At 32.6% G+C, this 1,047,033-nt stretch overlaps 2 protein-coding genes across 3 annotated transcripts; both read right to left on the reverse strand.

Annotated features, from left to right (window-relative positions):
* Window positions 1-6,172: 6,172 nt before the first annotated feature.
* Window positions 6,173-915,609, reverse strand: LOC126885296 (lachesin). Of its 2 annotated transcripts, XM_050651812.1 has the most exons (10): window positions 915,472-915,609; window positions 728,043-728,140; window positions 283,712-283,919; window positions 80,792-80,950; window positions 78,308-78,436; window positions 50,750-50,887; window positions 29,456-29,605; window positions 18,591-18,638; window positions 13,426-13,527; window positions 6,173-6,487 (listed from the first exon to the last, which is right to left on the reverse strand). In XM_050651812.1, exons 1-10 carry the CDS (start codon window positions 915,542-915,544, stop codon window positions 6,330-6,332), a joined length of 1,263 nt encoding a protein of 420 aa, XP_050507769.1. In that variant the 5' UTR covers window positions 915,545-915,609; the 3' UTR covers window positions 6,173-6,329. The 2 variants fall into 2 exon arrangements, with proteins under 2 accessions (XP_050507769.1, XP_050507770.1); XM_050651813.1 differs by lacking the exons at window positions 728,043-728,140; window positions 915,472-915,609 and adding an exon at window positions 558,486-558,624.
* LOC126885298 (tigger transposable element-derived protein 1-like) lies at window positions 205,398-207,659 on the reverse strand. Its single transcript, XM_050651814.1, has 2 exons — window positions 207,408-207,659; window positions 205,398-206,998 (listed from the first exon to the last, which is right to left on the reverse strand). The coding sequence occupies exon 2, from the start codon at window positions 206,989-206,991 to the stop codon at window positions 205,948-205,950; it is 1,044 nt and encodes a 347-aa protein (XP_050507771.1). The 5' UTR covers window positions 206,992-206,998; window positions 207,408-207,659; the 3' UTR covers window positions 205,398-205,947.
* Window positions 915,610-1,047,033: the final 131,424 nt, after the last annotated feature.

Here is a 1,047,033-nt window from a genome sequence, read left to right on the forward strand (position 1 = left end):
CGAAAAAAAAGGTATATGTAGCAGAAATACCAATAGTTTTTAAAAAAAGTAAAAAAGTGGTGTACGTATGAAGTCTGTAGATCCAGCAGAAACAGAGTAGTAGGTAATGAAAAGTGGGTCCTTATTCGTCAAATTCCAAATCGAATATTTCAACGCGAAATAACCAAAAAATGAAGAACTTTTCGGGAAAAACTACAACTTTTTTTAGTGTTTAAAAAAAGTTTATCTTTATTTTTGTTTAAGTTTCTAGCATCGAAGTAAGTAAGATATGGTCAAAATAAATTTGGCCCCTATTTTTATTTTTGGTACAAAAGTCGTGAAAATCACCCCCTAATTAGCATCCAAAATTAAATGAATCGAAACGGCCTTACAATTTACTTAACTTGTTTATTTTTTATATTGTCTGTAAGTAGTCAAAGCGCCTATTTTTGAAAAAATTGGTTTTAAAGTAAAAAAACAATTTTTTGAAATTCTGAAAAAAGCATTTTTTAGACTATAAAGGGGGTTTTGCTTATCTGAATATTTTATATTTTTTGTTTTTTTTTAAGATAAAAATAGGTTAAAATATGGCTGTTAAAAATTTTCCAAAACTTACAGATGATATAAACACTACATACGTAAAGTAATTTATCAAGCAGTGACGATTAATTTAATTTTAGACGCTAATTAGGGGGTGATTTTTACGATATTTTTTTTACAAAACAAAAGGAACCATTTTATTCTGAGCGTAACTTACTTACTTTTGATGCTAATAACTTAAAAAAGAAACAAAAATAAAGCTTTTTTAAACATTTTAAAAAAGATACTGAGTTTTCTCCAAAAGTGCTTAATTTTTTAATTATTCCACGTTTAAATATTCGATTTGGAATTTGACGAATTAGAACCCATCTTTATTTATGTGCACCATATTCTCTAAGAAGTAAAATTAATTCGTATTTCTGTAATAGAATTTTAGTGTCTTGCAAATCTTCATGGCATTTAATCCAATTCAAATTCTTTATAATCTTATAGTACATATAACCAGTAACATGCACATGTAACAGCACACGTTTCTAAATTTGTGGTTGTTGTCTTAAATTCCGCTTTAACTAACACAGCACAATACGCAGCTAATAGAAGATAATACACCTATAGGGTAAGTTCGGCTCTGACGCTGCTGTTAACTACTCGCAAGTCAGACAGCCACTGAGAAATCTCGATACGGTTTTCGAGTAGCGCCATCTAGTTGCCGATACGTCTTTTGGTTACCAGGAGGTGAGCTATCTATGGGTAAGTTTATAATCACTGCTTAGGTCCTTCACATTTTACCCAGAAAACAATACAGTAAATTTCATTATGATCGGCTCAATAGATTTTGCAAAATAAATTTTGCAATCCAGCTTTCGCAAAAAAATTCATTTTTTCAAAATGTTGCAGGACTGAAAATAAAGCAGATAGCAAGTTGAATTTTTTTTACATATAGAATACTGTACCTTTCAGTTGCAATTTGCAAAATTAAAATCGATTAACTACCACGGCGTCAGGAATTTTTTTAAATAAACATTAATTTTTGGTGCTACGTGCAGGACAGCAGTGTTCGATTCACACAAGTTGATTTCCACTAAAATTTCTTCCAATCTTTATTTAAAATATTATTTTCTTACTCTATATTTTGTTGTATTTTAATATTTTAATTCCACAAAAATCAAACTAATTTTATTATTGTTTGAGAAATATTGTTTAAACAATTGTATATGTTTAAAAAGAATAAACTTTTATTCTCTACGTTAAAATATATGAACAAAGAAAGTTTTTGCTAAAAAAAGTGTTATTTCGAAGGACAGAGTATGTGTTTTTATTTTGCTATAAACAAATTTATGTATTTATATCGAAATGCACTAAAAATTAAAATGAATGAATCATTATTAAAGGTCATTGGAATGCCCAATCAGAGCAAATGTATCCGCTGTCCTGCGCGTAGCACCAAAAATTAATGTTTATTTAAAAAAAATCCTGACGCCGTTGTAGTTAACCGATTTTAATTATGCGAATTGCAAATGAAAGATACAGTATTCTTCTATATGTAAAAAAATCAACTTGCTGTCTGCCTTATTCAGTCCTACATTTTGAAAAAAATAAATTTTATTGCGAAAACTGGATTGCAAAATTTATTTTGTAAAATCTATTGAACCGATCTTAATGAAATTCACAGTATTGTTTCATTATATCATCAAGTTTTTCTGGGTAAAATATGAAGTTCCTAAGTGTAGCATAAATGGTTGAAAAACGTAAAATGCGAATACTTGTTTTTTATGTTTTTTTTTCGCAATTATCGCTATTTTGCAACAAGGGTGACAATTTTTAACCAATCCTATATTGTAGGAAATTTAATTACGCAATTTTTATGCCAGTGCAACTTTTCCCGGAATACTTTTAAAGTTATAATCAAAAAACGAAAAAAAATCGAATTTTTCCTTAATTTTTTGACATTTTGATTATTTAAACAATGTTCCGGACCTTTTTGAGTGGGAGGATAACTCATGTATGAGTTATTTTCAAGCAATTTCTGCAAAAAAAAATGAGTTACCTCTCAACGTCCAAATGTACTAATATTTTTACAGATGCGCCCTGGTCTATTGTGCAGAGGCATTTGAAGGCACTGACTGTGGTATAAAGATCAACGGGTACCCGATAAATAACATTCGTTACGCCGACGACACCGCGATAATCACAGATAACGAACATAATATTCAGTTGATGCTTAATAAAATAAGTAAGTAACACAGGAAAAACATATGGCTTGACGATAAATGCTGGAAAAACTAAATGCATGGCAATAAGGAAGGGCGCACTTTTAAGAGTACAACTGCAAGTAGATAATGCTCCAATCAAGCAAGTGAAAACATTCAAATACAGTCGAACCCGCTTATTAAAATACCGGTTCTAGGAATATCCCGGATTAAGGAATATAAATTTGAGATAAATCGGTTATTAGAATATCCCAGTTATAGAAATACGTTTGCTTGGCATGAAGGTCATTCTAATAACCGGGTTTTCCAGTGTACTTGGGAATGAGGTGGATAGCCAATGGGATCCTCAACAAGAAATAAAGTGCCATACCGGACAAGCAAGACAAGCTTTTATTAAATTTAAACCGCTAGAAACCGGTTATAAGTAATTCATTTCACCTTTTGTAAAAAGTTTTATAGGGGAATACCAAGCCCGATTAAGAAAAAATAGATAGATCATAGATCACATTTTGACTCACAAGGCAGCTAAAAAGGATGGGCATTCAATTCAACCCATAATCTCTTCGTAGATATCCTACAAGCATACGACAGCATGAGAGGGATCAAAAATTTGGAATGCAATGGCAGAACTTAAAAACTTATCCAGCTTGTTAAAATACCTGTAAATGGGGGCCATTTACAGATGGCCACTCGCACGGGGGCGATTCCAAAAAACATTAAAAGAGGTATGGCAGCAACATTAAAAGAGGTGTGGTAAGTTAATAAGAAGGGTTTGCCGTAATCTGCTGGTGAATCTGTACGCTTCTGTTTTTTAAATCTTCGCAAATTTGGATGTGAGTTGTTGACATGGTATCTGATGAAGCCGTGTTAGCATGCTGATCTGGGAGTTCGTTGCTAGGTATACCAATGTGAATGTGAGACGGAATCCATATAAGTGTAAGCTTAGTGTTTAATGTAGAAAGGTGGTGATACCAGTGATGGGTATTTTGGACAAGAGGATGATCTGTAAATAATTCCTGAATACATACGATGGAAGCTAGAGAGTCAACATTGAAGCGGCAACATTTTTGTTCGGGAGGTTAATATGCTTAACAGACTCTAACACAATATAATTCTCCAGTATGTACGCTACACAAAAGAGGAATAATCCAAATGAGATTGTTTTTTTTTGAGGTTACTGAACAGCCAATATCCAAATCACTTTTGGAAGCATTAGTGTATATGTTATAGTCAAAGCCCTAATTTCAGGCACTCCTAGGTTTGACTAGGCAATCCTCAGGTCTGACTGACGGTCTTAGTCAAAGCCCGAAATAAATTACAGTTTCGGCCTTTGACTAGTCAAACCTAGGAGAGACTAAGTTGGTCAGGCAAAGGTCGAAATTTAATTTTATGAAATCGGGGTTTGACTAGTCAAACCCCGATCAGCTATTAAAATGTCGTAATTTGTTAGATTAGGTTTAATAAAACGTCATTTTTTAATTTTAATGTTTAATTTTATTCTTATATTGTCGAAATAATTTTTTTTTATATTAGTGTTTATTCTCACATGTTGATGTTGACGCATTATGGCATTTAGAGTTACACAATACATTAGACCTTTTACACATAATTTTGAAGAGCATTTCTTATTGCAGTAGCATTTTATAAAGTCTTGTCCTCCAAATTTAGAATCTTTTGTACTAATTTTTCTTAGAGACAATTAAGAAAATTCTCTTTGCATTCTCTTATTCGATTTCTTGAAAAAAGTGTGTTTATTGTTCTGTATTTCGTACCAACTTTATATGAACCGTCAATTGTTTTATCTTTTATGATACCCAAAATATTTCGAGCACCTTCTTTGGCTCTATCAAAGCTAAGGATAGGTATTGTTACAGTTTTTCCATTCGAAATTGCAGGAAATTTTTTTTCACTTAATTGTTTCATAGCATTAAGGCGGCTTACGCTTACGTATTTTGCCCGTGCTATTATCAGATATTTTATTATCTATTTTCAAACTCAAGCAGTAGGTACATTTGTAACTATGCATTGCATAAATGTAATACACTCGGTAATGTCAACCCACCTGTAGGCTGAGCACTATCAAAAGTAAGGATCACCATAGTACTAACGAAGGCCCTGGACCGTCGTCACTAGTGGAGGAAGAAAATTGTCAAACAATTCAGATTACTTCTTCAGGTGTGGTTTGTTGTATTTGCCAAAAAGAGAGCTCTGACGCGTATTCGAGCATAATTTGTAATCAGATGGTATAGACATGCGTTGTGCAAAGACAGAAAAGATTAAAATAAATAAAGGGAAAGGCGATTGAAGGTCTTTATGCCCAGTCCAATGCTACGAAACAATTAAGTGAAAAAAAATTCCTCCAATTTCGATCAGAGAAACTTTAACCATATAACCATACCTATTCCCAGGTGGTTTATGTAGAGTTGGTACGAAATACGGAACAATAAACACACTTTTTTCAACAAATAAAAGAATGCAAAGAAAATTTTCTTAATTTCGAAGACGTTCTGTCTCTAAGAGAAATTAGTACAAAAGATCTAAATTTGGGGATCAAGGCTTTATAAAATGCTACTGCAATAAGAATTGCTCTTCAAAATTATGTAAGTGTAAAAGGTGTAACGCAGGGCTTCTCAATCTGTGGTACATGTACCAATGGTGGTACATATCATTATGTTCAGTGGTACTGAAAACGCAAAAACAGCAAAAATTTATCATATTTATAGGTAATTAGATTAACTACCGCCATAGGTATTTTAGTTAGGTGGTACCAAAAATAATTATAAGAATTTTGTGGTAGGTACACCACTCAAAAAAATTGAAAGCCACGGGTCTAACCTATTGTATAACTCTAAATCCCATAATGCCTCAACATCAATATGTGAGAATAAACTCGATTTTTAATTTTAATTACGACAGTATAAAAATAATAAATATTAAAATTAAAAAATGACGTTTTATTAAACCTAATCTAACAAATTACGACATTTTAATAGCTGAATTAAATTTCGACCTTTTCCTGACCAACTTAGTCTCTCCTAGGTTTGACTAGTCAAAGGCCGAAACTGTAATTTATTTCGGGCTTTGACTAAGATCGTCAGTCAGACTTGAGGATTGCCTAGTCAAACCTAGGAGTGCCTGAAATTCGGGCTTTGACTATAACATATATAATACTGGATCAAAGTGATTATTATGTATTGTTTCAAAATATGCTTTTATGATGAGTTTTTTAGATGTTTTGTATTTATATTTTGTTAATTAGTTTGAGGAGGAGAGTCTATAATCCAAAGATGAATTGGATCGAAGTAGGTGGGATTAGTGAGTGTAAAATTGATGTCGCTGTAATTGTGGATAGTACAGAAAATATAGGTTTTGAATTTGGGGATGAGCTGATATAGGTTGTTGTAAATAAATGGTAAGCTAGATTTGAAATAAAACAAAGGCAATACATACATAATTCACAGTTTTATTACTTAAATTTCATTAAAATATGTACAATTCCTTATGCTATATAAGAGCTATTACTTCAGTTCATACTAGACTAGACACAAGCGTACAAAAATAGCCACAGTACTATTTTATGATATGATGCCTAGACATTCCTTATGATATGGAAAAATGGATATGTGGATTAGTACTAACTATTCTGGGGTAGCGCAATATAGATACAATTATAACTAAAAATAGGGTTTCTAAGGAATGTTTTGGAGAGACTCGATGAGCGGAATTCGTACTGTGGTAGCTTTGAAGATCAATGGCACCTGAAACATAAAAAGAAATGTAAATATTTAAAAGGTATCATAATAAATCATTAGCTTTGGTCCATGCAGTCACGATTAAACCAATAGTACAGTGTACTATTTATTATAGGAATATTGTAACGATTCAAACATCCTACAAGTTTTAATTGACGTATTTAAATTCCCATTCTTTATATAAAATTAATATGCGCACAAATATACGAATTTATAAATATCTTAAAACCTTCGAAGCGAAAAACTCTTTAGCTATTTATTTATTTAACACTCGCGGAGAGCGAAATTAAATCAAATTGCGTCTAATAACTTTCTTTCCGTTGGCCTAATTAAATCGTTCCGTATTGTATTCCCAGACGTGGGATCGCTGAGAAATATTATTCATTCCCGGTTCGGCGGTCCAGGGAATCACATACAAGATCCGCTACTCATGCAGTACTGCCTTTATCGCAGGTAGGGCGACGTTTGATATTTTTTAATTTTTAATATCAGTCAATAAAGTTATGTAAGATACCTAATCAAGTATTTGCCGCTAAGTTATTTTTTAAAGATCTAGTTCCAGTATTCCAGTTAAAAAGTGTTGTATGCAGTCTATGGAGTTTGTGATAAAATAATAATAAGCCAAAAGCTAATAGTTAAGTTTAAAGTTAATAAAAGAATGATCATTTTTTCTTCCGTTTTTATTTTTGATGAAACAAATCAATAGATTCTGAATATTTCTGTAAGCTGGTCAATATAAAAAGGAAAATATAACTATCCTTATTTTTATTTTGTTTTCTACATGTACCCAGTGCCGTGCTGCGCTATGTTTTTTGGATATATGCCTGTAATTATGTATCACAATTGTGTATCATGTATCATTTGTGCATCACAATTGTTATTTTTTATATACAACACTCCATTAAAGGTGTCGAATTATAATGGACATTTCTGTTTGTAAGATCTGAATTAATATGTGCAACTAAATCTGTTTCGGCTAATAGTAATAAATATAACCCGTATGTAACATATTTTGTATTGTTTAATTTTTCTGGTAATCCCCTTTCTTCTTGGACATCAAAAACATAATTCTAATGAATTTTGGTTAAGATTATAAGGTAGGTGTGATTATTCCTAATTCTGGCCAGTTGGTTGCTTAAACCAGTGCCAATAAAACACAAACACACACACACACACACACATTATTCCTAATTTTTTTTGTGAACAATTTAGGACAGTTTTTTCCTTTTCTGATTGGCTTTGGATTGCTTGATCCATTCAGCCACGATAGATAATAAATTACTGTTTGCTACAATATCTTTAATAACGTTATGTACACACACCGGCAAAATTAAAGGAACACCTTAAAAATGGGACATGTTTGATGTCTTGAATCTCCTAAACCAGTTTTCCGATTTGAGTGTTTTTTTTGGTATGTTGTAACCTTATTATTTAAAAATATCAGTGTAATAATATTGTTGCTAGAAAGGTAAATATAATTTTATACCGGTTGTAACAGTCATACTGTATTTTTTCGTTAAGATTCGGAACACCCTGTGGAATATTCTAGCCTATATAAAATATTGAAATTAAAACTCTATTGTAGCCTTAAGCTTTTTTAACATTTTCTTCTTTGATTCGTTTGCTTATGTTGGATAATAAAAAAATTAGGTACTTTAACAACTAGCCTTCATCAATGCAGGGTGTTTCTAAATATGTGCTACAAACTTTAAGGGGTGATTCTGCATGAAAAAATATTGACAGTTTACTTTATAAACATATGTCCGCAAATGCGTCGTTTCCGAGATACCGGAATTTGAATTTTTTGTTGCAAACTGCCGATTTATTTATTGCTGTAGAACCGGTTGATATATGCAAATGAAAATTGGTAGGTTTTAAGAGGTAGTTATTGAGCATTTTTTGACATACAATTAAGAATTTTATATTCACCATTGGCGTGCATATGGGATATATCTACATTGTTTATACCCATGTGCACGCCAATGGTAAATTTAAAATTCTTAATTGTATGCCAAAAAATGCGCAATAACTACCTCTTAAAACTTACCAAATGTCATTTGCATACCTCAACCGGTTTTGGAGCAATAAATTAATCGTCACTTTGCAAGAAAAAATTTAACATCCCGTATATCGGAAACGAAGCATTTGCGAACATTGTTTATAATGTAAACTGTCATTATGTTTTCATGCAGAATTACCCCTTAAAGTTTGTCTCACTTCTTTAGAAACACCCTGTATCAGTGAAGAACATATGGCTAGTTGTATAAGTACTTAACTTTTTAATTATCCTACCTAAGCAAATGAATCAAAAAACAAAATGTTAAGAACGTCTAAGGCTACAATTGAGTTTTAATTTCAGTATTTTATATAGGCTAGAATATTCCACAGGGTGTTGCGAACTTTAAGGAAAAACACAGTATGATTGTTACACTCGGTATAAAATGACATTTACCTGTCTAGCAACAATATTATTACACCGATATTCTTAAATAATAAGGCTACAACATACTAAAAAAATCACTCAAATCGGACAACTTATTTAGGAGATTCGAGACATCAAAATGCCCCATTTTTAAGGTGATCCTTTAATTTTGCCAGTGTGTGTACATGTTCGCACATATAATAAGTATGCACGCACATATATTTATAGGTAGATACTATTTAAGAAAGTTATTGACCTATTTGTTCCTTTGATACTTGTTTGTTAGGTATTTGCTTATATGTATACATATGGCATATATGTATTTTGGTTTTAAGAATTTTTTTGTCTCTCGAATAAAAGACAAAGTGGTGTCCTTTTTAAAAAATTGTTTATAACCTGTTTTCTTCGATTCCTTTATTCCATATTTCAGTCCAGTCGTCCTCTTTCTGACATACCTTTTTTATCTTTATAGAGGGTGAGATCTGGAATCTTGAAAATATATTTCGTGCAAGATTCATTCTTTGTAGTCGCATTAGTCTCTGAAGACATTTCGTGCTAGATTCATTCTTTGTAGGAGATAGTTCCCGAGGTACTTTAAAACGTCCTTTCATTGGCGAGGCTACGCCGAACTCTAAACCGGAACCTCCTCTGTCATCCAGCATCCAGCGCTCCGAAAGTGGAATGGCCGCTGCAAGACCGACAACATTTCTGAAGCACTACTTTCATTTATCCACAGACTGTCAGCAATGAGGTCTTCCCTTTTTCCTGTTTTCCCATTTTTTTGTCCCAAAATTTGGGTTTTTTATTAATGTTTTATCGTATAACTAACATTGTTATACACACAAAAACTTATATGGAATCATCTGATATTTCTTATTATTTCGTGCGAATTTACGAAGTCAAACATAATTTGTTTTAAAGCAATTTAATAACAAATACGTAACAATTAAACAAATCAATAAAGTATGTAACAAACAAATTAAAACTAGTTGTTTTAAAGTCAACAGAATAAAAAGTTTCAATGTAAAACTAATAATGTTTAAATGGTTTTTATTTATTTTTTTTATTTTTTTTTTTGGTAGTCAGTGTTATCACCTCTTGCCGTGCTAAGCCCAAAGGCGGTAACTGATTTTTTATCGAAAATGAGATTTTTGTATTCCTAGGTAGGTTTCATTATATTATAATGCTTCTACAACTCCAAAGACTTTGTAAATATATTCTAGATACCCATTATAATACTTCTGCAACTCCAAGAACTTTGTAAATATATTCTAAATACCCTGTTCTACCCTAGAAATACAACAATCTCATTTTCGATAAAAACTCAGTTACCGCCTTTGGGCTTAGCACAGCAGTCTAGTCTTATGCAAGCTTCAGTTTGCGTGGGCACGCTCCTAATCAAATTTCAACATTTTGTTATGGCAGGTTGCTCCATTCTTCAAAAGCAGCTTATACTAGCCGTGCGGTGTTTTGTGGATTATCCCGGCGAGCTCTAATTTTTCTTGTAAGCATATCCCACAAATACTCTATAGGGTTAAGCTTGAGTGAGCAAGCAGTCCACTCCAAACAAGGAATGCCTTCTGCTTCAATGATGTCTCTAGTCACTCTAATGGCATGTGGAGGTCCATTATCATGCATGAAAATTAAATTTTCTCCTGTTGCATCTCTCCAGAGCCTAACTACTGGTTATAAACATACCTGTGAGCAGTTAAAGTTGACTAGATGAAAATTAAAGGAGTTTTTTTACGAATCGCAATTCCTTTCCAGAACATTATACTTTCCCTTGTATATTTGTGAACAGATCTGACAGTTTTCGTTCTTGCTTGTCTTTTTCGACCTCATAAGTACACGATCTCGTGGGTCATCTGATTTTACACCAATCCTGACTTTTTCTGAAAATAGCACATTTTATCAATTCCCAATGTTCCAGTTTTGGTGGTGAAGACACCAATTTAGGCGACCAATCTGGTGCTGTCTGGATAACTTGGGAACTCGTAACTGTCTCCTGCTGTATACTTCTTGGCACGAACTTTTCTTCTTATCGTTTCAACGAAAAAGTTACACCTGTAGTTTCCAAAAACTGCCTTTTGATCTGCAGGTGAGAAATGGTTGGGTGTTTTCCAGCTGATTGGACAATTAAACGATCGTGGCGAGCCGTTATTACTTTTTGGCGAATTTCCCTTGCTTTATTTTTAAGCTTTCCTAGTTCGTGTTATCAAGCATAGGTTTTGGACAGAACTGTGTTAATTAACATTAACCTATGTTACGCATAGCTCTACAGCCATGTCCCTCTGAGAACATTACTTTCTCCACAAGACCAATATCTTTTCCCGTTGCAAGTTCTATAACCCCACATGAGGCATATTTTCGTTTTTGGACGCAAAAGTTAGTTTATTTATTTTCGTTCAATTTGCAACTCAAGCAAATAACCTATACCGTACCGAGCTGCACTATCTGATTGTCTATAAAAACCTTTATTCTTCGCAACAATAACAAGTTTTTTCAAAAGAAATAAATCGTCGTCGTCGCGGCAAAAGTCACTAAGTCCAAAATAACAGATCTGAGTAAACGAACATTTAGTGACTTCTACCGGACAAAAAAATGGAAATTTTGGACTTATGCATATTCAGTGATTTAGGCAAACATCTACGTACTTTCTAGGACTTAATTATTTCTGCCAGACTTTGAACATTGATATTGTGGATCTATCAGGACACTTAACTCAATGTTGTTTTGAAGCTATTTCCTTGTGGCATTTGTATACATAATAAACTATTTTTAATGGGAAATAAGCCACAATTTTACCAAAAAAATGATTTTATTAACGTTTCGAAGCCCAAATCGGGTTTCGTTGTCAAAATACAAAATACTACTTATAGTCCTGTCGCCAGGGGGGGTACAACGGCCTCGTTAATTCAGATGGACTTACCCAAATTTTTTTTATGTATTTTGACCCGTAGAACACGAATTTTTTGGGTAACAGTTGATCCGGATGTCGATAAGATTGTTATAGACCAAGAACTTGAGGAATCAAATAACAGCGATTTTTGGCAAAACAAAACAATATTTTGTATTTTTTGGGTCATTTTAAGCAAAAAATATTTCTACAAGTTTTTTAGTAGGATGCACAGTTTTCGAGATAAACGCGGTTGAACTTTCAAAAAATCGAAAAACTGCAATTTTTAAACCCGAATAACTTTTGATTAAAAAATAAAATAGCAATTCTGCTTAGCGCCTTTGAAAGTTCAAGTCAAATTATGTCGGTTTTGATTATTTGCATTGCTAAAAATTTATTGTGTTATTGCTAAACAAAGCTACAAACAACTAGTGCGTGAGTGATGTTTCTATGATTTCTCATTTAAAATCGAACGAGTAGGTAGAATAGGTACTAGTGCAATCAAGACTATTTCTACGTTACATGCGTTAAAACGCATGTAAAAGCACGGGAAACCCTACGTGTTTATAGCTTTGTTAAACAATAAAAAAATAAATTTTTACCAATGCAAATAATCAAAATCGATATAATTTGACTTAAACTTTCAAATGCGGTAAGCAGACTTGCTATTTTATTTTTTAATCAAAAGTTATTCGGGTTCAAAAATTGCAATTTTTCGATTTTTTTAAAGTTCAACCGCGTTTATCTCGAAAACTGTGCATCCTACGAAAAAACTTGTAGAAATATTTTTTACTTAAAATGGCCCAAAAAATACAAAATATTGTTTTGTTTTGCCAAAAATCGCTGTTATTTGATTCCTCAAGTTCTTGGTCTATAACAATCTTATCGACATCCGGATCAACTGTTACCCAAAAAATTCGTGTTCTACGGGTCAAAATACATAAAAAAAACTTGAGTAAGTCCATCTGAATTAACGAGGCCGTTGTACCCCCCCTGGCGACAGGACTATTAAATAATAAAATAAATTTTTAATAAAATCATTTTTTTTTGGTAAAATTGTGGCTTATTTCCCATTAAAAATAGTTTACTTAACTCAATTTTAACAAAAGTGGACTTACTGAGTTTTGCCGTGACGACGACGAAATATTGCTTTGAAATACATGGTGATTCCATATAAGTTTGGGTGTGTGTACACCTAACATTGTCCTTTCTGTTGTGGCTAGTTTAGTCATATTTGTCTTGATTAGGGTCCTAATTTGACATCATAATATGATGCCATGATAGGAAAGATGCACTATTGAACACTTTGCTGTTATGTATTGAGGTATTTTGCGGTACTTAAGTATCCAACCGAGTTTTCCAAATCCCGCTCATGCCAATCTGTATATAGTGTCTATAGTGATTTCCGCAGTTTAATTTTCTTTGTCGGTTCAGAATTTGGCATGGTAGATATATTCTTGGACCTGTTCTATCTCATTAAAACTTTAAAATGTTATAGAAAATAAGTACATAGTCTCTTTTCTTAAATTTTCTTTTAATAACATATATTGACTATACATCTTGGGGATATGTTTTTTAATTTATTTGTTAACTGTTTTAAATGTATATTACTCAATGTATACTAACCTTCTAAGCTAATCCTCCTTGAAGTTTCATTACGCGATTTCTTTACATCTGCGTCATGGTATTTGTATTTCGAATCACCAAACGAAATATTTTCTTCATAAGCTGAAATATACACAGAATATTATAAATTACTTAAACACACCTAAATAATTATGTGATAAGTTATAGTGCAATAAATATGTATTTTAGTTTCCCCTCACATTATCTTCTATTCGTTGTGTGCAAGTACTTGGAGGCGATACGAGAAACGATCGTGCGCGAATAGCGGAGAAATCTTGCAACTTTCTTAAATAAATAATTGTCAATTTAAATTGTCAAATTGACGTATACTTCATATCCATAGGCGCCCATACCCAAGGGCAGAGGGGGCCGTGGCTCCCTCTAGCTTTTCGGGTGCTTTAAACTATATATTGTTATCCATAGTGTACAAAATGTAATGTGCAAAATCTTCACGTGTGCCGTGTGCCCCCCTCCTCTGAAAATTTTTATATGGGCGCCCATGTTCATATCTACTGTAAATGAAGAAGAAAACTTATATGTTGCTCCACAATATTGATATGATATGCAACTATTATATAAAAGTAAATTTAATTAATTGTATTTTGCTTGTAGTAGTGCATTTTACAAATTAGTTTTATTTACTACATACAATTGTTTACCTTTTAATAACATAACCTTAATATTACTTTTTCTTCTTATAATTTTTTTGGGCCATGGCCTTGACAATTGTCCAGTAACCAGGACCAATATGATTGGCCAATATAATTAAAAGAGCGAAAAATGTTGCCGAGCTATGAAACCAGGTGTCGAATGGACGAAACGGAAGAACTAATAAAAGAAGGCGAAGCCTCTTTATTAAATGCCATATATGAACTAATGGTCAACATATGGAATAACAAACAACTGCCACATGAATGGAATAAAGGGGTGATCATAACAATACACAAAATGTGAGATCAATTTCAACGTAGAAACTACACTCACCGGCAGAGAAAACGGGCACCCCAAAAAATGGGTCATTTTTAATGTTTTGTATTTCCTAAACCTGATGTCCGATTTAAGTAATTTTTTTAATATGTTATAGCCTTATTCTTTATCAATATCGCTGTAATAATATTGTTGCTAGACAGGTACATTGTCATTGTATACAGGGTGTACGAATCAAACTGTGTTTTTTCTCAAACTTTGGAACACCCTGTGGAATGTTCTAGCTTTTATAAAATACTAAAATTAAAACCCAACTATAGCCACAGATTTTCTTAACATTCTGTTTTTTTATTCATTCACTTATGTTGGATAATAAAAAAGTTGGGCACTTTAACAACTACCCCTGTTTTTCGTCAATACAGGGTGTTTTTCAATAAGTACGGCAAGCTTTAAGGGGTAATTCTGCATGATAAAATAATGACAGTTTGCTTTGTAAACTTATGCCCGCAAATACTTCGTTTCTGAGATAGGGGGTGTTGAAATTGTTCTTACAAACTGACGATTTATTTATTGCTCTAAAACGGTTTGTGATATGCAAATGAAATTTGGTAGATTTTAAGAGCTAGTTATTGCGCATTTTTTGGCATACAATTTAGAATTTTATATTCACCATTGGCGTGCATACGGGATATATCTAAAATATTTATACCCGTATGCACGCCAATGGTGAATATAAAATTCTTAATTGTATGCTAAAAAATGCGCAATAACTACCTCTTAAAATCTACCAAATTTCATTTGCATATCACAAACCGTTTTAGAGAAATAAATAAATCGTCAGTTTGTAAGAACAATTTCAACACCCCCTATCTCGGAAACGAAGCATTTACGGGCATACGTTTATAAAGCAAACTGTCATTATTTTATCATGCAGAATTACCCCTTAAAGTTTGCCGTACTTATTTAAAAACACCCTGTATTAACGAAAAACAGGGGTAGTTGTTAAAGTGCTTAACTTTTTTATTATCCAACATAAGCGAATGAATCAAAAAAACAGAATGTTAAAAAAACCTGAGGCTATAGTTTGGTTATAATTTCAGTATTTTATAAAATCTAGAACATTCCACAGGGTGTTCTAAAATTTGAGAAAAAAACACAGTTTGATTCGTACATCCTGTATACAATGACAATGTACCTGTCTATCAACAATATTATTACAGCGATATTGATAAAGAATAAGGCTATAACATATTAAAAAAATTACTTAAATCGGACATCAGGTTTAGGAAATACAAGACATTAAAAATGACCCATTTTTTGGGGTGCCCGTTTTCTCTGCCGGTGAGTGTATTAGGAAGTTGCTGAATATAGTATCTAAGTCTAAGACATTATCAAATTTATTTTTGTAATTGAAACGCATCTTTGATCCGCCAAAAAATTATCGGCAAACATCTGAAAATAACTACCACTATATTTAAGACCTAGTTCACCTAGACACTAGACACCTGTTCTAGTTTTTTATCGATTTTCATAAAGCCTTTGATACAGTTGAACTTAGCAAAATATTACAGGCGCTTAAAGAATGCAGGCTAGATTATAGGTATACAAAATTATTACATAAAATATACTTACAGGCAACAACCACTGTCAAATTACATACTAACAGTAATCGCATAAAAATAGAACGGGGGGTTAGACAAGGAGACCCAATGTCACCTAAACTTTTTAATACGGTCTTAGAACATGCTTTCAAGAGTTTGGATTGGATGACAAAGGGAATAAAAATAGATAGAGAATACCTAAACAACTTACGTTTCGCCGATGATATAGTCATAGTAGCTGAGGATCTAGGTATGGCAAGAGAGATGGTACAAGAACTCGTTGTAGCTACAGAAAATGTTGGTTTAAATATAAACATCTCAAAAACAAAAATAATGACAAATTTGGTACCCAACCAGAACATCAGTATTGGTGGGAAGGAAATAGAACTCGTAGATAGATATAAATACCTGGGACATGAAATTACGATTGGCAGGGATAACCAGACTCATGAGCTGAAGAGAAGAATCGGTCTTGGGTGGGCAGCATTTGGAAAACTGAGAGAAACTTTTAAAAGTGAGTTACCCACATGTCTAAAGAGAAAGGTATTCGATCAGTGCGTCCTCCCAGTCTTGACGTACGGATCAGAAACACTTACCTTAACTAAAGCCTCGGCTACCAAACTAAGAGTCACGCAGAGAAGAATGGAGCGGTCAATGTTAGGAATAACTCTGCGAGACAAAATCAGAAACGAAGAAATCAGGAGAAGAACAAAGGTGACTGACGTCATCGAGAGGATAGCCAGGTTGAAGTGGAGATGGGCAGGACACGTAGCCAGAATGACAGATGGGCGATGGACGAAGAGGTTATTGGAATGGAGGCCAAGAGAAGACAAGAGAAGCGTCGGTCGACCTCCTACAAGAGGACTGACGACTTAAGAAAGGTAAATAAAAACTGGATGAGGGCGGCGCAGGATAGATGGGGTTGGAAACGAGGGGAGGAGGCCTATGTTCAGCAGTGGACTTTTGAGGCTGGATGATGATGATATTTAAGACCATTATTCCATTGTTTCACCAACCTATACATACCTTGTTTAAAGAATTCTTGTGGCTCTAGGTCGAAGAATTCTTTTATTACATTTTGTATGTTATCCTCCATCTTAAAAAGATTACCTTTTAACGCCATTTTCAGTGGTCCAAAGATGTGAAAATCGTAGAGCGATAAATCGGAACTATATGATGGATGCCCTAATATCATCCTTTTTTTTAGTTGTAGCTTTTCCTTCAATTTTTTGATGACATAAGGCCGAGATTTGTCGTGCAATAGAATAACACCACGCGAAAGTTTTTCTGGGCGTTTCCCAGGCGAAGAAAGGATCCTTCTTGGTTGAAAAAGAAATGTTAACGTGACCTTGCTCGCAGAAGGTTGAAGTTTGTATGACCACACGATGATTATATTTGGACGGATTGCTTACAACAAACGCCATAGGAAGGTATTGAAATCACATCGCAGGTAAATACAAACAATAGGGACTGATCAGTGTGACTTTTTACAAACATTAGGTTTGTTCCAACTCGATACACAACCGTTCTTGAACGGTTACGAGTATGCGCAGTAACGAAAAATGTATTACTGCGCATAATTATTTGTTATTACGCATGCGCGTAACGATTTAAGAACGGTTTTGTATGGAGTTGGAACCAGAGACATGTTAACAATAGAGCAGGCTAGGCATATGCCACTCAATGCATCGGGGTGTAACGCCAATATCAAGTACAGTGGTCTAGCTATCTTTGTCTGTCGTACGAGTGTGAGCGTATGTACCAAGAGGTGGGAGTAATGGAACGACACAGACACAGAGGCTGCAGCCATCATATGCTAGAGAGAGAGAAAGATAAGCGCCGGTAGATAGAGATAGATAGACCACCGACCCGAACTGCTCCGCGTTACGCTATTTTTCGGACCTGGAATAATCTACGTGTTATTATGTCTATAGTTGGAACAAACCTATAACTAACATTCCAGAACGTCAGTTAAATGATTACAATTGTGTCCAAGGCTAACCTGACCAAAGATAAAGATGTGTTTCAATTGAACAAGCTTAGAATTTCTGCAAAAAGAAGACCATAATAGACTAGATCTTTGTGTTGAGGCAGATACTAATGAATTTAATATAGATATGACATCAATCAAGAATATTTTTGATACAGACATTGAGACATTCCATCATAGTTTGTTGTCATAGTAAAAGAAACAGTCAAAGTATAAATTAAAATCCTAATCCAGACAAACTAAGATGAGGGGATGTATTGTGCTGTATTTTGTTTAACGTCACGTTGGAGAAAACTATCAGAGAGTCAGGGTCAATAAGACCATGAATCCTAAATGACATAAAAGACATGAATCCTAAATGTCCTTGTATTATTAGCTGAATTATTAGCTGTAAAACGTGGATGGCCTCTGTCTGTTTATAATTAGATCAGTGCTTTAGCACATAGCTCTCATGCCATCCTGGTTAACGAGTTTTGTTTACTAAAATCGTCTTTATACTTAGACAGCTATATACTTGTTGATTTCACGTGGATTGGTTTTTTTAAAGTAATTTTGTTTTGTTTTGTATGTTAGATGTTTGATGTTGGATCTCCAAATATATAAAAATAATCTGTGCAAGTACATACATATTAAAAAATCAAACTTACCTTGTTGCTTCTTGTTAGTATGAATGTATTGATTAGGATTAGGAATTCCTAAAAATAAGAAAACAAATTAATAGTGGTAAATAAGGGTAGAACAAGCTATAGATAGCTTTTTTTATTAAAAATAATATAATGTGTTGATCGAATTTAAGCTTATTATTGATATGTAAAACTATCCCCAATGCTGTTCAACATCCACTCTAAGGAAATCTTTTAAGAAGGAGTGGATGATGCTGAAGACGAAATTCGAAGTAACGGAGAATATCTCAATAACATAAGATACGCAGACGACACGCTGGTATTCGCTGACAGTTCTGAAGCCCTCCAGGAGTTATAGTCCAAGTAATGAAGCTTAAAATAGGACAAAACCTCGCAATTTTTGACAGAATGGATCGATTTGCTTAAAAATTTGAGAATAAGTAGTGGACTGCTCAAGGATCAAAATATATATGATGCGGAAAGGCGCTTTGGCCATGGGGTGGTTGCCACCCCACCACGGGGTTGGAAATTTTTTATTATATTTTGACCGCAAAAGTTGATAAAAACGTTAATTCTAAGCAAAAAATGTTCTATACATTTTTTTGATAAAATTAATAATTTTCGATTTATTCGCTATCAAAAGTGTTAGTTTTATATCGAAAAAATTAATGTTTTTAATCAGTTTTCTGCTAATAACTCAAAAAGTTTTCGTTTTATCAAAACAACTTTGCTTAACTAAAATGTACCTTTTGAAAAAATAAACAAAACAGTTTTTTTGAATTTTCTTTAAGACCAATAGTAGTCGAGCTATACTATATTATATGTTAGCTCTTCTTCATCAAATGCTAGATATTGTAGTTTCAAAGTCAAAAGACGAGAAAACTATGCATTTTTTGAGGATAACTTGTTAAAACTAATTTAAAGTATTTAAACATATCTATCTATAGAAATAAAAAAAAGTCTCTAGCTCAAAAATTAAGTGACTTATAATGAAAAGAATGTCAGTCCCTATTTTTTTTTCAGCGAAAAAGTGATCAGGATCAACCCCATAATCACCACTCTAATTAAAATTAGTCATTGACCTTATGTTGTCTTCTTTATTTAAGTATGTATTATTAACAGGTTCTAGAAGTGTGACCGGCTTAGAATAATTAGTTTTAAAAAGAATGGAGTTAAAATCGAATAACGAATTTTAGTAGTTTGGCAAAAAATGCCCTTCCTAAAATTCTTCCGAATAGAAAGATTAGCATCACAGACACGAAAAAATGTTTAAACATCAAATTGTAGCTTATTTAATTCCCATGAACTTGGTTTGCAAAAGTTTTTTCTTCGGCAAAAATTGAGTGGACTATTGATAATTATAACTTGTAATAACACGCAAAAACCACCTTTACCAACCCTTTCAAAGTCACCTCTTTTTGCGACTGAGGATATTAAAAGGATTTAATACTAATAACCTAATAGATCTTGTAAAAATCTACAAAATTCTTTTTTACCAAACTTTCTAAGATAAAAAAATAAAAAAGTTACGGTTAAAAAATCAATATATTTTTTAAACAAAAAAAAAGGAGAAATCTAATTGGAAGCATAATAATGTAAGTTAGCGGTGTTTTTGACATTGGCCTTATTCATTCTTCTTTATTTATGTATTATTAATAGAGCCTAAAAGTTTGGGTGGCTTGGAATGATTAGTTTTTAAAAAACTGGAGTTAACCGAAGCAAACAACGATTTTTTGTAGTTTGGTAAAAATGCCATTTTCTTCAGAATAGAAAGATTAGCATCAGAGATACGAAAAAATGTTTATATATTAAATTGTGGGTTACTTAATTCCCCAGAAGTAGGTTTGAAAAAATTTTTTCTACGGTAAAAATTGAGTGAATCGTAACTGAGTAAGTAATCGAAAAACATTGAATTTTTCGATATAAAACTAACATTTTCGATAGCGAATAAATCGAAAACAATTAATTTTAGTAAAAAAATGTATAGAACATTTTTTGCTTAGAGTGAATGTTTTATCAACTTTTGCTGTCAACATATAATAAAAAATTTCCACCCCCGAGACGGGGTGGCAGCCACCCCCATGGCAAAAGCGCCTTTCGGAATCATATAGATTTTGATTCTTTGACTATCCACTACTTATTCTCAAATTTTCAAGCAAATCGATCCATTCTGTAAAAATTGCAAGGTGAATAGCTTCGGTTCCTTGACTAAAAATGAATATAATCACAGAACTAAGCCAGAGATGTGGACTTTCACTAAATACTTCTTCTTCTTTAGGTGCCGTGCCTGTATTCAGACGTTAGCCATCATCATGTTTACAATTTCCTGAAACCTTTCTCTATCGGCTGTTGCGCGAAATAATTCTTCTGCTGTGGAGCCACACCATTGTCTAATATTAGGCAGTCATGAAAGTTCATTTCGACCAATCCCTCTCTTTCCTTCCGCTTTTCCTTGTATTATAAGGCGAAGCAGATGGTATTTAAGTCCTCGAATTATATGGCGTTTTGAATTCATCATTTGAAGAACACTTTCATGGGAAGTGTGCGAAACCCACGATATCTTTAGGATTCGTCGATAGCACCACAATTCGAATGCTTCTAATTTGTTTAGAATTGTGGTTTTTAATGTCCATGTCTCACAACCATACAAAAAGGACAGACCACACATAACTAAATATTAAGAAAACAGCATGTTTGATGATATCTAAGAAGGAACAGCAATTTGGACGAAAGAGCGTGAACGGTCAACAAATAGAAAGAGTAAAAACATACACCTACCTTGGTACGAACATCAATGAAAATTGGGACCATTCTCAAGAAATAAAATATAGGATAGAGAAAGCAAGATCTGGATTTCAGAAAATTGCTAAGCTATTTAATGTCATAATTTGTCAATCCCCATAAAAATCAGGTTACTACGATATTGGTTGGTCTTTCCTATATTGTTGTACTGAGTTGAGTCCTGGACTCTCACAGACACCACCTGTAAGAAAATTGAGGCTTTCGAAATGTGGCCTTATCATCGAATCCTGAAGATATCTTATACCCATCACGTTACTAACCAGGGTGGTTTGTTGAGAATGCAAAAGAAAAAGTTAAACACAATAAAAACAGCCAAAATTAAATACCGGCGACAGATATGGAATGCTGCAACTAATCTTACAAGGATAAGTCGACGAAAAACGAGGACCAGTAAGACAAGGATTTCCTTTGAAAAATCTACATACGTGGTTCTACAACACAACAATCACAAATCTTTTCAGAGCAGCAGTGTGCAAAGTACAGATTGCCATGATGGTCGCCAACATCCGAAACTGATAGACAATACAAGAAGAAACAAACCAGAAATTTATTTTCAATCTCAGCTTTGATAGTGTCCTCCAAATTCCTTCCAATTATCCTTCAAAACACGAATATTTGTGTCCTATAGTGTTCCATATAAGATAAAAAACTCTTGGTAAAGAAGCTCGAGGATCATGTGATTTTTGATTTGATGAAATTCGGAATATTTTACTGTATATCTTAGTCCAGGAACCGAATTTTTTCACCTCACAATTTTTATAGAATGGATAGATTTGCTTGAAAATTTGAGAAAAGTAGTGGATAGTCCAAAGATCAAAATCTATATGATGCCGAAAGGCGCTTTTACAATGGGGGTGGTTACCACCCCATTTCGGGTATGGAAATTTTTTATTATATTTTGACCGCAAAAGTTGATAAAAATTCTAATTCTAAGCAAAAAATGTTCTATACATTTTTTTGATAAAATTAATAGTTTTTGATTTATTCGCTATCGAAAGTTAGTTTTATATTGAAAAAATTAATGTGTTTCGATAATACTCATTTACGATTCGCTCAATTTTTGCCGTAAAAAATTTGTTTCAAACCAATTTCTTGTGAACTAAATAACCTACAATTTCATATTTAAACCTTTTTTCGTATCCCTGATGCTAATTTTTCTATTCTGAAGAAAACGGCATTTTTTACCAAACTACAAAAGTTAGTTATTCGCTTTTAACTTCAGTTTTTTTAAAAACTAATCATTCTAAACCAGTCAAACTTCTAGAATCTATTATAGTCCAAGTAATGAAACTTAAAATAGGACAAAATCTCGCAATTTTTACAGAACGGATCGATTTGCTTGAAAATTTGAGAATAAGTAGTGAATAGTCCAAGGATACAAATCTATATGATGCTGAAAGGCGCTTTTACCATGGGGGTGGTTGTCACCCCATCTCGGGGGTGGAAATTTTTTATTATATTTTGACCGCAAAAGTTAGTAAAAATATTCATTCTAAGCAAAAAACGTTCTATACATTTTTTTGATAAAATTAACAGTTTTCGATTTATTCGCTATCGAAAGTGTTAGCTTTATATCGAAAAAATCAATGTTGTTAATAAGTTTTCGGCTAATAACTCCAAAAGTTTTCGTTTTATCAAAACAACTTTACTTAACAAAATTGTACCTTTTGAAACAATAAACAAAACCGTTTCTTTTAGTTTTTTTTAAGACCAATAGTAATCGAGCTATACATTATTAAATGTTAGCTCTTCTTCGTCAAATGCTAAATACTGTATTTCGAAGTCAAAAGACGGGAAAACTATGCATTTTTCGAGAATAACTTGTTTAAACTAATTTAAAGCATTTTAAAATATCTATCTCCAGAAATAAAAACAAAGTCTTTAGCTTAAAAATTAAGTGACGTATATTGAAAAGAATATTAGTCTCTACTTTTTTCAGCGAAAAAGTGAACCAAAGCAACCTCCAAATCACCACCCTAATTAAAATTAGTCATTAACCTTATTTGGACTTCTTTATTTTTATATTATTAACAAGTTCTAGAAGTTCGACCGGCTTAGAAAGATTAGTTTTAAAAAAATGGAGTTAGAAGCGAATAACGAATTTTTGTAGTTTGGAAAAAAATGCCAAATGTTTCTTCAGAATACAAAGATTAGCATCAGAGATACGAAAAAATGTTTAAATAGGAACTTGTAGCTTATTTAATTCTAAAGAAACTGGTTTGCAACAATTTTTACTACAGGAAAAATTAAGTGAGCTATTGATAATTAAATCTTGTAATAACATGCAAAAACCACCTTTACCAACCCTTTCAAAGTCACCTCTTTTTGCGACTGAGGATTTTAAAATCAATTAATTTTAATAGTCTTCTAGACCTTATAAAAGCCTACAAAATTCTTTTTTACTAAACTTTCTAAGATAAAAAATAGAAAAGTTACGGTTAAAAAATCAATATATTTTTTGAAAAAAAAAGGAGAAATTCAATTGGAAGCATAATAATGTAAGTTAGCAATGTTTTTAGTCATTGGCCTTATTCATTCCTCTTTATTTATGTATTATTAATAGATTCTAGAAGTTTGACTGGCTTACAAATATTAGTTTTTAAAAAACTGGAGTTAAAAGCGAATAACGAATTTTTGTAGTTTGGTAAAAAATGGCATTTTCTTCAGAATAGAAAGATTAGCATCAGAGATACGAAAAAATGTTTAAATATGAAATTGTAGGTTATTTAATTCCCAAGAAATTGGTTTGAGAAAATTTTTTCTTCGGCAAAAATTGAGTGAATCGTAAATTAGTATATTATTGAAAAACACTTATTTTTTCGATATAGAACTAACACTTTCGATAGCGAATAAATCGAAAACTATTCATTTTATCAAAAAAATGTATAGACCATTTTTTGCTTAGAATGAATGGTTTTATCAACTTTTGCGGTCAAAATATAATAAAAAATTTCCACCACCGGGATCACGCAAACCAGCTTCTCATGGTAAAAGCGCCTTTCGGCATCATATAGATTTTAATCCTTGGACTATCCACTACCTGTTCTTAAATTTTCAAGCAAATCGATCCATTCTGTAAAAATTGCGAGGTGAAACACTTCAGTTCCTGGACTATTAATAAAACATAAATAAAAAAGAATGAATAAGGCCAATGACTAAAAACACCGCTAACTTACATTTATGACATTTAACTGACATTTATGCTTCCAATTGGATTTCTCCTTCTTTTTTTCAATAAAATATATTGATTTTTTTAACCGTAACTTTTTTATTTTTTATCTTATAAAGTTTGGTAAAAAAGAATTTTGTAGGTTTTTACAAGATCTATAAGGTTATTAATACTAAATCTTTTTAAAATCCTCAGTGGCAAAAAGAGGTGACTTTGAAAAGATTGGTAAAGGTGGTTTTTGCAAGTTATTACAAGTTTTAATTGTCAATAGATCGGGCGCTCAGCCGTCGAGGAGAACAAAATTTATTTTGCCAATTCGCCGGCTGAGTGACCGAGCACACACGGTCTGGACAGCAAGACACCGATTTAGATTGGTGCCTTGATGTCCGGAACACATTTTTTTAGGACTCAAGTCCAAAGTAAAGTAAAAAATTAACTTAGTCATTAATAGGGAGAAAAGCTCTTCTAGCTACCCCTAAAACCAGGTGGCTTAACCACATGAAGTAATACAAAGGGTGTCCCATTACCCAGGGCATCCAAAGTAACATTAAGATCAACGCCTCCCCATTCGGTATGTCCTTCGATGGGGAGGGGTGGAGGTATAGCTTGGGGGTCAGATAGGTACCACTCCATTACGGGGTGTGACCGGTTTGATCTTCGGACATGTGGGTTCCACTTTTCCATTGGAACACACATGTTCCCCGGGGCTGGGGTTGATACGAGCATGTGTGTGTGTGTGTCAATAGATCACTCAATTTTTGCCGTAGAAAAAATTTTTGCAAACCAGCTTCTTGGGAATTAAATAAACTACAATTTCATATTGAAATATTTTTTCGTATCTCCGATGCCAATCTTTCTATTCTGAAGAAAAGGCCAATTTTTCCAAAATACAAAAATTCGTCATTCGCTTTTAACTCCATTTTTTTAAAAACTAATTATTCTAAGCCAATCAAACTTCTAGAACCTATTAATAATACATAAATAAAGAAGATCAAATAAGGTCAATGACTGATTTTAATTAGGGTGGTGATTAGGAGGTTGCTTCCGATCACTTTTCTGCTGAAAAAAATAGGGACTGACATTCTTTTCATGATAAGTCACTTAATTAGGGTGGTGATTAGGAGGTTGCTTCCGATCACTTTTCCGCTGAAAAAAATAGGGACTGACACTCTTTTCAATATAATCATTTATCTTTTCATTATAGTCACTTAATTTTTCAGCTAGAGACTTTTTTTGTATTTCTGGAGATAGATATTTTTAAATACTTTAAATTACTTTGAACAAGTTATCCTCGAAAAATGCATAGTTTTCCCGTCTTTTGACTTTGAAACTACAATACATATTTAGCATTTGACGAAGAAGAGCTAACATAATATAATAAAGTGTAGCTCGATTACTATTGGTCTTAAAAAAAATTAAAAAATACAGTTTTGCTTAATTTTTTAAAAGGTATATTTTTGTTAAGCAAAGTTGTTTTGATAAAACGAAAACTTTTGGTGTTATTAGCAGAAAACTTATTAAAAACATTGATTTTTTCGATATAAAACTAACACTTTCGATAGCGAATAAATCGAAAACTATTGATTTTATCAAAAAACTTATAGCACGTTTTTTTGTTTAGAATGAACGTTTTTACCAACTTTTGTGGTCAAAATATAATCAAAAATTTCCACCACCGAGATGGGCTGACATACACCCCCATGGTAAAAGCGCCATTCGGCATCATATAGTTTTTGATCCTTGGACTATCCACTACTTATTCTTAAATTTTAAAGCAAATCGATCAATTCTGTAAAAATTGCGAGGTTTTGTCCTATTTTAAGCTTCATTATCTATATCAAACACTACTAATCTATTTATTGTTAAGATCTTGACATATAATCATTCTTCTTCTTTCTCTTTTTATTGAGTTGCATACATATAATTTTTTTTGTTGTTGCTTAAGTGTCAAAATCAGATTGTCATTACATATTAATCTGTTGGCCTGTAACTTCTAGAGAGCGCGCCCCAGGTGGTGGATAGGGGAAAGCCCTCACCGGTTTATTTCAAGTAAACCGGGAGTTGGTGAGAAATAAAATACCACCCGCAGACCAACAAGCAGGGCAAGTGACACTCCTTAGATAAAGAGAAAGCAACTTATTTAAGAGAAAATACTTTGAGAAAAAACTCTTCCCTTCCAGGATCGGACCAACTCTTGCATTCTTAAAAAACCTAAATTTAACAAAAATCCAACAAAGAGTTTCGAATAGACGAATTGACGAAAAGGGTACAAAGACTGCGCAAGAAAAATACGATTTTACGAACACGAAATGTACAAAAAAAAAAATAAAGTCATCTTTTCACCCAATGTTCTTAATTCCTTCTGCCGCAAGAAGTGATTACTAAAATAAAAAAAATCAAGAAATTTCTTCTTTTTTAATTGCTGTCTCACAATCGGAAGTTGGATATCATCATCACTATCTTTTCTTTATCTACCGCTGCGCTGAAGAGTTCTATTGAGCTGTATTTAAACCAGTGTTTTAAATGTTTCAACCATGATATTCTCCTTCTTCCCATACTACTTCCTCCCCTTATTTTCCGTGTGTTATCAATCTTAGTATTTCATTTCGCTCTCCCGCCAATATGTGTTCCAGATATTGTAACGTTCTAATTTTAATTGTGTTTATTTTTTCGTATTCTTTACCCATTCCTGTGTTCGTTTTCTTCTGTATCCATGCTATTCTAAGCATCCTTCGGTAATACCACATTTCAAATGACTGGACTATTTATGTGTTCTTGATTGAGTGTCCAGCTTTTAAGTCCATATCGTAGTATCGAAAGCATAATATATGTAACATGTCACAGCTCTTACTCTCCCTTCTAATGTAAGATCTCTATTGTGTAAAATTGTTCTCATTTTTACAAACGCATTTCTTGTTATTTCTATTCTGGCTGTTATTTCTGTTGTTTTCCATTTTATAGTCCAACCATTACTTGAAGAGGGTCAATTGTCAAAAACACAATTTTTCACCAACTGAGATCTTGATGTAACTCTACGATATCAAATGATAAAATACTACATACACAGTACATAATTACATGGAGTGGAAGCTTGGACGCTGCCAATAAGATGGTTACGACGCTTGAAAAATTTTGAGATGTGGATATTCCACGGAATTCTAAAAATTCCAAGAGCTGATCATGTCGTATAAGATCGTCATGTAGATCGTAAACTTATAGAACTTATTAACTCTAACGGATGTTCACTTTCGAGACCGCTATCTGCAACGACTTCTCGCACACACAGACTTACACGCATACACATACAATTTTTACACTCTCGCATACACTTTTTTCTAGTTTTAACGTCATACACATTCCTGATAAGTAAAAACTAGGATGAAGTGGTTAAAGCAAATACTATTGACTGTAATACATATAACTCCCACATAAATCTTGAAGCACGTTGCCACTAGCGCCACTGTCGGCTTGCGGTGAAATTACGTTGTGACAACGTAAAATTTGACGTAAACATTCAAATTTAATTTTATAAATTTTTGAATAACAAGCTAATTTTGCTAAATTAAATTAAAATAAAAATAGTTCAAACACTTATACAAAAACAATAATAAAGCAATTTTATAAATGTAAGGTTAGATTGTTCTGGTTATCACCGTAGACCGCCTAGATGGCGCTATTTTTTTGCTTCCTCAAATGTAATGGGAAATGTCAAGAGTTGTATGTATTACAGTCCATAGTATTTGGTTAAAGTGAATATTTAATTTCATAGCCGTCTTAATTCGCACTGTTTTTTTCGACGAATATTGCACACACATACTCACACATATATAAGTTTATTCTATTGATGCTATACAATGTGCAACTTCTCTCAATACTTACATACATTCAAAATGAACAATTTCTCAGGTAGTGAGAAAAGTCGGCCATTGCAGTGAGAAATATTTTTTCTCACGGGTTCACCGCCGGTTTACATACATATGATCGCCATTTCCATGGTATTTAACATGTACAATACAAACACAATTATTTTTGTAAAACAAAATGGGTTCAAATTTGTCAAAACTTATCAAAAATTACCTTTTAAGACTGTTCAACTGTGAATTATAATTTTAAATAAATAAACTATATAAATATTAAGAATATTAAATACCTATGTGTATATATGTATTTTATTTCAATTTAGGCATATAACATACCTAAAAGCACCTAAATTATTTAATTTTGAAGTTTGAACTATTGACAAAAACGCATCCATAGAAAAAGTACAGTGTCCAACACGAGAGAAAATGACAAATTTCTCTCTCGCTTGATTTGCGGCACTCGCCTCGTGCCTCGGCTCGTGCCAACAAACTTCTACGCTCGTGAGAAATACGTCTTTTCTCTCTCTTGTTGTACAATATACTATTTCTAGGTTTTTTCACGTCTCATACATTTTTGATAAATAAAAACTAGGATACCGTGGTTAAAAGATGCTATGGTTTATTTTTTAACCAAGAGGAGTAAACTAAAAAGACAGATTAATACCCAAGAAAGTGACTAGAAAAGTCACCAACTACATCTTCTTTTTTGGTTGAACATGTCGGCATTCAACGGTAATCCATAAATATTATATTATATTAATATATCCGCTAAAAAGTTCTAAAAACAACTGATTTTTATATGAAAGCAGACTATAAATCTACATATTAAAGGAATAATAAAGAAAACACAAAAAAATCGCCGATATAACTTAATTAACCTATGAAATGCCAAGATTGTCAAAATTTGATAAATGTAATAATTAGTGTCAACATTTTATAACAGTGGAGTAAACTTGCCTGCGGTTGGACCAATTACAAAGAAGCATTAGAGCGCGGTAAATTTGAATCACTCCTCTTGGTTTAAAAACAAACCATAGCTGTCTAAAAAATATACTTACTGTACACATTTATTGTTCCCTCCATGTCTCCTAATGAATTTTTTGATATGCATTTATACACTCCGTAGTCTTTTGGTTCTAACAAATTTATTCTAAGTTTCATATGAACTTTATATCCATCTTCTATGATTTCAGGAACGAATTTGTTACCTGTAAAATAAAAGGCAGAGTAGGTATAGTTAGGACTTAAATATATTTGAAATAATCAGTGAATATAGTATACCTGATAAAAAATAATATAAATATTTAATTATTATTTTATTTATTTTAAATTGAATTAATAATTATTTAATATCAGTAATTTCATTAGATACTGATGTGATCTGACTAGTTTTCTTGAACCCTTTCGTTCACGAATTAAATTTCTTTAAGCTAAAAATCTGAAATTTGCAACAGTAAGAATGGTTTTTTACGAATTTTTGATATTAGTTTTACATTTTTAAATTTCACAGTTTGGTCACTACAAGATTTCCTCATTTGAGGACATCGTTAGCGAATGGAGTAAAAATATTAGATATGTACACAATACTGACAAAAAACAAAAACTAAAGAATAAATAATGTATGGTATCTTACAAAACAATTTTTTTCTTTACCTACTTGTACAGAGATGAACATTGCATTTGTTGCATGTCATTTGTGAGTAGCTCTTACAATCAGGCAATTTACATCTAGATGCATTAGGTTTATCATCGTGTATGAGCCAATGATGAAATCCATCTAGTTATGCTTCTTGGACGGATCGCGTTTTTATATTTATTTAAAAAAATAATTTTTCCGTTGACTCACAATGTCCACAAACAAGACCACGTTTTTCAGAAAATCCGCGGTAACTAATTTTAAGAAAAAGTTGTTAAATATTTTGTTCAAAAGCTGTTAGATGGCAGCACTAGTACTCATTAGACGGAATAGAATGTCCATAATCGGGGACAATGTGTTACAAGGGTTAAAACACATAGAGCTACATACAAAAAATTATAAAATAGGTTGTCCTCAATTGAGGACACTGTGAACGAAAGGGTTAAAAATACACGAGGAAAAAGTTTTCCTGTAGTTGGATGTATACCATATATTACAAAAAACGACTAAAATCCTTTATAAAAGATATATTTGTTAAAATCTCTAAAAAGGATTACATTACAGAACTAGTTTTCGATCGGATGACCGATCATCATCAGTGCTTGCGTGATTCTTACATGCTAACCACCAGAATACAAAAATATATAGGTAAAAACCCTTTAAAATTGATCGGTCATGGAAACATACATAAAATATGTGAACTTAAACATGGATGTACAAATTGTCCCATGTATTATGCTCCAGGTACCATTTGAGCCCAAAATAACCCGAAAGGGTTAAGTCTCAATTAAAAAAAAAATGGCACTGAAATATTTCAAATTAAAAATATTTATTTTGAATTCCTCGTTCAATTTGTGACAAAATATTCTCTTGATCTATTTTTAACATGTGGTGTCCTTTTTGAAGCAAAACAATAAAAAATCTTAACGTTTTAGTGGGATGAAAAGTTTGTAGGCTGACACATATATGGCACTACTGCCAAAAGCAACTTGTAGTAATGGATAAAGATGAATAAAACGTGTCTTAAAAGAGCATTGCTTTTTGACGAAAAAAAAAAACTGTTGAAGCTCAAGCTTGGTTTGATAAACATTATTCGGACTCTGCACCAGGATAATTAATAGTTGAGACTGGTTTGCTAAGTTTAAACGAGCCGAAATGAGTACCGAGGATGATGCACGCAGTGGACGTCCCTTAAGAAGCTGTTACCGACGAAAACATCAAAAAAGTCCATAAAATAATTTTGGGTGACCGTAAAGTGAAGTTGTTCGAGATAGCTGAGATTCTACGGTATTAAAGGAAAGTGTTCGATATAAATTGTTGATAAATATTTGGGTATGCGAAAGCTCTGTGCAAAGTGGGTGCCGAGAGAGCTTACAATCGATCAAAAACAACACCGAATTGATGATTTCGAGAAGCGTTTGAAGCTGTTCAATCGTAATAAAACCGAATTTTTGCATCGATATGTTACAATGGACGAAACATGGCTCCATCATTTCACACCGGAAATGATCGGTGTCTACAGTCTACAGTCAGCCGAGTGGACACCAAAGCGTAGAAAGACGCAACAGTCGGCTGGCAAGATTATGGCATCAGTATTTTGGGATGATGATAGTATAATATTCATCGACTATCTTGAAAAGGGAAAAACCATTAACAGCGACTATTACTTATATTCCGTTATTGCAGGGGCGGCCCGTCGGGGTAGGCAAGGTAGGCGCCGCCTACCCTCTTCAAATGTAGTACAATAATATAAATTATTAATATAAATTAAATATTGAATGGGAAATTACTTATTTCAAAATTGTAATTTATAAATTTTGACACAATATCTACAATAAAATAGCAAAAATTATCCAAATTATCCACAGATAAGACAAAAGACAATCAACCATTTTCGAGATCGTTTAAAACAATATGGTATGAAAATCATAAATGGCTAAGCGGAAGTTATTTTAAAAATTCACTTTTCTGTTGGCCTTGTCTGTTGCTCTCAAATTTGAAGCAAAATGTTTGGGTGAGTCAGGGATATTCAGATTTGAAAAATTTATCAGCTAGTGTAAAAAAACATGAATCTTCGAAAGAACATTTAAACAATTGCTTACATTTAAAACGGTTAGAAAAAAATAAACAAACTACTGACAGTGCTTTCGCTGGACATATTTCTCTATCTAATAAGATATATAATGAAGAAGTTGAAAAAGATTGAAGAAGTTGAAGAAATTGATGTTACAATTCTTTTAGCAAAACAAGAACTTACATTTCGTGGTCGTGATGAGAGCCATAATTCTTCAAACATGGGTAATTTTAAAGAAATTTTTAATTTAGTAGTTAAACGCGATCAGGAAATCCAGGATCATGTTAAAAAATAGAAGGGGTGTTCACGGGTTTGTCAAAAACAATACAAAATGATTTAATAGATTGTCTTGCCGATTACGTAAAAAATGAAATTTCAACAGAAATTAATGAAAGTCAATTTTTTTCTATACTAGCTGACGATACTACTGATATAACCGAAAAATCAGAGTGTACTTTAACAATCCGTTTTGTTAACAAAGTTGGTCAGGTAACAGAAAGATTTTTAGGGTTTTTTGATGTTAGCGATAATAGATCTGCAGACGCTCTATATAGTTTAATTTCAAACGTGCTTGAGCCATATGATTACAAAAATAAATTAATTGCTCAATTTTACGATGGTGCAAGTGTAATGGCTGGCTTTTTAAACGGATTACAATCAAAAATTAAAGTAGATGCTCCAAAAGCAATTTTTACACATTGTTGCGCTCGTAGATTACATTTAGTATTGCAAGACGGCTCAAAATGTATTACAAACTGTAGGATATTTTTTGTCGCCTACCCGAAGTATATGTGTAGCCTACCCGCATACTGAGGTCACGAGCCGCCACTGCGTTATTGGAGCGTTTGTATTAAAAAGGTTTGTAATAAAAAATTGGAAGTTGTATTAAAAAAAAATGGTATTGAAAAGTTGTATGACCCCTATAATCGTTGAATCGCCCTTGAAGGTAACTATATTGAATAATAAAATTAAATTTTATCAAAAAATAAATTTTTCTTCTAAAGAAAGCTAAAAATTGATCCATGACTCATCAATGGTGCAATGATTATGTTTCGTAAGCTGAGCTTAATGCACGTCTTAAGCTTAAGATCTGTAGGTGCAACCAGGCATTAATATTTTATTTTTTTCATAAAAACGCCTCATATAAAAAAAGGTGGGAAAGATTTTTTTGTCACAAATTGAACAAGGAAATAAAAATGGTTTTTAATTCGAAATGACTCAGTGGCGTACCATTTTTTTCTTTAAACAATTCAGACCATTATCTACTACTTATTAACACCCATCAAATTTTTTTTTCATATCTAAACCAGTTTCAGAGCAATAAATAACTTGTCAACATCACATATCTCGAAAATCGAAGCATTTGAAGACATACATTCATATAGCGAACTTTCATTATTAAATGCAGAATCCTCAGCTGAAGTTTGTTGCACTTATTTACTACCACCGTGTATATCATTCAAATATATGCTCCGAAACCATTGATTTCTGAGTCTTGGGACAATGAGAACTTTTGATCCGTTATCTCCGCAAAGTTTGAGCCAATTTAACTGAAATTACTTTTACTTAAGCAAGATGCCGGAGTTCTTTATACAAAAATAAAATAAATAATGTTTACGATTATTTCTCTATTTATGTTAATCAAACTTCAATATCCTAAAATCACATATCATAACAAAAGATCAATTCTTTCAAAATAAAATCTTAATCCTGAAACAATATGAATTCCGATAAAATATATTAGATTTTCTCCCCACGCTTTATCGATCTCCGTTTTTATAGTTCTCGTGTTTAATGTATGATTAAATAAGATCCGAACTTTTCTCTCCTATACTTCTAATCTCGGGTCGCCTGATTATACTTTGGGGTATACTTAATATTGGCATCATAGAAAATCGATTTTCGTTGCCGCATTGCAACTTGCAAATTTCTACCTTCACGCTCAACTGGCTGAATGCTTATTTCCCCTTTACCCATCATCTCCCACGAGGCTGCTCCTTAGAACTATCTTACTAATTAGTCCTGTTCTTTTAGTCGATAAATCTTTCACAATGGAAACGACAGAAAAAATAAAATGAAAGGGGTTCTAAGGAAAGAAAACGTAATTGAAGAAGAAGAAAAAGCGATTAGCTACGACAGCGGGAACAGCTCAGATGATGAATGGTAATAGCAGAAATCAAGAAAAGGAATATCAAACAGAAACGAGCAGTTTGAAGGAAGAGGAGCAGACGCCCAACTGCAATGCCAGATCAAAGTTAAAACGCCTCCAGGATAGTGTAGCGGCACTTGAAAAACTCATAGTCGAGGTGTCAAATACAAAGCTAGTCATAAAGATGGGGGTCGACATCCTGAGAAATCGGTTGTTCGATTATACCGAGGAAGTGGAGAAAAACAAGAAAAAATAAGTGGTTCCAAAGAAGTATGCTTGTATCACATACAGAGGTGTGCAGACCAACATGGAACCCTTGAAAGTTAAGAAGATGGCGACAATGGGGGGTTCAAGTGGACCTAGAGAACCCAGAAGCCATTAAAAGGAGAGTGGACGGTATCGCGGATAAGATGGCAATATGCGAGTACGAGTAGATTATAGAGTTCCTAAAGGAGGACTGGCCAGAGGATGTCTTCACAAGAACTGTCGTAAAAGAGGAGGATGTCTTTGACATAATAGCAGACGTTTCAGTCTTTGTCACAAAGAACGATGATGACAACAAAGCCATGGAAACGATGAAAAGTATATTATCTGAGCTAACAAGCTCTCCAGTTTAGGTGAACGGGGATCGCGGCCTGGGAACTATGAGAATCACGATGTCTGTCTATATAAATGGAATGTGGATTGACAAGGAGAAATATGGATTCAAACTTCTCCCAAACAAATAGGAAGAACCCGAGCCGGTGAAGTTCCTCAAAACATGCAGTAAACTGGTAAAGAAGATAAAATAAATGTATGAATTTTCCTTTACTTGTGTTAGTCAAATGTTAGTATTCCTAAAATCACATATCATAAGAAAAGTCATTTCTTTTAAAATAAAATCTTATAAATATAAAAAATTCCTTAAAAACTTCCGATAAGATTTTTCTCCCCACACATTATCGATCTCCGTTTTTATAGTTCTCGTGTTAAATGTATGATTAAATAAGATCCGAACTTTTCTCTCCTATACTTCTAATCTCGGGTCGCCTGATTATACTTTGGGGTATACTAAGTAATGGGATCATAGAAAATCGATTTTCGTTGCCGCATTGCAACTTGTAAATTTCTACCTTCACGTTCAACTGGCTGAATGCTTATTTCCCCTTTACCCATCATCTCCCACGAGGCTGCTCCTTAGAACTATCTTACTAATTAGTCCTGTTCTTTTAGTCGATAAATCGTTCACACTGGAAATAAATCCGTTTTCCAATTAATATGAATTATGGCATAAAGCTGTTACAAATGCATATTTATTCATAGATAAATCTTCAACATTCGATATCACTACCTTCTGCTTCATGGCATAGTGGTCAGTGTTAATAGATTTCAAACCCGATAGTTGCGAATTATAATGTTTATTGAACTAATTTGGTGAAATTGAAATATTTTGACATGCACAAAGGTGGATCAGCTTGATAAAGAACACTTTACAAGTAGCTATACTTTGGAAACAGTTGTTCTAACGTATTTAATATCAATGTTGTCTACGTGAAGCATGTCAACTAAAATATCTAAAATGTATTTTTTATACAAGGCGTGTACAAAAATGAATAAGATCTTCATCTGCACGATGTAACTTCCTAGAAATACCGTTATCTCATTATGTTCATCATCATCAATCAGTCAATCGAGTCCACTGCTGGACATAGGCCTCCCTCAGTTATTTTCAGTGTTCTCTACACTGGGCCTCTTGTAGCCAGTTTCCCGCTAGTCTTGAGGTGACAGGCCTCTTATAGGGGAAGGCGGGGCGCAATGGGGTAGCGGGGCGGAATGAAGATTGGTATTTTTAAGTATCAATGATGTGCTGCAGACTAGCAGCGATAAGTAAAAGTACATCAGTGTAGTGTGACTGAAGACCGGTAGGCATGTTTGTCTAGTTCTCTTGACGTTAACAACGTGAATATATCGTTGCGTGGTTTTTCGCTTATAATTTTTAACTGTTTGTGATTTTATGACCAAGGTAAGTTGCACACGCTTGTTTTTTTTACAACGTTAGTTGGTAATACTTGTAGAGTATTTATTTAGCTTTCGTTTAGTCTAGACAAACGTTTTCTTACCAATCGTTTTCGAGTGACCATAGCTTGATGAAATAAATCATGTGCTTGGGGCGGAATGGGGAAGTCCACTTGAGGCGGAATGGGGAAGTACCCCGTGCCGCCCCACACTATTTTTATTAAACAGGAACTCTATATTTAACTATTTGTCTTCTATTTCAGATGGTTCTAGTATACAAAAGGAAGACGAATACGGAATAGACAGCCATGGTCTACTAAAGATAGATATGAATAATGCTGCCGAAGCGGTTATTTCTGGTCAAGTAGGTTATTTGAAGGCTCCAAAGCAATTGAATGTTCTCCAAATTACCTGGAGATATCCTGCAGAGAAAAGGATAGATCTGCAGTACCATATTGACAAAACAGCAGGGAAATTTTAAGCTGTTTTTACCGAAAAGCAAGAATATGAGCTCATGAGCTATTTAAAAATTATGGAGTATCGATTATTTGGTCTAACGATGATAGATTTGCGTACTTTAGCTTATCAGTTAGCTGTAAGAAATGGCCTAGCCCACATATTTACTAGTGAAGTCGCCGGCCAAGATTGGGTCAATGGATTTTTAAAGAGAAATCCTATTTTATCACTTCGGGAACCTGAGTCAACATCTGGCGCCAGAGTTATGGGCTTTAATAAAGTGCCAGTGATGAACTTAGCTTAACATAATTTAACATAAAATGACTTTTCAACGGTACTTAATAATTGGACTTAAAATTACAATTATTAAGTTATTTTTTTATTAATTTCACTAATCTTGTAATGACTACCCCGTTGTGCCCCGGTGCAGGGGCAGAACGGGGCAATTGACATTGTTTAATATTTTAGTAACAAACTTACTGTTCTTGTTGTTATAAAAAAATAATATTTTAATATAATGTCAACAACATTACAATCAGTTTATATAATGATATGCAGCTTAAATAATTAATCCTAACTTATTTTTAAAAATCAGTTTCAACTTAGTACCCCATTCCGCCCCGCCTTCCCCTACCATAATGACCTAATTAATTAACCCACTTACCACCTGTGGGAGTCATATGTTGCCCTAAAGCCACATCCATAGGAATTTTATCCATCATTTGGATTTTAGGATGTTTATATTTATATAAGACTTTTAGCCTATTTGTAAAAGGTTTCAACCTTTGTATTTTTGGGTGGCTCACCATGTGCTTGTAACACTGATGATGCTCTTGTTACAGAGCGAAAACGTTTTGTTTCTATGTTTGTAGCCCTATATGGGGCTTTTTAAACTAATATACCTTTTACAAAGGAAAAAAAATATTAAATTTACTTGTAATTAATGATATACAGCCAGCTACAGGAAATTCTTCCTTGTGGAAACTAGTTATATTTCCACTTTAGTTTTCTCAAAGTTTATTTTCAATCGTGCTCTCTCAGAGAGACTTTTAAGCGAATGTATTATATAAACTATATCCTGTAAGTTATCTGCGATTAATAGTCCAAGTAATGAAGCTTAAAATAGGACAAAATTATACAATAGGACAATTTTTACAGAATAGATCGATTTGCTTGAAAATTTGAGAATAAGTAGTGGATAGTCCAAGGATCAAAATCTATATAATGCCGAAAGGCGATCATCTTACCATGGGGGTGGATGTCACCCCATCGGGGGGGGGGGGGGTGGAATTTTTTGAAGTTATGCTTCTTTAGGCGCGATAGAGAGTGAATTTTTATTATCCTGCGCGCATGCGCAGAGAGACAGTATGTTATTCGTTGCTAAATCTTTTAAGTTATGTATGTATCAGTCCAGAAAAGGTGTGGAAAAGTATATTAGTGTTTTTAGTAAATATATTTATTAGAATTTTTGTGTCTTTGGATTTGTCTTCCTCGGGAGTAAGATAATACGTAGGTACCTGTTATTAGAACATTTTTATATTTAATACTTCACTTTGCCTATTTGTTACCGTGATTTATCACAATGTCCGAGAAACAGCATTCGACTAGAGATCGAGAGGTCTCGGGTTCAAATGCGGACAATTGCTGTCTTTTTTTTAATCTTGGGATTTTTAGAAAGTGGTAAGTATTAAAATTAGTTTAATAAAATAAAAATAAACTGTTTAAAGTATTTTATTTCGTTGAAATCATATAATAGAAGTATAACTTCTTACTACGTGCGTACAAAGTACACACACATTCTTTTTTTATTATATTTTGACCACAAAAGTTGGTAAAAACATTCATTTTAAGCAAAAAAATGTTATACACATTTTATACGACATGTTATACAACACCGCAGTGGCGGCTCGTGGCCTTAGAGACAGGGTCGGCAAGATTTTTTTGTGTCCTCATATAGGCATACCATCCAATTAAAAGGCTTAAATCATCATAGGAGATTTTTTTGTTTTTATTTTGTTTGGTTTACTTGGCATTCTCTCTTGTTTCATGGTGTTTCGACAAGACGTTTTGATTGTTTTGAGACAAGAGAAATCCCGTTCATTTGAGGCAGAAGTTGGTGGTAATAAGAGAATTTATGAACAGTTTGTTTTAGTGAATTGCAGTACTTACTATATATGTGAAGAAGACCAGGATGAAACACAATTTGGCTTCAGAAATGGACTGGGAACCCGGGACGCACTCTTTGCACTAAATGTGTTATTGCAGAAATGCCGAGATCAAAGGAAAGACGTCTTTGCTGTATTTATTGACTATGAGAAGGCCTTTGATCGAGTACAACATCACAAATTAATTAAAATACTAAAGGATAAAGGAGTTGATAGTCAAGATGTACGAACATAGTCAACAGAAATATGCAAAATACAAAGAGGCGTCAGACAGGGTTGTATACTGTCCCCACTGTTGTTCAATTTGTATTCAGATAGAATATTTAAGGAAGCGCTGCATAATTTGGAATGGGGTGTGAAGGTTAATGGAATTCTGATAAATACAATCAGATATGCAGACGATACAGTTATTTTAAGTGATGATATGAATGGATTACAACACCTTTTAAATGCCATTGACAGAGTGGGAAGAGAGTTTGGCCTAAATATAAACTGTTCAAAAACAAAGTACATGGTATTTAGCCGTTTGGCCTATCAAGATTCACGGTTATATGTTGATGGTCATATGATTCAAAGAGTACCCAGTTTTAAATATCTTGGTTGCCATATTACTGAACAACTAGATCCAGATAAAGAGATAAAATGTAGAATCGAGATAGCCCGCACGACATTTTTAAAAATGAGGTCATTCTTCTGTAATGATACCTTGCAACTTCAACTTCGAAAGCGCATGATTAAATGCTACATTTGGTCAGTCCTCTTGTATGGTGTCGAAGCATGGACATTAAAAATATCCACCATTAACCGTTTGGAGGCCTTTGAAATGTGGCTGCACAGACGTATTCTAAAAATACCATGGACGGCTATGCTGACAAATGTGGCAGTCCTTAAGAGAGCAAATGCTACCCGTGAGCTGCTTGATAACATCAAATATAGAAAGATGGCCTATTTTGGACACGTAGTAAGGGGAGACCGGTATAATATTCTTCAACTTATTATGATGGGTAAAATCGAAGGACGCAGAGGAATTGGTAGAAAGCAGGCCTCTTGGTTGAAGAATATCCGGGAGTGGACAGGAATAAAGAAAGCAGAACACGTATTTAGAATAGCTCGAGACAGAGACAGTTTCGCCATGTTAATCGCCAACGTCAAGGGGACTTGATAGGGCACGTTAAGAAGAAGACTATATAAAATTATACATATTTGTAACTTATCCCACTTTCCGAAAATATTTGGATCAGCATAATAATTTTAAGTAACTTGTAATAATAAATAAATATCTTAGAAATTTTTGGAAATGTACATTTGGTTACTCATCGACTCGTATTTCGTTGAATTAAATCATTCATTTTTTGAAAATTCACTTATGCGCTGGGATCACTTAACGCTCGGATTGGTTCAATCCTTTTAAAAACCATGAATAAATTCAGTCTGTATTATCTGACATATTTTTTTTATTTCACAGATACAAATGACATAAACTCTGATTAAATTAAATATAAAATAAAATCTATATCTATAAATGTGTGGGTCGGCACTGCCGACCCTGCCGCCCTTACCGGCCGCCACTACAAAACCGTTTTTTATTATTTTCTTTAAGACCAATAGTAATCGAACTATACTTATTATATATGTTAGCTGTTCTTCATCAAATGTTAAGTATTGTAGTTTTAAAGTCAAAAGCATTTTTCGAGGATAAGTTGTTCAAACTAATTTAAAGTATTTGAATTTTTGTAGTTTGGTAAAAAATGCCATTTTCTTCAGAATAGAAAGATTAGCGTCAGAGATACGAAAAATGTTTAAATATGAAATTGTAGGTTATTTAATTACCAAGAACTTGGTTTGAAAAAATTTTTTCTACGGCAACAATTGAGTGAATCGTAAATGAGTAGGGGAGAGTTGGATAAAACGAGATAGTCGGATAAAAGGGGATACCTAGCCTAGAGACCCAACTAGTGGTGCTATCAATCGGACAACGACGGAAACTTGTTATCAGTCGTCATATTAACATTCTCAGTTCGTTTTACCTCGATGCCACTATTTGATGAAAAGTTGTTGTGTTTCGAATTGTTTGACTCTATTTTTTTGATACTTTGTACTTTTAAGTGCGTTGTTTTGTACATTATACTGCCTACATATATAAAAATATAATTCCGGTGACTATTCCATTTAACTAAGCAGTCATTAACGAATATTCTCATGTGTAGTCTACCTAATTTTACTTTCACATTTAGGCAGCAGCCACTTTTGTTTTGAAAAATGTCTGAGTTGGACAAAACGGGACACTTGTAAGTTGGATAAAATGGGATACAGTTTCTTATGTCCCGTTTTATCTACTTATTTATTTGTTGGCATATTATTTTTTTAAATAGAGATATGAAGCGTTTTATCATACCGCAGAGAAGAACAACATATTTTTATGTGACTTTTGTTCTGATATACATACCTAGTCCTAAATAAAAGGCCTTATTTCCCATTTTGCCATAAAACATAAAAAACGCCTATTTTTAAGTTTCTATTCTTTCAAGAGTAAATTTTACTATACAGTTTAATGTCTACTTAATTTAGACATTAATTAAGTTTTAGATAATTTTTTACAAAAAATTAAATATTATAAACCTATCCCGTTTTATCCAACCGTGGTTGGATAAAACGGGATGTGTAGGACTTTAATAAATATTTTTTTTACTGTTTTCCAGTTATTAAATATAGCTAAAGATATGTGTTTTGTGTGCTGCAATGAATGTTATACCTATAAAAAATAATAATATGATAATTTCTGTAACATATTTTCCGTGGTAATAGTAAACAAGAATGGTATCCCGTTTTGTCCAACTCTCCCCTATATCGAAAAACATTGATTTTTTCGATATAAAACGAACACTTTCGATAGCGAATAAATTGAAAACTATTAATTTTATCAAAAAAATGTATGGAACATTTTTTGCTTAGAATGAATGTTTTTATCAACTTTTACGGTCAAAATATAATAAAAAATTTCCACCCCCATGGTAAAAGCGCCTTTCGGCGTCATATAGATTTTGATCCTTGGAGTATCCACTACTTATTCTCAAATTTTATAGCAAATCGATCCATTCTGTAAAAATTGCAAGGTGAAAAGCTTCGGTTTCTGGACTATAATACATCATCCGCAAACCTCAGATGATTTAATATTTCTCCATCTATATTGATGCCCATATCTTGCCCTTGTGTGTTCTTGAATATTGATTCTATTCATTCTAGATTCTAGAGCTGCCGTGAATAATTTAGGTGAAATATTGTCCACTTGTCTTATTATTCGACCTAAGCTGAATTTTTCTGTGTCTTCATATAGTCGTATACTTGATGTGGCGTCCCCTTATTATTGATTTAATAGGGTTAATTACAATTTCGACACCAGAAGTCAGTTCAGCTAACAAACAAAATTTATGAGGTATGATTCGTTTATATTGATATGCGACATCAAGTTGAGTTTAACAAAAATCACATTAAAGTTGCGAGCGCTTACTTACTCGCACCATGAAAATACTAGTGGTACCTACTAAACACTTTCTATTTCTTTTATTTTTTTTTATGTCAATTTCTCTTCTTGTTTTTCTAACTATACTGGTACATATGTTTTACGTTTACAAATAAACATTTTTAACAAATTGCAAAGAGTTTTATTCAGAAATGGGCACACTAAAAGATTTGTCGACGTTATTGAAAATTTTGCTTCTTAACGCTTAGCTCTTTATCAAATCCACTTTTCAAATACGATATCCTCCTCCTCTATCTTTTATCCTTCGTAAGGATGTGGTGACGTTATGGTATTTGACGAATGGTTGTTATTCATTCTTCTCTCTCCTGGGCGCGGTGTGCTGCCTCAGACAGAGAGTAACCGGTGGCGCATTTTATTTGGTCTGACCATCGGAGTGGCGATCTTCCTCGAGTTCTTTTACTCTCTACCTTTCCTTCAACCACCAACCTCTCCATGCCTTCTCTTCCTCTGGTAATGTGTCCAAAGTACCTCAATATATTTTGGTTGATGATGGTGGTAAGCCTAGTGTTGATGTCGAGTTCTGATAATATTGAGATATTTGTGCGATGTGCTGTCCAGGGTATGCGCATCATTCTACGGTATACCCACATTTCAAAGGCCATTATACGTCGTGAGTCGGACTTTTTAATGGTCTAAGTTTCTGAAGCATAGGTAGCGATAGGAAAGATAAGTGTCCGTACCAGGCGCAGTTTCGTGTTCCTGGTTATGGCCGTATCTTTCCATATTTTAGTGAGCTTGACCGTTGCTGATCTGGCCATTGTAAAGCGTCGGCGTATTTCTTCTTCGCATCCACCATTGTTTGTGATAACATAACCTAAGTAATTGAAACGGCTTACCACTTCAAACCCCGCTACGTTTCGTATTTCCGGCAGGTTCTTTCTAATTCGATCGATTATCATTACCTTGGTCTTCTGTACATTAATTTTAAGTCCATATTCACGACTAATAATATCTAGTCTGTACATGATGTATTCAAGTTCATTTGTTGATGATGCTAGTACTAAAGTGTCGTCAGCATAGCGGAGATTGCTGATTTTTCGGCCTCCGACTGATATTCCTCCTAGCCATCCGTCGAATACAATGCGCATGATGTGTTCGCTATACATATTGAATAACGTGGGAGAGATAATACATCCTTGACGAACAGCGGCTTTTAGTTTAAAATTATCGGAGTATGTGTTGTTGACTCTTACGTTTGTTGTGTTGTTGATATACAGTTGTTTGAGCAGGTATATTAGATGTTCGGGGGTACCCATGTCTCTCAGTATTCCCCACATTTTATGCCACTTTACATTATCGAACGCTTTCGAGTAGTCGACGAAGCACAAATATGTTTCTAGATTAAATTCTCTAGATTTTTCTATAATTTGTCTGAGATTTAGAATTTGTTCTCGTGTGCCTCTTCCAGGGACAAATCTACATTGTTCTTGTGGGATCTGTGGTAAAAGTATTGATTTTAATCTCTCGTTAATTATAGTTAGAAGGACTTTACTTGCGTGGGAGATCAGGGCTATAGTGCGGTAGTTATTACAATCAGTTGGTGAGCCTTTCTTATAAATGGGTATGAAAGTAAGCTTACACCAATCATCTGGCCATTTTCCTGTGTTCCAGATTTCATTACACAATTTGAACATCACAAATACGATATACTTGTGCATTTACTTATCTACTTAATAAAACAACTAGACGTAAACGATTATGACATACAATACCCGAAAGTATATGATATTTAGTTATACCGAAAGAATGTTAAGAATACTATAATGAATTCTGACGGAGAGACAAATGATCGAACAGATTAAAATAAGGAAATTGCAACATATACTTCTGGGAAAACAAAAAATGTAATATCTTTCGTAAATCAATACGTCAATAAGTCAATATATCGTACATAAATACACGTAGTTTGAGTAAATTGTGAGACTGGTTTGATGTGCTTTAGTCAAGGAATATTAATGGTATATCTTTTCGTACTGATGTAAGATTTGTGCTAAATATGTAGAAGGTACAAAAGTGAGACATTATTTAGGGCAAATATGAGACAAGATTAGTTAAAAAATGAGACTAGCACACACCACGGACCTTTTGCAATCTTTGGACAAATGCTGCTTTGGACCAGTAATGCTCCGTTGGAATGAAAAAGTAATTAAATGGCAAAGTGAAAATCAAAAGAGTTATCAAAATCTGAGTTTTCAGATTTATTATGTGGATTATAGACCGAAGGAATAAACCAACAAAAAAAAATTTTTGTCTTGCTGCTGAAAAAAAATCAACTGATTATAGTTAATTCATATGTCCTGATTCCAAAAATACAAACCTTTTCTTTGTATCAGCTCTAGTTTTCGAGATATAAATATTCTTACATTTCTGTATATTCCACCACTATAATTGCAATATGTTTGTAAAAAAACTTAACAAATTCCAAGACAAATGGGCAAATGGACAAAAGGGCGTATTAAAACTATTTTGGTGTTCATTTAGGAGATCAAGATAAATCCTGGGCTCCATATGTAGTGTGCAAAACTTGTCTTGAAAACTTGCGACAGTGGACGAAAGGACAACGAAAGTGTTTAAAGTTTGGTGTTCCAATGGTATGCAGGGAACCAAAAATCATTTTGACGATTCAGCAAAGACCATCCTAACCTTGGTTCAGCAATAAGACCAATTCCACATCAGCTTGAGCAGATACCCATTCCAATATTTAGCAGTCTACCTACGCTACCAGAGGATAATGTCAAAATGTTATCTGACGAACTACAGACTAATAGATTTGAGGAAGACGACAGTGATTTTGAAGGGAATTCAACACGTCCTGAGCGCTTTACTCAGGAAGAGCTAGCCGATCTTATCAGAGATTTAAACCTTCCAAAGGACTCTTCCGAGTTGCTTGCCTCCGGACTAAAAGAAAATAATGTTCTTCACTCAGACACCAAAATTCTATACTACCGTAATAGAGAAAAAGACCTTTTGCCTTTTTTTCTCAGCAAGATTATATAGAAGAAATGGGTGTATCGGAATATACACCAGATCACTTGGCGACAAGTGTGTCCTTCTACATAATGGCAAAAAATATGGAAGTATATCAATTGGTCATTAGAGTGGAAGAAATGCTCAACAACTTTAACAAACACGGTTGTCATATGAGAATTGAAATACCTCTACAGCCATTTAGACCGTTTCCCAGAAAATCTTGGTGACCTTAGTGAGGAACAAGGGGAACGCATCCACCAAGGTATCAAAACGATGGAAGAGAGGTATCAGAGGAGATAGGGCAATCACATGATGGCAGATTACTGCTGGAGTCTTCGAAGAGACCGTCCTTTAAAAGCCTTGCAAGAAAATTATATAAAAGGAAGTTTTTAGGTGACTCCGAATAACACATTTTTGCTGCGACGCTGGTAAGGTTAGATGGAAAGTTAAGTTTTTTTTGGCAGATATGTGTCATGATTTATGTAAGTATATTGTTGTACAATAAATATTTTACTCTTTATTCGTGTTTTGTTATATATGTTAGAAACTATATGTTAGAAATGTTATCTGTTGTCGTATTTTCTGAAAACGATCTGATGGAGCAAATCTGGTGGCATTTTTGGATTCAGCAGACCCAAATTACCTAGAAACAGTTAAAAAATTTCCGGCAGCAAACTGTGTGTTTACCAGTGTAATTATTGTACCTTATGAGGGGTGAAAAAGAGACATAAAAATGTCACATTTTTAAAAAGTTGATAATTTATTGGCAAATTCACCATATGCGATGGTTCTGTGTATAATTCTCCACATAAACATGATTTTCGCTTTTAATTTTCAATTAAAATTAGTATCAAAAAATCAAAAGATTTAAATAATGTCTCATAATTGCCCCACTTGACCCTAGTTCATTTTTAGACCTATCTCGTTTGCTTCCTTGTCCAATTGTGTCATCACTTCGTTAAGATCTTTCATATTGTCTCATATATCACCGATATGTCATCCGCATATCACAGGTTATTCAGCAGTTGTCGATTGATGTTGACTCCTTTGTTGTGCCATTCAAGTTTGTTGAATATATTATTATCTTTTAGTGCTTGTGTAAATAATATGGGAGTATACAGAGTTGAAACTCCAAGAAATCAACATATAATAGCTCTCTTAGTTATTTACAATATTGACTATTAATATGCAGAAATTGGGAAAACATTTTTATTTTGTAATTAATATTGCTGTATAGAAGAGAAAGCACCTAAAAAAATTAAGGGTGGTGTTCAATATGACCACCTTGTCTTTGGAAACAGAAGTTCATTCTGAATGAAAATTCATCTAAGACTTTTTTAATTTTATCTTTCAGTTCTTGGAGAGTCTGTGTCCCATATACCTAAACTTTGCTTTTTAAATAACCCCTTAAAGAATAATCTAGAAGTGTCAAATCCGGTAATCTTACTGGCCATTCGATAGCTCCTTTTATTCTAATGCAACTAATTGGAAATGTATTGTCGAGAAACTCACTAACGCCTCGAAAATAATGAGGAACTGCTTCATCTTGCTGAAACCAAATATATCTATTGACGAGATGAGGATTTATATTATAAATGGCTAATTTAGTATGGTATAGTTAGACCCAAACCCAGACATCCAAAGTGAAAGTTATCCTCCAACACCAAATTGTTCTATATGCTCCATATAATGTTCAGAAAAAAGTCACACCATTTTGAGCGTCGGGTTTGGGGGGGAGAGGGGGGAGAAATCTGTAAATTCGTAGTTTTTTAAGTTTTTCGTCAATAATTCTAAAACTATGCGGTTTAGCATGAACAACCCTTTATACAAAATTGTTCTACATTAAATTTGAAATAAAAAAGGCCCTATGCATAACCCTTCTAAAATGAACGGTTCCAAAGTTACGGAGGTAGTATTGTATAATTGGTCCAAAAAAGGCCTAACCCAGACATCCAAAGTAAAAGTTTTCCTTCAACACCAAATTGTTCTATATGGTCCACATATTGTTTAGTAAAAAGTTACACCATTTTGAGCGTCCGGTTTGGGGGGGAGATGGGGGAGAAATCTGTAAATTAGTAGTTTTTTTACGTTTTTCGTCAATATTTCTAAAATTATAATTTAGCGTAAAGAATGTTCTGTAAAAAATTATTCTACATAAAATTTAAAACAAAAAAGGTTCTATACATAATTGTTATAAAATCAACGGTTCCAGAGTTACGAAGGGTGAAAAGTGGAGGTTTTCGATACTTTTTATATTTGCCGACTTCTATCCCTCTCCCCCGCCAAACCCGACGCTCAAAATGGTGTGACTTTTTTCTGAACATTATGTGGACCATATATAACAATTTGGTGTTGGAGGATAACTTTCACTTTGGATGTCTGGGTTTTTGGTATAGTTAAATGCACAAAAAATATAAAAAGTATCGAAAATCTCGACTTTTTACCCTCCGTAACTGTGGAACCGTTGATGTTGTAACAATTATGTATACAAGATTTTTTGTTTTAAATTTCATGTAGAACATTTTTGTATATAACATTGTTTACGCTAAAGCATAGTTTTAGAAATATTGACGAAAAACGTAAAAAAACTACTAATTTATTGACTTCTCCCCCATCTGCCCCCCAAACCGGACGCTCAACATGGTGTAACTTTTTACTGAACAATATGTGGACCATACAGAACAATTTGGTGTTGGAGGAAAACTTTTACTTTGGATGTTTGGGTTAGGCCTTTTTTTGGACCAGTTATACTATACTACCTCCGTAACTTTGGAACCATGCATTTTAGAAAGATTATGCATAGGGCCTTTTTTATTTCCAATTTACTGTAGAATAATTTTGTATTGAAGGTTGTTCATGCTAAACCGCACAGTTTTAGAAATATTGACGAAAAACCTAAAAAATTACTAATTTACCGATTTCTCCCCCCTCTCCCCCCCAAACCCGACGCTCAAAATGGTGTGACTTTTTTCTGGACATTGTGTGGACCATATAGAACAATTTGGTGTTGAAGGATAACTTTCACTTTGGATGTCTGGGTTATGCCATCTTTTGGATCAACTATACTATACTAATTCTAGAATTAATTCCAATTTTAATTTTGTTATACAGGGTATTTACAAAGTTATATCCAATTTTATATGAAAATCGTAACAAGTTCAGCTACCTGTATAAATAAAAATAAGCACAACAGTAATGGTTTATTGATGCCATATTTTTTTGTTGATTGTCAAAATATTTAAGAATTGTTGATATTGCTAATTTTTTTTATATCGAATACAGGGTGAGTCAAAACGCAAGTACATTATTTTCTCAGTAATTTTAAATGGAACACCCCGTATTTTATATCACTATTGAAAAGTACAATTACCGTAGGTACTTTAATTTTTATATATGCCTATGTCTAAATTTATTAGTTTTCGAGATATTTTGATTTTTCAGAGCAAATTATTAATCAGGGGTCTAAATCTTTCCAAATTTTAAGTAAGCCATGACTGAATTATTTAAAACTGACAATTTACGATTACTTATTATCAATCCGGCAATCAATGTAACAATGTAGCAAATATAGAAAGAAAAATAATTTATTAGTAATAAATACAAAAAATAACACAACCACAACATACAATATTTTTGAAACAATTAAAACTACTTTTGTATGCAAATGTAACAAATAAAGAAAGAAAAATAATTTATTAGTTATAAATTTTACAAAAAAAAGCACAAACACAAAACACAACATTTTATGAAAACATTTAAAAACTACTTTTGTATGTAGTTAAATGTAACAACGTAACAAATAAAGAACAAACAATAATTTATCAGTAAAAAATTAAAAAAAAAACATGTACATAAAATACAACATAAATAACAGTTTTAAAGAAGATTTCGAATATAAAATAAAATACAGGGTGTTCTATTTAAAAAACATAAATTTGGTCTGCCACTAGGTTATCGAACACCCTGTAACATTCTACCTAATTTTGTAATATGAATCTCAAAGTTGTCTACAATTTTTGTTATTAACTTTTATTGCTATCTACTACTATAGCGGATCTATTGAGCTTTACCCCACTAATCAATCACCCTGTATAGTAAACTATTGTTTTTATTTTAAAACATATAAATAAACAGGTAAATTTAACTATATAATTAAACAAACCTAAATAAAGATATTACAGGCAAAAGACCACTCGGACATGCCAGAATGCGATGGAGAGATAACATCCAATCAGATTTCCGAAAAATGAACATCCCATTTGACCCTAGGTTGATGAAAGACTGAACAAATTGGAAGAAAGTTGTACAGTCAGCCAGGACCCACCCAGGATTGTAGCGCTATGTGATGATGATGATGAAATAAAGATTATAGATGATTAATAAAATCCTTCTTGCAAATTTTTAAATATTTTTTCAATCTGTCTAGATCGTCTATAAAATTTTTACTGTATACTTACACATTATAGCAGTATGTATATTTTTTAGAGCTTGTTTTCCAAACTCTACTGACAGCAGACCTCTGCCCCCTTCATTTTCAACTTTTTAGTTAATTCTGTCTTTTTATAGTTATTTTCCTAATAAGTGCAGAAAGTCATTCTTTTCCGCACGCGACTGCAGTTTGCCGAACGACGCGAAGCGGGAGTTCGGCAAGCAGTCGAGTGCGGAAAAGAGACTTTCTGCAAGAGTTAGGAACAATATTTTTTCTAAGAGTCTTTAAAAAATTACCAAATCTTAATCAATTAATTTAATTAATATGAAAATACATACACAAATTAATTCTTTGACAAGGTTGTCAAAATAAAACTTTCAATATAATTAGTTAGCATGACGACGATCTTGGTTTCCATGACGATGATTCAAAACGACTGTTATTGTCTACCGATTTGACTTTCGAATATTATGTCAAAATAATTTTATCTCATCGAATTGTCGCGTTAATTTCATTAAAACAGGAACACAATAAGATATATTTGAAATAAATTAGTAAATAATATCTAAATATTAGTTTCTTGCATGTATTATAATTACTTTAAGGCCATATTAACATATCTAAATTAGCACGCATGCGGAAAAGTAAAAACCGCGTGCGGAAAAGTAACACGCGTGCGGAAAAGTAACACGCGTGCGGAAAAGTGAAACTTTCTAAACTAAAATGCGTGCGCGAAAGTAGACATTTTTGCACGCTCGTAGAAAAAGTACTTTTTGTTAAATATTTTATTTGACAATTGTATATTACATTGCACTGAATTAAATTATTCTATTACATTGTAAAATCCGAGTAAAAGTCACAGTACTAATTCCTATTAGACGTGCCATCCCAATGGGATTTTCCCAAAGGAAAAGTCCTTTAGAACTATTCTACTTACTGTGTGGAATAATTTCTCCGGTGTCTTTAGTCCAATAGTTTATCGACTTTGGAAAAGCTTGAGAAAAACATTCCAGAGTTATTTGCTGATCATCGTAAGCACCTATTAGCTGATACTGAATCCACACAGACGGTGCGACTGCAAAAAAAGAAATAATTAAACTCTGTTGTTAGTGTGGTTTAAACATGTAGAATTTTTATGTTAAAATATCTAAAATTAATTCAGGAAAAAGCCACAATCATGTATACGGGACATAGTCTAGGCGCCAAATAGAGGTCACCGGGTCCTTTTCAATTCTGATGGACAACTCAACGGTTTCTTATGGATTTTTGGCTGCTGATTACGAATCTCGATGGTGGATTTCAATCTGAGTGGTCACAAAATTGTTATAAACAATTTAATTGTTTATAAATTGTTTACAAGGCACTGGCTCATAAACTAAAAGAGATACAAAAAAATATTTCAAATAAAATTTGTTCCTTAATAAAAAACGAAGAAAAAAACGTTTACTAAACTTAAATCCAACAGTTAGAATTCAAGATATTGTAAAATTAGTGCACAATGCAAACTGAAAATTGCAAAATAAGTATTTTTCGAAGCTTTATCGATCGTAGCTCGGCTTTTGCATATGCAAATGAGCCTTAGAAGGTCTAATTTTAAAGGTCGATTAATAGACTTCCAAACAAAGTTTATTAAATTACTTTATCTTCATTTGTTTTAACGTTATACCCGTTTGAAGTTATAATTTTCTTTAAAAAATTGAACAATAATTCGTTTATAAGGGTTTCAAGCAAATTTGAGCTATAAACATTTATACTTTAATTAACAATAATGATAGAACTCAAAATGAACATTTTGAGTTTACGAAAATGTTCGTAACTTTATTTTTGGCCAAGATATCAATACTTTAATAGCGCAAGCTCTGAGTAAGTTTATAATCAATGCTCTGAGGCACAAGATCGGCTCACAGCGTAAAGTTGTTCTGAAGCTATTTCATTGTGGCATTAATTATTCTAAATGGAAAATAAGCCACAATTCAACTAAAAAATTATTTTATTAACGTTTTGACGTCCAAACCGGACGTCGTTGTCAAAATAAAAATATTAATAAATTAAACACAAATTTTGTTGCTTATTAAAAAAATCTTGTAATAATTTAATTTAATCTGACTGAATTCAGACATATACATTTTAAAGTAGTTTAAAATGATATTGCCAACATTTATAAGTGGCTTTGCTGGGACTACTTTACTGAAAGATAGTTCATTCGATTACATGAAACCAACCCTAACTCAAATTTTTCATTAAAGATTTAATGAACTATCTTTCAGTAAAGTCGTCCCAGGAACGCAACTCATAAATATTGGCAATATCATTTTAAAGTCTTTTGAGTCAGATTAAATTAAATTATTAGAAGAATTTTTTTCTAAGCAACAACATTTTTGTTTAATTTATTGTTTTGTATTTTGACAACGACGTCTGATTGGGAAGTGGAAAAGGCAATAAAATCATTTTTTAGTTAAATTGTGGCTTATTTCCCATTTAGAATAATTAATGCCACAAGGAAATGTCTTCAGAACAACTTTACGCTGTGAGCCGATCTTGTGCCTCAGAGCTTGCGCTATTAAAATATCGATATCTTGGCCAAAAATAAAGTTACGAACATTTTCCTAAGCTCAAAATGTTCCTTTTGAGTTCTTCTATCATTATTGTTAATTAAAGTATAAATGTTTATAGTTCAAATTTGCCTGAAACCCTTATAAACAAATTAATGTACAATTTTTTTAAGAAAATTATAACTTCAAGCGGGTATAACTTTAAAACAAATGAAGATAAAGTAATTTAACAAACTTTGTTTGAAAGCCTATTAATTAAGCTTTAAAATGATATATTCTAATGATCATTTTCATGCGTAGAATCCGAGTTACGATCGATAGAGCTACTAAAAATACTTATTTTGCAATTTTCAATTTGCATTGTGCACCAATTTTACAATATCTTGAGTTATAATTGTTAGATTTAAGATTAATAAACGTTTTTTCTTTCTTTTTTATTAAGGAACAAATTTTATTTGAAACATTTTTTTTATCTCTTTTAGTTTATGAGCCAGAGCCTTATAAACAATTTATAAACAATTAAATTGTTTATAACAAGTTTTTGACCACTCAGATCAATATCCACCCTTGAAATTCGTAATCAGCAGCCAAAAATCTATGAGAAACCGTTGAGTTTGTCCATCAGAATTGAAAAGGACACGGTGACCCCTCTGGCGCCTAGACTAACAAGAATTAAACTTATTTAAACTGTGACCTATAATTAGTTGGCAACCGGACAAAGGACATCGCACACATCTTATGGAAAATATCTTCTCTTCTTTACGTGCCATCTCTGCGACGATGGTTGGAAATCATCATGGCTATTCTGATCTTAGATGCTGCTGCTCTGAATAGTTCGGTTGATGTGAATCCGTACCATTCCCTCAAGTTACGCAACGATGAGATTCTTCTTCTTGTATTATCCTGTACAATTAATTGAAGTATGTTGTATCTCTCATTACGTATAACATGCCCCAGGTATTTCAACTTTCGTGTCTTGATGGTTTCCATTATTTCCAGTCTTTTGTTGGCTCTTCTCATGATTTCGTTGTTTGTTACATGCTCGGTCCATGATATCTTAAGGATTCTTCTATACACCCACAGTTCAAATGCTTCCAACTTTTTAGTAGTCGACGCGTTAAGTGTCCATGCTTCTATTCCGTAAAGCAGAGTCGAGAAAATATAACACCTTGCCAGCCTAACTCTCAAGTCTAATTTCAGTTCTCTTGCACAAAGTACCTTTTCATTTTATTGAAGTTTTTTCTTGCGTTCTTTATTCGAACTTTGATTTCTTTGGAGTAATCGTTTGTGTGATTAATTATTGTGCCAAGATAGTTGTAGTTTTTAACTTGTTCTAAAGTTTTACCTTTAATTGTCAGGCTTTCATCATTATTTTGGGTCTTTGACATCCTCATGAATTTAGTTTTCTTGATGTTTATTGATTATCCATACTCAATTATCGTGTTCATTAGCTTTTGGAGGTCTTGAAGGTTATCTGCTATTATGATAGTATCGTCCGCATATCTAATGTTGTTAATTGGCGTTCCATTTACCTTTATTCCTGCTGTTTCTCCCTCAAGAGCTCTATTCACAATTTCTTCAGAGTATGCATTGAATAGTAGTGGTGAAAATACACACTCCTGTCTCACTCCCCTTTTATGGAAAATATAATGTCACTCAAATGCAACAAAATTTACATGAATACGTCGAATTTACGTCTCGAAAATACAATAATTTCATATCATTGCGCCAACTCTGAATTTTGTTTAATAACTGGGTATGTACGTGAGTTAGAGAGAGAGAGAAAAGAGATTTTGTGAATCGGTAGTTAATAAATCTTTTTGCATGCATTAAGGCAGAGGCTTATTCTTATCTTATAGACAATAAAGCAGGTATATTTTGGTCAGTCGTACCAAAGTATATAGTTCTTTTAATCAGCTTAGCTCACGCTGGGTTAATCTGTTTTCAATTGCGATTAGATTAATAGTATTTATAAATGACAGTTTTATGAACTTCAAAAATATGATTTCCTTACAATTTCCATACAATATTCAGAGTTGGCGCAATGATATGAAATTATTGTATTTTTATTAGGACATTATATTTTCCATAAGATATGTGCGGTATCCTTTGGTACCAAAATAATAATAAACAAGACAAAACATATTTGGATTTTATAATTTTGATGAAATTTTACACTTGATACAGTCTCCGAAAGAAAGCAAATCTCATTATTTTTTGCATGATACTGTAATGTGTATTTTAATTTATTTACAATTTTTAACACTAACACTAAAAACACAATTAATTTATAGTATTTATTTACTTAACCGTACAAATCTATATTAAATAACTGAATCTCTACAATTTAATTTATCTTTATACAGTGCGCTGGAATTAGGGCTTACAATACCGAGCCAAAATCTCAATACCGGTATTTGGTATTTAAAATTTCAAATACCGGGATCCCGGTATTAAAACCGGTATTATGAATAAAAAATATACACGTTATATTTTACTATCCTCAGTTGTTATATCGACTTGTTATTAAATAATATATGAAACCTTTTAAATTTTGTTTTGAAGTGAGTAGATGTTGTTTATAACATTACAGAGTAGGAATAGATAGATACAAAAAATGTGCAAATAGAAAAACTATATATTTGATTCTAGGATAAATTTTGCATATAATAGGATAGTACTTTAACTTATGATTTGCTATTTGTAAATTAATTTAACTTTAAAATATATTAATACAAAAATTAACTTACTGTGACAAATATTTTATATGGATTACTCTGTATTTAGACCTATATATTTTCAATTATTATTAATAATTTAGAAAATGAGTGAGCCTAATTTATACACCACAATACACAAAAAAATGAAAAATAGATCTGAAAATGTAATAGTCCTGTCGCCAGGGGGGGTACAACGGCCTCTTTAATTCAGATGGACTTACCCAAGTTTTTTTTATATATTTTGACCCGTAGAATACGAATTTTTTGGGTAACAGTTGATCCGGATGTCGATAAGATTGTTATAGACAAAGAACTTGAGGAATTACATAACAGCGATTTCTCGCAAAACAAAACATCTTTTTGTATTTTTTGGGTCATTTTAAACAAAAAATATTCCTACAAGTTTTTTCGTAGAATGCATAGTTTTCGAGATAACCGCGGTTGAACTTTAAAAAAATCTAAAAATTGCAATTTTTGAACCCGAATAACTTTTGATTAAAAAATAAAGTAGCAATTCTGCTTACCGCATTTGAAAGTTTAAGTCAAATTATATCGGTTTTGATTATTTGAATTGCTAAGAATTAATTTTTTTATTGTTAAACAAATCTATAAATACATAGTGTTTCCCGTACCTAATACATGCGTTTTAACGCATGCTACGTAGAAATTGCCTCGCTTGCACTTATAGCTACTCTACCTACTCGTTCGATTTTAAATGAGAAATCATTGAAAACATCACTCACATACTAGGTGTTTATAACTTTGTTTAACAATAAAATAATAAATTTGTAGCAATGCAAATAACCAAAACCGATATAATTTGACTTAAACTTTCAAATGCGGTAAGCAGAATTGCTACTTTATTTTTTAATCAAAAGTTATTCGGGTTCAAAAATTACAATTTTTCGATTTTTTGAAAGTTCAACCGCGGTTATCTCGAAAACTATGCATTCTACGAAAAAAATTGTAGGAATATTTTTTGCTTAAAATGACCCAAAAAATACAAAAAGATATTTCGTTTTGCGAGAAATCGCTGTTATGTAATTCCTCAAGTTCTTTGTCTATAACAATCTTATCGACATCCGGATCAACTGTTACCCAAAAAATTCGTATTCTGCGGGTCAAAATATATAAAAAAAACTTGGGTAAGTCCATCTGAATTAAGGAGGCCGTTGTACCCCCCCTGGCGACAGGACTATAAAAAGAATTCTGATTAATAAATCTTACGGCTTATTTATAAAATAAAGTAGTCTAATTTTAAATATTTAAGAATTTTTATATAACTTATTTTATGTATTTGTATAGACAAAATTTAATAATTTGGTTGTAGAAGCTGATATAACCCTTCGCCTTAAATTAACGACATTCACGCTTTTAGAAAGCGCTATACTTGACTTGTATGTGTAATAAAAGTGTTTAATAAATATTTTTTACAATGTAATTGGTTGTTTATCTTCAAAAATAATTTCTTGTAATAGCAAAAAATATTTTAGAAGAAAGTTTATTGTGCATCAATTCACTTTTTATAAATTAAGCTAATACCGAAATACCGGTATTTTTATTATAAATACCGGTATCGAATACCGGACAAAAATCGTCTGGGATCTCGGTATTCGGGATCCCGGAATCCCGGTATTGTAAGCCCTAGCTGGAATAAGTGTTACCCCCTTATTAACTTATTTATTTTTAGCACATGAGCAAAACGCTCGGAGAGGTCGATTTTTAAAATATTCATAGTATATTATAGCATCAATGTTTCGAACTTTACGAGATCCCTTTTCAGGTGACAGGCATAACTTTGATTTTTTATAAATGGGAAATTGTACCCTCGGAGATCGCTGGGAAAATTTACACCCAAAATAACAAAATTCAGTTTGGCAACACTGTGTGAATGTTGATAGTAACATATCCCTTTTAAGATAAACAGAACTGTAATTTAGTCCAGACAAATTAATATATTTTTTTGGCAACAAAAATGAGATTTTTCAACCAAATAATGTTTCAAATATGATGTGCAAAATGATTTTTAATTGGGTTCTGTAAATGAGCTTGCTTTTTTTGTCACTAAGTAGAAAAATTTTTAAATTTCACTCATTAAATCATTATCGTCCAGTTATCGTCTTAATTATTTTAACTGTACTAATATCCGTCGATTAATTCTGAATGATTAATGGGTTGTTAAAACATTTTATCTGTAGCGGCTTCTGGAATGTCTTAAACATATCGAATTTCATTGATAAAATGCGCATATCCCACCGAACTTCGCTTCGATCACACATCATGTGACACCTCATTTAAAAGGTTTTGAAATACTGATTACAAAAATGTATAATATTTTAATCCTATTTGAGAGCGTAGGCGCAAAATTTCTACTAATAAGTGTTTTTGAAAAATTTAAACGCAGAATGAAATATTACAGTATTATCGAGGGCCGAGAGTCGCTAAGAACTTCTATAATGTTTATTTTAATAAGTCACAGAGGTGAAAAAAGAGAAGAGAAAATTTAGTCTGATTTTTAATTTCAAATATATCATTCAAAAGAAAGTTTTTGTTTAGTCTAAGGGACTTTTAGCCCTCCGTTATAATGTAATCTTTCATTATGCGTTTAAATTTTTCAAAAATACTTATTAGTTTTCTCAGAATTCGAAAAACATTAATGCGTTTAAAAAGAATTCCACCGAAATTTTGCGCCTACGCTCTGAAATAGGAGTAAAGTAATATACTGTTATATTCCTATTTGACATAAGAAATAAAAGTCTATAGTTATATTTAAAATTCAAATAAAAATAAAGGTTTTCGTTTTTCTCGACCGCGGGCATGTACATTTGGAACACCCTGTATAAAACAAATTATGTATAGGTAGTTTTTAAGAAAGTGTTTCGGAGAAGTGTTTACGAACCCCAGGAACAATACGACTCAAGTAAACAATTAGAGTGATGTTTAAAAAGAAAGTGTTCGTGGAAAGGTGTGAATAACCACCGATAATTCATATTCTAGGAAATAAGATAATAGGTTATTAAATTTGTAAAGAGGGTTAATGTGGAAAGTAAAATTGAAATGTGAAATATTATTTTTTCTTGAAATACATTAAGATATTTAGAAAAAGGAAAGTTTGTGTTGGTAAATACGGATAATTGAAAGTTGCTTTGGATTGGTTGATTTTTGAATGCTGGAAGGGGTATTTGGAAGGAGGAGAATGAATGAGCAATGAGAGTCAGTGTGTTTTGAGGGATCGAGAAGCGAAGTCCAGTTTTCGACAAGAGTGTACAAAAAAGTGAAACGCCGGGTAGGTTATTTTTGTCTTTAAAAAATAAAAGTAAGATATCGTGGAATGAGTGATAGACCGAGTCGAGATAGTATATAACTCCTTGAGTCTAGAGTATCCAGGTTTTGTTGAAGTGTTTGAAAAAGGTAGAACACGGCATCAGGAGAAGGCAGGAACGAGGGCTGTACGAGGCTTAGTTTTCAAAGGAGCAGAGGCATTACTGGAAGACTGGGACGAGTCTTTGGATCGCAACCCAAGCAAATAGGAAACGTGTTTTGTGTGAAGACATTGTCAAATCATCAGTAAAGGTCAGTCTATTTTGTTATGACATGAATGTATGGTTTGTGTATTAAATAACACATTGAAAATTGAGCTACACAATCACTATAAAAATTTCATCAAACCTCAATCAATTTGTTACTGATAAATCATAATAGTTCATTATAAATAAAATAAATTTGGAGACAAAAAGAAATAAGATTCCCATTTTTGTAACTGTTGTATTAAATAAAGATAGAAAGATAAGATATAAGAAATATTAAGCAGATATTGCCATTTAGATAAAATAAACGATTTTTATAATTTCTAATTGGAATCCGTATGTGTGTATTATTTTACTCTCTTTTATCTATCCCGATTAGGAATCCACTGAGAAATACTTTGAAGCCACGAAAGTAAGTAATTGATATTATAATTTAGCCCTGAGATTGACACTATATTGGTATTTGATCTGTTTGATTAATGAGATAATTATTGATTAATTAATTAAGATAAATTACATCTGAGAACATCATTAGATTTCAAAAGTAAGATCACAACAATACATTTTTGTAATCAGCATTTCAAAAGCTTTTAAAGTCACATGGTGTACTTTCCCATTTAAAAAATCAAAGTTATGCCTGTCACCTGAAGAGGGATCGAGTAAAGTTCGAAACATTGATGCTATAATATACTATAATTATTTTAAAAATCGACCTGTCCGAGCATTTTGCTTATGTACTAAAAATAAATAAGTTAATAAGGAGGGTAACACTTATTCCAGCGCACTGTATGTGTCCGCTTCACTTCCAAAATTCACTAGAACTCGAATCGACGAGTATGTTCTACTCTACTAATCAAGGGCGTAGCAAAACTACCGTAGCAATAGGGATCAATTGTATTTATCTGAAGAACTTAATACAGCCCAACTTCATCGTATCTATAACAATTCACACAATAGTAATAACATAGGGTACACTTACATTTCGTGACATATTTGAGAGTAATTTTAATGTATCACCTGGCTATCCTGATGATACATTATACACTATCTTCACGATATTTCAAAGAAGCTATTAGTATGAGATGATATTTGGAAAAGTTCTGGGTCGAAGCTGCTCTCTTAAGGCCTACTCTTTCTAGTATTTCCTGCTGGAGAGTTTCTCGATTTGTCTCATTTCATCATAATTACAGCAGCTTATAGCCTTTGTTTTCTTGGATGCAATGCCTTTGATCAGATTAACAAAGTGGTCAAGTATATCTTTATCTTCTTCCTATTTTACTGTCCTTTCAACTTTACTGTACCCGCCAGAAGCCTGCGTAGCTGATTCAAATTCAAGGTTCCCTGCATTTAATGACCACAAAAACCATCTTCTCCTTCTTCAGATGCAATTCCACTAACATTTTCTTGCGTCCCATTCCTCTCTTGCCTTCAATTTTACGCTCGATTATAAGTTGCATGAATTGGTATTTTTCCTTTTCTTGATGGTTTCGAAAAGTTGGCTTTCTTCGTTGATTCTTTTAAGGACATGTAAATTTGTGACTTTGGCCGCCCATGGTATCTTTAGCATACGGCACATTTCGAAAGCTTCTAGTTTTGAGTGTTCAGATCTCTACGCCATATAGCAGCACCAACCATTTGCAGCACTAAGTAAACCTTAGTCTCAGTTGAAGATCGAACTCTGAACAGGTCACTACCTTCTTGAATTTTACGAAAGCTTGTCGAGCTTGCTCATTTTACTTCCCTGTCCGATGCCCAGTCTTCAAAAAGCCACGTTCCCAGATATTTAAATTTGCTCTCTTTCAATGGACTTGGTATTCAGAGTTATGGTGGAGTTTTCAAGTGGATCCAAGTTTCTGGAGATGATCATGAATTTGGTCTTTCTGGTATTAATCTCTAATCCCATTCGCTTACTGTATTTTCCGTTTATAATGACCAGTTGTTAAAGATCGACAAATGAAGACATCATAATCAGCATATCGTATGTTGTTGATAGTACCTACTCCATTCACTTTGATTCCCATTTTTGCATCTTTCAAAGGCTCTTGAAATATGGCTTCCGAATAAATGTTACATAAAAGAAGGGAAAGCACACATACCTGTCGAACACCCCTTCTTATATGTATGGGTTTGGATACATAATTATCTATTTTTAATTATGCCGTTTGACACCAGTACAAGTTTTCAATGCATCTTATGTCTTAGACACGATCGTCTTAGACACAATCGTGTTAGACACGATCAAGAACTATTTCGTAATCTAAAAAGCATAGAAACACGTCCTTCCTCTGATCGTAACAATTTTGGACCAGGACCTGTGCTACTATTGCTACTATTGTTACTATTGCTTCTCTTGTTCCTAAACCTTGCCTAAACCAGAACTGAGAATCACTGATTCCCATTCACATTCTTCAATGATGAAGACCATCATTAAATGTTTAAACAGCCAACTTTTTTATCATATTTTACGGAGCTATTGGATAATTATATTGTACTAACCTGGCAATATCTACCTCCTATTCTTGAAGAACACCAAAATAAGATTAGTACGTGCCTTAATTTTTCCCATATTTAATTACGGATCCGAAACATGGACAATGAAATCGGACGACAGAAAAAGGATTGACGCCTTTGAAATGTGGTGCTGGAGAAGAATGCTTCGGATCTCATGGACGGAACACAGAACAAATCACTCAATCCTCCAAGAGCTTAATATTCAGACTCGACTTTCCTCTATTTGCCTCTCTACCGTCTTAAAATTTTTCGGCCATATTGCAAGAAGAAGTGATGATAATCTTGAGAGACATAATTTCGGGAAACGTTGAAGGGCGCAGAAGTAGAGGTCGCTCACCTACTCGATGGACGGATCAAGTACAGAAAGCCAGTGGAAAAACATTCTCTGAATCCATGAGGGAAGCTCAGGACAGAAGCCGATGGAAAGAGATAGTTGCTCGCATTATAGGGAATCACGACACTCAGCAATGAGGAAACGACTGAGGAGGAGGATTCTTGACGAGCCTCATCTTGCTGTTCTCTTTGATTTTTAAACGGTATCTGGCAGACATGCTCCAAGTGCTCGTGCCCATATCGCATGTTTATTCATCATTGCATGTAGAGTCATCTGTCTCCTCTACGGCTATGGTCAAAAACACATGCAATGCATAACCTTGAAGAGTAATAGTTCAGGTTTATAAACTTTTCTTTTTGGTCCATTCATTCGCTCTTGCAACTGATTCGAATGGTTTCATGTAGTTATTCCATGACGATCTTCCGTCAGTTGGGACTTTAACACGAACAAACCCTCATAATTCAAAAGAACAATAGTTCAAAACATTCAGGTTTACACACAACACACAGGTTTAAAAGAACAACAACCGGAGAACACGAAAAAATTGGACTAAGACGGGATGAAGTCAAAAACAGAGCAAGAAATAGAAGAGAATAGAAGGAACTAGTACACAGTTTATCCAAAGAATAAAAAAAAAAAGAAAGAAGATGCAATGACGCGGCCAGTCAGCAATCTTACTTTTGACCAATAAACGCATAAGCGCCCAATGCTCCACAAGGAGAGATATAACTAGAGAGACAGAGAGAGTTTCATATTTAACATTTAGTTAATGATTTGGATATGAATGTCTTGAATTTTTTTAAATGAGAATAGGGGCCGTGTGCTAGCTGATTTGAAAGGTAATTCAATTCTCTATTCAGTAATATAAACATTTACATAATTATTTATACAAGGTGTCCAAAAAATTTTTTAAATTAAATTATTTGACAAAAAAAAAGAAGAATGTATGTAATTTATTTAATTCAAAATACATTTTACTGCTGTCACAAATCAGAAAAACATGTTTATTTCACAAATATACATTGCTTTTCAATTAAATTCAATGTTCAAGCCAGCTCCCGCCAGCCACCTTCCACTTGGAAGTTTGAACATTTAATTTAAGCGAAAAGCAATGTTTATTTGTTAAATAAATTTTTTTTCTGATTTGTGACAGCAGTAAAATGTATTTTGAATTAAATAATGTACATACATTCTCCTTTTTTGTCAAATAATTTAATTTAAATTTTTTTTTAAATTAAACACGACACCTATTGTCATTTAAAAAAATCATCGATTACGTCAACACGACCAGATGGATGACGTCACCATATATTCCAAAATATCATAATTTAAAAATAAAAATCGACCTGTTTCGGGATTTTCCTTAAAAGTCGCCGGTTTACTAAATAGTGAATTTATTCCTTTCATTTGCACCATACTGTATAATATTCGATGTTTCCTTTACACGTAATTTAACGATTTTAATGTTAGGTTGGTATAATGCCTAGAAGCAGCCGTCAGCTTGTTTATAATAAATGATCTATATAAACTTTTTTTTTTAAATCCACAACAATTTGTATAATTTAGTCGCTAATGCATGAATAATTTTGTATTCAGCATGTAATTTAATTGCAAATAACTGGCGCGTACCTGTAATTATTTTCATATTATTTTCAAGAAAATGATTCACCTTCAACCTGTATTTACGTTATCAAAATCTCCCTAAGGATCTGCACCAGCTCCCCCTTAATCGAAATCCAGAACTTTTGTGTTTGATTCACATTCCAATTCATACATAATTCCGAATATACGATATCACGATACACTCCGTTCAATAAAACATTAAGGAAAGAAAAGCCTTTAACTTTTATCTCTCTCCCCAGATCTACATCGGTTTATTGTAATATTTGTTTTTTGTTTGCACGTGCGTCTATAATTTTACTTTAAGCGATATTTATAAATAGATTTGACTTGATATTTGCCACGCCTCCGACACAACAGTTCAAATATTTTCTGCCAAAATTTCCAGCTTTCTTTGACACGCAATCTCTTATATATTTATCAACTTGATGTTTTTATTCCAATCATAACTTCCATTCAAATACTCGATAATATCTTCTTTTAGGAATCGGTATGAATGGAATCAGAGATTTAAAGCGTTGATTTCTTCCTCGTAAAAATTTCAATTTATTTGTAATACTGGAATGGTATTGACTGTTTTATATTTTTATTTTTCTAAAGTTGTTTTCCAATATTTATATTAGGTTGTTTATTGGAAAATGTTTTTTTTATTTACATACTATTACAATCTGATCAACAAATGAGATTAATGAGTAACTTTGTTCTAACCTAATTAAATTAAAATTGTTCCTAAATCTAATGTTTGGCTGACTACTTTCTTCTTACCTTTCTTCAATAAGTCTAACTACCATTCACTTGGTAATCAACGTTGGCCTAAGATGGTTGATTAAGTTTCGTGATAGGGTTTCACCATGTTCCCGGAGGTTATATCTTTCAACATCGGCGTTTAGCCTTTTCAATTTTACTTCAAAATAATGTAGATTGAATTTTAATTACAACCATTGTTTGGTTCTGGGGCTATTTAGCAAGTATTTGAATTCGCTGATAATGGACTGATAAGTCCGAAAACGTTCTGAATTGGACATATTTTATTCAATCCATTGGGATTTTTAAAATTTAGTAATAATACCTATTACATAGAAGTGGTTTTACTTCATGTTAGTGTTTTTTAACTATATGGTATACAGCCAACCTAGGGAACTACCCCTTTTTAGTTTATAAATATATGTCTGCAAATGCTTCGTTTCCGAGATACAGGATGTTGAATTTGTTCTTATTAACTGATGATTTATTTATTGCTCTAAAACCGGTTGAGATATGCAAATGAAATTTGGTAGGTTTTAAGAGGTAGTTATTGCAAATTTTTTGACATGCAATTAGGAATTTTATATTTACCATTGGCGTGCATATGGGTAATATGATCGGGTATATGAAATTTTTTAAATGAAAGGGGATATATTATCCACTACATCGGCCTAGCTACCGTATCCCAAGAAAACTAAAAGATTAACGGAAAAATACTGAAAGATATCGCAATAAAAACGTAAACAGATAATATAAGGTAAAGGTGTAACATAGTCAACATAAACAACTGGATTCTAGATATCACCAACTGCGAAAAAAAGGCTATAAGAACAATAATTTTGGCGACAGTTTTCTCTCCGCTCTTCTCTCCGAGTCCTCCCGACAATAAATTTTTGAAAAGGTATTATATACATATTTGCTATCCTCAAAAATTGTTGGTACTTTTTAGATTACTAGAAAGCGTTTGATCGTGTCCAAGATCACAAGTTACTGCAGATCCTCAAGAAGCCTGATATAGACCAAAAAGACATAAAATGCATTGAAAACTTGTACTGGTATCAGACAGCACAATTAAAAATAGACAATTTTATATCCAAACCCATACATATAAAAGGGGGTGTTCGGCAGGGATGTGTGCTTCCCCTCTTTTATTTAACATTTATTCGGAAGCCATATTTCAAAAGTCTTTGGAAGATGCAGAGATGGGAATCAAAGTGAATGGGGTATTGATCAACAACATGCGATATGCTGATGATGCTGTCTTAATTTGTGACAACATAGCAGATCTTCAATAACTTGTCACTATAATCGGAGAATACAGTAAACGAATGGGATTCGAGATTAATACCAAAAAGACCAAATTCATGATCATCTCCAGAATCTTGGATGCATTTGAAAACTCCACCATAAAATTGAATACTAAGTCCATTGAAAGAGTGAGCAAATTTAAATACCTGGGCTTTTTGAAGACTGGGCATCGAACAGGGAAGTAAAATGTCGCATTGAGCAAGCTTTCGTAAAATTCCGGAAGGTACTTACCTGTTCAAAGTTCGATCTTACACTGAGACTAAGGTTTACTAAATGCTACGTGTGGTCGGTATATAAACTATGTGGAGGGATATAAACAGATTAGAAGCCTTCGAAATGTGGCTTTATCGCCGTATGCCGTATCCTAAAGATACCTTGCCTTGAAAGAATCAACCAAGAGCGCCAACTTTTCGAAAACATCAAGAACAGGAAAACGACGTATTTGGGTCACATCATGCGAAACGAAAAATACCAGTTCCTTCAACTTATAATCCAGGGAAAAATTGAAGGCAAGAGAGGAATAGGACGCAAGAAAATTTCCTGGCTGCGAAACATAAGGCAATGGTCAGGGATCAACGACATACAGTCTCTGATACACATTGCAAGAAACAGAGAGTTAATGGAAAATGTGATCGCTAACATCCATTAGTGGATTTGCATCTGAAGTAGAAGATTATATACATAGCTGTATATAATGATAACAAGTAAACACAGAGAATCCTAAAATAGAGACCAAGGAGGACGACAAGAAGCATGGTCAGACCTCAATATATATGGGTAGATGACATAAGAGCAGTGACAGGCAAATAGTGGATTATATTGGCGAAAGATAGAAAAATATAAAAGCAATTGGAAGAGACCTACATTCAGGAGTGGACGGAAAATGATTAACAAAGAAGGAGATTACATGGAACTAATATTGCTATGTCGTTTTAAACATGTTTCTCTCATTTCGTGCCATTGTAAATGCATAAATTATTTTATACACAGTAAACGTATAGTTTTTTTCACAAAATTGAATAATGCTTACGTACAAATCGCGTTGTTTTATGTTATTCGCTATATTCTCGACACGCTTATAAAGGCTTATATTTACCATGATTATTTTAAAACTACCAAACAAAAATTGTGATTGAATAGGTTCATTGGACAACGAACATGAAATATAAATGTAATAGTCGTGTCTGCGCTTTTTATTGCCATTATTGAAGCGAAACATGCAAAAATGTAGCTAGGTGAATTAAAAGCAAAACTTACATTCGGCTGTTAAAGGTAAAGGTAAATATATTTTTACTTCGATTACATTGAAATATCCCCATATAAATCTTTAGTTGAATGGTAAATGTAGTATTATAGACCAATCAAGTTAGTAAAAAATAAGCCGTTTTTCGACATAATTGAAAAGACGAGGTTTGACAGTTGAAATGTGTAGTATACGATATTACAAAAAGGCTGCCATCTTGGGATTCATCAATTTTTTAGTGGAACATTTTTTAAATAAACAATAAAAACGTCAAACTTAGTTTTTTGATCATAACTTAAAAACTTGTTTATTTAGAAATTTCACGTCCACAGGTAACTTTTTCAGAAAAAAAAGATACATCGAATGAGATACACTAAATTAAAATCGGTTAATAAACAAAAAAGTTATTGCAAAACGGACGACAAAATCACTGTTTTTGAATATTGTTAATAACAATTTTATTATTTATTATAATATGTTTAAATATACCTAAACTTGAGGGAATTATGGTGTTTGAATGGTGTGCAAAAAATGGTCCAGATCTGTTTAGCAGTTTTTGCAAAATTTAATTTGTTTATAAAATTTTTTGAAAAACGAGCTAAGTTCTGAGGCTGGTCCAGTTAATATGGCTGAATGTATCTCAATAATCAGTGACTCATTTCCTTCGTTAAGATGTATACTAATACCCTATGAAAAAAAAAAGTAAAAAAAATTACATGTACGTACACAAAATTATTTGTTAATAAATAGCAGTTTTTAAGCTTATAAACAATTACAATAATTTCGTAGAAATTAGATCAAATTAAATGACAATAAAAAATACTGAAAGCTGGTTAAAATACACAACTTATAAAACAAATTTTTAGGTCCTACACCCTTGGGGTCTGAGATAGCCCCTTTTTTTGAAAAAATCACTGTTTCGTTAATTAACAACACTAAGATCTGAAATTAACCAATCTTTTATAAGAAAAGTCAAAGTTTGTAACAAAGTTTTTTGCAAGAAAATATGTTAAAAATTGTTTAAACAGTATTGTTATAAAGAAAGAGTATTTTGCATTCCGATTAAAGTAAAAAAAATGATGGGCGCAGCCGAATGAGAATAAATTCGCGGACTAGCATTCGCTAGCGCTAGACCGTTGCAGCCCATTTTTTTAACATTGACAGTATACCGGATTTGAAGCTTAATATTATATTTATATATTTTGGTAGAAACTTGAATTTTATGAATATTATTATGTTGCACATTTATTTAGTAAAATTATATTTTAAATAAATAAATTTAAAAAATAACAATAAAAAGGCCACAAAGTCAAAATATGCAACAGAAAAAAAGTTACGCGACCTTATAGACGAGTGGTACTCCCCCCCCCCAAAAAAAAAACGCTCATTTCTCGAGATATCAACCACGGTGTGGTGAAAGGCTAATTTTGGTCTTACTTTATACTTTTGATGGTGCTGAAAACGAAAATGAGTTTTATTTTGAATTTTAGATGGGGAAACATTGTCAAAATCGCAATTTTACCCTAAAAATAAAAAAAAAAAATGAAATCACGTTTTTCTTAAAATTAAAAGTTACATCACTTTTTTCTATAAAACATTTTGTTCTCTGTACTCTAGATTTTAACTTAAAATTAATTAAACAGTTAAATTTCAAATTTTGTTACTTAACTTTTGCGATTAAACTTTGCAATTCAAGAATCTGCACCTTTTACTTCAAACAATTTATAACTTTCTTTATGGCAAGACAGAAATATTGAAGCAGGTCCCATTGTTTTCAGAAAGGTGAGAAATATATACTATAAAAATATCAGAAAAAAATATTACAATGGAACAGATTTGTAGCAAATTAAACTCAAAAAACGTGATTTTTTTTTATTTTTAGGGTAAAGTTGCGATTTTGATAATGTTTCCCCACGTAAAATTCAAAACAACCCTAATTTTAGTTTTCAGCACCATAAAAAAATATAAAGTATGACCAAAATTAGTATCAGTATCTCGAGAAATAAGCTTTTTTTGGGGTGTGCCGCTCGTTTATAAAGTCACATAACATTTTTCCTATTGCATATTTTAAATTAATTTTTTTTTGAAAAACTTCTTCATGAATTATATTTTATTTCTGTGTTAATTAAAATTATAAACTAAAAAGTTTGTCACTCAACTTTTTTAAGTAAACATGAAACTAACGAAATCTGACGACAAAATGTTTAAAAATTAACAACTTCTCTTTCAACGTGTTGAGTCATTTTGGACAAATCTCATTGTTATTTAAATGCTTCAAAGATAACACAGTAAAATTTTCAAAAGGAAATATTTACAGCGACCAAAAATACAGTGCGTTAAAATTGAAAAATCATCAAAATTTATTTTTCGCATTTTTGCATAAAATTTGATTTTTGAACATGTTCCATTAATTCTAGAAAAAAATTAACTCCATATTCGGATTCAGAGACCTCGAAAACATAAGGAATGACGAAAATTTGTCATTCACCTTAAAGTGGATTTTTGTGGTCGGGATAACGTAATTTTAATAGTTGCTGCCGCATGCCGGTCACCAACCGCGCCCACTATTCAATCAGTCGACTACGCCCGCTATTTTTTACTTTAGTCGGAACGCAAAATACTCTGTGTTTATAACACTCCTATTTAAACAATTTTTAACATTTTTTCTTACTAAAAACTTTGTTAAAAACTTTGATTTTTCTTATAAAAGATTGGTTAATTTCAGCTCTTAGTGTTGTTAATTAACGTAACAGTGATTTTTTAAAAAAAGGGGCTATTTCAGACCCCAAGGGTCGTAGGACCTAAAAATTTTTTTTGAAAGTTGTGTATTTTAATTAGCTTTCCGTATTCTTTATTGCCATTTAATTTGATCTAATTTCTACGAAATTATTGTAATTGTTTATAAGCTTAAAAACTGCTATTTATTAACAAATAATTTTGTGTACGTATTTGTAATTTTTTTTAATTTTTTTTTCATAAGCTGTTAGTATACATCTTAGCGAAGGAAATGAGCCCCGGATTATTGAGATACATTCAGCCATATTAACTGGACCAGCCTCAGAAATTAGCTCGTTTTTCAAAAAAATTTATAAACAAATTCAATTTTACGAAAACTATTTAACAGATCTGGACCATTTTTTTCGCACCATTCAAACACCATAGTGCCCTCAATTTTGGGTATATTAAAACGTATTTTAACAAACAATAAAATTGTTATTAACTATATTCAAAAACAGTGATTTTGTCATCCGTTTTGCAATAACTTTTTTGTTTATTAACCGATTTTTATTTAGCGTATCTCATTCGATGTATCTTTTTTTTCTGAGAAAGTTACCTGTGGACGTCAAATTTCTAAATAAACAAGTTTTTAAGTTATGAGTAAAAAACTAATTTTTACGTTTTGATTGTTTATTTAAAAATGTTCCACTAAAAAATTGATTATGTCTAGTAAAAACCTAACTTGATTGGCCTATTAGACCAGGGCGGATCTGTTTTGAGGTAGATGTGACAGGTGGCATTCGGATTTTTGCAGATAAAGTTAGGTGACAACTTCAATAATTATAATTGACTTATGCTCCTTCTCAAATATGCCCGGAAAATTAATAAAATAATGTAAATATTTAAAAATTTCGAAAAATATCGCTTCTTTTCTACTTTCATTGCTTATAAATTTCAAACGATTCATTTTGGAACAAAGACGTACAAAAGAAAATAAAGATAAATGAATTTTGTATAATATACGACTGGTTTAAAATGTCTTAAAATTATTGCCCTTTCTGAAAAATAGCAGTAAATAGAAAATAAGGGGGCAAAAAAGACTGTTTTTATTCAATGTTTTTCAACTTCTTTGGTTGCACTTAGAAGCTTTATAATTCGCTTAGAAAATTCTTACGATATACTTAAACCGTCTGGCAAATTTCATTAAAATCGACCTAATAGATTTTGCATAATAATTTTGCAATCTAAATTTTTTTAAAAAAGTTCAAGTTTTTTAAAACTTTATGAACAAAAAGTAGACCATTTAGAAGTTTGCATTTTCTCGTCTGTTACTCGCCTACACTTGCTCTTCTCGTAATATCAAGACTCGTTCGATAAAGAGTCTTTACTGACGTGGTGCATACACAATTTTATGGCCAACATAATTTGATTGGAAATCAACTTGGAATTTGAATTCGGATGATTCGCACCTTAAAGTTGACTACATAAGAGTTTGGGCTCTGTAATTATTTAAAAATAAAATAGATTATTACCAAGTGAATGGTAGTTAGACTTGGTAGTCTACGTTGGCCTAAGATGGTTGATTAAGTTTCGTGATAGGGTTTCACCATGTTCCCGGAGGTTATATCTTTCAACATCGGCGTTTAGCCTTTTCAATTTTACTTCAAAATAATGTAGATTCAATTTTAAATACAACCATTGTTTGGTTCTGGGGACATTTAGCAAGTATTTGAATTCACTGATGGTGGACTGTTAGGACCGAAAACGTTCTCAATTGGACATATTTTATACAATCCATTGGGATTTTTAAATTTAGTAAATATACCTATTACATAGAAGTGGTTTTTACTTCATGGTAGCTTTTTTTATATATTTATGTTATAGTCAAAGCCCGAATTTCAGACACTCCTAGGTTTGACTAGGCAATCCTCAGGTCTGACTGACGGTCTTAGTCAAAGCCCGAAATAAATAACAGTTTTGGCCTTTGACTAGTCAAACCTAGGAGAGACTAAGTTGGTCAGGCAAAGGCCGAAATTTAATTTTATGAAATCGGAGTTTGACTAGTCAAACCCCGATCAGCTATTAAAATGTCGTAATTTGTTATATCAGGTTTAATAAAACGTCATTTTTTAATTTTAGTATTTATTATTTTTATATTGTCGTAATTAAAATAAAAAAATAGTAAATGTAGTAATGAAACACAGACTTACTCACAATGATTGTGAGTAAGTCTGTGTTTCATTACTACATTTAATATGGACTCACATATGCAACCCATTCAATATTTAAAAAAATAGTATTTATTCTCACATGTTGAGGCATTATGACATTTAGATTTGCACATAACGTTAGACCTTTTACACTTACATAATTTTGAAGAGCATTTCTTATTGCAGTAGCATTTTATAAAGCCTTGTCCTCGAAATTTAGAATCTTCTGTACTAATTTCTCTTAGAGACAGCTTAACGTCTGGAACATCTTTGAAATTAAGTAAATTCTCTTTGCATTATCTTATTTGATTTCTTGAAAAAGTGTGTTTACTTTTCCTTATTTCGTACCAACTCTATATAAACCGTCAATTGTTTTATCGTCAACTGTGAAAGAAGATATTGCAATCGGAGAAGAAACTAAGGATCACCAGAATACTAACAAAGCCCCTGGACCGTCGCGCGTCGTCACTAGGAGAGGAAGAAATGGTCAAACAATTCAGATTACTTCTTCAGATGTGGTTTGTTGTATTTGCCAAAAAGAAAGCTCTGACGCACGTACGTGCATAATTTGTAGTCAGGTGGTACATGTTGTATACGCTGACAGCACACTTGGTGCGTACTATGAAGGTTTTGAAAGAAAAGTTACATGCATGCGTTGTGCACACACAGAAAAGATTAAAATAAATAAAGGAAAGGCGATTAAAGGTCTTTATGCCCAGGCTAACGCTATGGAACAATTAAGAGAAAAAAAATTTCTAAAATTTCGATCGAAAAAAATGTAACAATTCCGATCCCTAGCTTTGATACAGCCAAAGGAGATGCTCGAAGTATTTTGGGTATCATACAAGATAAAACAATAATTGACGGTTTATATAGAGTTTGTACGAAATACGGAACAATAAACACACTTTTTTCAAGAAATCAAATAAGACAATGCAAAGAGAATTTTCTTAATTTCGAAGATGTTTCTGACGTTAAGCTGTCTCTAAGAGAAATTAGAACAAAAGATTCTAAATTTGGATTACAAGGCTTTATAAAATGCTACTGAAATAAGAAATGGTCTTCAAAATTATGTAAGTGTAAAAATGTCTAACGTATTGTGCAAATCTAAATGCCATAATGTCTCAACATCTGAGAATAAACACTAGTTGTTTTATTCTAATTACTACAATATACAAATAATAAACATTAAAATTAAAAAATTACGTCTTATTAAACCTTATCTAATAAATTACGATATTTTAAGTTAGATCGGGGTTTGCCTAGTCAAACCCCGATTTCATAAAATTAAATTTCGGCCTTTGCCTGACCAACTTAGTCTCTCCTAGGTTTGACTAGTCAAAGGCCGAAACTGTTATTTATTTTGAGCTTTGACTAAGACCGTCAGTCAGACCTGAGGATTGCCTAGTCAAACCTAGGAGTGCCTGAAATTCGGGCTTTGACTATATCATTTATAAAGCAAACGGTCATTATTTTTTCATCCCGAATTACTCTTTAAAGTTTGTCGCACTTATTTAGAAACACCCCGTACTGATGATGAACATGACTAGTTGTTATGCCTAACTTTTTTATTATCCAACATAAGCGAATGAATCAAATAACAGAATGTTAAGAAACCCTGAAGCTATAGTTGGGTTTTAATTTCAGTATTTTATAAATGCTAGAATATTCCAGAGGGTGTGGTGAACTTTGAGAAAAAAACACAGTTTGATTGGTGCACCCGGTATACAATGACAATTACCTGTCTAGCAACGATATTATTACAGCGGTATAGTTAAAGAATAATGCTATAATACCGGGTGTCCACTTATATTTTCCCCCATTTTAACTGCCTATAACTTCTAAACGGCTCAATATAGAAATATGGGGTTTTCGCTTAAATGTTTTATTTTAGTAAAAGTTTTGTCTGAATGGATTGAATTTTTTATATCGCTTTCAAATACAAAAATAAAAATGGCGGATTTTTGAAAAAACCGTTGTTGACTTTTTTATTAATGGAACACCCAGTATATTCTTTTGCAAATTAAAAGAAATATCATTCACCTATCCAGCGATATAAAGTTTTTCGAAATCGGTTGTCAAATCACTGAGTAATTAATTTTTAAAATGAGAGGTGCAACGATATCACATACCTAAATACCATAACGAAGCAAATTGATATGTTATGTGATATCCACGTTGCACCTCTCATTTTAAAAATTAATTGCTTAGTGATTTGACAACCGATTTTGAAAAACTTTATATCGCTGGATAGGTAAATGACCTTTCTTTCAATTTACAAAAAAATATACTGGGTGTTTCATTAAAAAAGTCAACAACGTTTTTTTCAAAAATCCGCCATTTTTATTTTCGTATTTAAAAGCGATTTAAAAAATTCAATCCATTCAGACAAAACTTTTACTAAAATAAAACATTTCAGCGAAAACCGCCTATTTCTATCTTGAGCCGTTTAGAAGTTCTAGGCAGTTAAAATGGGGGAAAATATAAGTGGACACACGGTATTAAAAAAAATCACTTAAATCGGACAACAGGTTTAGGAAATTAGAGAAAAGAAGACCCAATTTAGGCTATTAATTATGTATTTTAGAACGGAACTACAACGTTAACGGGGTTTTATTGTTTCATATAGTCAATAGACCTCTAAATTTGAAAAAACCGCGGAGTGCTACTATTTAAAGGGGTGCGTTTTTGAGAAATGGGTGAATTAGCACGGGCCAATTCAGGTGAGTTCTATGCACGTTTGATAGAAACACGTCTACAGGAGAGTTGTTCCAGGTTAAATTTATTATCGAAGTATCACATTTTAAAGTCAAACATATTTTTTTTACAAAAATATATTCAAAACAAAAGCAAGAAAAAAACACAAAAGAATGCAATTTTGCTTTTTGCCCCTAACTTTTTTCAGATGGATATAGGTATGGGCATTGCTGCACAGAAAAAAATCTTCCGTCCATTCTCTTTAAAATGACGTTTAGTAGAACTCTCTGTGATTTACAGTTTCTAAAATATGATTTTTCAAAGTTCGCCCTTCACAGCGATTTTGGGCCATTTTCCTTGTTACTTCGCAAACATTATTCTGTAACTTTTTTCTACGCAGCTTTGGGTATATGCAATATTACATTTAGTAGGAAGAAAAGTCTATTATCTTTAAAATGGTTTATTGTAGAAGGCTATATGACTATTTTAAGGCAAGATATGGTTTTTCAAAATTTTATAGTTTTAATTGTTTTTGATATACAGGGTGTTTGGTAAAGAATGGGCCATACCTTAACCTCAGGTTCCTGAGGTTAAAATAGGCCGCTTTAAGCTAACTTACCTTAGTACAAAGTTTATAATAACCGAGATACAGGGTGTCAAAGTTAAACTTTTTTTTTATTTATCCGTCACTCCGTATAATTTTGACATTAAAATTATTATTCCCCTATTAGTTTTACTTAAAAAAGGTATACCTCTTTCATCTCCGTAAACTCAACCGTTTTCGAGATAAACGCATTTTAAATCTGCGGTGCAACATAATTTTTAGCATAATATCATTGTAGTTACACCAGAAAAATAACTTAAAACCATAAAATTATCCAAAAATGTATCGCAAATTTCTTCAAATGGAATTTGCGATGCAATTACATAAATTTGAGAACTGGCACAATTATTATAGTTTTAAGTTATTTTTCGGGTGTAACTACAATGTTATTATGCTAAAAATGATGGTGTATCGCAGATTTAAAATGCGTTTATCTCGAAAACAGTTGAGTTCAGGGAGATGAAAGAAGTATATCTTTTTTAAGTAAAACTAATAGAAGAATAAAAATTTTAATGTCAAAATTATACAGAGTGAGGGATAAAAAGAATTGAACGTAATAAATGAGAGCTGAAAGGCGTATGTGGCGCCCTCTGGGCAACACATAATTTTTGGTAGGGAATTTAGTTTTCTCGACCCAAAAAACCCCCACATACCAAATTTTATGTTGTTATCTCATACCTGTCAGGAAATATTCAATAATAAAGAAAAAAAAAAGTTTAACTTTGACACCCTGTATCTCGGTTATTATAAACTTTGAACTAAGGTAAGTTAGTTTAAATCGGCCTATTTTAACCTCAGGAACCTGAGGTTAAGCTATGGCCCATTCTTTACCAAACACCCTGTATATTACGATTATTGTTAAATTTTTCATTATAACTTTTTTTATTGTATATATAGGTATATACATTGTACACTAAAAAAAGCTTATTTTATTTACTTTAAAATGGTGTATTGTAAAAAATTCTAGGACTATTTTTAAACAAGATATGCTTTTTCAAAGTGTGACATATACATATGCAATAGAGGTCCCACTAAGTTGGAACCATATGGAAAACTTTTTTATTAATAGCTTTATGAAGAAAAATTATTCCTTATAAAATTCTCTGCATTATCTAAAACCTAAGATGCAATCATCAGATATAAAATTTTATCAATAGTGTACGAGGTATGTTAAAAAATATAAATTTCGTTCAAGAGTAAAATACTTTTATATTTCACAATATCGAAAAGTGTTATTAGAAAAAGTTATTTGGAATGGAATTAAAAGTTATGTTATAATATTCAATTACATTCTTTTAATTGAAAAAAAAAATTAAATTTTTCTCAAATAACGGATACCCATGGATATCCCACGGATATCTTGTTTAAAAATAGTCCTAGAATGTTTTGCAATGCACCATTTTAAAGTTAAGAAAATAAGATTTTTTTCTTCCACAATGTATATACCTAAATGTACATACAAGACAAAAAGTCATAATGAGAAATTTAAAAAATAATCATAAAAAATATCAAAAATCATTAAAAGTATAAAATCTTGAAAAAAGCATAACTTGCTTAAAAATCGTCGTACAACTTTTTACGATAGACCGTTTTATAGGCAATTCTCTTCTACTGCATATAAGTACCTAGAAATGCGTAGAAAAAATTTACAGAACAATGTTTGCGAACTAATGGGGAAAATGGCCCAAAAATGCTGTGAGCGGCGAATTTTGAAAAATCCTATTTCGAAAAATATAAATTCTAGAGACTTCTACCAAACTTCATTTTAAAGATAAATAATGGAAGTTATTTTTAGCTGAAGCAATGCTTATACCTATATCCCTGTGGAAAAAGTTATGGGGCAAAAAACAAAATTGCATTCTTTTGTGTTTTTTTCTTGCTTTTGTTTTGAATATATTTTTGTAACAAAAAATATTTTTGACTTTAAAATGTAATATTTCGGTAGTAAATTTAACCTGGAACAATTTTCCTGTAGACGTGTTAGTACCAAAAGTGCATAGAACTCACCCTAATTCACCCTGTTCCTAGGGATTAATTTACCTTTTTCTCAAAAACGCACCCAAGTAAATGGTAGCACTCAGCGGTTTTTCAAATTTAGAGGTCCATTGACCATATAAAGTTAATCCGTCCAGAGACAATAAAATACCATTAACGTTGTAGTTCCTTTTATAGTTCAGAGAAATAAGGAAAAAAATAGCCTGTTGGTGACACAACCTCCTCCAGGCCGAAACCAAATTTTTTGAGTAATATGGATATCTATAATAATAACCTATATATTTCCTGCAGCCGATTTTGATGATATACATAGTTATAAACAAATGAAGATCAAAAAACGGTAAATTTTCGCTTTTTTCGTCTATTACTAAGAAAATAGGCATTTTAAACAAATTTGAGAGTAAGAAACTTATAAACGGTATAAAAAACTTCAATATGGCGTTTGCTTAATATGTCTATCCTTATTGGTTGCTTAGAAAATTGCAAAATAAATCATAAATTTTGAGTTTTTATAAATATTTATAACTTATGTAGAAATTAACTTAGAACCTTCTTATTACACGGAATGCTGAGACTTATGGTGCTTAATTCATACCCTAAATTTCGAAGAAATTAGTCAAATAGTTTAAACGTTATTTAATTTGTTTTTCCCAAATTTATTTTTTTTGCAACACTGTAAGTCAGAAAATGATGAAGCTACAGTAATGCTTTGGATAGTTTATGGAAGAAGGAAATTTACAGTATTAATTTAATTATAAAAAAATTACAAAAAATAATTATAAATATTGCAAAATTATTTTGCAAAAACATGTGAATTAAATAAATGGGGGGGCTAACTTTGTCCCTAATTGTCCTAGGACAGTTGTTTTTCTTTCTAAATGTGTATAAAAATTCAGTCTTTCTAAATATGAAAAAATAATTTTTCTACAGGTAACGGTTAAAAAGTTATTCTAATTGTTTATAAGTAAGCAAACAATCGACATGTTTTTTCAAAATAATTTTACACTGTTTAAAATTATTTTTTGTCATTTATTTTTAATAATGGTAATAGTATAAATGTTCTTCTTTCATAAACTGTCCGAAGTATGATTGTAGCCTCATAATTTTCTGACTTGTAGTGTTGCAAAAAAGATGAATTTGGGAAAAACAAATTAAATAACTTTTAAACTATTTGACCAATTGCTTTAAAATTTAAAATATAATTTAAGTACAAGAAGTATGAGCATTCCGTGTAATAAGAAGGTTCTAAGTTAATTTTTACATAAGTTATGAATATTTTTAAAAACTCAAAATTTATGATTTATTTTGCAATTTTCTACGCAACCAATAAGGATGGACATATTCAGCGAACGCCATATTGAAGTTTTTTATACGATTTATAAGTTTCTTGCACTCAAATTTGTTTAAAGTTCTTAACTTTTTGGTAATATACGAAAAAAGCGAAAATTTAGCGTTTTTTGATCTTCATTTGTTTATAACTATGTATATCATCAAAATCGGCTGCAGGAAACATATAGGTTAATAATATAGATGTCCATACTAAAAAAATTTGGTTTCGGCCTGGAGGGGGATGTGTCACGAGAAAAATCTTATTTCTCTGGACTATTAGCTCTCTTCTTTTGAACATAATCAATAGCTTAAGTTGTGGGTGGCCTGTTTTCTCTGACGCGCAGTGTATTATTTGTATTATAAGTAATAGTAATTATACTTACACTGAACTACAAGTTTGATGCGCTTGCTCACCGATGGTGGTATTCCATTCGTGGCTATACAAAGATATGGTCCCATGTGTTCTCTTTTTACATTTGTTATATTTAGTACTGGTCCTAATGCGCTTAACACTAAAATAAAATAAAATATTATTATTTATAAAAAACTCATACAGATGTAAAAACTTCAAGTTGTATACTGGTATAAAATTGTTTAATAAAAAACTTCATAAAATGACGTGCACAATGTTTTCGTTCTAATTCAGAACATCTTCAGTGTCTAGAATGAAGTATTTCCACGTTAGATTAAGGAAAAAGGTTAAAATTGTGACTGTTAATAAGAAAAACATGTGGAGAATACTTACATTCTGCTAAGTAATTGTAACTAGCACACTGTTTAAAGTGGTAACTTCATAATACATGATTTACATTTTAAATTTTATAAAAATATAGTGACTACTAGTCGATGTTACAAGATTAAACTAAGTACATGCTTAAAGGGCACCATGCTTCCCTGCTCGAAAAAACTAGATACTTGCCAGTTCAATGGGCACAGACCAACTGATAATAGACTAAGAGCCGCTATAGGTGAAATTTCTTAATCATTTTAGGCACGATGGGACCCTATAACTTAAATAGTAGAACCTAAAAGAAAACGTTTGAACACTGTTCCGTCACTTTTCAGTGGCACATGCGTCGACAGTGGCGAATCAAACTTTCCACTTATGGACGGGATAAATAAATTAAAAGTTACCCTGCCTTACTAACAGAATTAATTTTTTTTTATTTTTTTAAGTTCTATGTGATTAACACATAGGATTTAGCGTAATTTTAACCCACCACCCCTTCCTCCTGTCCCCACCATCAAAAACTTCATTTTTCGTTTTTATTTTTTGGTGGGATGCAATCAACTTTAAAATTTCAAAAAATTCACATGCATAGCTGAGGCTTTTATAAAACATGCCTATTTTTTATAGACTCATAGGTAGAGTGTACATAACCTCAAAAAATTAAAAGAAACTTTTTTTTTCAAAAAGCGTATAACTTTTTTTGAGGAATACCTGCAGGTCTAATTTTTTCTTAATCTTATGTGTTTTATGAAACACTATATTTTTAATTTTTTTCAGATTTTTCCGTAAGGCTCCCTACCTTAAAAAATCCGAAAAACTGTTTTTTGGGGGGTTTTGGGGGATTTTCCCTATTTTATAGAGTTCATAATATATCAAATCAATTTTGTTTTTATAGGCTATATGTAACTTGAAGTAACTGAGTCCTTCAGAATATTTAGAAATCAGAAAAACACGTTCAAACCCCCCAAAACCCCCTTAAAAAACAGTTTGTTGGATTTTTGAAGGTGACCAGCGTTAGAGAAAAATCTGAAAAAAAAATTAGAAATATAGTGTTTGATAAAATACACAAGACTAAGAAAAAATTAGATCTGCAGCTATCCCCAAAAAAAAGTTATATACTTTTTTCCAAAAAAAATGCTATGCGTGTGAATTTTTTGAAATTTCAAAATTGATTGCATACCACAAAAAAAAAAAAATAAAATCGAAAAATAAAATTTTTGATGGTGGGGGCAGGGAGAAGGGGGTGGTGGGTTAAAATTACGATGAAACTTATGTCTTAATCACATAGAACTTAAAAAAATGAAAAAATTAAATTCTGGTAGGTAATGAGGGAGGGTATTTTTTAATTTATGTATCCCGTCCATAAGTGGAAAGTTTGATGCGCCACTGTAGACGCATGTGCCACTGAAAAGTGACGGCACAGTGCTCAAACGTTTTCTTTTAGGTTCTACTATTTAAGTTATAGGGTCCCGTCGTGCCTAAAATGATTAAGAAATTTCACCTATAGCGGCTCTTAGTCTATAAAATAGGAAATGGACTTTCAATATGACAAAGAGTGACATGACAAGACAAGATAAAGTCAATTTTTGGTTAAGAACTTCAAAAAGTGTAATCTTAATTTTGGATTTAATTAAATTGTAATGGTTGTTAATAACTGTTTGAAAATGTAATTAAAATTGTTTAAAAATTAAAAAAAAATTAGAATCTATTGTAAAGTCTAAATTAGAAACTCTCTATTCCAGATAAAACTTTTGGATTGTTGGATATAAGGTGGGTATGTTTCATGGTTGAAAATGTGACGTCATCGATTGTAAAATTATAAGGTGAAAGTTTAATTTAGTTTAATAAAAAGAGATATATACTACACAGTAAACAATTAATGACCTGACGTGGAAGGATTGGAGGCTAAATAAAGCAAAAATTCAAATTTTAAATATTTTCAGAGAAATGTTTAAATGAAATTATTAATATTTACAGTTATTTAACGTCCATTAAATATATATCGTTTAACAATTTAAAATGCAACACCCATAAATAATAAGAATATGAATATCTGAATGAAATAAAGTTAAGTTCTTGTAACCTTCTGGTTAATGTTGAAAAAGTGTTAGTAGTTGTAGTTAAATGCGAATATTACCTTCAGACCCGTTCTGAAATCGTATGACTTCTCCATCCTCTCTTTTCCACATTATAGCAGGTTCTGGAGAACCTTTCGCTACACACTGAAGACTAACATTAGATCCTTCATCCACAACCATATCAGTGCTTGTAGGATAGTCTAGTATATCTGGAGGCACTGAAAAAGAAAAGTTTAATTTTAATATGCAAAGAAGTGAAATAAATAAAAATTAATGTATATCATTTTATTCGGAGAATAATTATTTAATTTAATTACTTCTTGTATTTTTGTCAATTGTCAAAATTCTAACCGGCCTGTAACGTTCAAAATAGAGATTAACGATTATTGCATTCATCATTGAATACGGCGAAAATCAAGCGCTTTGTCGATGTTCATTCACTAGTTGTGCACATAAAAGACGCATATAGGTACATGTTAATGACCAAAATAACTGTTGAATTTTTGTGGTGCAATTCAACTTTCAGTTTAACTGTTGAATATTTTCCAAAAAGAAGACAACTGTTTTAAATAACGGGCTTTAGGGCATAACAGTTATTAAAATGGATAAAAAAGGCCGATCAATTCACCGCAGCAATACAGGCACGGGAGTGTAGAAACAAAATCAATTCCACATGAAAACCACCCGCAACATTTTTCCAGAATATCAAAAGTCGGTGTTTCAGTAATCATCTCTGATCAAAATCAAAATTGTATCTTGGTAACTTTTCGAGAAAACTGTGATTTTATACAGTGCGCTGGAATAAGTGTTATCCCTCTCTATTAACTTAAATATTTTTAGCACATAAGCAAAAGGCTCGGATAGGGCGATTTTTAAAATAACCATAGTATATTATAGCATTTATGTTTCGAACTTTACGCCATCCCTCTTCAGGTGGCAGGCATAACTTTGATTTTTTTAAATGGGAAAGTGCATCATGTGACAACCCATTTAAAAGAATTTGAAATACGCATTACAAAAATGTATAATACTTTAATCCTGTTTGACAGCGTAGGCGCAAAATTTTGGTCGAAATTTTTTTAAATGCATTCATTTTTATCGAATCCTGAGAAAAATAATAGGTATTTTTAAAAAATTTAAACGCAGAATGAAAGATTACATTATTACCGAGGGCCAAAAGTCCCTAAGAATAACCAAAAAGTTTCTTTAAAATGAGATACTTGAAATTAAAAATCACACTAAATTTTCTCTTTTTTTTGACCCCTGTAACTTATTAAAATAAAATTATAGAAGTTCTCAGGGACTTTCAACTGTCGATAATACTGTAATCTTTCATTCTGCGTTTAAATTTTTCAAAATTACTTATTAGTTTTCTCAGCATTTGAAAAAAAAAATGATTGTATTTAAAAAGGATTATAACGGAAATTTTGCGCTTACGCTCTAAAAAGTATTAAATTATTATACATTTTTGTAATCAGCATTTCAAAAGCTTTTAAATGAGGTATCACATGATGTACTTTCCTATTTAAAAAAGTCAAAGTTATGACTGTCACCTGAAGAAGGATTGCGTAAATTCCATAAGGATTGCGTAATACTTATTCTAGTGCACTGTATAATTCGTACATATTTATGTATAATTTCACCTTGGACCTTTTAATACATACAATAAAACACACTACAATATTTATAAGAATATAATCAATAATAATGATTAGTTTTATTTCAATAAATTTCATTTTTAATAGAAACAATTTTAAAACTTTTAATTATTTTAATTGTAATAAATATTAAAAATAAATATTTCAAATGTTAAATATGTAAAGAACTATACTCATTTACAGCACGCAAAAAACTTGGAATAAAATTGTTTGTGTCCTTATTTCAGGAAATTATAAAAGACGCTAGGATAGATATCTCAATTTTTAAATTCAAATATGCATTTTGTAAACATAAATTTAAATATACAGGGTGATTCACACAAGTCTAGTATAGTCAAACATCTTTAATTTTAATGAAACACCCTGTATATTTTATGTTTTTAGAATCTGATAAAAAACCTCACATCAAAAAAGTGTATTCTGTAGGGCCTATTATGAATAATACAAGGTGAAATTTTAAAATTATGTTAATTTTTGTCAAGATATTAAATACAGTCGGAAAAATGACAGATTACCCATGAACGGTCATATCAATCACTTATTTTGAATTTGCTCTCTTTTTTTATAACAAACGTCTGTTATTTATAGAAAAAGACAGCAAATACAAAATAAGTGATTGATATGATCGTTCATGGGTAATCTTTCATTTTTCTGACTGTACCTACATAAAATTTTGAAATTAATAATTTATCATACTTTAAATAATGGTATTATTCTAAATTAAGTATAAATCTGTTGGGTTTTGTATTTAATGTCTTGACGAAATTTATAAATAATATCAAAATTTCACCTTGTATTATTTATAATGGACCCTACATAATACACGTTTTTGAGATAAGGTTGTGAAGTAGCTTCTAAGAACATAAAAATAAACAGGGTGATCTATTATAACTAGAGATCATGGACTATGCTGTACTTGCGTGAATCACCCTGTATATTTAAATTTATGTTTGTAAAGCGCCCATTTAAATTTAAAATTTAACGTGTCCCAGTATTTTTTATAATTTCCAAAAATAAGGACATAAACAATTTTATTCCATAAGTGGTTTCCATTATTCATAATACATGCAACATGATATAGTTCGTTGAAATCAGGTTATTAAGCAGCTTTTAATAACGTAAAAATATACAGGGTGTTCCATTAAAATTAAAGCTTATGGACTTTGCTAGACTTGCATGAATCACCCTGTACATTTACGTTTATGTTTAAAAAGTGCACATTTCTATTTAAAAATCGACTGGTCTCAGAGTTTTTTATAATTTTTTGAATCAAGGACATAAATAATTTTATTCCATAAGTGCCTTCCACACTGTATATAAATACACAGTTTTCTCGAAAAGTTACGAAGATACGATTTTGCTTTTAATCAGAGATGATTACTGAAACACCGACTTTTGATGTTCTGGAAAAATGTTGCGGGTGGTTTTCATGTGGAATTAAAATTTTTTCTACATTACCGTGCAGGTAATTGTGCATTATAATCGAATTGTTTATGAAATATGGTTAAGGGAATGGGTACGTATTTTCGGCTGCAATGCTATTCAAATGGGGATTCATTTTTTTCGAATCCTGAGAAAACTAATAAGTATTTTTGAAAAATTTAAACGCAGAATGAAAGATTACGTTCTTACCGAGGGCCGAAAGTCCCTGAAAATTTATATAATGTTTATTTTAATAAATTACAGTGCTGAAAATCTAAGAGAAAATGTAGAGTGATTTTTAATTTGAAATATCTCATTCAAAAGAAACTTTTTATTTATTCTAAGGGACTTTCGGCCCTCGATAATATGTAATTTAGTCTTTCATTCTGCGTTTAAATTTTTTAGAAATTTTATTAGTTTTTTGAGGATTCGAAAAAAATTTACACCATGTCCGTGATGATATTTTCCAAATCGAACATTCGCTATCTTTGTCATACAACGCACTGAGTCAAATAGAATATGATGACAAGATTGTGACAGTTTTAAATATTTGACATGGCATTGGGAATATTTTGAGTTGTTTGATTAAATAATAATATAATATTGATATATTATATTATTGCATAACATAATATAATAATATAATATTGAATAACATAATATTGATAGTGTATTTGATAAATAATTGATTTAAGACGTGAACTTAATAAAAAGTTATTTATTGTTTATTATTTATGGAAGATCCAAGCAGAGAATACATCAGGATATATTCTGTAATCCAAGTATTTTTTTGTTAAAGATGTTCAAAATTGTAAGTTTTTCATAGTAACAATATATTATTAAAAAATCACTTTAACACTTTTCCTCTTTTCTCGATTGAGTATTAGTTTTTGTTGTACTGATGTGATCTTGATTATTGATATGAGATAATATTCTTATATGTTACTTAATTTAATCAATGTATTAATACTAATCCAATTAATTAACCAGATCACATATCAATATGTTTTCAATCTCAGGGCGAATTATAAATTAATTACTTCCTTCCGTGGCTTCTAAATATTTCTTAATGGTTCCTAATCGGGATAGAAAAGAAAAAAGTAAAAAAAATACACATATGGGTTACAATTATAATCAAAATATTTTTTATTTTATTTAAAAGGCAATCAATGCTTAATATTTGCTATTTCTTATTATTCTTAAACATAACATTTACAAATGGGAATCTTATTTCCTTTTGGTTTTCAATTGAAAGTTTTTATTAACATTTAACTATTAGGAGTTATTAGGAACAACTCTATTTAAGTTTGATGAAGCTTTTCTGATATTATTGATTATGTTATTCAATTTTTTATGTGGAATTTAATACGAAAAACCCATACATTCATGTCCAAACAAATGAGACTGACCTTTTCCTGGTGAACTGAAAATGTCCTCACACAAAACCCTTTCCTGCTATCCTTGGCTGCGATCAAACCTCGTCCTGGCTTCCAGTGATGTTCTCCTTTGAAAAACTAGCTCGAATAGCTCTCGTTCCTGCTTTTGTCGTGATGCTGTGTTCTACCTTTTTCGAAACTGCTATCAGCTACCGGGACACTCTGGGCTCAAGGAGGTTCTTTTACTCTCGACCTGGCCTACTTCTCGTTCCACGATAGATACTCCACACTCACGGAACTACACCGGCTATCTCACTCCTCGAACACTACCGTCTACTACTCGACTTCACTTCTCGACAGCTCAAAACATTCTGATCTCACTTTGTCATCCATTCCCCTACTTTCTAAATATCCCTTCCAGATTCACAAATCAATCTTCCACCACCAACTCTCATTCGTAATATTCCTCAAAACCAATTTTTAATCTTTCTAAATATGCTTAATGGATTTCAAAAGAAAATATTTAATTCCCATTCTAAAATACTTTCTAACTATTTACAAATTTTAATGACCTATTCTCTCTTTCAAATGAGTCTTATTTAGCATAGGCTAATGATCGAAACCTTCCGCGAAAAACGATAATGAACTATCATCTATTTCACTGAGTTTTATTTAGCATAGGCTAATGATCGACCTTCCGAGAAGAACGATAATGGTACGCGTCATTCACTTTGTTTATCTAAGCACATTGTTCCGAGTTTCGTACGCTTATTCTAATCACTTCTTAAAATTACATATAACAATTTGTTGTATACAGGTTGTTTTAAATTTATATGCCCGTGGTTGAGAAAATTGAAAATATTTTATATTAAATTGAATTTTGTTTATCATTATTAAATTTTAATTTTTATATCAAATAGAAATATAACAGTACATATAAATTATTACAATCACTGAATACATAGTTAGTGAAAATATTATCACATTTATTAACTGAATTCATAATTTGCAAATAATAGTTATCCAAAGACGATAAATTTTTTTTTGGGACGAGAAATCAAAATCGCCACCAAAAATTATGTATTACCCAGAGGGCGCCACATACGTCTTTCAGCGCTCATTTAATACGTTCAATTTTTTTTATCCCCACTCTATATACTTTTTGGATCAAAAATTTTTACTCTCATAATATTTTTACTTAAAAAAGGTATACTACATTCATCTCGCTAAACTCAACTATTTTCGAGATAAACGCATTTTAGTTCTGCGGTGCAAAATAATTTTTTGCATAATATCATTGTAGTTACACCCAAAAAATAAACTTTAAACCATAATAATTATTGTACAAGTTCTTATATATATTTTTTATTTATTTATTTACGCTGTAACCACAGGGGTTATTAGCGATCTAAAAAATATAACAAAAGTAAAGTTAATAAAAATTACAATAGGTGATACACTCCAGAGTCTTTAAGATAATTTATTGTGTTTTTAACATTCATGTTTACTCCTAAGGCTTCCTTTATATTCATTGGGATGGTATACTTCTTTCTTATTGTTTCATATGTTTTGCACTCAGTTAATATATGTTTCACGGAGAGTGTTGTTTCACAGTTTTCACACATAGGCGGCACAGTTCGCGTAAAGAGATGTTTGTGTGTTAGGTTGCTGTGTCCCAGCCGTAAACGTGTTATTTTCACTTGGTCGGGTCTGTTCGCTATTATTTGCGGCCACGGTTTCACTGATTGTTTGATTTCCTTGAGTTTATTTTGCGACGCACTCCATTTATTTTGCCACGCACTAAACACTTTATATTTTATTTCTGACTTCAGATCATCGGAAGAAACCTCGTTAATAAGGATGGAGTCCTGGCTGAGGGATGCTGAACGGGCTAGTAGATCTACTTCCTCATTTCCTTGTATACCTGAGTGTGATGGGACAAACATAAAGTCGACAGTGATCTTATTTTTATTTAGGATCGCTATTTCTGATTGGATATGTAAGGCAATTGGATTATTGGTGTAAAGACGTTTGATAATGTTAAGTGAGCTGAGTGAATCGGTTATTATGAGAGACGGGGATTGTTTCGACTCTTTTATGTGGATCAGTGCTTGTAATATTGCATACAACTCTGCAGTGAATGACGACGTAATAGGCTTGAATTTAAATTTTAATGATGTATTGGGTGTGAGGATGGCTGCACCAACACCGTCTGATGATTTGGATGCGTCAGTGTATATCTTGTAGTGATTTTTAAAGGTTTCCATTTCTTTTAAGAATGATTGTTTGATTAGGTCTGTTATGGTCTCACTTTTTTTGTATATACTAAGGTTAGTATTAATTTTGGGAATTGGTATTAACCAGGGTGGAGAAGTTGGGAAATTTGTTGGGATAATTTCAGGAAATTGAAGATGTAGGTCATGAAGGTTTCTCCTAATTCTTTCGTAAAATGGTGGATCTAATCTTGTTGCAGAGAAAGTGCCTTGAAATCGATCTGTGAATGTATTGGTATAAGTAGGGTGTTCTTTATTACTGGCTATTTTAGAAGCATATGAGAGAGAAAGATATTTGCATCGTAAACTTAGGGGTGGTTCTCCTGTTAAGCATTGTAAACTTTCAACTGGTGTCGTTCGAAACGCACCTGTAGCTATTCGTAGAGCCGCGTTTTGAACAGTTTCTAAGGTTTTCAATACTGACATTTTGCTTGATGAATAAACTATCGTACTATAGTCGAGTTTGGATCTGACTAAAGATTTATATACGTGTAATAGTGTATTTTGATCTGCTCCCCAGTTTTTGCTGGAAATAGTTTTCATAACATTTAATCCTGCTTGGCATGATTTTTTAAGTTCTTCTGTATGTTTTTTCCATGATAACTTTTGATCGAAAACCATACCTAAAAATCGGACATTATTTGTGAAACTAAGGGTTTGGTTATATAGCTTCAGATGCGGAGTTCAAGTGTTATGTTTTCTTGTGAATAGAATACATTTAGTTTTTGTCGGTGAGAATTGTAATCCGATAGACCTAGACCATGTTTCTAACTGATTGATTGTTTGTTGTAAATGTTTTTGTATAGATGTAGAGTTTTTTCCTTTGGCAAATAAAACTAAGTCATCAGCGTATAGTCTTCCTTTGACAATTGGTGAGCATTGTTGAAGTATATCGTTTATGGCTATTAGGAAAAGGGTTGAGCTTATAACTGATCCTTGTGGTACTCCGTTCTTTTGAACTTTTTTATCTGAGTTAACGTTGTCTGATCGAACTATGAATCTGTGAGATTGAAGAAAATTTGATATAAATTTTAACATATTTCCTCTGATATTCCAATTATGCAATTTCGTTATGATATTGAATCGCCACACAGTATCGTAAGCTTTATTAATATCAAAGAAGACTGCGATACAATCTTGCTTATTTGCAAATGCTTCATGTATGCCTGACTCTAAGTCTATTAAGTTGTCTACAGTGGATCGATTTTGCCTAAATCCGCTTTGCTGTGGGATAAGAAGTTTTTGTTGTTCTAAATACCATCTCAGTCTTTTATTTATCATTTTCTCTAGCACTTTACATATAATATTGGTTAAAGATATTGGTCGATATGATTCTGGTGATGTCCGGGATTTATCAGGTTTGAGAAGAGGTAGTATTATTGCTTCGGACCAGGTTGAAGGGAAAACCTGGTTACTCCAGATTGAATTATAAAGGTCTAATAATAAATTGTTCCCATTGTCTGGAAGATGTAGTAGAAATGCTAGGGGAATACCGTCTGGTCCCGGGCTTGCATCTTTCGAAGAGTTTAAGGCTTCGGCAAGTTCTATTAAGGAAAAAGGAACGTTAAGGTTGTGAATCTCATGTTCGTCAAATCCCAGTATGTTTTTTTCTACGTTGTTTTTATGCATTTTGAAATCGTCAGTATAATTTTCATCACTGGAATTTAACTCCTATTGGTCTGCTAACATATCTACGATTTCTTTTCTATCTCTAATTATTTTGTTATTTTTTGCTAGAAAAGGAATTTTATATGGTTGGCTTTTACCAGAGATTTTTCTTAGTTTCTCCAAACTGTACTTATTGTTGAAGAGGTATTTAGAGATGAGATGAATTTTTTCCAGGATTCTTTTCTATTCTTTTTTAGAATGTATCTTGCCTCAGCTCGTCGTTTTTTGTATTCCGTTGTGTTTTCGTCTGTTTTGTGACGCTTTAGTTTATTGAAAGCTTTCTTATACTCTCTCGTAGCTTGGCTGCATTCAGGTGTCCACCATGGAAGAGGCTTATGTTTCTTTAATATTTTTGTTTTTCCTACATATGTCATGGCGGCATTAGTGATCATTTGTAAAAATGTACTTAAAAATTTGTCTATGTCGTTTGATGATGTGAAGTTGGTTTGGTTAATGTCCTGTTCAATTTGTTTGGTAAAGTTAGTCCAATCAGCGTTTTTAATATTCCACTTTATGATAGATGACTCAATATTTATTGTGCTCTGATGTGTTAAAGAAATTATAATGGGGTAGTGGTCACTACCGTATAAATAGGGTAGTACGTCCCATGTTAATGTGGTGGACAAAATTGGGTCACACAGAGAAATATCAATTGCCGATGTTGTGCCATTTTGGATGTTGAATCTGGTTGGTCTTCCGTCGTTAAGTAGATTCAGATTTTGGGATGTTATTATGTCTTCTATAATACGACCTTTCGAGTTGAGTTTTATGGAGCCCCACATCGGATTGTGGCCGTTAAGATCTCCGACGATAATTCTAGGTGAAGGAATTTGTTCCATAATAGCTATTAAATCTTCTTGGGATATGGATTGATTTGGTGGGATATACATATTACATATATAAATCTTTTGAGGTATATTTATTGAGATAGCTATTAATTCAATATTATTTGAAGTCACTGTTAACTGTGTGCTCATGAATTTTTCATCTACGTAAATTGCTACTCCTCCACTGGCAATATTTTGGTTTAATCTGTTTTTGTAGAAACATGAATAATTACGAAAGTTATATACGTGGCTTGAATTTTTGAAATTTGTTTCCTCTAGGCAGATAATAGATGGGTGGGTTTCAGAGATAATATGTTTAAGTTTTTCGAAATGGGTATAGAACCCATTTAAGTTCCATTGAAGTAGAGAAGTGAATTTAATTATTCTTTAGAAGAGCTTATAGACGAGTCGGAGTCTTCTCCCGAGAATGAAGTTTTTAAACCAATGTATTTGCCAAGTTTTTTCCTTAATCTGGTGCTTTTGTTTTTCATTCTTTTGTCGGTATAATATGGATGTAATTCTGTTAGAAACTTTATAAGTGCCTGAGAGTCATCTGAGTATAATTTTGTTATGCTGATTATGTCTTTTGCTCCTTGTATATTTTCGAATAAATCCACTACTTGATCAAAGTTTAACAATTGTGTTTCGCTTTTTTCTAGATATTCTCGAACTGGTTCTAAAAACGTTTTAAGATTTGTTATCTCATCTGTTAAGTTTTTGTCGTCAGTTTTGGTTTTTTTCATTAATTGAAGTTTAGGTTTTTCGAATTCGTCTTCGGCGGGTGGCGATGTTGCATCTTCTAAGGTTCTTTTTCCTGTTGTTTTATCCGAAGTTATCTGGGGTTCGTGAGTATTCATCTGTGTATTTTTGTTTAGAGGTAAGTTTTGACTTGCTTCGGGTGAGGTTGATTTTTGTTTTTGGATATTATAGGATGACTCAGACGATGTAGGTGTTGCGATTGTAGTGTTGACTGAAGACGTGGTTAAATGTATGGATGTATTTTGTAGTGGTGGTTGTTGGGTTGTGTTTATTGATAAATGCGGGATGGCTTCTGTTTGCGATGTGGTTTGAGAAGACATGGTAGGTGTGGAGAGAATGGTATTTGAAATTGTGGGAGTATTTTGCGGATTATCTTGTTGAGTATGATTTATTGGTAAAGTTTGTTTCATCTCTGTTTGCACTGCATTATCATTGTAAGGATGGCTATGAGATGAAATATTTGGACAATTAGCTGCCTGGTGTCCAGTTAATTTGCATTTGAAACATGTATCGTTTTGGGCTATAAATATGCGGTATGATGTTTGTTCTAACTCGACAAAAAAAGATTCAGGTAATACAAAGTTGTCTGGCAGAGGTGAAATGAAAATTTGTCGTCGGAAGCTTAGAATGTGACTGAAAGCAGGATTGGTTGCTCCTATTCTTAGGTATGATATGTCTGATAGAGGATTTAGACCTAGTTTTATTAATTCGTCTTTAATTAAGTTCGAAGGTATACTTGGACATACACCGGACAGAATTAAGCGGACTGATGGAGTTATTAATCTTCTTGCTTCTAGTATATTTCCATTTACTTTTATCTTCTTTGTTTCTGTTAGGAATTTGTCTACTAAGTTTTTAGATGATAGATATATGCATATTCTACCGTTTGATATACGGGATGCGAAAATTATATTTCTTGGTTCTATATGCTGACTCAATCCTTCAAGATAGTCATTGATTGTACAATTCTCTAAAGTGTTAAATAAAATGGCTTGATCTCTGTCTGGAGTTAATATATTGCGTGGTTGGCTAACTGCTTTTGAATATGATGCAATTTGTTGTGGTTGACTGGAAGATGACATCTTTTAAATTTATTTAAAATCCAACTCCGGTGCTGTCTCACAGCTTTCGCTGTGACACCCGTTCATGGAATTGGATAATGTAGAGATAATTGTCGTGATTTATTGAAATATTCAATCCAAATAGACACAAATAATAAATTTCATCTACTTACAATTAAAATATTCCGTATACAAATCACTTTCACTAGTACTTTTATATTCAGTTCTTATATTTATGTCATTGCATTGCTAATCCCAATTAAAAAAAATTTGCGATAAATTTTTGGAAATTATTATGGTTTAAAGTTTATTTTACCGGTGTAACTACAATGATATTATGCAAAAAAGTGTGTTGCATCGCAGTTTAAACTGAGTTTATCTCGAAAACGGTTGAGTTTAGCGAGATGAATGTAGTATACCTTTTTTTAAGTAAAAGAATTAAGAGAATAAAAGTTTTGATTTAAAAAGTATGTAGGGTGAGGGATAAAAAAACTGAACGTATTAAATGAGCGCTGAAAGACGTGTGTGGCGCCCTCTGGGTAATACATCATTTTTGGTGGCGAATTTCGATTTATCGTCCCAAAAAACCCCCGACTACCAAATTTCGTGTTGTTATCCCATGCCTATCAGGAAATATTCAAGAATAAATAACATGAAAGTTTAATTTTGACACCCTGTATTTCGGTTATTATCAACTTTCGTACTAAGGTAAGTTAGCTTCAATCGACCTATTTTAAGCTCAGTAATCTAAGGTTAAGCTATGGCCCATTCTTTACTAAACACCCTGTATATTAATTATTTATATGGGAAATAAACCACAATTAAAATGAAAAAAATAATTTTATTAACGTTTCGACTTGAATTGGAAAAGTCTAATCAAATTAAACAGAACATCAGCAAAGAGGAAATGAAAGCTTTAAAAACTTTAAGAAATGATGACTCCATAACAATCCTACCAGCGGATAAAGGCAATGCAACTGTAATAATGAATAAAATACAATATGAGGACAAAATTACAGATCTAATTACAAATGGACCTTATAGCAAATTAACGAAGGATCCAACGAAGACACTGGAAAACAAAATATATAGAACTTTATTCAAATTTAAAAATGATCTAACATATTATCAAAGAAAATTAATGACACCTCACTACAGTAAGACACCACATTTTTATGGAGTGCCGAAAATTCATAAAGCGAACATACCACTTAGACCCATTTGTAGTACCATCAATTCTCCTTGTAGTGAACTATCAAAATTCTTATTAAACATTCTAAAACCATTTGCTAATAATGATGACACTTTTATAAAAAATACAAAACATTTTTTAAACAAATTATCAACTATTGAATTTAATCCAAATAATATTTTAGTAAGTTTTGACATAAACAGTTTATTTACAAATGTACCATTAGATAAAACTTTAAACATAATCAAAACGAAATTAGAGAATGATAATACATTGGCAACTAGGACAAGACTCATGCCCGGTTGCACCAACAGATCTTAGGCTTAAGTCGAGAATATCATAAGAATTAATATAATATAATTATAATATATTACAATAAGAATACCATAATATAATAATAGATATAATTGATAATAAGGTAAGACTCTAAAATTATGGTGCAACATAAGTGACACTCATGGAGGCCCTATCTATAAGTAGAGCTTAGCTAAGCTGGAGCTTAAGATCTGTTCGTGCAACCAGGCATAAATGTATCAGCTATAATGGAGTTATTGACATTATGTACCAATAATACCTATTTTCAACTAAACAATGAATTCTATAAACAAAATTTTGGTCTAGCAATGGGCTCTTCTTTATCTCCATTATTGGCTAATATATTTATGGAGGATTTCGAAACTAATATTATTTCTAAACAAAATTTAAAACCCACAGTATGGTGGAGATATGTAGATGATGTGTTTTCAATATGGCCTCATAGATCAGAATTGTTGGATACGTTCCTGAATATTATAAACGATCAAGAAGAGACAATAAAATTTACAATGAAAAAGGAATACAATAACAGCCTACCTTTCCTCGATGTGTTGATCTCAAAGAAGGATATTGGATATGAGACTCAAGTGTATAGAAAATCAACACACACCAACAGATACCTCAATTACAAGTCAAATCACAACATCAACGTTAAAAAGGGAATCATTAAATCCTTATATGATAGAGCCAAAATTACTTGTTCTAACGAAAATTCCTTTTTAGCAGAAAAACAATTGTTAACATCTGTTTTATTAAAAAATGATTATCCTTTATCGTTTATAAATAAGGAATTGTCAAGATTGGATCGAATGGAACAGAACAACTTAGAACGGGATCCTACAACATTCACAAGAAATAATACGAGGAAAATATCAATACCATATATAAAAGGACTATCCGAGAAACTTAAAACAATAGGAAATAAATTCAACATTTCAACAACATTCAAAACAACAAACACATTGAGATCTATTCTATCTAAAACTAAACCTAACAATGATCAAGAAAGAGCAAAGAATTGCATTTATAAAATACCTTGTGAATGCGAACAATTTTATTTAGGTGAGACATCAAGACCATTAGACGTTAGAATAAGTGAACATCAATCTTATATTAAAAATAGAGAATTTGATAGATCTCAAATATGTCAACACGCATGGGATAATGAACATAGAGTTCAGTGGAGAGATTCAAGTATAGTCCTGAAAGAATCAGATAGTAAAAAGAGAAAAATCAAAGAAGCGGCTCTAATTCTACTAAATGAAACCAATTGTGTCGCAAATTCCTCGGTAGAATGCAGTAGGATGTGGTTGCCCATACTGAAAGAGGAAGTCAACAGAAAGAAAATAACAAGATTAGTAAGTCAATAACATCGAGCTGGTACATATTTTATATTTTAGTATTACTCATATATCTAGTATTATTAATATTATTTATAATTTAAACATGTTACAAGTCGGAATTTGGTATTATTTTTTGAGAGTAAATTAAATGTAAGACCAAATACTTACGATGTCGGGATAGTATCACAGGTTTTTCCTGGTTTTTCCTTGTGATTTACTATGAAGTCTCTAACGCGAGAATTTTACTGTCGTTGCATTTGGTTGTCTTTTTAAAGACAGATCACATGCTATAATTTTTTTGTGACTAATATTCTTGAGTTGGGGTTGATTTCATGTAATCGAATGAACTATCTTTCAGTAAGTCGTCCCAGGAACGCAACTCATAAATATTGGCAATATCATTTTAAAGTCTTCTACTTTAAAATGTATAATATATGTCTAAATTGCCAATATAAATGAGTCAGATTAAATAAATTATTAGAAGAATTTTTTTGCTCAGCAACAACATTTTTGTTTATTTAGTAATATTTTGTATTTTGACAACGGCACCCGATTTGGGCGTCGAAACGTTAATAAAATTATTTTTTTCATTTTAATTGTGGTTTATTTCCCATATAAATAATTAATCAAAAAAATGCCACAAGGAAATAGCTTCAGAACAACCCTGTATATGTATATACGAACTGAATTTATTTCGGCGAAGCGATGACGGTCGCGAATTCAATGCTTTTTCCCAATCCAAAAAGTGCACAACGTCGCTAAAGAAATTTTCATTTCAAAAAACTTGGATTTGCCCATCAGAAATGAAAAGGCCACGGTGACTTGCTGGCGCCTAGACAATTTAGGGCATAACATTTATTAAACTGGATAAAAAAGGAGATCAATTCACCACAGCAATACAGGTATTGCTATTTATAATCGAATTGTTTATGAAATACGGTTTAATGTATTGATTCCAGTTTTAAAACAGCTGGGAATTCATATAGTCCTATTTTCGTTGTTTATAATTGCCTTAGATTAATTAAATCTCACCGACGAGTTCAACTCAATATAGCAGATTTAAATTCAGAGATCGTATAAAACATATCCGATACATTTACAAATTTGAAAGCTTGACATGTAAAGCTGTAGTTTTCCCCGGTAATTGAATTTCTAAACGCTATCGGACAGGGTATTTGGTTATATTTGCTGGTCAACTAAATAAAACAATTTACGTTTTTTCAGTTGCTTGCAATACGTACAATTGCAATTAAAGGCTAAATATAAATTTTTGCTCGTTTACGTTTTGGGCGAAAAAAATCATACAGATTAAGACACAAAACTTTAGCCAATAAATATGTAAATGTTTTGAACGAGGAATTAGGAAGGAAAAATTGGGAAAACTTACAAGTGGACCAGATGTGGCAAACATTCAAAAACACAATAATAAAAACAGCACAGAAAGTTTGTTGAAGAGTTTATGGACGAAGGAAATCAGGAGACACACACGCAAGAAAAAGTAGATGTGGAGAAAATATCTAGGTAACTGAACAGAAGAAAATTATAAACAATATAGAGAGCAGCGGAAAAGAGTTAAAAATATAATAGTAGCAGCAAAACAAAAGTCCTGGAAAGATTTTCTAGACAAATTAGAACATGACAGCAGAAGCAATCAGAAATTATTTTATAAGGTCACAAAAGGAATAAGAGGTAGTAAAAATAAAGAAGTAACATCAATAAAATATCAGAACGGAGATCTACTGACTAATAAAGTAAGAATTATGAGAAGATGGAAAGAGTATTTTCAGAAACTACTACAACACGAACCACACAGCACAAGTGAAGAAGATGAAGAAAGAACGGGCGAGCAAGAAGTTGAATTTATACGAAACATTACAATGAATGAATTAATTGACGCTATTAGGAAGATAAAAAATGTAAAAGTACCAGGTCATGATAAAATTACGGCAGAAATGATAAAAACATGGGTGATATGGAATTACAAAAGTTATTAGAACTATTACAAATGATTTGAAGAGACGAACAAATACCCACAGACTGGGAAATTGGTCTGATTGTACCAATACATAAGAAGGGTGACAACAAGAATTGCAACAACTATAGAGGAATAAAGTGCAACTAAATCAATATACACTAAAAACCGTGTGATAAGTAAAAATATAATATCTGACCAGTTCAGAAAGTCAGATCACTACACATAGGGTATAGAAATCTGAAAAGCACTGAGATAGCAGATTGCGCATTTGCCGACGATGTAGTAATCTTAGCAGCGACTGATGGCGAGTTACAAAGAAGCGTAAAATCATGAAACACAGTTTTAAAAAAGTATGGTATGACTATGAACAAAGAAAAATCAAAGGTTATGGTAATAGCGAAAAAAAGAGAGGATGTACATGTTCAGATAGATGATAGAGATTAGACAGGTACAATCATTTAAGTACTTGGGAGTTACCATTGAAGAAACAGGTAGACAGGAAGCAGAGATCAATAAAAGAATTGATAAAGTGAATAACATACTGTACCACGCAATAGGGAAAACAATTATTATCAAAAGGGAAGTATCGAAACATGAAAATAAAGGTATTTAAGGCTATATACAGACCAGCACTTACATACGAATGTGAATCCTAGGTACTAAATAGACAAAAAAAAAAGTAAGATACAGGCTTCAGAATTGAGGTATCGTCGCAGAGTTCAAGGAGTCACTAGAAGGGATAGGGCAAGGAATAACTACATAAGAGAAGAACTGAAAATCGAGACAATGATGGAGTATGTTGAAAAAAGACAATTAAGTTAATTGGGGCATTTACAACGACTACAGAGCGAAGTACCAGTTAAGAAGATATGGGAAACGAATGTGCAGGGGAGAAGAAGTAGAGGAAGAAAAAGAGAGACATGGAACGAAGTAATGGCAGGGAATCTTGACAAAAAACGAATATCATGGAACGAAGCTAAGGCTATGGCACAGGACAGGAAGCAATGGAAGAGATTTGTGCACTACTAACAGAGCACAAGTCATACTTACACCCGAGAGGGTAAAAGGTCTAAAGATTATAAATATACGGTTTGAGCAAACGATATACAGTGCGGATTTAAAATTCATCAGTAAACCATGTATTTTTCAAACCATGATTTTTTTAAGTTATACTTCTTTAGGTGCGACTGAGGGTGAAATTTTATTAATCTGCGCGCATGCGCACACCTACAGTATGGAGTTCGTTACTAAATGTTTCAATTTATGTATGCATCAGTCCAGAAAAGGTGTGGAAAGGATATATTAGTGTTTTTAAATATCTTTTTCTATAAACGTGTTAAAAATGCAATTTATAGCACTCCATAGGAGCGTTAAAAATGCTATTTAAGGCATTGAAGTTAAAAGTGAATTGTCAAATTGTGAAACGTCAAAATATTTATACATATTTCATTTATTAACATTAATATTAATAATACAACTTGCACAATTTGAAAAAGATGGTTTAAAAGGTTTTTTACATTTAATTTAAACTGTATTATTGCATTTTTAACACGTTTGTAGAAAAAAACTATTAAAATTTGTTAGAATATACAAAAATAAATGTAGATGTTATTCTATAGTTGTTATGATTTACGTATTGACAGTATAGGCAGTTTTGATGTGTAATGTCAAGAAAAATATAAAAATGGTATGTCAGTCAAGTTTAAGTAAAAGTTTTTGTAGGTATTGTCCTGTAATTGAGAATGAATAAATTATAATTGTTGATATATAAGACGTTTGTAGAAAAAATATTGTATGATATAGGTGTTAAAAAGTACATTTTTAAGGCACTCATGTCAATTGCAGAATGAGCGAAGCGAATCTTTCACATACGTGCCTTAAAATTGTGCTTTTAATATTTATATCATAAATAACTATTATTATAATTTTTGTGTATTTGGACTTGTCTACCTCGGGAATAAGATAATAAGTAATATCTAAAGTATTTTATAATTCACTTCGTATGTTTGTCACTATGTCTGAGAAATCTTGTAGCCCGCATAAACAAAAGGGTATAGCTCAGTGGTAGAGCGTTGGGCTGGAGATCAAGAGGTTCCCGGTTCAAATCTTGGTTGTTTTCTAATCTTTTTTTAATTTTTGGTATTGTTTTAATAAAAATTTTTGGAAAGTAGTAAGTAAAAATTAATTTAATCTTTAAATAAAATACAAATAAACTGTCCGAAAGTATATTTATTTCATTGAAATCATATTTAGAAGTATAACTTCTTACGTGCGTACAAAGTACACACACATTCTTTTTTAAGCTTTCATGAGTAGAAACCGTGACTCCATTATTTAGTGGCATGCATGTAAAACACCCGTGTTGAGCTGCCCCCCCACTTGCAAAAATTAAAAAACAAATAGCCCTGATTTATGAGCTATTTATGAGCTCTCATATTCCGCAAACTAAAAATTTTGAGCTCGTTCCACTGAGCAGGAATTTAATACCCTAGTGGGGGGGGGGCTGAGTCAGCCCCTCCCACTACTTAAAAATAGGAATATTGAATCGGTTTTTGCGGCAGAATTACGAGCTATTTATGAGCTCTTGAAATTATATAGTTTCGATTTTTGAGCTGATCCCCTTCACCCCCAAACAACCCTTTAATTGATTTAACTTAAGAGAAAGATGCTGAGAAAACTTAAAATATATCGTATTGCGGATATAATTCCTATAGCTTATATACTCTAAGAATAAACTATTAAATCAAGGGCATTTTGATTATTGAGCTACAACCCCTTCGCAAGAAAACCACCCTATCTTCCCGGCTTAAGAGAAAGTTGTACTTAAAATGCGTTAAACTAATTATTTGGCGACTACATATCATATAATAATTTATAAGCTTCCAAATTACGCGCATTTAGATCAGTAAATTGCAATTTATTTTGTATAGTGCAGTCACTGAAGGTAAAAATCAACGATTACCTTCAAGTTCGGTGAACCTTCATCGATTTTCACGAAAATTGGTCAGTGGTTAGAGGATACGTCAAGAAACAAAGGTGACATGGTACCACCTTGCGCCTTTACCCTGAGGGTGGATACCGCCCCTTCTCGGGGGTGAAAATTATTTTATAAAAAATAACTGCACAAATCAATAAAAGAACAAATTAAAAGCAAAATTTATTATATAAAGTTAATAAAATAAGTCAATACTTTTTAAGTTATTAAAGATCAAAGATTTTAATTATTTGTGAAAAAAATGCATGTTTTGAAGAGGTTTTTTGTAAATCACTGAAAAACTGTAAGTTTTTACAAAAAAGTTAATAGTAGTTTAATTCGTATAGCTTATATTCTAAGAATAAACTCTTAAATCACGCACCTTTCGATTATATAGCTACAACCCCTTCGCAAGAAAACGACCCCATTTTCCCGGCTTAAGAGAGAGTTGTTCTTAAAATAATTTAAATTGATTATTTGGCGACTACATATCGTTTAATAATTTATTAGCTTGCAAAATATACGCATCTCAATTATTGAATTGCCATTTTCTTTCTATAGTGCAGTCACTGAAGGTAAAAATCAACTATTACCTTCGATTTCGGTAAATCTCCATTTATTTTCACGAATTGACAATAACAACTTGGGGTTTTAGCCTGGGGTATATGTCACCCCTTCTCGGGAGTGAAAATTACTTTATTAAAAATAACCCCACAAATCGAGAGAGGGACAAATTTTAAGCAAAATTTGTTATATAATGTGATTAAAATAAATCAATACTTTTTGAGTTATTAAAGATCAAATATTTTAATTTTTGGAAAGAAAATGCATGCTTTAGAGCGATTTTTCATAAATGACTCAAAAACTGTAAGTTTTTACAAACAAGTTTTCATCACTAAAATTGAAGCTAATAAAAAATATAATAAATTGCTTACTTGAAAAACCTTTAATGTTAATTTAAAGTAAGTTATTGGTAATTAAATGTATATTTTTTTCCGCGACTGTTCAAATCTAAGGGTTCAAGCTTAAATAACGGGAAAAAGATGCATTTTATAACACTTAGGTACTAAATACTTGTCAAAGTACTTAGAAATACCCATCAAAAATAAGATCCAGAAAAAGTTGATAGTATCAAAATCCGCTCACGAATTTTCGTGAAAACGAATGGAGATTTACCGAAATCGAAGGTCATAGTTGATTTTTATCTTCAGTGACTGCACTATAGAAAGAAAATGGCAATTCAATAATTGAGATGCGTATATTTTGCGAGCTCATAAATTATTAAACAATATATAGTCGACAAATAATTAATTTAAATTATTTTAAGTACAACCCTCTCTTAAGCCGGGAATATGGGATGGTTTTCTTGCGAAGGGGTTGTAGTTCAATAATCGAAAGGCGCGTGATTTTAGAGTTTATTCTTAGAATATAAGCTATACGAATTAAACTACTATTAACCTTTTTGTAAAAACTTACAGTTTTTCTGTGATTTACAAAAAACCTTTTCAAAACATGCATTTTTTTCACAAATAATTAAAATCTTCGATCTTTAATAACTTAAAAAGTATTGACTTATTTTATTAACTTTATATAATAAATTTTGCTTTTAATTTGTTCTTTTATTGATTTGTACAATTATTTTTTATAAAATAATTTTCACCCCCGAGAAGGGGCGGTATCCACCCTCAGGGTAAAGGCGCAAGGTGGTACCATGTCACCTTTGTTTCTTGACGTATCCTCTAAACTCTAACCACTGACCAATTTTCGTGAAAATCGATGAAGGTTCACCGAAATTGAAGGTAATCGTTGATTTTTACCTTCAGTGACTGTACTATACAAAATAAATTGCAATTTACTGATCTAAGTGCGCGTAATTTGGAAGCTTATAAATTATTAAATGATATGTAGTCGCCAAATAATTAGTTTAACGCATTTTAAGTACAACTTTCTCTTAAGCCGGGAAGATAGGGTGGTTTTCTTGCGAAGGGGTTGTAGCTCAATAATCGAAATGCCCTTGATTTAATAGTTTATTCTTAGAGTATATAAGCTATAGGAATTATATCCGTAATACGATATACTTTAAGTTTTCTCAGCATCTTTCTCTTAAGTTAAATCAATTAAAGGGTTGTTTGGGGGTGAAGGGGATGAGCTCAAAAATCGAAACTATATAATTTCAAGAGCTCATAAATAGCTCGTAATTCTGCCGCAAAAACCGATTCAATATTCCTATTTTTAAGTAGTGGGGGGGGCTGACTCAGCCCCCCCCACTAGGGTATTAAATTCCTGCTCAGTGGAACGAGCTCAAAATTTTTAGCTTGCGGAATATGAGAGCTCATAAATAGCTCATAAATCAGGGCTATTTGTTTTTTAATTTTTGCAAGTGGGGGGGGGGCAGCTCAACACGGGTGTGTAAAACACCTATGGACTACTTTAAAGTTTGGTTGTGTAATGCCTGGTTGCACCAACAAATCTTAAGCTGAAGACGTGCCTTATGCTCAGCTTACGAAACATACGCGTTGCACCATTGAGTCTTAGAACAATTTCCAGCTTGCCACGATGGATTGCCACGTGGATTGTATCTTAAACTTCGTCTCAGATAAGACGCGCTTAGATAAAATCGAAAATTATGGATCTACAAGCTGAGCTAGGCTAAGCTGGAGCTTAAGATTTGTTGGTGCAGCCAGGCATAAAAGCTCTTATTAAACACCAGTAAGGTAAGTGAGGGTAACTTCGGCGGCTTAAGGCCTTATTTGTTAAGGTATAATTTTTTAGGGCAAGCACTTCTCAGTTATACACATTATAAAAATTGCAGTATGTGATTTCGGCTCAGAAATAATGTCTTTATCAAAAGGGGAAGGCTAGTTATATTATTTATTTTTCTGATTTAGTTAAATAAAAAAAGAGTGCAGAAACTACCTACGTCAGTAATTTAGGCATAGGGAGGTGCTATTTTCGTGATGGTTATGCTGGTAATTTCGGTGGTGACTGAAGACAAACTATTGTTAGAAAAATATTTGCCTTTTTTTATTTAAAATTTAAATAAGAAAATTTTAAACAAACATTTAATAAACCAACATTTATTAACATTTTAAACAAACATTTATAGGAACTAAAACTGAAATAAACACCTAAAAAATGTATAGATGTGAAAATATAACAACACATTAAGAGGATCGGTACGTATTTTCGGCTGCAATGCTATTCAAATGGGGATTCATTTTTTTCGAATCCTGAGAAAACTAATAAGTATTTTTGAAAAATTTAAACGCAGAATGAAAGATTACATTATTAGCGAGGGCCGAAAGTCCCTGAGAACTTCTATAATGTTTATTTTAATAAGTTACAGGGGTCAAAAACTAAGAGAATGTGATTTTTAATTTCAAATATATCATTCAAAATAAACTTTTTATTTATTCTAAGGGACTTTCAGCCCTCGGTAATAATTTAGTCTTTCATTACGCGTTTAAATTTTTCAAAAATATTTATTGGTTTTTTCAGGATTCGAAAAAAATGAACACAATGCCGTGGTAATATTTTCCAAATCTATCTTTGTCTTACAACGCACTCAGCCGAATATAATATTGTCAGCATATATATTGTCAGTCAGACACTGACAATCAGTGACAATTTTTAATATTTGACATTGCATCGGGAATATGTTAAGTTATTGATTAAATATTATTGATATATACGCTGTGAGCTCGTACGTAGAGAGAATATTTACAAATTCGCGAACGCCAGTAGTGACAAGTTTGTAAACGTTTACTGGAAATTTGACATAAATGTCAAAGTGATTAATTTAAAATTAAAATTAAAAACATTAATTATAAACAATATTCGTTGGTCAAAGCTGTGGTATATATTTTTACCTTAAATATACTTACGTTTTAAATACTGAATTTAAGTTTTTTTAATGTTCCGTAATATCTAATTATAAATAATCTATTATAATCTTAGCGCCATCTACACGATTATTGTCAAAGTATCCGAAGTAAGAAATTGATATTTTATCAATAGAACGTCAAAATGATTAGAAAAATCTTAAAAAAATCGATTACAATTTAATTACTTTTTTGCGTTGTAGATATTAAGCGATAACAATTAAATAATCAATTTAAAAATTACCTGTAAAAGTTGAATTAGTAACCGCTAGGAGCGACACCAGCGAAGCTCAGAGCGTATAGTGTATTTGATAAATAATTGATTTAAGTCGTGAACTTAATAAAAAGTTATTTATTGTGTATTATTTGTGGAAGATCCAAGCAGAGAATATATCAGGATAATATATTCTGTGATTCAAGTATTTTGTTGTTAAAGATGTTCAAAATTGTAAGCGTTCCATAACAATATATTATTAAAAAATCACTTTAACACTTTTCCTCTTTTCTCGATTGAGTATTAGTCTTTGTTGTACAAATAAATTATTACAATCACTGAATACATAGTTAGTGAAAAAATTATCACATTTATTAACTGAATTAATAATTTGCAATTATAAAAATAACAGTTATCCAAGAACATTCAAAACCCATCTCTTTAAATTATTGATGACATTTTCAAGTAGAATGACATTCTACATAGTAATGTTTACATATCCATACCAGTGTGAATTTTACTACACCTAATTTGCCGTGTAAAGACAGAAAAAGTAGGGATACACGTAAAATATTTGCGAATTATGTACCCATAGCCTTAAACATTACTTACTTCATGTTGTCAAAAAACGTTCATAACAAAACAGAACGGACAAATAAGTACTTACATCTAAATGTTTAAAAATATTCCTTATTAATAATATACCAACTAATAATCACAAAACATTTATTATTGCAAAACAGTGTTGAACTTAATAGGTATTTAACGGTATTTAAAACTATTTTTTGGTATTATAGGAACCCTTATTTATTAAATAATTTGATAAACTCTTTTGGCATATCCGGTACTTCATATATTTTTTTGGTTTCATTTATCAATTTTGGTTCTTTAATCGAACAGACAACATGTTCTTTTGGATAGGTTAATATGTCCTCCTTTTGTGGCCACTTCCAAAAAGACCCCGACTTTTCCATACACCTGACATTAAAACTTTTATTTTCCTTATGCACAGAGATAATTATTCCTGTAAATAGGTTGTCCTCATAATTTACCACCAAATACTCTCCAACATCTGATTTTAAAGCAGTTTTTGCTGATTCATCTTTGGAAGATTTATTTTTTTTGTATTTGGTTTCTTTTTTAACTGCTGGTTTTCCTTTTCTTTTTGTTTATCAATCCTGCTTTGTTTTCTTTCCTCTTTTTCTTTGATTTCTTTTAGTTTTTTTTTCGACATCTAAACTTTGTTGCAGATCCTGAGTTACACCGTTTTTAAAAAAGTTTTGGAATTTTATGTTATCTGCGTTAAAGGGCACGAGCCCACAAGTTCGAAATCCATTTTGTATTGTTTTTGAAAAGTGACAATTTTTTAATAACGCTTCATTTAGAATTGGAGCAAAATTATCTTTGGCAAAAGTTTTATTTGGATTATCTACGCGCCAGTTTTGAATAAGTTTTTTGTAGGTTGATTTAAGAGAATGGAATAAAGCCACATCCAATGGTTGCAATATGTGGGTAGAGTTTGGATATAGGCTGATCAGAACTATTCCATTTTTGGAGCAGAATCGGCTGAGCTGAAGGGTTAGATGAGAAGTGTGACCGTCAACAAATAAAATAATTGGCCTTTGAATTTTGTTATCATGTAACCACTTAATAAATACATTCGCAATATATTCAAAAAAAGTTTCCTGGGTCATCCATCCATTTTCGGAGCGTCCCATTGCCCAACCTTTGGGAAAGCTGGAACTGATCACTTTTGAAACTCGTTGCATTGCGTAAACTACCATAGGAGGAGGCAACTGGCCTAGAGCATTAACCATTATTAATGAAGTAAGGCACTCTTTTTCGCTTGTAGTAATAAACGCATAGACGGTTTTATCTCCTTTTTTGGCCAAAACTTTGTCTCCTTTTGGAGATAGAGAAAAGCCGTCTCGTCACAATTATACACCCTACTTGGATCTAGGAGGATATCTAAGAAGCCGTCGTTTTCAAGGTAGCTGCTTATTTCTGCAAACCAGTTACGTATCTGTTCTTCCGATACTTTAGAACGTTGTTTAGTCAAATTTTGGGACATCCTTAGACTTATACTTAGGTGCCTTCTCATAAATCTGTCATACCAATCCCTACCAGGCCGGTTGTTGTGAAAAGGATTTGGGCGCTGCAGATCATCCAGTATTCCTTTTACGCTATTTAAAAGCTGCTCTTTTGTAACGGGGAATCCTTGCCTTGCTGAGTTAAGTATCCATTCTTCTAAAAATTGCTCTTCATCTTTAGACAAAATTGTCTGAGTCCCAACTGATCCAGTATGTTTGTTATTTCGTTTATCAGAAAGAGTTTGTCTGGGTATGTTAAATTGTTTAGCAGCAGCTGTTATGGACATTCCTGCTTCAATGGCATCAGCAGCTTGTTTAATATCTTCTTGAATATAAGGCTTTGTCTTTTTGGGCTTTATTATGCTAAAAAAATAGCTAAGTACTTACTTAACGACAGAAGACCCAATTTATTGGTTAGTTAATATTAGTTAACTAAAACTAAACTGAAAGAAGATATAACGAAATTACCGCACAAAAAAGTTGGACAATTTTTAATCAAATACTTACTATATACGTTTTTATCAATTTTGTTAACAACTACTTAAATTTAAAAACTTTATGACTTAATGAAATTGGTCTGTAAGGCAATTCCGGCAATAGCGCCGAAGCTACAAAACTTAGTTCTGGGCTATTGGTAATTTCGGCGTTTACTTTTTTTTGTAAGTATAAAACAAAAAATTAAAATACGACTTAAAACATAAGTTTTAAACCTTTGAAACTAACCCGGGGTTAAAATAATATTTGAAACACAGTTTTAGAATATAAAAAAATCTATGACATAATGCATGCAACTTTCATTTTTTTAATGTAATTTATAACAAGTTAAAAAATAGAAACAGTAATACTTAGAATAAAACTAACAAAAAGAATGACGAATTTACCTCAAGAAAAAAATTAGATACTTCTTTATTAAACTTGATAGTTTTTCATATTTTTTGTTGGCAATTGAATTTAAAGAATAAATAATAATACAAATTGTTCTAGCGGGAAATTTCGGCAGTACCGCTGAAATTATCAATATTTTGTTATAGGCTGTTGGTAATTTCGGCATTCACTTTTTTTTGTAAGTATAAAACAGAAAGTCAAAATATCACCTAAAACAAAAAGCTTAAACCCTTGAGGTTAACTCGAAGGTAAAACAATATTCAAAACACAATTTTAGTATAACAAAAATGTATAGAAAAAATGCATGCAACTTTAATTTTTTTTAGTGAAATGCATAACACGTTAAAGAATAGAAATAGTATTACTTAAAATAAAACTTATAAAAAGTATGACGAAATTACCTCAAGAAAAAAATGTGATATTTTTTTATTAAATTTAATAGTTGTTCATATTTTTTGTTAGCAATAGAATTAAACAAACTTTATGTTAATACAAATTGGTCTAGCAGGAAATTTTGGCAGTACTGCTGAAATTACCAACACTTTCTTTTAGGCTGTTGGTAATTTCGGCATTCACTTTTTTTTGTAAGTATAAAACCAAAAACTAAAATACGACTTAAGACACCAAGTCTAAACCTTTCAGGCTAACCTGGAGGAAAAACAATATTTAAAACACAATTTTAATATAAACAAAAATGTATAGAAAAGAATGCTTGCAACTTAAATTTTTTTTAATGCAATTCAAAATACGTCAAAAATTAGGAATAGTATTACTTAGAATAAACCTTACAAAAAGTATGACGAAATTACCTCAAAAAAAAAGAGATATTTTTTTATTAAGCTTAATTATTGTTTTTTATATTTTTTGCTGACAATTAAACTAAATAAATAAATCCTAATATAAACTGGTGTAGGGGTAAATTTCGGCAATACCGCTGAAATTACCAACACTTTATTTTAGGTTGTTGGTAATTTCGTGGTGCTCTATTTATTGTAAAAACAAAGCCAAAACGTAAAAATACGACTCAAAGCATAAAATTCAAACCTTACAGACTACTCTGAACACAAAATTATATTTTCAAATACAAGTAAAATGCAAGAAAAACGAATTTTAAAAATCCGTACAGATCACTTACCTTATAAGATCGCAGATTCGTCTTCCACAATGTCTAACACACGAGTAAACTATGATTTTTTAGGCCGGCACGTAGGTATTTATTCCAACCGAAATTATTTAATATTGTTGCCAGATGTATAGGGAATGAGTAGAAATGCCTATATTTTAATTTCTTTTATTGTGAACGTTAATAAATTTAATAATTTGAGAAAACCGCCGAAATAACCCTTACCGCCGAAATTACACTCGTTTACCTTACTTTTTTGGTGTCCTTCCAGTCGTTTCAGTTTGCTCAATATCTCTTCAATCAACAGCAATATTACGATTTAGCACCAATCTAGTCATTATTTGAGTCTTGTTCATGTTAAGCTTTAGTCCAACCTCAAAGAAAGGGTGATATGGATAATATGTAGATATAGATCATACAAACGATGTCATCTGCGAATATCAAATGACGGAGCTTCTCTCTAGTTATACTGATGCCATACTCGGTCACATCTGTATTTTGAAAGATATGCTCTACGCGTCGTGAATATTTTTGAATACTCACCGCTACATAAACGTGGGTGAATCAAATATGAACCGACCTTTACGTCTCCGCTTAGCATTAAACTGGTGATATGTCTAATGGGTTACTGAGCGCTACCGCCTGTTGTCTAAGTTGTGCATTTTTCTAAGTTGTGCAGTCAGTTACTGTTACGATGAGCGAGAAAGTATTACCATGTTCGGTTGCACAACGCAATATTATCAAATTCCTTACAAAAGAAAATGTTGGTCCCGCTGAGAAATTTGGCGAAGATTAAAAAATCAATATGGGGAATTAACACTGTCCAATACACAAGTGAAATTTTAGCATAGAAAAATTCGCGAAGGAGGAGATGCTGTGAAAAACAAAAGTGATCAACCACGTCCAAAAATTGTCCGATAGGCGAAAACTCCTTTATCTGCAGGCAAAGTTTTAGCGACAGTAATTTTCGATTATCGTGGCGTTTGGTTGCTGGATTTTCTTCATGAGAGACAAACCACTAATGCTGTTTATTATTGTAGTCTTTTGGACCGTGTTTGGGCTGCCTATCGGTCCAAAAGACGGGGATGTCCAATACGAGACGTGTTTTGCTCTTGCATGACAACGCCCGACTGCATACAGCTGCCCTAACATAAGAAAAAATAGCATTGGACTCTCGTTGAACATCCTGCATACAGTCCTGATCTTTCACCATGTGATTACCACATGTTCGATCCATTAAAAGATGCTCTAGGCGGAGCGCGTTTTGATGATGATAATCAAGTGGAGCAATTGGTTAGATACCCGCCCTCATTCTTTTTATGAAAATGGAATACAGAAACTTCCTAGCCGCTAGGAAAAATGCACACAGAACGAAGGAATGCATATAGAAAAATGAAGTATTAACTGTTGTAATTTTAATTCAATAAAAAGTTATTAGTAAAGTTCGGTTCATATTTCATTCACCTCTGGTATAGTTAATTTGTTTGTTGTTTAGATATTCTTTTTACGCATTTTTCGTCATCTCCAGGGGATTTTTTGTTATTTTCAATTTCTTAAAGTTTCTTTTTGACTTCTCAGTTGTTATTTCCGGCATTAACTTTGATCCCTGGTTTCTGATCAGCAGTGTATACCTACTTACCTCGAAATTAGAAAATTGGGCAACAGAGATAAATATTTAGGTATATTGTACATAATAATAATACATTTTTTACTAAGCAACAACATTTTTGTTTAATTCATTAATATTTTTTGTATTTTGACAACGACACCCGATTTAGGCGTCGAAACGTTAATAAAATCATTTTTTTAGTAAAATTGTGGTTTATTTCCCATCAAAACTAGTTAATTACATTGTACATATTTAGAAAATAGACAATTTCACTAAGAATCTATTTAGATTTCTCAAAGGCATGTTAGTTAAGACTATTCAATTTTACTAGATAAATTGGAACTATATGGCATTAGGAGATCGGATTAGCATTGGATAACATTTTACTAAACAGGAGGTAAGCAAAGACTAGTAGTTAGATGACATCACACGTCTTTCAAATATTTGGTGGAAGCACACAAAAGTTTTTTCTGAATATTTGGCGGAGGTGTCCTCGCTAAATTGTAGCAATTGATGGGTTCGCCCGTTACTTGTGGAAATTCATTTTCAACATCATCAGTAGCTCGACAACCCTTTTTGGGTCCTGGCTTGTTCTAAGATTTTCCGCCATTCTGTTCTGTTCCTTGCTTTGTTCTTGCAGTGGGTAATCTCGAGTGTTTACAGATCTTGTTCCACTTGTTCCATGTATCTAAGTTTGGGTCTTCCCTTTGACATTCTCCCTACTGGTGTTTTCCTCATTATATGCTTTGGTGTTTCGGTCTCCAACATCCGTTAAACATAGCCCATCCAGCCCAGATGTCCGATCTTTATGGATGTTATGACGTCGATTTCGTTGTATGCTGCGTATAGTTCAAAATTATATCTTCTGCGCTATACGTCATTTTCTTTCACCCCCTTATATGTGTCTAAGAATGTTTCGTTCAAACGTACCTAATTAGTTCTCATCGCTTTTCGACAGTGTCCATGTCTCTGATTCGTATATAAGGATCATTGGATAACATTTTACTAAACAGGAGGTAAGCAAAGACTAGTACTTATAATATTATAACATCAAGGAGTCTTTCAAATATTTGGTGGAAGTATTACAAAAGTTTTTTCTGAATATTTTGCGGAGGCGTCCAAGCTAAATTGTGGTAATTGATGGTTTCGCCCGTTACTTGGTGGAAGTTCATTTTATCTAACAATAAAACACTGAAAATTTTTGTTTTCAAAACTTTTTCACAACGTCCACAACGTTTATGTAGGATTCTTAAAGACAATCGTAATAAAAGTCCGTATGAATCTTAACAGTTTTAATTAATAAAATAGACAATTAAATTATAGATACTATTAAGTTGACGAAATGTAAAAGTGTTTGTGTAATTGCGACCAAAATTTTACGTGTTCTTACAAAAAAAATGTATTTGGAAATAATTGTGTCTAATGAATATTATAACCGGCTTGTCATAATACCCCTCTTAAAGCGTCTCTAAGTTGCGTCTTTTTTGGTTATCCCAAATAACACGTCTGTCGAGGTCCTGATATTAAAATCGACTAACTGTATTGATTCCCACACTAACCAAAACCGTCTCCTTTCTTCCCCTCTTCATGTTAAATCCGAAACTATTAAAATTCTACTGCAATAAATTTCACTCCCTATTAGTAATATTGGTTTACATAGTAGGGGAGTGCAATTAGAACGAAAAGATACAATGTTTCGGAAAAAATCAAACAAGGTTATATTTTTCTAAAACTTTTTTTGTTAGTTTATAAATATGTTAAAGTAAAAAGTTCTACTCACAAATTTCGCCGCTAATTGTTTATTAATTGTTTAAACAATAACAATTTTTTTGTATAAATAATGTTAAGAATATGGGTGAATTCAACATTTTATTTTGATAGAAAATGTTTTTAATTTAGTTTTGATTATGCTGAACCCGAATCTGACCTTAAAATTTGCAAATTCAAAATGGCGGATTCAAAATGGCGGATTTTTTCTAAAAATCCTTAAAAAGTAGTTGTAAAATCTGAATTTTTTTTATAAAACGTGTTTGTTTACATATAAGTGGATATTTTTGAGAGGTTGCTGAACCTAAATCAAATTTTGATTATAAATTATAAAATGGCAGATCCAAAATGGCGGATAACTTAAAAAATAGTTGTAAAATCATAATTTCTTTACAAAATTTATTTATTTCTACATATATTTATTTTTGAGAGCTTTGATAAACCTAACTTAAATGTTAACATTATAAACTATAAAATGGCGGATCCAAAATGCGGATTTTCTAAAAAGAACATAAAAAGAACATTTTTCTAAAACATTTATTGTCTTTATTTTTAACAGGTTGTTGAATCTGAATTAAAGATTAAAAATTTAAATTGAAAATGGCGGATCCAAAATGGCGGGTATTTAAATGAAAAACAAGTAGAATTCAGTCAAACAAATATGGAATTTCATTCTTAAAAAAAGATAAACAAATAATTTTCACAATAATATTAAAAATTAAAATGTATTAGGAAGAATATTTAAAAAAAAACAAATTTTCGATTAGAAGGATATAATTACATATTGGAACATAGTTTTTAAATGCAAACAACTTTTCTTTATAAAATTTTTCGATATTGTGAAATATAAAGGTACTTTACTCTTGAGCGAAATTCATATTTTTTGACATACCTCGTACAAAATTAACAAAATTTGATATTTGATGGTTGCATCTTATGTTGTATATGATAGAGAGTATTTTATAAAGAATAACTTTTTTTCGTAAAACTAATATTAAAAAAGTTATCAATAGGTTCCAAGTTACGCAGACATACTGTATAAGAACTAAAAAAAAATTTTTTTTGTTGAACATTTATTATTGTTGAAGCTTATTATTAAATGTATTTTAGGTAAGTTTTACAGAAAAAAGTTTTGATCACTCTGTATATACATTTTTTCAGCTGGTAATTTTCGGTTTTTGTATTACATTTTTGTTATCTTTCTTAGTTTTCTCAAAAAGATATTGTTTATTTCATTTTTAAACTAAAATAATTCAGTTTTTTTTAAGATTTCATCCCAAGCTTTATAAAAATAGCAAAAAAATTGTATTATATTTATTCAAACTTGAGTAATACCGTCTTAAAGTGGTGGGAATTCTGTAAAACTACGAAGCTTTCAAAAATTAAATTTTTTGAGACATCGTATTATTTGAATTAAATTTTTTAGATTTTTTCTGAACGAAACATCGTTTAGTAAGATGATTAAGAGGTAAGTTGTGCAAATTTGAGAGTTTTATAAGTAAAATTGTATTAGTTACACATTTTTAAACAAAATTCATGTAAAGCTCAATTTCCGCCCACACGGTACTTATGTCCATACATTTTATTTCTTTTTATTACAACCATAAGATAGCTTATTTCATCTTCTTTCATGTCCAATTTGTAAAATTTCTTTTGATCAATTAGTTAAAGAATTACATTAAAAACTCTCAACCGTGCACTTCCTTCAACGCTAGTTTACAGTGCGCCAATGTGTGTGAGAAGGGTGACTTTAGCGTTATAAATAAAAAATTACAGAAGCTAGAGATTTAATTTTAGAAAAATCTTTATATAAGGTTTTTTTGTAAAATTTTCTGAATTTTTCAATGGTCATGTCAGTTTTTTTCTAAAAATTATATTTTCGGAGTTATTTAAAAAAACATCTAACTTCGCTGTTCATTTGTTTAATAAAAAATGAAGCACCTACTTCTCGAGTAGAACTTTTTGATATGTTGTTTATTAAACATTTCTTAATGAAATTACAAAAAGTTTTATCTTGTTTGATTTTTTCCGAAGTGAAAATCTAAATGCACTCCCCTAATAGTGGCGAAAGTTATTCTTATGTCTTAAAGATTCAAAGTTAAAAGTAGTTCGCACCAGTTGCGGCTGGGCTTTCGTAGTAATCCCAATCCGTTCCACCCATCTGGGCCGACGTAGGTCCATATGTGTGAGACTCTTATTTCGTGCTCGTAATAATAATTAAGACAAATTATATACAGGAGACTTACAATTTAAGATAAAATATTTACAATTCTACATTTATTACAAATTAATGTTACTACAGATGTTTCGGCAGAGTGCCTTTCTCAACTGATTTTGAAACAGATATATGATATTGTAATCTACTTCTGTTAGTTTCTACAAAAATTGCTGTGAGTTTTAAATAAAAGTTGCTGTGTTGTGTGCTAAAGGCTGTATTATATGTAGTAGAAACTTTGACTGTCTGCTCTAAGGAGAAACCGTGCTGCTGCCTACAAGATCGGCGCCAAGTACTTCAATCGTCAATTTTAAAAGAACGTAACCTGCTAACCTCTTTGTTGGTTGTACATTTTTGTAAAATTTTTATAATCTTTTTCTAATCTTTTTTTTTGAAGACTGTGTCCAGATTGCAGATCAAAAGTAAAACATTACCTAATTTAAAATGTAATTTTTACTACAATAAATTGTGGCTCAATCCCTTATAAACACAATATTTACATGCCACTAACAAAGAGTTTCAGCACCTTTTTTTTTGTTTTGTTGTGTTTTATTTGCAAGCATAGCGAGTAAAAGTAGTGATAATTTAGAAGCATAACATAAGCTGGCTCATAAAACTTAACAAACGGTGTTTACCTACCACGTAAACCAGTTATCCAAATGTTATCTGATAGTACAACATACACTCTGTATTTAAAATAATAATTCCGAACAGTATTCGTGTAAGGTTCCACTTAACGTACCATAATTTCATAACCCCTATGAAAATAATTTAAATTCAAATATCAGTTCAGTCGTTTCGTATTAATTTAAACAAAAACTTGGAAATATTCAAACAATATTTCCATCGCTTTCGTGTCACGAACTCTCCTGGTTTTTCCAAGACAATACACAGATTTATTGAAATCTTATGTATCAAATAGAGTTTTTAGGGTTAAGAAAGAAGAAGCCTAGTCGAAACTTAAAGAAATTAATGCAAGTGTGTGATAGGACCAATCCTGTACCCATTATACAATAGTGATATCCCTGAATTTGATTATAACACAATAGCTACTTTTGCTGATAATACTAGTGTCTTGGCCATAGCTGAAGACCACGAAGAAGCAGAAAAAAATTACAAGCCTCTGTTAACAAGCTTAACAACTGGAGTAAATGCTGGCGAATTAAATTAAACGAAATGAAGTAACCGTACATACATTTTACAAACAAGAAAAAATAACATAATCCTGGTGGCTCAGGCATGCAAATTTTGTAAGTATGGCCTCTTGTTCTTGAAAACCTCTGTCAATTTTAACTTTTATCTCATTTAATTAGGTTATACTTAATTTTAGGGCTTTTAAACACTGATGATGGATTCCTTAATCCGAAAACGTTTTGTATTGTGACCCTTATTTAGGGTATTTTAATATATACCATTTACAAAAAACTTGGTATTTTTGTGATTTATGGTATACAGCCAGCTACAGGAAGTTTATTTTCCTCGTGGATTTTAACATAATCCTGATAATGTAAATAATATTTAGATATCCTATGCCGCTACCGCAAAACATTTGGGTATAACATTAGACACTAGGCTACGCTGGAGGGCCCAGGTTTAAAAGAAAAGAGAACAGCTTAACATCAAGTATAAAATAATGTATTGGCAATGTATTGACAAAACACTTTTGTATAAACAGATTCGAAACCTATATGAACATATGGCATCCAGCTCTGTACTTGTGCTAGTAAGAGTAATTTAGACACCATCCAGCGATTCCAAAACAAAGTGCCAAAAAGCATTGTCAACCCTCCTTTGTACTATAGGAATAGTAACGTCCATAGGGGCCTAGAAATGGATACTGTCAACAAGACCATTAAAAACTTTGCCGAGAGTCAGGAACAACGACTTCTTAAAGACGTCAATGTTGAGATCATCCAGCTCTTCGACAACACGGATCTCGTTAGAAGCCTCAAGAGGAAGAAACCCTTCTCTTGAGGGAGGAGATAATTCTTAAATAATCTTGAAAACAATTTCTGGAGTTGAGATCTAAATGTTAAACGTTAGTTTAAATGTAATTTTCATAACAATTAATCGTGGCTTAATCCCATATAAACATATCTCTAAACTTGACATGCCACGAGACAACCATTTCAAAACCTTTTTTTCTTTTTGCGTTTTATTTGCAAGCATAGCGAGTAAAATTAATATTAATTTAGAAGTATAACATAAGCTGGCTCATAAAATTTTACAAACGATGTTTACCACGTAAACTAGTTATCCAAAACATTACAATGTTATCTGATAGTACAACATACACTCTGTATTTAAAATAATAATTCCGAATAGTATTCGTGTAAGGTCCCACTTAAGATACCATCATTCCATAACCCCCATGAAAATAATTTAAATTCAAATATCAGTTCAGTCGTTTCGTATTAATTTAAAGAAAAACTTGGAAATATTCAAACAATATTTCCATCGCTTTCGTGTCACGAACTCCTCTGGCTTTAATTAGTTATCATAATTGAGATCTGAACAGGTACAAAATTCTAATTTACATGTAATGCTCACTTAACTTGAAAATGTTTTGATATAATCGGTTTAGTCAAATCAAAACAGGAAAATTATTTTAACTTTGCCTCTTTAAGGTATGTTTAATTTAGGTGTTTGTTTCAATTTTGTGTTATAAACAGGGCTTTATAATATTTACATACATATTTTATTATACTGAATTCGAACTTTGTTTAGGAGTTTACTTTAATTCAAATAGTTGTTGGTAAACAATCTATTAAAATTTTAAAGCTTTGCGAAAATACTCCCTTGCGAGATTAACATTTTCAAAACTAGAGTGCACTAGGAGTAGAGGACGACCACGAAGAAGATGGATTGACGATGAGGAAGAAGACCTAAAGATTCTAGGGGTCAGAAGATGGAGGGAAGTTGCCAGGAATCGACAGGAGTGGCAGGCCACATTGCGAGCAGGACACTTTGCGAGCAGGACAAGATCCACAACGGAGCCACTTATGATGATGATGAAAATACTCCCTCTCTCTTTAGTTCCATCCATCCTTGTGGAGGATTGGGCGCTTATGTGTTCCTTGGTCAAAAGCGCATCTTCGTTTGTGTTTATTCTTTGGATAAACTGTGTACTATACTAAATTTACAATCAAGATGCAGTAGAAATAAACAAAATAAGACACGTTAAATGGTTTTATAGAAGCACTTCAGAATCATAATTTACAATGTATAAACTTTGGAAATCATGATTTGGGATTTACAATGTATATACATTGTACATTATGATTTGGGAGTGCTCCTAGTAGCATTTAACGTGTCTTGGTTTATTTATTTCTACTGCATCTCGATTGTAGTATAGTTTCTTCCATTATCTTCTATTTTTTGCTCTATTTTTGTCTTCACCCCATTATTATTCCAATTTTTTCGTGTTCTTTCGTTGTCGTTCTTTTCCAGCTGTTGTCTGATCTTCCTCTCTTCCTTTTTCCCTCTGATTGTTATTCAAGAGCTTGTCATGCTATGTTGCTTTGATCTTTCCTCAAAGTCCATTTCCATTTTTTCCTTGACTGTCGAAAATATGGTAGTTTGATTTGTTCTCTCCCATAGTTTAGGGCTTTTCATTCACAGCCATTTGTTTCGAGCTTCTGTCGTATGTCGTGTAATCCGTGTATATTAATATTATAGACAGACTATACAACACATGAAAGAAGCTTGAAACAAATGACAATCGATGAAAAGCCCTATTGTGCAAGCACCCAACTATCTGCAGTTAACCAGATGTGGTTTCCTAAATGTTCTTTCATAATGACACCTGACAATTGTCAGGATATGTCAGGTGTCAGGAAATTAAGATTATTTAACTTTGTGAAAATTTACAAAAATTGAAATTAAAAAATATTTTTTCCACCTACCTCTACCGAAAGTATATTTTTCCTGACCTGATTGTTGGGAGCAAAGTCGTACTTTTCCTCCCTAGGGAGGAAAAGTAAAAGTGACGTCATGGTATGTCATTGATGAAATAACTTATTGACGCTATATATGCTTTTTCTCATGAGGATCTTTCAGTGCGTCACAGCTTTTCGATTTCTTTCTAACGCATTAAATTGTATGCGACAGAAAAAAACGCACGTCGTTGATTACATTTCGTCGGTGACATTTATAACATTTATTCTAGTTGTCAATAGATGGCGCTATAATCGAAAAAAAATTATTTACTAATTATATAATATATCTACGAATATAATCTGTACAATTTATAAGACTATACAAATCGAAGAAAATACCATTTTATAAATGCAATAAACTCAATTGATTTGTTTTTATGCCAAATTGCAAATAGAATGTGACAAATGTCAGATTTAGCTAAAGTGTCATGTTAGAATAAATGTCATAAATGTGTATTATGACGGACTTACCTTTTTTTCTATCATTTGTGACGCACTGAAAAATGCTCATGAAAAGAAGCATACAATATTTTATTATCTATTACGTAAGTGTCTATACATTTTAACGTTTATTTATAGAACACCCTGTATTTTGCAGAATGGTAAAAACAGTAAATTGTTATTTTGATTTAACAATGTTTACATTAATAATTTGTTATAATGTACCTACTTGTTAGTTTTAGTGCTCTAATAAATTTTGTCAGTTAGTTATATATGTAAATAAGTTATTTAAAAATGAAAAAATTACTTGATATTTGGGGAAGGTGGAAAAATCATATGTATAACATGGGAGTAAAGTGCCTTTTCCTCATTCGAATGATTACGGCCCTCCGCTACGCGTCGGGCAGTAAACTTCATTCTCGGAAGGAAAAGTAGCACTTTCCTCCTTTGTTATACAAATAGCTATTACACACTTTAAATAGCTATTTGTATAACAAGGGAAGAAAGTGCTACTTTTCCTTCCGAGAATGAAGTTTACTGCCCGACGCGTAGCGGAGGGCCGTAATCATTCGAGGGAGGAAAAGGCATTTACTCCCATGTTATACATATGATTTTTCCACCTTCCTCAAATATCAAGTAATTTTTTCTTTTTAAATAATTTATTTATTTAACTAACACAAAATTTGTTAGAGCACTAAAACTAACAAGTAGGTACAGTATAACTGTGAACTGTCAAATATAAGTCAAATTATTAATGTAAACATTGTTAAATCAAAATAACAATTTACTGTTTTTACCATTCTGCAAAATACAAGGTGATCTATAAATAAACGTTAAAATGTATAGATACTTACGTAATAGATAATAGAATATTGTATAGGGCGTCAATAAGTTACTTCAGCAATGACATACCATGACGTCACTTTTACTTTTCCTCCCTAGGGAGGAAAAGTACGACTTTGCTCCCAACAATCAGGTCAGGAAAAGTATATTTTCGGTAGAGGTAGGTGGAAAAATACTTTTCTTTCCCAATTCATGCATTTAATATTTTAATGACAGAGCCTGTTACACAACCATGCGTCTTAAGAATTTCTTATTTATATTTCTTCTTCTGTGAGATTATTTGAATTATTATTGGTAGGTAATGCAAAGGAAATATTTTTTAATCATATTTGTGACAATATGAAAATCGATATAAAAGTCATCATGTCGTTTTTATATTAAAAGTGCAATATAATAAAATACCAAATATGTTGTGTCGGATAAATTTGATTATATTACATAAAAATATTGTAGGGAACTAATGGAAGTGCACTTTTCATTAGTTTACATTAATACTTTTGTATGTGTATTTATACGTATGTCGGACAACTTGTATATTAGTGCACCCTAATATTTATGTGCGTATTTTGGCATTGAATCCGAGCTTGACATGTAACACCGTTGCCATATCCTCTATTTTTTCATATTATCACATTACATAAAGGTGCATTTAAAAAATAGTTTTGAAACACCAATTAAGTAAAGTTTTTTATGTTGTTGTTTTTACCAACTTTGAAAAATGTTAAAAACGTTGAATTATCCACGTCCGTCTGTCTGTCCGTCTGTCCGTCTGTCTGTCTGTAAACTCAACTCCTCCGTCATTATACCAGGCAGAATGACAAATGAGGTGTCAAATAAAAGCTTATAATCCAAGGATGGTACTAATGGTGAGAAATTTGACCTATGTTGTCTGTCTGTCTGGGCAGATAGCCTAGGTCAAATTTATCACCTATAGTACCATGCTTGGATTATAAGCTTTCAAGTACACCCAAAAGCAGTTAAACTATTTTTTTCAATTGAAAATAATTTGCATGGGTAACAATATACAGCTTTAACACTTGCGTCGTATATTAGGCAATCTCTCTCTTTGCCTCCATTGACTTTTTATTCTATAAAAGTTGCTTTCATTCTGAAAGTTGCAAGGTCTTCTATAATAAGCTTTGTCTCCAGCGTTATACATTTTTTTTACAATTTTCTAAGGAATTACTCTTTAATTTAAAAGTTATCAGTTCTTATAAAGTTATTACTCTTAAAATCAGATCATTTCGAAATCGCAGGTATTTCGTCTTTTTCTCTATTTCGGAAAATATGTACCTAAGATTATTTAGCAGACTTTATTTTTTTATTAACAAAAAGAACGGGCCCGGGCTCTGGGCGCCCGCCCCAAGCTCCAACAGTGGATAAACCGGCACTAGGCACAGACAAGTTCTATTTAGTTCATATTAGTGATGTAACGAATGTCATTTTTTGAACATTCGCGAATACGAATGCCAATGCGAATATCTGCTACCGACATTCGCGAATGCGGATGCGAATGCGAATATTCAGTTTTTTTTAATTTGTTTCTATTTTTGTAATGTTTTCTAAATTTATAATGAGAAGTTAATTGACATCTAGTGTAAATAAATCGAATTCTTAAGGAATATTAAGGCTTGATAAAAAGACCAAATAATAAAATAAAGTAAAGAGTGATAATTTGTGTCGCAAAACATTCGCACAAATTTTTGCGAATACGAATGCGAATGCGAATATTCAAAAATGTGCGAATATTCGCGAATGCGAATGCGAATATGAGTATTCGTTACATCACTAGTTCATATCTGGTGACCGGGCTGGTCACTCCATTCTGTCAATACCATGATGCTGTAATCCTTCGTTCACAATTCTTGCATGGTGGGGACGGGCATTCTCGTTAATAAAGACAAAATTATCTCCGATTACACCCGCAAATGGTATAGTTATTGGTTCTACAACAATATCTCTATATATCTGAGTCATCATTGTAGCATTTGTCAGAACCACTAACTAGGTGCGGCCATCAAAACAAATACCACCCCAAAACCAAATAAAGCCTTCCCCTAAAGCAGTTGTAGGTATCTTATAATGTTCATTATACCTCTTTCCTCGTTCCCTTCAAACCAAAATAGGACCATCGGAATTGTTTATACAAAATCTAGACTCATCTGTAAAAAAACAGTTTCTTCATTCGTTGATTGTCCAGTTCCGGTGTTCTTCAGCCCATAGTTTTTTCAATCTGCGATGTTCCCTGGTTAGTACTGGATGAGATGAACATCTTCTTGCTATTAAGCCAGTTATATGCAACTTTCTTCTAATGGTTTGGCAACCCTTTGTTGATCACCTCACAATCTGTTGCCTTTGGGCAATATCTAAACGTCTTCGAGGCATAGTTTTTAACTAATTAATAAAAAATACTCCACTATTTAAAAGAACTGAACACAAACTATGTTAATATCAATAATTGTTAATATCAAATGAAAATATACGACTTTAATATTCAGTTTTTGCTGACGATAGTAAAAAAAAAGAAAAAAAAGGATAGCCACAATAACAAAATTTATTTTGTTTCGTTTAAAATTTATAATAAACGCATGGTATTAATGTTGTTTTAATTACATTAAATTTTTACAAACTTCGACTATTTTTGCGTAAAATATTACTTTGGTCTTTATCAATTGTTGAGAACTGTATATCAATTAATCCCGTAGTCTACTAAGTCCACTAATATGTCGAAAACTTTGTATGATAAAATGTTGTACATGATCGTATAACATTAACAACGTCTAGTCTGTATCAGTTCATGTTTTCTCAGTGTGAATAATTGTTAAATCAGTAGATCGAGAGGCGAACTTAAATGTTTATCTATCTCCAAAATCACCAAAGACATGTGAACTAAGAGAAGCAAATTTACATAAAGCTTTTGATATCTCGAAAATTACGACCCATATCGACGCAGAAATCGTTTGTTCAGTATGGAATTATATCGAATGACACCCGGCAGATATATACATATACACCTATCTAACTATCTGAGACACTATTCAAAGCATTGGGATTATCTCCGAATTCGTAACTTCAATAATAGAATTCCAGAATCAGCAGACGATTAATCCAGGGAATAGCATTGTTCGCATAATAGAGGTTTCGTTGCATCCATTTGTTTACCTTTTATGTTGTTGCGGTACTTTATGAGCACTTGGGGTCGGATGGGGATGGGAGATACTTTAACTAGCTTCCGTGAATTCCAACAAAAGTGTTTACTGGAATCTATAACAATTGAGGTGTATCTTAATCGAGGTTTATATAAACCATTGGCGTCTCTGAGGTATGCAAAATTAGCTTGTGAAGCTAATAAATTGCGTAGAAATTTACAGAAAAAATTGCTGATATAATTTTGTTTTGTTAAAATGTTTTTTTATAAATTTATAATTTAGAATAATTAAAAATACATTCACAGATATAAGTCCTGAGATAAACAAAGTTATAAGTAAGTTCATCAATTTAGAAATTAGAGCTTAAAGATTTCTCCTTACCATAATAACTGGCGCCCAACGTGGAGCAATTTAAAGTATAAAATTTGTAGTTGCGAGTAGTGACAATTTGGAAATAAACACATCTACTTGCAGTTTATTTTGATCTGAAATTAATTCCGGTACATTTATTACATACAAAATTTTAATAAAATAATTTATATTACATTTGCGCCAGTGAAAATTTTTCGTATTTACAACAAATCTACTATTTTAAAAATAAAAAAAAACTTATTATTTGGCGGGGATACAAGTCCTGCAGGAAACATTTTATTGATTTGTGGGCAGAAAAGTTGGAAGATAAAAAAGAAATCTCTGTGACAAGAAATAAAAGCAAAGAAAATCAAGAAGAAATTTTAGAACCAACAATTATGGTAACAAAGTCAGGAGCAATCGAGAACAGACAAAAAATGTACAGCTTATGCAGTTACAATCACAACAAGTGAAAGAAAATCAACATGAAACAATAATACAAGCAATGGAAGAAAATCAACATGAAATCAAACAAGCAAAAATCAACTTGAAACGCAAGTGATAGAAGAGAACAAGAATACAAACGTATAGAGAAGTTGAGAAGTATGAAAATGAAATAGAAGGGTATTTAGAAATGATTAAGAAATAAGTGGTAGAGATTTTAGAAATCAGATTCGACAACGCGATACGAGAAGACATGCAAGAAATAGAAAAAAATTGAGGATATTCAGATTCAATAAAAATTTGAAGAAAGAAGGGAATTAGTCATCCATGGTACATGTAAGTTAAAAATCCAATTTGACGTGGACGTGCAAAAAACACACCCAGTTTCTTTTATCAAAAACTAAAAAAAATACTACAATATGTCCAAAATTTTGAAGCATGTAAAGATACAATAAGAAATCATTTAAAAGAGGACTCTACTCTGTGGTTTAACAGTATTCAAGAAAGACAGTGCAGAATTCGTAACTTCAGTATCAGAATTCCAGAATCAGCAGACGATTAATCCAGTGAGTAGCATTGTTCGTATAATAGAGGTTTCGTTGCATCCATTTGTTTACCTTTTAGGTTGTTGCGGTACTTTATGAGCACTAGGTGTCGGATGGGGATGGGAGATACTTTAACTAGCTTCTGTGAATTCCAACAAAAGTGTTTACTGGAATCTATAACAATTGAAGTGTGTTTTAATCGAGGTTTATATAAACCATTTGCGTCTATGGGTTACGAAAAATGAAAGAGGCTTGTGAAGCTAATAAATTACGTAGAAATTTGAAGAAAAAATTAATTGTATAATTTTGTTTATAAAAAATTGTTTTATAAATTAACAATTTAAAATAATTTAAAATAAATGTAATAATGTTTTTAACCATCAAACTTTTGGTGAATAAAAAACTCAATTGTGTTTCTCTCTGTAAGAAAAAGGAACTTTATTATTTTATGTACAATATTAACGATTTACAAAAACGTTACCTGTAAGAAAAAGAAACAACATTTAAAGCTTATATTCTAGATTTTAGTTTATAATGCTCAGCAGGTAACAAATATTTCAATCATCGAAATTAATTAATTGTCACTGTCAAAACACCTCACACGTCATAAGTCAACATAAAAATAAAAAGAAGAACTTAATGTTTTGACAGTGGCGTAACAAAATGAGAATATAAATAGATATTAAAATAAAAGCTATTAAAGAAAAATAAACAATAGTTTTTCTTTACATCTCCCCCCCTTGGAGAAGTTTCAAAACAAAAATTGAACTTTCACTAAATATTTTCTTTCAATACTGGAGTAAGTTTAGTTATATGGAAGAGGTTTGATTCTGTTTTCCTATGCCCAGTATCAACTTCGTAAATTGAATTGGAAATCTTCTTTAGTATTTCGTATGGTCCAATCCTTAATTCGTCTAACTTTTTTCTATTTAGACGGTTACCGTTCTCCACATATACTAAATCCCCAATGTTCAAATCAATTTCCTTCCTATGTCGATCGAACTGCTTTTTATTATAATCATGTGATTTTTTTGTATTTTTCAAGGCAACTGTTCTATCTACTTCGAGATCTTCATCTGTGACTTTAGGTTTTAGTTCGTTTGGTAGGATGCTTACACTTTCTCCTTCTACTAAATATTTTGGTGAAAATTTTGTGATGGTATGTTCAGTTTCATTATATTTTTCTATACATTTTTGAGCAATTGTTGTCCATGCTGTTTTCCTGTCACCTTCATTTATTTTGCATCTGATTTTATTAACCAATGTTTGGTTTAACCTTTCATTGATACCATTTGAAAATGGTGCATCAACGGCAGTAAATATCATTTTTATGTTATTGACCTTTAGGAAATCTTTGAATTCTTTTGAGTTGATGCCAGGATATTGATCAGTCATCACAGTTTTAATTTTGTGATCTTCTCTTACCTTTTTAATTAACTTTATGAAGTCATCAGAGTTTTGTGTTTTTGATGTCAAACAATAGGCATATCTTGAGAAATGGTCTACTAGGAGATGAAGATATTTTTTTGTTGAACGAGATCCTCCAAAACCACCAATGGTGTCAATCGAGACAATTTCAAATGGATATGTCGCTGGTACTAATTGTGACATTAAACCATAGTCAGGTTTCCTTCTTGATTTATTTTTAATGCAGATATCACAGTTCTCACATATTTTCTTAATGTTAGTAATCATATTGTTGGCTGTATAAAATGGTGATATTTTATTTAACATCTGGTTTGTTCCTAAATGACAGTAAGTATTGTGTACACTTTTTATCAATGTTTTACTTAAATCTTCAGATAAAATAATTTTGTCTTTTCTGTTTGACTTTTTATAATAAATATCATTCTTGAAACTGTATTTAGTCTTATTATTTTGTAGATCAATATTTGAGAGTTGGTCAATTTTTATATCTTCCAGATTAATCAAGTTTACTACTTTTAATACTTCATCTGTATTTTCTTGAGATTCTAAAACTGGATTTCTGCTTAAACTGTCTGCTTCCTGGTTATATTTTCCTGGATTATACTTTACTTTAAAATTATATTGAGATAAGTAAAATGTCAAGTCTCCCAATTCTTCATCTGTTCTAGCTTTTATGTTTAAATTTTCTAACGGTTTGTGATCTGAATATACTATAAACTCTTTTCCAATGAGCAGATGTTGCCAATATTTTATAGCTTCCTTTATCGCTAGACATTCTAAATATATTGCCTTCTTTTTCTTTTGACTTTCCATTAATTTTTTGGAAAAATATGCCACAGGCTTGCTACATCCGTTTTTATCAATTTGTTTTAATACAGCTCCTACTCCTTTTATGCTGGCATCTGTATATATATTAATTGGCAAATCAGGGTTGAAAATACTTAATATTGGTTCGGAACAAAGTAATGACTTTATTTTATCGAAAGATTCTTGACATTCCTTAGACCAAATAAAGTCAACATCTTTTCTCAATAAGTTGTGCAGCGGGTCTAAAATGATTGCAATATCTTGGACAAACTTATGATAATAATTGATTTTTCCCAAAAATTGACGTACGTTCTTTCTAGTTTGTGGAACAGGGAAATTTTTCACAGCAATCAAGTAGTCTTTTACAGGTCTTATGGAATTATTTTCTATTATGTGTCCTAAGTATTTTACTGATTTTTCTGCAAAGGTACATTTTGAAAATTTTAGTCTAAAACCTTCATTTAATATTGCATCAAATAACTTGGACAAGTGTAATATATGTTCGTCAAAGGTTTTTGAAAAAATTAGGATATCATCTATATAATTGACTGTGAAATCTGAAAGTTTATATTTTCTTATAATGCTGCTTAAAATACGTTGAAAAATTGCTGGAGCCGTTTGCAAACCAAATGGGAGGCAAGTCCACTGGAAATGGCCTTCTTGTGTCACAAATGCTGTTTTTTCTTTATCTTGTACCCTCATTGGAATTGACCAGAATGCTGAATTTATGTCTAAAGTAGAAAAGTACTTACAATTGCTAGTTTTTACCATTAAGTCCTCGATCAATGGAAAAGGTTGCGATTGGGGAACAACGATTTTATTTAGTTCCCTAAAATCTATGCAGAGTCTGGTCTTTCTGTCCTCTCCTTTTTTGAATGCAAGTGTCACTGGAGCCGCAAATGGACTATATGACTCTTCAATTAAATTATTCTTCAAAAGTTCTGCTATCTGACTTTCTATCTCTTTTCTATCTTCAATGGTACATCTATATGGACGTTTGGAGCAGTATTTATCTACAACTAAGTCAATATGAGCTTCATACTCTCTTATAGTACCTACATCATATTTGTCTTTAGCAAATGCTGATTTATATTTATTAATCAATAGTTCAATTTCTGATTGCTGATTTAAATCTAAATGATTAATTTCTATTTCAAAATTGTCAGTATTTATACTCTCATTAAAATTTATTTCATATTTGAATATATCATTAATCTTTTCTTTAGATGCATTTAAATACATGTTACCTGGAAACTCAGGAATGCTTACTTTATCAATAGTTGACACATTTTCAATTTCTTTAGAGCTGTTGCATTGTGTGATCCTTAGATCCTCATTTTGAATTAATCTAAAACTTTTAATACAATCTAACCCAACTAAAAAATCATAATTGAAATTTTCATCATCTACAATAAATACATCCATTTTTTTTTCAATGTCATAGATTTTTATCTTAAGTGTTACTATACCATTTGTTTTTTTCACACCATTAATTGTCCTCAAGTTTACTATTTGAAGGTCACCTCTATTATGTGCCTTTATCTGTAATAAGTTTGCATTAATCAATGATATATTTGATCCTGAGTCATATACTCCATAGATCTCTAAAGTGTCATTTAATAGTAACTTGATTCTAATTAGTGGTGGAATTAACAGTTTTTTTGATTTGTTTCGTTTAATTCTAATTCTAGTTTATGGTTGTTGACAGTTCTTACCTCTTGATTTTTCGGGACTTCACTTTTGCTTCTGTACCAGCAACTTGATTCCAGATGATAACGTAAACCTTTTCCTTCTTTTTCACAAATTTTGCAGGCTTGTTTTTTCTTAAAATATGGTATTTCTTTTTTTTTCTGAAGTCTTCATTTTTATTAAGTGTTCTAGACCTCTAATTTCATTGAAGAGATCTTCCGTTTCTTTCAAAGTGTCTCTATCAATTCTATCAGCAATATAATTTGGGAGTCCAATAGCTATCAAATCAATCATAATTTTTTTATTCAATGACTTGTTTATTTGTAGTAAGAGTCTTTCCTTTTTAAGAGCATATTCTAATAAAGAACCATTCATGTATTTGAACTCAAACGCATACCTCACTGGAGTCCACCCTTTGTCTGCATAGGTATCACAAAATTTGTTTTTCCATTTATCCCAATCAGAATTTATTGAATATTTTATAAGCATTGACCTGTACCAATCCACACATGATCCTTCTAAAAATAGTCTTAGAATTTCAATTTTTTCAGTATTTTGATCTATTTGCAATCTTGTGCACTCATTTTCAAATGTTTCCATCCATTGTAAAACATTCACATTTTTTCCTGTAAATTTTTCTATCACAAATTGTTCTGATACTTTTTTTTTATTAAAGGATTCAATACATTGTGTTTCATTTGACTTTGATACTCTCTCTAAGATCTGTTCTAACGTATTTAGTGAGATACCAGGTGTGAATGTTAAAGATTCTCTCCCTTGAATGTTTTGTTGTTCTAAGAGAAAATCATTGAATTGTATATTCCCATATTCGTCCATATAAACTTTCAAAATACCTTCATCTGCGATCCAAACTTTTCTTGTAGTGCCCCGTTTTGTTAGAACCCGTTTTACTTTCGGAAAAGCTGCTGTCGTCTGGATTTTTTCATGATAGGAAATATTTTGCATATCATTAGGTATTGAAAAAATTTCATTTTCCTCAGTCTCAATTGAGGTGATCGTGATGATATTTGTTTTTGTATCAGTCTGCAATGATTTAACGGTAAATTCAAATCTCAGTTTTGCCATTTTATAATGGAAAATTATTATATTTCTATCAGCAAAAATGTTGTTTTGTAATAATGTTTTTAACCATCAAACTTTTGGTGAATAAAAAACTCAATTGTGTTTCTCTCTGTAAGAAAAAGGAACTTTATTATTTTATGTACAATATTAACGATTTACAAAAACGTTACCTGTAAGAAAAAGAAACAACATTTAAAGCTTATATTCTAGATTTTAGTTTATAATGCTCAGCAGGTAACAAATATTTCAATCATCGAAATTAATTAATTGTCACTGTCAAAACACCTCACACGTCATAAGTCAACATAAAAATAAAAAGAAGAACTTAATGTTTTGACAGTGGCGTAACAAAATGAGAATATAAATAGATATTAAAATAAAAGCTATTAAAGAAAAATAAACAATAGTTTTTCTTTACATAAATTTACGGAACTAAGCCATGAGATAAACAAAGTTATAAGTAAGTTCATCAATTTAGAAATTAGAGATTAAAAAATTCTCCTTAACATAATAAATGGCGCCCAACGTGGCACAAATTAACGTATCAAATTTGACAGTAGAGACAATTTGGAAGTAAACACAGATGATTGCAATTTATTTTGATTTGAAGTTAATTCTGGTACATTTCTCACATATAAAATTTGGATAATAATTTATATTACATTTGCGCGAGTGAACATTTTTGGTAAAACAAATCTACTATTTTCAAAATTAAAAAAACTTAATATTTGGCGGGCATACAAATCTTATAGGAAACATTTTATTGTTTTGTGGGAAGAAATAAAAGCAAATAAAACAAAAAAAAAGAAGATACAACTATGGAAACACATAGAAACAACAACTATGGAAAAAGAAAATAAGGAGCAATCGGAAATAGAAAAAACTTTACAACTTATATGCCGTTACAATCATAAACTTGTAAAGTGTGTACACTGTCAATCTACTGTGTAACAATATTGTTTATAATAAATATACAAGTGAAGACAGGTTGATAACCTTATGACATAAAATAATAAAACGTAAATTATTCAGCAATTCTGCCGAGGCTTATAATTAGTTTTTACAACAAATATGCCATCAATGTCTTTTATATTATAAAAATTTGTAATATCTACTGAGTTTCCTCATATTAACTTAATGGCAGTTTTAAATTAAATGAATTTACCTTTATTTTCTCTAAACATCTGGAATTTATTAAAGCTCTGTTGGCCATTTGGAAAATTACCGTGACGTCTTTTCTTTTCTAATAGTGATCAGCGTTATAATGACTTCGAACTGAGCTCGCGAGCGGCATGGCAGGAGGATAGATTAAGCTCAGGTAGTTTTCCTAACGTTAACGAGAAAGTTGGAATGCCTTGAACTTTCGTTAATGAGAAGTCTCATTAACGCTAACTATTGATATAGACCTATATAGCGTCATGAATGAAAAATGAAAAACGCGGTTTATTTGGTTTCGATAGGCAGGGCCGTTTTCCAATGCATTTAAATTTTTTGGGTTTGTTGTAAGTCCAAGGCTATTGGTGAAAAAATTCGCATTAATTAGTGAACTTTTGAAACCTACTCTGTGTTATAAAGGGCGAAGTCAGGAACAACAACATTTTTTTGTTATTATTTATTTATCAAACTTTAAAGGGGTAGTGGAGTCACTGAAGGTGATTATGAGCTATTACCTCCGATTTCGTTGAACCTCCATCGATTTGCATGAAAATTGGTAAGTGGTTAGAGGATATCTCAAGCAACAAAGGTGACATGGTGCCAACTTGCGCTTTTACCTTGGGGGTGGATGCCACCCCTTCTCGGGGGTGAAAATTATTTTATTAAAAATAACCCCATAATTCGATAGAGGGACAAATTTCAAGCAAAATTTGTTATATAAAGTTATTAAAAAAGAAGTTATTAAAAAAGTTATTCAAATAAATCAAAACTTTTTGAGTTATTAAATATCAAAGATTTTAATTTTTTTTTTAGTTTTAATGTTTAATTATAGAAGAATTTTTTTACTTAGCAACAACATTTTTGTTTATTTTAGTAGTATTTTGTATTTTGACAACGAAACCCGATTTGTGCTTCGAAACGTTAATAAAATAATTTTTTTGGTAAAATTGTGGCTTATTTCCATTAAAAATAGTTGATTATTTTAAGTTTTCTTGAGAAAAATGCATGTTTTTAACCAATTTTTCATCAATAACTCAAAAAGTGTGAGTTTTTACAAAAAAGTTATTATTATCAAAATTTAAGCTAATAAAAAATGAGATAAATCCCTTACTACAAAAACCTTTTAATGTTAACTAAAAGTGAGTTATAGGTAGGTAGGTAATTGAATGTATATTTTTTTCGGCGAGTAAAAAACTCATTATTCAAGCTGAAATAACGGGAAATTGATGCATTTTATAACATTTGGCGTAGTACATTGCAGTTACAACTAAAACATGTTGGCATTGTTAGTATTTTTCGTTGTAAATTTGGCAGTATCTGGTATAATTAATGTAAAATAATAAATTTTACTACTAAAACAATACATTCAGCTAAAGAAAAAAAATAAGAAACTTAATAAAAAAGGTTTGAAGGTTTTACTTACTAAAAAACCAAAATAAATGAGGTAATTTTAAACGTCGTTTTCTCAGTTTGAGGTCTAATGTAGATACCCCCTTTGCGCTTAGTAGGGCAGTATACCCCCTCTGTGGCTCAGTGGTAAGAGCGCCTACCTTTGGATCGAAAAGTCCGAATGGTCTTAAGTTCGAATCTCACCAGGGTCAGAAATTTTTCGTTTATTATAAATTAATAAATGAAGATAGTTTCTGTCCTTGTGGGATCGGTACTCACCGGAGGGACCGCAGACGTTCAGATACAATTAGCGTCTCTTTGCAAAGACAATGACGTCGACTTTGCAAAGTAACAATACACTTACTCAACTCACACACTACACATGACACTAGGTACCTAACTGCTAAAAATTCACCGTACCTACCACGCCAATGGCCATTAGTTGTCGAGGCATTAGCTTAATAAAAAAAATTGTATAAACTGCCCATATATACCATCCAATAAATTATATTGCATTTGTAGTAAAGAAAAAAGAGACGTTCTCACAAACAATTTATTTTACAACTGACGACCGGTTTCGCTGTCTACAATATTCACACCATCTTCAGGTCACGGTAAAAGTAAAATTAAATGCTACAAATATCAAAAAACCAGAGTTAGTTAAGTGGTCTGGTTGAAATCGAAGGGTAAAGATCAAGCCAATATTAAAGTATATATATTCATGCATACATATAAATGCTAAAATGTACGTAAATATGGTTTAACAACCCTCACACTCACATACATGCCAGCATTCAAATGTAGTGGCAACTAAAGTATGTCTATGTCCAACCAGGTAACTTTTTCAAAGATTTTCTGAGATTAATTTTTCAATCTACTCAACTATTTATTACATTCAACAGATATTAACATAAATGAATCATTTTTTCATCTAATTTTTTTTTCATATTTGCCTTTTTCTAACTTTTTAGTAATATCTCATAAAATCTCATTCATTGCTGCACAAATCATCATAACTTTATATTGCTATAAATTTAGTTTCATGTACAGTTAGTTACCTTCACATTTGAATTTAATTCTGAATTATTTATTAATGATTTTATAGTTTGACACTTTTAAATTTTAGCAAATTTTTACCTATTTACTATTGTTCAGTTTAATTTCAATGTCTCCAACAAATAAAAATTAAAACATTTTCACAATCACACCACAAATAATACACAATTGACCAATTCTGGTTTTAAGAAAATTGCACAACCAATCTTACATCCATCAGTTCTTGAACATCCAGAACAACATCTAATAATCCCAATAAATTTAAAAATATACACTTTAAAAAATTTAAAAATAACATCACTTTATATATAACTAACAATTTTTGGTTTCACGGTTTAATGTCGTGTTCCCTTACTAATCCCCTCAAGATCCTGCCAATTTATTTATTTTTGTTTTGTTTGTACATTACAATCAAATCTGTCCCTCTAACATCTCTCCCGTCAGCATATTTTGGAGAAAAAGTATGATATTGAATACTACTATATTCTTCCCTTATACCGGAAAGTAAGTGTACATTTTATACTTATACTTGACATACTTTAGTTGCCACTACATTTGAATGCTGGCATGTATGTGAGTGTGAGGGTTGTTAAACCATATTTACGTACATTTTAGCATTTATATGTATGCATGAATATATATACTTTAATATTGGCTTGATCTTTACCCTTCGATTTCAACCAGACCACTTAACTAACTCTGGTTTTTTGTTATTTGTAGCATTTAATTTTACTTTTACCGTGACCTGAAGATGCTGTGAATATTGTAGACAGCGAAACCGGTCGTCAGTTGTAAAATAAATTGTTTGTGAGAACGTCTCTTTTTTCTTTACTACAATAGTATGGACTCACACATGCAACCCATTAATTATTTTTATATTGCATTTCTTTTATGTAACAAGTAATTGGACTTCGGAAGTCCTAGGTTTTCACCCAAAGTAATCGAAAGTAGAACTGAAAGTCGATATTTGAACGCTTCGTGTAACTTTGCGCCGATTGATAAACGATTTTACTAATTTTGAGTCATTTTTACTATTGGGTCATCATTGTTTAAACAAAAATTACTTCAAAACCGAAACTAAAGATTCAAACTCAACTTTTCAATACGCTTCGATTGATGTGTCACATGTAATATTTCTGCACTTCTGGTTAGAACTTTTTAACCGGAAATGATACTTACTTACTTACTTAAGCCGTTCTCTTGGACCTTACGGTGTCGAGGTAAGTGGAGAAATGAGACGTCTCCATGCCTTTCGGTCGGTAGCTAGTCTTTCTGCTTCTCTCCACCCAATATTTCTTTTTCCGCAAGCCTTTCCAATATTTGCATTCCACGTTCTTGCTGGCCTGCCTCTTCGTCGTTTGTTGTCAGATGCCGCTTTCCATACCCTCTTTACAGTTCTACCTTCACTCATTCTCGCCATACGTCCAAACCACGATAACTGTTTCGTTTCAAGTCTGTCTAAGGTCCTTCCAACACCGCACTTTTCACGTATGTCTTCATTTCTTATACGATCACGTCTGGTCACCCCGGATACCTCATGTAAATATCGCATTTCGCATGCTTGAATTTTACTACGGATGTTGTCGTTGACTGTCCACGTTTCACTACCGTAGAGTAGCACCGGCTCGTATACGGTTTGAAATACTTTCATTTTTGTTTTCAGGCTTACTTCTTTCTTCCTAATAAAACTTTTATTTAGTGCATAGTATAATTTTGTTGCACTCATTACCCTGCTGTTTATTTCTGGTTCTATATTTCCTTGCCCATTCATTGTTGATCCTAGATACTTGAAGTCCTCAACTTGTGTAATGGTCTCATTATTCAACTTAACATTTATATTTTCTTGTGTTTTCGATATTACTAAAGCTTCTGTTTTTTCAATATTTATTCTCATCCCAAATTTCTTAAAGGCTTCGTTCCAAACATTCACATTTACTTGCAAGTCTTTTTCTGATTCTGCCACAATAACCAGGTCATCGGCATATATCAACTCTGACACGCAAACTTGTTGAAGTTTATACACCCCAACCCTAGTTCTTTTTACCTTACCCCTGCATTCTTTTGCAATTTCGTCCATTAATGTGATAAATAACAAAGGACTCAGAACACCACCTTGTCTTACACCTGTCCTTGTGTAGAATTCAAGAGATGAGCAATTGTTCGTTCTTACATTATTACGTGTACATTTATATATACTTTTTATTGCTTGGATTAACTTCGGTTTCACATTTCTACGGTTTAATATTTCCCAGATCTTGTTACGTGGCGCCCGATCAAATGCTTTTTCCAAGTCCACAAAACAGAGATACAACTTACTGTTATGCTCTAGTGCTTTTTCTGATAACTGTCTCACCGTGAATACGAGATCGGTTGTACCTCTCCCTGGCCTAAAGCCGGAAATGATATAAAAACCAAAATTTTACATTTGTTCTCATCTTGCTAAGGCACGTCGAATGATATATCGCTTATACTATTTCCGTGACTTTAAAACAGTTCATAACCATCCTTGGGTTATAAGCTTTTATTCGACACCTCATCTGTCATTCTATCTGTATTAATAACGGAGGAGATAGACATACGGGCAGACAGTCATGAAACCGAAAGTATATATTTGTTCTCTTCTTGCGAAGTCGCGTCGAATAATATATCACTTGTATTATTCCGGTGACTCTAAATCAGTAGGTACTTCTGGTCGCATTTCTAAAACCGGAAGTCCTATGTCAAGTTTCTCAACTTTCTTGTCATTCTGCCTGTTATAGTGGAGGACTTATATTCGCAGTCGGACAGACAGCCTAGGTCAAATTTCTCACCTTTAGTACCATCCTTGGATTATAAGCTTTCATTTGACATCTCATTTGTCATTCTACCTGATAAAATGACTAAGGAATTATATTCGCGGTCGGACGGACAGACGGACAGACAACCTAGGTAAAATTTCTTACCTTTATTACCATCCTTGGATTATAAGCTTTCATTTGACACCTCATTTGTCATTCTACCTGGTAAAATGACGGAGGAGTTATATTCTCAGTCGGACGGACAGACGCACAGACAGCCTAGGTCAAATTTCTCATCTTTATTACCATCCTTGGATTATAAGCTTTCATTTGACACCTCATTTATCATTCTACCTGATACAATGACGTAGGAGTTATATTAGCCGTCGGACAGACCGACAGACAGACAGACGGATAGACAGCCTAGATCAAATTTCTCATCTATAGTAGCATCCTTGGATTATAAGGTTTCATTTGACACCTCATTTGTCATTCTACCTGGTATAAGAACTGGTTATATTCGCGGTCAGACAGACCGACGACGGCCAGAGAGCCTAGTTAAAATTTCTCACCTTTATTACTATCCTTGGATTATAAGCTTTCATTTGACATCTCATTTGTTATTCTACCTGGTACAATGACGTAGGAGTTATATTCGCGGTCGGACAGACAGACGGACAGACAGCCTAGATTAAATTTCTCACCTTTAGTACCATCCTTGGATTATAAGCTTTCATTTGACACGTCATTTGTCATTTTACCTGGTATAAAGACGGAGGAGTTATATTCGCGGTCGGAGAGACCGACGAACAGACAGCTTAAGTAAAATTTCTCACCTTTAATACCATCCTTGGATATAAGCTTTCATTTGACATCTTATTTGTCATTCTAGCTGGTATAAGGACGGATGAGTTATATTCGCGGTCGGACAGACCGACGGACAGACAGCCTAGCTCAAATATCTCACCTTTAGTACCATCCTTGGATTATAAGCTTTCATTTGACACCTCATTTGTCATTATAGCTGGTATATTGACGGAGGAGTTGTGATCACAGACAGACAGACAGACAGACAGACAGACGGACAGACGGACGTGGATAATTCAAAGTTTTCACATTTTTTCAAAATTGAGTGAAAACAATATTATAGGTACTTATAGTTATATTGATTACTGAACAAAAACTATATTATAACATTAAATTTTTATAATCTCAATAAATTTGCTTTTTTAGAATTGTAAAACTTTAGAATTTTAGAATTTATATTATTTTCAAATGCAGTGGCGATGTAATATTAAAAAATTCAGAAGAATATTATAAATTTTGAAAGCGCAAAATATTGTATTACTCCCTTAAAAAACTATAGTGTATTACTCATAAAAAACTATAGTGGGCAGTAACGAGAAAGTTTAAATAAAGAAGAGTATCTGGTAATATATAAAAATATAAATTGACGAGAAATCAGATAGATAAAGACACTCGGTATTATTATCGAATTTGTTTCATTTGCAGCCTTAAAAAGAAGTTCTTTTGAAAGAAAAAATTGAATTTAAATAGAAATGTTAATTTAGCCCGGTTCTGTATACAAATCTAATGCACTCATTAGAGTGCACTTCGAAGGGCTTTATAAAAATTTTCTTTAAATTTAATCACAGTAAGGGTTACGCTGCTAATAAATATTGATTTTGTAGAGTTTCAGAAATACTGAGACATCAAAAGACGCAAATGGATTGAAACGCAGTGGCGGTGGTGGTGGATGAAACAAGTTTACCAAAAAGTAATCTTGTTTTAACTACACTCACGGACAAAAATATTGCATATTTTGAAATTATCATGTGAAGTGAAATTTTTGTGCTTCAATCCTTAGCCCACCCAGTGTCATAGGTTTAGGATTCCTTTTCCGAATGCGATGTTTTAAAGTGTCATATAAATGCTCGGTCGGATTTAAATCCGATATGGGCTATATACCCCAGGAACCGAAGCTATTCACCTCGCAATTTTTACAGAATGAATCGATTTGCTTGAGAATTTGAGACTAAGTAGTGGATAGTCCAAGGATCAAAATCTATTTGATGCCGAAAGGCGCTTTTACCATGGGGGTGGTTGCCACCCCATCTCGCGGTGGAAATTTTTTATTATATTTTGGTTACAAAACTTGATAAAACGTTCATTCTAAGCAAAAAATGTTCTATACATTTTTTTAATTAAATTAATAGTTTTCCATTTATTCGCCATCGAATGTTTTTCCAATTGAACTCATTTACGATTCACTCAATTTTTGCCGTAGAAAAAATTTTTTCAAACCAAGTTCTTGGGAATTACATAACCTACAATTTCATATTTAAACATTTTTCGTATCTCTGATGCTAATCTTTCTATTTTGAAGAAAATGGCATTTTTTACCAAACTACAAAAATTCGTTATTTGCTTTTAACTCTAGTTTTTCAAAAAACTAATCATTTTAAGCCACTCAAACTTCTAAAATCTATTAATAATATATTTAACTATATAATATATAGTTAAAGAAGAATGAATAAGACCAATGACTAAAACCACTGCTAACTTACATTATTATGCTTCCAATTGGATTTCTCCTTTTTTTTTCAAAAAATATATTGATTTTTTAACCGTAACTTTTTTAGTTTTTATCTTAGAGAAATTGGTATAAAGGAATTTTGTAGGTTCTTAGAAGATCTATAAGCGTATTATTATTAAATATTTTAAAATTCCTCAGTCGCAAAAAGAGGTGACCTTGAAAGGGTTGGTAAAGATGATTTTTGCATGTTTTAATTGTCAATAGTTCACTGAATGTTTGCCGTAGAAAAAAATTTTTGCAAACCATGATCTTGGGAATTAAATAAGCAACAATTTTATTATTAAACATTTTTTCATATCTCTGATGCTAATCTTTCTATTCTGAAGGAAAAGCTATTTTTTTACAAACTACAAAAATCGTTATTCGCTTTTAACTCAATTTTTTTAAAAACCAATCATTCTAGGCCGGTCAAATTTCTAGAACCTATTAATAATACATAAATAAAGAAGACCAAATAAGGTCAATGACTAATTTGAATTAGGGTGGTGATTAGGACGGTTGCTTCCGATCACTTTTTCGCTGAAAAAATAGGGACTGACATTCTTTTCATTATGAGTCACTTAATTTTTGAGCTAGAGACTTTGTTTCTATTTCTGGAGATAGATATTTTTAAATACTTTAAATTAATTTTAACAAGTTATCCTCGAAGAATTCATAGTTTTCCCGTATTTTGACTTTGAAACTACAATATTTGGCATTTGACGAAGAAGAGCTAACATATAATAAAGTATAGCTCGATTACTATTGGTCTTAATGAAAATTTAAAAAACGATTTTGTTTATTTTCTCAGAAGGTACATTTTTGTTAGGTAAAGTAGTTTTGATAAAACGAAAACTTTTGGAGTTATTAGCAGAAAACTTATTAAAAACATTGATTTCTTTCGATATAAAACTAACACTTTCAATAGCGAATAAATCAAAAACTATTAATTTCATCACAAAAATATATAGAACGTTTTTTGCTTAAAATGAATGTTTTTACCAACTTTTGTGGTCAATATATAATAAAAAATTTCCACCCCTCAGATGGGGTAGCAACCACCCCCATGGTAAAAGCGCCTTTTGGAATCATATAGATTTTGATCCTTGGACTTCTTCTTCTTCTTTGAGTGCCTCTCCTATCGGAGATTGAATATCATTAAGGCGATTCTAATTTTATTTACTGCTGTTTTGAACAATTCGTTAGTGGTACAGCCAAACCACTCTCTCAAATTTCTCATCCAGGACATTCTTCTACTGCCTGGATTTCTTCGTCCTTGGATTTTTCCTTGCATTATATTTTGTAGGAATGTGCACTTTTGTCCCCTCATCATGTGGCCTAAGTATTCAAATTTTCTCTTTTTTTTATATTCAGTAGAACTTCTGGCTCGTTATTTATTCTGCGTATTACTTCTTCATTTGTAATTTTATCCACCCAACTTATTCTTAGCATACGGCGGTAGCACCACATCTCAAAGCTTTCAAGATTTTCAATATTCCTCTGTTTAAGAGTCCATGACTCAACACCGTAGAGCAAAGTACTGAATACATAGCATTTTAACATTCTAGTTCGTAGATGAATACTAATATCACGATTACAAAATAATTTTTTCATTTTTATAAAAGTAGACCTGGAAATTTCAATACGTCTTTATATCTCGTGATTTTGGTCACCTGTTTCATTGATAAGAGTTCCAAGTATTTGTATTCGTTTACTTTTTCAAGCTGGGTACCGTTTATTGTGATACTAGTGTCATTTATTTGATTCTTACTGAAGGTCATACATTTGGTTTTTTTTGACGTTCATCCTTATGCCGTAGTTATTACATATCTCATTCATACTTTCAACTAGATGTTGTAGATCTTCCGCTGTTCTTACCATTATCACAGTATCGTCAGCATATCGAATGTTATTGATAACTTCTCCATTGACTATTATCCCTTCGTTTGCATATGAGAGAGCTTCTTGGCATATTTGTTGGCTGTAGATATTAAACAAGAGCGGTGACAATATACAACCCTGTCGTACCCCTCTACGTATTTCTATTTCGTCCGATGTTTGGTCTTCTATTTTTATATTAGCTCGCTGATTCCAGTACAGATTTAATATTATTTGTATATCTCTGGTGTCAATGTTCTTACTCTCCAGGATTTCTTTGAGTTTATTGTGGCGCACTTTGTCAAAGGCCTTTTCAAAGTCTATAAAGCAGGTGTGTACCTCTTGGTTAACATCTAGGCATCTGTGTTAGAACGTTCAAGGCAAAGAAAGCATCCCTTGTACCTAATCCTTTTCTGAATCCCATCTGTGTATCGTTAATATCGATGTCTAGTTTTTGATAGATTCGGTTGTGGATGACTCTAAGAAATATTTTAAGCAGGTGACTCATCAATTAGATTGTTTGATAATCTGAACATTGCATTGCCTTAGTTTTCTTCGGTATGGTCTACAGGAACCATTCTTGCGGTATTATACCAGTACTGTATATTGTATTGAATATATGCAATATTATGGTTACGGATTTATCATTCAAAAGCTTCAGCAGTTCTGTAGGGATTTCATCAGGTCCGTTTGCTTTTCCATTTTTAGCGTTTCTTATTGCGTATTCTACTTCTTCTTTCAATATGTCTGGCCCAGTTGCATTGATTATCTGAGTGAAGTTATTTCTATCGTCTTCAAATAATTCATTCAGGTATTCTGTCCATCTTTTTATTTTATTCTTTAGATCTACAATAAGATTTCCATCTTTGTCTTTAAGTTTACCTATTTGGCATTTCTTTATGCTTCCTGTTATCTCTTTTACTTTTTTGTGCATATTGAACGCATCGTACTTTTTCTCATAGGTTTCCATTTCTTCACACTGTTCTTTAATCCACGCCTCTTTGGCTTCTTTCCTTGGACTAGCCACTACTTTTTCTCAAATTTTCAAGCAAAATCGATGCATTCTGTAAAAATTGCGAGGTTTTGTCCTATTTTAAGCTTCACTTCTTGAACTAATATGGTGACCAATATAATTTTTAAATTGAATCTTATCAAGGTAATTATTCAGTATCCTAGCGACACGAAGACGTGTGTTAACGTGCAGTAGCACGAATCTGTCATATCCAATATGGCTGGAAATTGGCAAAACATGATCTTATAAAATGTTTTTAATGTAAATGTCAGCTGTCATTCACCCGACCGGGTGAAAAGTTTGGTATATCCTGTCCAAGAAATACCACTTCATAGCACTTTGCCGCCACCGCCAGAATGAACGCTCTGTATGAGGTTACATTTGGCATAGCCAACTCTTCTGTAGACGAAGTTTTGTCAATCATGTTTCCATATGGTGAACAGTATGCTAATTGTAACCTCACACAGAGCGTTAATTTTGCTGGCGGCGGCATGGTGCTATAAAGTGGCATTTCTTGAACAGGATATACCGAACTTCTCACCCGATTGGGTGAATGACAGCTGACATGTATATTAAAAACATTTTAGAAGATCACGTTTTGCCAATTTCCAGCCATATTGGATATGACAGACTCGTGCTAATGTATGATAGCGCTCTATTGGAATAGTGAATACTTACCTTGAGATTCAATTTAAAAATTATCGTGGCCATTATACAGGGTATTTGGTAAAGAATGGGCCATAGCTTAATCTTAGGTTCCTGAGGTTAAAATAGGCCGATTTAAGCTAATTTACTTTAGTACAAAGTTTATAATAACCGAGATACAGGGTGTCAAAGTTAAACTTTTTTTTTTATTTATTATTGAATATTTCCTGACAGGTATGAGATAACAACATGAAATTTGGTATGTGGGGGTTTTTTGGGTCGAGAAAACTAAATTCCCTACCAAAAATTATGTATTGCTCAGAGGGCGCCACATACGCCTTTCAGCACTCATTTATTACGTTAAATTTTTTTTATCCCTCACTCTGTATAATTTCGACATTAAAATTTTTATTTTACTACTAGTTTTACTTAAAAAAGGTATACTTCTTTCATCTCCCTAAACTCAACCGTTTTCGAGATAAACGCATTTTAAATCTGCGATACACTATCATTTTTAGCATAATATTATTTTAGTTCCACCCGAAAAATAACTTAAAACCATAATAATTGTGCCAGTTCTCAAATGTATGTCATTACATCGCAAATTCCATTTGAAGAAATTTGCGATACATTTTTGGATAATTTTATGGTTTTAAGTTATTTTTCGGGTGTAACTATAATGATATTATGGCTAAAAATGATGGTGTATCGCAGATTTAAAATGCGTTTATCTCGAAAACGGTTGAGTTTAGGGAGATGAAAGGAGTATACCTTTTTTAGGTAAAACTAATAGGAGAATAAAAATTTTAATGTCAAAATTATACAGAGTGAGGGATAAAAAATTGAACGTAATAAATGAGTGCTGAAAGGCGTATGTGGCGCCCTCTGGGCAATACATAATTTTTGGTAGGGAATTTAGTTTTCTAGATAAAAAAACCCCCACATACCAAATTTCATGTTGTTATCTCATACCTGTCAGGAAATATTCAATAATAAATAAAAAAAAGTTTAACTTTGACACCCTGTATCTCGGTTATTATAAACTTTGTACTAAGGTAAGTTAGCTTAAATCGGCCTATTTTAACCTCAGAAACCTGAGGTTAAGCTATGGCCCATTCTTTACCAAACACCCTGTATAGCTCATATCAGATTTAAATCCGATTGAACACTTATATGAAACTCAAAAACATCGCATTCGGATATAGGACATACGACATAGAGGATAGTTGTATTTATATTTATTTATTTCCTATACTCCATTTTCTGCATTATTTATTTGTAAAATATTTTTTTTGGAATTAATAAGCTGCACATTTTAATATGATTGAAGACACAAGCATTTCAAGAACCAATGTCTAACATTGCAGAGTTTTTGGAAAAAATTTTTAATCAAAAGTCAAAGTTTCTAGCTAAAGTTATTAATCTAGAAAATTTTTATGTAAATCTTTAGGATATCCCAATTTTTAGGATTGGTAAGCTAAGGACTTATATTTTTGTAATTAATATCCTAACAAGAGTAGGTATATTGCTGGCATGTATGCAAACGATACAGTAGTGCTGGCGGATAGTGCGCAGGGGCTCCACAGGATAATGTAGAAAATATCAAATACGGCCTAAAACTACAAATTGCAAGAAGACAAAAATAATTATCATTAGTAACAACAATCATGCCTAAATTACAATAAACGATATACTGTTCGAACGATTAGAGAAAATATGCTATTTGAGCTGCAATATTAAGGATGTATTTGGGTTGTAGTTCAACATGTCCATTTTAAATAAACATTGTATTTGTATATTCAACGAAAACTGTTTTCGATTATAAATTCGCCGGCCGTTCCTTTATGCGTTGCCGCCCCTGCAATACTTGGAGCCGATCTAACGTTGGATTCCTGTGTAGTTTTGCCTCCTGAATCCAAATCTGAAAACGGCACAAAAAAGTTATGCGATAAAATAACCATTGCCCTACCCAAAACGGACGCCTATGACCGATACTATAAATCCGCAATTGATGGAATCGTCTTATCTCTGGAAGATAAATAGGCGTACTAGTTTTTTTACTGCATTACATCCAATATATTCTGGCGTTCCTCAAGGTAGCGTCTTGGGACCTATATTGTTACTCGTTTATACAGCTGATCTGCCAAGAACCAGAACCACCACTGTAGCAACATTCGCTGATGACACGGCGGTCTTGGCATCCCACACCGATCCAGCCTCAGCCTCAAAGAACCTTCAGACAAACCTTGACAAAATCCAAAAGTGGCTAAAAAGATGGCGTATCAGAGTCAATGAAACGAAATCTACACAAGTGACATTCACTTTACACAGAGAAACATGTCCACCTGTAAAAATCAATGGCTGCTACCTCCCACAAGCTGACAATGCTAAATATCCTGGCATGTATTTAGACCGACGGATGACTTGGAAGAAACATATATTCACCAAAAGAAAACAGCTAGGCCTTAAATTTAGTAAAATGTATTGGCTGATTGGACGCAAATCTAAATTATCATTGGACAACAAAATACTGTTGTATAAGGTCATTCTCAAACCTGTGTGGACATATGGTATACAACTTTGGGGAACCGCCAGTAAATCCAACATTGACATGCTTCAAAGATCCCAGAACAAAGTGTTGCGAACCATCGTTGATGCACCTTTGTACATCCCCAATAGGGTCATTCTACACGACGTCAAGTTGGAATCCATCAAGGAAGTGATCCACCAGTTCAGTGTTCGTTACAGTGAAAGAGTTTCAACGTGTTGGCCAACCGCCTCAACGGGCCCGATGTCAACGAAGTGAGGAGACTTGGACGCCTGCTGCCTGCCGACCTGTCTGCAGGACTCAGATAAGTTTTAGCTTCTAAGGATATATAGACATCAATAAGTAGTTTCATTGTCAAAAAACACTAAATTTAAATTTACCTAGTTCTTTAAATTACTGGAGGGATACTCTACATGTCAATCTCACATTTGTCAAAGGATTGCAGAATCCATTGGCGGTTATAAAAAAAAACAGTTTCGTTCTTCTAATAGAAGCGTTCTGGAGGTAACTAAAAAACAAATCTAATTACAAGACGCCAACTTCAAAGAAAAGTTCCCTTCCTTAGGAAGCTTTTTCGGAAGGTTAAATTGTCTTAAAAAAATTATCTGAGCAATCTTCTGTCTTCGTTTTCTGCCAGGAGAGTTTCTGGACACCCTGTAGAAAAAAGGATATTTGCTAACCGTAAACAAACTTTTCATTACGATAATGCTCGCATCTTGTTTTTATGACGTTTGTATATTGACGTTATTCACTTAATCGGAGTCATTTCAATCATTTATTTCCTTTATCCAGGAATCTTTCCCTTTTTATTTTAAATCATTTATTTATTAATCAATCTAATCTTCCATTGAAGATATTTTTATTCTAGTTCCAATTTTGATAAAGATAAAGATTAATAAAAATTTCGCACCACTTGTAAAAGTAATCATATTTTTAATAATAAATTAAGAACCACCAATTCTCTTAAATTATATATCTAATAATTTATAAGAGTATGTGATCGTAATTTCTTGGAATATTGTCCTTATTTTTAAAATACCTACACTCATGTGCATGTGTTTTATAGCCCCGAAAACTAGTTATCTGCACTCGCAAAAAATCGACTAGAAACAAAAAACACTCACTCAAGTCGGCTGTGCTTGCTCCGTTACGATATTTTATAGAACGGCTAATTTTTGTCTTTGTGTACTGCAACGCCAAGAGGAGACATTTTTATTTACAAGTGCATTAATATTGATAAGTATTGGGTCTATTGAATAAAAAGAAGTATTTGCTTTTACTTCCTCGTATTTAAGTATTTACTTAATAGTAATTAAATAAAGAATTAAAGAAATGACTTTATTCAATTACTATTAAGTAAATACTTAAATACGTGTAAGTAAAAGCAAATACTTCTTTTTATTCAATAGACCCATTATTTAGTGCGTGATTTCGGGTGGTTTATTATAAGTAGTTTAGATTAGTAATAGTGTAGATCGTACTGTCTTTTGGTTTCGATTTCGATATGTGGGAGTAAGATGATGGTATAGTGTGAACACAGAAATCTGAAAATTGCGGTAGGTCATTATTATTATAATATATCATATTAGATTTTTCATATACTTTATAATAAATTGTCTTCTTAATAAATATAGTAGGTAGGAATACTAAAACAAGGATTAACAAACTAAAATAATTATTGTTTATTGGAAATCATATTGAAGTGAACAAGTTCATAAAAAATGAACAATAAAATTACATTTCATTATAAATTTTAATTTTGCTATTCTCATACATATATCAATTATGATTTCACTACCTGTATCATAACGAGCTTTAGTATTTTTATTATGATACAGATTTTTAACCAATAGAATCGCGAGATGACATTCACGATGAAGGTGGCACATACGCAGTGCAATGGCGAGTCAAATACATACGCTTGGACCACGGTTATTAGACTTTATTACGGTTGTCTTGTCCGACGGTGGTGGGGAGACTAATATTTTTGACTTTACGTCACAAGAGTTTACATTCCCATATTTTTAAATTATTTTCGATCATTGAATGTGTGTTATTGTGTATATGTGTATTATTTGTGTTATTATGAAATAATAAGACAAATAGTACACATTTTATCTTATACCGGGTGGCGAATCGTAAAAAGGGCCATAGGAAACTCAATGTAAAGTTCTGAATTGTTGAATTCCTGCTTCCCTAATTATTCTGCATCAAAAGTCATGAGAGAATACTTGTAGAGAATTAAAATCTGTATTAAAATCAAAAGTTAAAATAGTTCTACGATTTAAATGCATTCCAAAATTTTGAAAAATATGATACATTTGCCACAATAGGTATGCGTGTAAAAGTAAGGCCACACGTTACTATTTAACTGACAGTGCTCACACCATTGACTGAATAAAAAAATCTTTATTATTAATCCTTTCTCCGCAACTGAGGGTATCTTATCAACTGTATTGTTTTTAAGCAATAGATGATAAAATAAAAATATTGACAGTTCAAAAATGTGAACATTATTGCATTGTGTGTGGCCTAAGTTTGGGCTGAAAACTAAAATGTATTACATTTTTATAAAATTTCGGAATATGTTTAATTTCGTAGACCAATTTTAACAGTTATTTCCAATACAGATTTCAATCCTCTTCAAATAGTTTCTAATGTCTTTTGATGTAAAATAATTATTAGGGAAGTTAAAATTCAACAGTTCAGATTTTACATTGAGTTAATGCAAAACTTTGACGCATGTCAAAATTCTCAATGTGTTTTAATTGTATTCATTTTTTTCGAAACTTGAGAAAACTAATAAATATTTTTGAAAAATTTAAACTCAGAATGAAAGACTACATTATTACCGAGGGCTGAAAGTCCCTGAAAACTTCTATAATGTTTATTTTAATAAGTTACAGGGCTGAAAATAAAAGAGAAGTGTGATATTTAATTTCAAATATTTCATTCAATAGAATCTGCTTGTTTATTCTAAGGGACTTTCCGCCCTCGGTAATAATGTAATCTTGCATCCTGCGTTTAAATTTTTCTAAAATACTTGGTTTTCTCAGGATTCGAAAAAAATCATATACGATTCAAATGACAGTAAACTCTCGTGACGTAATCTCACCCTTAATGTTCATTGGTTAGTCGATTTAGGCAACCGTAGTAATGTCTAAGAACCGTGCGCTTGGACCAAGGTTATTAGACTTTATTACGGTTGTCTTGTCCGACGGTGGTGGGGAGACTTTTATTTTTGACTTTACGTCACAAGAGTTTACATTCCCATATTTTTAAATGATTTTCGATCATTGAATGTGTGTTATTGTGTATATATGTGTATTATTTGTGTTATTATGAAATAATTAGACAAATAGTACACATTTTATCTTATACTGGGTGGTGAACAGAGATATGTAAAGAAAATAGATCAGGCTAGTCATATGCCACTCAATGCATCGGGGTGTAACGCCGATATCAAGTACGGTGGTCTAGCTATCTTTGTCTGTCGTGCGAGTGTGAGCGTATCTACCAAGAGGTGGGAATAACGGAACGACAGTGACACACAGGCGGCGGCCATCATATGCTAGAGAGAGAAAGCTAAGCGCCGGTAGAGAGAGATAGATAGACCACCGACCCGAACTGTTCCGCGTTACGCTATTTTTCGAACTGGCCTAATCTATTCTGTTATATCTATGGTGGTGAATCGTAAAAAGGGCCATAGGAAACTCAATGTAAAATTCTGAATTGTTGAATTCCTGCTTCCCTAATTATTTTACATCAAAAGTCATGAGAGAATACTTGTAGAGAATTAAAATCTGTATTAAAATCAAAGGTTAAAATTGTTCTACGATTTAAATGCATTCCAAAATTTTGAAAAATATGATACATTTGCCACAATAGGTATGCGTGTAAAAGTAAGGCCACACGTTAGTATTTAACTGACAGTGGTCACACCATTGACTGAATAAAAAAATCTTTATTATTAATCCTTTCTCCGCAACTGAGGGTATCTTATCAACTGTATTGTTTTTAAACAATAAATAATAAAATAACAGTATTGACAGTTCAAATATGTGAACATTATTGCATTGTGTGTGGCCTATCTTGGGCTGAAAAACTGAAATGTATTACATTTTTACAAAATTTTGGAATATGTTTAATTCGTAGACCAATTTTAACAGTTGTTTTCAATACAGATTTCAATCCTCTGCAAATAGTTTCTAATGTCTTTTGATGTAAAATAATTAGGGAAGCTGGAATTCAACAGTTTAGAATTTTACATTGAGTTAATGCAAAATTTTGACGCATGTCAAAATTCTCAATGTGTTTTAATTGTATTCATTTTTTTCGAATCCTGAGAAAACTAATAAATATTTTTGAAAAATTTAACTCAGAATGAAAGACTACATTATTACCGAGGGCTGAAAGTCCCTGAAAACTTCTATAATGTTTATTTTAATAAGCTACAGGGCTGAAAATAAAAGAGAAGTGTGATATTTAATTTCAAATATTTCATTCAATAGAATCTGCTTGTTTATTCTAAGGGGCTTTCCGCCCTCGGTAATAATGTAATCTTGCATCCTGCGTTTAAATTTTTCTAAAATACTTGGTTTTCTCAGGATTCGAAAAAAATCATATTACGATTCAAATGACAGTAAACTCTCGTGACGTAATCTCACCCTTAATGTTCATTGGTTAGTCGATTTAGGCAACCGTAGTAATGTCTAAGAACCGTGCGCTTGGACAGTTCTGAATATGTAAACAAACTGACTAATTTAAAAATTAAACGTTTTTAAGAATATGTCTGAAAACGATTAGTCTATTTTTTTTAGTAGTCCCAACATAGGGGGTCCCGTGGACACTTTTAGTTCGCCGCGATTTGATGGTAGTATTATACGTTTTTTGGGTCGGAGATTTCAATGAAAGTGGTCTGGAAGCCCAAATGTGGTGCGTTTAATTGTTATTAACAAATTACGGTAAAATTAGGTGTTTTTCAGGAATTATTAGAAGCCCTGTAAATAAATTGATAGTGTTAATCTCTTCTCTGGTGTATTTTTGGTCGCTGAATCGAATGCGACTAGTAGCGATTACTCAAAATATGTTCTTATTTTGTTAATAACAGAATAATAATTTATTCGCCGAAAAGCTTGAAATGCGCTATTTACAGCAAGTTTGTAGTCTTTTTCATAGTATTTTTATACGCTAAATCGATTGCCGCTAGTCGTGATAGCTTAAACCACGTTCCGACTTTGTTATTAATAAATTATTGCAAAAATAACGGTTTATAGTACGTTTACTTGAAGTATTTTGCTCTAAATTTAAAAAAACTATTTGGATTGACATGAAATTTGGCATACACATAGCTAACGTGTCAAACAAAACAAGTGATATTGTGCCGACGCCTGATTTTACCCTGGGGGTGAGTTTCATCCCTTTTCGAAGGTGAAAAAAGAAAACTTTTAAAATAAGTTCGGAAGTGGATAAACTGATTAATTTTAAGCAACTTTTGTTCTAGGTATACAGTTTTTTGGGCGGAGGTAAATTCCTCACCAACCAGTAGAACCATATAATCCGACAGGTATTTTCCTCACCAAGTTTAAGGGTTCGTATTAATCCGGTAGGTATTTTCCTCACCAACTCACTCAGGTAATAAAATAAAAAATATAGATGTAATTTAAGAATGATTATTATGAAAGCATCCGAAATCCGAATAAAAGACATTCATTTCCTTACGTTGTAATAATAGTTTATAATATAGATAATGTGCAAAACGTATAACTTATTATTTATTATTTACTATAATAAGAAACACACTTTACAAAATCCATTATAGTCATTTGATTAGACTGATAACTTATTATAGTTATTAAGGTACCAAGGGTATTATAAGGATAATAACGCTTGAGGTCAATAGTGTATAGACCGAGGGCCTTTGGCCCGAGGTATATACGTTGATCGAAAGCGTTAATATTTTATTATTATAATACCCTTGATGCCTTCAACGTTTAATGTCCGACTAAATTATTCTTTATATGCAAAAAATTTGAATAAATTTTGAATTAATTAGTTTTCGAATAAGTACATTTACCAGAAATAGTCGTAACGTAATTGTGGTAACCATAGTTTTATTAGAGTTTTATTTGTCAACTTGACAGTATTTAACTCGTTATTTAAATTTAATAGGCGATAGGGCGTTATTTTTCTATAACACCCCCTTGGGCGTTATATCGTACTTAATAGACTTCGAAATAATGTCATTATTTGTCAAATAATAGACCAGTCGTACGTAAATTTTCTACATTTTTCTCAGCTTACTTGCAGACTGCAGTAATAAAAAAAATCATTTTATAGTTTGCATGACATTAAATCAAACACAAAACAATCTGATACGTCTTCCGGTTTTATATAATGTAAGGCCAAAAGTATGTTTGAGCCTACTTCAGAATCATTTGTATATTCTGATGTTAAATCAAGAGACTGAATTTTCTATACCAAGTTTGGTGTACTTAGGTGAAATCTTCAATAATGTATTTCAGTGTTTGGACACATTTTAATGATTGCATTATGTATAAATATAGCCTTTTCAAAATGTACAAAGACTTTACTAGGATTAAACTCAATTTCGAGAGCTTTAAAAATTTTTGATTTTAACAAATAGAAAATAGAAAATATTGTTTTAAGTTTCTGTTTTTTTTTGTTTGACAGTAAACAGTATAATAAAGAAATATAATGCTCATTAATTGGCCCATAAATGGTGAATAATTGCAAATAATATGTGGTACGGTAATTGTGCCATACATATAATATACAAGAGGGGCAAAATTATGGAATAAATTAATTGTCTCCAAAACGGACGATTTTGGAGAAAAACCCCGAAACAGGTCGATTTTTATTTTTAAATTACAATTTTTTGGCCTATATATATTTTCATAGTAGTAACGTCATCTAACTGTGCGTGATCACGTAATCAATGATTTTTTTAAATGGGAATAGGGGTCGTGTGGTAGCTTATTTGAAAGGGTGTTATATTCTCTATTCAGTAATATAAACAATAATGTAATTATTGATTGATTGATTGATTGATTGATTGATTGATTGATTGATGACGTCACTAATATGAAATAAAGATATGCCAAAAAATTGTGACTTAAAAATAAAAATCGACGTGGTTCGGGGTTTTTTGTCCAAAATCGTCCATTTTAGAGAAAATGAATATAATCCATAATTTTGCCCCTCTCTGTATAAAATTCAATGTTGCTAAAAATCTTATATTTGTTTCACATTCACAACTAAATACAGTTATCTTACTTTTGACACAGTTTATAAAGAGAAAATTTTCCTCCTTGGTTGTTTTTTGAGCACAGCTCTTCACAAATTCTTGAACCTCATCAATATTGGAAGGAAGTCGACCAGGCATCATTTTCGTCGATAATTATATATATTTTTTCTTATGTAACAGACATCAATCGTAGTAATTGTTTCAGGCAAATTAGCTGCAAGCTCTTGGCGAATGATTTTTGGCGGTTTTTCAGTATATTCTCTTCGGCTCTACGTTTACAAGAGTTAGAAACAATTTTTCGATCTATCTTCTGCAGATCTGGTTCATGATTATGTTGTAGGCTACTTCTAGTTATTGTAAAATTTGCCCCAGTAGTATTCAATGTCGCACTAAAAGTTATTTTATTGCCTCCAGAACACTTCTTCACTTTCTAAAACTTTCACCTTATAAAAAATAAAATTTTCAAATACCGAGATTACTTTCTATTAAACATGCCATTTTTGTAAAAATTTCAATTATGACTAAAAATAAAATACTATAAAATTAATTAATTAATTATTATAGGTACCTACTGTAATTTTATAGTAGATAAATAATTTCCTTGAATGCCTTTTAGTAAAATCTACCTGAAACAACCATTTCAGTTTTGGTGAGGAAAATACCTGTCGGATTATGACATACCCTTCCAAACTCAGGTATAAGATTATTTTGGTGAGGAAATTACACCCGCCGAGTTTTTTCACTAAGTCAATACTTTTCGAGTTATTTGGTTTTTTTGTTGAAAAATGAACATATTCACTCGCAAATAACTTGAAAAGTATTGACTTAGTGAAAAAACTGTATAGAACAAACGTTGATTAATATTAATCAGTTTATCCAATTCCTGACTTATTTTAAAATTTTCTTCTTTTACCCCTGAAACGAGGTGAAAGTCACTCCAGGGTAAAATCACACATCAGCACAATATCGCTTGAATTGTTTGACATGTTAGCTACTTGCATGCCGAATCTCATGTCATTCCAAGTGGTTTTTTTCCAAGCAAAAACCGTACAATAAACCGTTATTTTTGCAATAATTTATTAATAACAAAGTTGGAACGTGGTTTAACCTTTCACGACTAGCAGCAATCGATTTAGCATATAAAAATACTATGAAAAAGACTTTAAACTTGCTGTAGATAACACATTTCGAGCTTTTCGGCGAATAAACAATTATTTTGTTATTAACAAAATAAGACCACATTTTGAGTAATTGCGACTAGTCGCATTAGATTCAGCGACCAAAAATACACCAAAGAAGACCTTAACGCTATCAATTTATTTACAGGGCTTCAAATAACTCATAAAAAAACACGTAATTTTACCATAATTTGTTAATAACAATTAAACGCACCATATTTGGGCTTCCAGACCACTTCCATTGGATTCAGAAACCCAAAAAACCTATAATACCACCATCAAATCGCGGCGAACTAAAAGTGTCCACGGGACCCCCTATGTTGCGACTAGACTAGATAGGGTTATTAAAAATTTATCCTCAAATTCATTTTAATAATTATTGAAATATTGAAAATATAAAGTATCAGCAAAATAATTTTATGTGTTCTATTATTTTATATTGTAATGTCTGTCTTTGAATCGCATGTTTCATCAATGTTTTTTCCTTATGCTCTGATTAAACGACGCTATATCAGGGCCGATTTTGGTTCTTCAATGTTTTCTAATTTTAAGGCCTTAGTTTTTACTATTCGATTTAGTTTTCATTGTGATTTCTTTACGTTCTTCTATTTTACTTTACCCATACCCAGTTCTATAGCTGCCTTATGGGTGGCCAAATGTCAAAAACTACACCGGTTCTGAATCCACCTTGATCCCCTCTCGAAACATAGAATTTTCCCTGTTTTATTTTGTTATTACTTCATAATTTTTTAATCAAAATATTGGCAGTATAAGGGCCGGTTGTTCGAACGCTAATCAACAATGATCATGATCAAATATTTAATTACTGTCACCAACTGTCAATGTCAACTTTGATTAGGTTGCTGAAATCATAATTATTGATTACAATTATGAAATTACTTAATCAATTATGTTAATAATTGTAATCATAATTATTGATTACAATTATGAAATTACTTAATCAATTATGTTAATAATTGTTATGTTAATTGATTAACTAATCTCATAATTATAATCAATTATGTTTTCAGCAACCCAATAAAAGTTGACATTGACAGTTGGTGACAGTAATTAAATATTTGATAGTGATCATTGTTGATTAGCTTTCGAACAGCCGTCCCTTAGTCTAAGAGCTAGTGAACCCTCCGACTAACGGTCTTCCTGTAAGGCTAGAAATTTGTATAGTGATAATTCATAGCACAAGGCTAAAAACCATCACCCGGCAGACATCAGCCCTGCACGTGTATCTACCAGGTGAATCGAAAAGTGCATAGTTTAGGGGAAAAATAAACTTTCTCCTGTAAGGTTAAAATTTAAGCATGTGTTTGAGTAAGTCATTTAGAAGAAATGTGTACAATGACAGGCGATTCTGAACAGCATAAGACCTTGCCAGGTGAGGGGAAAGATTAGGGGTTTTTCCTAAAATTATTTTTTTTTGCATTGAACAAAGTTTTTTTAGGTTTTTTGAATCATTCCAAACAGAAAAGGTCTTTGGTGATTTTTCTCTTAAGTTAATAGTTTTTTTATATAAGCGATTAAAAATTTTGAAAATTGCGAAATCGGCCATTTTTAACCCTAAATCGGACATTTAACTAAAAATCTCAATGTTGCCAAGGTAGATAGATATTCTTTAAACATTGACTGACCAAATCCCGAAGAGTTTTTTGCAATATAATATCGAAAACCCCTTTGTTTTTTAATTGCTAATCAAGCGGGCGCGACACTATAGTATAAGTGAGGACGTTTGAGTTTGCATAAATTCAATATCTCGAGAATGGGTAAATTTGAAGAGAAATCCTCAGACAGGTCGATTTTTATTATAAATTAAGACTTTTTGGCATATATATATATATATAATACTAGTGACGTCATCCATCTGGGCGTGATGACGTAATCGATGATTTTTTTAAACGAGAGTAGGGCTTGTGTGATAGCTCATTTAAAAGGTTATTTAATCCTCTATTCAGTAATATAAACATTAATAAAATTAAATGTAGTAATGAAACACAGACTTACTCACAATCATTTAATTATACTTTGACGACCGGTTTCGATCTCCACATTATACAGATCATCTTCAGGTCGGCGTTACAAGTAGTTAAATGCTACAATTAAAGAAAACCAGAATTAGAACATTATCTGGTTGCACAAATATTAATAGAAAGCCAAATTCGAAAAAATTTTTGAAATAAAGGTTTGCAACTGTTGACATTTCAGAATATTGATACATACAAATGCACACCTATGAGTTAAAATGCTCATAAGCATATATGAGCAAATGGGTGCATGCAGTTTGTGAATATTTGTTGAAATTTAAATTTTTTAACTATTAAAAACAAATTAAAACATTAAGCAACCTTAAATATGCATCCCAACTCAAAATAATAATAATAAATAGATAGTAATATTGTTCAAACCTACTCACATGCCGTTACAAGGGATGCGTTGCCACTTAGTTGTTATCATATTAATTCGTCCAACTTATGCCAATTGGTTTGCTGGGAGAGTTATACGGTAAACAGACATGTTACGCAGGTCAAAACAAAGTAAAATTTTTTTGAATTTAAATTTCAACAAATATTCACAAACTGCATACACCCATTTGCTCATATATGCTTATGAGCATTTTAACTCATAGATGTGCATTTGTATGTATCAATATTCTGAAATGTCAACAGTTGCAAACCTTTATTTCAAAAATTTTTTCGAATTTGGCTTTCTATTAATATTTGTGCAACCAGATAATGTTCTAATTCTGGTTTTCTTTAATTGTAGCATTTAACTACTTGTAACGCCGACCTGAAGATGATCTGTATAATGTAGAGATCGAAACCGGTCGTCAAAGTATAATTAAATGATTGTGAGTAAGTCTGTGTTTCATTACTACATTTAATATGGACTCACATATGCAACCCATTCAATATTAATAAAATTATTTATACAGGGAGTACAAAAATTTTTTTTATTAAATTAATTTAGACAAAAAGAAGAAAAGTTTTTTTTGTACACCGTGTATAAATAATTATATTCTTGTTTATATAACTGAATAGAGAATTAAATAGCCTTTCAAATGAGCTATCACACGACCCCTACACTCATTTAAAAAAATCATAGATTACGTCATCACTCCCAGATGGATGACGTCACTAGTATTATATATATGCCCAAAAAGTCCTAATTTATGAATCAAAATCGACATGTCTGAGGATTTCTCTTCAAATTTGCCCATTCTCGAGATAATGAATTTATGCAAACTCAAACGTCCTCACTTATACTACAGTGTCGCGCCCGCTTGATTAGCAATTAAAAAACAAAGGGGTTTTCGATATTGTACTGCAAAAGACTCTTCGGGATTTCAACAATCAATGTTTAGAGAATATCTACCTACCTTGGCAACATTGAAATTTTTTATTTAAATGTCCGATTTAAGGTTAAAGATGGCTGATTTCGCAATTTTCAAAATTTTTAATCGCTTATATAACAGAAACAATTAACCTAAGAGAAAAATCACTCAAGAGCTTTTCTGTTTGGAATGATTCAAAAAACGTAAAAACACTTTGTTCGGTGCAAAAAAAATAATTTTAGGAGAATCCAATCTTTACCCTCGCCTGGCAAGGTCTTATGCTGTTCAGAATCGCCTGGCATTGTACACATTTCTTCTAAATGACTTACTCAAACACATACTTAAATTTAAATCTTAAAGAAGAAAGTTTATTTTTCCCCTAAACTATGCATTTTTCGATTCACCTGATAGATACACGTGCAAGGCTGATGCCTGCCAGGTCATGGTTTTTAGCCTTGGTGTGCTATGAATTATCACTATACAAATTTCTAGCCTTACAGAAAGACCGTTAGTCGGAGGGTTCACTAGCTCTTAGACTATATACCGAAAACGGTGCGCAGTATCGAATTTTACTAAGAGTACCTTTTTGGTGTAAAATTGTATGGTCTTTAAGTTCACTTGGAATTTCGATTAATAATTCTTCCCTTAAAATAGTTCTGTTAAATATGGTACGAACCTTGGAACTAGCTCTTTGTATGAGAGTCAGATATAAAAATAAATTCATGGGATGTATTCCATATGTTCCAGAACGTAGGTACTTATTCGTATAAAATTTAACTACAATGATTCCAGTAGTTTCGGCAAAATCGTAAAAAATGTGTAATTTTTGTCTTCATCTCCCTTTATCTTGAAAGGGATGACCTACAAAAATTTTTTACTAAGCAAACCTCAATTATTTTCCAGTTTTTTACTTATCCTAGAGACGGTGTCACCTCTTTTTAACACCGTAAATTAATTTTTAACACCGTAAAAATTAATGACACAAATGTTAACATTACAAATAAGCTGAAATAATTAAAAATAACCTTTTCAATAACATTCTGCTTCGAGATTCGTAGGTAATTTAAAGCAAAGCTTACTATCCTACTTCTTTATGCAGACGATTTATTTACCGTATCGTATCCAATGGTCGTTAAAATGGAAATACGATGACTTTCGCTAAGAACCCTGCAAGTATTTGTGTAATCATAAAATACGAATCCATTTGTAAACTTAAAACTGTTCAATTAAGGGTAGATATCTTTATACAAAACAATCTGTTTTCAACAAAATAGGACTAATGAGGTGTTTACTCACAGGAAATCCATAATTTGCTTTTTTTTAAACAAATACAAAATAGCAAATAGCGTACAAGAAGCAAATAGATTGGCAGGATGCCTTAATTGGCGAAACCGACATATTAACACTGAGATGAAGTCAAGAATTTATAAAGCCAGTGTAAGACCAATAATAATATACAGGGTGAGTCACCACTAACGGGACGGAAGATTACAGCGAAATGGTAAAAAATTTGAATTTTTTTTTAAATTAATAGTTTGTAAGTTGATAAAAGCTACATTTTAAAATTATTTTGAAATATACATTGTGTCCCAATAAATGACGGCTTATCAAAGTTATATATTTTCTTATGGAATACCCTGTATTTTATTGCATTTTTTAATTGTCCCCAAAAAATAAGGTATAGTTTCATAAGGCTTCCCTATACCTATGTACAGAGTGTTCTGAGTTATATTGACTTTTCTTAAAATGTAAAGTTTTAAAAGAAGGCTTATTCTCAAGTTATTTAAGAAATTATAAAAATATTACTTTTACATATAAATTGTTTGATATTGGTTAAATGTAATCCATGATTAATTATTACACATTTATCTACAGGGTGTTCAAAATTTACAGTTTCATTATTGAAGTATTCAATGTGTCATATGATGCTTATTTTAAAAGGAACACAATGTATATTAATAAATAATTATACTTAACAAATTTACCTCTTTCGAATGGTATATGGATGTCCTATACCTAGGTCTCATAGTTCTTGTTTAATGTACAATTATTTAAATTCTTAATCTGTAAATGGATTTTAAAACAAAAGATGAAGTTAATTAATGTCATTGTATGACATAGTCATTTTATGACAATACGGTCTGGTAATTATCTTATAAATAATGCATACCATGATTGATTATTACACATTTATTTACAGGGTGTTCAAAATTTACAGTTTCATTATTGGATTATTCAATGTAGCATAATATGATGGTTATTTTATTAGAACACCATGTATATTAATCAATGATTATACTAAACACAGGTTTCTCTTTCGAATGGTATATAGATGTTCTATAACTAGGAGTCATAGTTTTTGCGTAATTTACAATTTTCTTAAACGGTACATCGATTTTAAAAATATTTATAGTCACTCTCGATTTTTAAACCCATCATCTTGGCATAGTTGTTATAGAGTGTAGTTGTAAATAAACATGTAGGTATATTTTTATTTGCTGATTTGTAAAATAAATTTTTTCGTTATTGAAAATAACTAAATATATAACGAAACATATAGAATCTTAAAAAAACAAATACATAAATAATACAAAATGAACCACAACTTACTATAAGTAAAAAATTATCAGTTATGTAATACATGTTCAAAATATTTATACAACAAGCGATTTTAAATGATTTGTCTACATTATTTAACATAGCTGGTGTTATAGACGTAAAAGCGTTCGAAATTCTTAATTTCATAAAAATACAGTGGCGTAGCGTAGTGGGGGCGACAGGGGCGGTACGCCCCGGGCGGCACTTTTTAGGGGGCGGCAAAATTTAACAATGAATAATAAAAATATTTTGTAAATATTTGAACCATTTTATATTTTTATCGCAACTACAAATTCGGACAGATTGAAAGGAGCACGGAATTTTTCATTACATACTTATTTTGTGACAAATTCGGGGAATTCCTTTTTTTTAATGATATTTTGTAGCGACTGGCAACAACGTGTATACTGACTTGTGAGAATTCCCCGTTTATGACTAAAAATCAGCACAACTTTTTTCGGCACTTTAGAACGTTGCTATTCTTTTTTTTTTCTCATCGACACATCGTTGGGAAGTTCTGATAGCAGCTACAGGCAAAAGAAGGATTCAAGACACGCGGTGGAGTGCAAGAGGCGATGCCGTAAATGTGACATGGCATCATTACAAAGACATTCTCGTCACTTTGGAAAAACTGACAGAGTGAAAGCTTATACACTAGAACAGATGCAGGTGCTTTACTAGTTTTGATGCAGTCATTTTCCTTTCTTTGTTTTTTGGGCCTGTGGCAACCGGTGCTACATGAAGTAAATGATGCACAAAAATACAAACAAGGAGATTTTGACATAAGATTGTGCGCTCAGAAAGTAAATGCTTTGCAGATGATATTGACAGAGAAAAGAAAGGAATGGGCAAATTGCGCTGTAGGGTATGCAAAAATATGTATGAAGAACTTGGAATTTCCATTAAATCTCGGAGGCGCATAACAAGAAAGCATATTTTCGATGACGGAAAAATGAGTTGAGACGAAAGCTGTTTTCTTCGTTAGATAGAGTTATTGTAGAAATTCGTGAGCATTTTCAACAGCAACAGAATTTAACGGATAAGTTTGTTTATCTTACGCCGGCTATATTATTAGATCCAGACAACACTGAATATAATCTAGATTTACATTGCTGCTACAGTCAACGAAATTGATAAATGCAGACTCACTTGAATTATTTAAATTTATTGTTAAATCCAAACTGGAAGATACTCTGCCCAATATTTTAATAATGTTCCGAATATTTTTCACAGTTGCTATAAGCAAGGTCAGCTGTGAGAGGAGTTTTTTAAAATTGAAAATGATTAAAAATTATTTAAGATCGACAATTAGTACTCAGACTAACTAATTTGGCTATTTTGTCTATTGAGCAAGAGGTGTGTGATGCGATAGACATTGATGGTGCAATAAAAGACTTTGCTCTTAAAAAAGGTAGACGTATAAATTTTTAATTGAAGACGGAAGTTTTTTTTAATTCTAACAAATACTTATATTACTTTTCACTAGAAATAAAAATATAGCATTATAGTATCGTTCTAGTTCTAATTAAAAATTGATTTTATTTAATTTTGTCGATCGTCAAGGTGTACCTAATCTTAAGTGTTAGGTACCTAAGTTATATCGGGTCTAGGACGTTTCATCGCCGCCGTTTCGATGCCGCCAGTTCGATGCCGATGCCGGCCGATTCATCGCCAGTCAATTAATTGCTATCTGATATATTTCCGAATTTTCGACAGTTACAATTATTATTAGTTATTTTTAGTATTAATTAGGAATTCTAGGAAATGCGAGATATGACGGCGATAAAATGGACTGGCGATGAACCGGCGGCATCGAAACGGCCGGCGATGAACCGGCGGCATCGAAACGTCCTATTCCGGTTATATCAATGTATCTAATTGGTTAACGTAAAAGAATTTTTGTATTAATAAACGTGATTGTAAAACTTAGATAAACTTTTCTATTTAAAATCCAACCTGTATAATGCAAAATAGTGATGACTGTTCTCGCCGAAAAGTTCTCTATAATTAATGTATGTAATGTTATACAATAAATTAAAATACCTAAATAAGAGAGCGGCAAAATTGTCTTCCGCCCCGGGAGGCCGACAGTCACGCTACGCCAATGTCAAAATATCATCTGAAGTAGTAGGAAGTGTAGCATTTACAATATTTTTAATATAACTCCATTTAAAAAAAATCATCTTGGTCAATCCTGGTGACCTAGGCCAAATATAGGTATGGACCGAATCTATCTATCCATTTATTTCTAAATTTTATGTTGACGTTGTTCTTAACATCACGTCAAAAATAAGCTGGAACTCTGTCGTCCAATTGGAGCCACATGTTTGTTCGCACGCTAAGTGGAAGGTTTTAAGATGGATCCAAAAAACTTGTTTTAAGAAATTTAAAAAGTTGCTCCATTCAGATTTTCGTCAAAAAAATATGGGTCGATAACGTATTCGCTCAGAATACTGCCCCAAACATTAACACTTCATCGATATAATAAAATAAAAGCTATGTCTATTAAATAGACGATTATTATGACAAGTAGGTAGATTCGTCTGTAAGCAATACATTCTTAAAAAAATCAGGATCTTCTCCAAATTCTAAAGTCTATAAACGAAAAGTAAAACGTTCCTGTTCTGTCTAATGCTGATGTAGTTGAGTTTTATACGGATGATAGTAGTTTTTCTTATGTATTCTACATACACTCGTTTGACTGATTTCCAATTGACTCGAAATTTTTCACGTACTAGTATTTGGGTTTTCCGTAACAGAAAGCAGGACATCAAGTTCGTTGACGTCATCAAAAATAAATGGTTTATTTTTATTTAACTTTTCGTACCTATGCAACATTACCAGTAGCACGGAATCTATCGAGAAATCTCTCAAAAACGTCCTTTTTTGGGTGTCTTCTATCAGGATACTACTTTTAAGCGCAAACATTAGAAGCTAAGAGACAATTTTAAAATTTTAAAATTTTAAAAATATTCCCCAATGCAAAGTAGCATGTCTACTCTTTCATAGATAGCGTGATTATTCATTTTTAGGAACAACTAAATTTGAATGTAATTGGCTCTGCCAAAGCCATTTTAAGTAAAAAAAATGAATATCATACACGGATGCTAATAGCTTTGATAATTACCAGACTATAAACTGACACTGTCATACAATGACATTAATTAACTATATCTTTTGTTTTAAAATCGATTTACAGATTAAGAATTTAAATAATTGTAAATTACGCAAAAACTATGACACCTAGGTATAGGACATCCATATACCATTCGAAAGAGGTAAATTTGTTTAGTATAATTATTTTTTAACATACATGGTGTTCCATTTAAAATAAGCATCATATGACACATTGAATACTCCAATAATGAAACTGTAAATTTTGAACACCCTGTAGACAAATGTGTAATAATTAATCATGGAATACATTCAACCAATATCCAACTATTTAGATGTAAAAGTAATGTTTTTATAATTTCTTAAATAATTTGAGAATAAGCCTTCTTTTAAAACTTTACATTTTAAGAAAAGTCAACATAACTCAGAACACTCTGTACATAGGTATAGGGAAGCCTTATCAAACTATACCTTGTTTTTTGCGGAAAATTAAAAAATGCAATAAAATACAGGGTGTTCCATAAGGAAAAATATAACTTAATATAACTGTATATTTCAAAATAATTTTAAAATGTAGCTTTTATCAACTTACAAACTATTCAATTTAAATTTTTTTGAAATCTTTTACCATTCCGCTGTAATCTTCCGTCCCGTTAGTGGTGACTCACCCTGTATATGCATCAGAAACAAGACCCGCTACAGCCATAACACAATAACTATTGGAAACGGCAGAGATGAGAATGCTGAGAAGAATTACAGGAAATACACTGAGAGATCGAAAGAGGAGCGAAGATATTAAAAGACAATGTAACGTACAGTGTGTAAACGAATGGACACTAAATGGAAAAAAGAATGGAACAACCACAAAACCAGAATGGGGGAGACACGTGTGGCAAAATAGCACGAGATAAATCACCAATCGGCAGAAGAAGTATCGCCCGACCGCGCAAAAGATGGAGTAACAACCTTCCTTAGAGGTATCAACCAATGAACAAGCAGAATTGCTTATAAAGAGAAAGAAGAAGAAGAAGATGAAATCCATAATTCAATAAACTAAATAGAATCATACTAGACGTTAGATACATCTCCAATTTATTTACGTACACACGATATGTAGCACTTCGTTTCCACAGTAGTCCTTGCTTCATTCTTCTTCTTCCATTTCTTAGATTCGCATGGCATCCCTTATAACTCCGTGTTCTTTAAAGTTATACTTCTTTAGGCGCGTTTGGGAGTAAATGTATATGTGCGCGAATTCATCAAAAGTCTTGGTCCTGAGCGCAGCTGAAACGTTAAACGTGTTCTGATTGGGTAATTACAATGAACTGTCAATAATTGTTCAATATGTCGGTTATGGGTAAACAAATGTTGTGTATATTAGTTTTTATTGTTGTAAGGACAGAGACAAAAGCAAGTTTATAATTGTAGTGACTTTTTAAATAGTTTTTAAAAGCAACAGGTCCGTAATTGTAAATTTTTCAGTATTGTAATAAAAAATTACATATGTAGGTACCTATTTGGGAAATGTAAAATGTACCTACCTAGTAGGTAATGCTTTGATTTACATAATTTGATTACCAACAAAATGTCTACCAATCTTCATCTAATACATGATTGTTTGTTTTCTTACTCTGTTTTGTTGTATTTAAATATTTTAATTTCAAAAAAATCAAACTAATTTGATTAAATTCAGAATTGTCAAAAAAACGTTCAGTTGGTCTAGCTTCCCACATCATGATTATGTGTAAGTGGCTAAATTGTAAAGTGCTTTGATTTAAAATCTAACCACCCCAACATACGCGGGTTCGATCCCCAATGCAAACTTTTATTTTTTTAAATTTTTTTTATACATTTTATGATTATAAGTAGGTATATCTATAATACAATTTTTTTTTCTTCAGAAAATAGGTATTTAGTTAAAATTTTTGCCAACAATTAATGTTCAGAAATAATTTCTTTGTGGCATTTTTCAATGTAGTCCAGGACGCATATGTTTTGAGAAGGACGTTGGGAGGTGACCCAAATTTTTTTGCAGAAATTGCTTGAAAATAAATCAAATAATAATATTTGAGTTATCCTCCCTCTCAAAAAAGTCCGGAACATTGTTTAAATAATCAAAATGTCAAAAATTGAAAGAAAAATTCGATTTTTTTCTTCGTTTTTTGATTATAACTTTAAAAGTATTCATTTCCGAGAAAAGTTGTCCTGACATAAAAGTTGCGTAATTAAATTTCCTACAATATAGAATTGGTTAAAAATTTAAAAAAATAGTCACCCTAGTTGCAAAATAGCAATAATTGCGAAAAAACCATACAAAAACAAGTATTCGCATTTTACGTTTTTCAACCATTTATGCTACACTTAGGACCTTCATATTTCACCCAGAAAAACTTTATGATACAGTAAAACAACACTGTAAATTTCTTTAAGATCGGTTTAATAGATTTTGCAAAATAAAATTTGAAATCTAGCTTCCGCAAAAAAAATTCATTTCTTCAAAATGTTACCGGACTGAAAATAAAGCAGATAGCAAGTTGAAATTTTTTTTGCTTATAGAAGTGTACTGTACCTTTCATTTGCAATTTTCAAAATTAAAATCGATTAATTACCACGGCGTCAGAAAATTTTTGAATAAACAATAATTTTTGGTGCTACGCGCAGGACAGCGGTGTTCGATTCACACAAGTTGATTTCCACCAAAATTTTTTCCAATCTTTATCTAATATATTATTTTCTTACTCTTTATTTTGTTGTATTTTCATATTTTAATTCCACAAAAATCAAACTAACTTTATTATTGTTTGTGAAATATTGTTTAAACAATTGCATATGTTTAAAAATAATAAACTTATATTATTTAAGTTAAAATATATGAACAAAGAAAATTTTTGCTAATAAAAGTGTTATTTCAAAAGATAGAGTATGTGTTTTTATTTTGCAATAAACAAATTTATTTATTTATATCGAAATGTAATAAAAATTAAAATGTATCAATCATTATCAAAGGTCATTGGAATGCCCAATCAGAGTAAACTATCCGCTGTCCTGCGCGTAGCACCAATAATTAATGTTTATTTAAAAAAATTCCTGACGCCGTGGTGTTAATCGATTTTAATTTTACAAAATTGCAAATGAAAGGTACAGTACACTTCTATACGCAAAAAAATTTTCAACTTGCTATCTGCTTTATTTTCAGTCCTGTAACATTTTGAAAAAAGAATTTTTTTTACGAAAGGTGGATTGCAAAATTTATTTTGCAAAATCTACTAAACCGATCCTGACAAAATTTACAGTGTTATTTTACTGTATCATAAAGTTTTTCAGGGTAAAATATGAAGTTCCTAAGTTTAGTATAAATGGTTGAAAAACATAAAATACCAATACTTGTTTTTGTATGTTTTTTTCACAATTATTGCTATTTTGCAATAAGGGTGACTATTTTTTAAATTTTCAACCAATTCTATATTATAGGAAATTTAATTACGCAACTTTCATGTTAGTACAACTTTTCTCGAAAATGAACACTTTTAGCCAAGCCGCACACCAAAGAAACATGAAACGAAAAACATGAAACATGAAACGAAAAACATGTTTCATGAAACTAAAACACTGCTAAACAAATCTCAAAGTCCGCTTACCAATGAAACGAGTGTGATTGATGCTCATGACAAATTTTTATTTCCGGAGAGTTTCATAAATGGCCGGACGTATATTTGTTTAGCATGGTTTATTTCCATGAAACGTAATTTACGTTTCATGTTTCTTTGATGTGCGGTCGGGCTTAAAGTTATAATCAAAAAACCAAGAAAAAAATCAAATTTTTCCTTAATTTTTTGACATTTTGTTTATTTAAACAATGTTCCGGACCTTTTTGAGAGGAAGGATAACTCAAATATTATTATTTGATTTATTTTTAAGCAATTTCTGCAAAAAAATTTGAGTCACCCCATAACGTCCAAATGTACTAATATTTTTACAGATGCGCCCTGGTCTAATGTGTTTGTATGTGTTTTATTCTTTTATTTGTTAATTTTTGGTATTGTTTTAATACCAAATCAATTTGGTATTAAAGGGTTACCGGAGGTACTCCCCAAAAACTCCCGGGTAATGTGTATACTGACCCTGGACACCAGGTGCTCTGGGGTCGGTTTTGATGACCTATTCCTATTCAGTGACCCTAAAAACTCCCCAATAACAAAATCTGACCCTTAATATACTGACATGTGCATGTTTATGCACTTTTGGATTTATAATGCAATTATGCATTTCCACCCATTTTTCTAATGTAGACTTGTTTCCTGAAGTCATATTGACCACGATGCATAAAGTTGAAAGTCGATAGGTGCTGTACCTATTTAAAAATCGTTTTATTTTAAAAGGTTTTTATATACTTGGCTTGGTCATTGTCACTATGTCACTATCTCCGCAAATTTTGTAATCCATTTTAAACAGAGTTCTAGTCTACCTAGGCACCTGAAATTTTCAGAATAGCTCAGAACTTGCTAACAATGCAATATTTAACTGCTATTATATGGTTAAATATTCTTCTTCTTCTTCTTCTTCTTCGTGCGACTAGGATTACTCCTGTTTGTCTTATTCTGTTTTTGTCTTATTCTGTTTCAGTTGTTGTTGACTGTACATTGTTTTTCCACCTTTTCGGCGGCCTTCCAACGGGTTTTCTGCTATACAGCCTGTTGTTTTTCCAGATGTTCGCTAATCTATCTAGTTCCATTCGGTTTACATGTTCGTTCCAGTTTTTCATTATGGATAAATCATTGTCAAAGAATTAATTTGTGTATTTTCACTCTTAAATAAAAATTCAATTTTTTGTGGCTTTTTCCAAACGTACGGCCATAGAAAAAATATTGTTCCTAACTCATGCGGCAAGTGTCTTCCCCTCACTCGACTGCTTGTCCGAACTCCGCTATCGCGTCGTTCGGGTCAACGACAGTCTCGTGCGTGAAAGTATCACTTTCCGCACTAGTTAGGAAAATAACTATTTTATAAAAGTGGAATTTTTATCCTAAATGCCCTAGTATAATAAAGAATTATTAAAATTCCCTAGAAAACTGTATTGTAAGATAATAATATTATTGGTAACTTGCAAAAAAGTGATACGATCTGTTGTAAAGGTATCTTTAAAATCAACCTAGGAATAAACGGGCAAGACTTCTGCTAAAGCGGTTTTTTATTTTTAATTAGTTACTTTCAATTAGCCGCTTGAGATTGGGGCAGATCGCTGCGAATTTGTCGCAGCCAATTGGATGCTTCAACTTCTCAAAGTATTTCTGTAGAGTTTTGCTTCACTCTGTAATTACGAATCTCGGAACACAGTATTATCGAGAAAAGTTTTTGTCTATATGTACGTTTATTTGTAAAGTTCTTAAGTATTTTCTCAAAAGCTGTTTTATCGATTTTTGTTTACAACTTCTATTAAGTTCTAATTCTCTTAGATTTTAAGTCAACAATAAATTCAGTTATAAAATTGAATTTAGAAGAGGTGCAATTAAGATCTTATTGTACTATGATCGTTGTTTGACGTAACTTCATACAAGGCGGTTAGAAGTTTTACTTGAATAATAATCATAAGCGTGTATAGGAGTTTTTCGTGAAGGTGCTTTTTCGTGGGTGTGTGTGTGTGTGTTCACAAAGAGGGGATGGCATTAGATAAACTTTTTGCCACAGATATTTGAAAGTTGAAGATTGAAGATGTCATATTAAATTTTTATTTTAGAATCTTTAAGAAATTGTATGATAATATCATTAATAGTTTTGGTATTGAAGCTAAGTAGATGTGAAATATTCAGCGGTAAACTTACATTCCGCTCCTGAAGTCTAGCAATTAGTGCTTTCGTATGGTTTTTATTAAGTTCACAATTAAAGATTATATGATTTAAATCTGCAGTAGAGTAGTTATCACATGAACAGAGAGAGTTGATACGCATTCCTTTTTTCGTGGGTGGTTTTTTATTTTCATAAGAATAATTAATGTTGTAATTTATAATGTTATCAGAAAACTACGGATCAATTATTTGTCTATTTGGATGTTTATGATATGTGCCAATTCCGTTTTGGAACCATCTTGATTCATAAGTTTTCTTTTTTGTTTCACATCTTTGTTTTCGGTTTTTCGCACTTGACATTTTTGTGAGCCTCTTTGGTAGGATACATGAATTCATCATTAGGGTAAGAACAGAACAAGTGGGTCGCGGTGGAGGTGGAGGTGAAGGTCGTGGTCGATGTCGACATCCATGTAAAACAAACACATTGTACTGAATGGAAGAGAACAGAGCAAGTAAGTCGCGGTGGAAGTTTAGCGTGATGCCATTCAGGAGGTTTATATCGATACTTTTTAAAATAAAAAGAGTTTGTTTTACATGGATGTCTACTGCGCGGCCTACAAGGATACTTTCCTGTGATTCGTCCGTTCGAAGTCAAGTTGTAATTACCTGCGCTCTCTCAGTTGATACTTCATTCAAATTTTTAATTCTTCATTGTATACTGGTTACTTTCCTGATCCATGGAAATTAAGTTTTTTAACGCCAATACATAAAGCTGGTAGTAGATCTGACATTACAAATTATAGACCGATTTCTATATTAAGTACCATTCCTAAGTTATTTGAAAGCTTAGTGTCCGACTGCCTCTCGGTATGTTTCAAATTGTTTCCAGTAGATGAGCAATATGGTTTTCAGAAACCAAATCATCGGAATTAAATCTTCTTTGCTATTTGGATGCGTTGTCAGGTGCTTTGGAGGGTGGGTATCAAGTTGATTCTATTTATACAGACTTCTCCCAGGCATTTGACAGAGTAAATCATAACATCCTATTGTCTAAATTAGAAGCTGCTGGAGTAGATGGGAAACTGCTTGAATGGCTGGAAAGCTACCTAATAGGAAGGCGCCAAGCAGTAAGGATCCAGGATTGTCTATCTCAGGATGTAGTTGTCAGTTCTGGGGTCCCTCAGGGTTCACATCTGGGTCCGCTATTATTTATTATATTTATAAATGATATTGCAGATATAAACTGTGATAAGCTTTTGTTTGCGGATGATTTAAAAATCTTTTCGAAAATATCTAGTCCTGACGATTCCGAAAATCTGCAATTTCAATTAAATAAAATACAGAATTGGTGTAAAGAAAATGAAATGGAGCTAAATGTCAAAAAGTGCCATAAAATTAGTTTTTATCAAGGTAGAACGTGTATTCCGTTTGAATATAAACTTGATAACACACCACTAGATTGTGTTAATACAATAAGAGATCTTGGAATACTGTTTGACAAATCGCTAAAATTCGCAGATCATATTGATTCTATTATTTCAAAGGCTTTACAGATGCTTGGCTTCATGAAACGAAACTGCTATGATTTTACCCAATACCTTATTGGGACCAATTGAAGTCCCAATACCCTAAAATTGTTATACTGTTCTCTTGTTAGACCTTACTTGGAATACTGTTGTAGTATTTGGTCACCTTACTATAATGTTTACGCAGAAAAAATTGAAAAGGTCCAAAACAAATTCCTTAGGTTTTTGGGATTTAAAATTAGAGCTATTATTGGGAGTAACAGGTTTTACAGTTATGACGAAATTAGAGCATTTATAAATATCAATACCCTGGAAGAACGTCGTTATCACCATGATTTGAAAATTCTATTTAGTTTGTTAAATGGTACAGCATATAGTCATTATTTATTGTCTAAGGTTGGTTTTAAAGTTCCTTCATACAGTACTCGAAATGCAGTCGAAACCACTTTTCATGTACCATTTCATCGATGTAATTATGGCCTCAATGAACCTATAACTAGAATGTTACGTCTAGCAAATCAAAATACCGAGAGGCTTAATTTTAGTTCCACACCCAACCAATTTATCCGCGACTTACAACAAATTAATATTGCCTCTTAATTGTTTTGTTATATCCACCTTTACCAGTCTGTTTCTAATTTGTTCTGTATGTAATTTATATTATTTATGTTAACTATTTTAACTATTATATTTTATGTGTTATATATATACAGGGTGTCCCAGACTAATTTACCCACGCTATATCTCTTAAACAAAGAGAGATTTTCGAATGTGACAAAAAGTGATCTATTCTACTTGTAATACACTTTAATATGGCGTACAAAAAAATCATCCCCTAAATATTTATCCCTTAGTTACAACCCCTAACTTTAATTTTTTTAATAGCACCCTATATATTTTTATAGTTTTGGATGTGGTCTTTTATCGTCTATTCAACACATTATTTGAAAAAAAAATCGGTTCGTAAATAACCAAGAAACTATCAGTTTATTTTTGTTAATTGTATGTCCCAGACTAATTTATCCAGGCTATACTTCTTAAACGAATAGAGATTTTCGAATGGGACAAAAACTGATCTATTCCATTTGTAATACACTTTCATATGAGAGACAAAATTCATCCCCTAAATATTCATCCCTAACTTACAGGGTGCTATTTGAAAAAAAGTCAGGGGTTGTAACTAAGGGATAAATATTTAGGGGATAATTTTTTTTCTACGCCCTATTAAAGTGTATTGCAAATGTAATAGATCAGTTTTTGTCCCATTCGAAAATCTCTATTCGTTTAAGAAATATAGCCTGTATAAATTAGTCTGGGACACATAATTAACAAGACTAAATTGATATTTTCTTGGTTATTTACAAACCGATTTTATTTTCAAAATGTGTTGAATAGACGATAGAAGACCACATCCAAAACTATAAAAAAATATACAGGGTGCTATTAAAAAAATTAAAGTTAGGGGTTGTAACTAAGGGATGAATATTTAGGGGATGATTTTTTGTACGCCATATTTAAAGTGTATTACAAGTAGAATAGATCACTTTTTGTCCCATTCGAAAATCTCTCTTTGTTTAAGAGATATAGCGTGGGTAAATTAGTCTGGGACACCCTGTATATGACTTATATTTAGTATACTAAATTGTTCCAAAATTTGTAAACAATTGTAACTTTATTGGGCTTGTGCCGTGGAAATAAAAAAACAAAAACAAAACTTTTTATACAGGGTGTAACAAAAATACAGGTCATAAATTTAATCACATATTCTGGGACCAAAAATAGTTTGATTGAACCAAACTTACCTTAGTACAAATGTGCACATAAAAAAGTTACAGCCCTTTGAAGTTACAAAATGAAAATCCATTTTTTCCAATATATCGAAAACTATTAGAGATATTTTATTGAAAATAGACATGTGGCATTCTTATAGTAGTAGTATCTTAAGAAAAAATTATAATGAAATTTGGACACCCCATAAAAATCTTATGGGGGTTTTGTTCCTTTAAACCCCCCCAAACTTTTGTGTCCGTTCCAATTTAATTATTATTGTAGTACCATTAGTTAAACACAATATTTTAAAAACTTTTTTGCCTCTTAGTACTTTTTCGAAAAGTCAGTTTTTATCGAGATATTTTGAATATTTGTCAAATCCACCACATATTTGTATATAACTAAGTACGATTATGGAGACTTGGTAATAATATGAAAATTTATTTATGATTTACATTTTTAGGTATATTTTGAACCATATTAAAAAAGAAGTAATATCTCGATGAAAAGTGCCTTCTCGAAAAAATACAAAGAGGCAAAAAAGTTTTAAAAACACTGTGTTTAACTAATGGTACCGCAGTAAAATTTTAATTGGAACATACACAAACATTTGGGGGTTTAAAGGAACAAAACCCCCATAAAATTTTTATGTAAACATATTAAAAAAGAAGCCACAACTCGATAAAAACTGCCTTATCAAAAAAATACTAAGAGGCAAAAAAGTTTTAGAAATATTGAATTTAACTAATGGTACCACAATAATAATTTAATTGCAACGTACACAAAACTTTGGGGGGGTTTAAGGGGACAAAACCCCCATAAAATTTTTATGGGGTGCACAAATTTCACTATAATTCTTTTTTAAGATGTTCCTGCCATAAGAATGCCACACGTCCATTTTCAATAAAAAATCTCTAATAATTTTCGATGTATTCGAAAAAATCGATTTTCATTTTGTAACTTCAAAGGACTGTAACTTTTTTTATGTGCATATTTGTACTAAGGTAAATTAGGTTCATTCGAACTATTTTTGGTCTCAAAATATGTGATTTAATTTATGACCTGTATTTTCGTTACACCCTGTATAATCCCTTTTTGTATTTATTTATTTTTGAATTTCTAAAGTAATTAAATTCAGTAAATTTTTGAAATATGAAGGAGGATCTGATTATTTACAGCTGACATTTCATCACTATCATCACTTGACTGACACAACATCGCAAAAGCACAGTTTTTTGTCATTCAAATTTCATTAAACTTCTTCACTTGATAGTGATTCTAGCTCGACTGACAGCGCAGGTGACCTCCTTGCTATGTGCTGTCGACATCGACCGCGACTTAACTAGTAGCATCCACCTCGACCCGCTTGTTCTGTTCTTACCCTTTGAATCACCGAATCCACAAATAAAAATGTTGACAATCGTAGTTTGCAATGATCAGCGTTTACAGCTCTATTTAACATTGCGTCAATATCATTGAACTTAGTGAACGTTGCTTCACATAAGTAATAATGATGCGAAGATTTTGTTCCAGTAATGTTCCAAGATTTCTTTACATCCGCTATTTTATTGTGTTATTTGAGTATGGAGATTACTCATCAATTTCCGAAATAAAACGATTACTACACGTTTGTACAAGTTTTTAACATATCATAAAAATATTGACATTTTAAAATGAAAATTTCAAAAGTTATTTATTACCGGTGTAGTAAGTCTGTCCCACCTTGACTTTACAGTATGGGGGACATAGGCAATGCTATTTATGAGAGTTTTTAGCGCGTTGATGCCGATTTTATTAAAACAAATTTGTAATCTAGCATTAGAGAGATTAAATTAAACCTGTTTTAGAAAGATAGTCTACAATTTTAGGATTCGTATGCGTTTAAGTTTATTTGATATACTATAGTTATTACGCATAGGAATCCTAAAACTGTGGATTGCCTTTGATAAAATCAGCATCCCCGCTCTAAAAACTCTCATAAGGACTGCATTGCCTATGTTCCCTATACTCTAAAGTCAGTGGTGCTCAGACTTGTACTGCGAGGGATCTACCACATAAACTGCAAGCGTCTAGCGATCGACTGCTAAGAAAAAAAGCAATTTTGAAAATAAAAACCTTTATTGCACATTTCTATTTGATAAAAAGTTGTAACTACATAGAGTTGTAATTACAGGAATGTTCTTCATCTTAATTTTATTTGGATGTTGATGCATGGCACTGCATATCATCCACAAGTTTTTCATATATATGATGGTACGTAATTGCCAAAAGCAAGCATGATGAGAGATGTTCGTCAGTTAGCCGATTACGACACTTTAATTTTACCAACTTAATTTGGGAAAATGCAGACTCTCAGACAAGTACGTTGATAAAAAAAATGCTATGAACTGAAGAGCTACTTGCCTCAAAGAGGGATTTTATGATTATATTTGTCAGGTGAGATGAAAGACCAAATTTTCGTATCGGTCGCTCTGGACTTTTATTTTCAGTACCTCATTTTGGACGGAAATGATCTCCATATTGCAAGTAACGGATATTTCAGTGGCAATTTTTTCCATGTCTTCACAAGAAAATGGATTAGACATGAATGTAACAATATATGTCAGTTTTTAAAAATTAGCGAAGCTTCTTTCAAAGTCGCTAAGAACTGCTTGCAGCTCCATCTCATAATAAACATAATTCAAATGAGCGGTTACCCTTTTTTCATCAATGGAATGTTGTTTAACTCCTTTCTCTTCCTGTGGTCAATCAATAATTTCAATTTGTTGACAAAAGAGTCAGCAAGTGTGGTGACAGTCAGCACAGTCCCCGTCTTTTCCCATTTGTATTTTTTTCAATGAATCGCGATCGACTTCAAAAACTTTGGCGATCGACCGGTCGATCACGATCGACCTTTTGAGCACCGCTGCACTAAAGTCAAGGTGGGATGGACTATAGTAGTGCAGTTTTCCAAGTTATATTGAAAGTAAATTAGCTATAAATAGAAATATTAAACATTTAGAATAATGCGGATTTATACATAACTTTTAGATTAGTTAAAGTGAAATTTTCGTTTTGGTTTTACATATTTTTGTTGAGAAATGGTTTATAAACAAACTGTTATTACTATGTCCACAAGGAAAAGAAAAATTTTTCCTGTAGTTGGTTGTATACCATCAATCACAAAAATTGGAAAAAATCCTTTGTAAAAGGTATAAAATTTGTATTAAAAATCCCTTTAAGGGCTACATCACACAACGTTTTCTATTTTATTAAAAATCATCATCAGTGTTAAAACAAGTTGGATGCCAGCTGAGCCACTGTTATTACTATATTTTTTACAAGCGTAGAGCAATGAAAAATAAAGAACATTCATTGAGAAACATTCTCCATGTTATTCATCTGAGAATCACTGGAGAATAAGTTGGTTAACGTTTAAAAACTCACTACCTTTTAAGTAATATTTACGGGTTATCTCTTTTGCATCTATGGAGACACAGCCAGTTCAGTCTGAACTACGCTGACATTTTTGCCCATACCTAGTGTGACCAACTCCAATTCAGTCGAATTCGAGACAAGGCTGAAAAAAATACCTGAAATCCGGGACTTTTCAAAGAAAATCGGGCCATTTTTATTTAATACCTGTAAAACCTTAATATATTATCATCATGTTATTCATTATTTACGATTTTTATGTTGACAATGATAATTTTGATGTCATTAAGCCACAATTGGTTGTAATGTTTATTTCATTCATAGGAGATTCTGACCAATAGAAAGCTACAGAAATCTAAATTAAATTGATAATTTTTGATAATTTCCCGTCGTCAAGTATATTACGTCAGATACCCTTCGTTGCTACGAAAAAATACATTCAGTGACGTTAATGACAATTAATGTAACAACTGTGTGTTTAATTGTACTAATTTGTACGTACATAAATAAATTACAATAAAATTTCGGTTTTGGACCGTTTTTTAATGAAATAGTCGCAACAAATTGCACTCGATCTCTAAAATTAATATAGAATTTTTGCCCTCGTGACACTTTTGACATAATTTCACTCGCCTTCGGCTCGTGAAATTAAAACTGTCAAAGTGTCACTCGGGAAAAATTCAATAATTTTAGAGCTCTTGTGCAATTACTACTGATAATTACATTTTTGTTAGTTTCTGACGTTTCGACTTCCAATGCGGAAGTCGTTCTCAAGAAAGGAAAAATTAGAAAATCATCTGATGTTGGATTTCTATGTAAAAATATAACCTTAGGTTAATATAAAAATGTAATTATTTCAAAAGACGATAATTTAAATAAAGAAACGAAACAAAGTCTACAGTTTGAGTTTTCGTAGAACTATAATACCACGATATAAATTACATACGTTTTGGATGTGGTACGTATTAGTATTTACACTCGAAATTGTCGACTTTTTTTCGTGCCACCAATTCAATTTGATGTGAATTCTTACAAGAATAACGTATTCAAAAATTCAAAATATAATTTTACCAAAACGTTTAAAATTCGGATGACCCGGAAGCCTTGTCCGGGACGCCAGGACACGACTTCGTAATTCGGGCAATGTCCCGGATTTTTCGGACTAGTTGGTCCACTACCCATACCCCATTTTTTACTAAGGTTCAGTGATCTGGAGTATATCGCGCATCTTGAGCTTCTTCAATTTTGGAGCCATCAGTGTAGATGTAATATGCATTTGCCACGTTTTACTCCCTATGTTGTCTTGTCTCGATTTTGTAGGGTTTCTCGAAGACAAACGTAGATTTAATTGAGTTGCCTCCATGGCCTGCATGTAGCAGAGATAGCGACTCCAGCTCACTCCACTAGAAACGACATCTCAATAGACCATTCCAAATCAGATGATATAATATGGCCGACGGATTACAAATGTCATAATATATAATGTTTACATTTACATTTGTAAAGAATATCTTGTTTGGTTTTGTTTTTTATTGTTAATTGTGCAGCGAAATTGTGATAGCAAATTAAATATAGCCAGCCAAACACAACGAAAGGTCTTTTTTAAACAAATTGACACACACTGATAACTACTATTACTTTGGGGTAATTGAGTTCTGTAGGCGATAAACCACTTCAAATACATTTTGCTATCGCGGTTTTGAAGATTTCGCTACACAATTAACAAAAAAACAAGACCAAACAGGATATTCTTTACAGATTAATGTCAATGTAAACATTAGGTACGACATTTGCCATCCGTCGGTCATTCTGACAGTTCATTGGGATGCCTAATTGTCCTATCCCTACATCAAGGTTTACAGAACACCAGCTGAGCGAAATCGCATCATCGTCATCAGCGCCACCTCTTTGATATATATGTCTAATGGGGTGATGCCAATGAGCAACTCCATTAAAGCAGTTGTTGTTGTTTTCATGGCACCTTTATATTTAGACAAGCCATCCATTATTATCGTATTATGTATATTTATTTTGTTTAAATGCTTGACTAAAATTTAGATATTAACAATTTTTTAAGCTACTTCGTGTAACTACTATTTTTTAAAACCTTCACATAGTTTTAGTGTAACTAAACAAACACAACTCTCTATGACCATGTTTGTGTTCGTTGTAAAACGTAGCATAATATAGATTTTCCGTACACTGGCCTATCAGCCTCTAGCTACACGTTGTATTTCTGTAGAATTTAAAGTGATTTTCAAGAGATAATTCGAGTGTAAAATAAGCAGCCCTTAGTGTTTTAACACAATGCAGAAATAAAAAGAGAGTAATTGCTGAAGTGAGGGATTTTTAAAACAATTACATAAAATAATAAACTCGAATAATCACTTATAATTACTAGAAGAAAAATATTACCAGTAAAAATGCACCTTTTATAATTGAGGCGCTCAGAACAACAGTGGCCTAACCCCAAAAACGAAGTTTTGAGATAAATAGTAGGTTGTATAGACCCTGGTTAATCCAAAGATTTAATGTTACTGCTTTTATTGATATATTAATCTAAAAATGTTTAATTTGTGACTTAGGCCACTGTTGCTCTGAGCGCCTCAATTATACACTTATAGCCCAGTAAACGAAGCTTTTCACCTCACAATTTTTACGGAATGGATCGATTTGCTTGAAAATTTGAGAATAAGTAGTGGATAGTTCAAGGATCAAAATCTATATTATGCCGAAAGGCGCTTTTACCATGGGGGTGGCTGCCACCCCACCTCGGGGGTGGAAATTTTTTATTATATTTTGACAGCAAATGTCGATAAAAACATTCATTTTAAGCAAAAATTGTTCTATAAATTTTTTTGATAAAATTAATAGTTTTCGATGTATACGCTATCGAAAGTGTTAGTCTTATATCGAAAAAATCAAATGTTTTTTTTGATATTATACTCATTTACGATTCACTCAATTTTTGCAGTAGAAAAAATTTTTTCAAACCAAGTTCTTGAGAATTAAATAACCTACAATTTCATATTTATACATTCTTTCGTATCTCTGATGCTAAAACTACAAAAATTCATTATTCGCTTTTAACTCCAGTTTTTTAAAAACTAATCATTTTAAGTCCGTCAGACTTCTGCAATCTATTAATAATATATAAATAAAGAAGAATAAATAAGGCCAATGACTAAAAACACCGCCAACTTACATTATTATGCTTCCAATTGGATTTCTCCTTTTTTTTTTCAAAAAAAGATATTGATTTTTTAACCATAACTTTTTTATTAGTTATTGTAGAAAGTTTGGTAAATAATAATTTTGTAGGTTTTTACAAGCCCTATAAGGCTATTAATATTAAATCCTCAGTCGCAAAAAAAGTGAATTTGGAAGGGTTGGTAAAGGTGGTTTTTGCATGTTATTACAAGTTTTAATTGTCAATAGCTCACTCAATTTGTGCCGTAGAAAAAAATTTTGCAAACCACGTTTTTGGGAATTAAATAACCTACAATTTCATATTGAATCATTTTTTCGTATCTCTGATGCTAATCTTTCTATTCTGAAGAAAAGCCATTTTTACCAAAATACAAAAATTTGTTATTCGCTTTTAACTCCATTTTTCTAAAAACTAATAATTCTAAGCCGGTTAAACATCTAAAACCTATTAACAATACATAAATAAAGGAGACCAAACAAAATCAATGACTAATTTTAATCAGGGTGGTGAGTAGGTGGAAGTTTCCGATCACTTTTTTGCTGAAAAAAAAATAGGGACTGACACTCTTTTTATTATAAGTCACTTAATTTTTAAGCTAAAAACTATTTTTTTTATTTCTGAAGATAGACCTTTTTAATTACTTTAAATTAGTCTGAACAAGTTATCCTCGAAAAATGCATAGTTTTCCCGTCTTTTGACTTTGAAACTACAATATTTAGCATTTGACGAAGAAGAGCTTACATATAATAAAGTATGGCTCGATTACTATTGGTCTTAAAGAAATTAAAAAAAAAACAGTTTTGTTTATTTTTTCAAAACGTACATCTTTGTTAAGTAAAGTTGTTTTGATAAAACGAAAACTTTGTGAGTTATTAGTAGAACGCTGATTAAAAACATTGATTTTTTCGATATAAAATTAATATATTCGATAGCGACTAAATCGAAAACTATTAATTTTATCAAAAAAATGTATAGAACGTTTTTTGCTTAGATTGAACGTTTTTACCAACGTTTGCGGTCAATATTAAATAAAAAATTTCAACCCTCGACATGGGGTGGCAACCACCCCCATGGTAAAAGCGCCTTTCGGCCTCATATAGATTTTGATCATGGGACTATCCTCTGCTTATTCTGAAATTTTCAAGCAAATCGATCCATTCTGTAAAAATTGCGAGGTTTGTCCTATTTTAAGCTTCATTACTTGGACTATTACCGACAAAAATATTGCATATTTTGAAATTATCATGTGAAGTGAAATTTTTTTGCTGAAATCCTTAGCCCTCCCCGTGTCACAGGTTTAGGATTAATTTTCCGAATACGATATTTTAAAGTGTCATATAAATACTATATCGGATTTAAATCTGATATATGGGCTATATGGTAGCCCGTAGAATTTTTAAATTAAATCTCATCAAGGTAAGTATTCAGTATTCTAGCGACATGAAGACGTGCGCTAACGTGCATTAGCACGAGTCTGTCATATCCAATATGGCTGACAAATGGCAAAACATGATCTAAAATGTCTTTAATGTACATGTCAGCTGTCATTTACCCAATCTTTTCCACAAGGTTGGTATGTCTTTTTCAAGAAATACCGTTATATACCACTTTGCCTCCACCACCAAAATTAACGCTGTGTATGAAGTTACAACTCGCATAACGTTCGCCAACTCTTCTGTAGACTAAGTTTTGTCAATGATGCTTCCTTATCGTTGGTTTGGAAGAACACTGTTACAAGTCGAAAAGTTCTAATTTTCAGGAGCGACGTTTTAAAATTTTAATGTGCTAGTTTTCATTATAATTTTGGTAAGGTAAAAAATAAGAGGTAAAATCTTTTATAATATTAAAGACCCCATTAATATTACAATATTAAGACCCCAGTAATTAGCATTTGTAACAGTTTTTCAAAAAATTTGTTGAAATGTTACTGTATTGCTTATAATTCTATATAAACGCACATATCCTGTAAGGAATACTTACCTAAGACGAAATGTAAATGTCTTGCATTAAATATTAAACACAAAATCCCAAAAAAATACATTCCTTTTTTAACTTGTAACAGGGTTCTCCAAAAAAACACGTGGTAACTTCCACAACAACTGAAACACATCTATATTGCGACGCTCGTCCATAAAATGTAATGCATGGGTTTGACAAAGGCAAACTGTTATAAGTCGCCATCTAGCGGTAATTACATGAGTGCAACTTCTGACAATTTTTCCCATAATATAGTTTAACATTTAGAGTTGGTTAGACGGTAAACCTCAAAAATGGCAATTTTTGAGTTGTGACGTTCTTCTTCCAAACCATCGATATGGTGAACGGTATGTCAGTTATAACCTCATCTTCTTTAGGTGCCATCTCCGCGACGGAGGTTGTCAATTATCACGGCTATTCTGATCTTAGATGTTGCTGCTCTGAATAGTTCAGTTGATGTGCATCCGTACCATTCCCTCAAGTTAGGCAATCATGAGATTCCTTCCTACACTTCTCTTGCCCTGGATTTTCCCCTGTATAATCAACTGAAGTATGTTGTATCTCTCATTACGCATAACATGCCCCAGGTATTGCAGCTTTCGTGTCTTGATGGTCTCCAATATTTCCATTCTATTGTTGACGCTTCCCATGACTTCGTTGTTTGTTACATGCTCGGTCCATGATATCTTCAGGATTCTTCTATACACCCACAGTTCAAATGCTTCCAATAGGGCTTTTCATCGATTGTCATTTGTTTCGAGCTTGTGTCATAGGTTGTATAATCGGTGTATAATATTAATATGCACGGATTATACGACATATGACAGAAGCTCGAAACAAATGACTGTGAATGAAAAGCCCTATTGGATTAAAATGATATAATCGTGTAAATGTTATATGCGTTAATAAAATTTTGATTTGATTTAATTTGATTTGATGGAAATAAATGAAGACCGCCTCTGTCCATTCATCTATTGGGAACATTGTCGGATAAATAATCTCTAATTATGCGGCTGTAATGTGGTGAAGCACCATCATGTTGAAATTATATTCCACCTCTATTGATACTTTTATCATCTAGCAGTACTGCTTCTATAAATATCGACTTATTTCATCCCTAACAATTGTGGTATAATTTATGACCAATCTTTTTGTGACACTCTTTATACGAACAATATTCTAGTTATTGTCTGAGTGCTTTTTACTGATCAATATTATTCTATACAAAGTACTACTCCCTAGGGAGGAAAAGTACGACTTTGCTCCCTACAATTAGGTCGGGAAAAGTATACTTTCGGTAGAGGTAGGTGGAATAGTATATTGTGCAACAAGTGCAGAAAGGTACTAATTTCTCACGAGTTTGAAAAGTTGCGGTACGAGCGCAAGCGAGTGCCGCAATTCAAACGAGTGAGAAATTACCTTTCTGCACGTGTTTCACACTATACTTTTTCTACAAGCACAGTTTTTCCTAAAAATAAAAATCACAATTTCCAAACGACGATTAATTATAATAGGTATACCTATGTGATAAATTTTAAACTGTATTTAATTAATACCTACTAATCAATTTAAATTCCTTATACCTAAATAAATTGCACAGAAATCAGTTAAAAAATTAATGAACTGCCTTAATTTGTTTAAATTTAAACAATTATTACACATTATTGACATTATATTTATGCAGTCACGGATTTACACAAAACCTACTTCATTCGACGTCTCTTGCACAGGTTGCTAAATCCTTATTGGTTATTTGATAATTATAAAATGTTTAATAAGAATAAAATTGTAAAATAAAACAGTTGTAACATCCATAATTTAGTTTCTATGCTATAGTTAAATATAATAATTGTCTTATAGGTTATATATTTGTCTAAAGTTTAACCACGGATGTAAACAGAATATAACGTTACTCAGAATGCGGTAGTCCACGGATGTAAACAGAATATAACGTTACTCAGAATGAGGTAGTCAACTGTGCAGAAAAGAACTTTGCGGCACAGAAACGTCACTTTGCGGCACAGAAACGTCACTTTTCTGCACACTAATGTCAAATATCTTATATTGTGAGAAAATATCAAGTTTGCTAACATAAAACCGTGCAGAAAAGTGCACTTTGAATAGTGGTTGTAGAAAAAAACAATTTTTGTGTTCGACTAACATGCTTTGAATTCGCATACTTCAGTTAACTGTAAAGTCGATTTTGAATTTATAAATTAAATAATGTTTTCGAAATCAGAACTCACGGTCGGAATAACAAACTTATTTTTAATTTATCAAACAGTGATTGTTTAACAAGTATTCATAAAAGTGAATTGTGAAATATATCAAAACTTTTACGAAAAATACAGAAAGCAAACATTTTATTAAATAATGGAGAACTAAATTATTAATATATCACATAAATGGACCAGTCAATGGAGGTTTCAAAATTTAACAACAGACTTGTGTTTTATCTTAGATTGAAATCAAATATAATATATTTAAATTGTTCAAAACAAAGTGACACAAAAAAAACTATACAGAAATCTACTTTATTGCTTTGATTATTTATATACAAAAGGAAATTATGGTTTTAAAGTAACTGTTTGTGTTCACACTGCAGATCACCTTCCTCAATACAGCTATGGCACCGTTTATTTACGATTTTGCAGATTTTATCAAAGAGTTCTGGGTTGTGTTTTGGATTGCATCAAATTTCTCTTGAATTCTTGTTTTCAAATGTTCAATACCATATTAGGATGGCGAACACTGTTTTTGAGTACTCCCCACAGAGAAAAATCGCATGGCGTTAGGTCGGGTGACAGTGTTAGCCCTCAATTCTTCCTCTTCTTCCCAATCACATGCCAAACTCGGCATGCAGGTATTCGCGAACTGCAAGTCCGAAGTGTGACGGAGCGCCGTCTTGTTGAAAATAGCCGATATATGCAAACTATGCGTTATTTTCAAAAGTACCCTTTAAATCAGTAGGTAGTTCAAGATAATTTTCTGCATTTACGCTACACTCAAAAAAATACCGACCAACTAGACCACCGGCGTGAATCCACTGTCGCCGATCCTGCCACTGTGGCGTCCATTACAAAATCATTGGGGTTACAAAACCGCCTGTTTAAGCCACTTTGTGGATCCACTCAGTAGTACTGCAGACTGGTTCGTCTGTTTCGGTTCTTACAGTGATAATTTAATTTCTTTAAAATTTGACGTTAATTTTGATGAAATATACCAAATTGAAGCGACGCACGAACTGCGGATTGCTTGGGAGTCTCAAAAATGTTCGAGCAAGGAGATCCACAACGGCGGATCCAGCAACCTTGCAAGGAGGGGACAATGACATAAAAATTGTCTCGTCAGTCGCGTACGCAGGATTATTTTTCGGTATGGGTTGTTACTTTATTTTTCTTCATGTACCACGTCCTTTCACTTTTACTATCATAGCTATCTTAATTTTATTCACTGCCACCCTAAATCAACCACGAAGTGTTTTTTCGTCATGGACTGCGTTTGCTTTCTATTTTCACTTGCATAATATTTTGTAGCCACCTATATTTGAAACTTCTCATTACATGTCCAAAATACTTTTTTCTCTTCTTGATGCCTTCTATAATCTCAGTAGTCTTGCTGAGACGTTCTAGTATTGTGGAGTTTCGAATATTCTTCAACCAAGATACTTTTAAAATTCTTCTATATAACTGCCATTGGACATGTTCTACGTGTCGGACTTATTAAAATGCCCAATATATTTGTCGGACAAACATTTTTTTGGTATATTACATAAAGTATGCTATTGAATAAAATTAAAAACAACCTGCTAATTTTCACAATCATAAACTTGTCAGGATAACACGTTCTACAATTAAAATCAAGTTACACAATTAAAACTTCCCTGTTCCAGTGTTCCCATACATCAAAGTTTGTTCGACTAGACACTGTTAAGCTATTAACAAATTTTCAGCTTACTATTAATAAACTTTTTTTTTTAATTCGCGGGATCCAGCCCTATAAAGCCTGCAAAATATTCAGAGGTCAAATCATCGATATGAGCAGCTAGAAATTTTTTTCGTATTCCATAATAATTATCACTACGGCTTAACTTAAATACAAAAATAATTATTTATATAATTGAAGCATGGATGCGACATTCTTTTTTTCTTGATCTGCCTATCCGTGACGAATGTTGGCGATCATCAAGGCAATCTTTATTTTATCTGCAGCAGAGCGGGAAAGCTGCACATATATGTTGTGTTGAACCAGGTTCTGAGGTTCTTTAACCATGATGTTCTTCTTCCTGGACCTCGCTTTCCAAATATTTTTCCTTGCAGGATGGCTTGTAGGAGGGCATATCTGGATTAATTTCCAATAATGTGTCCGACGTATTGTAACTTTCGAGATTTGATCATGGTCAGTACCTCTATGTTCTTCTTCATTATACTGAGGACCTCCACATTTATGACCTGGTCAGTCCCAGTCCATGGATGGGACATTATTTTGAACATACTATATACTTTTGAACATACTATACTTCAAATATAAAATGCCATCCATATTTTGGCAGGGTGGAATAAATTTATGTTTGTTTTAATGAAATAGTCTGAGAAGCATGAGGGTGCAAGCTGATGAATTATGAGCATGTCGTATATAAGTTAAGAGAACTGTGAGGAACAGTTACTTAACCCCTTCCAAGTAACAGCAGTTCAAGAATTACTTCTACACGTGGGTACGGTTTTGTGATTGGCTTTAATAAAATAATAGAACGGACGTACACGTACACTTTATAAAGAATATTTTACTCACCGAAAAAACAACGTTTACAAGAAATAATCAATAATTATCATAATACTCATGTTTGGGCCGATGCGTCCTAATGGTGAAAAATGTGCGTCATCATCAGAGTAAGTCGTAAGTTATCCTACTTGGAAAAATAAGTCTTCCTACTTGTACCGTTAGCGATCAGACTAGATATGTGGTTTTTGCAGGGTGGTTTCTTTGGAAGACGAAGAATATCCTGGTCTAACAACTTGAAGGAAAGGTTTGAATGCAGTAATTCAGAACTATTTAGAGCGGTGATCAACAGGGTCTGCATAGATATGACGATTTCCAACCTTCGATAGAAGATGGAATCAAAGTTGATTCAGACCAACAGTCAACTTTCAGTCAGATACGGGACAGTCAAGATCGCTTCTGTTAATAAATATAAACATATGGTTTTTCAATGAAGTAATTCACATACACAGGCACAGTACAGTCACAGTCACGGTACAGTCACTGCCCGCCCGATCGCCCTGCCAGTGAACCAAGACTGTGACTTGATCGTGACTGGACTGGACTGTTGGTGGTGTGAATATGACACAGTCAGTCAGTCACTTTATTTTCGTCAATATTTAGAAGACAATTTTCCTCAGTCACCAGATTCGACTCCCCTAGATTTGTAGGTGGGGACAACTAAAAAGTAAAATCTATAGAACACCACCCATTATATTAGAAGATTAACGTCAACGGATGCCTACAAATCACTCCGCAAATGCTTCAGAATGTAGAAGAACGTTACGAACAAATCTTTATTATTGTATGGTCGCCAAAGGTCATCAATTTTACCATCTGGCCAACTAAGAAATAAGTAACCAGTTAACAATATTGATTATCAAATGTATATTTTTTAAATATTGTACCGAATTTAAACTTTTACAGCCTAATGTATAAAAAATTGTAAAAGCTTTCAAAATATATTTTATTAAACTTCCATTGCCACTAAAAAATGTTGAGGTGATGCTTACCCTGGCTTAGGGGTGAAAGTAAAATAATCGAATATACCAGAAAAATGTGGCCCTCTTTCATCAAAAATTGACCTGTTGCTGGGTTTTTGAATAATGTTGTGGTAGTTCCTGACATTCCTTTTGTTTTTTTTTTCTTCGTCTGATCACCCTGTATACGAAAAGGTCTGATCACCTAACAATTCCATACCGTAAATGACGAGGTAAAACGCGTTTAGATATTTATATTCCATACTTTTTCTTTTATAGTGTAACAAACGGCAAACCTTTAATCAAGTTTCGTAGTTCTGCAAGTTATAGTGGTCGTGAGGGCATTGGCATAGAGCTTCGTGTGGTAACGTTTATATTCTATACATTCACCTCAAGTGTAACTTAGCAAAAATATATCCAGAGGAAGGCAGTGCTTTCACAAACAAACTACCACTAAATTTTCAACAAATTCGTTGCAAACCCAAAACCCCGAACACTCTATAAATCGCAAGAGTTCTTTGTGACGGACGAATACGAACGATTATGGCGCTGGAGGTCGGAGTCTGATGCTACTCTAGGCCAGGCATAGCGTAAGAATTCGAGAAGTTATATACTCTACAGTACAGAAATAAAACGTTTTATTTGTTGATATGGGGTTAAAATCTAAATCTCTTTAATTTTACATGTTGTTCTAAAAATAAGAATAATATTATGGAAGGGCAGTTTTTATACTGGCAGGGTTTAATTTTTCTCTGTAGTAAAACTGAAAATTGACACTGCAGGAAATGGAAGGAAGAGTAAATTTTCTCAACAAAGGTCTCCCCTCGTGACACTAAACATTAAAACATTAAACACTAGTTTACACTAAACAAAACTGTATATTTCTACTGACGGGTAATTTATATGGTATTCAGGGCCGGATTTAAGGGGGGCAGGCTGGGCAGCTGCCCGGGGCCCCCACAAAGCCCCAAACTTAAAAAAATCGGTACATTATTCACATAGAATAATTTTTGTCAATCAATTAACTGTGATATTTCGTTACATGGAAGATTTCACTTCTGTTGAAAGGTTTTTCATATTTTTGTCAAATCACGGTCATAAAGCAGAAGATATATTTAATTCTCTAATGACATTCTTGCAAGGAGATAATATCAATTTGAAAAACTATAGGGGACAGTCCTACGACAACGCGTCAGTTATGAGTGGAAAATACAATGGTGTTCAGGCTTGGCGTTGTCCTGAGTATTGCAGCTGAGTGTTGTCCTGCTGCCATACCATTCTTTGATTTCTTGCAAGGACTATCTGAACTATGTGTATTTTTCACTTCCTCTACATATAGATACATATAGAAATATTTTTGGGGCAGTAAATGAAAATGGGCTATGGCGTCGAAGATACAACTTTGAATTGTATCAGTTATACACCGATCCAGATATTGTGAATAACGTTAAAGTGCAGAGACTTAGATGGGCTGGGCATATTACTAGTATGTCAGATCACGAATACACTAAGAGATTAACATTTTCAAAACCAGAGGGCACAAGAAGTAGATGACGACCACGAAGAAGATGGATTGATGATGTGGAAGAAGACCTAAAGATTCTAGGGGTCAGAAGATGGAGGGAAGTTGCCAGGAATCGACAGAAGTGGCGACTTCTTTGGGAGCAGGCCAAGATCCACAACGGATTGTCGAGCCAGTTATGATGATGACATATAGATACAACTTGTTAATCAACTGTTTAAAAGCTGCGTCTTTAAGAGCAACGCCGATCGTGGCAGAAATATTATTGTTCCTAAAAGAGTAAATACCTACTAGGTACTAGATTGTCATCTAGAAGTGACGCCGAAAAAAGAACTAGTTAAAGGTTATAATCAGATTAAAGGAGCATTATCCAAAATTTCAGAAGACGATATATAATCGAAAAAAGATTTCTATAATCTAAAGTGTTTACTGGAAACAGGAATACTTATTTGCAATATTTTGGAATGAAATCTTACAGAGGACAAGACATAACAGCACAAGTCGTGTTCTCCAAGATCCAAATATTGACCTTAATTCAGGAGTGGCAGAACTTAGATCACTTAAAAAATTTATATTCTTTTAAGAAATATTTCAAAGACTAAAATGACAACATAAGAGAAATTTAGTAGACTATTTCATTCGTAGGAGATTCGGACCAATAGAAAGCTACAGAAATAAAAATTAAACTGATTATTTTTTGATGATTTTAACTTCCAATCGTATAGTAAGATATTTGATTACGTGTTTAATTCTGTCCAATCTGATTAAAATTATACTGAAAATTATCTACTGTAGAAAATTACCAATAGAATTTTTTTAAGTAGATTGTTTCTGTTTAATGACAACCAGTTTACTAGTTTTGACAACTGTCACATTTAAGAAAATATCCATAATATACGTATTAAAAAATAATCTTACGAATATCACACGACAGTAAGAATAAATAAGAAAATAATGCTTTATTTTTACTTAAATTTGTTGTCGTTGGGCAACAGCAAACAAATTTTCGAAAAACTGTCGCATTAATTTCAATTTATTCTCACTATCTTGTGATATTATACCCGATAATTTTTGATAATATCCCGTCGTCAAGTACATTACGTCAGATACCCTTCGTTGCTACGAAAAAATACATTCAGTGACATTAATGAGAATTATTAATGTTTTAAAAATTATAAAAGTGATGACTTTCAACCGTCAAATATTTATAACAACTGTGTGTTTAATTGTACTAATTTGTACTTACATAAATAAATTACAATAAAATTTTGGTTTTAAATAGTTTTATTCATGAAATAATCGCAACAAATTGCACTCGATCTCTAAAATTATTATCGAATTTTGGCCCTCGTGACACTTTGACATAATTTCACTCCTCTTTGGGTTGTGAAATTAAAACTGTCAAAGTGTCACTCGGGAAAAATTCGATAATTTTAGAGCTCTTGTGCAATTACTACTGATAATCAAAAATGTTATCGCTTTTATATATCACTTTATTTCCTATTTAAGTCAGTTTTCCATTATTTGAAAAATTTAACTCCCAATGAAATTGAAGCTCACTATGTGAAGCTTAACGACATTTATAGCAATGATTTAGATGAAAACCTCGGCGTCGAAATGAAAGAATTTCAAATGTACCGACTGCTAAAAGAAAATAATGTGAATGATTCGTTTCCAAACGTTGTGGTGACACTTCGTTTATATTAAGTTCTGCTGCTAACTAACTGCCGTGGAGAGAGATCATTCTTAAAATTCGACTTCGGTCTATGATGGGCCAAAAGTGTTTGAATCATCTCTCGATAATGAGCATTGAACACGATGTCTTAAAGCAGCTAGACATGCCAGACATAATCAAGGAATTTTCAAGTAAAAAATGTCGAAAATTACCCGGACTTTAACCATGCATTTTATTATGTATATTTTAATATTTTACTGTAACAAGATACAGCTCTTGTATTTTTTTTATTTAAAAATATATTTATAAAAGCAGATCAACATTTTTTTATTTCTAAAAGGGAGAACCCTGTAGTTAGCTGTAGGTATACCATAATAATTATAACATTTTTTTAAATGGTACTAGGTAGGGCCCCACACCAATTATTATTCTACCCTGGGGCCCCCACTGCCTTAGGCACTGGGGCCCTGGGGCCCTCACTGCCAAGCAAGGAAACCACGAATCTTGGAGAATTTGACAATCGATGACGCTAACATTGAAGTAGTAAAACAGCTCACATACCTGGGTGTAGAGATCACTGAGGACGGCAGCGAGGAAGAGGAAATACGAAAACGGATAATGCTTGCTAACAAAGCATCCTTCTCTCTGTCGTAGGTGTTTGGACCCAAAGACATTCATAGGAAAGTAAAGTTTAAAATATATAAAACTATTAAACGGCCAATAACAATATATGGTGTAGAAACTTCAAAAGAATTAACAAGGTTGCTAAAAGTAAAGGCGACAGACCTCCTGCTTGTGGACAGCCTCCACCCACTCTTGTTTTGATGGTTGCTTTACCCAGCAGAGTGGATATTACTATCCTATTCTCCAAGGATGCCCTCCCTTATCGATCTGCATATATTCTCTTGCAGATGCGCCTCGTCTACCCATAGCCCCTATCAAAGAGCTGGTACCTAATAACATTATTAAATGCCCATTCAATATCTAAAAAAGCGGCCATTGCTATCTCTTTGTCCTCCATTGACTTTGAGGATAGGCCTATTTAGATCATAGAGATCTAAATATAAGCAGAGTCCGTAGATTTACCAGGTTGGTATGCATATTGACGATTGCCTAGAAGATTATCTTTTAGCACTTCGTGCTAAAACAACTACAAAACTCTTTTATTACAAAAATTAAATAAAACTTTTCTTTTATATTAAATATTTTATTTATATGGGATTAAACAATAATTGATTGAAACTAAAATTATATTTTAGATTATTTGCTTTGACGTTTCGATTTCCAATCCGGAAATAACTTTTAATAGTTATTTATGATATATGTGTTAAAAGTACAATTTTAAGGCACGCATGTGAAAGTTTACAAAATGAGCGAAGCGAATTCTGCAATTCAGTGCTTAAGTGCAAATTCAGTGCAATTAAGTGCCTTAAAAATGTACTTTTAACACGTATATCATACAGTATTTTTCTACAAACGTTATAAATTTATAAAATACAATATTTTTGTTAATTGCTGAAATGAAACCTATGACCCGTAAAAGGTAGAACTGGTTGTCTACACTCGAGGGGAATGTCTAAAAATTCTTAGCGAAAATATTATACCGTTAGATAAACTTGTTTTTTTCTACAAACGTGTTTAAAATGCAATAATACAGTTTAAATTAAATTTTAAATAAAAAAATATGAAAAAAATATTTTTAAGAAACGCTTTTCTTTAGTTACGAGCGAGTAAAATTAAACATAAAAAAATCAACTGAAAAGCAAAAAATAAAAAAAAAAATTGAAAAAATCTAACACATTCGTCAAAGAAAAGCGTGGCGCGTCTTCATCGAATAAACGGATTTCGCACCACGCTTTTCTTTAACGAATGTGTTAGATTTTTTAAATTTTTTTTATTTTGCTTTTTAGTTGATTTTTTTATGTTTAAATTTAGTCACTCGTAACTAAAGGAAAGTGTTTCTTAAAAATGCTTTTTTCATATTTTTTTATTTTTTTACTTTTTAGTCTTACACTTTTCAAATATTAAAATATAACGTCATGTTTATTAAAATATGTATACAACATATGATGTACAAACAAGAAAAGTGGTCGAAATCGGCAAAAAATTTAAAAATTTATTGTTTATTTATGAAGTATAACATAAACAATTAACGTAAAAAGTGAAATTATGTATAGTTCATATAATTAGCTACAATCTGTAAAAGTTTCAAGTTTCTTCATTGTAAAGAACAAGAGAATTTAAGCATTTTCCGTTAAAATCGTTTTTTTATTTGAACAATTAATAGACAAAAAAAATTTTTATTGACTATTCCTGTATTGTTCCCGCAAATACATATGTCTGCAAATTTTCATTCATTTGCATTGAAGAAAAGTCAGTCAAACTAACGTCTAAAGATTTGATGCAAACTATTGAAGTAAAGAAAAGCATTTAAAAACCTTTTTTCTACAACCGTGTTAAAAATGCAATTTTTAGCACTCCATACGAGCGTTAAAAATGCTACTTTAAGGCACTAGTGCTTTAAAATATTTCTAAGGCACTGCAGTTCGTATTGACCGTATAGACAATTTTGATGTAATGTCAAAAAATATAAAAATGGAATGTCAGTCAAGTTCAAGTAAAAGTTTTTGTAGATATTGTCCTGTAATTACGTTTGTAGAAAAAAATTGTATGATATGCGTGTTAAAAAGTACATTTTTAAGGCACTCATGTGAATTGCAGAACTCGCTGTCGCTCATTCTGCAACTTTCACATGCATGCCTTAAACGTGTACTTTTAACACTTATATCATAAATAACTATTAAACCACCGTTTTCAAATTGCGCAAGTTGTACTATTAATATTAATGTTAATAAATGAAATATAAATATTTTGACGTTTCACAATTTAACAATTCACTTTTAACTGCAGTGCCTTAAACATTTTAAAGCACTAGTGCTTTAAAGTAGCATTTTTAACGCTCCTTTGGAGTGCTAAAAATTGCATTTTTAACACGGTTGTAGAAAAAAATATTATAAATAAGAAATCGATAACCTCTGATGTTTACCAATTGGCCCATTGTAACAGCCAATTTGACAGTTGACGTACTTATGTCGATCTTGTAAGCAATTGGTCATATTTTTGAGATATGAGAAAATACTGAGAGTGATGTACCTACTCTTAGATTAATATTGAACTCTAATTTTTGTGTGCTTATGTAGTATTCAAAAACATATTCCGGTGTGCATCACTTTACGGTTTGACAGACTAAAAAAGAAATTAGGAAGTTCTTCATTGTGGAAAAAAGAAATTGAAAATAAAAGATGACAAAACTTTAAAGGCGTTTTTCTCAAAACTGTTTTTTTTTCGAAAACAGTGTACATTGTAACCCAAAAACTACTTGACGGATCCACCTGAAATTTTGTATATATTTTCTTTAGACATTTCGTGATGTAACTCTGTCGAGATATTTTTTGTTTTATGTTTATTTTTTGTTTAAAAATAATAAATAAGTTGATTTTCTCTCCATGTTGCAAAAAAATTGTTGTTTTGACTTTTGAGTTTGCTCTGAAAAATGAAAATATCTAGAAAACTAACAAATTTAGACATAGAGAATATTATACAAAAATTAAAGTACAGTAATCGTATTTTTCGACAGTGACATAAAATACAGGGTGCTCCATTTAAAATTAATCAGAAAATAATGTACTTGCGTTTTGACTCACTCCGTATTGGATATAAAGAAAATTAACAATGTCAACCATTTTAAAAAATTAGGGAGCTGAACTTGTTACCATTTTTATAGAAAAATGGTTATAACTTTGTAAATACCCTGTATAACATAACAGTCCTTTATATTTTTATGATGGGGAAGTTAAGAAGATTTCGAATATAAAGTAAAATATAGGGTGTTCCATTAAAAAAAAACATAAGTTTGGTCTGTCAGTATGTTATCGAACACCCTGTAACATTCTAACTAATTTTGTAATGTAAAGCTCAAAGTTGGCTACAATTTCTTTTATTAACTTTTATTGCTATTTATTACTATAGCGGATCTTCTGAGCTTTATAACACTAATCAATCACCCTCTATACAATAATATTTATTACTATTAGTTTTTATAATAATTGTACATTTAAAATTTTATAGAGCTGTTTCATAGATATTTGATGAATACATTCTTTGTATTTTCTACAAAATCTCTATTTAAAATAAAGAATAGATCTTGAATTGCAGACAGCTACCTCACGACGTAGACATGATAATAAGCCAGAAATTATTCTCTTTACAACAAAGGAAATGCCTAGACAAAGTAGATACTTAAGCTTCACATTAATTGTAATGAGTATGGATGAGGTGATTAGGAAACTTACCCAGAAATTTCACCTAAGTTTCGGGTGATACACGGAAATATTTTAGAAAGGTATTAGCAAATGCACCTTACATAGAAATATCTTATTCTACAACAAAATATTTTCTACGTAAATAGCTGACTTTCTTGGAAACTAAGACACGAAAATATGCTCAAATATGTAGAACTTTGGACGCTATTAAAATATTCTATATCAATAACAATGATCAGTAAACACTGTATTATATGCAGTCTAGTGTATATACAGGGTGGGGCATTAGTGCGAGGACGTCCAATTACTAGTTTCTTGTAAGAGATGCGAAAAAAAAATGTGTGTGTACTTTGTACGCACGTAAGAAGTTATACTTCTATTATATGGTTTTAACGAAATAATAGTTGTAAAAGGTATATATTAAAATACCCTAAATAAGGGTCACAATACAAAACGTTTTTGGATTAAGGAATCCATCATCAGTGTTTAAAAGCCAAAAATTGCATGCCTGAGCCACCAAAATGTATTGGGTAAAAACCCTTTAAATGTAAATGATATGGTTGTTTTACATATTTATATAAAGATCATCTGATGTTAAAGATATGCCTGGATGTTACCCAGGGCAACACAGGACTCTTTCCACGTGGTTGGAATTTTGTTTGGAGAAAAAAAAAAGATTTTTTTTCATTTTTTTTTCTTCAAAAGAAAAAAAAACGATTTTTTTTTTATTTTTCTTCTTCAAAAAAAATTTCAACCACGTGGGAAGAGTCCTGTGTTGCCCTGGGTATCATCCAGGTATATCTTTAACATCAGATGATCTTTATATAAATATGTAAAACAACCATATCATTTACATTTAAAGGGTTTTTACCCAATATATTTTGGTGGCTCAGGCATGCAATTTTTGGCTTTTAAACACTGATGATGGATTCCTTAATCCGAAAACGTTTTGTATTGTGACCCTTATTTAGGGTATTTTAATATATACCTTTTACAAAAAACTTGGTATTTTTGTGATTTATGGTATACAGCCAGCTACAGGAAGTTTATTTTCCTCCTGGATTTTGAAATAATAGTTATTTATGTATTAAGGCGTAAAATAGGCGTTTATGGACCGCGACGTGTAAGTAAGACGTAAGGTCCATAAACGCTGTTTACGCCGGAAATACATACAAATTTTTATGCACGACTGTTTTAATGATCATTTATTAATAAAGATACAAAATTCCCTGCACGATCCCTTGTCTTAGTGATTATTTTTTAATGCTTCTTTTTCTTTCCACCTTTTGCGAGCAATTTATTATAAATACCGTTTCAAAAGTTGCATGAATTTTATAGCTCAATTTATTAAAACTCATCCTGTATAACAATTCACCGAATCATTTGTATTGGTTAGTTAATAAAAAATGTCATATTGAAAGAAATATGTGTAAGAAATAATAACAGTAATCTCTATAGCTATGTTCGCGTTACCCTAGCAACAAAGTAAATAAGTCACGAATAGTCGCCATTATTTATCGTATTGAAAGTTTCATAACACATTTTTTTAAGAAGTTCTTTTATAATGGAAACTAGTGACGATGAAACACTTTCTGGTACACCACCGGAAATGTTTAAAGCAGCAGAAGATGCAAAATTAAGTTTACTACCCGCTAAATCTAAGAAAATATACGCCATTTAACATTACCGTCCGGCGGGCGATAAAGAAGCCCACGGGCGCTAAAGTGGAACTTTACGCCCGCCAAATGTATACATAATATGGACTTTACCGCCCGGTCGTGCATAAAATAATTTAAACAGTTTATTTTTATTTTATTAAACTAATTTTAATACTTACCACTTTCTAAAAATACAAAAATTAAAAAAAGGCAGCAATTGTCCGCATTTGAACCAGGGACCTCTCGATCTCTACTCGAATGCTGTACCAATGACGCTACGAAGGCATTGTTTTTACGGTTTCTCGGACATTATGACAAATCACGAACAAAGAGACGAAGTGAAGTATTAAATATAAAAATGTTTTAATAATACCGTAAAGTGAGGCTACTTTGTGACACATATGGTTACTTTGTTACAGTGGCCTCTAAAGTTAAACTTATTAACTTGGCCGAGCCATTAGAAATGCTGGAATAAATAAAATGTTTTATTTCAATAGTAGACTATGTGCACTATCTAGGGAACAATAACCAAAGTTCCTAGTGCAACTTTGCTCGTCATGCCACAGCTGATTTGATCATCGTCAAAACAGGTGATTTTAGGTTGGCGTGAAAACTTTGACTTTTGAAGAAGAATTTTTAGAAGATCTTTCTACCAAAGTAAATTTATATTTTAATACAATACCATGTAACATTAAAATGTTGTTTGTAAAAAATGTACGGGTGTTTCTTTGTGCCACAGTTAGAATTCCATATAAATATCGCAGAAAAACTTACGTGTCACAAAGAAACCCCCACCCATGGGGCGACTTTGTGACAACTTTTTTTTACATGTTCTTGATTTCTATAACATATAGCGCATTCTAGTTGTCACTGAACATAGAGGAAAGATTGAGCTTTCACGTGATATTTTTAAAATTATAATAAACCGAAAGTGTATGTAATGGACACTGGGGTGCAAAATTAACCGGACACCTTAAAATGGGTCATTTTTGATGTCTCGAATTTCCTAAACCTGTTGTGCGATTTAAGTGATTTTTTAATATACTACAGCCTTATTCTTTAGCAATATCGACGTAATAGCATTGTTGCTAAACAGTTAAATTTTCTTTGTATACCGGGTGTATCAATGAAACTGTGTTTTTTTCTCAAAGTTCGCATCACTGTGTGGAATATTCTAGCATTTATAAAATACTAAAATTAAAATTCAACTATAGTCTCATGTTTTCTCAACATTCTGTTTTTTGATTCATTCGCTTATGTTGGATAATAAAAAAGTTAGGTACTTTAACAACTAACCATGATTTTCATCAATACAGCGTGTTTTTAAATAATAATTGGCAAACTTGAAGGGGTAATTCTGAAAATGCTTAAAGGGGGAATTCATGAAAAATAATGACAGTCTGCTTTATAAACCTATGTCCGCAAATGCTTCATTTCTGAGATAGAGGGTGTTTAAAGTTTTCTTACAAACTGACGATTTATTTATTGCTTTAAAACCGGTTGAGGTATGCAAATGAAATTTGGTGGGTTTTAAGAAGTATTTATTGCACATTTTTTAACATACAATTAAAAATTTAATATTCACCATTGGCGCGCATACGGGTAATATGAGGGCTTATATTACCCGTATGCGCGCCAGTGGTGAATATTAAATTCTTACTTGTATATCAAAAAATGTACAATAACTACATCTTAATACGCACCAAATTTCGTTTGCATATCTCAACTGGTTTTTAAGCAATAAATAAATCGTCAGTTTCTAAGAAAAATTTCAACACCCTATATTTCAGAAATGAAGCATTTGCGGACATAGGTTTATAAAGCAGACTGTCATTATTTTTCATGTAGAATTATACCTTGAAGTTTGTCGCACTTATTTAGAAACACCCTGATAAAGAACATGGCTAGTTGTTAAATTTCCTAACTTTTTATGGTCCTATTTAAGCGAATGCATCAAAAACCAGAATGTTGAGAAAACATAAGGCTATAGTTGGGTTTTAATTTGAGTACATATTTTATAAATGCTAGAATATTCCACAGGGTGATGCGAAGTTTAAGAAAAAAACACAGTTTCATTGGTACACCTGGTATGCAATGAAAATTTACCTGTTTAGCCACAATATTATTACAGCGATATTGATAAAGAATAAGACCATACTACTACTACTATCGGTTTACAGCGTTCTCCGACGCCTTCCGACTCCTAACCGCCATTCTTCTCTGTTTAACCATAGACCTGGAGGGATTTCTCTTTCCTCTAGTTCTTTTTCAATTCCCTCCCTCCAGCCTCTTCTCGGCCTTTCTTTTTTTCTTCTCCCTTGTGGTGTCCATGCCAAAATCTGTTTAGGGATCCTGTCATCTGGCATTCTCTGTACATGGCCATACCATACCAGTTGTTTTGTTTTTATGTCATCAATTATTGTATGTGTTACTCCCATCATTTCTCGTATTCTCTCGTTCGGTATCCGATCTCTTCTTGATTTGCCTGCTGCTCTTCTCCAGAAGTCCATTTCTGTTACTAGTAACATTTTCTGCGCTCTTTGTTTCAGTGGCCAAACTTCACTGCCATATGTTATAACTGCCAGAATAAGGCCATAACGTATTAGAAAATAACTTAAATCGAACAGGTTTAGGAAATTCGAGTCATCAAAAATGACCCATTTTTAAGGTGTCCGGTTAATTTTGCACCCCAATGTATCCTAACAAAACCTAAAAAAGTGTCACCAAGTAGCCTCACTTTACGGTACGTATTATTTTACTCCCGAGAAAGACAAATCCAAAGACACAAAAATTATAATAAATATATTTACTAAAAACACTAATATACCTTTTCCACATCTTTCTTGGACTGATACATACATAACTTAAAATATTTAGCAACGAATAACATCTGTCACTATGCGCATGCGCACAGAATAATAAAAATGCACTCTCTATCGCGCCTAAAGGAGTATAACTTCAAAAAGTTATTTAGGTAAAAGTTGGAACATAGATAGGACTATGATTTAAAAATATTTTCAAATATACTGAGCCACCCGTATTGACAGGGTGACACAAATTTATGTTTTTTTAAATGGATCAGCCTGTATATTTTTTACATTTTTGGAGATTATTTAGAGTTTAAACATATTATGTTATATATTCTAATATTTAGTTTGACTTTGACGGTTCTGTCAAAGTAAACAACGTATGCTTGGTTGATAGGTTAGCAGGTGGCGCCAGGAGCAGACATAATAATTTATTGATTTTTGAATTATTAATAAAATATAAATATCATTAAAATATGATAGTAAATTTAATTATTACACAGAATAAATATGATGTTTAAAAGTAAGATTTGAGTAGAAAAAATATATTGCTGGATAATAAACGATCTTGTCCACGAGGTCGAAATACGGGGTCGTATAGAGCGCTTTTCAAAGGTCCGCTTTTCAAAGAATTAAAAAAATCCTAATAAACTCTACCTTATCGTTGGATATCCGATACCAATTTGTAAAAACATTCATTTATTCCATATTGTTATAAGGAGTGGAAACATGGACACTCGGAATTACAAGTATGAGGCGTAAAGAAGCCTTTGAGATGTGAGTTCTTCGAAGGATGCTGAAGATCTCTTGGACAGAGCACGTGACTAACAACGAGATGCTGAGAAGAATAGGGACTGAGAGGGAACTCCTAAATATTGTTAAAAACAGAAAAACGAGTTATCTAGGACATACTTACCGAGAAGAAATATACAACTTTTACGACTCATATTGGAAGGGAAAGTGGAAGGAAGAAGAGGTCCAGGAAGAAAAAAATGTTCCTGGCTGAAGAACGTAAGATACTGGACAGGCATGAACACACATTTGATACTAAGAACCGCTCAAGATAAAGAGTAATGTGCTGTAGTTATGGCCAACCTTCAGTAATGGAGAAGGCACCTTAAGAAGAAAAAGAAATATATTGTTTTTATAATAACAAATGAAATGTTTACATTTGTACAACGAACTCCTCTTTAAAAACACTGGTCTTGACAAACCAATATACATCGAGATCCTCTCTTGAAAGACCATTAGTTTAATAAGGCAATTCCTCAGTGCCGTTGATCCTTTTGATAACTTCCACACAAATTTAAATTTTTATTTTTTTGAAACGTTTATTCAGCAATCTGTTAGTTATAAAAATTCTAACAATAAGCGTCTTTGAGGTTTGAAGTAAAAAAAATTGACGTTAGAGAGGTCAGTCCAATGACTGGACCTCTAGTATGGAACAAACATGACATTCCGATAATATGCTACATACAAACATACATTTCGCATTTACAAACAATACATATATCTATAGTCCAGAAAGCCACTGCGCATCCGCTAGGAAAAATATTCTAATTCGGATTCTTTGCAGAATCTTACTCAAAAAGGACTCCTTTTAACAAATTTGCATGTTGCCAGGACCAAAAGGTGGTCAAAAATTTTTTAAACGTTTTTTTTTGTTTTTTCCTAAAATTATTTTTTTTGCACGGAAAAAAGTTTTTTTAGGTTTTTTTGGATCATTCCAAAGAGAAAAGGTCTCTAATGACTTTTCTCTAAAAATGATAGTTTTTGACATAAGCGATTAAAAATTGAAAAATTGCGAAATCGGCCATTTTTAACCCTCAAAAACTATGTGAAAAGCTGAAAATTTGAATGTTGCCAAGGTAGGAAGATATTCTTTAAACATCGATTGATGAAATCCCGAAGAGTTTTTTGCAATACAATATTTAAAACTCCTTTGTTTTTTAATTGCTAATCAAGCGTGCACGACACTATTTTCCACCAACAGTATGGTGCAAATGAAAGGAATAAATTCGTTATTTCGTAAACCGGCGACTTTAAGGAAAAATCCCGAAACAGGTCGATTTTTATTTTTAAGTTATGATATTGTGGCATATATGGTATACTAGTGACGTCATCCATCTGGACGTGATGACGTAATCGATGATTTTTTTTAATTGGAATAGGGGTCGTGTGCTAGCTCATTTGAAAGGTTCTTCAATTCTCTATTCAGTAATATAAACATTTATATAATTATTTATACAGGGTGTCCAAAAAATTTTTATTAAATTAAATTATTTGACAAAAAAAGAAGTAGAAGGACACCCTGTATAAAAAATTATGTAAATGTTTACATTACTTGATGGGGAATTGAAGAACCTTTCAAACGAGCTACCACACGACCCCTATTCTCATTTAAAAAAATCATCGATTACGTCATCACGCCCAGACGGATGACGTCACTAGTATACCATATATGCCACAATATCGTAACTTAAAAATAAAAATCGACCTGTTTCAGGATTTTTCCTTAAAGTCACCAATTTTCGAAATAACGAATTTATTCCTTTCATTTGCACCATACTGTCGGTGGAAAATAGTGTCGCGCACGCTTGATTCGCAATTAAAAAACAAAGGAGTTTTGAATATTGTATTGCAAAAGCTCTTCGGGATTTCATCAATCGATGTTTAAAAAATATCTACCTACCTTGGCAACATTCAAATTTTCAGTTTTTCACATAGTCTTTGAGGGTTAAAAATGACCGATTTCGCAATTTTTCAATTTTTAATCGCTTATATGTCAAAAACTATCATTTTTAGAAAAAAGTCACTAAAGACCTTTTCTGTTTGGAATGATCCAAAAAACCTAAAAAAACTTTTTTCCATGCAATAAAAATAATTTTAGGAAAAAAACAAAAAAAAAACGTTTAAAAAATTTTTGACCACCTTTTGGTCCTGGCAACATGGAAATTTGTTAAAAGGAGTCCTTTTTGAGTAAGATTGTGCAAAAAATCCGAATTAGAATATTTTTCCTAGCGGATGCGCAGTGGCTTTCTGGACTACTAAAATATAAACACAATTACGGTGAGTTATAAAACTTATTTAAAAATAAGGTCTAGTGGATTTTTACGTTTTAGTTTGTCAGTTTGTTGACTATTATCAAGCAAGTTTATTGCCAGGGCATTTGGATGTAGTATGGTATAACTAGACCCAAACCCAGACATCCAAAGTGAAAGTTATCCTCCAACACCAAATTGTTCTATATGGTCCACATAATTTTCAGAAAAAAGTCACACCATTTTGAGCGTCAGGTTTGGGGGGGGGGGGAGAGGGGGAGAAATCGATAAATTCGTAGTTTTTTAAGTTTTTCGTAAATATTTCTAAAGCTATACGATTTAGCATAAACAACCTTCTATACAAAAATATTCTACATTAAATTTGAAATTAAAAAGGTCCTATGCATAATTCTTTTAAAATGAACGGTTTCAAAGTTACTGAGGTAGTATAGTATAATTGGTCCAAAAAAGGCCTACCCTAAACATCCAAAGTAGAAGTTTTCCTCCAACACCAAATTGTTCTATATTGTCCACATATTGTTCAGTAAAAAGTTACACCATTTTGAGCGTCCGGTTTGGGCGGTAAATTAGTAGTTTTTCGTCAATATTTCTAAAAGTATGCTTTAACGTAAACAATGTTCTATACAAAAATGTTCTACATAAAATTTAAAACAAAAAAGGTCGTGTACATAATTGTTACAAAATCAACAGTTCCAGAGTTACGGAGGGTGAAACGTGGAGGTTTTCGATACTCTTTATATTTTTTGGGCAATTTCCTACTGATTTTCTTTAACAGGATTGCGTTTTATAAATCAGATTTGCTATTTCAGTGGCCGATGGTATGTTAGTGATAAGCCCTTGCAGAAACGTCAACCTCACCACCCTAAATCATCATCAATTGCCCAAAAAATATAAAAAGTATCGAAAATCTCCACTTTCACCCTCCGTAACTCTGGAACCGTTGATTTTCTAACAATTATGTATAGGACCTTTTTTGTTTTAAATTTTATGTAGAACATTTTTGTATGTTGTATACAAAAATTAAGTAAGCGTAATTCTTTACGCTAAAGTATAGTTTTAGAAATATTGACAAAAAACGTAAAAAAACTACTAATTTACCGACTTCTCCCCCATCTCCCCCCCCCAAACCGGACGCTCAAAATGGTGTAAAACCATATAGAACAATTCGGTGTAGGAGGAAAACTTTTATTTTGGATGTCTGGGTTAGGCCTTTTTTTGGACCAATTATACTATACTACCTCCGTAACTTTGAAACCATTCATTTTAGAAGGATTATGCATAGGACATTTTTTATTTCAAATTTAATGTAGAACATTTTTGTATAGAAGGTTGTTTGTGCTAAATCGAATAGTTTTAGAAATATTTACGAAAAACCTAAAAAACTACGAATTTACCGATTTCTCCCCCTCTCCCCCCCAAACCCGAAGCTCAAAATGGTGTGACTTTTTCCTGAACATTATGTGGACCATATAGAACAATTTGGTGTTGAAGGATAACTTTCACTTTGGATGTCTGGGTTATGCCATCTTTTGGATCAATTCTATCATACTAATGGCTTTCTAGGCGTTTTATGTACCGAACACTGCACTGAACTATCACTTCACTGATCGTAGGTACTTCTAGGTCACAATAAATGCCTTTGTTTGACACGAACCATGGGGCGTCTGTTATAGAGCGTAACACTTTAGATTGAAATCTTTCCATTATGGATATGTTGGATTTTGCTGCTATACCCCATAGCTGGATTCCATAGGCCCAGACCGGTTTGAGTATTGTATACCAACAGTTTGTTACGTACAGGCAACTTCGATGTTCTGCCCAGTATCCAATAATGCTTACGAAATTTTAAGTTTAACTGTTGGCGCTTTTTCCATATATGGGTTCGCCATGTCAAAGCTTTGTCCAGGTGCATTCCAAGGTATTTAATGCTTTCGGCTTGTGGAATTGCTTTGCTATTTATTTCTATATTAGTCGATATTTTGCGACATTTTGTAAATGTGATATGTTGTGATTTTGATTCATTGATCTTTATGAGCCATTTCTTTGTCCACTTTTCAATGTCCCTAATATGCCTTTGAAGAGATTCGGTAGCTGTTGCGGGATTTTCATCTGTGACTAACATAGCTTTGTCATCTGCAAATGTTGTAAATGTTACATTTTTATTTGTTGGTATGTCGTGTGTAAATATCAAATATAATATAGTACCCAGAACACTACCTTGAGGGACTCCAGATCGTATAGGGTAGATTTTTGATGTATCTGCTTCATGCTTGACACGGTAGTATCTTTCTTCTAAATATGTTTTCAGTATAGTAAACATTGACTCAGGAACGTTCATTTTTATTTTGATGAGCAGCCCTTCATGCCAGACTTTATTAAAAGCCTGACTGACGTCTAGAAAAAGTGCAGAAGAGTATTTTTTTCTTCAAAAGTTTTATTTACTATATCAACGACTCTATGAACTTGTTCTATTGTTGAATTCTTCTCTCTGAAACCAAACTGGTGATCCGGAAAAAGACTATTATCAGTTATTATTTTCATAAGTCTTGTCGCTAATAGCTCCTCAAATAGTCTAGTACCGGTAAGAGACTAATAGGACGATAGGAGGTATGTTCGTGGGGTGGTTTACCAGGTTTATGGATCATTAGTATATCAGCAATTTTCCATTGCGTTGGTACAATTTTGAGTCTTAATGCTGAGTTAAAAAGTTGTGTTATCATCATACCTACACCTTTATATAGTAACTCTTTTAAGATAGTTCCTGTTATAAGGTCGTAGCCTGGAGCCTTTTTGGTTTTTAATCTATATTGAATAGTATTTTTTACCTCTCTTTTTGTTACTGGTTTAATTTGCTCACTTGGCTGTTTGATTGTTGCTAGACTTTCATAGATAGCTTCATCTTCTCCAGCACTGACAGAGGGTAGAGTAGAAGCACTGGAAAATCTTCTTCAAGATATTTTCCAAATGCCTCTGCTTTTTCTTGATCTGTTCTCGACCATGAGCCATCTGGATTTCTTAATGCTGGTATGTGTTTACTGGGTTGTTTTAATTTCCTAGTGGCCTTCCAAAGTGAATAATCGATATCTGCTGTTGGTGTTAAATTTTGAAGATAATTTTGGTAGGAGTTTTTGTGCGGTAGTATTGTATTTTTCAGCTTTTTTGCGGCTCTATTGTAGTTTATTTTGTCATGATGCTGCTTTGTGTTTTGCCATATCTTTATTAGTCTCCTCTTCCCTTTAATTTGGTTTCATATATTAATAAGATTGTTTCTTTTATTCTGTGTATCTTTACATTCTGGAGTGGCATTCCAGGCAGCTTCTTGGAGAAGTGTAGTAAATTCGTATACTGCCAATTTAAGTTCATCTTTTGTTTTTAGAGAAATATTAAGGTTTATTTTTTGATATATTTCTTCCCTGAACTGATTCCAATCGGTTTTATGATTGTGCAGTTTTGCTGGACGTTCCTTCTCAACAAATCTTGAATTTAGCGTCGCTATGACGGGGGTATGGTCTGAAGCAATTTCATAATTCGGTACAATATTTAAATAGCCTTTTTCAAAACCTTTACTTACAAAGAAGTCAAGACGGTCCGGAAGTTTACTAGGGTCAGTGGGCCAGTAAGTAGGTGTGTAACTAGATAAGTGTTTGAGATGTAGTTCCTACCTCTACCTGGTGGAGAAAGTCGAGAGCCCCAACTCACATGTTTTGCATTATAGTCAGCACCGGCAATAAATCTAGTACCTAGTGAATTAAAATAATTAGTAAATGATTCTTTATTCGGTGGACAGTTTGGTGGAAGATATGCTGCAGATATTGCTACTTGTCCAAGCCAATATTCTATGATAATACTTGCTGCCTGCAGGTGTGGCTCTCTTATGTTACCAAGGTGATAGTGTTAAATCCCTTTTCGAATAATAACGGCTGCACCTGCTCTAGCATGCCTTTCAGCATCAGGGGGTGTGGTGCATTATAAATTATATATCCATAAAATTTAAGGTTGTGGTTGCTTGTTAAATGTGTCTCTGATATTAGCATTACGTCAATATTGTTTTCTAGCAGACAAATTTAAATAAATTATTAATTCGTAATAGTTCTAACTAGTACTAACTAGTTCTAGTACTAACTTCGTAAAAGTTCTGTTTCAACCACCATGGCGTATTGAAAAGTGTGCCTCTTGAATGAACAGTTATTACATTTAGGGGAGTGCAAATAGATTTTCACTTCGGAAAAATTCAAACAAGATAGAACTTTTTATAATTTCATTAAGAAATGTTTAATAAACAACATATCAAAAAGTTCTACTCGAGAAATGGGTGCCTCATTTTTATTAAACAAATGAACTACGAAATTAGATGTTTTTTAAATAACTCCGAAAACTTAAATTTTAGAAAAAAACTGACTTGACCATTGAAAAATTCAGAAAATTTTACAAAAACAACCTTATATAAAGAATTTTCTAAAATTAATCTGTATCTTTTATAATTTTTTATTTATAACGCTAAAGTCACCCTTCTCACCAACATTGACGCACTGTAAACTAACGTACGGCGAAGTGCACGATTGAGTTATTTTAATGTAATTCTTTAACTAATTAATCAAATAAAATTTTAGAAATTGAACGTGAAAGAAGAATAATTAAGCTATTTTATGGTTATAATAGAAAGAAATAAAATGTATGGGCATAAGTACGGTGTGGGCGGAAAATGAGCCTTACATAAATTTTGTTTAAAAATGATTTAAAAATGTGTAACTAATATAATTTTTCTTATAAAACTCTCAATTTTGCACAACTTACCTTTAAAGCATCTTAGTAAATGATATTATATTCAAAAAAAATCTCAAAAATTTAATTCAAATGATATGACGTCTCAAATATTGTAATTTTTGAAATCTTCGTAGTTTTATAGCATTACCACCAATTTAAGACGGTATTACTCAAGTTTGAACAGATGTTACAATTTTATAAGTGCTTTTTTAAAGCTTAAGATGTATTCTTTAAAATGCACTGAATTATTTTACTTTAGAAGTGAAATAAGTTATTTCTTTTTAAGAAAATTAAGAAAGATAACAAAAATGTAATACAAAACCGAAAATTACCAGCTAAAAAAATTTTTATACAAAGTGATCACAACTTTTTTCTGTAAAACTTATATCGTAGGTATATAATCTAAGATGCAATCATCAAATATCAAATTTAATTAATGTTATACGAGGTAAGGTAAGTGTACCAATAATGGGCACCTTAAGCAAACAAACTTGTTTTTCTCGCCTCTAGGTAATATTGAGGTCTCGATTGTTTTATTTATTTATTATATTATGTTTACTTTAAAGTATTATGTGACTATGGTGGTAAAATATTGTCCGATATATTTTAGAAAAAAAAGTATATATGGTGCCCTCATTGCCCCAGTAATGGGCACACAATTTTTCACACCACCCTATGTTGGGCACCCCTATATTGGGCACCTATAAAATGTAATTTAAGGTGGAAATGATTTTATATTTTATCAATACCAAGGAAAATAAAGTATTAAAACACAAATATGAATAACCTAATAATCGAACAATGATTTATTTTTAACTTCTTCGTAAGTATTTAAGTAATTACATACTTAATATTGTTAAATAACAATAAAAACAATACATAATAAAAACAAAACTTATTTTAAGGTATTTAAGTATTTTGTTATTTTTCCAATACACTTATTTTTTTCTTAAAACTATAAATTAAATGACTATCTTTATGAATAATAGCAGGAGCAGAGATTACTCTAATAATTTGATTAATATTAATCGAGGAAATGTCTTTGTCCACAACCTTAAAAAGTTTTTTTGTTTCGTCCACAGACCTTAAGCCTTGGACAACAAACTCTCCTGGTTCAGGCCCTTTTTGTTGTACTATGCATAAGTACTGGTATACAGTTGTTCCCCTCTTACCCATTAAAAACTGGCCAATTATAAAGTCTCCTTCCTTAATTGTACTCTGGCTGACTAATTCAGTATTTTCGTCCTCACTACTTTCTGAATCAAAAGAAGACATCCCCGACTCTTCATAAATGATTGATTCAGAAGAAGAACTAGATGGAGATGAATGTACTACAACCTTTTGTTTTAATTTGCGCTTTTCTTCTGCTTCTTTCTTTTTGGTTTCACGTATTAATTTTCTTCTTTGCTTCTCGTCCTCTAACCTTTTTTTAGCTTCATCCTTTTTTGCAAAATAGGCAAGCATTTGAGGAGAAGTAACTACCGGTGGCAGCTTTTCTTTTTTTGCTCGTTTTTTTTTTATCTTCTGAAGTCTCACCAGGCCAAAACAGAGTTCTTTTAAATGGAGAAGGTACCATTGGGTCTACTTTGGATCCAGATGAATGACCAATAGGTGGAGGAGTTGACGGAGTCATACCAGCATCAATCAAAGCATCTGGTGCATAATCTGGTGCTGTAGAAGGGCCCGCTAACTGATCATCTTGAGTTGGGGAAACACTAAGACCCCTTAGTTCCTCCTGCTGTTCTGGATTTTGAACCATCATACATTCTCTAGATTTCTGAATGTTAGATTGTTTTTCATTAAGCTACAAGTGGTATAAAGAAAAATCCCTTATATCACCTCGCCAGTCTCCTACATTTTTTTCAAATTCTTGCATTTTAGCTAGTCCTATTTTTTTCTCAAGTGTTTTAAGGAAAGTATCATGAGGGACACCAACAGACTGCAACTGTTGAAATGGATGCTGGGCCTTATGTTTTGACACTTCTGGTATTTTAACTACCGTTAGATCCCAAGGTACTAAACCGCATGCCTTAAAACCATTTTGAATGATTGTGGGTGCAAGTTTTTGTAATATGTTATTTAAAATAATCGGAAAATTATGCTTTTCTACTTGCCGACCTTCATTTGCCATGCGCCAATCAGCAACTTCCTGTCTCCAAAAGTCTCCAACTTAATTGAATGGAAAACAGCAACGTCCATAGGTTGTAGTACATGGGTCGCATTTGGTAAAAGTGATATAAGTTCAATTTCGTTGGCTGCACAAAAGGTAGCCAATGGCATCGAGATGTGGGACTTGTGACCATCCATAAAAAGTAAAACGGGCCGTGCGATGTTGTTATTTGTCAGCCAAGGATAAAAAAAATTTACTATGTATTCATAGAATGTCTCATGGGTCATCCATCCATTTTCTGACCTACCAATGGGCCATTCGGGGGGCATGGCTGAAACGATTAATTGCGGTAATCTTACATACCTATACACAATCATCGGTGGAGCAAGTTCTCCAGCTGCGTTGGCTGTAAGGAGCACAGTTAAATTTAATTTTTCATCGCCACCGGATGCCGTGTATACAGATTTAGAGCCCTTTGCGGCCAGAACCTTTCCAGGCTTCGGATTGAGATAAAATGCAGTTTCGTCACAATTGAAAACTCTTTTTGGATCTTCCAATGCTTCTCTCAAATTATTGTCACTTACATATTGTTGAACCTCCTGAAACCATTTTTCTATTTCTGCCTGAGTTGCTGCTCGTCTCTGAACTGTTAAGTTTTGACTGGTACGAGTGGAAACGTCAGGGTGGCGCTTCATAAACCCTTCATACCACTTCCTTCCAGGGTCACTGCTTCCATCTCCAAAAGTGATATTTAATTCTTTTGCAGTTTTAGCAACGCTAAACATAAATGTGTCTTTTGTCACTGGGAAACCTTTGTTAGCCATCTCCTTGATCCAGCGAACAAAAACTAGCTCCTGATCGAGAGAAAAAACAGTGGGGGGACCCATGCGTGTTGCCACAAAAACATCTGTCCTTAACCTCCGTTGAAGTGTGGGACGTGATATATTATGTTTCTTGGCCGTTGATTTTATCGAATTTCCTTCCCTTACTTCTTGTATGGCTAATTTGATTACATCTTCAGAGTACTTCTTGTACGACATAGTGATCCTGAAACAAAATAAGACAAGTTGCAAGACAAATAAAAATATGATTTGGAGTTCCTATGATGAGCACTGGCAATGTCCCTATATTGGGCATGGGTGCCCATTATTGGAACCAGTTTTTATGTGATACTGACGACCGTATCTATGTATTTTATATCCAGTGGACTTTTACATACAAGCACAATCCCACCTTATACCACATTTCTCAAGTTGGGCACACTGCCCATTATTGGTACATTGATAAAATTTGTGTTCCTAATTTGGGCACCCATGTTCAAAACCAATAAGATAATGTTTTTTATATTCTTGGAGACGTGTTTAATAATTTTATACATTAAGTATACAAACAAAGCCAATACCGCAATGCAAAACTAAATAAAGTTTGATGAAAAATAAGTATTAAAAAAACTTACCTCTTAGTAAATCGAATAATTTGAGGTTATTTTGGCGCGTAAATTCACAACCGCTTACAACAAACCACACACGGCAAAATTCACAGTCAAACTGAGGGCGGTATTTAGATGAATGGCAAGCCAAGATTCAAGGTTACTTCCCGCACTACTTTTTTTTGTGACTAAAAGCACAGTAACGTTATTTTATCAATATATTCACGGGGTGCCCATTATAGGTGCAGTGCCCAAATTAGGTACACTTACCTTATGTCAAAAAATATGAATTTCACTTAAGAGTAAAGTACCTTCACATTTCACAATATCGAAAATTGTTATTAAGAAAAGTTGTTTGGAATTAAAAAATTTGTTTTTATGTTTAATTACATCCTTCTATATAAAATATTGTGAATAATAAAGGCACTTAACTCTTAAGAAAAATTCATATTTTTTACATACCTCGTATAAAATTAAAAAAGTTTGATATTTGATGATTGTATCTTAGATTTTAGACCAGGGATAACGTTTTATGAAGAATAACTTTTTTCGTAAAAGTAATAATAAAATAGTTATCATAATTGTAATAAAATGATGATGATGATGAGTATCCGTAACTTGAGAAAAAATTGAATTTGTTTTCGATTAGAATGATGTAATTGTATTTTTAGACATAGTTTCTAATTTCAAACACCTTTTCATAATAGCATTTTTTGATATTCTGGAATATAAAGGTACTTTAATCTTTAACGAAATTCATATTTTTGACATAACTCGTATAAAATTGATAAAATTTGATATCCGATGGGTGAGTTTTAGATTTTTGACTATCCAGAGCATTTTATTAAGAATAACTTTTTTTCGTAAAATTGATAATAAAAAAGTTTTCCATGTGGTTCCTAGCTATGCAGACACACTGTATAAGAGCTTCTGTATAAGAATTATCAAATTGCAATGCCGTATTCGGATTCAGCATAATCAAAAACAAAAAAGAAACATATTTGATCAAAGTAAAATAATGAATTTATCGATATTTTTAAAACTATTTATACAAAATAATTGTTATTGTTTCAACAATTAATAAACAATTAGTGGCCAAATCTGCGAGTAGAACTTTTTACTTTAACAAGTATATAAACTAACAAAAAAAAGAAAATATAAGCTTGTTTGATTTTTCCGAAACAATGCATGTTTTCGTTCTAATTGCACTCCCCTAATTGACAATATTGAAGAATTTATCACATTTACCAAGTTTAGTGGTGATTATTGATTATACATTGTATGTAATATCCGATAATTATGTATAGTCTCCGTAACATATATAATGTGTAATTATATTCCCTCCATTTTACGTCGCGTTGTTTCAGATATTAAAAGTAATGTAGGACATATTATACTGAAAATGTACTAGTTTCTAATAAGCAAACATGAAACACATCAAACTTACACTACCATGTCAGATATATTTATTAGGAATTCTGTCATCGGCTTATCTAAGATATTCAGAACTTCGAACTCACGGTTTTCTCTTCCGCATCGATTGGTACGTCACATTGTAATTTCGATTCTAAAGTGTCAACGGTATAGTAAAGACAATGTACGATGGCTGGTTTAGTAGTAAGCGATGATGTGTGTGCTCAAACAGTTGTTACTTAAAAATTTAATTTCACCTCACTTGAAAACTTTTTTTCTTCTTTCTCATAATCCTTAGTGTCGTTCAAGGAGTCGGATTATTATTCCAGTTTTCAGAACTAACAACAGCTTAGATAAATACATTAAGAACAATAAGACCCAAAAGAAAAAGCAATTACAGAGTGGTCTATACAAACTGACATGTGGTAACTGTCCAAAAGCTTATATCGGTCAGATTGGCAGAACCTTTGACAAACGCATAGCAGAACACAAAAGGGTTTTCAACAAGAGAAAAACAAATCCTATATTCTACGGACGCATTTCCTACATCATAATCATTCTTTCAATGAACAGTTTAAAATTCTTCATATTCAAAATAAAGGCCTTAAGATTCCTTTATTATAATCTATGGAAACTAATACTGGTGACTGGTGATATCCCTGAAGATTGGTTAAAGTACGAATTCATAACCCTACCAAAAAAACGTCAGAAAAACTGTAGCGATTATAGAATGATAAGCCTTATGAGCCACACTTTGAAAATCTTTCTACGTATCATACATAGTAGAATCAGAGATAAATGTGATGAATACCAGGATGAAACAAAATTTGGCTTCAGAAATGGACTGTGAACCCGGGACGCACCCTTTGCACGAAATGTATTATTGCAGAAGTACCAAGATCAAAGTAAATACGTCTTTCCTGTATTTATTGACTATGAGAAGGCCTTTGATCGAGTACAACATCAAAAATTAATTAAAATATTAAAGGATAAAGGAGTTGATAGCCAAGATGTACGAATCATAGAAAAATATAGGGGCGTCAAACAGCGACAGCTTGCATAAATGGAAAGTCAACAGAAATATGCAAAATACAAAGAGGTGCCAGACAGGGCTGTATTGTATACTGTCCCCACTGTTATTAAATTTATATTCAGATAGTATATTTAAAGAAGCGCTGCATAATTTGGAATGGGGTGTGAAAGTTAATGGAATTCTGATAAATACAATGAGATATGCAGACGATACAGTTATTTTAAGTGATGATATGAATGGATTACAACACCTTTTAAATGCCATTGCCACAGTGGGAAGAGAGTTTGGCCTAAACATAAACTGTTCAAAAACAAAATACATGGCATTTAGCCGTTTGGCCCATCAAGATTCACGGTTATATGTTGATGGTCATATAATTCAAAGAGTACCCAGTTTTAAATATCTTGGTTGCCATATTACTGAACAACTAGATCCAGATAAAGAGATAAAATGTAGAATCGAGATAGCCATGAATCGAGATAGCCATGATAAAATGAGGTCATTCTTCTGTAATGATAACTTGCAACTTCAACTTCGAAAGCGCATGATTAAATGTTACATCTAGTAAGTCCTCTTGTATGGTGTCAAAGCATGGACATTAAAAATATCCACCATTAATCGTTTGGAGGCCTTTGAAATGTGGCTGCACAGACGTACACTGAAAATACCATGGACGGCTATGCTGACAAATATGACAATCCTTAAGAGAGCAAATGCTGCCCGCGAGCTGCTTGATAACATCAAATAAAGAAACATGACCTATTTTGGGCACGTAGTAAGAGGAGACCGGTATAATATTCTTCAACTTATTATGATGGGTAAAATCGAAAGACGCAGAGGAATTGGTAGAAGGCAGGCCTCTTGGTTGAAGAATATCCGGGAGTGGACAGGAATAAAGAAAGCAGAACAACTATTTACAATAGCTCGAGACAGAGACAGTTTCGTCATGTTAATCGCCAACTTCAAGGGGACTTGATAGGGCACGTTAATAAGAAGAAGGAAACTAATAAATTAAAAAATACAGATATAATTCTGAATGACTAACTTGAGACAAGCAGCTACCCACTCCTCATCCTATTATAAGTTTTCATGTCAAAAATGTTTTATTGTTAGATAACATGCATTTCCATCAAGTAATAATCAAATCCATCAATTATTTAACCTTCTTGAAATGGACTTACATGTACAACCGATTCATCATTCATATGCATATTCTTTTTTATTCTGAATTAATCATTATAATAGTTTTTGATCTTATTTAAGATTTAAAAGATGTTATTACAACGACAACACAAAGTTTACTGAGTGTAATCCCTGCTGATCGTGAATATTAAAGAAGCACTTTCAAGGAACCCAAAACAAATATTCGATCGCATTATTGTTTAGCAAGAACGGCAGCCGATTAATCATGGCGGAGTTTTCGTAACAACTTCAAAGTTGAAAATAATTATTCACTTTTCCATATTTTCATTCTCGGGAGAATTCTAGTAGATAGCGGCCGAGAAGTCGAAAAACTCCAATTACTGAGTTTTGCTGACTGCTGGAACATTTTACTCTGTGGATTCACGGTTAAAAATACAAAGCAACTTCTTTGTGACTTTGAGACAACTTTTAGCAGGTTTGTGGTTATTCCAGTAGGTAGGTATTTTCCACAATTAGTTAAGCAAACCAACAACTTTTAATGCTTTAGTGTTTCCTCATAAGGGCAGGCTATCGATCTTTGCTTTTAAACTTTATATACACAGAGCAGTCAATGTCATCTATGAGTTTAAGTTTAATTATTTAATTAGTAGAAATTTTTAGTTTCATTAAGATTTTCAAGGTGTATTTAATAGTTGAATAGATTGTTTACATAGTGAAATTTTGTTTACTAAGCTGTCCTAGCGATCCACTGTTTTTCTTTTTAATTTTAGATCTATATTTTGTCACACGCAATTTATAGTTGGACGAATATTGTGGGTGCCAAATCTCAAAATAAGATCTTCTTTTTCAAGTTGCATCTTCTATCGACGGTTGGAAATAATCATCGCTATGCTGACCCTGTTGCACGCCTTTTTAATAGTTCTGCACTACTGCATTCAAAGCATTCTCCCAAGTTCTGAAGCCAGGATATACTTTGTCTTCCCACATTCTGTTTTTCTCGAATTTTAGGTTGCTTAATAATTTGTCTATTCAAAAAAGAATGTGTGTGTACTTTGTACGCACGTAAGAAGTTATACTTCTGCTACATATTATGTGATTTTTAAGACAATACCAAAAATTTAAAAAAATAAAAGAATAAAACGCACACAAACACATTGAAAAATGCCACAGAGAAAAAATGATTTCTGAACGATAATAATTGTTGGAAAAAATTTTAAATACGCATTTTCTGAAAAAAAATTATGTAACAAATATACGTACAGTCATAAAATGCATAAAAAAATAAAAAAAATAAAAACTTGCATCGGGAATCGAACCCGTGAATTTCGGGTCGCTTTGATTCGTAATCGAAGCCTAGATTCACTCGTCCAATTCAACATTATTTGTCATGTGGAAAAATAGGGTAACTGAACGTTTTACTATTTGACAGTTGTTTTGATTATATAATTAAATTATGTAGTTTAAATTTTGTGGAAGAAAATATTAAAATATAACAAAACAGTAAGAAAACAATATATTAGATGAAGATTGGTAGAACTTTTGTTGGTAATCAAATTAAGTATGTAAATCAAAGCATTACATACCTACTAGATAAATAAATCTACGTCAAAAAATCATAATTTAAAAATAAAAATCGGACCTAATTTGGGATTTCTCTCTAAAATCCCCATTCTTGAGAAAATAAATGTACAGTAGAGCATCGATTATCCGAACGTCGATCAACCGAACGACCGCTTATTCGAACTATCGACTCCCGCGTCCCGCACTCGAATACCGAGCAAGCGTTAGTGATTGACGCTTAAAATATCTTCAATTTTCTTCAATATTGTATCCAAAAATAATTATGTTGTTGCAAAGACTGCACTTTTTTGTTTAGTTGCTAGTTGTCATTATTAAGATATAAATAAATATGTAGGTATATAAATATGGCTTTTATTCACTTGTGGATAAATATGTATGACTATAAATATGTATCAATATATTGTAGTTAGATTATCCGAACAAATCGGTTTTCCGAACACCTATGTCCTCCAATTAGTTCGGATAATCGACGCTCTACTGTATTTCAACCTAATCCAAATGTATAATTACAATATGATTGTAATAAAAACTACTTACCAAATTAGAATGAATTTTCCTTGTCCAAAATAGTCCAAAAGTCCAAAAATATAGGTATATGAAAACTATTTAAAAAGGCAGTATAACTATTAACTAACTTTTGTTTGTTGTTTCTTTTCACACAAATTTTAAAACGCAACAACCATAAATAATCTAACTACAGCTGTGCCACAGCCGCAGTACGATTATCACAGTATGCAATCAGAACAAAGTTATAATGCGCATGCGCCGGGATCATAGGTTTTAACATATAAAAATTCACCCTCATATCGCCGGTAAAGAAGTATAACTTCAAAAAGGAGACAAATCGGACACGGATAATTACAGAGGAATTGAACACAACATTAAAATTAACAACCAAAGTGATAACAAGCAAATTGAATGAAATTATACCATTAGCAGAAGAACAACAAGGTTTTAGGTCGGGAAGGTCATGCCCTGACGCTATATTTGTAATGTGGCAAGTTCAAGAGAAATCGTTGGAATACAACAAGCCGGCATATTTATGTTTCGTGGACCTTAAGAAAGCATTTGACAGGGTCAAATTAAAGGACGTTATCCATTTGAAAAACTCGAGAGAGGTACCTCTAGGAGTAATTAAAACGATCGAAAACATCTACCAGAACAACACAATAAAAGTAAAAGTGGAAGATAAACTAACTGACCCGATTGAAGCCGGGCAATGAAATAAGACATTGAGTCTTTTATTGTTCAGCCTGATATGGACGAAATAATAAAAAAAAGTAAGAACTAAAAAAGGATACCAAATGGGAGAAAAACAACTTAAAATAATCTGCGAAGCAGACGATGCAATATTAATCTCTCAAAGTGAAGATGATTTACAACGTATGCTGCACCAATTTAACATAACCGCCAGAAAATTGAACATGTTAAATTCCTCAAAAAAGACAAAATGCATGGATATAACAGCAGATCCAATAATATGTAAATTGGAACTAGAAGGTCAGATAATAGAACTAGTACTGGAGTTTAAATACCCAGGCATCACACTATCTAGCTACGGTAGGATCGAAACCGAAGTGGAAGATCATGTGAATAGAGCAAACAGAGCCGCAGGTTGCCTGAATGACACAATATGGAGAAATAAAAATATTGGAAAACAAATGAAAGGCAGAATTTGCAAAACAGTCATCAGACCAATAATGACATACGCGGCAGAAACACGACCCGACACAAAGAGGACAACAAGATTGCTCGAAACAGCGGAGATGAAAACCCTTCGAAAAATCGATGGTAAGGATGGGACAGAGCTAGAAGTATAGATATACGACGGAGATGCAAGGTGGATAACATTAATAACTGGGTAAGAAACAGAAGAATAGAATGGAATGACCACATAAGCCGAATGACAACAAATAGAGTAGTCAGGATAGCGAGAGACGGCTCAATAATAGGAAGACAATCAGTGGGAAGACCACGAGAACGATGGAACCACAATTTACTAGAGGCACATTGAAAAAACAAACAAACTCAAATTACTGAGTTTTGCTGACTGTTGGAACATTTTACTCTGTAGATTCACGGTTAAAAATACAAAGCAACTTCTTTGTGACTTTGAGACAACTTTTAGCAGGTTTGTGTTTATTCCAGTTAGGTAGGTATTTTCCACAATTAGTTAAGCAAACCAACAACTTTTAATGCTTTAGTGTTTCCTCATAAGGGCAGGCTATCGATCTTTGCTTTTAAACTTTAAATACACAGAGCAGTCAATGCCATCTTCTATGAGTTTTAGTTTAATTATTTAATTAGTACAAATTTTTAGTTTCATTAAGATTTTCAAGGTGTTTTTATTAGTTGAATAAATTGCTTACATAGTAGGCGAGCGGCAGCAACCCCTAAAATTACGTTATACCTACCGACCACGAAATTCACCTTTAACCCGCCAGTGGTCGCTATATGAGATTTTCTCTCACGGTTTCAGAAAATTGCGCAAAACTTTCTTTCTGGGAAATTATACGCGCTGTAGTTCCTTCTAGTCTCCTAACTATCCTCCCTCGACAATCTAATAGACTCGTCCGCTCAGATAGTGACTCAGTTTACTTAGTATCACCATATTGTTGAGTCAGTGCGCTTCATGTGAGAGATTCTCTCATCAAGCGACCACCGGTGTCACCAACTGTGTATAAAAATTAATTTTATTTTTTCCCTTAAAACCTAAAATAATATCCTTTTATGATGTAATAAAAGTGTGGTCGATGATATTAAAATCCTATATTCTGTTTCACGGGTTAGTTGTAAATGGTCACTTACCATATATTTTCCAATGTTAAATATTGGCGGCATCAATAGTCACATTTTATATAAAGATAATAAAAATAAAACAGAAAAACGCCGTGCCTTTTTATAGCAAATGGCTTTATCGTTGATGAAACCTCATCTTTTTAGTAAAATTTTGTAAAGAAAGGCAAAAGTTGGATATGTGAGAGAAAATCTCACGCGCGACCACTCGCGTAACAACTTACCTAGCGATCAATGCCAGGTTAAGGTGAGTGACCAATTTTGGATTCTTTATGTTTTCGAGGTCGCTGAATCTGAATATGAAGTTTATTTTTATATAGAATTGGTGGAACATGTTCAAAAATCAAATTTTATGCAAAAATACGAAAAATCAATTTTTATGATCTTTGGTCGCTGTAAATATTTCCTTTTGAAAATGTTACTGTGTCATCTTTGAAGTATTTAAATAACAACGAAATTTGTCCAAACTGTTTAAACAAATTAAAAGAGGAGTTGTTCATTTTTAAACTTTTTTCCTATTACATATTTTGACTTAAAATTTACCAGAAAACGTCTTCATGAATTATATTTTATTGCTGTGTTGGTTAAGACTACAAACTAAAAAGTTTGTCACTCAACTTTTTTAAGTAAACATGAAACTAACGAAATCTGACAACAAAATGTTTAAAAAATAACAACTCCTCTTTTAATTTGTTTAAACAGTTCGAACAAAGCTTGTTGTTATCTAAATACTTCAAAGATGACACAGTAAAATTTTCTAAAGGAAAGTTTTGCAGCGACCAAAGACACAGCGAGATAAATATGAAAAATCATCAATAATTTTTTTTCGCATTTTTGTATAAAATTTTATTTTTGAACATGTTCCACCAATTCTAGATAAAAATAAACTTCATATTCGGATTCAGCGACCTCGAAAATATAAAGAATGACCAAAATTGCCATTCACCTATCATGGTCGCTTTTTCGATTTCTAAGCCTCAAATTAGGGTTATGCCGCTCGCCTATAGTAAAATGTTGTTTACTTAGCTGTCCTAGCAAGCCAATATTTGTTTTTTTAATTTTCATGCTTTTTAATTTTAGATCTATATTTTGTCACACGCAATTTATAGTTGGACGAATATTGTGGGTACCAAATCTCAAAATAAGATCTTTTTCAAGTTGTATTTTATATCGACGCGATGCCACAGTGGTCCAAAATCCCGAAAAGCTGTCCAAAAGTCAAAAAAAAATTCGACGTTTCGAGAATATTATTACATTTTCTAAAAGAGAATTAAATTTCTTATTCAGTGTTGGCAACCATAGAACTATATCTCGTATATCTGAATTTACAATTTAGTTCAAAGTTGACCTTCGTACGGAACAGAAGCGCAGTTAAGAATAACGAATATTTTACACGCACAGTCTTGTGCGTGCGGGAGAAAAACAACTTAAAATAATCTGCGATGCAGACGATGCAATATTAATCTCTCAAAGTGAAGATGATTTACAACGTGTGCTGCACCAATTTAACATAACCGCCAGAAAATTGAACATGTTAATTTCCTCAAAAAAGACAAAATGCAGAGTTATAACAGCAGATCCAATAATATGTAAATTGGAACTGGAAGATCAGATAATAGAACTAGTACTGAAGTTTAAATACCCAGGCAACACACTATCTAGCTACGGAAGGCTCGAAACAGAACTGGAAGATCATGTGAATAGAGCAAACAGAGCCGCAGGTTGCCTGAATGACACAATATGGAGAAATAAAAATATCGGAAAACAAATGAAAGGCAGAATTTGCAAAACAGTCATCAGACCAATAATGACATACGTGACAGAAACACGACCCGACACAGAGAGGACAAAATGACTGCTCGAAACAGCGGAGATAAAAACCCTTCGAAAAATCGATGGTAAGACTCAATGGGACAGAGCCAGAAGTACAGATATACGACGGAGATGCAAGGCGGATAACATTAATAACTGGATAAGAAACAGAAGAATATAATGGAATGACCACATAAGCCGTATGACAACAAATATAGGGGAGTGCATTTAGATTTTCACTTCGGAAAAAATTAAACAAGATAAAACTTTTTGTAATTTCATTAAGAAATGTTTAATAAACAACATATCAAAAAGTTCTACTCGAGAAGTGGGTGCTTCATTTTTTATTAAACAAATGAACAGCGAAGTTAGATGTTTTTTAAATAACTCCGAAAATATAATTTTTAGAAAAAAACTGACTGACCATTGAAAAATTCAGAAAATTTTACAAAAAAACCTTATATAAAGATTTTTCTCAAATTAAATCTCTAGCTCCTGTAATTTTTTATTTATAACGCTAAAGTCACCCTTCTCACACACATTGGCGCACTGTAAACTAGCGTTAAAAGAAGTGCGCGGTTGAGTGTTTTTAATGTAATTCTTTAACTAATGGATCAAAAGAAATTTTACAAATTGGAAATGAAATAAGATGAAATAAGCTATGTTATGGTTGTAATAAAAAGAAATAAAATTTATGGACATAAGTACGGTGTGGGCGGAAAGTGAGCCTTAAATGAATTTTGTTTAAAAATGATTTAAAAATGTGTAACTAATACAATTTTACTTATAAAACTCTCAAATTTGCACAACTTAACTCTCAATCATCTTACTAAACGATGTTTTATTCAAAAAAAATCTCAAAAATTTAATTCAAATAATACGATGTCTCAAAAAATGTAATTTTTGAAAACTTCGTAGTTTTACAGAATTCCCACCACTTTAAGACGGTATTACTCAAGTTTGAATAAATCTAATACAATTTTTTTTCTATTTTTTTAAAGCTTTGGAAGTAATCTTTAAAAAACACTTAATTTTTTTAGTTTAAAAATGAAATGAACAATTTATTTTTGAGAAAACTTAGAAAGATAACAAAAATGTAATAAAAAAAACCGAAAATTACCAGCTGAAAAAATGTATATACAGAGTGATCAAAACTTTTTTTTGTAAAACTTACCTAAAATACATTTAATAATAAGCTTCAACAATAATAAATGTTCAACAAAAAAATTTTTTTTTAGCTCTTATACAGTATGTCTTCGTAACTTGGAACCTATTGATAACTTTACGAAGTTTTACGAAGTTTTACGAAAAAAAGCTATTCTTTATAAAATACTCTGCATCGTATGTAACATAAGATGCAACCATCAAATATCAAATTTTGTTAATTTTGTACGAGGTATGTCAAAAAATATGAATTTTACTCAAGAGTAAAGTACCTTTATATTTCACAATATCGAAAATTTTTATAAAGAAAAGTTGTTTGGAATTAAAAACTATGTTCCAATATGTAATTATATCCCTCTAATCAAAAATTTGTTGTTTTTTTTAATATTCTTTCTAATACAGTGGAACCCCGATAAGTCGGCCCCCGATAACCCGGAACTCCGGCTAACCCGGACCGATTTTTATCAGACAAACATTTCAACAATAAAAATGTATTGCTGTTACAAAATCTCGTGAACCTAATTCATTCATTTGGTGACGTCAATATACGAACGAAACGATTGAATCCGACATTATTGAAAATATCAGGGTGCAGATGGGACCCTGTCGCGCAATTCGCAGCAAATAAAATAGTCGTATGTTTTTGGCTTCATTTTATTTCGGTTATACATACATACGCATTTTCAAGATTCACGAGGTTTTGTACCAACTCTATGTAATATAATATTTGAGAGATAATGGGTATTTGTGTAATTTGAACTACATATACCATAGTAAAAATGACTCATGGCACACCACATTCATTGTCGTGTTATCGAAAACAACATGCACCTGTATTATCCTTTATTTATTTGAAACTGTCTTAGCATTGTTTAGAAAAGACTATTAAAATTCTTTTTTTAACAATGGTCTTAGTCATCACTGTTATTAAATAACATGACATCAGAGACGGTATTGTGTGTAGTAAAGCCGTAGTGTTCGCTTCCGTTCTAAATCGTTCGTAAATCTATTCAGATTTTGTGTGCGTGTCGTTTGTCTATAAGGGCAACAAAACGTAAAAATGTTGTAGTGACAATGGAAAAGAAACTGGAAGCATTAAGTAGAATTGATAAAGGCGAATCTTGCAGCATTAGATGGTGTCGGTACATCTACAGTATCGGATTGGAAGAAAAATAGAACTAAAATCGAAGAATTTTTTTTTCAAAATGATAACAAAAGACAGTTTGGACAATCGGTGCAAAGCTAATAAAGCTAAGAATGAGACTCTTGACGACGCTTTGTATGTGTGGTTTTGTGTGGAATGCGAACGTGGTTTACCAGTGTCTGTGTGACAATTATAACGGAGTTTATCTGTAAGCATACCATATTTTATTAATTTTTACCATTATCTCCGGCTATCCCGGATTTTCGATAACCCGGATCGGCCGCGGTCCCGATTAATCCGAGTTAACGGGGTTCCACTGTACATTTTAATTTTTAATATTATTGTGAAAATTATTTGTTTATCTTTTTTTTAAGAATAAAATTCCATATTTGTTTGATTGGATTCTACTTGTTTTTCATTTAAATATCCGCCATTTTGAAATTTAAATTTTTAATCTTTAATTCATATTCAACAACCTGTTAAAAATTAAGACAATAAATGTTTTAGAAAAATGTTCTTTTTTATGTTCTTTTATGAAAACCGCATTTTGGATCCGCCATTTTATAGTTTATAATGTTAACATTTAAGTTAGGTTTATCAAAGCACTCAAAAATAAATATATGTAGAAATAAATGCATTTTGTAAAGAAATTATGATTTTACAACTATTTTTTAAGTTATCCGCTATTTTGGATCTGCCTCTTATAATTTAAATTATCAAAATTTGATTCAGGTTCAGCAACCTCTCAAAAATATCCACATATATGCAAACAAACACGTTTTATAAAAAAAATTCGGATTTTACAACTACTTTTTAAGGATTTTTAGGAAAAAATCCGCCATTTTGAATCCGCCATTTTGAATTTGCAAATTGTAATGTCAGATTCGGGTTCAGCATAATCAAAACTAAAATAAAAACATTTTTTATCAAAATAAAATGTTGAATTCACCCATATTTTTAACATTATTTATACAAAACAATTGTTATTGTTTAAACAATTAATAAACAATTAGCGGCGAAATTTGTGAGTAGAACTTTTTACTTTAACATATTGATAAACTAACAAAAAAAGTTTTAGAAAAATATAACCTTGTTTGATTTTTTCCGAAACATTGTATCTTTTCGTTCTAATTGCACTCCCCTAATAGAGTAGTCAGGACAGCGAGAGACGGCTCCCTAATAGGAAGACGATCAGTGGGAAGACCACGAAAACGATGGAACGACAACTTACTAAAGGCACATTGAAAAAATAGACAGAGTCATGTCTATAGAAAAAGAAGAAAAAGAAGAAGAAGAAGAAGAAGAAGAAGAAGAAGATAATAATTTGTAATACTGAGTACTTTTACCCTCTCATTACATGTCCTAAGTAAGTACTCATGTTTCGTCTTTTGATAATTAATCCCCTTTTAGCTTTATTTCATATCCTTTTAGTTACTTCCATGTTTGATCTTCCATACTTTTCGACAGTATCACGAAAATACTCGATAACTCAAACACCAAACTTCATCAACTTTTCACTGCATCAACACCAAAGTTCAATGGAGGACTTATTTAGGTATATACATGCACTTGTTTTAATATCCACACTTCCATGTCATAAATAATACTAGCGAACACCCAACAATGAAGCATTCTTAGGCGTAGTTCTAACCTTATATCCCGACGACAAATAAACTTTTTAAATTTAATGAGTGATGCACATTTTGCACATGTCGCCGGTCTGGTAGAATAGTGACGTAACTGCAAATTTTGTCAATTCCTGTTTACTGTGTAATTAACTTCTAAAATACTGTGTACAGATGATACAAAAGCGACAGAACTGTAACTATGCGCTGAGCCAATACAGGGTAGTTGCGTCGTTATTAAAATACGCACCATTTTAGACCTTGTTTCAGATGAATAATGACGTAATTGTAAATAGGGATGAAAATGGGGCGACTAAATTAAGATAATGAAATTCGGACCAAAAGGGATAAAAATAGAAGCCATCGCTCTAAGAATAAACGACATACTAAATATTTAAAAATAGTATTTTTGTACAGAAAAATTTTAAGATCAAGAATGATGCAAATGGTGTAATTAAATTAAGATAATGAAATTCGAACCAATAGGGATAAAAATAAAAGCCACCATTGTAAGAATAAAAGCCATACCGATGCTCCTGGATGATTAAACCTCATTTAATCCCTATTTTAAAAATTTAAAAATCGTTTTTTTCAATAGGGATTAATCAAATTAAAATTAAATTAGAAACTTTTAAAAATCAAAAAATCGTTTCATTACGTGTCTGATCGAATTTCTTTAGTTGGTATACATATTTTGATGTTATCCATGTTCCTAAGTATTTGTATCCTGTTAAATGTGAGAGTGCTTCTTTAAATGCCGCAGTGGGGATGGCAGGCAACTCTGATGGACTTCTCTTTGTATTTCGATATCTTGGATCTTGGATGTACTGGTTGTCAACAACTACATGTCCTGATTCGGATTCTGCTGTGTACTATTTTCAACAATGTTTTAAGTGTGTGACTCATTAAAGGCAAGATGTTGCACTTGACTTTTTGGGTTTTGCTACAAAGGTCGATTGTGACCATTGCCTAGGGATTTTGGGTGTCAGATATATTAGATTTAAGAGTCCAACCATTGCATCAATAACATCTTCATTAACGAGGTTTCATAATTGGATGGAAACATTATCTGGTTCAGTAGTTTTGCCATATTTTGTGTTTTCATAATATTGGTGGTCCAGTATCCTCTGTGGTTTCTAATGTCAGTTCTCTTTCATCATTCTTCTTCTTCAGGTGCCATCTCCGCTACGGAGGTTGGCAATCATCATAGCTATTTTAATTTTTGAGGCAGTAGCTCTAAATAGTTGTTTCGAGCTGCATCCAAACCACTCTCTCAGGTTCTTCAACCATGAAATTCGTCTTCTTCCGATGCTTCTTCTGCCATCTATCTTTCCTTGCATTATGAGTCGTAGGATGCCATACTTCTCGCCCCGCATCACATGTCCGAGATACTGTAGCTTCTTTTCTTTAATTGTAAGTTTAACTTCCTTTTCTTTACCTATTCTTCTCAGTACTTCATTGTTTGTAACTCTATCTACCCAGGAAACCCTCATAATTTTTCTATAGGTCCACATTTCAAAGGCGTTATGTCGTCTCATTGTCTCTACATTTAACGTCCATGATTCCACTCCATAGTATAGAACACTGTAGACGTAACATTTTGTTAGGCGTACTTTAAGAGCTAATGTTGAATCTTTGCTACATAGGACCTTTTTCATTTTTATAAAATTAGAACGTGCTTTTTCGATTCTGACTTTTATTTCTGCAGTGTAGTCATTATTTTCTGTTATAAGTGTTCCTAGGTAAGTGTACTTTTTTACTCTTTCGATCTGCTGGCCCTCTACTATCAAGATTTCGTTAGTATTATGGTTGTTTTTACTAATTTTCATAAACTTCGTCTTTTTGATATTGAGAGAGAGTCCGTACTCCCTACTACACCTTACTATTTTACTCATGAGTCTTTGCAGGTCTTGTAAACTATCGGCTATTATTACTGTATCATCTGCATATCTGATGTTGTTAACTAAGACTCCATTTACTCTTATGCCGACTGTTTCATCTTCCAGAGTTTCTCGCATTACCTCTTCAGAATAAGCGTTAAATAATAGAGGTGATAGTATGCAGCCTTGCCTGACTCCTCTCTTTATTTCCATTTCTTCAGATGTTTCTTTTTCAATTCTTACTATTGCTCGCTGATTGTAATAGAGGTGTGTTATTAGTCTTAAATCTCTTTCATCTAGGTTTTTATTTTTTAGGATTTCCATGAGTCGATCATGTTTTACTTTATCAAACGCCTTATTGTAGTCTATAAAACAGACGTAAAGAGGATGGTTAACATCCAAACATCTCTGTGTCAGCACGTTGAAGCAGAATAATGCCTCTCTGGTACCCATACCATTGCGGAACCCATATTGAGTGTCACTAATATCCAGCTCCAGTTTAGAGTGTATTCTGGCGTGGATAATTTTCAATAGAATTTTCAAGGTATGTGACATTAAGCTTATGGTTCGGTAGTCACTGCATTCTTTTGCATTCACCTTCTTTGGCAAACACACAAAGGCTGATGTCAACATTTCTCTAGGGATGATTCCTGTATTATAGATAGCGTTGAACAGTTCTACTATTATGTCCAGGTTTTTCTCGTTGACCAACTTTATCAGCTCGCTAGGCAATTCATCTGGACCAGCAGATTTATTGGTTTTCATAGAGTTTATTGCCTGACCAACCTCTGATTTGGTTATCTCTGGGCCTACATCTCCCGTTTGGCTATCTACGGATGTACTAGCTTCTCTCTGGTCATGAAATAGTTCCTCGATATACTCTTTCCATCGTCGTAGTTTTCATTTAGTCTCCATTATAATATTTCCATTTTTGTCGAGCAATATATTTGAGGTTCTTCTATTTCCTATTCCGGCTAGTTCTTTGACTTTTTTATGTAGGTTGAAGTTGTCATATTTCTTTACATTTTTCAGAGAAGTAGGTTTCTTTAGCCTCCCTAATTTTTCTTCTTATTTGGTTTTGAAGTTGTTTATAGCGGGTCTTGTTAATGGTTTTGTTTTTTCTTCTTTCATTCATCAACTCTAGAATTTCCTCCGTCATCCATTCTTCTTTCTTACATTTGGTTGTAGTAAGTACTTTCTTACTTGGTTCTAATATAGAGGTTTTGAAGAATTGCCACTGCTGTTCTACGTTGCAATTATTTCCTGGGTTTCTGTCTAGATTTGTGTTGATTTCGTGTTTCAGATTTTCTTTTGTTTCTTCTGACTTTAGTTTCTGTATGTTAAGTTTATTGTTGTTGCGGCTTTTTTGCGTCTTTTTTAGTTGAAGTTGAAACCTAGCAATAAGAAGGCTATGATCAGATGATACGTCTGCTCCTGGATATGCCTTTACTGCCTGAATTGAGTTTCGATATCTGTGCTTTATTAGGATGTAGTCAATTTGATTTCTGACAATTTTGTGCTCTTTGTCAGCTGGTGATTTCCATGTATACAGGCGTCGCTTAGGTAATTTAAAGAATGTATTTGCGGCTATAACATTATGCTCCTGGCAAAATTCTATTAGGCGATCTCCTCTGTCGTTTCGTTCGCCAAGCCCATATGATCCTACATTAGGGTAGCATTTTCCTTCGCCAATTTTTGCGTTGAAATCACCCATGATCACTGTTATGTCTCTAGATGCTGTGAGATGTAATGTTTTCTGGAGTTCGCTATAAAAGTTTTCTATTTCTTCTTCATTTTTGTCAGCAGTTGGCGCATAAATCTGGATAAGGTTCATTTTTCCATGGGTTGTCAATAACTGCAACATTATTATTCTTTCGGACATCGGAACGAAGCCTGTTACTGATCTCGTTACTTTTTCGCTGAGGATCATAGCAACTCCATATCTGTGTTGGGTGTCGCTGCTTCCAGAGTAATAGATTCGTCCATTGTTTGTATTGAGTTCGCCAGAGCTGACCCATCTTGTATCGCTTATTCCTAATATATCGATATCTAGTCGCATCATCTCTTGCTGTATATTCTTCAGTTTCCCAGGTTCATACATACTTCTTACATTCCATGTAGCGATTTTGTAGGTGGATTTGTATATATTTAGTGAACAGGGATTTCGCTGACTAACGGCCTGGGAAGCCCTGTCGTTACTGTCGTTTCTTCCCCTGCCGAATCTTGGCATCCGAGAACCATGATTAGTAGGTTGTTGATTGTCATTTCTGTGAGCCATGACGATTTCTAGGGATACTCCATGAGTCCTTAATGCAGTGGTTTCCCGTTGCCTTCTGCATCCTTATACCGTTGACCATTCTGTAGGGTTCATCCGCCTTCGAGACCGATTTCTCAGTCTCAGGACAAAAGAGTGCCCTGCCACTTACCAACTCATCCGCCCGAAGCCGTTGGTCAGTAAGTGGGGGGATTGCTTATACCGGCAATCATTAGGTGAACCCACTAGTGGGTCGCGACCCACCGGTTGGGAAACGCTGATCTAGACCTTCTATTTCCTTCCACTATCTATCGAAGAGTCACCTCGCCATTGCCTCGCAAATTTTTGATGTTTTCCTGAATTTCTTTGAATTTATTCACGTCTTTTGCTTTAGTTTTCTCCGTTTTTCCATGATTTCAAGAATTTCTACTAAGGTTTTCTTTTTCTATAACTGGCTTAAGGTTTCCGCATATGGGTTGTTTTGTTTGAGCTGCCTAATATCCATGATTTTCTTGGAGCAAGTCTCTTTACATTCATTCCTCTTTTTAGTCTCATCGACAAAACAACCGGGTTGTTTTATCAATGGGCAGAGACACTCTAGTCCAAGTAATAAAGCTTAAAATAGGACAAAACCTCGCAAATTTTACAGAAAGGATCGAGTTGCTTGAAAATTTGAGAATAAGTAGTGGATAGTCGAAGAAACAAAATCTATATGATGCTGAAAGGCGCTTTTGCCATGGGGGTGGTTGCCACCCCATGTCGGGGGTGGAAACTTTTTATTATATTTGGACCGCAAAAGTTGGTAAAAATATTCATTTTGAGCAAAAAACGTTCTATACATCTTTTTGATAAAATTAATAGTTTTCGATTTATTCGCTATCGAAAGTGTTAGTTTTATATCGAAAAAATTAATATTTTTAATCAGTTTTCTGCTAATAACTCAAAAAGATTTCGTTTTATCAAAACAAATTTACCTAACAAAAATGTACATTTTAAAACAATAAACAAAACAGTTTTTTCCAGTTTTCTTTAAGACCAATAGTAATCGAGCTGTATTATATATATTAGCTCTTCTTCGACAAATGCTAAATATTGTAGTTTCAAAGCCAAAAGACGGGAAAACTATGCGTTTTTAGAGGATAACTTGTTAAAACTAATTTAAAGTATTTAAAAATATCTATGTCCAAAAATAAAAAAAGTCTCTAGCTCAAGAATTAAGTGACTTATAATGAAAAGAAGGTCAGTCCCCATTTTTTTTTCAGCATGAGTGATCGAAAAAACCCCCTAATCACTACCATATTTAAAATTAGTCGTTTACCTGATTTGCTCTTCTTTATTTATGTATTATTAATAGGTTCTAAAAGTTTGATCGGCTTAGAATGATTAGTTTAAAAAAATGGAGTTAAAAGCGAATAACGTGTTTTTGTAGTTTGGTAAAAAATGCCTTTTTCTTCAAAATAGAAAGATTAGCATCAGAGATACGAAAAAATATTTAAATATGAAATTGTAGCTTATTTAATTCCCAAGAACATGGTTTGCAAAAATTTTTTCGGCGGCAAAAATTAAGTTGAATTTATAGGGATAAAAGGCAGATTTCGAGCATATAGTTTAATTAAATCTTGCCCAAGTATACTTTCGCTAACTTAGCATCATCAGGGGCATTTCGTCAAAACAGGAAGATATCCCAGCAAAATGTAGATAGCATTTGTATGGCAAAAACGTAATTCAGAGAATTTTGCAACTAATAAATAACATTAAACACACACAGGACGAAGGACAAACACATCAAAATTAATTAAAATTTGCCGGATACTACATCTTGGCAAGAGAAATGTAATTAAATGTAATGAATCTTGCCAAGATGTAGTATCCGGCAAATTTTAATTAATTTTGATCTGTTTGTCCTTCGTCCAGTGTGTGTTTAATGTTATTTATTAGTTGCAAAATTCTCTGAATTACGTTTTTGCCATACAAATGCTATCTACATTCTGCTGGGATATCTTCCTGTTTTGACGAAATGATTTGATTAAAGATTTGAGATTTGATTAAACTATATGCTCGAAATCTTCCTTTTATCGCTATAAATTCCATATATTGGAGCATTCAACCTACTTCTATTTTAAAAATTAAGTGAGCTATTGACAATTAAATCTTGTAATAACATGCAAAAACCACCTTTACCAAGCCCTTCAATGTCATCTCTTTTTGTGACTGAGGGTTTTAAAAGGATTTAACATTAATATCCTTATGGATCTTATACAAATCTACAAAATTCTTTTATACCAAACTTTCTAAGATAAAAAATAAAAAAGTTACGGTTAAAAAATCAATATATTTTTTTGAAGAAAAGGGGGAAATCCAATTAGAAGCATAATAATGTAAGTTAGCGGTGTTTTTAGTCATTGGCCTTAATAATTCTTTTTTATTTATGTATTGTTAATAGATTCTAGAAGTTTGACTGGCTTATAATGATTAGTTAAAAAAAACTGGAGTATAAAGCGAATAACGAGTTTTTGTATTTTGGTAAAAATGCCATTCTCTTCAGAATAGAAAGATTAGCATCAGAGATACGAAAAAATGTTTAAATATGAAATTGTAGGTTATTTAATTCCCAAGAACTTGGTTTAAAAAAATTTTCTAAGACAAAAATTGAGTGAATCGTAAATGAGTATACCATCGAAAAACATTGATTTCTTAGATATGAAACTAACACTTTCGATAGCCAATAAATCAAAAACTATTAATTTTATTAAAAAAAATATAGGACGTTTTTTTACTTATCATGAATGTTTTTATCCACTTTTGCTGTCAAAATATAATAAAAAATTTGCACCCCCGAGATGGGGTGGCAACCCGAGATGGTAAAAAGAAAGAGATGGTAAAAAGAAAGATATACTCCAACAGAACTAAGGAAAAAAAAAGAAAGGTTTCCTAACTAATAAAGTTGGGGCTTTGGGCAGCCCCGCATTGGGCAGCCAATGTAACAAAACTAAGAAAACTTCTGTTGGAGTGAAAGTAAAAAGAAAGATATACTCCAACAGAAGTAAGGAAAAAAAAAGAGGAGACTACTAAATAGTTAAATATTTGGGGCTCTTATGAAAATAAAAATGAAGGGGCTTCAGCGTTGAAGCCGCGGTAGGAAAAATAAAAAAATACTAAAGATTAAAAAGGGTTCAAGGCAGGTTTTGTTTATATTCGATTCAGAGTTGGACTACCATCTCCATATAGCAACTATTTCAGCATCCTTATGCATCATCAGTGAAGATTATGCAGTCACAACTCTGAAGGGAATATAAACATTCTGCCTCTTTTAAGGCAAAACATCGCGATGCAATGAACCCACCTTTTGAGACGCAAATCAGCGACATCTCTCGTATTACGAGGAAAACAACGAAAAGCCCCAGATACAAAGTTTATTACTTTTTAAACAATTAGAATAATTGAAATAAAAATATAATAAACAATATTTTAAATCTAAGACTTTTCGTTAATAAACTGCTTTCTGGCTGCATCCCATATCTCCGGATTTTACAATATATAATCACGTAGAGACGACGAAAATAGGAGAAAGCAAATAGAGGACACTTAGGCCACGCATTTACCTTCTCTTCGTCTAGGAAAAGGACCGAAAGACAGTTTCTAAATACTCAAAAACTGAGTAAAATGAAAAAGATTAAAAAGGGTTCAAGGCAGGTTTTGTTTATATTCGATTCAGAGTCGAAAAAAATACTACTTTGCAGTAGTACTGGAGAAAGGGGGATTAGAAGGGATAATAAGTGGAAGTGGGAAGAGACAGAGGCAAACTGAATAGAGTTGGCTAGCTATAGATGCAAGAGAGCAACTTGACACTCAAGGATGGATACGGCTCATTTGCATGCCTGTCGAAGAACAGTAGCTCTATGTAGATAGTAATGATGACTAAAAGGTGAACTAATAAAATAAGAATAATGTACTGAAGAGGAATGAAGATGAATAATTTCTAAAGACGAACAAGATAAATATATCTAACAAATCATGGGCGCCATGAAAATGATCTTCGATCATTTTCCCAGGTATCTTACACTGCTGTCGAATATTACATATATTAAACCTGTAATAATGAACATAAAGGAATAATAAAAATAAATGATATACAAAATAAATAAATATTTATTAAAAATAACTACTAGATTTTTGACAATCTCTGAGTTACACAAAGTGCATATCCTGTGACTCTAACATGACAAAAGTTATACCAAAAGTTATATTTGTGCTAACTACAATAACTAATCTGTTACAAAACTTAAAGGTATAAGTACCTCTTACTAACATATAGGGTACAACTCACATGAGTCCTCTTTACCAAATGGTTATAGTACGCTTTCTACGTACAACTAAATGAAACCGACAAAGATGAAAATAATACAAATAAATAGGCCCAAGCCTCACTAAGGGAAAATACAATAATGAAGTAAGTAAGTTAAGTATACAATGAATGAAATAGAAATGAAGTTGAGATAAATACCGACGATGACCTAAATTATCCGTACAAATGGAATAAAGCGAATAACAATAAAATATTTGGGAAACAAGCAAGTAATATTACAAAATAAATTTACCCGAATTACATAAACCAATATCAAAGCAATCATAAAGTATTAAAAACCTAATTTTCTCTAGGCTTATTCCTGTGCACAAGAAGTTACCGTAGATACAAAGTTTGGGAACCAAATACAGTAATATACAAATATGTCATATTAAAAAAAACCAGAGGTAAACTAAATCTGGAAAACAAATTAATTAATATAGTGCATTAAACCGAGAGTCTGAAATGTAACAAAAACCAATAGTTACTAAAACAAACTAATTGTTCCCAAACGAATCCCAATGATTCCTAAAAAGGTTGAAGTTGCATCCTAGAAAATGATGCACCAGGATGGTGCGACCCCATGACTCCTGTAGGCCCAGGTGCCAAGACGAAAACTGAGCTGGAACGCTCCCATAGCTTGCTCCCAATTAGACATACTCCCATGATGACTTGGCTGTGGCTGTCTCAGGGCTTCTCAAGATGTTATAAGGGCTATGACTTAGTATATTTCTTCCAAATGGCGAGTGATTCTGATTCCATTTGTGTTTTCCACTTATCTCCGTTCTCCAAAGCAACAATTGGTAATAATGACTTTTCACTTTAAAATTGAACAGGAGATGTTAAATATCAATAATTTAGTAGAAAATATCAACCCGCCATTTCTTTCAGACAGCCAGCAACCAAGTGACGAACGAGAGACGTTTCTCCGCAAGGTGAACGTCAAATTCTCTCAGAACGCGAAATAATTCTCGATAGGTGGAGTACGTTCCATCACCGAGGTATGACGTCACCTCAGTAGTCCTATACGAGAAATTAGAGAATTTAAATGAGAGACCGAGGGAAAATAATTATAATAATAATTAAAGAGCTAATTTGGTAACGTGACCGTTACAGCGCCATTCGGCATCATATAGATTTTGATACTTAGACTATCCACTACTTATTCTCAAATTTTCAAGCAAATCGATCCATTCTGTAAAAATTGCGAGGTGAAAAGCTTCGGTTCCTGGACTACTCTTGAAAGAAATATGTATGTCATAGAAGCATTTGTTAAAAAATAAGCCAATTTTTCTATGAATTTACAAGCATATTTATTAATTCACCTTTTCTGGTCGTAATTCACATTAGAAAGAAAATACGAGCGATTTCCCGTATTCTAAAACATCCAGTTTTCGTTGTAACGGCTTCGTTTTAATAACAATTCCTCAATAAATTCCTGCAAGCGTAACCAAACTCATAAAAATCCAGAGAAAAATTCCCGCAAACTGCTTTTGCATGCATACGATTTTTAATAAGGCCATATACATATCGTAAAATTTCATTTAGGAGTGAACGATCTCGGAGTCAACGCTAAAGCAGGATAAATATAAAGGCTTTCCTTTAATTGCACGAACGGTGGTGGTTGCCATTTGCCGTCCTAAGCGTTGCTTACATAAGACCACGCAAAACGGAAAATAATGCTCTAAATGTCTATTATCAGCACAATAATGTACATTTACATCATCAGCATGTCAGATAATATCACACGAGTAGGTAATTCTGCCAGAAAAGGCATTGCTTATTTCGTCTGATAAGTTCCGAGCATTCGAAACTCGTTTGCTGGAATGGTACGAAAAATATACGAAAAGAATTATCGCAGGCCATATAATTTTTAATGAGCAAAAAATATTTTCTGTTGTACATTTCGAATATCGAGAGACGTATGGCAATTTTAGATATAAAATATACCAGTCGTGAAAGTTAAGAAAAAAATTAAATTATTTTTCTTATTAAAGAAATTATTGTTTTCACTCCTTCATTATGGTTCTTTAAAAAAATATATCCAGAAATCTACACGAATATGTAAATATATATTTTAAGAGCAAAAGTAGCGATCAACAGGTAGCAACAAACGCGTTCCAAGATTGCGGCTGTAATTTTGAATATTTTGTCGAGATATTTGGCACACATATTCGAAATATAATAAAGAATGGCGGTACAGAGCCCAATTTAAGAAATATTTATTTATTTATTTATTTTTTTTTTATTTATTTAGTACCCAAATAACAGTACTGGACCAATTACAATCTGGGTTAGTGTATTAAGCGTATTAGTAAATTTACCGTTTACAGATCATAAACATAACAACAAAACAGTATAAAATACATAGACTACATAAACGCCGTTTATATGTAAGTGTGTGACAAAACTCAAAATGAGAAAAACACACTCACATACGAACAACGACGAACAAAAACTTATAAAGTAATTAAAGAAAAACAGAAAATACATAGTATGTAAAACAATTAAATACAAAAATACAGAATAAATATATAATATAACAGCAAGATGCTAAAAAGTGACTGGTTGCAACCTAATATCGTTAGCAGTATTCTTAATGATGCGTAAATTAGAATTGAAGATGTCAAAGAGATCAGAGTTCGCATTGTAGTGAGCTTGCATTTGTACTAGAGGTGACTGCACCAAAATATTTGATCTGGCTCTGTTAACATAAAACGTTTGTGAAGTACGAGAAGCAACACGTGGTACGTGGAGATTAAGAAGTTGCAATAACTCAGGAGTATTTACTTGATTGTTAATAATTTTAAATAAAAAGCATAAAGATTGAGTTATTCTACGACGCTGAAGACTTTGCATCTTAAATTTATCGAGAAGTAGCTCTTCAGAAAATCCCCTAGCAGGATAAATGCCAGTGGATTTAAAGTGCATACTTTTTAAAAACCGCCTCTGTACTGATTCCAAAACAGTTGTGTGATTTTGATAAATTGGAGACCAAACTATCGATGCATAATCGAGTTTGGGGAGAACAAGAGATGAATATAAAAATTTGCAAGTGTCAATATCGGTAAGTTCTTTCGCATTTCGTAAAATGAAACCTAGAGTACTAAACGCACCCGCAACGATATTAGTGATGTGTGGAACAAATGATAGTCTGCAGTCAAATATGACCCCCAGGTCCTTAACAGAGCTGGGGCGACAAATGGAAGTATTATGTATATGATAATCGTAGTGTGTTGGAGAAGGGCTTCTAGAAAAAGACATAACATTACATTTAGACGCATTTAGCTGCAAACAATTAGTGTCACACCATATACTGATTTTATTTAAATTTTCTTGAAGTCTAATGCAATCGGAGGGTGACTTAATTTCAAAAAATAATTTTAAATCGTCCGCATAAATTAGTGAATGAACATCTAGGTCATCAACAATATCATTAACGAATATCACAAACAGTAGCGGCCCTACAATTGAACCTTGAGGTACTCCGGATAACTGAGGAAAAGGGGTTGATTTAAAACCTCTAATTTGTGTATATTGCCATCGATCTGTAAAATAAGAGTTAAATAATTGTAACAGCGTAGGTGTGATTGAAATAGAACTGAGCTTATTCAGTAGAATTTTATGACTTAAGCGGTCAAAAGCTTTGGAAAAGTCGGTGTATATGACGTCGACTTGAGCATTTCTGTCTAATGCTTCACACAGGAATTGAGTGATATTAACAAGATTTGTTAAAGTAGATTTACCACTGATAAATCCGTGCTGTTGGGGAACTATGAATGGTGAAATGTGGGTGTAAAGGTGTTTATTTATACATATCTCGAAAATTTTACTAAAGTTGGATATGATAGCAATAGGCCTATAGTTTTGGATAGAAGTTCGATTTTCTTTCTTAAACACAGGGACAATTTTAGAAACTTTCCATTGTGTGGGAAAGACCGAACTGGATAATATGCAGTTAAATAAAGTACACAGAGGAGTTGAAAATACGTGGGCACAATCTTTTATGAGAAATGCAGGAATATTATCTGGTCCCATCGTCATGTTCGGCTTAATCTTCCTTATGGCCTGTTCAATTTCAGATTTTGTAAAAGCGGGAATGTGCAATTGTTCGGCAATATATGTATTTAATTTGGGAGTGATATGGTCGGGAGGAGAAATATCGGTGTATGACTTTGAGAAGAAATCGGCAAATGATGAGGCAATATCCTGTGAAGTCTCTAGCTTTATATTATTATACGACATAGTTTCAGGAATAGAACAATTTGTTTTCTTGGAGTTTATGAACGACCAAAAGCTACGAGGATCTTGTTTAAGATTGAGTTCTAGTTGAGACACATAACGCTTGTATATTATTTGATTAAAGTATTTGAATTCTGAACGAATTCTCTTTAATTCAGTGTAATTTTGAATATTACGAGATTTTTTGTACGCGTTCCAAGCTCTATTTTTAGTATTCAGAAGATTAATCAGATCACCATTGAACCAAAACGGATAACGTTTAGTTTGCTTCTTTTTAAGAGGAATATGTTTAGAGAAGATGCTGTGAATATGCTGATAAAAGGCATTTAGGTTGCTGTTGATATCAAGATCAGTGGAAAGAAAAGACCAGTCAGATAAATAGAGTTCATTATAAAGTTCTATAAAGTTGGCTCTCTTAAAGTTAAAATTCTGCTTACTGTCGATTTTGATTTCATTAAATTCTTTTTTAATACTAAAATCAGTGATGAGCGGTGGATGATGGTTATCCATGGGAACAACATAGTCAATTGCCTGATATACGTTACAAAATATATTAGAAAATACCAAATCTAGGATTCGTTCATTATGATTAACTACATGATTATATTGCGATAGATTAAAGAAATTTGCAACATTCTGCACGGCCACTGATTTACCGGTAGTAATGCCTTGAGTATATTCCGGTATATTAAAATCACCCAAGACTAATACTGTTTCGTTAAAAAGGCATTCAACTGTTTCTAAACACTCTAGGAATAATTCTAGTAAATATGTTAGTATGTGGAAATTACTCTATAACTAAATAAAATATTGAAAAAAGGAGCATGTACCGCCATTAAGAAAGACAAAAAATACACTTTCTTCAAATAAACTTTTTATCCCGTGCCTAGATTTTCTGTCACATTGGAACTACTAAAAATCGATTTTATTATAACAAGAAATCGAACGTCACTGACTTGGCAACATTTCGCGCCTATGTGTATAAAAATTATTGTTTTTGATAGTATAAACGTCACTGTCAGTGTCGAATTACCGACGCACTGTTGCCTCACTGTGGAACGCGGTCCAAGATTGCAAAAGTTCTGCGAACTTTCAAAAGTGAGGCAACAGTGCGTCGGTAATTCGACACTGACAGTGACGTTTATACTATCAAAAACAATAATTTTTATACACATAGGCGCGAAATGTTGCCAAGTCAGTGACGTTCGATTTCTTGTTATAAAAAAATCGATTTTTAGTAGTAACAATCTGACACAAAATCTAGGCACGGGATAAAAAAGTTTATTTAAAGAAAGTGTATCTTTTTGTCTTTCTTAATGGCGGTACTTTTGTCCTTTTTTCAATATTCTATTTAGTTATAGAGTAATTTCCACATACTAACATATTTCTGAAATTGGGCTCTGTACCGCTATTCTTTATTATATTACGAATATGTGTGGCAAATATCTCGACAAAATATTCAAAATTAGAGCCGCCATCTTGGAACGCGTTTGTTACTACCTGTTGATCGCTACTGTTTGCTCTTAATTTAAAGTAATTATAAATATTCTTTCTTTGAGTATAATATTCAAAGCTGTGGGACAATCATTAGTAGAGTCAATATCACTAATATTTCAATACAGTTGAACCCCGATAAGTCGGCCCCCGATAACCCGGAAGTCCGGCTAACCAGGACCGATTTTCATCAGATAAACATTTTGATTTTCAATAGTTTGTATTTTGACAACGACCCGATTTGGGCGTCGAAACGTTAATAAAATTATTTTTCAATTTAATTGTGGCTTCCCATCAAAATAGTTAATTATCAGACAAACCTTTCAACAATAAAAATGTATGTAATATAATATTTGAGAGATAATGTGTATGTGTGTAATTTGAACTATACAATAGTAAAAATGACTCCTAGCACACGCCGCAGAAACAACAGGCACCTGTCTGTAGTACCTATTCCTTTTTATTTCAAACTGTCTTAGCATTGTTTAGGAAAGACTATTTAAAAAATTCTTTTATAAACAATGGTCTTTAGTTTTCACTGTTCTTAAATAACATAACATAGTTGTGACTGTATTGTGTGCCTTGTATTGTTGGCTTCAGTTTGCTTACCTTTGTGTTTGGTGTTTTTTTTAGTAATTTTGATGTGTAGGTACTGTGCATATTTATAAATATATTTCATGTTATTTCAATTCTAAGGGAGTTTATCTGTAAGTATACCGTATTTTATTAATTTTTACCATATTCTCCGGCTATCCTGGATTTTCGATAACCCGGATCGGCCGCGGTCCCGATTAATCCGAGATATCGAGTCTCCACTGTAATAATTTCTCCACAAAATTATACTTCTTTGGGAAGTTATAAGTTTTTTGATAAAAAAATAAGGTATTTTAAATAAGCAAAAAAATTGTTGTTTTTTATTAAGAAGTATAGTCACGGTAGCATTGATTGTAAAACGCTTTAAATGTGGTGACATTTGATCCCATCTTATCTGATTTTTTTTACAATCGACCGGATGTCTTTTCGAAGCATTTTGGTTGGAAAGCCGTTCTTTATTAGAGTGTAGAGTGTTGTTTGCTGAAATTTAATTATTTTGAATAGTGAAACGGCGTCAGTGAAACAATGTGGTTGAACATATTGCGTACGATGACCACACTGATTTTGTATAAGGTGCAACTACCAGTGCCAGTGTGAATGAAATTCCTTAAAAAAAGTACCCATAAAGAAGATTTGAATGTCTGAAACACAGCATTTCAATGTGTAGGTACTTACAAAAATCTACATTCGGTTTCTATGAAAAAACTGTTGGTTCAAGCAACTTCTGATTTAACAGAAATTCCAATTTCAACTGTACACAAAAAAATTAAAAATCCGATGCTGAAATTGCTATAATAATCGTAAGAAGCGGCGTGACTACACATTTTCAAGACCTAGGTCTAAATGTTCCACTTATAAAACTATTGAAAACCATTATATATCTAGAATACCTACTACCTACAAATACCTGCAATAAAAGTTATAAGAAACAAATTGGAAACAACCGGTAGGAAAATGAACTACATTGATAAGACTCTTTAAAATTGAATAAAGAAAATGGGTTTTAACTTTAAAACAATAGTTAAATGTAAAGCAGTTATGGAAAGCCAAAGAATAGTGAATATAAGTAATATACACCTAGAACAGATTACTAAATATAGACAAGAAAGTAGGCGAATTTACTATATAGACGAACCTTGGTATGATACCCACAATACAGTTTAGAAAGGATGGAAAGATGGTCCAAATATGGGATCATGGGCAAATTATAAACATTGCGGAGGAAGTGAGGGATGATTCCTATCATTCCCGGCAGCTAACTTAAGATACCAAATACATATTCAAAAAATGCTAAACTGTAGATATTTTTCATGGAAAATGATTCATATTTCGGAGATTTTTATATAAAAAACAACTTATTGTTACGAAAAATATACGAAAATAATTATCGCAGGCCATATAATTTTTAATGAGCAAAAAATATTTTCTGTTGTACATTTCGAATATCGAGAGACGTATGGCAATTTTAGATATAAAATATTTATGTATATAAAAGAAAAGCGCCCTAAACATGGCGAACATTAGGATAAAAATTATGTAATTTTTTTTCAATTGAGCAGCTCATTATATATTGTTATGATCTGCTTCTTATTAATTTTATATTAATTATTATTTATTTGATTAATTATTTAATTGTCGCAAATCATACATAAAAATTGAATAATAAAATCTCAGGGTGCCTTTTTATAATATTAAAAAAAATCTAAATTGTCTTACGTTATACTTATCTTCTCTCGTGGTTTCAGTATCTCTCAGTTGATCCTAATCGGGATAAAAAAATAGGAAAAAAGAGATAAAGCAAAATATAAAATAAACATACAGAATTGTCTTTTATTTATCAAAATCAATACTCTAAAATTCCATCAAATCTAAAACCTGTGAACACAGATGTCCGAATGAAATTTCTACCATTTAAATTTATTCTAGTAAAAAAAAACAATTTATTGGTTTGTTCCCGATGACTTTGGTACAACAAAATATACAAAACCAAATTATGTATTCGCAAGATTAGCTATACTCCCTATTTACTTTCTGAAATATTGGAATTTTAATTCCTACGCTTTTTACTCAAAATTTTAGTTTCCGAACATAAAAATATCTTTCACATAAGTTGACTGACCTTTTGCTTCACTCACTCTGATGTCTTCTCGTGACCCAAAACAGCTCTCTCTTGTTGACTATGTTAAAGGCTACTCATCAAAGTCCTCTCCGTTCTCCAGCTTCAAAACTATCAGCATACCAGCACCAATTCTCCAACAAGCCGGGCCTCTTTTGACACGTACTCGATTCAAACAAAACTCCAAAAATTCTCTGCTCTCCTTCTCACAATAATACAGAATCAAAGAGGTATTTCGTCTCAATTTGTCTCTCGTTCCACTTTTCAACACTATTCTCCACTATCAAACAGCCACTGGTACTTGCTAACTATCTATCCACGAAAACGTCGAACTACTCCTCAGCGATGCCAATAACATAATGCCTTCTTTTTCAAATTCATTCAACATTCAAACCACTTTTCCCCTTCCAACTTGCCAAGAATCAGAAACATTTCTCTTTTCCCTTCGACAAACAAACAGTCATTTTCAAAATTATTCCGACCATCCTAATTACTTTCGGGGAACCCTACAATATTTAGTCGGGTTGAAACAAAGATATTAAAATTCCAAACTTTCTTTTAAACCATTTTTCTAGAAAATGATAATTACCTCTACCTGTGGATTCTATAGTTCCCGTAATAAACAATCTTTTTCCATTTTAAATCTAAATACATCGTCCTTTTCACTTTAATTATTCACAAAAGACTTTAATGGTTCATCGGAAAGCTCATTAAAAAAGAAATCCACTTACATCCAAACTAAATTCTAATAAATATTTACAGATCAATATACAGGGTGTATTAAATTTATGTGCCCTCGTTATTTAAAAAAATTTTAATTTAATTTTCATTTTGCCTTTGATTGATAAATTGAAAACACAATAATATATAGTGGCCAAAACACCCCCGTGGGGGTAGCGCCACCTTTACAGGCTCTCTAGATCCATGTTTTCGAGGGGGATAGTCCTCCGTTCTTCTCTTTCTTAAACTGCATTACATATCCGGTTCCAGCTCCTTCTATCTCTTGCTTTTTCTTCTGCATTTCTAATACCCATGCCCTCTAGATCTCGCTTCACCTCTTCCAGCCATTTGGACCTCGGTCTTCCTCTTTGTCTCCTTCCGGCCGGAGACCACTTTGTCACTATGTTTATTATCGCTTCTTCTCCTGCTCTCCATACATGCCCAAGCCATCTCAATCTTTGTCTCTTTATTCTCCTGACTATATCTTGCCCCTTCAATTCCTCATTTATTTCGTTATTTCTTCGACTCCTGTATTCACCCTCTGCTGTTTTTATTGGTCCTAATATTGCCAGAATTATTTTTCTCTCAGTTCTTCTCAAATTTTCTTCGTCATTCTTGGTCATTGTCATCACTTGTGCTCCATACATTAATGTCGGTCTAATTAACGTTTCATAGAGCCTTAATTTAGTAGTTTTTGTTAATATTTTGCTCTTTATCATTTTTTTGTTGGCTTGGAATGCTCTATTTATTGCCAATGTTTCCTCTTTTATTTCGTTTTCTCTTGTTCCATCACTTGACAGCATGACTCCTAGGTACTTATGACTAGTTACTTACTTCTTCTAATTTGTATCTTCCCACTTTAACCTCTCTATTAGTAGGATTTTTCCCTAATCTTAAAATTTTTGTTTTGTTTTCGTTAATACTCAGACCCACTGTTTTTTCTTCTTGAATGAGTTCCTCTACCTGAATGGCTCATCGTCATTTTTATAAGTTTTCTTAATTTAAGCGGTACCTGTAGCGTTTTTAATATTTCCAATAGTTGGTTTCGTTTGATGGAATCAAAAGCTTGTCTAAAATCTACGAAAAGTATTTCTAAGTTTATGTTAGCTTCGTTCGCCTTCTCCATTATTTGTTTTAGTATGTATATCGCATCTATTGTGGATTTTCCTTTCCTGAATCCACATTGATATTGACCTATCTTATTGTCTGCTGCTTCCTGTAATCTTCTTTGTATTATGGTTGACAATACCTTATATACTGTACTCAGTAATGTTATTCCCCTGTAATTTTGACATTCCTGTTGGTTTCCCTTTTTATGTATCATTATTATTTGGCCTGTTTGCCATTCTTTTGGCATTTTTTCTTCTTTCCAGATGTTTACTATCAGTTTGTGTATTTCCCTATGCAACGGTTTCCCTCCTAGTTTTATGAGTTCGCTGTTTATGTTATCTTTCCCTGGTGCTCTTCCGTTTTTGTTATTTTTAATTATTTCAATTACTTCTTCGAGTGTTGGCTCCTTCATTCCATTATTTTCCCACTCTTCCTCCATTTCTGTAATCTCTTCTGTTTGCTTTTCTGCCAGTAACTCCTTGAAGTGTTCCATCCAAACTTTCATATATGGTTGATCTTGTGTTACTATTTGCCCTTGTTTATTTTTAACTCCATTTACTTTTGGTTTGAAACCTCTGTTCTGTTCTCTGATTTTTTTGTAGAATTTCTTGGTGTTCTGAGTCTTACTTTCCGCCTCAATTTCCTCCAACTGACTTTCCATGAATTTTCTCTTTTGTTCTCTTATTACTTTGTTGCTTGCCTTTCTTTTTTGCTCGTACATATCTCTATGTTCATTTTTGTGAGTCCGCATCCACTGATTTCGTGCTTTTACTTTTTCTTCAACTGCTTCTTTACATTCTGTATTGAACCAGTCCTTCCTTCTTGTAATTTGCTTCGTCCCTAATGTAGTCTCAGCCGTGTTTAAAAAAAAAGAAAAGCGCACTAAACATGGCGAACATTAGGATTAAAATTATGTATTTTTTTTTTTAAATTGAGCAGCTCATTATGATTTCTTTAACTAAAAATATATCCAGAAATCTACACGAACATTTACGGTTGTTATTTAATGGTGACTAATTAGAAATATACTTAATTTAAGTTACCCGAGAACGGCAGTTCTCGTCAGTGGTGCACAATACCCTTATATGCGACACTATATATACACGAAATTTTCGATTTTCTAAATCTGACTGAACTGAAACTCTTAAAAAGTCTTAAAAAGTCTGACTGAACTAAAAGTTTTAAAACTAGAATGTCTTCCTATGAAAAGTATAATTGCAGTTAATACATATGCCGACATAATATTTGCAACACATTGTTCGAGTACCTACCTACAACTGCTACACCCCTCACCTGCACAGCGACGTCTTTTGTTATGAAGACTGGCTGTCCCAAAAATGTCGCTTGCTATATTTGCAATCGTATCCCACCACGATGAGAGTGGCAATGAATTTCTTACGTCGTAATTAGAGGATCTGGACAGTTTTTAAAAATGGCATACCTTCTTGTTTCTGCTACTAATATCTGGATAATACATATTAGGTTTGTTCTAGCAAACAGTCAAACTAGTCAGAAACCGTCAGCAAACAGTTGGTCAGTGAGAGAACATAATACAATTACCAGTGCTATTCCCTCTACTCGTGCTCGTCCGCTATTCGCTGATGGTTTCAAACCGTTTGAAACTGATGCTAGAACAAACCTATTATCATCTAACATTTTTTAGAACAGAGCAACAGGATCTTCGATATCTTTTTTATAACTTTACATAAGAAAAGGTCGTGCATATGATGAAACTAAGTCACAATTCTCGTTCCAGTTGGTTTTCCTGCTCAGATTAATTTTTTTTGGATATCGGTCCTCTCTTCCTGCTTTCAGAGATTCTCATTTTCTATAGTTTTTCCGTCTGTGTTTTTTCGCATGCATCATCCGAAGAAGTTTCGTCATCATCACCACCTGTATATTTTTTAAATCCAATTTACACTTTAGACAGAAATTGACGGCCAGTTAGATTGTCTAAAGTGCTTCCCCCATCCTCATTTCCAGAATTTTCAACTGTTAATTTACTGGTATCCAGAGGCTCAATAAAGATTTCATCTGCATCATCTATATTCACTCATTCTGTTGCTTCTTGTAGAGATAAGCATCGTTTTGAAAGAAATAAACAGTATTAATACTTATTTCAAGATCGAAAACAATACGTACTCCGAAGAGCCTAGCGTTACATAAGTAACTCTACAAATCAAATCTGTTTTTATCAAATATATACAAAGTAACGAACTATAAGCCCTATTTAACAGTATTTTTGTAAAAATATCATGGTTATAGTATAAAAATATGGTTTTTGCAGCACTTACTCGAAAATAATGTTATAGGTATGCTCCATGATACTTGCTAAATTATATTTAGTTCAGACTGCAATTACTCACTAAGTGAAACAACTATCAGTCTGGCTTCCGTACAGGAAGGCTTTCTTATGTTTGTTTTGAATGCCTTACATCATCATCTAAGTGATTGTAGCCAAATTGAAACTTCATATAAAGTCCACTAAATATCTCTGCAAGCGTTACATAAAAGTAACAATAGGTCATAATGGGTTAATACATAAACAACTCCTTTCCAATTATAGGTATTACCACGACAAACTTATTAGGGTACTATTAATTTGCAACTGGTTTGGGAGTATCGCTAAAGTAAAATACAAGTTTCTTCATCTTCAAAAAGTCAAGTATATGTTGTTCTAAAGCTATTTCCTTGTGGCATTTTTATAATCAACTAGGTATTTATAATGGGAAATAAGCCACAATTTTACCAAAAAAAGGTTTTATTAACCTTTCGAAGCCCAAATCGGGTTTCGTTATATTATAAACGATCAAGAAGAGACAATAAAATTTACAATGGAAAAGGAATACAATAACACTTTACCTTTCCTCAATGTTTTAGTCTCAAAGAAGGATACTGGATATGAGACTTAAGTGTATAGAAAACCAACACACACCAACAGATATCTCAATTACAAATCAAATCACAACATCAACGTTAAAATGGGAATCATTAAATCCTTATATAATAGAGCCAAAATTACTTGTTCTAACGAAAATTCATTTTTAGAAGACAAACAATTGTTAACATCTGTTTTATTAAAAAATGATTATCCTTTATCGGTTATAAATAAGGAATTGTCAAGATTGGATCGAATGGAACAGAACAACTTAGAACGGGATCCTATAACATTCACAAGAAATAATACGAGGAAAATATCAATACCATATATAAAAGGACTATCCGAGAAACATAAAACAATAGGAAATAAATTCAACATTTCAACAACATTCAAAACAACAAATACATTGAGATCTATTCTATCTAAAACTAAACCCAACAGTGAACAAGAAAGAACAAAGAATTGTATTTATAAAATACCTTTTGAATGCGAACAATTTTATTTAGGTGAAACATCAAGACCATTAAACGTTAGAATAAGTGAACATTAGACTTATATTAAAAATAGAGAATTTGATAGATCTCAAATATGTCAACATGCATGGGATAATGAACATAGAGATCAGTGGAGAGATTCAAGTATAGTCCTGAAAGAATCAGATAGTAAAAAGGGAGAAATAAAAGAAGCGGCTCTAATTATGCTAAATGAAACAAATTGTGTCGCAAATTCCTCGGTAGAATGCAGTAGGATGTGGCTACCCATACTGAAAGAGGAAGATAATAGAAAGAAAATATCACGATTAGTAAGTCAAATATGTTATTCAGAATTTGGTATTAGTTTTTTGAAAGTGAATTAAATGTAAGACCAAATACTTACGATGTCGGGATAGTATCACGAGGATTTTTCCTGGTTTGTCCTCGTGATTTACTATGGAATCTCTAACACGAGAATTTTACTGTCATCGTTGCATTTGGTTGTCTTTTTAAAGACAGATCACATGCTATGATATTTTTTGTGACAGATATTCTTGAGTTGGGATTGATTTCATGTAATCGAATGAACTATCTTTTAGTAAAGTCGTCCCAGGAACGCAACTCATAAATATTGACGATATCATTTTAAAGTCTTCCACTTTAAAATGTATAATGTACGTCTGAATTGCCAATATAAATGAGTCAGATTAAATAAATTATTAGAAGAATTTTTTTACTTAGCAACAACATTTTTGTTTATTTTAGTAGTATTTTGTATTTTGACAACGAAACCCGATTTGGGCTTCGAAACGTTAATAAAATCATTTTTTGGTAAAATTTTGGCTTATTTCCCATTATAAATAGTTGATTAAGTCAAGTATAGCTTATGACGGATTCGATCTCTCAAAGATCACTAATCACATTAAATTCTTAGTACTGACTAATCTGGTTGTAACAAATAATAACTGGTTGTAATGACAAAGTAAATATAAAATAAAAATATTTTCCAAAAACCTGAATCTTCTCGTAATCTTGTTAACGTCGAAATTTATTGAATGGTGTGCAAAAAAGTTGAAGCTGCTAGACAAACAAACATGTCTGCCTAAAATGTGCAGTCTACTTAAACTATATCAAAAGCAGTTACATAAATAACTGTAAATAACTTTTGATTATTACTGTAAAAAAAATTATAACCAAAAGGATTTATTTATTAAATTTAGAAATTAGTATAGACCTGGATCCCGCGTACCAAAAAAAGTTGATTAATAGCAAGCTGAAAATTTGTTAATAGCTTAACGGTGTCTAGTCGGACAAATTTTGATGTGTGGGAACACTGGAACAGGTGAAGTTTGAATTGTGGAACGGGTAAAAAATTTGGAACGTCAGACTAAGAAAACGTTCCATGTATTTTGTCGGACAGAGCTTTCAATTGATTTGTTACCATTTCATTAAACTCTCATGCAAAAACCACTGGTGTTTATCACCAACTGGGCATTTTAATGAGTGGAACACGAAGAACATGTCAAATGACAGGAATCATGTTGGTTAGTAATAGCAGTCTGATTTTTGTATGAGAATTTAATGAAAGGGTAACAAATCAATTGGATGTTGTGTCCGACAAAATACATGGGACGTTTTCGTAATCTGACGTTCCAAATTTTTAAACTGTTCCACAATTAAAACTTCCCCTGTTCCAGTGTTTTCGAACATCAAAGTTTGTCCGACTAGACACTGTTAAGCTATTAAGAGGATCGGTACGTATTTTCGGCTGCAATGCTATTCATATGGGGATTCATTTTTTTCGAATCCTGAGAAAACTAATAAGTATTTTTGAAAAATTTAAACGCAGAATGAAAGATCACGTTAATAGCGAGGGCCGAAAGTCCCTGAGAACTTCTATAATGCTTATTTTAATAAGTTACAGGGGTGAAAAACTAAGAGAAAATTTAGTGTGATTTTTAATTTCAAATATATCATTCAAAATAAACTTTTTATTTATTCTAAGGGACTTTCGGCCCTCGGTAATAATTTAGTCTTTCATTCTGCTTTTAAATTTTTCAAAAATATTTATTGGTTTTTTCAGGATTTGAAAAAAATAAACACAATGCCGTGGTAATATTTTCCAAATCTATCTTTGTCTTACAACGCACTCAGCCGAATATAATATTGTCAGCATATTGTCAGTCAGACACTGACAATCAGTGACAATTTTAAATATTTGACATTGCATCGGGAATATGTTGAGTTATTGATTAAATATTATTGAAATATAGTGTATTTGATAAATAATTGATTTAAGACGTGAACTTAATAAAAAGTTATTTATTGTGTATTATTTGTGGAAGATCCAAGCAGAGAATACATCAGGATAATATATTCTGTGATCCAAGTATTTTGTTATTAAAGATGTTCAAAATTGTAAGCATTCCAAATTAAAAAATCACTTTAACACTTTTCCTCTTTTCTCGATTGAGTATTAGTCTTTGTTGTACAAATAAATTATTACAATCACTTAATACATAGTTAGTGAAAAAATTATCACATTTATTAACTGAATTAATAATTTCCAATTATAAAAATAACAGTTATCCAAGAACATTCAAAACCCATCTCTTTAAATTAATGATGACATTTTCAAGTAGAATGACATTCTAGTAATGTTTACATATCCATACCAGTGCGAATTTTACTACACGTAATTTGCCGTGTAAAGACAGAAAAATTAGGGATATACGTAAAATATTTGCGAATTATGTACCCATAGCCTTAACAAATTTTCAGCTGGCTATTAATCAACTTTTTTTGTTACGCGGGATCCAGGTCTACTAGAATTGGCTGTCGATTGTCTATCGATAATACAAAACAGCCGCAAATTTGTAAAGTACAGTAAAGTATTCTTTAGATGGAATATGAAATTTCGAATTAATTAAATTTGCCTTTATGATCTATATTCCGTTGTGATAAACTATTAAATATGTACTATACATAAATCCCATTATTATTAACTTTGCCGAACTAACTACATTCAGGTATTAAATTATCACATTGCATCCCCATCGTACCTTATGAATAGAAAGCAGTCCCAAAACGAGAAGTTCCATATTATATTTCAAGTGACACTTGCGATCCCGAGAGTAAAACTTGGATCATACAGTTTTCCAATGCATGACTAATGACTACATCAGGAAAGCATCCCGTAAATACCTACCCAGAGAATAAATTATTTATTTTTGATATTATACTAAATATTAAACGGCACAGTAATAAATTCTTAAGGAAACTGTAGTCAAGTAAAAAACGTGAAGAAAGAGTACATATATACAGAGTGATTCTTTTGGAGTTCCAATTAGACGTTTTAGAGAAACTTGACATAATTAATACAGTCGAATCCGCTTATTGGAATAGCCTTCCTGCCAAGCAAAAATATTTCTATAACCGGGATATTCTAATAACCGGTCATTGATGTCTAGTAGAAATAAGTGTACCTACTGAGTATACCTACATAATAATAGTAAATACTATCATATGTACCTACATTTACATACACATATTTATGTGGTTTAGGTCTTTTTATGTCAATAATACAACAGTGTAACGTATTTAATTAAAAAACAAAACACATTTTCTGTGCATGCATCCACTAATAAGCATGGAATGTAAATATGTATATTATGTTACCGGCCAAACCCGATTTCAGGACAAACTAGTTTGTCGTATCGCGCGTAGGTCAAACTAGTTTATCCTAGGCCAAACTAGTTTATCCTGATATAAAGACTCACACTTCAGGCCAAGCTAGTTTATCCTGAAGTGTATGTTTTTATATCAGGATAAACTAGTTTAGCCTAGTCAAAACCAATTTAATCTAGTCGAAAGTAATTGATTACAGACTGGTTGCTGATTTAAACGTAAGTTTAGAAGACACTATTAAGAGTTGTAAGACTTTTAAGTATTTAGGGTAAATGATAAACCGAGATGGCACTAGTATGAAAGATATAGAAATGAAAATAGTACGGGGAAAATAAGCCACGAAAGCACTCCATGGAGTGATATGGAAGAACACTCTAACTAAAGAAAACAAACAAGAATGTGTGTGTACTTTGTACGCACGTAAGAAGTTATACTTCTATTATATGATTTAAACGAAATTAATATACTTTTTATTTAAATATTAAACTAATGTATACTTACTACTTCTCAAACATTTTTATTAAAACAGTGCCAAAAATTAAAATAATAAAAGAATAAAACACACAAAAACACATTAAAAATGCCACAAATGATTTCTGAACATTAATTGTCGGAAAATGTTTTAACTAAATACGTATTTTCTGAAAATAAAATTATATAATAAATATACTAACAATCATAAAATGTATAAAAAAATAAAAAAATAAAAGTTTCTATTGGGATTCGAACCAACTTACCACGCGGCTGGTATTTGCGTTGTATTGGGGTTCACTCGCATTAAAAGCTTCGCCACAGAGACAGTTTGTCATTATGTGCGAAGATCGACTAACTAAACGGATTAAACTTTTGACATTTTTAACTTATGTAAATCAAATTATTTTGATTTTGAATTGAAATGATTTAGAATTGAAAAAATACAACAAAACATAGAGTAAGAAAACAATATATTAGGTGAATATTGATAGAAATTTTGATGGTAATCAAATTATGTAAATAAAAGTATTACATACTACTTATGTATTTTGGTAGGTTCAAATAGGTAGGTATCGGAGCCCGTATAACGACTAATAAATTTCGCAATCACTTGCATCGTGCAAAGTGGCTATGTTCAAATATCATAACAAAATTTGATCAACTATTTATAAAACACTTACCAGTGTAAGATTCGTTAGCTTTGAATAAGCGAGATCTGCGGCACTCATACTAGTCACAGTTTGATGGGCTTTCACATTGACATGCAACAATCATCTCTTCTATGTAAATAAGTCCAAAAATATAATATGAAAACTATTTTAAAAGGCAGTATAACCATTAACTAACTTTTTGTTTGTTGTTTCTCTTCCTACAAATTTTAAAACGTAACAACCATACATTATAACCAAACCACAGTCCCACAGCTGTCATGTCATTTAAACATCCAATCAGAACAAAGTTATAATGCGCATGCGCCCGGTCGCTAGGTTTTACCATATAAAAATTCACCGTCATTACGCCCGTAAAAAAGTATAACTTCAAAAAGGATTTTTCAGGGCATAGTGCTAAATACTACCCTACAAATACGGAAAAATGGCCAATGACAACAATAATACGAAATAAAATACAAACAGTTGAATTGGAGTTTATGAGAAGGTGTCTAAAAGTCACCAGGTAGAATAGAATAAGAACAGAGGAAACATGAAACGGAATAGAAGTAGAATGCTCAATTACAAAAAAAAAGTTGTGGTAGTAAAAGTAGAGCCCTGAAATGGTACGGGCATGTGCAAAGAATGCCGGAGCATAGGTGACCGAAAAGATTACTGGACTGGGATCCACGGGGAGGAAGACGGAGACAAAGACCTGCTGTGAGATGGAAAACTCACATGGGAAATGCTGTGATAGATAGAGACCTCAGAGATGGCGACTGGGAGAATAGAGTGCTATGGAAGATGAAAACGGCAAACTGATAATGGGAAAAAGCCAAGAAGAAGAAAGTAATTCAGCGAACTAGTACTGCTTAATATAAATAATAAATTGAATAAAATACTTTGTTCTTAAAAAATCATTTTTATTAAAATTATAATTATTTGTAACAAACAAACAATAATATTGAGTTATATTCGCGGTCGGACGGACAGATGGACAAACAGCCTAGGTCAAATGTCTCACCTTTAGTACGATCCTTGGATTATAAGCTTTCATTATTGACACCTCATTTGTCCCTAGGCCATACTACTTTATCCTAACGCGCTTAGGGCAAACTAGTTTGGCCTAGGCCAAAAACATGTAAAAACACCAAACACCAAACACCAGTAAAAACATGGTTATAAGTTCCACAAACTAGTTTGGCCTAGGCCAAAAACATGTAAAAACACCAAACACCAGTAAAAACAATGTTATAAGTTCCACATGCTTCCCACATAAAGACATATATAAAATGACATGGATTTCCCCAGATGGAATCACAACCAATCAAATTGACCATGTGCTGATAGACAAAAGGACAGCCAGTAGTATCTCCGATGTGAGAACACGACGACGAGCATGCTGTGGATCAGACCATCCTTTACTACAAACCAAATTTAGATGCAGAGTTAACAGGGAAAGAAACGAAAGACAACAAAGAACAAACAAACTGGACCTGGAAAAAATGAAGATCCAGGAATGTAAAGAGAAGTTCGAACAAGAAGTCGTAAATGAGTTAAGGACGCTAGAACTGCACTCCATAGAGGGCAAATGGAGTAATATCAAAACAACAGTACTGACAGCAGCAGCGTCCACCCTGGGAAACAATAAAAAGGAGAGAAGAGGAGCATGGTTTGATGACGAGTGCAGACAAGCAATAGAGGAAAGAAATGAAGCACACAAAATGTACATAACAAGAAGAACACGCGAAAGACGAACATTATTTGAAGTCGCAAGACGGAAAGCAGACAAGATATGTAGAAAGAAAAAGAGAGCCTATGAAAATAGACAAATAGAAAAAATGGAAGAAGATTTCAAAAACAACGAAATTAGAGGGGCTTTATATCTAAAAAAGACAAAAAGTGGGTATAAACCTCAAACAAGTCTATGTAAAGATGAAAGTGGGCAAATAATCAGTGACCAACAGAAAGTCACAGAAACCTGGAAGCATTATTTTCAGACACTACTTGGAACTCAAGTAGACATGGAAGATGAAATGGGTATGATCTACGTAGAAGAGAATGGAGTAGATGCTCCGACCATAGAGAAAGTTCTCGAAGCCATTAAGGCCCAGAAAAACAATAAAGGTCCGGGTGTTGACGAAATACCAGCAGAACTATATAAGGTAGGTGGCGACCACCTAGCAAGTCACATCCACGCGCTCATCAAAGACGTATGGCCAGAAGAGAAAATACCCGACGACTGGAAGAAAAGTATAGTATGGACGATCTATAAAAAAGGAGACAAACTCCAATGCAAAAACTACCGTGGAATCTCTCTACTATATACAGCATATAAAGACCTCACGTATATTATAAACCAGCGTCTCCAACCACTAGCAGAAAATATTATTGGAGAGTATCAGACGGCCTTCCGACGGGGAAGATCGACACTGGATCAAATATTTACAGTCAAACAGATCTTAAGCACTTGTTTTTCTTACTTTACCCCAATGTTCATTTTCAACGTCTTTATTAAAGTGGGACCAAATTTTCCAAATAAAATAGGTTTGTTCGAGCAAACAGTCAAACTAGTCAGAAACCGTCAGCAAATAGTTGGCAAGTGAGAGAATATAATACAGTCACCAATGCTATCCCCTCTACTCACGTTGGTCCGCTATTCGCTGATGGTTTCAAACCGTTTGAAACTGATGCTAGAACAAACCTAATAGGTTTGTTCTAGCAATCAGTCAAACTAGTCAGAAACCGTCAGCAAACAGTTGGTCAGTGAGAGAACATAATACAGTCACCAGTACTATCCCCTCTACTCGCGCTGGTCGACTATTTGCTGATGGTTTCAAACCGTTTGAAACTGATGCTAGAACAAACCTATTATCTTTCCTCGCTCTAATCTCACGCAATAACTCTACCTTTCCTAACTCGCGAGACATGACGTTTGGATATAGTTTTGTCGTGAGTTTGATGTTAAATAATAGGTTTGTTCTAGTAAACAGTCAAACTAGTCAGAAACCGTCAACAAACAGTTGGTCAGTGGGAGAACATAATACCGTCACCAGTGCTATCCCCTCTACTCGCGCTGGTCCACTATTCGCTGATGGTTTAAAACCGTTTGAAACTGATGCTAGAACAAACCTATTTATTACACTTGTCGAAAACAAATGTCAAAAATATTTTTTGACTAGTGTCAACAATCATTTTTTGAAACAAAATTTTTAAATACTTGTCAGCCAACACTTGTAATTTGTAAACTTGTAACTTGTAAACTTGTCACTTTTATGAAACAGGCCCCTGATTCAACACAACACCTGTGTAATTAATAAAATATACGCAAAATATGCGAGAAGTTATTTTTTATTTACATATTAACAGTTTATGTTTGTTGTTTTAATATGCTCAGATTTATATACATACTATTAAATTAAACACAATTAATTGAAACTACACAAACAGTCTACTTCTGTTCCATTCCCTATTATGACACGTTTAATTGTTTTCAGAGAAAATTTTCATAGTAACAATCACAATGGCCGATATTTTGTTGTCTTGTTTGGCTACAAACTTCTAAACCCATGTCAGTTGGTAAATTATGTTTCACACAAATATTACCGGCATAATCTAGGACGTTTCGTAGGGTTTATACAATAGAGAAGTGTATATGGTTAGCCTACTTCACAAAGGTAGTTAATTCGTTTCGAAAAAATAAACGGGAGTTGAAAAACTAGTTATTGTTTTGCGGATATTTAATATTTAGCATACAGGGTGCTAAAACAAGTTAATGCTAAAATCTATGCTGATTAATACATGTATTGTTGTAGAATGGTTTTTTGGAAAAATTCAGAAAATAAATTTATATCATGCACCACGAGATCGTAGATTTTCTTCACCCTGTATATGACCAAAAATTGTATAGAATCTAATTTAGTTAATAAACAGTGCTTTTTCGGGGAAGAAGAAATCGTTAATGTGGTTTTCGTTAATGGGTTTTTTGAAAGAATTTACAGACAATGGTTCGAAAATATTAGAAAGTGAAATTATTTCGTTTTGTGAATATCAATAGGATTTTTGTAAATAATTCATAGAAGGTTTAAACGATAAACAAATTTTATTGAGTTTAGAATGTAAGGCTTTTTGTTTAGTTTTTTGAAAAAACGATAGTAATTTGATGTCTCTTAGAATTTTAACAAAATGGAAAGTTGGATACAAATTAAGTTGGTTTTCTTAGGAAAGGAAAGGGAGGGAAAGAAGTTGGGTAGGGAGGTTGTTTTTTTGGTATAGAAAGATCGATGGAAGGGATGAAAATGTGGAGTCGTAATTTCAGGGAGAAAAGATAAACACTGTGTGATGAATATCGGGAGAGAGCAGTCCAGTTTTTGAAAAGTGAGAAGTCAGTGTAAAGTGGTGAATCGGCCTTTGCAGTCAAAATCAAGTTGAAACGAAATTGTTGACCGGTTGAGAAGTAAAATGTTCCTGTGTCCGAGGAAGATTCCTTTGCTCTGTCTAGAACGAGTAGCTGATTGGTATTTATTTGCACAAGATACCGAGCAAGGAGAAAACTGAGTGGAGAATTCGAGCGAGTCCTGGTTTTGTTTGTTTTTGAAGCAGTTTGGACGAGAGGGACCTTTTTGCAACATCAAAAGAGTACGTGTGGGAGAATCAAGGACAACGCAATCTGGGAAAAGAAGGAGTGAAGAAACAAAAAGGTTAGTCAAATCATTTGTCGAAACAGAGAGAGCTTGTTTATATCCACACCATATATGCTCATTTTTTTTGTATTGAACAGTTCTATAACTCAGTTAGTCATTCAAACTTTAAGTAATCAATTCAAAAGCAGAAGAGTAAATTTTCTTGAATTTAGTATGAATAAACAATAATTTATTTAAATAATTTTTTTTTGTTAAAACAAGGAGACATCAGAATTAAAGCTTGATTTGTTAAGTAAGATATTGTTGCAACAAATTTAGATTTTAGTATTTTTTTTTTAAATCTTATTTATACAAAATATTGGATAAATAAATAATATATTACATTTATATGATATTGAATGTGTTTAATTTCCCTGTTTTATCCTGTAAGAAGTAAGCAACTAGAGATACTAGAAGCCACAAATCAAAGGTATTGCATCGAATACAAAATTAGCCCTGAGAATAAAGTTTGTTAAAAAATTTAATTTGAATTTAGTTGTGTTTTTACATAGGCAGAAATTAAAATAATTGAGTAATTAATTAAATTAGGAATTTGCTAATCAATCTAACAAAAGAGATAAAGTAGAGCATAACAACGTGGTGTCCCAACTGGTGGTGCATTAGAGAGTATTTCTGGTTGAAACTTTGAAAGGGAAGACAGAGGAAAAGCAGATGATTGAAAATCTATTTATTGAGTGGTCAAAATTGATATATTTGAATTACGACATATAAATTTCCTTTAGGTACAATTTCTAATAAATTATTTTTTGCACGATTGATCATTTTTGACTGTTTACCGTGACAGATTTTACGTCAGTAGGTGACATTTACTAGCAACTCGACGGTAAGTAATCCAACTCGACGGTAAGTACTCCAACTCCACGGTAAGTAATTCACTTACCGTCGAGTTAAAAAATCTCTTAATTTTAATTTAGTTTTTGAAAGAATAAAGAAAACTAACGAATTATTTATTAATATTGAAACTTCTTAGGCCTATAGCCAACATTTTTTCTCTTCAAATACGCGATCAAAGTTGAAAACTTGGAAATATCAATGCCATCATAAAGAAAAACGGTGGATTTAATCATTGAATATTCTGCCCAGAGGCTTCCAGGAGCTTTCAACTGCATATGTCTTTGAACGAAATATGCCAATAGAGTCTTTTCTTCGATTCTTAAATTCTTGCTTTCGCACCATTTTTTAAAACTTTGGTAGGTATTTTGATAACGGATTTTGGATTTTTCGGGAATAATTGCGGAACACCCTTCTTCCCAAGCCCGTTCAATTTCTTCAAATTCACTTTCGCTCATATTTTAATTTATAATAATCACAATTGTACTTAAAATTATTGACAACTAAATAAAAACTCAATTCTCCATTGTTGTCATGCACCCTAGTTACTACCTAACAACCAAAGTATCTATCTTGATAAAATGAATGAAACTAGTCAATATGACGAAAATGTTTAATTTTATAATTTATAATGGTATCAATCGTGCAAAAAACGTTATAAGCATGTCGAACGTTAAGGGTAACCGATCTCAGACAATAATTGGAGTGGTCGCTTCGCTCCTCCTCCAAACAATTGTCTTCGATCGGTATAAAACCCTTACCGTTCTCCATACTTAATATACTATTACTTATTTGATATTTGCATTTGAAAATTTTTTGAAATATTTGACAATTATTACATTGGGTAAGAGAGAATTTTCGTATCTGCAACATATAGGGTGTTTTAAAGTTTCCTATTTGGCGGGGATAGTATTCCTTGAAAAGAAATGCCAGAGACAAGAAACAAAAGTAAAGAAAACAAAAACAAGGAGAACATTTGAAAGAAACATCGGAAAAATGGATGAAAATCAACGTGAAACGAAACGAGTCATGGAAGAAACACAACAAAAAATACAAGAAAATCAGGAGGAAACAAAACAAGCAATAGAAGAAAACAACATAAATATAGAGAGTATCAAGAAGGAAATGGTTAAAAAAATCGAAGAGATTTTAGAAAAGAGCGAGAAACAGGAGATAGAGATTAAAGAAATCAAAATCAAAATGAAGGAGATAAAGAATTGCCAGAAAAAGGAACTAGAAAACTTGGAAACCAAGTTGGAAAATGCGATTCAAGTAGACATAGAAGAAGTGGAAAGAAAGATCAAAGAAAACGAAAGAAACATTGATGAAATCAAAACGCAACAGAATTTCGGAGAAAGAAGAGAAATGGTTATACATAGTACAGATGACGTGAAAATGCGGTTTGGCGGGGATGTAAGAAGATTACACCAAGAATTTGACAGTTGGCAACAGTTTGAACAAAAATTTTTAAATTATTTCTGGGGAAAAGTCCAACAATTGGAAATAAAGAAGAAATTACAAAATGGGAAATACAATGATAGCATGTACCCCAGGCTGTGGGTGAAAAAACGTGATATAATTCAGGAATTTTTGAAACCTATCAGGTGTTGTAAAGGACGATGTCAGGAATAACTTATCTTAAAATGTAACCAAAAATTTTGTGCGGTTTTTTATTTATGACGATTTTCATTTGTTAAATTTACAATTTTTAAAGATTTTTAATTTTGCAGCTTAGGATATTAATTTTAGAGAAAAACTTTTAAATAGAAAATTGTAGTACATTAAAAAACTTACAATTTGAGCTATGGCAAGTTTAATTTCGTTAATACGTTATTGCAAAACAGCCTGCTAAAAGTCCAAAATGGCCGTTTTTTGAAATTGCCTTATTTATTGTAAAAATAACTTTTATGTATTTTTTAAGGCTTTAAAATGAAGATCTTTCAATACTAAACAAAAAAAATTGTAGTGATCGATTGGTGCACTTGTTGTTTAGATATTAAAATTTGTTTATCCCAAGAGGTCAAATGTCCAAGGCTATAACTTTTTGAAAAAAAATCGTACAGAGTTAATCCAAGATCCACTCTCCTTCTAAAGACTTATATTTTCATATTCTGATGTAAATAAATGCGTATAATATTTTTCAACCTATTACTTCGGGTTTGAAAATAAGGGGGCAAATTTCGTTATAAACATTTAGAACTGAAGCCGCCCCTGTACATCCTATGAGTTTTTAACTTACAGGTTATTGTTGCTGAAGACAAAATAAAGATTCAAAACTAAATAAAATTTTCTACGACCAATTTAAGCCGAGATAATTATTTTTGTTTTCTTAAATCGTAGTGACATTATTTATAACAATTAAGAAATTATTTCACAGTCATTGACTGAAGAAAGACTTATATTATCTTAAAATAAAAATTATTTTAACCGAAAATTACATCTAATTATTAAAAATGATTTTTAAAGTGTAATGGAGATTTATTTTTCGTTACGACTATGATTTATTGTGTCGGTTGCCCTTAGCAACGGCTAGCAACTTATAATACATTGTATCACGGTTTTCGCTTTAAATTTTAAAGCACCGCTTGGATTGACATGAAATTTGGCAAACACATAGATAACATGTTAAAGAATAAAAATGATATTGGGCCTCTGTGTGCTTTTGTCCTGGGGGTGAGTTTCACCCCTTATGAGGGGTGAAAAAATATATGTTCAAAATAAGTTCGGAAATGGATAAAACGTCTAATTCTAAGCACTTTTCGTTCTATAGCATTTTTTCACCAAGTTAATACCTTTCGAGTTATTTTCGATTAAATACCTTAATTTTTTAACAACAAAAAAAAAAACACGTTTTTAGGCGGTTTTTGACAAATAACTCAAAAATAAGTGTTTTATTGAAAAAATGGTTTTTAACAAAAATATAGCAAATTAAAAATTGAAAAAAATGATGTATGCCTGAAATCTCCAGACCCAGTACAAACAAAGTTCTAGCTAATGAAAAATAGGTTCATATCCGTCAAATTTCAAAGTGAATTATTTCAACGTGAAATAATAAAAAAATCATGCACTTTTTGGAGAAAATTCTTTTTTTAAAGTATTTAAAAAATATGTTTATCTGTTTTTAAAAAATGTTAATAACATCAAAAGTAAGCAAGTTACTCTGAAAATAAAGTTGATCTCTTTTTTTTTGGTCAAAAAACTCGAAAGTCAACCCCCAATTAGCATCTTAAATCAAATTAATCATTACCGCTTCACAAGTTACTTTGCTCGTGTATTATTTATATGATATGTAAGTATCATCGGTTCAAAGGGCTTATTTAAAAAAAATTGGTTTTAAAGTAAATCTGTTTTAATTTTTAATTAAAAAAAATGTTTTTTTCTAAATAACTTAAAATTTATTAATGTGACCAAAAATCACAAAGAGTAAAAAAATTTAGTTTTTGCTGTTATGAATATTTTGGATTTTTTGCTTTTTTTTGGAAGGCAAAAATTTGTTAAGATATGGCTGTTCTAAATTTGCATACACTCGTGATTATTGACTAGTTCAAGTTCTTTTAACTACTGCCCCTTCAAAAATAAGCACTTTGAACCGACGAAACTTACAAACATAAACGACACATACACGAGTAAAACAACATTGAAGTAAAATTGATTAATTTCATTCTTGATGCTAATTAGGGGGTGACTTTACCGAGTTTTTTGACAAAAAAAAAAGAGATCAACTTTATTTTCAGCGTAACTTGCTTACTTTTGATGCTATAAACTTTTTTTTTAAAACAGATATACATATTTTTTAAAACACTTTAAAAAAGTTGTAATGATTTTTCTACAAAAAGTGTATGATTTTTCGGTTATTTCACGTTGAAATAATTCTCTTTGAAATTTGGCGGATATGAACCTCTTTTTCATTAGCTAGAACTTTGTTTCTACTGGGTCTAGAGATTTCACGCGTACAGCATTTTTTTCAATTTTTAATTTGCTATATTTTTGTTAAAACTCTTTTTTCAATAAAATACTTATTTTTTGAGTTACTTGTCAAAAACCGCCTAAAAACGTGTTTTTTTGTTGTTGAAAAATGAAGGTATTTACTCGAAAATAACTCGAAAGGTATTAACTTGGTGAAAAAATGCTATAGAACAAAAGGTGCTTAGAATTAGACGTTTTATACATTTCCGAACTTATTTTGAACATATATTTTTTCACCCCTTATAAGGGGTGAAACTTACCCCTAGGACAAAAGCACACAGAGGCCCAATATCATTTTTATTCTTTATATTATCTGTGTGTTTGCCAAATTTCATGTCAATCCAAGCGGTGCTTTAATATTTAAAGCGAAAACCGTGATTCAATGTATTATAAGATGCTAGCCGTTGCTAAGGGCAACCGACACAATAAATCACAGTCGAAACGAAAAATAAATCTCCACTACATTTTAAAAATCATTTGTAATAATAAAATGTAACTTTCGGTCAAAATAATTTTTATTTTAAGATAATATAAGTCTTTCTTTAGTCAATGACTGTGAAATAATTTCTTAATTGTTATAAATAAAGTCACTACGATTTAAGAAAACAAAAACAATTATCTCGGCTTCAGTTGGTCGTAGAATATTTTTATTTGGTTTTGAATCTTTATTTTGGCTTCAGCAACAATAATCTGCAAGTTAGAAACTCATAGGATGTACAGGGGCGGCGTCAGTTCTAAATGTTTATAACGAAATTTGCCCCCTTATTTTCAAACCTGAAATGAGAGGTTGAGAAACGTTATACGCATTTATTTACATCAGAATATGAAAATATAAGTCTTTAGAAGGAGAGTGGATCTTGGATTAACTCTGTACGATTTTTTTTCAAAAAATTATAGCCTTGGACATTTGACCTCTTGGGATAAACAAATTATAATATCTAAGCAACAAGTTCATAAATCGGCCACCACAATTTTTTTTTATGTTTAGTATTGAAAGATCTTCATTTTAAAGCGTTAAAAAAATACATAAAAGTTATTTTTACAATAAATAACTCAATTGCAAAAACGGCCATTTTGGACCTTTCGCAGGCTGTTTTGCAATAACGTATTAACTAAATTAAACTTGCAATAGCTCAATTTGTAGGTTTTTTAATTTACTACAATTTTCTATTTAAAACTTTTTCTCTAAAATGAATATCTTAAGCTGTAAAATTAAAAATCTTTAAAAATTGCGAATTTAACAAATGAAAATCGTCATAAATAAAAAACCGCACAAAATTTTTGGTTACATTTTAGTATAAGTTATTCCTGGCATCGTCCTTTACAACACCTGACAGGTTTAAAAAATTCCTGAATTATATCCTGAAATCGACCTATTTTTCACCCACAGCTTGGACTAATGGGTATCTCAGAAAGAACATACTTATTACAAATATACAATAATGCAAAACATTTACAATATAATTATTCGTCAGAACAATTAGTACAATTAAGTTTAGTATGAATAAACAATAATTTATTTAAATAATTTTTTTGTTAAAACAAGGAGACATCAGAATTAAAGCTTGATTTGTTAAGTAAGATATTGTTGCAACAAATTTAGATTTTAGTATTTTTTTTAAATCTTATTTATACAGCATATTGGATAAATAAATAATATATTACATTTATATGATATTGAATGTGTTTAATTTCCCTGTTTTATCCTGTAAGAAGTAAGCAACTAGAGATCCTAGAAGCCACAAATCAAAGGTATTGAATCGAATACAAAATTAGCCCTGAGAATAAAGTTTGTTAGAAAATTTAATTTGAATTTGGTTTTGCTTTTACATAGACAGAAATTAAAATAATTGAGTAATTAATTAAATTAAGAATTTGCTAATCAATCTAACAAAAGAGATAAAGTAGAGCATAACAATATTTATGTCAATATTTTGTAAAATGCAGTGATGAGTGCACTAAAAACCGGCTAAATAACGCAAAAGACGGAAAACATAATACTTTGTGCAATAAATAGAAAGACACTAGTTGAGGTGGAAAATTATCAATCGAGACCTATAATGTACATACATCACACAGCCAAATTTGTCCACTGTCGGACATAGGCCTCCTCAAGATGTCTCCATCCTTCTCTGTCCTGGGCAGCTGCAATCCAGTTTGTCGCTATTCTCTTAATATCGTCGGTTCATCTGGTAGGTGGTCTTCCACGACTTCGTTTATCGGCCCTTGGCCGCCACTCGAAGATCTTCCTTGTCCATCTGTTATCTCTCTGTCTTGCGACGTGTCCTGACCATTTCCACTTCAACTTCGTAATGCGCTTTATGATGTCTTCCACTCCAGCTCTTCGCCGTAACTCATCATTTCGTATTCTATCTCTCAGAGTTAGGCCAAGCATGGGTCTTTCCATTTTTCGTTGTGCTACTTGTAATTTTCTTATTGATGTTTTAGTCAATGTCAGTGTTTCAGCTCCATAAGTAAGCACCGGAAGTACGCACTGGTTAAATGCTTTTCTTTCTAGCTTTATTGTGATGTTTTCCTTGAACACGTCTCTTAGTTTGCTATACGCTGCCCATCCTAAAGCTATTCTTCTAGATAGTTCGCATGTTTGGTTGTCTCTACTTATTTGTATTTCGTGGCCCAGATAGATGTATTTGTGAACTGTTTCGATATGGCAGTTTTCTAGTGTCAGTGGTCCGCTAGGTACTAAATTGGTCATCATTTTAGTTTTCCCAAAGTTTATTTCCAACCCTACTTTTTGAGAAAATCGTAGTTCTTGTAGTATTTTGTGAGCTTCCCTTAAGTCGTCGGTTATTAAAACTATGTCATCTGCAAATCGTAGGTGGTTCAGCCTTTCGCCATCGACATTCAAACCTCTGTTTTCCCATTCTAACATCTGGAATGCATGCTGCATTACTGCATTGAATAGTTTTGGTGACATGTTGTCTCCTTGTCTAACTCCCCTTTTTAGTTTTATTTTTTGAGTTTGGGTATAGAGGTTTATTAATGTTGTGGCATTTGCATATATATGTTGAATAATGTTGGAATATCGGTAGTCGATTCTACAATCTCTCAAAGCTCTTAAGATGGCTACCATTTCGATAGTGTCAAAGGCTTTTTTGTAGTCAACAAATACTAGAACTAGCGGCCGGTTGTACTCCACAGTTTTTTCGATTAGGACCTTTAGACAGGTTAGATGGTCATTTGTACCATACCCAGGGCGGAAACCTGCCTGTTCTCTCGGTTGGCATGTTTCTAGCTTGTTCTCAATTCTGGCAGTGATTATTCGAGCAAACAATTTGTACAGGTAGTTTAGAAGACTAATTGGCCTATAGTTTTCGAGGTCTGTTTCATCTCCTTTCTTATGTATGAGGAGCGTTATAGAATTATTCCATTCAGCTGGTATGGCTTGGTTTTCTAAGCATATATTGAAAAGGTGTTTGATTGCCCTGATGAGAGCAGGGCCTCCGATTTTTAGCGCGTCTGCCACTACTCCATCCTCTCCTGGTGCTTTGTTATTTTTCATTTTCTTTAAAGCATGATAGATTTCAGCCGTTGTGATCTCGGGAATATCCTCTGAATCTTGATTCATAATTTTTTGTTCTGTATGTTCTGTCGGGTTTAAGTCAAGTTTATTTATATACATATAGTGTTTTATAGAAGTCTTCCACTATCTCTAGCATTTCCTCTCTATTGGATGTTAGTTTGCCATTTTTTCCCTTGAGTATGATAATTTCTTTTCTGCTGTTCGTCAATTTCCCTCTTAATATCCTCATGCTCTTTTTATGTTCGATTGTCTGCGAGATTTTCTCATTTTTATATGCCCTTATGTCCTTTCTAATAGCTTTAGAGACCTCTTTGTTTATTTTATTTAAGCTTGGTTGTTCTATATTCTTATCTTTTAGCATTTCCCTTCTTTCTTCCATTTTAAGTTTGGTGTTAGCAGTGATTCTCTCCTCTCTTTTGTGGACCGTACAACATTTCCCTTGAAGCTTCTGCTATGGTATTAGTAAATAATTTATTTAGCTGATTTATATCATTTGTAGGGGGTCTGTTTTGTAGATGTACCGTTGTGTAGATGTACCGATTTGTTTCTTTCTTATTAGTTTAGTTCTCACTTTGTCGATGTTAATTTCTATTCTCGCGCGAACCATTCTGTGATCACTTCCTGTATATAATGTAAATAATGTACCTGTAAATATTCCTGTAAAGAATGTACATACATGTACACATTAATATTGAGTTTGGTAACTGCCACTGTGACAAAAGAATTTTATAAAATTCTCCTGTGACAGATCACCGATACATCTACTCCTTCACTCTATTTCTTTACTTGCATACTTGTGCATCTGCCAGTATGGTATGTTAAACAGTAAATGGTTAAGTTCAATTAGTTACCACTATAAACAAGCCCGGATTAACCGATAATAGTATAAAAGGCCCGGTTTCAGGTAAAATTTATTTTAGGCTTTATTATGGGAGTAGCGTCTAGTCAGTGTTAATTGCAAAAGACCAACTCTGTCTACCTCGGTGGCTTATCGCTCCGGGTGGGTCTTAACAATGGGCCAGGTCAGATAAATTTAATAATATTTACGACCGCACTAATTGAACTCAAACCAATTACTGTTGAACAAACCGTACCTACATTATTTGATTGTATTGCAGCTCGTCTTGCTCTAAACAATGCTGCAACACTGAAAACCTAAATGTTGCCTTGATTTACCTAGTAACCGGGGGAGTATTGGAGGATGTTTAAAAGAAGTGCGGGTCGAAGTATTTTTAATTCATTTTTTTTAATATTTAAATGATTAATCACGGCCTGTAGTTGTTCATGGGTAAGATTTTGCAATATATTTTGAACATTGGAATTCTTTGGTACTCCTAATTTTGTAAGTTCGATTCTCAGAATAAACTGTTTGGATACTCTTATTGGACACTGTAGAAGAATATGATCTAGATCATCAATTTTTCCGCATTCACCGATACGTCTGAAGGTGGGAACCTCTCAATATAATGTAAATCTTCTTCTTCTTCTTTTTGTGTAGACATGACTCTGTCTGTTTTTCAATGTGTCTCCAGTAAGTTGTTATTCCATCTTTTTAGTGGTCTTCCCACTGATCGTCTTCCTATTGGGGAACCGTCTCTCGCCGTCCTTATTACTTTATTTTTTGTTATTCGGCTTATGTAGTCGTTCCATTATACTCTTCTGTTTTTCACCCAGTTATTAACGTTGTCCACCTTGCATTTCCTTCGTATATCTGCATTTCTAGCTCTATTCCATATTGTCTTAGAATCGATTTTTTTAAGTGTTTTCATCTCTGCTGTTTCTAGTATTCTTTTTGTCTTCTCTCTATTAGGTCGTGTCTCTGCCGCGTATGTCATTATTGGTCTGATGACTATTTTGTAAATTCTGCCTTTCACTTCTTTTCCGATGTTTTTATTTCTCCATATTGTTCCATTCAGGCAACCTGCAGCTCTGGTTGCTTTATTCACCTGATCTTCCACTTCTGTTTCGAGCTTTCCGTAGCTAGATAGTGTGATGCCTAGATATTTAAATTCCATGACATGTTCTATTATCTGACCCTCCAGTTCTAATTTACACCTTATTAGATTTGTTGTTATCACCATGTATTTAGTCATTTTTGGGGAAATTAACATGTAAATAATATGTATCTATTTATTTACATGTAAATAATGTAAATATATAGGTTTCTATTGATAATTTCCAACCTTACTAGTTTCATCTGTTTCGTCAAAACTGTTTCAAAGAATTGATTAAACAAATAAAGAAGGAAGTAAAGAAAAACTCCAGGATCTACAATGAAAAAAAAAAAATAATAATGTGTGTATACATTGTACGCACGTAAGAAGTTATACTTCTATCAAAATTAAAATTAAACATTTGTGCAGAAAATCTGACGTTTTTTAGATTAGATTTTCATTTTCTCCGATTCCTTAAGAAAAAAGCAATTGCGGGGAGGCTCCAGTTAAAAAAAATGACGTATTAACGTTATTTTGAATTTTTGGTATTATTTTAAGTAGGTATTGAAATTAGTTGAAAATATTTAAATAAAAATACAATTAAAATGTTTAAAATATATTTTTCTACAACCACTATTCAAAGTGCACTTTTCAGCACGGTTTTATGTTAGCAAACTTGATATTTTCTCACAGTATAAGATATTTGACATTAGTGTGCAGAAAAGTGACGTTTCTGTGTCGCAAAGTGACGTTTCTGTGCCGCAAAGTTCTTTTCTGCACAGTTGACTACCTCATTCTGAGTAACGTTATATTCTGTTTACATCCGTGGACTACCGCATTCTGAGTAACGTTATATTCTGTTTACATCCGTGGTTAAACTTTAGACAAATATATAACCTATAAGACAATTATTATATTTAACTATAGCATAGAAACTAAATTATGGATGTTACAACTGTTTTATTTTACAATTTTATTCTTATTAAACATTTTATAATTATCAAATAACCAATAAGGATTTAGCAACCTGTGCAAGAGACGTCGAATGAAGTAGGTTTTGTGTAAATCCGTGACTGCATAAATATAATGTCAATAATGTGTAATAATTGTTTAAATTTAAACAAATTAAGGCAGTGCATTAATTTTTTAACTGATTTCTGTGCAATTTATTTAGGTATAAGGAATTTAAATTGATTAGTAGGTATTAATTAAATACAGTTTAAAATTTATCACATAGGTCTTCTTCTTCTTCTTCCTTCTTGTATGTAGGCTTTAAAGCCTGTTTCTTCTTCAATATTATCCTCCTAAATTGTTTAGGTTATCGCACCACCTTTTTCTTGGTCTGCCAATACTTCTTCGTCCATTTGGTGACTTATCTCGTGCTATTCGTACTATCCTATCCTCTGCCATTCTACTAATGTGTTCGTTCCACTCCTGTTTCCGTTTTGTCACCCATCCATTTATGTCTTCTATATTGCATGATCTTCTTATGTTTTCGCTCCTCTCCCTATCCAACAGACTTTTCCCTGATATTCGTCGGAGTATTTTCATCTCTGTTGTTTCTAGTAGTCGTCTCGTTTTAGATGTGTCAGGCCTTGTCTCCGCCGTGTATGTTAATATAGGTCTAATTGCTGCTTTATAGATTCTTGCTTTTGTGTCTTGTCTTAAGTGTTTGTTCTTCCAGATTGTGTCATTAAGAGATCCCGCCGCTTTACTTGCTTTTAAGCTTTGTTGTCGTACTTCCTCTTCAACATCTCCGTAACTGGTTATATCAATTCCCAGATATCTAAACCTTGCTTCCTGCTTTATTATTTTCCCATCAATTTCGATTTTACATCGTAGTGGGTATTTAGATGTTGTCATACATTTGGTTTTTTCTGCTGATATTATCATATTGTATTTCTTGGCTGTTGTATTAAAGATGTGTGTTAATCTTTGGAGACACTTAATCACATCTTAATCTTTGGTGTGTTTGGCTGTTTAATCACATAGGTACCTATTATAATTAATCGTCGTCTGGAAATTGTGATTTTTATTTTTAGGAAAAATTGTGCTTGTAGAGAAAGTATAGTGTGAAACACGTGCAGAAAGGTAATTTCTCACTCGTTTGAATTGCGGCACTCGCTTGCGCTCGTACCGCAACTTTTCAAACTCGTGAGAAATTAGTACCTTTCTGCACTTGTTGCACAATATACTATTGTTTCATTGAAATCATAATAATAGAAGTATAACTTCTTACGTGCGTACAAAGTAAACACACCTTTTTTTTTCTATATTTTAAGTCCAAAAATATATATAAAACTATTTAAAAAGTGAGTACAACTATAAACTCACTTCTGTCTCTGTTCTCACAGTTTTTAAAACACAATTTTACAACCATAACTACATGTAAATAAAAATGACAACACATTCTTTAACCACAGCCGCGGTTATCGTATCTGCGCGTAGCACCAACAATTTTTGATAAATTCGCGCATATTTACCTTTACTTCCAAGCGCGCCTAAAGAAGTATAACTTCAACAAAGTAGAAAAAATTATAGATAAGAAACGAGGCCTGAAATGCGAGCTGTACATAACCTCTTTAATACCTTGGAGGTTGTTTAACATAATTTTCTTAGTATTGTATCCTTGAAATATATATATTGTTATATTTCTATTTGATATAAAAATTAAAATTTGATAATTATAAACAAAATTCACTTTAATATAAAATATTTTTAATTTTCTCAACCTCGGGCATATAAATTTAGAACAACCTGTATACAACAAATTGTTATATTTAATTTTAAGAAGTGATTAGAATAAGCGTACGAAACTCGGAACAATGTGCTTAGATAAACAAAGTGAATGACGCGTACCATTATCGTTCTTCTCGGAAGGTCGATCATTAGCCTATGCTAAATAAAACTCAGTGAAATAGATGATAGTTCATTATCGTTTTTCGCGGAAGGTTTCGATCATTAGCCTATGCTAAATAAGACTCATTTGAAAGAGAGAATAGGTCATTAAAATTTGTAAATAGTTAGAAAGTATTTTAGAATGGGAATTAAATATTTTCTTTTGAAATCCATTAAGCATATTTAGAAAGATTAAAAATTGGTTTTGAGGAATATTACGAATGAGAGTTGGTGGTGGAAGATTGATTTGTGAATCTGGAAGGGATATTTAGAAAGTAGGGGAATGGATGACAAAGTGAGATCAGAATGTTAGGAGCTGTCGAGAAGTGAAGTCGAGTGGTAGACGGTAGTGTTCGAGGAGTGAGAAAGCCGGTGTAGTTCCGTGAGTGTGGAGGATTTATCGTGGAACGAGAAGTAGGCCAGGTCGAGAGTAAAAGAACCTCCTTGAGCCCAGAGTGTCCCGGTAGCTGATAGCAGTTTCGAAAAAGGTAGAACACAGCATCACGACAAAAGCAGGAACGAGAGCTATTCGAGCTAGTTTTTCAAAGGAGAACATCACTGGAAGCCAGGACGAGGTTTGATCGCAGCCAAGGATAGCAGGAAAGGGTCTTGTGTGAGGACATTTTCAGTTCACCAGGAAAAGGTCAGTCTCATTTGTTTGGACATGAATGTATGGGTTTTCGTATTAAATTCCACATAAAAAATTGAATAACATAATCAATAATATCAGAAAAGCTTCAACAAACTTAAATAGAGTTGTTCCTAATAACTCCTAATAGTTAAATGTTAATAAAAACTTTCAATTGAAAACCAAAAGGAAATAAGATTCCCATTTGTAAATGTTATGTTTAAGAATAATAAGAAATAGCAAATATTAAGCATTGATTGCCTTTTTAAATAAAATAAAAAATATTTTGATTATAATTGTAACCCATATGTGTATTTTTTTTACTCTTTTCTTTTCTATCCCGATTAGGAACCATTAAGAAATATTTAGAAGCCACGGAAGTAAGTAATTAATTTATAATTCGCCCTGAGATTGAAAATATATTGATATGTGATCTGGTTAATTAATTAGATTAGTATTAATACATTGATTAAATTAAGTAACATATAAGAATATTATCTCATATCAATAATAAAGATCACATCAACTGTCGTCCAACGTGGAAAGCATTGTAAAGTATTTCTAGTGGCAAATTTGAAGGATAGAAAGAGTAAAGCCGGTATTTGAAAATTTATATGCCTGTGGTAAAAAGTGAGATACTTACATTTGATAACATAAAATTTTAGATCTCTTTAGGTACAAAGTTTACATAACTGATTTAATATTTTATTTTTACGATATTTACATTTGATATATTTATTGACAATTTATAATATTTGGGTAAAAAAAAAGTCGTCTTGGTAACATACTAGTAAAATTTCATATTTGGCGGGGATAATACTTCTTGAAAACAAATGTCTGTGACAAGAAGCCAAAGCAAGGACAACAAAAAACAAAAAGAACATTCAGACCAAGAAGATATTTTAGACACGACAATCATGGCATCAGAACAGCAAAAATTATCAGGAATAGATAAACTATTACAACTGATGCAACTCCAGTCACAAAAACTGGATGACAATCAACGAAAAGTGGATCGAAAAATGGATGAAACACAACAAAAATTGGATCAGAAAATGGATAAAGTGGAGAAAAAAATGGATGACAATCAACAGGAAACAAAACAAGCGATAGAAGAGAACAATAAGAAAATAGAGGAACGCATAGAAAAGTATGAAATGAAAATTAAAGATCACATGCAAAAACAAGAAATGAGAATGAAGGACCACATGAAAGAACAAGAAATGAAAATTCAAAATAAAATGAAGGAGTTAACGAATTGCCAGAAAAAAGAAATGGAAAGTTTGGAAAACAAGTTGCAAAACGCTATTCAAGCAGACATAGAAGAAGTGGAAAGAAAGATTGCGGAACTCAATACGCAACAAAATGTCGGAGAAAGAAGAGAAATGGTTATACATAGCACAGATGACGTGAAGATAAGGTTTGGCGGGGATGTAAGAAGATTACACCCAGTGCCGTTCATTAATAGCCTGAAAAAGAAAATACAACACATCGGAAATTTCGATACAGCAAAAGAAACTATCAGAAACCATCTCAAATATGAAGCAAGCCTATGGTTCGATAGTAAAGAAGAAGAATTCGGCAATTGGCAACAATTTGAACAAAAATTTTTGAATTATTTCTGGGGAAAGGTCCAACAATTGGAAATTAACAAGGAATTGCAAAATGGGAAATACAATGATAGGATGGGTGTATCAGAAAGGACATATGCTTTGCAAATTTACAATAATGCAAAACATTTACAATATAATTACTCATCGGAACAATTAGTCGAACTGATTGCAAGACATTTCGAGGAAACGCTGGAAGACCATATCACATTGCAAAATTACAAAGACATAGATAGTTTATGCCAATTCCTACAAATAAGAGAATCACGTCTAAGAGAAAGAAAATCAAGAAGGTCGCGAGAAGATTACAGGCCCCGAGAAACACAAGATTACAGAGATAGAAATCAAAATAGGAGGGACTATACAAGACGAGATTTTAATCCCAGAAGGGAAAACGAAAATAGAGACAACGGAAGAGGAAATTATGAACAAAGAAATAGGCAATGGAATGAGGACAGAAATCGAGAATACCAGAATAGAAACACCACACGCTCAAATCAAGAAAACAGAAATAATGGTAGACAAAATGAACAGGGATATCGAGAAAACCGAAACAGATCCGACAGACCAAGAGAAAATAGAAGAGAAGTAAATAATACCCAGACAGATGAATATGACGGAGAGAGACATTATGACGAAAAAATAAACAACGATGAGCAACCGGCGTCTTTTCACGACGGCGCTCACTAAAAACCAAAAATCAAACAGGAATCTTTTGTCACCCCAAGGAGTTTATTAAATTGGCAGGAAACAACGAAAAGAAAAATGGAGTTAATTTAAAATTTGTGGATGGATTTATCAACGAGAAACCAATTAAAATTATGATAGACACTGGATCTGAAATAACATTGGTCAACAGAAAACTAATAGAAGAAGTTAACTTAACAAATTTAATTTATAAAATACCTAGGGTAAATTTAGTGGGCGCAAACAAACGGACATTGGCAACTATAAATGAAGGCATACGAGTAAAGGTACGACTGGGTAAGAAGATGTATGCACTACAATGTGTAATAATGCCAAACATGTCACATGACATGATAGTAGGAGTTGACGAATTGGCAGAAAAACATGTAGTGATAGATTTTAAAAATAATACGATGAATCTAACAGAAGAAAAAGAAGAAGAACAGGACAAGGAACAGGAGAAACAAAATACGGACGAATCAGGTAAAGAACAAACAGTGGAAATGAATTTGGCAACGAAGCAAGGACAAAGAAGAAAAGGGAGAAAAAGTCAGAAAAAGACAAAAGAAAATGAAACCTGTGGCTCCTCAAAAGAAGAGTTGAGCCCAGAAGAAGAAAATTTGAGAGTATCAGAAACAAAGGAAACCTGGGATTCCTCAAAAGAAGAGACGAGCTCAGGAGAAGAAGAAATAAAGCAAAAAAATGAAAGCGAAAAAGATATGATCGAAACAGTGGCATTTGAAGAGGAGGCATATGAAAACGAGGATGCAGAATACACGATAAAAGTATGTGAAAAATCTGAGGAAAAAGACAGAAGATTAATATGGGAAAAAGGGAAAGACAACATAATAGCCGACACTCTAACACAGGATGAGGACACTGAAAATAAGGAAACAATTACTCTACAGGTGGGACTAATTAGAGTAATACAAGAAGAAGGGGTATAAGACGTAGATTAAAGTAAGGAAATATACAGGGAGTTGGTTTTGCCTCGAGAAAATTTATTTAAAAATGCAGATAAATTTTATCGAATACAAGGCGGGAATTTGTTATATTTCTATTTGATATAAAAATTAAAATTTGATAATTATAAACAAAATTCACTTTAATATAAAATATTTTTAATTTTCTCAACCTCGGGCATATAAATTTAGAACAACCTGTATACAACAAATTGTTATATTTAATTTTAAGAAGTGATTAGAATAAGCGTACGAAACTCGGAACAATGTGCTTAGATAAACAAAGTGAATGACGCGTACCATTATCGTTCTTCTCGGAAGGTCGATCATTAGCCTATGCTAAATAAAACTCAGTGAAATAGATGATAGTTCATTATCGTTTTTCGCGGAAGGTTTCGATCATTAGCCTATGCTAAATAAGACTCATTTGAAAGAGAGAATAGGTCATTAAAATTTGTAAATAGTTAGAAAGTATTTTAGAATGGGAATTAAATATTTTCTTTTGAAATCCATTAAGCATATTTAGAAAGATTAAAAATTGGTTTTGAGGAATATTACGAATGAGAGTTGGTGGTGGAAGATTGATTTGTGAATCTGGAAGGGATATTTAGAAAGTAGGGGAATGGATGACAAAGTGAGATCAGAATGTTAGGAGCTGTCGAGAAGTGAAGTCGAGTGGTAGACGGTAGTGTTCGAGGAGTGAGAAAGCCGGTGTAGTTCCGTGAGTGTGGAGGATTTATCGTGGAACGAGAAGTAGGCCAGGTCGAGAGTAAAAGAACCTCCTTGAGCCCAGAGTGTCCCGGTAGCTGATAGCAGTTTCGAAAAAGGTAGAACACAGCATCACGACAAAAGCAGGAACGAGAGCTATTCGAGCTAGTTTTTCAAAGGAGAACATCACTGGAAGCCAGGACGAGGTTTGATCGCAGCCAAGGATAGCAGGAAAGGGTCTTGTGTGAGGACATTTTCAGTTCACCAGGAAAAGGTCAGTCTCATTTGTTTGGACATGAATGTATGGGTTTTCGTATTAAATTCCACATAAAAAATTGAATAACATAATCAATAATATCAGAAAAGCTTCAACAAACTTAAATAGAGTTGTTCCTAATAACTCCTAATAGTTAAATGTTAATAAAAACTTTCAATTGAAAACCAAAAGGAAATAAGATTCCCATTTGTAAATGTTATGTTTAAGAATAATAAGAAATAGCAAATATTAAGCATTGATTGCCTTTTTAAATAAAATAAAAAATATTTTGATTATAATTGTAACCCATATGTGTATTTTTTTTACTCTTTTCTTTTCTATCCCGATTAGGAACCATTAAGAAATATTTAGAAGCCACGGAAGTAAGTAATTAATTTATAATTCGCCCTGAGATTGAAAACATATTGATATGTGATCTGGTTAATTAATTAGATTAGTATTAATACATTGATTAAATTAAGTAACATATAAGAATATTATCTCATATCAATAATAAAGATCACATCAATATATATATATCCTTGAAAACGATTTCTGGGGTGGAAATTGGAAAAATGTAATTGAAGAGATTGTTGTATAAAGGGTCCACAATACTTAGTTTTGAGAAAAACGAAAAAAAAAATATAGTTTAGAAACTTGATGATCTATCAAATTTTGTTCTACAGATGAAATGTAGAAGGAGACTAGTAGAGTGACATGTAATACAGCAAACTTGGCTTTGAAAACGATTAAGGTCAAAAAGCTGTTTTTAAAGGCTGGGACTTGATTCCTTTATACAATCAATGAATAAAAGACGAAATAGTGCTGCTTCTCTACAGTTAAATTATTAATTTATTTATAAAAAAATGTTTATTATTACAAACAAGACCCAAAATACATCGTAAGACTAACTAACGTAAGCTAACCGAAGTAATAAAATAAACGACAAAGTGCCACAAACGATGGTGGCGCCACAAGAATTATTGTATAAAGTATAAAGGGAATCAGTCCCGGACTAGTTCCCTTTATACGCTTAACAAAAATTTTATCGTGCGATATTTCGCGTACGGTGAGAGATACAAATTTCCTTTATTAGTCTAGTAAAATAAAATTACACTACATGTAAATCAAAATGTAAAGTCGTACAGGTTGAAACAAATTTTATATCAAAGTTTAGGTGGGTACAAAAGATATTTTCAAGAAAGTATCCAAATCATACAAGGGGATCATTGTTTAAATAATTAAAAAGGGGTCATTTTTGCAAAAAAATTACTTTTTTAACTGCTGAGGTCATTCAATTACTAACGAAGGTCTATAGGATTATTTTCTGCAAAGTTGAAGGGTAAATATTTCACATAAGACTTACTAAATTAAATTTGACTCCCTATTTATTTAAATAATTATACATAAAACTTTAAAAACAAATTTGCAAAAAATTATTTTTAGCGTTTTAAATAAGCACTATAATAGTATATTATTCAACGAGCATGTAATGATGGCTATTACTCACGATGATGAAGTTTGCGACACGAGCCGTAGGCGAGGGTCGTAATTCATCAGAGTGAATAATAGCCATTACATGCGAGTAGAATACTATACTTTTTCTACGACCTTTTTTTATTTTAATTAGTAAAAAGTTTAATTATCAACTACTCAAGATTTAAATTATAATAATTTACAAGAATACCTAAATGCTATTTACCCCTAGTACGTGGCTGAATAATTGGTTGCCTACTATTACCAAATTATTATTTATTGTAAAAATACAACTATAAATAGTCAATATCAGTTCTATTCGTTTCCGAAAAATTATAAGCTTAAATTTGTACCTACTGTCAATTATTAATCTAATAAATAGGAAATGGCTGTTATCGGTGGACGTATTTCAATAGTTATATGTATATTTACATTTAACTATATTATATAATATATAATAATATAACTATGCATAATATAATATAACATATTTATCACAATATAACTTGAAAAATAAACACAATATTAGTTATAAATTCCAATTAACATAAATAAAATGAGCTAATGTCACTGTCACTAAAATAAATGATAAACGTCAAAATTTTTAGTAAACAAGGTATAAACGTAAAAAATATACTGACATTGTTACAGTTAAAATTCCTTTAAAAATTTTTTGAAGTTAATTATTGATATAAATTACAATAATTATTGTATTAAATAAACAACTTTAAGTAATTTTATTTGCAGTTTATATACGATTAATACTAAAAGTGGCATGCCGGCATGCGTCACTTGAATCTAACTTCAGCCCGTGAGTAATGACCCGTGAGTAACTTCAGCCCGTGAGTAATGAATTATTACTCACGGTACAGTAATGGGTGCTATTATCTATGAAAAAATAGCGAATAATGAGCATGTTATTAAACGGTCGTAGAAAAAATATTTTATTTTACAGGAGAAGTTGCGCTATGTTATCAGTATTAATAAAAAAAAAATTGGTCCAAAAATATTTAATATTTTTTGAGATATTGAATTTGTTTATTAAATGTTACTCTATTTTCAATTGCAAAAACGCGGTTGTTGCCAAAAAAATATTTACCTGTATTAAATCTTTTTATTCATATTTTTATGTATATTTTCGACAAATATATTGATAAATTCAAATTTCAATTAAACTTCTCCCTAAAATGGCATTTTAAAATTATTCAAATTTGTTTATAATTTGTTTTTTAATAACGTCGTGGGGATTAAATACTTTCAAATGCCGTTTCGATAATTGGGTTCTTGGGAATTTTTCACTAATTAAAAAATTTTTTTGTCTTTTTTCCTCTTCTTTTTTTTTCTTGGAGTTATATTACTACGGGCCCTTTTAGGGTTAAGTTTCATTAAGAATGTCGAATCTCTAAGTTGTAGATTCTAGACCTAAAAATATTAAGATTGGTCTAAAATCACTTAAATAAAATGTGGCTACTTACTGAGTTACAGGGTGTTTTATTTAAAAATTTAAAAATTATTTTTACCAAGTACTCTCAAAATATTTGACGTATCCTTATCATACTTGGCAGAAAATGTGGGTACTATATAGTCTACTAAATTGTGATAAATAAAAGTTTCTAACTACTGCCAGAGGCGTACGACAGCGGATAGTTAATGATTGACCCTTCCCAAATTTTACGCCACTAAGGGAATTACTATTTTAGCGAAATTTTTCGATTCTACAATACTTTCTATGTAAATAATATACTCTTTACTGGTAACGATTAAGTCATTAGTTTTCGAGATATTAAACTGATGACTTTATTGATACCAATAAAGTTATTTACACACAAAGTATTGGAGAATCAAAAATTTTTTCTAAAATAGTAATTCACTCAGTGGCGTAGAATTTGGGAAGGGTCAATCATTCACTATCCCCTGTCGTACGCCTGTGGCACTAGCTAAAAACGTTTATTAAGCACAATTTAGTAGGGTGTATAATAGTCACACTTTCTGCCAAGTACGATAAGAATACGTCAAATAGTTTTAAAGTACTTGGTAATAATAATTTTTAAATTTTTAAATAAAACACCCTGTAACTCAGTAAGTGGCCACATTTTATTTAAGAGATTTTAGTTAAATCTTAATATTTTTAGGTCTAGAATCTACAACTCAGAGATTCGACATTCTTAATAAAATTTAACCCTAAAGGGGTCCGTAGTAATAAACCTCCAAGAAAAAAAAAGAAGAAGAAAAAACGACAAAAAAATTTTGTTAATTAGTAAAAAATTCCCAGGAACCCAATTATCGAAACGGCATTTCAAAATACTTAATCCTCGCGACGTTATTAAAAAAGCCAATTATAAACAAATTTGAATAATTATCAAATGCCATTTTAGGGGGGAGTTTAATTGAAACTTGAATTTATCAATAAATTTATCGAAAATATACATAAAAATAAAAACAATGAGATCTTAAGCAGGTGAATATTTCTTTGGCAACAACCGCGTTTTTGCAATTGAAAATATAGTAACATTTAATAAACAAAATCAATATCTCAAAAAATATTAAATATTTTTCGACCAATTTATTTTTGCTTAATACCAGTAATATAGCGCAACTTAGTCTGTAAAATAAGATATTTTATAGTGCTTATTTCAAACGCTAAAAATAATTTTTTTGCAAATTTGTTTTTAAAGTTTTATATACAATTATTTAAATAAATAGGAGGCCAAATTTTATTTAGTACGTCTTATATGAAAGAATTACCCTTCAACTTCGCAGAAAAGATCCTATAAACCTTCATTAATAAGTGAATTACCTCAGCAGTTAAAAAAGTATTTTTTTTTTGCAAAAATGACCCCTTTTTAATTAGTTAAACAATGATCCCCTTGTATGATTTGGATACTTTCTTGAAAATATCTTTTGTGCCCACCTAAACTTTGATATAAAATTTGTTTTAACCTGTACGAATTTACATTTTGACTTTTTTTTATTTTATTAGGCTATATAGACTCATCGGTCCGTCGAGGGTTGGTTTAACAAAATGTATATCTCACTTTAATTTCGTACAGAAGTGGACTTATTCCCTTTATACAATAAGAGATTCAATTGTCATTACAATTAACTGTGGCTAATCCCATATAAACACAATATTTAACTTAGATATACCACAGAAGACAGCTTCAGCTTCAAAACTTTATTAAGACCATATAACTTGTACAGTAAAACCTATGTTAACGGCGACCTGTCAAAACCGGAAACCTGAACTAGCCGGCCAGTTTCAAAGTTCCCCAAACCAAAATTTGTGGACTACAAAATCTGGTATTAGCGGCCACCTTTTTATATCGGCCAATAATTCTGTCATTTTTAGTGACCGTTATTGACAGGTTTTACTGTAATTTACTTTTGTGATTAACGTGTAATGGAAATCAACCGTAGTTGTTGCAGCAAAATTGCAACGACTTTATATGACGTTTCAACCTTTAGCTCAAAAGTAATTTTCAGACTAATAAGTCCCACATACTAACCAGTAAATTAATCTGTAAAGTAAAACGCTTCGAGAATGATTGGTCTGTCATATTTTAAATAAACGGAAACGAAAATGGAACATTGTGTAAAATATGTAGTTATAACTTTAATGCGTTCATTTTCTTGGTGCTGATTATGTTAGCGGCTACAGCAAAATATCCAGTTAGAGATATTGAAGTAAGATAAGTTATTTCCTTGCAACTTCATTTTAATTATATAAGACAATTTTGTGAACCAATTTCCATAACTCTATTACTGCGGACCTATTAGTATCCGAGTCTCTGTCGTTGGTAATGGTTTTTGGGGATTTTCTCTCGTTATCTTTATCTAATTCCGGAAACGGTACTAACAACGTGGGAAATTATGAAAATTATGGCTTTTTGCATAATACTCTGTCAGTATCAACTCAGATTTTACTGTTCCTAATTTAATTTATAGGTTTATCCATAAATTCAACCAATAAGCCAACAACTGAGAATAATGGCGATAATATAAATTGTGGTATCAATACAAATACCTTTAACTAAAGTTACTAATAGTTTCCAAAACAATAATGAAAAAATTGTATACAGATGTATGAGTCTGGGCCGTCTTACAGTTTTAATCGTCACTCTCATTCCTAGTATATCATGAATTTCGTATATCTTGTTGATGTCTTCTTTAACATCAAATATCAGCATGTGAACTGGTAGTTTCACCTGTTTATTTTTTATTTTCTTTGTCGTTTTTTTTTGTTTTTCTTTAGTATATTTTCTACACCTTGTATTCTGTATTTTCTTGTTTATATGTCTTTAAGTGCTTGCTCATTTGCTCATGTTAATAGACCAGGAAGGATCTGTTTTTAGGTGGATATGAGAGGTGGCATTCGGATTTTTGCGGATAAAGTTAGGTGATAACTTCGTTAATAATAATTGACTTATGCTTCTTCTCAAATATGCCCGGAACATTAATAAAAAAAAATAAAATATTTAAAAATTTCACAAAATTTCGTTTTTTTTCTAATTTCTTTGCTTATAATTTTAAAATTATTCATTTTGGAACAAAGTCGTATGGGAATAAAACAAAGATAATTAAATTTTATCAGATACGATTGGTTAAAAATGTCTTAATTTAACACCCTTGCTGCAAAATAGCAATAAATATAAAATAAGGGGGCAAAACAAGCCTGTCCTTTTTCAATGTTTTTCCATCCCTTAGGTTACCCTTGGAACCTTCCTAATTCGCTTAGAAAATTTTTGTAATGTGCTAAAACTGTTCACCAAATTTCATTAAAATTTACTTACTAGATTTTGCATAATAATTTTGCAATCTAAACTTTTTTTAAAAACTTATAATTTTTAAAATCTTGCACAACAAAAACTAGAACATACAAAGATTTGTCAATTTTTTTACATATAAAGAAGTACTCCACCTATCTAATGCACTTTACAGAATTGAAATCCGATTATTAAAGCAGCCTCAGCAATGTTTTAAAGTTATAAACAATTTTTTGGCTTATAAACAAATTAGTGCTGTGTCCAGGAGGGGGTGCTACGGGCTCCTTTATTTAGATGGACTTACCGAAGTTCTTTTATGTATTTTGACCCGTAGAACAGGAATTTTTTGGGTAACAGTTGATCCGGATGTCGATAAGGTTGTTATAAACAAAGAACTTAAGGAATTACATAACATCGATTTTTCGCAAAATAAACTATCGCGAAAATGTTCGCGGTGGAACATTCAAAAAATCGAAAAATTGCAATTTTAGAACGAGAATAACTTTTGATAAAAAAATAAAATAGCAATTCTGCTGACAGCATTTGAAAGTTTAAGTCAAATTATACCGGTTTTAATTATTTGCCTTGCTAAAAATTAATTTTTTTATTATTAAACAAAGCTATTTGTTTACAAGCCAAAAATTTGTTTATAATTTTAAAACATTGCTGAGGCCCTTTAAATAATCTGATTTTAATTCTGTAAAGTGTATTAGATAGGTAGAGCACCTCTTTATATGTAAAAAAATTAGCCAACTTATAAATGGTCTACTTTTTGTTCAGAAATATTTTAAAAAATTTGAACTTTTTTAAAAGCATTTACATTGCAAATTTATTATGCAAAATCTATTAGGTAGATTTTAATGAAATTTGGTAGACCATTTAAGTAAGTTATAAGAATTTTCTAAGCGAATTACCAAGGTTCTAAGTGCCACCAAAGTGGTTAAGAAACATTGAATAACAACAGGTGTATTTTGCCCCTTATTTTGTATTTATTGCTACATTGCAGAAAAGGTAACACCTTAAGACATTTTTGACTAGTCGTATATCATACAAAATTCAATTATCTTTATTTTATTTCTCTACGACTTTCTTTCAAAACGAACCGTTTAAGCAAAGAAAGCAGAAAAAAATCGATGTTTTTCGAAATTTTTAAATATTTTAATTTTTTTGTTAATGTTCCGGGCATATTTGAGAAGGAGCATTAAAGTAATTTATTATTACTGAAGGTGTCACCTAACTTTATCTGCAAAAATCCGAATGCCACCTCTCACATCCAAAAATACACGTTTTTTTACAGATTAGTCCTGCTCTATAAATAAAGTTTATTTTAAAGCCAAAACCCTCTTTATATTATTTTTTTATGGAGATCATTTTTCAATAGGAACAATGTAAAAATCTAAGAAATTGTACGTGCGGCATTTAGCTTCTAGGACATGTTGGTCCGTTTCTACAATCGTACATAGCTAAATATGCCCCAACAGCTCAGCATCTATTAGAAAATGTATTGACCCCATGGGACCAATATATCCTAGCAAGGTAAAATAGAAATGTTTTTATTGGTAAAATAGAAATGCCTAAAATATAAATGTTTAAATGGTAAAATAGAAATGCCTCGGACCCTTCTGAGGCAGGGTCAGTGTTTATCCTATAGGCAGTGAACGTGCTAAAAGTTATTCTAAAATTATTCATACATTGTTTACGTTATATGACGTCTATTGGAGTAGAATATGCTATATTTTTGTTTAAAATATATTTAAAAACTACGCACACACATATCACATTGCTGATATCCAGTATTATCCCAATAAAATAAAAAATTAAAATGAAATTCCATTTCAGTTTGAATTTTTTCAAATCAAAAATGTAAATAAATCAGTTTAGGTGAATACAACTGATATTGTTAAAAGAGTATACATTTGATATAACAGGATCATTGTTTAAACATTAAAAAAGAGGAGAAAAAAGCGTTCACATAGGTATATTTTTTAATAAAGTTATATGAAAAGCGGTTATTTAAAACTTAAATACAGTCGAAAAAATCAAAGAATACCCATCAACGAACATATAAAACACGCTGTGTTTTCCTGTCACCGTGTCACAAAGAAAATTGCCCAGCGCAAGTACATGTAATAATAATTATTACATGTACTTGCGCTGGCCAATTTTTTGTGTGACACGGTGACAGAAAAATACAGCGTGTTTTACATGTTCGTTCATGGGTATTCTTTCATTTTTCCTACTGTAAGTTATATTTCTTCCATAATTCCTTTAAATAATAATTGTAAATAGATTATTTTTTAATTTGCTATAAAACTGGGAAAGGCAGCAGTAATCTCGACTTTTGTTTCTGATCGTCTGTAAAGACATTGATGCTGACTTTACTTAGTAACAATGCAGTTACAATTACTCAACACACAAATACTTACACACAAAGACGTATATCGCAAAATAGAAAATGTACAGTTGTCCAGTTGACTCCGTTTTTGAACTACATAGGAAGGTAATAGCAAAATATCAGAGATAACTACCAAAAATCAAGCTATGGATATTAAAATATGGCAAAGCAATGATAGTTTTTGAATTATTCAGGACAAAAATAGCAGAAAAAATGTTCTGGAACACGAATGGCAATTTTAATACAATTTGAAGGAATATAGCCAATATTAGCCAAAAACTTAATCAATTCACAGAGAAAAAAATTGGGGACTACCAGCAAGGATTCAGAGAAGGCAGATCCACTACAGATGCGATCCACATAGTTACACAAACAATCGAAAAATGCCACGAACACAACATAGAACTCCACATCCTCTTCGTAGACTTCAGACAAGCCTTTGACTGAGTTGGAAGAAACAAATTATTTATTGAAATGAAAAATCAAGATATACCAGCAAAATTAATCAGATTAACAAAAATGACCATGGATGGAGCTCGAGCCAAAGTAACAACAGAAGAAGGTAGCACAAAATCAATTGCAATAGAAACAGGAGTGCGACAAGGCGACTCCCTGACAACCACATTATTCAACATAGCACTAGAAGGAACAGTCAAGGCCAGCAAAATTAAAGGAACTATAGCCCACTCCTCAACACAAATAGTTGCATATGCAGATGATTTAGTTCTTATGGGAAGAGACAAGGAAAGATTAAAAGAAGCAGTAACAATCCTGGCAAAAGAAGCACGGAAAAGAGGTCTAGAAATTAACGAAGGAAAAACAAAATATCTACTCTGCTCTAGAAGAGAAGATAACAGGATAAGAGAAATCAAAATAGAAAACTACACTTTTGAAAGAGTCCAACAATTTAAATATTTGGGAGTAATAGTGAATGGCCAAAACAAGAGAAGTGAAGAAGTAACGGAACGAATACTAACAGGCAACAAAACATACTGGAGATATCATAGGCTTATGAAGGACAAGAACTTATCCAGAAATACAAAACTGAAAATATACAGAGTTGCAATCAGACCAGTAGTTACGTACGCAGCTGAGACAATGTGCCTCACGGAAAAAGATGAAGAAAAATTGAGAATATTCGAAAGGAAAATCCTCAGACGCATTATGGGCCCGATAAGAATGGACAACGGAGAAATGAGAAGAAGAATGAACCATGAACTAAGAGACATAATGAAGGGAGAAGATATAGTTAGATTTATTAAATCACAGAGGCTGAGATGGCTGGGACACATAGAAAGAAGGAAAAACGACCGACTGATTAAGAAGATCACCAAATGGAAACCGGCAACTGAAAGATCAAGAGAGAGATGGGAGGACCAGGTCATGAGAGATATCAAAATTCTGGAAGTGAGAAACTGGAGGGAACTATGCACATATCGAAATGAGTGGAAGAAAATAGTAACGAAAGCGAAGTCATATAACAAACTTGGAATGAAACTCCACCTGGAATGAAAAGCCCTGATGATGATGATGATAGCCAATATTATTAAAGATACGACTATTTAAATAAGCGATTTGCAGATTCGACAGGAGACCTGGTGATGGTCAAATACAGTTCAAGAAAAAATAAAAATCTGTATAAAAATTTCCAAGAAAAATGCTCGAACACAGATCTTAAATTCGAGGTTTAATCTCTCACAGGACCACTCAAACTAAAACTAAACACAAAATTTCAAATAAACCTTTAAAACAACTAACATACTGAGATCTATTATGCTTAAAATCAAACCAAACAACACACAGGAAAGATCAAAAACCTGCATTTGTAAAGAAACTTTGAAAATCCTTAAGACCATTAAGTGTTGGGATAAATGTAAAGGAATCATACATCAAAAACAGAAACTTGAAGAGATCTCAGAAATGCAAACATGCAGCAAAAACAGAAAAATGACAGAAGCTGCCCTTATCTTAACTTAATGAAGGAAAACTATGTAGCATATCCATTATCAGAATTCAGAAGACACTGGTTACTAATACTGAAAGAAGAATACATACTCTGGGCTAATCAGCAAAATACAGGGAAAAGTTATTTACCAGCAATTTTATTGCTGGAATCGAATCTTATGATTGTATATATTAATAATATAAGTATGCAAAGTCCGCAGATAGTGTGCTACTTTTTTATAAACAAAATGGCGCCCGAAAATCGTGTTTTTTTTAATTTTTGCTCTATAACTCCAATGATTTTAACTTTACACCAAAAACACCCTAATAAAAATTCACCGTAATTAAATTCTGCATAGAGGCGTGATTTTCCCGATTTACTTCGATAAAAATTTTCCCCGGAAAATGCGGGTTTTCCAACAAAATCTTTAATTTTCAACTAAAATTTTAGATAAGTAATTGTTTATCAAAAATTAAATAACTTGGTAATCTAAAAGCTCTTTTCGTATAAATTATAATTCCAGAAGCCAATGGAAACTGAATGAACAGTTTAGCAACAGTTTAATTGTTGATTAAAAATTTACGGTCGCTGTAGTAACCACAATAATTATGATACATAAGAATAACTATGATTTTTGTATAAAAGGACACTTTACCTATCTAATGTACTTTACAGAATTGAAATTGGACTATTTAAGCGGCTTCAGGAATATTTTAAAATTGTAAACAATTTTTTGGTTTATAATCAAACAGAATATCTCGGGAAATATTAAATTAAATTAAAAATAAATTTCTCCATTAATAAAAATTTCGATAAATATTTTGAGCCAAAACTTTTAGGCGATACGCTATAGCCCGGGAGGTAGTGTCAAATTTGACCGGAGCATTTTAGCATGGCTGGTTTTTTTTTATTTGGGAAGGTGTTCCAAAGCTTATTAACAAATCATGTGTCAGCTGGCCCAAAACCGAGGATTTTAGACAAGAAAAGGTAAAATATGAAAGTTGATGGACAAACGCTACAACTTAAATGTCAAATATTTATACACGTTATTCAGAACATTTGATAGCCTTGCTTACTTGGCTCCTACCTTTCACTCAGGAGATCCAGGTTCAAATCCTGGCGCGGAAAATTCTTTTTGTTTTTTAAATTGACATTTTATTTTGAAAAATTATTTTTATAATACCACGTTTTTATTATTTATACGAGACAATATAAAAAAATCTGTTTGTCTTTTATAGAATCGCAAACTATGCATTTTTGGTCAAAATATTATGATTGATCTTAATAAGCAAATTTGTTGTACATGAACCTCTGAAGGTTCCTGAGTTGGTAAGACCAACAATCTAAGTGGAAAGGGAGATATTATTTGTTATTTTTTTGGACAAACTGTTTTTTCTTAATTTTATATGTTGTAGAACCGAAAGATACAACCCTAAATTTTCACTTTTCTCTCACCAACCCCCATTTTTTAATAGCAATCTAAATATTTCCCTATTCTCTATAATACATAAAAATGAATGTTTGTCTGTACCTATGTCCCTTATAGAATCGTAAACCATTTGGTAGAAAAAAGTATAGATACCCAATAATATTTTTTAGTATGTTTTGGCTTTCTGGTAATTTTTAGGTATTAAACTTTATCAAACATTATTTAGTTTTAAGGCGGTACCAAGTTTGCCGGGTCAGCTAGTTAATAATAAAAAAATATTCTTGGACTAATGTGGCAAAGATTAAAAAGTATAAATCAATAATTTATGAATTTTAGATTGTAATAAAAAAAGCGTCAGCTGCATCATGTACGTTGTAAAAAATGTTAGCTGGCCAAGTGGACATGCCGTGGTATTATAAAAATAACTATTTTTCAAAATAAAATGTCAATTTAAAAAACAAAAAGAATTTCCCGCGCCAGGATTTGGACCCGGATCTCCTGAGTGAAAGGTAGGAGCCAAGTAAGCAAGTCTATCAAATGTTCTGAGTAACGTATATAAATATTTGACATTTAAGTTGTAGCGTTTGTCCATCAACTTTCATATTTTACCTTTTATTGTCTAAAATCCCCGGTTTTGGGCCAGCTGACACATCATTTGTTAATAAGCTTTGGAATACCTACCTACCTAAATAAAAAGAAAACAGCCATGCTAAAATGCTCCGGTCAAATTTGACACTACCTCCCTGGCTATTATGTAACAAACACTGCCAATCTAAATATTCCAAGAGCTATAATAATGTTGTCATGACAATTTTTTTAATAACTGATATTTGTCGAAGCTTTTCCAAGAAATAATTACTTAAAATCTTCTGTAATAATTTTCAAAATATAATTGGGTCACGTCAATACGTATCAAAATAAGTAATATTATTTTAAACATTTTTAATGCAATAACAGTTGTTACTTACCAACCACTGTGAGATATCCCACTTGACTCTTCATGGGATCTGTGTTGATTTGACACATGTACCAACCTTGGTCTGACTCCCTCACTTCTTTGATATGTAGATGCCAGATATTTTTTTCACTGTTTGAGACGCCGATTCGGCTGTTTTTAGTAATAACGTGGTTGTGAATTGTTAGGATTGTTTGCGTATCCACTTTGAGCCAGGCTACCTAGAATGTAAAAAATAATATCGTAAGAAAGTATATGATCAGTATGTCCGGATATAAACTAATATTAATTACTCGATTAAATCGATGACGATTTAAGTAACACTAAATCTGAGAAAGTTAGCGGACGATGTTAGAAATCCTTATGTCCCCACAAATCAACAGTTTACCCATAAAAATTCGTTTTTAATTTTTGTACTATTTGCGTAGAGTAAAAACTAAAAACGTTATTAGAGAGATTTTGCACCTCTTAAAATAGCCGCTGATTTTGGCTCCGCTATGGTTAACTTTATTAAGCATAACGATTACGGCAACGTTAAAAAGCAGAGTTTTTGCAACCTGTCAAGTAGGTTTTTCGTGTCATCGTTATCGTTATTTAAATATAACCTCACTTCACAACGTTATTGTAATTTTAAGCATATACTTGAACAGTTTTTGATATTTTAATTTATAGGTGATCAAAATTAGAATCTATGTAAATGTAATTTTACTGATTTTTTTACATTCTGGCAACAAAGCAATTTAACCATTACTATAACGATAACAATAAGCACTACTTTACACCTCCGTAAATTACGGAATCCCTTATGTTTAATAACGATAACGGATCATATATTCGCTACTGCGCAGACGTAGTATAACGATAACCATAACGGAATTGCAAAATGAGAGGTGCAAAATCTCTCTAATATAAATATATGCATGATTTAAAAATATTATACAACACATTTTTGAACAACGGTTATCTTAGCAAAATACTTAAGCCACAAATCTAAAACTATGTGATAACCGACCTGAAAATCCCGTTATTTACAAAAAATACCCTATGTAAATAGTAGATACTGTGCAATGTGTACATAATTTGTACATAAATGTACATACAAATTCTGACGTGTTTCGTAAAAGGCCTTTTTAATAATTCTAAGTCTATTACCACATCTGTAAGATCCTAATGTGTTGCTGACTGCATAACTCCTAGTACCTATTTATCATTTGTCATGTTCATATATTTAATCATCACATATTTCACAATTTTTACATTTAGGTTCGAATATTTCTAACATCAATATATGGATATTTGATAATGTTTTATTTTCAACACCAATACAAATTTTAAATTCGTTGGCTGAAGTAACAAAATAGTTCATAACGTCCCATTGACAATCTGTCACTGACATACTTCTAAAGTTCTTTCACCGTTCAGTTCAGTTGATACTCAATTTGCAATATGTGAGGTTCGTTTCTTTCAGATCACATCCACGTGGATTAGAGTCCTGTGTTGCCCTGGATAATATCCAGGAATATTTGCAACATCCATCTATTTTAAAAATAATAATATTATGCAGTGGCGTAACAAACTCCGCCTGGGCCCCCCCGCAGAATTGGATATGGGGCCCCCTTTAAAAAATTACTAAATGCGACATGTGTAATAAATACCTATATGTGTTACAGCCCAGTAAATCACCGTAAAATATGGCGATACCGTGTAATTTTCAGTGTCACCACCGAATTAAGTGGTCAACTCAAGACTTTTCGAGTTATTTATGAGTAAAAATGTTTATTGTTCAACCAAAAAACCACGTTTTTAGGGGATTTTTCGCAAATAGTTCAAAGAGTAAGTATTTGATCGAAAATAATATTGTTAGCAAAAATGTATCTAGCTTATAAAAAAAAATAAAACAAAAATGAAGTCTATCGACTCAGTAAAAGAAAACTTGTAGCTCATGAAAAGTTTTTCTTATTCGTCAAATTCCAAATCTAATATTTCAACGTGAAATAACCAAAAAATAAAATACTGTTCGGGGAAATTCATTAGAACTTTTTTAAAGTGTTTAAAAAAAGCTTTGTTTTTTACAAAATTTTCTAGCATCAAAACTAGTTTACACTCAAAATACAGTTAATCTCATTTTTTGGTAAAAAAATTGTGAAAATCTCCCCCTATTTAGCACCCCAAATGAAACTAATCATTATCGCCTTACAAATTACCTAACTTTTTTATACGACCTGTAAGTTTCACCGGTTCAAAGTGCTTATTTTTAAAAGGGTTCTAGTTGAAGGGCTTGAACGAGTCACTAATCACGAGTATATGCAAATTTTAAACAGCCATGTCTTAACCAATTTTCGTCTTACAGAAAAACAAAATAAAGCCAAAATATTTATGAAAGCAAGACCTACCGACATTTCTTTAATCTTTGAGATTTTTCGTATCACTAATACTTTTGTTATTTAAAAAAAAGGCATTTTTCCAAAATAAAAAAGCTTTTAAATATTTTCAAAAATACGAACTTCCATCCGGTCAAACTTACAGATCATATAAACAAGAAATATTTAAAGTAAATGGTAAAGCGCTAATATTGGGGTGCGAAATAGGGACATGTTTTCACAATATTTTTTACCAAAAAAGGGGCCAACTTTATTTTGAGCGTAACTTGTATAGTTTTGGTGCTAGAAATTTTTATAAAAAATAAGATTTAAAAAAAAGGTTTTGAAGATTTTGAAAGATTTAAAAAAAGTTTTAAGAATTTTTCCCGAAAATTGCTTCATTTTTTGGTTATTTCAGGTTGAAATATTCGATTTGGAATTGGACAAATAACAATAATTTTTCATGAGCTTCAACTGTGCTTTTACTGTGTCGATAGACTTCATGAATAAGTACACCATTTTCTGTATCTTATAAGCTACATTTTTGCTACAAATATTTTTTTGATATCTAATATTTAATTCGATGAATACTTATTTTTGAGTTATTTGCGAAAAAAACCGTCTGAAAACGTTGTTTTTTTTTTGAAAAATAAACGTTTTCACTCGCAAATTACTTGAAAAGTATTAGCATAGATAGATAAACTCTATAGAAGAACAAAAGTTGCTAATAATTAGTCAATTTATACATTTCCGGACCTATTTTAAACGTATGTTTTTCACCCCAAGCAGGGGTGTCATCCCCGAAGTGAAAGCAACTAACGGCATACCAACTTTGAAGTGAAGTGTAACTAGAACCCAAATCCAAATTGTCAAGCAAATACGTCCGTCGTGACGCTGATAATTTCACTCCAAAACTGTCATTTACTGAGCTATTGGTGTATTCATGCATTGTTTATGACGACTTACATTTTACATCTTTATTGGTATACAATAAAATAGAACAAAAATTACTAAATGATTACATTAATATTATTCTATAAGATGAACAACTTTCTTCGTGGACTATCTACTATCAGCGAATATATCTACAATTTTATTAATTCGGATGGACAACTTCATTTTCAATAGGTACTGCACTTCTTAAAAAACGTATGTATGCAGATACTATAACAGCACATTTTTACATATATTAGACAACAAGATGGGACCCTTGACATATTGGGGCCCACCGTAAGCTTTATGCTGCGGGGGCCTCTGTTACGCCTCTGGATAATTGTATCGAAATACTAAACGTAGGTAAAGCTTAAAGAGAAAACCCATTTCTAGATTTAGAAATATTGTTCCAAAATTCGGCAAATTGCAATTCTCAAATCTTTCAATAGTCACGTACAAAGCATTACAGTTTATTGTCGTTACCATAAAATTTCGGTAGGCCGTAAGGTATTAAGTTTCTAGATATTATGAGATGATTCACTTGGCAAATACGTCTATTTAGAAATTTACGTTTTTAATTTTACACACACAACGTACAATAATATAACAATAGAGAGTTATCAAGTACTTCTAGGAGAATACGGTAACGTTATTTTAGAAATGGAGCATGCGAAGTATGAAGATTGAATCACAGAAATGATTTTAACGTTTACGGGCTCCGTTACGGTACGTCGAATAGCGGGCTTGAAATACGGTAACGTTAGAAGCGAATCGCACCAATTCGGCAAGACTCGAACATTTAAGTTCTGTTATGTGTGGTTATGTAATCTGTTCTTTGTTATGAAATTTCATTTCTGTACATTAATAAGGTGTTTTGTCTTTGTTTTCTTGGTTGATTGACCATCTGCTAACATTTGGAGTTAGTGGAAAGTTGGTGGAAAACATTTTATTTTCAAAATTTTTTTCTAAATATTCGTCATTGGCCTCAAGTACCAAATTGTACAAAACCAGGCAAAATTACAAAATATTATGTATCTTGGGTGAAAGAAACCAAAAATAGAAAAAAATTTAAACAAATTGAATTATATTTATATTGCTGTCAAATACAACATTTGACTGACAGCTACCAACTTTTAATGTGAAGCACTTGATAACTCTAAAATTACATATACGTTAAAACTTATACCGTAAAAAAAATAGCGTTTACGTGTCAAAATAACGGATGGATAGAATTTTACTTGATAACTCTCTAATAACAGATTTTCACATAATATCAGATGACAAGATATGGCCCCTAAGCGATTGGGGCCCCCCCGCAAGCTTCACGCTGCGGGGGCCTCTGTTACGCCCCTGATATTATGTAGTATCATTTAAGATCTTGCAACTTTTAAAGGGTTTTTACCCATAACTTTTTGGTGGCTCACGCATACATGCTATTGTAAGTATGGCCTCTGTCAATCCTTAACCTTAGTCAACTTTTACAACATTATCTTTTATTATTAGGTTATACTTACCATTACCTGTTAATCCGAAAACGTTTTATTTTGTGATGTAACTCTTATAGGGGTCTTTTAAATATACCTTTTACAAATGATCCTATGTATTTTTTTGTGATTTATCGTATACGGCCAGCTACAGGAATTTTATTTTCCTCGTTGATTTTTACTTATGAAAATCTTTTTGGAATTTTCTGTTTCACATGATCTAATGACAAGTTCTGAGGTCTACCGCAAAATCCGTTTTTAGGGTCTGTAAAATTTTGCCACCCTGGGTTTATTTTTCAATATTTTGACTTACATTTTTTTTAGATATTCTTTGAATTATACTGAATATAATTATTTAATTTAAAAATAAAATAATTCTATCACAATTTCAAAAAAAAAAATCACAAAAATGTGCTAAATACGTTAATCCCTTAACCAACAATAAAATTAAGAATGAATAGCCATTTTCAATTTCGTTGCAAAACGAAAATACAGCCGAACCATATTCTAGTCCAATCAGAATAAAATTAAGCTGATGAGTGGAATTCCTAAAATCAAAATACAACAGAGGATAGTAAGAATAGCTAGGAACAAGTCACCGTTAAGCAGGAGAAGTATAGGACGCCCAAGGAAAATATGGAATAACAACTTAGGGGCAGAATGAAAGGCACCGTTGAAGAAAAACAGGCAGTATTGCCTATATAAAAGAAGAAGAAAATACAACAGCATATCCAATTACAGGTTATCCTCGAAGCTTAAAGACCAGACACCTCTTTATCTCATTTACCAACTTTTTGACTCGAATGTGATGGACAATATATTGGGCAAACATAGCAGTGGTTAAAACAAAGAGTAACGCAGCACAAAACTGATTGCAAAACAGAGAAAAATTCTTGTGCCGTAGTACAACATTCGAACACAACAGGACACATGTTTGATTTCAGAGTCACGAATCATATTATGTCAAGATCTTGAACATAGAAAACAACAACTATAAAAAAATATTATTTCTCGAAATGTACTACATAAAAAAATACAATTAATTATAAGCCAGATACGTGCAAGTTAAGTGACGTGTATTGCAATATTTTAAAGTTATAATAAAATAAAAACATCTAAAACGCGGTTCGATAATCAAACTAGTTAGCCCTAATGGCCATTAAAATGACTGCAAATAATTCTAAACTAAATGATGTTATTTAACAGAACATTCTTGAATAGAAAATTGTTTCAGCTAAACATAGTTTTAGAACTATTGACGAAAAACATAAATAAACTACTAATTTACCGACTTCTCTCCCATCTCCCCCCCAAACCGGATGCTCAAAATGATGTAACTTTTTACTGAACAATATGTGGACCATATAGAACAATTTGGTGTTGGAGGAAAACTTTTACTTTTGATGTCTGGGTTAGGCGTTTTTTGGACCAATTACACTATACTACCTCCGTAACTTTGGAACCGTTCATTTTAGAAGGATTTGCATAGGACCTTTTCTATTTAAAATATAATGTAGAAAATTTTTATATAGAAGGTGGTTCATGCTAAACCGCATAGTTTTAGAAATATTGACAAAAAACGTAAAAAACTACGACTTTACCGATTTCTCCCCCCTCTCCCCCCCCAAAACCGACGCTTAAAATGGTGTGACTTTTTTCTGAACATTATGTGGACCATATATAGAATAATTTGGTGTTGGAGGATAACTTTCACTTTGGATGTCTGGGTTATGCCATTATTTGGATCAATTTTATTATACTATTTAGTGCATTATGCAAAATTTAATTATAACGATTTTATTCGAAACAATGGTGAAATTTTAACAAATTTATTAATAACAAATACAAACAGGTTTCCCTACTTACATGTATCCGTATCTACAATGACAACAGTTTAGTACAACATGCACATAATGTAATAATTCGAGGTAATAGAGACAAAAAAAAACGACAGATATTTACCAGCAAAAACGTTAAAAATAATAAAAAAAAACCTCTCTTTATATTATTCATGCAATAGACGTTTAAATAATTGCAAGTTTTTTCCAAATAATTCCAGACAAGTGGTTGTTGTTAAATCGTTGTAAATTTGGCACATTTTATTAAGTGGGCTAGAAGTATTTACAAAAAATAATATGTTTCTTGGACGGGTTCTGTGATCCGGGACATAAAATTGTATTTGCCCCAAAAGATCAGGCGAGTCTATTAAGTGATTACATAGTTTATAGAGAAAAATTAAACAACGTTGAAGTCTTCTGTGCTCTAATTTTTTTATATTAAATTCTTTTTTAAGGGTTGATACGAATCATATTCTGGCGATATTTTATGCTTTTTGTAAAATAAATATTTAATAAACTTGTTTTGAATTTATTCAATTTCCCGCATGTGACCACTATTTAATAAGGTACTCCAGACAATACTCCCAAATTCTAATTTGCTTCTAACAAATGAATTAAAGAGCCGTTTAATTGAGTCGATATTATAAAATGTATATGTTACACGTTTAATAAGTCCCATCATTTTGTACGACTGAGACATAATATTTTGCACATGTAAGTTGAAACTTAAATTATTTACAAACGTAATACCAAGATCCGTCACTTCATTGACCCTATGTAAGTAATATTTCCCGTATTGTACATAAAATAACTAGGGTTTGCCTGACAACTATATGTCATGATCGTACATTTGTTCAAATTAAAATACAGTTTATTACATATTGACCAATCATAAATCTCGTTTAAATCGTACTGTAATTGAAAATAATCATTCAAATCTTTAATTTCTCTAAATATTTTTAAATCATCCGCATATAAAAGGCACCGAGATGTAATTAAAGAAGGTAATTCATTCACAAACAGTAAAAATAATAGCGGTCCTAAATTTGAACCTTGTGGTATACCTGATTCCACCAGGAAAACCTCCGATTTATCTCCTTTATATGATACAAATTACCATCTATCTGTCAAGTATGTTACAAAAAGTTCTAGCAATGAATTGCTTAGCCCAAAGTACAATAATTTTTCTAATAGAATATCATGGTTGACCTTATCGAAGGCTTTGGCGAAATCAGTGTATACCACGTCTACCTGGTTCTTGTTGACTATGACATGATTAATATAATTAGTAAATAATAATAAATTAGCTTCAATAGATTTATTTTTACAAAATCCATATTGTTGTGGGCATATCATTTTCTGTACATGTGCATACATTTTTCATGTAAGATGTGTTTAAAAATTTTTGCTATACAATTCAAAATTGCAATAGGTCTGTAATTTTTGCAATCATTTCGTGAACCTTTTTTATGGATAGGAGTTACCTTAGTCATTTTAAACAATTTCGGAAAATAATTATTATCTTCTACTTTTTGGAAGATAATTATTAGAGGATATGTAAGGTAGTCGCGACATGCTTTAAATATATCTCTCGCATTAATTATATTTGCGATTTCCCCATGAGTTTGGAGGTTTCTGAGATTCTTTATTTTGGGCTGTTTCCATTAGCCATAGCCGTTCATGGTATTTTTAGTGTACGTCTGTGCAGCCACATTTCAAAGGCCTCCAAACGTTTAATGGTGTATATTTTTAATATCCATGCGTCGACACCGTCTAAGAGGACTGACCAAATGTAACATTTGATTATTCGCTTTCGAAGTTGAAGTTGCAATTTATCATTACAGAAGAATGACCTCATTTTTAAAAATGTGCAGGCTATCTGGATTCTACATTTTATCTCTATCTGCATCGAGTTGTTCAGTAATATGACAATCAAGATATTTAAAGCTGGGTACTCTTTTAATTATATGACCATCAACATATAACCTTGAACCTTCATGTGACAAGCGGCTAAACACCATGCATTTTGTTATTGAGCAGTTTATGTTTAGGTCAAACTCTCTTCCGACTCTATCAATGGCGTTTAAAAGGCATTGTAATTCATTCATGTGATCACTTAAAATAACTGTATCGTCTGCATATCTGATTGTATTTATTAGAATTCCATTAACTTTCACGCCCCATTCCAAATTATGCAGCGTTTCTTTATATTCAACAACTACAGGTGGAAATTACTCCTTGTTTTATAATAATCTTTTTTTAAAAATGATTTCTCGATTGGAAAATCTAAATTCAACATATAAACGACGAAGATAGACTACGCATGGGAGTAACACAGATCACCGGCATACAAAAGTGTATTAAATATTTAAATTTGAGGCAACAATCGATACACTGATGCTTTAAAAAATAAATATGCTTTGCCAATGGTTCCTTTTAATTTTATTTCCTTTATATTTTTCATTTTTAAATAAAAAATAAAGAAAGTCGTATTGCGCTTGATGCCGAGCGGGCGGAAAATCTCTATAAAATTTAAAGTAAATATTATCTTAGAAAGTCGAATTTACCTTTTCCTTTAGAATATTGTTGACTGAACTTAATGTTATTATATGAAAACAACTTCTAATGGTTATCGATTCTTTTTCTTTATGTACCTGCGTTAAAGTACTTTTCGATTTGATGCGATGGAGCAATAAGTAATAAACGTAGTATTTAGTCCAGGCTTTATCGTCGCCCCCGTTAGGTAAATTATTCCGATTCGATTTTTTGCACAAACTTTCCCAAAAAAGGCCCTTATAACAAATTCACAAGGTGTCAGGTGGTACCGTGTTCGAAAAATTGTTTAAACAATTTTTGTTATACAAAAATTCATAAAAATAATTTTTTCACTACGAAAATCCTTTGGGTCCTTCTGAGCAAAAAAGGTCTCTTCTTATTTTTCTCCAAAATTGATTGCTGTAGAGTTATGCGCGATTTAAAATTTGAAAAACGCGAAAATAGCCATTTTCAAGGCTTAATAACTCGGTTAAAAATTATTATTATAAAAGTCAGGAAGTCACCAAATCAAAGTTTAAAGTCCCCCCACAAGATCCTGAAGAAATTTGCGTCATTATTGTGTTACTAATTGATTATTTTTAATTATCAACAATGAGCACTATGCGCGTATTAGGCGGCCGTCAATGGTGAGTGCGAAAGACATGCACCATTCCGGCCGTCCAATGGTGATTCTCACTCGCACTGCTATTGATAGCCACCTCAATATGCTCTTAGCGCTCATTGTTAATAATTAAAAATAACAGCTTAGGGGGCGTTCAAGTATTACGTAACGCAATTTTTGAAGATTTTTGACCCCCCCTATGTAACGCATCGTTATGGGGCGTTCAAGTATTACGTAACGCAAATTTTGAAGATTTTTGACCCTCCCTGCCCCCAACCTGCGTTACGTAATACTTGAACGACCCCTTAGTAATAAAATAATGACAAACATTTCTTCGGAATCTTGTAGGGAGTTCTAAACTTTGATTTAGCAACTTTCTGACTTTCATATTAATAATTTTTAACCAAGTAATTAAGGCTTGAAAATGGTCATTTTTGCATTTTTCAAAATTTAAATCGCGTATAACTCGGCAACAATTAATTTTAGAGAAAAATCACAAGAGACCTTTTTCGCTCCGAATGGCCCAAATGATCTAAAAAATATAATTTGTCCGAAGTGAAAAAATTGTTTTTGTGAATTTGTTTTAAAAAAATTGTTTAAATAATTTTTCGACCACGGTACCACCTGGCACCCTGTGGATTAGTTATAAGGACTTCTTTTTCAGTAAGTCTGTGCAAAAAATCGAATCGGAATAATGTGGCTAACGGGGGCGACGATACACCTGGACTAATATTATTCTTGTCTTGAAGAAAATGCTTAATTGTCATGGAAAAAAGGAGCATGGAGTTTCTCCTTGAAAATGAATATTGTTTGACTTGAAAAGTCTGAAAAAGAATAAATAACGATGAGGATAAGATTTTTAAATGAAAATATTTTAAAAAAGTATTGATCGGAATATATTCAGAAAATTGTACACACAGCGACAAAATTAACGGAACACCTTAAAAATGGAACATGTTAGATGTCTCGAATTTTCTAAACCTGTTGTCCGATTTGAGTGATCCTTTTAGTATGTTATAGCCGCATTATTTAAGAAAATCGATGTAATGATATTGTTGCTAGACAGGTAGGTGTCATTTTATACCGGGTGTAACAATCATACTATGTTTTTTCCTTAAATTTCGGATCACCTTGTGGCATATTCTAGCATATATAAAATATTGAAATTAAAACTCAATTGTAGCATAAGGCTGTCTTAACATTTTGTTTCTTAATTAATTCGATTATGTTCGAAATAAAAGAGATATGTACTTTTATAATTACAAATGAGGTATGCTATTGGGTCTTGATCAATATCATTCCAAATCTCGAGAGCTACTGTTTATACTTCTTGTAAGGTTGTACGAGGTGACAAAGGCTGTCGTAGTCTTCTGCCAATTATGTCACACAAATGTTCGATCGTGTTAAGATCTGGACTATGCGATGGCCAATTCAATGTCCGAAGATTTACCTGTTGTAAATATTCGATTAGAGTTTGTGAACGTGAGGTCTTGCATTATCGTGCATTAGCAAAAAATTGTTATCAATATAAGGAGCCGATAGCATGGTAGTTAAGGGCTTTGCTATATAAGATCACTGATTGAAAACACTCATCACATGTCAAATTCCTTGTAGCGCGTTCCATTTCCACCAAACAATAAAAAAATACGGACTTAGATGAAACTTTAAATAATAAATCTACTAATTATCATAACAAACCAGACGCTTTTTTGCTGTTAACAATTTGACATCTCTATTAAATTGGTAATTTCCCATAGCCTACTTTAGTCTTGTCTATTAAAATAAACAGAAAATGAGGATTTATTGATGAAAACCATGGCTAGTTGTTAACGTACCTAACTTCTTTAATATCCAACATAAGAAAATGAGTCAAAAAAGAAAATGTTAATAAAGCCTAGAGCTACAATTGAGTTTTTATTTCAATATTTTATATATGCTTGAATATTTCACAGGGTGTTCCGAACTTTAAGGAAAAACACAGTATGATTGTTACACCCGGTATAAAATGACATTTACCTGTCTACCAACAATATCATTACATCGATTTTCTTAAATAATATGGTTATAACATATTAAAAAAATAACTCGAATCGGACAACAGGTTTAGGAAATTCGAGACATCTAACATGTCCCATTTTTCATCACGATGTTGTTGGTTTACTCTAAAATATCCGAAACCACTGAACCGATTTCAATGAAATTTTGTGAAAGCGTGTAATGTTTGATCGAAATTGTATGACAGGATATTTTTTATCTCTATTAATGACTTAATCATCATCAGACGGCGCTACTACCCTTTGTAAGGTTTGGCCTGCCTCAAAACGTTCTTCCATCCTTGCCTGTCGAGTGCCTGTCTTCTCCATTCCTTTATCCCAATCTCCCTCAAATCTTCCTGCACATCGTCCAGATATCTGAGTTTAACTCAACCTCTTCTTCTTTTTCGATTAACCATTAAGGTTTTATAAAGTTTGTTGAGGGTCTAGGCCAAAATAACAATAGAAACAGACTGTTTGACTTCTATATAAATCAAAACGGGAACTGGTGTATGTTTTCAAATACTGATAGTGTGTAAATAAATTTATTAAAATCAGCTAAGTACTTTCAGCATTTTTAATGCCATTATCAGAGCTATCGTCTTATAATTGTAACTACCTCAAATTAAGAGAAAACTTTGAACAAACACATTCTAATATTAAAATTAATCCAGGGATCTAACCACTGGTCAGGGTAAAAACCCTTAAATGCATAAAATAATCATATTTAATGTGTTTTTAAAAAATGGCTACCATTTTTACAATCAACAGCTGTTACTGGTAAGTAGGTCAGGGTAAAAATCCTTAAATGCATAAAATAATCACATTTAATGTGTTTTTAAAAAATGGCTACCATTTTTACAATCAACAGCTGTAGTCAGGGTAAGTAGGTCAGGGTAAAAACCCTTAAATGCATAAAATAATCGCATTTAATGTGTTTTTAACACATTAAATGTGATTATTTTATGCATTTAAGCTTTACTGGTAACAGCTGTTGATTGTAATAATGGTAGCCATTTTTTAAAAACACATTAAATGTGATTATTTGCATTTGCATTTAAGGGTTTTTACCCTGACCAGTGGTTAGATCCCTGGGTTAATTTTAATATTAGAATGTGTTTGTTCAAAGTTTCCTCTTCATTTGAGTTAGTTACAATTATAAGGCGATAGCTGTTACCAGTAACAGCTGTTGATTGTAAAAATGGTAGCCATTTTTTAAAAACACATTAAATATGATTATTTTATGCATTCAAGGGTTTTTACCTTGACCAGTAGTTAGATCCCTGGATTAATTTTAATATTAGAATGTGTTTGTTCAAAGTTTTCTCTTCATTTGAGGTAGTTACAATTATAAGACGATAGCTCTGATAATGGCATTAAAAATGCTGAAAGTACTTAGCTGATTTTAATAAATTTATTTACACACTATCAGTCTTTGAAAACATACACCAGTTCCCGTTTTGATTTAAAATAACAATGGTTAGCCACGCACATACTTTTCCTTATTTGTTTGTATGTGTTGTTTTTGGAGTCAATTAGTGACTCTAAGTAGCAGAATTTTTCCACCGTCTCTATAGTTTCGTGTTGCACCTTTAAGTTATTTTGTTGCATTTTTAATAGATGTAGCTTGCATATATCTAGTTTTCTGAGAGTTAATCAAAAGTCCGATGTTCTTTGCGGCATTTTCATAGCCGAAATAATTCGGGTCTTTCAACAGTATCAGTAGCTGCCTTAAAGTCTACGAATGTGTAATGGCAGTCTATGTTGGCAGTCTATGTCGTACTCCGTCGTTTCTCTAATATTTTTATTTAGTGAATGATATGTGATGAATGGTAGTTCTGTTTTATATTGTCAGTATACTGTAGTACATACCTAGTGCTCCGGATGAGCTTTGATATTAAACGAAACACGTCGTGTTGACTACCGGTGGTGTCCGAAATTAATTAAAATGCACTCGGCTATTTTCTCGTTTTACGGCATTTTCCGTAAGAGAGGAAGTGGTTAGCATTAAACGTCGATTTGTAGATGTATTGTTGGGCAAAATACATCGCTATCATAGCTTTGTACGAGGCTTGATTTTCACATTTCACGTTGCCACCGAAGAGAATATGAATTAGTCTTATTGTTAGTCAAAACCCGAGAAAATATGATGAAATTAAAAAAAAAATAATAAAACCACAATTTTACCTGATAGACAAGGCGAAAACGGCGGGTTCGTTGGGAAAAATATTCCCATGAGATTTTTTTGCATAATTACATTCGTGAGACATCCCAGAATAAGGTTCAAGAAGTCGCCCACGTGAAAAGTGGTCCAAATTTTTTTTAACAATTTTTTTTAATCAAATTGAAAAAGTCACTATTTTGGCCCGGACTATTTTTTTTTAGGTTTTTTGGACCATTCTGGACAAAAAAGGTCTCTTATAATTGTTCTCTAAAATTGATCGTTTTCGAGTTATAAGCAATTTAAAATTGAAAAAAAACGAAAAATGGCGATTTTTAAGGCTTAATAACTCGGTTAAAAGTTATTATTATGAAAGTCAAAAAGTGACTAAATCAAAGTTTATTGTCCCCCCTACAAGATCCCGAAGAAATTTTTGTAATTATTTTATTAATAAGCTGTTATTTTTAAGTAATAATATTGAGTGCCATGCACGTGGTAGCCGGCGGTAAATGCTGAGTGCGAGAGAGATTCCACTCCGGCAGTCCAATTGTGCATCTTACTTGCACTCACATTTACGGCAGCCTACCACGTGCATGGCGCTCAATATTATTACTTAAAAATAACAGCTTAGTAATAAAATAATGACAAAAATTTCTTCGGGATCTTATAGGGGGGTATTAAACTTTGATTTAGTCACTTTCTGACTTTCGTAATAATAACTTTTAACCAAGTTATTAAGCCTTGAAAATCGCCATTTTTCGTTTTTTTCAATTTTAAATTGCTTATAACTCGAAAACGATCAACTTTAGAGAAAAATTATAAGAGACCTTTTTTATCCAGAATGGTCCAAAAAAACCTACAAAACAATTGTCCGGGCAAAATATATTGATTTTTTGCAATTTGATTAAAAAAAATTGTTAAAAAAATTTGGCCCACTTTTCACGTGGGCGACTTCTTGAACCTTATTCTGGGATGTCTCACGAATGTAATTATGCAAAAAATCTCATGGGAATATTTTTCCCAACGAACCCGCCGTTTTTGCATTGTCTATAAACAGTGTTTTTAAAATCTGGAAATGAATACTACTAAGTAATACTATACACAGCAAATAATATCTGGTAATTTTTCTCTGTTTTCTTATATTAGATACCACTACACAAATAACCATTATTTTGAGAATGTCAAATCATAACTGTCTTGTGATTAGAAGAAATGTAATTAATAGCTAAATTGTCGACATACATTATTTAAATGTCTTAATCAAGGTCTCCTTAAATTACGTTTTTCGATGGTTCGATAGGTGATTATAGTCAGTTGTACTATTTTTCCCAGTTACAGAAACTTATCAAACATTTATATTGTTATGTCTGACTTCCTAACTATATAAAAATCAGAAATGCCTTCAATATAAATAATAAATTCAGTATTTTCAAATAAGACGCCAATCCGAAGTTAAGCCCGATTTTAATTTTACTATCGGCAGATCTATTCTCTGAAAAATACTTCAATTACTCTGTGAAGGATTGACCATTTCGCTTCATTACTTTCCCGGTTTTTTACTTAGTCAATTTAAAACTTTTAGTTTTTAAGGTAATATCGTTGATTTGAAAACTTTTCTCTCGATCAAAAAATAAAGTTATTTTAAAAAATTTCAATTTTTAATAAAGAAAATTGGAATATTAATCTCTACAGTGCCCTAGAAGTTGTAGTTTTTATTTTAATTAAAAATCTTGTGGGGGATCAGCCTATTTAGGCGTTTTTCCTTCTGGAAAAATTTCCTTTTTTCTGTGCATGCACCCCCGTCGCACTGCAGCCTTTTAGCTAATGGTGCTGTCTTCCGTTTGTTCTCATGACACCCAATACAATATAGTATTGCGCTTCACTAGCCTGTAAAGGCCCATTGGATTAGTGCCATATGCTGTCGGACTTGGTTTACAGTTTCCATACACTGCTTATCTCTTATGGTCCAGAGCCTCGCAGTCGCACAATATATGTCTGACTGTCTCGGTTTTTCTATTGCATAGTCTGCAACTGAGATCTCCATTGTATAGTCCTTTCGTGTGTAGGTGTCCTTTTATTGTAAAATGTCCACTTAAGAAAATTTTAGTTGCAAGTTTGTCAGCTTTCTCATTGCCAGCGATCCCTTGATGACCAGGCACCAAAATGAGTTTTACCTCGTTATGTTCCGCCAGGGTGTCAAGTTCTTCGCGGCATTCCCATACAAGCCTTGAGGTTATCCTTGGGTTCTTTAAAGCCCTCAAGGAATGTTGGCTCCCTGAACAGATATTGATTCCCTTATTAGTATAAGCCCTCAATCTGTTTATTCTTGCACAGTGCAGGATTGCACATACCTCTGCCTAAAATACAGAGGTGCATTCTCCTAGTGGGATGTAACCGTTATAGTCCCTGTTCTCACCATGTACTCCTGATTCCGACCCATCCTTTGTCTTGGACCCATCTGTATACCAGGTGTGGCCCTCGTACTTTGGAAGTCTGCCAGGATCTCGACATACCTCTCTGAAGTGTATTTCTACCTGGAAAGGTATTTCCATTTTCTATTTGGGGATTTAATGGTCTATCATCTTCCATATCGGATCCCTGCATATATCATTGATGTTGAAGTGTTCTTTGCCCACTGCAATTTTACTTTGATTTCCCTGCAGTCTATGTAACTCCATCCTTGCCTCGCCCTTCACTATGATGTATAAGGGAAGAACGTCTGGTAAGGCTTCCATTTCTACAGTTAATGTGCCTCTCCAGGCTATTCTTATTTTTAACCGTGTTTTTTCGCCTTCTTTAAAAGAAAATATTTTTTTCTAAAATATGAACTTAGATTTCCCTGCTCGAAAAAAGGGGGCAGTTAGCCCAGCGAGTGATACAGACAAAATGAATTTTGACTTTAGTTTTAGAATTAAGAATTTTAATTACTGATATGGTATCTTCTATCACTTAAACTTATTTTACACAACTCTACTGGCGCCCACGTTGGGCACCAGTTTGTTACAGAAAATAAAGATCGAGAGATATTACTGAATAAATAAAATGAATATCAATATATTCCACAATATATAGTACAAAATTCAGTTAATCTCTCTATCTCATCTCAGGGATTTATTATGGGTTAGTAGAAGGTGATCCGGTTATTCCTGAGCAATAAAACAACCTATAACTATAATTATTTATTGAACATAAAATAAAAAACAGAAAATGAAGCAAAATCTTAGAAAAATGTAGTGACTATTGAACTATTCAGAGTATTAAATATAAAACACTGTAAGACTTAAAAACCCTAACTTATCACATATGTATACAACTTATTACCTAGGAATATGGTCAATATAAATATACACTACACCCTGAATAGTAAAAATGTACCTCCGTTCAGCAAGACTCAGATATGTACCGTACCATACTATATTAATATTATTATACCAAAAAAATGTGAATAATTTATACCATCATGTGTCAAATACCTACTCCTGTAAGTCTACCCGTGGAATTAATTAAGTACAATTTAATATATACCCTGTGATTACTCGGTTATAGTTATATCCAGATGTAAAATGAGGGTATAGGAAGGACCTAGATCTGTACAAAAATGGTAGGTACAGACACACTATGGAATATAAAGTTTGTATCTATAAAAAAAGAAAGATATTTAAGGGTACTGACTTTCTCTGTTCTTGCTTACTCTGGTACCAGATGTCGGTTACTAGAGCTGGTTACTGGTGCTGGTTACCAGGTACTAGTTGCTAGGTGTCGTGATGACTACTTGCTAGGTTTCGTGGTGACTAGTTGCTAGGTGTAGTGGTAAATGTCCCCAAGAAATTGGCCTACCAAGAAGAGAAATTACACTGTCAGTAGGGACTGTACGAGACAGTAGAAATACTAGAGGCTATAAGCCTGATATAGCTTAAAGATATTTACCTGAGGTTTTATGTGGCCAACAGAGAATAAGGGTTGTTGAGGTTATGCTCGTAACAAACTAAAATTTCCACCGGCACTAAAAAATATACGGCCCCAAATCCGTCACTGGCAAAAACTCTTCCAGACGATAAGTTTTTATAAACTTGGACCGTATTTTCTCACCGATGGAAAAAGGATTAGCAAACACAGCTTAATTCTGCAATCCCGAGCACTGTCATCAAGACCAAAACCAAGATGGACCGACCGGATGTCATCCGTCTTACCTCCGTGTCATTCTATGTCCAAACGAACATCAAAGTACACCATGGTTGACTCAGTTACGCGACAAGAACCTACACAAAGACCGTGAGCCAGAAAAAGACACACACAGTTCTACGTTCTCAGACATTTCTAAAACAACTCAACAGACCCATTTTGCAATCGAACCAACAATTTTATAGTAACTACCCTAGGCGTAACCAGGGGGTTTTAAAGCATTTAAACATCTTTCAGTCCAACACAAAACTACTGAAAAAAATTAAATTCGTATTGTTAGATAAACTTTAACGCGTGACCGATTACGTGACAGAAAAGAGCGCGACTGTTCCCGGGGTAAACGCATTAATATTTTTGTAATCCTGAGAAAAATAATAAGTAGTTTTGAAAAATTTAAACGCAGAATAAAAGATTACATTATTGCCGAGGGCTGAAACTACCTTAAAATAACGAAAACGTTTTTTTAGTAAGATATTTGAAATTAAAAATCACACTAAATTTTCTCTTTTTTTTCACCCCTGTAACTTATTAAAATAAATATTATAGAAGTTTTCAGGGACTTCCGGCCCTCGGTAATAATGCAATCTTTCATCCTGCGTTAAAATTTTTCAAAAATATTTATTAGTTTTCTCAGGATTAAAAAAAATGAATGCATTTAAAACACATTGGCGCGAATTTTTTGCGCCGACTCCCTTAAACATAATATCCTGAAAGTACTAGGTGACAATTATAGAGATAATCGTTACATGGTTTTTACTCAGGACATCTCTAATAAAAGTTTTTTTTTGGAAAAATACGAACGCTCGATAAAATATAGAGAGCTCTCTTCAAGGTCTCAAATAAAATATCTAATTCGTTTTACGGATAATTTATCGCAAGGGTGTACTATTAGATATTAATTTAAGATCAAATGTTGTAGATAGTTTAAAAAATGAGTGGATGTAATAAAGTTTACTCGTGTATGGTCATTTATTTTGGGCGTTCGTCCTAATTAAAAAAAAAGAGTTTCCTTGGATGTCTTTTAATAGGTTTTCTAGACTAAACTTAAAAAGACATAGGTATAGTAACAATTTCAAACAGTAATGCGCCTAATAGGAATAAAATATTTCGGCCAGTTTTATTTATTCCTTTATACTTGAGTTATAACTGGTGTAACTGACCCGATATATTATGAACATTCGTTCATAATAAACAAATATGAAGCAAGACCTTCAATGAATCGGGACATAAATATCTGGATGGAAAATCACAACCTAGCGAGAGCTATGATTATAGAACGGTCTACTATAAGGCTCGGTACTGTCGCCGCTCTTATTAAATGGAGAGAAAGAAACATTAAGAACGCCTTAATCTTCGAATGTAGATGTAGTTAGAAGATATTTCAAGGAACAAAGGTGACATGATGCCAACTTGCGTTTTTACCCTGGGGGTGGATGCCACCCCTTCTCGGGGGTGAAATAAATTTTTTTAATAAAAAAATACCAGAAATCGATAGAGAGGCAACTTCTAAGCAAAATTTGTTATATAAAGTTATTAACATAAATTAATATTTTTGAGCTATTAAATATCAAAAATTTTATTTTTTCTTAAAAAAAATGCATGTTTTAAAGCTGTTTTTCACGTATTACTCAAAAACTATAAGCTTTTGTAAAAAAACTATTATTACCAAAATTAAAGATAATAAAAAATTTAATACACCACCTACTTACAGAACTAAACTAATGTTATTTCAAAGTGAGTTATGGGCAATTGAATGTATATTTTTTTCGATGATTACTGAAATCTAAATATTCAAGCTTATATAACGGGAAAACGATGCATTTTATAAATACACTTGTTAAGAACTTGTCAAAGCACTTTGGAATATCTATCAAATGAGCTCCAGTAGAAGTTAATAGCATCAAAATTAAGCAAGTTATGATGAAAATAAGAGAACCCTTTCGATTTGTGTGGGAAAAAGTGAAAAATAAAACATACGCCAATTCCACAAAAATTAAAATTTGTAGTAATCCTCACAAGAATTTCTTTAGGTTAACATAGTTAATGATTTCAATAATTTTCACCGGTTTAGAATGCATATTTTTGAAAAAAAGATACAATTTAAAAAAAAATCAGAATTTTTAAAATTATCGTACTTTTCATTTCTTTTGAGAATAACTCCAAAAATACCCAATATACGAAAAAATGATATATAACTAAATTTTAGCTTTTTCTGTTCCAAATACTCTACCCATTTTACTATTTCTGTAGAGTAAAAAATAACCAAGAGAGAAACGTTTAAACTTTCAATTTTGCTGACAGAACCATGTAACCGGCGCTATTTAACCTTTTATTGATAAAAAAGTGAGACGTTTAAAAGACTAATTTCAACATTTGTGTATAGCTCCTGGAATAAAATTTTAATTAGGTTTTAGGTAAACCTGATATTTTAAAAATTAACGGAGTTATTTACAAAGAAACAATAACATTTTTTGGAAAAATTTTTAAAAGATACATTTTAAAACATTTTTGGTGCATAAATTTTAATGATATCAACTTGTTCGCTAGCTCATTTGATAGATATTTCTATGAACTTTGACAAATGTTTAATAAGTTTATGTTATAAAATGCATCATTTTGCCGGTATTTAAGCTTGAATACTTAGATTTGGGTACTCGACGAAAGAAATATACATTCAATTACCTATAACTTACGTTTAGTTAACACAGAAAGGTTTTTCCAGTAAGGAGTTTATTTTATTTATTATTAGCCTCAATTTTGATAATAACTTTTTTGTAAAACCATATAGTTTTTGAGTTACTTATGAAAAATCGGTTAAAAACATGCATTTTTCTCACGAAAAATTAAGATCTTTGATCTTTAATAACTCAAAAAGTTTTGATTTATTTTAATAACTGTATATAACAAATTTTGCTTATAATTTGTCCCTCTATCGAATTATGTGGTTATTTTTAATAAAATAATTTTCACCCTCGAGGAGGGGTGGCATCCACCCCCAGGGTAAAAGCGCAAGTTGGCACCAAGTCACCTTTGTTCTTTGAGATATCCTCTAACAACTCACCAATTTTCATGCAAATCGATGGAGGTTCAACGAAATCGGAGGTAATGGCTCATATCCACCTTCAGTGACTGCACTACAATAGCCATTATTTTGTAGCATCAAAATAGAAAATGTACAAAACACGCAATTGGTAGAAACACAAGTCAGTTATGGTAGGGGAGCAAAGTATGCTAAATGTGCAGTCACTCGAGCGCTTTGGGGACCTACTGGGTTGTGAAGAGTAGGTCCTAAAACCAAAAAGAGTTAAGTAAAGTTTTCCATTTTAGTGGGCGCTTGCCATTTTTTAATTTAATTTTTCATTTACAAAAATCGTTTTTTCCGATTATAACGTCATCTATCCATAATTCGAAAAAATGTTTCGAATAAAAGTTACTTATTTTTCCGTGAGGAATCCAAATCTGCAATAAAAAATGGGGACTCCTGTTTAAGATTTTAAAGTAACCCCCACCCCACTCCTGTGGGGGGTTACGTTTGGTGCCATCCGATAGATTTTTCAAAAATATTGAATAAGTGTATTTTACAGTTTTTCGATCTGATGTTCATTTCACGAAATATCGCGGGATTCGTATTTAAAATATTAAATTTACCCCCCACCCCTCTTCGTGGGAAGTCGTGTTTGATATAATTCGATAGATTTTTAAAAAATATTGAGCATATATTTTTTAGTTTTTCGATCTATCATTAATTTCGCGAAATATTCGCTTTTTTCTTGTGAAACTTTGGGGCTCACCCATTTCCTTACACCCGGCTCAAATCGTCAGATTTTTGAAATATACACTCTTTTGCATGTACTTAACTTACCTTATCTTAATCTGACAATTTCGAGTTTTTTTAAGGATAGATTTTTTTTTCGGGCCCCCCTTAACGAACTGCCCTGTGTTAAGAGCCAATATATGGTAGAGGTACATCTGCAGTGTACCAGGTTTCTCCCCATATGATAATCTGACGCGCTCGAGTAACTGCAAAAATCCCCGCTTGGGCTCCCCTACCATTATTAATAAGCATCTATGAACATATTATACTTTAATTCAGTTAGCAAACAATTTGAAACTCCCAAACTGTGTTCAAGGGGAGACTTACAAGTTTCTCTATCTTTCCCTCTTTCTCTTTCCGTATTTTCTACTTAAATGCTAAGTTGCTGTATTTTTTGCATTCGAGAGATGGTCATATCAGTGAATGCCAGGTATAGTATAAAGCTAGTAAGTGAATAACGAACATATAATTGCATTGCATAAATCCATAAAAATTTAAAAAATAATCTGGCTCCTCATCGTATTGTTGCAGAATATGGTCCTGTTTATTCTATGTCCTTATTAGTTGAAGTTCAACTATCATACCACCTTCTTTAGGGTTTTCTAATAGTATTCTTAAGCGTTTGTGTGATTCTGCCCACTTCTTGATTCTTCCTGGATTCATTCTGACAAATTGATCTCAATGTTTGCAGCGTCGTATTCGTATCCACTTTATTACATCCGGGACCTCAGTTTCTCCTAATGTATCCTCATTCCTTATTCCATCTCTGACAGAAATTCCTTTCATCGTTTTTAACACTTCCATTTCTGTAATTCTCATCAATCTTTTTGTGAGGTCTGTTCTTTTTTCCCATACACATATTAGCACTGGTGTTCTTCTAACTCCTATGTTTAAAGATGAATAGATTAAAGCTTGAAGATAGGTAGAAGTTCTTCTAATATGCCTACTACGCCTGAATATATCATACCATCTTTTTGAGGGTTTTCTAATAGTATTCTTAAGCGTTTATGTGGATTCTTTCTTCCTGGATTCATTCTGACGACTTGATCTCAATGTTTGCAGCGTCGTATTCGTATCCACTTTATTACATCCGGGACCTCAGTTTCTCCTAATGTATCCTCATTCCTTATTCTATCTCTGACAGAAATTCCTTTCATCGTTTTTAACACTTCCATTTCTGTAATTCTCATCAATCTTTTTGTGAGGTCTGTTCTTTTTTCCCATACACATACTAGCACTGGTGTTCCTCTAACCCCTATGTTTAAAGATGAATAGATTAAGGCTTGAAGATAGATAGAAGTTCTTCTAATATGCCTACTACGCCTGAATAACTTCTGTGACAAGCTTTTTGTTAGAAATTTTATGGTAGACTGAAGCAGTGCAGTCATCTATAATTATTAAGTGAGTAAAAATGTATTCCAGTTTATCTTATTATTTTTTTTTGAAATATTTTTGTCAATTCTGTCACTACCTCAGGGCTAACGTATTTAACTTATAAGTCGTTATTAACACCATCCGTTCCTGTCGATTTTTTGTTTTATATTTTGTTAATTGCTCTTCCTACCTCTTTACTGGTTACATCTTCATCATGGTCAATATCTATGTTACTCTGTTGTTTTTGTTCTGTGTATACAGGGTGAAGCAGATAAAGGGCCTATTGGAAATATCTCGAGAACTAAAGGTAAGAGAATCATGAAAATTGAAATACAGGGGTTTTGAGGTATTTAATATTTAATGGAAATATTTTGGTCTCTTTGCTACTTCCGGTTATACCGGAAGTTGATTTTAACTTCGTTTTTTTTAAATAGAACACCCTGTAAATTTTTACATTTTTGGATTCTGCTCGATGTCTTCTTTCTTAAAATATGAGGCTCTGCAATATTATACGAAGTAGTTTAAAAGATAAGTACGGTTTTTTATAAATTTTGTGGCAAACTTCACACCCTTGTACTGATTTGATATCAAAAACTCCATTTATGTTAAAGTGATTTTTAATATAGTCTATTATTATCAAAAATTAATAATAATGCGAAATGTTTAATTTTAGTATACAGGGTTGGTCGAAACTCGGAATGAGTATTTTCTGAGTTTTGTTAAATGGAACACTCTGTATTTTTGTATTGTAATGAAATGATATTTTATAGTACTTTTTTATTTATTAAGCATTCCCCATACCTAACTGCTTTAATTGTTAAGTCATTCATAGTTCTTTAAGAAAAATATTAATTAAAACAAAAATTACGTGAAATTTTATTAGGTTTGCCGTGAAAAAATCATAAATAATTTTTCGAAAATAAACACATACTCCTGTCGCCAGGGGGGGTACAACGGCCTCCTTAATTCAGATGGACTTGCCCAAGTTTTTTTATGTATTTTGTCCCGTAGAACACGAATTTTTTGGGTAACAGTCGATCCGGTGTCGATAAGATTGTTATAAACAAAGAACTTGAGGAATTGCATAACAGCGATTTTTCGCAAAACAAAACATTTTTTTGTATTTTTGAGTGATTCTCAGAAAAAAATGATCTTACAAGTTTTTTCGTACGATGCATAGTTTTCGAGATAAACGCGGTTAAATTTTCAAAAAATGGAAAAAGTGCAATTTTTGAACCCGAATAACTTTTGATTTTGAAAGTTCAAGACAAAATCCATCGATTTTGATTATTTGCATTGCCAACAATTAAGTTTTTATTTGTTAAAAAAAGCCATAAACACATAGTGTTTCCCGTGCCCAATGCATGCGTTTTAATGTACGTAATCTACATAGAAATTGTCTGTATGCTCGCCTACTCGTTGGATTTGAAATGAGAAATGCATTGAAAACATCATTCAATTACTATGTGTTTACAGATTTGTTTAACAATAAAAATAGTATATTATTCAACGAGCATGTAATGACGGCTATTACTCACGATGATGAAGTTTGCGACACGAGCCGTAGGCGAGTGTCGTAATTCATCAGAGTGAGTAATAGACATTACATGCGAGTAGAATACTTTACTTTTTCTACGACCTTTTTTTTATTTTAATTAGTAAAAAATTTAATTATCTACTCGAGATTTAAATTATATTAATTTACAGAAATACCTAAATGCTATTTACCCCTAGTACGTGGTTGAATAATTGGTTGCCTACTATTCCTAAATTCTTATTTATTGTAAAAATACAACTAGAAATAGTCAATATAAGATCTATTCGTTTCCGAAAAATTATAAGCTTAAATTTGTACCTATACTGTCAGTGAATCTAAGAAATGGCTGTTGTCGGTGGACGTATTTCATAAATTATATAGTTATAATCTATATTTACATTTAACTATATACATATAATATAATAATATAACTTATAATTATACATAATATGTTATAACATATTTAACACAATATAACTTGAAAAACAAACACAATATTAGTTATAAATTCCAATTAACATAAACAAAATGCGCTAATGTCACTGTCACTAAATTAAATGATAAACGTCAAAATTTTTAGTAAACAAAATATAAACGTAAAAAATATACTGACATTGTTACAGTTAAAATTCCTTTAAACATTTTCCGAAGTTAATTATTGGTATAAATTACAATAAATATTGTATTAAATAAACAAGTTTAAGTAATTTTATTTGCAGTTTATATACGATTAATATTAAAAGTAGCATGCGCCACTTGAATCTAACTTCAGCCCGTGAGTAATGACCCGTGAGTAACTTCAGCCCGTGAGTACTGAATTATTACTCACGGGTACAGTAATGGGTGCTATTATCTATGAAAAAATAGCGAATAATAAGCATGTTATTAAACGGTCGTAGAAAAAATTAATTTTTAGCAATGAAAGTAATCAAAACCGATAGAATTTGACTTGAATTTTCAAATGCGGTAAGCATAATTCCTATTTTATTTTTCAATCAAAAGTTATTCGGGTTCAAAAATTGCAATTTTTCGATTTTTTGAAAGTTCAACCGCGTTTATGTCGAAAACTATGCATCCTACAAAAAAACTTGTAAAAACATTCTTGCATAGAATGACCCAAAAAAATACAAAAAATGTTTTGTTTTGCGAAAAATTCGCTGTTATGTGATTCCTCAAGTTCTTTGTTTATAACAATCTTATCGACATTCGGATCGACTGTTACCCAAAAAAATCGTGTTCTACGGGTCAAAATGCATAAAAAAAACTTGGGTAAGTCCATCTGAATTAAGGAGGCCGTTGTACCCCTACTGGCGACAGGACTAACATATTGATCTAGAATCTAGACTGCTCCTTAATTTATTAGTAATGGTTGATATATCAAAATACCTACGTAGTTAATATTGTTGGTGTGTTTAATATTAATAAAAACATTTATTATTCTATCTAGTTAGTTATGACTTTGACACTAAATATGCTTAAACATTTGCTTTGCTTAAACATTCTACTATTTTTGAAGTTCCAGTTGCTTTGCTACCATTACCATGAATTTTTCTAATAAGGAACTGATTAAGATGTTTTTTTTGTTCTATCTAGGAGAGTATAACAAATAAAAATGTCCTACTAGCAATAAGAATTTATCATCAGCAATTCCATGATAGATGACAACCAAAAAGAGAAACTTTTCAAAATTTACTAGAGAGGTTTCAACGAACTGGGCATTTAGATTACGAGAAATCTGATCGAACAAAAACTATTTTTTATACAACCGTGTTAAAAATGCAATTTTTAGCACTCCATACGAGCGTTAAAAATGCTACTTTAAGGCACTAGTGCTTTAAAATTTTTATGGCACAACAGTTCATGTTGACCGTATAGGCAATGGCAGCTAATCTGGAAAGCTCAACGTAGGTAGCGCTCGTGTAGTTGGAGGTCATGTCAACTTACGTCAATACTTAAAATCAATCTATTTCCAAGTAAATATTGCATATTTGTTTCGCTGTGTGAATTAAACTTGAGATGTGTGAATTAAACTTGAGAAAATAAAATCCCTCAATGTTGTGCTGTGCATTTGTGCTCATCGAGAACATCAGGACACAGGTTTCCCAAAGATATTCTGATGAGAAAAAAGTGGATTGTAGCAATAAGAAGGGATAAATATGCGCCGAGAATAAATGCACGTATCTGCAATAAACATTTTGTTGAAACAGATTAAGTATTGCCCCCAGATTCGACTGTAAAAAATAGAACACTTCAGATTAAAATTTATATAAACGCACGGATTAAGATATGCAATTTTATATACAATCACACTGTTGCCACATCTACAATCGCTTTTTATGGAGTGAACATGTAAAAAAATTTAAATTTGAAGTAATAATATAGAAAAATGTGAAATACTAATTTTAAATATTTCTCAAGTTCTCAATATTTTTTAGTGACTAAAACATAACCTGACCAAGCCTAACCTAGCGTCATCGAAAATAATATAAAAAAGTTAATAACTGAACATTTTAGTGACATATTATCTTTAAAATATGCTTTAAAATGACTTAAACATAACCTGAGCAAACCTAACCTAATCGAAAATAATATAAATAAGTTAATAACTGAAAATTAAAGTGACCTAGTACCATTCAAATATTCTTTAGTGACTAAAACATAACCTGATCAAACCTAACCCTAATTTTTTCTAATTTCACCTTAAATTTAAGGTCGCCTTTCACGTAGACAAACACCCAAATAATTATACTTAATTAAATTAACACATTCTCTATTTCCATAAGGAATTATAATTTTTTTTAAGTAAGACAACATTGCAGAATCAACTGCGCTCACCCCATGCTTAAACCAAATTTACACCAAATGCGCAACTGTCATGGCAGCCATATTTTAAAAATATAACATTTTTAAATAAGATAAACACAAAAATTAATGCTGAGCGCACTTAATTGTGAATTTTAAATTGATAAAAAAGTAAGGCAGATCGCACATATCATATTATACACAGTTGTCAGACTCGTGTGGGGAGTTAATCAATACCAAATAAATACCCTCTGAGCTATAGAAATAAAACATTGAGACGATGATTAATATAGTTTATCATTCGATAAGTGTTTCCTTTTTCCAGTAACTCTCGCATCTCTTTTCAATTCGTTTTTCAACGCACAAACAGTCTCCAAGATCCGTATATTTTAGCCATAATTTATTATGTATTAAATCGTAATCAAAAACACCATATACAAACTTCACGAATAGTCAAAACTTTGACCTCCAACTACACTAGCGCCGCCAGGCGGGAGCAACGGCGTACATAGGTGCCATTTTGATGTAATATCAAAAAAATATAAAAATGGAATGTCAGTCAAGTTCAAGTAAAAGTTTTTGTAGATATTGTCCTGTAATTACGTTTGTATAAAATATATTGTATGATATGCGTGTTAAAAAGTACATTTTTAAAGGCACTTTAAAAGCACATTTTTAAGGCGTGCCTTAAACGTGTACTTTTAACACTTATATCATAAATAACTATTAGATGATTTGAATTAAATGTTAGTGTCAATGAGAATCTGAATATTAGTATGAACGCTCTCGTAAACTAAGTGTCTAGTTCGTCGAAAACTAGTAAAATCTTGTGGTCGAAAATTTTAGTAAACTTTGAAAAGTTTCTCTTCTTGGTTGTCGTCTATCAGGGAGTTGTAGATGATAAATTCTTATTGCTAGTAGTACATTTTTGTTATACTCTCCTTCTCCTAGAACAAAAACTTTACTAATCAGTTCCCCATTACAAAAATTTACATTAGTAATGGTAACAAAGCAACTGGAACTATAAAAATAATCATACAGAAGTAAAAAACTTCATTTGTACAATGGTATAAAATGATTTTTTAATTATGGTATACAGCCAGCTACTGGGTATTTTCCCATTGATTTTTTTTATAAAAATAATATAATGTCTAATGTTTAATCAAGTTTAGTGTCAAAGCCATAGCCAACTAGTATTAATAGGTTTGTTTTTATTAATATTTTATGCACCAACAATCTTAACAACGTAGGCATTTTGGTATCTCATCCAATATTAATAAATTAAGGATCATTCTAGATTAACATGTATTTATTTTCAAAAAATTATTTATCATTGAATATTGTCACTGCAAACCTAATAAAATGTCACGTAATTTTTGTTGCAATTAATGTTTGGCTTAAAGAACTACGAATAACTTACAAATTAAAGCAGTTAGGTATAGGAAATTCTTAAGAAATTAAAAAGTACTATAAAATATCATTTCATTACAGTACTAAAATACAGGGTGTTCCATTTAAGAAAACTCAGAAAATATTCATTCCCAGTTTCGACCAACCCTGTATACTAAATCTAAACATTTCGGTATATTAATAATTTTTAATAATAATAGACTATATTAAAAATCACTTGAACATAAATAGAGTTTTTGATATCGAATCAGTATAATTCTACAGGGTGTGAAGTTTACTACAAAATTTATAAAAAACTGTAATAATTATCTTTTAAACTACCCTGTATAATATTACAAAACCTGACATTTTAAGAAAGAAGACATCACGCAGATTCCAAAAATGTAAAAATATACAGGGTGTCCCATTAAAAAAAAACGAAGTTACAATCAACTTTCGGTATAATCGGAAGTAGCAAAGAGACCAAAATATTTTCATTAAAAAAATAGTTAATACCCCAAAACCCCTATATTCCAATTTTCATGATTCTCTTACCTTTAGTTTCTGAGATAAGGTAAGTGCACCAAATATTGCCATGCTCCTAATATTGCCACTCCCCATAAATTTATTAATTTGTCCCTTGAGTCACAGATGGCAATGTAAGCTCAAATATCGAATTAAAACAACCACTCTAAACACGTTATAGGTGGAACCAGTCACTATTGTTGTTCACGGCAAAGCAGTTTGTATTTCGTACGATTTGTTTATAAAAACGTGGGAAAACTGTAGTGATTGTTATAAGCTTGCTAATATCGATTATAGAAGGGTGAGAACGTTATCAGGTAGGTACATTCAAGTACTTTATTAATCCATATCGTGTTTAATCAATATTATACAGAATAAAACATAAATCGCCATTTTTGTTCCATAGTAGTAATGATCCTAATATTGCCACATGAGATAGTTCCTAATATTGCCATGGCAATATTTGGAACCTAACATGAAAATTTACTTATTATTAATAAAAACTTTCTTTTCAGCAGAATGCCGAATAGAAAGAGAGCCATGTGGTCTGAGGCGAATCTCGTTGCAGCGTTAGAAGCAATAAGAGCTGGAAGCAGTATAAGCCAAGCTTCATTACGATATCGCAACCAAAATTCGGTTAAACGACTTGGAAGGAAAAGTGTTTTAAGTTTTGAACAAGAAAGAGATCTAGTTCGCAGAATCCATAAACTAGCTGAGGTGGGCATGCCAATAACCAGTAAAATAGTAAGAAGAAGTGTATTTTCGTATGCGATGATAATGAACATTCCTAATCCCTTTTCTGATACATCTAAATTAGCAGGAAGGAAATGGCTGAAATTATTCTTTGCAAGACATCCCGATGTGGCTAGAAGGAAGGCTCAGCAAATGAATCCAGCAAGAGCACAGAAAATGAATCCATTTATTGTGAAGGATTATTTTAAGAAATTGGAGGATTTATTCATTAAATTGGAATTGTTTGATAAACCTGGAAACGTTTACAATATAGACGAGAAAGGTTGCCGTCTAACGATCCATAAACAGCAAACCGTATTGGCCAAGAAAGGTGCTAAACGTATCCACTTGACAGCCCCTGAGCACGGTGAAAATGTTAGTATTGTGGGTTGTGGAAATGCCCTGGGGCAAGCCATCCCACCGTTCATTCTTTTCAAAGGGAAAAGATTGAAGCCTGAATGGAATGATCATCTACCACCAGGATCAACTGTAATGATGACACAGAAAGGGAGCATGACAAATGAGGCGTTTATTTCATGGTTAGCACATTTTGCAAAGTATAAGAATACAGGACCCACACTCCTGATATTCGATGGTGCAAAATCGCATCTGGACATAAGTATTGTTGAAGCTGCAGAAAATTATGGTGTTACTTTATTTTGTCTTCCAAGTAACACCACGCATGAACTGCAGCCTATGGATAAAGCAGTCTTCAAAAGTTATGAGGCTTTTTGGGATCAGGAGGTTTTAAATTTTTTGATAACTCAACCTGGGAAAAATTTAACCAAAATGCGATTTGGTGAAATATTTAGTAAAGTTTGGTTAAAAGCGATGACACCAGCTAACATCATCTCTGGGTTCAAATCAACTGGAATATTTCCTTTTAACCCAGACATCATACCTGAATCAGCATTTGCACCCAGTCTTATAACGCATATTGAAGAAAATGTGTTAGAACCACTAGACGTCGACGATAACAACGTAAATAATCCATCAACTTCTACAGCTGATGAAAACGCTCCCTCCACAAGTGGAATAAGTAATAAAAAAAAATCAACAAAACGTCTTCGTTTATATAGCGAGTCGTCTCATTCTGAATCAGATTTCAGTATTCATGATAGTACATCCGATGATATAAACAGCGGAGATGAAAATATGGTACCATTCACTCCCGAAAAAGTTCCAGAACCAGACACTTCTTTTAAAGGTATGGGCTTACTAATTTCGCCCCTAATCAAGATAACTGCTACAAAGCGAAAACCAGCAATTAATAGCAAAGCTCAAGAAATTACGAAGGATTTATTTTCCACAGCGATAGTAAAACCACCCAAAGGTAAAAGTAACAAAGAACCTTCCAAACAACAAGAAAAATCAAAAGACAAAAACAAAGAACAGGAAGAAAAGAAAATAAACAAAGATCAAAAAGAACAAGACAATCTGAACAAAGAAAATAAAGAAAAGAAAATAAACAAGAATTTAAAAAGTAGTGAATCATGGTTCTGTCATGTATGTAATGAAGACCGCCAGGCTGATATGAGATTATGTCTTGCATGTGGTCAATACGTGCATGAAGAGTGTGTGGGTCTTACTAAACATGATAAGGATAAATTCATATGCCCCAATTGTTCTCAAGAATAGTCTTTTAATATATGTCTCAAGAATAGTTTTTAAAATGTTAAGGTTCAATATTATTACTTATTTTTATTAACAAAATACCTGTTCCTTTTATTGCCAGTACTGTGGCAATATTAAGAGTATAGGTTCCAAATATTGCCAGTTGGCAATCGTTTAAAAAAAGAAGAATATATATTTTTTTGATTGTTTTATTTTTATAATTGTTTAGAAATTAGACTATAAACATGTTTGTTACTTGTTTAATAAATTTACAGGTTATTTCAAATAAATTTGTATTTAATAAAAAATAATAAGTCTTAGCATGGCAATATTTAGCTCACTTACCTTATTTCTAGGAGGCCCTTTATCTGCCTCACCCTATATATAGGAGTCATTTTACATTATTATTCTCAATGAGTTCTATCCAGGGTTTATTTTTAGTAAGGTTTATAATAATACAAACTTGTAGGATAAGAAACTATCTCGTATTGGTCAAGCCATATCACAAACCAACTATTTAGAATAGCAGCAAATACGATCCAGATTGCTATGTTTAACCTTTTACCAGGAGAAGGAACTTGAAGAAAAGTATTCGATGTGTGATTATAGTTATTATGGTGTGGGTATTTTTAATACTGCTTATCACTTTTTGAAGCACCTAGATTTATTGACGTCGTTTTTATATTGTGTTTCTATAAAGCGTTATTTTAGTTTATATTCTAAAATAAAATATGTAGCTTAAAAATCCACATTGACAAATCTAAAAACTGTTACAAACAAATACAAAAGTGGTGTAAAACCCTTGCAGCATTGCCTCTCTCTCTTAAAATAACCCATAGGTCGTTTGTTAGTTTGTTTTTAATTAAGATCTGCAAATTACAGATTTTGTTTAGCTTTGAAGTTTACTATGAAGAGCTCTGTTCGACTCTTTTCCATTCATTACTACTTTTAAAAGACTCAGGTGTACAAAATATAAATACGAGAAAGCATAAACCTTACCAGTAGCCTTGTAATTATTGTAATTGAGGGCAAATACTTTTCAACCAGAGTGTTTCGCAACGGCAGTAAATATGGAGTAGAAATAATATATGTACTCAAGTAAGTACGCGTTTATTAATTCAGTAATGTGCTGAACATAGAGGTGTCATTTAATACAAAATTCCTTTTTTTTGAATTTTTTTTTAATAAAAAGTCAAGTGGTACTGTGGGTCTAATTACTGTTTTATATATTCGGACTTTGTCTTGTCTAGAAACGAATTGTGACTTCAATAGAGCTCTTAAAAAACTATCTAATTTTTATTCCCTTAACTATTGTGGCATCGACTTCCCCAAGGCCCCCGTAAGGGCAACTGGCGCCTGTGTGCAAAAAAGGATTTTGCAAAAGGCGCCCCTTAGGACATTTTGGTTCATGTTTATTTATTTATTTCTTTGAAGGTAGTTAGGTATTTTGGAAGGTGCTTGAAATAAGGCAAAAAACAACTTTGGAATTTGACGAATAAGAACGTATCTTTCATGAGCTTCAATTTTGGTTTTACTAGGTCTATAGACTTCATAAATATACCAGTTTTTTTCGTTTTTTTATAAGCTACATTTTTTCAAACAATATTTTTTTGATAAAGTACTTAGTTTTTGAGTTATTTGCGAAAACCAACCTAAAAACTTGATTTTTATGTTGAAAAATAAACATTTTCACCCGAAAATAACTCGAAAAGTATTGATTTAGTTACAAAACAAAATTTGCTTAGAATTAGCCGAGTTTATCCATTTCTGGACTTATTTTAAACCTATATTTTTTCACCCTGGAGAAGTGGTCAATTTCACCCCAAGGATAAGCAACCAACGGCTTGAAGTCCAACTTTGAAGTGAAGGGAAGTAGAAGCTACATCCACATTTTCATGCAATTCGGTGTGGTGACCCTGAAAATTACACGGTATCGCCGTATTTCACGTTCATTTACTGGGCTATAGGTACAACAGAAAAATAAAAAATAGCTATTAATTTGTAGTAGCGATATTTTTCGAGACTTTGCTGTTGCAAATTCATTAATTACATCGCTAAAATTTATATCATCAAAAATTTCTTGTTCAATTGCTAATACACACAACTAAACTTATATGGAACCACCTGATATTTCTTATTATTTCGTGCGAATTTAAAAAAAAAGAACACACGAAGTCAGACAATATTTATTTTAAAGCAATCTAATAAAAAAATATATAGAGGAAAGTCGCCAATTATGGAATACCATTTAATTTGGGGATATAAAATAATGCCTTTATAGAAATGAAAACAATTTAATGTTCACACATCAGCCATACATTTTTATGTAGTAATTAAAAGCCTTCTATTAAATATGCTAATTAACAAAAAAAAATTCGAACAAAAAACAAAATCCCAAATGAGTATCCAAATATGGAATAGGGACCCATATACGGAATATAGGCATAAACCAATATATCAATAAAAAAAAATAAACATAAACATCTGAGATCAAACAAATTTAAATAAGAAAATTGTGAAAAATTAAAAAAGTAGCTTAATTCACTTGCAGACATCACAGATCCATGTACGAAACTCTGGACCAGCACAATCATAATGAGCCCACTTACACTTAGGGCCGGTTGTTCGAACGCTAATCAACAATGATCACTATCAAATATTTAATTACTGTCAAAACTGTCAATGTCAACTTTGGTTGGGTTGCTAAAAACATAATTGATTACAATTCTGAGACTATAATCAATTAATATAACAATAATTATTAACATAATTGATAATCAATCTCATAATTTTAATTATTTATGTTTTCAGCAACCCAAACAAAGTTGGCATTGACAGTTTGGTGACAGTAATTAAATATTTGATAATGATAATTGTTGATTAGCCTTCGAACAACCGGCCCTTAATCCACTATTCCATAATTAGGCACCAACGACTGTCCATATTTGGATTTGTACATTAGTTCAAACTAGTATCCACATTTTTTCAAGTCGTAATGTTTTAATTACAGAACGTCATAAAATATCAAAATAAAGGTACTATTGATATACGCAATAGCATAGCAAGTCTGTATTCATGCATAATAACCAATAATACTCGTTGAATATATTTATCTTTGACATTTTCTGTGAGACGATAAAACAAAACGCGCCTGTCAGACACGTATCGTTCGCGCATCTGACACAGAGGTGTGAATACGGTAATAAAGAGAGCGAATGAAATAGAGGATGGTCTTGTAGTGCGCTTCCATCTTATATTTTCGGAGAAATCAAGGAATTCCATATTAGGGCACTATTCCATATTTGGTTACTTTCCTATAACAATTAAATAAAACAATAAAGTATTTAACAAATAAACTGAAATTAGTTGTTCTAAAGTCAATAGCATAAAAAATTTCAATGAAAAACGAATGTTTAAATTGTTTTATTTATTTTTTTTGTTTTTTTTTGTAGTCAGTGGTATCGCCTCTAGTCCTTAGACAAGCTTCAGTTTGGGTGGGCACGCTCCTAATCAAATTATCAATATTTTGTTGTGGTAGGTTGCTCCATTCTTCAAGTGCAGGTTGTACTAGTCGTGAGGTGTTTTGTGCATTATCCTGGCGAGCTCTAATTTTTCTTTTGAGCATATCTCACAAATTCTATATAGGTTTATGCTCGGGTGAGCAAGCAAGCTACTCCAAACAAGGGATACCTTCTGCTTCAATGATGTCTCTAGTCACTCTAATGGTATGTGGAGGTCCATTATCATGTAAGAAAATTAAATTTTCTCCTGTTGCACCTCTCCAGAGCCTAACTACCGGTTATCAACATACCTGTGAGAAATTAAAGTTGATTGGATGAAAATTAAATGAGTTTTTTTACTGATCACAATTCCTCTCCAGAATATTACACTTCTTCTTGTATATTCGTGAACAGATCTGACAGTTTTCATTATTGCTTGTCTTCCTAGACCTCTAAGTACACGATTTCGTGGGTCATCTGATTTTACACAAGTCCTGACTTTTTCTGAAAATAGCACATTTTGTCAATTCCCAATGTTCCAGTTTTGGTGGTGACGACACCAATTTAGGCGATCAATCTTGTGCTGCCTGGATAACTCGGGAACCCATAACTGTCTCCTGCTGTATACTTCTTGGCACGAACTCTTCTTCTCATCGTTTCAACTGAAAGAGTTACACCTGTAGCTTCCAAAAGCTGCCTTTGGTGCTGCAGGTGAGAAATGGTTGGGTGTCTTCCAGCTGAATGCAAAATTAAACGATCGTGGCGAGCCGTTATTACTTTTGGTGACTTTCATTTGCTTTATTTTTGAGCTTTTCTAGTCCTGTTACCTAGCATAGGTTTTGGAAAGCCCTGTGTTACGCCTAGCTCTACAGATATGTCCCTCTGAGAACATTACTTGCTCCACAAGATTAATAATCTTTAAGGCTATGGGTACATAATTCGCAAATATTTTACGTGTATCCCTACTTTTTCTGTCTTTACACGGCAAATTACGTGTAGTAAAATTCACACTGGTGTGGATATGTAAACATTACTAGAATGTCATTCTACTTGAAAATGTCATAATTAATTTAAAGAGATGGCTTTTGAATGTTCTTGGATAACTGTTATTTTTATAATTGCAAATTATTAATTCAGTTAATAAATGTGATAATTTTTTCAGTAACTATGTTTTCAGTAATTGTAATAATTTATTTGTACAACAAAAACTATGGGCCATTCCACGAGCATATGCCTGTTTTGGATTACTTCGACAACGAATATTTTACTGTGCAACATAAGAAGTACAAAAGTAAATGGCGCTAATAATTATTCCAATAAACAACAATGTAATTTGCAATTTACTTTCGTTCTTCTTATTTTGCACAGTAAAATATTCGTTGTCGAAGTAATCCAAAACAGGCGTATGTTCGTGGAATAGGGTATAATAATCAATCGAGAAAAGAGGAAAAGTGTTAAAGTGATTTTTTAATAATATGTTGTTATTTTGGAACGCTTACAATTTTGAACATCTCTAACAACAAAATACTCGGATCACAGGATAATATATCTGATGTATTCTCTGCTTGGATCTTCCACAAATAATACACAATAAATAACTTTTTATTAAGTTCACGTCTTAAATCAATTATTTATCAAATACACTATATATCAATAATATTTAATCAATTTCTCAAAATATTCCCGAAGCAATGTCAAATATTTAAAATTGTCACTGATTGTCAGTGTCTGACTGACAATATATGCTGACAATATTATATTCGGTTGAGTGCGTTGTAAGACAAAGACAGATTTGGAAAATATTACCACGGCATTGTGTTCATTTTTTTCAAATCCTGAAAAAACCAATAAATATTTTTGAAAAATTTAAACGCAGAATGAAAGACTAAATTATTACCGAGGGCCGAAAGTCCCTTAGAATAAATAAGAAGCTTATTTTGAATGAGATATTTGAAATTAAAAATCAGACTAAATTTTCTCTTAGTTTTTCACCCCTATAACTTATTAAAATAAACATTATAGAAGTTCTCAGGGACTTTCGGCCCTCGCTAATAGCGTAATCTTTCATTCTGCGTTTAAATTTTTCAAAAATACTTATTAGTTTTCTTAGGATTCGAAAAAAATGAATCCCCATTTGAATAGCATTGCAGCCGAAAATACGTACCGATCCTCTTAAGTATTCTTCGCAACAATAACAAGCTTTTACATAAGAAATAAATATTACTTTGAAATACATGGCGATTCCAAGTTTGGGTGTGTGCATTTCTAGCCCAGGCAATCTTTCTGAAAGAATTGTCCATGATTTTTAACTTTGAAAAATATCGCTCGCCCAAAAGCTACAGATTAGGCAATGTCAAAATAATTCTTAGTGAAATGCTTACGTTTGGAAAGGTGAAGATTAATTTGTTTTCAAAAATATTGTAAAATATTTAAGGAGTCACACTCACACATGAATCAATAACTTAGAATTGTACATTTATGTACACATAAACAAATTCTGATATCCTAGACGTGTTTCGTAAAAGGCCTTTTTAATAATTCTAAGTCTATTACCACATCTGTAAGATCCTAATGTGTTGCTGACTGCATAACTCCTAGTACATATTTATTATTTGTCATGTTCACATATTTAATCATCACATATTTCACAATTTTTACATTTAGGTTCGAATATTTCTAACATCAATATATGAATATTTGATAATGTTTTATTTTCAACATCAACACAAACTTTAAATTCGTTGGCTGAAGTAACAAAATAGTTCATAACGTCCCATTGACAATCTGTCACTGACATACTTCTAAAGTTCTTTCTCCTTTCAGTTAAGTTGACATTCAATTTTCAATATGTGAGGTTCATTCCTTGCATATCACATCCACGTGGGTTAGAGTCCTGTGTTGCCCTGGGTAATATCCAGGAATATTTGCAACGTCCATTTATTTTAATAATAATATGTAGTATCATTTAAAATCTTGCAACTTTTAAAGGGTTTTTACCCATAACTTATTGGTGGCTCACGCATGCATGCTATTGTAAGTATGGCCTCTGTCAATTCTTAACCTTAGTCAACTTTTACAACATTGTCTTTCATTAATTAGGTTATACTTACCATTTTAGGGCTTAACACTGATGATGGATTACCTGTTAATCCGAAAACGTTTTGTTTTGTGATGTAACCCTTATTGGGGTCTTTTAAATATACCTTTTACAAAGGATCCTGTATTTTTTCCTCTTAATTCTTTCGCGTTTCTTGCTAGGATCGTTAGATTATCAGCAAATGCAATGTTGCGGTGCTCATTTTTCACGATTGTTTCTTCTACCTTCATTCTGCATTCTGATTACAGTTCCGAACACTAAGTTGAAACATTTTTTACTATATAGAAGCAAAATAAAACAATATTATGTAAGGGTCCTCTACTCACAATCCTTATATATGTTTTATTACATTACAGAAGATTGGGCGAAGGGGCGAATTTTTTGTGTGTGTAATTTGTGACTGGAGGACAGGGGCCTTTGACCAACAATACACATCATTAGTTAATATTAATCATCCTTCATTAACGAAAATATACAAGATCTTGTACTGATATCTTAAGTTTCTTGTGGACCTGATGATGCAGTAAATATGTAAACAGCGAAACCGGTCCCCCAATCTTACTGTATCGTAATAAAACCTATTTAAGGATTGTGAGTAGAGGACCATTATTTACCCTTACATACATGAATATGTGCTCACAAAAGGAACGTTTTATGTATCATTTGAAAACAATAATACATTGGAGCGTGATAATACTAGATCTAGGTGCCTGTGAGCCGCCAATGCGACCACTTATGTCTGTTAAATCTATGCGAGTACTTAAAGGATAAGGAAACAAAAGCAAGATAAATAAGGAAAACAAATGGCTAAATTGACAGATATTGTTACAACACACTGACTGATAAATTAGCTTTAATGAAGTTGTAATAATGTGTCACCAAGCACGATTTGATGAGAAATTTCAAAATATGTATTTAATATCAACCGATAATAATAATACTAATACAAAACAGCATTCAATAGAAAAACTTATTTGTTTACACTGTTCAGTTTTTTTTTTGTTTTCCAACCTAACACTCGCGTTCTCCGATTGCGTAATTTGTTTACTTTTAGTTTAATTATGGTTGCTATTTATTATTCAAAGCTTTTAATGTATATTTACTTAGTATTTATGAAAGTCCAAATGATTTGTAGACTGTGCTGATAGGAAATAATTTCAAATTATTTTAGTAATGTAGTGAAACAGCATTTCAGGAAAGTAGACTTTGTTTTATTCAATGGAAGCTTTGATTTAAAAGTTTAAAATAAAATGAACGTTTATAATTTACTCCGGTTAGTCGGCAACACAAACAGTTTTGAACGATTAGCATTTAAAGGAGCGTAGTTTAAACTAAATTCCACATCGAACTTGGAGAGTTAAAAATATAAATGTGTTCGAGTATTTGTGTGACATAAATCGAAGATCTAATCACGTTAATATTTTTTTTTCTTAAATTAGCTTCGGTTTGGTTTAATATTAGTCTAAGGGCTGGGAGCGGATTTTGTGCGTGATAAGTAATATGGAAAAACTATAAGGGGAAGGGGTGAATATAAAAATTATAATTGGGTTTTTTGTGACATTCCTGATCGAGATAGTGCACCAAAATTTGGGAATAAGTAGACCATGACATAACTAAGTTAAATCCCCAGAGCCGGAAACCAGAGTGGGGGACGAGGGTAGTTTTAAGGGGTCAAAGTCGCGGTTTTTACTATTTTTTTTCTGACGCTCATGAGCGAGATATTGCACCAAAATTTGGGAATAACTAGTTCATGACGTAACTAAGTAAAATCTCTAAGGGCTAACGCTGCGTGTCCGACAAAGGGGTGGGGGCTGGGGTGAATATATAAATTATAAGTGGTTTTTTGTGACGTTCGTGATTAAGATAGTGCCCCAAAATGTGGGAATAAGTAGATTGTGGCATAACTAAGTAAAATCTCCAGGGGCGTAACGGTGTGTGGGGGACAAATGGGTGGGAGCAGAGGTGAATATAAAAATTGTAAGGGTTTTTTTTGTGACGTTCGTGATCGAGATAGAACACCAAAATTTTACAATAAGTAGATCATGACATAACTAAGTAAAATCTCCAGGGGCGGAACGTTTCTTGGGTATAAAGGGGTGGTGGGTAGGGTTGAATATACAAATATAGCGGCTTTTTGTGACCTTTGTTAACGAGATAGTGTACCAAAATTTGAGAATAAGTAGAACATGAAAAAACTAAATAAAATCTCCAGGGCGGACAAGGGTGAATACGCAAAATTTTTGGGTTATGCTCGTCATCGAGAATATGTCCGTAACGTGCACAATTGATTCATTGTAGAATCAAAATCCAAAAGGGCGGAGAGCTAGGTGGGGTCAGCTAGCTTTGTTAAAAACGGTGTCACAATATTTTCATAAAAAATGTAGAGAAAAAATTAAAATTTCTTGTATTTTTCAAAAAATTTTTACAACATTGATTTATGCAAATAATTATAATTATTATTTTCGAAATTTTTATTATTAATTATAGAATAGAATAGAAATATGCTTTATTGTCACTGAAAATTTTTACAATTTTATGGACAAAGCTTACATACAGTCAAAAGAAAAACATAATATAAATTATAAATAACAAATAACAACTACAATTTACTAAAATTAGATAAATCGTCAATAATGTACAGTATAAGATTTAAGAGCCAAGACAAAAACAATTTATTGCAAAATATATATAAATTGCAAATTGAACATACAACAAATAAAATAAAATAGGTACAACATAAGGAACTGACAGGTTTATGCTACTGCGCATGGAACCCAATTTTCTTAGTTATTCATTAAGAAATTCTTCTATTGAATAATATGGTCTTTTGGATAGATAGGCTTTTGTCATTTTTCGGAACTTAGGGAAAGATAGATTTAAGTTGTAACGGAAGATGATTGTACAGTTTCTTTGCGGAATATAATATAGATTTCTTTACTAACTCAGTGGATGGAATCGGTAAATAAATATCAAAGATTGAATTTCTGGTGGAGTAAAGATGATTGGGCCTTGATGGAAAGACATGAAGGTGTTTACGAATTAAACAAACCGTTTCTAGAATATATAAAGATGGAAGTGTTAAAATTTCGTGATCTCTGAAGTAACTTCTGCAATGTGTAGATCTTCTGAGGCCAAACAAATATCTTATTGCTCTTTTTTGCAATCTAAAAATGACATCAAATTGAGCAGCTGTACTAGAACCCCAAAAAGGAAGACCATATCGAAGATGAGACTCGAACAACGAAAAATATGTTATTTTAGAAGATGCTAAATTGAGTTCCCTTGAGACAGATCGTATTGCATAGCAAGCTGAGGCGAGTTTCTTACTTAACGAATCGATATGAAGGGACCATTTGAGGTTGCTGTCTAAAAAAATACCAAGAAATTTTACAGAATCAACGGTACTGATCTGGCTGTTATGAAGTGGCAAAGACTGAAGAGCTCCTTTATAGGATAATGCTACTGTTTTATTTACGTTAAAATAGAGTAAATTAGAGTCAGACCAGGTCTTTATCGTCAGTAGATCCGAAGTTATAGTTTCATGAAGAGATGCAATAGTTGAGTTGCTCCAAGTGATACTGGTATCATCAGCAAAAAGAAAAATTTTCCCATTGATTTTTAAATTAGTGATGTCATTTATAAAGATAAGGAACAGTATAGGACCCAATACTGAACCTTGTGGTACTCCACATACGATGTTTTTGAGACTTGAGTCAGTATCATTTGCTCTAACTAGTTGTTTCCGATTAGTCAAGTAGGATTGGAACCAATTCAAAGAAATACCTCGAATTCCATAGAAATTTAGTTTTGTAATCAAGATGTCGTGATTTACACAATCAAAAGCTTTGGCATAGTCGCAGAAAACAGTGGCAGTATAAAGATTATTGTTTAGTGCTTGGTAAACCTCATGTAGTACAGAAAACGTGGCATCAGTGGTACATTTATTTGTTAAAAAGCCGAACTGATTTTGTGATGAAATGTTGTTATCAACGATAAAGGACATAAGTCGAGTTTTAATGAGTCTCTCAATAATTTTGGAGAGTACCGGTAGTAAGGCAATAGGTCTATAGTTGCAGGCATCAGATTTTTCGCCACCCTTATGAAGAGGAATAATAATGGTTGTCTTTAGGCACTCTGGAAATTTACCTTTTTCGAAGGAATCATTAATTAGTGAGAGGAGGATTTCCAACACATTTGCTGTGAGATTAGAGAAAATTTTTATAGATAGTCCATCAGTACTACAGGATGATTTGCTTTTGATACAATTGGTAGTTTGGATAAGTTCAGAGTTATCGACTGGTCGTAAAAAGAATGAATTCGAGACCTGTCTTGAATTAGGAAGATAGGAAATGGGATCTTGTTTCGGCAAAATTGTTGATGTTATATTTTTACTCACATTAACGAAGTAGTCGTTTAGACTTTCAGGATTTGGAAGGGAAAATGATTGAGCTGTGTGTGTTTTATTTCGAAGATCGTTTGTTATAGACCAAGTCTCTTTTGCAACACTTTTAGAGCTTCCCAGACGATTTTGATAATAGGCTTTTTTAGCTGACCTGACAAGTTTTAGATATGTTGTCCTGTACTTTATGATATATTCAGTGACAGCAACATTGGTAGTAAATTTCTTGATGTATAGTAGTGAACGCATATTCTTAGCTGATATGAGAATACCTTTCGTAACCCAAGGTTTCCGATGTTTTGGCTTAATAGGAATTAAAGGAAATGCCTTATTGAAGATGTGGAGAAGCTTATCTAGAAAAACACTGAAATTATAGTCCACGTCTATAGAAGGAAATTGCCACTCAGAAGTTAAGCATAAATTTTGGAATTTACGAAAATTCTGGGCGGAAAAAATCCTACCTAAACGTCGGGTTTTTGAGGAGGGTTTGCTGAAGATGTTAAACTTCGTATACACTGCTTCATGATCAGATAGTTCCGCATTAATAACTGTAGAGCAGACATCAAGGGGTGAGAAATCTGAGACAATATAATCGATTATGGTAGATGTAGTTTTTGTAATCCTTGTAGGAGAATCAACGTGCATTGAGAGACCATACGATTCAAATATGTTTGCCAGGGACACTTGGGTAGCACTAGCAGCAGCATAATTAATGTTAAAATCACCGCATAGAATTTTTCTGCTTTTATGAGGCAGGTCATCTAACAAATTTAGCAGGTTCTGAAAAAATAGTTCCACGGTAGAATCAGGTGATCTATAAACGCAAATAATGTAAAGATTAAGATTTTTATTATAAACTAAGGAAAACTCAAAGAAGGATTCACTTAACAAAAAGTCATATTTTGTTACCAGAGAAAAATCATTATTTCTAGAGAGAATCTCGAGAGAATTGATAGAAACAATGATTAAATTAGAAAAAAATTCATGGTTTTTGATTGGAAAATATAATTTTATTTACATCTACAAGTTTTAAGAGGCTACATCAGTGTGTCATTAATATTAATTCGAGCGAAAGTTTTGCCGCACCGTTTTTCGAAAGTTTTGCGAACCTCTGGCAACAGTGCGTCGGAAGTAGGTAGCACTATCAAAGACGAAAGCACAATATTGTAATAATAGGCATTGCGATAACGGTGACTATTTCTCTATGTTGCCAAATGTTGTCAGTTAAGTTCGATTTCTTGTTATAGATAAACGATTTTAGTAGTTCCAATGTGACACAAAATTAGGCATGCGATAAAAATTTTATTCGCAAAGAGTGCAATTTTTTGTTTTTTTTTATTTAATTATACTTAGTCTACTTGTTCCCAAATCTTGGTGCACTATCTCGATCAGGAACGTCACAAAAAACCCCTTATAATTCTTATTTTCACCCCCGCCCCCACCCCTTTGTCGGCCACGCAGCGTTCCGCCCCTCGAGATTTTAATTAGTTGCGTCATGACCTACTTATTCCCAAATTTTGATGCACTACCTCGATCATGAGCGCCAGAAAAAAAATAATAAAAACCGCGAATTTGACCCCTTATAACTACCCTCGTCCCCCACTCTGGTTTCCGGTTCTGGGCATTTTACTTACTTATGTCATGATCTACTTATTCCCAAATTTTAATGCACTATCTATATCAGGAAAGTCACAAAAAACCCCTTTTAATTTTTATATTCACCCCTATCCCCACCCCTTTGTCGGCCACGCAGCGTTCCGCCCCTGGAGATTTTAATTAGTTACATCATGGCCTACTTATTCCCAAATTTTGGTGCACTATCTCGATCATGAGCGTCAGAAAAAAAGTAATAAAAACGGCGATTTTGACCCCTTATAACTAATCTCGTCCCCCACTCTGCTTTCCGGCTTTGGGAATTTTGCTTAGTTAGGTCATGGTCTACTTATTCCCAAATTTTAACCCCTTTTAATTTTTATATTCACCCCTGTCCCCACCTCTTTGTCGGCCACGTAGCATTCCGCCCCTGGAGATTTTAATCCGTTACGTCATGGCCTACTTATTCCCAAATTTTGGTGCACTATCTCTATCAAGACTGTCACAAAAAAAAAATAATAAAAACTGCGACTTTGACCCCTTATATCTACCCTCTTCCCACAATCTGGTTTCCAGCTCTGGGGATTTTACTTAGTTATGTCATGGTCTACTTATTCCCAAATTAAGTGCACTATCTCGATCAGGAACGTCACAAAAAACCCAATTATAATTTTTATATTCACCCCTTCCCCACCCCTTTGTCGGCCACGCAGCGTTCCGTCCCTGGAGATTTTAATTAGTTACGTCATAACCTACTTATTCCCAAATTTTGGTGCACTATCTCTATCAAGAGCGTCACAAAAAAAAATAATAAAAACCGCGACTTTGACCCCTTATATCTACCCTCGTAGATACCACCAACGGCCGTTTCCGGCCGTTGGGGAAAGTAATGTACACAACTACACTGAGCGGCACAAAAAATGGCCACCCCACAAAATGGGTAATTTTTGATGTCGTGAATTTTCTAAATCTGTTGTCAGATTTAAGTGATTTTTTTAACATTTTATAGCCTTATTCTTTAACAATGTCGCTGTAATAAAATTATTGCTAGACAGGTAAATGATCATTGTATACCGGGTGTACCAATCAAACTGTGTTTTATTCTCAAAGTTCACCATACCCTGTGTAATATTCTAGCATTTATAAAATATTGAAATTAAAACCCAACTATAGCCGCAGGTTTTCTTAACATTCTGTTTTTTGATTCATTCGCTTATGTTGGATAATAATAAAGTTAGGTACTTTAACAACTAGCCATGTTCTTCATTAATACAAGGTGTTTCTAAATAAGTGCGACAAACTTTAAGGGGCAAATCTGAATAAAAAATAATGGCCGTTTGCTTTATGTCGGCAAATGCTTCGTTTCCGAGATACTGGATGTTGAATTATTTTCTTACAAACTGACGATTTATTTATTGCTCTAAAACCGGTTGAGATATGTAAATGGGATTTGGTAGGTTTTAAGATACAGTTATTGCACATTTTTTGACATGCAATTAAGGATTTTATATTCTCCATTGGCGCGTATACGGGTAATATGACGGGTAATATTACCTGCATGCACGCCAATGGTGAATATAAAATTCTTAGGTGTATGTCAAAAAATGTGCAATAACTGTATCTTAAAACCTACCAAATTCCATTTACATATCTCAACCGGTTTTAGAGCAATAAATAAATCGTCAGTTTGTAAGAAAATAATTCAACATCCAGTATCTCGGAAACGAAGCATTTGCCGACATGTGTTTATAAAGCAAACTACCATTATTTTTTATGCAGATTTGCCCCTTAAAGTTTGTCGCACTTATTTAGAAAGACCCTGTATTAATGAAGAACATGCCTAGTTGTTAAAGTACCTAACTTTTTTATTATCCAACATAAGCGAATGAATCAAAAAACAGAATGTTAAGAAAACCTGCGGCTATAGTTGGGTTTTAATTTCAATATTTTATAAATGCTAGAATATTACACAGGGTGTGGTGAACTTTGAGAATAAGACACAGTTTGATTGGTACACCCAGTATACAATGATCATTAAATTGTCTAGCAATAATTTTATTACAGCGATATTGTTAAAGAATAAGGCTATAAAATGTTAAAAAAATCACTTAAATCGGATAACAGATTTAGAAAATTCACGACATCAAAAATTACCCATTCTGTGGGGTGACCATTTTTTGTGCCGCTCAGTGTAGTTCAACATATTCCCATATAGTTTTTCCATATTACTTATCACGCACAAAATCCGCTTCTATCTCTCCGACTATATCAGAGGTTCCCATCCAGTGTGCCGCGGCACACTGGTGTGCCATGAACTCCCTGTAGGTGTCCCTCGAAATTTGTGCTGGCTTTAGTCCAAAAGGAAAGTCCAGATATTATTTTCACACATTGATGCCTGAACTGAATGACGTTTTGCAAACTGTTGTGAAAATGGTGAACTACATCAAAAGTAGGCCTTTAGCAGAGAGATTATTTAACAGTTTGTGTTCTGATATGGATTCTGAGGCGTACAGAGGTAAGATGTTTATCTCGCGGACGTGTCCTTCAAAAGTTCTATGAACTTAAAAAGAAGCTGTTAGTATATTTTACTTGAGAAAAGTCTGAATATGCCAATTTCCTTAGTGGTGCACCAAAGTTGCGTTTTTGGCAAATATTTTTGGGAAATTGTATGATTTAAATAAGGGCATGCAGGGAAAATAAAAGAATGTGGGTGTACTTTGTACGCACGTAAGAAGTTATACTTCTATTATATGATTATATGATTATAAACGAAATTAATATACTTTTTATTTATATTTTATTTAAATATTAAATTAATTTATACTTACTACTTCTCAAACATTTTTATTAAAACAGTGCCAAAAAACACATTAAAAATGCCACAAATGATTTCTGAACATTAATTGTCGGAACAATTTTTAACTAAATACGTATTTTCTGAAAATAAAATTATATAATAAATATACTTACAATCATAAAATGTATAAAAAAAAATAAAAGTTTCTATTGGGATTCGAACCAACTTACCACGCGGCTGGTATTTGCGTTGTATTGGGATTCACCCGCATTAAAACTTCGCCACAGAGACAGCTTGTCATTATGTGCGAAGATCGTCTAACTAAACAGATTAACCTTTTGACATTTTTAACTTATGTAAATCAAATTATTTTGATTTTGAATTGAAATGATTTAGAATTGAAAAAATACAACAAAACATAGAGTAAGAAGACAATATATTAGGTGAATATTGATAGACATTTTGATGGTAATCAAATTATGTAAATAAAAGTATTACATACTACTTATGTATTTTGGTAGGTTCAAGGTAGGTATCGGAGCCCGTATAACGACTAATAAATTTCGCAATCACTTGCGTCGTGCAAAGTGGCTATGTTCAAATATCATAACAAAATTTGATCAACTATTTATAAAACGCTTACCAGTGAAAGATTCTTTAGCTTTGAATAAGCGAGATCTGCGGCACTCATACTAGGCACAGTTTGATGAGCTTTCACATTGGCATGCAACAATCATCTCTTCTATGTAAATAAGTCCAAAAATATAATATGAAAACTATTTAAAAAGGTAGTATAACCATTAACTAACTTTTTGTTTGTTGTTTCTCTTCCTACAAATTTTAAAACGCAACAAGCATACATTATAACCAAACCATGCACAGTCCCACAGCTGTGCCACAGCTGCCATATTGGATAATTTTTGTCATGTCATTTGAACATCCAATCAGAACAAAGTTATAATGCGCATGCGCGCGGTCGCTAGGTTTTCCCATATAAAATTTCACCGTCATTACGCCCGTAAAGAAGTATAACTTCAACAAGAAAACATCCTCAGCTCTACTGATAAAATCAGTTCCTTCAAGCAAAAGCTTTTACTGTGGAGAATAAAGAAAGAAAGTTGAAAATCAAGCCATGTGGGACATGTTTGAGTTAACAAACAATTGCCATATAGAAGGGGATCTGTCCCTCCCTCGATACATCATCAATGGACTGGGTACGAAATCCATACATCGAGGCGGCTTATGATAAGGCCTTGTTCACTACTGATGAAGAGGGTGAACTGATAGATATCAAAAAGGACCGTGGACTTAAACTTAAGTAAACTAAACTAGTTGAAGAAGTAGAGGCTCAGTTGAAACTGAAGAAAATCAAAGTTATTGTAGATGTTGCATCATTTTGGATTCCCCTCTTCAATGAATATCCACTGGTCACAAAGAAAGCTATGAATGCAATAATACCGTTTTCAAATTCTTATATTTGTGAATCTGATTTCTCGTCAATGAACGCAATCAAGAACAAAAATAATTCACAGCTAAAATTTTTAGAGAACGTCTTGAGGGTTTGCTTGTCTACAATACGTCGTAGAAAAGATTTAATAATGAAGGGTACCAAGCACAAATATCGCATAAGATATGGTGTCACTATTTGTAAGTAGACGGACATTCTGCTTTATAGTTCATTATTTTTCAACGAAAACATTTCGAACACATGAAGAGAAGTATCCATACTTACTCAAATGTGGTCTCGAGGTAAACCAATTACAAAAAACTCGAAGATGTACCACAAGGTTATTTATTATTGTTAAAAAACATATAAAAGGACGCGTTTCGGCTTTACACAAGCCATCATCAGCTTAAATACAGGACAAAAAGTGTCTAGTGTCTTAAAGATTCTTTTGCTATTTGAATCCCACTTTTTTAACTTACCTTCTTTCCATATCAATTTTGTTAAATAATCAATCAATTTCAATATAAAAATTTTATTTCACATATTTTTCTCATGGTGTCACTGCCAAGTAACATGTTCAAAGACACTCATGGTCTTTTTTGTACAATATTACATTTTTTCACCTAATTATTGTAGTCCATCACTTATGCATCTTCTTGTGATAGAACTGTTTTAACACCCATACTCTTACCAAATAACCTTATACATTTAATCTATGTACTCCTTTAGTTTAACACTTTTGAGTGTACAGGGTGTTATTTCGGTTTTTTAAACCATTTTACCTTAACAGATATTGTAATATATATTATTTATTAATTTTCTTCCTGACTGTGATACCTAATTCGGAGTATTATCTTATTGTAATTTATTTGGTGCTACCGTAATATGTTTTTTGTCCTGATTGGATCTTTTTAATGACTGGCCTACTTCTATCCAACTTTACTTGGTCTCGTCCGCCTCAGTAGTTACTTACATAAAAGGTATTGCTATTCAACATTATTACAGACATTCTCTGGTCGTTTCCATCTTTGTCACACTTTAATACAGTCTCAGTTTCCTTTCCACTCGGCTCAATCCACTTAAATTAATTCTGACGTTTATCTTCTTCTTTTTCTTTCCTTAGTTCGAACAGTCTCCTAGTTACAAAGTTTACCACCATTAATGACACTTCATTGTTGAGTACTCTATGTCATCATTGACAGCAATTTGACTTTTCACCGGAAGGTCTTTACACCTGACCGGCTCACATGATGGTTCCTCTACATGCGGAAGTTCTTGAGGATTTTACAATACAATAATAACAAAATGCTATTAATAGCTAATTATTAATGAAGAAATGTGTACATCTCTATATTTTATAATGTAAACTAGCTGATTCTTCCTCCTTCCTGTTTTTCTGGTAAGTTCCTAAACTGAGGTGGGCGTTGTCACAATTTACTTTATTCTCATGTGTAACGTTGGATATTTTTACATTGTAGGTCAGTCCGTTGTTTTTTGTCCTGTATTTAAGCTGATGATGGCTTGTGTAAAGCCTAAACGCATCCTTTTATATGTTTTTTAACAATAATAAATAACCTTGTGGTACATCTTCGAGTTTTTTGTAATTGGTTTGAAAACATTTCGTTTATAAATTCGCAAAGTCTGTGTCTTTTTGCGTTGCCGCTCCTGTAATACTTAAAACAGATTTATCGATGGATTCTTATATGTAGTTTTGCCTTCTGAATCGAAATATGAAAACGGCATTTCGATATCTCTAACCGTCTTCGACATAAACGACCTCAAAGTCTAAAATGTGACGTCACAATCCTTTTATTTTCTTCCGACACACTACACACTAAACGTCATCTGAAATCGTTGCTAGTAGTAAGTAGGCTAGTTTTGATCTGAATTTGTTAAGCAAAGCATAGGATATTTCGTATTTACATTTAAGTTTGACACTTCGTAAATGTAAAACTAAATTTTAAATTAGCTATTAATAAAATATAAATGACATTTTATATTGAATTTAATTATTATATAAAATAAATAAGATGTTTAAAAATACAATTTGAGTATATTTTGAAAGCAATAATTTATTAACAACAAAGTTTTGTACGAGTATACGGCCTCCCCTTTAATGATAAATAGACTGTTCCATTATTAGGCGAGCGGTAACAACTCATAAAATTACGTTATACCGACCACGAAAATCAACTTAAAGATGAATGGCCAATTTTGGTGATTCTTTATATTTTCGATACCGCTGAATCTGAATATGAAGTTTATTTTTATCTAGACTTGGTGGTACATGTTAAAAAAATGAAATTTTATGCAAATATGCGAAAAATCAATTTTAATGATTTTTCGACTTTACCTCGCTGTATCTTTAATCGCTGTAAATATTTCCTTTTGAAAATTTTACTGTATCATCTTTGAAGTATTTAAATAACAATGTGCTTTATTCAAAGAGTTTAAACAAATTAAAAGAGGAGTTGTTAATTTTTAAACATTTTGTCGTCAGATTTCGTTAGTTTCATGTTTACTTAAAAAAGTTGAGTGACAAACTTTTTAGTTTATAATTTTCACCAACACAGGAATAAAATATAATTCATGAAGAAGTTTTTTGGAAAATTTCAAGTCAAAGTATGCAATAAGAAAAAAGTTATTTGACTTTATATGCCTTTATGTGACGAGTGGCACTCTTAAAATAACGCTTATTTCTTAAGATACTGACCACGGTGTGGCGAATGGCTAATTTTCGTCTAACCTAAGGTTTTGATGGTGCTGAAAACGAAAATAAGGTTTATTTTAAATCATCATTTTCATTTATAACTCTTGCATTTTTAATATGACGAAGAAAAGTTATTCTTCATAAAAAGCTCTTCATGGTCTAAGATTTATGATGTAACCATCACATATAAAATTTTATTAATTTTTTACGAGGTATATAAAAAATATGAATTTTGAATAAAGTATCTTTATAGTTCACAACATTTAAATTAGAATGATATAATTGCAAATTGAAACATAATTTTTAATTCTAAACAACTTTTCTTAATATCTACATTCGCTCTCGCGAGATTTTTTTGACACTGACGTTAGTAATTTCTTTTTTGAGAAATTTAATTGTCAGAAGTGACTGGAAATTACTACAAAACCAACGCACCTGCTCATATCCAATATTATTAATAGTAAACAGACATAAAAATAACATAAACCTTACGCCAATCAATATTTATTTATTTAAACCATTATAATGTATTGATAGCAAATGAGAAAATTATTTATTGTACAAAATAAAAATATTTTGTAGAAATAAACTTCACAAAATGTTATGAGATTAGTAGACAATCCCACTATTTCTAATAATTCTTCTTTTTTTAATGAAAGATTAAGTTGATTTTAGCAGTTAATAGTGTGAGGTAGGAATTTTTGTGTTGTACGTTTCCTATTCCGAATGTCTCAAAAAAAATCTCGCGAGAGCGAATGTAGTATAGTAATTTTTCATATTATGAATTTAAATACGTAACTAACAAAGTTTTCTTTATGATAATGTTCGCATTTTCAGCTTGTTTATTATCAACTCGTCTCTTTTAACACAAAATATATGTTTGTAAGTGCATTAAAATTTTGTTTTCTTAATTTTCCTAATTAGTTTCCATAATGAGCGCAGGATTAACTCAATGAAATATGTTTTAAATTATATGTTTAAAGAAAGTAACATAGTAATAAAATCACATAACAATACAATATGACTATACTTATTATCGAGATTCTTTACCCAAGTGTGCCGTGGCTGAACGAGTTTATATGTTAGTGTGCCTCAAGCTTAGGCCTCGTTCATATAGGTAAGGCCGGTTTTCCAACGTTGACGTCGCGGTTTACCTGAGAAACCCAACCGCCGCGGTTTAAGTTAACATAGAAACAAATGCAATCGCTCAACATAGTACATATGCAACCGCCAGTTTACCAGCTTTTAAACTGGTAAATCGCGGCGTCGACGTTGGCAAACCTGTCTTATATGAACAAGCCCTAAAAAAGGTTGGGAACCGCTGTTTAATATGAGAGGGCGCTTAACCACCTCCGTTCGTTTACCGACTTCCGATCGACCGTCCGATAGTTCCATAGGTCCCCTTCTATGTCTCCCTCTCTCATCTCTTAATCTATTCCTTCTCTCCAACTTGTTCTCGGAGTACCTCTTGCCTTCTGGTTGTCGTTTTAGTATTTTCTTTGGTATTCGTTGTGTAGGTTAGGTTAGGTTTAGTATGAGTGGGCACTTATTGCATTGTTGATAATGCTCAAATGTATTGAGCCTTATCATATACAATTCCGGGCAGTTGCATAGAACGTTTTCCACCGTCTCGTCATCAGCCTTACAGAATCTGCAATTCGCAGTTTCTGTGCCTCTTTTGGCGACAGTATCCTCTTAGGAGACCTACAACAACCTAGTAGATCTTTGGACCTCTTCTTCCATGTGTTCTATAGGGGTGATTGATTAGTGGGGTAAAGCTCAATAGATCCGCTATAGTAATAGATAGCAATAAAAGTTAATAACAAAAATTGTAGACAACTTTGATATTAATATTACAAAATTAGTTAGAATTTTTCAGGTTGTTCGGTAATGGCAGACCAAACTTATGTTTTTTTAAATGGAACACCCTATATTTTATTTTATATTCGAAATACTGGTAACTTCTCCATCACAAAAATATAAAGGTTTGTTATGCTATACAAGGTATTTACAAAGTTATAACCAATTTTATATGAAAATCGTAACAAGTTCAACTCCCTGTATAAATAAAAATAACCACAACAGCAATGGTTTATTAATGCCATATTTTTTATTTATTGTCAAACTTTTCAAGAATTATTGACATTGCTAATTTTCTTTATATCCAAGACAGGGTGAGTCAAAACACAATTACATTATTTTCTCAGTAATGTTAAATGGAATACCCTGTATTTTATATTATTATTGAAAAGTAACATTACTGTACTTTAATTTTTATATAACATTCCCTATTTCCAAATTTATTAGTTTTCGAGATATTTTCATTTTTCAGAGCAAATTATTTTAGGTGTCTAAATTTATCTAAATTTTAAGTAAGCCATGGCTGAATTGACAATTGATGATTACTGATTATCAATCCGGTAATCAAGGTAACAATGTAGCTAATAAAGAAATAAAAATAATTTATTAGTTACACATTTAAAAAAAACACAACCAAAACATGCCACATTTTTTAAACGCTTAAAAAGTACTTTTGTATGTAAATGTAACAAATAAAGAAAGAAAATTAGTAATACATTTTACAAAAAAACACACAAACACAAAATACAATATTTTGTGAAGACAATTAAACATTACTTTTGTATGTAAATGTAACTATGTAACAAATAAAAAACGAAAAATAATTTATCAGTAATAAATTTTGCAAAAAAAATGTTTGAAAAAATTAGAAGCTACTTTTAATAAAATACTTTTGATATTTTATTACATAAGGTGTTCAAAATTACCTCCTAACACATTTATGCACGCCTAAAAACAATCATTGAATGAGCTAGGTACTTACTCTGCGAAGCATTTGTAAATTAACACATCGAAATACACTTTGTATTCCATTTTTCATCTCATCCCTTGTTGTTGGAGGTATTTTATAAACTTCATTATTAACGTAACCCCAAAAAAATCAGTCCAGTTTATTAAATTCTGGTGATTTGGGTGGCCACGCTACTGGTCCATTGAAAAATGAAAATATCTCGAAAACTAAAAAATTTAGACATAGGGAATGTTATCAAAAAATTAAAGTACGGTAATGGTATTTTTCAATAGTGATATAAAATACATAAATCCATTTAAAATTACTGAGAAAATAATGTACTTGCGTTTTGACTCTGTCCCTGTAGTTGAAGGGTGCAACCAGAAAGCAGTTTCTTTTGACGAAAAGTCTTAGATTTAAAATATTGTTTATTATTTTATTTCAATTATTTTAATTGTTTTATTACAGTAAACTTTGTATCTAGGGATTTTCGTCTTCCTCGTTTTAAGAAAGATGTCGCTGATTTGCGTCTCAAAGGTAGAATTAATGCATCGCGGTAATTTCCCTTAAATAAGGCTAGCTTGTTGATGTTTGATACAGAGTTGTGACTGCATAGCTCCACCGATGACGCCTGAGAGGTCTGGAGATGGTGGTCCAACTCTGAATTAAATGAAAACAAAAACTGCCTTTCAACCCCCCCTCCACCCATTAAAGATAAACTTTATGACATGTTAAACAAAAATGAGGGTTTTCAGTCTCTGATAATGAATATGAATATGCCTATTACAATTGTTCATTACAATAAACAATTTCAGGATTTCTGACACATGAAACTTTTATGAAAATAAACTTAGTTTTTGATTCTAATGTCTATTACAACATTTGAAATTAATTTTATTTAAATGTTTATAACATTTTTTCTTTATATATTCTTTTAAATAAAGATAATAATAATAAACAATTACTTTCAATATTTCAAGTAAAGGCGAACCGCTCTAACAAATCTGTAAATAGCAAGCACGTAGAAAAGCACCTCTAACCAACAGTATATAAAACCTCATGACTAATGACGTGAATGTTGCACAATGGAGAAATCACGCAATTTCACAATTCAGAAGTCTACAATCTGGGCTTACGAGCACGAACTCGTTATAAAAATATATATTTATATTTATCTTTATTAGTACTTTTTCTTCTAGCGCATAAACGGCGATTAACATTTTTTCCCCATTTATTTATCTATACCAAAAACATATCACTTCAGAATAATTATCAGATTTTTACCAAATCGTTTAAAAACGAATAAATTACGTTTGCCGACATTAATAAATTGATCAAAACAAAAAAGGACCCACTATATTAATTAATATAAATTATTATTTATTGCATTAGGTAGGAACTTAAATATGTACTTTCACCTAGCAGGCCAGAAAACAACTATGGAACGCGATGAAGGAAATCGGAATAACTCAGAGGTTAATAGAAGCTATAAGAAACCTTTACAACAACAGGGTAAAAGTTAAAACTGGCAATAAGTACTCCAACGAATTTAAGACCTCTCTCTCTCTTTTGTCGTTTCCCCATTACTGAGGATCGTGATTTCTTCCAATATTCCTAACAATGTTTCTCCATTGGTCTCTCTCTTCAGCTGCTCTAAGAGCTTCGCAGAATGGGTTTCCAGCTGAATGCTTTATTTGGTCAGACCATCTAGTTGGTGATCGTCCTCTTGATTTTCTCCCCGGTACGTTTCCAGAAACAATTAATCTCTCCAATCTGTCGTCACCTCTGCGAACCACGTGACCCAAGAATTGCAGAATTCGTTGCAGACATATTGTGGACAGCCTTTTTTTTAATATTGAGTTAGTTTGGAATGGAAACGTTTGTCCTATGAGCTGTCCAAGGTATGCGCAGCATTCTTCTCCAATTTAAGACGATTTAAGAATTTAAGACCACAAAAGGTTTATTGCAGGGACGCTCTACATCTCCGACACTGTACAAGATATTCCTAGAACAAATATTAAAACCACGGAAGAGAAAATGTGAAGGGGTGGGAGTACCAATCCGGGACAACTTCTTGTACACATTAAGTTTTGCAGATGATTAAGTGGTAATGTCAAGATGACTGTCCTATATACTCCGAAAATTAGAAGAGGAATACACAAAAAACGGACTGGAAATAAGCCTAGAAAAAATTTAATACTTAACAACAGAACAAAAATCAGTAATGAACTAGGAAATAGACGATGATAGGAAAGTTAACGGCACTGAAAAACTCAAATAATCAGGATTCATACTCTCAAAGACTGGAACCACCGAGCAAGAGATAACCAGCAGATTAGCACAGCCAAGAAAATGTATTAAACAAATAAACGGGGTACTGTGAGATCGACAGATTACCAGAAATACGAAGAAGAGCATATATAACACATTGGTATGTAGTGTAATGAGCTACATATAGAGGAGAGAATTGGGTAATAAACAAACGAAACATGTCCAAAATTACAACAACGGTAATGGAGTTCATAAGAGGAAGCTGCAGAGTGACAAAAATAGATCGCATTAGACATTAGGAGATAAAACGATAACGTTTTTACGGCTTCTATTAAAGCAATATCAGATACGCAGATGACACCTTGTTAGTGACAGGATCAGTTGAATATCTTCAAGCGTTATTGAACCGAATGGTGGCATTCTGCGCGATATATGGACTCAAACTCAACGCAAGAAAAACAAAGTTTATGGTTATTAGTAAACAGGCAGCCGTAAATAATAATAACTATAACGTAACAATCGGTAATGACTCAATTGAACGAGTAAGTAATCTTGTATATCTGGGTACTCATATTAATGAAAGCTGGAACCCTAGTACAGAAATAAAAAGTAGAATTGCCAAAGAACAAGTTTTATATTATGAAATTTAAGAAAATCCTGTGCAGTCATGATCTAAATTTGGAACTTCGCATAAGAATGGTTCGATGTTATATATTCCCAGTACTTTTTTACGGGGTTGAAGCATGGACCCTGACAGAATCTCTTTTAAAAAACCTAGAAGCATTTGAGATGTGGGTCTACCGCCGTAATCTGAAGATCAGTTGGGTAGAAAGATTCACAAACGAAAGGGTTTTGCAACGTTTGAATAAAAGTTTCGAAGTAGTGAACACGGTTAAAAGGCGCAAATTGGAATACTTTGATCATATAATGCGTCACCCAGAAAAATATGACATACTTCACCTTGTCATGCAAGGTAATTTAATGGGAAGAAGACGTACAACTTCTTGGCTTAAAAACCTACGCCAATGGTTTGGGAAAACTAGCACTGAACTATTTCGTGCGGCTGTAAATAAGACAGTGATTGTTAATGCTGGGCAACATGAGAGCCAACGATCGACAAGCGGTCTCGGCACCTTAAGAAGAAGAAGATAAAACGAAAAATGGCAGTAGCGAAAAACAAGACATACTCATCTACATCGAAGAAAAACGTTTAATTTGGTATGGACATGTGAGAGGAGCAGATCGTACAAGGTGGATAAGATTTCGGACTAGAGACCAATAGGAAAGAGAAGAAGAGGTAGACCCCGAAGATATTACGGAGCGATGAAATGGACGAGGCCATGGCACAGACGAGAGCTTAGAGATGGATAATGACAGAACAGAGATCCTTAATGAAAGTGAAAACTCGTCGTTTATACCCCGTTTAGGCTTAAGCCTCTTCAGGGTGAAGGTTCCTCCTTTTCAGGAGTGTGAGAGATTGCGTGAGATTGCGTCGATGATGTGGAGAAGCAGAATTGCTAGTGGATTGGGTTAAGAAGGTGGTTTTAGCGCAGAAGCTGTAGGAGCGAAAGATAAAAATTGCCATGCTCAGCAAGCGACCATTCAGTGAGGGGGTTCCAAATCTGTCACCTTAGAGGAACGGCTCTTAGATCAGCGTGTGGGGATGCAGTTATTTATCTGCGATACATTAGGGGAGTTTGTTCAAGTATTTCGTAGTACTCATCGGGAAGTTCGTTTCTGGCCAATTGTAGAAGATTGGCCGGAGGGAATGGAACTTTGTTTTTGGGAGTCCCGGTGAGTATATGCCCTCGCCGATTGCAAGGGGTGATTAGGACATTTTTAGCCCTTTGGTTGTTACCATTAATCGTTCGTATGACATATTTGTTGCTGAGAGAACGGATTCTCTCATTTATGGGGGGTAGTTTAGCGAGTGGGTGTACCAATACCGACGGATATCTCCAATGCTTCCTGAGGCACTTTCTGAGAATTCTACGCTCGCATCTGAGGATTTTGTTAGTATAATGTTGTTTTAGCGAAGCATAAAGGAGCGCTCTGTAGTCGATAATGGGCCTTATGAAGGTTTTATAGGTGTGCAGGAGAGTCTTGCTCGATGTACCTCCGAACGTTCCAGATAACGCTCCAAGGAGTTTAGCTCTGTTTCTTACCCTGTTTAGGGTGTGTTGGATGTCGATGTTCCAGTTGCGTGTCCTGCCAAAGTGGACTCCCAAGTAGACCACCGACGGACGATATTCAAGAGCTTCTCCTTGAAGGGTTATTCTGGTTGTTTCGTACCTAGCACTGCGAGGGTGTCTGAAGGCAATCATTTGTGTTTTGGCTGGGTTGAGGGTGACTCTCCATTTATTGCACCACCTCACTACCTTGTCTAATAGAGTTTGGGCCCTATCGAAGGCAGAGGGTCGCCCTAGCGTGCCTCGCGCAGTGCCTGCAGTGAGCAGTGCAGTATCGTCGGCGTAAAGTAGGATTGACTCAGATCCTTAATGGATAGTCCTTATATAGATAGATAAACCTAGTAGGTAACTACTATACCTAACTAAAAAAACCATATAAAACATTTTTGTAGCTTATAAAATAACAAAGAGATTCTTTCCCTTATGAATCTTCTAGTTATAACACAAAAAGAGATATGGTAAGTGAAATAAACTTGTTTTCTTGGTGCATGCTCAAATCAGTGTATTTAACTTGAAATAACAGAGAAACGGTCGATTTTAGGTGTATCATGCTACCAATAACTTTTGTTGTGCTTGAAAAGACCTTTAAAATAAGTAATATTAAATGTCGATTACATTCAAACTATGCGAGATAAACTGTAAAAAATTTGATGACTAACGCATTTTAAGAAAAAAATTTTTTCTCATTTTTTTCTTAAAATACGTTAGTCATCAAATTTTTTACAGTTTATGTCGCATAGTTTGAATGTAATCGACATTTAATATTACTTATTTTAAAGGTCTTTTCAAGCACAACAAAAGTTATTGGTAGCATGATACACCTAAAATCGACCGTTTCTCTGTTATTTCAAGTTAAATACACTGATTTGAGCATGCACCAAGAAAACAAGTTTATTTCACTTACCATATCTCTTTTTGTGTTATAACTAGAAGATTCATAAGGGCTCTTTGTTATTTTATAAGCTACAAAAATGTTGTATATGGTTTTTTTAGTTAGATGCATAGCTTTTAAGGTATTCGCAAAAAACCGTTTGAAAAGGTGTTATGTTTCAATGAAAATGGCCAATTTACAACCAGGAATAACTCAAAAAGTATTGAGTTTTCAAAAAAAAATTATAGAACAGTTTTTGCTTAGTATTAGGTTTTCTAGCAACTTCCGCAGTTATTTAATCAAAAAATTTTTCACCCACGAGAAGGGGTGGGAACCGCCCCCAAGACAAAAGCACACATCGGCATAGGGTAGACTTTGTTTCTTGGGCTATTCCCTGCTTACTGTGAAAATATCACGTAAATCGATATAGTAGGATGGAATTCGGAGCCACATACCCTCATTGACTGCCCTATTATTAGTTTTGGTTTTTTTGTTTTATTAGTTATGTATTAATAGGTGTGTATTTAATGTGTATCACTTTTTTTTTCACAAGAAAATTTACAGTTCAGTAACAGAAACTTTGCTATATTTACAGAAAGCATTAGATGTATCGAACATCTTTATAAGTTGCCTCTTTTTCGTTTTGATTAGTGTATATTTATCTATCAAATGAATAGATAGTGGAGCTTTTTTTTTGGAGAAATACGCTTCTTTGATGGCTAGAATCAACTTTTACCACAATTTTCAATATATCGAATCCTAAGAACTGAAAAGGTCTCAAGATTTATTAATTTAATGACACACGGTTAGCGTGACAAATAATACAGTTTAGGTAAGGGTTTTGGGACCCAAGAAAATCTTTTTTTGTTGAAACTTTGGGTTTAAAAATGCTGCGATCAGCGATAGAATGGTTTTATATGTATTATTGTCAATTAACCTGTCTTCGGTAACGTCAAGCAGAACTTACTGATCCAAATATTGCGACATACGGGTATACAGGATGGCCGAATGAAGATGAGACATAGACATTATCTGGAACTACAACAACACTTTTGAACAAACTAGAGAGACGAGAATATTTGCTTAAAAGAGGACATATTTTTCCGGTATTTTCGATTATTAAAAGATTTTTAAACTTTAAATTGTATTTGTCTGTTTAATTAATTGATTTACTACGCTAATGGTTTAGATTTTAATTTCTTTCTTTGCATAGCTTTTGTTTTTTTTGACGCATTTGTCACACTAAGCAAATGGTATAATATAAACACATAAAAAATTATGACATTAGAGGATTCTCTTGTGAATATCAGTTATATGCATTCATTCGTAGTCTTTTAAAATGTATTGTCATGGATTATCACATTCTGGAGAAGATTTATATCGTTTCGTTCTATTTTATGAACAATAATTGTACCAATATAGCATCTTAGCTATTTGATAAATGACATCACGATAAACATGACCGTAGGAAATATGGTTTGGAGTCAATTAAAAAAATTTAGAAATCTGGGAATGTAGATAATAAAAAAACAAAAAAGTGAAGGGCCTGTAATTAATGAATTTAATAAAGTTGTAGTATTCTGGACAATTTTCACTAATATCCAACATTAAGTACAAGGCAAGTAGCAGCTGTATCCGGAATCAACCGAACTAGCGTCCCAGCCACTTTGAAGAAGAATAAATTCCATCCATATAAAATACACTTAGTGCAGGAACTTAATGAGGATGATTATGACTTTCGTTTAGTTTTGTGAAAAAATTAGTGAGTGAGCACTGACCGATCCACTTTAATATTCTTTTCTTCGATTAATGCACTTTTTTCACAAATGGTAGATACTTTAAATCGTCACAAATGCTGTTATTGGTCTGATTACAACCACAGGATTTTCGACAAAAAATAAATGTATTGGTTGGTATTTTGGTGATCGACTGCAGGGGCAATTTCTTTTTCCACCTACTTCTACCGAAAGTGTACTTTTCCGGACCTGATTGTAGGGAGCAAAGTTGTAAAAGTGAGGTTACGGTATTTCATTCATGAAATATAACTTATTGACGCCCTGTACAATATCTATTTGCTATTACGTAAGTATCTATATATTTTAACGTTTATTTATAAAACACCCTGTATTTTGCAGAATCGTAAAAAACAGTAAATTGTTATTTTGATTTAACAATGTTTACATTAATAATCTGACTTATATTTGACAGTTGACAGTTATATTGTACCTCCTTGTTAGTTTCAGTTTTAATAAATTTTGTTGGTTAGTTACATAAATAAGTTAAGTAAAAATGAAAAACTTATTTGATATTTGAGGAAGGTGGAAAAACCATATGTATAACATGGGAGTAAAGTGCCTTTTCCTCCCTTGAATGATTACTGCCCTCCGCTACGCGTCGGGCAGTAAACTTCATTCTCGGGAGGAAAAGTAACACTTTCCTCCCTTGTTATACAAATAGCTATTACCTAGCAATTTGACCTTCAAAATGTATCTATACTAAATTTACAATCAAGATGCAGTAGAAATAAACAAACCAAGACACGTTAACTGATACTAGGAGCACTCCCGAATCATAATTTACAATGTATATGTTACGTATATATTTGGCCTAGGCCAAACTAGTTTGTCCTGAACGTGTTAGGATAAACTAGTTTGGCCTATTTTATCATCATATTGATATGAAAAATGCAGGATACACTAGTAAGGCCTTTAATAATATACCTACAAAACCAAAATAAATAGATAAACTGAATAAAATACTCTGTAATTGGACAATAATTATTTCTATTAAAAGATAATGACTCGTCGGTAAAGTTTATGGACAATTCGTAATACAAACAATCATCAATCATATTATAAAAAATAACTAGTAATAATTGTACCTCAATTGTAAAAATTATTTATTTTTCCATGGAGTGTTTTGGTCACACTTAAAATGGCGAATTATCATTGCTTTCTTGTTTTTGCATCTGTTTCTTTTTTTTTTTTTTTTTTTTTTTTTTTAACTCCATTGAGTACAACAATCTGCCCATTGGGCATTAAGCATTTGTTATGGTAAAAAATATAGACATGTAGAGAGTTACTCCAGTGAGTAACCTCTTTACAATTCTAAAACTAAAATTTTATCAGTCTGAATACACTTTTGATTACGTTCAGTTGGTTAAGTCGGACGGCAGTTGCCGTTTTAGTCTACGCACTTCAAAGACGTCCCGCACATTTAATTGTCTGGCAAACGCATTAGGATGCACTAACACTCGTTCAAAGTATTTAGCACTAAAACGTTGTATGGCTTCTTTCACGGATTCTAGGGGGATGTCGTGTTGAATCACCTCGTTGGATACATAGTATGGCGCATTGACTATGGAACGCAGCACCTTGTTTTGAAATCTCTGTAAGATGTTTGTATTGGAGACGCTAGCAGTGCCCCATAGCTGAATCCCATAAGTCCATATGGGCTTGAGGATGGACTTGTAGAGTAAAATTTTGTTATCCAGAGATAGTTTGGAATTGCGTCCAATGAGCCAATACATATTTCTCAATTTAAATCCAAGCTGTTTTCGTTTTGTAAAAATATGTTTTTTCCAAGTAAGGCGGCGGTCCAAGTGCATGCCAAGATATTTGGCGTCCTCGGATTGAGGAATTAGACAATTATCAATATATACAGGGGGGCATGTTTCTCTGCGTAGCGTGAATGTTACATGTAATGATTTAGTTCCATTAGATTTGATGCGCCATACTTTCATCCATTGCTGAATTCTATTTAGGTTTGATTGAAGATCCCTTGATGCTGTTGTTGGATCTGTGTGGGATGCCAGGATAGCAGTGTCGTCTGCATACGTTGCAACTGTAGTTGTACTAGATGTTGGAATGTCCGCTGTGTATAAAAGATACAGAATTGGGCCGAGAACGCTGCCTTGTGGGATGCCTGAGTGAATGGGATATATCTTGGTGTGCTCGGTACCGTGCTTCACAAGGAAGTGTCTATTTTCTATGTAGGATTTTAAGAGCTGGAAGTGAGGATAGGGTAGGAGCTTCTTTAATTTTATTTGTAGCCCTATATGCCATACCTTGTCAAAAGCCTGAGATATGTCAAGGAAAGCAGCAGAACAGTATCTTTTGGAGTTAAAATCCTTGTTTATTTGGTTGACTAGCCTATGCACTTGTTCTATGGTTCCGTGTTTGTCTCGGAAACCGAATTGGTGTTCTGGAATTATTTTATTTTCGTCTATTATCGTTTTCAACCTTTTTGCATACATTTTTTCAAAGACTTTGCTAATCATAGGCAAAAGGCTTATAGGCCGGTATGAAGATGCATTTTCCGGTCTTTTTCCTGGTTTAAGGATCATTAGGATTTGTGCCACTTTCCATGAACTAGGGAAGTACTTTAGGCGCAGAATTGCATTAAATATAAAGGTGATTAGTTTTATGCACTTATCCGAGACTTCTTTTAGAATCTTGCCAGAGATTAGGTCAAATCCAGGGGCTTTTTTGATGTTGATTTCATCTATTATTGTTTGTTTTACTTGGTTGACTGTAAATTTCGTGTGGGGCAGATCCATTTGAAACGGTGCTGTTAGGAATCTGGTTAGTTCTGTTTCTTCCTCTGTAGATACTGTAGAAGGGTATGGCGTAAATACTTTTTGAAGGTGCTTGCCAAAAAGATCAGCTTTTTCTTTGTCGTTCCTAGCCCAGGTGTTTGCCTCATCTTTGATTGGTGGGTTATGCTGTTGGGGCCGTTTGAGCTTTTTCGTGGCTTTCCAGAGTGAATAATTTGTAGCTTCAGTTGGTGTTAAATTTTCTAAATATTCTTGTATTCCATGGTTTTCTTCTTCATGGATTAATTCCTTTAATTCCTTTGTTGCTTTGTTAAGTTTTTTCTTATTTTCTGCCGTTCTTGACTGTTGCCAATTTTTACGTAATTGTCGTTTTTCTAAAATTTTTTGTTTAATTGTGGGAGACACATTATTTCTGTTTTGAGATGGTTCGTAGCTGGGAGTCGCGTACCATGCAGCAATTTGTATGCTTTCTGTTAGTTTATCTACAGCTGATTCAAGTTCGGGTTCATTTTTCAAGGACAGATTTAGTGAGATCAGGCTGTCTAGTTTTTCTCTAAATTGGGACCAGTTAGTCTTGGTGTTATGCAAAGTTGGTTGATGTTCTTTGTTTAAGATTTTTTCGGAGATTGTTATTATAAAGGGTGAGTGGTCTGATGATAAATCAAAGCATGATTCAGCTTTACATTTTTTGGTATCGATGCCTTTTGTGATGCAGAAGTCAACGACATCAGGTATTTTGTTTAAATCAGACGGCCAATAAGTTGGTTCGCCAGTAGAAATTTGTTGCAGGTTATTTTCTACCATTGCTTTAGCTAATTCTCTGCCTCTTGGAGTTGTTAGTCTAGAACCCCACATCGGATGTTTTGAATTATAATCTCCACCTGCAATGAATTTGTTCCCTAGAGTGTTAAAATATTTTAGGAAATGTTCTTTTTTAACGACATGTTTAGGTGGGCAGTATAAGGCAGATATTGTTATTGGGCCGTGTGCTTCCTCAATTGTTAAGCTGGTTGCTTGCAGGTAGTCTTTGTTATATTTTTCCATTTCGGAGTGTTTAATAGAATCACGTATAATCATGGCGCTTCCACCGTGAGCTCTACCGTCTGGGTGATTTGTATAATACAACTTGTAGTTGGGAATCCGCATGTAGTGTTTTTCTGTAAAGTGTGTCTCAGAAATTAATAATATATCAATATTTTGATTAAGTATGAATGTTTTGAGTTCCTTAGCCCGTTGATAAAGGCCATTTGCGTTCCAGACTACTATTTTATATTTAAGTTGTGAAGCCATTAAGCAATCTTATTGATGACAGTAGTAAGCAAATTGAGCATTGTGCCCATTTGCTCCATGAGTTTTTGCATCATTTCTTCCAGCTTGGCTAAGTTGTTATTAGGTTGGTTAGGTCCTGGTATTGTTTGGTTGTTATAGCTACACTGTGGTTGATTTTTGTTGACTATTTGAGCATAGGTTAAATCAGGTTTTATTTGTTGAGTATTATTTGTTTGGATATGCGGTTGCATGATTCTTTTCTCTCTTAGTGTAGGATATAGCTTCTGCTGTAGTTGAATGTGAACTTGGCATCCTCTATAGTTAGCCGGGTGGTCACCGTTACAATTGACACATTTTACTTTGTCATCACGTGATTTCCGAGGACAATCTTTTGTTTCGTGATTGCCTGTACATTTTACGCATCTGTGTACTTTGCGGCAGTATGTTTTGGTGTGTCCGTAGTCTTGGCATCTTGTACACTGGGGGATTGTTCTTTTCGTACGAGGAGGTTTGCATTTGATGATATTGTTTCCTAATTTTTCTATTTTATAAACCTCTTTGTTGTTTTCCTTCGATACGATATCAATGAAAAACATTGGCAAGGGGGTTTTTGATACATAATGTTTTATATTGTGAATGTTCACTGCTTCGTGGCCTTGTGCTGCTAGATTTGCCTTTATGTCATCAGTATCTGTACCATGATGCAGACCTTTTATGACAAACCTGAATGTTTTCTCGCTTTTTGGCCTAAAAGTATGGTATTGAGTATTCCTTTTATCAAGTTCAGTGATCAATTTTTTAAAATGTTCGGCCTCAACGACTTGAACTTTTACTGTCTCATAACTAATGGTTTTAATAGTGTATTTATCTCCTGTGGTTTGTTTCAGTAGATCATGAATGTGTTGGACAACACCTACATTATATATGGTTACGGGAGGAAAAGTAACACTTTCCTCCCTTGTTATACAAATAGCTATTACCTAGCAATTTGACCTTCAAAATGTATCTATACTAAATTTACAATCAAGATGCAGTAGAAATAAACAAACCAAGACACGTTAACTGATACTAGGAGCACTCCCGAATCATAATTTACAATGTACATGTTACGTATATGTTTGGCCTAGGCCAAACTAGTTTGTCCTGAACGTGTTAGGATAAACTAGTTTGGCCTATTTTATCATCATATTGATATGAAAAATGCAGGATACACTAGTAAGGCCTTTAATAATATACCTACAAAACCAAAATAAATAGATAAACTGAATAAAATACTCTGTAATTGGACAATAATTATTTCTATTAAAAGATAATGACTCGTCGGTAAAGTTTATGGACAATTCGTAATACAAACAATCATCAATCATATTATAAAAAATAACTAGTAATAATTGTACCTCAATTGTAAAAATTATTTATTTTTCCATGGAGTGTTTTGGTCACACTTAAAATGGCGAATTATCATTGCTTTCTTGTTTTTGCATCTGTTTCTGGAACAGTTTATGTTACTGCTACATTTGACAAAATCTTGTCCTGATCCAACTGAACCTCTCGTAGCAGCAACCCTTAACGATATTTCAGAGCCTAGTTTATATCTACTACCTCTAGAAAGTTTGATAGCAGATGGCGAATTTTGATCTGAAAGAGACAGAGACATTAATACCCCAAAAAGTTTGATGAATTGTCTCTAAAATATGGAAGTGTTGCAGCTACGAGAGATTCAGTTGGATCGGATAAGGTTTTGTCAAATGCAGCTAGAACAAAAACTGTTGCACAACACAAACAGATGCAAGTGCAGAAAGTCATTGATAATCCGCAATCCTAAGTGTCATCAAGACACTCCATGGAAGAATAAATAGCAATTTTTAAAATTGAGGTATAATTATTGCATTGCTTTTGTTAAAAAACAATGATTATTTTTTATATCATGATTATATATCATGACCTAGCGCGTTATAACATGATTATATATCATGACTTAACATGATTATATATAATGACCTAACACACAAATTGGACTCGTATCAACCAGTAGAGCAGGTAGGATTCCGAAAGGGATATAGCACCACTGACCATCTTCTAACAATTAGGACACTAATAGAAAAAGCTAACGAATACCATATAGATCTGCACTTAGCGTTCGTTGACTACGAAAAAGCATTTGACAGCGTGGAAATGTGGGCAATAGAAAAATCTATAAACAAGTGTAGAATAGATTCCAGATACAGAATGCTAATACATAATATATATAAGAAAGCAACAATGAGAGTACATTTGGAAGAAACCACAAAACCCATACCAATTAACAGAAGAGTGCGACAGGGAGATGTTATTTCTCCTCAACTATTTACATTAGCACTGGAAGATGTTTTGAAAACAATGGAAGGGACAAACATGGGAATAAACATAAATGGAAAGAAACTAAACCACCTAAGATATGCAGACGATGTAGTAGTCATAGCATCAAGTTTTGAAGAACTACAAACCATGCTAACCGAACTAGCAAATGAATCCGAACAAATAGGTCTAAAAATGAATTTTGCCAAAACAAAAACAATGACAAACACACAAGATAATAGAAACGTAATACTAAACGACACTGCAATAGAGCGGTTAATGATTATACAAAGAGAGTCTGTAAAGTGGAATAAATTCAATATCTCAAATACTAATTGTTTTTTTGGAAAATGCTCAGACCCGTCGATTAGTATTTCAAATTGTCCTTTTTGACATTCAATAATAATGTATACAGGGTGTCCCAATTTAGAGATATGACGTCATCGTCGATTTTCTTAAATGGCAACACTGTCATTTTGATAGCTAATTTGATAGGGTTTGTAAAGTTATACATAACTGCAAAATATCAAATTTTTATTCTCTACCATTTACAAGATAATAGAAAATAACAAAGTTATATCTGTAATTTGGAATATATTCAATAATTAAAATACTAACTGTTTTTTTGAAAAATGCTCAGACCCGTCGATTAGTATATCAAATTGTCCTTTTTGACATATAATAATAATGTATACAGGGTGTCCCAATTTAGAGATATGACGTCATCGTTGATTTTCTTAAATGGCAACACTGTCATTTTGATAGCTATTTTGATAGGGTGTGTAAAGTTATACACAACTGCAAAATTTCAAATTTGTATTCTCTACCATTTAGATGATAATAAAAAATAACAAAGTTATGAAAAAGAAGTAATCAACTAATAATTGAATTTAATTATTTCAATAAATTAAGCAAAAACTCATAATGTTGCCCTCAATTATTGTCAAATTGTCAATGGGCAACGTTATGAGCATTTGCTTAATTAAATAAATAAATTCAATTATTATTTGATTACTTCTTGTTCTTCATAACTTTGTTATTTTTTATTATCTTGTAAATGGTAGGGAATAAAATTTTGAAATTTTTCAGATGTGTATAACTTTACACACGCTATCAAAATAGCTATCAAAATGATAGTGTTGCCATTTAAGAAAATCAACGATGACGTCATATCTCTAAATTGGGACACCCTGTATACATTATTATTATATGTCAAAAATGACAATTTGATATACTAATCGACGGGTCTGAGCATTTTTCAAAAAAACAGTTAGTATTTTAATTATTGAATATATTCCAAATTACAGATATAACTTTGTTATTTTCTATTATCTTGTAAATGGTAGAGAATAAAAATTTGATATTTTGCAGTTATGTATAACTTTACAAACCCTATCAAATTAGCTATCAAAATGACAATTTGAAATACTAATCGACGGGTCTGAGCATTTTCCAAAAAAACAATTAGTATTTGAGATATTGAATTTATTCCACTTTACAGACTCTCTCTGTATATATTTGGGACAGATGTTAAAGATAAATAAGGAAAACCAAACAGCGGAGGTAAAAAGAAGGGTCAGATTAGCCTGGGCAGGATTTGGAAAATTAAAATGGGTCCTAAAGAATAAAAAATACAACAATACTTAAAAACAAGAGTGTTTGACCAGTGCATACTCCCAATTCTCATATACGCATGCCAAACATGGACCTTGAACCTTGACCAAGGCAAACATGGATAAAATAATGAAGACACAAAGAGCCATGGAGAGAGCAATGTTAGGAGTAAAATTGACAGACAAAAAGCAAAACAACTGGGTAAGAAATAAAACAAAAGTCAAAGACGCAGGACAACATATAGCCAGGCTAAAATGGAGCTTCGCAGGTCATAACTCTAGACAAACGGACAATAGGTGGAATACCACGATACAACAATGGAGACCATGGACAGGAAAGAGAGCAAGAGGACGACCCCAGATGAGATGGGGAGGCGACATTAAAAAGATAGGAGGAACGCACTGGAAACAGAAAGCACTAAACAGAAGCGAATGGAGGAAACTGGGGAAGCCTATGTTCAAAATTGGACGAATTAAAGGGCAAAAGAAGAAGAAGAAGAACGCGTTCTGGACAAACTACTTTGGCCTGAAATCGGGTTTGGCCGGTAACATACATGGTAAATCCCAAATCATGATTTTTAAAATTTATACATTGTAAATTAAGATTCGGGAGCGCTTCTAGTAACATTTAACGTGTCTTGGTTCGTTTATTTCTACTGCATCTTGATTGTAAATTTAGTGTAGAAATAATTGAAAACGTGCTTAATAATTCTGTCTTTACTGATATTATTGAAAGTAATCAACAATATGATGGAGATCTTTTAATTATTCAACGGCAAGGTATTCCGACTCATTATGTTTTACTTGTTTGTTAATATTTAGAATAATACCCTGAAGATTTATTCATTTTTGATGTCTCGAATTTCCTAAACCTGTTGTCCGATTTAAGTGATTTTTTACCGTGTTATAGCGTTCTTCATTAACAATATCGCTGTAATAATATTGTTGCTAGACAGGTAAACTATCATTTTATACCGGATGTACGAATTAAACTGTGTTTTTTTTTCTCAAAGTTTGCATCACCCCTTGGACTATTCTAGCATTTACAAAATACTGAAATTAAAACCCAACTATAGCCTCAGGTTTTCTTAACATTCTGTTTTAGATTCATTCGCTTATGTTGGATAATAAAAAAGTTAGGTAATTTAACAACTGGCCATGTTCGTCATCAGTACAGGGTGTTTCGAAATAAGTGCGGCAAACTTTAAGGGTTAATTTTACACATAAAAATATTGACAGTTTGCTTTATAATCATATGTCCGCAAACGCTTTGTTTCCAAGATACGGGATGTTCAATTTTTTATTACAAACTGACGATTTATTTATTGCTTTAAAACCAGTTGAGATATGCAAATCAAATTTGGCGGGATTTAATACGTAGTTATTGTACATTTTTTGACATACAATTAAGAATTTTACATTCACCATTAGCGCGCAAACGGGTATTATGACAGATCATATTACCCGTATGCACGCCAATGGTGAATATAAAATTCTTAATTGTATGTCAAAAAATGTGCAATAACTACGTCTTAAAACCCACCAAATTTGATTTGCATATCTTAACTGGTTTTAAAACAATAAATAAGTCGTCAGTTTGTAAAAAAAATTGAACATCCCGTATCTCGGAAACGAAGCGTTTGCGGACATATGATTATAAAGCAAACTGTCATTATTTTCTCATGTAAAATTACCCCTTAAAGTTTGTCGCACTTATTTAGAAACACCCTGTACTGATGACGAACATGGTCAGTTGTTAAAGTACCTAAATTTTTTATTATCCAACATAAGCGAATGAATCTAAAAACAGAATGTTAAGAAAACCTGAGGCTATACTTGGGTTTTAATTTCAGTATTTTATAAATGCAAGATTAGTACACAGGGTGACGCGAACTTCGAGAAAAAACACAGTTTAATTCGTACACCCGGTATAAAATGACAGTTTACCTGTCTAGCAACAATATTATTACAGCGATATTGTTAATGAATAAGGCTATAACAAGGTAAAAAAATCACTTAAATCGAACAACAGGTTTAGGAGATTCGATGCATCAAAAATGACCAAATTTTCAGTGGATCGATCTTTTTGCACTTGAGTGTATTTTCCACGGTATTGTCTATAATGGGACATACAGTATTTGTCCTTCTAATATCGATATTTTTTATAAAGATAGTTTCAAAAATTATGCATCACCTAAAATTATGCTCATTTTCATAGTTGATTTATTCTTGAACAGAATAACGGATTCCGCTAATGTTTTTTATTTGTTTTGTTTTTTTACAGTTGGGCAAAGGTTTCCTCAAACTTTCTTTTTGAACTTATACCAGGTGAAAAAAACGATATGTTTTTCTTATGTCAAGTGTGAGACAGCCTGTAGCGAGAAACAAGGTACATACATGTGTGGATATATACCAAAATGGTATTGCAGCCTTACATTTTGTGAACATTTTGTTTTTTGAATGTCCCTGATATCTTTAGAAACAAAGAAAATAGATGGTTTTATTCTGGAACCTGTGTTTCAGCTGAAACAAAAGTTTGAGACACCCTGTAGGGAGGAAAAAGTAGGACGGTGGGTACATTGAAATTATGTTATAGTCACATATTTTGTGAACATTTTATTTTTTTAGTTTCTCTGATATCTGCAATAACCAAGAAACTGCAGGGTTTTAGTCGTTAATATATGTTTTAACTGACGACATACGATACGCGAGGAAGCCATGTCTTATTAGACACTAAGATGAAATTATTTTCTATATATACTGCGAAAGGAATATAGTGTTCACATAAAGTTCTCTGTGCAATGTACCTCTCGCTCTTTAAAGAGCCTCTACGTAGACACCAAATCCGTACTAACTTTCAAGGAAATTCCACCCCAAAACATCACAGAGCCTCCCTTAAATAATCTCATCTCTCTTATGTTGCGCTCTGCATACCGCTAACTTGGTCAACAGCTAAACTCTTAAGCTGTCGACCAGAATTGTAAACGTTTATGTGCCTTTCTGTTTTAAAGGTTTATTAACTGTTATTTTTTATTTTTTATTTAGTTTTGTTTCAGTTAAAACACGTCATGTTAAAGAATAAAACCATCAATACTAAATTTAAATTCAATATGCAGAGAAATAAACAAACCCAGACACGATAAATGCTACTAGGTGCACTCCCGAATCATAATTTAAGTACAATGTATAAACTTTGGAAATCATGATTTGGGATTTAAAATGTATATATGTTATATTCTAAGCCCGAATTTCAGGCACTCCTAGGTTTGACTAGGCAATCCTCAGGGCTGACTGACGGTCTTAGTCAAAGCCCGAAATAAATTACAGTTTCGGCCTGTGAGTATGTAACGTTACAAACGTCACATCTTTGATATTTTATTTTTAAATAATTATTTTACCTTATTTTCTTTAATATTTCATTAATAATTATCTTCTTCTATTTCCTACCAGATCCCTTATCCCTACCAGAAGACACAAACTGGAAGGAAAAAATTAATCCTTAAAAAGGCATGTAATTCCAAAATTAAATCATTTTGATCCATCAAATCATTCGTCTTGGGGTAAGAATAACATTATATTATAATTATATTTCTCCATCTAACAGTTTTTATATTGTTTTTTTATCTAACCTAACTTCCGATGTCAGACCATGTGTTCTGATGTTTTAGTTTCAAATATAATTATCTTTTAATTTACATGTATGCACGCTTAGTAATCAGAATTTTAACTATCCTCCTCATCTAAATTCTATGTAATTTACCCTTGCCAATTACTATTTCTGAATACTATTTGGCAAAGGTACAATTTGGTTTTCTTCTTGATTGTTGATATGTGTTTTACTGTTATAGTTTTTGGAATAAAATCTACTTTCTCCTTTCGGGAGCATGAAGCCCATCGCCGGCGATGCACCAGATGGCTGACAACCTAACATATTTAGACAGACAACAGCACCCAACATCATAGACATCACCAAGACCGTAGCTGCAGCGACCTAGGGCCATAACACCTGCCCAGGTCTACAAGTCGACAGCAGTACCATACGACATCAAGAAGATACCATCAGCTACCAAAAGCCATAAGTATAATCCAGAATTGTTAGTTTTTGGCAAGAATTTAAATACATTTGTTAATGCAATTTACTAAGTCATTTTATTTATTATATCTTTATGAACAATAAACATGATTAGTTAAAATTATTGTTTTGTTTGCTTCTATTCCAATTTTCATAGTTCATATCTGAGGTTAGGACAAGACGAATACACACCTGAGTGACTGAGCTAAGCTAAGGGTGTGACGATGGCTATCTTGGTTGGTTGAGGTAATATTTTCGAATATTGGTTCAATTAGCTGGGTAGTCCATCGCTATTTCGTTTCACTGGCGCCCAACGTGGGTCAAACCTAGGAGATACTAAGTAGGTCAGGCAAAGGTCGAAATTTAATTTTATGAAATCGGGGTTTGACTAGTCAAACCCCGATTAGCTATTAAAATGTCCTAATTTGGTAGATTAAGTTTAAAAAAACGTCATTTTTTAATTTTAGTGTTTATTATTTTTATTTTGTCCTAATTAAAATTAAAAAATTTGTGTTTATTTTCACTTGTTAAGGCATTATCGCAATTCGAGTTGCACAATACGTTAGACTTTTTACACTTATATAATTTTGAAGAGCATTTCTTATTACAATAGCATTTTATAAAGCCTTGTCCTCCAAATTCAGAATCTTTTGTACTAATTTCTCTTATAGACAGCTTAACGTCTGAAACATCTTCGAAATTAAGAGAATTATCTTTGCATTCTCTTATTTGATTTCTTGAAAAAAGTGTGTTTATTGTTCCGTATTTCATACCAACTCTATATAAACCGTTAATTTTTTTATCTTGTATGATACAAAAATTTTTTCGAGCAGCTCCTTTGGCTCTTTCAAAGCTGGAGGTAGATATTGTTGCCGTTTCTTCGATCGGAATTGGAGGACTTTTTTTTCACTTAAGTGTTTCATAGCATTAGCCTGGGCATGAAGATCTTCCACCGCCTTTACTTTATTTTTTTAAATTTTTTCTGTCTGTGTACAATGCATGCATGTAACTTTTCTTTCAAAACCTTCATAGTATGCACCTAGTGTGCTGTCAGCGCACACAACATGTACCACCTGATTACAAATTATGCACGTATGTGCGTCAGATCTCCCCTTTTGGCAAATACAACAAACCACATGTGAAGAAGTAATCTGAATTTTTTGACAATTTTCGTTCTCTCCTAGTGACGACGGTCCAGGGGCTTCGTTAGTATTATGATGATCCTAAGATTTTTCTCCGATTGCAATATCTTTTTTCACAGTTGACGATGACATTCCTATTCCATTTGTTTGTGCTAGAATAAAATTCATATACTTAGTAAAATCAAATTACGTGTAAATAATAATCAAACTCCGTTCGCTCCACTCAGACGCATTTTGACAGATTCAGACTAGAAAAAGATTAAAATAAAGGAAAGGCGATTGAAGGTCTTCATGCCCAGGCTAATTCTATCAAACAATGAAATGAAAATAAAAAATTCCTCCTAATTCGATCGGAAAAACTGTAACAATATCTATCCCCAGCTTTGATAGAGCCAAAGGAGATGCTCGAAATATTTTGGGTATAATACAAGATAAAACAATTGACGGTTTATATAGAGTTTTTACGAAACACGGAAAAATAAACACACTTTTTTCAAGAAATCAAATAGGAGAATGCAAAGGGAATTTTCTTAATTTCGAAGATAGGCTGTCTCTAAGAGAAATTAGTACAAAAGATTCTAAATTTGGAGGACAAGACTTTATAAAATGCTACTGCAATAAGAAATGCTCTTCAAAATTATGTAAGAGTAAAAGATCTAACGTATTGTGCAACTATAAATGCCATAATGCCTCAACATATGAGAATAAACACTATTTTTTTTATTTTAATTACGACAATATAAAAATAATATATATATATCGGGTGTTCTACAGCATTCGCCGTTTCCCGCATCCTATTCGCCATGCTTTTCGGTCACGAATATCTTCCTCGTTGAGTTGTCTACTGTTCATTGCTTTCTCTACATCTTGTATCCATGTTCTCTTCGGTCTGCCTCTTTTTCTTCTCTCGGGTGGTACATACTGGATCATTTTCTTGGGCCATCTTGTTGGTCCCATTCTCTGGACATGCCCGTACCATATTAATCTTTTTTGTTCTATTCTGTCTATAATATCCTTTTCTACTTCCATTCTTTCTTTTATTTCTTCGTTTGGGATATGCTGCAGTTTAGATATTCTGCAGCTTCTTCTACGCGCGTCCATTTCTAAAGCTTGAAGTCTTTTATTTTGTCGGTCTTTTACTTCCCACACTTCCGAGTTGTACAGGACAATTCCTTCCACGATAGTTTGGTAGATTTTTTTCTTTGTCTGATTCTGCAGTCCTGTACTCCACCAAATGCCATTTAGCTGTTTTATAGCTTTTCTTCCTTGGCTTATTCGATATTCTATATCTTGATCGCATGTGGAGTTTTTGTCAAAAATTGAACCTAGATATTTAAATTCATCACATCCTTTTATGTATTCCCCTTCTAATTCTAAGTCTTCAGTATCACCTCCGACTACAAGGTATTCAGTTTTCTCCATGCTCATTTCCAAACCCCATTTTTGGTACTCCTCTTTCAATTTTCTAATCATGTAACTGGCGTCATCTTTATCAGCAGCAATCACAACTTGGTCGTCAGCAAACAGCAACGTATACAAATAAGAATCTTCTACTGGTATCCCCATTGTTTGGCATTTCCTAGTCCAATATTTTAACACATGTGTAAGGTAAATTTTAAATAAAGTGGGCGACAGACAGCATCCCTGCAAAAGGCCTTTCGAAGTTTCAAAGGTATTTGAAAGTTTCGTTCCAATTTTAATTGCTGTTGTTGCATTAGCATAGAGATCTTTTATTGTTTGGATGTATTTTCTATTTAAAGTGGTTTGTTGTAATACCTCAAACATTTTTTCTCTGGGAACGGTATCGTATGCTTTTTTTAAGTCTACAAATACCATGTGAGTTTCTAGATTTCTAGCAGAACGTTTTTCTAGTAATTGCCTTATGCAGAAAATGTTATCTGTGCATGATCTACCTGCCCTAAATCCACTTTGTTCTTCGGAATCTTGCCACTCCTTTTCTATCCTTTTCTTTATTATTCGTCCGTACAGTCTTCCAACTGAGCTGGTCACACTAATGCCTCTGTAATTATTACAATTTTTTCTACCACCCTTTTTGTATATAGGGGTAGTTATGGAGTTTTTCCACTCAGAGGGCACGCCACTATTGCCTGAAAGGCATCCGTTGAATATTTCAACTAAAATTTCTTTTGCCTGTGTCGTGCTGTGCTTAATGAGTTCAATTGGAATACCTCCGGGACCAGGAGCTTTATTGTTTTTCATTTCTCTTAACGTTTGTTCTAGTTCTCGAATAGTTATATCTTCTAGTTGTTCCAGGTTGTTTGGGGCGATGATGGTTTGCCTTACATATTCCTGTCTATTCTCTTGCAATAGGTTTCTAAAGTATGTTTCCCACTCGTTTACACTTATAAGGGATATCTGGCATCTTTCTTGTACGTTTTGTCTTGTATTTGATATTGTTCTCCAAGCTTCTCTGCTTTTTGTTCCTCCCATAAGAGTGTCTATTTCTTCACATTTCTTCAGCCACATATTTTCTTTGGTTTTAATCACTTCTTTTTTTGTTTCCATTCTTATTCTTGCGTAGGTTTTTCGGTCTTCTGAGCAATTGGTACTGAGCCATTTTTGATATGCTTCTTTTTTTTCCCTCGTCTTTTCTTTTAAAGAATCTGTAAACCAAGGGTGATTAGTGTTATTTGAGGATTTTTCCCCTAACGCTTCGAATGCAGCTTCATGTAAGCACGTTTTTAGCCGATCATATTTTTCATCTGCTGTTCTTGTATTAAACTGTGTATTGGTTATCTTTTGGCTCAGTCTTAATTTAAAAAGAAAGGAGATTGAATTATCTTTCAGTGCGTCGATGTTGTATTTGTACTGAGGCGGGTGTTCTTCTGTAATCTCTTCCTGGGTCTCTTCAATTTTGTTGTTCAAGATATATGGAAAGTATAGATCTGCTCTGAGTAAAAAGTGGTCAGTTCCACATTCTGCACCTCTATAGACTCGTACATCTTTCGTCACAATTGATGATTTCTGCTTCATGATGACGTAATCTATAATCGATTTCAATTGTCGGGTTGGCTGCGTCCATGTGTATTTATGGATGGATCTGTGTTGAAAAAATCCATTCGTTATCCGTAAGGAATACGCTTCACATAGTCCCACAAGTCTTGTTCCATTGTTGTTAACAGTTTCTTCGCCAAATCTTCCCACAATGTCGTCATTGATCTTTGACCCAGTTCTGGCATTGAAGTCGCCCATCATGATAATCTCTTTTCGGTTGCTGATTTTTGAGATGGTGTCCGCTAGGCTTTCCTCAAATTTATCTTTTACATCCTGGTTTGAATCATCGGTAGGAGCATATACAACAAATATTTCTAATTCTCTGTTATAGAGTTTTAGACCTACTCTTAAAATTCGTTCATTTACGTATTCCCAATCTTTTATACTTTTCTTATATTTCTTGCGTATTGCAAATGATACTCCTGACTTTGCTCTGTTCTCCTTCTTCACTCCGCTGTAGATATGAATGTAGTTTTCCTTTTGTTCCATTCCAGTTCCTTTCTTTTTTGTTTCTGTTAGAGCGCAGATATCTATGCGATTCATTTTTAGTTCTTCAAAAATATTATGTTTTGTAGAGATTCCTTGAATATTCCATGTTCCGAAAATCATCGTCCGTTTCCGTAGCCTGTTTCGTTTTCCGTAAGTTCCATCCTGGATCCGAGGCATAGCGCGTGGATTTGTAACAACTTTAGTATTTTACGGGAATGAGTTGTTAGCCCATCGCCCAACCCCCAACCTGGAGGGCTAGAATTTTCTGTTAGGGTTTTTTCCCTTAGCCGAGATATTCCATTTTTTCAGGCGCTGGAAATTCGCCTTTCACCCTCTTCCGTCTGCTACATAACGCACACCCATTGTACGCTATGCATTGCCCAGCAATCACGACAAGGACGTGGAAGTAGGATTTGTTGATTTTTCTCCTGATACTGTGAGCATCTCCCAAGGCTTTTTGTGTGGCCAGGGCTTCGGCAACCTTAACCACCCCCTAGGACTCCTTATCAACCCTTTGATCGCCAAAAATAATAAACATTAAAATTAAAAAATTACGTTTTATTAAACCTAATCTAATAAATTACGACAGTTTAATAGCTGATCGGGGTTTGACTAGTCAAACCCCGATTTCATAAAATTAAATTTCGACCTTTGCCTGACCACATTAGTCTCTCCTAGGTTTGACTAGTCAAAGGCCGAAACTGCAATTAATTTCGGGCTTTGACTAAGACCATCAGTCAATCCTGAGGATTGCCTAATCAAACCTAGGAGTGCCTGAAATTTGGGCTTTGACTATAACATATACATTGTAAATTATGATTCGGGAGTCCTTCTAGTAGTATCGTTTAACATGTCTTGGTTTTTTTATTTCTACTGCATCTTGAATTTAAATTTAGTATAATTTCTTTATTTCTAAGGATGTTAGGTGCAATATAAAACAAAATGTTCATAAAACATAAGGCTTTAATACATTTCGATGTATACCCACACACATACCTCGTCCTCCCTAGAGGGTGTCTCAAACTTAACATCAGAAAAACATATCTTTTATTCCACCCGGTATAAATTCAAAAGAGAAGTTTCAGTAAACCTTTTCCTAACTGTGTAAATACCAAACAAAAATTTAAAATAACAAAAAAACAAATTAGCTGAATCCGTTTACGAAAAAATCAACTATGAAAATGAGCTTAATTTTAAGTGATGCATAACTTTTGAAACTATGATCTATCTTCGAGCCTTAATCAATTTATCTTTGGAAATAGGCCTCCCCTTCTCTTTTCCACTGGTTTCTATCCAGCGATGTGGTTATCCATAGTACATTATCATCGTCGGATTTAAGCATCCCTAAAGACGAGGTCCGATTAGTGCCTTGCCCTGCGATGAATTGCGACGTCGCAATGTAACAACGCATTGGGACGAGGCCCCATTAGTGCGTTGCGCTGAGTTGCGTTGCGACGTCGCAATGTAACAAGGAAGTGGGGCGAAGGCCCATTAGTGCGTTGAGCTGCGATGCGTTGCCACGCGTTGCGACGTCGCAATGTAACAACGAATTGGGGCGAGGCCCCATGAGTGCGTGGCGTATTCGTAGGTGCTTAGGCTTGTCCAATTATTTCTGTTCCTTGTTTTTGCATCCATTGATGTCATTAGTCCATCTGGTTTGAGGTCTAGCTCTACTTCTCTTACTTGCGCTTGGTCTCCGTTTAACAATTCACTTCGTCCAATGGTTGTCTTCCATACTTCCTATGTATGCTGCGCAATTCCATTTTAACATGGCAATCTTTTGGATTACAACCTGTTGCTTTTGATCATCTTCTTATTTCTTCATTGGCTTTTCGATCGTTAAGCCTAATTTTGTGCATTCTCCGTTCCATAGCTCTCGCACTTACTTTAATCTTGTAGACCATTTTGTTTTTAAAAGTAGAAAGAGATATTTGCATTTTATACGGAAATATTAATATTACATGTATAAAAAATATTTTATAATACCTAGATATAGTAATAGAGACAACGTACGTATTGAAAGCTAATTACACAATACGCAGAAATTCATTTAAAGTAAAATAGTAAAATAATTAAAATGTGATCAACTGTTTCGTTTACAAATTTCAATTTAAAATCTAATTAGGGTCGTTTTTATAAAATCTGGTTTTCTACCTTGCAAAGAATCTGATTTTATACAAATAATTTTTTTTTGTATTGTAAACATAAATATATAATATTTACACAAATGCTTAAAAGTAAAATACAACAAGCTGAAAATGCGAGCATTATCATAACGAAAACTTTGTTTATTTACGTATTTTAATTCATAATATGGAAAATTTGCTATTATGAAAAGTTGTTCAGAATTAAAAATTATGTTTTAATGTGCATTTATATGATTCCAATTTAAATGCTGTGAATTATAAAGGTACTTTACCCTTGATCGAAATTCATATTTTTTATATACCTCGTATAAAATTAATAAAATTTGATATATGATGATTGCATCATAAATCTTAGACCATGAAGAGCTTTTTATGAAGAATAACTTTCCTTCGTCAAATTAAAAATAAAAGAGTTATAAATGAAAATGTTGGTATCCATAATTTGAGAAAAATCTTCAAATATTTTTTTCCATTAGAAGGATGTAATTGCACATATTAAGACCATATATTTTTATTCCAAACAAAATTTTTTGTCATATATTCGGTTCGCTCAACTCAGACACAACTGGCTAGTGATTTTAGTCAGTAATTTTGCCAATTCGACCAAAAAATAGTTACTGAATAGTTAGTAATTACAAAATAATTAGTAATTTTGCAAATTTCGGCAAAATTGGCAAAAAACCAAAAATTTCCTACTAAAATCACTAGCCAGTTGTGTCTGAGTTTAGCGAACCGACTATAATAACAATTTTCATTTCATAACAAATGGAACAGTCCATTTATCATTAGGTAGTCCCATTAGAGGGGAGGCCGTATACTCGTATAAACCTTTGTAAAGTTATTAGTAAATTATTGCTTTTAAAATATACTCAAATTGTATTTTTGAACATCTTATTTATTTTATATAATAATTAAATTCACTATCAAATGTCATTGATATTTTATTAATACTTAATTTAAAATTTAGTTTTACATTTACGAAATGTCAAACTAAAATGCAAATAACCTATGCTTTGCTTAACAAACTCAGATTAAAAAAACTAGCCTACCGACTATAAACGATTTCAGCTGACGTTTAGTGTGTCTGCGGAAAATAAAAGGATTTTGACGTCACATTTTAGATTTTGAGGTCGATTATCTCGAAGACGGTTAGCGATATCGAAATGCTGTTTTCAGATTTGGATTCAGAAGACAAAACTACATAAGATTCCATCGATAAATCTACTCTAAGTGTTGCAGGAGCGGCGACGCAATAATACACAGACTTTACGAATTTATAAACGAAAAGTTTTCGTTGAAAAAGTGATGCGTTAAAATAACCCTTCTTCTTCTTCTTACGGTGCCTCTTTGCAATATATTCTTCTATTCCCTGGTCCTCCCTTTCCAAATACCTTGCTCTGAAGAGTGAGTTGCAACAAGCCATATCTCTGTTTATTCCGCATAACATGGCCAAGATATTCTAGTTTTCGCTCTTTAATGGTGTTAATATTCTCGCATTTCTTGCATATTCTACGCAGGACCTCAATATTAGTCACACGAACCACCCACGAACTTCTTAAAATACATCTGTAACACCACATCTCGAATGCCTGAATTCTGAAAAGAGACTTCATCATTATGAACGCTGGTCTCGCTTTTCCTATGCGTTGTTTTACTTCACTTGAGTGGTCCCATTAGCTGTTTATGTTGGTACCAAGGTATGTCTAGCTGTCCACCCTGTCAGTTGTTGGTTAACCAAAAGATGTGTATTTAATATTTCGCGCTTACTGACTACCATATACTTTGTTTTTTTCGTATTGAGGTCAAGTCGTTTTCTCTACTTAAGGCATATCGCCTTCAATCGCTTTCCTGTAGTTCTCCCAGCGCTTGCTCGAAGATATATTCAGAGTTTACCGGGGACAGAATGCATCCTTGCTTCACTCTTCTATCTATGGAGACTGCCTCTGTCAATTGGTCATCCACTTTAATATTGGAAGTTTGGTTTTAATATAAATTATATATGATTCTTAAGTCTCTATCATCTAATCCCGCGTCTTTAAAGATTTTTATGAGTTTATTATGTTCTACTCTATGAAATGCCTTTTTGTAGTCGATAAAACAAATATATACGTCACAGTTCACATACCTGCATCTTTGCATAAGCAATTGGACAGCGAATAGAGCCTCTCAGATGCCTAAGGCATTGCGGAATCCAAACGGTGTCCACGATACTCGTTCTTGGCATTTTTTGCATATTCTGCCGTGTATCACTTTTAAAAACATTTTAAGTAAGTGGCTCATTAGGCTAATTATTCTGTAGTCTTCGCATGTTTTGGCATTATTTTTTTTTTGGTATAGTTACGAAGGTCGACTTTAACCAGCCTGGGGGTATTTTTCCAGTTACGTATATTTTGTCAAATACAGTTGTTATCCTGTTGTAAGTAACCATTGATCTACCCAAATCGGACGTCTATGATCAGTACTAGAAATTCGCAATTAAAGAAATCGATCCATCTCTGGAGAATAACTAACCGTACCAGTTTTCTTTTTTCTAAATTGACAGCGTTTTGAAGGTATTAAAAAAACTAATTATATGGTGCATTTTAAAAGCTCTAGTTCACCCAGGAAGCATTTTCGGACTAGGTAAATTATCTTAAAATTATCTTGGGCATCTCCTTGATTTTTATTTAAGTCGCTGTTATTAATATCTCCAAAACGTAAGGTAAATGAAAGTTGTTCCTTATGACTAATATCAGGAATACAATCTGTTCTACTCGCGAAAATATTTCGCTTTACATTATACTAAAATATTTTTGAGGGGCCCCTCAAAATTTGCGCCCGGGCTGTCGCCCTGCTTGACCGCGCCTTTATCCGGCGCCGAATATCTACAAATATTTGATGATGTAGGTTTATAAAATAATTAAAAACAGAATGGATTCCACAACAGCTAATTGGTAATCTCCATTTCAAGGTAGGAATTTTAACAGGAAATATACCTACTTTTAGATCCCTAAAAAAATTTTATTTACGTTTTCATACTTCCTTTTACAAATTCGCCATTATTATGGAAAATAATAGTCCCTAAATTTTTAAACATTCGGTGAAGAACACAATGAATTTTTTATGAACTGTGATTACTATTATATTTTTATAAATTCTTCACGCATATTGCAACAGAATTATGAAAATATTTTTGTAAATAAACTGCATTCTTTTATTATCGCTGTATGATATGCATATTAAAAAAACTCTATTCTGCTCATCTAGCTGACTGTTTTATTGTGTGTGAGTTAGATCCACGATAGCTCTATCCATGGCGGTTTTTGTGCATAATTTGTCTTTTTTGTGTTCTTTTATCAGCCCCGTTTTAAACAGTAGATTACTTATCTTGAGAGTAGGTTCTGAATACAATGAAAAATGGTATAAATGTGCATTATAACACAAAAACCCATTTGTCTGGAAAGTCCACGATGTTTCTGAGTATTTATTTCGATATAATTTGTAGAATCCGAGACAAAAAATAATTATTCAATCTCCGTCTTGGAAGACTGTATTTAGTCCATGTTGTGAGGTGGCTACTGTATGGTCTCATTCTGTTGTTTTGCTTATTCTTGTTCAAAAATGTCCCCTTTAAACAAATCAAAAAATATAACATTAGCAGAAAAACAACGAAAAGAGGCCGGAAAGAAGTTGCCCAGGCCGAAGAAGAACATCCTGGCTCCGAAATCTCCGCCAGTGGTATCAAGAACTAATCTGTTTAGAGCTGCCGTAAACAAAGTTACAGTATAACCCCGATAAGTCGGCCTCCGATAACCCGGAAGTCCGGCTAACCCGGACCGATTTTCATCAGACAAAACGAACATTTTTTCACTTTTTTTTTGACTGAGTTTTTTACCAAGAAATAAACAATACTGTATACAACTGTACGTAATTTAGATGTACTGTGCATATGTATCTATTTCATGTTTTTGCAATAATAATGGAGTTTATCTGTAAGTATATCGAATTTCATCAATTTTTACCATATTCTCCGGCTAACCCGGATTTTCAATAACTCGGATAGGCCACGGTCCCGATTAATCCAGCTTATCGAGGTTCCACTGTCATCATCAGCCTCTCTCAATCCACTGCTGGACATAGGCCTCCCCTGTTTGTCTCCAAAGTGTTCTATCTTGTGCTTTCTGTATCCAGTTTTTTGTTGTCTTTCGTAAGTCGTCTTGCCATCGTATTGGTGGTCTTCCTCTGCTACGTTTATCGGCCCTTGGTCTCCATTAAACTAGTTTGCGAGTCCATCTTCCGTCCTTCATTCTGGCCACGTGTCCAGCCCATTTCCATTTTAAATTGCAGCTTCTTTCAATGACGTCTATGACTTTGGTCTTAGCTCGTAGATCTTCGTTTCTAATCCTGTCTCGCAGAGTGGCCCCTATCATTGATCGCTCCATTCTTCTCTGCGCTACTCTTAGTTTTTGTGCGTTTTTCTTTGTGAGCGATAATGTTTCTGCACCATAGGTCATCACCGGTAGCACGCATTGGTCGAAAACTTTTTTCTTCATGTTAGTTGGAATGTCACTCTTAAAAATGTCCCTAAGAGCTCCGTATGCTGCCCATCCTTGTATTATTCTTCTGGATACTTCTGTTGTTTAATTGTCCTTACCTCTCTTAATTTCGTGACCCAGATATATATATTTGTCTACCAGTTCTATTTGTTCATTTTGTATTTCAAGGTGTTTACTTGGTACTAAGTTCGTCATATATTTTGTTTTTGTTATATTCATTTTTAGGCCTATTTTATGACATGCCGTACCAAGTTCTTCCAACATTTCCTTTATTTGTCCCAAATCGTCTGCAATCAGGACTATATCGTCTGCGTAGCTTAGGTGGTGTAGCATCTCTCCGTCCACATGTATTCCTTTATCACCCCATTCAAGGGTTTTGGTCGCTTTTTCTAGAGCCGATATGAAAAGTTTAGGTGACAACGTATCGCCTTGACGGATACCTCTTTGGATTTGTATTTGTTTGCTGTTATCGTGTAGTTGTATCGAGCTTGTCGCATTTTTATATATATTACATATTAGCCTCGAATATCGGCTATCAATGCGGCTTTCGTTTAGTGCTTCTATAACACTGTCGAGTTCTACTGAGTCGAATGCTTTGTGGAAATCTACGAATGCTAAAACTAAGGGCTTGTTATATTCTATGGATTTTTCAATGAGTTGTTTTATTGTTTGGAGGTGATCGTTGGTTCCAAAGTTTGCTCTGAATCCAGCTTGTTCTCTACTTTGATACAGGTCTAATTTCTTGTCTAATCTTGTGGTGATTACTCTCGTGAAAAGCTTATAAAGATGGTTTAACAGACTGATTGGTCGGTAATTTTCCAGATCAGTTTTTTCTCCTTTTTTGTGCAGAAGAATTGTTTTGGCTCTATTCCATTCAGATGGTATGGATTTCTTTGTCAAACATAGATTAAAGAGATCTTTTATTTTTCTCATTAGAGGTTCACCGCCATTCTTAACAGCCTCGATCACTATTCCATCATCTCCTGGTGATTTATTGGATTTCATTTTATTCATCGCTTGTCTAATTTCACTGAGAGTTATTTCTGGCATGAGTCCAGAGCCTTGATTTAATATTGTTTTGCTTATTGCATCTTTTAGCTGTGTTTGGTTCATCCGTCTGCTTTTATAAAGTTCTCCATAGAAGTCTTCTACTATTGTTAAAAGCTCCTCTCTATTTGTTGTTATTTCGCCCTTTTTGTTTTTTAATTTAATGATCTGACTTTTCCCATTATTTAGTTTTCTTCGCAGACTTTTTAGGCCTTTATTATTTTCTATGGCTTGTTCGATTTTAAGTGTATTATACTTTCTTAAGTCTTTTCTTATCGCTTTCTTGACTTCTCTGTTTATCTCTCTCTTTTGCTCTCCATTTGGATCATTTCTTTCTGTAATAAGATTTCTTTGTTTCATTAAATTCCTGGTGTCAGTACTAAGTTTTTCTTCGTTCTTTCTTCTCGGACAGTGTTTTCTCATGCTTTCTCCAATGGCTTGCGTAATATGTTGGTTCCACTGTACTATTGCTAATATGATCGAGAACGTTCGATAATCGGACAGGGTACTGAAAGAAGAAGAAGAAGAAGAACAAGAAGAAGAAGAGCAACAAGGTTTAAGGTCGAGAAGATCATCTTCTTCTTCTTCTTATTCTTCCTAACTCAGGCGAGACTCGTTAGTCTCTGGCACTTGGTCATAAGACCTTTGGTACCAAACCCTCATTTTCTCCTTATACTTTAATAAGTCCTGTGGCCTCAACGAAGACCAACAGTTTTCTAATTGGTACTTTTAGGATCTCTTCTGGTTCAATTAGGGATGGCGGTTGTTGTCAAAACACCGGTTTTCGGTTATACCGGTTTTTTACTTACGGTTTAACCTGGCGGTTATAACCGGTCAAAAAAACCGGTTATTCCAAAAACCGATTTTTGGTTTTTTGAATCAATATTCAATACCCAATAGGTTAAAACCTTAAATTTGTGTTGCACTTTAGTTTGTGATATTCCACATTAGTGTTGCCCAAATACAAGACCAAGACGAGACTTAGATAGTCTTGGTCTTGGTCTTGCAGCAAGAGTCTTGCAAGTCTCGCAGTTGCCCATTAGCCTATTGCATATCTTAGAACAACGTAACAGAGTAGGTACATTTTAAGATTAAATATCATAGCCATAGGAAAAACCAACCAAATTAATAAATATCTGACACCGAGTGGGGTTTGAACTCACGGTGTAAGTGATCCGTGCCCATATTCTAACTAACTAAAGTTTATTAAAACATGCATTTTTTAGTGTATTTGCTATTCACTCTTTGTGATTTGAAAAGCATTCAATTCGGTGACAGATCTGCACAGTATGTTAATGCCAGTTCTAATTTTTATCCACTACGTTGGATTGGACAGACCAGTATGGGTGGTTTCAGATTTTATGGCACGTCAGCTCCTTCACAAGCAGAGTGAAACTTACCCTCCAATATCTCACTTGTTAGCCTTATATATAAGGCTATATAGCCGTATTCTTTAACGATATCGCTGGAAAAATATTGTTGCTAGACAGGTAAAGTGTCATTTTATGCCGGATACCGGGTATACCAATCAAGCTGTGTTTTTTCTCAAAGTTCGCATCATTTTGTGGAATATTCTAGCATATAAAATACTGAAATTAAAACCCAACTATAGTCTAATATTTTCTTAACATTCTGTTTTTGATTTATTCGCTTATGTTGTATAACAAAAAAGTTAGGTATCAAGTTATCAAGGTATCAAGTTAGTATCAAGTAGCCATGTTTTTCTAATAATAATAATAATAATAATAATAATAATAATAACCTGTGGGAGTTTTATGTCAGTTCTTCTATCAGGCGCGGCCCCCTGCGAATGGGGGATGCTTTCTGGGTATTCGTAGCGCCAATACCCAGAGAGTAGCAGGAATACTTGCCGTGGAACAAAAACTGACACCTGGCAGTAGGTATAAAATGCACACCCATGAGAATGGAGACTAATAGTTTATGTTTAGGGCCGCTGCCTGGGGATCGCCAGGGCACGTCTGGAGCCGACGCTGGACGTGACAGCATGCGGGACGTCGGTGGCAGGGTGTTGAGGAGGCGGGCCCCTGTCACACAAACAGCTACAGCCCAACAACAAGAACAACAACCACAAGCGAGCCAAACAACAGCAAGAGCTCCACTCGCTGAAGGTGCTGCGCCGGAACATCAGCCGGCGCTCACTCAAGCGGGACGACCGAGGCAGCGCATGAAATGGACTGTGTCCATTAACGAAAGCATTTTGCGCTTCTATTATAAGGTGACAAACCTCGGTCAAGAAACGATCGGCTACAGACAACAGCTGTATGCCGAATTTTGCAGGGAGTACCCAGATATTCAAGTATCGGAGCAAAGAGTATCAGATCAATACCGGGTAATCGTAAGAAACAACCTTATCCCAGAGACTAGACGCAATACGATCAAAAGCGAAGTCGAACGGGAGATTAATAACCAAGAGCTAGTTTTAGATCAAGTCCCTAATGAAATCCTTGATGAGCAGATTCCTGAGATTCCCATACCAGAAACTCAACCTGACAATACACAGCAGGAAAACAACGAGTTGCGCGATAGTCTAGAGAACGAAATGGCTCGTGCCGTACAAGAGTTTAATGGAACAAATCCACTTAGCAGACCACCGCTACCACGAATAAACTCTTGTAAGAAACTAGGTGCCCTGTTACAAATTGTGAATACTGAAGTCCTACCCAATTATGTCGTAGAAGCCCACACATTGGAGTATCTGCATATGCTAATCTACTGTGCAGCTACAGCAATTGCCAATGTAATGGGCGTTAAGATCAGAACACGACGGGGTACTAATAACGGAAGGACTGGTAACAGAATTGCACCCTGGGAAAAAAGACTTCTCGGAAAAATTGAATTACTGCGTAGGGATATTGGTCAAGTCACAGAATATATAAGAGGTGTTACAAGTAGAAAAGTCATTAAAAGAGCTGAAGAAATAATGCGGAGCACTGCAAGACACTCGAGATACGATCCAGAAAATAACACAGCCCAACAGTGTCTGGATACATTAAAACAAAAACTCTCCGTCTATTCAGGACGATTAAGAAGGTATAAAGTTAGTAACAACCGAAAATGTGACAATGCACTTTTTGAGAACTCTGAGAAGGCGTTCTACCGAAAACTCAATTCCACCGTAGAAAGTGTCGACAGGTCTTACCCAAGCCAAGAAGAAATTCATGAGTTTTGGGGAAATCAACTTTCCACACCAGCTGCTTTTAACAACAATGCTGGCTGGATAGAAGATACGACACGCAACTGTCACCACTACGTCACTGCTAACTACGAACCATTCACGACTGAAGAAGTCTCAAATGTCATCAAAGAGCTTCATAACTGGAAATCTCCTGGACCAGACGGAGTTCAGAACTTCTGGCTTAAAAAGTTTTGGAGTATTCATGAGTGCTTATCAACATTAATTAATCATGTTATTTCTAATCCGCAGGAATTACCATCATTTCTAACTCAGGGAACTACTTATTTAATACCCAAGGATCAAAATAACACCCAAGATCCATCCAAGTACCGCCCAATTACTTGTCTTCCAACTTTGTATAAATTGGTCACATCCTGTGTAACCCGGCGTATCTACCAACACTGTGCTCTAAACAATATCATAGAGCCTCAACAGAAAGGATGCGCTAAGGGTTCCATGGGTTGCAAAGAACAGCTTATCATCGACTCAGTCATTTCTAACCAGGCATTCACTAAAAAAAGGAACCTTTTTACTGCATTTATTGACTATAAAAAGGCCTTTGATTCAGTACCGCATGAATGGCTAATAGATATATTAAAAATATACAAAGTAGATGATAACATAGTGACCTTTTTAAGGCATATAATGAGAGATTGGAAGACTAAAATTCACCTCCAAATACCTGGTGAAAACAATATCGAAACCGAAAATATCGCAATCAACCGGGGCCTATTTCAAGGAGACTCGTTGAGTCCATTGTGGTTCTGTTTAGCTTTGAACCCCCTTTCCCAGCTATTAAACTCCACTGACTCAGGTTTTAGCATTAAAAGCAATAATACTGTGGTAGCGAAGCTCAATCATCTGTTGTATATGGATGATTTGAAATTAATGGCTTCCACTCGAGAACACCTAGAAGAGATGCTAAAAACTGTAGAAACATTTTCTAATGATATTAGTATGCAGTTCGGTCTAGACAAGTGCCGTGTTTTGAATATAGTCAGAGGAAAGGTACAGCCCGGTGGATTCGATATGCAAAATGGCCAGAACATCGAGGCCATGGGCGACAACGATATGTACAAATATCTTGGAGTAAAGCAGGCGCGGAAAATTGACCATAAGCAAATGAAAACTGAGATAACTACTGAGTTTATAAGAAGGGTAAAACAGCTGCTTCGTTCACAGCTTAACAGTAAAAATTTGTTTAAGGCACTAAACACCTACGCTTGTTCCGCGCTTAGCTATTCATTTGGTATTGTTAAGTGGACAAAAACGGATATAGAAAATCTTCAGCGAAAAGTACGAACACACCTCACAAAGGCACAAAAACACCACCCTAAAAGTGCAGTAGAACGAACGACATTACCCCGGTATTTAGGAGGAAGAGGACTTATGGATATAGGTGAGCAATTAGATAAACAAATTGCTAATTCAAGAACTTATTTTCAGATGCAGGCTGAGACATCTACTCTACATCGCGCTATCTGCGCAGTAGATGACACAACACCGATCAAACTGAGGGAAGCAGAACTGCGCATAAACCACCTTACTAAGGACGAAAAAATGCGCGCCTGGATGGGTAAACCTTTGCACGGGCGACATCCCAATGAGGTCAGCCAAGATTATGTCGACAATATAGCGTCGAACTACTGGTTGACATCAGGAAAGATGTTCCCTGAAACGGAGGGTTCATTACTGGCCATTCAGGATCAGGTTATACCAACCAGAAACTACCTGAAATATATCATCAAAGACCCTCAGGTTCAAAACGACAGATGCCGATACGGATGTCAAGCCCAAGAAACCATCCAACATCTTACAGGGGGCTGCCAGGCATTTGCTGCAACTGAATACAAGGAACGGCATGACGCAGTGGGAAAAATCCTTCATCAAGAGATAGCTATCAAGCTGGGACTTCTCCAAACGGACCATCTCCCGTATTATCAATACGTCCCTGAGAGTATGCTTGAGGATGGCAACTACAAGCTATACTGGGACCGCACTGTGCTCACAGATCAAACAGTGGCACATAATAGACCAGATCTCGTACTAGTTAATAAATTAACAAGACAAACAACACTAATTGATGTGGCGATACCTAACAACAATAATCTACGTAGTAAATTCACTGAAAAGATCGCCAAGTACAGAGATCTAGAAATTCAAATACGAAGGCAATGGAGAATGCAAAGTACCCAGACGATACCTATTGTTATATCTACTACTGGAGTCATTCCGAAGAACCTCCTCGAAAGCATAAAAAGGCTGGGTCTAAATGAACATCTTTACAAGACCATGCAGAAAGCTGTACTACTCGCAACGGCCAGATGTGTACGAAAATTTTTGGGAGATACACCTGCATACCAAGTCACCTAGGGCTCGATAACACGGAAAGAGTCCCACCAGAGCTCAATCCTTTTGATACCGTAGGTATCTGGGATGAGTCAATTTTCCCCTTAGAGGGAGTGTGAGCCGTATGGCTAAATCTGGATAATAATAATAATACTACATAATAATAATTACTACATCATAAATACATCAATAATAATAATAATAATCTAATAATAATAATAATAACCATGTTTTTAAATAAGTATGGCAAACTTTAAGGGGTAATTCTAAACAAACGAGTCATGTTACGGATACATGCCAATGGTGAATATTAAATTCTTAATTGTATGTCAAAAATGCGCAATAACTACCTCATAAAACTCATCAAATTTCATTTGCATATCTCAACCGGTTTTAGAGCAATAAATAAATCCTCAGTTTGTAAGAAAAATTTTAATACCCCTATTTCGGAAACGAAGCATTTGCGGACATACCCTCCTATTAGAGGTGAAACTCACAAAGTGCACTTTTTTGAGACTTTGGCATTTTCATCAATTTGAACTCAATACGGTACTGTCCAGCTCTGAAGAAATCAACTGAGGCTCTATTCTAATTGCTGAGATAATTTATGGTATACGTCACTAAGTGCATCATTGTGAATTTCGGTTTCAAGGTAAAACTCATTAAAACTTATTATTGCCCTTAGTGAATTTTTCCTTACAATCTGGAGTGCCGAATCGGTAATATATATTATTTAGTGATCTTTCAAACAATACATTATTAAACATAACTGTTTATTATTTTTGTGTTCATTATCTATTCGGCGATTGATTAAAGAAATGAGCTTAAATTATTTCTTTGTAGCAAATATTTTACATAATCTATTTTGCGATTAAGCAGGCGACTTGTGTGTTATATTGTATTGTTGAAACTGTATATTATTCATGTGCAATATCTGTTCGGCGATTGATTAAAAAAATATGGGTTTAAATTTCTTTGTAACATATAGCCTACGCTTACATAGTGGGTAACATTATCTATTTTATGGTTGCAGGCGACTTTTGTGGCTGTCGTCGAAAAGAATGGCATTTATTTTCAAACAACGAAACTTATTGTTCATTTTTTAAAGAATAGACTGTTATTTTTGATAGATCGTTAGTAGTTGTAAGTCAGCAAAATTTTGTATATGTACCTTTGTATGTATAAAATGGATGTTGATATTTTAACAATAACATTACTTCTGTTTCTATCACATGTGATTTTCTATAGAGACAAATGTTTTGTATAAACTTATTTATGTACTTAATAATTATTTATTAACATTGTATTCATTACCTATTTCATTTTGAATCCCAACGTCATGATACTTTATGGAGATAAATTCATTAACTTCTCAATATCCAATCATTGTGTTCATGGAAAAACTCATCAAGTACAAAGTGTAGCTATTGAATTTTACCTCTAATAGGACATACCTATGTTTATAAATCAAACTGTCATTATTTTTCGTGCTGAATTACCCTGTAAGGTTACCATACTTATTTAAAACACCCTGCATTGATGAAAAACATGGCTAGTTAAAAAAGTACCTAAGTTTTTCATTATCCAACATAAACGAATGAATTAAAAAACAGAATGTTAAGAAAATATGTATTTAAAAACACAGTTTGATTGGTACACTCGTACCAAAAACCTGGACAATTAAGTTCAGAGCAAAGAAATCGTCTGCTGTTAAAGATGTTCAAAATATTTTATTCTCCTATATACTCCCTAAAACGACCTTCAGTTCTAACCGCAAGATGCAAGAGTCTCGCAGGTTTAGTCTTGTTCTTGCTTAAGTCTTGCATGCTAAGTCTTGGTCTTGGTCTTGCTAAAATTAGGCGGTCTTGGTCTTGGTCTTGGTCTTGCGAAAACGCAAGACTGCAAGACCAAGACCGATTTTGGGCAACACTATTCCACATACCCATTTTTAATATAAAATCCCTAACAGTTTTCGATATATTGCAAAAAATATGTTTTCATTTTGGAACTTCTAAGGGCAGCAACTTTTTGAAGTTTTACTTTTTTAGGCGCGATTGAGAGTAAAATTTCATATTACTGCGCGCATTCGCACACAGACATATGGCGTTTAGTTGCTAAATCTTTCTAGTTTTGTATAAATATATCAGTGCAAGAAAAGGTGTGAAAAGAGTATATTAGTGTTTTTAGTAAATATACTTATTATAATTTTTGTGTCTTTGGATTTGTCTTCCTCAGGAGTAAGATGAGTATTATAAAACATTTTATTGTATATTTATTATAATCTTATCCGTCTTATCCAGTAAGAAATTCGATTACATTCAGAAATACACAAGCTAGAACTAACCTTATGTTGAATTCTCCTCTATTCGTCATGTGCAGCTATTATAATGCCTTAAGTATTTACTGCGATATATTTAACTGCAGTTTATACAACTCATTTCTATGGCCAAGATCTACCTAGGTAATTAATAATTTATTTGTTTACGTTCAATAGTATGTTGTTCGTTGCTAATCTTTCAAATTATGTATCAGCGAAAATAAGCCATTAAAATAATATATTAGTGTTCTTTAGTAAATGTATTATTCATTATAATTTTTGTGTCTTTGGATTTGTCTTCCTTGGGCGTAAAATAATAAAATATCTATTTTTATATTTCACTTGTCACCGTGATGTGTAATTATGTATATGCGAAACGTCAATAACAGGCGCCTTGATAGCCTGGTTGGTAGGGTATTGGACCAGAGATCTAGAGATCGCGAGATCGCGGGCTCAAATCCCGGACGATTCATATTCTTTTTTTTTGGCATTGTTAAGTTTTGGTTAATTTTTGGTAATTATTGTTAATTTTTTGTATTGTAGCTGTTAAGTATTATTTCGTGGAAATTATATAATAGAAGTATATCTTCTTACGTGCGTACAAACACACATCCTTTTTTATATGCACTTTTGTACTAAGGTAATCAATCGATCTATTTTTGGTCCCAGAATATGTGATTTAATTTCTTACCTACTTTTTTGTTACGGGTGTTACACCTTTTATAATAAACTAACGCAATGAAAATTTCTGCTCCAAATAATATCAAATAATTGCAAAATACGAATGGTGGTGAAATTAGGTATAAGACTATAAACGTAATAAATTATGAAGCAAATTATACTATAACGTCTAGAGGTATATACATAAGAATTATAAAAACAAAAATGTAACATAAAAAATGGTAAAACTTTAAAATCAATCTTAAAATTCTGAACTGGATGTATTATTGTCTTCAATTTGTATGTGTATTGTATTTCCGAAAAAAAAATCGTTTTTGCACAACATACACAAAACACTTTTATTATTTTCATTTTTTTAAAGTGATTCCAGAGGAATGGTTTTTTTCTCCTGAATTTATAAATATAAGTATATTCTCCATGCTTATTTATCAAAATAGCCAATTCAGCTTATCATATTTCTTAAACATATTTCAGTGACTGCGAGGGTCATTAACGAATATGTATAAACATTAAACAAATCAAGAATTATTGATGAATTTAAACAAACTATATTTTTTCTTCGAATTCCCTATTTTTTTCAGAAGTAACTCATCCGGTTTTTCACCGGTTATTACTGTAAAAAGAAAAAACCGGTCATAACCGGGAGAAAAAACAACCGTATAAACCGGTTATTGTGAACTAAAAAACCGGTTTTAGGTTATAACTGGTAAGCTTCTTCCCATTCCTAGTTCAAATCTCGTTTGACCAGTGCAGACATGCCTTACATCACCTAGCACACTGCAATGGCGTAGTATGTGTATGGCATTCTCTTCTCAATTTCGCACTTCCTGCACCATGGTTCATTCACCTTACCTAGTTTGTATAGGTGATTTCTTAAGCGTCAATGTCCAGACACCATTTCAGTGACCGTTTTGATCTCTCGTTTATTAAGGTTCATCAAACTGTTCGAGAGTTTTTTACCAATATTCTTGATTATTTTTTTAGTCTGGATTTGCTGCTGAGTAGTTCTCTATTTATTTTGATGATTCTTTATCAGCCATTTCTGAACCTCGTTTTTCGTAGCATCTTTAGTGTGCCACAGACAGGTTCTGGGCATTTAAAAGTTTCTCTCGAGCCTTGTTTCGCTAACATATCTGCTCGTTCGTTCCCATGCACCCCTTCATGACCCGGCACCCATATTAAAGACACTTTATTGTCTTTTGCCAGGTTATTGAAGAGATCTTTGCCGTTTCTCACCAGTTTTGATTTGGTAAGACGGTTCTTTATAGCCAGAATAGCCGATTGCTATCTGTGTAAATGTTGATTCTCTTAGCTTTAGGGTCTTCATCAATGATTTCATCAATACAGGCCACCAAAGCAAAAACTTTAGCCTGGAACACCGTTGTATGTTGACCTAGGCTGTAAGATTTATTGTAGTTACATGTTTGTCCAAAGACTCCTGATCCAGTACCCTGGGAATGGGCAGTTTTAGATCTATCAGTGAACCATATTAAGTCCCCAATAATATTTGGAACTTTTTGTTCTCTAGATGGTATAATTGTGTCAATCTTCTCAGTGAAGATTAGTTCTGGTGTCTTCATATCTGAGTTCATCATAAAGATGGATATCTTAAGTATAGCCCCAGTAGAGTTTGTGTGGCTATTCAATACATAATTCGGTCTCCAAGTATTGTTTGCTTTGAGTCTCGGGATAGTCATAAAGGCTGCCGCCGAAATAAATAATTCCAGCGGAGGGAGACCTGTGATAGCCTCTAATGAAGCCGTTTCTGTACTATTCAAGGCTCCTGTTATATTTAGAAGTGCTTGTCTTTGTAGGGTGGTGAGAGTGGTCACAAAAGATTGCAAAAGCGTCTTTTTCCACCAGAGCACTGACCCATAAGTGACTGTCGGTCGTATTACTTATGTGTATAACGAACAGATCACCTTTGGTTTCAATCCCCAGGTTTTACCTACAATTCGTCTGCAGTTCCAGAAGAGTCGCTTAGCCCTAATGGATATATTGGTAATATGAGTATAGTATTCCAATTAAGTTTCGAATCCAGGGTTACCCCCAGATACTTAACCTCATTGGTTCTTTCCAGTACCTCTCCAAATAATTTCAGCTCACTCAGTCCAATAAGCTTCCTCTTAACTGTAACGGCTACAAGTTTAATTTTAGAAGGGTTCACGGAGAGGTTCTCTTTCAGACACCAGTTCTCTATGTAGTGAAGGGCATATCGCATCTGATAGAAGACCTAGAAAAGATCATGCACCGACGCTATATTTATAATGGGGTAAGTTCAAGAGAAATAATTAGAATACAACAAACCGGCATTCCATGAACCTTACGAAGATATTTGACAGGGTCAAATTAAAGGACGTTTTCTACTTATACTTAAGAGAGGTACCTCTAGGAATAATTAAAACGATCGAATAGATCTTCCAGAACAACACAATAAAATTAAAAGTAGAAGATGAACTAACTGACCCAATTGAAGCCGGCAATGGGATACGACAGGGGGATTCCCTGAGTCCTTTATTGTTCAATCTGATCATGTGTGAAACATTCTTTAAAAATATTCCTCAAAGTTCTTCACTACAGAATCTCCACAAAATGCGAAAAGGTTATTGGTTGCTCACAATTTGGATTTCGAAAAGGCCTGGGTACCAGGGAAGCACTACTTGCAACCCAAGTGCTAGCTCAGAACTGCTACGATCAAAGGAAAGATGTAATGATGTGCTTTATAGATTATGAAAAAGCCTTCGATCGAGTAAAACGTCATAAGCTCGTACATATATTAAAACAACTCGACATAGATCAAAAAGATATTCGTTGCATAGAAGCTCATTACTGGAATCAAAGAGCTGTCGTCAAGGTGGATAATGAAACACCGCAAGTTCAAAAAATTCTCAGAGGTGTAAGACAGGGATGCATTCTCTCTTCACTACTGTTCAATTTATATTCAGAAAGTTTCTTCCAGGAAGCTCTTGAGGAATGCGCAAGCGGCATCAAAGTAAATCGTACCTGGGTCAATAATATACGAAATGCGGATAACTCGGTCTTAATAGCAGACAATATAGAAGACCTCTAAAACCTTCTTAATAAAATTGGAGAGCAGAGCGAGAACATGGGACTTAGCATCAACATAAAAAAGACGAAGTTCCTTATAATCAGCCGTCAATTATGTCAACATCAAAATGCAAGACTAGCATATAACAACCAAGATGTAGAGCGCGTAAGAAAGTTTAAGTACCTGGGAACCTGGCTATGTGAAGACTGGATGTCGGATATGGAAATTAAATGTCGGATAGAAAGAGCCAGAAGTGCATTCATGAAATTCAGAAACGTCTTTACGAACTCTGACTTTGACCTAAACCTAAGACTAAGATTCACAAAATGCTATATATGGTTGGTGCTCCTATATGGCATGGAAGGATGGACATTAAAAATAAACACAATGAATAAGCTAGAGGCATTTGAGATGTGTATCTATCGACGAATCCTTAAAGCTCCCTGGACCGCAAGAATAACAAATGAAGAAATCCTGAAAAGAATTGGTACAGAACGACTACTGCTATGCACAATTAAACAGAGAAAAACGGAATACCTGGGGCACCTAATTAGAAATGAAAGATACCAGTTTCTGCAAACATTAATTGAAGAAAAGATCGAAGGAAGAAGGGGAGGTGGCAGGAAGAAAATGTCATGGCTCCGTAATGTCAAACAATGGACAGGACTAAAAAACATAGGAGACCTAATACATACTGCAAGGGATAGAGAAAAATGATCAAACGTGATCGCGAACATCCATTAGTGGATTGCATAAGAAGCAGAAGAAGTGAAACAATAAAAAAGTAAGAACTAAAAAAGGATACCAAATGGAAGAAAACAACTTAAAATAATCTGCTGTGCAGACGATGCAATACTAATCTCTCAGAGTGAAGATAATTTACAACGTATACTGCACCAATTTAATATAACCGTCAAAAAACTTAAATGTTTATTTATCAAAAAAAAAAAATCAAAATGAATGGTTATAACAGCAAATCTACTAAGATGTAAATTTGAGCTGGAGGGTCAGATAATAGAACAAGTGATGGAGTTTAAAATATCTAGGCATCACAGTATCTAGCTACGGAAAACTCGAAACAGAAGTGGAATATCAATAGCCCAGAGAAATAAGGTTTTTCTCGTGACACATCCACCTCCAGGCCGAAATCAAATTTATTGAGTAGTATGGACATCTATGTTAATAACCTATATGTTTCCTGTAGCCGATTTTGATGATATACATAGTTATAAACAAATGAAGATCAAAACACGGTAAATTTTCCCTATTTTCGTCTATTACCAAAAAGTTAAGCATTTTAAACAAATTTAAGAGTAAGAGACTCATAAATCGTATAAAAAACTTCAATACGGCGTTCACTTATTATGTATATCTTTATTGGTTGCTTAGAAAATTGCAAAATAAATAATAAATTTTGAGTTTTTATAAAAAATATTCATAACTTATGTAAAAATTAACTTAGAACCTTTTTATTACACGGAATACTGAGACTTCTTGTGTTTAAATTATATTTTAAATTTCAAAGCAATTGGTCAAATAGTTTCAAAGTTATTTAATTTGTTTATGCCAAACTCATTATTTTGAAACAATATAAGTCAGAAAATTAGAGGTCACAGTAATACTTCGGACAGTTTATGAAATAAGAACATTTATACTATTAACTTAATTAAAAAAAAATGACAAAAAGTAATTTTAAACAGTGTAAAATTCTTTTGCAAAAACATGTCGATTTTTGCTTACTTATAAACAGTTAGAATAACTTTTTATCCCGTTATCCGTAGAAAAATTTTTTTTTCATATCTAGAAAGACTTAATTTTTATACACATTTAGAAAGAAAAACAATTGTTCTAGGAAAATTATAGACGAAGTTAGCCCCCCCTTTTTTTAATTCACATGTCCTTGCAAAATAATTTTGCAATATTTAGAATTATTGTTTGTCATTTTTTTAAATTAAATTATTAGTGTAAATCTTCTTCTTTCATAAACTATCCAAAGTATTACTGTAACTTCATTTTCTGACTTATGGTGCGGCAAGAAAAAAATTAATTTGGGATAAATAAATTAAATAACTTTTAAACTATTTGACCGATGGCTTTGAAATTTAGGGTACAATTTAAGCACCAGAAGTATCAGCATTACGTGTAATAAGAAGGTTCTAAGTTAATTTTTACATCAGTTATGAATATTTATAAAAACTCAAAATGCAATTGCAATTGAAATTTTCTAAGCGACCAATAACGATAGACATATTCAGCGAACGCCATATTGAAGTTTTTTATACGATATATGAGTTTCTTTCTTACTCTCAAATTTGTTTAAAATGCTTAACTTTTTGGTAGTAGACGAAAAAAGCGAAAATTTACCGTTTTTTGATCTTTATTTGTTTATAACTAATGTATATCATTAAAATCGGCTGCGGGAAACATAAAAGTTAATATTATAGATGTCCATACTATTTAAAAATTTGGTTTTGGCCTGGAAGGGGTTGTGTCACCAACACCATATTTTTTTCCCTTATTTCTCTGAACTACAAGTGAATAGAGCAAAAAGAGCAGCAGGTTGCCTGAATGATACAATATGGAGAAACAAAAATTACGGAAAAGAAATGAAAGGCAGAATCTACAAAACAGTCATCAGTCATCAGACCAATGATGACATAAATCGATGGTAAGACTCTATGGGATAGATCAAGAAGTACAGATATACGACGGAGATGCAAGGTGGAGAACGTTAATAACTGGGTAAGAAACAGAAGAGTAAAATGGAATGACTTCATAAGCCTAATGTTAACAATAATTATAGTAGTGGGAACAGCCAGTAGACCAGGGCATTTAGCACAAAATAAATAATTTTTTAAATACAGCACCTAGAGACTTGCAGTTTTTTGCATTATGTTCAGGATGACGTCAGAAAAAAAGTCTACTATTCAGAAATGGGTGGAAATGCATAACTGCACTGTAAAGTGCATAAAATGCATCCAAAATTGCATAAATATAAAAATAAAGTGAAAATCAGTATAATAAGGAACAAAATTTATTATTAGGGGCGTTTTTGGGGTCACTGAATACGATTACGCCATCAGAACTGACCTCCGGATCACCTGGTGCCCAAGGTCACGGCAAGAGACGTCATCTTCTGGAGTTTCGATGGTTTTCGGCATTAAATCAATGCAAACGGATTACTCGCGAGTTTTAGGGGTCCCTAAATACGAATATGCCATCAGATTTTACCTTCGCAGAACCTGGTGCCCAGGGTCGTTACTAAGGCACATCATCTTCTGGAGTTTCGAGGGAATTCGGCACTAAATTGATGCAACTGGACTATTCGGGGGGTTTTTGAGGTGGTTAAACACGAATACGAATACGCCATCAGAAGAGACTTCTGGATCACCTGGTGCCCAAGGTCACTGCAAGAGACGTCATCTTTTGGAGTTTCGAGGGATTTCGCTATCAAATTTATTCAAACTGATTACTTACGGGTTTTTGAGGTCGCTAAACACGAATATGCCATCAGAATTGGCCTCCGGGGTACCTGGTGCCACGTCATCTTCTGGAGTTTCGAGGGTTTTCGGCATTTAATTGATGCAAATGGATTACTCACGGGTTTTTGGTGTCGCTAAGAGGTGGCAACGTGGCATTAGATAGAAAACAAAGTGTTTTAATTTTCGCCTGTATTTTACCCGATTTTCGCGTGGTGCAGCGAACATTGAATGCTGAGTGAGTGAAAAAGGTAAGGTATAAACTGTGCCCTACCTAATGCAAGAATAATATAAGTAAAAACGGTAAAAAATAGTATAAAATACTAAACGGACAAATAAAAGTGAGGTTAACAGCTAACAGATAAGCTTATAAACACTGGCGAACGCTGGTCAAATTTCAAGCGGTGTTGCCGGATTAAAAAAAAATAGAAACACCTGCCGAAAAACAAAAGCAATTTTGGTGCGTGGATAATTGGGCATACCTCCTCGTGGTTGAAACGGGTGTGCCCAGTTAACGCTACGTACAAAATGGCTGAGAACGAGTATAGTGTGGACGAAAAGACAAGAAAAAGAGGAGATGAATCGGAAGATGAGGCAGACGATAGCAGAAGTAAAAAAGTACATCGGTCGCCTGGGAATGATAGGCAACTAGAAAAAATATTGGAGAGCCTAAATATTATCACAATGGAAATAAGGGAACTAAGAGAAGAGCAAAAAGAGTACAGAGCGGAAATGAAGGAACTCAGACAAGAAAATGAAAAGCTGAAACAGGAAAACAGAGAAACCCAACAAAAAGTGGAAGAATTGGAAAATAAAATAGACAGAATAGAAAAGGACAAAAGACGAAATAATATAATACTGCAGGGAGTAGATATGGATACCTACGATCAAAACATAACAAAAGATAACGTCCAAGATTTTTTATGCAATGCACTAAAAGTTGAGACAAAAATAAAAAGCGCAAGAAAAATTGGAAGTAAATCCTGCTTGATTGAGCTCGAAAATGCAACGGACAAAGAAGAAATTATGAAAAATAAAGGCAAATTGAGAGACATAAAGGGAAAAGAAATATATATTAATGACGACATGGACAAAAATGAACGGATGATACAGGGTAAAATCAGAACGAAGGCAAAAGAGGCTAAATTGGAAGGAAAAAACGTCAAGGTAGGATTTCAAAAAATAAAAATAAATGAGGAGGTATGGACATGGAATAAACATCAGCAACAACTCTTAAAAATAGAAAACCAAAACAGAAACCAAAAAAACTAAACGACGTAAATGAAACGGTAGCAACAACGGCAATGGACAAGGAGACGATTGGGATTAAAAACAAGAAAATGAAAACTAATTTGGGAACATGGAACGTAAGAGGCACTTATGAAACGGGAAAACTTAAAGAATTAATTAGAGAAACAAAAAGATATGAAATAGATATATTAGCTTTACAAGAAACAAAAAAATTAGACACAGAAATAGTAGAAATAGATGATATAGTATTTTTTAAAAGTGGGGGGAATAACAGATTGCTAGGAACAGGCTTTATCATACAGAAAAGATGGAAAACCAGAGTGACGAATTTCAAGCCGATATCAGATAGAATGTGCACAATCAGGTTAAAAGGGAATCAACGAAACATAAGCATAATAAATGTACATGCACCAATAGAAGACGCCACCGAAGAAGACAAAGATGCATACTATGAGCAACTAGAGAGAGAATATGACAGATTACCAGCATTTGATATCAAAATAGTAATGGGAGACTGCAATGCTAAAGTGGGAAAAGAGGATATATATGAAAATATAACAGGAAAATACAGTAAACACGATGTATCAAATGATAATGGTCAACGAATTATAGGTTTTGCCACAGAAAGACAAATGGTAATAAAAAGCACATACCAACGCAGAAAAGATATACATAAAGGAACGTGGATTTCCCCTGACAAAAGGACAATAAATCAAATAGACCACATATTAATAGAGAAGAAGCACGCCCATAATATAATAAATATAAAAAGTATGAGAGGAGCGGAATGTGACTCAGATCACTTTTTGGTAAGAGCAGCCTATAGAATAAATGCTAATATAAAGAAAGACAATCAAAGGGACAAAGAAATCAAAAAACAATTCAACACAGCAATACTAAAAGATAATATGACACAGAAGAAGTACGAGCAACAAATAACCAGCAGACTAAACGAAGAACCAGAAACACTAGACCCGGAAGAAAAGTGGGAAAGCATAAAAGAAGCAGTTTTAAACACCAGTAAAGAAATATTAATTAAAGGTAATAGAAAACAAAAAGCAAAAGAATGGTATGATGAGGAATGTCAAAAAATAGCAGAAGAAATTAGAAAAATAAGAATAAAAAACTTAAGAAATAATAGTGACATTAGCACACAAGAATATAGAGAATTGAAGAGAATTATGAAGAGAACATGCAGAAATAAAAAAAGAAAATACAACGAAGAAAAACTCAAAGTGATAGAGGAAAAATTCCAAAAAAAGGAAATAAGATCCTTTTACCAGGAAACAAGAAAAATGGAAAGGGGATATCAGAAACATAACCCATATATGAAAAATGAGGAAGGAATATTAATAAATGAACCCGGGGAAATAATGAGAAATTGGCAAACTTATTTTACACAACTTTTAAACAAAAACGAAGAAGAAAGGGGAACAATCCAGGAAATTGAAGATGACCATATAGTAATAGAAACACCTACGAGGGAAGAAATAGAAAATGAAATAAGAGGGCTAAAAAACAATAAAAGCCCAGGAATAACGGAAATATCGGCGGAAATGATAAAGGCAGGAGGAAAAAGACTACACAAGGAGATACATAGCCTGATAAAAAGTATATGGGAAACAGAAAGAATGCCAGGAGAATGGACCAGGGCAAGGATATGCCCCATACATAAAAAAGGTGATAAAATGAGATGTGAAAATTATAGAGGTATCGCGTTGCTAGAAGTCGTGTACAAAATATTGACAAACATCTTAAGAAAAAAGCTGAATCAATACACGGAAAAGATATTGGGCGAATATCAGGCAGGATTCAGAAGTAATAGGTCGACGACAGACCAAATATTTGCGTTAAAAGAAATCCAAACTACGTGCTACGAACATAAAATAGCAGTATACGTCCTGTTCGTCGACTTTAAACAGGCCTATGATACGGTAAAGCGGCAACAGATGTACGCACTAATGAAAGAAATGGGCATACCAAGTAAAATCGTCAGGATGGTAAAGATGACTATGGATAACTCCACAAACGAAATAGCATGGAAGGGACATAAATCAAATAATTTTGAAACAAAGGAAGGATTAAGACAAGGAGACCCACTATCAACGACTCTTTTTAATGTAATACTGGAAGGAATAATCAGGAAAAGTAAAATAAGCACACAGGAAACGATTTTTAAAAATGGCCACCAATGTATTGCATTCGCAGATGATCTAACATTATTATCGACAAGTAAGAAAGAGCTAACAAAATTAATGAGCAATATAATAAAACAAGCCAAACCTTTTGGTCTTCTCATAAATAAGGAAAAGACAAAATACATGATAATGGGAGAAACAGATAAAGAAAATGAAGACAATTTCACATTGGAGATAGAAGGAGAAAATGTATGCGCATTTAAAAGAGTTTCAGAATTTACATACCTGGGTGTAAAAGTAGATGAAAAGGGACATGGGGAAGGGGAAATAAAAGCAAGAATAGCAAAAGCAAACAAAAAGTATGGAGCATTGCGTCCATTAATGAAATCCAAAGATGTGTCAAGAAAAACAAAAATAAGAATCTACAAAACAGTTATCAGACCTACAGCTACATATGCATGTGAAACATGGGTGCTTAAAAAATCAGAAATAGACCTTTTAGAAAGATGGGAGAGGAAAATACAACGAGCAATATATGGAGGCGTGAAAATAGACGGTCAATGGAGAAGAAGAAATAATAAGGAACTTGAAGAACTATATAATGAGCCAAAAATAACGACGGCAATCAAAGCACAGAGAATCCGATACTTAGGACACATAGAAAGAATGGGAAAGGCGAGAATGCCAAAAATGGTTCTATTACGTAAGCCAATACAAAAAAGAAGAATAGGAAGACCAAGAAGGAGATGGAAGGACAGCGTATATGAAGACTTAAAACAAAGTAATATTGTAAACTGGAAAGAAAAAAGCTTTGGACAGAAAACAATGGAAGGAAGTGGTGAAGAAATGTATGGAAAGACTATAATGTTAAGTGTAGTATTAAGTGTTTTATACAAACAAATGTAATATTGTATATATTATAGTAGTATAGGATATAGCATTATACATAAATATGTAATAGTAATTGTAAGGAAAAATTAAATCTTTCAGCCCTAGGCCTTCACGGCCTGTTGAGCTTAATAAATATAATAATAAATAATTTTGGTGTCGCTAAACACGAATATGTCATCAGAATTGACCTTCGTAGTACCTGGTGCCCAGGGTCGCTAGAAAGGCACGTCATCTTCTAGAGTTTCGAGGGCTTTCGGTATCAAATTGATGCAAACGGATTACTTACGGGATTTTGAGGTCACTAAACACAAATATGCTATCGAAACCGACTCCCTGTGCACCTGGAGCCCAAGCTCACAGCAGGGGGCGTCCTGTTCTGGAGTTTGAGAAATTTCGGCATTTAATTGATAAAAGTCGATTACTCGGGGGGTTTTTAAGTCGTTAAACACGAATATGCCATCAGAATAGACCACCGTATCACCTGCTGCACAATGTCACTGCAAGGGACGTCATCTTCTGGAGTTTTTAGGGCTTTCGGTATTAAATTGATGCAAACGGATTACGGTGCAAAGGTCTGTCATGATGGCATCTTCGTGTTTAACCACCTCAAAAGCCCCCCGAGTAGTCCAGTTACACCAATTTAGTGCCGAAATTCCTCGAAACTCCAGAAGATGACGTGCCTTTGTAGCGACTCTGGGCACCAGGTACTACGAAGGTCAATTCTGATGATATATTCGTGTTTAGCGACACCAAAAACCCGTGAGTAATCCATTTGCATCAATTAAATGCCGAAAACCCTCGAAACCCCAGCAGATGACGTGACTTATTAGCGACCCTGGGCACCAGGTACCCCGGAGGCCAATTCTGATGGCATATTCGTGTTTATCGACCTCAAAAACCCGTAAGTAATCCGTTTGCATCAATTTGATACCGAAATCCCTCGAAACCCCAGAAGATGACGTCTCTTGCAGTGACCTTGGGCACCAGGTTATCCAGAGGTCTGTTCTGATGGCATATTCGTGTTTAACCACCTCAAAAACCCTCCGAATAGTCCAGTTGCATCAATTTAGTGCCGAAATCCCTCGAAACTCCAGAAGATGATGTGCCTTAGTAACGACTCTGGGCACCAGGTAATGAGGAGGTCAATTCTGATTGCATATTTGTATTTAGGGACCCCTTAAACCCGCGAGTAATCCATTTGCATCGATTTAATGCCAAAAACCATCGAAACTCCAGAAGATGACGTCTCTTGCCGTGACCTTGGGCACCAGGTGATCCGGAGGTCAGTTCTTATGGCGTAATCGTATTCAGTGACCCCAAAAACCTCCAAACAATAAATTTTGTTCCTTAGTATACTGATTTGGATTTTATTTTGTATATTTATGCAATTTTGGATGCATTTTATGCACTTTACAATGCAGTTATGCATTTCCACCCATTTTTGAATAGTAGACTTTTTTCCTGGCGTCATCCTGAACACAGTGCAAAAAACTGCAAGTCTCTAGGTGCTTTATTTAAAAACTTATTTATTCGGGTGTTTTTAGTGCTAAATACCCTGGTCTACAGAGATGGTTAGCCAAGAGGAAGATGGTCAGTATTAAGAACACAAAATCCGGTCTAGGACGTTTCATCGCCGCCAGTTCATCGCCGCCGTTTCGATGCCGCCAGTTAATCGCCGGCCGATTCATCGCCGGCCGATTCATCGCCAGTCAGTTAGTCGCTATCTGATATATTTCCGAATTTTCGATAGTTACATTTATTATTTATTTTTAGTATTAATTAGGAATTCTAGGAAATGCGAGATATGGCCATTCACGTTGCCATACTTAATCTCTTAACTTTTATAATATAAAATATTGTTGTGATCTTGATTATTGATATGAGATAATATTTTTATATGTCATTTAATTTAATCAATGCATTAATAATAATCTAATTAATTTACCAGATCACATATCAATATGTTTTCAATCTCAGGGCTTTTTATAAAATTAATTACTTACATACGTGGCTTCTAAGTATTTCTTAATGGTTCCTAATCGGGATAGGAAAGAAAAGAGTAAAATAATAACACATATGGGTTACAATTGTAATCAAAATATTGTTTATTTTATTTAAATGGCAATCACTGCTTAATATTTGCTATATCTTATTTTTCTTAAACATAACATTTACACATGGGAATCTTATTTTCTTTTGATTTCCAATTGAAAGTTTTTATTAACATTTAACTATTATGATTTATTAGCAACAATTCTATTTAAGTTTGATGAAGCTTTTCTGATATTATTGATTATGTTTCTTCAATTTTAAATGTGGTATTTACTACGAAAAAACCCATACATTCATGTCCAAACAAATGAGACTGACCTTTTTCTGGTGCACTGAGAATGTCTTCACACAAGACCCGTTTCCTGCTATCCTTGGCTGCAATCCAAACCTCGTCCTGGCTTCCAGTAATGTTCTCCTCTGAAACTAGCTCGTATAGCTCTCGTTTCCTGCTTCTGTCGTGATGCTGTGTTCTACCTTTTTCGAAACTGCAATCAGCTACCGGGAACTCTTGGCTCAAGGAGGTTCTTTTACTCTCAACCTGGCCTACCTCTCGTTCTACGATAGATACTCCACACTCACGGAACTACACAGGCTTTCTCACTCTCCGTACACTACCGTCTACTACTCGACTTCACTTCTCGACAGCTCAAAACATTCTCCTCTCTATTTCTCATTCATTCCCCTACTTTCTAAATATCCCTTCCAGATTCACAAATCAAAATTCCACCACCAACTCTCATTCGCAGTATTCCTCAAAACCAATTTTTAAACTTTCTAAATATGCTTAATGGATTTCCAAAAAAAATAGTTAATTCCCATTCTAAAATTACTTTCTATTAATTACAAAATTTAATGATCTATTATCTACTTTCACTAAGTCTTCTTTAGCATCGGCTAATGATTGAACCTTCCGCGAACAACGATAATGACCTATTATCGATTTCACTTTAGTTTTATTTTAAGCGCATTGTTCCGAGTATCGTTTAATCACTTCTTAAAATTAAATATAACAATTTGTTGTATACAGGTTGTTCTAAATTTATATGCCCGTGGTTGAGAAAATTGAAAACATTTTATATTAAATTGAATTCTGTTTATAATTATCTAATTTTAATTTTCATATCAAATAGAAATATAACAAATCCCCGCCTTGTATTCGATAAAATTTATCTGCATTTTTAAATAAATTTTCTCGAGGGCAAAACCAACTCCCTGTATATTTCCTTACTTTAATCTACGTCTTATACCCCTTCTTCTTGTATTACTCTAATTAGTCCCACCTGTAGAGTAATTGTTTCCTTATTTTCAGTGTCCTCATCCTGTGTTAGAGTGTCGGTTATTATGTTGTCTTTCCCTTTTTCCCATATCAATCTTCTGTCTTTTTCTTCAGATTTTTCACATACTTTTACCGTGTATTCTGCATCCTCGTTTTCATATGCCTCCTCTTCAAATGCCACTGTTTCGATCATATCTTTTTCGCTTTCATTTGTTAGCTTTATTTCTTCTTCTCCTGAGCTCATCTCTTCTTTTGAGGAATCCCAGTTTTCTTTTGCTTTTGATACTCTCAATTTTTCTTCTTCTGGGCTCAACTCTTCTTTTGAGGAGCCACAGGTTTCATTTTCTTTTGTCTTTTTCTGACTTTTTCTCCCTTTTCTTCTTTGTCCTTGCTTCGTTGCCAAATTCATTTCCACTGTTTGTTCTTTACCTGATTCGTCCGTATTTTGTTTCTCCTGTTCCTTGTCCTGTTCTTCTTCTTTTTCTTCTGTTAGATTCATCGTATTATTTTTAAAATCTATCACTACATGTTTTTCTGCCAATTCGTCAACTCCTACTATCATGTCATGTGACATGTTTGGCATTATTACACATTGTAGTGCATACATCTTCTTACCCAGTCGTACCATTACTCGTATGCCTTCATTTATAGTTGCCAATGTCCGTTTGTTTGCGCCCACTAAATTTACCCTAGGTATTTTGTAAATTAAATTTGTTAAGTTAACTTCTTCTATTAGTTTTCTGTTGACCAATGTTATTTCTGATCCAGTGTCTATCATAATTTTAATTGGTTTCTCGTTGATAAATCCATCCACAAATTTTAAATCAACTCCATTTTTCTTTTCGTTGTTTCTTGCCAATTTAATAAACTCCTTGGGGTTACAAAAGATTCCTGTTTGATTTTTGGTTTTTAGTGAGCGCCGTCGTGAAAAAACGCCGGTTGCTCATCGTTGTTTATATTTTCGTCATAATGTCTCTCTCCGTCATATTCATCTGTCTGGGTATTATTTACTTCTCTTCTATTTTCTCTTGGTCTGTCGGATCTGTTTCGGTTTTCTCGATATCCCTGTTCATTTTGTCTACCATTATTTCTGTTTTCTTGATTTGAGCGTGTGGTGTTTCTATTCTGGTATTCTCGATTTCTGTCCTCATTCCATTGCCTATTTCTTTGTTCATAATTTCCTCTTCCGTTGTCTCTATTTTCGTTTTCCCTTCTGGGATTTAATTCTCGTCTTGTATAGTCCCTCCTATTTTGATTTCTATCTCTGTAATCCTGTGTTTCTCGGAGCCTGTAATCTTCTCGCGACCTTCTTGATTTTCTTTCTCTTAGACGTGATTCTCTTATTTGTAGGAATTGGCATAAACTATCTATGTCTTTGTAGTTTTGCAATGTGATATGGTCTTCCAGCGTTTCTTCGAAATGTCTTGCAATCAGTTCGACTAATTGTTCCGATGAGTAATTATATTGTAGATGCTTTGCATTATTGTAAATTTGTAAAGCATATGTCCTTTCTGATACACCCATCCTATCATTGTATTTCCCATTTTGCAATTCCTTGTTAATTTCCAATTGTTGAACCTTTCCCCAGAAATAATTCAAAAATTTTTGTTCAAATTGTTGCCAATTGCCGAATTCTTCTTCTTTACTATCGAACCATAGGCTTGCTTCATATTTGAGATGGTTTCTGATAGTTTCTTTTGCTGTTTCGAAATTTCCGATGTGTTGTATTTTCTTTTTCAGGCTATTTATGAACGGCACTGGGTGTAATCTTCTTACATCCCCGCCAAACCTTATCTTCACGTCATCTGTGCTATGTATAACCATTTCTCTTCTTTCTCCGACATTTTGTTGAGTATTGATTTCCGCAATCTTTCTTTCCACTTCTTCTATGTCTGCTTGAATAGCGTTTTGCAACTTGTTTTCCAAACTTTCCATTTCTTTTTTCTGGCAATTCGTTATCTCCTTTATTTTATTTTGAATTTTCATTTCTTGTTCTTTCATCTCGTTTTTCATTGTTGTCAAACATCCTTTTACTTCCTTTTCATACTTTCCTATGCGTTCCTCCATTTTCTTGTTGTTCTCTTCTATTGCTTGTTTCATTTTTTGTTGTGTTTCATCCATTTTTTGATCCAATTTTTGTTGTGTTTCATCCATTTTTTGTTGTGTTTCATCCATTTTCTGATCCATTTTTTGTTGTGATTCATCCAGTTTCTGATCCATTTTTTGTTGTGATTCATCCAGTTTTTGTTCCATTCTTTGTGACAGGAGTTGCATCATTTGTAATATTTTATCTATTCCTGATAATTCTTGCTGTTCTGATGCCATGATTGTCGTGTCTAAAATGTCTTCTTGGTCTGAATTATTCTCTTGATTTGAATGTTCTTTTTGTTTTTTGTTGTCTTTGCTTTGGCTTCTTGTCACAGACATTTGTTTTCAAGAAGTACTGTCCCCGCCAAATATGAAATTTTACTAGTATGTTACCAAGACGACTTTTTCTCACCCAAATATTATAAATTGTCAATAAATATATCAAATGTAATATCGTAAAAATAAAATATTAAATCAGTTATGTAAAATTTGTACCTAAAGAGATCTAAAATTTTATGTTATCAAATGTAAGTATCTCACTTTTTACCACAGGCATATAAATTTTCAAATACCGGCTTTACTCTTTCTATCCTTCAAATTTGCCACTAGAAATACTTTACAATGCCCTCCACGTTGGACGACAGTTGTTGTGATCTTGATTATTGATATGAGATAATATTTTTATATGTCATTTAATTTAATCAATGCATTAATAATAATCTAATTAATTTACCAGATCACATATCAATATGTTTTCAATCTCAGGGCTTTTTATAAAATTAATTACTTACATACGTGGCTTCTAAGTATTTCTTAATGGTTCCTAATCGGGATAGGAAAGAAAAGAGTAAAATAATAACACATATGGGTTACAATTGTAATCAAAATATTGTTTATTTTATTTAAATGGCAATCACTGCTTAATATTTGCTATATCTTATTTTTCTTAAACATAACATTTACACATGGGAATCTTATTTTCTTTTGATTTCCAATTGAAAGTTTTTATTAACATTTAACTATTATGATTTATTAGCAACAATTCTATTTAAGTTTGATGAAGCTTTTCTGATATTATTGATTATGTTTCTTCAATTTTAAATGTGGTATTTACTACGAAAAAACCCATACATTCATGTCCAAACAAATGAGACTGACCTTTTTCTGGTGCACTGAGAATGTCTTCACACAAGACCCGTTTCCTGCTATCCTTGGCTGCAATCCAAACCTCGTCCTGGCTTCCAGTAATGTTCTCCTCTGAAACTAGCTCGTATAGCTCTCGTTTCCTGCTTCTGTCGTGATGCTGTGTTCTACCTTTTTCGAAACTGCAATCAGCTACCGGGAACTCTTGGCTCAAGGAGGTTCTTTTACTCTCAACCTGGCCTACCTCTCGTTCTACGATAGATACTCCACACTCACGGAACTACACAGGCTTTCTCACTCTCCGTACACTACCGTCTACTACTCGACTTCACTTCTCGACAGCTCAAAACATTCTCCTCTCTATTTCTCATTCATTCCCCTACTTTCTAAATATCCCTTCCAGATTCACAAATCAAAATTCCACCACCAACTCTCATTCGCAGTATTCCTCAAAACCAATTTTTAAACTTTCTAAATATGCTTAATGGATTTCCAAAAAAAATAGTTAATTCCCATTCTAAAATTACTTTCTATTAATTACAAAATTTAATGATCTATTATCTACTTTCACTAAGTCTTCTTTAGCATCGGCTAATGATTGAACCTTCCGCGAACAACGATAATGACCTATTATCGATTTCACTTTAGTTTTATTTTAAGCGCATTGTTCCGAGTATCGTTTAATCACTTCTTAAAATTAAATATAACAATTTGTTGTATACAGGTTGTTCTAAATTTATATGCCCGTGGTTGAGAAAATTGAAAACATTTTATATTAAATTGAATTCTGTTTATAATTATCTAATTTTAATTTTCATATCAAATAGAAATATAACAATATATTATAATGATAATCTTTTAAATTTCACGGTCAACATTTCCAACCAAGAGAAACTGTTTCTTAAATTCGAAAAGAACCCAAAATTTCTGTACAAACATTTAGGGGAAGTAGAACAGTAAATATAATAATATTTTTTATCTTTTTAATTGTCATAAGTTTTGAACTGAATTTAACGTCGTGTCGTGTCATCTCCCATAATACAAAATCAACTGACTAACTGGCGATGAAACGGACAACGATGAAACGGACGGCGATGAAATGGACTGGCGATGAACCGGCGGCATCGAAACGGCGGCGATGAACCGGCGGCATCGAAACGGCGGCGATGAACCGGTGGCGATGAAACGTCCCATTCCGACGAAATCAATTGAACGACAACTTACTGGAGGCACATTAAAATAACAGACATAATTATATCTATAAAAACAAGAAGGTAAAGAAGAAAAAAATTGAGCAAAACTGTTTAAACTTTTTTTTAAACAAATTCAAAAATCACCTTTTTTGCCCTGAACATTTTTTTTTATTTTTGGGTGATTCTAAATTAAAAGGTTTCTAGTGATTTTTCTCAAAAGTTGATATTTTTCGAGTTATAAGTGATTTAAAATATGAAAAATGCATTTATACGCATTTTCGAAGATTGAAAACTCATGTAAATTATGAAAGGTTTCCATGTGCCTAAATTGAAGTTTAAATTTTCAATTTCAAGATTATGACAAGTAATAGGGGTTTGTTTTATGGTATCCATGTCAAATCACTCAGGCAAAAAAATTTGGATCTCCGATTTGTCTGAAAATTGGTATATAGCTTCTGCGGGACGTAAAAATAAGATATTTAAGGTCAAAAATTATTCTTCTTCTTTTTTCTCAAAATGTCTATTTTATGCGATTTTACAGTGATTTGGTGTTTATTTAAACAAATTTGCATTTTCTGTCGTAAAGTATCAATGAAAAGCATAATATTTTAATAGAAAGGACTCAAAAATGTCATTATCTGGCATTATAACAAGTTATTTTAAATCAAAACAAGTTTTTGATTAAATTTTATAGTGTAAAAAACGTTAAAATACCGTTTTTTACATTTTCCTCCTTTTCCAAAATACATTATCATCGATTTGCCTGAAAATTTGCCCACGGATAGCCAAAAGATAGAACTTTAAGTGGTTAGAACGATTTGAATTATATTACAATACCAAAAAAGTTACATGCAGTAATATCAGACTAAAAAGTATATATTAGTCCAGTCGGGATAGCATTTGACCTTGAATGCCGAGCTGCCCAAAATTTTATTTTTCTGGTCTTTAGGGGAGTCAATAGTAGCCTTAATTTAAAATCACGAATAAATTCCTCCGTTACGTTAGCCGCCATCTTGATTTTAAAGGAGAACCTGTTTTGCTCAATATCTCTGCCATTTTTAACTTTTCGACAAAAATGGCAGAAACTGAAATAGTTCCAAATAAATCGTATTTACAATTATTACAATTTTTTTTTAACAATTTTTGTCGTGAAGTCGATATTTTCGAGTTAATTTTATTTACAGTAGACGCCTATATTTTTGACTATAATATTGCATGTAACTTTTTTGATATTGTAATATAATTCAAATCCTTCTTAGCACTTAAAGTCCTTTGTTTTGTCTATCTGTGGCAAATTTTCAGCCAAATCGATTATGATGTATTTTGGGAATGGGGAATAATGTAAAAAACGGTATTTTAACGTTTTCTACACTATGAAATTTGATCAAAAGCTTGTTTTGAATCAAAGTAACTTGTTATAATGCCATATAATGACATTTTTGAGTCCCTTCTATCTAAATATTATGTTTTCCATTGATACTTTACGAAAGAAAATGCAAATTTGTATAACTAAACACCAAATCACTGTAAAATCGCATAAAATAACATTTTGAGAAAAAAAGAAGAAGAAGATTTTTTGACCTTAAATATCTTATTTTTACGTCCCGCAGAAGCTATATACCAATTTTCAGACAAATCGGAGGTCCAAAATTTTTTTTGCTCCAAAATTGAGTGATTTGAAATGGAATGACCCTTAATATAGAGCAATGTTTTTCAATTATTAATTATGCGCGTCCACTTGACTGTTAAGCCGCAGCTCATCGTACTACATGATACTTCTCTGTCACACTTATAGATATTATACGTACTTTCCAACAAAAAATTTGACATTTATTAAAATTTTATATCTTATTATTAACATAGTTTTATTTAACAATTTATTTATGTATTCAATTAATTATTGACAATGCGCTAATTATGGAACATAGACGCAGCATTCACAATTATAAAACAACAGTCTATATTAAAATATGTGAGATTACCTACTTGAAATATTGGAATCTTGAAACTGAATGTCTAAACTTCAATTTAGGTACTGACAACCTCAAAAATAATAATTTACATATGAGTTTTCAAGCCTTGAATTTTCAGATTTTAAATCGCTTATAACTTCAAAAATATCAACTTTGAGAAAAAAATAACAGATCTTATCTATCTTTTTTGTTTAAAATCACACAAAAACCTTCAATGTTTTCCAATGCAAAAAAGGTGATCTTTTGAATTAAAAAATAATTTCGCCCGGTACCCTGATTTGTTCAAATTGTAGCAAAGAGACCGAATCCGAATTTTTTCAAACGGGAGCGGCTTCACATTATGGGCTATTTTTGACGAAGGATGAACGTAATTTTAGAACATTGTTCTTAGTCATACTTTCTTGCTTCACTACTTTGCAGTCGTTGTTAAAGTCTAATTTTAATGATGCAAAACGACAGCGGAAAAATTGCAAGGTATTAATTTCTAGACTCATTGTTACGTTAAATTGAATACGAAATACCTAGAATTCATCCATTAGCAGAAAACAATAAATAATAATAGAGACCATCGTTTACAATGCTTAATAAAATATTGATGCAGCTATTGGAACATTCTCTCATTAAAATTACTACTACAAATAAAATATTATAGACGGAGAGCTAGATCCGAAAAATCATCGTCGTAAGTAATATGGAGTTTTTTCTGTGAAATGTGTCCATTGTATATTGACAATTATGACCCCTTTCAGGCTGACACCTCAGTGGATACAGGAAGTAGCAATTAGGGATGAAAGGCGAAAGTTAGTGCAGTCATTAAAGGTTTTCACCTCGTATTTTGTTAAACCTCCATCGATTTGCATGAAAATTAGTGACTAGTTAGAACATACCTCAAGAAACAAAACTGATTTGGTGCCACTTGCACTTTTACCGAAGAGAATCGTCTTTTATGAAGACTTTGAAATTTACATTTTCGCGTCCGCTACGGAAAAGATTTCTTCTGTATACCAGAGAAATCTTTTCGTTTAATTAATATAGATGTCGTACCAAGTGTACTGAAGTCTGGTTATTTTATTATTACCAGAAAGGCCAAAAGCATTTTCTTACACCTCGACCATCCACCTAGATGTTCCTGACGAGAGCTTGACATGAGCTCGAAACACGTCGTGTAGAATATCGGTGGTGGTCGAAGTGAAATAAAATGCAATTGCCGTTTCCTTTCATATCACGGTTCTTCTCCGTTATTGACGAATGTGTAGCGAATAACGTGGCTTTGTAGACAAATCTGTGACACAAAGAGGTGTCTTTTGTCGTTCATCGTCTTTTATGAAGACTTTGAAATTTACATTTTCGCGTCCGCTACGGAAAAATTTCTTCTGTACCAGAGAAATTTTTCGTTTAATTAATATAGATGTCGTACCAAGTGTACTGAAGTCTGGTTATTTTATTATTACCAGAAAGGCCAAAAGCATTTTCTTACACCTCGACCATCCACCTAGATGTTCCTGACGAGAGCTTGACATGAGCTCGAAACACGTCGTGTAGAATATCGGTGGTGGTCGAAGTGAAATAAAATGCAATTGCCGTTTCCTTTCATATCACGGTTCTTCTCCGTTATTGACGAATGTGTAGCGAATAACGTGGCTTTGTAGACAAATCTGTGACACAAAGAGGTGTCTTTTGTCGTTCATCGTCTTTTATGAAGACTTTGAAATTTACATTTTCGCGTCCGCTACGGAAAAGATTTCTTCTGTATACCAGAGAAATCTTTTCGTTTAATTAATATATATATATATATATATATATATATATATATATATATATATATATATATATATATATTTATATATATAAATGTTATTAAAATAAATCAATACTTTTTGAGTTATTAAAGATCAAAGATTTTTCTATTTAAGAGCATATGCGTGAAGTTACGAATGATAAAAAGAACATGTTAATTAATTGTATGTTACTTAAATATTATTTTTATATTATTTCGATATTTAATTGAATTTTTTTTTTTCATTATAAACTGAATACGTCCAGAAACTGGGGGTGTCCAATAATGGGTATATTTGACATATTCGAATACACTTTTACTAAATTTATAATATCGAAATAATATAAAAATAATATTTTAGTAATATACAATTAATTAATATGTTCTTTTTATCATCCGTAACTTCACCCATGTGCTCTTAAATAGACAAATCTTTGAGTGAGTTAGTAATATCTCCGCTCATAATTTAATCAAGGGTACCGATGACGCACGAGTGTCGGCGGTGGTATTTCGTTATTAAATGAACCATTTAAGTACCTGGTACCAGCCGTGTATAAGATGTGCACTGAACGTGTTATAAAATATTAAAAAAATCCCGGGAAATCTGTAAGAATTCCCGGGAATCGGGATTTCCATTTCTTACTGATTTCCCGGAAAATTTGTCGCAGGAATTTCCCGGGAACGGAGCTCTACCTCTCACTTGGCGTAAAAGTAAGAAATGCGATGCTACACGTCTTCTCTGTCCTTTTTTATGGTGTTGAATCGAGTTACTTGAATGAAAATATGTGCAGAAAATTGGCAACATTTTAGATGTACCTACATCGAGGATACTTAAAATTCCGTGGATTGATCAGGTCACAAATGAGAAAGTCCTCAGAAGAATCAAGAAGAACCAAGATGTACTGATCACCAGCAAATCTCGAAAGTGGCGGACAATACTGCGGACACATTATGCGAAATGAATCCAGATAGGAACTTCTACAAGACATTTTCTCTCTCTCTCTCTCTCTTGTCCTTCCCCATTACTAAGGATCGTGATTTCTTCAAATATTCCTAACAATGTTTCTCCATCGTTCTGTATCTTCATCTGCTCTAAGAGCTTCTCAGAATGAGTTTCCAGCTGAATTCTTTATTTGGTCGGACCATCTAGTTGGTGATCGTCCTCTTGATCTTCTCCTCCCCGGAAGGTTTCCAGAAACAATTAATCCCTCCAAACTCTCGTCACCTCTGCCAACCACGTGACCAAAGTATTGCAGTATTCGTAGCAGACATATTCTTTTTTTAATTTTAAGTTGGTTTAGAATGGAAAAGTTTATCCTATGAGCTGTCCAAGGTATGCGCAACATTCTTCTCCAGCACCACATCTCAAAGGCATCAATTTTTTGTGCGTTCGCATGCGCGAAGAGTCCAAGTCTCTGCTCCGTATAGAAATATTGAGAATACAAGGGCATTCACCAGTCTCATCTTGATATTTTGAGAGATTATGCACGGAAAAATATTTGGAAATCTAGGTCAAGGAAAAAGAGGAACATCCTGGTTAAATAATCTCAGAACCTGGTTCAAGACCACATCTGTTTAGCTTTCCTGCGCTGGTACAGGTAAAATAAAGTCTGATGTAATGATCGCCAACATTCGGCACGGATAGACACGTCACATCAAGAAGAAGACGAAATTTGATGAGCTCTTTCCGGTTTTTATTGTCTAAAATTATCAAAAAGTTATTTAGAAAACACATTATTTTTATTATATCGAGGTTGCGGTGCCCGTAGTAGTAAATAATAAATAATCAATAAAACGTCGTTAGTTTCGATAGCTATTTGCGATAACATTTTCTAAAGAATTCTATTTCACGTCACAAATAAGGGTAATTTTCGATAACAGTTTGGCTCTTTTGAATTGGAATGTTTTGAGTTGATAAAATTGTTTATTATCAATGAAAAGCGAAATAAAAATATTGATTTTATAATCGAAAACTATTCTTATTGTTAACTTAAACGATATTATGGGCCCAAACTTACTGTCAATACATAAACTAATTTTTTCTTCGTATATGTATATCTAGACAATTTGAATGCCATTTAACTTATTTACATTATCTTTAGGGGAGTGCATATAGATTTTCACTTCGGAAAAAATCAAACAAGATAGGACTTTTTGTAATTTCATTAAGAAATGTTTAATAAACAACATATCAAAAAGTTCTACTCGAGAAGTGGGTGCTTCATTTTTTTTATTAAACAAATGAACTACGAAATTAGATGTTTTTTTTTTAATAACTCCGAAAATATAAATTTTAGAATAAAACTGACTTGACCATTGGAAAATTCAGAAAATTTTACAAAAAATACCTTATATAAAGAATTTTCTAAAATTAAATCTGTATCTTCTATAATTTTTTATTTATAACGCTAAAGTCACCCTTCTCACAAACATTGGCGCACTGTAAACTAGCGCACGGCGAAGTGCATGGTTGAGTTATTTTAATGTAATTATTTAACTAATGGATCAAATGAAATTTTACAAATCGATCATGAAAGCAGAATAAATAGCTATCTTACGGTTATAATAGAAAGAAATGAAATATATGGGCATAAGTACGGTGTGGGCGGAAAATGAGCCTTACATGAATTTTGTTTACAAATTATTTAAAAATGTGTAACTAATACAATTTTTCGTATAGAACCCTCAATTTTGCACAAATTACCTTTCAAGCATCTTACTAAATGATGCTTCATTCAAAAAAAATCTCAAAAATTTAATTCAAATGATATGACGTCTCAAATGTGTAATTTTTGAAATCTTCGTAGTTTTATAGAATTACCACCACTTTAAGACGGTATTACTCAAGTTTAAGTAGATCTATTACAGTTTTTAAGTGCTTTTTTAAAGCTTAGGATGTATTCTTTAAAATGCACTAAATTATTTTACTTTAAAAATGAAATAAACTATTTATTTTTAAGAAAATTAAGAAAGATAACAAAAATGTAATAAAAAAACCGAAAATTACCAACTAAAAAAATGTTTATACAAAGTGATCAAAACTTTTTTCTGTAAAACTTACCTAAAATACATTTAATAATAAGCTTCAACAATAATAAATGTTCAGCAAAAAAAATGTTTAGCTCTTATACAGTATGTATGCTTAACTTGGAACCTGTTGATAAATTTTTATTATCAGTTTTACGAAAAAAAGTTATTTTTTATAAAATACTCTGCATCGTATATAATCTAAGATGCAATCATCAACTATCAAATTTAATTAATGTTATAATAGGTATGTCAAAAAATATGAATTTCACTCAAGAGTAAAATACGTTTACATTTCACAATATCGAAAATTGTTATTAAGAAAAGTTGTTTGGAATTAAAAAATTTGTTTTAGTGTTCAATTACATCCTTCTGATTAAAATATTGTGAATAATAAAGGCACTTAACTCTTAAGAAAAATCAATATTTTTTACATACCTCGTATAAAATTAAAAAAGTTTGATATCTGATGGTTTTATCTTAGATTTTAGACCAGGGAGAGCATTTTATGAAGAATAACTTTTTTTCGTAAAAGTGATAATAAAATAGTTATCATAATTGTAATAAAATGATGATGAGTATCGGTAATTTGAGAAAAAATTGAAATTTTTTTTTTCGATTAGAATAACGTAATTGTATATTTAGACATAGTTTCTAATTTCAAACAACTTTTCATAATAGCGTTTTTTGATATTCTGGAATATAAAGGTACTTTACTCTTTAACGAAATTCATATTTTTGACATAACTCTTATATAATTGATAAAATTTGGTATCTCATGGACATTAGATTTTTGACTATCTAGAGCATTTTATTGAGAATAACTTTTTTTCGTAAAATTAATAATAAAAAAAGTTTTCCATGTGGTTCCTAGCTACGCAGACACACTGTATAAGAGCTTCTGTATAAGAATTTTCAAATTGAAATGCCATATTCGGCTTCAGCATAATCAAAAACAAAATAGAAACATATTTGATCAAAGTAAAAAGATGAATTTAACGATATTTTTAAAATTATTTATACAAAACAATTGATATTGTTTAAACAATTAATAAACAATTAGCGGCCAAATCTACGAGAAGAACTTTTTACTTTTACATGTATATAAACTAAGAAAAAAAGTTTTAGAAAAATATAAGCTTGTTTGAATTTTTCCGAAACAATGCATGTTTTCGTTATAATTGCACTCCCCTACTTGTATCGTTTTTCTTTCTGTGTATCTTTTTGGTTTTTTCAAAATGGGCGAATATATACTAATAATGATAGACACTTTGCACTGTCGGATCCACAAAGTGTACATCTTGACTCCTCAGTAAAAAGAATATTAGTCCAGTCGTTAATATCCCAATCGACATGTTTTGGTGCAAAATTTAAACGTGTGCCTTCGTTAACATTGGAGCAGTAGCAGACATTCTGACTCTGATTCCAAATTCCCTTAATCTGTTTCTAACCTAATTGGCACTTTACGAACCGAACATTGGCCCAGAGGCTGAGATCATTTCGCAGTTGTCTCTATAGCCTAATAAATGACCGTTTTGGAGTGTAATTTCCAGGGGCAACTCCGACTTGCATGAAAATTTGGATTTAGGTTCTACTTACCCTCCACTTCAAAGTTGAATTTGTCCCGTTGGTTGCTTTTACTTGGGGGTGACATTTACCCCTTCTCGGGGGTGAAAAATGCGTGTTTAAAATAAGGCCGGAAATGGATAAATTGACTTATTTTAAGAACCTTTTGTTTTATAAAGTTTTTTACGTAAGTCAATACTTTTCGAGTTATTTACGATTTAAAATGTTGATTTTTCGACAAAAAAACTACGTTTTCAGACCGTTCTTCCCAAATAACTCAAGAAGTAAATATTTTATCGAAAAAAATATATTTAGTAAAAGTGGAGCCTATAAAATAACGAAAAAAAAAAACGGTGTACCAGTAAAATCTACAAATTGAGTAGAAGCAAAGTTGTAGCTCATGAAAAATACGTTCTTATTCGTCTAATTCCAAATAGAATAATTCAACGCGAAATCACCGAAGAAAGAAGCATTTTTCGGGAAAACCTTATTAACATTTTTAAAGTATGGAAAAAATCTTATTATTTGTTTTTTACAAAAGTTTACAGCATCAAAAATAAATGAGTTACACTGAAAAAAAAGTTGGCTCCTCTTTTTGGTAAAAAAAATCGTGAAAACATCCCTCTATTTAGCACCCTAAAATGAAATTAATCGTTTGGCTTTACATTTACTTTCACTGTATGTGTATTGTTTATATAATTTGTAAGTTTGATTGGTTTGAAGTGCTTATTTTTAAAAATATTTGGCTTTATATTAAAAAAAAATTTTCTAAAAATTTTTGAAAAATTTAAGTTTTTTAAAATAACTTAAAAAGTATTGTTGTTCTGAAGCTATTATTTAATAATATAATATCGAGTTAGTACATATTTAGTATTTTAGTATTATTTAAAATTTAAAATATCAAGTCAGAATTTGGTATTAGTTTTGAGAGTAAACTAAATGTAAACCCAAATACTTACGATGTCGGGATAGTATCACGAAGTTTTTTCCTGGTTTTCCCTCGTGATTTACTATGGAATCTCTAACGCGAGAATTTCAGTGCCACGGTTGCATTTGGTTGTCTTTTTAAAGACAGATCACATGCTATGATTTTTTGTGGCGGATATTCTTGAGTTGGGATTGATTTCATGTAATCGAATGAACTATCTTTTAGTAAAGTCGTCCCAGCAACGCAACTCATCAATATTGGCAATATTATTTTAAAGTCGTCTACTTTAAAATGTATAATACGTGTCTGAATTGCCGATATAAATGAGTCAGATTAAATAAATTATTAGAAGAATTTTTTACTAAGCAACAACATTTTTGTTTATTTAGTATTATTTTGTATTTTGACAACGACACCCGACTTGGGCGTCGAAACGTTAATAAAATCATTTTTAGGTAAAATTGTGGCTTATTTCCCATTTGAATATACTTGATTAAAAAGTATTAGTGATAAGAAAAATCTTAAAGAGTAAAAAAATATAGGTTTTACTATTATAAATATGCCAGTTTCATTTTGTTTCTCCGTAAGACAAAAATTGGTTAAGATATGGCTGTTCAAAATTTGCATACACTCGTGATTAGTGACCAATTCAAGATTTCTCAATTATAACCCTTTAAAAAATAAACACTTTAAACCGGTGAGACTGACAGATCATATAAAAAATAGATAGGTAAGTAAATTGTTTGTAAAGCGGTAGCGATTAATTTCATTTGGGGAGCTAAACACGGCGAGATTTTCATGATTTTTTACAAAAAAAAAAGAGGGCCATCTTTATTTTGAGCGTAACTCGCTTATTTTTAATGCTAAAACTTTTGTTAACAATTAAAACAAAGCTTTTTATAAACACTTTAAAAAAGTTTAAATGGGTTTTTCCTGAAAAGTGCTTAATTTTTCGGTGATTTCACCTTGAAATATTCGATTTGGAATTAGACAAATAAGAACGCATTTTTCATGAGCTACAACTTTGTTTTTAATTGATTGATAGATTTTACTGATACACCATTTTTTTGGGTTTTTTATAAGCTACACTTTTGCTAGGATATTTTTTCGATAAAATATTTACTTTTTTAGTTATTTGCGAAAAACCGTCTGAAAACGTAGTTTTTTTGTCGAAAAATCAACATTTTCAATGACAAATAACTCGAAAAGTATTGACTTAATTAAAAAACTCTATAGAACAAAAGTTACTTAAAATCAGTCAATTTATCCATTTCCAGTCTTATCTTGAACGTATGTTCTTTCATCCCCGAGAAGAGGTGACTGTCACCCCCCAAGTAAAAGCAACCAACGGCACAATTTCAACTTTGAAGTGGAGGATAAGTAGAACCTAAATCCAAATTTTCATGCAATTCGGAGTTGGCCCTGAAAATTACACGGTATCGACGAATTTCCCGTTCATTTACTGGGCTACTAGCTGTAACATGATGTGTACGTAAAGTCTTTTTGTAAATAACGTTCATTTGCTGGGTTCGTGCACCTGGGAAGTCCTGGAACTGGTTCTCTTAAGTATCCTCCCCTTTCTTTATACCTTATTATAGCTCTTGAAATGCTGTATTGGTGGATTTCCATAACATCAGCAAGATATTGCTGCGATCGGCCATCTCCAATTAAACCTAAAATTTGGACTGCTTATTCTGACGTTATATTACTCATTTTTTGTAAGAACGCACCTCCTCATTGAAAATTCAAGCAGACGTAGTGCACAGATCAAACTCTCGAACACAAATGTCCAAAATAAGTATTCTGCTTTAACAACGTTTTGTTTCTTGTATTTTTTTTCGGCAAAAACACGTTTCAACTTGAAATGTTATGGGTTTGTAGACACCTAAAGAAGACGATAGATGGGTATTTTAACATTCTGCTAAAAATTAAAAATTATTTTTAAACTTTTTTTCAGTTTCAAAAAGTATGCGATACTTTTTGCGTTTAGTGTATATCGTATAGCGCAGGGGTCACCAATTACTTTCCCTGAGGGTCCGTTTCGAAAACCTATGACACTTCCGGGGTCCGGATTTATGCTGCCTGTGTCTGACTGTTCTGATTTGGTTTCTTTGTGGAAATTAAAAGGGTGCCGGGCGAAAATTTTGGGCAGAAATTGTTTAATTTTTTTTAACAAATTCAAAACATCACCTTTTTGCGCGCTAAAATATGTTTTTAGCATTTTTGGGTCATCTTAAATAAAGATATCTGCCATTTTATTAAAACTTAATAGTTTTCAAGCATAGCAAATGCATATTTCCGCATTTTTCAAATATGACAAGAGACCTTTATTGTTTATAATTACGCAAGAAACCAAAAAATACATTTTTCGAGGCGAAAAAGTAATTTTGAATTTGCTCAAAAAATTGTTTCACCCGGCACCCTTCTGATTTGTTTAAAACATTTTTGGACAGAAATCCGCAAAGAAATCGAGTCAGAAACATTTTTCATACGAAAGTGGCCTCACACATGGACTAATATGGAAAGGAAAACTAATAATATCTTATTTTTTTTTGGTTACTGTATATTTTTCTGTAAGATTTCCTGGTACAATAAATAAAATATAAATTCATTGTGTATTGTTTTGATGTTATTATCAGTAAGTATATTTTGAAATCAGCAGTATTGTAAATTTTTACTGAGAATATTTTAAAAATTAGGAATTTATATTTTGAATGCTAACGAAGTTTTTAGACATCTTTAATTTTGTAGAAAGGAAACTGAGGAATTTAAAATAAATAATCATAGTACAAAATGCTAATTAACATATCTTTTCTACATTAGTTTCAGTGCAAGGTGTTTGTTTCAAACTTATTAAATCTGAAAATTATTTTAATTAAATGTACATCTGAAAAGTACTCCTAATTAACATAGTATAGTAGAGAAGAAATGAATATAAAAATACACATGACAATTTTATATTACAGCTTAATTAATTTCAAAATTAATGATTACTAATTATAACAGTAAGGGGGGAAAACTCTTTGCAAAATTAAATTATCAGAGAGAAAAATGTCATTTTTTATGTACAACCTGTCTGAAGTTTGGAGTGAGTTTAGTGCAACTGAGTCTCATTAGGGAGTTGAGATATTCATCTGTGAAGTGAGATCCCTACCGATTTTTAATTAAGTTCATTCTTGATAAAGCGGTTTCTCACACATAAGTTGAGCCAAACATAGTACACAATTTCATGGCCAAACATTTTCAAAATTGCCACACACTAGGTATATTCTGAATTTATTGACGATCCGCACAAAACTAGCTCACGGTCCGGATGCGGACCGCGGTCCGCTAATTGGTGACCCCTGGTATAGCGTATAAATTCTAACAATAAACTCTTAAAATAAGCGCATTTAGATTATTGAGCTACAAGCTACTTAAGACTTAAAACTTACTTAAAACCTTCCCATCTTCCTAACTTAAGAAAGAATTGTACATAAAATGAACAAAATTAATTATTTTGCGACTACATATCGTTTAATAATTTATGAGCTTGCAATATACGCACATTTAGATTATTTTATTGCAATTTCTGTTCTATAGTGCAATCACTGAAGGCAAAAATCAACTATTACCTTCAATTTCGGTGAACCTCCATCGATTTTCACGAAAATTGGTGAGTGGTTAGAGGATACCTCAATAAACAAAAGTGACACTGTGCCAACTTGTGCTTTTACTCTGGGGGTGGCTGCCACCGCTTTTGGTAGGTGAAAATTACTTTATTAAAATAACCCTACAAATCGATATAGGGACAAATTTTAAGCAAAATTTCTTATATAAAGTTATTAAAATAAATCAATACCTTTTGAGTTATCGAACATCAAAGATTTTGATTTTTCTTGAAAAAAAAAGCATGTTTTAAAGCAGTGTAAAGACTATAAGTCTATTGTCATATTATACTAATACCAATAAGGCGTATTTCCGAGGGATATTTTTACCTACCTCGCTAAATTGCATTACTTGTGTCCTCAGATGTTTGTCCATATTGTGATATATTTGAAAATATGCACTTTTAATAAACGCTTATGCACAATTTATCCAAAATATGCAAATATGCACTTCATATGCATTTTGCATATTTCCCGAGCTCTGTTTATCACCCTGTAGAAAACTACACATTATCATCTCTTTGTTATCCTAAAGGCCAAGTTAGCGGCACATATCTTGTCTACAATATCCACTCTACCTTAAGTTTCATTGTAATCAATTTATGTTCACAGGAAAAGAGTTAGAGGATAAATATTAATAAACTTTCATGAAACGGCGCGTGTCGTAATTTTAGGATAGGGGAAAAAGCAGTGAATTCGCGACCGTCATCGCGACCGTCATTGTGACCGTCATTGCGACCGTCATCGCTTATGCTATATATTATTTGTATGTATATATAAATTGTATAGAAGTATTTAAATTTAAAATAAATGTAAAACCTATTTTAGGATGGGGAAAAATTATTTATTTCGCGACCGTCATCGCGACCGTCATCTCTTCTGCGAAATAAATTTTGTACGTATCTATATTATGTGTATCTATACATAAATTCTATAGAAGTATTTAAATTTAAAATAAATATAAAACCTATTTTTCAATGGGGAAAAAGGATTCATTTCGCGACCGTCATTGCGACCGTCATCTCTTCGGCGAAATAAATTTTGTACGTATATGTATTGAAGCGAAAAATTCTTTAGGGACGTTGTGCACTTTTTGGATGGGAAAAAGTATTAAATTGGCGACCGTCATCGCGACCGTCATTGCTTCGACAAAATAATTTTTTGAAGTCAAAACTTCTTGAGGGTTGTTGTGCACTTTTTGGATGGGGAAAAATTATTAAATTAGCGACCGTCATCGTTTCGACGAAATACATTTTTGAAGTGAAAAGTTCTTTAGGGACGTTGTGCACTTTTTAGATGGAGAAAAAGTATTGAATTAGCGACCGTCATCGCGACCGTCATCGCTTCGGCGAAATAATTTTTTAAAGTGAAAACTTCTTTTGGAGACGTTGTGTACTTTTTAGATGGGGAAAAAGTATTGAATGAGCGACCGTCATCGCGACCGTCATCACTTCGACGAAATAAATTTTTGAAGTGGAAACTTCTTTAGGGACGTTGTGCTCTTTTTGGATGGGGAAAAGTATTGAATTAGGGACCGTCATCGCGACCGTCATCGCTTCGACGAACTAAATTTTTGAAGTGAAAACTTCTTTTGGGGACGTTGTGCACTTTTTGGATGGGAAAAAGTATTAAATTAGCGACCGTCATCGCTTCGACGAAATAAATATTTAAAGTGAAAACTTCTTGAAGGACGTTGTGCACTTTTTGGATGGGGAAAAATATTAAATTAGCGACTGTCATCGCTTCGACGAAATAAATTTTTGAAATGAAAATTTCTTTATGGACGTTGTGCACCTCTTGGATGGGGAAAAAATATTGAATTTGCGACCGTCATCACTTCGCTGAAATAAATTTTGTACGTATATTAATTATGTGTATGTATACATAAATAGCATAGGGCATACGCTTCGCGTATGTGATATAGGTATAGCACTTCTTTTTGGATGGGGAAAAAGGATTGAGCTCGTAATTTATATACTATAAGAAGTTTTAACTTCTGTCGGTACTCCCATGAGTGCCTTCAATTTTTTTTTAGATACCAAACACCTGTGTGCACGTCCGATATGTTATTAGTTTGGGAACTTACCAAACATCACAAACATAGAAGCTCGATGTGCTCGAATATGTGGTTATGAGTGAAGTATGCTATCACGTGTTTTGTCGTAAAATTTACAACGCTCCTGCAGCGTTCCCGCTATAAGTTTAAAAAGTTTTCAATTTACTCTACTATTTTCTTTCTTGTGAATGATCCCCAAATTGTTTAGTCACCTACGATCATTCTAGGTTTTTTTATTTTTTGTTTTAATTAAATTTAAAAGTTTTTTCAAAAGATTGGGGGGAGCGCAAAACTCTGACGAACCCTCTCTGCATTTTTATATCTTTGTTGGTTTTCTTTCCATATATTTGTACTGCAGCTCTTTAAAGATTTTCAACAAAGCTGTAATTACTTTATTATAGTTGTATTTTTATCTTTTAAAACTACAAAAGTTTCTACAAAAGCTTTCTAAACATATTGCTCGTATTTTAATCTACCAAAGCCATTTCGCACCCTCCACAAGCCATAAAAAACCCCTTATTTTGCATTAAAAAAATTTGCATTATCGTCCATCTTTTATTTGTGCCGTATTCTCAGGTGTGTTTATATTTTTATCTTCACTATTACATTTTATAAGCTGTCGTTTCAAATATATGAACGAACAATATATTTAGAGAATTGTCGAAACAGGAAACAAAAGTTTTCATCCTTTATATTCCGAAACGACAACCACATTCAAATCCGTTGAGAAATAACGCGGTAGTTTTATAAATTTTCTTGAAAGCGCCTGTGAGACCCCTAAACCCATCTCGAGGCGCTTCATTACGTCATTACCTAGGGTGTTCTGTTTATTTGACTCTATATTGCATACGGAATATGTGTCCTAGACACCCCTCGGTTTAAAGCTTTTTGCCCTGGTTGTAAAAAATTAGGCCGTTTTTAACAAACAGTATAGTTGAAATATTTACTATATACGTATGTAATAATTTAAGAGGATACAGTAGCGATCAACAGGTAGCAACAAACGATGTCCAAGATTGCGGCTGTAATTTTAAATATTTTGTCGAGATATTTGGCACACATATTCTTAATGTAATAAAGAATGGCGGTACAGAGCCCAATTTGAGAAATATATTAGTATGTGGAAATTACTCTGTAATTAAATACAATATTAAAAAAACGAGCCTGTTCCGCCATTAAGAAGAACAAAAAAATACACTTTCTTCAAAGAAACTTTTTTATCCCATGCCTAGATTTTGTGTCATTTTGGACCTACTAAAATTTTTTATTTCTAACAAGAAATCGAACATATTATAACTAATAACTAATTAGGCAACATAGGGAAATTGTCAGTGTCATTTTGACAAACCTGGGCAGATTTTCTGTTATCTGTTGTTGTTTCTAATGCGAGTATATAAAGTTAGAGTGCATTTGGAGCTCTACAAACTATATAAAATAAGACGGCTCTTGTTTCGAGTCACAACGAAATGATTATTAATTATTATTATTATTTCGTGCAAATACCTATGTTAACATAAAATTTTCACCCATTTTGGTTTATTTTTATAAATATTTATTTACTACTAACAAAATTCTTTTCTATTACTTCCATTTAGTGCGCCTATGAGTATAATTGTCAAAATATTCATCTTAGATAATGTCAAAGATTACCACTGTTGCCAAAGTTTCGCAGACCTTACGAAAAAGGTATGATACTATCTCCCGAACTTATATTGATGATGCGACTGTCTGATCTTAATATTAAAAATTTATTTTACGGGTCATTTAAGATTTAGAACTTTAAATGAATGATTTTTTGTTTTTTTCTTATTATGGCACCATCTTCAATTAAAGATTGGCAAGAATTTCAGGGAAGTAATTTTTACCATGTGCAGCTTGAAACATTGAATGTGAATTCAAACTGGTCAAATCTCTTATGGTTTTCAACCACGAATATTTTTGTCTTCTCGGTCCTGCCTTGCTTTTGACTTTCGTTTTGATAATTAACTTAAGAATCTTTTCTCTACTGCTTCTTATAACACGTCAAAGTTATGCAGTTTTTTATTTTTTATGTTACAAATTGTGACATGTCCTGATCCATCCAGAGTATTTTCAAGTATTTTATATCATCAAGGATATAGAAATACTTGAAAGGAAAAACTATCGTTTTAATATACGTAAGAAAATTAAAGAGATACCAAAAGAGAAACTACAAATTGACAATAAACAAACAGGAAGACGCAATAATACAAATAATCTATAAATCCGAATGTTTGGCTGATATACATACTTACTATGTATTACTACTGATATTGGGACCGTGCAAGTTCGGCAAAGCGAGACCTGGTTTCTACGCTCAGCAACATTATTCGCACTTTTAATTATATTGGCCAATTATATTAGTCCTGGTTACTGGATAATTGTCAAGGCCATAGTCCAAAAAAATAATAAGAAGAAAAAATAAGATTGAGGTTATGTTATTAAAACGTAAACAATTGTATGTGGTAAATAAAACTAGTTATTAAAATGCAGTATTGCAAGCAAAGTGAATGAATACATATACTTGGGACAAATAATAAAATTAAATAGAGACAACTAAACAGCAGAAATAAAGAGACGAACGAAGTTAGCGTGGGCCTCATTTGGTAAGCTCAGCTTCATATTGAAGGACGAAAACGAAAATCTATGACCAATGTATTCTTCCGGTGCTTACATATGGATGTCAAACATGGACGTTCACAAAAGCGAATATGGACAGAATTGCGAAAACACAAAGAGCAATGGAAAGACAAATGATCAACGTAAGACTGTCAGATAGAAAAAGGAATTCCTGGGTAATAAATATCACAAAAGTTAAAGATGCTACTCGTCAAACAGCTAAACTAAAATTAAAATTCGCCGGTCATACGATTAGACAAAAAGACGAAAGGTGGAATAAAATTATTACAGAGTGGAGACCATGGACATATAAACGAAAGAAAGGGAGACCACAGATGAGATGGGTAGATGACCTAAACACCAAGCAGGCTCAAGATGGATGCACATGGCTCAGGATAGAGAAAGATGGAGGAGCGAAGGGGAGGCCTATGTCCAGTATTGGATGTCGCAAGGCTAATAGATAGATAGATAGACTGCAAGCAAAATACAATTAATTAAATTTACCTTTATATAATAATTGCATATCATATCAATATTGTGGAGCAATATATAATTTTTCTTCTTCAATAACAGTAGGTATTAAATATACGTGAGTTTGACAATTTTAATGGACAATATGAATTATTTAAGAAAGTTGCAATATTTCTCCGCTATTCTCGCACGATAGTTTCTCGTATCCCCTCCAAGTATGTACTTGCACACCGCGAATACATACTACCCAGTGCCGGACATACATAAAAAATAATTCATTGAAGCTTTGGATGAAACTAAAAATGGAAAAGGTGCTTCTCCAGATATTTTAAGTGTTGAAGTTCTAAAACTATTGGACAACGATATTATTAATCTTGTACTACTTTATTTAACAGGATAGTAACTGCTCTCAAAAGTTAGGGATATAGAAAATTCTGTTCATTTTCATAGTTAATTTTTTCGTGAACAGGTTAACGCATTTCGCTATTTTTTTATTATTTTAGATTTTTCTTTACAAAGCAAAGGTTTACTCAAACTTATTTTTCGTAATTATACTAAGTGGAAGAAAAGAAATGTTTTTCTTATGTTAAGTTTGTACATGGCTGGCAGGGTTGACACCCTGTAGGACGACGAGGTACAAATGTTAGTATGCATCGAAATCGTATTGTAGTGTTATGTTTGGTGAACATTTTGATTTTTGAATGTCCCCGATATCTTTAGAAACAAAGAAGATATGTGGGTTTACTGTTTAACATGTGTTTTAATTGAAACAAATCTAAATTGACAATAAAAAATATCAGTTAACAAAACTTTATAAAAACAGAAAGGCACATAGGGTACACAGTTCTTATCGACACCTATAAGTGTTATTTGTCGACCAGGTAAGCAGTATACACAGGCAACATAAGAGAGACGAAGTTGTTTAATGCAGGCTCCGCAACGTAAGAGAGACGAGATTGTTTAATGGAGGCTCTGTGATGTTTTGTGGTGGAATTTTCTTGAGAATAAGTACGGATTTGGTGTCTACGTGGGGGGCTTTTAAATAGCGAGGGGTACATTACACAGATTTTTTTTTCTTTAAATACTATTCTTTTCGCCCTATATGTAGGAAATAATTTTATCTTAGTGGTATAATAAGACATAGCCTCCTCACGTACCGGATGTCGTCAGTTAAAACACATATTATGGAGTAAAACCGTCTAGTTTCTTTGTTATTAGAGATATAGGAGAAACTAAAAAAATAAAATATTCGCAAAATATGAGACTATTATATCGATGTATAACGTATAACCCACCTTTGTGCCTTTTCCTGCCTACAATGTGTCTCAAACTTTTATTTCGGTGTCATGTTAAACTACAAAAACGTTTACAGTGGGAAAAATGAAAGAATACCCATGGACAAACATACAAAACACGCTGTATTTTTCTGTCACCGTGTCACACAAAAAATTGGCCAGCGCAAGTACATGTAATAATTATTGTTACATGTACTTGCACTGGAGAATTTTCTTTGTGACACGGTGACAGGAAAATACAGCGTGTTTTATACGTTCGTTCATAGGTATTCTTTCAGTTTTCCGATTGTATTTTCTTTTTCTTTATTTCTATAGATATCAGGGACATTCAAAACAAAAAACAGAGAAAAAATGTTCACAAAAGATAAGACTACAATACGATTCTGTTGTATATTCACATATTTGTACCTCTTCCTCCCTACAGAGCATCTCAAACTTAACAGAAGAAAAACATTTGTTTTATTCCACCCGGTATAAGTACAAAAAAGAAGTTTGAGTAAACCTTTGCATAACTGTGTAGATACTAAAGATAAATCTAAAGTAATAAAAAAAATTAGCGGAATCCGTTAATCTGTTCACGAAAAAATCAACTATGAAAATGAGCATAATTTTCTATATTCCTAACTTTTGACGAGCAGTTTATAATAATGGAAAGATAACTAGGCAATGGCTCCCATATACTCTTGTCATGCTACCTAAAAAATCTAACTCAAAATAATAACGATTACTGTATGATCAGCCTTGTATGTCATTAACTAAAATAATTTCTACAAATCCTACACTTACATAATTTTGCCCCTCACTGTATAAATTTAATAATATATTAATAAGTGAAGGAGGCATCTCGAAAGACGAAGCTTCCTAAATACACATTAAGCAATGGTACTGATTGTTTGATTGGTGGTGTATTAGCGTCATATGGCTAAAGAGGAAAATATGTCACAGATGAAGTTGCTCTTGCAAGTGTGATAACTACGTTGAGACTGCAATATACTATTACGAGTCAAATGTGATAGAAAACTCACATGAGTTCATAATTACTTTGATAAACTTAACAAAAAAGTTCAAAACAAGCTGTGAAAACAACGTAAAATGAGTTAGTTTTAATTTTTACTTTTCTTCCAATTATAAAAGCGTCGCGCGTTGGCAAAGAAAGAATATTTTTTTTAAATGTGTTGGCTGTTATAGATACCCGTGCGTCATTTTATATGCTCTCTCATTAAAATTAACGGAAGACCAATTAACAATTGGAAATACAGGGTGGGACATTAGTGTGACAAAGTCCAATTACTCGTTTGTCGTAAGAGATACGAAAAAAATTTATTTACATAAAAGTTGGAGCACGGATAGGACCATAATTTAAAAATATTTTCAGATATACAAGGTTACCCGTATTGACAGGGTGACACAAACTTATGCTTTTTTAAATGGAACACCCTGTATATTTTTACATTTTTGGATCCTTCTTGATTTCTTCTTTCTTAAAATATGGGGTTTTGTAATATCATACGAGGTAGTTTAAAAAATAATTACGTTTTATTCTTAGTTTCGTAGCAACATTCACACCCTGTAGAATTGTAGTGATTTGACATCAAAGTTTCTATTTATGGTCAAACGATTTTTATTATAGTCTGCTATTGTTAAATATTAATCATATAGCGAAAAGTCTAATTCATATACAGGGTTGGTCAAAACTCGGAATGAGTATTTTCTGAGTTTTCTTAAATGGAACACCCTGTGATTTAGTATTCTAATGAAATGATAGTTTATGGAACTTTTTTATTTCTTAAGCATTCCCTATACCTAAGTGCTTTAAGTTTTGAGTTATTCGTGATTCTTTAATCCAAACATTAATTGCAACAAAACACGTTAAATTTTATTAGATGGCTGTGCAAATATTCAATCAAAAATAATTTTTCGAAAAAAAGGAGATAATAATCTAGACCGATTATTATTTTTTTATTAATTAATGTGACATGGGGTTTGTGACTAAATTAATGGATGAAATATCCGGTATCTGGATGAGGTATCCAAATACCTACGTAGTTAAGATTGTTGGTGCGTAAAATATTAATAAAAACATACAAGATTCTACCTAGTTGGCTATGACAATAAATTTGCTAAAACATTTGAGATTATACTTTTTTGTAGTTCCAGTTGCTTTTTTACTCTTTGATGCCGCTTGGAAGTTTGTTATGTTTCCATGATAAGGAACCTGCTAAAAAGGCATAACGGCAGGACATGAAAACGAAAAATTTTACCTTGGAGAAGCTGCGGAAAATAGGGAAAATTCGGTTTTTATAAAAGCGAACCTGGGTCAACACTAAATTTTCGTTTGTTGCTTACCTCATATGATATTTTCAGTGCGCAAAATGGCATAAGGGACAGAATCCTGGCTGAACTTGTATGTGATGGATTTATTTCCCATCAATTTGAGGTTTCATGATAAGCCTTTTATGTATCGTATTGTTGTTCTCTTCGAATAGCTTCTTGTCAGTATTTTAGGATATTTTTAATGTGTTTCCTATTCATAAGTTACAGAGAACAAACATTTTTTACAATGATATATGGTAATACATATATTTTTCTTTAACGAATACGCCATTTTGGAAGAAAAATATTTGCCTATTTAAGACAGACATATTTGTTCCAGTTGCTTTGTTACCATTACTAATATGAATTTTTATAATGAGTAACTGATGAGTAAAGACTGGATTATATGCAAAATGCATATGCATATATATGCTGCATATTTCTCATGTTTTTCATAAATGCATATGCCTTGCATATTTGGAGATTTAAGAGCATATAAATGCATATTTTGATGGGAATTTACTCTACCCCATTTAAAAATAAGGTATATATTAGTAACATCAACATCCATTAAAATAAAATGTGAAAGTAAATATTTTGCTGTTAAGCTCCTTTGTTGTTGTACCCATAAACATAATGGGCGTTATTTATAGCTGCAGGTATCATTATCCGGATATTTAAGATTTATAGACTTCTCAGAATTTACAAATTACCTAAGTAAATACCGATTATATTTTGAATAACATTACAAATATTACCTGTACTTTCTGCTGGTGTCGGCCAACTATGAATTATTCTGGGAAAACCAACCAAAACGAAATTTTAAGGCAGCGTTGCCAATTTAGCTTATTTTATGCTAGATTTGGCATATTTTTGTGTTGTTTAGCTTATTTATTTCTTGTTTAGCATATAGCATATTCTCTAGCATATTAAATAATATAAAAATTATTTAGTAAAAATCGAAAATCTTCTAATTCAGAACAAATTTTTATGTTGGCCTTACAATTACTAAAACAACTTAGGAACTCTCTCACAGGAACTTGAAACTGATATCAGTGAGTCAAATCTGATTCCTAACAAAAAATGTTTAACCATTCACACATACACACCTACATCAGCAAATCCCTTCGCCTTCAATAATGTTTATATTAGTACTTATGTCTGTGGACCATGAGATTACTATTAACTACAGGATCATGTTTCAGCATTTTTTAAAACAAATAATTTATCTGTACTGGGTTATGCTTGCTATAGGGATTTTTTATTAGTTGATAATGGAATACCTACTGTTGAACTGATCATTCCATCATTCTTGTGAGGTTTGGCAAATACTATATTGGTCGAGTTGGCAACACTGTTTTAAGGGTAGGATAGATTATTTTATTTTATGAATGGTTAGTCTTAAATCAATCGCCGATTATTCAACTTTTGTGATTGCAAGTTATTGACTATACTGTGTAAAAAAATCATTTTATTATTATTGTGAAAATGCCTAAAGTAGCAAGGGAAAAATCAAGTCTTCTCAGAAGTTGGATTGGAAGTAACAATCATCTAAAAGTTATCGACAGTGAAAGTATGTTTTGCACCATTTGTGATAAAAAGGTAAGTTCTCCACTTCAATAGATTTTTAAACTTATCAAACTTCTTTGCACATCTATGTGTCTGTCTATTCTAAAATGACAAACCGTCCCATTTCTTCAAAAACTGTTTTTTAAAGTTCGCAACGGTTTGGCTTATACAGAGCGAGGTGTTGAGAGTGGCCCACCCTGTATACTACGGTACACTGACTGTACTTTATTGTTTGACGATTTCAATTTCACTTTGAGAAATAAAAAAAAATTGGGGGAGGTTTAAAAAGTTTGATCATTTTAATGTAGGTATCTATTTACGAAAACATCTAAAACATCATTATCATTATATTCCAGATTCCATGTCAAAAGAAATTCCAAGTAGTTCAACACATAAAAACTTCACTTCACCAAACTAAGCTAACAAAAAATGATAATAAACCTCGCCAGCAGATTCTACAGAACAGTTTGCAGATTCAGAATACGTCAGTTGGGCAAGAAACCTTTGCAAAGGATTTATGCCATTTTTTTTGAACTGCAATATCCCTCTGCACAAGTTAGAACATAAATCGTGTCAAAACTTTTTAAAAACTTATTGCAAGATTAAAGATAAACCAGCTCAAATACCAAGTTCTTCAACTCTTCGGAAAAAATATGTCAGTGCATGTTACAAAGATGTGATGACGAGTATTAAAAATCAGTTAAAAGCCGATTATCTTTGGATTTCCGTCGACGAAACAACGGATACAAAGGGTCGACAAATTGCGAATCTAATTGTTGGAGTTCTTAACGACTCTGGCGATTTTAAAAACTCATACTTAATTAGTGTAAAATGTTTGGAAAAAACAAACTATGCTACAATAGCTAGATTTGTTAACGAATCCCTAACAAATTTTTTTTTACCTGATCAAGTACCATTTGAAAAAATATTATTAATGCTTAGTGATGCCGCCTCATATATGATGAAAGCTGCATCCAATCTTAAAATCTTTTTCCCTAATTTAATTCACTGTACATGTTTGGCGCACGGCCTAAACAGAGTTGCAGAGAAAGTTAGAATTGAATTTCCCAATGTAAACACCTTAATAAATAATGTAAAAAAAGTATTTCTGAAAGCACCACTACGTGTACAGGTATATAGGGAGATGCTTCCCGATATTCCTTTACCACCAGAACCAGTATTAACCAGATGGGGAACTTGGCTTAAAAGTGCTATATTTTTATCTGAACACTACGACGACATCAAAAGCGTTATTTCAAGTTTTGATCCGACTTGTACCGCTATTGATAACTGTCAAAATATTTTTAAAGAAAAGTCTATTAAAAATCAATTGTTGTATATAAAATCGAATTTCGATATCATTGAAAGTTCAATTACAAAATTAGAGGCTCAAAATTTATGTCTTCACAATAGTATGTCTATTGTTGATTCGGTTAAACAGAAAATAACAAATCTGAATGGGGAAATTGGAGTAAAAATTAAAGATAAACTTGATGACGTTTTAAACAAAAATGAGGGTTTCACTTTATTGCGTTCAATAAATAATATAATCAATTTTGGAAACTTCGATGAAAATATTAATATGGATCCGTCTCTAATAGCAAAGTTTAAATATGCCCCAATTACATCTTGTGACGTTGAGAGATCTTTTTCTGCCTATAAACAAATATTAACAGATAGAAGACATAATATTAGTTTAGAAAATATGAATCAATATATGATTATTTATTGTAACAATAAAAATATGTAAATTTGTTTTATTGTACTCTTTTTATAATATTAGTTTAGAAAATATGAATCAATATTGTAACAATAAAAATATGTACATTTATTTTATTGTACTCTTATTTATCTTGTGGTCAAAATAAAATATTTTGCCGTTTTATTTGTCACAAAACCTGAAGTTAAAAAAATATATTAAGAAATAATAATACAATTTGGTTTAAATTCAAACCTATTTATTTATTTTTATTATTTTTTATTTATTTATGTATTTAACGTAAACCATAAAATTATTCATATAAAAATAAGTGCATATATAAATGCATATTTGCATGTTAATTGTGCATATTCAGCTTGTTTTAAAATGCATATTGCATGCATATTTTAGACATTTTTTAGTGCATATTTTCCAGTCTCTACTGATGAGTAACTAATCAAAATGGTTTTTTGTGCTAGGAGAATATAACAAAAATGTGCTACTAGCAATAAGAATTTTTCATCAGCAATTCCCTGATAGACGAAAACCAAGAAGAGAAACTTTTGAAAGTACACTAAAACGATTTCAACAGTTTAGGTCTAGTTAGTTAGATTATAAGCACTTTCTTCCTAATATGCAGATCCTCAGTTACACTAAGGATTACATTTAATTCATTTTATTCATTTACAATAGGTTTTATTCGATCAGGTTTCTCGTAATTTAAGTAGCCAGTCCGTTGAAACCGTTTTAGTATACTTTCAAAAGTTTCTCTTTTTGGTTTTCGTTTATCAGGGAATTGCTGATATAAAATTCTTATTGCTAGTAGCACATTTTTGTTATAGTCTCCTAGCACAAAAACCATTTTAATCAGTTACTCATCAGTTACTTATTAAAAAAATTAATATTAGTAATGGTAACAAAGCAACTCGAACTATAAAAATAGTATAATGTCAAATGTTTTAGCAAATTTATTGTCAGAGCCAACTAGGTAGAATCTTGTATATTTTTATTCATATTTTACGCACCAACAATCTTAACTACGTAGGTATTTGGATATCTCATCCAATAATAATAAATTAAGGATCAGTTTAGATTAATACCTACTTTTTTTTTAATTATTTTTGATTGAATATTTGCACAGCCACCTAATAAAAGTTCACGTAATTTTTGTTGCAATTAATGTTTGGATTAAAGAATCACGAATAACTCAAAAAGTAAAGCACTTAGGTATAGGGATCGCTTAGAAAATAAAAAAGACCATAAAATATCATTTCATTAGAATACTAAAATACAGGGACTATTAGAATACTAAAATATTTCATTAGAATACATTAAGAAAATTCAGAAAATACTCATTCCGAGTTTTGACCAACCCTGTATATTGATATTAAACTTTTCGCCATATTATTAATGTTTAACAATAGTAGACTATATTAAAAATCGTTTGACTATAAATAGAAAATTTGATGTCAAATCACTACAATTCTTCAGGGTGTGAATGTTGCTACGAAATTAACATTAAAACGTAATTATCTTTTAATCTACCTCATATAATATTACAAAACCCTATATTTTGAGAAAGAAGACATCGAGGAAAATACAAAAATGTAAAAATATACGTTTTATTTAAAAAAATATAAGTTTATGTCACCTTATCAATACGGGTGACCCTGTATATCTGAAAAAAATTTTAAATTATGGTCCTATCCGTGCCCCAACTTTTACCTAATTAACTTTTTTTTGTATCTCTTACGACAAACGAGTAATTTTACTTTGTCACACTAATGCCCCACCCTGTATGTAGACGATATATTACTGATGATCGAATCACTTTAATGTAGGTTATCGATATTGAATTTGTTTGTCTACCTTAGAACAAAAAATTGGTTCATTGCTGATCGACCAGACCTAAAACCACTTTGATATTTACCAAAAAGCTCCTCTGAATACGCACTTAGCTTAGGTGGCAATATTCCAGTGCACCACTCTTCTGGGATTTGCTCCTCTTACTATTATTTTTTGTATCTGATTAGTAAGAGTGTCGTCCTCTTTCTGTCGTGATACGTCTTTTTTTTGTATTGAGTAGATGTCCTTCTTTATTTATACATATTCTCAGTCTTCGTTTAAACTGTTTTTACATTATTTAGGTATTTATAAAATTTTCTATTTTAGTAGACCCATGAACGTAGAGAATCTGGTCTACTAAAAATGTAAAAAAATAATAAGATTTTGGTTGGATGAACTTGATTTAATGTCGAATACAACCACTCCAATACAAGTTAATTTAAAATAAGTAAATTAATGGAAAAAACAAGTTTTCACCAATTTTCAATAAAATCAATATGAGTAATAAGTACATTAAGAAAACAAACAAAATAGAATGACAAAATGTATTTTTCCACCTACCTCTACCGAAAGTATACTTTTCCTGACCTGATTGTAGGGATCAAAGTCGTACTTTTCCTCCCTAGGGAGTAAAAGTAACAGTGACGTCATGGTATTGTGACGAGTTTCTAACTGAGGCCGGCCCTGCCCCTAGCAGTCACAAACAACGGGGCCACGTCATTGACGAGTAATTTCTCCGCTAAGCCAGAGTATTCCCGATGATGGGCGGAGACATGTCTCAGGCATTCGAAATGTTCTCGAAGCAGAGCCGTATCTATATAAGCGGAGGATTTTTAAGCAGAGGGCGGTCAGTTAATATTTTACCATCGCGTGAATTATTGTAACGTGGCGATCGGGTTATTGAAATGTATATATTTTTTAAAGTAGATAAATAATATTTGTAAATGAATTAAATAAGTTAGAAAGTGTAACATAAATTAGATATTGTTGTAAACTTAAGTGTTAAATGGTAAGTGTTATAAATTAAACAATTTCAAGTAAGTCTTTTATTTATTTAATAATAATTAAAAGTCAATCCGCGTAATATTTTCTAAATAACAGAACAGTGGTGCAGAAGTGAGGATACTTGAAATAAATATCAACGTAAATTTTCGGTTTAAATACAGTGTGGAACCTTTAAAAATAAATTAATATAAATCGTAATAAATAAAGTGTGTGATCATGTCTACCTTGTGTAAGCTAAAAATTGCAGACCTGAGACTTGAATTGGAAGAAAGGGATCTGAGTTCTACTGGTAAAAAGGCTGATCTGGTCGAACGTCTAAAGAACGCTCTTCAGGAAGAGGGTCAAGATCCAGAAACCTATTTGTTTGAAGACAAGCATGCTGCTGTGATCTCGTCGATTTCGAAAGTTTCCTCCGATGTTTCTAAAGTTTCGACAGACATTACATTGTTAGAGAACAAAGTTTCTAGTGAAATCTCCCAAGTTTCCTCGGATGTTTCGAAAGTTTCCTCCGATGTTTCTAAAGTTTCGACAGACATTACATCGTTAGAAAAAAAAGTTTCTAGTGAAATCTCACAAGTTTCCTCGGATGTTTTGAAAGTTTCGACAGACATTATATCGTTAGAGAACAAAGTTTCTAGTGAAATTTCGAAAGTTTCGGGTGATATTTCATCCCTTGACAGCAAAATGACTAACGAGATCTCTAAAGTCACTTCGGATTTTGACGACAAGATATCGTCCATAAAATCTACTTTTGAAGAAAAGATCAAGGAAATAGAAAAGAAAATGGAGGAAACGGAAAAAGTAGACAAAGGTATGGAACCCATCTTAACAGACATTAAAGATGATGAAACCAAATACAAACTGGAGCCACGGTCGATAGTTGAAGGGAGTGTGGGTCATGCTCGTGTTAAGGTGCCAAATTTCGACGGAAAGTCTTCCTGAAACAGTTATGTGAAACAGTTCGAAGCAGGTGCAAGAGCGAACGGATGGTCTGAAAGAGACAAAGCTGTAAACCTGGTTATTGCTCTTCGAGGAGAGGCTTTAGATGTACTTGAGACCATAGCAGTAGAGGAAACTAATGATTATGAACAACTTATGAAGAGACTAAACATGCGCTATGGGCAGGAACATTTGGAGTATGTCTATCAGGCGCGGCTTAAAAATCGACGACAAAAGAAAGATGAAGCTCTTCAAGAATACGAGGTCGATATTGCCAGGTTAGTACGGTATGCATATCCAACAGCTACCGAAGACATGATGGAAAAGTTGGCTGTTCAAACATTCATTGATGGCCTTCGTGATCATGAAATGCAAAGAACACTGCGGTTAGCTCGTCACAAGACGCTGGTCGATGTCTTGTCTGCCGCCCTCGAATACGAATCAGCTACCCAGGCCTCTGGCGGGTACAGTAAAGTTAGGACCGTGAAAGAGGAAGAGGATGAAGACAAACTTGACCAGCTGGTAAATATGGTGGAGGACATTACATCGAAGAAAACGAAGACCATTAATTGCTGCAGTTGTGGCGAAAATGGGCACGCACGGAGTTTAAGTAAGAACGCAAATCAAGAAACTCGCCAGCAGGAAATAAGAGAACGCACAGACCCTAGGGGGGCAGCCTCGACTCAGAACTACTCTAAAGACCATCTAATACTAATAGCTTCTTTGAAATGTCGTGAAGATAGTGTATATGTAGATGGAGAAATAAATGGTAAAAAGTATACATTGTTGGTGAATACCGGAGCGACCAGGACCCATTATACGACCGTCAGTTTTAAACAGCCGTAAGAAACTCTTACCAACGAGGTTGCGACTGCGGACTGCCACAGGTGAAAACGCCAACACCCATGGAGAAATCCAGATACAATTAGGGATTGGAGCAGAAAAGTTCGTCCATACTGTCATAGTTGCAGACATCGAAGAAGATGTTGTATTAGAAATGGACGTAATGAATTTGCATGGATTTCAATTGGATTTTAAGAATAGGGTAATCAAAGTTCGCAACGAGGAGGTATTTCTTCATCCACACGATGACAGCACTGTGCTAGCAGCCATTAAAGAAGATACAGTTGTGCCTGCGAGGAGTGAAACGATCATCGTAGCGCGGCTACAGGGAATTGTGGAAGAAGGAACACCTGTTATGATAGAGCCATGGAACCACGACGAGGAGGTTGGCCGAGGAATCATAATTGGAAAGGAATTGGTTACTTCTGCTAAAGAAATTCCCGTGAGATTGATTAATGTCAATGACTACCCAGTGACCATCAAGAAGGAGACAAAAGTAGGAACTTGTGTACCCGTGACGTCCATAATCCGTCAGACAACAACATCAGATAATTCCAACGACAAGTTCGACCAAATGGTTGCAGTTGCAGGCCAATCTCTAAATCAAGTGGAGAAAAGGAAATTAAGGGAATTTCTTCGGCAATATCGTGACATATTCGTACCGAAAGGAGGAAAGACAGGAAGAACGACAGTTGTCAAACACAAAATTGACACTGGTTCCGCTAGGCCAATTCGTCAAACAGCTCGACGATTACCACAGGCGAAGAGGGAGGAAGCTGAAAGGATTGTTCAAGAAATGAAGAGGGACGGGGTGATAGAATCTTCTACGAGCCCATGGGTCTCTCCGGTGGTCCTGGTCAAGAAGAAAGATGGAACTACGAGGTTCTGTGTGGACTACCGTTTGTTGAACAATGTTACCAAGAAAGATAGTTATCCTCTGCCTCGGATCGACGACACGTTGGACACATTGGCTGGAAGTAAATTGTTTTCTACGTTGGACTTGAAGTCTGGATATTGGCAGGTAGAAATGGATCCAGTGGAGAAGGAGAAGACGGCCTTTACGACAGGATCTGGATTATGGGAATTCAACGTTATGCCGTTCGGACTCTGTAATGCTCCTGCGACATTTGAGAGGCTTATGGAAAATGTGTTAAGAGGGTTATCTTGGAAGACGTGCCTGGTGTATTTAGACGACATAATCGTTTTGGGGGAGACGTTTGAAGACCACCTGAAGAATTTAGAAGACGTTTTTAATCGACTTAAAGCTGCCCAGTTAATGTTGAACCCCAAGAAATGCCAGCTATTTCAAAGTAAAGTCAATTATCTAGGCCATATAGTCAGCAAAGAAGGAGTGGCCGTGGACAAAGGAAAAATCGATTCCATTAAGGAATGGCCGGAACCAACTGATAAACATCAAGTGAGAAGTTTTCTGGGACTATGTACTTACTACCGGAGATTCATTAAGAAGTTTGCAGATATCGCTAAGCCATTAACGCGACTTACAGAGGAAGCAAGGGATTATTGCTGGGATAGAGACTACCAAACAGCCTTTGAAACTTTGAAGAGGCATTTAATTACAGCGCCAATATTAGGGTATCCACTGCCAGAAGGAGAGTTCATCTTAGATACGGATGCAAGTAATGTGGGAATTGGAGGAGTGCTGTCGCAGATCCAAGGAGGACAGGAACGAGTCCTTGGATATTTTAGTAAAGTGCTTTCAAAACCTGAACGAAATTATTGCGTCACGAGAAGAGAACTTCTAGCAGTAGTAAAATCAGTGGAACACTTCTATCAATACCTCTACGGAAGGAAGTTTCTAATCCGAACCGACCATGCCGCCCTTAAATGGTTAATGCAGTTTAAGAATCCAGAGGGTCAGATAGCCAGATGGATTGAACGACTTCAAGAATATGATTTTAAGATCGAGCATCGAGCCGGAGTTAGCCACAGGAACGCTGATTCTCTATCTAGAAGACCGTGTCCAGCAGAATGTTCCCATTGCAACAAAACAGAGTCAAAGGAAGCAGCAGTACTAAGAACAACAGTGGTCAACGACGAGTGGACGCCTACCAAGATCAAGGAAGAACAAGAAAAAGATCCAGTTTTACAGAAGATTCGAAAATGGAAAGAAGAAAATCGTCGACCATCTTGGCCAGAAATATCAAGCCTAGGCTCAGTAGTTAAGACGTATTGGGCCCAGTGGGACTCATTTATCTTGGAAGACAGCTTGCTTAAACGAGTAATAGAAAATGATGATGGTTCAGTGAGGAGAACACAGTTGGTGATTCCAAAGAGCAGAGTAGCCGAAGTACTTCGTCAGTTACACGACAGTCCATCAGGAGGGCATTTTGGTGTAAAGAAGACCCTTCAGAGAATTCGGGAACGATTTTATTGGATGAATAGTTCCGACGATGTGAAGGACTGGTGTAAGAAATGTACTACCTGTGCTACAAGTAACGGACCCTACCGGAAAAGAAAGGCTCCTATGAGACAATACAATGTTGGAAGTCCGTTTGAAAGAATAGCTTTGGATATTGCCGGGCCATTTCCAGAAAGTGACAATGGATGCAAATACATGTTGGTGGTAATGGATTACTTCACGAAGTGGTTGGAGATCTACGCAATTCCAGACCAGAAGGCCGCCACTATTGCAGATGTGTTAATCAAAGACTGCATCAGCCGATTTGGAGTACCTCTGGAGATCCATAGTGACCAAGGAAGGAACTTTGAGAGCGATCTATTTCAAGGAATCTGTGATAAACTAGGCATGAAGAAGACGAGAACCACGGCCTATCATCCGCAATCGGATGGAATGGTGGAGCGTATGAATAGGACAGTCGGCAAGTATTTGACAAAGATGGTGTCCAATCATCAACGAGACTGGGACCAGTACCTTCCGTTCTTCGCAATGGCCTATAGATCTGCTGTTAATGAATCAACTGGCCAAACACCAGCAAAAGTCCTATTTGAACGTGAGATGCGTCTACCCTGTGATCTAGAGTTTGGATGTCGACCTGGAGAAGATGTTGCTGGTGAGGATTACGTGAATGAATTGCGAAGAAGAACGGACGATATACATGAGTTGGTCCGTTCTAATCTTCAGATCGCTAGCGACCGAATGAAGAAACGATACGATACCCAAGCCGAGAGGGGATGTTTCAAGGAGAACGACAAAGTCTGGCTTTATAATCCAAAGAAGCGAACAGGTTGTTCTCCCAAGTTGCAGCAGTTCTGGGAAGGTCCGTACCTCATTGTCAAGAAAATCAATGACGTTATCTACCGAATAAGCAAGATTCCTAGGGGAAAGCCGATGATAGTCCACCATAACCGGTTGGCGCCGTACGAGGGAGACCACGACGTAGATGAAGAAGTGGAGGTAAACCAAGTTCGAGAAATACCTGACCTCACGTTTGAGGAGTTCATGGGGGCCTATGGAGGTACCGGTAAAGCAAGACATGGTGTTACCACTGAAGAAAAGCGAGATTTACTCGCACTTCCCGATGACTATTCACTGGCCCATACCATCCCGGCCAGTATCAAAGACGCACGAGGGTTGGCATCCGCCTTCCGAATGAAGTTTGGTCGAGTTGCAGAACTTCAATGCCAACTGCCAGCTCCTGGCAAAGCATTGAAACTCCAAGATGCATCACGTTACCTATTCTATCTGGTAACAAAAGACACTGTCCATGACCGACCTACCTACCAAGATGTATGGGATGCATTAATTCAATTGAGAGAGCATGTGTTGGAGTCCGACGTGCAAAAGTTAGCCATGCCAAAGTTAGAATGCAGCCAATTAGACTGGAGAGTTATCCGAAATATGGTAGAAGAAATTTTCCAAGACACTGAGGTCCAGGTGTTAGTCTGTTGCAATCCGCATAGTTACTGGTGCGGAGAGAAGACCGTCCCCTGTCACTTTTATACAACTGGGAGTTGTAAAAGAGGGTCCAGTTGCAGATACCAGCATCCAGTTCCAGTCCCGACAAGGTTCCAGGAGGAACCATCTTTTAAGGAGGGGGCAATGTGACGAGTTTCTAACTGAGGCCGGCCCTGCCCCTAGCAGTCACAAACAACGGGGCCACGTCATTGACGAGTAATTTCTCCGCTAAGCCAGAGTATTCCCGATGATGGGCGGAGACATGTCTCAGGCATTCGAAATGTTCTCGAAGCAGAGCCGTATCTATATAAGCGGAGGATTTTTAAGCAGAGGGCGGTCAGTTAATATTTTACCATCGCGTGAATTATTGTAACGTGGCGATCGGGTTATTGAAATGTATATATTTTTTAAAGTAGATAAATAATATTTGTAAATGAATTAAATAAGTTAGAAAGTGTAACATAAATTAGATATTGTTGTAAACTTAAGTGTTAAATTGTAAGTGTTATAAATTAAACAATTTCAAGTAAGTCTTTTATTTATTTAATAATAATTAAAAGTCAATTCGCGTAATATTTTCTAAATAACAGAACAGTATGTAATTGATGAAATATCTTATTGACGCCCTATGCAATATTCTATTATCTATTACGTAAGTATCTATATATATTTTAACGTTTATTTGTAGAACACCCTGTATTTTTCAGAATGGTAAATAACAGAAAAGTGTTATATTTTGGTTTAACAATGTTTACATTAATAATTTGACATATATTTGACAGTTGACAGTTCTACTGTACCTACTTGTTAGTTTTAGTTCTCTTATAAATTTTGTTAGTTAAATAAATAAATTTTTTTAAAATGAAAAAATGACTTGTTATTTGAGGAAGGTGGAAAAATCATATGTATAAAATGGGTGTAAAGTGCATTTTCCTCCCTTGAATGATTACTGCCTTGCGCTACGCGTCGGGCAGTAACTTCATTCTCGGGAGGAAAAGTAGCACTTTCCTCCCTTGTTATACAAATAGCTATTGTAGTAACAAAATCTTGATTTACAATTCTTTCGTTAAATTATTTTGTTTTTATCTGTTCGAAAATTGACGGGTGAATTTAAAATACTCTTCCATCGACAAAAAATAAAGCGAGATCCTCGTCAATGGATTTGACGAAGATTTGGCTGGTCAGAGAAATAAATAAAAGAAAAGCGAAAAACATGAAAAGCTAAAACAATAAAACATTTTTTGCTTTGCCAGCAAATCCTTAACACGTATGTGGATTTCTATGTAAGCTCTTTCATATTTTTACAGTTATAAAGAATGGCGTTTAAAACATACTAAACTTCAGAGGTAATAATAAAAATGATAGCACTCGAGAATAACACATTTAATGGGGCAGACTGAGCGCTGAATATATAAAGGCCTCTAAAAAACTGTTTATTGAAAAGTGGTTTATTTATTCACGTGGAATTAAAAGACAAAAATACTGGCAAATATAAAACTTTGAAACATTAAACAAGCAGTGAAAATATTATAGTGAATGATCTATACTGACAAACCTTCCTAGCCCAGTTAAATAAAATTTTATTTTTCTACGGCCGTGCTAAAAGAGCCACTTTCACGCACGCATTTCGTTTCCGAAAGTTGCACTTTCCCGCACGGCATGCGTGAAAGTAAATTTTCCCGCACAGCGTGCGGGAAAGTAAAATACCTTGTAATATGGCATTATAATATATTATAATACATGCAATCAACTAATATTTAGATATTATTTACTAATTTATTTCAAATTTATCTTATTGTGTTCATGTTTTAATGAAATTAGCGCGATTATTTCATTCATAGGAGATTCTGACCAATAGAAAGCTACAGAAATGCAAATTAAGGTGATAATTTTTGATAATATCCCGTCGTTAAGTACAGTATTTCTCATGATCATCTTTCAGTGCGTCACAGTTTTTCGATTTCTTTGTAACGCATTAAATTGTATGTGACAGAAAAAAAGGCACGTCGGTGATTACATTTCGTCGGTGACATTTTTATAACATTTATTCTAGTTATTCTAGTTTTCGATAGATGGCGCCATAATAAAAAAATAATTTTTTTTAATTAGATAATAATATTACAAATATAATCTGTATAATTTATAAGACTATACAAATCAGAGAAAATACCATTTTATAAATGCAAGAAACACATTTGATTTGTTTTTATTCCAAATTGAAAATAAAATGTGACAACTGTCAGATTTAACTAAAATGTCATGTTAGAATAAATGTATTAAATGTGTATTATCACGGACTTACCCTTTTTCCTCTCATTTGTTACGCACTGAAAAATGATCATGAAAAGGACAATATATTACGTCAGATGCCCTTCGTTGCTACGAAAAAATACATTCAGTGACATTAATGACAATTAATGTTTTAAAAATTATAAAAGTGATGACTTTCAATCGTCAAATATTTATAAAAACTGTGTGTTTAATGGTACTAATTTGTACTTACATAAATAATTTACAATAAAATTTTGGTTTCGAACAGTTTTATTCATGAAATAATCGCATCAAATTGCACTCGAGCTCTGAAATTAATATAGAATTTTTGCTCTCGTGACACTTTGACATAATTTCACTCGCCTTCGGCTCGTGAAATTAAAACTGTCAAAGTGTCACTCGGGAAAAATTCAATAATTTCAGAGCTCTTGTGCAATTACTACTGATTATTTCATTCATAGGAGATTCTGACCAATAGAAAGCTACAGACATGGAAATTAAGGTGATAATTTTTGATAATCTCCCGTCGTTAAGCATATTACGTCGGATGCCCTTCGTTGCTACGAAAAAATACATTCAGTGACATTAATGACAAATGTTTTAAAAATTATAAAAGTGATGACTTTCAACCGTCAAATACATATTTATAACAACTGTGTGTTTAATTTCACTAATTGGTACTTACATATATAAATTACAATAAAATTTTGGTTTTGAACAGTTTTATTCATGAAATAATCGCAACAAATTGCACTCTAAAATTAATATAGAATTTTTGCCCTCGTCACACTTTGACATAATTTCACTCGCCTTCGGCTCGTGAAATTAAAACTGCCAAAGTGACACTCGGGAAAAATTCGATAATTTTAGAGCTCTTGTGCAATTGCTACTGATAATTCGATGAAATAAAATTATTTTGACGTAATATTTAAAAGTCAGATCAGTAGAAAATTACAATAGTTTTGAATCGTCGTCATGGAAACCAATATCGTCGTCGTGGTAACTCATTACATTGAAAGTTTGGTTTTGACAACCTTGTCAAATAATTAATTTGTGTACTTTCACTTCTAAATAAAAATTGATATAACTCTATTTTTTGTGGCTGTTTTCCAAACGTACCGCCCTAGAAAAAATATTGTACCTAACTCATGCGTAAAGTGTCTTCCCCGCACTCGACTGCTTGCCCAAACTTTTCGCTTTTCAACGCAATGAAAAGTTGACGTTTACTGGGTACCGTCACTTTATCGCCCTAGCGCGTAAAGTTTGATTTTACGCTCGTTGTCCATAGCAACCGTACAACCATACAATACAAACACATTGAACATTCAAACTGAAAGATATAAAAGTTAACGTTATGGCATTATAATGACAGATATAAAATAGATACAATAAAGTTAATGATTTAAAAATAGTTTCATTTAATTAAGTGATTGTAGAAAAAATGTTGTATGTATTATAAGCGCAAAGTGACATTATTACTTTCGAGTAATTACCGCTCTCCACTACGCGTCGAGCGGTAACTCGTATTCTCAAACAATAATGTATCACTTTTCGCTCTTAATACATAAATAACTATTACAAGTTTTTTTTTACATTTTGAATCAATTTTCACATTGTGACTGTTTCTAAATCAAAGTTTAGACCAAAAAAGTTATATATTTATTAAAACGTCAAAATGACCAAATAATGATTTTTTTTAAACCCCTTTCGAAAAACTCGCCAAAAGTCGTCGGTCAACGGTGAGGTGGATTACTTCATTATGCCATTTATAACTTGCTGTGTGTCTTTGCTCTTGTCGTGACTATTTTCCACTTATTCCTGTCCTTGCATTGAACTTTCCAGTCTTTAAATTAATTTCTTTTATATTTTCTTCTATATCATCCAGCTATCTTCTTCTAGGTCTTCCTCTACACCTGGGCCATAATGGTGTCCAGTTATTTATCCTTCTCAACATATCTGATTGTGGACGTCTCTTTATATGTCCTATCTATTTTAAGCGAAGAGATTTTATGTATCTTACTAATTTTCTCCCTTTAATCCTTCTTCAATTTTCATTATCATTTCCCCCTCCCGTCGGTCACGACGGCTCACTTGGAAGAGGCGCAGTCGATCGACAAGTTTAGTGGATTTGCGAGGGACGGTTCGAGCCCCAGACAAGTCATGAAATTAATAAAAGGCCAACGTCGGTAGTAAAAAATTCAACAGAATCTACGACTTGGTCTGGAATAACTGGCGTCTGATCGGCCTATGGAGGAGCGGTACGGTTGCAGCTTGGTGATACTCCTCCATAGATCCCTACCGAAGGGCGTTGACGCCTAATAACGGTGTACACATACATTTCTCCCTCTCTTGTTACATTGTGGCTTAGTATCGTTCTCATTATTTTTTCTTTCAAAAATTTCAGAAGGATATCATTCTTTCTTTTTAATCACTGTTGTTTCCATCCTTATGTAACAACAGGTCTTATCAAGGTCGTATATAGGTTCATTCTTCTTCTTTTACTTAGAGCTTCTCAGCAGATTTCTATTCATTGCATACGCTTTTTTGCCTTCTAGAATTCTTTCCTCTGTTCTCTTTTTTCGGGTTTCTTTATTGTTACTCTAAGTAGCCTTAAGGTGGATACAGTTTCAAATTTATGGTTCTGTGTTATTAGATATTTCTGAGATGTTGTGACGTTTTTCGCTATCGTCCTGTATTTTATTTTGTACTGGTATATCTCTAGCCTTATTCTCTTTGCTTCCTTATCTAATTTTTCAACTGATTTTATAAGCGTCACCTTCGTCTTCGCTATGATGACTAAATCATCTGCATATGATATTATTTGAAGTTGATCTGTAATAATGTTTTTGTTTTCAAAGTTTGTCCTCATTATTATTGTTCCAGGTATTGTATCAGGTTAAACAGTGTCGGGGAGATAGAGTCACCTTGTTTTATGCCTTTGTATACTTTGATCCCTTAGAAGTTGTTCCGTTGAAATTGATCTTTGCTGTGGTGTTCTTTATGCTCACTGTTAGCATCCGTCGTAATTTTTCTGGGATTTCATAATACTCTAGCTCTTCCATAATTTTTTTCCTATTAATTGTATTAAAAGAGCTTTTGAAATCTATGAATATACACGAACATTTCTCTGTTTTATTTTCTCGATTTTTGAATTATTTTTGGACATATTTTTTACACTTATAAAGAATGGCGTTTAAAAATGGTTCTGCCTTATTAGCTATTTCTGATTTATTGTGTCGTCCTTCCCGATAGTCATGTATATTACTTTGTACTAGTTTATCTCTAGCCTTACACTCTTTGCTTCCTAATCTAATTATTCAACTGATTTTAGTGTCATCTCCGTTTTCGCTATGATGACGAGATCATCTGCATATGCTCTTACTTGAAGTTGATCGCTAATAATGTTTTTGTTTGCAAAATTTGTCCTCCTTATTACTGTTTTCATCATCAGGTTAAACAGTGTCAGGGAAATAGAGTCACCTTGCTTCACGCCTTTGTTTACTTTGATCTCCTTAGAAGTTGGTAGCATATGTCGTAATTTTCCTGGAATTCCAATATTCTCTAGCTCTTCCATTATTTTCGTCCGATTAATTGTATTAAAGGCGATATATTGGAAAACATCGATTTCCATTTTGTAACTTCAAAGGGGTATTTTTATGTGCACATGTATTAAGGTATGTTAGGTCAATCTAACTATTTTTGACCCCAGAACCTATTTTTGCCTTTTTGTTACACCATGTATAACTCCCACAAATATATTGATTGTAATATAGATATCATTAATAATTAATATATTATATATTTATTTATTAATATAGATATCATTAATAATGAATATATTATATATTTATTTATTTACTCATTATTTCACCAAAAATGGGCAATCAAGAGATAACTTATAACTGGTTAGTTAAATTTGCAATATATTTTCCTTCATGTTATAAATTATTTCGAGGTTTTGACATATTCGAAACGACAAGTTAATCCAACCCGATGTTCGTAATAATTATCGAATATCCCGAAATTGTTTCGAAGCGGGTAAAATATAGACAAATTTATGAATATTTAAATTGTAATTAACAAATAGGTCCATAGAGTTTCAAATAAAAAGTACACAAATATTCTTTTACATAATATATTTTCATTATCGAAAACATTATATTTTATATACAGAGAGGTTCAAAATTGTGGATTAAATTCACTTTGTCGAGAATAGGCCGCTTGGGAGAAAAATCCCGAGACAGGTCGATTTTTATTCATAAATTATCATTTATTGACATATATATTACACTAGTGATGTCATCCATCTGGTTATGACGGCGTAATCTATGATTTTTTTTTAAATGAGAATAGGGGCCGTGTGCTAGCTCATTTGAAAGTCTATTCACTAATCAGTAAACATTAACAAAATTATTTATACAGGGTGTCATTAAATGACATGTTTAAATTAAAATAATTGACATAAGAAGAAGAATGTAAGTATTTAATTTATTTAATTCAAAAGATATTTTACTGTTGTCAGAAGACAGAAAAAAAATGTTTATTTAACAAATAAACATTGCTTTCGCTTAAATTAAATGTTTAAACTCCCAAAGGCATGTAGGTAGCAGCTTGAACATTGAATTTAAGCGAAAAACAACGTTTATTTGAAAAATAAGCACATTTTTCTGTATTATGACATTAGTAAAATGTATTTTAAATTAAATAAATTACATACATTCTTCTTTTTGTGACAATTTAATTCAAAACAATTTAATTTGGACACCCTGTATAAATAACTAGGTTATTTTTAAATTATTGAATAGGGAATTGAATAAATTTTCAAATGGGCAGTACACGATCCCTATTCTTATTTTAAAAAATCATCGATTACGTCATCACGCCCAGAAGAATGACGTCACTGGTATGCTATGTTTGCCAAAAAATCATAATATAAAAATAAAAATCGACCTGTGTTGGGATTTTCCTCCAAAGTGGCCATTTCTCGAATAAATGAATTTATTCCATAATTTTGAACCACTCTATACATAAGAGTGGCTAAATACTGCTTTTGAGGTTACACCGCTTACGCTCTCTACCGCTTTGTGATACAGTTGACATGTTGTTGTCATTTATTACTCGTGACCATGTAGATCTTGGTATTCCACGTCTTCTTTTACCAGCTGCTGTCCATTCCAATATTGAGAATATAGACGTAGATAATCCTGATCTCCACATGTATCTTCCTTAATTTCTTTCAGTAGCTCAAGGTTCGTTCTTTGGTTATATTCATTTTCATTTGTTTCTATTGGAATATTGCTCTTTATATTTTTCTATCTTGTATTCTAAGGTTTTCTTCTTGTTTTTTTGCATGTAAAGTCATTAAAATCGTCGTTCGAATTATTGTTTTGAATACTTTCTCCATTGTTTGATATTAATATGCTCAAATACTTAAATTTCTTGACTTCCTCAAAAATGCTCTTGAGTTTTTATACTCACTGCAGTTCTGCTTATTGTGATTTTTATTAATCGTCTTATTGTGTTTTGTATTCTTATTTCTTTCAGAGCTACCATTAATTTTGACCTTTTTTTGTATCAAATGCACGCTGAAAATCTATTTCAGCAGCATTATTAAAAAGAAGTATAATGTTTTATATCCATGAGTTTTCTCTGTAATTTATTTAACCGCTTGTATGGCATCTGTTGTAGACTTTCCCTTAATAAATCCGTAAGGACAGTGTCCTATGATATTTATCATAGTTTCGGTCAGTCTCCATTCATTCATTTGGCACCCGCAGAATCTTCATTATTTTCTATCTTCTGTTCTTGCAACAAAAGGTCTCTGTGATAAACAAATACAATATATTTTAAACTAATTAATAGATCGGTCTTAAATGTTGAGGGTTTGTTAAGTATCCCAATACCAAACTTTAGGTGAAATACCAAAGTTCTAGGTTAATTTTAATAATAATTATTAACAAATAACAATTTTGCCTTATTTGATGTTTGCAAAGCAACAAATTGCATTTGTAACTTTAAAAAATCGTCATTTTAAAGCTTTTCAATGTTCCAAAAAATCAAATTTTGTAATTTTGTGTCAACTATTTAGACGTTTAATGGGGTGAAAATGAAAACTTATATAAAAAATCGCGTTTTTGCAGTAAATTTTAAATAATTAAAAAACAGCTCCGAACTCTTGACATAAAACAGGAACAGGTCTTGGTAAAAAGTCATCAAAAAAATCATACTTCCCTGGACTATTTGGTATTTACAAAAGATACTAGGATTTTATTTTCTGTACGTTGTAGGTATTAGTAAATTGTACACCAAGTGAGAAAAAAGACATATTTCTCACAAGGGGAGGCACGAGGCGAGGGGTCTAGGACATTTCGCCGTCGCCGTTTCGCCGTCGCCATTTCGCCGTCGCCGTTTCGCCGTCGAGCCATGTCACCGTTGCCGTTTCGCCGTCGAGCCATTTCGCCGTCGCCATTTCGTTGTTAGCATTCGTACTTATAATTTCGGGATGATAATTACTTGTATATAAGTTTTGAATGGTTTTCGAACGATTATATACCATCACTTTTGCATAATGAAGTTTTTATTTTTGATAGAGTAAAAACAATTGAAATTGAAATCCCTTTTCTCAATATTGTTTATTTCCGGGAATCTGATAATAGTCTAGCAACTTCAGCATTTTATTAACACTGACATTTAGTATAAAAAAAAGTTAGTATGTTATCACGTTCTTGCGATATTTAGTATAAAAAAAGTTAGTATGTTATCACGTTCTTGTAAACTTAACCAATGCCGGGATGGCGACGGCGAAACGGCGACGGCGAAATGTCCTAGACCCCTCGCCTCGTGCCTGCCCTTGTGAGAAATATGTCTTTTTTCTCACTTGGTGTACAATTTACTAATACCTACAACGTACAGAAAATAAAATCCTAGTATCCTAGTAAAATCCGAACTGGCTCGACGGCGAAACTGCCGACGGCGAAGTGGCTCGACGGCGAAACGGCGATGGCGAAATGGCGACGGCGAAACGGCGACGGCGAAACGGCGACGGCGAAACGTCCCAGTCCGCGAGGCGAGTGCCGCAAATCAAGCAAGGGAGAAATATGTCATTTTCTCATGTGTTTTACACTGTTCTTTTTCTATGGATGCGGTTTTGTCAAGAGTTCAAACTTCAAAATTAAATAATTTAGGTGCTTTTAGATATATTATATGCATAAATTGAAATAAAATACATATATATGTAGGTATTAATATTCTTAAAATTATATACTTTATTTATTTAAAATTCTAATTAAGAGGATCGGTACGTATTTTCGGCTGCAATGCTATTCAAATGGGGATTCATTTTTTTCGAATCCTGAGAAAACTAATAAGTATTTTTGAAAAATGTAAACGCAGAATGAAAGATCACATTATTAGCGAGGGCCGAAAGTCCCTGAGAACTTCTATAATGTTTATTTTAATAAGTTACAGGGGTGAAAAACTAAGAGAAAATTTAGTGTGATATTTAATTTCAAATATATCATTCAAAATAAACTTTTTATTTATTCTAAGGGACTTTCGGCCCTCGGTAATAATTTAGTCTTTCATTCTGCGTTTAAATTTTTCAAAAATATTTATTGGTTTTTTCAGGATTCGAAAAAAATAAACACAATGCCGTGGTAATATTTTCCAAATCTATCTTTGTCTTACAACGCACTCAGCCGAATATAATATTGTCAGCATATATTGTCAGTCAAACACTGACAATCAGTGACAATTTTAAATATTTGACATTGCATCGGGAATATGTTGAGTTATTGATTAAATATTATTGATATATAATGTATTTGATAAATAATTGATTTACGACGTGAACTTACTAAAAAGTTATTTATTGTGTATTATTTGTGGAAGATCCAAGCAGAGAATATATCAGGATAATATCTGTGATCCAAGTATTTTGTTGTTAAAGATGTTCAAAATTTTAAGCGTTCCATAACAATATATTATTAAAAAATCACTTTAACACTTTTTCTCTTTTTTCGATTGAGTATTAGTCTTTGTTGTACAAATAAATTATTACAATCACTGAATACATAGTTAGTGAAAAAATTATCACATTTAGTAACTGAATTAATAATTTGCAATTATAAAAATAACAGTTATCTAAGAACATTCAAAACCCACCTCTTTAAATTAATGATGACATTTTCAAGTAGAATGACATTCTAGTAATGTTTACATATCCATACCAGTGTGAATTTTACTACATGTAATTTGCTGTGTAAAGACAGAAAAAGTAGGGATACACGTAAAATATTTGCGAATTATGTACCCATCGCCTTAACAGTTATTTTTGAACAGTTTTGAAAGGTAATTCCTGGTAAGTTTTGCTTCAACACATTTTTTTTAGACAATATTAATTGTGTTGGTATTGTGAGAATTTTTATTGGAAAACTCGTGAGAAAAATTTTTCTAACTGCAATGGCCGACTTTTCTCAATGCATGAGAAATTTTTCCTTTAAAAAAAATATATTTTTCGATGGATGCTATACAATAATATGCAACTTCTCTCACTACTTACATACATTCAAAACGAACAATTTCTCACGCAGTGAGAAAAGTCGGCCATTGCAGTGAGAAATATTTTTTCTCACGGTTTCTCCTACGGTCTTCCATACTATGATCGATGTTTCCATGGTAACAAACACAATTAATGTTGTCAAATAAATGTGTTAAAGCAAAACCTACCAGGAATTACCTTTCAAAATAGTTCAAAATATCTGTTAATTAGAATTTAAAAAAATAAGGTACCTATATAAATTTTAAGAATATTAAATACCTGCATGTACCGGGTGTCCCAATAAGAATGGCCCTCGGCCATATCTCAGGAACCGTTTATAGTAGAGCTTTGAAATAAAAATTTTTATAACAAAAGTTGCCTCAGGAAAAGCCTGGAAATTATTTTCATAATTGTGGGTCCACCGCTAGAGGGCGTAATTGAATATCAAACATAAAAAAATCTAAATTTTACAAAATTTTCCAAATGAAGGGGCAATAGAAATCCGATTATTGTATTCTTCATCAAATTCTACGCATATTTGATTTAACAAGTTTAACTCTATCTTTGCAAATAAGAGGTGGGGGTGAGTGGGAACCTTGTTATGAAAAAATGGCTGTAAGTCCGGTTATGCTAAATCAAATTTTGAAAACTGGGTCTTGTTGAAGACAGATCTTTTTCTTCAATGTAAGCGTGATAATTTTGAACCATTCTAATAAGTAATAAGCCAGCTGAGAGGCGTTATTTAATTTTTTTCAGAAATCTAGTTTTCTTTGGAAAATATTAAATACAAGAATGCATTTTTAATCATACTTTATAAAATAAGATTAAATTAGCAATAGAATAGCGAAAACCGCATGTCGATAACTTTTTTTTATCTCAAGATATCTCGAGAAACGTGTAAATTTTATACATAACTGTTACTATCACCGGTAAACTAAGTTAATGAAAAGTAGTGTGCTGTGGAAAAGAACAAAATAACATTTTCCAGATGTCAACGTATAAAAGTACAATTAATTAAAACAACAATATAAAGAGAAACAATACTATTAAAATTAAATATAACACAGAACAAAAAGAACTTCTTAGTGACGACCTAAATATTCAAATTGTTGCCCATCATACACTACTCTAGAATACATTATCCAGAGAATACTAAACGCCATTCAAAACATATCGAGAGCAGAAATTGAGCCTGCTGTTCAATCTAATCTTGAAAGAGTAAATGTTTGCAACGAAAATGATGGGCAAAAATTTGAACGTTTATGTCATCACAAAATAGTTGTTTTTATTTCTTTGTAATAGGGCTTTTCAACGCTTCTCATTTGTTTCGAGCCTCTGTCATATGCCGTATAATCCGTGTATAATATTAATATACGAGATGTGAACGAGGCTCGAAACAAATGAGAAGCGTTGAAAAGACCTAATATACGTTGACAGCTGGAAAATGTTTCTTTGTTGTTTCCATAGCACACTACTTTTAATGAATTTCGTTTACCGGTGACAGTAACAGTTATGTTTTTAAATTTACACGTTTTATAAGATATCTCGAGATAGAAAAAAGGTATTAACATGCGGTTTTCGCTATTCTGTTGCTAATTTTATCTAATTTTGTAATATGGTATTAAAAATGCATGTTTGTATTTAATATTTTCCAAGGAACACTAGATTTCTGAAAAAAATTTAAAAACGCCTTCTAGCTGGCATATTACTCAGTAAGTTGGTTCGAAATCATAACTTTTACATTTACGAAAAAGATCTGTCTTCAACAAGACCAAGTTTGCAAAATTTAATTAAGCAGAACCGGACTCACAGCCAGTTTTTCATAACAAGGTTCCCACTCACCCCCACCTCTTATTTCCAAAGGTAGACCTAAACTTGTCAAATCAAATATGCGTAGAATTTTATGAAGAATACGACGATCGGATTTCCAGTGTCCCTTCATTAGGAAAATTTTGTAAAATTTAGATTTTCTAATTTTTGATATTCAATTACGCCCTCTATCGGTGGTCCCACAATTATGAAAATAATTTCCAGGCTTTTCCTGAGGCAACTTTTGTTATAAAATTTTTTATTTCAAAGCTCTACTATAAACGGTTCCTGAGATATGGCCGAGAGCCATTCTTATTGGGACACCCGGTACATGTATTTTATTTCAATTTATGCATATAATATACCTAAAAGCACCTAAATTATTTAATTTTGAAGTTTGAACTCTTGACAAAACCGCATCCATGGAAAAAGTATAGTGTACAACACATCAGAAAATGACATATTTCTTCCTCGTTTGATTTGCGGCCCTCGCCTCGTGCCTCGGCTCGTGCCAACAAACTTCTGCGCTCGTGAGAAATATGTCTTTTTTCTCACTTGTTGTACAATATACTATTTTAACGACCTCTTAGTCATATTAAAATATTTCAATGTAGAGAAAATTGGAGATCGTCACAGTGCAGAGCACTACTAATTTAATTAGTTATTCATGAATCAATCCAGTAGAGCTTCTCTTAATCAAGCCTTTAATACTCCGAGTAGTATTTTCAAAAACATTTAAGTATCATCTCCACGCCTAACTGACTTTTTAATGTCATTAGTGTTCAGAAACCATAACCTAGTTTACTATACGTTCAAAAACTTTTAATATAGTTCAAGAGGTCAACACAAAAATGACCGTTCGTATTAAACCTGTTGAAAGGCCGAAGTAATATCTCACAGAATTAAAATACACCGACGCATAATGAAAGGGACCCTTGGGTAATAGTTCCTTCAAAGTAAGCCCTCTCAACAGAATCAAAAGCATAATTATTATGATATGACCGTTGAACTGACCGCTGTTTTAAGTGGGAAGGTATTATAGCCGAGCTAGTAAGAAATAAAGGCAGGGCCGAACTAAAAGCGACCTTCATAAATACGCGGCAATATTCAATTAGGATTTGTATCTGCCCTGCTCTACTAATCCTGAAATCGGAATAGGCAAACAAGTAATTTATTATTTCAATCTAATCTTATATTCGTCAAATTCTGAACCAGACTAATGAATTTGCAGACACTTTTTTGTGAACTTCGTTTTAAAAATGCTTATCAAACAAAGATGAAGTAGTTTTCAATCCTAATAGCAATATTAATAATATTTAAAAATATTAAAATATTACTAAAAGATTTATAAATTGAAAACTTATTGGTCCATTTCCTTGGTAACACCTCCAAGGCTTCTAAAATTTGCAAGCCAGATGGATGTTGAAGCGAAGAAGACGAGAGGGAATTCAAAAAACATACAATTCACCACCCAGTCTGTTCAGCTGGTTAATTCCAACAGAAAATGGACCTAGTTACTCAAAGAAGTAACGACCAATATAAAAATAAAATAAAAATTCCATTTTTATTCAGTTGCAATGCGAAGGCAAAAAAATCTTATTTTTCACTTAGAATACGGAGCGCAGTCCAGCACTCTGAATCGACGATTTTCGACTCTTGTTGGAGTCTCATCGGAGAGAACGCAGGCCTGCTACTCCATACTCTAAGTGACCAACACCGAGAGTTTATCCCCCACACCGCAACTGACGTGAATGGACTAGGTGACTAGCGTCATCTGGCAATTGAAAGATGAAGTAGTTTTCAATCCTAATAGCAATATTAATAATATTTAAAAATATTAAAATATTTCTAAAAGATTAAAAAAAAATCTTTTAGTAATATTAGAGATTATCCCCCACACCGCAACTGACGTGAATGGACTAGGTGACTAGCGTCATCTGGAAATTTGAAAGATGAAGTAGTTTTCAATCCTAATAGCAATATTAATAATATTTAGAAATATTAAAATATTATTAATATTGCTATTAGGATTGAAAACTACTTCTGGCAAACGTCATCTGGCAATTGAAAGATGAAGTAGTTTTCAATCCTAATAGCAATATTAATAATATTTAAAAATATTAAAATATTATTAATATTGATATTAGGATTGAAAACTACTTCATCTTTTGATGAAGTAGTTTTCAATCCTAATAGCAATATTAATAATATTTAAAAATATTAAAATATTATTAATATTGATATTAGGATTGAAAACTACTTCATCTTTCAATTGCCAGATGACGCTAGTCACCTAGTCCATTCACGTCAGTGGCGGTGTGGAGGATAAACTCTCGGTGTTGGTCACTTAGAGCAGTGTTTCCCAACCTTTTTCCCTCGAGGACCACAAGATCTATAAGAAAACGTCTGCGGACCACATGATTTTATAACTAGGTAAAATAAATTGAGAACTAGAGAAATATATTTTAAATCCTTTAATATACATTGTATTAAGAGTAAGTAATTAGAAAAAAAAAACATAGTTATAGTCTTAATATAGTTATAGAAACATTATAAATCTATTGTAAAACGCTTACAAAATATGACACTAAGTCTCTCAGTGACTTCCTTGGTTTTGCATTTTACTGGCAAGATCTTCGATATTTGGCTTCAAAGAGGTCAAACTCAACGTGAATGGAGCATCCAATTTTAACAAACTGTTACGATGCTTATTAATAACATTTAGTGTTGAAAATGCTGTTTCACAAAGATATGTAGAATTGAAAGGAAGTAGAATTTTCAAGGCTTTTTGGCTGAGGGTTTGGTACTCATCAAGTAACTTGATCCAAAAGCTTGCAATATTGTCACATTGTATTTTGACAACTTCAAGATGAGGATCAGAAGATATCTCAATAAGTTCTTCGTGTTCATTAAGTGTAAGATCAATATCCTTGAGTGGTAAAAAAGGATTTGCCACCCACAAGTTTTTAGAACTGACGTCAGAACTGGCAGGGAAATAGTTGTCAAAATACCCTTGAAGCGATGCTATGTAAGCCTTTACCAAAGATGACAGCTGTTCTTTATTTATATTTATACCTTCCGTTTCTATTATAAATTCAGAAAACAGAGTAAACATAGCAAAAGATCCTTTCTCTACTTCAGTTTGCCATAACTTTAACTTTTGTTTGAATGCAGCAATTTTTTTCCACAGATCGAATACTGTGTGTGAGGGCCCTTGAAGACCAAGATTCAGCACATTTATAATTTCAAATATATCAGTCAAAAAAGCAAGTTTAGCCACCCATTGTCCATCCCGAAACACAGCCGCTAGTTCTGGATTGTTTTTGTCAAGGAACATACAAACCTGCTCTCTAAGTTCATAAAATCTGGCCAATACACGCCCTCGGGATAACCATCGTACTTCAGTGTGGAGGAGAACTTTGGAATGAAGCGAGCCCATACCATCACAAAGCGTAGCAAACAATCTTGAATTAAGAGCTTTGCTCCGGATTAAATTCACAGCCTTTACAACTGTAAGGAGGACTTCATTGAGTTCAGGACTCAACTGTTTGGTTGCTAGCATTTCTCTGTGAATAATGCAGTGTGTTATTTATACTTCGGTTCCCGCTTCTTTCAGTACAAAACTTTTAAGGCCTTGTTTGGAGCCTGTCATAGCAGCCGCGCCGTCAGTACACAATCCAACAACAGACACTACGACAGACAAATGGCCATGGAACTCAGGAGAAGGTAGACAATGCTGGGCGGGGGTGCGGCTACACAGCGGCGGAGGGGAATGACCGACCTTGAGAGTGGTGGAAGCATGTGTCCGCCCGCCCCGCAGTGACTATTAATAGCCTACCCTCTCCGCGCTCGCGCTGTGCCACTGTCACTCCACGTCTAACATCAGAAATAAAAACAGCATTACTCATGTGGCATACTTTCATAACAAACGTATCTCCGAGGATGAATGTCTCATTATATAGCCAGTAAAAACATTGTTATACTCGTATTGATGAAGAAAACCGTGAATTATAAGACGTACTCTGAAACAGCCCGCGGACCACACGTAAACTCGGCGCGGACCACAAGTGGTCCGCGGACCACGGGTTGGGAACCACTGACTTAGAGTATGGAGTAGCAGGCCTACGTTCTCTCCGATGATACTACAACAAGAGTCGAAAATCGTCGATTCAGAGTGCTGGACTGCGCTCCGTATTCTAAGTGAAAAATAAGATTGTTTTGCCTTCGCATTGCAACTGAATAAAAATGGAATTTTTATTTTATTTTTACTTATTCAACACCTTATTCTGTTTTCTGTGGTTCAAAAGGATACTGCTGCCCTAACAATGTGTAAGTGCTTCCACACCTCTAGCCCCTTCTATTCAATTATTATCCTCACCTCTAAGAAATATGGCTTAAGTACACAGGTAAACCTTGGTAAAACTGAGCAACCCTTACTGAAGATTGAGTCACCAACTCCAGTAAAAGGTAGGGTCAGGAGTCAGGACCAACAAGGAACCATAAATGGTCTTCTGAAAATGGGGCTAGTGCAGTAGGGGTACAAAAACAAGAGAGGTTGTTATGGAATACCTATATTATCTAAAAATAATATGAAGACGTATATCACAGACTCTAAAAATATACGGGTATGCAACGGAGTAGTTAAAAGTAACTGTAGTAGTATACATAGATACTCATAGACCTCCAAAAGTTGAATAAAGGATTGGTTTCAAGAGTATTGACTAGTTTCTTCCAATTTTTCCTGTCCTTCACTTATTGCCCTCAGTTCCTTTTTCCCATTTCTTCTAGGTTAGTCCGGTCGTTATCAAACCACTTTCTTCGGGGTCTCCACCTTCATTTCTTCTCTTGTTCTTCTGCTTGCAGAACTCTTATGAGAATTATTTTTTGGCATTAGTACACCATGTCCCAGCCATTTAATTTGGTGTTACTCGATTTTCTATGTTATTTTGGATTTCCTATACATCTCCTTTAGATCCTGGTTTGTTCTTCTAGGCCATTCCACGTTAGCCTCCTTTATACTACAAAAAACTTTTCTCAAGATTTTCCTTTCCCAAATATCTTATTTTTTTCTTCTTTCTCATTAATTGTCCAAATTTTACATGCATACAATACCGTTGCTCTCACTATTGTTTCGTAAGTTCGAATTTTGGCTACCCTGGACACCTTTTTAGCCTTCAACAGCGCCTTTAATGATCGGACTGCTTTGCTGCTTTTCAACAACCGGTGATCTATTTTTCTCTCTCTGCCTCCTCTATTTGTAACTCCTACTCAAAGATATTCAAATTGTTTCTAGGTGTAAGTCTAGGAATAAGTCGGTTGGTAGGAGGCCTCCCTATTTTAATCGTCCATTGACGACAAACTGATTTGACCTACTTCCTTCTGTTTGATTCTGTTCTATTTACTGTATTACTGATTTCATTACTTTGTACAGTTCGTTTCGTGAGATAGTGTCGTAGGCTCGTTTAAACGCAATAAAGAGCATATTATGCAAATCTATATTTTGTTCATAACTGTTATTTTATAATTTTAGCATAAAAATTAGTCGGTTGTTGGTCTTCCCTGTCTGAAATCAGTCTGGTATTCTCCTATTATTTCTATTTCGTAACTTTTTATTCTACTTCTTATAATTTTTGTCAACAATTTGTATACTACTTTTAATAGCACGATTCCTCTGTAAACTCCACATATTAGGCCAAGGAAATAAGACAAAAATATACCCTGTTCGTGACACTTCAACAGTCAGGGTACTGAAGCGTTTTTTCGACAGGTTATACCTATAAGAACAAATTTTAACTATTTCCTGCGTAGGATCTGGCGGCCATTTTTATTTATAAACAATTTAGTATGAAAAAACAGCCTTTTTTCTTTTTTTTTTAATTAATGGAAAACATTAAGACGTAAGGTTTTCTTAGTACAGACATCTTCTAGAGAATGGAAAAAGCTTTAAAATGGCGTATTACAAAGTTTAATATAATAAATTAATTTCGCAATAACTATTGTAAAAATAAGCGTACAGCTTTTAAATTTTACATACACATACACGATACATACACGTTCTGACGTTAGTTTGACAGTCCGAAAGGAAAAATTGAACATACTTTTTGCGTAATTACTTATTACGAACAAATGCATCTTTGATTAACTTTTTCTAAACCAATTTGAAAGTTTAGCTCATGTTCTTTCATTTGACACCTGTGGAATGGTTCTAACATTATTTTTTTCTGACTTATGTTATTGCAAAAAAAAGCTCCCTGGGATAAACAATTTGAATAAAATTTAAACAATTAAATCAATCGCTTTGAAAATTTTGTCACATATTAAGCACGAAAGAACCCTAATTTGACAAAAATTTCAAAGCTGTAGACTTATTCTTACAATAGTTATTGCGAGATTATTTTTTTTTAATTTTGACCTTTCTTAGCAGTTATATTAACAATAAATGAGTGTATTAAACTTTGTAATACGCCATTTTAAAGCTTTTTCCATTCTCTCGGCAGTTTGTACTAAGAAAATCATAAGTGTTACGGTTTTCCATTAATTTGAAGAAAAAAAAAGAAAAAAGGCCGTTTTTTGACACTAAATTGTTTATAAATAAAAATGGCCTCCAAATCCTACGCAGGAAATAGTTACAATTTGTTCTTATAGGTATTACCTATCGAAAAACGCTTCAGTACCCTGGCTGTTGAAGTGCCATGGAAAAAACCTTATTACCCTGGACTATATACAGTTTTATCAACTTTTATGTGAATTGTACAGTATGTACAGATAAGTGCTGTATTCCATTGCTCTGATTATGTTTCGTTATATTTTTATAATAAGTCGAACTATATTTTGCAGCAGTTTATCTCCTCCTAATTTTAATAGTTCCGCTTCCCTATGCTTTCTCCCGCATTTTTATTATTTTTTAAGTATCTTATTACTTCTGTTACTTCCTTCTTCGTCGGTTCGGGCTGTTCTGTTTTTTCGTTCGCTGTTGTATTTCCGTTCCTGTTTGACCTTAATTGTTAATTAATTCGTCGAAATACTCCGACAATTAATTTAATTTTTTGGTGTTATCTTTTTAACATACTATCTTAACTTCTGAAAAACATTGTGCTTTTATTTTATATCATTCGTGTCTTTTTACTCCTTGATAAAACATTTTAACTTGTTTTTGGACACAGTTGTTATCTTCTATTATTTCTATTTGCTTTCCTAGTAATTTTTTTCTTTTGCCTGCATAATAGGGATGGCGGTTGTTGACAAAACACTGGTTTTCGGTTATATCGTTTTTTATTTACGGTTTATCCTGGCGGTTATAACCGGTCAAAAACCGGTTATTCCAAAAAAGTGTTGGCTTGGCAACATGTGCAATGTAAATTTTAGTGCTCTGTTTATGTTCTGTTTTATTATTATTAATTAAAGTGCTTATAGGGCAGTCAATGAGGTTATTTGGCTCCGAATTCCATCCTACATCGATTTACTTGATATTTTCACAATACGTAGAGAATAGCTCAAAAAACAAAGTCTACCCTATGTCGGTGAGCACTTTTATCTTGGGGTTGGTTCCCACCCCTTCTCGGGGGTGTAAATTTTTTTTGTTAAAATAACCACGGAAGTGGCTAGAGAAGCTAATTCTAAGCAAAATCTTTTTTTAAAAGTATATTTAAAAAAATAATTTTTTTTAAACTCAATAATTTTTGAGTTATTCATGGTTGAAAGTTGCTCGTTTTCATTGAAAAATGACACCTTTTCTGGCGGTTTTTTGCGAATAACTTAAACTCTATGCATCTAACGAAAAAAACTATACAAAACATTTATGTAGCTTATAAAAAAACAAATAGATTCGTTTCTTCACGTATCTTCTAGTTATAATACAAAAAGAGATATGGAGGGTGAGAAGAGTTTGTTTTTTTGGTGCATGCTGAAATCGGTGTATTCAATTTGAAATAAAAGAGAAACGGTCGATTTTAGTTGCATAATACTACCAATACCTTTTGTAGTGATTGAAAAGACTTTTAGAATGAGCAACATTAAATGTCGATTACATTCAAAATAAGCGAGATATTCTGCCAAAAAAATTGAATCGGTGAGATGTAAAAGGATAATATTCCATTTTTGCCAAATTTAGTTAGTAGAGTTTTAGATAGCAGTTTTGTTCACTTCACGCTCTACAGACTTAGTAAAAGAGAGATAACATTCCATGACATTAAATAGCTGTTTAATGTAATGGAATGTTCTCTAAGTCTGTATAGATTGGTCAAGTGAAGAAAACTGCTATATTAACCAAATTCGACAAAAAATGGAATATTATCCTTTTAGATCTCACCCATTCAATTGATGACTAATGGAATTAAAAAAAAATGTGAAGTACATTTAACCCCTCATCCACCAGAATTTAAATGCATCGTTTTCCTTCTACAATACTTTTGGACGGGTTTAAAATGAATCATTTTTGAAAAAAATAAGATCAAATTATAGAGCGCATTTTTAAATTTTCTTAAAAATCTTCTTTTTTCTCCATGTAACTCCAAAATGATACGAGATACGAAAAAAGGTACCACATAAAAATGTAGGAGTTTGTTGAATAAAAATTTTGTTTTGTGTTTCATTATTGTGTCTCTTATCATTTTCAAGTTAGGTACATGTAGAAAAAGAAGAGTTTTAAGGAAATCTAAAAATGCGCTCTATAAATTGATCTTATTGTTTTTTCAAAAACCATTCATCTTAAATCCGTCTAACTTTTTGAACCCGTCCATAATACTATAATAAAAGGTACTGTAGAAGTAAAATGATGCATTAAAATTCTGGTGGATGAGAGGTTAAATATACTTCTCATTTTTTCTTAAAATTCATTAATCATCAATTTTTGTGCAGCATATCTCGCTTAGTTTAAATGTAATCTAATTTTATTATTGCTCATTTTAAAGATTTTTTAAGCACTGCAAAAGGTGTTGGTAACATTATACACCTAAAATCGACCGTTTGTCTGTTATTTCAAGTTGAATACAACGACTTGAGCATGCACCAAAACAACAAACTATTTTCACCTACCATATCTCTTTTATGTGTATTATAACTAGAAGATTTATGAAGGAACTAGTCACTTTGGTGTTTTAAAAGCTGCAAAAATGTTTTTTATAGTTTTTTTAGTTAGATGCATGGTTTTTAAGATATTTGCAAAAAAACCATTCGAAAAGGTGTTATGTTTCAATGAAGATGGCCAATTTTCAACCACGAATAACTCAAAAAATATGTTCAAAAAAAATTATAGGACAGTTTTTGTTTACAATTAAATTCTCTAGCCACTTCCGTGGTTATTTTAACCAAGAAATTTTCTACTCCCGAGAAGGGGTGGCAACCACCCCAAGATAAAAGCACACATCGGCATAGGGTAGACTTTGAATTAGAAGATGAGTAGAGGCTATTCCCAAAATGTCATTAAAATATATGCAGTAGGATAGAATTCGGAGGTAATACCCTATTTTTGCTCCCATTGACTGGCGTATTATTAAAAATGGTAAGTAGCCGAAGTTTAGGCCATAATAACGTGTTTTATTTATCAGACCGGAAAACCCAGGAATTAAAAATTTCTATTTAAAAATTCACTGTCAGGAAATAACAAAACTATATATATATATATATATATATATATATATATATATATATATATATATATATATATATATATATATATTTAGGTGTGCGAAAATTGGAGATATTTAGGGTTAATGAAGAGAATTGATCTCATAATCCAGTGGTGATCCCGACGAGAACGATGGGCCGGCTCCTCGGTGCTAGCCCGATGCTGAGTGAGATCTGCTTCGACCCTTACGCATCTTGAATAGGTATTAATTTATGTAGAAGCAGAATAGAACGCAAGAGGAAGTAAAAGGGGTCTAACTTTGTTAATCTGCAATTAAATTATTAATACGAAATGGAATTGGGAATAAGGTGGTTAGTGAGATGAATTCAAAATTCGACGTTAAACGCTAAGTGAAAAACACCGCAGCCAACGTAGACGTTGACGGTAAACAACGGCAAAACGGTATCATCCTAGAATATCTTAGTCTGTGGGGTTATTGCATTAAAATTATTATATAATTATTTATTTAATATTAATAATTAAATACATGAGAAATAGACGGGACAAATTTAGAGAAATTCGAGAATTTCACACTCGGCAATTTAAAATGAATTTGTAATAATTCATAGTCCAAATAATGAAGCTTAAAATAGAATAAAACCTCGCAATTTTTACAGAATGGATCGATTTGCTTGAAAATTTGAGAATAAGTTGTGGATAGTCCAAGGATCAAGATCTAAATCATACCGAAAGGCGCTCTTACCATGGGGGCGGTTGCCACCCCATCTCGGGGGTGGAAATTTTTTATTATATTTTGGTCACAAAAGTTGGCAAAAAAATTCATTCTAAGCAAAAAACGTTCTATACATTTTTTTGATAAAATTGATAGTTTTCGATTTATTCGCTATCGAAAGTGTTAGTTTTATATAGAAAAAAGTCAATGTTTTTAATAAGTTTTATTCTAATAACTCCAAAACTTTTCGTTTTATCAAAACAACTTTACTTAACAAAAATGTACCTTTTGAAAAAATAAACAAAACATATTAAATGTTGGCTCTTCTTCGTCAACTGCTAAATATTGCAGTTTCAAAGTCAAAATACGGGAAAAGTATACATTTTTCGAGGACAACTTGTTCAAAATAATTTAAAGTACTTAAAAATATCTATCTTCAGAAATAATAGTTTTAGAAATATTGACGAAAAACCTAAAAAACTACGAATTAACCGATTTCGCCCCCTCTCGCCCCCAAACCCGATGCTCAAAATGGTGTGATTTTTCTCTGAACATTATGTGGACCATATAGAACAATTTGGTGTTGGAGGATAACTTTTACTTTGGATGTCTGGGTTATGGCATTATTTGGATCAATTTTATCATAATAATACTCGCAGTTGTTCTACTCACTTAGTATACTGACAGTCACATAAGGAAACGTGTTCTAAGATGACAAGTTCAGATGAGTTTAAATAAGAATTGGAGGAAGTAACTGCGGCTATTATGTACATGTGTAAAAAAACTGCAAAATTAAAAGAATGTGGGTACTTTGATTGTTTGGTCCCTATAATATTTGCTTTTGATGTCGTACAAACGGGGATGCTCCCTCACTTGGTCAATCAAAGTAGGGATGGCGGTTTTTGACAAAACACCGGTTTTCGGTTATACCGTTTTTTTTGCTTACGGTTTAACCTGGCGGTTATAACCGGCGAAAAAGCCGGTTTTTCTAAAAACCGGTTTTCGGTTTTTCTAAAAACCGGTTTTCGGTTTTTTTAATCCAATAGGTTACAATGTTACATTTACAATGCACTTTAGTTTGCGATACTCCACTCGACTCGATACTCGATATCAATATGATCAAAATTAGTACTATCGAAAGAACATCAATATCAATATAAATAAAACATAATTTTTAATAAAACTTAACCCAACCAATTCAACTTATATAAAAATTTCACAGACTCTTTCAAATGAGATTTAAAAAAAAATAATATCATCATAAATATTTTACTTAAAAATAAATTGCATAATGCAATATTTCTTTTATTTTTACTACCATCAAAAAAAATTTATCATGTATTTCTTTTAACACGTTTGCATATTTGTATAATAGGTACATTTTAACTCATTTAATACTTCCTGTATGGGTGTATCGTTTTGAAAACGTAGGGAAATCCTTGGAGATTCGTATTCGTAATCGGTAATTCGATATTCATAGTCAGAAAATTATTTTTGGTAATCAGAAAAAGTCATTCACCCACTTTCAATGTCAAGAGTCAAGTGTGAAAAATAGATTATGTTTGCATCTACTTCAACCAGATCACTTTTTATGTAAATATTATGATTACAAATACCTTTTCAAGGAAATACTATAATAAAATTTAATTGTTTCTGGCTGATGTCAGTTTGCAATTTCAGTTTGCTTCTGTATTTATAAAATAAAATTTGAATTATGGTTTTATTTGGAATAATTACTTGAGAATAATAATTATGATTGGGATCCAAAATAATACCTAACCTAATCCTTATCACCGTAAAAACCTAATAACCGGTTTTTGCTTTAAAAATAAAAAACCGGTTATAACCGGAACAAAAAAAAACAACCGGTAAAACTGGTTATTGCGAAGTAAAAAAACCGGTTCTAGGTTAAAACCGGTAGGTTTTCCCATCCCTAAATCAAAGCCGATTCCATTATCAAATTGGTAGCTCGGCACCTAAACCACAGTCTAAACGTAATGCCTGCTCTTCATTATCGCCGATGATAGCCGATCATGTGATTGTCTATGATGGCCACAACCATCGTGCAGTGTACATATCCGTAGCAGTTGAAAGACAACTATCAAGATGGACGTCTGGACGTGCAGTGTGTTGCAACTGCAATAATTTATTTAATAGCGGTCTACAACTACTACAAGAGTGGTCTTTGACAACTACCTTTAAGACAGGTTTGTTCGAGATAAAATCAAAAGAGTTTAGATACATCAAACTTCGCAATTCGATAAACATTAAACATATTTTTCACTCATCGCTGTGCACTTGGATATAGTATTTTCCAAAAAAATTATAGAGAATCTGCTTGCTGAATTATTGGTTAAACCTTCTGGATAATTCAAAAACTTTATACGTATTTCACCGAGCGATTTCAATTAGGTATTTGGTACGAAAAATATCCCGATTAGTAGCAAAACAAGACACTACTTTCAGAAAGTCCATACCAGTTAAAATACGACTTGCAATCGCATTGAGATTTTTCGGTACGTGGGATAGTTAAGCTTGCATCAACTTTTTAGTATAAAAAATTACACCTTTTTTAACCTAAGCACAATATTTCTCGACGGGAAATGAATGATCGGCGATCGCGTGGGCATGTCAACGCAAATATTACTTATTACTTCTTAACTTATTATTTATTACTCGACGATTCCCTTTGAAGCGTCTCCATAAAACCGCAAAATCACGGATCGTCTACAGTCATGGGCGATCATAGACGATCATGGGCAACTATAGCCGAGTATGCCCTCTACACAATCGTGCTCGCGCTTGATCATCTGTAATCGCCGATTATGTAGAGGAGCCATTAGAAACGTGCAAGTCTAGTGTGCACACTACACTGACGCGATGGGCCTCAACCCGACGCAACTCGACGAAAATCTGAATATTTGGAATAATTGCTTTGCTACGTTGGGTGGGATGGCATAGCGCTACGTGTGGTAAATATAGCCACTTATATGTAAAACTGTATGTTAGATATCCGTTGAATTGCATCAGACAATGCTGCGTTACATGTTTCTGCAGCGTCATCATTCCATTTTTTTAACCAAACTACGAAGGATGGACTTAGGTGGAATCGTCGAACATGTAGCTGAAAGTACTATTAATAGAGTTATATTTGTTTTAAGTCCATCTGGTGCTATTGAACAACCAACATTTCTCTTTGCTTTAGCAGCAATTATTTTTGATGGATTGTTGACAGTGAATGAGCCAGTTTCATCTTGATTTCATATGGCAAAAGCTGAAAATTTAAATTAGTGTTTCTGCTTATTTCTGCTAATTTTAGTGTATAAAACTCTTTAGAACATTAGATATTATATTGAACGATATAGCTCTGGAGAGACTTATTGCTGCAGGTTTTTTAATGGAGATACTTATATTTTGCTTAATAAAAGCAGATAACTAATCTTAATCGGCCATTTTTTGGTATGCCATGTTGGCAATACATGTATTTCATATTTAATGATAGACATTTGTACAATCTTAAGTAAGTGCTTTGTGGTACTTGCTTCTTTTTCTTTATTAAATAGTTGACATGATGACTCTTCATTATCTTAATACATCTTGACAATGAAGTTTTACTTAATTCAAAATCAAGAAGAACGGCCATTTAGTATTAGTAGCAAAGTAGTAGATTACCATTAACATGAACTGTTAATTGGAAATATTATCAAAACTATATAAACGATGAAAAAAAAAAAAAGAAAAACTGCCCAAAAATCACAACTCTTAACTTAGTAGTAATATTGGTACTTCTACAAAAACTGCAAAATTAAATATTGATTTAACTGCCACATATTTAAAATGGTTGGTTTATTGGCAGCGACATTTTGATATACACACATTATTTTATCCTTGTCTGCAAATCGCTAGATAAAATATAAATTTTCTTTGAGCATGTTTACGATGAAAATCTCACGGACTATATCATATCTGAATAGCAAATAGGTATCTTAACGCCGCATTCAAGTTTTTGACCTAAATAAGCACCCTTTGATCTCGTTAAGTACCTTTTAACCCAAATCGTTTACAAAATCCAAAGAAATTAGAGCAATTTTTAACATTTTTGCAGGTATAAATATTTCAACTAGAAAATCTAATCTTTTTGACTCAAACGACTGCTGTCGTGAAACTTTTCTAGAAAATTCTTAATAAGGCTCTTTGAATTTACGGCTGTTTATTAAAAGTTGTAGTAGCTCTTTAATTTTTACAGGAATATGGTAGAATTATAGTTTTTGAACATGGTACTATTTAAATTTTTGTGTAAATTTTTACACAAAACAGGAAATAATACCAGGTAATGAATGTGATTCGAATCTAATGGTGATAATAACTGAAAATTTTTGAATTTATTTGTGTTAGATGAACAAAAAATATATAGACTTAAAGTACTTTATTGCTTTTCAAAATATGTCCCACCAAGATCGATACACTTTTGCATGCGTTCAAACCAATTGGCAAAGCAGTTATTGCAGTTTTCAGTCGACACTTGCAAAATCGCTGTTTTAAAGGCACCGATGGCTTCTCTGGCGACTGAAATCGCCGCCCACGCATTGGATTCTTGATCTTTGGTAACCTGAAGAAGTCGTTGGGTCTTAGGTCGGGGCTAAACGGTGGATGGTTTCTTGTTCTTCTACGGCACTACAGCCCAAATTGAGCCTTGGCTTCCTTTATTTTTTGCCTCCACCCTTGCTTGTCTGTGGCTGCTCTTCTCCATACACGGATTCCTAAAAGGGCTTGTGCGTCGCTGTTTACTGTGTCTTCCCAGCGCTTTCTTGGTTTTCCAACCGGTCTCTTTTCCTACATTCTAGCATTCAGTGCTCTTTTTGGTAGCCTATCCTCTCCCATTCTTATCACATGTCCGGCCCATTGCAATATTTGTATTCTAATGAAGTCTGACAGGGGTGCTTCCTTATAAAGTTGATAAAGTTCGTTGTTGTATCGACTTCTGAAAATTCCGTTTTCCTTCACAGATCCTAGTATTCTCCTTAGTACTTTCCTTTCGAATGTGTCGAGTTTGTTTTTGGATGTTTCTTTCAGGACCCAGGCTTCACTGCCATAGCATGCTATTGGTCGAATTAAAGTTTTATAGATTCTCATCTTTGTATTTCGGTGGACACTTTTATACCGAAATACATGGGAGAGGGCAAAATAAGCTCTGATTACCTGCGTTATTCTCTTCGTATTTCTTCATCTTCTGATCCGTCGGCATATACATATTTCTACTCCCAGGTATGTAAACTTTCCAACCGTTTCAATGTCATCTTTATGTATAATGTTTTTTGGGACTATATTTCTTCTCGCCTGAGTCATTATTTTTGTTTTTTTCTATGTTAATTTCTAGACCTAGCAATTTTGTTTGTGTTTTTAACTCTGCGTATGTTTCCTGTGCTCCTGTTGATTTTCTATTCATAATATTAATATCATCGGCATAAGCGGCCAGTTGAACCGTTCGGTAGGTCAGTAAGTTTCCTTGTCTAGTTTGCATTTGCCTAACCGCATACTCCAGTGCCAGGTTAAACAATGTTGGGGCCAGCCCATCTCCCTGCTTTAGTCCCTGCGAAATTTTGAAAAAGTCTGTCCGGTGGATTTGTATTCGTACACATGCCTGAGTTTCATCCATTGTGGCTTTAATGAGTCTTATTAGCTTGTGTGGTATTGCCAATTCAGCCAATATATAGTATAGTTTGTTCCTTTTGACTGAGTCGTATGCCTGTTTGAAGTCTACAAACACGTTGTGAACATCAATATCGTGTTCCCATGATTTGATTAAGATCTGTTTGACTGTAAATATTTGATCCAGTGTCGATCTTTCCCGTCGGAAGCCCGTCTGATACTCTCCAATAATATTTTCTGCTAGTGGTTGGAGCCGCTGGTTTATAATATACGTGAGGACTTTATATGCTGTACATAGCAGAGAGATTACACGGTAGTTTTTGCACTGGAGTTTGTCTTCTTTTTTTAGATCGGGCATACTATACTTTTTTTCCAGTCGTCGGGTATTTTCTCTTCTTGCCATATGTTTTTGATGAGCGCATGGATGTGACTTGCTAGGTAGTCGCCACCTACCTTATACAGTTCTACTGGTATTTCGTCAACTCCCGGAGCTTTATTGTTTTTCTGGGCCTCAAGAGCTTTGACAACTTCCTCTATAGTTCGAGCTTCTACTCCATTATCTACTTCATTCTCTTCTACGTAGTTCATACCCATTTCATCTTCCATGTCTAATTGTGTTCCAAGTAGGATCTGAAAATACTGCTTCCAGGTTTCTGTGACTTTTTGTTAGTCACTGATTATTTGCCCACTTTCATCTTTACATAGACTTGTTTAAGGTTTATACAAACTTCTTGTCTTTTTTAGGTATTCGTATGCCCCTCTAATTTCGTTGTTTTTGAAATGTTCTTCCATTTCTTCTATTTGTCTATTTTCATAGGCTCTCTTTTCTTTTCTACATATCTTGTCTGCTTTCCGTCTTGCGACTTCAAATAATGTTCGTCTTTGCCTTGTTCTTCTTGCTATGTACATTTTGTGTGCTTCATTTCTTTCCTCTATTGCTTGTCTGCACTCGTCATCAAACCATGCTCCTCTTCTCTCCTTTTTCTTGTTTCCCAGGGTAGACGCTGCTGCTGTCAGTACTGCTGTTTTGATATTACTCCTTTGCCCTCTATGGAGTGCAGTTCTAGCATCCTTAACTCATTTACGACTTCTTGTTCGAACTTTACATTCCTGGATCTTCAGTTTTTTCAGGTCCAGTTTGTTTGTTCTTTGTTGTCTTTCGTTTATTTCCCTGTTAACTCTGCATCTAAATTTGGTTTGTAGTAAAAGATGGTCTGATCCACAGCATGTTCCTCGTCGTGTTCTCACATCGGAGATACTACTGGCTGCCCTGTGTCATTTTGTGATTCCATCTGGTGAAATCCGTGTCATTTTATTTATGTCTTTAGCATGTGGATGGTTTATCAATTCGATATTTTGAAGCTCCAAAAACTCTATTGTCTTTTGGTCAGTGTGAGCACTTGCATTGTCTTGATCCAGGATGACTTGCCGTTGTGTGTTGCTTTGTCTGAGTTTTGGCGATAACTTATGGTAAAAAAACGGTTATATACCAATCAGAAGTAACCATTCTTTGATCTTCTAAAGCAATTCTTGCCACATGACTAGATTTTGACACAAAAGTCGCGACCATTTTCTTTGACACACTTCGAGAACGGATCACTTTTGTTGGTTTTTTCTCATCGTGAAACACCCACACAGCGGATTGGCATTAATTTTTCGGTTGGTAGAAGTAAATTCGAGATTAATCGCCACTGACAATACTAGTATAAACGTTTTTTGAGCTTCCTTTATTGAACCGTTCCAATGTTTTTCGACACCAATTGACGCGAACCGCTTTTTGCCCTTCTGTAAGCAAATGAGGTATCCAACGGCAAACCAACCTTTTTACACCTAGTTCTTCATGTAGGATCTTTTGGATTGAGGTTTTTGAAATGATCAAAGATGCTTCTATCTCCTAGTATGTTACACGGTGGTCATCCTTAATTAGTTGATGAACCGCATCAATGTTTTGCTGTGTGACTGACGTTTTGAGTGGACCTAGCCTGGATTCATTGCTGAGACTGGAGCGAGCGCCTTGAAATGCGCAATACTAGCGGGGAATAGTTGACCAGTGTGATGCTTCATTCCCTAACACAGAAACCATTTCAGCGTGACATTGCTGTTGGGATAATCCTCTTCGAAAATTGTAAAAAATGATTGCTCGAAAATTTTCTCGGTTAAGATCCATTTTTCGACCAATTTGCGAATTTCAAAAATTAACTGTATCTATACGACTTGTTGTAGGTATCGCAATAAAACTCTCGATTTACGTCAACATGTTACGTTTGATGTTGCGTTGATTGATGTTACGTTTTACGTTGGAAGGTTTGATTGGTAGCGCCGTCTAAGGGGCTATATGCAAAAGTGAAAAGACAAGCCACTAGTAGGAGCGATGCATTATAATAATTTATAATAACAGTATTCTTATTAAACTCCACCGTAGCCAGTTCCAAGCCTGGTTGAGAAAGGAGAAATATGAAGTAATCATGTCATTAGGCATCTTGAAAATAAAAATGAAGCTAATAATCCCAATAAACAGTCTTAAGCTGGAGTCCAACAGAATGTGGCGTAAGACGCATTGCTAAATAGAAAATATGTAATAAAAAAGATAAGAACTAAAGATTGGAATCAAGGCAACGTAAAATGGAGTTATTTCTCTTAGAATTTGTGGTTTGCGATCCTTGGACAAATATAAACCCCCTATTTATGACCAGATCGAAGTGGCGGGGACTGTCCGGTCGTTTGGCGGTAAATAAGCACAGTTCAAAGAAATACGAGGCTGAAACAGGACCCTTCCAACTCGGCTACATCTGGTACGGTCAGTGCGTGGGAAATTTTACTATAGAGGGTTCTAACCACGTTGTGTTACGATTTTTATTATTGTATGAATTAACCAACTTGATATAATTTATATACTGATAGGGAAAGTAAATTCTGCAATGCTGGGTTTAGTATAGGAAACGCAAAATCCTGCGAGATATATATCGTCGGCTTACTGCCAAAACCAACCAACTCCATTTTAAAAGTTTTGGGAAATCTACCTTTTAAACTTTAATTTGAAATTGAAAATCGACTGAATTTTAAAAAATTATTTAATAACTGAAAAATATTTTTGTCATATTTTTCAATTATTAAATCATTCTTAAATTCATACGATTTTTCATTTCAAATTAAAGTGTAAAACGTAGATTTCTCAAAACTTTTAAAAATGGAGTTGGTTGGTTTTGGCAGTAAGCCGACGATATATGATATATGATCCTTGCGGGGACAGTGTGACAAATGAATGAAGGAGCAGATACAACAATGAAAAGCCAATAGACTCAGATGGGCAGGCCACGTGGTACGGAGTGATGACGACAGACTGATTAGCAATGTGCTTGTGGGAAAGACGGCTTATGAAAAGGTGGAAAGATGCAGTCAGAGAAGACCTGGAGAAGATGGAAGTGAGACCATGGGAAATAGTATCACATGGATCAAACACAATGGAAGACAATAAATAGTAAACGCGGCAAAGACTCATAGACCAGGGCGCATCTGTAAAAATATTAGTACATTTGGATGTTGAGAGGTGACTCATATTTTTTTGCAGAAATTGCTTGAAAATTACTGATATAATAATATTTGAGTTATCCTTTCATTTAAAAAGGTCTGGAACATTGTTTAAACAATCAAAATGTCAAAAAATGAAGGAAAAATTCGATTTCTTTTCTTAGTTTTTTGATTATAACTTTAAAAGTATTCATTTAAGTTGTACCAACATAAAAGTCGCGCAATTAAATTTCCTGCAATACAGGATTAACTGAAAATTTTAAAAATTGTCACCCTTGTTGCATAATAGCAATAATTTTGAAAAAAAAAAAACATAAAAAACAAGTATTTGCATTTTACGTTTTTCAGCCATTTATGCTACACTTAGGACCTTCATATTCCACTCAGAAAAAAACTTTATGATATGATAAAACAATACTGTAAATTTCATTAAGATCGGTTTAACAGATTTTGCAAAATAAATTTTGCAATCCAGTTTTGCAAAAAAAATTCATTTTTCAAAATGTTGCAGCACTGAAAATGAAGCAGATAACAAGTTGAATTTTTTTTACATATAAAAGAATACTTTACTTAAATTTAAATCGGTTCCAGGCGTCAGGATTTTTTTTTAAATAAACATTAATTTTTGGTGCTACGCGCAGGACAGCGGATACGTTCGCTCTGATTGGGCATTCCAATGACCTTTGATAATGATTGATAAATTTTAATTTATTGTACATTTCGAAATACATAAATAAATTTGTTTATTGCAAAATAAAAACACATAGGTACGCTGTCCTTTGAAATAACACTTTTTTATCAAAAACTTTCTTTGTTCATATATTTTATTCATATATTTCTACAAATTGCAAATAAAAGATGCAGTATTCACTATTTGTAGAAAAATTAACTTGCTATCTGCTTTATTTTCAGTCCTGCAACATTTTGAAAAAATGACTTTTTTTGCGAAAGCTGGATTTCAAAATTATTTTGCAAAATCTATTGAAAGGATCTTAACTAAAATTCACAGTATTGTTTTACCATATCATAAAGTTTTTTTGTATGAAATATGAAGGTTCTAAGTGTAGCAGAAATGGTTGAAAATTGTAAAATGCAAATACTTGTTTTTTATGTTTTTTATTTCGCAATTATTGCTATTTTGCAACAAGGGTAACAATTTTAAAAACTTTTGACCAATCTTATGTTGCATGAAATTTAATTATGCAACTTTTATTTTAGTTTAGCTTTTCTCAGAAGTGAATACGTTTAAAGTTATAATCAAAAAACCAAAAAAAAAATCGAATTTTTCATTCATTTTTTGACATTTTGATTTTTTAAACAATGTTCCGTAGCTTTTTGAGTAGGAGGATAACTCAATTATTATTATATGGGTTAATTCCAAGCAATTTTTGCAAAAAAATTAGATTCGCTTCTTAACGTCCATCTCAAAACATCCCTGGACTACACTAAGAGTTGTAAAAACCAAAGAAGGAGAATAGAATATAATTTCTATCACTAATGCTGGATGTGTACATACTTTAGGTCCGACCCAGTTTACCAAAAAGTAAATATTTATTAATTTTAGAGTAACGAGGGTTGCCAGCCGTGTTCTCTTTTCTTTTCACTAATATAGATTTTCTATTATTCTCTGCCGACGTTTGAAGTAAAGCGATGAAAATAATGCCATTGCCAAAATGACAGCTTTTCGTTTATGACTAACTTTTATCATATTGAAATTAAATTTAGTGCCCTAAAGTATAATTTTTTTAACATATTAAAACGATTAATTATTCACTTAGTGTTTGATTGCATGAGGTAATAGGCTATTGATTATGTACTATAGAAAGGAACTACAACGTTAACGGGGTGTTATTATTTCATATGGTCAATGAATCTCTATATATGAAAAAACCGCGGAGTGCTACCATTTAAAGGGGTGCGTTTTTGAGAAATGGGTGAATTAGTCCCTGGGCACAGGTTACATTAGGGTGAGTTCTATCCACTTTTGCTACAAACACGTCTACATAAAAATTGTTCCTGGTTAAATTTCCTATCTAAATATAACTTTTTAAAGTCAAAGATACTTTTTTTTTACAAAAATATATTCAAAAGAAAAAGCACAAAGAAACCCAAAAGAAAGAAATTTTGTTTTTTGTCCCATAACTTTTGTCCACGGGGATACAGGTATAGACATTGCTTATAGAAAAAAAACCTACATATTTTCTCTTTAAAATGATGTTTAGTAGAGGTCATTAGGATTTACAGTTTTTGAAATATGATTTTTCAAAATTCGCCACTCACAGCAATTTTGGGCAGTTTTCCTTGTTATTTCGCAAATATTGTTCTGTAACTTTTTTCTACGTAACTTTAGGTATATGCAATGGTACATGTAAGAGGAATAGAAATTAATTACCTTTAAAATGGTCTAATGTATAATGTTGTACGACTTCTTTTAAAGAGGTTATCTTTTTCAAGACTTTTAACGAGTTTTTATATTTTTACGATTATTTTTTAAATTTCCCATTATAACTTTTTTTTCTATATGGTATATATTATATAATAAAAAAGAAAGCTTATTCTGTTTACTTTAAAATAGTGTATTAAAAAAAATTCTAGGGTTATTTTTGAATAAGATATGCTTTTTCAAATTGTAATAAGTAGGTACTTGCAACGATTTTTGATTTTAGGATTATTTTTTAAATTCCTCTTTATAACTTTTTATGTAATTGTGTATTATGATTGAATCTTATTTTTTATAGGTAACACTTTGGATCCACTTCACTCTGCCGGGCAAACTTCAAAATATGGATTAATTCCAATATTTACTGTTAAAGCTCCTGAACCTCAAACTTTGCTTGAAAAATAGCATGTAAATGTACCAAAGGATGTACAAAAAACTGCAGTTGTAGGAAGATAGGAATTAGTTATTCAATATTCTGCAAAGGGTGCATGTGCATGGGTATTAATTGTGGGAACTCTAAGATAACTAAGATGTCAGAGGAAGATATTGAACCTAATGCTAACGAAGAGATGGACTTTGATTTTGAAAATTTTTTAAATGTCAACGTTTAAATAATTTTAACTGGAGTGATGTTTTTTAAGACTAATGTTTATGTAATTTTTGTAAAAGAAATAATTTTAAATAATACAGGTAAAAATGTTGTTCTGAAGCTATTTTCTTGTGGCATTTTTATAATCAAGTATATTCAAATGGGAAATAAGCCACAATTTTACCTAAAAATTATTTTGTACTTTGACAACGACACCCGACTTGGGCGTCGAAACGTTAATAAAATCATTTTTAGGTAAAATTGTGGCTTATTTCCCATTTGAATATACTTGATTACAGGTAAAAAATATCAAAGAATCACTCGGTTTCCATTATGTATTTAAATATAGATGATACACCATTTTAAAGAACAGAAAGTAAGCCTTCTTTGTGGCGCAATATGTATATAGATAGTATATTTATGTACAAGAAAAAAAAGTTATAATGAGAAATTTCAAAAATAATCGTCAAAAATGTAAAAAATAATATTTTTTTTACATTAGGTATTATATAATATATAATATATTATATAATAATTTTATTTTATTTTTATATTATATTATAAAAAAATCGTTAAAATTATAAAACCTTGAAAAACCATAATCTCTTTAAAAAAAGTCGTACAGCGTTATACAGTAGACCATTTTAAAGGTAATTGATTTTTATTCCTATTACGTGTACCATTGCATATACCTAAAGTTACGTAGAAAAAAGTTACAGAACAATATTTGCGAAATAACAAGGAAAATTGCCCAAAATTGCTGTGAGTGGCGAATTTTGAAAAATCATATTTCGAAAACTGTAAATCCTAATAACCTCTAGCACACATCATTTTAAAGAGAAAATATGTAAGTTTTTTTTCTGTGAAGCAATATCTATACCTATATCCTCGTGGACAAAAGTTATGGGACAAAAAACAAAATTTATTTCTTTTGGGTTCCTTTGTGATTTTTCTTTTGAATATATTTTTGTAAAAAAAGTATCTTTGACTTTAAAAAGTTACATTTAGATAGGAAATTTAACCAGGAGCAATTTTTTTGTAGATATGTTTGTACCAAAAGTGCATAGAACTCACCCTAATGCAACCTGTGCCCAGGGACTAATTCACCCATTTCTCAAAAACGCACGCCTTTAAATGGTAGCACTCCGCGGTTTTTTCATATATAGATGTCCATTGACCATATCAAATAATAAAACCCCGTTAACGTTGTAGTTCCTTTTAGCTATCTTATTTTGAATATAATCAATAGCCTATAAGTAAATAATTTACTGGCTAATAATGCGTGTAATATCCTAAGGACTAATTAATATTCTAACCTCTAATTAATTTGATATATCCTAATCCTCACATCGACATTAACCGTCAGTTGACTAAGGGCCGGTTGTTCGAACGCTAATCAACACTGATCATTATTAAATATTTAATTACTGTCACCAAAACTGTCAATGTCAACTTTGTTTGGGTTGCTGAAAACATAATTATGGATTACAATTATGAGATTTATTATTAATTATGTTAATAATTATTCTTATATTAATTGATTATAATCTCAGAATTGTAATTAATTATATTTTAACAATTGACATTGACAGTAATTAATTATTTGATAATGATCATTGTTGATTAGCGTTCGAACAACCGGCCCTTTTAACCTTTTAATTTAATTCGTATAAATTAAATGACGGAGCATAAGCAAAGACTAGCCGGAACGGGGTTTTTTGCCATCCATTTTAATAGGCGGGCGGCGCATCCCCAAAAACGTGCATAAAAAGACTAAATGACCCAAAAAAGCTACTAATACAAACCAAGTGTCATCGATTCTCTAATAGGGCATTCCAAGACTTTGGGAGACAACAACTGTCAAACATTATAGTTGTATCATATTGTGTTTCCTAAGTTTTTTTTACCTTTAATAGCTTTTTAGTTTAATTGTCCGAACATTTTTTTGTTGATTTTGTGTAGTTTTTAGTTGTAGAATAGACCAGGGCGCATCTGTAAAAATATTAGTACATTTGGACGTTGAGAGGTGACTCAAATTTTTTTGCATAAATTGCTTCAAAATAAATCAAATAATAATATTTGAGTTATCCTCCCTCTCAAAAAGGTCCGGAACATTGTTTAAATAATCAAAATGTCAAAAAATTAAGGAAAAATTCGATTTTTTTCTTGGTTTTTTGATTATAACTTTAAAAGTATTCATTTCCGAGAAAAGTTGTACTAATAGTAGGGGAGCAAAGTATGCTAAATGTGCAGTCACTCGAGCGCTTTGGGGACCTATTGGGTTGTGAAGAGTAGGTCCTAAAACCAAAAAAAGTTAAGTCAAGTTTTCCATTTTAGTGGGCGCTTGTCATTTTTTAATTTAATTTTCCATTTTCAATAATGGTTTTTTCCGATTATAACGCCATCTATCCATAATTCGAAAAAATATTTCGAATAAAAGTTACTTATTTTTACGTAAGGAATCCAAATTTGCAATAATAAATTAGGGCTCCTATTTAAGATTTTAAAGTAACCCCCCACCCCACATCCACGGTGGGACGTATTTAGTGCTATTCGATAGATTTTTCAAAAATATTAAGTAAGTGTATTTTACAGTTTTTCGATCTGATGTTCATTTTGCGAAATATCGCGGGATTAGTATTTAAAATAATAAATTTACCCCCCACCCCTCTCCGTGGGAAGTCGTGTTTGGTATCATTCGATAGATTTTTAAAAAATATTGGGCACATATTTTTTAGTTTTTCGATCTGTCATTCATTTCGCGAAATATTCCCTTTTTTCTTGTGAAACTTTGGGACTCACCCATTTCCTTACGCCCGGCTCAAATCTTCAGATTTTTGAAATATACACTCTTTTGCAGGTACTTAACTTACCTTATCTTAATCTGACAATTTCGAGTTTTTTTAAGGATAAAATTTTTTTTTCGGGCCCCCCTTAACGGACTCCCCTGTGTTAAGAGCCAATATATAGTAGAGGTACATCTGCAGGGTACCAGGTTTCTCCCCATATGCTAATCTGACGCGCTCGAGTAACTGCAAAAATCCCCGCTTGGGCTCCCCTACCATAACATAAAAGTTGTGTAATTAAATTTCCTATAATACAGAACTGGTTAAAAATTTAAAAAATAGTCACCCTTGTTGCAAAATAGAAATAATTGTGAAAAAAACATACAAAAACAAGTATTTGCATTTTACGTTTTTCAACCATTTATGCTACACTTAGGACCTTCATATTTCACCCTAAAAAACTTTATGATACAGTAAAATAATACTGTAAATTTCATTAAGATCGGTTCAATATATTTTGCAAAATAAATTTTGCAATCCAGCTTTCGTAAAAAAATTCATTTTTTCAAAATGTTACAGGACTGAAAATAAAGCAGATAGCAAGTTGAAAATTTTTTGCGTATAGAAGTGTACTGTACCTTTCATTTGCAATTTTTCAAAATTAAAATCGATTAACACCACGGCGTCAGGAATTTTTTTAAATAAACATTATAGTATAGTATAGTTGATTCAAAAGATGGCATAACCCAGACATCCAAAGTGAAAGTTATCCTTCAACACCAAATTGTTGTACATGGTCCACACAATGTCCAAAAAAAAGTCACACCATTTTGAGCGTCGGTTTTGGGGGGGAGAGGGGGGAGAAATCGGTAAATTCGTAGTTTTTTAAGTTTTTCGACAATATTTCTAAAACTATGTGGTTTAGCATGAACAACTTCCTATACAAAATTGTTCTACATTAAATTTGAAATAAAAAAGGTCCTATGCATAATCTTTCTAAAATGAATGGTTCCAAAGTTACGGAGGTAGTATAGTACAATTGGTCCAAAAAAAGGCCTAACCCAAACATCGAATGGAAAAGTTTTCCTCCAACACCAAAATGTTCTATATGGTCCACATATACTGTTCAGTAAAAAGTTACACCACTTTTAGCGTCCGGTTTGGGAGGGAGATGGGAGAGAAGCCGGTAAATTAGCAGTTTTTTTAAGTTTTTCAATATTTCTAAAATTATGCTTTAGCGTATAAAATGTTATATACAAAAATGTTCTACATGAAATTTAAAACAAAAAATGTTCTATACATAATTGTTATAAAATCAATGGTTCGAATTACGGAGGGTGAAAAGTCGAGGTTTTCCATACTTTTTATATTTTTTGGGCAATATTTATGATATAACTATACCAAAAACCCAGGCATCCAAAGTGAAAGTTATCCTCCAACACCAAATTGTTCTATATGGTCCACATAATGTTCAGAAAAAAGTCACACCATTTTGAGCGTCGGGGAGAGGGGGGAGAAATCGGTAAATATAAAAAGTATCGAAAACCTCCACATTTTAACCCTCCGTAACTCTGGAACCGTTGATTTTATAACAATCATGCATAGAACCTTTCTTGTTTTAAATTTTATGTAGAACATTTTTCTATAGAACATTCCTTATGCTAAAGCATAGTTTTAGGAATATTGACGAAAAACTTAAAAAAACTACTAATTTACCGATTTCTTCCCCCATCTCCCCCCCAAACCGGACGCTCAAAATGGTGTAACTTTTTACTGAACAATATGTGGACCATATAGAACAATTTGGTGTTGAAGGAAAACTTTTACTTTGGATGTCTGGGTTAGGCCGTTTTTTGGACCAATTATACTATACTACCTCCGTAACTTTGGAACCGTTCATTTTAGAAGGGTTATGCATAGGGCCTTTTTTATTTCAAATTTAATGTAGAACAATTTTGTGTAGAGAGTTATTCATGCTAAACCGCTTAGTTTTAGAAATATTGACGAAAAACCTAAAAAACTACGAATTTGCAGATTTCTCCCCCCTCTCCCCCCAAACCCGACGCTCAAAATGGTGTGACTTTTTGCTGAACATTATGTGGACCATATAGAACAATTTGGTGTTGGAGGATAACTTTCACTATGGATGTCTGGGTTTGGGTTTAACTATACCATACTATTAATTATTGGTGCTACGCGCAGGACAGCGGATAGTTTGCTCTGATTGGGCATTCCAATGACCTTTGATAATGATTGATACATTTTAATTTTTATTACATTTCGATATAAATAAATTTGTTTACTGCAAAATAAAAACACATACTCTATCCTTTTAAATAACACTTTTATAAGCAAAAACTTTCTTTGTTCATATATTTTAACTTAAATAATAAAAGTTTATTATTTTTAAACATATGCAATTGTTTAAATAATATTTCACATACAATAATAAAATTAGTTTGATTTTTGTGGAATTAAAATATTAAAATACAACAAAATATAGAGTAAGAAAATAATATATTAGTTAAAGATTGGAAGAAATTTTGGTGGAAATCAACTTGTGTGAATCGAACACCGCTGTCCTGCGCGTAGCACCAAAAATTATTGTTTATTTAAAAAATTTTCTGACGCCGTGGTAATTAATCGATTTTAGTTTTGAAAATTGCAAATGAAAGGTACAGTACACTTCTATAAGCAAGAAAATTCAACTTGCTATCTGCTTTATTTTCAGTCCTGTAACATTTTGAAGAAATGAATTTTCTTTGCGAAAGCTGGATTGCAAAATTTATTTTGCAAAATATGTTGAACCGATCTTAATGAAATTTACAGTATTATTTTACTGTATCATAAAGTTTTTCTGGGTGAAATATGAAGGTCCTAAATGTAGCATAACTAGTTGAAAGACGTAAAATGCAAATACTTAATTTTGTACGGTTTTTTCGCAATTATTGCTATTTTGCAGCTAGGGTGACTATTTTTTAAATGTTGAACCAATTCTATATTGTAGGAAATTTAATTATGCAACTTTTATGTCAGTACAACTTTTCTCGGAAATGAACAGTTTTAAAGTTATAATCAAAAAACGAAGAAAAAATCGAATTTTTCCTTCAATTTTTGACATTTTGATTATTTAAACAATGTTCCGGACCTTTTTGAGAGGGAGGATAACTCAAATATTATTATTTGATTTATTTTCAAGCAATTTCTGCAAAAAATTTTGAGTCACCTCTCAACGTCCATCTCAAAACAGATGCGCCCTAGACTAGAAGTACATGAACGACTTTATTTATTTTTAAGCAGTGAATAAATAAACATAAGTGAATATTTTCGAAAGGAAAGTTGGTTGTAGACAATACAGATGTTGCTAACGGGTACAAGTGTGGTACAAGCAAAATTGCCAAAATAAATAATATATGTAGATTGATTTCCCTCAAGAAGTCTGAATCAACCTATAGTGGAGACAGTTTTTCGAACGTAAGTAACATGGACATAGTTATTTAGAATTTTTATAGGACATTGTATAGCATTTAACCATTATTTTTGCCTCTCAGATGATAATTTATTTAATTCAGTTTATATTTATGTTTATATACATATCAATATTTATATAAATATTTGCCAAAATGTTAATAAAGTCGATTCGCTTATCTGATACACAACTGTCTAATGATGTTGGTAATTTTTTTTTTTTGGGAAATTAGGTTGCTAGACGTGACTGGAAATTACTACACAACCAAACATACCTGTTCATAGCCAATATTGTTATTAGTAAACAGACATACAATAAATAATATAAACCAGACGCCAATCAATAATTATTTATTTACACCATTATAATGTATTGATAACAAATGAGAAAATTATTTATTTTTCAAAATAAAAATACCTCAAAAAGTAAGTATTTTATCGAAAAAAATATTCTTAGCAAATATATAGCTTATAAAAAATTGAAATAAATGGTGTACACATGAAGTCTGTAGACGCAATAGAAGCAGAGTTGTAGCTAATGAAAAAAAGATTCTTTTTCGTCAAATGCCAAATCGAATATTTCAATGTGAAATAACTAAAAAACAAAGCACTTTCCGGAAAAATTCATTACAAATTTTTTAAAGTGTTTAAAAAGGTTTATTTTTGTTTTTTAAAAAAAGGTCTACTATTAAAAGTATTTGAGTTACGCTCAAAATATTGTTGGTCCCTCCCATTTTTGGTAAAAATAATCACGAAAATCACCTCCCAACTAGCACCCCAGATAAGTTTAATCATTATCGCTTTACAAATTACGTTAATTATGTATTATCTATATCAGCGTTTCTCAATCTGTGGTACATGTACCACTGGTGGTACATATCATTATTTGCGGTGGTACACAAAACACAAAAAAAAAAATAAAATAGTAGTACTATCCGTTGCAAGATAATTCGGATGGAATTTCCCAGATTAAGAGACTTGGCCGATATCAAGCACAAAATGACTGTACTCACTTAATGATGTAACGAATAGTCACCCTTAGTCTTTTGTTACATTAAGTTCAATTTTATTAAATTAAATTAAATCAAAATTAAATTCAAATTAAGATTAAATCCGAAATATCTTGCAACGAATAGTACTTAGTAAGTCTTGATAATACAATCTAAAAATATAGTTGGTACCAAAAATAATAAAAAGAACTGTCGGTGGTACATGACTCAAAAAGGTTGAGAACCGTTGATCTATATGATTTGTAAGTTTCATCAGTTTAAAGTGCTTATTTTTGAAAAGGCTGTGGTTAAAATGGCTTGAACGAGTAACTAATCACGAGTTTAGGCAAATTTTGAACAGCCATAGCATAACCAATTTTTGTCTAAAAAGAAAACAAAAAATCAAAAATATTCAGAAAAGCAAAACGTACATTTTATTACTCTTTGAGATTTTTGGTATTACTAATAATTTTTAAGTTAACTTGAAAAAAATTGGAATTTTTTTTCTAAATTAAAAAATTGTTTTATTTTAAAACCATTTTTTTCCAAAAATGAGTACTTTGGACCAATGAAACTTATAGATCATATATAAATAATACATAACTAAAGTGACTTGTAAAGCAGTAATGATTAATTTTATTTGGGAAGCTAATTAGGGGTGATTCTCGCGATTTTTTTGCCAAAAAACAAAAGGGACCAACAATATTTTGAGCGTAACTCACTTCTTTTAATGTTAGAAGTTTTTTAAAAAACAAAAATAAACCTTTTTTTAAACACTTTAAAAAAGTTGTAATGAGTTTTCCCCGAAAAGTGCTCCGTTTTTTGGTTATTTCACGTTGAAATATTCGATTTGGAATTTGACGAATAAGAACCTAAATTTCATTAGCTACAACTCTACTTCCACTGAGTCTAGAGTCTTCATGCATACACCATTTTTTTCATGTTTTTATTAACTATATTTTTGCTAAGAATATTTTTTTCACTACAGTATTTACTTTTTGAGTTATCTGTGAAAAACCGTCCAAAAACATGTTTTATTTTTGTTAAAAATGAACATATTTACTCGCAAATAACTCGAAAAGTATTGACTTAGTGAAAAAACTCTACAGAACAAAAGTTGCTTAGAATTAGTCAATTTATTCAATTCCGGACTTAATTTGAAGATATCTTTTTTAACCTCCGAGAAAATATTTTTCACCCCGTATTTCCCAATTTTTGTAAAATGGAGGGGATGAAGAATTTTAAACTTTTTCTTATATAATAATAGACATTCAACTACCTATTCCCAGATTTTCATCCTTCCTTTATTTTTTTGGAGGTTTTCGAAAAGTTTTGTGTTCATTGATAGGGCTATAGAGTGAATTGGACAAACTGTGACGCACTGAAAGAAGGGTTTGGGTTAAACTGTAATTTGTTATTAACAATTTATTACAAAATAAAAAATAGTTAAATATTGGTACTACAAATATTTCTTCAGGATAGATTCAGCAAAAATAAATACTTTTACGAAATGAGAAGTGCCCAGATCTCTAAATCTAAAACCTCTCGTGAAACCAATGTGTGGGTACATCCATAATCTGTACATTTTACAATTTATAAGGCAAAGAGAAGAAAAATAAAGGAGACGAAAGGGCTCTACAATATGCAGTCACATTCCGTCGATTCGTCTATTAAAAAATTCCAACGAAAGTTGATTCCTTTTACTCAAAATATATGAGTAAAATGAAAAATTAAAAACAGTTTATGTTTCATTTCGGTTCAGAAATGATCCACCATCCTCATACATCCGTTTCAGTCTCCCCAGATCTCAACATAGGGGCTACATGATCAGAGCTGACACTCATATATGTCGTTCACCCACATTGTACCCCTTTGCGAGAAACAGCAAAAACGGTGTTTTTTCGATGTAACAATTTACGGGTTAAATGAAACCTCGCTCAAAAAGAGTACTTTTTTTTTAAATAATCTAAAAAAGCATTTGTTTTTATCAAATTTACCTAGAAAAATTCTTTGCAATGCGTATTTTAAATTTTTGAAGATATTCTTCTTTAGCGGCGAATCGATTGAGGGTAAAATTTGACTGATCCGCGCGCATGCGCACACCGACAGTATGGTATTAGTCTTTATATGGGCTCTGATTGGGTGTTGAAATTTTGAAGTGATCTGTCAATAATTGTTCAATATGGAGGTTATCGGTAAACAAAAATATTGTATAATATTAGTTTTTATTGATGTATGGACAGAAATAAAATCAAATTTATAATTATAGTGACTTTTTAAATAGTTTTAAAAAGCCGCAGGTACGTAATTCTAAATGTTTCAGTTGGAAATACCTAATAGTTTCAATACCTATCTATGTATTTGGAAAATGTAAACAAAATAATGTAGTTACCTATTAGTAGGCAATGCTTTAATTTACATAATCTGATTTCGAACAAACTTTCTACAAATCTTCATCTCATATATCGTTTTCTTACTCTATATTTTGTTGTATTTTATTTCGACAAAAATCAAACTAATAATTTTATTAAATTCATATAAATTTATGGTGTAAACGTTTAGTTTGTGTATATTCCCACATGACGTATACGCGAATGTGGTGCAGTTTGAAATGCCGTCAACTTTCGTACGGCGCGGTAGACGTGAAGTGGGTTCAAGCCCCAAGCAAGTTATTATTTTTTTATTTTTTTATAGATTTTATGATTGTAGTATATTAGTATATTATTATATAATTTTTGAAGATATTCTTCTTTTTTGAAAGTGGTAGATAAGAAAGTTAGTTTGATTTTTAAATAAAATAAGTACAAATAACCTTTTAAGTATATTTACTTCGTTTAAATTACCTATTATATAATAGAAGAATATCTTCTTACGTGCGTACAAAGTACACACACATTCTTTTTTTTATTTTGCAATAAATTGTTAATTCCATTTGGATAAATTTCTGTAAGAAAATCCAAGTGTTGCTACGTCCCGGGCAACAAAATAATTTCTACCTTCATAAAACCTACCGAGTAATTTGTACAGTTTAGAACCTACCGTGTAGAATGCGTTCAAAAGATGGTTTTTTTTCTATCTAATAGAATTTTCGAAGAAATTTCCCCCGAACTCCTGGTACGCCTGACAGTTAAAATTTGAATTCAGCTAGTATCAATTGCGAATTATTCAGCGTAGCTAAACGCCGCTTTTATTAGTTTAGAGTTTGAACTCTCGCGTATTTGTCTTATAAGTATCAACTTAGAATTTGTCTAGTCTGAACGTTGTATTTATTAGTTTTAGTGTTAAACTCTCGGCTATTTTTGTAATAATTGAGAAATTAGAATCCACCCAGAGTGTAAGTATTCGTTTAGTTATCGAGCTGAACTATTAGTTGTGAGTTTGAACGCAATTGATAGTTTTTCTGTATCCCGCTTATAGTTTAACAGCTACACGTTACACACATGCTTATTATTAATTCAGTTATTAGTACTAAAGGACATCCTTACTTTATGACCTAGTTAATGACCTTTTAAATCTAAAAGTGCTATATTTATGTTTTTGCGGACTAGTGTAAATTGAGCAGTAAACTAGGCGTTTGAAATATGAGAACTTTATGAAAGAAGTTTCACCAGACCTTTTTTTACAAAAGTAACAAAGTTGGTAGGGTAGGTAATTAAATTACATATTTGTTATTGATTTTATTATTTTATTCCCACCTTAGTGGGTGCTTCTTCGAATTCAAATTTCTTAAATTGTTTATTACGGTCGAAATTGTAGTAAGATCGTCATCTTAATTTATTGTTCATTTTCCTCGTTTTTTTTAAGTTAAATTTTGTTGATACACTTTCTCCAGCCTTATCATTATCTTCCATAATAAATCATTCTCCATTCGGACAAAAAATTGATTTTTTGTTTCAAATGGTATAAACAATTAATTACCCTTAGTTTGGATCAGTAGTACTTTACTGGGGCGTCATTTTGTTCATTTATGCACCTTTTTGTGGGTGAGCCGCTCACCTATTAAACTTTTTTCCATCAAATAATGTGTATAGGAGCGGTCGTTTATTGTATTTTCAGGTACACAGCTTAAATAATCTCGCATCGTGGTGAAAGGAAAATAAACGTCAATATTTTTAATTTAGTAATATAGGTACGTATATTCCGTATTTACCGAGATTTTCCCTGTTCGCCCTGGGATGTCACAATATCCGTTTTATTGTTTGTCTAGGCGTCGCACGATAATAAAAGATCCAAATATGTCTTGTTCGGACTCGCATTTGAATTCAATATTTATTATGCTTTGGACATGAATTTTCAGGAAAATGTACATATGTGGTATTATTACATATTTTATTAACAAATATTTCCCAAGGTTCTAAATTAGAACATATATACAGCGTGTCTACTTAAGTTGGAAACATTTGGAAAACTTTTTTATTATTAATTTTACGAAAAATAATTATTTCATAAAAAGTTCTGCATACTCTAGAACCTATGATTCAATCATCAAAAATCCAATTTTATCAGTATTATACGAGGTATATCAAAAAATGTGAATTTCGTTCAAGAGTAAAGTACATTTATTTCTCTCAATATCGAAAATTCTTATTATGAAAAGTTGTTTGGAATTCAAAACTAAGATAAAATATGCAATAACATGCTTCTACTTAAAAAATATTTTTCAAATTTTTCTCAAATTTACGATTTCCTACTTGGTTTTTATTTATTACACATATAATAACTCTTTTATTATTACTTTTACGAAAAAAGTTATACTTTATAAAAAGCTCTGTATGTCCTAAGATCTAAGATGCAACCATCAGATATCACATTTTATTAATTTTATACGAGGTACGTAAAAATATGAATTTCAGTCAAGAGTAAAGTACCTTTATTTTTCACAATATTGAAAATTGTTATGACAAAAAGTTGTTTAGAATTAAAAACTATCTTTCAACATGCAATTACATCGTTCTAATTGAAATATTGTGAAATATAAAGGTACTGTAATACTTATGAGCAAAATTCATATTTTTTGACACACCTCGTATATAATTAATAAAAGTTGATATATCACGGTGGTATCTTAGATTTTAGAGCATCTAGAGCTTTTTATGAAGAAAAACTTTTTTTCGCAAAATGAATAATAAAAGAGTTATCATATTTGAAATGAATAAAAACGATGTTGGGTACTTATTCATAAATTTGAGAAAAATTTTTAAAATATTTTTTTTTTATTAGAAGCATGTAATTGCATATTTGATCTTAGTTTTTAATTCCAAACAACTTTTCATAATAAGAATTTTCGATATTCAGAGAAATAAAGGTGAACGAAATTCATATTTTTTGACTTACCTCGTATAATATTGATAAACTTTGATATCTGATGACTAAATCTTAGGTTTAGAGCATGCAGATCTTTTTATGAGGAGTAACTTTTTTTCGTAAAATTAATAATAAAAAAGTTTCCCATATGTTTCCAACTTAAGTAGACACGTTCTATATCTAAAATATATTTTTTAAAATAGTCTTCTTTAGCTTAAACGTATGTAGGGCATTAGAGACCTCAGGATTATATCAGTATCTATGTTACCGTAAAAATCCGATTTCAGTTAAAACCCGAATTTACTAGGAAAAACTAGTTTTAACTATGAGCTTTAGACAATTCTAGTTTTAACTAGTGAAAACTAGAACTATCAAAAAATATTCTCAGTTAATTCTAGTTGAGACTAAACATATTTCAGTCAAAACTAGTTTTTACTAAACTTTTCAGTAATTTCTAGATTCAACTAAAACTCAACTAAAACTTTGTAAATAATTTCTCTAAAACGTAAAATACTGGACAAGATCGTTAACGAAAAAAAAAACGCAAGTCCTTTGACCACTTGTTGTTATTGTCTTGAATCCAGACTGCTAACATTTTCTCGATGTCTTGGTAGGCTCGCTCTACTGAACCTTGACTCTGGTTGTGCCTTGGTTTTCCATAAACTAATTTCGCCTTAGGCCAGTCTGACATTACCGCATTTATAACTGCATTACCAAACTCTCGGCCATTATCTGAAAGTAAAATGCATGAATGTAAAAAGTCAAGAATATATCCGTTAATTATTGATAAGCAACTTCGTCCGCCCTCTTACTTTGTAATGGTCCCAACAAAACAAATTTTGTTAAATGACCTTGATAAACCACAATAAACTTGTAGCCGTAATCCTCTTGTGATTGCATATCGATTAAATCTACCTAACAGCGACTATTTAATTCTGAATGCAATATAGGTTTCGACACAAGACCCCTCTTCGCTTTACTCTTCTTCCGTTGGCAGGTCTCACAAATTGATAAAAAATTATTAAACATACCAATTGTTATATTTATGTATTTTCTGGCGGTTTCAGTCTTCAACCTATCCCAACTTTTATGACCAATAGCAACGTGGGCTGCTTCAATTATGTCAAAACTGTCTTCAGCAGGTACATTATATTTGATGGGTTCAATTCTAGAAGCCAACTTTTTTATTTCGCCCACTTCAACAATTCTAAATCATTTTAGTGTTTTCTGGGCAGACAGTTCCGCATTTTGTACTTCGAGCATTAATTTATTATACATGCTTTGGTCACAACATTGTAGTGACTTTCTGTCTTCTCGGTCTGTTCCTTTTGTAAGATCTTTTCCAAAAAACGTTCTTTTCAAGTTCTTATATCTCTGCTCTCAACCTAATCTTCGACATTATCACTCATAGTGAATAATACACAGTAGTGTAATAATGGTAATATAACCAATAAAAACGATGCAGAAAAATCAACAGTTGCACACACTAGTTTGTTACCGATTGTAACCCTACCCCGAAAACGCCAAATCGTATTTGTCTTTTCTCGCAACGACTTTAACTGGTATTCGCTAGTAATTCCAGTAAAAACTAGGTTAAACTAGTATAAACTACTCTAAATTAAATTTGTTTGGGATTTCTAGTTTTAACTGAATTTAGCAGTCAAATCTAGTTTTGACTAGTTAAAACTAGAATTGTCTAAAGCGCTTAGTTAAAACTAGTTTTTCCTAGTAAATTCGGGTTTTAACTGAAATCAGGTTTTAACGGTAACATCTATATTTAATTTCCAAAATAAGATCATAGATATCGATTTCGATGTTGTTACCTATCATCAGGTATGCGTAGGTTCGAGGGTGGTCAGATAAGTACTTAGCCTCTCCGCTCTGTGGCGCAACTATCGCAAGAGAAATATACTATTACACAACACATTCTTATAGACGGTCTACGTTAAAATCTCAGCCAAATCGGACTTGAAGTTTGGTTTTAACAGCGCGTGGAAGCAGTTTGACCAGTTTTTTCATTTTTCTAAAAGCCCAATAAAAAAAAGAGTCGGTGACAATTCACTGTCGGTGAATCGATTCTTATTTTTGGAAGGGAAATCGGTCAGTGAAACCAAAGAGCGCTTGAATGCTGTGTACGGTGACTCTTCTTCGATATCGACTGACAAAAATTGATTTACGTGTTTCAAAATAATCGCACGTCGATTTTTGATAACTCACGCTCACATGCCCCGAAAACGGCTACCACGGAGAATATGAGAAACAAATTCACGATTTCGTATTGGTAGACCGTCAGCTGAAGGTTTGCGAGATAGTTGAGACATCTCACAAGATCGAGTGAGGCATAGCGTGCATGAAATTTTGGGCATGAGAAAGCTGTCAGCGTGATGGGTGCCGCATTTTCTCACTCAGACCAACAATCGCAAACATGATACCACTTCAGAGCAATGTCTTAGGCTATTGACGCATATTTCTGAGGAGTTTCTACGTTGCTTCATAATCTTTGACGAAATATGGATCCACCGGTACTCACCAGAGACCGAGGAACAGTCGATACAGTGAAGGTCTCCCCGCGAAAGTGCTCTAAGTAGGCGGAAACTGTCCTATCGGCCGGAAAGTGTAACAAAACAGAAAAACTTCTGTTGGAGTGAAAGTAAAGAGAAAGATAAACTCCAACAGAAGTAGAAAAGATATTGAACTAATGTAACAAAAAAATAAAGATGGCTTCTACGTTGAGAGGCCAAAATTGCCTATACGATCAATACGAACTGCAGTGCCTTAGAAATATTTTAAAGCACTAGTGCCTTAAAGTAGCATTTTTAACGCTCGTATGGAGTGCTGAAATTGCATTGTTAATACGGTTGTAGAAAAAATTTTTTATTTTACTTACCTTACTGATATTCTTATTAAAATATAATGGTGAATCAACTTACCTACAATAGAAAAAAATATATTTTAAAAAAGTATTTGGCATATCAGTCACAACAAATAGTGAGCATAAAATAGGTGGGTTTTACTGAAAAAATTTTTATGGCAACTTATTTACCTAAAACAATTTTTAAACAAATTATAAAGAATTGTTTTTTTTGCTTCGACACCAGTTTTTAATTTAGGTGATTTTAAGACGAAATTTATTCCTGTATTTTTTTCGTAATATGTTTATGGTGGGTGCCCAAGCGGGGATTTTTGCAGTTACTCGAGCGCGTCAGATTATCACATTGGGAGAAACCTTGTACCCTGTAAATATATTTCTACCATATATTGGCTCTTAATACAGGGGAGTTCGTTAAGGGGGGTCTGAAAAAATCTGTCCTTAGAAAAACTCGAAATCGTCAGATTAAGATAACGTAAGTTAAGTGTGCAAAAGAGTGTATATTTCAAAAACCGGTTATTTGAGCGGGCCGTAAGGAAATGGGTGATTCACAAAGTTTCACAATAAAAAAGCGAATATTTCACGAAATAAACTGATCGAATAACTGCAAAATACATGTATTTAATATTTTTTTAAAATCTATCGAATGGCACCAAACATGACCCCCCACGGAGGTGGGGTGGTGGGTTATTTTAAAATCTTAAATAGGAGTCCCCAATTTTTAATAGAGATTTGGATTCTATACGTAAAAATAAGTAACTTTTATTCGAGACATTTTGTCGAATTATAGATAGATGTCGCTATAATCGGAAAAGCGATTTGTGGAAATGGAAAATAATTTAAAAATGGAAAGTTGCTCACTATATGGAAAACGTAACTTAATTTTTTTTGATTTTATGACCTAATAATCACAACCCAATAGGTCTCCATAACACTCGAGTAACTGCAAATTTAGCATACTTTCCTCCCCTACTATTACTTTAAGCGTAAAATGCGATTAAAAATGCTAAAAATGCCAATTTTGCCCGTTTATATCTATACTCTGGACTAATTAGCAAAATACAAGGAAAAGTTATTTACCAGCAATTTTATTGCTGGAATCAAATCTTGTGATTGTATATATTAATAATAGAGGTATGCAAAGCCCGCAGATAGTGTGCTACTTTTTTTATAAACAAAATGGCGCCCGAAAATCGTCTTTTTTTAATTTTTGCTCTATAACTCCAAGGAGTTTAACTTTACACTAAAAACACTCAAATAAAAATGCACCGTAATTAAATTCTGCATAGAGATGTGTTTTTTCCGATTTACTTCGATGAAAATTTTTCCCGGAAATTGTGAGTTTTTCCAACAAAATCTTTAATTTTCAACTAACATTTTAGATAAGTAATTGTTTATCAGTAATTAAGAATCTTGGTAATATAAAAGCCCTTTTTTATAGATAATAATTACAGAAGCCGATAGAAATTGAATAAACAGTTTAGCGACAATTGAATTGTTAATTATAAAATTTACGGTCACTATAAGAACCAAAATAATTATGATATATAAGAATAGCTATGAGTTTTGTATCAAAAGACACTGTACCTATCTAATATACTTTACAGAATTGAAATTGGACCATTTAAGCGACCTCAGGAATATTTTAAAATCATATACAATTTTTCGGCTTATATACAATTAGAATATCTCGTGAAATAGTCAATTAAGTTAAATAACAAAAACGGTATTGGAAAAAAAGCTGCAGGACGCTTCTTTTAAAAGAAAAAACGTTTAATTGTGATGAGTGGTTCCTGAGATACAACCGGTCAAATTTGACCGGCGTTTACGGCAAAAATATAAACAATAGGATCATAAATTTAGAACCGTCACCTTTTTAGTTTTGTCCTCTTTCTCCGCACCAATTTCATAACTTTAATATACTCGTAACATATATTATTATAATAAAAACTATAGATATTACTAGTGAAAATTGCCAAAAATAGCAAAATTTCAATCAAAAATTAGGTTGAAGAAAATGTAGTCTCAAAGTTCAAAATCGGTATACGTTAAAAAATGCATTTTCTCGGCTACCCATGGAGCAATTTTCTTCATCCTTTTTTTGTTCCCAAGTAACTCGAGTAGAGCCATCTAACTAATGCATTACTAAATGTCAAACTTGATTTTGTTTTGTTATAATAGATTAATTTATTTATAAGAAAAGAAACATACATATTTTTTCCAGTTGTAGACTTTTTTAGGTAAACTTATTACAAGTGTACCTTTTACCGTTAAAATCACAAATATTCTCATTTGAAAGCTGTATAATTATTTAAACAATCTCTATTTAAACAAATTAAAAATTTTTGTTATAATCAATAAATTAATTTATTATAACAAAACAAAAGCAAGTTTGACATTTAATAATGCGTTAGTTATATGGCTCTAATCGAGTTACTTGGGAAGAAAACAGAATGAAGAAAATTGCTCCATGGGACGACGAGAAAATGAACTTTGAGATTACATTTTCTTGAACCTAATTTTTGATTGGAATTTTGCTCTTTTTGGCAATTTTCACTAGTAATATCGATTGATTTTATTATAATAATATATGTTATGTGTATTTTAAAGATGTGAAAATTGGTGCGGAGAAAGAGCACAAAAATAAAAAGGTGATGGTTCGACAATTATGATCCTATTGTTTATATCTTTGCCGTAAATGCCGGTAAACTTTGACCAGTTGTATCTCAGGAACCACTAATCACCATTAAACGTTTTTTCTTTTAAAAGAAGCGTCCTACCACTTGTTTTCCGGTACCGTTTGTATGATTTATTTTAATTTAATATTTCCCGAGATACTCTATTTGTCTATAAGCCAAAAAATTGTTTATAATTTTAAAATATTCCAGAGGCCGCTTAAATAGATCAATTTCAATTTTGTAAAGTAAGTTAGATAGGTACAGTGTCTTTTTACACAAAAATTATAGTTATTCTTATATATCATAATTATTGTGGGTATTATAGCGACCGTAAATTTTTAATTAACAATTCAATTGTTGCTAAACTGTTCATTCAGTTTCCATCGGCTTCTGGAATTATAATCTATACGAAAAGAGCTTTGATGTTGCCAAGTTATTTAATAATTTTTGATAAACAATTATCTAAAATTTTAGTTGAAAATTAAAGATTTTTTTGGAATAACCCGTATTTTCCGTGGAAAATTTTCGTCGAAGTAAATCGGGATAACAGGTCTCTATGCAGAATTTAATTACGGTGAATTTTTAATTGGGGTGTTTTTGGTGCAAAGTGAAAATCTTTGGAGTTATAGAACAGAAATTGAAAAAAGACGATTTTCGGGCGCCATTTTGTTTATAAAAAAAGTAGCACACTATCTGCGGATTTTGCATACCTCTATTATTAATTTATTATACAATCATAAGATTCGATTCCAGCAATAAAATTGCTGGTAAATAACTTTTCCCCAAAATGGCCTATTCTCCGATATAATCTGCCCAGACTACTAGTGTTGCATCGTATTTACAGTATATTTGTTTGAACTCTTCTTTCCATATTTGTATTTTTTTTATGTTCTGCGTTAAATAAATTATCTTGTGTAACTTTTTTTTACTACTTCTCAAAATTCGTATGATGCTATATTGTGTTCTCAGGTCGTTTTCTTGCGCAGATTTTTCTTATATTTTCAGTCATATCAATATCAACTACGTATTTCCTTCTACTTTTTATGGCTTACTCTTTAACTGCTGTGTTTTTTGTTTGTATTTTTTCAGCGCTTTTTCTTCATCGGTTGCTTCCTTTTGTTAATTTTTCCCCTCTATTAGCTAAACTCTGTTTCGGGCCTTTTTTCATTCCAATCGTTTCATTTGCCGATTTGGCATTATGTCCTAAAAGTTCCTTTATATTTCCTATGCTGCTTACTTATTTTGGGGGGCGCTGCTGTTCGTTTTACCTTCAGTCTTTATGTAAATTCGATTCTCGTATTTTCTTGTTTAATAGCTTTGACATTGTATTCTGTTTACCTTCTAGGGGAGTGCAATTAGAACGAAAAGATACAATGTTTCGGAAAAAATCAAACAAGGTTATATTTTTCTAAAACTTTTTTTGTTAGTTTATAAATATGTTAAAGTAAAAAGTTCTACTCACAAATTTCGCCGCTAATTGTTTATTAATTGTTTAAACAATAACAATTGTTTTGTATAAATAATGTTAAGAATATGAGCGAATTCAACATTTTATTTTGATAAAAAATGTTTTTATTTTAGTTTTGATTATGCTGAACCCGAATCTGTCATTACAATTTGCAAATTCAAAATGGCGGGTTTTTTCCTAAATATCCTTAAAAAGTAGTTGTAAAATCCGAATTTTTTTTATAAAACCTGTTTGATTACATAAATACAAAAGTTGTTCTTAGTAACAAGCTCTGCATATTCTAAAACTTTAAATTCAATCATAAAATATCAATTTTTATCAATTTTGTACAAGATATGTCAATAAATAAAAATTTCAGTTAGGAGTAAAATACCTATATTTTTCATAATACTGAAAATTGGTATTATGGAAAGTTGTTCAGAATTAAAAAAGATGTGTCAATATGCAATTACACTCTTCTAATCGAAATATTGTGAACTATAAAGGTACATATTTATTGCGCGAAATATGATTTTTTTACATACCTCGTATAATATTGATAAAATATAATATTTTATATTTGCATATTAAGTGTTAGACCATGCACAACTATTTATGACGAATAACTTTCTTCATAAGATTAATAATAAAATATCTAAGTTATTATAAATAATAAGTGAAAATTTAATGATGTTGGGTATAATTAATTTGAAACAATATTAAAAAAAACAAATTTTCGATTAGAAGGACATAATTACATATTGGAACATAGTTTTTAATTCCAAACAACTTTTCTTTATCAAAATTTTCTATATTGTGAAATATAAAGGTACTTTACTCTTGAGTGAAATTCATATTTTTTTACATACCTTGTAAAAAATTAACAAAATTTGATATTCGATGGTTGTATCTTATGTTGTATACGATGCAGGGTATTTTATAAAGAATAACTTTTTTTCGTAAAACTGATATTAAAAAAGTTATCAATAGGTTACAAATTACGCAGACATACTGTATAAGAGCTAAAAAAAAAAATTTTTGTTGAACATTTATTATTGTTGAAGCTTATTATTAAATGTATTTTAGGTAAGTTTTACAGAAAAAAGTTTTGATCACTCTGTATATACATTTTTTCAGCTGGTAATTTTCGGTTTTTGTATTACATTTTTGTTATCTTTCTTAGCTTTCTCAATAAGAAAATGTTTGTTTCATTTTAAACTAAAATAATTTAGTGTTTTTTAAAGATTACATCCTAAGCTTTAAAAAAATGTCAAAAAAATTGTATTAGATTTATTCAAACTTGAGTAATACCGTCTTAAATTGGTGAGAATTCTGTAAAACTACGAAGTTTTCAAAAATTACATTTTTTGAGACATCGTATTATTTGAATTGAATTTTTGAGATTTTTTTTTGAATGGAACATGGTTTAGTAAGATGATTTAGAGGTAAGTTGTGCAAATTTGAGAGTTATATAAGTAAAATTGTATTAGTTACACATTTTTAAATCATTTTTAAACAAAATTCATGTAAGGCTCACTTTCCGCCCACACCGTACTTATGTTCATAAATTTTATTTCTTTTTATTACAACCATAAGATAGCTTATTTTATCTTCTTTCATGTTCAATTTGTAAAATTTCTTTTGATCCATTAGTTAAAGAATTACATTAAAAAAACTCAACCGTGCGCTTCTTCCAACGCTAGTTTACAGTGCGCCAATGTGTGTGAGAAAGGTGACTTTAGCGTTATAAATAAAAAATTACAGAAGCTACAGATTTAATTTTAGAAAAATCTTTATATAAGGTTTTTTTTGTAAAATTTTCTGAATTTTTCAATGGAAGTCAATTTTTTTCTAAAAATTATATTTTTGGAGTTATTTAAAAAAAACATTTAACTTCGCTGTTCATTTGTTTAATAAAAAATGAAGCACCCACTTCTCGAGTAGAACTTTTTGATATGTTGTTTATTAAACATTTCTTAATGAAATTACAAGAAGTTTTATCTTGTTTGATTTTTTCCGAAGTGAAAATCTAAATGCACTCCCCTATTCCGCCTTTTGTCTCTGGCTAATTTCATCTTTATTTTAACTTTTCATTATGTATTTTATCTTTATTTCAGCTTTGTTATGACTAGCATGTGGTCTGATATCACATCTGCTTCGCGTAGGATTCTAACATACTGTAGCCAGATTTTGCATTTTGACTGGATCAGAACATGGTAGATTTAATTTATGTATCATTCTCCTGGAAACTTCCACGTTTACTTGTGCATCTTTTTGTGCTTAGACATACTTCCTCCTACAGTCCAGGGTAATAAGGTTTTTTTCATGACAATTGAACAGCCAGGGTATTGAAGTGTTTTTTCGACAGGTAATACCTATAAAAGCAAATTGTAACTATTTCTTGCTTAGGATCTGGCGGCCATTTTTATTTATAAACAAATAAGTGTCAAAAAATGACATTTTTCACTTTTTTTTTCAAATCAATGGAAAACAGGGAAAAATGGTTTTTTTGGTACAAATATTTTCGAGGTTATGGAAAAATCTTTAAAATGACGTAATACAAAGTTTGATATACTCATTTATTGTTAATATAATTGCAAAAAAAAGTCTGAATTGCAAAGAAATTATTTTCGCAATAACTGTTGTAAAAATTAGTGTACAGCTGTGAAATGTTTGTGAAATAAGGGCTCTTTGATGCTTAATATGTGATAAAAATTTAAAAGCGATTCATTCAATTGTTTAAATTTTATTCAAATTGTTTATCCCAGAGAGCATTTTTTTTTGCAATAACATAAGTAAGAAAAAAATAACGTTAGAACCATTCCACAGGTGTCAAATGAAAGAGCATGAGCTATATTTTCAACTTGGTTTAAAAAAAGTGAATAAAAAATGCATTTATTAGTAATAAATAATTATGCAAAAGTATCGTAAATCTTTCCTTATAAACTTTTTATTTTGTTATATAAGGAAATATATATATTTATTACAATTTTTGGTGGGCACTCAATAAGAAAGGAGTCCCGGCTGAATATGTAAAGATTGTGAGGAATATGTATGAGGGAGTAACGACTAGTGTTAGGACAGGTGTGGGAGAGACTGATAGATTTCATGTGAAAGTAGGATTGCACCAAGGCTCTGTGCTTAGTCCGTATTTATTCTCATTAGTTTTGGACCAGATAACAGCGAAACTACAGGGTAACATTCCATGATGCTTAATGTATGCTGATGATGTCGTGTTAGTAGAAAATAGTGAAAGAGACTTAGAACAAAAACTGGAAGAGTGGAGACAAGCTCTGGAGGAAAAAGGTTTAAAATTTAGTAGGACAAAAACAGAGTATTTGGAATGTTCATTTAAAGATGGAGCTACTACAAATAAAATGGTATCCTTGGATGGTGAAACGATTGTGAAAAGCAATAGTTTTAAGTACCTAGGATCGGTATTACAGAGTAATGGAGAAATAGATGAAGATGCATGCAGTAGAATTAGGGCTGGATGGATGAAGTGAAAAGAAGCGAGTGGTGTGTTGTGTGACAGAAAAATTCTAATGAAGCTGAAGGGAAAATTCTATAAAACAGCCATAAGACCGGCTATGATGTACGGAACTGAATGTTGGGCAGTGAAAAAGAAAGAGGAACAACGAATGCATGTGGTGGAAATGAGAATGCTTAGATGGATGAGTGGAGTGACAAAGAAGGATAAAATTAGAAATGAGTATATTAAGGGAAGCCTAGGTGTGGCACCAATTGATGCCAAAATGAGAGAGCATAGGTTAAGATGGTTTGGTCATGTTTAACGTCGAGGCGTTAATCACCCAATACGAAGAATAGCTGAGGTGCAGATTCCTGAACAAAATGAAGGCACACTATACTATTCTGGAAGTGTAGAAGATGACGTACATCATAGGAATGGAGTTGGCATATTTATAACATCTAAATTCAAGAAATATGTAAAAAATTTTGTACCTGTAAATGACAGACTAGCGATACTCCAATTAAATAGTAAACCATTTAATGTCAATGTTATCCAGATATATGCCCCTACTTCAGAAAAGAAATATGACAATGATGTTGAATCATTCTATAGTCAATTAAAACAGACACTTAACAATCTAAAAAGGAACGAAATCACATATATTATTGGAGATTTTAATGCGAAAATTGGTCAAGGACGAAGATCTGACCTGATAGGTGGATATGGACTAGGGGAGAGCAATGAAAGAGGCGATAGATTATACCAGTTCTGTCAAGAACATGACATGATAATCGCAAATACATGGTTCAAATTACACAAAAGAAGATTATATACATGGAAGGGACCAGGAGATAACTCGCTTCATATAATTAGAAATCAGATAGATTATATTCTAGTAAACAAGAGATTTAAGAATGGTGTCAAGAGATCAACGACATATCCTGGTGCAGATATCGGTTCAGACCATAACCCTCTAATAGCTGACATCCAAGTGAAGCTCAAAAAAGTCGAAGAAAACCCCAAAACACCAAAATTACATATATCAGCATCCAACAAAACGCTAATAGAAAATGACCGGAATAAGCAGCTAAAGAATTCAACAAATGAAAACAATACAGAAATATGGAGCACGTTTAAAGATCTTACCTGGAAAGTAATGGAAAAATATACGACAACGATGCAGAGGCACAAAAACAACAGTGGATGACTGATGAAATCCTGGAATTGATGGAGCAGAGAAGAAAACTGAAAGATAACAAAACAGAATAAAAAGAAAAACAAAAACTAATTAAACAAAAAATAAAGGTAGCTAAAGAAAAATGGATGGAGGATAAATGCAAGGAATTAGAAAAGTTGAATGAAAAACATGATACGTTTAATATGTTTAAAAAAGTTAGAGAAGTAGCTGGTCTTTATTATAAGAAAACTCCACATACTATAACCGATTCGTCGGGAAAAATGATAATAGACGAACACGAAATCCGAACTACCTGGTATAATTATATAAATGAACTGTATAATGATGATAGACCCGAAGAACTGGACACTTTAGATGAAGGTGAAGGACCAGAAATACTAAAATCAGAAATACAACATGCTATAAAATTGGCAAAAAACAATAAAGCCGTTGGTCCCGACAACATACCTACAGAAATGTTAAAGCTCATAAATGAGGAAAACATTGGAATACTAGTCAAACTTTTCAATGATGTTTATTCGACTGGTGATATCCCTGAAGATTGGTTAAAGTCCGAATTCATAACCCTACCAAAAAAACAACGTCCGAAAAACTGTAGCGACTATAGAATGATAAGCCTTATGAGCCACACCTTGAAAATCTTTCTACGTATCATCCACAGTAGAATCAGAGATAAATGTGAAGAAGACCAGGATGAAACACAATTTGGCTTCAGAAATGGACTGGGAACCCGGGACGCACTCTTTGCACTAAATGTGTTATTGCAGAAATGCCGAGATCAAAGGAAAGACGTCTTTGCTGTATTTATTGACTATGAGAAGGCCTTTGATCGAGTACAACATCACAAATTAATTAAAATACTAAAGGATAAAGGAGTTGATAGTCAAGATGTACGAATCATAGAAAAATTATACTGGCGTCAAACAGCGACAGCTTGCATAAATGGAAAATCAACAGAAATATGCAAAATACAAAGAGGCGTCAGACAGGGTTGTATACTGTCCCCACTGTTGTTCAATGTGTATTCAGATAGAATATTTAAGGAAGCGCTGCATAATTTGGAATGGGGTGTGAAGGTTAATGGAATTCTGATAAATACAATCAGATATGCAGACGATACAGTTATTTTAAGTGATGATATGAATGGATTACAACACCTTTTAAATGCCATTCACAGAGTGGGAAGAGAGTTTGGCCTAAATATAAACTGTTCAAAAACAAAGTACATGGTATTTAGCCGTTTGGCCCATCAAGATTCACGGTTATATGTTGATGGTCATATGATTCAAAGAGTACCCAGTTTTAAATATCTTGGTTGCCATATTACTGAACAACTAGATCCAGATAAAGAGATAAAATGTAGAATCGAGATAGCCCGCACGACATTTTTAAAAATGAGGTCATTCTTCTGTAATGATACCTTGCAACTTCAACTTCGAAAGCGCATGATTAAATGCTACATTTGGTCAGTTCTCTTGTATGGTGTCGAAGCATGGACATTAAAAATATCCACCATTAACCGTTTGGAGGCCTTTGAAATGTGGCTGCACAGACGTATTCTAAAAATACCATGGACGGCTATGCTGACAAATGTGGCAGTCCTTAAGAGAGCAAATGCTACCCGTGAGCTGCTTGATAACATCAAATATAGAAAGATGGCCTATTTTGGACACGTAGTAAGGGGAGACCGGTATAATATTCTTCAACTTATTATGATGGGTAAAATCGAAGGACGCAGAGGAATTGGTAGAAAGCAGGCCTCTTGGTTGAAGAATATCCGGGAGTGGACAGGAATAAAGAAAGCAGAACACCTATTTAGAATAGCTCGAGACAGAAACAGTTTCGCCATGTTAATCGCCAACGTCAAGGGGACTTGATAGGGCACGTTAAGAAGAAGAAGCAGATTCCTGGAAGGAGTAGGAGAGGAAGACCAAAGAAGACCTGGGGGGACGATAAGGCAGGACATGTTGGTAAAGGAGATTAACATTGATATGACCCAAAATAGAATTGTCTGGAGAAATGCAATTAGGGAAGCCGACCCCGCATAGGGATAAGGCAAAGAGAATGATGATATATTTATTACAACTTTTTATCAAACTTGTACACTTAAAACAGGGTAAAAAATTTAATTTTTTTGGATAAAGTTATTCAAAATGTTTATAAAGAAAAATTGACGATATTTTGCATAATTATTCATTACTAATAAATGCATTTTTTGTTTATTTGTTTATTTATTTTATTTTTTATTTGTTTATTTATTTAGTACCCAAATAACAGTACTGGACCAATTACAATCTGGGTTAGTGTATTAAGCGTATTAGTAAATTTACCGTTTACAGATCATAAACATAACAACAAAACAGTATAAAATACATAGACTACATAAAGGCCGTTTATATGTAAGTGTGTGAAAAAACTCAAAATGAGAAAAACACACTCACATACGAACAACGACGAACAAAAACTTATAAAGTAATTAAAGAAAAACAGAAAATACATAGTATGTAAAACAATTAAATACAAAAATACAGAATAAATATATAATATAACAGCAAGATGCTAAAAAGTGACTGGCTGCAACCTAATATCGTTAGCAGTATTCTTAATGATGCGTAAATTATAATTGAAGATGTCAAAGAGATCAGAGTTCGCATTGTAGTGAGCTTGCATTTGTACTAGAGGTGACTGCACCAAAATATTTGATCTGGCTCTGTTAACATAAAACGTTTGTGAAGTACGAGAAGCAACACGTGGTACGTGGAGATTAAGAAGTTGCAATAACTCAAGAGTATTTACTTGATTGTTAATAATTTTAAATAAAAAGCATAAAGATTGAGTTATTCTACGACGCTGAAGACTTTGCATCTTAAATTTATCGAGAAGTAGCTCTTCAGAAAATCCCCTAGCAGGATAAATGCCAGTGGATTTAAAGTGCATACTTTTTAAAAACCGCCTCTGTACTGATTCCAAAACAGTTGTGTGATTTTGATAAATTGGAGACCAAACTATCGATGCATAACCGAGTTTGGGGAGAACAAGAGATGAATATAAAAATTTGCAAGTGTCAATATCGGTAAGTTCTTTCGCATTTCGTAAAATGAAACCTAGAGTACTAAACGCACCCGCAACGATATTAGTGATGTGTGGAACAAATGATAGTCTGCAGTCAAATATGACACACAGGTCCTTAACAGAGCTGGGGCGACAAATGGAAGTATTATGTATATGATAATCGTAGTGTGTTGGAGAAGGGCTTCTAGAAAAAGACATAACATTACATTTAGACGCATTTAGCTGCAAATAATTAGTGTCACACCATATACGGATTTTATTTAAATTTTCTTGAAGTCTAATGCAATGGGAGGGTGACTTAATTTCAAAAAATAATTTTAAATCGTCCGCATAAATTAGTGAATGAACATCTAGGTCATCAATAATATCATTAACGAATATCACAAACAGTAGCGGCCCTACAATTGAACCTTGAGGTACTCCGGATAACTGAGGAAAAGGGGTTGATTTAAAACCTCTAATTTGTGTACATTGCCATCGATCTGTAAAATAAGAGTTAAATAATTGTAACAGCGTAGGTGTGATTGAAATAGAACTGAGCTTATTCAGTAGAATTTTATGACTTAAGCGGTCAAAAGCTTTGGAAAAGTCAGTGTATATGACGTCGACTTGAGCATTTCTGTCTAATGCTTCACACAGGAATTGAGTGATATTAACAAGGTTTGTTAAAGTAGATTTACCACTGATAAATCCGTGCTGTTGGGGAACTATGAATGGTGAAATGTGGGTGTAAAGGTGTTTATTTATACATATCTCGAAAATTTTACTAAAGTTGGATATGATAGCAATAGGCCTATAGTTTTGGATAGAAGTTCGATTTTCTTTCTTAAACACAGGGACAATTTTAGAAACTTTCCATTGTGTGGGAAAGACCGAACTGGATAATATGCAGTTAAATAAAGTACACAGAGGAGTTGAAAATACGTGGGCACAATCTTTTATGAGAAATGCAGGAATATTATCTGGTCCCATCGTCATGTTCGGCTTAATCTTCCTTATGGCCTGTTCAATTTCAGATTTTGTAAAAGCGGGAATGTGCAATTGTTCGGCAATATATGTATTTAATTTGGGAGTGATATGGTCGGGAGGAGAAATATCGGTGTATGACTTTGAGAAGAAATCGGCAAATGATGAGGCAATATCCTGTGAAGTCTCTAGCTTTATATTATTATACGACATAGTTTCAGGAATAGAACAATTTGTTTTCTTGATCTTGTTTAAGATTGAGTTTTTATTAACTTTTTAAACCATGTTGAAAATGTAGCTCATGCTTTTTCATTTGACACCTGTGGAATAGTCCTAACGTCATTTTTTTCTAACTTATGTTGTTGCAAAAAAAATGTTTTCTGGGATAAACAATTTAAATAAAATTTAAACAATTAAATGAATCGCTTTGAAATTTTTTATCACATATTAAACATGAAGGAACCCTCATTTGACAAAAATTTCAAAGCTGTGCACTAATTTTTACAACAGTTATTGCGAAAATATTTTTTTTTTGCAATTCCGATTTTTTCGCAATTATATTAACAATAAATGAGTATATCAAACTTTGCAATACGCCATTTTAAAGCTCTTTCCATAACCTCGAAGATATTTGTACTAAAAAATCATAAGTTTCACTGCTTCCCGTTGATTTGAAAAAAAGGGGAAATGCCATTTTTGACATTTAATTGTTTATAAATAAAAATGGCCGCCAGATCCTACGCAGGAAAGAGTTATAATTTGTTCCTTTAGGTATTACCTGTCGAAAAAACGCTTCAGTACCCTGGCTGCTAAAGTGTCACGAACAGGGTATATTTTTGTCTTATTACCCTGGCCTACTATTATAATCTCGGTTTGTTCAGAAAACTGTATCAGTTTACTTCCGTAATCATTTCTTTCTCCTGATCCTTCCGCTACGATTTATTATTCTATTTTAACAAAATGTAAATTTTACCATAATATATTGAAATGAAAATGTTGGTAAGTTAAATCAGCTTCTTATTTACTTCAAACAGCCAAAAAACTGTATTATGCATCAAGGTCACATCCACATTTCATCATCCACATATGCCTGCTGTTACGCCGGCATTTCTCGCAATATTATATGTTTCGCGAACAGAAAAAACTTCCATATAACATATATGTATTAAAATATAGAGCGTGGACTGTGACATATTCTTATTAATATTTATTTTAGCACCCTTTTAAAATGTAATTATGCAAAAATTTATGGGTGGCAAGCACGACACAGTAACCGTAAAAATAAGCGCAGGAAATTTGCCTTTTGACGGATGCAATTTGTCTGGTGTATGACCGTATATTATTTAGTGGAAATGTGAAAATTATTTTTGGAGTGATAAATGATTTGGAAGTATAGATTAAAATGAAAGCTTTGTGTGGCAAAATTAATGAATCAAAGGTTAAATTCTAATCATTTCATACTGAAGATTTGTATATAGGTAAACTTTATAAAATGTCAACTACCATAATATGTATACCTATTAAACAACATGCATTATAAATCATCATTTATTAATAATAGCCTTCCATTTATATCGCTAATGCTGCTTTGGGATTATGGCAGGGTAGTCTGCTATCTCTAGGGCCTACGGTGTACGTGGAAGTTAACAGGACCAGTGCTACATTTCAACCGCTTATTATAGACCAAGAGGCAGCGCTGAAAAATCTATTTGAATTTACTAAAGCTAGATTTTTCACAGTTGATTACTATGAGTGTGTAGAGAAACATACTGCGGTCGGTCAAGCGAAACGTAGAACAGGGGTTACTGAGAGGGTATCAAAGTTGCTTTCCTACGAAGGTAATTATTTTCATTTACTAAGGCTGAAAATCAGTACACACATTCTAATTTAACTATAAATAAAAGTTATTATAGTCGGTCAGCTGTATGACGGGACAGAGCCGGTCGGTCGGCCCCAATAGTCGATTGAGGAAATAAAGCATTTTGGCTCGCAATTTTTTCGTCCAGCATGGATTTACTTGAAATTTTCACAAAAGGTAGGGAATAGTCAAAGAATCATTCTATATATCATGCCGCTATCATATGCTAAAAACCTTAGGGGTGGTTGCCACCCCCATCTCGGTGGTGGGAATTTGTTATTACATTTTAACCATGTAATTCGATGAAAAAAGTGATTCTAAGAAAAAAATATCTTTTACATTTTCTTCGTAAAACTAATATTTTTCGAGTTATTCGCGCTTGAAAATAACAGTTCTTCTACGAAAAAATCGACTTTTTTAGAGGATTTTTTGAGAATACCTCGAAAAATATGCCTTTAATAAAAAAAACTGTAGATATCGAAATTGTATCTTTTATGCCTGGTTGCACCAACAGATCTTAAGCTCCAGCTTAGCTAAGCTCTACTTATAGATAGGGCCTCCTTAAATATCACTTACGTTGCACCATAATTTTAGATTCTTACCTTAAAATCAATTATATCTATTATTATATATGGTATTCTTATTGTAATATATTATAATTTTATTATATTAATTCTTATGATATTCTCGACTTAAGCTTAAGATCTGTTGGTGCAACCGGGCATTAGTAACACAAACCAAATTCTGTTCCTATAATATGTTTAAGACCAATACAAACCGAGATACGGCATGTTAAAGGTTAGCTTTTTTCGTCAAATGCACAATTTGAAATATTTAATGCCAAATAATGGGAAAAACTTGCATTTTTCGAGAAAAACTTAAATAATCTTTTTTCAGGTATACAACAACTAGACCTTTCAAAAAAAGTAATAAAAAGTTTCTAGCATGAACATTAAGCGAATTACAAAAAAATGTCGGTACCTGCTTTTCTCTACGAAAAATCAGTGAAAACAACCCCCTAACTACCTTCCTAATTCAAAATTTGTCTTCACCTTTCTGTAGTTCCTTTTATATTTATATTATGAATACACTCAAGGAGTTTGACCTATTTAAAATGCCTAATTTTGGAAAATTTGGAGTTTGAAGGAAAATTGATTTTTTGCAATTTGATATTTTTCACCTTTTACTTCAAAATATCTCCAAAAATACTGAAGATATAAAAAAAATTATAAACTAATAAATTTTAGCTGTTTTATTGACTAAAATTACTCTATACTTAGATTTTCATTACAGTGAATAGTTCGCCAGATATAGCTGTTTAAAACCTCTATTTACCAACAAACACCCCCTTATTCCAGCACTTTAAACCCGCCCCAATTAAAAACCAGGGCATCTTACGGAATTTAACTTACACAGTCCTATAGCTCTTTAAAAATCCTACAAAATCATTTTTGAGGGGTCTCATTACTGAGAGGATATCAAAGTTGCTTTCCTACGAAATTAATTAAATCCATTTACTAAGGTTGAAAATCAGTACACAGTGAGATATAATATTTTTCCAAAATTCGGCATTTTAAATAGGTCAAACTCCTTAAGTGTATTGATAATATAAATATAAAAGGAACTACAGAAAGTTGAAGACCAATTTTGAATTAGGAAGGTAGTTAGGGGGTTGTTTTCACTGATTTTTTCGTAGAGAAAAGCAGGTACTGACAGTTTTTTGATTATAAGTCGCTTAATTTTCATGCTAGATACTTTTTATTATTATTTTTTAAAATATCTAGTTGTATACTTAAAAAAAGATTATTTAAGTTTTCCTCGAAAAATGCAAATTTTTCCCATTATTTGGCTTTGAATATTTCAAATTATGCATTTGACGAAAAAAGCTAACTTTTAACATGCCGTATCTCGGTTTGTATTGGTTTTAAAGATATTATTTGAAAAGAATTTGGTTTGTGTTACTAAAAGATACAATTTTGATATCTATAGTTTTTTGAATTAAATGCATATTTTTCGAGGTATTCTCAAAAAACCCTCTAAAAAAGTCGATTTGTTTGTCGAAAAACTGTTATTTTCAAGCGCGAATAACTCGAAAAATATTAGTTTTACAAAAAAAATGTAAAAAACATTTTTTTCTTAGAATCACTTTTTCCATCGAATAACATGGTTAAAATGTAATAAAAAATTCCCACCCCCGAGATGGGGTGGCAACCACCCCCAAGGTTTTAGCGTATGATAGTGTCGTGATATAGAATATCGTCGGCTTAAGATGCAAATGGCCTAACTCCAAAAATTTAAATTATTCAGGAGATGCAAAAACTTGTCAGAATTAGAAAATAATAATAAAACAAGGTAAGTTTCCAAAATATTTTATTTTGTTTAATGCTACACATAGAAAATACTTGCTCTTGTCAAAAATAGGCTTTATTCTTGAAAAATTGGGAGTTAGGTAATATGCGTTCCCTGAGCATGGGTTGGCATCAGGAGATAGGCAATAATCTAATTAATTGTGCAACTTAAGTATAAAAAAAATTTAAAGACGGCAACACAAGACAAAAGACAAAAAGAAAGAGGCATTTTACAAATGTGGTAAGTTATCATAAAAAAAATGAAAGTCCTTAGGAATTGACGATTTAAGGTCCATTAAGTGTTGAAATTTTTCCGATTTAACTGGTATTGGAGTCGGATACATTAACGGCAACTCTTCTAAATTCCAGATTTTTTTATCTTTTTTCGTGATTCTGTAAGGCAAAGGCATCCATTCTTCTGTATGCCTGATTTTAAAGAGAATTCCGTGTTCATTATACTGAAGTGCTCTAATGTTTGTTACAGTAGGATCACCTGACGATCTACCAGGACGGATGGAACTAATGTATTGAACTTCTTGAAAGTTTTTGAAATATGTATGATCCAAGTACTCCACCACGTAGGGTTTCGGATTTATACGAGCAGTTTGACAAATATTGACATAGTCTGCTGGGACATTTATGACTCGGTTTTTTAGTTTTCGCTCGATTGTGGAGTGCATTGAATCGCACTCCATTTGCGTATGCCCTTTTTCTAAAAATTTTTGCTCAATTGTAATCCCATGCTTTTGTGCAAAGTTGAAAAGTGCATTGGCAAGAATTGCATTTCTGTTTTGTCCAGTGCAACCATCACTGTACAAAATGACTTTACTAGTAGAGTTTTTTTGGGGTATAATATTAGTCTCTAAAAACTTGTAAATGATGGTAGCAAATGTGTTGGCAGTTAGTCCAGCATGACCCTCATGCCAGAGGAAACAATATCCATCCAAGGATTTAATGTCCATAATTGTAAAATTATGGACTATTAATTTTGTTTTATAATATAGAGCGCTGACATTAGATTTTGGACTCAGTAGAACTGATTGCAAATCCATTGAAAAAACTTTTACATCTTCTTTTGTTTTGTCAACCTCTTTTTCCTTTCGTGCCTCCTCCTTTTTCTTCTGATGTTCTTGATAGGTAGCTTCGTCAATATTACCAGTCTTGTAACCCACACACGTATCACATTCGTCCTTTTTAGGTGAAAAAAGTGCTAAATTAAAATCGTCGAAACTGTTATTAAATGCTGCAATAGATAGCGGTTGTGAATCGTTTTTTGTACACCAGTCATTCTTATAAAACCGGTATAATTCCATTTTTGTTTGCCAAGATCTTTCAAGGTATAATTTCTTTGTGCTCTTTTGACAATAATGTGACTCTAGTTTTGGAAGAACTGTAAAGAAATTGCACAAATTTTCTTTTTGTTTGTCGATTTTCTCTTTTCTAGGAATAACTATTTGGGAGGAATTATTATCACGCGTATCATTAAGGTCATCATCCACCAAATCATTTGCAGTGTGTTGTGATTTATTTTTTTCAATCAACCAATGTGCAACAGTTCTTGGTGCAACTGAAAGAGTATTGCAAAACATTGTTTTGCACACTCTTATCTTGGATGTTGTTTGAAGAAAATATATATAGGAAAATTCCCTTCTTGACTCGTTCTCTTTTTTTCGATCCCTAGCTCTTGAAGTACTTTTCTTTTCAACCAGCGTCCTTAGAAACAATTGTTTTTCGTTCCACAAAAAATTCCAAAATCTTGTAAAAATTTCTGTTCTTTGATCTTCTGTTATCTCATTGCACTTCATTACTGATTTCCCATTATTCATTACTGATTTACCACTGCATTTGCATCTCGGTCCTATCGCTTTTGCTTTTTTTTTAATATCATAATTCCATTTTTCTTCTTGCTTTTGTTTTCCAAAATATTCCTTTCCTTCTTGTCTCAAAATCTTATTTTTATTTTTCTTCCATTCCTTTTGATCTACATGACGTCTCTTTCTGCGTGTCCGTGAAGGGGTTTGCATTGGAGTGTTATTTTGTAGCTCTTCTACTACTTCATTTTCATTTTCACTTGAACTTGTTTCATTTTCACTGGGTTCATAAGATTTATCTGAACGACTAGAAGAAGCTTCAATAACTTCTTCTTCCAAAATGGAGGTTGGCACTTCTTCACCATGAATTGATTCTGGAACGAAATTCTGACGATCTTCTGGTTCAATGTTGATTTCATCTTCAGGAAAATTTGAGGAGATAAAATTCAGGTTAGCAACTTTTTCTTCAGCTAGGGTGAGTAAATCATCATCAGTAATTAAATTGTCGTCAGCTAATAAGTGGTGATTAGATGCTGAGGAGCTTGCTAGATTAGTACTATCAGTTAAGAGTGTAGATAAATCCTTATCTTGATCAAAAGTATCACAAAATGTTAACAAATCTCTTGTTACATCGCTTTCGGCATCGCTTTGTCTGTTGGGCTTTTCCTGGATGTTTTGCTTAGCCAATAAAAGCATTTTCATCGCACGGGATTGCGGATTCATTCTGAAATATACAGCGTTAATTAGAAAGTATACTTTTACGTACCTAGCTAAGCAAAAATTCAGAATGTTATTATAGGGAAAAAAATATTAAAGGTAGGTACCTATGTGGTTTATCATCGAAACTATAATGGCCTATCTCCTATCCAAACTAAGTAAATATAAAATGAAAATTGCCTAACTCCAACACGATATTTTAACATCAGATTTACCCAAGAACGCACAAAAATTAAATACTAAATTTATATTCTCTAGATAATTTGAACGTCAAAGGTAATTAAAGCATTAAAAAATTATTGATACTTACCTCAGATATTGTTTTATGCACATAAAATTAAGAACAACAACGTTTCACCTGTTATTACCATTACACACTGGGAGTTAGGCCAACTGCGTATTGTTGAAAATCAAGCCGGAGATAGGCGAGTTTCGACTGGTATTTTGTCGCGGCATTTTTGACATTTCGGTTGTTAGGCGTATTTAAGTCGACGCGGTTAATTTTTATGAACCCAACCAACCTAAAATGTTAATTTGAGCTAAAAGTGGGGTTAGGCCATTTGCATCTTAAGCCGACGATATGATCCTTGGACTATTCCCTACCTTCTGTGAAAATTTTAAGTAAATCCATGATGGACGAAAAAATTGCGACCGAAATTGCTTCATTTCCTCAATCGACTATTGGGGCCGACCGACCGGCTCTGTCCCGTCATACAGCTGACTCTGTTTTTAGTCATTGACCTTATTCATTCTTCTTTGTTCATGTATTATTAATAGATTCTGGAAGTTTGACTTGTTTAGAATGATTAGTTTAAAAAAAAACTGGAGTTAAAGCGAATGATGAATTTTTGTAGCTTGGTAAAAAATGCCATTTCCTTCAGAATAGAAAGATTAGCATCAGAGATACGAAAAAATGTTTAAATATGAAATTGTAGGGTACCTAGTTAATTCTCAAGAACTTGGTTTGAAAAAATTTTTTCTACGGTAAAAATTGAATGAATCGTAAATGAGTATTATCGAAAAACATTGATTTTTTCGACATAACACCAACACTTTCGATAGCGAATAAATCTAAAACTATTAATTTTTCCTTTTTGCAAAAAAAATGTATAGAACATTTTTTGCTTAGAATGCATGTTTTTGTCAACTTTTGCATTAAAAATATAATGAAAAATTTCCACCCCCGAGATGGGGTGGCAACCACCCCCATGGTAGAAGCGCCTTTCGGCATCATATAGATTTTGATCCTTAAACTATCCACTACTTATTCTCAAATTTTCAAGCAAATCGATCCATTCTGTAAAAATTGCGAAGTGAAAAGCTTTGGTACCTGGACTATTAGAGTTTCAGTCATATCAGTTTAGGTTTTCGGTTTTTATTCATTTTTTTCTTTAATTTTTTTTTTTTTTATTTAGCTAATGCCTCGACAACTAATGGCCATTGGCATGGTAGGTACGGTAATTTTGAACAGTTAGGTACCTAGTGTCATGTGTAGTGTGTGTGTTGAGTAAGTGTCTTGTTACTTTGCAAAGTCGACGTCATTGTCTTTGCAAAGAGACGCTAATTGTATCCGAACGTCTGCGGTCCCTCCGGTGAGTACGGATCCCAGAAGAACAGAAACTGTATTCATTTATTAATTTATAATAAATGAAAAATTCCTGACCCTGGTGAGATTTTTTTAAATTTATTAAACACAAAAAGTGCTTTCTTTTAGTAAAAATCAACATTTAGCGGTGTGCGGATTTTGGTCTTCAGTTCAGTAGCGAATGGTGCGGATTTTGGTCTTCAGTAGCGAATGGTCAGAAGATGACGTGGTTAAAGACGAAATTTACAGCTTTCCATCGAAAGGCTCGTTCACTGTTGGGATTCTGGTGTGGGTTACCATCTCCTAGGTGTGGTTTAGGTCACCTCTAACCTTCTCCAAATGGAACATGACAACTCAGAGATACTTCTTCTTTTTCTGCTTCTTTTCTTTTTGTTGTCTTCCTCTTCTTATTCTGGTGCAACAATCACTGTCTGTTTTACAGTGTGCCCCAAGTAAATGATCGTTCCATATTTTTCATGGTCTTCTCACTGATTGTCTTCGTATTTGAGTACCTTATGTCGCTGTCTTTACTATTCTATTTGTTTTCGCTTATTTGGCATATCTGATGGATCCGTTCTACTTATTTGTTTCTTACTCAGTCGTTGATGTTCTACATATTGTGTTTTGTACGTAATTTAATATGAATAATTTTTGAAGGTATTTCACAAGAGATTATTTATTTTAATGATTAACAACTGACATAACACTTTTCGAAATATGAAAACAATATGACACTAATAAATTATATGTATAAATAAAATAATATTGAACACTATACACATCGCAAATATGTACTTCTAACCCTGTCTCATAATGTTTTACTGTCAATTATTTTTCTCCGCTATTTTTAGCATTCGTTTTATAATTCGAAAATTATATAAAAAGTGTCAAGAAACCAGATCGGATATAGATCTTCAAAACTATATATGGTCGCCAAAAAGGAAGCGAAAGTTGCAGTAACAAAAGCTAAAGCAGAAGCGTATTCAAACCTATACGATTAACTTGATACCAGGGAAGGCGAAGCAAAGATATAAAAAATAGCCAAGCAGAAAGCAAAGAAAGCAAGAGATTTTAATCAGATTAGATGTATCCAAGATGAAAATGATAAAATAATTATTCACGAAAAGGATGTCAAAAAGAGATGGAGAAAGTATTTTTTTTCTCTGATTCTGGCCTTGGTTAACTGGAACCTTTAGCCACGTAATTGTATAACTTATCACTAACTCAGGTGTAATGTGTAGTGTGTGTGTTGAGTAAGTGTCTTGTTACTTTGCAAAGTCGACGTCATTGTCTTTGCAAAGAGACGCTAATTGTATCCGAACGTCTGCGGTCCCTCCGGTGAGTACCGATCCCACAAGGACAGAAATTATTTTCATTTATGAGAAAGTATTTTGACAGTGTATTAAATAAAGAATTTGACAGACAGCCTGTGGAGTTAACGGAGACAGTAACAGCAATGGTTACCAGAATAACAAACGAGGAAGTGGCTCAAGCGCTTCAAAAAATAAAGAAAGGAAAAGCAGTCGGACCAGATGATATTCCTGGGGAAGTATGAAGAGCATTGGGACAGATAGGAATAAGTTGGCTAGCAGGTCTATTTAATAGAATTATGGAAGTTGGACAAATGCCAGACGAATGGAGAAGCAGTATATTAGTACCTGTCTACAAAAACAAGGGAGACATACAACAATGTACAAACTACAGGGCTATAAAACTACTTAGCCACACCATGAATATATGGGAGAGAGCAATTGATAGACGGATATGTGAAGAAACCGAAATATCAAGAAAAGCAATTTGGCTTTATGCAGGGCAGACCAACAACAGATGCAATTTTCATTGTAAGGCAACTGACGGAAAATACAGCAATAAAGAGACCAACGCTCATATGGTATTCATTGATTTTGAGAAAGCATATGATAGAATTCCTCGAGAGATTCTGTGGTGGGCACTTAATAACAAAGGAGTCCCTGGCGAATATGTAAAGATTGTGAGAGATACGTTTGAGGTAGTAACGACTTAGTGTTAGGACAGGTGTGGGAGATGCTGATAAATTTCAAGTGAAAGTAGGATTGCACCAAGGATCGGTGCTTAGTCCTTATTTATTCTCATTAGTTTTGAACCAGATAACAGCGAAACTACAGGGTAGCATTCCATGGTGCCTAATGTATGCTGATGATGTAGTGTTAATAGGAAATAGTAAAAGAGACTTAGAACAAAAATTGGAAAAGTGGAGAATAGCTTTGGAGGAAAAAGGTTTAAAACTTAGTAGGACAAAAACACAGTATTTGGAATGTTCATTTAAAGATGGAGTTACTACAAATGAAATGGTATCTGTGGATGGTGCAATGATTGTGAAAAGCAATAGTTTTAAGTAACTAGAATCGGTATTACAGAGTAATGGAGAAATAGATGGAGATGCATGCAGTAGAATTAGGGCTGGATGGATGAAGTGGAAAGAAGCGAGTAGTGTGTTGGGTGACAGACAAATTCCAATGAAGCTGAAGGGAAAATTCTATAAAACAGCCATAAGACCGGCTATGATGTATGGAACTGAATGTTGGGCAGTGAAAAAGAAAGAGGAACAACGAATGCATGTGGCGGAAATGAGAATGCTTTTATGGATGAGTGGAGTGACAAAGAAGGATAAAATTAGAAATGAGTATATTAAGGGAAGCCTAGGTGTGGCACCAATTGATGCCAAAATGAGAGAGCATAGGTTAAGATGGTTTGGTCATCTTCAACATCGAGACGTTAATCACCCAATATGAAGAATAGCTGAAGTGCAGATTCCTGGAAGGAGTAGGAGAGGAAGACCAAAGAAGACCTGGGGGAGACGATAAGGCAGAACATGTTGGTAAAGGTGATTAACATTGATATGACCCAAGATTGAATTGTGTGGAGAAATGCAATTAGGGAAGCCGACCCCGCATAGGGGTAGGGCAAAGAGAACGGTGAATGATGGTGATGATTTCTAGTATTCGTTTTGTTCTCTCTGTGTCAGGTCGAGTTTCTACCGCGTATGTAATTATTGGTCTGATAACTGTTTTGTAAATTCTGCCTTTCGTTTCTTTTCTGATATATTTATTTCTCCATATTGTGTCATTCTGGCATCTTACTGCTCTATTTATTTGATCTTCTGCTTCCGTTTTAACTATTTCGAAGCTAGATATCGTAATGCCTACACCGAGAGAACAATTTCTTTTCTCCTAAAACACCGATTTCTTTGAGCAATATTTCTTAAAAGTTAACATATCCTATTAACTTAAACATACCGGTTCACATATAAAGAAACGAGTTTTTTAAACACACCTCAATAATTTCTTACAGATAATTTCTTCAATACTAAGAAATGCATTAATGGTTACATTTAATTTTCTTATCCTAAAGTTTTTATTTCTTAAATTGAAAACTACAAATATTTTGCAGTATAAGAAATATAGTGTTAAGTTAATCCATATTTATATTTGTGAACAAGAAATTTTCTTGCAATCAAATAAATATTTTAAACCACAAGAAATAATTCTTCAGAAATACCCTCTGTAGTAACTGTGGTTATAAAATAAAAACTTTGTCATTAATGTCGAAATGTTACTTGCAAAGAGATTTTCTTCCACAAAAGAATTGCGCAGATTAACTATTTATGATTTAGTCGTCAGTGTTTGTCAAGATGGCGTGATATGTTCATGTTAATATAGATGGATGTTGGATTTATTGGTGTACTTTAAAAATTAACGGATATTTTGAAGGTACGTACATATATAGGTATTAAATAAAAGTAAATTGAGTAATTTAATATGTAATAATAATATTGTTGCGTATCCGAATGGTTAAAATAGAAACATAATAGTATCTTTATATGCTTTTTAGGTATAATGATGGACGACTCTGAAATAAAGGAGCTTATTATTCTAACTGGGAAATATGCCACAATTTAAAGCTGGGACAGAATGATATAATATATATCTTCAGAACAATATTAAGAAAGGAGTTATTAACCAACTGCGGGGCCTTCCAGAAATGGTAGAACTTCATACATGTAAGTACCTTTTTAAAAATGTGTATACTTATGCATCAACCATAATAGGTTTCTTGAATGTATCGTCTTCTATAAAAATATACAATACAACGCTATATCATACATGGCGGGTGCAACGCTGAGGATTTTTTCTGTTAATTTATTTGAGATAAAGAAATCAGTTAGTCTAAAAGAAATATATGTTTATGGTTAAGAAATGTTATTGCCGAAAACCGTGAATTAGTTAATATGTATTAAATGACTTAGATGTAAACTAATAATACTTTCCCGTAATAAAATGTCTTAATGATTAGGTATGCTGTCTCTTTTAGATTATAAAAATTAAGAAAATTACATATTATTATGTCTGCTTCAATGTTTTACATTGGTTGTATTTTCCCTCTTGTTTTAGCTAAACAATGTTTATTGTGTGACTTAATATTATACAGATAAATAATTAATATTTCATTAACAAAAATAAAAAAAATAAACAAAGATGTATAGGTTAAATAATGCCATGTTTGAACTAAATATGATTGATTATTATTAGTATTAATAGTTCTTATGTGGGGCCGTGTATTTGTTTTTTTTTGTATTTCCTAAATTTGTCAAAATAAATATCTATATCTTTATAAAAAAATTTTATTAAAGTAAGTTTACTCTTTCTACATAATGATTTTGTTTTAGTGAGTTGCTGATATACAAAGTGCTATTAACAAAAGAAGGAAAATTTGAGGAAGTTGGATTTGCCACTCCATCCCTTTATTGTTGTGTAGAAGTCAGTGGGGTTAAGAGTGGAGAAAATATTTGTATGTAATAATAACGTTTTATATCTTGTTTTATTAATAAATAATGATTTTACCTTAACACAATGATTTATTTCGCCGTATGTAATATCACTTTATTTTCAAGAAATATTAACTTAACTCTAAATATACGTTCATCTCTGCGAAATATATTTCTTAACATTAAATAAATTAATTATTAATAGTAAAATAATAATATTCCTTATTAAGAAATATTATTGCTCAGAAAGAATAGTTTTCTAATGTGTAGAAAATATATTTTTATGACTAATAAAATTAATTAACATCAAGTGTAATTTCTTTCTGATAAATGGATTTGAAGTTTGCCAGAAAGTGATAGTTCAATCATGTTTAAGATATATTTCTTTGGCTGTAGTAGAATTTATTTGAAATATTTTAGAAAATTATATCTTACATACAAAGATATATTTCTTAGGCAATATGCCAAGTCGATCTTTCTTAAATATTAATAAAGTTTCTTTATGTCAAGAATTTTTTTCTCTCGGTGTAGATGTTTAAACCCCATCAATTGTTCTATATCTTACCCTAATTTACATGTCAGTAGATTGAACTCAGGAGGATGCCTTTCTCCCGGAGTGTATGCAAATAGACTGAAGAAGAAGAAGATTTGCTGTTATCACCATGAATTTTGTCTTTTTAGTTACCTATTCTACCTGTCTTTTTTAGTTATCTATAAATTAGTTATCTTTTTCACTAATAATAATAATAAAATTAAAATTTTTAAAATACATATTAATTTTAACTTGTTTAAACAAATTATCATATTATAATTACGAAATTAGCACAAAGTAACTATTTATTTGCATTTTTATATTCTATGCAACTAGGTACGATAAATTAAAAATAAAACATCAATTTTTCGTCAATTAGAACTGGAGATATTTTTTTAATATATACGCTGGGTATATAGAGAAGAGAGAAGAGGATATGGGTCTACTGATAAAGTAGACTCTTCCTACACTCTCTGATTGAACTAGAATCTATGGAATAAAAATACCGAAATGGACTAAAAATGGCGAATTAGAATAAAAATGGCGAATTAGAATAAAAATGGCGAATTGGAAATAAAAATACTGAAATGGACTAAAAATGGCGAATTGGAATAAAAATGGCGAATTGGAATAAAAATACTGAAATGGACTTAAAATGGCGAATCGGAATAAAAATGGCGCCATCTAGCGGGTAATGGCTAAACTATGACGGTAGATTCCTTCGCTGTGACCTCAGCATCTATCTCACTCTTACTCATTGGAAAGGTACTTCTCTCTCTAACACATGGATTTCCCTATCTCTGTAGTCATAATAACTTTGGTAATCTACTATGCTATGGTAAAGTATGCTATTCCATATGCTGCTGCATTTTCCGGTTGCAACGAAATTGAGAATGTAGGAAACCGTCTCGTTGGAGCTTTACCACGCCGAACAGATGGAACGTGAATTACAAATTTTAAAATTCCCTCATCTTCTGATCGTCGTCGCACCCGCATGGCTTATAATTTTTAAAAGCCTCGGAGGTTGTTACCAGAGAAATTTTCCACTCTTTTTCAGCAACTATTTCTCCAAAACACGAGCCAGGCCTCTTTTGACCAGTACTCGTTAAAAAAACTCCAAAATTCTCTCCTCTCCTTCTCACAATAATATTCTCTCCCTTGGGCTTTACAGAATCAAAGAGGTATTTCTTCTCAATTTGATCTGTCTCTCGTTCCACTTTTTAGCTACACTCTTCACTATCTACCAACCACTGGTACTTGCTTCTGGGCTAATTCATTAGTGTATACGTTAAATGTATATAGAAAGGGGGCTGCGGTTAAGCAGTTCACGAAAACTTTGACTGCTCTTCTCCGATGCCGGTCACATAATAATCTTCTTTTCCAAACGATCTAAACATTCAACCTTCTCTCATCCCCATTCCAAATTTTGATTCGAAAAACCCATGCATCCTTCCAAACAAATACTTCTACTCATGATAATTACTTTTCGGGAATTCTACAAATTTATTTGGGGCTTAAACAAAGAGACTTAAAATTCCAACTTTCTCTACCTTATTTTTCTAAATATAATAAATACCTGTGGCTTTTGGCCTCGCTCGTAACAAAGCAACCGTTTTAAAATTATAATCCCGAAATAAATTGTCTATTCACATCATTTTATTTACTAATGTCTTTAATTCTTCAGGGAAAAACTCATTAAGGATAAACCCACTGCTTAAAAGCTATCTTCTAATAAATAGTTACAAATCAATATACAGGGTGTATCAAATTTATATGCCCGCGTTATATTAAAAAAAAATAAAATTTTTATTCTATCTTTGATTGACAAAATGATACACAATAGTATATATAAAAAAAGATACTAGGTTTAATATTACATAATACAAGTTGTGATAGACCACGCATGCATTGTCTATGAAAACTAAATATTGAACTTTTCGATTTTCTGTCTGCATTCTTCTATCAAAATATTATATTGGTACAAAATAGAATTGTGATCCTATCTTTAGAAGCCTTGCCTCCAACGCCCTTTCTCCTTTCAGGCTATAAGTTTTCTTGGGTAATCCTCTAAACTCTAAAAAATAATCCCGTCTCATCTGCGTTAATAATAGGTTTGTTCCAACACAACGAAAACCCTCCATGTAACGATCACCGTCCTGCTCAGTGAACAAAATAACCCATGGAACGCACGATATACAGACACAGAATGCATGGAACGTATTATTTTATAGTAACCTGATCATTACATGATGGTTCTTCGTTGTGTTGGAACAAAACTCAACGCTTAGTTCCCTTGCAACTTCTAATGCCATTTCTTGAATAATTTTATCAGAAACAGGAAAATTTTTAGACCGCACTTCACAAAACCAATCGATAACAATTATTTATAGGTCTAATGCAGTACCATCGGTTTTCAAAAATTTTATTTTCGCTTCCAGGTGACCGTTTTCAGAAAACTGATTGATTAAATCACTTTGATGTTTCAAAATTGCACTGGCTTGAGGTTTTCCAATTCCAAATTTTTCAGCTAACTGTCTAACATTTAACTTACATATTATGCTTCTCTCCATAATGAACCACATCGACTTTTTCTTTCAAACTTAAAAAAAAATCTAATAGACACCACAAAATTTATTATGAAATTTAATCCAAACATAATTTTTTTAAGGAAACACTCATAAAAACACAACGACATATATTGCATACTATGCTTAATCAGATATTCCGGTTAAAATTTTTAAATCCTTGTTCCAGTCAAAACACAATTAACAATTTCCTGGTGTCGCATTTCGTTCACCGACCAAAAAAAAAATAAATTTTTATTACTTATGTAGTGTTGATAACGTGAACAGTATCAAATATCATTTCGTGGACATCTGTATTGATTTGAAATAATAAATGTACTGAAGTTTTATATTGTAAAATATTTGGAAAAAAATTTTAATTTTTTTCATTTAGCTACTGTCCGCATTTACACATCATTTACTGTCCGCGTCCGTTTTTAAGAGTGTCCGTCGAAGGGAGTTAAAGGGTACAGGTTCATATATGGCCGAATAATTTTTGTTTTAAAAATCGTCCGTATCGAGGAGGTGTCCGGGGAAGAGAGGTGTCCGTTAAGAGAGAGTTTACTGTATTTATATATTTGTCTATTACATACTGTTATCACCAAATTTATCAACAACAATTGCTAGATACCTGCAGTGCTGGATTTACCACTAGGCTGACTAGGCCGCGGCCTAGTGCCGCAAGCAAAAGGGGGCCGCAGCGTTTTGTAAACAAAACTTTTTTGGTAAAAAAAAATGTGTGAAAAAAGCCGTGTCCGAATATAGACACGGCTTTGCGCATTCTACTATGCATGATGACATCTAATGCATCTGGAGAAAGATCATTCAGCGTGTTGAAAAGAATCAAAAATTGACGAAGATTCTAGATTGTCTAGTTTGGTTAGTTTTGTTTCACATGCTAAGATTATACAAGCCTTAGATTTTAACGATTTGATTAAAGATTTTGCAGCCAAAAAAGGTAGAAAAGTGAGTGTTTAGAGGTTAGATATGAGATTTATTATGAGTATGGAGTGGAGTCAGTGTCAATGTTAATCACTAATTCAACTTTATCCAAATTAAGAACATTACATTGACGTTTTTCAGTACAAGAGAATAGTGTGACAATTTAATGATCTAAAAGTTTATTTGTGGTATTTTTAATATTTTTATTTTTTAGTACCGTAGCCTATTACTGTTATGTACAGTTCATATTATTTTGCTTGTTCTTTTACTTATAATGTCTTTTCAACTCTGCTTTTTTTAGTCTTTTGTTGTCACCTGTATCTACTTTTCCCACGGATGAAATAAATGCTATTTAATTTTAACAATTAAGGGCATACGCGCAAAATGTCGCCTGTCAAAATGTTCAATGTGATTTAAATGTATTCATTTTTTTCGAATCCTGAGAAAACTAATAAATATTTTTGAAAAATTTAAACGCAGAATGAAAGAATACGTTATTACCGATGGCCAAAAGTCCCTGAAAATTTTATGTTTATTTTATGTTTATTTTAATAAGTTACAAAGGTGAAGAAAAGAGAACATTATTAATGTGACTTTTACTCTCAAATATCTCATTCAAAATAAACTTTTTTAACAATCTTTCATTCTTTCAATCTTTCATTCTGCGTTTAAATATTTCAAACATACTTATTAGTTTAAAATTAATACATTTAAAACACACTGAACATTATGACAGGTGAAATTTTGCACCTATGCCCTTAACTGCAATACTAATTTATAATATAATAATTTTAGCAAGATTAATAATTTTATAAATAACTGCCGTTTGCTAACTTTTGGGATGATATATTTTCTATAAATATAGAAAATGTTTTTAGAGCTGATTTGGAGTTTAAGCCAAATTTGTAAACAAAGATTATTTAATTAGTGAATACAACATTTCAACGTTTCTATTCATTTATGTCATGCTTTGTATGTTGTACCAATTTTAAAAAGCAAAATTGAAATAAACGTTATGTATTAATATTATGTGCTTTATGCTTTAATTACATAATCGTCAAGATATCGGGGCCGCTTGGGGTAATTTGGCCTAGGGCCGCAAGTACCCTAAATCCGGCACTGGATACCTGTATCAAAGAGTGTCCTTAAAAATCGTTACTTCCCTAATCTAATTTTGAAATCTGAAGTTGTACAAAAATAGAATGTAATGAAAAATACTTTAAAACGCTGTCACATATCCGAATAAAAGTGAGTTACAATGTTTTTCATATCAGGTGTCAACATCATGACGTGTTAGTTACTTCACATGATTACATTCGATGTTATTATTTGAAACATTTATACATATTTTTAAGGGCGTTGGCGCAAAATTTCGCTCCAATGTGTTTTCAATGCAATAATTTTTTTCGAATCCTGACAAAAACTTATAACCGAGGGCCTAAAGTCCCTGAACATTTCTAATAGCCACTTTACACCATGCAACTAATTGCGCAATTAATTGCACAATTTCTTGCAGCAATAGAAATTGCATCGTGTCATACGCGAATTGCACAGAAAAGCTGCAACTCCTTGCTGCAAGAATAAGTTGCAGCTAAATAGAACATGTCCTATTTTTCATGCAATTTTTTTTGCAATTTGGTTATATTTTTAGTAACTTTTAAGGCTACAGTGTTTGTTTTTACTTTTCTGCTGTCAACAAATAAAAGATTTTGATGACATTGAACTTCTGTCATCTTAAATTTCAAACCAAACAATTTATTAACAAAACTAGAGGAACTTTTTACCAATTTCACGCTTCACAGATAATATTATTCAGGTGAATAACTTTAATTATGCAACATAGGGATTAAAAAAAACTATTTTATTTCTTACAACTTGTTTCCTTTTGTAAATGAATAATATGTATTACATACTTGGATTAGGTATTAATTGATTTTGTTATACTTAATACATAATATTATAATTTTCTCAAATTATAATCTAACATCTTTAATCTAATATCTAATAATTCTACTCAAAAAATTACATTTAATTTGTAAAAACAAACATAACCTAAAATTTATGCTATTTTGTCAAAGTTTCTGTCTATTTCATGTCAGTTTATGCAATTGTTTGCACCGTGTAATCACTTTATTGCAGAAGGTTAGTTGCAACTTATTGCACAAGTTCTTGCGCAAGAAATTGTGCAATTAATTGCGCAATTACTTGCATCGTGTAAAGTGGCTATAATTTTTATTTTAATATATGTTAGAGGAGTTAAAACATTTTTTTTTCATTTTTAATTTCAAAGAGAATAATTTTTATCAAAAATGAATAACCATTTTCAATTTCGTTGCAACACGAAATTACAACCGCATTATATTCTAGTTCAATCAGAGAATAATTTTTAATTTCAAATATTGATTCAAAAGAAACTTTTGGGTTATTCTAAAGGACTTCCTTTCCTCAGCAATAATGTAATCTTCCACTCTGCGTTTAAATTTTTCAAAAACACTTATAAGTTTCCTTAGGATTAAAAAATAAATGCATTTAAAACACATTGGCATGAAATTTGGGGCCTACGTGCTTAAATTGTCTCTTTTATATAAAACTTAAAGGTTGGTTACTTAATACATACATACAAGTTCGTAGGTTTGATGAACTTTGTAGACGGTGCAGAGTTGTAAATTTTGGATTCCGACGATTTATGTAAATTTCAGTTTCTATTGCACGAAAAAGCAATAAAGTGTTAAAATGTTATGAAAATTACGAGCAAATTCGAACGACTACTAGATTGAAAAATGTTGAAGTATACAGGGTTGTATACTATTTTTACTTTCTTATTTAAGATTTTTGATTTCTTCTGCAATTCCGTAGGCTACGAATGTTACCAAGAATAACGAATTAAAAGAAAAAAGGCCCAGATACAAAATTCATCATTAAAATAAAAATTAAAATAGTAACTAAATATTTAAATCTGAAATTTCTCTTAATGAAACTTCTTTCTGGGTACATCCTTATTGTCTGACTTTTACTCTAAAAGGACTCTACAATATGCAGTCACATGAATGAAAGCGGAATGTGACTCCATTGTGTAGAGTCCTTTTCGATTTTTTTATTCTTCGTCTCTTATCTTATAAATTTTAAAAAGAGATTAAGGATGTTATCAGAAAGGAGCTCAAATGAGAAAAGTTTCAGATTTAAATAATTATTTACTATTTTAATTTTTATTTTAATGGTGAATTTTGTATCTGAGATTTTTCTATTCTCTTTAAGAGATGTCACTGCAGCGTATTAATAGTGGATTTTAAACTATTTTTGAAATTTCACTTAAATAGAGAGTTTGGTTTCGTTTTGATTCAGAGGTGTGCACGCAGCTCCATTGAGGACACCGTAAGGCAGAAACAGCTGTCTGGAGATTGTGTATCGCCTTTGAATTGAAAGAAAACATAAACTGTCTTTTCAATAATGAATTAAGTTAGGATAAATAGTATTAAATACTAATCGTCTAAGATCCGAATAGGAGGTTCTAAATGTACCCAACTGCTTGCCGGATGAAACGTTTTTATTTATTAAATTTCATACATAGACAAACACGATCAGCATGGGTTGCCTATCAAAATCGTGTCATAGCTATCCTAAAGGGGGGCCGTAGGGGTTGAAATCAACATTTCAATCACATTTTTGTGATTTTTTTTAAATATACGTATATATACGCGAAAGTAGACATTTTTGCACGCTCGTAGAAAAAATATTTTAAAGCACTAGTGCCTTAAAGTAGCATTTTTAACGCTCGTATGAAGTGGTAAAAATTGTATTTTTAACACGGTTGTAGAAAAAATATGTTATTGAATTTTTTCATAAATTATTTATTTATTTATTAATATAAAAAGAGAATTAAGCTACTTCAAATGTAGCTGTAATTCTACACCAAAATTTAAGATCAAAACTTACGTTTTTTGAAATTCTATTTATTTGATAACGTCAAATTTTATAATATAACCCGTGATCGAGGCAGTAGCCCCTCTCTGTCACTTTCTTTTGCGTTTAGTAAATTTTCGACTTATTTCGTATGCTTTAAATGATGACGCACGGGTAAAGAACCCTGGACTCCACTGTATTGACTTAAATCGCTTAAGCTAATCTTACACTTATTAATAAGAGTAAGGGTTGGTTTCCCTTACTCTACACGACCATTCCCCAGAAATCAAATGTAAGATAGGGAAAGCAAGATCTTCATTTTAAAAAATCGCTAAGCTTTCAATTGTTATAATTTATCAATGTCACAAAAACGATTGCTGGACGACATCAAAGCCAAAGAAGGGAGAAACTGGTACCAAATAGCACAAGACAGAGAAAAGTGGAGAGCTCATGGGGAGGCTTTTGTCCAGGAGTGGATGCAAAAGACTAAAGAAGAAGAAAAAGAGAAGAAGATAAAAATCAGGTTCCTACGATGTTATACATATCTTTTCTATACTGTTGTACGGAGTTGGGTCGTGGACTCTCACATACACCACCTGCAAGAAAATTGAGTCTTTCGAAATATGGCTTTATCGTCGAATCCTGAAGATATCTTATACCGATCACGATACTAGTCAGTGTATTTTATTCAGAATACAAAAAGAGAAAGAGCTGTTAACCACGATAAAACAGCCAAAATCGAATACCCCGATCATATCATGAGGATCAGCGAGAAATGTGACTGCGGCAACTAATCTTACAGGAAAAAGTAAAAGGAAAACATGGACCAGAAACGCGAAGGATTTCTTGGCTGAAAAATCTACGAACGTGGTTTAACATAACAACCACAAATCTTTTCAGAGTAGCAATATGGTTCCCAACATCCTAAATGTATGGGCATTATAATAAGAAGTATTCCTAGTAGTATTCCTAGTAGTATTCCTTAACTTGACAGGGCCGTAACTACCATTGGGGCAACCGGGGCAGTGCGTTTCGTTTGCAGTGCATAGATTTTTACGAGGAAAATAAAAATATGTGTTTTAAAAGTCGATTCCAACAAAATATTTTCAAGTGACACAATTTTAAAAAGATCTTAAAGGGGCACCGTAAACCTCAGCATAAAGTTTTAATTTTTCACTGGTGAAATTAGTCTATTTGAACAGAACACCGGTACCTGAGGCCTGAGCTAAGCTGGGGCCCCCGGCACCTTAATATAAAAAATTAAATTATTACTTAGGATATTAGTTATTTCAGCTAGTAAAACCTAAAATGCCATTGGAAGAGGAGGCCCGGGGCCCCCGAGACTTTTCGTAAAGATATAAATTGTTACTGAGGAAATTAGTTATTTTGGCGAAAAAAACTAAAATGCAACCGGAATAGGGTCCCCTTTCCCAGCTACTTTGTCTTAAACAATTTAGTCCAGATCTCATAAAGCACCACATGTTTTTTTTTTGTTCATTGCGCGTCGCATAATTTGAATGTTGTGTTGAAAGATGCTGTAGACGATAGAGACATATGTCAGTTTTTTAAAACTGTTCAAAGTGTTTGTTTTTTTGGCCACAGTGTCATTCGTTAGGAGGCACTGAAGTTCTCATACTAATCTGAAAGATGTTCTTCGAAAGTGACTGTAAATCCTCTCAATCCAACACGCTGGGCTGGAATATTTGATGCAGTCAATGCATTGAAATACGATTTTGAGATGTTTTGAAGTGCCTTTAAAGTCTAGTTCTGACAAGTAACAAAAGAAATAAAAGAGACGAACATAAATAATAACAACATACTTGTAAAAAGGCACATTGCCTTTTACATTGTTCGGCTTCACTGTAAGTTGGTATCGCTTTATACTGCCTATAGGTTACAATGTTACATTTATAATGCACTTAAGTTTGCGATACTCCACTCGATTCGATACTCGATATCAATATGATCAAAATTAGTACTATCGAAAAAACATCAATATCAATATAAATAAAACACAATTTTTAATAAAACCATTTTATTCTATTAATTATTATATTTATTTATTATTTTATTATTATTATATAATTTATTGATTATTTTAAATATAATATAGCGTAAGATTAATATAATATACATATATTGGAATAATATACAATATATCCCAAACATTTCAACTTATAAAAAATTTCCCAGACTCTTTCAAATAAGATTTAAAAAATATAATATCAACATAAATATTTTACTTTAAAATAAATTGGATAATGCAATTTATCTTTTATTTTTACTACCATAAAAAAATATCATGTATTTCTTTTAACACGTTTGTATATTTGTATAATAGGTACATTTTAACACATTTAATACTTCCTGTATGGGTGTATCGTATTGAAAACGTAGGGACATCCTTGGAGATTCGTATTCGTGATCGGTAATTCGATATTCATAGTCACAACATTATTTTTGGTAATCAGAAAAAGTCATCACCCACTTTCAACGTCAAGAGTCAAGTGTGAAAAATAGATGATGTTTGCGTCTACTTCAACCAGATCACTTCTTATGTAAATATTGTGATTACAAATACTTTTTCAACGAAATATAATAAAACTTAATTGTTTCTGACTGATGTGAGTTTGCACTTTCAGTTTGCTTCTGTATTTATAAAACAACATTTGAAATATGGTTTTGTTTGGAATAATTACTTGACAATAATAATTATGATTGGGATCCAAAATAATACCTAACCTAATCCTAATCATTGTAAAAACCTAATAACCGGTTTTTACTTTAAAAAGAAAAACCGGTTATAATCGGGACAAGAAAACAACCGGCAAAACCGGTTATTGCGAAGTAAAAAAACCGGTTTTAGGTTAAAACCGGTAGGTTTTCCCATCCCTAGCCTAGAGGCAATATAACGCGATTATAAACCTACATTTTAGCCGAACATTGTAATTAACATTATAGCATATTTTTCATGAAAACAGAAAAGATGTTATACTGATGGTACTGGCAAAATTATTTAGCTTAAAATATGGTGATTTCAATTTTTTTTGTGTTGGTCAACTAAAATAGCAATATGTAGGTACAAGAATCTTCAGTCACGGAATGCATTAAAATGCGTTTTCAAGGGATTAATGTCAAACATTTTTCCGGACCCCCGCCCTTCCGCTGGCGGTAAACTCCCCAAACCCCCCGTAAGGGGGACCCCAGATCACGTTTGCCCCGGGGCCCCCAATATCGTAGTTACGGCCCTGTAACTTGACCCTTTTTAATAGATCTTAGAACTTCGAGACTGAACCATTCAACGTGCCATGGTTTGTTTATTTCTAGTGCATCTTTATTGTGATTTTAGTATAGGGCATCAAATATAGAAAGGTTCAGAATTATGGAATCAATTAATTTTTTCAAGAGATGGAGAAAAATTCTGTGACAGGTCGATTTTTATTTTTAAATTATGGTTTTTTGACATTTTATATATCATACTAGAGACGTTATCCATCTGGGCATGATGACGTAATCGATAATTTTTTTAAATGAGAATAGGTATCGTGTGCTAGCTCATTTGAAAGGCTGTTCAATTCTCTATTCAATAATACGAACATTAATCTAATTATTTATACATGGTGTCCAAAATAATTTGTTTCGAATTAAATTAATTGACATAAAAACAAGAATGTATGTAATTTATTTAATTCAAAATACATTTAACTGCTGTCAGAAAACAGAACAAAATGTTTATTTCACAAATAAACAATGCTTTTCTCTTAAATTCAATGGTCAATATTTTCAAGCTGCCGCCACCTGATTCTTGGTTATTGGTTCTTTTTTCTGTTTCCTGACAACAGTAAAATGTATTTTGAAATAAATAAATTAAATAAATTTTTCTTTTTGTGTCAATTATTTTAATTATTAAAAAAAATTTTGGACACCCTGTATAGCTAATTATGTTATTGTTCGGTATTACTGAAAATATAATTGAATACCCTTTCAAATGAGCTAGCACACGAGCCCTAATCTCATTAAAAAAATCATCGATTATGTCATCACGCCCAGATGATGACGCCAATAGTATGATATATATTATTCCAAAAATCATAATTTAAAAATAAAAATCGACCTGTCTCGGGATTTTTCACCAAAATTCTCGAAAAAATGAATTTATTCCATAATTTTTACTTATCAATTGTAAATGCCGATAAATTAATGCTGGTCTTTCGAAATTTGTATTTATTTTTATCTGCCAAATGTAGGAATGTGAGAATGTAGTTTTCTGAATATTTCTTTTAAAACACTGAACCAGCTATTGGCTCCGTTCTTCTATTAAGTCCAGATGTTTCCCCATAATCAAGAATTTTCCTAAAACTATTTTAAATATATTTAAAGACAATCCTCCATGAACAACATAGGAACTTATTCAAGTTTAATTTAATCCAAAATTGACATTTGATTCAGAATATCACGCTGTAACAACCAAATATCAGCTAATTCCAACATTGTTTCAGGATATTGAAACCTTAAACCGACACTTACATATACAGTAGTAGGTATAGTGTCCATTAGATATACATGAAGTACCCATCTAGAGAATTATCCTACGATATCCAGTAACCGATATTTAGTGCAATCAATAATACGTTTGATCCCGACACCAATGCATTAATTAAAAATTTGTAAAGTTACTTTAGTTTATTTATGAGTTTATTTATATTACATGGAAGATACGATGTAGCTGATTGTTTTAATATTTTATAGTAGCTCTGTTGTAGGTTATCTTACAAATTGCATCGCTTGTTATTTATGTATCATTTATACGGGATTAAACCACAAATATACTTACTTATTACTCCGTGCCATTACAAGACTTCGTGGGTTTTCTCAATTCTCCATGCCGCTAGCTTTATGGTCTCCTGCTATGTTATTTCCCCAGAGTCGAGAGTGTCCACGTCTTTTTTCAGTTGGGCTTCTTTCCATACCAGCCTTACTGTGCTTTCGTCAGAATGCCTTCTGAGGTGTCCTGCTCATTGGAGTCTTCTGGAATTTATTTCTTTTATTATTTGAGAGTCTGGGTATAGTTCTTTCGGCTTTTTGATAGTTCTTGTACTATATTGTCCTGCTGATTCATCAAGCACAAGCCCAAAGATCTTCCTTAGGTTTTTCCTTTCCCAAACATGTAGTCTCCCTTCGTTTGCTTTTGTTATCGTTCACGTTTCACTACCATAGATGACTATGAGTCGTATGATTGTTTTATAAAGCTGGTGTGTGTCTTTTAAGCGTTTCGATTTTTTAAGGTTTTGAGGAGCATAAAGATATTTGCTGCTGGCTTGTACCCTATTGTGTATTCCTTGTGGTCTGTTATTGTCTTAAGTTATTGCTGTTCCAAAATACTTAAATTCTCTAACGCGCTCAAAGTTAAAGTCGTTGACGGTGATGTTTTGACCGATCCTGTCTCTGTTTTGGTTATTACGGGTCATATACATATTATACAGGGTGGTGAATTGGAAAACGGGCCATAGGAAATTCAATGTAAAATTTTAAACTGTTGAATTTCTGCTTCCCTAATTATTCTACATCAAAAGACATGAGAAACTATTTGTAGAGGATTAAAATCTGTATTGAAAACAATTGTTAAAATTGTTCTACGAATTAAACACATTCCAAAATTTTGTAAAATATAATAAATTTTATCAAAGTATTTGCCAAATTTAGGCCACACACAGTGCAAGAATGTGTATAAGGTTGCCTTCGGTCACAATGAAATTATTATACTAACAATATTTTGAGCTATCAGTATTTGTATTTTATCGTTTTTTATTGTTTAAAAAACAATAAAGTCGAAAAGGTGTCATCAGTTGAGAAGAAAGTAGTAATAATAAAGATGTTTTATTCAGTCAATAGTTTGCGTATAGTCATGAGCTATTCAAAATATTCATTATCATTTTTGAAATTATTGCGTCGAAAAAATTTTGTCACGTAAAGGAGCAACACGGGCCCGTCGGACCCTATTTGTATTTATACCTAAAATCTAAATCTTTGTTATTGAAGTTAATCTGGCAGTCAGGTAATGTTTTTGTGGATCACCTAAACGACTTTTATGATTGCGCAAATCCAATAATAAAGTATAAACGTGTAACAAACAATGTAAACGTCTCTTTAATGTGAACATCAAAGACATGATTATAATAGGTGCTATATCTATTCTAAATGAATTTTAAAAACTAATAATCATTGTTGAAATGCAATAATATTGTTAGGTAGGTACCTATACATATTTTGAAATAAATAATGCATCTGCTATCAGTCGTTTGATATCGATGTTAGTGTCGACAACTAAGCTCCTAAAATTATATTGAATTACAGTGAAAGTAGATAGTGTAAATAAAATGTTCCGAAAACCATTATCAGCTGCAGAACTGCAAGATATTGCTAATAATTTATGGGATTCCGATGATGAAGAATAGTAGGTGGCATTGAAAGTGACTCTGAAATTGAAGATCATCTTTCGGAAGCAAGTGAAGAGGATGATCAGCAAGTAGTATTGAGTGATAATGAAGAAGAATGTGTAGCTACAAGTTCCCAGATTTCAGAGTGTGTAATTTTTGAAACTAAGGATGGAATTAACTGGAAAAGCCAACCACAACCGACTGGACGTATGCGATCATACGACATAATAAAAAGCAAAGTGCACAAAGTAATGTTATCCCCTGGTCAAAGTGTAGACGATCCTGTTGATTCCTTTTGTTTGTTTGTGGATGAAAAAATTGTGAACGAAATAGTGAAGTAAAGACTCTACAGAGCTATATGCCTTTATTGGACTACTACTAATTGTAGGGCACATGAGTGCCAAAATCCATAATTTAGATATACTTTGGAGTAATTTTTATGGACCTACTATATTTAAAGCTACCATGGGGTTAAAACGATTCAAAAAATTTGCTAAGATTTGTTCGATTTGACGATAAGGACACGAGGTGTGAAGGAAGAATGAACGACAAATTAGCAGCAATACGTGATGTGTGGAATCAAGTCAACCAAAACTTTCAGAAATACTATTTACTATTATGTGAATAAATATACAAAAGTTTTTTTGCATTTCATTATTTTGTGCAAATCCTTCAGGTAGATCGCACCCTCGAGGTAGACCGCATACTATAGTAGCACCTTTTTTTAATCTAGATAATTTAAATTTAACTTTAATAAAAAATCAAAAAAGAATATTAAAACTATATGGTTAAATAGGAATATGTAGTACATTCAAGAACAGTGGTGGGCCCAACAGACCCGAGTTGCCCGGTTACGTAAGTAAAATGTGTTGCCCGGATAAGGGTTAATACAGATTTTAATCCTCTACAAATAGTTTCTTATGACTTTTGATATAAAATAATTAGGGAAGCAGGAATTCAACAATTTAGAATTTTACATTGAGTTTCCTATGGCTCGTTTTATAATTCACCACCCGGTACATATACATATTTAGTTTTACTTTCGTATATTAGGAGTCCCATTTTCCCTGCGTCGTTCTGAAACCTGACGAAAGTCTCCTTCATGCTTAATCTGGTTTTGCTATGAGATCGATATCGTCTGCAAGTGCCAACAATACTGTAGTCGGTTTTTCGATTCATCAGCATAGAACATAGAACATTCGCACAAATTTTACGGCAGACCTAATAAGCAAAGACAGGAAAACATAGGACAAAGCCAGAGTTGGTCTGCTAACAGACTCTATCTAAATATTCTGTCAGCTAGAGGAGGAAACAGCAGATCAAATTTTATGTCAGTGTGACAGCCTAGCAAATTGTTTGGATTTCAGTATTAAACGGAACAATGTAGAAAAGACAATTTTTACAACTTAAATTTTAATTTTCCTTACATTCAAAAGAACCTTCAGGCCTGAAAGAAACCTGAAAAACACCTTCAAAAGAACATAACAATGTGGACAGAAGAATTAATACCATACAACTTAAGAGCAAACACCTAGAAAACTAAAGTGATGGTAGTAACAAAAAACAACACAAAAATAAACATTAACATCGAAGGAAATGTAATCGAACAGATAGAAGTATTCAAGTACTTAGGGATAAGTTTGAATAATAAAGAGACACTAGAAGACGAGATTGGTGCCAGAATAAACTCAGCAACTAGAATATATCATGCACTACACAAAAACTTCTTGAACAGAAAAGAAATAACAACAAAAGCTAAAATGATCATTATATCAAACAGTGTACCAACCTGTATTAACCTATGGGGCAGAAAATTGGGTACTTGACGAAAGACAAACAAAGCGGCTGCAAGCAAGTGAAATTAAATACTTGAGGAAAGTGCTGGGTGTTAGAAGAACATACAGAAGAAGAAACGAAGACATTAGACAAGAACTAGGAACGAAATCAATAAAGGTTAAAGAAGAAGAAAAGAAACTGAAATGGTGGAGTCACATGATCAGAATGGACGAAACTAGATAGGTGAAGAAGATATGGGAAGCGAGAAACATAGGGAAAAACCGTAGAGGACGACCAAGAAAAACATGGAACAAAAGCATAAATGAGATTTTCTAAGAAAGAGGGAAGACATGGAGTGAGGCGAAGGAACTATCTAGAGACAGAAAAGAGTGGCGTAAATTTGTAGACAAAATTTAAAAGAGCTTGTACACCTCGACACCTACGGGTATAAGAGGTTTCCGATTATGTATGTATGTAGAAGAACTGTTAATGCATAAAGCCTATAAAAATGAAAGGCGTTGCTTTTCTAATTTTTGCTCTAATACAAATTAAGTTATATTATAACTCACTGAATGTGACAATTTCCTATTTAACGACAAATTGTAAAAGCTCAATATAGAATAATAGGAAAACTGAATTTAAAAATCATTCAAATAAGACTTTGTAGATTTCTAGCATATGAATTAAGGGGATTATGATAAAATAATATCGATTTTTATTTTTTTTTTGTGAGCAAAAAACCACACTGCCCATGCTTCATCTAACTTAATTGCAATTAAAAGTTGTCCATTTCGAATTCTCTTAATTTAAGCATGAGTAATGGGATCCAAAAGTTTGAACAATTTAAATCGAATAATTCTGATAATAATTATGGTTACAGTGCAAAAAACATTTACTACATTTAAAAAATACCTTTTTTTTACAAAATAATTAAAAATCTATCGAGGATAATACGTAAAATTTGCTTTATAAAAAAAGTTAGGAATTTTCTTCTTCTTTTTTATTTTAGTAAGCAATTCTGCTTATTCATTGGCGCATTGACACCTCTATAGAAGGTTGTCACTCCATCTTTTGCGTGGTAGGTCGTTATTTTTTTTACCGATTGGTGTTCATCACTTGCTATTTTGACCACTCATGTCTACCCTATTCTGCTTATGTGGTTATTCCATTCTTTTTTCTATTTAGTGTCTATTCGTTTATACACTGTACGTTACATTGTCTTCTAATGTCTTCACGCCTCTTGCGATCTCTCAGCGTATTTTCTCTAGTTCTTCTCAGTACTCTCATCTCTGCCGTTTCCAGTAGTCTCTGTGTTGTGGCTGAATCGGATCTTGTTTCTGATACTTGTCGAGTTGCAGGGTTGTCATGTCGAGTTGTCGTGTTGGATCCTTAATGCAACGGAAGGGTAGCCAACTATCGGAACTTAGGAAAACACTGACTAACTTATAACTTTATTTAAAGTTTACAATATCCATTTAGATGTAGATGTTGTTTCGCGGGGTAGTCTTTCAGACACCCATCTCGTATGACTGCTAACTAGCATAGTAACGATCTTAATCTTAATATGAACATTAGTGTCTCTATTTTACCCCTCTGCGGGCTTTTTATATCTTCCTATAATTTGGACTTTGAAAGTAAAAGGTACGTGAGCATCCAAGCGGTACGCGAGGTTACCCAAACAAGCTCCGTCAATCAACCTTCGCTTTGTTTGTGATTGTAGAAACAACATCTTTTGTAACGACCTAATTATGCTTAAATTATCTACATTTTTTTAGATACATATTATATTATACAGTAAGGGTTTTTCCCTTACTGTACAACGTATGCCATTATTCTTACATTGGATTTATAAATTCTTGACTTCATCTAAGTGTTAATATGTCGGTTTCGCCATATAGTGTTATTAAGTCATCCTGTCAGTCTATTTGCTTTTGGTACTTGATTTCTCACTTCTTTGTCCAGGTCTCCGTGGCTTGACAATGTAATTCCAATATTCCTCCAAGATACCTTCAATTTCTATTTTACATATGATTGGTTTTTTACTGATTACTATTGTTTAGTTTTCTGAGATGAAATTGTGATATTGAATTCTTTTGCTCTTATGAAATCTGTGGACTAGTATTTGCAAACTATCTTCATCTTGGCCTATCAATATTGCGTCGTCTGCTTAACAGAGTATTTTTACTTCTCTGTTTGCCATTCTATATCCTCTTCCTGTGTTGACGTTTTTGATGATTTCATCCATGATTAAATTGAAGAGCATAGGACTCAATGAGTTTCCCTGTCTTATACCGCTGCTTATATCTACAGATTCTGTAACTTGTCCATATATTCTGACTTTCATTTTGTTGTTTTGGTAGATGTTTTCAATAGTTTTTATGATATCTAGGGGATCTTCTCTATTATACAGGAGATGGATTACATCTTGGAGTCATACTCTGTCAAATGCTTTCTTCAAGTCAATCAGACATATAAATACTGGTCTATTTATGCTTTAGTGATTTCTCAGTAATTTATTTTTTGACGAATATTGCATTTGTACGCGATCTTCCAGTACGAAAACCCTGTTATTCATCTGCTAAACTTATCCTATGACTCATGTTTTGGTGTAGTATTTAACAAGTTGGTACCTACGACTTTTTGAGAAAAAAAGTTATTTACATGCAGTTTAGTAACAAAATAATTTTTTTTTCAAATTTTATAATTGTTTATAAATTATTTACAAATGAAAATAAATTTTATTAATGAACATACACTCACAGTATTCAAGATTAATCTTGTTTTATAATTGTGAGAGTTAGGACTTTTTGTGTGGCTGTATATTTCCGACAATTAATATAATATGAAAGTATTCACAAGCTCAGCGAAGGGGCTTTACTTGCTTGATAATATTATATTCTTGCCTTTTCTTATTGAATATTCCCCTTACGTTAAAAAACAAAGAATTTGTATATAAAAAATAAATTTAACTGAAACAATTTTCATACCAGTTTTATTTTTTTTTATCGTAACTTCTGAAAGTCTGTTCAATATACATAATTTTAATAATTTTGCGTTTATTCAATCACGACAGTCATTATTAATAAAAAATTAATAAGCAACGGACTTTTCCGCTTAACAGTACTTTATATGTTTTCCAATCCACTATAATTACAACAAAGGCTTTATTCCAGGAATTTCTGTATCAATAAACCGATATTGTTATAATAGTAGGGGAGCGACGTATGCTAAATGTGCAGTCACTCGAGGGCATTGGGGACCTTTGGGTTGTAAAGAGTAGGTCCTAAAACCAAAAAAAAGTTAAGTAAAGTTTTCCATTTTAGTGGGGACTTTCCATTTTTAATTTAATTTTACATTTCCAACAATCGTTTTTTCCGATTATAGCGCCATCTATCAATAATTTGAAAAAATGTTTCGAATAAAAGTTGCTTATTTTTACGTAAAGAATCCTAATCTGGAATAAAAATTTAGGGCTCCTATTTAAGATTTAAAAGTAACCCTCCACCCCACCTCCGTGGAGGGTCGTGTTTGGTACCATTCGATAGATTTTTAAAAAAATATTTATTAAGTGTAGGTATTTTGTAGTTTTTTGATCTAATGTTTATTGTGCGAAATATCGCGGGATTCGTATTTAAAATTTTAAATTTACCCCCCCCTCTCTTCGTGGGGGGTCATGTTTGGTATAATTCGATAGATTTTTGAAAAATATTAAACACGTATTTTTTAGTTTCTTGATTTAACGTTCATTTCGCGAATTATTCGCTTTTTTTTTGAAATTTTTAACTCGCAAATTTACTTACGCCCCGCTCAAATCGTCAGATTTCTGAAATATACACTGTTTTGCATGTCCGTAACTTACCTTATCTTAATCTGACAATTTCGAGTATTTTTAAGGATATATTTTTTTTCGGGCCCCCTTAACGAACTCCCCTGTTGGGTACAAGGTTTCTCCCCATGTAATAATCTGACGCACTCGAGTAACTGCAAAAATCCCCGCTTGGGCTCCCCTACCATAACATCATGTGAATAAACCAAAGAAAAAACATCGTTATTTTAATCAAATACTTTTAATGGAAAGTAAGCCACAATTTTACCAAAAAAAAAATGATTTTATTTACGTTTCAACGCCCAAGTCGGGTGTCGTTGTCAAAATACAAAATAATTATTTTATATTATTTTACAAAATAATATAATTATTTTGTATTTTGACAACGACACCCGACTTGGGCGTTGAAACGTTAATTAAATAATTTTTTTGGTAAAATTGTGGCTTATTTCCCATTAAAAGTATTTAATTATAAAAATGCCACAAGAAAATAGCTTCAGAACAACATCGTTGGTTTATTTTTTTTTGTCACACAAGAAAACTACATATGTAAAGCTGGTCACTCACGATACTGCGGCGTCGCGTCGTTCAATTTTGTCGAATTCGACTAATTGACAAAAATTTTGATCGTGCGTGACCGTGCATACCACAAAATTGTTATAATGTTACCACTGGTTTCTATGCTGCAGTACTCCAGAATTGATATCATCGACGATTTTGTCGAACGACACCGCAGTATCGTGAGTGGCCGGCTCAACAAGTTAATAAATCTAATTGAAATGTTTTAAACACAATACAGGGTGTCCCGGAAAAATAGTGCGTTCCTTAAAGGTGTGAATAGAATGCACCATTATAAAAGAAAACTTTCTTATACATTCTTTTTCTAAAGTCATCTGTTGCCTTAAAAAATAAAATAATGTCATTTACTAAAATTTACATTTGGTAACCCGGCAGTTTTAGGTCTGGATCCCGCGTATGAAAAAAAAGTTGATTAATAGCAAGCTGAAAATTTGTTAATAGCTTAAGGGTGTCTAGTCGGATAAACTTTGATATATGGGAACACTGGAACAGGGGCAGTTTTAATTGTGGAACAGGTTAAAAATGTGGAACGACCAGACCAGGGAAACGGCACATTTATTTTGTCCGACAAAATAGACTTAAACTCTCCGAACAGAGATTAAACTCTCATGCAAAAATCAGACCGATATTTATCACCTGTCATAATTCCTGTCATTTGACATATTCTACATGTTTCACTCATTAAAACGCCCATTTGGTGATAAATAGCAGTCTGATTTTTCCATGAGAGTTTAATATCTGTTCGGAGAGTTTAAGTCTGTTCTGTCGGACAAAATACATGTGCCGTTTTCATGGTCTGACCGTTCCAAATTTTTAACCTGTTCCACAATTAAAACTGCCCCTGTTCCAGTGTTCCCATGTATCAAAGTTTATCCGACTAGACACCTTTAAGCTATTAACAAATTTTCAGCTTGCTATTAATCAACTTTTTCTTCATACGCGGGATCCAGACCTATTTTATTTATTTTGACATAGTGAAGATATTTAAAATTGTAAACACAAACAGTCATAATGTCATAATTACCTGTAACCCGAGAATACATCGTATTGTGGTATTGTCATGATTTCGATCGCAAGTATCATGTTATGTTAATTGCGTACCTATAGTGTATTATTAGTGCACGATTTAGGTACACCAAGGCGATTTACCTCGAAGTTTAAGAATTTGTAGATGGTTTCAAAACAAAACCTTCAGAGAACCCGAATTTCAGTGTAAAGTGTTGTGTGCAGATCAAGCTTGTTTGTCGAGAAATGGTGTGTTTGTGTTTAACTTTCATAATGCCAAAAGTATGAATTTATGGGTTGGAATTATTAGTAGATAATCATCTGATCGAACCATTCGAACTTTCCAGAAGATTGAATGGAGAAATGTAGTACTCAAATTTTTTGTAACATGTTCTACCGATAAATACTTCGTAAAGACGTAGCTTGATTGTAATAAAAAATTTTCATGTAAGTTAAAACACTATACAATCCTTATTTATTAGATATTTAATAAACACAAATATTATGCTGTTTTTCTATCACCGTTATCAGTATTTTATCAATACATATTATGCCTAATGGTCGATGATTCATGATAGTTGAGTTACATTAAAATTATTTTTTTACAGAAGAAGGAACGCAGCGTTGCCGGTGGTATTTGCGTTTCTGTGGACATTAATCAAAATGCATTAAAATTAATAAATAATTCTTTTGAAAACGGTTGACTTCACAAAAAAATTTTATCAGACTTTTTTGCTCTAAATGATGCACTTAGCCCGCACCTTGAAGGAACGCATTATTTTCCGGGACACCCTGTATATCTGAATACCTTATCATTTCTCTTTCTTCTTCAGCCTTAAGTAATCCAACTTTGGACATAGGTCTCCCCCAATTCAATCCAGTGTTTTATATTTTGCGCTACTTGTTTCCAGTTGCGTACCCCAACCTTCTTAATGTCATCAGCCCATCTCATTTGTGGCCTTCCTCTGCTTCTCCTTTCTAACCACGGTCTCCATTGTTGTATTTCGTGATTCCATCTTTTACTTTGCAGTTGGTCTACTGCGTCTTTTGCTTGTAATCAATTTAGTTATTTGTTTTTTTTTTGTCTATGTCTCACCCCGAGCATTGATATTTCCATCGCTCTTTGTGCCTTTACTATTTTATCCATATTGGCCTTGGTGAGTATCCACTCTGTGAACCATACGTAAGTATAGGAACGATACACTGATCGTAAACTCTGGTTTTCAAATATTGTTCTATTTTAGTGTTTTTCAAGATCCAACTTAGTTTTCCAAATTCTACCCACGCTAATTTAGTTCAGGGTTATGTTCTCTTACACTCTCATTCTCCTCTCCATGCAGGGTCAATCCATGCCAAGTGGTCCAATACAGGGTGTTTCATTGGGAAAGTAACATACATTAATTGTAGAAAGAGGACACTTGGGTGGTCTCAAAATACCATACCTAATGGGTCTTACTTCATTAATAACAAAGATACTGGGCGTTTTATCTATTTTGTCATTTTTTTATTTGGTGCATAACTTTTTAACCACACTGTATATTTATTTTATATTTGACACGCAAATATTATTTAAGGTGTACAGTCAACTAATTTATTTAAAACTGTAAAAAATCCAGGTCCGGATTAAAAAATATTACAAAAATTTTCCGACCCAAAACAACACCCTGTACATTGAATTTTTTTAAAATAGATCTTTCATTTGAAAAGAGGATGAAAAACTAAATTTAGTGGTATACTTTGAATTTTTGGCAAAATGACTTTTCTGGTCAAATTTTGAATTTGAATTCTGAAATTATGTGAATTGCGAAAGATCGAGTAGAAATAAAAATTGAAATACGACTTACAACTTGCTAACCATACTTTATTTTTATTTTATATTTATCACTGAATATTCTTTAAGGTGTCCAATCATTTAATTTATTTACCATTATAAAAAAAATCCACGGCCGGATTAAAAATATTGGAAAAATGTTGATCCAAAAGCAACACCCTGTACATTGAATTTTTTTAAAATAGATTTTTCATTGAAAAGTGGATGAAAAACTAAATTTAGTGGTATACTTTGAATTTTCGGCAAAATGATTTTTCCGGCAAAATTTTGAATTTGAATTATGAAATTATGTGACTTGCAAGAACTCGAAGTAAAAAAAAATTAAAATGTGACTAATTTTAATTAATAGCATTATTTAATGTAAATTGTTAAAATGTTAACATTTTAGTATTTTTTTTATTATGTCGACAAATAATTCCATAACAAATAATCACCTTTAATTAATAAATAAATAATACAGAGTCCACAAAAAATACATAACTTTAGTTAACGAATTATCTTAAATATTAAAAGAAAAACAGAAAAAAATTGCTGAAAAATAACTTTTAGATATCTTATATCCAAAATTTCGAACGAGGAAATAAATAATAGAGAAGAACTTTTTGAGCGGATTCGAGACGCCTTCCAATAAATGAAGAATAACCCTGACAATATTAGGAAGTCAGTCAGACAAATAACAAAAAGAGCAAGACTTTGGCCATTTTGAACAATTACTATAATTTTGATGGTGGCCGTTTTGAACAATTACTATAATTTTGAAAAGTTATTTTTTGGAAAAATTTTTGTTTTTTTTTTTAATTTGTAAGATAGTTTGTTGATTAAAGTTGTGTATTCTTTTGTAAACATTTTATTATTTATTCATTGATTAAAGGGAATATTTGTTATGAATTATTTGTCGCCATAATAAAAACGAACACTAAAATGTTAAAATTTAACCAATTTAGAATAAATAATGGCATTAATTAAAATTAAGTCACAGCTTAATTTTTTTAATTTGAGCTCTCGCAATTCACATAATTTCAGAATTCAAATTCAAAATTTTACCAGAAAAATCATTTTGCCGAACATTCAAAGTATGCCACCAAATTTAGTTTTTCGTCCTCTTCTTAAGTGCAAAATCCATTTAAAAAATTTATGTACAGGGTGTTTTGTGGGTCGGAATATTTTTCCAATATTTTTTAATCTGGCCCTGGATTTTTTATAATTGTAAATAAATTAATTGATTGGGCACCTTAAATAATATTCTGTGTTAAATGTAAAATAAATATACAGTGTGTTTAACAAGTTTTAAGTATTATTTCAATTTTTTTTTTCTACTTCGAGCTCTCACAATTCGCATAATTTCAGATTCAAATTCAAAATTTTATCAGAAAAATCATTTTGCCAAAAGTTCAAAGTATACCAATAAATTTAGTTTTTCATCCCCTTTTCAAATACAAAATCCATTTTAAAAAATTTAATGTACAGGGTGTTGTTTTTGTGTCGGAATATTTTTCCAATATTTTTTAATCCGGACCTGGATTTTTACAATTTTAAATAAATTGGTTGATTGTACACCTTAAATAATATTTTTGTGTCAAATATGAAATAAATATACAGTGCCAATCAGGGATATAAATGGTCAAACTTTGAGATTTTTCAAAAAATTACATTTTCGAGATTTTTTTTTAAAAAGTTACTCAAGTCTCAAAGCTCAAACTTTTTTATTTAAAGTATGTTCGTATCCCTTTTCTAGAAAAAAAATTACAAACCACTATCGACTTGCCTTATGCTGTTAAAAAAATGCTGAAAATGGAATTTTATCAGTTTACCTTTTCAAATTTTGAGGTTCATTTAGGGCCTTAAGGGTAGTTTGAAATTAAATAATGCTACAGACAATTTTATTAAAGCATACTTTTCTAAAATGTTTGGTTTTTGATTTATTGTTCTAGGACAAACCTCAGTAAAAATATTGGCTAAAGAGCGAAGCCATGTTTTCCGTGAAAATGATCGACACGCTTTAACAAAAATAAACGTCATCGGCAAACTAAATTTTTTAAAAATACAATGAATGCGATTTGGTACTAGGTCTGGATCCCGCGTATGAAAAAAAGTTGATTAATAGCAAGCTGAAAATTTGTTAATAGCTTAAGGGTGGCTAGTCGGATAAACTTTGATATATGGGAACACTGGAAGAGGGGCAGTTTTAATTGTGGAACAGGTTAAAAATTTGGAACGGTCAGACCACGAAAACGGCACATTTATTTTGTCCGACTGAATAAACTCAAACTCTCCGTACAGAGATTAAACTCTCATGCAAAAATCAGACTGCTATTGATCACCTGTCATAATTCCTGTCATTTGACATATTCTACTTGTTCCACTCATCAAAACGCCCATTTGGTGACAAATAGCAGTCTGATTTTTGCATGAGAGTTTAATCTCTGTTCGGAGAGTTTAAGTCTGTTCTGTCAGACAAAATAAATGTGCCGTTTTCGTGGTCTTTCCGTTCCAAATTTTTAACATGTTCCACAATTAAAACTGCCCCTGTTCCAGTGTTCCCATATATCAAAGTTGATCCGACTAGACACCCTTAATCTATTAACAAATTTTCAGCTTGCTATTAATCAACATTTTTTTCATACGCGGGATCCAGACCTATACTATCTATAGACTGAAGTTTAAAAGATAGAAAAATAAAAAATATTAAAAATAGTCAAGCAACCACCTTTGGACCACTTGGCTTGGATTGACCCTGCACTCATTTCTCTTAATTCAGGATTAATTCTTATGGATCGTAAGCTTTTCTTTTCTGGTAATGTTTCTAAGAGTTTATTGTATAATACTTTCAAACCCTGGGACTTTTCCTTCTAGTGTGTTGGTTCGATAGCACAATCACCATGGCATCTTCTCTATTTTTAATATAGTTGTTTGGTATCCTTCCGTTTCTGTTCGTAACTCTATCATTCCAATTTGAGTATCTTCAATTAGTTTGTCTCCTGGCCTCACATAATATGCTGAGGTGATCCTTATATCTTCTTGTGCCATATGTAAGTTTATTGTAGTTTTTTCCATAATATTTAGTACTGGTATTGGTTGGATACTAAAGTTTAATATCTGTTAACTAGAAAGGCTGTTCCTCCTGAGTTTGCTCTGTTGTCGTCTCTGTAGATGTGGTATCTGGGGAATTTTATGTTCATGTGTTTTGTGCTAATTTTGTTTCTTGGATTGCTACTACCTATATTTCTAAACTGTTGATTATATTTATCTTCCAACAAATTTGCATTTTTTCGTAGTCCTGATTCCAGGACCCTATTGTCAGGTAATAGTCAAGAGGAAGAAAAGATGATTGAACAAACTTTAAAATGAGGTATCATTCAATCCCCTCTTCCATTAAAGAATTTGAGGGTTCTGGAAGTCTCCGCTAGAGGGTTGATAGGTGGCAGTCCCCCTCACAGACAAATTTGACGGGTTTTTGCATATTTTTTGATTTTCTACAAGAACCAAATTATAGAGGGTGATGCCTTCTACTTTAGGAGTTCTGAAGTCAATACTTAATATCTTGAGCTTTACTTGATATTTCCAAAAATGCGCCAAAAAATACTTAAAATACTCCAAAATGTACTCAAAAAATTAAATTTGGAGGTCAATACTTAAAAAAAAAATCGAGTTCTTAACTCGATACTTACTGTTTGTAGGGTTTCACTTAATTTTTCCAAAAGTACTAAAAAGAAATATAATGTATGTGATACTTTTAAAAAGGTAGTTGAACGATCTTTAAAATGATGTATCACTCAAACTCTCTTTTGATTAAAGATTTTGGGGGCTATTTCCGCCCCCGCTAGGGGGTTGATGTAATTTAGTTAAAAACTGGTCTACAAAATGTCCCCATCCCAAATAAATTAAACGTGTTTTTGCATATTTATAGATTATTTATAGGGGTCAAATTATAGAGGGTAGCGTTTGTTCAAAATTGACACACTGTATAATATTAATGTAGGTAGGCAACATACATACATTCAATGTGTCGTTGTTACTACACAATTGACTGCTCACAGCAGAAGAATTGTTAAATTTCTACACCACACACGAATAAATAAATCCTCCTGACACTATGACAGAAGAGGTGGAATAAAAATTCCGTCACCTGACACATATAAATATGCATTTGAATATTAAATTACTAGCTGTCGAAAAATGTTTCCCTTATGATTTCACTTTAGGCTTAAATTTACCTCCATCCCATCATATCAATATTCAAATAAATCAAACTACCCAATAGAGGGCAGACTATGCTCGAGTTGTTCCGATGTATTTTTACATAATTTACAGCCCGTGGCTAAGATATACTCGTAGTATAGAATTTTACAAATCTTGCGTTAATAATAGATACAACTCGATATCCCATTTTATGAATATTTAATACACTTTATAGAGTTATATAGAGGTAGTGGAACTAAATACGGATTAAATATCTTCGCACATGATTGGAGAGATTTTATCCACATTTTAGTCAATTTATCAATAAAAAGCAGCAGAATTCTTGCTGGGAGTGAATATATTATGCATTTATAATTTATTTTTGGAATTTATTGACTTTTAAATAGATGTATTACATAAGTTAAGGTCCGTCACGTAGTCAATAGTTTTTCTCTCTGTCTCCCTCTCTCTCTCCTATGACGTTACGGGTCAAGTCGAGAGCCTGCCCCAGTATCCGCCTCCAAGGATCTATATCCTAAATTGTACATTTATGTACATATTAAACAAATTCTGATATCCCAGATGCATTTCGTAAAAGGCCTTTTTAATAATTCTAAGTCTGTTACCACTTCTGTAAGATTCTAATCTGTTGCTGACTGCATAACTCCTAGTACATATTTATCATTAAATGATAAATGACAAATTTTGTCATGATCATATATTTAATCATCATACATTTCACAATTTTACATTTATGTTCGACTATTTCTAACACCAATATATGGATATTTGATAATGTTTTATTTTCAACATCAACACAAACTTTAAATTCGTTGGTTGAAGTAACAAAATAGTTCATAACGTCGCGTCGCATTGACGATCTGTCACTGGCATACTTCTAAAATTCTTTCACCTTTCATTTCAGTTGACACTCAATTTTCAATATGTGAGGTTCATTCCTTGCATATCACATCCACGTGGAGTCCTGTGTTGCCCTGGGTTATATCCAGGAATATTTGCAACATCCTTCTGTTTTATTAAAAAAAACGTAGTATCATTTAAGATCTTGAAACTTTTAAAGGGTTCTTACCCATAAATTTTTGGTGACTCACGCATGCATGCTGTTGTAAGTATGGCCTCTGTCAATTTTTAACCTTATAGTTATAGGTTTTATAACCTTATCTATTATTAATTAGGTTATACTTACTCTTTTAGGGCTTAACACTGATGATGGATTACCTGTTAATCAGAAAACGTTTTGTTTTGTGATGTAACCCTTATTGGGGTCTTTTAAATATACCTTTTACAAAGGATCTTGTATTTTTTATCTATATCCATCGTTGGTCTCCTGTAGTAATTCATCCTCAATATCTCTTCAGCATCGGTTCTCGCTTCGTCTATTCACCCCTTCTTTGGTCTTTCTACTGGCCGACGCAGACGACCAACTATAGTTCCGCTAAGCGTTCTACTAGGTGTTCTGTGATTGTCTATTATGTGAAACGAAATGAATTTCGACTCAATTCAAGCTTTCTGCTTAACCCAGGTATAAACATACCAAAAGGCACCGCCAGGAAAACATTCCACTTTGCGGTTCAGAGAGTCCATATGAAACGAGTCTTTGTACTCTATGCAGAGTATGGCATTAACAAAATAAGAAAATCTACGGTTTCGTTTTGATTAAAATCTGTCTTCCTCCATCCCCCGATAGTACTATTTCTAGGTCTACCTGTTGTCAAGGAGGCTCTAAGGAAGACAGATTTTTACCATTCCGACCGTAGATTGTCGATATAAATTAAAACAATTTATATCGCAATATGGATACAACGCCCTCTAACGGGGAATAATCGAAATGAATTTCGACTCAATTCAAGCTTTCTGCTTAACCCAGGTATAACCATACCAAAAGGCACCGCCAGGAAAACATTCCACTTTGCGGTTCAGAGAGCCCATATGAAACGAGTCTTTGTACTCTCTGCAGAGTATGGCATTAACAAAATAAGATATAAATTGTTTTAATTTATATCGACAATCTACGGTCGGAATGGTAAAAATCTGCCTTCCTTAGAGCCTCCTTGACAACAGGTAGACCTAGAAATAGTACTATCGGGGGATAGAGGAAGACAGATTTTAATCAAAACGAAACCGTAAATTTTCTTATTTTATTATATGAAACACAGACAAAAGGGACTTATGAATAATAAATAACAAACGAAAAAAGTAAGCACAAGTTAGATAAAGAGAACAAATTGTAATAGACAGTGGCGGCTAGTGTTGCCCAAATGCAAGACCAAGACGAGACTTAGATAGTCTTGGTCTTGGTCTTGCGCCAGTACACCTGGTCTTGGTCTTGGTCTTGGTATTGCAGCAAGAGTCTTGCAAGTCTCGCAGTTGCCCATTAGCATATTGCATATCTTAGAACAACGTAACAGAATAGGTACATTTTAACATTGAATATCATAGCCATAGTAAAAACCAACCAAATTAATAAATATCTGACACCGGGTGGGGTTTGAACTCACGATGTAAGCGATCCGTATCCGTATTCTAACCAACTAAAGTTTATTAGTTCCGTTGGAACTTTACCAGCTGCCGACGGGGGATGTGAATTGCATAGTGTAGAATTCCTTCCCTCTCGTCTTCACTGCAGCATCCATTTGACTTGCAAATTGTAGAAGTCTTGGAGGTGTCACCAGGAAAGTGTACCAATAAGTTTTCAATTTAAAAATCATTTAGTGATGTTTTTAATATTTTTCAATATTATTCATTTACTATTAGGATTGAAAACTACTTCGTCTTTCAATGCCAGATGGCGCTAGCCACCTACTGTCATCACTTCGGTTGCAATGGGTGGGAAAAGCTCTCGATGCGAATCAGTTAAAATATGGAGAACAATGCCTACGTTCTTTCCGATGAGGCTCCAATAAGAGCCGAAAATCGCGATTAAAGGGACTGGACTGCACTCCGTATTCTAATTGAAAAGTAAGATTGTTTTGCCTTCGCATTGCAACTGAATAATTTTATTTTATAGTCGTATTACTCCGTAGAGTAACTAGGTGCATTTATCCGTTGGAACTTTACCAGCTGCAGACGGGGGATGTGAATTACATGGTGTAGAATTCCTTCCCTCTCGTCTTCACTGCAGCATCCATTTGACTTGCAAATTGTAGAAGTCTTGGAGGTGTCACCAGGAAAGTGTACCAATAAGTTTTCAATTTAAAAATCTTTTAGTAATGTTTTTAATATTTTTCAATATTATTAATTTACTATTAGGATTGAAAACTACTTCGTCTTTATTAGAAACCTGTGCATTTTTTAGTGTATTTGCTATTCACTATCTGTGATTTTAAAAGCATTAAATTCGGTGACAGATCTGCACAATATGTTAATGCCAGTTCTCATTTTTATCCACTACGTTGGGTCGGACAGTCCAGTATGGGATTCAGATTTGATGGCACATCAGCTGCTTCACAAGCAGAGTGAAACTTACTCTTCAATATCTCACTTGTTAGCCTTATATATAAGGCTATAGAGCCTTATTCCTTAACGATATCGCTGGAATAATATTGCTGCTAGACAGGTAAAGTGTCATTATATACCGGATATCGGGCATACCAATCAAATTGTGTTATTTTCTCAAAGTTCGCATCATTTTGTGGAATATTCTAGCATATAAAATACTGAAATTAAAACCCAACTATAGTCTGTTTTCTTAAGATTCTGTTTTTGATTCATTCGCTTATGTTGTATAACAAAAAACTTGGGTATTTTAACAACTAGCCATGTTTTTCATTAATACAGGGTGTTTTTAAATAAGTATGGCAAAATTTAAGGGGTAATTCTAAACAAACGAGTCATGTTACGTATGCTCGCCAATAGTGAATATTAAATTCTTAATTGCTTGTCAAAAATGCGCAATAACTACCTCATAAAACTCACCAAAGTTCATTTGCATATCTCAACAGGTTTTAGAACAATAAATAAATCATCAGTTTGTAAGAAAAATTTTAATACCCCTATTTCGGAAACGAAGCATTTGAGGACATACCTTCCTATTAGACGTAAAACTCACTAAGTGCACTTTTTTGAGATTTTGACATTTTCATAAATTTAAAGTCAATACGGTACTGTCCAGCCCTGGAGAAATCACTTGGGGCTCTATTCTAATTGCTGAGATAATTTATGGTATAAGTACTTCACTTAGTGCATGATTGTGAATTTCGGTTTGAGGGTAAAACTCATTAAAACTTATTATTGCATTTAGTGATTTTTCAAACAATACATTATTAAACATAACTGTTTATTATTTTTGTGTTCATTATCTATTCGGTGATTGATTAAAGAAATGAGTTAAAATTATTTCTTTGTAGCAAATATCTTACATAATCTATTTTGCGATTAAGCAGGCGACTTGTGTGTTATATTGTATTGTTGAAACTGTATATTATTTGTGTGCATTATCTGTTCGGCGATTGATTAAAAAATATGAGTTTAAATTTCTTTGTAACATGTAGCCTACGCTTACATAATGGGTCTATTTTGCGATTAAGTAGGCGACTTTTGTGGCTGTCATAAACGCCGAAATAATGGCATTTGCTTTCAAAGAACGAAACTTATTGTTAATTTTTTTTAAATAATAGACTGGTTTTTAGATAGATCTTTAGTAGTTGTAAGTCAGCAAAATTTTGTATACCTTTGTAGGTATAAAATGGATGTTGATATTTTAACAATAACATTACTTCTGTTTCTGTCACATGTGATTTTGTATAGAGGCAACTGTTTTGTATAAACTTATTTACTTAATTGTTTATTAACATTGTATTCATTACCTATTTCATTTTGAATCCCAACATCATGATGTATGGAGATAAATTCATTAACTTCTCAATATCCAATAAGAGTGTTCATGGAAAAACTCATCAAGTACAAAGTGTAGCTATTGAATTTTACCTCTAATAGGACACACCTATGTTTATAAATCAAACTGTCATTATTTTTCGTGCCGAATTACCTTGTAAGGTTACCATACTTATTTAAAAATACCCTGTATTGATGAAAAACATGGCTAGTTAAAATAGTACCTAAGTCTTTTATTATCCAACATAAGCGAATGAATCAAAAAACAGAATGTTAAGAAAATATGAGGCTATAGTCTATAGTTAAGTTTTAATTTCAGTATTTTATAAATGCTAGAATATTCCTAGGGCGATGCGAACTTTGAGAAAAAAACACAGTTTGATTGGTACATTCGTACCAAAAACCTGGACAATTAAGTTCAGAGCGAAAAGATCATCTGTTGGTAAAATATGTGCAAAATATTTTATTCTCCTATATACTCCCTAAAACGACCCTCAATTCTAACTGCAAGACGCAAGAGTTTCGCAGGCTTAGTCTGGTTCTTGCTTAAGTCTTGCACGGTAAGTCTTGGTCTTGGTCTTGCTAAAATTAGGCGGTCTTGGTCTTGGTCTTGGTCTTGGTCTTGCAAAAACGCAAGAACGAGACCAAGACTGCAAGACCAAGACCGATTTTGGGCAACACTAGTGGCGGCGCAAGATCATAATTTTATGTGGGCAAGATACATTTTGCGAGGCCCTCTACTCGTACATATAGACCGCTTTTTTAAAATAAAAAACATGTGTCATTTTCATTATTAAACTTTTATTCATGCAAAATCTAGTCCAACATAAAACAAAGCTAAAATTTTTCGAGATATTAAGACCAACCAACATTAAAAAACAGTTTAATTTAAATATTACATGTAGGTAAGTTTTCTACCTTTTACATTGCTGATTTGTTTTAATTATGTTCTCGTAATCTAGCTTGGATGCTATATCAGCCTCGATAGACAAAATTGCGACCGCAGAAAGTCTCTCCTGTGACATCGTACTCCTTAAATAAAATTTTTAATGAGTTTTAAGTTCGAGAAGCTCCTTTCAGCAGAGGCTGTACCAATCCGTATTGTTAATAATATTCTAATGACGATGTAAATGTTTGGGTATATTTCTTTTAAGTTCTTGTCTGTATTGAAGCAACTGTTTCACGTTTTTTATAAAGTTAGTAAATTAGGGATCATTATTTGTAACTCTTCATATAATTCGTAAGGTTGAAAGTTACTGCTCTCACCCACGCGTAGGATTGTGTTTAAATCTTGACATTTCTTTTTAATATTTGTTCCTGTGGAGTATTTTTTAATTTACTTACCTATATCACACAGAAAACCGAAATTTACATGATGTTCATTTAAAACCATAAATCTCAAATCCATATTGGTAATAATCTAATCAAGCATAGTGTTAAAAAATTTGCTTTATCCTTTCCGTGGCCGTGCGGGGCAACTTGGTTACCCCAGATGCGGTTTTGTCTTTATAACTTTTCAAAATATTTTTATTTTTTTTATCCCTCCAGGTAATCTTAGAAAATATATTACAAAATCGTTTTTTTATAAAAATTATCAAATATAATTTAAATTTTATACTAAAATTGAAATTAACTCCTCGGGGCACACAGTGCCAGAAACCCCTGCCAGAGACATCAAATATCATGTAGTACATGCAGAAAATCAATTTGTACCATACATCGAGAAGAAAGTAAAACATTTTTATGCCCTGACTGTAAAAATCAGGAATAAAATAAAATTGTAATTACAGGTAAAAATAAAAAAAGTGTAAATCTTTTTTATAATAAAAACAAATTATTTCAATTACTAGTGCCTTATTATATAATTTTCCAAACAATAATGTAAATTTTAAATGAATTATTAAAGTATTTTAGTGGGGTAACATAGTTGCCCCGCACGGCTTGAAGCGTAAGTTTTTATAGCACGGTTCCGGAAAGGTTATACCGGCTTTTGGGACACTGTATAGGTTGATCCTGGCGCTCATAATCAAAGACCCTTTTTTTTTCGTTACTTTTCTGTTTTTAAATTCGTTCGGCAGATCATAACAGCTTCTGTCAATAAATTGTTGAGCATCAGACAAGCATTTTTCAAATCCAGTTTGCCGATATTCTTTGACCCAGTCACACAATGTATGCAAATGTTTAAGGGCAATGCTCAAATGAACTTGCACACACTGCCATAGTTTGCTTATCACATTAACACGCGATAACAATTCATACCATACATGTAAATATATTACAAATTCTAAACTAAGCATTTCGTTTAATACTGAATCAGAATCACTGAGAGTGTCTGATTGATCCGTTTGATTTTTCAAACTTTCTATGCATCCTACAACATCATCAAATTAAAATAGTATCGACTTAACTGCTTCGATTTTGCTTTCCCATCTCGTGTCCGATAAAGGCTTCATGGTAAGTTTTATCTTTGACCAATTCCCAGCGTTTGCTGTAACCTGAAAACAGCAAATCAATTTTTGGACAAAACCAAAAAATGTTTTTGCTGTCACCGAAGAATTAGCGGCGTCTACCAACAGCAGATTCCAGCTATGACAACCGCAAGGTGTGAAAAATACCCTAGGATTTATATTTAATATTCGACTTTTGACTCCACTATTTACGTCTACCATATTTGCGCCATTGTCGTATCCTTGGCCACGGCAATTTTTAATATCTAAGCCATTCTTTTCTAGTTCGCCTAGTATGGCATTACTTAAATACTCTCCTGTTGTTTACTTACAACAAGAAATCCAAGTGTTCTTCTATTAAATGTACCCGTTGATGAATTACAAAATCTTAAGATCACAGACATTTTTGTTCTACTTTACTACAGTCTCTAGTGCAGTCATGCAAAAAAGAATAACATTTTGTCTCTTTTAATTTGCGAATCACTTCACCAGTTACTGTTTCTGACATCAGTGTGATCAATTCATTTTGTATATCGTGACTTAAAAAATAATGCGCCAGTTGCTTGTCAGTAATACGTATCATCATCATGCGCATCATTCGTATTCGAATCGTCGGTTCTGTTCAGCGATCGACATACTCGAGTGTGTTATTGTTATTTTGTTATTGTTATTGGAGTGAACGAAACTGTAAGTTTTGCACCAGCTTTGTTTAATTTTTTTTATGTTTTGTTTATCAACGACCCAGTTAAATATTGCAAATTGACCTTGACCATAACCATGGCAAACCACCATTGTGAGAATTGTTTACATGAATTCTCCGAAAATGACAAATATAATAAGCTTCGTTGTTTTGGGGAATGTCAGCGAAATTTCTGTATGAAATGTTCTGGAAACAACAAGACCATCACCAAAACTCTCCTGGACCCAAAAAATTCAAATTTAAGATTTTTCTGTACACTATGTGATTCGCCTAGCCTCAGATATTTAAATGAAAAAATAACAAATCTATAAAAAATCAGATACCACAAGAGAACTTTAATGCCTTAATTCAACTAACTAAAAAATTGACTGATAATTTGCCCGTTTTCATGGAGACATACGATTTATTAACAAAAAAAGATGTCAAATTGGATTAACTTACAAAAAAAATTGACGAGATCCATAAATTAAATAGCCTTATGAATCCTGAATATCTTTTAAAATCAGTACGGCAAATGCAACAAGATATCTTCAATATATCGTCAGTTTTTTTCGGCTGTTCCGATGATACTATTAAGGTTCAAGTTGAAGACTCAAATTCATCCGAGATAAAATTGGGATTACAAAGGCTATCTGAAAATATCAGCGAAATATCTAATCAGATGAGTAATCTTTCCAACAAATTACCTGCTATACAAACTGAAAAAGAGGTATCTAAAAAAAGATAGTATATGTCACTTCAAGCACCCAAACTGAAGACCCTCAACATTTCCAAACCTGTCCAGAAAGAAAATCAAAAGTTTCAGAAGATAAGTGTCATTTTGTTGTTATCAGTAATTTAACCCCAGCATACACCCATATACAAATAGTTCACTACATTAAATAGAGGCTAGGTATTAAGGATTATATTAGATGTTACGCTCTCCTTAAAGACGCAAACACAGCAACTGGTTCCGCATTCAAAATAGGCATAAAATCCAAACCATCTATCGACTTATTATTTAATAAGGAAATTTGGCCACCTGGTGTCAACATTAAATGGTCTACAGAATCACCATACTCTGAACCAAAGATTTCATCTGAAGAAAATATGAATCCGAAGTATATCAAAAGCCAGGTTAGCTTGGAAAACCCAATTACCATTCCAAGCAACAACAAAAATGAAGTTGAAGACACCAATATATTTACAGACAAGCAGGCCGTCACAATTTGCAAATCTCAAGAGCCTTTCCGTTCCCATATCAATTTTGTTAAGAAAGATACTTTGGAACCATCCATAAATTTGGATTCTTTAATACCACCAGGAGTTAGACTAACTAATAACTCGAACAGTCGATATCTTCTTGCAAGGTTAAGGGTATCAGACATCTTAAAGGCTATTAAACTACATCTTGCTTTTCTTCACGATCAGCCTGCTTCTGTATTTTACGACGGATATACCAACACCAGCGTGAAACTCTTTTTGGCTTCCGAAGGACTACCTACTAAGACTGAAGAAATACGAAAAGTTCTTCTAGAATTTAACCATGCCTATGAAATTGGTCCAGCTGAAGTGGAATCTGATCTTGCCGCTTATAGGTCCTATATCACTTCGGAAAGAATTATATACCTACAAAAGTCAAGGGAATATCACCGAAGTTATTATTCCACTGGCTCTCCAAAGCGAAATTTTTAAACAACACGACGTGTTCTGAGGGACTAGAAACCTCAAATTATTTTAGTGATGACAACTTTGGCATGGTTCTGATTAATATTCGTTCTATAAGGAATAAAACTGATGAATTATTTTTGTTTCTGGACGAATTAGGATTTCCTCCGATAGTTGCGGTTACAGAGCACTGCCTTGAAGTTAACGAGGCTTTTTTTTGTAGAAAAATATACCACAATTACCAGGTATGATCGTCCAAGTTCGGCTCATGGAGGCACCCTGATTCTCTCTAGAAATAATGATTTTTCTATGGTAACAAAATACGACTTTTTGTTAAGTGAATCCTTCTTTGAGTTTTCCTTAGTTTATAATAAAAATCTTAATCTTTACATTATTTGCATTTATAGATCACCTGATTCTACCGTGGAACTATTTTTTCAGAACCTGCTAAATTTGTTAGATGACCTGCCTCAAAAAAGCAGAAAAATTCTATGCGGTGATTTTAACATTAATTATGCTGCTGCTAGTGCTACCCAAGTGTCCCTGGCAAACATATTTGAATCGTATGGTCTCTCAATGCACGTTCATTCTCCTACAAGGATTACAAAGCTACATCTACCATAATCGATTATATTGTCTCAGATTTCTCACCCCTTGATGTCTGCTCTACAGTTATTAATGCGGGAATGTCTGATCATGAAGCAGTGTATACGAAGTTTAAAATCTTCAGCAAACCCTCCTCAAAAACCCGACGTTTAGGTAGGATTTTTTCCGCCCAGAATTTTTGGAAATTCCAAAATTTATGCTTAACTTCTGAGTGGCAATTTCCTTTTATGGACGTGGACTATAATTTCAGTGTTTTTTTAGATAAGCTTCTCCACATCTTTAATAAGGCATTTCCTTTAATTCCTATTAAGCCAAAATATCGGAAACCTTGGGCTACGAAAGGTATTCGCATATCAGCTAAGAATATGCGATCACTACTATACATCAAAAAATTTACTACCAATGTTGCTGTCACTGAATATATCTTGAAGTACAGGACAACATATCTAAAACTTGTCAGGTCAGCTAAAAAAGCCAATTTAGACATTTAGCATCTGTAAAAATATTAGTACATTTGGACGTTGAGAGGTGACTCAAATTTTTTTGCAGAAATTTCTTGAAAATAATTCAAATAATAATATTTGAGTTATCCTCCCTCTCAAAAAGGTCCGGAACATTGTTTAAATAATCAAAATATCAAAAAATGAAGGAAAAATTCGATTTTTTTCTTCGTTTTTTGATTATAACTTTAAGAGTTATTCATTTCCGAGAAAAGTTGTATTGACATAAAAGTTGTGTAATTAAATTTCCTACAATATAGAGTTAGTTGATAATTTAAAAAATAGTCACCCTTGTTGCAAAATAGCAATAATTTGGAAAAAAACTATACAAAAACAAGTATTCGCATTTTACGTTTTTCAACCATTTATGCTAAACTTAAGACCTTAAAATTTCACCAAGAAAAACTATATGATACAGTTAAACAATACTGTAAATTTTATTAAGATCGGTTCAATAGATTTTGCAAAATAAATTTTGCAATCCAGCTTTCGCAAAAAAATTCATTTTTTCAAACTGTTACAGGACTGAAAATAAAGCAGATAGCAAATTGAAATTTTTGTTGCTTATAGAAATGTACTGTACCTTTCAGCTGCAATCTTCAAAACTAAAATGGATTAACCACCACGGCGTCAGGAATTTTTTTAAATAAACATTAATTATTGGTGTTGCGCGCAGGACACCGGATAGTTTGCTCTGAGTGGGCATTCCACTGACCTTTGATAATTATTGATACATTTTAATTTTTATTACATTTCGATATAAATAAATAAATTTGTTTATTGCAAAATAAAAACACATACTCTATCCTTTGAAATAACATTATTTTAGCAAAAACTTTGTTTGTTCATATATTTTAACTTGAGAATAAAAGTTTATTATTTTTAAACACATACAATTGTTTAAACAATATTTCACAAACAATAATAAAGTTAGTTTGATTTTTGTGGAATTAAAATATTAAAATACAACAAAATATAGAGTAAGAAAATAATATATTAGATGAAGATTGGAAGAAATTTTGGTGGAAATCAACTTCATGTGAATCGAACACCGCTGTCCTGCGCGTAGCACCAATAATTAATGTTTATTTAAAAAAATTCCTGACGCCGTGGTAGTTCATAGATTTTAACTTTGCAAATTGCAAATGAAAGGTACAGTACACTTCTATACGCAAAAAAAATTTCAACTTGCTATCTGCTTTATTTTCAGTCCTGTAATATTTTGAAAAAATGAATTGTTTTTGCGAAAGCTGGATTGCAAAATTTATTTTGCAAAATCTATTAAACCGATCTTAATGAAATTTACAGTATTGTTTTACTGTATCATAAAGTTTTTCTGGGTGAAATATGAAGGTCATAAGTGTAGCATAAATGGTTGAAAAATGTAAAATGCGAATACTTGTTTTTGTATGGTTTTTTTCGCAATTATTGCTATTTTGCAACAAGGGTGACTATTTTTTAAATTTTTAACCAATTTTATATTGTAGGAAATTTAATTACGCAACTTTTATGTCAGTTCATCTTTTCTGGGAAATGAATACTTTTAAAGTTATAATCAAAAAACGAAGAAAAAAAGCGAATTTTTCCTTCATTTTTTGACATTTTAATTATTTAAACAATGTTCCGGACCTTTTTGAGAGGGAGGATAATTCAAATATTATTATTTGAGTTATTTTCAAGCAATTTCTGCAAAAAAATTTGAGTCACCTCTCAACGTCCATCTCAAAACAGATGGGCCCTGGACTAATTATCAAAATCGTCTGGGAAGCTCTAAAAGTGTTGCAAAAGAAACTTGGTCTATAGTAAACGATCTTCGAAATAAAACTCACAGAGCTCAATCATTTTCCCTTCCAAATCCTGAAAGTCTAAACGACTACTTCGTTAATGTGAGTAAAAATATAACATCAACAATTTTGCCGCAACAAGATCCCATTTCCTATCTTCCTAATTCAAGAAAGGTCTCGAATTCATCCTTTTTACGACCAGTCGATAACTCTGAACTGATCCAAACAATCAATAGTGTCAAAAGCAAATTATTCTGTAGTACTGATGGACTATCTATAAAAATTTTCTCTAATCTCACAGAAAATGTGTTGGAAATCCTCCTCTCACTAATTAATGATTCCTTCGAAAAAGTTAAATTTCCAGAGTGCCTAAAGACAGCCATTATTATTCCTCTTCATAAGGGTGGCGAAAAATCTGATGCCTGCAACTATAGACCTATTGCCTTACTACCGGTGCTCTCCAAAATTATTGAGAGACTCATTAAAACTCGACTTATGTCCTTTATCGTTGATAACAACATTTTATCACAAAATCAGTTCGGTTTTTTAACAAATAAATGTACCACTGATGCCATGTTTTCTGTACTACATGAGGTTTACCAAGCACTAAACAATAATCTTTACACTGCCACTGTTTTCTGCGACCATGCCAAAGCTTTTGATTGTGTAAATCACGACATCTTGATTACAAAACTAAATTTATATGGAATTCGTGGTATTTCTTTGAATTGGTTCCAATCCTACTTGAATAATAGGAAACAACTAGTTAGAGCAAATGATACTGACTCTAGTCTCAAAAACATTGTATGTGGAGTACCACAAGGTTCAGTATTGGGTTCTTTACTGTTCCTTATCTTTATAAATGACATCACTAATTTAAAAATCAATGGGAAAATTTTTCTTTTTGCTGATGATCACTTGGAGCAACTCAACTATTGTATCTCTTCATGAAACTATAACTTCGGATCTACTGACGATAAAGACCTGGTTTGACTCTAATTTACTCTCTTTTAACGTAAATAAAACAGTAGCACTATCCTATAAAGGAGGTCTTCAACCTTTGCCTCTTAATAACAGCCAGATCAGTACCGTTGATTCTGTAAAATTTCTTGGTAGTTTTTTAGACAGCAACCTCAAATGGTCCCTTCATATCGATTCGTTAAGTAAGAAACTCGCCTCAGCTTGCTATGCAATAAGATCTGTCTTAAGGGAACTCAATTTAGCATCTTCTAAAATAACATATTTTTCGTTGTTCGAGTCACATCTTCGATATGGTCTTCCTTTATGGGGTTCTAGTACAGCAGCTCAATTTGATGACATTTTTATATTGCAAATAAGGGCAATAAGATATCTGTTTGGCCTCAGAAGATCTACACATTGCAGAAGTTACTTCAAAAATAACGAAATTTTAACACTTCAATCTTTATATATTCTAGAAACGGTTTGTTTAATTCGTAAACACCTTCATGTCTTTCCATCAAGGCCCGATCATCTTTACTCCACCAGAAATTCAATCTTTGATATTTATTTACCGATTCCATCCACCGAGTTAGTAAAGAAATCTATATTATATTCCGCAAAGAAACTGTACAATCATCTTCCGTTACAATTTAAATCTGCAACATCTTTCCCTAAGTTCCGTAAAATGACAAAAGCCTATTTATCCAAAAGACCATATTATTCAATAGAAGAATTTCTCAATGAATAACTAAGAAAATTGGGTTTCATACGCAGTAGCATAAATTTGTCAGTTCCTTATGTTGTACCTATTTTATTTTATTTGTTGTATGTTCAATTTGCAATTTATATAAATTTTGCAATAAATTGTTTTTGTCTTGGCTTTTATATTTTATACTGTACATTATTGACGATTTATCTAATTTTAGTAAATTGTAGTTGTTATTTGTTATTTATATTATGTTTTTCTTTTGACTGTATGTAAGCTTTGTCAAAAAATTGTGAAAATTTTCAGTGGCAATAAAGCATATTTCTATTCTATTCTATCATAATATGTTCTCGTAAAGTAGGATCAAATTTTGATATCGATTTAAATAAATCAATGAAGCTCCCACTATTCATAAACTCACCGTCTGTCTTTATAGCTTCTCTGTGACCTCTGAAAGCGAGACTATGAGAGGCTAAGAAGTTAATAATATCGATTAATCTATCAAACAAATTGTACCAATGTTTTTGAGATTGACGAATTAGCCTTTCGTTTCCTTTGTCTATTGTTTTTTCGTTTTTTATGCATCTCTCTAATGTGATCCATTGGAACATAAATGTCATGAACGCTGAACGCTATATCATGACGCTGAATATCTGATATGGGCCAGCGGTGACTTGCAATGCAGCGGGGATTTCTCGCGAGCGAAAGCGACTCCAGCACTTTTTTCGGCGCGTTCATGGCTTAGGTTTAAGTAATACATAAATCTCCATGGCGCGAGGCCCCTCGGACCGCGAGGCCGTGGGCGGTTGCCCACGTCGCCCACGCCCTGCGCCGCCTGTGGTAATCGAAAACGAACAGAGTCCATAGGTTGAAATCATGACAGGAGTTAGGCAGGGATGTATTCTATCTCCACTACAATTCAATGTACAGTCGGAAAAATGAAAGAATACCCATGAACGAACATATAAAACACGCTGTATTTTCCTGTCACCATCTCACAAAGAAAATTGTTCAGTGCAAGTACATGTAACAATAATTATTACACGTACTTGCGCTGGCCAATTTTTTGTTTGACACGGCGCGGCGACAGGAGAATACAGCGTGTTTTATATGTTCGTTCATGGGTATTCTTTCATTTTTTCTACTGTATATAGTAAATCCATTTTTGAAGAAGCATGACTAGTGATGTGAGTCGAGAATATTTCCGAGAACTTTCCATAATATTTCCGAGAACTTTTGAGAATATATCCAAGAGCCTTTTTGACATAAGAGTCAGTGACGTAATTTGAATTTACATGGAAGTAACGCTATTTAATTCACACGGCCGGCGAACATCTACCTCTACCAAAAGTACAAAAGGAACATCACCTTCATTATTTTTATCCTAAAAATGCCTAAAGCTATACTAAAAGTGTAAACTTTGCAAATCATAATTTGGGATTTACAATTTATAAACATTGTAAATCAACAGTCTTGATTTGTTTATTTCTAGTGCATCTATATTATGATTGTAGTATAGGTATAACGCATGGGAATATTTCAAAAAGAAATAATAAATAAAAAGAAAAAAATCAAAACTACAATAAAGTTATAACATTTAAACTGTAAAAACTAGATGGGTTCAATCCTTAATAGTATAAAAAACCTTATTGCGTCTAAAAGTGCTTTAACGATGCTTATGGTCATAGAGGGAAACAATTTAAAATGTTCACAGAATGTTAAACAGAACTGTCTGGATGATGAAATATTTTGGATAAAGTTGCAAAAAGTAGCAGTTGTTCTAACACCAATTGTGTGTGGATTAGGTTTTATTGGAAGGCAATATGTTTAAAATATCCTAGGTTGTCAAGGCATTTAAGGATACAGAAAATATTTTTACCGAGAATATTCCATTATTTTCAATCAGTAAGTCTGAGGAAAAGGAATGCTTATCTAAATTAGAAAAAAGAAAAAAATGGCAGTGAATCATGTGCACTATGCTGCAAACTTACTTGATTCTTCTTTAACAAAACAAAGATTCACTGGTGAAGAGCATGTAAGTATTAGCTCTGCAGTGTATAGACAAGATATTAACCAATCGTCCCAAGTTTATTAACAAAAAAGAAAATATTTTTACAAAACTAACAAAGTTCTGTGCAAAAGCAGACCTTTTTTCAATGAATTTTATTTGATTACAGCACGATCAGTAGATTGGTGACAAGGAATGTACACCAAAACTTTTTAAAAGATTTGGCAATTACAGTTAGTCTAAGATCCGATATAAGGTCGAACTGCACCGATCTGTTTAATGGAAAAAAATTATTTTATATGTAAATTAGTATGTTAAACATTATAAAAAACAAGGGGTGCCTGATATAATCCTGTTCTGACTATAATTAATAAATAATTAAATAATGATTTTTTTCATAAATTTGACTGACGTGTTTAACAAAAAAAATTAACACTATCGGTAAGTGCAAAGCCTATAGGATATGTAAAAATAGGGGTGCCTGTAAAAAGCCTGTTCTAAATGGGGGTTGCCTAATTTTTAAAATTTTACAGCGTCTACTTATGAATAATTGAACATGTGTAAAACTTTGTTATTACTAATTTTTCGAAAAAAAGTTATTCTTTATAAAAAGTTCTGCATGATGTAAATCCTATGATTCAACCATCAGATATCAAATTTTGTCAATCTTATACGAGTTATGTCAAAAAATGTTAATTTCGGTCAAGAGTGACTTCGACCTTTCGAAAATTGTTATTATGAAACGGTATTAACAATCAAAAAATATGTATTAGTACGCAATTACATCATTATAATTAAAAAAAATGCAAATTTTTCTGAAATTAGATTCTAAACTTCATTTTTATTTCTTACAAGTAGGATAACTCTTTTATTATCAATTTTGCGAAAAAAAAGCAATTGTTCATAAAGAGCTTTGAATTGTCTAAAACCTAAGGTGCAGCCATCATCAATTTTATAAATTTTATACGGGATATGTCAAAAAATATGAATTTTGCTCGGGAAAAAAGTTATTCTAGGTCTGGATCCCGCGTATGAAAAAAAAGTTGATTAATAGCAAGCTGAAAATTTGTTAATAGCTTAAGGGTGTCTAGTCGAATAAACTTTGATATATGGGAACACTGAAACAGGGGTAGTTTTAATTGTGGAACAGGTTAAAAATTTGGAACGGTTACAGCACGAAAACGGCACATTTATTTTGTCCGACAGAACAGACTTAAACTCTCCGAACAGAGATTAAACTCTCATGAAAAAATCAGACTGCTATTTATTACCTGTCATAATTCCTGTCATTTGATATATTCTACATGTTCCACTCATTAAAACGGCCATTTGGTGATAAATAGCAGTCTGATTTTTGCATGAGAGTTTAATCTCTGTTCGAAGAGTTTAAGTCTGTTCTGTCGGACAAAATAAATGTGCCGTTTTCGTGCTGTGACCGTTCCAAATTTTTAACCTGTTCCACAATTAAAACTACCCCTGTTCCAGTGTTCACACATATCAAAGTTTATTCGACTAGACACCCTTAAGCTATTAACAAATTTTTAGCTTGCTATTAATCAACTTTTTTTTCATACGCGGGATCCAGACCTATATGTTGCAATATAGAATTATATCCTTAAAATTGGACTATTCTGAAATATAATAGTATGAAACAACTCTTGAGCGAAATTCATTGGCAAAAAAGGAAAATCACTGGCAAAAGCTCGCAATATATGTAGGTACTTATATATTTACAAGTACTATGAAATATCCAATAATTTGGAAATATATTTACATTAGATTAATTAAAAAAACTCTAAATATTAAATATTGAAATATATTATAATACATTTTTCAATACAAATCCTAAAATCGGTCAGGAATTTAGACATTCTTGACAACTTTTTTGAAAGGAACGTTCGATATTTCCATATATTTAGCTGTTGCCTGGAAACGGAAATCTTATTTCCTTACAGGAATTTCCTGTAAGGAATAGTGCACTGTACAACAAATGAGAAAAAACGACATATTTGTCACGAGCGCAGACATTTGTTGGCACGAGCCGAGGAACTAGGCGAGGACCGCAAATCAAGCGAGGGAGAAATATGTAATTTTCTCATGTGTTGTACACTGTACTTTTTCTATGGATGCGGTTTTGTCAAGAGTTCAAACTTCAAAATTTAATAGTTTAGGTGCTTTTAGGTATAATATATGCATAAATTGAAATAAAATCATCACATTTCCGACTTACTGTAGCCTTCTTTCGTTAATTGTAAGTTCAACTTCCTTCTCTTTACCTATTCTTCTCAGTACTTCATTGTCCGTAACTCTATCTACCCAGGAAACCCTCACAATTCTTCTATAGGTCCACATTTCAAAGGCGTTAAGTCGTCTCATTGTCTCCAAATTTAACGTCCATGGTCCATAACTTATGGTTTTGAATAATAAAATTCTTGTACTGAATAAAATATCTTTAATAATTATTTTTTATTTTTAATTTGAAATTTTTGACAACTGACATTGTTCATTTATATTTACATCCTTGAAAAAGATAAACGTTTCAAGTAACTATGTGTTGCTTTCTGGTTGCAATTTATAACGATATTTAAATGCTTTATTTATAATGAATAATATATTAGCGCACTTATAACCGGCAAAATAACGCAAAAGATGGAAAACATATTAAGTTGTAAGATAAAAAGAGATGAACCTAGTGGAGGTGTTAAATTTAACGATAGTATTGATTGTTTCACACCTTTAGACGTATCGGACGAGTTTGAGAAATGCCACTGTCACAGTGACAGTTTTAGTTGACATACTCTTCTGATACGTCTAAAGGTGGGAAAAAATCAATATAATGTTAATCTATAAGTAACTATCGCTAAATTTAACAAATCTACTAGTTTTGTTCCCTTTTATCTCACAATTTAATATGTTTTCCATCTTTTGCGCTATTTTGCCGGTTATTAGCACGCTCATCACTGTATACATATATTGCGAGTTTTTGGCAGCGATTTTCCCTTTTTGCCAATTTTGCCAAGTTTGCCGATTTTGCCAATGAATTTCGCTTAAGAGATTTTTTATACCTTTATATATTTCAGAATATTTCAAATTATAAGGATATTCTTCTATATTGCAACATATATTTAATACTGAATAACTTTTCTCCGGAGCGAAATTCAAATTTTTTTTATATACCTCGTATAAAGTATATAAAATTGATGATGGCTGTACCTTAGGTTTTAGACAATTCAAAGCTATTTATGAACAATTGCTTTTTTTTTTCGCAAAATTGATAATAAAAGAGTTATCTTACTTGTATAAAATAAAAATGAAGTTTAGAATCAAATTTCAGAAAAATTTGCCAATTTTTTTTTTAATTATAATGATGTAATTCCGCACTAAAACATATTTTTTGATTATTAATACCGTTTTATAATAACAATTTTCGAAAGGCCGAAGTTACTCTTGGACGAAATTAACATTTTTTGATAACTCGACATAATAACTCGTATAAGATTGACAAAATTTGACATCTGATGGTTGAATCATAGGATTTACATCATGCAGAACTTTTTATAAAGAATAACTTTTTTTCGTAAAATTAGTAATAACAAAGTTTTACACATGTTCAATTATCCATAAGTAGACGCTGTAAAATTTTAAAAATTAGGCAACCCCCATTTAGAACAGGCTTTTTACAGGCACCCCTATTTTTACATATCCTATAAGCTTTGCACTTACCGATAGTGTTAATTTTTTTTGTTAAACACGTCAGTCAAATTTATAAAAAAAAATCATTTTTTAATTATTAATTAATTATAGCCAGAACAGGATTATATCAGGCACCCCTTGTTTTTTATAATGTTGAACATACTAATTTACATATAGAATAATTTTTTTCCATTAAACAGACCGGTGCAGTTCGACCTTATATCGTATCCTCTACTAAGTAATGGGGATACTAGATTACTATGCTGAAACAGAGCTCAGTTATAGCACATACTCTTTCATACATAATAAAAGAAGAAATAGACTGACTATAGATAGAGCAGGGAAGTTAATGTTAAAGTTAATAGCTCATAATGAAAAACTCCTAAAATATTATAAACATGGAAAAATGGTATGTGATGAGAGTCTTTCTATAACTCATGTGTTGGAACCACGGCCAGACTCTAAATCCATATCAGAAAATGAAAGATTAAGCCAGACGGAGAGAGACTCTTCATTATATTCTCTTCATAATACATATATTCTCTTCATAATACAGACTCCAGCTTATGTGAAGAAAATGTCTGACTCACAAGACTAGACTCTTAGTTATTTATACAGGGTGTCCCGAAAAGATTGGTCATAAATTATACCACACATTCTGGGGTCAAAAATAGTTCGATTGAACCTAACTTACCTTAGTACAAATGTGCTCACAAAAAAAGTTACAGCCCTTTGAAATTTTAAAATGGAGATCGATTTTTTTCAATATATCGAAAACTATTAGAGATTTTTTATTGAAAATAGACATGTATCATTCTTATGGCAGTATCATCTTAAAACAAAATTATAGTGAAATTTGTCCACCCCCTAAAAATTTTATGGGAGTTTTGTTCCCTTAAACTCCCCCAAACTTTTCTGTACGTTCCAATTAATTCATTATTGTGGTACCATTAGTTAAACACAACGTTTTTAAAACTTTTTCGCCTCTTAGTATTTTTTCGATAAGCCAGTTTTTATCGAGATGCGGCTTCTTTTTTAATATGTTTAAACCTTTGTTTCCTGTTCCTTTAAACCCCCCAAATGTTTGTGTACGTTCCAATTAAACTATTGTTGCGGTACCATTAGTTAAACACAGTGTTTTTAAAACTTTTTTGCCTCCTAGTCTTTTTTTGATCAGTCACCTTTTATCGAGATGTGGCTTCTTTTTCAAAATATACCTAAAAATGTAAATTATAAATAAATTTTCAGATTATTAACAGGTTTCTATAATCGTACTTACCATGTAAAAATATGTGGTGGATTCGACAAATATTCAAAATATTTCAATAAACACTGGCTTATCGAAAAAGTATGAAGAGGCAAAAAAGTTTTTAAAAAATAATGTGTTTAACTAATGGTACGACAATAATAATTTAATTGGAACGTACACAAAAATTGGGGGGGGGGGTTTAAGAGAGCAAAACCGCCATAAAATTTTTATGGGGTGCACAAATTTCACTTTATTTTTTTTTTAAAGATTTTGCTGCCATAATAACGCCACATGTCCATTTTCAATAAAAAATCTCTAAGAGTTTTCGATATATGAAAAAAAAATAGATTTTCATTTTGTAACTTCAAAGGGCTGTAACTATTTTTGTGTGCACTATTGTATATAGGTATTAAATCAGGTTCAATCAACCTATTTTTTACCCAAGAATCTGTGGTATAATTTATGACCAATCTTTTCGGGAAACCCTGTATATTTTATCTATAGGAATACAGATTTGGGATTTGTCTGTCTGCCAAATCTAATGTTTTAATTTTAATGACTAATAACAAATATTCAGAGTATTTTTTTAATTAGTTAAATAAATTTTTGTAAGTATTTTTGGACATTTAATTTTTAATCGATTTTTCTGTAGTCGTAATACCACAACAATAAGTAAAGCTAACTTACTGATTTGTATAATTTACTATAATAATTTTAATAAAAATTGATATATTTCCATAAGTTTCCGTAAATTTCCAATATTCCCGGAATGTTTCCGGAAACTTTCCGGCGTTCGAATCTTCTCGGAAATTTTACATCACTAAGCATGACTATCTGACGATACAGTCATTATCACTGAAAGTGAGAAAGACCTGCAGAAGGCCCTTAGGATGCTCACAAATGTGATGGAGAGACAATATATGGTCAGATTTAAGGACAATGGGCCTACCCACTGGCCCAACTATCATGGACGACCGTTCGAGATGGAGGCGAGTTGTGCAGTCAGCCAAGACGTACCCCGTGTTGTAGTGCTACCAGAAGAAGAAGAAGAATCATAGGAAACACTATGCAATGTACAGCGTATAAATGAGTAAATACTAAATTGAAAAAAAAATGGAATAATGACATCGGTATAATGGCGGACGCAAGGTCGTTAAAATATCAAAGAAAAATCATTAAGTGGTAGAAGTAACATCCAACACCGCAAGAAATGGAGCAACAATCTTCCATAGAGGCAACAACTCACCAATGAACAAGCAAAGTTGCTTGTATACAGGAATAAAAAGAAAAATAAGAACACGAAGTCTTTTTTAATTTTCACTGGTTTTAAATTCTATTTTCTGAAAAAAAATCTGGTAAAGAGTAGCTTTTATACTTCAGTTCTACTGAGTTTCTGTTTTTTAGTTTTTTTGACATGAAAGTTCACATCATATAAAAAGAAAATATAGTTTACAACAATAATATCGGATTAGGTTAACCTCTGTATAAGATGGTTTGGTTAATATGAATATTGATAAAACGGGATAGAGGCAAATTCAAGCACAAGGTAAAATCACAAGGGAAACATTTCGACAGCTATTAGTTTAATATTCAAGCGCACACTGATAGGTCGGGTGACATAAAGCGTTTTGAGATGCTTTGTAGCAGGTTCATTATGAAATTACTATTGTTTTGTCAAATCGGGTTCATTTATGCAAACATTTCTATTGGCTTCAAATACTACTATGAGCCATGCTCTGCTCAACTGAATGACGTATTCATTAAGGTGAGTATACACATAAACATTATACCGAACTAAAAGAATAGTGATAGTATTTTCTACATATTATATTAAGTACTGGGGTATTCACTATATTTTGACTCCCTGTAAAATGCTTTATTTACAGAATTAGGAATAAATGTAAAATAAAAAAGTTATTAGATTTTTAAATTATGATTTTTTACATATATATCATACTAGTGACGTCATCCATCTGGGCGTGTTGACGTAATGGACTATTTTTTTAAATGAGAATAGGGTATTGTGTGGTAGCTCATTTTAAACGTTATTCAGTTCCCTGTTCAATAATATAAACATTAACATGATTATTTATACCGATCTAGCAGCAGCAGCAGCAGAACAAATGGGGTTACATATAAATCAAAATAAAACCAAATTCATGGCGACTAACACACACACACAAGAGCTGGAAATGTTGACGCAGATCTAATCATCAATGTCCAAAACTTCGAAGCGGTAAAAGAGTTCATATATCTAGGGACATCGGTTAACCCCAATAGTAACACATAATCTGAGGAAATAAAAAGGCGACTAATAATTGCAAACAGGTCATGGTCTATCGAAGTACTTATCTAACAAACGTGTGTCTCAAAAAACTCGTATCAGGCTCTATATAACATTGATAGTCCCCATTCTCACATATGGATCAGAGGCATGGACGCTAACTAAAACAGATGAATCCGCTCTATCGATTTTGAAAGAACAGTGCTACAGAAGTGAAACAACGACGATTAATAAGAAAGAAGAAGATAGCCTTTTGAAATTTGAAAGAAAAATAATGACAACAAAACTGGAGTACAACGTAACAAGAGAGGGAGAAATAAGAATGAAAGCAAATGCCGAAATTAACGAAGAATTAAAGGCAGAAAATATAGTCAGATAGACATAATCTCTTAGTTTAGAATGGATAGGTCATATACAGAGACGCCCACAATCAGATATGTTGAGAAGAAGACATGAAAGCAATGAATGTGATAGACTGAAAAGTTCAGTGCAATGACAGGAAGAAGAGGAAAAGAGTCACGAATGCAGCAAAGACACAGTAAGCTATAAATGACAGAGAAATCCACCTCACCGAAGAATAGGATTTTGAACGCCATGGCGTCAACTATAATTCCTAGGGGTTGTAAATGCTTAATGAATGAATTAATGAATATTAAAACAGCAGAAGGTTAAATAAATAATATGTTCCTATATTGACAATACCGTATGTTTTAAGAGAGTCCGTATTTTATTTACATATTGCTACAATAAGTAATTTGTCCAGAGAATCTTTCCCATTGGCACTAACCAACCCATCCACCAGCCAATCAAAAATATCATTGTAATGGGCGTGGATGATACAGGGTGAGTCATGAGAAATTGTAAATATCCTTACCTCTTCCTAGAGTTTCTACTTCCTACTTCCCATGGAGAACAACCAAGGACATGCATGGCGAGTTGTGCATTTCGACTAAAATTTCTATTCGTCATAACTTTTGAACTGTATGGGCAACGTGTCTTAGATTTTGGACAAACAATACACCACTACCTCTTCATGAACTGATTTATTCAAACTAGAAAAAATCAGTATCAGTTTTAAAAGATTAGAAGGTTTTGTTCATAAAAAAGTTTAGTTCTTATGAGGTTTTTGAATAATAAAAAAAAAATAAAAAAAAATTAAAATGACATCATTATTTTTCCCATACGATTAAAATCAATTAAAAAAAAAATCAAATTTGACCACGAATTAAAAGTTTAACAAAGTGAACCATAAATGTAAATAGTTACACATTAAAAAAAGAACTTTCTATAATACCACGTTTTTATTATTTAAAAGACACAATATAAAAGTCCAAAAATAAAAAATTTTAAAAATAAAAAAAGGATTTTCTTTACCGGGAACCGAATCCCGGCCTCCTGGATGAAAGTTCGGTGTATTATCCAGCGTAGACCATCAAGGTGACGTAGATTTTTTAGATTTCAAATAGAATATTAAAATCAAACTACGCTGTGAGCTGTGACTGACCGACTTGATTTTGTGACAATTACGTCCCTTTTAGATATTGTTTTGTTTGCGACCTTTCCGTGGTATGTACATCTGTACAAGAGCTGTTGTTGCATTTTGATCGAGTTTTGACTTATTTTGTAAATTAAAAGTGCTCTTAGCAGGGGCGGCTCGTGATAGTATAAGGTGGTGAGGCACACTACACCTGAGGAATTTTATTATTATGGTTAGCTTCTCTTTAATGGCCAGAAGGTTGATTTTGTGACGTCATAATGCTAGGACGAATCTAGGACCAATAGTCCCGGACAAAAAATCCTCACAAATTATCCCTGGACAAGAAATCCCCAGACAAATAATCCCCGGACAAAAAGTCCCCACAAAAAATCCCGGACAAATAATCTACAAAAATTTTTTATTCAAAATATCCCTACAAAGAATTCCGGACAAAAAATCATCAGGAAATATTTGCTGTCAATTAGTTCTCTAAAACTTTTCCAGTGAATTATGCGATCGACTCAAATGCTTTTAGCCTCAGTGCATAGAGTTATTTTGAATTCCAATTCCATATTGAAAACTTCAAGTTTTACATAACAAAAGAGTGTGCGTTTTTTCAAAAATCGTGGAAGATATGGGGAATGAGCTAAGGCTGTGGGAATCATGTTGCAATATTATTCGCTTAAATCTTTTGCTCACTCTGATTTGAATGTATGTTCAGAAAAAAATTACAAAAAAAAAACACAACCACAGCATACAACATTTTTGAAACACTTAAAAACTACTTTTGTATGTAAACTTGTAAACGTCCGATGTGGAAGTGGAAACGTTAATAAAATCATTTTTTAAGTTAAATTGTATAATCTTATTTCTCATTTAGAATAATAAATTATATAAATGCCACAAAGAAAAAATAGCTTCAGAACAATATACATTCGTATATACCGCGCGTACATAGAAAGCTATGCTCTACAATCGACTTGTGCTTGTACTAGTCGGTTTAGTTCGGCTATTTCCATTCCGTTCCGCGGAGCCTGAGGCCGTTGGGCTATTCCTATTCCGTTGCGCGGAGCCGAAGGCAAGCCTCAAGGATGGATGAATTTTGTTCCTAGAATCGGTGGCATATTTTTCAAAGTTTGCCGGTTTTACTGTTGGCGTTGTCGCATACTGTTACAGATGGTGTGAGGCATGCTTCAACTGTAATGATTTGGGAAAGTTGGAATAGCACGTGGAAGACGGATATATAAGATAAGATAAAGAGTCAGGGCAGTACCGATTATTTTAATTTTTTTTCATAAAAATAAAGGTATTTAGGAAATTTCAAAAAGCTAAATTATATTTAAAAAACTGATTATAAAACAACGAAATAACGTAAATAGTCGATTGATATACTGGTGACGCACTGCCTCACCTGCCTCATAGGACAAGCCGCCACTGGCTCTTAGCATAAGCTAAATTTTACAAATATAAACGAAATTAATATTTTTGTTACAAAACGTGTTTTGTAAAAGTTACCGAGTACCTGATACGAGGGGTATACCTATATATTTACCTACAGGTAACAAAGTTTCATTTTATTGGATTTTACATAAATAAAATGCCAAGAAAGACAACTTTGATTTTTAAAACTCACCGTAAGAAACAGTACGTTACCCTACTTATAGATAATTATGTTTAAATCATATAAATAATTGATGGATTCGACCGTTACTTGATGGAAGTTTATTTTATCTAACAATAAAATACTGAAAACGTTTCGCTTGCGAAAACAAACGCTTTCAGTGTTTTATTGTTAGATTAAATCATATACTTTCTTCTGAATTTAGCTACTTATACCAAATTGTTAGTGGCCAATATAAAGTAACTGCATGTAATTCTAACGTGCTATGTACTAAGAGTATAAACAATACTAAAATAAATCAAAAATGAATAACCATTTTCAATTTCGTTGCAACACGAAACTACAGCCGCACCATTATTCCAGTCCATTCAGAGAGTGCAGCAAGTACCTCTACCGGTTTCGAAACTTATTAGTCTCTCATCAGGAGGCACATATGCTGCTATCTCTGATCCAACTAGAAAAAACCCCCGCGTGCAGTCACGGATTGCAACGAACGAAATGGCAGGGATGCCCTAGCGGCAACTGCTAGGCAAAGACTAAGTTTTCAATCTAATAGCACATAAAACAACATCAAAAAATGTTACTCTACATCCTACCAGATTGAAAACAACGCGAACCTTCTCTGGTTACACCTTCGAGGCTTCTACACTTTGCAAGCCATACGGATGCTGATACTAAAGAAGATGAGGGAATTTTACAATTTATAATTCACGTTCCATCTGCTCAACGCGGTAAAGTCCCAACTTTGAAAACTTAGTGTGTTGCTAGCAGTTGCCGCTAGGGCATCCCTGCCATTTCGTTCGTTGCAATCTGTGACTGCACGCAGGGGTTTGTCCTAGTTGGATCAGAGAGAGCAGCACATGTGCCTCCTGATGAGAGACTAATAAGTTTCGAAAGCGGTAGAGGTACTTGTTGCACTCTCTCTTTGGACTGGAATAATAGTGCGGCTATCGTTTCGTGTTGCAACGACATTGAAAATTGTTATTTATTTTTGATTTACGTTTACTCTGATTGGAGTACGAAGGAAACCATTCTCGTTGGAACTTTACCGCGCTGAGCAGATGGAACGTGAATTATAAATTGTAAAATTCCTTTATCTTCTTTGGTCTCAGCATCCGTATGGCTTGCAAATTGTAGAAGCCTCGGAGGTGTAACCAGAGAAGGTTCTCATTGTTTTCAATTTGGTAAGATGTAGAGTAACATTTTTTTGATGTTGTTTTATATGCTATTAGATTGAAAACTTAGTCCTTTGACTAAAATAAATATTATGTCATAAGTAATTAACTTATAAAATATGAATTTTAAGTATATTAACTTTTAACTATGTATTAAAAAAATTTAAAAAAAAGTAAGCAAAAGCCTGTGTTTTGAACTTAGGACCTCTCGATCTGCGGTATAATGCTCTACCACTGAGCCACCATCTATCGATTTATTAACGTACTTTAAAATGTAATTTAAATGTAATTGCATTAGTCACATTTTTAAAATACACACAACGCAAAAGTCTAGGGATATTTATATAAATAGACGTATTTCGTTTATTTGTAATCAACTTAAAAAAAGTAATACAAACTTTGTAGTTTAAATTGTTGTATAATATGTCAAAATTCATAAATTGCAAAAAAAAACAGAAAATTGGAGCAAAAAAATATATTGCAAATCACCCATGTTTCACATACCACCATAAAATGCCAAAAATACGAAATATAAACTTAAAATAAAATATGGCCACCACGTTGGCTTATCACAGCTCTGCATGTACTGTTCATGCTCCGAATCACATTGTTAACGTCTGCTTGAGGTAGTTGTGTCCATTGTTCTCTCAGAAGCTCTTTTAATTGAAACTCATTGTAGATATTGCCCATATGTGGAGTAATTCTTCGTTGGAGCATGTCCCATACATGCTCAATGGGATTCAAGTCCGGTGATTGTGCTGGCCACGGCAATACATCAATACCCTCGTTATCCAACCAGTTTGTTACAATATGCGCAACATGTGGTCGACGTTATCATGCATAAAGTAAAAAATTTTCTCCAACAGCAGCAGCAAACGGGTGCACAACAGGTTCAAAAATAGTGTCCAAATATTGCTGACTTCTGAGAAAGCCACGCGGGAAAATGAGGTCAGTTCTTCCGTCGTCAATCATGATTCAGCCCCATACCATTAATGTACCACCTCTGTATGCATACACTTCTTGAAGATGTCGTAATCGTTCTCCATTTCCGGGTCGTCTCCAAAATCTTGTCCGACGAGAATCTGGATGAAATCCTTATCTAGACTCGTCACTAAACAAAACTGTGGCCCAGTCATTGTCAGTCCAATTGAAACTCTTGACACCAGGTTAATCTTGCAGCGCGATTGCCTCTAGATAGAGGTGGACATCTCAGTGGTCGCCGACTACGAAGATTGGCTTCATGGAGAGACGATTCCTCACAGTACTGGGGCTAATTGTTACATTATGCGCAAGCTGTAATTCATTAACCAGATAGGGTGCTGTGATTGTTGGCTGTCTTTTGGCATTTAAAATTAAATATCGGTCTTAAGCGACGGTTGTAGAGCGACGACGTCCTGGATGTTGCTCGGCTGGACTCCCAGTGTCTCTAAACCGATGCCACAGACGACTTACGACGCTTTGGGAGACACCCAGCTGGTCAGCAACTTGAGTTTGTCGCATACCAGCTTGAAGGAGGCCCACGGCTCTATTCATCTCGTCCAACGTTAAATGTTGTCATTGCATGATAAAAAGACATTATCTTTAACTCACCTATTAAGCAAGAATGGTATAAAGTGACTAAAATTAAAAATAAACAAAGCATAAAAATGTCGATTTTTTTGTCCCTTATAAAAAACATTCTAAAACACGTATTGCTATCAGTTTTACAATTTTGTTTGATAAGAAGTGAGTGTCTGTATCAACAATTATAGTACAAGCCAATTGATATGGTCATGAAATTTCTGTCATCGGTATTGTCAAATTATTAAAATATCCTTAGACTTTTGCGTTGTGTATAGTTTGAAATTCAAATAAAATCGATTTATCCATATAATAGCAGTTAAATATTGCATTGTTAGCTAGTTCTGGGATATTCTGAAAATTTCAAGTGCCTAGGTAGCCTAGAAGTATGTTTAAAATGGATTACAAAATTTGCGGATATAGTGACAAAGACCAAGCCAAGTATATAAAAATGTTTTAAAAATGTAACATTTCTAGCAAAAACTAAATTTCTTTTAACAAACATTTAATTTATAAGTTTTAATATTATCACAGCTCGTGCTATATATTTTAAATATTATAAACCCTTTTACCCAATTTCCAGAATTTCAAAAGGTATAGGTTGTTTTGAATAATACTAAATAAACCTTTTTAAATTAAAATTAAAATCGCAGAGTTCATAAAGTTTACTAAATTCAGTTTCCTTTTTAATAATTGGACTAATAATTTAGGAATACAAGACTATTGTTCAAATTATAATAGCTAACTTATTTTAAATTAAAAGAAGGAAGTAGTAATACGTTAACAACAAAAAGGTATTTTAATAAAGAATCACGAACAATACACGAGGTTATTATTTATAAAATCATATTGTGCTTTTATTTCTCAACAAGGCAACATTTCATCTCGATATTACTTTAGAAAATGTGAAAATAATATTTTTCTGTGAAATACGAGTTTATATCGTCAATGAATAGACTGGAACATGATTAAGAGTTTTATTAGATTTTACAAAAATGTCTTGCCAAATAACATATTATGATATTTATAAATAAACTTTTATTAGCCTAGTAAATGAACGGGAAATTTGGCGATACCGTGTAATTTTCAGGGGCAACTCCGAACTGCATGAAAATTTGGATTTAGGTTCTACTTACCCTCCACTTCAAAGTTGAAATTGTGCCGTTGGTTGCCTTTACTTGGGGGGTGACACTCACCCCTTCTCGTGGTTGAAAAAACATACGTTCAAGATAAGACTAGAAATTGATAAATTGACTGATTTTAAGCAACTTTTGTTCTATAGAGTTTTTTACGTAAGTAATACTTTTCGAGTTATTTGCCATTGAAAATGTTGATTTTTCGACAAAAAAACTACGTTTTCAGACGGTTTTTCGCAAATAACTCAAAAACTAAATATTTTTTCTACGACAGTTTAATAACATGCTCATTATTAGCTATTTTTTAATAGATAATACCACCCATTACTGTACCCGTGAGTAATAATTTATTACTCACGGGCTGAAGTTACTCACGGGTCATTACTCACGGGCTGAAGTTAGATTCAAGTGGCGCATGCCACATTTAATATTAATCGTATATAAACTGCAAATAAAATTACTTAAACTTGTTTATTTAATACATTAATTATTGTAATTTATACCAATAATTAACTTCGAAAAATTTTTAAAGGAATTTTAACTGTAATAATGTCAGTATATTTTTTACGTCTAGACCTAACTATCTTGTTTACTAAAAATTTTCACGTTTATAATTTAATTTAGTGACAGTGACATTATCGCATTTTGTTTATGTTAATTGGAATTTATAACTAATATTGTGTTTGTTTTTCAAGTTATATTGTGTTAAATATGTTATAATATATTATTATTATATTATATATAGTTAAATGTAAATATGCATTAGGGTGTCCCGAAAAGATTGGTCATAAATTATACCACAGATTCTGGGGTCAAAAATAGGTTGATTGAACCTCACTTACCTATATACAATAGTGCACACAAAAAAAGTTACAGCCCTTTGAAGTTACAAAATGAAAATCGATTTTTTTTCATATATCGAAAACTCTCAGAGATTTTTTATTGAAAATTGACATGTGGCATTTTTACGACAGCAATATCTTAAAAAAAAAATAAGTAAAATTTGTGCACCCCATACAAATTTTATGGGGGTTTTGTTCCCTTAAACCCCCCCAAACTTTTGTGTACGTTCCAATTAAATTATTATTATGGCACTATTAGTTAAACACATTATTTTTAAAACTTTTTTGCCTCTTAGTACTTTTTCGATAAGCCAGTGTTTATCGAGATATTTTGAATATTTGTCGAATCCACCACATATTTGTATATGGTTAAGTACGGTTATAGAGACCTGTTAATAATCTGAAAATTTATTTATAATTTACATTTTTAGGTATATTTTGAAAAAGAAGCTACATCTCGATAAAAGGTGACTTATGAACAAAATACTAAGAGACAAAAGTTTTAAAAACACTGTGTTTAACTAATGGTACCACAATAATAGTTTAATTGGAACGTACACAAACATTAGGGGGGTTTAAAGGAACAAAACCCCCATCAAATTTTTACGTAAATATATTGACAAAGAAGCCGCATCTCAATAAAAACTGGCTTATCGAAAAAATACTAAGAGGCAAAAAAGTTTTAAAAACGTTGTGTTTAACTAACGGTACCACAATAATGAACTAATTGGAACGTACACAAAAGTTTGGGGGGGTTTAAGGGAACAAAATCCCCATAAATTTTTTATGGGGTGGACAAATTTCACTATAATTTTGTTTTAAGATGTTCCTGATATAAGAATTATACATATCCATTTTCAATAAAAAATCTCTAATAGTTTTCGATATATTGAAAAAAATCGATTTTCATTTTGTAACTTCAAAGGGCTGTAACTTTTTTTGTGAGCACATTTGTACTAAGGTAAGTTAGGTTCAATCGAACTATTTTTGACCCCAGAATGTGTGGTATAATTTATGACCATTCTTTTCGGGACACCCTGTAACTATATACAGGGTGCGCCAAACCTCTGGTCTTCTTTGATTACGGCTAAACTATGAGATATACAAAAAAATGTTTATAACAAAACTAATGTGTATCAAAGTGGTCTATAATTTAAAATTATTTTCAATTATACAGGGAGAGTCAGAACGACGGTATGAACCAAAGTTGTATTTTTTTAAAAGGAACACTCTGTATATTAAATCATTTTTGAATTTATTATTTAAAAATATGAAGAATTTGTATAAGGTCTTATAGGTTTAAAGTTAATAGTTTTCGAAATATTTACATTTTTATTGAGAAAAATGGTAATATTTATAGGGTTGTGGATTATGTTTCCAAGGAAATAAAAATTTGGGTGATAGGTCAAAGTTTTTAAAATATAGTGTTATTTGTAAACAATTTAATATTTTTTACTTTTAGCCATAAAATATACAGTGTGATCACTATTTGCAAATACAAAATTTTCTCATTTTTTTTAAATGGGACACCCTGTATATTACTTTTGCGTTTTGTAGTAAATATTACAACCTTTCTTTTGGTATAAGGTTGTATGTACCTAGCATGTTTCGTTTTGTAGATATTTAAAAAAAAACTATAGATTTTACGTGTTTGCGGATTTTTTATTTAAAAATTTTTTTGCAAAAAAAATAATTATAATCTGGTTTTAGAAACATATACTAAAATATAAAATATGAAGATAAAAACGTAATTAAAGATTAAAATAAATCGTATGCTAGTACAATTCAATTGAATTTAATAACTTTAAATTATTTTACAAAAAATATTTTACCATATTAATGAATGCATAAATTAGTTACTAAATTAAATAAACAACCAAATTTTAAATCAACCGTAGTAATTTTTCTACTACAGCAACTTTCCTCTACCAAATTAATTGTTAGTTAAATTGTATTTAGTTAAACTTTTAATTTACCTTTTAAATTGACTTACATACATCTTGAGAATATAAAAAATATTATAAAGTATGCTTTGAAACAAATGAATCTTAAATGTATCATCCAAATTATTTATTAATATAAATAGTATTTACTGGTGTCACAAAAACTGGGAATACTTTTGTAGTTGAAATTTTTGTAACAATTTTTTTTATTTTAAATTTTAATTTTTTAACCGAAACATTTTTGGATATAACATTTGTTTTGGGCGAAACCATTAGAAATTATTACCAGATTTTGTGATACGAGTAGGTACATAAATACTATTTACTTCTTAATATACTTCCATAATGTTCATTTGTTTCAAAGCATACTTTATACGTTCTCAAGATGTAGGTAAATTAAAAAGTTATTAACTGATCTTACTCGTAAATACAATATAACTAACAATTAATTTGGTATAGGAAAGTTGCTGCGGTAGAAGAATTACTACGATTGATTTAAAATTTGGTTGTTTATTTAATTTAGTAACTAATTTATGTATTCATTAATATGGTAAAATATTTTTTGTAAAATAATTTAAAGTTATTAAATTCAATTGAATTGTACTAGCATACGATTTATTTTAATCTTTAATTACGTTTTTATTTTCATATTTTATATTTTAGTGTATGTTTCTAAAACCAGATTATAATTATTTTTTTTGCAAAAAAATTTTTAAATAAAAAATCCGCAAAAACGTAAAATCTATAGTTTTTTTAAAATATCTACAAAACGAAACATGCTAGGTACATACAACCTTATACCAAAAGAAAGGTTGTAATATTTACTACCAAACGCAAAACCAATATACAGGGTGTCCCATTTAAAAAAAATGAGAAAATTTTGTATTTGCAAATAGTGATCACACTGTATATTTTATGGCTAAAAGTAAAAAATATTAAATTATTTAAAAATAACACTATATTTTAAAAACTTTGACCTATCACCTAAATTTTTATTTCCTTGGAAACATAATCCACAACCCTATAAATATTACCATTTTTCTCAATAAAAATGTAAATATTTCGAAAATTATTAAATTTAGGCCTATAGGACCTTATACAAATTTTTCATATTTTTAAATAATATATTCAAAAATGATTTAATATACAGGGTGTTCCATTTAAAAAAACACAACTTTGGTTCATACCGTCATTCTGACTCACCCTGTATAATTGAAAATAATTTTAAATTATAGATCTCTTTGATACACATTAGTTTTGTTATAAACATTTTTTTGTATATCTCATAGTTTAGCCGTAATCAAAGAAGACCAGAGGTTTGGCGCACCCTGTATATGAAATACGTCCACCGACAGCAGCCATTTCCTATTTATTAGATTCACTGACAGTAGGTACAAATTTAAGCTTATAATTTTTCGGAAACGAATAGAACTTATATTGACTATTTCTAGTTGTATTTTTACAATAAATATGAATTTAGTAATAGTAGGCAACCAATTATTCAGCCATGTACTAGGGGTAAATAGCATTAAGGTATTTTTGTAAATTATTATAATTTAAATCACGAGTAGTTGATAATTAAATTTTTTACTAATTAAAATAAAAAAGAGGTCGTAGAAAAAGTATAGTATTCTACTCGCATGTAATGGCTATTACTCACTCTGATGAATTACGACACTCGCCTACGGCTCGTGTCGCAAACTTCATCGTCGTGAGTAATAGCCATCATTACATGCTCGTTGAATAATATACTATTATCGAAAAAATATCCTTAGTAAAATTGTAGCCTATAAAAAACCCAAAAAATGGTGTATCAGTAAAGTCTATCAATCAAATAAAAACAAAGTTGTAGCTCATGAAAAATACGTTCTTATTCGTCTAATTCCAAATCGAATAGTTCAAGGTGAAATCACCGAAAAATTAAGCACTTTTCGGGAAAAACCCATTAAAACTTTTTTAAAGTGTTTATAAAAAGCTTTGTTTTAATTGTTAACAAAAGTTTTAGCATTAAAAATAAGCGAGTTACGCTCAAAATAAAGTTGGTCCTCTTTTTTTGTAAAAAATCATGAAAATCTCCCGGTGTTTAGCTCCCCAAATGAAATTAATCGCTAACGCTTTACAAACAATTTACTTACCTATCTATTTTTTATATGATCTGTCAGTCTCACCGGTTTAAAGTGTTTATTTTTGAAAGGGTTATAATTGAGAAAGCTTGAATGGGTCACTAATCACGAGTGTATGCAAATTTTGAACAGCCATATCTTAACCAATTTTGGTCTTACGGAGAAACAAAATTTGAACAGCCATATCTTAACCAATTTTGGTCTTACGGAGAAACAAAATGAAACTAGCATATTTATAATAGCAAAACCTACATTTTTTTACTCTTTAAGATTTTTTTATCACTAATAAATTTTTAGAAATTTTTTTTTAATATAAAACCAAATGTTTTCAAAAATAAGCACTTCAAACCAATCAAACTTACAGATCATATAAACAATACACATACAGTTAAAATAGATGGTAAAACCAAACGATTAATTTCATTTAGGGTGCTAAATAGAGGGAGGTTTTCACGATTTTTTTACCAAAAAAAAGGGGACAATTTTTTTTCAGTGTAACTAGTTTATTTTTGATGCTGTAACTTTTGTAAAAAAAACAAATAATAAGCTTTTTTTCGATACTTTAAAAATGTTAATAAGGTTTTCCCGAAAAACGCTTCTTTCTTCGATGATTTCGTGTTGAATTATTCGATTTGGAATTAGACGTACAAGAACGTATTTTTCATGAGCTACAACTTTGCTTCTACTCAATTTGTAGACTTAACTGGTACACCATTTTTTTCGTTTTTTTATAGGCTACACTTCTACTAAAAGTATTTTTTTCGATAAAATATTTACTTTTTCAGTTATTTGGGAAAAACTGTCTGAAAACGTAGTTTTTTTGTCGAAAAATCAATATTTTAAATCGCGAATAACTCGAAAAGTATTGACTTACGTAAAAAACTTTATAGAACAAAAGGTGCTTAAAATGTCAATTTATCCATTTCCGACCTTATTTAAACACGCGTTTTTCACCCTCCGAGAAGGGGTAAATGTCACCCCCCCAAGTAAAAGCAACCAACTGCACAAATTTAACTTTGAAGTGGAGGGTAAGTAGAACCTAAATCCAAATTTTCATGCAATTCGGAGTTGCCCCTGGAAATTACACTCCAAAACGGTCATTTATTGGGCTATATTTCATTAGCTACTTTCTTCGAGGATGTTGGTCTGATTCTCTCCTCTGTCTGATTAGGCTCTAGTTCAGGGGTGGGCAAATACTTTTAAGAGCCGGCCAAAATGAAATTTTCAAAATGTCTCCCGGGCCGGAGACCTGTACCCAGTATGTACGCTGCGTACACGCTAGTGTTTTTGGTGAAGGTTTTTCTCCGTCCAAGAAAGTTTTTTGACATTAATACTATAAGTATCATTTTAAAGCATTTGGACAAATACATTTGACTGTTAATAATAAATAATAGTAATAAATAGTAATAATATGTAATAAATTGCCTTACTTGTCTGTACATGTGAACAATTTGTTCTCAGTAAAATTACGAAATTTTTAATATGGTCCATTATATTAAGCCATAACAGGGATCCAGATAAAAAAAAAGAAATTCAGAAATTCAAGAGCCGCCTTTTTGGAGATGAGGAGATTTCTGAGCAACCAAAGATTCAATCTGCAAATCTGATATGGAATGGTAAAATGTTAGGTCAAGTCAACCATCATAGTCGAAATTCAAAGGTGTCAACTGATCTAGTGTGGTCATGTAGAAAAAATGGACGACAACAGGCTGCCAAAATTTAAAATGAACGCCAAGGAAAGAGGGAAGAGAAGAAAGCCGAATCAATCCTGACTGGGTGGCATTCAGAAGACAATGTCGGAAAGGAACGTTCATCCTGGCGAATGCAACGACGGACGAAGCTGGAAACTGGGAACCGGAAGGCGGAGAACCCTATAAAAAAACCGGGATGATAATAAAAATGTTAAGTCCAGTCTATTCTTCTTTATTGGATTGCTAATGCTGACTTAGTGAGAAAGCTGGAAGCTTTTGAGATGTGGCTTTTTAGGAGAATTTCTAAAATACCATGGACTGATCATATTACGAACGAAATGGTGTTGCACAGAATGGAAAAGGAACAGAGAACTTTGACCATCACTAAAGGGAGAAGGAGAGTAAGGAGAAAGGGCACATACTAATGAACGATAAGTACGTTGTTGTAAGTTGTTGCAGCAGCTGAATATGAAGGGTAAACTCGAAGGAAAAGGGTCCTGGTAGACGACAAATACCCTGGCCGAAAAATATTCACGCCTAGACCGGGTTAAACACACAGACGCTTTTAAGAAGAGTAGAAGATAGAGATTCATTATTTATATGAACACTACAAACAGCAATACTGTTGATTTCAACAAAATCGCATAAGAGATTAAGAAAGTAGGCGCAAAATTTCGGACTGATGCTTTTTAAATGCATTCCTTTTTTCGAATCGTGAGAAATCTAATAAATATTTTTGAAAAATTTAAACGCAGAATGAAAGACTACATTATTACCGAGGGCAAAAAGTTAGAATAGACAAAAAGTTTCTTTGGAATGAGATATTTAAAATTAAAAACCACACTAATTTTTTTTCTTTTTTGTTCACCCCTGCGACTTACCTAAAATAAGCATTGTAGAAGTTTTCAGGGACTTTCGGCCCTGGGCAGTATAATTTTCTCAGGATTCAAATAAAATTAATGCATTTAAAAAGCATTCCGCCTATGCTCTTAAAAAAAGCTTGCGGGATTTTTCAACGGGCCGGATAAAGTAAGTAAAAGGGCCGGATCCGGCCCGCGGGCCGCCTTTTGCCCACCCCTGCTCTAGTTATATATAGACCAATTATTTGGCTTTAGAAATAAACATTCTACGATGGATATTGAACGCAGAATTACCAACATAATTTTTTAAATGAGAATAGAGGTCCTGTTCTAGCTCATTTGAAAGGTAATTCAATTTTTTTTTTATTTACAAAATTGCATCAACCACTAAGGGTCATTAGCATGGTACAATAATTACATAAATGGCTAAAATGTTACATTAAATTTTGTGAACGAGTCTTGCATTTCTTAAAAAGTTTATAGTTCTGTCGTTATTTAACCCGTTTAGGCACTCTTTGGATGTAGTCGGTAATCCAACTTGATGTCGCTCTAGGGTGTATAAAGGGCAGTCCACTAGCACATGGTTCACTGTGGTTACACTATCACAACTGTAGCAAATGGGAACTTGTTCACCACTTAGAAGGTAATCGTGTGTCAACTTCGTGTGGCCTATACGCAACCTAGAGATGCATACTTGGTCTCGTCGCTTTTGTGGGAGATTGTATACAGCTACCTCTTCTTTAATGTTCTTCATAGATGTCTCTGAATTGCTCCAGTGAAGTTGCCAATTCTCACTTATTTTGTTTTTAAAATGTTGCTTCAGGTCGCTATGAACGCATTTAGTGACTAATGTTGATTGTGGATTTCCTGTTGCCTCCCTTGCTAACTGATCAGCTTTTTCATTTCCAGTTATACCACAGTGTGACGGAACCCAAAGAAATTTAACAAATCGATCGTTTTCTTGATATCTCATTAGTTCTAACTTTATAAGCAATAAGATGGGATGTTTTGCGTATAACTGTTTCATATAGCTGAGGGCACTTAAAGAGTCGGTTATTATCAAAGAATTTTTTATGTTTTTATTGTTTACAAATGTTATTGCTTGCAAAATAGCAAGAAGTTCTGCTGAAAATACGGTTGATCTAAGGGACAGTGAGAAGGAGAAGTCTTGGTGTAAAGTTGTAAAAGAAGCCCCTACCCTATTGTCAGATTTAGACGCATCTGTAAAAATGTGGAAGTTCTTAGCAGAGTTTAATTTCTCTGCTGCTTTCTTTTTAATTATACTATGTGGTGTGTCATATTTGTCGTGGATAGTAAGACTTGTATCACAACTAGGCAGCTGTATTCTCCAAGGAGGTTGATGTTTAAGGTTAGTTACATTGTATGTCTCAGGAAAATGTATGTTTAAGCTATTTTGTAATCTCTGTATCCGGATATAAAACGGCGGACTTAATCTTTGTGAGGTGTTAAATGTCGATGTGAATCTGTCGGCAAACGTGTTTTTAAATGTCGGTATATGTGGATTAGCCGACAATTTAGCTGCATATACAAGGCTGAGGAAGTTTCTTCTTAGTTGGAGGGAAGGTTCACCTGATTCACAGTATAAACTTTCAATCGGGCTAGTATGATGAGCTCCCAGCGCTATTCTTATCGCTGTATTATGTACAGGATCTAGTAATTTAAGTATTGGTGCTTTGGCTGAATTGTAAGCAACTGCGCCATAATCTAGTTTAGAACGAATAAGCGTTCTGTAGACAGTTATGAGTGTTTGGAAATCGGCTCCCCATTGTTTGTGAGATATGCTTTTTAATAAACTTAGGCCATTTTGAGTTGTTTGTCGAAGGTGAAAGATATGATCTTTCCAGGTTAACCTATGATCTAATTTCATTCCTAAAAAGGTAGTTGATTCAACATAAGCAATAGGTAACGAGTTTAAGGTGAGATTAGGTGGTAATATGATGTTTTTTGGGTTCTTGCTAAAGAAAATTGCTTTTGTTTTGTTTGGACAAAACTGTAGACCACATCTCTCTGACCAATTTTCTAGTTGATTGATAGAGGCTTGTATATATCTGGTAAGTGTTAAAACATTTTCCCTCTAGAAAATATGACAAGATCATCAGCATATAAGCGTGCTTTTACTAATGAACTAAAGGATTTAGAAATATCATTAATCGCAATAAGGAACAGTATTACGCTTAGTGTAGAACCTTGTGGGATACCGTTAGTTTGCGTTGTTGGCTCTGAAAAAACAATATCTACACGAACTCTAAACTGACGAAATTTTAGAAAATTTTTTATAAATTTGAGGATGTTACCTTTGATTGACCATCTGAATAAGTTTTTTAATATGTCAGATCTCCAAATTGTATCATACGCATGAGTTATGTCAAAGAAAACTGCTAAACACTCTTGATTGCATCCAAATGCTTCATGAATCTCGGATTCTATATCAACTAGATTATCTAAAGTAGACCTTGATTTCCTAAAACCACTTTGAATAGGGGTAAGAAGTTGTTTATCTTCTAGATACCACAGTAGTCTGTTGCTTACCATTTTCTCCAGAATTTTACATATAGAACATGTCAGCGAGATCGGTCGATAAGACTCAGGGTCTGATTTACTTTTCCCATGCTTAATGACTGGAATAGTAATTGACTGGTACCAACTATCTGGAAATACATTTTTGTCCAGATAAAATTGTAAATTTTTAGTAAGTATTGTTTACCTTCTTCTGGTAATGATTTTAAAAATGTAACTGGAATGTTATCAGGTCCAGGACTGGTATCTTTTATACAGTTTAATGAATATAGTAACTCATCCATTGAGAGTATGGCATTAAGAGGAGAATCTGTATGATCCTCTAAATCTATGTAAGTGTTCTCTAAATTTTGTTTGTGTATTATGGACTTAGTAGAGATACTGTCATTACTGGAGTGTCTTAGATATGTATCAGCTAGTAGAGCAGTTATTTGTTCTTTCGTCGAGCAAGTAAGATTGTTATATTCTAAATAATGGATTGTATTGAAGGATTTTTTACCATTCATTTTATTAATCATTTTCCAAACTTCGGAAATAGGAGTAGATGAATTTAAGGACGAGACATATGTTTTTCACGCTTATCGCCTACTTTTCTTCAATATATATCTACAGTAGGCTCTCTTTTGCTTATATTCGAGTTGGTTTTGAAGTGTAGGAAATTTTTTAAATTTGTAAAAAGAACTTTTTGACTCTCTGATTGCTACTTTACATTCTTGATTCCACCAAGGGACTGGAGGGTGTTTTTTTGGAAATTTTATAAAACCTACGGATAATTCTGCAGCTGTTGTTATAAGCTGAATAAAACTGGAAACTATATGATTAATACTTGCATGGTCATCGCTGGGAGGAGTTAGCTCAGATACGGATCGAGATATTAAAGAAGAATATAAAGACCAGTCGGCATGATTTAGATTCCATTTATTAGACGGGATAGAAGAGGAAGTTACATTATTATTTGTTATTAATATTGGGAAGTGATCACTTCCATGTAGATAAGGTGTTACTTGCCAAGACAGTCCAGGTTGTAAAACAGGGTCACATAGAGTTAAATCAATCGCTGAACCGCCACCTGTAGAGACATTAAATCTTGTAATACTACCGTCATTAAGTAAGTTGACATTAAGGTTAGTTATAATTTGTTCAATTTTACGCCCTAGACTATCTGATTTACTTGAGCCCCATAGGACACGATGTGCATTGAAGTCGCCTAAAATAATTCGTGGTTGAGGAATTTGATAAAAAGGTCTGATAATTCGCGAGCTGAAGGATCAGTACCGGGAGGAATGTATATATTGCAGATGTTTATTTTTTGAGGTCCTTTCAGAGATATTGCTATAGCCTCTATTTGTGTATTTAAATCTATTATTTCAGTATTATATTGGTTATGTACATAAATAGCTGTCCCTCCACTAGCCTGGTTTGCATTAAGTCTATTTTTAATATATTATGGTGTATAGTTTTTTAGTTTATAAAATTTCTGCTGTTTAAAGTGTGTCTCTTGTAGACAAATGATGGACGGTGTGAATTTTGACATTAGTAATTTGAATTCTTCTAGACGGGTGTAAAACCCGTTCAGATTCCATTGAATTATGGAGTTGAATGTTTTTAATTAGTGGGTGTGTCGCTAAAATCTGTAGAAGAATAGTCATCCTGTAGTTTGCTAAGCTTATTCCTCAGTCTTGTACATCGAGATTTCAAGTATCTATGTGATAGCACTGGATAAAGCTTTTTTAAGAGATCTATTAACCCTTCGATATATTCCGTGTATATTTTAGCAATACTAAGTGGATCTGGAGATCCGTGAGCGTTTTCAAATAAATCTATTAACTCTTCTTGACTTAAACAGCTACTGTTCGACTTATCTTGGAAAAAATTCACTGTACAGGTCGTAAGATCTTCAGCTACGTTATGATGGGTTTGGAGATCTGTTTTTGTTCTTTTGTGTTTTGTAATGGGTTCTTTAAAAGGACTTCCACCCTCTGTTTCAGGAGAAGTTAGATCAGAAGCATTTCTTTTAGGTGTTTGCCCTTCTGTTTGAGTTGCTGCTATAGTTTCATTTGTTTTAACCGGTTCCGTCACCATTGTTTGGGAGTTATCGAAAGATGTAGAGTTTTTTGGTGCGGGTGAAGTGATTGTTGCAGTGGAGGTTTGTGGTGCGAGTGCAGTGAGTGTTTCAGTAGAGTTTTGTGGTGCGGGTGAAGTGATTGTTTCAGTAGAGTTTTGTGGTGCGAGTGAAGTGATTGTTTCAGTAGAGTTTTGTTGTGCGGTTGAAGTGGTTGTTTCAGTAGGTTGTGAATTACTGATATGTTTAGTAAGTATGGGAGAATTTGCTCTTGGTTGAGTTTTATTTTGTAGTGAACTAATAGATTGATCACATTGTGATTGGGAAATGTTTATTGTATTGTCATCGGTGGATTGATTATTAGAATTTGGGCATCGAGATGCTAAATGATTAGTTTGTTTACAAATAAAGCACGTTTGTTTTTCTAGTGAGAAATATATTCGGTGGTTCGATTGATCGTGGTTAATTAATATTGAATCGGGAAGATTTTCAAGATTTTTAGGGGCTATATAAGTAAAACGTCGAAAACTAATGATATGCCTAAAACTAGGATTTAATGTTCCGATCCGTAGAAAATCTACTGTTGTTATTTGATAGATTCCTATCTTCTTGAGTTCATTTTCTATGACGTTATGTGGTATGGAAGGAGGTACATTAGAAATTATTAGTTTTTCATTTGGAGTAATTAGCTTTCTAGCTTGAATGCGATGTTGATTTACTATTATTATCCCATTGTCTGTTTTCAAAAATGTTTCAACAATATTTTCTGAAGTGAAGTAGATGCATATACGATCATTAACAATTCGGGATATTGCAAGTATATTTTTGGGGTATAATTTCTTGTTGAGGAAAAACATTTGATGATGAAGCTTCGATCATATTGATCTACGGAACCTGAGTACGGTCCTTACACCAACACGCAATCATTGGTAATAAGTCGATTTAATTAAATAAATTAAATAACTTACAGTAAATGTCCAAGTATCGGTAATTTTTGTCGATAATTTACACTTTTCACTTTTAGTACTCAACGTTTATAAACAAACCGCAAAAACTAGTTGTGATTAAACTAATTAGGTGTTGCTTCGTTGAACGCTCGAAGACGAATCGTAATTCAATTTTCTAATCAGTAATATAAGCATTAACATAAATATTTATACGGGGTGTCCAAAAATATATTTTTTAATTAAATCAGTTGACACAAAACGAAGAAAGTGTGTAATTTATTTAATTTAAAATACATTTTATTGCTTTCCAATATTGCAGCTTTAATTTTGAATATTTTGTCGAGACATTTGGTACACATATTCGTAATATAGTAAAGAATGGCGGTACAGAGCCCAATTTGTTCAATTTGCCCAATTGAAATATGTTTATGTGGAAATTACTCTATAATTAAATAAAATATTACAAAACGAGCCTACGTATAGACTAGACATATACTAGACATTTTATACTAGGCATGTACTAGACATAAACTGTTGTTTTATTGACTTCCAAAAGGCATTTGATCGTGTTAAGCACTCTATATTGATCGAAGCTCTTAAAGACATTGGCTTGAACGGCAGAGATGTTATAATAATTGCAAATTTATATTGGAATCAAACAACATCAGTTTTATTGGATGGTGTGGAATCACAGGCTCTTAATATTAAAAGAGGAGTGTGGCAGGGAAGCCTCTTGTCACCCCTACTTTTCAACGTTTACTCCGAAAGGATTTTCAGAAAAGCACTTTCTGAAAAACAAGAAGGAATACTTGTGAACAGTGAAGTCATTAATAATTTGCGATATGCGGACGATAGAGTACTCCTAGTTTCTACTCAAGAAGATCTGCAAACACTACTTGATAGTGTCGTTGAGAGTTGTAGGGAGGCAGGTCTGGATCTGAACATACTGAAAACCAAAATACTCGTAATAACTAAACAACAGCATATAAAACCGTCTATATATGTAAATAGTACCAAACTTGAGCAAGTTGATAAAATCGTTTACCTTGGACAGCAATTAAATTGTAACGCAGAAAGTCACGGCGAAATTAGATCTAGGATAGAGCAGGCTAGAGCCGATTTCATACGGATGTTGAAGGTGTTATGTAACAGAGACCTAAAATTGGCATTGAGGATCCGCCTACTTCGCTGCTACGTGTTCTAGGTCTTACTTTACGGTGTATAAAGTCCTGGACTGTGAATAAAATCGATCTAAATCGCCTTGAGGCTTTTGAAATGTGGTGCTATAGAAGAATTTTAAAAGTGTTCTGGGTGGAGAAGATTCAAAACTCCACAATACTAGAACGTCTCATCAACACTACTGAGATCATAAAAAGCATCAAGCAGAGAAAGCTGGAGTATTTCGGACATTTAATGAGAGGTCCCAAATATAGGTTGCTACAAAATATCATGCAAGGAAAAATAACTAGGAGAATACTAGGACCTGTGAGGGAAAATGGAATCTTCAGAAGTCGATACAACAACGAGCTTTATCAACTTTATAAGGAAACGCCCCTGTCAGACTTCATTAGATTACAAATATTGCAATGGGCCGGATATGTGATAAGAATGGGAGAGGATAGGCTACCAAAACGAGCACTGAATGCTAGAATGCAAGGAAAGAGACCGGTTGGGAAGCCACGAAAGCGCTGGGAAGACAAAGTAAACAGCGACGCACAAGCCCTTTTAGGAGTCCGTGTATGGAGAAGAGCAGCCACAGACAGGCAAGGGTGGAGGCAAAAAATAAAGGAGGCCAAGGCTCAATTTGGGCTGTAGTCCCGTAGAAGAAGAAGAAGAAGAAGGAAAAATAGCAGGCAAACGCAGTCCAGGACGAAAAAGAACCGCTTGGTGGAAGAACTTGCGAGATTGGTATGGTGTTGATACAAGCATGCTATTTAGGGTGGCAGTGAATCAAATTAAGATAGCTATGATGGTAACCAACGTTCTCAAAGGACATGGTACATGAAGAAGAAGAAGAGCATACGAATAAAAAAATACACTCTCTTCAAATAAACTTTTTTATTCCATGCCTAGATGTTGTGTCACATTGGAAGAACTAAAAATTGATTATCTATAACAAGAAATCGATCTTAACTGACTTGGCAACATTAAGCGCACATATGAGTATAGTAATTATTATTGTTATCACAATTGTGCCGTTTTTGATAGTCTAGTAGTGTCACTGTCACTGTAGTACTGCCGACGCACTGTTGCCGCACTGTTTAAAGTTCACAGAACTTTCGAAAAAAAAAATATTGATGACTCGCTAATGTAGCCTTTTAATACAATAATTATACACCTCTATCTAGTATACACAAGAAAATGTAAATTAATTTACCATGTAAAATATAAGGAAAGTTATTTACCAGCAATTTTATTGCTGGAATCGGATCTTATGAATGTATATATTAATAATATAGGTATGCAAAGTCCGCAGATAGTGTGCTACTTTTTTTATAAACAAAATGGCGCCCGAAAATTGTGTTTTTTTTCAATTTTTGCTTTATAACTCCAAAGATTTTAACGTTACACCAAAAATACCCAAATAAAATTTCACCGTAATAAAATTATGGATAGAGAAGTGTTTTTCCCGATTTACTTCGACGTAATAAAATTCACCGTAATAAAATTATGGATAGAGAAGTGTTTTTCTTGATTTACTTCGACGAAAATTTTCCTCGGAAAATTCGGGTTTTTCCAACAAAATCTTTAATTTTCAACTAAAATTTCAGATAAGTAATTGTTTATAAATAATTAAATAACTTGGTAATATAAAAGCTCTTTTCCTATAGATAATAATTCCAAATGCCCATGGAAATTGAATTAACAGTTTAGCAACAATTGAATTGTTAATTAAAAATTTACGGTCGCTATAATAACCACAATAATTATGATATAAAAGAATCAATATGATTTTTGTATAAAAAGACACTGTACCTATGTAATGTACTTTACAGAATTGAAATTGGACTATTTAAGCGGCCTTAGAAATATTTTAAATTTATAAACAATTTTTTGGCTTAAAAACAATTAAAATATCTCCAGAAATATTTAAACAAATTAAATCAGGAAACCGGTTTTGGAAAAACGGGCAGGACGCTTCTTTTAAAAGAAAAAACGTTTAATTGTGATGAGTGGTTCCTGAGATACGACCGGACAAAATTGACCGGCATTTACGGCAAAAATATAAACAATAGGAACATAATTTTCAAACCATCACCTTTTTAGTTTTGTCCTCTTTTTTCACCCCAATTTTCATATCTTTAAAGTTCTCATGACATATATTATTATAATAAAAACTATCGATATTACGAGTGAAAATTCCCAAAAATAGCAAGATTTCAATCAAAAATTAGGTTGGAGAAAATGTAATCTCAAAGTTCAAAATCGGTATACGTTAAAAAAATGCATTTTCTCGGATTCCCATGAAGCAATTTTCTTCATTCTTTTTTTTTTGTTCCCAAGTAACTCGAGTAGACTAACGCATTATTAAATGTCAAACTTGCTTTTATTTTTTTATAATAGATTAATTTAATTATAAGAAAATAAAACTACATATTTTTCCAGTTGTAGACTTTTTTTAGGTAAACTTACTACAAGTGTACCTTTTACCGTTAAAAACACAAATATTCTCATTTGAAAGGTGTATAATTATTTAAACAATCTTTATTTAAACAAACTAATTTTTTTTGTTATTATCAATAAATTAATTTATTACAAAAAAGACAAAATAAGTTTGACATTTAATAATGCGATAGTTATATGACTCTACTCAAGTTACTTGGGAACAAAAAAAGAATGAAGAAAATTGCTTCATGGGAAGCCGAGAAAATGCATTTTCTTCAATTTAATTTTTTATTGGAATTTTGCTATTTTTGTCAATTTTCACTAGTAATATTGATAGTTTTTATTATAATAATATATGTTATGAGTATTTTAAAGATATGAAAATTGGTGCTGAGAATAAGGACAAAAATAAAAAGGTGATGGTTCGAAAATTATGATCCTACTGTTTATCTCTTTGCCGTAACTGCCGATTAACTTCGACCGATAGTATCTCAGGAACCACTCATCACAATTAAACGTTTTCTCTTTTGAAAGAAGCATCCTGCAACTTATTTTCCAATAACGTTTTCATCATTTAATTCAGTTTAATATTTCCCGACATATTCTATTTGTTTATAAGCCAAAAATTGTTTATAATTGTAAAATATTCCAGAAGATGCTTAAATAGTTCAATTTTAATTCTGTAAAGTACATTAAATAGGTAAAGTGTCTTTTTATACAAAAATAATAGTTATTCTTATGTATCATAATTATTGTGGGTATTATAGCGACTTTAAATTTTTAATTAATAATTAAATTGTTGCTAAACTGTTCATTCGATTTTCATCGTCTACTGGAATTATAATCTATACAAAAATTGCTTTTATATTGGAAAGTTATTTAATTATTGATTAACAATTACTTATCTAAAATTTGAGTTGAAAATTTAAAGATTTTGTTGAAAAAACCCGCATTTTTCGGGAAAAATTTTCGTCGAAGTAAATCGGGAAAAATACGCCTCTATGCAGAATTTAATTACGGTGAATTTTTATTTGAGTGTTTTTGGTGTAAAATTAAAATCTTTGAAGTTATAGAACAAAAATTGAAAAAACACGATTTTTGGGCGTCATTTTGTTTATAAAAAAGTAGCACACTATCTGCGAACTTTGCATACCTATATTATTAATATATATACAATCATAAGATTCGATTCCAGCAATAAGATTGCTGGTAAATAACTTTTCCCAAAAATGGCCTATTCTCCGATAATCTGCCCAGACTAATTGGAAAATATCATAATAGTATTTTATTTATAGTCCAGTCGGGTTAGACGAATAACAGGCCTAACCTTGCATTAGGAGCTGCCCCAAATTTTATTTTTTTAATCTTTAGGTGCGGTCAATATTAGTGTAAATTTAAAATCTCGACTGAATTCCCCCATTGCGTTAGCCTCCATCTTGATTTTAAACGAGAACCGATTTTGCTCAATATTTCCGCCATTTTAACCTTTTGAAAAAAAGTATAAGAACACAAATTGTTGAAAATGTAATTTTCTATCATTTCTATTTGTACAATTTTTTTATGCTATCGATATTTTCCGAGTTATAGCGAAAATAATGACAGTTATGTATAAATAGAGCATAATTATTGAATTATCTCGTTTATTGTTCGTTTTACGACAAAAATGTTCCTATACAAAAATAAAGAGAATTGAATTCTACACAATTTTAGTTTCTTGCATTTTTTTGCTAAAGTTAATATTTAAGGTAGTATGTATGCGATAATGGCGCGAGCGTGTGACCTGATTGATTTTGTAGCAATTGTTTTTGTTCAATATCTACGCCATTTTCCACTTAAATTGTTCCAAATATGATTTCCGACAATTTCTTTTTAACAATTTTTTCCATGCGGTTGATATTTTCCGAGTTAAGTGGGAAAATAGTAAAAAGTGGTGTGGGGAGCATAATTACTGAATTGAATCTGTTTTCCGAGCTGCCCCAAATTTTATAATTCTGTCCTTTAGGGGAGATCAATAGTAGTGCAAATTTAAAATCTCGACTGAATTCCGCGGTTGCATTAGCCGCCATATTGATTTTAAAGGAGAACCGCTGTTGCTTAATATCTCCGCCATTTTCAACTTTTCGACAAAAACGGTGGGAAATAAAATTGTTGAAAACGCAATTTCCTACAATTTCTTTTCCACAATTTTTTTATGCGATCAATATTCTCCGAGTTAAGGTGGAAAATAGTGGAAGCGGAGGGGAAGCATAATTATTGAATTGTCTCATTTATTATTAAATTTACGACATAATTGTACATAAACAAAAATAAAGAGAATTATATTTTATACATTTTTTGAAACTTCCAATGAAACACCAACCAAACTAAGTACATAAAAGACATAAATAATAACTTATAGCATTAAGTTCATTTAATTTTATTAACTAGCGGGTTTTATTGGTTGAATTTGTCTGGCGATAATTAAGTTTCGTATCAGCTAACATATTTTAATATTTCAACAATTTTTTTTTAAATTTTGGACCCCGTTGGGGGAATTTTCCCATCCCCCCCCTCTTAGACCCACCACTGGTTCTCTCGAGAAATTGTAGTAAATCGTAATTGCAACAATTTCAGTCCTTACACTTTTTGTCGAAAACTTGAAAATGGGGAAGATATTGAACAAAAACAATTACTTTAAAATCAATCGGGTCTTACGCTCGCGCCTTTACTGCATACGTACTACCTTAAATACTGATTTTATCAAAAAAATGAAAGAGATCAAAATTTTACAAAAGTTAATTCTCTTCATTTTTGTATAGGTTAAAATTTGTTGTAAAAGTAATAATAAACGAGATAATTCAATAAATCAATAATTACGCTTTAACTGTCAATGCTTTTCCCCATAACTCGGAAAATATGAACCGCACGAAAAAAATTATAATAAACTAAATTATATAAAATCGTAGTTTCAACAATTTCAGTTTCTTTATTTTTTGTCAAAAAGTTGAAAATGGCGGAGATATTGAGCAACAACAGTTCTCGTTTAAAATCAAGATGGCGGCTAACGCAACGGTCAAATTCAGTCGAGATTTTAAATTTATACTACTATTGACCCACCCTAAAGATTAGAAAAATAAAATTTGGGGCAGCTCCTAATGCAAGGTCAAATGGTATCCCGACTGGGCTATTAGGAATAATCATTAACGAGTCGAAAAACAATTCTTATAGACTTTTAAAGATATTGTGATAAATTCATTATTTTTAAACGACAAAGTATATTTGTTATTTACGAAAACATAATTTAATGAATGTTTTTCTTTAACGACTCGATTTTTTGTTAGAGTCAGGTAAGTACGTTTTTTTGTCTCAGATAATGATTTGATATTTCTCTTTTAAACGGTGCTGTTGTTACTTTTTAAGTTAAATATATTTTGGTCCGATTAGAGAATAAAACGTACAGAACAAGAAATAATTTGTTGTTATCGTTTAGAAAATCTTTTGTTAAAACCCTGAAGGCTAATTAAGAATAAATTAGAACACTCCTTAGAATTAGAATCTCCAATTTGAAGATTTTGTAAATTTAAATGTAACCAATAATTATTTAAGATACGATTTAAGGTTGATCGGGACCAATCTGTTTATTGGATAAAAATTGTAGGATATCTAATTTAGTATGTAAACAATTACACAAAACAAGGGGTACCCGATATAATTTTGTTCTGACTATAGTTAATTACTAAATAAAAATTGACTATTTTTCTATAAATAAATAAAAAAAAGAATTTTCTGCCCCGGTAGATATTATTTTAGATTTTTTAGATCATTCTAAACAAGAAAGGCCTTTTGTAATTTTTCTTTTAAGCTGATCGTTTTCGAGTTACTTATCATCATCATCAGTAGCTCGACAACAATTTTTGGGTCCTGGCTTGTTCTAGGATTTTCCGCCATTCTGTTCTGTTCCTTGCTTTGTTCTTCCAGTGGGTAATCTCAAGTGTTTTCAGATCTTGTTCCGCACTTGTTCCATGCATCTAAGTTTGAGTCTTCCATTTTACCTTCTCCCTACTGGTGTTTGCTTCATTATATATTTTGGTGTTTCGGTCTCCAGCGTTAGTTCAATATGGCCCATCCAGCTCAGACGTCCGATCTTTATGGATGTTATGACGTCGGGTTCGTTGTATGCTGCGTATAGTTCAAAATTATATCTTCTGCGCCTTACGTCATTTTCTTTCACCCCCTTATATATTTGTCTAAGCATTTTTCGTTCAAACGTACCTAATAAGTTCCCATCGCTTTTCGACAGTGTCCATGTCTCTGATCCATATATAAGAACCGGTTTTATCAGGGTTTTGTGTATTTTGCATTTGGTTTTTCTCGTGATGTTGTTAGATCTTAGATGTTTAATGAGTCCATTATATGTTTTATTAGCAATATGTATTCTTCTCTTAATTTCTTCGCTGACATTGTTATCTGCGGTAACTAGTGAACCTAGATATGTAAAAAATTTTACGCTTTCGATGTTATAGTCTCCTATTGTCAGATTCTGTAAATTTCTTTGGCCTGTCGATTTGCTGGCCTTCATGTATTTGGTTTTAATTTCATTAATATTTAGGCCACTGTTTTGTGCCGCTCTTTCTATAGCATTAAACGCTTCTATCATTTCTATTTGCTTCTAGCTATGATATCAACATCATCTGCAAATGCCAATATTTGTACACTTTTTGTTATTATTTTTCCTCTGGTGTTGACTTTTGACTCTCTACATATTTTCTAATTTACTCTATTTATTTTCTCTAATAGAATACAGGATATGGCATCTCCCTGTCGTAGGCCCGTTCTAACATGGATTGTATCTGTTAGTGCGTTTTGAAGTCGAACCCTGCCTTGTACTTTAAGTGTTTCTTTTACTATATCAATGAGATGAGTTGGAATATTAAACTCTTTCAGGGCGTTGATCAGAAATTATCGATGAATACTATCATAGGCACTCTCAAAGTTAATGGAGAGATGATGTGTTTCTATATTAAATTCACTAGTCTTTTCCAAGATTTGTCTCAAAACGAAGATCTGATCTATAGTGGACTTCTGCCTGTGCAGAAACCACATTGATATCCCCCAACTATTTGTTCCGCATATGGTCTCATTCGCTCATACACAATATTTGACAGTATTTTATATGTCACAGTCAGTAGCGTTATTGCCCGGTAATTTTTACATTGAAGCTGATCTCCCTTTTTATGTAGTGTAATGATTACTCCGGTATTCCAGTTTTTGGCAGTTGTTTATTATTCCATATGTTCACTATAAGTTCGTGTATCGCATTCAATAGGGAGTCTCCGCCTTCTTTTATTAATTCTGCGCTAATGTTGTCCAATCCAGGTGACTTGTTGTTTTTCAGTCTGGTAACTGCTTCTTGCATTTCAGCTACTGAAGGGGGTTGTTTCTCTGGTATCCGTTTGATCCAGTATAATTTCATCGTATAGTGGATCTCCGTTTTCTTCAAACTTTTATTGGAAGAATTTAGTCCATCTTTGCATTATTTCACTCTGTTGAGTTACTTTATTTCCTTCTTTGTCTCTGCACATCATTGTTCTTGGTTTAAATTCTTTTCTGCTTTTGTTAAGTTTTTGGTAGAATCTTCTGGTTTCTGTTGGTTTATTTAATTCTTCAATTTCTTGGAGTTCTTTTTCTATGTGTTCTCTTTTCTTTCTGTGGTGTATTTTCTTCTCTTCCCTCCTTAGCATTCTATATTCCTCCTCTGCCTGTCTTGTTCTATGTCGTTGTTGTAGTCGTTGATATGCATTATTTTTTCTCTCTGTTATGTTACGACACTCTTCATCGAACCACTTCCCTTCAGTTGATTTGACCTTTTTTGGTAAACCGAAGAGCTCTTTGGCAGCATCTTGTATGATGTTTTTATACGCTTCCCATTCTCTGTTTATATCCTCGTACTTTTGTCAGTTTTCTAGCCTTTCTTTTATATATTCTTTGTATTTGGCCCTTTTGCTGTTGTCTGCTAAGTTTTTATTTCATATTTTTCAATTTTGGATCCCTTTTTTTTAATGTGTGAGATTCTGGCTCTTTTTCTACTTTCCACTAGGTAGTGATCTGAGTCTGCATTTGCCCCCCGTCTACTGCATACGTTTATTACGTCTGAGTGATGTCTAGAGTCAATAATAACATGATTGATCATGTTTACTGTAACCCCATCTGAAGATCTCCAAGTTCTCTTATGAATATTTTTTCGCTGGAAGCATGTGCTGGCAATGACCATGTAAAGGGAAGTTGCTAGATTTATTAGTCTGATGCCATTGTCATTGGATACTTCATGGATACTTCATGGAGGCTGTGCTTACCTATCGTTGGTAGGTATTGTGGCTCTTTTCGCATTTTTGCGTTGAGATCACCATAAATAATTTTGATATCATTCTTTGGGCATGAATGGTATGCAGCTTCTAGGTCTTCATAGAATTTTTCTTTGGCATCGTCTTCTTTTTTCTCTGTAGGGACATGCACATTTAAAATGCTATAGTTAAAAAAAGTTCCCCTTAGTCTCAGGATACATATTCTAGGGTTCATAGCACGAAAGCCTCTAACGAGGTGTTTAACCTTTTTATTTACAATAAAGCCAGTGCCTAGTGCGTGGTCTTTAGAGTCGCAGCTATAGAATATAATGTGGTGTCTTGTGTCAATGGGGCCAATCCCGGTCCATCTCATTTCATGCAGAGCTGTTATATCTATGTTATATCTGCTCAGTTCACCGAGCAGATTTTGGAGGGCTCGTGGCCTGTATAGGGATCGGATGTTCCATGTCGCAATTCTTAAATCGTGTACCTTTTTCTCGCGCAGTCGTGGTCGTTTGATCAGTCCGGTTTTCTTTCCTGGAACGTTCGTAATATGTGTGTTTTATAGGATAGAGTTGTTTAGCCCTACGCCCAACCCCCTTTTCGGAGGGCCATTTCTCCCTTCCTCGTCGGCCTTGACCCTACTTTCCACTGGGGTTGGTTACCCAATCTCCGGTAGGGTTGCTCAGGTTTACCAGAGTCCACCCGTGTGATTAAGTTACATTTCTTGGAGGTGAGGATAGGAATTGAGTAGGAGTGGCTAGAGGTGTTATCAGCAAGCGACACCTTGTATTGCGCATCACTACTCCTTTGAACCCCTTCGAGTTACTTATAAACAATTTAAAACTGAAAAAAGAGCGAAAGATGACGATTTTGAAGGCTAAAAAGTATAAGTAAAACGTATCATTTTTTAAATTACGAAGTACCTAAATTTAAGTTCAAATCTTATTCTATCAGTTGTTGATAAATACTTTGGAATTATCTCATCTTAAAACATATTTTTTAGTTGTCAATATTGCGACACGATTTGAAGCAGGTTCGCGCCAGCGTACTTGAATGTAGCGGGCAACGGTCAACAGCTGTTCCCGATTCTTTTTTGTAAATTACTCCCCGATTCAAAAACATACTCCAGTGATCATCACTTTACGATTTGACAGACAAAAAAGAAATTGAAAATGAAAAATGACAGCTTAAACGCGTTTTCCTCAAAACTCTCTTTTTCAAAGGCCGTAGACATTGTAACTCAAAAACTACTTGACCAATCCACCTGGAGTTTTGTATGTATTTCCTTTAGACATTTCGTAAGGTAACTCTGTTGAGATATTTTTGTTCTATCTTTTTTATATGTATAATAAATATTATGTTGATTTTCACTCTTTTTTGTTCGTTGTTTTGAATTCTGAGTGATACCAAAAAGTCAAAAATCAATAAAACTAAAAAAATTGGCAGCGCTACCTCAAAAAACTCATAAGCTAATAAAATATTTTTAATTTTTTTGTTTAACATAATCCAATCAAGACTTCTGATGTCCACCGCAAAATACCTTGTTTTTAAGTTTGGCTTATTTTTCTATATTTTTCCTTGATTTTTTTTGAATATTCTATGAATTGTACTGAATATATTTATTTAATTTAAAAATAATATAATTGTACCATACTTTAAAAAAAAAATACAAAAATGTGCTTGAAATGTTGATTTCAATCCCTATGCCCCCCCCTTAATGATAACTATGACCAGATTTTGAAAGGCAACTCATGCGAGTTATTAAAAAATTTCATACATATTTGTATATGTATGAAATTTAATAAAAAAAATATTTTATCAGGAAAGTAGATGGGTAAAGGTCGATCTAGATTCGGATCCCGTACTGTTAATGGTCATTACAATTTTCCCTTTTTCGCATTTTTATAAAGAAAATAAGACTGCGTAGTATTTAGAGACAGTAAAATTTTTAGTGTAATTTTTAAATGTACAAAATTTTCAATATAATTAATTGTGGCATAATCTGTTATAACCACAATAGGGGAGCAGGGGGCTAGTTGTAACAATTTTCATAAAATATATTTAGACAGTGATTTTTTCCTAACTATCACTAATTTAACACTAAACGGTGTTTTTTATCCGCATCATCCACTCGAGTTATTAGCGGTAGATTTATAATACAAAATAGAGAAAAAAGATACATTTTTAAAAGATATGAATGACAAAAATATGTTAATTATTTACAGGTCACAAAAAATGAATCATAATTTGTTATACAGTTTACAATGATTTATAAAAGACAGAACTTCGTTGAATTTTGTAACCAGTGCTTCTTTCAGGCTGTTGAGTATCATGAATATCGCCTTCGCTGAAGTGTACTCTGGACATTCTATTATTATAATAATATGGTTAACTGTGAGAGGTGTTTGGCATCTTTGGCACATTGGTGGTGGTTCTTTGGAGATTATGTAGCAGGGCAGAGGGTAAGTCGTGTGTGTCTAAGCCGGAGCCTTTATTGCATAGGGTTAAGCAGGTAGCCCATTATAAACGCCCGGCACGGCACAGCTCGGCCCGGCACAGTCCAGCACGCAAACGGAACGGCCGAAATTCTCCGAGGAGAATAAAATCCGTTGAAGTCGAACAGCCTGAACGGCCAGTCGGCGCCAATGCGTCATAATTGTTGGTAGTAAGCAGATATATTGTTGATTTTTTAATTGAAAGCGCGTTGTTTGTTTTGAAATATGGAAATATAAAATTTGATTTGAGACATTCGAAAACATTTGGGAAATTTTGGATAATCTTTATGCGGGAAAAGATGATGAAAATCGCCATATTCTCTTCTTTTTTTAACATTTCGTGAACCCAAAACCGATGTTTCCGTAGTAATTTTGCATTTTCGTCTGTTTCAATCTCAGTACAAATTTCACTTACTATCATAACCTCTTCTTCTGACGAGGTCTCCATGGCAAATTATCATTTTTCCGGTGCCGTGCCGTGCCGGCCGTTACAAATGGGCTTTTGAACGTGTCGGCCTGTGCTGTGCCGTGCCGGGCTGTGTCATGCCGGGCTGTGTCGTGCCGGGCTGTGCCGTGCCGGGCGTTCATAATGGGTTTCCTGCTTTACAGTCGCTTTCTTTCTCAGTAATAGAAGAGTTGTCTATTCCGTTTATCTTTTTTAAGATCCTTGAAATGTTGTATTTAAGACGTCGGTCGTTTGCGTTTGCGTGTACCATTTGAAATTCAGCGCTAAGTCCTTCTAGGTCATTTGTATAATCGTTTGCTACATTTTCAGTCAATTTTGAGGTTATAGAATTTGTAATATAGTCACAAAGTTCTGTGTATTCTAGTGGGAAAGGACTAGTAGCTGACAATAAAAAGGCTTCTATAGGTTTCATTGAGGTTTCGATGTTCAATACTTTTTTGAAGATATTCTTCTTTAGCGGCGAATCGATTGAGGGTAAAATTGTACATGATCCGCGCGCCTGCGAACACTGACAGTATGTAGTTCTGACAGTATGTAGTTCATTGCTAATATTTCAAGATAGGTATGTATGTATCTGTAACCGTGCAAATAAGTCATTAAAAGAATATATTAGTGGTTTTAGGAAATGTATTATTTATTATAATTCTTGTGTTTTTGGATTTGTGTTTCCCTGTAGTAAAATAATAAAATATTATGTAAGCATAACATTTTTACACTATATGTCGCGTGTTGTGTAATTATATCCGAAACTTACATGTCTATTTCTAGGGCCTCGCTGGAGTAGTGGGAAATGCGTTAGTACTGAGATTGGAAGGTTGCGGGTTCAATTCCTGGGCGATTCATATTTTTTTATTTTTGGTTGTTTTAATAAAATTTTTTGAAAGTGGTAGATAAGAAAGTTAGTTTGATTTTTAAATAAAATACAAATAACCTTTTAAGTATATTTACTTCGTTTAAATTACCTATTATATAATAGAAGAATATCTTCTTACGTGCGTACAAAGTACACACACATTCTTTTTTATTCTTTCAGGTGCAGGTTTCTTTAGAACAGGAAGTATTATGTTTTGATTTTCTGACTCTATTATTTCAGGAGATGTTGAAATTTGTCTTTTGACAGAAGTATCTACTGTGTTGGTAGTATTAGATAGTGATTCGGATAGGTTTTGTGAGTTGGTGGAGGTATTTGGTGGTGGGCTGGTTGTAGAGGTAGGAGGAGCAGTGGCTTGATGAGCAGTTGAAGTCTCTGATGTAATGGATTTTTTATTTATTGGATAATTTTCTGTTTCAGAAATATTAGCATTCATAAATTGAGACATCTGGTCAAGATTTTGTATATTAATTGATTCAGTAGTGCAGTTTTCGTCTTTATGCCCTGTGGTATTACAGTTGGAGCAATTTTGACCATTTAAGGAACGATAAATTCTGTAAGGGGTATTGTCGTGAGATACATATTAGAAGTGAATTTGGGATAAGATTATTAATTGTTGGAGTAACAAATACTTGACCCCTAAAGCTTAATATATAACTATATTCAGATTCAGGCATTCAACTTTTAAAAATGTTATTTTAGACACTGCAGTAAGCTTAAATTTTTTGAGCTCTTCTTCGATTATAGTATTTGGAATACTGGGACAGACATTTTTTATCATTAGTCGGCTCGCAGGAGTAATTAATCTTCTGATCTCGATGTCGTTCCCTTGTATTGAAACGGATTTGTGATTGTGTAGTAAATTTTCTACGATTGTGGTGTTACTAAGATAGATGCATACTCGGTTGTTTGAGATTTTGGACGCGAAGATGATATTTTTTGGTTGTACTAAAGTTCCTATTGCTGTTATATATTCATTTATTTTTGTGTCTGTTACAGATGCCAAAACGATTGCTTGTTCCCTGGATGGGAGGTTAAAGTTGGTTACGGCATTGGAGTAGGTTAATATTGAAGATGTGGGAGAAGTGGTTGGTGTTGATAGTGGTTTGGTGATTGCTGTATGAGTTAAATTGCTATCCATTTTTAATTTTTGTTTTCTTCATTAATGGAATTGTCTAGAGCCGCTCCTGACCTAAAGTAATTAAGCTGGTTTGTCGGTGTTTTTATTTTAAATACAAATGGATTTTCTGTTTGTTTAGTTTTCAACAAATGGTTTGAATGATTTGATATGGCCGAAATGAAAATTGTACTTACAATTTTTTCTCTTCTGTACTTAGTAACCACTTTAACTTCACTCTTATTACAAACTTGTTTTTAATTTAGGGTGTAAATTTAAAAAAAAACACGTTTTAATTCGGAGCTGAAATTTATCTATACTTTTATAAATGAGGTCCAGGGCCAGAGTCCAAACGGTGGTTTATTTAACTCTTTCTGAATAGTATTGAACTGAAAAGTTAAAAAGTCTAGTATTTATTAATCAACTATAATTTTACCAAAATAAGTGCAATGTTACAGCTTACCCCGCCCTTGGTTGGGGCTAGTTGTAACATCTATTGGGGCATGTTGTAACAGACACAATATGTTATATTCACCCCTGCCCCCACCCCTTTGTCGGCCACGCAGCGTTTCGCCCCTGGAGATTTTAATTAGTTACGTCATGGTCTACTTATTCCCAAATTTTGGTACACTATCTCGATCATGTCCCCTCTCTGGTTCTACCCTCGTCCCCCACTCTGGTTTCCGGCTTTGGGGATTTTACTTAGTTAGGTTATGGTCTACTTATTCACAAATTTTGGTGCATTATCTCTATCAGTAACGTCACAAAACAACCCTTTTAATTTTTATATTCACCCCTGTCCCCACCCCTTTGTCGGCCACGCAGCGTTCGGCCCCTGGAGATTTTAGTTCGCTACGTCATGGCTTACTTATTCCCAAATTTTGGTGCACTATCTCGATCATGAGCGTCACAAAAAAAATAATAAGAATCGCGACTTTAACCCCTTATAACTACCCTCGTCCCCTAATCTGGTTTCCGGCTCTGGGGATTTTACTTAGTTATGCCATGGTCTACCCATTCCCAAATTTTGGTGCACTATCTCGATCAGGAACGTCACAAAAAATCCAATTATAATTTTTATATTCACGCCTTCCCCCACCCCTTTGTCGGCCACGCAGCGTTCCGCCCCTGGAGATTTTAATTAGTTACGTCATGACCTACTTATTCCCAAATTTTGGTGCACTATCTCTATCAAGGGCGTCACAAAAAAAATAATAAATACCGCGACTTTGGCCCCTTATATCTACCATCGGCCCCTACTCTGGTTTCCGGCCGTTGGGGAAAGTGATGTACACAACTAATTAGTTCAACATTTCCTCATATAGTTTTTCCATATTACTTATCACGCACAAAATCCGCTTTTATCTCTCCGACTATAATTGCTCCAAATGGGAGCAAGTTAGTATATTACGTAATGCAAATAATAATGTCGATCATATGCACTTTCACATTGACAATTTAAGGACTTACTGAAATAATTAGATCCTCAATATGCTAACGTGGTATACTTCGGTAAAGTCAGATGTTTGAGTTGTAAAAGACGTCTACTGCGGTTTTATGAGCGACGAGATGCAATTAATTTGTTTATGAATGACAAGCAAATACTGCTATCAGAATTAGGAAATGATGGAACTTATTATACGAGGATAAGTCTGAAGGTAAAAAACTATTAACGTAATGTAGATTTATAGGTTTCTATTGATAATTTCCCACCTCTACTAGTTTCATCTTTTCATTTCACAACGTATAATGTTTTTATACCTTTTGCGTTATTTTGCTGGTTATTAGTGCTTTTCAGATAAAATTACCCACCTTAAATAACTTTTGAACCACTGATTTTTAGGAAAATCGCAAACACATGTCCAATAATATTTGAAGGTGGAGACATTATGTCATATTTAAGCTTCTCATCCCGTACCATCCCTTGTTTTTTTTTAAATTAATTCCACCTTTTTTTATTTGACATTTGGTTTCTCCTCTTTGTACTTGATCCACTTTGTACTCCACTTGATTTCAAAAATGTTTAACACATGATGCTTTTAGTGATTAGTTTATGAGAAAAATAAAAAATACAAAAGCAAGAAAACTTGATTGAGAATAGTACATTGAGTACCTAGTAGGAAAAGCTTAACATTCCAGGACGATATAAAGATTGCCGTCGAGGCACAAGCCGAGACAAGGCAATTCCATAGATTCTAAGGGAAATTAATAAATTGAAAAATAAAGATATAATTCTGAATGACCAACTCGAGACAAACAGCTCCCCACTCCTCAACCTCTTCAGTTAAAGACTTTAAAAAGGCAAATACATAGTAAACTAAATCACTTGAGAAAGGCGCTCTGCCGAAACAGCTGAAGTCACATAAGTAGTTGTAATAAATTTTGTGGAAGTATAGAAAACAAACGTTTGCAGTGTTCTATTGTTAGATAAAATGAACTTCCATCAAGTAACGGTCGAATCCATCAAATATACATTCAATTACCTATAACTTATCTTTAGTAAACATTAAAAGATTTTTCTAGTAAAGAGTTTATTTCTTTTTTTATTATCTTCAATTTTGGTAATACATAATAACATTTTTGTAAAAACTTATAGTTTTTGAAATATTTATGAAAAATCGGTTAAAAACATGTATTTTTCTCACGAAAAAATGAAAGTCTTTGATCTTAAATAACTCAAAAATTTTTGATTATTTTAATAACTTCATGCCTATAACAAATTTTGCTTAGAATTTGTCTCTCTATCGAATTATGTGGTTATTTTTAATAAAATAATTTTCACCCCCGAGAAGGGGTGGCATACACCCCCAGGGTAAAAGCGCAAGTTGGAACCATGTCACCTTTGTTCCTTGAGATATCCTCTAACCACTCACCAATTTTCATGCAAATCGAGGTTCAACGAAATCGGAGGTAATAGCTCATATCCACCTTCAATGACTACACTATCAGCCTATCATACCTATATGTCTTATATTTTTTATTAAGTCATCTGCTACTTCATACAGCTGTCTAATCTGAAACAGTATGCTTACCCATATCTAAAATAAAATTTCATAAAACAATTTTGGGAGTATTTTTATTAAATTTTAATACTTAAACCTTCTAAATGTTTTTCGGGTATTAGTCTAGTAAAATAAAATTTCACTACATGTAAATCAAAATGTAAATTCGTACAGGTTAAAACAAATTTTATATCAAAGTTTAGGTGAGTACAGAAGATATTTTCAAGAAAGTATCCAAATCACACAAGGGGATCATTGTTTAAATAATTAAAAAGGGGTAATTTTTGCAAAAAAATTACTTTTTTAACTGCTGAGGTCATTCAATTACTAATGAAGGTTTATAGGATTGTTTTCTGCAAAGTCGAAGGGTGAATCTTTCACATAAGACTTACTAAATTAAATTTGACCTCCTGTTTATTTAAATAATAATACATAAAACTTTAAAAACAAATTTGCAAAAAATTATTTTTAGCGTTTTAAATAAGCACTATAAAATATCTTATTTTACAGGAGAAGTTGCGCTATGTTATCAGTATTAATCAATAAAAAATTGGTCCAAAAATATTTAATATTTTTTGAGATATTGAATTTGTTTATTAAATGTTACTCTATTTTCAATTACAAAAAAGCGGTTGTTGCCAAAGAAATAGTCACCTGTATTAAATCTTATTATTTTTATTTTTATGTATATTTTCGATAAATGTATTGATAAATTCAAATTTCAATTAACTTACCCCTAAAATGGCATTTGAATATTATTCAAATTTGTTTATAATTTGTTTTTTTAATAACGTCGCGTGGATCAAATATTTTGAAATGCCGTTTAGATAATTGGGTTTCTGGGAATTTTTCACTAATTAACAAATTTTTTTGTCTTTTTCTCCTCTTCTTTTTTTTCTTTGAGTTATATTAATACGGGCCCTTTTGGGGTTAAGTTTCATTAAGAATGTCGAATCTCTAAGTTGTAGATTCTAGACCTAAAAATATTAAGATTGGTCTAAAATCATTTAAATAAAATGTGGCTACTTACTGAGTTACAGGGTGTTTTATTTACAAATTTAAAAATTATTTTTACCAAGTTCTTTCAAACTATTTGACGTATCCTTATCATACTTGGCAGAAAGTGTGAGTACTATACAGTCTACTAAATTGTGATAAACAAAAGTTTCTAGCTACTACCAGAGACGTACGACAGGAGATAGTTAATGGCTGACTCTTCCCAAATTCTACGCCACTGAGGGAATTACTATTTTAGCTAAATTTTTGGATTCTCCAATACTTTTTATGTAAATAATATACTCTTTACTGGTAACGATTAAGTCATTAGTTTTCGTGATATTGAACGTTAAAAATGAAACGGCATAGTTATTTTGATTCATTCATTCATTCATTTTAAACTTCCAATGTCTCTCAAACTGATGACTTTATCGATACCAATAAAGTTATTTACATACAAAGTATTGGAGAACCGAAAAATTTCGCTAAAATAGTAATTCGCTCAGTGGCGTAGAATTTGAGAAGGGTCAATCATTCACTATCCCCTGTCGTACGCCTCTGGCACTAGATAGAAACGTTTATTAATCACAATTTAGTAGGGTGTATAATAGCCTCACTTTCTGACAAGTATGATAAGGATACGTCATAAAAGTACTTGGCAAAAATAATTTTTAAATTTTTAAATAAAACACCCTGTAACTCAGTAAGTAGCCACATTTTATCTAAAAGATTTTAGTTAAATCTTAATATTTTTAGGTCTAGAATCTACAACTCAGAGATTCGACATTCTTAATAAAATTTAACCCTAAAAGGGCCCGTAGTAATATAACTCCAAGAAAAAAAAAGAAGAAGAAAAAACGGCAAAAAATTTTGGTTATTAGTAAAAAATTCCCAGGAACCCAATTATCGAAACGGCATTTCAATATACTTAATCCCCGCGACGTTATTAAAAAAAGAGTTTATAAACAAATTTGAATAATTTTCAAATGCCATTTTAGGGGGGTGTTTAATTTGAATTTATCAATACATTTATCTAAAATATACATAAAAATAAAAATAATGAGATCTTCAGCAGGTGAATATTTCTTTGGTAACAACCGCGTTTTTGCAATTGAAGATATAGTAACATTTAATAAACAAATTAAATATCTCAAAAAATATTAAATATTTTTCACCAATTGTTTTTGCTTAATACTGGTATCATAGCGCAACTTAATCTGTAAAATAAGATATTTTATAGTGCTTATTTAAAACACTAAAAATAATTTTTTGCAAATTTTTTTTTAAGTTTTATATACAATTATTTAAATAAATAGGGGGTCAAATTTAATTTAGTAAGACCTATGTGAAAGTATTATCCTTCAACTTTGCAGAAAAAGATCCCATAGACCATCATTAATAAGTGAATTACCTCAGCAGTTAAAAAAGTATTTTTTTGCAAAAATGACCCCTTTCTAATTATTTAAACAATGATCCCCTTTTATGATTTGGATACTTTCTTGAAAATATCTTTTGTACCCACCTAAACTTTGATATAAAATTTGTTTGAACCTGTACGAATTTACATTTTGACTTTTTTTTATTTTATTAGACTATATATTTTGAATGATAATTCCTCATATTCATACATCTTTCACTTTTTAATGAGTACGTTTTTACAGATTATATTAAGCAACCCATTTAAAAAGTTTTTTCATATTTTTGAACACGAGTAAAAGTAGGTAAATGCCTTTTAAACCCTTATTAATTTTTGAGCAGTCTTCTTGACAAGGTACACGTAGTCGTATTCCATGGATAACTCACTATAAAACAGCATTCCAGCTTTCATGATTCCGCTTTTAAGAGTTGCTAAAATATATAAAAAGCAACTCACCGGCTTTTAATAGCCGGTAATTCAGGTCGAAATTATTTCTAAACATACCCTACAAACTCTAACTACCCCTTGCTTTATAACATCAAATTTGATTCCTGGAAAATTTCCATAAATCCCAGCTATTAAAAGTGCCTCACCTAATACAGAGACGTGCAAGCCATTTTAAGTTGTTCATAAAGTGGCACTAAAAAAGAAATTTACTATAAACAAGTTGCCTTTTACGGTGACAACAAAGTTGGCTTTTAAACGTATAATTTTACATTTTTGTTATACGGATGAACAACTTTTCTTTTTAATTCTTAATATTTCTAAAAACCTTACGATATTAATAGGTTCAATATTAATTATATAGTAGTGTCTGCATTGAGCAAATCTTACTGTCTGTTACTATTTACTGAATAAAATCGGCTCCATGGTATAATATAATATATTCTTCTTAACGTTAGTTGTAAATTTTTTAACTTGCATCACTTGCACCCAATCTGTCAAACCTGAGCTGTTTTCATTTCTTTTAAGTTTATTGATGGGGTGAAATATGCCAAAATATATGCCAAAGGTGAAAAATAGCCAAACAGAGAGCAAAGAAAGCAAGAGATTTTAGTCAGATTAGATGTATCCGAGATGAAAATAATAAAATACTAATTCACGAAAAGGATGTCAAAAAGAGATGGAGAAAGTAATTTGACAGTTTATTAAATGAAGAATTTGACAGAGAGCCTGTGGAGTTAACGGAGACAGTAACAACAATGGTTACCAGAATAACAAACGAGGAAGTGGCTCAAGCGCTTTAAAAGATAAAGAAAGGAAAAGCAGTCGGACGAGATGATATTCCTGGGGAAGTACGGAGAGCATTGGGAGAGATAGGAATAAGTTGGCTAGCAGGTCTATTTAATACAAATTATGAAAGGTGGACAAATGCCAGATGAATGGAGAAGCAGTATATTAGTACCTGTCTAGAAAAACAAGGGAGACACACAACAACAATGTACAAACTACAGAGCTATAAAACTACCTAGCCACACGATGAAAATATGGGAGAGAGTAATTGATAGACGGATACGTGAAGAAACCGAAATATCCGATAACTCATTTGGCTTTATGCAGGGCAGATCAACAACAGATGCAATTTTTATTGTAAGGCAACTGATGAAAAAATACAGGAATAAAGAGACCAACGCTCATATGGTATTCATTGATCTTGAGAAAGCATATCATAGAGTTCCTCTAGAGATTCTGTGGTGGTCACTCAATAATAAAGAAGTCCCTGGCGAATATGTAAAGATTGTGAGAGACATGTATGAGGGAGTAACGACTAGTGTTAGGACAGGTGTGGGAGAGACTGATAAATTTCAGGTGAAAGTAGGATTGCACCAAGGCTCGGTGCTTAGTCCTTATTTATTCTCATTAGTTTTGGACCAGATAACAGCGAAACTACAGGGTAGCATTCCATGGTGCCTAATGTATGCTGATGATGTAGTGTTAATAGTAAATAGTGAAAGAGACTTAGAACAAAAACTGGAACAGTGGAGACAAGATCTTGAGGAAAATGGTTTAAAACTTAGTAGGACAAAAACATAGTATTTGGAATGTTCATTTAAAGATGGAGTTATTACAAATAAAATGGTATCTTTGGATGGTGAAAGGATTGTGAAAAGCAATAGTTTTAAGTACCTGGGATCGGTATTACAGAGTAATGGAGAAATAGATAGAGATGCATGCAGTAGAATTAGGGCTGGATGGATGAAGTGGAGAGAAGCGAGTGGTGTGTTGTTTGACAGAAAAATTCCAATGAAGCTAAAGGGAAAATTCTATAAAACAGCCATAAGACCGGCTATGATGTACGGAACTGAATGTTAGGCAGTGAAAAAGAAAGAGGAACAACGAATGCATGTGGTGGAAATGAGAATGCTTAGATGGATGAGTATAGTGACAAAGAAGGATAAAATTAGAAATGAGTATATTAGGGGAAGTCTAGGTGTGGTCATGATTAAGATGGTTTGGTCATGTTCAACGTCGAGACGTTAATCACCCAATACAAAGAATAGCTGAAGTGCAGATTTCTGGAAGGAGTAGGAGAAGAAGACCAAAGAAGACCTAGGCCTGGGGGAGACGATAAGGCAGGACATGTTGGTAAAGGGGATTAACATTGATATGACCCAAGATAGAATTGTGTGGAGAAATGCAATTAGGGAAGCCGACCCCGCATAGGGATAAGGCAACTAGATTGATGGTGATGATGATGGGGTGAAATATGCGGTTATCCTGGTATGTTTTTCATTTGCTGTAGTATTCTCAGTAACGAACATGTAGTGTAACGATATGCCTTCAGCTCGGCATTCAGCAGATCAACAGCAGAGAACCGCACGCACTTCGATACCAGCGCAACCCCACTCATTTCCACTTCTACTCCGTGGCATCCAAGGAGGGCAGCCAAGAGTGTATTCAAGAAGAGAAACGAGAATCATGAAATGATTTTTATAAATAATATGAATTTAATGAATCATACAGAAAATTTAATTACATATAAAATGCAGCAAATTAAATTCTTTTCAATTTTATGTTTATTTTTTTATCGTCAAGTGACCAACAAAAAGTTATAGACAAAAATAAGAGAAAATTTTGTAAGTTTCTTTTTGGAGGTTATAACTTTTTTTCCGTTCATTTTACAATAAAATAATATCATAGTTATTTTATAGAGGATTTTAGTTGTTAAATTTTATTTATTTATCTAGGTTTTACAGCGCTCCAAACTTGACTAGATTCTCGAATTATCACTAGTAATACCACTAGAGGTCAAATTATTTCCGGAAATTTTTTTGAGATCATGAATATTTTGAAAATTTCCCGAGTCGCAGACGAGGGAAATTTTCTAAAAATATTCATGATCAAAAAAAAATTTCCGGATATTAATTTGACTTCGCGTGGTATTCGGTAAGAAAATTCCACACCAAATTTGCATTTGAAAATCCAAAGCTGCATGAACAGATTAATAGCGCGCCATAGCTTTGTCAGCAATTATTTAGGCTTTCAAATTCGTAATTTCTACTCATTGTAGTTGCATGGGAATACCATTTCAAGATAGAAAATAGTATATTCTTCAATTTTACATAAGTTTTGAGTAACTACAAGTGATAGAAAATGAATCAAAACTAAATTATGTAAACAAATAAAAACCAGTCTGTCAAAAATGTTCTGTTATTGTAAACGTCAAAAAATTTCCACTATAATTCACTGTTGGGTACCCCACGAGCAAAAAATTTCCGATAAAATACCTCCGTTGCCATGGTGATCTGTCAAAATAACGTATTTTGATTGGTTCAAAATTACAGGTGTGGAATTTTCATAGGAATACAATAAAAACAAAACCTTGGGCTTACTTTTCTATCTATATATTTTTTTATTCATACAATTTATTATGATTTTAACATTCCTATGCTATTATTAAGCTATTTTTGACCCTTTTCCCGGCCACCTAGAGATAGAGTCTGGAGGCGCGTTTCTTGTGTGGTATCCCCAATAGGCCTAATCCACGGACAATTTCTAGACAAAATAATATTATTAATTATTATATCTTGAAAAATATATATCATAGTTATTATTTTTTCATTTTTTCGATGGTCCAGCCTGCGAGTCAAGATCTGAATCAGTGTCCGAGGTGAATTTTTGTGGTATAATGAGAGTTAGAGTTGGCGTCATTGTCGGTAATTCATCTACCAATGCATTTTCTTCAATAATTAATGTTGATATATCCACGATGTTGCTATAACTTTCACTACCACAATAGAGGCACACTGGTGAACATTTGAGGTCTGCTTTTCGGCAACCACATGCACTCCCAGTTTTCATTGCGTCTGCTAAAGATGAAGTTGATAAGCTCGGGGTACTGGAGGCTTGAAAATTTGGATTGGTATCCAAAATTTTCCATGCTTTTTCCAGCCCCAATTTTCTGGATCACAATGTTTACCGAGCCATGACTGAATCTGGTGATACACTCGGAGTCTGTGGAAACGGGCTGTATCTTGTGTTGGAGGAAGTAAGAAGAGATTAAATGCATTTTTTGTCACTCTTTTAGCGACTCGTTTTTGTCTCAGGGTTTCCAGAGAATCGTCTTTATTTCCGCCATATAAAGAGATGAAAAACGTTTGCCGACAACAGTGAGTAAAGATGGCTCGACTTTCCCACTGGCAAATAATTTTCCCCAGAGGTTTCTTACAAATAAAATAACCACCACTCATGATGCGCTCTTACAAAAAACATAAATTGCTTATCTAATCACAAAAATATAATTTTACCCACAAGACTCTCAGTAGTATTATCTATAACACTCAAAATAATTTTCACACTTTTTAATACCACTGCACGTGGCCACATAGGTAGCACAACTGTAAGAATAAGTTAAGTAGAAGGGGACCGACTGCTGTGCCACCTAGGATAAATTAAAATAACAAAAGTAACAGCAGGCAGATATTCAGTCCAGAACGGGAGAATAATGACGAAACTGCAAATTTTGTCATTTCCAGTTTATTGCGCAATTAACTTCTAAAATACTATGTAAAGATGATTAAAAAAGACCGAACTATAAAAATGTGCTGAGCCACTATAGGGTAGTTAATAATGACGCAACTGTAGATAGGGTTGAAAATGAGGCGATAATGAAATTCGCATCAATATCGATTAAAATTGTTGTCAAAAAACAAATGCTTTACCGATGCTCCTGGACGATTACTCTTCATTTAATCCCTATTTTAAATATTTAAAAATCGTTTTTTTGCTTTTCTAAAGACTTTTGCATTTTGCTGTTGTGTCATTCTTCTTAAGGTAATTAATTTGTCCTCAAACAACTTCTTGGGCCTTTTCTATATATGCTAGGGTTCTAAGTTTTATAGTGGAGAGAAAGGTCAAAAATAGATTAATAATAGAATAGGAAGGTTAAAATCATAATAAATTGTATGAAAAAAAAATATTAAGATAGAGAATTAAGCTTAAGGTTTTGTTTTTATTGTAACCCTATAGTCCAGGGTAATAAGGTTTTTTCCATGACACTCGAGCAGCCAGGGTACTGAAGCGTTTTTTCGACAGGTAATACCTATAAGAGCAAATTGTAACTATTTCCTGCGTAGGATCTGGCGGCCATTTTTATTTATAAACAATTAAGTGTCAAAAAATGGCATTTTTCCTTTTTTTTTCAAATCAATGGAAAACAGTGAAACTTATGGTTTTCCTAGTACAAATATCTTTGAGATTATGGAAAAAGCTTTAAAATGACGTATTACAAAGTTTGATATACTCATTTATTGTTAATATAATTGCGAAAAAAGGTCGGAATTGCAAAAAAAATTAATTTCGCAATATCTATTGTAAAAATTAGTGTACAGCTTTGAAATTTTTGTCATATAAGGGATCTTTGGTGCTTAACCTTCGGAGTACGAAGACTGGGTCAAGCGTGACCCGAAATTCAGTTATTTCTTAATATTTTATGAAATAATTTTTTTACAAATCCGATTGATTGTAAGTTCTCCTTATTTGTTTCAATCTATTTTTTCGTATATAATTCGTGAACATGCAAATTACAGTTTTTCCTCTACGTAACATCTATGATGCCGGGTCAGTCCTGACCCGGTCTTCGGATTTCGAAGAATATTTTCAATATGTTTGTAGGTACACGTAAATCGCAGCCGTCTCTGTTTACGGGTATACGTACAGTGGAACCCCGATAAGTCGGCCTCCGATAACCGGAAGTCCGGCTAACCCGAACCGATTTTCATCAGACAAAACAAACATTTTTTCACTTTGACCAAGTTTTTTACCAAGAAATAAACAATACTGTATACAACTGTACTTAATTTAGATGTACATATTGTGCATATTTTATGTACTTCATGTTTTTGCAATTATAATGGAGTTTATCTGTAAGTATACCGTGTTTTATTAATTTTTACTATATTCTCCGGTTAACTCGGATTTTCGATAACTCGGATCGGCCGCAGTCTCGATTAATCCGACTTATCGAGGTTCCACTGTATTCAAATATATGGCCGGAGCAAATTTACCTATGCCCGTTTTCTGTAAGGTATTAAAATCTGGCCGCCGGAGCGAACTAGAATATGCCCATGAGTAACCATCTTAAAAAATTTAAATACAATAATTTAGGATTTTTTTTGTTTTTTGTTGAATTAAAGATACTGTTTAATAATACTGACTATTTAAAACATCCTTATAAATAAAATGAGAATGGGTCACGCTTGACCCATCTTCTTAATCTAAGTAAGTCAAATAATCTCCGTACTCCGAAGGTTAATATGTGATAAAAATTTCAAAGCGATTCATTCAATTGTTTAAATTTTATTCGAATTGTTTTTCCCAGAGAGCATTTTTTTTACAATAACATAAGTCAGAAAAAAATTACGTTAGAACCATTCCACAGATGTCAGATGAAAGAGCATGAGCTATATTTTCAACTTGGTTTAAAAAAAGGGAATAAAAAATACAATTATTAGTAATAAATAATTATGCAAAAGTATCGTAAATCTTTCCTTATAAAATTTTTATTTTGTTATATAAGAAATTATATATATTTATTACAATTTTTTACCAATTATGATATAAATAACATTACTTGGTAGTTGTGCACTTAAAACAGGGTAAAAAAGTTAATTTTTTTGGAAAAAGTTATTCAAAAAATTTATAAAGAAAGATTTACGATACTTTTGCATAATTATTTATTACAAATAAATGCATTTTTTATTGGCTTTTTTTAAACCAGGTTGAAAATATAGTTCATGCTCTTCCATTTGACACCTGTAGAATGGTTCTAACGTCATTGTTTTCTGACTTATGTTAGTGCAAAAAAAATGCTCACTGAGATATACAATTCGAATAAAATTTAAACAATTGAATGAATCGCTTTGAAATTTTTATCACATATTAAGCAACAAAGAACCCTCATTTGACAAAAATTTCAAACCTGTACACTAATTTTTACAGCAGTTATTGCGAAAATAATTTTTTCTTGCAATTCCGACCTTTTTTCGCAATTATATTAACAATAAATGAGTATATCAAACTTTGTAATATGTCATTTTAAGGCTTTTTCCATAATCTCAAAGATATTTGTACTAAAAAAATCATAAGTTTCGCTGTTTTCCATTGATTTGAAAAAAAAAAGGAGAAATGCCATTTTTTGACAGTTAATTGTTTATAAATAAAAATGGCCGCCAGATCCTACGCAGGAAATAGTTACAATTTGTTCCTATAGGTATTACTTGTCGAAAAAACGCTTCAGTACCCTGGCTGCTCGAGTGTCACGAACAGGGTATATTTTTGTCTTATTACCCTGGCCTACTATGAGCATTCAAGAATCTGGTCAAGTCTGGAGCGCTATAAAACCTAGATAAATAGATAGAATTAAAAACGCTCTACAAAATTGCTATATTGATATTTTATTGTAAAATGAACTGATAAAAAATTATAACCTAAAAAATAAACTTCTTAAAAAATTTTTACTTATTTTTGTTTATATCTTCTTTGTTGGTCAATTGACGATAACAATTAATAAAAATAAAATTGTAGAAAACTTAATTTGTTACATTTTATGTTTTATTACATTTTCCGTAGGGTTGGTAGTTTACGAGATATAGCGCGAAACCTCTTTGCACCCCTTTTCCGGGATGGCGGCCGGGGGACAAGGGTGGCGACCTCAAAAACTTGAACTTAAGCTTCTACTGATCCCCCCTACATATTAAAAAAATAAAATTGACTCCTCTAACAAATGCAATGTATGGCCTAAAAATGTAACATTTCAATGGACTATTTATTTTATTTTTAACCTGTGTTTTACTGGGTCTGTTGTCCTAAAAGAACTACCCGTTAAAATATCCCTTATTATTCAGTATGAATAATTGTAACCGTATAGATTCCAAGGTGCTTTGTTTATCAACGTTTATCTCCAACACAAATTTAATATAGATCAGTATAAATTTTTAAAGACTCCACCTAGTTAGTAATTTCGACTTAATTTCGCTTTAGCCCATCTCCAAGTTTAATCCAAGACACTTTAAAGTTCCGCATACGCTCGTTTGCTGAAGCTTTTCGATGACGAGGCATAAAGTTAAAATCAGGGAACTTGATGTAAGACGAACGGCACACATTGAGTCAAAACTTAAAACGTCCGAGGTTTATGCACTTATTTGCATAAAAGCAGATCTTACATAAGCCCTAATTCCTGCCGCCGGAAATGTTGCTGAAAATTAATTGCTTTTATTAATATAATATGTGACAAGTAAACGTTTTTGAGCTACATCTGGTGAAATTATTCGTACGTGTGCTTTTTCATGTGTTAAAACACATCAAGGTGATTGTTACCAGGGAAGTGAAAATTTGTAAAAATAGTAAAAGTTGTACGCAAAGGTCATGGTTACAGAATGTGGAACAAAGAATCCAAATATTATGTTATGCAGACCACACCGCATTAATTGCCGAGACAGAAGACGATCTCCAAAGATTAACACACACATCTTCAATACAACAGCCAAGAAATACAATATGATAATATCAGCAGAAAAAACCAAATGTATGTAGGATTCGTTAAAGACAATCGTATTAAAACTCCGTGTGATGTTTAACAGTTCTAATTAATAAAATAGATAACTAAATTATAGATACTATGACGAAATGTAAAAGTGTTTGTGTAATTGCGACCAGAATTTACGGGTTCTTATAAAAAGAAATGTATTGGAAAATAATTGAGTTTAATCAATATTAAAACCGGCTTGTCATAATATTCCTCTAAAAGCGTCTCTTTACGTCTTAAAACGTCTTTTTCTATTCACCCAAAGAACACGTCCGTCTAGATCCTGATGTTAAAATCGACTGCCGCATTCTTCCCAAAATAACCAAAATTCTCTTACTGCTAATCTCCTTTTCTCATAATTTAATTCGCTTTCGTGAGAACTAACCTATTAAAATTTGTTCAAAGGGCTCTATTTGTTATTTTTATGTCTTAAGGACGATTGAAAATAAACACAATCTTCTCACCGCCACCTGTCAATTAGATACGCCCACACATCTGTCCCTGAGGTCGTCGACGGCCCCTCGTTTCGTGTTTGTACTAATAATTAAAGAAAAAATATATACAGGAGTTTTAAAAATTAAGATAACAATTTACAATTCTACATGTATGACAATATCTAAATATCCACTACGATGTAAAATCGAAATTGCTGGGAACGCAAATTGTACGTAAAGGTCATGGTTACAGAATGGGGCACAAAGAAATCCAAATATTATATTACGCAGACCACACCGCATTAATCGCCGAGACAGAAGACGATCTCCAAAGATTAACACACACATCTTCAATACAACAGCCAAGAAATACAATATTATAATATCAGTAGAATAAACCAAATGTATGACAATATCTAAATATCCACTACGATGTAAAATCGAAATTGATGGGAACATAATAAAGCAGGAAGCAAGGTTTAGATATCTGGGAATACATATAACCAGTTAGGGAGATATTGAAGAGGAAGTACGACAACAAAGCTTAATAGCAAGTAAATCGGCGGACACAAGTATCTTAATGACACAGCCTGGAAGAACAAACACCTAAGACAAGACACAACAGCAAGAATCTATAAAGTAGCAATTAGACCTATATTGACAAACACGGAGGAGACAAGACGTGACACATCTAAAACGAGACCACTACTAGAAACAACAGAGATAAAAATACTTCGACGAATATCAGGGAAAAGTCTGTTGGATCGGGAGAAAAGCGAAAACATAGGAAGTCCATGCAATGTAGACGACATAAATGTATGGGTGAAAAACGGAAACAGGAGTGGAACAAATACACTGGTAGAATGGCAGAGGATAGAATAGTACGAATATCAGCGAGATAAGTCACCAAATAGACGAAGAAGTATTGGCAGAGCAAGAAAAAGATGGTGCGATAATTTAAACAATTTAGGAGGCTAATTTTGAAGAAGAAACAGGCTTAAAAGCCTACATATACGAAGGAAAAAGACGAAAAAGAAGAAGAAGAATAAAAGTTGTTTTTAATTGTTTTTATCAACTACAACAAACATATTACCTCACCGTTTTTTGCCACAATAAAAAACATGCCTTTAGTCTAAAGTAAATCCCAAGTCCTTTTCTTCACGTTCGAATCAGTACTCGCTCCGGTCAGGAACGCAAAAGCGATGGATCAATACTTGGTCGCCGCGTTGGGACGGCTTGACAGCCGCTACTAAATCAATCCTTTATCGGAGGTGATTTGCCTCAAGTAAATACCTTTTGACCAAGAACCTCTTGTTCAGATCAGTACTCTGCTAGAACTCCCTTATCTGCAAGCAAGCAAGCAATTTGATTCAACCCGACCTGTGGGAGATGTCCACCCTATCGAAAAAGTACATTCGGGTGTAACAATTCATTGGAGCGAGGTGTTTTGACCCGAGTAAAAACAGGGATCACCCCACCTCGCTCCAATGCCCCAGGCCATCCCTTTCCCCCCATAGCACGCTGATGCGCGATGGGGGCACAACTATCGTAGCCAAATGCTCTTCACAATGGAATCCTGGGTAATAAGATTCGATGTGGTACCCTAATCGAATGCCAAAAACTAGGCCAGTGTGAAGCGCTCTATGCCTTTATCTTCTTAATTACTTATCCGCGGAACTAAAATTGCTTGCTTGGGCCCCAAGTCATTGTACCAAGCCCCATTGAGCTCAGTCCAATGTCTTGGAACTCAATAATTTTATGATTTTTTTGTTTTTTGTGATTTTTTTGGTGGCTTACGCCTTTTTTAGAAATTTTTTTATATCTGACTTACCTTAAAGGTGATCGTGGTATTGGACCTACATTTGTGTTACGTTTTTCTTCAGCACTTGTTGTTTTCGAGCTACGAACCGTTCGCTGTTTCTCTATTTTATTTATTTATCCCACTTTACAATATTTGTTGTTTTGGATGTTTGTGTTTCCACCGGTGGAAAGCGTCGTACCTTAGCATCTCTCGCAATATTGGGCTTGGATGGTGCTCCAGTTCTGCAAATTTTACCCTGGCCTTGTCTGTCATCATCTCTGTGACTCTTACTTGCTGTAATTCTCTGAAGAGGAATCGTTCGGCTACGTATTTTGGGACTCCGCTGCTTCTCTTAGGCTGTTGTTGTGGACCGCCTCTATCTTCTTTTTTGTTGTATTACACACGTGTCCCCATGCGAGAGATGCGTACTTTAGTATCGGAAGTGTTATACTATTTATGAGCCTTATTTTAGTTTTCAGTCTGAGCTTACTTCTTTTTCCTGTTAGTCCTCTTAGTGTTGCTCTTGCCATGTTAGTTTTTTGGACTGTGATTTCTACATGTTTCTTGAAGGTTAATCCTTTGTCCATAATGACTCCTAGATATTTGGCTTCGTCTTTCCACTCGATGGGGGTGTTCTGCAGCGTCAGTTGTTCTTCTGGCTGTTGTCTACCTTTTTTGTATAGTACCGCTTGCGTTTTCTCGGAGTTGATGGCTATCTTCCACTTTATACTCCATTCCTCTATGCACTCCCTTATCTATCGTGGCGAACGTTGTTTTATATCGTTGCCGGCGATCCATCTCCTAGTCCTTGTCGGTAGAAGAAAGTAAGGTGGAAGTTGTATGTACGAAGCGGTGATATGCTTCTTTTCATGAGCATTTTTCAGTGCGTCACAAATGATAGAAAAAAATGTAAGTCCGTGATAATATACATTTTATTGACATGACATTTTAGTTAAATCGGACAGTTGTCACATTTTATTTGCAATTTGGCATAAAAACAAATCAATTAGTCTATTGCATTTATAAAATGGTATGTTCTTTGATTTGTATAGTCTTATAAAGTGTACAGTTTATATTCTTAGATATATTATATAATTAGTAAATATTTTTTTTTCGATTGTTATAAATGTCACCGATGAAATGTAATCACCGATGTTGGTTTTTTTCTGTCACATACAATTTAATGCATTAGAAATCGAAAAACTGTGACGCACTGAAAGATGCTCATGAGAGAAAGCATTCGTCGGATACGCCAGCTGGCAGAGCTAACATTACATAGTTCTGCTATTCCCAATCGTTAACTAGTCACAATCGTAGGAGATTTACGCCAAAGTATGGTAATCTTCTTCTTCTCTTCGTCTTCTCTTTATGTAGACAAGACTCTGTCTGTTTTTCAATGTGCCTCCAGTAAGTTGTCATTCCATCTTTTTCGTGGTCTTCCCACTGATCGTCTTTCTATTGGGTAACCGTCTCTCGCCGTCCTTACTACTCTATTTGCTGTCATTCGGCTTATGTGGTCGTTCCATTCTACTCTTCTGCTTTTTACCCAGTTATTAATGTTGTCCACCTTGCATCTCCCTTATATCTGCACTTCTTGCTCTATCCCACAGTGTTTTACCATCAATTTTTCGCAGTGTTTTCATCTCTGCTGTTTCTAGCATTCTTTTTGTCCTTTTTGTATCAGGTCTTGTTTCTGCCGAGTATGTCATTATTGGTCTGATGACTGTTTTGTAAATTCTGCCTTTCACTTCTTTTCCGATGTTTTTATTTCTCCATATTGTTTCAGTCAGGCAACCTGCGGCTCTGTTTGCTCTATTCACCTGATTTTATCCTTCGGTTTCGAGTTTTCCGTAGCTAGATAGTGTGATATCTAGATATTTAAACTCCATGACTTGTTCTATTATTTGAATTTCCAGCTCCAATTTTCACCTTGTTAGATCTGGTGTTATAACCATGCATTTAGTCTTTTTAGGGGAACTTAACATGTTAAATATTTTAACGGTTGTATTAAATTCGTGCAGCATACGTTGTAAATCATCTTCAATTTGAGAGATTATTATTACGTCGTTTGCATAGCAGATTATTTTAATTTGTTTTTCTCCCATTTGGTATCCTTTTTTGTTCTTACTTTTTTATTATTTTGTCCATGATCAGGCTGAACAATGGAGGACTCAGGAAATCTCCCTGTCTTATCACATTGCCAGTTTAAATTGGGTCAGTTAGTTCTTCATCTTCTTTTACATTTATTGTGTCGTTCTGGTAGATATTTTCGATCGTTTTAATTATTCCTAGAGGTGCCTCTCTTGCGTACAATAAATGGATAACGTCGTTTAATTTGACCCTGTCAAATGCTTTCTTAAGGTCCACGAAACATAAGTATGCCGGTTTGTTGTATTCTAATGATGTTCATTAGAATTATTAATCATAGTATGGTAATCTAACGAATATATTCAAGGAGTTTTGGGCAACAATAGACTTGGACAGGAAATGTGAGAAGTGACGGTCTTGTGGAGTTTCTTCAATTACAAACACGTTTTAACACCACCATTCACGAAAATTGTACACAGGGCATAGCCAAGATAAACGAACAAGATACCAAATATAATCACATCTTAATTAGATCAAGACGAAAATTTTCGACCATCAAGTTTAAAACATAAAAATATACCCGGTGGCATATTATGAAAGTGACCATCAGCCCCTAGTATTATAGATCTGACTTCATTTTAAAGTCCTTAGCGAACCAGACGTAGTAACGTTCATTAAAACAAAGTGACTTAAATGAGCTGGACACATAATACGAATGAGAGACAACAAGATTGTCAAAAGGCTAACCACAGGAACAATTGTAGGAAGAAGAAGCAGAAGCCGACCGTGAATTAGGGGGTTAGATGGAGTTGAGACCGACTTGGGCTTTTAAAAATCAAAAGATGGCAACAACTCCCTAGAAACAGAACAAAATGGTGACGAATACTGGAGCAGGTCAGGATATGTAAAGTATTGTCGAGCCAAAGATGATGATAATGAATATTCTTCTTCTACTAGGACCACGTTTACATTGGATCTTTCCCTAAATGATCAGATTCAAGTTCATATTTTTCAGGATGTCTCATATAATCGAAGTATTCCAACGTGCATCTTAAAGGCCTCCAAAGCATAACCTCACTAAGAGTCCACCTTTGCGTTCCATATAGTCCAGAAACCGAAGCTTTTCACCTCGCAATTTTTACAGAATGGATCGATTTGCTTGAAAATTTGAGAATTAGTCCAAAAAGCCACTGCGCATCCGCTAGAAAAAATATTCCGATTCGGATTTTTTGCACAATCTTACTAAAAAAGGACCCCATTTAACAAATTTGCATGTTGCCAGGCCCAAAAGTGGGTCAAAAATTCTTTAAAAGTTTTTTTTTGTTTTTCTCCTAAAATTATTTTTTTTTGCGTGGAACAAAGTTTTTTAGGTTTTTTGGATCATCCCAAACAGAAAAGGTCTTTAGTGACTTTTCCGTAAAGTTGATAGTTTTTGACATATAAGCGATTAAAAATTGAAAAATTGCGAAATCGGCCATTTTTAACCTTCAAAAACTATTTGAAAAAATTAAAATTTGAATGTTGCCAAGGTAGGTAGATATTCTTTAAACATCGATTGATGAAATCCCTAAGAGTTTTTTGCAATACAGCGTTCAAAACTCCTTTGTTTTTTAATTTCTAATCACGTATACAGTATGGAGCAAATGAAAGGAATAAATTCGTTATTTCGTAAACCGGCGACTTTAAGGAAAAAACACGAAACAGGTCGATTTTTATTTTTAAGTTATGATATTGTGGCATATATGGTATACTAGTGACGTCATCCGTCTGGGCGTGATGACGTAATCGATGATTTTTTTAAATGAGAATAGGGGTCGTGTGGTAGCTTATTTGATAGGTTCTTTAATTCTCTATTCAATAATGTAAAGATTTATATAATTATTTATACAGGGTGTCCAAAAAATTTTTATTAAATTAAATTATTTGACACAAAGAGAAGTAGAAGGACACCCTGTATAAATAATTATATAAATGTTTATACTAGTGAATAGACAATTGAAGAAACTTTCAACTAAGCTAGCACACGACCCCTATTCTCATTTAAAAAAATCATCGATTACGTCATCACGCCCAGATAGATGACGTCACTAGTATACCATATGTGACAGAATATCATAACTTAAAAATAAAAATCGACCTGTTTTGGGATTTTTTTAAAGTCGCTGGTTTACGAAATAACGAATTTATTCCTTTCATTTGCACCATACTCTCGGTGGAAAATAGTGTCGCGCATGCTTGATTAGCAATTAAAAAACAAAGGAGTTTTGAATATTGTATTGCAAAAAACTCTTCGGTATTTCATCAATCGATGTTTAAAGAATATCTACTTACCTTGGCAACATTCAAATTTTTAGTTTTTCACATTGTTTTTTAATGGTTAAAAATGGCCAATTTCGCAATTTTTCAATTTTTAATCGCTTATATGTCAAAAACTATGAACTTTAGAGAAATGTCACTAAAGACTTTTTCTGTTTGGAATGATCCAAAACAACTAAAAAAGTTTGTTCCATGCAAAAAAAAATAATTTTAGGAAAGAAACAAAAAAAACATTTAAAAATTTTTTGACCCACTTTTGTTCCTGGCAACATGCAAATTTGTTAAAAGTGATCCTTTTTGAGTAAGACTGTAGAAAAAATCCGAATCGGAATATTTTTCCTAGCGGATGCGCAGTGGCTTTCTGGACTAAATAAGTAGTGGATAGTACAAGGATCAAAATCTATATGATGCCGAAAGGCGCTTTTACCATGGGGTTACTCATTTACTATTCACTCAATTTTTGCCGTAGAAAATATTTTTTCATACCAAGTTCTTGGAAATTAAATAACCTACAATTTCATATTTAAATATTTTTTTGTATCTCTGATGCTAATCTTTCTATTCTGAAGAAAATTGCATTTTTTACCAAACTACAAAAATTCTTAAAACTAATCGTTCTAAGCTAGTCAAACTTCTGGAATATATTAGTGATGCATAATAAAAAAAGAAGAATAAATAAGGCCAATGACTAAAAACACCGCTAACCTACATTATTATGCTTCCAATTGGATTTCTTTTTTTTTCTGAAAAAAATATATTGATTTTTTAACCATTACTTTTTTTATTTTTTATCTTATAAAGTTTGCTAAAAAATAATTTTGTAGGTTTTTATAAGATCTATAAGGCTATTAATATTAAGTCCTTTTAAAATCCTCAGTCGCAACAAGAGGTGACTTTGAAAGGGTTGGTAAAGGTGGTTATTGCAAGTTATTACAAGTTTTAATTTTGTCAATAGCTCACTCAATTTTTGCCGCAACCTATTTTTATTTTCCAACCGTGTTCTTGGGAATTAATAGCCTACAATTTTATAGTTAACTATTTTTTCGAATCTCTGATGCTAATCTTTCTATTATGAAGAAAAGGGCATTTTTACCAAACTACAAAAATTCGTTATTCGCTTTTAGTTCCATTTTTTTAAAAACTAATCCTTACAAGCCGGTCAAACCTCTAGAACCTATTAATAATGCAAGACCAAATAAGGTCAATGAATAATTTTAATTAGAGTGGTGATTAGTGGAAAATTTCCTATCACTTTTTTGCTGAAAAAAATAGGGACTGACATTCTTTTTATTATAAGTCACTTTTGAGCTAGAGACTATTTTTTATTTTAGGAGATAGATATTTTTAAATACTTTAAATTAGTTTGAACAAATTATCCTCGAAAAATGCATAGTTTTCTGGTTTTTTACTTTGAAACTACAATATTTAGCATTTGGCGAAGAAGAGCCAACATATAATAAAGTATAGTTCGATTATTATTGGTCTTAAACAAAATTGATAAAAACGATTTTGCTTATTTTTTTAAAAGGTACATTTTTGTTAAGCAATGTTCTTTTGCGATAACGAAAACTTTTCGAGTTATTAGCAGAAAACTGATTAAAAACATTGATTTTTTCGATATAAGACCTTCGATAGCGAATAAACCGAAAACTAATAATTTTATCAAAAAAATGTATAGAACGTTTTTTGCTTAGAATGAATGTTGTTACCAACTTTTGCGGTCAAAATAAAATAAAAAATTTCAACCCCCGACATGGGGTAGCAAACCACCCCCGTGGTAAAAGCGCCTTTCGGCCTCATATAGATTTTTATCCTTAAACTATCCACTACTTATTCTCAAATTTTCAAGCAGATCGATACATTCTGTAAAAATTGCAAGGCTTTGTCCTATTTTAAGCTTCATTACTTGGACTAATACAGTAGCACAGAAATAGTATAGAAGATGTCTTTTAAAGGTAAACCAAGTGTAGAGTTATAACAAAAAATATGGCATTAGATGTGTTATGTCCCATTGTTTTTGCATGCAAAGTTTCGCGAATAGCGTTTTTTTTTTGTTTCAAAAATATTTAATTTGTTCCATACTTTATCTCAACCCTGTATAAATTACTGTACTACAAAGAGTTTAATAGGGCAAATAGCAACAGGAGGATTTTATTTCTACTTCTTCTTTTGCTATTCTTTCATTTATCACAAATAGTATGTAATATATCTATTATTATCCATTATATCGACTTGGATCTGCTTGCTTATTTATGAAATTAATTTCGATTCGCAGTTTATTACCAGAGTTTGCTTTAAACCCATAAAATTTTTATGAGTCCTGGGGTTACGTTTGAAACCCTTTAGGAACAGCAGGATAAAACACTTTTATGTACTTGGATTTAACCCCATTTTCAGCATTATTTATGCTGATAATTTGATTTCTAGCTTTTCTTACTAATATTTTTGCAGGTGTGTAATAAACATTAATATCTGCAGTGAAGTATAAAAAAAATTATAAAAGAAAACCAGATTTTATATTTAGCGTATGGGGAAACGTTTCATGGAGTATTAGTTCAGAGAAACAAGGAAAAAATATACTGTTAGTGACACAACCCCCTCCATGCCAAAACCAAATTTTTTGAGTAGTATGGACATCTATCATAATAATCTATATGTTTCCTACAGCCGATTTTGATGATATACATACTTATAAACAAATGAAGATCAAAAAACGGTAAATTTTCACTTTTTTCGTCTATTAGCAGAAAGTTAAACATTTTAAACACATTTGAGATTAATAAACTCATAAATCGTATAAAAAACTTCAATATGGCGTTCGCTAAATATGTCTATCCTTATCGGTTGCTTAGAAAATTGCAAATTAATCATAAATTTTTAGTTTTTATAAATATTCATACCTTATGTAACAATTAACTTAGAACCTTCTTATTAAACAAAATGCTGAGACTTCTGGTGCTTAAATCATACCCTAAATTTCAAAGCAATTGGTCAAATAGTTTAAAAGTTATTTAATTTGTTTATCCCAAATTAATTTTTTTTTGCAACACTATAAGTCAGAGAATGATGAAGTTACAGTAATACTTTGGATAGCTAATGAAAAAAGAAGATTTACACCATTAATTAAATTAAAAAAATGAAAAAAATTATTCTAAATATTGCAAAATTATTTTGCAAGGATATGCGAATTAAAAAAAAGGGGGGCTAACTTCGTCCCTAATTATCCTAAAACAATTGTTTTTTTAGATGTGTATAAAAATTCAGTCTTTCTAAATATGAGAAAATATTTTTTCTACGGGTAATGGTTAAAAAGTTATTCTAAATGTTTATAAGTAAACAAAAAATCAACATGTTTTTGCAAAATAATTTTACAGTGTTTAAAACTACTTTTTGTCATTTTTTTTAAATTAAATTAATAGTATAAATGTTCTTCTTTCATAAACTGTCCGAAGTATTACTTTAACCTCATAATTTTCTGACTTATAGTGTTGCAAAAAAATAAATTTGAGATAAACATATTAAATAACTTCTAAACTATTTGACCAAATGCTTTGAAATTTAAAATATAATTTAAATACAAGAAGTCTCAGCATACCGTGTAATAAGAAGGTTCTATCATAACTTAATTTTTACATAAGTTATGAACATTTATAAAATCTCAAAATTTATGATTTATTTTGCAATTTTCTATGCAACAAATAAGGATAGACATATTCAGCGAACGCCATATTGAAGTATTTTATATGATTTATGAGTTTCTTATTCTCAAATTTGTTTAGAATGCTTCACTTTTTAGTAATAGACGAAAAAAGCGAAAATTTACCGTTTTTTGATCTTCATTTGTTTATAACTAAGTATATCATCAAAATCTGCTGCAGGAAACATAAAGGTTATTAATATAGATGTCCGTACTACTCAAAAAATTTGGTTTCGGCCTGGAGGGAGAAGTGTAAAGAAGAAAAATCTTATTTCTCTGGACTATGTTCTAAACGAATATCAGTATATTCTAAAACATTTTCGGTTACATTCAGGAACTCATCCAAACTACATGGAACCGCCTTCGGGGGCATTCTTTAACAATGTGAAGGACAGTCTGTATGTGGCAACACAGTCACACTAAGAAGTTACGGATTTTTTCATGTACGTAAACTTTAAGCACACCTACTACTGCTTGTTCGTATTATGTTCAGCGTTGTCCATATATTACGGCACAGTTCAAAGCCTGGCAGTGTCTGATCAATTCAGACCATTTGGTTTTACTTCCTGTGGTCAGTCACTCTTTTTCATTGTCTTCTCCAGGCGTTGGTGAGACTTAAATATTCCTGACGTAAGGATGTGACCTTTAACAATTGGGGATATCTGGAGCGCAGTACCCTCATATCAAGCTTGTCATTGTGAATGGGTAGTTGATGGTTAACCTGGATTTTTCTGTATCTCTGAAAACAGAATAACTTCTTCGTAGTTTCGGCGGTGGAATGTGACTAAAGGTAAGAACAGAACAAGTGGGTCGCGGTGGAGGTGGAGCTGGAGGTCGCGGTCGATGTCAATGTCCATGTAAAACAAACACATTGTAGTGAATGGAAGAGAACAGAGCGGGTAAGTCGCGGTGGAGGTTTAGTGCGATGCCATCCAGGAGGTTTACATCGATGCTTTTGAAAATAAAATGAATTTGTTTTACATGGATGTCTACTGCGCGGCCTACAAGGATGCTTCCCTGTGATTTGTCCGTTCGAAGCCAAGTTTTCATTATCTGCGCTATAGGCTATTGATTATATTCAAAATAAGATAGCTAAAAGGAACTACAACGTTAACGGGGTTTTATTATTTCATATGGTCAATGGACATCTATACATGAAAAAACCGCGCAGTGCTACCATTTAAAGGGGTGCGTTTTTGAGAAATGGGTGAATTAGTCCCTGGGCACAGGTTACATTAGGGTGAGTTCTATGCACTTTTGGTACAAACATATCTACATAAAAATTATTCCTGGTTAAATTTTGTATCTAAATATCACTATTTAAAGTCAATGATACTTTTTTTTACAAAAATATATTCAAAAGAACGAGCACAAAGAAACCCAAAAGAAAGAAATTTTGTTTTTTGTCCCATAACTTTTGTCTGCGAGGATATAGGTATAGACATTGCTATACAAAAAAAAACCTACATATTTCTTCTTTAAAATTTTGTTTAGTAGAGGTAATTAAGATTTATAGTTTTCGAAATATAATTTTTCAAAGTTCGCCACTCACAGCAATTTTGAGCAATTTTCCTTGTTATTTCGCAAATATTCTTCTGTAACTTTTTTCTACGCAACTTTAGGTATATGCAGTGGTACACGTAATAGAAATAGAAATCAATTACCTTTAAAATGGTCTACAGTATAACGATGTACGACTTTTTTTAAAGAGATTATGGTTTTTCAAGGACTTATACTTTTAACGATTTTTTATAATATATTATAAAAATAAAATAATATTATATAATATATTATATAATATTATATTATATATAGTATATATAATATAATATTATATTATATATTATATAATATATAATATCTATTATTTTTTACATTTTTTACGATTATTTTTTAAATTTCTCATTATAACTTTTTTTTCTTGTACATGAATATACTATATATTGCTCAATAAAGGGGGCTTATTTTCTGTTCTTTAAAATGGTGTAATCATCTATATTTAAATAATGGAAACCGAGTGATTCTTTGATATTTTTTTACCTGTATTATTTAAAATTATTTCTTTTACAAAAATTACATAAACAGTCTTAGAAACCATCACTTTAGTTAAAATTATTTAAACGTTGACATTTAAAAAATTTCAAAATCAAAGTCCATCTCTTCGTTAGCATTAGCTTAAATATCTTCCTCTGACACCTCAGTTATCTTAGAGTTCCCACAATTAGTACCCATGCACATGCACCCTTTGCAGGATATTGAACAACTAATTCCTATCTTCCCACAACCGCAGCTTTTTGTACATCCTTTGTTGAGTCAAGTGGATCCAAAGTATTACCTATAAAAAATAAGATTCAATCATAACACACAGTCACATAAAAAAGTTATAATGAGAAATTTAAAAAATAATCCTAAAATCAAAAATCGTTGCAAGTACTTATTACATTTTGAAAAGCATACCTTATTCAAAAATAATCCTAGAATTTTTTGTAATACACCATTTTAAAGTAAACAGAATAAGCTTTCTTTTTTATTAGATCATATATAGGTACCTATATGTAGAAAAAAAAGTTATAATGGGAAATTTAAAAAATAATCGTAAAAAATGAATATTTTAAATTAAATTAATTAAGAAATGTTAGGGTATAGGAAGTCTAAAGCTCACAATCGTATTGAAGCATTGTATTCGATATATCGTATTGATATATCGAAAAAAAAAACCTTCAATACGATTGTGAGCTTTAGACTTCCTATACCCTAACATTTCTACAATGTGCTCATATCAGCAGCGTGTTCATCATTTAAATTAATTAAATTAAAATTAATAATATTAATAAAATCGTAAAAAACATTATATAGTAGAACACTTTAAAGGTAATTGATTTCTAATCCTCTTACATGTACCATTGAATATGCCTAAAGTTACGTAGAAAAAAGTTACAGAATAATATTTGCGAAATAACAAGGAAAATTGCCTAAAATTGCTGTGAGTGGCGAACTTTGAAAAATCATATTTCGAAAACTGTAAATCCTAATGACCTCTACCAAACATCATTTTAAAGAAAAAATATGTAAGTTTTTTTTCTGTGAAGCAATATCTATACCTATATCCCCGTGGACAAAAGTTATGGGACAAAAAACAGAATTTCTCTCTTTTGGGTTTCTTTGTGCTTTTTCTTTTGAATATATTTTTGTAAAAAAAACTATCTTTGACTTTAAAAAGTTATATTTAGATAGGAAATTTAACCAGGAACAATTTTTATGTAGACGTGTTTGTAACAAAAGTGCATAGAACTCACCCTAATGTAACCTGTGCCCAGGGACTAATTCACTCATTTCTCAAAAACGCACCCCTTTAAATGGTAGCACTTCGCGGTTTTTTCATATATAGAGATTCATTGACCATATGAAATAATAAAACCCCGTTAACGTTGTAGTTCCTTTCTATAGTACATAATCAATAACCTACTATCTGAGTTGATACTTTTTATATGATCCCTTTTTTGTATTCAGTTTATTTTTGAATTTCTAAAGTAACTAAATACAGTAAATTTTTGAAATATGAAGGAGGATCTGATTATTTACAGCTGACATTTCATCACTTGACTGATACAACATCGCAAAAGCAGTGTTTTCGTCATTCAAATTTCATTAAACTGCTTCTCTTGATAGTGGTTCTAGCTCGACTGACAGCGCAGGTGGCCTCCTTGCTATATGCTATCGACATCGACCGCGACTTAACTAGTGGCATCCACCGCGACCTACACCTCCACCTCAATCCACTTGTTCTGTTCTTACCCTAAGAATGAGAAGCCAATAATTTGGTGCTGGTTTATTTGCACCTAAGTTTATTCGCATTGTCTGGTTTGACTGGTTTCAAAAATCTTCGTGTGTTTGCTATTGAGCCATACCAGGATAGCATCTCCAGCTGACGGTTATGCAAGTTCGAGAGCGGATGATCTGAGTACGGAGGTTGAGGAATCCCGCGTAGTGCCACATAGCTTTTGGATTATGTTATTTTGCTTATTTAGTTTTGCTGCCGTTCTTAGTAGGTGTTTTTTAAAACAACTTCTGTCACGAGTTACTCCAAGATATCTTAGTGTTGAGTTATGAGTGAGTAGTCTGTTTTCAAAGGGAACGGAGAGTTTTTTTTGTTGGCTATTTTCGGAAGTATTCTCTTATTCTCCCATGAAAGTCATGGAAGAAACAAGAGGAGGCCTCTATCCAAGGACGGATGTTTAGGGCTGATTAGATTTATAGATGATTCTCCCATAATGGCAAGGTCGTCCGTTAGTATTGTTTCTGTATATTTCATATTTCATGTTCATCCTTTAGTAGCCCAATTGCTGCGAAGTTGTTCGCGATGTTTTTGTATGCTTGATTGACTACAAGAAGGCTTTCGATAAAGTTAGGCATAAAAAATGATGGAAGTGCTGAAGAGGACAGGGATTGACGGAAGAGACCTAAAAATAATAGCTAACCTGTATTGGAATCAATCAGCGGTGCTCCAAATAGATATTGAGTCTTTAAAAGATATTGATGAAGACATCTCAATAAATGGAGTCAAGCTCAGTAACCTGCGGTATGCAGATGATACAATAGTGTTTTCCAATACCATAGAAGGGCTGCAAAACTTAATAAACAAAATAACGAAAACAAGTAGAACATATGGACTGGATATGCAAGGTCGTCCGTTAGTATTGTTTCTGTATATTTCATATTTCATGTTCATCCATTAGTAGCCCAATTTCTGCGAAGTTGTCCGCGATGTTTTTGTATGGTTGATTAACTACAAGAAAGCTTTCGATAAAGTTAGGCATGAAAAAAAATGATGGAAGTGCTAAAGAGGACAGGGATTGACGGAAGAGACCTAAAAATAATAGCTAACCTGTATTGGAATCAATCAGCGGTGCTCTAAATAGATATTGAGTATCTAAAAGATATTGATGAAGAAATAAATGGAGTCAAGCTCAGTAACATGCGGTATGCAGATGATACAATAGTGTTTTCCAATACCATAGAAGGGCTGCAAAACTTAATAAACAAAATAACGAAATGAAGTAGAACATATGGACTGGATATAAACACCAGCAAAGTGAGCAAAGCCAAGCTAATGATCATGAGCAAGAAAAACATAACTGGAGCAAATCTGTATGTGGACCAAATGAGATTTGAACGTGTCTCACAATACAACTACTTGGGAACTATAATCAAGGAGTCGTGGGACAATACTCAAGAGATTAGATGTCGCATCGGAAAGGCAAAAAGTGCATTCTTGACTATGAGCTCTGTGTTCAAGAAGCATGACCTCCCCTAGAAACAAAAATATGGCTCCTTAAATGTTATGTGTACTCAGTGTTTCTGTACGGAGCAGAAACGTGGACATTAAAGGCGGAAACTCTATCAAAACTTCAGGTTTTTGAGCTAAGGATCCAGAAGATATCATGTACATACAAAGTACCCAATGAAGAAGTGCTATGGAAGATGAACATAACCGCAGATTTGGTGACGGGCCGTAAGCTGCAGTACTTGGGACATATAATGAGAAATCAAAGCAGATACGAGCTACTCAAATGCATTTTGCAGGGTAAAATTGAGGGAAAAAGCCCCAGGACGAAGAGGCATATCCTGGCTTGCTAACCTGAGAGCATGGTATAGTTGGAATGATCGCCAACGTTCGGAACGGACAGGCACCCTAAGAACAAGAAGAAGAAGAAGAAGGTCCGCGATGTATAAATTTAACAGTAAGCGTGTCAAAATGTCTGTGTAAAGAGTTCTTTATTATTTTTAATTTTTGATTCAAAGTTAAGTATTATTCCCATCTTGTACCCCTTTTCCAAAAAAGATTCTGATTGTTATCTTATATTAGTCCTGTCGCCAGGGGGGGTACAACGGCCTCCTTAATTCAGATGGACTTACCCAAGTTTTTTTTATATATTTTGACCCGTAGAATACGAATTTTTTGGGTAACAGCTGATCCGGATGTCGATAAGATTGTTATAGACAAAGAACTTGAGGAATTACATAACAGCGATTTCTCGCAAAACAAAACATCTTTTTGTATTTTTTGGGTCATTTTAAGCAAAAAATATTCCTACAAGTTTTTTCGTAGAATGCATAGTTTTCGAGATAACCGCGGTTGAACTTTCAAAAAATCGAAAAATTGCAATTTTTGAACCCGAATAACTTTTGATTAAAAAATAAAGCAGCAATTCTGCTTACCGCATTTAAAAGGTTAAGTCAAATTATATCGGTTTTGATTATTTGCATTGCTAAAAATTTATTTTTTTATTGTTAAAAAAAGCTATAAACACATAGTGTTTCCCGTGCCTAATACATGCGTTTTAACGCATGCTACGTAGAAATTGCTTCGCTTGCACTTGTAGCTACTCTACCTACTCGTTCGATTTTAAATGAGAAATCATTGAAAACATCACTCACGCACTAGGTGTTTATAGCTTTGTTTAACAATAAAATAATAAATTTTTGGCAATGCAAATAATCAAAACTGATATAATTTGACTTATACTTTCAAATTCGGTAAGCAGAATTGCTACTTTATTTTTTAATCAAAAGTTATTCGGGTTCAAAAATTGCAATTTTTCGATTTTTTGAAAGTTCAACCGCGGTTATCTCGTAAACTATGCATCCTACGAAAAAACTTGTCAGAACATTTTTTGCCTAGAATGACCCAAAAAATACAAAAATATGGTTTGTTTCGCGAGAAATCACTGTTATGTAATTCCTCAAGTTCTTTGTCTATAACAATCTTATCGACATCCGGATCGACTGTTACCCAAAAAATTCGTATTCTGCGGGTCAAAATATATAAAAAAAACTTGAGTAAGTCCATCTGAATTAAGGAGGCCGTTGTACCCCCCTGGCGACAGGACTATATGTACTATTGTCCAGTTAATCGTGATTACTATTAAGAATACAAAGGATTCATAACTGGCTATAAAAGTAGAGTTTTTTATAGAATTATATAAACACTGGTATTTTTATAGAAATAACAAAAACATCATTTTCCTTTAAGTATAGAAAACTTTGAACTTCGCAAACAAATCCACAGTCGAGTGAACGTGCATTGTAGTCCATGACTTATCCAAGTTACTGTCGTCAGAAACATGTATTATGTGATAGTTTAACCCTGAGAAAATGTAGAATGATCTGAACTTGACAAAATATTCAGCTAGTTTATAAAACTCTTTCAAACCGCTACTCTTTAAAAATGAAACTCGAGATTTCCGCAGTTTGCGTACCTACTATGTATCTGCAAATTCGCACTTTCTATATGAAGGAGCTATTAGGGTAACAGCATTGGGTGTATTGTGTGGTATTATTGTAAAATACAATTTACAGAACCGTCAGTATGTTAAATTACAGTCCGTTTTTCTTTTTATTTCTAAGAATATAAATATGCTTTTAACCCGTCATTACACGCGCTATGAGGGAATCCCTCACCATATTTGTTTATAATCAATGAAATTGTGTAAACTAATACGATAACCTTAAGCACCCAGGAATGCCTTTAGCAAGGTTCATGAGAGGGTATGAAAAAGTTATAGAATATTTCAGGCGGTCAGTGTGCTGTGTGATAGTTGAAAGAAGAGACATCCCTCTTCAAGTGAGGGAATTCCTCACTGCGCGTGCAATCACAGTGAAATCACGTTTCTATTATCTCAAAGAAACTTTTAGGTTTTTATTTAATATGTAGGTAGGTTTAATTAAAATATTATTGTTTGGATTAGGTTTGGAACAGTGGCACAACGAGGGGGGGGGGTTTGGGGGTTAAAATCCCACCCAGAGCATATAGAAATATATATAAAAGAAAGTAGGAAAATGTAACTTGTCTTTCACAAATAATACAAAAAACTTTCGGTACCCAAGCAAACCCCCCTCCCCCCCCCAGAGGAAAATTCTAGGTGCGCCACTGGTTAGGAACCCATTTTTAAATTTACCTATTCTAATTGGGAAATAAGCCACAATTTGACTTGAAAAATTGATTTTATTGACGTTTCGAATTCCACCTCGGACGTCGTTATCAAAATACAAAATATTAATAGTTAAATTACATAAATGCCACAAAGAAATAGCTTCAGAACAGTTGTTAATTTTAATTTGTATTTTTAGTAAAATGAATTCGCGTAAAGAACGTTAATTTCTTAAGTGGCTTGCTGAAATTGAAAATTAAGAAAATTTGCTTTTGATCTATATTATTTTTACTTTTGTTTTGTTAAATTATTAAAAAAAATTGGTTTACGAGACTTTCTATAATATGTGAGTACAACCCATTTTATATTTCTACATGTTGACATTCATTCTTCCTCGAAATAAGTCGAATTTATGTAGGTGAGGGCGACGCTCATACGCGTGCAACCACGTCACAATAGAAGACGCGTGTAACGGCGGGTTAAAAATGATCCTGTTAAATTCAGTTTATATATTGCCTATGTATTTCTAGATTCAAAATGTTTTTACAGTGAGTAACTATCAAAGTGAGTGCTAATTGTTGAGACTTCGATTACTTTAGATTTTAGATAATCATACGTCTTATCTTAAACGCAAATCGGACCAAAGGGAACTGGCAGGGACAAACCACTTCCTATGTTGTAAATAAGGTGGACGTAAATAAATTACAGAAAAATAAAGGGTTTTTTGCAAACTAAATGCTTATTAAATTATTTATAATAATTAAATAACAGGCCTACAACTAATTTTAAGGTCTGCAACTTTTACTTGAATCGTTTTTCTCTAAAATGTTAAAGAAACGTTTTACAGGCAAAAATAGTTTTTTATGAAACAGTTCGTGAAGTATACTTTTTGCGAACGCACGTGTGTTTAGAGCACGAGCGACAACGGAGCGAGTGCTATACATCGCGTAAGTTGGGAAGAAAATTAGCAATATCAATCATTTTAAAATTTTGACAATGAATAAAAAATTTTTTCATCAATAAACCTTTTGCTTATTTTTATTTATACAGGGCGTTGAACTTGTTACGATTTTCATAGAAAATTGGTTATAACTTTGTACTTAGGTACCCTGTATAACATAACAAACCTTTATATTTTTGTGATGGGACAGTTAAGGAAATTTCGAATATAAAATAAAATAAAGGGTGTTCCATTAAAAAAAAAACATAAGTTTGGTCTGCCACTAGATTTTCGAACACCCTGTAACATTCTCACTAATTTTGTAATATGAATGTCAAAGTTGTCTACAATTTTTTTTAACTTTTATTGCTATCTATTACTATAGCGGATCTACTGAGCTTTATCACACTAATCAATCACCCTGTATAGTAAAAACGCGCTATATGAAGTATTCATTGGTGATCTCTTTTACACCGATTTTGTTATCACTCTTTTACAGTCTTTAATTCTTGGTTTTTATATGATCATCCCCTGTCTTTTTTAGTTTTTATTTGTTTAGCTGTTTCCGAATATTTGATTTGCATATTATCTTAAGTCGGAATTATCCACAATTTCAGTTGAAAATAACTATATTTTGACACTTTTTGTTTCGAAAATCGCTCTTAGATACTTAAAATACAAAAATAACCATTATTGGGACCATGCAAGTTCGGAAAAGCGACACCTGGTTTCATAGCTCGGCAACTTTTTTCGCACTTTTAAATATATTGGCCAATCATATTGGTCCTGGTTGCTGGATAATTGTCAAGGCCGTAGCCCAAAAAAAAATTATAAGAAAAAAAAGTAAGATTTACGTTATGTTATTAAAAGGTAAACAGTTGTACGTAGTAAATAAAATTAATTATTAAAATGCAGTACTACAAGCAAAATACAATTAATTAAATATACTTTTATCTAATAATTGCATATCATATCAATATTGTGAGCAGCATATAATTTTTCTTCTTCATGGAGTATTTAAGAAAGTTGCAAGATTTCTCCGCTATTAGCGCACGATCGTTTCTCGTATCTCATCCAAGTACTTGCACACCGCGAATATAAAGATATATAAAGATAATTACACTTTTATAAAAAATGATTTTTTTATAATAAAACCTTTTTATTATTTATAGGAAAGAATATAAAATAATTTAACAAAAAACGATTTAACGATAAGATGCTTAACCCTGGAAGCTCACACTTGGGTGTGAGATACCCATCGCGAAGATACTTAACTGCATGTAGCTTGCGCAGCTGCATTTCAATGGTAATGCTGCTTTATGTAAATTCAGTCTCTAGTCTGTCAAGGACGGGTGTGTAGTTGCGGTCTCATTTGAGCAATATTTCCAATCACGAGAATTTATTGAATACAGGCTAGGGTATGTAGCACCCATGTGTGAGGTTTGCGATCAAGTGTGCGTTCAAGTTAATGGCCTAACAACACAACATCCCACAAATTTGGTAAAGAAAACTAGGTGTTATTTCTGCAAAGGCAAAGATGGAAAAGCAAAGCGTGCATGATCGGCTTGCTATAAAGCATAATGCATGGATCATAGAGCCTCACAGTCTTATGAATGTAGTTACTAAAATGAGTGAAACTGAAATACCTGGCTAAGAATGAATATGAGTTCTATAATCAAAAGGTGTTATATTTTAGTTAGAAAGACCGTTTTGTTGTTAAATTAAATTAAAATATTTTGAATTATGTTTCCGGTTTTTTAGAAAATGTTTTGTAATTATTTTTAGGTATTTTTAATATTTTGTTCTTTTGTGTTACCATAATTAAGAGAGAGAAAATAAAATTATTGATTTAATTATTCTTATGTATTCAGTAGTGAGTAGAAGTCTCTGGAAATCATAAAATATTTACTTTTTTTTTTATTTCTTCACAAAAAATCATTAGGTATCTGACACCCATGTGTGCGGTTTATGTAAAAAAAAATAGGTGTGATCTTCCAGGGTTAAGATTCCAAAAATTACACTCTAATAAAAAAGTACTTTTTATAATATCACGGTTTTGTTATTGTACATATCTAGGACACAACATGTTTGGAAAGAATAATTAACTTATAAAATATGAATTTTTAGTAGGTTTATTACCTGTTATTTATAATTATGATTCCAAAAATTACACTAGTATAAAATAGTATTTTTTATAATACCACGGTTGTTTAAAATGGTATATATAATTTGAAGTATATAAACTTTTAATTATTTATTAAAACAATTAAAAAAAGATACGCAACAGCCGGGTTCCAATTGGGGACCACTCGATATGCAGTCTAATGCCACTGAGGCACCATCATTTTGCAGATATCGATTTATTATTTTGTGTTCTATTTAAAATTACTGAGAAAATAATGTACTTGCGTTTTGACCCACCCTGTATTCAATATAAAGGAAATTAGCAAAACAACCATTTACGAAAATTTTGACAATAAATAAAAAAATATGACGTCAATATACCATTGACTTTGTGCTTGCTTTTATTTATACAGGTAGTTAAACTTGTTACGATTTTCATATAAAATTGGTTATAACTTTGTAAATACCCCGTATAACATACCAAACCTTTCTATTTTTGTAATCGAAAAGTTACGAAGATTTCGAATATAAAATAAAATATAGGGTGTTTAAAAAAACATAAGTTTGGTCTGCCACTATGTTATCGAACACCCTGTAACATTCTAACTAATTTTGTAATGTGAAGCTCAAAGTTCGCTATAATTTTTGTTATTAAGTTTTATCGCTATACATTACTATAACGGATCTACGGAGCTTCACCCCACTAATAATTAATCACCCTGTATAATAGCAATTAAATATTGCATTGTTAGCTAGTTCTAAGCTATCCTGAAAATTTCAGGTGTCTAGGTAGCCTAGAACTATTTTTAAGATGGATTACAAAATTTGCGGAGTCCGTGACACCAACCAAGCCAAGTATATAAAAAGGTTTTAAAAATAGCATGTTTTCTTTCAATAACGTCAATACTTCCATGTTTTTATAATAATTGGTCAGGGGACTCGGGACTCCCAAATTTAACAAACGCCTTACAATTTACTTCCTAACTTTTACATTACGGTGGTGATATTGGATTGGATTTCTCAATCAATTTTTCCAGAAAAAAATCAGCTCCAGTCACGCAAGAATTTTAATATAAGGTGTTTTTATTAAAATGACAATTTAATTAATGCCTCTCCGACAAAGTTTTTCTCCTAATCCAAAACTTTTAATTAAAAAAGTTGTCGATATCGAACATGAAACGAAAGCTAATTATTGCTTGAAATTACCTTAACCTTATTCGAGGACTTATTGTAAAGGTTATTGAATATTGCTCTTACCGAAAATCATGTAGTAATTACCGCATACTTTATACCTGAGATTATTTCTGTACCATCTGTGAATAAGTCGATAAATCAAAATTACAAACTTTTCAGTATGACCATTTTAAACATTTTATTAGTTTTGAAGAATAAAAAATTTAAGTTCAGTTTCGTTTTCGTAGAAATTGGTGGGTAATCATGCAACGAATGACGTACATAATTATGAGCTTTGAGCATGTCACTTACTTTAAAAAAAATCTAACTTACCCACTTATTCATGCCAAATTTCTGTGGTCTTATTGAGTTACCGACTTATTGTACTTAGTGTAAATTTCCAGGACAAAAAATTCAACATTTTTTTTATACTTTATTTCTTTATAAAAAATAACATCAACCTTAATTGGAAAATGAAACTAAAAAACTACTGATTATGTGCATCAAACTCTTCCAAATTAGGGTCCAAGTCTTGCATATCTGTAGTGGGCAAATTTCGGAAAAGTTATAAAAAACTTTATCGATGAGCGGCAAAAGATCAAGTGGGTCTTTCTTTTTCTCCTTACTAATTGGCAGAAGTTTATCTGTGATTTGAGGCAATGTGCTTGGTACAAACTGTAGAAGCAGTTCTTGTACAACGTTAATGAAACGGGTTTGTCTACAGTTTTTTGTACACGTCATACATTTTAGCATTAGGTAAGTCACTAGACAAGTACTTTTTAGATGTCCCATTTCTGCAATAGTGGCTCTCGTATTTAGGAAATTACAAAATGTGATCTTTGGCATTTTGAATTTCTTCCGCAGAGCGTTTATTACCTGATGGCGCAATTCCACGTCTATTAGGAGAAATAATTCCAGAAAATGCATTTTTTTCTTTTCACCCACTATCTCAATAAATCCTTTAGTTTTGCCAAGGGTTGCAATGAGGCAAGTTTTACAAATTGGCTTTTGTATGCCAACAATAATGACGCTATATTTATATGAACATTTTCTATATTTTTTTCTTGGTCCTAGCTTTTCTGTTTTCTTTGGATTAATGTTAATTAGAGAAGCAATATAGTTAGCCCTTCTATCCCGACTTCCCAAGTTCCAATAATTTTGAAAACATTTACCCCGGTCTTCATCGGTAAACCTTTCATTAAATTTCATACGACATGCTTTTAATGGCCTCATATTTCTAGGTTTTACGTCCTTTCCTTTTTCAGTAGTGTAACTTTTACCAGCATTTCTGAGTTCTTTACTTTCTTGTCTTTGCTTTCGTGTCCTTCCCTGTTTCTTCTTTTTTTCTGTACTATTTGGCTCGTTTTCCACTGAAACATGGTCTTGATCTTTTTCCTTTGTCTTGTAGGAATCTTTTCCTGTCCTGACGGACTAGTCTTGACTTAAATATCTAGTTACTCCCAATTCAAATGTAAAACCCCCCTACTATTTTGTTATGTTGATAAACAGGTAATTGAATATACCGAGAAAAATAAAGCAAAATGCAACGTGCCCAAAATGGGTATTTCTACATACCTAGTTATTCACGGACCGAATATTATGTACCCGGATGGTCAAGTTAAGATACATTATTTCAAACAAATATTTAAAACTTCAATATTAGATAAGTCAATATACCGGTTGTGATACCTAATAAATCGTCAAATCCAAATATTCACGGGCTTCTACCAAGTAAGCTATTGATATTTGAATTACTCATTTATTCACCTGACGGAATTAAAAGAGAAATATTTCAAGATTGAGATATCTTGTTTTTACGAAAATTTGAGTTATCCACTTATTCACGGATGGTACAGATTTTAAGTAAATCCAGATGCAAAAATGTCAATAAGTTTTTCTTCACTCATTTTAGAATATTATATAATATAACAGTGTCTTGCGCCTTCCGGTTCCAGCCCGACCAAAGAACAATCTGACACCAAAAAAATAAACGAAGGATGAAAATTTGGAAATAGGTAGTTGAAATTGTCTATTATTATACAGGGTGTCCCGAAAAGATTGGTCATAAATTATACCACAGATTCTGGGGTCAAAAATAGGTTGATTGAACCTCACTTACCTATATACAATAGTGCACACAACAAAGTTACAGCCCTTTGAAGTTACAAAGAAAATCGATTTTTTTTCATATATCGAAAACTCTCAGAGATTTTTTATTGAAAATGGACATGTTGCACTGTTATGGCAGCAACATCTTAAAAAAAATTAAGTAAAATTTTTGCACCCCATAAAAATTTTATGGGGGTTTTGTTCCCTTAAAGCCCCACAAACTTTTGTGTACGTTCCAATTAAATTATTATTGTGGCACCATTAGTTAAACACATTCTTTTTACAACTTTTTTGCCTCTTAGTACTTTTTCGATAAGCCAGTGTTTACAGAGATATTTTGGATATTTGTCGAATCCACCACATATTTGTATATGGTTAGGTACGATTATAGAGACCTGTTAATAATCTGAAAATTTATTTATAATTTACATTTTTAGGTATATTTTCAAAAAGAAGCTACATCTCGATAAAAAGTCACTTATGAAAACAAGACTAAGACACAAAAGTTTTAAAAACACTGTGTTTTACTAATGACACCACAATAATAGTTTAATTGGAACGTACACAAACATTTGGGGGGTTTAAAGGAACAAAACCCCCATAAAATTTTTACGTAAATATATTGAAAAATAAGCCGCATTTCAATAAAAACTGGCTTATCGAAAAAATACTAAGAGGCAAAAAAGTTTTAAAAACGTTTTGTTTAACTAATGGTACCACAATAATGAATTAATTGGAACATGCACAAAAGCTTGGGGGGGGGTTTAAGGGTTTAAGGGAATAAAACCCCCATACATTTTTTATGGGGTGGACAAATTTCACTATAATTTTGTTTTAAGATGTTCCTGCCATAAGAATGATACATGTCCATTTTCAATAAAAATCTCTAATAGTTTTCGATATATTGAAAAAAATATTTTCATTTTGTAACATCAAAGGGCTTTAACTTTTTTTTATGAGCAAATTTTTTTACTAAGGTAAGTTAGGTTCAATCGAACTATTTTTGACCCCAGAATGTGTGGTATAATTTATGACCAATCTTTTCGGGACACCCTGTATAAGAAAAAGTTTACAATTCTACATCCCCTCCATTTTACAAAAATGGAGGGAATGCCCCCTTCTTGGGGGTCAAAAAAATACATTCAAAATAAGTCCGGAATTAAACAAAATGACTAATTCTAAATAACTTTTGTTCTATAGAGTTTTTTCCCGAAGTCAATAGTTTTCGAGTTATTTGCAAATGAATATGTTCATTTTTAACAAGAAAAAACATGTTTTTAGACGACTTTTTGCAAATACCTCAAAAAGTGAATATTTTATCGAAAAAAATGTTCTTGACAAAAATATAGCATATAAAAAATGGAAAAAAATTGTATACGCATGAAGTCTGTAGACCCAGTGGAAGCAGAGTTGTAGCTAATGAAAAGTATGTTCTTCTTCGTCAAATGGCAAATCGAATATTTCAATGTGAAATAACCAAGAAACGAAGCACTTTCCGGGGAAAATTCATTACAAGTTTTTTAAAGTGTTTAAAATACGTTTATTTTTGTTTTTCAAAAAAGTTCTAACATCAAAAGTAAGTGAGTTACGCTCAAAATATTTTTGGTCCTTTTTATTTTTTGGTAAAAAGAATCACGAAAATCACTCCCTAATTAGCCCCTAAATAAATTTTAGTAAAGAACGTTTAAGAACAAAGTTTAATCGGTCCAAAGTGCTTATTTTTGAAAAGACTGGAGTTAAAATGACTTGAACTGACTTGAACGAGTAACTAATCACGAGTTTAGGCAAATTTTGAACAGCCATAACAAAACCAATTTTTGTCCAAGAAGAAAACAAAAAATCCAAAATATTCAGAAAAGCAAAACGTACATTTTACTACTCTTTGAAATTTTTTGTATTACTAATAATTTTTAAGTTAACTTGAAAAAAATTGTAATATTTTTTCAAAATTAAAATAACTGTTTTATTTTAAAACCAATTTTTTTCAAAAATAAGCACTTTAAACCAATGAAACTTAAAAATCATACCAATAATATTGTTCTAAAGCTATTTCCTCGTGGCATTTTTATATTCAACTATTTTCAATGGGAAATAAGCCACAATTTTTCCAAAAAAAGATTTTATTAACGTTTCGAAGCCCAAATCGGGTTTCGTTGTCAAAATACAAAATACTACTAAAATAAACAAAAATGTTATTGCTAAGTAAAAAAATTCTTCTAATAATTTATTTAATCTGACTCATTTATATTGGCAACTCATTGGCAAGTATATTATACATTTTAAAGTAGAAGACTTTAAAATGATATCGCCAATATTTATGAGTTGCGTTCCTGGGGCGACTTTACTAAAATATAGCTCATTCGATTACATGAATATAAATGAGTCAGATTAAATAAATTATTAGAAGAATTTTTTTACTTAGCAACAACATTTTTGTTTATTTTAATAGTATTTTGTATTTTGACAACGAAACCCGATTTGGGCTTCGAAACGTTAATAAAATCATTTTTTGGTAAAATTGTGGCTTATTTCCCATTCAACATAGTTGAATACCAATAATACATAAGTAAAGTAACTTGTTAAGCGGTAAGGATTAATTTTATTTAGAAAGCTAATTAGGGGGTGATTTTCGCGATTTTTTTACCAAAAAATAAAAGGGACCAACAATATTTTGAGTATAACTCACTTACTTTTAATGTTAGAAGTTTTTTTTTTAAAAACAAGAATAAACATATTTTTAAACACTTTAAAAAAGTTGTAATGAGTTTTCCCCGAAAAGTGCTCCGTTTTTTGGTAATTTCACGTTGAAATATTCAATTTGTCATTTGACGAATAAGAACATACTTTTCATTAGCTACAACTCTGCTTCTAGTGAGTCTAAAGTCTTTATGCATACCTCATTTTTATATGTTTTTATAAGCTATATTTTTGCTAAGAATATTTTTTTCGCTAAAATACTTACTTTTTGAGTTATATACGAAAAACCGCCCAAAAACATGTTTTATTTTTGTTAAAAATGAACATATTATTTACTCACAAATAACTCAAAAAGTGTTGATTTAGTGAAAAAGCTCTATAGAAAAAAAGTTGCTTAGAATTAGTCATTTTATCCAATATCGGATTTATTTGAAACATATTTTTTTTTCGCACCCGAGAAAATATTTTTCATCCCGTATTTTCCAATTTTTGTAAAATAGAGGGGATGTAGAATTGTAAACTTTTTCTTATATAATAATAGACATTCAACTACCTATTCCCAGATTTTCATCCTTCCTTTATTTTTTTTTGGAGGTTTTCGAAAAGTTTTGTGTTCATTGATCGGGCTATTCCATTTTCCAACTACGTCGATCTGTCCAATCACCTGGTCGTAGATCTCTCTCAGACATTGCTTTCTGGATTCCACTTATCCAGGTTATTTTCGGTCTGCCTTTTTCCTTCTTTCCGGGTAGCTATTCCAGTATCAGTTTTGGGAGTCGATGTCTCTCCATTCTTTGTACATGACCATACCAACAAAGTCGTCTCTCTTGGATTTCTCCTATTATGATTGTTTTCCTATTCATAATATCTCGTACTCGTTCATTCGTTATGTGTGAGACTCTAGAGACGCAGATCGGTTTTCGCCAAGTCCATTTCCAGTGCGAGCAACTTCTGTTCTGTTGGCTTATTCAGTTGCCAAGTTTCACATGCATACAGTACCACGCTTTTAAAGATGTTATTACGTAGCTGTGTTTTCTTTCCTTTTGATATGGTTTTTGACCAAAGTAGTGAGTTCAAAGCTCCTATTACTTTCTTTACTTTTATAATTCTTCCCTCTGTTTCGAATTCTGTCCTTCCACTTTGTTGGATTCTCGTTCCAAGGTATACATAATCAGAGTTTGGCTCAATATTAGGGATGGTGGTTGTTGACAAAACACCGGTTTTCGGTTATACCGGTTTTTTTCACCTACGGTTTACCCTGGCTGTTATAACCGGTCAAAAAACCGGTTATTAAGAAAATCGATTTTCGGTTTTTTAGTCAATAGCCAACATCCAATAGGTTACATTTATATTGAGCTTTAGTTTGCGATACTCCATTATAATCGATGTCAATCCATATCAGTATAGAAATCAGTTTTCAATGTTGTCAAATCGGTTTAGGTCAGCTTAAAATTTCTCATTCGTTCGTGTGGAAGTAAAAATTTTCCCATTTTTTTTTCTGAATTCATTATTTTTTCCATTTATCCGGTTTTTCACCGGTTATTACTTTAAAATGAAAAAAACCGGTTATAACCGGGACAAAAAAACAACCGGTAAAACCAATTATTGGGTAGTAAAAAAACCGGTTTTAGGTAATAACCGGTAGGTTTTTCCCATCCCTACTCAATATTTATATCATCCTATAGTTATGACTAATTCTTTGTCCTCGTATACACATATATTTGGTTTTATATGTTTTATATATTGACGTATAGGCCCCAAATATCTCATTTATATTATATATGTTAAACAGTGTAGGCGAAAACTACATCCCTGTAGTAGTCCCTTATTCACCATCAAGCTATCTGATAATCTGTTGTTGATTTTTATGTTTGCTTGAATGCTGTTATATAATTTTTGCATTACTTTTATTAAAGTTATATTAATAGGAAATTTTTCCAGGACCTGCCATAATTTACGCAGTAGTACGGTATCATATGCCTTAGTTAGATCGACGAATAGTAGATGTATTTTTCTGTCTCTGGCTACTTTTTTTCGTTGAGTTGGTTGAGCGTGTAAAGATGTGGTCGATGCAGGATCTTCCTGCTCGGAATCCTGCTTGTTGTTCGATCTCTAAAGGTGCATATTCATTTTCTATTAGAGTTTTTACAGTTTTGCATATAATCTGCTAAAGGTACTGGTAACAGTAATTCAGTCTTCCTTGTTACCCTTTTTGTGTATTGGGATTATCCATCCTTTTTTCCTATTTTTTGGTATGTTTTCTTCATTTGTGTAGTTGGTGAAAATTAAGGTTATTATTTTGATCAAATTTACAGTTATATTTTTTTAAAAGTTCCGCTGGGATAGTTTCTGGACCACATTCTTTTTTATTAGTCATTTAATTGTACCTCTTGCCATTTAAATTATAGTGCTTTGCATTTTTTTTACGATATTAAAATGTGAAAATCTTGTATTATTTTGCTTGAATGCTGTTATAGAATTTTTGCACTACTTTTATTAAAGTTATATTAATAGGAGATTTTTACAGGACCTGCCATAATTTACGCAGTAGTACGGTATCATAGGCCTTAGTTAGATCGACGAATAGTAGATGTATTTCTCTGTCTCTGGCTATTATTTTTTTCGTTGAGTTGGTTGAGCGTGTGAAGATGTGGTTAATGCAGGCTCTTCCTGCTCGGAATCCTGCTTGTTGTTCGATCTCTAAAGGTGCATATTCATTTTCTATTAGAGTTTTCCATATAATCTGCTAAAGGTACTGGTAACAGTAATACAACGATAGTTCTTGCAGTCTTCCTTGTTACCCTTTTTGTGTATTGGGATAATCCATCATTTTTTTTAATTTGTTGGTATGTTTTGTTCATTTGTGTAGTTGGTGAAAATTAAGGTTATTATTTTGATCAAATTTGAAGTTATATTTTTTTTAAGTTCCGCTGGGATTCCTTCTGGACCACATTCTTTTCTATTCTTCATTTAGTTGTACCTCTTGCCTTTTAAATTATAGTGCTTTGCATTTTTTTACCATATTAAAATGTGAAAATCTTGTAATTAATTATTTTTTTCTGTCTGTCCACCCGTAAACACAACTCCTTCATTATTAGAATAGATAGAATGACAAATGAGGTGTCGGATGAGAGCTTATAATCCAACGATGCTATAAATGCCGGATTTCACGCTATGTCTTATTGTAATTTTGTGGAACAGGACAAATCCTATCCAATAAAACGTGGCATGTAAACAGCAAAACAAAAATACGTCTTGTCTAATCGAAATGAAACCCAAGGTAAGATTGAAGAACTGATAGAAGCATCATTTTGCGAGAATTAATAGGACAAAATGAAACGAGTAGATTCATATTCAAATAACAGGTCCGATCTTGTCTTAGTTCATGACAGCCCCACTGGAGTTCGCTTCCTCTTTTCTGAATAAACCTAGTAGTAGGGGAGCAAAGTATGCTAAATGTGCAGTCACTCGAGCGTTATGGGGACCTATTGGGTTGTGAAGAGTAGGTCCTAAAACTAAAAACAGTTAAGTAAAGTTTTCCATTTTAGTGGGCGCTTGCCTTTTTTAATTTAACTTTCCATTTCCGACAATGGTTTTTTCCGATAATAACGCCATATATCCATAATTCGAAAAAAGTGTTGAATAAAAGTTACTTATTTTTACGTAAGGAATTCAAATCTGGAATAAAAAATGGGGGCTCCTATTTAAGATTTTAAAGTAGCTCCCCACTCCACCTCCGTGGGGGGTCGTGTTTGGTGCCATTCAAAAGATTTTTCAAAAATATTGAATAAGTGTATTTTACAATTTTTCGATCTGATGTTCATTTCGCGAAATATCGCGGGATTCGTATTTAAAATATTAAATTTACCCCCCACCCCTCTACGTGGGAGGTCGTGTTTGATATCATTCGATAGATTTTTAAAAAATTTTGAGCACATATTTTTAAGTTTTTCGATCTGTCCTTCATTTCGCGAAATATTCGCTTTTTTCTTGTGAAATATTGGGACTCACCCATTTCCTTACGCCCCGCTCAAATCGTCAGATTTTTTAAATATACACTGTTTTTCATGTACCTAACTTACCTTATCTTAATCTGACAATTTTGAGTTTTTTAAGGATAGATTTTTTTTCGGGCGCCCCTTAACGGACTCCCCCGTGTTAAGAGCCAATATATGGTAGAGGTACATCTGCAGGGTACCAGGTTTCTCCCCATATGCTAATTTGACGCGCTCGAGTAACTGCAAAAATCCCCGCTTGGACTCCCCTACCATAATAATGCCAGAGTTGCGGTAATGCATTCATGATTTAGCCGGGGGCAGGGTCGGATTTACCACTAGGCCGACTAGGCACTGGCCTAGAGCGCCAAAGAGTACCCCCCGTTAAGATAGTGTTAATTTTATTAATTTTTTTACGTTCTATGCAACTAAAAAATTAAATAACGCGAATTTTTAGCTCGCCGCCCCCCTTACCCCTCCCCACACAGCCAAAAACGTAGATTTTTAGATTTAATTTTTTTTAGTTGGGTTACAATTGACTTAAAAATTTCAAAAAATTCACAAGTGTAGCTGAGGCTTTTACAAAACATGTCCATTTTTATGGACCCATAGGTCGAGTGTACATAACCTCAAATTTTTTTTAACTTTTTTAAAACCTATAACTTTTTTTTGGAGGGGGCTGCAGGTCCAATTTTTTTTGCATTTTGTGTATTTTATCAAATGCTATCTCTTTGATTTTTTTCAGATTTATCCATAGGGGGTTTTTGAAGATTTTCTCCATTTTATAGACTCCAACATAGATCAACTCAAGGTTTTGTTAATAGATTATGTATAATTTAAAATAACTGAGTATATTAGGATATTCAAAAATTGGCGAATCACTTTTAAACCCCCCAAAAACCATGTTTTTTAAAGTTTTGTAAGGATTTTTGCGGATCTAATTATATTTTTTGTGGTCGGTACAGCCTGAATATTTTTTATATTTTTTTTACGTTCTATATGATTTTAAAAAATTAGGACTCACCGCAATTTTAGCACATTTCCCCTATTCCCCCTCCCCACAGCCAAAAATAACAATTTTTCGATTTTTTTTTTTTAAGTTGGTTTGCAATTAAATTATGAATGTTATTCTGAAGCTATTTCTTTGTGGCATTTTTGTAATTAACTATTCTAAATGGTCATTTTTTAGTTAAATTTTGGCTTATTTCCCATTTATAATAGTTAATAATTTTATTAAATTATAAATTACAAAAAATTCACACGCACAGCTGAGGCTTTTACAGAACATGTATTTTTATGGACCCGAAGGTTGAGTGTAAGTACATATTATAACCCCTTTTTTTTGTTTTTTAATACGTATATTTTTTGGTGATGGATTTATGTCTATTTTTTTTGTGTTTTGTGTATTTTATCAAAAACTATATTTCTGACTTTTTCCAGATTTTTCCGTAAGGTGCGCCATCTTCAAAAATCCGCAAAACTGGTTTGTTCGGTGGTTTTTAGGGATTTTCTCCATGTTATAGACTTCAAAATAGGTTAATTCAAGATTTTTTATAGGTAATGTAGGTATAATTTGAAATAACTGAGTTTTTAGGGATATTTTATATAATTTGCTATTGAATACACTTAAAAACAACCTGCTAGTTTTCACAATCATAAACTTGTCAGGATGGCACATTCCACAATTAAAATTACGTTTCACAATTAAAACTTCCCCTGTTTCCATACCTACATCAAAGTTTGTCCGACTAGACACCGTTAAACTATTCAGATATTTTCAGCTTGCTATTAATCAACTTTTTTTGGTACGCGGGATCCAGGCCTAATATTTTTTGAGATCAATACAGCCTGAATATTTTTTAATTTTTTTTTCATGTCATTTTCATTCACGTTTACTGCCACGTAAAACACCATAAAAAGAATAAGGAAAGTATTACCAAAGAATATATAGCTCCGTATATACATACTCGTAGAGTATTCGGAGAATATATTCGTTGGTATTACACTTCAGTTCTAAAGTCTTCATCGGTGTCTTCGTCTATTACAGGTATAACATCTGTATTCTAAAAGAGTTTTGTAAGATATTCTGCTGGCTTGATGATTTTTGTAAAATATCTTCCATGCGATAAATATTATATTATGGCAGCTACATGCGAACAACAGCCTATGGTTATGTTGACGTTTGCGCAACTCGCATCTACAACAGGATCTATCGTTTTCCGAACCATCTTCGTTTGGCTCATAATGCAAATAGTCCATGCTGTATGCTTGTCCCCATTGGGTAAATTATTTCGATTCATTTTTTGCACAAACTTATTCAAAAACAGGACCTTATAACAAATCCACATGGTGCCAGGCAGTACCGCGGTCGGAAAATTGTTAAACAATTTTTTAAACGAATTCAAAAAATCAATTTTTTCACCTAGGACATATTTGTTTTAGATTCTCTGGATCAACCTGAGCAAAAAAGGTATCTTGTGATTTTTCTATAAAATTGACTGTTGTCGAGTTACATGCAATTTTAAATTTTGAAAAACGCGAAAATGGCCATTTTCAAGGCTTAATAACTCGATTAAAAATTATTATTATGAAAGTCATAAAGTGACCAACTCAAAGTTTAAAGTCCCCCCCCTGCAGGAGCCTGAAGAAAGTTTTTCATTATTTTATTACTGTTATTTTTAATAATTAAAAATGAGCGCTAAGCACGTATTGAACCGGCCGTCCGCGAGAGAGATGTAAATTCATTGACGTTTTAAAAAAATATCGATTGGAAGTCAAAAATGCGTTTTAAAAAATCGAAAAGGAATTTTGAGGTTATATGTATTGTACACTCGACCTACGGGTCTATAAAAAATAGATATGTTTTGTAGAAGCCTCATAAAATTTTTAAATTAATTGCAACTTAACTAAACAAAAAAAAAATAGAAAAATTGACGTTTTTGTGGGGCAGGGGGAGGGGGTGGTGGGCTAAAAATGCGATTAGTCTTATTTTTTAATCACATATAACGTAAAAAAATGAAAAAAAAATATTCAGGCTCTATCGATCTCAAAAAATATAATTAGACCCGCAAAAATCCTTACAAAACTTAAAAAAAAACATGGTTTTTGGGGGGTTTAAAAGTGTTTCGCCCAATTTTTGAATACTCTAATATAGTCAGTTATTTTAAATTATACATAATCTATTAACAAAACCTTGAGTTGATCTTTGTTGCAGTCTATAAAATGGAGAAAATCCCCAAAAACCCCCTAAAAAAACAGTTTTCTTGATTTTTCAAGATGGCGCACCTTACGAAAAAATCTGAAAAAAATCAGAGAGATAGCTTTTGATAAAATACACAAAATTCAAAAAAAAAATTGGACCTGTAGCCCCTCCAAAAAAAGTTATAGGTTTTAAAAAGTTAAAAAAAAATTTAAGGTTATGTACACTCGACCTATGGGTCCATAAAAAATGAACATGTTTTGTAAAAGCCTCAGCTACACTTGTAATTTTTTTGAAATTTTTAAATCAATTGGAACCTAACTAAAAAAAATTAAATCTAAAAATCTACGTTTTTGGCTGTGGGTGGAGGGGTAAGGGAGGTGGCGAGGGGTAAGGGGGGCGGCGAGCTAAAAATTCGCGTTATATCATTTTTTACTTGCATAGAACGTAAAAAAATTAATAAAATTGAATTCTGGGGGTGAGGGCATTTTGCCTATCTTAACGGGGGGTACCCTTTGTTAGGGCGCGGAATAGGTAGATTTTGTTCGGTGCATCACAAAACCGGCAACCAACTTACACATCATCAAAGCAGCACTATCCATCAGATAAAAAGACAGTTGTTTAACTGATAAGCTATTTTCTCGTAAACTTAAAAATGGAGAAATAATAAATATAAATTGGATGTCATTTTCTTAGAGAAAAGGGTCTGTGTTTCGTGTACCATGCATATTGTTCAGTTGCTCTGCTAATGCAATAGTAATTTACGTAACAAGTTCCGAAAGTGATATTTTACGAGACGAGTAGGAAGTTTCCAGGGAGAGCCGTAGGCGAGTCGTGGAATCCTGCGAGTCTCGTAAAATCACTTTTGGATCGTGTTACGTACAATATTTTTTCTGCAGCCGTTTTGTATGGTTAAAAGAATATATGGATAAACTTTACTTATAAACTTTTATTAAAGACTTAGTTACTCTGGTGAATTCAACATTAGAAAAATCCACTTGTGAATATTATTAATAACACAATTATTATAACAATTATTTATATTGATATTGTTAGAATATCTTCAGAATGAATTCTTCATTTATAGTATGTACATTTTTATCAATGCTCCATTTTTGAAATAAATCGTAGACCAATTTATACCTCTTTCTTGACTTTACCGGCAATAATTTATAAATAGCGGCTTTAGCAGTTTCCCTAATCTTCCTTCCCTAATGAGCACCTTCACTGCTGATTTCCATTTCTTGGAATTGAAAAACGAAAAACTAAGCGAAAACCAGCGAAAACACACGAATCTTAAATGACAAGCGTTGTCATATTAAAATACAAAGTTGATGTTATTGTCAAAGCCGTTACCTAGCTACGCAAAATCGTCCCGAAAGTAAAAAAGCGTCCGGAAAGTGAAAACATTATAGGTCTGGATCCCGCGTATGAAAAAAAAGTTGATTAATAGCAAGCTGAAAATTTGTTAATAGCTTAAGGGTATCTAGTCGGATAAACTTTGATATATAGGAACACTGTAACAGGGGCAGTTTTAATTGTGGAACAGGTTAAAAATTTGGAACGGTCACACCACGAAAACGGCACATTTATTTTATCCGACAGAACAGACTTAAACTCTCCGAACAGAGATTAAACTCTCATGCAAAAATCAGACTGCTACTTATCGCCTGTCATAATTCCTGTCATTTGACATATTCTACATGTTCCACTCATTAAAACGCCCATTTGGTGATAAATAGCAGTCTGATTTTTGCATGAGAGTTTAATCTCTGTTCGGAGACTTTAAGTCTGTTCTGTCGGACAAAATACATGTGCCGTTTTCGTGGTCTGACCGTTCCAAATTTTTAACCTGTTCCACAATTAAAACTTCCCCTGTTCCAGTGTTCCCATATATCGAAGTTTGTCTGACTAGACACCATTAAGCTATTAACAAATTTTCAGCTGGCTATTAATCAACTTTTTTTTCATACGCGGGATCCAGACCTATTAGTCCCGAATTTAATAAATCATACCGAAAGTTTTATTTTCGGGACGGCTGCAGAAAAATACATTTACAACCGATTTTACTGATTCGAAAAATGCTTCACAAAGAGTGACAGACCACGAAAATTCTCCTTGTCATAAGTCACACCAGAAAACAGTAAAATTGAGAGGTCAAATAAAAGGACATGCTAGTTCAAGTCTTGCTGATCAGTTAAATAAGGAAACTAAAAACTGGAGGAATGTTCTTAAGCGTGTTGTTACCGCTGTAAAATTTCTATCCACAAAAGGATTAGCTTTTCGTGGTAGCCATGAATATGTAGGACTGTTTAATCAAGGCATCTTTTTAGGTTTAATACATTTTTTTTTAATTTGACTCCTTTCTTGCAGAGCAATTGAAAGTATATGGCGATGGAGGTTCAGGTACAACTTCATACATTTCCTAGTCAACATATGAATAAGTTATCCTTCTTATGGCTGAAAATATTCGAAGACAAATATTAAGTGAAGCTAAGGAAGCAAAATATTTTGAGATTATGCTAGATTCCACTCGAGACATATCTCATATTGACCAATTAACGTTGGTACTAAGGAATATAAGTAGAGATGGCATACCCGTAGAATGCTTTTTGTGTTTTTAGCCTAACGTCGGACACAAAGCTGAAGAGATTGTAAATGCTATTATCGATGTCTGTGATAAATTCGATTTGGATATCACAAAATGCGGTGGTTAGTCATATTATGACAATGCCAGTAATATGGCAGGGACTATGGTGTTCAAACCAGAATAAAAAAACTATGTCCTCAGGCAGAGTATGTCTCACGTGCCGCTCATTCCTTTTTGGTAGGATCTGTGGCCGTTAGTCCATGTGTGGTTGCTGTTTCTTTTTTTTGGACTACTTCAAGAACTGTACAATTTTTTCACAATTTCAACATATCGATGGGAGCTTTATTTGAACCAAAATGCTCTGTGGTACTTCAAAGCCTATCTAAATCACCTTGGTTAGCGTGAAACGATGCTTATCGAGCTCTGAAAGAAAATTGGCCGACAATTACAGAATATTTGAAACTAATAAAGAATGACAGGAGCGAAAAGCCTTCATGCCGTAGTGATGCATCTGCTCTAAGATTAAACCTTGAATCACTAGAGACAGTATTTTTGTCCATATTTTGGAGTACCGTTTTAGAACGATTACAAAAAGTCAGTACTAAGCTTCAGTATGAGACTACAACTTTAAGTAAAATAAAAGGATATTACCAGTCGTTGGTTGGTTTTTTGGTAGAGCTTAGTAAAGCCAAAAGTTGGTTGGTTATAAGGGGGTTGGGGGAGGGGGAGATCAAGGCGTAGGGGGCAGAAATATTAATGCCTAGTAGGGTTCAACATGTAAATCCAGCCCTGGCCGGGGGATTCATTGAAATGTATAAAAGATTTACCTGTTTTGTGGCAAGTGAAAATAAAACTATAGTCACTGTAACAAAAAAAAACGTCGAGTATGAAGAAGTTAGACTAAATACAAATAAATAGACATGATGGCCAATAAAGAGAGAGTTATAAAAAAATAAACTCGTTGAGATGGGTTTATAAAAAGGAGTCGAAAAAAAAAAGACGGCATGAGTTATCTCTGGAACTAAACTTGAGAAAAAACATACAAACCATCTCTGGTACTTCGACCTATTAGAATTTTTAAATGATCAAGATGTATCAAGTATGCCATGAAAAATTATAAATGATGACGAGGAGTCTCATAAGATATCTGAAAGTTGCTGTGGGTCTTTCATAGGGTGTAATAGCCTCTCTCATTCAGGTGTGATTTTCCAGTATGTATGGTGTTTCCAACTCTAGCAAACGACAATAGGCTGATATATCCATTTTTAAAAAATTGGATCAGTCATCAGATTTGCCTCTCAGTTTTTTCATTAATGAGACGTGGGAAAACTGTTTATTCGTGTATAGTGTTTTATGAACGGTATTCCTAGTTTTTTATGTAGAGTTGGAGGAGATGGTGGTCGGAAAAATTATATTGAAGACTCAGTACTAAAATTAGATAACAAAATCCTGGAAACGGTGGAACACTTTAGATATCTGGGTAGCTGGACTTACTGGAGGATTGAAAGTGATCAGGAAATTTTGACCAGAATAGAAATTGTACGAAAAAGCTTTATTAGCTGGCGTCCCGTATTGTGTAGTAGAAGTCTGTCATTGACCACACGTCTAAGAATATTGCTACGTCTGGTACGTTTTGTTCTGTGGAGATGAAACGCGGACAACAAAAATAAAAATCTTGACAAGGTAGAAGCGTTAGAGTTGTGGTGTTACCTTCGCATGCTCAGAATTCCGTGGACAGCACATGTATCTAACGAACGTGTGCTGGAGACCATGCACAAAGAGCGAGAATTGATCAACATTAATATAAAACTGAGAAAGGTTCAATATTTCGGTCATATAATCAGAGTAACTAAATATCGCTTACTCTAGTTGAAAATTTAGGGCAAAATCGAAGGAAATGCTGGGTCCGAAGAAAGAAACTGTCCTGGCCGTGGAACATTAGAAAATGGACACGTCGAACTAGGAGAAGGTAATAAGGCAAAAAAAATACCATATTCGTGACACTTCAACAGCCAGGGTACTGAACCGTTTTTTCGACAGGTAACACATATAAGAACAAATCGTACTTGTTTCCTGCTTACCATCTGGCGGCCATTTTTATTTATAAACAATTTAGTGTCAAAAAACGGCTTTTTTTCCTTTTTTTTTCAAATCAATGGAAAACAGTTAGACTTATGGTTAATTTAGTACAAACATCTTCGAGAGCATGGAAGAAGCTTTAAAATAGCGTATTAGCGTGTAATATAATTGCGAAAAAAGATCGAAATTGCACAAAAATTAATTTCGCAATAATTATTATAAAAATAAGTGTACAACTTTGAAGCTTTTGTCAAATGAGTTTTTTTACGTGCTTAATATGTGACAAACATTTTAAAGCGACGCATTCAATTGTTTAAACTTTATTCAAACTGTTTATCCCAGAGAGTTTTTGTAATAACGTATGTCAGAAAAAAATGATTTTAGAACCATTCTACAGATGTCAAATAAAAGAGCATTAGCTAAAATCTCAAATTGGTTTAAAAAAAAGTGAATAAAAAATGCATTTGTTAGTAATAAATAATTATCAATTTCTTTATACACCGTTTATAAACAATTTAGTGTCAAAAACGGCTTTTTTCCTTTTTTTAAATCAATGGAAAACAGTACCACTTATGGTTAATTTAGTACAAACATCTTCGAGAGCATGAAAAAAGATTTAAGATGGCGTATTATAAAGTTTGATATACGTATTTATTGTTATTATAATTGCAAAAAAATTTCGAAATTGCACAAAAATTAATTTCGCAATAACTATTGTAAAAATGAGTGTACAGCTATGAAATTTTTGTCAAACGAGGTTTCTTTGGTGCTTAATATGTGACAAAAATTTCAAAGCGATTCATTGAATTGTTTAAATTTTATTCAAATTGTTTATCTCAGAGAGCTTTTTTTTCAATAACCTAAGTCAGAAAAAATGATTTTAGAACCATTCTACAGGTGTCAAATAAAAGAGCATATGAGTTAAACTCTCAAATTGGTTTAAAAAAAGTGAATGAAAAATGCATTTGTTAGTAATAAATAATTATTCAAAAGTATCCTCAATGTTTCCTTACAAACTTTTTAAATAAATTTTTTTCAAAACAATCTATTTTTTTGCCGTTTTTTAGGTGCACAACTACCAAGTAATGTTTTATGTATATATCTAATAATGGATACAAAATTGTAATAAATATTTAGGGTGGGCATTAGTATGACAAAGACCAATTACTCGTTTGTCGTAAGAGATACGAAAAAAAGTTATTTAGGTAAAAGTTGGGGCACTGATAGGACCATAATTTAAAAATATTTTCAAATATACAAGAGCGTGCGTATTGAGAGGGTGACACAAACTTTTGTTTTTTTTAATGGAACACCCTGTATATTTTTATATTTTTGGATTCTCCTCAATGTTTCGATTCTTAAAATATATGGTTTTGTAATATTATACAAGGTAGTTTAAAAGATAATTACGTTTTTTTGTTAATTTTGTAGCAATATTTACACCCTGTAGAATTGTAGTGATTTGACATCAAATTTTTATTTTATGTTCAAACGATTTTCAATATATTCTACTATTGTTAAACATTGACAGTATAGAGAAATGTTAAATTTTAGTATACAGGGTTGGTCGAAACTCGGAATGAGTATTTTCTTAGTTTTCTTAAATGAAACACCCTGTATTTTAGTATTGTAATGAAATGATATTTTATGGTACTTTTTTATTTCTTAAGCATTCCTGCTTTAATTTGTAAGTTATACGTGATTCTTTAAGCCAAAAATTAATTGCAAGAAAATTACGTGAAATTTTATTAGGTGGCCGTGAAAATATTTAATCAAAAATAATTTTTCGAAAAAAAAAAATACATCATAATCTAGCCTGATCCTTAATTTATTAATGTTGGATGAGATATCCAAATAAATTCGTAGTTAAGATTGTTGGTGGTCAAAATATTAATAAAAACATACAATATTATACCTAGTTGGCTATGACAGTAAATTTCTTTAAAAATTGGAGCATATACTATTTTTATAGTTCCAGTTTCTTTGTTACCATTACTAATATGAATTTTTCTAATGAGGAACTGATAATATTTTTGTGCTAATGGAATATAACAAAAATGTGCTACTAGTAATAAGAATTTTTCATCAGAAATTCCCTAATAGAATACAACTAAGAAGAGAAACGTTTAAAAATATACTAGAACGGTTTTAACGGACTGGACACTTAGATTATGATAAATCTGATAGAAAAAAACAGGAAAGTAAGTGAAGGAAACAGGAATTAAATGAAATCCTTTGTGTCACTGAGGATCTGCATATTAGTACAACCGTTCTTAAAATCTAAGTATCTAGTCTGTTGAAACCGTTTTAGTATACTTTCAAAAGATTCTATTTTTGGTTGTCGTCTATGAGGGAATTGCTGATGATAATTTTTTATTGCAAGTAGCTCATTTTTGTTATACTCTCCTAGCACAAAGCCATTTTTATCAGTTCGTCATTAGAAAAATTAATATTAGTAATGGTAGCAAATCAACTGGAACTATATAAATAGTATAATGTTAAATGTTTAAGCAAATTTTGTGTCGTAGCCAACTAGGGAGAATTTTGTAAGTTTGATTAATATTTAAGCACCAACAACCTTAACTACGAATGTATTTGGATATATCATCCAATATTAATAAATTAAGGATCAGGCTAGATTATTATGTATTTTTTTTTTGAAACATTAAAAATTATTTTCGATTGGATATTTTCACGGCCACCTAATAAAATTTCACGTAATTTTTGTTGCAATTAATGTTTGGCTTAAAGAATCACGAATAACTTATAAATTAACACTTAGGTATATAATAGGGAACTTATAAATTAATAACACTTAGGTATATAATAGGGAATGCTTAAGAAATAAAAAGGTACCATAAAATATCATTTCATTACAATACTAAAATACAGGGCGTTTCGTTAAAGAAAACTCAGAAAATACTCATTCCGAGTTTCGACCCACCCTGTATACTACAATTAAACATTTCGCTATACTGTTAATGATTAACAGTAGTAGAGTATATTAAAAATCGTTTGAATATAAATAGAAAATTTAATGCCAAATCACTACAATTCTACAAACGTAATTAACTTTTAAACTACCCCGTATAATATTAAAAACTATATATTTTAAGAAAGGAAACATTGAGTAGAATCCACAAATGTAAAAATAGACAGGGTGTCCCATTTAAAAAAAACATAGGTTTGCGTCACCCTGTCAATACGTACGCCCCTGTATATTTGAAAATATTTTTAAATTATGGTACTATGTGTGCCCCAACTTTTACCTAACTAACTTTTTTTCGTATCTCTTATGACAAACAAGTAATTGGACTTTGTCACACTAATGCCCCACCTGTATAAAAAATAAAAGGTTAATCAGGAAAAATTGGCGATACTTTTGCATAATTATTTACTACTAATAAATGCACTTTTTATTCACTTTTTTAAACCAATTTGAAAGCTTAGCTGATGCTCTTTCATTTGACACTCGTAGAATGTTTCTAGCATCATTTTTTTGACTTATTATATTGCAAAAAAAGCTCTCTGGGAAAAACAATTTGAATAAAATTTAAACAATTGAATGAATCGCTTTGAAATTTTTGTCACATATTAAGCACCAAAGAACCCTCATTTGACAAAAATTTCAAAGTTGTACACACACTTTTTTCACAATTATATTAACAATAAATGGGTGTATCAAACTTTATAATACACCATTTTAAAGCTTTTTCGATGCTCTCGAAGACGTTTGTACTAAAAAAACCATAAGGTTCATTGTTTTCTATTGAATTTAAAAAAAAAGGAAAAAAGGCTGTTTTTTGACACTAAATTTTTTATAAATAAAAATGGCCGCCAGATCCTACGCAAGAAATAGTTACAATTTATTCTTATAGGTATTACCTGTCGAAAAATCGCTTCAGTACCCTGGCTGTTGAAGTGTCATGGAAAAAACCTTATTACCCTGGACTAAACAGGAAACAATTCCTCGACCGTTCGACGCTGCCGACCAAGAAACATTTCATCAGCTTGTTAATACGACGATAACCAACGCTTAAAAACAAGCACGGTACACGAAGAAGAAGAAGAAGTATAAAACAAAGATTTATTGTGTTTTTGCATATACTATTATCGTTATCATCCACTCTTGTCTATTGTTTGTTGTATGGGGATACCCACTATCGATACAAAGTAAAATGTGTAAAATAATTTAATTAAAAATATGGTTGAAAAACAAACGTTAAAAGTTCGGGTATAGATCAAACGCCTCTCTGGAAATCAATCTCTTTATTCGTTCTCGCGATTTTCATTACTTAAGAGTTTTCAGGAGTTTCTCGGATTCCTGAAAGTAACAGACTCGCCGTGAGGGTGTAAAATGATTTTAAATGGCCCTATTAGAAACACATGCAGATGTTTTACGACAAGATATCTCTGGCATAATGATTGAGTTCGTGAAATATTTAAGTTTTAAACAGGAAACTTAAAAATATTGCAAAGTGGGAACGATAAATTCAAATGGATTATAAAGCAAAGAAATTACTAAGTAACTAATCTCTTAGCGAATACCGCTAGAGTCAATAAGAGAAAAGAGGAAAACAATGAAATATTAAAGTGGCTAAAATCGTCTGAAGGAATATTAGAAAGTACAGAACTACATCAAATTAAGGTACAGTGGAACCTCGATAAGTCGGATTAATTGGGACCCCGTCGATCCGGGTTATCGAAAATCCGGGTTAGCCGGAGAATATGATGGACAAACTCAACGGTTTCTTATGGATTTTTGGCGGCTGATTAAGAATTTCGAGGGTGAATTTCGATCCGAGTGGTCAAAAAATTGTTATAAACAATTCAATTGTTTATAAGGCTCTGGCTCATAAACTAAAAGAGATAAAAAAGAATGTTTCAAATAAAATTTGTTCGTTAATAAAAAACGAAAAAAAAACGTTTACCAAACTTAAATGCAACAGTTAGAACTCAAGATATTGTAAAATTAGTGCACAATGCAAATTGCAAGTTGCAAAATAAGTATTTTTCGAAGCTTTATCGATCGCAACTCAGCTTCTACGCATGCAAATGAGCCCTAGAAGGTCTCAATTTAAAGATTCGTAATAAGCTTCCAAACAAAGTTTGTTAAAATATTTTGTCTTCATTTGTTTTGAAGTTATACCCGTTTGAATTTATAATTTTCTTAAAAAAATTGTACATTAATTTGTTTATAAGGGTTTCAAGTAAATTTGAGCTATAAACATTTATACTGAAATTAACAACTATGATATAAAAACTCAAAAGAAACATTTTGAGCTTTTCAATATGTTCGTAAGTTTATTTTTGGTCAAGATATCGATATTTTAATGGCGCGCTATGAGGCGCAAAATCTGCTCAGAGTAAAGTATGTAAGTATTTTTCGACGCTTTATCGATCATAACTCGGCCTCTACGCATGCAAAAGAGCCAAAATATGTGATATAAATATAAAAATGAGTTCTTTTACAGCATCATCATTGCATATAAGACGAGCATTTATGTTGTGGCGGCATACACACAATTGACGTGCCTTGATGATGTTGCAAAAGAACTAGATCCACTTTATATGGATATCATATAGATAATTAGACTCTGAAGCCCCAGAAAGTCTTAGTATTACTGCCTACAAGAATGGACTTAGTACCACCATGTAACTGTAAAAATTGCTCTAAGAACTTATGCAGATGTAAAAAAGCTGAGATTCTCTGTATATCTCGATGCAGATGCATGAAAGATAATGTTTGTACAAATAGTATTAATAAATAATATCAACTTACTTTTTAGTTATATTTCTGAAATATTAGTTTTTAATGTTTTCTTTTTTTCATTTAGTACAAAAAATAGTAGACAAAGTATGTAAATAGAATGAAAGGTGATACGAGGTACAGTATGATGATTTAATTATAAGAATTATATGATAAAATATTATTAGGATATTCAAAAATGAAAAATGAAGATAACGTATATATGTTACCGTTAAAACCCGATTTCAGTTAAAACCCGAATTTACTAGGAAAAACTAGTTTTAACTAAGCGCTTTAGACAATTCTAGTTTTAACTAGTCAAAACTAGATTTGACTGCTAAATTCAGTTAAAACTACTAGTTCAGAACGGATTTCATTTAGAGTACTTTATATGCGATTCTCTTGTGATTGCATATCGATCAAATCTATCTGACAGCGACTATTCATTTCTGAATGCAATATAGGTTTGGACACAAGACCTCTCTTCGTTTTATATTTTTACTCTTCTTCCGTTGGCAGGTTTCACACATTGGTATAAAAATATTGATCATATCAATAAAAAGTTATATTTGTCTATTTCCTGGCGGTTTCAGTCTTCAACCTATCCCGATTTCCATGAAAAATATGGGCTGCTTCAATTATGCCAAAAATATTTTCGACAGGTACATAATATTTTATGGGATCAATTCCAGAAGCTAACTTTTTTATTTCGCCAACTTCAACAATTCTAAATCATTTTAGTCTTCGATTTTGTAATGGTGTTTTCTTGGCAGACAGTTCCGCATCTTATACTTCGACCATTAATTTATTATATATATGCTTTTGGTCACAACATTGTAGTGACTTTCTTTCTTCTCTGTCTCTTCCATTTGTAAAATCATTTTCAAAACACGTTATTTTCACGTTCTTATATCTCTGCTCTCTACATACTTGTCTCAATTTTAACTGGTATTCGCCAGTAATTCCAAATAAGCTACTTTGAACTGATATAAACTACTCTAAATGAAATCCGTTCGGGATTTCTAGTTTTAACTGAATGTAGCAGTCAAATCTAGTTTTGACTAGTTAAAACTAGAATTGTCTAAAGCGCATAGTTAAAACTAGTTTTTCCTAGTAAATTCGGGTTTTAACTGAAATCGGGTTTTAACGGTAACATATATACATAGAAATTATAATTTGCATCGAGAAGTCAGCACGTGAACGTGAACCTTTACGCGGTGAGCCAATCTCGCGCCTCAGAGCGCGCTATTAAAATATCGATATCTTGTTCAAAAATAAACATATGAACATTTTCTTAAGCTCAAAATGTTCCTTTTGAGTTTTTCTATCATTACTGTTAATTAAAGTATAAATGTATATAGCTCAAATTTGCTTGAAACACTTATAAACAAATTAATGTACAATTTTTTTTTAAAAATTTTAACTTCAAAGGGATATAACTTAAAAAAAATGAAGACAAAGTAATTTAACAAACTTTGTTTGGAAGCATATTTATTAAGCTTTAAATTGAGACCTTCTAAGGATCATTTGCATGTGTAGAAGCCGAGTTCGAGAAAGCTTCGAAAAATACTTATTTTGCAATTTGCAATTTGCATTGTGCACTAATTTTACAATATCTCGAGTTATAATTGTTAAATTTAAGTTAAAAAACTTTTTTTCTTCGTTTTTTATCAACGAACAAATTTTATTTGAAACACTCTCTTTTATCTCTTTTAGTTTATGAGCCAGAGCCTTATAAACAATTTATAAACAATTAAATTGTTCATAACAATTTTTGACCACTCAGATCTAATTCCACCCTCGAAATTCGTAATCAGCAGCCACAAATCCATAAGAAACCGTTGAGTTTGTCCATCAGAATTGAAAAGGACATGGTGACCTCTATTTGGCGCCTAGACTATACACTTCGAGATAAACTCCATTATAATTGCAAAAATATTGAAAGACATATGCACAGTACGTCTAAATTACGTAAGTTGATATGTACTACAGTATTGTTAATTTCTTGGTAAAACACTCAGTCAAACTGAAAAAAGATTTGCTTTGTCTGTTTTGAAAATCGGTCCGGGTTAGCCGGACTTTCGGGTTATCGGAGGCCGACTTATCGGGGTTCCACTGTATATTGAAATGTATATTGTCCTGCGTTGGCTTATGATTAAATAATTTTTAATTAATGTAATTCTTCTTCTTAAATTAGGCGAGACTCGTTAGTTTTTGTAACTTGGTCGTAAGGCCTTTGAACCTTACGTTGTTGTTTTCATTAAACTATGAGGAGTTCTGCGGCCTTAACGAAAGCCAACAGTTTTCTTATTTGTAGTTTTAGGATCTCTTCTGGTTCAAACCTCAGTGGATATACCTCAGTTGTCTTTTGCCAGGTTGTTGAGGAGATCTTTGCAGTTCGTCACCAGTTTTGATTTCGTGACTGGGTTCTTTACGGTCAGAATAGCTGCTTGTAGTAAATATTGATTCTCTTAACTTTAGGTTCTCCACCAGGCCACCAAAGTAAAAACTTCAACCTGAAACAGAGTTGTATATTGACCTAGGCTGTAAGATTTACTATATTTCTTGTTTGCCTAAAGACTCCTAATCCAGTACAAAGAGAAATACCATAAATGTCAACTGATTGGTCTTATCTATTCTAATTTCGTACCCAAGGTTTATGAATTTATCAACAAGTTCTACTTCGTCCTTCTGAATTTTTAAATTATTACTGGACACGAGCTTTGTTTTGTATTTTGTGTTCAGGATATTTATTTTTAAACCGATTTCCTGCAGGTTCTGTCCAATTCTTCTAGCATGGGTTGATTTCTCTTAGGTCATTTCCTATCAAAACTATGTCATCAGCATAACTCACCTGATGCAGTCTTTATGTTCCCAATCATTATTTATCATCAGCCAGCCTTCTGCATCCAAAGTTAAATATAGGCCTCCATTAATTTCTTCCAGCTTTGTCGGTCTTTGGCTTCCTGCAACCAATTCCCAGCAATCCTTTTGACTTCGTCTGTCCATCGTGTAGGTGGTCTATCTCTACTTCTTTTGTCTGCTCGTAGTCTCTATACTGTAATTTTTTGGGTCCATCTCCCGTCCTTCATTCTGGCTACATGGCCCTCCCAATTCTACTTCAGCCATGTTACTCGCTCTATGACATCAACGACGCCTGTCCTTCTTCTGATTTCCTTGTTTCTAACCTGTCTCTGAGAGTCAGTGTAAGTAGTGACCGTTCCATTCTTCTTTAGGCCACTCTGAGCAACATTTGGTTGCTGTGGTTTGCGTTAAAGATAATGTTTCAGCGCTGTAAGTCATAACTGGAAGCATACATTGATCAAATGTCTGCTTTTTGAAATAATTTGGCATTTTGCTCTTGAAGATGTCTGATAGCGGCCCATGCTAAGGTAATCCTAATTGTAATTCGGCTGTTTGATTGTCCCTATCAATTTGGATTTCATGCCCTAAGTATTTATATTTATGTACCAATGTTATTTCGTTGAAGTCGACTTTTTGATTTTCGCTTGGTACCAGGTTTGTCATGTTTTGTGTCTTTCCAAAATCAATGTTTTAACCGACTTTCTTACAGGCGGCATTTAACTCAATAAGCATAGTTCTAATCTCTTTTAAGTTGTCTGTTATAAGAACTGTGTTCTGGGAATCGTAGGTAGACGACCCTTTCGCCGTCGATATTTATTCCTTTGGCGTCCCACTCCAATTTTTTGAAAGCATGTTCAATTACTGCCGTAAAGGATTTGGGAGATAACGTGCTTCCCTGTCTAATTCCTCTTTTGAATTTTATAGATTTGGTATCTTTGTGTAGTCGGACGGTCATGGTTGCATTATTGTGCTATGTTCGCTATTAGTTTGGGGTACCGATAATCTGAACGACTTTCATCCAATGCTCTCAAGATGCTGTCAATTTTTCCAATATCCAAAGGCCAGAACCAATAATCGGTTGTAATCGATGGATTTTTCTCTAATCTCTTTTATGCAGTGGACGTGGTCGTTATTGCCAAAATTTTTCCTAAAACCTGCCTGTTCTCTAGGTTGGTAAAAATCTCATATTGTTTCCAGTCTATTTGTTATTATTCTTGTTCTTGTGAATAACTTGTGCAGGTGGTTTAATAGGCTTATGGATCGGTAATTCTCGAGGTCTGTTGGATCACCCTTTTTGTGTAATAAGATAATAAGTGCTCGGGTTGCTTTTGTGCAATAAAGGGTTTTAAAAGCACGTTCTAGGGCAGTTATACAATGCTTTGGTGATAGTGTGTCATCCTGTTAGACTCCCCTGTGTAATGACTTTTTCACTTTTCTGATTTTCTAAAAAAAAACAAAGCAAAATCAGCTGTACCTCTCTCTTCAAGGATTTGTCATCAGCTATTCCTCATATCGTCGGTTTAATAAGTAAATTACCTAACTCCATGCAATACATAATTGACCAAAATTAATTAAACCAAATATTTACACAAACTTTCTACGTATTACACTATATCCATATTAATAATAATTTTCTAACGTTGTCAATCAAAACAACTTCAGAAACACTGACATAGGCAATATCCTTATGAATGGGAAAGAACGTTTGGACTTTAGCAAAATTCATTTAGTGAAATTGGCGTGAAATAAAATAATAATGGCGCTTGTGGGAATTGTCAGGCGGTAGCTTTTAGCGTCTACTACTAGATGACACCAAAAAAACAATTTTCGGAAAAAATGGACTTAGGCAATTTGCTTATTAGACCGACGATATACCCTTTAGTACCTTCAAAAACCTGTATAAGATTTTATTATGCAATTTTACTTTATCGCACTATATACGTAGTATAGTATAATAGATAAAGTTATAGGATCGTGCAAAAAAAAATTTTTAGATTTCACTTTTTTTCGACGTTTTGAGTCCCCCTGAGCCTAAAAAGCAAACAAAAAAAAACATGTCGGAAGTATGTACGTACGTATGTCTCCACCGCCCAGCAAAAACTACCGGACCGATTTTGATGAAATTCGGTAAAAGTAAGTTTAAGAGAATTTTGTCGAGAAACTAAGCTTTAAAAAAAACCTCTCAAAGGGGGGCCGAAATAGGGGGTTATTTAGAGCCCATTTTTGCAAATTTTGACCGAAATTAATGAAATTCAACTCAAAGTAAGCTCATCGATAGGTAAATAAAAATACGGAATTTGACATTTCCAAATTCAAAATGGCGGCCAACATGGTCGACCGCCCACTCGACACATTTCCCTACCTATCTAAAAATTTGTTTAAGATAAGTTTAATTTGAAAAAGTCGTTATATAGCCTAAAGATGGGGCTATAAGAAGGATGTTATCGTTTTTCAGAAAAAGTTACGGGTTACCTATATTTAAGTGGTCAAAATTTGACATAAATTTGAACTAGATTTTCTCAAAAATGGCTCCAAGAAAATTTTTTATTTTTTGATATATTTTTGATATCCTATCGATAAATTGAATGACATTAGTCAGATTTCTCAACTCCCCATAGGAGGGGAGTTATGAGTTTTTTATAAAAAATATTCGAGTGCCCGTAACTTCCTTCTTAATAGAAACTAAAATTTTAACTTTTGCAGACATATATGGTACTTTATTATCTATTATCAAAATAAATTTTAATAAAAATATCGCTTCCGGTTGAACCGGAAATGAATAAAAAATCTTAATTTTTTAGATACGCCCTATATATTTTTACATATTTTAAAATAATGCAAAATTACCTTTCCAATGACATAAAATTAATTGCTATAGCTCAAAAACTCGAAAAGTTACGGTAAATAGAAATTTTGCTATAATCTTATTTGTGTCCTCTCTCACGCGATCATAGCAGAGCATTATTGTAGGGCAGTCAATGAGGGTATTTGGCTCCGAATTCCATCCTACTACATTGATATACTTGATATTTTCACAGTAAGTAGGGAATAGCTCAAGAAACAAAATCTACCCTATATACTATGGCGCTTTTATCTTGGGGCTGTTTCCACTTCTTCAAGGGGGTGGAAAATTTGTTGGTCAAAATAAGCACGGAAGTGGCTAAAGAACCTATTTCTAAGCAAAAACTGGTTTATACTTTTTTTTGAGAACTCAATACTTTTCGAGTTATGCGTAGTTGAAAATTGGCCATTTTCATTGAAAAATGACACCTTTTCGGACGGATTTTTTGTGAATACCTTAAAAACTATGCATCGAACTAAAAACACTATATAAAACATTTTTTAGATTATAAATAATAAAGAGATTCGTTCCTTCGTAAATGTTCTATTTATAATACAAAAAGAGATATGGTAGGTGAAAATAGTTTATTTTTTGGTGCATGCTCAAATTGGTGTATTCAACTTGAAATAACAGAGGAACGGTAGGTTTTAGATGTATAATACTACCAACACCTTTTGTAGTGTTTGAAAAGGCCTTTAAAACGAGCACCGTTAAATGTCGGTTACATACAAATTAAGCGAGATATGGTGCAAAAAAATATATGACTAATGTACTTTAAGGACATATAAAAAGTATATACATTTAACTCTCCATCCACCATAATTTAAATGCATTGTTTTTCTTTTGCAATACCTTTTAATATAGTGTTATTTCTACTTTCAAAAAGTTAACGAGTTTACGAACGAGTTTAAAATGAATGGTTTTTGTAAAAAATGTGATCAAATTATAGAATGAATTTTTAAATGTTCTTAAAAATCTTTCTTTTTCTCCATGTAATTCGAAAATAAAAATATTTCACCCCTGGGAAGTGGTGGGAACCGCCCCCATGATAAAAGCTCCATGGTATATAGGATAGACTTTGAATTATGATATTGGGCTACTCCCAAAATTTAATTAAAATCCATGCAGTAGGATAGAATTCGGAGATAATATCTTGTTCTTAATCTCGCGCATTGACTGGCGTAATCGAAATAGAATGAAATGCAAATATTGTAAACTATTAATTTCTCAGAAAAATGAACTAATTTGAAATGAAAGTGTGACTATAATATTCTATTAATTTATGCAATAATGTTTACATCTATAGTGTGTCCCCAAAATATGGCATCGAACATTTTCTCAAATGCAGGAATTAATGATGCGTAAAACCATAAAATATTTTCAAGTACAGAAGGTGTTTCTAAAATATCAAAATAACGAGTAACTTTGTTATTTTTATAGAATGCCAGTATCTAGTACCATAACGATAATAGATCGGTACGATAAAGTTCTCGGGCGACCCTTCCGTCCAGCGTTTTTTCTTTACTGGCCTGTGAAGCCGGTTAATATGAGAACTCTCTTGTAGGTGTATTAATTTTGATAAAAAATTAAACGAACCGGTTTTCCTTGTTTCATTTATACAGTTTACACTCGCTATTGCAATAACCGAGAAATATAGTGAAACTTCACCGAGTAACTGAGTGTTCCGGCAAATAATTTAATTTTGGGTAAGTATGCCGTTATTTTTATACTTCCTGAAGAAATTTCTTTCCATCTCGATGCAAAAATCTCATAAAACTTTGTATGCAAACATACCGACGTTTATGAGCCACTTAGGCGAAGCATATTCATATGCAAACATCTATCTCACGATAAAAATGTTTTTTAAAACAAGTAAATATAAAGTTTAATTTCCAATAGACTTTGTATCACGATCTTTATTAAAGAATTAATAACACTCTGCAATATCTAAAACGTCATAACGAACCAGTGGCGGATCCAAGGGGGGCGATGGGGGCGATCGGCCCCCCTCTCAAACTAAGTGATTTAATTTTTTTTTCCAAACAGATAATTAGATATTTTTTATAATAAATTTTATAATATTCACTAAGATATATGTATTAAATACATATAAATATATATTATATATATAAATATCAATTTTATATTATATGAATTATAAATAAATTTTATTAGTACCGGAAAAAACGTTCACCTCAGTCTCAAGCCGGAGTATGGACAGCAATGTTCACCTCAAACATCGGCCCAAACAATGACTGGACACGGATCACCTCAGAGAAATCGACCAAAACGCCTGTGGTGCCGAGGTAAAAAAAGGAGGAACGCCAGCAAGATACCTACGGGAGCCACCCATACCTCTCTTCCAGCCCCTCCCAAAACAAAGGTGAAGGTGCTCGCATCAGAGTCTGTCAATAGTTCCACCTCCAAAAGTAGACAGGAACCGACAGGCGACAGGTGCTGATGTGAAGCGCCTTCACCCAAGCACTTCCACGGAAGGCACAAGAAAGAACGCAGAAGCGGAAACGCCACTTCCCCTTCCCAAAGCTTCGCGAAAGCCGCCGTGACACACCTTAGGGTCGCTATCATAGATTAGGTAAACCCGTAAGGCAAGGTCACTCGGTCACTGCCGACCGGGAAGACCTTATCAAACGCAGCCTGATGGAGGAATTGGACAGAGCAATCTTGTCCAACTCCAACAGTCAAGCAAAAGCCACACGTTTAAATCGTGGACCTATTCTGGTGAGATCATCAGAGTAGTATGTGGTGACGACTGAGTGGCTGGAAAAGGTTATAGATGACTTCAAACCGTGGGAGGAAGCATCACTAGCTGTTGTAAGTCAGGATAAGCTCCCGAAGCTTACCAAAGCCTCTCTATGGATCTCGGGGGATGTTACTACCACCTCCGATGTCCCAGAAAGAGTGCTGCGGAGGCTAACGGCGTAAAGTCCAGACATGTCAGTTACGAGACAGTGCACCTTCCACCACGAGGTAAAGACTGATCCAAACGGATACCTGTTCGTCTTTGGAATCGGAGACGAGGACATGGCTGTCGTTAAGAAAAGACCAATGAGGCTGAGCTACGCGTCCAAGGGCACCTACTCGGCAGCCGGAGACGGTCACTGAGACTGAGACACCCATGGTCCACAGCAGGACGACGACCCTCAGATGGTGGTCGATGAACCCTGCAGAGGAAGCGCAAAGTGACTAAGGCTGCCGCCTCCTCAATTGAGGAGGAAATGAACGTCTAAAAGAATTAATACGACACCTTCGCCATGGCCAAGAACATCGGGAAAAAGGTAATTATTATTCAATGCAATTTCCAACACAAAAAGGTGGCAACGGCGACAATATGCCGTCACCTGGATGTAACGGAGAATGCAATAGCATTAATCCGAGAACCTTGAATAACTAAGATCAAAATAACTGGTTTTATCAGTCTAAATGGTCAAATCTTCAGCTTACAAAACAACAAACAACCAAGAACAGCATGTTCCCAGAAAAATCAAAGCCTCCCTCTCGTGAAGTTTTGCACCTCAGATATAACTGCGGTTAAAGTAAAATTGCCATGGGCAAAAGGCAAAAATAGAGAGTTAATACTAGCATTGGTCTACCTACCCACAGATGCAGTCACCCTACCACCAACAAAGGAGATGGAAGATCTGGTAGACCATTGTCTCAGCCAGAAGGTAGAACTTATGACCAGGAAAAACCTACGCTTGACAGTTGGCTTTTAACTGGCCATTGTCAGGTAAGAAAACACCTTCACACACTGGGGCTAGGAGAACACCTCTATGCAGGAGGTGTGAACGAGATGACGAAACTGTCGAGCATGTTCTATATGAATGGCTGGAGTTTTCGTGAATACGAGAGTATGCGTTCGGCGACCCTTGACCTACACGTGCCGACATAGGGGAGATGTCCCCTGGTTATTTGTCCACCTTCCTGGAAATGGTAGGATGGACAATGAGCTAAGGACGACAGCCCCCTGGGAGGATGTACAATGGGTCAATTGTGGCCTAAGTGCTGTGGGACTTGACTCTCCCTTTGTGCTCTAAAGATACAAAAATAGTACGGGACATTTCCGGTGGGCCGGTAGGCTAAAAAAAGCCGGCATGGTAGAAAGTTATCTAAAGGTTTAGCCGATCGGCCCCCCTCTTAACACTGCTGGATCCGCCGCTGTAACGAACCAATAAATTCTGGTTTCAAGTTGAACCCATTTTATGATTTTTAACTTTTAGCTCATATTAAAATATTGTCAATTTCTACAAAAACAGGAAAATATATATCAGGGTTGAAAATAATAAACTCATTGGACCACGTTTTAATAGCTCAGGTCTTCCACAGGGGTCAGTTTTAAGTCCTCTTCTATTTAATCTTTACACAGCTGATTTTCATAATATTAGTATCGACCATATCTCATTTAATACAGTACAATATGCTGATGACTTTTGTATTTATACTGAATCTAAAAAATATAATGATGGCTTAAACACATTGGAAAATATCCATGAATATTGCCGTGAGTGGTTTAAAAAAAATTGTTTTGGGTTAGCAAACAACAAGTCTAACATTTGTATATTCACTAGACACAAACCTCAAAGAGAAGAAATACAATTAAATGATGATTACTTTCCTGTTTGTAAATTAGTAAAATATCTGGGTATGATTCTGGATACCAAATTGACCTGGAAACTTCACGTTGATTTTATGCATGATAGATGCAGTAAAGCACTAAATCTTAAATCAATTGCAAAAACTTGATGGGGTGCAGATGTTGAAACATGTCTTTTATTTTATCGTTCATATATCAGATTTATTATAGATTATGGCTCAGTACTGTATGAATCGGCTAGTAACAATATCTTAGATTGATGTTTTTCTAAACACAGTATTGCGTTGTTGCATAGGTGCTATGAGATCTACCCCTATTGAACCACTCTATGTTGAAACAATGGAACCGCCGACTAAATTCAGAAGGGAATATGTCAGCCAAAAATTTCTTTTTAAGATTCGATGTTACAACACTTGTTTATATAAAGAAATTAGTACTTTAAATTATTTTGATTTAACAAATAAATATTGGGCTCACAAAAACTCGCCACCGTTATGTGACGCATTTCGAAACACTGCGAATAATAATACTGAACTTGCAGTTGCAAATAAAATGGTAGATTTCAAAGATTTCTTTGAGTTACTAAATCAAGTAGATATAATACAACCCAGTTATCATGAGCACTCTTTATTAAACAGTATTCTTTTAAACAACTACCTTACAAATTAGTCAAAATCTGTTTGCATTTATACAGATGCATCCAAACGTTCAAATGGTACTGGTTGTGCCTTTTATATTCCAGATAAATTTATAGAAAAATGTTTAAACTGCCCTCAAATTTCTCCATTTTTACTGCCGAGGCTGCCGCGGTATATGAGGCTTTAATTTATTTCAGGTTGGCATCCTATAATTCCGCAATAATTTTATCTGATCATTATCTGTGCTTACTGCTATTTAAACACCTCAACTACCTTGTAGTAGGTACTTCTAATCCATACATTTTTTTAATAAAAAAAATCTTATTTGAAATTAATAAACACACCCCAAAAATAAAACTTATGTGGATCAAAGCACATTCAGGACTTACACATAATGAGCATCTAGACCAATTAGCTAAAAATTCCCTCATCCATGGAACAGTCAGTGGCGTAGCTGAAGATTGCGGCCCCCCCCCCCGCGACAATTTTTGTGGGCCATCGTATTATAAACATAACGACAACCAATAACAGTATAATTAGTAAAATATGTGTAAATGAAAATATTTGGCCTAATATAAAACCTATTAGTGAGTTGTTGCAATATTATAACTTTTACATTGAAAACATTAACTATAAAACTTTTTTTGCTACAAGTAATTTTTCGTCGCAGCTGAGCTCATCGTACATTTTTTTATACGTTTTTCCGTTTATTTTTAACTTCCTGTAAATTGTTGTTCTGAAGCTATTTCCTTGTGGCATTTTTATAATAATTAACTATTTAGATGGGAAATAAGCCACAATTAAATTGAAAAAAATAATTTTATTAACGTTTCGATGCCCAAATCGGGTGTCGTTGTCAACATACAAAATAGTACTAAATTAAACAAAAATGTGGTTGCTTAGTAAAAGATTCTTCTAATAATTTATTTAATCTGACTCGTTTATATCAGCAATTCAAACATATTATATTATAGGGGAGATGCTTGTACCTTGAGCCAGCTTGTACCATGGGCCACCCCATTTTTCTTTTATTTTGCTCGCGAACTGTCAATGTTTCTTATCTAAATTTCTTCTACAATCGTCGTCTCACTGTGGATAGTTGTTGAACGTGATTAGAAATCGTTAGCGGCTATCGTAAAAGTAAAGATATTTTGCGTAAACTTAAAGAACCAAGTCTGGCTGGTTTGTCTGAAAGGCAAAAAGGAGTACATGTGTTTGACTTAGATTTTGAGAGGTTCAATGTTGAATAATACAATTTTTTTTTATATTTTTTTAAAGGTTTACGGGTGGTTCAACGTACAGGACTACGTGTTACAAGATACAGGACTGCTTCATTACTTCCTTTCAAATTCTTTATTTTGATGCTCATTAGCAAAATATGTTTTGGTGCCCAATTTAAAGAAAGTAGTAGAAAGAAGTATTAAGCTTAAAGGCCTTAAAAAAAGGGCCCTGCGGGCCTGTCAGCTACGCCACTGGGAACAGTAACCAAATATCAGCCCTGTATTCTAGATGCTTTTGCTTGTTTAAGAACTGAACAGATGAAGAGCTGGAAAACACACTGGAAAAGGTACTGTAACATATCAACAACACAATACAGTTTGGTACAACCGATTATTCCGGAAAAATCTTGATATAAGAATTTCACCCTCCCTCGCAAATACCTATCCACCATTAGTAGAATTAGATTTGGACATGCATGTTATCCTGCACATTTATTTAAAATAAACATATTAGATTCGAATATTTGTCAAGAATGTGAGGTTAAAAGTGACTTGAACCACATATTTTTTTAATGCAAAAAGCATAAACACCTAACTAATCGCCTAATTAAAAGAATTATAGACCAGAACATCCCACTCCCTGTAAATATTCTCTTTATTCTGTCACTGAATAAAAAGAAAATTTTTGACTGTTTGGTATCTTTCTTGTCTGATAGTAAAATATTATTGTAATTAGTTATAGGTATTTGTAAAATATGTTTAAAAAAAATTAAAAAAAAAATAAAAAAAAATAAAAAATAAATAAATAAATATAAAGCATGAAACAAAAAAATAAATAAAAAAAATTAATAAAAAAAATTAATAAAAAAAATTAAAGAAAAAATCACTAAGAGGATTTAAACATCCGCGGGGTTGAACCGGGTTGAACCGGGGGACATCCTATCGTAGTGACAAAAAAAAACAAAACAAAAAACAAAACAAAAAAAAAACGAAAATAAAATACAAAAAAGAATGCATTTATTTTAATATTAACATTATTATTTTTATTTGTAAAATGTATACACTATGTGTTTTTGATAAACATTAAGTAGTATAATATATTTATATTTATTAACATAGTATGTACATTAGCTGCAATGAGTAGGTAAATAAGAAGTAAAAAATTGTAATAATATTATAATAACCAAGTTTCACTAATTGGCAATATCTTTAATACATTTACTTTTGATTGAGACTGGCTGAATGACCATAGTCCAAGCCAAAAAAAAAACTTTTAGCTCCTTTGAGATCGTGGTTAGTTGTTAATTTATTTATGGTCTCCTGTACAATCAGAATATGTACATTATGCGAAATTATGTATATAGTTTCAGAGTTGTGTGGACTGAATTACGCTAAATACACATTCATCGATGTTAGACCGTCGATTTTTATCGCCCGTCCGAATTCCGATAGTGAACCACGTGCGAGAACGGGACATTTCACACACGCCGACCGATCTTGCATGTGGTTCACTATCGGAATTTGGACGGGCGATAAAATCGACCGTCCAAAATCGATGAGTGTGTATTTAGCGTAAGAGGCTGTTGGTTGGAAGGAAATTGGAGAGGGATTCTAATGATAATATCTAAAGGGTGATTCATTTAGAGATACTTTTTTTGGTATCACCTAAATTTGCTTTCTTATTCAGTATTGTTTGACATTTCATCCTGGAAAGACTTAACTTGGCACAACGTCTAGATATTATTTAGCTGTATTACGAAAATGGGCGTTCAATGAGGAATGTGTTTCGTAAGCTTAGAGCAAAAAAAAAAATGTTTTCCGATGAGTCCCGTTTTTGGCTAAATGAGGAAGTGAATAAACAAAATTCCCGTATTTGGGTTGATGAGCAACCCAAAGAGGTTCAAGAGTTGCCAATACATTCAGAAAAAACCACTGTTTGGTGTGGTTTATGGGCTGGTGTCATCGTCGGTCCATTTCTTGGACCGGCCAGAATGTTATTGTGAATGGAGACCATTATCGCGCCATGATAACGGACTATTTGGTACCAGAAATTGAAGTTCGTAGTTTAAGTGACACTTGATTCCAAAAAATATGGCGCTAACTGCCATACATCCTGTGAAAGCATGGCTTTACTGAGAAAACGGTTCGGTGAGCAATTTATTTCACGCTTCGGACCAGTGACTTGGCCGCCTATATTTTGTGACATCACACGTCTAGTCGTTTTCCTCTGGGGCTACCTCAATTCCAAAGTCTGCATGAATAAACCGGCTACGATTGAGGCATTGGAGGCCAGTACTACTCTAGTCACTGGTCAAATACCAATCGAAAAGCTCGAACGCGTCATCGAGTATTAGACCTTTAGAATGGACCGTCTTAACCGCAGTCATGGTCAACGTTTGAAAGAAATTATCGTTAAGAAGTAATTGTAAAGAATGGTTCTTTTTTACGACAATAAAGAGATTTAAATAAAATTAATTTTTTTCATTGTTTTTCTTTTTTAAAAAAGTACCTCTAAATGAATCACCCTATTTATAGTATGACACAATTGATCCAAAAGATGGTATAACCCAGGCCCAAATTGTTCTATATGGTCCACATAAAGAAAAAGTCACACCATTTTGAGCGTCGAGTTTGGGGGGGGGAAGAGGGGGATAAAACTGTAAATTCGTAGTTTTTAGGTTTTTCGTCAATATTTCTAAAACTATGCGGTTCAGCATGAACAACCTTCTATACAAAAATGTTCTACATTAAATTTGAAATAAAAAAGGTTCTATGCATAATCCTTCTAAAGAGATAGTATAGTATAATTGGTCCAAAAAAGGCCTAACCCAGACATCCAAAGTAAAAGTTTTCCTCCAACACCAAATTGTTCTATATGGTCCACATATTGTTCAGTAAAAAGTTACACCATTTTGAGCGTCTGGTTTGGGGGAGAGATGGGGGAGAAGTCGGTAAATTAGTAGTTTTTTAAGTTTTTGGTCAATATTTCTAAAAATATGCTTTAGCGTAAACAATTTTCTGTAAAAAATTTTAAATCAAAAAAGGTCCTATAAATAATTGTTATAAAATCAACGATTCCAGAGTTATGGAGGGTGAAAAGTGGAGGTTTTCGATACTTTTTATATTTTTTGGGCAATTTATAATATTATTACTGATGAAAGAAATTTTATTTAACAGGATTCTGTTTTGTAAATAAAATTTGTTATTTCAGTGGCAGATGGTATGTTAGTGATAAGCCCTTGAAGAAACGTCGACCTCACTACCCAAAATCATCATCAGTGGCCCAAAAAATATAAAAAATATCGAAAACCTCCACTTTTCACCCTCGGTAACTCTGGGACCGTTGATTTTATAACAATTATGTTTAGGGCCTTTTTTGTTTTAAATTTTATGTAGAACATTATTGAATAGAACATTGTTTACGCTAAAGCATAGTTTTAGAAATATTGACGAAAAACGTATAAAAAACTACGAATTTACCGATTTCTCCCCCCAAACCCGACGCTCAAAATGGTGTGACTTTTTCTGAACATTTTGTGGACCATATAGAACAATTTGGTGTTGGAGGATAACTTTAACTTTGGATGTCTGGGTTTGGGTCTACTTATACCATACTATTACATAAGATTATAAAAATCTTACCAGAATCACCATCACACCAGTATTCAGATAAGAAGGTTTTCATTCGCCGTGCGTGATTGCGGAAAAAACCGGGATGAATATTGTCTATCTGTTTTTGCAGATATACGTGTACACGTCACTGTCTGCGTTTTACACTATTTCATTAGAAGGAAAAACGTTTTATTAGTATGACACGAAATAAGAGCGATTCACGGTATTTTAGCATGTGGCATCAAGCGGTTCTTGTTCTTATTTTGAGTCGAGACAGTGTGTTCTCTTACAGAGTCAAGAGATTCGCGTCTTTACAGTTTGACACGAGATAGCAGAGAGAGACCTACTGTTGCCTGTGGAGATCGACGATCAAGAGAGGGGATCGCCGTACTTTTTATCACGCGGTAACTAGTGGTTATTAATGAGAGAGGTTTTTTGCTTTCAATGGCCAATAATCAAGAGAAGAAATCTTCTGTTGCAATGTCTAAGCATGTCTTTGGGTAGGGATAAATTAGGTAGGGATAAAACTAGGCACTAGAAACTATTATTCATGGCTGACTTCAGTATTATTTAAAATTAAGGGTGAATATTATCGAAATAATACAGAGAAAATATAACATTATTTGTCGCATGTGAAAGTTGAACATACTTAGGGCGAGCGAGAAGAGTTGCGCCGCTGAGTCAGGACATCAAATGAATATTATTAAAATAAAATGAAAACAATATACACTCACCGGCACAAAAAACCGCCACCCCAAAAAATGAGTCATTTTTAATGTCTTGTATTTCCTAAACCTGATGTACGATTTAAGTAATTGTTTAATATGTTATAGCGTTATACTTTAACAATATCGCTGTAATGATATTGTTGCTAGACAGGTACATTGTCATTGTATGCAGGGTGTACGAATCAAACTGTGTTTTTTTCTCAAATTTTGTAAGACTCTGTGGAATGTTCTAGCTCTTATAAAATACTGAAATTAAAACCCAACTGTAACTTCAGGTTTTCTTAATATTTTGTTTTTTAATTCATTCGCTTATATTGGATAATAAAAAAGTTATGCACTTTAACAACTACCCCTGCTTTTCTTCAATATAGGGTGTTTTTATATAAGCAAGGAAAACTTGAAGGGGTAATTCTGCATGAAAAATAATAACAGTTTGCTTTATAAACGTATGCCCGCAAATGCTTTGTTTCCGAGATGGGGGGTGTTGAAATTGTTTTTACAAACTGACGATTTATTTATTGCTCTAAAACGGTTTGTGATATGCAAATGAAATGTGGTAGATTTTAAGAGGTAGTTATTGTGCATTTTTGGCATACAATTAAGAATTTTATATTCACCATTGACGTGCATACGGGATATATCTAAAATGTTTATACCCGTATGCACGCCAATGGGGAATATAAAATTCTTAATTGTATGCCAAAAAATGCGCAATAACTATCTCTTAAAATCTACCAAATTTAATTTGCATATCACAAACCGTTTTAGAGCAATAAATAAATCGTCAGTTTGTAAGAACAATTTCAAAAGCCCCTATCTCGGACACGAAGCATTTACGGGCATACGTTTATAAAGCAATCTTTCATTATTTTATAATGCAGAATTACCCCTTAAAGTTTGCCGTACTTATTTAAAAACACCCTGTATTGACGAAAAACAGGGGTAGTTGTTAAAGTGCCTAACTTTTTTATTATCCAACATAAGCGAAAGAAACAAAAAACATAATGTTAAGAAAATATGAGTCTGTAGTTGGGTTTTAATTCCAGTATTTTATAAAAGCTAGAACATTCCACAGGGTGTTCCAAAGTGTGAGAAAAAAAACACAGTTTGATTCGTACACCTTGTATACAATGACAATGTACATGTCTAGCAACAATGTTATTACAGCGATATTGCTAAAAATAAGGCTATAACATATTAAAAGAATTACTTAAATCGGACATCAGGTTTAGGAAATACAAGACATTAAAGATGACCCATTTTTTGGGGTGGCGGTTTTTTGTGCCGGTGAGTGTATAACGAAAATACTTTTAATCTAAAGAAACTAAAACCTGAACAAATTAGACCTGGATACCGCGTACCAAAAAAAAGTTGATTAATGGCAAGCTGAAAATTTGTTAATAGCTTAAGGGTGTCTAGTCGGCAAGTTTGATATGTGGGAACACTGGAACAGGGGATTTTTTAATTGTGGAACAATTTAAAACTTTTTAACGTCAGACCACGAAAACGTCCCATGTATTTTGTCGGACAGAACTTCCAATTAATTTGTTACTCTTTCATTAAACTCGCATGCAAAAATCAGACTGCTATTTGTCACCTGTCATAATTCCTGTCATTTGACATGTTCTACGTGATCCACTCATTAAAATGTCCCCAGTTAGTATTAAACCGCAGTCTGATTTTTGCAGGAAAGTTTAATGAAAAGGTAACAAATTAATTGGAAGTTCGATCCGACAAAATACATGGGACATTTTTGTAGTCTGACGTTCCAAATTTTTAACCTGTTCCACAATTGACTTGACACTCTTAAACTATTAAAAAAATTTCAGCTTGCTATTAATCAACTTTTTTTTCATATGCGGGATCCAGACCTATTAACGGTGTCTAGTAAGACAATCTTTGGGGAAGTCCCCCACTTTATGGAAAACTTAACTTAACTTTTTTTGGTATTAGGACCTACTCTTCATAACCCAATTGGTCTCCATAACGATCGAGTAACTGAAAATTTAGCAAATTTTCCTCCCCTATTAAAAATAAATATTTTCCTAACAAGTGCACAAAGTCATACTTTTCCGCACGCGACTGCAGTTTGCCGAACGACGCGAAGCAGGAGTTCGGCAAGCAGTCGAGTGCGGAAAAGAGTCTTTCTGCAAGCGTTAGAACAATATTTTTTCTACGAGTCTTTAAAAAATGACCAAATCTTAATCAATTAATTTAATTAATATAAAAATACTTACACAAATTAATTCTTTGACAAGGTTGTCAAAACTAAACTTTCAGCATAATTGGTTAGCATGACGACGATCTTGGCTTCCATGACGACGATTCAAAACCACTGTTATTGTCTACTGATTTGACTTTCGAATATTATGTCAAAATTATTTTATTTCATCGAATTCTCGCGTTAATTTCATTAAAACATGAACACAATAAGATATATTTGAAATAAATTAGTACATCATATCTAAATATTAGTTTATTGCATGTATTATAATTACTTTAAGGCCATATTAACATATCTAAATTAACACGCGTGCGGAAAAGTAAAACGCGTGCGGAAAAGTAAGACGCGTGCGGAAAAGCAAAACTTTCTAAACTAAATCACGTGCGCGAAAGTAGACATTTTTGCACGCTCGTAGAAAAAGATTTTTACGAAGTAACAAAAAACAAAATTTGTTTAATTTATTAATGTTTTGAATTTTGAGACAATTGCCAAGTGGAAATCGAAACGTCAAATTACCTTTCTTATTTAAAAAAAATGTGGCTTATTCTTAATAACATTACAACAGAAATAGTAAATGAATATCAAAGTACTTTCTTTTCCAACATAAAATTAATGAAAGATAAAATCAACAAGAAAATACAATTAAATCCTACAAAATAGTCGCACTGTATGCGGTATAATATAAGCTTTATGAACGTTTTAGCGGTGGTAATTTCCCTTAAAATAATGTCTGACAAAATGTCCCTTCTACCGAAAGAAATTTTGGTCTGAAAAGCAGTAAAGAATTTTAGTTCGTGCAATAAAACAACTCCTCGTAAAATAAATAAAATTCTCCAAAATTTGGTTAACAAAATAGGTGGATCTACTTTTTACGATTTATAAATGTAGCAGATATTCTGAATAAAATTTACAAAAATAGAATGATGGCAATACGACTGGAAATGGAATCTTCTAAACGAAAAGTTTTTAGTATTTATGAATTTGTAACGTAATATGCGTATAATAGGCGTATTCTTAAAATTTCTTGAACTGCAAAAGTCCCAAATTGAAGAAGGGTGAAGATGAGTTGGACGTGGCAGAAAGCTTATGAACACAATTAAAATAAGAAAAACATTGTATCTGGACCACATAAATACTCTCTGCTATACGTCATCATGCAAGGAAGAGTAAAGGTCCACTAGGAAAAAATTTCCTGTAACTGTCTGTATACCATTAATTACAAGTAAAATTTGATAAAAAATTTCTGGCTTGGTAAAAAGGATATTAGTTTAAAAAGCACCTATAGGGCTACAAACATAGAAAAAAAACGTTTTCGCTCTGTAACAAGAGCATCATCAGTGTTACCTAAAATAAGTATAACCATATTAATTAAGCAAAATGTTAAAGTTAAAATGATGACCAAGGTAAAAGCAAAGTTTGGTTATAATTACAAAAACATGGTGAGCCAACCAAAAAATACAAAGGTCAAAGCCTTTCAAAAACAGACTAAGAGTCTTATATAGTTGCTAACATAGCAAAATCCAAAGGATGGATAAAATTCCTATGGCTGCGGCCCTAGGGCAACATGACTCCCACACGTGGTAAGTGGGTCAAAAGGCAACATTACAACAGGTGACAGGCAACTAAGAGATGAGACTTCAAAAGCGAATCTGTCTGATGTCAGGGCAACGATTGTCAATGAAACTTGAAGTTTTATGAAATGTTGGTTACGCAGCCACTAAATTTAAAGTTGTTTATGGTGCAAGCAATGATAACAGCTAACATCAGTGTGTTGGAATTATAAAAATACAAGAGTTAGTGAAAATAAATTATCTAAGATGTAAAAAAGGAGGTGAATTTGAAAAGCCGTAATTATCAATGAGGTGTACTTGAATTGATGAAGCAAAGATAGGCAAACCAAATTACATAGAAGGTATGTTTTGTAGTTTGTATTAAAAATAGATAATTAATATTTGTGACCCAACACAAATAATGGCTGATAAAGCTGGCTGAAATAAAGATGAGACAACTAAATAGGGGTTGTGATATCAAATACTGAGATATGTTTTAAAGGCAAAACTTGTTTGTGAGTTTATAGGATATAGATAGATTCGTCAACACAAATTTCAAAGACTGGTTGTTTTAAAAGCTTAGTCCAAATTTTTTTATTCTGTCATTTTATGTAAAATAATATCTAGGGCAAGGAAAAATTAATGCAATTGGATAAATGTATCTAAGCTATGTCTAAAGTGAGGTCGGATGAAGATAAGTGCTGAGTAAAATTGTTGAGTATATGGGGAAAAAAATTAAAATTGTGATTATTTAATTAAATTAGAAGGTAAATCAGAATAAAAGAAAGGTGGATAGATAAATGAGGTTGTGGAATAAAATTAAATTTGATATCAGATTTGAGACTTAATGATAATTATTGAGAGACTGCAAACTCCAGAGACCCGGCAATCAAACAAACCAGATGATGAGAGTAAAAGGTAGGTTGAATAGAATAACTTAATGTGTGAAACTTGATTGAATTATTGTAAAGTATTGTTAGAGGGATGAGTTGGGAATATGAAATGGTTACGATTGGAAACTAAACGAAGACCAGGTTGAAAATGATGATGTGAAAAGAATGGGAGTGATATTGACTAGATATAGTTGTGTAAAAGTTGTGACAAATGGATGTTTTAATTATCGTTAAAATAAATTATCTTTTCACATCATCTTTTTCAACCTGGCCTTCGTTTAGTGTCAAATCGTAACCATTTCATATTCCCAACTCATCCCTCTGACAATACTTTACAATAATTCAATCAAGTTTCACACATTAAGTTATTCTATTCAGCCCACCTTTTACTCTCATCATCTGGTTTGTTTGGTTGCCGGGTCTCTGGAGTTCCCAGTCTCTCAATAATTATCATTAAGTCTCAATTCTGATATCAAATTTAATTTTATTCCACAACCTCATTTATATATCCACCTTTCTTTTATTCTGATTTACCTTCTAATTTAATTAAATAATCACAATTTTAATTTTTTCCCCCATATACTCAACAATTTTACTCAGCACTTATCTTCATCCGACCTCACTTTAGACATAGCTTAGATACATTTATCCAATTGCATTATTTTTCCTTGCCCTAGATATTATTTTACATAAAAGGACAGAATAAAGAAATTTGGAATAAGCTTTTAAAACAACCAGTCTTTGAAATTTGTGTTGACGAATCTATCTATATCCTATTCGCGGTGTGCAAGTACTTGGAAGGGAAACGAGAAACGACCGTGCGCGAGTCGCGGAGAAATATTGCAACTATCTTAAATAATTCATATTGTCAATTGAAATTGTCAAATTGACGTATATTTCATACCTTCTGTCATTGAAGCAGAAAAATTATATATTGCTCCACAATATCGATATGATATGCAATTATTATATAAAGGTAAATTTAATTAATTGTATTTTGCTTGCAGTACTGCATTTTAATAATTAATTTTATTTACTACATACAATTGTTTACGTTTGCATAACATAACCTGCATCTTATTTTTTCTTCTTATTATTTTTTTGGACTATGGCCTTGACAATTATCCAGTAACCAGGACTAATATAATTGGCCAATATAATTAAAAGTGCGAATAAAAGTACAAAGCGTAGAAATAGGGGTCGCTTTGCCGAACTTGCACGGTCCCAATAAACTCACAAACAAGTTTTGCCTTTACAACATATCTCAGTATTTGATATCACAACCCCTATTTAGTTGTCTCATCTTTATTTCAGCCAGCTTTATCAGCCATCATCTGTGTTGGGTCACAAATATTAATTATTATCTATTTTCAATACAAACTACAAAACATACCTTCTGTAATTTGGTTTGCCTATCTTTGCTTCATTAATTCAAGTACACCTCATTGATGATTAAGGGTTTTCAAATTCACCTCCTTTTTTACATCTTAGATAATTTATTTTCACTAACTCTTGTATTTTTATAATTCCAACACACTGATGTTAGCTGTTATCATTGCTTGTACCAAAAACAACTTTAAATTTAGTGGCTGCGTAACCAACATTTCATAAAACTTCAAGTTTCATTGACAATCGTTGCCCTGACATCAGACAGATTCGCTTTTGAAGTCTCATCTCTTAGTTGCCTGTCACCTGTTGTAACATAATGACCTAATGTTACCTTTTGACCCACTTACCACGTGTGGGAGTCATATGTTGCCCTAGGGCCGTAGCCATAGGAATTTTATCCATCCTTTGGATTTTGCCATGTTGGCAATTATATAAGACTTTTAGTCTGTTTTTGAAAGGCTTTGATCTTTGTATTTTTTGGTTGGCTCACCGTGTTCTTTTAAGTATAACCAAACTTTGCTTTTACCTTGGTCATCATTTTAACTTTAACATTTTGCTTAATTAATATGGTTATACTTATTTTAGGTAACACTGATGATGCTCTTGTTACAGAGCGAAAACGTTTTGTTTCTATGTTTGTAGCCCTAAAGGGGCTTTTTAAACTAATATACCTTTTACCAAGCCAAAATTTTTTTATTAAATTTTACTAGTAAAGGTCGATTCTCACTACACCTTCCGTTTACTTTCCATATCCGTGGCATTCCGTTTCCCTAATAGTTATTTATGATATAAGTGTTAAAAGTACACGTTTAAGGCACGCATGTGAAAGTTTGCAGAATGAGCGATAGCAAGTTCTGTAATTCACATGAGTGCTTTAAAAATGTACTTTTTAAAACGCATATAATACAATATTTTTTCTACAAACGTAATTACAGGACAATATCTATAAAAACTTTTACTTGAACGTGACTGACATTCCATTTTTATATTTTTTTGACATTACATCAAAATTGTCTATACAGTCAATACGAACTGCAGTGCCTTAAAAATATTTTAAAGCACTAGTGCCTTAAAGTAGCATTTTAACGCTCGTATGGAGTGCTAAAAATTGCATTTTTAACACGGTTGTAGAAAAAATATTATTACGTAAGTACGATCGGTACGTATTTTCGGCTGCAATGCTATTCAAATGGGGATTCATTTTTTTCGAATCCTGAGAAAACTAATAAGTATTTTTGAAAAATTTAAACGCAGAATGAAAGATTACGTTATTAGCGAGGGCCGAAAGTCCCTCACAACTTCTATAATGTTTATTTAAATAAGTTACAGGTGTGAAAAACTAAGAGAAAATTTAGTGTGATTTTTAATTTCAAATATCTCATTCAAAATAAACTTTTTAATTATTCTAAGGGACTTTCGGCCCTCGGTAATAATTTAATCTTTCATTCTGCGTTTAAATTTTTCAAAAATATTTATTGGTTTTTCCAGGATTCGAAAAAAATAAACACAATGCCGTGGTAATATTTTCCAAATCTATCTTTGTCTTACAACGCATTCAAGAATTCATCAGGATAATATATTCTGTGATCCAAGTATTTTGTTGTTAAAGATGTTCAAAATTGTAAGCGTTCCATAACAATATATTATTAAAAAATCACTTTAACACTTTTCCTCTTTTCTCGATTGAGTATTAGTTTTTATTGTACAAATAAATTATTACAATCACTGAATACATAGTTAGTGAAAAAATTATCACAATTATTAACTGAATTAATAATTTGCAATTATAAAAATAACAGTTATCCAAGAACATTCAAAAGCCATCTCTTTAAATTAATGATGACATTTTCAAGTAGAATGACATTCTAGTAATGTTTACATATCCATACCAGTGTGAATTTTACTACACGTAATTTGCCGTGTAAAGACAGAAAAAGTAGGGATACACGTAAAATATTTGCGAATTATGTACCCATAGCCTTAAATACAAATCATATAGTATATGCCCAATTTCCGTTCCGTTTACCTACCATTCCCGAAGCCTACCATTCCCGTTCAATAAGTATTTTTCGGCGACGCATCTGGTACCCTATGGATAGTGTGAGTATGAACCTTCCGGTTCAGTCATGTATTTTTTTCTGCGACAAGGTGTGACTTGTCGGGTAGGGTATGGATAGGGGGAATATTGTTTACATAGTGGCGCAGTCGAAGTTGTTGAGATAAATAATATGAACGACAAAAATTTTATAGAACTTGTCTGGCCTTTATAATTTTGAAAATAAAAAATACAGTGATAATACATATAAAGACAACATTATTTGGGCCGGCTTTTGCAAAGGAATTAAAATATTTTCTTCATCCAATATCTACTTATTCCTCTTTATAAGCAATTCTGCTTGTTCATTGGCGGATTGGTAACCTCTATGGAATATTGTCACTCCATTTTTTGCTTGTTCGGCCGATACTTCTACCGATTGGTGATTTATTTCTTGCTATTTTGACCACACGTGTCTCTCTATTCTGCTATATGGTTGTTAGATTCTTTTTTTTTTTATTTATTTACTGTCCATTCGTGTATACATTGTACCGGGTGTCCCAATAAGAATGGCTCTCGGCCATATCTCAGGAACCGTTTATATTAGAGCTTTGAAATAAAAAATTTTATAACAAAAGTTGCCTCAGGAAAAGCCTGGAAATTATTTTTATAATTGTGTAAATTTTACAAAATTTTCCCAATGAAGGGGCACTGGAAATCCGATCGTCGTATTCTTCATAAAATTCTACGCATATTTGATTTGACAAGTTTATGTCTACCTTTGGAAATAAGAGGTGGGGGTGAGTGGGAACCTTGTTATGAAAAAGTAGCTGTGAGTCTGGTTCTGCTTAATCAAATTTTACAAACTTGGCTTTGTTGAAGACAGATCTTTTTCGTCAATGTAAAAGTTATGATTTCCAACCAACTTACTGAGTAATATGCCAGCTAGAAGGCGTTATTTAATTTTTTTCAGAAATCTAGTGTTGCTTGGAAAATGTTAAAATATTTTATATAAAATAAATTAATAATAAAACATTTTTAATACCATATTACAAAATTAGACAAAATTAGCAACAGAATAGCGGAAACCGCATGTTAATACCTTTTTTCTATCTCGAGATATCTTACAAAACGTGTAAATTTAAAAACATAACTGTTACTGTCACCGGTAAACGAAATTAATTAAAAGTAGTGTGCTATGGAAACAACAAAGAAACATTTTCCAGCTGTCGACGTATATTAGGTCTTTTCAACGCTTCTCATTTGTTTCGAGCCTCGTTCATATCTCGTATATTAATATTATACACGGATTATACGGCATATGACAGAGGCTCGAAACAAATGAGAAGCGTTGAAAAGCCCTATTACAAAGAAATAAAAACAACTATTTAGTGATGACATAAACGTTCAAATTTTTGCCCATCATTTTCGTTGCAAACATTTACTCTTTCAAGAGTAGATTGAACAGTAGTCTCAATTTCTGCTTTCGATATGCTTTGAATGGCGTTTAGTATTCTCTGGATGATGTATCCTAGAGTAGTGTATGATGGGCAACAATTTGAATATTTAGGTCGTCACTAAGTAGTTCTTTTTGTTCTGTGTTACATTTAATTTTAATAGTATTGTCTCTCTTTATATTGTTGTTTTAATTAATTATATTTTTATACGTTGACATCTGGAAAATGTTATTTTGTTTTTTTCCACAGCACACTACTTTTCATTAACTTAGCTTACCGGTGATAGTAACAGTTATGTATAAAATTTACACGTTTCTCGAGATATCTTGAGATAGAAAAAAGGTATCGACATGCGGTTTTCGCTATTCTATTGCTAATTTAATCTAATTTTATAAAGTATGATTAAAAATGCATACTTGTATTTAATATTTTCCAAAGAAAATTAGATTTCTGAAAAAAATTAAATAACGCCTCCCAGCTGGCTTATTACTTATTAGGATGGTTCAAAATTATCACGCTTACATTGAAGAAAAATATCTGTCTTCAACAAGACCCAGTTTTCAAAATTTAATTTAGCAGAACCGGACTTACAGCCATTTTTTCATAACAAGGTTCCCACTCATCCCCACCTCTTATTTGCAAAGGTAGAGTTAAACTTGTTAAATTAAATATGCGCAGAATTTGATGAAGAATACAATCATCGGATTTCCAGTGCCCCTTCATTAGGAAAATTTTGTAAAATTTAGATTTTTTATTTTTGATATTCAATTACGCCCTCTAGCGGTGGACCCACAATTATGAAAATAATTTCCAGGCTTTTCCTGAGGCAACTTTTGTTATAAAATTTTTTATTTCAAAGCTCTACTATAAACGGTTCCTGAGATATGGCCGAGAGCCATTCTTATTGGGACACCCGGTACAACGTAACATTTTCTTCTAATGTCTTTACTCCTCTTTAGATCTCTCAGCATATTTCCTGTAATTCTTCTCAGTACTCTCATCTCTAGTTGTCTCGCTTTAAGTAGTCTTTGTGTTGTAGCTGTATCGGGTCTTGTTTCTGATGCATATGTGATTGTTGGTCGTTCACTGGCTTTATAAATTCTTGACTTCATTTCGGTGTTAATATGTCGGTTTCGCCATATAGTATTATTTAGACATCCTGCCAGTCTAGTTGCATTTTGTACTTGATTTCTCACTTCTTTGTCCAGGTCTCAGTAGCTTGATAATGTAGTATTAAAGTATTTTATTTCCATTACTTGTTCAACACTGATTGGTTCTTTACTGATTACTATTGTTTTAGTTTTCATCATTTTAGTTGTCTCAGAAAAGTAAAACAATAGTAATCAGTAAAGAACCAATCAAATGTAAAATAGAAATTGATGGTATTAATATTGAACAAGTAATGGTAGTAAAAAACCTTGGAATTACATTGTCAAGACATGGATACCCGGACAAAGAAGTGAGAATTATAAAGCAGTATAAAGCCAATGCAAGACCAATAACGACATATGCATCAGAAACAAAACCCGATACAGCCACAATGCAAGGACTACTGGAAACGGCAGAGATGAGAGTACTGAGAAGACTTACAGGAAATACGCTGAGAGATCAAAAGAGGAGTGAAGAAATTAGAAGAAAATATAAAGTACAATGTATAAACGAATGGACACTAAACAGAAAAAAAGAATGGAATAACCACATAACCAGAATGGGGGAGAGACATGTGGTCAAAATAGCAAGAGATAAATCACCAATCGGTAGAAGAAGTATCAGTGACAACCTTCCATAGATGTATCAATCCGCCAATGAACAAGCAGAATTGCTTATAAAGAGGAAGAAGAAGAAGAAGATCATTGTTTCCATCCAATATAATATTAAATTTTCTTTAGTCCACATTTGACCAGACCGGAAATAAATACGCGTATTCTTGTCAAAAACTTAGAATAAAATGTTACCAAACTGGAAAAAAATACAATATTTAAACGGCGACGGAAAGTAAACGCGAAGTCTACTTAGAATGGTAGTTAAAATAATGGGAGATGTAGGGATGGCGGTTTTTGACAAAACACCAGTTTTCGGTTATACCGTTTTTTTTGCTTACGGTTTAACCTGGCGGTTATAACCGGCAAAAAACCGGTTTTTGGAAAAACCGGTTTTTGGTTTTTTTTAATCCAATAGGGTAGAAAGTTACATTTACAATACACTTTAGTTTGCGATACTCCATTCGACTCGATATCAATATGATCAAAATTAGTATATCGAAAGAACACGTATTACTTTTAACACGTTTGTATATTTGTAGAATAGGCACATACATTTTAACTCATTTAATACTTCCTGTATGAGTGTATCGTTTTGAAAACGTAGCGAAATTCTTGGAGATTCGTATTCGTAATCAGTAATTCGATATTCATAGTCAGAGCATTATTTTTGGTAATCAGAAAAAGTCATTCACCCACTTTCAATGTCAAGAGTTACGTGTGAAAAATAGATGATGTTTGCGTCTAATTCAACCAGATCACTTCTTATGTAAATATTATGATTACAAATACCTTTTCAAGGAAATATTATAATAAAACTTAATAATTGTTTCTGGCTGATGTGAGATTGTACTTTCAGTTTGCTTCTGTATTTTATAAAATAAAATAAAATTTGAATTATGGTTTTGTTTGGAATAATTACTTGAGAATAATAATTATGATTGCGATCCGAAATAATAGCTAACCTAATCCTAATCACCGTAAAAACCTAATAACCGATTTTTACTTTAAAAATAAAAAACCGGTTATAACCAGGACAAAAAAACAACCGGTACAACCGGTTATTGCGAAGTAGAAAAAACCGGTTTTAGGTTTAAACCGGTAGGTTTTTCCCATCCATAGGGAGATGTATGGAACGGGTATGGGAAGTAAACGGAAAGTATAGTGAGAATCGAATTTTAATGGGAGGTGTATGGAATGGATATGGAAAATAAACGGAATGTATAGTGAGAATCGACTTTAAGGGGAAAAACCTTAGAAAGAAAGAAGATATCTTGGTTGATGAATATCAAAAATTGGACTAACCCCAGTGTGGAACCCATATTTCACGTTGCAAAAGACAGAAAAGCGTTTAAAAAAGTGATCGCCAACCATCGCCAAAAGTGATATACCAATTATATGTATATTTTTACTTTTTTCATTTAGGTCAAATATACAAATGATTTTTTATGATGTGTAGTTACATAGACAAAATCTCGTATCAGTCTTGAATGTCGTGACAATAATCCAAGTAATGAAGCTTAAAATGGGACAAAACTTCGCAATTTTTACAGAATGGATCGATTTGCTTGAAAATTTTAGAATAAGTAGTGGATAGTCCAAGGATCAAAATATATATCATGCCGAAAGGCGCTTTTACCATGGGGGTGGTTGTCACCCCATCTCGGGGGTGGAAATTTTTTCTTATATTTTAATCGCAAAAGTTGGAAAAACGTTCATTATAAGTAAAAAACGTTCTATATATTTTTTTTGATGAACTTAATAGTTTTCGATTTATTCGCTATCGAAAGTATTAGTTTTATATCGAAAAAATCAATGTTTTTAATAAGTTTTCTGCTAATAACTCCAAAAGTTTTCGTTATATCAAAACAACTTTACTTAATAAAAATGTACCTTATGAAAAAATAAACAAAACCATAAATCATAAATTTTCTTTAAGACCAATAGTAATCGAGCTATACTTTATTATATGATGGCACTTCTTCGTCAAATGCTAAATATTGTAGTTTCAAAGTCAAAAGACGGGAAAACTATGCATTTTTCGAGAACAACTTGTTCAAACTAATTTAAAGTACTTAAAAATATCTATCTCCAGAAATAAAAAAAGTCTCTAGCTTAAAAATTAAGTGACATAATGAAAAGAATGTCAGTCCCTATTTTTTTCAGCGAAAAAGTGATTGCAAGCAACTCCCTAATCATCACCGTAATTCAAATTAGTCATTGACCTTATTTGGTCTTTTTCATTTATGTAGTATTAATACGTTCTAGAAGTTTGACTGGCTTAGAATGATTAGTTTTTAAAAAACTGGAGTTAAAAGTGAATGACGAATTTTTGTAGTTTGAAAAATTTTTCTACGGTAAAAATTGAGGGAATTATTAACAATTAAAACTTGTAATAACATGCAAAAGCCACCTTTACCAAGCCTTTCAAAGTTACCTCTTTTTGCGACTGAGGATTTTAAAAAGATTTAATATTAACAGTCTTATAGATCTTGTAAAAACCTATCAAATTATTTTTACCAAACTTTCTAAGATAAAAAATAAAAAAGTTACGGTTAAAAAATCAATATATTTTTTTGAAAAAAAAAGGAGAAATCCAATTGGAAGCATAATAATATAAGTTAGCGGTGTTTTTAGTCATTGGCCTTACTCATTCTTATTTATTTATGTATTTTTAATAGATTCTAGAAGTTTGACTGGCTTAGAATGATTAGTTTAAAAAAAACTGGAGTTAAAAGCGAATAACGAATTTTGTAGTTTGGTAAAAAATGTCATTTTCTTCAGAATAGAAAGATTAGCATCAAAGATAGGAAAAATGTTTCAATATGAAATTGTAGGTTATTTAATTCCAAAGAACTTGGTTTAAAAAAAATTTTTCTACGGCAAAAATTGAGTGAATCATGAATCAGTAAGTATATTGAAAAACATTAATTTTATCTATACAAAACTAACACTTTCGATAGCGAATAAATCGAAAACTATTAATTTTATCAAAAAAATGTATAAAACATTTTTTGCTTAGAATGGATGATTTTATCAACTTTTGCGGTCAAAATATGAAAAAAAGTTTCCACCCCCGAGATGGGGTGGCAACCACCCCCATGGTAAAAGCGCCTTTCGGTATCATATAGATTTTGATTGTTATACCATCCACTACTTATTCTGAAATTTTCAAGCAAATCGATCCATTCTGTAAAAATTGCGAGGTGAAAAGCTTCGGTTCCTGGCCTACAATATACTATTGATTATGTATTTTAGAAAAAACTACATCGTTAAAGATGTTTAATTGGTTTATATGATTAAAAAACCCACGGAAACCTACCATTTAAAGGGGTGCGTTTTTGAGAAATGGATGAATTATTCCCTATGCACTGGGATGAATTCTACTGTATTTTTCATACATATACATCTCCAAAAAGTTGTTCAAAATTAAATTTTGAACTACCGTGTAAAGTCAAATATAATTTTTTTGACAAAAATATATTAAAAAAACCAAAAAAAACACACGAAAGAACGCAATTTTGTTTTTTCCCCATAATTTTTTTCCACGGAGATCTAGGTGTAGATTTTTTTAGAACGAAACTTTAAATTGGAGCTCTCTGAGAAAATATGCAATATTTCTGTTTCTAAGGCACACAAAATTTTGATTTTTTAAATTGCGGCAGCTATACAATAAAATAATATGAACTGTGCTATTTTCAACTCCCGGAAAAATCGAACGTTCCGGAAAAACCAATTAGTTAAATTTTTCCATAACATAGTTGACTTTTACTATAATTTTGTAAGAAATGGTCTTAAATATTTAAGTAGCTACATCATATACTTTTTCGATTCCATTAAAAAAACCAAGATTTAACCGTAATGTTCTTATAATTATTTTCTTTCTTCCCATTATTTCTTACGCTCTTTGAAAATTTCCTGGTTTTATATCTCTAGACACCAGATGTACCTATGTACAATGCACACGTACATACCACATTGTTTGTCAATTCTTCTATTATTTCTATTCTAATTATTCCACAATGATTTTTAATCCATGCAAATTTAACCATTTTATCTTGTTGTTTATGTTCTTAAATTTTATTTATTATATTATATCATTCTATGTAACTAACTTTTAATTTGAGATTTATGGCACTAACTTTACTTAAAAAAATTTTGCTGTCGCTATAAATTATGTATAAAGTTTAAATTATTAATATTAGATAAATATTTTAGTGCTTCCATTATCACTATTAATTCAGCTATTAATATACTCACGATGGAATTTAATTTAAATACATTTTACTGCTTTTATTATTGATATCCCAGTTAGTACGCCCACTCCACAACTTTAATATTTTTGAATTAATCTGTGTATTATAATACCGGGTGTCCACTTATATTTTCCCCCAATTTAACTGCCTATAACTTCTAAACGGCTTAAGATAGAAATACACTCGACAACAACTCGACGAAAATATAACTCGACAACAATCAATTTTAGAGAAAAATCACAAGAGACCTTTTTTGCTCAGAATAACCCAAATTATCTAAAAAAAATCGTTCGCAATAAAAAAAATATTTTTGTGAATTTGTTTAAAAAAAAATTGTTTAAACAATTTTTCGACCACAGCACCGCCCGGCACCCTGTGGATATGTTATAAGGACCTCGTTTTGAGTAAGTTTCTGCAAAGAAATTAAATCGGAATAATTTCACGAACGGGGGCGACGGATACATCCTGGACTATAGCGCTAATTGTTAATAATTAAAAATAACAGCTTTGTAATAAAATAATGACAAAGGTCTCTTCAGGACCTTGAAGAAGGGGTTTGAAACTTGATTTGGTCACTTTTTGAATTTCATAATAATAATGTTTATAGAGTTATTAAGCCTTGAAAATGGCCATTTTCGCGTTTTTCAAATTTTTAATCGCATATAACTCGACAACAATCAATTTTGGAAAAAAATGACAAGATAACTTTTTTGCTCAGAATGAGCCAATTTATCTAAAAAAAATTTGTTCGAAATGAAAAAATGAATTTGTGAATTTGTTTAAAAAAATTGTTTAAACAATTTTTCGACCACGGCACCGCCCGGCACCCTGTGGATATGTTATAAGGACCTTTTTTTGAGTAAGTTTGTGCAAAAAAATCGAATCGGAATAATTTCGCTAGCGGGGGCGACGATACTGCCCGGTCTATTTTTTTATTAGCAAAATATTTAAACGTCACAGTAGACTTGCAGTACAATATAGACCGCGAAAGAAAAGTTAATTAAGAATAGTCTTTAATTGCAGTTGCAGTACACAGTTGAGCCCACAATAAAAAAATTGGCTCTGAAAACATTGTATTCGTTACTCTTTTAAATAGTAAAAAGAAACCAATTCCGGCTTTTATTTAGTTTTTCAAAGCGAAAACAAGACGGTAAACACGTTGCTAAGCAATTACTTTCATTCGGACGGTAAACAGAAAACAGTTCATTAAAATCCAGCTGGAGCTTACAATTAAAAACTCTAATACTCCTTCTCGGTCTGAAAGAAGATTTATTTTCATGAGACTCAGGTGAGCGCTTCCCGTCATATAGGGTCGCGAAGTGCGGAGAGCTCGGATAGATGGAAGAAGTAAAATCGTGGATTTAAAGTTTTATATAATCTTGTTTTGAAACGACTTTTTGTTGAAACTATCAAAAATAGTCGAGTAAATTGGCAGTGCACGAAGCTCTGCAATTAATAAAACTCCGCTTTGTACATGAACTCGAAAAACTTTGTTTAACCCGGAGACGGAAAAAATTAATATTAATGACCCCTTTCTTTTCTTTTACACGGAAGTTTTACAAATATAATATAAAAATCCTAAAATTTAATTATAGTATTTTAAAAATATGTGAAATTTAGTATTTTTGGTGAGAATAAGTCTAAGCTACGCTAAGAATAAGTTCACTTTAAAATTGTGGATTACGATTAATTGTTGAATTGTTATCATCCATTTTGAAAAAATGTAAAAACCTTGAATTATTTATCGATGTCTGTCAGTCCTAGAAACTTTGTAAACTCAACTACTCCATGAATAGACCAGATAGAATGACAAGTACTATATATAATGAAATCTTATAACCCAGGGGTAGTATCAGAGTTGAGAAATTTCACATTTAACTTCCAGCTCTAGAGTTGCAACCGGAAGTACTGTTATAAAGTCGCCAAAATAATACAAGTGATATATTATTCGACGAGTCTTGGCAAGACGAGAACAAAAACTCTACATATTTTCGGTTTGATGCCTGTCTGTCCGTCCGTCTGTCCATCCGCGAATAGAACTCCTCTGTTATTAAAAGAGATAGAAAGACAAATAATGAGGTATCAAATGAGAGCTTAAAACCCCAAGATGGTATTAGAGGTAAGAAATTTGACCTAGGAATTCCGGTTATAGAGTTGGAGCCGGAGGTACTATTTTAAAGTGGTCGAAATATTACGAGCGATATATTATTCGACGCAAATTCTCAAGATGAAAACAAGTATAAACTTCCGCATTCATGCCTGTCAGTCCATCTATTCCCAAATATAACTTCTACGTTATTAGAATTGATAGAATGCGATATATTATTCGATGCACCTTATAAGACGAAAGCATGACGAAAATAAATATATACTTCCAGTTTTTAAATCAGTTCCGGTTGAAAAGGTGCAACCGGAAGTACCGGAGTTTAGTCGCAGAAATAGTACATGGGTTATATCAATCATCGCGAATTGAGAAGTCGAGCTCGAATATTTAGTTCCGGCTTTGATACCATTTCCGGTTAAGAAGTTATGACCGGAAGTTTGGCAAAAATGACTAAACATTAGTGAAATCGTATATAAATCGACGCAAAGTTACACAAAGAGTTGAAATAACGAATCTGAAAGATTTTTTATTTTCATGAGACTCAGGTGAGCGCTTGCCGTCATATAAGAAAGTAAAATCGGGGATTTAAAGTTTTATATGATCTTGTTTTGAAACGACTTTTTGTTGAAACTATCAAAAACAGTCGAGTAAATTGGCAGTGCACGAAGCTCTACATTTAATGAAACTCCGCTTTGTACATGAACTCGAAAACTTTGTTTAAACCGGAGGCGGAAAAAATTAATACAGTCGAACCCGCTATTGGAATAGCCTTCGTGCCAAGCAAAAGTATTCCTATAACCGATATATTCTAATAACCGATCATTAGTGTGTAGTAAAACTGTTTCGGGACCTCAAATTTCTATTCCTTAAACCGCAATATTCCTATAACCGGTATTCTAATAAGCGGGTTCGACTGTAATAATGACTCCTGTCTTTTCTTGTACACGGAAGTTTTACAAATATAATTAAAAATCCTAAAATTTAAATGTAGTATTTTTAAAAACTGCAAAATTCAGTATTTTTGGTGAAAATAAGCCACAATTTCACTTTAAAGTTGTGGCTTATTATTAATTGTTGAATTATTGTTTTCATCCATTTTGAAAAAATGTGAAAACCTTGAATTATACATGTCTAGCAGTCCTAGAGACTTTAAACAGATAGAATGACAAGTGAGGTACAAGGAATGACAAGTAAGAGGAATGACAAGTGAGGTATTATCTACTGAAATCTTATAACCCAAGAGTGGTATCAGAGGTAAGAAAAATTATTTTATTAACGTTTCGACGCCCAAATCAAGTGTCGTTGTCAAAATACAAAAAGTATTAATGAATTAAACAAAAATATTGTTGCTTAGTAAAAAATTCTTCTAAGAATTTATTTAACCTGACTCATTTATATCGGCAATTCAGACATATATTATACTCATAAATATTGGCAATATCATTTTAACCTTCCGATAACCAACCTTTTTTTGTTACACGGATGACCAAGGGGCGGGGGGGAAATGACCACAGGTCAAAAATGACAATTAACAAAAAAAAAATTAAATAATTAAATATTTTTTTTAATTTTTTTTGGCATGGACTTTATGTCATTCATCCAGTCACAACATGAGTATTAGTGTTATGTGTAGTGTGTATGTTGAGTAAGTGTCTTGTTACTTTGCAAAGTCGACGTCATTAGCGTAAACCTACTTGTAATTACACATAATAGACGCTATTTTACTAAACATCAACTTCAGAATATATTTTTTATTCGTAAAATATAGGGACTTTTTTTATTTAAAAATATGAGGATATCCAGAATGATATTAAAGTAAAATAAAAAAAATAATGAGTTAAAAATTGAAAATACTTTTGAATTTATTGAAGAAAAACATACGCTGGGGTCCCAATTTCCCCCGCTTGGTCATCCGAAGGTTAAAGTCTTCTACTTTAAAATGATAATGCCAATATTTATGATTGCGTTCCTGGGACGACTTTACTGAGTATAGTTCATTCGATTACATGAAATCAACCCCAACTCAAAAATATCCGTCACAAAAAAATCATAACATGTGATCTGCCTTTAAAAAACAACCACACGCAATGGTGACAGTAAAATTCTCGCCCTAGAGATTCCATAGTAAATCACGAGGGAAAACCAGGAAAAAACCTCGTGATACTATCCCGGCATCGTAAGTATTAAGACTCACTTTAGTTTACTCTCAAAACTAATACCAAATTCTGACCTTAATATGTACAATATGTTATTTTAAATTATAAATAATATTAATAATACATAGATATATAAACAATACTAAAATATAAAATATGTACTAACTCGATATGTTATAGACTTACTAATCCTGGTATTTTCTTTCTATTGACTTTTTTTTTAGTATGGGTAACCACATCCTACTGCATTCTACAGAGGAATTTGCGACACAATAATTGTTTAAACCAATTATTGGTTTCAATTAGCATAATTAAAGCCGCTTCTTTGATTTTTCTCTTTTTACTACCTGTTTCTTTCAGGACTATACTTGAATCTTTCCACTGAATTCTATGTTCATTATCCCATGGGTGTTGACATATTTGAGATCTATCAAATTCTCTATTTTTAATATAAGACTGATATTTATTTATTATAACGTTTAATGGTCTTGATGTTTCACCTAAATAAAATTGTTCGCATTCACAAGGTATTTATAAGTACAATTATTTGTTTTTTCTTGTTCACTGTTAGGCTTAGTTTTAGATAGAATAGATCTCAACGTGTTTGTTGTTTTGAATGTTGTTGAAATGTTGAATTCATTTCCTATTGTTTTAAGTTTCTCGGATAGTCCATTTATATATGGTATTGATATTTTCCTCGTATTATTTCTTGTGAATGTTGTAGGATCCCGTTCTAAGTTGTTCTGTTCCATTCGATCCAATCTTGACAATTCCTTATTTATAAACGATAAAGGATAATCATTTTTTTATAAAACAGATGTTAACAATTGTTTTTCTTCTAAGAATGAATTTTCGTTAGAACAAGTAATTTTGGCTCTATCATATAAGGATTTAATGATTCTCTTTTTAACGTTGATGTTGTGGCTAATTTCCCATCAAAACTAGTTAATTGCAAAAATACCACAAAAAAATAGCTTCAGAACAACATCATAGGTAAGAAATTTCACATTGGACTTCCGGTTTTAGGGTTAAAACCGGAAGTACTGTTATAAAGTCGCCAAAATAATACAAGTGATATAATATTCGACGCGCCTTGGCAAGACGAGAACAAAAAATATATAGTTCCGGTTTAATGCCTGTCTGTCCGTCCGTCTGTATATCCGCGACTGGAACTCCTCTGTTATTAAAACAGATATAATGACAAATAAGGTATCAAATCAGAGCTTATAAGCCAAAGATGTTATTAGAGGTGAGAAATTTAACCTCGAAATTCCGGTTATAGAGTTGTAACCGAAGGTACTATTTTAAGGTCGAAATATTAGGAAGCGATATATTATTCAACGCACATTGGCAGGATGAAAGCAAGTATAAACTTAAGCATTCATGCCTGTCTGTCCGTCCGTCCATCTGTTTGCAAATATAACTCCTATACGTTATTAGAATTGATAGAATGCAATGTATTATTCAATGCGCCTTACAAATCGAAAGACAAAAGCAAGACGAAAATAAATATATACTTCCAGTTTTTATATCACTTCCGGTTAAGAAGGTGTAACCGGAAGTGCTGCATTGTAGTCGCAGAAATAGTGCATGTGTTATATCAATCATCGCGTATTAAAAATCGATCTTGAATATTTAGTTCCGGTTTTAATATCATTTCCGGTTAAAAAGTTATGACCGGAAGTTTGGCAAAATTGACTCAGCATTCGTGAAATCGTATATCAATCGACGCAAAGTTGCACGAAGGGTTGAAATATCGAATCTTAATGATTTTTTTTATTTTCATAAGACTCAGGTGAGCGCTTCCCGTCATATAATGACGAGAGCTCGGATAGATGGAAGAAGTAAAATCGGGGATTAATGCCCGGTTGCACCAACAGATCTTAAGCTTAAGACGAGAATAACATAATAATTAATTTAATCTAATTATAATACATTCTAATAAAAATATCATAATATAGTAATAGATATGATTGACAATAAGGTAAGAACCGAAAATTATGGTGCAACGTAAGTGATATTCAAGGAGGCCCTATCTATAAGTAGAGCTTAGCTAAGCTGGAGCTTAAGATCTGTTGGTGCAACCAGGCATTAAAGTTTTATATAATCTTGTCTTGAAACGACTTTTTGAAACTATCAAAAATAGTCGAGTAAATTGGCAGTGCACGAAGCTCTGCAATTAATAAAACTCCGCTTTTGTACATGAACTCGAAAAAATTTGTTTAAACCGGAGACGGAAAAAAATTAATATTAATGACTCCTTTCTTTGTCTTAAAGGGAAGTTTCAGAAATATAAAAGACATAAAATTTATTAAAATTTCTATCCAGGTTAATGGGAAAGTATTTTTCAGATAATTACAATACTATACCCTGGAAAACCTGAACAAGAAACTACATCTTGCGGGCCAATCAACCTCTTGACAATCACGTCCAAAGTGTTCGAAATAGTATTAATCACAAGACTCGAACTCTGGATCAAAAATGTAATTCCAGACAACCAGTTTGGACTCACCAAATTTCGGTCTTATCACTTAACAATCCAACAAGTTCGCAGAGTGGTAAAACATATAAATGTTGATTTTGAGGCAAAGAAGTACTGTTCACCGGCATTTCTAGACGTTAGGTAGGCATCTGACAAGGTGTGGCACAAAGGCCTCCTACACAAGCTAAAAAAGGACATAATGTCACAGTTTTTAAAATCTACTTGAGTCATATTTCAGGTAGACCTTATTTCATTAAATCTCAAGATGCAACTTCCAAACTCTATTCTATCAACGCTGGCGTACCACAGGGTAGTGTGTTGAGACCTACCTCACATCTCTTGTTTACCGCAGATATACCTACAACTTTTCAGTAACTCTAGAGAAGAGACCACCAACAGAAGAAATGATGCTAAGAACATTATTTGTCGACGATACTGCAATCCTTGACTCATATGCTGACCCTATTTATGCCTCTTATCTCTTTGAAGCATATCTAAATATAATGCAAGTTTGGTTTTTGGAATTTTAATTCTATTGGATTTTCTGAGAGAAAATTGCTCGACTCACGAAAAATTGGATACCTGGGCCATATCCTGAGTGGGCCAATATATGCAATCTCTTTACTAATCATCGAAGGAAAGATTGAGGGCAAGAGGGGAGTAGGTCGCAAACAAATCTTGTGGCTGCGAAATATAAAGAACTGGACAGGCGTAAATAACACTGAAGAACTTTTGCATGTCGCAAAAGTTCGACGTCTGACCTTATAATAATTCGTCAATGCATTATAAGTGCACGACACCATAAGAAGAAGAAGGATTGGATTACTGACTTTAACGTAACGAGTAAAGAGTATTATTATTTATATAGAAAGTATTGGAAAGTCGATAAATTGCGCTAAAATAGCAATTTCGCCAGTTTCACTGTTCTCTGTGGTACGCCTCTGATAGTAGCCAGAAACCTTCATGTATTAGGGATGGCGGTTGTTGACAAAACACCGGTTTTCAGTTAAACCGATTTTTTTCACTTAAGGTTTAACCTGGCGGTTATAACCGGTCAAAAAACCGGTTTTTCCAAAAACCGGTTTTAGGTTTTTGAATCAATATTTAATTCTCAATAAGTTACAACGTCACGTTTACATTACGCTTAAGTTTGTGATACTCCATAATGTCTATTTTCAATATAAAATTTCACAGTTTTCGATATAATTGGAAAAAAACAATTTTCATTTGGTAACTTCAAAGAGCTGTAACTTTTTTAAGTGCACATTTGTACTAAGGTAAATTAGGTTAAATCGATCTATTTTTGGTCCCAGAATTGGTGATTTAATTTATTACCCACCTTTTTGTTACACCCTTTATAATAAAAAATTAAAAGTTTTGGGTCCAAATAATACCAAATAATTAAAAAATATAAAAAGTAGTGAAATTAGGTACTTATTTGTAAGACTATAAACGTAATATGAAGTAAATAAGACTATAAGGTGTATACTTGTACATGAATTATAAAAACAAAAATGTAACATCAAAAATAGTAAAACTAGTAAAAAGAAATAATGAATCATTGTTAGAATTCTGAACTGGATTGTCCTAAATGTTTTGCAAATTTGTTGTACATATATCCGAAAAAAAAATCACATTTTATACAAGATACACAAAACTATTTTATTTTTTTCATTTTTTTTTAAATGTGATGTTTTTTAAGCCTGTGATTCCACAGGCTCGTTTCTGTAGGTATAGCATTTATTATAAATAATAAAACTATGACTGCACATTCTGCACAGCATACAGCTGATTAATATTGGTACTATTCAATATCTTTTAATATTTGTTTTTAATAGGATCCCCAATTCAGAAAACATGACCTGCTTATTCTCAAGTTCATCAAAATAGCTAGTTCAGCTTATCACACTTCTTAAACATTTCAGTGAGCGTGAGGGTCATTAATGGATATAAATATTAAACAAATCAAGAATTATTGATGAATTTAAACAAGCAGTATTTTTCTCGGAAATCATTATTTTTTTATTATCCTGTAACTATTATGGATTTATTATCTAAGTTAACTTATCCGGTTTTTCACCGGTTATTACATTAAAAAGAAAAAACCGGTTATACCCGTGACAAAAAAACAACCGGAAAAACCGGTTATTGCGAAGTAAAAAAACCGGTTTTAGGTTATAACCGGTAGGTTTTCCCATCCCTATCATGTATCATAATTTAGTAGGGTGTATAGTACCTACACTTTCTGCCAAGTATGACAAGGATATTTCAAATAGTTGTAACGTACTAGGCACAAATAATTTTTAAATCTTTAGATAAAACACCCTCTAACTCAGTAAGGAGCCACCTTTTATTAAAGTGATTTCGGTCAAATCTTAATATTTTGAGGTTTAGAATCTACAACTCAGAGATTGGACCTTCTTAATGAATCACCCATAAGTATCAGAGTAGACAGTGGAAAGGGGTCAAATCCCTTTCACACTGTGTGAAACTTGAAGATTTCAGTCAAAAAAATGAGGAGAAGGAAAAGCCTAGTTGTTGTACTATTCCATATCTTAGCGGAAACGTTTAGTTTTGAGTTATCAAAACATCATCAGTCCATATACTTGTAAAAGTAGTTACCTTTCTTTACGGAAATTTGTCACCAACGAGCGAATTCAAAATTGGCATCCATAAGAAGACTGAATTGATGTATGAATTAAGTGCCACTGTTAATAATATATACAGGACTGGCTTACAATTTGCCTGGGGAAAATGTTTTTATTCTTCTTTAAGTTCCATCTTTACTGTTGACTGCCGCTCTAAATAGCTCTACACTACTGCATTCAAACCATTCCCGTAAGTTCTTAAGCCAGGATGTTCTTCGTCTTCCCACATTTCGCTTTCCTCCGCATCACATGTCCCAAGTACTTAAGTTTTCGTCTTTTGATAGTTAGTATTATTTCCGATTGATTTCCTATCCTTCTAGTTACTTCCACGTTCGACATTCTTTGACTCCATGATATTCGTAGGATTCTTATGTAACACCAAAGTTCAAAGGCAGCCAACTTATTCAAATTAACTTGTTTCAATGTCCACGCTTCGAAGCCATAAAGAAGAGTAGAGAACACGTAACATCTAAGCATCCTTAGGCGTAGTTCTAATCTTATATCCCGACAACAAAGAAACTTTTTAAGTTTAATGAATGATGCACGTGCTATTTCAATACGTGTCTTAACTTCTTTGGTTTGGTCTACATTTGATGTTATCCATGTTCCTAAGTATTTGTAGTTATCCACACTCTCAATTACAGTATCTTCAATAGTTAATTGGATGTTTGCGTGTGCTGATTTAGTTACGATCACGCATTTAGTTTTCTTTAAATTCATCTTCAGTCCGTACTGATGACAGCGTTTATTAAGGCGTTGCATTACGTTCTGTAAATCATTGCTGTTATCCGTTATTGTTACTGTATCGTCTGCAAAACGTAAATTTGTTCAAAATTTCTCGATTGATAGATATCCTTCTATTGAATCTGAGAGCGCTTCTTGAAATACCGCTTCACTGTAGATATTGAAAAGTAGTGGAGATAGCACGCAACCCTGACGAACTCCTCTCTGTATTTCGATATCTTGGGTGTCCTGGTTGTCAACTCTTACCTTGGCAGTTTGATTCCAATATATATTAGATATAATTTTCATATGACGATTGTCAATATTTTTGCTTTTTAATATATCTACAAGCTTTTTATGTTGAACTTTATCAAATGCTTTTCAAAGTCTACAAAACATAGGTACATATCCTGATTCATGTCCAAGCATCTCTGGGCCAGCACATTCAAGCCGAACAAAGCATCTCGTGTGCTCATACCATTTCTAAAGCCAAATTGTGTCACTGATTTCATATTCGAGAGTTTTAACAATTCTGCTGTGTATTATTTTCAAAAATGTTTTAAGTGTGTGACTCATTAAAGATATTGTTCTGTGATCCGAGCGCAGGTTGTTGCACTTGATTTTTTAAGAATTGCTACAAAGGTCGATTGCAGCCATTGTTTGGGGATTGTGGCAGTCTGATATATTAGATTAAAGGAGTTCAACCATTACATCAACACCATCTTCATCAATAAGTTTTAATAATTCGATGGGCACATCATCTGGTTCAGTAGCTTTACTTTCTTTCGTATTTTTAATAGGATAGATGACTTCTTCTCTTAATATTGGTGGATGTAATTGGTCCAGTGACACAATGTCTCCTTCACGTCAGTAATATTATCCCCTTTATTATTTTTAAGGGTATTGGTTCTTGTGCTTTTTCTAGAACCTGTCATTTCTTTGATTTTTTTGTGTAAATTAAAGCTGTCATACTTTTTATCCAGGTCTTCTATTTCTTTGCATCTGTCGGACAGCCACCTCTCTTTTGCCTCTCAAATTGTTCTATACGACTCTATTTACTGACAAAACCCAATCTAAGAGGGATGAATAAATGACTCGCGCAACCCACATATTTGGGCAGACGAAAACATCATGCAATTCGTGAATCTACTTTGCAATATAGATTTTCAGCGAATGGTTGGATAGTAGTAATCGATTATATAACTGGCAATAGACAAATGGTGTATAATGGATTCTTTCAAAATATTTTGTCTAATCTACTAGCCAATATAGCTACCATAGGCGGCCAACTTATTCAAATTAACTTGTTTCAATGTCCACGCTTCGAAGCCATAAAGAAGAATAGAGAACACGTAATATCTAAGCATCCTTAGGCGTAGTTCTAACCTTATATCCCGACAACAAAGAAACTTTTTAAGTTTAATGAATGATGCACGTGCTATTTCAATATGTGTCTTAATTTCTTTTGTTTGGTCTACATAATGTTTTATACTCATACTAATTTTTTTGGGTTTAAGTTGATTTTGATTTTGGTGAATAAATTAAATAAATATAATATTGTAGTTTCGCATTTAATTAATAAAAATTCAAATGGCCGCCTATGGTTTTTTTGTCAAAAAAGTTGATGTTTTTCAATTCTCTAGTAGTTTTTACGTCAAAGTCAACCTTTTTGACAAGTAGTCATAGGCGGAATTTTGAATTTTTGTTAATTAAATGCGAGACTACAATTTTATATTTATTTAATTTATTCATCAAAATTAGTTTAAACTTAAACAAAACTAGTATGACTAAATAGTTATTTTCAATACCTTTCAAACTAGGTATCACTTGCCATAAGGTCCTATTTAAAAGTATCGGTCACAGTGGCTCTGTAACGACATCTGTCACTATTACGTCACCTGTCATGACTACTTAAGAAGCTTACATCCGTTTATTTCCTCCCTCCAAATTTCACTATTATAGGTATAACCGTTCAAAAGATACGAGGGGGGGTACGGACTTTTGACTAGCACTGTATATGCACCACATCAAATCACTAACTTACCGTTCAAAAGTTATGATTAATAAAAATTTTAGACCAAATTAATAACTCATCCTGTATATTCTTAAACAGTGGCAGCAGATCATTTGTTATTTCCCAAATGGGTCCCCATACGAGAAAGGGGTATACAGGGTGTTTCATTAATAATTGTCCATGTGGTAACTGGAGAAACCTTAGCACAAAATACTAAGATTTAACCTAAAACACTTAAATAAAATGTTGTTCCTTACTGAGTTACAGTGTGTTTTATCTAAAAATTTAAAAACTATTGTTGCTCAGCATTTTAAAACTATTCGACGTATCCTTTTCATACTTGGAAAGCAGTATAGGTACTGTACAAACTACTAAATTATGTTAAAAAAACGTTTGTTGCTATTACCAGAGGCGTACGATGGGGGAAAGTGAATGGTTGACCTTTTCCAAATTCTACGCCACTGGCGAAATTGCTATTTTAGTCCAATATTTGGATTCTCCAATACTTTCTATGAAAATAATACACTCTTCATTCGTAACGATAAAGTCATTAGTTTTCGAGATCTTTGAAGTTAAAAATGAAACGACACGGTTATTTTGATTAATGTATTGTGTCGCTTAATTTTTGATTTCAAATATCTCGAAAACTAATCATTTTATCGTTACGAATGAAGAGTATATTATTTACATAAAAAGTATTGCAAAATCAAAAAATTACACTATAATAGCAATTTCGTCAGTGGCGTAGAATTTGGGAAGGGTCAACCAGCCACTATCCCCTGTCGTACGCCTCTGGTAGTAGCTAGAAACGTTTATTTATCTTAATTTAGTAGGGTGTGCAGTACCTACACTTTCTGCCAAGTATGATAAGGATACGCCACCTAGTTTTAAAGTACTGGGTACAAATAATTTTTAAATTTTAATCATATGAATCATATTATAAATTAATCAAAATAATTGTGTCATTTCATATTTAACTTCAAATATCTCGAAAACTAATGACTTTATCGTTGCCAATGAAAAGTATATTATTTACGTAAAAAGTATTGGAGAATCTAAAAATGGCACTAAAATAGTAATTCCTCCAGTAGCGTAGAATTTGAGAAGGGTCAACTATTCACCATCCCCTGTCGTACGCCTCTGGTAGTAGCTAGAATCGTTTGTTTATCACAATTTAGTAGGGTGTCTAGTATTCGCACTTTCTGCCAAGTATGAAACGGATATATCGAATAGTTTTAAAATGCTGAGCAAAAATAATTTTTAATATTTTAGATAAAACACCCTGTAACTCAGTAAGGAACCACATTTTATTTAAGTGTTTTAGGTTAAATCTTCGTATTTTGTGCTAAGGTTTCTCCAGTTACCACATGGACAATTATTAATGAAACACCCTGTATACAGTTCATCAAGACACGCTGTATAAAGACCGTTGTAATCTTCTGCGATAAAACGATGCTATCCTTCATTTCCAAATTAAGTATAGTGCTTGGTATCCTGACAACTCTATTCTTAACTTTTTTTAACCATTTTTATCGTAAATTTGGAATTTTTTGACAACCAATAATAATTATTTATTCTTTTGTTAGTTTTATTAATTTATTCATTGTTCTAGCATTGATATATGGAGCTTTGACAAAATGAATTGGAATTTTCTATAATAATTTGAAGGGATAAAATTTTGTTTTTGCCAATCCCACCGACCAATAAATATGCGGGTTTATTTTTAATTCATGTTGAAAAAAGAGCGCTGTTTTCATGCTCCGTTTTACTATAAAATTTATTGAACAAAATGTTCACAAATAAATACTTTACAAATTGCTTTTACGTATTTTAAAACAAAAATAATTGTGAAAAATTTTTATCTTTGCCAGACTTACAAAAAATTTTAAATATAAATTCATCGATGGCAAATGTTGGAGTGATTCAAAAAAATAAAATTACTTCATTAAAAATCAGGTGAACACAACCAAAACAGTTTTTGGCAAAAAAGCTTTACAACGTTATGGAAAGGTAACTTTCGCCAAATACATGGTAGGAGTAACCTTCATAAAATGTTACGAGTAGGGGGTAAAACCATAGTTATTATTGAAAAAATAATACTTTATTAATGCAAATATTTATGTTTCGTGGACCGTGGACGAGGAAAGCATTTGACAGGGTCAAATTGAAGGACGTTATCCATCTGTTATACTCAAGGGAGATACCTCTAGGAATAATTAAAACAATATCTTACGATCTAACAGATCGAAAACATCTACCAGAAAAAACAATAAAAGTAAAAGTAGAAGATGAACTAACTGACCCAATTAAGGCTGGCAATGGGATAAGCTTGTAATGGTACACGACAACCCTCACGGAATTTTCCTTATTTATTTGTTATAAAAATAAGGTATAATATTACAATTGCAATTTGAATAATTTATTATGGTAGTAGCAAAGTTCAAAGTATTGAACTCATTTGAAAGACTGCAAAGAAAGCACACGTCATTCTTAATATACGTATAGTATCTCACCATATATGGTCATACATATTGGCACTGTTTTTAACTGTAACATATATAAATAGGAAGGTCGAGTACCTGACACACCGTTGTTGTCGTTGCACTCTCTCGCGCGTAGTCAGGGGATCTAGTTTCCGGGAAATGGGTTATCCCCGACCTATCTCAAGGTCTACGTAATGTAATTGTACATTTAATTATTTAAGAATAAAGTTTCTTTAAAAAGTTTAAGTATGTTTGTTCGGGGTAGTGTCTTCGTCTAGCAACCCCCAACTTCACAAGATAAATCAGAGGGATTTCTTAAGTCCTTTATTGTTCAACTTAATAATGGATGAAATAATAAAAAAGTAAGAACTAAAAAAGGATAACAGGTGGGTGATAAACAACTTAAAATAATCTGCTTTTCAGAAGATGCAATACTAATCTCTCAAAGTGAAAATGATTTACAACGTATGCTGCAGCAATTTAATATAACCGCCAAAAAATTTAACATGTTAATTTCTCAAAAAAAAAAGACAAAATGCATGGTTATAACAGCAAATCCAATAAGATGTAAATTGGAGCTGGAAGGTCAGATATACATAATAGAACAAGTGAAAGAGTTTAAATATCTAGGCATCACACTATCTAGCTACGGACAGCTCGAAACAGAAGTGGAAGATCAATTAAATAGAGCGAACACGGCCGCAGTTTGCCTCAATGACACAATATGGAGAAATAAAAACATCAGAAAAGAAATGAAAGACACAATTTACAAAACAGTCATCAGACAATAATGACCAACCTGACACAGAGAAGACAAAAAGATAGCTCGAAATAGCGGAGCTGAAAACCCTTCGAAAAATCGATGGTAAGATGTTATGGGACAGAGTTACAAGTACAGATATAGGACGGAGATCCAAGGTAGAGGATATTTATGGGAAGAAACAGAAGAGTAGAATGGAGTGGTCACATAAGCCGAACGACAACAAATAGAAGTAGTAAGGACGGCAAGAGACCAATAGGAAGATGATCAGTGGGAAGACCACAAAAACCATGGAACGACAACTCACTGGAGGCTCTTTGAAAAAACAGACAGAGTAATCTCTACACAAAAAGAACAGGAATAAAATATGAAGTTTTAGTTATTATTGACACATAATCTACTAAAACTAGCTCAATATTCTAGACAATATGCTTTCGGCCGCGACAACAAAAGTGGAAATCCGACGTTTCATAGTAGGGCAGATGTGGTACATGCTTCTCTTTGAACGCTTTGGCGCAGGTACAATTCTGTATGATCGTACTAAGGACTTATACAGTTCTAAAAGATCTAAATCTAAATCTAAATCTTAACGAGCACTTCTACTCGTTGATTTTGCCTTCGATTTAAGAGTATTATGACAGAATATGACATACTAATTTATGCTGGCCATGTTCAATATGCTACAGAAAATGCAAAATAAAATGCCCGGGATGCACATAGCAGTCACACTGGGCACTAGGTACTCCGAGGGTCGAATCTGATATCATATGCACATTCAGCAACTCTAAAACCTCCTAAGGGTAAGCACACAACAAGTGGGTCGCGGTGGAGGTGGAGGTGGAGGTCGCGGTCGATGTCGATATTCATGTAAAACAAACACATTGTAGTGAATGGAAGAGAACAGAGCAGGTAAGTCGCGGTGGAGGTTTAGCGCGATGCCATCTAGGAGGTTTACATCGATGCTTTTGAAAATAAAATAAGTTTGTTTTACATGGATGTCTACTGCGCGGCCTACAAGGATGCTTCCCTGTGATTGGTCCGTTCGAAGCCAAGTTGTCATTACCTGCGCTATCTGAGTTGATACTTTTTATATAAGCCATTTTTTGTATTCAGTTTATTTTTGAATTTCTAAAGTAATTAAATTCAGTAAATCTGATTATTTACAGCTGATATTTCATCACTATCATCACTTGACTGACACAACATCGCAAAAGCACAGTCTTTTTGTCATTCAAATTTCATTGAACTACTTCACTTGATAGTGGTTCTAGCTCGACTGACAGCGCAGGTGACCTCCTTGCTATGTGCTGTCGACATCGACCGCGATTTAACTAGTAGCATCCACTGCGACCTACACATCTACCTCGACCCACTTGTTCTGTTCTTATACCCTTATAATCTACATGCATCAATTTTGAGCCAAAAACCTTCGAAACTCCAAAAGATGACGTGCTTCAGCAGTGACCCTGGCCACCAGGTAATCCGGGGTCATATCTGATGACGTGTTCATCTTTAGCAACCTTAGAAAGCTCCGAGTCATCTCCCTGAATCAATTTAGTGCTGAAAACCTGCGAAACTCCAGATGACGTGCCCTAGAAGTATCTAACCCCGGTCACCATGTGCTCCGTGGGTCGGTTCTGGGGGCATATTCATGTTCAGTGACCCCTAAAACCCCCAAGTAATAAAATCTACCCTTAATATAGTGATTTTGACATATTTTTTTCATTTTCTGCACTGTAAACGCAAATATGCATTTCCACCCATTTTTCTATTGTCGACTGTTTTCGAAAAAAAAAGCTTTCTTGTAATAAAATAGAATATAAATATGCTTTATTGCCATGAAAAATTGTACAATTTTATCGACAAAGCTTTCAAAAAGTCAAGAAAACAAAACAGTAACAATTCAATTTACTAAAATTACATCATCATCATAGTCATTAACATCTAAGTAGATGTGTTGTGGTTCATAATTGGGCTTCAGCAGCTCGGACAGTTTGATTGATAATATTTCTCCACTGGTCGCGGTCATCAGTTACATGTATTGCCTCAGTATACTGTTTGTTGAGAAGCTTTTTAGTAATGTCCGCCCATCGCTGTGGAGATCTTCCGCGTTGGCGTTGAGTCTGAGGCCTTCCTTGGACCACCAATCGCTCCATTTTGTGATCACTCCGATGGATATGACCAAAGAACTTTAAAATTCTAGAGTAAACGGTACTGAAGAGACGCTGATCCGGTTTAGTTTCATCCAGAACCGAGACATTTGTACGGCGAGCCGTCCATGGAATTCGAAGCAGGCGTCTCCATGTCCACATTTCAAAGGCGTCTATACGTCGTCTATCTGATTCTTTGACTGTCCATGTCTCGCATGCATAGTAAAATATGGAAAAGACCAGAGTTGAAACGTGTCTCTTTTTGTTTGTCATAGTAATGTGACGATCACGCCAGACCCCGTTTAGTTCACTCATTGCTGCTCTTGCTAGTTGAATGCGTCTTCTAATTTCGGGTTCACAACTGCCTGTGTTGTTAACTAGAGCTCCAAGATATATCATAGATGAGACTACCTCGCATCCCGCAATAGTTTGGGTTTCAGGAAACTGTTGTTGGCGATCAATAACCATGATTTTGGTTTTGTTGTAGTTAACCATGAGTCCAAATTTAGCACTTTCTTCCTCGAGTTTTTTTAATAATTCAATAATTTCTTCTGGAGTAGAGGCTAGAAGTGTAGTGTCGTCTGCGAAACGCAAGTTAGATATCTTAACACCACCTAGGTTTACTCCTCCCTCCCAACCATCCAAGACTCTGCGCATTATGAACTCCGAATAGATGTTAAATAATAAGGGAGATAAAACGCATCCTTGGCGTACTCCCTTCTCCAAAGTGCATTTGTCAGACAGGTATCCGTCCATTCGAATATATGCCAGGTTATCTTGGTACAGTTTGCTAATAAGGTGAGTCAAGTGTTTAGGTACACCCATTGTCGTCAATATGTTCCATAGTTTGTCCCATCTAACATTATCAAAGGCCTTTGTATAATCGATGAAACATATAAATATCGGGATCTGGTATTCTCTGGCTTTTTCTATGATGTTTCTTACATTAAGGATTTGTTCTCTAGTACCTCTGCCCTTTACAAATCCAGCCTGCTCAGGTGCTATTTGCCAACTTATGAAGTTTCCTACACGCCCTTGCAGTATGTAGAGGATCACCTTACTGGCGTGTGATATTAGAGCTAATAGCCTGTAGTTGTTACAATTATTTGTTGAACCTTTCTTATGAAGAGGTATGATTATGGTCTTTCTCCAATCCTCAGGCCAAACGCCTGTGTGCCATATTTCATTACACAATCGATGTAATATTTTCACTCCACATTCCGGAAGATGCTTCAAGACGTCTGCAGTAATGAGATCATATACTGTTGCTTTGTTTAACTTAAGTCTTTTTAAAGCGAATTCCACCTCGGAAAAAAGTATGTCAGGTTCAGATTCAAAACTAGTGTGGTGTGTCTCTGTTGAAGGAGAATGGAAAGTGGAGGTCTGGCAGTCAGGTACAAACGGGGTGTCCGCCGGCATCTGGTCCGTTTTGGAGTATAAAGACTTACAATACGCCCTCCAAACATCAATAACCTTGTCCAAATCCGTCTGTACATTACCTTCATCATCTTTGATAGACCAAGATTTCTGTTTGAATTTACGTGTGAGTAGTCTGACTTTATCAAAGAGTTCTTTGGTGTTATTTGTGTCGGCATGTAGTTGAATTTCTCTGCAGATTTTTTCTATATGCTTGTTTTTGTCTCGTCTACAAGCAGCCTAAATAGCTCTAGATAGCTGTCGGTACTGGGAATTCCTGAGAGGGTTCTCGATTCCAGCAATTTTAAGTTTTCTACGTTCTTCAACGAGGTCAAAAGTATCTGCAGACATCCACACTTTTTTTGGTCCGGTTGAGACGGCATTAGACTGTGCCTCGCAGTCAGCCAAGGTCTGTATCAAGGTATTTTTAAAAGATAACCAAATCTTTTCGGAATCATGAGTGGCGATAGTTGGTAAAATATTTTCGAATCTTTCATTACATTGGCTTTTAAATTGTTGTGTATCTTTTATTTTTGATATCCTCTTGTTTCGGATCCTAGCACATGCCTTGAATTTTTGCTTTAGCGTTGCAAAAAGAAGTTGGTGGTCAGAGCCGCAGTCAGCGCTAGGTCGTGTTTTACATTGGCTAATAGATGTTTTCCAGCGATGTTTAATCATTATGTAATCGATTTGATTTCGGTGTCGTCAGTCAGGTGAGATCCAAGTGTACAATCTTCTGGGGTGGTGCTTATACATAGAGTTCATTATTGTCAAGTCATTGTCAACGCAGAACTGGATAAGGCGGTCTCCCCTTGAATTACGTTCACCTATTCCATATCTACCCACAATATTTCGTATATGTTCGTCATCCATAGTAACACCGATTTTTGAGTTTAAATCACCCATGATGATAGCGATTTCTTTATTTGGGATATTTTGCAGATATGATTCCAGTTCGTTGAAAAAAGATTCAGTTGTATCATCATCAGCAGTTGAGGTAGGCGCATATACCTGAATCAAATGGACGATAGAGGGAGATCCATTTAGTTTCAAGGAAATTATACGATCACTGATAGCTTGATATGCCAGTATATAAGGAGAAAGAGATTTTGAAACCCAAAAGCCAACACCATTGATACTTTTATTAGTGTTGCCTGAAAAGCACATGAAATGTCCCAAATTAGTTAAAATTACATAAATCGTCAGTATAACTTAAAAAGATAATAATAATAATGAAGTTAAACAGTTAATCAATTGCAAAATTTAAAAATTTAAATAAATTGCAAATTGCATAGTCTACCTATTAATTAAGTTAAAAAGTTAAGTTGCTGCATATGACACCCAAATACAGATGAAAAATAACAATAAAAATACTACTTGTGCAAAGGGTACTGTAATTTCTTAGTTATTGATTAAGAAAATCTTCTACTGCATAATATGGTTTTTCGGATAGGTAGGCTTTTGTCAGTTTACGGAATTTGGGGAAAGATGCTGCAGATTTAAGTTGTAGAGGGATATGGTTGTAAAGTTTTTTTGCGGAATATAATATATCTACATAGATTTCTTTACTAACTCAGATGACGGGGTCGGTAAATAGACTCATCGATTGTCATTTGTTTAGAGCTTCTGTCAGGTGTCACATAATATTAATATATCTACGTCATACGTCTTTGGTTTATATTAGTGTTATATACCAATAACGTATGACGTAGATATATTAATATTATGTGACACATGACAGAAGCTCGAAACAATTGACTGTGAATGAAAAGCACTATTAAGCAAACCGTTTCTAAAATATATAATGATGGAAGGGTTAAAATTCTGTGATCTTTAAAGTAACTAATAGGCAGTGATCAATCAATTTACTACAGGCCTAAATAATAAAACAGTAAAAATAGAAATCATCAATAATACTACATTAGAATTTACTTACAAAATTATGATAAATGAAAAGAAGTAGATGTGGAAAACAAAAAGCAAATACCTAATGAATAAAAACAAAGAATGAAAGAGTCACATTAATATAAACAGTTGATAATTTTTTATTAGCCCTGTACCTATCAATACATTTAAAAAGGGATATAATTTAAATGTTGAATGGGTTGCATGTGAGAGTTCATTCTATAATTTAGTCTAAACTTTTAACGTCTAAACATTTAGCACACAATAAACCGATTTTTAAATACAGCACCTACAGACTTGCAACTTTTTGCATTGTGTTATGGATGCTGTCAGGAAAAAAGTCTGCTATGAAAAAATAGGTGAAGATGCTTAGTTGCATTTTAAAATGCAAAAAATATATCCAAAAGTGCATAAACATATTAAAATAAGTGTATTAAGGGAGAGATTTTGTTACTCTAAGATTTTTGAAGTCACTGAAGACGAACACACTATGAGAACCTACCACCGGAGCACCTGGTGCTCAGGTTCACTGCTAAGCAACGTCATCTGAAGTTGCGAAGGTTCTCGGCACTAAATTGATGCAAACAGATCACTCGGGGGTTTTTGGGGTCGCTAAAAAAGAATACACCATCAGGACCGACCCCCGGTGCAGCTGGTGCCCAAAAACCCTCCACACTCCAGAAGATAACATGCCTTAGAAGTGGCATTGGGCACCAGGTGGTGCGGTGGTTGGTTCTGATGGTGTATTCATATTCAGCTACCCCAAAAACCGCCTAGTAATCTATTTTCGTGCATTCAAGGTCGAAAACCTTCGAAACTTCAGAAGATGACGTGCCTTAGCAGTGACCGTGAGTACCAGCGAGTACTGTAATCGAGGGATCAGTTCTGATGGCGTATTCGTATTTAGTAACCCCAAAAACACCTCGTGTAATTTGTTTGCATCAATTTAGTGTCTAAATCACTCGAAACTCCAAAAGGTAACGTTACCCTAGACACCAGATGCTCCGGGTGTCGGTTCTGATGGCGCATTCGTTTTCAGCAACCCCTAAAAACCGCCCGTGCATCTAATTGCAACAATTTAAGGCCGAAAATGCTCGAAACTCCAGAATATGACGTGCCTTAGTAGTTACACCGAGCACCAGGTGCTTCCAAGGTCGGTTCTGATGGCGTATTCGTGTTTAGCGACTCCAAAAACCTCCATGTAAACTGTTTGCATCAATTTATTGCCGATAACCCGCGAACCTCCAGATGACGTGCCTTAGCGGTGACCCTAGGTACCAGGTGCTCCGGAGGTCCGGTTTGATGGCGTACTCGTGTAAAAAACCCTTGAGTAACAAACTCTGGCCCTTACTATGCTTATTTTCACATGTTTATGCACTTTTGAATGCATTTTATGCACTTTAAAGTGCAACTATGCATGTCCATCCATTTTTCCATAGTAGACTTTTTTCCTGACATCATACTGAACACAATACAAAAAGTTTTAAGTCTCTACGTGCTGTATTTAAAAACCGAATTATTCCTATGTGTTTAGTGCTAAATGCCCCGGTCTATGTTATCTATTAAAATATTCTCGAGAGGCCTAATAAAAAAGCCAAACCCATCAAAACAAATGATTCATTACTTTTTACTTACTGTGTGTAAAATGTTTGTCACACCAAATTACCTGTATTTTCACATGATTTTGCTTCTTCAGTCAGTGTATTTTTAACCATCGGCGGTGGTTGGTCTTTAGTTACTATTAATAACGGTTTGTGTCGGTAATTTTTTGTAGTTTTGTCATTCAGTGCACTTTTTTAGTGTAAAATAATTAAAAATTATTTATTTTATTGAATGCGTGTGCGTAACCGTGGTATTTGTCGAAGAGGAAGATAATGAATTATGGTAAAGCTAAACATGCCATCCCTTTGTATGGAGTTCCATGGACTGTAGCTATATTCCAGGTTCGACAATAATTATTCCTCAGGCGCATTGGTAAATATTTAGCAATCAAGTTTTGTTACCTTCTATAATTTAATACATTTGAAGGGCCAGGGGGAAGAAAGATGAATATCTATCTGGAAGCAATTTCGGTAAAATAAAAACAAGTCACATATTCATTGTTTTTCCCCTTGCATCCAATTTTCTGACATGTTTTTAAGGCAATTCTCATCGTTATTTCCCTTTGGCCATTCACAGGTTGATAGTATTCTTTCTAAGCTAACAGATTGTGCAAGAATCTTAAAATGACCAAATATTGACATTCATCGTTTTTCCCTCTGACCCTTCATTTGAATCGATCATTTCTAGTGATGTGAGTTGTAAAATTACATAACTTACGTTACATAAATTACACGTAACTTACGGTAATATTACATGATACCCGTAACTTAATGTAATTTATGTAATTTTTGGAATTTACGTAATTTATGAAATTTAACGTAACTTATGATAAATTTACATAAATTACCGTAATTTATGTAATTACTGGTAAAATTACATATATTATGGCAACTTATGCGCGCGCAATTGTCGTAAGTGCGGTGCGCCGGTGCCGGCGCGCGCGAACCAGTGGGTGCTATTACGCTCGTCGCTCGTTAGTCGTTCCTTAGTCTGAGTCAGGCAGGTTATGTTTACATTTCTGTTATTGTATGTGTAATGTGTATGTATAAGTTAGTTTTCGACTGTTCTTTCTCTATTCATTCACGCAGCGTTGGTTACTTTACATTTATTTATAAGGAAGCACAGAAACTATAAGGTAAGAAATATATTATTTCTACAAACAGCAAAACACGTGCCGGTGATGTCCATAGCAACCTTAGATTGGGAAACACAGGGGCGGGCCTATCGCATATCGACTGTACGTTAAATCTAACGCGCGTCATTTTATATGTGGCTACAGTACTTAATTCTGAATTCGGTTTACCAAGTTTTATTCGATTTTTTAGATTAGTTTACTGTACAATAACTATAAGAATGATAGGAGCAACGGGGTACTTGTGCATGTAGCATGTGTAATTGAATTACACTGACATAACTTACTAAATAAAAAATTTTGATAACGTTGAGGGCAAAATAATGTAGTTGTCCGATCCAGTATTCTGCTTATTCGAATTTCATTAAATTGTTACACAGATTCAATTTTAATCTTTCTTCTATTTAAGGATGCCTAACAATTTTTTATGCCCTCGTGCCCATCAAATACTTTGAAAAATAATGTTTTTTCCCTTCTTAATGTTTAAGTCTACCTGAATATTTTTTTTAGGTCATAAAACATGGTGAAACGTAAGACAGATATCTGGCTTTATTTTGAAGTGTTACCTGCGGGTTCTTCTAATCAAAAGACCATAAATGTGAGGTGTAAATTTTGCAAGAGTGTACATGCAAAAAATGCTACAAGAATGAAATCTCATCTTCAACAATGCACTTATGTGCCGCATATGATAAAACTTAAATTCAATATTTTAACTCCAAAGTCAAAGGGGAATCACTCTAAATTTCCATTTGAAACATCCATGAAAAAGATCACATCGGCAAAATTGGATAACGATAACACTGATGCTGCTTGTACATCATCAACGGTTTCCACAGCATCAACATCTGCTTCTGATAACATTCATGTGGAAACACCTGTTTGCACAAAAATCAACAGAATACAATCATTTTGTGATCGAATGACACACGAACAAAATAACGAATTGAATATTTTGCTTGCTAGAGCTATTTACACCAGTTCAGCACCACATTCAATTACCGAGAATGAAGATTGGAAATTGTTTTTTAAAAAAATTAGACCTTCATACACCTTACCATCGAGATATATGTTATCAAATCGTCTCCTGACCGAAGAGTACGAGCGAGTTGAAGTTCAAGTTAATGATAAAATTAAGCAAGCTGACAATTTATCATTGCAATGCGATGGTTGGTCCAACTTGCGAAATGAAAGTGTAATTAATTTCATTGTTACAACACCCGAACCGTTATTTGTCAAATCAGTACTAACAAAAGCAGAGAAGCATACCGCAGAATATATAACAAAATTAATGGTTGAAGTTCTGGAGGAGTATGGACCTAAAAAATTTTTCGCTATTGTGACTGATAACGCAAAGAATATGAGGAAGGCTGTGAGACAATGTGAAGAGATGTATCCCCATCTTGTATCATACGGCTGTTTAGCGCACACATTACATTTATTGTGCAGCGATATTTTGAAATTATCTTCAATAGAGACACATTTGTCACATATTATACATATCGTTAAAACTATTAACCAGTGTCAAGTACTGAGAGCTCAATTCACAGAAATAAGAAATGAGATGAAGTGTGGAGTGTCTCTTAGCCTACCTGTAAAAACAAGATGGGGTTCACATGTAAAATGTCTTCAAGATCTGACTAAATGCAAGTCCGTCCTACAACGTCTAGCAATATCTCCAGATAAAACAATTCAAGATAGAATACGCAGCGCAAAAGCAAATTTACTTGATGAAGGATTCTGGATAAATTCTAGCGCTCTTGTTGAATTGCTTAAGCCAATTACTGAAGCAATAACACGTCTTGAAGGAGATTCTTCGTCAATTCATTTGGTTTGTGAAACTTTCGCGAAAATCGGTAGTAACATATCTACTCATTTAGAATGCGTGAAACTAACGGATTGCGAAAAAACAGAAGCGATGGATAAATTTATATCAAGGAAGGAATACGCCCTTCAACCGATCCATTTTGCCGCAGACTTACTAAACCCTCGGTCTGTTGGTGCAAATTTATCATCAGCCGAAAGGATTGAAGCGATGAAATACATTACTACTATGTCAACCACGACCACGATAGAGATTGGTGATGAAGGAGTGTCAAAGATTACTGAGGATTTAGGAAACTATTTAGCTAAAACAGACTTTTTTGGCGAAACATTTTTATGGAACATACTCGATAATGTCTCTTTGGTTACATGGTGGAAAGGATTTTGTGGACATTCATGCCTCTCCAAAGTTGCAGTCAGGATATTGACAATGCCGTGCACTTCTGCGGCAACAGAGAGAAGCTTTAGCTCCCAGAGCAGCATTCATACGAAGAGAAGAAATCGCCTAACAACTCAAAGGGCAGCAAATTTAAATTATATACAATATAATTCAAAATTGCTGAAACGTTCACGACAACATCACATACAAAGTCAATATCCTATAGAAGAGACTGTACAGAACAACGTTTCGATAGAAGGTAGAAACTTACAGAAGGAGATAGAAGTAATTGAAAACCATATTTCCGAAGAGGAAGAATTAGACGAGGTAATTTTAAATTTAGGCATTTTTTAGATATGTGATATGTGCATGTGATATATGCAGTTTGCTTCTTTTCCGATTTTCCAATGCATTCCACCGTTTTCGAATAAAAAATTATAAATCTTATGTTTTCAGACAATATCATCATGGCATTCAAATACAACAGGAAATGGAAATTCCGACGATGATTTTAATTTTGCTGACTTTGCAATGACCGATGATGAAATTGATCAAAGAATGGAAACTAGGGAACAGAGACCAGCACGCATTTTGAGACAAAGCAAAGTGAACATTTTAGAAAACGTCTTAATGAAATCGGTAAATTAGTGTAAACACATACATATTTATTGTTTATATTCCAAAATTATCAATTTCAGGGTAAAGGCACAGAACAACCCCAAAAAAAAACGGAAGTCGAGAAGGATACTTCAGATGCCGAAAACAAGGTAGTTAGATCTGTATATATTATATTATAAACCCATTATTTTTACTCTCTATGTTTACACTTTCCTATTTAATTTCAGGATGCAGTTCTGGATTTGCCGGAGATAAAAAAAATTACACAAGGCTCATTGGAAGAGCAAACAATTGAAACTTCGACGTTTTATAACAAGAAGGTCTCCAGTTGTCTGCGAAAAAGGAAGTTGTGATTTATAAAAGCCGCTTAAAACAAAACTAAAGAACCTATGTTTTCATTTCTTTATTATTTGTATGTATTTCTTATCCACTTTTCTTTATTTCATAAGTATGTAGTTACTTTGTGTTTATTATATTCAATATGAATGCAAACAATTGATTTTTTAATACAATGAACATAAATTACATAAGTTACATAAATTACATCTGGTTTGTAATTTTTGGGTAATTTTACACGTGTAACTTACAATTTCTGAAATTACACGTAATTTCACATCGCTAATCATTTCTCATTTAAACTACACGAGTCAGAAATTATAATTTTGAGTTATTTACAAAAAACTGTTTTTAAAATCGCTGTAGCAAAAAACGCTTTAAAATTTTTTTTACAATATTTCACAATCCTGTACATTATGCATCACACATTTTTTTGTAAACATTTTTTTAAGTCATATTATGATTTTTAGAAAAGTGACTTATGTTGTCTCAAAATAGAATTTTATAGTTTTTTTTTTGAAATTTCACTGTCTTTTTCAACAGTAAAAGCATTGACCATCACTAATTGCATCAGTAGTAGGCCACTGCATAATCTCTTCAATACATGATATTTTTTCCTCTTGTATGTAGTAGACTAGCTTGCGTATATCTTCAATTTTTTTATTAATTGGTTCTTTACCATTCGTATAGACCAGGACGGTTGGTAAAAATTGAATTCTATTGTTATTTTAATTTTAAAGTTGTTAGTGACAAAACCATTAATATTTTTCGATGCTGTCACAGTCCCTGGTTGGTTTGAAGAAAAAAAATGGTAGTAGTTTGAAATTAGGGAAATTATTTTCTATCCCCTTCTTGTTTTCTGCCCATTGAGTCTGCAGACCAACATGTTTTTTTATAATGTTTAGGCCACCAATTTTAAATTTAAAAATATACTTCAGACTTGATATAATCCATAAGAAATCCATAACAACTTCATTGGAACACTTTCGGGCTTAACTCTCGTTGTAGGTGTGAAACATTCACTGATTTTTTTTGCATAATAATATTATGAAATCCAAAGATGTTGTAGATTAGTTGACGTAAGTAAACAGTCTTCTGCACAAAAATAAGTGGCAGTTGAAGATTTTTCATGTAGTCAAACGTCAGGCCACATACACTGACATCCGCTCAGAATCAACATCAGTCGATGACTCATGTGGTTTTAGAATGGCATACGTTTCTGATTTACGTTGCAATTATTTATTACAGAAGTTGAGATTGATGTTGTTTCTACGTGGAATGGTGCGTTGATATATAAAAATAGATTTATGGAGAAAATTCAATTTTGTCAAAAATTTACTCACGTTGTTTCTGAAATGACCGATCCAATGAAAAAAATGCCTTTTCTATAAATTAAAAAAAAAATTGACCCGGGCAGATATTATTTAAGATTTTTTGGATCATTCTATTGGTAGGGGAGGAAAGTATGCTAAATCTGCAGTCACTTGAGAGTTATGGGGACCTATTGGGTTGTGAAGATTAGGTCTTAAACCAAAAAGAGTTCAATAAAGTTTTCCATTTTAGTGAGGACTTTCCATTTTTTAATTAATTTTCCGTTTCCAACAACCGTTTATTTCGATTATAGCGCCATCTATTTATATTTCGAAAAAATGTCTCGAATAAAAGTTACTTATTTTTACATAAGGAATCCAAATATGCAATAAAAAAATGGGGGCTCCTATTTAAGATTTTAAAGTAACCCCCACCCTACCTTGGAGGTCGTGTTTGGTGCCATTTGATAAAATTTTCAAAAATATTTAATAAGTGTATTTTGCAGTTTTCCATCTGATATTCATTTCGCGAAATATCGCGGGATTCGTATTTTTAAAATTTAAAATTTACTCCCACACCTCTGAGTCTGGAGTCGCGTTTGGTATCATTCGATAAATTTTTGGAAAATATTCAGCATGTATTTTTTAGTTTTTCGATCTGTCGTTCATTTCGCGAAATATTCGCTTTTTTCTTGTAAAAGTTTGTGACTCACCCATTTCCTTACACCCCGATCAAATCGTCAGATTTTTGAAGTATACACGTTTTGCATGTACTTAATTTACCTTAAATATGACGATTTCGAGTCTTTCTAAGAATAGATTTTCTTTTCGGCCCCCCTTAACGAACACCCCTAAACTAACACTAAGAGCCAATATATGGTAGAGGTACATTTACAGGGTACAAGGTTCCTCCCCATGTAATAATCTGACGTGCTCGAGTAACTGCAAAATCTCCGCTTGGACTTTCCTACCATACACAAAAGTTTTTTTCCAAGTTGATTGTTTTGAAGTTATTAACAATTTGAAACTGCAAAAAAAAAGAACGAAAAATGACGATTTTCAAGGCTTAAAAACATAAATTAACAATATCATTTTTGGAATCACGAAGTACCGAAATTCAAGTTCAAACCTTCTTCTATCAGCTTTTGTTAGTATTTTAAACTTATTTTGTTTTAGAACACTGTTGTTTAGTTGGTTATGCTGCCCGTTTTCCCATAAGGAACCTACCTCATTAACAATCAAAAAATTATATTTTAGAATAAAACGTGGCAAAATTTATTATCGAGACCTGATAAAAGATTTGAGCTTAAATTAAGGTACCTACTTTATAAATACAAGAATAATATTGTTTACTTGTGTTTTTAACTCTTCAAAATCGTCATCTTTCGTTCTTTTTTCAGTTTTAAATAATTGTTTATAACTCGAAGACGATCAATTTAATAGAAAACTTCCCTTTTTGTTTAGAATGATCCAAAAAATCTGAAATAATATCTGCGTGGGTCAAATTTTTTTATTTTTAAATAAAATTTTTTAATTATTAATTAATTATAGTCAGAACATACTTAGATCAGGCATCACTTGATTTTTATAATTGTTAACAAACTAAATTACATATCCAATAATTTTTATTTATTAAACAGATCGGTACAGATCTACCATAAATCGGATCCTTTACTACATAATATAAGGCATTTAAGTAGTTTTACAAAAAAAAAATGTATACAAACGTTAATTAGTTGCTATTTTCTTTCTGGATTTGTAATAATATACACAGGGTCGACCAAAGAAAAGAGTCTACCTCGATATTTGGCAGTAGCTATTATGTTTTAAGGAAATGACGAAACAGGTCGATTTTTATTTTTATATTCAGATATTTTGGCATATTTGTCATGCTAGTGACGTCATCGATCTGGGCATAATGACGTAAACGATGATTTTTTAAAATAAAAATAGCAGTCGCGTGCTATCTCATTTAAAAGTTTATTTAATTATCTATCCAGTAATATAAACATTTACATAATTATTCATATAGGGTGTTCAAAAACATTTTTTTAATTAAATTATTCAAAAAACATTTTACTGCTGTCACAAATCAGAAAAAAATGTTTATTTGACAAATAAATATTGCTTTTTTCTTAAATTAAATGTTTAAACTTCCAAGAAACAGGTGTCTGGCGGGAGCTGTCTAAAACATTGAATTTAATCGAAAAGCAATGTTTATTTGTGAAATAAACATTTTTTTTTTGTTTTAGGGTAATAGTAAATTGACACCCTATATAAATAATTATATAAATGTTTATATAATTAATAATTATTAATTATTATAATAAAATAATAAATATATTTATAATGTTTATATTACTGTTTATATTCCTATTTAAAAAAATCATTGATTACGTAATCACGCCCAGATGGATGACGTCACTAGTATAAAATATATACCAAAAAATTGTACTTTAAAAAAAATCGATCTGTTTCGGCATTTCCTTAAAATCTAATAACTACTGCCAAATATCGAGCTGGACTCTTTTCTTTGGCCCACCCTGTATTACTAAAAGTATAGTTGCTTTTTTTATTTAATTTGTTTGGGCGTTTCTTCATGTTTGCGTTTAGATACTTTAATTTTTTGTATTAAAACATGTAAAATGCCCATAGAGTAAAATTATTAATGTTATTTTGTTTCTTTTGCAGTACAAATGGTACAATGTGGCCGGTGAGTAGGGAATGAGTCATGGGTTTTATATTACTAACATATTTTTTATGTACTGTTTACTTTAAAAATGTACAATTTTAACACTGTATTACACTAAGGTATGTACCAACTGGTACTTACTGGTACACCCATTAGTAGCCTACAAAAAGGTACCTCAACTGCTCAATTACAGTATGCATCATTTGATGCTTACTCCCCAAAGGTTCAGTTGCTGTAACCTTCGCGGTTTTTTGGGTTTTTTGCTTTGAAATTTCGTTTTTACCGATAAAAATCGAACGGGGTGCATAAACATGTAGAGCTCAGTTCATGACTGGCATCCTGTTTAAACCAAACGCTCTACATACATGTTCAGAAACATAGCGTAAGATTTGTTGTTTTTTGTATGCCTCTGTATGTTTTCCATAGCGAGTTAATTCCTTCTTCTCCCATGTATTTTACCAGTTCCGAGTCTATTATCATGCCCTTCAGCTTTACTTGTTTTATGTTTGATATTTCCTGTGCTACTTCGTCTTTACTTATTTCATCTTGATATATTTAATTTCTAACGTCTATTAATTATTCTTTCCATACTTTAGCTATCTCTTCTGCATTTGTCTAGATTTGTTTTGTTGTATCCCCTTACTGATGTTATTTCTATATGTTTTCCTTTCTTCATATATGTCTGATTGGTGTCCAAAAACTTCTATAATTTATTACAAAATATTCCTGTAATTCTTCTCCAAACTCTTCCTCACGTCTTTGCCTTTGATATTCTTATGGTGTTTTTCACTAATCGTCTCAGTATATTTTTCTTTATCTTCTTTTAGCTCGATTTCAGTGTATTTTTCCATGCTATTTTCTTTTTCTTCACTGCTGTCTTAACTTCATTGTTCCACCACCTCCTCCTTTTATGGTGTTTGTTACGTTTCCTGATTCCACATATTCCTATTCCTGTAGAAGCTGTAGTATCTTCAAGCTTCTTTCTTCTTTCTGCTCCTTTTTCACTGCCCGATAATTAATAGATTATTTCAGAGTCATTTTTAGCAAACAAATCATATTAAATATAACCCTCGTATATTTATGACCTATCAAATTAAACAGTTTCCTTTGAATAATATCAGCAATGAATAATAGACCAGTAAGGATTTGTAAAAAAACGTCTATTTTTGGATGTGAGAGGTGGTATTCGAATTTTTGCAGATAAAGTTAGGTGACACCTACAGTAATAATAATTGACTTATGCTCCTTCTCAAATATGTCTGGAACATTAATAAAAAAAATTAAAAATTTCAAAATTTCGAAAAACGTCGATTTTTTTCTGTTTTCTTTGCTAATAACTTTAAAACGATTCGTTTTGGAACAAAGTCGTAGAAAAATAAAATAAAGATAATTGAATTTTGTATGATATACGACTGGTCAAAAATGTCTTAACGTATTACCTTTTCTGCAATATAGCAATAAATACAAAATAAGGGGGCAAAATACGCCTGTTGTTATTCAATGTTTTTAACCACTTTGGTGGCACTAAGAAACTTAATAATTCGCTTAGGAAATTATTTGTAACATATTTAAACCGTGTACCAAATTTCATTAAAATCGACCTAATAAATTTTGCATAATAAATTTGCAATCTAAATGTTTTAAAAAGTTCAAATTTTTTAAAATCTTTCTGAACAAAAAGTAGGTCATTTAGAAGTTGGCTAATTTTTTTACATATAAAGAGGTTGTCTACCTATCTAATACACTTTACATAATTAAAATTGGATTATTTAAGGGGCCTCAGCAATGTTTTAAACTTATAAACAACTTTTTGACTTATAAACAAATAGCTTTGTTTAATAATAAAAAAATAATTTTTAGCAATGCAAATAATTAAAACCGGTATAATTTGACTAAAACTTTCAGATGCTGTCAGCAGAATTGCTATTTTATTTTTTAATCAAATTTACTCGCGTTCAAAAATTGCAATTTTTCGATTTTTTGACAGTTCCACTGCGTGTATCTCGAAAACTATGCATCCTACAAAAAAACTTTTAAGAACATTTTATGCTTAGAATTAGCCAAGAAATACAAAAAAATGTTTTATTTTGCGAAAAATCGATGTTATGTAATTCCTCAAGTTCTTTGTTTACAGGGTGTTACAAAAATACAGGTTATAAATTTAATCGCATATTCTGGGACCAAAAATAGTTCGATTTAACCTAACTTACCTTGGTAAAAATATGCACAAAAAAAAGTTACAGCCCTTTGAAGTTACAAAATGAAAATCGATTTTTTCCAATATATTGAAAACTATTAGAGATTTTTTATTGAAAATGGACATGTGGTACTCTTATGGCAGTAACATCTTAAGAAAAAAGTATAGTGAAATTTGGACACCCCATAAAAATTTTATGGGGGTTTGTTATTTTAACCCCCCCAACTTTTGTGGTCGTTCCAATTTAATTATTATTGTAGTACCATTAGTTAAAGACAATATTTTAAAAACTTTTTTGCCTCTCAGTACTTTTTCGAAAAGTCAGTTTTTATCGAGATATTTTGAATATTGGTCGAATCCACCACATATTTGTATATGGCTAAGAACGATTATGGAGACTTTGTAATAATATGAAAATTTATTTATGATTTACATTTTTAGGTATATTTTGAACCATATTAAAAAAGAAGTAATATCTCGATAAAAAGTCGAAAAAATACAAAGAGGCTAACCCCCTCTGTGGCGCAGTGGTAAGAGCGCCTACCTTTGAAACGAAAGGTCGGGAGTTCGAATCCTACCAGGGGCAGAAATTTTTCATTTATTATAAATTAATAAATGGAAAGTAGTTTCTGTCCTTGTGGGATCGGTACTCACCGGAGGGACCGCAGACGTTCGGAAACAATTAGCGTCTCTTTGCAAAGACAATGACGTCGACTTTGCAAAGTAACAAGACACTTACTCAACACACACTACACATTACTCCCCTGACTTAGTGATAAGTTATACAATTACGTGGCTAAAGGTTCTAGTTCTAAACCAAAGCCAGAATCAAAGAGAAAAAAAAACAAAGAGGCAAAAAAGTTTTAAAAATACTGTGTTTAACTAATGGTACTAGAAGAGTTTGCTATGGAACTCTAAGGACCTCATTGCCTTCCTTATGTATGAACAGAAAACAAAAAAAAAGTTGTGACTGGCTAAATGACACCCAAGTCAATGCCATAAAAAACAAAAAAACAAAAAAAAAAAAAAAAAAAAAAACTAATGGTACCGCAATAAAAGTTTAATTGGAACATACACAAACATTTGGGGGGTTTAAAGGAACAAAACCCCCATAGAATTTTTATGTAAACATATTAAAAAAGAAGCCACAACTAGATAAAAACTGCCTTATCGAAAAAATACTAAGATACAAAAATGTTTTAGAAATATTAAATTTAACTGATGGTACCAAAATAATAATTTAATTGGAACGTACACAAAAGTTTGGGGTGGTTTAAGGGAACAAAACCCCCATAAAATTTTTATGGGGTGCACAAATTTCACTATAATTCATTTTTAAGATGTTCCTGCCATAAGAATGCCACATGTCCATTTTTAATAAAAAGTCTCTAATAGTTTTCGATATATTCGAAAAAATCGATTTTCATTTTGTAACTTCAAAGGGCTGTAACTTTTTTTATGTGCATATTTGTACTAAGGTAAATTAGGTTCATTCAAAGTATTTTTGGTCTCAGAATATGTGATTTAATTTATGACCTCTATTTTCGTTACACCCTATATAACAGTCTTATCGATATCCGGATCAACTGTTACCCACAAAAATCGTGTTCTACGGGTCAAAAAATACATAAAAATCTTGGGTAAGCCCATCAAAATAAAGGAGCCCGTAGCACCCCCTCCTGGCCACAGCACTAATTTGTTTATAAGCCAAAAAATTGTTTATAACTTAAAAACATTGCTGAGGCTGCTTAAATAATCCGATTTCAATTCTGTAAAGTGCATTAGATAGGTGGAGTGCTTTTTTATATGTAAAAAAATTGACAAATCTTTGTATGTTCTAGTTTTTGTTGGGCAAGATTTTAAAATTTTTTAATTTTTTAAAAAAAGTTTAGATTGCAAAATTATTATTCAAAATCTAGTAAGTCAATTTGAATGAAATTTGGTGTACGGTTTTAGTACATTACAAAAATTTTGTAAGCGAATTAGGAAGATTCCAAGTGTAACCTAAGTGATGGAAAATCATTGAATAAAGACAGGCTTGTTTTGCCCCCTTATTTTATATTTATTGCTACTTTGCAGCAAGGATGATAAATTAAGACATTTTTAACCAATCGCATCTGATAGAAAATTTAATTATCTTTGTTTTATTCCTATACGACTTTGTTCCAAAATGAATCATTTTAAAGTTATAAACAAAAAAATAGAAAAAAAATCGATGTTATTCGAAATTTTTATATATTTGAATTTTTTTATTTATGTTCCGGGCATATTTGAGAAGGAGCATAAATCAACTATTATTAACGAAGTTATTACCTAACTTTATCCGCAAAAATCTGAATGCCACCTTTCACATCCACCTAAAAACATATGCTTACTGGTCTATAAATGAATACCACTGAAATAGACAGATTAAGATACGATAAAATGTCGATCAGCACCGATCTGTTTCTTCTTCTTTAGGTGCCGTGTCCGTATTCAAACGTTTAGTACGTTCTTTAAAGGTAAAATATTGCAAAACCTCTAAATTTTAAACAACCGCTTGGAATGACATGAAATTTGGCATACACATAGCTAACAAGTCAAAGAAAAAAAGTGATATTGTGCCGATGTGTGCTTTTGCTCTAGGGGTGAGTTTGATCCCCTTTGGGGGTGAAAATTATATGTTTGAAATAAGTCCAGAAATGGATAAAATCACTAATTCCAAGCAACTTTTGTTCTATAAAGTTTTTTCTCCGAGTTAATAGTGTTCGAGTTATTTGCGAGTGAATATGTTAATTTTTCTACAAAATATCCACGTTTTCAGATGGTTTTTCGCAAATAAACTCAAGAAGGAAGTATTTTGTCAAAATACTTCAGAATTCTTATCAAAAATATAGCACGTAAAAAAGTAAAAAACATGGTGTATATATTAGGTGACTATACCTAGTAGAAGTAGAGTTATAGCTAATGAAAAATAGGTTTATATTCCTCAAATTCCAAATCAAATATTTTAACGTGCCATAACCTAAAAACGAAGCACTTTTTGGGGAAAACTCATTTTAACTTTTTTGAAGTCTTTAAAAAATGCTTATTTTTGTTTAAAAGCAATTTTACATCAAAAGTAAACAAGTTACGCTCAAAATAAATTTGGTCCCTTTGTTTTGGTAAAAAATCGGGAAAATCACCCCCTAATTAGCATTTCAAATTAACTTAATTGTTACCACTTCACAAGTTTTTTACTCGCGTATGTATTGATCATATGATTTGTAAGTTTCATCGGTTCAAAATCCTTTTTTTTTTTGAAAGAGCTGTAGTTAAAAGGACTTGAACGAGTCACTTATCACGAGTATATGCAAATTTAGAAACACCGAATCTTAACCAATTTTTGTCTTACAGAATGACAAAAAATACAAAATATCCAAAAAAATAAAGCCGATTTTTTTTATTGTTTAAGATCAGTGCCGGTTTAACCTAACTTCGGGCCCTGGGCGCTGGAGGTTTAGAGGCCCCATTCATTGCTATTCGTTGTCAGTTTTTTAACAAGGAAACACATGCATTAACTATAAAGGTTTATTGTAAAATCCATAAAATATTTTTTTAAACAAGCAAGAAGAATAGCCAACGTAAAAAATAATCCCGGGCCGGCGTAGCTCAGGCGGTAGTATGCTTGACTTGGGTGCTGGTAGGCCGGGGTTCAAATCACAGCGTCGGCAAGAACAACTAGACATTTTTAAAATGTCTATAGGCCCCAGGTCGACTCAGCCTGAATAAAATGAGTACCTTGGGTAAAACCAGGGGTAATACCTAATAAGCAGGATCAAATATTCACAGTAAAACAGATCTTGAGCAAAGCATGGGAACACGATATTGATGTTCACAACGTGTTTGTAGACTTCAAACAGGCATACGACTCAGTCAAAAGGAACAAACTATACTATATATTGGCTGAATTGGCAATACCACACAAGTTAATAAGACTCATTAAAGCCACAATGGATGAAACTCAGGCATGTGTACGAATACAAAACCACCGGACAGACTTTTTTAACATTTCGCAGGGACTAAAACAGGGAGATGGGCTGGCCCCAACATTGTTTAACCTGGCACTGGAGTATGCGGTTAGGCAAATGCAAACTGGACGAGGAAATCTACTGACCAACCGAACGGTTCAACTGGCCGCTTATGCTGATGATATTAATATTATGAGTAGAACATCAACAGGAGCACAGGAAACATATGCAGAGTTAAAAACACAAACAAAAATGCTAGGTCTGGAAATTAACACAGAAAAAACAAAAATAATGACTCAGACGAGAAGAAATATAGTCCCAGAAAACATTATACATGAAGATGACATTGAAACGGTTGAAAAGTTTACATACCTGGGAGTAGAAATATATGCCGACGGATCAGAAGATGGAGAAATAAGGAAGAGAATAACGCAGGCAAACAGAGCTTATTTTGCCCTCTCCCATATATTTCAGTCAAAAAGTGTCCACCGAAATACAAAGATGAGAATCTATAAAACCTTAATTCGACCAATAACATGCTATGGCAGTGAAGTCTGGGTGCTGAAAGAAACATCCAAAAACAAACTCGACACATTCGAAAGGAAAGTACTTAGGAGAATACTAGGACCTGTGAGGGAAAACGGAATCTTCAGAAGTCGATACAACAACAAGCTTTATCAACTTTATAAGGAAACGCCCCTGTCAGACTTCATTAGATTACAAAGATTGCAATGGGCCGGACATGTGATAAGAATGGGAGAGGATAGGCTACCAAAACGAGCACTGAATGCTAGAATGCAAGGAAAGAGACCGGTTGGGAAGCCACGAAAGCGCTGGGAAGACACAGTAAACAGCGACGCACAAGCCCTTTTAGGAGTCCGTGTATGGAGAAGAGCAGCCACAGACAGGCAAGGGTGGAGGCAAAAAATAAAGGAGGCCAAGGCTCAATTTGGGCTGTAGTGCCGTAGAAGAAGAATATCTAATAGGCGGTTGAAGCGTATCACTGGCCCTGTTACCCTCCTTGTAAGGCGCGTCAGCAGTATAAAACGGGAGACTATTATTATAAAAAATATTCCAAAAAATACATTTGAAAACATAAATCACAAACAGAAAGTTTCACAAAACAACACATGACAAACAAAAAACATATTCTAAAAAATACAAAAAGACAAAAGTTAGATCACTTTTTTTCTTGACTTGGCATTCGCAAACTGCCATAATATAATATTATCACGATTCAGTTTCTTCAGTTCTTCATTCTCTATATACAATAGTGATAATGCGTCTAGGTTTTCTTGACCCAAATTTGACCTTAAAAAAGACCGCTCGCCTGATGCATTAGAAATTAGTATCGTCAAATAAATTTGCAGTTAAAATATTTAGAAAAGTTGCCTTTACATCCTGGATGACATCAAATTTTTCATAAAATGTATGTTTATTTAAATTTTGGCATAACGTTACAAAATGGGTAATTTCATTATTTCAATATTTCTCGCATAAATATTAATTGACGTCTTGACTTCTTTATCTAGCGTAAAAGAACATCTAAAAGCTGATGTTACACCCTTGTAGCATTCAATTCTCTTTAAAAGATCTTGAGTAATATTGCCACATATTATAATATTAAATACTTCAATTCTGAATATCTCTTGCCCCTATAAAATGATTTGACTTTCACCTGCTTCTTCGAAAAATGTTTTTATTTTCTTTATTTTTCGAAGGTCAGTTGTATAGTAGATGTTTGAGATATCCTCGCCTTCGCAAAAGAAAGTTTTCGCTTCTTGTTCAATTTCACTAAACTTATTTCTTACGTACAACAAAACTCAAAAGATATGTCATTAATTCTACTACATTGACACGTTTAAGCCCACAGTTTCTAACGTTTTGCTTGTTGCATTCACTCGTTCCAAAATTCTTGCCCAAATCAGTGTCAATAGAGCTGTCTCAAAGGTATCCATTTTATTGTACAGTGCCTTGGCTTCACTTCTATCTGCTGATTTTTCATCTCTATTATGGTTTTACTGGAAAAAATATGTTTGATGGATCCGTAGTTTTTAAATACTTAATGCATTTACAGCGTCAAGTCGGGCGGACCATCTAGTTTGAATTAATCTTTTTACACAACATTTGCCGCTTTCTTTCAGTAAATTCCACCTTTGAGGAGAAGCCGAAAAAAACGTGTAGATACTTTGAACAGTTCTGAAATAACTAGTTGCTTCCAAGCTGGATTCACATGCAAAATTCACTACAATTCGAAACATAAGACTAAGTTGTCACTCTAATGGCATATAGCATATCCCACCAGAATGACAACAATGGGAACCTTCTCTGGTAATTGAAAATGGTTATTCATTTTTTTTTAATTCGAAACATCTTTCTGACAACTTTCTGTAGTTTTTGGAAAAGTGCCCCGCCACAAACATTGACACGGGGCCCCTGTGGGGCTAGACTACGCCACTGTGTATAGGCGTGAAGAGATGTAACAATAGAACATGGCGTTTGCAGTGTATTGGCGTATCTGCGTATGAGATTATTTTCGGAAAATATGTAGATTATTTAGCGACTTTACCTTTTTATAATTAAGAAGAACGGGCCAATTCGGGCCCCTCCGGGGCCCGGGCCCCTGGGCGCCCGCCCCATGCGCCCAGTGGATAAACCGGCACTGTTTAAGATATTAATTTGGTATCTCTAATCATATTTAGGTTATTTTGAAAAAAAAACATTTTTTCAAAATTAAAATTTTTATAAATTTTACTTTAAAACCAAATTTTTTCAAAAATAAGCACTTTGCATCGATTAAACTTACAGATCATATAAACACAACATAAGATTCCAAATTAAAGTTTAAACGCGGCTCTATCAGTTCTTAATAAATATTTTGAAATTATTTAATTTCAAAACATTGTTTTTAAGTTGTTAAAACAGCCCAATCCCATAAGGAACCTTCCTCATTAACAATTCACAAATATATTTTAGGATAAAAAATGGCAACAATTCTTATCAGAACCTGATAGAAGATTTGTACTTAAATTTAGGTACTTGATGATTACAAATATAATATTTTTACTTGTGTTTTTGAACCTGGAAAATCGTAATCATTTATTCTTTTTTCAGATTAATATTGTTTATAAGTCGAAAACGGTCAACTTAACATTTACAAAATGCGTTTTTTGTTTAGAATAATCCAAAAAATCTGAAATATTACCTGAGTTGAAAAATGTTTTTAAAATTTATAAAAAAAAGTAATTTTTTAAGTATTGATTAATTATATTATAATCAGAACAAGATTAGATCGCGCACCCTTTGTTATTTATAATTATTGTTAACAAACTAAATTACATATCCAATAATTTTATCCATTAAACAGATCCGTGCAGATCGACGTTATATCGTATCCTCTACTGTTAGGTAGTTTGATGAAGAGATGTAACATATACGTATAATAAGTAACTAAAGTTAAAGATAAAAAAGGGTTCAAGGCAGGTTTTGTTTATATTCGATTCAGAGTTGGACTACCATCTCCATATAGTAACTATTTCAGCATCCTTATGCATCATCAGTGAAGATTATGCAGTTACAACTCTGAAGGGAATACAAACATTCTGCCTCTTTTAAAGCAAACCATCGCGATGCGATGAACCCGCCTTTTGAGACGCAATACAGCGACATCTCTCGTATTACGAGGAAAACGAAAAGCCCTAGATACAAAGTTTACTACTTTTTAAACAATTAGAATAATTGAAATAAAAATATAATAAACAATATTTTAAATCCAAGACTTTTCGTTAATAAACTGCTTTCTGGCTGCATCCCATATCTCCGGATTTTACAATATATAATCAGATAGAGACGACGAAATAGGAGAAAGCAAATAGAGGACACTTAGGCCACGCATTTACCTTCTCTTCGTCTAGGAAAAGGACCGAAAGACAGTTTCTAAATATTCACAAATTGAGTAAAAATGAAAAAGATAAAAAAGGGTTCAAGGCAGGTTTTGTTTATATTCGATTCAGAGTTGGACTACCATCTCCATATAGTAACTATTTCAGCATCCTTATGCATCATCAGTGAAGATTATGCAGTCACAACTCTGAAGGGAATACAAACATTCTGCCTCTTTTAAAGCAAACCATCGCGATGCGATGAACCCGCCTTTTGAGACGCAATACAGCGACATCTCTCGTATTACGAGGAAAACGAAAAGCCCTAGATACAAAGTTTACTACTTTTTAAACAATTAGAATAATTGAAATAAAAATATAATAAACAATATTTTAAATCCAAGACTTTTCGTTAATAAACTGCTTTCTGGCTGCATCCCATATCTCCGGATTTTACAATATATAATCAGATAGAGACGACGAAATAGGAGAAAGCAAATAGAGGACACTTAGGCCACGCATTTACCTTCTCTTCGTCTAGGAAAAGGACCGAAAGACAGTTTCTAAATACTCACAAATTGAGTAAAAATGAAAAAGATAAAAAAGGGTTCAAGGCAGGTTTTGTTTATATTCGATTCAGAGTTGGACTACCATCTCCATATAGTAACTATTTCAGCATCCTTATGCATCATCAGTGAAGATTATGCAGTCACAACTCTGAAGGGAATACAAACATTCTGCCTCTTTTAAAGCAAACCATCGCGATGCGATGAACCCGCCTTTTGAGACGCAATACAGCGACATCTCTCGTATTACGAGGAAAACGAAAAGCCCTAGATACAAAGTTTACTACTACTAACTAAAGTTATTTTATTTCCTATATTTATATGATTTTAGCTGCCTTTTTTTTTCCATTTCACAAAATAAGTAATTGCTCGTTGGATAATAATTTTCCCACAATTTTTATCGAATATTAAGTATCGCTGTTTTTAGGTGGATGTGAGAGGTGGCATTCAGGTGATAACTTCGTTAATAATAATTGATGTATGCTCCTTCTCAAATATGCCCGGAACATTAATAAAAAAATTAAATATTTAAAGATTTCTAAAAACTTCGTTTTTTTTTCTAGTTTTTTTGCTTATAACTTAAAAACTATTCATTTTAGAACAAAGTCCTATAGGAATAAAATAAAGATAATTAAATTTTCTATCAGATGCGATTGGTTAAAAATGTCTTAATTTATCACCCTTGCTTCAAAACAGCAATAAATATAAAATTAGGGGGCAAAACAAGCCTGTCCTTATTCAATGATTTTCCATCACTTAGGTTACACTTGGAACCTTCCTAATTCGCTTAGAAAATTTTTGTAATGTGCTAAAACCGTACACCAGATTTCATTACAATTGACTTACTAGATTTTGCATAATAATTTTGCAATCTAAACTTTTTTTAAAAAATTATTTTTTTTTAAATCTTGCACAACAAAAACTAGAAAATACAAAGATTTGTCAATTTTTTTACATATAAAGAAGTACTCCACCTATCTAATGCACTTTACGGAACTGAAATCGGATTGTTTAAGCAGCATCAGCAATGTTCTAAAATTATAAACAATTTTTTGGCTTATAAACAAATTAGTGCTGTGGCCAGGAGGGGGTGCTACGGGCTCCTTTATTTAGATGGACTTACCCAAGTTTTTTTATGTATTTTGACCCGTAGAACACGAATTTTTTGGGTAACAGTTGATCCGGATGTCGATAAGATTGTTATAAACAAAGAACTTGAGGAATTACATAAAATCGATTTTTGGCGAAATAAAACATTTTTTTATATTTCTTGGGTAATTCTAAGCAAAAAAAAAGTTACAAGTTTTTTCGTAGGATGCATACTTTTCGAGAAAAACGCGGTGGAACTTTCAAAAAATCGAGAAATTGCAACTTTTGAACGCGAATAACGTTTGATTAAAAAATAAAATAGCAATTCTGCTGACAGCATTTGAAAGTTTAAGTCAAATTATACCGGTTTTAATTGTTTGCATTGCTAAAAATTAATTTTTTTATTATTAAACAAAGCTATTTGTTTATAAGCCATAAAATTGTTTATAAATTTAAAACATTTCTGGGGCCCCTTAAATAATCTTATTTTAATTTTGTGAAGTGTATTAGATAGGTAGAGCACCTCTTTATATGTAAAAAAATTATCCAACTTCAAAATGGTCTACGTTTTGTTCAGAAAGATTTTAAAAAATTTGAACTTTTTTAAAAACATTTAGATTGCAAATTTATTATGCAAAATTAATTAGGTCGATTTTAATGAAATCTGGTTCACGATTTAAGTATGTTACAAAGAATTTCCTAAGCGAATTACTAAGGTTCTAAGTGCCACCAAAGTGGTTAAAAAATATTGAATAACAACAGACTTATTTTGTCCACTTATTTGTATTTATTGCTATATTGCAGAAAAGATAATATCTTAAGACATTTTTTACCAGTTGTATATTATACAAAATTCAATTATCTTTATTTTATTTCTCTACGACTTTGTTCCAAAACGAATCGTTTTAAAGTTATAAGCAAAGAAACCAGAAAAAAATCGATGTTTTTCGAAATTTTTAAATATTTTAATTTTTTTATTAATGTTCCGGGCATATTTGAGAAGGAGCATAAGTCAATTATTATTACTGAAGGTGTCACCAAACTTTATCTGCAAAAATCCGAATGCCACCTCTCACATCCAAAAATAGACGTTTTTTCGCAGATCCTTACTGGTCTATAAGTGTATATTAAAATACATCATTTTGGAAAATGCCAATAAAGAAGCACATAATTTCAGTGAGTTGATATTTCTCTATAACAACTTAAATATCACATAGGTAGGGGTAGGCGCAAGATTTCGGCTTCAATTCTTTTTAAATATATTAATTTTTTCGAATCCTGAGAAAACTAATAAGTATTTATGAAAAAAATAGATTGGCGCAAAATGAAGAAAGATTACGTTATTACCGATGGCCGAAAATCCCTGAAAACTTCTATAATGTTTATTTTAATAAGTTACAGTAGTGAAAAAAAAAAGAGAAAATTAAGTGTAGATTTTAATTTCAAATATCTCATTCAAACGCAACTTTCTGTTAATTGTAAGGGACTTTCGGTAACAATGTAATCTTTCATTCTCTTTTTAAATTTTTCAAAAATATTTGTTAGTTTTCTAATTCGAAAAAAAAATGAATGCATTTAAAACACATTAGCGCGAAATTTTGCGCCTACGCCCTTAAGAGAGAAAGATTTAAGAACAAGTTTATTCCAACCGTTTAAACATTTTGTATTGATCAAAAACTTACTTTATAAGGGTTTAAGTTGTCTACTGCACAATTCAACACGGCTTCTCTACCAACCGCTACGGTGAGATTTGAAACAGGAGATCTAAAACTGGGAGATTCTGAAACAAAAAGTTTTATTTTATTATTGAGTGTACTTGTTACTAACTAACCCTTCAAATTAAAAAATATAAACCATTTAAATATACAGTATGCTGCAAATGTCTGGAATAAATTCATTATTTCGGAAGCCAGCGACTACAGGGGAAAAATACTGAAACAGGTCGATTTTTAATTTTATATTTATGATTTTTTAAGATATATATCATACTAGTGACGTCTTCCTTCTGGAAGTGATGACGTAATTGATGATTTTTTAAATGAGAATAGGGGTCGCGTGATAGCCCCTTTGAAAAGCTATTCAATTCTCTATTTAGTAAAATAAATATTAACATAATTATTTATACAGGGTGTCCACAAAAACTTTTTTTGAATTAAATTAATTGACACAAAAGGAAGAATATATGTAATTTATTTAATTCAAAATACACTCTACTGCTGTCAAAAAAACAGAAAAATTTTTTTTTTGATAAATAAACATTCTTTTCGCATTATTTCAATGTTCAAGTTGCCACCCATATAGGCTATTGATTATGTTCAAAATAAGAGAGTTAAAGGGAACTACAACGTCAATGGGATTTTATTATCTCATATGGTCAATGGACATCTAAATTTGAAAAACCCGCGGAGTGCTACCATTTATATGGGTGCGTTTTTGAGAAAGGGGTGAATTAGTAATCCCTAGGCACAGGGTGAATTAGGGTGAGTTATATGCACTTTTAGTACAAACACGTCTACAGGAAAATTGAGGAAAATTGTTCCAGGTTAAATTTGCTTTTGAAATATCACATTATAAAGTCAAACATATTTTTTTTACAAAAATATACTCAAAAGAATAACAAGAAAAAAACACAAAAGGATCAATTTTGTTTTTTGCCCCATAACTTTTTTCCAGAGGAATATAGGTATAGGCATTGCTTTAGCAAAAATAACTGCCATCCCTCCTCATTAAAACGACGTTTAGTAGAGGTCTCTAGGATTTATAGTTTCCGATATAGTATTTTTCAAAGTTCGCCGCCTACAGCAATTTTGGGCCATTTTCCCTATAATTTCGCAAACATTGTTCTGTAACTTTTTTCTACGCATTTATAGGTATATGCAATGGTACACTTAGTAAAAAAGAAGTCAATTATTTTTAAAATGGTTTATTGTATAAGGTTGTACGACTATTTTTAAGCAAGTTATGCTTTTTCAAGGTTTTTTACTTTTATGATTTTTGATATTCTTTATGATTATTTTTAGAATTTTTCATTATGCCTTTTTTTCTTATACATTCAGGTATATACATTTTGAAATAAAAAAAGCCAACATGGTGTATTGCAAAAAATTCTAGGACTATTTTAAAGAAGATATCCGTTGGATATCCAAGGGAATCCGTAATTTGAGAAACATTTTAAAATTTTTAATTTTATACAATTAGAAGAATATATTGGCGTATTATACCATAATTTTTAATTCCAAATAACTTTTCTTAATAACACTTTTCGATATTTTGAAATATAAAGCTACTTTACTCTTGAGCGAAATGCATATTTTTTAACATACCTCGTACATTATTGACAAAATTTTATATCTGATGATTGCATCTTAGGTTTTTGACTATGCAGAGCATTTTATAAGGAATAACCTTTTTTCATAAAGTTAATAATAAAAAAGTTTTCCATAAATATGTTTCCAGCTTAGTGAGACCTATTGCATGTGTATGTGACATTTTGAAAAAGTATATCTTGTTTAAAGATAGTCCTAGAGTTTTTACCAAAACACAGTTTTAACGTAAATAAAATAAGTTTTCTTTTTTATTGCACAATGTATATACCTAAATATACAACAAAAAAAGTTATAATGAGAAATTTAAAAACAATCGTAAAATATATAAAAAATCTTTAAAAGTATACAAATTTGAAAAACCATATCTTGCTTAAAAAGGGTCAAACACTTATAGACCATTTCAAAGATAATTGATTTTTCTTTGCATATACATTGCATATACCTAAAACTGCGTAGAAAAAAAGTTACAGAACAATATTTGCGAAGTCCCAAATGGAAGGAAAATGTCCCAAAATCGCTGAGTGGCGAACTTTGAAAAATCATAATTTGGAAAATATAAATCATAGGGCTTATACCAAAGGTCACTTTAAAGAAAAAGGATGTAAGTTATTTTTCTGTGAAGCAATACCTATACCTATATCCCCAGTGAAAAACGTTTTGGGATAAAAAACACAATTGCTATATTTCGTGTTTTTTTCTTGCTTTTCTTTTGAATATATTTTTATAAAAAAAATTTTTGACTTTAAAATATAATATTTCTATATTAAATTTAACCTGAAACAATTTTACTGTAGACATGTTTGCACCAAATGTGCATAGAACTCACCCTAATTCGCCCTGTGTCTAGGGACTAATTCACCCTTTTCTCAAAAACGCACCCCTTTAAATGGTAGCACTCCGCGGTTTTTTCATACTGAGAGGTCCATTAACTATATGAAACAATAAAACCCCGTTAACGTTGTAGTTCCTTTCTAAAATACATAATCAATAGCCTAATATGCCTCTTGACAGTTTGAACATTAAATTTAAGCAAAAAACAATGTTTATCTATGAAATATTTTTTTTTTGTTTTCTGACAGTCATAGAATGTATTTTGAACTAAATAAATTATATGTAATTTTTTTGTGTAAATTAATTTAATTCAAAATAATTTTTCATATGTTTTGTCATGTTTATATTACTAATTGAATAACCTTTCAAATGAACTAGCATACGACCCCTATTCTCATTTAAAAAATCATTGTTTGAGTGATCAGTCCCAGATGGGTCACGTCACTAGTATGATATATATGTCAAAAAATCATAATTTAAAATAAGATATCGACCTGTTTCAGGAAGTCGCTGGCTTCCGAAATAATGAATATATTCCAGACTTTTGCAAAATACTGTATTTCACTTTATTTATAATATACTATTAGTAGTATTAGTATAGCAGAGTATACTAAATGTGATTACAGTTAATTAATTATTTAAGCCCAACACTTCATTCAAAGCATTAACATCAGCAGAAATAGGAAGCGATTAAGTTGTGCAAAATCCGAATGTTGTCCGACGTTATCATACAAAAAAATAGAAATGTTTATAATTATTTATATATCTATAGTACATGATATAACCTTGCAAACATCATTCACGACGACGAACGTTCCCGATAAAACAGATGTCAAAGATGCCCTCTGGCCAGTGGCGGATCTACGGGGGGGGGGGGGGATGAGGAAATGTCCACCCTAACCAGGCCCAAAATTAAAGAAAAAAAATTGTTCAAACATAAAAATATATTAGCTCACATGAAACCGAAACCAAATTCAACCCAATAAACACGCTAGTTAGGAAAATTATTTTATTTTATTTAATCAGTTAAGCCCATTCGTACCTTTCGGTGTTGGGCTGTTTACAACTAGTTCAATATCTACATTTCAATACATTTTAATAATTATACAAAACTTTTATTTTAACAATACAATTTTAATAAATATAAATTACTTATTTCACCCATTTTTCTGTCCATATGTTTTAATCTTGTGGTGCTTCTTTGATACTTCTTTTCCATGCTGTTCTATTTTGAGCCAATTGTTTTACCATATTCCATTGCAGTCCTCTCTTCTCTGCTTCTTGTCTAACTTGTTCTTCCCATCTCATTCTTGGGCGACCTACTTTATTTTTCCCTTGTACTCTGACTTCATATACTTTTTTCGTTATTCTTGTGTCGTTTAGTTAACCTATTAGGGAACTTAATACCTATAAGTTATTTATGTCTTTTATGTAATTTGAGTTTATCTTTTTTATGTCTTTTGGTTGGTTTTTCATTGGAAGTTTCCCCCTAAAGCAAATTTCCCCCTCCCAAGGGAAATTTCTAGATCCGCCACTGCCTCTGGCACGAAAAAAAAATCTTTAATTTTAGTCCTTAATTCCGAAATGGCAAACGGTGACCCCTTCAGCATTCCCCATGTGTACGCATCTGGTGGCGTTAGTTCTGGTGAGTGGAAGTTCCAAAAATGATCACACAGTATTCGAAGAGACTCTCTAGCAGTGTGACAGCTTATCTTGTCCTGCTGAAATCACTGTTGATTTTAAGCTTGGACCATTTTCGCGACCTTTTCCGTATGGCCGAAAATAGTACTCCATTATAAAAAACATTTTCTGCAAGACTGAAAACCATCCTGAAGTATCTAACATTAACATGATATTGACAAATGTTATAACAACATTCAGAAACCACTCAATACGTTTCGGCACATGACACATAAAAATTTGAGGCATACGAATTTCAGTACTGTTTATTTTGCCGCATACCGTATTTGAAATCTGTTCACTAAGATAATCTAATTTTTATTATTTTTTTTAACATGGCGATCCTTTTCTCCGCAATGGGAGGCAAATGGGAGGATCTCCGCGACGGAGGTCGGCAATCATTATAGCTATTCGGATTTTAGAGACGGCTGCTCTGAGAAGTTCATTTGTAGCACATCCGTACTATTCTCTCAGGTTGCGCAGCCACGATATTCTGCGTCTTCATATGCTTCTTTTTCCTTGAATCTTTCCCTGTATAATCAATTGGAGCAAGTTGTACCTCCCCCCACGTGTAATATGTTCGAGATATTCCAATTTTCCTGTTTTTATGATATTTAAGATTTCTAATTCTTTATTCATTTTTTTCAGAACCTCTTTGCTTATGACCTGTTCTGTCCACAATATTTTCAGAATTCTTTTGTATACCCACAGCTCGAATGCTTCCAGTTTTTTTCATTGATGCCGCATTCAAAGTTCAAGCTTCCAGTCCATAAAACAAAGTCGAGAAGACGTAGCACCTAGCCAACCTAACTCTTAGCGCCAACTTTTAGTCTCTTGTGCAGAGCACTTTTCTATGTGATATGTACAATAAGTTAATTACAAATTGAGTTATAATTTAACAAGTAGGTCCCTAATAAGCCCATAACCCTGTTTTTATGGTATTACACACATAAAGTCTATAAAAATTAAATATATACTCGCGAATATACTCTCTCACTGACGAGGTCACCGGTCAAGAACAATTTGGCTTCAGAAAAGGTATGGGGACAAGAGAAGCAATATTCTGTCTTCAAACTCTGGCAGAAAGATGCAAAATCAGCAAGCAGACCTTTTTGTCTGTTTTATAGATTTTGGGAAGGCGTTCGATGGGTGAAGCACAAGATTGAACGACATCGGAGTCGACAAAAGAGATTCTAAAATTATAGAGGCTATTTATTGGAATCAGACAGCAGTCGTAAAGACCAATGGTAACACGTCAAGGCCAATTGAAATATAACGAGGTGTTAGACCGGATTGTGTGCTATCACCCATACTGTTAAACGTCTACTCTGAGGTAATATTTGCGAACGCTTTATCGCACTCTTTAGAAGGAATCAGGATAAACGGTCAAAGAGTAAATATCATCCGCTATGCAAATGACACGGTATTAATGACTGATTCGGACTATAGTCTGCAGATACTGTTGGATAGTGTTACTGAGAGTTGTGAAGAAATGGGGATAAAGAGCAATACTGCGAAAACCAAAGTTATGAAAATATCAAGGAACAAAAATTTACATCTTCCAATATATGTGAAACACCAACAGCTTAAATATGTAAGCCAATACAAAATCTTGGTTGCTGGTTCAACAATCAACTTGATTATAAACAAAAAGTAAGGGCGAGAATAGAGATAGCGCGACAGGGGTTTATCAAAATGAAAAGCTTATTCTGTAACAGTAGCATTAGTAGCAGCCTTAGATGTGTCTATTTCTGCATTGCTATGTGTGGTCAATACTTTTGAATGAAACGGAGGCCTGGACACTCAACACAACACTGATGAACCAGTTAGAAGCCTTTGAACTCTGGCTTTATAGAAGAATCTTGAAAATACCTTGGACAACCCACACCACCAACGAATATGTTCTGAGGAGAATAAGTACAGATAGGGAACTGCTAAAAATCATTAAAGTCGGAAAAGTTAGCTACCTCGGACACATAATGAGAAACGAAAAGTATCGCCTCGCGCAACTGATCATCCAGGGTAAGATTGAAGGAGAACGAGGTCCCGGTAGGCGCCAGATTTCATGGCTTAGAAATACCAGAGACTGGACCGGCCTTGATTCAACATATTTGTTTAGAGCCGCATTGGACAGAGACAGATTTGCCAGTGTAGTCGCTAACCTCCACTAAAGGAGAAAGCACCACAAGAAGAATACTCACAAGCAAAACTTTAAAAAGGCAAATAATTGCGTATACTTATCGAAACACCAAAATATACAGCTAAAAACAAGCAATTGGACTTTAATCTTGGACTTTTACCCAATGCGACTGTAGGTAGAATCGGAAGTCTATATTTGAACTATTCGTCTAACTTCACGTCGATTAATATACAATTTCACTCATTTTGGATCATTTTTCCACATTCGGTCATAAATTTTACATTAAATTTGTTCTCTTGTTCTCTTCATTTGTTGTCTTGCCAAGGTGCGTCAAATAATACATCGCTTGTACTATTTTGGCAAATTTAAAATAGTACTTTCGGCTGAAACTCCGAAACTGACAGTCCGAGGTCAAATTTTATACGTTTAGTACCTACCATCTTTGGTTTACAAGCTCTTAATCAATTCATTTGTCATTCTATCTGTTCTAATAACGAAGAAGTTCTGTTTATAGAATTTAAGATTTTCATATTTTAATGTTCTAAAATGGGTGAAAACAATAAAAATAAATGAAATGACAGCAACTAACATGCCTACTTTTTCTTCTTTTGGCGTCATAACCCTGGATGGATCTTTGCCTGTCTCCTTCCATTCAAATATCTCTGGTGCCCTTCTCCTTCATTGTTTTATACTCATGGTATTTAAGGTCGTCTTTCACGTCATGCCTTCATCTCGTTCTGGGCCTTTTTTATTTTCGTTTTCCTATGGATTCCCATTGTAATATTTTTTTGCTATTTTTGCATCTTTTTGTCCCTGAACATGTCCCAGACATGACACTATTTGACTTTTCACAAATCTTAAAATATCATACCCTTCATTCAATTCATTAACCTCGACGTTTCTTCTAATTCTCCATGTACCGTCTTCCTCTTGCACCGGGCCATATACTTTTCTCAAGTATGTTTCTTTCAATTGTCGTCCTGAAATGCGTTTTTTTTTTGTCACTACCCAGGTTTCACAACTAGCATGTACCTACGTTTTATATTTGGATGAGGATACAAAGATTGAAGATACAACCTCAGTGTTAGATCCAAATTAGCAAGTGATGTCTGATCGTCTTCAGTTCAGTTTATTGAGTTTATCCTAACAAATAGCATATCAATTTTTCTCTGATGATATATTATGACGTAACGATCAATCAACCTATCAAAAGTATTACCATGCCATACCATGCTATAATTTTGAAAAATATACTTATCAAGTATTGCCATGAATCATTCTGGCAGTGTAATCTAATTTTGACTGGTCATGAAGCCATATACAGTGATGAGCGCGCTAATAACCGGCAAAATAACGCAAAAGGTGGGAAACATAATTAAGTTGTGAGATAAAAAGAAACGAAACTAGTGGAGGTGGGAGATTTAGCGATAAAAGCTAAACACTTGCACTCTATTGAGGAGTATGTCAACTAAAACTGTCAATGCCACAGTGACAGTTGCCAAGCTCGTCCTATATGTCTAAAGGTGGGAAACAATAAGTAGAATGCAAGTGTATAGGTTTTTATCGCTAAATCTCGCACCTCCACTAATTTCATTTCTTTTTATCTACAACTTAATGTATTTTCCATCGTTGCGTTATTTTGTCGGTTATTAGAGCGCTTATCCCGTATTTTAAATTTAATATATTTTTTACAGCAAGTTTTTTTCCTATTTTACAGTGAATACTTTGAATATTTTGTATGCATTTTGAATATATGTAACAAAAATTGCTAATTTTTATAAAACTGACCAGCTTTTAAATTTATAAATTTCATTTTAAAAACACATTGTTAGTGTGTATTTTCGCGTATACATATTTATACAGTCGAACCCGCTTATTGGAATAGCCTTTGTACCAGGCAAAAATATTCTTATAACCGGGATATTCTAATAACCGATCATTGGTGGCTAGTCGAAATAAGTGTACCGAATATACGTAATAATATTATTTACATACTATGCCAATGTGTAGTTTTACATACTATGCCAATATGTATATCATATATGTACACCTACATAATCAGTATATGTAAATGGTTTTAGGTCTTTTTACGTCAATAATACAGTAGTGTAACTACTACTTATCTATGTATGTGTTAAATACCAAATTACATTATATTATATATGTGAATGAATACAGTAGCAGTAGGTAATTAATATAAAATGTATGCAATATGTAGATATGTAAATATTTTCTTATTAAAATGCATATAACAAAATTACTTATTTTTTCTTGAGAAATTATCGGTAATTATAGCTTTTTGTTGTTAATCCGTGCGGTCATCCTTAATCCATTGGTTGAATGGAACTTTTATTGGCGGCAAGAAATGGATGAATTGAATTTAACAAAGCCATAAGCCTCTCTGGGTGAATTCTAAATAAACTGCTTCTAACAATTTTATAGCAGGCAACAGTGCCTTTGTGTAGACAAATAAAAATTACTTTATGACCCATGCATTTGTCGGCTAAAAATCGAATTGGTACTCGTAACAAAGTAATAAATATTTATTACCCTAATAATATCTAATCCATAATCCTTGACGACTGACCATAATAACCAAACATAATTTAAATTTTTAGTAAAATTGTAAAAAAAAATAGTCGTTGACCTGCAAAATATGCTAATAAGCGGTATTATCTAATTAGAACCTATTCCAATAAAAGGATAAATTTATTAAGGAGTAAATGGAAACGTTTCGGGAACTCGAATTTATATTCCATAAACCGGGATATTCCTATAACAGGGATTCTAATAAGCGGGTTCGACTGTATTGGATTTCACAATGATTTTATTATATATTTTTCATGGTCTCTTTTAGATGTTATGGATGTTTTTGCCTATATACAGTGCTAGTCAAAAGTCCGTACCCCCTCGTATCTTTTAAACGGTTATACCTATAATAGTGCAATTTGGAGGGAGGAAATAACCGGACGTAAGCTTCTTAACTAGTCATGACAGGTGACGTAATAGTGACAGATGACTTTACAGCGCCACTGTGACAGATAATTTTAAATGGGACCTTATGGCAGGTGATACATCGTTTTAAAGGTATTAAAAATATCTATTCAGTAATACTAATTTTGTTTGGGTTTAAGCTAATTTTGATGAATAAATGAAATAAATATAAAATTGTAGTTTCGCATTTAATTAATAAAAATTCTAAACTCCGCCTATGATTACTTGTCAAAAAGGTTGACGTTGTCGTAAAAACTACTAGAGAATTGAAAAACGTCAAATTCTTTGACAAAAAAACCATAGGCGGACATTTGAATTTTTATTAATTAAATGCGAAACTACAATATTATATTTATTTAATTTATTCACCAAAATTAAAGTCAACTAAAACCCAAAAAAATTAGTACGACTGAATAGGTATTTTGAATACCTTTCAAACGAGGTATCACTTGCCATAAGGTCCCATTTAAAATTATCTGTCACAGTGGTTCTGTAACGTCATCTGTCACTATTACGTCACCTGTCATGACTAGTTAAGAAGCCTACGTCCGTTTATTTCCTCCCTCCAAATTTCACTATTATAGGTATAACCGTTCAAAAGATAAGAGGGGGGTACGGACTTTTGACTAGCACTGTAGATTTTTATGTGTAGGGTATATACACATTCACTGACCGGTACAAAAAAACGGCAACCCCAAAAAATGGGTAATATTTGATGTCTTGAATTTCCTGAACCTGTTGTCCGATTTAAGTGATTTTTTAAGTATGTTATAGCGTTATTCTGGAACAAAATTTCTGTAATAATATTCTTGCTGGACAGGTAAACTATCATTGTATACTGGGTGTACAAATCAAACTGTGTTTTATTCTCAAAGTTCACCACACTTTATGGAATATTCTAGCATTTAAAAAATACTGAAATCAAAACTGAAATATAGCCTCAGGTTTTAATAACATTTTGTTTTTTGATTCATTCGCTTATGTTGGATAATAAAAAAGTTAGGCACTTTAACAACTAGCCATGTTCTTAATTAATACATGTTTCTAAATAATTGCGGAGAATTTTAAGGGATAAATCTGCATAAAAAAATAATGGCCGTTTGCTTTATAAACATTTGTCTGCAAATACTTCGTTTCCGAGATACTGGATGTTGAATTATTTTCTTACAAACTGACGATTTATTTTTTGCTCTAAAACCGGTTGAGATATGAAAATTAAATTCGGTAGGATTTAAGATACAGTTACTGCATATTTTTTGACATGCAATTAAGAATTTTATATTCTCCATTGGCGCGCATACGGGTAATATGACGGGTAATATTACCCGCATGCACGCCAATGGTGAATACAAAATGCGCAATAACAACCTCTTAAAACCTGCCAAATTTTCTTGCATACCTCAACTGGTTTTTAAAGCAATATATTAATCGTCAGTTTGTAAAGTTGACCTATGTTTATAAAGCAAACGGCCATTATTTTTTCATGCAGATTTACCCTTTAAAATTTTCCGCACTTATTTAGAAACATGTATTAATTAAGAACATGGCTAGTTGTTAAAGTACCTAACTTTTTTATTATTCAACATAAGCGAATGAATCAAAAAACAGAATGTTAAGAAAACCTGAGGATATAGTTAAATTCTGATCTCAGTATTGTTTAAATGCTAGAATATTCCACAGGGTGTGCTGAACTTTGAGAATAAAACACAGTTTGATTGGGACACCCGGTATATAATCATAATTTACCTGTCTAGCAACAATTTTATTACAGCAATATTGTTAAAAACAAGGCTATAAAATATTTAAAAAATCACTTAAATCGGATAACAGCTTTAGGAGATTCAAGACATCAAAAATTACCCAATTTGTGGGGTGGCCGTTTTTTGCGCCGGTCAGTGTACAATAAAAAATATTATTTTATATGTATATCTGTTACCGGCCAAACCCGATTTCAGGACAAACTAGTTTGTCCTAAGCGCGTTAAAATAAACTTGTATGGTCTAGGCCAAACTAGTTTGTCCTAGACCAAACTAGTTTATCCTGATATAAAGACGCACACTTCAGATCAAACTAGTTTATAAACTAGTTGAGCCTAGACTAAACCAATTTAATCTAGTCGAAAGTAATTGATTACAGATTGGTTGCTGATTTAAACGTAAGTTTAGAAGACACCATTAAGAGTTGTAAGACTTTTGAGTATTTCGGGTAAATGATAAACCGAGATGGCACTTGTATGAAAGATATAGAAATGAAAATAGTACGGGTAGTGATGTGAGTCGAGAATATTTCCAAGCGAATATTCGCGAACATTGAAAAGTTTCCGAAAATATTCGCCTATAAAAAATGGAAATATTCTCCTGACTGCGAATATTCCCGGAAACTTTCAATGGAAAATTCTCGATAATGTTTTCGAGAACTTTCGAGAATGTTTTCGAGAATATTTCCGAGAACTTTCCATAATATTTCCGAGAACTTTTGAGAATGTAAAGCATTTACAGTAGGCATTCAGTGTGATGGCTGGTCAAATATAAGAAACCAATCTGTTATTAACTTTAAGGGCGTTTAGACGCCGCGATACATGCGAGCAATTTATTGTGACGATCAATTGCTACGATTTATTGATTTTCTTAAGCTGTTTAGACGCTGCGATAAATTGTTACAATCAATCAATTGTTAATCAATGCGGTTTTTTATTTTTAAAGGTGCGTTTCACCAATTTTAAAAATTTTAAAAAATTCAGGGTGAAATATTATGCCAAAAAACACGTTATATATTTTTTTCGTGAAAACGAATGTCTTAGTTATTTTTTAATACTCATTTAAAATTTTAAAGTCGTTCTAAAATTTAAATTTCCCGCCAAAAATTAAAAAAACTTTTTTCTGACAGATCTTTTTAAAGCTTACAACTTGTTTATTTAAAGTTTTTCGCTAGTTCTCGATGCGGCTGAGATAAAAAATAAAAACCCTAATTAGGCTCTAGGTGGGTCACATGACCACCTAGGGGGCTAAAAATTTCAGAAAGTTAGTTTCACTATATATGCTAAACGGTGACCTATATGGAATTCGAATCGATTTGGGGGCACTTTTCATCATCTTACCCGGCTAGGCCCTTTCTTTCGACTTGGCTACATTGGTTTAGACTAATAGTAGAGGATACGATATAAGGTCGAACTGCACCGATCTGTTTAATGGAAAAAAATTATTTTATATGTAAATTAGTATGTTCAACATTAAAAAAACAAGGGGTGCCTGATGTAATCCTGTTCTGACTATAATTAATTGATAATTAAAAAATTATTTTTTTTATAAATTTGACTGACGTGTTTAACAAAAGAAATTAACACTATCGGTAAGTGCAAAGCCTATAGGATATGTAAAAATAGGGGTGCCTGTAAGAAGCCTGTACTAAATGGGGGTTGCCTAATTTTTAAAATTTTACAGCGTCTACTTATGAATAATTGAACATGTGTAAAACTTTGTTATTACTAATTTTACGAAAAAAAGTTATTCTTTATAAAAAGTTCTGCATGATGTAAATCCTATGATTCAACCATCAGATGTCAAATTTTGTCAATTTTATACGAGTTATGTCAAAAAATGTTAATTTCGGCCAAAAGTGACGTTGACCTTTCGAAAATTGTTATTATAAAACGGTATTAATAATCAAAAAATATGTTTTAGTGCGGAATTACATCATTATAATTAAAAAAAAATTGCAAACTTTTCTGAAGTTAGATTCTAAACTTCATTTTTATTTCTTACAAGTAGGATAACTCTTTTATTATCAATTTTTCGAAAAAAGCAATTGTTCATAAATAGCTTTGAATTGTCTAGAACCTAAGGTGCAGCCATCATCAATTTTATATACTTTATACGAGGTATATAAAAAAATTTTGAATTTCGCTCCGGAGAAAAGTTATTCAGTATTAAATATGTTGCAATATAGAAGAATATCCTTATAATTTGAAATATTCTGAAATATATAAAGGTATCAAAAATCTCTTAAGCGAAATTCATTGGCAAAATCGGCCAACTTGGCAAAATTGGCAAAAAGGGAAAATCACTGCCAAAAACTCACAATATATGTATACAGTGATGAGCGTGCTAATAACCGGCAAAATAGCGCAAAAGATGGAGAACATATTAAATTGTGAGATAAAAGGGAACAAAACTAGTAGACTTGTTAAATTTAGCGATAGTAACTTATAGATTGACATTATATTGATTTTTTCCCACCTTTAGACGTATCAGAGGAGTATGTCAACTAAATCTGTCACTGTGACAGTGGCATTTCTCAACCTCGTCCGATACGTCTAAAGGTGGAAAACAATCAATATAATGTCAATCTATAAGTTACTATCGCTAAATTTAACATCTCCACTAGGTTCATCCTTTTTATCTTACAACTTAATATGTTTTCCATCTTCTGCGTTATTTTGCCGGTTATACGTGCGCTCATATATTATTCATTATACATAAAGCATTTAAATATCGTTATAAATTGCAACCAGAAAGCAACACATAGTTACTTGAAACGTTTATCTTTTTCAAGGATGTAAATATAAATGAACAATGTCAGTTGTCAAAAATTTCAAATTAAAAATAAAAAATAATTATTAAAGATATTTTATTCAGTACAAGAATTTTATTATTCAAAACCATAAGTTATGGACCAAGGACGTTAAATGTGGAGACAATGAGACGACTTAACGCCTTTGAAATGTGGACCTATAGAAGAATTGTGAGGGTTTCCTGGGTAGATAGAATTACGGACAATGAAGTACTGAGAAGAATAGGTAAAACGAAAGAAGTTGAACTTACAATTAAAGAAAGAAGGCTACAGTAAGTCGGAAATGTGATGATTTTATTTCAATTTGTGCATATAATATAAGTAAAAGCACCTAAACTATTAAATTTTGAAGTTTGAACTCTTGACAAAACCGCATCCATAGAAAAAGTACAGTGTACAATACATGAGAAAATTACATATTTCTCCCTCGCTTGATTTGCGGCCCTCGCCTAGTTCCTCGGCTCGTGCCAACAAATGTCTGCGCTCGTGAGAAATATGTCGTTTTTTCTTATTTGTTGTACAGTATACTATTCCTTACAGGAAATTCCTGTAAGGAAATAAGATTTCCGTACATATATTTTTCGTTTCCAGGCAACAGCTAAATATATGGAAATATCGAACGTTCATTTCAAAAAAGTTGTCAAAAATGTCTAAATTCCTGACAGATTTTAGGATTTGCATTGAAAAATATATTATAATATATTTCAATATTTAATGTTTACAGTTTTTTTAATTAATCTAATGTAAATATATTTCCAAATTATTGGATATTTCATAGTACTTGTAATTATATAAGTACCTACATATATTGCGAGCTTTTGCCAGTGATTTTCCTTTTTGCCAATTTTGCCAATGAATTTCGCTCAAGAGTTGTTTTATACTTTTATATTTCAGAATATTTCAATTTTAAGGATATAATTCTATATTGCAACATACTTTTAATGCTGAATAACTTTTTTCCCGAGCGAAATTCATATTTTTTGACATACCCCGTATAAAATTTATAAAATTGATGATGGCTGCACCTTAGGTTTTAGACAATTCAAAGCTTTTTATGAGCAATTGCTTTTTTTCGCAAAATTGATAATAAAAGAGTTATCCTACTTGTAAGAAATAAAAATGAAGCTTAGAATCTAATTTCGGAAAAATTTGCAAATTTTTTTAATTATAATGATGTAATTGCGCACTAATACATATTTTTTGATTATTAATACCGTTTCATAATAACAATTTTCGAAAGGTCGAAGTCACTCTTGACCGAAATTAACATTTTTTGATATAACTCGTATAAGATTGACAAAATTTGACATCTGATGATTGAATCATAGGATTTACATAATGCAGAACTTTTTATAAAGAATAACTTTTTTTCGTAAAATTAGTAATAACAAAGTTTTACACATGTTCAATTATTCATAAGTAGACGCTGTAAAATTTTAAAAATTAGGCAACCCCCATTTAGAAAAGGCTTTTTACAGGCTTTTTTTTAATTTTTACATATCCTATAGGCTTTGCACTTACCGATAGTGTTAATTTTTTTTGTTAAACACGTCAGTCAAATTTATAAAAAAAAATCATTTTTTAATTATTAATTAATTATAGTCAGAACAGGATTATATCAGGCACCCCTTGTTTTTTATAATGTTTAACATACTAATTTACATATAAAATAATTTTTTTCCATTAAACAGATCGGTGCAGTTCGACCTTATATCGGATCATAGACTATAAGGCCGTACTAGTTTATCCTGAAGTGTGGGTCTTTATTATATCAAGATAAACTAGTTGGCCTAGTATTTTGTTGCTTGAGGATACGGTCCATAACATGCAGTAACTTCTACTTTTAAGCAATAATGTCTCAGTTTTTGCTCTTAATAGGTAAATAACTATTTATAATGCTATTTGTTTCAAAATATATCTTACAACAAATGTTTCTATATCTCGTTTGATATATCACTTTGTAGATACGATAAAATTGTTTTCAATTTATGTAAAGGGATCTTTCAGTTCTATACATGAAAATCGTTTATTTCCGCCTTAAAAACAATTGCAAACATGCGAACGAAAACTGCGATTTTTAATATTTTAGATGGAATGCACAACCTGGATATTCAGCCATATAAATAATTGCTGTGTGTTCTGAGTCATCGATCAACCAACAATCTAAGCAAAGTCTGTAAACAAAGGGTTGTTTCCTCCACGTTTCATTTATTGTACAAAACATTCGATTCGGCAAATTTGGCGTTTCCAAAAATTTTATTTTATGTGCTGCGCCGCGATAAATCACCAAGATGGGATATTTAAAATTGAACGAATTTTACGGTCCAATCAGTCACCGAAAAAAACGAGTAATAAAATACAGAGTTGAAAGGGAAAATTGTATTTTTTTCATAAAAAAAAAATAAATTAAATGGTATAATTCAACAATAGTTGAGGTACTCATGAAAGTGAAAATTACGCATTAAAACATATCTACTTTTATCTTCTTATTCTACTTATTTTTGTACTAACTCTGTGTCTGGTTTTTAATGGGAGCGGATTTTGTGCGTGATAAGTAATATGGAAAAACTATTGGTAGGGGAGCAAAGTATGCTAAATATGCAGTCACTCGAGCGCTTTGGGGACCTATTGGGTTGTGAAGAGTAGGTCCTAAAATTAAAAAAAGTTAACTAAAGTTTTCCATTTTAGTGGGCGCTTGCCATTTTTTAATTTAATTTTTCATTTCCAACAATCGTATATATCCATAATTCGAAAAAATATTTCGAATAAAAGTTACTTATTTTTACGTAAGGAATCCAAATCGGCAATAAAAAACGGGGGCTCCTATTTAAGATTTTAACCCATTAGCGCCCAGCGTTACCATATGGTAACGTAAAACACATGATTTTTAAAAATTCTGCGGTATTATGGAATTAGTTAGCCACATATTTTGAGAACTATCGTTTCTAGGAATACTTCAGGCACCCATAAAACGTAACGGATTCGTATTTTAGTCTTTTCTAAACCGTCGAGAGACAATGATATGACAGTGTGGTTTAAATTTATAGAAAAAGATGGACGTCCGTTTTGCGTAAGCAATTTTTGATAGTCTTCTAGTAACTATATTTGCATATTTAAAAAAAACTAAGTTTATTATACCCCAACTTATTATAAATTGTTGTATTTTATCAATAATTAAATGTAGCGAATTCGGTAGGAATAGTCAAAGTACGCCGTTACCATATGGTTGCGGTGGGCGCTTACGGAGTCATAATCTTATTTTTTTTTTCAGTCGTGGATTTTTGTTAGCAGAAGCGATAGTGTCACTGGTGCGATGAAAATATAACTCTGTTGTTACAATAGCATGTACGAATTGTGATGGTTCAGCATTGGGCACGGTAAAAAGGTTTTCTCATGAAGAAAAAGGCTACATTCAAGTAAGTCGGGCTCACTATATTGCTGAATACAACAAAATATGGTGGGTACCGACTGGATTGATCAAGGTGTTTCAACCTACATAGTAGCAATTTGCAGTAAAAAATGGTACTGGCAAATTGTAACATGGTTGTTGGATGTTGCAGTCCATAATTCATGGCATTTATATAAAAAAAAAATAAAAAAAATATATCCTTGCTATCGTTTAGGAGAGAATTGGCCCAAGTTCTTCTCGCAAGACATGGAAGTCGTCCCTTATATACAGGAAGACATAGTCTACACAGACAGGACTTGCCAGATCTTTGTTTTGATCGCTTCGACCATTTGTTACATCAAGCAGTAGAAGGCGATGTGCTGGAGACAGATGTACAACATCTGGACGAACAATGTGTAAAAAATGCAACGTTGGTTTGTGTGTTAATTATTTTATAGGATACCACAACTGAGGATGAAAATATTCTCAAATAAATATTTTAAAAAAATTAAAAATTTTATTTTCAAGGATCCTAAAAATTCCTTAAGCGCCCAGCGTTACCATATGGTAACACCATATAATTTTTTTAAGAAAAGACAGGAAACCAAAAATCTTGTTTTTTGGATTAAATTATTAACATTTTCATCAAATTAACCCTAAAAGTAAAGATTTTTAAATAAAAAAAAACTTGGGCGTTAATGGGTTAAACTAAACCCCCACCCCACTCCTGTGGGGGGTTGTGTTTGGTGCCATTCGATATATTTTTCAAAAATATTGAATAATTGTATTTTACAGTTTTTCGATCTGATGTTCATTTCGCGAAATATCGCGGATTCGTATTTAAAATATTAAATTTACCCCCCACCCCTCTACGTGGGAAGTCGTGTTTGCTATCAGTCGATAGATTTTTAAAAATATTGAGCACACATTTTTTAGTTTTTCGATCTGTCTATAATTTCGCGAAATATTCGCATTTCTCTTGTGAAATTTTGGGGCTCGCCCATTTCCTTACGCCCGGCTCAAATCGTCAGATTTTTGAAATATACACTTTTTTGCATGTACTTAACTTACCTTATCTTAATCTGACAATTTCAAGTTTTTATAAGGATAGATTTTTTTTTCGGGTCCCCCTTAACGAACTCCCCTGTGTTAAGAGCCAATATATGGTAGAGCTACATTTGCAGTGTACCAGGTTTCTCCCCATATGATAATCTGACGCGCCCGAGTAACTGCAAAAATCCCCGCTTGGGCTCCCCTACCATATAGAGGGATATTCTGAATTAGTTGCGTACATGACTTTCCCCAACGGACGGAAACCAGAGTGGGGGCAAGGGTAGTGATAAGGGGTCAAAGTCGCGGTTTTTATTATTTTTTTTGTGACGCTCATGATCGAGATAGTGCACCAAAATTTGGGAATAAGTAGGTCATGACGTAACTAACTAAAATCTCCAGGGGTGGAATGCTGCGTGGCCGACAAAGGAGTGGGGCAGGGGTGAATATTAAAAATAATAAGTGGTTTTTTGGGACATTCGTGATAGAGATAGTGCACCAAAATTTGGGAATAAGTAGACCATGTCATAGCTAAGTAAAATCCCCAGAGGCGGAAACCAAAGTGGGGGACGAGGGTAGTTATAAGGGGTAAAAGTGGTTTTTATTATTTTTATTGTGACGCTCAAGATGGAGATAGTGAACCAAAATTTTGGAGTAAGTACTGCTTGGGGTACAAAGGGGTGGTAGGCAGTGGTGAGTATAAAAATATAAGGGGTTTTCTGCCGTTCGTGATTGAGATGTGTGCACCAAAATTTGGAATAAGTAGATCATGACATTACTAAGTAAAATCTCCAGGGGCGGAACGCTGCATGGGGGACAAATGTTGTGTTGCGTTACAAAAAAAATTATACAAACTGCGACTTTGATCCCTTAAAACTACCCTCATCCCCAACTCTGGGTCCGCTTCTAGAGATTTTGCTTGGTTAGGTCATGATCTACTTACTCCCAAATTTTGGTTCACTATCTCGATCACGATCGTCGCATAAAACCCCTTACATTTTTTATATTCACCCCTATTCCCACCACTTTGTTGGCCCACGCAGCCTTCCACCCCTGGAGATTTTACTTAGTTACATCATGACATATTTATTCCCAAATTTTGATGTACTATCTCGATCATGAGCGTCGCAAAAAAAATAATAAAAACCGCGACTTTGACCCCTTATAACTACCCTCGTCCCCACTATGGTTTCCGGCCTTTGAGGAAAGTCATGTACACAACTAATTCAACATACCCCGTATAGTTTTTCATTATTACTTATCACGCACAAAATCCGCTTCTATCTCTCCTTCTATCAAAATCTAACTTAACCTTTAATGGATTTTTTGGTCGAAACATTTGAGCAATTCTTGGTCATTATGTGTATGTGACGAAGTTTTTGAACCATTTGTTAGCACTGGTCTTATTAGGTTTTTATAGACATAGTATGATAGAATTGATCCAAAAGATGGCATAACCCAGACATCCAAAGTGAAAGTTATCCTCTAACACCAAATTGTTCTATAGGTCCACATAATGTTTAGAAAAAAGTTACACCATTTTGAGCGTCGGGTTTGGGGGAAGAGGGGGGAAAAATCGGCAAATTAGTAGTTTTTTAGGTTTTTCGTTAATATTTCTAAAACTGTGCGGTTTAGCATGAACAACCTTTTATACAAAAATGTTCTACATTAAATTTTAAATAAAAAAGGTCCTATGCATAACCTTCTAAAATGAACGGTTCCAAAGTTACGGAGGTAGTATAGTATAATTGGTCCAAAAAAGGCCTAACCCAGACATCCACAATAAAAGTTTTTCTCCTACACCAAATTGTTCTATATGGTCCACATATGGTTCAGTAAAAAGTTACACCATTTTGAGCGTCCGGTTTGGGGGGGAGATGGGAGAGAAGTCGGTAAATTAGTAGTTTTTTTTACGTTTTTCGTCAATATTTCTAATACTATACTTTAGCGTAATTGCTAGTTGTATAACAAGGGAGGAAAGTGCTACTTTTCCTCCCGAGAATGAAGTTTACTGCCCGACGCGTAGCGGAGGGCAGTAATCATTCAAGGGAGGAAAAGGCACTTTACTCCCATGTTATACATATTGTTTTTCCACCTTCCTCAAATATCAGGTCATTTTTTCATTTTCACTTAATTTATTTATGTAACTAAGCAACAAAATTTATTAGAACTAAAACTGACAAGTAGATACAATATAACTGTCAACTGTCAAATATAAGTCAAATTATTAATGTAAACATTGTTAAATCAGAATAACAATTTATTGTTTTTTACCATTCTGCAAAATACAGAGTGTTTTTAAATAAGCATTAATATGTATAGATACTTACGTAATAGAAAATAGATATTGTACAGGGCGTCAATAAGTTATATTTCATGAATGAAATACCATGACGTCACTTTTACTTTTCCTCCCTAGGGAGGAAAAATATTTTCTTCCCTAGGGAGGAAAAGTACAACTTTGCTCCCTACAAGCAGGTCCGGAAAAGTATACTTTCGGTAGAGGTAGGTGGAAAACAACGTTCTACACAAACGTAATAGTAAATTGCGTTGATTATTTATCTGGTATATCTACCAACCTAATAATAAATTAAACTTGACAACCTAGCACCTATGAACGTTTACCTTTTATTTTTATAAAAAAAGAAACCCTTTTTTGCCAAGTTAAAATATTGCCCGAAAAACAAAAACTCTATACTTATTATGGCCCCAATGTCACTCCAGGTCTTAATAACTATGTAAACATAATGCCCGCAGAGAAGGAAAAATTTTATATTTCAGCTGTGTAAGTTGTCGCCAACTTTTCTAATTATCGGTGGGGGTTCTTTAAAACCCAAGTCCTGTAACTCAGGTGGAGAAAAGAAAGTGCCGGAAAGTCTCTCTCTACGTAAAATTTATTGGGAAATTTTGTCACCCAGGACTTTTTTCGCGTTTAATTTTTAAAGAAAGTTGAATACCTACCTGGAGTCCTCTTCGAGTACATGACTGAATTTTAGGCTGTACACTTGAATATTGAACAACGGATATTAGCGAACTTTAAACTTTCTAATCCACTCGAAGCCCTTAAGAGCTCATTGACTTGAGAATGATGCCAATATACACTAAAAAAACAACCGAAAATTTATTCTTGTAGTAAAGTTAAAGCAAGCAAAATCCTAATATTTTCTTTCGATATACAAGAGATAAACTTACGAGGTTTTTTCCAGAGTGTTAATTAATTCTTTTGTTTTTATATTTATTAAAATATTGCAACGGATGTCTAAATTTTCTATCAAGCATTCTTCTTCTTCAAATACCATCTCCGCGATGGAGATCGGCAATCATCATAGCAATTCCTACTTTAGAGACGGCTGCTCTGAAAAGTTCATTTGATACCATTCTCTCAGGTTTCGCAGCTACGTTATTCTGTGTCTCCCTATGATTTTTTTCCTTGTATCCTTCCCTGCATATGCTTTATAGATTATCGTAAGGCGTTCGACAGGGTCAAGTGGAGACACTCATGGCGAATACTAAAAGAAGTAGGCGTACCCCAACACCTTATTGCGCTTATAACTGAACTGTACGAACACACTACTGGATCAGTTAAAGTGCTTGACACACTTTCAAACGAATTTCATCCAGAACGGGGTGTCAGAGAGGGATGTATACTATCTCCACAATTATTCAATATAATATATGGAGAGCATATATATTATGAGAAGAGCACTTGAAGGATGGGAGAAAGGATCTCAATAAATGGCCATAAAATAAACAACCTACGTTTCGCAGATGACACAGCCCTTCTTGCAAATAGTCAAGCAGATCTGATTGGTCTTATACGACTGGTTGAAAATGAAAGTCAAATATTTGATCTGCAATTAAACATATCAAAAACAAAGATCATGATAGTGGATAGACTACATAACAATCATCCACACATAACCACAATTGATCGGCTTGAAGTTGTGAGCTCATACTTATATCTGGGATCATTAATCACAAACACAGGGTCACTACAGGAAGAGATAAAACGTAGATGCGATCTAGCAGAAGTCGCCACAGCAAAAATGACCACAATATGGAAGGACTGTCAAATTTCAAGAGCGTTAAAGATGAGGTTGATCAACTACTTAATATTCCCAATATTGACCTACGGATGTGAATCTTGGACCCTGAGAATTTCGGAAAGAAGAAAGATAGACACCACTGAAATGTTCTGTTGGAGACGAATGCTACGAATTCCTTGGACCGACCATAGAACAAATAATTCAATTTTAAGAGAGCTAAAAGTTAGCCAACGACTCTCCAGTAAAGTCCATCTCCAACAATTAAAATACTTTGGACATGTTATGAGAGCAAACAAAGAAAACGTGGAAAGGCTCATTATACAAGGAAATGTGGAAGGCCGAAGATCACGAGGAAGATCCCCAACAAGATGGATCGATCAAATTACAGGAATATGCAAAAGACCTATGCGTGAGTTAAAAGAAATAACCAGAGACAGAGAGAGATCTTTGGGGACGGACAATACACGACATTACGTCGACCACTACACTCCCTCCGGGGGGTCAGGATTGAAGAGAGAGAGAGATCCTTCCCTGCATGAGTTGGAGCAAGTTACATCTCTCTCCATGTGTAATATGTTCGAGATATTACAATTTTCTGGTTTTGATTGTATTTAAGACTTCCATTCTAGTCCTGTCGCCAGGGGGGGTACAACGGTCTCCTTAATTCAGATGGACTTACCCAAGTTTTTTTTATATATTTTGACCCGTAGAATACGAATTTTTTGGGTAACAGTTGATCCGGATGTCGATAAGATTGTTATAGACAAAGAACTTGAGGAATTACATAACAGTGATTTCTCGCAAAACAAAACATATTTTTGTATTTTTTGGGTCATTTTAAGCAAAAAATATTCCTACAAGTTTTTTCGTAGAATGCATAGTTTTCGAGATAATCGCGGTTGAACTTTCAAAAAATCGAAAAATTGCAATTTTTGAACCCGAATAACTTTTGATTAAAAAATAAAGTAGCAATTCTGCTTACCGCATTTGAAAGTTTAAGTCAAATTATATCGGTTTTGATTATTTGCATTGCTAAAAATTAATTTTTTTATTGTTAAACTAATCTATAAACACATAGGTTTCCCGTGCCTAATACATGCGTTTTACCGCATGCTACGTAGAAATTGCCTCGCTTGCACTTGTAGCTACTCTACCTACTCGTTCGATTTTAAATGAAAAATCATAGAAAACATCACTCACATACTAGGTGTTTACTACAGTTTACAGCTTTGTTTAACAATAAAATAATAAATTTTTAGCAATGCAAATAATCAAAACCGATATAATTTGACTTAAACTTTCAAATGCGGTAAGCAGAATTGCTACTTTATTTTTTAATCAAAAGTTATTCGGGTTTAAAATTTACAATTTTTCGATTTTTTGAAAGTTTAACCGCGGTTATCTCGAAAACTATGCATTCTACGAAAAAACTTGTAGGAATATTTTTTGCTTAAAATGACCCAAAAAATACAAAAAGATGTTTTGTTTTGCGAGAAATCGCTGTTATGTAATTCCTCAAGTTCTTTGTCTATATCAATCTTATCGACATCCGGATCAACTGTTACCCAAAAAATTCGTATTCTGCGGGTCAAAATATATAAAAAAAACTTGGGTAAGTCCATCTGAATTAAGGAGGCCGTTGTACCCCCCCTGGCGACAGGACTATTCCTTTATTCATCTTTCTCAGAACCTCTTTGTTTGTGACGTGTTCTGTCCATGATATTTTCAGAATTCTTCGAATCAGGATATTTAATACAAATGTAAAGAGCAGTAGAAACTTAAAAAATAGAGAAAAAGATTTTACAAAAGTTCAAACATTTGTAAATAGATGCCTTAGACAAATATTGCAAATATATTTGGCCAAATCGGATAAGTAACAAAGAACTTTGGAGAAAAATGAATCAAGAGTCGATAGCCAAAACGATAAATAGACGCAAATGGAAGTTTATTGGACACACATTAAGGAAAAATGAAGATAATATTACCAAACAAGGTTTGGATTACCAACCAACTCGAAAGAGAAAACAACGCAGACCAATGACTTCCTGGAAAAAAAATATTACGAGAGATCTAGAAGACAATGGGTTAACAAGGAAATAGCCCTGGCCAGAAAGCCCTGGCCAGAAACAAAGATGAATGGAGGGGGACTATAGAGGCCCTATGTTCTAAGTGGAATCAAGAGGAGTAAAGTAAATTAAGTATACCATTCTCTCAGGTTTCGCAGCCACGTTATTCTGCGTCTCCCTATGCTTTTTTTCCTTGTATCCTTCCCTGCATAATGAGTTGGAGCAAGTTGCATCTCTCTCCACGTGTAATATATCCCAGATATTCCAATTTTCTGGTTTTAATTGTATTTAAGACTTGCATTTCTTTATTCATCTTTCTCAGAACCTCTTTGTTTGTGACGTGTTCTGTCCATGATATTTTCAGATTTCTTCTATACACCCACAACTCGAATGATTCCAGTTTTTCATTGATGCCGCATTCAAGGTCCAAGCTTCCATTACGTAAAATAAAGTCGAGAAAACGTAGCACCTAGCCAACCATACTCTTATCTCTAACTTCAGATTTCTTGTACAGAACACTTTTCTAATTTTGTTAAAATTTGCTCAAGCCTTTTCTATTCTCATTTTAATTTTCTGGAAGTAATCATTTGTGGAGTTGATCATTGCTCCAAGATATGCATATGGGTCTACTCGTTCGACATTGGTTCAGTTTATGAGGAGATTCTCGTTCTTTATTTTCGTTTTAAATATTCACATAAATTTTGTCTTCTTGGTGTTCATTGTTAGACCTTATTCTTGGCTATACATCGCTATTCTGTTCGCTAGTCTCTGAAGATCTTCAATATTTTCGGCTAAGATAACAGTGGCATCCGCATATTCAATGTTGTTAATGGGAACTCCGTTTTCCTTTATTCCAACTATTTTCAAATTCAAATTCAAATTAAAAATATCTTTTATTAAAAAAATTGTAAACAATACACTTATAGCAAATTGCCACAATTGAATAATAAGTGTCTAATATACATACAAAATTACAATTACAACTACTATGAGTTAAAAGTTAAAATGTGTGATTTAAAAACTCATACACAGAATATGGTTCTAAATCCAATTAAATGCTTTTTATTTCAGTTCTAAATATATTAAAATTCTGTTGCAATGTAATTCTAACAGGTAATTTGTTAAAAAATTTTATACACGAATATGTACGTCCCCTCTCTGATGCGACTAGCCTATGTATAGGGAAATGGAGCCCTAGATACCTAGTGGGTATGTTGTGTTTTGGCTATCCCTATTCTTGAACAGGAACAGTAAACACTCATATATATATATATATATATATATATATATATATATATATATATATAAAGCCATGCCACCGTTAATAATCCTAACTCCTTAAATTTTCCCCTACAGGTTCTTCGAGCTGTTATCTTGAGCATTGTTCTTATTGCTCTCTTCTGAGCAATGAATACTCTATCAACATCAGTTCCTCCGCCCCAGAAAATAATACCATATCTGAGCACTGAGTAGACGTTCCCAAAATAAACTGTCTTAAGGTGTTGTAAATTCGAATACTTAGACATTACTCGTAATGAATAACATGATGTTTTGATTCTTTTGCGAACAACACACAGATGCTCTAACCAATTCAGATGTTCATCTATGTAAATACCCAAGAATTTTGTATTTGTTGATAATATAACAGTTTGATTATCCAACTCAATCTCCTCTGGAATTATCTCATTATTTTGCTTTGTGTGAAAACAAACACAGTTAGTCTTCTCGGTATTTAAAACCAATTTATTTTTTAAGAACCTATTCTGAGCTGTTTTTAAGTGATCTGAAAAAATACTCAGAAGATCCTCAAACGTTGATGCTAATGTTAGTAAGTTTGCATCATCTGCAAAATTTACAAGGTGAGACTCACTTCTCAGTATTTCGCTACCAAGATTGTTAATGTAGAAAACAAAAAAGAAGTGGTCCCATGACACTGACCTGAGCAATACCAAGTTGTAAATTCCCTTCTTCTGAAGAAAACTGTTGTCCTTTTCGAGTTATAATAACTTTTTGTCGTCTGTCGGTGAAGTAATCTCTTATCCAGCCCCGACCAGGGCCACGAATTCCATATCTTTCTAGTTTTACCCTCAAGAGGATGAGTAAAATGATCCTAAAACCTAAAAAAAAAGGTTTTAATTATCTCTTTCGAGCAGGTATTAAAGAGAACTGGCGACAATATGCATCCCTGTCAAGCATTCATAATGCATATTAGCAATTCACTTAACAAGCAATTCATATTGCTATCAAGCATTAACATGTTATATTACTTGTGGTTTATAATAATGGTAATATCTACAATTTAAGCTATACGGCTTCCACATCTGGGGAACAGGCTAGTCGAGAAGATTACCCTCATAGTTTTCTTTCTGCTTGTCGGGGAGGATATGATACTCTTCTTAGGATCTTTTTCTTCTTCGTCTCCTAGCCGGGGTGGATCTTGGCTGACTGCACAACCAGCTTCCATCTCGAATGGTTGTCGATGATAGTTGAGCCATTATTCTTACATCTGAGCATATGTTATCCGTATATCGTATTATTGGACATACTAAGGGCCTTGCCCCTCTCGGAACTTCTCTAAATTGTGTCAAATTTTCCTCCTTCTTTACGTGCTATCTCCGCGACGAAGGTTGGCAATTATCATTGCTATTCTCACTTTTGACACTACAGCCCGAAAGCCATCCTCTGAGATTTCTCAGCCAGGACATTTAGAACAGGGGTCACCAATTAACGGACCGCGGTCCGCATCTGGACCGTGGGCTAGTTTTGAGCGGACCGCCATTAAATTCACAATAAAGTGTTTGGCAATTTTGAAAATATTTGGCTATGAAATTGTGTACTATGTTTATCTCAACTCATGTGTTCGAAGCCGCTTTATCAAGAAGAAATTTATTAAAAATCAGTAAGATCTCAGCTAACAGATGAATATCTACAAAAAAAAAATTTTTAAACAAATTCAAAATTACCTTTTTGGTCCGAACAATTTAGGTGTTTTAAGGTTTTTTAGGTACTTTTAAACAGAAAAGGTCTCTTGTCATTTTTCTCAAAAGTTGATAGCGTTCGAGTTATAAACGATTTAAAATCTGAAAAATGCGAAAATACGCATTTTCGAGACTTGAAAACTTATAAACATGTAAATTATTAGATTTCAGGTTGCCAAGTACCCAAATTGAAATTTATGCATTCAATTTTGATATTTTTACGCGTAGTCGGGGCTTATTTCAATATAGACCGTTGTTGTTATGGTGCGTCTCTGTCGCTCTTATACATCTTTTTCTTCTTCTTCTTCTTTTTATATAGACATTACTTTGTCTGTTTCTCAATGTGCCTCCAGTAAGTTGTCATTCCATCTTTTTCGTAGTCTTCCCACTGATCCTCTTCCTATTGGGGAACCGTCTCTCGCCGTCCTTACTACCCTATTTGTTGTCAATCGGCTTATGTGGTCGTTCCATTCTACTCTTCTGCTTTTCACCCAGTTATTAATGTTGTCCACCTTGCATCTTCTTCGTATATCTGCACTTCTAGCTCTATTGAGTTAGAGCACAGCGTCTTACCATCGATTTTTCGCAATGTTTTCATCTCTGCTGTTTCTAGCATTCTTTTTGTCCTTTCTGTATCAGGTCGTGTTTCTGCCGCGTATGTCATTATTGGTCTGATGACTGTTTTGTAAATTCTGCCTGTCACTTCTTTTCCGATGTTTTTATTTCTCCATATTGTTTCATTCAGGCAACCTGCGGCTCTGTTTGCTTTATTCCCCTGAACTTCCACTTCTGTTTCGAGCTTTCCGTAGCTGCATAGTGTGATGCCTAGATATTTAAACTCCATGACTTGTTCTATTATTTGACCATCCAGCTCTAATTTACACCTTATTAGATCTGCTGTTATAACCATGCATTTAGTCTTTTTTGGGGAAATTAACATGTTTAATTTTCTAGCGGTTATATTAAATTCGTGCAGCATACGTTGTAAATCATCTTCACTTTGAGAGATTAGTATGGCGTCGTCTGCATAGCAGATTATTTTAAGTTGTTTTTCTCCCATTTGGTATCCTTTTTTAGTTCTTACTTTTTTTATTATTTCGTCCATGATCAGGTTGAACAACAGAGGACTCAGGGAATCTCCCTGTTTTATCCCATTGCCAGATTCAATTGGGTCAGTTAGTTCGTCCTCTACTTTTACTTTTATTGTGTTGTTCTGGTAGATATTTTCGATCGTTTTAATTATTCCTAGAGGTACCTCTCTTGCGTACAATAAATAGATAACGTCCTTTAATTTGACCCTGTCAAATGCCTTCTTAAGGTCCACGAAACATAAGTATGCCGGTTTGTTGTATTCTAACGATATTTCTTGAATCTGCGTCATTATAAATATAGCGTCGATGCATGATCTTCCCGACCTAAAACCTTGTTGTTCTTCTGCCAATGTTATAATTTTATTCAGTTTGTTGCTCTTATACATATTATACGTAATTATGCGAAAAATTCCCAACAAATACTTGACATTAATAGTTTATAATTTATTATTAACATAGTTTTTTTAATAATTTATTTATTTCTTCAATTAATTATTGTTAATGTGCTAATTAAATAATCCATTCAAAAGAACGGTCTAAATTGAAATAAGCCCCGATTACTCATCAGAATCTTGAAATTGGATGTTTAAACTTCAATGTAGGCACTTGACAACCGCAAAAATAATAATTTACACATGAGTTTTCAAGCTTCGAAAATTCTCATACTCGCATTTTTCAGATTTTAAATCGCTTAAAACTCGAAATCTATCAAGTTTTGAGCAAAATGAATTTTTTTTTTGTTTAGGATGACCCAAAAAAAAGCTAAAAACATATTTTCGTGGAAAAAAGGTGATGTTTTGGTTTTGTTAAAAAAAATGTTAAACAAATTCTGCCCAAAAATTTTGTACCTTTTTGACTTGTTTATAGGAGACCATATTATTTAACAAGAATTATAAACCGAATTAGAATAACCAGACAGAGGTAGCATTAAATCCGGACCCCGGAAGTGTCATAGGTTTTCGAAACGGACCCTCAGGGAATCTAATTGGTGACTCCTGATCTAGAATTGTAGCGTTTGAAAAAACTCCAACATTAATTTAATATCCCAATTCCCAAAAAGAATATCCATTTTTTTAATTTATTTTGTGAAGTTGAATATCATTAAAATATCCCAAGCCGCCCCTGTGTACAGCTATGAAGTATTGCACAACATTTCAATGTGTTACAAGATTCCTGTTTATTTAGTACGCAATTACAGAATTTGTAAGAAGTGCTGACAAGTACAGAGTTCTGATGCGTAGATGAACTTTCTAGAAGAAATGTTGAAACCCCCTTTTGAAAAAATGGTTTAGTCCAACTGAAAGTAACTGAGTTTTTGTCAAGTAAGCATCCCTAAGGATCAAAATCGCTCGGTACTTCGTCGTACTTTTCCTGTTTGTGGCTTCAGAGCGAAGCGCAATTCAGTCCAGTTTTAAGATCTGAGAGAGTAACATGTGCTCCTCGCTGGTACTCGCTTAAAAAGGGCGTAGCCCCTTGTGCCCCTTAGCCGGTGATGTGTAGAATGGCCGTGTTGTGAAGCTACGTAGATCTGAATCTGTAGTGAGTGCTCTAGGAAGATTTTTTTACACATGATAATGGATTTATATGGAAAATCGACTACTCCTATGATTTAATGACGTAGTTCTATAAGCCGGCATTGTGTAGAAGTCTTTTGTCCTGTTCCTGTTTTATGATGTCCAGTTCCTGTCGTAGAAGTTCCCATTGATGTCTGACTAGGCCCCAAATTTCGCCAAGTTCCATTGTCCTGAAATTTAAGATTGAAGCTATGTCCTCCCCTGCCTCAGGTCGATGACCCCGTTTGTTTTTGTTTTGTGTACCCCCTGTGACATTAAAATAAGGTATGATACATTTGCTAATTTTGCTAAATTTCAAGAGGATAATATACTAAAGTTTATTGGTAAAGAGTTTAAAAATGTAATAGTCGCTTTCAAAATGGAAAAGTTTCTTGTAATAACGTTTGTTGTTAGTTTTATATCTAAAAATCCCGTAATATAATATTTAAAAGTCCTGTTTTGCTATGATAGATGTTTAAAATTGTTTTGTTTGAATATAAATTTGCATATCATGTAAATAAAATAAAATGACAGTGACTTTGACATTTGACAGCTACGTCAAATCTTGTGTTGAAATACACTGCTAAACAAAGTTAAATTTTGTTGTATTCAAGAAAAATAATGTAAAATTGAAGATTTTTTGTACTGAATTAATGTAAAAGATTTGTAGATATTTTGTCCTGTAGTAAAGTCAATCATTTCCTGTTAAAATTTTTTTGTTTAAAAAAATTAAAGTTTAAGGTTTTAAATAAATGTTTTTTGAGAATGTATGTATTTCTCTTGTATAACCCTTTGGAGAAAATTATTAACCAAATGTCTAATGCAACTGTGTACGTTTTAGTACAGAAGAAAAGAATATGGCATAGAAGCCAGTGTTGAGAAAAGATGTTGCCCAGTATAACCCCAAAGAGGAATGTCTCCCCATTTGGTACCCGTAAGTAAGGAATATGTCTAGTAAGTACCCATATATGAACCAGAGGATTTGTTTCGAACGGCGTCCTGTTTTTTAAATAATAGAAAGATCCTCTAGTCTGAGTAAGTACCCTTTGTATTTGGTTATGGTAGTTTAGTCATCTTAACACCCTCCTACCCCCTTAACGAATCTACGACCCAGCCACCGCACAACAAATGAGCTGTCGTTCGCATGAAGGTTTGCGTGTCTGTTCCTTCTACTAGCCCCATTTAGACCCCCCAGTATTTTTATGGTTAGTTCTTTCCTTGTCCCCATATGAGCAGACATGTAAAACGCTTCAGAATATACCAAAGATAAGTGCAGAACAGACCTTATTCCTTTCCGCGCTTATTCCTGGACTCGACTCCAACGCCCCCATTAAAGGTTAATAAGCACACCTTAGCATATCAAGAGCAGAGTCACTGACTGACCTAAGTCTGTGTTCTAATTTGTCGGATGTTTTATCCTTAGGAGAGGATGTACACATACGCTTTAAATTAAATTCAATCCAACTGGAACAGAGACCCTCAAGTGACCGATTGGGAATCCTTTAGGAGTGCTCTTATGGAAACAAGGGTATGAAATTATCTTAAAAGTTCAAAAATTTACGTTGCGATTAAGCTGGCAGTTGGTTACAACATGCAATATTCGCCTGATATGAGGAAAACTGCCTGTTAAAAGAACTGCCAGCTTGATGGAATAAAGAGTTGTCTGATCTCAAAAAATAAACAAGACGGCTCTTTAAGAGGGTGAAGAAATCGGGTAATTTTTATTAAGAGATTACATTTGTAAAGTATAGTAAATAGGAGCCCTGTATAAAAATTGCATTTAAAAAAATGCTGAGAAGCAAAAACGTTTTAAAAAAAGAATGTGTGTGTACTTTGTACGCACGTAAGAAGTTATACTTCTATTATATGATTATATGATTATAAACGAAATTAATATTCTTTTTATTTATATTTTATTTAAATATTAAATTAATTTATACTTACTACTTCTCAAACATTTTTATTAAAACAGTGCCAAAAATTAAAATAATAAAAAAATAAAACACACACAAACACATTAAAAATGCCACAAATGATTTCTGAACATTAATTGTCGGAAAAATTTTTAACTAAATACGTATTTTCTGAAAATAAAATTATATAATAAATATACTTACATCATAAAATGTATGAAAAAAAAAAAAAAAGTTTCTATTGGGATTCGAACCAACTTACCACGCGGCTGGTATTTGCGTTGTATTGGGATTCACTCACATTAAAACTTCGCCACAGAGACAGCTTGTCATTATGTGCGAAGATCGTCTAACTAAACGGATTAACCTTTTGACATTTTTAACTTATGTAAATCAAATTATTTTGATTTTGAATTGAAATGATTTAGAATTGAAAAAATACAACAAAACATAGAGTAAGAAAACAATATATTAGGTGAATATTGATAGAAATTTTGATGGTAATCAAATTATGTAAATAAAATTATTACATACTACTTATGTATTTTGGTAGGTTCAAGGTAGGTATGGGAGCCCGTATAACGACTAATAAATTTCGCAATCACTTGCGTCGTGCAAAGTGGCTATGTTCAAATATCATAACAAAATTTGATCAACTATTTATAAAACACTTACCAGTGAAAGATTCTTTAGCTTTGAATAAGCGAGATCTGCGGCACTCATACTAGTCACAGTTTGATGAGCTTTCACATTGGCATGCAACAATCATCTCTTCTATGTAAATAAGTCCAAAAATATAATATGAAAACTATTTAAAAAGGCAGTATAATCATTAACTAACTTTTTGTTTGTTGTTTCTCTTCCTACAAATTTTAAAACGCAACAAGCATACATTATAACCAAACCACAGTCCCACAGCTGCCATATTGGATAATTTTTGTCATGTCATTTGAACATCCAATCAGAACAAAGTTATAATGCGCATGCGCCCGGTCGCTAGGTTTTCCCATATAAAATTTCACCGTCATTACGCCCGTAAAGAAGTATAACTTCAAAAATGTTGTTAAACTAAATTAATATGTATTTGATAGATATTTTTACCATAAGGCTGCACGTACATATATTTGCTTTAGAAAATGCAACTTGTTCACTTGATGGGTTAAAACTCTATTTCGTTATGCAACTTTAAAGCTGTAACTTTTTGTGTGCTAATTTGCACTAAGCTAAGTTTATTTAACTTTCCTCCATTTAATCAGTTTAAACTTTTAGTATGAATCTGGTACATCCACGTGTAATGTGGATTAATATAAGGTAGGTATGCATTAATATTTAATTATCTCAGCTACATTTTTGATTAGCAGCATCAACCCTTTCGGCAAAATTCTGCATCAGACTTCGCTAACTGCTGTAAGCAGATCGTTTCAACATATATCAGCCAGGAACATCGTAATAATTATAATCAAGTTGCTACAAGTTCAAGATGGCGTGCACGGGTATCTTGATAAACGGGATAATTTACAAGATTAGATATACCTCGACATGGAGGAAGAGAGCTGTTAGTGGCTGGCCCCGAAAAAATCTGCCCGAGAAACAATTTGGAAGTTCGAGGGAATTTTCTCAACAGAATAATTTATATAATGTAATGTAATTTCTTGTTTGTTGGCGTTCAAGCGGTGTGGCTGCAATAGCACTTTTGTGTTGGAAATAAAGAAAGTTTGTTTGAGATCGTAGACTGGAAAATATGTGGAAATAGTATATAATAGAAAATAAGACGTTTGTAGATAATCCAGAAGAGAACCTAATGATCAATATTTTTTATTATTGAAGTTATACTTCTTTACGGGCGTAATGACGGTGAAATTTTATATGGGAAAACCTAGCGACCGGGCTCATGCGCATTATAACTTTGTTCTGATTGGATGTTCAAATGACATGGCAAAAATTATCCAATATGGCAGCTGTGGCACAGCTGTGGGACTGTGCATGGTTTGGTTATAATGTATGCTTGTTGCGTTTTAAAATTTGTAGGAAGAGAAACAACAAACAAAAAGTTAGTTAATGGTTATACTGCCTTTTTAAATATTTTTCATATTATATTTTTGGACTTATTTACATAGAAGAGATGATTGTTGCATGCCAATGTGAAAGCTCATCAAACTGTGCCTAGTATGAGTGCCGCAGATCTCGCTTATTCAAAGCTAAATAATCTTTCACTGGTAAGTGTTTTATAAATAGTTGATCAAATTTTGTTATGATATTTGAACATAGCCACTTCGCACGACGCAATTGATTGCGAAATTTATTAGTCGTTATATGGGCTCCGATACCTACCTTGAACCTACCAAAATACATAAGTAGTATGTAATACTTTTATTTTACACCTTAATATTCACCTAATATATTGTCTTCTTACCCTATGTTTTGTTGTATTTTTTCAATTCTAAATCATTTCAATTCAAAATCAAAATAATTTGATTTACATAAGTTAAAAATGTCAAAAGGTTAATCTGTTTAGTTAGACGATCTTCGCACATAATGACAAGCTGTGTCTGTAGCGCAGTTTTAATGCGGGTGAATCCCAATACAACGCAAATACCAGCCGCGTGGTAAGTTGGTTCGAATCCCAATAGAAACTTTTATTTTTTTATTTTTTTTTTATACATTTTATGATTGTAAGTATATTTATTATATAATTTTATTTTCAGAAAATACGTATTTAGTTAAAAATTTTTCCGACAATTAATGTTCAGAAATCATTTGTGGCATTTTTAATGTGTTTGTGTGTGTTTTATTTTTTTATTATTTTAATTTTTGGCACTGTTTTAATAAAAATGTTTGAGAAGTATTAAGTATAAATTAATTTAATATTTAAATAAAATATAAATAAAAAGTATATTAATTTCGTTTATAATCATATAATCATATAATCATATAATAGAAGTATAACTTCTTACGTGCGTACAAAGTACACACACATTCTTTTTTCATTTAATAGATAACTATACCGGGTAGTGAATGGTAAAACTAGCCATAGGAAACTCAATGTAAAATTCTAAACTGTTGAATTCCTGCTTCCCTAATAGTCCAGAAAGCCACTGCGCATCCGCTAGGAAAAATATTCTAATTCAGATTTTTTGCACAGTCTTACTCAAAAAGGACTCCTTTTAACAAATTTGCATGTTGCCAGGACCAAAAGGTGGTCAAAAATTTTTTAAACGTTTTTTTTTGTTTTTTTCCTAAAATTATTTTTTTGCATGGAAAAAACTTCTATTAGGTTTTTTGGATCATTTCAAACAGAAAAGGTCTTTAGTGACTTTTCTCTAAAAATGATAGTTTTTGGCATATAAGCGATTAAAAATTGAAAAATTGCGAAATCGGCCATTTTTAACCCTCAAAAACTATGTGTAAACTGAAAATTAATGTGTAAACTAAAACATTTACATACTTATTTATACAGGGTGTCCTTCTATTTCTTTTTTTGTCAAATAATTTAATTTAATAAAATTTTTTTGGACATCCTGTATAAATAATTATGTAACTGTTTTTATTACTGAATAGAGAATTAAAGAACCTTTCAAATGAGCTAGCACACGACCCCTATTCTCATTTAAAAAATTCATCTATTACGTCATCACTTCCAGATGGATGACGTCACTAGTATATCATATATGCCACAATATCATAACTTAAAAATAAAAATCGACCTGTTTCGGGATTCTTCCTTAAAGTCGCCGGTTTACGAAATAACGAATTTATTCCTTTCATTTGCACCATACTGTCTGTGGAAAATAGTGTCGAGCACGCTTGATTAGCAATTAAAAAAAATAGGAGTTTTGAATATTGTATTGCAAAAGACTCTTAGGGATTTCATCAATCGATGTTTAAAGAATATCTACCTACCTTGGTAACATTCAAATTTTCAGTTTTTCACATAGTTTTTGAGGACTAAAAATGGCCGATTTCGCAATTTTTCAATTTTTATTCGCTTATAAGTCAAAAACTATCATTTTTAGAGAAAAGTCACTTAAAGACCTTTTCTGTTTGGAATGATCCAAAAAACCTAAAAAAACTTTTTTCCATGCAAAAAAAATAATTTTAGGAAAAAAACAAAAAAAAAGCGTTTAAAAAATTTTTGACCACCTTTTGGTCCTGGCAACATGCAAATTTGTTAAAAGGAGTCCTTTTTGAGTAAGATTGTGCAAAAAATACGAATTAGAATATTTTCCCTAGCGGATGCGCAGTGGCTTTCTGGACTATAATTGAAATATGAAAACAACTGTTCAAATTGTTCTACGAATAATAATTATTTAAAATTTGGTAAAAATTTAAACATTTTTCAGAGTATCATGCCCAAGTTGGGCCACACACAGTGCAATAATGTGTATAATGTGTATAAGGGATTATAAATAATTGACTGACCATCAATTACTAGATTAGATTAGATTAGATTATGTGAAGTCGTTAAGATCATGCAGTGTCTCCGTACTTCGATCTATAAAGATCTTTTGTGCATACCTTAATCTAGTTAAACTCTAGGATGCCAATTCTTTTGATGAAGTAGGCTAGCTTCCTAGATGACATCTTTCCTATGTCGGAGGGCATTAGTCTGACCTATTCTAAGATTTTTAGTCGTTTGCAGAACAGTGTTACGCAGTCGCATAGTATATGTTCTGCCGTTTCTTTTTTGTTGTAACAGATACGACAGTTTTTACTTCTTATCTGAGTTGCCCTTTTTTTTTAATGATGTCTCGGAGGGCAGATACCAGTGAGAAGACCAGTGACTATTTAATATCTGTTTCCTGATTTCCAGTAGGCGCTTTGTTGCAGCAGGCGACACTTCCATGAGCCTTTTTCTTGCCATTATCCTGGTGTGTTAGACCAATGTAGTCATAAATGATTGATTTCCCAGGTCCGGTGTTCCTCTCTGATACGGCTTTTCGATAGTCCACAAAAGGGTTCTGGATCTTGGAATAGGGTATTAACCCCTTCTTTTGCGAGGCTATCAGATTCCTCATTTCCTTCAATTCGATTGTGACCTGTCACCCACATCAAAGTTACTTTGTTGATTTCCGCCAGCCTCTGGAGGGATTGTTTATAGTGACAAATCAACTTTGACTCACAAGTAAATGATTTTAGAGTCTTTAAAGCGGATTGACTGTCTGATAAAATAAAGTCTTTTGTTCTACAAGTGTCGTTGGGGCATTCAAAGAGAATTGGGTAGCCTGCAATTGGGCTAAGTAACTCCCAATCCTGTCCTTTCATCTAGCGTAGATCCATTCGTATGTCATACGAGTGAAGCTTCTTTCATAAGCTATGGAAGCTATGAAGCTTTATTCAAGCTGCCAATCTTTTACTTCATGAAAAAACATTCCATGCATTCTTTGCATAATAGTGGGCACTGTCGGCGTGCCCTTAGACTTCAATGGAGTTTCTTCCAAGATTATTAGATGGCCCACTAGATTTACAGGTTTTACTATTTGTGTCTGTTGTTTTCATGCATGATGTTATTTTTAATACTCTAAATGAGGAATTATTTAATGCTCTTCCAAATATTTAAAATTTGTATAAAGCTTTATTTAAGCTGCCAATCTTTTAATTCATGAAAAATAGTATACAGTGATGAGCGCGCTAATAACCGGCAAAATAGTGCAGAAGATGGAAAACATAATACATTGCGAAACAAAAAGAGATGAAACTAGTGGAGATGGAAATGATCGTTATAAACGTGTAAATTAACATTATCTTACATAGTTTCCCACCTTTAGACGTATCAGAAGAGTATGACAATTGTCACTGTGACAGTATAATTCTATAAAATACTCCTGTCACAGACGTCTGAAGGTGGGAAAGGTACTAATTTCTCACGAGTTTGAAAAGTTGCAGTACGAACGCAAGCGAGTGAGCGATACAAAATAAGTGATTGATGTGATCGTTCATGGGTATACGCTCTGAGCTTCGCTGGTGTCGCTCCTAGCGGATTACTAATTCAACTTTTACCGGTAATTTTTAAATTTATTATTTAATTGTTATCGCTTAATATTTACAACGCTAAAAAGTAATTAAATTGTAATGGATTTTTTTTAAGATTTTGCTAATTATTTTGACGTTCTATTGATGAAATATTAATTTCTTACTTCGGATACTTTCACAATTATCGTGTAGATGGCGCTAAGGTTAATAGATTAATTTATAATTACATATTACGGAACATTAAAAAACGTAAATTCAGTATTTAAAACGTAAGCATATTTAAGGTAAAAATTTATACCATAGCTTTGACCAACTAATATTTCTTATAATTAATGTTTTTAATTTTAATTTTAAATTAATCACTTTGACATTTATGTAAAATTTCCAGTAAACGTTTACAGACTTGTCACTACTGGCGCTCGCGAATTTATAAATATCCTCTCTACGTACGAGCTCACAGCGTATAGAGCTTTTCATTCACAGTCATTTGTTTCGAGCTTCTGTCATATATCGTATAATCCGTGTATATTAATATTATACACAGATTATACAACATATGACAGAAACTCGAAACAAATGACAGTCGATGATAGTCGTTTCGTGATAGTTGTTTCGAGCTTTTGCCATATATCGTATAATCCGTGTATATTAATATTATACACAAAATATACAATATATGACAGAAGCTCGAAACAAATGACAGTCGGTGACAGCCTATAGGGCTTTTCATCGATAGTCATTTGTTTCGAGCTTGTGTCATATGTTGTATAATCTGTATAATATTAATATACACGGATTATACGACATATGACAGAAGCTCGAAACAAATGACTGTGAATGAAAATCCGAATGAATATCCTTTCATTTTTCTGACTGTGGTTAAATCGGTTCTTTTTTTAAAAGTACTATCAAATCTAATATCTCAAATAAAGCAATTTCATCAAAACATGTTATAATTATATTTTTTGTGGAATGTACTTGTACTGTGCAGAATAGTATATTGTACAACAAGTGAGAAAAAGACATATTTCTCACGAGCGCAGAAGTTTGTTGGCACGAGCCGAGGCACGAGGCGAGGACCGCAAATGAAGCGAGAGAGAAATAGATCATTTTCTCGTGTGTTGTACACTTTACTTTTTCTGTATGTAGATGCGGTTTTGTCAAGAGTTCAAACTTTAAAATTAAATAATTTAGGTGCTTTTAGGTATATTATATGCATAAATTGAAATTGAATACATATACATGTAGGTATTTAATATTCTTAAAATTTATACAGGGTGTTTCATTAATAATTGTCCATATAGTAACTGGAGAAACCTTAGCACAAAATACGAAGATTTAACCTAAAACACTTAAATACAATGTGGTTCCTTACTGAGTTACAGGGTGTTTTATCTAGAAATTTAAAAACTATTTTTGCTCAGCATTTTAAAACTATTTGACGTATCCTTTTCATACCTGGCAGAAAGTTTGACTACTAGACACCCTACTAAACTATGATAAACAAACGTTTCTAGCTACTACCAGAGACGTGCGACAGGGGATGGTGAATGGTTGACCCTTCTCAAATTCTACGCCACTGGAGGAATTACTATTTTAGTGACATTTTTAGATTCTAAAATACTTTCTACGTAAATAATATACTCCTTATTGGTAACGATAAAGTCATTAGTTTTCGAGATATTTGAAATTAAATATGAAACGGCACAGCTATTTTGATTAATTTATGATATGATTCAATGATTAAAATTTAAAAATTATTTGTACCCAGTACTTTAAAACTATTTGGCGTATCCTTATCATACTTAGCAGAAAGTGTAGGTACTGTACACCCTACTAAATTAAGATAAATAAACGTTCCTACTACTACCAGAGACGTACGACAGGGGATAGTGGCTGGTTGACCCTTCCCAAATTCTACACCACTGACGAAATTGCTGTTTTAGTGTAATTTTTTTGATTTTGCAATACTTTTTATGTAAATAATATACTCTTCATTCGTAACGATAAAATGATTCGTTTTCGAGATATTTGAAATTAAAAATGAAGCCACACAATACACTGATCAAAATAACCGTGTCGTTTAATTTTTAACTTCAAATATCTCGAAAACTAATGACTTTATTGTTACGAATGAAGAGTATATTATATACATAGAAAGTATTGCCGAATCCAAAAATTGAACTAATATGGAAATTTCGCCAGTGGCTTAGAATTTGGAAAGGGTCAACCATTCGCTTTCCCCCGTCGTACGCCTCTGGTAATAGCCATAAGCGTTTGTTTAACATAATTTAGTAGTTTGTACAGTACCTATACTTCCTGACAAGTATAAAGAGGATAGGTCGAATAGTTTTAAAATGCTGAGCAAAAATAGTTTTTAAATTTTTAGATAAAACACCCTGTAACTCAGTAAGGAACCACATTTTATTGTTTTAGGTTAAATCTTCGTATTTTGTGCTAAGGTTTCTCCTGTTACTATATGGACAATTATTAATGAAACACCCTGTATAGCTTATTTTTAAAAATTCTAATTAAGTTATTTTTAAACAGTTTTGAAAATTAATTCCTGGTAAGTTTTGTTTAACACATTTATTTGACAACATTAACTGTGTTTGTATTGTGCATGTTACCATGGAAATGGCGATCATAGTATGGAAGACCGTAGGAGAACCCGTGAGAAAAAATATTTCTCACTGCAATGGCCGACTTTTCTCACTGAGTGAGGAATTGTTCGTTTTGAATGTATGTAAGTAGTGAGAGAAGTTGCATATTGTATAGCATCCATAGAAAAAAGAAGTTTCCGGCACAGAAACGTCTTTTTTCTGCACATTGATGTCATAATATCATAATGTACTGCGAGAAAATGTCAAGTTTCTTAACATATTAGACTCCAATGGAATTTCTTAAAAGATTTTTAGGTGGCCCACTAGATTTACAGGTTTCATTATTTGTGTCTTGTTTTCATGCTTGATGTTATTTTTAATACTCTAAACGAGGAATTATTTAATGCTCTTCCAAATGTTTAAAATTTGTATAAAGCTTTATTCAACCTGCCAATCTTTTAATTCATGAAAAAACCATTTCATGCATTCGTTGCATAATATAGTGTCAATATTATGTTCTCACTATTGTGATACAAATATGATTTTTCTTACAAATTGCTTCTAGATACTTCTGTCAAATTTGGATAATATTTAAAAAAATCTGTATAAATAGGAAATGCAATAGTTTTCTTACAAACATTACTTTTTTTATAACAATACACATCAGGGAGAAATTTGAAATGTAAAGCTAAAAGGGCAATCCTATGTTAGTAACTGAAATTTACAAGTACTGATTAAACAAAGCGTTTGCTAGAAATACTAGGCTTTGGCGCAATAATTGACTATGTTATATGCAAAGGTATAACGGATTTGTGCGACAACCAATGAAGTTGATTTATACTGAACTCAACAGAACTGGCACTAATACGCTTACTCTAATACGCACAAGATGGGCATTTCTCTCGAATGAAGATTTGTTAAATCTAAAAACAAGTTCTTTTTAAAATACTTAGTTGCTTGCAGTAACTACTTGAGCGGCTCAAATCCATAGAAGTGTTGACAAATGAAACAAAAAAATTATTGTTAAAACATTGTGCAGAAAAAAAATATCGCACTGTCTTGAGCATCCAAATAAAATTTTTTATTGGTGATACAAGTAATATATGGTAACAGAATGTATAATTACTAAACACAGAACTATATTCATAAAAATTTTATCAAGGTTTACATATAGTGTAAGTCACTGAAGGTTTTCACCTCCGATTTCGTTGAACCTTCATCGATTTTCATGAAAATTGGTGAGTAGTTAGAGGATACTTCAAGGAACAAAGGTGACATGGTGCCAACTTGCGCTTTTACCCTGGGGGTGGATGCCACCCCTCTTCTCGGGGGTGAAATTTTTTATTAAAAATAATACCAGAAATCGATAGAGGGGCAACTTATAAGCAAAATTTGTTATATAAAGTTATTAACATAAATCAATACTTTTTGAGTTATTAAATATCAAAGATTTTATTTTTCTTTAAAAAATACATGTTTTAAAGCTGTTTTTCACGTATTAATCAAAAACTATAAGCTTTTGTAAAAAAGCTATTATTACCAAAATTAAAGATAATAAAAAATTTAATACACTCCTCACTTAAAGAACTAAACTAATGTTATTTCAAAGTGAGTTATGGGTAAATGAATGTATATTTTTTTCGACGGGTACTTAAGTCTAAGTATTCAAGCTTACATAACGGGAAAAAGATGCATTTTATAGAATATACTTGGTCAACACTTGTCAAAGTACTTCAGAATACCTATCAAATGAGCTCAAGTAGAAGTTAATAGCATCAAAATTAAGCAAGTTATGATAAAAATAAGAGAACCCTTTCTATTTTTGTAGGAAAAAGTGAAAAATAAAACACACGTCATTTCCACAAAAAATAAAATTTGTAGTAATCCTCACAAGAATTTCTTTAGGTTAACATAGTAAATGATTTCAACAATTTTGACCGTTTTAGAATGCATATTTTTGAAAAAAAGATATAATTTAAAAAATCAGAATTTTTAAAATTATCTTACTTTTCATTTCTTTCGATAATAACTCCAGAAACACTCAATATATGTAAAAAATTATATATAACTAAATTTTAGTTTTTTCAGCTCCAAATACTTTACCCATTTTACTATTTCCGTAGAATAAAAAATAACCGAGATTTTCTAGTAAGGAGTTTATTTGATATTTTATTAGCCTCAGTTTTGATAATTATACCTTTTTTGTAAAAACTTTTAGTTTTTGAGTTATTTATGAAAAATCGGTTAAAAACATGTTTTTTTTTCACGAAAAATTAAAAATTTTGATCTTTAATAACTCAAAAAGGTTTAATTTATTTTAATAACTTTATATAACAAATTTTGCTTATAATTTGTCCCTCTATCGAGTTGTTGGGTTATTTTTAATAAAATAATTTTCACCCCCGAGGAGGGGTGGCATCCAGCGCTAGGGTAAAAGCGCAAGTTGGCACCATGTCACCTTTGTTCCTTGAGATATCCTCTAACCACTCACCAATTTTCATGGAAATCGATGAAGGTTCAACGAAATCGGAGGTAATAGCTCATATCCACCTACACTGACTGCACTAATAAAGTTATCTACGGTTTACGAGCCCTATATGGGCATGCCCTATATGGGCATTCAATTTCTGTTTTACTTAGAAAAAAATTTCCAAAGGTATAAATTAAGTAATATTTTTGTATTCAAGAATTTTACTTCCTCTTTTACAAGAGATAAGCACTATATCTTCTAATTACAGCCTTGTTGACAATTTGCAAATTTGTGTATCCATTGGTAATACTTGTAGTTTTCCCAATTTAGAACTTTGCACACAAGACATGAAGTTATTAAAGTTTAGAACTTTATGCATTTCCTTCGGTTGCCTTTTATACTTTTTCCCCTTTTTCCTCTTTATAAGCAATTCTGCTGGTTCATTGTCGGATAAATACCTCTATGGAAGGTTGTCACTCCATCTTTTGCGCGGTCGGCCGATACTTCTTCTACCGATTGGTGATTTATCTCTTGCTATTTAGACCCCACGTGTCTCCCCCATTCTGTTTATGTGGCTATTCCATTCTTTTTTTCTATTTAGTATCTAGTTTCTTCTAGTATCTAGATAAGAAGGGGTGTTCGGCAGGGATGTGTGCTTTCCCCTCTTTTATTTAACATTTATTCGGAAGCCATATTTCAAGAAGAGTCTTTGGAAGATGCAGAGATGGGAATCAAAGTGAATGGAGTATTGATCAACAACATACGATATGCTGATGATGCTGTCTTAATTTGCGACAACATAGCAGATCTTCAACAACTTTTCACTACAATCGGAGAATACAGTAAGCGAATGGGATAAGAGATTAATACCCATTTCCAGAAACTTGGATGCATTTGAAAACTCCACCTTAACACTGAATACTAAGTCCATTGAGAGAGTGAGTAAATTCAAATACCTAGGAAGGTGGCTTTTTGAAGACTGGGCATCGGACAGGGAAGTAAAATGTCGCATTGAGCAAGCTCGACAAGTTTTCGTAAAATTCAGGAAGATACTGACCTGCTCAGAGTTCGACCTTACACTGAGACTAAGGTTTACTAAATGTTACGTGTGGTCGGTGCTGCTACATGGCATAGAGGGCTGGACACTCAAAACGAGGGATATAAATAAATTAGAAGCCTTCGAAATGTGGCCTTATCGCCGTATCCTAAAGATACCATGGACGGCGAAAATCACAAATGTGGATGTCATTAAAAGAATCAACCAAGAACGTCAGCTTTTCGAAAACATCAAGAAAAGAAAAACGGCGTATTTGTGTCACATCATGCGAAACGAAAAATACCAGTTCCTTCAACTTATAATCTAGGGTAAAATTGAAAGCAAGAGGGGAATAGGACGCAAGAAAATGTCCTGACTCCGAAACATACGGCAATGGACAGGGATTAACGACATATAATCTCTGATACACATTGCAAGAAACAGAAATGGAAAATGTGATCGCCAACATCCATTAGTGGATTTGCATTTGAAGAAGAAGAAGAATTTAGTATCCACTCATTTATACACTATACGTTACAATGACTTCTAATGTCTTCTTTTTCGATGTCTCAACGTATTTCCTCTAATTCTTTTCATTACTCTCATCTCTGCCGATTCTAATTGTGTTTGTGTTGTGACTGTATTGGGTTTTGTTTGTCATGCATATGTCATTATTGGTCTTACTCTGTCTTTATAAATTCTTGACTTTATCTCAGTGTTAATATGTCGATTTCACCATATATAGTGTTATTGGGACATCCTGCCAATCTACGTATTTGCTTATTGTACTTGATTTTCCCCATCTTTGTCCTGGTCTCCGTAGCTTGACAATGTAATTCCAAGGTATTTGATTTCCGTTACTTGTTTAATGCTGATACCACCAATTTCTATTTTACATATGATTGGTTCTTTACTGATTACTATCTAAGTCTAAAGTTAATGTTCAAAATGTTCACCTCCAACGCGTACACAGGCTTGTCCACATTTCTTAAGATTTCTAAGTCATTATTATTAAAAGCTTATTTTACTCTATTTTTAATATATTAGCTTGCGTTGTTGGAGGCCTTTGGTACACAAGGTTTCTTATAGAGCACTACATGAAAATAGCCGGGGGTATCCAATTGTTGACAACTCCGGTGATTGTGGTGGCAAACAGTTTTCCTCCTCTGCCTATCCAGCGCTCATGAAAGTAATTATTTAAATGATTTTAAATAAGAACAGTGTGATGCACTGGAGTACCGTCGGGTAAAACCACATTCTTTGTCGAATATTATGTGAAACATTCCGCAATAGTAGTCAACTAATCACTCGCAAGTGTTTATTCATAAAATCATATACAGTGCTAGTCAAAAATCCGTACCCCCCTCGTATCTTTTGATTGGTTATACCTATAATAGTGAAATTTGGAGGGAGGAAATAAACGAACGTAAGCTTTTTAACTGGTCATGACAGGTGACGGAATTATGACAGATGACTTTACAGCGCCACTGTGACAGATAATTTTAAATGGGACCTTATGGCACGTGATACCTCGTTTAAAAGGTATTGAAAATACCTATTCAGGCATACTAATTTTGTTTGAGTTGAAGCTAATTTTGATGAATAAATGAAATAAATATAAAATTGTGGTTTCGAATTTAATTAATAAAAATTCAAAATTCCGCATATGATTGCTTGTCAAAAAGGTTGACGTTGAAGTAAAAACTACTAGAGATTTGAAAAACGTCAACTTTTTTGACAAAAAAGCCATAGGCGGACATTTGAATTTTTATTAATTAAATGTGAAACTACAATATTATATTTATTCAATTTATTCACCAAAATCAAAATCAATTAAAACCCAAAAAAATTAATATCACTGAATAGGTATTTTGAATACCTTTCAAAAGAGGTATCACTTGCCATAAGGTCCCATTTAAAATTATCGGTCACAGTGGCTCTGTAACGTCATCTGTCACTATTACGTCACCTGTCATGACTCATTAAGAAGCTTACGTCCGTTTATTTGCTCCCTCCAAATTTCACTATTATAGGTATAACTGTTCAAAAGATACGAGGGGGGGTACGGACTTTTGACTAGCACTGTATAACACCATTCACATGGCCGTCACAAAATTGTGGCAATCAAATGATTACCAACAATACCACCCCAGGCATTTATAGATCACCTAGTTTTACTGTCACTGTTAATAAATTAAAGATTTTTTGATGATTATTAGTAATGAAATTTTCGCCGATTCAGTTTCATTTTTGTGAAATATAACCTCACCCCCAAAAAAAAATAGTCGAAAAAAATGCACTTGCTGCTGAGACCATTGACAAAAAAAATTGATGCCGCAGCATACCATAATTAAAAACTTGACGTATATAAGAATTTTGCTTGTGCTGAAAATAAATAAGTTAATAGTAAGACAACACTTTATTCCAGCACATATTAGATGATCGAATGTAAATCGTCTTCTTCACTTCAAGGATTAGGTTTCAAGCATGCTTTCGTCCACAGTCTTGCTATGTTGTTCAATGCACTCCCACGTCTCTTTCGCTGTGCGGTTTATATTTTACAATTTTACAACCTGTTTTCCAATTTATCTTAGTTTATTCTTTTAATATTTTTTCTTTCTTTTAACGTGTTTTATTGTATTACGTTATTGAAATCTAAAACTACACTGCGGTGCAAAAATATCGATCTACTAAAAATTTGGTCATTTTTGATGTTTCGAATTTCCTAAACCTGTCGTCAGATTTAAGTGATTTTTTATCACGTTATAGCCTTATTCATTGACAATATCTCTGTAATAATATTGTTGCTAGACTGTTAAAACTATCATTGTATACTGGGTGTACGAATCAAACTGTGTTTTTTTCTCAGAGTTCGCATCACCCTGTGAACTATTCTGGCATTTATAAAATACTGAAATTAAAACCCAACTATAGCATCAGGCTTTCTTAACATTTTGTCTTTCGGTTAATTCGCTAATGTTGGATAATAAAAAAGTTAGGTTCTTTAACAACTGGCCATGTTCGTCATCAGTACAGGGTGTTTCTAAAATATTTGCACAAAACTTTAAGGGGTTATTGTACATGAGAAAATAATGACAATTTGCTATATAATCATATGTCCGCAAACGCTTCGTTTCACGGGATGTTCAATTTTTTTTACAAACTGATGATTTACTTATTGCTTTAAAACCAGTTGAGATGTGCAAATCAAATTTGGTGGATTTTAAGACGTAGTTATTGCACATTTTTTGACATCTACAATTAAGAATTTAATATTCACCAGTGGCGCGCAAACGGGTATTATGACCTATAATATTACCCGTACGCACGCCAATGATGAGTATATAATTCTTAATTGTATGTCAAAAAATGTGCAATAACTACGTTCTTAAACCCACCGAATTTGATCTGCATATCTCAACTGGTTTTAAAGCAATAAATAAATCGTCAATCTTGTAAAAAAGAAATTAAACATCCCGTATCTCGGAAACGAAGCGTTTGCGGACATAGGATTATAAAACAAATTGTCATTATTTTCTCAAGTAAAATTACCCCTTAAAGTTTGTCGCACTTATTTAGAAACACCCTGTACTGATGACGAACATGGCCAGTTATTAAAGTACCTAACTTTTTTATTATTCAACATAAGCGAATCAATCGAAATACAAAATGTTAAGAAAACCTGATAATCAGGTCAACTTAGACATCAAAATGCTTGGCAAATAACAAAAATTGCCGGAGAGCCAAATTTTGGTGGAGAGCTAGGGTATACCATAACAAATAAAGTTTAAAAAGTCCCCATCGATCCCATGTGTGCGTCAAAAGTTATTCGGGGTCGAAGGTCAAAATTTGAGATTTTTTGGATTTTTTTCGTTTTATCAAAAAAAAAACCTCAAACCAAAGTTGTAGATCTTAACATTCTCTACAAAAATTGTCCTTACAATTTTTTTCCTAAGAGTTACCATTCCTGAGATATCGCGATTTTAAAAGTTACTTTATACATTATATGCACATATAAGTCACTTATATACATATGTGGCCCTTAAGACAAGTATAAATGCCTATTTGTGTCTCTTTTATATAGTATATTATACTATTCTGAAAATATTTCTTCAAAAGGTAATCAGTCCCAAACTGAATTTCCTCTATCCACGTGGACTTGAAAAACATTTGGCTATACCATTGTTTAAAAAAGAACAGATTGTCTATTATAGGCAATGGCTACAGTATTGTCCGTAGGTCTGGTTCATAATATGATCTGTTTCTTTTAGTGCTAAAGGTTCAGTTCAAGTGCATATAAGTACTTATTACAAGCGTCTACCATTTAGTACAGTTACCGTTATTTGTACAATTTTATAGTTTTAAAAATGTCTCAGTTTTGCTTTATTTGCAATAAACTTTTACATATTAAATATTGAAGTGAAACAAGCTAAAAATGACGCAGACGTCCTTATAATTGAGACAGCAATTGAAAAATTTAAGGCAACAAACACAACAATAATTGTAGTTGGTGAAGATGTTGATTTGTTGGTACTGATTACTGCAAGGACTCCAGTAGATAAAGTTATTTAGTTTCTGAAACCTGGAAGGGCTCAACAGCGAACAGAGATATATTCTTCGAATAGTTTATCGGCTTATCCCAAATGCCAAAAGTACATTTTATTTTTACATGCGATAACCGGCTGCGACACTACGTCCGCAATGTACAGAAGGGGCAAAACGTCAGTACTTAAATTATTCGAAAAAAAAGATTTGACTGACTGCTGTAAAGTTTTTACAGAACTTGATTCTACACCGGAAACAATAATTACGGAAGGAATTCGCTTTCTTCTTGCGGTTTATGGAGCTCCAAAAAAAAATTATTTGTCTTGATAAATACCGATACTTAACTAAGCGAAACAAGAAACAAGTACAACTATCATGTCTTCCTCCAACATCAGCATCTGCTTTTCAACATTTGTATCGAGTATATTATCAAGTTCAAACATGGCTAGGCAATGAACTGAATCCAGAAGACTGGGGTTGGAAATTAATATTCACCGATTAAAAAGTTGAAACCGATTAAAACCTTACTCCCACCTGCTCCAGAAAAACTCCTTAACACTATTTTTTGCAATTGCAAAAAAGGTTGTAGTGCCAAATGTAGATGTAAAAAAGTCGGGTTGCTGTGTTCTCTAGTGTGTACCAACTGCCAAGGTCAGTCTTGCTCAAATGTCCAGTTTAGTACAACACAGGAAGACTCCTGTGATTTTAATGAAGAGACCAATGACTCAGTCACATTTGAACAATTTTTGAACATTCAGCAAGAGTAACAGGAAGAAGATGAAATCGAAGAAGACTTGACTGTTGAAGTAGACTTTCAAGAATATGAATCTGATTAAAATATCTAAAGAAATCAAAACAATAGTTAACCTAATAATCAATAGCAATATCAATAATCAATATCAATAATAAGGTAATATCTAGAACTTGACCGGTATTGTTTCCTTAAATTATCCTAAAATTGTCAAAACAGTTAGTGGAGTAGGCCTACAGGGGAAACCACGGTAAAAAAACGCGCCGAGTACACTACCTCACAGGTAGTGTGGAAACGTGTGCATATCATGTATAATGTGACTCTTTGAATCGCGATATCTCAGGAATGGCAACTCTTAGGAAAAAAATAGTAAAGACTATTTTTGTAGAGAATTTTTGTAGAGAATTTTAAGATCTACAACTTTGGTTTAAGTTTTTTTTCATAAAACTTACCGTTTTCGAAAAAAATCCAAAAAATCTCAAATTTTGACTTTGACCCCGAATAACTTTTGACGCACACATGGGATCGATGGGGACTTTTTAAACTTTATTTGTTATGGTATACCCTAGCTCTCCACGAAAATTTGGCTCTCCCGTAATTTTTGTTATTTGAAATGTCTATATAGACCGGGCTATGAGGCTATAGTTGGGTTTTAATTTCAGTGTTTTATAAATGCTAAAGTAGTCCATAGGGTGATGCGAACTTTGAGAAAAAAACAGAGTTTGATTCGTACACCCGGTATACAATGACAGTTTAACTGTCTAGCAACAATATTATTACATTGATATTGTCAATGGATAAGGTTATACCGTGGTAGAAAATCACTTAAATCGGACAACAGGTTCAGGAAATTCAAAACATAAAAAATGACCAAATTTTTAGTGGATCGATTTTCTTGCACCGCAGTGTATAAACAACAAATAACCTACACAATTCACAGCTGTGTAGTGTCAGCAAAATATTTTATTTTTTTATTGGTCAATATTTTTCGTTTTATTAAAAATAAAAATAAATAGCGGTTTTGCGAGAATGTATTTTTATATTGAAATATACCAGTATCTCTCAACCACATATACCTATATCCATAAATATAACTATTTATCGAATGAATAGCGCAAGAGAATTTCCCGATTCACGCTAGGCTAGAGGCTAGAGTATAGTCTCATCGACGGTGGAATAATAAAAAGTTCCCCTTATAAAAATTCACCTTATTCCTATTCGGCACGCCTCATAAGTCAAGCCAATCGTGTAACATTCACAACATGTCAACAGTTCAATCTTTCATTCTACCGAGTGAGGTATCGATTACGTACAAATTATATGCTCTTCAAAGCATATATTCCCAATCGATCTTCTTTTATGAAGTGGTGCCAGTGGCGGCCGGTGAGGTAGTGCCATGGAGCCATGGCACTACCTTATTTTTATACAGAAACATATTTTTTTTTATCTTTAAACCGTTTTAATGCCCGTTCATTTTTTGCGCGTATTTCTTTTCTCTTTATAAATTATATAAAATCTGGCAACTGTGCAGTGTAGTACAACCCTCGCCACTCACAGTGGAAGGAATCATCGTATCGTGCCCCGTGCCGAAAGCTTAGATGGCTCAGCTGAAAAGAGATAGATTTTACAGGCATTCTATGTAAGTGACAGAGATAGAGCTATATTGCACTTTCCATACACGTTTAAATGCGACTATTCGTGCCTGGCTCGACAAGGAAGATCTAATATTTTTTACTATGCTCCTCATAGTGAATAGTGGATCGTAGATCCAAATAATACTCGTACAGGGTAGTACATTATATTTTCGAGTTTTTTTTACGCGCTCGCTCGCTCGTTTTTGTATTTATAATTATTACATTTTTAATGATTGAACTTTTAATTATAAACTATTATATTTTTAAGTAATTTAAAATTTTTTAATTTTTAATAAAACCCGAGTTAAATTCAGCTTATCGTGATAGTCTAATTAAACACAATGAACAAGAAGTGGATAAAGAATCGATATGTCTTGAATCAAATTAAAAATTATATCTATATGGTTTTGTGCAGCTTTCGAGTTAGTCTTGAGAAATCACGACGAAAAGGAAAATTCAGAAAATAGAGGCATCTTTATGGAACTGTTCAATGTCAGCCGAATTAGACAACGACTTAGGTTCATATTCAAAGTTCCAAATCTTTAAAAGCATGTACCTCAAAACAACACAAAATAAACTCCTTCAGTGCATCTTAGATATTTATAACGAGGAAATAAGGAAAGAAATTGAAAATTATCTTTGTGTTGCAGTGATTGCCGATGAAACGACAGACGTCGCGTCGCTGGTGAATTTCAGTTAGTTATAGTTGTCCGATATTTGTGTAAAGGGCGATAAGTTGAGAGATTTTGGGGATTTTACTTGTTGGACGGACATGATGTCAAATCAATCACTGAATGCATTTTAAATGTTTAAATTTCTTGACACCCCAGAAATGGTATTATACCTATATAATGTAAAAGTATCCGTACCTATTTTTTTAAATTTCTATTTTATACCTTTTTTGACAATATCGTGAACCCGTCACTAAAAATTTAGGCAGCTGCACGTATTCTGGCACTACCTACTTAAAGTGATACGAGCCGCCACTGAGTGGTGCATGTTGATCGTTGGCTATTTTAATGGGAAATGGCATTTGAAAAGAATCTATTAAAACTATGACGTTGATTACTAAACGCCGTAAACTACTCCGTAGATTGAAACTATGAAAAACCTGTTATTTAAAACGATGTAAAAACTAGATAGTTAAATCACATACCCTCAAAACGGTAGAGAAATATTCATGAAATCTACAGAATTATTTTTGAAAGTAAACGACAGTTTATTTAAGCAGAATTATAAAAATAATTTTATAATCCACTCTTTGGACACTGTAGCGACATCTCTTAAAGAAAAGATAAAAAGTTCAGATGCAATATTTATTAAAAAGAAATTATAATTTAAATCTAGGTAATTTTAATCTTAAAGTACTCAAAATCTGAGTAAAGATAAAAGTTGAAGACAGTTTGTTTCCTTTCGATTCAGAGGTGGTTTGCCATTCCCAGACAGCTGTTTCTGTCTCTAGACGTCTTCAGTGGGGCGGTTCATCTTCACTTAGCCTCTAGTTTACAGATTCTATAAAACGATGGAAATATTAAATTCCCAACAGAACACATCAAGTAGTTGTTGGGCTATCAACTATATCAAGGGCTCAACAAGTGGAATCTTAGTAGAAAATTGTAAAATTGAACATTTGGTAAAATTCCTTAAAGACATTAATGTACTTAACAAAATTTAATAAAAATAAATAAATAAATTATGTATATATTAATAAAATAATGGGAACAGTCCACTCCAGTTTTACTAGACAAATTATGCAATATTTTATATAACTTGCAATGTTGTTATTTTTTAATCCACGTTTTTTACGAATTACAGTCGAACCCGCTTATTGAAATAGCCTTCGTGCCAAGCAAAAATATTCCTATAACCGGGATATTCTAATAACCTATCATTAGTGGCTAGTAGAAACCTTTTTTTTTCAAATTTCTATCCCTAGGCGAAGCTATAAAGCAGCGGTTCTCAACCTTTTTGAGTAATGTACCACCTACAGTTATTTTTATTATTTTTGGTACCACCTATATTTTTAAATTGTATTGTCAATACTTACTAAGTACTACTATTTTAATTTTTTCTGTGGTTTGTGTACCACCGCCAATAATGATATGTACCACCAGTGGTACATGTACCACAGATTGAGAACCTCTGCTATAAAGCATTAAAATCGGCCTTACCTTCAAAAAAAAAAACAAGATGGATCTTAATAATTCTTCTTGCATTCGATTCGTGAATGCACCAGGAAACTTTGTGACCCCGTGCTATGATATAATATTGAAAAATTGCATACAAAAAATACATTCTTAAAGTGCATCTCAAACAGACAATAAAAAAAATTAAGAACTCGTCAAAAATTATCGGCGGAAATGAGTTCAACTTTGTTACTCTGGGGTTTTTGGGGTATCTGAAAACGAATATGACGTCGTAAGTATCTCCGGAGTACCTAGTGCCCAGGGTACCTACTGTTTACTTTGTCATTAAAATTCATTAAAAAATTAGTCAAACATCATTAATAGGGGGTTTTTAGGGTCACTAACGACTAATATGACATGGGAAGTGATCTACGGAGTACCTGCTGATCAGGGTACCTACTGTTTACCCCGCCTTGTGGAGTTTTCGGCAAAAAATGTATTAAAAAATTAGTAAAAAATCATTACTTGGAGGGTTTTTGGAGTCCTTAACGACGAATATGACATCGGAAGTGATCTTCGCAATATCTAGTGCCCAGGGTACCTCGTCTTCTGGAGTTTTCGGCAAATCCATTAAGAAATTAGTCAAAAATCGATACTGGGGGTTTTTGGGTCGCTGACGACGAATATGACATCGGAAGTGATCTACAGAATACCTGGTGCCAAGGATACCTACTGCTTACCTCGTTTTATGGAGTTTTCGGCAAATTCATTAAAAAATTAGTCAAAATTCATTACTCGGGGGTTTTCGTGGTCTCTGACGACGAATATGACATCGGAAGTGATCTCCGGAATACCTAATGCCCTGTTTACCTTGTCTTCTGAAGTTTTCGGCAAATTCATTAAAGAGTTAGTCAAACATCATTAGTCGCGAGATAAACAGTAGGTACCCTGGGCACCAGGTACTCCGGAGTTCACTTCTGATGTCACATTCGTCGTCAGCGAACCCAAAAACACACTGAGTAATGATTTTTGACTAATTTTTTAATGAATTTTCCGAAAACTCCCGAAGACGAGGTAAACAGTAGGTACCCTGAGTACCAGGTATTCCTGAGATCACTTCCGATGTCATATTCGTCGTTAGCGACCCCAAAAACCACCCGAGTAGTGATTTTTGATTAGTTTTTTAATAATTTTTTTGGCGAAAACTCCACAAGACGAGGTAAACAGTAGGTACCCTGGGCACTAGGTACTCCATAGATCACTTCCAATATAATATTCGTCGTTAGTGACCCTAAAAACCCCCGGGTAATGATTTTGACTAATTTTTTAATAAATTTTAATGACGAGGTAAGCGGTAGGTACCCTGGGCACCAGGTACTCCGGAGATCACTTAAGACGTCATATTAGTTTTCAGCGACCACAAAAACCTCAGAGTAACAAAATTGAACTCATTTCCGGCGAGAATTGACGAGTTCTGAATTTTTTTATTGTCTGTTTAAGATGTACTTTAACCCTTAAGTACTAACACCCAGTCTCTCAGACGGCATCGCTTGTTGAAAGTAGGATATTTCCCTTCCTAGAAAATTTGAAGGTCACCCGTTTATGACTTTTCAAGTTGGGTTGTTCTTTAGTAGTATTGAATTCGGCAATGTGCGGTAGGTTGTTATTCGAAAGATATTTAGGCTCAAAGTGCGATTTCCGTCTAATAGACGGGGTGTTAGTGTTTGTGCCCAGTTCGTCATTACACATAATGTCCCCAGTTTGTCAAAAAAACATCAAATAAGGGAATAACGACCCTGAGTAAACTCTTTTGAAATGGTTTGATGAGATAGAAGATGACATAAGAGAAGTGGAATAAATTTGTGATGAAAATGTTGCCACTGACTAACAGTGCTACACTGTACTAACTATAGTACCTGTCAGTTTTTTTTTATTTCAACATTTTTTAAAAACCTTTTTATTTTCATTTTTCTTACTCTTTGTTTAACTCAATTATACATTTTTATTAAGATTCTTTAATTTGTGTAATTTTTATCACACTTTTTTTCAGGAGCAAAAAGGTACACAAATAATCCTTCCATTCTTGTTATAATGTTTTTTAATTTAATAAATACAAAAAAACTAGATCAATTACCGTGTTTTTAGATAATAAATACTTTCAGTAAGTCATCGAGATATTTTTTTGCATTAAAATATTAAAAAAAAACAAAAATTACCACTAAAATGTTAAACCCGTCTGTCAAGGGGTTAGTTAGTGTTTACGTCATTGATTTAAGGTGTTAGTACTTAAAGGTTAAGAATGCATTTTTTGTATGCAGTTTTTCATTATTATATTATGGCTCGGGGTCACAAAGTTTCCTGGCGCATTCACGAATCGAATGCAAAAATAATTATTAAGATCCGTCTTGTCATTTTTTTTTCGGAGGTTCAGTGTTTTATTGCTTTGTCTACCCTTAAACCGGGATATTCTTATAACCGGTATTGTAATAAGCCGGCCCGAGTGTATATACAACTGCAGATAATTAAAAAGAATTATTCTTTTTTAATTAAATTGTCTTAAATATGCAACTCCAAATGAAATATCAATTTGTATCTTAGGGAACTTTTCGTCCACTTAAAATTTATTTTAATATTTAAGACACGTACGAACAATATTTTATTTCAACACTTTTTACTAATTAGTTAGCTTCAGGAGTTGACATCCAAACTTTATCTCATGCAATTATGGCAGCTATTAAATTCCTCTGGGACTTAATTGGGAATTTTGTCCTAATAATTAGTTCTAGAGTTTTCCGATTTATACCGATTCACAAAGTTTATCAACCTCAGATTTTGTTTAATAAGACGCAAAAATCGAGCATGATTAAAAGTTAGGAACTAAAAGTTTTTTGAAAATTATTTTACGTAATAGAGATATTAGATTTTATAAATAGATTTAGATCTTATAATATATTAGATTGTATAAAAATAAAATAGTTTAATTATACAAAAGGATATTAGTTTTTGATGATTGAAGACGATGCTTTTACTTGGCCTCGATCTTGTAGGTAATGGCCATGCTTATATTTGAAAAATCTGAGAATGGCGTTTGTACCCTCAGGATATCAAATTCTGATTAGTAAATATTTATTTTTGTATTATTTATTTGTGTTTTATGCGTTTGCGTTTGTGTTTTGTATGTCTATGTATTATATAGGGTGGAAGGCACTTATGGAATAAAATTATTTCTGTCCTTGTTTCAAAAAATGATAAAAAATTCTGAATCCGTCGATTTTTAAATTAAAATGTGCACTTTTTAAACATACATTTTTGATCCTTGCAAGTCTAACAGAGTCAATAAGCTTTATTTTTAATGGAACACCCTGTATATTCTTATATTTTTAAAAGCTGCTTATCAACCTGATTTTAACAAACTATATCATGTAGGGTGTATTATGAATAATACAGGGCGAAATTTTGAAATTAAAGAGTATGGAAACTACTTATGGAATAAAATTGTTTGTGTCTGTGTTTTAAAAAATTATAAAAAATACTGGGACCTGTCAACTTTTAAATTCTAATGGGCGCTTTACAAACATAAATCAAAATATACAGAGTGATTCACGCAAGTACAGCATAGTCCATGATCTTTAGTTTTAATGGATCACCCTATATATTTTTATATTTTTAGAATCTGCTAAACAACCTCATATCAAAAAAGTGTACACTGTAGGGCCTATTATGAATAATACAAGGTAAAATTTTAAAATTATGTGTAATTTTCGGCAAGATATTAAGTACCTACATAAAATTTTACAATTAATAATTTATCGTGCTTTAAATAATGGTATATATTATAAATTAGATAAATAAAGGCATCCATTTTCTAAACTAAGTATTAAATCTATTGCGTTTTGTATTTAATATCTTGACAAAATTTATAAATAACTTCAAAATTTCACCTTGTATTATTCATAATGGACCCTACATAATACATTTTTTAATATAAGATTATTTAGCAGATTCTAAAAATATCAAAATGTACAGGGTGATCCATTAAAACTAAAGATCATAGACTATGCTGTACTTGCGTGAATCACCCTGTATATTTAAATTTATGTTTGTAAAGCGCCCATTTGAATTTAGAGGTTGACATACTTGTTAATTTCAAAATGTTACCCTGTATTATTCATAATACACCCTACATGATATAGTTCATTGAAATCAAGTTGTTAAGCAGCTAAAAATATATATAAGAATATACAGGGTGTTCCAATAAAAATAAAGCATATGGACCCTGCTAGACTTGCAAGGATCACCCTGTATATTTAAATTTATGTTTAAAAAGTGCACATTTTTATTTAAAAATCGACGGGTCTCAGCATTTTTTATAATTTTTTGATACAAGGACAGAAATAATTTTATTCCATAAGTGCCTTCCACACTGTATGTTTATGTATTCTGTATTGTATGTGTATTATGTCTAATTGTGGATGATATGTCTCCTATTTTCTATTAACCCTCTAGTGTTGGAATTATTCTTTTCGTAATGGAATCCAGAGGTGTCAAAACCAATTCTGCTTATGGGTTTTCGACTAATTTTTCTTTGTTAAGTAGGATAAGAGCTTCTTTGGTGTTTCTCTTTTTTATGTATGTTTCAATTAGTCTATGTAATTTTCGGTTTCTATACATTTTCTGACTTTCTCGACGTCACTAGATATAAAAGTAAACAGTGCAAGAAGTGAAGGGTTCAAGGCTGTATTAGTTCAATGTGTATAGTAGTGTGGCGGTTACGGTATAAAAAGTTTTGAAATTATTTTGTCGGACTGGCTATCTTATACTTAATTTTTGCCGGACAGTGCTCTATTTGGATAAAGGACCCTCCAATCTATCACTTGTTATTCGTGTCCGAAATTTTGTAATCGCAAAGCATAACCTGTCATAATTAACATATTTAAGTTGTCCGACTAAAGAAAAGAGGCTGTAAATTTGTCGGACAAGAGATTGACAATATTTAGTAATTAATTATCAACACTTTCAATTAAAAATTAAGAGTTTCATAATAACAAAACTGCACCGCGCTAGAGTGACACTTTGCGGGTGTCGGACTCAACGTTCGCGCCCTTTTTTTGTCCGACAAAAATGATTTATTTTATTCTAACGCATAATCTTTTGATTAAAATTAAAATTACAGTTTTGCAATCACAAAATCTACAGATCGTATAAACAATACATACACGAGTCAAGAAACTTGTGAAGTCGTAAAGATTAAGTTCATTTGAGATACTAATAAGGGGGTGATTTTCCCGATCTTTGTACAAAAAAAAAGGAATTAACATTATTTTGAGCGTAACTTGTTTACTTTTCATGCTAGAAATTTTTTTTATAAAACAAAAATGAAGCTATTTTTAAACACTTTAAATAAGTTGTAATAAGTTTTCCCCGAAATGTGCTTCATTTTTGGTAATTTCACGTTAAAGTATTCCATTTGGAATTTTACGAATATGAACCTATATTTAATTAGCTATAACTCTGCTTGTACTAGGTATACAGAGGTGATATATACAACATTTTTTTAAATTTATTACAGACTATATTTTTGTTGAGAATGTTTTTTCGACAAAATACTTACTATTTGAGTTATTTGCATAAAACCGTCTAAAAGCGTGGTTATTTTGTTGAAAAAATGAACATATTTACTGGCAAATAACTCGAAAAATATTGACTCAGTGAAAAAACTCTATAGAACAAAAGCTCCTTAGAATTAATCAGTTTATCCATTTCCAGACTTATTTTGGACGAATATTTTTTCACTCCCAAGAGGGAGTGAAAACCACCCCCGGGGCAAAAGCACATATCGGCACAATATCACTTTTTTCTTTGACTTGTTCTACGTTTATGCCAAATTTCATATTAATCCAAGCGGTTCTTTAAAATTTAGAGGTTTTGCAATATTTTACCGTTAAAGAACGGACTATTAGGCGTGGAGCGTGCTCAAAACGCGTCCAACTTGCACTCTAAAATTTTTTAGAAAGTGGTAGACTCGCTCAAACGAAGCAATTAAAACCATTTTTAAGATTTTATAATCATTTTTGAAAAAGAACCATCTACTGTGGGCTATTATGTATTTATTTTATAAATAAATATTAAATTTGTAGGTCTTGTCTAAATCTTAGCTATAGATATTTTCAATTTCAATTTAATATCACAGTTAGAAACGTTCACAGCGATGTTATCGGAAAAACTAATTTAACCCAAATATTTATAGAGCCGTGACCAGTAGATTTAACGCCAAGATAGCTGTGATGTATTTTTAGGTAAAATAAAACATCATATTTGCATTATTCTTTTACTTACTGCCCGTGTTTAAGTTAAAATATTCACTAACGCCAGGATTTTATTATAAAAAGGATATAATGAAAAGTACACCTTTAATGTGGCTTGTGAAGTAATAACTGTTAATCTGGAAGTGAAGCCATATAATTGTGAAACAAAACTTTCTCCAGTGTATTATTCGCTGTGCCCATCTGTTATTTGACATTCTAGCTATATGTCCAGCCCAGTTCCACTTTAGGGTCATAATTCTTTCATGGTATCTGTTACTCCTGTTCTTCGTCTTATTTTCTTGTTTGTAATTCGATCCCTACGAGAAATGCCTAACATTGAGCGTTCCATGGCTCATTGGGTAAAGCAAATTTTATTTTATTTAATAAAATAAAAGAAATGTCATTTCAGCTTTATAAAACTAGGAGAACTATATCTGAAATGTATGCAACTTTAAGAAAGAGTTTAATATACATACAATAAGTTCTTAATGAAAACAGATACTTACGGAGTCTAGTTTAAAAGAGAGTGAGAGAATGTTTGCGTTGCCCACGTCATAAGGACCTTCCGAATACACAATTGTTGTATAAAAAAACATTATATAGGACTATTAGCAGCCCAAACAAGTCTGGGGCTTACAAGCTTTGTTGTGTTTCTTGTAAGGCAGTTTACATCGGCCAAAGTGTCTGGAGTTTAGAGACACCCGTTTCATAACAATTTAAATAAATTAATAAAATATAAATACACATATTATATTTGCAATACCAATTGTGATCATTTCAACTTCAACAACTGTGATGTTCACTAGATGAGTGACTTAAAACCTTTTTACCTTTTAAATGTTATATACTTTGGCTGAATCTATGCTTTCGCTTATCGATAAAAAAAATAATTTAATTCTTATGTCTCTTTATAATGCCAAATAGCGTGTCAAGGTAGATTTGTATTACGTGTTTTATGACATAATATGCTAAAAATAAGGAAAAGTTTCAAAAAGAAATAGTTTTAGAACTTTGTTTTTAGGAGACAATTAGAAAGTTAATTTACTGAGTGCCTTTGTCTTCTTTATTTATAAAAGGTAAATTTCACTAATAATCAAGAAATATTAAAAGTTGTTATTATCAGTGTTTTAACTGTTTAGCTATTCTATTTCTTTTTGCATCATAATCCTGGATGTGTCTTTGCCTATCTGGCTATGTCCTTTTATTCACACCTCTCTCATGCCCTTATCTTTCATTGCCTTACATGCATAGTTTTCAGGACGTCTTCCACGTCATCCAACCATCTTATTCTGGGCCTTCCTTTTTTTTCGTTTTCCTATCGGCTTCTGTTGTAATATTTTTGCTGTTGTTTTTGTATCTTCTTATCCCTGGTAATATTCCAGCCATGTCGTTTTTTTTGACTTTTCACAAACCTTACAATATCGTAGCCTTCTTCCGTGTCGTCCATTTTCAGTAATCCTTTAATCGGTACACCGAGAGAAAAAAATTCTTGACATAAAGAAACTTTATTAATATTTAAGAAAGATCGACTTGGCATATTGCCTAAGAAATATATCTTTGTGTGTAAGATATAATTTTCTAAAATATTTCAAATAGATTTTAATATACCCAAAGAAATATATCTTAAACATGATTTAACTAACACTTTCTGGCAAACTGCAAACCCATTTGTCAGAAAAAAATTATATTTGTCATAAGAATATATTTTCTTGGCATTACAAAACTCGTCTTTCTGAGCAATAATATTTCTTAGTAAGGAATATTGTTATCTTACCATTATTAATTAATGTATTTAATGTTAAGAAATATATTTCGCAGATATAATTATATATTTAGAATTAAGTTACATTTCATTAAAATAAAGTGATATTACATACGGCGCAATAAATCATTCTGTTAAGGTAAAATTATTCTTTATTAGATAATAAAAACAGGATATAAAACGTTAGATATTAATACATACAAATAATTTCTCCACTCTTAAACCACTGGCTTTTATACAATAATAAAAGAATGGAGAGGCAAGTCCAACTTCCTTAATTTTTCCTTCTTTTTGTTAATAGCACTTTGTATATTAGCAATTACCTATAAAACAAAACCGTTATAAAGAAAGAGTAAACTTATTTTAATAAAAAAAATTTTATAAGGATATAAGTACATATTATATTTTGACAAAAAAGAAATACAAAAAAAAACGAATACACGGGCCCACATAAAGACTATTAATTTTTTGGTATAAGAACGGTAGGTATCAATAAAACAGTCTATAATCCCAAAACATTTATTGGCATTTCAACAAAAAATAATCAATCATATTTAGTTCAAACATGGCTTTATTTATCCTACTATCTATGTTAATTTTTTTTCTTTTTTTATATGAAATATTAATTATTTATCTGTATAATATCACACAATAGACATTGTTTAGCTAAAATAAGAAGAAAAATACAACCAATGTAAAACATTGAAGCAGACATATATTGTAATTTTATTTATTTATATAATCTAAAAGAGACAGCAAACCTAATCCTTAAGAAATTTTATTACAGGAAAGTATTATTAGTTTACATCTTAAGTTTTCGACAATAAAAATTCTTAATCGTTAAGATGTTTCTTTTAGACAAACTAATATTTCTTTATGACAAATAAAGCACACGCCATGTTTGATATAACGTTGAATTGTAGGATTGTATATAGAAGACGATACATTCAAGAAACATATTATAGTTTATACATAAGTATACACATTTTTATAAAGGGACTTACTTGTATACAGTTCTACCATTTATGGAAGCCCCTAGTTGGTTAATAGCTCCTTTCAATACTTATTGTCCTGAAGCTTTATATTAGATATATTATTCTCTCCGAGGTGGAAGTCGAAACGTCAATAAAATCATTTTTTAAGTTAAATTGTGGCTTATTTCCCAGTTATAATAAGATCCTTTCTTTCAGAGTTGTCCATCAATATAGATATCTAAAATGCATATAAAGATACTACATATAATGTTTCTTTTAGAACTACATATTCGGATATGCAACAATATTATTATTAAATCTTAAATTAATTAATTTACTTTTAATTAATACCTATGCACATGTACGTACCTCGTACCTTCAAACTATCCCTTAGATTTTAAATAATACCAACAACTCCAAAATCCATCTATGAAAATGAACTAATGCTACGCCATCTTGTCAAACACTCAGATTAAATTACAAATAGATAATAATGGTTACTGCGCAATTCTTTTGTGGAAGAAAATCTCTTTGCAAGTGACATTTCGGCATTAATGATAAAGTTTTTATTTAATAACCACAGTACTACAGAAGGTATTTCTGAGGAATTATTTCTTGTGATTTAAAATATTTATTTGATTGCAAGAAAATTTCTTGTTCACAAATATAAATATGGATTAACTTAACACATATTTCTTATACTGCAAAATATTTGTAGTTTTCAATTTAAGAAACAAAAACTTTAGGATAAGAAAATTAAAATGTAACCATTAATGCATTTCTTAGTATTGAAGATATTATCTGTAAGAAATTATTGAGTTGTGTTTAAAAAACTCGTTTCTTTATGTGAAGCGGTATGTTTAAGTTAATATGATATGGTAACTTTTAAGAAAGATAGCTCAAAGCAATCAGTGCTTTAGGAGAAAAGAAATTGTTCTCTCGGTGTACATTTGACTTTCAGGTTATTGTTAGTGACTGTTCTAAAAATATTTTAAATAGAGTTGGTGACGTTGGACATCCCTGTAGTAGTCCTTTATTTGTTTTGAAGTTGACAACTAGCTTGTTTCCGATTTTTATAATATACTTAATTTCCCCTGTATACGTTTTTAATTGCTTATGTTAGGTTAACTGCGGTATCCCTATTTTTGTCATTGTGTTTTATAGTTGCTTCCTTGGCAGTACCTTCCTAAGGTCTGCAAATGCCATGTGTACATCTCTGTTCTTAGCTCTTTTCTTCTCTATGATCTGTTGTACTGTATAAATATGATCTAGACATGATTTTTCTGGTATAAATCCTGCTTGATCTTCACCGATTTGCCCTTTTATACTTTTCTCAATTTGGTTCCTGTATATCCTACAGTCTTCTGATTGTAGCGATGGCGTTTATTCCCCTGTAGTTTTCGCATTCTTTTCTATTTCCTTTTTTTATGTATCGCAATCGTTTAGACTTCCTGCCATTGTTTTGGAACATCATCTCCATTTATTGCTCTTTCAATGATCCGGCATATCATTTTCTTAATTTATTTTTTCCGTATTTGATTAGCTCCGTCATTATTCCTTTTGGTCTTCCAGATTTATTGTTCTTAATGGAATTTATTTCTTGTTTCATCTCTTTGTCTGTTATCACTACATAACACGACTGTAGAATTACACACTGTCGCTTTACTATATATGCCATGGAACCAAATTCTACACTACCGGTTTGATGACGAGTTTTGAGAAATTTACCGTGATAAAAATATTTTAGTTATATTTTAAATAATTATTATTTTGTAAAAAAAAGTCACTTTGTATAATACTACTACTACTTGTTTCTGCTGATAGTCTACCGGATAAAACCAAGTTTTTCTGTTTTATTTTGCTCAAATTGAAATTGACATAATAGAATTACCTGCAGACAATTGGATATAGAACGAGGTAAATATTATTTAATTTTAAAATCACTGGAAGAATTGTATAAGACTTCCCTCAGTTGGGTAATGCATTGAGTTGAGAAAAGAAACCCCAAATTATATAGAACTCGTGTAAACGGTAATGTTATTAGTAATGCGATATATGGATAATTGTATTATTTATTCTCGTTTTTCCGGTTGAAATATGCAGTTTAAAAGATTTATAAAATAAAACTATACAGGGTGTAACAAAAAGATAGCTCATAGATTAAATGAGATATTCTGGGACTAAAAATAGATGGATTAAACCTTCTTCTTCTTCTCCCTTCTTGTATGTAGGCTTTAAAGCCTCTTTCTTCGTCAATATTAGCCTCTCAAATTGTTTAAGTTATCGCAGCATCTTTTTCTTGGCCTTCCAATAGTTTTTCGTCCATTTGGTGACTTACTACTACTATCCTATCCTCTGCTATTCTACTAATGTGTTCGTTCCATTCCGGTTTCCGTTTTGTCACCCATCCATTTGTATCTTCTAAATTGCATGATCTTCTTATGTTTTTGCTTCTCTCCGTATCCAAGAGACGTCTCCCTGATACTCGTCGAAGTATTTTCATCTCTGTTGTTTCTAGTAGTCGTCTCGTTTTAGATGTGTCAGGTCTTGTCTTCGCCGTGTATGTCAATATAGGTCTAATTGCTGCTTTATAGATTCTTGCTTTTGTCTTATCTTAGGTGTTTGTTCTTCCAGATTGTGTCATTAAGAGATCCCGCCTCTTTATTTGCTTTTAAGCTTTGTTGTCGTACTTCCTCTTCAACATCTCCGTAACTGGTTATATCTGTTCCCAGATATCTAAACCTTGTTTCCTGCTTTATTTATTTCCCATCAATTTCGATTTTACATCGTAGTGGGTATTTAGACGTTGTCATACATTTGTTTTTTTCTGCTGATGTTATCATATTGTATTTCTTGGCTGTTGTATTGAAGATGTGTGTTAATCTTTGGAGATCGTCTTCTGTCTCGGCGATTAATGCGGCGTCGTCTGCATAACATAATATAATATTGGATTGAACCTAACTTACCTTATTAAAAATATGCACATAAAAAAAGTTATAGCCCTTTGAAGTTACACAATGAAAATCGATTTTTTCCAATATTTCGAACACTATTAGATACTTTTTATTGAAAATGAAGATGTGGCTTTCTTATGGCAGGAACTTCTTAAAAATAATAACAGTGAAATTTGTGCACCCCATAAAAATTTTATGGGGGTTTTGTTCCCTTAAACCACCCCGCTCCAAATATGTGTGTATGTTTCAAATAAATTGTTATTGTAGTACCAATACATTAGTACCTAATTTACAAACAGATATTGAAACCGGTGTGGACCTATGGCCTACAATTATGGGGCTGTACCAAAATAAGTAATTACCGAAATTTAGAAATGCTCCAGAACCGAATATTAAGGAATATTGTATGTGCTCCTTGGTATGTTCGGAACGACGATTTGCGTAGAGATCTTAAAATCGAATCTATTCCAAATGAAATCAAGAAAGTCGCCAGGAGACATGAAGACAGGCTCCATAAGCATCCCAACCATGAAGCACTTCAGCTTCTTGTCAACGAACCCCAGATGCGAAGGCTCAAGAGGACTAAACCGTTCGAGCTCGTGTAATGTGTGAAGTTGTGCCGGGCTTAGTTAGTGTTGTGCATTGTATTGTAGCCACAACAAATACGTGAGCAATTAGTGAAAAGTAGAGTCAGTGCTGTGCTGTGTAGCCACAACAAAGAAGTGGACATTTCGTGTAAAAAAAAGCTAGGATGGACCAGGTGACATCTAGTTTACAAACATTTTTTAGGGAAATTAGGTTAAAGAAAAAATACTGATTAATCTTGTAGATTAGGTGTATTTATATTGTTTAAATAAAAAAAAAAAATTGTAGTACCATTAGTTTTTTGCCTCTTAGCACATTTTCTACAAACCAGTTTTTATAGAGATATTTGGAACATTTGTAAAATCCACCACATATTTTTGTAAATGGTTAAGTAAGATTATAGAGGCCTGGTAATAATATGAAAATTTATTTATAATTTACATTTTGTTAGGTAGACTTCGCGTCAAAAAAACTGGTACAACTCTTAACCGAATTTCGCGTTTTTCAAGTTGTGTAAGTTGATCTTGTCAAAGGTGTCATTCTAATTTCTAGGGCAACGTTGCCAGTCATCTCAATTAAGTACACATTCACTGATTCGTGTTTTATTATAATTTATGAAAATATTTCAATTCAAAAATAATGATAGTTAATAAATCTAGACATAACTTTAATTTATTATGTTTAAATTAAAATCGAGAAGCGTGATTGATTTCTCGTAAATTGTACTGTAAATACAAAACAAATGAGTTGTGGGATACTAGAATAAACATACGTGAAAAATAAAAAAATTGATTTGAAATTAATACAGTATGTTTAACTTTTACTGTGAACAAGTTATCGTGAAATTTTGACAAAGCAACACACAATGGCGAATCATCCTATATCAGAACAATGCAAGTGCTCACACTGCCCAAAGACAATAGAGTTTTTGGTGCTTCAAAACATCTAATTGTTAAAGCATCCACCGTATAGCCCCGACCTAAGTCCGAACGACTTCTTCACGTTCCCAAAGGTCAAGAATTAAATGTGTAGGTAGCGATTCCAGTCGCCAAAAGAAGTATCTTTAAAACAGCGATTTTGCTGTTGTCAACTGAAGACTAGAATAACTGTTTTACCAATTGGTTTGAACGTATGCAAAAGTGTATCGATCTTGGTGGGACATATTTTGAGAAGCAATAAAGTACTTGAAGGCTATATTTTTTTTGTCTTAATGGCTGTATGCTAAACTAAAAAGACAACCATCTATGTCGTTATTGCATGAATAATCACATTAACCCGGCAACAGTGCCCAGGCAACCAAATAACGTTTACAAAACGTTAAAAAGACGTCATAATGATCACCAAACCACGTCAGTTTGTCACGTTTTTTGACGTCGAAAGTCACGTGAATATGTCCCACCATAACTGACGTCATTTTTATCACGTTTTAAATAGGTGATATAAAAACGTAGCTTTTACGTCGTTTTTTTTATTATTTTTAATTTTATGGTTTTAAAAATACACAATAATAATGATTCGTATGGGTATTGCAATTTTTCATTTAACTGTTTTAAATTTAGCTTATAGGCTAAGGTATACTTACTGTGTCAAAACTGAAACAACATATAAACTAATAAATAATTTATTAACAAAATAATTTAATTAAACTCGATAACACATAATTAGTTCATAACAGAAAATATTCACCAAAACAAAACACATAACCTCAAACCGTGTTCAAGAAGAACTATTGCATTAAACTAACTCACTACTCACTTGAGAAAAACGAATAAAAATCTCTTAATTAACACGTTTCTTCAACTAAATATCTAAATGAAAAGTCCTTTTTTTACCATACAAAGCACGTAAACAATAAATTAAAAATTTCTTATGACAATTTAATTAAACTTATAAACGTCAATATACAACATTATACATTATAAGCATTAACTTGTTAAGCTCCTCCCATTTTTGTGACGTCAGACTTGGACTGTCTGAAATGAAAACGTATTTTTAAACGTATTTTAACGGCATTAATCTTACGTATTTAAAATCACCTACAAAAGACGTTTATACCACGTAATGTTCAAACACGTGTATATATTCAACCAAAAGCTGACGTTTTCTCGACGTTATTGACGTCATTTGGTTGCCTGGGTGGCATTATAATTTGATACGTATTCTCTTACACTGTACACTAGACGTAACACACTGGGGATGGTCAGTTTTGACCGAAAATCTTTTGTGATAATCCATTTGGATAATTAAAAGAAAAATAATAAATTTATACACCAAAATTCAACAGAAGACTTTACTTCATTATTACGATATTTGTTTTAAATCAAAGTTTTTTACGTTCTGGAGACGATCTTTGTTTGCATCTGATGATTATATTAATCTTTTCATTTAATGTACCTATAACTTTTGTTTCAAAATATAAACTTATTGGATCGTAACAAATTACCTCCTTCAATAATTGGCTTACTCCTCTCGAGAACTAAGTTTCCTAAAATTTCAGATATTATCGTTAAGTACAAAAATATGTTTAAATATTAAATTGTAAAGTTTGTCTTAGGGTTGTAGGTTTCCATTGTCCCTCGTTTGATATTGCCATTCCCGACGTTAATCAGTCATTTATTATTCGGTCTATACCCTGGTCATATATTATTAAAATGGATCTCAATCAACACTAAAACCTAAGTAAGATTGCTCTTTACCACTTAGCGTTGATATCACGATATTTGAAAACAAGTTTGATCCAGATACAAGTTGATCCAGATTCAGTTATTTATAATTGAAGACCTTGGGACCAGAAGGGGGCATGCCACCAAACAATATTTTGGAGAAAATATCATTTTAAACTTATTTTCAAATCCTGAAATCCAATTTTTAAAATTTTCTTGGTAGTAAGGCCCATAATCAATTGGAAATATGATATTAAATACACAATAAAAGTAACACAAATGTTTATTTAACGGTTTTTGAACATTTTTTGAAAAAATATGAGGCTTATCCCCTTTGGTATAAAAAATTATATTCTAAAATATGAACATAAAATGCAACAATAAAATAATTCAGTTGTCAAAATTTTCAATATCGGAAAAGTAGTCCAAATGTTCAATGTCTTCCATTGGTTCATTATTCTCAATATCTGGTAGAATCTGTTGGCAAGCACCAATTTCTGCCTAAACTGTTTTTTGCAACCGCAAGGTGCACCTAATTTTTTTGGTTCTATTTTCTTCCCTTTTGTATTTATATACATATTCGTAAACTAGATTTTTTTTAGTCTTGCGCTTAATTTTTTTTGTCGTTGGGTATCCTTGTGCCCCCATCTAGAAGGCGCTTTCTTTTCTGGAGTTGGCAAGACAACTCGAGAAGTCTGTGGGGTATAAACCTATTCATTTTCCTACAATAAAGTTGGTATTTTACTAAAAAGGGATAAGCCACGAAAAACCTTTAGAACAATCCTAATATTTTTAGGTTCGAAAAATATAACATAAGGGGACAAGCCACACATTTAATAAACTTACTGTTCCTGAGTTTATATTTTCCCAATCGCTGCTACTTCCGGATACTGTATAGTCTTTGTAATCTTAGGTTTTATTTAAAAACGGATCTAGGTCACTGTGTTCAGAATCAAATTCAGAAAAGTCTATTTTCCGTTTACATGCACGGGAATGTTCCGCCGCCATGTTGATTACTACTGTGGCTTGTCTCCTTCTGTTGCAATATAAAGTAATGGTGACACAACGGGACTTAACTACAGCGGCGCCATCTATGAGAAAACTGCTGAAATTTTCTGTTTGGGACATTAATATGGTCTTAAAGTGTGCGATTTCTACTTTAACTCATTTTTGACGAAATTGTGGCTTGTCCCCTTCTGGTCCCAAGGTCTTCAATTGTAAAATACATAACATATATGCATATGAGTTATATTAATATTTATATATTAAGATGAAAATAACTATAAGTATAATAATGAATAAATAATAAGTTCAATAAGGGTGAAACAGCTGTTTCGTTCACATCTTAGAAGTAGAAATTTGTTTAAGAGACTAATAGTGGGGGAGCAAAGTATGCTAAATGTGCAGTCACTCGAGCGCTTTGGGGACCTATTGGGTTGTGAAAAGTAGGTCCTAAAACCAAAAAAATTTAAGTGAAGTTTTTCATTTTAGTAGGCGCTTGCCCTTTTTTAATTTAATTTTCCATTTCCAACAGTCGTTTTTTCCGATTATAGAGCCATCTATCCATAACTCTAAAAAATGTTTCGAAAAAAGTTGCTTATTGTTATGTAAAGGATCCAAATCTGGAATAAAAATTTGGGGCTCCTATTTAAGATTTTAAAGTAACCCCCCACCCCACCTCCGTGGGGGGTCGTGTTTAGTACCATTCGATAGATTTTTCAAAAATATTGAATAAGTGTATTTTACAATTTTTCGATCTGATGTTTATTTTGCGGAATATCGCGGGATTTGTATTTAAAATTTTAAATTTACCCCCCACCCCTCTCCATGGGGGGTCATGTTTGGTATCATTCGATAGATTTTTGAAAAATATTGAACACGTAGTTTTTAGTTATCTATCGGTCATTTCGCGAATTATTCGCTTTTTTTGTGAAAGTTTTTAACTCACTTATTTCCTTACGCCCCGCTCAAATTTTCAGATTTTTAAAATATACACTCTTTTACATGTACTTAACTTACCTTATCTTAATCAGACAATTTCGAGTATTTTTAGGGATAGATTTTATTTTTCGGGCCCCCTTAACGAACTCCCCTGTGTTAAGAGCCAATATATGGTAGAGGTACATCTGCGGGGCACCAGGTTTCTCCCCATATGATAACCTGACGCGCTCGAGTAACTGCAAAAATCCCCGTTTGGGCTCCTCTACCATAAACACCTACGCACGTTCCGCGCTTAGATAATTCATTTGGCATTGTTAAGTGGACAAAAACGGATAGAGAAAATCTTCAGCGAAAAGTAAGAACACACCTCACAAAGGCCCAAAAACACCATCCTGGGAGTGCAGTAGAAAGACACTACCGCGAAATTTAGAAGGAAGAGGACTTATAGATATAGTTGAGCAGTTAAATAAACAGGTTGCTAATTTAAGAACTTATTTTGAAATGCAGGCTGGGACGTCCACCCTATATCGCGCTATTTGCGCAGTCGATTACACATACATAGTATGGTACCAGACATTCAAAGTGAAAGTTATCCTCCAACACCAAATTGTTCTATATGGTCCACATAATGTTCAGAAAAAGTCACACCATTTTGAACATCGGGTTTGGAGGGGCGGGGAGAGCGGGGAGAAATAGGTAAATTTGTTTTTCGTCAAAATTTCTAAAACTATGCGGTTTAGCATGAACAAACTTTTATACAAAAATGTTCTACGTTAAATTTAAAATAAAAAAGGCCCTATGCATAATCCTTCTAAAATAAACGGTTCCAAAGTTACGGAGGTAGCGTAGTATAATTGGTCCAAAAAAAGGCCTAACCCAAATATCCAAAGTAAAAGTTTTCCTCCAACACCAAATTATTCTATATGGTCCACATATTGTTCAGTAAAAAGTTACACAATTTTGAGCGTCCGGTTTGGGGGGGGGGGCAGGTGGGGGAGAAGTCGGTAAATTAGTAGTATTTTTACGTTTTTCGTCAATATTTCTAAAACTGTGCTTTAGCCTAAACAATGTTCTACATAAAATTTAAAACAAAAAAGTTCCTATATATAATTGTTATAAAATCAACGGTTCCAGAGTTATCGAGGGTGAAAAGTGGAGGTGTTCGATACTTTTTATATATTTTGGGCAATTTATAATATTATTACTGATGAAAGAAATCTACTTTAACAGGATTGTGTTTTGTAAATAAAATTTGCTATTTCAATGGCTGATGGTACGTTAGTGACAAACCCTTGAAAAAACGTCAACTTCACCACCCAAAATTATCATCAATTGCACAAAACATATAAAAAGTATCGAAAAACTCCACTTTTCACCATCCGTAACTCTGGAATCGTTGATTTTGTAACAATTATTTACAGGACTCTCTTAAATTTTATGTAGAACATTTTTGTATAGAACAGTGTTTACGTTAAGCATAGTTTTAGAAATATCAACAAAAAACGTAAAAAAAATACTAATTTACCTACTTCTCCCCCCCCCCCCAAATTGGACGCTCAAAATGGTGTAACTTTTTACTGAACAATATGTGGACCATATAGAACAATTTGGTGTTGGACGAAAACTTTTACTTTGGATGTCTGGGTTAGGCCTTTTTTGGACCAATTATACTATACTACGTCCGTAACTTTGGAACAGTCCATTTTAGAAGGATTATGCATAGAACCTTTTTTTATTTTAAATTCAATGTCGAACATTTTTGTATAGAAGGTTGTTCATGCAAAACCGCATAGTTTTAGAAAAATTGCCGAAAAACCTAAAAAACTACGAATTTACCGATGTCTTCCCATTCTACCCCCCAAACCCGACGCTTAAATTGGTGTGACTTTTTTCTGAACATTATGTGGACCATATAGGACAATTTGGTGTTGGAGGATAACTTTCACTTTGGATGTCTGGGTTATGCCACCTTTTGGATCCATTGTATCATACTAACAACACCAATCAAATTGAGGAAACCAGAAATGCACACAACTCACCTAACAAAGGACGAAAAATTGCGCACTTGGATGGATAAACCCCTACACGGGTTTATCCATCCGTGCAATGAGGTCAGCCAAGACTATGTCGACAACACAGCGTCGAACTATTGGTTGACATCAGGAAAGGTGTTCCCTGAAACGGAAGGTTTATTCAGGATCGGGATCTCCATTAACGAATAGGTTATATCAAACTAAAATCACCTGAAATATATCCTCAAAGAGCCTCAGGTTCAAAACAACAAATGGAGAAATGGACGTCAAACCCAGAAAACCATTCAACATTTAACTGGGGGCTGCCAGGCATTTGCTGTATCTCAGTATAAAGAAAGGTCATTCATCTAGAGATAGTCATAAAACTGTGACTTTTCCAAACAAACCATCTCCCATTCTGTCAGTACATTCCGTAGAGTATGCTTGACAATTATCACAAGCTATACCGTACTGTGCTCACAGACCAAACAGTGGCACATAATAGACCAGATCTCGTATTAGTTAATAATTTTTTTTATTAACTCCATTGAGTACAGCAATCTGCCCATTGGGCATTAAGCCTTTGTTATGGTAAAAAAATACAGACATGTAGAGAGTTACTCCAGTGAGTAACCTCTTTACAATTCTAAAACTAAAATTTTATCAGTCTGAATACACTTGCATACATTCAGTTGGTCAAGTCGGACGGCAGTTGCCATTTTAGTCTACGCACTTCAAAGACGTCCCGCACGTTTAATTGTCTGGCAAACGCATTAGGATGCACTAGCACTCGTTCATAGTATTTAACACTAAAACGTTGTTTGGCTTCTTTCACGGATTCTAGGGGGATGTCTTGTTGAATCACCTCGTTGGATACATAGTATGGCGCATTGACTATGGCACGCAGCAACTTGTCTTGAAATCTCTGTAAGATGTTTGTATTGGAGACGCTAGCAGTGCCCCATAGCTGAATCTCATAAGTCCATATGGGCTTATGAGCTTGAGGATGGACTTGTAGAGTAAAATTTTGTTATCCAAAGATAGTTTGGAATTGCGTCCAATGAGCCAATACATATTTCTCAATTTAAGTCCAAGCTGTTTTCGTTTGGTGAAAGTATGTTTTTTCCAAGTTAGACGGCGCGCCGTCTAACTTGGCGGTCCAAATGCATGCCAAGATATTTAGCGTCCTCGGATTGAGGAATTAGACAATTATCAATATAGACAGGGGGCATGTTTTTCTACATAGCGTGAATGTTACATGCGATGATTTAGTTCCATTAGATTTGATGCGCCATACTTTCATCCATTGCTGAATTCTATTTAGGTTTGATTGAAGATTCCTTGGTGCTGTTGTTGGATCTGTGTGGGATTCCAGGATAGCATTGTCATCTGCATACGTTGCAACTGTAGTTGTACTAGATGTTGAAATGTCCGCTGTGTATAAAAGATATAGAATTGGACTAATAACGCTGCCTTGTGGGATGCCTGAGTGAATAGACTATATCTTAGTGCAGCGGTTCTCAACCTTTGTAAGTGATGTTCCACCTACAGTTATTTTTATTATTTTTGGTACCACCTATATTTTTAAATCGTATTATCAATTCTTACTAAGCACTACTAGTTTAATTTTTTCTGTGTTTTGTGTAACACCGCCAATAATGATATGTACCACCAGTGGTACATGTACCACAGATTGAGAACCTCTGTCTTAGTGTGTTCGGTACCGTGCTTCACAAGGACGTGTCTATTTTCTATGTAGGATTATAAGAGCTGGAATTGAGGATAGGGTAGGAGCTTCTTTAATTTTATTTGTAGCCCTATGTGCCATACCTTGTCAAATGCCTGAGATATGTCAAGGAAAGCAGCAAAACAGTATCTTTTGGCGTTACAATCCTTGTTTATTTGGTTGACTAGCCTATGCACTTGTTCTATAGTTCCGTGTTTGTCTCGGAAACCGAATTTATGTTCTGGAATTATTTTATGTTCGTCTATTATCGTTTTCAACCTTTTTACGTACATGTTTCCCAAGAGTTTGCTAATCATAGGCAAAAGGCTTATAGGCCGGTATGAAGATGAATTTTCCGGTCTTTGTCCGGGTTTAAGGATTATTAGGATTTGTGACACTTTCCATGAACTAGGGAAGTAGTTTAGGCGCAGAATTGCATTAAATATAAAGGTGATTAGTTTTATGCACTTATCCGAGACTTCTTTTAGAATCTCTCCAGAGATTAGGTCAAATCCAGGGGCTTTTTTATGTTGATTTCATCTATTGTTTGTTTTACTTGGTTGACTGCAAATTTCGTGTGGGGCAGATCCATTTGGAACGGTGCTGTTAGAAAACTGGTTAGTTCTGTTTCTTCCTCTGTAGTTAATAAATTAACGAGACAAATAACACTCATTGATCTGGCGATACCTAACAAAAATAACCTGCGTTCTAAATACACTGAAAAGATCGCCAAGTGCAAAGATGTGGAAATTAAAATACGAAGGCAATGGAGAATGCAAAGTATCCAGACAATACCTGTTATACTCTCTGCTACTGGATCCTTCCAAAGAACCTCATAGAAAACACAAAAAGCTTAGTCTGAATGAACATCTATATAAGACCATGCAGAAAGCTGTACTACTCTCGACGGCCAGATGTGTACGAACATTTTTGGGAGATACTTCTGCATACTAAATCGCCTAGAACTCGATAACACGGAAAGCGTCCAACCAGAGCTCAATCCGTTGATACCGTAGGTATCTGGGATGAGTGAATTTCCCCTTAAGAGAAGTGACGGCCGTATGGCTAAATCTGGAGTTCAATAAAAGTTCAAGGATCAGCTAATTCACAGGGCAAAATAGTAACCATTGACTGAACAAGTTGCATTATTGTTGATTATTTCTATTTAGTCCAGTCGGGTTAGACGAATAACAGGCCTAAACTTGCATTAGGAGTTGCCCCAAATTTTATTTTTCTGATATGTAGAGGGGGTCAATAGTAGTGTAAATTTAAAATCTCGACTGAATTCCGCCGTTGCGTTAGCCGCAATCTTGATTTTAAACGAGAACCGCTTTTGCTCAATATCTCCGCCACTTTCAACTTTCCAACAAAAAGTATACCAACCAAAATTGTTTAAAATGTTACTGTCTATAATTTCTATTATTACAATTTTTTCGTGCGGTCGATATTTTCCGATTTATGGCGGAAAATAGTGACAGTTGGAGCATAATTATTAAATTGTCTCGTTTATTATTAGTTTTACGACAAAAATGTACCTATACAAATATAGGGAGAATTAAATTCTCCACAATTTTGATCTCGTTCATTTTTTTGCTAAAATTAATATTTAAGGTAGTACGTATGCGGTAATTGCGCGAGCGTAAGACCTGATTGATTTTATAGCAATTGTTTTTGTTCAATATCTAAATAAAATTGTTTCAAATATGATATCCTACAATTTCTTTTTTACAATTTTTTTCATGCGATTAATATTTTCCGAGATAAGTGGGAAAATGAAAAAAAGTGGTGGGGGAGCATAATTATTGAATTGAATCTTGTTTCCGAGCTGCCATAAATTTTATAATAATTCTATCCATTAGGAGAGATCAGTAGTAGTGTAAATTTAAAATCGCGACTGAATTCCGCGGTTGCATTAGCCGCCATATTGATTTTAAAGGAGAACCGTTATTGCTTAATATCTTCGCAATCAAGTTTACACACTGTTTACATTCAACAAACAATCACTTTATATAAAATAAAAATTCTACCTAACAACCTGGAGTATTTGTCACAAAGTGTTGTATTTTTTAAAAATGTATCTTGTTAATTTGTTTAAGAAAAAAAAATTAATTTTTTGCACTCATTTTGTCAAGATTTGTCACTTGACCCCTTTCTGAAATAAACGATTCAATTATGTTTAAATGTGCAATTATATCATTCTAATTTAAATGTTATTAACTATAAAGATACAATTCATATTTTTTATATACCTCGCATAAAATGAATAAAATTTTATATATGATGGTTGCATTATAAATCTTAGAACATGACGAGCTTTTTATGAAGAATAACTTTTCTTCGTCAAATGAAAAATAAAAGAGTTATAAATGAAAATGTTGTTGGTACCCATAATTTGAGAAAAATCTTCAAATATTTTTTTCATTAGAAGGATGTAATTGCACATATCAGACCATATTTTTTATTCCAAACAATATTATTTCATATAGTCGGTTCGCTAAACTCAGACACAACTGGCTAGTGATTTTAGTCAATAATTTTGCCAATTTGGCAAAAAACATAATTACTAAATAGTTAATAATTACTAAATAATTAGTCATTTTGCCAATTTTGGCAAAATTCGCAAAAAACAAAAAATTACCTACTGAAATCACTAGTCAGTTGTGTCGAGTTTAGCGAACCGACTATAATAACAAGTTTCATTTAATAACAAATAGGACTATCCACGGTCCATTTATCATTAGGTACTCCCTGTAGGGAGGGGGGCGTATACTCGTATAAACCTTTTTAAAGCTCTTAATAATTTATTGCTTTTAAAATATACTCAAATTGTATTTTTGTACATCTTATTTATTTTATATAATAATTAAATTCACTATCAAATGTCATTAATATTTTATTAATACTTAATTTAAAATTTAGTTTGACATTCACGAAGTGTCAAACTCAAATGTAAATAACCTATCCTTTGCTTAACAAATCAAGATTAAAAAACTAGCCTACTTACTAGCAACGATTTCAGCTGATGTTTAGTGCATCGGCAGAAGAAAGGATTGTGACGTCACATTTTAGATTTTGGGGTCGATTATCTCAAAGACGGTTAGAGATATCGAAATGCAGTTTTCAGATTTGGATTTAGAAGAAAAAACTACATAAGAATCCATCGATAAAATCGATAAATCTGATCTGAGTATTGCAGGAGCGGCAACGCAATAACACACAGACTTTGCGAATTTATAAACGAAAAATTTTCGTTGAAACAACATTCTTCTTTAAAAAAATGTATGAATGTATCAGAGTAAAAGATGTACGACAATCTTTTTATATACATACATAGTAAAAGATCTTCACCTATTTCTTGATCAGTTTGTTCCTTCATCATATTAGATGTATTGGGAATTTGCACGATAGAAATATTTCAAATGCTAAAGGTTTTAGTATTTTACTTAAACGAGAAAGACAACAATAAAAAATTCCCACTGACATAGAATAGAAATATGCTTTATTGTCGTTGAAAATTGTACAATCTTGTAGACAAAGCTTACAAACAGTCAGAAAAACAAAACAATAACAAATACAATTTTTACTAAAATTACATAAATCTTCAATATAAATAAAAAAATGAAGTAAAACAAAAACAATATATTGCCAAATTTAAATAATTTGCAAATAATTAAACTTATGAACTAATAAGTTAATAAATTACGGAACTAAGATTGAACCCAATTCAAAGAACAAAAAGCGGAAATTTTAAAATTATCAAAAATAAAAATAAATTGGCTTATCTAGAAGACAGTAAAAAAACCATTACAACTGAAACAAAAATCCAAATATATTTCTCGTACTAATAATATGAAAATATACCTACTGCTTTCTTAATTTATCTCTATAAATAAAAGGGTTAAATATTGACTAAAGCACTCTTTTGATCTATTTGACAAGGTTAATATAATTTTAACAACCTTCTAATACTCTTTTCGACAATAATACCTGCTCTAATTAGGCAGCGATTCAGAGCTAAACTAATTTACTTTGTTTATTAATGAATGAACCTAATAATTAAGCTATTAATCCACTTTTTACGACCGTTTATTGATACAACAATTAATTATCTACCCTTTTATTTCCGTTGATTACATGACAAAGAGTATGTAATGTTTTGACAGTGTTAAGCATCAACAAGATATCGATTTTTAATATGATTAAAAATATGAAATAAACGATTAAATCAGTGTTTTTCTGTATAGACGGAATAAATAATAAATAAATTGGATAGAAGGCCGTTTTTTTTGTGAGTATTATTAAATTTTATTTTTCTAAAAATACAAATAATATGTATAAAATAAATACATAATTTATATACTGTGGTAGTAGCCGCTCCTTCATCTATCTCACTTTATTTTTCTCTTTTTTCCTAACTGGTCTCCTTAGTAACAGCATACACCATACACCATCTAAAGTCCGGATTATAAGCATGACAGAAAGGTCAAAATAAGCACTTATATAAGTAAAAAATGTCGCAAAAATAAGCAAAGTTTTTATGAAATAAGCAATATTTAATAAAAAACGTGTAAATAAACATGGATATAATGATATAAATATGAATAAAGGATATTAACATTAAATTATATTTATTTTTAATTATCGTATTATTATCAATAAGTAAAAAATTACAAAAGTTTTAATTAAACTATAATATAATAAAAAAATCAAAAAATAATTATCATATTAATATATATTTTATTTATGGCCCTTAGACCATAAAACAATAATTAATATGTTTTTCAAAATTTTCTTGTAAAAAGCTATCTTCTATCTGTATGCATATATTTATACGTCGAAACAGTTATTACGGTAGAAACAACGAAAAGTATTTTACAACAATATAATAAATTTGGGCTGCCTGCAGACAAGTGTTAGTTTATTACATGGTCAGGTATAAGGATCGGGTTTCTCGTTTATCTCCTAAGCCTAAGGGATTAAAATTCTTATGGTTTATTGAATTCTTAGAATTTTATAGCTCTGTATATTTCATTGAATTTTGCTTTAGACAGGACTACATGAACTATAGTTTGTCATAAGAAGTAAAATAAACAAAGATAAGCAACAGATCTTTAAAATAAGCATTTTTACTAAAAAATCTTAATTATAAGCAAAAAAAGCAAAAAAAGCAAAATGCTTAAAATCCGGACTGTAACCATAACCAACATTATCTTTGTTTATATCTGCATACGAGCTCGGTTTTGCTAATTTTATTTCACAAAATCCATTTTCTATATAAACTGCGTGTCAGAGAAAACAGGCCACCCACAAATTTTTTTTTGATTTTTTTATTTTTTTTTTTCTTATTTATATCAAATTAAATCTATTGTGTATGGTATCAGTTATTTTTGTAGTACATAACCTGGCCTTATAGGTCTGGATCCCGCGTATGAAATAAAAGTTGATTAATAGCAAGCTGAAAATTTGTTAATAGCTTAAGGGTGTCTAGTCGGACAAACTTTGATATATGGGATCATTGGAACAGGGGAATTTTTAATTGTGGAACAGGTTACAAATTTGGAACGGTCAGACCACGAAAACGGCACATGTATTTTGTCCGACAGAAAAGACTTGAATTCTCCGAACAGAGATTAAACTCTCATGCAAAAATCAGACTGCTATTTATCACCAAATGGGCGTTTTAATGTGTGGAACATGTAGAATATGTCAAATGACAGGAATTATGACAGGTGATAAATAGCAGTCTGATTTTTGCATGAGAGTTTAATCTCTGTTCGGAGATTTTAAGTCTGTTCTGTAGGACAAAATAAATATGCCGTCTTCGTGGTCTGACCGTTCCAAATATTTAACCTGTCCCACAATTAAAACTGCCCCTGTTACAGTGTTCCCATATATCAAAGTTTATCCGACTAGACACCCTTAAGCTATTAACAAATTTTCAGCTTGCTATTAATCAACTTTTTATTCATACGCGGGATCCAGACCTATTATTATTAGTAACAAATAGAAAACAAGGAAAATTGTGAGAAAGTAATAAATAATGTATTGAAAATTTTTATGTAAGTACCATACAGTTACAGTTATAACAATATTTGAATTACAGTCAAGAAAAATATTACTTATTTCAATAATGTGTGTTGCTATCACGATTGTGGATACCAGTCATCATTCGATTTGGCATAGAACTGATCTCGTTTTGAATGTCCTTTTGGAGAAAATGCTCCATCCTTCAATGCTTTTGAAGCACTTCACATATTGTTGGAGCACGTATTTTTAGAAGGCTTCATAATTGCTCAATAGGATTAAGGTCTAGATTTTGAGCAGGCTAGTCCATTTTTGGAATGCCAACACCTTCAAAATCTTCCATTATATAAAATATAGTGTATAAACCGTCGCTGATTTGCAAAAAGGGGCCAAGTAACATTTTTATATTTTTACTAAGTGGAACTTAGTTCCTTTTTACACAAGTTTAAAAATATATATAAAAGAAATGAAAATGTAGTATGTCAAAGTGTGTTGTGTGTTGTGTGTCAAATTTATTTCTTTAGCTGAGTGCTTTCGACATAAACGTCATCATCGGAGCTAATTCTAAAATAAAAAAAGAGATCTTGTAAGAAAAAGAAGTACAACACTCTTTTTTTACTTACGTCAAATAGTAAAAAAGTACCGCCACATTGAGGCGTAATCATGTGCATCTTATGAATATAAATATGAATTTTGATTGAAAATGCTAACTGCTTTGTCCTCCGTACGACACCAAACAATAAAAAACAGAAAAAACGGCCAAATACACGTTGCACAAACACATAAAAACTTTTTTCATTGTATGGGTGTAGGTATCACCCATCCATTCTTGGCCTAGTAGAGACAGCTGACTGACAAAGTCGGATATTGAAATCTTCTTTTATCTGTTCTGCGTTGACGTTTGACAGCTGATATTAAAATATGAATATTTTTAACATATTGAAAGGAAAAATTGAAAATTTGTACAATGAAATTGATAAGGAAATATACCTTAGATGTTTGTACTAATCATGTTCTAATCTAATTGATTTAGAGTCTTGCTTCTCAGTAGATTTCTATTCATCCCATACGTTTTTTTGCCTTTCAGAATTCTTTCCTCTCTTTTCCGGTTCTCCCTATTGTTACTCCCGAGTAGCTAAAGGTGGATACCGTTTCAAATTTATGGTTATGTATAATTAGATATTACTGAGTTGCTTTGTCGTCCTTCCTACCCTTATTCTCTGCAGTTTCTTTATCAAATTTTTCATACGCTTTTATAAGTGTCATCTTCGTCTTCGCTATGATGACTAGATCTTTTGCATAAACTATTTTGACACTTAATGTTCTATCCACCTGAGGTACATTTCCCTCCATTTTAAAATCCGCCATATTTGTGCTGTGCCATTTGATAAATAAAAATACGCATTATTTTTTAATTTAAAAATTTTCTGTAAAAAATTAAACTTTCTATTCATAGATTAAAACAGTAAATGTTTTAGTAAAATACAGAAAGCATTGTTAAGCCATGTTTTGTAAACATGGCTTAAAAATAATCTTGTCTAAAATTATTTTCAGAACTTTAAAGTATGTATAACTTTCCGCCAAAAAGAACACGAGTAAGAGAACTTCACAAAGCAGTTTTATTTTTTTATTCCCAGGAAGACTACCTGCTTGCATTTTCATTTAATTAGATACTCTATTGAAAACTTTTAATGCATACCCAGATTCTCTTAGTCTCTTACAATTAAAACACAAGTGAAGTTCCTGAAACTTCATCGGTGAATTTCATTGCAATGAAAACTTAGTTCTTTTGATCGTTATACAAATTTCAGTTATAAACTTGCATAACTAGTAGAATTAGTGTTAACGATGTATAAGTTTATAAATATTAATAGTTCGTATTGGGTTTAGTCTGATATTCAATAATTTAGTTGTTAAAGTCGATTATGTTTAAATATTTATGTAGAATTACCAATAGGCATATCACTTCGATGACGAATTAGATTAAGGCTATGGGTACATAATTCGCAAATATTTTACGTGTATCCCTACTTTTTCTGTCTTTACACGGCAAATTACGTGTAGTAAAATTCACACTGGTATGTATATGGAAACATTACTAGAATGTCATTCTACTTGAAAATGTCATCATTAATTTAAAGAGATGGGTTTTGAATGTTCTTGGATAACTGTTATTTTTATAATTGCAAATTATTAATTCAGTTAATAAATGTGATAATTTTTTCACTAACTATGTATTCAGTGATTGTAATAATTTATTTGTACAACAAAGACTAATACTCAATCGAGAAAAGAGGAAAAGTGTTAAAGTGATTTTTTAATAATATATTCTTATGGAACGCTTAAAATTTTGAACATCTTTAACAACAAAATACTTGGATCACAGAATATATTATCCTGATGTATTCTCTGCTTGGATCTTCCACAAATAATACACAATAAATAACTTTTTATTAAGTTCACGTCTTAAATCAATTATTTATCAAATACACTATATTTCAATAATATTTAATCAATAACTCAACATATTCCCGATGCAATGTCAAATATTTAAAATTGTCACTGATTGTCAGTGTCTGACTGACAATATATGCTGACAATATTATATTCGACTGAGTGCGTTTTAAGACAAAGATATATTTGGAAAATATTACCACGGCATTGTGTTCATTTTTTTCGAATCCTGAAAAAACCAATAAGTATTTTTGAAAAATTTAAACGCAGAATGAAAGACTAAATTATTACCGAGGGCCAAAAGTTCCTTAGAATTAATAAAAAGTTTATTTTGAATGATATATTTGAAATTAAAAATCACACTGAATTTTCTCTGAGATTTTCACCCCTGTAACTTATTAAAATAAACATTACCGCTCTTTTCTCTAATTTTTCCCATTATTTTTACCTTGGTACCATGTCAAAAGCTTTTCAGGGTCTGTGAACGGCATATACCTGTTTTTTTCGTGGTGCTGATATTTTTCTATTATTTGTTTGATGGTAAACATATGATCATGGATGCTTCTGCCTTTTGTGAATCTGCTTTGTGATTCCTCAAATGTGCTGTCAATTTTTCTAGTTATTCTTTTGTTCCTTTTGCACTGTTTATGTATAGAAAAGACGTTGAAATGAACGTGGACGATTGAATTTCCTCTCAGTTCGTGCTCAATCATTGTTCTACGTGTGTTTGAATGTTTCACTTCTCATCCGGAGCACTTGTAGTAGTTCGAACTGGAATAAAATGCCTTTTTTGCATAAAGCTGTAACCCTTTTTTGCATAAAGCTCTGCTCTTTTTGCTTAAAGGTAGTAACACAACGTGCCGAAGTACACTAGAAGCTACCTCTATATGAATAAAAAATCAGTAGACTTCTCTTCAATGTCGAATTAGGTCAGTTGTAAATGGTAAATGTTAGGACTAGCCTTTTACTTCAAAAATGTATCTATAGTTTATCCGTCAAATCCACGATCTTTTACACTCTTTAGGTAGAGATAAGACGTTAAAATAAAAGTAAACAAAGTTATTAATCGAAGTAGCACACAAAACGATAATAAATATCGTTCCCATACCACCAGATTTACAACAGGTGGAATGCTTTCTTTGGTTACAACCTCCCGAGATTTTTAAAATTTATAAATCAAACAGGATGCCGAGGAAATTAAGCTGAGAGAATTTTAAATAATTCACAACTCATCTGCTCAGCGTGGTAAAAGTTCCAACAAGAAAGGTTCCTTAATATTCCTACAAAGGGTAAATGAATTAAAAATGTATAAACATTTTCAATTTATTTGCAACACGAAAATGCAGCAGCTGCATAATACTCTGGTTAAATCGGAGAGTGCAGGAAGATCCTATACCGGTTTCGGAGGTCTTTTCCCCCTCATCCTCTTCTCTCTGATTTCTTCAGGTATCACACTTTGAGCCTTTCCTAATTGCAAAGAAAGAAATGTCACGGATGAACTAGAGCCACCTACCGAAAAACTAAGTAAGTTATGAATAGAAGTAGTACAGAAAACGACAATAAATTCCCATATCACCAAATTGACAACAGGTGGAATAATTTCTTTGGTTGCACCTCCTGAGATTTTCAAAATTTATAAATCAAACAGGATGCCGAGGAAGTTAAGATTGAGAATTTTAAATAATTCACAAGTCATCTGCTTAGCGTGGTAAAAGTTCCAACAAGAAAGATTCCTTAATATTCCTACAAAAGAGTAAATGAATTAAAAATGTATAAACATTTTCAATTTATTTGCAACATGAAAATGGAGCAGCTCCATAATACTCTGGTTAAATCGGAGAGTGCAGGAAGAGTTGCAGGAAGAGTCTATACCGGTTTCGGAGGTCTTTTCCCCCTCATCAGTAGTTCCATATCCTCTTCTCTCTGATTTCTCTAGGTATCACACTTTTTGCCTTTCCGAATTGCAAAGAAAGAACTGTCACGGGTGAACTAGGGCCATCCACCGAAAAACAAAGTAATTTATCAATCGAAGTAGCACAGAAAACGACAATAAATATCGTCTCCATACCACCAGATTGACAACAGGTGGAATACTTTCTTTGGCTACACCTCCTGAGATGTTCAGAAAATGTTTACACATTTTTGAAAGTAAACAATTTCATTTCTCTTCACTTTTCAGTTCGACCTCCGTCATTCTTCTACACGTGTTTCGACGTTTCACGTTTAACGAGAGGAGACCTCCTATAAAAATACGCAGAAGTGTCAGAACTATTTGTGACTAACTCATTCTTTCAATTATCACCTCGAAAGCTGTATACGTGGAAATCCCCTAAGACAAACACGAAAGAATAATTAGAATAATCAAATAGATAACATTTTAGTAAATAGTACCTAAGTACTTAGTAGATTTGGAAACAGCTTCACATTTGTTAAAACTTATCCGGGAGCACACATGCAGACATTTCCTTATTTTCCTATTTCCTATTATCAATTCGATGAAAATGGTCGAAATAATGTCTACAGCAGGACAGTAGGGCTGGAGATCCTTGTGCTGCCTACACTCGGTCACATTGGGTTGCTTTTATGGGTGGCTCTGTAATGTTTTATGCAGGGACTTTTTTGACGCACGCTCGTCTTGATTGATAGGGGCACATTAACAGCACATAGATACATAACTAGTCCAGAAAGCCACTGCGCATCCGTTAGGAAAAATATTCCGATTCGGATTTTTTGCACAATCTTACTCAAAAAGGACCCCTTTTAACAAATTTGCATGTTGCCAGGACCAAAAGTGGGTCAAAAATTTTTTAAACGTTTTTTTTTTGTTTTTTTCCTAAAATTATTGTTTTTGCATGGAACAAAGCTTTTTTTAGGTTTTTTGGATCATTCCAAACAGAAAAGGTCTTTAGTGGCTTTTCTCTAAAGTTGATAGTTTTTGACATATAAGCGATTAAAAATTGAAAAATTGCGAAATTGGCCATTTTTAACACTCCAAAACTATGTGAAAAACTGAAAATTTGAATGTTGCCAAGGTAGGTAGATATTCTTTAAACATCGATTGATGAATTCCTGAAGAGTTTTTGCAATACAGTATTCAAAACTGTTGTGTTTTTTAATTTCTAGTCACGCGTGCGCGACACTATTTTTCAGCATATGGTGCAAATGAAAGGAATAAATTCGTTATTTCGTAAACCGGCGACCTTAAGGAAAAAACACGAAACAGGTCGATTTTCATTTTTAAGTTATGATATTGTGGCATATATGGTATACTAGTGACGTCATCCGTCTGAAAGTGATGACGTAATCGATGATTTTTTTAATGAGAATAGGGGTCGTGTGGTAGCTCACTTGAAAGGTCCTTCAATTCTCTATTCAGTAATGTAAACATTTATATAATTATTTATACAGGGTGTCCAAAAAATTTTTATTGATTTAAATTATTTGAAAAAAAAAGAAGTACAAGGACACCCTGTATTAATAATTATATAAATGTTTATATTAATGAATAGAGAATTGAAGAATCTTTCAAATGAGCTAGCACACGACCCCTATTCTTATTTAAAAAAATTGTCGATTACGTCATCACGCCCAGATGGATGACGTCACTAGTATACCACATATGCCACAATATCATAATTAAAAATAAAATTCGACCTTGTTTCGGGATTTTTCCTTAAAGTCGCCGGTTTACGAAATAACGAATTTATTCCTTTCATTTGCACCATACTGTCGGTGGAAAATAGTGTCGCGCACGCTTGATTAGCAATTAAAAAACAAAGGAGTTTTGAATATTTTATTGCAAAAAAACTTTTCGGGATTTCATCAATCGATGTTTAAATAATATCCACCTACCTTGGCAACATTCAAATTTTCAGTTTTTCACATAGTTTTTGAGGGTTAAAATGGCCAATTTCGCAATTTTTCAATTTTTAATCGCTTATATATCAAAAACTATCAACTTTAGAGAAATGTTACTACAGATCTTTTCTGTTTGGAATGATCCAAAAAACCTAAAAAAACTTTGTTCCATGCAAAAAAAATAATTTTAGTCAAAAAACAAAAAAAAACGTTTAATAAAAAATGTTTGACCCACTTTTGGTCCTGGCAACATGCAAATTTGTTAAAAGAGGTCCTTTTTGAGTAAGATTGTGCAAAAAATCCGAATCGGAATATTTTTCCTAGCGGATGCGCAGTGGCTTTCTGGACTAAACGGAGATCATACAATATCATGTAATTCCATATGGTGGGTTTATTCGCAATATTGTTTTGCTAATACAAGATAATGCAAGACCACACACAGAATCTATTGTAACACTGTATGTTCTTCTGGCGGCAATGGACTGGCCTTCTCAAAGTCCAGTCCTTAATCCTATTGAGCATATAGGGAGCCTTTTCAAAAGGCGTGTAAAACGTTATATTCCTGATCGAAATGACCATTTTATCCCAAAGGAGCAACCAAAACGTGATTAGTTCTATGCCAAATCGAATGATATGTGTCATCCAGAACCGATGTGGTAACACACAAATTATTGAGGCGAGTGACACTTGCGTTTTCTTGATTTTAGAATTTAATTATTGTTATAATACAACTGTAACTGTTGTAATGATATACATCGAAATTTTCAATATATTTATTATTTTCTCAAATTTTTTGTTGATTTCCATTTGTTACTAATGACACTGTGGATTTACGTGCTACAAGAGTAACTTACTCAATACACAATAGAATTAATTTGATATAATTAAAATAAAATTAAAAAAATCAAACATTTTTAAAAAATTTTGGGTAGCTTGTTTTCTATGACGGACAGTGTATTTAGCGTGCTTTAAAACAATGCAAAATGCAATGGATTTAATTTAATATTATAACGAATACTTGTTAAATTTTATATTCAAATATGCTACAAAACAAAGAAAAAATAGAAAATAATACCTGTGTATCTTTACCTACCAGTGTGTGTATTTCAATTTTAAGAAATGTTTTCATTTAATAAACCTAAAAATTGACACAAATAGTGAACTAAATTCGTGTATCATTTAGTTAGGTAGTGGAAAGTAATTTATACAAGTGAAATTCAAAACTAGGTCACCACAGGTAAATATCTATATACTTTGCATGTACCCTGATCCTTTTAAAGCAAGCCTTGGCAACATTGTCAACACAAGCTTATTAGCATTTCAATTTTATGTCGTTACTATTCTTTTAACATTTATACAAAAAGCTTTCGTGGGTTTGAAAATTTAGCAGTAATTTTATTATCCATTTTTAGACGAAATAATTGAAACTCGTTAGAAACTAAAATATTGCAGCTTGACGTCAATATCAGACATATTGGAGTGTACTCATTTGCGAAAGTAAAGTATTACTTTATTGTACTGAACACTGGCGAAGCGTCCATGTAACCACCGTTACCATTGGTAACAGTTAAAATTCTTGCAAATAAATATTTTATGACGATGAATAATTCTATTTACCAATATTTTTACCAATAGAAATATAGTATTATATTATGTGGTAATAGTACCTAACTCAGTAAATAGCCAACTACTCGTAGACACGAAAATATTGGCGAGTTTATGTGACTCAGTTACACTTTATTGTACTCTGTTACCAGACTCATTTCTGGTTACAATGGTTATATACCCACCCTGGCGCTCGGGACCGGCTAGTGACTGAAAATTTTGAAGAAACGACGGCATATGCGCGCTGTGTATCAGTAGCGCTCTTACCAGATTTAAAATTGGTGACAGTACCTATAAAAAGTGTGCGTGCAGTTAACCATGGATGAGTGTCGCTTCTTAATCAATCAACTACTTAAAAGTAATTCTCCTTGTATAATTTTGAAGAAAAAAATGAGATTAAAAATGAAAGACCCATTTTAAACAATTTAAAAAAGGAATCAACAAAAGTAGTTCGATATTTTAAATTTAGTTGGTATAGTGAAAATCCTTGGTTATATTAGGGTTGCACGAAAAATATACTGTATTTTTGGCCATGTCTTCTGGTTTCTACAGAAAAATGGGTGGACCAGGTTCACGATTTAAATAGTGTTAGATTTTTAAAAAGGAGACATGAAATTTCTCCATTACCTACATGTAAGATGTATACCCAATTTGATTCAGTTTGGCAAAACAAAATCAAAATTTCTCTTAACCAAGCTTTTAAAGCAAATATTGCTAAACATAATGAGTTTGTTAAAAAAAATAGATAGGTATATCCTTACCACACTTATAATAGATACTTAATGTTTTTGGACCAAACAAGAACTAGCGTTTCGTCATTAGTTAGTTTTCGTCATTTTGAGTGCGACGACTCTGACAATCCAGGCAATTACAGGGAATTGTTAATATTAATTGCCAAAAAAGATCTAGAAGAGATCTAACAAAAAAGATCTAGAAGATCAACATCTAGAAGCATCTGTTTTTTCGAGAGTTTTAAGTGATAGACAAAACGATATTACTGAAGCTACACTCACCGGCACAAAATTCCGCCACCCAAAATTTTTGATTAAGTTTGACAATTTATAACTTTATTATTTGTGCTCCGATTTTCAAGATTCTTACACCAGTTGCATGTATTCATATTGTTTGGTATTATTCCAGTAAAAAAAATTGCTTGAATGTCATTGTACAGGGGTGAAAGGAAGCGTTGTATTTTCTCCTAATTTTAAAAAATTCTGTGGAAAAATGGAATAGCTGATTTTGTTTCATAGTCCTGTCATATTTTCCCGGAGGCATCACCAACATTTTGTTTTTTGAATTATCCGAATATCTTTTTTCTTGTAAGAGCTGTACCATTTTTTGTAAATAAAAACACTGATTAACTCATACAATTGAGGTTGGATTGGTAAGATTAGAATGGCCCGCATGCAGCCCAGATCTCAATCATATTGAGCATTTATGGGATGAATAATCAAAGCTATTTGCCGTCATCCTAGGCCTCTAGAAAATTTGGTACAGTTATGCCCCTGGTAGAGGAATATCGGGCTATTCCCCAGGCAAGGAAAACACATATTTATTAGATGCTAAACAGATTGCGAGCAGTCGTTGCTGCAAGAGGTGGACATAACCGCTATTGAATTGTTGTATTTTGTTAATTTTAGTGCGTTCGATATTTTTAATTAAATAAACCTTCAAAGCAGTGTTTTTAATTACAGCTCTTACAAGAAAAAATCAATAACATAGATACGCAGACGACACTGTGGTATTCGCTGACAGTTCTGAAGCCCTACAGGAGTTAATGAGCAGAATCGCAGAAGTCAGTCAGAGATACGGACTTTTACTAAACACTAAGAAAACCAAATGTATGATGATCTCTAAGAATGAACAGCAATTTGGACGAATCAGTGTGAATGGTCAACAAATAGAAAGAGTAAAAACATACACCTACCTTGGTACGAACGTCAATGAAAATTGGGACCATTCTATAGAAATCAAATGTAGGATAGAGAAAGCAAGATCTGCATTTCAAAAAATGGCAAAGTTGTTCAAATGTCATGATTTGTCGATACCCATAAAAGTCAGATTACTACGATGTTATATATTTCCTATACTGTTGTACGGAGTTGAGTCGTGGACTCTCACAGACGCCACCTGCAAGAAAATTGAGGCTTTTGAGATGTGGCTTTATCGTCGAATCCTAAAGATATCTTATACCGACCACATTACTAATGAGGGTGTTTTGCTGAGAATGAAAAAAGAAAAAGAGCTGTTAATCAAAATAAAAACAGCCAAAATTGAATACCTCGGTCACATCATGAGGAACAGTGAGAGATATGGACTGCTGCAACTGGTCTTGCAGGGAAAAGTAGAGGGAAAGCGAGGACCAGGCAGGCGAAGGATTTCCTGGCTGAAAAATCTACGAACGTGGTTCAACACAACCACTACAAATCTTTTCAGAGCAGCAGTGTGCAAAGTGCAGATTTCCATGATGGTCGCCAATATCCGAAACGGATAGGCACTACAAGAAGAAGACAAGAAAAGGGATATTCAGATAATTCAAAAAACAAGACCTTAGTGATACCTACAGGATAATACAAAAGAAGTATGAAACAAAATCAGCCCTCCAATTTTTCCACAGAATTATTTAAATTTAGGAGAAAAAACAACGCTTACATTCAACCCCGTATAATGCCATCTAAGCAAAAAATTTTTGTTACCGGAATAATAGCAATTGACATCAATCATCAATACATGTACCTACAAACTCGTGCAAGAATCTTTAAAATCGAACTACAAATAATAAAGTTATAGATTGTCAAACTGAATCAAAAATTTTGGGTTGCGGAATTTTGTGCCGATGAGTGTATATATACATTTACCATATCTTCATTTTTTTAAATAATATTTTTTGCATCTGGTTTTGGTAACATTTCAGAAAAAGTCACGCGTCGCCACTGGTACTGAAAGAAGAAGAACTTTACCTGCAAATATAGGGCATTCTAACATGCTGTCAAAATTAAATCACAGCCAGGAGGCAAACATAAATGTTATTCTATCTATTCTATCAGTTCTTAATGTGTTTTAAATAATTTTATTTGCATTTATTGGTAATTTTATTTTCTACAAGGATTAATTTAACTTTGTCACTAGAAGAATATGCCTTATTTCTGTTGTTTTTAAGTGTGGAATGCAAAGTATTCATGATAAAGTACAGATTTATCAGTTACCGTCAGTGCTATATTTTAAGCATAAAACAACTACAGGGGTTATCAGTATCGATTTAGCATTCGAAGCGAACAGTTCGTTTTTGCGTGTGTGATCGGTGAAAATTAGTTTTGGTGAGTCGGTAATTAATAAAATGGAAGTCAATACCATTGGCAAAGGACATCCACCCGATCGGGGAGGGACGATAAATATTAATAATATGGAACTGGATCAGGAGGAAAAACAAACACAAATAAGTCAAAATGCAAGTTCACAGGTACAAAAGGTAGCAAAAACACAATCAAATAACTTTTTTCCAGTTTATCAGGTAAGCGATAACAATAATTCTAATGAAAACCAGTTGCTAATTAAACCTATTAAAAATAAATATACACAAGGAGACCAAGGACCGTATTTTGTCTATTTACAAAACCGAAACGGGCACATTGGCCGTCTACATCGAATCGCCACCGCGCGTCTTGTGCTTTCTGCAGAACCTACGGTAAGAGATAATATAGTTCACATCAGCGTTATTGGTAGAAATAAAGTTAGAATTGAATGTAATTCATATAAAAGCGCAAATATTTTAATTGATAGTAAAAATTTATTAGAAAAAGATTATGACATATACATTCCTAATTTTATGGTACAAAAAAGTGGAGTAATTAAAGGGGTCGATAAAGGTATCTCAGAAAACGAATTAAAGGACATTATTGTTTGTAAATATGGTAATTTTAAGGTATTAAGTGTAAAAAGAATGAAAAGAAAATCAAACAACGAGCTGATAGAGACGGGTACGATAGTGGTGACTTTTAGAGGACAAATGATACCAAAAGAAGTTATCATTGAGAGAATGATATATCAAGTCGAAACCTATATACCGAGAGTAATACAATGCCTAAATTGTTTAAGGTATGGCCACGTCACTGGTCAATGTAGAGGGAAAAAAAGATGCGGACAATGTGGACAGGAGCATGAATCTGAAGCATGTGAGTTAACAGAGCCTACTTGTTTATTCTGTTTTGGAAAACACTCAGCACTGGACCGAGCAAAATGTCCTGAGTTTGAGAAACAAAAGGCTATCAAATATCTTATGGTAAACGAAAATATGGCATTTGAAGAAGCAAAATTAAAATACAGTAATAGTTATACCTCAGCCTTAAAAACATCAAATGCAGGAAATAGATATACAATAACAACAAAAAGAAAATGGAGCGAAGCCACTCAAAATAAATCGGTTTACCCATATTCGGAAGAACATGAAAATATTTTAAACAATCCTAGCACCTCTGCGTACCCGCCTCTACCAATTCCTAAGAATATTCCAATGTATCACAAACAGGTAACACAAAATAACCAAACAACAAACAAAAACCTTAGTGAAAATATATTAACAATTTTTAAAAATATATTAGGTAAAAAACTTTTGCCGACAGAAAATAAACAAATTATGGAAGAATTTAAAGATAGTCTAGAAAAATTTTTAAATGGATCTAACAAGTAAAAAAATCTTACAGTGGAATTCACGATCGATAATACACAATAAGGGACATTTCGAAAAATATATATTTGAAAATAAATTTTTGGCTATATTATTGAGTGAAACTTGGTTGAAACCAAACACAAACATAAATTTTTCTCGATATAATATATTTCGCGAAGATAGACCGCAAGGTTTTGGAGGGGTCGCAATATTATTAAATAAAAACATAAATTTTCAGAATAACTTAGATTTTTATAAAATAAATAATGTAATGTGTGTTGCAGTACAAGTCATTTTAAATCAAAATATTTTAAATCTATATTCTCTATATGCAAAACCTAAACTAGGTATATCGAAAAATGAGTGGGTCAGGTTCTTTAATAGTTTAAACAAACCATTTTTAGTGGGGGGAGACTTCAATTGCCATAATAAAATATGGGGATGTGATGAAACTGATCGCGAAGGGATAAATCTTTTTGAAGCTATGGAAGAATGTGGACTTAATTTCTTAAATGACGGTTCGGAAACATTAATTCGGAGGTCCATGAATAAAAATAAGTCAGCTATAGATCTAACAATTTGCTCAAGAGATATCTATTATAAATGCTCTTGGCACACAGAAAATATGAGTCTGGGTTCAGACCATTATCCAGTAGTTATCGAATTTGCACATGATAGTAATGTAAATACCTGTTTTGATAATAATGATATAATTAGAAATAGAATTAAATGGGATATTAAAAAAGCGGATTGGACAGTTTTCTCTTACTTGTTAAGCAATAAACAAAAAGACAATATAGGACAAAATACAGAACAAGAATATCAAATGTTTTATGATTCTATAAATGATGCTAGTAAAATTAGCATTCCAGAGAAGAGAAAAGTGACCAATGCAAAATTTAATAAACCATGGTGGAATAATGAATGTAGGGAGGCTATTAGACTACAAAAAGAGGCCTTTTTACAATTTAAAAGAATATCTAATCACGAAAATTACTTAAAATATCAGCAAGCAGAAGCATATAAAAAAAGAATTATTTTAAATAGTAAAAGAGCCTCATGGAAAAATGTATGTAATAGTTTGAACAAAAATACACCGATAGGTAAAATATGGAGTGAGATTAGAAAATTAAAAAACGCCTATAATCCACCTAAAAATCCAATAGTTGAAAATGAATGGATCGAACTATTCTTTAACAAAATTGCCAGACCTTGGGTCCTAGAGGAAGAAATTACATGTACAACGAACAGTACAATCACTGAAGACAGTAAATTTCTAACAGAATTATTTAATTTGGAAGAGCTTAAAAATTGTTTAAAAAACAATAACAACTCAGCTCCAGGAAAGGACAGTATTCACTATAGTATGCTATATAATTTGCCTATCCAAAGAAAAATACAACTACTAAATATAATAAACCGCATATGGACAAGCATGGAAGTTCCAAACTCATGGAAAGAATATATTATAGTCCCAATTCTCAAGCAATACAAACCCGCAAATTGTCCTGATTCATACAGAGGCATTTCGCTATCGTCATGTATCTTGAAAACATTGGAGAGAATGATTAAACAAAGATTAGAATTTTGGCTGGAGAAAAATTCTCGACTCTCTCCAACACAATTTGGATTCCGAAAATCATGTTCAACAATGGAAAACTTATCACACTTGGTACTAGATGTTTACAACTCATTTTCTACTAATAAGTCAGTTGTAGCTACATTTATAGACGTCGAAAATGCATATGACAATGTTAATCTGGTAAGCCTGTATCACCAAATGAAGAAAATAGGAATCCCAGATATACTATGCTGGAGAATTTATAAACTTTACAGTAATAGAATCTTGTATATCCAAATTGGGAATAAACTATTAGGTCCCAGAATATCAAACATTGGGATACCTCAAGGAAGTATTCTAAGCCCAATATTATATGCTATTTATACTTCGGATATAGGTAAAAGCATATCAAATAGTACCCAAGGTAAAATATTACAGTTTGCAGATGACATATGTATTTACGTAGACCAAAACGAGATAGAAAAGGGCTGCAAAATAATAAATGAAGTATACAGTTGTTTACTTGAAGACTTGTATCACTTAAATTTAACAATATCTTTAAATAAAACACAAATTTGCATATTCTCCAGAAAGCAAAAACTTCCCGAACTAGTAAAAATACAAAACGTCCAGTTCAAAGTTCAACCTAAAATTAAGTATTTGGGGATGATATTAGATAGAAAACTGAGCTGGAAAGACCATATTGAATACATTGTGACAAGAGCTGAAAAAGGTTATAATGCATTACGAGCAGTAAGTCACATAACTTGGGGAGCAGATGCCAATATTTCATTAATAATGTACAGATCATACATAAGATCTATTTTAGATTATGGATGCATATTTTATAATCAGGCAGCCAAAACTCATCTTAAAAAAGTAGACGTGTTATCAAATAAATGCCTTCGATTATCTATCGGAGCTCTCATAAGCACCCCATTGTCAAATTTAAGTATAGAGTGTAATGAACCACCACTATACCTAAGAAGAAAAACTCTATGCGAAAAGTTTATACTTAAAAGTATTGCTAAAGAGAGTTTAATAGGGGATAAGTGTCAAAAACTTTTTATACATGACCTAACGAGTGAATACTGGAAGAAAAAACCTTCTTTACTACTTGCTGAAACATATAACAGCTTGCGCCAATTTAAAAATAAATTATACACATCAAAAATATCACCCACATTTCAAATATATCTAAATAGCACTCCTAATATACAGCCAATTTACATGAAAGATTATTCGAACTTTCCAGCGAATTTAAGGAACTCTATGTTTAATGCAGATATAGAAACACTATGCCCACAGTATTACCAAATTTATACAGATGCCTCAAAGATTAACTCTAAAGTTGCTGCTGCCATATGGGACCCTAAAACACAGTACAAAGAAGGAATAGGACTGGATGAAGATACCACGGTATTTACAGGCGAACTAATAGCAATATTGAAAGCAATGCAATACATAGCCACGATCAACAATAACAACAATAGATTCGTAATACTGTCAGATAGCAAAAGTGCTCTAAGTAAATTGGAAAAGTGGACAGGACATAACAATCATATTATTATAGAAATAATAAGAAACTTTATCGAACTCAAAGCCAAAGGCAAAGAAATATCTTTCTGCTGGATAAAAGCTCATTGCAATTTAAAACACAATGAAATTGTAGACAAACTAGCAAAGAGTGCTACAGAACTAGAAACTAACTGTGAATATAAGCTAACACTAAATGACGCATATGCTTATATTAATAACAACAAAATGAATAACTGGAAAGAATGGTATACCAACTCCAAAAAGGGACTGTATTATAAAAGTATTCAAACAGATATTCCATCTAAAGGCTGGTTTAGTGATTATCAAGGCAACAAGGTCCTCATATCATATATATGTAGACTTAGGTTTGGTCACTCCTTAGTTCCAGAACATAAATATAAAATAGGATTGTCTGACACAAACTGTTGTGAATGTGGAGAATTAGGATCCGCAGAACATATGATATTAGATTGCAAACTAAAAGAAAAAGAAGTAGAACATTTTATAAATCAAATTCATACTAAACAACACATAAGAAAACCTTTTAGTTTACAAACACTGATTGCTACAAAAGATAAAAGTATCTACGAGATCCTAATTAAACACATTAATAATATAAAACTAAAATTGTGAAATTATATATATAAGTTACCTTTGTTTACCCCATTTGTTGACCCTCCTTTCCGTGGTCTGGTCTTGTTTGATTTTGCTCTGAAAGACCCCTGAGCACTTATGTATCCCAGTTAATAATCCTTAGGTTAGGAAAAAAAGAAAAAAAAAACACATAATAAATAAATAAAAAAAATAAAAAAAAAATATATAAATAAATTACAAAAAAAAATAAATTAAAATAATTAAAAAAAAAAAGAAAAAAAAGAAAAAAAAAATAATAATAAAAAAAAAAATGTGTGTATATATATATATAAAAAAAAAAAAAAAAAAAAAAAATGAAAGAAGCTATCATTAAAATAATAAGTACTTATATTTGTAAATCATTATTATCAAATAGGCCATCCATATTCAAAAATATAATTAGAGTATAACAGATATCTCATAAGATTTTAGTTAGTAAACAAATTTGGTTCGGCTAATGGATTAAGTCCACAGTCAAGAAATCCGATAGCACACACACAACTACAGGGGTTATCATCTGAGAGAGAGAAACATAAAACAACTAAATAATGTATTATGTGAGAGACAAAAATAATGGTTAAATGCTTTGAAACGTCCTATATAAATGATAAACAACTAATCATATCCATGCTACTTGCGCTTGGAAAACGTCTAAACCGTAGCTTAACTCAGGCCCCTTAAGGGAAAGTGGACCTATATTATTTATTTTGCCAATATTTTGCTTGTATCTATCACTGTGCGTCTAACCCTTTCAGTCATCATCATCATCATCATCATCAGTGGCGTTACAGCTCTTTATGAGCCAAAGCCTTCTTCAGAACAATCCTCCATTCGCCCCTGTCTCTGGCAACTGTTCTCCCCTTTCTTCAACCATTTCAGTCATGCTGGGTATAATTGTACCCGTTAATTTGAATGCATATATAGATAATTCTACGGGAATATGTAACTTAAGCAAGTTTAACAACATTTATATTCTATAAGCACTACACTGCGTTTTGTACCTAGATGGCGCATGGATAGTTTTATTCTAAAAGAAAATTAATATCAAAAGCAATATGGCGGCAATTGCATTGTTCATAAGAGGTAATAGTCTAAGAGCTAGTGAACCCTTCGACTAACGGTCGTCCTGTAAGGCTAGAAATTTTTCTAGTGATAATTCATAGCACACCAAGGCTAAAAACCATGACCTGGCAGGCCTCAGCGGTGCACGTGTATCTACCAGGTGAATCGAAAAGTGCAAATTTAGGGGGTAAAACAAACTTTCTCCTGTAAGGTTTAAATTTAAGTACAGTCGGAAAAATGAAAGAATACCCATGAACGAACATATAAAACACGCTGTATTTTCCTGTCACCGTGTCACAAAGAAAATTGCCCAGCGCAAGTACATGTAATAATAATTATTACATGTACTTGCGCTGGCCAATTTTTTGTATGACACGGTGACAGGAAAATACAGCGTGTTTTATATGTTCGTTCATGGGTATTCTTTCATTTTTCCTACTGTATGTGTTTAAGTAAGTCATTTAAAAGAAATGTGTACAATGACAGGCGATTCTGAAGAGCATAAGACCTTGCCAGGCGAGGGGAAAGATTAGGTGTATTTCCTAAATTTATTTTTTTTGCATCGAACAATTTTTTTTAAGTTGTTTGAATCATTCCAAACAGAAAAGGTCTTTAGTGATTTTTCTCTTAAGTTAATAGTTTTTGTTATATAAGCGATTGAAAATTTTGAAAATTGCGAAATCGACAATTTTTAACCCTAAATCGGACATTTATCTAAAAATTTCAAAGTTACCAAGGTAGGTAAATATTCTTTAAACATTGATTGATGAAATCCCAAAGAGTTTTTTGCAATACAATATCGGAAACCCCTTTGTTTTTTAATTGCTAGAGAAGCGGACGCGACACTGTAGTATAAGTGAGGACGTTTGAGTTGGAATAATTTCATTATCTCGAGAATGGGCAAATTTCAAGAACAATCCTCAGACAGGTCGATTTTTATTTTTAAATTAGGACTTTTGGCATATATATAATACTAGTGACGTCATCCATCTGAGCGTGATGACGTAATCGATGATTTTTTAAATGAGAGTAGTGGTTGTGTGATAGCTCATTTGAAAGTTTATTTAATTCTCTATTCAGTAATATAAACATTAACATAATTATTTATACAGGGTGTACAAAAATTTTTTTTTATTAAATTAACTTTGATTAAATTTGACAAATAGAAGAAAAAAATTTTGTTGTACACCCTGTATAAATAATTATGTTAATGTTTATATTACTGAATAGAGAATTAAATAACCTTTCAAATGAGCTATCACACAACCCCTACTCTTATTTAAAAAAAGCATCGATTACGTCATCACGCCCAGATGGATGACGTCACTAGTATTATATATATACCAAAAAATCCTAATTTAAAAATAAAAATTGACCTGTCTGAGGATTTCTCTTGAAATTTGCCCATTCACGAGATAATGAATTTATGCAAACTCAAACGTCCTCACTTATACTACAGTGTAGCGCCCGCTTGATTAGCAATTAAAAAAACAAAGGGGTTTTCGATATTTTATTGCAAAAAACTCTTCGAGATTTCATCAATAAATGTTAAAGGAATATCTACCTACCTTGCCAATATTGAAATTTTTAGATTAATGTCCGATTTAGGGTTAAAAATGGCCGATTTCGCAATTTTCAAAATTTTCAATCGCTTATACAGTGCTAGTCAAAAGTCCGTACCCCCCCCTCGTATCTTTTGAACGGTTATACCTATAATAGTGAAATTTAGAGGGAGGAAATAAACGGACGTAAGCTTCTTAACTAGTCATGACAGGTGACGTAATAGTGACAGATGACGTTACAGAGCCACTGTGACCGATAATTTTAAATGGGACTTTATGGCAAGTGATACCTCGTTTGAAAGGTATTGAAAATACCGATTCAGTCATACTAATTTTGTTTGAGTTGAAGCTAATTTTGATGAACAAATAAAATAAATATAAAATTGCAGTTTCGCATTTAATTAAAAAAAATTCGAAATTCCGCCTATGATTACTTGTCAAACAGGTTGACGTTGACGTAAAAACTACTAGAGAATTAAAAAACGTCAACTTTTTTGACAAAAAATGCATAAGCGGACATTTGAATTTTTATTAATTAAATTCGAAACTACAATATTATATTTATTTAATTTATTCACCAAAATCAAAATCAACCTAAACCCAAAAAAATTAGTATGACTGAATAGGTATTTTAAATACCTTTCAAACGAGATATCACTTGCCATAAAGTCCTATTTAAAATTATCGGTCACAGTGGCTCTGTAACGTCATCTGTCACTATTACGTCATCTGTCATAACTAGTTAAGAAGCTTACGTCCGTTTATTTCCTCCCTCCAAATCTCACTATTGTAGGTATAACCGTTCAAAAGATACGAGGGGGGTACGGAATTTTGACTAGCACTGTATAACAAAAACTATTAACTTAAGGGAAAAATCACTAAGGATCTTTTCTATTTGGAATGATTCAAAAAACCTAAAAAAAATTGTTCGATGCAAAAAGAATAATTTTAGGAAAAACCTCCTAATCTTTCCCCTCGCCTGGCAAGGTCTCATGCTCTTCAGAATCGCCTGTCATTGTACACATTTCTTCTAAATGATTTACTCAAACACATACTTAAATTTAAACCTTACAGGAGAAAGTTTATTTTACCCCCTAAATTTGCACTTTTCGATTCAACTGGTAGATACACGTGCACCGCTGAGGCCTGCCAGGTCATGGTTTTTAGCCTTGGTGTGCTATGAATTATTACTAGACAAATTTTTAGCCTTACAGGACGACCGTTAGTCGGAGGGTTCACTAGCTCTTAGACTATAAGTGTACTTGTTTCTTCAAATATCAGTTTGAATAAAAGTCAATCACGGTTTATATTTCAGTGCAATGTTGAAAGTAGTGTTACTTCTTACTAATTGTGAATATATTTTATTAAAATTAGATTTCTGTCAAATATAGAAGTGTAAATGACTATGTGTTATTTTTTGTTTCAGAGTAAAATGCCTCCAAAAAAGTATTTAACTGAGAAGAAACTCCTGGAAGAGCTGGAAAAACTGTCCGATATAGAAGGATGTGTTAGTGATGACAGTGACTGCGAAGAAGAAATACAAGTAAGACAGAGAATTGGAGAGATAATAGATGATGTCTCAGGAAATCAAAACGAAGGAGAGGGCGAGAAAGAGGATAATGAGGAAGAAAAGGAAGATGGTGATGAACAGGGCGAAAACGATGGTAACTATGATAACTTCATGACTCCGAAAGAAAAATGTAAAATGGTTACAGAATGTTCAATATGTAACACGACAATTACCTAATAAAATAAGACGGATTTCTAATGAAAACTGTTCTGAGGAATATCCAGTTACATATTTTATGAGATATTTTCCCTAAAGTTTATTTGAAAATTTCGTTAAATATACGAATATGTATGCTTTGCAAACTGGAATTGAGAAATTTGTACCGTGTAATCTACAAGAAGTAAAATCATTTGTTGGCCTTAGTATTCTAACAGGTTGTCTAAAATTTCCAAGACTGCGAATGTATTGGGACAAATCTTTAATAATTGATATTTTTACAGACACAATGACATTGAATCGTTATTTCAAACTTCGCACCCACATACATTGTGTTGACAATCTGAAACCCAGACAGAGCGACGACAAACTGTGGAAAGTTCGACCAGTTTTTGAATCAGTCCTAAAGAGATGTAGAGAACTGCAGATAGAAACAAATATTTGCATAGACGAACAAATCATGCCTTTCAAAGGGAGATTGTCTATAAAAACAATACATCAAAAATAAGCCTAATCCATGGGGAGTGAAACTGTATTTGTTAGGTGGTGAAAGTGAACTCCGCCTGTGGTGACAAATGGGTGAATTGAGTAGCTCAGGAGTCACCACTGCCGGTCCTAAGCCCGGATAAAGGAGGAAGGTTGGGCAGTGGGCTGACAACCCACTCCCGGAAAAAAAAACACACTGTTACGAAACCTGAACATTTGCCTCGGAATACAGGACGGAACTTTCGGAAACGACTCAAGCTACGAAACATGGACTATGCATTTGGAAACTGGAATGTGAGGACGCTAAATAGACCAGGAGCTCAAACCGCACTTCTGCAAGAACTAAAAAGATATAAGATCATGATTACTGCTCTTCAGGAGACAAGATGGCTGGGGAAAGGTGTCAGGGACACTAAAACGCACACAATTCTATATAGTGGGAAGGAACAAGGAAGCAAAGAATGTGGAGTCGCATTTGTGGTGGATAATGATTTTAAGTCAAAAATCATCGACTTCCAGGCAGTCAGTGAAAGGATATGTAAGTTGAGAATTCGCACCCACTTCTTCAACCTAACAATGATAAACATTCACTGTCCAACAGAAGATCAAGAGCAACATACAAAGAAAAGCTTTTACCAACAGCTGGAGATAGTATATGATAATGCGCCAAAAAATGACATCAAGATTATAATGGGTGATATGAATGCTAAAATAGGCAAGGAACCGCAGTTCTATGGCACAATAGGAAAACACTCTCTGCACAATGAAACAAGCGAGAATGGGGAGTTTTTGATAAATTTTGCCACCAGTAAAAACATGGTTATAAGTTCCACATGCTTCCCACATAAAAACATACACAAAATGACATGGATTTCACCAGATGGAACCACAACCAATCAAATTGACCATGTGCTGATAGACAAAAGGGCAGCCAGTAGTATCTCCGATGTGAGAACACGACGAGGAGCATGCTGTGGATCAGACCATCTTTTAGTACAAACCAAATTTAGATGCAGAGTTAACAGCAAAAAAAACGAAAGACAACAAAGAACAAACAAACTGGACCTGGAAAAACTGAAGATTCAGGAATGTAAAGAGAAGTTCAAACAAGAAGTCGCAAATGAGTTAAGGACGCTAGAACTGCACTCCATAGAGGGCAAATGGACTAATATCAAAACAGCAGTACTGACAGCAGCAGCGTCCACCCTGGGAAACAAGAAAAAGGAGAGAAGAGCAGCATGGTTTGATGACGAGTGCAGACAAGCAATCGAGGAAAGAAATGAAGCACACAAAATGTACATAACAAGAAGAACACGGAAAAGACGAACATTATTTGAAGTCACAAGACGGAAAGCAGACAAGACATGTAGAAATAAAAAGAGAGCCTATGAAAATGGACAAATAAAAAAAATGGAAGAACATTTCAAAAACAACGAAATTAGAGGGGCTTACGAATACCTAAAAAAGATAAAAAGTGGGTATAAACCTCAAACAAGTCTATGTAAAGATGAAAGTGGGCAAATAATCAGTGACCAACAGAAAGTCACAGAAACCTGGAAGCATTATTTTCAGACACTACTTGGAACTCAAGTAGACATGGAAGATGAAATGGGTATGATCTACGTAGAAGAGAATGGAGTAGAAGCTCCAACCATAGAGGAAGTTTTCGAAGCCATTAAGGCCCAGAAAAACAATAAAGCTCCGGGAGTTGATGAAATAGCAAGTCACATCCACGCGCTCATCAGAGACGTATGGCAAGAAGAGAAAATACCCGACGACTGGAAGAAAAGTATAGTATGCCCGATCTATAAAAAAGGAGACAAACTCCAGTGCAAAAACTACCGTGGAATCTCTCTACTATGTACAGCATATAAAGTCCTCACGTATATTATAAACCAGCGGCTCCAACCACTAGCAGAAAATATTATTGGAGAGTATCAGACGGGCTTCCGACGGGGAAGATCGACACTGGATCAAATATTCACAGTAAAACAGATCTTGAGCAAAGCATGGGAACACGATATTGATGTTCACAACGTGTTTGTAGACTTCAAACAGGCATACGACTCAGTCAAAAGGAACAAACTATACTATATATTGGCTGAATTGGCAATACCACACAAGTTAATAAGACTCATTAAAGCCACAATGGATGAAACTCAGGCATGTGTACGAATACAAAACCACCGGACAGACTTTTTTAACATTTCGCAGGGACTAAAACAGGGAGATGGGCTGGCCCCAACATTGTTTAACCTGGCACTGGAGTATGCGGTTAGGCAAATGCAAACTGGACGAGGAAATCTACTGACCAACCGAACGGTTCAACTGGCCGCTTATGCTGATGATATTAATATTATGAGTAGAACATCAACAGGAGCACAGGAAACATATGCAGGGTTAAAAACACAAACAAAAATGCTAGGTCCGGAAATTAACACAGAAAAAACAAAAATAATGACTCAGACGAGAAGAAATATAGTCCCAGAAAACATTATACATGAAGATGACATTGAAACGGTTGAAAAGTTTACATACCTGGGAGTAGAAATATATGCCGACGGATCAGAAGATGGAGAAATAAGGAAGAGAATAACGCAGGCAAACAGAACTTATTTTGCCCTCTCCCATATATTTCGGTCAAAAAATATCCACCGAAATACAAAGATGAGAATCTATAAAACCTTAATTCGACCAATAACATGCTACGGCAGTGAAGTCTGGGTGCTGAAAGAAACATCCAAAAACAAACTCGACACATTCGAAAGGAAAGTACTTAGGAGAATACTAGGAACTGTGAGGGAAAATGGAATCTTCAGAAGTCGATACAACAACGAGCTTTATCAACTTTATAAGGAAACGCCCCTGTCAGACTTCATTAGATTACAAAGATTGCAATTGGCCGGACATGTGATAAGAATGGGAGAGGATAGGCTACCAAAACGAGCACTGAATGCTAGAATGCAAGGAAAGAGACCGGTTGGGAAGCCACGAAAGCGCTGGGAAGACACAGTAAACAGCGACGCACAAGCCCTCTTAGGAGTCCGTGTATGGAGAAGAGCAGCCACAGACAGGCAAGGGTGGAGGCAAAAAATAAAGGAGGCCAAGGCTCAATTTGGGCTGTAGTGCCGTAGAAGAAGAAGAAGAAGAAAGTGGATTAATTTACAATTTTATAATCTATCAAGGTAGTACCACAGAAATAGAACCTTCCAATTTGAAATATGGACAAGGTGCAGCTCTCGTATTGCAATTATCAAACGGACTTGAACCTAATAAGCATGCATTGTACTGTGACAATTATTTTACGAGCTATAATCTTTTACAACTCTCAACCAAAAGTCAATAATTGTTGCTGGTACTGCGAGGATCAATAGATTTTCTAAACCACCTTTAACTGATGTAAAAGATTTTTCTAAAACCAGAGAGGATCAACGGAACAAATTATCCCTTCTGATGGAATTGTAGTAACCAGATGGTTAGATAACAAGCCAGTGATAACGGTATCCAACTTCGTTGGGGTTGGTACATAAAATGTTGTAAAACGTTGGAACAAACAAACAAAATGTTTCATTGACGTAAGTCGACCCGAAGTTATACAGAAGTATAATAAGTCCATGGGTGGCATAGATAAAACAGATGCTCTTATTGCATTTTACAGAATAAAAAACCGTTGCAGAAATCGGACTGTTCGTCTAATCTTCCACGCAGTTGACATGGCCCTAACAAATTCATGGTAAGAATATAAACGAGATATGCATACTTTAGGAATTCCACAAAAAGATATCATGGACCTTCCACACTTTAGAATGAAAGTTGGTGAAGCCCTCATAAAGTCAACTCTTTCAATAACCGAAAACGGGAAAGACCTTCAAGCGGTACATCTAGTCCAGTAGTAGCTGCAAAACGCCAAAACATTGAAATTAGACCTCTTACTGAGATGCAATAAGATAACATTGGACATTGTCCAGAGCACCCACATCTACCTTTAGCTTTAACATGTAAAAACTCTGGTTGTATAGGAAAATCACGATGGAAATATCAGAAGTGCAATGTCCATTTGTGGCTTCAGAAGGAAAAAAAATTTCTTTTTATATTTCATATGCGCCATTTTTTTAAATCTGTTAAGTACTTTTGGGTACAAATGAACCCATAATAAATTTTTTTATATATACGTGCTATATTTTTATTAATGCCAAAAAAGTGTTATATGAACTGTTTTAAGTACATTTAAACTAAAAAATATTTTTTCGTTCGCTGAAAAAAAAAGAGGTACTGAAAGGGCTAAGTATCTACTAGCAACATTTGTATTGTCTACCAACAACTTTATATTCACTAATGTTTATTTACTCACTGCTTAAAAATAAATAAATTCGTTCAAGTATTTCTACAACTAAAAACTACACAAAGTCTACAACAAAATGTTCGGAAAATACAACTAAAATCTGTTCACAGTAAAAAACTTAAGAAATATGTGGTGCAAATAATATAAACGAACACAATGTTTGGCAGTTTGCCTCCCAAACGTCAAAGTATTTGAATGCTCTATTAATCAATTTAACCGAGATAGAATGTAAGTGGTTGACGGCTGTAATCGGTTATTTATTTGAGTGAACAAAATTTATTTACTGTAATTATTAAAAATATTGTAAAAAATTTACGTTATTATTAATTCAATTTATGTCAAAAAGTGAAATTCTGCAGTATTTTGTAATTATGTTCATATAAAACAAATCAAAACTTTACTGATTTAGTAATTATTCAATATTGAAAACTATCGATTAATAATCATGCAATAGTCATCTGTCATCATTGTCATATGAAATTTTTGTTATTATTTTTGTACGGTTGTACAGTAAAAAGATTAACCAAAATATGACTATTTGTTAATGTTTTCTATGGTTGGCGATAACATTTTGCATGCAACATGTCAGTAAAGACTCTTTATCGAACTCGTCTGTTACTCGCCTCGCTCGCTTCGCTAACTCTGCTTGTAATATCAGACTCGTTCGATTTAGTCATTTAGACCAAGCCATTTTACTGACTTGGTATATAAATATCTATTCCTTATTTTGTTTTACTCATATTTGAGTACTAAGGATGCATAATGGAAAGAAATAACAGGAGTAGCGTTCATAAACCTAACTGCCGCCTATGACACAGATAACCATCAACGGCTACTCGCAAAACTCTACAAAACTACAAAGGATTTTCGACTAACAAGGTTAGTGAAATGTCTCCTCCAGAATAGACGCTTCTACGTAACGCTCTAGTCCAAGAACAGTCGGTGGAGGGACCAAAAAATGGACTACCTCAGGGAAGTGTCCTCGCGCCGATTCTATACAACATATACACCAACGACCAACCCATACACCAAAAAACAAGGCAATTTATTTACGCCGATGATACAGCTGTGACAGCTCAGGGAAGAACCTTCAATGAAGTCGAAGTGAAACTGACAGATGCCCTGGGAGACTTAGCTCTATACTACGATAAAAACCATCTGAAACCCAATTCCACCAAACCCCAGGTATGTGCTTTCCACCTTAGAAATAAGCATGTCCGAAGGCCGCTGGAGGTGGAATGGCGTGGTCAGATGCTGGAACACAACGAGACGCCAAAATACCTTGGCGTCCGTCTGGATAGAACTCTGTCTTACCGATATCACTGTCAAGATGTCAAGAAGAAAGTAAGTGCCAGAAATAATATCATCCGCAAGCTAACTAATACAAAATGGGGAGCACAAACACACACTCTCCGCACTTCTGCCTTAGCATTATGTTTTTCGGCTGCGGAGTTTGGAGCACTAGTATGGGCAAACAATGCTCACGCATTGCTAACGACGACGTAGCTCTAAATGAAACATTTCGCATAATATCGGGTTGCCTGAAACCGACACCTATCGAAGAGGTATACCCCATAGCTGGAATTTCTCCACCACCTATCAGGAGAAAGCTCACGTCAGAGGTAGAACGAAAAAATCAGAAGACGGACCGAAGACACCCCTTATATGACCACCAAACTCAACCAAGCAAACAAAGATCTCGGAAAAGCTTCCTGAAAACATCAAGATCCATCCCCGAAGCGCCAGAGACGCGCCGAATACACCTATGGCAAGCGTCAGCTACCGCGACACGTTTTCCTTCCTCAGAGGAAATGGCTGCTGGACACAATTTACCGTATCCGACTTGGAAAGCGCTAAACAGACTAAAAACTGGCGTTTCACGTTGTGTTATTAACCTGAAAAAATGGGGATACCAGGAGGACGATACCTGCGACTGTGGCGCGGTTCAGACCAGCCGGCATCTACTGTCATGCACAGAGATGAGAGAGACCTTCACAGAACAAGACTTAATTATAGCAAATGACAGGGCCATCTATGTGGCCAACCATTGGAAATACAGAATTTAAATTTGTTGGTGTTCCGAACACGGCAAGTATCATTAAAAATTACAAGTGAAGTAAATTTTGTCATACTGAGTCACTAACTAACTATACTATTTAAACTGAATATATTTGTTGACTAGCACCCAAAAGTATGATCAAACTATAGCCAAAAATATGGGAAAACTTAATAAACTTTAATTATATACTCCACGTCTTGGACAAGTTCCGGAGAAATACGAAACCCGTCAATAAGTAAAACGCTATCGACGTATTGATTACGCAAATTTTTAGAAATTAATCGCAGTTTGTCGTGTCAGTTGCTTATAAAGTCAGAAACTGGCGGTTAGTAATTCACTTTTTCGCGATACGACCGCCGATCGACTCAACGTATGAATAACTCACACGAGCTATGAAATTTTCACGAAAATGTCAGTTTTCTGGCTTCTTATGACTTAAATATGAATGGAAAAAATTCTAACATGTACCGGTGCATAAAAGAGCTTTATTTATTATTTAATGAAGCTATATACGTCAGTTTTGAAATCGAAATGAAACTTTTAGTAATACTAACTAAGTAAACTATCATCTCTAAGGATGTGTTTTCGTGTTCATCTTGTCTTAACAATAAAACAACAAAATAAATAAAAAATGCATGTTGCACTTTTGCAACTTTCTATAAGTATTGCGGCTAGTTCATATCACACGGTCTAGCGCATCGAGTTTTTGGGTTTGTGATGTTCAGTATGTTCCAAAACTAATAACGTATCGAGTTTAAGGCCATCGGTACATAATGCGCAAATATTTTACGGCTATCCTTACTTTTTCTGTCTTTACACGGCAAATTACGTGTAGTAAAATTCACACTGGTATGGATATGTAAAACATTACTACAATGTCATTCTACTTGAAAATGTCATCATTAATTTAAAAAGATGGCTTTTGAATGTTCTTGGATAACTGTTATTTGTATAATTGCAAATTATTAATCTAGTTCATAAATGTGATAATTTTTTCACTAACTATGTATTCAGTGATTGTAATAATTTATATGTACAACAAAAACGAATACTCAACCGAGAAAAGAGGAAAAGTGTTAAAGTGATTTTTTAATAATATTGTTACTATTGAACTCTTACAATTTTGAACATAACAACAAAATACTTGGATCACAGAATATATTATCCTGATGTATTCTCTGCTTGGGTCTTTCACAAATAATACACAATAAATAACTTTTTATTAAGTTCACGTCTTAAGTCAATTATTTATCAAATTACCAAAGAACGGCAGTTCTCGCCAGTGGCGCACACCTACATCCCCTACACGCGACACTATATATACACGAAATTTTCGATTTTCTAAATCTGACTGAATTGAAAATTGGACCAACTCCCATCTTAAAGTTCAGGAAAAGACTCACTCATTCATATGTCAACCATCCATTTTGGTCCAAGGGTGTGGATTTTACGGCCCTTCCTATTTAGGGTCTGTTTTTCGTTCTCGTCCCCAAAACTCCCAAAAACTTCGAAAAGTTAAATCAGATCTTTGCGGCTTCTAATAGTACTGGTCATTAACTTTCTAACGCATATCTAATTTTGAAAATAGGTTATACTTTTCAAAAGTTACCGAGCTCAGAAATATGAGTCAATTTTTATTTAAAAAAGGAAAATATTTGTGGATATGTAGGTATGTACAAGAATAAAAAACCGCTAAACGACGTAAAAATGAGTGGCGCATACAATATTCCAGCTACAAAAGATCTGATATGAATATTACGTGGCGCGAAAATGTATTTTCATTTTGATGCAAAACAAAATTCTAGTTTTATTTTAAAAGATTTTTTCATAATATTTACTAAATTTTAAGTAGACGCGCCACAAAAGAGTTTCAGAATTCAAACTGTATAAAAGTTACTCTTTTGTGGCGCATTTTACTTCAATTTGGGCAAATATTATGAAAAAATATTTTAAAATAAAACTAGAATTTTGTTTTGAATCAAAACGAAAATACATTTTTGCGCCACGTAATATTCATATCAGATCTATTGTAGCAGGAATATTGTATTCGCCACTCATTTTTACGGCGTTTAGCGGTTTTTCATTCTTGTACACTATGTATCAATATTATTCAACAGTTCAAAATATTCCCGATGCCATGTCAAATATTTAAAATTGTCACTGATTGTCACTGTCTGACTGACAATAAGCTGACAATATTCTATTCGACTGAGTGCGTTGTAAGACAAAGATAGATTTGGAAAATATTACCACGGACATTGTGTTCATTTTTTTCGAATCCCAAAAAACCAATTAATATTTTTGAAAAATTTAAACGCAGAATGAAAGTCTAAATTATTACCGAGAGCCGAAAGTCACTTAGAATAAATAAAAAGTTAGTTTTGAATGAGATATTTGAAATTAAAAATCACACTGTTTTATAGTTTCAGTATTTGTTTCGTGATGAAGTCCTCTCATCACAAATCTGAAGGTTTTCTCATTTTTTGGTCTAAAGGTATGATATTGGGTGTTTTTTTTATCAAGTTCGCTGATTAGTGTATTGAAATGTTCTGCCTCAAAACCTGAACTTTGGTAGTTTCGTGGCCAATGGTTTTAACTGTGTAGTTTGTAGTTACAGTTTGAATCAACTCATGTAACTGATATATAGCTTCTACATTGTAAATTGTTATAGGTGGAGGTTTCGGTTTGTCATTTGGCTTATTAGCTTCGTTGTTTTCACCGGACGCTTCTCCCTCTTCTGACAGCTCACTGAATCGGTTGTTGGTTTCGATTGGTTTCTGCAGCCAGTAGTTAATTTTTGTTTGTTTTTTGGCATTTATTAGTTCTGGACTTCTGAAACTTCGTTTTTTACTATTTTGTACGGTTTGCCATTCAGGAGTGTTTTGTACTGGCTGTTGTGTGGATGTTGAAGGTAGGAATGTTGAGGTATTACAATGAAGTTGTGGAGTAATATTTGGATAGGTAGGTGCGACATTCGTTAAGTGTTGAACTTGTATTGGGTGTTGTTCGTTAATAATCTGAGATTGCTGATACTGTAATAATTGAGGCGTATAAATACCTGATTGTAGCATTCCATGCTGACTAGCGGGTGTGATGAACTGTGAAGGTTGCATAATTGGTGTGGTAGAAGAGTCCATTTTTAACTTTGTTTGATGTTCACTTAATTTTAAATTTAATTTTTAATTAAAAATTAAAAAAAGATTAACCTGATGGACAAATTAGAAGCCTTCGTGATGTGGTCATATCTTAGAATGCTCAGAATATCTTGGGTTCAACGCATTTCAAACAGAGAAGTCTTAAACAGAGTAGGTCAAGGCGAAGGTGACTTAATCAAGATGATAAAAAATAGAAAACTTGAATATCTCGGGCAGATAATGAGAGGTAGTAGATACAGGATGCTGCAGTTAATACTCAACGGAAAGATCGACGGAAAAGAGGAAATGGTAGGAAGAAATATTCATGGCTCCGAAACCTTCATCAATGGACTGGCTTATCAGCAGATCAACTATTACATGCCGCACAAGATCGAGAACGATATCGGTAAATTGTCATGGAAGCTACCCACGCCTAAAATTTGGTCACGGTACTTGAAGAAGAAGAAAAATATTTTCTGCTATTAATATTGTATCATCAGCATATCTAACTTCACATATGGGTTAACAATAAGTAAGAAAACCCACTGATGTGCTTATGTTTGTAATCTGTGGGTGAGACTTTCTCTATTTTATGCTGCCTCTATTGTTTGGTAAAAGGTTTTTGTAAAATACTCTTCCATAAAACACTAGGTAAAACTTTACTGGTCTATATTAAAAATGTCGCCACTTTATTTTTTAACCAAAAAGAACCTTCGAAAGTTTTTTGAAGGAGAAAACCCGTAGAGACATAAATTAATATTAAGAGCGTTAGTGTCCTTATCGCCAAAATTCTTATATATGTATAAATGAGTCTTCTCAGTTAACAAAAAAAAGTCAGGCGTAGTAGGTTGCTAAGAAGTTGAGTGGTCCATTTGCTAGACTGAAAAGAAATCTTGTATTTTATAGAGGTATCGATTTTTAAATTATGTATATTGAGGATATACAATTTAACAGAAAATATGTTCTAAAGTGGTTGTAAATGGTCCTTTTAGCTTTTTTTTTATACATATCTATATAATATAATAATAAAGATAATGTTAAAAAGCTCAAAAGATCAAGGGGATGGTATAGCAAAAAAAAGTTCTTTACGTAAGAATAATAATTTAATAAAGTATGTGTTTTGATAACGGTAATATTAGTAAACATTTGATATTGAAATTTTTTTAAATGATGAAGTATGTGCACTTCTACATGGGCCTGGATCCCGCTTACCAAAAAAAGTTTATTAATAGTAAGCTGAAAATTTGTTAATAGCCTAACGGTGTTTAGTCTGACAAACTTTGATGTACGGGAACACTGGAACAGGGGAAGTTTTAATTGTGGAACTGCTTCAAAATTTGAAACGTCAGACTACGAAAACGTCCCATGTATTTTGTCGGACAGAACTTCCGATTGATTTGTTGCCCTTTCATTAAACTTTAATGAAAAAATCAGACTGCTATTTATCACCAACACAATGCCTGTCATTTGACATGTTCTGCGTATCGGATTTAATAAAATGCTTAACATATTTGTCGGACAAACATTTTTTCATATACAGGGTGGGGCATTAGTATGACAAAGTCCAATTACTCGTTTGTCGTAAGAGATACGAAAAAAAGTTATTTAGGTAAACGTTGGGGCACACATAGTACCATAATTTAAAAATACTTTCAAATATACAGGGGCATCCTTATTGACAGGGTGACACAAAATTATGTTTTTTTAAATGGAACACCCTATATATTTTTACATTTTTGAATTCTCCTTAATGTTTCCTTTCTTAAAATATAGGGTTTTTTTAATATTATACGAGCTAGTTTAAAAGATATTTACGTTTTTTTGTTAATTTCGTAGCAATATTTACACCCTGTAGAATTGTAGTGATTCGACATCAAATTTTTATTTTATGTTTAAACAATTTTTAATATAGTCTACTGTTGTTAAACATTAACAGTGTAGCAAAATGTTTAATTTTAGTATACAGTGTTGAAACTCGGAATGAGTATTTTCTCACTTTTCTTAAATGGAACACCCTTTATTTTAGTATTGTAATGAAATGATATTTTATGGTACTTTTTAATTTCTTAAGCATTCCCTATACCTAAGTGCTTTAATTTGTAAGTTATTCGTGATTCTTTAAGCCAAACGTTAATTGCAACAAAAATTACGTTAAATTTTATTAGATGGCCGTGAAAATATCCAATCAAAAATAATTTTTCGAAAAAAAATACATGATAATCTAGCCTGATTCTTAATTTATTAATATTGGATGAGATATCCAAATACATTCGTAGTTAAGTTTGTTGGTGCTTAAAATATTAATCAAACATACAATATTCTACCTAGTTGGCTATGACACAAAATTTGCTTAAACATTTGACATTATACTATTTATATAGTTTCGGTTACCATTACTAATAATAATTTTTCTAATTAGGAACTGATTAAAATGGCTTAAAATGAGCTACTGGCAATAAAAATGTATCATTAGCTATTCCCTGATAGACGACAACCAAGAAGAGAAAGTTTTGCAAGTATACTAAAACGGTTTCAACAGACTAGCTACCACAAACCATACATACTCATAGACGTTTCACGTAAATTGTCAAGGTCAAGACAGCAAATTAGTTACCATTCCAATCCAGAGATGCCGCTGTCAGTCAATTTTCTTGTCATATTTAACAACTGACAGTTGACAATTAAATTAATTTGTTATTTACTTTTTATTTTACAGTTTGTGGCTTAATTATTTTATTATAGTGGTGTTACGTTTTTAATTAGATTTAATCACAATTTTAATCAATTGTATTAACCTCCTCTTCGTTTTTATGTGTAGCATTTTTAGTTTACATTGATCATCCCGTGTTGTGTTTCTCCACATTTAAAAAAACAATAAATAGATCCTGAAACAGTTTATTCCAATAGACAAGTGTGTCATCAACATTTCGGGCCTATATATTTTTGGAAGTTTGTAAAAGATTATAAGGTAATATTTATCTAAACAATCATCCTACAAAAGATTCTTTCAAAAATTTTTATTCAACTCAATATTACACATCAGTGATTTTACCTGACACATGGCAGTAGTGTTTAGCATTTTGAAAACAAATTGGAATATTTGAAGTTTTCAGTAAAATATTGAATAAATCATTGAATTGTCTTTCTGTTGTTTTAATTTCCTGCGAAATTTCATCAAAAATCCCGAAAAATTTATAATTTGAAATTCCTACGTAACTAAAATTTGTCAATTTAGTTCCCATTCCAATCAAGAGATGACGTTAATTCGATCCAAAAGATTAACATGATCGTGAAACGTCTATGAGTATGTATGGTTTGTGCTAGCTACTTAGACTGTAGGAACGGTTGTACTAATATGCAGATCGTCAGTGACACTAAGGATTACATTTTTGATTCCTGTTTTCTTCATTTACAGTTGTTTTTGTTCTATATCAGATTTATCTTAATCTAAGTGTCCAGTCCGTTAAAACTGTTCTAGTATATTTCCAAACGTTTCTCTTCTTGGTTGTCGTCTATCAGGGCATTTCTGATTAAAAATTCTTATTGCTAGTAGCACATTTTTGTTATACTCCACTAGCACAAACACCTTATTAATCAGTTGTTTATTAGAAAAATTCATATTAGTAATTGTAACAAAGCAACTGGATCTATATAAATAGTAAAATGTCAAATTTTAAAGCAAATTTTGGGTCATAGCCAACTAGTGAGAATTTTGTATGTTTTTATTAATATTTTGCGCATCAACAAACTTAACTACGAATGTATTTGGATATCTCATCCAATAATAATAAATTAAGGATCATGCTAGATTATTATGTATTTTTTTTTGGAAAAAATATTTTTGATTGGATATTTTCACGGCCACCTAATAAAATTTCATGTAATTTTTGTTGCAATTAATATTTGGCTTAAAGAATCACGAATAACTTACAAATTAAAGCACTTAGGTATAGGGAATGCTTAAGAAATTAAAAAGTACCATAAAATATCGTTTCATTACAATACTAAAATATAGGTGTTCCATTTAAGAAAAGTCAGAAAATACTCATTCCGAGTTTCAACCCACCCTGTATACTAAAATTAAACATTCTGCTATACTGTTAATAATAATAATAATAAAAATGTATACCATTTTTATTCATTCAGTTGCGGTGCGAAACCAAAACTGTCTTAATTTTTACTCAGATCAGAGAATGCAGCCAGCACTTTTATCGACGATTTCACCTCTTGTTAGAGGTTCATCAGAGACTGCATAGGCTGCTTTTCTCTGGCCTAGGTAAAAATCTTCGACATATCCATCTCCCACCGCAACTGACGAGATGGTAGTAGGTGCCTAGCGGCATCTGCTAAATAAAAGACTAAGTTTTTCAACCTAATAAAAATATTTGTAAATTAAATATTTTTAAAAGATTTTTAATTGAAAAACTTTATTGGCCCATTTCCTGGTGACAACCTCCAAGGCTTCTACAATATGCAAGCCAAATGGATGCTGCAGTGAAGACTAAAGGGAAGGAATTCTACACTATGCAATTCACAACCCCCGTCTGCAGCGTGGTAAAGCTCCAACGGAAAATGGACCTAGTTACTCTATAGGAGTAATACTGCAGACGGGGGTTGTGAATTGCATAGTGTAGAATTCCTTCCCTTTAGTCTTCACTGCAGCATCCATTTGGCTTGCATATTGTAGAAGCCTTGGAGGTTGTCACCAGGAAATGGGCCAATAAAGTTTTTCAATTAAAAATCTTTTAAAAATATTTAATTTACAAATATTTTTATTAGGTTGAAAAATTTAGTCTTTTATTTAGCAGATGCCGCTAGGCACCTACTACCATCTCGTCAGTTGCGGTGGGAGATGGATATGTCGAGGATTTTTACCTGGGCCAGAGAAAAGCAGCCTATGCAGTCTCTGATGAACCTCTAACAAGAGGTGAAATCGTCGATAAGAGTGCTGGCTGCACTCTCTGATCTGAGTAAAAATTAAGACAGTTTTGGTTTCGCACCGCAACTGAATGAATAAAAATGGTATACATTTTTATTTTTATATTAGTATTACTCCTATAGAGTAACTAGGTCCATTTTCCGTTGGAGCTTTACCACGCTGCAGACGGGGGTTGTGAATTGCATAGTGTAGAATTCCTTCCCTTTAGTCTTCACTGCAGCATCCATTTGGCTTGCATATTGTAGAAGCCTTGGAGGTTGTCACCAGGAAATGGGCCAATAAAGTTTTTCAATTAAAAATCTTTTAAAAATATTTAATTTACAAATATTTTTATTAGGTTGAAAAACTTAGTCTTTTATACTGTTAATGTTTAACAACAGTAGACTATATTAAAAATCGTGTAAACATAAAATAAAAATTTGAGGTCGAATCAGTACAATTCTACAGGGTGTAAATATTGCTATGAAATTAAGAAAAGAACGTAAGTATCTTTTAAACTACCTCGTATAATATTACAAAACCCTATATTCTAAGAAAGGAAACATCGAGGAGAATCCAAAAATGTAAAATATATAAGGTGTTCTATTTAAAAAAACATAAGTTTGTGTCACCCTGTCAATACGCACGCCCCTGTATATTTGAAAATACTTTTAAATTATGGTCCTATCTCTGCCCCAACTTGTATCTAAATAACTTTTTTTCGTATCTCTTACGACAAACGAGTAATTGGACTTTGTCACACTAATGCCCCACCCTGTATGATATAAAGTTTGCTATTGAATAAACGTAAAAATAACATGCTCGTTTTCACAATCATAAACTTGTCAGGTTGACAGGTTCACAATGAAATTCACGATCCACAATTATTAAAACTTCCCCTGTTCCAGTGTTACATCAAAGTTTCCATGCATCAAAGTTTGTTCGACTAGACACCGTTAAATTATTAACAAATTTTCAGCTTGCTATTAATAAACTTTCTTTTGGTACGCGGGATCCAGGCCTAACATGTAAGCCTACAATAACTAGGTTACTCAGTAATGATCAAAACTCACAAACCATTTCAAAAGATTATGCGACTAATTTCTGAGTGAACAATTTGCACTCCATATACGTACACCATACAGCAATAAGTAGAGGCCGGAATATATGCAACAGAAATCAGAGCAAATATGCACATACCTATATGCACAAAATTGGCGCAAATATTATACAAACAGTTTTAAAAATAGTATGCGTAATATATTTATGCAAATATGTAGACGTTAATTTTAAAAGCAATTTATATAATAAGAATGACCAAAAATGCCTTAGTAAAACTGCAGTACAATTGAAATACAATTTTAACATTTACTTATTTCTTCTTCTTCTTCTCTTTGTTTTTGGTCTCGCTGCAAGGTGATTACAAGCACGATTTATAGGCGATCTTGATGTAGTCTGGCTCTATGGCCATATCAGAATCGCTGACTATATGATATATAATGAACATGAGATTAATTAGTTCAGGTTAAGTATTGTTCGTCCGTTATAACTTTTCCCATGCGTCACGATTCGTTTTCAAACAAATTAAGTCAAAACATAAAGTGAAACGAACGTCGATGTGTATACAGGGTGGTTCATCTTATTCGCCTCGGTCTCTGTACGGAAAACCACTTGATATTTTAAAAAAATTTCTTCACAGAAATATACAGGGCCTTTAATACTACAACCTAAAAATAATGTGAATTATACAGGGTGTTCCATACAAGAGTGGTATATCAAAGTTATATTTTTTCTTATGGAATGCCCTATATCTGATGACATTATTGAATTGACCTTAAAAAATAAGCTATACTTTCATAAGGGTTCCCTATACCTAAATACAGGTTGTTTTGATTTATTTCGATTTTTATAAAAATGTAAGGTTTTAGAAAAAAATAAATATCTACCAATCTAAGAAGCAGTAACAAATTCTTTCTTGGATCTTAATAAAAGACCATTTAGCATACTTAAACAGATGCTTATTGCAACAAAATTTCTTACAGGGTGTTCAAAATATGAGATTGTTCTATTAACAAATTCAAGCTGTAATAACTTACTTATTTTAAATGGAACACCCTGTATCTTACTAGTCTATTGCGTAGAAAATTTACTTAGCTTTCAATTTTTACTAGGGTTTCCTATACCTATCTTTTTACAGGGCGGTCAAAATATTAGATTTTTCTATTAACAAATTCAAGCTGTAATAACTTACTTATTTTAAATGGAACACCCTGTATCTTACTAGTCTCTCGAGTAGAAAATTTACTTAGCTTTCAATTCTTATTAGGGTTTTTTATACCTATCTCCCTTCATTTTTTAAATATTTAAAGATTTCCTAATTTGTAAGCTTTAAAAATTAGAATTACATAAGTACCTATGTCGTGTTTATGTACAACACATCACCAACACCGGCAATATACTTAGACAAGATACTGTCATTAATGAAATTTTCAGTGTTATCATGTAGTCACACAGAGTGTTGTATTATTTTAGTTGATTTTGGCCTGCATGTGAAATTGAATAATACGTTTATTTTAAACTGCATACCCTATATTAGATGCCGTATTCTGGAAGATATTTAAATTATATTTCATTCCGTATAAGTATTTTCCATATCTTAACCCAACGGTTATTAAGTAAATTTAAGAACGCCACTTTTTGTTTGAATCTTTAAATCGCAATTACAAACAATTAAATGCAATAGCTACTTTGACGAAAACGAGCCTATTTTACAAAAATATGTAAAAATGGGTATTTACAGAATAACATGGGAATTTATATCTACAGAATAACATGTGTATTGAGAATGTTAACATGGAATTGAAGAGATTTTAAATATCTTCCATTATAAAGAATAGAATATCGAGTATGTCATTTAAAATAAGAACACTCTGTGTGATTAAATGATAAAAATGTGAATTTTATTAATGAAACTATCTTGACTAAGATATTTAAGTATATTGCCGGTGTTAGTGATGTGTTGTACATAACCACGACATAGGTACTTAATTCTAATTTTTAAAGCTTACAAATTAGGAAATCTTTAAATATTTAAAAAATGAAGGGAGATAGGTATAGGAAACCCTAATAAGAATTGAAAGCTAAGTAAATTTTCTACTCGCTAGACAAGTAAGATACAGGGTGTTCCATTTAAAATAAGTAAGTTATTACAGCTTGAATTTGTTAATAGAACAATCTAATATTTTGACCACCCTGTAAAAAGATAGGTACAGGAAACCCTAGTACAAATTGAAAGGTAAGTGAATTTTCTACGCGATAGATTAGTAAGATACAGGGTGTTCCGTTTAAAATAAGTAAGTTATTACAGCTTGAATTTGTTAATAGAACAATCTCATATTTTGACCACCCTGTAAGAAATTTTGTTGCAATAAGCATCTGTTTAAGTATGCTAAATAGTCTATTATTAAGATCCAAGAAAGAATTGGTTACTGCTTCTTAGATTCGTAGATATTTATTTTTTTCTAAAACCTTACATTTTTGTAAAAATCGAAATAAATCAAAACACCCTGTGTTTAGGTATAGGGAACCCTTATGAAAGTATAGCTTATTTTTTAAGGTCAATTCAATAATGTCATCAGATATAGGGCATTCCATAAGAAAAAATATAACTTTGATATACCACTCTTTTTTGGAACACCCTGTATAATTCACATTATTTTTAGGTTGTAGTATTAAAGGCCCTGTATATTTCTGTGAAGAAATTTTTTTAAAATATCAAGTGGTTTTCTGTACAGAGACCGAGGCGAATAAGATGAACCACCCTGTATATATTTTATACACTCTATACTATATACTACACACATCAGTGTACGTTTCACATTATGTTTTGACTTAATTTGTTTGAAAATGAATCGTGACGCATGGGAAAAGTTATAGCGGACGAACAATATGATTAAAATATAAATGAAATGACAAATAGCAACATATAACATGAATACATATAAACAGTTGAGCCTTGCAATTTGTAAGCTTATTTTGTTAATTGCGAGAAAACGCATTTCAGTTTATAAGCTTATTTGGTAAATTGTAAGAAAACGCATTATTACATGTTGTTCTGAAGCTATTTTCTTGTGGCATTTTTATAATCAAGTATATTCAAATGGGAAATAAGCCACAATTTTACCTAAAAATGATTTTATTAACGTTTCGACGCCCAAGTCGGGTGTCGTTGTCAAAATACAAAATAATACTAAATAAATAAAAATGTTGTTGCTTAGTAAAAAATTCTTCTAATAATTTATTTAATCTGACTCATTTATATCGGCAATTCAGACATGTATTATACATTTTAAAGTAGACGACTTAAAAATGATATTGCCAATATTGATGAGTTGCGTTCCTGGGACGACTTTACTAAAAGATAGTTCATTCGATTACATGAAATCAATCCCAACTCAAGAATATCCGCCACAAAAAATTATAGCATGTGATCCGTCTTTAAAAAGACAACCAAATGCAACGGTAGCACTGAAATTCTCGCGTTAGAGATTCCATAGTAAATCACGAGGTAAAACCAGGAAAAATTAGAGTAAATGAACATCAGTCTTATATAAAAAATAGAGAATTTGATAGATCTCAAATATGTCAACACGCATGGGATAATGAACATAGAGTTCAGTGGAGAGATTCAAGTATAGTCCTAAAAGAAGCAGATAGTAAAAAGAGAAAAATCAAAGAAGCGGCTCTAATTATGCTAAATGAAACCAATTGTGTCGCAAATTCCTCGGTAGAATGCAGTAGGATGTGGTTACCCATATTAAAGGAGGAAGTCAATAGAAAGAAAATACCACAATTAGTAAATCAGTAACATATCGAGTTAGTACATATTTAAAATTTAAAATATCAAGTCAGAATTTGGTATTAGTTTTGAGAGTAAACTAAATGTAAACCCAAATACTTACGATGTCGGGATAGTATCGCGAGGTTTTTCCTGGTTTTCCCTCGTGATTTACTATGGAATCTCTAACGCGAGAATTTCAGTGCCACCGTTGCATTTGGTTGTCTTTTTAAAGACGGATCACATGCTATAATATTTTGTGGCGGATATTCTTGAGTTGGGATTGATTTCATGTAATCGAATGAACTATCTTTTAGTAAAGTCGTCCCAGGAACGCAACTCATCAATATTGGCAATATCATTTTTAAGTCGTCTACTTTAAAATGTATAATACATGTCTGAATTGCCGATATAAATGAGTCAGATTAAATAAATTATTAGAAGAATTTTTTACTAAGCAACAACATCTTTATTTATTTAGTATTATTTTGTATTTTGACAACGACACCCGACTTGGGCGTCGAAACGTTAATAAAATCATTTTTAGGTAAAATTGTGGCTTATTTCCCATTTGAATATAATGCATTATTACATTGACTGATTTTTCCGTTAGGGAACATAGAATATTGTATAGAGTGGTGTTTTGAAGTTCATGGAAATAGATTTTGTGTATATATCAAAATTAGGAATCACATTAATCTGGCATTCAAAAAAGATGTGGTTCAGATCCTCGAGATGACCACATTCACAAAAAGGATTATCTTTTATATTCATTTTATACAGATGTTGTTTTATTAAACAATGGCCTGTGAGAATTCTAATGATGGTGGCGGTGTGTCTTCTATTTCTATATGGAAAATTTGAATACCAAGGTTTGGTGGGAAAGAAGTCTTGAGCTGTTTTGTATTGCGAAGTCTTTTGGACTAAAGTTTTCCATTTTTCTTGGTACTCTTTGGTAATTTTTCCTCTGATAATTGATAGGGCATCCTGGGAATCCAGTTGTACTTCTATTGGTACATTCAGGCCTCTTCCTATTTTGGCCAGTATGTCAGCCTTGGTGTTACCAAATATATTAGAGTGTCCAGGTATCTAGGAAAGAAGAATTTTGGTGCCATTCTCATTGGCTGAAGATATGTTTCTTTGTTTTTAGGGCCCATATATCTGCTGAAGCTGATATGTTAATATGTTTTAATATTGGTTATTGCATTGAGCGGATCAGAAAATATTATAGCTTTCTTTATTTATTTTAATATATGCAAAGTGATGTAAGAATGAAAGATAGGAGGTGGACTTAAAAAACTACAGTGTGCAGACCACGAGCAGATAGAAGTAGAGGTAGGTAGACCATCTACAAGATGAATAGTAAATGTCAAAAGTTTGGCTGGGACTAGGTTGCATGAAATTGAAGACCGACAGAATTGGAAGAAATTAGGGGAGGCTTATGTTCAACTTTGGATGCAGAAAGCTGGATGTATACAATGACAATTTACTTGTCTAGCAACAATATTATCCATCTCAAGAGTTGGTCTGTGCCCATTGAACTGGCAAGTACCTAGCATTTTCGAGCAGGGAAGCATGTTGCCCTTTAGGCATGTATTCTATTATATCTAACAACATCGACTTGTAGTCACCATATTCTGTTAATATATAATCTGTAAACCATATATTATGGGGTTACCACTTTAAATAGTGTGCTAGTTTCAAACTACTCTGCAGAATGCACTGAAGATGTTCTGAATTAGAACGAAAACGTTTTGCAGTCCATTTGGATGACATTTTAGATAATTTTTAATAAACGATTTTATACCAGAATACAATTTGAAGTTTTTATTTCTGTATGAGTTTTTTAAACAATATACACACACCGGCAAAATTAGCCGAACACCTTAAAAATGGGACATGTTTGATGTCGCGAATTTCCTAAACCTGTTGTCCGATTTGAGTGATTCTTTTAGTATAAGAGCTGTGAGACATTTTTGAGTAGGTATTTTAGGCAACCTGAAAATTTTTCAGGTGACTTTTCTATGATAGCCTAATACAAAAATGCCGGTCTGGCTGGAGGGTAGCGGTTATTTTCCCCAAAAATCCCCCCCAAAGTTAAAAAAAGGGCAAAAATTGATATTACAAAAAATACCATTGACGTGACTTTAAAGTAAATTTAAATATTCAAATATAAAGAAAATAAACAGACCAGGCGATTTGAGGGCGATTCTAGCTCTGCAAGATACTTGCATGGGCGTCCCAGGATTATTTTCAGGGGATGCATCTGAACTTCACAAGATTTCATCTGAATCTGTACATACTATTAACGAGTATAAAATATACAACTATACATGCATAGCTATGTACACTCCTTCCGGGCAGGGAGGTGCAATTGTTATTTTGACAGGGTATTTTTTAATATTAAAAATAAATATTCTAAAAAAGACAGGTTCTTTTTGGTGAAATTTTCCAACTGCCATGTGATCAAACAAATTACGGGTGCATATAAATGAAAAGCGCTATAGGTAAGCACCAGTGTGAGAAAGAGCGTATACCGATAGCTGTTTGCGTCCTCTGTTCTAACTGAGCGAGTCCGTTCGCTCGAGAAAAATCACGTGACCTAGCGATAACCATGTTGTTGTAACTTTTTCTTAATTAAAGGAAAATAATACGTACTATACAATACAGTGATGAGCAAGCTAATAACCGGCAAAATAGCTCAAAAGGTTGAAAACATAACACATTGCGAAACAAAAAGAGTTTCATCTCTTTTTGTTTCGAGATGTATTATGTTTTCCATCTTTTGAGCTGTTTTGCCGGTTATTAGCGCGCTCATCACTGTAGATTTTGCAAATATGATAGAAAAAAAAAACAAATGTATTATTATAAATATATAGGTAGAAAAGTATTAAACTATAGACTAAATTAATTCTGTGTCTTGTACTTCTTCTTCAAACTCCTCATCTGAGCTTAACTATTCATTCTCTTCTTCTTTGTTAGACTCCCCTCAAGACTCAGATTCGTCTTCTACCTAATCTGTAAATAGTTATAATATGTATTTAGAGTTAATTAAAAGATTATTAGTGATTAATTAATTGAGTTGCTACGTATTCTTTCTTTTAAAACCAATACTTAATACTTTTCCTTATATAACCAATCACATCAGGTTTTTTATTTCTTAGTATATGACCAAAGTAGCTCATTTTTTTCCTTCATAGTGTTGAGTATTTCTTGTCTAATTTTCATCTTTCTTAATGTTTCCGCGTTTGTTACGTGTTGTGTACATTATTTTTTTACATTATTCGATAACACCACATCTCAACAATGGCAAGTCTTTCTTCAGATGCGCCCGTGGTTGTGCAGGCTTCGACTCCGTACAAAATGACAGAGAATACGTAGCAAATCAATTAATTAATCAGTAATTAATTTTTAATAAATTCTAAATGCATATTACAACTATCTACAGTTCATGTAGAAGAAGAATCTGAGTCTCGAGGGGAGTCTGACGAAGAAGAAAAGAATGAATATTTAAGCTCAGATGAGGAGTTTGAAGAAGAAGTACAAGATTCGGACACAGAATTTATTTAGTTTATAGTTTTATAATTTTCTACCTATATATTTATAATAATAAATTTGTCATTTCCTATCATATTTGCAAAATCTATTGTATAGTACGTATTATTTTCCTTTAATTAAGGAAAAGTTACTTAAAAAACTATAATATATAACAATTACTCTAACGTTTCGAGGCACAACAACATGGGTATCACCAGGTCACGTGATTTTTCTCGAGCGAACGGACTCACTTCGCTAGAACAGAGGACGCAAACAGCTATCGGTATACGCTCTTTCTCACACTGCTGCTTACCTATAGCGCTTTTCATTTATATGAACCCGTAATTTGTTTGATCACATGGCAGTTGGAAAATTTCACCAAAAAGCTGCCTTTTTTAGAATATTTATTTTTAATATTAAAAAATACCCTGTCAAAATAACAATTGTACCTCCCTGTCCAGAAGGAATATACATAGCTATGCATGTATAGTTGTATATTTTATACTTGTTAATAGTATGTACAGATTCAGATAAAATCTTCTGAAGTTAATATGCATCCCCTGAAAATAATCCTGGGACGCCCATGCAAGTATCTTGCAGAGCTAAAATCGCCCTCAAATCGCCTGGCTTGTTTATTTTCCTAATATTTGAATATTTAAATTTACTTTAAAGTCACGTCAATGATATTTTTTGTAATAACAATTTTTACCCTTTTTTAACTTTGGGGGGGATTTTTGGGGAAAATAACCGCTACCCTCCAGCCAGACCGGCATTTTTGTATTAGGCTATTATGGAAGAGTCACCTGAAAAATTTTCAGCTTGCCTAAAATACCTACTCAAAAATGTCTCACAGCTCTTGGACCATTTTAGTATGTTATAGCCTTATTAGTTAGGAGTATCAGTGTAATAATATTGTTGCTAGACAGGTAAATGTCATTTTATGCCGGGTGTTACAATCGTACTGGGTTTTTTTCTTAAAGTTCGGAACACCCTGTGTAATATTCTAGCATATATAAAATATTAAAATTAAAACTCGATTGTACACTTGGGCTGTCTTAACATTTTCTTTTTTGATTCATTTGCTTATGTTGGAAAATAAAAAAGGTATGTGCTTTAACAACTAGCTATGCTTTTTATCAATAAATCCTCATAGTAGGGGAGGAAAGTATGCTAAATTTGCAGTTACTCGAGCTTTATGGGGACCTATTTGATTGTGAAGAGTGGGTGTTAAAACCAAAAAAGTTAAGTTAAGTTTTCCATAAAGTGTGGGACTCTCCATTTTTTAATTTAATTTTCCATTTCCACCAATCGTTTTTTCCGATTATAGCGCCATATATCCATAAATGGAAAAAATGTTGCGAATAAAAGTTGTTTACTTTTACGTCAAGGATCTAAACCTGCAATAAAAATTGGGGGCTCCTATTTAAGATTTTAAAGTAAACCCCCACCCCACTTCCGTGGGGGGTCGTGTTCGGTGCCATTAGGTAGATTTTTGAAAAATATTGAATAGGTGTATTTTGCAGTTTTACGATCTGATGTTCATTTCGCGAAATATCGCAGGGTTCGTATTTAAAATTTTTAATGTACCCCCCACCCCTCTCCGTGGGGTGTCTTGAGCCCCACGAAGGTGGGGTGGGGGATTTAATTTAAAATCTTAAATAGGAGCCCCCAATTTTTATTGCAGATTTGGATTCATTACGTAAAAATAAGCAACTTTTATTCGACACATTTTTTCGAATTATGGATAGCCCTATAATCGGAGAAAAATGATTGATTCAAATGGAAAATTAAATTTAAAAAATGAAAAGTCTCCCATTTTATGGAAAACTTAACTTAACCTTTTTCTGATTTTAGGACATACTCTTCACAATTAAATAGGTCCCCATAACGCTCGAGTAACTGCAAATTTAGTATACTTTCCTCCCCTACTATGAGGATTTATTGATGAACAACATGGATAGTTGTTAACGCACATAACTTTTTTATTATCTCAAATAAGTAAATGAATCAAAAAGGAAAATGATAAGAAAGCCTAAGTCTACAATCTAGTATTAATTTTAATATTTTACATATGCTAGAATATTCCACAGGGTGTTCCAAACTTCAAGAAAGAAACACAGTATGATTGGTACACCCGGTATAAAATGATATTTACCTGTCTAGCAACAATATTATTACAAGGATATTCTTAAATAATAAGGCTATAACATACTAAAAGAATCACTCAAATCGGACCAGTAGTTTAGAAAATTCAAGACATTAAACATGTCCCATTTTTAAGGCGTTCGGCTAATTTTGCCGGTGTGTGTATTATATTTTGGTAATAAAGTTATATGTATTTACTTATTTAATTTATAATTCCCACATATTTTTTCTGGCGCCCTGTTTGTTAGATATTAATAAAATCTACTTTGAACAAATCATTTTAGGCCAGACTAAAATGGTTTCTTCTTATGTTTTCTAACCCACCCCAGAGAAGTCCCAAATCTCTATGGTCTGACTCTTATTTGTTTCTGTTTTCTTTAAGTTAACTATAGCTGTTACAGAGAAAGCGTCTTTCTTGGTAATAATGTATATGCCAAAAAATTGTAATTTAAAAATAAAAATCGACCTGTTTTAGTATTTTTCCTTAAATAATCGAAAGAATATTTTCTTAAATAATAAGCAGAGTCAGGCAAATATGCAATAGTGCATATACATATGCATTTGCACATTTTTGTAGTTTCTTTTGAATTTTGCATATACTGTTATATTTAAAAATAAAGTGCATATTATAGGTTTTCAAAGCGAATTTATTTGTTTATTCATGGTTCAAATACCTTCGTACCTGATATTTCTGTGTGGATCAGGGCATCCAGAATTAGTCATTGATATGGCAAAATTATTATGCTCAGCATGCAGTAAGTAAATACAAAGTAAACCTAAATATTTTAAATTGCATAAAAATAATCAGAAGACCAAAAGATATACATTTTTAATTTAAAATGCATTAAATAATCCCCGATCTAAAAATTATTTAATTTACTGTAGGAATTTTTTGCAGATTCCATGCGAAAAAAATTCCAAATTGTCCAGCATTGCAAAACTCTTTACACACTGGTAAAAAAAAAGAAATTAGAATCGGGCGAGAAAAAGCAAGATTCGATATCTAGGTGCTTAAAATCAACTAATCGGAAATCAAGTGAGCAAGAGATATTTAACCATGATTTGTTCGAAGCATTGCTAAGCTAAAATATATCTTTGTCCAAATTATCAAACGAAAATTTGCGAATATGTCTTGGAAAATACTGCAAATGGAATATTCCAAGTGAAAGAAGCTTAAGAAGAAACGAGGTCGATTCTGTAGGTATATTCTGCGGTACTGAGTAAAATAAAATTAGATATAGGAGACAATTATTTTTATGTATGTGTGGATGAAACAATTCATTCTTCTGGACGTTAAATCGCACATTTATTAATCGAAACTCTTAAAAATGAGCAAGCTTGTAAATCGCATTTAATTGCTTTCAAGCAGTTGAATAAAACCAACGCACTAGGTAACAGTTTAATGCCCGGTTGCACCAACAGATCTTAAGCTTAAGTCGAGAATATCATAAGAATTAATATAATATAATTATAATAATATATTACAATAAGAATACCATAATATAATAATAGATATAATTGACAATAAGGTAAGAATCTAAAAGTATGGTGCAACGTAAGTGATACTCAAGGAGGCCCTATCTATAAGTAGAGCTTAGCTAAGCTGGAGCTTAAAATCTGTTAGTGCAACCAGGCATTAAGATTTTTGCAAGACAGTTTAGCAATTTTTTTTCTTCCTTTAGCTGTTCCCAACAAAAAATTTTTCTTTCATATGCTGCACCTTACATGGTTAAAGTAGAAAACAATTTGAAATTTTTTTATCCACGGTTAGTACATACAACTTGCTTAGCACATGGTTTATATAGGGTCGCCGAAGAAATTAGAAATAAATTTCCTCTTTTAATAATTTTATTTCAAATATGAACAAAATATTTCTTGGGACACCTATAAGATATCAGTTATATAAAGAACATTTGCCGAATCTTCCTCTTCCACCAAAACCTATTGTTACTAGAAGAGGTTGAAATATTTTATGCAAAAATTTTTGCTGAATTGAAGACAGTAGATTCTTCCGAACCACTAGTGAAAAATAAAATATTAACACAGCAACTATCATACTTACAATATTATGTAGACATACATCCATATTTGACACAAATAATACAATATACATGCATATTTGACATAAAATAAATAAATGCATACACATGCATATTTGACACAAATAATATGCATATATATGCGCATATATCTTCCTTTTCTCCCTGCATATTTTCCTGACTTTGATAATAAGAAATATCGAATTTATTCCAGACATTTGTACCATACTGTATAATATCTGAAAATTGTCATTTTTTAGCAGAATGCGCCAGATGACTCTCTCTTTAACCTAAGTTCCTCATTTTTCAGTTAGAGCTAAATCCTTTCCTGCCTTTACTTTTATTATATCGCCGCTGAGAGGTTCTAAGAATAATGTATTAAGGCGCATGAATACCTTCGTTCCTTCAACAAAACGAAAATCGTTTTACGGCAAACATTTACATAACTTCGGAGTTAAATTTTTATTCCATTTAAGATTTAATGAAAAATGAAACATGGACTTTTAAATCCGAAACGTAGAACATTCAGCTCCTAAGCCCATTTTCTCAATTGGTAAATGTAAAAATCATTTCCTATACTTGGAACCTCTTTAAATCTTGTATTTTGTTATGAATAAAAAGTAATTTCCTCTGCCCTAATGAAGGCCTGGACGAAATTAGCAAAGGATTTGCCTGACAACGACGGCCCAGAGATTAGGAGAGTTAGCTTGAATTTTTATTTTCACTTAAATTTATAACATTTTTGGGAATTGGCGCGGCGGTGATCACATTTTACCAATATATAAGAAAAATCGTTTCCCAAAAATAAACCATTGTATTTGTGACATTTAGCTGAATAAAATATTTTATACCTTCTTCTTCTTCTACTTTTTGTATAAACATGACTCTGTCTGTTTTTTTAATGCGCCTCTAGTAAGTTGTAGTTCCGTCGTTTTCGTTGTCTTCCCACTGATCGCCTTCCCATTAGGGAACCGTCTCTCGCTGTCCTTACTACTCTATTTATTGTCATTCGGCTTATCTGGTCATTCCATTCTATGCTTCTGTTTCTCACCGGTGTCGGCCGGTATGCGCTCGACCGTTTTGCGCCCTTACCTGAAATCGGCCGGTTTGCGCTCTAACACTTGGTAATGGAGATGTATAAGCTATTTGTTTCCTTATATCGACCGTTTTGTGCTCTCTTGTAATCGACGTTTAATTTTATTCTACCATAACGGTCAGGTAACGGTTAGGCTGGTAAAATTAGTTTTAAAAAATCATAAAACTCTAAAAAAATGGATAGAGTCTAGATAATGTGCACAGCAATTGGAAAGTGGAAACACAAAAAAATCTTATGTATGCCTTTGTACTCACTTTATAATGCTAAAAAAATCACGGCTTTTAGATTTCAATGCCTATTTTTTTTATAATTCTCATTATAGAAACACATATAGAAACATGGATAATTTTGTTTTAATTACTCGCTTGTAGCCTGTAGATATAGTAAAAATTTCGATAAGCTTTTATTTTAACATTTAAATTAAATTTAATATCTCACTGAAGTATGTGGTTCTTGATAATATTACGAAAATTAATGTCTAAAGACGGAAATACCCGACACTTAAGTTAGAACCGAAGGGTTGGGTCTCCCTCCTTCCCCACAGATTTTGAATCAGGTAGGTTCACCAGACTATTATTGTAGAATGATATTAAAATTATATTGCAAGATAGCGCAAATCGGCCGATTAAGGAAATTATAGTAGTTAGATACTTCTATTATGAAAATTGCAAAGCTCAAACCGGTCGATTCCAGGTAAGGGCGCAAAACGGTCGAGCGCAAACAGGCCGTATTCTTCTCACCCAGTTATTAACACTAGAAGCACCAGAGCGGTCATTTGGACTGCTTTCTATTTTTGATCTTCTGTATTACTTATTAATAATTGCTTTAGAAAGTTGATAATTTAGGACTTTTCCTAGATGTATTTGATGATTATAATTCCTCCTTTATAGGTAGTTAGTGTAATTATTTTTGAGATGTGTTAGTCTATATCTAGCAGCACCAGGGCAGTCATTTTGATTGCTTTCTATTTTTGACCCTCTGTATTACTTATTCATGGTTATTTTAGAAACTTGATAATTTAGAAATTCGCTACATCTATTTAAGAATTACAATTTTTTACAGGTAAATACTTAGTGTAATTACTTTTTGAATATGTTTATGTCTACCTAGAAAAAATATCTTGTTGCGGAGGAAAAGTACCAGATCTGAGCCATTATCAACAGATAAATTTGCACTTGCGTCGGCAATACGGAACCCATTTATAGAGAATTTTATATTTTCCTAAAAATGTATCTATAAATATAACACCTGGCTAAAATAGATCTATCGACGAACGGCTTTTTCCCATGAAGGCAAGATGTAACTTCAACCAGTACATGGCATATAAATCCGATAAGTTTGGAATTAAATTCTGGCTTACAGCTAATGTCTAGTCCAAATATTTATTGAACGGATTTCCTTACCTAGGGAAATATGAACAACGACCAGGCAATCAACTTCGAGTGGAACATGTAGTTAGCCATCTAATGAGAGCATTTATGAATAAAAGAAGAAATGTCACGACGCATATAAAGTATTAAGAAAGAAGGCTATCAGCAATGTTGGAACAATAAACCGAGCAAGAAGGGATATTCCTCGATCAATAAAAAACGAAAAGATGAAGTTGTATAAATCAAAAACTTTCATATAGGAAGACTGGAGTTAACCAGGGAAACCAGGTGTACCAGATAAAAATGAGCAAAATGTTCTAGCGCTGATTTCTCTATACTCAAACAATATTGAAATAGGTGTTGGTAAAAAGAAGAAACCAGAAGCAATGATCTACTACAACCACACAAAATACCGAGTAGACGTTGTAGATCAGATGGCCATACAGTGTTCAACCAAATCAGCTTAAAGAAGATGGCCGTTGCAGGCTTTTTTAATATCTTAGATACGGCAGGAATAAATGCTTGGATTCTATATAAAGATGTTACTGCCTGCCAAATATCTAGGTAAACTTTCCTACTTCAATTAGCACAAGAATTGCGACAAGATCATAATAAAATTAAGGGCAGGACAACGTCAACAGATACAAATCAGAGATACAACACCTCAATCAAATAATAAACGTAGGCAGTGGCAAACAGGGAACTACAACAAAAATAAAACATGTGAAATTTGTCATATACCTATGTAAAAAATTTGTATGTAGGTCTTGTACAAGCAAAATTAAAAAAATTGCTACTACATAAATTGTGCTTAAATAATTAAATAAGTTATTTAAATTAATTAAATATGTATGTCTTTCGTTAGTAGGTATTAACTCAGTATAGGTTTTTTCAAGTAGAAAAGGATACAAAAACGACTGGCGATAGAAAATTTTAATACAGGTCATCTTGACCGCTCCGGTGCTTCTAGGTATGCAAAAATGCTGGTGCTTCTAGTGTTAATGTTGTCCACCTTGCATCTCCGTCGTATATCTGTACTTGTAGCTCTGTCCCATAGAGTTTAACCATCGATTTTTCGAAGGGTTTTCATCTCCGTTATTTCGAGCAATATTTTATACCATTTCATACTACTTAGTAAAACTACATAAACAATATTTTATTCCATTTCATACTACTTAAACAAAATGAATGGTGGTCGAAAAAATTAATATCGCAAACTCAGTACTAAAATTAGATAACAAAATCCTGGAGAGGGTGGAACACTTTAGATATCTGGGTAGCTGGATTGACTGCAGGGTTGAAAGTGATGAGGACATTTCGACCAGAATAGAACTTACACGAAAAATCTTTATTAGCTGGCGTTCTGTTATTGTGCAGTAGAAGTCTGTCATTGACCACACGTCTAAGAGTATTTAAGTGCTAAGTCTGGTCCGTTTTGTTCTATGGATGTGAAACCTAAACAACAAAAATGAATAATCTCAACAAATTAGAAACGTTCGAGTTGTAGTGTTACGGTCGCATGCTCAGAATCCCATGGATAGTACACATATCCAACGAACGTGTGCTGGAGACCATGCACAAAGAGCGAGAATTGATCAACGTCATAAAAATGAGAAAGGTCATACTTCGGTCATATAATGAGAGGACCTAAATATCGCTTACAAGTTACGCAAGTTTGATAGTAGATTTGCTAGAATTTTTGAAGTTATACTTCTTTACGGGCGATATGAGGGTGAATTTTTATATGTTAAAACTCCATATTTCCTTATCCCGTAAGTTCACTATTAACATCTTATCTGACAGATAGATTTTTTCAAGTCAAAAGAGGAGGGGAAATTACTAACCTGTTTCCAATATGTTCTGGAGTTCCACAAGGAAGCATATTAGGACCAACACTTTACTTAAGATACACATCGGATCTTCCAACCACCATTAATACAACAATTGCTACATATGCGGACGACACAGTTATAATGGCTTCAAATCCTATAGCAACAGAAGCATCCGAGGTATTGCAAAATCATCTGACTGAACTAGAGAGCTGGCTTAAATTGTGGCGAGTGCAAGTCAACAGTTTAAAATCCACACAAATAACATTTACTTTAAAAAAAGGTGTCGCGCCTCCGGTTTCTATAAATAACACTCCACTACCAGTCAATACCGCCGTAAAATACCTGGGAATTCATTTAGATAGTAAACTTAATTGGGGCACCAACATCTGGAAGAAACGTCTTCAACTCGGCCTAATCTACAGGAAAATGTATTGGTACATGAGTAGGAAATCAAATCTTAGCCTGGAGAACAAAATTATGATTTATAAATGTATTTTAAAAACGGTGTGGCTACATGCAGCACAAATATGGGGAACAGCAAGAAATACCAACATTCAAAAACTTCAACGGTTCCAATCAAAAGTGTTGCGCCAGATCTGCAATGCCCCTTGGTATGTTACGAACCAGAGATTGCACCACGACCTACAGCTACCAACAGTTAGCGAAGCAATATCTGCTGTAAATTCTAGATACAAGACCAGACTATCCTGCCATCCAAATCCACTCGCCACGGACCTGCTCAACATTTCTCATGAAAGACGATTAAAAAGACCTGACCCTTTGGACCTCTGGTACATCTGGACATCAGAGCAACAACAGAGTGCAGTGTCATAGTGCAGTGAAATAATCATGTTTTAGTTTCAGTGATTTTTTAAACTTCTGTCGTATTTTTATTCATGTTCCTTAGATTTTAATAATCATATTTTTATTGTCTGAACTGTCCACTAGACTAAATTTGATCTATGTATGTATTATGTTCCAAGTAATTGTTATGTCTTATTTTAAAATTATAATGCTATATGTCTTACTGGGTGCTCGCCACTGGGCGGCTTCCATCTGTGTTATTTTTCAATAATTATATGTATTGCTTATTGTTTGTGATCAGACAGATTGCAGTAAACGTTGGATGTTAAAAAAAATATTTAAATATATATGTTAAAACCTATGATCCCGGCGCATGCGCATTATAACTTTGTTCTGATTGGATGTTCAAATGACATATAAAAAATTGTCCAATATGGCAGCTGTAGCACAGCTGTGGTGTGGACGGTTGAAGGTTTGGTTATGTAATGTATGGTTGTTGCGTGTTAAAATTTGTAGGAACAGAAACAACAAAGGTTAGTTAATAGATATACTGCCTTTTTGAAATTATACTTCTTTAGGCGCGATTTCATTGAGGGTGAAATTTTAGTAATCTGCGCACACAGGCAGTATGGAGTTCGTTACTAAATGTTTTAATTTATGTATTTATCAGTCCAGAAAATGTGTGGAAAGAATATATTAGTGTTTTTAAATATATTTTTCTACAATCGTGTTAAAAATACAATTTATAGCACTCCATAGGAGCGTTAAAAATGCTACTTTAAAGCAGCGCTGCTTTAAAAATTTTAAGGCATTGCAGTTAAAAGTGAATTGTCAAATTGCCAAACGTCAAAATATTTATATTTCATTTAGTAACATTAATAGATATTAATAATACATATTTACGAATGTTTCTTCTAAAATTTAGGAATATATTAATTTTATAATACATTTAAGTATGTATGAATTTTCTTTACAATTTTTACTTACCAATTTGTTTTGTTTATACCTAATATCGCCGTTGTCTAGCAAGTGTCTTCGTAGATTAGCGGTATGTGTATTTAGCTACGGACCCGTTAGTACTTGGTTAAATTCCCACGTAAGGATTTTTTTTTTGTTTATTATTAATGGTTATTGACCTCTTAGACTATTATTATATGGACTTATAAATGATTGAAAATAGTTAAAAATAATTAATATAATTAATCGGGATGTTGCCCAAATATTTACCGGGTTGCAAATTTATAATAATTGCCTATTTCAAAATGCACTTTTGAAATGAATTTTTCTTATGCACAAATGCAATTTCAGATTTCTTATTCACTACAATAGTTCACAAAATTTCCTGACATTCTCACGAATCCAACGCACCAAACTGCATTAAAATCCGTCTTACTGCGCCAAAAATCGAGAGTAAGGCCTTTTTTGTGCTTCAATACCTCGACTAATTCGGCCAGAGATCGAGAGGTCGTGAGTTCGAATCCAGTGCTATCCTATACTTTTTTTATTTTTTTGAAAGCGGTAAGCACAAAATTAGTTTGGTGTTTAAAAAAAAATTAAAACAAACTGTTTAAAGTATATTTATTTTTAAGAAATGATATAATAGAAGTATAACTTCTTACGTGCGTACAAAGTACACACACATTCTTTTTTTTTATTGTTTGTTTACTGTGCAATCAGTCAAAAAAAACAGGCCATAAACACATTTGTTAAAATTTACAATGGCGCGAAGAGAAATATTTCAATAAATATTTACTCTACACAAGTACAGTGGAACCTCGATAACTCGGATTAATCGGGACCGCGGCCGATCCGGTTTATCGAAAATCCGGGTTAGCCGGAGAGCATGGTAAAAATTAATAAAATACGGTATACTAATAGATAAAGTCCCTTATAAGCAAAATAATATGAAATATATATGTACAGTTACCTATAGTTGTATAGAGTTTAGTATAGACAATATAGAGTATTATTCATTTCTAGGTAAAAAACTCCGCCAGTTTGGTTTTGTCAATTTCGTCTGGTCTGCCATCGGAACGATGTTATGTCATTTAAGAACAGTGATTCTTTCATTGTTTAAAAGACCATTGTTTAAAAAACAATTTTTTAAAAGACAGTTTAAAATAATTAATGGAATAACTGGTGCCTGTTGTTTGCGATAATGAACGTCGCTCTGCCGCCGCCGTGTGCATGAGTCATTTTTACTATCATATAGTTCAAATTACACAGATACCCATTATCTCTTAAATATTATATTATGATTGAAGGGAAGTTTTATCAATGAAATTCGATATTTTTAAAACATTCCAGAAGCGGCTGCAGATAAAATGTTTTAAAATAATACATACATTTTTATTGTTGAAATGTTTGGCCGATGAAAATCGGTCCGGGTTAGCCGGACTTCCGGTTTATCGGGGGCCGACTTATCGAAGTTCCACTGTATTACAATTACGTTTACAATTAGTGTTTCTTAAGTTAAGAATGGTAAATCTGATGGAAATTTTTGCTTAAGGCGTCTTATTTGTTGACCATTGTCCAATAAATTTAGGGCTAACACATTTGGGTGGTTTTCTAGTCGCTGTAACTATTTATCACTGTGTGACACTATCACTTCACTCACAGTTGGCACTTGAAGGTCTTGTAGGATGTCTTTGTTGCTTACAAACCACGGCTCATCAGTTATTGCTCGTAACATCTTGTTTTGAAATCGGTCCATGATTGCTAGATTGGATTTTAAAGCAGTGCCCCACATCTGCATTCCGTACGTCCAAATTGGCTTGAGTATGGCATTGTATGCTAGTAATTTATTTCTCAACGACAACTGGGATTTTCTTCCGAGCAACCAATATTATTTTCTATATATGGTATCAAGATGTTTTCTTTTTTTCCATATATGGGTTTTCCAAGTGAGTCTCTTGTCCATATGTAGGCCTAAGTACTTTACAGTATCTTCCATTGGAAGGGGAGCATTGTTGAGTGATATTTGAGGAGAGTCGCTATGACATTTAGTGAATACTATGTGGCTTGATTTGGATTCGTTAAGTTTTATCTTCCATTTCTTAGTCCATTTCTGGACTTTATTTAGGTTTTCTTGGAGTTGGTCTACTGCAACAACGGGATCTGAATGTACCGCCATTATTGCGGTATCGTCTGCAAATGTCGCTGTATATACTTTATTGTCCGTAGGCAAATCGGAGGTAAATAGTAGATACAAAATCGGCCCAAGAACGCTACCTTGAGGAACGCCTGCCTTTATGAGATATAGACCGGTTATTTCGTCTTCATATTTTACCTGGAAATATCATTCTTTTAGGTATGAGTATAGTATGTCATACATGTTCTGGTGTAGGTCCCTTTTTAGTTTATAGAGTAGTCCCTGATGCCACACCTTGTCAAAAGCTTGACTCACATCGATGAATGCAGTTGAGCAATATTGCTTACTTTTAAAAGAGCCTTGGATTAATTCTACCAGTTGATGGATCTGTTCAATTGTTGGATGTTTGGCTCTAAATCCAAATTGGTGTATCGGTAGAATAAGTTCAGTGAAGAGATGGGAAAACCTACCGGTTTTAACCTAAAACCGGACCGGTTTTTTTACTTCGCAATAACCGGTTTTACTGGTTGTTTTTTTTGTCCCGGTTATAACCGTTTTTTTCTTTTTAAAGTAAAAACCGGTTATTAGGATTTTACGGTGATTAGGATTAGGTTAGGTATTATTTTAGATCCCAATTATAATTATTATTCCCAAGTAATTATTCCAAACAAAACCATAATTCAAATTTTATTTTATAAATACAGAAGCAAACTGAAAGTGCAAACTCACATCAGCCAGAAACAATTAAGTTTTATTATATTTCGTTGAAAAGGTATTTGTAATCATAATACATATTTACATAAGAAGTGGTCTGGTTAAAATAGATGCAAACATCATCTATTTTTCACACTTGACTCTTGACATCGAAAGTGGGTGAATGACTTTTTCTGATTACCAAAAATAATATTCTGACTATGAATATCGAATTACCGATTACGAATACGAGTCTCCAAGGATTTTCCTATGTTTTCCAAACGATACACGCATACAGGAAGTATTAAATGAGTTAAAATGTACCTATTATACAAATATACAAACGTGTTAAAAGAAATACATTTTTTTGATGGTAGTAAAAATAAAAGATAAATTGCATTATCCAATTTATTTTAAGTAAAATATTTATGTTGATATTATTTGTTTTAATCCCATTTGAAAGAGTCTGGGAAATTTTTTATAAGTTGTAATTATTGGGTTAAATTGTATATTATTGTAATATGTAGGTATATATTAATCTTACGCTATATTATATTTAATAATAATCAATAAATATATAATAATATTAAAATAATAAATAAATATAATAATTATTAGAATAAAATGGTTTTATTAAAAATTGTGTTTTATTTATATTGATATTGATGTTCTTTCAATAGTACTAATTTTGATCATATTGATATCCAGTACCGAGTCGAGTGGAGTATCGCAAACTAAAGTGCATTGTAAATGTAACATTGTAACCTATTGGATTAAAAAAACCGGAAACCGGTTATTAGAAAAACCGGTTTTTTTTGGCCGGTTATAACCGCCAGGTTAAACCGTAAGCAAAAAAACCGGTATAACGGAAAACCGGTGTTTTGTCAAAAACCGCCATCCCTAGTTCAGTGATCAGAATTATCTTTCTTGAGCTCCTAACTTGGTAAATTTTTATAGAGACGCTTTTTGCTTTTGTAATATTCAAGGAATCGATAAAGGACATTAATTCATCGTTTTTGCTGTTTTCCAACCGGAAATGTACGTATATTCGTTACAATAAATATTGTAAGATATTTTTTCTCAAGCTTCTACTTCTTAAGTGGTTTGTTAAATATATAATGAAATCCATTAGCCACATTAGGTAAGCATACAATATTATTGACAATGTGAATTAAAACGGTTGTATTCAATCAACAGCTAATTGTCTGGTATGCATTAGTATAATCGGACTTGGAACACGTTTGAAAACAGGAGCGGAATTGCCGAATTGGACTATTGCTGCACACTAGCGAATATTGGTGGATGCGAGTATAAGCGTATACACCAATAACTTGATTTACCACTCATTTCAATGAACCACTTGATTTACCAATAGTAAAATGAAGAAAAAACTAAGTTAAAAATAAAAATTTGTACCATTTTTATTCAGTTGCAATGCGAAGGCAAAACAATCTTATTTTTCACTTAGAACAGGGAGAGTAGTCCAGCACTCTGAATCGACGATTTTCGACTCTTATTGGAGTCTCATCGGAGAGACGTAGGCTTGATGCTCCATACTCGAAGTGACCATCCATGAAAGCTTACCCCTACATTGCAACTGACGTGTATGAATTAGGTGACTACGTCATCTGGCAATTAAAAGGTAAAGTTTTCAATCCTAATAGCAACATTTATAATATTGTATATACACCGTTCTTAGGCGTCAACGCCCTTGGGTAGGGATCTATGGGGGAGTATCACCTAGCCGCAAGCCCTTATCTCTTGCCGTACTGCTCCCTCATAAATCGTTCAGATGCCCGCATATTCCAATCAAAGCGCCAGATTTATATTTAGAATTTTATACTGACGCGTTAGCCTTTTTGTTTTTCCGATGGCCTGGCTTGGGCTTAAACTCTCGTACCTCACGGCGAAGTGAAGTGCGGGTCAGCCACTAGTCGCACTGAGCTATTCGATCGACATTTATAATATTGAAAAATATTAAAAATATTACTAAAAGATTCTTAAATTGAAATCTTATTGGTCCATTTCCCTGGTGACAACTCCAGGTCATATTGTATAAGCCTTGGAGTTGTCACCAGGGAAATGGACCAATAAGTTTTTAAATTAAAAAATATTTTAGTAATATTTTTAATATTTTTCAATATTATAAATGTTAAAGATAAAAAAGGGTTCAAGGCAGGTTTTGTTTATATTCGATTCAGAGTTGGACTACCATCTCCATATAGTAACTATTTCAGCATCTTTATGCATCATCAGTGAAGATTATAAATGTTGTTATTAGGATTTAAAACTTTATTTACCTTTCAATTGCCAGATGACGCTAGTCACCTAATCCATACACGTCAGTTGCAATGTGGGGCTAAGCTTTCATGGTTGGTCACTTGGAGTATGGAGCAGCAGGCCTACGTCTCTCCGATGAGACTCCAATAAGAGTCGAAAATCGTCGATTCAGAGTGATGGATTGCGCTCCGTATTCTAAGTGAAAAATATGATTTTTTTGCCTTCGCATTGCAACTGAATAAAAATGGCATATATTTTTATTTTTTATTTTTATTTCTATTTTATATTAGTATTATTCCTATAGAGTAACTAGGTCCATTTTCCGTTGGAACTTTACCAAGCTGCAGACGGGGGTTGTGAATTGCATTGTATAGAATTCCTTCCCCTTTGTCTTCACTACAGCATCCATCTGACTTGCATCTTGTAGAAGCCTTGGAGGTGTCACCAGGGAAATGGACCAATAAGTTTTCACTTTAAAAATCTTTTAGTAATATTTTTAATATTTTCCAATATTATAAATGTTGCTATTAGGATTGAAAACTTTACCTTTACCTTTAAAAAAACTAAATGTTAATTTAAATTTTAAAGCTAGCATTAGGTGGCTCGATGAATTCAAGTTTTGCGATTGAATTTCTCAATGTATAATAATAGCCCAATAAATGACAGTTTTGGAGTGTAATTTCCATGGGCAACTCCGAATTGCATGAAAATTTGGATTTAGGTTCTACTTACCCTCCACTTAAAAGTTGAATTTGTGCCGTTGGTTGCTTTTACTTGGGGGGTGACATTTACCCCTTCTCAGGGGGTGAAAAACTCGTGTTTAAAATAAGGCCGAAAATGGATAAATTTACTTATTTTAAGCACCTTTTGTTCTATAAAGTTTTTTACGTAAGTCAATACTATTCGAGTTATTCGCGATTTAAAATGTTGATTTTTCGACAAAAAAACTACGTTTTCAGACAGTTTTTCCCAAATAACTCAAAAAGTAAATATTTTATCGAAAAAAATAATTCTAGCAAAAGTGTAGCCTATAAAAAAACGAAAAAAATGGTGTACCAGTAAAGTATACAAATTGGGTAGAAGCAAAGTTGTAGCTAATGAAAAATACTTTCTTATTCGTCTAATTCCAAATCGAATAATTCAACGCGAAATCACCGAAGAAAGAAGCGTTTTTCGGGAAAACCTTATTAACATTTTTAAAGTATCGAAAAAAAGCTTATTATTTGTTTTTTACAAATGTTTACAACATCAAAAATAAACGAGTTACACTGAAAAAAAAAAGTTTGCCCCTTTTTTTAGTAAAAAAATCATGAAAAAACCTCCCTCTATTTAGCACCCTAAATGAAATTAATCGTTTGGCTTTACCATCTATTTTAACTGTATGTGTATTGTTTATATGATCTGTAAGTTTGATTGTTTTGAAGTGCTTATTTTTGAAAACATTTGGTATTATAGTAAAAAAAAATTTTCCAAAAATTTTTGAAAAATTTAATGTTTTCAAAATAACTTAAAAAGTATTAGTGATAAGGAAAATCTTAAAGAGTAAAAAAATGTAGGTTCTGCTATTATAAATGTACTAGTTTCATTTTGTTTCTCCGTAAGACAAAAATTGGTTAAGATATGACTGTTAAAAATTTGCATACACTCGTGATTAGTGACCCATTCAAGCTTTCTCAATTATAACCCTTTCAAAAATAAACACTTTAAACCGGTGAGACCGACAGATCATATGAAAAATAGATAGGTAAGTAAATTGTTTGTAAAGCGGTAGCGATTAATTTCATTTGGGGAGCTAAACACGGCAAAATTTTCATGATTTTTTACAAAAAAAAAGAGGACCAACTTTATTTTGAGCGTAACTCGCTTATTTTTAATGCTAAAACTTTTGTTAACAATTAAAATAAAGCTTTTTATAAACACTTTAAAAAAGTTTAAATGGGTTTTTCCTGAAAAGTGCGTAATTTTTCGGTGATTTCACCTTGAAATATTCGATTTGGAATTAGATGAATAAGAACGTAGTTTTCATGAGCTAGAACTTTGTTTTTATTTGATTGATAGACTTTAATAATACACCATTTTTTTGGATTTTTTATAAGCTACACATTTGCTAAGGATATTTTTTTCGATAAAAATTTACTATTTGAGTTATTTGCGAAAAACCGTCTGAAAACGTAGTTTTTTTGTCGAAAAATCAACATTTTCAATGGCAGATAACTCGAAAAGTATTGGGTTACGTAAAAAACTCTGTAGAACAAAAGTTGCTTAAAATCAGTAAATTTATCCATTTCCGGTCTTATCTTGAACGTATGTTTTTTCACCCCCGAGAAGGGGTGACTGTCAACCCCCCAAGTAAAAGCAACCAACGGCACAATTTCAACTTTGAAGTGGAGGGTAAGTAGAACCTAAATCCAAATTTTCATGCAATTCGGAGTTGCCCCTGAAAATTACACGGTATCGCCGAATTTCCCGTTCATTTACTGGGCTATAAGACCATTGACTGCAATTAATAGCAGACGATAACATCAAAAATAACATTCGTCGATTTGAGATCAGCGGATTAAACTTGTCTTTAAATCAATTCAGTTATTGATATATTCAGGCAACCGTCTATTTCAGCAACTCTCACAGTTGACGAAATTAGGCAGTTTTGTAATGATTTGTCAAGCAGTGAAAAGTTGGCGTGATAAGAACCAATAGTTATGAATATTATAGGAAGATGTTATATGAATGCTATAGATTAGATTGAGAGTTGAAATTTGAAGTGGAGATGAAATTGAACCAATATTAGTGCCTTGGAAGAAAAGATGGAGCTTATTCTTAGCCCATCTTCCTTAGAGTGCATACGTTGATACATGCACTATATAAAGATGAATCTTATAACCTACTGAAGTCCGTTCTTATTTATAACTTCTACCCCATTTCTATCACCCAACATATTTACTTTCTGCAAAAGCACCTAATGGTGTACAATTAGCGTTTACTTCCAATAACATACACGTAAATACCCCCCTTTCGGCCTAAAACTCCTCACAAAATATGTTTCTCCCCCGTAGTTCCTACAAATCATGAATAACTCTTCAATAACTTACCAGATTAGCACCAGAACTGTAGGATAGTTGTTTTCAAGGAAAAAAACGCCATCGACTCTTTTAGAACCCACTAATGTTGCCTATCATATACCTTATTTTTTTTGTAAGCATTTATTAACAATCAGAATTACATATTCTATGAGTTAATTTGATAACAAGTACAATAACTTATATCAACTATTAAAGTATTGTACACTAATATGGCGTTATGAGGTACATCACCCAGCGGTTTCACCTCAGTCTCAGCGAAGATCTATGGGCCATAATCTTCGCAATCTTCTGTTGTTTAGTGGCTGCAGTAGTGGTAATATTAATTGGTTGGGGTGGCCTTTCAACTTCTCGTCGTGTCTGTTGGCTCTTTCTTGAATTACTGTGTTGACTAATGGGATGTTTAGGTCTTTATGAAGAGTTTGGTTGAAAATGTACCACGGGGCATTTGCGATGGTGCGTAGAATTTTTGATTGAGTTCTTTGGATAATTTGTGTACTTGATTTGCTGGCACAACTCCGTAGTTCTATATCGTAAGTCCATATAGGTTTGATGACTGTTCTATAAATTAGCAGTTTGTTCTCAATTGAGAGTCGAGATTTTCGACCTATAAGCCAATTAATTTCTTTTACTCTCAACTCAATTTGTTTCTTCTTCTTTAAAATGTGTTGTTTCTAGTTTAATTTAGAATCAAGATGAAGCCCCAAGTATTTGACAATATTCTGTTGTGGTATATTGACTTGATTAAGGCTAATATTTGGGCATTGGTCTTTCCTTAGTGGGAAAGTTATATGTGTTAAATTAGTTTCATTAGCTTTTATCTTCCATTTCTTTAACCACTGCCCAATTTGGTCTAGGTGTTCTCGAAGTTTTAATACTGCAGCTGTTGGATCCTCTTCAGTTGCAAATATTGCTGTGTCATCATACGGTTTGATAGTCCATCCTCCATTTTAGTTTCAAATTCTGTGGGAGTTAGATATGATTTTAATAAGTCAAAGTATTTGTTGGGTAAAGATTTTTTGATTTAATAAAGTAATCCTGGGTGCCATACCTTATAAAATGCTTGGCCGATGTCCAGAAAGGCTGCTGTGCAATATTGTTTATTGTCCAAAGCTCTATTAATTACATTTGATATGCGATGGCATTGTTGCACTGTAGAATGAGCTTGTCGGAATCCAAATTGGTGTTCTGGGATCCAGTTTTGGAATTTTAGGTCGCTCATAATTCTTTTAAGTAGCAGCTTTTCAAGAAGTTTTGACATTACTGGCAGTAGACTTATTGGGCGGTATGATGAAACATCGGTTAAAGCTTTACCAGGTTTCGGTATCATAATTACTGGAGCAATTTTTAGTGATTTAGGCCAATAATTAAGTCTTAAGATTTATGCAGAGTGCAACTCCTGATACATTGGCCAGACCAACCGTTCTCTTCAAGGTCGACTAACTGCTCACAAAAGCGACATTAGGATTTATAAACCCTCTGGTGCCCTTGCACAACATACTATTTCAACTGCATAGCTCAACCTCACCGATCGCTCAATTAAGAACTACGTAAATAGACAAGCGCATTGCATTTCTTCACGTTCATGTTCTTGTTCACTAACGGAAAATTTCCAAATATACACTAAAAGTACATATCTTGTCTAGGTATGATCTTAAACATCATAGACCAATACCTTGAAAATAGTCATTTTTCCAGTTTTCAATCGCTTATACTCGTAATTCGGAAACGATCAACTTTGGGAGCAAAATTATAAGAGACCTTTTTTGTGCAGAATGGTTCAGAAACCCTAAAAAAATCTGCCCGGGTCAAAAAAATTGTTTTTTTTTTCAATTTTTAAAAAAATAATTATTTTAAATATATTAGGACCATTTTTCTTATGGGTTACCTCTTGAATCTTATGCTGCGGTATTTCTTGAACATAATTATGGAATGTTATGGAAAAAATATCATTAAAATATTTTTCCGACAAAAACCGAGTTTTTCGCCTTGTCTATCAAGATTGTACAGCTATTCTCGCTAACAAGATTAATAATAGGTTTGTTCTAGCATCACTTTCAAACGGTTTGAAACTACCAGAAGCATGCGCATTTGTTTAACGGCGTTCAAGCACACATATTACTAGCTTGAAACTACTAGTCGAGCGTTCTAACGAAAGTAAATTTTAATTTGGAAACTGGCTTAAAACGGTCAAAAGATTTTGTGGATTTTGTTCAGATTTTCAGTTTGTGACTTGCGCAGTGTATTGGCGTTTACAAATTTTACATGACAGTAATATGTTTTGACTATGTTACTTACCATTATTTATGTTTATAATATCAATTTTCAATATTTACCATAAATCTTGAAAATTTTGATACTTATAAGAAAAATGTATTTATAATCTAACCTCAGGATTATAAATAAAAACAAACAATTCGACATTAGTATTTACTCCGATAAAAAGCGTTCTAGCAAAAAACAATGTGATACCAGTTTGTGGATTGAACATGCGCAGTAAAGCAGTACAATAATCTGGTATCGAACCATACAAAACTACATGCTAGAACAAACCTAATGTTAACTAGAAAGGAAAAAAAAGAGCTAATGACATAAAGTATTATTCCTTAAAGAGGAAATCATAAGGATAATAAAATCAGACCTCAGTTTAGTATTCCACACTCCTTCTGCATTCCACACTGTTCCACCATTGTAAGAAAAGACCGTTCTCTTAATTTATTCTACCTAATACTATAAAGCAGCTGTTTTATTTTCAAGATTATAGTTTTTCCACAAACAAAATCCATTAACCCAATTAAAAAATACATACAAAATAATTTCCCTTCAGATCCAAAGTGTTAAAACCTTTCCCTATTTCATTATGAATAAAAAATTATTTCCTTCCCAACAATAGAGGGTGTCTGCCGAAATTAGCAGAGCATTTCGTCGACGACGCTGAAGGGGATTAAAAGATTTAGTTTTATTTTTTCTACCCTCATTTAATTTTAAAATTTTAAGTAGTGAGGTTAGCGATGTGTTGTTTGTCATGAACGTTTAGAATTACGTCAGCGAAAATATGGAAGGAAATAATAAAATAAAGAAAGTTGGAAATACGATTTAGTCTAGGCGTTAGAGGGGTCACCGTGTTCTTTTCAATTCTGATGGAGAAACTCAACGGTTTCTTATGGATTTTTGGCTAATGATTACGAATTTCGAGGGTGGATTTCGATAAGAATGGTCAAAAAATTGTTATAAACAATTTAATTGTCTATAGGGCTCTGGCTCATAAACTAAAAGAGATAAAAAAAATGTTTCACATAAAATTTGTTCCTTAATAAAAAACAAAGAAAAACTGTTTACTAAACTTAAATACAACAATTAGAACTCAAGATATTGTAAAATTAGTGCACAAACCAAATTGCAAATTGCATAATAAGTATTTTTCGAAGCTTTATCGATCGTAGCTCGGCTTCTACGCATGCAAATGCGTTTGTTCCAAACAAAGTTTGTTAAATTACTTTGTCTTCATTTATTTAAAAGTTATATTCGTTTGAAGTTATAATTTTCTTAAAAAAATTGTACATTAATTTGTTTATAAGGATTTTAAGCAAATTTGACCTGTAAACATTTATACTTTAATTAACAATAATGATAGAAGGACTCAAAAGGAACAATTTGAGCTTATGAAAATGTTCGTGAGTTTATTTTTGGCCAAGATATTTTAATGGTCTCTATGAGGCTAAAGATCGGCTCACAGTCAAGTAAGTATTTTTCGACGCTTTATCGATCGTAACTCGGCTTCTACGTATGCAATTGACCTTTTAAATTTTAAAAGTCTCATTTAAAGCTTAATTAATAAACTTCCAAACAAAGTTTGTCAAATTATTTTACCTTCATTTGTTTTGAAGTTATACTCGTTTGAAGTTATAATTTTCTTAAAAAATTTGTACATTAAATTGTTTATAAGGGTTTTTAGTAAATTTAAGCAATAAACATTTATACTTTAATTAACATAAGTAATAGAAGAACTCAAAAGGAATAGTTTGAGCTTAGGAAAGTGTTCGTCGGTTTATTTTTGGCCAATATATCGATAGAGATTTACGCTGTGAGCCGATCTTTCTCCTCATTGAGCGCTATTAAAATATCGATGAAAAGGACATGGTGACCTCTATTTGGCGCCTAGACTAATTACGGTTAAGGTGAATATAAAATTTGTACGAGATATGTCATAAAGGAGCCGCACACATCTGATGGAAAATACAGGGTGTAACGAAAATACAGATCATAAATTTAATCGCATATTCTGGGACCAAAAATAGTTTGATTGAACCTAACTTACCTTAGTACAAATGTGCATATAAAAAAAGTTACAACCCTTTGAAGTTACAAAATGAAAATCGATTTTTTCCAACATATCGAAAACTATTAAAGATTTTTTATTGAAAATGGACATATGGCATTCTTATGACAGTAGCATCTTAACAAAAAATTATAGTGAAATTTGGACACCCTATAAAAATTTTATGGGGTTTAGTTCCTTTAAACCCCCCCAAACTTTTGTGTACGTTCCAATTAAATTATTATTGTAGTACCATTACTTAAACACCATATTTTTAAAACTTTTTTGGCTCTTTGTACTTTTTCGAAAATTCAGTTTTTATCGATATATTTTAAATATTTGTCAAATCCACCACATATTTGTATATGGTTAAGTACGATTATGGAGACTTGGTAATACAGTCGAACCCGCTTATTAGAATACCTCTTAAAAGAATATCACGCTTTAAGGAATAGAAATTTGAGGTCCCAAAAGGTTTCTACTGGCCACCAATAATCGGCTATTAGAATATACCGGTTATAGGAATACTTTTGCTTGGCACGAAGGCTATTCCAATAAACGGGTTCGACTGTAATATGAAAATTTATGTATGATTTACATTTTTAGGTATATTTTGAACCGTATTAAAAAAGAAGCCATATCTCGATAAAAGTTGCCTTCTCGAAAAAATACAAAGAGGCAAAAAAGTTTTAAAAACATTTTGTTTAACTAATGGTATCGCAGTCATAGTTTAATTGAAGCGTACACAAACATTTGGGGGGTTTAAAGGAACAAAACCCCCATAAAATTTTTATGTAAACATATTAAAAAAGAAGCCACAACTCGATAAAAAATGCCTTATCGAAAAAATACTAAGAGCCAAAAAAGTTTTAAAAATATTGAATTTAACTAATGGTACCACAATAATAATTTAATTGGAACGTACAGAAAAGTTTGGGGGGGTTTAATGGAACAAAACCCCCATAAAATTTTTATGGGAAGCACAAATTTCACTATAATTTTTCTTTAAGATGCTCCTGCCATAAGAATGCCACATATCCATTTTCAATAAAAAATCTCTAATAGTTTTCGATATATTCGAAAAAATCGATTTTCATTTTGTAACTTCAAAGGGCTATAACTTTTTTGTGTGCATATTTGTACAAAGGTAAGTTAGGTTCATTCGAACTATTTTTGGTCCCAGAATATGTGATTTAATTTATGACCTGTATTTTTGTTACACCCTGTATAATGTCACTCAAATTCAATGAAATTTACAAGAATAGATTCATCTCGAAATTGAAATAATTTCATATTATTGCACCAACTCTGAATTTTGGTTAATAACGGCGTAAATTTATATAAAAAAATCATGGGTATATACGTGAGTTAGAGAGAGAAAGGAGATTTTGTGAATCGACAGTTCATAAATCTTGCAGCAGGCACTAAGACAAATGCTTCCTCTTATCTTTTAGATAATGAAGTAGGTATAATTTGGTCAGTCGTACCAAAGTATGTAGTTCGTCTTATTGGCTTGGCTCACGCTAGGTTAAGCTGTTTTCAATAGCGACTAGACTGATAGTATTTATGAATAACAATAAATATTGTGATTTCCATAAAGTTCAATTAGCTTCTACGCCGCGCAATGATATGGAGGCCATAATAGATTTTTTCGGAATGGCTGACTGAAAGGAAAACTTTATCCAAGGGATGAGCCACAATAGACCTATTACCTCGTGTGGAAAAGTGTGGTTAAGCTTCTACTCAAATGGATCTTAACCTAACCTAACACTAGGAAAAAATAAGTACGACTTTAATTAATTCTACGCCTACGTTCTACGTTAATACCATACACAATATAATTATTAATATAATTACTAATATAATGACATACATGTTTACTAATTTGTGCCACTTTTGTCGTTAAAACGTGAACAATATATCGCTGTTTTTACGAGTCATTTGAATGTGTTTATGAAATCCATACTGCAGTGTAATATATTATCATTATTCCGTTATTTCCCATGTCCATTACACAATGTACATGTACATCAGAAAATCAAATCACACAAAATCTAGTCAAACAACTAAAGTGTTATGTTCGTTCACCTGTGATCGATATCAAATGTGTTTGCACTTTGATGTCAATGATGATTCATCTCTAAAAATATGTATTAAAGGAGAAGTTCATAAAACTTTGCACCCAGAATAATAATTAACAAAAACGAACAAAAGGAAACTTCGTATTCATTTTCCACAGGACAAGCGTACTAAACGAGTTTGTACTGATTTTAAATAGAATATATACAGGGTGTCCAGAAACTCTACCGACAAACGAAGACAGGAGATTCCTCAGATAATTTTAAGACAATTTAACCCAATTCACCTAGTCCGAAAATGCTTCCTAAGGGAGCTAGAGCTCTTTGAAGATGGCGCCATGTAATTAGTTTTTCTTAAATACCTCCAGAATGCTTCTATTTAGAAAAACTAAAATTTGTATACATATTTACTTTCCTGAAATGAATCGATTCCATCCATTGCGAATTTCTAGTACCGGTCATAGGCGTCCGTTTTGGGTAGGGCAACGGTTATTTTATCGCATAACTTTTTTGTCTTCAACTTTTAAGCATTTTTGATACTGGATTATTAAATTGTGAGGTATTCTAGTACTAAAAGTTACTCTTACTTTAAGTCGGTAGGATACACCGTTTTCTAGAAAAATCGTTTTTAAAGTTTTTAGTTTTGGGAATTTGAAAAAAAAGTTAAAAAAAATTAAAAAAAAAAACGATGTATTTTACCAACTTAAAGCAAGAGTAACTTTTAGTACTCGAATATCTCATAATTGAATAATCTAGTGTCAAAAATACTTAAAAATTAAAGACAATAAAGTTATGCTATAAAATAACTATTGACCTACCCAAAACAGACGCCTATGACCGGTACTAGAAATTCGCCATTAATGAAATCGATTAATCTCTGGAATATAAATAAATGTACCAGTTTTCATCTTTCTAAATAGTTTTTTTTAATCTTTTTTTTTTAATTCAAGGAACGAAAAATTTTCAAATCGATTTTTCTAGAAAACGGTGTATCCTATCGACTTAAACCAAGAGTACCTTTTAGTACAAGAATAACTCACAATTTAATAATTCAGAGTCAAAAATGCTTAAAAATTAAAGACAAAAAAGTTAGGCGATAAAATAACCGTTGGCCTACCCAAAACGGACGCCTATGACCTGTACTAGAAATTCGCAATGGATGGAATCGATTCATTTCTTCAAAGTAAATATGTATACCAATTTTAGTTTTTCTAAATAAAAGCGTTCTGGAGGTATTTAAGAAAAACTAATTACATGACGCCATCTTCAAAGAGCTCTAGCTCCCTTAGGAAGCATTTTCGGACTAGGTGAATTGGGTTAAATTGTCTTAAAATTATCTGAGGAATCTCTTGTCCTCGTTTGTCGGTAGAGTTTCTGGACACCCTGTATAGTAATAGGTAAAAAGTAACAAAAATGATAAAAAAATAAATTATTTAAAAAAAAATTAAAAAAAAAATATATTGTTTAGTTTGGATATTTTGGACAAAATATAGAAATCCTTTTTTTTGCTACGGAAATATTGGTTTTATTTTCCAATTTTTAGTAAAAAGACAATCATCTTTTTTGAGTTTTTATATCGCACCTTCATATTTCTGCAATGTGTGCTATAGGTGCTGTTTGTATTTTTTTTTCGACTTTGACTTTTTTGGTTGTTATTCATTGTAAGAATTCCAGTTTCATTTCAATTATTGTTATTTTGGTTGCGTCTGCTAAACATTTTTTAACAATTATTTTTCTAAATTGTAACGTGTCCATTCTTTTCGGTTTTCCAAATTCCTCTTTGTAAAGAATTCAAGATTTAATAGCGGACGTACCAAGTAATATATTAAAAATTATTTTTATACCAATTTATAGTTTCACAAAGCCAGTTTTGTAAAATTTTGAGGAATATAGTCTCTGGGCCAAAATTAACGGGCCACCTTAAAAATGGGTCATTTTTGATGTCTTACATCTCCTAAATCTGTGTCCGATTTAAGTGATTTTTTTAATATGTTATAGCTTAATTCCTTGACAATATCGTTATAATAATATTGTTGCTAAACAGGTAAATTTTCATTGTGTACCGGGTGTACCAATCAAATAGTGTTTTTGTCTTAAAGTTTGCACCTGTGGAATATTCTAGCATTTATAAAATATTGAGTTTAAAACCTAACTATAGCCCCATATTTTCTTAGTATTCTGTTTTTTTATTCATTCGCTTATGTTGGATAATAAAAAAGTTGGGTAGTTTAACAACTAGCCATGTTTTTCATTAAAACAGACGATTTAACTCACCAGCAAAATTAACCCCGCCACCTTTATTATTGTTGTGTTTACATTAGCTGCGGCAGTTTGTTTCCTAAATTTGTGTCATTGAAAGATTTTTGACCAATAGTCGTTGTACGACATTGTTGCAAATCTGTTTCCATGTTAACAATAATTCTTGAACAATACCTGTAATTTCATATCATTGTGAGCGAATATGGTTTAAGTTAAAATTTTAGTGCTTATTTATTGTTTGTGATTTTAAAAATGCCACTCGCTCCAACAGATGCTGCTAGGGCAGTGGCTTTAGTTGATGCTGGTTACAGTCAACGTCATATCGCCCGTACGCTCGATTTATCCAGAACTACGGTACAAAATGCCATCAGACGATTTCGGAAGACAGGATCGTGCAACCGCAGGCCAGGTCAAGGCCGGCAATGGTGCACTTCAGTTCGAGATGACCGCTTCATTGCCACCACAGTATTGATAAATTGCTTTTGCACCGCTCCTGAAGCTTGCAGGTCTCTTTTTGAGGTGAGAAACGTTAGTGTGAGTAGACAAACAATTATAAGAAGACTGTCAGAAATAAACTTGAGGGCTTTCCGTCCAGCTCGCGCACCACAACTGCTCCCACAACCCGTAGGGCTAGACTTCATTTTGCGCGAGAATATGCTCAGATGAGAGCAGAATAGCCCTAAAAGGTGTCTATAGGCGTCAAAATGAAAGGTTTGCTCCATGCGCTATAACCAAAACAGTGGCTTCCCGAGGAGGGTCAATAATGATTTGGTAAGGTATTTTTTACGAAGCGCGTACTGATCTTGTTGTGTTTGGTAGAGGCAGTGTGAATGCCCAAGTATACGTACAAGAAGTACTCCAAGACCATGTCATGCCTTTTGCACCATTCATTGGTGATAACTTCAGACTAATGCATGACAATGCACGTTGCCATACAGCAAGATCTACCCGTAAGTTTTTTAATGAAGTCGGGATTCAAGTTCTACCATGGCCAGCACACAATCCCGATCTTAACAAAATTGAGCATTTCTGGGACAACCTCAAAAGACGGGTAAGAGCGAGAGTACCAGCCCCTGCATCCCTTGAAGAGCTGAAAACAGCTGAAGTAGAGGAGTGGCAAAATATCCCCCAACCTGATATCCAGGATATCATGAATGGATTGCCAAACCGGCTCCAAGAAGTCCCAGGGGCTAGAGGCGGCAACACTAATTATTGATACCCAATTTGTTTTCAATTAGACACCCTGTATTGATAAAAAACATGTCTAGTTGTTAAAGCACCTAACTTTTTTATTATCCAACATAAGCGAATCAATCAAAAACAAAATGTTGTGAAAGCATGAGGCTATAGCTAGGTTTTAATTTCAGTATTCTACAAATGCTAAAATATTCCACAGGGTGATGCAAACTTTAAGAAAAAACACAGTTTGATTCGTACACCCGGTATACAATGAAAATCTACCTGTTTAGCAACAATATTATTATAACGATATTGCTAAGGAATAAGGCTATAAAATATTAAAAAATCACTTAAATCGGACAACAGGTTTATGAGAAATAATACACCAAAAATGACCTATTTTTAAGGTGGCCCGTTCATTTTGGCCCAGAGGTAGTATAATTAGAGATACTTCTAATAAAATTGTTCCGTCTCCTTATAGTTTAGTAAATTTTGATTTTAGATTTTATTTTACGATTTAAATTCATATAGTAATTCTTAATGTTGTTTTGAAGCTATTTCCTTGTGGCATTTTTATAATTAACTATTTAGATGAGAAATAAGCCACAATTAAATTGAAAAAAATTGAACAGAACAACTTAGAATGGGAGCCTACAATATTGACAAGAACTAATACGAGGAAAATATCAGTACCATATACAGGGTGTTTCATTAATAATTGTCCATATAGTAACTGGAGATACCTTAGCACAAAATACGAAGATTTAACGTAAAACACTTAAATAAAATGTGGTTCCTTACTGAGTTACAGGGTGTTTTATCTAAAAATTTAAAAATTATTTTTGCTCAGCATTTTAAAACTATTCGACGTATCCTTTTCATACTTGTCAGGAAGTATAGATACTGTACAAACTACTAAATTATGTTAAAAAAACGTTTCTGGCTGTTACCAGAGGCGTACGACGGGGAAAGTGAATGGTTGGCCCTTTCCAAATTCTATGCCACTGGCGGAATTGCTATGTCAGTTAACTTTTTGGATCCTACAATATTTTCTATGAAAATAATATCCGTTTCATTCGTAACGATAAATTCATTAGTTTTCGAGATCTTTGAAGTTAAAAATGAAACGACACGGTTATTTTGATTAATGTAGTGTGTCGCTTCATTTTTAATTTCAAATATATCGAAAACTAATCATTTTATCGTTACGAATGAAGAGTATATTATTTACGTAAAAAGTATTGAAAAACAAAATTACACTAAAATAGCAATTTCTTCAGTGGCGTAGAATTTGGGAAGGGTCAACCAGCCACTATCCCCTGTTGTACGCCTCTGGTAACAGCCAGCAACGTTTTTTTAACATAATTTGGTAGTTTGTACAGTATCTATACTTCCTGCCAAGTATGATAATGATACGCCAAATAGTTTTACAGTACTGGCTACAAATAATTTTTAAATTTTAATCATATGAATCATATATCATAAATTAATCAAAATAACTGTACCGTTTCATATTTAACTTCAAATATCTCGAAAACTAATGATTTTATCGTTACCAATGAAGAGTATATTATTTACGTAGAAAGTATTGAAGAATCTAAAAATGCCAGTAAAATAGTAATTCCTCCAGTGGCGTAGAATTTGAGAAGGGTCAACCATTCACTATCCCCTGTCGTACGCCTCTGTTAGTAGCTAGAAACTTTTTTGTATCACAATTTCGTAGGGTGTCTAGTAGTCGCACTTTCTGCCCAGTATGAAAAAGATATGTAGAATAGTTTTAAAATGCTGAGCAAAAATATTTTTAAAATTTTTAGATAAAACACCCTGTAACTCAGTAAAGAACCACATTTTATTTAAGTGTTTTAGGTTAAATCTTCGTATTTTGTGCTAAGGTTTCTCCAGTGACTATATGGACAATTATTAATGAAACACCCTGTATAAAAGGACTATCCGAGAAACTGAGAACATTCAAAACAATACACACATTGAGATCTATTCTATTTAAAACTAAACCTAACAATGAACAAGAAAGAACAAAGAATTGTATTTATAAAATACCTTGTGAATGCGAACAATTTTATTTAGGTGAAACATCAAGACCATTAAACGTTAGAATAAGTGAACATCAGTCTTATATTAAAAGTAGAGAATTTGATAGATCTCAAATATGTCAACACGCATGGGATAATGAACATAGAGTTCAGTGGAGAGATTCAAGTATAGTCCGGAAATAACCAGATAGTAAAAAGAGAAAAATCAAAGAAGCGGCTCTAGTTATGCTGAATGAAACCAATTGTGTCGCAAATTCCTCGGTAGAATGTAGTAGGATGTGGTTACCCATACTGAAAGAGGAAGTCAATAGAAGAAAATAACCACGATTAGTAAGTCAATACCATATCGAATTAGTACATATTTTATATTTTAGTATTACTTATATATCTATGTATTATTAATATTATCTATAATTTAAACAATATGTATGTTATATATTAAAGTCCGAATTTGGTCGAGAGTAAACTAAATGTAATATCAAATACTTACGATGTCGGGATAGTATCATGAAGTTTTTTCCTGGTTTTCCCTCGTGATTTACTATGGAATCTCTAACGCGAGAATTCTACGGTCACCATTGCATTTGGTTGTCTTTTTAAAGACAGATCACATGCTATGATTTTTTTGTGGCGGATATTCTGGAGTTGGGTTTGATTTCATGTAATCGAATAAACTGCTATCTTTCAGTAAAGTCGTCAAAGGAACGCAACTCATAAATATTGGCAATATCATTTTAAAGTCTTCTACTTTAAAATGTATAATATATGTCTAAATTGCCGATATAAATGAGTCAGATTAAATAAATTATTAGAAGAATTTTTTACTAAGCAACAACATTTTTGAGAAGAATTTTTTATTAAGCAACAACATTTTTGTTTAATTTAGTGGTATTTTGTAAAAAATAATTTTTTTCAATTTAATTGTGGCTTATTTCTAAATAGTTAATTAAGTAATTCTTAAAGTTTAGGTAAATTAGTTTCCAGAAATCTCTTAAAAGTTTAAAATACATTCATTTTTGCCCATATTTCTGGGTAACATTTGTCATTTGTATCATAATCCTTCTCTTTAGAAAGTAGTTATTGGGAAATTAAGTTAGGCGACTCCAGCGGATATTGTCAGCTTCTGCGAAGGACAGTGATGAACTGTTTTGTAATTACATTTTTTCCAAAGTGAAATTGTGTTTGAGATAGATATTTTTGTGTTCTCCAACATCAGGGATTTCTGGTCGGGAGTAGTTTTGTAATTTTAGTAGTATTAAGTAGCTAGCGAAAATTATATCTGTAAACACGTATAGTAATCAATAAATAGTTCTATCAAAAATGTCGTGTATATTATTTTAATTTGCTAAAGTAATATTTTATAGCAACTATATCTCACGGTAAACTAATCGTGGGTCAAAAGAGAATTTATTTGGAAAAACGTTACGAAAGAAGTTTGAAAATAAAGAGACTTGGTAATGGTCAAACGAAATACTAGAAAAAATATAAGAAAAGATTAAATGATATAAAAAGTCAAGAAAATATGTTGGACACAGGTCTTCAAAACTATACGGTCACCAAAAAGGAGCGAAAAGCAGTATCAAAAGCTAAAACAAAAGCGTATACAAAACTATACGATTAACATATACAAAACAAAGATATATAAAATAGGCAAACAGAGAGCAAAAAAAGCAAAAGAGTTTAATTAGAATAGCTCTATCCGCGATAAAATTAATAAACTACTAATTCACGAAATGGATGCCAACAAGAGATGAAAAAAGTACTTTGGCAGTTCATTAAATTAAGAATTTGACATAAAACTAGTTGAATGAAAGGAGATAGTAACAGCAGTTGTCACCAAAATAAAAAAGCAATGAAGTGGTTCAAGCACCTCAAAAAATAAAGAAAGGAAAATCAGTTGGACCAGATGATACTCCTAGAGTGTGTAGAGTATTAGGAGAGACGGGAAAAAGTTGTCTTTGGCAGCTTTATTCGATAGAATTATGAGAGTTGGTAACAAATACCATACGAATGAAGAAGCAATATATTAGCACCTGTATAAAAACTGATATGGGATAGGTCAGCCACAACTAACAAACGGATTTGCCGCCCAAGGATCAAAAATACTATTGGCCTTTGTGGATGACGTGGACACAATTGCACAATCTACCAGAGATGTAAAAGAAGTTTTCACCCTATTCGAGAACGGAGCCAAGGAAGTTGGTCTTAAGGTCAACGAGGACAAGACTAAGTACATGGTGGTTACGAAGAACCTAAGACCAAGGGTTAGACAAAACGTAACAATCAATGAATACAACTTTAAATTCGTCAAAGAATTTAAGTACCTGGGAGCGATCATAACATTTGAAACTAAATACGAAAAGGACGTGGCAGCCAGGATCATTGCAGGAAACAGGGCATACTATTCATTAATGACCCTACTTAAATCAAAAATATTCTCAAGACCAGCAAAAGTAAGGGTATATAAGACAATAATTCGTCCCACAATAATGTATGGAAGCGAAACATGGACTCTGAACCAGCGGAAAACGACAAAATGACTGGTACTTGAAAGTTTGAAAGAAAGATACTGTGGACTATCTATGGGCATTGCAGGGAAGATACAACAGAAGAATGGAGAAGAAGACACAATGATGAACTCCAGACAATATGGAGATGAAAATATAGTACGCTACATTAAAGCAAACCGAATACGATGGGCGGGTCACGTGCTAAGATCGAGTGACAAAAGACTTCTGAACGCCACATTGTGGGAAAGGCCCGATGGCAAAAGGTCAGTTGGTTGCCCAAGAAAGAGATGGAAGGACGCAGTGGCCAGTGATCTACGCAAAATGGGAGTACAGCAATGGGAAATAGCTGCTCAGGACCGACAACAATGGAGGAAAATAGTAAACGCGGCCAAGACTCACATAGAGTTTCAGAGCCAAATGATGATATGGGAGAGACTAATAAATATTATGTGAAAGTAGGATTGCACCAAGCTTAGCTGCTACGTCCCACTTTATTCTCATTAGTTTTGGATCAAATAACAGCACAACTACTTCCCAGGTGCTTAATTTATGCTGATGATGTAGTGTTAGTAGGAAATAGTGAAAGCGACTTAGAACAAAAACTCGAACACTGGACACATGCATAGTAAATTTATAAATCTCATTGAACATAGTTATCGTGTTAAATTTGTAAATCTTATAATGTTGTACATTTTAAAAATACTTTCAATTCACTCTAAGTTAATCGTTTACTGAATTATACAGGGTGTCCCGAAAAGATTGGTCATAAATTATACCACAGATTCTGGGGTCAAAAATAGGTTGATTGAACCTCACTTACTTATATAAAATAGTACACACAAAAAAAGTTACAGCCCTTTGAAGTTACAAAATGAAAATCAATTTTTTTTCGTATATCGAAAATTCTAATGCCCGGTTGCACCAACAGATCTTAAGCTTAACTCGAGAATAACATAAGAATTAATATAATATAATTGTAATATATTATAATATAAATATCATAATATAATAATAGATATAATTGATAATAAAGTAAGAATCAAAAATTATGGTGCAACGTTACTTATACTCAAGGAGGCCCTATCTGTAAGCAGAGCTTAGCTAAGCTGGAGCTTAAGATCTGTTGGTGCAATCAGGCAATAAAGATTTTTCATTGAAAATGGACATGTGGCATTTTTATGGCAGCAGCATCTTAAATAAAGATTAAAGTGAAATTTGTGTACCCCATAAAAAATTTATGGGGGTTTTGTTCCTTTACACCCTCCCAAACTTTTGTGTACGTTCCAATTTAATTATTAGTGTGGCACCATTAGTTAAACACACTGTTTTTATAACATTTTTGCCTCTTAGAACTTTTTCGATAAGCCAGTGTTTCTCGAGATATTTTGAATAGTTATCGAATCCACCACATATTTTTATATAATTAAGTACGATTATAGAGACCTGTTAATAATCTGAAAATGTATTATTAATTTACATTTTTAGGTATATTTTGAAAAATAAGCCACATCTCGATAAAAGGTGACTTATCATAAAATGACTAAGAGTCAAAAAAGTTTTAACCAAACCGTGTTTAACTAATGGTACTACAATAATTGTTTAATTGGAACGTACACAAACATTTGGGGGGTTTAAAAGAACAAAACTCCCATAAAATTTGTATGTAAATATAATATAAAAAAGAAGCCCCATCTCGATAAAAACTCGCTTATCAAACAATACTAACAGGCAAAAAAGTTTTAAAAACGTTGTGTTTAACTAATGGTACCACAATAATGAATTAATTGCACAAAAGTTTGGGGGGCTTTTAAGGGATCAAAACCCCCATAAAATTTTTATGGGGTGGACAAATCTCACTATAATTTTGTATTAAGATGATCCTGCCATAAGAATGATACATGTCCATTTTCAATAAAAAATCTTTAATAGTTTTCGACATATTGAAAAAATCTATTTTCATTTTGTAAATTCAAAGGGCTGTAACTTTTTTTATGAGCACATTTGTACTAAGTTAGGTTCAATCGAACTATTTTTGACTCCAGAATGTGTGGTATAATTTATGACCAATCTTTTCGGGACACCCTGTATATTCTATGAATTAATAAAATGCTCACTTTTTACTTTCCACGTTTCAGTTTTTAGCATATTAGTCAGAGATGTCACTACTGAAAAGACAATAAATAACACTCTTGATAAATCGTGCTAGAAAATAATTAATATTGACAATGAAATTTGGGGCAGAAGGGTCATATTTAATCAATGTTTGTAATCGGTTTGTAAACGTAAATAAAATTTATTCGAACCTCACTCCCTCTATTCGGATATTCGAGGTGATTTGTCTATGCTGATGGGTAATTTTATTTATAACTATGTAGGTTGATATTTCATATTATATATTATATATACACTCAACCAAACTTATATGGAGTCATCTGATATTTCATTTATTTTAAGCGAATTATTGCTAAATTAAATTTTCTTCCATCGCATTTCTCAGGAGCTTAACTACAGGTTATAGAACCAAATCAACATATCTCCACGCTATCAAAGTTGGTAGGATGGAAATGAAAGGATTTTTTTACTGATAATTGAAGCTTGGCTTTATAGGCAACAAAAATTGAAGAAAAAGGCGCCTATATAGGCAAATATTTTTATTAAAAAAGGCAGGAATATTAACATTTAGGCAAAATATAGGCAATAAAGGAATATAACTTATTATTTATTGTACAAAGTGAATTAACGTAATATTAACTTAAGGCAGGTATTTATTAACTTTATATTATATTAACTTAAGCATAATTTTACACATCATAATCATAACATTAGTATAAATAAACTAGTAACTAAATAACTGTTAATTAATAATTAAACATTGTAACCACTTAAAATTTAATTAATAGAAACAACTAAATGTTTTTCAATATTTTCGGTCTTAAAACTATGTCTTCGATCACTTAAAATTAATTTGTACATTGAAAACGAACGTTCGACATCGACAGATGTAATTGGAGCATATTTCAGAGCGGATAATAAATCTGGCATAATTTGTAATTCCTCGTAAAATGTCCCATTCAAAACTTTAGCAACATTAGATAAAAACGAAAAACCTTCATTCTTGTCGAAAACATATTCCATTTTTTTAAAAATTAATTGACCGTTACTTCCAGGTGCCGATTTAATTTTCTTCTTTAAATTATCTATTAATTTTACTGACTCACATAAATTTATCTCTTGTTTTTCTAATAAGGTAATTGTGGTAACTATTAATTTATAATTATTGTCATTGATTTAAGCGAGTTCCTGTTTCAATTTGGGATTTTTTAATATTTTTTTTACTTCTCGAATGGCTTCGGAAATATCATCATCAAATTCTGACATAACTAATTCTATTTCATTGCAGTGTTCAAAGTAAAAAAAACTGCTTCGAGCCAGGTTCCCCATATTTCTTATTTCTTCAGCAATTCTATTTACCCCGTGGGCTACACAAGTGCAATGAATTAAATTAGGATAAACAATCTTTAAATTAACAGCAGCTTTTAACATATATGCCGCAGCATCTGAAAGCATTAAAACTATTTTATTCACTGGTATAGGGTTGGGTAAAAAGAGGTTTGTTAAACTATCTTGTATAAATCGACTTATTGTTAAATTGTTTGTTTTTTCCAATTCTTTAACGGCAACTAAATAAGGTTTTCTTCCAAAGTTTTCGTTCAAAATTCCAATCATTAAATTAGCTATATACCTGCCGCATACATCTGTCGTTTCATCCACGATAATATACAAAAAATTGCCCTCTAACTCCCGCTTAATTTTTGAAATACATTCCACATAACATTTTTCCACAGTATGTTTTCTCAATGTACTCTCGTCCGGTAAGGATTTATTAAGATATTTTTCGAAAAAGCATTTAAAACTAGGGTTATTAACTTTATATAGCGGAATGTTGGATGCAATCATCATCTGGCATAAATCAAATTTAAATGCGTCTTCCTCCTTTTTTTTAACTGCTTAAACTATCCCGCAGATATATTTGGCCTAACTTAGAGGAATTTAATTTTTCCAAATTACGTTTATGAAGTGGGGTTCCACAATGCTGGTCAATAAAGTACTTTTTTCTACTTGAAATCTGAGAATTTAAAAAAAAAATAATTAGAATTCTAAAACCGCTTTAGAATTTAGTTATGTTGTGGGACGAGAAAAAAAGAGAAAAAATAAAACTTACCGATTTGCCGCATGGTTTACAAAATGCTCCATCTCCTTCTAGAGAAAGTTCCGAATAAGGTGCGATCCATAGCCTTAATTTAGATGTCATCTTTTCACACAAATGTCTAAAACGTTTTAAAACGTGTTCTTTGCTTTTCGGTATACGCAACAAAACTAAACTAGGATATAGCAATTTGTGACTAAACTCTGATACAGTAACCGACTGTACAACTGATAATAAACTAATAAAGCTTAGGGATTTCCAAATAGTTAACCCTCAAGTCTCGATCAGGTACATTTTCCTAGAAATATGTTATATAAACAAACCATTGATATTTTATTGTTGACTCAAAATTTCATTATAGAATGGTTTAGTAATAGAATAATATCATGGGTAGTACCATGAAATTTTAAAAAAGGCACAAATAGGCGGAATTTACGAAAAAAAGCAAAAAGTGCAAAAAACAATTATAATAGGCAAAATAGGCAAAAAAAGGCATTTTGCCTATAATCCGAGCTTTACTGATAATAATTCCTGCCCAGAATATGACCAGAAATCTTGATAGTAGAAGGCCAGCAAATCGAAAGAGTAAAAAATTACACTTACCTAGGAACACTTATAACAGAAAATAATGACTACACTGCATAAATCAGAGTCAGAATCGAAAAAGCACGTTCTAATTTTATGAAAATGAAAAAGATCCTATTTAGCAAAGATTTAACATTAGCTCTTAAAGTACGCATAACAAAATGTTATGTATACAGTGTTCTATACCAGGGGTCACCAATTAGTTTCCCTGAGGGTCCGTTTAGAAAACCTATGACACTTCCGGGGTCCGAATTTATGCTGCCTGTGTCTGACTGTTCTGATTTGGTTTCTTTATACTTTTTTGGATAGTGTATACTTTTCTGTAAGTTTTCCTGGTACAATAAATAAAATATAAATTCATTGTGTATTGTTTTGATGTTATTATTCGTAACTTTTGAAAACAGCAGTATTGTAAATTGTTACTGAGCATATTTTAAAAATTATGAATTTACATTTTGAATTCTAATGAAGTTTTTAGACATCTTCAATTTTGTAGAAATAGTCTGATATAATTGATCCAAATAATGGCATAACCCAGACATCCAAAGTGAAAGTTATCCTCCAACACCAAATTGTTCTATATGGTCCACATAATGTTCAGAAAAAAGTCACAGCATTTTGAGCGTCGGGTTTGGAGGGGAGAGGGGGGAGGAATCGGTTAATTCGTAGTTTTTTAGGTTTTTCGTCAATATTTCTAAAACTACGCGGTTTAGCATAGACAACCTTCTACACAAAAATGTTCTACATTAAATTTGCAATAAAAAAGGTTCTATGCATAATCCTTCTAAAATAAACGGTTCCAAAGTTACGGAGGTAGTATATTATAATTGGTCCAAAAAAGGCCTAACCCAGACATCTAAAGTAAAAGTTTTCCTCCAACACCAAATTGTTTCAGTAAAAAGTTACACCATTTTGAGCGTCCAGTTTGGGGGGGAGATGGGGGAGAAGTCGATAAATTAGTAGGTTTTTTAGGTTTTTCGTCAATATTTCTAAAACTATGCATTAGCGTAAATAATGGTCTATACAAAAATGTTTTATATACAATTTAAAACAAAAAAGGTCCTATACATAATTGTTATAAAATCAACGGTTCCAGAGTTAAGGAGGGTGAAAAGTGGAGGTTTTCGTTACTTTTTATATTATCTGGGCAATTGATGATGATTTTGGGTGGTGAGGTTGACGTTTCTTCAAGGGCTTATCACTCACATATCATCGGCCACTGAAATAGCAAATTTTATTTACAAAACTCCTGTTAAAGAAAATTTCTATAAATTGCCCAAAGAATATAAAAAGTATCGAAAACCTCCACTTTTACCCTCCGTAACTCTGGAACCGTTGATTTTATAACAATTTTGTATATGACCTTTTTTGTTTTAAATTTCACGTAGAACATTTTTGTATAGAACATTGTTTTTGCTAAAGCATAGTTTTAGAAATATTGACGAAAAACTTAAAAAAACTACTAATTTACCGACTTTTCCCCCATCTTCCCCCCAAACCGGACGCTCAAAATGGCGTAACTTTTTACTGAACAATATGTGGACCATATAGAACAATTTGGTGTTGAAGGAAAACTTCTACTTTGGATTTCTGGGTTAGGCCTTTTTTTGGAACAATTATACTATATTACCTCCGTAACTTTTGAACCGTTCATTTTAGAAGGATTATGCGTAGGACGTTTTTTATTTCAAATTTAATGTAGAACATTTTTGTATATAAGGTTATTCATGCTAAACCGCATAGTATTAGAAATATTGACGAAAAACTTAAAAAACTACGAATTTGCCGATTTCTCCCCCCTCTCCCCCCAAACCCGACGCTCAAAATGGTGTGACTTTTTTCTGAACATTATGTGGACCATATAGAACAATATGGTGTTGGAGGATAACTTTCACTTTGGATGTCTGGGTTTGGGTGTAGTTATACCATACTAAAAGGAAACGGAGGAATTTAAAATAAATAATCAGTACAAAATGCTAATTAACTTGTTATATTTTCTACATTAGTTTCAATGCAAGTGTTTGTTGCAAACTTATTAAATCTGAACATTATTTTAATTAAATGCACATCTGAAAAGTACTCCCACTTAACATATATGAGAGAGGAAATGAGTATAAAAAATGCACATGACAATTTTATATTACAGCTTACTTAATTTCAAAATTAATGATTAGTAAGTATAACAATAATAGCCCGGGAGGTAGTGTCAAATTTAACCGGAGCATTTTAGCATGGCTGTTTTCTTTTTATTTAGTTATAGACCAGGGTAATAAGACAAAAATATACGCTGTTCGTGACGCTTCAGCAGCCAGGGTACTGAAGCGTTTTTTCGACAAGTAATACCTACAGGAACAAACTGTAACTATTTCCTGCGTAGGATCTGGCGGCCATTTTTATTTATAAACAATTAACTGTCAAAAAATGGCATTTTTCCTTTTTTTTTCAAATCAATTGAAAACAATGAAACTTATGATTTCTTTAGTACAAATATCTTTGAGATTATGGAAAAAGCTTTAAAATGACATATTACAAAGTTTAATATACTCATTTATTGTTAATATAATTGAGAAAAAAGATCGGAATTGCAAAAAAAATTATTTTCGCAATAACTTCTGTAAAAATTAGTGTACAGGTTTGAAATTTTTGTCAAAAGAGGGTTCTTTGGTGCTTAATATGTGATAAAAATTTCAAAGCGATTCATTCAATTGTTTAAATTTTATTCGAATTGTTTATCTCAGAGAGCATTTTTTTTGCAATAACATAAGTCAGAAAAAAATGATGTTAGAACCATTCCACAGGTGTCAAATGGAAGAGCATGATCTATATTTTCAACTTGGTTTAGAGAAAGCGAATAAAAAATGCATTTATTAGTAATAAATAATTATGCAAAAGTATGTAAATCTTCCCTTATAAACTTTTTGAATAACTTTTTCCAAAAAAAATAACTTTTTTTACCCTGTTTTAAGTGCACAACTACCAAGTAATGTTATTTATATCATACTTGATTAAAAATTGTAATAAATATATATAATTTCTTATATAACAAAATAAAAAGTTTATAAGGAAAGATTTACGATACTTTTGCATAATTATTTATTACTAATAAATGCATTTTTTATTCACTTTTTTTTAAACCAAGTTGACAATATAGCTCATGCTCTTTCATTTGACACCTGTGGAATGGTTCTAACTTCATTTTTTTCTGACTTATGTTATTGCAAAGAAAATGCTCTCTGGGATAAACAATCTGAATAAAATTTAAACAATTGAATGAATCGCTTTGAAATTTTTATCACATATTAAGCACCAAAGAACCCTTATATGACAAAAATTTCAAAGCTGTACATTAATTCTTATAATAGATATTGCGAAATTATTTTTTTTTGCAATTCCGACTTTTTCTCAATTATATTAACAATAAATGAGTATATCAAACTTTGTAATACGTCATTTTAAAGCTGTTTCCATAATCTCAAAGATATTTGTACTAAAAAAACCATAAGTTTCACCGTTTTCCATTGATTTGAAAAAATAGGGAAAAATGCCACTTTTTGACAGTTTATTGTTTATAAATAAAAATGGCCGCCAGATCCTACGCAGGAAATAGTTACAATTTGCTCTTATAGGTATTACCTGTTGAAAAAACGCTTCATTACCCTGGCTGCTCGAGTGTCATGGAAAAAACCTTATTACCCTGGACTATTAGGTGTTCCAAAGCTTATTCACAAATGATGTGTCAGCTGGCCCAAAGCCGAGGATTTTTGCCAAGAAAAGGTAAAATGTGAAACTTGATGGAAAAATGCTACAACTTATGTGTCAAATATTTATCTCCGTCACTTACGTGTATAATAGCCACAAATACCTAGCTACTGGCTTTCACCCAGACGACTCGGGTTCAAATCTTGGCCCTGAAAATCTTTTTTGTCTTTAAAATTGACATTTTGATTTGAAAAATAATTATTTTTTTTTATAATACCACGTTTTTATTATTTATACGACACAATATAAAACAGTCTATGTCTTTTATGGAATCATAAACTTTGCATTTGATCATAACTATATATTCAGATGACGATTTTTCTTACAATCATACAATCATTCATAAATTAATGATTTACCTATACTTTTTAATCTTTGCCAAACTACATAGTTCAAGAATATTTTTTTATTATTAACTAGCTGACCCGGCAAACTTCGTACCGCCTTAGAACTAAAAAATAATGTTTAAAATTTAAATACCTAAAAATTACCAGAAAGCCAAAAAATACTCAAAAATATTGCGTATACCTTTTTTCTAATAAACAATATTGTTTTTGTGGTGTCTGCATGAATAATTATTACTTAGATTGGTTTTATTAACTCAGAAACCTTCCCGGGTTCATGTACAACAACTTGCTTGAGGTCATCATATTATCAAATGCATATTTTACGATTCTATAAGGGGTATACAGACAAATATTCATTTTTATATATTATACAGAACAAGGAAATATTTAGATTAATAATAATAATAGAAAAGAACGTCGAGGGGGGGGGGGGCAACCCCCTTTTTCACTTAGATTGGTCGTACTAACTAAGGAAGCTTTAGGGGATTTTATACAACAACTTTGTTTATTAAGGACGTCAATTATAATAATATTATGATTATTATCATATTATGTTCAAATGCATAGTTTACGATTCTATAAAAGACATAGAGGCTTTTTTATATTGTGTCGTATAAATAATACTAAAAACGTGGCATTATCAAAAAATAATTATTTTTCAAATCAAAATGTCACTTTTAAAAACAAAAAAGATTTTCAGGGCCAGGATTTGAACCCGAGTCGTCTGGGTGAAAACCAGTAGCTAGGTATTTGTGGCTATTATACCCGTAAGTCACGGAGAAAAATATTAGACATATAAGTTGTAGCATTTTTCCATCAAGTTTCATATTTTACCTTTTCTTGGCTAAAATCCCCGGTTTTGGGCCAGCTGACACATCATTTGTTAATAAGCTTTGGAACACCTAACTAAATAGAAAGAAAACAGCCATGCTAAAATGCTCCGGGTAAATTTGACACTAGCTCCCTGGCTATAAGGGGAAAAACTCTAACATGAAACATGACATTTTTTTATGTACAACCTGTCTGAATAGGTTGTACTGTGACTTAAGTGTCTATGCTTCTATCCTGTAAAGTAGAGTCGGGAAAATATAACACCTTAGATCTGAGGTCATCCCGAACATAATTAAAAAAATAATGTGTGTACTTTGTACGCACGTAAGAAGTTATACTTATATTTTATGATTTAAATGAAACTAATATACTTTTTATTTATATTTTATTTAAATATTAAACTAATTTATACTTACTACTTCTCAAACATTTTTATTAAAACAGTACCAAAAATTAAAATAATAAAAGAATAAAACACATACAAACACATTAAAAATGCCACAAATGATTTTTGAATATTAATTGTTGGAAATTTTTTTAACTAAATACGTATTTTCTGAAAATAAAATTATATAATAAATATACTTACAATCAAAAAATGTATAAAAAAAAATAAAAAATAAAAGTTTTTATTGGGATTCGAACCAGCTATCAGCGCGGTTGGTATATTGGGGTTCATTCGCCTTAAACGCTTCGCCACGGAGGCAACGTGTCATTATGTGCGAAGATCGACTAACTAAACGGATTAAGCTTTTGACATTTTTGAATTAAATTAAATTATTTTGATTTTGAATTGAAATGATTTAGAATTGAAAAAATACAACAAAACATAGAGTAAGAAAACAATATATTAGGTGAACATTGATTGAAATTTTGATGGTAATCAAATTATGTAAATAAAAGTATTACATACTATGTATTTTGGTAGGTTCAAATAGGTAGGTACCTATGTTACATTTACAATTATTACATACCTGTTGCTTTTAAAAACTATTTAAATGTCACTACAATTATAAACTTTTTTGTTTCTGTCCTCACAACAATAAAACTAATATATTATACATTTGTTTACCTTCATATTGAACAATTATTTATTATTGACAGATCATTTCAACGCCCAATCAGAGCCCGTATAACGACTAATACCATACTGTCGGTGTGCGCATGCGCGCAGATCAATATAAATTCACCCTCAATCGCGCCTAAAGAAGTATAACTTCAAAAAGTTGCATATCCGTAGGTGGTGAATTTAAAAATCTACTTATATTTTCATAAATGCCCTGGTCTAAATCATAATATAAGATTTGTATTTAAATTTACAACCACATGCAATGATGACAATAAAATTATTTTGTTAATGATTTCATAGCAACTCATGAAGGAGAAACCAGGCCTTTACTTTTTTGGTCTTGAAAGAAGTAGACAATAAAAAAGAGAAAAATTAAAGAAGCGGCTGTAATTATGTTAAATGAAACCAATTTGAGCCGCAAATACCTCGTCAGAATAAAATAGAATCTGGTTACGCACATTAAAAGAGGAAATCAATAGAAACAAATAACCACGATGAATAAGTCAATAACATATCGAAGATATATCATCAGCTTACTTACATATAAAATCAAATTTTGGTATTAATATTGAGAGTAAACTTATGGCCGGTTTCACCAACGACAAATAGTAAGTAGTTTATTCTATGATTAAAATTATTCGATAAATAAACTGACATTTCTCCATTTTAATGTCCAATACGGATTATTTTAATTATTTATCAAAAAATACTTAGGTAAATTATTAAATTTCATTGTGTATATAATTTTGTAATGTTTTTGTACTCAATCAAACCACAAATAAACCACTAACAAAAAAATAGAATATTTTACCACCTTCTCCATTAAAGGAGATTACTTCACTACACAAATGCTGATGGATGTGGTGATGATTGAAATGCTCGAAACCGCTACTTGACCAAATACGTGTCGTTTGGTGGGTAAAGCTCGTAATCCCGAATTACGGAATATTGGAAACCAATTATTAACAAGATGCTTTGATACATCACAGAGCTATGCTAAATAGTTGCTAATGTTATTCAGCAATAACATTATCGATGGGATGACTGAGGTCGATATTACCATTGCTTAAACACAGTATTGAAAAATTTGTTTCATACATTATTTAAATAGTAATAATTAAATTGTATGATAATATACAGTGATGAGCGCGCTCCTCCTCCTCCTCCTCCTACTCCTCAGTCGTTTCCTCATTGCTGAGTTTCGTGATTCCCTATAATACGATCAACTATCTCTTTCCGTCGGCTTCTGTCCTGAGCTTCCCTCATGGATTCAGAGAATGTTTTTCCACTGGCTTTCTGTACTTGATCCGTCCATCGAGTAGATGAGCGACCTCTATACTTCTGCGCCCTTCAACGTTTCCCGAAATTATAAGTCTCTCCAGATTATCATCACTTCATGCAATATGGCCGAAAAATTTTAAGACGGTGGAGAGACAAATAGAGGAAAGTCGAATGTGAATATTAAGCTCTTCGAGGATTGAGTAATTTGTTCTCTGTTCCGTCCATGAGAACCGAAGTATTCTTCTCCAGCACCACATTTCAAAGGCGTCAATCCTTTATCTGTCGTCCGATTTCATTGTCAATGTTTCGGATCCGTAATTAAATATGGGAAAAATTAATGCACGTACTAATCTTATTTTGGTGTTCTTCGACAAGGAGCGATCTTTCCAGATTTTCGATAATCGACCCATAGCGTTACATTCTTCTCCAGCACCACATTTCAAAGGCGTCAATCCTTTTTCTGTCGTCCGATTTCATTGTCCATGTTTCGGATCCGTAATTAAATATGGGAAAAATTAATGCACGTACTAATCTTATTTTGGTGTTCTTCGACAAGGAGCGATCTTTCCAGATTTTCGATAATCGACCCATAGCGTTACATTCTTCTCCAGCACCACATTTCAAAGGCGTCAATCCTTTTTCTGTCGTCCGATTTCATTTTCCATGTTTCGGATCCGTAATTAAATATGGGAAAAATTAATGCACGTACTAATCTTATTTTGGTGTTCTTCGACAAGGAGCGATCTTTCCAGATTTTCGATAATCGACCCATAGCGTTACATTCTTCTCCAGCACCACATTTCAAAGGCGTCAATCCTTTTTCTGTCGTCCGATTTCATTGTCCATGTTTCGGATCCGTAATTAAATATGGGAAAACTTAATGCACGTACTAATCTTATTTTGGTGTTCTTCGACAAGGAGCGATCTTTCCAGATTTTCGATAATCGACTCATAGCGTTTTTGGCAATTCCTATTCTCCTACGTATTTGTGTTTCACAAGATCCTGTATTACTGATGTAGGATCCTAGATAATTGAACTCGTTAACCACTTCAAACTGGTCTAAGGCTCCTGTTGTCTGAAGTGAATTTGAATATTCTACTATCATAATTTTTGTTTTTTGTTTATTGATTTTGAGACCACATCTATTGCTTTCGGCTTCCACTAGCTGCAGCAGGCTGGACAGTTCTTCTTCGGATGCAGTTATTAATGGAGTATCATCTGCATATCTGAGATTTGAGATCTTCTTTCCTGCGATAGAAATACCGCCATTCCATTTGTCGAGTGCTTTTCTCATTATATATTCCCCATAGAATAACCATAGCGCGCTAATAACCGGCAAAATAATTCAAAAGATGTAAAACACATTAAGTTTTAAAATAAAATGAAACTTTTGAAGGTGGGAGATTTAGCGATAAAAACCTATAAATTTACAATACATTTTTATTGTTTCCCCCTTTCAGCGTATCAGAGGAGTTTGTCAACTAAAACTGTCTCAGTCACAGTGGCAGTTGCCAAACTCATATCATAATCATCATTCTCTTTGCCTTATCCCTATGCAGAGTCGGCTTCCATAATTGCATTCCCCACACAATTCTATCTTGGGTCATATTAATGTTAATCCCCTTTAACAACATGTCCTGCCTTATCGTTTCCCCCCAGGTCTTCTTTGGTCTTCCTCTCCTACTCCTTCCAGGAATCTGCACTTCAGCTATTCTTCGTATTAAGTGATTAACGTCTCGACGTTGAACATGACCAAACTCATCCTCATCCATGTAATCATTCTCATTTCCGCCACCTGCATTCGTTATTCCTCTTTCTTTTTCACTGCCCAACATTCAGTTCCGTACATCATAGCCGGTCTTATGGCTGTTCTGTAGAATTTTCCCTTAAGCTTCATTTAAATTTTTCTGCCACACAACACACTCGCTTCTTTCCACTTCATCCATCCAGCCCTAATTATTCTACTACATGCATCTTCATATATTTCTCCATTACTCTGTAATACCGATTCTATGTACTTAAAACTATTGCTTTTCACAATCATTTCACCATCCAAAGATACCATTTTATTTGTAGTAGCTCCATCTTTAAATGAACATTCCAAATACTCTGTTTTTGTCCTACTAAGTTTTAAACCTTTTTCCTCCAGAGTTTGTCTCCACTGTTCCAGTTTTTGTTCTAAGTCTCTTTCACTATTTCCTACTAGCACGACATCATAAGCATTCATTAAGCACCTGGGGCATCATCTTGATTCTAAATTAAACTGGAAACAACACATTTTAAAGAAGAAGAAACAAATTGAGTTGAGAGTGAAAGAGATTAATTGGCTTATAGGTAGAAAATCTCGACTCTCAATTGAGAACAAACTGCTGATTTATAAAACAGTCATCAAACCTATATGGACGTACGGTATAGAACTATCGAGTTGTGCTAGCAAATCAAAAACAAAAATTATCCAAAGAACTCAATCAAAAATTCTACGCACCATCGCAAATGCCCCGTGGTACATTTCCAACCAAACCCTTCATACAGACCTAAACATCCCGTTGGTCAGCACAGTAATTCAAGAAAGAGCCAACAGACACCACGAGAAATTGGAAGGCCACCCCAACCAATTAATATTACCATTACTGCAGCCACTAAACAACAGAAGATTGCGAAGATTATGGCCCATAGATCTTCGCTGAAACTGAGGTGAAACCGCTGGGTGATGTACCTCATAACGCCATTTTAGTGTACAATACTACATTGATATAAGTTATTGTACTTGTTATCAAATTAACTCATAGAATATGTAATTCTGATTGTTAATAAATGCTTACAAAAAAAAAGTTCACCATCCAAAGGTACCATTTTATTATGTGTTGCCAAACTCGTATAATACGTCTAAAGGTGGGAAAAAATAAGTAGAATTTATAGGTAAATTTAAAGGTTTTTATCGCTAAATCTTCCACTTCTACCAGTTCCATTTCTTTTTATCTCACAACTTAATGTGTTTTCCATCTTTTACGTTATTTTGCCGGTTATTAGCGCGCTCATCACTGTAAACACCTATATATTTCTATTTCTATCTGTATCTATCTATCCTTCTTTCAGCCAACGTCTGCAGTCCTTCCTGTTCTACCATTCTCCATCTTCAACGTCTCGTCTTTCCATGGCTTCGTACACTTCATCCCTCCACGATGTTCGGGGTCTACCTCTTCTTCTCTTTCCTATTGGGCTCCAATCCGTAATCTTTGATATCCACCTTGTATGATCTGCTCTTCTCACATGTTCATACCAAATTGAACGTTTTTCTTCGATGTAGTGGATTAGGTCTTGTTCTACTGCCATTTTTCGTTTTATCTCCTCATTTCTAATGGGATCCATTCTTGTCACTCTGCAGCTTCTTCTCATGAACTTCATTTCAGTTGCTGTAATTTTGGACCTGATTCGTTTGTTTATTACCCAATACCCAATTCTCTGCTCGATAGGTCATTACACTAAGTACCGAGGTGTTATATACTCTTTTGTGTGTATTTCTGGTATCAGTCTATTCCATAGTACCCCGTTCATTTGCTTAATACATGTTCTTGTCTATGCTAATCTGCTGGTTATCTTTTGCTCGGTAAATATTTGAATTTTTCGGTGCCGTTAATTTCCATATAATCGTCGATTTCCAAGTTTCTCACTGGTTCTTGTTCCGTTGTTAAGTATTCGGTCTTTTTTAGGTTTATTTCTAGTTTATTTTTACGATAAAGGATAAAGGATAAAGGACAGCTCTTCTTCATCTTGAGCCGTTACCAATGGGTAATCTGCAAAACTTAATGTGTACAAGAAGTTGTCCCGGATTGGTATTCCCAGCCCTTCACATTTCCTTTTTCATGGTTTTAATATTTGTTCTAGAAATATCTTGAACCGTGTCGGAGACGTAGAGTATCCCTGCAATAAGCCTTTTGTGGTCTTCAATTCGTTGGAGTATTTATTGACGGTTTTAACTCTTACTCTGTTGCAAAGATGTTTACGGCTTCTATTAATCTCTGAGTTATTCCGATTTCCTTCATTGTATTCCATAGTTGTTTTTTGGGAACTGTATCATATGCCTTTTTTAAGTCGATGAATGTCATGTGTACTACTGGTCTATTTTTTTCTCAATTAATTTTTGGAGTTATCTGGTCTCTGCAAGATATTCCTGCCGTGAACCGCGCCTGATCTCCTATTTACTTTATATTTCTATTCTACATTCTATTTCTTGGTAAGATGAGTGCGCTACTTGACATAGCCATTCTTTGAGTTTGGTGGGAGTGTGATACCAAATAGTTTACCAAGCTCTGTGATTACTTTCTAATAAATCCTGGGCATTTAATTTATGACAGCAATATGTTGGAACTGATGATAAACTTCTGCACGAATAACGAACTTCGAATAAAAAACACCTTTTTTGACCACAAAGACCAACACAAATATACATTCAATACTACCCGTGGACAAAGATCTATGATAGATTATGTTGTAAGTATCAAAGATATACATCCATCAAAAATAATTGACGTAAGATGCCTCAACTCAGCAGATGTAGGTAGTGACCACAGCCTAGTATTATGTAAAATTAGAATCACCATGATATGCTTCACACCTAAGAGAGTGGCACCAACACAAACAAAAATCAAAGTCGAAGGACTAAGTACGGAATCCACGGAGTACTTATATAGAAAAAAAATATCAGAGAAGATTTCTGATAATGAAATATTAGAAAACGATAATATCGAGGAAAGCTGGGAAAACTCAAAAGTAACATAATTAACGCAGCAACAGAATCACTTGGAGAGAGGAAAGTAACGAATACCAATATATCAAAAAAGAAAACCCCATGGTTTCGACAGGAAGTGAAGATAAAATGTAAAGAAAAGAAGAAAGCCGTTTTATAACACAGAACACAACAAACACAACAGGCATACAACCACTATAAAAGAATTAGAAACGAAACAAACACTTTAGTCAGACAAATAAAAAGAGAACACTGGGAGAGTTTCTCAAAACAGATGGAACACGTCTTCTACGGAACACAAAAGGAAATATGAAGAATGATGAGAGGACAAAGAAAAGAGATGAACGAACTAATAAAAACGAAACACATTCAGAAGGAAATTTGGGCACACTATTTTCGATCTCTGTTTGCTAAAGATAAAGATAACGAACCACCAACACCTGAAGTGACAACAAACGAAGAAATAAATATTGAAGAAGCAGAGGTAACAGAAGCATTAAGGAAATTAAAAAATAGAAAATCACCAGAAGAGGACAGAATATCGAATGAACTCCTAAAGTATGGAGGACAAGACCTGACCAAACAATTATTAAAACTAATCCAAAAAATAATAGAACAAAACAGAATACCACAAGGATAGAGATCAAGCATCCTAATACCTCTCTTCAAAAAGGGAGAAATATCGGACCCAGGTAATTACAGAGGAATTAATTTATTAAACACAACACTAAAATTAACGACCAAAGTAATAACAAACAAACTGAATAAAATTACAACATTAGCAGAAGAACAAGGTTTTAAGTCGGGAAGATCATGCACCGGCGCTATATTTATAATGAGGCATATTCAAGAAAAATCGTTAGAAAACAACAAACCGGCATACTTATTTTTTGTGGACCTTGAGAAGGAATTTGACAGAGTAAATTAAAGGACGTTATCCATTTATTTTACGCAAGAGAGGTACCTCTAGGAATAATTAAAACGATCGAAAATATCTACCAGAACAACACAATAAAAGTAAAAGTAGAGGAAGAACTAACTGACCCAATTGAAGCTGGTAATGGGATAAGACAGGGAGATTCCCTAAGTCCTCTGTTGTTCAACCTGATCATGTACGAAATAATAAAAAAAGTAACAACAAAAAAAGGATACCACATGGGAGAAAAACAACTTAAAATAATCTGCTATGCAGACGACGCAATACTAATCTCTCAAAGTGAAGATGATTTACAATTTACAACGTATGCCGCACGAATTTAATATAACCGCTAGAAAATTTAACATGTTAATTTCCCCAAAAAAAGACTAAATGCATGGTTATAACAGCAGATCTAATAAGGTGTAAATTAGAGCTCTAGGGTCAAATAATAGAACAAGTCATGAAGTTTAAATATCTAGGCATCACACTATGCAGCTACGGAAAGCTCGAAACAGAAGTGGAAGATCAGGTGAATAAAGCAAACAGAGCCGCAGGTTGCCTGAATGAAACAATATGGAGAAATAAAAACATCGGAAAAGAAGTGAGAGGCAGAATTTACAAAACAGTCATCAGACCAATAATGACATAAGCGGCAGAAACGCGACCTGATACAGAAAGGACAAAAAGAATGCTAGAAACAGCAGAGATGAAAACATTGCGAAAAATCGATGGTAAGACCCTGTGGGATAGAGCTAGTGCAGATATACGTAAGTGCAGATATACGAAGGAGATGAAAGGTGGACAACATTAATAACTGGGTGAAAAGCAGAAGAGTAGAATGGAACGACCACATAAGCCGAATGACAACAAATAGGGTAGTAAGGACGGCGAGAGACGGTTCCCCAATAGGAAGACGATCAGTGGGAAGACCACGAAAACAATGGAATGACAACTTACTGGAGGCACATTGAAAAACAGACAGAGTAATGTCTATATAAAAAGAAGAAGAAAAATATGTTGGTCAGTTACACGGTTCTTAGACATTACTATTATTAAAGTCATTAATATTAAAGTCATTAAAGTCATTACTATTATTATATATTATTAAAGTCTAATAACCGTGGGTCAGTTATTTCATTGCTTGCCAGGGAGTCTACTCAGGGCCGGTCCTAGGGCTTTGGGAGCCCCGGGCAAAATAGAATTTGGCGCCCTTTCGAACAAGAATATACCTACAAATTTAGTGCAAATATAAAAAATAGCAAAAAAATTAAAATTTCACTATAAAAAACTAATGAAAAATACATTTATTTAAAAAATTGTACAGTAGTTATTATTTATAACTGATCCAACATATGACATAGCATAAGGAAGTTCAAACGACGAAGGAGCGACATAAAAGATAAAGATAAATGCACATTATCAACAAGCAGAAAAAAAATGTGCATAATGTTGTACAATCCAAAAAAATGTGTTCATTGTGCGCAAGATATAGCTGTATCACAAAGGACTAAATTGAGGGAGTGGCATTCATATGGCATAAAAAAGCAAGACGTTATTCTTTGCAAACACAAGTTTGTACAGCTTTATTTTTTCCATTCATGTTAGAGCCACTGTCCTATCCTTGGCCTTACAATCATCTAAATTTAGTTAAAAATTATTCATTAATTTTTTTGTTACTTATCTCATATGAGTAGGACTATGACTCGATATTTAGAACCAAACTATGGGAAGCAATGGAAGACACCGAACTTCCACGAATATTAATAAGAGCATTAAAAGCAGTCTACAAGAATAACAAAGTAGCTATAAAAATTGATAATAGAATATGCAGTCCATTTAAGACAACAATACAGTGAAAACTGCATAAATCCTTAGTAATATACAGGGTGCTTTTAAATAAGTGCGACAAACTTTAAGGGCTACATGAAAAAATAATGACAGTTTCTATAAACGTATGTCCGCAAATGATTTGTTTACGAGATACGGGCTGTTGAAAATTTCTTACAAACTGACGATTTATTTAGTGCTCTAAAACCGGTTGAGATATGCAAATGAAATTTGATAGGTTTTAAGAGATAATTATTGCACATTTTTTTGACCTAAAATTAAAAATTGGCGCGAATACGGGTAATGGTCTGAATAAAAAAAGTACGCCACTGAGATATTTCAAATAGAAAATCATTTTGGAATTCCTCGTTCAATTTGTGACACAAAAATCTATCTTTCCTTTTTTTCATGCGACGCATCGTTTTTACGCAAAAATAAAAGATCTTAACCGTACAAAGTATTCGAAATAAGTTTCTATATACAGTGAGCACGTAAAGGTTGGAATAAATTCATTTTCTCGAGAATGGACGATTTTGGAAAAAATCCCGAGACAGGTCAATTTTTATTTTTTAAATACCACTTTTTGGCATCTACATCATATTAGTGAGGTCACCCATTTGGGCGTGATAACGTCATCGATGATTTTTTTAAATGAGAATAGAGGTCATGTGATAGCTCATTTGAAAGGTAATTCAGTTGTCTATGCAGTTTACACAGGGTGTCGAAAAAAAATTTTGAATTAAATTTATTGGCATAAAAAGAAGAATCTGTGCAATTTATTTAATTCAAAGATAAAAATAAGAATAAGGTCGCAATTCAAAGATAAAAATCGACCTGTTTCGGGATTTTTTTTTTTCAAAATCGTCCATTCTCGAGAAAATGAATTTATTCCAACATTTACGTGCTCACTGTATATTCATATGAAAAAGAACTTATCATTTCTAATTTATTCATACCCAGTTTATTGGCAGAAAAAATTGTTAAAAGAAGAAATAAATCACTTTTTAATGAAAGAATAGGTAAATTTATTTACGGATGAGAATAATAATTTTAAAAAATCACTTCAAATGTTTAAAATTCCCGTCGTTTACCTCCTGAAAAAGTGCAATTTAATATTATGTGTCCTACCATAAATTTTATATTTTTTATTACGTGGATACCTACTTACCGAAATTTATATAAGGTTAAATTAAAAAAAAATAGCTAATTAATACCACAATGCCACAAATCCCAATTCTAACAAATCTTTTTTAACAAAATTCCCTGTCCAATGGCTTGTAATCCCTTTGCCAAAAAGAACAACGCAAAAAAGTGTCAAGACCACCGACTGATTAGTCTGATGAGCCATTCCTTAAAAATATTCCTCAAAGTTCTTCACTACAGATTCACCACAAAATGCGATAAAGTTATTGGTTGCTCACAATATCGGATAGAAAGGACCAGAAGTGCATTCATGAAGTGCATTTTATATTATCTACTGGGGTTTGTTCTGTACATACTACTGCTTTATCATTTTAGCGGTTTTTTAATAATATTTACATTACCTCTTTTAATATCTTTAAAACTATACCATCTCCTACTTCCACTGTTCAAATTTTAAAATTTTCTAAGCGAAATAAGTAACAAAAAGTTTATTATAAATATTTTGTATATTGTTTGCAATCTTCTGTACAAACTATTTTATCGGTTGGGCAAGCCAAAACTATTTTCCCGAAAAAAAAAAAAATTAAGAAATGAAAAGTAACCAGTTACTCGTAAGAATTTTTATTTGTGTTTTGGTTAAGTTTTTGTACTGACTCATTTCTAAGAGATTTGAGATCTTTTTTGGATTCTGTTTACCCCTTTTCAAAAAGTTTGTCGGACAAAAATTTGAAGGGTTCAGTTAGACCAGGGCTGATTTGTGAAAAAAGGTCTATTTTTGGATGTGCGAGGTGGCATTCGGATTTTTGCAGATGAAGTTAGGTAACAACTTCAACAATAATAATTGACTTATGCTCCTTCTCAAATATGCCCGGAACATTACTAAAAAAATTAAAATATTTAAAAATTTCGAAAAACATCGATTTTTTCTACTTTCTTTGCTTATAACTTTAAAACGATTCATTTTGGAACAAAATCGTAGGAAAGTAAAATAAAGATAATTGAATTTTGTATGATAAACGATTGGTTAAAAATGTCTTAAATTATTACCCTTTCTGCAAAATAGCAATAAATACAAAATAAGTGGGCAAAATAAGCCTGTTTTTACTCAATGTTTTTCAACCACTTTGGTTGCACTTAGAACTTTCGTAATTCGTTTAGAAAATTCTTACAACATACTTAAATCGTTCAGCAAATTTCATTAAAATCGACCTGATAGATTTTGCAGAATAATTTTGCAATCTAATTTTTTTTAAGTTCAAATATTTTAAAAACTTTCTGAAGAAAAGTAGACCATTTAGAAGCTTACTTTTTTTTTACATATAAAGAAGTTCTCTACCTAGCTAATACACTTTACAAAATTAAAATCGGATTATTTAAGCGGCCTCAGCACTGTTTTAAAGTTATAAACAACTTTTTGGCTTATAAACAAATAAAGTGAGAACGTTTGAGTTGGCATAAATCCATTTTCTCGAGAATATGCGTCTCTGGAGATAAATTCCGAAACAGGTCGATTTTCATTTTTAAATTCTAATTTTTTGGTATATATACTAGTGACGTCGTCCATCTGGGCGTGATGACGTAATCGATGATTTTTTAAATGAGAATAGGTGCCGTGTGATAGCTCAATCGAAAGGCTATTTAATTTTGTATTCACTAATATAAACATTAACATAACTATTTTTACAGGGTTTGAATAAAAATTTTTTTTTTAGTTAAATTAGTTCCAATATTTAGATTACGTCATCACACATCACAGATGAATGACGTCACTAGTATGATATTTATGCCAAAAAATTATAATTTAAAAATAAAAATCGATCTGTTTCAGGATTTATCTTCAGAGTCTCCCATTCTCAAGAAAATGAATTTAATCCAACTCAAACGTCCTCACTGTATTTGTTTATAAACCAAAACATTGTTTATAACTTTAAAACAGTGCTGAGGCCGCTTAAATAATCCGATTTTAATTCTGTAAAATGTATTAGATAGGTAGACAACCTCTGTATATGTAACAGAAATTAGCAAACTTCTAAATGGTCTACTTTTTGTTCAATTATGAATGTTCTAAGTGCAACCAAATTGGTTGAAAAGCATTGAATAAAAACAGTCTTTTTTGCCCCCTTATTTTCTATTTATTGCTATTTTTCAGAAAGGGTAATAATTTAAGACATTTTGAACCAGTCGTATATTATACAAAATTCAATTATCTTTATTTTTTTTCCCTACGACTTTGTTCCAAAATGAATCGTTTTAAAGTTATATGCAATGATATTAGAAAAAAATCGATATTTTTCGAAATTTTTAAATTTTTTTATTACTGTTCCGGACATATTTGAAAAGGATCATATAATAAGTCAATTATAATTATTGAAGTTGTCACCAAATTTAATCTGCACAAATCCGAATGCCACCTCTCACATCTACCTCAAAACAGATCCGTCCTAATCTAAGTACAGAAATTGGTTGTCACGTTTGACCACATTTTGTTAGTTTACTGTTTTTAATTATTAAAGCCACCGCAACTGAAAACTAAATATTCTGAAAATGCCAAATCAATAAAATTATTGATATAATCTTTATAAAACATGAATTAGCTTGTATTTCATTTTAAAGTCGACGGGACTACACATAATTTTCTGTCTGTCTCGATGATGTCTGTCTCATAAATTTAAAATATGAAACGATTGTATAGTTCTGGACGTTTGGCACGTAGGTACGTTATTTCTTCATGAAGTATTAAAAAGTCTGACGTGACTAGTTGTTGTTTTAAGCCGTGATGAAGAACGAACTTGCCAAGAGAGGGGCAATTAAATAAGTCCAGACGAGCTTTTATTTTTTAAAGGGGGTTGTAATTTTAAAAATGGTGGTTGCCCAAAGTAATCATAGTTAAAAGACAACAGATTACCACGTATTATTCATATTAAATAGTAGGCAGATTACCACGTAAAAGGTAGTAAATTAATGTCTCAGTATTTTTAAAAGATACAAATAATAATAATATATAGAAAAAAATAAAATAATAAAGTGAAAAATATTACCCTATTTTTATATTTGCTAGTAGTAAGTATAGGTAAGTATAGGATAGAGAAATACTTCTAACAGTTAAGAGAAGAAAACTGAGATATATGGGACATGTGATGAGAGGCGATAAATACCTAATACTCCAGGTCATTAAGCAAGGAAAATCCAGGGAAAAGATCCATAGGAAGAAGACGTAACTCATGGCTGAAGAACCTTAGGAAGTGGTTTGGATGTAGTAACAACAAATTATTTAGAGCCGCGGTATCAAAAGTAAATATCGCTGTGATGATTGCCAAGCTTCCAAGTGGAGACGGCACCTAGAGAAGAAGTAGTAAGTATAAAAATAGAGCAATATTTGCTCTATAAGCAAATTATATGGAAGCATAAAATTTCCAGCATTCCTTCAAATAGTTCAAAGTTGTTTAGCTGACAAAACATTTCAAACTGGTTATCTCAGGTAATATTGAGTTCTATACAGCTATTTTGATGTTGACACTAATCGTCATGACACTAGGAATAAAGAGCAATATATTGAAAGTCATGCTGATATAGAGTAAAATCTTATGATGATTTAGAAAGATACTTTTTACATAATTTTAGTTGGTTTTAATTATTTATTTCTAAATAAATACATTCATAATTATGTGGCATTTGATAATATACATGTAGTTTAAAGATATCTTTTCTATTTAAAAAAATTTAACATTATGGTTTTTTAAAATCTAGATGTGTGATTAATTTAAAACTTTCAAACACATAACCCAGATTATACAGTGTGGGCCAAAGAAAACAGTCCATCTCGATATTTGGCAGTATTTATTAGATTTTAAGGAAATTAAGAAACAGGTCGATTTTTGATCTAAGGGGACATATTTTTACGGTACATACATATTTCCTTTGTCAACCCCCTCCCTTCCACTTCTCCCACCCAATATTTTTAAATAGGGAATAGAAGTTGTGTGCTATCTCGTTTAAAAGATTATTCAATTCTCTATTCAGTAATATTCACATTGACATAATAATTTATACAGGGTTTTCAGATAAAATATTTTGAATTAAATTAATTGTACAAAAAGAAGAATGTATGTAATTTATTTAACTCAAAATATATTCTAATGCTGACAAAAAACTTAAAAAAACGTTTATTTGATAACAAAATATTCTTTGTTGCCTAAATTCAACATTCAACTCAACAAGAGGCAGATGGGTGGAAGCTTGAACATTGAAATTAAGCGAAAAGCAATCTTTTTTTATCAAAAAATAATTTTTTTCTGTTTTTTGACAGCAGTAGAATGTATTTTGAATTAAATAAATTACATACATTCTTCTTTTTGTGTCAATTAATTGAATTAAAATATTTTTTTCTTGGACACCGTGTATAAATAATTATGTTAATGTTTATATTACTGATTAGAGAATTGAATACCTAACGTTTCAAATAAGCTGACACACGACCCCTATTCCCTATTTAAAAATAAGGGGTAGGGGAAATAGAAGGTAGGGGGTTGACAAATGTGTGTACCGTAAAAATGTGTCCTCCTTAGATCAAAAATTGACCTGTTTCGTCATTTCCTTAAAATCTAATAAATACTGCCAAATATTGAGGTGGACTGTTTTCTTTGGCCCACTCTGTATAAAGTAAATGTATAATTATGTGCATCTGTTATTAAGTAATCTTTTCTATTTAAAAAAATTTCACATGCTGGTTTTTAAAATCTAAATGTGTGATTAATTTAAAACTTTCAAACACATAACCCAGACATATTATATAAAACGTGACTTAACCACATTTTGCACTGAACCCTTCAATTGTTTGCCCGACAAACTTTTTCGAAAGAGAGTAAACAAAATCAAAAAAAGATGTTAATCTCCAATCTTTTAGAAACAAGTCAGTACAAAAAACACAGACAAAAAACAAATAAAAATTTTTACGGGTACCTAGTTATTTCCCATTTCTTAATATTTTTTAAGGAAAATAGTTTTGATTTGACCAACGGGTAAAATAATTTGTACAGAAGATTACAAACCATATACAAAATATTTATAGCATATAATAGACCTGGATCCCACGTACCAAAAAAAGTTTTGTAATAGCGAGCTCAAAACTTTTTAATAGCTTAACGGTGTCTAGTCGAACAAACTTTGATATACGGGAACACTGGAACAGGGGAAATTTTAATTGTGGAACAGTTTACTGGTTCCGGTTATCAGATTACGAAAACGTTCCATGTATTTTATTGGACAGAACCTTAAATTGATTTGTAACCCTTTCATTAAACTCTCATGTAAAAATCAGACTGCTATTATTTACCATCAACAAAATTTCTGTCATTTGACATGTTCTACGTGTCGGGCTTAAAGTTCCCAACATATCTGTAGGACAAACATTTTCATATAATTATATAGGGTGTCAATTTGAAAAGTTGCCACCCCCTATAATTTGGTCTCTATAGAAAATTTTAGAATATACAAAAACACGTCAAATTTATTTGTGAGGGGTACATTTTATACACCAGTTTTCCCTCTAGCGGGGCGGACACAACCCCCAAAATCTTTAATGGAAAGGGGGGTTTAGTGATACCTCATTTTAAAGATCGTTCGATTACATTTTCAAAAATACCACATACATTATATTTCTTTTCAGTTCTTTTGGAAAAATCAAGTGAAACCGTACGGATATTAAGTATCGAGTTCAGAACTCCGAAACTTTTTTTGGAGTATTGAACTCCAAATTGAATTTTTTTTTGGATATTGGAGTATTAAGAGTATTTTTTTGAAGTATTTTTGGACAAATCAAGTAAAACCGTAAAGATATTAAGTATCGAGTTCATAACTCCAAAATTTTTTAGAGCATTGAGTCCAAGATTTTTTCAAAAGTACTAAAAATAATTATAAGGTATGTGGTATTTTTGAAAAGGTAATTGAATGACCTTCAAAATGAGGTATCACTCAATCCCCCTTTCCGTTAAAGATTTTGGGGGTTCTCTCCGCTTCCGCTAGAGGGTTGATGTAATTTCGTTGAAAACTGGTCTACAAAATGTCCCACTCACAAATAAATTTGACGTGTTTTGCATATTTTTAGATTTTTTATAGAGACCAAATGGGGTGGTAAACTTTTATATAAACTTTTTTATAACTTTTCAAATTGACACATTGTATAAAGTTTGCTATTGAATAAACTTAAAAACAACCTGTTAGTTTTCACAATCATAAACTTGTCAGGATGACACGTTTCACAATTAAAATCACGTTCCACAATTAAAACTTCCTCTGTTCCAGTGTTATCATACATCCATACATCAAAGTTTGTCCAAATAGATATAATTAAGCTATCAACAAATTTTTAGCTTAATATTACTTAATTTTTTTTGGGTACGGGGGTATTTAAAGATATTAAAAGAGAAAATTAAAATGTCATAAAAAAGCAATAAAAATGGTAAAGCAGTAGGTTCAGACCAAATCCCAGTAGACAGCTTAACTGCATAAATGATGAAACTTTAGACATTATAGTAAAGTTGTTTAAAAACAGGACACATACCGAAACAGTGCAGTGGTTATTATCCATCTATTGTGCTATCCCTAAAAATACAATCGTGTTCTCAAATTATTTTTGAAAATAATAGGTCTGGATCCCCCGTATGAAAAAAAAGTTGATTAATAGCAAGCTGAAAATTTGTTAATAGCTTAAGGGTGTCTAGTCGGACGAATTGTGGAACAGGTTAAAAATTTGGAACGGTCAGACCACGAAAACGGCACATTTATTTTGTCCGACAGAACAGACTTAAACTCTCCGAACAGAGATTAAACTCTCATGCAAAAATCAGACTGCTATTTACCACCTGTCATAATTCCTGTCATTTGACATATTCTACATGTTCCACTCATTTAAACGCCCATTTGGTGATAAATAACAGTCTGATTTTTGCATGAGAGTTTAATATCTGTTCGGAGAGTTTAAGTCTGTTCTGTCGGACAAAATACATGTGCCGTTTTCGTGGTCTGACCGTTCCAAATTTTTAAACTGTTCCACAATTAAAACTACCCCCGTTCCAGTGTTCCCATATATCAAAGTTTGTCTGACTAGACACCCTTAAGCTATTAACAAATTTTCAGCTTGCTATTAATCAACTTTTTTTTCATACGCGGGATCCAGACCTATAATGCATGGTCATATACATACAAAACTGGAAGAGGGAATTGATAATATTCAGTTTGGGTTCAGAAACGGACTAGGAACTAGAAAGGCGCTAATTGCTTTTAATGTGATAGTTTAAAGATGCATAGATATGAATATATTCATGTTTGTTTGTTTCATTGATTTTGCAAAAGCTTTTGACAAAATAAGATGAAAAATTAGTCCAAATTCTAAAGACAAAACGTAGACAAAAGGACTTATGAATAACATAACAAACCTTTACAGAAACGTGAAAAGGTGACTTAACCACTTTTTGCACTGACCCCTTCAATTGTTTGTCCGACAAACTTCTTAGAGGAGGAAACAGAATCCAAGGAATAATATGTTGATCTCCAATGTTAAAAAGTACAAAAAACGCAGGAAAAACAAATAAAATTTGTTAAGGATTTTTAATAAATTTCCATTTCTAAATTTTTTTTCGGGAAACTATTTCTGGGTTGACCAACTGGTAAAGGAATTTTTACAGAAGATTACAAACCATACACAATAAATAATTGCTTGTTGCTTATTTCGCGTAGAAAAACTTGAAATAGGTTGGTATTAAAACTTTTAAAAACTTTCTACAAAATTTTCTTTGACACTAATTTTCATTTTACCGATAAAGTGTAACATAAATTAATGCTTGAAGGGCATGTCAATGCCAATTTAAGGTGAACAAATGCATACCTAGAGGAGAAGATATCGTTGTCGACAGTAGCGCGAAAACAAAAAACACCACATTTCCACGTGAGTTTGCTATGGAGTTGTACGAATCTCTTCTTCTGCCACATGATGATCCATCCAGTGGGAAGTACATAATATGCATGTTCAGACGAAATAGCTTAAGCACTTCCAAAACTATGCAAAATCATAGTATTGTAAAATCAAATCAATAGAAGATACGTCTGAAATTATTATATTTTTGATTGCGAAAAGAACCAGCTTTTGCCTGTACCTAACGTACAAGGCAAATATTATATTAGTCGGTTATGGCTGTAGGGTTTTGGAATTCGCAACCGAAAAACTCATAGAACTAATGTTATTTTATACGGAAAATGTTTCCCAAAGAGTGTCTAATGAGGTTATAACGTGCTTGTCTGATTATATCGTATTATAAAACATAAGATCCGCTGCAGTCAAAGGTAAAAACATTTTATGTCAACGCATTTAGCCTAAACTAAAATCGAATATTGACAAAAAAAATTAAAAACAGGAAACGCATGTAAACTAGAGAGTATATGAAATCAATGTGCAACCATATCACTCTTTATAGAGTAGGAATAAACAAAAACAATTTAAGCATTCCTTCAAAAAGCTAAAGTTATTTTTCAAACTGGTTATCTCAGGTAATATTGAGTTGTATACAAAGTTTTTTTTAATGTTGAAAATTACTACCAATAATCCTCATTGCATTGGGAACGAAGAGCAAGGTATCAAACGTGATGCTAATATAAATGTATGAGTAAAAGCTTAGATGATTTAGAAAATAATTTTTGACATAATTCTAGTTTTTAATTTTGTAATTACAAATAAATAAATTTATCATTACGTGGTATCTATTAATATATAGTTTAAAGGTATGGGTTATATTCAAATCAATTTCACATGCTGCTTCTTAAAAATCTAGATGTGGGACAATTTAAAACTTTCAAACACATATCACGTACCTTTACCACTTTATGCAGTGACCCCTTCAATAAAATTATTTGTCCGACAAACTTTTTAGAAAAGATATCAAGAGAATAAAAAAAAACATGTTAAACTCCAATTTTAGAAACTACGTCAATATAAAAAGCAGAAAAAAGCATTAAAACATTTTACACGTTTCTAATTACATTCAATTTAAATAAGTGATGGGTTCAGCCAGTACTTGATGGAAGTTCATTTTATCTACCAATAAAACAATATTTTCACAAAATTTTTAATATTTTTACAAAATTTATTACAAATGAATTGGCCTACAACTGTTTCTCAAGTACATAATGTATTTTACTTTATCTACACTTTATAGTCTTTAACTAAATAGTTTGTATGAGAAGTGAGGAGCTGTTTGTCTCCTCAAATACATAAAAAGAAAAGAATAACATCAGCTTTCACGATAAACAATTTAAGCAAATACTTTAAGAACAATAAGAACCAAAATAAAAAAGCAATTTTAGAGTCATGTATACGAACTTGTGGTTACTATATGTATACGAACTGTCTAAAAACTTACATCGGCCAAACTGGCAGAACTTTTAAAAAACGTATAGCAAAACACAAAAGAGCTTTCAATGATAAAAAACAGATTTTACGTATACACCTCACCTTCTAGATCATAATCATTCTCTTAGTGAACAGTTTAAAATTCTCCATTTTCAGAATAAAGTCCTTAAGCTATTTATATTAGCATCTAAGAAAATTAACAAATTAAAAAATGCTTTCAATTTGTAAATGTTTTTAAGGAAACTAATTCTGGTTTGACTAACTGGAAAAAGAAATTTTACATAAGATTGCAAACAGTACACACAATATTTTATATCGTCTAAAACTTTTTAAATGAGATACACTAACAAACGTATTGGTGCAGAAACTTTTAAAAACTTTCTCCAAAGTTTCTTTGAGACTAATTTTCGTTCTGATTACAAATCTAGGATAAATAATTAATACTGAAAGTGCATGCCAACGCCAATTTAAGGTGAACAAATGCATACCTAGAGGAGAAGACATCGTCGTCGACACTAGCGCGAACACGAAAAGCACCACATTTCCACGTGAGTTTGCCATGGAGTTGTACGAATATCTCTTGCCGCATGTCGACTGACGCTAAAAACGGCGCGTCTTTCGGCCGACGCGACGGCCGTAATGTTTGGTTCCGGAACGGCTGTTGCTCTGCGCACGCCCAAAATTTTGATTTCTTAAAAGGATAGGTTACACTCTTATTAATTTACTAGGTATGATAGGACGCAGGCTGAACGCAAATTACGAGCTTCGCTGCATACCTACCGAACGTTTTCTAGTAATATATTTCCACGCTCTTTTCGGCTTTTAATGCTCTTAATTTTTGTATATTTCTTTTTCAAGTTGAGTTTAAAGTTTTCTGATGCGCTCTGTGGAAAAAGAGCTCTAGTTGCAAAGCGGGGTATTTCTTTAAATAAAACACAAACTCACTTGCTTGGAATGAAAGGCTTTACTTGACAAAAAATTATATTTTTAAATTTAATTTACTACAAATTTCAGCTTCGGGTCAAAAGATCGTTGGCGAGTGGATTTGAATGATATGATCTTCTCTTGAAGTAGTTTGTACAGTGAGTGGCAGTTGCTTCTTTAATAATTTTAACATTCATGTCATGATAAATAACATAGTTTGGTACATACCATGGTACATTCTAGACACCACGAAGGACTTTGAATTGGAATCTTTGTAGTCTTTGTATATTTGTATTACTTTCAGTTCCCAGATTTGAATCCCGTACATCCAGACCGGTCGCAGTATTTCCTTATAGAGAAGTTTGTCTTGGATACTTAAACCTGAATTTTGATTCATATACCAGTACGTTTTCTTGTTAATCATGCCTAGTTATAGTCCTTTGGATCATAATATTATGTGTTCCCAACTTAGGTGATTATTTTTTAATGATTTTAACTTCCAATCGTGTAGTAAGATTTTTCATCACGTGTTGAATTCTGTCCAATCAGATTATTATTACAGCGGTAATTTTCTACTGTACAATATTATAGTGGGAATAATTTTAGGTAGATTGTTCCTGTTTAATTGAAACCAGTTTCCTAGTTTTGACAACAGTTAAATTTAAGAAAAATATCTATAATAAACTTTTACTTTTGCATCTACTGACAAATTGTCACGAGGAGAACACAAATCGGCAATTTTAAGCGTTCGAGTTTACTTCGGTAAGATTATTTCACGAATAAAACTGTATTTATCAATAATTTTAACTAATACTTTATTGGCATCTTCGTATGAATATTTTCTAAACTGTGCTGCTCACTTTGACAAGTTGAAAAATGTGTCACATTAATTATTGGCATTAATGTCACTGAATGTTTTTATACAACGACTTGAATTTTATATGTAAGTATTAGAGAATAATCTATTGAATATCACACGACAGTAAGAATGAATAAGAAAATAATGCTCCAATTTTCTTTCTTAAACTTATTGCCAGGAAACAAGTTTTTGAAAAATTGTCGCCTTATTGTCAATTTATTCTCAGTCTCGTGTGACATTAATCTTGATAATCTATGCAGGCCGTAATTTTTGGTTTATAGATACCAGAGAGCACTTGTTCCCCATTGTTATCGTAAACGTGATGTTAGTTGATTTAGTATTATCTACTTTAACACGTTATATTAAATGTTTTTGCAAAGTACCCCGCACAAACCTTATGGAAATTAGGTCCCAGTGGATTTAGTTCATACTTCGGGAAAATACCCTTTGAAGCATCCTGATAAAAAGTTCTCATGGGTACATCTCGATCGTATGGAGGATTTTCAAGATATAGAGTCACAAACTCGGAAAATTATAAGATTTACCGGGAATTCCAATTCCCTGAGTTCTATTCCAATGATTATCTGGCAGTATGTAGAAGTTTGGATCAAAGTAGTCTAGGATTTTTTCCTAGCTATCCAATGGCGACCTTTACTTTGACCTTGACCTTCAACGGACGTCATCTTCTAGCTAGAGTTTCGAGGGTTTTCGGCATTAAATTGATATAATTAGAGTACTTATGGGTTTTTGGGATCGCTAAACACGAATATGCCATCAGAATAGACCTCCGGAGCACGTGGTGGCCAGGGCCACTGCAAGTGACGTCATCTTCTAGTTTCGATGGTTTTCGCCATTACTTAATGCAAATGAATTACTGGAGGGCTTTTTGAGGCTGCTAAACACGAATATGCCACCAGAACCGACTCCCGGAGCACCTGGTTTCCAAGGTCAGTGAAAGGGGCTCCTGGAGTTTTGAGGGTCTTCGGTACTACATTAATGCAAACGGGTTAGACATAGGTTTTTGAGGTTAATTAACACGAATACGTAATCAGCACGGACACAGGAGCACCTGGTGCCTAAGACAGGTTATCTTCTGGAGTTTCGAGAGTTTTTGGTACTAAATTGATGCAAATGGATTTCTCTTAGGTTTTTGGGTTGCTGAAAACATTGTGCCTACGGCACGTCATCTTCTACAATTTCAAGGGTTTTCGGCATTAAATTGATAAAAACGGATTGAATAACAATCCGTTTAACAATTAATAAAAGCAGCCATGAGTCATCCGTTTTTATCAATTTAATGCCGAAAACCCTCGAAACTCCAGAAAATGATCTGCCGTAAGCACAATGTGATTCGTGGGTCGGATCTGATAGTGTATGAATGTTCAGCAACCCAAAAAAACCTAAGAGTAATCCATTTGCATAAATTTAGTACCGAAAACTCTCGAAACTCCAGAAAATAATCTGTCTAAGGCACCAGATGCTCATGTGTCTGTGTTGATCACGTATTCGTGTTCAAACCAAGTTTTCACGGGTAATTCGTGAATTTTTACTGGATTTACCAAGCTTTTTTAACTGTTTATATCACTAAAAAGCATTTTTTTAAATCATCTTAAATACCTTAACAACTTTTGATTTTGCAATCAGATTATAGTGTAATATGTGGTGTAACGTCATGTGATGTCTTGTTACTTAGTAAAGTCGATTTCATTGTCTTTACAAAAAGACCCTAATTATATCCGAACGTCTGCGGTCCCTCCGGTGAACATCTAAACATTCTGTATATGTATTTGGCACCAAGGACTTTTCTATTGGTTCTTTGCAGCACGTGGTGATATTTCAACCAATAGGCGGCGAGGTGCCAAACGCCTATACGGAATGTTATTCGGTGCGAAATTCATATACAGAATGTTAAATATTCGTAGACCGAAAAAGACAACTTTTTATTAGGGTTATATTGTAGGAAACAGAGGTTGAACCTTGCAAAATGGACATAAGTCCGGTTTTATTTTTTTCTGGTAGATCAAGGGGTGCTTATTATAAGACTAACTTTTTCTGAAAAAATTTCGCCCCGGAACCCCCTTTTCCACCCCTTTAAAGGGGGTAATTTGTGGTTTTTGCGGAACGTAGCCCTTCCTGTACCTTTTACAAAAAATTTTTTTTATAGAAATATGAAGAGGACTATATTTTCTATGATTTATTTCCCGACAGCATATGTCTATCATCCACCGTTTAGCGGGGGTGGCGCCCCAAAGTTGACAAGTTTTTAAAAAAGATGTTTTTAAAAAAAATATATTTTTCCCTAACTGTAACGGAAATTAGGAAAAAATCCTGCCACAATTATTCACAACTAAGTGACTGATTTTTTGGTATAGGTTTCACTTAAGGGTAATTGGCCTATTTTTAATTACAGGGTGTTACATTTTAAAAAACCCCTTTTTATACCATCTGAACCGTTTACGCTAGAGTAAAAACACTTTCAGCGATTACCCACGTACTGGTGCTATTTACAAATTTGTATAATTTACCCCCATTTTTTCCTCGGAACCACCCCAAAAAAAAAGAAAAATTAATAAATAAAGTGATTTTCTTGAAATCCTTCACACACAATGCCCTTTATTAATATGCTTCATATATCATTTTGTGCACGTTATTATTACCCATGCATGGACACCAAAAGCAATTTCCTAGTGCAACCCCTGTAGCCAAAAATAAATAAATAAAATGGGGGTTGAAACTTATTTTTTGTTTTTTGCTTTTTGATCCATACGGGCATTTGCTTCATCAACAGTGCTTTTTAAAAATATATATGGTTATTGCAACATTCCTGCGGAAACCACCCCTATCCTTGAAAATATTCTGCAGAAACTACCCCTATCCCTTGGCGAGCATGTTTTTACGATTTCCTCATTACTTATGCATTATTTTTAAACAAAACTTATACAAGGTTAAAGACCACTATTTACTCTAAAAATTATGTTCTATTCATTTTTTTCGTATAAGCAACCGTTACGGCACAGTAGCGCCGTAAACTTCGTGATATGCTTGGCGGGCTCCAGTTTTTGTTTTTTATTTCGTCACTTGTTTGTTTTATGGATAAAGTACTTATATGTAAAATAAAACAACACAGTGTAAGCTACAAATTATGACCTATTTTACATTCTTTTCCCCCCAAAGCCACAGTGGTGGCCCAAAATCAATTTTTGCATATTTTCGCCACCTACACGCATTTTATTTCATTAATGCTACCTTAATAGCACAATATTCACCCTTAAGTGGTCGCTAAGCAGTGGCAAATCCAGGGAGGGGAGATGGGGGCGATCACCCCCCCTCAAACCAAAAGTGATATTATATTTAAAGATTATAAAAATATTCATTTATTTTTATAGAAATACTTATTTTATTATTTTTATAATGATGGCGTCCTTTTTAGGTTTTAGCGACAGTGGCGGATCCAGCATCGTTAAGGGGCGTGCCAATTGGCTAAATTTCTATAAAAATAAATGAATATTTTTATAATCTTTAAATATAATATCACTCTTTGTGTGAGAGGGGGGGTGATCGCCCCCATCACCCCTCCATGGATCCGCTACTGCTTAGTGACCACTTAAGGGTGAATATTGTGCTACTAAGGTAGCATTAATGAAATAAAATGCGTGTAGGTGGCGAAAATAGGCAAAAATTGATTTTGGGCCACCACTGTGGCTTTGGGGGGCAAAGAATATAAAATGTGTGTAGGTTATAATTTGTAGCTTACACTGTGTTGTTTTATTTTACATAAGTACTTTATCAATAAAACAAACAAGTGACGAAATAAAAAACAAAAACTGGAGCCCGCCAAAGCATATCATGAAGTTTACGGCGCCACTGTGCCGTAACGGTTGCTTATACGAAAAAAATGAATAGGACCTAATTTTTAGAGTTAATAGTGGTTTTAACCTTATATAAGTTTTGTTTAAAAATAATGCATAGGTAATGAAAAAATCGTAAAAACAGCTCGCCAAGGGATAGGGGTAGTTTCTGCAGTATATTTTTAAGGATAGAGGTGGTTTCCGCAAGAATGTTGCAATAACCATATATATTTTTGAAAAGCAGAATTGATGAAGCATATGCCCATATGGATCAAAAATCAAAAAACAAAAAAAAATTTCAACCCCCATTTTATTTATTTATTTTTGGCTACAGGGGTTGCACTAGGAAATCGCTTTTGGTGTCCATGCATGGGTAATAATAACGTGCACAAAATGATATATGAAGCATATTAATAAAGGGCATTGTGTGTGAAAGATTCCAAGAGAATCACTTTATTTATTAATTCTTCTTTTTTTTGGGATGGTTCCGGGGAAAAAATGGGGGTGTATTATATAAATTTGTAAATAGCACCAGTACATGGGTAATCGCTGAAAGTCTTTTTACTCTAGCATAAACGGTTCAGATGGTATAAAAAGGGGTTTTTTAAAATGTAACACCCTGTAATTAAAAATAGGGCAATTACCCTTAAGTTGAAACCTATACCAAAAAATCAGTCACTTATTTGTGAAAAATTGTCGCAGGACATTTTCTTAATTTCCGTTACAGTTAGGGAAAAATATATTTTTTTAAACACATCTTTTTTAAAAACTTGTCAAATTTGGGGCGCCACCCCCGCTAAACGGTGGATGATAGACATATGCTGTCGGGAAATAAATCATAGAAAATATAGTCGTCTTCATATTTCTATAAAAAAAATTTTTTGTAAAAGGTACAGGAAGGGCTACGTTTCGCAAAAACCACAAATTACCCCCTTTAAAGGGGTGAAAAAGGGGGTTCCGGGGCGAAATTTTTTCATAAAAAGTTAGTCTTATAATAAGCACCCCTTGATCTACCAGAAAAAAAATAAAACCCGACTTGTGTCCATTTTGCAAGGTTCAACCTCTGTTTCCTACACTATTAGTTAAAAGGAGATTGATTAAAATACTTGTTAATGTATTATTAAATAAAAATAAAACAATTATATAGCACAGCGGTTCTCAATCTTTTTGTGTCATGTACCACCAAATACTTTTTATTATTTTTGGTACCACCTAACTGAAATACATATCTAACTAGGTGATCTAATAATTAACTATAATAGTGGTGCTGATTTTGGCTGTTTTTGCGTTTTGTGTACCACCTCAAAAAATGAAATGTACCACCAGTGGTACATGTACCACAGATTGAGAACCGCTGAATAGCATTTGGAATGTTATTTGATGCGAAATTCATATGCGGAATGTTAAATATTCGTAGACAAAAAATACGACTTTTTAACAAGTCAGTTAAAGAAGGCTGATTTTAAAATATTTTGTTTATGTATTATTAAAAAAATAAAACAGTTATTACCGATATGGAATGTTATTTGGTGCGAAATTCATAAATGGAATGGTATAGATTTAAGAGACATTATTTCTTTATTTGACTAAGTTTTCGCTTTCGCAGAATTTTTAGTGACTTGCACGTGTTGTTTAGTATGTTTAGAAATGTTTCAGCTATTCAATTCTGTTAAAATTTAGGGCTGTGTGCTACCAGACGAAAATAGTCATTTTTGATCTACGAACATTTAACATTCCGTATATAAATTTGAATTTCGCACCAAATAACACTCCATATGATATAATTGTTTTATTTCTATTTAATAATATATTAACTGGTATTTTAAAATCAATTTCCTTTTAACTGATTAATAAAAAGTTGTTTTTTTCCGTCTACGAATATTTAAAATTCCGTATATGAATTTCGCATCGAATAACATTCCGTATATTTGTCTGGTACCTCTCCGCCTATTAGTTGAAATATGGCCGCGTGCCGCAAGGAACCAATAGAAAAGTCCTAAGTGCCAAATACATATACGGAATGTTTAGATGCCTCCGGCGAGTAGGCACCGATCACACAAGGATAGAAATGTTTTTAAAAATTTTACAAAATAATATGATAGGATGTATTTTCCATATTCAAAGAAGCTAGAGCTAGAGCTAAACATGCAAAACCCCCGTATTTTTAGTTTATTCGAGAATTTTACTAGATTTTCCATTTCTTATTAACTGAAAACACTATTAGGCAGCGTGTTTCACAGAAAGTGACTACAACACAGGAGGTTTTTTTTTTCAGAAAAATTGGAAGTGTATAAAAACTACCATTAATGTTCCGAAAAAGCAATGATTCAGTAGAATATTTCATAATATTTGAGTTTTTAGCATTAAAATAATATTTATAGGTTATAAAATCATTATTAGAATACTATGAAATAAAATCCATTAAAACTTTACTGTACAATATTTTTTAATAAAAGTTAATAAAAATTTATGAAATAATAGAAAAGTTAAAGGATTATTTTATCTAACAACGATAAATGCTTTCATTTTGTTTTGATATTAAAAACTTAATTATTTATTTTCGTTTTTCATACAAATAAAACATTTTTATGATATAAACACGTACTATTAAATTAGACAAGACGAAAACGGCGGGTTCGTTAGAAAATAAATTCCCATGAAATTTTTTTTGCATAATCACATTCGTGAGACACCCCAGAATAAGGTTCAAGAAGCCGTCTACGCGAAAAGTGGTCCAAAGTTTTTTTAACAATTTTTTTAATCAAATTGCAAAAATAAATCGTTTCGTTCGGGACAAATTTTTTTATATTTTTTGGACCATTCTGGACAAAACAGTTTTCTTGTATTTTTTTTTTCTAAATTTGATAGTTTTCGAGTTACAAGCAATTTAAAATTTGAAAAACGCGAATATGGCCATTTTTAAGACTTAATAACTCGGTTAAAAATTATTATTATTAAAGTCATAAATGTCGGCTGTAAATGTGAGTGCGAGTAAGATGCCCCATTGGACTGCCTGAATGCCATATCTCTCGCACTCATCATTGACGGCAGCCTAATACGTGCATGGCGCTCATTATTATTACTTATAAATAACAGCTTAGTAATAAAATAATGACAAAAATTTCTTCAGCATCTTGTAGGGGTGGCTTTAATCTTTGATTTAGTCACTTTCTGACTTTCATAATAATAACTTTTAACCGAGTTATTAAGCCTTGACAATCGACATTTTTTGTTTTTTTTTTTTTCAATTTTAAATTGCTTATAACTCGAATTAGACAAAAATTATAAGAGACCTTTTTTGTACAGAATGGTCCAAAAAACCCAAAAAAATTCTTTGGTCCGAAAGTATTGATTTTTGCAATTTGATTAAAAATATCGTTAAAAAAATTGGACCGCTTTTCATGTGGGCGACTTCTTGAACCTTATTCTGGGATTTCTCACAAATGTGATTATGCAAAAAAATCTCATGGGAATATTTTTTCCAACGAACCCGCCGTTTTCACCTTGTCTAAATGGCAATTTAAATTAAAACGCCCAAAATATAATTTGACAATGAAAAAAAAATGTTTTGTGGTATTTTACACGCTAACGGATAACGCATTGACAATGGATAATCCTTTAAGCTCTCCTTGATTAAAAATATTTATGTATACATTTTAATGCGTTATGCATAAATATAAACTATTTACACTAGTACTATTTATATATTTAGTAATAAAGTTATAAATTTATATAGTTAAAATATATATGCCGATTTATTCTACACCAATATAGTAGGATACATGGTATTTTGGGAGATAGCCGATTAATTTTATTGTTATTCAATAAAGCATCCTGATGTTTTAAGCCTAGATATACAGTGAGCACGTAAAGGTCGGAATAAATTCATTTTCTCAAGAACGGACGATTTTGGAAAAAAATCCCGAAACAGGTCAATTTTTATTTTTAAATTACGACTTTTTGGCATATATTATATAATACTAATGACGTCGCTCATCTGGGCGTGATGACGTCACCGGTGATTATTTTAAATGAGAATAGGGGTCGTGTGATAGCTCATTTGGAAGGTAATTCAATTATTTATTCAGTAATATAAACATTAACATATTTATTTATACAGGGTGCTCAAAAAAATTTTTTTTTAATAAATTTTGACATAAAAAGAAGAATGTGTGTAATTTATTTAATTCAAAATATATTTTACTGCTACCAGAAAACAGCAAAAAATGTTTTTTGGCAAATAAATATTGTTTCTTCCTTAAATTCAAAATTAAAGCAGCCACCCACCAGCCTCGTGACAATTTAAACATTTAATTTAAACGAAAAGCAATGATTATTTTTCAAATATACATTTTTTTCTGTTTTCTGAGAGCAGTAAAATGTATTTTGAATTAAATAAATTACATACATTCTTCTTTTTATGTCAATAAATTTAATCAAAAAAAATTTTTTTGGACACTGTATAAATATGCAATGTATAAATAATTATGTTAATTTTTATATTACTGGATAGAGAATTGAATTAGGTTTGAAATGAGCGATCACATGACCCCCATTCTCATTTAAAAAAATCATCGATGACGTCATCACGCCCAGATGGGTGACGTCACTAGTATGATATATATGCCAAAAAGTCGTAATTTAAAAATAAATTTGACCTGTTTCGGGATTTTTTTCCAAAATCGTCCATTCTCGAGAAAATGAATTTATTCCAACCTTTACGTGCTCACTGTATAGGTATATAACCTATATGATTGTATCGATCAATAGGGAACTAGCATAAAAATTATATTCCAGAAATATTACTCATAAAGGTTATTTAATGCTGTTACAAGATCCCCAGTTTACAAAAGAACTCATATTTTATTATTATGAAATAAATATAAGCAATTAAAACTGCAGGAATTTAAATTATTCTTTCAACGGGCGGGATCGGTTGTGACGTCAGACAGTTTGTTGGTCGTCCCTATAAACGGGAGAAAGCGATAAGTATTGCAACGCTGCAACGGTACATTATGAATAATATGTGATAAAATCTCCATAATCTCCATTGTCTCCGTATTTTAATTTTCAGATTTCTGTACTTGGCGATCTTTTCAGTAAATTTACTACGTAGATTATTGTTGTTAGGAATCGCCACATCAATCAGTGTTGTTTGTCTCGTTAATTTATTGACTAATACAACATCTGGTGTACTATGTGCCACTGTTTGGTCTGAGAGCACAGTTCGGTCCCAGTATAGCTTATAGTTTTCATTCTCAAGCATACTCTCAGGAACGTATTGATATTATGGGAGATAGTCTGCTTGGAGAAGTCCTAGTTTGATAGCTATCTCTTGATGAGGGATCTTTCCAACTGAGTCATGCCATTCATTGTATTTAGATGCAGCAAATGCCTGGCCTCCCCAAAGTACTATGTGGGATGGTTTCTTGGGCTTGACATCCATATCGGCATCTGTCGTTTTGAACCTAAGGGTCTTTAATGATTTGCTTCCATTATCCAGATTTAGCCATACGGCTCAAACTCCCTCTGAGGGAAAAATTGACTCATCGCAGATACCTACGGTATCAAAAGGATTGAGCTCTGGTGGGACTATTTCCGTGTTATCGAGCCCTCTAGGTGGGTTGGTATGCAGGTGTATCTCCCAAAAATTTTCGTACACATCTGGCCGTTGCGAGTAGTACAGCTTTCTGCATGGTCTTGTAAAGATTTTCATTTAGACCCAGCTTTTTTGCTTTCTAGGAGGTTCTTCGGAACGACTCCAGTGGTAGACATAATAATAGGCAGCGTCTGGGTACTTTGTATTCTCCATTGTCTTTGTATTTGAATTTCCAGATCTCTGTACTTGGCGATCTTTTCAGTAAATTTACTACGTAGATTATTTTTGTTAGGTATTGCCACATGAATTAGTGTTGTTTGTTTTGTTAATTTATTAACTAGTTCAAGATCTGGTCTATTATGTGCCACTGTTTGGTCTGTGAGCACAGTGCGGTCCCAGTATAGCTTGTAGTTGCCATCCTCAAGCATACTCTCAGGGACGTATTGATAATATGGAAGGTGGTCCGTTTGGAGAAGTCCCAGCTTGATAGCTATCCCTTGAGGAAGGATTTTTCCCACTCCGTCATGCCGTTCCTTATATTCAGTTGCAGCAAATGCCTGGTAGCCCCCTGTAAGATGTTGGAGGGTTTCTTGGGTTTGGCATCCATATCGGCATTTGTCGTTTTGGACCTGAGGGTCTTTGATGATATATTTGAGGTTATTTTTGGTTGGTATAACCTGATCCTGAATGGCCAGTAATGAACCCTCCGTTTCAGGGAACATCTTTCCTGATGTCAACCAATAGTTCGACGCTGTATTGTCGACATAGTCTTGGCTGACCCCATTGGGATGTCGCCCGTGCAGAAATTTACTCATCCAGGCGCGCATTTTTTCATCTTTAGTGAGGTGATTTATGCACATTTCTGGTTCCCTCAGTTTGATCGGTGTTGCGTCATCTACTGCACAAATAGCGCGATGTAAAGTAGATGTCTCAGCTTGCATCCGAAAATAAGTTCTTAAGTTAGCAATTTGTATATCTAATTCCTCACCTATATCCATAAGTCCTCTTCCTCCTAGATTCCGTGGTAATGTTGTTCTTTCTACTGCACTTTTACGATGGTGCTTTTGTGCCTTTGTGAGGTGTGTTCTTACTTTTCGCTGAAGATTCTCTATGTCCGTTTTTGTCTACTTAACAATGCCAAAAAAATAGCTAAGCGCGGAATATGCTTATGTGTTTAGTGCCTTAAACAAATTTCTACTATTAAGGTGTGAACGAAACATCTGTTTTACCCGTATAAACTCAGTAGTTATCTCAGTTTTCATTTGCTTATGGTCAATTTTCCGCGCTTGCTTTACTCCAAGATATTTATACATATTGTTTTCTCCCATGGCTTCGATTTTCTGGCCATTTTGCATATCGAATACTCCGGACTGTACTTTTCCTCTGACTATATTTAAAACACGGTATTTGTCTAGTCCGAAGTGCATACTAATATCATTTGAAAATAATTCTACAGTTCTTAGCATCTCATTTAGTTGTTTTCGAGTGGAAGCCATTAATTTCAAATCATCCATATACAACAGATGATTAAGTTTCGCCACCACATTGATGTTATTTTTGATGCTAAAACCTGCGTCAGTGGAGTTCAATAACTGAGATAGTGGGTACATAGCTAGACAGAACCACAGTGGACTTAACGAATCTACTTGGAAAAGACCCCGGCTGATTGCGATATTTTCAGATTCGATGTTATTTTCACCAGGTATTTGAAGGTGAATTCTAGTCTTCCACTCTATCATTATATGCTGTTAAAAGGTCACTATATTATCATCGACTTTATATATTCTCAATATATCTATAAGCCATTCATGCGGCACTGAATCAAAGGCCTTCTTGTAATCAATGAAGGCAGTAAATAGGTTCCTCTTTTTGAAATATGCTTGATTAGAAATGACTGAGTCGATGATAAGTTGTTCTTTGGAACCCGTGGAACCCTTAGCGCATCCTTTCTGTTGAGGCTCTATGATATTGTTCAGTGCACAGTGTTGGCAGATACGCCGGGTTACACAGGATGTGACCAATTTATACAAAGTTGGAAGACAAGTAATTGGGATACAAAGTTGGAAGACACGTATTTAGCTGGATCTTGGGTGTTATTTTGATCCTTCGGTATTAAATAAGTGGTTCCCTGAGTTAGAAATAATGGTGTTTCCTGCGGATTAGAAATAACATTATTAATTAGTGTTGATAAGCAATCATGAACACTCCAAAACTTCTTAAGCCAGAAGTATCGAACTCCATCTGATCCAGAAGATTTCCAGTTATGAAGCTCTTTGATGATATTTGAGACTTCTTCAGTGGTGAAGGGTTCGTAGAGAGTACTAGTATAGTGTTGACAGTTCTGTGTCATATGTTATATCTATCCAGCATTGTTGTTAAGAGCAGCTGCTGTGGAAAGTTGATTTCCCCAAAACTCATGAATTTCTTCTTGCCTTTGATAAGACTTATCGAGATTTTCCACGGTAGAATTTAGTTTTCGATAGAAGAGCTTCCCAGATTTGATTTGCTTCCATCTTGCTTTCATAATTATTATCAATATTATTAAAGCACACATAAAAAAAATTATACACGAACACAATCTAACCTTCAAAACACAATGTTTTTAAATCAACGAACTGCCAATTTTAATACAAACAATCTTCAATGCAAAAACAATCGTGTGGAATATGAAAATCATGTTTTGGAAAAAGGCTTGTCTGTGCAAGAATAAGAGAATGATAAACAACTGATTCTACTCTCGTAGCGGTCTAAGAACTCCAGACAGTGTTTTCTTGAGCTCAGAGGAAGGCTTCATCGTGTTATTACATATTTATTATTGCCATTTGTTTCTTTATGGTTAAACTAAACTAAAAAGCGACAAAATTGGGCAATAGTTCACCTGGAACGCATCAAAAGGAAAAAGGGAAATCAGAAAAACTGCAAGATGTGTGCTCATATATTTGCGTTGCTTGATTGACAGTGCCCTTATCGTAATCTCTTATACTGACAACTGTTGTGGGTAGCAAAAAAATACATGTACATGATGGCCATGCAAAAATATGGCGAAAATATTATACAATAATGTTTGATCATATTTTATATATATCTATGTATAATAATGATGTTTTAAATTCACTGTTTGATAAATCTACCCAAAATTAATTTTTTTGAATTCATAAAATTATGATTTTATTATATTTAATAAGCTTAATGCGGTATAATCCATAAACTATACGATTTTAAAAATTATGTTACCACATTTTAAATCAGCTTATATACTTAGGTACTGTATATACAAACTGGAAGAGAAAAAAGGGCTAGAGTCTAACTCGACAGTATGAAAAGCAAAATTGAAATCTAAAAAACTAAATGGATTAAAAAAAACGCAAATGCAAAATTTAGATAAACTAATAACAACAATAATATAACAACAACAAAAAATAAACTTTTTAAGTTTAGTGAATGATGCATGTATTATTTCATTACAAATGTCGTAGTTTCTTTGGTGTTATTTGGTGTTATCCATGTTCCTATGTATGTACATATTTTTTAAGTGTCCACACTCTCAATTACAGTGTCTTCAATAAATTAGATTCTATTGTCAGACTCTTCCAATTATTGCCAAATCAACTTCTGCAACTGAACTAGACGCATGCCTAACATAATCCAGTTTGTGGTGGCACGTAAAGTCTATGTCCACTAACATCAGTGTTTTTCCAACAAGATCTAAGTGCAATAATTGTATCTTCGAAGCAGTTAGACATTGGAAATGGTAAAGTCGCTACTGACACTTCGACCGGATATATCACATTATCCACAGATTTCTCTTCTTTCAAAGGAGCTTAGACAAAGGAGCTTAGACATAGTCCATTGGTTCAATATCCATAATTTACTTAGTGTACGAGCTTTATTGCCACCAAAAAATAACGTGGAGAACACTAATGAATAATGTCATTAATGCAGCGATGATCAAGAAAAACTACAAAGAAGAGGATGTCTTGATCCCGCTTATACAGATGATTACAACAGACTGAAGATTTGATTTTAGGCCTCTACAATTTCCCGTGAACTTTTGCAATGACGATCAACCAATCGCCAATCGTTGGAACTTTTCTGAATTAACTTGGACAATGCCAATTAACAATGGACAATTATTCGTGCGCCGAAAGCATTGCGCCATTTACGCACAGCAAAAATAGTTATTTATCAAAAGGCTTTAAATTAATTCAACTTTTTATCTTCTGGTTTTCTTTAATTTTTATACATGGTGTCCAGAAACTCTACCGACAAACTATTTTAAGATATTTTAATCCAATTCACCTAGTCCGAAAATGCTTCCTAAAGGAGCTAGAGCTCTTTGAGGATGGCGTCTTGTAAGTAATTTTTCTTAAATAACTCCAGAACGCTTCTATTAAAAAAAAAAAAACGAAAATTGGTACACATATTTATTTTCCACAAATAAATCGACTCCATGCATTGCGAATTTCTAGTACCGGTCATAGGCGCCCGTTTTGGGTTGGGTAACAATTATTTTATCGCATAATTTTTTATCTTTAATTTTTAAGCATTTTTGACTCTGGATTATTAAATTGTGAGATATTCTACAACTAAAAAGGTACTCTTGTTTTAGGTCGATAGGATACACCGTTTTCTAGAAAAATAGATTTGAAAATTTTTCTTTTTTTGAATTTACAAAAAAAAAATTCAAAAAAAAAACTATTTAGAAATCTGAAAACTGGTACGTTTATTTATATTTCAGAGATAAATCGATTTCATTAACTGCGAATTTCTAGTACGGGCCATATGCGTCCGTTTTGGGTAGGTCAACGGTTATTTTATCGCATAACATTTTTGTCTTTCATTTTTAAGCATTTTTGACTCTAGATTATTAAGTTACGAAGAATTCTAGTACTAAAAGTTACTCTTGTTTTGAGTTAATGAAATACACCGTTTTTTTTTTAATTTTTTTTTTCAATTTTCATTCAAATTCAAAAAACGAAAAATTTTCAATTCGATTTTTCTAGAAAATCGTGTGTCCTGCGGACTTAAACAAAGAGTACCTTTTAGTACTAGAATATCTCACAATTTAATAATCCAGTGTCAAAAATGCTTAAAAGTTAAAGACAAAAAAGTTATGTGATAAAATAACCGTTGCCCTACCCAAAACGGACGCTTATGATCGGTACTAGAAATTGACAATAGATGGAATCGATTTATCTCTGGAAGATAAATGTACGTACCGATTTTCGTTTTTCTAAATTGAAGCGTTCTGGAGGTATTTAAGAAAAACTAATTACAAGAAGCCATCTTCAAAGAGCTCTAGCTCCTTTAGGCAGCATTTTCGGACTAGGCAAATTGAGCTAAATTGTCTTAAAATTATCTGAAGTATCTCCTGTCTTTGTTTGTCGGCAGAGTTTCTGGACACCCGGTATATTAGCTTTGACTTTAATTCTAAGGCGGTATGAAGTTTGTCGGATAAGCTAGTATATACGTAATTTTCTTTTTTTTTATTAATGAAATTCATTCTCATTTTATTTCCATGCTTGTTCTTTACATTTCACTTGAGTATATTTTTATTCTCACATCACTTGACTACATTTATCTTTCTGTAGGTCACATATTTTGTATGTTTCAGTGCTTTAATAGTTTGTTCAATTTTCTAGGGTTTCGCTGGTCGCTGAGTTTAGAGCAGATATTAACTTTTGATCTGGTCAAATATGGATATGGATATGAAGTTTATCGGGTCAGCTAATATCCATGTAATTTTCTTTTTTTTTTGTTTTAATAAAACCACTCTATTTTATGCTTTGCTATTCTTTCACTTCTACATATTTTTATTTTATTGGATAAGACTGTATGACTTGTACACACTTCTAATAGACGGAGAGCTAGAGCCGAAAAATCATCGTCATAAGTGATATGGAGTTTGGCATGTGAAATGTGTCTATTGTATATTGATAATTATGCCCCTTTCAGCCTGACACCTCAGTGGATACAGAAAGTAGCAATAAGGGATGAAAGGGGAAAGTCAGTGCAGTCATTAATGGTTTTCACCTCCTATTTTGTTAAACCTCCATCGATTTGCATGAAAATTGGTGACTAGTTAGAGCATACCTTAAGAAATAAAACTGATTTGGTGCTAACTTGCAGAGATCTGGTGAATACCACCCCTTCCCGCGGGTGAAAACAATTGTAATAAAAATAACCCCACAAATCGATAGAGGGACAAATTTTAAGTAAAATTTGTTATATCATGTTACTAAAATAAATCAATATTTTTTGAGTTATTTTCTAGATCAAAGATTTGTCTATTTAAGAGCATATTATGCGTGAAGTTACAGATGACAAAAAGAATATTATTAATTAATTGTATGTTAGTAAAGTATTATTTTTATATTAAAAAAAAAGGTTCCCATTGTTTTCAGTCTGATAGGATTTAGAACAACAGATTTGGATGTTATTTTATGTGCTACTAGATTAAAAACTTAGTTTTCTGCTAGCAGTTACCTCTAGGGCATCCCTGCCATTTCGTTCGTTGCAATCCGTGACTGCACGCCGGGGTTTGTCCTAGTTGGGTCAGAGAGAGTAGCATATTATGTGCCTCAGGATGAGAGACTAATAAGTTTCGAAACCGGTAAAGGTGTTTGCTGCACTCTCTGATTGAACTGGAATAATTATGCGGCTGTGGTTTCGTGTTGCAACGAAATTGAAAATGGTTATCCATTTTTTATTTTTATATTATTTCGATATTTAATTGAATTGTATCAATCAATATAAACTAAATATGTCCAGAAACTGGGGGTGTCCAATAATGGGTACATTTGACATATTCGAATACACTTTTGCCAAATTTATAATATCGAAATAATATAAAAATAATATTTTAGTAACCTACAATTAGTTAATATGTTCTTTTTATTATCCGTAACTTACATATCCGTAACGATATAACAAATTTTACTTATATGTCCCTCTATCGATTTGTGGGGTTATTTTTAATAAAATAGTTTTCACCCCCGAGAAGGGGTGGTATCCACCCCCAGGGTAGAAGTGCAAGTTGGCACCAAATCATTTTATTTCTTGTGGTATGTTCTAACTAGTCACCAATTTTCATGCAAATCGATGGAGGTTTAACAAAATAGGAGGTGAAAACCTTTAAAGACTACACTAACTTTCCCCTTTCATACCTTATTGCTACTTCTTGTATCCACTGAGGTGTCAGCCTGAAAGGGGTCATAATTATCAATATAGGTACAATAGACACGTTTCACATGACAAACTCCATATTACTTATGACGATGATTTTTCGGCTCTAGCTCTTAGACTATAAGTAGGTCAAACCGGCAAACAGGTGTATGTTCCCAAAAGAATTGATAGTGTGTAAAATTTTTTTTTTATTAATTAGCTAAGTACTTTTAGCACATCACGTGCCATCATCAGAGCTTCGTTCTATAGATATAAATCCTTCATAGAAGAGCAATTGCCAAACAACACATTAAAATGCATAGATACTGATTGAAATCTAAAAAATGGATCAAAAGTGGGCAAAGCTACAGATCTCGGGTCAAAAAAACCCTTAATATTAATAAAATCACATCTAAATTCTTTCCATTTCAAAAAGACAACAGGGCTGCGTCAAACCAAATTTTTATTTTCACATCAGTTGAATATATTATTCATCCTTCTGTATGTCATGTATTTTTGTATTTTTGTCTGTGCTTTGATAGTTTGTTCAATTTCCTAGGGTTTCGTTGGTCGTTGAGTTTAGAGCGGATATTATACGTTGACAAAGGGCGTCGGTTTCAAGCATTAAGTGGCAATTAGTTAACTTTTGATCTGCTCGCGTATGAAATAGTGATCTGCTACTTGGTTTATAGAATCTATTAAAGTTTTATCTCGTTTGTTCAGCTGTGGTTTTGTGTTTGACTGTTTAGTTTGCAGGTGTTTGTTTTAAACTGAATGTGGATTAATAAAATAACACGTAATATACTATGTCAATTGTTTATTTTTGTCTAATATAATTTTCATATTCAACTATACTTCTTGAATGCATTGAATATAACCAGATCTCCGTTTAATACAATAACAATATTTAGATAAGGGAGCCAATATAAAAATAGTAGAAAATACACACATAAATTTGGCTAACACTAACAAAACCTAACTGTTGCAAATAGCAAAAATAACAATACAAACATAACAAATTTTTGAAGTTATACTTCTTTACCGGCGATATGAGGGTGAATTTTTATATGTTAAAACCTATGATCCCGGCGCATGCGCATTATAACTTTGTTCTGATTGGATGTTCAAATGACATGTCAAAAATTATTCAATATGGCGGCTGTGGCACAGCTGTAGTTAGATTATTTATGGTTGTTGCGTTTTAAAATTTGTGTGAAAAGAAACAACAAACAAAAGTTAGTTAATAGTTATACTGCCTTTTTAAATAGTTTTCATATACCTATATTTTTGGACTTTTGGACAATTTGGGACAAGGAAAACTCATTCTAATTTGGTAAGTAGTTTTTATTATAATCATATTGACATTATACATTTGGATTAGGTTGAAATACAGTAGAGCGGCGATTATCCGAACTAATTGGGGGACATAGGTGTTCGGAAAACCGATTTGTTCGGATAATCGAACTACAATATATTGATACATATTTATAGTCATACATATTTATCCACAAGTGAATAAAAGCCATATTTATATACCTACATATTTATTTATATCTTGATAATGACAACTAGCAACTAAACAAAAAAGTGCAGTCTTTGCAACAACATAATTATTTTTGGATACAATATTGAAGAAAATTGAAGATATTTCAAGCGTCAATTACTAACGCTTGCTCGGTATTGAGTGCGGGACGCGGGAGTCGATAGTTCGAATAAGCGGTCGTTCGGTTGATCGACGTTCGGATATTCGACGCTCTACTGTACATTTATTTTCTCAAGAATGGGGATTTTAGAGAGAAATCCCAAATTAGGTCCGATTTTTATTTTTAAATTATGATTTTTTGGCGTAGTTATCTAGTAGGTATGTAATGCTTTGATTTACATACTTAATTTGATTGCCAACAAAAGTTCTACCTAATCTAATCTTCATCTAATATATTGTTTTCTTACTGTTTTATTATATTTTAATATTTTCTTCCACAAAATTTAAACTACATAATTTAATTATATTCAAAACAACTGTCAAACAGTAAAACGTTCAGTTACCCTATTTTTCCACATGACAAATAATGTGGAATTGGACGAGTGAGTTTAGGTTTCGATTACGAATCAAAGCTCCACGAAATTCACGGGTTCGATTCCCGATGCAAGTTTTTATTTTTTTATTTTTTTATGCATTTTATGATTGTAAGTATATTTGTTATATAATTTTTTTTTTTTTTAGAAAATGCGTATTTAAAATTTTTGCCAACAATTATTATCGTTCAGAAATAATTTTTTCTTTGTGGCATTTTTCAATGTGTGTGTGTGCGTTTTATTCTTTTATTTTTTAAAATTTTTATTATTGTCTTAAAAATCACATAATATGTAATAGAAGTATAACTTCTTACGTGCGTACAAAGTACACACACATTCTTTTTTTATTGTTGATTTATTTACCAATAATAATATTTTTGTAACCGGTGAAGTAGCAGGCATAAAAATAAATAGCATACCCATATGTGAAATTAAATACACTGATGACACAATATTAATAGCAGAAACTATTACAGATCTACAAAGAATCTTAGATAAGGTTGTTGCAACGAGTGAAGGATTTGGTCTGTCACTAAACATAAAGACAACAAAATTCATGATTATATTAAAGAAAAATATTAGAAACATCAATCTACACGTAAATAATAAGACGATAGAACGAGTTTAGAATTATTTTGTTTCTACTATTTAGCTATTTAGGGACAAACATTAGTGAAACAAACGATTATACCAAAGAAATCAGAATTAGGACAGAAAAGGCTAGAAGTGCATTCACTAATATGAAACATATATTATGTAGTAGAGACCTCAGCCTAAATCTTAGAAAGCTAGTACTAAAATGTTATGTATTTTATGTTATTTTGTATGGTGTCGAGACATGGACTCTTAATAAACAATGTCTCAATAGATTAAAAGCATTTGTAATGTGGACATATCGAAGAATGCTGAGAATCTCTTGGACAGACAGAATAACCAATGAAGAAGTACTAACAAGAATACAGACCAGTAGGGAGGTACTGGATACCATCAAAATAAGAAAAATTCAATTCCTGGGTCATATAACGCGTGGTGACAGATATGAACTCCTAAAATTAATTATGCAGGGAAAGTTTCAAGGAAGGCGCAGCACAAGTAGGAGAAAAATGACCTGGCTGAGAAATCTTAGGGAATGGTTTGGATGCAGCTCAACTGAACTCTTTCGGGCTGTAATGTCAAAAGTTAGAAGAGCAATAATGATTGCCAACCTTCGTCGCGGAGATGGCACGTAAAGAAAAAAGAAGAAGAAAAAATATTTTACACTATCTACGTTAAATTGTTTACGGAGTGATTGCTCTGGCTCACAGACTAAAAAAGATAAAAATAATGTTTTAAATAAAATTTGTTCTTTAAATCAATAGGCTTCTAAACAAAGTTTGTTAAATTATTTTATCTTTATTTGTTTTAAAGTTATACCCGTTTGAAGTTATAATTTTCTTAAAAAAATTGTACATTAATGTGTTCATAAGGGTTTCAAGCAAATTTGAGCTACAAACATTTATACTTTAATTAACAATAATGGTAGAAGAAATTAAATGGAACATTTTGAGCTTACGAAAATGTTCGTAAGTTTATTTTTGGCCAAGATATCGATATTTTAATGGCGCGCTCTGAGACGTAAGTTCGGGCACTAACTTCTCGATGCAAATTATAATTATAATTTCTATGTATATATTATTATGTTATCTTCATTTTTCACAGTAGTATGTTATATTTGTAGACATTGACAGATATATTAAAAATAGGCAAGGCCTCCTGAGCAAAATAGTGTAACACGAGAGCAGTGAATATTATCGATATCTTGGCCAAAAATAAACCTACTAACACTTTCCTAAGCTCAAAATATTTCTTTTGAGTTCTTCTATTATTAGTGTTAATTAAAGATAAATGCTTATTGCTCAAATTTACTAAAAACCCTTATAAAGAAATAATTAAAGTAAAAATTTTTTAAGAAAATTATAAATTCAAACGAACATAACTTAAAAAAAAATTAAGATAAAGTAATTTGACAAACTTTGTTTGAAAGTCTATTAATTAAACTTTAAAATGAAATGTTATAAGATTTATTTTCATACTCAGAAGCCGAGTTACGATCAGTAAAGCTTCGAAAATTACTTACTTGACTGTGAGCCGATCTTGCGCCTCATAGCGCGCCATTAAAATTTCGAGATCTTGGTCAAAAATAAACTTACGTACATTTTCGTAAGCTCAAATTGTTCCTTTTGAGTTCTTCTATCATTATTGTTAATTAGAGTATAAATGTTTATAGCTCAAATTTGCTTGAAACCCTTATAATACAAATTAATGTACATTTTTTTAAGAAAATTATAACTTCAAACGGGTATAACTTTAAAACAAATAAAGTTGGAGTAATTTAACAAACTTTGCTTGGAAGCCTATTAATTAAACTTTAAAATGAAATATTTTAAGGTCTATTTGCATGCGCAGAAGCCGAGTTACTATCGATAAAGCTTCGAAAAATACTTATTTTGCAATTTGCAATTTGCGATTTGCATTGTGCAATAATTTTACAATATCTTGAGTTCTAATTGTTGGATTTAAGTTTAGTAAACGTTTGTTTCTTGGCTTTTTATTAAGGAACAAATTTTATTTGAACCATTTTTTATCTCTTTTAGTTTATTAGACAGAGCTTTATAAACAATTTAATTGTTTATAACAATTTTTTGATCAGTCGGATCGAAATCCACCCTCGAAATTTGTAATCAGCAGCCAAAAATCCATAAGAAACCGTTGAGTTTGTCCATCAGAATTGAAAAGTACACGGTGCCTCCTCTGGCGCGTACACTAACCACAGTGTACTCATTTTTCGCTATTTACTTAAAATAAAATAATATAAAAGCGTTTCCTTTAGTCAGTACATTCTTAATAAGAAACTAAAAGTGAATACACTTTATACAGTAAACCGTAAAGGCTTTAGCCCGACGCCACGCTTTATTTTTCCCGACGCGCGAGATTCGTTTTAATTTACGCGAACACTTTCAACACTTTCTTATTAAAAATCACAAACAGCTTTTCCAATCTCCGAGCAAATATCGATACATTGATTCTAAACAGATATATTGCAACATTCCCATCTTTCCAATCTGCTTAAAACGCTGCTCTATTCAATAAGAAACAATCGGGGGGACCGAAGCCTCCGTTTAATCGACCGTGCATTATGTACAAACCATAGAGGTGTTCCACCTTTATCCGATTCATCAAGTCACTTTTAAAAAACAATAAATTACATTTTACTGAATAAGTGAAGGATTCGATGGATTCGAAAATAGCAACTTAACCCATACTTAACCCTTACCCGGGCAACACATTTTACTTACGTAACCGGGCAACTCCGGCTCGTTGGGCCCACCACTGTTCTTGAATGTACTATTCATATTTATCCATATATTTCTAATATTCTTGTTTGATTTTTTATTAAAGTTAAATTTAAATTGTCTAGAATAGAAAAAAGGTGCTACTATAGTATGCGGTCTACCTAGAGGGTGCGATCTACCAGTAGAGTAGTTAGTAGTAGTTCAATAAAGGCATATAGCTTTGTAGAGTCGCAATATTTCCAGTTCTCTATCCCCACGACTTTTTCGGCTTCTTTATTTGTACACTTCACTATTTCGTTCATAATTTTTTCGTCCACAAACAAACAAAAGGAATCAACAAGATCATCTGCACTTTGACTAGGGCATTACTTTGTGCACTTTGCTGCAGGATCGCATACGTCCTGTCGGTTGTGGTTGACTCTTCCAGTTAATTCCATCCTTAGTTTCAAAACTAAATACACACTCTGAAATCTGGGAACTTGTAGCTACACATTTTTCTTCATTATCACTTAATACTACTTGCTGATCATCCTCTTCACTTACTTTCGATAGATGATCTTTAATTTCCGAGTCACTTTCAATACCACCTACTTCAGGAGATTCTTCATAATCGGAATCCCATAAATTATTAGCAGTATCTTTCAGTTTTGCAGCTGATAATGGTTCTCAAGACATTTTATTCGCACTATCTACTTTAACTGTAATTCAATATAATTTTAGTAGCTTAGTTGTCGAGACTAACATCGATATCAAACGACTGATAGCAGATGCATTATTTATTTCAAAATGTGTATAGGTACTTACCTAACAATAATATTGCATTCCAACAATGATTATGTTTTTAAAATTCATTTAGAATAGATCTAACTCCTACTGTAAGCAATATTTCAAATGTTCACATCAAAGAGATGTTAACATTGTTTGTTACACATTTAGACTTTATTATTGGATTTCCATAATAATAAAAGTCGTTTAGATAGTCCACAAAAACATTACCTGACTGCCAGATTAACTTCTGTAACAAAGATTTAGACTTTAGGTATAAATACATATAGGGTCCGACGGGCCCGTAATACCCCTTTAAGTGACAAAATTCTTTCGAGGCAATAATTTCAAAAATGATAATGACTATTTTGAATAGCTCATGACTAAGGAAACATACTTCTAAACAAATTCAGTGATGCGTACAATTCAATAAAAATTTTTTTATCAGTTTATGATAAAAAAATTGGCGTTTCGGGCCCGTTGGACCAACCTTGCCCGTATAAGGGTTAAGCAATGATATTCAGAACAAAAGAAAAATATTTACACGGTGGTGTATACAAACTTACATATGGTGGTTGTCCAAAAACTTATATCGGTCAAACTGGCAGAAACCTGAAAAACGCATAGCAGAACACAAACGGGCTTTCGTTAATAGAAAAACGGATTCTATATGCGAATTTCACCTCCTAGATTAAAGAAAAGTTTTCAGTGTTTTATTGTTATTCAATTGTAAAATATTTAAATAGTATCGAAACGAACTACAATATTGTTTCTCAAAACGTATAATATAAGTCAAAGCTACTTTTTACCAATAATAAATAAAATAATAATAATAATAATAGAACCTCTAAACAATATCATAGAGCCTCAACAGAAAGTATGCGCTAAGGGTTCTATGGGTTGCAAAGAACAACTGATCATCGACTCAGTCATTTCTAACCAGGCATTCACCAAAAAAGGAACCTCTTTGCTGCCTTTATTGACTACAAAAAGGCCTTTGATTCAGTACCGCATGAACGGCTTATAGATATATTAAGAATATACAAAATCGATGATAACATAGTGACTTTTTTAAGGCATATAATGACAAGTTGAAAGACTAAAATTCACCTCCAAATACCTGGTGAAAACAATATCGAAACGGAAAATATCGCAATCAACCGGGGTCTGTTTCAAGGAGACTCGCTGAGTCCATTGTGGTTCTGTTTGGCTATGAACCCTCTATCGCAGCTATTAAACTCCACCGACTCAGGTTTTAGCATTAAAAACAACAATACTGTAGTAGCGAAGCTTAATCATCTGTTGTATATGGATGATTTGAAATTAATGGCTTCTACTCGAGACAATTTAGAAGAGATGCCAAAAACAGTAGAAACATGTTCTAATGATATTAATATGCACTTTAGACTAGACAAGTGTCGCGTTTTAAATATAGTCAGAGGAAAGATACAGCCCGGTGGATTCGATATGCAAAATGGCCAGAACATCGAGGCCATCGGTGAAAACGATGTATACAAATATCTTGGAGTAAAGCAAGCGCGGAAAATTGACCATAAGCAAATGAAAACTGAGATAACTACTGAGTTTATACGAAGGATAAATCAGCTGCTTCGTTCACAGCTTAACAGTAGAAATTTGTTTAAGGCACTAAACACCTACGCTTGTTCCGCGCTTAGCTATTCATTTGGTATTGTTAAGTGGACAAAAACAGATATAAAAAATTTTCAGCGAAAAGTACGAACACACCTCACAAAGGCACAAAAACACCATCCTAAAAGTGCAGTAGAAAGAACGACATTACCACGGAATCTAGGAGGAAGAGGACTTATAGATATAGGTGAGCAATTAGATAAACAAATTGCTAATTTAAGATCTTATTTTCAGATGCAAGCTGAGACATCCACTCGACATCGCGCTATTTGCGCAGTAGATGACACAACACCGATCAAACTGAGGGAACCAGAAATGCGCATAAACCACCTCACTAAAAACGAAAAAATGCGCACCTGGATGGGTAAACCTCTGCACGGGCGACATCCCAATGAGGTCAGCCAAGACTACGTCGACAATACAGCGTCGAACTATTGGTTGACATCAGAAAAGATGTTCCCTGAAACGGAGGGTTCATTACTGGTCATTCAGGATCAGGTTATACCAACCAGAAATTACCTGAAATATATCATCAAAGACCCTCAGGTTCAAAACGGCTGATGCCGACATGGATGTCAAGCCCAAGAAACCATCCAACATCTTACAGGGGGCTGCCAGACATTTGCTGCAACTGAATACAAGGAACGGCATGACGCAGTGGGAAAAATCTTTCGTCAAGAGATAGCTATCAAGCTGGGACTTCTCCAAACGGACGATCTCCCGTATTACCAATACGTCCCCGAGAATATGCTTGAGGAAGGCAATTACAAGCTATACTGGGACCGCACTGGGCTCACAGACCAAACAGTGGCACATAATAGAACAGATCTCGTACTAGTTAATAAATTAACAAGACAAACAACACTAATTGATGTGGCGATACCTAACAACAATAATCTACGTAGTAAATTTACTGAAAAGATCGCCAAGTACAGAGATCTGGAAATTCAAATACAAAGGCAATGGAGAATGCAAAGTACCCAGATGATACCGATTATTATGTCTACTACTGGAGCATACTCCTCGAAAGCATAAAAAAGCTGGGTCTAAATGAACACCTTTATAAGACCATGCAGAAAGTGTACTACTTGCGACGGCCAGATGCGTACGAAAATTTCTGGGAGAAACTCCAGCATACCAAGTCACCTAGGGCTCGATAACACGTAAAGAGTCCCACCAGAGCTCAATCCTTTTGATACCGTAAGTATCTGGGATGAGTCAATTTTCCCCTTACAGGGAGTGTGAGCCGTACGACTAAATCTGGATATAGAACCAGAACCAGAAATGCGCATAAACCACCTCACCAAAGAAGAAAAAATGCGCACCTGGATGGGCAAAACTCTGCATGGGCGACATTCCAATGAGGTCAGACTATGTAGACAATACAGCGTCGAACTTGGTTGAAAGCGTTGGTTGACATCAGGAGAGATGTTCCCTGAAACAGAGGGTTCATTAGTGGCCATTCGGGATCAGGTTATACCAACCAGAAATTACCTGAAATTTATCGTCAGAGACGCTCAGGTCCAAAACGACAAATGCCGATATGGATGCCAAACCCAAGAAACCCTCCAACATCTTACATGGGGCTGCCAGAATACCAACTGAATTAAAGGAACGGCATGACGCTGTGGGAAAAATCCTTCATCAAGAGATAGCTATCAAGCTGCGACTTCTTCAAACGGACCATCTCCCATATTATCAACACTAGTTAATAAATTAACAAGACAAACAACACTAATTGATGTGGCGATACCTAACAACACTACGTAGTAAATTTACTTAAAAGATCGTCAAGTACAGAGATCATCTGGAAATTCAAATACAATGGAGAATGCAAAGTACCCAGACGATACCTATCATTATGTCCACTACTGGAGTCATTCCTAAGAACCTCCTCGAAAGCATAAAAAGGCTGGGTCTAAATGAACATCTTTACAAGACCATGCAAAAAGTTGTACTACTCGCAACGGCCAGATGTGTATGAAAAGTTTTGGGAGATACACCCGCATACCAAGTCACCTAGGGCTCGATAACACGGAAAGAGTCCCACCAGAGCTCAATCCTTTTGATACCGTAGGTACCTGGGATAAGTAATTTTTCCCCTTAGTGGGAGTGTGAGCCGGATGGCTAAATCTGATAATAATAGTAAAATAATAATCCAACTGTATACTATTCCCGTCAAAATAAATTTTTTACAAGTGTATGCCCCCACAAACGATAAACCAGAAGAAGAGCTAGATCAATTCTATGAGTTATTGATAAAGTCACTTAAACTCCTTAAACTTAAACTAAAATTTTTTATTCATTAGTAGTTCCAAAATGGCACAAAATCTAGGTACCTATCGGATAAAAAAGTTTATTTGAAGAAAGTATATTTTTTTGTACTACTTAATGGCGGTACAGGCTCGTTTTTTTAATATTGTCTTTAATTACAGAGTAATTTCCACATATTAATATATTTTTCAAATTGGGCTCTGTACCACCATTCTTTATTATATTACGAATACGTGTGCCAAATTAAAACATAAAAACGTTTATCTTATTAACTCTTTATGCCACTACTTACGACCGACCATCTTTGCCAAAACACTATAAAACGAATTCAATACTGGCATATTTATATCCAAGTTCTCGAAATTCCTACAATGGAAAAAAATGTAATATCTAACCATTCATTGACGAGTATTTTTTTCTTCTGTCGACCTCTTATTCATAAACTGTAATTTTGAATGGTATTTTATGATGTCATGCAACTTCATGGTCAATTATCTCAAGAACTTCATTTTGGCGGTTGTGCCACTATAGAACTCAGTGAGCGATGTGATGAATGTCAGAGATCCGTTCCTGCAGATCCGGTTGTTGGTGAATGACGCATCTCTATTACACAATGCTTTCACACTATCCAAAACACCCCCCTTTCATCAACTCCCAGACCTTTTTTGTTAACATCTACATAAATCATACGGTTCATCAGTAAGCTGGCAAAAAGTGTGTTTTGGTTTTTAATCGCATGTTGGTTGGCGTGGAAAGAGTCACAAATGTTGAAAAGAAGTCACCGGAGAATAACACCGGCTCACGAATTCACTTTTTTATTGTCTCAAAATACCGGCAGAAAATCATTAAGACGCTCTTCGGTAAGATAGAAATAAATAATAGGGGAGTGCATTTAGATTTTCACTTCGGAAAAAATCAAACAAGATAAAACTTTTGGTAATTTCATTAAGAAATGTTTAATAAACAACATATCAAAAAGTTCTACTCGAGAAGTGTGTGCTTCATTTTTTATTAAACAAATGAACAGCGAAGTTAGACCTTTTTTTAAATAACTCAGAAAATATAATTTTTAGAAAAAGACTGACTTGACCATTGAAAAATTCAGAAAATTTTACAAAAAAACCTCATATAAAGATTTTTCTGAAATTAAATCTCTAGCTTCTGTAATTTTTTATTTATAACGCTAAAGTCACCCTTCTCACACACATTGGCGCACTGTAAACTAGCGTTGGAAGAAGTGCACGGTCGAGTTTTTTTAATGTAATTCTTTAACTAATGGATCAAAAGAAATTTCACAAATTGGACATGAAAGAAGATGAAATAAGCTATCTTATGGTTTTAATAAAAAGACATAAAATTTATGGACATAAGTACGGTGTGGTCGGAAATTGAGCCTTACATGAATTTTGTTTAAAAATGATTTAAAAATGTGTAACTAATAGAAATTTACTTATAAAACTCTCAAATTTGCACAACTTACCTCTCAATCATCTTACTAAACGATGTTTCGTTCAAAAAAAAAAATCTCAAAAATTTAAATCAAATATTACGATATCTCAAAAAATGTAATTTTTAAAAACTTCGTAGTTTTACAGAATTCTTACCACTTTAAGACGGTATTACTCAAGTTTGAATAAATCTAATACAATTTTTTTGATATTTTTTTAAGCTCAGGATGTAATCTTTAAAAAACATTAAATTATTTTAGTTTAAAAATGAAATAAATAATTTCTTTTTGAGAAAACTAAGAAAGATAACAAAAATGTAATACAAAAACCGAAAATTACCAGCTGAAAAAATGTATATACAGAGTGATCAAAACTTTTTTCTGTAAAACTTACCTAAAATACATTTAATAATAAGCTTAAACAATAATAAATGTTCAACAAAAAAAATTTTTTTAGCTCTTATACAGTATGTCTGCGTAACTTGGAACCTATTGATAACTTTTTTAATATCAGTTTTACGAAAAAAACTTTTTCTTTATAAAATACTTTGCATCGTATATAACATAAGATGCAACCATCAAATATCAAATTTTGTTAATTTTCTACGAGGTATGTCAAAAAATATGAATTTCACCCAAGAGTAAAGTACCTTTATATTTCACTATATCGAAATTTTTTATAAAGAAAAGTTTTTTGGAATTAAAAACTATGTTCCAATTTGTAATTATATCCTTCTAATCGAAAATTTGTTTTTTTTTAATAGTGTTTCAAATTAATTATACCAAACATCATTAAATTTTCACGTATTATTTATGATAACTGTTTTATTATTAATTTTATGAAGAAAGTTATCCGTCATCAATAGCTGTACATGGTCTAACACTTAATATACAAATATAAAATATTATATTTTATCAATATTATACGAGGTATGTAAAAAAATTATATTTCGCGCATTAAATATGTACCTTTATAGTTCACAATATTTCGATTAGAAGAGTGTAATTGCATATTGACACATCGTTTTTTAATTCTGAATAAGTTTCCATAATAACAATTTTCAGTATTATGAAAAATATAGGTATTTTACTCCTAACTGAAATTTTTGTTTATTTACATTTGCACAAAATTGATAAAAATTGATATTTTATGATTGCATTTAAAGTTTTAGGATATGCAGAGCTTTTTACTAAGAATACCTTTTTTATTTATGATCCCGTTGCAACAATTTTTTGAATATTGAAGAGATAGATTTTGAATAATTTGTTCTTTCTTTCTAATACATTTTAATTTTTAATATTATTTTGGAAACTATTTGTTTATCTTTTTTTTAAGAATGAAATTTCATATTTATTTGATTGGATTCTATTTGTTTTTCATTTAAATATCCGCCATTTTGAAATTTAAATTTTTAATCTTTAATTCAGATTCAACAACCTGTTAAAAATAAAGACAATAAATGTTTTAGAAAAATAATGTTCTTTTTTATGTTCGTTTTAGAATATCCGCATTTTGGATCCGCCATTTTATAGTTTATAATGTTAACATTTAAGTTAGGTTTATCAAAACTCTCAAAAATAAATATATGTAGAAATAAATACATTTTGTAAAGAAATTATGATTTTACATCTATTTTTTAAGTTATCCGCCATTTTGGATCTGCCATTTTATAATTTAAATTATCAAAATTTGATTCAGGTTCAGCAACCTCTCAAAAATATCCACATATATGTAAACAAACACGTTTTATAAAAAAATTCGGATTTGGAACTACTTTTTAAGGATTTTTAGGAAAAAACTACGCCATTTTAAATCCGTTATTTTGAATTTGCAAATTGTTATGTCAGATTCGGGTTCGGCATAATCAAAACTAAAATAAAAACATTTTTTATCAAAATAAAATATTGAATTCACCCATATTCTTAACATTATTTATACAAAAAAATTGTTATTGTTTAAACAATTAATAAACAATTAGCGGCGAAATTTGTGAGTAGAACTTTTTACTTTAACATATTTATAAACTAACAAAAAAAGTTTTAGAAAAATATAACCTTGTTTGATTTTTTCCGAAACATTGTATCTTTTCGTTCTAATTGCACTCCCCTATAAAGGAACTCAGTATGATGATATATTTATAGTATAAGAATTGGTTACTCAGTATAAGAATTGGTTAAAATTGTTGAAGATTAAAAGTTTATATCAGATTATGGTTACTATGATACATGGTAATAGAAAAACTACTCAGAACGTTCTTTTAGGTTTATATGTATATAGTACAACTAAAAGTAAAAATGCTTTAACTATTTTGAACAGTCTCGGTCTTTCTATTTCTTACGATGAAATTCAAAGAATAAGAGTGCGACTAGCATCATTAACAATGCTGAATTGTATAGATGATACGCCAATACCAAATCATTTTGATCGAAATACATATACTACTATTGCTTTCGACAATTTCGATCATAATGAATCGACAATTTCAGGGTTAGACAGCTCTCACGATACTGTTATCGTTCTTTTTCAAAATGAAAATTCTAATTTTCAAGATAGAAAACCAAGGGTCTCAGAAGTAGCAGTGGAAAACGCCTAAGAGCTTTAAATTCGACACTTAAATGTCAAGAAATTATTAACTACATCAAGAGGAATGAAAAAATTACAATACCCAATGATTTTTCTCTTCATGCAGACAAAAAGGCATTATCGATTAATGATTTCCTTTACACTTTAAATGCTACTGATCTAATATGGTATTTGTTGCGAATGGATTTTTCAAAAAATCGTAATGGTACATCTGACAAGCAAACGTGCCAATGTATACCTTCATGGAGTGCTTTTAATTCAGTCGTTACAGAAGATAATCGTTGCAATCAAAAAATTGGCTACTTTCCGGTCATTCCATCTCCTGCAACAGATCCTAGCACAATATATACGTGCATGAAAACTTTTGTAAACATATCCCTTCAATTGAAACAAAAATATTTACCGATATTTTGTGACGAAGGTGTTTATAAAATAACTAGACAAATTAAATTTGAAAATGAAAAAGAATTCGAAAATTTAGTGATATGCCTTGGTGGTTTTCATTTGATCAAAGTTGTATTGGCATGCATTGGCAAATATTTGAAAAATAGCGGTGTTGAAAATGTTTTTATTGAGACTAATTTGTTTGGAGCTTATGTAACTGAAAAATTGCTTGAGGGAAGTAACTATGCCAGGTCTGTTAAAGCATTCACGTATTTAGCTGAGGCTCTAAGAAGATTGCAGCTAAAAGAATTTTTCACCGAAGACAGATATTTGAAATACAATAATACTATAAATTATTTGATAACACTTCAAGAAAGCTTTTAAAGTAAGGACAGCAATGAATGTCTACACATTTTTAATGGGTTACAGCCTAAAAGTATAGATTTATTGAAATATTTTAATGATTTTGTAATTGAAAGATGTGAAAAATCGGAAATGTTCAAATATTGGAATAATGTACTAATTTTAATAAATATAATGTTCGATTTAATTAGAGCAGACCGGACAGGAAACTGGCTATTACATTTGACTTGTGTTGAAAAGCTTCAACCTGTATTTCATGTAATGGATAGAACCAACTATTTAAAATGGTGTGCAGTTTATCTCGAAGAAATGCTTTCTTTGCCAACCATAGCTAAAGAAGTATACGAGGAATTCTTAAGTGGTAGATTTACCGTTAAAAAATCAGATGTTCCTTATACATCTGTTGCCACGGATCAAGCTTTGGAGCAGTCAATTAATCGTACTGCCAAAGCACCTGGTGGTGTTATTGGTACTACGCGTAAAAAGGAATCTGTTGCTTTGTGGAATTTAACTTATCACGAATTTATTGCTACAAACAATTTGTTTAAAGAGATTACTAATTTAAAAAATAACCAAGAGATATTTTCCCATCACGAATCATCCGAAACTATATCCATTAATTCAGAACTAGCTGTGCAGAAAATATTAGATTATTTACACTGTAAAAACGTCGACCCATTTCATGAAGGCGATCAACCTTTAAGAAATTTAATTACTGAAGAACTTGTACATGAATCAATTCGTCCAGAAATTTTAAATATATTTGAAAAAGGTATGAATCTTTACAGTAATTTTTTTGAAGAACGATTTGTAACTAAGATTAAGCCACTTACTGAAACAGTCAAAAAAAATAATTTACCTGACTTTAAATCCATTCCAAATTCAGAAAAAGTTAAATCAAAAGTAAAAAAGATGACTGCATCTGACACTCAACGTGTTTTAGCTTTAGCTCAAGAACGTAATTTTCCTTTGGAAGAACTCCTGTCATATGAACTTACTTCTCAAAATAAATTATTTGATGAAGATGATTTATTTAAAAAAGAAACTGCTAAAAGTAAGTTAGTACTCGAATTGGAGAAAATTGAAAATTACGATAGAAATGAAATTTTTAATACTGATATAGCTACTTGCTTAGTTTTTGATGTAATGCTTTCTATCAGAAAAGTTACTTGGAAATCTTGTGAAACTTTTACCGATTTAGCTAACAAATTTTGTTTTTATGTAATACAAAAGGCTTCTGCACAAAAAACGCAAAGAATCGACTTCATTTTTGACTCTTATTTCGAGCAGTCAGTGAAATCAACAGAGCACTTAAGAAGATCTAAAACAGAATGTATTATTCTTCACTCTATTGATGATCATACGAAATTACCTAAACAAGTGAACAAATTTTAGGGTTCATCTAGAGATAAAATTTTATTGCAACAATTTTTGAAAAGGCATATTGAAAACAGACAGTATTAAATAACTATGACATTGTATTTAGTACCATTAATGAAGACCCAAGTACTTCCAATATCATTAATTTAATTGATTCTCAGTTACAACGCAGCGACGTCGAAGAAGCTGACGTGAAAATCATAATTCATATAAATCATGCCGTTTTAAATGGATTTGAAAACATATATTTAATTTCGTCAGATACAGATGTTATGGTATTAGCTTTATTCTTTTTTGAGTCATTCAAAAATCTAGGTTTAAAGGTAAATATTAATTTAATATCAATTTAAAGTTGAGTACATCTATTAAAATGTTGTTACAGACTCTATGGATTCAAGGTGGGTCTGGCAAATGCACAAGAAATATAGCCATACATTCTTTAGCACGCCTTCATGGAAAACAAGTTTGCAGTATTTTGCCTGCCCTGCATCACCTCACAGGAGGTGATTATACTAGTAAAGTGGGCACAAAAGCTAGAGCTTTAAAAGAAAATCCCACCCAATATTTACAAAATTTTGCAAGAGGTATATATATGTACTATGTAGATATACTTTTTACCAATTATGTTACAAATGATTGTTTCATATATTTAATTTATCAATTATTTTACAGACTGTTCTCCATTTAGTATAGAAAAATGCACGAAGAATGCAGAAAAATTTTTAGTTAACATTACCAAGACTGTAGACTGCAATTGTACCTCATTCGATGAATTAAGAGTTTGGATTTATAAACACAAAAATTCAGTAATAGAAAATTTGCCACCCACTTCCAATTCAATTAAACTTCACATTTTAAGAGCTTTTTATGTTGTACACATTCAGACAAATGTTTTAAATTAAGCTATGGATGAATTAGATCCGACATCATATGGATTTTTTATGGACGATAATTTATTAATGCCACAGAAAGTACATATTTTGATTCCTCCAGCTGAAAAGTTACCAGCTGGTTGTAACTGTTCAGTTTGCGGTCCAAGATGTAACTGCCGCAGGTTGAAAATACTTTGCTGCACCTTTTGTGCTTGCATGAAAAAAAATACTTGCACAAATAAACAGTAATTATTTTTGTTTTTTGTTTTTTTTTAACAAATAAAAATTACTTACTCGACAATTGAATTCACTGATGTTTTCAATGCATCTCCAATTTAAAAGTGCCTGAAAACAGGCAATTTCTTCGTAGCTTGCATAGTGGGCACACGTAAAACGCTAAAACACTATTTGTTTATAGCTTCGTTTAACAATAAAAAAATTATTTATTAGCAATGCAAATAATAAAAACCAGTATAATTTGACTTGAAATTTTTAATTCTGCCAGGAGAATTTCTGTTTTATTTTTTAGTCAAAAATTATTCGGGTTCAAAAATTGCAATTTTTCGATTTTTTGAAAGTCCAACCGCGTTTATCTCGAAGACTATGCATCCAACGAAAAACTTGTAAGAACATTTTTTGCTTCGAATGACTCAAAAAATACAAAAAATTGTTTGGTTTTGCGAAATATCGCTGTTATGTAATTCCTCAAGTTCTTTGTCTATAATAGCCACTTTACACCATGCAACTAATTGCGCAATTAATTGCACAATTTCTTGCAGCAATAGAAATTGCATCGTGTCATACGCGAATTGCACATAAAAGCTGCAACTTCTTGCAGCAATTTCTTGCTGCAAGAAGTTGCAGCTAGATAGAACATGTCCTATTTTTCATGCAATTTTTTCTGCAATTTGGGTATATTTTTAGTAACTTTTAAGGCTACACTGTTTGTTTTAACATTCTGTTATACTAAATTTCAAACTAAACAATTTTTGACAAAACTAGAGGAACTTTTTACCAATTTGACGCTTCACAGATAACATTATTCTGGGGGATAACTTTAATTATGCAACATAGGGATTAAAGAAACTATATTCTATTTTTATTTCTTTTGTATTTAACAACTTGTTTCCTTTTGTAAATGAATAATGTATTATAGGTATACTTGCATTAGGTATTAATTGATTTTGTTATACATAATACATATTATACTTTTCTCAAATTATAATCTAACATTTTCAATCTAATATATCTGATAACTCTACTCAAAAAATTACATTTTTAATTTATAAAAACAACATAACCCAAAATTTATGGTATGTCAAAGTTTCTGTCCATTTCATGTCAGTTTATGCAATTACTTGCACTGTGTAATCACTTTATTGCAGAAAGCTAGTTGCAACTTATTGCAGAAGTTCTTGCTGCAAGAACTTGTGCAATAAATTTCGCAATTACTTGCATCGTGTAAAGTGGCTATAACAATCTTATCTACATCCGAATCAACTGTTACCCAAAAAATTCGTGTTCTACTTAACGCGACCACGTAGAGAACAAGTCAAGCACTTGCAAACAGGCAGTTTCTACGTAGAATTCATAGCGGACATGCGTCGAAACGCTGAAACACTATGTGTTTAGAGCTTTGTTTAACAATAAAATAATTTATTTGCAGCAATGAAAATAATCAAAACCGGTGTAATTTAACTTGAGCTTTCCAATTCTGCAAGCAGAATTGTTATTTTATTTTTTATTCAAAAGTTATTCGGGTTCAAAAATTCAAAATTTTCGAATTTTGGAAAGTTCAACGGCGTTTATCTCAAAAACTATGCATCCTACGAAAAAACTTGTCAACACATTTTTTGCTTAAAATTACCCAAAAAATACAAAATATTGTTTTGTCTTGGGAAAAATCGCTGTTTTTTGATTCCTCAACTTCTTTGTCTATAACAATCTTATCGACATCCGGATCGACTGTTACCCAAAAAATTCGTGTTCTACGGGTCAAAATACATAAAAAAACTTGGGTAAGTCCATCTGAATTAACGAGGCCGTTGTACCCCCCCTGGCGACGGGTTGTGGAATTTATTTGTAGATTTCCCCATGTCAATAATTTATCGATCCGTTTACCTTGCAAATTGTAGACGGCTCGGATTTTAGGTTGTTAATACCAGAATTTTCTTTCCGGATTATATTGCTTCTATACCTTAGATTTCTCGTTGTTTAAATATATGTCGCTATTGCATTCATTGCTTACTATCCAGCTGCACTCAACGAAAAAGGTACGTAATATTAATAAAAATGTTAATTCAGACAACAAACGCAATACTTAAAATTTGTCCAATTCTTTGTTTTATTGGAACAACAAAGCGATGTTCGTCAATTCATTATGTTCGTTAGTTGATCCAATGTATTACGTTTATTGAATGGATGAATATCCATTTATTAATATTACGGACACTGTTCACTGAGCCAACGAACACTATTCATTGAAACAACAACGTCGTTAATTGACCGACGAAGACTATTCGTTGTGTCGATAACAGTGTTATTTCTCCTAACGCACTTCCGTTATTTCTACAATTATTTCCGTTTATTCTTACAATTAATTCCGTTCATTCCCACAATAAGTACGGTTATTCTTACAAGCAATTCTATTTATCCCTACTATGAACGTATTTTATATTGATAATAATTACTGAATGCATTAGCAATGATATTAATTGATTAATAATAATTTTGCAAATCCTCCTTTTTTTGTCCTAAACCTAATGGAATTTACAGTGTGTGATTTCTCATATGATTTCACTTATACAGTGCGCTGGAAAAAGTGTTGCCCCCTTATTAACTTATTTATTTTTAGCACATAAGCAAAACGCTCGGACAGGTCGATTTTTAAAATAATCAAAGTATATTATAACATCATCTTTCGAACTTTACGCGATCCCTCTTCAGGTGACAGCCACAACTTTGGTTTTTTTAAATGGGAAAGTATATCATGTGAATGCTCATTTAAAGCGTTTGAAATAGCGATTCCAAAAATGTAAAACACTTTTCCTTTTGGAGAGCGCAGGTGCAAAATTTCTATCGAATTCTTTTTAAACGTATTCATTTTTTTTTGGAATCCTGAGAAAACAAGTATTTTTGAAAAATTTAAACGCAGAATAAAAGATTACATTATTACCGAGGGCTGAAAGTCCCTTAGAATAAACAAAAGGTTTCTTTTGAATGGTATATTTGAAATTAAAAATAATAATAAATGTTCTCTTTTTCACCCCTGTGACTTATTAAAATAATCATTATAGAAGTTCTCAGGGACTGCGTTTAAATTTTTCCAAAATACTAATTAGTTTTCTCGGGATTCGAAAAAAAAATGAATACTATAATAGACACACGAAAACTTCCTTCCAGTACGGACTACACTTGGAAACGAAATGAAATTATTCGGCACTTCGGCGGAGGTAACAGCATTGTTTAACAAAGAACGATACACTCAACGAAAAAGGTACGTAATATCAATAAAAATGTTAATTCAGACAACAAACGCAATTCTTAAAATTTGTCCAATTCTTGGTTTTATTGGAACAACAAAGCGATGTTCATCAATTCATTATTTTCGTTAGTTGAGCCAATGTATTACGTTTATTGAATGGACGAACATTCATTATGTATACCATAATCTCACTTTATTGATATTACGAACTCTGTTCATTGAGTCAACGAACACTATTTATTGAAACAACAACGTCGTTAATTGACCGACGAAGACCATTCGTTGTGCCAATAACAGTGTTATTTCTCCTAACGTATTTCGTTTATTTCTACAATTATTTCCGTTTATTGTTACAATTAATTCCGTTCATTGGCACAATAAATACGGTTATTCTTACAAGCAATTCTATTCATTGTTACAATCAGTTTCGTTCATTCCTACTATGAACGTATTTTATATTAATAATTACTGAATGCATTAGCCCAATTTATCATATTAATTGATTAATAATAATTTTTTAAATCCCCTTTTTTGTCCTTAACCTTTATAAGCAAAACGCTCAGACAGGTCGATTTAAAAATTATCAAAGTATATTATAACATCAATGTTTCGAACTTTACACGATCCCTCTTCAGGTGACAAGCGTAACTTTGATTTTTTTAATGGGAAAGTACATCATGTGACAGCTCATTTAAAAGTGTTTGAAATGGTGATTTCAAAAATGTATAACACTTTAATCATTTTTGAGAGCCCAGGGGCAAAATTTCAATCGAATTATTTTTAAACGCATTCATTTTTTTGGAATCCTGAGAAAACTAATAAGTATTTTTGAAAAATTTAACCGCAGAATAAAAGACTACATTATTACTGAGGGCTGAAAGTCCCCTAGAATAAACAAAAAGTTTCTTTTGAATAGTATATTTGAAATAAAAGAATCATACTAAATTTTCTCTTTTTCACCCCTGTGACTTATTAAAATAATCATAGAAGTTCTCAGGGACGTCAGACCCTCGATATTTTATTCTGCGTTTAAATTTTCAAAAATACTAATTATTTTTTTCATTCAGGATTCGAAAATTAATTTTTAGTTCATCTTATAAATAACATCACAAGACAATATTAAAAGTAAACACTTACAAACATAAGACACTGACAAGTTTATTTTTAATTAGAATGTTCTCCCGTATTTACCTTATCAGAAAAAATTTACTTTTATTCAAATATAAAAAATAAGTAATATCTTATCCTTATCTTCCTTCTAATACGGACTACACTTGGAAACAAAATGCAATTATTTTTCGGCACTTCGGTAGAGGTAACAGCATTGTTTAACAAAGAACTCTTTTTTAAACAATGGTAACACAGGGAAGCTAGGGGTATCACGATAAGGAAAAGCCGTTACATTTCAAATGGTCAAGCAAAACATTTATTGTCTCAACAACCACGATTATTATCACAATTAACGCATTGATTGTGGGAATTAAAGGCAGTAGTAGATTGATTAATGCATTCGTTGGCACAACAATCAGTGTACATCTATTCAATAATCATATATTACTCTATATTAACAACATTTGTACATTGTTTTAATGAAATCTGTACGTTGTCACGATAAACCAAGGTAATTGCTTGTCATCTACGAAATCAAGAACGTGAGTTGCTGCCACAATTAACAGTATTTATTAAATATACGAAACTAAGTTATTGGCTGAATAAATTGAGTGTTATTGATTAATGTACTCGAGTTATTCTCACAATTATTATTCAATCATTGTGGCAATAACCAAGTACATTCGTCAATGTCTAAAAGTTCGTTGAAACAACAAATTAAATTGTTGTGACAACGAAATACTATTCAATAATCACTGTTAATCAATATTACGAACTAACTTTTTTTGAGTGTAAGAAAAAGCCGTTACATTTCAAATGGTCAAGCATTTATTGTGGTTATTAAACGCACTACTAGATTGATTAATGCATTCGTTGTCACAACAATCAGTTTACATCTATGGAATAATCAAATATTACTCTATATTAACAATATTTGTACATTTTTAAAATGAAATCTGTACGTTGTTACGATAAACCAAGGAAATAACTTATCATCTACGAAATCAAGAAAGTGCTTTGCTGCCAGAATTACCATTATTTATTAAATATACGAAACTAACTTATTGTCTGAATAAATTGAGTGTTATTGATTAATTTAGTCTAGTTATTTTCACAATTATTTTTCGATCATTGTGAGAATAACCAAATATATTGATCAAATAGTTCGTTGAAACAAAAAATTAAATTGTTGTTACAATGAAATACTATTCAATAATCACTGTTAATCAATATTACGAACTAAATTTTTTTCAAGTTGCCCAAATATCGAGGTGGATTGTTTTCTTTGGCCCACTCTGTATGGGTCATTTCACGAATATACGACTCTCTTGGATTATCGCGACAACGAATATTTTAGTGTAAAACATAAGAAGTACGAAAGTAAATGGCTCTAATAAATTATTCCAATAAACAACAATATAATTTTCAATTTACTTTCATTCTTCATATTTTGCACAGTAAAATATTCGTTGTGGAGATAATCCAAGAGAGTCGTAGGTTCGTGGAATAGGGTATATAAAATCATTCTATCAAAAAGATATCGATCTTTTGTTTTGTTTTTTAATAAAGCACGAAAATAAAATAAAATACACATCAGTAGTGTATATAAATGAACAGATGTGAACAAAAGTTTAATGCAACATATTGCTGCTTCCTGAGAGGTAAATTGTAAGTAGAGAGCAGCTTTTCCTTTATATATTAATTTAACGTATGAAATGAAAATTGTTTTATGATTCTGTTAAAGTACAATAAAGCTGCAGACGGTGGAAATACGCAATAATAATACACCATCAAAATTAATTTCTATATCAAGAAGTTGATTTATTTCAATTAGAAGGATTGATGTTAATTTAATAGGAACAATAATAAAGGGATAACAGAAATATACGACCTAAAAATATGGATTTGGGAAGAAGAAAGAATGCCCGAAGAATGGAAAACAAGGTGGATATTTTCTATTCTAAAGAAAGGTGAAACCACACACTGGGACAACTACAGAAGAGTAACATTTTTAAATCGCTTTTACAAAATATTTTCATCATTAATCAGACAAAGACTCTCAAAATACATTGAAACTAAAATAGAAGAATATTAACAGGGGTTTAGAGAGGGAACGTCAACAATAGAGGCAATATACATAATCACACGTCAATTGAGAAGTGTTACAAACATGATATAGACTTCCATCTCCTTTTCATAATATAATTATTTCAAGCAATCATTAAACAGCATAATAAGACCCGACCTAATAGAAGACATTAAAAGCATATATTATATCCCAATGAAACTTATAAAGCTTATGAAAATGACGATGGAAGGATCGACGACAGCAATAATAACAGATGAAAGCATCACCAAAAATATAAAAATAGCCACTGGAGTACGACAGGGAGACTCCCTATCAAGGTCACAATTTTTAATATCGCTATAGAAGGAACAATAAGAGCTATCGAAATAAAAGTATCTTGGTACTGGGAGTTGTTACCCCCGATGATGGGGGTTGATTAAGTTGAAAACACTATTTACCAGACATATCTTTATTTGGAAAAAGTACAACTTTGCTCCCTACAATCAGGTCCGGAAAAGTATACTTTCGGTAGAGGTAGGTGGAAAAAATATTACTTGAAGCGTACGTTGATATATCATATCACTGATATAATATGTACTGTCAATGTAATATTTAGGAAATGGCTATTATTGGTGGACGTATTTTATATTGTACATTTATATTTAACTATGTTTTAATATATTTACCACAATATAACTTTAGAGAATAAACGCCATATAAGTTATAAGTTTATAAAATAAAAACAACAAATGCGCTAACGTCACTGTCACTGAAAACGATAAACGTCAAAATTCATAGTAAACAAGGTATCCAAGACATGCCGTATACGCTCTGAGCTTCGCTGGTGTCGCTCCTGGCGGATTACTAATTCAACTTTTACCGATAATTTTTAAATTAATTATTTAATTGTTATCGCTTAATATTTACAACGCAAAAAAGTAATTAAATTGTAATCGATTTTTTTTAAATTTTGCTAATCATTTTGACGTTCTATTGATAAAATATGAATTTCTTACTTCGGATACTTTCACAATTATCGTGTAGATGGCGCAGATTAATTTATAATTACATATTACGGAACATTAAAAAACTTAAATTCAGCATTTAAAACGTAAGTATATTTAAGGTAAAAATATATACCACAGCTTTGACCAACTAATATTTTTTATAATTAATGTTTTTAATTTTAATTTTAAATTAATCACTTTGATATTTATGTCAAATTTCCGGTAAACGTTTACAGACTTGCCACTACTGGCGTTCGCGAATTTGTAAATATCCCCTCTACGTACGAGCTCACAGCGTATAGCCCGATCAAATAACAATCAGACCCCAAAAAAAAATAAAGGAAGGATGAGAATTTGGGAATATTTAGTTGAAATTGTCTATTATTATATAAAAAAAAGTTTACAATTCTACATCCCCTCCATTATACCCCCTCTCGAAGATGAAAAAAATACATTAAAAATAAGACCGGAATTGGACAAAATGACTAATTCTAAACAACTTTTCTTCTATAGAGTTTTTTCACTAAGTCAATATTATTTGAGTTATTTGCGAGTGAATATGTTCATGTTTAATAAAATAAAACATGTTTTTGGACGGTTTTTCTGAGATAACTCAAAAAGTAAGTATTTTAGCGAAATAAATATTCTTATCAAAAATATAGCCCATAAAAAATTGAAAATAAGATGTATACATGAAGTCTGTAGACCCAGTAGAAGCAGAATTGTAGCTAATGAAAAGTAGGTTCTCCTTCGTCAAATTCCAAATCGAATATTTCAATGTGAAATAACCCAAAAACGAATTACTTTTAGGGGAAAATTAATTTTAACTTTTTTAAAGTGTTTAAAAAAGGTTTATTTTTGGTTTTTAAAAAGACCTGTAATATTAAAAGTGAATTACGCTCAAAATATTGTTGGTCCCATTTATTTTTTGGTAAAAAAATCGCGAAAATCACCCTCTAATTAGCATCACATATACATTTTAACATTAACAATTCACAAGTTACTTTGTCTATGTATTATTTATATGATCTGTAAGTTTCATTGGTTCAAGGTGCTTCGTTTTGAAAAAGCTGTAGTTAAAATGGCTTGAACGAGTAACTAATCAAGAGTTTAGGCAAATTTTGAACAGCCATAGCATAACCAATTTTTGTCTAACAAGAAAACAAAAAATCAAAAATATTCAGAAAAGCAAAACGTACATTTTATTACTCTTTGAGATTTTTGGTATTCCTAATTGTTTTTAAGTTAATTCCATAAACAATAACGATGTTTTTCAAAAAAAAAAAATATTTTATTTTAAACCCATTTTTTTTTCAAATCTGAGCACATTGAACCAATGAAACTTATAGATAATATAAACAATACATAAGTAAAGTAACTTGTAAAGCGGTAACGAATAATTTTATTTGAGAAGCTAATTAAAGGGTGATTTTCGCCATTTTTTTACCAAAAAATAAAAAGGACCAACAATATTTTGAGCGTAACTCACTTAATTTTAATGTTAGAAGTTTTTTTAAAAAACAAAAATAAACTTTTTTAAACACTTTAAAAAAGTAGTAATGAATTTTCCCCGACAAGTGCTCGGATTTTTTGGTTATTTCACATTGAAATATTCGATTTGGAATTTGACGAAGAAGAACCTACATTTCATTAGCCGCAACTCTGCTTCTACTGGGTCTGCAAACCTCACGCATAAACATTTTTTTTTTCAATTTTTTATAAGCTATATTTTTACTGAGAATATTGTTTTCGCTAAAATACTTACTTTTTGAGTTATCTCCGAAAAACCGTCCAAAAACATTTTTTTTTTTGTTAAAAATGAACACATTCACTCGTAAATAACTCGAAAAGTATTGACTTAGTAAAAAAACTCTAGAGGACAAAAGTTACTTAGAATTAGTCATTTTATCCAATTCCGGACTTATTTTGAAAGTATATCATCAGAACCAACATCAGGTTAAACTTTTTATCAAATAGGGTTGTTTATGCTTGGAATTCATTACCGGCTTATGTCGCTATGGCTCCTAGTACAAATAGTTTTAAGAATAGACTCGATAATAATTGATTGTATTTTTAATTTAATTATATGTAAATCAGCATAAGTGTAAAACAGCTAAGTACCAAAATTTGTTTAGCTTTTAGAGTATAATAGGATTCTAATCCTCTATTCTTATTGAATGTTAATAATAATAATAATAATAATATTTTTTCACCCCCGAGAAAAAAATTTTCACCCCGTATTTTCCAATTTTTGTAAAATGGAGGGGATGTAGAATTGTAAAATTTTTCTTATATAATAATAGACAATTTCAACTACCTATTCCCAAATTTTCATCCTTCGTTTATATTTTTGGAGGTTTTCATAAAATTTTGCGTTCCCTGATCGGGCTAGTGCTGTTTATCTTGGTTTAAAATATTGTGGTTTCTATATATAGATTTTATCTTTCTTCTTTTCTATTTTCGAGCCTTAATCTATCCATCTTTGGACATAGGCCTCCCCTTCTCTTTTCCACTGGTTTCTACCCAGAGCTGTGGTTATCCATCTGGATCCGGCATGCTTTTTGAGGTCATCGCTCAGTCTCATCTGAAGCCTTCCTCTTCCTCTCTTATATTCCAATGGTCGCCAGTAGATTATTTGCTTCTTCCATCTTTCATCTGCTTATCAGATGGTGAGACCTCCAAATTTCCATTTGAATTTAGCCACCTGTTCCTTAACGTCTTTCACTTCTTGGTTACTCCTCTGATTCAGACGTTTCTTTTGCGATCTTTAAGGTTTATATGCCGCATCTGTCGTTCCATCGATTTTTGCGCTTTTGCCACTTTATCGATATTATTCTTTGTAACTATCCAAAGTTGGGAGCCACATGTGAAGACAGTAAGTAAACATTAATTAAAAACTCGCGTTCTAAGATATTGCGGGTATTTTTTGTTTTTTCAAAATGTAGCTTAATTTACCGAATGCTCCCCAGGCCAGGCTGATTCGCATTTTTATTTCAGACGTTTGGTTATCCTTGCTAATAATTTCAAGCATGGGCAAAATCAGAGTGTAAGAACCACTGGCGAAGCGTCCATGTAACTACTATTACCATTGGTAACAGTTAAAAATCTTGCAAATAAATATTTTATGACTAATGTGAAATAATTTAATTTATATTTTAACCAATAGAAATATATTATTATATTATATGTGTTAATAGTACCTAATTCAGTAAATAACCAACTACTCGTAGACACACGAAAATATTGGCGATTTTATGTGACTCTTTTGCACTTTATTATACGTTGTTACCAGTTTCATTTGTAGTTAAAATGGTTACATCCTCGCTGTCGCTCGGGACCGGCTAGTGCCTGAAAATTTTGAAGGAGCGAAGGCGTGAGCGCGCTGTGTATATCAGTAGGCCTGTTACCAGATTTGGATTTGGTTACAGTACCTATTAAAGTGTACGTGCAGTTAACCATGGATGAGTGTCGCGGAGTAATCGATCAACTACTTGAGAAGTAATTATCCTTGTATAATTTTAAAGAAAAAAAATGGACCTATTTTAAACAATTTAAAAAAGGAATCAAAAAAGTAGTTCGATATTTTAAATTTAGTTGGTAGGTACAGTAAAAATCCTTGGTTGTATGGTTGCAAGAAAATATACTGTATTGTTGGCCATGTCTTCTGGTTCTACAGAAAAAATGGGTGGACCAGGTTTACGATTTAAATAGTTTTAGAGTTTTAAAAAGGAGACATAAAATTTCTCCGTTACCTACATGTAAGATGTATAGATAGTTTGATTCAGTTTAGCAAAACAAAATCGAAAGTTCTCTTAACCAAGCTTTTAAAGCAAATATTGCTAAACATAATGAGTTTGTTAAAAAATAGGTAGGTATATCCTTAGCACACTTATAATAGATTCGGTATGTTTTTTGGCCAAACAAGAATTAGCGTCTCTTGGTCATTTTGAGGGCGACGACTCTGACAACCGAGGCAATTACAGGGAATTGGTAACATTAATTGCCAAAAAAAGATCAAAAATTTTGCCAATATCTAGAAACATCAACAGTTTTTTTCGAGAGTTTTAAGTGATATACAAAATGAATGATATTATTGAAGCTGTATACACATTTAGCCATATATCTTCATTTTTTTAAATAGGATTTTTTGCATCTGGTTTTTTATCACTTTAGAAAAAGTCACGCGTCGCCACTGGGAAGAACTATAACTTTATGAATAAACAGTTGGCTTTTTATAGTTATTAAGGTACCAAGGGTATTATAAGGATAATAACGCTTGAGGTATATACGTTGACCGAAAGCGTTATTATCTATAATACCCGTGGTGCCTTCAACGTTTAATGTCCGACTAAATTCTTCTTTATATGCAAAAAACTTGAATCAATTTTGAATTAATTAATTTTCAAATAAATACATTTAGCAGCAATAGTCGTAACGTAATTGTGGTAACCATAGTTTTACTTGGGTTTTTATTTGTCAACTTGACAGTATTTATCTAGTTATTTAAATTTAACGCCCAAGGGCGTTATATTTCAAAATATAGGGCATTATAATATACAGGGTGTAACAAAAATACAGGTCATAAATTTAATCACATATTCTGAGACCAAAAATAATTCGATTGAACCTAACTTACCTTAGTACAAATGTGCACATAAAAAAAGTTAAAGCCCTTTAAAGTTACAAAATGAAAATCGATTTTTTCGAATGTATCGAAAACTATTGGAGATTTTTTATTGAAAATGAACTTGTGGCATTCTTATGGCAGTAGCATCTTAAGAAAAAATTATAGTGAAATTTGGACACCCCATAAAAATTTTATGGGGGTTTTGTTCCTTTAAACCCCCCCAAACTTTTGTGTACGTTCCAATTAAATTATTATTGTAGTACCATTAGTTAAACATAATGTTTTAAAACTTTTTTGCCTCTTAGTACTTTTTCGAAAACTCAGTTTTTATCGAGATATTTCGAATATTTGTCAAATCCACCACATATTTGTATATGGTAAGTACGATTATGGAGAATTGATAATAATGTGAACATTTATGTATGATTTACATTTTTAGGGATATTTTGAACCATATTAAAAAAGAAGTCACATCTCTCTAAAAGGTGCCTTTTCGAAAAAATACAAAGAGTCAAAAAAGTTTTAAAAACGCTCTGTTTAACTAATGGTACCGCAGTAATATTTTAATTGAGACGTACACAAAAGTTTGGGGGGTTTAAGGGAACAAAATTCCCATAAAATTTTTATGGGGTGCACAAATTTCACTATAATTTTTCTTTAAGATGTTCCTGCCATCAGAATGCCACATGTCTATTTTCAATAAAAAATCTCCAATAGTTTTCGATATCTAAAAAAAAATCGATTTTCATTTTTTAACTTCAAAGGACTGTAACTTTTTTTATGTGCATATTTGTACTAAGATAAGTTAGGTTCATTCGAGCTATTTTTGGTCCCAGAATATGTGATTTAATTTATGACCTGTATTTTTGTTACAACCTGTATTTAACTGACTTCGAAATCATGTCATTATTTGTCAAATAATATACCAGTTGGACATTAAACAGTTTTACGTAAGTATGTTTAGTAAGTTATGTTTAGTTAATAAAATAGAATTATAACGTTTTCCCAATTTGTTTTACTAAATCTCATTAATTCTTTATACGGACGCTCTGTTAAAATATCGTTTAAAGTTTTTGTGGTACCAACAAAATATATTAAATGAAATATACGCGTTATTCTCATTTTTCGTTGTTTTTGCGGAAGATCTCTCGCTTCTTTTCCTTTTATTTGACACTTTTATAAATGGATACCTACTTTATCAACTTGGAATCTGAACAAACGAAATCGGACACTAGAGAATATAGAATAATGATCTATTATCGAGGGGTTTTGTGGGAAGAGAGAAAAGCATGAAGTCGCTTGGAAACTCTCTGCCCGAGCAGCTTTCTCCACGAGCAAATTTATCCACGAAGATGTTTCTCGAAACCGCGGAAAGAATTTACAGTTAATAACTTAATACGCAGATTTTTTCTTTGGGGAATAGATTTTCAATTGGGATTTTCCGCTTCTGATATTAGGTTTCGTATATTTTGAATGAAGTATTACTAAAAAATTGCGATGTACATATAATTATTAAACGAAATAAATTTTGTTTCATTATAATTAACTCCCAGTTTATATACAATTTGTCACAGATAGGTAATATAATTATCTGATACTTACAATATACTTTATTTATTGGTATTCAAACTACAAACATCAACAATAATTAAAATAGTAAAAACATCAACAATAATTAGTATCGACATAGCCCAAGCATGTCGCAATCGCCTTTACATTAATAAAAACACTACTACAGGGTGATTGATTAGTGGGGTAAAGGTCCGTAGATCCGTTATAGCAATAGATAGCGATAAAAGTTGATAACAAAAATGGTAGCCAACTTTGAGCTTCACATTACTAAATTAGTTAGAATGTAACAGGGTTTAAAGTAAACTCTCCCTGCCCGAGCAGCTTTCTCCACGAACAAATTTATCCACGAAGATGTTTCTCGAAACCGCTGAAAGAATTTACAGTTAATAACTTTAATAATACGCAAATTTTTTCTTTGGGTAATGGATTTTCAATTGGGATTTTCCGCTTCTGATATGTTTTATATATTTTAAATAAAGTGTTACCAATTTTGCTATAGACATATTTATAATTAAACGGAATAAAAAATAAAACACAATTAGTCTCGTTTTAATTTAAACTTTAAAATAATTTTGTTAAAAGAGTAGCCAGAATATACCTATAAATAACTTTTTTTTCTTGGAGTTATATGACTACGGACCCTTTAACGCTCATTCGAAGATACAACAATTTTGCTCATTTATTTCAAAATCAAGAAAATACTTCTGGTGTATTGGGTAATTTGCTATATTTGTAGAATTACAAAAATAGGAAAGAAATTGGTTCGCCTAATGGTCAACGAACATGAAACAATTAAGAACTGTGAGGAACATATATATTTGGGGACAACAATCAATAAGAGTGGGCGCACCAAGAAAAAGATAGAGCAAAGGATCGTGAAAGGAAAAAGGGTGATTGGATGCCTAAATCGGATGCTATTGTCAAAAGAACTTGTATAAACTTGGGCTGGATCTGGACTGTATATAGGTGTGGTTTTACTTTTTTGTGTTTCCAATGGTTAAATAAATTTATACTGATTTACATCTATTAAGTGAACATGTATTATGGAAAAAGTTACAAACCAGTATACAAAAAAAATTTCTACATTAAACATTAAAATTGCTATGGCAACAAAATAAAAATCTTCTTCTATTCTTCTTTCAAATTCTTGAAGGTGGGCTAAAAGGAAAACTGTACATACCCCCCCCCCCCACCTTGAAAGAAAGTCTTTCAACACTAAGTTGCAGCCAAAGGAAGAAGAAGAAATGGTCCAGCCGATTAACGTTAATTTCTGTGAAGTTCTTCTCAAGTATAGAGGTAAGAGGTCTTCCAATTAAGAAATGTGAAGGTGTGAGACAGGAAAAGTCGTCAGGATCGGAAGAAAGAGGTCGTGAATTTAAAATTGACTTAACTTGAACTAAAATAGTTTGAAAATCTTCATATCCGAGAAGAGCCTCGGAGAGAACACGCTTTAAATATCGTTTAATGGACTTTACACCAGCCTCCCAAATACCACCGAAATGAGGGGAGTAAGCAGGAATAAAATGCCAAGCAATTCCTTGGGAGGCACAAGAGGAAGATATATTTTCATTATTAATACTTAAAAATTTTCCAAGTTCCAAAAGATGATTGTTGGCACCTACAAAGGTAGTACCGTTGTCTGAATAAAGGGCTTGGGGTTTTCCCCGTCTGGAAATAAATCGTTTCAAAGCTGATATGAAGGCAATAGTTGTCAGGTCAGTAACGATTTCTAGGTGAACCGTCTTCGATTAGAGTCAAATAAATAGGTTAATATAAGCTTTATAAGTTTTAAATCCGCGACCGCGTCTGTCTTTTAAAACAAAAGGTCCCGCATAGTCAACTCCAGTATCAATGAAGGGAAGGTTTGGAGTCACTCTTACTTCTGGGAGATTTCCCATAAGGGGAAAGTTGGAAACGGGTCGAGCCTTAAAACAAATAAAACAGTGATGAACTACCTGACGGGCCAAAGCCTTGCCGTGTATTGGCCAATAGGTTTCGCGAGTTGAATAAAACAATTGTTGAGGACCGGCATGCATTAGCCTCAGGTGCTCATGTTCAAATAAAATTTGGAAAGACGATGCTTTGGAGAAATTATGGTAGGATGTTTCTTATCATATGAGTGAGAAGATTGATGTAATCTACCCCCCACCCTGAGTAATCCACTTGCACCAAGAAAAGGATTCAAAGATAACAGTTTACTGTTAGATGGGATAGTTTTTCCATTCAACAAGCTGAAATATTCAGTATAAAATGATTCACGTTGAGAGAATTTGACTAAAATACTTAGAGCTAAATCAAGCTCTTCTACAGAAAGAGCTCCAGATTTCACCTGCTGGGCCTTAAGTACAGCAGATGAGTTATGAATGAATTTCAAACAGTAGGCAAACGAACGCTTTAAACGATCAATTCTAGAATATCTATCAAAGGGAAATTTAAAACTTTCTATAGAAACCATTGAAATTATTTTTGGCTGTTTAGTTTCAAGTTTAGTTTTCAATTCTAAGGGTGTAAACGGCCATTCTTCAATAGATTTCAACAAAAATTCGGGGCCATGCCACCATAAATTACAGGATATGAGACTAGAGGGATTGACTCCCCTAGAAATAAAATCTGCGGGATTTTTGTTCGTGCTTATATGTCGCCAGGAAAAATTGCTGGTGAGAGATTGAATCTCTGACACCCTGTTAGCTACGAATGTTTGTAATAAATGAGGTAACGTTTGAATCCATGAAAGGGCTACAATTGAGTCAGACCAAAGAAAAATATTACGAATATTAATCGATAAAGATTCAAGTGCTTTCTTTAATAATCTGCTCAAAATCAGGGCAGAACATAGTTCAAGACGAAGTATTGTTACCCTTTTCAAAGGTGCCACCTTAGATTTGGCGCAGAGCAATTCGATTTTAACCTTTCCAAATGCATTAATGGAGCGAACGTAAATGCATGAGCCATAAGCAAGCTCAGATGCATCATAGAAACCGTGAAGTTCATTGAGGAGAGGATCATGTAACTTGACGTTACGAGGTACCCCAAGATCATTTATTTTAAGCAGTTGCTCCCGAAAGGCCATCCATTCAGTATGAATTTTTAAAGGTACTGATTCATCCCAACTAAGTTCTCTAACCACAATTGTTGCATTAACACTTTGGCCTTGATAATGACTGGACTTAAGAGTCCTAACGGATCAAATATACTGGCAATACTTGAAAGTATCGTGCGCTTCGTTATCACACTAGAAAAAACTTCGGAAGAAATAGTATATTTAAGCGAATCGGAGCTTTGAAGCCAATGAAGACCCAAAGCTTTCGTCCCATTGTTGGAACCAAAAGTATATGTAGTGTCCTGAGATTCAATAATTTATTTGATACCTTTTAGAACCAAGACTTCGTTAGATACCCATTTACGAAGAGGAAAACAAACTTTAGCTAAAATGGCTACGATTTGGTTACAATGCAAAATAAGTTCAGAAATGGAATCGGAGCCAGTTAGCAGATCATCCACATATAAATCATTAGCTATAAATTTTAGATGCTTCAGGATACTCATTTAAGTGTTCCTCAGAAAGTTGTGTTTAAACATCGAGTAGCTAAAAAACTTGCCGAAGCAGTACCATAGGTCACATTATTCAGACAAAAAGTTTGCAAATGTTGGGAAGGATCTGATCGCCAAAATATTTGCTGAAGGTTTCTTTGAGAAGGATTGATTCAAAGTTGACGGTACATTTTTGCAATATCAGCGGATACCACATAAGAATGTTGTCTAAATCTCAGAATTATTGTAAATAAATCATTTTGAACTACTGGACCTACCATTTGTAAGTCATTCAACGAAACTCCAGATGTAGTGGGTGACGAACCATTGAATACAACTCGAAGTTTTGTAGTTGGGCTATCTTCTTTTTCCACTCCATGATGAGGAAAATAGAAATTAACTGGAGACTGTGACACATAGATAAGTATTCGTTCAGATATACTGAATATTTTTCCTTTAACATAGAATTCTTTTGAAACACGCTCAAGAGACATAAATTTACTTCTAGCAATGGATTTGACTCACCTAATTGACCAAGAGAGTCCTTAAAGGGAATTGTTACGATAAACCTGCCATTTTTGTCCCTCTTGTGAAATGACTGAAAATGTTCCTCGCAAGGGATTTCTTCCTTCGAAAGTGGGGAAGATGCAAAAATTTCCTCTATTTCCCAAAAGCGAGATAGATCGTTTCCATCAGATAAACGGGAAACATTACAGATTGTCCGGTTAGACGTAGTGTGAGCAATTGGACCAGAAACAATCCTAATCTCGTTTTCTGCAAAATGGGACCAACGCGATTTAATTTTATCTGTACCATACACAGCAAGTTATAAAATAGACCTGCTCCAATTCACAAATCTATCGATGAGTTAATATGAAAGTTAGGGTCAGATACCTGAATATTAGAAGGAATTCGTAATAAAGATATATCAACATTATAACCAGGGAGTTGATCACATATTGAGTTAGTAATTAGACAGTTGATAGAACTTTGAAACGAAGAATAGCAAGAACCAATTTGTAAATTACAATTGTATTTTAAATTCGAGGAAACTTGACCAAAGCCAGATACTGATACATTCAAACGGTTTTTTGCTATTCCCAATTTATCAAAAAAACTAGATACAATATAATTTGATTGTGAAGCACTATCCAGGAGGGCACGATATTTGTGCGCAACTCCTGCGCTATCAAAAACATTCACTAGAACTGTCGATAACAGAAGAGACTTGTATTCTGGAACATAGTTAGATAGGGTTTTAGTGTTGTGTACAGTCGAGCCAGATTGAATATTCGAAGATGACTGCACTGGATTGGAATATGAAGTTAACTTATCTGAGTTGTCCGTATTGATATGCAAGAGAGAATGATGCTTTTTACCACATTTAGTACACTTTCCGTACTTACAATTTACATTAATGTAGCCTGAATGTAAACAATTGAAACATAATTTAAGCCTTTTAACATTTTCGGCCCGATCAGAAATACTTAAATGATTGAAATCGTACACAGACGTATTTTATGATTAATGGATTCGCAGAAAGCACAAGAAGTTTGGGTGGCTACTAGATCTCTTGAGGATTTCTTATCGGAACCGAATCGTTCTTTATTATTCTGTCCACGGTTGGCATCAATTTTTTCCAAAACGTCAGCCTTACCTTTTAGAAAATTAATAAGATCCTTTAACGTTGCGTTTGAAGGATTCTTAGATACCCACTCCTGTATGGTGTAGGAATCAAGTTTTTCTATTATAATAAATATAAGTAGGGTATCCCAAGTATCAACTGGTTGGTCTAATGATTTAAGTGACCTTAAATTACCTTGAAGTTCATCTATTAATTGCCTGATGCTTGATGCAGATGGCTTTGTGATTTTTGGGAGAGAAAAAAGACACTTGGTGTGATTGCATATTAATAAATCTTTGTTTGAAAATCTTTCACATAGCATTTTCCACGCGACTGAGAAATTATCCAAAGACACTGGCAAACTACTAATGACCTTTTCGGCAATACCGCTAAGAGAGGATTTCAAGTAGTGGAATTTTTGAATAGGATTTATATCTGAATTATCTAATATTATTGACTGAAATGAATCTCTATACTCTAACTATTTCTCATAGCTCCCGCTATATTTTACAAGTTGAAGAGTAGGTAATTTGATGTTACAACTGACGTTAGGTCGACTAGAAGGACCTGCTTGGGGTTGAACATCGTTTTCTGAATTAATGTTATGCATTACTTCACTGGGATTGGACTTTAATAGTAGCGATTGTGTTTTAGTAATAATAGAGAAATAATCTTTTTCGAATAACTCTCTTTGGGACGTTTCCTCCTCTAAATCGTTCACCTGACATTCAATTTCGATTTGAATTTCATCGAAATTATCTAATACATCTATAGCTTTATTTAATCTTAATTTGATTTCCTCATATGGAATATTATAATCATCGTTGGAAATATTATACTCTACATCTGTGATATAATTTTTAAAAATTGTCAATTTAGATTTAAGCCCTGCTCCCTTTCTCTTGTACCTCTCAACGTTAGAAACTTGATTATGATTTTCAGTTTCGGACATTGTGACTTATATTGAAGTAAAAAAGAAGAAAATAAAATATGACAATAATTCTATAACGAGAAATGTCACGTAAACTCACGTAAATGTCAGATAGTTTTGACAAACCAAATTAAATGCAGAACTGTCAAATATGAAGGATTGATATTAAAGAATTAGGTAATAAGTTAGTAACAACAAAAATTAATAACCAACTGGAAACTTAGGCGTCACAAGTGAATGATTAGACACTGTGAACTTAAATATCAAATAATCGATCAATAAAATAAACCAAAGAAATATGAATAAATTTTGTGACACTGGCGAATGATTAGACGCCGAAATTGTCAATTAAATAGGAAAATGAAACACAATTAAATTTTTATAACACTGGCGAATGACTAGACGCCGAAATTGTTAATTTAATTATATTCAATGTACAAATTCGAAAAATAACAAGTATGAGTCAATTCTTATTCAACAAGAAAGTGGAATATAAGAAAAGGAATATAAGTTCTAACTTTTTAACTTCAACGGCTAAAAGTCGGCTTCTCGTTATTTTTCTTATATCCGGCTCGAAGGACTAATGAATAAACTTGGGCTGGATCTGGACTGTATATAGGTGTGGTTTTCCTTTTTGTGTTTCCAATGGTTAAATAAATTTATACTGATTTACATCTATTAAGTGAACATGTATTATGGAAAAAGTTACAAACCAGTATATAAAACAAATTTTTCTACATTAAACATTAAAATTGCTATGGTAACAAAATACAAATCTCCTTCTACTCTTCTTTCAAATTCTTGAAGATGGGCTAAAAGGAAAACTGTACAGAACTATCAAAACAAAGAAAACGTCTTATCTTTAACTCCTTCTTTAAAATATGTCCAAAATATCTCAGAATACTTTGATTGGTGATTTTGGAAAGTCTAATTTTTAATTCTAAGTTCTTCTGGTATTGAATTGCCTGTGCGATGTATGATCCATAGCATGCGCAACATTTTATGGTAGGCCCACATTTCAAATGCTTCTATGATTCGAATCGACTTTACCTGGCCCATTTTTCTAAAGCGTATGTGGCGTTCTCCAGCAAGGCATAATTTGTTTTCTTTAATGTCAATGTTCTTCCTAATTTTTGTGAGTTTGACTATTAATGATCTGGCCACGAAATATGTCTCGGATTTTGTCTTCACATCCACCACTGTTAGTGATGACGGGTTTCTACTTCTATATCTCTGCTTGTTTCTGTTTCTATCGACGGTCATTACATAAAGTGTTATGTATATAGTGTAATATTACACGGCATGGAAGCTTGGACGTTAACAGTCATCTCGTTCCGACGTTTAGAGAGGTTTGAGATATGGGTATTTCGTCGTATGCTGAAAATTCCGTGGACCGACTGCATTAGAAAGGAAGAAGTTGTAAGGGGTATCAATAGGTAACGTAAACTCACAGGAATTGTTAATAAACGTAAAACATCTTATCTTGGAGACACATTTATACACGACATGTATAACTTCCTTTAGCTTATTATAGAAAGGAATAGGAAATAGGAGGCAGACGTGGACCATGTAGACAAAAAAAATGACATTGCGGCTCAACATCAAAGAATGGACAGGATTAGACTTTCAAAGTCTAATAAGAAAAGCCCAAAATAGAGAAGACTTTGCAGAAGTCATCGCCAACCTTCGCAAAGAAGACGACACCTAAAGATCATTACTTTGTTCTTTGTATATTTATTTTAAAACCATATTCATTAAGTACTGACCGTTCCCAGCTTACACATAATTTGTTCCAGTTTTTCTGTTAAAGACGCTATTATAGCCTTGTCATAAACAAGTCGTAAGTTTTTTATTTTTTGCTTCATCAATAAAGATCTAACTAACCCGAGATTTGCATCTTCAACGATTAAATATATACTAATGCTTATAAACATAAGAAATTATCTATAAAAACAAACACAGCGAACTATTCAAAAACAAACTTTAATACATCCAAAACCTTTATTAAAATGCTATTCCGTTCTCAATTTTATAAACAATATGTATCTCTACCTTCCGGCGTTATAAAGCGTAAAAATCATGTAAGTTTTCATATAAAAAGGATGCAGTTTAAACGAACGCAATAAAGTCATGAGCAGCAGACAGATATTGCATTATGGATTTTATAGCGGCCCTAAATTTGTACTATCTCTCGTTTGAAATAAACTAACTGCAGACTAATATCCTTCAACGTCAAAGTACGAGCAAATAAACTTTGTTGCATCATGTTATAATCGATAGTTTGCAAGTTATAACAGGTCGAGTAATTGAAGACTGTATAATACGGTAAAATTTTGACCGAACTTCAACCAGAAACTTTACCTTAAGTACATTTATCGGCCACTTGGTGATCCATCCTAGACATTGACGTAAGAACTTAATAATAGCGTTAAAACTACCTGAATATTACTGCTCCCCCAAGACTATTGAATAATGCAATTAAGTTATTATGTAGTAACAAGGCATTTTGAGAACTATGTTTCAGGTGGCACTCGGAACGTCAAACTAATAAAATAATATTGTGTTTTATCTTCAAGAGAAACACTAGTTTATATATAAAAATGGAAAGAAGCGAAAGGGGACCTGATTTTAGAACCATATTAGGTATAAATTTCAAATTAAAAATATATAAAGAAACATATAAAAATATAAGATAAAGATATATTCTTGTGATACTTTAATGGAGGTCATTAATCATCATCGTCAGTGGCGTCACAGCTCTTTATGAGCCAAAGCCTTCTTCAATACGATTCTCCATTCGCCCATGTCTCTGGCAACTCTTCTCCATCCTCTTAATTCCAACAAATTTTAAATCATTCACTAAGTTGTCTTGTACCTAACTCCTGCTCGTCCATAACGGCCCTCTTCGTTCAAAAACTTTTCTGACCATAGCATCTCCCTCTCGCCTGATTACATGCCCTATCCATCTAAGGCGTGCCACCTTAATGAATTTTACAACGTCCGGTTCTCCAAAGCTTCTATACAACTCAAAGTTGTAACGCTTGCGCCACAAACCTTGTTCTTTTATGCCTCCGTATATCCTGCTTACGATTTTTCGCTGGAAACGTTTGAGTAGCTCTTGGTCATTATGTGTAAGTGACCAAGGTTCTTAACCATATTGTGACGAATTACCGACAGCAAATAACAGATTCCGTCTCGACAGCTCGTTACGTATGGAGACATCTGGAAGGATGACTCAGCAGACGAGCGAGGAAAAGATTTCTCAAAAAAGATCGCCTACGCGTTACTAAAATTGAGCGGTTCCGTTTTTCTGGAACGTTCAAAAACATGGCTTGTATTTTTGTATTCAATATAAATAAGGATGCAATTTTTAGGACTAGTGAGTCTGTAAAATAAATTGATCTGTAACTTGTATAAATAAATTCGTATAAACGAACCGAGAGTATTATTTTAAAAGTAAGCACGCTACAAAATGTTATCACTGGTCTTAGTAGTGTCTTGTAGACAGTGAATTTAATTTTTCTAAGTATTTTTGACGCCATCTGTCTTCTTAAGACATAGTAACACTTATTGGTGAGCACTATTCTTCTTTTATTTTCTTCACTGACATTGTTATCTTTAGTTAGCAACGAACCTAGGTATATGAAGGCGTCGACACTTTCCAGTTCTAGGTCGCCAATTATTATTCTTGTAGGTGTCGGGTTGTTTGACCCAGTGCAACACAGACATTTGGTCTTTTGAGCATTTATATTTAGTCCCATTCTCAGTACAGATGCTCTTAACAACCGAAATGCTTCAGTCAGAGATTCTGTGGATCTACCTACGATGTCTATGTCATCTGAGTATCCGACAATTTGTACTGATTTTTAAGATAGAATGATTTTTTCTAATGCCAGGTCAAATAAGAAACACGATAGTCCATCACCCTGTCTTAGTCCATTTTTGCAATAGAAGGGCCTTGAGAAATAGTTTTGGATTTTTACCGTGCTCTCTGCTACTGTGAGTGTAAGTTTAGTTAATTGGACAAGACGAAGCGGTATTTGAACTTCTACCATAGCGCTTTAGCTTTACTAACAACAGTACAATATACAATTCAACAGTCCTTGGAGGCCCAAGGCTTCTAATTTCTGCTCTGATTTAATCAATTTTCCATTTTTAAGTCCATCGCCGCAGTTTTCCAATTTATTATCCCGATTATTTCCAGGTTTTCCTTACCCGCTTCTAGTCACTTCTTTCATGGTTGTCCTCTTCTCATCTTTTCTTCCCCTCTCAGCAGCGAGTCCTTTACCCTCCTTCCATCAGTCAGCCATTCTCGCAAGATGACCTAACCAACTAAGTCTCTTTGTTCTGACAATCTGGCTAATTTCTCTCATTTCATCTCCTCCAAAATTTTTCATCGTCTTTTACTCCCCCGAACATTTTCCTTACAGTATTTTCACATTCCCACACAGTACTAACAGAAATGTAAACGTTTATTTATCGTTTACTAAGGACACAATATAAATATAAACGAACATTTTTAATGAGAATTTTTAAAAAAACTCAACAATCAGTTTTGATATATTTCCATTGCTGTACCTCAGGAGTCTGGAGTCTGATCTAATATGTTTTGGGAAGATGCTGGGTGATCGTTAGAGGTGGATGTAGAGATTGTATAATAAATGAACGTATGTTTTTTTAAACAAGAAGCTATGCTTTTCGCAGCAAATACTTATAGTTTGGGCTGATTATCGGAGAATACGCCATTTTTGGGAAAAGTTATTTACCAGCAATTTTATTGCTGGAATCGAATTATAAGATACTACATATTAATAATATAGGTATGCAAAGTCCTCAGATAGTGTGCTACTTTTTTTATAAACAAAATGGCGCCCGAAAATCGTGTTTTTTTCAATTATTGCTCTAGAACTCCGAAGATTTTAACTTTACAACAAAAACACTCAAATAAAAATTCACCGTGATTAAATTCTGCATAGAGACGTGTTTTTCCCGATCTGCTCCAACGAAAATTCTCCTCGGAAAATGCGGGTTTTCCCAACAAAATCTTTAATTTTCAAATAAAGTTTTAGATAAGTAATTATTTACCAATAATTAAATAATTTGGTGACTTAAAAGCCTTCTTGGTTTAGATTATAGTTCCAGAAGCAGGTGAAAATTAAACGAATATTTTAGCAACAATTCAATTGTTAATTAATAATTTACGGTCGCAATAATAACCAAAATAATTATGATGCACTGATCAAACTTTGAAATCATAAAAAGAGGAGATGCCTATTTAACATTTTGTCGACAAAATATAAATTTTTTATTTTTTTGCATAATCTTTAAATGTTAAAAAAAAAATAGTTATAAACAAATTAACGTTTCTCAGAAAGTTTTTATTATATTATAATTTTAAAAAATAGCTAAAATGCGCATTTCAAATATCTTGAAAATGGATGCTTTAAAACTTTTTTGCAACCATTTGCAAAAAAGTTATGAAACAGCAAAATAAACATACTATTACTACGGTGTTAGTAATTTTTTTTAATTCTTTCAAAGCGTAGAAGTGAGTTTAAAGTACAAGCTAATTATTTATAAAACAATATCGATTATCAGCTTAATGGTTATATTTTAATTAAAGATTATAAATATATTTTTTTGTAATTTACACGCGCGAAAGTAGAATAATACAGTACCGTAGCTACCCGCCCACATACACAACTCGCGCGAGTTTAAGCGTGTCAGTCGCTTCAAGTGAACATTTTATCTCCGGCTCTGTATCAAGCCTACTTTCGCGTTAAAAATTACAAAAAAAAGTATTTTTAATCTTTGATTAAAATATAACCATTGCACTAATTTTTGACATTGTTTGTGAGTAATTAGATTGTACCATAGACTCACTTTTAAGCTTTGAAACAATTAAAACAAATTATAAACAATGGAGATATCGTATATTTATTTTGCTGTTTCCTAACTTTTTTGCAAATGGTTGGAAAATTTTTTTAAAGCATTCATTTTCAAGACCTATGAAATACGCATTTTAAGTATTTTTTAAAATTAGAATATAATAAACAATTTCTAAGAAATGTTAATTTGTTTATAACAATTTTTTTTAAACATTTAAAGATTATGCAAAAAAATGAAAAATTTATATTTTGTCGACAAAATATTAAATAGGCATCACACCTTTATAATCTTTCTAAGTTTGATCAATATCTCATGATTATTTTGGTAGTTATTGCGACTGTAAATTGTTAATTAACAATTGAATTGTTGCTAAAATATTCGTTTCATGTTAACCGGCTTCTGAATTTATAATCTATACCAAGAAAGCTTTTATTTCACCAAGCTATATAATTATTGATAAATAACTACTGGCCCAAAAAATTTATTTGAAAATTCGAGATTTTGTTGGGAAAACCCACATTTTCCGAGGAAAATTTTCGTCGGAGCAAATCGGAAAAAACATGCCTCTATGTAGAATTAAATTGGGGTGAATTTTTATTTGAGTATTTTTGGTGTAAAGTTAAAATCTTCGGAGTTATAGAGCAATAATTGAAAAAAATACGATTTGTCGGCGCCATTTTGTTTATAAAAAAAGTAGCACACTATCTGTGGACTTTGCATACCTATATTAATAATATATAAGATCTTATAATTCGATTAAAGCAATAAAATTGCTGGTAACTAACCTTTCTTTGTACTTTACTAATTAGACCAACGTATTATAACTATTTTTTTTTCAAAATTTAAAGGTTATGCAAAAAAAAGAAAAATTTACATTTTGTCGATAAAATATTAAACAAGCATCTCATCTTTATAATCTTTATAAGTTTGATCAATGTATCATGATTATTTTGGTTATTATTGCGATCGTAAATTGTTAATTAACAATTGAATTGTTGCTAAAATATTCGTTTAATTTTCACCGGCTTCTGGAATTACAATCTATACCAAGAAATCTTTGATGTCACTAAGTTATTTAATTATTGATTAATAATTACTTACCTAAAACTTTATTTGAAAATTATAGTTTTTGTTAGGAAAACTCGCATTTTCCGAGGAAAATTTTCGTCGGAGCAAATCGTGAAAAACATATCTCTATGCAGAATTTAATTGCGGTGAATTTTTATTTGGGTGTTTTTGTTGTAAAGTTAAAATCTTCGGAGTTATAGAGCAATAATTGAAAAAAATACGATTTGTCGGCGCCATTTTGTTTATAAAAAAAGTAGCACACTATCTGCGGACTTTGCATACCTATATTATTAATATATAGGATCTTATAATTCGATTCCAGCAATAAAATTGCTGGTAAATAACTTTTCCATGAATTTTGCTAATTAGCCCAGAGTATTACAGTTTAAAATAATAATAAGTTTATGAATATGTATTATAACTGCCCGTACTTGAGGGAATATAAGACAAACTAGAATTTGAGAAAACTTTCATATCGTAAGATTTCACTTATATAATATCTTTCCGAAAGTAAGATGTATAGAAAAAAATCGCTGTTCCATATGAGATGCTAGCAAGGAATTATTACGAATATGCATACTAAAAAATCGTATGAGCAGAGTGATTTTCTCGTATAGTGAACCAAGCGCTACGCCCGCCAGTCCGTTAGTTGCTGAGTATGGAAAATAAAGTTGCAGTGGGGGCGCTTTGGACATTTTATATAAATTTTGGATACATTTTATGTATAAATTTCAGGCTACCATATAATATGAATAAGAAATTTCAAAATGAGTACCTGTCTGAAAATTTAAAATGTTTAAAAAATGAATAAAGGAAATATTTTCTAAAGAAGTCTATTTTCTAAATTAAAAAAAATTGAGCCACATTTAAGAGAAAGACGAGATTCATAATAGTAAATGATTTTAATCAATATGTGGGTCAATATAAGAGGAAATATGAATCAATGTTTTGGGGGACTAGACATTGGAGTTAAAAAACTTACACTTTTATAAAAAAGAACTTGTTATAATAAAACGTTTTCATTATTTATCGGACCCAATATAAAATTATAAACTATTTTTTGTTTCAATTTCTATTAGGTCTGGATCCCGCGTATGAAAAAAAAGTTGATTAATAGCAAGCTGACAATTTGTTAATAGTTTAAGGGTGTCTAGTCGGACAAACTTTGATATATGGGAACACTGGAACAGGGGAAGTTTTAATTGTGGAACAGGTTAAAAATTTGGAACGGTCAGACCACGAAAACGGCACATGTATTTTGTCCGACAGAACAGACTTAAACTCTTCGAACAGAGATTAAACTCTCATGCAAAAATCAGACTGCTATTTATCAGCAAATGGGCGTTTTAATGAGTGGAACATGTAGAATATGTCAAATGACAAGAATTATGACAGGTGATAAATAACAGTCTGATTTTTGCATGAGAGTTTAATCTCTGTTTGGAGAGTTTAAGTCTGTTCTGTCGGACAAAATAAATGCGCCGTTTTCGTGGTGTGACCGTTCCAAATTTTTAACCTGTTCCACAATTAAAACTTCCCCTGTTCCAGTGTTCCAATATATCAAAGTTTATCAGACTAGACACCCTTAAACTATTAAAAAATTTTCAGCTTGCTATTATTCAACTTTTTTTCATACGCGGGATCCAGACCTATATGTCATATTAGTATATTATGCAACGAGTATTTAATGATGGGCATTATGAATCGAGTATGAGGGGTAAGAAACGAGCCGCCTAGCGGCGAGTTTCGTACAGAGTACGAGCTTCATAATGAGAATTAAATGCAAGTTGTATACAAGATTTTTTCTATGATCATTCACAACAGAAAATATATTAAAATTTATTAGTTTTGTAACGCAAATAAATTAAGTAGTTTGTCAGTTTGTTTACATATTGAGAACTGTCAAAGCGTATGTATTTGACTCACCATTGGTCACTGCGCGTGTGCCACCTTCATCGCGAATGCCATATCGCGATTCTATTGGTTAAAAATCTGTATCGTAATAAAAATCTGTATCATAATGAAGTTCATTATGATACAGGTAGTGAAATCATAATTGATATTGAATAGAAAAAAGAAATTTGTTATCGATTTTTAGAGGCATAATTATTTACCTAGCGGATTTAAATTCATATAAATCAAAGACAATATTTAAAATGGTATTTTATATACAGTGATGAGCGCGCTAATAATTGGCAAAATAGCACAAAAGATGGAAAACGTATTAAGTTGTGAGATAAAAAGAAATGAAACTAGTCGAGCTGGGAAATTTAGCGATATACATTTACATCATATTGATTGTTTCCACCTTTAGACGTATCAGACGAGTTTAGAAACTACCACTGTCACAGTGACAGTTTTAGTTGACATACACCTCTGATTTGTGTAGGGGTGGAAAACAATCAATATAATGTAAATGTATAAGTTAATATCACTAAATTTCCGAGCTCGACTAGTTACATTTCTTTTTATCTAACAACTTAATACGTTTTTCATCTTTTGCGCTATTTTGCAGGTTATTGGCGTGCTCATCACTGTATAATAATTAACTTATAAAATAAGAATTTTAATTATATTAACTTTTAATCATTTCGTTTACGTAGGTACTTTAAAATTGTATTTAAATGTCACTGCATTAGTCACATTTTTAAAATAGTTTGAAATTTAAAAAAAAAATCGATTTATCCATATAGTAGCAATTAGATATTGCATTCTTAGCTAGTTCTGAGCTATTCTCAGGTGCCTGGGAAACATAGAACTATGTTTAACATGAATTACAAACTTTGTGGAGATAGTGATAAAGACCAAGCAAAGTCTATAAAAACGTTTTAAAATGAAGCTGTTCTGAAGCTATTTCCTTGTGGCATTTTTATAATTAACTATTTTGATTGTAAAATGAGCCACAATTAAATTGAAAAAATAATTATATCTATTAACGTTTCGACTCCCAAATCGGATGTCGTTGTTGCTTAGTAAAAAATTCTTCTAATAATTTATTTAATCTGACTCATTTATATCGGCAATTCAGACATATATTATACATTTTAAAGTAAAAGCCTTTAAAATGATATTGCCAATATTTATGAGTTGCGTTCCTGGGACGACTTTAGTTAAAAATAGTTCATTCGATTACATGAAATCAACTCAACTCAAGAATATCCGTCACAAAAAAATCATAGCGTGTGATCCTTCAACTGTTTAGTATTTTAGTGATTGAAAATAAGGATTTAAATTATTTTGTTAGCTTAAACAAGAATACTATACTTGCTTGTTTATCACAACCAAAAACAACAGGATTTTTCCACCAATCAGTTACACACACTATATCTGATGTATTTTACTTTTTATCTAATTTTTATAAATACATCTGCAAAACCATTTTTCCGTTTGTCTTATTAACCCTAATATGATACAATAACAGAATGATCACTAGAAGTATATGCATGTTAATTTGGGGGAAGTGGGTTATGAACCAGAACTTCATTCCATCCTACCTGGTTTTAGTATAAAGATCACACGTACCTCTCTCCACTTTCTAGGAATATATATATCAGAGCCAAGGAGGCTCTGAATATTCCCACAAGGTGCGACAGAAAGACATCTAGTTCCCATCATAGTAGGGCTGGATATATGCCGTCAACTCCTGGTGACTTGAAAGGGGTATAGCACGATATGGCCCATCTTACCTTTTTCTCTCGAATCAATGTTCTAGCAAGAAGCAAGACATTCTGAGTAGGTATGATTATTTTTTCCATCCAGTTCGGTGCTTTTGAGGTGCTAGAACCGAGGAAGTGTGTTTTCATCAGGATCTAAGCACTTTCGTAAAGGTGGAAGTTTTGTTTCCATCTTCCTTCGTTAATATACCGATATGCCGTTGTGGATCTTTTGAGAGCGCTTTTTGTAGACTGGAAGCCTGCGAAAAATCTTAGTTTTCCTCACAGTAGTCTCTCCAAGCAGCTCTTTGTTTTTGTCTGCAAATTATCTTAAACTCTCTGAGGTTTAATTGATAAGTATTCCAACCCTCTGCAAATTTGGTGCGTTTTGGTATATTAAAAGCTATTCTTGCTTGCTATCTTTCTAATTTGCTCCAGTTCATTGCACCACCAAGAGTTGGTTTTGCTTTAAAGACTTTTCATTCTCCAGAGCATCTTTTAAGGGACGGCTGTAGAGTTCTACAATCTACATCTGTCCTCCTAGGATAGCGAGATTTGATAAGGCTTTTTTTTCCAGACTAATAGTATAGGTCAGCCAGCGGTGGTCAGACATAGATTAATAAAGCTATATGTTCTGTGCCTCTATTTAAGATATATAAATATTTTCTAATACTATAACTGGCGTGATGATAACAATGGCATATTCCACCAACTAGTTTTGCATTTTATTATATCTCATATATTTTATAGGTCTGGATCCCGCGTATGAAAATAAATGATTAATAGCAAGCTGAAAATTTGTTAATAGCTTAAGGGTGTCTAGTCGGAAAAACTTTGATACATATATAGAAACACTAGAACAGGGGAAGTCTTAATTGTACAACAGGTTAAAAATTTGGAACGGTCAGACCACGAAAACGTCACATGTATTTTGTCCGACTGTAATGATACATCGATACGCCGAGCGCGCGTCGACACTGGGAACCGAGCGATTCTCTCAAATCGCGCAGATGCCCCCACTAAGTTCCACCTCTCCGAACCAACACCTGCAGAGGGATATTTAAGAGCACCGCAAGCGACGATCCGTCAGTCCTGAACGACCGTTCTGGGCTCCATAACCAGCCAAGCGAAGTGAGCTAGGCAGGACGACCAGAGTCGTGACGTGCACCGTATTGACGTGATTCGAAAACTTAGGCAGGCCAACTCGAGACGCAAGGTGTACCGAAGTGAGGTAATTTGCGACTCGTAATTCAACGGAGGCAAGCGTAGTGAGCGAGTCCCCGATAAATACATTTTTAAATATCGCTGTTAATTTTGTTCTTCTGTTACAGACGCCCATACGGAGGAGGACTTCGCTGGGACAAAATAGAAAATTGAATTATTTTGTACATAATTTAGAATTAATAGATTTGCTTTGTTTTCAACCTGTGTTTTATTGAGTCTGTGGTCCTAAAAGAACTACCACGTTACTTTGGCGCCCGAACAAAAGTTAGAGAACTTCCAATAATTGATTTGTTACTTTCATTAAACTCTCATGCAAAAGTCAGGCTGCTATTTATCACCAAATGGGAATTATAATAAGTGGAACACGCAGAATATGTCAAATGACAGGAATTATGACAGGTGATAAATTGCAGTCTGAATTTTGCATGAGAGTTTAATGAAAGGGTAACAATTCAATTGGAAGTTCTGTCGGACAAAATACATGTGACGTTTTCGTGGTCTGACCGTTAGAAATTTTTCCACTGTTCCACAATTCAAACTTTCCCTGTTCCAGTGTTTCCATATATCAAAGTTTGTCCGACTAGACACCCTTAGCTATTAACAAATTTTCAGCTTGCTATTAATCAACTTTTGTTTAATACGCGGGATCCAGACCTATTATATTTTATCGAATTTTTAGAAACACATTTACAAAAGCATTTTTCTGTTTTATTAACTTGTTATCTATGACCCGAATTTAATTATTTTGTTGCATTCCAAACCTCATGACAGTTTCACCATTACGAGCTGCATCAATTCAACGATGGAATGTAAAATTAAAAAACGTTTCCAGATGCGTCCACACTAAAGCGAGCGCAAGCAGGACGAGAATGACACATTAATCAGAATCATGGCACACTATATGGATTCCGAATTGTACAGAAAGGTTATTGTTTTGTTTCTGTTGTTCCGGAAGAGGCTACATGAGTGATACAAGCATAAATCGAAACTGAATTCCGTTCCAGAAATTAAATGTCATATGTGGCTATTTACCACTAAATTGAAGAACTCGATACGTTTAGTCGTTTCTCCACCAGGCTTTCCTTTATACGGTTCAGCTAAATATAGTTAGAGAACCTGAAAAGGACAATGAACGAGATTAGTGAATTTAATTCTCTGTATAAAATCTGGAATTGCTGTTTGAACTTAGTTTATCACGTAGAATAAATAAAATACTGTAATATTGGCTGTTGTTTTATAACAAATATCTACTTATTAAACGCTTTTTTTAGTTCAATCGTTTGCGTCAAATCCTTTGACGTTAATTTGACTGCCTTTTATTCATTAAAAATTAATGAAAATTTGCAGACATATGCATTCACGGGAATGAGACACAAAGCGTCAATATTTTTTTTACGTTAATTAATTATTTAATTAAAAAGAAAACGATTTTAATCGACAATGCTTAAATTCTCTTGGTTTTTACAATGAAGAAACTTGAAACTTTTACAGATTGTAGCTAATTATATGATCTATACATAATTTTACTTTTTACGTTAATTGTTTACGTTATGCTTCATAAATAAAGAATAAAGTATAAAATTTTTTGCCGATTCCGACTACTTTCCATCATATTTGTACATCTTATGTTTTATACATATACAGTCCCTGGCCATATTATTATGACCACCTATGAATTTTTACAAAAATCAACTATTCCACTAAGTACATTTTGTTTAAAATATGATTTTTAAATTTAATTTTGTTTTGCAATGTTAATGTTTTTTATTAATTATAATATATTTAATAATAAACAGCAATAAAATATTTGAAAATATTACATATTTATATTTTTTAATATTTTGTTAAACTTCTGACCTTAATCAGATGGAAAATATTTGGGAGCTTTTAAAACGAGAAATTTCCGATGAAAAGGTTAATAACGAAATTGTTTTGATTAAAGAACTAATATATCGTTGAAACCACAATGACAAATTGAAGCAAAAAAATTTAACTGCATTCAAAGTATGCCAAGACGGGTACTAGCGGTAATCAAAGTTAGAGGGGACTCAGCAAAATATGAAAAAAATACAAATATGTGATATTTTCAAATGGTTTATTGCTGTTTCTTATTAAATATATTATATTGAATAATAAACACCAATAAAACATTTAACAATATCACATATTTTAAAATTTTTTAAATTCAATTTATTTTATTTTAATTTTTTAAATTTATTTAAAGTTAAATTTTTTTTGCTTCAATTTGTCATTGTGGTTTCAACGATATATTAGTCCTTTAATCAAAACAATTTCGTTAGTGACCATTTCATCGGAAATTTCTCGTTTTAAAAGCTCCCAAATATTTTCCATCTGATTAAGGTCAGAAGTTGAACAAAATATTAAAAATATATAAATGTGTAATATTTTCAAATATTTTATTGCTATTTATTATTAAATATATTATAGTTAATTAATAACATTAACATTGCATAACACAATTAAATTTAAAAATCATATTTTAAACAAAACGTACTTGGTGGATTAGTTGATTTTTGTAAAAATTCATAGGTGCTCATAATAATACGGCCAGGGAGTGTATATTAATAAACATAACGATAGGTTTTAATGTTTGAAAAGTGTAAGACGAAAAAGTAAAAAATAAAAAAATAGGAAAAACAATTTTTAAGAAACGCTTTTCTTTAGTTACGAGTGACTAAAATTAAGAATATAAAAAAATCAACTAAAAAGCAGACATTAAAAAAAATTCAGAACTCGTCAATTATCGGCGGAAATGAGTTCAATTTTGTTACTCGGAGGTTGTTGGGGTTGCTAAAAATGGATATAACGTGGTAAGTGATCTCCGGAGTACCTGGTGCTTAGGGTACCTACTTTGGACCTCATCACTGGAAAGGAGTTTTCGATAATTTTGATAAAGAATTAGTCAAAACTTGATACTTGGGGGTTTTTGTGTTCACTGAGAACGTATTTAATATCGAAAACGATCTTCTGAACAACAACTACGTCATAGAGGTTCATTTGATATCATTAAAAAATATCACATTTTTTTTTAATTTGGCGCTTTAACTTCTGTTGGTAGCATTGATGAATCTTATCTGATGAAGGAGAGAATAGTAAAAGTAAAAATACGATCCCCCGCTTAAAATATATCTGTGACTTGGTGCTAAAAGGGCCAATGTCAACGTTTTACATTTTTGTACAGCTTTATTTAAAACTTATTATTGACAAAACAAAACGCAAAAACCCCCAAGTATCAAGTTTTGACTAATAATTTATCAAAATTATCGAAAACTCCAAGAGATGAGGTAACCAATAGGTACATTAGGCACCAGGTACTCCAGAGATCACTTCCAACGCCATATTCGTTTTCATCGACCCCAAAAGCCCCCGAGTAATGATTTTTCACTAATTTTTTAATGAATTTGCCGAAAAGTCCAGAAGACGAGGTAAACAGTGGGTACCCTGGGCACCAGGTACTCCGGAGATCACTTTCGACGTCATATTCGTTTTCAGCGACCCTAAAAACCTCCGAGTAACAAAATTGAACTCATTTCCGCAGATAATTGACGAGTTCTGCATTTTTCTTATTGTCTGTTTGAGGTGCACTTTAACCTTCGTCGGGCGGCATAGGTATAATTGTAACTTTTGAGTTTTCAAATTGTGATAAGTTTTTGAAGTTATACTTCTTTACGCGCGATAGGAGGGTGAATTTTTATATGTTAAAGCCTACGATCCCGGCGCATGCGCATTATAACTTTGTTCTGATTGGATGTTCAAATGACATGTCAAAAATTATCCAATATGGCAGCTGTAGCGCAGTTGTGGTTTGGACGGTTGACGGTTTGGTTATGTATGGTTGTTGCGTTTTAAAATTTGTGAGAAGAGAAACAACAAAGGTTAATTAATAGTTATACTGCCTTTTTAAATAGTTTCCATATTATATTTTTGAAGTTATACTTCAAAATGTTTTAATTTATGTATGAATCAGTCCAGAAAAGGTGTGGAAAGAATATATTAGTGTTTTTAAATATATTTTTCTACAAATGTGTTAAAAATGCAATTTTTAGGACTCCATAGGAGCGTTAAAAATGCTACTTTAAGGCACTAGTGCTTTAAAATTTTTAAGGCACTGCAGTTAAAAGTGAATTGTCGAATTGTGAAAAGTCAAAATATTTATATTTCATTTATTAACATTAATATTAATAATACAACCTGCGCAATTTGAAAAAGGTGGTTTAAAAGGTTTTTTATTATAATTTTGTGTATTTGGATTTGTCTTCCTTGGGCGTAAAATAATAAAACATCTATTTTTATATTTCACTTGTCACCGTGATGTATAATTATGTATATCTGAAAGGTAAGTGCATACGGCTTGATAGCCTTGTTGGTAGAGCATTAGACCAGAGATCATAAAATCGCGAGATTGCGGGTTCAAATCCCGGACGATTCATATTTTTTCTTTTTTTTTTAATATTTGGCATTGTTAAGTTTTGGTTCATTTTTGGTAATTATTGTTAATTTTTTGTATTATAACTATTAAGTAGGTATATTTATTTCGTTGAAATTATATTATAATAGAAGTATAACTTCCTACGTGCGTACAAAGTACACACACATTCTTATTTTTGTTAACAAGATAGAGACTTGAGCTTTTGTGTCATCTCTACATTTATCCAGTAGATTATGTGAGCCAAATATAACAAAGAAATCTTTATTCAGTTCGCAGCAGGGGGCTTAAATTGTTCCTACCCCCATAAACGACGGCATAGGTACATTTGTACCTTGTATTTTTTTTAATAAACGTTATAAAAATTAATACATGTTGTATTGAAGTGGTACTTTATTTGAATCAAAATACAAAAATGAATGGTAGTGTGTATTTTCGCAATACATAGATGTCGCAAAAAGAATTTTCGTCACACAAAGGTAGAAAACGTAGTACACAACTCTTTCTGGTTTTAGGTTGTTTTTTCCTTTGGTTTTGACAAACATGGAAACTTCCGCTTACTCGAGTAGATGCACGAGTGAGGAGGATCCTTCAAAAACTTCTTGCGTTGGTCCTTTTTTTTGTAATGGATTGTGCTCTCGATATTGTGTAGGATGCTAAACCAGTGACTTCAATCATATTATAAAAAACGCTGGACGGAAGGGCCGCCCGAGAACTTTATCGTACCGATCTATTATCGTTATGGTACTAGATACTGGAATTCTATAAAAATAACAAAGTTACTCGTTATTTTGATATTTTAGAAACACCTACTGTACTTAAATTTTATGGTTCTACGCATCATTAATTCCTGCATTTGAGAAAATGTTCGATGCCATATTTCGGGAACACACTATAGATGTGTAGGTTATTGCATAAATCAATAGAATATTATAGTCATACTTTCATTTCAAATTAGTTCATTTTTCTGAGAAATTAATAGTTTACAATATTTGCATTTCATTCTATATCGATTACGCCAGTCAATGCGCGAGATTAAGAACAAGATATTATCTCCAAATTCTATCCTACTGCATGGATTTTAATGAAATTTTGGGAGTAGCCCAATCTCCTAATTCAAAGTCTATCCTATACACTATGGCGCTTTTATCATGGGGGAAGTTCCCACCACTTCTCAGGGGTGAAATATTTTTATTTTAGAATTACATGGAGAAAAAGGAAGATTTTTAAAAAAATTTAAAAATTCATTCTATAATTTGATCACATTTTTTACAAAAACCATTCATTTTAAACCCGTTCAACTTTTTGAAAGTAGAAATAACACTATATATATTAAAAGGTATTGTAGAAGGAAAACAATGCATTTCAATTATGGTGGATGGGGAGTTAAATGTATATACTTTTCATTTTTCCTTAAGGCTATGGGTACATAATTCGCAAATATTTTACGGCTATCCCTACTTTTTCTGTATTTACACGGCAAATTACGTGTAGTAAAATTCTCACTGGTACGGAAACTGCAGATGTAAACATTAGGTTGACAGTGACATTGTCATTAGAAAGGTAGAGATGGCTATTTCGGTTTCGTTCAGTTTTTGAATGTTCTTGGGTAACCTTTACTTGTATAAATGATAGGATTATTTTTTCACTAATTATGTATTCAGTGGTTACCATTATTTATATACTATACAAATAGTCGAAAAAGAAAAAAGTTGTAAAGTTATTTTAATAATGTCCTCTTACCATGGAAAGCCTAGATAATGTGAAGAACTGCGTTGTATAAATATAGTATTACTCAATTAATTTATAAAGACTTTATTTATTCCTCTATTTGCGCAAATTAAAATATGGGACGTTGTTACAAGAAATGTGTTACTGAAAAGCGAAGAAATAGACGGTTAGCTCAATTGAAGTAAGTACTTTTTTACATAAATCAAATTAATTACTTTTGTATTTTTCAAATTAATTTTAAATTTATAGTGAAAATATGATCTATAAAATCTATGGGTAAACCAATAATTTTCGCATTAAATTTTATTCTCGTTTAAAGAGGTAAACTATTATGTTGGATTGTTGGAAGTTTTTGCCGATTGTAGATATGTTTGTGGTCATATCAAATGATCACATCAAATGATTTATTACTATGATCACTACAAAGCGTAGCGCCAGCCGTGTCTGCATTACACCAATCGTGACGGAATTAGTTTTCCATTTGCTTGTGATTTGTGAATTCACATTTTTACGTAGGTACCAAATTATTATAATTGTACATGAGTAAAAATGAGTGACTCAGATACGAAGCGACAAAAGAGTTACGCGAGGATAAAAATGAACAATTGTTATTTGTTAATCTTCTTCACAATTATTAAATTTTATTTGATAAAAGAATGACCCCAAAAATTAAAATCTTAGTTTGTAAATTTTTCAATGACACACATTCATAAATGCTGCCATATTGTAACAAAAAAATACCTACGCCGAAGATGTCCACCCACCAACTTCACTGAAACTGAAGCAAAATACTAGTAAACAAGCACATATTTCAAAAGCGTAGTACATTCTTCTATGTAGGCTGGTAAATAGTAGCAAATACTACGGAGAAAAGCAAATGCTTTTTAAGTGTAGTGAAATCTTCAAAAATGTAGTACGTACTTGAAGCATTAGCATTTACTACATTTTATGCCACCATGGGCACTTTACTTTATAGCTAAACTCGTACCTATTTACGGTTATCGGAACAAACTCTTATAACATAGGTAATACTTTTATTTGATTTTTAATGACTTGAAATACTTGGATTTTCCATAAATAATATATAAACAATAAATAACTTTTTATTAATTGTACGCCTTAAATCAATTATTATTTTTCAAATACACTATCAATACTATTTAATAAACAACTCTTTGATTGATTTGATTATCATCGTAAAAGCGTCAAAAAGCAGTAGCAGAATGAATTGCTATTTCAAAATAGCGGGTGGGACACATCTCTACTTGTCACTGTCTTGAGTCTTGTCATAACATTATATTCGAATGAGTGCATTGTATGACAAAGATAGCGAATGTTAGATTTCCACGGACATGGTGTCCATTTTTTTCGAATCCTGAAAAAACTAATAAATATTTTTAAAAAATTTAAACACAAAATGAAAGAATAAATTATTATCGAGGGCCGAAAGTCCCTTAGAATATATAAGAAGTTTCTTTCGAATGAGATATTTGAAATTAAAAATAACACCAAATTTTCTCTTAGTTTTTCACCCCTGTAACTTATTAAAATAAACATTATAGAAGTTCTCAGGGACTTTCGGCCCTCGCTAATAATGTAATCTTTCATTCTGCGTTTAAATTTTTCAAAAATACTTATTAGTTTTCTCAGGATTCGAAAAAAATGAATCCCCATTTGAATAGCATTGCCGCCGAAAATACGTACCGATCCTCTTAAAGCACATTAGTCATATATTTTTTTGCACCATATCTCGCTTAGTTTGTAAGTAACCGACATTTAACGGTGCTCGTTTTAAAGGCCTTTTCAAACACTACAAAAGTGTTGGTAGCATTATACACCTAAAACCTACCGTTCCTCTGTTATTTCAAGTTGAATACACCAATTTGAGCATGCACCAAAAAACAAACTATTTTCACCTACCATAATACTTTTTGTATTATAAATAGAACATTTACGAAGGAACGAATCTCCTTATTATTTATAATCTAAAAAATGTTTTATATAGTGTTTTTAGTTCGATGCATAGTTTTTAAGGTATTCACAAAAAATCCGTCCGAAAAGGTGTCATTTTTCAATGAAAATGGCCAATTTTCAACTACGCATAACTCAAAAAGTATTGAGTTCTCAAAAAAAAGTATAGACCAGTTTTTGCTTAGAAATAGGTTCTTTAGCCACTTCCGTGCTTATTTTGACCAACAAATTTTCCACCCCCTTGAAGAAGTGGGAACCGCCCCAAGATAAAAGCGCCATAGTATATAGGGTAGATTTTGTTTCTTGAGCTATTCCCTACTTACTGTGAAAATATCAAGTACATCAATGTAGTAGGATGGAATTCGGAGCCAAATACCCTCATTGACTGCCCTACAATAATGCTCTGCTATGAACGCGTGAGAGAGGACACACATAAGATTATAGCAAAATTTCTAAATACCTTAACTTTTCGAGTTTTTGAGCTACAGCAATGAATTTTATGTTACTAGAAAGGTAATTTTGCATTCTTTCAAAATGTGTTAAAATATACAGGGCATATCTAAAAAAAATAAGATTTTTTATTAATTTCCGGTTCAACCGGAAGCCATATTTTTGGTAACATTTATTGTGATAATAGATAATAAAGTACTATATATGTCTGCAAAATTTCAAATTTTAGTTTCTATCAAGAAGGAAGTTACGGGCACTCGAATATTTTTTTATAAAAAATTCATAACTCCCCTCCTATGGGGAGTTAAGATATACGACTAGTGTCATTCAATTTACTGATAGGATATCAAAAATATATCAAAAAATAAAAAAAATTCCTTGGAGCCATTTTTGAGAAAATCTAGTTCAAATTTATGTCAAAATTTGACCCCTTAGATATAGGCAACCCGTAACTTTTTCTGAAAAACGATAACATCCTTCTTATAGCCCTATCTTTAGGCTATATAACGACTTTTTCAAATTAAACTTATCTTAAACAAGTTTTTAGATAGATAGGGAAATGTGTCGGGTGGGCGGTCGGCCATGTTGGCCGCCATTTTGAATTTGGAAATGTCGAATTCCGTATTTTTATTTACCTATCGATGAGCTTACTTTGAGTTGAATTTCATTCATTTCGGTCAAAATTTGCAAAAATGGGCCCTAAATAACCCCCCTATTTCGGCCCCCCTTTGAGAGGTTTTTTTTTTAAAGCTTAGTTTCTCGACAAAATTCTCTTAAATTTACTCATACCGAATTTCATCAAAATCGGTCTAGTAGTTTTTGTTGGGCGGTGGCGACATACGTACGTACGTACATACGTACGTACGTACGTACATACTTCCGACATGTTTTTTTTATTTGCTTTTTAGACTCAGGGGGACTCAAAACGTCGAAAAAAAGTGAAATCTGAAAAATTTTTTTTTGCACGATCCTATAACTTTAACTATTATACTCATACTACGTATGTAGTACGATAAAGTAAAAAGGCCAAGAGCCAAAGCAATGTTAGATGTGTGATTTTATACACACCCAGCATTTTATCCATGGTATCAACCCCCCTTTAATTTTACTCTAATACTCAGTAATTTCTGGCTACTTGTCCTGTTATATGCATGGACGAGAGTAACACTACTGCTTTGTTTTTCTTTAGCAAATAAGGTCATACAATAGCATCATGATTGTATGCAAGATTGGTGGAAAAAATATGTAGCTCTTTTCTAACTTACTTTTATATTGGTGAGTAGAAATCTCTTATTTTTTATAAAAGAGCAGCTAACGTCATATGATATGAATTCTAGATTTTAGCAAGTTCAAAACTGGTAAAAAGTTATCTGTGGTAACATTTCGCCCAGAATCTTTATAAGATGTGACCAGATTTAAAACTGTTCTTTTGCCAACGTTAATTTGCTTTTCGGGAAACCATAAATATGCTTTTTTCAAATATAAAGGTGAATTTGTATGGGATAAGGTATTTAATGCATTACAAACCCAAAACACCATGTTTAGTGGGTTTGGAAGATATATATTGTGTAAATTTTGTGCGGCCTCTAAAATAAACAAGTATTGTTCATCTATGGTTATGCATTGTGATGGTTTGTAGATTTGTTGCACAGTTTTATTTAGCATTGTCCAGATATCTCGTATGAGTGCAGCCTTATCGGATGTTTTCGTTATTGGCGGGTATTTTCGTTGTCAAATATTATAAATTTTCGCACAGTCTTGAAACGATTACGAGACATTGCTGCACGTATTAGTGGCAGAATATTCCACATCTCATACAAGTTTTCTTTGTTGATTCTATATATACCTCTTGTGTCGGCATGTCGTCAAACTAAATGTAGAATCATTATAACTCATGATAATTTTCAAGTTTACACGTATTGGCAAGCACCAAAGAACTTAATGTGAATGAAATCTTCCAATCGAAATACAATACAATGCTGCTCTTCCTAGAATTTGTTTACGACCCCTATTTCCGAATTTATTGTTACAGTAATTTCAATAATTTACGATAAATAAGAAGGGTTACTTAAAAGCAGTTCTAATCTTTGTTTGTAAATCCGTAGAAGAACAAATTACCGAATATTATTATTTATTTATTGCAATAGTAAAAAATTGTTTAACCAGTTATGCTAGTATTATGTAATATTATCTTAAAACTAAGAAAAATTTCCCTTTCGATTAAGGATTTTTTAAGAAAATATATAACAGGTACAATTGTACCTATGCCGTCTGTTACCGGTGTAAAATTATACCGCTCGACAAAGGTTACGAATGCATTTTTTGTATGCCAAATGCAGTTTTTCAAGATTTTAGTGCTTTATTGCCTCGCCTATATATAAAATTATTGTATATTATAATAAAAATGCAGAAAAAATACGAACTGAAGTAGATATAATGGTGGAACCATGTCTTTTGTAAGTACAGTTTTGTATTGTGCTTATTTGTTGTATTGGTTTAATTTAAAATGAAAAAATAATTTTTTGGAAAATATTTTATGAATTCAGTAAAATTTAATTTTGCAGTTGAACGTGGTCTTTGTACAACAATATCTGGTTAATACAATTGGTGTTTGATCTATTTTCCGTAGCTGTGTTTTAGATTGGAAAATAGTTCATTGATCAGTGAAAATATGGAAATTGAGGTATAACTGACTGAAATTATTTTTTTTTGGAATCGAAATTTTTCAAACGAACGAATAATGGATTATTAAATTTTCTGGAAATTACTAATTAAAAAACTATATGTACATTATAAACCTTTGTTTGTAATATCTTGCCAAGAAAGCAGCTTTTGAGTACAAAGGAAATAATTGCACTTTCATAAAAAAGAAATTTTTTATAATAAAACGTTTTTATTATTTACAGGAGAGAACATAAAATAATTTGACGATATAAAATGCTTAAAATTCCATAACATTACACTATAATAAAAAAAAAGTCCTTTTTAGAATACCACGGTTGTTTAAAGTGGCATACAGTCGGAAAAATGAAAGAATACCCATGAACGAACATATAAAACACGCTGTATTTTCCTGTCACCGTGTCACAAAGAAAATTGTCCAGTGCAATTACATGTAACAATATTTATTACATGTACTTGCACTGGCTAATTTTTTGTTTGACACGGTGACAGGAAAATACAGCGTGTTTTATATGTTCGTTCATGGGTATTCTTTCATTTTTCCGACTGTATATAATATTAATATATAATAAATAACTTTGTTATTTGTAGGGTTGGTAGTTTACGAAATATAGCGCGAAACCCTTTTGCACACCTTTTCCACGATGGCGGCCGTTTGACAAGGGTAGCGACCCCAAAAACTTAAACATAAGCTTCTATTGATTTCGTTTTCACATTAAAAAAATAAAATTGACTCCTTTAACAAATACAAGGTACAACCTAAAAAATGTAGCATTTCAATGGACTAATAACCAATTTCAATTTAATTGCAAAACGAAAACACAGCCGCATCATATTCTAGTCCTATCAGAGAGTGCAGCAAGCACCTCTACCGGTTTCGAAACTTTTTAGTCTCTCATCAGGAGGCACATATGCTGCTCTCTCTGATCCAACGAAAACAAACCCCGGCGTGCAGTCACGGATTGCAACGAACGAAATGGCATAAATGCCCTGGCGGCAACTGCTAGTAAAAGACTAAGTTTTCAATCTAATGGCATGTAAAACAACATAATGTTACTCTATATCCCACCAGACCGAACACAATGGGAACCTTCTCTGGTTACACCTCCGAGGCTGTATTTTCGTTCTGCAACGAAATTGAAAATGGTTAATCATTTTTGAGCTAAATTAAAGATTATTAAATTAATGAAATCATTGATTATTATAAAACTATACTTTTTTAGACCGTAAATTGAAAACTCAAGCAAAACATCTTAAATAAATATTATTTTAGAAATAAACGGCTACACTGTATATAAAACTTTTCTTAACACCTCCAGCAGATATCGTATCGAGTATTGATACCGATAACTTTTATTGCATCATTGCGAAAAGTTGAAACTCTAAAAAAGCTCATCGAAAACGTCAAGGGGGAAATAAAGTGGTGGCAGAAGTCGCGCAAACTTTGTTATAATGCACTAGTTTTCAGTGAAAAACTTTTTGTTCGACGAAGTAAATAGGGCAAAGGGAAAGAATAATCATGTAGCAGTATAATCTATAAAACGTCAGTCCAATGTCGGCTTTGCAGATAACACAAGAGACAGATCGAGTCATCTATCACTTATCTCTTTTCTTGGCCACAGAACTATTGAAAACTTACAAAGATTTATTACTTGTCACAAAAATACAACATTATTGAATTAAGGGGATTTCCTGCTAGTTTTTTTAGTTTAGTAATATATGTAGTGTAAAAAAATATTAGTAGTAAGTGCAGATAGCGGATACTACATTAAAATACTCTATAACCAATTGCATTAAAGAGGATCAGTGTATGTAATTGATATTAAGAGAAGTAAAAAAGATACAAATAGAAGAACAAACGGAGAACAACTGGGAAATCATAAAGCAAATAATGAAAAAGCAGCAAAAGAATGTAATAAACACGAGATTAAAAAGAGGAAGGAGTGGTTCGACATAGAACGCCAAAAAGAAATAGAACTAAGAAAATCATTAAGGATGGAAATTATCAAGAAAGAAAAAACAGAGACGCAGAATAGATATATAGAGCAAAGACAAAAAGTAAAGATGTTGTTGAGAGAAAAGAAGAGAAACACTTAGATAATAAGCTAAAAGAAATAAAAGAGAACTACAGAAATAAAGAAATAAAAAACCTGTATCAAGGTACCAGAAACGAGAAAAGAGGATATCAGCAAAAACCAGATTCGTTAAAAACAAAGCTGGGGATAATATAAGCGGAGAAGCAGAAGTAGTAGAGAGATGGAAAGAGTATTTTGACGAATTACTAAATGGCAAATAAGCCAAACCAAAGTGAATCCATGGAAACAGAGACAGAATTACGAACAGTTAGAAGACATAGAAGATAATTCACCCAGCAAAGAATAAATCGACGAAATCATTAAAAATCTTAAAAAAAAAAACAAAATGCCCTGGAAGCGATAACATAACAGCAGAGATGTTGAAATATGGTGTAAAATTGCTGAATGATTGGATACACAAAATCATAAAAGATATATGGTTAAAAGAACGAATACCAGAAGACTGGAAGGAAGCAATTATCTGCCCATTACATAAAAAAAGGCGACAAAACGCAGTAATTACAGAGGAATAGCATTACTAAATACCGTATACAAAATCCTATCAAAGTCCATAAAAGGTAAACTTGAAAAAGAAGCAGAAAATATAACAGGTGAATATAAGTGCGGATTTAGAAGAGGGAGAAGCACAACGGACCAAGTATTCGTAATCAGAGAATTACAAGCAGAAAGCTATGAACACAACCTACCAACTATAGCGTTATTCATCGATTTCCAACAAACATACGATAGAATAAAGAGGAAGAAATTAAAAAAGGCGTTTTAGGAATTGGGAGTTAGCAGAAAGTTACGTAACATGATACATCTTACTCTTAAGAATACAGAAAACAGAGTCAAAATAAACAATCAATCATCAGAAAAAGTTAAAATAAACGAAGGATTAAGGCAGGGTGATCCTCTGTCATCATTACTCTTCAACTTATGCCTAGAAACAATAATGCGAGAAGCGAAAATCAATAGAGAAGGACTCATATATCAAAGAAGACACCAAGTTTTGGCGTTTGCGGATGATGTGGTGTTACTGGCAAGAGGAAAGAAAGAGCTACAGGAGATGGTACAGATGTTACAGTATAGTAAAAGCGGCGAAGAAAATGGGACTGTATATAAATGCAACTAAAACAAAATGTATGGAGTGGACAGATGGTCAGCTCAGGAATGGATAAAAGTTTAAAGAAGAAGTAGAAGAAGGAACATCATACGAATTTGAAATGGTAGAAATATTTACATACCTAGGAGCAATAATATCACGTAAACCTGTCATTAAAGAAGAAATACAAGCTAGAATAATGGCAGGCAATAGAAGTGTACATGCGCTTAATGTAATGTTTAAAAGCAAGTGTCTATCATGAAGGGCAAAAATAAAGTTATACAAGACAACTAGACAGCCAATTGTAACATACTGCGAGACATGGACAATGACAAAAAATGAACAAAATTTACTGGGGATCTGGGAAAGGAAAATCCTGAGGAAGATATATGGAGGAAAAATAAGGGACGATTTATGGATAAGAAGATCGAATGATGAGTTAAAGCAATTATACAACCAATATAATATCACAGGAGTGATAAAGACACAGATACTTAGATGGCGAGGTCACATTGAAAGGATGCCAAACACAAGGACTCCAAAAAGGGTACTAAACTACACTCTAGCTTCAATAAAGTGAAGAGGAAGGCCGAAAAATAGATGGAAGCAAGACGTCGAAAAAGATTTGGAAAGAATGGGGCTAGAGGGTCAAAAAAGAAAAATGAATAACAGGAAGGAATGGAGAAAAATCACATATCAAGCCAGACAAGAGCTCAGCACATAAAGAAACTTGAAAATGAATTATAATCAAAAAATTCAAGCCATGGGCCTCTAAGGCCTTTAGTGCTATTGAATATATATACATAAATTATATTTAATTACAGTTCAGTCTTTTTCTACACTCCTTCACCACCTCTCTCCATCTCCTTTTATCCAATGCTAGTTCTTTCCATCTCTCAATGTTACTTTTCTTCAGGTCTTCGTACACACTATCCTTCTATCTTTTCCTTGGCCTGTCTTTCCTTCTCTTTTGTATTGGTCTTCGTGAGAGTACCATTTTTTGCACTCTTTTACTTCCGATTCTCTCGATGTGCCCCAAATATCGTATTCTCTGTGCTTTGAGTGTGAAAAATTTTCTTACTTGTTATAAATAAAGTCACCACCATTTAAGAAAAAAAAAACAATTATCTCGGCTTCAGTTGGTCGTAAAAAATTGTTATTTTTTTTAATCTTTGTTTTGGCTTCAGCAACAATAATCTGTAAGTTAGAAACTCATAGGATGTATAGGTCCGCTAAATGTTTAAAACGAAATTTGCCCCCTTATTTTCAAACCCAAAAATAAGAGGTTGAAAAATGTTTTACGCATTTATTTACATCAGAATATGAGAATATAACTCTTTAGATGTAGAATGGATTTTGCGTTAACTCTCTGCGATTTTTTTTAAGTTATAACCTTCGACATTTGACCTCTCGGGATAAACAATTTGTAATATCTAAGCAACAAGTTCGCCAATCGGGCTTTACAATTTTTTTTTTTGTAATTATTGAAAGATCTTCTTTTAAAGCCGTATGGAATAAAAAAAAGTTATTCTTACAATGAATAATACAATAGCAAAAAACGGCCATTTTGTACCTTTCGCAGGTTGTTTCGAAATAACAAATTAACAAAATTAAACTTGAAGGTTTTTTTAATCTACTAGAATTTTATATTTAAAAGTTTTTCTCTAAAATGAATATCCTAAGCTGCAAAATTAAAAATCTTCAAAAATTGCAAATTTAACAAATGAAAAACGTCATAAATAAAAAAGCTCCTAAAAGTTTTGGTTACATTTTAGTAGAACCTATTCCTGGCATCGTCCTTTACAACACCTGATAGATTTCAAAAGGCATTGTTTTTTTTTTGTTAAATAAACATTTTTTTCTGTATTTTGCTAGCAGTGAAATATATTTTGAATTAATTAAATTACATACATTTTTCTTTTGTGTCAATTAATTTAACTAAAAAAATTCTCTGTGGACACCCTGTATAAATAATTATTGTATGAGTATTTATATTACTGAATAGAGAATCGAAATAACTTTCAAATGAGCTAGCATACGAGCCCTATTCTCATTAAAAAAATCATCGATTACGTCATCATGCCCAGATGGATGACGTCACTAGTATGATACATATACCAAAAAATCATTATTTAAAAATAGAAATCGAATTGTTTCAAAATTTTCCTCTAAAAACTCCCGTTCTTGAAAAAATGAATTTATTCCATAATTTTGCTCCTCTGTATGGGTATATTATAATTTAATTACACAAAGTAGGGTGTATTTGTGTCTTCAGAACTAAGATTCACATGGATAACTCTGATACTTTTTATGTCAAAATTCCTTTAAAATCGCTGGTCTTTTCATAGAGTGGATCGTAAATAATTTACGCGAATGTACGGGCTTGTTTCGCGGCGCAGAAATTTTCCGCAAAACATCAGCTTATTTTAAGTTTAGGGACATCAGAGGGCGCAACAAAAGTAGTGGAATTCCGCTTCGAATTCATTCGAATTCATCAAAAGTCAAAGACTACTCGATAGGATAGAAGTGCAATTACAATTAACGATTTGTCAGTCAGAGATGTTTCAAATTCGTGAAAGCTTGCTCTAGCTTTCCAATTGGCTAAGAGCAACGGGCTTTGATCCTTTGAAGTTATGCCGAACAAACGTTAGGCAACCGTGTAACTGTATATAAGTGTATTCATTCACTGTGTGAATTGAACATGTACATGTTTCAACATGTCGGCTCAGTTGGTTTCTGGCGGAGCTTTTATGTGCGGTTGAGGCGGGCTAGAAAATAAACTGAAATTTAAAGTTTAAATGACATTTAATATGTCTTAAAGCTTAATGTTTAAGGACTAGTGTAACCCTAAAATATGAAATTTAACGATTGTTACCTCTCACCCCTTAAAATTGTTCCAATTATGGAGAAACTTAAAAATGTAAATTTTTATTGAAATCTGAAAATATTTAAAGGTGGCCCCGGGCCCCTGAGACCCCATGCAATTGAAATTAGTCATGTACTACGAATTTCTGCCAATAATGTAAAAGATATTAATAATTAATCGCCTATCAGTTACAATTAAGCACAGGGATAAAGAATATTAAAATTGGTGAAGGTTAAATGGACTTGGACAACAATAATGATGCTAACGTTGGTGCGGCTGCGACTTCTGAAGGTGAAACCTTACCTAAAAGAACACGAATCAAAATCATGACTTCTGAACTTTCGTCTTCCCTCGATAGAACCCAGGTATCGTACAAGATAGCCACATTTATTATTAGTGATGTAGTATCCAGTCTTATATTCTATATTCAGCGCGAGAGAGAGATAACTCGATTTAAGATTGCAACAAAATTTAAAAAAATACTTTTTAATTTCTGGACCTGTTATTGTTCATTTGGACGGTAAGCTAATGGAGGACTTAACTTCAAAGAAACATGTGGATCGCCTTTCTGTTGTTGTGTCAAATGTCAATCGTGGATATGAACAGCTGCTGGGTGTTCCAAAATTACACAATGGAACGGGAATTGCCCAGGCAAATGCCATTTTGGAATGTTTGTAGGAATGGGGTATTGTTCATGAAGTCGCAGCTCTATGTTTCGATCCTACTGCATGCGACTCAGGGCCGAAGTCTGGAACATGTACCATTCTTCAGCATAACTCCAGAAAGGACCTACTTTTTTAGCCTGCCGCCACCACATTTCGAAACTTATAGTTGGATCTGTGTTTGATGAGGTAATGAGTAGTAAATCATCTAGCCTCCAAATAAGTATTTTCGAAAGATTCAAGACATCCGTTCAATTATAGACAAAAGTACTTTTGAACTGGCTTCCAACTGGTTCGTTTCTATTATCCTGGAGCCATGCAGAGGCGAGATGGAAGTGTTAAGTTATCTATGCTATAAAGATGTGGTTGCTTCACAGCCAATTAATCACAGCTTCGGGGCCGAAGGGAATTGTAAATCAGGGCTCTTCGTAGTCAGCGTATACTTGAGGGACTAGATACAAGCACAATTAGCTATTGAAGCGCCATTCAATGATTTTGACTTAGGAAACAGCTCCTTAACGAAAGAAGTGCCATCGTAACGAGCCAAAAACTTCAAAAACTTCAAAAACACTTATGATATCTATCTGAACATCTCTTTCCGATGAGTCTTTTAGATTCCAGGATACTTCCAGAATCCAAAAGATTAATGGTTGCAGCTATGGAGAATGAAGCTGCTGAACACTCTCTAAAACGTCCTACTGATATGAAATCTTGTGCATTTTTGGAGAGCAAAGGCCTGGAGAAGTTTTTACTGTAAACTACAAACAACTCTTCAACATGCTTTGACTTCCTGATGACTTTTTAAAAAGAGAACCCGTTCAATGGAAATATGATGAAAGTTTCAGGGCAGCTTAAAATATGGTGAAGAATTTCGTGACGACAAATGATAGGACAGAAAGGGGAGTTGCACTAATTGAAGACCTTAACAAAAACTCACTAATAATGGAGAACAGGTACAATACCTCTTGCAAGTAGTCGCGGAGCATCGAAAAATGTTTCCAGGCTCTATAAAAAGCGAAATCTTGAAAACAAAACAACATATAAACTGTAATACCTGTAGTGAATCTTTCTTATAGGTGTTAAATATCATAGAAATTATTTATTTTTATTGATAAATTATTAAAATTATTTTATATATCCCATTATTTTATAATGGCAATATACTAACATGAATAACGAATATACGAATCTTCTAGACCAGGGGCCACCTCTAAATATTCACCGATTTTGGAGGGTGGTATGGAACACTTTTGGGGGTGAGAGGGTGAAATTTCAAAATTTAAATTTTCTCACATTATGTTAAGGGTCACCCTAAAGGACAGTTTATAATATAGATAAATTTATTCACTTTTGATTTAACTTTTGAAAAAATTATTTATTTCCAAAATAAGGTACACAAAGTTTTCTATTTGAAGAAGACAATATAAATATGTTAATGTAAACTTAATTACAAAAAGAAACGAATTGATCAAAAAATAATGATAATCAAATGAATTTTAAAAATTTGAAAATGAGTTTATTGTCCGCAACTCTTGGAACTGCTGACTTTGCAATGTATTGCGTTACGCTTCAGTTCAACGTTCAACCGTTGGTTGTTATTCTGGGAGCTCAAGGTTACATTTCTTCTCCCTCCTTTAGATGTAACTTCGTCCTCAAAGTTTCTGATATTTCTGCTAGTAGTTCTTCTAAAATTTGGATTTGTGCCGTGTCTAGTTTATTTCGAAATGGATTTTGGAAATAGGTTTTCTTTTCTTCAATAGGGATAGTGTTAGTATTAGTGACACAAATAAGATGATTATTAGTGCAGTAATGCTGACTCCAGTAGAAAGTTGTGGTAAAGTAGCGGTGATCTCGATAGGTTGGATTTGCCCATGCCTTTCTGGGATTCTCAGCTATTCGATTTTTATTTCGTGGTTTGCTATAAGTTTCATGGGTATGATGTCTGGTACGTGGATTTATTCATTTGACCTTTTGTTGAATTTGATGCCACCAATAATGGTAGTGGATTCATATTTGGTAAGGATGCTGGCGAAACATACCTTTAACCCTGGCCAGAGCAACCAAACATAGAGTGGCCCAAAGAAGAATGGAACGGTCACTACTTGGACTGACTCCCAGATAAAGGGTTAGAAACGAGGAAATCAGAAGGACAGGCGTCACAGATGTCATAGAGCGAATAGCATGGCTGAAGTGGAATTGGGCGGGCCATGTAGCCAGAATGAAGGACAGGAGGTGGACAAACAATTACAGTGTGGAGACCACGAGCAGACAGAAGAAGTAGAGGTGGACCACCTACACATTGGACAGACGTCATCAAAAGGATTGCTGGGAATTAGTTGCAGGAAGCCCAAGACCGACAGAACTGGAAGAAATTAGGGGAGGCCTATGTTCAACTTTGGATGCAGAAGCCTAGATGATGAAGGATGGTGCTGGATTTTATCGTTTGTTCTCTAATATTTATTGGATCTACTGTTCCCAAGATTATCGCATTGTTGGTTTCATGGAAGAATTTCCTTTTGCTATTTTCTTATGCGTTTTCTTGCTTGCTCTAGCTTTTCAATTGGCTAAGAGCAACGGGCTTTGATCCTTTGAAGTTATGCCGAATAAACGTTGGGCAACCGTGTAACTGCATATAAGTGTATTCATTCAGTCAGTTTAAATGATATTTGATATGTCCTAAAAGTAAATGAATTGAAATTATAATAGGACGAAGCTCTGATGATGGCACGTAATGTATTGAAAGTACTTAGCTGATTAATAAAAAAACATTTTTTTACACACTATCAACTTTTTTGAGAACATACACCTGTTTGCCGGTTTGACCTAAAAGTTAATGTCTAAGGACGGTTTATAATACACACAAAAATATCGACTATTTTGGAATTTTTCAATTTTATTTAGTCTCTTTTATATCAAAATAATTTTAGATTACTAAAGTTACTCATATAGTAGGCAATTGGTTTGAAATATTTTGATGTTTATTTAGCATTCAGTGTAATTCGTACATTTTACAATAAAAAACTTTCTTCACGTAAAGCAAAATCATAGTAATTCGGTTATTTTTAGTAAAATTAAATATTGTTTTTATTTAACTCAGTTTAAAACAAGTATGCCACCAATTCAACACTGCGATAAAGCTCAAGCAGCACAGATTTTAATTTTTTACGGGGAAGGATATACCCAAAAAGATATTGCACGACGTGTCAGGAGAAGAGTCAGTCCACAGTTTGAATATTTTAAAAGGTACCACCAGACATAAAATTTTGTACGACGGCCTGGTCAAGGACGTGCAAGGTGTACAACTGCAATTGATGGCCATTTTTTGGTTCTTAATTCTACACGAAGTCGCTCATTAACATCGATGTACTTCCGAAATAAGCTACTACGTGTTAGATGAGTTAATGTGAGTTCAAAAACAGTTAAACGAAGATAAGAAGAAGCAAACCTAAAGCCTAGACGCCCGCATCTCCAAAATCATAAAGCTTGTTGTTTAGAAGCTGCAAGAACACATATTTAGTGGAATATCGACAACTTAAAAAATGTTCTTTTTACTGATGAAACCAGAATTTTATTATGTAAGCTAAATGGTCGAAAGCATGTCTACAGAAGAGTTGGATAACGATTTGTCACCTGCAGAGTATCGCCCTGACCGTAAGTTTTGGAGGTGGTGGCATAATGCTTTGGGGAGGTATTGGTTATGAGTGACGCACTGCTCTTGTGGAAGTGATTGGATAAATAGTAACTCTTACGTTCAAAACATCCTGCAAGGTCATATTTTGCCATATGTTGGTTGCATTGGATATGACAGATTCATGTTAATGAACGATAATTCTCGACAACATACCGCTGCCATAGTGAGTAATTATCTTGATGAGGTCCAAATTTAAAGATTGGATTGGACACCATTTAGCCCGCATTTAAATCCAGTAGAGCACATGTGGGATCAGCTAAACCGCCGCATATGACAAATAAATCCGGTTCCAAATACGATAGAGCAACTTCGACTTGCTGCACAGGATGAATGGAATGCAATTCTTTAAGAATACTTCCAAAGTTTACCGCGTTAAAGCATGCCGAGGAGGATGAAAGCAGTAATAAGCTCAGAGAGGGGAAAACTCATTACTGATCATGCACTTGTTTCAGTTAAAAAGACATATTTAGGCAATTTAAATAAGCCTTAAAATTTAGAGTAAAAGAACCTTATTTACCCAACTTTAAGCATTACTTTTTTCGCAATTTTCTTCGCAAAAAACTTAAAACTGTTTATTAAGCATTGTCAAAATAAATTATTCTTCACAATAAACGACTTAATTGACCAGAATTTATTTTTAAAGTGTGCATCCATGAGTGTGCATCCATTGAAAAAGTCCAGGAATATTTTTATATTAACTTTATAAAACAAAAAAACAAAATTTGTAAATTTTGTTAAAAATTTAAAAGGGAACAGAAAACATAAATTTTTATACTTAAGTAAATAACCTGATAGTTATAATCAGGCCTCCGATTCTCTATGTAGGTAAAGATTTTCATTAAAAAAGCTAGAAATCGTTAACATAATAGGTATAGGTAATATACCCTCTTATCTATTATTAGCCCCTTACCTATTAAATATTATCTAGGTTCAACCCCATTAGAAAACCTTAGATAAATAGAAAAAATCGATACTCGTAAGAAAGTCCTGGGCCTTGATTTTTGACCCTTCGATTCGTTATCGAACGTATTCGCTTCGTATCTGTTTAGTATACGAAGCGAATACGTTCGATAACGATGCGAAGGGTCAAAAATCGGGGTCCTGAAAGTTTATGCGTTGTCTATCCTATTGTATGGCTGTGAGACATGAACGTTAAAAACCACAATGCTAAACAAATTAGAAGCATTCAAATTGTGGTGTTATCGACGGATCCTAAAAATATCGTGGGTTTCATCAACTTCCTATGGAGATGTTGTTAAAATGATGAATTCAGAACGTCTGCTCATAATCATCAAAAATAGGAGAAAGACAGAACACTTCACCAATATAATTAAAGGGCCTAAATTCCATCTGCTTCGCCTTTACAAGGAAATGTGGAGGGAAAGAGATGGATTGGTCGAAAGAAACTTTCATGGTTGCGTAATATTTGACTGTGATGTGGTTCCACGGTGGAAGAATTATTTCGCGTACCAGCCGATAGAGAATGGTTTAAGTAAATTGTTAACATGATGATGACTAACATCTGAATACGGACACAGCACCTAAAAGTGAAGTATTATTGTCATGTAAAGTGTGTAGTTTATATAACTTTCCTTAAATTGTACCAAACGTTTAAAAAATCCGTACCTTTTGACTTCCAGTTCATTACCAATTATTAACTACAGCTTTTATATCAATTACCCACGTAATCATGTAGGTACCCTATAAACTCTCTGTTTATTTCGAGTAATACCGGGATATCATTAATATTTTTGTGTGATTAGTAGTAGTCAGAATCGAATATTTCGGATTAATGGGCCATCAGAAATTTGTACGAAACAACAATCTGTGTAATAATGAAACTATAAACAGAGTAATTAATTTTATTACAATTTTAAATATTTATATTTGACCGCGGAGTCCAAATAAAGTTTTTAATTGATTTTTGTTAATGTCAGGCCGCAAATAACTTTGTAATGTTTGTAATTTGGTTTGCTCCCTATTAAACAGTACATAATTCTTTCTAATAAATCTATTTTGAAATATGGTTTATAGTAATAACTTTGTTTATAATTTATAATCAACACTAAGACAGTAAATGACCGTTTTGGGGTGTAATTTACCTGGTCACAGCAGATTTTCTTGGAAATTTGGATTTCTTCTTCTGGTTTCTATCCGTTTCGAATGTTGGAAATTATATTGGCAATCATAACCCTGCTCGCGGCGGCTCGAAACAATTCCGTTGAGGTTTTCTTAAATAATGTTCTCAAATTTCGCAGCCATTATATTCTCCTTCTACCGGGTCCTCGCTTACCTTTGACTTTAGCTTACAATATGGACTGCAGCAGTGTCCTTCTTTTTCTTGTAGTTCCTTCTCCTATCGGAGATTGGCTATCATCACAGCTATTGGCGGCTGCTCTGAAAAGATCTACTGAGCTGCAATTCTGCCACTCTTAAGCTTCTCTGCCAGGAAATTCTTCTTCTACCCATAGATCTTTTCCCCTTAATTTTGCCCTGAATTATGAGCCTTAATATCCCATATTTCGCACCTATAGTAATGTGGCCCAAATATTCCAGCTTTCTTGCTTTGATGTTCTTTATAACCTCGCATTCCTTTTGTAGCTTTTTTAACACTTCTGCATTCGTAACTCGTTGGATCCATGGTTTTTCAAAATCTTTCTATAGCACGACATCCCAAATGCTTCCAACTTCTGTATGTTATCTACTTTTAGTGTCCAGCTTTCCATTCCATACAACAAAGTTGAGAACAGGTAGCATCTTAAGGCTCTTATTCTCAGCTCCAGAGGCTCGAAATAAGATAACGTGTATCAGATACTGCAATTTTATGCGTTTGATTGTAAACGCAATTTCCGGCTCCTTCTTCATTCTTCTTAGAACTTCCTTGTTCGTGATCGTGTTCGTGAATTTCAATTTAGATTCCTCTTACACACTTCTGTTTTGGACTTAAGCACACGGTTACTTTTAGTTAAGGGATGAAAGCTACCCTTTGTAGAAAGATAAAAAACATACATTCCCATTGTATGGGGTGAAGAAAAAACAACTATTGTTCTACAGAGTTTTTTCACGTCAATTCTATTTCAGTTATTTGCGAGTGAATATGTTAATTTTTCAACAAAAAAAAAACAACTTTTTAGACTGTTTTTCGCAAATAATTCAGAAAATAAGTACTTTATCAAAACAAATATTGTTATAAATCAAAAATGTAGCTTATGAAAAAACGAAAAAATGCTATATGTAGAGTCTGTAGAGTGTAGACCCAGTAGAAGAGTTGTAGATCACAAAAAGTAGGTTTTATTTGTCAAACATTACAAATCGAATATTTCAACGTGAAATATCCAAAAAAATGAACAAATGAAATTAATCGTTAAATCGTTAATGCACTATAAGTACGAAGACGCACCGTTTTGTAGAGAAACCGGACATATCTTTGTATTAACAATGCTTTGTTAGTTCAAAGATATGTCCGGTAGACCTGTAGAATAAGGCAGGGAGACTCTTTAAGTCCTAATCTCTTTAATTTCATTTTGGAAATAATCATCAAAACGTCAACAAAGGAAGAGTATACAGAATGGGAAACAAAGAGGTAAAAATGGGAAACAAAGAGGGGTGTAAAGCTAGTTCGCGTCCGTAGTAGAACACTACACGTGCACCCTGGGTAACGCTAAATGAACTAGCACAAAAGGCGCCAGACAATCTTGAATCTTCTGGCAATTCAAATATCACAGAAAATCTTTCCAGAAATGACACTTGTAAATGGACCTTATCAGGACCACTTGACCAAAGAACTCGGACCAAGCATACGAGTTTGCCATTTAAACATAGAAGGCATAAGCAGGGCAAAATGTCAAATCCTGCACAGACTTTTAAAAGACAACGAAGTTGACCTAGTAGCACTTCAGGAAACGCACACAGAAAACGAAGGTCAACTAAGCTCAAGAGGAAAAATCCCCGGCTATGATCTTTTGGGTGCTACCTACGATAGAGCTTACGGAGTGGCAACATATGTCCGTTCAAACATAGAAAATGCAGCATTAATCGCCACTTCTACCGAGAACAACATCCACGAGGTAATTGTGAAAATAGGCAATGTCATAATAGCTAACATATACAAACCTCCTGCTATTACCTGGCCTGTCCAAGTTCTTAATCCCTATGAACACCCAGCCATATACGTAGGGGATTTCAACAGCCACCATGAGATGTGAAAATACTCAGACACTGACAGAAATGGCACGTCCCTTGTGGAATGGGCAGAGGAACATAGTGCCCACCTTCTATTCGACGCCAAAGATAGAGGCACTTTCAGATCTGCGGCCTGGAGGAGAGAATATAACCCTGATCTCTGTTTTGTTACCATTGACAACAAAGACCAACCGCTAGCAGCATCACGAAGGGTTATGCCTGACTTTCCACATAGTCAACATCGCCCCGTCCTAATCAAGATCGGTATCAGCATTCCGATTATAAGATCGTTCCCACGCCCCAGATGGAACTTCAAGAAAGCTAACTGGTCTGCTTTCACCAGTAACCTTGACAAATACCTAGGATGGATTCCACCAAAGAGCCAGGACTACGGGAGACTAACAGGAGCAATAATCACCTCAGCAAAAGCGACAATCCCTAGAGGATACCGCAAAGAATATATCCCTGGTTGAACAGAACAGAGCGAAAAACTGTATGAAGAATATTGCGAAGATGGAAAGCAGGAGATTGCAGACGAACTACTCCACAGCATTGATGCTGCCAGGCGTGAAAAATGGACCCAGACAGTAGAAAACCTAGACTTTCAGAAGTCAAGACGACAAGCTTGGTCCCTACTACGGAAACTCGGAAGTAGCAACCCACCCGCTCGCCAAACCAACCTAGTAACTCCAGACCAAATAGCTACGCACATAGTGTCAACCTCTAGGGCACCTCAAAATCGTTTACATACAATTAAAGTAAAAAAAGACCTCAAAACCATAAAATCTAGTCTTGCACACTCAACAGAATATTCCAACCCATTTACGCATGAAGAAATATCGCAAGCCCTAAATGAAATGAAAACAGGAAAAGCGCCGGGTTTCGACGCCATTCACGCTGAGTTCCTCAAACATAGCGGCAGATTCACTAGGCAATGGCTCGCAAAATTCTTTTCTGACATCGTTCAAACGGGAAACGTCCCCCACCAACTCAAAAATGCAAAAATCGTCGACATTTTAAAACCAGGGAAAAGTAATAATTCACCAAAAAACTACCGCCCCATCGCACTCTTATGTATGGTGTACAAATTGTTCAAAAGACTGTTGTATAATAGAATCAGCAAAACCATATTCCAACACTTACCAGTGGAACAGGCAGGATTTCGGCCAAACCGCAGCTGCACAGACCAGGTACTCGCCCTGACCAATTATGTGGAATCAAACTTCCAAAAGTCACTGTGTGGCGATAAGGGGCAATATATAAATTAATGCGAATAATCCCATGCAGAAAGACCACTGAGGTTATTAACGCCATGCTATCCAACAGATGTTTTAAAGTTATATTGGGAGACAAGACTAGCACACAAAGAAAACTGAATAATGGACTTCCACAAGGATACGTGCTGGCTCCCATGCTTTTCAGCCTCTACATAGCAGACATGCCAGAAACCACATCAAAAAAGTTTAGATACGCAGACGACTGGACGCTTGCCGCAAGTCATAAAGAATTCGAGGTCACTGAACGCATTCTAACAAACGATTTAAATGCCCTAGGGAATTATTTCCGCAAATGGAGATTGCAACCCAATCCAACTAAGAAAGAAGTGTCCTGCTTCCATTTGAACAACAAGATGGCCAACTATCAACCTCAAATCCATTTTGAGGACAGACTCCTTAACTATAATAAACACCCAAAATACTTAGGTGTTACACTTGACAGAACGCTAAACTTTAAAGAGCATCTTACTAAGACTGCTGCAAAACTCCGAACTCGAAACAACATCCTGCAAAAGCTCTGCGGTACTACATGGGGCTACTCAGCACCCACACTTAGATCGACAGCATTAGGACTGGTATACCCCAAGCGCGGCTCCTCCTTAGGGTCAATTGGTCAATGACCCCCCTAAAATAATCTCATAAAAATACCAATTTTATTAAAAATATCTTTTATCTAAAACTTCACTCTGAAATATAAAATTCTCTCTCAGCAATCTGCATTGGCAAAACAAATATAATAGATATAATAACGTCGCGCCTCGCGCTATACACAAGCCCGTGGCTGGGCCGTATTTTAAATTGTCTATATACAGTTCTTATGGCTTATGGACAAATGCATGTAAAATAGAAAAGAGACGGCAGATAGCAATTTCGTGGGCGAGAGTGGGAGTGACCTTTCCGTCGTATACCTCTAGTAGAGTCGACGGCCTCACGTTTAGTTAGTTACCGTCTGCTGATTGGATTTGTGGCTGCAGTGTGAGAAATGCATTTTTTTGCTATCCGTGTTTACTGTTTTCGAATGACGCTGTATGGGCGAAAAATGGAGTAACTGACATTAAGCATTTAAAAGTGAAAATTACAAAACATGCCTCTTCAACTACTCATATAAATTCATCAATGAGTTACGCAAGTTTAGGACGTGTTAACATAAGACAGCAACTTGATAGTGTATATCGTAAATCTGTGCATGACTTTAATGAATTGGTATCTAAAAATAGGTATATTTTAAACAAACTAATCGACTGTGTAAAATTTTGTGGAGTTTTCGAAATTGCATTGCGCGGTCATGACGAAAGTGACAGCTCCAATAATCGTGGAATTTTTCTGGGCCTTATCGATTTTGTTTCTGAACTGGATTTAATGTTTAAAGAACACATTGAAAAAAGTACAGTATTTAAAGGAACATCGAAAACAATTCAGAACGATATTTTAGAATCAATGTTAGCCATTGTGCATACTCATATCATGAAGGAGATTGGCCAGACAAATTTTGTGGCCATTCAAGTAGATGAGACCACAGACAGCTCCAATAAAACGCAGATGATTATCATATTGCGATATGTATTAACTGGTATTGTACATGAAAGATTTTGGAAATTTGTTAACCCCCTAGGTACTACAGCACAACATTTAACTAATGTAATATTGGAAGAACTTCAATTATTAAAAATTAATGAAGCACCTGAAAAATTGATTGCCCAAAGTTACGATGGTGCATCAGTCATGAGCGGTAAACTGGGAGGAGTACAAACAAAAATTAAAGAAATATACCCAAATGCACACTTCATTCACTGCTATGCCCATCAATTTAATCTTATCCTCCAAAAAGCGGCGAGTCAACACAAACCGATAAAAATATTTTTTGCAAATTTACACGGATTTTCGTCCTTTTTCGGCCGATCTCCAAAACGTACGATGGTTCTGGATAGAGTGGTTAAAGTAAGGCTACCTAAAGCTGCGCCTACTCGATGGGCTTTCAATACAAAATGTGTTGAAATTGTATACACTTATAAAGATGATTTAAAATCTTGCTTAGAGGAAATTATTGATGAGGAGCAAGATGGTAACAATATAAATCAAGCAACTGGTTTAAAAAGACATTTGGAAGATGAGCATTTTTTATTTTGGTTAAATTTTTTCCATAAAATAATGCCCCATGTTGATATATTGTTTAAACAATTGCAAATGCGAGACATTGATGTTATATCTGTCAAAAATTGTATCCTGTCTTTTAACAACAATATCCAAATAATTAGAAATACTATTTTGGAATCAGAAGTACCAAGCACATCAACAGCAAAAAAAAGAAAAACTATTGCAGAGGATCCAAAGCGACGAACTGCACTTGAAATTTGTGATATTATTATATCTGAAATAAATCACAGGTTTAGTTTCAATGATCATCTCATGATTTCACAGTTATTCTACATAGAGAAATTTGAAGCATACACTACCAACTTTCCGCAAAATATTTTAAAAATGGTGACGGCTAATTATCCCACAGTGAATATTTCCAAACTAAAATCGGAACTTGAAGTCTTATATTGTCGTGAGGATTTTCGCAATAGTGCTGGTGCAGTAGCCATACTTCAGCTTTTTATTAACATGAATTTGTCTGAAACATTTTCTGAAGCAGTGAAGTTATTAAATATTTTGTGCACACTCCCTATGACAACCGTGGAAAGTGAGAGATGTTTTTCTACTTTAAAAAGAGTAAAAACATTCCTGCGTAATACGATGGGACAACCTAGACTTAGTGCCTTGTCTATGCTGAGCATCGAGAAAACGCTTGTCAAGAGCATTCCAAATTTCAATGAGAAGGTCATAGACTATTTTGCAGAACTAAAGGATAGAAGAATTGACTTAAAATATAAAAATATTTAAAGTAAGTTTCGTTTTAATAAATTTACAATTTATTATACTATAAATATTCCTATCTATATATCAGTCAATAACCTGTTCATACCATTTTTCCTATATTTTTTAAAAGATTTACTCTAAAAAAAGACAAATTTAATTTTCGGAAAACTAGGGTAAATAGTATTGAGTTTTATCTAAGTCTGTATTTTTTATCTAAAATATAAATGCTAAAAGATCTTTTAAATACTTTAAAAAATCAACAGTTTGAAGTTTTCAAACCAAAATGACCCCCCTGAAGATTGACCCACGAGCCGCCGCTGGTATACCCCGTAGCGGAATACTGTGCACCAGTATGGATAAACAGTCCACATACTCACCGTGTTAATGTCCAACTCAACCAAGCCATGCGAACTATATCGGGCACAATCAAGGCCACGCCCACTTACTGGTTACCAGCTTTGAGTCATATAGCTCCACCACCCATCCGCCGGGAACATGCCTTTGTCAGAGAATTTACAAAAATCAATACTGATCCTGAGCTCCGCTCCCATGTCGGAACTTCCGCCAGAGACATAAATAGGCTCCGTTCAAGACACCCGCCTCTAAAAACAGCAAAAAGGCTAGTAGATCAAAACTTTAATGTAACTGAACGGTGGATAGAACAATGGGAGAATAATGCTGCACCAGCTAACTGGAACATGCCATGTATTACAAGCAAACCTGAGGGCTTCAACCAACCGAGACGAATTTGGACCACACTCAATAGAATAAGGACGAACTGTGGCAGATGTTTCGACTCACTTTTCAGATGGGGAAAAATACAATCACCAAATTGCGACTGCGGCGCCGAAAGGCAAACAGGCAAACATGGTAGAGGAATGCCCGATTAGATCCTATAACGGCAACCCTTCGGATTTCCTGGTTGCTACAAAAGAGTCAATCGAATATATTTATAATCTAGATGTTTGTTTGTAGAATATTTTTGTATTTACTGTTGTTTGTAATTTATATATACAGGGTGAGTTTTTAGTGCGGTATCGGTCGATAACTCCATTATGGTATATAATATCGAGAAAGGTTATTTAAAAAAAATGTAGGCAATGATATTCTCCACGCTTGGAAAATATGTCCATTTCTACAGGGCGATCAGTAACTGCGTGGTATATCAAACATATAATTTTTTAAATGGGGCACCCTATATATTTTTTCATATTTATATTCCCCTCATAATTCTTGTTCATATAATATACGGTTTTGCATTACTATACAGAGTATTTAACAAGTTATGACCATCTTTATTTCGAAATCACTATGAGATTAACACCCTGTAAATAAAGAAGTAATTCGTAGACAATAATTTGTTTTATGTAATAAGATAAACAATATACTTTAGTTTTTAAATTAAGTCCAATTCACATCATTGACGAATATTTGTATACAGGGTGAACTATAAAACCAAATTACGATTTTCTCTATTTTTTTAAATGGATCACCCTATATTTTATTTTTCAACATTATTGTATTTAATATACTCTTTCATTTTTATATAGCATTCCCTATATCTAAACTGATTACTTTCCGAGATATTTTTAGTTTTCTTCAAATTTCGGGAATACATTTAATTTTTCTAGTAGATTGATATTGACTGATAATTAAACAAAATTATTTTTACTAGATAAATAACTTACACAAATTATAAACCATAGCAATATGTAGTGAATATACCAATAAATGTGATATTAAGAAATTATCATATTTCCCTAATATACAAGAATCGTAAAATTCCTACAAAAAAAACTTTGTATTGTATATAATATTATAACAAGATTATTTTTATTCAATAAATAACTTACATGAAACATAAATCAAAACAATATACAACTGATGTAACAGTTTTTAGATTGGTATATCAACAGCATTCTAAGCCAAGAATTTTTTAGTAGAACATTCATTTTTATACGCACTTTTAAACTACAAAACAAAATTACGATTTTCTCAATTTTTTTAATAGATCACCCTATATTTTATTTTTTTTTTAATATTGTATTTATGATACTCTTTCATTTTTATATAGCATCTCCTATACCTAAACTAATTAGTTTCTGAGATATTTTAAGTTTTCTTATAAATATAAATAACTTAACAAATAAGTAATATGTAATAATATAACAAATATTTTCATTCAATAAATAACTAACAAAAAAACTAACTAATTAAACTAACTAATTAACCATAACAAAATTTAATGAATGTACCAATTAATGTGATGTTAAGGATATAAGTCTAAAGTAAATGTTGAAAATGACCACTGTCAACGTCTATGCAATTTTGTAACCGATATTCAAATGACCGAGCCACATTTCTAACATTTTTGTAAGTCAATATTATTAAAAGCCTCTTTTATTCTATTTTTCATATCATCAAGCGTTGTTGGATGCTTCTGGTATACAAGGTTTTTATATAGCCTCACTTGAAAAAAATCAATTTTGGAAGAACTGGAGCACCGTCGAATAAAAACCTCAACCGTCAAAAAATGTGGACCAATCACATAATCTGTAACAATATCACCTTAAACATTTATAGATTGTAACGGGTAGTTCTTTTAAGGACGACAGACTCAGTAAAACACAATTTAAAAATAAAGCAAATATATTAAAGGTAATTATATACAGTTTAAAACAAATAAAATAAAATATAATTCCATCTTCTGCAAAGGAAAAACAATATTAAACTTTATTATAGTTATCCGATCATAATAGCAACATCGAAATAATACGATAATCAATATATACAATAATAATCTCGCTACGTTAAAACAACGTAGCCTGGAGACGGCATTTCACTTCAATGCAGTCACTCGTTCCTCGCTACTACCGCCTACTGCGATAACGATTGTGGCAAGACTCCACGTCACTACGGTGGCGTCTACCTAGGCACAGTTCCGCCTCACAAACGGCGCATCTTTGCCAAGCCAGCTGAAGCTCGTTCAATACGCGAGGCATCAGCTGTTGAGCCATAGTAAGTTCAATACACGAACCATGACTGATTTTCTCATTCTCCTAGCTCGCCTTAAATATGCTCTCGATGCCCTCTCCTTCGGTTTCCCCCAGCGGTGCCGTGAAGAAGGAATGCGCAAACACGGACACTCCATCAGTCCCCTCCGGTAACAGCAGCTCATCGCCCGCCGAGGCATCACATCGTTACACCCCCTTCTCTTTGGAAAACAAAAAAAAATGTAGCATACATTTTTTTTTGTGCCGTGTGTGCAACACGGCTTGGGCTCATCATCGGTGTGGTCTTGGTCGGTTCTTCCTTACTTCGTAAACTGGTCCTGGATGGCTGTCAAGAAGATGCTTCCCTCTGTAGATCTTGGTCGTGGTCCCCTCATATCCATTGGGACAGTGTACCAAGGCTTTTCTACAGAAATGGTCACATTCTTCCTGCTGGCTGCATCTGCGACGGTTTACCCTTAAGGCATGAAGAAGATGCTTCCCTCTGTAGATCTTGATCGTGGTCCCCTCATATCCATTGGGACAGTGTACCAAGGCTTTTCTACAGCAAATGGTCACATTCTTCCTGCTGGCTGCATCTGCGACGGTTTACCCTTAAGGCATGTACTTTCTGTCGATTTTCTTTCACAAACTGGTCTGGGATGATTGTCAAGAGGATGTTTCCTTCTGTAGATCTTGCTCGTGGTCCCCTCAAATCCATTGGGACAGCTTATCAAGGTTTTTCTACAGCAGATGGTCACATTTTTCTTGCTGGTTTCATCTTTGACGGTTCCATCAACAATGTCGTATTTTTCGGTGATTCGTAAATTGGTCTCGGATGACTGGCTAGAAGGTGCTTCCTTCTGTAGATCTTGGGCGTGATCCCCTCAACTCCATTGGGACAGTATGCCAAGGTTTTTCTACAGCGAACGGTCGCAACTCTTCCTGCTCGTTGCATCGGCGACGTTTATTTTCGGTTCCTTCTCGGTTTCGGTTCCTTAAGAATCTGAAAACAAAGAAGCTTAATCATCTTTGAACGGGTTCTATTTATTTATCCACGACGTGGACCTGGTACTGAGTCTGTGTCTTTGTATGGTTCTAATTATTGCTCGGGTGCCAATTTGTAACGGGTAGTTACAAACTGCGTAGCTTTTATTTTGCTCGGGCGCCATTTTGTAACGGGTAGTTCTTTTAAGGACGACAGACTCAGTAAAACACAATTTAAAAATAAAGCAAATATATTAAAGGTAATTATATACAGTTTAAAACAAATAAAATAAAATATAATTCCATCTTCTGCAAAGGAAAAACAATATTAAACTTTATTATAGTTATCCGATCATAATAGCAACATCGAAATAATACGATAATCAATATATACAATAATAATCTCGCTACGTTAAAACAACGTAGCCTGGAGACGGCATTTCACTTCAATGCAGTCACTCGTTCCTCGCTACTACCGCCTACTGCGATAACGATTGTGGCAAGACTCCACGTCACTACGGTGGCGTCTACCTAGGCACAGTTCCGCCTCACAAACGGCGCATCTTTGCCAAGCCAGCTGAAGCTCGTTCAATACGCGAGGCATCAGCTGTTGAGCCATAGTAAGTTCAATACACGAACCATGACTGATTTTCTCATTCTCCTAGCTCGCCTTAAATATGCTCTCGATGCCCTCTCCTTCGGTTTCCCCCAGCGGTGCCGTGAAGAAGGAATGCGCAAACACGGACACTCCATCAGTCCCCTCCGGTAACAGCAGCTCATCGCCCGCCGAGGCATCACATCGTTACAAGATCACCTAGTTTGAGTGTTAACAAAGTAGGGATTTCTTGATGCATATTAATGAAATTTAATATGAAAATTATAATATTAATAACTGCGGGTCACAATCTGCAATTAGGAATGTGTTACTAAAAACTTCTTGGCTTAGAATGCTGTTGATATAATAATCTAAAAACTATTAAATTAGTTGTATATTGTTTTGATTTATGTTTTGTGCTAGTTGTTCATTAAATAAAAATAATCTTTTAATTTTATTGTATACCAGATACCTATATTTTTTTTGTAGGAATTGTATGATTCTTGTATATTAGGGAAATATGATAATTCTTTAATATCACATTTATTGATACATTCATTGCATATTGCTATGGTTTATATTTTGTGTTAGTTATTTATTGAATAAAAATAATTTTGTTTAATTATCATTCAATACCAACCTATTTCTACTAGAAAAATTGAATGTATTCCCGAAAGTTGAAGAAAACTAAAAATATCTCCGAAAGTAATAAGTTTAGAAAGACTAAGTTTTCACTCTAATGGCATATAAAACAACATAATGCTATTCTACATCCCACCAGAATGAAAACAATGGGAACCTTCTCTGGCTCTGAAATTGAAAATGGTTATTCATTTTTAATAAGTTTAGATATAGGGAATATATAAAAATGAAAGAGTATAATAAATACAATATTTTTGAAAAATAAAATATAGGGTGGTCCATTTAAAAAAATAGAGAAAATCGTAATTTAGTTTTGTAGTTCACCCTGTATACAAACATTCGTCAATGATTTCAATTGGACTTAATTTAAAAACTACAGTATATTGTTTATCTTACTACATAAAACAAATTATTGTCTATGAATTACTTCTTTATATACAGGGTGTTAATCTCATAGGGATTTGGAAATAAAAATGGTCATAACTTGTTAAATACTCTGTATAGTAATGCAAAACCCTATATTATATGAACAAGAATTATGAGGGGAATATAAATATGAAAAAATATATAGGGTGTCCCATTTAAAAAATTATATGTTTGATATACCACGCTGTTATTGATCACCCTGTAGAAATGGACATATTTTCCAAGCGTGGAGAATATCATTGCCTACATTTTTTGTAAATAACTTTTTTCGATATTTTATATCGTAATGGAATTATCGACCGATCCCGCACTAAAAACTCACCCTGTATGTATATATATGAAACTGTGATGTAGCCACACGCTAAATAAATAAATAGAGGTAAAAATTATGTTACGCAGACGACGCAATATTGATAGCCAAAAATGAAGATAGCTTACAAAGATTAAGTAGTCCACAGATCTAACATAAGATCAAAAGGATTCAATATGACAATTTAACCTCAGAAAACTTGAACAATATTAATCAGTAAAAAACCAATCAGATATAAAATAGAAATTGATGGTATCTGTATTTAAGAAGTAATGGAAATAAAATACCTTGGAATTGCATTGTTAAGCTGTGAACAAAGAACTGAGAAATTCTCTCCTACCTCTATACCTCTATATGGTAAAACCGACATATGTACTAACATGAGAAGTCAAGAATTTATAAAGTCAGTGAGATAATAAAGAGTTTATAAAGCCAGAAAGGTACATACCAATAATACCAATATTGACATATACATCAAATCAGAAATAAGACCCGATACAACCACAACACAAAGACTACTGGAAACGGCAGAGATGAGAGTACTGAGAAGAATTACAGAAAATACGCTGAGAGATCGAAAAAGGAGTGAAGACATTAGAAGACAATGTAACGTACAGTATATAAATGAATGGACACTAAATAGAAAAAAAAAAAGAATGAAATAACGACATAATTAGAATGGGGGAGACAGTCAAAATAGCAAGAGAGAAATCACCAATCCGTAGAAGTATCGGCCGATCGCGCAAAAGATGGAGTGACAACTTTCCATAGAGGTATCTATCCGCCAAGAAGAAGTATTTTTCCTTCAGTAGCCCGAATGGTGTTACTTTGGCGATTGTTTAGTGACGCATTCGATTATTTCATCATGAATATTTACAAGATCCTAAAAATGTTAACGATGTCTGCCTTATCAGGGTTTATCACGTAATAATTTTTTATCAACATTAATTCGACCCTTCTTCGAAACATCCACAGGTCATAAAATACTTTTTCATTTGTCTTAAAATTTATATTCCCACCCATTTCGTGTTTCCAAATTCGACAAGAAAAGATCATACTTTAAAAGAAACAGTTATTGTAACTGAATACGCGAAACACTTCTAAGTGCCATCAAATCAAAGTTGCTAAAAAATTTGGAATTTCACAAGGACACGGAGCAAGAATTATGGCGATGAGTGTAGTAAAGCCATTATGTTGCCGTACAACAGTCTAAAGCTATAAAGTTGAAAAATAGAAAAATAAAATAAACTAGGCGACAAAAATGTATTGCTTTTCCCATTAATTGTGGTAGCAGTTATATAATTAGTATATTTTATATTTCATTTCATACCTGAGAGTGATTACCTAGTCACAAAAGCATTGTATTACTGTCACGAATATTTTTAACATTTTTAACAGTCGTTATTCGATTTTCTTTGGTCATTACGTAGTATTTCGTTCTCACTGTAATTTTTCCTGAAATATAGACCTATTCAAAGTTTCCTTATCGCCGTCAGCATGCTAGGTACCTACCTATCGACAAAGAAAAATGAAAATCCGTTCATATTGTGCGCTGCTCCTGATAATAATAAGAGACCGATAAAGTAGTTACAGATTATTACCTATTATTACTTATGTTGCATGTGAAATTGGTCAAGCTGGCCTGTCGATGTATAAGAAAGGGAGATCGGTGTTAAGATAACTGAAATATAATGGGGGTAGTTGAAGTAGGTACTTTTATTTCTCTTTAAAATTTTTACGCAACCCTTCAACAATCCTTTGTTACATTAGAAGGTGGAGTGAAAATATGACATATTCTTCTTATGCGTGTGAATTTTTTGAAATTTTAAAATTATTTGGATCCCACCAAAAAAATAGAAACGAAAAATGAAGTTTTTGATGGGAGGGCAGGGGGAAGGGGGTGGTGGGTTAAAATTACGCTGAATCCTATGTGTTAATCACATAGAACTTAAAAAAATAAAAAAAAATAATTCTGTTAGTAAGGGAGGGTAACTTTTAATTTATTTATCCCGTCCATAAGTGGAAAGTTTGATGCGCCACTGTCGACGCATGAGCCACTGAAAAGTGACGGCACAGTGTTCAAACGTTTTTTTAGGTTCTACTATTTAAGTTATAGGGTCCCGCCGTGCCTAAAATGATTAAGAAATTTCACCTATAGCGACTCTTAGTCTAAATATTATTGTATAAAACTTCTGAAACATAATCATTTGGAAAAATAACTTTAAAATGAAAGTGTTTTTAATCACCACCTGTCCTCTCAAATGAGTATTACTTCACGAATTACTGCACTTTTTACAATGGCACTATCCAAAGTATTAGGTATTATTAACTAGCAAATGGTAGCCATAAAGGTGAGAAATTTAAAAACCACCATAAATCAAGCGCAACATAAAAACTTGAGTTAGTGCTGCAGCGAAACTAAAAGTCGCCATTATGAGAAAACGACCATAATGGTAATTACCATAACTGTGTATATGGGCAAAGAAATAAAATGTAGTTAGCAGAGCTGTATTCATTACAATATTTATGGTAAAACTGCATTCATTAAGTAAGTGTATAGTGTATCTTTTTCTTTTCTTTATTTATGAGTGTTTGATATTTTGTATACTATTCATACAGGATGGTCGGACAAAAATTAAATAAATGTATCATCAGGAACTTAGACAATATGTTGTCCCAACAGAAACACAACAACATGTCAATTTTTGAATAAAGGGGACATTATGTTTCCGATAATTTAGATCATTTTACTTTGACCCCTATTAATATCCCAGGCAACCAAGTGACGTCAATAACGTCGGGGAAACGTCAGTTTTTGGTTGAATATATATACGTGTTTGAAGATTACGTCCTATAAACGTCTTTTGTAGGTGATTTTAAATACTTAAGATTAATGACGTTAAAATACGCCTAATAACACGTTCTTATTTCAGGTAGCCTAAATCTGACAGTCTGACGTTAAAAAAATTGGGAGGAGCTTAAAGACTTAATGCTTATGACTCCAAACAATTTCCATTAGAAGTGTTTCATTTGTTGTTTAGGTGCTTTGTGTGATAAAATAAGACTTTTCATTTAGATATTTAGTTGAAGAAACGTGTTAGTTAAGAGATTTTCATTAGTTTTTCTCAAGTAAGTAAGTTTAATACAATAATTCTTCTTGAAAACTGTTTGAGGTTATGTTTTACTAATTATATGTTATCGAGTTTAATTAAATTAACAATAAATTATTTATTAGTTTATATGTTGTTTCAATTTTGACACAGTAAGTATAATATAAAAAGTGAAAATTCTATACCTATGGGTATGTTGTATTGAGGGTATTGTAATCCTATACATTTTAGAGAGTCTTCAAATTTGGTTTTACTTTTAGCCTATGGGCTAAATTTAAAAACGGTTAAATGAAAAATTGCAATACCAACAATGCCCATACGAATAATAATTATTGTGTATCTTTAAAACCATAAAATGAAACTTAATCTAAAAAACGACAAAAACTACGTTTATTTAAAAGGTAATAAAAATGACGTCAATTATGGTGGGACATATTCACGTGACTTTTGATCTCGAAAAAACGTGATAAACTGACGTGGTTTGGTAATAATTATGATGTTTTTTCAACGTTTTGTAAACGTTGTTTGGTTGCCTGGGATAAGGCAGAGTAAGAACCACCCCAACGTTTTTTAGTGGTAATCTTCTTCATATTAAACTTCCCTTTCCTCAATGTAGGTTGGCTACAACAATAACTGTCTTTAGCTGTTCTTATTAGCAGTTAAGAATCTAACCCTGTCCATAGTGTCCAGTGTCGGATGTTTCTTAGCCACGATAGTCTTTTCCTTCGTAGTCCCTGCTTTCCCTCCATCTTTCCATTCACTATTAGTTCAGCATATTGGTAGTTATTTGCTTTCTCCGGTAGATCTACATTTCGCCTGGGCCTGGGCCAAACTAGTTTGTCCTGAAATCGGGTTTGGCCGGTAACATGTACATTTACTCCTAAAGCGCCTAAAGGAGTATAACTTCAATAATAAAAATAAAATGGCTTCAGTTAAAAAATTAAAAAAATATAAAATTACTTCAGTTAATTCTTACTTTACTCATTTGTTGAAGTTATAAACTGTGCATTAACTTCACTTAAAACTTGTCAAAAAGTTTACCTTTTCTAAAGTTTCTACTAATTTTGTTAGTGATATCGTTGCTAGTAGTTTAGTTGGATGACTATGTTTACAACTTGTCTCATCTATCAATTAGATCGGTAATTAAGAAGTTACTTTGGCAGAAATTTCCGTATTCAAATCAATTAGCAAAATCCAACGAATAATTTCCATCCCATTTAAAGTTATATCGCTCGTTTTTGATATATGCTGAACGGTAAGGAATATTTCTTCTCTCTCAGCCGACAAACTTTGCTCGCAAGTCATTCAAAATACGTTAATCAAAACTTGCGAAGAGTGATAGCTTTGGAATACGTGAATGCCTCCATTTGTCAACATTCATCCTAATGTTATTTGCTCCGTTCAAGCGTAAAGTGTATAAAGTTGGGAAAATCAGCTAAGTGGTTCATTTTTACTGCTTGAAAAATATAAATAGTCAAGGTTTTATGTACTGAACGTGGGCCATATAAATTTTCAACTTTTACAGAGCTCAATAGCTGAGGGATGTGTTTACAGCGAACGAAGAAAATAAACGGCGAGGATCAAACGACGAATGGATTAAAAATAGAATATAAGATTATGATCCACTTAGAGAAAAAGCGTACTTTATACCTGGTAGTTTATGAAAATGGAAAAAGATAAATTTCATACGGAATATTACGTGGTTGAATCTTTTATGAATGTCTAAAAGCTTTATGATAAGATAAAATGTAAAAGATGAAAGGTACAGATAAATATTATTCAACAACAAAATTAATCCCAAATATTATGTTTACTACCTGACTTGGCGAACTCCGTATCGCCTTAGAATGTAATACATTGACAGACAGTATGAAGAAGTGAACTTCGAAAATAACCCTCCATCGGATGGGCAAAATATAATTAAACAGATGAAGCCCGTGAGAACCAAAATTCAAAATTACAAAAAAATTAAGTAAATTTTCTTAAACTACACTGAGCGGCAAATAAAGTGGCCACCCTATAAATTTATGAAAATAAAAATTCATTGGAAATTTTATGCATTATTTCATATTTCATACTCTACATATTTCATTTTTAAAACAAAAAATGGCCATTACTGTTTGATTAAGCGGAACCAGGTCGACGTGAGTATGTACCAGTCTCTATAAAGCGATGGAAAGCTCTCCGTACTGTAGTTACTTACATACTACTGTATACTACGATACTTACATAAACTTAACTTCTTCCGTCTGGTAGCAATGCGATAATTTGAACAACATCTACTGTAGATAACACCATATCTTAAATATTAATTAATTAATTATTAATAATTACTAAATATTTATGTAGTCGGAATCCTCGTTTGAAAAGCTAAATTACTGCTTAGTTAAATATTTTCGACTTAAAAGATAAACGACTATAGAAAACAACATCATAAACGTCAAAGCTAAGTCACAAACTAATAAAATCAAGCATACATGATCGCGATATATAAATTGAGACGATATAATATATGAAACAGTGCAATAAAACTTCCAATGAATTTTTATTTTCCGAAATTTATAGGGTGGTCACATTTTTTGCCGGTCAGTGTATATAGTTATCCATTTTATATTTCTATAAGAGTAGCGTTTACTGATTTAATATAATTACAATATTTAAGATTTGTTAGAAATATCCAATCATAAAAACTCTCAACATTTTTAGAATTTTGCAGTTATTTTTAGTTTACAACGAAATAAGAAAAGGTAACCCAAAAATAAATATTCCATTTTGAAGGAAAAATAACGTAATGAGTAACAAAAATCAGTAAAGTTTCAAAAAGTTTATACAGAAAATAGTTGTAATTAAATTTGGTCAGCACATTCCCTGCAGCATGCTGTTATAAAATGTATAACACAGCCAACACTTCAGCATTTTTACAAAAATATCTGGTTTTTCTTCAATATTAGCAATTACCTCTTTATTTGGAACAGATTCTAAGTTCAGAGCATTTTGAAGCATTTTACAGGCTCGCATCCTAACTCACTCCGGGAATCTCATATGTATCTGTGAGTTACTTTGTTGTATGTGTATGTTTCTTACTTATGTACAACTAAATGCATGTACGATGTAAACATCCTGTACTAAATTTAGGGGAACTACAGAGAGTTATTTTCTATTAGACGACCACAGACGGAGCATAAAGATATTAAAATGTTACACCTTCGATCGGGTGAGGCCTATGAGGACAATTAGCGGTATATTTCAAGTTTCGTGTATCTTTTTTTTTCAAAATTTGCAGAGGTATTATATTTCCTACAGTAGCAAAGGTATATAGAGTTTCAATTTTTTCAATAAAAAATTAGAAAAGATTATTTAGCAGTGCAAATTTCTTGTTTTTGCCGTCAACAATAATTACAATTGTTTTACATATTATGTCGACTTTGATAATTTCACATCTTATAGATTTAACCACTACATCATCATTTGACCGCTACATTTATTCCTTTAATATACAGGGTGTCCCAAAAAGATTGGTTATAAATTATACCACAGATTCTGGGGTCAAAAATAGGTTGATTAAACCTCACTTACCTATATACAATAGTGCACACAAAAAAAGTTACAGCCCTTTAAAGTTACAAAATGAAAATCGATTTTTTTTTAATATATCGAAAACTTCTAGAGGTTTTTTATTGAAAATGGACATGAGGAATCTTTATGGTAGCAGCATCTTAAAAAAAAATTATAGTGAAATTTGTGTACCCCATAAAAATTTTATGGGGGTTTGGTTCCCTTAAACCCCCCCAAACTTTTATGTACGTTCCATTTAAATTATTATTGTGGCACCATTAGTTAAACACAATATTTTTAAAACTTTTTTGCCTCTTAGTACTTTTTTTATAAGGCAGTGTTTATCGAGATATTTTGAATATTTGTCGAATCCACCACCTATTTGTATATGGTTAAGTATGATTATAGACACCTATTAATAATCTGAAAATTTATTTATAACTTAAATTTTTTGGTATATTTTGAAAAAGAAGCCACATCTCGATAAAAGTTGACTTATCAAAAAAAGACTAAGAGACAAAAAAGTTTTAAAAACACTGTGTTTAACTAATGGTACCACAATAATAGTTTAATTGGAACGTACACAAACATTTGGGGGGTTTAAAGGAACAAAACCCCCATAAATTTTTTATGTAAATATAGTAAAAAAGTAGCCACATCTCGATAAAAACTGGCTTATCGAAAAAATACTAAGAGGCAAAAAAGTTTTAAAAACGTTGTGTTCAACTAATAGTACCACAATAATGAATTAATTGGAACGTACACAAAAGTTTGGGGGGGTTCAAGGGAACAAAATCCCCATAAATTTTTTATCGGGTGGAAAAATTTCACTATAATTTGGTTTTAAGATGGACCTGTCATAAGAATGATACATGCCCGTTTTCAATAAAAAATCTTTGAGAGTTTTCGACATATTGAAAAAAATCGATTTTCATTTTGTAACTTCAAAGGGCTGTAACTTTTTTTATGAGCACATTTGTACTAAGGTAAGTTAAGTTCAACCGAACTATTTTTGACCCCAGAATGTGTGGTATAATTTATGACCATTCTTTTCGGGACACCCTGTATATTATTTTTTTCTATAGTTCGATGAAAAATAATTTCATCTACTCTATGTCATATTATGTATAAGTTTTTAGTTCGTGAAAATTGTAATTATAGATAGCAGTGCGTGAAGGGTTTAAAGTGTGCGTAAAGTAACAATGTATTTTAAATGGGATTTACTTTTTCGCACACTTTCAATGGGTTTTTTGGCACACTTTCATATAATGAAATATCCTTAACTTTCGCGTTGTCATGGTGATGACAATATGAGCAATAAATTACAAAAAAATTTTTGACAGTTTTGTGGTTTGAAAGTAGTTAGGATTTTTAAATGTCAAAGTTCTAATCATTGTAGAATAGAAATGAATTGCAGTGACGAAGAGTTACAGTTTTTTTATTTGTTTATCGTAAATAAAATATTGTATGAAACTGTGCGTGAAGTACTTTTTGCGAACTTACGCGATGTATAGCACTCGCTCCGTTGTCGCTCGTGCTCTAAAAATCTCGTGCGTTCGTAAAAACATACTTCACGAACTGTTTCATAAATAACTATTATATAATTTTATTAGAAGAAAGTTTTATACTTATGTATTATTTAGGTAAATATTTTTAGATTTAACTCGTTTATTCCTTGACAAAAAATAGTTACAGCAAAAATACAAAGCAAATTTATTTTTAATTGTTTAAAAATAACTCTTCTGAATAAATATGCTGCAAGGCATTTTAATTTAGTTTTTTTTTAATCAATCCACAATAATCATGTTAGTAAACCTGATAAATTCGTTGATGTATGCCAAAAACAAAAATTGGTTTTATCATAGTTTCATAATTAAAATTTTATAAGTTTAGTAAGTATAAAAAATTGCTTTAAAATAATGTTATCGAGGTTGGTTGCTACAAAGAGCAAATAAAAGCAGATATATTTATTAAAACTTTGATGTACATAATATACATGGATTTTCAACAAAATGGAAATATCTATGTTTTCAATATATTTACATATTATATTAAAATCGTTTAAAATACATATTTAATTTATACGGATATTTATATATTTACATAAATATAATAATTATTATATAATTATAAAATAATTACTTATTTTCATTTTCCTAGAATGAAAAAGATCCTCCATCAAACAAGGAAGTTTCGGTTCATATATTTGTAGGATGTAATACACAAAATTTTTGGACCATATGGAGAAATCAGAATTGAAAATATACAACTTAAAATTCAACCTAACAGAGACAGCAAAATTCTGACTAAAAGTTTGTGACGATAAAACTCCAAATAACGTTGGGATTCAATGTTTAGCTTCTACTAGTAGTTCAAGATGCAGCGCTGAAAAATCTCCAGATAATAGCCAGAAACGTTTTTTAACATAAGTTTATAATATGGTGTATAGTACCTACACTTTCTGCCCAGTATGAAAAGGATACGTCGAATAGTTTTAGAAGACTGAGCAAAAATAGTTCTTAAATTTTTAAATAAAACTGTAACTCAGTAAGGAGCCACAGCTTTTGAGGTCTAGAATGTATGACTCAGAGATTAGACATTCTTAATGAAACACCCTATATATGATTATTGGTTAATATACTCTTCTAATTGTCCCTTCCACAATCCATTTTTCAGTTTGCGATTAAGAAGATAAGACGTACCTACACTTGAGACTATTGAGACTAGAACTATAGACGGAGAGGTAGAGTTGAAAAATCTCTTTGAATTTACTAAAGCTAGATTTTTCACAGTTAATAACTGTGACTGTGTAGAGAAACATACTGCGGTCGGTACGAAAAAACGTAGAACGGGGGTTACCGAGAGGGTATCAAAGTTGCTTTCCTACGAAACTAATTAAATCCATTTACTAAGGCTGAAAATCAGTACACACACTCTGAATTGAATATAAATAAACGTTATTATAGTCGGTCAGCTGTTTGACGGGACAGAGTCGGTCGGTCGGCCCCAGTGAATGTGCAGGGTTATTCACTATATTTTGACCCCCTTGCAAACTGCTTTATTTACAGAATTAGAAAAAAATGTAAAATACAAAAGTTATTCGATTTTTAAATTATGATTTTTTGACATATACAACGTGTCTACTTGAGTTGGAAACATATGGGAAACTTTTTTATTATTAATTATACGAAAAAAAGTTATTCTTTATAAAAAGTTCTGCATGCCCCAAAACCTATGATTCAATTATCAGATATCAAATTTTCTCAATATTATACGAGGTATGTCAAAAAATATGAATTTCGGCTAAGGATAAAGTACCTTTATTTCTCTCAATATCGAAAATTCTTATTATGAAAAGTTGTTTGGAAATAAAAACCAAGCTCAAATATGTAATTACATGCTTCTAATTGGAAAAAAATATTTTCCAAATTTTTCTCAAATTTATTGATACTAACTTCGTTTTTATTCATTACACATACGATAACTCTTTTATTATTACTTTTACGAAAAAAAGGTATTCTTTATAAAAATCTCTGTATGACCTAAGACCGAAGATTCAACCAACAGATATGACATTTTATTAATTTTATACGAGTTATGTCAAAAAATATGAATTTCACTCAAGAGTAAAGTACCTTTATTTTTCACAATATTGAAAACGGTTATTAAAAAAGTTGTTTAGAATTAAAAACTATGTGTCAATATGCAATTACATCCTTCTAATTGAAATACTGTGAAATATAAAGGTGCTATAATATTGAGCGAATTTCATATTTTTTGACACACCTCGTATAAAATTAATAAAAGTTGATATATCATGGTTGTGTCTTAGATTTTAGACCATGCAAAGTTTTTTATGAAGAATAACTTTTTTTCGTAAAATGAATAATAAACGTGTTATGATATTTGTAATAATTAAAAACGATGTTGGGTATCCATAAATTTGAGAAAAATATTTTTTTTTCAATAAGAAGCATGTAATTGCATATTTCATCTTAGTTTTTAATTCCAAACAACTTTTTATCATAAGAATTTTCGATATTGAGAGAAATAAAGGTACTTTACCCTTAGCCGAAATTCATATTTTTTGACATACCTCGTATAATATTGAGAAAATTTGATATCTGATAATTGAATCTTAGGTTTTGGGGCATGCAGAACTTTTTATAAAGAATAACTTTTTTTCGTAAAATTAATAATAAAAAAGTTTCCCATATGTTTCCAACTCAAGTAGACACGCTGTATATCGTACTAGTGACGTCATCCATTTGGGCGTGATGACGTAATCGACTATTCTTTTTACCCTCGTAAGGCGGTGCTTAGATTCTAACGTAAACAACGGTGCGGGGTGCATTTGCACCCCATCCGTATATCAATTTTTTTTATAGGTGAACGTTGGGGAAATTGATTTAAAAGATAATTAGGACTTGTTTTTCATATTATGAAACATAATTTTACAAAGTACTCCTTTTTTCATAAAAACAATATTATCACTGCAAGACAAACAAATGAAATTTTTCACAGTGTGAGCAACACAAAGTTTTTACGCACAATAAAGTTATGCCGGGACTTTCGGTCTTTTTTCTATGACATAAATAACACCGACATTGTCCAATAGCTCTGTTAGTTCCAGGTGGAACAGCAGAAACGTCTAATTCAGGATGAAAATTTTTATCATTTGCACCTTAAAGTCATTTTTCCAAAGAAAAACACGTAAGAGTTTTAAATGCTGTAATGGGTGGAATGCGTTTAGAATTTAATTTAATGCGAATAAAAAAATGGACAAAAATCAAAAAAACTTATTAAAAAAGATAGGTGAGAAAAACGAGGTCTGGGGTGCAGCTGCACCCCGCACTGCCTTACGAGGGTTAAATAGGAATAGGGGTCGAGTGCTAGCTCATCTGAAAGATTATTTAATTCCCTATTCAGTAATACAATTATTAACATGCTTAATTATACAGGGTGTCAAAAAAAAAATTTAATTAAATTAATTGTTTAATTAACAATTCAAAAAACAAAATTTTTGGACACCCTGTATAAACAATGATCTTAATGTTTATAGTACTGTATAGAGAAATAAATAACCTTTCAAATGAGCTAGCACACGACACCTATTCTCATTTAAAAAAAATAGTCGATTACGTCATCACGCCCAGATGGATGACGTCACTAGTACGATATATATGTCAAAAAATCATAATTAAAAAATCGAATAACTTTTGTATTTACATTTTTTTATAATTCTGTAAATAAATCAGTTTACAAGGGGGACAAAATATAGTGAATAACCCTGTACATTCATTGAGGCCGACTGACCGGCTCTGTCCCGTCATACAGCTGACTGACTATAATAACTTTTATTTATATTCAATTTTGAATGTGTGTACTGATTTTCAGCCTTAGTAAATGGATTTAATTACTTTCGTAGGAAAGCAACTTCGATACCCTCTCAGTAACCCCTGTTCTACGTTTCGCTTGACCGACCGCAGTATGTTTCTCTACACAATCACAGTAATCAACTGTGAAAAATTTAGCTTTAGTAAATTCAAAGAGATTTTTCAGCTCTACCTCTCCGTCTATAGTTCTAGTCTCAAATGTAGGTACGTCTTATCTTCTTAATCGCAAACTGAAAAATGGATTGTGGAAAGGACAATTACAAGAAGATATTAACCAATAATCATATACAGTGCGTCCATAAAGTAACGCATAAATTCATTATTTCGTAAGCCGGCGACTTTAAGGAAAAATCCCGACACAAGTCGATTTTTATTTTTAATTTCCGATTTTTTGGCATATATATCATACTAGTGACGCCATCTATTTGAGCGTGATGACGTAATCGATGATTTTTTTAAATGGGAATGGGGGTCATGTGATAGCTCATTTGAAAGGGTATTTAATTCTATATTTCATAATATAAACATTAACATAATTATTTATACAAGGTGTTCAAAAAAACATATTTTTAATTAAAATAATTGAGGCAAAAAGAAGAATGTATGTAATTTATCTAATTCAAAATACATTTTAATGTTGTCAGAAAAAAGGAAAATAATGTTTATTTGACAAATAAATATTGTTTTTCGCTTAAATTCAATGTTAAAGCTGCCACCCACCTGTCTTTTGCCAGTTTGAACATTTCGTATAAATGAAAATCAATAATTATTTGTCAAATAATTTTTTCTTCTGTTTTCTGACAGTAGTAAAACGCATTTTGAATTAAATAAATAACATACATTCTTCTTTTTGTCTCAATTATTTTAATTAAAAAATATTTTTTGAACACCCTGTATAAAAAATTATGTTAATATTTACATTAGTGAATAGAGCATTCTATACCCTTTCAAATGAGCTATCACGTGATCCCTATTCTTATTAAAAAAAATTATCGATTCCGTCATCACGCCTAGACGGATGACGTCACTAGTATGATATATGTACCAAAAAATCGTAATTTAAAAATAAAAATCGACCTGTTTCGGGATTTTTCCTTAATTGCGTCGGTTTACGAAATAACGAATTTATGCGTTACTTTATGGACGCACTGTATAGGGTGTTTCATAAGAATGTCTAATCTCCGAGTTTTACATTCTAGACCTCAAAAGCTGTGGCTCCTTACTGAGTTACAGTTTTATTTAAAAATTTAAGAAATATTTTTGCTCAGTCTTCTAAAACTATTCGACGTATCCTTTTCTTACTGGCAGAAAGTGTAGGTACTATACACCATATTATAAACTTATGTTAAAAAACGTTTCTGGCTATTATCAGAGGCGTACGACAGGGGAGAGTGAATGTTTGACCCTTCCCAAATTCTACGCCACTGGCGGAATTGCCATTTTAGCACAATATTTAGATTTTCAAATAGTCTTTATGTAAATGACATACTCCTTACTCGTAACCATAAAGTCATTAGTTTTCGAGATATTTGAAGTTAAACATATCATAGCACAAATATTTTGATTAATGTATTATTTTGCTGTTTAACCTTTAACTACCCGCGCATCAAGTTATAACATAACTACACGCGTGGCGTACTTTATACGCCACAAGATAATACACTTAAAAACGGCGGATCTGTTTATTTATTTTTTTTTTTTTTGAAAAAATACACTTAGTTGTTTGTTATAAACCTTATTCGGCATCAGTGAATACTTGGAGTTCCTTCTCAGTAAGCCAATTGGGATTTATAACTGGAATCATGGAATAACTGGATTCCATGATAAATAAAATTGCTAATAAAAAATTTTTTGAAATGTGATTTTTTACAGGAAAAAATGTATTGTTTATAAAGAAAAATATATTTTGTGCAATAATGACTAAAAAACAATTGAAATATGTCCTTATATTACGACTTATATTAATATAATTGTGGCGTATATAGTCCACCACCGGAAACAACAAATAATAAACTATAAATTACGATCTTCCCAGAACTCCGATTATAACGAAACTAAAACCAAATTGTAAAGAACATGCCAGTGATAGGTTAGAGAGATAAACAAGGTCAAAAATTAAATTTTTAAATATATTTGCAGTAGAATTCTTATATCTGGCGTACAAAAGACGCCAGCGCGTGTAGTTAAAGGTTAATTTAAACTTCAGCTATCTCGAAAACTAATGATTTTATCGTTAATACTGAAGAGTATGTTATTTATTCATAAAACTAATTTTTAAGTTTTTAAAAATAAAACACACTGTAAGTCAGTAAGGGGCCATATTTTATTTAAGTGGTTTGGGTTAAATCTTAATATTTTGAGGTCTAGAATCTACAACTCAGAGATTGAAAATTCTTAATGAAACACCCTGTATATTATACATTAAAAAGGAAATGAAATGGAATTTAAATATTAAGGGCGTAGGCGCAAAATTTCTCGCCAATGTGTTTTAAATGCATTCATTTTTTTTTAATGCTGAGAAAGCTAATAAATATATTTGAAAATTCCACACCTGTAATTTTGAACCAATCAAAATACGTTATTTTGACAGATCACCATGGCAACGGAGGTATTTTATCGGAAATTTTTTGCTCGTGGGGTACCCAACAGCGAATTATAGTGGAAATTTTTTGACGTTTACAATAACAGAACATTTTTGACAGACTGGTTTTTATTTGTTTACATAATTTAGTTTTGATTCATTTTCTATCACTTGTAGTTACTCAAAACTTATGTAAAATTGAAGAATATACTATTTTCTATCTTGAAATGGTATTCCCATGCAACTACAATGAGTAGAAATTACGAATTTGAAAGCCTAAATAATTGCTGACAAAGCTATGGCGCGCTATTAATCTGTTCATGCAGCTTTGGATTTTCAAATGCAAATTTGGTGTGGAATTTTCTTACCGAATACCACGCGAAGTCAAATTAATATCCGGAAATTTTTTTTTGATCATGAATATTTTTAGAAAATTTCCCTCGTCTGCGACTCGGGAAATTTTCAAAATATTCATGATCTCAAAAAAATTTCCGGAAATAATTTGACCTCTAGTGGTATTACTAGTGAAAATTTTAACCGCAGAATGAAAGATTACATTATTATATACCGAGGGCCGAATGGAAAATCCCTGCCTAGAGGAAAAAGGGTCCTGCCTAAAGCTTTACAAAAATGTGAAAATGATACTTTGATTGTATTGTTAGTAATAATCCAAATTTGCAGTAAAAATGAGTAGTTCCATAATAAGATTTTAAAGTTGCCCTTGCCTCATCCCCAGGAGGTGGAGTTGGGGGTCGTGTTTAGTGTCATTCGATAGATTTTTGAATTAAGTGTTTTTAGCTGTTTTTCTTTGGAACCGCATTTCTCGAAATAGAGGAGAGTTTCAAAATTTTCTTAGGGTATCAGAATAAATCGTATTTTTCCTATTATAGTGCCACGCATCAACAATTTAAAAAAATGTTTCGAATTGAAGGTATTTATTTTTTTACACGGAATACAAATCTGCAATAAATTTATGATTTCAACGTTACTCCTACCCCACCAAAGAGCTAGTGGTAGAAGGTCGTGCTTGGTGCTTTCCTATAGATTTTTAAAAAATATTGAACACGAAATATTCGACCTGCTCATTTCTTTTAACATACCCTCTATAATAAAATAAAACTAACACACATATTTTTATACAGTGTGTTCATAATATAACGCATAAATTCATTATTTCGTAAAACGGCAACTTTAATTAAAAATTCCGAAACAGGTCGATTTTTATTTTTAAATTACGATTTTTTGGCATAGGTATATATTTATAAATCATACTAAAGACGTCATCCATCTGGTCGTGATGATGTAATCGATGATTTCTTTAAATGAGGCTAGGGGTCAGCTGATACCTCATTTGAAAGGGTATTTAATTCTATATTTAATAATATAAACATTAATTAATTTATTTAATTGAAAATACGTTTTACTGTTATCAGAAAATAGGAAAAAATGTTTATTTGACAAATAAATATTGTTTTTTGCTTAAGTTCAACGTTAAAGCTGCCACCACCACCCTCTTGGCAGTTTAAACATTATGTTTAAGCGAAAATCAATGTTTAATTTTCAAACAAATTTTGTTTTTGTTTTTGTTTTTTTTTTAACAGCAGTAAAATGTATTTAGAATTAAATAAATTACCTATGTACATGCATTAATTTTTTGTGTCAATTAATTTAAGTAAACAAAATTTTTGGACATCCTATCTAAATAATTATGGTATATGTTTATAATAGTGAATAGAGAATTGAATATCCTTTCGAATGACCTATCACATGACTCATAGTCTCATTTAAAAAATTCATCGATTACGTCATCACGCCCAGATAAATGACGTCACTAATATGGTATACAGGGTGAGTCACCACTAACGGGACGGAAGATTACAGCAAAATGGTAAAAGATTTAAAAAAAATTTAAATTAGTAATTTGTAAGTTGATAAAAGCTACATGTTAAAATTATTTTAAAATATACAGGGTGTCCCAATAAATGGCGGTGTATCAAAGTTATATTTTTTCTTATGGAAATAATTTTGTATTTTATTACATTTTTTTTTGTCCGCAAAAAATAAGGTATAGTTTCATAAGACTTCCCTATACCTATGTACAGAATGTTCTGAGTTATGTTGACTTTTCTTAAAATGTAAAGTTTTAAAGAAGGATTATTCTCAAGTTATTTAAGAAATTAAAAAAAAAATTACTTTTACATCTAAATAGTTGGATATTGGCTGAATGTATTTCATGATTGATTATTACACATTTATTTACAGGGTGTTCATAATTTACAGTTTCATTATTGGATTATTCAATGTGTCATATGATTCTTATTTTAAATAGAACACCATGTATATTAATAAACAATTATACTAAACAAATCTACCTCTTTCGAATGGTATATGGATGTCCTATACCTAGGTCTCTTAGTTTTTACGTAATTTACAATTATTAAAATTCTTAATCTGTAAATCGATTTTAAAACAAAAGATGTAGTTAATTAATGGCATTGTATGAAATTGTCATTTTATGACAGTGTGGTCTGGTAATTATCTTATAATTAATGTATTCCATGATTGATTATTACACATTTATTTACAGGGTGTTCAAAATTTACAGTTTCATTATTGGATTATTTAATGTGTCATGTGATGTTTATTTTAAATAGAACACCATGTATATCAATAAATTATTATACTAAACACAGGTTCCTCTTTCGAATGGTATAGGGATGTTTTATAACCAGGTGTCATAGTTTTTGCGTAATTTACAATTTTTTTAAACGGTAAATTGATTTTAAAAATCATATTTATAGTCACTCTCGATTTTTAAACCCATCATCTTGGCATAGTTGTTATAACCGAGTGTAGTTGTAAATAAATTATTTTACTCTTAGTCGCTGATTTGTAAAATAATTTTTTCGTTATTGAAAATAATAAATACATAACGAGACATAAAGAGTCTTATTAAAACAAATACATAAATAATATCTACAAAATGAACCACAACTTATTATAAGTAAAAAATTATCAGTTATGTAATAGATGTTCAAAATGTTTGCCTTCTTGTGCAATATAACAAGCGATTACATCTTCAAATGATTTGCTTACATTATTTAAAATAGCTGTTGTTATAGACGCAAAAGCTTTGGAAATTCTTAATTTTATATCATCTGGAGTAGTAGGAATGTAGCATAGATATACAATATTTTTAATATAACCCCATTTAAAAAAATCTATCTTTGTCAATCCTAGTGACTAAGGCGACCAAATATATGGACCGCCACTTCCTATCCATTTATTTTTAAATTTTCTGTTAAGGTAGTTCTTAACATCATTCAGAAATAAGCAGGATCTTCGTCCAATTGGAGCCAGATGTTTGTTCGGACGCTAAGTGGAAGGTTTTCAAGAAGGATCCAAAAATCTTGTTTTAAGAAATTTTAAAAAGTTGTTCCATTCAGATTTTCGTCAAAAAAAATACGGGTCGTTAACGTACTCGCCCAGAATACCGCCCCAAACATTAACACTCTATCGGTGTTGGCGATCAACAGTACGAAATAAATGTTTGTTTACTGTATCATAACGAAATGAAAATTAGGTCTATTTACTAGACCTAGACCACTATTATGAAAAGTAGGTAGATTGGTCTGTATACAATACATTTAAAAAAATCAGGATCTTCTCCAAATTCCAAAGTCCATAAACGATAAGTTAAATATGTGTTTATCATAATACTGTTCGGTCTAATACTGGTATAGTTGAGTTTTATACCGATAATAGTGACTTAACACTCGTTTGACTGATTCTCAATTCACCCGAAATTTTTTCTTTACTAGTATTTGGGTTTTCCGTAACCGAAAGCAGGACATCAAGTTCCTTGACATCATCACAAATAACTGGTTTATTTTTATTTAACTTTCCGTATGCAGCATTACCAGTAGCACGGAATCTATTGAGAAATCTCTCAAAAACGTCCTTTTGGGTGTCTTCTATCAGGATACCTTTGAGCGTAAACTTTAGAAGGTAAGATACAATTTTGCAAACACTCCCCAATGCAAAGTACCATGTCTACTATTTCGTAGATAACGTGATTATTCATTTTTAGGAACAAATAGATTTGAATATCATACACGAATGTTTATATTACCAGATTACCAGATCGTACTGTCATAAAATGACGATGTCATACAATGAGATACATATTTTGTTTTTCAATCATATAATCATACAATCGATTTATAGATTAACAATTTAAATAATTGTAAATTACGCATAATCTATGAGACCTAGGTATAGTACATCCATATACCATTCGAAAGAAATAAATTTGTTTAGTATAATTATTTATTAATATACATGGTGTTCTATTTAAAATAAGAATCATATGACACATTGAATAATCAAATAATGAAACTGTAAATTATGAACACCCTTTAAATAAATGTGTAATAATCAATCATGCAATACATTCAACCAATATCCAACTACAATATTTAGATGTAAAATATTTTTTTTTAATTTCTTAAATAACTTGACAATAAGCCTTCTTTTAAAACTTTACATTTTAAGAAAAGTCAACATAACCCAGAACACTCTGTAGATAGGTATAGGGAAGGCTTATGAAACTATACCTTATTTTTTGCAGACAATTAAAAAATAGTTATTGAAATTAAAAAATTCAATAAAATACAGGGTGTTCCATAAGAAAAAATAAAACTTTGATACGCCGCCATTTATTGGAACACCCTGTATATTTCAAAATAATTTTAAAATGTAGCTTTTATCAACTTACAAACTACTAATTTAAAATTTTTTTCAAATATTTTACCATTTCACTGTAATCTTCCGTCCCGTTAGTGGTGACTCACCTTTATATGCCAAAAAATCGTAATTTAAAAATAAAAATCAAGCTGTTTCGGGATGTTTCCTAAGGCAAGCCGCACACCAACGAAACATGAAACACAAAACATGAAACATAAAACGTAAAACACGTTTCATGAAAATAAAACACGGCTAAACAAATCTTGAAGTCCGCCTACCAATGAAACGAGTGTGATTCATGCTCATAAAAAATTTTTATTTTCGGAAAGTTTCATAAATGGCCGGACGTTTATTTATTTAGCAGTGTTTTATTTCCATGAAACGTGATTTACGTTTCATGTTTCTTTGATGTGCCTTAAAGTCGCCGGATTACAAAATATTGAATTTATGCGTTACTTTATGGACGCACTGTATAACTCGTTAAATCGCATATAAATGCTTCAATGTAAAACAAAATGAGGATATTATTCCACACATTTACCTGGGTATAAGTGTATAAAATATGGAATATATTAAAAATTATAAGACTTGCTCGGTGGGTTCGTGACAGCTACTTGGAAATGCACTAAAAATGTTCTTTTCGTAAACGACAAGTAATGACTGACATTCCCCTGAATGTGACTGGAAAATAAAAAATAACTCGTAATGGATTGCACAGAAAACAGTCCGGGTCCATGGAAATTATTTAGAAGATTGGTGAGAGCGATATCGAAACTTTTAAATATTAAACATGATTTTTAAAAACTCTGTTCAGAAAATCTACAGAGAGAAAGTCAAATTTTATTAATTAAAAAGTAAATCTAGTAAAAAAGTAAGTAAAGATCTAGTTGGTGTAAATTGAAAAATATTTTTTCTACGAGCGTGCAAAAATGTCTACTTTCGCGCACGCATTTTAGTTTAGAAAGTTTCACTTTTCCGCAGGCGTGTTACTTTTCCGCACGCGGTTTTTACTTTTCCGCACGCGTGTTAATTTAGATATGTTAATATGGCCTTAAAGTAATTATAATACATGCAATAAACTAATATTTAGATATTATTTACTAATTTATTTCAAATATATCTTATTGTGTTCCTGTTTTAATGAAATTAACGCGACAATTCGATGAAATAAAATTATTTTGACATAATATTCGAAAGTCAAATCGGTAGACAATAAGAGTCGTTTTGGATCATCGTCATGGAAACCAAGATCGTCGTCATGCTAAATAATTATATTGAAAGTTTGGTTTTGACAACCTTGTCAAAGAGTTCATTTGTGTATGTATTTTCATATTAATTAAATTAATTGATTAAGATTTGTTAATTTTTTAAAGACTCTTAAAAAAATATTGTTCCTAACTCTTGCAGAAAGTCTCTTTTCCGCACGCGACTGCAGTTTGCCGAACTCCCGCTTCGCATCGTTCGGCAAACTGCAGTCGCGTGCGGAAAAGAATGACTTTCTGCACTTGTTAGGAAAATAACTATATGAATTTGAGAAATGTTAAAAAACACTTATACAGTGTGACGAATTTAGCTTTGAAACGCTCAAAAAATTTGTAACATTCTCACAGAAAGTCGGGGGTTTGTTCAATTAAAACACATCTTTGGTCAGGTTAGTCTTGCAAATAATTGTAATCACTCAACTGGCATTCTAAAATATCGTTGGCCTCATATGTAAAGTGCCCAAGTAAAAAAATAAGCAAAAAATGAGATTTTTGCGCCATCTGATTAATATTTATGGTACACATGCATAGCAAGACAAAAATGTTCAAAAAAGTCAATAGATATCGCTAGAACCACAAAAAAGTATTCTACCCAACTCCACTGCGTTTGGTGAATCACATGAAACTTGCCAAAGTCCAGCATCTTCATTGAGGTTAGATGTACTTTTGCTGCGCTGCTGTGTTATATCTTCAAGAAAAGTATTATAAGCTAACATAATATCTTCATGGAAATAGTGTAAACTTATTGAAGGTAAGTTCAATTTGATCATATTATTATGCTTTTTGTGTTAACTACATTTAAGTAGCATTGTTATCCTTATAACCCCACATTTGTTTTTCTTGTGCGACTTAAGCATTTTTCACAGTTTATTTTTAGCGACCTTTTTATGGAGTTACGCATATTTCTTCATGATTTTCGTTATTAAATGGGCCTAACTCCAACATTTTCCCTTATTTCAAAAATGAAAGTTGTCTAACTCCATTTTTAAAGTAATAATATTTTAAAAATAGATCTCTCTTTATGAGAAGGCTGGCGGACACTATTCTAAGTAACTGTGTCAAATAAGATAAAGTTGTAAGTCAAAATAATTCTTTAAATCCGTTTTTTTTTCGTCTCCTGTAAGATTTGGTAATTTGGACTTAGGCACTTTTCGTATGAGGCCAACGATATTAGCTATGTTTGTAAACGTCATACTAATCACTTCCTATCATTTGTCCTTGATTGCGATTTTAAGTATTGTGACTTAGAAGGGGGGTTTGTTGTTAAAGATCAGTCCAAATATAATCAGCGGGCAAGGTCATGTTAAATTTGTTTTCAACCATGAAGAAATCTGCTCAAAGAGTTTACATGGGTGCATATAAACGAAGTTTTAACAAAGTTCATTAAGCAATATGACTAAAACGTCCAGAAATGCTCTCATTTGGTGTTATTCTTCTGTACGACAATGCTCGACCTTATGTCGCCAAAGTAATGAAAGGAAATCTACAACTAAGAAATGGAGAATATTTTAACATCCACTTTTTTTTTAATTTAATGTACGGGGTCTTGTTTTTGGGTCGGATCATTTTTACAATATTTTTTAATCCGGACCTGGATTTTTATAATTAGAAATAAATAATTAATTAATTGGACACCTTAAACATTATTCTCGTGTCAAATATAAAATAAATAGCAGTTTGGTTAAAAAGTTGTAAGTCGCAATTCATTTTTTTTTTTCTACTTCCATCTCTCGCAATTTCACATAATTTCAGAAATTATGTGAATTCATTCATTCATTCATTCTTTCATTCATTTAAGAATTCAAAATTTTATCAGAAAAATCATTTTGCTGAAAATTAAAAGTATACCACTAAATTTAGTTTTTCATCCTTTTTAAGTACAGAATCCATTTTAAAAAATTAATGTACAGGGTGTTGTTTTTGAGTCGGGGCATTTTTCGATTATTTTTTAATCTGGACCTGGATTTTTTAGAATTATGAAAGAAAAAGAAAAGAAAAAAAAGTTTTGAACTAAATACGAAAATGACAAAACAGAGAAAACACCCAGTAACCCAGTAACCCAGAGTAAGACCCATTAACTATGGTATTTTTGAGACCGCCTAAGTGTCCCCCTTGTACAGATAACGTATGTGACTTTCCCAATGAAACACCCTGTATAAGGTATTCAGCAGTTTTAGAATATTCTTTAAACCTTAGTTGTAGGCTAATTTTAGTAACTTAGGTTAAAATAAAAATTTCTGCTTGAGCGTTGACCAAGTAGTTTGGTTAAAAAGAAACACCTAGTACCTACATATTTCTAACAGGGCCGAAAAACACATATAGGACTATTTGAAATAATTGAAATAGATTTTTTATGCAGTCTTTTACGTAGCTTGTTTTTTGCTGACGGTTGCTGCTAGGATTCACCAAAATATCTAATCTGTGATGTTATTAATCTGACATTCCCTTATTTGTCCGAATATAGGGTATAAAGGCGAAAAATTAGTTTTCGGCTTGTCTCTTCGGTATAACTGATATGTAGTAATCCATTTCTGACTTTTGTTTAATATCTCCCTTCTTTTAATTATTAATCTAATGTATTCCAAGTTAAGTTATGCTATGCAGGTATAGTATTTAAGTACAGTGGAACCTCGATAAGTCGGCCCCCGATAACCCGGAAGTCCGGCTAACTCGTAAAAATGTATGTATTATGTTAAAACATTTTATCTGTAGCCTCTTCTTGAATGTCTTAAAAATATCGAGTTTTTTTGACAAAATTTCGCTTTGACCAGAATATAATATTTGAGAGATAATGGGTATTTGTGTAATTTGAATTATACGATAGTAAAAATGACTCATGGCACACGGCTGCGGCAGCAGAGCGACGTTCATTATCTCGGGCTATCGCAAACAACAGGCACCTGTTATTCTTTTATTTATTTCCAACTGTCCCTTAAAAAATTCTTACAATGGTCTTTTAAACAATGAAAGAGCCACTGCTCTTAAATAACATAACATCGTTCCGATTGGCACAACCGAAACTGACTGAGTTTTTTACCTAAAAATGAACAATACTCTATACTATCCATACTATACTCTATACAACTATAGGTAAGTTAGATGTGTACTGTGCATATATATTTCATGTTATTTTAATTGTAACGGACTTTATCTATAAGTAAAAAAAATTCAATGGGAAAATCCCAATAGTTGGCTGTATACCATAGTTTAAAATACTCATACAGAAGTAAAAACTTCGAAATGTATTGTGGTATAAAATTGTTTATTTAAAAACTATCTAAAATGTCATGGATTGCAAATCGTTTTCGTTCTAATACAGAACATCTTCAGTACATTCTGCCGAGTAGTTTGAAACTAGCACACTGATTATAGTGGTAACCCCATAATGTATGGTTTACATAATACACAATATGGTTTACATAATATGGTGACTACAAGTCGTAATATATGGTTTACATAATATAATTTAGTAAAATATGGTGACTACAAGTCGATGTTGTTAGATATAATGGAACACATGCTAAAAGGGCACCATGCTTCCCTGCTCGAAGATGCTAGGTACTTGCCAATTCAATGGGCACAGACCAACTCAGAGTTGGTCTGTGCCCTTTTAGCATGTGTTCCATTATATCTAACAACATCGACTTGTAGTCACCATATTTTACTAAATTATATTATGTAAACCATATATTATGGGGTTACCACTATAATCAGTGTGCTAATTTCAAACTACTCGGCAGAATGCACTGAAGATGTTCTGTATTAGAACGAAAACGTTTTGCAATCCATGACATTTTAGATAGTTTTCAAATAAACGATTTTATACCAGAATATATTTCGAAGTTTTTACTTCTGTATGAGTTTTTTATCTATAAGTATTTTAGTATTTTATTAATTTTTACCATGCTCTCCGGCTAACCCGCATTTTAGATAACCTGGATCGGCAGCGGTCCCGATTAATCCGAGTTATCGAGGTTCCACTGTACCTATATATTAAAAAAAAGAATGTGTGTACTTTGTACGCACTTAAGAAGTTATACTTCTATTATATGATTTAAACGAAATTAATATACTTTTTATTTATATTTTATTCAAATATTAAACTAATTTATACTTACTACTTCTCAAACATTTTTATTAAAACAGTGCCAAAAATTAAAATAATAAAACAATAAAACACACACAAACACATTAAAAATGCCACAAATGATTTCTGAACATTAATTGTCAGAATTTTTTTTAACTAAATACGTATTTTCTGAAAATAAAATTATATAATAAATATACTTACAATCATAAAATTTATAAAAAAATAAAATAATAAAAGTTTCTATTGGGATTCCAACCAGCTTATCAGCGCGGTTGGTATTGGCGTTGTATTGGGGTTTATTCGCCTTAAACGCTTCGCCACGGAGACAATGTGTCATTCTGTGTGAAAATCGACTAACTAAACGGATTAAACTTTTGACATTTTTGAAATAAATCAAATTATTTTGATTTGGAATTGAAATGATTTAGAATTGAAAAAATACAACAAAACATAGAGTAAGAAAGCAATATATTAGGTGAATATTGATAGAAATTTTAATGGTAATCAAATTATGTAAATAAAAGTATTACATACTATGTATTTTGGTAGGTTCAAATAGGTAGGTACCTATGATACATTTACAATTATTACGTACCTGTTGCTTTAAAAACTATTTAAAAGTCACTACAATTATAAACTTTTTTGTTTCTGTCCTCACAACAATAAAACTAATATATTATACATTTGTTTACCTTCATATTGAACAATTATTTATTATTGACAGATCATTTCAACACCCAACCAGAGCCCGTATAACGACTAATACCATACTGTCGATGTGCGCATGCGCGCAGATTAATAGAAATTCACCCTCAATCTCAATCGCGCCCAAAGAAGTATAACTTCAAAAATAGTAATATATGTTTTAAAGGAAAGCTTTTAAATAAAAAAGCAAATAACAATATTTCAACGATAAAAACATTATATTTTAGTGCGGCAGATTTGTGCAAATATTTATAAGAATTGCACATTTAATGATACAAGCATATAAATTGGGCCACATATACTGCACATACAAAGGTTCAAATTTAGATAGAGGCCATCTCAGATTTTGCCTTGTACAAAAATGGCGGACATTCAAAATGGGCGACTATACATATGTGACTAATAGCACGATATCTTTTGAATGAAAAGTCCGATTTCAACCAAATTTGGTACATAGGTACTTTTTGTGATTTACAAGGTTTATGTCGTGAATTGGAAGAATCGGTTTACCAGAAGTTGTGTTTTTCCTGGATTTTCATGTAAAACTATTTTATATTATGTAAATAATTTATTTTCAATTTTCTTACCCTGTATATATTAATTTTTCATAATGGTAATACCACCATTGAAAAGAGCGTAAGAATATATTTTAGAAAATATTTTGAACTTTTTAGTTATGTTAATTACCATTTAATAAATGCATAACGTATCTTCACATGTACCTTTGTGTGGCAGATTCGTGCAAATATTATAAGAATTATTGTGAATTTAACGGTAGAAGCAAATAATTTGGACCACATATACTACACATACAAAAGTTCAAATTCAGATATGAGGCCATCTCAGATTTTGCCTCTTACAAAAATGGCGAGTATTCAAAATGGCGGCTATACATAATGTGAGTAATAGCACGATAGCTTTTGAACGAAAAGTCCGATTTCAGCCAAATTTGTCATCAAGGTTGTTTTTTGGATGAATAAGTTCGAGGTTTTGAACCGGAAGAATCGGTTCACCAGTTGTGTTTTTACTGTTTTTTTATGTAAAAATCTGTTGTTTTTTTCAATTCTTTCACCCTGTATATATTAATTTTTCAAAAAGTTAATACCGCCATTGAAAAGAGTGTAAATATAATTTTTACGAGAGATTTTGAACTTTTTAGTTATGTTAATTACAATTTAATAAATGCATAACGTATCTTCAGATGTACCTGTATGCGTCAGATTCATTTTGAATGCTCGCCATTTTTGTGAAAGATAAAATCTGAGATGGAATCATACCTAAATTTGAATCTTTGTATGTGTAGTGTGTGTGGTCCAAATTATATGATATAACCATTAAATGCACAATAATTCTTATATTATTTGCACGAATCTGCCGCACATAGGTTTATAGGTACATGTGAAGATACATTATGCATTTATTAATTGGTAATTAACGTAACTAAAGAGTTAAAAATATTGCCTAAAAATATTTTTACGCTCTTTTCAACGCCGGTATTAACTTTTTGAAAAATTAATATATACAGGGTGAAAGAATTATTAGAAAAATAACATGTTTTTACATAAAAATCAGGAAAACACAACTTCTGGTAAATCGATTCTTCCGGTTCAAGACTTTGGTCTTGCACATCAAAAGAAGAACCTATATACCAAATTTGGTTGAAATCGGACTTTTCGTTTAAAAGTTATCGTGCTATTAGTCACATATGTATAGTCGCCATTTTGAATGCTCGCCATTTTTGTAAAAAGTAAAATCTGAGTTGGCCTTTTATCTAAATTTGAACCTTGATGTGTGTAGTATATGTGGTCCAAATTATATGGTTCTACGATTAAATTCACAATAATTCTTATAATATTTTTACGAATCTGTCACACATAGGTACATGTGAAGATACATTATGCATTTATTAAATGGTAATTAACATAACTAAAATTTTCAAAATATTTTCTACAAAATAATTTTATGCTCTATTCAATTGCGGTATTACCTTGTTGAAAAATTAATATATACAGAGGGAAAAAATTGAAAAAAAAACATATTTTTTACATAAACAACCAGTAAAAACACAACTTCTGGTAAACCGATTCTTCTGGTTCACCATATACATCTTGTAAATTAAAAAAATAACCTATATACCAAATTTGGTTGAAATCTGAAGTCTCGTTCAAAAGTTATCGTGCTATTAGTCACATATGTATAGTCGCCATTTTGAATGCCCGCCAATTTTGTAAAAGGTAAAATCTGAGATGGCCTCATATTTAAATTTGAACCTTTATATGTGTAGTATATGTGGTCCAAATTATATGCTTGTATCATTAAATGTGCAATTGTATCACATATCGGCCGCACTATTTCTGCATTGGCTTATTTTGATTGATTTTGTTTAATGAATTTCCGACATCGTTACTGCAATCATATTATGTCATATTACAAACCACGTCCTAAATATTTCCCACGTTATATGGGAAAATTATTATTAAAGCTAGATTTTGTTACCTCACTGGGATTGTGATAATCATTGTTTTTTTTTTGTTTGCAAATATCTTAATTTGGTAGGTATTCCTTTTATAGTATGTATACCTTTTCTCGGCTACTAACATCAAATCTTCTGTAGATATAATGGTACTGAAGATTGATACTCGTTGACGACTACGAGAAAGCATTCGATATTATTAGTCCATTGAAATGTTACATTTATTTTGGGTTGCATTTCTTAGAGGAATCAATTTTATATTTTTAATGTGTAGGGGGGTTCAGTAGAAGCTTAAGTTCAGGTTTTTGGGGCCGCTTCCCTTGTCCCCCGGCCGCCATCTTGGAAAAAGGGGTGCAAAGGGCTTTCGCATTGTATCTCCTAAAGTAGCAACCACACAGAAAATTTAATTACACATAAAATGTAGCAAATTAAATTTTCTACAATTTTATATATATATTACTTTTTATCGTCAAGTGACCAACAAAAAGTTATTAACAAAAATAAGAGAAAATTTTGTAAGAAGTTTTTTTTGAGGTTATAACTTTTTTTCCGTTCATTTGACAATAAAATAACATCATAGCGGTTTTATAGAGGATTTTTCAACGAACAATTTCCACTATAAAGTTGTTTAATTTTATTTATTTATCTAGATTTTACAGCGCTCCAAACTTGACCAGTTTCTCGAATTCTCATATGAATACAATAAAAAAGAAAACCTTGGGCTTACCTATCTATATATTTATTTATTATTATTTTAATATTCCTATGCTATTATTAAGCTATTTTTGACCCTTTTCGCGGCCACCTATAGGTAGAATCTGGAGGCGCGTGTTTTGTGTGGTATAATCCACGGACAATTTCTAGACAAAATAATA

The sequence above is a fragment of the Diabrotica virgifera genome, chromosome 5 (genome assembly GCF_917563875.1).
Source record: "Diabrotica virgifera virgifera chromosome 5, PGI_DIABVI_V3a".
NCBI lineage: Eukaryota > Metazoa > Arthropoda > Insecta > Coleoptera > Chrysomelidae > Diabrotica > Diabrotica virgifera.

Coding starts and splice junctions, on each gene's coding strand:
- LOC126885298 (XM_050651814.1), bottom strand. CDS start 206,991: ATGTCGTACAAGAAGTACTCTGAAGATGTAATCAAATTAGCCATACAA.
- LOC126885296 (XM_050651812.1), bottom strand. CDS start 915,544: ATGGCAAACTCACGTGGAAATGTGGTGCTTTTCGTGTTCGCGCTAGTG. Junction 13,528..18,590: donor TACTAACAAGAAGCAACAAG/GTAAGTTTGATT, acceptor TGTATATTTCAG/CTTATGAAGAAAATATTTCG. Junction 6,488..13,425: donor AAGGAGGATTAGCTTAGAAG/GTTAGTATACAT, acceptor TTTATGTTTCAG/GTGCCATTGATCTTCAAAGC.